Source organism: Erythrolamprus reginae, chromosome Z, assembly GCF_031021105.1.
Source record: "Erythrolamprus reginae isolate rEryReg1 chromosome Z, rEryReg1.hap1, whole genome shotgun sequence".
Taxonomy (NCBI): domain Eukaryota; kingdom Metazoa; phylum Chordata; class Lepidosauria; order Squamata; family Dipsadidae; genus Erythrolamprus; species Erythrolamprus reginae.
The window spans coordinates 14,595,943-15,523,442 of NC_091963.1; the positions used below are offsets into that span (position 1 = coordinate 14,595,943).

The window sequence follows — 927,500 nt, forward strand, 5'->3', positions numbered from 1 at the left end:
TTCAAGACATGTCCATGTTTTCACAGCACTCCATGAGCTGCGCTGGCTGCTGATTAGTCTCTGAACACAATTCAAAGTGTTGGTTATGACTTATAAAGTCCCACGTGGCATGGGACCAGATTACTTATGGGACCGTCTTCTGACTCATAATCCCAGTGGCTGGCCAGGTCTCACAGAGTTGGCCTTCTCCAGGTCCCGTCAGCCAAACAATGGTATCTGGTGGGGCCTGGGGTAGAGCCTTTTCTGTAGTGGCCCCAGCTCTATGGAACAAGCTCCCCCCAGAGATTCGTACTGCCCCCCTTCTCCCTGCCTTCTGTAAAGTTTTAAAGATCCGTCCCTGCCGGCGGGCTAGTGGCCATTGAAACTTTAATATCTTGCCCCGCCCAATGAACGAATGTAGGGTGTATCATGTATGAATCTGCTTGCTTAATTTTTAAATTATGGGGATTTTAGACTGTAATTTTATATAGATTTTTAACATGTTGTAAGCCGCCCTGAGTCTCAGGAGAAGGACCGCATAGAAATAAAATTATTATTAATAATAATAATAATAATAATAATAATAATAATAATAATAAGATCCCGAACTCCGCTTAGACGTTAGCCAGCACCCAATCCAAAACAGAAAGGATACAGTAGGTCTCCTCAACATCACAACTGGACAGCAAGCAAGCCAACAGATGATAATTAGGGGCTACCACAAAGAAGAGGAGTCAAGCTATTTTCCAAAGCACCAGAGAAACAATGGATGGAAACTAACCAAAGAGAGAAGCAACCTGGAATTAACTTCCTAACGATGAGGACAATTAACAGTGGAATAGTTTGCCTTGAGAAATCATGGATACCCATCACTGCAGGTTTTAAGAGATTAAGAGACCTGTCTGGTATAAAAGGTATAAAATTCTCTTAAATGGTATAAAATTCTTTATTGGTCAAGTGTGATTGGACACACAAGGAATTCGTCTTTGGTGCATATGCTCTCAGTGTACATAAGGGCAGTGTTTCCCAACCTTGGCACTTTGAAGTTATGTGGACTTCAACTCCCAGGATTGTCAAGCCAGCCACACTGGTTGGGGAATTCTGGGAATTGCAGTCCATACATCTTCAAGTCATCAGAATTGAGATATACAGTACTGGTATAGGGTTTCCTGCTTGAGGATTGGGATGCGGGGAGCGCTTCCCAAATTATCTTCTATTGTAGGCGAAATCATGAATTAAAAGGGTTTTTTGTATGTCTGCTGCCATCTAGCGGTTGCTTTAAATCACTACACGATCAAGCTGTTTGCCGAGTTCCTTGGCCTGAACGTCATGGAGCGGAGAGAAAAAACTGCAATTCTACATCGAGACATTTGGCGGCGCACAATCCTTTCACTCGAAAGTGGCTTTCCAACTCAGTGGTTAAACAAAACAAAAAACAAAAACCCACACACCAAATCTAAGACATATAGATGTACGCAAAATAGAGAATCGCCATCCTGAGACGTCAACGGCTTTCCGGAATTACGGAAGTTTTAGGTTGGCCATTCATTTGCGATCATGGGATGCTTGTCCTCCTCGCCGCCCCCCCCTCCCCAAACGCTCAATAGTGTCCTTTCGCCTATGGCTTAGATTTGGGCCCACACGTATCTTTCCGGGGAGGGGAACCCCGTAGAACGTCGCGTTGACAGTTCTTCGGCCACGTGACAAGGGGATCGCGAGGAAACCACTGGCACGGAGGGCTACTTTCGGCGACAGCTCTCGCGATAACTCCTCTCACCGGAAGTCCCGTTGCCCCGTGGCAACCCGTCTTTCCGAACCAGGCCGGGCACCGTGCGATCGTGCTGCCGCCATGGCGCTCTACAACTTCCGGAAGATTATGGTGGTCCCGTCCGCGAAGGTAAGACCATCCCGGATCCCTCTTGCCCGGAGGAGACACACGCGATCGCCCCGGCTCTGCTGGCTGCGGGCCTTGGTGGGGAGCCCCACGTGTCTGTGCCAGGGACAGGACGGAGCTGCTCTGCTTCTGCGAAGGAATCCGAGAGCTCCAAGCCTGCATGGAAGCTTCGCCGACGGGAGATCTGCTGCCCTCTGCGGCGAAAGGCGACGGCGGGTGGATTAGACTCGCCGGTTGAACTCCATCCTCCCCCTCTTATAACTCAACTCGCCTTCATAAGTCCCGCCAGGGCATCTAGGCTGATGCCGATGGTGGCATTGTAGGCGAGAGCACCTCCTCTTTTCTTCCTTCCTTCTTCCTTTCCTTCTTTCCTACCTTTAGCTCTTTTTCCCTCCCTCCCTTCCTTTTTTCTTTCCTCCACTTTCCTCCTTTTCTTTTCCTTCTTTCCTTTGTTCCTTTTTATTTCTTTTCCCTCCTTTTCCTTTCTCCTTTTCCTCCTTCTCCCTCCCTTCCTTTTCCTTCTTCCAGTTCCTTCCTTTTTTCTTTCCTTCCGTTTCCTCCCTTTCTTTTCCTTCCTTCCTATCCCCCTCCCTTTTCTTTCTTTTTTCCTCTTTCTCCCTTCCTTTCTTTTCTTCCCTCCCCTTTCTTCCAACCTTTGATACTTCCTTTTCCTTTCTCCTTCCTTCCCTCCTACACCACAGATGGGAGAGGTAATTCTTACAACAGTTCATTTAATGAAGTTGCAGTGGCACTGAAAGAAAGTGACTTATGACCATGTTTCACACTTATAACCATTGGAGCATCCCCAGGGCCATATGATCAAATTCAGTCAGCAGCTAACTCATATTTATGACGGGTGCAGTGTCCCAGGATCAGATGATCTCCTTCTGACGACCAAAGTGAATAGGGAAATCAATTCACTTAAGAAATGTGTTACTAGTTTAACAACTCACTTAACAGATTTCTCACTTAGCACCATATACTTTAGGCTCAATAGTAGTCGTAAGTCAAGACCACCACCTGCATTTAGAAAAAGGGAGAAGGAAGAAGAAGACAACAAGAAAAAGAATAAGGAGACGAAAAGCAGATGTTTTCTGGAGAAGGGCAAGGAAAGAGAGCCAAGCAACAAAAGTTCAATAGCACAGACAGGATAGGAAGAGTATTCATGCCTTGAGCTTTAATGCTAGAAAAGACTCATGATAGTACTGTGGACAGCAAAGAAAACGGATAAGTGGATCATTGGACGAATCAATTTAAGAGTTCTCTCTGGAGACCAAATGATCAAAATAAAGTTATCCTATTTCAAATGCGTTATGCAAAGACACATTAGCTGTCAGGGAAAGGCCCTAATGAAAGGTGGGAGGAAAAAGAAGAGGAGGACTGGCCAGCAACAAGAGGGATGGACTCAGGCATTCAGGTGATGAGTGCACTATTGCAGGGGTCACCAAGCTCAGCTCTGTGGACTGGCACTGGCCCGCGACATGCCAGAAATCGGGCCGCACAAACAAACGAAGACTCACCTGAAGGATGCAGGCACTGTGTAAAAACCATGTTCACTTCAATCTGCACAAAATTCTGTGTCTATGGAACCAGTCCCTGATGTCCAAAAGATTGGGAGCCACTGCACCACTGGAGGACCCGGTCAGGGGCAGACCATCATGGAGAAAATCTAGGTCAGTGATGGCAAACCCTTTTTGGCTCGGGTGCCAGCGGGGTGCACATGCGTGTGCATGCGTGCCCATGTCCATAATGCCCTTTCCCCAAGCATGCACACAACCTCCATACTGCCTTCCATGCATGCGCACAACCCCATGCGCTGCTCCCCACTCGCTCATGCCCAGAAGCCTCCGGACCTCCAGTAGACCTGTTTTTCACTCTCCCCAGATTTTAGGAAAGTCTCCTGAAGCCTGGGGATTATGAGAAACAGGCCAACTGGAAATTTGGAAACAAACGTACGGTTGGGCTGTTTTTTGCCATCCCCAGGATTCAGGAGGCTTTCCTGAAGCCTGGGGAGAGCGAAAATGGCCGAAAAGAAAGCTGAACATCAGCTGGCCAGCATGCACAAGCGTGCTGGAGCTGATATAAGGCAACACCTTGCATGCCCGTCAGATACGGTTCTGCGGGCCATCTTTGCCACACTTGCCCATCACTGATCTAGGTGGTTACTAGGAGTTGGAAATGTCTTGATGGCACATAATGAACTAATCCAGAGAAATTAGTAAGAGCATCAAGTGAAGCTGTAGAAAAGGAAAAAAATGGTGGTCCAGGCACAGGAAAGGGAAAAGCAACCTGACTTCTTGTAGAGAAAATGGAAATTGCTATTTAAAAAAGTAGTAGATTTAAAGGGGAAGAAAAATCGGAAAGACTACTCATATTCCTGTTCTTATCAAAGGAATTCCTTGGAGGTGTTAAAGAACAAAGATCAGTTGCTCTTGAAATAGGAAAATGAAGAAACTGGTGATAAAGTGGAGGAAGATGGAATAATAGGATATTCAAAAGGGGCAAATTTGGCAGATCTGTTTCTGAAGACAACTTGGTTGGTAAAAAAGAGTACGTTGAAGCTAGCAGAAGTATAGATTGTATCTGTTCTAAAGTAAAGGAAGAAATCTGTAAAGTGCAGAAAAGGGATTGGAGTGAATTTAAAAAATACTGTATAATTATTGGTATTATGTCATAGCACAGACCTTTTTATTCCTTCAGTCAAAGATAGAAATTATCATGTGTGTATGTGTACATAACTTGCTTTTGAATTGTGGTGCTGGAGAAGACTTTAGAATCTTAGGAGTGCAGGAACATCAAATCAGTCTATCCTAAGGGAAATCCTGATTGTTCTTTGGAAGGATAGATAGTTTAGCCACCAGAGGAGAAGAGAGGACTTCTTGAAAAAGACCCTGGTGTTGGGAACAATTTAAGGCAAAAGGAGAAGGGGACAGGTGGTTAAAGCCATTGACACAATGAACGTGGATTTGGGAAAACTCTGGAAGATAGAGGAGGACGAGAAGTTAGTATGATGTGATCCGTGAGGCGGGAAGCATTAGACATGATTAAGTGGCTGAACAACAGCAATAACAAATCATATATATAATCTATATATCTCACCTGTCTGTCCTGTTTGCCTGCCTATCCATCTATCTATCTATCCATCCATCCATCCATCCATCCATCCATCCATCCATCCATCCATCCAACTATCTTATCTATCCATCCATCCATCTAACTATCAAACTATCACTCATAGTTATTATTTAGAATACCTGTTATAATGGTTCATGGTTTTCATTTCCTGTCTCAGAAATTGGACAGGATTGGCACACATCTCTTCTGTTTGGGGCTGTCAAAATTTCTTCATACCGTTGATAATTGCTGTTGCTGCTTCTTCATTTTCATCACTTGTTATTTCTTCTTTATTTTTCAGGACTTCATTGATTTAACATTGTCCAAGACCCAGCGGAAGACTCCCACAGTCATTCATAAGCATTATCAAATTCACAGAATCCGTCATTTCTACATGAGAAAAGTAAAATATACCCAACAAAATTATCACGACAGGCTTACTCAAATAATTATGGATTTCCCAAAGCTTGATGTAAGTGACCTTTCAACTAAAGCTTATGTTAGCTTACATTAATTTAAATTACAGTGTTCCCTCGCTTTTCGTGGGGGATGCGTTCCGAGACTGCCCGCGAAAATTGAATTTCCGTGAAGTAGAGATGCGGAAGTAAATACACTATTTTTGGCTATGGACAGTATCACAAGCCTTCCCTTAACACTTTAAACCCCTAAATTGCAATTTTCCATTCCCTTAGCAGCCATTCAGATTATTACTCACCATGTTTATTTATTAAAGTTTATTAAAAAAAAATATTTATTAAAGGCAGACTAAAGTTTGGCGATGACATATGACGTCATCAGGTGGAAAAAACCATGGTATAGGGAAAAACCCGCAAAGTATTTTTTAATTAATATTTTTGAAAAACCGTGGTATAGACTTTCCGCGAAGTTCGAACCCGCGAAAATCGAGGGAACACTGTATATCTTCTTTCTTGGGGAAAGCTTGTATATAGGTTGTCCTTGGCTTGCAGCAGTTTATGTAGTGATTGTTCAAAGTTATAATGGCACTAAAAAAAGTGACTTGTGACCATTTATCACACTTACAACCATTTCAACATACCCATGGTTATGTGATCAAAATTCAGACACTTGGCAACTGACTAATTTTTATAATGGGTCATAAAATGGGCCAAAATTCACTTAACAAATGTCTCACTTAGCAACAGAAATTTAGGCTCTATTGTCATAAGTTGAGGAATGCCTGAATGTAAGAAATATGGGGACTAAGGTAGTGTAAAACATTTCTGTATTGCTATCAAATAATTAGGAATTGGGTTTGAGGAGATGAAGAAAGAACCTTAAACTTTAAAATGGGAGAGTGGGGATAAAATTTCCATAAACAGATCGGTATTTATAGTTGTCAATGGATCATTTGGAAATGTTAAAACGCTGTATGGATGCTATTAATTTTTCATTGTACTTAACAAAAGATAGTGGTTGGATTCCGGTATTTTCTGAAAATATAACCATAATTTATACTTCTGCTGTTTCTGGCAAAATAAATAATGAATTAATTTGTCATTCTTTATTTATTAGATAAATCTGGATTGATTGATCTACTTTTTTTAAAAAGCAGCTTCTGTTTCATGCTATATCATAAGTTTACTTTTTGAGCTTTTCCTACAGGGATCAACTTTTCCTTAGGTTCATATAATTAGTTTTTAATTCCTTTGAATCCTAGCTGAAAGTCCTCAGGCCAAGTCCTTGAGATCTGGTTATTCCAATGGGCTTGTGGTGGGAATTGGAATAATAAGCATGTGTATTACAACATGTAGGAATATTTGTTTATTCCTTTGTCACATGATAATTATAATTGCCAACTCTGAAGCAAACCTGGCTGGGGGCATTTTGGAAGCTTCAATGCAAAAATGGGATAGTGAGAGGGAGAATAATTAGATGGGAGTTTTGTAGCGAAACAAAATAGTTATTATTATTTATTAGATTTGTATGCCGCCCCTCTCCAGAGACTGAGAGACTTTGGTTCTTCCTTGTGAGAACCAAAGAACTTTCAGCAGGTGGCTGGAAAAAGAGTGGTGAAGTAACCAGGCTACCAGCCAGCAATTTGGTTGGACAATGTGACTGACTGACTGCGGAAAGTGGGAACTTTCACTTTTTTAATTAGGTGAAAACTGCGGGAACATTCAGAGTCTGTGTTCACCATATTGTGCCAATGTGATGTAAAACTGTTCTTTGAGGAATCTAGCAGCCTCGGAGTTCTGCTTTCTCTGGGACTAATTAATGTACTTGGAACCCTGACATATATTTTGTTTTTAATCCTGGAGAAGTTTTTACTCTACAGATTACAGCAGGGGTCCCCAGCCTCTGGTCTCTGGACTGGTACTGGGCCACGGCATGCCAGAAACTGGTCTGCGCAAATAATCCCCATCCATGTGATGCAAACAGCACGTGAAACCATGCCCCCTCCAGCCCCCTGGATAAATCTCTCCACAAACTGGTCCCTGATGCCCAAAAGATTGGCAGCCCCCGGATTAGAATGCTTATACCTACACCATCTAATTAAAAGTTAAATTGGAATTGTGTATGTTTTATTGATAAGTTGTTTTATCAAATATATTACTGATTGATTCTTTTTTTCTCCTTTTGTTGATTTCAGGATATTCATCCCTTTTATGCAGATTTGATGAATGTACTCTACGATAAAGATCATTACAAGCTAGCTTTGGGGCAAATAAATATTGCCAAAAATCTGATTGACAAGTAAGAGAATTCCACTATGTACACACTTATCAGATGTTACATTTATATCCCATCTTACTTATGGAAGCTCACCTGATTGACACGGAGGATTTCCCCAGCCAGTTTTTTAAAATTAATTAATTAATTAATTAATTAATTAATTAATTAATTTATTATTATTAGATTTGTATGCCGCCCCTCTCCGTAGACTCGGGGCGACTTACTTTCATAGCAATAAATGTATGCAGCTGGGAGTGAGAGATTGGCCTGAGGTCAGCCAGTAAATTCGGTACTCAGTTGGAGATAGGCTTTGACTTTGGCTTTTCAACTTGCATTTTCAACACTGTAATACCTAATAATGATATGTGGAACTATGACTTGCTGACTAAAAAATAATTGACAATCCTTGTTTATAAGCTATGCACTGTTTCTTTATGTTAGCAATTTTTACACATCTTAAAGTTGCTAAATTTGTGAAGCACTGAGTTCTGGGGGGGGAGGGAGGAATGAAATTGAATTCAAACTATATTTTGATTGACCGATGAACTGATAATATTTATTTTCTATTCTAGCTATCATCCTTTATTCCTTCTACCCACACTCCCTGCCCTGATAGTAATATCAAATGAAATAAAATTCTAACAAAGTTAAAACAAAGTCTCCTTAGCTAATAGAATATATATATTTGATATTTGGTTTTGTGATTTAGTGTTGGCAAAGATTACGTGCGTCTGATGAAATACGGGGATTCCCTCTATCGATGCAAACAGCTGAAACGTGCAGCCTTGGGGCGGATGTGTACCATAATCAAGAGACAGAAGCAGAGCCTGGAATATTTAGAACAAGGTACATCAAGTATAGAAAATTACTATTTATTAAACAAATTTATATGGGTGTCCAAGTCCCACATAGAAAACTCTGGCCAGCTTACAACATTTAAAAATTCACCAAGATCCCGTCCCCTCCCCCCCCCTCCCCATGGGTGCAGCAACAACAAATCAATGGTTTGTATTGTCTCCATCTCCATTTCTGGTCCCTATGTTCTCTGAAAAACCCATTTTTAGGGCTTTTTGGAAAACCAACCATGGGGGGCCCAATCAAAGCCTGAGGGGAATGATGTTCCACAGAGAAGAGGCCACCACCAAAAAGGCCCTTTTTCATGGTCCCACCAGATATAGATCCCTAATCAGTGGCTCCACAGTCGTTGCTTATGCATGAACAGACCGTAACTACAGAGCAGGTGGGTAGATTCACTCAGCAGCACTCAAGATTTGTTGGAAACGTGTCTAATCCACCAAAGCTATTATACAACAAAAGCAGAAAATCCTTTGCACTGCTTATTCCTTTCCCTTTTAAGAATTAAACTTGCTACGGGCCTCGCAGCTTATGTATTGTAATTTTAATATATTTAGACCATATATAGTTGACACGCTGGATTTTATCATAGATTTTTATCTGTTATTATTTTATTCTAGAATTTTTAATTGTCTATTTACTGAGTGTTTTTATTTGTTCTGGTTTCTGGGCTTCTCCCTGTGGAACATTAATCCCTGTAGAGATAAGTTCCCACATTGACAATCTTTCTCGAGGCCCTGAAGACACGGCTTTGCCAACGGGCCTGGAGACCTCAGTGTGTTATGGATACCATCAAGTGGTTTGTCCAATTGTTGTTGCTTGGGGGTTGCGGAGTTACTGTATTATTTAAGAGTATAAGAAGCACTGGAATATAAGACTCACCTTAGTTTTGGGGGTGAAAAATAGGGGGTGGGGAATCTACCTACCAGGTATTTATCTAGCTGGCATCCTTAGTCTCAGCTTCAGCACATCATTTTATCCCCTGGTTAGGACTGAGAAAAAAAACCCTGCAAGCCAGGAAGATTGTTAGCACCTTGTTAGGACTGGAAAAGCCTTTTTTTTTTGGAGGAAATAGCAATGAAAACAAGCCTGCAAAGACTTAGGACTGGAAAAACCTTCAGAGTAACAATGAAAAAATCCTGCAAGCCTTATGACCCTGTTTCAAATTTCCATAGTGGAAATCAGTAACAACTAAATAGTAACAATAATGTAGAGCCTGAGCAAAAATTCCAAAACCCAGGTTTATAAGACAATACACACGCACACAGGAACAATTAACTAAGAGATAGTTTACCTGCCAACGCAAATACTTGTAATCCATGTGTCCCGCAAATAGAGATTTTGTGGTAAATGCATATGGCTGCACATCTACATCAGCTCTTGTTACCTTATACCACCCTGAGTCTTCGGAGAAGGATGGCATACAAATCTAAATAATAATAATAATAATAATAATAATAATAATAATAATAATAATAATAATAATAATATACGCCAAAAATACGGCACTTACTTTTTGTATCTTTATCCTTTAAAGCAGTGTTTCCCAACCTTTGCAACTTTAAGGTGGCTGGGGAATTCTGGGAGTTGAAGTCCAGATACCTTCAAGTTGCCAAGGTTGGGAAAGACTGTTTTAAGCCACCTAGTGGTCCTTGAAATACGAAATGAGACAACTAAATGCCTTTGAGTGGGTTAATCTAAGAGGCCAAGCTGCCAAAGCATAATTTAAAATCATAGCAAATGACTGAATATTTAATACCATAATGGATAAATTCATATGATACCGCAAAGTCAGACTACAATATTTTAAATCTAAAAAAATACTTTTGTGTCCTTTTTTTAAAAAAATCCAGTGCGACAGCATTTATCACGATTGCCAACCATTGATCCTAACACACGAACTCTCCTGTTGTGTGGGTACCCCAACGTTGGAAAATCAAGTTTCATAAATAAGGTTTGTGGATATGTCTTGCATCAGTCACACTAAATTAGAATGTAATAATAAATACTGGGTAAGCACAAGTTAATTTCTTAGCACTGTATTTAAAATTTCAGGTTTAGTTAAATTGAGAATTGTCCTATTGATGTATTGTTTCCTAAAATCTGAGAAATTACATGTTAGTATTTGTTAATAATAGTTTTATATATTTACCTTTTTGTAAGATATAGATAGTCTTACAAGATTATAAGAAAATATATCTGTTTTCCTGTTTCCAGAAAAAAACATCCCAGTTTATAAATATTTATTGTATGTTTTGTGTGTATTGGGACATATGTTGGAACATTTATTGATTATTGGAATTCAGAACAGAAGTTGTTTAATAAATTACATCCTTTTTTGTTTTAGGTAACAAGAGCTGATGTAGATGTGCAGCCATATGCATTTACCACAAAATCTCTATTTGTGGGACACATGGATTACAAGTATTTGCGTTGGCAGGTAAACTATCTCTTAGTTAATTGCTCCTATGTGTGTGTGTGTGTGTGTGTGTATTGTCTTATAAACCTGGGTTTTGGAATTTTTGCTCAGGCTCTAAATTATTGTTACTATTTAGTTGTTACTGATTTCCACGTATGGAAATTTGAAATAGGGTCATAAGTATTTTTGGAGGGAGGAGACTGTTAGAACTTCATTAAGTGACCAGATGTAAGTTGAGAATTACCTATATTTGTACGGGGAATCCTCAACTTACAACCACAATTGAGCCTAAAATTTCTGTTGCTAAACAAGACCGTTGTTAATTGAATCTTGCCCCATTTTACAACCTTTCTTACCGTAATTGTTAATCGAGTTCCCTATTGACTTTGCTCGTCGGAACTTTGCAAAAGGTGATCACATGACTGCTGCATCCGACATAAATATATGCCAGTTGCTGAGCCTCCAAAATCTGATCATTTAAATGTGGGGATCCTGCAAAGGAAATAAGTGTGAAAAATAGTCATAAACCACTTTTTTTTAGTGCTGTCATTAAATGAACTGTTATAAGTCAAGGACTACCTGTATTGTAAATCAGCAGTACCCAGCCTTTTGGGTACCGGGTACCGGTTCCATTAAGAGAGGTTTTTCCATGGACCGCAGGTGGCCATTTCATATAATGCCTGCATGCCACTCGAGGCTTTGCTCATTTTCATAGCCCAGTTTCTGGCATACCGTGGCCCGGTGCCGGTTCCCAAACCTGGAATTGGGAAACTATTATAAATCACATTATTAATGCCCTACTTTCGTTTGAGATGGTTTCTCGGATGGGGCTCTGTATTCCTCTTAATTTTCATCTGTTTCATTGTAGGTCATAGATACTCCTGGTATTTTGGATCACCCTTTGGAAGACAGGAACACCATCGAGATGCAGGCCATAACTGCACTTGCTCACCTCCGGTCTGCTGTGCTCTATGTCATGGATATATCAGAACAGTGTGGCCATAGCTTGGAAGAACAGCTGGCACTTTTTGAGAATATTAAGCCATTATTTGCCAACAAGGTTTCTGGGATTTTGTCCATTTATGTTTTAAAGCTTCACGTTTATTTGTTAGGAAATCCAAGCCGACTTATTCAACATGTGGTTTTCTTTCTCTGTCTTATTTTAGCCTCTAATTATTGTAGCCAATAAGTGTGATGTAAAAAGGATTTCTGAACTCTCAGAAGAGAATCAAGTGAGTAGTTTTCAGAAGCAATAATTACACAGACAAAGGCATGCTTATATCTTGGTGGCTAGCCTCTTCTCCTCTTCTACCTTCTATTCCTCCCCCCCCTCCCCCCCCCCCCATTATGGTGGCTTCAGTATCTCACTCCCAAAGCTTTGAGGTCTATACAAGATCTCAGAGATCTGGTGGTCTTCCATTCTGGACTCTTAAGGTATCCTTTTATACACTGCTCAAAAAAATAGAGAACACTTAAACAACACAATATAACTCCAAGTAAATCAAACCGTCCACTTAGGAAGCAACACTGATTGAGAATCAATTTCACGTGCTGTTGTGCACATTCAACTGTGTACAGAACAAAGTATTCAGTGAGAATATTTCATTCATTCAGATCTAGGATGTGTTATTTAAGGGGTTCCTTTATTTTTTTGAGCAGTATATTAAAAAAAAAACCAGATATAATTTCCATTTGGAATTACTATTGCAATATAGGCATCAATCACTCAATATCTAACTTTGTTATTCTAGCCAAGCATTCTCTTAGTTGCAACTTTTTTTAACTGATTCAGTGATTCAGTTCGGAAGCAGCTAATTGATTTTCCCTTTCAGTTTATTTATTTATACTTTATATTTATATTTATTTACAAATAGTTCAAGGTGGTGAACATACACAACATGTGTTCCATCTCCTAGTTTCCCCTCCAATAACCTTTTTCTGCTAGTGAGCAAAGTTCATCTTGTAAGCATGAAATCTACCCAATTACTGAAATATTTGTATTTTATAATGTTAGTGGAATATGAAATAATACCCACTCTTAACCTTCCCTAATAATCAGTCTGTTTCAGAATGCGTAGGCCAAAAGCCAGGTTTTTTTCTCTAATGTGGAAATATTATTAATTATACTGACATATCAAAATATATGTTTATATAACACCCACCCACCCAACTTCCTGTATACAAGTAAATAAATGCAATTTTGAAGTTGGCCTGTATTGTAGTACAGTGTTTCATGTGGATAAATGTATTATTTGGATACCTTAGGGACGAGAGTCTATGTAGTTAATTTTGCCAAATGTTTTCATTTATTTATCACCTTTCAGAAAATATTTGCTGAATTAGAAGCTGAAGGACTTTCTGTGATCGAGACAAGCACCTTGACAGAAGAAGGTGTTATTCAGGTTAAAACTGAAGTGAGTGAACGTGTGTATACTAAATATCTACCTTGGTTTCAAACCATTTCTGCTTATCCAAGGACTATTTTGCAGCTTGCATTAAAATATTGCATTAGAAAAACAAAAACAATTTTTTTCTTGATCTTTGCACTGTCATAAAATCCTCTCAATAATTAGATGCTGAGTTCTATTTGCTCTCCCTTGTTCCAATGTTTGCAACAGATGATAATGCCAGTTTTCTCTACTGCTTATGGTTGTTTGGCACTATATTGTTTTTTTTTAATGACCTTGTTTGATGTGGGTGGTTGAAATTTCCTTTATATCAGAGGTGATTTGGACTGGCTCACCTGAAACAGTAGTGACCTGCTGGTGATGTCACATTGATGTCACGGATACGGTTCAGTTACCGCTGATTTCATGGGCACAATTATCTTTTATTTTTCCGAACTTCCAGTTTGCCCATTTGGCTGTTTTCTCACCCTTCCAGGATTCATTGAAGCTTGTGCACATGCATAAGGACAGAGGGGTGTGTGTGTGCACATGATTAGGGGGCAGCCGCAGAGAGGGGGCAAATGCATGGAGGGGAGGAAATGAGTGTGGACACACACTTTTGGCACGTGAACAAAAAAAGGTTAGCTGTCACTGCTATAGTGGTTTCCCCCCCCAAAAAACGGAAGTCAAACTTGGTTTTAGAAAAAAATATATATCATAAAATTGCAGTCACGTGACTGTAGAATGCTTCAAACAGCCATAAATGTGGTCTAGTTGACAAGTATCTAAAATGAGGTCATATGTCTGCAGGCAGGGCAAAGATCATAATTTTAGAACTGGGTTGGATGCAGTGATGGGCTTCTATGGGTATGGTCAGGTACGCAGAACCAGTAGAAAAAATTTGGTCAAGTATGCATAACCAGTTGAATTTATTTTATTTATTTACAGTGTTCCCTCGATTTTCGTGGGTTTGAACTTCGCGAAAAGTCTATACCACGGTTTTTCAAAAATATTAATTAAAAAATACTTCGTGGTTTTTTCACCTATACCATGGTTTTTTCTGCCCGATGACATCATATGTCATCGCCAAACATTCGTCCACCTTTAATAAATATTTTTTTAAAATAAACTTTAATAAATAAACATGATGAGTAATAATCTAAATGGTTGCTAAGGGAATGGGAAATCGCAATTTAGGGGTTTAAAGTGTTAAGGGAAGGCTTGTGATACTGTTCATAGCCAAAAATAGTGTATTTACTTCCGCATCTCTACTTCGCGGAAATTCAATTTTTGCGGGCGGTCTCAGAACGCATCCCCCGCGAAAAGTGAGGGAACACTGTATATTTTTTTCCCTTCTGGGCTCTGGGTATGTTTTTCCTATAGCAGTAAATGAGGTTCAATGTATATAATTTTAGCAGAGCTGTGTGTGCATGTGTATATATACACATGCAGTTTATATAGTAGATAATGTATATTTTTGTGTGCCTGTGTGTAATATGTATGTACACATATGGTATATATACATAGAATTAAATAGTATACTCAGGATGTTCAGCAATAGTAAATAGATAAGGAAATTGTATCTCTTTGAAGCAAGGAGAGGCCAGGCACCCTAACCCAAACCCTTGATGTCAGTGACGTCAAGTTGGCCGCCTTTAAGCCAATCAAATGACCTTTAAGCCATCCCCCAGTCAAATGATTGTCAGCAAACCACACCCACAAAACAAGCCATGCCCACAGTGTGGTAGTAAAATTTTGGTTGGATGTCACATACTGTAACAACCAATTCGCCCAGAACACGAAAATGTGAGGGCGCCCGAACTGCTCTGAACCGGCAGCAGCTCACCTCTAGTTGTAAGTCACTTTGGGGAGAGTCTACTGTTAACGCTGAATGATCGCTACACCTCTGGTTGTAAGTTGAGGAATGTCTGTATGTTTGGATCAGTGTTCATGCTGTGCCTAAGTTCAGTATTTCATTAAAAAGTACGGTTTATTTCTTGAATTAATATTTTGTTATTTTCAGGCTTGTGACAGATTGCTGGCCCATCGTGTTGGCACCAAAATGAAAGGAAACAAAGTGAACGATGTACTGAACAGGCTACATTTAGCTCTTCCAACAAAAAGGGACAACAAGGTGTGTGTGTGTGTGTGTGTGTGTGAGAGAGAGAGAGAGATTGTATCTCGTTTGCAAACTTTGCAAACAAATTTATCCACCAGTTTTTCTAAATTTGTGCTCTTCAGATATATTTAGACCACATCAGGCAAAATTTCCTGCAAAAGTTTCCAGTTAAATACATATGAAATCATTAGGGTTTATGGATCTTTCTTGCAGTGGGAAAAAAAACCAAGAGTGAAGATTTGTCAGCTTACAGACTGAAAGAAAAGGAGGAGGATGTTGTCTTGCTCAGTAACTTCAGTGCTCCCTAAGCTTTCTGGCTCTGCAGACTAGCAGAGGCAGTCAATGGGGTGAGGGGTGTCGGAGAGCATGCCCACTTTGTGGGCAAATGGAGCTTTGTGTGTTCATCTACTTGTGCCACCCAGTTCTCAATGGGCCATGGCTCCGGGGTTAGGGACCCATGAATCCAGTACATACTGCATTTTTTGGACTCTTAAGACACACCGGAATACTGTATAAGTTACACCTTAGTTTGGGGGGAGGAAAATAAGAAAAAAGCTGATGGGGTGGTGGATGGCCTCCCTGAATACCCTCAATAATGTTCTCAGAAGTGAACTTTAGCAACAGGTTCGTTGGTTGTGAGCTCCGTGCCTTGTTTTTTCAGCCTGTGAAATCTTGGTTTGAGAGGCTGTGCGGGGCTACATTCGGTGCATAAGACAGACACAAATTTTCACCCTCTTAGGGAGGTAAAGGGTGCCTCTTATATTCTGAAAAATACAATATATAAAAAGGAATTTCCTCAGTTCACTTCAGGTTTCATTCCTGCCTTTTAGGAAAGGCCCCCTTTTATTCCGGAAGGAGCCTTGATGCGGAAGAAGCACATGGAAATCGATGGCCCGAAAAAGAAATTGGTAAGTATTTTAGCAATAGCATTTAGACTTATATACCACTTCATAGTGCTTTTACAACCCTCTCTAAGCGGTTTATAGAATCAGCATACTGCCACCAACAATCTGGGTTTTCGGAAGGCTGGAAGGTTGAGTCAACCTTGAGCTGGAAGTGAGATCTGAACTGCTGAACTATTGAAGTAGCCTGCTGTGCTACACTCTAACTTGGGAAAAAGGAATCCTCAATCTGAGTATTGTATTGGCAGTTCTGTGTTAGCAAATACTTCAAAAGAAAAGGATTTAGGGGTAGTGATTTCTGACAGTCTCAAAATGGGGTGAACAGTGCAGTCAGGCGGTAGGGAAAGCAAGTAGGATGCTTGGCTGCATAGCTAGAGGTATAACAAGCAGGAAGAGGGAGATTATGATCCCGCTATATAGAATGCTGGTGATACCACATTTGGAATACTGTGTTCCGTTCTGGAGACCTCACCTACAAAAAGATATTGACAAAATTGAACGGGTTCAAAGACGGGCTACAAGAATGGTGGAAGGTCTTAAGGATAAAACGTATCAGGAAAGACTTAATGAACTCAATCTGTATAGTCTGGAGGACAGAAGGAAAAGGGGGGACATGATCGAAACATTTAAATATATTAAAGGGTTAAATAAGGTCCAGGAGGGAAGTGTTTTTAATAGGAAAGTGAACACAAGAACAAGGGGACACAATCTGAAGTTAGTTGGGGGAAAGATCAAAAGCAACATAAGAAAATATTATTTTACTGAAAGAGTAGTAGATCCTTGGAACAAACTTCCAGCAGACATGGTAGATAAATCCACAGTAACTGAATTTAAACATGCCTGGGATAAAGATATATCCATTGTAAGATAAAATACAGGAAATAGTATAAGGGCAGACTAGATGGACCATGAGGTCTTTTTCTGCCGTCAGACTTCTATGTTTCTATGTTTCTAACTACCGCACTATCCCAGCTCTTAGGAAAGAATTATGAAATCTTTACAAAATATTTCCATACTTTAGGGGCATAAAAGAAATAATAATTTATCTTGTGTTGTACCTCTATAAACAACCCACGGTGGCAGAAATACCTAATACCTTTTTCATCCTCCTGTTTCTCCCCACACAAAGAGAAAGAGAAAGAGAAAGAAAGAGCTCAAAATTATCCAGCCTTATGCTTCCACGCCTAAATCAGGACTAAAACTCATAATCTCATGATGATTGACACCACATCAGTCACCTGGCTTTCATGCCTAAAGTGGGAACTAAATGGACAATCTCCCATTTACTAGCCTGAAACCATAACCACTAGACTAAAATTTGTCTCTGTGTGATCTTTTTTGTGATTTTGTAAAATTTATAAGAAACTTCACTAATGATGTCTCTTTGCTGCAGGAGAAAGACATGGAAATGGAAATGGGAGATGAATATATATTGGATCTTAAGAGTAAGTTTCAAGTTATCTTTCTGTTTAGAAATGCAACAGTTTTACAAAGCAGGTCAGACTATTCTTTTTTTGTAATAAGCTAAAATAGAAACAAATGTAAAAATCTACACAGGTTATAAATCTCATAATTTCTAGGTCTGCATTTTTCCCTTGTATTTGTAGGATCCATTTCCTTTTTCATATTCTGTTAAGAATGCTACCAGGTTATGGGTAGGAATTATTCCCAACTAGTGTTCTATTTTAGACCACATATATATATATAGTTCAAGCATATATTTCAAATCTATATTTTTATCTAATTTTGATATACTTCAGAATTCAAGGAATGTTGTCGGGTGAAACAAACAAGTTTAAGAGCTCCACTATATATAACTTGTAATATGTATGTAATTTAGCATGTAATTTATTACTTTAGGATTGGTTTTTCTTATTAATAAGGCAGTCAACTGAATAAAATTGCACAAATAAAACTCCTTCATTACCCCCCTGCTTTAGAATATTGGGATTTGATGAATCCATCTGAAAAATACGATGTGATACCTGAAATTTGGGAAGGTCATAACATAGCTGATTATATTGATCCAGACATCATGAGTGTAAGTATTAAACTACTGCTGATGTACAAGATTACAAAAAAAATACATGTTCAGATATTGCACAAGTTTCTTATTTTTCTCTATGGTGTTGTGCAAATGGTTTCAAATTCAAAACGTTCTCCTTCTCGTTCTGTTTTATGCTCAAAATGCATTGTATAATCACTTTGGGACAGTTGTGAGCTCAAACCAGTACAGATAATCCTCAACTTAACAACAGTTTGTTTAGTGCCTGTTCAACGTTGCGAAGACACTGGAAAAAGTGACCTATGACCATTCCTCACATTTACGACCATTGCAGCATCTGATAAAAATTCAGAGGTGTGGCAACTGACTCATATTTATGGTGGTTGCAGTGTCTTTGTGCTCACCTTTTGCGGCCTTCTGACAAGCAAAGTCAGATTCACTTAACAACCGCGTTACTAACTTAATAGCTGCAGTGATTCACTTAACAATTGTGGCAAGAAATGTCATAAAATGGGACAATGCGCACTTAATAAAGGTTTTGTTTAACATCATAAATTTTGAGCAAAATTATAGTTTTATGTTGAGGACTGCCACTATCAAAATTTGAAACAGATATACAATTCAATCTAGACCAAAATAATTTTTACTGTGTTTTTCAGCATATAAGAGGCATCTTAGTTTTGAGGGAGGAAAACAATTGGGGGGGGGGGGGGATGTGCCAGATCCATAGAAATAGCAAAGAATTGGAGAAATGTACATTATGGCCAGTGAAGGGCTACCAAATTTTTTACTACCCCACTGTGGCCGCGGCTTAGGCAGGACGTCCTGCATTTCTTTTTAACATCTTTTAGTGCAAATGGGTGCTCTGGGGTGGAGCTCCATTTTCGCTACCCCACTGCGGAAACACCCTCCACCCCCCGGGCAGTAGCCCACCTCTGATTATGGCAGCATATTAATGCCAGAAAGTTTTTTTAAATGTAGTTATACGAACTCCTCCCAATTATTTAAATAGATGTACTCCAAACATGACTAAGTCATGTCTTCATACTACATACTACTAAGCCTTATCTTCATACTACAACAAGACACTCTTACATTTCAGACTATAGTTGTACAGATGCTGTTAACCTTAATGTGGCTTTCTGGAAGTTTAATTATTCTCTGCTATTTAAAAAAAAGATACAATAGCACTGGGCCTCTTCAGATCAAGCATTTATTTTAAATCATTTCTTCATTTTGTTAAGCCATCTAGAACAATAATAAAGTAGTCTTAAAAAAAAAACAGCCAGTTTCAGTACAGTCTGATTAACACAAGAAAATAAAAATTTGCCTCCTTGCAATTTTAGTTTCACTTTCAGTTTTAGGACAAGCAGCTAATAGTTTCAGGCTGCAGGGATTGCCATATCCCATTGCCGCCTATCTGTAGGCTGAATCAGCTGATGGTTGGGAGGCGGATAATCAATTGCTTGTGCTAATCATGCTCTCCACTGTTTGCTGGGAGGAGGCAAATCCAGCAATTTGCCTCCTTCCAGCAAACAATGCAGAGGCAGAATCCAAAGGCTGGGGATGGCTGGGCGGGGTTACATTCACTGTATAAAACACAGCCAAGTTTTCAACCTCTTTTAAGGAAGAAAAGCTATGTCTTATACTCCGAAAAAATACAGTAAGTTTTTATTGCCATGAAGATAGTCCTATGTGAAATGAAACCCCATGTGCTTTCTAACTTGGTACAAGAAGTAAGAATTTGTGTGAATTATCTGAAGGGCAATGATGGTCTATAGGAAAATAGACAAGAGAAATCAACCCCTAATCTATTGAATATGGCGTCTTTCTAGAAATTGGAACAACTGGAGAAAGAAGAAGAGCTAAAGGAAAAAGCTGGAGAATATGATAGTGATTCAGAAAGCGAAGATGAGGAGATGATGGGAATCCGGCTGTTAGCACAACAAATTCGTGAGAAGAAGAAATTGAAGATCCTGGAGTCAAAAGAGAAGGATGTACATGGGCCCAGAATGCCTAGAACAGCTAAAAAGGCAAGTATAAAAAATGTTTGGGTGAGCAAGGGGTGGAATGTGAGCCTGCATGTCATGGGCAGAAGGAAGTTGGAAAGACTGGGAAAGAAATAAGGGACTCCAGTAGATACAGGTAGGTCTTGATTTACAATAGTTCATTCAGTGACCGTTCGAAGTTACAAAGGTACTGAAAACAGTGATTTGTGATCATTTTTCACACTTATGACCGTTGAAGTATCTCAACGATCATGTGATTTACATTCAGATGCTTGACAACTGACTACTATTTGCAATGTTCAGGAGCCATTTTGTGAACTTCTGACAAGCAAACCCAATGGAGAACTCAGATTCGCTTAACAACCAGGTACTAATTTAACAACTGTAGTGATTCACCAAACAAATGTGGCAAGAAATGTTGTAAAATGGGAATTTTCACTTAACAACCTAAATTTTGGGCTCAAAATTGGTTGTAAGTTGAGGACTACCAGTATCTTAAAGGTTGTCAGGTAGTCTTCAAATTGTGGCAACAGTAGAATTCATCCCTTTTACCGACTTTGCAACCTTTTATGTGCAATGATTATTAAATAACTAACCCTTAACTAACAGAACACATTCTTCGCTATGGTGCAGTTTTACGAAAAACTGGATGCAAGTGCTAATTTGGGGGAGGGAATTATAAAACACCGTATTTTTTAGAGTACAAGTCTCACTTTTTCCCAAAAAAATGGGTGAAAATTTTGATGTGTCTTATAGAGCGAAAACAGGCCTCTCTCTCTGCATTATGTTTTCACCATCCCTAACCTCCAGAACACTGCAGTGCTCTGCACTGCCTGTTTCCGCCAAAAACAAGCCCATTTGGGGGCTCCTGAAGACTCAGTGTGTCACATTTTGCCCTCCCCAGCACCCAGAAACACTGTAGGCCACAAAAATGCATGTTTTTGGCAAAAATGGGATGCGCAGAAGATTCAGGCGGTTAAAAATTGGCTGCCATAAACCATAAAACCCTTTTTAAAAACCCACAACAATCCAAAATAATGAAGGTGGGATACAAGTGAATGAATAAACAGAATATCCTCCTACATATGCTATCTTTTTAAAGCACAGCATTCTTAATGTTGCTAAGAATTAAAAAACAGGTTATACAACCATGTTTGAAGTAGAGAATAATTGTGGCTTGTGTTTCTTTCCCTAATTAGCAGTCTTGCACATATGATAATCTTCCTTTTGAAATCCCTAATCCGTTTTAACCTTTAGGAAAAATGAGGTTTTCTTGGTTTTTGTCCTGGAAATTACACAAAAAACCCACTGAAGAACAAAGGTGGAAGGAGCCTTAGAGATCTTCTAGTCCAACCCCTTGACCAGGCAGGAAGTCCTATACCATTTCAGACAAATGTTGTCCATAATGTTTTCAAGGAAAAAGCCAAGAATGTCCAATTGCCTTTTGGAAAAGTACCTTTGGGACAAAACCTGATTTGGATGATTGAGAATCTGCATAGTCATAGTGGTCTCTTGTTTTCTAGCCAGGTGTCCAAACCAAATGTACTCTTAGCTTGCAAGCTTTGTTGCATTGGAATGCATTGCCTGATTTGCATGCTAGAGTTCACAGAGCCATTTGGCCACTAGTCACCACTTTAAAAAGTTTGGGTAAAGTTCAGGTTCGGCCGAACACCATGAAATGCTGCCACCCAGGAGGAGAGAGGGGAATCCCATCGTGGGATTTCCCACCTCTTTTGGCTTTCGGTGCTGCAAGCAAAAGGAAGTGGGAAATCCCGCGAAGGGATTCCGGGGGCGGGGCTTTGACGTCATGGAGACTACTTCCTGGCCGGCCGAAACGAACGAACGAACTCACCTGAATTTTGCCGTGAAGTTCGGGTGAGTTTGCCGAACCCGAACCCAAACCTTTGCTTGCAGCAAGCCGCTGCGGCATCCTTTTCTGTAAAAATAAAAGGAACCAAAAGGAGGTGGGGAATTCCCCACCTCGTTTATTTTTACAGAAAAGGACGCCGTAGCGGCTAGCTGCAAGCAAAAGTTCGGGTTCAGCAAACTCAACTGAACTTCGTTGGGTTTGCCCAACACTACTCATGACCCCAAACTTTTAATTAGTAAAATTTCAACAACAACGTCACTGAGGCAGTCTTTCCCAGATGTGGAATAGCAAGAGCATTGGAGCTGTTGATTTCTTACCTCAAACAGCTGTGCAGCTCTGCACGGTTGCTCTCCCTTGCTTTTGAGAAGTTTAGGGTTGTTCCTAGGTTCCTTATAGTGGCACATCTAGAAGATTCTAATTGTAGGAGCCATTGAGTGTGAAAAGGCAGAGTGCCTGAAAATTAGCTACCATCTGGGATATGGTGCACTGGCCCTTTAAGACTTCATTTTAGCCAAACCATTGGCCAAGTAATGACGGGCTATAAAAGCAGAGCAGAAGCTACATGCGGCACAGCTGATTAAGTCATTTCACTGGTAAATTGAAGCTGTCTTGGGTAGGTGGGGGATGTTGTGGTTTCTTTGTTTTTGTGGAAGTAAAGCCATTGGAAACAGCCTAGAGCTAAAACAGAAATGCTGTTCTTCAGCTGGGAGGCTTACAACTTATAGAAGGGGTCTTGTGTTGGCTTTCTGGGATTTTGGGGGCCCATTGGCTTTTGGATATGGATGAAATAACCTCTGATATTGTATTTTTTTTAAACTTCTGGCTTTAGGTTCAACAAAAAACCCTTGAGAGAGAAATGGCCAGTCTGGGTCTTGACGTAGCTGGCAACTATGTGGTAAGATTTCTCCCCCCCTCCTATTATTCCCCCCTTCTATATCATTGCTGCACCTATAGTTAAACAAAATGTTTACAAAGAGTTTACTCTTTGTTGGGTTCTCTGATACAAGAGTATGTTAGCGGAACACAAGGTTGTAGCAAGGTATCCAATTCACTTTTTAAGGTATCTGAGTGGGTTATTTTTTTATTTTTTATCCCAGGAAAGATCATCGCGCTCTGTCGCCAGGAAACGTAAGCGAGAAGATTCTGAATCACGTGTATCTAAGAGTCGGAGCTGTTCTGTCCCTGGTCGTGATGCCTCTGGTCTTCGGGATGAAAGAGTATGTCTCAGTTTTATGAAATTATCAGTTTATTCAGATTACTGCATTTCCTATATTAGCCAGGTTATCTATAATGTACATGTTCAGCTTTGAATAGGGTTTTTTTCATGGAAACTGAAAGTCAATACACATGTGACCATGTGATATTTAAATTCATAACTGGGGTGTGCACCTTTTCACTTGAAGTTTTATTTTCTTTATAGATGGTGAAAAAAGCAAAAACTATGATGAAGAATGCTCAAAAAGGAATGAAACGATACAGCAAGAAAGGTGAGGCGGATAGAACCATTTTTAACCTGAAGCCCAAACACCTGTTTAGTGGGAAGAGAAAAGCAGGCTCAACCAATAGAAGATAAAGCAATTGAGAAAAAAAATAATTTAAAACATCTGTCTGTGTTGAAATAAAATTGCAAGCATTGAAATTTGCCTTGTTTTTCTTTAAAATAGTTCTCTTAACTGTTACTGGTAATTTTCAAAACTGCTATCTTGGGTTATTCAATCCTGAGATTGAGGAAAGTGGTTTCCTTAAAAATAATTTAAAAGGCTACTCTTGCTGTAAGAATTGTATACAATTGGAAATTTCAAGAAGTAAAAGTGAGTCAACTTTGAGTAATCCTACACGAACTAATCAATAAGAAATTTCAACACACCAATCAGAGATTCCATTTTTAAACTTTAATATTCAAGGTTAGAACCATTTTTAACCTGAAGCCCAAACACCTGTTTAGTGGGAAGAGAAAAGCAGGCTCAACCAATAGAAGATAAAGCAATTGAGAAAAAAAATAATTTAAAACATCTGTCTGTGTTGAAATAAAATTGCAAGCATTGAAATTTGCCTTGTTTTTCTTTAAAATAGTTCTCTTAACTGTTACTGGTAATTTTCAAAACTGCTATATTGGGTTATTCAATCCTGAGATTGAGGAAAGTGGTTTCCTTAAAAGTAATTTAAAAGGCTACTCTTGCTGTAAGAATTGTATACAATTGGAAATTTCAAGAAGTAAAAGTGAGTCAATGAGTAATCCTTTTTATATTACAAAACTGACCTTAAAATCTTCACCTAGAGCTCCCAAAATAGATTACTGCCAGCTTTGTCTTCTAGATAGTACAAATTGTAAGATTACCCAATCCAACAGCCACGATTATATTTAACAAACCATTATAAAGAACACAAAAGCATTTTGTTTTTGACTCTACATGAACTAATCAATAAGAAATTTCAACACACCAATCAGAGATTCCATTTTTAAATTTTAATATTCAAGGTTCATAATTGTATTTATGAAGAATACACCATTTCCCCCAGGCCATAGGATATGCCTAACAATCTTTCCCTTCTTTGTTCTGTTAATAGCTCAGGTATTTTTCAAGGTTCTGTGAAAAAATTATTTACATTTCTTTCTTTTAGATCATAGCTTAATTCTTATGGGAAAGACATTTAGAATCTACAGATATAGATATTTTAACATTCCTAGTTTGAAATGCCAGGTATCTTTTCTAATGGGGAAAATATCTTACGTGCTAGAATAGCTTAAAAGGGTTCTTCAAAAACAAATTAAATATGGAACAGTGAATTATTTGAAAGATAAATAGGTAACTTGAAAGGGAACAGTATAGAAAAACTGTTGTGCTGCATGCTTCAGTAAGACTGGCATAACATACGAGAGCTTTTAGATTGAATAATTCAGGTTCAACCTCTTCATTTTACCTACACTTAACAAGACTGGTTAGCTGATGCGTTCCATATTATATAAAGAGATCATTGTGGGAGATATTGTAATCAAGCCTTAATTACTCTCATGGCATTGTGGCTTGGTGACTATTCAGACTTAACAGTGGTTTTTCATGGAGTGCAAACTTGTTAATGACTTATTAATATGAAATGAAAAGAAATATTATTCCAGGAGCAAGATAGCTCTGCAATTTGAGATAAATATCTAAGTTCCACTTAAGGGGACTGTTCCTAATTTCCTATGTTGCAATCAATGATCTCCTCCACTCCAAACAGAATACCCTGTGAAAAATTTAAGGTATATTTTAAAACAACCTAATTTGTTACATTCTGTGTATCTTATCATGATCAACATATCTCTTCAAATTATTCAAGTTATCCCACCACTTAAAGAGAAAAGTCTCTGCAATTAGTCTGAACCACGGAGTAATCTTAATTTCATTTCGAGAAGCCTTTTCCAGCAGTTCTCTCAATTCTTCTTGTGTCACGTAACAGAAGCTTTTAATTTCATTAGGATCTGGATCCAGCGTTACATTCTTCTGCAGGAAAAGGATGTAATCTATTTCGTGTTCTCCCCATGTTCCATTGGATTGGGCTTTGTAGTGAATTCTGGTTAGGTAGAAGATTTCTTCTGGGGTGACCTATAATCAAACATGTTTCAAAAGATTCCAAATCTACCTTTTAAAACAGTCTCCCATTCCCAGAACATTTAAATATAGATACAAAAGCAAGTTATTATTGCTATTTCAGGAAGAGCAATGGCATTTTCCTGGTTTCAGGCATTTCATAGCATACTTTATGTAACCAGGGCCCTGGGAAGAACCAAAATTATTTTTAATGCCTATCTTCTCTAAATAATGCCTGAGAATTGTAGTATTGTGGTATTTTTTCTGAACATTATACAGTGATACCTTGTCTTACGAAACCCTCATCATACGAACTTTTCAAAATACGAAACTGGGGTTTAAGATTTCTTTGCTTCGTCTTAAAAACTCTTTCCGTCTTACGAACCTGAGCCCGGGTCCGTGGGCTCTCTTACTGTGCCTGCGCTCACTGACTGCCGAAGGGATTTCCCTGCCTTGTGACTGTCACTGCCGGGATTTCTCATTTGCTTGCATGGGAATTCCCTGCCCCCTTTTGCTTGCACCTGAGGCAGGGAACGCTGGAGCTGCCCCATTTCCCTGCCACTTTCCCCTCTAGCCCTCCGCTTCCTCTGCTCCCCACAGCCGCCCCATCCTGCTGCCAACCTCCCCCCCAGCCTGCCGCTTCCTTCGCCCCATCTCGCGGCTAAAATCATCCCTCCAAAAGCTTCCTACACCGCTCCAAATTGCCCCCAAAATTGCTCCCCCAAAAGCTTCCTATCTTGCCCCAAATTCCCCCAAAAATTGCCACTCCAAAATCTTCCTACGTTGCCCCAAATTCCCCCAAAAATCGCCAGTCCAAAGCCTTCCTACGTTGCCCCAAATTCCCCCCAAAAATCGCTCCTTCAAAACCTTCCTAGGTTGCCCCAAATTCCCCCCAAAATCGTCCCTCCAGCTGCTTCCTATGCCACCCAAATCGAGGTCCTAACGAAGGCAAATGGAATGAAGAAAGGCAGCAAGGAGAAACGAGGCATTTTGAAAGGAGGGGTGAGTTTGGAAGACTTTGGAAGGGATTTGGGGTGGCGTAGGAAGCTTTTGGAGTGGCGATTTTTGGGGGAATTTTTGGAGCACTGTAGGAAGGTTTTGGAGTGGTAACTTTTTGGGGAATTTGGGGCAATGTAGGAAGATTTTGAAGGGGCGATTTTGGGAGAGATTTGGGGCGGCGTTAGCCTTTGTTAGGACCTCCATTCCTCACTTATCCTCGCTGTCCGTCTCCACTCCGTTAGCCTTCACTTTGTCCGCCTGCCGCTTTTTCTTTAAGCTTTAAAGTTTGCACACATTATTTGCTTTTACATTGATTCCTATGGGGAAAAAAAATGTTTCGTCTTACGAACTTTTCACCTTACGAACCTCGTCCTGGAACCAATTAAGTTCGCAAGACAAGGCATCAATATACAGTGATAAAGCAATTGTGCCTGAAACATTATAGGTTCAAATTATGTTCTGAAAATTGTCTTAAAAATGAAAATGCATCCTATTAATAAAATTGTAACTTTTTATTACACAGCATTCTAGCTATGGAGCTACATTTAAAGTTTCCTATCTGATAGCTTTTGGTAAGGAAATGAGGATTGATGGGGTCCCAGCCTGGCCTTGTACTTGGCCAAGAATTACATATATTTTGTGCACATTTCCAGGACAAAAACAATACGCAAAATTGAGTAGCTATTTTACCCTTGTGCCATTTTGGCAATACAGTGGTCCCTCGATTTTCGCGGGTTCGAACTTCACGAGATGTCTATACCACGGTTTTTCAAAAATATTAATTAAAAAATACTTCGCGGGTTTTTCCCCTATACCATGGTTTTTCCCGTCCAATGACGTCATATGTCATCGCCAAACTTTCATCTGCCTTTAATATTTTTTAAAATAAACTTTAATAAATAAACATGGTGAGTAATAATCTAAATGGTTGCTAAGGGAATGGAAAATTGCAATTTAGGGGTTTAAAGTGTTAAGGGAAGGCTTGTGATACTGTTCATAGCCAAAAATAGTGTATTTACTTCTGCATCTCTACTTCGCGGAAATTCGACTTTCGCGGGTGGTCTCGGAACGCATCCCCCGCGGAAATCAAGGGAACACTGTACTTCCATAGGAGACAATGATAGAGTTTGCTTTGGGAAAAATGACTGTTGAAAAAAATTTCTAGCCCAAAATTGTTTAACCACAAAGAGATGTAAACCTGAACAAAGATTCTAGCTTGACTGAACAATTTTACTCAATTTTAAAAAAATCATCTGGTAATGTGCATATTTTGACTGGTAGTTTAGGATGAGAGTCAGGGTGGCGCAACAGGTAGAGTGCTGTACTGCAGGCCACTGAAGCTGACTGTAGGTCTGAAGGTGAGCGGTTCAAATCTCATCACCAGCTCAAGGTTGACTCAGCCTTCCATCCTTCAGAGGTGGGTAAAATGAGAACCTGGATTGTGGGGGCAATATGCTGGCTCTGTTAAAAAGTGCTATTGTTAACATGTTGTAAGCCACCCTGAGTCTAAGGAGAAGGGCGGCATAAAAATTGAATAAAATAAATAAGTAAATAAATAAATTTGAAAACTGGAAATTTGGTACAGCTTGGGAGGTATGCTCTTCATCTTGATCCAAAATACAAATGCTGAAATAAAACACCAAAGCAAACTACGCACCCTAGTTTTAAAAAGGGAGACAGTACAAATATGACATTGCGTTAATTGTTCCTTACTCTAGGCTTTTGGGAATATGGCAAATTACGAGTTTCCAAATAAATATTATAGATCTGACATATAATTAGACAAATGGGATTGCCAAATAACTAAATGCTATGCAACAACGTTTCCCAAAGGAAGTAATCGCTCTGAAGAGTGTTTACCTGATCCAGTGGAATTCCTAACTCTGCTTTCAGCCTTCTCTGTGCTGCTCTTCTAATGCCAAGGGCATTATTTTCTTCCAGTTCAAGAGAGGTGCTTAGTGGATGACTGCAACAGGTATTGGTAAAACAATCTTCCCAAAAGAAATGAAAAGTTTTAATAACGTCCTGCAGCATTTCGAACAGCAAAATATTTGAAATGCTATACTGTAGTTCAAAGTTTTCAGATAACTCAGATGTCTGCTTTGGAATATCCTATCACTCTCCATTGAATCAGTTTTTAATGACAATGACAATCAATTACTGAGGAATCTAGGAATCAGCCACATTTATCTCCAGATTTAAACTGAGGATCTCTCCCTTCTCTCACATACCTTTAAAGCCCCGTGTCACAATGAACTTTTTGCTGCAGGATATATACTGGAGGTATAGTCTACCAAACTTTTGGATTCATGCTGAAGCCCATCCTCATAGAACTTCTATTTCGCCAGAATTCTCTCTCACAGTCTGATGAGACAATGTTCCCTTTAAGCTATGTTCCAAAACTCAGATTTGGCCTGCTGACCAATCCAGTTTGGATATTGCAGCATTATATATATGGCATATGTATATCTACCTTCGTTTGTGAATTTTTTGCTCCCTGTTTTTCAGCCTCAGATGTTGAAGATGCTTGCAGTATTTTGTCTAATCTCAAACTCTTTTGTCAGCTTCAGCCCTCACATTGTTTCCCCCATTATTTGCTTGTTGACAAATATAATAACACTGTAAACAACCTTTCAAGGCTTTGCTTTAGCAATAAATCCCATCCTTTTAACATGTGTTCAAACTATAGATGGATCCCTGCCACATTGTTGTAACAATTCATTATTACATACCTGGAAAAGTGATTTTGGCATCTGATCTCTGTTGCAACAGTAGCTTATTCTCCGTGTTGAACAAGAAGACGCTGAAAGCACGATGCAATAATCCTAGTATGGAAAGACAAGCAAAAACTGTAAATATTATACTGCAAAGATAATTCATCTAATGTCTGTATATGCTAATTTTAAGTAGTGGTCAACTTATAATCGTAATTGGAACTGGAATTCTGGTCACTAACAATGTAGTTTAGTTTATTAGATTTGTATGCCGCCCCTCTCCAAAGACTTGGGGCAGCTCACAGCAAAACAGTAATACAATATATTACAAATCTAATAATAATAAAAAATTAAATCCATTTAAAAGGCATTAATAACATAATAAAACCCCTAACTATGCAGCCATACACATTCAACCTGGTCATAATAAAAAAGAGGAAAGATGGTAATTATCCCCACACCTGGTGACAAAGGTGAGTCTTTAGCATTTTACGGAAGGTGAGGAGGATGGGGGCTATTCAAATCTCTGGAGGGAATTGATTCCAGAGGGCCGGGGCCGCCACAGAGAAGGCTCTTCCCCCGGGTCCTGCCAACCGACATTGGTCGATGGGACCCGGAGAAGGCCAACTCTGTGGGACCTAATCAGCCGCTGGGATTCGTGCGGCAGGAGGCAGTCTTGGGGATATTCTGGTCCGATGCCATATAGGGCTTTATAGGTCATAACCAACACTTTGAATTGTGACCGGAAACTGATCGGCAGCCAGTGCAGGCCACGGAGTGTTAGTGAAATGTGGGCAGATCTTGGAAGCCCCATGATAGCTCTCGCGGCCGCATTCTGCACAATCTGAAGTTTCCGAACACTCTTCAAAGGTAGCCCCATGTAGAGAGCGCTGCAGTAGTCAAACCTCGAGGTGATGAGGGCATGAGTGACTGTGAGCAGTGACTCCCAGTCCAAATAGGGCCGCAACTGGTGCAAACGCCCTCCTCGCCACAGCTGAAAGATGGTGCTCTAATGTTAGCTGTGGATCGAGGACACCCAAGTTGCGAACCCTCTCTGAGGGGGTCAATAATTCCCCCCCTCAGGGTAATGGACGGACAGATGGAATTGTCCTTGGGAGGCAAAACCCACAGCCACTCCGTCTTGTCAGGGTTGAGTTTGAGCCGGGCACCGGCACATAACTTCCACTGCTTCACCGACTGGACATTGGGTGGAGATGTATAACTGGGTATCATTCGCATACTGATGATACCTCACCCCATGCCCTTGGATGATCCCCCCCAGCGGTTTCATGTAGATATTGAATAGCAGGGGGGAGAAGACCAACCCCTGAGGCACCCCACAAGGGAGAAGCCTCGAGGTCGACTTCTGACCCCCACTAACACTGACTGCGACCGACCGGAGAGGTAGGAGGAGAACCACTGGAGAACAGTGCCTCCAATTTCCAACCCCTCCAGCCGGCGCAGAAGGATACCATGGTCGATGGTATCGAAAGCCGCTGAGTGGTCAAGAAGCACCAGGACAGAGGATAAACCCCTGTCCCGGGCCTGCCAGAGATCATCCATCAGCGCGACCAAAGCAGTTTCCGTGCTGTAGCCGGGCCTGAATCTCGATTGTTGAGGGCCTAGATAATTGGCTTCTTCCAAGGACCGCTGGAGCTGGAGCGACACCACCTTCTCGACAACCTTCCCCATAAAGGGAAGGTTGGAGACTGGACGATAGTTATTAAGTACGGCTGGGTTCAGGGAAGGCTCCTTGAGGAGAGGGCGCACGAGTGCCTCCTTACAAGGAGCCAGAAAGGACCCCCCCCTCAAGGAGGCGTTGACAATCTCCTGGACCCAGCTTCGTGTTACCTCTCTGCTGGCCAAAACCAGCCAAGAGGGACACGGATCCAGCAAACAGGTAGCTGTAAAGCAAGCTGACAGCTTAGATGACTGCAATTCCTATTGCAACTGTTAAGGGAATCTTGCTGGTCATTAGTGGAGTACCTACCTCAGCTCAATTTTTTCTGAGGTTAATCCTTCTAAAACCAGAGATGTCCTAGCCTTACTGTCCTCAACAAAATCAACTTGCCCATTTTGCTCTACTGCTCCAGGTGATCTTTGCTACCTTCTTGCCTGTGCTGCTGATGAGTATGCACAGTTGCGTTGCTGGGCCATGACGTGCTGGCTTCCCACAAAGAAAAAGGAAAAAGCACAAAGCAGCCTTTCCTCCTCCTTTTTTGCAGCACAAAGCCAACCTCATAAAGCCTCATAATGCAGTGCAAAGAGGCATAGTGGCACGTTCCAGCCTCTTTGTTTTTATTTTCATTTTATTGCAGGACAAACCATCTCCCGTGACCCAGCAACAAAATTGAGCATGCCAGAATTCTCCATTAAGCAGGCTTTAAGATGGGTGGACTTCCACTCCCAGAATTCCCCACTCAGCATGTTTTAAGATGGAGCATGTGTGGGTACCATTGTCGCAGCATTTGCAGCTCTGGCTTTGTGGAGTGCTCGCTTCTCTTTTGCTATGAATGTTCTTCTGGCCTCAAGATGTCTGGCAGCCTTGGTGAATCAGCATTCGCCATGTTGGTTGATCTTGTGCCAACGTTTCCCAGGAGGTGGTGTTGATATCGAGGTGCTTGAAGGAAGCTTTCAATGTGCTTTTGTATCACTTCCTTTGTCCCCTGTATGGTCACTTTCCTTTAGGCAGCTCACCATAGAGCACCTGTTTAAGGATGTAATGGTCTGGAATCCTTGCAACATGGTCTCCCCAGCATGTTTGAGCTTTCATTAGCAGCATGGGAATTGATGGTAGGCCTGCTCTGGAGAGAACTTCAGTGTCGGGCACCTTATCCTGCCACCAGATCCTCAGAATTCTTGGAGGCAAGTCATGTGGAAGTGGTTCAATTGCTAGGATGTCTCCTAAATATAGTCCAAATCTCACTGGCATATATCAGGGTAGTTAGCTCTACTGCTCTGTAGACTTTGAGCTTTGTAGCAAGGCTCATTCCATGGTGCTCCCACATGTTGGTCAATAATCTGCCAAATGCAGAGCTAGCCTTGGTGATTCTGCAATTGACCTTAATGTCAATTGTCACTGCATGGGAGAGGGTGCTACTGGGGTCCACTGCTTGCAGCTTTTGTCCCCTCACTGTGATGGTGGGCTCTTGGTATTTGGCTTTGAGAGTTGGCTGATGTATCATTTCGGTCTTTTTGTTGATTAGGAGGCCAAAGTCGTCGCATGCTGATGCAAATTTGGCCCACTGGCTTACATTTCCTGCTCTGATCTAGTATATCTGATCTGTAATCAAGCACCTTTTACATCACTTAGAAGCAATTTCTCACTTTGTTAATTCATTGTCCTTTTATTTAAATAATGTGTTCCTTGTGTCTATTTAATAGCAAGTCACTCCACATTTTTTTATTTTCCCCAAAGTATCTACTAAGACAGTCTTTATTATTTCTCTTCCACTAGAGGTCATGAATTTGCTAAGCCCACATTTGCCAAGGCAAAATAAAATGTGTGCCCTCTTTTTAACTTGAGCCTGCCAGCAATGACGAGAAAGGACAAGTAAATTCATGTTTTTTAACAATGCTTAGAAAAAACTTCTGAATTCATATGCAGCTGGTAAAATGTGTGTACAGTGATCCCTCGAGTATCGCGAGGGTTACGTTCCAAGACCCCTCGCGATACTCGATTTTTCACGATATAGTGGTGCGGAAGTAAAAACACCATCTGCGCATGCGCGCCCTTTTTCCATGGCTGCGCATGCGCAGATGGTGGAGTTTGTGTGGGCGGCGGGGAAGACCCAGGGAAGGTTTCTTCGGCCGCCCAGCAGCTGATCTGCTCGGCAGCGCCGCAGCAGCGAGGAGCCGAAGATCGGGGTTTCCCCGCTGCCCACGCAAAGGGGAAACCCCGATCTTCGGCTCCTCGCTGCTTCCCGCCCGCCGCTCGCCCGCCCGCCGCCCGAGAGCAAGAGGGGGAGAGATAGAGAAAGAGAGAGAAGGAAAGAAAGAGATGAGAGAGGGAGGAAGAGAGTGTGAGAGAGGAAGAAGCAAGATAGAGAGAGAGAGAAAGAAAGATGAGAAAGGAAGAGAGTGACGTCATCGGGTGGGAAAAATCGCGATATAGCGTTTCGCGAAGATCGAGATCGCGAAAATCGAGGGATCACTGTAATTCTAAATCTAAATGGAATGACAGACTATTTTAGAGATAAGACAGTAATCTGTAGGTAATAAGTGAGAAGCTTTCCAGCTTCTGTATATTTCAGCTTCTCTATATCAACATGTTTGTAATGTCTGAAGAATAGTATTAATCCAAACATACTTGATCAACAGCATTTTTCCTTTTCTGATTTTATCTTGATCTGTAGTTAAAGGTCAGATATCTGGAGGCAAGAAATGTGGCTCTGTGTCACATCACAAGTCTTAGACCCAGCTGAGCTAAACAAGGGCCTCCTTGCCTATTATACACTTTAAATCAGTGATTTTCAACCTTTTTTGAGCTGCGGCACATTTTTTACATTTACAAAATCCTGGGGCACACCACCAACCAAAATGACACAAAATGACACTCTAAGACACTCTCCTCTCTTTTTCCATCCCTGTCTCCTCCCACCCTTGTGTGTGTGTTTATGTTTGTGTGTGTGTGTGTGTATACACACACTCTTGAACCATTTCCAAAAACAGGTGAAGGCTGGAGGTTTTTTTCTCTTATTCTTTCCAAAAGCAAGTAAGGGCTGGGTTTTTTCTTTCTCTTATTCTTTGGGTGCTTTTTATCATATGCTTTAAATCAAGAGTCACTTCTCTCTCTTTTGTTTTTCTCTTTCCTCTCATTCTCTGCCTCAATCATTTTCTTATTCCTCTTTTTTTCTCCCCTTTTTTCTATCATTTCTCTGTCTCCCTCCCTTCCTCTCCTTTTCTCTCTCGCACTTTCTTTCTCTCTCACTCTTGCTTGCTTTCTCTTTCTCTCGTTCTCTCTTTCTTTCTTTCTCTTTCTCTCTCGCTATCTCTCTCTTTCTCTCTCGTACACCACGGCGGCAACAGTGGTATCGGGCAGTAGCCGCGGGGTGGCAGAAGAGCGGTCGGCTGCAAGCGGGAGTTCCAGGGCGGAGGCACTGGCGGTGGCAGCTGGACATGTTGCTGAATGCCATACATGCTGGTGCTGCGCTGGGCATGGGGCTGGCACCTCCATCGCAGCCCAGCCAGCGGGCCAGTGCCAGCCCCGTAGCGCCAACATAGAGCCGGGGTGGCACAGCAGGTAGAGTGCTGTACTGCAGGCCACTGAAGCTGACTGTAGATCTGAAGGTCAGCGGTTCAAATCTTATCACCGGCTCAAGGTTGACTCAGCCTTCCATCCTTCCGAGGTGGGTAAAATGAGGACCCGGATTGTGGGGGCAATAGCCTAGCTCTGTTAATAAGTGCTATTGCTAACATGTTGTAAGCCGCCCTGAATCTAAGGAGAAGGGCGGCATAAAAATTGAATAAATAAATAAATGAATGAATGAATGTGCGGCGTCCAGCTGCCGCCGCCAGTGCCTCCACCCTGGAGCTCCCACTCGCAGCCGACTGCCCTGTCGGCGCCCCGCGGCTTTGGCCTGATGCCACTGCCCTCCCACTCCTGTGGTGTACGCTGTTGCGGACCGCTTGCAGCCACCGCCCCGTGGCTATTGCCCGGTGCTGCTGTTGCCGGCGCCCTCCCACTCCCGCTGCCCCCCAAAGCTCACCTGCCGTCGCCACCAGGGAAGCTCCAGCTGGGCAGGGCGCTGCAGCTGCCGGAAAACTTGGAAGGCGGGAAGAAGGAAGCTCAGCTTCCGGTCTCGCAACTTTTTGCTCTTTGCGCCCTCAACAAAAGGTTGCGGGACTGGAATCTGGGCTTCCTTCTTCACAGCACACCTGACCATGTCTCGTGGCACACTAGTTGAAAAACACTGCTTTAAATCATATTTTACCTTTATCAATGTTCTCATTCAAGTGACAGTTTTTCTTTGTGTCCGAACCGATCCTCTTGTCATTTTCATCTATTAGAATGCACATCTCTGCCAGCAATTGCACTTGCTGCTCATCCAATTCATCTGTATTTATCTCAGGCATGATTGTGTTGTTGATCTCCCTAAAAGAAATACTGAATATAAAAAATAATTCAGACCACAGCAAAACCTACCCTAAGGAATTTGCGATTAGGCAAACATTTTGAAATTATTTAATTGGATTTGTATGCTGCCCCTCTCTACCAATTGATTGTTCCTGTTCCACATCAGAATAGACTGAATTCAGATCAGTGATGGATTGCTCCCGGTTCTGTGAACCGGTAGCAGCAGGAGGCTCTGCCCACCTTCCCTGGATGCTTCTGCGCATTTGCAGAGTGTCGTGCACATGCACAAACTGGTAGCAACGAGTTTTAGAACCCAGTACTGATTCAGATGTGCATAAAACATTAAAAAACAGGATAAACTGGTTTCAGAATACCTTAACATCTAAAGTGATTCTGTATCTCATTATGGATTGCTAAACAAATCAAGCTTTTTGCATTCTACAAACATTCCTCTATTTAAGTATTCAAATTTTTCAAGAACATATGGTCTACTCCAGCAGATGTTAAATCGCTGGGTGCCTATCGTCAACGTTTTCAGGATTGATTCTCTTACATTTTCTCTTTTTAAGTCCTATAACATTTGCTTTGACAAATGTCTCCTTGATAAGCTTCTCAGCACTTGGAAAGAAAGTAAATTTCTTTTTTTAAAAACCCCACAAGATAGTGAAAATAAGTGTCATGTGGCCACCAGAACTCCTTGCAGAAAAGTAAACCAAAAGTGCAATGAATGACTACTTAAAGTTTCTCCTTCTCGTCCAAGAATCTTAATTCAGTTTTGAAAGGAAGCAGCTTCTTGGAATAAGAAGACAAGAGGAGAGGGGAAGAAAGTCCACTTTTGTCTTTTGGAAAATGGACAAAAAAAAGACCATGGACAACCATGACCTGGATGATTTATAACCTCCAAAAAAATATTATATAATATATAAAATAATATATTAACCATTAGGACATTAAGATTGTAAGGACAAATGAATATAATACTTCATTATATTAATACTTAGAAATATACATATATTAAGTAATGGTGTTATAATTAAGATGATAGAAGATAGACAGATATAGAGATATAGAGATTATAATGATAAAAGAAATAGGTAAAAATAGTAAATAAGCGTAAAATATTAGCCAATATATGTACCGTAAAATAACCTTAAAGGTATAAATGTATGTACATATGTTTGGTTTTTATTTTGTACTGTATAATGTCTTATTTGTTTTTTTTTCTCTTATGTATTTTTAAAAAATTTATGAATGAATAAAAAATATTTTTTGAAAAAAAAAAAAGAAGAGCGAACCTCCAAGAAAATCTCTCAACAGTGTCCCCAGTTATATTGAGAGATGAGGAATGAATAATACTGTATATCCTTATTCAGGCTCATCTAATCAGATCCGTCTGCCAGGCTCCCATCTTCCCTAGCCAGCTGAATCAAAGATCCAAGTTTTTGAGTGAGCGAAGGGAATCGCGCCCCGAAAAAGCGGATCTAGAGAGGGATCTTTTCAGATCCTTTCACTTCCAGAGCACTTTCGCTGGTGAGAAGCAGCATATCCCAGATTCGATAGTGCAAGGTTTTAAAGGGGCGGCGGCGATTTGCCTTCACAAACGGTTTTGCACTTTTTATCCGGAAGAGCGGCAGGACCCACTCCGGCGTTTAAAAAAACAAAACAAAACCGCAAACCCCTCGGATCCCCAATCTTGGTCCTTACCGCAATCCGTCCACCTTCGGGCCCGCGAGAGAGGCAGGAGAGATCCACCTCGCTGCGCGGAGGCTCGACTGACAAAAACAGCTACCCGCCCGCGATGATAAATGGAGCGGCGCTGCCTTTCCCCCGCCCGCCAGGGACGACGGCGTCGCCGCCGCGGCCGCGGCCGCCGCCAACCTGAGCGTCGCGCGCCACATCGCCAGGCAACACGCCCCGCGACGCGCGCGGCCAATGGCGACGGCGACGGGTTCTCGCGTCATCTCGTGGACCGATCGCACCACCGCCCGGAGATGACCGGAGTGCCTGCCAATCATCCGGACGGGAACGCCACTGGCGGACAGCTCTAGTCCGATGGCAGGAGGGGCAGGGCGGGGCTTATGGGGAGGCCGCCTAAGACAGTTGCGGTGGCGGAAGAATGAAGGCGACGAGCTGACAAGCAGCCAATGGGTGAGAAGAGCAGGCGGATGGATAGATCGAGGAGCAAATGGGAATAAGGATATGGACGAGAGATTAGCCAATAGGCGCTTTAGAATATCTACCAGTTGATCGATTTTGGGAATAGAACAACAGGTTTCCTGGGAATGGGAAGCAGCCAGATAATTTTAATTATTACAACGATCGTAAATCCCATCTGTAGTTGTGGAGACATTTCAAATACTGTAGATCAACAAACTAATCAACAGACTAACCTCACTACTAACGTGGGCAAGCTCCCACCCTCATCCTCTTTATTCCTTGGAGACTTAAACATATAACCTGGATCCTAAACGAATGTTCCACTGAACCCATACATTCAACCCTTTAAAATGCCATTACGTACTAGCCTAGGACTAGATCAACTAGTTACTAACAACACTAGACTTAACAATTGTCCTGACCTCATCTTCTGCAACAGTCTACACTCAATTTACAGACTACAAATAAAAGAACCCTTTTCTAACAGTGACCATAGCATGATTGACTTTTACCTAAACATACATTCAATGTCTCCTTTCTCTTAATTTTCTATAATCCGGATAAAAATGTGTGAAGTCAATGGAATTTTTTGGTGGGTGGTGTTGCCACATGACACATGCTGCTTCAATTCCTCAGGTAGGTAACAAGCTACCTTCTGATTAGGCTAATTTAGCAGTTAATTAAAGCTTCTACATTCTTAAAAAAAACTAATTTGGGTCAAGTTTTGTTAATAAGTGAATCATCAAGAAATCGGTTTGGTCTAGTAGTTAAAGCATCAGGCTAGAGACCAGAAGACCTTGAAAGCTAGTTGGGTGACTTTGGACCAGACACCTTTTCTCAGCTCAACCCACCTCACAGGGTTGTTTTTATGGGGGAAATAGAAGAAAAGAATATTAGGTATGAAGGACCCTTGGAGCTGTCTGAGCATGCTTGTTTTCTTATAGATCCAAATGAGATAACATCCATGTTAATGAGGAATGCAGTTTGCTGTCAGTTTCTATTCTGATAGGCTTCCAGTGGTGGGCTCCTACCTGAACAGCTAATTGCATGCAGATCTATGGTTTTGGCGCATGAGTGCGGGATCGAGCGCAATTCTGCTCCCCACACCTGTGCAGGTAGCAAAATGTCAGAAGGGACGTACTTGCGTGCGCATTTCGGTGAGGGGTTTTTTGCTTCCCTGTATGCGGGGAAGCAAAAAACCTCACCAAAACGTGTCCCCATGCTAGATTTTGCATCCTGCACAGGTGCGGGAAGCAAAATTGCACTCGTTCCTGTACTCACGCACCAGAGCCGTGGAGCTGTGCCCAATTAGCTGTTCTGGTAGGAGTCCACCAAGGGGCTTGCCCTGTCGGTATTGGTGAAGGTGATTTTACAGATTCTTTGAGCTGTTTGCTGTTGGATTCTTTGGCAGTTTTTTTATTTCTTACTTAATTGTTGGTCTAAAGTTAACATTGGCATTAATCTAGGGGTGAGTTGTACTTGCCTTCCCTACTGATTCATATTATGAAGGAAGTGCACATTTTGCATACTAATATTTCCCTTTTGTCTTATTTCTATATCTTATTCTACTGTATGTCACCATTTCATTATGACGTTTTGTTTCTATCTACCTAGAATCATGTCACCTACCTAAAAGAGAAAGGACAGAGAGAGAAAAAGAAAGACAAATCAGAACAACAAAAAGAAGAAATCTGTCCATAATCTCTTGTCCACTTCAGTACTTTAATTGCTATGCTTTTTAAAAAAAACTTTCCTCCCATATTCCTCTCTTGGATCTTTATCTCTGTCTGCATCTACTTATTGGCTATTCAATCTAAGTATTTCTCCATTTCTACCTACTTTCACTGCTTATTTCCAAAATTTCTGCCCAAGCCCCTATCTCCCTTTCAAAAGTATCTTCCTGTGTCTTCAATTCTCTTTTCAACTCTCTTAAAATATTTCCCCACTGGTTTAATTCATCGATCACTATTATTTTCATTATTATCTCTTCTTGTCGTCTTTTTTTGTTCGCTGGTTCTTCAGTTCAATCTTTTCCTTCATTCCTTCTGTTGGCTCCTCCATTTCCTGAGTGTCCTGGTCTTTAATCCCATATATATTAAAATCAGTCAACCAACTCATTCATAACCACATATTACATCTCACAGACTGGGGAAGGGGACTTGATCTAATTGTCCCATACCTGGCAACATAAATGAGTCTGGAGACTCTTGCGAAAGGCGAGGAGGGTGGGGGCAGTGCAGATCTCTGGAGGGAGCTGATTCCAGAGGGCTGGAGCCACCTCAGAGAAGGCTCTTCCCCTGGGCCCCACCAGACAACATTGTCTGGCCAATGGGACCCAGAGAAGGCCAACTCTGTAGGACCTAATAGGTTACTGGGATTCATGCGGCAGAAGGCGGTCCTGTAATTAATCTGGTCCGATGCCATGTAGGGCTTTATAGGTCATCACCAACACTTTGAATTGTGTCTGGAAGCCAATCGGCAACCAATGCAGTCCGCGTAGTGTTGGAAGAACATGGGTGTATCTGGGAAGACCCATGACCACTCGCACGGCTGCATTCTGCACGATTTGAAGTTTCCGAACACTCTTCAGAGGTAGCCCCATGTAGAGAGCATTTATTTATTTATTTATTTGTTTGTTTGTTTATTTATTTATATGTATTATCTGTCTGTCTGTCTGCCTGCCTGTCTATGCCACCCAATCCCATAGGACTCAGGGCAATTTACAACAATACAAATATAATACAATAATAAAAAGAAGTCAAATATCAATAATAAACTTTAAAAAACCCATTATACAACTTATGTACTAAAATGGTCAAGGCCCATTGTAAAACCCATGAATCCAATTTATTAATTCGACTTCTATGCTGCCCAATCATGAAGGATTCAAGTATATCAAACAGCATACGTACCAATCAAATATGACTTGGCCATGCCAGATGTTAAGATTCACGGCCCCCAGACCTGCCAGCAAAGCCAGGTCTTGATGGCCTTTTGGAAGGCCAATAGAGTGGGAGCAACCTACATTGCTTAGTTTACAGGACCCGGAGAAGATTGACTCTGTGCAATCTTATTCGTCTCTGGGAGGTATGTGGCAGGAGACGGTCCTGTAAATAGTCAGGCCCTAAGCCATGTAGGGCTTTATAGGTAATAACCAACACCTTGAATTGTGACTGGAGACTAGTTGGTAGCCAATGCAGCACACAGAGCGTTGGTGTTATATGGGTGTACCAAGGTACACCCATAACAGCTCGTGTGGCTGCATTCTGGACTATCTGCAGTCTCTGAACACTCGTCAAGAATAGCTCCATGTTGATTGCATTGCAATAATCAAGACGGGAGGTGATGAGGGCTGGAGTGACTGTGCGCAAGGCCAAGTGGTGTTCTCAACTTAAATTTCAGTATTGCCACTAACCAATCATCATTTTAGTTGTAGATCAATTAAATAGAATTATATAAATACCTGCCTATTACCATGTCATATTTATTTATTTATTTATTTATTTACTTACTTACTTACTTACTTACTTACTTACTTACTTACTTACTTACTTACCAGTTTAAGAGTAAAATTTTCTGTATGCCTAAAAAAATATTATTTTTCTCTGCATTCTTTCCTTCTGGACTGGTATTTTCCTCAGAATGCTTAAATGGCACTTTAACAACTAATTCTGAGCAGATAGTTCTAAATTATTCTTTGGGGTTAGTTTTTAAAGAAAAAGGAATCCTCTCTCCCAGTTCCAGTCATTGTTCATCTACTTCAGCACCAATCTTGGTTGTTTAATGGTTCTCCCAGCTTTGTGGCAGCCATCTTTAGGTTGCCTCTTCACCTCATCGTGGCTGAGAAGGAAAAAGAACTCTGGATCAGAGAGGATATCTGCAACTCTCCATGACCTCTATATGGCGCCTTTGGCTCCTTTCGGAGCTCACCAATGTGGGGGGCTCAGCATGGGACAGTGGAGACCTGCCCCACATGTCCAATCTGCCATGATGTCAATCAAAAGTCAATGATACAAAGAACTTTTGATAGTTACAATTTCAGGCCCACCTCAACCATCATTTTATTTAATATGTTTTTATATTTCTGAACTGTCCGGTTCCCTCAGAGGGAATCTTGCTGATGGCAGCTCTGTCCCCAAATACATTTGGGCAACATTAATAGAGGATTTGAACCCCAAAATCAAACCCAGCCTTCCGTTTCATCTTACACAGAATCATTGATGATAACTGAAGTAATCCACCCATCGTCTTTTTTTCAGAGTAAATTATGATTCTAACATACTTTGTTCATATTCTGACTTGGCAATGACCAAAATGCTTAGCTGTGCAACATGCTGGGCACTTAGAAGACCCTGTTAGGCAGGTTGTGTTAACTTTTCTGAAGAAATACAACCTACCACAAATCGTATTATGCCTTAGTATGATGCATCAATGAATATGTTTAATGTCATGTTCATGCAACATATGCCAGTTTGCATAACTTATTAGCTCAAAATAGTCAAATTTATTGGCTTGCCAAGCCAAAATATCCCTTTATGACTTGGAATGCTATGTGAATGAAGCTTGTAGTTGTACATATTTACAGATTAAATCAAGATTCAGGAGATGACTTTACCTCAGTAGCCAAATTAACACAGTAGAGAGAGTCTCAGAAAAATCACATCAAAGCTTAACACAGCACACCATTAATTGAAAAAAAAATCCTTACATTAATTTCTTGATATCCCAAATTAATACATGATTTAGTTTAACTGACAAAATATTCCATTTAATTATCATAAGCATTTTAAGCAATGTTCTGAGGGAGTTTTGCATATCCAGTTTCTGGGGAAAAAATTTCCAGCCCCAAACAGTTATAATATCTCACAAGCTCTGAAACCTGATTTTTATCCCAGATGTTGATGTATTATTATTGTCTCTGACTCATTGGTTTTTTTTGTCCTTTGCAAGATTATGTCTATATAGAATGGCGTTTGAATCTCTAATTAGGTTTGGGAGTGAGTTTTGTTTTAAATATTTATTTGACAGGCCTAATTAAAATTTAGGATGAATATCCTGCATTCCTTTCCCACTCTCTGAAAGAACTGACGAAGGGTTTAATATTAATTACTCCCCCTCCTAATATTATAATGATGTTTGGAGAAGGGCAGCAAATTGGAAATAAATTGGGTTTCAAAAGCTGCAGCTTGGAGATGTGACCACCTCCCTTTCCATCTGCCACAGAGAAACATTCCATTTCTTTCTAACCAAGTGCTTCATGTTCGTCTTTCCTTTCTGTTTTTTCCCGGGGTAGAGAGTTCAAAAGGGGATTGGGGCAGTCCTGGTGCGATTAGACACCTTGTGGGGCAGCCTAGGTGGCAGCATCCTTGCCCTGGTAGAAAGTGAGGGCAGGGGGAGTGAAGAGTCTGATGGAGCTGGAGCTGCAGAAGTGGAGACCAATGTTTATAGAGGTCTGAGATACTGTAACTACCCCCTCAGTGAATTCTGTGCTGGGGCAAATGCAGGCGTTTTGCGTATCCAGTTTCTGGGAAAAAAATTTCTTAAGGTGCTTTGTAGGGCTTTAGTTGGCTTGTGTACTAGGCTGACTCAATGTTGTAATCTACAAAGCAGTGCTCACTGCCTTGATGTATGCTAGTGAGTCTTGGAGTGTACACAGGAGACATGTTAGGCAATTGAACCACTTCTACATGACCTATCTCCATAGAATTCTGAGGATACGGTGGCAGGATAAGGTGCCAGACACACAAGTCCTCTCCAGAGCAGGCCTGCCATCAATTTGCACCCTGCTGCTTGAAAGCCTAGATACACCGGGCAGGACATATTGCAAGGATGTCAGGCCATCACATCCCTACTCTATGGTGAGGTGTCTAAAGGAAAGCGATCGCTTGGGAGATAATGAAACAAATTTAAATAGGGTTATAGGAGATTTGAAGGGAAGAGGGATAACTAAGATAGAGCAGTTATATGAGAAGGATGGCAGGCCAAGTAGAAACCGTCTAGAATTGTGGTTAGGTAAGGAAAGATGGCTACAAATAAATGCAATATGTAAATATCTTAATGAAAGGGAGAATAAAGAAGTAGTATTGAGGGAGGAGACAGGGTTAGAGAAAATAATAAGAGAAAAAAGTGAGGGTATAAAGGCGCAAGCAACCAATATATATAAGTTGCTAGTGCAGTCAGACGGGGACACGATTCAAGGACTGACTAAATGGTGGCAAAATGAGATACAAGTAGAGATACAAGAGATGGAAAATACAGTAGAAAATATAAGGAAAATTAAGAATACAAGAATTAGGGAAATGAGAAGGAAAATATTACATAAATGGTATTTTACTCCCGTTCAACTCGCACACTTTCAGCAGAATGTCAAGGGTATTTGTTGGCACGGGTGTCAAGATAAAGGAGTGTTTATGCATATGTTTTGGGAATGCCCGATAGTGTAGGAATTTTGGCAAAAAGTGCAAGAGGACATTAATAGAATGTTAAATACACAATGGACAATCACTAAGGAAATGGCAGTATTAGTTAAAAGCAATGCGATGGGAAAATTTAGAGAAATAAAACAAGCGGCAATAGAAAGCGCTCAGGCAGGCGGTAATAATTTTGGGTTGGAAGGATGCGACAAAATGGACAATGCAAAATTGGTATAGGTACATGGTGGAGCATATTCAATTTGAAATTATGGATAAAATGATAAATTTGGATAATGAAACTGAATTGAGACAACTGATGGGACGGTGGGACAGGGTAAGACGATATATGACGAGTAGAATCTGAGACCAAGCTACAAGAAATAAATTGGAATCAATCTATAATATGTAAATAGATCTTGGGTCAAAGTGGGTTATATAAGACACACACACCCCGATTTGGTGGTGGGGTATGTGTGTGTGTTGGGGTGGTGGGCACTTTCCACTAAGCACTGTTTTATGTTGTGTGTATATTAAAATGGTTAAAAATTCAATAAAACAAAAACAAATACATGTTGAAAGCCTCCTTCGAGTCCCTTGATATCAACACCACCTCCTGGGAAACCCTTGCATAAGATCAATCAACATGGCACATGCTGATCCACCAAGCTTACCAGATATCTGAGTACAGAAGAACAATCATAGCAGATGTGAAGCAAGCATTCCAGAAAATTTGACCTACAAATGCTGTGACAGTGGTGCCCACATGTCTGCCCAACATGTGGCAGAACATTTTGTGCCCATGTAGGCTTTACCAGCCACTACTGTTATTAAATTAGTAACACATTTGTTAAATGAATCTGACTTCCCTATTGACTTTTCTTGTCAGAAGTTTGCAAAAGGTGACTACAATACCTTGCGATGCTGCAACTATCATAAATATGAGTCAGTTGCCATGCATCTGAATGTAAATCACGACCATGGGAATGTTACAAAGGTTATGTATGAAAAGTGGTCATAAGTCACTTTTTTTTAGTGCCATTGAAATTCCAAACCTTCACTAAGTGAACTGTTGTATATCGAGGACTACCTAAAGTATACAGCATATGCATCCGGCTTTTTAAAAAAGAAATTGTAATCATGCTGATTACAATATCATATTCTGCCGATTACTAATTTTATCTGAATGAACAACTTTTACAAAGATCTAATGTTTGTTGTCCCCTGGATATTGATCATGTCAACATTAGTTTTGCTATACTAATAGAACAATGTCTACATAGCCTTCATTAAAAACATTTAAAGAGAAAGCATTAAAGATTACTGCTGAAACTTGATCTAAAAAAATCTATGTCCACACTGAAGCTGGCATTTTCACTTTAACATTGTTGTTGACAATAATTTGACATTGAATTGAACATTTGATCTTTTGAACGATTTTGGAATTAGCTGTTTTGGAATAACTATATTTACTTATTATATTGAGGCAGATATACAGTATTTAATTTGATAACCCAGGGCTGCTATATTTAGAAACTTCAAAGAAGTCTTGCTTAATCATAAGTTTAATTTTTTAATTTTTAATTGTTTTTTAATAAGTACATGCAAAACAAAACAGACATACAGCAAACATTTGTGGCATCTATAGCCCCTTTTCTGTCAGAAGCTGTTATTGGATATTTGTACATTACACATTGCTTTGTTAATGTTATCAATCATAAGTTTTAACATGAGAAATTAAATACACAACTGATGATTAATTGTATTCATTACACTTAACTTTAGTATACGACTAAATAAAATTAAAACTACCATAGTTGAGCATTCCTTCTACAATAGATATGTTTGCCACATTGAGTTTATAAAAATAATAGAGATGGGATAAAAAACAAATACAATATATCTAGAACAACAATTTTTAGAAGAATGCATCAAAGAATAGTGAATAAAGAAAAGATGCAGTGATATGCACTGGAAAACCTTTAAAAAAATTTTTTTTGGGGTCAATAGTAAACAGTTGCCAAACGGTTGTAGGTTTTGGATTTGGCTGGTCTACAGAAAAAAAAAGGAAGGGTGTGTGGACATGATAGCAGTATTTCAGTATTTGAGGGACTGTCACAAACAATAGGGAGAATATTTTCCAAGGCAACCTGGAATAGAAATGTTCTAAGAATGAGGACCATTAAGCAGCGGAATGGGTGGCCTTCAGAAGTTGTGGGTGTTCCGCACTGAAGGGCTGCAATTTTTTTTACTGCCACACGGTGGGGATGGCTTATTGTGTGGGTGTGGCTTAACAATCATGCAACGGTTGGCTTAAAGATCATGTGACTAGGTGGGAGTGGTTTGCCGAACAAGATAAGATTTCAAATAAGTGCTTGGACTCTTTTTCAGTTGATTAAGTCACATTATTTGAATAGCCACAAAAAGAACAAATGATAGACGGCATTATTTGTTGAGAAGCACAGTAACATTTTAAGGTTTTGTACTGAAACCACAATGTTCAGCATGATAACAGATTAGGCAAGTAGTTCAATTTTCTTTAAATGCTATCAAAGTTCAGTTCTAGATAATGATTAAAATGATTAAAGCGTTCATGGGTAAAAACATACTATTTAATTATTTCCTATTTTAAAAGTAATTAAGGATCATACTAAGGTATTAGAGAAGGAAGGACAATAAAAAATAACTATTAAGTATTCAATAAATAGTGCATAAACTTACTACCCCCACTGTGGGGGCAGCAGCCCATTACTGGTGCTCCGTATCTGGAGGTTTTTAAGAAGAGACTGGACAGCACCTGTCTGAAATGGTCTAGGTCTAGTTGGCTCTTCTGATATGTGGGGTTCAACTCCCAGAATTCCTGAGACAATCATGCTAGCTCAGGAATTCTGGGAGTTGAAGTCCTTATGTCATAGAAGAGCCAATTTTGCCTATGCCTGGTCTAGGATCTCCTGCCAACTCGATTCTGGTTCTGATTCAGCCTGTTTTGCACATCCGAAGTCAAGTGAGCCTCTGCGGTCGCTTCCCTTTCCCAGCAAGATGTTCAGGATGAGCGCCCAGCCCCTGAAAGGCTGGAGGACCCTCCAACTTCACCAGTTTTTCCGCAATGCAAGCGGATCCGTCCCACAATCCCAGGGTCTTCCATGCCCCGTCTAGGCACCTCGCCCCTCAAACCACATGATTTTACGCTTCGCCTTTGCGCTCGTCGTTCCGTTGACACATCTCTATGGTGGATGGCAGGCTATCCTCGGGCTCTTCCGGAGAAACAGGAAATGACATCAGGGGAATTCTGGAGCGAGCGGTTTTGAGACAGCTCGCCTCAGGGGTTAAAAAAAAAAGCACTCCACACAACCAGATCTGCAGCTAGCCCTGCCGGCGGCCGTCTCCCTCGTAATTTCCCTCCTTTTTCGATCCTCTTGGCCGGCGGTCTTTTCTCCTTCACCGCTTCCGTGCCGTGGTTCCTGCCTCCGCCTGTTGGTGACCTCTCCCCGCTCCCGCTCCGGGTTTGGGAGCCGCCCCCTCCGTTTCTCAGCTGGGCTTCAGGTGAGCCTTCGGGGAATGGGGACGGGGGGCCACCCACCTGCGGAATTTTTGTTTTGCCTTGGCTTCCCCTCCCCTTTTGCGCGGCATGGGGGAAGACTGACAGGCGAGGCTGCTGCTTCTATTTTGGGATGGGAAAGGACTGGGCAGCCTCTCTCTCTCATGGCTGTTGGACTATAACTCCCATGGGTCTCAGCTTCTTTGCCCTCATGCCTTTGTAAGGGCACTGGATTATATAGCCCTCCGTCGCTCCCAGCCAGTCAGCGGCCCCTTTCCTCCCCCTCACGGTTGATTTAGCTAGAGATGATGGAGTTTATATCTCTTAAGCTGGGGATGGTTGGACCTGTAGCTTTTACCATATGGAATTTAAGCTGGGTGGGTGGGGGGATATTTGGGAGAACAAATAAAGGGGGTTTTGGGGAACAGTGCTTCGCTTTGCTGATACGATTTGGTATGAATGTTACAATGATTGTTCATTTGAAATTTTCTTTTGCTCTTTACTATCCGTATTTCAGTCTTTTCCATGCCTGTATTAGTTGTATAAAGATGTACTTAGGGATTGTTGCTTTATATGAATGTAACTTTAGAGGGAATAAAAAAGGAAAAGATAATGGACCTGAAGACTCATATGTATATATATATATATGTGTGTGTGTGTGTATGTATATATATGTAATTTGAACAACTTATCTGAGGAGAATGTGTGTGTGTGTGTATTTTCTGTCAATTTTTTCTGTTGAATTAGATCTGTCGAAATAGATCTATCCTAGTCTCTCTTCATTTTCATTATCAGCAAAAAAATGTTATATACACACACACACACATACATCAGATTAGTTGTTCAAATATTACACAGGAAAAAACATGAATTCACAATAATCTACATACATTTACATACATATACCCATGAAAATCTCCAAAAACAAATATGTGTGTGTGTGTGTGTGTATGAATGAATGAATGTATATGTGTATATATACACACATATATATACAGTGTGTGTATGTATGTATGTATGTATGTATGTGTATATATATATATATATATATATATATATATATATATATATATATATATATATGTAGATTGTTCTGAGTTCGGGTTTTGCCCTGTGTAATGTTTTGCATGTCTATGCGACGTTTCGGTGAAATCACATTCACCATCATCAGGCTGGAGTTCCAATCTTTGTGTTTTTGCAAATGAATATTAGCAACTGACATTTCTTCTTAGCATGTAGTGTGGGGGTGGAGATTTGCTTTGAATGTAGCAAATAGATTGGGTGACTATGCTTCCGTGATCTGATTGGTTGGTGTAATCATGGTTATAGAAGGAATGGCATGAAGATTATGAAGTGTTTTGTTTAAGTCTGATTTCCAAATATAAAATTCTAAAATCATAATAATTAAAGGATTGACCTATTGATTATAATGAGGTGTTTATTTTGTTTAAGGCTGGTTTCCAAATCTCTGGCAGGCGCGAGGTATCATCCCTTTTATTTAAACAAAAAGATCTTTTTTCAATTTCAATAGCTTCTAGAGAGATTCTTTTATATAAATTCTCTGTTTTGTGGAGTAATTTAGTTTTTTCAAAGTCAATTTCGTGCCCTGTTTTTTTAATGTGCTGGACAAGGGAGGAGGTCTTCTCCTGTTTCTTGACTGCATTCATATGTTCTGCCATGCGCTGGCTCACTCTTCGGTTAGTTTGTCCAATGTATGTGGCTGCACATGTTTTGCAAGGGATTTCATAGATACCTTGGTATTCTAATTGGATTTTATCTTTGGGGCTCCTTAGGATATTAGATATTTTTTGGTTAGTGCAAAATGAGGTTTTGATGTTATGTTTTTGTAGAATTTTACTAATTTTATCCGTGGTGCCTTTGATGTAAGGAAGGATGGTGGTGCCATTGTCCTGTTCTTGATCTTGTTTTTTGGGGGGTGTCTCTTTATTGATTAGGTTTGTTATTGTTTTCTCTTTGAATCCATTAGAAATTAGTACATCTTTGAGTTTGTTCAATTCATTGAATTGAACAAACTCAAAGATGTACTAATTTCTAATGGATTCAAAGAGAAAACAATAACAAACCTAATCAATAAAGAGACACCCCCCAAAAAACAAGATCAAGAACAGGACAATGGCACCACCATCCTTCCTTACATCAAAGGCACCACGGATAAAATTAGTAAAATTCTACAAAAACATAACATCAAAACCTCATTTTGCACTAACCAAAAAATATCTAATATCCTAAGGAGCCCCAAAGATAAAATCCAATTAGAATACCAAGGTATCTATGAAATCCCTTGCAAAACATGTGCAGCCACATACATTGGACAAACTAACCGAAGAGTGAGCCAGCGCATGGCAGAACATATGAATGCAGTCAAGAAACAGGAGAAGACCTCCTCCCTTGTCCAGCACATTAAAAAAACAGGGCACGAAATTGACTTTGAAAAAACTAAATTACTCCACAAAACAGAGAATTTATATAAAAGAATCTCTCTAGAAGCTATTGAAATTGAAAAAAGATCTTTTTGTTTAAATAAAAGGGATGATACCTCGCGCCTGCCAGAGATTTGGAAACCAGCCTTAAACAAAATAAACACCTCATTATAATCAATAGGTCAATCCTTTAATTACTATGATTTTAGAATTTTATATTTGGAAATCAGACTTAAACAAAACACTTCATAATCTTCATGCCATTCCTTCTATAACCATGATTACACCAACCAATCAGATCACGGAAGCATAGTCACCCAATCTATTTGCTACATTCAAAGCAAATCTCCACCCCCACACTACATGCTAAGAAGAAATGTCAGTTGCTAATATTCATTTGCAAAAACACAAAGATTGGAACTCCAGCCTGATGATGGTGAATGTGATTTCACCGAAACGTCGCATAGACATGCAAAACATTACACAGGGCAAAACCCGAACTCAGAACAATCTACATACATATACCCGTGAAAATTTACGAAAACAAATATATATATATATATATATATATACACACACACATACATACATACATACATACATACATACATACAGAATGTATATATATACAGTGGTATCTCAGTTAACAACCACAATCCATTCTGGAAGGTTGGTTGTTAACCGAAATGGTTGTTATCCAAAACAATTTTCCCCATAGGAAATAATGAAAATGGATTTAATTGGTTTCCCAGCCTTTATTTCTTATGGGGAAAATTGAGGATTTTTTTTCTGTCCCCCACCCCCACCCATTGTCCCTCACTCCCCCACTCTCATTACCTCTTTACCTCTTGCCTCTCTGCCTTCGTCCCCTCGCCAAGGGAGCAGCAAAGCATAGCTTTGGCTATGACGAGGCAGGCACTGAGTTTGCTGGTCCCGGTGGCGGCTTCGGCAGCGGCCTCTTTTCAGAGACAGTGGCAGGGGCCTGGGCATGGACGTGCTGCTGTTCCTCAAAAGGAAGCTGCTGGAGCCGCCGCTGCCACCACCACCAACTGGTGATCTGGAATTTGGACGATGTAGCCAAGGAGTCTGCAAAAGCTTATTATTTTTCTTCCATACAAAATCCATGAGAGAAATAAGAGACAAAACTTTCGGACTGACAGCCTTGGTTTCTAAGCACAATTTTATCAGGACTCTTGAAGGACCAGGGGGTGACACAATAGCCACGTTCCAATATCTAAGTGGTTGTCATAGGGACTCAATCATTTCTCCAAAGCAAAGAAGGAAGGAAGCTTCGAAAGGAAGCTGCTGAAGCCGCCGCCACCAGTTGATGGTGGCGGCGGCTCCAGCAGCTTCCTTTTGAGGAACAGCAGCGCCAGGAACATCACGTCCATGCTCAGGCCCCCAGCCCCCCCCCACTGCTGCCACCCCTGTCCCCGAAAAGAAGCTGCCGCCACTGTCACCGATGTCCTCAAAGAGAAGCCGCTGCCGGGACCAGCAAACTCAGCACCTGTGAGGGGACAAAGGCAGAGAGGCAAAAGGTAAAGAGGTGAGGAGGGGGAGAGTGAGGGACAATGGGGGAGATAAGGGGTTAAGAGGTAAGGAGAGGGGGGCGGGAGTGAGGGACAATGGGTGTAACATTTCAAATAATAACCAAAAATTTCTGTTCGGTATCCGAATTTTTGTTTGGTATCCAAAGCAAATTTTTGCTGAAATTTTGGGTTGTTATCTGAAAAGTACGCTAACCAAGGCGTTCGTTAACCAAGGTACCACTGTATATTGAGAGAGAGAGAGAGTGTCAGATTAGTTGTTCAAAGTTAAATGAAAGTCCTTTCTTCCATTCTTCTGAAGAATATTTTAAAAGTACTCATTGTTATTTGAAGAAGGGTGTTAACTCAAAAGTTTGCTCCAAGGCATGTACTTTATGAACAATTGAGGCAAGTTAGGAAATTAGTATCAGGCACACTGCCAAGTCATTTTAGCTGGCCTGTGGTATTTTAATGAGCTGATAAAATTACAAAACATATAATCTCTGTTATCAAATGACATATTTTCATAATTTGAGGATTCATTAGGTAAAATCTGACTTTTAGCTAGAGCCAGCTTTAAGAAAACATACAGTTTAAATAGTGCTTTAAAAACTTTCAAAGTAATAAATTTTTTTGTGACCATGCTTGAATATATGTTCTGAGTGCAGATGCCTCAGATTTTAAAATGTTAAAATGCCAAGCTATGGTACATATTTAAATTAAAAATAATGTGATTATGTACACATTTAAGTTAAAAAATGTGAGTTCTATGATTGTTCAGTAAAATATTAGATTCAGATTTCTTTTCTGAATTAGGGATGTTTTGAGGAAGTTCAGTGGTTTATTATTTGATTGCAATGTTTACTTTAAATATGTATGTTTGACACACTTATAATGTGAAACTTAAGGAAGGGATCATAAAAATAAAGAAATTTTTCTTGTCTTTCATATAAAATGGATGATGGGTAATGGATGTGGGATGCATAATTACTTCATAACAATTATTTAACATAATAATTGCTAATTAAATGTATGTTACCTGCTATTCTTATGTTTACTTGCCTAGATAGAGTTTTATTTTGAACTCCGATGATGATAAGGATATTGAAAACATTAAAATTAACGAAGAACCTCCTTGTGGACTAATAAATGTAACAGTAAAGACACTATCCAGATAAATAACTAGAGTTATGATAAGTAATTTGAATTACAATTTATTTATTAAATGCATTTATATGACTGCAGTAAAATGACTTAGTGGTTGACATAGAATTTACAATATAATAATCCTTGACTTTCTATCACAGTTAAGCCCCATATTTTTATTGCTAAATGGGTCAGTTGTTAAGTTATTTTGCCCCATTTTATGACCTTTCTTGCAAAGATTCACTTCTTAAGTGAATCACTGCAGTTGTTAAATTAGTAACACACTTGTTAAATGAATTCGTTTTCCACATTGATTTTGCTTATCAGAACGTTGCAAAGGGTGATTACAGTGTCTCCAGGGTCATGCAGTCACCTTTTGTAATCACCTTCTGACAATAACATCAATGGGGAAGCCAGATATACAACCATATTACTAATTTAATAACTGCAGTGATTAACTAAACAAAGGAGGCAAGAAAGATCATAAAATGGAACAAAACTCACTTAACAACTTAGCAACATAAATTTTGGGCTCACTTGTGAGTGTAAATTGAGGACTCTACTGATTGCTCAAGCTTGTGAAGATTAAGATCTTTCATCTTGAAGTAAGAGTTATCTGCTTCTAATTATTTCCTCACTGTTATATTTATTATGATTTGAATAGTGAATTGAAGTAGCATACAAAGTAAATACTTAAAATACATAATTCAGTATGCTTTTTTGGTTTCATAGATAGCAAACATCTAATGCTCCACATGTAAATACCCTTCATTAAGGCTGTCCAAAGCCCTTGACTGTCCTAGCAGAACCACAGTTTTTATGGACAGGGAGGCATAGACAGCTGAAGAAAGCTTCCAAGTAACTCTATGAGCCTTGTAAAAGATGTGGCTATTCTAAGGCCTCCAAGGACGATTATTTGTTTGATGCTGAGATCTGTCATGAAGTATTTCTTATTTATGTTATACTGTACAGATTTATTTTGTGTAACTTATGTCTATATGGTTCTAGTGGCATTTTGTTTATAATGCTGCGCAAAAGACCATATTAGTTTCTATGGGAGACTGAGGTCCTATAATATGTACAGTGCTTACTTTCAATGTTCTACATTAATATTTCAGCAGTGTGTGACTTGGGTTTCATGCAACAGTTACTCCTTTGACTTTGCCAACTGGGTCTCATTCTGGATTAAAGTTCTTGTGAAGCTATTTCATCCTTTTGTTGTTGTACTGTTGTTTTGGTGCTGACATTTTGCTCCTATAAATGTCCTTTTGTGTCAGATTTTATAGTGACTCAGAAATTATGGCCACAGTCAACAGCAAATAAAAGTAATTAGATTGGGGATCGACTGCTATCCTTACTGCAAATTCTATTTTGCTATTAAATAAATAAATAAATAAATAAATAAATAAATAAATAATAAAATTAATTAATTAATTAATTAATTAATTAATTATCTGGGCTCAGTCTTGTCCTTTAGCTGTGTATGGTGGAAGAGAGAACTTACTTGAGTGGCATCAGGGATAAATATGTTCAGTGCTATTTCCAATATTTTTTCTTTTCTTAATATAAACTTGTGGTTCTGATCTGTCAGTGAATTAAATACAGTGCCAACTCATTTGTGAGATCACTATTGGCACAGTGTTTTGAAATGTTATCTTTTATCTGGATTATGACAAATCTATTTAAACACATGATGACTTTGCTAACTACACACAGATGAAATGTCATAGAAACATTTCTAAAATAAACATTAGTGTTCTTCAAATGTGCTTGAATTGCTTTTCCACGAGATAAAGCTGCTAAATCAATATTATTAAATTGGCAATTGAGTTGAAATGTTAAAAAGTATTGTAAAAAAGTTGTGGTAATTCACTGTTTGCTTTTTTTCTGCCTAGAAAGATAGGAATGCGGATTTCTAGAAGAGAAAAATTAAGTTGGAACTCTGCACCCAGCAGTCAAGATTGTAATTGTACCCACATTTTGTGATTACAGTACAGTATTTTAAAAGTTGGTGACTCATTTGTTACAGAAATTTAACTACGGTATGTGACGGGTCTAATTTCTTAGTGATTGTTTATTTAAATTATTACAAAACTCTTTGAGCATTTGCTTAATGTCAGTCATAGTCATGGTCAATTTATTAGACAGCAAGTAGAATTTTTACAAACGAACCAACAAATAAAAAGTCCATTGTTTAACTAATCTGAAATGTTTAGTAAAATGTTGCCACACTTTGGTGTGCTAATTGGCATTTTGCAACTGTCATATGATTGTAACTAAATTAGTGTTGTGTCATTGACTACAGTGTGCTATATTTATTTTGCCTAAAGTTGCAGAAGCTTTGGAATAACTTGCAAATAATTGAAAATTAGAGCCAAAATATCATGGAATGTTAGAACTGTATCTGGACTACAGTATTTCAGATACCAGGAGAAATTCCTATTGTTGACTACTGCTAGACAGAAAAAAGCAACTATCCATACCTTTCATGTTTCATGCAAAATTATTTTGAGTTCTATTAATATATTTTGATCGCATACCCTTCCCACTTCTTTTTATAGTAGCTTTAAGTCAAGACTGACTTTTAATCACTATATAGACAAGTCCATGCAGTTTCCTTGAGAAATATTTTGGAAAATGATTTGCTGTTGTCTTTTTTCTTTGTTGAGAAAGGCTGACTCTGCTCACTGTTTTTAAAGTGACCTTTTCCCACAAAGGCTCCCGTAAACCAGAGTGGGATGTTGACTAGGAATTCAAGAATTCAAAAATCTTTTAGCCACCATATCGGAAAAGTTCCATAACTTCCAATGCATTCAGGGGAGAGAAAAAAATTGCTGACAACTGATTATTTAATTACTGTACTAGAAATCAATTTTGTTTTGAGCTGCCCCTAGTCTTTGGAGAGGGATGGCATACAAGTCTAATTAATAATAATGATAATGATGATGATGATAATAATAATAATTTTATTGTAGAATATTTGGCAAACTGTTGAAGAACTAGTTTATCTAGATCAATTTGCAAAGCTTCATTCCTTTTCAGAGCATGCAATTGTATTCAACATTTTTCGCTTCTTAGACCAACCAGCTGAGGAATTCTGGCAGTTGAAGTCTACATATTTAAAGTTTCTGATGTTGAGAAATACTGGATTAGACCATAAAAAGGGCTGCCTTTTTTAAAGGTACAGAAGGCTCTCCAAGGGTCTTCTGCTTTTCCTGCAGAGAGTAGCTCAGCTTCCCTCTGAAAATCGTGTTATCTTTCATATTGTGTTAAGATGCAACATTTTAAAAACCAAATTGCAGCCTTTTATTCCAGCATTTCTTTTGAAAATGTAATTTTATAATAATTTTGTTTGAAATTTAGGTTCAAAATCACAGTTTGAAACAGAAAAGAATAGAAATCTTGTCTCTGCATATCCATTCTACTACTTTTCCTATTTTTATGCAATTTTCAGGGAATAAGAAAGGAAGCAGGCTGCTTTAGTCATCCTTTCCGTGTTCTGACACTTCTGATAACAAAGATGGTCTGTTAGCTTTCAGATCAGATATGCCAGTGGAATTCCCCCTCCCTCTTTTCATTACATAACACATTCCCACTGTTAAACCCCTGATAAGCAAGATTATGAGAATACGAGCTATTTCTGTGTTAGGTAATTTAAGAGGAAAATCTTAGAGCATCATTGACAAAGCTTTAAGCTTGAGCATTCTTGTTTTTTCATACAACATTTAAAACCAATTGATTATACTTGACCTGAATGTACAAAGCATTAATCAAGAAATAATATATAATTGTCAATTGTTAATTTTGTTATTGTGTAGAATACTTTCCTAGTTTATGTGTAAAGTTTATCAATATGTGAATTATTTGAAGTTAATGATTTTCTATCATGCACTTGATCTATTCTTATATAAATTAATTGCTCAGTTTTTGTAAAGGAATTTAGAACTGAGTATGGGAATATGGAAGAGATGAACAAGCCATTAAAAGTGACTTGCCAAAGAAAAATTATACAGTTCTTACACCAGAGCCAAGATAAACTCTGCCTTAATTTCACTTCTATAAGATGGGACAAAGAAACTTCAAGATTATGTTATTCTATTTTAGTACAATGACAAATAGTCCTAAATCCTATCATGTCTGTTTCTTGACTGGCCTACCTTAACAGTATGTATGGAATTATATGCTGACATATTATCCAAGGAAATGTAATGCTAAATCAGAGTGCCTGTGTCATTTGAGGTGGGCTAGGGGCTGGAGTCTCATCTGATAATGCTGGAAAATTATTTTATTTACTTTATTTGTATTCTGCCATTCTTAAAGAATTCACAAAACTAAAAAGGAACTAAACTAAATCTAAATAAGAACCTCTCAATAAAAAAGTAATAAACCCATCCAAGAAGAAAAGTTGAAGAAAGCTCTATCCAATATCATCAGGGACAAATATAAATTTAAGATACCGGTAGGTGTTTGTTAATAGATGTCAATATCCATAAATTCCTTGTGTGACAGATGAAAAATACAGCTCATGGAGAAGGCATTCCAAAGCAAAAGGCAGGTATAAAAGGGGCCCATTTCTTAGGTCCTATTAGATGACATTTTTGAAAAGACTAGGGAATTGAGTCTATTTTTAATCTGATTGGATGACCAAATGAAGAAGGAAAATGTTGTCCTATATATAACCAGGTCCAGGGCATGGAGGCTCTTAAAATTGACAAAAACATATTGAATTGCATCCAAAACCTAACTGGCAAACAATGCAGCTTCCAAAACAATGTTTGGGGTGTGTGTGTGTGTGTTTGTCACCTGAATATAATAGGAAACAGCTATTGCCACCCTGAATGCCACAATTAAGAATAGCACTCTACAGAGTGCATTACTGCAATTAAAACAGGTACCTAGAAAATTAATTATTCTGCACAAGGCTTCCCAGTGTAGCTGGAACAGGGCTTCCAAATGTAATGGGAAAGCTCTCCTGGCTATAGTTGCCATCCAGTTTTTAAACTGGAAATGCACATTCAAGCGACTCCCACATTTGTAGATTATCTCTGAGCAGTTGAGTATAACTATATTCAGAGTCAAAGATGGTATTGGATTTATTTTGCTTATAAACTCAACACCATTGTTTTCTTTCTATCTAGAGGTAGCAGGCCTCTAGGTCCTGGGTTAGCATGTCATCTATTTGGATCAGATCTGGTACCAGCCATGCTCCCAGGAGAGAGTAAGGTGTTATCTATTAAAATTAGTGGGCACCTAGAGACATTACTTCACAAAATCATTTATCTGGTTATTGGTGGAGCAGGTCTCTCGATGTGGTTCACATACATCCAAAATTGAGCAGGTTCAGACCAGTTCTGGAGAACCAGTAGTGGAAATTTTGAGTAGTTCAGAAATACCACCTCTGACTGGTCCCACAGCCTCCCAAATCCCAGCTGCCTCCCAAGTCCCAGCTGATCAGGAGGGAATTAACCTTTTGCAATATCCTTCCCCTGTCACTCCCACCAAGCCGCACCCACAGAACCGGTAGTAAAAAATTTGAATCCCACCACTGATCCAAAAGTTGCCTCTATATGCTCAAATTTGTTGTTTCTACTTCATGGTAATATTTTAGGAAAATAGTTGCAGATGACAAAAAGGAAAAGTCTAAATTCTTGAAAGAAGAATTCTAGTTGCATTATGCTATTGGATAATTGAAAAAGATCCCTTGTTTTCAAGAGTCAATGTCATTTAAATGAATATAAATATTTTAATTTTTCTTGCCATATCAGACATGATGTTTATTTTTAGGGAGCAGTAATGGAACAAAGATATAAATCTGATTAAAGCTTTACAGTAAAGTGTTTTATACAACTGCATCTGATAGAGCCAGTGGGATAGATCAATAGAAGTTTTAGATAAATCAAGGTTTTACTTCAACCGCCTAAACACTCTTTGGAATAGGTACTTCCTCAATCCAATTTACCTCAGGATAGTTTTGTGGGTGGGAAATAGGAGGAAAATAGTGGAGAATATGTTTCCCTTGAGGAAAAGTTGAGAGAGATCTTTAAAAAGTAAACAATATATGCTGAAACAGGAACAGTCTTGCCACCTTTCCCTTCTCATTTCCATTTGCTCAATAATCATAAAAACCGAAATATGCCTTTGGGAAATTCTGTCAAAAGCCATTGTAGCACGCTTTGCTTGCAGCAGTGTCATGAAAGGGCAGAATTGCAGTAATGTCTCCTAAGTCCTTTGACATGGTTGTGTCACTTGGGCAGACTATTGCTAAATATTTCTTTTCTGCCTGCTAGAATTTCTTTCCCTGAGTTCATGTCAAAATATGGTGAGTTTAGATTAGATCTTACATATGTAATAATTTTGTGTGGCACTTTGATTTAATGATGTTATGTTGTGATTGCATAGAGTTGTATAGCCTTACAGATGACTTTTGGCACTATTCTATTCTATTCTATTCCATCCCATCCCCATCAATGTTGGGATGGCCTGAGCAAGCTGAGATTCTGGCGGGTGACAGTTCCCTATGAGAGAGGCTTAACATTGAGACTTGCAAACTGACTTGTTGCAAGCTTTCAATCCACCAAGAGATAGGTAGACTTTAACCAGGTAGTCCTCAACTAATGACCACAATAGAGCCTAAAAATTATTTTGCTAAGTGAGACAATTGTTAATTGAATTTTGCCCAATTTTATGACCTTTCTTACCACTTGTTAAATGAATCATTGCAGTTCTTAAGATAGTAATATGCGTGTTAACAGAACCTGGCTTCCCTTGAAGTTGGCAAAAGGTGATCACATGACCCTGGCACACTGCAGCTCTCATAAATATCAATCAGTTGCCTAGTATCTGAAGTTTGATCACATGATCACGAGGATGATGCAACAGTCATAAGTGTGGAAAGGAATCATAAGTCACTTTTTCCAGTGCCATTGTAAGTATGAACAGTCACTAAAGGAAGTCGAGGACTACCAGTATTCATGCAGAAATACTGAAAATTCAAAGGGATTCACAAACTGTTACTGTCATTACTGTCTAAGGAAACATAACTCCCTTGATATTGATATAAGTGAATATAGGATGGCAGCCTGAAAAAGAGTATAAACGTATCTAGAGCTATTTATACATTGAAGCTTTTTCTGCCTTGTCTTCATGATGTGTTAATTTGTGAAATAATCTACATTGCTGCATCCAGTGATGTTCTTAATTTTTGTATATATTATTGATACACTGTACATCTGATGCATGATCATTGGTGATAAGATGTTAGTATTGTGAAACACAAGTGATAAGCTTTGTGACTAAATACTTTTTATCCGGTTCTTAAAATTTATTTTTTAAAAAAATAAAAAATCTTATGCCTGGTCTGTTTCTCTTTTAATATTTAAGCTTTACAGTGTCTGTCTAAATGTGACTATAAGCTTATTGGTAGTCCTCAACTTACAATCAATCGACCATTCAGAGACACTTTATTGCTTTATTTATTCTTTGAGGTAGAATTGAGAAGTATTAAAAGAAAACAGGAAGTTCTAATGTTGTAAGATATGAGTTGACTTTATACCTAAAAGCTAGAGGTTTGTGTATAGAGTTAATATACAGAAAGAAAAAAAAATGCAAATCTCTTACAGTAACTGTCTAACTAATCCCGGTCTAACATACAACTATAATTGCTGTCACTAGGTAATGCAGTTACTTAATGACCACTTCATTTAGTGATGGGACTTCCTTTTCTGATTAAGATAACTAAAAAGAAAAAACTGTTGATATTTTTAAAAACAATAAATTTTCAAAGTTTTAAAGGCTGCAAAAACTGACACAAACTAACTGACACACGCTAATAAAAAAAAGAAAAAGAACCCAAAAAAGAAAAAAAATATGAGATAGAAAGAAACTCCCAATTTCTTCTGCAGCAAATATAAGTATTGAAGCATTATCTTTTATTATGTGTACAACAATCCTCACTTTTTTCTAATCATCAAAATCACACACCATGTGTATTTTTTCTTGTTTCATGCTGTAAGGAAGTTAATTTAGCTATCAAGGAAAGTTGCTGCATTAATAGTAGTTACTTTTTAGGTTTCTAAGAAAGAGCTCTTAATTATTGCAGCCCAAACTAATTGAATTTGAGATAGGTAAAGAGATGGAAAATGGTCTTTGTTTAATAGGGTCATCTATAGTGTTGGATTCAAATAGGGTGCAGTTCACTTGAAACTGCAGAAATGTCACACAGTTTGATGGTTTTAGGGAGCCAATTGTTCATGCATGAGTGAGAGAGGTTGAAGTGTTCTGTCAGGTAATTAAGATAGTTTAATTGAAATTCATTTATGGAATTAAATTTTAAGATGCATAACAGTGGCTTAATAGAGGAAAGTATTACAGCATTAATAAATCTATTTCATAGTACCAGTAGGATTAATTGCTGAAAACTTTTGAGGAAGTTTATCTCCGAATAGAGTCTATGGTCAAAAAATTTGACATAAAACAGATTTTATTAATGACTATATTTACTAAATTGTTGCCGTTTAGAATAAAGAATCAGTGCAGTTTTTGAATCTAAATAATTTGCTTATCACTTATCATTCAGGCATCATGCTCTTAGGCTCCTGACTTTGAATTTGTTTTATGGAAGTATATATAGATACGGATTTCTTAGAAGTACTTTTGATTTTTCATATGATTTGCATTTGGAAGATAGTTATAATTCAAAGGGATGTTTATAATTATGGAATGGCAAATAATATTAAAAGGCCTGTCGTAAGATTTTTCACAGTTTCATTGCTCATTTCCACAATGATATATTTTGGTTGGATTAAATGTTTCCCTTACATTTGCTACTTAAAAAATAATTTCTTACATAGATCAAATTATAATATTTAATACTTGGCTTTAGTTTATCTTTGCAGTTATTGGAAAGTCGTTGTTTTGAAGTAATGCCCACAGAAAGTGGAAGCTGTGCCACTGCTCGCCAAGCCAAGCAGAAACGAAAATCTCACAGTCTTTCTATACGAAGAACCAACAGCTCTGAACAAGAGAGGTCAGGATTGCAGAGAGAGATGCTGGAAGGCCAGGTAAACTGGATGGAAAGAGGGAGCTTGATTTCACTGCTATCTGATTAATATAGATTAATATCCTGATAAAAACAGTTAATTCCTCAATTTTATATTCTCTTCAAGGTCCTAAAACAAACTTAAAATCCAATGTCAAAGCCAGGTTGAAATTTCCTGTCCAAATGTAGGGAAAAGACAGTACTTATGATATTTGGATATACAGTACTATATTTCTATGTTTCTTCACTTACTATCATCATAATGTCCAAGAGTCTTTGAGTGTACAGGTAGTACTTGACTTCTGACCATAATTTGTCCCAGAATTTTTGATGTGAGTTTTGCTCTACTTTAGGAACTTTCTTCTTTCATTATTAAGTAAATCACTGCAGTTGTTAAATTAATCAGATGGTTGTTAAATGAATCTGGCATCCCCATTGACTTTGCTTGTCAAACGGTTGCAAAAGGGAGTCAGGGCATTGCAATGGTCATAAATATAGGTCTGTTTGCAAGCATTTGAGTTTTGATCATGTGACCATGGGGATGCTGCAACCATCATAAATGTGAAAAACATCACAAGTCCCTTTTTCCAGTGCTGTTGTAATTTCAAACAGTCACTAAATGAAGAGTTGTATGTCGAGGACTATCTGTGTGTAATTCATTTTCTGGCTGTTGTATGAATTCACTCTTAACAGATAGATAACACATCCGGTTCAGTTCTAGATGTGAACAGCTTTGTTTTGGGAGATGGCTCATCCATTTATTTATTTTTACTCTTCAGTGTATATGATGCTTTAGCATACATAGCATTTTCCTGCAAGTTTGCTTTAGGGCAGTTTATTTGAACATTTACATTTCAAACATCATTTTCAAAATTAAGTCATTATTTTTCACAGCTTTGAATTGTCAGCAAAATATGCAACCAAACTCTTTGTAAAATCTCATTTTTGCTATATAATTAAACTAAAGGATACCAATTTGCTCATCTTGTTATAACTGGTATGTTATGGATTATTATGAGCCACAGTGGTGCAGTTGTTAAAATGCAGTACTGCAGGCTACTTCTACTGACTGCCGGCTGCCTGCAATTTGGCAGTTCGAATCTCACCAGGCTCAAGGTTGACTCAGCCTTCTATCCTTCTGAGGTGGGTTAGATTGTTGGGGGAAATATTCTGTAAATCGCTTAGAGAGGGATGTAAAGCAGTGTGAAGCAGTATATAAGTCTAAGAGCTATTGCTATTGCTATTGAATTGAAGAACTAGTATTGAGGCCCTACCAAGGATAAATAGTTGTTAAACTGCCTTTGTGCACTGATTTAAAATTTCAAAGTTTTAAAAGAAGTAAACTATTAGATCTTTACAATCAGATCTTTACAGTACATGTAGAGTTCAACTGGCAACTTTATTGTTCTATACCTATTTGACAGGAATCTCCTCAGACTGGTAGCTTTCACCCGAGAAAGACTAGATAAGGCTCAAAGATATTCAAAGCTAGGAGGTCAGAACTTGGCCTCTTGTGCTTATCTAACAGCCAGACTAATGTCTTGCCTGAGCCTTTCCCCGAAATGTGATGGTTACTCACCAACAGTAACTTAGCAATAGCATTTTCCTTAACCATTATGTAATATTAAAGGCAGAATCTACTGTTGTAAACATGAGAAGTTTGCCACTTTTGAGTCATGAATTGTTCTCTTTTATCTGAAATGGAATATTTCATTATGGTATATAAAATCTATTTCTGCTCCTTTGTAGATTTACTGAAATCTTGTGTGTGTGTGTGTGTGTGTTTGTGTTCCCTTAATAAGGCCTTGTTTATAGACCTATTGTTCATATAATTACCCTTTATTCAAGCATAACGTTGTACAGGGCCATTATGTGGAAAAAGTATGTTTTGAGAAAAAGTGGATAGAAGGATGTGTTGAAATCTGTGTTTTTGAATAATGGAAATAGGAGGCTTTGCATAAAGCATCAGTTACCCAAAAAGAACAAACTTCTGGAAAATTCTGCCTTAACTGTGATATTTTTGTTTTCACTAGGATTCAAAGCTACCATCGTCCATTAGAAATACACTTCTGGAACTTTTTGGTCAAATAGAAAGAGAATTTGAGAACCTCTACATTGAGAATCTTGAATGTGAGTTTATGTTTGTGCAGTTTTGGGGGTAAATGTTAAATTGGAATAAGATTCTGATGAAAGATGCTAGATGCTAGACTCATTCTGGATCTCCATTCCCAACCAATCACATGTGAACTCTGAATGGTTAGTTAAAATGTCCAGGTTATTTTAATAAAAGCCTACATATCTATTTGAGATATCTAATAATAATGCTGATTAATCCCAAAATAGATAGTTTGGTGGTGCACATTGGCTCATTTAGCCTAAATTCTCATAATTCTGCTCATTGAGTATTTTAGTTATAATTGATGACCATATTTAATTGCATATACATTTGATTTTTTTTTATTTCAAGGCTTACTGGAATAATGATTCAGATATGTTAGCTTTTATGTTTACACTGTAATGCTAATTCATTTTTACAAAAAACCCTCTCTACACTGACTTTTGCATCTCAATGAGCAATGATTTAAATGCTTTAAATAGTAACTATATTTTGTTTTTGTAACAAGTACAGTCAAAAGATAGCATAAAAAATATAATAAGAGATGAGGAATACTTTTATTTCTCAAATAAGTCATCTATGAAATTCTCATTTTGCCTTCAGAAATGTATGGAAAAGAAAATGTTCTACTCTGTATTATCTTACGAATTGCATCCTAAGATTATTGTCCATTGGTAGAAAGTTTAAAGGGAAGCTTGTTTCCATGTTTTAACTTTCTCAGGAATCTTGTGTGATTTGATTTCCAGCCTTGGGGAAGACCCTGTCAATATTCACCCAGACATTGATTTCCCCTTCCAGTATTCTGTTGGCTTGGGAGTGAAGATCAGAGGCCAAGGCTTTTGGGAGCCAGTGTGTATAACCTATTTCCCCTTCCCTTGGTCTTAGAATGCCTGGGGGATCGTTCTATTTTGTGTGTGTGTGTTATGTAAATAGGGACTTAAAATATATCTACTGTAAAAACATGCTGGTACATTTGTAAACCCTCTAGTTGAGGAACTACAGAGGCTCTTATTCATTACTTGTATTCATTAATATAACTTTCTGTTTGCAGATATCCAGACTGGATGCTGGATATGTTGTGTTTATTGTTTCCAGTTTGGAGAGGAATTACATTCAGAAACAAGTTATTTGGCAAGCAGTGACTTCCTGAATCCGGAAGGGAGATACCAAACTTTTCCTTCCTCAATGTTCATTTAGTTTTACTGATGTATATTTTGCATCAACATGAATCTCTTAGAAGCAATTATTTTTAGAATTAAGATGCATTGTCAGAGTTTTATCCTAGATTTGGAGAGTTAATTACTTTCATATGTATTTTTTATAATTGTGGCACACAAAGGAACACAAAGGATTATGAAATTATGATCCTGCACATTGGCCTTTGAGATAAGGGTTATGTGGTAATTTAAAAATTGTGATTAATGATTCTTCTTTGCATTGACATTAATTTTTGTGCTACTGATAGTACGCAGAGAGATTGATACACTTAATGAACGCTTAGCAGCTGAAGGCCAAGCGATTGATGGAGCAGAATTGAGCAAGGGGCAGCTGAAAACAAAAGGTAAGAAGAGAGTTGAGAAAAATACTCCTCTCTTAGTTGGTTTTTCATAATTTAGGATGACAACCAGTTAGAAGGATGTTAACAATCAAGTAAGGTAATCCACTGTGTTTCAAAACAAACTTCCTTTAAATATATTTGTTTCAACAGCCAGCCATAGTACCAGTCAGCTGTCTCAGAAATTAAAGACTACTTACAAGGCATCAACTAGCAAGGTATGAAACATATGAAGCCTTTTATTGAACTACAGTATATTTAATTAGTTCAGTTTTACTTACTTTTTATTACCGTCTTCATGAGGTTGAACTTTTGAAGTTGATGCCATCCCGATGTAGTCCCATCTCATATTGCACAGATTAGTGGGAGACGTTTTGGGAGACTGTGATCAACATTAACCATGGAGTTGCCATTTGGGATTGAGTGACAAAATGAATTTATAGTAAAAGTCAAAAGCTTTTTTATAAGATGCAAAGAAAACAAAGTTATTATTTTTATTGTGAGAAATTCTTTAGCAGTTAATTATAACATAGGGCACTTCAATTGTTAAATCCATTTTGCTCATTAGTCCTTTTAGTCCATTGTAATTTTAATTTGTCCTTTTCCAAAATTGGGTTGCATCTGATTGCAAATATCATTAATTTGCTTGATACATAGAATTATCAAGCATATATCAGCTGTAAAATGTTTACCAAATTAGTTAACTACCTGCAAGTAATTTACATTTATGCAGGAGAGAAGGTTATGTAGTAGTATTTCCTGTCATACTTGGAAATTATCCAATCTCTATGAACAAATCCAAAGTTGTATCCACTAAATATATTAGGATACAGAATTTTAAAAAAATATTTATGAGATATGCTTCCAAATACATCTGGAAAACTCCATATTGAGAAAATATATCAAGGAGAAGGTGTTTGGGATATTTTAATCAATTTTTAATCTGGTAGTTTTGGTGCAGAATTTGTAGTATCATTAAATATTCCGTTTTCATTAGATCAAATGTCTGTCTGTCTGTCTGTCTGTCTGTCTGTCTGTCTGTCTGTCTGTCTGTCTATCTATCTATCTATCTATCTATCTATCTATCTATCTATCTATTTCTATTCATATATATATATATATATTAGTAGATTTTCACAGGTACAGGTATGATGGTCTTGGCATATTCGGGTTTCTTCCCCTGTAGGATTCAGAAATTTCTGGCGATGTTTCGACGAGGTCCCACTTGTCATCTTCAGGCTGGTGCTTCTGTCCTTGTTCTAGGGCGAACACAGCGAGGCCTGAGCTGCCTTCCCTATATAAATACTGGTGGCTGGGTGTGGTTTGATGGCTCAGCAATTGCCTGCTGTGTAGAAACTTCCTGGTGAGTCAGTGGGGTAACACCTGAATCTTACACGGGAAGAAACCCGAATATCCAGGACCGTCATATATATATATATGAGTAATTTATGTTGAATCTGGCAGCATAATCTCTCCCTCCCTCCCTCCCTCCCTCCCTCCCTCCCTCCATCCATCCATCTATCCATCTAACTATCATTATTATGCTGCCAGATTCAACATAAATTACTCCTGGCTACTTTGCAATATAAAAACAGAGTAAAACATACAAAAGCTAATATACAAAGTTTAAACACACATTTCCTGCAAGTCATTTCTTTGTTTCTTTTCTTTTCTTTTTTTACAAAAATTGAAATTATGTCTGACAATTATGCACCCATCGGTTATTTTTAATAGAAAACATCTTTATTCTTTGGCTTTTTGCAGTATTGCTGTCATTATGCACTTAAAGGATGGAAATGCATTTTTTCTCTATTAATGTTTTCTTTAATCTATCAGAAAGTAGTGTCTTCAGTTTCTAGATCATAAATAAGTATGTATATTGTGTATTCTAAATTTGCTGTTCCTTGAAAGCAAGTGCTGAATGCCTATCTTTTCTTACTTGCTATGTAGCGCTCAAATTCTTTCCCAGGGAGATCAGGTGGACCTCGCAAATTCACCGTGGGAAGCTGGGAAATATGGGGTGGCGACTCCTGGGTAACTGCTTTGCTTCCCAGTGTGCCAATTTGCATGCCCAGCTAAACAGTAGTGAGTGGTGGAACATACAGAATCTCATTTCAACCAGTTTTTCTTCATGGATATTATATTTATCAATTGGTGCTTTACCTGGAAGACTTTCTACTGTTCATGTTTAAATATTGCGTAGAGATATCAGTTGTTAACAGAATGTTTCCTGTTTCCATTATCAATCTCTGAGATTGGGTAGGCTACAGTTTTTATTACGGCACGCATAGTCTATGCCTTGGCACAGTATTTTCACATTACATCTGGTTTTTTTTTTGTTATAATGTCAGTTCAGTTTTGATTTTAAAAGTACTTTGTTAAAAACACTTGATTAAAAATAATGAGTGAATAATGAAAACATAAATAAAATTATAACCCTTCATAAAACTGCATGGAGGCAGAATAGCGGTACTATCAAAAGTCAAAAATATGACTTAACCAGAAGCTAATGTAGGAATGGAATAATAAGGAATGTCTTGAGCAGATTCCCAAATCTTGGAAGACCCAGTACATGTTAAAATTGAACAGGGAGGAGTTTGATAAATAAACATATATTTATTTTAAATACAGTGGTACCTCTACTTAAGAACTTAATTTGTTCCGTGACCAGGTTCTTAAGTAGAAACGTTCTTAAGTAGAAGCAATTTTTCCCATAGGAATCAATGTAAAAGCAAATAATGCGTGCAAACCCATTAGGAAAGAAATAAAAGTTTGGAATTTGGGTGGGAGGAGGAGGAGGAAGAAGAGGAGGATAGTCGCTGCCGAAGGAAGAAGGTGAGGTGAGGGGAATTTTAAAAAATCCAAAACTTTAAGGCTTAAAAAAAAAAAGGGACTCTGAGGCGGTGAGGAGGAACACGAGCCTCCCATACACCCGGCGCAAGCTGCCTCTGGTACACTGCGCCAGAGAGAGAAACCCAGGGGGAATGGCAGGAAACTGGCCAGGCCTTCGTGCTGCTCTCAAATTTCCTGGGAAATTTTTCCAGGCTCGGGTTCTTAAGTAGAAAATGGTTCTTAAGAAGAAGCAAAAAAATCGTGAACACCTGGTTCTTATCTAGAAAAGTTCTTAAGTAGAGGCATTCTTAAGTAGAGGTACTACTGCATATACATTATATATCTTGCTATCTGGGTGCTTAAATAAAGATAATGCAGTGCCTGTACATATTGTAGTTCTTTGGTGAAGAAATTTTCACATTTTTTTTGCCGCCAATGGCCTTATCTGTATTACAAGCTTTGATGGTGGCAAAGAGTTTCCATTATGACCTTTGTGGTCCTCTCAGTCTATTTCTTTAATAATGATAATATAAATCTATAAATCATCTGAACTGTTCATAAAAGAGGATGAGCTTTCTTTAAGGTTTCAGAAATAAAATTATTTCAACAATCTTTTGCTGTAGTATGGTGAAAATGTTTAATATAATGCTTTGTAGTAATAGTAGCATTTGTTGATTGCTGCAAGATTAATAATGATAAAATCATCCACATTAACCAAATTCACAAAACATAAGAATAAAATGTGTGGGCTGGGAATCTAAGAATTGCATAATTAATTATAGGTGCTTTGTGAGGTTTGCAGGAACAATAATTCCTTCCCTGGAACACAGCATGGCAAACTGTATTTAAAACTGATTGGCATCTGTAAAGGTTGGTTAAATGTAATTTCTGAACACACTATTTTCTGTGATCCCCAAATCTTCCTGCTGAATCCCAGAGTTAAATATCTCATAAATATGCACATTTCTTTAAACTAAAAAAAATGAAACAAGAAATATATTTGAAAATTAACAAGAAAACCTGAGAACATTGGCTTCAACCATGCTGACTTATGCTTTTGAGCAGTGGCTGGAGAATTCTGGGAGTTGAAGTCCCCAAGTCTTTGAAGATCACTGCTCTTGGGGATTTCACTATCTAAAAATAAATAATAAAAATGAAAAAGTCCAACCTTCAGTTACCAAGAGGTTGCCTGCTTTTCTTCTTGCAAGTTCCTTGAATGAGATTTTTGACATTTTGGGACTATAAATTTGTCTTCCTTTAAGCACCGGGTCTTATGGTTGTGATCAAAATACACATGAATCATTGATGAAAGCCCAAGTAATTGTTATAGGAATCTACAGTAGAAATTCCTCTTGCATTAACTTGCCAGACTGAAATGGTGAGCAGGATGGTTATTAGAAAGTATGGTGGATTTGCATTTGAAAACTTTGAGCATTTGAAGAAGGAACTCTCTCATTTGATAGCAAGGAAACAGTCTTGTTTTGTCTTTTGCTGTGTACAGTAGCATATGTACTGCTCTTAGAATATGTTTATTCTTTTGAGGTTAGTCAACAGAATGTGTAACTGTAGGACAACATCTCTTTGACCTTACTATCATGTGATTAGGCTTCCTTAGGAACACTTATATTTTATAAGTCACATTTTTCAAAGGAGAGAAATAATTTAAATGGAAATTTTAATAGTAATGGTTTAGTGTGCATATTAGCATGATTCCCTGGCTTGGCTTGCTGAACATAACTTGGTGACCATTGTACTGGGGTCGTGGCTGGCCCTTTTATTCACATTTTGTAGTAGACCGGAAAGTTTTGATGCTGTCTTGTTGCTGTTTGTGATATATGAAAGGACACTTCCATTATAGTTTTAAAGGCAAAAGGAAACTCAAAATATGAAATGGCATTAAAGATAATATTTCAAGAGAACCTCAGGGAAAACACTGTGGTCCCTGAAAATTAAACCAGTCAATTACAGAGGTACAAAAGATTTTCTGAGGAAACTAAAACAGTTTGGTAATTCATTTTATTCCTCACCATGTCTTATTAAGACTGATAAGGTATGTGAGAACTGTTGTGATAATATATTCTACTGTTCCACTACTCTTACATAACTCCATTTTGTTTGAAGATGTGTATTAAATTTCAATTGAATTTTAATACTGCCTTGACAGTTTTATGCTTAATGCTACACTATGGTTCAAATACTAATCCCTTCCTAGTTCTGCAAGAATTAACCTGTTCCTTTTGCAATGCATCTGTAGTAATTATTGCTTATACTGGCTTGGAAACAATTCTTCTCATTAACAACTAAATTATAGTTCCATCAAGGTCTCATTTCATTACTGTAAAGATAAATAAAGAGGTAAAAGCTGAAAATTATATTGTTACAGCTTTTTCTAGTCCTTAAATTTATTTATTTTTTCCTTCTGAAATTTTAATTGAACATAAGATGCCTTATTTTTATTTTTAAGCACTGAACATTCCTAAGAATATTTTCAATAACAAAATTTGATAGATGTTTTGCTGTTTGATGATCAGATAATAAGACCTTTTAAAATTTAATTATTAATTTAATATAATTTTGGTTTAATGAGCTTTTATTTTTTTAAAATAAACAGTGTAGTTGATTTTAATTTCTAGACTGATTTTAGAATTTTTACAATAAAAATTGCCTACAGTACATACCTAATCATTTGCTGTGGCAAAGGTATCCAATTGTAATCTTTCACTGCTATTGAAATACTCTTGGAATTTTATATTTCACAATTACATGAATATTTTGTCATATTAGACAGTCACATACCTCAGTTTACCTCAGTTATTGATACTTAACATAAAGCCATTAAAATCAGTACAATGAAAATGAGTTATGACCCATTGGTTTTTATATTATCCCCTTACTCCAATGCTTGGCTAAAAGTCTCAAGAAGTTTCCCTAGATTTCACACTATAGACTTTATGCTCAAATGGCATAAAGCTAGTATGAAAGTTTGACAATGGCCTTGGGAAGACAGGACAGTTTAGTGTTGAAGAAATCAATTGGATCCCTCCTTCCCCCCTTCTCATTTTTATATTAACTGTAACATTGTATGATAGCAAAATTTATCATAAATTTTGAGTGAATGGAAATATATTTATCTTCCAGAACTTTGAATGGATGAGCCAAGATATGATACAATGGGGATAGTGATACAATTCAGCACAGATGTTGTGGCATGGATTTTCAGAGGGCACATTATTTCATATTTCATAATTAACACAGCTTTTTGCCATCCTGGAAAGCAATCTATGCTCCCTGTCCAGCAAGTCTTCACTGATTACCCTCATCTAACCATTCTTCCCAACTATAGCATAAGCAACAATTTCCGCACTGATTTGTTGATGCCTACATAAATATGTCCAAATATTTTATATAGAGAGCACCTACAGATAGTACAGGACTGGATTGCAGGTGATCCAGTATTTGGTCCAGCAGCTTGAGTAAATGTGGTTGAGATGCTGCAGATTTTAGTATAAATCATGTAAATGACATAGCAAAGTTCTTATATGATTTCTGTCAAAACACTGAATGATGAAGATGTATATCTGATATAAAGGTTAGCTGTAGTCCCAGTCTGCTTATCTGGACTGGAGAATATTACATGTCAGGGTCAAAAAGAAGAAAATATTTTGTATGGAATAAAACTGATGTTAAAATGCAAAGACAAAGAAAGACCGGCATTGAAAGACCAAGGATAGAACTAGTTTTCTCCACTCCGTTGTGGATAGAAAAAGGCTTTGACTACTTTGCACCTTTTTTTGAGTGGCTGAAATGAGAAACTCTTTCATGTCCTCCAGACGTGGCTATACCTGTTGCAGGGTGTACTGAACTCTTATCTTTCTCAAGAAACATTATCAAAATTTTGATAAGGCAGAGTAGGACTCTTGTGAACTCTTGAGGAATCTGAGGGTGAGACCTTGTTTTAGGTCCTACTGATTGGGGGATTCTTCATTCCTGCTTTTTATGCTACTGCATCACTCATGGAACCCTCTTTCTACCCATCAAAGACAATGCAATTATTGCACAAAGATACTTCAGATGGTCACATTAGTATAGCTCATATTAGCCTAGTTTTCTCCAGCCAGCAAGTATTACTGATTTACTTCTTCCAGTCCAATGAACTAGCACTTAATCCAGTAAACTGATATATTTGCACTGCTAAACCTTGCACACAGGCTGTGTCACTTAAGAGTGTGAACCGCTGCTTGCTTGACCATGTTGTTCTTTTAAAAAATATAGCAGTTGAGAGTGTTGTCTTCTATCCACCTGTTACATTTATTTCTCTAAAGATAGCAAAATAAGTCATTCTTGCTTTCATGTTTTTTATTATTTTAAAATTTTGATTATATTATTTCTGTACTGCTCCTTGAAAGGAACATTTCACTGTCATACAAAAGGAATTGGTCTGAACTTCCAAGTTAATATGAATACCACTTCATATGGCTCTGAGCTTTGAATTTTTACGCATCTTTTTCATTCTTCCCTCCTAACCCCTTTGAGCTAGCTCTGTTTAATAAGTTGGCTTGTATGGTGCATACAACATATTATAGAAGAAAAAGAGAAGTGTTCTGCAGATTATACCCATTCGTATTATCATAAGATATGAAAAAATATCGGAAGAGTTGTATGCTTTTATGATATCCTAAAAAGATTCAATCTGGCCAAATTCGTCTGTTGTATCTATATAGAGCAGCATCCTAGCTTCATTCAGGACAAATTTGGCACCAGAGAATATGCTAAAGCTTATGCATCCGTTGATTTGGCTACAGTGCAGTGCTTCAATAGTTCTTATGTTGTGTGTTGCAAGAGTTTGGGGGTAATTTCTCTACCTATCAGATACCTGCCTTTTGTCTCCTTAGATAGTCTCCAGTTTCAAAACAACAACATCCAGAGCAATATGTCAGCTAGTGAAAGAGTATATTGGTCATCGAGATGGCATTTGGGATGTCAGTGTCACAAAAACTCAACCTGTGGTGCTTGGGACAGCATCAGCTGGTAATAATCTTATCTATTGTTTCAGCCACAGATTGTATTTTGTATTTCTAATGATTAGATTAGAACAGATTATAGTCTAGGTTTCATTCCCAGATTATCTATCTATCTATCTATCTATCTATCTATCTATCTATCTATCTATCTATCTATCTATCTATCTATCTATCTATCCCCATCCATGCATCTATCCATCCATCCATCATTTTAATTCCTCAATTCTTTTTTAAAATTCTCACAGATCATACTGCTTTGCTGTGGAGCATAGAGACAGGAAAGTGTCTTGTCAAATATATTGGACATGCTGGATCAGGTAAGAATATATAACTATTGGTGAATGAGAATCATGAGGGAAAATTATCTGTTATAATTGGCATATGTATTGAGTAAGTGAATTTGACTCTTGGAATTTGGTGGAGAATTTAATAACTTTTTTGGCCTTATCCATTCTTTGCACCCTTTGGGTGTACTGTTTTAGTAAGCATGAAAAATAATTAGTTTGCTATCTTTTGGATGTGAGAGTTATTAAGAAGATAAATTTTGTCTTTAAAAAAAATCTTCATCACATTACAAAGCTAGATAGTAAAATTTTGTCATGTATTATTTCAGACTGAAAGGAATACCAATTTTTTAAATATTCATGTAAAAAATCTTATTGTCCCAAACAGAAGGAAAAATAATAATTTTTAAAATATATGTAAAAACTTATTGATTGATATCTACCGCAACAACGATTCCTTAAAGTGCCCAATCCCACAGCAACTTCTTGTCTAATGTTCTTATGCATGGAATCATTCCCTATTCCTTCTGTTGAGAGATTTTGTTCATTGATGCCACATGAACTCGGTTTTTCTCTCAGTTGTTATGTTTCCATTTTGATACTATAAATTCCCTTATCCAATTCCCTTATTCTTAATTTTCTTTAAACCTAGCTTTTCTTGTATAATAGAATAAGTAGAGAGATGAAGTTCAAACTGGAAAATTAGATATTCTTCTAAATTTGTTCTTCTAACATGTTTGGGATTTTTTCTTTTATGCAGTAAATTCCATAAAGTTTCATCCAACAGAACAGGTGTCTCTTACAGGTATGTAAATGGTGTTTATGCTGCCAAATTATGTTCACTCAATGCTTGAGAAAAAAAGTACCTCCTAATTTGTTTCAGATTTATTGGAAATAGGCTTATAGTGCACCTGGGATATTGGTATTGTGGAAAATCTATTCAAGGTTCTTTCAGTGAACGAGAGGAGGACAAGTTATTTCTTTCTACTCAATATTTATATTTCCAGATGGGAAAAGCCTGCAGGATGGCTTTAAAGACTAGGCTGTGTGTACATTGTAATAATTTAAGAGGGCTTATACAGTATATTAGAAAAGAAAGCAATTAAGAAAGAGGAAAGATCACTTATACATATTTCTTGTTTCCACCCCTCTCCTGCTTTGGAGAATTAAAATCAAAATAGCCGTTCACAGTGTTAATTTTGTTCTATAGCTTCAGGAGATCAGACAGCTCATATTTGGAGATATATGGTTCAGTTGCCCACTCCTCAACCTACCACAGACTGCAATGTAAGTTTTGATTTCTAATATGACTTTTAGAGTTCTTAAAGTAGTGTTTATCTCTGTAGATGGAAACTAGTATTGGAGAAAATGCCTTCCACCCCCATTTATTTTATATCAGAGGGTGTCAACTCACTGGATGCATCATGTGCTGGTCATGGCCACCCCTGATTTAGTGAAGGGGGAAAAATCATATGTTCCATTAAGAGAATATAAAATTGCGAGTTTGACACCTCTAATTTATATCAATGGTGTATTGTTGAATACCTTATTTAACAAATAGTGTCTGGCAACATACGAGCCATAAATATCTGAAATCATGACTAACCTAGCATCAGTGAAAACTAACTAATATGTGACACTTAATAAAATTATGAGATCACACTTTTACTATTTACAGCAATTATATTGTTTCTTGGGAGATCTGACCCCATCAATTTCCTTGAAACACTGCTATATTTGCCAATTACTATTCAAATGTATAGCATGAATATAGGGTGGTTTGTAAAATAATCAAAGCTTTATAAATGTTTTAAAGGAAATCTCCTTGGGATTATTTAGAAAACTAGTGTTTTCATCCAGGTACTTCTCATGTACCAAAGGACCAAAATACAGTAGTCCCTCACCTATCGCTGGTGTTACGTTCCAGACCTGGCCGCGATAGGTGAAATCCGCGATGGGGAATTTATCGACTGATAGTACTTATTTAAGTATTTATATTGTAATTGTTTGGTAAGTTTTCATTGTTTTAAGTGTTTATAAACCCTTCCCACACAGTATTTATTTTAGATACAGTTTTTAAATACAGTATTTACAATTTTAGATTTATTTTTTTTAAAAAAAACCTGCCGATCGAGTTCGGCGGGCTGTTTAAATCTGCCGATCGACTTCCTCAGAAACCCGCGATGAAGTGAAGCCGCAGTAAGTGAAGCGCGGTATAGCGAGGGACTACTGTAGTTTAGAATATGAAGAATAGCTCCTTGATAGCAAATAATAGGTACATGAATTAGCATTTTGTTTGAAAACTTTATCCAATAAACATTCCTTTATGTGTTTTTTGTTCACCAAGTACTTACACACCCTATTCTATATTGAATTTACATCTCTTTAGAGTCTTTCACAGTTTCTTTTTCTTTGTCTCATATTATCCCTAGGCAGTTTAAGCTCTTCTTTTTCTCTTTAGAGACTTTTGTGTTTTCCAGAGATATTTTTGATGTCAATAATTAATTGGACCAACCCGTTTAATATGGCAAGTTTCATGCAAATTGAATATTTTCAAAATTTAACAGCAAATGTCCGGTGAAGATGAAGTTGAGTTCTCTGATAAAGATGAACCTGATGGAGATGGAGATGCCTCAAGTGATTGTCCCACCATTCGAGTTCCTTTGACTTCCCTGAAAAGCCATCAGGGTGTGGTCATAGCAGCTGATTGGCTGGTTGGAGGGAAGCAAGCAGTGACCGCTTCATGGGACAGAACAGCCAACTTGTATGATGTAGAGACATCTGAACTTGTGCACTCTCTGACAGGTATCTTCTTAGGGTGGGGGGATTTTATCTCCATATCTCCATTTCACCCACTTATTGTCTGGTTGTTGGTTATTGGGCCTCTACTTTTCTGTAATGAAACTTTTCCTTGAGAGCAAGGAAGACTGAATCCCACATTTATAACAGTTGTGAACTTCCAAGATGTTATTGTCACTTCACTGCTTCTTTGAAATCAGTCATTCTTCTTATATTGGATACTTGGGAAACCATATAAGCTGAACAAGAAAACTTCAAAGAGAAAAATACTGTACTACATTTTCAAGGCTTTACATATTTATTAGGTATTTCTTTTCTTCAAGTTTTAATAACTTCCCTTTTATAGCCTCAGCAGGTGGTAGCATTGGGCTGTCTTTTGTTGCAGATGGGAAGCTAAGCAGGGTCAGATCTGGTTGTCACTTGTATGAACCTCCACCTAGAAACCCTAAGAATATAAACTCTCTCTCTCTTTCTTTCTGTCTCGCTCTCTGTACCTATGTTATTATATGAGGCTATATGAAATAGCAATGGTAACTTCACTGTTTTATTTATATGTATTGTAAATTTATTTAAATTTTTGAATGGATTTTTCTTACAAAGCAGGAATAAAAAAATCCATTAATTTTGTATAATCATATCCCTCTGTAGTTGCTACATAATCTTAATGCACTCTGGCTTTATCATTACAGGGAGCAATCTAATTTTTCTCTTCACTAGATGTAAAAGTGCAAAAATATCTCCCTGATTAAGAAAAGATTCTGGATAATTGTCCTTGCTAAAATTTAGCTCAGCAAAAGAATACAGTGAAATTTCAGCTCACTTTATACTTATTGTTGTATTAATTTTATATACTTATTGTTGTATTAATGAAGTACAGTTGATGCCAACACTTTTGTTTGCAGAGAAGTTGAATGTTTTCGATACATGTTCCAAATCAAGCAGTTTCAAAAATGTTTTTAGCAAGTTTTAGTAATATCTATTTTAGCAATTGGTTTTCTGAGGATTGGTGATGGGATGGAGTTTTTAGGATTGTTTATGCTCCTTGAAGTAGAGAGTTATCTAGGTAGTTTTCTTGTTCAGATTGTATGGTTTTCAAGTATTCTTCTGTAGGAAGCTTTCTTAAACCAGGAATGGAAAAAATGATGTGCCTAAATTATAATTTCCAGGATCTTTGTTTCCTCAGTTGCTGGAAGTTCAACTCTATCATCTAGAACAGAGATTGGTAACCTTTCAGTCTACCAATTACACTTAAATGTTGAGGTATGTCCTAGATAAGGTATTAATGCAACTTGCAGAACAGAACTTCTTTCATTTTAGGGGCTGGGAACTGTAATTTCTTTTTTGGGGAAAAAAAAAAGCAAATTAACCTTTTCTAGAGCCAAATATTCCTGCTTTCCAGCACCCTGCCCCAAATAGATGGAGACTGTACTACCATTTTTATGCCATAAAAATGAGTTAGCCTAGTTGGAAAAATCTAGACACCTGGAGAAAAAAATGCATATGCACCTTAAGATATTTGAAGGCTTCATAATCATAGCTTTAACCCTAAACTATTCCTTGTGTTTCTGCTAGTGACAAGTTTATCATTTTATGATAGTTTATTGGTAGATCATATGATTGCAACTGGAGATCCCGAAAGAAAAATGAATTAACTGATAACACAGACATTGCAATGTGATTCTATAATCCTAAAATAAAAGAAAGACTAATTGCTGTACTTTATAGTAGACTTGCTATTAGTTATATGTCACTATATTTAACTATAACTTTATAAGCAGTAATTTTACCAGCCCTAAATTAAACTGCATAGCACTGGAAACGTGTTTAATATTAGTGTCTGAAAATTTCTTGTTATAGAGGCAAATTGGTAGCTGGTCTAATATGCAAAAATGCTTTTGTGATTATCATAGATATGTGATATCTATAGATAGCAGGCTGCATTATATGTTTCTGAAAGCATGCAAGAAGCAATTTTTATATAGGTACTCAATATCTGTTTTACAGAATATCCATCATGTCCATGAGAGACGTCAGTGCAAGAGTAGCATAAGGTTGTTCCCTTACATTTTTAAAATGTCTGTATTTAGATGAAATGTGGAATTCAATCCACATTATTCCAATAGGGAACAAGTAAGATTGGGACAGAATTTTAACCTTTAATCATAAGATTTTCCAATACCATTTTTGTAACCATCGGAGCATAATTGTTTCTCTGATGTTCTTCATCTCCAATTTTTGTGAGGAGGTCCAGCCTTGTCAAAGTCCATAATTTTTTCCTTTCTGGTTTTAGGACATGACCAAGAACTTACACACTGTTGCACTCACCCCACCCAGCGCCTTGTTGTAACTTCATCCCGTGACACAACCTTCCGTCTGTGGGATTTCAGAGACCCTTCCATTCACTCTGTGAACGTCTTTCAAGGCCATACAGAGTAAGTGACTGCTTTGTCCTAGAATTTTCTTTTTACAGGGGAATTGTATTTACCGTATTTTTCGCTCTATAAGACGCACCTGCTGATAAGACGCACCTAGATTTTAGAGGAGGAAAATAGAAAAAAAATATTTTGAGCCAAAAAGGGGAGAGGAAGAGAGGAAGGAGTGAAAGAAGGGAGTGAGGGAGTGAGGGAGGAAAGAAGGGAGGAAGGAAAAGGAAAGCAAGAAATGGAGGGAGGAAAGGAAGGAAGGAAGGAAAGAAAGAAAGAAAGAAAGAAAGAAAGGGGGAAGGAACAGGAACAGAGGAAGGAAGCAAGGAAACTTATGAAAGGGGAGAGTAAGAGAGGAAGGACTGAAGGGAGGGAGGGAGGGAAGAAGGTAGGAAGGAGAAAGAAAAGAAGAAATAGAGGAAGGGAAGGTAAAAGAGAGAAAGAAAAAGAGCAAGAAAGAAAGCAAGAAAGAGAGAAAGAAAATGAAAGAGAAATAAAAATAGAGAGGGGGAATGAAAGAAATGGAAGGAGGGAAGGAAGGATAGAAAGCAAGAGAAAGAAAGAAAGAAAGAGAAAGAAAAAAGAATGAAAGAGCAAGAGAGCAAGAGAGAAAAAGAAAGAAAGAAAGAAAGAAAGAAAGGCAACTTCAAAGAAAGGCTCACTGAGCATCTCTCTCTCTTTCTATCCCTCTTTCTTTCTTTCTCTTCCTTTCTCTCTCTCCTCTTCATTTATCTCCTCTCTCTCCCTCCCTCTCTTTCTCTCCCCCTTTCCCTCTCTCTTTCTCTCTCTCCCTCTCTTGCTATCTCTCCCCCCTCTCCCTCTCTCTTTCTCTCCCCCCTTTCCCTCTCTCTTTCTCTCTCTCCCCCTCTTGCTATCTCTCCCCCCTCTCCCTCTCTCTTTCTCTCCCCCCTTTCCCTCTCTCTTTCTCTCTCTCCCTCTCTTGCTATCTCCCCCCTCTCCCTCTCTCTTTCTCTCCCCCCTTTCCCTCTCTCTCTCTCTCCCTCTCTTGCTAGCTCTCCCCCCTCTCCCACTCTCTTTCTCCCTCTCCCTCTCTTTCTCTCTCTCCCCCTCTCTTTCTCTCTCTCTCCCCCCTTTCTCTCACTCTCTCTTTCTCACTATCTTGCTGTCTGTTGCTCTCACTCACTCTCGTTCTCTCTCCGTTCTTCTCAGCGGTGACGCGCGCACGCCCTGCCCGCCTCACCTTTGCCGAGAGCTCTCAGCAAGGGGGTTGTAGGAGAGGCGGGGCCGGCGGCAAAGGTGATATTCAATGTCGGGGGCGCACGGGCGGTTGCACGCGCTCCCTATCTCCCTGCTAGCCCACTCGGAATATTCAAAATAAGAAAAACCTTAACCGGCAAAGGCTTTTCTTATTTTGAATATTCCGAGTGGGCTAGCAGGGAGATAGGGAGTGCGTGCAACCGCCCGTGCGCCCCCGACATTGAATATCACCTTTGCCGCCGGCCCCGCCTCTCCTACAACCCCCTTGCTGAGAGCTCTCGGCAAAGGTGAGGCGGGCAGGGCATTGAATATCGCCTTCGCCGGCCTCCGCTGAGAAAAGCCTTTGTCGGCATTTCCTCTCGGCGCAGCGGCGGGCGGAGAGAGGGAAGGGGGGGCAGCGGCGTCCCTCCTGGCCTTGGCGGGCCGCCCGACCCTCCCCACCTCCTGCAAACGCGGCGGGTGGCAGGTGGAGAGCGAGGAGCCGGTTCCGGCGGGCAGGGCTTGGCTGGCTGGCTGGCGGGGGGAGCGCCGCTGGTGGTGAGGAGGGAGACCCTCCTCCGGGAGGGAGGGGGCCAGGCAGCAGCTAGCCAGCCAGCCGGCGGGATGGCGCTTCCGACTTTGCAGCCTCCCCCCCCTCCCTGCCTGCATCTTCGCTCCATAAGACGAGGCTGATTTTTCATCCTACTTTGGGAGGAAAAAAACTGTGTCTTATGGAGCGAAAAATACGGTAGCTATTGATATAGGAAAAGTTTTCCATATGAATTTTACATGATAAATATAAGTAGTCTAACTTTAAGCCCTACATGGCATTGGACCAGATTACCTCCCGGACCGTCTTCTGCCACATGAATCCCAGCGGCCGATAAGGTCCCACAGAGTTGGCCTTCTCCGGGTCCTGTCGACTAAACAATGTCGTCTGGTGGGCCCCAGGGGAAGAGCCATCTCTGTGGCGGCCCCGGCCCTCTGGGATCAACTCCCCCCAGAGATCAGAACTGCCCCCACCCTCCTTGTCTTTTGTAAATTGCTTAAGACCCACCTATATCGCGAGGCATGGGGGAATTGAGACATCTCCCTCAGACTTATATAGTTTTATGTATGGTGTGCTTGTGTTGTATGGTTTTTTAATGATGGGTTTTCAGATGCTTTCTTTTAAATATTAGATTTGCTACACTGTCACATTGTTATTATTATTGTTGTGAGCCACCCCGAGTCTGTGGAGAGGGGCGGCATACAAATCTAATAAATTATTATTATTATTATTATTATTATTATTATTATTATTATTCCTGATTTGTGCTCTAATTAAAGCTTTAATAAATGCTGAAGAAAAGTAAATTACATGCAGTTCAATCATGAAAGGTTGAATACATTCTTAGTTATTTCCTCTTAAAATACCATGTTTGCATACAGATCAATTTTATTAGACTTTGATCAGCAAATAAAACAGAGAGAAATGGGGATGGAATTAAATAGGAATCTGGATTAAATATTGCTTTGTGTATTGGTTTGTTTGTTTGATTGATTGATTGATATGCCACCCTCGGCGTTTTATCATGGTATATGCTGCTTATGACTGTTTCAACAATCTTTTCTGCATATGGAGCTTCGTTATTCAGTAATATTTTTTGTTGTGGTTGACTCTGGGCCAGCTCCTGCAACGGGGAATTTGGATGTTGGTTTAGGAGAGTCCTCAGGTTCCTAGAGACTTGTCTTACTGCCATCAGCTTCTGAAAGTGAGGATTCATTGCCAAAGTCAGATGCTGGGGAGAAGAAGAATCAGATAGAGAGATGGATGCAGCCAACCCATTAGTTAATGACCCCGTTAGTGGGTCATCAGACTCGGAGGATGATCAGTGGATAGATGCCAGAATGCGCAGGCTCATGGCTAAAAGGGACCAACTGCGCAGGTATCTTCGGAGATAAGGGAGAACACCTGTGGCTGAGGCAATTAGGCTAATGGGGTTGCTGATAAATTACCAGTGTTGCAGAGAGCGCATGTGGGAGTTTATCCGTTTGGAGAAGGATACGTCGTGTTTGCTTTGTTCCTGGACTTTCACAGACTTTTTGGGATATTTCACAGCTAAGTAAATCTTGTGGTTTGGCTGTGACGCTCTCACAGCTGCTCTTATCTGCTCTTTGTTTTTGTCTTTCACAGCTTTCAAGGACTGTTAACTGTGTGAGCTAATTTGCTTAGTTTAAAGGGCGTGTGCACAGCATTATTTTGGATAAAGGCTTTTTTGTTTACTCTGCAACAGCGTGTGTGTTTGAATTCACATTCCTGACTTAATTGGGGCTCGTAACGTGAAGCCCGTCATAACACTTTTTATCATCTATTTTGATATACAGTGATACCTTGTCTTACAAACTTAATTGGTTCCGGGACGAGGTTCTTAAGGTGAAAAGTTTGTAAGACGAAACAATGTTTCCCATAGGAATCAATGGAAAAGCGATTAATGCGTTCAAGCCCAAAATTTACCCCTTTTGCCTCGAAACCCCACCTCTGGACCTCTGTGTTTTTGCGATGCTGCGATTTCACTGAGGCTCCCCTCGCTGGGAAACCCCATCTCCGGACTTCTGTTGCTAGCGAAGCACCCGTTTTTGCATTGCTGGGATTTCCCTGCTGGGATTCCCCTGCAGCATTACAAAAACACGGAAGTCCGGAGGTGGGGTTTCCCATGGAGGGGAGCCTCAGTGGAATCCCAGCAGCGCAAAAGTGGGTGCTTCGCTGGCAACGGAAGTCCGGAGGCGGGGCATCCCAGCGGCCGCAGTGGGTTTGTAAGGTGAAAATAGTTTGTAAGAAGAGGCAAAAAAATCTTAAACCCTGGGTTTGTATCTCGAAAAGTTTGTATGATGAGGCGTTTGTAAGATGAGGTATCACTGTATTATTATTTATTCTGATTCATAGGCATTTGTTTACCTGTTTGCCTCTGTATATCTTAACAGTTTGTGGGGGCAATATGCTGGCTTTGTTAAAAAGTGCTATTGCTAACATGTTGTAAGCCGCCCTGAGTCTAAGGAGAAGGGCGGCATAAAAAATTGAATAAATAAAATAAATACATTTGCTTTTGTAAATAAAATACTTGATACCAATTATATTAATTAATATAATTAATACTTCAATATTTAAATCATTTTTCTGTCAAAAAGATTAAGAATCTTTCATCTTTATATCGTATCATATTAGTTTTGGGGGAGAAAAACAAAGGGGGAAAATCTGCCTCTGCCTTTGAGCAATTTGCCTCCCATTAAATAGCATTGATGATGTACACTTTACTGTGTATTTCTATGCATGCGTGTCTGACCCATAGAAATAGTAAAGAATTGGAGAAATGTACATAATGGCAGTATATTAATGCCAGAAAATAGTTGAATGTAGTTATTCTCTCCTCCCAATTATTTAAATAGATCTACTCCAAACATAGGTCCGGGTTTAACTTAGCTGCCTTATCTTAGTACTAAAATAGGACACTATTATATTTCAGATTATACAGTGATCCCTCGATTATCGCGAGGGTTCCGTTCCAAGACCCCTCGCGATAATTGATTTTTCGCGATGTAGGGTTGCGGAAGTAAAAACACCATCTGCGCATGCGTGCCCTTTTTTTCATGGCCGCGCATGCGCAGATGGTGGAGTTTGCGTGGGCGGCGGGGAAGACCCAGGGAAGGTTCCTTCGGCCGGCCAGCAGCTGATCTGCTCGGTAGCGCAGCAGCAGCGAGCAGACGAAGATCGGGGTTTCCCCTTTGCGTGGGCGGCGGGGAAATCCCGATCTTCGTCTGCTCGCTGCTGCTGCGGCCGCCCAGCAGCTGATCTGCTCGGTAGCGCAGAAGCAGCGAGCAGACGAAGATCGGAGTTTCCCCGCCGCCCACGCAAAGGGGAAACCCCGATTCGGCTCCTCGCTGCTACCGTGCTGCCGAGCAGATCAGCTGCTGGGCGGCCGCAGCAGCAGCGAGCAGACGAAGATCGGGGTTTCCCCGCCGCCCACGCAAAGGGGAAACCGCGATTCGGCTCCTCGCTGCTACCACGCTGCCGAGCAGATCAGTTGCTGGGCGCCCGAAGGAACCTTCCCTGGGTCTTCCTCGCTGATGCCCCCGCTCGCTCGCTCGCCCGCCCGCCCGCCCGCCCGCCGCCCGCCAGCAAGAGGGGGAGAGATAGAGAAAGAGAGAGAAGGAAAGAAAGAGATGAGAGAGGGAGGAAGAGAGTGTAAGAGAGGAAGAAGCAAGATAGAGAAAGAGAGAGAGAAAGAAAGATGACAAAGGAAGGAAGAGAGTGACGTCATCGGGTGGGAAAAATCGCGATATAGCGTTTCGCGAAGAACAAGATCGCGAAAATCGAGGGATCACTGTACTTCTACAGATACTAAAATTGATGTGGCTTTCTTGAAGCATACATTATTCTCGGCTATTTAAAAGAAGATACAGTAGCACTAGGCCTCGTCAGATCAAGCATTTATTTTTAAAAGCTTCTTTATTTTCTTAAGTTGTCTAGAACAATAACAAAGCAGTCTTTTAAAAAATAAGTCTTAATTTGAACATTCTATAGAGATTTATAGTTATTGACTTACTTCCTTACATCCAGTTTCAGCAGTCTGATTAGCACAAGAAAATAAAATTCTGCTTCGGCCTCTCTCTCCCAGCAATTTGCCTTCTTGCAGTTTTAGTTTCACGTTCGTTTTAGCACGTGGGCCTGCCTACAGCGTCAATCAGTTGCTTGTCAGGCGGCTGATAATCAGTTGCTTGTACTAATCAGGCTCTTCGCTGTTTGGTACAAGGAGGTAAATTGCTGGGAAGCAGAGGCCAAAGAGTGAGGGTGGCTGGGTGGGGCTATATTCTGTATATAAGACACACCCAAGTTTTCACCCTCTTTTGGGGGATAAAAAGGTGCCTCTTACACCCCCAAAAATACAGTATTTGTATGCTGCTTTCTGTTGATAGGAATCATAGAAACATAGAAACATAGAAGTCTGACGGCAGAAAAAGACCTCATGGTCCATCTAGTCTGCCCTTATAGCAATTTGCCTCCCATTAAATAGCATTGATGATGTACACTTTACTGTGTATTTCTATGCAGGGTTGATGTCAGTTCTGTTGTTTTTGGCAATGCCATGAAGCCGAACATGTGAATGGTTATTTTTCCTAATGACATGTTTTTTGTTCAAGGAGTTCTTGTCTTTGAAACAAATGCAGTTATTAATTTTTTCTCATTGGAAGCATTTCCTTTTTAATGTCTCTAGCTCTGCATTGAAATCTTCATTTGCTGATTATAGTTAGTTGTATTGATTTTATAAAACAATTTCTTTTAAAATCCTGGAACTTAACTTTTAAATGGCAAAAAATGCATATTGATTGAAAGACCTAGAGGAGATCATATTAATCTATTGGTTTTATTTGTAGAGAATGTGTTTCTAGAAAGGCTGAATTAAGACGTTCCCTTTGATTACATGTGGAGGATATTGTACAGCTATTATTCTTATGAAAAGGGAAAAATCAAATCTGTTCTGTAAAAAAAAAGAAAAAAGAATTGCATGTTCTTCACCTGAATAAGTGGTTAGTTGCCAAGACACTGAACTTATATTACTAAATGCAGACAGCACATTTTAAAATCACAATCTGAAATGTAGTAAAATTCACAAAAAATTTGGATGGGAATTGAGTTCCCCCCAGCAGATGGCGCCGTAATCCTATTTTGAAACTCAAAATAAGAAATACAGTACAGTAGTCCCTCACCTATCACTGGTGTTACGTTCCAGACCTGGCCGCGATAGGTGAAATCCGCAATGGGGAATTTATCGACTGATAGTACTTATTTAAGTATTTATATTGTAATTGTTTGGTAAGTTTTCATTGTTTTAAGTGTTTATAAACCCTTCCCACACAGTATTTATTTTAGATACAGTATTTAAATACAGTATTTACAATTTTAGATTTTTTTTTTTTTTTAAAAACCTGCCGATCGAGTTCGGCGGGCTGTTTAAATCTGCCGATCGACTTCCTCAGAAACCCGCGATGAAGTGAAGCCGCAGTAGGTGAAGCGTGGTATAGCGAGGGACTACTGTACTTCTTTCTATGTTTATTGTTTCTGTGAGAAATGCTGTGCTTAATCAATGGTTTTGTTGAGGTTTAAAAAAAAAAAAAAAAAAGTTTTATGAGCATATTTCAGTAGGAGTTTGCAAGTGCATTGATTTAAAGTTATGTCTTCTTGGGGGTGGGGGACCAGCAATGAGAAATATACACATTTTCTTCTGTGGGATGTGGTGACTTTACATCAGATGGTGATGGTAATGAACTTTCATGTGATATTAATTGAATATACATAGTGCTCAGAATTAATTTGCTCTAATAAAGCTGTTGTGTAGGCTTAATGATACAGTGTTGCTTTGCAACCAGGGGTGTCAGCTTCAATTGTAGCATCATTAGGGAGCTTGGAAAAAGTGCACCACAGCCAGTCAGGGCTCTGCTTAATGGGCCCTTGGCCTAGAGATAGTCTTTACAACTACAATTTGGGGCCAGCATTTCTGCTGCGAAGAAAGATGGTTGCTAAGTGAGTCATATATTAATGGTGCCATGGCTATAAAGAGAATTACACACTGCAATTGTTAAGGGAATCTTGAGGTTGTTAAGCAAATCAAGATTCCCGCCATTGACTGTGCTTGTTAGAAGCCAGCAGGGAAGGTAGCCAATGGTGATCACATGACCCCGGGACACCGCAACTGTCGTATTATTATTATTTATTATTATTATTTATTAGATTTGTATGCCGTCCCTCTCCGAAGACTGGGGGGCTCACAACAGTAATAAGAAACAGTATAACAATGGGACAAATCTAATAATAAAAAATATATAAAAACCCCAACAATTAAAAACCATACAGCACATACATACCAAACATGAAATATAAAAAGCCTGGGAGAGATGTCTTAGTTCCCCCATGCCTGGCGATACAGGTGGGTCTTGAGTAATTTGTGAAAGACAAGGAGGGTGGGGGCTGTTCTACTTTCCGGGAGGAGTTGGTTCCAGAGGGTCGGGGCCACCACAGAGAAGGCTCTTCCCCTGGGGTCCGCCAAACGACATTGTTTGGTCGATGGGACCCAGAGAAGGCCAACTCTGTGGGACCTTATCGGCCACTGGGATTCATGCGGTACAAGGTGGTTCCGGAGGTATTCTGATCCAATGCCATGTAGGGCTTTAAAGGTCATTACCAACACTTTGAATTGTGACCGGAAACCTATCGGCAGCCAGTACAGACCACGGAGTGTTGTAGTAACATGGGCGAATCTGGGAAGCCCCACGATAGCTCTCGCGGCCGCATTCTGCACAATCTGAAGTTTCCGAACACTTTTCAAAGGTAGCCCCATGCAGAGAGCGTTGCAGTAATTGAACCTCGAGGTGATGAGGGCATGAGAGACTGTGAGCAATGACTCCCTGTCCAAGTAGGGATTCAACTGGTGCACCAGGCGAAGCTGGGCAAATGCCCTCCTCGCCACAGCCAAAAGATGATGTTCAATAATCATCCCCCCACCCTCAGGGTAATGGACGGACAGATGGAATTGTCCTTGGGAGGCAAAACCCACAGCCACTCCGTCTTGTCTGGATTGAGTTTGAGCTTGTTGACACCCATCCAGACCCCAACAGCCTCCAGGCACCGGCACATCACTTCCACTGCTTCGTTGACTGGACATGGGGTGGAGATGTATAACTGGGTATCATCAACATATTGATGATGCCCTTGGATGATCTCACCCAGTGGTTTCATGTAGATACTAAATAGCACGGGGGACCGACCCCTGAGGCACCCCACAAGGGAGGGACCTAGAGGTTGACCTCTGATCCCTCCACTAACACCGACTGCGACCGACCAGAGAGGTAGGAGGAGAACCACTGAAGAACAGTGCCTCCCACTCCCAACCCCTCCAGCCGGTGCAGAAGGATACCATGGTCGATGGTATCGAAAGCCGCTGAGAGGTCAAGAAGCACCAGGACAAAGGACAAGCCCCTGTCCCGGGCCCGCCAGAGATCATTCATCAACGCGACCAAAACAGTTTCTGTGCTGTAGCTGGGCCTGAAACCAGACTGCTGAGGGCCTAGATAATCGGCTTCTTCCAAGGACCACTGGAGTTGGAGCGCCACCACCTTCTCAACAACCTTCCCCATAAAGGGAAGGTTGGAGACTGGACGGTAGTTGTTGAGCACGGCTGGGTCCAGGGAAGGCTTCTTGAGGAGGGGGCGCACAAGTGCCTCCTTATAATGAACCGGGAAGGACCCCCTCCCCAAGGAGGCGTTGACAATCTCCTGGACCCTGCTTCGTTGGCCGAAACCAACCAAGAGGGACACGGATCCAGTAAACAGGTGGCGGAGCTCACAGCTCCAGTGCCCTTGTCTACTTCATCAAGTGTCACCAAGTCAAACTCCTCCCAGACAGATGGACGTAGATACATGCTCAGTGCCAAGTGCGCAAATTTTTGTCACATTGACCCCGGAGATACCATGGCGGTTGTAAATTGAGAGTTTGGTTGTAAGTCACTTTTTAAAATGCTGTTGGAACTTGAAATGGTCACTAAGTGAATGGTTATAAATTGAGGGCTATCTGTAATTCAGTATCAATTTTTCAGTTATTATTTTCAGCAAAAGTTTCAGCATTTTGGAGAATAGGAAGGCATCTGGTCAGAGGGGTGGAGAGGTGAGACTTGGATATCGTCAAAGAATTTCATATGAAGATTAAGGATAGGTGCAAAAATGGAAAAACAGTGCTGGAGGAGACCAAAGATCTATTCAATTCAGCTGCCTTTTTCTTAGAAGCAAATAGGTAGAGATTGTACCAATATTAGGAGATGGGTTGAGTAATGCTGCCCCACTGATTTTTTTAGTAACTGGAATTTATGGTTATAATAGCTGGTAGCTACTAATAGACCTATTTTCAATCAGTCTATCCAATATTATAATTTTTTATTTTTTATTATTTATTCGAGTTCTATGCTGCTCAATTCCACAGGATTCTAGGTGACTTACAACAATATAAAAATACAATTTACAATTAAAAAAAACCCAGTTAAAGCCCACGACTTAAACAATCCAATCAACACATACATACCATTTAATACAATTTAGCTATGAAAGATGTAAAATGATGTAAAATTTATGGCTACCAGGCCTGCCGGCAAAGCCAGGTCTTTGTAGCCTTTCAGAATATCCATTTTAACTATTATAATTGTTCAAATTCCACTTCTGTTGACTTTGAATGTCTGAAGGATTAAACTCAGGCACTGACTGATTCATTCTTTTTTCACAGTTTTATTTTATTTGGCATAGGATTTTATTTCTCCTTTTTATGACTGTTTTTATTTAAGATAGCTTATCAATGGACCTGAGGATACTTCAGTATTTGTCAGATTGTGGATCATTATATATTAAAGGTGACATATCATAATAATTTCAGGGGGGAAAAAACCTTACAAGAAATATTCTGAGGCAGGACTTGTAGAAATCAGAACTTGATGCTTCCGAACAGGGAATTTAATATGTAAATGGAAGGAAATATTTCCAAACTCATTTCTAATCCGAAGATATGAGCCTGGTGTCCTCATTTTCTATTTTTATTTCAGAGGACTGCACTAACTTTTAAGTAATTGAAATTAAATTTGCAAAAATAATGACTTGACTGGCTTCTATCAGTTCTTTTTGAAAAAGGTCTATATTATGTAACCTCAAATTAATGAAGACTTCCAGATGAGAGAAAGAAACAGTTACCTTAAAATGATAGATACTAATCGAAAAACGAAGGGATAATTGGAGTTAAAATATATTGCTGAAAACTATACCTTTATATTATTACAAAGTTAGAGTAAATCTTTACTATAGTGAATATTGTCATATGTTAGTAAGCTCCCAGTTTTTCTAAATATCTCAGCATCAGTATCGATGTCAATTCAGATTTTTAAAAATGGTTTGAAATACTTTTTTTTGCTCTACCATCTTGAATTAGTAGTGTATAGAAGAAAGCTTCTATTTTGTTGGCATTGTATTGCTTTTTAGCCCTTTTTAAAACCACACTAGTGATTAACTTTCTATGCAGGATGCTGGTATTCTTTGTATGATTATGTATGTATGTATGTATGTATGTATGTATGTATGTATGTATGTATGTATGTATATATTTCAATTTCTATGCCACCCAACTCCCTAAGGACTCTGGGTGACTCACAACCAAAGAGAACATGACATACATTGTTAATACTAGAACATGTAAAAAGAAGAACAATTTAAAAACAATTTAAAACCCACAACCCCCCCCCATACATTTCATTTATGGCTGGATCTTGAAGGTATATACTGTACTCCCCCAGGCCTGCCGGAAAAGCCAGGCCTTTACAGCTTTCTGGAAGGCCAGTAGGGTGGGGGTAGTATAGATCTCAGGAAGTAGCTAGTTCCAGAGAGCTGGAGCCACCACAGAGAAGACTCCCCCCCGCAGCCCCACCAGCCGACACTATTTTGCCGACAGGACCTGGAGAAGACCAACCTTGTGGGCCCTTATCGGAGCTATGTGGTTAAAACGGTCTCAAAGATAGTCTGGCCCTAAGCCATTTAATGCTTTAAAGGTAATGACCAATACCTTGAATTGAGCCTGGAGACTGATTGGGAGCTAGTGCAGCTTGCAAAGAGTTGGTGTAATGTAGGTGTAGCTAGATGCACCCACAACAGCTCACGCAGCTGCATTCCGGACCACCTGTAGTCTCCAAACGCTTTTCAGGGGTAGCCCCATTTAGAGCGCATTGCAATAATCTAACTGCGAGGTGATAAGGGCATGAGTGACAGTGAGAAGAGCCTCCTGATCCAAGTAGGGTCACAATTGGTGCACCAGGCGAACCTGTGCAAAAGTTCCCCTAGCTACAGCTGTCAGATGTTGATCCAATCTCAGCTGGGAGTCTAGGAGGACACCCAGATTATGAACCCGTTCTGAGAGGGTAATTTTTCCCTTCCCAGAACCAAGGACAGACAGTTGGTATAGTCCTTTGGAGACAGTACCCACAACCACTCGGTCTTGTCAATTGAGCCTGTTAATTCCCACCCAGACCCTCACAGCCTCCAGGCACCGGCACATCAAGTCTACTACTTCACTGAATTGACACGGGGTGGAAATATGCAACCTGGTATCATCAGCAATTAGGTATTGCTGATACCTAATCCCATGCCATTGGATGATCTTACCCAGTGGTTTCTTATAGATGTTAAATAGGAGAGGAGAGAGTATCGAGCCCTGTGGCACCTCTCAGAGGAGGGGCGTAGGGGTCAACCTCTGTCCTCCTACCAACACTGACTGCGACCGACTGGAGAGATAGGAGGAGAACCACTGCATCATGGTGTCTTCCACTCCCAATTCCCCTAGTCATCAGAGAAGGATACCATGGTTAATGGTTTCGAAAGCCGCTGAGTGGTCAAGAGCGCTGAGAGGTCAAGAAGCACCAAGATAGAAATAACCTCCATCCTGGGTGCTCCAGAGATCATCCATCAGACTGACCAAAGCAGTTTCTGTGCTGTACCCAGACCTGAAGCTTAATTGAAAAAGGTCTGGATAATCTTTTTCATCCAATGATCGTAGGAGCTGGAGTGCCACCACTTTCTCCACAATCTTTCTCACAAAGGGTAGATTGGAGACTGGACAAACGTTCTTTAACTCAGCTGGGAAGCTTCTTCAGAAGCCTCTCAACCGCTTCCTTTAATGGTTGCGAGAAGGACCCCTCCTGCAAGGAGGCGTTAACCAGAGCCTGGAACCAGCTTCGTGTCACCTGCCTGCTGACCGAGACCAGCCAGAAGGGGCACAAGTCCATAAACCTGTGGGGGCACTTGTCGCTCCCATAATCTTGTCCACTTCAAGGCTATGTACATGTTATAAATATCCCTAATGAATCCTGAGAGTGTTGAAAATAATAGTACTATTGCTGCATTATAAATTATTAAAAATAAATATTACATTTATCTGAGAAAGACATCTTCTAACGTTTGTCATTTGCAAATGTTGCACCATGTAAAAAGCCCATAATATTTTAAAGGGAATTATATTGTTGACTGGCAAATCCAAATATTCATGGCTTCTGATATATGAATGATTGAATGAATCAAGTTCCCCCCCAAAAAAATCTCCCCCCTTTTAACTTCCAATATTTTATTCTTGTTTTAACTTCCTTCTGCTGGAGTGTAATATTTATAGGGTTTTTATGTTTTAATTGTACACCACCTAGAGTGAGATGGGCAGGCTCCAAATTGGATAAATAAAATCGATAAAACATATAAGTTAGAATCTGTTTTTCACTGCTTCCTGGTAGTTGGACCTTTTATAAAAAAAAGTTATCTGTATATGTGTGTTTAAAAAAAGCTCTTACCTTTGTCTAAAATATCATGCTGTGTGAGTGAAATGGACACCACAGTGTTAATTCCCCCCCCAAAGCTGTTCCAAGCTGCACTCTGCATCACCATTTCATGGTCCAGCATTTTCTGCCTCATATTTTCTGCCCCCACTTCTCCTACCCAGCCCCAGTGTGAAATTTCAGCAGATTGTTATGCAAAACAGTTTTGTGTCTCTGTGTGACTGGGGAGACAGCTGTTAGTCCTAATGAGGAGTGCTAGCATTACAGTCTTTCTGTTGATTGAGACCCACAGAGGGAGCAGGATATTCCAGTTCAGGCAGTGGTGTGTGGTGAGAGAATGCCACTCTGTCAGCTGGAAGTACATGCTCTGATGCTTCCTACGACAAGATAAATGAGTTTTGCTGGGGTTTGGCAGAGTCTGAAGTTTTTCCGGAGAATGGTAGTAGCACACCAAACTCCCTTTGGGGAACCCACCATATCAGGGTGTCTTATGAATAATATCTCTTTGCCAACTTTTTTTTAATGCCCAAAGATACCTGTCATCCATTGTTGAGTTATTAAAAACCTAATGCCTTTTAGCGTTCCATTAACATAGAGCCTAATGATCTCGTGTTGACATTTTTCATTAATTTAGTTGAAGAGATGTTAACCACAGTTTTAAGTTGGCTACAGCTGCATAAGAATCCAGCATCCATTAAGAGAAAAATAGGGGGGAAATGTTGAACGACCTTCGCTTCCATACTTCGTTAAACTTTTCAGATTCAAGTGCACTTTGAACAGTATTTTTCATCATTAAAGCTCCAAAAAAGTGGCAAATGCATTAACTGAATACTCTATTTAACCTCCTGCTTTCCATTAACTTTGTGTTTACACCTCAATTTCGCGGGTAAGTTAAAAGTGCTGGCCTCACTCCTGTATTATTTGTCACTGGAGCAATTATGTATTAGCCTCATGTCAAAGATGCAAATTATAGTAGTTGAAAGTTGCATTAAATTGGAACACAAAATCCACAATACATTAAAAAAAAATTGAATACCAGTCTCTCTTAATGCTCTGCTGTGAAGTAACATTTCTGGAGGATTTAAATTTGCAGGCTTTGCTTAATTAAATGTGGTCATTAAGGGATTGTTTCAGATGCGTTTATGTAGTTGGTAAATGATCCATGAGAATTTTTCATGCTTTGTGAGATAAATGCACTTATTGATAAAATTGTATGACACCCTTTATCTGTTTATCAATCTACCTATTGAAGTCGGAAGATAGCAGTATTTTAAAAATAAGAAAGTATGTTTTAGGATAAGCTTCTGTAGGCAAATGCCTACTTCATTTGATGCTTGAATTGGAGAATATTAAAGATATTAGTGAAATAATGTGATAATCCTACAATGCAAATTCATATGCCATATGCACATTTGAAATAAAATAAAGTTCCAGTTATAGACAATATTTTTAAACCATCTCAACTGTGGGTAGCATGAAAGAATCAATCAGCTTTTTCTTGCTCCTGAACAGTTTATATGATATAAATACTAAAATATACATAGTAATAATAATATAGTTAATAAATCAATCTTAGTCTCAATTCCTGTCAAAAGAAGTTGTGTCACATCTGTTATTAGATTAGAAGTAATCTTTAAAATGTCACAAGAGCCGTGGTTTCTTGCAGTAGATTAATAAACTATTATTTGGTTTTTTTAAAGACCTTTCTTCCTAGAGCTTGCTAGGCTATATTGATGAAAATTTTTATGAAAAATATTTGGAAAGGTGGTAATGACCTTAGGTTTTAATCTCTCCCTCCCAAACTGAAATATTAGTAAATGACAATTCACCAACATTTAAAATAAGAGCATTGTGAGCCAGAATTTTATGATAAGCATCAAATATGAATGTTTCAGTTTTTTAGAAATAGTTTTGGGGTAGCATGTCCTTTCGTAGACTGCCAGAAAAAAAATAGGGAATGCATGATTTCCTAATTATTGGGAGGTTTGCCACCTTTAGTTATTTATAAAAATAATAAAGGCAGAACATAAATACTCATTTAAAATATTTTGCAAAAGGCAAAGAGCAAAACAGTTTTATTTTATTTAGATAGCATTGGCATAAGCAGGTTTCTGTGTATTTCTGCATATTTCAATATAATTTATTTAAATTGAGATACGATGCATGTCACATAGTTATCAGAAAAATTGTTGCTGGTTTATCTGTTTGATCTCCTACTTTGTTATCATGCTTGATGGTCCTCTTGCAGATTCCCTGTTCTTCCAACATATTTTATCTTGAAATACTCTGAAAATTATAATTCATGGCTGCTCTATATTCTGCCAATATTTTTCAGAGCTTTGTCTTGTTTTTTATTTTTCTATTTTTTAAAGAAAATTTCTATCAGGGCCTGGGTCTATAATTATAACTGTTGATTACAGCCACTGTAGTATTTAAGGCAGCGGTCCCCAAACTACGGCCTACATGCGGCCGTTGAGGCCATTTATCCGGCCCACAGGTGAGTGATAGGAACATAGGATGCGTCTGCATCCTGTGCTCCTGGCCACTGTTCCCTCTAGCTTGTGTGGTCGCGCGGCCGCGCAGGCAAAAAACAAACTCCGCACAGGTTTTTCAAATCCCACGCGGTATAGCTGGCGCTGTTTCTCCTGCTCAAAAGCTGATCTGCTGAAACCCCCATGGGCTCTGAGCCCTGCAGGCTTCTCCGGCTGTGTCTGGGGACCACGCCAGGAAGAAACAGGAAGCAAAAAAATCCCCAGGAAACAAGAGGCAGTGATTGGATGGCCTTGCCACCTGCGCGCAGAAGCGGCACCCTGGGGAAAAAGTGGTGGGCATAGACTTGTGCCTACATCGGAGCTGTCACCTTGCCCTCTCTCCACCTTTCCCGTAAGTTGACTTGTGGGGAGTCTCATTTTTTCAGCAGAGACAGAGATGCACCCCCTCAAGTTCATTCATCCTGCCTGCTTAGACTTTTAAATATTGGAATTGTTCGTTGAAACAATAAGTGATCACATTACATCAGCTATGTGTTAAATTGAAACAGCTTTCTCAGGATATTTTGTGGGAATAAAAAAAACACCTTCATAAAAAACCACCTCTCATTTTTCAAGAATTCTCTCATATTTTTTAGACATTGGCTTTGTTAAATGTTAAGCGTACTTTAAATACAGATTGATAATTTGGGCGTTCATGGTAGAACCTCCCCCCCAAGGCGCATGGCGAGGCACAAAAGTTTTTGCGAGAGAGAGGGAAAAGAGAGAGAGAAAGAAAGAAAAGGGAAGGAGAAGTGGAGAGGAAGGAAGGAGGAAAGGAAGGAAGGAAAAAGGAAGGAAGGAGAAATGGAGGGAACAAGGAAGGAAGGAAGAATGAAATGAATGGAGGGACAGAGGAAGGAAGGAAGGACTGTTGGGGGGGGGGTAATTTCCCCCCCTCTTAACATATATTCAAACAACACAGTGTACCGTCTAATTTTCCATGAATAAAATGTGGTATTTTGTTAGTAACTAATACCAATCATCAAAAAAATTGCAAAAGGTTTTTTTCTAATTTTGTCATCCAGTTACATTCATTTCCTTTTAATTAAATTCCCTCCTTAATGTTCCTTCAAAAAGTACACCAATTATATTTCTAACTTATTAACCATTATGCCAAAGTGCTTCCTTCTTTCTTTATACATTTTTCTATAAGTCAAGAAAACCTTGTATAGTTAATCAGATGTTAACAAAATAAAATTAAAAACAAAGCATAAACATATATGAATTTCAGACTTCTTCCCCCCTCTAAATAGTACATTCCCATTTTGTTTTTTACTTTAAAATAAGGTATGTGTAGTGTGCATAGGGATTTGTTCATAGTTTTTTTTTATAGTCCAGCCCTCCAACAGTCTGAGGGACAATGAGCTGGCCCCCTGGGTAAAACGTTTGGGGACCCCTGAGTTAAGGTACTGGCCGGGGCTTGAGAGATCCAAGTCCTGGTTCTCACTTGGATGCAAGGTTAGTTAGATGACTTTGGGCTAGTTCTTCTGTCAACGGGGGAATAATGGTCTATCAACCTCACTAGACCTCACAAGAGATTACAGTCTATAATTCTCAATGGTGGATTGTTCATGATGGAGTGCGTGTGTATGTGTATAATAAAAAATAAAGGCTATTCACTGCCCACATGCTGTTAAATTAAATGCTATCTAATTGCCATTTTAGTTGGTTTAATGCTTTGTATTGATCTCAGTCGGAGGGCTTAGTGGTTAATTTTCTCTTGCACAGCCTCTCTGTCATCTGCCCCACGTCAGTTTTTCTTTTGCCACTGTTTGTGTTTTCTTTCAAGAAAGGTTGAAGTAGTTCGATTATTGCTTCCTATTTTAGAGTTCCTTAATTTTGATTAAAAAATTGATATTTCTACTTGTCATTTCCACCATTTGGTCATAAGTCTAATTTCCATTTGCAATATGCATTTTTAAAATTTACATTATCCTTCAGGTTCCTTCTCTGTTTTTTAAGGTTTGGCCTCATCTCATATAGGTCTTTAAAGATTGAACTTAGAATTTTTAAATAGAGCCAAATTATTATTTGGCTGATTGTGTACCTGATGTACATGACTGGAGGAAAATAATCCATATTTTGTTAATTTAACTTTTACAAATACATAAGTGAGATAATTGCTAAAGTCCCATAGATGCAGAGATAAATTAACTTAATCATAAGATATCCCTTAGCATATGAGGAAATTTGTAGATCCAGGGCCACTTTCAAATTGTCTCTGAAGATCTTTTGCTGAGGTTGAATTTCAGTTTATTTCCCCTGACTTGTTCATAATTTGTAAAGTTTACTGCCTCTCTTAGATCCCCAGATGTGAGCAAATGTAATACACATATTAATGTTTTGTGTGTTTTTTTTAATAGTAATTTTCTTGGATTAGTTGCTTATTTTAGCTGCATTATTGTTTATCAGCTATCCTAGTTTGAAGTAGCCTTGAAAATGCTATTAAATACCCATACATTTCATTCCAAAGCTTGAAGAACAATTTAATTCTATGTTAAAAACAGCATGAGATGGAATTCACATTTTGTGGAACTGAATAGTAACTTCCTTTAATAAAATGAGAGCAATAACTAAACAAATAGTTGAATTCACACCAAATTTATCCATATTATTGGTGCTTAATAGAAGGTACGAAAGGTTTCAAAACAAGAACCATATTATTTTCCTGTTTTTAGCAAGCAAAGGCTCCGATTGCTTACCATTGGAAATATATGGATAATCTTGTTTGAGAAAAAATGATTGGATAAGGTACCGATATTCTTTTGCCCTGCTTGAGAGGTCTCCAATAACATCCACCAACTTAAAAAACAAAATGGGAAGTCATTATTGATAAGGTTTTTATCTGTTTTATAAAGGACAAAATGGCTTCCATAAGGATTAAATGGCCTGCAGTAAGAATGTAAAAGCTATTGTGTATGATATAATGTGTAGAAACTTAATGTCATTGCTTTGAAATGGTCAGCCATATAAATAGCTAGAATAAATAAATGAATATTGTAAAAGTCAAATAAAATATGAATAACTATGGACGCATGTACATGCACAGACCCATGGTAGTTTCCCAGAACGCCTTTCCAAAAAGGAACACAATATTTCATTGCTATAATCATTGCAATGTGACATCCACATAAACTTTTTTTTTTGCAAAGTCTAGGAGAGATTTGTATGTTTACCCAGTACCAAAAGGACCACATTGGAAACATAGAAACATAGAACACTGACAGCAGAAAAAGACCCCATGGTCCATCTAGTCTGCCCTTATACTATTTCCTGTATTTTATCTTATAATGGATATATGTTTATCCCAGGCATGTTTAAATTCAGTTACTGTGGATTTACCAACCACATCTGCTGGAAGTTTGTTCCAAGGATCTACTACTCTTTCAGTAAAATAATATTTTCTCATGTTGCCTTTGATCTTTCCCCCAACTAACTTCAGATTGTGTCCCCTTGTTCTTGTGTTCACTTTCCTATTAAAAACACTTCCCTCCTGAACCTTATTTAACCCTTTAACATATTTAAATGTTTCGATCATGTCCCCCCTTTTCCTTCTGTCCTCCAGACTATACAGATTGAGTTTATTAAGTCAATAGTGGTATTGCTATCCAAACCTTTTAAGAACCCCCAATAAGCAGTGAAAATGAGATAGTCGCTTACAGAAAAGGTGCATCTGTGTACAATCTCTATTCAGTCCCCAATACCAGAAGTCTTTAGAATCTTTCAAAGAAGAGCTGGGGAATCTGCTTGGAAGTTACCTCGACTGGTCAAAACTCATAAAACAGGGCTGTTCCCATATTGTGCACAGTACTGGAAAAATGAACAAACACTGCGCGACAAAAGATAGGAAGATACTAGATTGTGCTGAAATGGATAGACTTACATTGAAAATTTAAAAAGAAAGAAGACACAAAATATTGTCAAATATGGAATTTATTTTACAAGTGGTTGGGGGGGGGGGGGGGAAGAAGAAGTGGAAATTAAGAATGTAACATGTACTGCTAAGCAAATTAAATATCCAGACAACATAATGTTTGTTAAGCATTAACAAATGTAAATGATAGAAAATATATAAAATTTATAAAACAAAGCAAAACAAAACCAGAACCCTTCCCAAGTCCCTTTTATATGATCACAGCCCCGTAGGAACCCACTGATGATGCAGTTTTCCGTGATTATTTCCTTGGCATCTCCGTTTCGGAAGAAGCCCTCCTCCCGCCAACCTCGTCTTAATGCCAACCTTTATTCTTTGCCTGAAGCACAGCTAAGAAGTTCCTCAGCCGTGTTTTGGCTTGTAATGGTGGTCCTGAGCATGTGGGGAAGTGAAATCGCACAGTGGGATGTGTGCATGAATGCTCACCGGTAGCAAAATTCAACTGGAACTTGCCCCTGCAATGAAGATATTTTCAATATGCCGATTTTCTGTTCTCTGTGGGGGGCACGTAATATTTTTCAGAGCTTGGTTGTTTTCTTGCAGACGTTTCATTACCCAAATGCATAACCTCATCAGTGCTTGATGATGCAGTGTTGTTTATATACAAGTGGCCTGTCCTGTCATTGTTGGTGAAGTGTTCTTGGTGGTTCCTTGATTAGGCAGTTTGATTGGCTCTCTGAGTTGGTAGCTCCTTGATTGAGATAGTGTTTACTGTTATTGGGTAATGAAATGTTTGTAAAAAAACAACTATGTTTGGAGAAAACTTGGGGCTCTTTACATTTCAACTCTGAATTGCAACTATTCTCTTTTATTTGTATTTTTGTGCTCCAGTGAACACTTAGAGCAGCTCAGTTTTGTAAAAAGTTGATTTCCTGTTCATATCTTTTAATGCCACTGACAGTGCAACTTTGGGGTGTAGATTAGGATGCAAATGTAGAGAAGTGGAAGGAATAAAAATCATTCGCGTTTTAAGGCACAAGTTCAAGAGACATTTGAATGGTTTCTTGAAAGTAACAAGCTTTTAAGAACCTAACTAGATGAATAATTGTAATGCCCGATGAAAGAATCAAATCAATTGTCGCCTTCTGCTAGCATGAATATATCAGTACCTAATGCACATATTTTGGGAGATTCACTATTCTCCTTGCTCTGAATGTATGGTAATTTTGGTACCAGGGGCCATTTGTAATTGCTTTTGCCCCACACCAGTTCAGACACAAAGGCTTACATAATTGGGCTCTAAAGGCCTCTAGTTCATGCCACATAATTATCCTGACCAGCTCAGTGGCACTCTGATGCAGCATTTAAAAACTTCATACCACTGACACAATGGTATTTGGATCTAATTAGACTTTAATTTGATGTCAATTTAAATTAAGAGGCCTTGCACATACTAGCCCATTGTGACTTGGCTAATACTAATCTCAATCAGTAGGCTGAATACAACATGAAAGTCAGATTCTCACAGTACAATAGAAATGACAGGAGCAACTTGACACTTTAAATTAAAATTACTAAATTCCAAGCAATTGATGTGTGTGACCCCCAAGCTATAACAGGATAGGTCATAAAATGCGATCCATAGAAATTGAGCTGAGAATCAGACTGTAATGAACCAGGGAAGGAAACCAAAGTGCTTTGTTAGCAGGCTGTGTAGGTGGGAGCAAGCAAGAAGCTTTGCAGTGAAAGAAATAACTTGATGAATGGATGTTTCCTATGAATCTTCAAAACAGCCTGAAAAATCATGGCAACCAAGCTTTGCCCATTAGGGCAGAAGGATGAAAGAAATAACTTAAAACTCTAGTTATTATCTTTTCAGATGCAACGGTTAATGCATTTCTGGTTACTGAAATTAAACATTTTTTATTCCCTATAATTAAAATGTGGCAGATATTTTCCATGTTTTAATTTTAAATAGATCAGTATCAGAACAAAAACTAAGTGTCCTGTAGCCTTTCTGCATAAGAAAGATTATACATAATATATGTATGTGATTTGGCATGCAGTTACAAAATTATATCTTTTCTTTTGTGTGAAAGAAGCTATTACTTTGACATATTTTACTATGTTAAAAGTATAAAACTACTGTATTTTTCAGATTATAAGATGCACCTTTCCCATAAAATAGGGTGGAAATATCGGTGCGTCTTATACACTGAATACAACCATTTTGGGCCTCCTGAAGATCTGCTCCCGCATCCCATTTTTGTGAAAAATGGGTCCATTTTTGAGAGGACTGCAGAGAGTGCCTGGGGGCTGGGGGAAGGTAAAAATACGCTTGGTTTTGTGAAAAAACAGGCAAAACCCAGGCCATTTTCACAAAAATGGAGGCATTTTTGCCTTCTTCTAGCCCCAAGGAGCTTTCTGCAGGCTTTCAAAACCCTCTGCCCATCCCATATTTACAAAAAATGGGTGAAAAATGGGTCAGTCTTTGCGAAAAACGGAATGCACAGAGGGTTCCAGAGGCGTGCAGAGTGCCCCTGAGTCCTGGGGGAAGACAAGAATGCCCTGTTTTTGCAAAGAATGGGTTAATTTTTGCAAAAAAATGGATACATGGAGGGGTTCCCAGGCTTGCAGAGTGCTCCTGAGGCCTGGAGGACAAAACCTTTTTTTCTTCCTTACCTCTTTGAAATCTTGGTGCATCTTATAGTCTGAGAAATACAGTATTTGCCTGGGAAGGGTTCATAATTGAACCCAGATTCCAGCAGCTAGCTTTGTGCTTCCATGTCGATAATCTTTCTTGCGATTTCTCAAAATAGTGAGGACGATATTATAGATTTAAAATTATCACTGAATTCTCAGTAACATGGTTAACTGCAGCTCTAACTTCTTCCTTTCAAGCACTGTGACTTCAGCTGTTTTCACTGTGGGAGACAATGTGGTTTCAGGTAGCGATGATCGTACTGTGAAAGTTTGGGACTTGAAAAATATGAGATCACCCATTGCCACTATTCGCACAGACTCTGCAGTAAACAGGTAAGCCATACTTCATGTAATCCAGTAGGCATTTGTTAAAAAAAAAGTGATGCTCAGATCATAACATAATTCAAGATACAGTGATCCCTCTATTATTGCGAGGGTTCCGTTCCAAGACCCCTCGCGATAATCGATTTTTCGCGATGTAGGGTTGCGGAAGTAAAAACACCATCTGCGCATGCGCACCCTTTTTGCTATGGCCGCGCATGCGTAGATGGTGGAGTTTGCGTTCCCCGCCGCCCACGCAAAGGGGAAACCCCGATTCGGCTCCTCGCTGCTGCTGCGCTACCGAGCAGATCAGCTGTTGGGCGGCCGAAGGAACCTTCCCTGGGTCTTCCCCCTCTTGCTGGCGGGCGGGCGAGCGGCGGGCATCAGCGAGGAGCCGGGGTTTCCCCTTTGCGTGGGCGGCCGGGAAGACCCAGGTTGGGGGTTCGGGGGGGTGCTGGGAAGCCCCCCAGGCCGGCTGCGACCTTTTAAAACAGCCGCGCCGCTTCCCAGCTGACTCCCGAAGCCAAACCCGGAAGTGGGGTTTTTTAAATTAATATTTTTTTAAAAATCGCGATATAGCGTTTCGCGAAGATCGAGATCGCGAAACTCGAGGGATCACTGTATAGCAGAAAATAGTAGAAAACATCTACTGTTTTAAAATGCCCATTTTTCTTAATTCCTTCCTGAAATGCATTGTTGAGGTGCCGTTTCTTTGGCATCATTCTAGTGTGGCAGCTAAGGACTGATTTTGTTTAATCAGTTGTGGTATTTTGTAACTATGGTTGCTGTTCTAGCCTCTTCTGTATAAAGGAATTATGAATGATGAAGGGTACGAACACTGTATAATTGAGAAGGAAAGGTAATATGGATTTGCAGTTTGGAAGGCTGTTTTTGAATTGATATCCCATCTTTCTTCAAAACAGCCTGGAAAATAAAACATGGCAATGAAGCTTTGTCCATTAGGGTAAAAAGCTTTAGAGCCTTTTGGACCACTTTGGCAGTAAAAGCAGACCAGGCTCTTAAGTTAATGCAAATTGATTACCTTTTTTTTAGTATTGTGGAATGTTTGTGATATGCATATTCATCACGTTAGGATCCCTCACATTTTGTTGATTTGAAGAATTTAAATGCAAAGGATCTTTTTACACTAGTGTTTTCCTCAATCGTGGCAACTTTAAGATGGATGGATTCTGGAAGTTGAAATCTACTCATCTTAAAGTTGACAAGGTTGAGAAACTGTGGTCTATACAGATAAAGTACTTTAGGTGAATTGATACAACTTTTCTACTCCTGATTTTAGTAGAGGTTCCTAGTCCTCATTCTATTAAGTACTAACCCCAGAAAAGATTTTCTTTCCCGAGGGAATCAGGATGAGTTTAGATGGTGTATCTGGTGATGTCTTTGTGAATGTCTATGATACTATCAGTGCCAGAAACAATCTTTTTTTTTTGGTAGAAAATAAAATTATATTTGTGGCAACTGTGGGTAGCATGAAATTCCAATTAAATCACTTTCAGTGGCCTTGAACTACTGTCAATTCCTGGCAGGCTGTCTAATTTTTTTTTAATCTCCTCTGCACAGGATTAATGTTTGTGTCGGCCAAAAAATCATTGCCCTTCCACATGACAACCGACAGGTTAGATTATTTGACATGTCTGGAGTGCGATTAGCACGTCTTCCTCGCAGCAACAGACAGGTAGCAGAATTTTAGCTATTTCTTTAACATCTCTCTCATTCTCCTCTTCAGTTGTTTTTATGCATGTTACAAAATATGTGTTATTTAGTTGAAACATAGCATGCTGTTGCAGAAAACCATCCAGTCGCCATTAAACTAAAAACACTTATACTCCTTTTCTTATACAGATAGACCTTGATTTACAACTCTAATTGAGCCCAGAATTATTGTTGGAGTTATTGCCATCATAAGTTGAGGCATCAGTTACAACTATTTTTTACAATGGTCATTAAGTGAATTCTACAGTCATTTAGCAAATACTGCATTTAAGTGAATCCATTGCCTACTACACTGGAAGGAGAGTCCAACATGAGTAGTTCTCTAGTCTCATTGGTAGGGACTGAGTTTAGATTAACATATTAATGAGGTGCCGCCCCCTAGCTGCCCCAAGAGCTCAGTTTTAAAAATCTCAGACTAATCTTGAATCTGAAGCAATTAAACATCTTCATACGCTACAGAAGGTTCAAGATGCACTCCCTCCGTTTCATCTTAGCCTCGGTTTGAGACAGAGACTTTCTTACATCTATAGACCTAAAGGAGGCGTATCTCCACGTCCCAATCCACCCGGCACATTGGAAGTTTCTCTGCTTCTGTCTGGAGGGAGTGCATTATCAAAACAGGGCAATGCCCTTTGGCCTTTCGTCTGCCCCATGGACATTAACAAAATTACTGGACGTTCTGACAGCCAGTCTCCGCTTCCAATCCATACGGTTGCTGGCCTACCTGGACGATATAATTATTTTATCCAGGTCCCCAACAAAGAAAAAGGAAGATCTCCAACGAACCATACAAACGTTACAGGAACATGAGTTCACCATCAATTTACCAAAGAGCCAGTTGGTCCCCACTACCAGCCTCTTACACCTGGGCTCGATCATAGACACAATCTCAGGTACCGTCGCCCTCTCCCCAGAGAGACAGTCCAACATCCTACAGATGATATCCAGTTTGCGACATCAACACCGAGTGCCACTCTCTCTCCTCTCCAAGTTACTCGGGACCTTAGTCTCGTGTATAGACATTGTGCCATGGGCTCACCACCATATTCAAACCCTCCAGTGTTTCTTATTGCCCTTCCAGAGAGCAAGGATCAGTACTCGCATAGGCTGGTTTCCTTAGGTCGGGAGGTTCGAAATTCCCTGCAATGGTGGACATCCCAAGCACTATATCGGGGGTCCTCATTCCGAGACCAGGACCATGTCATACTTACAGCAGACGCCAGCCTGACTGGCTGGGGGGCACATATAGGCTCCCAGATGGCGCAAGGACTTTGGTCACATGGGGACTTAAATCCAGTAAACATCAACTTCTTAGAGCTCAGGGCAGTTTTCCTGGCCCTACAGGCATTTGCACCGATAATAGAGGGCAGACACATCCTGGTACTCACGGACAATGTCGCGACCAGGGCCCATCTGAATCACCAAGGAGGAATGAAGTCGCACAGACTCATGCAGGAGGCATCTGCCTTGTTCAAATGGGCCGAAACACATCTGGCATCCCTATCAGCGGAACACATTGCCGGGACATCCAATGTTCAGGCAGACTGGTTGAGCAGGGCAACCTTGGATCCGGCGGAATGGCGGTTGGACCCGGAACTCTTTCAGAGGCTAGTCTACCGGTATGGCAACCCCAAGGTGGATTTATTTGCAAAGGTTTTACTCCCGCTTCTCATCACTGGGAGTGGAGAGGATCAATGCCTTGCGCTCACCATGGCCCCGAAGCCTGCTATATGCCTTTCCCCTGACGTGTCTCATCCTGAAAATGATGCACAAGATCCTGGTGGAACAGGCAGAAGTACTGCTAGTAGCGCCTCACTGGCCGCCCCGCCCCTGGTTCTCCGACCTAGTGGATCTATCAATTTCTTCTCCATGGAGGAATCCAGACCACCTAGTCTCCCTCAGCCAAGGGTTCGTTCTCCATCCAGAGCCTGTGAAATAGATTGGACTAAAAGATGATGATTGGTCCAAAGTCTCCTTGAGAAGTTGAGAACCTGATTCTCCTTAGTCCTAGTCTAACATTTCAGTTGTTTATATTGCTTGCCATTGTATAAAATTCTTAAAACATTGAATTTTGACTAAGTTGGATAATTGAGTGAAGTTATTGTAATAGTCAAACTATCTCGCTCACAAAAGAATATTTTTCAAGGTTCTTTAAAATAATATGTTGAAATTTAACTATGTTTGTAAAATATATATATCTAATTTGATATATAGGTTTTTGGATGTATCACTACTTCACATGTTTTTATATCTAAAAAGCACAATTATTAAATCTGACTTGAGAATTGGTTATAATACACAAGGTTGTTGTATATTGTTTAATTATGCTGTGCACATTCTGTGTGCATGGAGTTCAGCCCAATCCAATTTTTAAACAAGATCTTTAATGTTTATGTCAACATACAGGTAATCCTTGACTTACAACAGCAAATTTCTGTTGTTAAGGGAGATAGTTGTTAAATGAATTTTGCCCCGTTTTAAGACTTTTTTTTGCCATAGTTGTTAAGTAAATCACTGCAGTTAAATTAGTGACATGGTTGTTAAGTGAATTTGGCTTCCCCATTGACTTGGCTTGTCAGAAGGTCACAAAAGGTGATCAAATGGCCCTGAGACATTTCAACCGTCATAAATATGAGCAAGTTGCCAAGCTTCTGAATTTTGATCACATGACCATGGGGATGCTGCAATGGTCATAACGGTGAAAAATGGTCCCAAGTCAGGTTTTTCAGTGCCATTGTAACTTTGAAAGATCATTAAATGAACTGTTATAAGTTGAAGACTGTATTGGCTTGATTTGCTCAGCAAATAACTGGAACTTAAAAAAAATATTCAAAGAGCTTAACCTTCACTGAATCCATAAGTATTTTCTATTTTTCTTTGTTTGAATGATGTATATTAAAAAACAACCTGAACAATTATGTTTTCAAAATTTCCGAGGAGCTACTTCTACTCAGATTTCCAAACAGAGTCTCCATGATCCTGGACCCATTGTAAAATACATATCAGTAGCCAAATGCTCAAATTCTGTTATTATGTGATTGTAGGGTACCAGTTGCAGGTCACTGTTTTCAATGCTTCATACTTGCTAACAAACGATCTGTAAGGTCTAACAAGAGAGGGAGAAAAAAGAACCAAGCAAAGTCTAATATTGTTCTTTTTGTTCTCCAAGGGTCATAGAAGAATGGTTTGCTGCTCAGCATGGAGTGAAGATCATCCAATATGCAACCTCTTCACTTGTGGATTTGATCGCCAGGCTATTGGATGGAACATCAACATCCCTGCTTTGCTTCAGGAAAAATGAGAAGTTCTCCTCATGTTTCCTCAGTTTTGTTCCCACAAACTTTGTTCAGACTTTCCTGTAAGCTGCAGTTAGTATAAAAGGTGCACTTTGAAAAGAGTGGTGGGTGGAATTGCAAATATTGTTACTACATTGTGCACAGTTGCATGAAATATACAGAAAAAAAATGTGACCTTTTTAAAGAAGTTAGGCCAATATTTCTGAACCGTGGCAATATTAAAGTGTGTGAATTTCAACTCACAGAATTTCTCAGCCAGCATAGCTAGCCAGGGAATTCTGGGAATTGAAGTCCACACATTTTAAAGCAGCCAAGGTTAAGAAACATTGAATTAGGTTCTTGTGTATGAACTTTTTTTTATCTTGATATCCACTGGTGTCTAGAAGGACACTTAGCTTTCCTATGGAGCATATATGTTTGCAGTTTACTTATTCTAGTTGAACGTTAGGGCATTAAGTTCAGCTTAAATATGAAATCTATGTAATTCTCATGAAAAATATATAGTTCACCTTTACCCCATCACATTACACATTTTTCCCTGTGGATAAAAGAGAATATAAAGTTACTCTTTAAGATGAAGGAGGGAGCTGTTTGCTACAATGTGTAGCTGAGCTTTTCTTGCATCTATATACAGTGTGATCTGAAGATTCAAAGATAGTATTAATTTCAATTCTTAGTATAGCTTAGTTACTGAAAACAAGGGTCAGGGAATAAAACTTTAAATATCTTTAGATATCAGATATAAAATGTTGGATTGCCATATTGGGAATGAATACTCCTATACATTTCAAGACCTATTTAAATTATTACACTCCTGGTCTGAGGAACCACTCTCCGTGTCAGATTCTCACATAAGGCAAATGACAATATTTTACAATCATGCAAATCTGAATAAGTTCTTAAAGCACTTTAGTTTAGATATAAACCCCAAATGTCCAGTTACATTTCCTGGAGAATGTGAGACTTGTATCTAAGAAGAATTTTTCTTACTAGGTTTTTGTGAATATTTTAAAGCTGGTGAGTAAATCTTGTTATTTTACTTGTTTTTATTTTTTTAAAAATACACCGATGTTTTAATGTACGTAAATTGATATAATTCTCTTTGAGCCAAGGACAATGTAAGGCCATGTCCAAGCATTCTGCCGTACCCGGGGGACGGGACGGGGGGGGGAGTGCCTCTCCCTTCCCTCTCTCACTGACCATTCTTAGAAAGAATAATTTTATAGGATAGGTTGTTTATATTACCAATTTTAAACTAAATTACCAAAGATTACCGAATTTTAAACTAAATTTTAAATTAAAATTGGAACAAGTTTAATAAAACTTTACCATGCTGAAAAAAATCAGCTTAAGAAAAATATAGTCCCTGCTCAACACAGTTCTTAAATTTCACACCAGCACATACTAAGTGAGCATTTTCCTACTTACATTGTGCTGCCCATATTTGCATATTTAATTCATATTTGCAAGAGCATTTGGTAGCCACCAGTTGGAATAACAGTCTGAAAGTTGTACTTGAAGTTCTTTCACAGATGAATGCAGAAAAATCTCTTTACTGGCTATTATTGTCTCCAGAGTGGCATGCAAATTGCTTAAACAAGAGTTTAAAATTAATTTCTATAAATTGAAGATGTAGAAAGTATAGCTTGGGTCGGGAGGACTTCATATAGCTTGCCAAGATCTGCTTTGTGGCCCAACAGAGCTCTTTTGAGTAAATGGTAAAAGGAATTGTGCACATTTGATGATGTTTGAAGCAGAAAATGGTATCTTAATCCTTGCAGATGTTTGAAAACACTTATTCCATCTTTTTAAGCTTTGTGACTATCTCCCATACAAGCTGCATTTTTAATAAGTTGACTTTGACATGCTATATTAACCTAAATGTGGCTCTCAATTTTAAGTCCTGCGGTAGAGCATAGTGAGTTATTACTTCAATTACTCCATTTTTCTTTGGCCAATGTGATCTTCCAGTAGTTCTGCAAAGTATGAATGTCAGAGGCAGATCTACCTAGAGAACAAATAGGATGGTAATCAAGGACACCATTTATGAGGTAACTGAAATCCTTGAAGCAAGTGGAGATATAAAAGGATAGAATTTCTGTGTGGTTATGGTGATCTCAGAAGAGGGTTTAATTATGAAGTGTATAGAATTTTAATGTTGCAGGTAAGGGGCTAATTATTGAGTTTTATGATGATTATTAAATGTAGATTGTTAAGCAAATAATGGTCTACAAGAGCAAGACTTATATGAGCTATGAATAGCTTTGTTATGCATTTTGTTTGTAGTAATAATAGTGCTATTTTACAGTGTTTGCAACGGAATCTAAGTCTTGCCAGATGGAGTGTCTGGAGTGGAAACCTGCAATGAAAGAAACAATCATATCATTTTGCCCTCTTAACTGTTTTTGGCTTTTGCACTGATGTTAGGACAAACCACCACAACAAAACATACATATGGGTTAGGTTGACAATGATTTCTTGAACTCATATATATATACTTTGAGAATATATATATACTATATATATATACTATAGGTTCCCTTAGTTGCTTGGCCTTTTAAAATCGCACTAGGGAAATCTGGTTTCATTCTGATTTCATTGTATGGCAGTAGTATGAGTAAAGCAGTAAAGCTTTTTAAAAGTTTTTTTAATTTTTTTTTAAAAAGGAAAGGAGTCTCAGTGGATTTTATTCTGTTAACTGTTGCTGACTATAGAAGGTGGAGTTCATCTCTGTTTCAAGGCCATTGAGCCAGCACTGTCCAAAGACATTTCCGCAATCTTGTGGCCAGCATGATGTTACAGAACGCTGTGGTATGAGTACATACAATTTTTAAATAGAGTTATAACCCTGCCCACTCAGTAATGTAATATCTGCATTCCCTCCAGAAATGCTGTAATATCTTATTGCCTGCTCCAGAAATGCTCTATCAGTTTGGGGTGGGGGGGGGAAGAGGTTGTTGATTGATGGCTGTTGATTGTGATGCAATTGTCAATCTCCAGAAGTACTTCTGATTGGTGCAGAAAGTATCGATTGACAAGCTGAGCACATAATATCCCAGTCTCATCATCATCATCATAATCACCACTTTTTATCAATAGAAAAAAGGCAGATAAATTTCTCTGTGCCACATATGCATTAAATTATCTTCACTTGAGATGTATCCAATCCAGCACGCAAGCATTATGGCTTCTCTGATAGTGCATCATTGTCATCATCATCAATGGTAAACGGGGAAAAAAACATGCTGTAGATCTGTAGACTCTTCATCATTTGAGATGTATGTTGAGATGTATGTTGTGAGCCGCCCCGAGTCTGCAGAGAGGGGCGGCATACAAATCTAAATAAACATAAACAAACATAAACATAAACAAACATGTTCTGTCCTAGTCCACATGCATGTGTACCATCCCCCCAGGACTATATTTAAACAGCGTGAGTCCTAATGTCATTCCCCAAATCATCTATTCAATAAGCCTGCCTGCAAATGGCTCTCCAGTAAAGTCCACAAATTCAGCACAAGGTCAACAAACGAAATACAAAGTCTAGAGTTAAGGCACAGGTCACAAAGTTCCAAATCCAGGCACAAGTCCAAAGGCACTATATCCACAAATCCAAGATCCAAGACCAGAATCAACTCTCAAGACCCAAAGTCCAAGCATAGGGTCAAGAAACAAAGGCACAGATCACAAATTCACAAAGTCAGAGCACATGCATGGCAAGCAATAAAATGGACAGGTTTCTCCAACATTGCTCCATGCGCTGTGCTAAATATCTGCCAGCTGATGCAATTAATTAGAATCGGTGTGATATTCAGTTGATGTCAGACATTGTTCATGGCATGGTCAAATCTTATTAGTCCAAGACACCATTGGAACATTCATATTTTCATCACTTGGAGAGCCTGTTCATGTTTTGCTGTCACTGGCCAGCACCCTGATCCATAGAGGGCAACTGGGCACACTACCGTACTATAAATCTTTTGAAAGCTACTGAAGGAGCCAAGGAATAGCTCTACTTTTTTCAGGTCTTCATCACCAACTAGTTTCATCAGTTTGGGAGTCACATTCTATATATTATATATATTCTATTTTCTTGAGGTTCAGTTGAAATCCAAATTCGTTGAGCTGTTCATTCCATTGCTGCATTTCCTCTTTTGAAGTCTTCACTTTCATTTGCCAAGAAGATATCAATGGTATAGAAGAGTGAACATGGATGGGACAATTGGAGGTCAAATATTACAGTGACTATGCAAAGAATGAATATTAGGGGTAAAAGTGCCGATCCTTGATGTACAGTACTCCTATATTGATGGCCAAGGAAAGCGATGTTCCCACTGCACTTCTGAATCCACCGGACATACGCTTCAGGGGCATTGTAGGATTGTAGGATATGCCAAATGAGTTTCTGTGGGATGCAATCAAAGACTTTTTCTAAGCTTTTCACATTGCTTTGAATTAATGGAGAATGCAGAGCCTGCCATTGATAATCAATTTGATTAAAATATTTTCATGGTGTGACATAGGAGCTGGAACGGCCAATAATTCAAGTATTTGTTCATATCAATCTTGCCCTTCCAAATTGGCACCGCAGTACTAGTTGCCCAAGCTCCTGGGATTGCTCCCTCGTTGATGACTTCGTTAAAAAGGGTAGCAAGAGTCGTGGCACCTTGGCTGCTGAGGATCTTCCACACTCCAGCTGGAATGTTGTCGGAGCTGGTTTCCTTCCCATTCTTTCTCTTCATTGCATTTTTGACTTCCCTGATGGTAATTAGTAGCACAGGTCCAGAGACCAGATTGGCACTTTGGATTGAAGGGTGGTCACATTCCTCATACCTAATTTCGGAGAAGTAATCACTCCATTGATGGAAGATGGCAGCCGGGTCTCGGAAGAGTCGATGGTTCTCATCTTTTATGTACTTGACTTGGCCAATGCTCTGAGTGCATTGGCCAAGTGGTAGATTTTATTTTCTCTTTCAGGCATGTCCAACTTTTATCAGATATGTAGTCGGAATAAGCAGCCTTGGCTGTTGCTACTGCTCTCTTGACAGCCAATTTTTGCACCTCGTCATGCCGGAGATTTTTATTGATGTGGAACTGGAACCACACTTTAAATAGCCTCTGCTCCTTCACATCTATTTGCACTTCTTCATTCCTCCGCCAAATTTGTTTATCGATGGCTCATTTCCCTGGTTTCGTGAAATTTGTGATTGTGAAATTCAGCATTGGAAATTCAGCAAACAACTGATCGCCAATTTGAAGAAACAATTAGTAGTCCTTTCTGAGAATTGTTACGTAGAATTTATTGATGGTTGGGAGAATAAGGAAATCTTCCTTACATTTTTATTATTTGGAGGTCAATATACCTAATGACTTAGTTTTCTAAAACCCTACACATTGCATACGAAGTTTCATTTGTCTGTGCATTGGGTACTACTGTTGGCGGATGTGTGTGAGTGGCGGTGCGCTCGCTATTTGTACGGAATCATCCAAGCCAGAAAGGTTGAGGGCTACTTTCTACAGGATAACTCCATTTAAAAATGATATGTACTCATATTCCTTATAGCCCTTAGCGAATGCATGATTTTATCTTCTGGTAATTTGGGGGTTGGTTTGGGAAGGTAAGAATGGATTTTATTGGCATGGGCTAGGCACATGATTTTAAAGATTTTAAAATAAAATAGAGGTGCATGAGATTATCACTAGCTGCTATTGGCTAAAGGATCAACTTTTCACAGTAGAAAAAGCTTGTTCTTTCCTAAGCCATCATGGCTAATTTTTGAGGAGCAAGCTACTTGCTCAACTGCTGCAATATCTCAAGGTTTTAATGGAGGTAAAAGAGCCGCCAAAGGCTGAAGCATTATTAACAAACATGGTTAATGGTCAAACATTTCAAATTTTATGATCTCCACCTCGAATGTTTTTAGCAACTATTGTGTGAGGGTATTTTAATTATGTCATATATTTTACTAGGAGGGGTAATTGTTGCATATTTTTAATTTGGAGACCTCATTTTAGACAAGATGGCTCTATACTGGGCAAATCACAAAATGCAATGTTTGTCTCTTTATGTATGTTCTTTAAAGAGTGCACATTATTTTTTTGAAGATTGAAAAATGTAATTTTCAGAATCTAAAGAATCTTATTTTGATGCTTAAGATTTTGAAAACCAGCTTCTCTGAGGAAAATATTTTATGATGTATTTCAATGTAGAACCACTGTGTGATTTTTTTGTTTATATTTGTTTACTGATATTTGGTGATTGTGTTTTTCAGATGTTCAGTGTTTGTCCTTGTTGCAATCTTAAATGCCATTAAAATATTCAGCAGTTTCTGAATTTGCATTTTTAATAAGCTCCAAATGACATGATTTACAAAAGTTCTGTTCTGCTCTCCTAATATTCTGCCTTAAAAGAGTTTTCTCTGTTTATTTCAATCTTACTAGAATTTCTTCTGCTATTAAAGAGAAGAACTAGATTGTAGAGAGTGACAGGAATATTATAGAAAGCAATAGCCATGGGTATTGTTATCCCTTCTGTGTTATAGCACCTGTAACTATGAAATGCATGGTGTCTTCAACCTGATTTTGACAAGGTTTGCTTCGTTAATTGGCTTTGGCTCAAGCCTGGAAAAACATCCCTGTCATGCCACTCATATTTCTACATGTATTTTAAAATAGCATTTTTTATTTAAAAGTTTAAATACAACAATAAAAGATAATTCAAACTAACTCTAAAAAAGGCATATTAAAAAGAAAAATAGAAAGAGGGAATAGAAGGTATAAAAAAGAAAAAAATACAGAAAACAACTTTCTATCTCATTGCAGGGCTAAATAGTTTCACTATCTCTTTACCTCCTCTTAATTATCAAATTTAAAACTCATTATCCCATACTTCAACTCTTAATTAAAGGCAAGTCCAATAAATAACGTCTTTTTCAGTCCAGGCAACAGCAAAAAGTCCAAAAAGACCACATTCTTTAACAAATTAAAAATTCATCATTCCATATCTCAGTTCTTAAATCCAGCAGACATTGTTTTCAGTTGTCAGAAAGTCCAGAAAACCCCCCCCCCCCAATAATACATCCCATTTAACTCTGATCAAATAAGCCAACTTTATATTCCTTATTTTACATTAAACAATCTTATTGTTTAATTTCATTCTTTTCCTCCATCTTTCCCTTGAAAATTTATTCTTTCAAATTAATTTCAAAATCTTAATATTCAAAAATTCACTTCACTTCACTTCACTTTACCTTACTTTACTTTACCTTACCTTACCTTATTTTATCTTATTTTATTTTATTTATATTGCAACCTATTCGCCCATAGCAACTCAAGGCAGCTTACAGAATATAAAACCACATTTAAAACAATAAAACTAATAAAAGGAATCAAATAAATTAATGTAGTATAATATAATGAAATTACACCCCCACCCCCACCTTCTGCCCCAGCAACAGCAGATCACACAAGCCATTCAATGGACTCTCTCCTGCTCTGGCTTCCCCAGACTGCTGGCAGTATCAGGACTTTAGCGCCTTCTGGAAGAGTCTTAGAGTGGGAGCCATTCTAATCTCTGGGAAAATGATGTTCCAGAGAGAGGAAGCCACCACTGAGAAGGCCCTGCCTCAAGTCATTCCCTGATTATAATTCACTTTTTTCAGTGCTGTTGCAACTTTGAATGTTCACCATGATGTAAATTGTGGACTATCTGACCGTCAAGCATGACCATCCCCATCATGATGGTAAGGGATCACCCACATAACCGACCTGATCTTAGGACTTTTTTTCCAGCTATTTGTCAGCGTTCCAAATAATATCTGAGAAATAAATCAAGAGTCAAAACCTCGGCTTTCTTCCAAGTTCCAATCTATTATCAGAGTCATGTTGGTAACTAACTGTAGTCAAACTGGTACTAAGGTTCCTATGGTTTCTCACCCAGGTTAAGGTTCATCCTTCGTCCCCACACCCACAAGTTAATCACGTGGACTAATCTGGTTGTCTGCAAGTCCGCGGACCTCCCTTCATATTTCCTCTAGTCACAATTCAAAGTGTTGGTAATGACCTATAAAGCCCTTCATGGCATCGGAGCAGAATACCTTCGGAACCACCTTCTGCTGCACGAATACCAACGACTGATTAGGTCCCACAGAATTGGCCTTCTCCGGGTCCCGTCGACAAAACAATGCTGCCTGGCTGGCCGCAGGGGAAGAGCCTTCTCTGTGGTGGCCCTGACCCTCTGGAACCAACTCCCCCCGGGATTAGAACTGCCCCCACCCTCCTTGCCTTTCGTAAGCTATTAAAGACCCACCTATGTCGTCAGGCATGGGGAAGCTGAGTCCCTGGGTTATATTATTATTATTATTATATATTATTAATATTCAATCCCCCCCCACACTCCCCAGGACCCTTTGGCTTGGTTGGGTATTTATCATGGAATTAACTAATCTATCAGTTTTCACATTCTAAGGTAGGGTAACCTTTCCTATGAATTAAGTATTGCAATTGGACCCTGAATATATGGGAGTCCAAAATCTTTTAAAATTCATAATGTGTTTCTCCATCTATGACTACAAGGGGGGGGGGGATGATTGTGTGTGAGGCCTCATCTTGGACCTAATGGCTTCGGCCTGACACTATCACTAAGCAAAAGTCATGGTTCATTACTGGTTTGTTTTGCCTAAAATCAATGCGTGGTTTTGGCAAAACTGTCATAAAATAAAGTCAAACAAACCATGGATCATTGTAAACGGTTGTAAATGTTGCCTGGTTGCCAAGCACCCAAAGTGCAGTCACAGGATCAAGAAAGGGTGGTCATAGCGGCTGTTGGAACTTTAAATCTAGGTTGTAATTACTCCCAAGGAAATCCATTGTAACTTCAAATAGCTGCTAAGTGACTGGCTGTAAGGGACATCTATTTATAATTTAATGCCATCTTTGGAAACCTCCTGTTTAATATCTGATTATGGCTTCAGCCATGGATAGCAGGAAAATAAAAGGCCAACCTAGCCGTTGAAAGTGCTCTTCTCTGCTTCGCAAACTGTTCCTTGTACTCTGGGGTGTAAAAACATTAAAATTGCCTTTGACAAGTACTTCTGTACGCTTCCATTTCTCTCTATATTCTGTGCAAACAAATCTTTAATTGCATCTTGCTACACAGGTTATGAACATCTTCCATGTGGTTTGTTTCCCCTGTGTTACACGAAATTGATTTTTCTTACGTAAAGAAATGAGTCTAAGCATAGATTCAGTACAATTTATTTTGATACAACAGTCCTTAGAGTATCACGAAACACGCAAATTATGGATATCGCTTACAATGAGCTAAAGCCAGGACTGACAACTGATCCAAAAGTTGTCATGTTCATGTAAAAATGAAATGTTAGGATTGCTATGGAAACGTATTGCATCCTTTTGTGGAGATTTTTTTTGGGGTGGGTGGGATACAATTGTCATCAGTAACATATTGGAGGCCTTATGCTTTGGGTTTTTCAAGCAGCACAAGTGAGGTTTAGCATAACAAGTTACTTGCATTGAACATTTCAGTGGAATTCTTGCCAGTAGAAAAATGGGGCTGGGAACTGAACAAACGGCACCATATTGTTCCACTCCGTTTCTATTTAAGACTTCTGCTTAATTGTGAAAAAGCATTGACTTCTATTTGTTACTTTGAAAAGATTTGCACACAGGTCTAGCTGCCACGATTTCTAGAAAAGTATGAAAATGAGGACAAATCTTGTGGCACCTTTTCTAACTAGCACATTTTATTAGAAGGCAGGAGATTTCTAGAGCTCCTTTACCATACGCAGTAGGTTTCCATAGCAATCCTAACTCTTCATTTTTGTATGAAAGCTACACTCTTTCGATCACTTTTTGCAGCTTAAAAAGCATATGCCTTCTAATAAAATGTGTTAGTCGGAAAAGATGCTATTGGATTCCTGTTTTTTTGTTACTGTAGACTACACAGTACTCCTACATAATATTTCACGAGGGGGGTCAAGCCAGCATGAATTTATCCAAATACACACTTGTTAGCATATTTTAGCCGGATGCTAAAAATAACATTTTAAACTACAAATTTACATTTTAATATGGAAGATCCACAATAGTGCTATTTGCATATGGGATATGTCAATGTAAAATCAATAGCTTGGCCTTCAATGAGAAAATAACGTAGAGTTCCCAATAACATGATGTGTTTTGTTCTGCGGAAATTATAATATCTTACAAGTTTTATTCAAATGCTATCTACTCCTTCAGTTTTCCCTTTATCCAAGCCTAAAAAAATGAAATAATTGCAATGGTTCTACACTCAGAGATCCAATACTACACAATTTTTAATCCAATAAATATTGGAATCAAATGCAAGATCTAAAAAAGAAAGCAATAATCAAGGATCAATGCAATATTTATTCATTCACACTGAAGGAATTCCTTTCAGAAAACAACAGGAGGGATTCCTACAGACGAAAGGATGCATTCATATTTATACATTTCAGGGAAGGAGGAAAAAATAATATGCATTAATAGACAATGTACACATAGATATTCATAATTACTTCCCTGCCTTTCTACTGTTTATGTCTTCAAGAACGAGTTACTGTCTTAATAAAAATAACATATCAGTTGCCATAGAAGTTTTGATAAAGCGTATTGAGAACCAAAAACTTCAAAATAGTTCCAATTAGCAGACACTCCTATATTTCCATTTTGCTAAAATGCTATAACTCCTCAAATAATTTGTTTTCCTCAAGAGAAAAGGTTTGCAAAAGTTTTACACACTTAGGATGACACCTTTGAAGTTCTGTTTGCATATAACCAACCTTGTAGGCTGGTTGGATTGGGTTTCCACCAGATTGCTGCTGAAAAAATATACCTACCTTGTCTGTTGCAGGTGGAGAAACAAAACACCATATTTATGGAATGTGCTGACATTAATAGAGAGTAACTCAACTGAGTTTTGGGAAAATGAGTTCCAATAAACTCACAATCCCAAAGATGAGAAGCCATCCAGGATGGGCAGAAGGCTAGAAGGTGATCTAAGTTTTATTTAGAATTCTATTGGTTTTAAAGGAGCTGCAAGATTCTTTGATAGATGGGAGTATTATGATTTGTTGATACCCTGAAGAAATTTAGCAGCCGGGAAGAAGAGAAATTTGAGTCTAGTTTATCTTACTATGTATGTTCAGTACGCAAGGTAACTGAGCATTGAGCATAAAAGGTATGTCAGGACAGTCCCAATCCAACAATTATTTATCAGGGCATGCAGAATTGATTTTTGTGTTTTGAATGAAGCACAAAGATCAGAAAGTAAGACGTGGTGCTCAAGGCTGGTGTGGTCTTGTTAAGCTTGCTGTGTTTATTGTTTTACTAGGAAAAAAGAAACTTAAAAAAAACATTTAAAAAAGAAAAAATATTGAGTTCTTTAGTAGTGAATATGATTTTTTCCTCTCTCCATCTTTATGAGTGTTTATATTTCAATTCAGAATTGTCTCATTTTCAACAAATACAGGGAATCAAAATGAGGTAGGAGTCTTTTAGCCATGCTAGCTGTGGATGATGGGATCTGTACTATAAATACATCCGGTGAGTATTGGAAAAGACTTTCGTAACAACAATGATCCAGGAGAATCATATCTTCCCATACTTAAGTCTTCTGCGTGTACAGTAATTTCAGAGTGGCCTTAATATGATAACTCGATTACATAAATGCCAAGAAAACCCCCAAAAGTATTTCTCTTATTTATTTTTCATGTTAGAATTATCTGAATATCAGATTTAAACAGAATATTGGTTCATTACTCTGAATCATACCTTTGTAAAAATCTACACCAGTGATGGTGAACTTATGGCACAAGTATGACAGGTGGTACGTGGAGACATATCTACTGGCACACAAACTGTTGCCCTAGCTCGGCTCCAACATGCACGTGTGCTATCCAGCTGATTTTTGGCTTGTACAGTGGCTATGGGAGGGCGTTTTTGGCTTCCAGAGAGCCTCCGGGGGGATGGAGGAGGGCGTATTTACCCTCCCTCGGCTCCTGGGAATCCTTTAGAGCCTGGGGAGGGTGAAACACGAGCCAATTGGGCCCACCAGAAGTTGGGAAACAGGCTGTTTCTAGCCTCTAGAGGGCCTCCAGGAGATGGGGGAAGCTGTTTTTGCCCTCACCAGGCATTGAATTATTTATTTATTCAATTTTTATGCCGTCCTTCTCCTTAGACTCAGGGTGGCTTACAACATGTTAGCAATAGCACTTTTTTAAAACAGAGCCAGCCTATTGCCCCCACAATCCGGGTCCTCATTTTACCCACCTCGGAAGGATGGAAGGCTGAGTCAACCTTGAGCCGGTGATGAGATTTGAACCGCTGACCGGCAGATCAGCTTCAGTGGCCTGCAGTACAGCACATGTGCGATACTGCATGCACACGCTCTTTTGGTGTCCCAGGAAAAAAAGATTCGGCATCACTGTTCTATACTATGAGGGTCACCCAGAAAGTAATGCACCATTTTTTTTCTCAGCCTACAGTAATGGTACGAATGTGAAACTTTACATATACATTATTTGAATTGTCAGAAGTGCGTGTGTAAATTTTGTGTTTCTTCAGACAGATAGCGTAGCTGCAGCAATATTTCAAAAGTTACAAGCAATGTGTCGTCATTGAATTTCTCACTGCAGAGAAAGAAACTGTTGGGAACATTCACAAACGTTTGTGTACAGTTTATGGAGAATCTGCAGTCGACAAGTGTGGCTGGGTACAGAGGCTGAGGCCATTAGAAGATGTTTCGGTGATTTGCACAGTACCGACAGGGCATATACCCCTATGTGTCTTGCTGGAGGAAGGCCATAGAACGAGATGGAGATTACGTGGAAAAATAGGGAGTGTAGAAGAAACATCATTCTTTCTTGTGTGTAAGTTTCATTATGTTCAATAAATAATTGTTGAAGAAAAAAATGGTGCATTACTTTCTTGGCGACCCTCGTATATAAGATAAGCCGCTCCGAGTCCTCGGAGAGGGGCAGCATACAAATCTAATAAATAATAATAATAATAATAATAATAATAATAATAATAATAATAATAAAGCACAATCACACTATTCCTACATTTTAATTTTTCCTTACGTGTTCTGGAGGTGCTTTTTCTAGCTTTTAGTCCTTTGGTATTGCAAGGTTTACAGAAAACAAAAATTTCAGAATTAGATCAACCGTATTTGCACATGAGCTATGTCTGGTTAAATGTGTTACCTAATAATTCCTTTTGTAATAGTTTTATAGCATAAGAAAGTTTGCTGTTTGGCATCTTTCAAGGTTTACTCTTCGTACATTGCAGTTTAGTGACTTATTACCAGTGATGGGCTGCTGCTTACCTGGTCCGGTGCTCCGTCCCAGTAGGAAATTCCGGGATGCACACACAGCTGCGCATCCCCGATGTGCGCACAGATGCTCCCGCACAAGAATGGGTTTCTGCGCATATGCAGCAAGCAAAGTCTCACATGATGACGCTCACGCAAGCAAGATTTCAGGAATCCTACTCCACCCAGTCAGATCTCCTCTTGAATATGTTGAGTGTTGGGTCATTCACAATGGCAGGCTGTTCCATTGGTTGATCACCCTCACCGTCAGGAAGTTCTTCCTTATTTCCAGGTTGAATCTCTCCTTGGTCACTTCCTATCAGTTGTTCCTGGTCTGGCCCATTGGTGCCCTGGAAAATAGCATGACTCCCTCTCTGTGGCAACCCCCCAAGTATCTCTATACTGCTATCATGTCCCCCCTGGCCCTCTTCTTTGCTAGTCTATTCATGCTCAGTTCCAGCGACCTCTCTTCATATGTCTTCGTTTCTAGTCCCTTTATCATCTTCTGTACCGTTTCCAGAGTTTCTATGACCCTTTTGTAGTGAGGTGACCAGAATTGAATGCAGAACTCTAGATGTGGTCTGACTAGGGCATTATATACTGTTATTAGTACTTCTTGGAGTGTATCCTGTTTATGCGGCTTAAGATTGTGTTGACTTTTTTAACCACCGCTGCACATTGCTGGCTCATATTTAGTTGGTTATGCACCAAGACTCCGAGATCTCTTTCACAGTCACTATTGCTAAGTGTGATTCCTCCCAGTTTGTATGTGTGTCTTGGATTTTTCTTGCCTAGGTGTAGGACTTTGCTTTTCTCGACGTTGAACATCATTTTGTTGGTTTGGGCCCACAGTGTTAATCTATCGAGATCTTTAATTCAGTTCCAAACCTGTTTTTTGCAGCTGTGTTGCAGGTTAGTTGGCTGGTGGTTTCTTTTTGTGTAAATGATCTTTCTCCTCCTTGATGGTTGATAAGAAACTATTAGACATCCGACCTCTAATTGTTAACAATTAATTACTATAGTCATTAAAGAAATAACCACTACAGAGATAAGGAAACAGCAACACTCAGGTACAAGAAGAGTAATTCTCAGCTCGAGCTAATAGAATAAGCCTGTTCTGGGCCCTCGAAGAGGGGCAGCATAGAAAATAAATAAACAAATAAACAAACAAACGAACAAAACAAACAAACAAATAAATAAATATTACTGAAAACGTAAGTAGTTTTTCCTCTCTCATATACACTCTGAATGAATGGGCAGTATTTGAAATACAGGACACAAACCCTCTGGCTCCCCATCTTTTGCAAAACTCCCCGAAGCTAGAATCCCAAAATACAGAGTGGGAGATACTCCATCCTTCTGTCCCAGACCTTTCCTTCTTTTCACTGCCCCTCTTTGGTTATTCCTGGATGACCCACCCTACCACCCACCCTACATCAGCTGCTGGCCTCCATCTCTGGAGCGGTGGGGGCAGCAGTCTAGATTCTCTTGCAGCCCCAATCCTGTTAGCAGCAGGAGTGATTTCTGGGCTGACTAGAACATTGCAAGAAAGAAAGTTTCTGTTTTTTCCTTTTTACCTCTTCCTTCCTTATTAATTATTTCCCGCTCTTGTTCCAGGGAGAAAGATAAAAGCCCCTCCTGGTCCTCTTCTTTCTCCCATTGTGTATGTCCTGCATTTATGTTTCTGACACATAATTTCTTCCATGGGGCAAACACCTTCACAGCTGGCTATCCTTAATTCTGTTCTTAGACTCTGCATAGCTTTTCCCAGGGTCTCATTTTCTCTCTTTCCTTTTTCACTCACCAGATTTTCCTAATCTAACTTCCTGCTACAGACCCTGATTCTTTTGTACTAAAGTTCCTACCAATCCCACTCTATTTTTACTTAAATATGACACTCCCCTGTATAATTGCACACTCTTTATCTCCCATCAGCTTCTGAAAGCACAGCCAATGGTCCAGGTTGATGGCAATTGTGAGCCAGACATTGGTTCCCCATTCTTGCCTTGATTGTAGGTGATAAGCCATTGGTGGAACAGTGGTTAGAATGCAGTACTGCAGGCTAATTCTACTGCCTGATGGCTGCCTGCAGTTTGACAGTTCGATTCTCATCTAATCAAGGTTGATTCAGCCTTCCATCCTTCCAGGGTTGATAAAATGAGGACCCAGATTGTTGGGGGCAATATGCTGACTTTGTAAACCACTTAAAGAGGACTGTAAAAGCACTGTGAAGTGGCATATAAATCTAAGTGCTGTTGCTACTGGCTTGACTTCCTAAACAACTATTTTATATTCTGGCTCCAATTGGGGATTGGAAGATTTTGTTCTGTAAAGTGATACTAAGTTCTAGAAAGTAATAGCAGCACTTAGGCTTATATACTGCTTCATAGCAGTTTACAGCACCCTCTGGATGGTTTACAATGTCAGGATCTTGCCCCCAACAATCTGGGTCCTTATTTTACTGACCTCAGAAGGATGGAAGGCTGAGTCAACCTTGAGCCCATCTGTATCAAATTACAGGCTGTGGGCAGAGTTTGCATGTAGTACTAATCTTTAACCAATGTATCACCACTAAATCTACGAGACCGCCTTCTGCCACACAAATCCCAGCGACCGGTTAGGTCCCACAGAGTTGGTCTCCTCCGGGTCCCATCAACTAAACAATGTCATTTGGCGGGACCCAGAGGAAGAGCCTTCTCTGTGGCAGCTCCGACTCTCTGGAGTCAGCTCCCTCCAGAGATTAGAACTGCCTCCTCAGTCTGAACCAATCCCGCCTCTTCTTCACTCTTCAAGCCCTCAGAAGGGAGTGGTTCATGCTCCTCGGCTGATCTCTGTTCCTCCCTGTCTGCAGGCTTTGCTAATTACGAACAGCCTTGCCTGGACTTCCTCTGCCCTTCCCCAGTTTCCTCCAAGGCCAATAGAGCTGCCCTCTCCCGTGTTGTCAGTTCTTTGTTCCAGCCCATCTTCTGTCACCGAGTACGACTCTGATGAGGGCATGACAAGGTGGTAGAATCCTTCAGGATCTGTTTTAGGATCTTTTTAAGGATCTTTCACAAGGCCAGAAATATTGGGGTGCATCTCACCTGTGACAGGAAATTATTCCAGAGGGTGGGGGCCACAGCAGAAAAAGCTCTTCTGGATTCTGCCATCTGAAATTCCAACCGGATCTGAAATAGACTTTTTCCATTGGGATGAGTAGCATGGGTTTTTATTGCTCATGTTGTTTTATTGTATGCTGAAAGAAAAATAAAGAAAATAAAGAAAAATTTTGCACCCGGAGTAGCATGGGTAGTTCCTCAGATTCCCTGGAATTATACCATAGAATCACCTGACCTCACATGATTCATAGTCCCACCCATACATATGTTTAAAGGTTATGACCTTTAAAGCCCTTCATGGCACTGGACCAGAATATCTCCGAGACCGCCTTCTGCCGCACGAATCCCAGCGACCGATTAGGTCCCACAGAGTGGGCCTTCTCTGGGTCCCGTCAACTAAACAATGTCGGTTGGCGGGCCCCAGGGGAAGAGCCTTCTCTGTGGTGGCACTGACTCTCTGGAACCAACTCCCCCCAGAGATTAGAACTGCCCCTACTCTCCCTGCTTTCCGTAAACTCCTTAAAACCCACCTCTGCCATCAGGCATGGGGGAATTGAAACACCTCCCCTGAGCATGTTCAATTTATACATGGTATGTTTGTGTGTGTGTCTGTTAGTATATGGTTTTTAAAAAATCTTTAAAATTTTTTAAAGTTATTTGGATTATTTATGATTTGTTCTATCTTGTTGTGAGCCGCCCCGAGTCTTCGGAGAGGGGCGGCATACAAATCTAAATAAATAATAATAAATAATAAATAATATGTTTACAATGCAGCCCACTATTGTTTATGTCAGGGGTCCCAAATTGCTGGGTTTGTGACCTGGTGCCATATCTGTTTGGAACCGGGGGACAGAAGTGCTGGATGAGGGTGCGCGAAACTGCATTTGTGAAAGTGGTGCAGACATGCGCAAAACCTCCCCCTCTTTTACTACTGTTGCCAATGTCACTTCCGCTGGTCCACCAAGCCAGAAAGATTGGATATTGTTGGTTTATGTGATTTACCAGAGGTTGCAAATTGGATTTTTTTTTCAAACTTGCACAACACTGCTTGCAGCCCTACAATTTGAGAAGCTCATTATGTACATTCCTAAGCTTTATTACTAAGCTTTTGACCTTAAAAGAAAGCAAACAATTATAAGGCCACAGAAGAATTTAAAAGGAATCTTAGCTCCCATCATCTAATTCTGAATCTGATTTCAATCATGGTGGGATTAGGAGAAACATCTCTTGCTGATGCCACCTGTTCATATCATGAAACCATGGGAAATCTACCATGGCTGCTCATCTCCCCTCTGGAATAACAAATCCATTGGCGGGCCTGTGCTGCAAAGTTGACGCAACATCTGTCCGTGCTGTGCCTGCCTATGGAATCAGTCAACCATCAGTCCCGAGTGTTTTTTTCTGTGTTTCTCTTCAACAAATTCATCCTTGGAAATGCAATTGCAAGAGTAATTGAACCCCTCTGGAGCAAATTGCTCCTGGGCTCCAGATCACCACCAGGATTTGGAGATGGAACCTCATCCCCATCATAAAACTGATCCCCAAAATGAGATTGTCCTGCTAGCAGACACCTCCCTCCAGCTAATTCTAAGGGATGTTTTCTTTCTGCAAGATGTTTGATCATAGAGTCCATGACATTCCTTATAATACATTATAAATTACTTTCAGAGCATCTATTTCTATGACAAAACCAACAGCACTGACAGTGTGATAATGTATAGACTTATAGCATGAGATTGAATTAAAGGTGGAAATAAAACCCAGGTCTCAGTGGGGTCCATGTTCAACACATAAAAACAAGAGAAACTTCAATCACACCATTGTAGCTGCTATCTGGACTCTTTTATTACTCATCCTCCATGGACTTCCCGTGCCGTACTTCAAACCATGTATCCTTCATCAGTTTCCTGAATATGAATTTCACCTTTCATAATCCTTTGCCTACGGCCATGTTGATTAGGAACTGTGGGAGCTGCTGCTTCAAACTTCTGGAGAATGCCAAGTTGGAGAAGATGGATTTGGCGAAAAACTTCATAGGATGAAACTCTGGAGAAAAGCAAGTGACCTAAATTACTTCCTCTTCTCTCCTCACACTCTATCTTCCCCCTCCCCTTCTCTCTTTGCATGTAAAGGTTCTCTGGCTTTTAAAGTCTGAGCAATGGATCAGTGAAAATGTTTAGTGTAGGGTTTTGTTTTGTTTTTTTAAAAAAAATCAAATTCAAATTTACATGTAGTCCTCCACTTGTCACATACCTCCCACAAGCCAATAAGATCTGGACAGTTTTATTGGGTTTTATAATGGGGTTTTACTGTTTTTTAGTATTTAATATTTGCCTTTTTTACCATTGTATTGTATTTTATATTGTTATAAGCTGCCCTGAATCTCATGGGATTGGATGGCATAGAAGTCAATTAAAATAAATTAAACTGTGACTGCTATTGAGTTCAAAATGAAAATGAAACAGTTGATAAGTGAATTTTACTCCATTTTATGATCTACATGGCATAGGACCAGATTATCTCTGAAACCACCTTCTGCTGCACAAATCCCAGCATCCGGTGAGGTCCCACAGAGTTGGTCTCCACAGGGTCTCATCAACCAAACAATACCGGGACCTAGGAGAAGAGCCTTCATCTTTGTCGCCAGGCCTGGGGTCATTAGATCTTTCCCCCTGATCAACGAGTGATTTATTGGGTGAATGTTAATGAATGTTTTTGAGTTTGAGTTTAGTTGGATTTGTATGCTGCCTCTCTCCAAGGACTCGGGGCGGCTCACAACATATACAAAAAGACAATAGTAGGACAATCCAATTAATATCCATTAAAAAAAAACAATCCTTAAAATTCTGATTTTAAAAAAAACTTCCACTAACATTCAGTCAACAAGCATACTAAAACCATTCGTTGGTAAGGAGGAAGGTCTAGTAACCCCAGGCCTGGCGGCAAAGATGAGTTTTTAAACTGTTACGGAAGGCAAGGAGAGTGGGGGCAGTGCCAATCTCCAGAGGGAGCTGATTCCAGAGGGTCGGGCCCCCCACAGAGAAGGCTCTTCCTCTAGATCCCGCCAGCTGACAATGTGGTCGATGGGATCCTAAGAAGACCAACTCTGTGGGACCTCACCGGTCACTGGGATTTGTACGGCAGGAGGCAGTCTCGGAGATAATCTGGTCCTATGCCTTGTAGGGCTTTATAAGTCATAACCAACACTTTGAATTGTGTCCAGAAACAGATAAAGTGTTTTAGAATTTTTTAAGATTCTTAATTGTATTATTATATCTTCTATATATGCTGTGAGCCGCCCCGAGTCCTCGGAGAGGGGCGACATACAAATCCAATTAAACTAAACAAAACTTTCTTGTCACAGTTAAGTAAATCACTGTAATTGATTAAGTTAGTAAACATGGCTGTTAAGTGAATCTGTCTACCCCATTGACTGCTTGCCAGATGATCACAAAGGATCACAAAAATGTCCTTGGGATATTGCATTGACTATGTGATAGATTTGAACAGTTCCCAAGCATCTGAATTTTGATCACGTGACTGGTAATGCTGTGATGGTTGAAAACAGCCACATGTCACTTTTTTCAGTGCTTCTTGTAGTTTCAGATGGTCACTAAACAAATGGTTGTAAGTCGAGGATTGTCTGTACTAAATTTAAAAAATGTATAAAATGTAAACAACTTTTGTACTTCAGTCTGCTATCGTTTTATTGATTTAAATGAACTTTATTATTTAAATCTTTGGTATGCACTAACTCAGGTCCAACGTGCATGTGCACGCTATCCATCTGATTTTCAGCTTGCACAAAGGTTCTGCGAGGCCGTTTTTGGCTTCCGGAGGGCCTCCAGGAGGATGGTTCTCCTAGGTCAGGTGTCAGCAATCTTCGGAGTCTTCGAAGAGCGGCGGCATACAAATCTAATAAATTATTATTATTATTAAACACTCAAAGAGCCAGAAAAGTCCTTACCGGAAACCACCTGTTCAATTCTGGAAGTTCCCCCACCATAGAGTCTCCTCCTAGTGTGGCAACCTTTTTCCTCTTCCTGTCCTAACTGAAATCCCTATCAATTGTGGAGCTGACGACAGGGAGCCACAGCAGAGGGATGAAAGAGTCACAGCTCTAGAGCCACGGGTTGCGGACCCCTGTCCAAGGTGAAATCCCTGAAGGGAGGTACATGGGGGAAAGATCAAAAGCAACATGAGAAAATATTATTTTACTGAAAGAGTAGTAGATCCTTGGAACAAACGTCCAGCAGACGTGGTTGGTAAATCCACAGTAACTGAATTTAAACATGCCTGGGATAAACATATATACATACTAAGATAAAATACAGGAAATAGTATAAGGGCAGACTAGATGGACCATGAGGTCTTTTTCTGCCGTCAGACTTCTATGTTTCTATGACAGTGGTGGTGAACCTTTTTTCCCTTGGATGCCCAAGAGAGTAAACTTATAGGAGGTCGTACTTCAAAGCACGTGCATGCGCCCTATTCCGTATGTGCCCATACTCATAACTCAATGCCTGTGGAGGGCAAAAACGGCCTCCCTTGCCCCTTGGAGGCCTTCTGGAGGCCAAAAACAGCCCATTTCCCAAGTTCTGGTGGGCTCTGTAAGTCCATTTTCACCCTCCTGGAGCCTGGGGGAGGGAAAAAATGACCTCCACCATCCTGAGGCCCTCCAGAAGCCGAAAATACCCTTTCAGAGCCGCTGTGCAAGCTGAAAATCAGATGGTTAGCATTATTTATTTATTTATTCATTTTTCTATGCCACCCTTCTCCTTAGACTCATGGTGGCTTACAACATGTTAGCAATAGCACCTTTTAACAGAGGCAAAATATTGCCCCCACAATTTGGGTCCTCATTTTACCCACCTCGAAAGGATGGAAGGGTGAGCCGGTGATGAGATTTGAACCGCTGACCTAAGGATCTACAGTCAGCTGCAGTGGCCTGCAGTTCGCCATCATTGAGTAGGATATCTATCTATCTATCTATCTATCTATCTATCTATCTATCTATCTATCTATCTATCTATCTATCTATCTATCTATCTATCTATCTATTAGATTTGTATACCGCCCCTCTCTGTGGACTCGGAGTGGCTCACAACAGCAATAGAACAATTCATAACAAATCTAATAATTTAAAAACATTTTAAAAACCCCATTATTAATCAGACATATATACAAACATACCATACATAAATTGTATAGGCCTGGGGAGATATCTCAATTCCCCCATGCCTGGTGGCAAAGATGGGTTTTAAGGAGTTTATGGAAGGCAAGTGTGGGGGCAGTTCTAATCTCCTGGGGGAGCTGGTTCCAGAGGGTTGGGGCCGCCACAGAGAAGGCTCTTCTCCTGGGTCCCGCCAAACGACATTGTTTAGTCAACGGGACCCGGAGAAGGCCAACTCTGTGGGACCTAATCGGTCACTGGGATTCGTGCGGCAGAAGGTGGTCTCCGAGATATTCTGGTCCGATGCCATGAAGGGCTTTAAAGGTCATAGCCAACACTTTGAATTGTGACGGAAATTGATCAGCAACCAATGCAGACAACATCAATGAAAAAAGTGATCCACCATCCCTTTTCACACTTATAAGTTTTGCAGCATCCCCATTGCCAGGTAATCAAAATTCAAACACATTGTAACTGTTTCATATTTATAATTTCTGCAGCATCCTGGGGCTCATGTGATCACCTTTCATGACTGTAACAAGCAAAGCCAATGGGGAAGCCAGATTCACTTAACAACTGCAGTACTAATTTAACGATTCACCTAACAATTGTGGCAAGAAACATTTTAAAATGGGGCACTTAAAATATGTATGGCTTATCAACATAAATTTTGGTCATAACTCGAGAACTGTCTGTACAGGGAGATTAGGTTTATACATACATTTAACTATATGTTGTTGTGGTTAGCTCTGGCCCTGCTCCTGACCCAAGGACTGTGGATGTGGGGGAGACATCCACATGCTGCAGGCCTGTTTTGCCCCCGGTGGAATCTGCTGATGAAGGCTCCTCTGACCAAGAAGACATGAGTGACAGAGAGGAGGAGAGTGTGGCAGACAGCTCAGAAGGAGATCAATTATCTAGCTCCTCCTTGGATTCAGAACAAGAGTTAATGATACAGCCACGCATGCGGAGAGCGATGCATAGGCAACAACAACTGAGAGATTATTATCAAAGAAAATGAGGCCACCTGTGGTTGGGTGGGGCTGTGATGATTAGTGAGGCTGCTATAAATAGTTTGGCCATTGTGGAGGATTATCTGATCGTTGTGTTTCGTGACTGCTTTACTGACTTTGACCTTTTGTGTGCTGATTTTCCCCCGCTTTGAAACTAAACCAGGGCAAAGTGTGTTTCACTTTGTGAAAGAAGAAGGACTGTGAATTGCCTCACAGCTGCAAGCTAAGTATCACAGAACTGATAAGGGACTTGTACAAATTACCACTTTGTTTGGAGACGAGTGCTCTTGGCTATACCAAAAGAGGGCTTGGTTTAAGTGAATTTTCATTATAAAGAACATTGTTTTGAATTTTCAAACATTTGTGTGTCTGAAATTTGTACCTGTGAATTTTTGGGAGGATTCTACCAGAGAGCCCGACAGAACATATGTACATATGTGAATACACGTGTTCGCACTTCTGCTGCTATTTGCTTTCTGCCATCATTATTTGCATTCCCTTTCCCTGTATCGTTATGTTTAAAATGTTTCCATTACTCTCAAATTCGTTTGTACATAAAATATATTGGCTGCCCATCTTGCCATTGTAACAGCTTCATCCTTGCTAGAAACAATTGATTTCTTCATAATAATAGCAATGGCACTTAAACTTATGTACTGCTTCACAGTGCTTTACAGCCCTCTCCAAGCAGTTTTACAGAGCCAATTATTGGTCCTCAGCCAACAATCTAGGTCCTTATTTTACTCACCGCAGAAGGATGAAAGACTTAGTCAATCTTGATCCTGATGAGAATCGAACTGCTGGTGGTCAGCAGAATTAGCCTGCAATATAGCATTCTAAATAATAATAATAATAATAATAATAATAATAATAATAATAATAATAATAATAATAATAATAATATGATCCACTGGAATTTGTGCCGGAACTACCATTTACCAGTGGCAAAGAACTGGTGGGATCATAAGCCCGAAAAAGTGGTCGAAAATGAGCAAGCAAAACTACTGTGGGACTTCCGACTTCCGACTGACTGAATTCTGAAGCATTACACACCAGACATTGTGATCGTGGAGAAAAAGAAAGTATGGATCATCGACATCGCAATCCCAGGGGACAGCAGAATTGAGGAGAAGCAGCTAGAGAAATTAGTGAAATACGAAGATCTAAAAATCGAGCTGCAATGACTCTGGCATAAGCCCATGAAAGTGGTCCCAGTGGTACTTGGCACGCTGGGTGCAGTGCCAAAGGATCTCAGCGGATATTTGAAAACCATTGGAATTGACAAAATCTCCATCTGTCAATTGCAAAAGGCCGCTTTACTGGGATCGGCAAACATAATTCGCCGCTACATCACGCAGTCCTAGGTGCTTGGGAAGCGCCCAACTGGTGATGAAATACGAAATCCAGCATAGTGATCTCATTTGCTGTGTTGTACTGACATAATAATAATAATATTAATAATAATAATAATATTAATAATAATAATAATAATAATAATAATTTATTAGATTTGTATGCTGCCCCTCTCCGAGGACTCGGAGCGGCTCACAACAAGACAATACATAGTATACAAATCCAATGATTAAAAAACAGTTTAAAACCCTTATAAAAAATAATCATACTGCCCAAACCAACCATACGTAAATCATAATAGCTAAGGGTATATTAATTTCCCATGCCTGGCGACCATAGGTGGGTTTTCAAAAGTTTACCAAAGGCAAGAAGGGTGAGGGCAGTCCTAATCTCTGGGGGGAGTTGATTCCAGAGGGTCGGGGCTGCTACAGAGAAGGCTCTTCCCCGGGTCCCGCCAGACGGCATTGTTTGGTCAACGGGACCCGGAGAAGGCCAACTCGGTGGGACCTAATCGGTCGCTGGGATTTGTGCGGCAGAAGACGGTCTCGTAGGTATTCTGGTCCGATGACATGAAGGGCTTTATAGTCACTGCACAACCACAGCTCTTATATTTTATGTTAAGATCTTGATTCAACCGGATGGCTCAGTCAAGCTTCATGTAACTTCTTTGTACGGAAAGAAGTGATATTGCCCCTGTCTGTGTATCTATATACTTGAGATTTCCTTAGGTCTACCTTTGAAATATTAATTTGAGCAGAACTTGCTTAGTTTTTTTCAGGATTAGCCAACATCGACAAAGGGTTATCTTTTTTTAAAAAAAACGGAAGGTATGTTTTGCTGTAAAACATTTCATTTCTTCATTTTTTTGGTGTTAAAACCAAAAAAAAATAAACCTGCAGCCAACTTCCTGCCTGTTGGCGACTACTTCAGCTTCAACCACAGCAACACAAGAGCACACAACAGATTTAAACTTAATATTAACCGCTCCAAACTTGACTGTAAAAAATATGACTTCAGTAACCGAGTTGTCGAAGCGTGGAACTCATTACCGGACTCCATAGTGTCATCCCCAAACCCCCAATACTTTACCCTTAGATTATCTACGGTTGACCTATCCAAATTCCTAAGAGGTCAGTAAGGGGCGAGTACAAGTGCACTAGAGTGCCTTCCATCCGCTGTCCTATTGATCTCCTATATCTCCTATACCTTTCTTCTATTCCTATATCTCTTCTTCTATTCTTTCATTGATATGTTCTATTACTATATCTTCTCTTCTATTATTTCTTAGATATATTTTACTATGAGTATCTCCTCTATAACCTTCATCATGTATTTTACTATGTGTATATAGATATATACCCACTAAACCCCTCATTGTGTATTGGAGAAAATAAATAAATAAAAATAAAAAATAAAATAAACTCCCCCAACTACCTTTTGTTAAAAACACAGAAAAATACATTCATGGCTTTACTTTCCACAAGAGGGCAGAAGGAAACTAAAAAGAAAACTCTGGATGGCTGCATGTGTTCTTTTAAACACACACACACACACATACACACACACACACCAAGATTATTTGACTAATAGGATAAAATGCGCCATTTTAGGATTTTTGTACCTTTCAGGCATTAGAAGAAAAGATATTTGCTGGGTCAGGGCAGATGGTTGACATAAAAATAAGCCTTCATGAAATATTCAGTTTAAAGGGGAATGAGGCTGACTTTTTGTAAGGTTTCATTCAAGCAAAACACTCTACAGACCTACCAAAAGGGAAAAAGTGGAACAATAAATGAAATTAGCCGGGAGAAAAATAACAGATTGCCCAGATTTTGGACCTCAGACCCTGAGAGGCCTATCTGATTGTTAGAGTAAACTTATAGGCAGTCGTACTTCAAATTGCAAAGCTGTAAATGACAACCATATAGCCAACCAAAACTAACATTCCTTTTACAGGTAACTCTCAATTTAAAACTACAGTTGTGAATAGAAATTTCACTGCAAATCAAGACAGTTGTAACGTAAGTTGCATGTGATCTTGCAAGGTTTTTTTGGTCCCAGCTGGCAAGCGAATCCTGGTGGTTATAAAGTCACTTACATGATCCTTAAAGCAAATTTAACATCTCCCACTGATTTGGCTGGTCAGAAGCTGGCAAGGAAGGTCAAAAATCTGACCTTAGGGCACTGCGACCATTGTAAATACATGCCAGTTGCCAAGTGCTGAATTTTGATGATGTGAGTCAGGGGTGGATTGCTCCTACTACTGCTACTGGTGTGCTGCGTATGCAGCTTCGGGTGTCTTATTTATTTATTTATTTATTTATTTATTTATTTATTTATTTATTTATTTATTTATTTATTTATTTATTTATTTATTTATTTATTTATTTATTTATTTATTTATTTATTTATTTATTTATTTATTTATTTATTTATTTATTTATTTATTTATTTATTTATTTATTTATTTATTTATTTATTTATTTATTTATTTTCTGGAGGACAGAAGGAAAGGGGGGACATGATCGAAACATTTAAATATGTCAAAGGGCTAAATAAGGTTCAGGAGGGAAGTGTTTTTAATAGGAAAGTGAACACAAGAACAAGGGGACACAATCTGAAGTTAGTTGGGGGAAAGATCAGAAGCAACATGAGAAAATATTATTTTACTGAAAGAGTAGTAGATCCTTGGAACAAACTTCCAGCAGACGTGGTTGGTAAATCCACAGTAACTGAATTTAAAGATGCCTGGGATAAACATAGATCCATCCTAAGATAAAATACAAAAAATAGTATAAGGGCAGACTAGATGGACCATGAGGTCTTTTTCTGTCGTCAGTCTTCTATGTTTCTATGTTTCTATAGTATTATAATACATATTAACACAACATAACATAAGTAGAACGTAGTAATAGAAAGGCTAATAAGACAATAGGACAGGGACATTAGGCACAAAAGTGCACTTATGCACAACCCGTTACAGACCTCTTAGAAAAGGGGAGAGGTCAATTGTTGATAATGTAAGGTTGAAGATTTTGTGGTTGGGGGAAGCAACAACAGAGTCAGGTAATGAGTTCCAGGCGTTGACCACTCTATTGCTGAAATTGTATTTTCTGCAGTCAAGTTTGGAGCGATTTACATTCAGTTTGTATCTATTACATGCTCTTGTGTTGTTCTTGTTAAAGGTGAAGTAGTCAATGACAGGGAGTACATTATGATGTATGATTTTATGAACAACAGTTAAATCAGTTATTATTATTATTATTATTATTATTATTATTATTTAGATTTGTATGCCACCCCTCTCCGTAGACTCGATCTCGTGAAGAGATGCGCATGCAAGATTTGAACAATTTTTTCCATGCACAGAAGCAAAAACCTCCCACCAAAATCACACACACACACACATTAATCCCCTCGTGAGATTTTGCTTCCTGTGTATGTGCCTGCTGAACACCCGAAGCTGTGCGCACAACTACCAGTGTGCAGTGTGGCCCATACTAGGTAGGAACTCGATACTGGTTGCATCTTTCATAAGCAGAAATATTAACTGCTTTCCTGTTTATCTAAGCTACCATTTCTGTATTCGATGATTGTTGATTTTCACCAGCTAAATGCCTGCTGTCTGGAAGAAGCTTCTACATAAAATTTGTGCTTGAAAAACAAACTGACATTTGACAAATGATTATATGCTTAATCCTAACAATTTGCATCTAGAAATGATCTGGAAAATCTCGGAAGAAGATTGTGGTTTTTAAATTCAGGCCTCTAATCCTATTTTATTGCCTAGCATTTGTAAATTGGGGTTAATGACATCTTGAGGAGTGGTTTGGGCAAACACAATAATGCAAGCAATAAAGGAAGCTTTAATAAAAACCAAAGGATTCCCAGGGAATAGTTTTTATCATCCATCTTCTGCCACCTCCAGTTTAATTCTTTCTGTGAGTAATTGGACCATGACACAAGACCAAGTCTCAGAACGCCAAGCTTCAATTAAGAGCAAATGTACAGAAAAGCTAAAAAAAAACCAAACACCCTCACACCACCAGGCTATTCTCCTGAAGAGGCAAGGATGTGGTTTCAAAGGATTTTAGAAATTATACTTTTTCATCCAGTGGCTTTCATCTGGATATCTAAGGCACAAAAAAATGGCTGCAAAATAGCCTTAGCATTCCGAACTTAGAAGTGTTCTTCTCAGAAGTAAATCAGATGGATGGATGGCTTGATTTCAATCAAAGGAAGGAAAAGCAAGATGTGTAGGTCTTAAAAGGAGGCCTTCAGTTTGTGTGAAGGGTGAGAAATGTCTGAAGCCGAACATGCGGAGGAAAGGGATGCCATGCAGGGGTCAGCAGGCTATGAGATAGATTGATTTCGTATGGTTGGTTAGTCTCCTCCTCCTCCTCCTCCTCCTCCCTCTTCTTCTTTCTCTTCCTCCTCCTCCATTTTCTTCTTTCTCTTCCTCTTCTTCTTTCTCCTCCTCCTCCTCCCTCTTCTTCTTTCTCTTCCTCTTCTTCTTTCTCCTCCTCCCTCTTCTTCTTTCTCTTCCTCTTCTTCTTTCTCCTCCTCCTCCTCCTCCCTCTTCTTCTTTCTCTTCCTCTTCTTCTTTCTCCTCCTCCTCCTCCCTTCTTCTTTCTCTTCCTCTTCTTCTTTCTCCTCCTCCTCCTCCCTCTTCTTCTTTCTCTTCCTCTTCTCCTCCTCCTCCTCCCTCTTCTTCTTTCTCTTCCTCTTCTTCTTTCTCCTCCTCCCTCTTCTTCTTTCTCTTCCTCTTCTTCTTTCTCCTCCTCCTCCTCCCTCTTCTTCTTTCTCTTCCTCTTCTTCTCCTCCTCCTCCCTCTTCTTCTTTCTCTTCCTCTTCTTCTTTCTCCTCTTCCTCCTCCATCTTCTTCTTTCTCTTCCTCTTCTTCTTTCTCCTCCTCCTCCTCCCTCTTCTTCTTTCTCTTCCTCTTCTTCTCCTCCTCCTCCCTCTTCTTCTTTCTCTTCCTCTTCTTCTTTCTCCTCCTCCTCCTCCTCCTCCCTCTTCTTCTTTCTCTTCCTCCTCCTCCATTTTCTTCTTTCTCTTCCTCTTCTTCTTTCTCCTCCTCCTCCTCCCTCTTCTTCTTTCTCTTCCTCTTCTTCTTTCTCCTCCTCCCTCTTCTTCTTTCTCTTCCTCTTCTTCTTTCTCCTCCTCCTCCTCCCTCTTCTTCTTTCTCTTCCTCTTCTTCTTTCTCCTCCTCCTCCTCCCTTCTTCTTTCTCTTCCTCTTCTTCTTTCTCCTCCTCCTCCTCCCTCTTCTTCTTTCTCTTCCTCTTCTCCTCCTCCTCCTCCCTCTTCTTCTTTCTCTTCCTCTTCTTCTTTCTCCTCCTCCCTCTTCTTCTTTCTCTTCCTCTTCTTCTTTCTCCTCCTCCTCCTCCCTCTTCTTCTTTCTCTTCCTCTTCTTCTCCTCCTCCTCCCTCTTCTTCTTTCTCTTCCTCTTCTTCTTTCTCCTCTTCCTCCTCCATCTTCTTCTTTCTCTTCCTCTTCTTCTTTCTCCTCCTCCTCCTCCCTCTTCTTCTTTCTCTTCCTCTTCTTCTCCTCCTCCTCCCTCTTCTTCTTTCTCTTCCTCTTCTTCTTTCTCCTCCTCCTCCTCCTCCTCCCTCTTCTTCTTTCTCTTCCTCCTCCTCCATTTTCTTCTTTCTCTTCCTCTTCTTCTTTCTCCTCCTCCTCCTCCCTCTTCTTCTTTCTCTTCCTCTTCTTCTTTCTCCTCCTCCCTCTTCTTCTTTCTCTTCCTCTTCTTCTTTCTCCTCCTCCTCCTCCCTCTTCTTCTTTCTCTTCCTCTTCTTCTTTCTCCTCCTCCTCCCTTCTTCTTTCTCTTCCTCTTCTTCTTTCTCCTCCTCCTCCTCCCTCTTCTTCTTTCCCTTCCTCTTCTTCTCCTCCTCCTCCCTCTTCTTCTTTCTCTTCCTCTTCTTCTCCTCCTCCTCCCTCTTCTTCTTTCTCTTCCTCTTCTTCTCCTCCTCCTCCCTCTTCTTCTTTCTCTTCCTCTTCTTCTTTCTCCTCCTCCTCCTCCATCTTCTTCTTTCTCTTCCTCTTCTTCTTTCTCCTCCTCCTCCTCGCTCTACTTCTTTCTCTTCCTCTTCTTCTTTCTCTTCCTCCTCCTCCTCCCTCTTATTCTTTCTCTTCCTCTTCTTCTTTCTCCTCCTCCTCCTCCCTCTTCTTCTTTCTCTTTCTCTTCTTCTTTCTCCTCCTCCTCCCTCTTCTTCTTTCTCTTCCTCTTCTTCTTTCTCTTCCTCTTCTTCTTTCTCCTCCTCCTCCTCCTCCTCCTCCTCCTCCTCCCTCTTCTTCTTTCTCTTCCTCCTCCTCCATTTTCTTCTTTCTCTTCCTCTTCTTCTTTCTCCTCCTCCTCCTCCCTCTTCTTCTTTCTCTTCCTCTTCTTCTCCTCCTCCTCCCTCTTCTTCTTTCTCTTCCTCTTCTTCTTTCTCCTCCTCCTCCTCCCTCTTCTTCTTTCTCTTCCTCTTCTTCTTTCTCCTCCTCCTCCTCCCTCTTCTTCTTTCTCTTCCTCTTCTTCTCCTCCTCCTCCCTCTTCTTCTTTCTCTTCCTCTTCTTCTTTCTCCTCCTCCTCCTCCATCTTCTTCTTTCTCCCTCTTCTTCTTTCTCCTCCTCCTCCTCCCTCTTCTTCTTTCTCTTCCTCTTCTTCTTTCTCTTCCTCCTCCTCCTCCCTCTTCTTCTTTCTCTTCCTCTTCTTCTTTCTCCTCCTCCTCCTCCCTCTTCTTCTTTCTCTTCCTCTTCTTCTTTCTCTTCCTCCTCCTCCTCCCTCTTCTTCTTTCTCTTCCTCTTCTTCTTTCTCCTCCTCCTCCTCCCTCTTCTTCTTTCTCTTCCTCTTCTTCTTTCTCCTCCTCCTCCCTCTTCTTCTTTCTCTTCCTCTTCTTCTCCTCCTCCTCCCTCTTCTTCTTTCTCTTCCTCTTCTTCTCCTCCTCCTCCCTCTTCTTCTTTCTCTTCCTCTTCTTCTTTCTCCTCCTCCTCCTCCCTCTTCTTCTTTCTCTTCCTCTTCTTCTTTCTCCTCCTCCTCCTCCCTCTTCTTCTTCTTTCTCTTCCTCTTCTTCTCCTCCTCCTCCCTCTTCTTCTTTCTCTTCCTCTTCTTCTCCTCCTCCTCCCTCTTCTTCTTTCTCTTCCTCTTCTTCTCCTCCTCCTCCCTCTTCTTCTTTCTCTTCCTCTTCTTCTCCTCCTCCTCCCTCTTCTTCTTTCTCTTCCTCTTCTTCTTTCTCCTCCTCCTCCTCCCTCTTCTTCTTTCTCTTCCTCTTCTTCTTTCTCCTCCTCCCTCTTCTTCTTTCTCTTCCTCTTCTTCTCCTCCTCCTCCCTCTTCTTCTTTCTCTTCCTCTTCTTCTTTCTCCTCCTCCTCCTCCTCCTCCATCTTCTTCTTTCTCTTCCTCTTCTTCTTTCTCCTCCTCCTCCTCCCTCTTCTTCTTTCTCTTCCTCTTCTTCTTTCTCTTCCTCCTCCTCCTCCCTCTTCTTCTTTCTCTTCCTCTTCTTCTTTCTCCTCCTCCTCCTCCCTCTTCTTCTTTCTCTTTCTCTTCTTCTTTCTCCTCCTCCTCCCTCTTCTTCTTTCTCTTCCTCTTCTTCTTTCTCTTCCTCCTCCTCCTCCCTCTTCTTCTTTCTCTTCCTCTTCTTCTTTCTCCTCCTCCTCCTCCCTCTTCTTCTTTCTCTTCCTCTTCTTCTTTCTCCTCCTCCTCCTCCCTCTTCTTCTTTCTCTTCCTCTTCTTCTTTCTCCTCCTCCTCCTCCTCCCTCTTCTTCTTTCTCTTCCTCTTCTTCTTTCTCCTCCTCCTCCTCCCTTCTTCTTTCTCTTCCTCTTCTTCTTTCTCCTCCTCCTCCTCCCTCTTCTTCTTTCTCTTCCTCTTCTCCTCCTCCTCCTCCCTCTTCTTCTTTCTCTTCCTCTTCTTCTTTCTCCTCATCCTCCTCCCTCTTCTTCTTTCTCTTCCTCTTCTTCTTTCTCCTCCTCCTCCTCCCTCTTCTTCTTTCTCTTCCACTTCTTCTTTCTCCTCCTCCTCCTCCTCCCTCTTCTTCTTTCTCTTCCTCTTCTTCTTTCTCCTCCTCCTCCTCCCTCTTCTTCTTTCTCTTCCTCTTCTTCTTTCTCTTCCTCCTCCTCCTCCCTCTTCTTCTTTCTCTTCCTCTTCTTCTTTCTCCTCCTCCTCCTCCCTCTTCTTCTTTCTCTTCCTCTTCTTCTTTCTCCTCCTCCTCCTCCCTCTTCTTCTTTCTCTTCCTCTTCTTCTTTCTCTTCCTCCTCCTCCTAGCCCAACGATGGCTAACCTTTAAGTCGTTGTTGCCGGAACCCATAATACAATGTGTGTGCAACACCCCCAATACTCCCCACTGCATACGTTTGCATGATCCACTGTGCTCACCCCCAAACATGCGTGGTGGGGTGGGATTCAAAAACCCAGAACTTCCAGATGGCCTGATTTCACCCTCCCCAGGCTCTGGAGGTTTAACTTGAGCCTTGGGGTTCCACAGACCTTCCGGAGATTGGAAACAGGTCCATTTCCAAACTTGCACAATTTCCAGGAGGCCCATTTTTCCAGGAGGTTTTTCTCGAGCCTCCAAGAGGTGAAACAGTTTCCCCTGGGCTCTGGAGGCCAGAAATGGGCCCATTTCCAGAGCTCCAGAACTTCTGGGATGCCCACCTCCCTGCAGCCTCCTGGACCAAAATTGGAGGGGGAGGCTCTTCTTCCCTTGCACCGCATGTATGTATACAGAACCCCTGGCACGTCTCTTGCCGGCAGGAGATACACTCGCATGTGCTGAGCTGGATGATGGCTTGTGTGCCTGCAGAGAGGGCTGTGCATACCACCTGTGGTACATGTGCAGAGGATTGCCATCACAGTCCTAGCTTAGTCCTGCAAGTGCAGGATTATTGAACCCCACTTTGCATGGTCAGCTGTGTCTCCAGACTTCAGGCCTGCAGCTTGCATATCTTTGTGGTTGGTGTCTTGCTATGTCTGTTTTAGATACCCACAAGGTCACCGGCCATTGACGTCTAGTTGGTAGGTGTGCACGGTCTCTTGGAGTGAACCCATGGACCCAAAAACCCACTATTTCATAATAAAATCACACCCCTTATTGGCAAAAGCAGAATGCAGCGAAAACAGATTGAATAGCAAGGAAAAGGGAGTGATTTTTTTCTCTCCGGAGTGAAGCATAAACAAAGTCAGGAGAAAGCGCTAACTTGGCCTAATGGCATTCCTTAGAGTCTATTTATCATTCAAGAGAATAAAGCAGCTCATCGGGAATCTCGGACAAATATCATCCACCAAAGAATGTCTTTTAGTGAGGTCGGAATCATGTTTTTGAAGCCTTTCTCAGGCAACCCACCCACTCTAACACCTCTTCCACGAACGGCGTTGAAAACCCACCCGCAATCACCCCAAATCCTTTGCTTTTATACTGCCTGGAAGTGACATCACACCCCAAAGAGGTAAAGCTCTATGTTTATTTCCTTTTACTGTGCAAGTCATCTTCCCTTCCCAGAAATTTCCTATATTGAGCATCTAACAACAGATTGTCCATTCTTTTTTTAAAAAAAATAATAATTTTATTGTAATTTTTAAAAAACATAACAACCAAAAAATGATAGACAAACATTTACAAAATACAAAAACAATAACAACAACAACAACAAAACAAGAACATCGTTACAAATATCAATGTATAATTTACATCATCATGAGAGGTGGGAAAATAAAACTTCTGTTATTAAATGTCTCTATATTCTGGCAAATACAACTGGCATCGACTATTAATTATTTTGGTTGTCCATATTTTATCTATAATAGATTATTTTCTAGCCACCTTTGTGTACTCTTTGTTAGATATTTAACCTCCTAAAGATCTTTATTTTTTATATTTATATTACACACATATCATACCCAGTTTGTTATACCAAAAAACCCAATAACCTAAAATAATAATTATTATCATATTTTAATTTGAACTTTCTCTTCTTCTCTTAAACCAGTCGTAGAAAGAGTTCCAAATTTGAATAAACGGAATCTTCTTTATTTCTTAATTTAAGTGTTAATGTGTCTGCCTCTGCACAGTCCATGATTTTTTTTAAGGATCAGTGAGTAGATTAGGTTGCTTCCAATATTGAGTCACTGCCATTCTGGCTGCTGTCACTATATGTATCATTAAATAATACTTATCTTTGTCTAATTTCTGATCTATAATTCCTAAAAGGAACGGAAAATAACCAAGGAAGCAGCATTATTGATAAAAAACAGTGAGGTAAAAGAATATGAAGAAATCAAAACCGCGGCGATAGAAAGTGCCCGGGCAACTATAGTGCTTGGGTGTAAAGATGATAATAAATGGACGATAAAAAATTGGTGTAGGTACATGGTGGACCACATTCACTATGAAATAATGGAAATTAGATTACATAATTATAGTGAAAAGAAATTAGAAGCAACAATGAGGCGGTGGGAGAAGGTTAAAAATTATATATTAACAATATCAGCAAGCGATGCAAATGTAAGAAATAAAATTCAATCACTTTATAAAGAATAATGTAACCCAGAGATGAAGTAAATGAAGGATACAGAATTGAATCTTCCCTGGTTGTTGTGATTCAGCCTGAGGCTCCTCAGGGACCGGCTGGATCTCTGCCGGATCCATGCCCAGAGGAGGAGGACAGTGAACAGGAGGGGGAGGACCAGGCAGACGGGGGAGAGGAATGTCAGGAAGAGGAGGAGGGAGAGCAGCCTGAGACCCCCCCGGGGGGGGCTCTCCCCAGCTAGTAGCCTGGATTCATTGGATGAAGACGCACAGGCTATAATAGACATGAGGCAGCGACGAGCAGCTCAAAGACGGGGCCAATTAGAAAGGTATTTCCATCCCTGAATTGGCAACAGCTGGGTTTGGGTGTGGTTCTCCTCAGCAGGGTTGAAAAGGCAGGCCCGCCCTTACTGTCTTGTGGAGAGTTATCAATTAGGAGTCCTGTGACCTTGCTTCGATTCTTGGCGTCTCTGATCTTGGCTTGTGGCCTAGAAGTCTGGAAGACTTGGGGGAGGCGTGGGTTTTATTATCTCCAGCATTGTTTTTGCCAGCAAGAATCCTGTTTTATTGCCTGGCCTTCGTGAAAACCTCTGTGAAGCTTCATAGTGTTCCTGTCTGTAAGAACAGTTTTTGTTACCTGTGTTTGCTTTGAATTATATAAACTGCCTTTACTTTTTACCAGTGTGTCTGGATACTCTTTTTGGTTGGTGTTGGCGTCTGGGGAGACCCAGACAGAACACTGGTGAAGGGAATTTTTTTATTTTCTTGTTTGGTGATGGCACACTTTTATGTTTTATGTTTTTTGCTTTTTGTAAAATTACTAAAAAAATCAATAAAAATGATATTTAAAAAAACATTCTAATGTCTTCCTCATCCTCTGACTGAGACCTCTCCCCCATTCAGCCCCTTCTAATGGTTCCTCGGGTTCACTCAGGTCACTTTCTCCCTCACTCTCACTCTCTGCATCAGCTGGCAATGCAATGGCCCAGGGTATCTAGGGGGGTCTGGCTCATCTTCCTCAGAATCTGACATGACCTGAGGTAAACAAGGAGCACCAGGTAGTCTGGGCAATGGTGGGAGGTGCTACTCTCAGGACAGCACTTCCCTGAGAGCATCCCGTCTCTCATCCTCCCTATAATTAGTGCCACATCAAAATGCTGTTGAATGGTGTCACTTGTTAGGTGGTCAAGGAGAGAGATGCCTGATATCCAGTGATGGGCTACTAACATTTTTACTACCACACTGTGCCCGTGGCTTATGCATTTTGTTTCAACGTCTTTCAGTGAAAATTGAGTGCTCTGGGATAGAGCTCCAAATTTTGCTACCAGTACTGTGTTCCTGATCATACCCGTAAGAGCCCATCACTGCTGATATACAATGGAGCATTTGCATTTCCATAGCATGGAGATAGTTTTCGGGTCCTGTTGTTGCTGCTCAGCAAGGGTGGGAAATATCTGAAACCGAAGATGTGGAGGAAAGAGCTTGCCATGCAGGGGTCAGCAGTCTGCAAGTTAGATTGATTTCACTTGGTTGGTTAATGCATTCCATGAATATTTGTGATTGATTGAAGCAGTTTTTTTTCCACGGTAAGCATTTGTTTGTTAAACTGGGGCATTTGTTTGTTAAACTGGGGCATTTGTTTGTTAAACTGGGGCATTTGTTTGTTAAACTGGGGCATTTGTTTGTTAAACTGGCTTAAATGTAAGCTCTGTGCTATTTAATGTGGCAATTTCCCTATATTAAAAATCAACCATACTCATTCAAACAGCAACCATATATAACATTCATCGGCCAGGGGCCTAGGGTCTAATCGTCCCAAGCCTGGTGACATAAATGAGTCTTCAACACTCCGTGGCTTGCATTGCCTGCCGATCAGTTTCCGGTCACAATTCAAAGTGTTGGTCATGACCTTTAAAGCCCTACATGGCAATGGACCAGATTACCTCCGAAAACATCTGCTACCGCACGAATCCCAGAGAGTTGGCCTTCTCCGGGTCCCGTCGACTAAACAATGTCGTTTGGCAGGACCCAGGGGAAGAGCCTTCTCTGTGGCGGCCCCGGCCCTCTGGAACCAACTCCCCCCGGAGATTAGAACTGCCCCCACCCTCCCTGTCTTTCGTAAACTACTCAAGTCTCATTTATACCTCCAGGCATGGGGGAGTTGAGATAGCTCTTCCCCCTAGGCCATTACAAGCTAGGCATGGTATGTTTGTGTGTATGTTTGGTTTTATAATAGGGGTTTTTAGTTGGTTTTTTTATTATTGGATTGTACATGTTGTGTTTATTATTGTTGTTAGCTGCCCCGAGTCTGCGGAGAGGGGCGGCATACAAATCCAATAAATTATTAATTATTATTATTATTATTATTAAGACTCTTACAGAAGGTGAGGAGGGTGGGGGCAGTGCAAATCTTGGGGGGGGGGCTGATTCCAGAGAGTTGGGCCCCCCACAGAGAAGGCTATTCTTGCTATTTTTATAAATATTTAAGTGCTTGTTAGGTTTACTTTAAAAAAAAAAAATTCACCACATTTTAAAAAAGTTTGGTATTTTTCATCCCAGTTGTATTTCTGAATTTCTGACTAGTAGATGATTTTGGAACCCCCTCATTATTGAAGCAAAATGTGTTTCCGCCATCTAGCTGAGGGGCACAATGCTGTTTCAAGACTGGTTTTGGAAAATATTCTATATCAATTTTGGAGGCAATGGATTACTCTAGCATGTGCAAGTTAGGTCTCTTACCCCTAGGATCTCTCTTGATTAAGGAAGTTATTGTCTTCAGGATCCATATATTATCCTAGTACAAGACAGAGTCAGCCTCTCTAATAAATTAAAGGCAGCACAAGAGACCAAAAACTCCATAGCTCAAGACAGGCATGTTGAGGTGAGCGGTAACTCTGACACCTACTTGCTGTGCTGTAAAATATTTGCTTGTTCACAAGGCTGCTTCCAGCCAATGTCCAAGAAAATGTCTAGCAAGAGCAAGGAACGGTGGAGAAAATAAGAGGTGAACACCGTGAAGGTTACAAAGGTGATTGTGAGCTTCCAGGAACAGCTGGCAATTAATTTCCGCTATAGAGACCTTCACACTGTTGGCAACTGCATGCAGCCTGCTTTGCCCTTCAAGTCTTCTTATAGTTCTTCATATTGACTCAAGCAACTCGTTCTGTCTAAGCACCAATGCCTTTTCCTTCTCGGCTAGAAATTGTAAAGTGCAGTCTGGACTACTCCAGTCTATTGTTCTTGTAGGAAGTTAGCACCTACACCTCACCTGGAGAATATTGTATTCCCCTGGCTAAGAAATGGACAAACATGTAGGCAGGAAGTAGACTCACTCCTAGTATCCCCCCCTTTGTCAATGGGCCATTAAATAATAATAATAATAATAATAATAATAATAATAATAATAATAATAATTTATTGGATTTGTATGCCGCCCCTGTCCGTAGACTCGGGGCGGCTAACAACATTGATAAAAACAGCATGTGACAATCCAATAATAAAACAACTAAAAACCCTTATTATAGAACCAAACATACACACAGACATACCATGCATAACTTGTAATGGCCTAGGGGGAAGGAATATCTCAACTCCCCCATGCCTGGCGGTATAAATGAGTCTTGCATAGTTTATGAAAGACAGGGAAGGTGGGGGCAATTCTAATCTCTGGGGGGAGTTGGTTCCAGAAGGCCGGGGCCGCCACAGAGAAGGGTCTTCCCCTGGGGCCCACCAAACGACATTGTTTAGTCGACGGGACCTGGAGAAGGCCAACTCTGTGGGACCTTATCGGTCGCTGGGATTCGTGCGGTAGCAGCTGGTTCCGGAGGTAGTCTGGTCCAAAGCCATGTAGGGCTTTAAAGGTCATGACCAACACTTTGAATTGTGACCGGAAACTGATCGGCAGCCAATGCAAGCCACGGAGTGTTGAAGAAACATGGGCGAATCTTGGAAGCCCCACGATGACTCTCGCGGCTGCGTTCTGGACAATCTGAAGTTTCCGAACACTTTTCAAAGGTAGCCCCATGTAGAGAGCGTTGCAGTAATCGAACATCGAGGTGATGAGGGCATGAGTGATTGTGAGCAGTGACTCCCTGTCCAAATATGGACTCAGCTGACTTATTCCCCCCACCTTTGTCAATGGGCAGTCTATTCTACACAAAAAGCATCTACAGTATTGCTTCTCAATTATTTTCTGTTATGCCCCACCCGGAAGAAGTACCATATTTTTCGGAGTATAAGACGCACCTTTTTCCTCCCTAAAAGAGGCTGTTAACTTGGGTATGTCTTATACTCTGAATGTAGCTTTTTTTCAACCCTAACTATCTGCTAATGATCTTCCCAGCTCTTACCTTGCAGGCTTCTTCATTGTTCCTCTCTGCGAAGAATGTTCTGTAAGGTCTAAGTCTTTGCAGGAATTTTTTTCATTGCTCTAACTTGCTCTTAATTGTTATGGTTGGCTCTTGCCCAGCTCCTGCCCCAAGGAATGTGGAGGTGGATGTGGGGGAAAAATCCACATGCCACAGGCCTGTTTTGCTCCTGATAGAATCTCACGATGAAGGCTCCTCTGACGAAGGAAGCGTGAGTGGCAGGGAAAAGGGGAGTTTGGCAGACAGCCCAGGAGAAGATCAATCATCCTTATCATCCCTGGATTCTGAACAAGAACTTATGACGGACCCACACATGCATTGAGTGATGCATAGGAGGGAACAACTGAAGGATTATTACAGGAGATAAGTGAGGCCAACTGTGGTTGGGTGGGGCTGCTGTAATTAGTGCTACAGATAAAAAGAGCAGCGTGCTGGTTTAGCCTTGTGGAAGTTTATCTGATTCATAGTTTCATCAAGATTGTGGTTTTGCTGTTTCCCTGTTCAAGACTGTGTGTGGACTTTCTGGACTTTGGAATTGGACTCAATTTCCCAGTTACTGGGTGAGAAATTGGATTGCATTTAACCTGTGCCTTGTGTGTACCAGAAAATCCCTTTGACATTTAAAAAGGGAGTTTTTTCTGCTTTTCTGTTGATAAACACTTTTGGTTTTCCTTCTATCCTGTGGTGTGTGTCTTTTTGGACTAATTACCCTATAATTACGGGCTGTTGGGACACGCTGGCGGAACACAAATAAGTTTCTTTCCAGCCCTAGCCAGGTGCTAACAATGTTTCCAGCTCTTAGCAGCTTGCAAGCTCTTTCATTGTTACTCTTTGTGAATAATGTTTTCCAAGCCGTAAGTCTTTGCAGGATTTTTTCCACTGCTCTATTTGTTTCGAATGTTTCTTTCCAGGTGCTAATGATGTTCCCCAACTCTTACTGGCTTGCAAGCTCTTTCATTGTTATTCTCCGAATAAACGTTTTTTAAAGCCCTAACCAGAGGATAAAATAATGTGCTGGCTAAGGACACTAGCCAGATGAATACCTGGTAAGCAGATTCTTTTCCCTATTTTCTTCCCCCAAAACGTAGATGCGTCTTATACCCCAGTGCATATTATATTCTGAAAAATGCAGTAACCATTTCACTCCCCCCCCTAATATTTGGCTTATCAGAGTGATTGGGCTGTAATGTGTTTAAGTGATGCCTTAATTTATTTATTTATTATTTATTTATTTATTTATTTTGTCCAATACACAATGAGGGTTTTAGTGAGTATATATCAATATACACATAGTAAAATACATGATGAAGTTTATAGAGGAGATACTCATAGTAAAATATATCTAAGAAAGAATAGAAAAGAAGATATAGGAATAGAATATATAGGAATAGAATATATAGAATATATAGAATATAGTAACAGAATATATATATATATATATACACACACACACACACACACACACACACACATATATATATACATACATACACACATATACACACATATATACATACACATATATATACATATACATACATATATATATATACATACATATATACATATATATATAGGAATAGAGTATATCATGAAAGAATAGAAGAAGAGATATAGGAGATATAGGAGAGTAATAGGACAGGGGACGGAAGGCACTCTAGTGCACTTGTACTCGCCCCTTACTGACCTCTTAGGAATCTGGATAGGTCAACCGTAGATAATCTAAGGGTAAAGTGTTGGGGGTTTGGGGATGACACTATGGAGTCCGGTAATGAGTTCCACACTTCGACAACTCTGTTACTGAAGTCATATTTTTTACAGTCAAGTTTGGAGCGGTTAATATTAAGTTTAAATCTGTTGTGTGCTCTTGTGTTGTTGTGGTTGAAGCTGAAGTATTTGGCTTCATGCTGTGTGCTGCCAACATTTTTAGACACAGTAAACATACCGGTCTTTCCTTGTCTCCCACCATAGTCACAGTGAAGCTAAGTGCTACATATGCGTCATCATGTTTCCTTGTCTTAGCTTTCAGGAGATTTACATTTGCCTCATTATCTCCGTCTCTCTCCTCCTTTCTTTTCATCCCTGTTAAATGTTTGTTATCTGCACTTCATATCTCCTGCTCTGTGCTGTGTGCTATTGCTCAGTGCAAAAAAACCTCACTTCCTGTGGCAAAAAACGGCATACAAAAATAGACAAATATATATAATGTAACAAACAATTTGTAAAGGTAACTACAAACTGATTGATATATAAATGCATACAAATCATATATATATATATATATATATATATATATTATATATATATATATATATATATATATATGTCACATGTTATTTTTGCTGAATTTGGAAATTAAGGGAGACTAGGATAGATCTATTTCAGCCTTATTTTGGCCTCATCAGCTAGCCATACCCACTGGGACTTGAACCTGCAACCTTTGCCTTGTAAGGCAGAGAATTATCCTCTAGGCTACAGTATCCAATCCCTTATATATATATATATATATATATATATATATATATATATATATATATATTCGTAGATTTTCACGGGTACAGGTATGACGGTCTTGGTATATTCAGGTTTCTTCCCGTGTAGGATTTGGAAATTTCTGGCGACGTTTCGATGAGGTCCCACTCATCATCTTAAGGCTGGTGTTTCTGTCCTTGTTCTAAGGCGAACACTGTGAGACCTAAGCTGCCTTCCTTCTATAAATACTGGTGGCTCAGCAATTGCCTGCTGTGTAGAAACTTCCTGGTGAGTCAGTGGGGTAACATCTGGGGTCGTTGATGTAGCTGAAGTATGCTGATTAGTTAATGGTTGTTGATTAGGCATGATATCCTGGGTGTATACACTTTATTTTATTTTATTTTTGTAAAACTCAATAAAGAAAACTTATTTTAAAAAAAGAACTCCCACCTCTTCACTAAAACGGATGAGGGTGTGGCCAGCGCGGGACACATCTGGCCCACGGGCCATGAGTTTGACAGCCCTGCTATAAAGGAAACTTATCTTAAAACTCAATTAATTGTGCTTTATTCAGCCTGGCTACATAAGTGTGCTCCTTTAAGCACATTGTTAACCACAACATCATCCACCCTAAAAAATCAAGACAATGCTGGCCCCAAAGAGGCAGACCTTTCATCATACTTTCATGGCTGCCACCATTACTTTTTTGCATTCCTCCCCCACACTTTGTAGATGCCTCCGATAACAAATTTTGTTTGAGAAACAATTAAATTTTAATTGCTTGAGGGTAGATGAGAATTCAAGCCTGAATCTGCTGCATGTTCAATTATCTGCTTTCCTGACAGTGCGCGAATCACTGCTTCGCTGAAGCCTCTCTTAAATGAACAGTTGGATGTTGGGTTTCCTCTGACTTCAAGGCCTTCCGTCACTCACAATTCTGCCAGCTAAATGCTGTTCTCCGAGCAACACTTGGAGCTTGACAGCGGGCTTCCACCTCTGTGCAGGTGCACAAGTCCCACAAGTACATAAAAATTAAGGACGTTAAATTCACATTCAGCCCCAAAGACCTCCAAGCGGTTACGTGGACCAAAAAGTGAATCCACTTTCACCTGGATTCCCACTGTTATTGCATCACCTTGTAATCATAAGTCCGAAAGAAAGTTGTGGAAGATAATCCATTTGTATTCACTGGATAGATAGATAGATAGATAGATAGATAGGTAGGTAGGTAGGTAGGTAGGTAGAGACAGACAGACAGACAGACAGACAGAGACATAGAAACAGAAAGAAAGAAAAAAAGACACATAGAATGACTCAGAGAGAGAGAGAGAGACAAAAAGAAAGAGAGAGGAAGAGGGAGAGAGATAGAGACAGAAAGACAAAGAAAGACACACAGAGAGAAAGACAGAGAGAGGGGGAGAGGAAAAGGGAAGGGGAGGGGGGAAGAGAAAGAGAGATGGAGACAGACAGAAAGAGAGAGAGAAAGACAGAAAGAAAGACACATAGAGAGAAAGACCCAGAGAGGAAGAGACAAAGAGAATGATAGGGAGAGGGAGAGGGGGAGACAGAGAGAAAGGCTCAGAGAGAGAGAGAGAGAATGAAAGAGAGACATAGAGTGAGACAGATAGAGAGAGAAACAGATAGACAGAAAGAAAGACACAGAAAGGCTCAGAGAGACAGAAAAAGGGAGAGGGAGGAAGAGAAAGAGTCTCTCTCTCACAGAGAGAGAGAGCGAGAGAGCAAGAGAATCACACATAGAAAGAGACCCAGAGGGAGAGAAGAGAGACAGAGAGAAAGAGAAAGACAGAAGAGAGAGAGATTCAGAGATAGAGAGAGAAAAAGAGAGAGAGACAGAGAGACAGACAGAGAGAAACAGAGAGAAATACAATTAGAAAGATAGAAAGAAAGACAGAGAAGGACGAGAGAGAGAAAGAAGAGAGAGACAGAGGGAGAGGGAGGGCAGTAAGACACACACACAAGAGAGAGAGACACACACACAGAGGGATAGACAAAGAAAGAGGAAGAGGAAGAAAGACACCCAGTGAGAAAGACTCAGAGAGGAACAGAGACAATGACACACACACAGAGAAAGACACACACAGGAAGAAAGGAGAGAAAGGAGGGGAGAGATAGAGATAGACACAGAACGGCACACAGAGAGAAAGAGAGAGGGAGGGACAGAGAGAAAGACAGAAAGAAAGACACCCAGAGAGAAAGACTTAGAGAGAGACAGAGACAGAGAGAATGAGAGGGAGATGGTGGGAGAGAAAGAGAGAGACAGAGATAGAGAGAGAAAGAAAGGCAGAGACACAGAGAGGGAAAGACTCAGAGAGGGACAGAGACAAAGAGAATGATAGAGAGAGGGAGAGAGAGGGAAAGAAAGACAGAGAAAAGGAGGGAGACAGAATAAAAGACAGAAAAACAGAAAGAAAGACACACAAAGGGGGGAGGGCAGTGAAGGGCTATCCAATTTTTTACTACCACACTGTGGGTGTGGCTTATGCAGGACACCCTGCATTTTCTTTCAACATCTTTCAGTGCAAATTGGATGCTCTGGGGTGGAACTCTATTTTCGCTACCCCACTTCCCCCAGGTCCAGGCAGCAGCCCACCCTGGAGTGGGGTGGGGGGGTAGAAGCTGGTGATAAAAACATTGTTCATTTAAATAACAGTGAATAGCTTTAAATCTCCCTTGATAATTTCCAATTTTATTAGGGTTGTACTCCCATCATAGTGAAGTGTCTGAGTATGAAGGGGAAAGAGGATAGTTTGGTGAATGGTTATTCCCTTGAAAGGGGCGAGTACAAGTGCACTAGAGTGCCTTCCGTCCCCTGTCCTATTGCTCTCCTATATCTCCTATACCTTTCTTCTATTCCTATATCTCTTCTTCTATTCTTTCATTGATATGTTCTATTACTAAAGTGTGCAATAGAGTTGATATTCCTGGAGGGGTCTGTAATATGGTAAATGATTTAGCTTTACTAGATAAATGGTCAAAGCAATGGAAACTGCAGTTTAATGTTTCCAAATGTAAAATAATGCACTTGGGGAAAAGGAATCCTCAATCTGAGTATTGCATTGGCAGTTCTGTGTTAGCAAAAACTTCAGAAGAGAAGGATTTAGGGGTAGTGATTTCTGACAGTCTCAAAATGGGTGAGCAGTGTGGTCGGGCAGTAGGAAAAGCAAGTAGGATGCTTGGCTGCATAGCTAGAGGTATAACAAGCAGGAAGAGGGAGATTGTGATCCCCTTATATAGAGTGCTGGTGAGACCACATTTGGAATACTGTGTTCAGTTCTGGAGACCTCACCTACAAAAAGATATTGACAAAATTGAACGGGTCCAAAGACGGGCTACAAGAATGGTGGAAGGTCTTAAGCATAAAACGTATCAGGAAAGACTTAATGAACTCAATCTGTATAGTCTGGAGGACAGAAGGAAAAGGGGGGACATGATCGAAACATTTAAATATGTTAAAGGGTTAAATAAGGTTCAGGAGGGAAGTGTTTTTAATAGGAAAGTGAACACAAGAACAAGGGGACACAATCTGAACTTAGTTGGGGGAAAGATCAAAAGCAATGTGAAAATATATTATTTCACTGAAAGAGTAGTAGATCCTTGGAACAAACTTCCAGCAGATGTTGTTGGTAAATCCACAGTAACTGAATTTAAACATGCCTGGGATAAACATATATCCATCCTAAGATAAAATACAGGAAATAGTATAAGGGCAGACTAGATGGACCATGAGGTCTTTTTCTGCCGTCAGTCTTCTATGTTTCTATACCTTTTCTATTATTTCTTAGATATATTTTACTATGAGTATCTCCTCTATAACCTTAGAAACATAGAAGACTGACGGCAGAAAAAGACCCCATGGTCCATCTAGTCTGCCCTTTTACTATTTCCTGTATTTTATCTTACAATGGATATATGTTTATCCCAGGCATGTTTAAATTCGGATACTGTGGATTTACCAACCACGTCTGCTGGAAGTTTGTTCCAAGGATCTACTACTCTTTCAGTAAAATAATACTTTCTCATGTTGCCTTTGATCTTTCCCCCAACTAACTTCAGATTGTGTCCCCTTGTTCTTGTGTTCACTTTCCTGTTAAAAACACTTCCCTCCTGAACCCTATTTAACCCTTTAACATATTTAAATGTTTCGATCATGTCCCCCCTTTTCCTTCTGTCTTCCAGACTATACAGATTGAGTTCATTAAGTCTTTCCTGATACGTTTTATACTTCAGACCTTCCACCATTCTTGTAGCCCGTCTTTGGACCCGTTCAATTTTGTCAATATCTTTTTGTAGGTGAGGTCTCCAGAACTGAACACAGTACTCCAAATGTGGTCTCACCAGCGCTCTATATAAGGGGATCACAATCTCCCCCACACTTTCATCATGTATTTTACTATGTGTATATAGATATATACCCACTAAAACCCTCATTGTGTATTGGACTAACTAACTAACTAACTAACTAACTAACTAACTAACTAACTAACTAACTAACTAAATAAATAAATAGTGGGATAATTGGCTCAAAAAATTTCATCTTCCAGTTTCAGAATTATTCCTTGGAAATGTGACTCCAGAGATTGGTATCTTGATGTGATTTTTAGCAACAGCACCCTTTCTACTTTGGAGTTCACTAAACGTGCTTGCAGCTTGACAGTTCACCAGCGCAAGTGATGAAATAATATATGCTTTTAGGAGGTGGCATTGGGGAGGGCACAACCTTTGAAAGAGCCAAATAGAAACTGTTGGATTCAGGGAGTTGATAAAAAGGAACATCCGCGGCCCTGAATGAGGGATTTAATTACCTGGAAGCCGGCACAAATAGGTTATTCATGCAGAACCATTTCAGCCCAGGGAAGTCAGCAATTCTTAATCCACATTCTCTGAAACTGCATTAGTTATCTCACTGAGCCTCCGGCCGACAAGTTTTGCACGTTGGCGGACCGCAAGCTTTTATTGGCAGCTTCACAGGTGCTAATAAATGTAGCATCTTTACCTTTTAAAGAAGATGGCTTTTTGTGCTCCTGACATGGGGGGAAACATCTGCCATTTGTTCAGGTGGTGGACATGCCTTGGCCATTCAAGAAGTAGTGATGGTGTTGCCTGGTGCACTCCTCTTGTTAAATCTGGCAACCACCTTCCCACAATATGGAACACGCTTGGTATTAACTTTGGTTTGTGACTTATGTACAGTGGTACCTCTACTTACAAACTTAATTCGTTCTGTGACCAGGTTCTTAAGTAGAAAAGTTTGTAAGAAGAAACAATTTTTCCCATAGGAATCAATGTAAAAGCAAATAATGTGTGCGATTGGGGAAACCACAGGGAAGGTGGAGGCCCTGTTTCCTCCCAGGAGATTCCTAGAGAGGCCCCATGGAGGCTTCTCCCTGCCTTTTCTGGTTACAGTTTTGGAGGCTCAGGTTTGTAAGTGGAAAATGGTTCTTGAGAAGAGGCAAAAAAAATCTTCTTATCTAGAAAAGTTCATAAGTAGAGGCGTTTGTAGGTAGTACAATACAGTGGTACTTTAGTTATGGACTAATGCTTTATCATGTCGTTAAGGCAACCATTTAGACCAAGGGTGTCAAACTCAAGGCCAACGGGCCAGATTTGACTCACAGAACCTACCTGGAAACAATGAAGGACAGCTTGTGGTGCCTCATCCAGGGAAAACGGAGCTCTGTTTTTGCTGGCAGAAGGCTGCAGGAGGCAGTGAAGGTGCTGCCGCCAAGCAGGGGTCGAAGTAGGAGTGGGATGGCGCCGGCAGCAGTGACATCGGGCTATAGCTATGGGGTGGCAGTGGGGCGGTCGGCTGCGAGCAGGAGTTCCAGGGCAGAGGCACCGATGGTAGCGGCTGGAAGCCATACATGCTGGTACTGTGCTGGGCATGGGCGAGGGGCTGGCACTAGCCCGCTGGCTGGGCTGGGATGGAGGTTAGGCAGCTGGGACGCCCGCCACCAGGCCCCAAATCTCACTCGCTGCCACCACCAGGGAAGCTCCAACTGGGCGGGGCACTGCAGTTGCAGGAGAGGCCACCTCCGAAGCCAAAGGGCAGAAGCTCAGCACCTTCCTGGAAGGACTATGCATGAGTTCGGCTCCAAACTTTTTGCAAAGTTTGCCAGGCTTTGGGACTGGGGGGGAGGGAACCAGCTCCAAAATCAGGACATTTTTGAACCGCCGTGGGATGCAGGAAAAATCATTCAAAAACGGGACTGTCCTGCTGAAAGCAGGACGTCTGGTCACCTTAGATCAGAAGTACAAATTGATGATGGAATAAATGAGTCCCTCTATATAATATGGACTAAACTACATATGCACTAATAATAATCACTCCATGGTTTTCAGACATATGGATCTGGACACATTAAACAAAGATCTGAAAATTGGCAGTGCAATATTTTTTAGATGTACGATTTCTGGAGGGTTTTACAACTTTGGCTAGAACAGTTGTAAAATGGGGCAAAGTTCACTTAACAAATGTCTTACTCAGCAGCAGAAATTTTGGCCTCAATTGTGGTTGTAAGTTGAGGACTACCTGTATAGAGAGTGAACCAAATGATCTTGCTGGGTAGGGGGTTGATTTTTTAAAGTCCAAAACAATGAAATAATATTCAGAAACACTGAAGCATCAGGAAAAGAAGGAAGAAATCGCCTTCTACCACATAGCTCCCAGCGACCAGTAAGGGCCCACAGAATTGGTCGTCTCTGGGTCCCGTCAGCTAAACAGTGTTGGCTGGCGGGCCTGCAGGGGAGGGCCTTTTTTGTGGCTACTCTGACTCTCTGGAACCAGTTACTCCTGAGATCCGGACTACCCCCACCCTACTAGCCTTCTGGAAAGCAGTAAAGACCTGGCTTTTCTGATAGGCCTTGGGCCATTGATCTGATCATGATCTGGCAATAATAATAATAATAATAATAATAATAATAATAATAATAATAATAATTTATTAGATTTGTATGCTGCCCTTCTCCGAAGACTTGGGGCAGCTCACAACACAATAGCAATACAATATAGATACAAATCTAATGTTAAAAATTGAAAAAAACTAATTTAAAAATACATTATAAAAACCTATCTACTACGCAGTCATACACACTCAATCCAACTAAATAAAAAACATAATAAACATAATAAGGTCAGCAATAAAGGAGGGGGGAGATTAATCTCTTCACGCCTGCCGGCAAAGGTGAGTCTTCAACATTTTACTGAAGGCGAGGAGGGTAGGGGCAGTTCGAATCTCCAGGGGGAGTTGATTCCAGAGGGCCAGGGCCACCACAGAGAAGGCTCTTTCCCTGGGTCCCGCCAGACGGCATTGTTTTGCCGACGGGACCCGGAGAAGGCCAACTCTGTAGGACCAAATTGGCCACTGGGATTCATGCGGCAGAAGGCAGTCCCATAGGTATTCTGGTCCATAAATGGTATGTATGGGTTTCACTGTTTTATTTTAATTGCTTTTAAACTCTTTTATAGATTTTAGTATTATTCAGATGTTATACTTTTGGTTGTAAGCTGCCTAGAATCCCTAGAGAGTTGTGTGGCATAAAAAAAATCAATCAATCAATCAATCAATCAGTCAGTCAATCAATCAATCAATCAATCAATCAATCAGGAAGTACTGAAAAAGATTCTATAGCCAATATAGCCAATCTCAATAAAATTGCTTTTGCCTTACTACGGTTGATTTCCTTATTTGGTCAGCATAATTAGGCTGTTAGAAGCTCATAGAGACCAGTATATTATATTCCTGGGAAATTTTGCAAACAAACACCCCCCAACTCAAAAAGTTTTTTGTCCTTGTTTTGTGAAATAGGAATAAACCTGGAAGAACTTTAGAATTCTGTGAGAACTTTATGAGCTTTCATGAGAAATTAATGTAGTGTTTCTTAATCATTGTAACTTGCTGGCTAGGGAATTCTGGAAGCTAAGTGCCACATACTTAAAGCAAGGGAATTCTGGGAGTTGAAGTCCACATGTCTTAAAGACGGGAAATTTTGGAAGTTGAAGTCCACTTGTTTTAAAAGCACCAAGAAACACTGAGCTAAGCTGAAGAAAGGTTCACTAGATTGCAGCCATATTTCTGTCACTAGCGTGGTATCTTTGTTAGGGGCTAAGAATTTTATTCTGTGGTTGAAAAAAGTATAAAAATCCCTGGATTGGATAAGAATAGTAGATCCCATAAAGAAAGCTACTGAGTTCATGAGCTGTCAGATCTATTTTGTTTGTGACTTAATTCCTCAGAACCAGCATAATAGACTCTTGGTACCCCTAAATCTCCCCGTGTCCCATGAACTTTTCATTTATGTCAACAATTAACTATACTTTCCAGGTTCTTTCTTTTTTAAATTTTCAAGGCTGTCTGACTCCATTACATCTCTTGGGGAGAAAGAAAGCAATTTGATGGATCTGAATTCCCTTGAAATGGGGAAATGTGTTAACCAATTCCTGGAAAAAGAACTCAAGTTTTAACAACTTTTGTGTCCAAGGTCGAGGCAGGAAGCCAACATATTTCTGGAGAGAAGTTGTTCCAGAAGGCAAGTGCTGTGACATAGAAGGCACCAGAATGTGCCCCCTGCATCACAATTAATGTGGCAATACACACGCACCAATGCAAGTCAGCAGGTGTGGTGGCCTGCCTGTCTATAAAGGGCCATTCAGATAGAAATCTGGTGTTTATCTTTCAAGAAATGAGAATTAGAAACACAGAATTCGTCCGTATGTTCTATCCAAATGTCTTTGTTTGGCTATTTTCCTTAACGTCCTTTAAAAGAAAAGGAAAGGGAAGACAGAGGATAAAAACCCAAAAGAAATAAGGAACTGCAATTGCTGTGCAGCCACGCTGGGGAAAAACAGTATGTTTTGGCCATCCAACAAGCAGAAAGCAGCAGCATCTTGGTGATGAGCAAAGAGGAAATTTAATTTAAAGAGACCACTTGGGTTGGGTGGCTTAACTTCATGCCTGAGGGAAGTAGGAGAGTAAAAATCTAAATGAAAGCCTGCTTGTAGGAAAGAACTAAGAATGTTTTTCTTGGAGGGTGGATCATAAAGTCTTTTTCTTTCTCTGCTGTAGCTTTTTAAGAACTGGTAGTGGAAATTTCCCACCACTCGCCAAACCAGCAGATTAAATTGCCTCCCTCCAAATCAACCCCCCCAATTCTCCTTAGTAGGTGGAGCTAGCATCCAGGCATGGGTTCACCTCATCTGTTCAGCCTATCAGGACTGAGTGTTTGAAAGTTGAAATGCTTAGTCTCTGTGGCCAGAATCCCCAGCTTTGACTCAGTCCTCAGTCTGGACAGACTGTAGATTTTATTTTTGTATTGTATTTTATATTGTTGTAAGCCACCTGAGTTCCATGGGATTGGGCGACATAGAAGTCAATTAAATTAAATTAAACAATTCTCCCATCCTGGATCAATTTCCTAGCTGTAAGTGTTCCCCAGCTGACCCTTGTCCTAGAGCAGTCTCACTGGGAGAAGGGACAAGAGCTTTGACTCTCCTTGCTTTTTCCTATCTGAATCATGGCAATGACTTCCGGGGGTGTTCCCTTAGTCTGCCACAGGAGGGATTCACACTCCATTGTTTTGATCCATGGACCATTGATAGTGGACCGCTTAAACATTGTGCTGGCAGTTGAGAGTTTTCATTGCAGCATTTGAATTTGTGCTCTGGAGGACAGAGCTGTGGACAAGCCATTTCAGTTGCATCTGGGTGAAATGACCTTTCCCAAAGCTGAAAATCAGCTGACCAGCATGCACATGCACATGCACGCTAGAGCTGACATAGGGCAACGTCTTGCATGCCCTCCAATATGGCTCTGCATGCCACCTGTGGGAGGTGTTCCATAGGTTCACCTTCACAGCTCTAGAATATGGACTCTGCTCTTAGGGCAGGATGGTGGCCTAGAGGCAAAGACACTTGCCTCCCACTTGGAAGGCTGAGAGTTCAAACCTAGGCAGTGAAGTTATTTCTCTGCATAAAGAGAAAAACTGTTAGTACAAGGTACATGGTTGTTAGGGTTTGCCATTGTAAACTACCTATTGTAGTCTCTTGTACTATCACTTTAAATATTTTGGGATGGTTTGCCATAAGAGGGTGCCAGTACTCCTTCCCTCAATGATGCTTTAATGCTCATTCGCTTTTGCTTTGCCTTGAAGAGGGAGTGTATTTGCTTAGTGCTTATTATATTGGATGGCTTAGTGCTTGTTATGGATTGTTTCTATTTTGTATACAGTGATCCCTTGATTTTCGCGATCTCGTTCTTCGCGAAATGCTATATCGCGATTTTTCCCACCCGATGACGTCACTCTCTTCCTTCCTTTCTCATCTTTCTTGCTCTCTCTCTCTCTCTATCTTGCTTCTTCCTCTCTCACACTCTCTTCCTCCCTCTCTCATCTCTTTCTTTCCTTCTCTCTCTTTCTCTATCTTTCCCTCTCTTGCTAGCGGGCGGCGGGCGGGCGGCGGGCGGGCGAGCGGGGGCATCAAGGTTCCTTTGGCCACCCAGCAGCTGATCTGCTCGGCAGCGTGGCAGCAGCGAGGAGCCGAATTGGGGTTTCCCCTTTGCGTGGGCGGCGGGGAAACCCCGATCTTCGTCTGCTCGCTGCTGCTGTGCTGCCGAGCAGATCAGCTGCTGGGCGGCCGAAGGAACCTTCCCTGGGTCTTCCCCGCCGCCCACGCAAACTCCACCATCTGCGCATGCGCGGCCATGAAAAAAAAGGGCGCGCATGTGCAGATGGTGTTTTTACTTCCGCAACCCTACATCGCGAAAAATCGATTATCGCGAGGGGTCTTGGAACGGAACCCTCGCGATAATCGAGGGATCACTGTACATATGTAAATAGTACTTATTAAGCATAACTAAGTCTGTATCTTTTTCTTTGGCTTTACCACACATCCACACTGTTAAAATTCTCTGCTCAGTGTATGTCAAAGGTCTCATAGCCTAGCTATACCAAGACATACCAACAAAAACATCTGCTGTGAACTCTGGGTAGGCATCAGGAAGGGCATCCAGCCAGTAAATGCTCAGCTTCATAAAAGTCATCTCAACTCCATCCCAATTAAAAGGGATTACAGAGCCATACAAAGAAAAAAAAGAGCCTCTTCTCTTAACCCCCTTTCCCTACCATGTTGGCTACATTCATATGTATATGTAGAGTACATCTGATACTATACTCACGTGCCTGGACTTTTTCTGTGAACAGTGCTGTGTCAGGCTTCACCTCCATCACCATGAAACTAGGAGCATCACAGGCAGTGATTCAAAACACAACTCTAGTTATTACAACAACTAGAAAAACCACTGGTGCAGAAATTTACCTGCTGCAGTAAGATAGAAAATTTCTTTCTTCAGTCAGTCAGAACTCAGGATTAAAAGCTGGTATTGATAAAGTGTTATTCCAATGGATCGCCTATTTTCAATATTTTTGCTATTCGCCTTACAGTTCTAGAGCTTATTGCTAATTAATGAATTATGGTCATCCATATTATAAAATTATTAAAAAATATATATGAAAAATTATGAAAAATAATTGGTCCCTTTTTCTGGCTTGTTATGAAGATAGCAGCACTAAACCTAGAGTACTTATGCTTTTTGAGTGGTGAGTATACCTGAGATTTTCAAAAACTGCTATGGTGTTTTTTATTACTGTTGTTAGCCTCCCCGAGTCTATGGAGAGGGGTGGCATACAAATCCAATCAACCAATCAACCAATCAACCAATCAACCAATCAACCAATCAACCAAGCAACCAAGCAACCAAGCAACCAAGCAACCAAGCAACCAACCAACCAACCAACCAACCAACCAACCAACCAACAAACAAACAAACAAACAAACAAATGAGCCTTCTTACAAAAAGGCAGCTGTCAGAGACAAGGGAGGTCCCAAACATCCATTTTTGCAAATTCACAGAATCAAAGCAGTGGTGAATTTTTTAAAATTATCGGTTCTGTGAGTGTGGCTTGGTGGGTGTGGCTTGGTGGACATGGCAGGGGAAGGATACCACAAAATCTCCATTCCCACCCTCTCTGGGGCCGGACATAGGTGGTGTTTACCAGTTCTCTGAACTACTCAAAATTTCCGCTACTGGTTTACCCAACCACTCAAAATTTCCGCTACTGGTTTACCCTACCACTCAAAATTTCCACTACCCGTTCTCCAGAACCTGTCAGAACCTGCTGGATTTCACTCCTGAATCAAAGGGCTGACTAATTAAGTCACCAACTGTATCTTCCTTGTTTCATGCAGAAATCAGAATGGAGGCACCTCAAATTTAATGAACAGAAACTCAAATAACTGCTAGTTCAGTGGTTCTACCACTGTCAAGCAGATTTTAATGCAAGGATATTTCTTCTCTCACATCAATCAGAAACTGTTTACTTTATCTGCTCTTCATATCACTCTCTATTACCTCATTTTACTTTTATCTTTTTCATGTGCAGGTAGAGCAATTATTGAACAAAAGACTGGGACATACTTTTCCTATCATCTCTATTTTCTAATCTTGCTTTTAAGATGGTCATCAAGAGCAGTGGAATTTAAAATGGCTATTTCGCTTTATAGTAATGTAGCATGTTGCCTTTCTTTTGATTATCTGTTTAAATTAAACATGTTTAAAGAAAAACCAGGTAGGATGAGGCACCTGGAGCTGGGTGCCAAAACAGCTGGCAGAGATACGAGCCCACCAGAACTAAGATCTGGAGACCAAAATAAGCCATAAACCAAATAGTATCCTTAGAAGATCTACTCAGATTGACTTTCAGCAGTGACATCAGTGCAAACTGGAACCAAAAAACCAGGGCTCCATTTTCGAAGTTCCCTTCTCCCAGCCTGGAAGCCTTAAGTAGGTACTAGCAGCCAGGAGAGGCAGATAGAAAAAAGGGGAAACTCCAAGGACCTTGGGAAGAAAGACAACTTCCTCTACAGGTTCAGAAGAAACCTCTAGTTTCTGTTCAGGAAGAAACCAGCCATTTTGGCAGGTTCAAAGCACTGATAGCTGACAGGAGTAGTTCAGGGTATGACTCATGAGAGGGACACATGGGGCAGTGGAGAGATTAAGGGATCTAGATTCTTTTACCCTTGTTATGGTCAGATCTGAGGTTAGACTTTAGGACGCTACTCCACCACTCCATTTATTTATTTCATGCTTATTTGCTCTCATCAGCCAGCCATACCCTTACTGGGATTTGAACTTGCAGCCTCTGCCTTGTAAGTCTCTAGACCACAGGCTTTCTTCCTTACCAGCTTGTGCCAGGGAAGGGGTACTGTATATGTTATTTTTTTTGTGGAGTCACCCTGGTATATAGGAGGTGCATACAACTTCCTTTTCGAAATATAAACCTTTTGCAAAGAGAGGAAAGGAAAACCAACAAATAAACAGATTGTTTTCTAGGCATTTTATTTACTTATAACAGAAACATTCACTGATCAGGTATCACTGAAGTGCAATTTACAGAATTTAGCAGCAAATTCACACTTGGAAATTTTTCTTTTTGTTTGTACAAATCTTACAAATGTACATCCATTCGTATCATATTGCCATTCATCCATGCTCACTATATACACTGTCTTCTCTTTGAATTCCTAGTGCAGCGCCATTCTCTCCTGTGTTCGAAATGTGGATGTACCATTGGGAAGAAGCATCATTACAAAATGTTGGGCTATTGCATGAGCTTTGCACTTTGAACTCAAATTCTGAAAGGACAAAACCAACATTTTCAGGGTTTTCCATGGAATTATCCCATACTCTCCATGGTCAAGTTAACAGTGTAAGAAACCTCTGCCATAATTCTTGTTTTCTTTGTTGAGTCTATATTGTCTTTAACTGGTGGATTGGGTGAACTGGTCACTCCTAAAACAACAAAAGTGCTTGTATAAGCAAAGAGTAAGGTAAAAACATCATCATCATCATCATCATTATCATCATCCAGAGTTCTTTAATAGACAACATATTTGCTAAGTAGTAGGTAGTAGTAAAGGTTCCCCAAAGAACCATCATCAATACTCTGACAACAATGATTAGAAGTTTAAGAAAATGGTTCAAAAATTCTATGGGAATCTGGGTAATTAAGTAGCAAGCATGGAGTTTGTGCTGAACCGAGATTTCAGAGTACAAAATGAACAGCCTTATTGGTGCTCAGGCCTCATGTAAGGCAGTTCACAAAACTTCCGATAGAAGTTAGCAAGAAATTATCTTGCATGAATGAGATCTGGGGTTATAGCCAGCTTGCAAAAATGGAAGGGGCAGAGGCATAACTCTGTATGCAGTGGGGCACAGGAAATGCCATGCACTTGCTAGCAGCCAGGCCGAAGAATGGAAGAGCAGGGCAGCTAGTAGGTCTTTTTAAAAAGGCCGCTTGCTAAACCCAGTCACTTCCGGCCATGTGACCGAGGCTGAGCATTCTGGGAGCATTCTCCCAGCAACCCGGAAATCAGTGCCGTGTTGATCCGGCACCAGTGCAAATGCTGGCCCCACACTGAGAGCGCACGGCCTCTCAGTTCTGTGAAACTCCGCATGTTTGTTTCATATATGGTAGAGGCTGTACTGATATGGAAATTCTAAGAAAGCATTACATATTTTTTCAACTATAAAGATAACTTCGGAAAAACCACCCTGTTAGTAAAATGGCACTTTAATGTGATCTTTTAGCAGCTTTGGCCCACATACCGAAACACAAAACCAAGTTGCAGGGATATTATTATTAGATTTTATCTAACTTTCCTCCAAAGGTTACCTTCTCATTTAGGATTCATGCATCCATTCTCATTTTAGTATTACAACAACCCATGAGGTAGGTTCCACTGAGCTATTGTGACAAACTCCCAGGCAGAGTTTTTAGTGAGAGGGCAATCTTTTCAAAGCAGCCATCCCACATACAATGGGAGCTTTTTATGTGCTTGAGTCCACGAGGGGGGAAAAAGGATAATGGGATGGTTTGGACCTCATACGTTTGATCAAAAGCATCCTGTATTTGGGAAATTAATAACAAAACTGTTTATTTTTATAGCAGGGAAAATTGAGGAGTGGGGAAATAATCAATCAATCAATCAATCAATCAATCAATCAATCAATCAATCAGAATAGAGCTGGAAGGGAAAATAGTTCCAAGCATCCAAATGCGTTCTGAACCTGGGGGAGTTTTTGAAAACAGGGTCTTCATCAAGAGATTTCATGCAATCTAATCTTCCATTTGACTAAGGAGCATTCAAGCCAGTAGAGTTTACTTCCAAACAAACATGGATGAGGTTGCACATGGATGAGTAGAGGACAACAAATACGAAATTCCATTCGTTTCACCAAAATTTGAAGGAATTTAACTTTCACTGGATTCTTCCTAAAACTATTCTCTCCTTTCTCCAATTCTTTGGGATTTATGAGTAATTTTTTGAAAATTTCAGAAAGATTTTCTGTGGGTGCTCCCACAAAATGGCCATTAGGAAGATAGTCAATCATTGAACATTTTCTTATAAAAGCAAATTGTCAGGAAGCTTTCACAGGATGTTCCCCAACACACCCCAACTTTTGGGCATATGTTCACTTAGAGTGTTGACATTTTAAATATGCTGAGACTATGTACAAGAATATTAGGGAACTCAAAGACTTTCTTGGAAATAAATGTAATTCTAGAACTAGCGCTTCCTTTTGCTTGATTAGAGTGTTTATACTTTTAGGAAACTTGAACATACGTCTTCTTTTTCAAGTTGGATGGAAGTAGAAAGTATGGTGAGCTACCACAGAGATGTCCATGGAGAATCTCACTCAAGGTCTAGTGCAGTGATTTTCAACCTTTTTTGAGCTGCGGCACATTTTTTTACATTTACGAAACCCTGGGGCACATTGAGCGGGCGGGGGGGGGGGTGGCTAAAAAAAGTTTGGACAAAAAAATTCTCTCTCTCTCTTCCTCCCTTTCGCTCTATTTCTCTGTCCCTCCCTCTTTCTCTCCCTCCCTCTTTCTTTCTCTCTCCATCCCTCTTTCATTCTCTTCCTTCCTTCCTCTTTTTTGCTCTCTTTCTCTCTCCCTCCCTCTATGTCTTTCTCTCTCTCTCTCCTTTCCTCCCTCTTTCTCTCTCTCTCTTGCTTTCTTTTTCTTGTTCTCTTTCTCTCTCTCTTGCTTTCTTTCTCTCTCGTTCTCTTTCTCTCTCGCTCGTTCTTTTTCTCTCTTGCTTTCTTTCTCTCTTTCTCTCTCTCTTCCTTTCTTTCTCTCTCTGAGCTTCGCGGCACACCTGACCATGTCTTACGGCACACTAGTGTGCCGCGGCACACTGGTTGAAAAACACTGGTCTAGTGGAAAAATCTCAGTTTCAAAATTAAGCACTTGTTATCACCATAAAGCCTTTTTTATTCCAAACTTGTTGAATTTGTATTTTCTACTATCTCTACTCTAAAGAGGGGTGGGTTGTTTTTTTGTTTTTGTTTTGGTAGTTAACATGGAATGTATTATTTGTTCAAGACATTTCTGCAAGGGGAGTGTTCCTTTTGTAAATCTAATTAAAATTTCTAGTTTATCACAATAATTGTATTTGTACAGACACTATAGCTACATGTTGTAATTTATCACCTAAAAAAAATCATTAAAATACAGCAGCTAGTCCTATCCTGTGACATTAATAAACAAATGTATTTACTCAGTATGGCTCTCAAGACCTTATATACAGAGCATCTAACTTTATCTGCGGAAAACGGGTAGCATCAAGGGACCTCTAGGGGAGAGCTCTCAACAAGCGCGAGAATGAACTCTGCTCTTGTGTATGAGAGGTAAGTCGGTTGGATAGCTCTAAGAAGATACATCAAGACAGATCAGGAACAGCACGTTCATATATACACAGTTCATGAAAACTAAAAGTTAAAAACAATAACGCTACACCCGCACATCCTGTCATGTGGAACAATAACAACAGCAACAAAAAAGAACTACCATTTGGGTAGAGACTAATTCTGGAGGTGCTTAGATTTTTCTATAACTTCTTGGGCATTCTAAATAACGTCTACATCAGGCGAATATCATACCAATCACTTAAGTTATCACCAGTCCAACCTGATGATGCTGGACTACAAAGTGTTACATGAAGCCAACGTTTGCAGCCCAACACATTTGAAGAACACCCAAATTGGAAAGGTGAATTAATTTTCTTGTTTTGTTTTCCATTTTGCAACAATGCTCTAAACATGTATTTTCGAGGGCAGCAACGGAGGACTGTTTAGCATATCTAAAAATAATGCCAGGATTCGGACCTCAATCACTCAAGGAGAAAGTTGGATGGCGAAAGAAATGTTAGGCCTTTCGTTGGCACAACTGTGCTAACTAGGAAACTGGGGAAACCTTGTTCATAGGATATTGTGCTGGTTGAGGCTGCCTTCAGGTCTACTAGATATTAGAAAACTGATCATAGCTATGAAGTAGAGTGATCTTATTAAGGTTAGGAATTGTGCTTCTAAGGAATCTGTATTGTCTAGATAGGCCTCAAATAATCCACATTTAGAATCTAGGCCAATAGATTTGTGGACGAACACGATTGCATCTTTGGTCCACCTAAATTAAAGAACTTTCATACCATGCTTGATCGACAAAAGAACATGAGCAAACCATGTGAGAGTAGAATTAGCATTCTATTTGGAGCTCTTCTAAGATCAATATATGCCAATATATTCCTCCCTCAGAAAAACACTCCAATTCACACTATGTGGACATTATAATATTTTAAATACACAATTGAATAGCTTTCCATTAGTGTTTGTGCAATACTGATGTTCTTCTTCAATTTTAGATTTTTGAGCTGGCTGGTTCTAGGTCGGATTGTAGTAAGGATCTCAGAAGATCCAAATACTAAGAATTGTGCAAAGACAAAAGAGGTGCTGTTGCTTACAAGCTTACAAGCTAAGCTAACTTTGAGACTCCTAATTCACGTCTTTTTTTTAATTCTGCATATGAGTTGCAAGCAGATAAATGAAATGTAATGCAGTTTGACTTTAATATGGTAGGTTTGCTGTAATGTCTTTTCAACCAACTTAGAGTGTGCAGTCATCTCTTGCAACAACCATCTGTGTCTCTTTTAACTAGAGTGCAAAAAAAGATTGTTTCTGAGAAGCATGCAGCCCGATGTCCATCTGGTACAGGATATGATGCCTTTGTCCCAGAATTGCACCCCTACCAAACCCCATGTAGTCCTCTCATTTCTCCCAGCCCTCTATAACCCTGCTCTGTCTTTTACCAATAGTTCCACTCAATCTGAATTTTCAGATCATTGCATGTCCTCCATTTTTGCCTCCCAACTCTTTCACAATTTCTTCTTCTTGTTGTGTCTTCTACAATAGAGCAGGTGTCTCAAGCTTGGCATCTTTAAGATTTGTGGATTTTCACTCTCAGAATTACCCAGCCAACGCAAGTCTCAACATTGCCAAGTTTGGAGATCTCTGCTTTACAGAAACTAACATTATCTTCCTTCTTCTCATAACTATAGTTGCCTCCCATGAGCTGGAACCCAGAAGAAAAGCCACCCAAAGGAAAAGCATACCTATTTGACAGTGGCAGGCAGGCAAGCTGCTCTATAGCTATGTTCAGAATGTCTAACTAGAGACCTTCAAAATGGCAGCTGATGGTTATCACATGCGGTATATTTATTGAGTGCAACCAGCTGCATAATAGACTCTTTGTATGTCAGGATAGCCATTATCTGGGGTCAATCAATCTTAGAACCATTGTTTCCTAAAAGCAAGATAAAGACATGCAAGCTTTTTCCTTGCTTCTTTCTGAAATAATTATGCTCCCTGCAGTGAACATGCAGAAACTTTTAATCTGAACTTTGGCCAATATCTTGCTTTTCTTATCCCCCTGATTTTGATGTACCGAGCAGATTTTCTAAAGCTCTGGGGTGTCACTGTGTAGGCTTGTAGCTTGAACTCGGGCCTCTTCCATTGCTCTCACACCCATATGGAGAGACACAGATGCATAACTTTCTATGTTCCAATGTATGCTAATTCCTGCATGTGTTTGTAACTTAGAAAAATCTCTCTCCCTCCTATGGTAATTATTGCACTAACGGTGAAGAGGAACTCCAGAGGGCTGATGGCTTTTGTTTGTTTTTCAGCCAGACACAACTTGCAACCTGCTGTTGCCTAGAATACAGGTGCTGCTTAGATAATTACAGCAATGTGCTACAAACAAGGAACAAACAGTGAAGGTCGTTTTTGTAACCTGGGCTTGTACATCCTTGAGAAGGGATGGGTATGTAAAAGCAGTTTCCTAAAGGTTCAGTGCATTAACCAGAATGTATCTCATATCTAACACATTTAGATACAAGGTTCTGACTTGGGTTGAATGTGGTCTCACATGACGTCCACTCCGGCTCCCGTAGAGTAATTCTCTTCCCTCCAGTCTTTTCAGTGTGGTCATGTTACCAAGATGCCAAATGATTCACACCACGAGTAGAAATTGATCTTGCTCTGGGGGTTTTTTCACCCAAGTGCCCAAGCCTGCTTTCTGAAATGCTCTGAACAGCTGCTGTTTGGCAGACTGATAGACATGTGCCACCAACTTGGCCTCGCTGTACACTGATGGCACTTCTCCATGGCTTGATATCGGTGTGCTCAGCTGCAAGGGGAAGAGAAGAGGGGAAAAAAATTCAGTTGCCAACGAACAAAGAGTTGAAGCATCTTCCCCTTTCTGTAGCTTTGTATCACCATTTTATCTGCCTCTCTTAAACTACAAAGAAATTGTGAGCTTTATACGCAACAGTATTCAGGGGGAAAATATTTGAGAAGATCCACGTCTCAATGCACAGATGATGCCAGACTATCATCTTCATACAAAAGGGGATTTGGGGGAGCTCAACTAACCAATATTGTACATCATTTGGAAGAATGCCCAGAGTGCAAATTCTACCAGTTAATTCACATTCCTCTTTTGGACATACTTTTTTTTTAAAGCATTGTAAAGCCCATGACAAAGAACAGCCATTAGAATGCGTTAGTTCTTTCCAAATGGACACTCCATTCTTCTAAATGACTACATTTTGCTCATTTGGAAGGCATCAGAGTATTTTGAAGGCCACTTTCATTTGTCATTTGGGAAAGAGAAACAAAATCGGAAAGGCTGCCATGTTCAGTGGCATGAATAATCCAATATGTTCCTAATAACAATCAACAAAGGTATTGCTCCTTTAAAAAATAATCAATGCATTTCCAAATTCATTTTCATAGCAATGAAACTTCATTTTATCTGAAATTTGTTGATGCTTTATTTAAAAGTAGTGTTGGGCGAACTGAATTTGCAAAGTTTGGGCTCGTGCCGAACTTTGCAGTGTTCGGCATGCCGGACCTGAACCCGAACTTTTAAAAAAGGTTGGGTAAAGTTCAGGTTCAGGTTCGGCGTTTGCTTGAACACTGCGAAATGTCGCCGCCTGGGAGGAGAGTGGGGAATCCCATTGTGGGATTTCTCACCTCCATTTGCTTGCAGCACCGCAAGAAAAAAGAGGTGGAGAATCCCACGAAGGGATTCCAGGGGCGGGGCTTTGATGTCACGAAAACTCCTTCCTCCCCGTTTCAGCCGGCCAGGAAGTAGTCTCCGTGATGTGAAAGCCCCGTCCCCGGAATCTCATCGTGGGATTCCCCACCTACTTTTGCTTGCAGCGCCGCTGCGGCATCCTTTTCTGTAATAAATAAAAGGAAGCAAAAGGAGGTGGGGAATTCCCCACCTCTTTGTTTATTTTTACAGAAAAGGACGCTGCAGTGGCTTGCTGCTGCTCGGGTTCGGGTGAGTTCGTCGAACCCGAACTTCGTTGGGTTCGCCCAACACTATTTAAAAGTCAATCATCTTTCTAAATTTCTAGGTGATATGGGGAGGAATAGAATTCCTATCCCCATTTTCCTTTTTTTGGTTATTTTATTTATTTTTATTTATTAATTGAATTTATATGCTGCCCCTTCTGAGGACTTTCGTGAAATTATGATCTTCATCAGAACCTCCAAAATTTCTGATATTACTCGGGTTCCTAACATTCAGCTAAAGAATAATTTGAACTGCTTTGTAGATTAGTAAGCAGACTATTATGCTTACTAGTATGCAACTATTCTTTATATGTTTTAGCTTCCAGTAACCTAATCATCTTTGGAAAACATTTTGATGTTTTCACCCACTTTACCTGGATTTAAATCCACCAAACTTTGTCCACCTACAGCATAAATTGCTTTATATGTGGATATTCTCTACTGAAATATTCTTCCAGCTCCTTGTCACCATCAGTGCCATGTACATATCCCTCTCAATTTCTCCTTCTTTTCATATGACAACAATTATTCTTGGCTTTCCTATTGGATGCTGTTACTGGATAAGCGTGTTTTTATTTGTTAGAACTTTGTATATGGCACATTCAGAAAAATAAACATAGGTATCTTGGCTTCCTTCCCCATCTATTAATATGCAATGATTGACATCTTTCCTACTAGTCATACCCTTACTTTTCATAGCTTGGGATAAGATTATTTTCATACTGAATATTTAAAAGCTGCAATTTAATTATTAAATCAAATTGAACTCATGTAGGAAACCAGTCTGTTGTGTTAGCAAGCATCAAGATGAACTTGGTGAAGAATTTCTGGTGTTCTGATTTGATTCTGCTTTGCACAGGTAGGGCCAAGAGTATCTAAGGAGGTCAAAAAAGTCAAGATAGCAATTGCAAATATTGCTATCTCCCCCTCCTCCTTCTCCCTTGAAAAAGGGTGGGAATTTGATCATGCAAAGAGCATGTTGACTTTTTTGAATGAACTTCCCCTCCATACTTTCATTTTTGTTGTGATTGTTATATGTATCTATTATTTCTGTTGTGTTTTCTCAGGGCTTTAAATTAAAAACCAGCTTTGTAAATATACAAATGCTCAAGACTCCATGTCGATGTTGAAAAAGAAAAATGCGTGCTGACATTTGGAGAAAGGATTTAAATAAACGGATTTTTGTGAAAGAGAAAAGGTGAGGCGTCAAAAGAAAGCACAAGGGTTTTTTTTTAAACTCTTTTCTTGTGTTACACTGATAACAAATGCTATAAAGGAGAGCAGTAATCAAGTATCAAGGATGTACTAAATGTACAGAGCATAGAGGCGACATTGCTGAACAGAAGTACTTTAAGAAATAACCTATAACCGAGGTGCTTGCCAAAAGCAGCTTTTAATGTTTAAAACAACCTTTGTAATACAATAATCACTTCCAGCCCCTGTGCCTGTGGCGATCCTCACTCATCCAGGTCATGGTTCCCCAAAGGTGCTTTTCTAAAAGGCAACCAGACTTGTGGGGTTTTTTTTCCTTGCAAAATGATTTTGAAGAAAAAAACCAATTGCCTTTTGAAAAAGGCATCTTTAGGACTTCTACCCCCTGTGCACCTGAGGTTGGAAAATGTTGTTTTATTAATTTCTTGTTTTGCACAATTATATTAATGATCTTATTTCAGGTCACAATATGACCAAACCAATTGAGGCCACCTGGACATATATCTGCCTCATCAAGGTCTTCATGACATAGATAAACCTCTGCACCTCTATAACTGTCTGGTTTGGTGCTGCAACTCAACAGGACCAACACAGACTTCAGAGGATAATCAGAACTGCAGAAAAAAACAATTGCCGCCAACCTGCCTTCCATTGAGGACCAGTATACTGCACGTCAAAAAGAGGGCGGGGAAAATATTTACTGACCCCTCGCATCCTGGACACAAACTGTTTCAACTCCTACCCTCAAAACGTCGCTACAGAGCACTACACACCAAGACAACTAGACACAAGAACAGTTTTTCCCCGAACGCCATCACTCTACTAAACAAATAATTCCCTCAACACTGTCAGACTTTTTACTAAATCTACTAGTTTTTCTCATCATTCATATCATCCTTTTGCTCCCACTTAGGACTGTATGACTGTAACTTGTTGCTTGTATCCTAAGATTTTTATTAATATTGATTGTTTCTTCATTGCTTATTTGACCCCTTTGACAATCGTTAAGTGTTGTACCACATGATTCTTGACAGATGTATCTTTTTCTTTTATGTATGTTGAGAGCATATGCACCAAGACAAATTCCTTGTGTGTCCAATCACACTTGGCCAATAAAATTCTATTCTATTCTCTATCCAAGTGGCTTTAAGAACTCACTAAAACGAATGAGAATGACCAGCAGTTTGCATGGAGTACAAAAACCACCATCCAGTCAGAGCTAAAGAAGCATCTTGGATGAAAAACAAAATGCCTTCGAAGAAAAACCAGAAAGTTTAATTGCCTCCTGAAAAAAGCAGCTGTGGGACAATCATGAGCTGGATGACTGAGAATCTCCCTAGACTTGACTCTCCTACTTGTGGTCCATGACATTTGGGCAGGAGATGTCAATGTTAAAATACTAATTTTCCTAGGACAGTGATGGTCCTTTGGTTTGGTGAACCATTTTTGGTTTGTGTGCCAAAGGTGTGTGTGTGTGTGCATGCTAGCACACGTGCAGCTGCCCACAACCATTCCCTTCTCCCCAAACATGTGCGCCCCTCGTGCTTCCTCCTGCACAAGCACCCCCCACCCGCGTCACTGAAGCCTGAGAAAGTGAAAAAACTGGGCCAACAGGCAAACAGGACATTTGGAAAAATGGACTTTCAGTTTGCCTGTTGGGCCATTTTTCACATTTCTGGCCTCACTGAAGCCTCCGGAGGGTGAAACGGTCTTTCCCAAATCAGCTGGCCAGTGTGTGCATGCATGCTGGAGCTGATATAGGGCAACCCTTTGTGTATCCTCCAATATGATTCTGCGTCCCATCTGTGGCACGTGAGCCATAGGTTTGTCATCACTGTTCTAGGATAAAGATTTGATGTAAGAAGAAGGAGGAAAGTTATCCTGTATCAGTCGTGGGTTGCACCTCCTATAGGTGGGATTGGCAATCTGTTAGCGGAAATGGAGATGCGCACACATCTCCGTACCCCTGACATGGGAGCCCATGCACCTGCATGAGATTTGGGTTCTGTGCATGCACCAGAAGCCAAACCTTGCACGAGGCAACTCTCATGCATGAAATTTCACTCATTTTTTTTTGGGGGGGGGGGGGGGTTTGCTTCGGCACATGCATGGAAGCAAAAATATCAACAAAAATCATCAAATCTCACTCGCACACCTGTCCTCATGCAAGATTTGGCTCCCAGCACATGTGCAGAAGTTGAATCTCACATCAATGAGTGCCCACCTGCCCGCCAGACACTCCCGCACTGGAGTTTGCCTTTCGCAAACTCCTTAAAACCCACCTCTGCCGTCAGGCATGGGGGAACTGAAACATCTCCCCCTTGCCCATGTTGTTTTGGTGTTAGATTGATTGTGTGCTTGTTTTTAATATTCTGGGGTTGTTTTTTAATGAATTTTTTAGCTTAACATTGTAATTGGATTGGTGGGTATTGGATTTGTTATTATGTATTGTTTTTTACTTTGTTGTGAGCCGCCCCGAGTTTGCGGATAGGGGCGGCATATAAATCCAATAAATCTAATCTAATCTAATCTAATCTAATCCCGCACTGGTCGCCGGGAGTGTTCTGGTAGCGCGGGTGAAGAGGAACCCCCGCTTGTCTTGTATCACCCAAATGACCCAGTTTTTTCACAATTGCAACTCACACTTACCTTTCCATAAAGCTTTGCCCACTGAGTGTAAAACATATGCTTGCAGAGTCGTGAACAACTCCCACAGTTTTTTTTCCCTGTTGTGGCATTAATAAGCTCTAAGTCTGCTGTGCCTGCTATCCAATTCACGCTGAAAGCAGGAGACTTCCCAGCCCTTCTCCTTTCAGCGCTACTCACTCCTGTCAAAGAGAAAGTAAAAAAAACATCAAGCATTAAAAGCAATAGGTTTGAAAAATAAGGAAAGGGCGCTTCTATTTTATTGGGAAATAAGCTATATTTCCATGCCTATGTATACATCAATATATTTTTATCCCTTGGCTGGAATCTGCTTGGATCAATATAGGCTTTTGAAAAAACATTCAATTAATGTTGCCAAAATGTAATTAAAATTCCTGTTTTCATGTATATATTTTGACAGCCCTTGTACATATAAAATCACTGTCTTGTTGACAATGGCTGCTTTCTACGAGTGTTTCATATGGAGAAAATTCTAAATTGGGGCACATTAAAAACAAAGATAGCATATATTAGTTCCAAGAGATGGGTGGATTCCAAATTTTGTAACAGCATAATATATGTAATGGGATCAACTAATATGACACACAAGTGGGCAATCAGATTTTTTTTTGCTATGAAAAGTAATAGACAAAGCTATTTTGGTTGCCAAAGATTTTATGAGATTTTTAAAATATATTTTTACTTTTTATTATTTTATCCTCATAGCCCAAATAAAGCTGTTAGCCATTTTATTCTTAAAAATGATATTAAAATAGGGTAAATGCTCAATTGTAAATGTTTTTTTTTTTATTTTTACCCAACAGCATTCAGATTAGTCTCAGAGGCATCACTGATTACAGATTCTTAATAATTTTAACCCTGGTTTAATAAAATTAGCACATTTATGCTGCCCCTATCCGAGGACTTGGGTTGGCTCACAACATATAATAAAACAATGCATGACATCCTAAATCCAATTAATTAAATATAAAAAAATCTAAAATACCCCAAAACCATAAAAACCATCATTCCCATTCGATCAACTTTCTCTCGCACATTCATTGGCCAAGGGGCAAGGTTCTAATGGCCCCAAGCCTGATGGCATAAATGAGTCATTAGACTTAGAGGGTGGGGGAAGTATGAATCTCCAGGGGGAGCTGATTCCAGAGGGCTGGGGTCCCCAGAGAGAAGGCTCTTCCCCTAGGCCCTGCCGATCGATATTGTTTAATTGATGGGACCTGGAGAAGGCCAACTCTGTAGGGCTTGACCGGTTGCTGGGATTCGTGTGGCAGAAGGCGTTCCTGTAGGTATTCTGGCCCAATGCCATATAGGGCTTTATAGGTCATAACCAACACTTTCAATTGCATCCAGAAAGCAATTGGCAGCCAATGCAGTCTGCGGAATGTTGGAGAAATATGTGCATGTCTGGGCAAGCCCACGACTGCTCCCGTGGCTGCATTCTGCACAATTGCAGTTTCCGAGTGCTCTTCAAAGGTAATACCATGTACAGAGCACTGCAGTAGTCGAACCTTGAAGTAATAAGGGCATGAGTGACAGTGAGTAAAGACTTCCTGTCCAAAATAGGCCTGCAACTGGCGCACCAGGCAAACCTGGGTAAACGTTCTCCTCACCACAGCCAAAAGATGATATTCTAAAGTCAGCTATAGATCGAGGAGGATGCCCAAGTTTTGGAACCCTTCTCTGAGGGGGCCAAAAGTCCTCCCCCAGGGTGATGGACGGACAGTGGGAGGCAGCACCCACAGCCATTCCATCTAGTAAATAAGTAGCAAAAGAAAAAAACTAAGAATAAAATATATACTTCTCTTTTGTATTCTGCACTACTGATACTACATAGGCCTTTGTGAATGATGCAAAGGCAGTGCAAATAGTTTGATCTGGAAAATTAATCCAATTGTCAATGTACATCAATCTGGAAATTCAGTTCAATTCAATTTCTTCAAAATGAATCAATGAAACGGTTAGATTAGACTTGAAATTCAGAATCAATTTGGCACAAATTGTTTCTGTGCATGGGTAGAAGCACTCAAAATCATCCATATCAATTCAAAACATCCAATTTGATAATACAAATTAAGTATCTAAGTCGATTCAGAAAGCCAATTTGATCTGGAGATTGAACTAACATGACTTTAAATAAAGTCTCCAAATTAAATATCTGCATAGCTGAATAGATAAAGCATCTTTGATATATATGGGAATTAAATGAATTACAGGTACTGAAACATTATATGAACTTGCATCAGTTAGAGGCAATTGGAAATGGTTGCTTATTAAAGATTTATTAAAAATCCTCTGTATTTCTGAGCTCCTATATCAGGAGGAACCCATTTCCTTAGCTAAGTGGCAATATCCTAAGTGACTGTGTACATATGAATCAAAATGAAAATATAATTGAGTTATTATTTCACGCTGAACTTGTAATCACATTTATGTCATATTAAATAGCAATCTCCATTTCTTCACTATGATAACTGATCGGCTTGTATCTTAGGGGGAATATGCTATAAAGTAAATGTCATTCTTATACCATGGCACTATTTATATACATCCATCTGATAACTGTTGCACATAGATCTCACTGTATGACTTGACATGAATGTGTCAGCCTCTGTCAGAATTATGATCTAACTTAGTGGAGAGTGTGCCAACCTATGACAATATGTGCCAGATAAGGCCTGCCTAGGATAAAGCCATAAGTAACTGCACAAATATAGATGCAGCAATCTAATGATTGGAAGAAAATAAAGGATTTGGTTGAATTAATATCTTTTGTATTCAGGCACTACCAAGGATTTCAGAAGATAAAACCTAAGCACAAATGGTCCCTAGATACTCCCTATAAAGCAGTGATTTTCAACCTTTTTTGAGCCGCGGCACATTTTTTACATTTACAAAATCCTGGGGCACACCACCAACCAAAATGACACTCTAAGACAGTACATATTATACATATTGCCCCCCCTTGTGTGTGTGTGTATACACACTCTTGAACCATTTCCAAAAACAGGTGAGGGCTGGGGGGGGTGTTTCTCTCTTATTCTTTGGGTGCTTTTTTATCATATGCTTTAAATCAAGAGTCACTTCTCTCTTTTGTTTCTCTCTCTTTCCTCTCATTCTCTGCCTCAATCATTTTCTCATTTCTCTTTTTTTCTCCCCTTTTTTCTCACATTTCTCCCTCTTCTTCTCCTTCTCTCTCTTTCTTTCTCTCCCTCTCTCTCTTGCTTTCTTTCTCTCTCACACACAAACACTCTCTTGCTTTCTTTCTTTCTCTCTTGCTTTCTTTCTCTCTCTTTCTCTCTCCCCGCTCTCTCTTGCTTTCTCTCTCTCTCGCTTGCTTTCTTTTTCTCTCTCTCTTTCTCTTTTTTTGTTTCTTTCTCTCTCTCTCACTCACTCACTCTTTCTCTCTCTCTTGCTTTCTCTCTCTTGCTTTCTTTCTCTCTTTCTCTCTCCCCTCTTGCGGCACATCTGACCATGTTCCATGGCACACTAGTGTGCCGCGGAACACTGGTTGAAAAACACTGCTATAAAGAGATGAACACTTTTGTTAGAAAATAAAAAGAAATGAAAACTGAGAGAAGTTAAAGTCTGGTTGTTAATAAATATATTTGGTGAGCAGAGATTGCAGCATTTTTATCCCTTGTCTTCCAAAAGCATATTTTGTGTGTGTGCGTGATAGAAGATTTAGGGAACTTGGAGAAATAAAATAGGAAAGCACTGTAGCAAAGTACTAACTCTAAGCTGTAGTATCAATCTCTAATCCTCTTCCTGAGGAGAAAATAATTGGTTTTAAATCTGGGAGACCTTTGCATCCCATCCATTTTTAACTCCATTGTGATGTCCTTGGTTGGTAAGTCCCCATTTCTAGCCCTGGCCTTATACTTCTGAAGTATGAGTAATTAAAAAAAAAAATTCCTCAGAGGGCTGGAAAATACAATGGATTCTTCGCAAATTGAAAGTGCAATTGAAAACAATAACTTGGAATGAACTGGAATGAGTCTTTAATGTATTATCAGACTGGATTACATATTTATTTATTTATTTATTTATTTATTTATTGACTGATTGATTGATTGAGTGATTTATTTTGTCAAACAAGTATAGAATTATAGTTAACATAACAAAGTATAAAGAAGTGATAAAAAGAATTATACTATATAAAATTATATATAAAGAATTATACTGAAGGGATTGGATACTGTAGCCTAGAGGTTAATTCTCTGCCTTACAAGGCCAAGGTTGCAAGTTCAAGTCCCAGTGAGGGTATGGCTAGCTGACGAAGTCAAAATAAGGCTGAAATAGATCTATCCTAGTCTCTCTCTTAATTTTCAAATTCAGTGAAAAACATGTGACACACACACACACACACACACACACACACACACACACATGCACACACACACAGAGATACAAAGATAGATAGATAGATAGATAGATAGATAGATAGATAGATAGATAGATAGTAGTCATTGACCGGAAGAATGTTGTAGCAGATAATTTTATGAGCTATGTTTAGGTTATGCTGAATCTGATGTAGTTCTAAGCTTTCTAAGTCCAGGATTTCAAATCTGGTTGTGTAAGGTATTCAAATAAATTCACATTTTCTTCAGAGTAAATTTACAGGGGTTATGTCAGTGATAGACAGACTATAGCCAAAAGTAGCTGTTACTTCCTCCCAGTGATGGGCTACCAAAATTTTTACTACCACATTGTGGGTGTGGCTTATGCATTTTGTTTCAACATCTTTTAATGCGAATTGGGTGTTCTAGGGTGGAGCTCCAAATTTTGCTACCGGAACTGCATTCCTGACCGTACCCGTAGGAGCCCATCACTGCACCCCGCATACTAAAGAAAGAATGGACGAAGACTTTCAAATGGGATGAGAACTGGTGATTCCAGGTTGCCCATCCCATTGTTTGTTCAATTACAAAGGTGTCTTAGTTGTGTAAATTAAAATGAGCACCATCTTTTCTTTCTTTGTGAGGTTAATGGTGAAAAGAGGTGATCTCAATCCTTACAGCATGACCATCTTCTGTTCAGGTGATCATTCATTCAATCAGTTCCGACTGAACTACAATCTGCCACTAACTGAGAGCTTAGAACTCCCCAAAAGGCTGCACATGGAAGATTATTCCCAAATGGGGCTAATATTGTATTATGTGCTAGTGAGTCCTACAAGATGCAACCAATTATTAGAAAGAGCAAGGAAACATGCATATAGCAATCTAAGGATATGGAAGAGGTGAAAACTCTAGGCAGAATCCCCCATTTTTCACTGCAGCCTAGTTATGACACTGACTAAATCGCCTATATGGAAGCATCCTTAATTCCAGCCCTTGTCCACATGGCATATGCAGGATGTTGCAGTCTTCAGTGGCTTGACACGGTCTTGCTTCTTCAATGAATTTCTATTTCATACAATATTGCACTTAGCCCCTTAAGATGACGTGCTTAACTACATAACTGAATAGTGAATAGGTTTAAATCTGCTCTTAAGTAAATTTTATGATCCAAGGCTCTAGTTTGGCTTTAATAGTTAATTGGTGCTTTAAGTTATTTGGCTAAGAACAGGTGTGTGTGTGTGTGTGTGTCTGTCTGTCTGTCTGTCTGTCTGTCTCTATCTATCTATCTATCTATCTATCTATCTATCTATCTATCTATCTATCTATCTATCTATCTATCTATCTACCTACCCATCCATCCATCCATCCATCCATCCATCCATCCATCCATCCATCCATCCATCCATCCATCTATCTAATCTAATCTCTTGAAGAATAATGGTAAATTGCTTTATTGGATAAAGCTTGTATCTAACTCCAAAGTCTTTCTAGTCATCCAATGATGTGTTTAACAATGGTTAATGGTGCAAGCCATTAAAAAAAAACCTAGTATGCATTAATCATAGAACAAAACTGCTATAAAGGTCTAATTCATATATTCACATACAGCCACATGGGAAACCCTTAATATAAACAGTACCCTTTGAAATACCAAAGAATTTAAACAATGCTGACTCAGGAATTCTTGTTTCTCAGTTCGCAGCAGCAAAGTTAAAATTCACTGGAGTGCTCAGTAATATAGTGCCCAGTAACTATTTTGTGATGTGTTTCTGGTTAGGAAAAGTATGGATGGCCAATGTCAATGAACTACGGGTGATAAAGGTAGGCTTTGAACAAAGAAGAGATATCTCATTTGACCTGGATTTGATCAGGAGATAGGAGGTTTAGTACATATGTCTGGAAAATTTAAAATTTAAAGTAGGCAAATAAACACAACAACATCAAATAACAATAGTTGTGGTCACCAGAAAAGCAAGAATCAGAACTTTGTATCTTCCTTGAGATCCAAAGTGGTCAAAGAGGAAGTAAAGAAGAAGTAAATGCAATGTTATCCTTCATGTCCCATACTGATTATCCTAGGAAAGAGTGTAGAAAATGTGGAGATAATCTTGATAAAGGAATATAGGAATGATTAAAGGGGAGGAAATGACAACATAGTGCGAGGAAAAGGAAAAAAAACACACATGAAAAAGAAACTCAAAATATTTTCATTTTGATTTTGTTTGGTGTAAGAGATAGCAAAGGGAAATTCTGGATGGCCTTCAAACTTCTGTTTTTATACTCTATAATCAGAAAGTCCCATTCCTATATTCCTTATGGCATCTATTTCTTGGCCTATCTTACCTTAGAGCTGATCAACAAGAACTCTTCCTAGGAAGAACAAGTTATCATGGACCGAAATAGGAGCAGAGTAAGGAAGGAAGGGAGGAATTGTTTCAACTTCAACTGTTTTAACCTTAAGGATAGACTGAATTATTATTAGTGACATAAAACAACGAGGAAGATAAAGTACTTTAAGATGGGTGATGCAGCTTGGAAGGGCTGTTTTAGAGTCCAGTAGGAAGGCAGACAATTTATGCTTCTAAGCCAACATGAGCTTACCACTCAGGAGAAGCTGATTACATCGGTATGAAGCTGGAAGTTGACCAACATCTTCTAATCTATGGCTCATTACCCGTGAAAGGTGACCAGTATGACAGAGGCTTCCCACAATAATGCTATGCAAATATACTGGCTCGATGAAGTAGCTAAGAAGTGCGCCTTGCAACCCAAGGACATTCCATCTGGAAAAGAAATTCAACAGTGAAAAAGATGTTCTGCAAGGGAGGAAATTAAAGGGGAATTACATTGTGGGTAACAAAATAATATTCAGAGAGATGACAAAGCTTATTAGGTCGATGCATAGATTTACTTTGCAGAGAAAAATCTTGAGTGGATGTAGGGGCTGTGTCTGGGATGAATCAAGCTTCCCAAATCTGATGGCATCCAGCTGCATTGGCACTTTTAACTACCATAATTCCAGTTTCTGGATATCTGGAAGACGCCACATTTTGGGAGCTAGAGCTGGTAAGTTTTAGAACTAATTCTACAATGGAAGGAAAAATATGATCCTGGTCAAAGAAAAATACTTTTGGGGAATACTTCATGATAGGCAAGAGTCAGATATGTGAAATATACTATTACATGTCTCTCTGCATCTGTGGATAATATTTAGCTGGCGTCCAAAACCTTAAACTGCTCAGATCCATGGTGTCATAGAGAACCTCCTTTTCGTTGCTCCTGTTTATAAAATTATTGAACTGGCGTTCATTCTGGAAGCCCTCCTTCATTGAGATCAGAATGGCAAAGGACTTTTCTTCAGTAATAGCACCTACCTTGTCTTTCTTTTCTAAGTTGGAGAAGGGTGAACGCTAATACCTACCTGCCTTTTGAAATGAAGGCTAGGCTTCTCTATTAGGTCAGAGAGCTTGGGGATTGCCTAAAATTAACATAACAATTCTCCTCATAGACAGTTTATCGATATAAATTTCCTTCCTAAAGAATTTATCCATATTCCTAACACTCCATCCTGTTCCTGAAGAACACGCCATAAGAAAAACTGCCACACAAACGTTGTCTTTAGTGGGTTTAATGATGATGAGCTGAAATATGGGAGACATTTTAGAAAAGGTTAGAGAGATTTTGCTATTTAAGGCAACATCCAGTGGTTGCCGTGCTGGAAAAAAAAGCATTTAAAGTGCAAATCTGTACCAGCAGGAAGCATTATGTAGCTAATTTCTTACATCATTGTTCTTTTCATTAATTAACATTTCTCAACCGTTAGTGCTATAATTGCAGTGCCTCTGTGCTGTACGTCTCTTTCCATGATTAATAAGGAGCCATTATACTTCCCTTTCCTGAAGCAGTCAATTAACACGAAATACTTTCCATTAATTACTGAATGTTTAAAACCAGCATGCTGTACCTGGAGAGCAATCTGCTCAAGGAACCTGTGACAAAAATTGCTTTCAGAAGTTCCTTTTAAATTTTATTCCTCTCTCTCTCTTTCTCTCTCTCTCTTTCTCTCTCCCTCGCTCTCTCTCTCTCTCTCTCTCACACACACACAAAAGAGCAAACCACAGGCAATTTAGTTGGCTATATTAATTTGCTTTAGAAGCAAGGCCTGCGAATGAGAAACATCTTTTAATCTCATGGAAGACAAGGCAGCCATCTGGCTGCTAAGGATTTCTGAGTTAGACTGCCCCTCTCTTTCTCTCTAAAATGCAGGTCATTAAAGTAATGTGTTCATCCTACATAAAACTCAAATGGAAGATAAAAGGTAATATTTATATACAAACAATTTAGTCCCACCATTTAAACAGTCATTGGTTTTATGAAACATTGACTTTAGTCTATCAGATTTGCATATTTTCATTTGGGTTTGTGTGTTTTCTTTGGGGGGAGGGGGAATGCAAGCATATATGGTCATTTCTGCAGATTATCTGTCTATTTACCAGCCAAACAACTTATTATGTTTAAAGGCTACTCTACTAAAACAAATCAGGAATGAAATCAAAGGAAACAGGCAAGCTTTGCAAATATTAAATAATCTTAGATTTATTTAATAACAGAACAGGTTTGTCAACAGATATTCTGTTTTGGTACTGGTAGAAATAGATGTATTGTCTCAAAATTGTTTCTGGAGTAATTTAGAACAGACTCCAAATCACCTAAGATAGAATCTTAATGTCATCAATATTTTCTTCTTATTAATAAGATGTTACCTGTCTAATCTTACATTGGCCATACACTGCTTATGATCGGGGCGGATCGTACTTACCACCACTACTGGTGCACTTTCCATGGAGCTCAGCGACTTCAATGTGCGCCTGTGCATGTCTGACCAAGATTTTGTTTCTGCACATGTGCAGGAACCAAAATCTCATGAAGGGACGCACGCACATGAGAGATTTTGGTGACTTTTTTGCTTCCTTTAATTTTGGCGATTTAATGGCGTGCAGCTCTATTTTCCTATATAAAGTGACCTGTACTGGTAAACATAGAAACATAGAAGACTGACGGCAGAAAAAGACCCCATGGTCCATCTAGTCTGCCCTTTTACTATTTCCTGTATTTTATCTTACAATGGATATATGTTTATCCCAGGCATGTTTAAATTCGGTTACTGTGGATTTACCAACCACGTCTGCTGGAAGTTTGTTCCAAGGATCTACTACTCTTTCAGTAGTAGCCAATACTTGTTATGATCTTTTCCATTAACCATTCTACTGTACTTAAATATAGAGTTGTAAGGGACCTTGGAGGTCTTCTATTCCAACCCCCTGCTCAAGCAGGAAACTCTATACCAGTGATGGCGAGCCTATGGCACGGGTGCTATAGGTGGAACACTGGTGGGCCCTAGTGGAAGAACTTTCTCTGTGGGAACTCCGGCCCTGTGTTATGAACTCCCTCCGGAGATTCGCACCCCTCAAACTGTCCCGGCCTTCTGGAAGATGCTTAAAATGCACTTATGCCAGCAGGCCTGGGGCCGTTGAGCTTGGACATACTGTTCCAGCCCTGTTATGAATGGAGATTGAGTGAATGTGTTGAACGTTTGGATGAGTTGGATTGAAAAGATTTTTAAAATGTTTTATTGGGGTTAGTTTTAATTTTAGCTTATTTCCCCCCCGTTTTCTAATGTGTTTGTTATGTCTTATTTATGTTGTAAACCACCCTGAGCCCCAGGAGAAGGGCGGCCTAGAAATTGAACTAATAAATAAATAAATCAATAAATCTCTGAACCAATGGTTTGCATTTTAAAATTTCCCTCTCATACAATAGTAATTTATCAGGTAGAAAGGTAAATTAGTTTTTTTCCATATAGTTTTTCCCTAGTAGAGAAGGATTTTCTCTGCTTTTCTCAGTCCAAAGTCCAGAAACTGTTTTATTAACATAATTAACAATAATGATGCTTTTTTGCGTTTTCTTTGTATAGATAGAAAGTTGTAGCTACAGTTCTACTGGTTTTCCCATGGATAGCACTCTCAAAGTTAAAATTTTTGAAATATTAACCTGATTACAGAAAGTGAAAGCACCACTGCATTCCAGGCACTCAATATATCAATGTGACTTGTCTTGCTAAGAAGGCATATGATGGATAGATGGATATTTTCTTTTAATTGTGCAGAACATTGAGAGTACACCTTTCAAGGACACAACCCCAGTTGAAGTAACTTCGTGAAGGGAAAAATGGACTCATCCACTTATGAGGAGCAGTATCCTTCAATTAGTAATTTTTTAAAAAGTATTTTTTTAAAAAAAATATTTTGCTTCACATCCAAGAAGCTTCTTCAGAATTGATAAAGCTTCATAGATAAGAAGCAAAACATCTTCAAGGAAAAACAAAGAAAGTCCAGTTGCCTCTTGAAAAAGTACATTTGGGACTATCATGATTTGGGTGACTGAGAACTTCTTTAGATATTTGTTAAAATTTTTATTGAATTTTGCTTTCTATTGCTATTAGAACAGTGCAGAGTTGTGGCTGGATGAACAACCATGCATATCTTTTCAATAAATAAATTTAAATAAAGTATTTGAATTTTATCCTGATTTATCCATGATCTATCGTCCAACACTGGAAGTTTTAAAGAAGATGTTGGATAACCATCTTTCTGAAGTAGTGTAGGGTTTCCTGCCTAAGCTGGAGGTTGGGCTAGAAGACCTTCAAGGTCCCTTCCAACTCTATTGTTGTTGTTATTGTTGTTGTTGTCGTCGTCATCATCCTCCTCCTCCTGAATTACATTGAAACTATGGATTTGGGGTGGGTTTAAATCCAAGTCCTTGGGTCTGAATTTTAGTTTGAACTTGGCAATTTGTTCTTGCTGTAATAAGAAAATACGACGAACTAAAGAAATATGTTTCATTGCAGCTATTTCTGCTTTTCGAAGCACAATAACTCCTGTTAAAACATACATGGTTTTCTATTGTCAAGAACTGAAATGACAGATTCAAAATGGAAAAAATCCAAAGGAAGCCAGTCACAGATATATTTAGAAGCAACAAGAATTGTACGTAGTCAATATTCAATTCAAAACCATGCTTGAAAACTGGAGCTTATTTATTTATCTTTGTTGCTGAGAGCCAGTTCTGGAGTATTGGCTTCAAGGAACAGTAGGTGGTATCCTAGTGTTAGCTTTAAAAAAATATATTAATAATCTTCCCTCTACACCTTAATATGCAATAATTCTCGAATTGTTCTTTATTCCTGCCATAACCTTAGGCTGGCTTTAATTTCCTGTGACTGATTCTTTTCAGACTATTGAAGAGATTCACGCTGAAGCTTTAAATCAAAATTTTAGTAAACATAAAAATTTCCTTATCATAATACAGCATAAACAAAAATTAAACATAGTTTTGGGAGAACAGTCTCTCTACTTTCATCAGTGCACTGAAAATAAATAACTGAGCCACAAATTGAAAATAACTAATCGACAGATAATAGAAAGTGGAGGATAATAAAAAATTAAACAGAGAATTGTCAATATTCCAATTTAAAATTTTTAATCTTCCCGTCCTGTTCAGTATAGTACTACTGATATTAATCTATGTGGTTTGCTATTTTCTATATCTGACATGTCAATTTAGTTCTAATCACCAAACTTGTTTTTCCCCTGTCCAGCAAAACTTGAATTACATTTCTTACAGAATTTTAGAGCAGTGAAACTCAGCTGTGCAAATAGAAAAGTTGTATACTTAAGCAAAAAAAGACATCTTGTGCATTGGGAGGAGGCCCAATTGACTCTCTAGTATCCTTGGTTTAAAAAGAAATATTGGAACAAAAGTCTTTGGAAGGTTAAATCTTCTCTCAAAATAATGCTGTGCTGTTGCAACCCAAGTGCTGTCCAGCTCATATACATTTGTAATGTCACAAGTAGTGTTCGGCGAACCCAACGAAGTTCGGGTTCGGCGAACTCACCCGAACTTTGCCGTGAAGTTCGGGTGAGTTCGCCGAACCCGAACCTGAACTTTTGCTTGCAGCAAGACACTGCGGCGTCCTTTTCTGTAAAAATAAACAAGGAGGTGGGGAATTCCCCACCTCCTTTTGCTTCCTTTTATTTTTACAGAAAAGGATGCCGCAGCGGTGCTGCAAGCAAAAGGAGGTGGGAAATCCCACTAAGGGATTCTGGGGGCGGGGCTTTGACATCATGGAGACTCCTTCCTCCCCGTTTCGGCCAGCCAGGAAGTAGTCTCCGTGACGTCAAAGCCCTGCCCCCGGAATCCCTTCGTGGGATTTCCTACCTCCTTTTGCTTGTAGCGCCACAAGCAAAAGGAGGTGGGAAATCCCACGATGGGGTTCCCCACCCTCCTCCCGGGCGGTGGCGTATCATGGTGTTCAGCCGAACCTGAACCTGAACCCAAACCCGAACTTTTTTAAAAGTTCGGGTTCGGCATGCCGAACACTGCAAAGTTCAGCATGAACCCGAACTTTGCAGGTTCAGTTCGCCCAACACTAGTCACAAGTTCAAAAACAGTGGAAATTGTAGCATCAGAATGCTCTGCCACCAGTCTAGGAGAAGTCAAAAAGTCAGAAAAAAAAGAAATGGTCAGCAAAATTTGAGTCAGTAACTTTTTCTCAGCCCAAGCCATCTTACAAGAGAGAGAGAAATAGGAAGAGGAAGGAGTATAATTTATGTTTGTTTGCCATTTGTGTTGCTTGAAGGGAAAAGTCAATGTACAATTACACTTGAGTCCACAATGTCCATGGTTCAGCGAAACAATTGCAATTGCATTTCCCCCCCCCCATTTGATGACCTTTCTTGTCACAGTTGTTAAGTGAATCACTGCAGTTGTTAAGTTAGTAAAATAGATGTTTAGTCAATTTTGCATTGACTTTGTTTGTCAGAAGCTTGTAAAAGGAGATCACATGACCCCGGGGCGCCTCGATCCTCATAAATACATGACAAGCATCTGAATTCTGATCCAAATTGTGATTGTGGGGATGCTGAAAGTGAACACAAGAACAAAGGGGCACAATCTGAGGTTAGTTGGGGGAAAGATCAGAAGCAACGTGAGAAAATATTATTTGACTGAAAGAGTAGTAGATGCTTGGAACAAGCTTCCAGCAGACGTGGTTGGTAAATCCCCAGTAACTGAATTTAAAAATGCCTGGGATAAATGCCATCCTAAGATAAAATACAGGAAATAGTATAAGGGCAGACTAGATGGACCATGAGGTCTTTTTCTGCCGTTAATCTTCTATGTTTCTATGTTTCTATGCTGAAATAGTTTCAAGTGTGAAAAACAACCATAAGCCACTTGTCAGTGTAACTTCGAACATTCACTAAATAAATGCTTGTAAGTCAAGGACTACCTATAAATTCAGAGTTGGGGAACCTCTTGACTATGTGAATCAGACTTGGTTAACATCTATTACTTTTGCCAAAATACCAAACATTACAACCCGAACTCTGCTCCTTACACACATGTGCATAGAAGGGTTGACACAACTTTTGTCATTTGACTTACCATTGCTTCCCAGTGGATACCACTGGACTATACTCTGCCACTTTAAGTGGTGAGTTCTCCTTTACTGTGGTCTTCAAACAGAAGCCAGATGTTCTAGCAGATCCTGCACTGAGCAGGGGTTTAAAGTAGATGACCTGTGAGTCACTTCCAATTCTATGAGTCTACAAAGAAATCTGTTACACAGGAGGAAAGATGGACTGGCTGTGGCCATCCGCGGCAAATCTAATGAGCATGGTGGTAAAGATCTGTAATTTACAGTCCTGTAGAGTCAATTATCAAAGCTTCCTCTTATATTTCACACAATAAGGATAGTTCTTCATGGTAGTCTTGAACTTTTCAGGACACCTGGTGCTTTTCTCATTATATCACGCCTTGGCTATTATGTTTTGGAAACAAGAGCTACTGCAATGGTGTTTGATCAGTATTTTAGCAGTGGGGGTAACTTGACTTTTTGTATCTGATAGTGAAAGACACTATCAATCTCCAGTCAAATAAGATTCTACACATTGCCTTTGGTTGGAGAGCTGGCCTTCTTAATTGATTTCTCCTCCCATTAGTCTGTAGCTCATTTTCAAAGTGCCTGATCCTAGAATTAAACCTTCTACTGCTAAAACAGATGAAAATCCCAACAGTCTTATCACTGAAAAGACTTGTTAAAGCTTCAACCTGTTTTTTTTAATGCAACTTTTTCCTCCTTGTTAACAGCTTACTTTGCTTTAATTGTGTATATAAGAGCATTTCCTTTTTAGCACTAACGTTTCTGCAACGGAGGCATTAAGGTTGGTAGTGTCTCAGAGAAAACAAAGGGAAATACTTGGGCATTTTGAAACCTATTTACATCAATAATAATAATAATAATAATAATAATAATAATAATAATAATAATAATAATAATAATAATATGCAACGACTGGCATAAGCCAGTGAAAGTGGTCCCAGCGGTACTTGGCACGCTGGGCGCAGTACCAAAGGATCTCAGTGGACATTTGAAAACCATCGGAATTGACAAAATCTCCATCTGTCAATTGCAAAAGGCCGCTTTACTGGGATTGGCAAACATAATTCGCCGCTACATCACGCAGTCCTAGGTGCTTGGGAAGCGCTCGACTGGTGATGAAATACGAAATCCAGCATAGTGATCTCGTTTGCTGTGTTGTACTGAAATAATAATAATAATAATAATAATAATAATAATAATAATAACAACAACAACAACAATAATAATAATAATTTATTAGATTTGTATGCCGCCCCTCTCTGAGGACTCAGAGCGGCTAAATTATCCTGCTAAGTTATTTTAAAATCGCAGGTGACAAATATATTTTGTTTTCAAGGAAATAAAAATAAAGTTGAGGTTTGGTAGCTGTTTAAAATGTTACTCTGGCTAGTCATTTGAATTTGTCCAATATATAGCAGGAATTAGAATTCCATTTTCATTTCCAAGCAGCTCCCATAGATCAGGTCATACTGTCTTTGGAGAAATCTAAAAGCCAAAGTAACTGCTGGCTGTTATTATGCCTAGTGTTGCCCCTAAAGTTGGACACAACTGTACAGGGAAGCCTTTACCTTTATCTTGCCTGGGTTATGAGACACATGCAAAGTCTCACTATCGAAGAGCTGTGATGATGAACCTATGGCGTGCATGCCACAGCTGGCACGTGGAGGCATATCTAATGACATGTAAGGTATTTATTTATTTAATTTGACTTCTATGCTGGACTCAGGGCAGCTCACAATAGTATAAAATTACAATAACAACAGAAATAGCAATAAAAAGATGCCAAGGAAAAAACAAGCAATATCTAAAATCCTAATTAAAACTTAAAAAACAATTCAATAGCACACATACTAGACATACATACCAAATTCAAATATATAGACAAGCTAGTGGTTGATTTAGGGCTCCCAGGCCTGCTGGCATAGCCAGGTCTTCGTGGCCTTATGAAAAGCCAGCAGGATGGGGACCATACGGACCTTGGGGGGGAGTTGATTACATTAAGTCGAGGCTGCAACAAAGAAGGCCCTCCCCCATGGCCCCGCCAACTTGCATTGTTTAGCTGACGGGACCTGGCGGAGGCCAACTCTGTGTGCTCTAATTGGTCTCTGGGGAGTATGTGATAGGAGATGGTCCCATAAATAATCTGGCCCTGAGCCATATAGAGCTTTTTGCTCCAGCTCCAGCGCCCATGCACATGCTGGCCAGCTGATTTTTGGCTTTCTTTTTTTGACATTTTCACCCTCCCCAGGCTTCAGGGAAGAATCCCGAAGCCCAGGAATGGCAAAAAAATGGCCCAATGGGTCAACTGGAAGTTCAGAAACAAACTTCCGGTTGGCCTGTTTTGTGTTGTCCCCAAGCTTATGGAGCCTTCCCTGAAGCATCGGTAGAGCAAAAACAACCCAACAGGAAGTTCAGAAACAAAGTTCCGGTAGGCCCGTAGAGCTGTTTTTCACCGTCCCCAAGCTTCTGGAGCCTTCCCTGAAACATCGGAAGAGCAAAAACGGCCCAACCAGAAGTTCAGAAACAAACTTCTGGTTGGCCCATTTTTCAGTTCTTCACAGTCCCCAGGCTTCAGGAATCTCTTGTGAGGCATGCACATATGCGCGAGTGCCAGCGGGGGTGGTGGTTGTGTGCATGTGGGTGGTGGTGGTCGTATGCATGTATGGGATGGGCACACACACTAGCAGATGCATACACACCCTTTTGGCACATAAACCAAAAAAGGTTCATCGTCACTGATCTACAGCAAGAAACTCTCAGCAATTTAAAAGATTGATACTCCTACATTAACTATAGGTTCTTGAATATGAGATTGAAGACCGCCAAGATCTCCCTTGCCATGCCAGATTAGCCATCTCAGATTCCAGATCCTGGATTGTCTTTTAAAATCTAGAATGTTATCATAAGATAGCACATTTACTGAACTTCAAAATCCTATAACGCTGCCCTTTGTCCTTTGAATGATAATCAGATTGATGAAACTGCTTCCTTAATTCCATATCTTGTGAGTACAGAAAAGTGATGACTGTTAGATAAATTATTAACTCTGCATTTTTCACCAGGCTTCAGTAATTCTTTCTAATCTATTAGAAAAATACTATTTTGATTCTCTGTGTAAGTCAGGCAAATAGGTTGCTTTAAAGCAACTATGATTGATAATCTGGGGAATTTTCTTCATATCTTTAAAAAGTAAATAGAATGAAAGATTCAATTGTTAATAAATTTATTTAAGCAAATGGGAATATTTAGATTGTTATAGCCTATAAAGAAACAACTAGTGTATATTCACACAAAGAGATACTGAAATACCTCCTTGCCAGCAATCAACACCTAACTAAGCAGAGATCAACAGGGGATTAATACCAGACAAACAATCAAGCAGTAAAATAATATCCAATCAAGGAACTACCAATTTCAGACAAACAATTAAACAAACGACGGTCTAATTAAGGAACTAGTATGATCCCTCCTCCCAACACTGACAGAGCAAGCCACTTGTATGTAAACAAAGAGCAAACTCTATTCCATTCTAGCATTGATGATGTCACTTAGTTGGATACTCTACATCTGCAAAACAGCTAGCAAGCTTGATGCCAGAGACAATTATTTATCAAATTTAGAAGGCTGCTCAAGTCTACAAAGACAACATTAAAAGCAGCAGGAAGCAACATAACAAAGACATATTTGGGTGACTTCATGTTCTCTACTGATTTTACAGTGATCTGTCATTAAAATAAGTATACTTTCAAAGTTTTTCAGCTGGGTACCTATCCATAACCAACATTCATATATGGTATTTTTCACCCTGTGCGCATACATTCCTTCACATTTCACCTCTGATGGTTTCTAAATGTAGACATTATTATGGCTGCACAATGATGGGGGACATATTTATTAGTTCTTAGTTTAATATTACACAGTTTTAGCTAACTTTGGCTGTTCTAATAACACTCAGATGGTAGTTCTTTGAAGGTAAAGGTTCACTTTGCACAAATGTGCTAGTTGTTCCCAACTCTACGGGGTGGTGCTCATCTCTGTTTCAAAGCTGAAGAGCCAACATAATCCAAAGACGTTTCCATGGTCATGTGGCTGGCATGACTAAATACCAAAGGCACATGGAATGCTGTTACATTCCCACCAAAGGTGGCCCCAATTTTTCTACTTCCATTTTTATGTGCTTTTGTATTGCAGGGTTGGCAGAAGCTGGGAGAAGTAATGGGAGCTCATCCCTTTACGCAGCACTAGGGATTCGAACCACTGAACTGCTGACCTTTCAATGAAGAAGCTCAGTGTCTTAGCCACTGAGCCATCGGATCCTGCTAAATGTAGTAATTTCCAGTAAATAGGGATAATGAACAGAATCCTGAAAAAAAGTTGAGATTTATACAAACTGAAGAGAAACCACAATATAAGAATAACCTCAACTGTAAGCCATTTCTTCTCTAATTTTAAAGCTGTAGAACTGTCTAAAAAGACCCATGGCATGATTATATTAATATGTAATTAATAAATAAATGTATTAACCATTAGATTTTTGGAATATTAAGTTGGAGGATTGTATTTTGATCCTGGAATCGAGCGTGATAATATACCACAGTATTTTGCAGCAGTCTGTAGTTCAAGTTCTCATCTGATTTTCATTAGTTGAAGAAAATGCAGCTTTATACACTCAGTACTGAAATTGACTTTTTCATCAATATTAAAATATAATCTAATTCTTGAGTTGATATTTAATTTATTATGTATTGACACAGAGAAAAACAGAGACAGCAACATTTTGTCAGGGAAGCTATAATTGATTTAGTTATCCTCTTCCTCCTGAAATCTCATTTTAAAAGTTGGGTTATATTCAGAAACAGTGAGATGTTTCTTCCTTACTATCCCTGATTAAATGCTAGAGAAAATGTTGATCTAATGCCATTATTTTGAGATTGTTTCATTACCTATGTGCTCCATTATTTTGATGCGGTGTCATTAGATTCCTGCATAATTGTTAGAGTTGTATCTATTAGGTGAAGACATATTCTGATTGGGCAACACCATTTATCTTAAGCAGATTATTATTTTTAAACTTTTACAAACTTTAAAAATAAATACTTTTGTGCTGCTTACAGCAAAATAATTTTCTGTAATGCATCACTACTCTGTTCTGCGCAGAACTTAAGGCATGAACATAAGTGCCCCACCCAAATTGTTAATTTAGCCCTATCTGGATGAAGTCTAATGGAGGAAATAATAAAGGAATTTTTCCTCACTGAAGCAGTGTAACACCATTTATTGAATCTCATTACCTTATTGTAAATTGTATAATTGTAGTAAATATATAAATAAAAATTAAACCTATACATGTATGTGGTTGGTTATTTATATATTTTAGACTTTTAAACTTGCCTTGCCCTTATTATTTTTATAAATTATTATTATTATTATTATAAATAATTCAAGACAGCAAGTGTAATTTCTAGTGTTAAATTTATGTTTAAATTTACAAATAAATAAATAAATAAATAAATAAATAAATAAATAAAGGGAAAGTAGTATAGATTTATTTCAAGCTTTTTATCTCTTATCAGCTAGCCATACCCTAGTCAGTAAAACATAGATTTAACACAAAAACAATTTGTCGTGAAAGTGACTGCCTGTGAAGGCCCCTGGATTGGGTCTGAAAGGCGGAAACAGAAGCTGTATGCTCCATCCCATAATTGGGTAGACTAGGTTGTCCTGATAGACTTGCCCCACCGAATGGGGTGGGATGGGGTGAAACACTTTACCTAATTTCAATTTTCTCCACAACTCTGTTAGTTGAATTGGGCCAAAAGACAGAGTATGGCCAATAGTCATGTAGTTGGTTTTCATGCCTTAACAGGACTAGAATTCACAATCGCCTAGAGATTGATCCGAAGTCATGCAGCCAGCTTTCATGCCTTTACATTATTGCCAAAGAACTATATATTCCAAGATGTCATTTATAAATTGGGTACTAGAGCCAGGGTGGCATAGTGGTTAGACTGCAGCACCGCAGGCTATTTCAGCTAACTGCTAGCTGTAGTTCAGTAGTTCAAATCTCACCACCGGCTCAAGGTTGACTCAGCCTTCCATTTTCCGAGGTGGGTAAAATGAGGACCCAAATAAGTTTAAATGCTATTGATATTGCTGCTTCAAATTTGTGGCCTGTTGTTTTAGAATTAATGTCATCTGCAGAAACAAGTAAGTATCCACTATTGAACCAGAAGGAGCATTCAGAGCACCTGAAACAAAATCAGGTAAAATTCATTTTTTTTCCCATTGGACTAAGAGATGCAATGGGTTTTTATTGCTCAGAAACACATTACTTAGTTAGATAAGCAAGAAATCTTCATAGCAAACACATATTTAAGTAGGCAACAGATCTTTTCTATGGCTGTGATTCATTATTTATTTATTTATTTATTTATTCATTTATTCATTCATTCATTCATTCATTCAATTTTTATGCCGCCCTTCTCCTTAGACTTAGGGCGGCTTACAACATGTTAGCAATAGCGCTTCTTAACAGAGCCAGCATATTGCCCCCACAATCTGGGTCCTCATTTTACCCACCTCGGAAGGATGGAAGGCTGAGTCAACCTTGAGCCGGTGATGAGATTTGAACCGCTGACCTTCAGATCTATAGTCAGCTTCAGTGGCCTGCAGTACAGCACGCTACCTGCTGCGCCACCCTGGCTCATATAATGACTTATATACCACTTTACAGTGCTTTACAGCTCTCTCTAAGAAGTTTACAGAGTCAGCATAATTGCCTCCAACAATTTGAGTCCTCATTTTACCCACCGTGGAAAGCTGAGTCAACCTTGAGACTGGGGAGAATCCATTTGCCAAATTGCAGGTAGCCGGCAGCTAGCAGAAGTAGCCTGCAATACTGCATTCTAACCACTGTGTCACCACAGCTCATGCTGTTCCATGTTTTGTTCCATGGAAACTTTTTATAGTTTTTTTTTCTCATGAGGATGGGAGAGGGGATAGTTTACTTTCTATCACTTGGCCTGGATAGATGACCTTCCTCTGTTTCAGCATAGATTTATCACAGTTTAATACAGTTTTGCAGTTACACCTATAAGGTCATCTAATTCTGAGCAATTTCTTTGGGGGACATGTTGTCAAGTGGTCCATATTTCTGTACCGGCCCATAGTGTTGGGTGCATTCTAAAACAGCCATCAGAAATGTCTACAATGCATAGAGACTACACAACTTGTTTCACTGACTCTTTGGATGGCAATTCAGAATATAAAAAGTTCAAATGAGCCGGAAAAGCACAGGTGATCTTGCTCCTAAGGAAAAAATACATTACTGACTATAAAAAGCATATTAGTTGTGATACAATTGCTATAAAATATGGTGTATGTGTGTGTGTGTGTGTGTGTGTAGACATACAGTAGATACACACACACTAAAGTTTCTTAGGATTTATTTAATTAATATAATTTCAACGTTCACTGCTTCCAACTATTCAGTTTCATTAAAATATTACCTGGCAATTTTGTCCGTGCAAGACATTGTAATCAGCTGTTCCCCCAACAACATGCCATCCCATGTCTGGATTCCATTGGTACATCGAGCTGGAATGGTTCCTTCTCCAGATTCAATCTTCGTTCGAAGATGCCCACGATACTTTCTTACTATGTGTTTAACACTATTCACTAGGATAAAAAGAAAAAGAAAACAAAACTGGGCACTGAGAAAATAACAACAGGATTATCATTTGCATATTTTAAAATTAATATTGATAATTTCTCTCATTGCTTATTTGACCCCTATGACAATCATTAAGTGTTGTACCACATGATTCTTGACAAATGTATCTTTTTCTTTTATGTACACTGGGAGCATACGCACCAAGACAAATTCCTTGTGTGTCCAATCACACTTGGCCAATAAAGAATTCTATTCCATTTTCTAAAATCTCCAAATGTAAGACAATTTTGTCTCTTAACATCTACCTTGTTGTGGTTAGCTCTGGCCCTGCTCCTGCCCCAAGGACTGTGGATGTGGGGGAGACATCCACATGCTGCAGGCCTGTTTTGCCCCCGGTGGAATCTGATGATGAAGGCTCCTCTGACCAAGAAGACATGAGTGACAGGAAGGAGGAGAGTGTGGCAGACAGCTCAGAAGGAGATCAATTGTCTAGCTTTTCCTTGGATTCAGAACAAGAGTTAATAATACAGCCATGCATGCGGAGAGCGATGCATAGGCAACAACAACTGAGAGATTATTATCAAATAAAATGAGGCCACCTGTGGTTGGGTGGGGCTATGGTAATTAGTGAGGCTGCTATAAATAGCAGCCTGTGGGTTTGGCCATTGTGGAGGATTATCTGATCGTTGTGTTTCGTGACTGCTTTACTGGCTTTGACTTTTTGTGTGCTGATTTTCCCCCGCCTTGAAACTAAACCAGAGCAAAGTGTGTTTCATTTTGTGAAAGAAGAAGGACTGTGAATTGCCTCACAGCTGCAAGCTAAGTATCACAGAACTGATAAGGGACTTGTACAAATTACCAGTTTGTTTGGAGACGAGTGCTCTTTGCTATACCAAAAGAGGGCTTGGTTTAAGTGAATTTTCATTATAAAGAACATTGTTTTGAATTTTCAAACGTTTGTGTGTGTCTGAAATTTGTACCTGTGAATTTTTGGGAGGATTCTACCAGAGAGCCCGGCAGAACATATCTAATAGTAAATTCCAGTAAAGATAGAAGGCTGGTTTCTGAATAAGTCATGAAGCAAAATTCTCTGTTCAATTTCCAGTTTTATTTCAAATTTCTGCAATGCTAACAGAAAGATTGTATCAAATAACCACAATATTAAGCAGACTACTATGAAAAATGCCATTCTTTGACAATCCATCTTTCTGGGATGCCAGCAATAAGAATTTCTTAGGAAAGCATTAGCATCTTCAAATGAGGGGCAATATAATGGTTTTGAATTAACCTTTTATCTGCACAAGCTTAATTTATAGAACATCTTCAAAAGCCCTTCTAAGCTCTTAGCATGGTATTTTAAGGATGCAGTCCTGAATACATGGAAGAAATTCCCACTACATTAAAATGTATTCATGAAGCTGTGTCATTAAAAAAAGAAAGAACCCTTACCCCAGAGTTAGAAAATCATGGCTTTTGTCAAAGCATTGAGCAAAAAAGTGGTTTTTATTGAATTTATCCCTCAGCTATATTGCTGTCTTTCTTCTATCCCCCACCCCCCTAATTTTGGGCTTTGTTATAGTGTATTTTTAAGGAAATGTTAGCAAGAATTGAAGCAATTGATTGACTCTGAATGATGCCAACAAATGATTTACAAGAGAAAAAAGGTAATTGGGAAAAAATAAATTGCTTTAGTAACTTGGGATTATTAAGAACAAATTCATGTGGAACAGTCAAGTCAATTCAGTTCTGTTAACTTCTCTGTCAGCTCAGATCTGGTCATCACCCTCTTCTGTAGTTAAGGATTAGCAAATGCTATTTGCAATTTAATTATTAAGCATAAATCAATTTTTACATACATACACAATGCATCATTCTAGTCTGTTATATTATTCATACTTCTAAAACAAAGTAGCATGCCATTATTTGTGTTTTATAGAAGAAGAACATTTTAGATGATTGTCAGTCTAATAAGAATTCCTGTGGCTTAAACCCTAAGGGAATTGGGAAAAAACCTTTTAATTAGAAGGTAAAAAATATCTTCAATTTCCAGCGTAGTAATGCTGTGAGCTTGACTAGTGGATCTCCATCTGCTAAGAAAGCCATAGATAGTGATCAACTTGTCCTATCCTGATCTATTAATTATTTGTATTGTGTAGTTGTCTTTTTTGAATGCTTATGACTAGAACCTATACATCGACTACCGAGCTGGCTGCATCAAACCAAGACCCACATCCCACCATCTGTTGTGGTTCAGTCTGGGACCCCTCCGGGAATGGCTGACCTTCTGTCGGTTTCCAGCTCAGAGGGAGAGGCTGAGGAACAGGAGGTGCAGACTGACGAGGAAGAGGAATCCCAGGCTGAAGAAGAAGGACAGCCAGAGTCCCACCAGGGGGAGCTCTCCCCAGCAAGCAGCCTGGATTCCTTAGGGGAAAATGCTCAAGACATCATAGATATGCGACAAAGGAGAGCTAATCAGAGACGGACTCAATTGGCTAAGTATTTCCAGCATTAGAGGTCACAGCTGGGTTTGGGTGTGGTGCTCTTGGGAAAGGATAAAAGGCGGACCCACCCTTCCTGGCTTGTGGAGTTTTATCTTGGAGATTCGTGAGACCTGTCTGTGAACTTTGGTGGCTTACAATCCTGGTTTGTGCCTTGGACTATTGAAACCTTGGGGGGGGGGGGCAGCAAGAAGCTTGTGGTATTGACTGGACATCAGGACCCTGCTGTAACGTATTATAGCCTGTCTGTTGTGAAGACAGGTTTTCCTTTGTGCTTATTTTTTCCAGCTATAAAATACTTTTGGCTTTTACCAGAGTGTCTGGCTGTTTTTTCAGTTGGTGTTGAGGTCTGGGAAAACCCAGACAGAACACCATCCAACCCTCCAAACTCCTTCATCCAAAACCATCCCAGCATATAATCCACCGTCAACCAAGAACAACCCAACATAAACCTCAACCCTCAAATAACTACTGCTCAAATCCATCCTAACTACCTGTCCATCTCCAACCAAAACCAACTCTCATTCAACCAAGACTAGGAATGCACACCCCTTACTTCCTCATCATCAACCACTTCTGATATTAAGTAGACGTACTACTGTAGTTTGGCCACTTAATGAGAAGGAAGGACTCGCTGGAGAAAAGCCTAATGCTGGGAAAGATTGAGGACAAAAGAAGAAGAGGACAACAGTGAATGGGATGACTGGAGGGAGTCACTGAAGCACTTGGCATGAGCTTAAATGGACCGGGGATGATAGAGGACAGGAAACCTGAAGAAATGTTATCCATGGGGTCATGATGAGTCAGACATGACGTCACAACTAACATCAACAATAAGATCACTATTGATTGCGCATGTGCCGAATTGAATTCTAGGTGCTCCACCTTGAGCTCCAGACTAATTTATTATGTAAAGGGAAATCTCTCCCTTAAAAATACTATAAATCCTTCTTGAAGAAGAACAGAAGGAAAAAGAATCCACAGACATCAAAGATAATTTAAAGATTTACGGTTTTAAGGAAAGACGGAGATTCTTTCGCTATAACGAGGGAGTGATAATTGAGTACAATAAATCTTAAAATGGCGGAGGGAGGGGCAGAATCAAGCTTAGTGAATATCGAAAAAAAGCTGGATAAATTGTTGGACATTTGTTCAGGATTTGAGCAGAGATTTTTTACAGTGGAGTCAACAATTAGAAATCTGACTTCAGAAGTTAAATTGATTAAAAAGGAGGCAGAGTTTTCAGCTGGAAAGATACAGAAAGTGGAAAAACAAGTGAAGGATCATGATGAATTAATTAAACAAATGAATTATAGAATCATTAATCTGGAGGACCGTCAAAGGAGAAGAAATTTACATCTGCGTGGGTTCAGATCAGATTTTGCTTCAGGTTCAAACTAAGTTGAAGCAGTATCTGCTTGGATAAATAAGCATGCTGGTGTTCAAGTCGGCTGTGATGATATATTACGTGTCCATTGGGCTGCTCCACGGAGAAATAGGGTCAGTGAAAAAAAAAGCGGAGATTGTTTACAAGTCTTTGAAAAGTTCTGTCTGCTTTAAACAAGATAGAAATGAGATAAGAGTTCTGAGGGATCTCTCTTGGGAAACCTTGAGAGCTAGAGCTGCCTTAAAGCCCAATTTCAAGCCGTTTATATCAAAGTGGAAAAAGGTTTACTTGGGGGTTTCCAGCTGCTATTTTGGTGTTCCAAGAAAATAAAATGTACAGGGCACGTACATTGGAGGAGGGAAAGGCATTATTGGATCAACTGGGGATCAAGTTTGAAGAAGCTGGAGCATAAGGAACTATGGGTGACACAAAAGAAGCAGAGGAAGGAGAAGATTTCTTTGACGGCCGTAATACCCCAGACGAGGAGGAAAGACAAATGGAAAAGCAGCTGAAGGAGTTAACTGGACAGGTGGAGGCCATTAGAAGAGAGCAGAGAAAAACACGAGGTCAGTGTGAGAAGAAAGCTAAAAAGTGACCTTGTTGGCTCTCCTTGTCTTTTTGAATTTTTTTCTTGGAGATGTTTTTGGATTCTTGTGTATCTATTATTCGATGGGGGAGGTTTAAGGGAAAAAAAGGGTTAAGTAAGTTAAAGGAGAAAGGAGGGTGGGAGGGGAATATTTTTCTTTTATTACAATTAAAAGTGGTTGAAAGAGGAGCTCAGTAGCGTGGGAACGCAATCAAGAGAATGTGCCTCATAATTGGACAAGGGTTTTTCTTGTCCTTCCCCCCTTGGTGGGGGGAGCATGGGGTAAGGCACATTGGGTGTGTGTGTGACAGGGTAAGGAAACGGGAAAAAATTAAACCAAGGGCAAAACAAGAGGGGAAAAGGGTTATTTTGGTATATTATGATTGATTGTAAGATAATGGTTTTAAATGTGAATGATTTGGGATCAGATTTGAAACGTTTTAGGATATTAAGTATGGCTAAGCAACATAAGGTGGATATTATGATTTTGACAGAAACACATAAAAGACGAGGAGGAAGGGATAAATTGATTAATGATAGAAATTGGAAATGGGTGTATGAATCTAGAGGAATGCAAAATAGTAGAGGTTGGAGTTCAGAAAGACAGAGAAGGAAGGTGGATATTTGTTAAAGGGAAAATTAGTCAAAAGATGTTGACATTAGCAGCAATTTATGCCCCAAATGTGAAAACAAAACAATTTATAATAAATACTAAGAGGAAGTTAGACAATTTTATGGAGGGCTCAACTATTTTGGCAGGAGATTTTAATATGCAATTAACAAATGGGACTGGAAACAGTAGGATGTTACATTTAAATAGACTTAATATGGTGGATCTTCATGCAGATATTGCAAACAGAAGTACATATTATTCAGCAAGATATCATACATTTAGCTGAATAGATTATATATTAATGAATGGGCATACAATTTTAAAAAGTAGATATTAAAAGTATTTGGTTATCAGATCATGCCCCACTATAGGCAGAATTGGAAATAAAAATCAAATATTTGGGAATTTGGTTATTGAGAAACCCAGCGAAAATTGAGGAGGTGAATTATAGATTAATATGGAGGAAATGTTGAAACAGATGAGGAGCTGGGAAGAGAAAAAGTTAAGGAGAATCTCTAAAATAAGAGCTTTAAAAATGATGATAGTTCCCAAAATGATGTACCTATTTCAGGTGCTGATCACATACCCTGCCAGCCACACCGACAAAATAAGCCACACCCACAGTGTGGTAGTACATTTTTTTGTAGCCCTTCACTGTCTTCCACATTACTTTCCCACACATACCTGAGTTGTGAAAATCTGAATTGGCTGAGCTGGAAAATGATCAGATGTTTCAATGGCTTGCTTAATTTTTTGTTTGTTTCATCCTTATCAACACACACCCAGAATATTGGCCTTCAAGCTGTTTTCCCCTTTGTCACACTGAACTACTCTTCAAATTTTGTATCTCAGATTGTTACCTGGAACCCTGCCTTCAATTCTGTATTTCAAAGCTTGAAAAGCAGAAATTGTAGAGAGGGCAGATGTGAGCGTGCATTAAAAAAAAGACGCTGTCTGAAAATGCCAGCAATTCTGGAACCAATTGCACATACTGTAATTTACATGGCTTTGATTATACTAAATAAATGTTAGCTGCCAAGAATCAAAGCCCGAGCAGAGGTACACTGACAATTATAATTGCCAAATGCAAACTTGATTCAGACATACTTTTGTCTGACATTTTTCAAATTCACTTCTATTTTAGGCCTATTCAGAAATATCTGAATCCTCCATTTTCATACCTCATATTTATTCTTTCATTAAAAAAACCCCCTATCTGGTTGAAAAGAATTCAACATTTTTCAAGCTCCAAATCTGTCCTGAGATTAGGCCCCTGTTTAATATGAAAGATGGCACATTTTCAGGTGCAATCAAGGAATCTGATTCTCAGCACCACCATAATAAACAAAGAATTAAAACAAATATGGAAAGCCTATAAAAGATAGTATTAACATCTTTGCATAATCTTATCTCCAAAATTTCACATTTTCTCACAGAAATAGAGAAATCTCTTAAGAGAAAGCACAAAGTATTGTGGGAGGTCATAATCTTGCAGTGTCCATAATTTTTAATTAAAATGTTTTTAAAAAGGTTATTTCATGTTGGCAGTTCATAGATGCAACTTTAGCATCAAGCCTTGCTGCCAAGCCTTTTAACATGATTTCATACAAATATTAGAGAAGAGAGCCATTGGGAATTGCAATTATTTTTGCAGCTGGGAAAACACTGCAGCTGTTTGAAAGGCATCTGACTTGGGATCTTGATACACAAGTCTAAAGATTACATACAGGTAAGGAGCAATGCTTGAACTGCAGATATGGAATCATAAGCAAAATTTTTAATTTTCAGAAGTTCTGCAGTTGAAAAATGATTGGGTAAATGTAGACTATTGCCTAAAAATGTATAGATATATAACATCTATCTATCTATCTATCTATCTATCTATCTATCTATCTATCTATCTATCTATCTATCTATCTATCTATCTATCTATCTATTTTTATTTATTTTGTCCAAAACATAATGAAGGTTACATAATATGCTCATAGTAAAATATATCAATGATAGAGTAGAAGAAAAGATATAGGTATAAGATATATCAATGAAAGAGTAGAAGAAAAGATATAGGAATAGGAGAGAGATATAGAGAGAATTATAGGAGAGACATAGACAATCTAGAACTTATATCTTCTGCATGTGATGACTAGGACAGTGATGGCGAACCTTTTTTTCCTTGGGGGCCAAGAGTACATGTTCATGTGCTATCGTGCACGCACGAGTGCCCACATCCATAATTCAATGCCTGGGGATGGCGAAAATGGCCTTTCTGTCCCTCTCTGGAGGCTTGAAACAGCCCACACCCAACCTCTTTTGGGTCCGATAGGCCCATTTTTCATGCTCTCAAGGCTCCAGAGGATTCTCTGGAACCCTGTGGAGGTTAAAAATGTCCTCCCCATCCCCTGGAGACTCTTTGGAAGCCCAATACTCTCCCAGATCCTCCAGGCAAGCCAAAAATCAGCTGGTGGGCATGCACATGCACATTGGAGCTCAGCTAGGGTAATGGCCCATGTGCCAGCAGATAAGGCTCTGTGTGCCACTTGTGACACCCATGCCATAGGTTTGCCATCACTGGACTAGGAGATCATCCTCAGGTCCACCTATTGCAACACAATGATCCCTCCCTAATCTTTTTTTAAAAGGTTTATCGAGCACAGAGACAGCTGTCTTCAGTTTTTATATTTTTAAATATTTCTTCCCTTTTTCTGGCTGATGTCTTGCTCTACTAATGACCTGTAACCAGGGGTGGACAGCAGGCAGAAGTTCCACCAGTGGAAATGAAGATGCGTGTGCAGCTCCAGCTGATCGGCGGCTGTCGCTTCCTGGATTACCAGTCTCGGCTTGACACTCCTTTTTCCCCTGCTGCTGCTGCTGCTGCATCTACGCTCCTTGCTTTTTTCCTCTTTCCTCCTTCCTGGCCTTGGATGAGCTTCCCTCTCTCCTGCCTAGCTCCCCTCTGCCTCATGCAGCCACCTCCCGCCTGAAGTACAAGCAGAAGGCATGGGTGGAAGTGCCGCTGGCAGCATTTATGCTTCTGGTACCACCTGTTTGCCTAGCTACCCAGCCTGACACATGGGGCTGACCCAGGAAGGAGAGTGCGGGAAACATGAAGCAAATTATCAGCTCAGCAAGTGTCACTGGTAAGGTTGTAAGTCGAGGATTTAAAAGTTCACTTGGACGATGATCGTTCAAGTCACTCCTACCTGGTCACATGGCTGGCAAGCCACTCCTACCCAGTCACATGACCATTAAGCCACACCCACAAATTAAGCCACACCCACAGTGTGGCAGTTAAAATTTTGCCTGCCCATTACTGCCTGTAACATGTCATTGGTGAGGATGAGTCAGGATCTGGAATCTATCCTTGGCTGCATAGCTAGAGGTATAACAAGCAGGAAGAGGGAGATTGTGATCCTGCTGTATAACGTGCTGATGAGACCACATTTGGAATACTGTGTTCAGTTCTGGAGACCTCACCTACAAAAAGATATTGATAAAATTGAATGGGTCCAAAGGCGGGCTACAAAAATGGTGGAAGGTCTTAAGCATGAAACTTATCAGGAAAGACTTAATGAACTCAATCTGTATAGTCTGGAGGACAGAAGAAAAAGGGGGGACATGATCAAAACATTTAAATATGTTAAAGGGTTAAATAAGGTTCAGGAGGGAAGTGTTTTTAATAGGAAAGTGAACACAAGAACAAGGGGACACAATCTGAGGCTAGTTGGGGGAAAGATAAGAAGCAATGTGAGAAAATACTGTATTATTTTTCTGAAAGAGTAGTAGATGTTTGGAGCAAACTTCCAGCAGACGTGGTTGGTCAATCCACAGCAACTGAATTTAAACATGCCTGGGATAAACATATATCCACCCTAAGATAAAATAAAGGAAATAGTATAAGGGCAGACTAGATGGACCAGGAGGTCTTTTTCTGCCGTCAATCTTCTATGTTTCTATGTTTCTATCCTACTCCTTCTCTACACTTGAAATGGGAATAGACCAGCTAATAATTAAATTATGAACTGAGGGTACTAGCTCAAAGGATCAACTTAAACTGGAAAGAGAGCTTGGTTCTGTCAGTTGGGTGCTACTGATGTAATGCATACTGCATACCAAGATAGGATTCAGAAATGTATAGGCACCCTGATTTGGTTAAAATTGTGGGAAAATGGAAGAGATAGGTGGATTTCACTACCTGTCCCCTTTTCCCCATAATTCTAGGCAGTTCAAATTATTGAGATTCACCAGCAGTTGAACCGATACAACCGATTTGGATATGAGTAAATAATTCAGCAGAACTGCAGAGATGCACCAAACACATGTTACTAAATAATCCAATTCTGACTAATAGACCATTTGCACTTAATGAGAGCTCCATTTCTTTTGCAATAATTATTTTGAGGGAGTTTGTTCCAAAAGATATTTTTCAAAGATGTCTGGAGCTTTATCATTGCTGCTTATTCAGAGGTTCTGAGCTCCCTATGCTTGTTTCTGCAAAAAAAAAATATAAAAAATTGTGAGATTGATTTGGACCTCAACGAAGGTCTGAATTTTTGTGATTTTTGCGTGATTTATGATCCCTCTTAATTATCTTCACTAATGATGGGTGGTGGGGAGAAGAAGAAAAAAAGGAGGGAGAAGCAGAGAAAAGCAGAGCCAAAGATATGACTTTATCCGAAACCAGGTGTTAGTCTGACCTAAGCATTAGAGAAGACCAATTTAAAAATCATTTGGTATAAGTTTATGGTGTATGCCTGACTAGACCTTAAATGTATAAATTACTGCTCGGAGTTTCAGAGAAAGATGAAGGGACAAAGAAAAAGTGCCAAATTACTAATATCAGCGAAATACTTTAAATGTATAGAGATAAATCCACCCCTTAAAAACGCAGTACACAGTCAGTTCAATTATTCCTGTAATAATCTGCAGCGAGTCAGCCTTTTTTATTTTTTAACCATGACAGACAATGCATTTTTAGTAAAAGGAAAATTAAATTTTTCCCCGTTTTTTAAAAAAAAAAAAATCCTGGAAATGAATGGTGATTAAACAGAATCATATGAGTAAAAACCTGTCTGAAATTCACATGTGGCTGACTCAGAAGTTCATTTTCTTTTTCTCACTTCACTGCATCTTGCCTTTTTTCCCCCTGTCAAGGGGGCGAGGAGGGGGAGAAGCTATCTGTCATTTTTCCCCTTATGTACTGGTCTCTGAGTTTATCACCACATTTAAAAAAGAATTGGAAGGATGCAGCCAGAGGTGGGCTGCTAAGTGACGTGTGCTCACCCCCGTGGCTCTGAGTGCTAGCGGAGTCCAACATAATTCTGCTACTGCAGCTGTACAGGTAGAATCGTGTGCAGAGACAAAGGTGTGTCTGTGTTTTGGAATGGTTATTTGCTTCTGCACACGGTATGGGCATGGCACCACTGCATTGATTGACATTTGCTCTCTAGAGTATGGTGATAAGCCCAAGATTCATCTCCTGTCACTAAACAGTTGAGAAAAGCTTCAATCTCAAAATAGTCAAAAAATTCATGGACGATTTTGTGCATTTCAGTAAGCATCCTGAGCATCCACTGCAGCAGCTTATTTTTATTATTTTATTTTTATTTATTTTATTTATTGGATTTGTATGCCGCCCCTCTCCGCAGACTCGCTTAGCATTCAGGTAGCGTGTTACAGTGTGCACTTCATAATTCATAATTACCTGTTTCAACTTTGTAAGGAATTAAATATGGGAGAAAATTTCTGTCAAATTATAAAAGAAATTTATAAGGATAATATGGCCTATATTAGGGTAAATGGAAATACCCTGTTTCCCCGATAGTAAGACACCCCCGATTGTAAGACATATCGGGGGTTTCAGGGGGGTCGGCTAATATAAGCCATACCCCGAAAGTAAGACATATTGCCGCCTCCCTCTCATCTAGCTGCGCGCCGCCTCCTGCCCATGTCCGCACCGTCCCCCTCTCCATACGTCGCCACGTCTGCCACCTCCCTCTGATCTTAATGAGCGCCGCCTCCTGCCCACTTCCGCGCCGCCCCCCTCTCCATACGTCACCGCGCCGTCCCCCTCTCCATACGTCACTGCGCCGTCCCCTGCACTTGTCACTGCCGCCTCCTGCTTAAAATGCGGTAATGCACAGTATTAATCATACATCAGTAAAACATACACACTGGCATACTGGGGTATCATCTGCTGTTTTGTGGTGAATACAATACTGTTCAGGTTGTTAATAAATGTTAATTTTATGGTTAAAACAAAAAATTTGACAATTTTTTCCCCAATATAAGACATACCCCAAAAGTAAGACATAGTGGGGCTTTTGGGGATAAAAAGAAAGTAAGACACTGTCTTACTTTCGGGGAAACACGGGTAGAACAGAGAAAATTAATATCCAAAATATCCAAAATCCACACTTGCAGGGAAACGGAATGAGGATGCTCATCTCTAACCTTCACCACAATGATCTACTGACCACCGGCACTGGTCGTTCTCTTCCGCTGGCTTTCCGCTACCCGATAGTAATACCAGCTTCCCCCGCGAACATTCCCCGCAAGAGCTACATGCCTTGTAATCTTTCCGGATAACCATTGTATATCTATGTATATTACAAATACATTTGACAAAATAAATAAATAAAAATAAATAAATAAAAACAGCATGGTCAATGCCTGTAATTATAGAGAGCACTTTTCAACTTGCAAGCTCTTGGACAGGGTCCTAATATACAAAAGTTTAGCATTCTATTGAAACAGCGCTAGATCTATGTTTGAAAAACAGGAGGTAGTGCTGGTTCATTTTTGCTATTTTTATCCAACCAAGCATGCTGCCAGGAGGAAGCACCAGCATCTCTTGCCAAATATTTAATAGCTTCAAGATGGTTATAAAATTAGGCCAAGAGCTTCTATGCAACCATTTGGCCAATGTGTGTGGACATTTGCAGCCCTGAGAAACGAAATCAGCCTCTATAAAATAAGGCACTGCAAACTTCTGATACGGTTATTTCAAAAGCAGAGCATTATTAAATGTAGAATATTTTTTGTTTGAGTATCTATCCTTCCCTTTTCTCCCATCCTTGATATAAAAAGGGGAAAAAAGATCGTGCAGAATGCAGCTGTGAGAGCAGTCATGGGCTTACCTAGGTATGCCCATGTTTCGCCATCACTCCGCAGTCTGCATTGGCTGCCGATCAATTTCCGGTCACAATTCAAAGTGTTGGTTATGACCTTTAAAGACCTTCATGGCACTGGACCAGAATATCTCCGAGACCGCCTTCTGCCGCACGAATCCCAGCGACCGATTAGGTCCCACAGAGTGGGCCTTCTCCGGGTCCCGTCAACTAAACAATGTCGGTTGGCGGGCCCCAGGGGAAGAGCCTTCTCTGTGGCGGCCCCGACTCTCTGGAACCAACTCCCCCCAAAGATTAGAACTGCCCCTACTCTCCCTGCCTTCCGTAAACTCCTTAAAACCCACCTTTGCCGTCAGGCATGGGGGAACTGAAACACCTCCCCCGGGCATGTACAATTTATGCATGGTATGTTTGTGTGTGTGTGTTTGTTAATAAATGGGGTTCTTTTTAAATCTTTTTAAATATTTTAAATTCATTTGGATTTGTCATGATTTGCTGTATCTTGCTGTGAGCCGCCCCGAGTCTGCGGAGAGGGGCGGCATACAAATCTAAATAATAAATAAATTAAATAAATAAATAAATAAAAAAGGTGTTTGCCACAAACAAAAAGGCTTAATATTTTCATCCTCCTTAGTTTTTCTCTTTAGGGGTAAAACAACATTTCTGTTGCTCTTCCTGTCTTTAGGTTTGAATGTTGATGTAGAAATAATGCAAATTAATCAGAGGAATCAAAATTCTGCACAGGTGGCTTGCTCAGAGATACCAATCAAAACAAGCACAGCTTCAAGGTTTCAAGAGTATTATTTTTAATTACTAATTGCACAGTTCATCTATAATTAACACTTGAGAGCCGCCATTTTGAAAGTGCTGCAGGCCCCATAGGGAAAAGGATGGACACCTGAGGGGAAAATGCTCACAGAATGAAAAGAAATAATAGCATGATTAAAATAAACAAAACATGACAAAAAAGGAGAAAGAAAAAAAGGGGGAAAAACAATCCATAGAATAATTATAACTACTGTTATAAAATTAATTCAATCTTTAAGATTATCCTTAAATTTAAATTTATATAAAATATATAGCTTCATCTTCATCTTTTTAATCACAAAGTAGCTCACCTGAACAGATAATTTCTTACAATGTTAACAACCACCACAACAAAAATTAAAGCTATCTCCTTTCAAAAATTATTTGAAGAGTTCAATAAAACACAACATAATTATTGTTTAAATTTCTTAATATCTGGACCTACCTATTCTCCAATACTGGATTGTCAGGGTTCCAACCAATGTCCTAATTAAACCATGAATCTCAAGCCAAGGTTCAAAAGAATTCCAACTTAGCCATCAAGACTTTGAACTCTTGGTTAAGTAAATTTAAAACTCAAATGCAAAAATTCAGTCAAAAATAATTGGACAATGTGCTTACAGTACCCAAGCTGGCATAATATACCATTAAAGGGAATTGAAGTTTCTTGTCATATCACCCAATGTACTAATCAAAAGTCCAATACAGGTAGTCCTTGACTTACGTACAACATTCATTTAATGGCCACTTGAAGTTATGACAGCACTGAAAAAAGTGACTTATGATCAGTTTTCACAGGTATGACCATTGCAGCATGCCCTTGATCACACAATCAGAATTGGGCAATTTGTCAACTGGCATGTATTGTTCTAATATCTCAGGTTCATGTGATCACTGTTTGTAATTTTCCCAGCTGACTTCTGACAAGCGGAATAATGGGGGAGCCAGATTAATCTAATAACCACATGATTAACTTAAAAGCTGCAGTCATTGGCTTAACTATCTATCTATCTATCTATCTATCTATCTATCTATCTATCTATCTATCTCTATCTATCTATCTATCTATCTATCTATCTATCTATCTATCTATCTATCTATCTATCTATCTATTTTGTCCAATACAAATTGAAAGTTAAGGAGAATAAAAACGTGTAGCAGTAAATATCAGGGAAGGGATAGAAGAAGAGATATGAGAATAGAATACATCAATGAAGAGTAGAGGAAGGATATATGGATGGGAGAAAAGATATATAAAATATAGGAGAGACAATTGGACAGGGGACGGAAGGCACACTAGTGCACTTATGCTCGCCCCTTACTGACCTCTAAGGAATCTGGAGAGGTCAATCGTGGAAAGTCTAAGGGAAAAATGTTGGGGGTTGGGGGTTGACACCACGAAGTCTGGTAATGAGTTCCACGCTTCAACAACTCGATTGCTAAAGTCATATTTTTTACAGTCAAGTTTGGAGCGGTTGATATTAAGTTTGAACCTGTTGCGTGCTCTTGTGTTATTGCGGTTGAAGTTGAAGTAGTTGTTGACAGGCAGGATGTTGCAGCATATGATCTTGTGGGCAATACTTAGATCATGTGGCACAAAAGGTCATAAAATGAAGCATGACCCACTTAACAACTGTCTTGCTTAGCAACAGAACTTTTGGGTTCCGTTGTGGTCATAAATCAAGGATTACCTATATTGTAGTTCATGCAAATTTAAAAATAAGAAAGGCTAATATCAAGCTCCATAAACAAACTAAGGGATCTGAGTGCAGAGTTGAGCAATGTAGATGATTAGGGGAACGGAGGCTAAAACATACAAAGAACGGTTGCAGGAACTGGGTATGTCTAGTTTAATGAAAAGAAGGACTACGGGAGACACAATAGCAGTGTTCCAAGACCCCAGGGGACACCATAATGAAGAGGGACTCAACTTATTTTGCAAAGCACCAGAAGGCAAGAGAATAAACATTGAATGGAAACTTTTTAAAGCTTTCTAAACATTAGATTGCTAAATAGAACTTTCTGAATGTTTCAACTGGGCAAGGATAGCAGCTGTACAACTTCTAAGGCTTACATCCCAGGCTCTAAATTGGTGCTCATTGAATGTTTTCCTTTATTACACAATACTACTTATAAGAAAGTTCTTTTTACTCAAATACTTTAAGTCAGTTAAAATGTCCCTGTTGTGATTGGGTAATGTCTTTGTGTGTTGTTACCAGTGTTCCCTCTAATTTTTTGGGGGGGTGGGTGGAAAAGTATAGTGTCTGAGCGGCAGTCCCTTTGGGACTGGGCGGCACAGAAATAATAAATAAACAAACAAACAAACAAATAAAACCCCCACCCTGTTTTGCCTCAGAGAATTTCAAAATAAAATATTGTACTCTGTGTCTATAACAGTGAGCTCATAATAGGGCAACTCTATCAATATCAAAATGCCACTTAAATAGTTGAGCTAGTTTCAAACTAGATTTTGAATTTCTTTCTCTCTTCCTTACTCCCATTCTTTTTCTTTCTCTTTTCCTTCCTCTCTTTTTTCTATCTGTTTCTCTCTCTTCCTCTCTCTCTCCTTCCCTCTCCCTCTTCCCCTCTCAGCTTCTGGACAGGTTTGGAAAACTCTGAGTTGATGATGATTTTTAAGTGAGCGATTGCTCACTGCTCAGCTTAGAGGGAACTATGGTTGTTACCCAAAGAAAATAACTTTTATCAAATTTTGGAGTAATGTATCAGGCTTGTAAAGCAATGCTGTAAATTATAGACTGGATCCAGATGGCTAGTAGAAAAGTTACATAAAATTCTTCTATTAGGAACCAGATGAATGTGAAGGAGATAGAGCATAAAACCCAGGAAGTTATAGCCTGCTGATATCCAAACATAGTCCTTGAAAATTTTCAGTGGACCATGTCAAAAGAAGGGCAACCAGGAGACTGAGGAGTCTGGAAACCAACTCCTAGCAAAAACAAATGAAAGATCTGGGGATATATCAACCTTCAGAACAAAAGATTAAGGACACAGAAGTCTCCAAATATCTGTCATGCAGAAGATGGAATCTACTTGTTCTTTGTTACTCGAGAGAACAGGACTAGAACTAATGGATGGAAACTACAAGGAAGCAGAGCAGGACTGGAACTAATGGGTGGAAACTGCAAGGAAGCAGATTTTGACCAAACTTTAGGAAAAACTTATTCCAAAGCAAAAGCTGCTTGGTAGAAGAATAAACTGTCTCAGGAGATGAGATGCTCTTGGTTACTGGCAGAGTTGAAGCAGAGGCCTGTTGACCATCTGGCAAGTATTCTATACAACTTCCTACATTTAACAAGAAACTGCCCCATGTATAGTTTTTGAGTCTAAAATGTTGTTTCATTTCATCACCCAGGCTTGAAATTACGCACCGTCAAAGCTGACACTTCAGCTCTGCAGGGCACCAAGACAAACAATTAGAGTTAAGTATCAATGTTCCTCTATTATCATGTTTCTGACTCCTGCAAGGAGACAGCCCCCCATCCAATGTCACCAATTAATTTGGAAGAGTTAGGAATAATTTCCCTATTTCCTCGCAAAGGATGTTTATATGGCCCTGCTCAATTTCTGGAGGGGGGGGGACAAGGAAGTGTTCTGGTATGTGGCCTGATCCTTCCTTTTCAATAATTTATTTTTATTCGCTTAATGAATTTACAAGCAGTCCAGCTTCTGCTCAGGCAATCTCACACTACTCACAAGAGCCTACAAAACTTTTGCCAGACCCTTACTAGACTACTGCTCATCTGTCTGGAACCCATACCACATCTCAGACATCAACACCCTTGAAAATGTCCAAAGATATTTCACCAGAAGAGCCCTTCTCCACTCGAAACAAGATATCCTACGAAAATAGACTAACAATCCTGGGCCTAGAAAGCCTAGAACTACGGCGCCTAAAACACGATTTGAGTATTGCCCACAAGATCATATGCTGCAATGTCCTACCGGTCAATGACTACTTCAGCTTCAACCGCAATAACACAAGAGCACGCAACAGATTCAAACTTAATACAAACCGCTCCAAACTTGACTGTAAAAAATATGATTTCAACAATCGAGTTATCGAAGCTTGGAACTCATTACCGGACTCAATTGTGTCAACCCCTAACCCCCAACACTTCTCCCTGAGACTCTCCACTATTGACCTCTCCAGGTTCCTAAGAGGCCAGTAAGGGGCATACATAAGTGCACTGGAGTGCCTTTCGTCCCCTGTCCAATTGTCTTTCCTTTCTTTCTCCTATCTTATATATTCTCTTCCTTTCATATATCCTCTCCTGTACGTTCACTTTCACCCTCATTTATATTACCCCGTGTCTATTTTTCTTCCTATGTATTTGTGTATTGAACAAATGGAAAAGGGTATGTTAAAGAATTAGAGTTAAAATGACCCTTCATTGCAAATAATCCTATTCTTTCTAAAGCAATTTCACCCCATAATTTAAAGTCTAAGGCAATGTGCATGTTTACTGATAGCAGACCTGCTTTTTGGAATGTTAATTTTAGGGAACACATAACTATTCACATTTAGAATCATTCAATTATTCCCAATCTTATTAGGTATAATTCTGACCATCCCCAATCCTTAGGCTAGGTTGGGCTAAAATATTTGCATTGTGAATAGACCTGGAAATGGGTGGGAGAAGCACAACTCTTGCCTATCTTTGATTTATATTCTTCCAGTAAAGATGGCAGGGTAATGGATGTTTTTCTTGAATTCTTATTGGGGGGGAGAGGAATGATGTGTCTGTTTCTTACTCCTAGATTACGCATGAACCCAATGACCCAGCTGCCAGTGCTGCAAGCCGATCCTGCTGAGATGGAAGTACCAGAGAATGTGTCTATAACACAACTTTGGCACAGCTGTAGGTTAATAGACAACCAGGAGGAAGGCTGCATGCTGTGAAGATGAAATGGTGTGCTTCAGACCTAACGGGACTGTGGGATAAAACAGGAGTTGGGCTATCAGGAAGTCAATGGCACAAGGCAATACAACATGTTAGCAAAAAGATAGAAAAGCCACCCAGGGGGAAGAGAGGAGAAACAGCCTAGGGCAGGTTTGTGTTCATTTTCTTTGCCAACCTATCTAAGGTCAGCAAATATTGCAGAACCATGGAAGAAAAATGGATGGAGAACAAAGAAAATGAAAAACTGGAAGGCCAGAATGAACTTCTTGATGTGTTTAACTAAAACTACTTTTCCTATTTTTCAAAAAAGCAACAAAATGCCTAAAAATGTACTATTCCTATTACTGCCATTACTAAAAACAATAGCCTCCATGGTCTACAGTCTTGTTCTGTCCTTGTGGTACATACTTGTTGATATAATTTTTTTAAAAAATAGAGTAGGATATTTTTTTTTCTTATTATTGCGGTAGAGAAGGCTAGAATAAATGCAAAGAAACCCCCTGATAGTAAAGTACCAAAAAGGTAAGTAGAATGAATAAAAAGGTAACCTTCCTTCCTTCCTTCCTTCCTTCCTTCCTTCCTTCCTTCCTTCCTTCCTTCCTTCCTTCCTTCCTTCCTTCCTTCCTTCCTTCCTTCTTTGCTTCTTTGCTTCCTTGCTTCCATCCATCCATCCTTCCTTCCTTCCTTCCCTCCCTCCCTCCTTCTTCCTTCCCTTCCTGCCAGAGCTGTAGGGGCAGAGTGGTTAGAATCAAGTGTGGTATTCACTTACGTTCCCTACCGGTTCGCAAATGGGAATACATTTGCCTCCACTACGCATGCGCAAAGCCTTCTGCTCATGTGCACAACCTCAAAAATGTGATGTGCTTACATCTGGGTAGGTGGGCAGGGCCACCCACAATAAGCACTACCAGTTTGCCCAATCCGAATAGAACTGGCTGAATACTACCACTGGTTAGAATGCAGTATTGGAGGCTAATTATGCAACCATCTGAAGGTAAATAGCATTAGCAATAGCATTTAAACTTACATACCGCTCCATAGTGCTTTTACAGCCCTCTCTAAGTGTTTAAAGAATCAGCATATTGCCCCCAACAATCTGGGTTCTCATTTTACCCACCTCGGAAGGATGGAAGGCTGAATCAACCTTGAGGCGGTGGTGAGATTTGAACTGCTGAACTACAGCTAACAGTTAGCTGAAGCAGCCTACAGTGCTGTACTCTAACCACTGTGGCATCCCGGCCTCACTGAAGCCTCCTCCTGACTTCCGGTAGGCCTGTTGGACTCATCCATAGGGGAGCTCCAATTCCTTTTATTTTTGAACTTCCAATTGGCCTGTGAAGGCATTTTCCACCATCCCCAGGTTTCAGGAGGTTTCCCTAAACCCTGGGGAGAGTGAAAAACAGCTCAACAAACCTACCTGAAGTCAGGAGGAGGCTTCAGTGAGGCCTGTGTGCATGCTTGAGGGAGGGTGGAAGCAGCAGGGGAAGGCTGTGTGCATGCGCAGGGCATTGCATTATGGGTATTGGCATACTTATGTGTGCTACCGTGCGCACGAAAATCCTTTTGGAGCCAAAAACAGTTTGCCATCCCTAGTCTGGGATGCTCAATTCGTTAGTTGAAACTATGGATGAGTCTGTTCATATGTTTTGAGATTAAGAAGTTACAACACATGGTCAGACTGTCCAAAATACATGGACTGGACGGATGTCCAGAACACAACAGACAGAATCACAGCACATGGACTGACTGTCCAGAACACATTGACAGATTTGCAACACGTGGATAGAATCTTCACAACCCAATGACAAACTCACAAAAACATGGACTGACTCTGAGTCATATTACTTTTTGTCTCAATTGCTTTGTTAACTTTATGGCTTATAAATTTAATAAAAACATAGAAGACTGACGGCAGAAAAAGACCTCATGATCCATCTAGTCTGCCCTTATACTATTTCCTGTATTTTATCTTACAATGGATATATGTTTATCCCAGGCATGTTTAAATTCAGTTACTGTGGATTTATCTACCACGTCTGCTGGAAGTTTGTTCCAAGGATCTACTACTCTTTCAGTAAAATAATATTTCCTCACGTTGCTTTTGATCTTTCCCCCAACTAACTTCAATTCAATTCAATTAAACTTTGTATAAAAATATATGAAGGTTCTACACGTCTCTTGGAGAATGTAAAGCTCAGCCCAATAAGTGAATGAGGGAACAGACTTACTCAACACATCAAACTTTCACAAGTCCATTATGTAAATTCTCAAAAGTAATGGCCCTCAGAAACCTGTGCCCTAGTTTCTTGAAACAATATCATCTATATACTTTACCTCATGAGGGAGGAGCCTTGATTATCTGGAGGGATTTTAAATGTGTCATTGAAATACTGAGGTGGTACATTAACATACCCTAATTAACTGGATAATACCTTTAAATCACTGCTTCACAAAAGAAAGGAACCGTTCTAAACTAAAAAGCAAAATGTCCATTAACTAGCCACAGACAATTCATAGGACTCATGAATGTAAAGCATATCTTTATAAAAGCAAATTACAAAGAAAATGGCTTGCCAAAGGAAAATATGCAAATGTAAGTTTTAAATGCTGTTAGTGAAATCTGTATGGTAAAGTTGGCTTCACTCAGTGAAATGAGAATGAAACTTGGTCTCCTTTGAGGCAAGGTCAAGGATGTGAACTAGAGCAGTGTTTCCCAACTTTGGCAACTTGAAGATATCTGGACTTCAACTCCCAGAATTCCCCAGCCAGCGAATGCTGGCTGGGGAATTCTGGGAGTTGAAGTCCAAATATCTTCAATTTGCCAAGGTTGGGAAACACTGAACTAGAGGGCCCAAAATATTAGTTTTAAAATCTTTAACTAGGTGGCTACAAAAATTGTGGGTTTTAGTATGAATTTGCATAAGTTTTACTAACTATAAGAAGTAAGGTAATTTGCTGTAATGGTAGCAAAACTGAACTTTTTGAATGTCCCACTTGTTCTAATTCAATACAAAATGTTTCACCATCGGGTTATCTTGTTTAGTTTTAATTCTGGGTAATAGTAATATAGATGCTTCTAACAAAAGATCTGAGACTTAACCATACTTTTGAATCTGAATTAAAGATCTAGTTGATTAAACATCCCCGTAGTTCAGTCCAATTCTGAGAAACTAACTTGCAAGTGCAAGTAGCAAAATAGATTTTCTGTTCTAGAGTCTGTTTCCCAGTTTCACAACTAATTTTATGTCATGTTCACACACTGCTTAAAACAGAGTGTAGCTTATTTGACGTTTGGCTTAATTTGCCAAGGAAAAGCCAACTAATACAATGTGTGAAGCTAAACTATTATGGTTTATTTATATAAGATTGTATTTATATAGGGGTTTTTTTTGTTTACCATAGGGCTGAATCAAGCCTATATCTACCCCAATCCACCGAGAGAAGCCAAGTTGCATTATTTTCATAAGTGATGTCTACATACAGAACAAAAATGTTGACAGGAGACAGAAATGGCCATCCACATATCTATAAAAGATAGAAAAACGAAGAACAAAACTAGAGAAATACAGGTCTTACAGTCAGATGTGATTTCATAGGGGGAATTGAGGCGTGCGTCTCCACAAGGTGATGTGCTCACGTATAAATGGAACAGAATGTTTTCTTTTAGCCTGTAGCCTCCCTCTTTTAACCGCACAAAGATTGATCGCTCGCTGTCTTCTTGTTGTCTGCTAGGATCACAAAGAAAGGTTGCAGGTTATTTTTTACATTCCAAATCAGAACTAATTCTTTTCTCGCTATGGGTTAGCTTTCAGACCCTTTGTTATGCTCCCTTTATGATATCTCGTATAAGTTCTCTCTAGCAGATGCTTTGAATGAACTCCACAAATATCACAGGGATTACAAATCTTTAGCAATCAAACGAATAAACAAGTCAACAAAAATGATAAGAAATATCAGAAAATTTGTCATTATTAATTCAAACAGTCACAATCATCTCTGTGCCATAACATGCTTTCTAAAAGACAAATAATGCAAAATGTAAATGTTGAATGAGCTTCAACATTCTACTGCAACAGTTAGATCTAACAAAACCATTACTGTTTGCCACTTATTTCAGTGTCTTGTTATTGTTATTGTTATTGTTACTGTTATTAGACTTGTATGCCGCCCTTCTCCGAAGACTTGGGGCGGCTCACAGAATACAATACAAAAGCAATATGTATACAAATCTAATTAGTTAAAATTATAAGCTAAGATCCCATTACATTAAAAAGCAGTCAATTAACTGCTTTTAGTATATTTTAGTATAATATATGGAAGCATTGCATATTGGTTGCAGATATTTTACAAATTAAAGGAGAAAGTTGATTCAGAGAGATGAGTGGTAATATGGTTTTGTTCCTTTTTAACAATTAAAAATATTTAAGTAATAAGTGGGAACTGTGAGGCTGTAGATAATCAGTTTTCCCCCTTTCTGCTTGTTTAAGGAGAAGTGCCGTGCATGGAACGACCCAGAATATGAGGCAGATAGGTAGGTGTGCTGGTTGGACCGGTATGTCTTAGTAACCATTAATATAGGATACTGGCTTATATGCGTGGAACAAATCGTCAATGTGGATTATACATAGGAATATATCGTACTAATCATTATTATATAATACTGGCTTATATGCATGGGGCAAGATCCAAAATGAGGCATAGGAGCATGCTTATTTGTATACATTGCATATTATTTGCATAGTTTTCAGCCTTGCAGTTTCAACAATCTCAGCCAATCTCCTCGTTGAGTTTTACCATTTCTTGTCTTCAATCTCTTGTAATAGTTTTTTTAAAGTTATTTTTATTCTGCTTATAAAACAAGTATTACAAACACAGTTCTTAAATGGAACTGAGCAGGATATCCAGAATACCAGGGCAAAAATAGTCTTTGACAAAAAAGAGAATACTGATGTTGTCACTTTCACTGTTGCTATCCAGTCCAAATAAAATTTTGTTTGTACGTTTCTGTTCACGTTCAACAACATATTTGATCAGTAGGGAAATGTTGTTGTTTTGGTTGATACCGTGTTTCCCCGAAAGTAAGACAGTGTCTTACTTTCTTTTTATCCCCAAAAGCCCCACTATGTCTTACTTTCGGGGTATGTCTTATATTGTTAAAGGGGCACTGACAGCTAAAAAAACTGTGTAAAATGTGTTTTTTTAGTGTATATGCATTTTACCTTCTGTGACGGGCGGGGGGGGAGGTTTCTTTGGAGTAGGGACGTGCCCGAGTAAATTTGCAGAGGCGGCAGTGACAAGTGCAGGGGACGGCGCAGCGACGTATGGAGAGGGGGACGGTGCGGACGTGGGCAGGAGGCGGCGCGCAGCTAGATGAGAGGGAGGCGGCAATATCCCCCGTGTTTCCCCGAAAGTAAGACATATGTCTTACTTTCGGGGTACGGCTTATATTAGCCGACCCCCCTGAAACCCCCGGTACGTCTTACAATCGGGGGTGTCTTACTATCGGGGAAACAGGGTATTATTAGTTGGTTTGATGCCCTGAGGCTGCTTGTTAAACATTTGAATCTTTAGCTTAGCTTTCTTGGGATGGTTTAAGCTCTGATTGAACTTACTGATGATATTAACACTTTTCTAACTGTGCTAAGAAGGGCAGTGAGGAAAATGCAGAAGCCTGAATACTACTACAGATTTAGTCTCAGCTACAAATCTAAGATGTATGTAACAAACCATGATGACTTGACTGCTCAGCTTGCTTTTCTTTTGTTTTCTGGGTGTTTCTAAGCTTGCCTATGATAGATAGCTGCCTCATATCAGTTTGGAACTGAGTTTGCTTCAACCACCAGCAGCTCTTGGTTTTTTTTTTCAAAGCTCTGAGTGGCACACTGACCAGTCCCCCAAGCCCAAAAAGGCAAGAATTAGCAAATCAAAAGTGAAAACAATGTCCATTGTCTTTTTCGACAGTAAAGGAGTGGTCCATAAGGAGTTTATTCCTCAAGGAAAGACATTTAACGCTGCCTACTACATGGATGTGCTGGAAAGACTCAGCAAAAAGATATTCAGGATGAGAAAATACTTCTCTGCTACCTGGCAACTCCATCACAACAACGCACCTTGCCACAATGCGCTATGAGTCTGCGAGTTATTGGCCAAACACCAGGTGCCAATGCTGCCCCACCCCGTATAGTCCTGACATTGCCCTAGCAGACTTTTTGTTCTCTCAGATTAAGGCAACCCTGAAAAGAACCCATTTTTCATCCATAGAAGAGATCCAATCAGACGTGACGATGACCTTGCGAGAGGTCTCCAAAGACGCCTTCCAGGGCGCATACCAGTCATGGCAGAGTCACTGGAAAAAATGTGTAGAGGCCCAAGGACAATACTCTGAAGAATTTTAAGTGTTTGTGCAAATCTGTTCAATAAATTCCTTTAAAGAAATAATTGCATTACTTTTGGAACGCACCCTGTAGCAAGGGTCATAACTTGGAACCAACTACCTCTGGAGATCCACACTGCCCCCAAATTAATCTGGTTTTTCCATTGACTTTGCTTGTCAAAAGATCACAAAAATTGGTCACATGACTTTGGAACACAGCAAGGATCATAACTTGGAACCAACAACTTCCAGAGATCCATACTGCCCTCAAATTAATCTGGTTTTCCCACTAATGTTGTCTGTCAAAAGATCACAAAAATTGATCACAAGTCTTTAGGACACAGCAAGGGTCATAACTTGGAATCAACTACCTCTGGAGATTCACACTGCCCCCAAATTAATCTGTTTTTCCCATTGACTTTGCTTGTCAAAAGATCCCAAAAGTTGATCACATGACTTTGGGACACAGCAAGGGTGTCCCAGAAACCAGTGAGGCCCCACAGAGTTGGCCTTCTTCAGGTCCTGTCAACTAGACAATGTGCTTGGCAGGGCCTAGGGGAAGAGCCTTCTCTGTGGGGGCCCCAGCCCTCTGCATTCAGCTCCGACCAGAAATCCGTACTGCCCCCACTTCCCACACCTTCCACAAGAGTCTAAAGATTCACTAGATTAGATTAGATCCTAGCCCCTGGCCTAAGGAATGTAATGTATGTTCGTTGTGTAAACGGTAATGACTGTTTTAATATTATTGGGGTTTTAGATTAAGTTTTAAAAATTAATTGGATTACAATGTTGTATTGTTTTTATGTTGTGAGCTGCCCCGAGTCCTCAGAGAGGGGTGGCATAGAAGTACAATCAATCAATCAATCAATCAATCAATCAATCAATCAATCAATCAATCAAGGACTGCCTGAACAAAAGTAGCCTTCACTTGGACGGCGTGCAAAGATTGCCTTCCATTGTTACATTAAAGTGAAACTTTCCTGATAGCAGTTTATTAGCTTGGATATAATGGAATCCTGATGAAGGAAAAACCTCCTTTAACTTGGTGGGGAAGTTTTTATGCCAGAATTCAGTTCAGTTCAGACAGATGTTGCCCAGTATGCCAGAATCTAAGAATGAGATGCTGACCTAACCAGCAGGTTTCACTTAGATACATTATCCAAAATGGTACTGTGAACCTTTCCTTAGTAATCACTTTAATATTAAATTTGATAGAAGATGAACTAATGCATGGCCAGTGGCTCTACCAATCAGCTTTTTGCTGTCAATTCCTGGAATTCTAGGTGTGGGAAGAGACAGGAAAAGGAATTGGAGGACCAAATGTTACAGAGGCAAGAAAATGAAAGAGACGGAATCCCAGACAAGAGCAGAATTTTCTCCTCTATTCCATCTTCCTTACAGACACGTAATCACATAATTTGCCACGAGATATGGAAAAGGTAAGTTGCTTTCCTCATTTCAACAATAATTGCTTGAAAGACTTATTTTTCTGGTAAGAATGAAGTACATTGGATAAATCCTAGAGCAGTTTAATGTTTCCAAATGTAAAATAATGCACTTGGGGAAAAGGAATCCTCAATCTGAGTATTGCATTGGCAGTTCTGTGTTAGCAAAAACTTCAGAAGAGAAGGATTTAGGGGTAGTGATTTCTGACAGTCTCAAAATGGGTGAGCAGTGTGGTCGGGCGGTAGGAAAGGCAAGTAGAATGCTTGGCTGCATAGCTAGAGGTATAACAAGCAGGAAGAGGGAGATTGTGATCCCCTTATATAGAGCGCTGGTGAGACCACATTTGGAGTACTGTGTTCAGTTCTGGAGACCTCACCTACAAAAAGATATTGACAAAATTGAACGGGTCCAAAGACGGGCTACAAGAATGGTGGAAGGTCTTAAGTATAAAACATATCAGGAAAGACTTAATGAACTCAATCTGTATAGTCTGGAAGACAGAAGGAAAAGGGGGGACATGATCGAAACATTTAAATATGTTAAAGGGTTAAATAGGGTTCAGGAGGGAAGTGTTTTTAATAAGAAAGTGAACACAAGAACAAGGGGACACAATCTGAAGTTAGTTGGGGGAAAGATCAAAGGCAACATGAGAAAATATTATTTTACTGAAAGAGTAGTAGATCCTTGGAACAAACTTCCAGCAGACGTGGTTGGTAAATCCACAGTAACCGAATTTAAACATGCCTGGGATAAACATATATCCATTGTAAGATAAAATACAGGAAATAGTATAAGGGCAGACTAGATGGACCATAAGGTCTTTTTCTGCCGTCAGTCTTCTATGTTTCTATGTTTCTATAAATGCATTGTGAATAAGATTAATCTCTCACTCTGAAATACTTTGACTTTTCCATTTCAGGATGAATTAGGGTTGTCTTTCTCAGTGTGTTTGTTTGTGTGTGTGTATTTGGGTCACTACAGGAATAGCTTTGGCTCCTGGCTAAACAGAGAGAGTCATCTGGACGAATTGTTGTGAGCAGAGTTTTCGGCTGTTGGGAGAATTCCACCACAAAACAACATAGCATTGATCCAAATAGCATAATAACATAACTGAATGTGCTGTGAAACTGGATCAATACAGAAGCATAAGAAACAATGATTACAGTTTTATCCTCAGAGGCATGGATGCCACGCTTAACACAAAACAAGCAGAAGGACTGCTAAGTGAAGACAATAATTTAACATAAGCCCAAGATGGGGATGAGGAGGGCTGGGCTGAATGGGGTTCAGAAATTATGCAAGCAAACAGATATGTAGACCAGCTTTGTTCCAGCTTTGTCTCATATTTTTGAGATATGTTTATCACCTCTTTTATTGCCCTGTGAATTTCCAGTGTATTTATATCCAGTGTTATCAGACAACCATCTGCTTTTAAAATCCCTTTCTCCAAAGCAACACCAAAGATAACCTTAGGGTTGCCACCTAACAACAGTCCCATTTGATAGAGTATTTTAAATGCTTTCACCACCATTTGTTTCTTAGGTTTGCTGACTCTCCATAGGCTGCTTTTATCGAACTGTATCCTTTGTGAACAAATTATGTCTTCTTTACACTCTCCTGCAGGAGGATCCACTCAGTTTGCTTAAGATGGCCAGTACAATCAGCAGAAGCAATATTCGAAAAACAACCCCAACCCCAAAAAGCTCAGGCAAGCCTTTACTAGCATCCAACTTGGATATTTTCGTCAAGATTCTAAAGAGTGTATAGTCACTGTATAAATGAATTTCTCTAACAAAACTATTAGACCAGAGGTGATATTCACTGGCTTTACCTACTGGTTTGCAAATTTGAGTGTGTGGTTGTGTGTGTGCCTTCCATACACATGTGTGGCCTTCCACATATATGCTTTGGTTGTACAAGCAGCTTGCACCCATATGCACTGTTGTAATCATAGGTTTTTAAGCACTGGAATTTGGAAATAAGATATTGCTGGAGAGTGATGTTTTAAGCCTAAATTGTGTGCTGAATAAAACTTTAACTCTTCCTCTATGGAAAGGCAGCCCAGGCTGAATAAGCATCCTGCAGAATCATGACCAGGTATGGAAAGCATTTCAAGAAAACCTATAGAACTTCCATATAAGGTATGCATTACTGACATTCCTTTGCAATCACACAATCAAGGGAAAAGCAAGGAATGTAGCTTCAGTTTATTACCCAAAGAGAAGCTTGCCTTATAAGGTGCAAAAGTAAATAGTTGCTGGAGAATGGTTTAAATGTATGTGGCGCTCGCGAATTGGTCATTCTGTACCACATGTCAGAACTGTGAAAATACAATAAATAGGAGAGGTCTTGAGGCATTCAAGGTCGTCCTCCCATCGAGAAAACTTTCTCTCTGTCATTTCATTCTGATGTGGCAGTCATGGCCTGCTGTGCTGAAGGAGGGCTGCATGCCTTCAATGCACAGCTTCAAAATGTGCCTAAATAGGATGACATAATACTGGGGCAGGTCTCCACTACAGGTTTGCTGAAACTGCTCTGAACCACCTGAATTCCACCTCTGAGTTGACTAATCCATGGTAGTTGAGAATCAAATATCAGATAAAACATAATAATAATGTTTGCTGCAGGAGATGTGAGATTTTCTATAGAATTCAGCCTAGAAGGAGAATGATAGCCCAAAATTGCTGCATTGTTTAGTGGAGCAGCATAGCAAGAAAATTAATATGAGGGTAATTTATGAATTGTGACCATTGCATGACAATATTAGATCAGACATTATATATATATATATATACAGTGATCCCCCGCTCGTTGCGAGGGTTCCGTTCCAGGACCCCCCGCAACGAGCAGGTTTTCGCGAAGTAGCGCTGCGGAAGTAAAAACACCATCTGCGCATGTGCAGATGGTGTTTTAAACTTCCGCAGCGCTAGCGAGGAGCCGAAGATTGGGGGGCGGCGCGGCTCTTTTAAAACATCACCGCCGACATGGGGGGCTCGCTAGCACCCCCCCGAACCCCCAACCTGGGTTTGGGGGGGTGCTAGCAAGCCCCCCATGTCGGCGGCGATGTTTTAAAAGAGCCGCGCCACCCCCAATCTTCGGCTCCTCAGCGGCGAGCGAGCGAAGCCAAGCCAGCAGCAATGTCGCCGCCGCTGCAGCCAACGCGCGCTACGATCTTCCGGGCCAGCCAGGCTCAGCGGATCAAGCCCGGCTCCTCTCGGCCCAGCATCCCGGGCCAAGCGGCTGCCTTCCGTGACTGAGCCTGGCTGGCCCGGAAGATCGTAGCGCGCGTTGGCTGCAGCGGCGGCGACATTGCTGCCGGCTTGGCTTCGCTCGCCGCTGCAGCCAACGCGCGCTACGATCTTCCGGGCCAGCCAGGCTCAGCGGATCAAGCCTGGCTCCTCTCGGCCTAGCATCCCGGGCCAAGCGGCTGCCTTCCGTCACTGAGCCTGGCTGGCCCGGAAGATCGTAGCGCGCGTTGGCTGCAGCGGCGAGCGAAGCCAAGCCGGCAGCAATGTCGCCGCCGCTGCAGCCAACGCGCGCTACGATCTTCCGGGCCAGCCAGGCTCAGCGGATCAAGCCCGGCTCCTCTCGGCCTAGCATCCCGGGCCAAGCGGCTGCCTTCCGTCACTGAGCCTGGCTGGCCCGGAAGATCGTAGCGCGCGTTGGCTGCAGCGGCGAGCGAAGCCAAGCCGGCAGCAATGTCGCCGCCGCAGCCAACGCGCGCTACGATCTTCCGGGCCAGCCAGGCTCAGTCACGGAAGGCAGCTGCTTGGCCCGGGATGCTGGGCCGAAAGGAGCCGGGCTTGAAGATCGCAGCGCACGTTGGCTGCGGTGGCGAGGGCTTGCGATGGAGGGTGGAGGAAGCGGCCATGGGAGGGCGAGCTGCCTCAGGGAGGAGGATCGGGCGGGACCAGGTGGGGGCTGGAATTTCTCCACCAGGGCGAAGGGCGGGCGAGCGGCGAAGGGCGGGCGAGCGGGTGCTGGGGAGGGCTTCTCGCCCTCCCGCCAGCAAGAGGGGGAGCGAACGGCGTGGGCAGGCGAAGGGCGGGCGAGCGGCAGCGAGGAGTTTGCGTGGGCGGTGGGGAAACTCCTCGCTGATGCCAGCAAGAAGGGGAAGACCCAGGGAAGCCGCCCAGCAGCTGATCTCCCGGTTGCCATCTACGCATGCGTGCCCATAGAAAAAAAGGGCACGCATGCGTAGATGGTATTTTGACTTCCGGGTTGAAAAATCGCAAATTACACTGTTCGCAATGGTCGGGGACGCAATAACCGGGGGATCACTGTAATGTCTGATCTAATATATGGATCATGTATGTATGTATGTATGTATGTATGTATGTATGTATGTATGTACAGTATGTATGTATCTATGCATGTATGTATCTATGTATATATGTATATATGAGAGAAAGGAAAGACAATTGGACAGGGGACAAAAGGCACATCAGTGCACTTATGTACGCCCCTTACTGGCCTCTTAGGAACCTGGAGAGGTCAATCGCGGAGAGTCTAAGGGAGAAATGTTGGGGGTTAGGGGTTGACATAATTGAGTCCGGCAAGGAGTTCCACGCTTCGATAACTCGATTGTTGAAATCATATTTTTTACAGTCAAGTTTGGAGCGGTTCGTATTAAGTTTGAATCTGTTGTGTGCTCCTGTGTTGTTGTGGTTGAAGCTGAAGTAGTCATTGACCGGTAGGACATTGCAGCATATGATCTTGTGGGCAATACTCAAATCGTGTTTTAGGCGCCGTAGTTCTAGGCTTTCTAGGCCCAGGATTGTTAGTATATTTTTGTAGGATATCTTGTTTCGAGTGGAGGAGTCAAGGGCTCTTCTGGTGAAATATCTTTGGACATTTTCAAGAGTGTTGATGTCTGAGATGGGGTATGGGTTCCAGACAGATGAGCAGTAGGATGGGTCTGGCAAAAGTTTTGTAGGCTCTTGTGAGTAGTGTGAGATTGCCTGAGCAGAAGCTGCGTAGGATCAGGTTAACAACTCTAGAAGCTTGCCCACAAAATCATTTGCTGCAGCGTCCTGCCTGTCAATGACTACTTCAGCTTCAACCGCAACAACACAAGAGCACGCAACAAATTAAAACTCAATGTTAATCGCTCCAGGTTCGACTGTAAAAGATATGACTTTAGCAATCAAGTTGTTGAAGCGTGGAACTCATTACCTGACTCAGTCGTGTCAATCCCTAACCCCCAACATTTCACCCTTAGACTAGCCACGATTGACCTCGCCAGGTTCCTAAGAGGTCAGTAAGGGGCGTACATAAGTGCACCAGTGTGCCTTTCGTCCCCTGTCCAATTTGTTTCCCTTTATCCTATATGTCATATATCTTTCCTCCCTTTCATATATCTCCTCCTCCATTTCTATATTCTTTCCTTGTCTGTAATACTTCATGCCCATTCCCCTTGATGTGTTTTGTGTATTGGACAAATAAATAAATAAAAATAAAAATAAAGGTTGAACGTCCAAGAATCTTCCTCCGCAGGAAAAAGATGGAGGCATGATTAAATATTCAATCAAATGATATGTAAAACTGTATACATGGAGATATGACATAATGCAACACCCATCTCTCTTTCTCTGAGAGTTTAAGGAAAGATAGAGTCTGTGTGATTTTGATAGAGTTTATTCATCCTTTCCTGTCACAGTGCTAAGCACCAAGGCCTGGAGAGAGCCTAAAATGATACCCATCTAAAATTCAATGCTCTATGAATACAATTCCCACTAGAGAGTATGAATTCCATAAAAAGATCTGGCCACAAATGTCTGATGATCTTAAAAGAGGACAAAACTGCTAATGTTCTGCTTCCTGATAGTCTATCTATGTCAAATAACATGAACGATGCAAGGTTAGGGTAGAATGGGTTGCAGTAAGGCATTAACAGTCAAGAAACATTTAGACCAGATTAATGCTCCGGTTGCTGTCTTGTGCTGTGAATTTTTCACAGACAGAGGGGAGTATTATTATGCACCATTGAACCCAAAGGACTGCTATCTGTTTCATGTACCAGTGAAGAGATCTTTTATGCCCAAAAGTGCCTTAATGACAAGCTGAATACAAGAAAGTGTATTCATTGTAAATAGCTTTCCCAATATGACTCAGCCAGAGTGAAGGAAGAAAATGCCCATAATGAGAAGGTATTTAGTTTTTTGTTCTCAGCTATTGCCTGTTTTATCAAGTCTTGATTAGTGTGTTAATTGGATACAACCAAGAAGCTTCATGAAACATGACTTTATTATGAATATCTAATCACTGCTGAAGAAAAACAGGCCAACATGAAAGAATTTCAGGCAGCCTTGTATAATTATGTAGCTTTACATAGTTACATAGGACTTTTCTTTCTCTATTAAGAGGAGGGAGCATCCAAAGCAGTACAGTGATGGTGAGTTAAAAGACAACACCTGGACTTTGTTTCAGACTGGTCTAACACCTGGCAACTTCAAATATCAACCAACAAATGCTCTACCCTCCACATCGGCAAAAAGAATCCAAACCGCACATACGAACTGAATAAACAATCTCTCACTGCCAACCCACACTCAGTAAAAGACCTTGGAATACTAATATCGAATGACCTAAGTGCTAAAGCCCACTGCAACAATATCGCCAAAAAAGTTTCTAGAGTTGTTAACCTGATCCTATGCAGCTTCTGCTCAGGCAATCTCACACTACTCACAAGAGCCTACAAAACCTTTGCCAGACCCATCCTAGACTACTGCTCATCTGTCTGGAACCCATACCACATCTCAGACATCAACACCCTTGAAAATGTCCAAAGATATTTCATCAGAAGAGCCCTTCACTCCTCCACTTGAAACAGAATATCTTACGAAAATAGACTAACAATCCTAGGCCTAGAAAGCCTAGAACTACGGCACCTAAAACACGATTTGAGTATTGCCCACAAGATCATATGCTGCAACGTCCTACCGGTCAATGACTACTTCAGCTTCAACGGCAACAACACAAGAGCATGCAACAGATTCAAACTTAATACGAACCGCTCCAAACTTGACTGTAAAAAATATGATTTCAACAATCGAGTTATCGAAGCGTGGAACTCCTTGCCGGACTCAATTGTGTCAACCCCTAACCCCCAACATTTCTCCCTTAGACTCTCCACGATTGACCTCTCCAGGTTCCTAAGAGGCCAGTAAGGGGCGTACATAAGTGCACTGGTGTGCCTTTCGTCCCCTGTCCAATTGTCTTTCCTTTCTCTCACTTATCATATATATTTTCTTTTTTTCATATATCCTCTCCTCTAAGTTCACTTTACCCTTATATATATTACTACATGTCTATTTTTCTTCCGATGTATTTGTGTATTGAACAAATGAATAAATGAATAAATGAATAAATGAATGAATGAATAAATAAATAAATAAATAAACAACTCAAAAATTTGCATTAGAACTTTCTTATTTACATTTAATTTATTCATGGTTCTTGTTGCCTGAATTTAATACATCGCTACTATGAACCCAATGATGCAATGTAGTTTCATCAAGCTAAGATTAATCCACTAATCACTAAATGCAAGAAGGATGATGGTGGTGGATTGGGGCCTGGAGCAAATTCTTTTTGCTGCCTGCCTGAGGCTTCCAAATTCAGGGATTGTCAAAACTTGGCAGGCTAGAATAATTGGTTTCTGAACTTATAGTATTTATAATGATCAATATTTTATTGGCTACCCAAGGCTACAGCTGAATGGCAAGCCTGTGAAATCAGAGCATTTAAAGAATTAAATATATTTCATGCTGTTATTTCTCTTGCCATCCTCCTCTTTATATTTGCTGATGAATCAAGAGCCATTTTATCTACCTCATGGATTGAAGACGGTGAGGCAAGAAAGTTAATGTTGGTTATTTTACCACTATTAGAATTGAAATGCAGCTGCAATTTGCTTCAGGAGATGATGGTTGGTCTTCTTCCTATACGGTATTCTTGTATGTTGTACTGTATACTCATAAATATTAACTGAATCTCATTGGGAACATACTGCATATACAATAACATTTGGGTGAAGTCTCACCTTGCTGACCAGCAAAGCTATTTTATGAATATCAACTGATATTTATTTATTTATTATTATTTATTAATCAGATTTGTATGCCGCCCCTCTCCGCAGAGTCAGGGCGGCTCACAGCAACAACAATACAATGTAAACAAATCTAATATTTAAGTTAATTTAAAAAACCCCAGTTTGAATTGTGACCGGAAACTGATCTGTAACCAATGCAGACTGCGGAGTGTTGGTGTGACATGGGCATGTTTAGGAAAGCCCATGATAGCTCTTGCAGCTGCATTCTGCACGATCTGAAGTTTCCGAACACTTTTCAAAGGTAGCCCCATGTAGAGAGCATTACAGTAGTCGAGCCTTGAGGTGATGAAGGCATGAGTGACTGTGAGCAGTGACTCCCGGTGATATTGTAAGCAGGCCAACTGGTTAGTTAACTGGCAAACATTTGCTACTCTTTCCTGGTTTTTATTTCTTGCAAGCAACAGGGAACTGGAAAAAATGACTAGAAGAAGAAAGAAGAACAATGGATGTAGAGCGTGCTACTACAAAATGTGGCAGTTGTGGGCAAGAATCTGGATATCTTTAAATGCAGAAAAGATTAAAGCTGTATCTGTCTGTCAAGGGTTGCTAGTTATGATTATGTGCCATCAAGTTGATGACTCTTAGCAACCACATATATTTTTCCCAAGAGTTAGTTTATAAGGATTAATATTAACAACGTTTCAAGTATGCTTCTAAGTATGGTTGCTGTAGAACAGTGAGGGCGAGTCTTTGGCACGTGGGGGCATGTGGAGCCATACCTGCTGGCACATGAGCCATTGCCCTAGCTCAGCTCCAGCACACACATGCATGCTCTCCATCGAAGTTTCACCATACACAGAGGTTCTGGGAGAGCATTTTAGGTTTCTGGAGGGCTCCCAAGGGGAGGGAAAGCCTCTAGAGCCTGGGAGAATGAAAAACGGGCCTACCAAGCCCACTGGCAGTTGGGAAATGGGTCATTTCTGGCCTCCATAGCAGGCAGCGAAGGCTGTTTTGGCCCTCCCTGGGGATTGAATTATGGGTGTGGGCACTCACACATGTGTGATAGCGTGCACGCATATGCATTCGGCACTTGAGGGAGAAAAGGTTTGCCATCACTGCTGTAGAACATGCAAGAAGATATTATTTACATAATATGGTGATGAGCTTCTCAGAAGCCCATATTGGTGTCTCAGTATGCAGAGATAGCTGGATGAAGCAAACTGATCCAACTTTATCAATTTTGATTGTGGTGTGTGTTTGTGCCCCTCTCTGTAGACTCGGGGCGGCTTACAGCAATGATAAAAACAATATATAATGACAAATCTAATAGTTAGAATCTAAAATAACAATAATACATTTAAAAATTCAAAAAAACCCCAAGAGACCCCAGTGTATGAAAACATACATACAATCACATCATACGCAAAAATCTACATAGGCAGGGGGAGATGTTTCAGTTCCCCCACGCCTGACGACAGAGGTGGGTTTTAAGGAGTTTACGAAAGGCAAGGAGGGTGGAGGCAGTTCTGATCTCTGGAGGGAGCTGATTCCAGAGGGTCGGAGCCGCCACGGAGAAGGCTGTTCCCCTGGGTCCCGCCAAACGACATTGTTTAGTTGACGGGACCCGGAGAAGACCAACTCTGTGGGACCTAACTGGTCGCTGGGATTCATGCAGCAGAAGGCGGTCTCGTAGATACCCTGGTCCAGTGCCATGAAGGGCTTTATAGGTGATGACCAACACTTCGAATTGTGACCGGAAACTGATCGGCAACCAATGCACACTGCGGAGTGTTGGAGTAACATGGGCATATTAGGGAAAGCCCATGATTGTTCTTGCAGCTGCATTCTCCACGATCTGAAGTTTCCAAACACTCTTCAAAGGTAGCCCCATGTAGAGAGCGTTACAGTAGTCGAGCCTCGAGGTGATGAGGGCATGAGTGACTGTGAGCAGTGACTCCCGGTCCAAATAGGGCCGCAACTGGTGCACTAGGTGAACCTGGGCAAACGCCCCCCTCACCACAGCTGAAAGATGGTTCTCTAATGTGAGCTGTGGATCGAGGAGGACCCTCTCCAAGGGGGTCAATAATTCCCCCCCCCAGGGTGATGGACAGACAGATGGAATTGTCCTTGGGAGGCAAAACCCACAGCCACTCCGTCTTATCAGGGTTGAGTTTGAGTCTCTTTCCAACATGTAGTTTTGTTTCTAAAATTATTTTTAGGCTCCTCGCATAATTCCCCTTTCTCTGAGTATTATCTAAATGAAACTTACCTCAAGTGCAGTTCCAACTGTGAATAAAGGAAATGAATGAAGGCTCTTCTAGCCACAATTTCTGCATGGCAATCATTCACAACGAGTCCTTGGTCATTTAGGTATTCTCCATTTAGGCATTTGGTGCCTGAAGAGAGCACAATAACCTGAGCCTGCTGAATGTCCATACCTACAGGGGAAAAAAAACAGCAATCAAAAGTTCATAATGGTGTGAGATCATGCTTTTGTGTAACACCAGAGATAGTTCTAAATGGGTGATTACCTGAGGAAAGATAGCAACCATTGTTTTCATCACACGCAATAATGTGCAATAATGTATGATCTGTTTCAATATGGACCACTAATTCCCACATCCAAGTCAACCAGAAACTTTACTGTTTAAACCATTAACCAGATATGCTACATCCCATAAGGAAATAATAAAGATATTCCTGCAACCCAGATGAACAATAATCTTCCAGGGAACTTTATTTTGTTGTTATCACTGCTGTTCCTTTTTTATGATAGAAATATACATCCTATGTACGGTGAGTTTTCATTTTCTTGGGATTGCAATGACTAATAAAAAGTGAGTTTTAGAGTGTCTTTTCTTTAAGAATGATGCATATTTTAACGCACAAAGCTCTAGTTCAACTACTGAACATGCATTTCTTTATAAAATGGGAACAGTTATTAGGGCTGTGCCTCCTTGCTTTGCAATATGACAGAAGACTAAGATATTGCAGGAGAGGCAGAGTAACGACACGGACACAAGAGCTGGATTTAAAACTGGGTCATTTTTATTAATTAAATTTGCATAATTTGTTTAAATAAATTAGCATAATGAGAATAATCAACTATAACCCTAAAATGGACCCGCAGGGTCAAACAATTGCTTCCGGGGTGGAAAATGACATCATAAAAACTTCCGGGGCAACTTATGGGCGTAGCTCCATGCTAATCCAGGTGAGGGACCTCTCCCTCACCTGAGACATTGCCATGCACTTGCATGTGGGAGGTCCCGCCGGCTAACCCCTACAAGGGGAATTAAATGAGCGGGACCCAAAGACGGGTTCCCCCCAATTGCTCAGGTCGCTCGCACCACAAGCCTTTGGAGAGAACCTGTCAATCATCCCCAAAGATGCCCAACGGAGAACACGCAGTTGCTAAACTACCACCCAGTTTTCCGCCCCTAACCTGCCTACCCAAATGACCAAAGGTAAGCCAATTAACCTAAATAGGGGCAAAGCACCCCCCTAGCCGCTTATCCGTCACCTCAGTGTGAAATAGGCGAAAAAACAATCGCGGCAAATGCCAAGACTGCAAAAAATTCCTATTCGGCCCCCTAGGGCGACCCACAGTGGCACACTGCAAGATAGGGAGGGTGGGTGGGTGTTTGCTTTGACGAGTCCAGGTGAAAAGGCAGATTTCGAGCCAGCCAGCCCTTTTATAGGGCTGGCTGGCTCCACCCCGGACTCGTCATCGGGTGACCAAGCCACCCGAGATTTCGGCCGAGATCTCGCGAAGCATCGCGAGATCTCGGTCTTCCACAAGATGGCGGCTACGCCGGTAGCCGTGTCCCCCGGGCCTCCTGCAAAAGCGCCGGGGGATGAAGACCACCAGCGATATTCTTGAAAATGTTTCCTCCATAATCACCTCCCTCTTTTGGGATAGTTCACTCCAGTGATATTCTGCAACAGTTCTAACTTACAAATAACTTTTCCAGGGAGCTTCATGTAGAGCATATTGCAATAATCCAGCTGAGAGATGATATATCTATTCTACTTGAGAGCTATGGGCATTTCCAAATTCTCGGCTCTTCTCGAGATCTCATCTGATAAATAGGACTAAGAGGCCAAAATTCAAAGTCATAGCTAGGGAATAAACCATTTTCTTAGATCAAGCTACTTCGCTGAGTTGTTTTTGTGAGAATAAAATTTGAGATACATATCACTGCAGCAGTTGTTGCATACATAGACATGAGCTTTATATTTAAACATTTCACAAAGTCTGATTAGAAAAAAATAGTATGTTTAGATGCCCTCAAGTATTAAGATATAAATGGTTGAAAGTACGGTAATTTGCTCATAATCTCCTTCAGCAAACAATTGCTTTGTTTTATTCATGTAAACTAGGTGAAGGATTCTGTAGCCTAAGTAAAACCCAAGTAATTAAATAACTATTAAAAAGAATTAATCTCAGGAGACGTGCTGCTTTAAAACTACATGCGCGTGCACTAACATACACGTTTTCTATGTTTATCTTGCTTCAACCCAATGTTTGTTTATTAAAAGACTCACTTTCCCCAAAATAATGGTAATTAAGCCTTGGAAACCCTATTTTATCCTTGTTATAGCCTTGATGCCTGTCTAACCATTTAGGAAAGAGCTTTGAATATGTCTTCTGTAACAATTTTTATGAAACAACTTAAGGGATGATTAGAGTGGATGTGGACATAAAGAAACAACTAGGCAGAATGTCAATGAATTTTTAATTGGAATGGGCTTTTAACATTGGACTGAATTCTTAGAAAAATGTCTAATCAGATCACATCTCAAGAGAATGAAAGAAAGAACACTGAGATGCAACAACAAAAAACCTTGGATATTTTCTGTGGAGGCATGAACAACAAATGACCAAGCACAATTTCCCCAAATCTCTTTGGGAAAAACTACGAGCAGCAGGCCAAGAATTGTATTATTTGTATGGAAATATTGAAATATGATAACGGTATAGGAAGAGCTGAGGAAAACACAGAATATAATATAAACAATAAGAAGATGGTTATTTTCTTGGGTTGCTTTAGAACAGAGGTATCAAACTCATTTTCAATGAGGGCTGCATCAGAGTTGTGTTTGACCTCAGGGGGGCCAGAGTGGGCGTGGCCAGCTTGAAGTCACTTGTGTAAAGGGCGCCTGTGGTCGAGGAAATAAAAACCGGGAAACAGTAGCAAAGGCTTGCCAGTTAACCAACCAGTTGGCCTGCTTACAATATCAGTTGATATTCATAAACAAGCTCTGAACTCTATTTTTGGCTGTGACAGCCTCCTACAACCCTCTGCCAGTGAAAATGGAGCTTGGGAGGGCCGCCCACAACCCCACAAACTCCATTTTTGCTGTCAGAGGCACTGTGGACCAGTCCTTTGCTGTTTCCAGAGCGGCCTTGCGGGCCAGATCTAAGCACCCTACAAGACAGATCTGGCCCCTGGGCCTTGAGTTTGACACCCCTGCTTTAGAAAGTTAGTGACTTAAATGTGCATCTGGAAACAGCATCTGCCTCCAGGATATTTACTAGGTAGAGATTCTTGAGAAGGATTTACTGAACGTAATTTGTATCTCCCTTTTAATTATGACTGATTTCTTTGCAAAACAGTGCCAGTCCCATATCTGCAAGAGGCTGAATTGCCATTCAAGGGTTAACTTTCCTTTTTTTGTTACCATTCATTCCCAGTAAACCCAACTGTCTGTAACCCTCCAGAGAATACTTGAGTAAATTGCAAAATGTTTTCAGATACTTGTAACCAGCTTTGCAAATAGACTATCAGCAATGTAAATGTCTTCAGCCATGCAAATAGACTGTTATCAACTTGGCAAATTTTTTAGCATTCCTGTGTAATCCAATTTTCTTGATCTACAACTTTTTAGCTCTTAGTGTTTTTGGTGGTGTCTCCCTCTCTCTTTATCTCTCTCTGTGTGTGCATTCAAATTGGCAAGATAGTGGTCAAAGCATTGTGGTTCAAATTCTATCCTACATGTGTTCAAAAGATGTAAAGCTTGCATACCACTCTATAAATTTAACCATCTTCGTTTATTTTTATGTTAGGAAATTTAAAGGAAAAGGTATCCCTGTCATTTGTGTAGTCAGGCGGTAGGGAAAGCAAGTAGGATGCTTAGCTGCATAGCTAGAGGTATAACAAGCAGGAAGAGGGAGATTATGATCCCGCTATAAAGAGTGCTGGTGAGACCACATTTAGAATACTGTGTTCAGTTCTGGAGACCTCACCTACAAAAAGATATTGATAAAATTGAACGGGTCCAAAGACGGGTTACAAGAATGGTGGAAGGTCTTAAGCATAAAACGTATCAGGAAAGACTTAATGAACTCAATCTGTATAGTCTGGAGGACAGAAGGAAAAGGGGGGACATGATCAAAACATTTAAATATGTTAAAGGGTTAAATAAGGTCCAGGAGGAAAGTGTTTTTAATAGGAAAGTGAACACAAGAACAAGGGGACACAATCTGAAGTTAATTGGGGGAAAGATCAAAAGCAACATGAGAAAATATTATTTTACTGAAAGAGTAGTAGATCCTTGGAACAAACTTCCAGCAGATGTGGTTGGTAAATCCACAGTAATGGAATTTAAACATGCCTGGGATAAACATATATCCATCTTAAGATAAAATACAGAAAATAGTATAAGGGCAGACTAGATGGATCATGAGGTCTTTTTCTGCCATCAGTCTTCTATGTTTCTATGTTTCTGTTATGCCAGTGATGGCAAACCTATGGCGTGGGTGCCACAGGTGGCACGTGGAGCCATATCTGCTGGCACGGACGTGAGCTGTTGCCCTAACTCAGCTCCAGCGTGCTTATGTGTGCTGGCTAGCTGATTATTGCCCCCCACAGAGACTCTGGGAGGCTGTTTCTGGCTTCCAGAGAGCCTCCAGGGGGATAGGAGGGCATTTTTAACCTCTCCCGGCTCCAGGAAAGTCTTTGGAGCCTGAGGAGGGCGAAACACGAGCCTACTGGGACCGCCAGAAATTGGGAAACAGGCCCTTTCTGGCCTCCTGAAGGCCTCCAGGGGGTGGCTGAAGCTGTTTTTGCCTTACCCAGACATTGAATTATGGGTGTGGGCACTCACGCCTGCGCGATAGCGTGCATGCATGCTCTTTCGGCACCCGAGTAAAAAAAGGCTCGCCATCACTGGCTTATACCCTTTTCTTAGCTGAGGGAGCTAGCATTGTCTGGAGACAATTTCCCTGGTCATGTGGCCAGTATGTTAATTTGCCACTAAAGTGGTACCTATTTATCTACTTACATTTGCATGCTGTATGATCAGAAGCTGAGCCCAATAATGGGAGCTTACCCCATTGCAGGGAGTTCAGGTCTCAACCCGAGCTGTCAACTTTCCAGCTGACAAGCTTAGCATCTTTTAACAGCTAAGCCACCACACCCCTGGTGTTAGGAAATGAAGCATTGGAATATAATGAAGAGCCTAGGACATTGAGGCACAATATTTGCTATATTTTCTGGTCTCTCTACATATTGATTATCTCCATATCTCAACATCTGGGGATTGTACTGAGTGAATTTATGGGTGAAAACATACTATTTAATTATTTCCTATTTTAAAAGTAATTAATTAAAAGTAATTAAGGATCATACTAAGGTACTAGAGAAGAAAGGACAATTTAAAAAATCTATTATTCAATAAATAGTGCATAAACGTACTGCCTCCACTGCAACCCATGAAGTGATATATAAGTCTAAATGCTACTACTGCCTACTTCCAACCCCACATACTGCTCCCTCCCTCTCCATCTGTTAATTGCAACTTCACTTCTATTGTAATAGCAATAGCATTTCGACTTATAAACCACTTAATAGTGTTTTACAGCCCCCTCTATGTGGTTTATAAAGTCAGCATATTGCCCCCAACAAACTGGGCCCTCATTTTATCTGACCTTGGCTGGATGGAAAGCTGAGTCAATCTTGAGCCAGTGAGAATTGAAGTGCTGAACTTCTGGTGGTCAGCAGAAGTAGCCTGCAGTACTGCATATTTGTCTTTTAGGGGTTCATTGCTTTTAATGCTATAAGCCACTCAGAGTCATTTTAAAGTTGTTTATTATTATTATTATTATTATTATTATTATTATTATTATTATTTAGATTTGTATGCTGCCCCTCTCCGAAGACTCGGAGAGGCTCACAAGAAGATGGATGGCAAATAAATTTAATAATAAAAATATTAATAATAAATAAGTAAATAAAGTCTCAGGACATTTAAAGCGAAAGATGGTGTCATAAACAGAAATATGGGCAAATCCAGACTTTCTATCCTCTATTCCAGAGGTTAGTTACTCCTGGTTTGGAGCAGTTCTATGGAAATTTATTTATATATTTATTCAATTTTTTTATGCCGCCCTTCTCCTTAGACTCAGGGTGGCTTACAACATGTTAGCAATAGCAGTTTTTAACAGAACCAGCATATTGCCCCCACAATCCAGATCCTCATTTTACCCACCTCGGAAGGATGAAAGAGTGAGTCAACCTTGAGCTGGTGATGAGATTTGAACTGCTGACCTGCAGATCTAGCAGTCAGCTTTAGTGGCCTGCAGTACTGCCCTCTACCTGCTGCGCCACCTCGGGTCATTGGTAGTAACTTGTCAGCCTGAATCACTGGAACCAGCAGCGACCCAGGCCTGCCATGCCCCCGAATTGCCTCGCTTGTTGGCGCTGTGGGCACCGCCATTTTGTTTTTAGCAAACATGCACACCTATGCCCATGCATGTGCATCAAGAAGTGAACCAGCAAGGTAAGCCAGAACACAGCTCTGCTCTGGAAATGGCCTTTCCATTTATTTCATGTGTATGATTTTGTTCATCTCTAATTATGAGAATCATGCGACCCCAACATGACCAGAGTGGACAAACCAGATATAACATCAGAACCAATTAACCATTTTAAAGTGAAAAAGAAATTCAAAATAGGAAAGATTGAAATAATGGGAAATACACACAGTAGATTAGCTAATTCAGTGATTTTCAACCTTTTTTGAGCCGCGGCACATTTTTTACATTTACAAAATCCTGGGGCACACCACCAACCAAAATGACACAAAATGGCATCCTAAGACACTCTCCTCTCTTTTCCCATCCCTGTCTCCTCCCCACCCTTGAACCATTTCCAAATACAGGTGAGGGCTGGGTTTTTTCTCTCTCTTATTCTTTGGGTGTTTTTTATCATATGCTTTAAATCAAGAGTCACTTCGCTCTTTTGTTTCTCTCTTTCCTCTCATTCTCTGTCTCAATCATTTTCTCATTTCTCTTTTTCCTCCCCTTTTTGCTCATTTCTCTCTCTCTCCCTTCCTCTCCTTTTCTCTCTCTCTTGCTTTCTTTCTCTCTCTTTCTCTCTCACTCTTGCTTTCTCTTTCTCTTTTCTTTCTCTCTTGCTTTCTCTCTCTCTCACTCTCTTTCTCTCTCTCTCTCTTTCTTTTTCGCTCTTTCTCTCACACTCTCTCTCTCAGCAAAAAATTGCAAGACCGGAACCTGAGCTTCCTTCTTCGCGGCACACCTGACCATGTCTCGCGGCACACTAGTGTGCCACGGCACACTGGTTGAAAAACACTGAGCTAATTGATTATTCAGGAATGGTAGAACAGGCTGCCTGATTCCGAGAGGTAAAAAACACAAAAGAAAATCAAGACAGTGTGAATGATGATGTGAAGAATGCTTCAATAAAATCATAGGCAGCAAAATAGAGAAGCAAAGAAGAATCATTATTAACAACTAAAGAAATTTAGAATGAATAGATCTCTCAGAGGAAGCTCTGAAACCTACATGATATAATTTTGATGTAGGAAAGAAAGGCACTCTGGGATGTACTATAGGGAGTAATTGGGCACTGACAGATACATAAATGTGATGACTTAGCATTCCTTTCTTGTTCTAATTTCCACGGTTTGTTACACTTACTTCCTGCTGCGAACAAGGGAGAAAAGTGTTTCCAAGAGTCTAGTTCTTCCTTATTCAATGTATTAGCCCCCCCCTCCCAAAAAGCTAGTCTGGACCAATATACAGATTGCATATTTGCAACCCCCTAGATATCAATTGATCTGAACAATTTGGGTTCAGAACACTTATAGGGCAATGTTAGGAAGACCTTCCTTCATTACGATAGACTAACAATCCTGGGCCTAGAAAGCCTAGAACTACGGCGCCTAAAACATGATTTGAGTATTGCCCACAAGATCATATGCTGCAACGTCCTACCGGTCAATGACTACTTCAGCTTCAACCGCAACAACACAAGAGCACACAACAGATTCAAACTTAATACGAACCGCTCCAAACTTGACTGTAAAAAATATGATTTCAACAATTGAGTTATCGAAGCGTGGATCTCATTGCCAGACTCAATTGTGTCAACCCCTAACCCCCAACATTTCTCCCTTTGACTCTCCACGATTGACCTCTCCAGGTTCCTAAGAGGCCAGTAAGTGTTCTGTCTGGGTCACTCCCGAAGCCAATACCAACCCAAAAAGAGAAGCCAGACACACTGGTAAAAGGCAAAGGCAGTTTTATAAAATTCAAGAAAAACACAGGTAACAGAAAATGTCCTTACAAACAGGAAAATGCTGTATCTTCAGATATATTGCCGAAGCCCAAAAGTCCATGCAGCAATACAGAATTCTTGCTGCCAAGCCAAAGCTTTAGATAGCAGACCTATACCTCCCACGGATCTTCCAAAGCTGCTGGGCCACAAGCCAGGAACAGAGACGGTGAGAAACAAGACAGGATAACGCCACGCCAAGCTGATAACACTCCACATGGCTTAAAGGGCTTACCTGCCTTTTAAACCCTGCTGATGAGTACCACACCCAAACCCAGCTGTTTCTACTTCAATGGTGAAAATAGCTCTCTAACTGCTCCTTTCGTTCCTCTGAAAGTCGCTGTCTCATGTCAATGACAGCTTGTGCGTCATCACCTAATGACTCCAAGCTACTGGCTGGGGAGAGCCCCCCCCCCGGGGCTCTCATGCTGTTCTCCTTCATCCCATTCCTGATTTTCCTCTCCCCCGTCCGACTGTTCAGCCCCCTCCTCTGCGCTGTCATCCTCCTCCGGGCATGGAGCCAGCAGAGACACAGCTGGTCCCTGAGCAGCCTCAGGCTGAATCACAACAGTAAGGGGCATACATAAATGCACTGGTGTGCCTTTCGTCCCCTGTCCAATTGTCTTTCCTTTCTCTCACTTATCATATATATTCTCTTCCTTTCATATATCCTCTCCTCTAAGTTCACTTTACCCTTATATATATTACTACATGTCTATTTTTCTTCCTATGTATTTATGTATTGGACAAATGAATAAATAAAATAAAAATAAGATCTTTCTCTAAGTTCAGACAATCCAATCATATTGTACTGCAAAGACAGACCACAACAAATTCACACATGCTCTTTAAAACAATTCCAGGTACACTTTATTTTTGTTTTTAATTGAGCGATCTTCTTACAGGTAAGGACTCCTTATATTTACTATAATTATATAGTTACTATATAATTATGGGGAATTATTGAGTCTGTCAGCTGTACCTCTATAACTGTCTGGTTTGGTTCTGCAACCCGACAAGACGGGCATAGACTTCAGAGGATAATCAAAACTGCAGGAAAAACAATTGCTACCAACCTGGCTTCCACTGATAATCTGTATACTACAGGAATTAAAAAGAAGGTTGTGAAAATATTTACTGACCCTGTGCATCCTGGACATAAACTATTTCAACTCCTACCTTCAAAAATGATGCTATAGAGCACCGCACACAAGAACAACTAGACACAAGAACATCATCACTGTGCTAAACAAATAATACCCTCAACACTGTCAAACTATTCACCAAAGCTGCATTACTATTATTATTAGTCTTCTCATCATTCCTATCATCCATTTCCACCCGCTTATGACTGTAACTTGTTGCTTGTATCCATACAATTTATATTAATATTGATTGTTTCCAGATGGCTTATTTGTACTGTATGACGATAATTAAGTGTTGCATCTCATGATTATTGACAAATGTATATTTTCTTTTATGTATACTGAGAGCATATGCACCAATGATAAATTCCTTGTGTGTCCAATCATACTTGGCCAATAAAGAATTCTATTCTATTCTATTCTATTCTATTCCATCACATTGCATCCCATCTCATCCCATCCCATTCTGACACTGGTTAAGATAATTAACTTCAAAATACTTCCTTAGAGTGCTGTGTGCCTGGTGTATTTTGCCACTTCTATCTATCTTGAATTTCTTACAATGATCCTAATTCAAATTAATTGGCTCCTGTGACAAATTGAAAAAAAAAAATCTAAATATCCAGTGCCAAAATATTTCTTTCCACAGTCAAAAAAGCCACTGATAGAACATCGACCATCCATGTGCTATTTGTTCCAGGTAATTTGTAAATGTCTCTGTTTGAGATTTATGTATCTATAAAGAAACATTTCCTTTGTATATAGATCAGCGGTCCCCAAACTATGGCCCGGGGGCCGGATGCGGCCCGCTGAGGCAATTTATCCGGCCCGCGGCAGCACACAAGATTTTACATGGAGCCGGGAGTTGGAGTTGGGGGCGGGGAGCGACAAAAGTGCGAGGCCGGCTAAAGTTTTTCTTTTTTTGAATGGTGAAGGTTTTTCTTATTCTGAATGTTGTGCGTGCGTGCGCACTCCCCATCCCCTTATGGGCTGGCAGGGGGATGGGGGCAGAGAGGCCACAACCGAGAGGCTCGGCACCCGCCCATCCGCGGCGGGCGGGGGCGGCTCCCTTTCCTTTTCCCGCCGGTAGCCATCGCTGCAGGTTCCTTGGGTGGGAGCTGCCTCTCCCTCTGGACAGCCCAGCCAGGCAGCCGTAGAAAGTGCAGAGATTATTAGAAAGTAACAGAACCCACCCGAGGAACTTGCGGCGACTGCTGCCGGCTTGGCTGGAGGCAACGGTGGTGGGTGAAAGAAAGAGCTGCGCTCGCGCGCCATGAATGCTAGTGAGAGAGAGTGAGAGAGAGAGAAAAAAAAAGGAGAGGAAGGAAGAGAGAGAGAAAGAAAGAAAGAAAGAAAGAAAGAAAGAGAAAACTCGGCAAGGAGTTGGGTACTTGTTCTACTTCACCTCCTCCTACTCCCTCAAGGCAGCGGCATTAAGAAAACCGCAGGGTTTTTTTTATAGTCCGGCCCTCCAACAGTCTGAGGGACAGTGAACTGGCCCCCTGTGTAAAAAGTTTGGGGACCCCTGATATAGATCATAGACAGTCTTACTCCCAAGTGTCCAGCCAGTAGGGTCAACCTATCTCAGACCGAGAAGGCTGTTGCAATAGTGAATTCATGTCAAATTCTACACATGTCTTGTTGGTCATTATTGTTAATATTATCTCTATTTGCCAACATTTACACAACGTGCATTCATACACTCCTGATTATCTACTATATAAATTTAATAATGAATAATAATAATTTATAAGATTTGTATGCTGCCCCACTCTGAGTGTTTGTACACACACGCATGCACAGCTCTTCTAACATTATACACATTCAACCTCATTTACTGTGATAGGAAAAACTTACCCAGAGAGCCCAGAAGGGAAAAAAAGAAAAAAAAAATCAAAATTTTTCTACTGGTTCTGCATATCTGACCAAAATTTTGCTACCGGTATTGCATATCCAACCTCACCCACAGGAGCCCATCACTGGTCATATGTGTGAAAAATAGTCATAATTCGTTTTCGTTCAGTGCCATTGTAACTTTGAACTGTCACTAACAGAACTCTTGTAAAAAAAATTTTTTTAAAAAATATTTGTATTAAATTTTTATTACAACAAACAAACGAACAAAAAAATCTTAAAGAAAAAGTGCCCAACACCAATAAACCCCACCACCATTTAGGGGGTTAAATTATTTACAATAAATTTCAATTTTTTCCTTGGCTCCAGTTTACATTTCTTTACATACAAAAAGTGATTGGAATTTATTTTTCACATTGTCATCATAAATTCTACTTAAGATATATTTTTTCACCTTATTCCATCGTGCCATCAGCTTCTCCAATTTATTTTCATCAAAGTTATTTAATCTTATTTCCATAATTTCAAAATGGATGTGGTCTACCATGTACCAGTACCAATTCTGGATTGTCCATTTATTGCTGTCCTTCCACCCTAATACCACTACTGCTTGAGTGCTTTCCAAAGCTGCTGTTTTGATTTCTTTAAATTCTCGTAATTCCCCATGTTTAACTAGTGTTGCTAATTCTTTCGTGATTATCCAATTAATGTTTAGCATATTGTTAATTTCATTCTGTACTTCCTTCCAAAATTTTTGAACTTCAATGCATTCCCAGAGCATATGCATAAAAACTCCTTTTATTTGGCAACCATGGATTTAACCAGTAGTGGGCAGGGGCCAGTGCACTCAGGTGTTTCATCCGGGGTAAAAGATTCTGGGTTGCATGCACAGCTGTGCACCCCTGACATGTCCCCACATGAGATTTAGCTTCTGTGCATGTGAGGATGCTTCCATAAGCAAGATTTTGGCAATTTTCTGAGATTTTTTGCTTCTGCGCATGCGTAGAAGCAAAAATATCAGCAAAGATCTCCAAAATCTCCTGCAAGCATCTTCGCGTGAGATTTTGCTTGCTGCCCATACGCAGAAACCAAATCTTGCGCCGATGGGTGGCCGCACACCTGTGACAGCCTCGGAGGGTACACTGCTAGGAGGTAAGACGAGTGGCCCTTCACTAGCTGTAACATGTGGAAAGAACTCCCAGGCTTTGTTCAACGTTCAAAATGTTTGATTTTGCTGGTTTTACGATGGTTCAAAGAATTATCAAATTGAAGGGTTCATTTTTGCCATCAGCTCCACACCACCAGTGAAGTCCACTTACTTTCCCTACCAGTTCAGAAGCGCGGGCTCTGCTCACAGGGGGCCCCTGTCAAGCATGCTTTTCACCCTCTGCGCATGCGTAGAAGGCTTTGTACCTGCACCGTGTGAAAAACAAGGAAATGGTGATGTCTGGGATAGAGGGCGGAGCCTCAGGCTACTGCTACCACCAGTTGGAATACTGTGTTCAGTTCTGGAGACTTCACCGACAAAAAGATATTGACAAAATTGAACGGGTCCAAAGACGGGCTACAAGAATGGTGGAAGGTCTTAAGCATAAAATGTATCAGGAAAGACTTAATGAACTCAATCTGTATAGTCTGGAGGACAGAAGGAAAAGGGGGGACATGATCGAAACATTTAAATATATTAAAGGGTTAAATAAGGTCCAGAAGGGAAGTGTTTTTAATAGGAAAGTGAACACAAGAACAAGGGGACACAATCTGAAGTTAGTTGGGGGAAAGATCAAAAGCAACATGAGAAAATATTATTTTACTGAAAGAGTAGTAGATCCTTGGAACAAACTTCCAGCAGACGTGGTAGATAAATCCACAGTAACTGAATTTAAACATGCCTGGGATAAACATATATCCATCCTAAGATAAAATACAGAAAATAGTATAAGGGCAGACTAGATGGACCAGGAGGTCTTTTTCTGCCATCAGACTTCTATGTTTCTATGTTTCTCTGAATCATTGGCGGTGGCTGCTAGCGGTATATCCCAACGAGGGCATACCAGTAGCATTTCACCACTGCTCCACACTGTCTCCTCAATGTAAAGATACAAATTAAAGCGTCCTTGAAAGATAGCCACCCTGCCTCCTCTCACACTATCTAGTGAAAGACGTCTATCTGTGCAAGTGATTTTATCCAAAAGGCATCTTGGTTAGATCCTTAAACCGATAGACTATTGCATCTTTCTGCAAACATATTTTACCAGCTTCCCACTAAGGGCCAGAAGTAGATTGCCCATTAATATTCCTTATTCCTTTTAGGTGTCATGCATTCTAAATCTTAAAACCACTAGAAGGATCCATGGAGACAGATTGTCAACTTTTCCTTTTCTCCAGCTACCCCACTTAGTGATGATTAAGATCCATTTCAAGCAATATGGACTCTAATTTTCCAACTTTTATCACAGCATGAAATTGCTGTTTAGAGCCCCTTTCGTCCACTTCATCGTTATTTCATATAAGATAATAGGAAAGGCATCCCTGCTTGCTTTTAAGATCAAAGTGATTGTCAGGTTCATAAAAAGGGAGAAAGAGAGAGTCTGCAAGAGAAAAATGAACTCTGATGCAGAGAAAAGAAATCAGGGTGTATTACTCTTCTGTAGGCATCCTTGCTTTTTCCTCTGAAGATGACTATATTTCTTAGATTATGCATTTGAAAAGAAAAGAAGATGGAAAACATTTCTGTATATTGTTAACTGTCCAGATGCATCACCCTTAAATAGGAAAAACAGTATTTAAATACCTGCTATCTTAAATAGGAAAAACAGTATTTAAATACCTGCCATCTTTTATCCATGTTAAGTGTGGAAGTGTTTTTATTCTTATTATTTTAAAATAATAAGATGGGCCACTGTAGTTCTTCATTCTGTCCAGGAATTGCCAGTTAAGAGGAAAGGTGGCATTACAAATTCCAGCATTCAGCTTTTTAAAATTATTTTTTTCTAATAATTGAATTTCAAAGTGAGGTTAAAGTATGGGACCGCATCCTGCCACATACCCCCAGTGGTCGGTTAGGTCCCACAGGATTGGCCTTGTCAGGGTTCCTACAGCCAGACAATGCCGGCTAGCAGGGCCATGTTGGAGGGCCTTCTCTGTGGTGGCTCCAGTTCTGTGGAACCAACTTACCACTGAGATCCCCATCATCCCCACCCTCCTGGCTTTCCAGAAGGCCATAAAAACAAGGCTTTTCCAGCAGACCTGGAGCTGGTGAATGGCTCCATCTTATTGCGGCCATATGGATGAACGCTATAGCTGTGTTATTGTTTTTTGTTGTTGCTTTATATTGTTGAATATATTTGTGAATTAAGGGTTTTATAATTGCTTTTAAAGTTTTATACTGATGTTTTTATTACTTATATTGCTGTTAGCTGCTCAGAATCGATATAGAGATGGGTGGCATACAAGTCACAGCAATCATCAATCAATCAATCAATCGATCAATCAATCTTGATCTGATGTGGGTGAATTAATTTAATGTAATTTATTCGACTTCTATGCCACCCAATCCCATAGGACTCAGACCAAAGCATTGCATAGTGCTCCCTCCCCCCCCTTTCTTTTCTTTTCTACCTCCCACAGTTTATCAAGTCCTATCATACTTATTTCCCACTACAATCCACATGAAAATTTCTGGAATAGTGAGTGGTGGAGAACCAGTCCCTCTTTCCTGTGTGCAGAGATGCATTTTCAATGTATTTCTGGTGCAGGCTGTCATTTATAGATCTCCATGGTTCCCAAGAGTACAAATATTATTGTAATAACCCTATTCCAGGTCAAGCTTGGCTAAGAATATTCTTTCTGCACCAACTGAGGACATTCAAACTTCCCAAGGAGCTTCTGATACAGGTGTACAGAGGAATTACAGTGGTACCTCTACCTACGAATGCCTATACAGTAATACCTCATGATACGAACTTAATTGGGGCAAGGAGGAGGTTCGTAAGATGAAAGGTTCGTAAGACGAAACATTGTTTCCCATAGGAAACAATGTAAAGTCAATTAATCCGTGCAACAACAAACCCCCCCCCGCAAAAAAACGCTGCCGTCCGGCTGTCACATTTTAAAACAGCCGGGGGGGGGGGCCTTTCCAGCAGCCTCCTGAACCGGAACGCCAAACCCGAACTTCCGGGTTCGGCATTGGGAGGCTGCTGAGAAGCCCCCCAGCTGTTTTAAAAGATGACAGCCAGGCGGCGGGGCTTCTCAGCGAAAGTTCGGGTTTGGGAGGCTGCTTTGAGGAGGCGGGGAAGCCTCTTGTAGCAGCTGCCACAGCCGCCGGCTTCCCCGCTGCTCGCCCGCCGCCCGCCCGCCCAGGATGCTGACCTGCTGCCTCGCGGGGAAGCCAGGCAAGAGCGATCTTCTGCCTGCCATGGGCGAGCGGCGGGGAGTCGCCCATGGCCGGCAGAAGATCGCTCTTGCCCGGCTTCCCCGCGAGGCTTCCCCCCTCCTCGCCCGCCACCCGCCCATCCAGAATGCTGACCTGATGCCTCGCGGGGAAGCCGGGCAAGAGCGATCTTCTGCCGGCCATGGGCGAGCGGTGGGGAGTCGCCCATGGCCGGCAGAAGATCGCTCTTGCCCGGCTTCCCCACGAGGCATCAGGTCAGCAAGAATGATCTTCTGCCGGCCATGGGTGACTCCCCGCCGCTCGCATTGGGGTGGGGGGGCTGTCAGGACACCCCCCCACCCCAGCACTTTGCATCCCGCCGGCTTCTGCCGGACACGGGCAATGAGTGGGACAGAGAAGCGGGGAGAATCAGGAGGCTCCTTTGGCGGCTGGAGGCTGCCTGGCTTTGTGTTTTTGGCTGGGGGAGGAGGCAGTAGGACCTTCCTAACTCCCTCCCCCCCATCCAAAACCCCAAAGCCTGTTTGCTGCCACACAATTTAGCCAGGTCAGGAGCGAAGTGATGTGGAGGAATGGGGAGCTGAAACCGGGCGATTTCAGCTTTCCATCCCTTCATGTCACTTTGCCGCTAAATCGCTAAAACATGCTTTGGGGTTTTGGCTGGGGGGGAGGGAGTTAGGAAGGTCCTACTTCTCCCCCCCAGCCAAAACCCCAAAGTATGTTTGCTGCCACACGATTTAGCGGCGAAGTGACGTGAAGGGATGGAAAGCTGAAACCGCCCGGTTTCAGCTCCCCAATCCTCCACGTCACTTCGCTCCTGTCCTGGCTAAATCGTGTGGCAGCAAACAGGCTTTGGAGTTTTGGCTGGGGGGGAGGGAGTTAGGAAAGTTCGGGGTGGGTGCTGGGAAGCCCCCCAGGCCGGCTGCGACCTTTTAAAACAGCCGCGCCACTTCCCAGCTGTCTCCTAAAGCCGAACGCTAAAGCCGAACTTCCGCGTTTGGCTTCAGGAGACAGCTGGGAAGCAGTGCGGCTGTTTTAAAAGGTCGCAGCCGGCCTGGGGGGCTTCCCAGCACCCCCCGAACCCCGAACCCAAGGTATGCCCATGTTACACCAACACTCCGCAGTCTGCATTGGTTGCCGATCAATTTCCGGTCACAATTCAAAGTGTTGGTTATGACCTATAAAGCTCTTCATGGCATCGGACCAGATTATCTCCAGGACCGCCTTCTGCCGCATGAATCCCAGCAACCAGTTAGGTCCCACAGAGTTGGCCTTCTCCGGGTCCCGTTGACTAAGCAATGTCGTTTGGCGGGACCCAGGAGAAGAGCCTTCTCTGTGGTGGCCCCGACCCTCTAGAACCAGCTCCCCCCAGATATCAGAGTTGCCCCCACCCTCCTTGCCTTTCGCAAGCTCCTTAAAACCCACCTCTATCATCAGGCATGGGGGAATTGAAAATTCCCTTCCCACTAGGCTTATAGAATTTATACATGGTATGTTTGTATGTATGAGTGGTTCTTTAAATTGGGGTTTTTTAGATTGTTTTTAATATTAGATTTGTTTACATTGTCTTTTTATATTGTTGTTAGCTGCCCCGAGTCTTCGGAGAGGGGCGGCATACAAATCTAATAAATAATAATAAATAATAATAATAAGATGTGGCTCAAGGGTAACTCAGCTAATTTCTACTGCATTCTTGAGCTGAATTCTCAAGCACCCAAGGAATACTTTGTTGAGGAGTAGGTCTTTAGTTTACTGTGGCTCACTTCTGTCTAGTGATCTGGTTGGAGCCGCTAGCAGTTAACATATCGTATAGCCCAAATCTACAGCATAATGCCAGTTTGTTCCAGATAATTTAGCAAGCTCCTCTGAATATGCATTGGATACCTCCTGCTTACTCTGAAAAATTGTCTGTCAAACTCTAAACATATGCATATGAGGTTACAGTCTACATTTAATACACTAATTCAAGCCTTTGTACCCTATTTGGAGCAGAAATCAAACTTTATGTAGGAAAGAGAGGGAAAAAACCAGCTGGAATCAGATCATGCTTCTACATTTCATCTATCCAATTCTGGGGCATAATGAAAAATGCCATTCTTAAACTGTTGAAAAGCCATAATAAAAGATAGGAAATTAGACTCATAGTTCTATCAGGGATATCTGCAAGATACTGTTAAAAAAAATATCAAGATGGCAATCGCAATGATGTGATCAAAATGCGACAATTTTTAATGTTCACTGCACATAAAAACAAGTGAATAGAATAAAATTTTATTGGCCAAGTGTAATTGCACACACAAGGAATTTGTCTTGGTGCTTATGCTCTCAGTATACATAAAAGAAAAGATACGTTTGTCAAGAATTATAAGGTACAACACTTAATGATAAACCCGGTGTAAATAAGCCATCAAATCATATTAGGAACCAGTCAATCTAAATTGTAAGGACACAGTCATACAGTCATTAGTGGGAGGAGACGCATGATGGAAACAATGAAAAATTAATAGTAGTGCAGCCTTAGTGAATAGTTTATCAGTGTTGAGGGAATTATTTGTTTGGCAAGGGGATGGTGTTCGGGGAAAAAACTGTTTTGTGTCTAGTTGTTCTGGTGTGCAGTGAGTGCCCTATAGTATTGTTTTGAGGGTTGAAGCCTCAACCCTCAAAATAGAAGAGTTGAAGCAGTTTGTGTTCAGGATGTGACTGTCTATAAATATTTTCACGGCCCTCTTTTTGATTCATGCAGTATACAGGTCCTCAACGGAAGGCAGATTGTTAGCAATTGTTTTTTCTGCAGTTCTAATTATCCTCTGAAATCTGTGTCGGTCTTGTTGGGTTGCAGAACCAACCCAGTTATAGAGATGCAGAGGTGCAGATGACAGACTCAATAATTCCTCTATAGAACTGTATCAGCAGCTCCAGTTTGAGCTTCCTGAGTTGGCACAGAAAGAGCAATCTTTGTTTGCTTTTTTGATGATGTTTTTGATGTGATCATTTTAGATTTTGCAATATGGTTGAACCTAGAAATTTGAAAGTCTATACTGTTGATACTGTGTTGCCTAGTATTGCAAGAGCTGTAGAATGGGAAGGTTTCTCTTAAAGCCTGCCACAATTTCTATGGTTTTGAGTGTGTTGAATTCCAGATTGTTCCAGTCATGCACCCCGAGGCTAGTTGTTCAACCTCCCATCTGTATGCAGTGACACAACAATCACTGTTATATCATCTGCAAACTTCAGTAAAATATTGCCCAAATCGTGTGCACAAGAGCATCCCCTCGTGAGATTTGGCCTCCACACATGCACAGGAAACAAAATCATGCGAGAGGACACACATGTGTGAGTGGGAAAACATGGGGATGTGCACACAGCACACCAGCATCAAGGCAAGAGGAGCCCAACCCCGGGTCAATTGCAAGTGGCTTGGCTGTTGTGTCTGAGATGAAGGTTGTAGAGATAGGTGGCTGTAGTTTCCTTTCAAACCTGCAGTAAAACACGTTTAGGTCATCTGCTCCAAGTCTCTGGGGAGGGGCGGCATGCAATTCTAATAAATTATTATTATTAAATTATTATTATATGCAGTTGCTGATTTCGTTCAGCTTGGGAAGGTGGTTTCCTGTAACCAGTGATGTTTTTGAGAGTTTTCCACATGGTTCATTTGTTGAGAACTGATTCCCTAGTTTTTTTAGAGTAGCTCCTTTTTTTCCTGCCCTGATCTCGCTTGTTAATTTTCTGGTCTGATTGTACAGCATTTTATCACCTTCTCTGTAGGCTTCCTCTTTGAAACAGTGCAGCTGCTTAAATTTAGCTGTGAACCAGGTTTTGCTGTTACTGTATATTCGCAAATTTCCATCCCCATGGATGTCTACTCTTTTTAATGCTCTGCGGACAGTAAAGGGCAGCCTTTTGCGGCCCTACTGGAATGCTCTGGGGGAGAGGGCACATGTGCACCCACCCTTCAATTTCCAGTGCATGCGCAGAATTGTGGCCCAAAACAGTCCCACCTGGGAGCCACCAAAGGGAAGAAATTCTCCAGGAAGGAGAACAGCTTCTCGCTGCTGCTTCGCCCACTTGACAGTCTCCCCAATGAGCTGCTCTCCTTCCTCGAGGATTTCTTCCCACTGGTGGCTCTTGGGCAGGATTGACCAGGGCACCTCTGCTGCTGTAACTGCCTTTTATGATCTCCATGCACTTACAGATGCTTCTGTAAGTCTCAGTTCCGAGCAAACCACCTTCCCTCCTTCCACAACAGAGTGGTGTTGCAAAAACCATCTCCCTTTCCCCCATTCCCCAACCACGTCCCTTTCACACAATCTGACATCTTTCCTTCTCCTTCAGGGACAGTGCAGTGGGGTGCAGTGCCCACCCCACTGCAAAGAAAAGAAAAATGCAAATAAAGTCCCGAGCCAGAAGAGTAGGCCAGGCTGGCAACCAAGTGCAGACGTTGTCCACCTTCCCTGCTCCCCCTTTCGTGTCCCGATCTGTCGCGTGACTTCCTCAACAAAGGAGAAACTTCTATGAATCGTGCACTACCGGTGAAGCAGACACAGAGTGCGAGCAGCTGGCTGGGGGCCACCCGAACAGGCTCGTGGGTTCCCAATGGGAAAGTTGGGTTCATGCAGAAAACGCAGCTGCCAGTGCTGCCACCGACCTAGCCTGGTCGGAGAGGAAGCTGGTCCGACCGACTGACCAACTGCCGGCAGCAGCAACCATGAACTGTGTGACCTATGGGCTGTTTTGAAAACCTATTTCCCCAAGTTTCCATAATGTATAGTACAGCTCCTTTGCTTTACTAGCAGTTCCACAGGCGGAGCTATATGCGCATGAACAGGCAAACCCGAACAGCTTTGGAAGCAGATGCACACAAATGCTGCTTTAATGACTGGAAAAGGAAGACATTTGCATCCCCTCATCCTCTGAAATGGGAATTTATCTTCACCATAACGTTGTAGAAGTGCTTATATGCTTTATTTACATGCTTATTTAAAGCACATTATCTCACTTTTCCGCTGCATTATGTGCAGCTCAAAGCAGCTTGGGAGAGTTTAATATAAAAGCTTCCTACCTTAGTGGAGATTCAGGCAGATGAACGTAATGCTGTAGTTACATTTCAGAATATTGTCACTGTTGCACACACTTTTAATTACTAAGTGCAGGTAGACTGGGGCACACAGAGATATTATCTATGTTCAGGTAACTAGGGGAATCAATGGATAGGTTTTTCTTAGTATAAATAAAACCATAGGCTAAGCAAAAAGCAAGAAAATTGGATGCTTACCTCTAGTCATTACAATTCCTGCAAGGGATCTGTGACATGCGTGGAGTGCAGCAAAGTTATCTGTCACCTCCTGAAACTTCTCTGTAATTATTTGGTACACAGAATCAGCAAATTCCTGGAAAGACATAACCAGAAGCTGTTCTATTAACTTGGCATGACCAAAGAAGCGGATTGCATTTTCAAGTTTCCTCTTTTGCTCATAACAGCTTGTGCCACTAACTATAAAGAATTACAAACTCTGCAGTTCATCTCTTTGCACTCGCATGGCCTGCAAATAGAAAATATCTTCCAAAGGAGGATTGTTCTGAAATGGAAAACACAGCCTTTGGAACGTGGCTGCTAAGCTGTATTGCACTATTACCACCCTTTCCTTAATCCTACTGACACTTTTCAGACTGTGATTGCCTAACAAATCATTGTCAGCTGATTCAGTTTCTTTCATTTCGCTTGCATTTTGGCCATGATGTGTTGCAATTCAGTGCTGGCTTGAGTTTGTTTTCACTCTTTTAGATAGCAATAGCACTTATATACTACTTCACAGTCCTTTAAGCAGTGCTTTAACGCTCTAAGCAGTTAACAGAGTCAGCACCCAACGATTTGGGTCTTCATTTTACCCACCTCAGAAGGATGGAAGGCTGAGTCAATCCTGAGCACAATGTTATGCACATTGTATGTTACTCATTGCATATAACCCTAACCCAAAGATACTTCACCAGAAGAGCCCTTCACTCCTCCACTCGAAACAGAATACCCTACGAAAGCAGACTATCAATCCTAGGTCTAGAAAGCTTAGAGCTACGTCGCCTAAAACACGATCTAAGTATTGCCCACAAGATCATATGCTGCAACGTTCTACCTGTCAATGACTACTTCAGCTTCAATCACAACAACACAAGAGCACGCAACAGATTCAAACTTAATATTAACCGCTCCAAACTTGACTGTAAAAAATATGACTTCAGCAACCGAGTTGTTGAAGCGTGGAACTCATTACCTGACTCAGTAGTGTCAACCCCTAACCCCAAACATTTTTCCCTTAGACAATCCATGATTGACCTCTCCAGGTTCCTTAGAGGTCAGTAAGGGGCGTGCATAAGTGCACCAGTGTGCCTTCCGTCCCCTGTCCAATTGTCTCTCCTTATCTCATTTATCTTTTATTCCTTTCAAATATGTTCACCTATACTTTTATACCTTTTCTTCTATTCTTTTCTTTATTTATATTATTACATATCTATTCTCTTCAATGTGTATTATGTATTGGACAAAATAAATAAATAAATATAAGCTATTTCCTTAGTACAGAATACAAGTCATTTACCAAGATGGGCAGCCATAGAAATTGAATAAACAAAAAAACAAACAACAAATTCAATCCTGCAAAGACTTGTCACTTATTTCATTGACCAAGAAAACTGCAGCAAGAAAGGCTGAACCTTAATTAAGACTAATTAAGTCTAAATTAAGGACTGTATATAGTCTTTGACTTAATGACCACAATTGAGTCCAATATTTCTTTGCTAAGCGAGACATTTGTTAAGTGAATTTTGCCCCGTTTTATTGCACTCAGTTAAATGAATCAATATAGATGCTATGTTACTGACACAATTGTTAAGTGAATCTGGCTTCCCTATTGATTTTGCTAATCAGGAGTCACGTGACCCTGAAACATTGCAACCACCCAAAATACGAGTCAGTGGCCAGTTGCCGTTATAACTTTGAGTGGTCACTAAATGAACTATTGTAAGTTGATGACTACTATAAAATAATGAATAAAGCCAACAGCATCTTTAATACAGTTAGAGGAGAATCCTTGAGTCATATCTAACTCCTGAGTTAGATGATAACAGGGAAGCAGACGTTTGGAGCTCACAGTAAATTTAAAAATAACACATAGGGATTTTTTTTGACAATATATAAAGTAATAATTTTATAGAAGCATATGATTTTCAAGTGAAAAACATTTGCCCCTGTGTTAGGCAAAGTCTTGCCACCAACCCATTTCCTCCTTCTCTCTTATGACAACTTTTATTCAACTGCTATCCCCCACCATTCAGCAATTCCTGGTCCCTTCTCCAAGATCCCTGGCTACCCTTACAATCCAAGAGCAAGGCTCAAACACACATGCCCACAAACACTTGGTGCAATTTCCTGGCAGTGAATGTCCACAGGAGCAGCACCGCTCTAGAGGCAAGAATGGATCTCAAACTTGGTAAAGTCCATGATGAATGTCAAAGCAAAGGATCAAACCTCAGCCCACATCAGCAAGGATTCTGGAGCAAAGTTCTTCTTGGAGCCACATAGTGTCATGAAATACAACAAAACCCCGTTCTTAAATGCTATTCTACAGGTGATCGTCAGGAGAAGAGATAGGGCGCCCTCCTTCCAAGTAGTCGGGTTGCCCTGCACAGACTCTGCCTCCTCCCCATTCTCTGCATTTGAGGATCGGGTGGAGGATGCATTTGCTCGTCTCTGGAGTTCTGCCCCTCTCCTCCTCCTTTGCTTACCCTTTCCATCTCCTCCCCTTTTCCTTGGTCAACCTGTGCCTTCTCTTCTTCTCTGCCTACTCTTCCAAGGCCTTAGGGACCCGGGATTATCTTGTTCATCATGGGCAATAGGGACTGAGCCCTCCCCCTCCATTGGCTCCTCGGATCCAGGCTGCAGTGGGGCCATGACATTGTCACAAGAATAATTCATTACTAAATTTATTTATTATTTATTACATTTTATTAAACATTATCTATCTATCTATCTATCTATCTATCTATCTATCTATCTATCTATCTATCTATCTATCATCTATCTATCATCTATCTATCTATCATCTATCTATCTATCTATCTATCTATCTATCATCTATCTATTTATTTGTTTACTTACTTACTTGTTTACTTACTTGTTTACTTACTTACTTACTTACTTACTTACTTACTTACTTACTTACTTACTTACTTACTTACTTACTTATTTATTTATATGTCACCCAACTCCCAAAGGACCCTGGCAGCTTAACAACAAATAAAATATTAAAAACATCTTAAGCATTAAAACAGTAAAAACCCATATCTATCAATCATTCCATGGCTGGCTCTCGTTGATTACAACCACAAGCTCTACAGCCCCAGGCCTTAACTGCTTTTTGAAAGGCCAATAGGGTGGGGGAGATCCTGACCTCTGGAGGTAACTGGTTCCAGAGACCTGGGGCAGCCACAGAGAGGCCCTCCCACATGGAAGGCCAAAACTGTTTAGCTGACAGGATCTGGAGGAGACCAACTCTGTGGGATCTCACTAGTCACTGTGAGTTGTGTGGCAGAAGACGGCCTCGATGATAACCTGGCCCTAAGCCATGTAGGGCTTTAAAGGTAATGACTAATACCTTGAATTATGCCCGGAGACCAATAGGGAGCCAGTGCAGCTCACAAAGGATTGGGGTAATGTGGTCGTACCTAGGTATACCAACAATAGCTCGTGCAGCTGCATTCTTGACCAGTTGTAGTCTCCAAGCTCTCTTTAAGGGTAGCCCCATGTAGAGTGTGTTGCAATAATCTAATCATGGGGTGACAAGGGCATGATTGACTATGAGAAGTGCTTCTTGATCCAGGTAGGGTCACAGTTGGTACACTAGAAGAACTTGTGCAAAGGTCCCTCTAGAAACAGCTGTCAAATTTATTTATTTATTTATTGGATTTGTATGCCGCCCCTCTCCACAGACTCGGGGCGGCTAACAACAGTGATAAAAAACAGCATGTAACAATCCAATACTAAAACAACTAAAAACCCTTATTATAAAACCAAACATACATACAAACATACCATGCATAAATTGTAGAAGCCTAGGGGGGGAGAATATCTCAGTCCCCCCATGCCTGACGGCAGAGGTGAGTTTTAAGGAGCTTACGAAAGGCAAGGAGGGTGGGGGCTATTCTAATCTATGGGGGGAGTTGGTTCCAGAGGGCCGGGGCCGCCACAGAGAAGGCTCTTCCCCTGGGTCCCATCAAACGACATTGTTTAGTTAATGGGACTCGGAGAAGGCCCACTCTGTGGGACCTAACTGGTCACTGGGATTCGTGCGGCAGATGTTGATCTAGTTTTAGCTGTGAGTCTAGGAGGACCTCCAAATTTCGAACCTGTTCCGAGGGGGAGAATATCTCTCCCCCAAGAGCCATGGATGGACAATTGACATAGTCTTTAGGAGGCAAAATCCACAGCCGTTAAATATATACTCAAAACAAACAATGCTTCTTACAACACACATAAACACCGCAATGAGAATTGCGATAGTACAACTCTGGAAAAATGACCAGACCCCAACGGAAGAATTAATTATAGATAAGATATATACATGCGTGGAGATGGATGAACTCACTAACTCAATTAAGGGAAACAAAATCACGGAATCAAAACGAACATGGAAAAAATGGCATGAATGGGTTCAAAAGAGAATATAGAAACAATATAATAAGAAGCAACAGTACAATGGAAACAAACTATAGCTACCTTGTAAAAAGTTTTATTTACCATTTATTGAATATAATAAATATTAGAATATAAAAGTATGAAATATAATGTATATAATGGAATGTAACAGGTAAAAATTTATTTTAAGAATTTTAAAAGAGATGGTTTATAATCTGTAAAACAGAATAATGTGTGATTTGAACTATATGTGAAAACTCAATAAAGAAATTTATTTTAAAAAAAAAATCCACTTAAATACCATAGTTATTTCTGGACTGTGTAGGGAAAGGGCACATATGCCATAGTTTTGAACTGCCATCTAGCTGAGCAGATGCCATCTCCATCTTTTTATCACCCCATTATCTTCACTGCTTCTCCTATGTTCAATAGATGTAAGATCTGGCTGATACCTGCCAGCAATTTGTTGAAACAAGAGCCTGAGCAGAACGGAACAGAAGCCTACTTAAATGAAGACTTGCAAGTAAACACTCCATGCTGGGAAAGTACCTCGCCTTCTGCTCTGTGAAAAAGTAGGTAAATCAGAACACACTTCCACTGAGAGCTTTGTCTCCAAAGATTTGTTCACATCTTCCATGCCATATGGTTTTTAGAGCAGCTATAATAATAAGTGTTCATTAATTATTAAGCTTTGCTGTAAATAAATACAGAAAAGCTGTCTTGCTGTCACAGTATGAGGAACAAGCCGTGCCTGCACAGATGTAAGTCATGCATTCTTTTTCCCGTTGACATCTCCCCGATTCTCCCTCCTTCTCCCCATGTGTTTTTAAAGTGAATGTAATCATCACCCTTTTCAGGGCACCAAGATATCATCTCTCCTTCCAGTGCATTGACAACAGAACACTCTTGCAAACTTATTTTCTCTATTACTGTAGCACTCCATTGTGGTTCTTAGATACGCCTCATTTGCAATGCCTTTCCACTGTTTGAACCTATTTATTTTATGGACATCAATGAAAGACAGATATGGAAAAAGGGAAAGAAATCATCATACCTATGGATAATGGTAAAGGGACATGAGGATTCAATTAGGACACAATAATAGGGCTCCAACACCTTCAGATCTGCTCCATCTTCTCCTAAGCCCATTATTTTGATCAATCGGGTCAAACAATCCTTGGCTTTTATGGTGAAGCCATGTTTTTATTATTTTATTTTATTTTATTTTATATTATTTATTTTATTTTATTTTATTTTATTTTATTTTATTTATTTTATTTTATTTTATTTATTTTATTTTATTTTTTGTTTTGTTTTATTTTATTTTATTTTATTTTTTCATTCATTCATTCATTCACTCACTCATTCACTTATTTATTTGTTCATTCAAACATGTACAAGGTAACAGGTATAAGTATATACATGGACATGAACATAGGGAATGAGAACAAATAAATGGGGACATAGGACACGGACGGTAGGCATGTGTTTATGCATGCCCCTTATCATCCCATCCTAAGAGGTCCACAGCAGATAATTTAAGATTGAATCTACATGGGTTTGAGAAAGTAGCAATGGAGTCAGGTAGAGCATTCCAGGCATTGACCAATCTGTTGCTAAAGTCATAATTTCTGCAATCAAGTTTGGAGTTTGTATCTCTTGTTTGCCTGAGTATTATTGATCTTGAACTTGAAGTAGTCATTGACAGGCAAGACGCTGTAGCAGACAATTTTGTGTGCTTAGGTCAGATGGTAGGTTTGTCCAAGGCCAAAATTTCAAGCTTGGTGGCATAAGAGATTCTATTGTGAGCAGAGGAGTTCAGTACTATTCTCGTGAAATACCTCTGGACCTGCTCAATTTGTATTAATGTCTAACGTACAGTTTGGATTCCATGCAGATGAGCTGTAGTTGAGGATTATGTATTATATAATACATAATTATGTATCATGTTATGTAATGCTGGATATGTGTACAGCAAGATATGAATCAGCCATGGTTTAATAATGACCAGGGTTTACTTCAGAGGGTAAAGAAGATGGAAGAGATTTCTTAGTTTTGTCTTCTCTGATTTTTAGCATCCCATCAAGATAAGCTGGAGAGATAAAAGGGAGAAACAATTCAGTCTGTACTGAATCTATAGCTTCTCAGTATGAATTATGAGTCTGACTGTACACTGTGTTGGGTTAGAACCAAGTAGTGTATTGATCCATCCATAACCAATAATTTGCAACTGAGATTATTGTTGCAAAAACGATTATTTCAGTTTTGGTGCTGGACATGGAAGAAGAAATATTCTGAGGAATTTCAATATCCACAGTAAAACAGATTTCTATGGAGAGTTTGTCTAAGAATCATCCGCAACAATGCTATCTGTTAATTCTCAGTTCAGACTGGCTCTTAGAACAGATAGCATTAGCTTTGCCCACCCTCCTGGAACGCTTCTGCACAGAAATGTCACATGCACAAGTATCTGGAGGACAGAAGGAAAAGGGGGGACATGATCGAAACATTTAAATATATTAAAGGGTTAAATAAGGTCCAGGAGGGAAGTGTTTTTAATAGGAAAGTGAACACAAGAACAAGGGGACACAATCTGAAGTTAGTTGGGGGAAAGATCAAAAGCAACATGAGAAAATATTATTTTACTGAAAGAGTAGTAGATCCTTGGAACAAACTTCCAGCAGATGTGGTAGATAAATCCACAGTAACTGAATTTAAACATGCCTGGGATAAACATATATCCATCCTAAGATAAAATACAGAAAATAGTATAAGGGCAGACTAGATGGACCATGAGGTCTTTTTCTGCCGTCAGACTTCTATGTTTCTATGTTTCTATGTGCATGAACCAATGGCAAACTATTCAGAACACACTACTAACACAGATGGATGAATGATATCAATGGTGATATTGTAGAAACCCATCAATAGTAAATAGATGGACAGACATTTTCAGCCTTATGTTAGGCTGTTCTAGACTTCATTTGTGGACATGATCCATAGAAACAATCTGATTTTCATCCATTACTTCTGTTTTTTATTAATTGTTGCTGATTTTTAAAAATTCCAACTGTTCATTGTCAAAGTATGTGATGTGTGTTTAATTATTTCATTTTAATTCTATCATGAAAATCTTGTGAAGCCCCTTGAAGAATAAGGAGAGAAAAATCCAGATTTATAGGGAAATTATTTCATGATATCAAAAGGGATGGACAGCCAGACCCAAAGAAAATTTATCCATTAAGGGAAATTATGATAGGGTTTCTGTATAGAAAAATGCAGGAGAGAATGATTCAACCCTACAAAGCTATACAAGAAAGTATACTCTTTTTTTTTTAAAAGATCAAATTATAACCTTTTTTTTCCTAATCTGCAGTCTGATCTATCATTCTTTCTATAATGTCCTACATATAAGCATCACAGTTACAAAGAATTCCTTAATTCAGAGGGACACAAAGCTTTGGAAGAATTGTTAAATTAGAAAGAACAAACACATTTTAAGAAACACAGATATGCCAGTAAAACCATTTTTCTTTACTCAATTTCATTGCCAATTCCAAAGCAAATGAACACAAACAGCAATAGCACTATTGCACTTAGACTTATATACCGCTTGACAGTGCTTTACAACCAGTGAAGGGCTACCAAAATTTTTACTACCACACTGTGGGTGTGGCTTATGCAGGACGCCCTGCATTTTCTTTCAATATCTTTCAGTGCAAATTGGGTGCTATGGGGTGGAGCTCCATTTATGCTACCCCACTGTCCGAGGAGTAGCCCCCCCCTGTTTACAGCCCTAAGTGGTTTACAGAGTCAGCATATCGCCCCCAACAACCTAGATCCTCATTTTACCCATTTTGGAAAGATGAAAGGCTGAGTCAACCTTGAGCCTGGTGACATTTGAAAGCAGCAGTGAGCAGAAGTAGCTTGCAGTAGTGCACTCTAACCACTGCACCACCAAGGCTCATAAGAGTATCAAATAGATCAATTTATGGCCTAATAGCCAGAGAAAGACGATCAAAGTTAGGCTGAGAAAAGACTGACTGGAAATATTTTATAAAGATCTGTAAATTCCTTATATGAGAATCAGAAGAAATAACAACGGGTGTTCCTTTAAAAAAAGCAGAACGCATTGTAAGAAGAAAACAAACTTCCTTCCTTCCCTTTACTTTATTTCCAGACAGCTCTATTCATAAAGTCTATCTCCGTATGAATCCTTTTTCTGTATCACCAATAGAAAAGGCCACAAATATTTTGCTCCTTTAGCAAAGTCTTTTCAATATTCTCAGATTCTGAAAGCATAGAGCCAAGGCCAAGACATAGCTTTTGAGCCAGAAAATTAAACACAAATCTGTCTTGATACCAAAAGTTTCCATTTGCTTTTTAGGACCCAGTCTTAACAATCTAATCTTAAATATCATCTGATTCAACCTTTCCAGTTTTGTGGACAAGTAGAAGGGGGGATAGGGCATGGTTCCTCATGAGTGTGGATGTGTGCCGTTCCATTTGCACAAATGGTGTGGGTACTTGCCCACCCTCTGCATATGTAGTCGCCCATCAATTATGTGGTCCAATTCTGAATAGGCCATTAGGGGGCCATTACCTAAGGGTTGGGGACTAGTGTTGGGAGAAACCGAACTTGTAAAGTTCGGGTTTGTGCTGAACTTTGCAAAGTTCGGCATCCCGAACCCGAAGCTTTTTAAAAGTTCAGGTTCGGTGTTCGGTGTTTGCTCAAACACCACAAAGTGCCGCCGCCCAGGAGGAGAGTGAGGAATCCCATCGTGGGATTCCCCACCTCCTTTAGCTTGCGCCACTGCAAGCAAATGGAGGTGGGAAATCCCATGATGGGATTCCGGGGGCAGGGCTTTGATGTCATGGGGACTCCTTCCTGGCCGGCTGAAACAGGGAGGAAGGAGTCTCTGTGATGTCAAAGCCAAGCCCCTGGAATCCCATCATGGGATTCCCCACCTCCTTTTGCTTGCAGCGCCGCTGTGGCATCTTTTTCCATAAAAATAAAAGGAAGCAAAAGGAGTGGGGAATTGTTATTTTTACGGAAAAGGACGCTGCAGCGGCGCTGCTGTTGTTCGGGTTCGGGTTCAGGTTTGGCGAACTCACCCGAACTTCATGGCAAAGTTCGGGTGAGTTTGCCGAACCCGAACTTCATTGGGTTTGCCCAACACTATTGGGGACACCTGTTATAAATGGCCAGTGCTAGCATTTGGGGATGTTTTATTTAGGTTTTATGGGTACTTCTTAATTCTTTGTTTTCATGGATCTCCTAGAGATCCATGTCATTGTTAGCAATCTTGATCTGAGTTTTGAGGGCTGCAGAATATGAGCATATATTGTTGATTTCCTTAAAGTAGAAATACAACAATAATGAATTTGATAACTAATTGTTTGCTGGCTTTTTCTGACCCTTAAAGTAAGCTGTCTGTCTTTCCGATTTGGTTTCAATCAGGCATAATTGTTTTCTGAAATATTTTTATTTGAAGACAGCTCTATTTGTTGGTGATTTTTAATGTTGATAGCTGAGAATATCTCTTGTAAGTGTGACTGTTTCTGAATCTTTGTTTCTGAATTTATTTATTAGGTTTGTATGCCACCCCTCTCCGAAGATTGAATATTTCTTGATAAGCAGCAGTTGGAAGAGTCCTTTCGCTTATTGTTCATCCAACTATTTGTTCATTTGTTTGTATTCTGCCTTGTTATTTTTACAATATGGCAAACATATCCAACACATATTTTTTTTATTTTTCCCGCAACAACAGCATCCATTTGAAATGGGCTGGGATGACAGTCAGGGCTGGGCAACAGGCAGGATGGGTTGGAACGCAGTTCCGCCAGTGGAAATTTATTTATTTAGGATAGAATAGAATTTTATTGGCCAAGTGTGATTGGACACACAAGGAATTTGTCTCGGTGCATATGCTCTCTGCGTACATAAAAGAAAAAATACATTTGTCAAGAATCATGTGGTATAACACTTAATGATTGTCATAGGGGTCAAATAAGCAATGAAGAAACAATCAATATTAATAAAAATCTTAGGATACAAGCAACAAGTTTTTTATTTTATTTATTGGATTTGTATGCCACCCTTCTCTGAGGACTCGGGGCTGCTCACAACATAAATGAAGCTGTGTGCCCAGCTCCAGCTGACCATCCCACCCTCCCATCCTTCTCATCCGCCTCGGAAAGCGGCAGGTAGACCAGCACTGGCAGGAGTTGAAGGGGGCCCATTTCTTTCCCCATCTTTTCTCAACAGCTGACTGACACCTGTTCACCTAGCTACCCAGCCTGAGGCAGGGAGTGACCCAGGAAGGAGAGCATGGGAAATGCGAAGCAAATTGAAACGCCAGAGAGCGACACTGGTGAGATTGTAATTCGAGGACTTAACAATTCACTTGAATGATGATGATCGTTCAAGCCACTCCCACCTGGTCACATGGCCGGCAAGCCACTCCTGCCCAGTCACATGACCATCAAAGCCACACCTACAAAATAAACCACAACCACAGTGTGGCAGCAAAATTTTTGGCTGCCCATTACTGATGACAGTAAGTGATTGGCCCAAAGTCACCCAGTTGGCAGGATTAGAACTCACAATCTGCTGATTTCAAGGTGAGCTTCTTAGTCATTAGACTAGTGATAAAAAGGGCATATGTGCGATGCAATGCACTCCTCTGTGCATGTGCACAAACCCCCAGACTGCCCCTCCAAGCATACCCACAAGCCTCTGGCTAGTACATGCATGTGTTCTGGAGCTGACGCAGGGCAAAACCTTGCCAGATATAAAAGAGTTCCATAAAAGACCTTGGAATACTCATATCAAATGACCTAAGTGCCAAAGACCACTGCAACAACATCGCCGAAAAGACTTCAAGAGTTGTTAACTTAATCCTATGCAGCTTCTGCTCCAGTAATCTCACACTACTAACCAGAGCATACAAAACCTTTGCCAGACCAATCCTTGAATACAGCTCATCTGCCTGGAAGCCACACCACATATTGGACATCAAGATTCTAGAAAATGTCCAGAGATACTTTACCAGTAGAGCCCCCCACTCCTCCACGCGCAACAGAATTCCTTACGCAACTAGACTTATAATCCTAGGTTTAGAAAGTTTAGAACTACATTGCCTTAAACACGACCTAAGCATAACCAATAAAATCATCTGCTACAATGTCCTTCCTGTCAATGACTACCACAGTATGACATATGATACAAACTTAAAGTAACCTGTTTTAAAATTGACTGCAGGAAATATGACTTTAGTAACTGAGTAGTTGATGCATGGAACTATCAGACTTCGTAGTATCATCACCTAACCCCAAAAACTTTACCCTTAGACTATTCACTTTTGACCTCTCCCAATTCCTAAGAGGTCAGCAAGGGGCATGCATAAATGCACCAGAGTGCCTTCTGTTCCCTGTCCTAATGTCCCCTATCCCCTATACCAATGTTTGGTACCACTACTTACGAACTTAATTTGTTCCGTGACCAGGTTCTTAAGTAGAAAAGTTTGTAAGAAGAAGCAATTTTTTCCCATAGGCATCAAGGTAAAAGCAAATAATGATTGGGGAAACCACAGGGACGGTGGAGGCCCTTTTTCCTCCCAGGAGATTCCTAGAGAGGCCCCACGGAGGCTTCTCCCCACCTTTTCTGGCCCTGTTTCCTCCCAGGATATTCCTAGAGAGTCCCCACAGAGGCTTCTCCCTGCCCTTTCCAGTTCCAGTTTCAGAGGTTCAGGTTTGTAAGTAGAAAATGGTTCTTGAGAAGAGGTAAAAAAAATCTTGAAAACTCAGTTCTTATCTAGAAAAGTTCATAAGTGTTGTGGTTGGCTCTGGCCCAGCTCCTGCCCCAAGGAATGTGGAGGTGGATGCAGGGGAAACATCAACATGTCATAGGCCTGTTTTATTGCCGACAGAGTCAGGTAGTGCAGTTTCCTCGGATGAAGAAGAAGGTGGGGGTGACTTGGAAGAGGGGGCCTTGGCACACAGCCCAGGAAGGCAATCTCAATTATCTTCAGTCGATTCGGATGAGGAAGTGTTAGACCCACGCAGACGCAGAATTATGCAGAGACCAATTGAAGAAATATTACAGGAGATAAGAGAGACCACCTGTGTTTGGGTGGGGCTCCAGCAATTAGAGCTGCTGATATAAATAGCAGCATGCTGGCTTGGCCGTTGTGGAAGATTATCTGATCGTTGTTTCTTCAGGACCGTGCCTTGCTGTTTGTTGATTTTTCATGACTTTGAAACCAAAGCAGAGCAAAGTGTGTGTGTCTCACTTTGTGGAAGAAGGAGGGCTGTGACGTTTCTTCACAGCTGCTAGCTAAGTACTTAAGTACTGATTGAGGGGATTGTACAGCCTACAAGGTTGTTTTGGGACGAGTGTTCTTTGCAATACAAAAAGGGTGCTTTGTTTCTTTTGAATTTGTGATAAAGAACATTGTTTTTGAAGTGTGTGTGTGTGTGTCTGAAATTTTTACCCTTGAATTTTTGGGAGACTCATACCGTAGAGCCTGGCGGAACAGTATGTAGAGGCGTTTGTAGGTGGAGGTACCAGTGTATCATGTATATAAATATTATTACATCTTTGCATACCACCAATATGTACTTGACAAAACAAACAAACAAATAAATAAAATAAATACGGCTTCACATGCCATCTGCGGCATGCTTGCCATAGGTTTGCCATCACTGCACTAGACCAAACAGGGTGTCTTTATTTATTAGTCCATTTAACTTGTTATCATTTCCATCAATTACAATACTCCAGTGTTTCAAATAAAAGGTGTTTTTCATGGTTCTGAACCAAGCATTTTCCTGTGGTCTAGGACAAAGCAATGGCTCTTCTCGAAGGGAAATCCTTACACCATAGACTCCACTGAGTCTGATGATAGCCTTGGTGCCTAGAGTGGAAATTGGCACAAGAAGAGAAATAAACCCCATGTAGAAGCTGGGATATGTCCAATCCTTGGACACTTAATTTCTTTTCTCTCATGATGTGCTTGCAAGACTGAGCACTGCCAATTCTGTTAATATCACATTGTTGTGCTAAGTGAAGCATAAGCCATGATACTCTTCAAAAATGACACTTGTTTAATTATACTGTTAAATTTTCACTCTAGAGTAGGGGAAGTACTGGGAGATTGAGATTTTAAAATAAGAAAGTAAAGGGAAACACCAGAGAATAGATAAATGTCTACTTTGCCTTTTTTGCTAACTTGCTATTATGGGTAACCAATTTTTTTAAAATACAGAATGAATCAAGGGAATTATATATATATATATATATATATATATATATATATATATATATATATATATATATATGTCACATGTTTAAGCTGAATTTGAAAATTAAGGGAGACTAGGATAGATCTATTTCGGACTTATTTTGGCCTCATCAGCTAGCCATACCCACTGGGACTTGAACCTGCAACCTTTGCCTTGTAAGGCAGAGAATTATCCTCTAGGCTACGGTATCCAATCCAATATATATATATATATATATATATATATATATATATATATATATATATATATATATATATATATATATATATATATATGTAGATTGTTCTGAGTTCGGGTTTTGCCCTGTGTAATGTTTTGCATGTCTATGCGACGTTTCGGTGAAATCACATTCACCATCTTCAGGCTGGAGTTCCAATCTTTGTGTTGTTGTAAATGGAATATTAGCAACTGACATTTCTTCCTAGTATGTAGTGTGGGGGTGGAGATTTGCTTTGAATGTAGCAAATAGATTGGGTGACTATGCTTCAGTGATCTGATTGGTTGGTGTAATCATAGTTATTAGAAGGAATGACATGAAGATTTTATGAAGTTTTTTGTTTAAGGCTGATTTCCAAATATTTACAACAACACAAAGATTGGAACTCCAGCCTGAAGATGGTGAATGTGATTTCACCGAAACGTCGCATAGACATGCAAAACATTACACAGGGCAAAACCCGAACTCAGAACAATCTACATATATATATATATATATATATATATATATATATATATATATATATATATATATATATAATTTTTCATGAAATTTTGTAAGCTGTTTAAAAAAATCCTTAGAGTTTTATTTTTTTAAAGGGTTTGGTTTTATTTGCTTTAAAAGAACTGCTTTATTTATATGCAAAGAAATAAACACCTATCTTAAAAATATCTACATATTATTTACATTACTTTATTCAAAATCTATATTAAAACAGAAAATTCAGTATTCTTAACATTTTGGGCAAAATTCAATGAACTCAAAACAACTTGCATAGAAATCATATCCATATCACTAGATTAATGGATCTTTGTTTTGATTCTTATGTTCGTTATGTTCTTATTTTTGAGTGCCATCTCAGTGTGCTTCTGATGATATACACAGAGAACAAATAATAAAATTATGGATCTCAATGCTGGATCCTCAGCAAAAAGTAACATTTATTCACATCTTACTCCTTATTTCAAATGGCATAAATAAATGAAATATGCTCTATTTGCAATGGCAGTCTTTGGGGAAAAAATGACATTCAACAGTAATTTTGAATGTATATTAAAATCAATAGATTATTAGAGGAAAAAGTCTTTAGTAAACATTTTCTGTTCAAATCCTGTCTTTGGGCTTATTGGACTCAAATATTAAAAAGGTTAGATTTGCATATGGGCAGGATAAAATATTCTCCTAAACAAGCACCATCAAAGACTGCTGTTGCTTTTTTGCTACTCCAGCGCTTTCTGTTGACATTTGGAGGCAAATGTAGAGCATAGCAAATGGAAAATTTGAGGAATATCTCCCCATTGGCAATAAGGGATTTATGCTGGCTTAAATACACAACCTCACCCCCATCTCCAGCCTTTTTACATCAAACAGGAAAAAGAAACACTGGTTCTTTTATTTCAAATATCAGTATAAACCTAGGATTTCTTGTACAGTGGAACCCCGACATAAGAGCTGCTCTACTTAAGAGCAACTCGAGATAAGAGCTGGGAGGGGAGAGATATTTTTGTTCTACTTACAAGCCCAAATTCGAGATACAAGCGCCAAGGAGCTGTCTCCTGAAGCCAAACGCTAACTTCCGCGTTCGTCTTCAGGAGACAGCTGCGAAGCGGCGCGCGTGTTTTAAAAGGTTGCAGCCGGCCTGGGGGGCTCGGGGGGGGGGGGTGCTTGCAGCTTTCTTTCTTGCTCTTTTTCTTTCTCTCTTTTACCTTCCCTTCCTCTATTTCTTCTTTTCTTTCTCCTTCCCACCTTCTTCCCTCCCTCCCTCCCTTCACTCATTCCTCTCTTACTCTCCCCTTTCATAAGTTTCCTTGCTTCCTTCCTCTGTTCCTGTCCCTTCCCTCTTTCCTTCCTTCCTTCCCACCCTCCGTCCATTCATTCACCCATTCCTCTCTTGATCGCTTAAAGCCGGTCCCTGGTGCAAAAAGGGTTGGGGACCTCTGTCCTACAGGATTGGGTGGCAGAGAAGTTGAACATATGTAAATTTAAAAGTTTAAGAAAGTTTACAAGTTAAGTGAAAGAAACTTCATTATTCATTTATATGTATATGTACATGTACATTTCTTCATTAAAAACATGTCTTTCTGCATAATTTAGACTAACTTTGTGAGTTTTTTGAGGGCTGGAACCAATTAAAATTATTTACATTAATTCCTATGGGGAAAAGTCGTTCGAGATAAGAGCTGCTCGACTTAAGAGCCCAGGTCCGGAACGAATTAAACTCGTATCTCGAGGTACCACTGTATTTCCAATCTAGCTTTCACTTTTTTTCAGCTTGGAAAGTGTTCTGTCTGGGTTCCCCCAGACCTCAACACCAACTGGAAAAAACAGCCAGACACTCTGGTAAAAGCAAAAGTACTTTATAGCTGGAAAAAATAAACACAGAGGAAAACCTGTTCTTCCCAACAGACAGGCTATAATACTTTACAGCAGAGTCCTGATGTCCAGACAATACAGCAAGCTTCTTGCTGGCACACCCACCCTAAGGTTTCAGTAGTCAAAGGCACAAACCAGGATTCCAAGACGCCAAAGTTCACAGCCAGGTCCCAAGACTCTCAAAGCTAAAACTCCACAAGCCAGGAAGGGTGGGTCTGCCTTTTAGCCTTTCCAAAGAGCACCACACCCAAACCCAGCTGTTGCCTCTTTAATGCTGAAAGTACCTAGCCAATTGGTCCCTTCGCTGTGTAGCTCTTCTCTGTCGCAGATCAATTATGGCTTGTGCATTTTCCTCTAAGGAATCCAGGCTGCTTGCTGGGGAGAGCTCCCTCTGGGGGGACTCTGGCTGTCCTCCCTCTTCTTCAGCCTGGGATTCCTCCTCCTCGTCTGCCTGCACCTCCTGTTCCTCATCCTCTCCCTCTGAGCTGGAAACCGACAGAAGATCAGCCGTTCCCTGAGGGGCCTCAGACGGAACCACAACAGAAAGTTTGTTGGAAAGCTCTTTTTTCTCCTGACATTTTAGGATACTTTCTCACATCCTGAAGCTGAGATTGCTGCCTGAGGTTTATAAGGACATAGCAAAATGTCCCTAACTATTAACAAACTAAAGGTGACTACTTTGGAAGGGCAAATGAGTTATTGAGGAGCAAGATTTATTTTTTTCTATCTTCAATTAAGAGGTATGATAATATTATTCACTTTTTAATTAGTATTGAACATACCTACTTGACAAGAAACTAATCTGCCCATTGATTTACATCACTTCAAGAGAAGGTAGTAACTTTCTTTCAGACCCCTTTTGATCTGTCATTTGTCCTGAGATTGTTTGGAAATTATCAAAACACTTTTCTACTCATGCTTCTGATGTAAATTATTTCTGGGATGGAGGGGAAGTGTCTTGTTCACTGCCGGAGTGATTACAATTCTCCCTGATATTTGCTTCATAAAACATTTTGCAATCCATAAAAGTTGTTTAACAACCATCAATTGCTGGCTATCAGCAGACCAATCAACCAAGAGAAAGGCACTACATAAATATGACTCATAGAGCAGTCCAAAGCACATATTCTAGTAGAGAGAAATTATGTAACGATGGGCCCCAGCACGAGTCCAAAAAGCTTGGAAGAGTAAACCTCTGGTCCTGATGACCGATCCAGATTGGATCTTGCATAAAAGTTATTTATTTATTGAAAATTAGATGACCTGTGATTCCCTGGCTCATCGTGTCAGGGATATTTCCTCAATGTCTTCAAAAACGGGAAAACCTCTAATCTTGAAAAGTTCAAAAAAATCCAGCAAGCTATTCAAAGAACTCTGCCTTGAAAGATGTCCATGCTGAACTGCATTGCACAGTCAAACACGAGGAACTGATCACAGAAAATGTTTTATGATCATTTGTATTATGTCATAAAAGTTTTACAAAAAATTCCAATTCCTTGGAAGTCATGGGTCCTGGATTTTGCTCACATTCTGTAAGTTAGCCCTTTGGTAGAATCTTGGTTCAAAAAGAGGGATGACCCCTCTTGCTGTCATGTATTATGTGCAGACAAGAGAAAGCAATAGGATTTGATAGCTGGACACTAGGAAGAAGAAAGCACATAATGGTATAACAGAGTTGGACATATTAGGAGATACCCTTTGGGACAAATGGTGGTCCAGTTTCCTCCAATGATGGAGCACTCACAATTTCTGGATGCAAATCATTCCATTGACTGATTTTTTTTTTTTCACTCTCAGGAAATCTTTCCTTAGTTCTAGGATGGATCTAGGTTTCCATCTGCTACTTTTTGCCTGGCTCTCAGGTGATTTGGAGAATAGATTGACCACCTCCTTTCTGTGGCAACTTCTCAAATATTGGAATATTGCTATCAAGTCAATCCTACCAAGTCAACATCCTTCATTATATTAGATTTGGGGTAGGCAAAGTTGGCTCTTCTATGACTTGTGGACTTCAACTCCCAGAATTCCTCAGCCACTCATGCTAGCTCATGAATTCTGGGAGTTGGAGTCCACATGTCATAGAAAAGCCTACTTTGCCCACCCCTGGACTAGACATACCACATAACCTGTTCCTGCAACCATTCATTATATGTTTTATCCTTCATTCTCCTAATCATCTTTGTTGGTCTTCTCTGCAGTCTTTCTAGAGTCTCAACATCTTTCTTGTATCCTGGTAGCCAATATGATCTTACCAGTGCAACATAAAGTGAAACTAATACTTCACATGATTTTGATCCTATCCCTCTGTTAAATATTAGAGTAGAACTGCTTGGATTTTTTGGCAGCTATACTTAAGTGGTTGACTATTAGGACAAAACTTCCAATATGTCAAATTTTATTTTTTTTAACTTTGTGGACAATATTTCATAGCTAACACATCAAGACAATATAAATGGTGAGATATTTATATCTTGAATTTAATAACGAATAGACTACAGCAGACATTTAATGTTTCATGTGAAAAGGATTTTCCCCTCTCCAAATTATCGTGTTTCATTGAGAAATGGAAAAAAGTGGAGAATTTTTTTAAAAAAATCTATTTTAAGGTGGAAATAGAATAGAATAGAATTTTATTGGACAGGCGTGATTGGACACACAAGGAATTTGTCTTGGTGCATATGCTCTCAGTGTACATAAAAGAAAAAGATACATTTGTCAAAAATTATGTGGTACAACACTTAATGATTGTCATAGGGGTCAAATAAGCAATGAAGAAAGAGTCAATATAAATTGAGATAAATATAGCATCAATACATTTATGAAGTATTGATTGAATACTCAACCCGGATAAGACGGAGTGCCTGTGGATTTTGCCTCCCAAGGACAATTCCATCTGTCTGTCCATTACCCTGGGGGGGGAATTATTGACCCCCTCGGAGAGGGTCCGCAACTTGGGCGTCCTCCTCGATCCACAGCTTACATTAGAGAACCATCTTCCAACTGTAGCGAGGGGGGCGTTTGCCCAGGTTCGCCTGGTGCACCAGTTGTGGCCCTATCTGGACCGGGACTCATTGCTCACAGTCACTCATGCCCTCATCCCCTCGAGGTTCGACTACTGTAATGCTCTCTACATGGGGCTACCTTTGAAAAGTGTTCGGAAACTTCAGATCATGCAGAATGCAGCTGCGAGAGCAGTCATGGGCTTACCTAGGTATGCCCATGTTTCGCCATCACTCCACAGTCTGCATTGGCTGCCGATCAATTTCCGGTCACAATTCAAAGTGTTGGTTATGACCTTTAAAGCCCATCATGGAACTGGACCAGAATATCTCCGAGACCGCCTTCTGCCGCACGAATCCCAGCGACCGATTAGGTCCCACAGAGTGGGCCTTCTCCGGGTCCCGTCAATTAAACAATGTCGGTTGGCGGGCCCCAGGGGAAGAGCCTTTTCCGTGGCAGCCCCGACTCTCTGGAACCAACTCCCCCCAGAGATTAGAACTGCCCCTACTCTCCCTGCCTTCCATAAACTCCTTAAAACCCACCTTTGCCATCAGGCATGGGGGAACTGAACACCTCCCCCTGGGCATGTACAATTTATGCATGGTATGTTTGTTTGTGTGTGTGTTTGTTAATAAATGGGGTTCTTTTTAAATCTTTTTAAATATTTTAAATTTATTTGGATTTGTCATGATTGCTGTATCTTGCTGTGAGCCGCCCCGAGTCTGCGGAGAGGGGCGGCATACAAATCTAAATAATAAATAAATAAATAAATAAATAAATAAATAATCCCATAGCACCTACCTTTGCGCAAATATAAATTGGCTAGTGAAAAAAGGAAGAATGTGAAACCTATAAAAAAGCTAAAGGACACTACCACTAATGGGCTGCTGCCCCCACGGGGGGGGGGGGGAGACACACACACGCAGCAGGTGTAGTAAGTTTATGCAATATTTATTGAATACTTAATAGGTTTTAAATTGTCCTTCCTTTTCTAGTATCTTAGTATGATCCTTAATTACTTTTAAAATAGAAAATAATTAAATAGTATATTTTTACCCACAAAGGCTTTAATCATTTTAATCATTATCTAGAACTGAACTTTTATAGCAATTAAAGAAAATTGAACTACTTGACTAATCTGTTCTCATACTGAACCTTGTGGGTTCAGTACAAAACCTTAAAATGTTACTGGGTTCTTCAACAAATAATGTTGTCTATCATTTGTCCTTTTTGTGGCTATTCAAATTATGTGACTTAATCAACTGTAGTAGAGTCCAAGCACCTATTTGAAAACTTATCTTGGTTGGTAAGTCACTTCCACCCAGTCACATGGCTGGCAAACCACTCCAACCCAATCACATCAAGCCACACCCACAAAACATGCCACGCCCACAGTGTGGCAGTAAAAATTTTGGCAGCCCATCACTGGATACTACTGTATCCTTTATTCAGAGATTTATACCGCCCCCACTCCCCCTGCCTTCCACAAAGCCCTGAAGACGCACCTTTGCTGGCAGGCTTGGGGCTATTGAAACTTTGACATGTTGCCCCACCCAATATATGAATGTAGGATGTGTGATGTATGAATCTGCTTGTTTAGTTTTTAACTGTGGGCTTTTTAGAATGTTATTTTATGTAGATTTCTAACATGTTGTAAGCAGTAATGGGCAGCCAAAATTTTTACTGCCACACTGTGGGTGTGGCTTATTTTGTGGGTGTGGCTTGGTGGTCATGTGACTGGGTAGGAGTAGCTTGCAAGCCATGTGACCCGGTGGGAGTGGCTTAAACGATCATTATCGTTCAAATGAACTGTTAAGTCCTCAAACTACAACCTTACCAGTGTCGTTCTCTGGGGTGACAATTTGTTTCGTGTTTCTCGCACTCTCCTTCCTGGGTTGTCCCCTGCCTCAGGCTGGTTAGCTAGGTGAATGGGTGCCAATTAGCTGTTGAGAAAAGAGGGGGGAGGAAATGGGCCCCCTGCAACTCCTGCTGGTGCTGGTCTCCCTGTCTCTTTCTGAGGAGGAGGAAGAGGGTGGGAGGGGGGATAGTTAGCTGGAGCTGGGCACACAGCTTTATTTCCACCAGTGGAACTGTATTCTACCCCATCCTGCATGCTGCCCACCCCTGGTTGTAAGCCACCCTGAGTCCTAGGAGAACAAACAAACAAATAAAATATTTTAAGAATAAACCATAGAAATACTGATATGGGGATTTATATATACTGTATTTTTGCCTGCATTTTGTTTTTACTAAACAAGCAGGTTGAACGGTCCCAGTAACACTGGGGAAGGGTGCCCATTGGGAACCTTTTAAAAAACTGGCTAGGCATACATGACCATGGAGAAAAACTATCTAGGGGTCATTAGGCATTGAGAATGACTTTATGCTACATAATCAAACAATTAGAAATTTTAAATTCACATTCATGTGTTAATGTGATGATGCTAACAGATGACTCTCTCCATCTGGGCTTGGTTCATTGCTTCTTTGCCCTGTCATATCACTTTAAAAACATGCAAATTGGCCCCATTTCAATGAGTTGGGAGAAAACAAGCCTTTTAAACTGAGAAAAAGCAGTTGTTCCCTAAAGTAAAGCTAAATTGTTGTGCTCGGGGAGTTTGGGGTGTGGTGTCAATTGTGACATTATTTTTGCATTTTATTGCTTGGGTAATGAAGAACATGACAGCCAATTTTGCAGAATAATTCCTGAAACCAGTCCATTCTCTATCAGCAAGTGTCAAGAGAGAATTAAAAAGCAAGAGATAAACAAAAAGAAGATGGGATTGTTTTAGAAATGTATGGTACTCGACTGGTGCCTAGTTCCTTAACTTGCACCTATAAGAGATAAATGCAATGTTGGTAGTAAGGAATGAATAATGCAGCACAAAAAATTGAGACTTTTTACAATTTGTAGTATGTTCCAACTGTGTTGGAACAAGCCTCAATTGTCAAGCTGTCGTACTACCACAGAGATTGCATTAGCACAACTGGGGTTTATGTAACTAGATAAGAGTTCTATAAAATCACCAACACTTGGGAATAGCTAACTTCTAAAACGGCCTTTTCTGTGCTACACAAAATAAAATTAGATTTCCAGTTCATATTGCAAACCTGTTCTTGGTAGTAAAAATCCATACTTTGTCTAATCTAAGAAACACCTCAATTTCCCCTCCTTTTCTTTCTCATGTTGTGAATCTATATTAATGGTCGTCTCACACACAATAGTAACCATACGCCTCACCTAGGTTTTGTTACAAAACTGTCAATATTTGAAGTTGGTTGAAGTATAGCCTCTTGTAACAATAACTCTTTCCAAAATTTGCTAAGTAAATCTTAATGCAGGAATCAACTAATCACCAACAATTTTGTTCTTAGACATTTAGATGCTATATTCCAATGATGGGTTCCTACGGTACGGTCAGGTACGCAAAACTGGTAGAAAAATGTTCGTTAGGTTCGCAGAACCGGTAGAAATTTTTTGAATTTTTTTCCTTTTTTTCTCTTCTGGGCTCTGGGTACGTTTTTCCTATTGCAGTAACTGTGTATAATTTTAAAAGGCAGTGCGTGGTGTAGATACACACACACAGTTTAAATAGTAGATAATGTATATCTTTGTGTGCCTGTGTATAATAGGTATGTACACATATGGCATATATACATAGAATTAAATAGTATATTTTGGATATTCAGTAATAGTAAATAGATAGGGAAATTGTATTTCTTTGAGGAGAGGAGAGGCCAGGCACCCTAAAAGCCTAACCCAAACCCTTGACGTAGGTGATGTCAAGTTGGCCATCTTTAAGCCAGTCACATAACCTTTAAGCCACTCCTGGTCACATGATTATCTAACCACACCCACAGTGTGGTAATAATTTTTTTTTGCAATCATTACTGCTATATTCCCACCAAGATTTAAAATATATACTGTACATTCAAAAAGGGGAAAAGGAAAAGGAGAATGAAGCTCTCAAGCATTATATTGTATATATTAAACATAAGGTGGTGCTATACATAAATTTATAATGTTATGCAGTTAAATTATAAATAATTAAGTTAATTTATTCAAACTTAGAGAGGAAAAAGGATATAAAGTAGTATATACTGTCCAGACTTCCCCGTTTATTTATTTTTGAGCTTATATAAAAAGTATTCAAAGAGCTTTATAGTTATTGTGTCCAGACCACAGATAGGAAAACAGGAACAATGAAAATATGACAAGGCCATCAAGTAATTCAGTGACAAATTACCGTTCGTAGGCAACTCCTCAAGACTTCATTGCAATGCTTGGCTATAAATCTAATTCTAATTCAAGATAATTTGCAGCCTGAAATGAAATGTGTCAAATGAAAATATTTTAATTTTTCCAATAACTGACACTGCTTTTAATAGCCAAAGGATTATGAAGAATACTGAACTATGAATCCATGATTTCTTTGCACCTAGCATTGTTTTTTAGTGCAAGCTAACAACATTTTTCAACAGGATCACATTAAATGTGGCAACAGATACTTGCCTCTGTCTTATTTCTTAATAATTAGTCTGAACCAGACCAATATGGATAAAGGAAAGAGATAATTTGTATAAAGTTGTCAGAAACTAGACATTACCATCATCAACTTTATCCTCCTCCTTCTCCCCCCCCAAAGAATCAGGCCAAAGCCCAAGTCCAGCATTCTATGTCACACAGTGGCCATCAATTGTCCATGGGAATCTTGAGCAGAAAGACAAGGCAAAACCCTCCCTTTCCCTTGACCCCCAACAAATAGTACCCAAGGAAATTTTGCCTGCCTCAACCAACATAGAGGCGGCACTTGGACATCCGTTTCAATAACTATCGATACACTTGGCATCTGTGAATCTGTCTAATCCTGCCTTGAAGCTATCCATGGTGACAGCTGTCACAACCTCTTCGGAAAGTGAATTCCATAAACCAATGACCCTCTGGGTGAAGAAATATTTCCCTTGATTTGTCCTCACTTTCTCTGAGCTTTAGGAAGTGCCCCTCGTCCTACTATTGTGTGATAGAGAAAAGAATTTTTCTCTATCCACCTTTTCTATTCCAAATTATAATTACACCATAGTGAGATTCTAGGAAGAGTGTAGAGAAGAGCAATAAAGATGATTAGGGGGCTGTAGACTAAAACATATAAATAATGGTTGCTAGAGTTAGGTATGTCTAGTTTAATGAAAAATAGTTCTAGGGGTGATAGCAGTGTTCCAATATTTCAGGGGCTGCCACAAAGAAGTTGAAGGTCAACCTACAGTATTTTCCAAACACTTGAAGGCAGCACTAGAACCAATGGATGGAAACTATCAAGGAGAGAAGCAAACTAGAACCAAGGAGAGATTTCCTGCCAGTTAGTACAATTAACCGGTACAACAACTTGCCTCCAAAAGTTGTGTAGGCTCAAACAGTGGAAGTTTGAAAAAAGTGATTGGATAACCATTTGTCTGAAGTGGTGTAGGCAATATTGCGTTTTATTTATTTATTTATTTATTTATTTATTTATTTATTTATTTATTTATTTATTTATTTATTTATTATTTAGATTTGTATGCCGCCCCTCTCCGCAGACTCGGGGCGGCTCACAGCAAGATACAGCAATCATGACAAATCCAAATAAATTTGAAATATTTAAAAAGATTTAAAAAGAACCCCATTTATTAACAAACACACACACAAACATACCATGCATAAATTGTACATGCCCGGGGGAGGTGTTTCAGTTCCCTGACGGCAAAGGTGGGTTTTAAGGAGTTTACGGAAGGCAGGGATAATAGGGGCAGTTCTAATCTCTGGGGGGAGTTGGTTCCAGAGAGTTGGGGCCGCCACAGAGAAGGCTCTTCCCCTGGGGCCCGCCAACCGACATTGTTTAATTGACGGGACCCGGAGAAGGCCAACTCTGTGGGACCTAATCGGTCGCTGGGATTCGTGCGGCAGAAGGCGGTCTTGGAGATATTCTGGTCCAGTGCCATGAAGGGCGTTCCTACTGGTATGGGCCATGTTGTAGGTCCGGTATGGAAAATGGAGCTGTGATCACAGCTGTGCTTTCTCGGCACTCATGCACAAGCGCCCGAATGAGATTTTGCTTCTGTGCATGCGCTGGAAGAAAAATCTTATGAGGAAACACGTGTGTGAGCAAGATTTTGATGATTTTTTGCTTTTGTGCATGCTTGGAAGCAAAAAATATATATGCTGAAATCTCACTTGTGTGCTCAAAATCAGGAAGATTTTGCTTCCTGAGCATGTGCAGAAGCAAAATCTCACTCGGACACATGCAGGTGTCCATTGGGGTCATAGAGCTCTGCGGAAAGCAGACCAGTAGCGGCCAGAAGTGGAATCAGCTCCTGGTTGTAGGTTTTCCTGCCTAAGCAGGGAGTTTTTTATTTATTTATTTTTATTTATTCATTTGTGCAATACACAAATACATAGGAAGAAAAATAGACATGTGAGGATGAAAGTGAACTTAGAGGAGAGGATATATGAAAGGAAGAGAATATATAAGATAGGTGAAAGAAAGGAAAGACAATTGGACAGGGGACGAAAGGCACAACAGTGCACTTATGTAAGCCCCTTACTGGCCTCTTAGGAACCTGGAGAGGTCACTCGTGGAGAGTCTAAGGGAGAAGTGTTGGGGGTTAGGGGTTGACACAATTGAGTCCGGTAATGAGTTCCATGCTTCGATAACTCGATTGTTGAAATCATATTTTTTACAGTCAAGTTTGGCGCAGTTCGTATTAAGTTTGAATCTGTTGCGTGCTCTTGTGTTATTGCGGTTGAAGCTGAAGTAGTCATTGACTGGTAGGACATTGGACTAAAAGACCTCCAAGGTACCTTCTGTTTTTTTGTTGTTCACAAAATCAATTTCTTATGCGAATCTGGGTCAAATGCAACTATTCCCTTTAAATAGATTTGACAGCATTCAAAACTGGGAAAGTCAGTGTTTACCTTCTCTGAAATAAGCTAAGAATTTGTCACATCGTAATGTTGAAAATCTGGCAGATTAAAGCCGCCCACCTCATACAACAACTTTAATTTAAGTTAAAAAAAATCGAAAAATGGTCTCAGCAGTTTTTTTAAAGAAATTATTAAAAAGAGAGAAAGGAAAAAAAAGAGCTAAAGATGATATACTGAGTAATATAATTCACTGTGGAAAAAAACAGAGGCATGTACATGAACAGCCATAATACCCACTTTTTAATTTTAATTGGTTCTCTTCTTTTTAAGGCACAATGATCAATTTTTGCTTTTTTTTGTTTCATTCATATCACAAATGCATCCACCCTTTCAATTCAAAATCTATGAAGAGACTAGGAATTAATGTAAGGGGAAAGGAGGAAAAATGAGAGGGAATGGTAGAATGCTGCTTGTTTTATATTGAAAAATGTAAAAACAACAATAAAAACTATTGTCTGTGCAAATATTACATTTGGGTAGCATGCTAGCATTTTTTGTTTCTATTCTTTGCTTAATAGCATGGAGATTCAGGTTCATGCTGGTCCGAAAGGTGCTTTTTCAAGAGGCAATTGGACTTTCTGTTTATTTTTTCTTTGAAGATGTTCCTTCTCATCCAAGAAGGTTCTTCAGCTCTGCCTGGATGGTGGGGAATGGAAGGATTTATATTTCTTGCAGACAGCTGGTCATTTGTATTCTTTTATTGTCATTGTCATTGAGGCCCCTTTGGATGTTTGCCTGTTCCCCAAGGTCATTTGAGTAGTGCAAATGGGTGTAGAGCCTTCTTGGAACTGCTGAAAAGACTTTATTGTGCAGCTATGCTTTCTACAGGATGTTCTTCTCTGTCTTGTATTCCTTCACTGTTGGATACAGGTGTTGACTGCTGGAATTGCATCACTGTTGTCTCCATCTCAAATTGAAAGACAAATGGTTCCTGTAGTCTGCATTTCCACCACCCCGGAAATCTATCTATCTATCTATCTATCTATCTATCTATCTATCTATCTATCTATCTATCTATCTATCTATCTATCTATCTATCTATCTTATATCTATCTATCTATCTATCTATCTATCTATCTATCTATCTATCTATCTATCATCTCTCTCTCTCTCTCTATCTATCTATCTATCATCTATCTATCTATCTATCTATCTATCTATCTATCTATCTATCTATCTATCTATCTAGTCAAGTACGTATCGGTAGTATACAAAGATATAACAATGTTTATACACATGATATTGGTACTAATAATGGAGAAACATTAGGACAGGGATGGTAGGCATGCTGGTGCACTTATGCACACCCCTTATTGACCTCTTAGGAATCAGGAGAGGTCAATCGTGGATAGTCTAAGGATAAAGTTTTGGGGGTTAGGTAAAGAAACTACAGAGGCAGGTAATGAGTTCCCATTCCTTACCCACTCGGTTGCTAAAGTCGTATTTCCTACAGTCGAATTTGGAGCGGTTTACTTTGAGTTTGTATCAGTTGTGTGCCTGTGTATTATTGTGGTTGAAGCTGAAGTAGTCATTGACAGGAAGGATGTTGTAGCAGATGATTTTCTGTGCTATGCTTAGGTCGTGTTTAACGCAACGTAGTTCTAAGCTTTCTAAACCTAGGATTTCAAGCCTGATTGTGCAGGATATTCTGTTGCTTATGGAGGAGTGGAGGGCTCTTCTCGTAAAGTATTTTTGGACATTTTCTAATGTATTTATGTCCAAAATGCAATGTGGATTCCAGACTGATGAGCTGCATTGAAGGATTGGTTTGGCAAAAGTTTTGTATGCTCTGGTTAGTAGTATAATATTATCAGAGAAGAAGCTACGTAGGATTAGGCTAACAGCTCAAAACCTGATTGTAAAAAATATGACTTTAGTAATCCAGTTGTTGAAGCGTGGAACTCATTACCGGACTGCGTTGTATCATCCCCTAACCCCCAACATTTTACCCTTAGAGTATCCACGGCTGACCTCTTCAGATTCCTAAGAGGTCAGTAAGGGGTGTACATAAGCGCACTAGAGTGCCCCCCGTCCCCTGTCCTATAGTCTCTCCTATATCTCGTATTTCTTCTCTACTATATCCTCTACAACATTCATTGTGTATTATTATGTATTGGACTGAATGAATGAATGAATGAATGAATGAATAAATAAATAAATAAATAAATAAATAAATAAATAAATAAATAAACAAATAAAAACTCTTGAAACCTTTTTGGCAATGTTGTTGTAGTGGGCTTTAGCACTTAGGTCATTTGATATGAGAATTTCAAGTATTACACATCTATTCATATTCCCACACCATTTGTAGGTTGCTGATCTCAAAGTGCATCGCTAAATATCTATGGAGATTCTCAGTCATCCAGGCTGTAGTTGTCCCCAAAGTGCTTTTTCAAGAGGCCACTGCACTTTCTTGTTTTTTTTTCTTCCTTTCTTTGAAAACGTTCAAGGATGGAAAACATCTTAAAAGAAAAAAACACCCCCCAATAAACTTCAGTTGCCTTTTGAAAAAAGCACCTTTGGGATATACATTGCTTAATGCCTTTTTAGAGTCTTTGAAGTAACATTTAGAACAATCTGTCATCCACAATGCTAAATTGTCAAGCATTTTAATATACAAAGAATTGCCAGAGATAAGGTGAAAGGTTTTACACCCTAGCCCTACATGTGTTTTTATCATCTGGCCTTGGCCCTAGGGTTAATTTAATACATTTCTGTGTTTAACAGACAATTGGATACCATACCTGTTTGTCTGCCTATAGAATAGAATAGAATTATTTATTGTCCAAGTGTGATTGAACATACAAGGAATTTGTCTTTGGTGCATATGCTCTCAGTGTACATAAAAGAAAATATACATTTGAGGTGCAACACTTAATGATTCTCATAGAGTACAAATAAGCAAGCAGGAAAAAAAATCAATATTAATATAATATTGATTGTTTACAGTCATAAAGTCATAAGTTGGAGGAAACGGTTCATTTCCAAGTTGTAGTTTAAATAGAAGTGAGGTTTTCTTATCTTATGTACTCTATAATGGGCAGTATCAATAACTTTGAGGAATGGAAGGAAAAGCTTCAATCAAGGCAACAGATAAAATAATTTAAAGTCCTTGTAGAAATACAATATGAGAAAGCATCTCAGACTTGATCTCCCCTAGTATTCTGGAATATAATGGGAGGGAGAGGGTAGGGACATTGTGATCTAAAAGATTCTGTTACTCTAATCTATACTGTAATAACAAAAGTAGTAACTTTCATAACTTTTATTTCCTACTCTGGTCTACCTCAAAAAGCTGACATCAATCTTGAAAACATTACATATTGTGAAATCTAATTTTTATGTCAAATGCAATTGACATTTGTTAGCATTCATTCACAGCTAAGCCCAGACACAACATCCAAGGAACTACATTAACACTTCAATTCTTTTTAACGGGACATCCATCATATTCTCAACACTCTGTGTAAGTTAAAAAACACATCTATTAGAGCTTCTGTGGCATTCGAACTACCAACAATTATCTTAATTTTTAAACTTATCTTGAAACAATGGAAAAACCCCCAGAGCTTTAATATATCGATTTTTTAATATGTTCCTTGCCTTTTCAAAAAGTATTCTTAAGGCATTGGAGGATCATAGCTCACTTGCCAAAATAAATGTAACCCAAAGGGTATTTTGATAAATTATAATCACTAATTTGCTACATCCCAAAAATAAAATGACTTCCTTTTTGAAGATTGCTACTAAATGTTTGCTCTGAAAGAAGAGAGAGCAATTTTGTCCAATTTAATCCAACAACCACAAACTTTGCTTATAAAATTTAGAGATTATGGGACTGATATAATAATGTGGCGGATGCCATGATTGAAAAGCTAAAGTATTTCCATGCCAAGAACTTCTTCTCTTGTTATCCTTGTTGTGGGTAAATTTATTATTATTAATGGCATTTATTATTAATTATTAAGCTCCTGTCACAGCAAAATAGGAAGTAACTTTGGTCTTCCAGAAAGCATCTTCCAAATGATGAAATCTGATTTAGATTCCTAAAGTGTACACTGAATATTGACTAACACAAATTATTTTAGTTCCTTTGATTTGGTTGGTAACTATGGAACCAAACCTCCATGTACCTCCATGTACAATATGGTGTATTAACCTCTGATTACTAAGCAACTTCTAGAAATGTTTGAGAGTCCTTTGTTGTCTTGGAAAGTTTGCAACTGAAATTTTAACTCAGACTGAAAGTCTAAACCATCTGATAAAGGTCTGACACTTTTATTTTGTTTTATTCTTTACTGCTTCTAGTATTTTATACCTTATTTTTTTTATATTTCACAATGTTTGTCAAAGCATGCTGTAAAGATTTATCTATCCATTCTTATTACCCTTCAAACTAAACCTTTTAAAGCTGTGTGACTGATCAAAGCAAACATAAACCAGAAATCAGCCTCAAAAAATATACAGGATTACATCTTTACAACTGCACAAGGGACTCTGAAGTTTCTAAGTTGTCAGCTAGTTGTTTTCTTCTAAGAGCTACCAAATACACACAACAAGGCAGTTTGTGAAGGGAGTGAAACATGGAGAAAAGGGATTGAGCAAGATCTTTGGGAAGATAAACTGGAGGAAGGAATAAGTCACTGGCTTGTTTAAAACAGGAATTCCATTACCTTTAAGGCTTGAGGGCTTGGTGGGTGAGGGAGAGAGGAACTGGTGGTGAACTGGCATGTGTTGCACCAGCCCACATCTTGTACAAGTTGAAGTGCACACATAAGATATTGACAAAATTGAACGGGTCCAAAGACGGGCTACAAGAATGGTGGAAGGTCTTAAGCATAAAACGTATCAGGAAAGACTTAATGAACTCAATCTGTATAGTCTGGAGGACAGAAGAAAAAGGGGGGACATGATCGAAACATTTAAATATGTTAAAGGGTTAAATAAGGTCCAGGAGGGAAGTGTTTTTAATAGGAAAGTGAACACAAGAACAAGGGGACACAATCTGAAGTTAGTTGGGCGAAAGATCAAAAGCAACATGAGAAAATATTATTTTACTGAAAGAGTAGTAGATCTTTGGAACAAACTTCCAGCAAACGTGGTAGATAAATCCACAGTAACTTAATTTAAACATGCCTGGGATAAACATATATCCATCCTAAAATAAAATACAGAAAATAGTATAAGGGCAGACTAGATGGACCATGAGGTCTTTTTCTGCCGTCAGACTTCTATGTTTCTATGTTTCTATGTGTATAAGACCGCTGCTCACACAAATTGAGCACATGTGTCCCAGCCTGCTCCTTACACAAGTTTAGCTGCATGAGTGTGTGCATGCCACCTCGCAACTCATACAAGTTGAGCTATATTTGCACATGTGTGCCACTGCTGGTCATGCAAATCAAGCTACATATGCTTGTGTACGCTAGCTAGCTACTCATGCAGCCTGTTTCAGAAAATGCCATGGCCCCCGTAGTGGGCTGCATCCTGGGGGTTTGGAAATTTAGGTTTGAAAGATAGCTCCACCCTTATAATGTATGCCATTGAAATATGTTTACTTCGTAAGAATAAGGAGAGTCCTCAACCTATGACCACAATTGAACTCAAAATTTAACTGAGAGGTTTGCTAAACGAATTGTGCCCCATTTTTACGACTTTTCTTGCCACAGCTGTTAAGTGCATTACTGCAGTTGTTAAATTAGCAGTACTGTTATTAAGTGAATCTGGCTTCCCCATTGACCTTGCTTGTCAGAAGGGGATCACATGACTCCAACCATCATACATATGAGTCCATGGTCAAGCATCTGGATGTAAATCTCATGACCATGAAGATGCTGCAATGGTCATAAATGTAAAAAATGGTCATAACTCATTTTTTTCAGTACCATTGTTTGAACAGTCACTGAATGAATTGTTGTAAATCAAAGATTACATGTATTGTATTTTATTGGTATTAGCTAACGAAGTAAATAGCTTGTTGAGTTACATAATGCAATTCTTTGGAGCTTCACTCTTGGAGCCATTTTGACAACCTTCCAAGGTGCCCACATTGCAAATAAAATTTCTTCCTCCAGTTTGTAGGGGAAATTCACTATTTGTAGTCTTTCCTGTAGTCTAACACTGTCGGAAGAAGGGGGAGAAGAGCATAGAATTCATGGATAATCACCATGTTTTTAAACCCAAGAAGGCGTGCCAGAAATGGCTCTATAGTACAGTATCTAGAAATATGGTATAGGTAGGATTGAGTTCTATCTCACCTCGCTATTGGTTTGTTCCCTCCCGTGCTACGTGGGAACGTCTCATAGGCGCGCACATAAGCAATGCTGAAAAATCTGGAAGAAAAAGCCAAAAACAATGGCGACCGCATGCATGGTGCTTGAAACTTGGCTTCTGCACATGCTCAGAAGAAAAAATAAATAAATAAAATTCAAAAAATAAAAATTATTATTATTATTATTTTTTAAAAAGGCAGCACCCACAGACTGACACTGACCTAACCGGGTCTGTGACATCATCGTGATATCATCAGAAGATCGTTACCAGTTTGGGTATAGGACAGTGTCGGTGAATCTTGTTGGCACCAAATACAAGAACGGGAGTGTATGCAGAGGAGTGCCACAAACTGGGAGATCAGCTCCCTGGCACACATGCATAGGAGTGTTGGAAACTGGAACAGCAGTTTCCCAGCATGAATGAACATGTTGGGAAGCTGAGCTTCTAGGTTCTGGCATGCCAGTCAAAACTGGTATTTTGGTTTCTGGCATGCATGCACACGTGAAGACCAGCTGGCTGGCATGAAGAAACTGGAAGCTCAGTTTCTTGGTGCACACATCATGCCAAGGAGTTGCTCTTCCTATTTCCGGTGCTCCCATACATGTGAAGATCAGCTGGAGAAAGTGCATGTGTGCACCAGAACCCGGAAGAGCAATGGGCAACAGCTGGCATGCCTGGAGAGATGGCTCTATGTGCCACTTCCACCACATATGCCATTGATTCCCAATTACAGATATAAGAGTTAAGACTTTGAACTTTAGATAGTAATAAGCTCAAGACAGCAAATGAGGAAAGCAACATTGCATAATCACACCATCTCTATTGTACATGTTGTATGTATATATGGAAAGGAAGTTGGGATGTGGTGACACACAGCTGTTTTTCTCAATTTTACAGGATTTCTGGAGAACAGAAACTTACTCAATGAACCATGATTCATATTTTAAATTAAGAAGGAATAAGAATTTTAACTCAAATCCAAAAGCTATCGGACAGTGATGGCGAACCTATGGCACGGGTGCCACAGGTAGCACGCGGAGCCATATCTAGCTGTTGCCCTATCTCAGCTCCAACATGCATGTGTGTGCTGGCCAGCAGATTTTTGGCTCACACAGAGGCTCTGGGAGGGCGCTTTTGGCTTCCAGAGATCCTACAGGGTGATAGGGGAGAGCTTACTGGGCCTACCAGAAGTTGGGAAACAGGCTGTTTCCAGCTTCCAGAGGGCCTCCGGGGGTGGGGAAGCTGGTTTTGCCCTCCCCAGGCATTGAATTATGGATGGGGGCACTCACACGCGCCCAAAATCTTTTAGCACCCGAGGAAAAAAAGGTTCGCCATCACTGCTATAGGACAATTCCACAAGAAAGGTGATCTATCTTAAGCAGATGGTACACTTGTGAGTTTTGTTCTTACAATGGGTGCACAAAGTTTCTAACGGTTTAAGGTCATTCCTGGATTTATCTATTTTTGTTTGCAACCTGTAATAAATTATAAACTAATCAGGCGAGCTGAAATAGTATAGCATTTTGCGAAGCAAATTAATCAAGATTAAAAGTAACTCACTATGGTCAGATTATATTATTCCAATTATATAATTTTCTTATCTGTTCATATCTCCCGAGACTGTTAGATCATTATTAATAAACGGGGAGACTAATTTACATAACTGAAATGAAGACAGAGCTTTCTAGGGGTTAACAATATCAATGACTTTAAACTCTTGGATGATTTTTTTAAATTCTTTCCATTATTTAATTCATTTTGTCCTATTTCCTTTTTATTACTTAGTCTGTCCATTTTAAAATCACATTTTCCACAGGCTAATATCAGCCAATTATTATTTACATTGTTTCCCTTCTCCTCCCTCCAAATAAATACTCATGTGCTAATTTTTCACAACAACCATTTAAGTGGAGAAAATTGTTATGTTGCTTTAGACTGCTCATATCAATGATACCTGTTACATTTTTGATCTACATTAAAAGTATTTATTTGAAATGGGCAAACACAGTGTGGCCGGGGAAAAAATCCAAGGGTTTGTTTTTTTGCACATTCATAGAATTCTTTCATATCGGATTTTTTCAGATAACTCCTACAAATGAATCTACTCACCACTGTGATGTGATCATTTATTTGAAAGAATGCAGTATTACTGTGTTACTCCACTTCATCAATTTCATGGGAAGGGAGGTTATTCTTGGGGAATTCTTTTTCCATCATGCCGTACCTGTCTGTGCTAAGAAATTCTCTTGCATTTGAGGAATGGTTGAAGAATTTCGACTGAATTCCTCTGCTCACAAATTTTTAAAGATATTTCTACACTTAGTTCTATCGTCAAGCTTTTCCATCCATAGAAATAATCAATTTTTTTTTGCCATGTTCCTTTTTTGGAGATATTTTCCTTTTTGTTGTACTACTGATTTTGTTGTTGAACTATAAATTCATATTTTCTGCTAAACCCTTGACAATGTTTGATCCTTTTATGACCCTTTCTATTTTTCTTTTATTGGTGTTATTGAATGGATGAGCTGTGATTCAAACTGCTATAAAGAGTTTGAAACCTTGGTTCAGACAGATATATTCTCTTGCATTCTCCAATTTAATGGATTTTCTCCATTTTAATTATGCATTTAAAAGTTGCTACATTTTTACGGTTTAATTAATTTTTTAGTGATGATGGGACTCATTGACCTGAAGGAGGCATTGATAGGAGGCATATGAATTTAAATTTAAACAAATATAACAAGTGATATAAATATTTGTCAAACTGGTTGACCCTTATCTTTAAATAAAAAATGCTTTTCTTGGAGCAATAAAATATATCTGAGCAGAAATCCTGTTTCTTTTTAAAAACAAAAACAAATGAACTGTTCGCATTAGAATGAAATTCCCATGTGTCTCTGTGTTGACTAATTATCTTGCAAGTTGGCTTCTCAATTTGTCTTTTAATGGCTTTTTCTTCTAATCAAGAACTTTAAATTTGCATTGCATTTTTGAGAGTAATATAGTTTAATATATTAATAAATTCTACCATGCTTCCTTCTTTTATGCCTTAAATGTGTATAGTGCATTAAAAAACATGGACATGTAGTCACAGCATTTCTTTCATTTCCCCCCTTAATGGAGAAGGTAACCTCTAGTGAATGCTTTCTGTTGGCAATTAGTCTGAACCTTTTCTCTCTAATCACATTTTGAGCACTTTGAAAGGCCTTAGTTAAAAAAAATGTTGAATATGTGAAGCTTTAAGCCAAGTAGGATTGCAATCACAGGATGTTGTACTTTCCTTATTTTGCTCATATTTTATGACTGAACCACCCAAAGACCTTCTCTTTCACTGGTGAGCTTACTGAAACATATGTGGCTATGCCTGAAATAAGTAGAAATATTTATTGTGTCTTTTGTCAGTTCTCTACTTAACTGTATATAATGGTGAGACCACACTTGGAGTACTGTGTACAGTTCTGGTCACCTCACCTCAAGAAGGATATGATGGAACTGGAAAAGGTGCAAAAAAGGGCAACCAGAATGATCAAGGAAATGGGGCACCTCCCTTATGAAACCAGGTTGCAACGCCTTGGTCTTTTCAGCCTTGAAAGACAGCGTTTAAGGGGTGACTTGATCGAAGTGTTTAAAATCATGCATGGGATAGAAAAGGTGGATAGAGAAAAAATATTTTCTCTATTACACAATACTAGGATGAGGGGGGCACTCCCTAAAGCCCATAGGTAAGAAAGAAAGGACAAATAAAGGGAAATATTTCTTCACCCAGAGGGTCATTGGTTTATGGAATTCACTTCCAGAAGAGGTTGTGACAGCTGTCAGCCTTGATAACTTCAAAGCAGGATTAGACAGATTCATGGATGCCAAGTGTATTGGTGGTTATTGAAACAGATGTCCCTGTGCCAATTCTATATTGGTTGAGGCAGGCAGGATTCCCTTGAGTACCATTTGTTGGAGGTCAAGGGAAATGAAGGGTTTTGCCTTCTCTTTCTACTCAAGATGTACAATTGGTGTACCACTGTGTGACACAGAATGCTGGACTCAATGGGCTTTGGCCTGATTCAGCATGGCTGTTCTTATGTTCTTATTTGCAATGCAGGTCTTGAGAAATGAAAGCAGTAGTTACACATTGTTGAGTTTGGTTCAGGAGTTGTCAAGAACAGGTGTTATAGATAATCTTAAACAGTGGTCTTAAAGTGCCTCCAGATTCTGAAGATAATCAGGCATTTTCATTCTATGGGCACTCCTAAAACTAAAATCATGGGTCTCCCTAGGTATGCCCATGTCACACCAACACTCCGCAGTTTGCATTGGTTGCTGATCAGTTTCCGGTCACAATTCAAAGTGTTGGTTATGACCTATAAAGCCCTTCATGGCATTGGACCAGAATAATTCCGAGACTGCCTTCTGCCGCATGAATCCCAGCGACCAGTTAGGTCCCACAGAGTTGGCCTTCTCCAGGTCCCGTCGACTAAACAATGTCATCTGGCGGGACCCAGGGGAAGAGCCTTCTCTGTGGTGGTCCCGACCCTCTGGAACCAGCTCCCCCTGGAGATTAGGACTGACCCCACCCTCCTTGCCTTTCGCAAGCTCCTTAAAACCCACCTCTGCCATCAGGCATGGGGGAATTGAGACATCTCCCCCAGGCTTATATAGTTTTATGTATGGTATGCTTGTGTTGTGTGTTTTTAAATAATGGGTTTTCAGATATTTTTTTTAAATATTAGATTTGTTCATTGTACTGTTTTATTATTGTCGTGAGCCGTCCAGAGTCTGTGGAGAGGGGCGGCATACAAATCTAATAAATAATAATAATAATAATAATAATAACAACAACAACAACAACAACAACAAAAACAACAACAACAACAACATCTAGGGCTCTGTGGTGCAACAGATGCATGACATTGGTAAATCATATCCATTTTTACTAGACCACTTAATGGTTTGGCTGCATTAGACATATTAAAGAAATCAATTGCTTCTTTTATTGCAAAATCCATTCTGGCCCCTGCGGCCATAGGTTTGGTCTTCCAAACATTCAGAATTATGCTGGAGCACCCATTCTCAGAAAACTTCTTTCTAGCACAGGGGTATCAAACTCCACTTCATTGAGGGCCAAATCGGGCTTGTGTTTGACCTTGGTGGGCTGGGATGTGCAATAGTCCCCCGGGGCCCATTTTCAGCCATGACAGCCCTCTGCATCCCTTTGCCAGCAGAAATGAAGCTTCATTTTTGCTGGCATAGGCACCATGGGCTGGCCTTTCCCTGTTTCCAGGGTGGCTCTGCAGGCCAGATCTAAGCACCCTAAGGCCTGATCCAACCCATGGGCCATGAGTTTGACATCCCTGCTCTAGCAGATTGTGGGCTACTTTTGGTATTATAGTTATGTGGTGGCTGGTTGTGCATGGCTTTTTAGTTGTTGATTGGGATGTTGTTGACCAGCTCTTAAGTCATTGGTTGTTGTTTCTGTTATGTCTCCGCACAGCAATAAGCCCTGTAGTTTGCCTAGAGACAATTGCGTGTTGGGGGAAGTCTCTGATTGGTTGTTACCACCCAGTTAAGTTACAGTTTAAGCGGGAAAAGTATATACATTTCAATGGTTGTTTCCTCAGCCAGCTGGGACTATTTAAAGTCCATTGCAAACAAGCTTTCACCTCTCCTTTCTCCAACATTTGCTGTCATCCTGTGGTGCTGCCATTAATAAAGCATTTGTTCTGTTGCCAAAGCCTTAGCTCTTAAGTATCGCACTTGATAATCTGGTGGTAAATGAGCATTCCTGTTACTTCTTCCTGTTTACGTCTTCCTGTTACTTGTGCTCAGGAGCAGTAGTGGACTCCTACCGGTACCGGTACACCCAATTTCACGCAGCTCCATGGCTATGGCAGTGAGGTGCGTTTGAGCAAAAGTTTGCTTCCTGCACCTGTGCAGGTAGCAAAATCTTGCATGGGGATGCACTTGTGCACATTTTGGTGATTTTTTTTGGCTTCTATGCATGCTTTTGCACAAAAAACCCTTGCCAAAACATGCACTCATGTGTGTCCCCATGTGAGATTTTGCTACCTGCACAGGTACAGAAAGCAAAATTTCACTTTAACGCATCTTGCGTGCCAGAGCTGCAATTAGGCAATCTGGTAGGAGCCCACTACTGCGTCAGGAGACTTTGAAATATGAACCATTTAATTAAAAAAACCCTAGCAAAGAATATTAAAGAATATTTATAAATTGTATTCCAGTTTATAACAATACTTTTAAAAAAAATCTACTCATTTAAAAAGATATTGACAAAATTGAACAGGTCCAAAGACGGGCTACAAGAATGGTGGAAGGTCTTAAGCATAAAACGTATCAGGAAAGACTTAATGAACTCAATCTGTATAGTCTGGAGGACAGAAGGAAAAGGGGGGACATGATCGAAACATTTAAATATGTTAAAGGGTTAAATAAGGTTCAGGAGGGAAGTGTTTTAAATAGGAAAGTGAACACAAGAACAAGGGGACACAATCTGAAGTTAGTAGGGGGAAAGATCAAAGGCAACATGAGACAATATTATTTTACTGAAAGAGTAGTAGATCCTTGGAACAAACTTCCAGTAGACGTGGTTGGTAAATCCACAGTAACTGCATTTAAACATGCCTGGGATAAACATATATCCATTGTAAGATAAAATACAGGAAATAGTATAAGGGCAGACTACATGGACCATGAGGTCTTTTTCTGCCGTCAGTCTTCTATGTTTCTATGTTTCTATGATTAGTATGGCTGCCCATTGCAATATAGAACAGTGTTTCCATCTTACAGCTTGAAAAAAATAACCCCTATCCTTCTCTTCCTTCTTTGCAGGCTTATCTCTCAAGTTCCAGCATATTGATACCAAAAGGAAAAAGCAGGAAACTCTCAATAATTCTGGTGGATTCTTTTCCCATGCTGTTGTCCCAGGGTTCCATCCACATATACATTTCAGCTCTCCCTGCATTGCCTAATGACGACTCTTGCATTCATTTACTGCAGCTCTAGGCACATAGCATGGCTGAGTGAATGCAAAGCATCAAAGGTGTCATTTCTGGCATGGTCAATGTTTCAAAAGCCTCCCAGCAAGCCATATATCACATTATATTGATACGGTTCCACAAGGCTGCCACATCTGGCATTTGATTTATGGCTTTAAGGTGTTCCTTGTTATTATTTCTTAAAAGCATACACACATACACCTCTTAACAGTCAACAAGGAATCAAAGGAAATTACTGTTTTACAGCGTGTGATGTGCCTTGCTTTAACAAAACTGATTCCAGGAAATATATTGTTCCAAGAGATTAGAAGTTGGGGGAAGCTTATTAGAAGAAGGGGAGATGAGAAGTAAGGGAGGAATTGTGGCAACTTTATGGGTTTCCTTGGTTATAGGTAAGGATGATTTGGATGGATTTTGTTTTGCCTGTGGTTTGGAAGTGTTGTGGGGAAGGGGGTATGAAAGGTGTGAAAGACTTGTAAGTGTGCTGTGAAGGCAATTGGCCAATTGGTATTCCAGAAATTTGAAGAAACAGTTGACCAACCAGGAATGCCAATCAAGGTTGGATGCAGCTCTTTAGTCTGGAGGAGGAATGCATGGTTTGGAGAGTGATAGGAAAGACAGTAGTAGTAGTGATGAGCAGGAGATATAGGAGATTGGAAACAAGTTGCTTTTTGGGAACGTGGTGCTGAGGTCTTAGTTAAATTTCTCACTCCATGTCCCATAGTTCCTCTCTTACAGCCTGTTATCAGACTTAATATCAAACTTAATATTAATCGCCCCAAGCTTGACTGTAAAAAATATGACTTGAGCAATCGAGTTGTCAAAGCGTGGAACTCATTACCGGACTCTGTAGTGTCAATCCCTAACCCCCAACATTTCTCCCTTAGACTATCCACAATTGACCTCTCCAGGTTCCTAAGAGGTCAGTAAGGGGTGTACATAAGTGCACTAGCCTGTGTTTCGTCCCCTGTCCAATTGTCTCTCCTTATCTCATATATCATCCATCTTTTCCTCCTTTCATATATCTTCTCCTCTACTTTTATATCTTTTCTTTATATCTAATACTTCATGTCTATCCTCTTCGATATGTACTGTGTATTGGACAATTTTTTTAAAAAAATAAAAAAAATAAATAAATTAAATGGCTGCCACTATTGAATACCAGAATAGCCCATACTTGCAAGGTCAGACCTAATTTATGCTTACCTGGGAGACAATGAAGAAGATTAGGCAAGGAAGTTCAAAAAAACATTTTGGGAAAAGAGTCTTCGGAGAGGGGCGGCATACAAATCTAAGTAATAAATAAATAAATAAATAATAAAATAACAAACTACAGTACTTCTATATTGCAGCTAAGGAACCTGCTTGAAGATATTAGTAAAGTCACCATGACACCAAACAAGAAATTTTAAAAACTTTTCTGGTTGCTGAACTTGTAATTAAAAAATAATAATCCTGAAATCCTTGATTAAAACATCAAATGGTTGTGATTAAAATGTTTCTGCACATAAGTGACTTTATTTTGCCATTACTTTACATGGAACTCCATCTAATTACCGCACAAGCCTATAGTTCCTGAGTTTGAAAAACTCTGCACTTGAAAACACAAGTGGGTGATCAATTTTAGGTTAAACATCCATCATGGTTTTCTAACGAAATTCAATGAAACAGATAGAGCAGAACAAAATATCAGGGTTGGAAGGGACCTACAGTATGAGTTCTTCTAGTCCAATTTACTCCTTAGACAGTGTTCTGTCTGGGTCCCCCCAGACACCAACACCAACCAAAAAGAGTATCCAGACACACTGGTAAAAAGCAAAGGCAGTTTATATACTGGAAAGCAAACACAGGTAACAAAAACTGTTCTTACAGACAGGAACACGATGAAGCTTCACAGAGGTTTCACGAAGGCCAGGCAATAAAACAGGATTCTTGCTGGCAAAAACAACACTGGAGTTAATAAAACCCATGCCTCCCCCAAGTCTTTCAGCCTTCTAGGCCACAAGCCAAGATCAGAGACGCCAAGAATCGAAGCAAGGTCACAGGACTCCCAGTTGATAACTCTCCACAAGACTGTAAGGGCTGGCCTGCCTTTTCAACCCTGCTGAGGAGAACCACACCCAAACCCAGCTGTTGCCAATTCAGGGATGGAAATATCTTTCTAATTGGCCCCTTCTTTGAGCTGCACGTCTCTGCCTCATGTCTATTATAGCCTGTGTGTCTTCATCCAATGAATCCAGGCTACTAGCTGGGGAGAGGCCCCCCCCGGGGGTCTCAGGCTGCTCTCCCTCCTCCTCTTCCTGACGTTCCTCTCCCCCGTCTGCCTGGTCCTCCCCCTCCTGGTCACTGTCATCCTCCTCTGGCCATGGATCCGGCAGAGCTCCAGCCGATCCCTGAGGAGCCTCAGGCTGAATCACAACAGACAGAAAGGCCTATAGCCAATGAAGGGCTACCAAAATTTTTACTACCACACTGTGGCCATGGCTTGCATTTTCTTTCAGCATCTTTCAGTGCTAATGGGGTGCTCTGGGGTGGGGCTCCATTTTCGCTACCCCACTGTGTCCCCTCCTTCTGGGCAGTAGCCCAGCCCTGCCTATACCACTTTAGACAAATGGTTGCCCGGTCTCTTCTTAACCTGGGCTAATGCTAGAATCTTCAGATCTGGCTTTCCTACACAGCAACCGCTTGGCTTTAGTAAAAGTATAACTTTTGCTGGAAATGGCAATTTTCCCATAAATGTCCAAACTGGCCCGACATGGTGCCTCCCAATGTGGGTAGGGGCAGGATAGAAAAAAAATAATTTATTGTATTGTTATTTTAAAAGTAAGTATACTTTCAAAGGGAGAAACTCCCTAAGTTTGAGAAAAAGTCATTCCTATTCAAAGTAGGCATATCTACCTGAAACATATTACATAAAATAAACATGAACATTCCATCAGTATTTATGGTAATGATTTCCCCCTTCTATGTTCAAAGGTGTAATTGAATAACAAGTTTCACAAGTGCTCAAATGAAGGGTTTGCATGTATTTACTGTATTACTTTGCATACAAAGTAAAAAAGAAAACCAGACAAAGGAGAAATAAGCTGCCATTATTTTCTCTCTCAGTCAGTAACAAATAGAGAGGTCTATGTAGAGTTCGGAAACTTCAGATGATGCAGAATGCAGCTGCGAGAGCAATCATGGGCTTCCCTACGTATGCCCATGTTACACCAACACTCCGCAGTCTGCATTGGTTGCCGATCAATTTCTGGTCACAATTCAAAGGGTTATGACCTATAAACCCCTTCATGGCATCAGACCAGAATATCTCCGGGACCACCTTCTGCCGCACGAATCCCAGAGACTGATTAGGTCTCACAGAGTTGGTCTTCTCCGGGTCCCGTCGACTAAACAATGTTGTCTGGCGGGTCCCAGGAGAAGAGCCTTCTCTGTGGCAGCCCCGACTCTCTGGAACCAGCTCCCCCCAGAGATTAGAACTGCCCCCACCCTCCTCACCTTCCGTAAACTCCTTAAAACTCACCTCTGCCATCAGGCATGGGGGAATTGAGGCATTCCCCCCTCCCCCGGGCCTATACAATTTATGTATGGTATGTTTGTGTGTATGTCTGATTTAATAATGGGGTTCTTAAATTTTTTTAATTTATTAGATTTCTTGTGAATTGTTTTATTGTATGTTATGAGCTGCCCCGAGTCTACGGACAGGGGCGGCATACAAATCTAATAAATAAATAAATAATAAATAAATAAGTTGGATCCGTTCAAAAACCTCTTCTCTTTCCCTCCTTTATTAATATTGCATTATATACAGGGGTGGGCTACTGCCCAGATGCGGGTGGGGGGTGGCGAATGCAGTGGGGTAGCGAAAATGGAGCTCCACCCCAGAGCACCCAATTTGCACTGAAAGATGTTGAAAGAAAATGCAGGGCGCCCTACATAAGCCACGTCCACAGTGTGGTAGTAAAAATTTTGGTAGCCCTTCACTGATTATATAAATTTACTTCCCAATAAATGTTATGTGGTTCCGTTGGGTTTTTCTCTTACATGAGTAATGTTTGTCAGTTGACATTTTTTCAATCTTGTGAAATTATACCATTAAAAACATTGCTTTCCTTCTTGGCACAAAATTTCTAGCGTATGTTGAACGTTTTGATCAAAACACAAGAGTAGTAGAATCTGCTAAATGCCTAGTCGTCACCTTTATTTCAGAACATGACTTTAATAGCTACCACATAGCAAAATCAAAAAATATGTTGTCATCATTTCTTCAGAATACCACCTCAATATTTCTCTGTCTTAATTCGCTAGGAGCGCAAGTAACAAAAAGCAGTTTACAACAAATTTGTAAAACTCATCACATTGATTTTGTAGTCAACAACCGGCTAAAACAAATGAGGAGATAATTTCAACCAAGATGGTGCGAATGAATAAACAATAAGTTTTAGACAATCTCAAATTTTCTTATATTGAAATAAGGTTCTTTTTAAAAAGTCATGCCCAGGATGGCATGACTCAAAATACATTCATTTTAAACTTTTTCCCCCCCCTCTCAGATCTTTAAATAGCTTTTTCTTGCAGCCTAACATTTTTTTTTCTCTTGAAAAGTCAAATATGGAGCATTAAGGGTATAATTACCATTTTAATTATAACTCAATCATCCTATCTAGTTTGCATAGAAATTAAAACTTTTATGTTAGGGTTCTGAGTACACAGAAATATTCAAGAGGAATTAATGCCAAGGATTTTACAGTATATATATGAACTTCACTTTAGAGCTTTTAATTTTCCTCTTGAAAAATGAAAATCTTCCACCATAAATATTTTTACAGCTTGGTGGTGCTGAGCATATGAGAGAGGTATACTTGCTTTGTAAGCTGCTGTCAATTTTTCCCCTCTGTAATACCATTTCAATGATTAAAAAAAGATGAGATGGAAAAAAAACAGCTTCATAATATGAAAGGAGTAGAGCTGAAGCTTGACACTTACAGAAACAGAAAAAATCTGACTAAGTTGGTATGAGTTTAAATCTCTAAGGTCAGATAAAAACGCAGTTTTGAATGGTTATTTTTAGTTTACTATTTTTATAATCTAGTTTAGATTTACTATGATTGAAGTGGTATAAAAAGGCTTACATATTAATAAATACATAAAGGACACAGTTCATGGCTTGGTTGAACATTTATATAGTATCTTTGAGAAACCATGACAAATAGATGAAATATTGTCCCCATTTTCAAATAGGGACAATATTCAAATCCAGGGATCTGTAGAAACTCAATTTGTATTGAAAAAAATTACCTCAGAAGATTCTAGAGCAGAAAAGAGTCATAATTCTGTAAGCATCTTGAAAACAATTAAGAAATTGCCAATTAAGAAATTTGTCAAGTTTTTTTTTTGACAGACTAATCTCATTCATTCCTGATTGGGTAATATTATACAGGTAGTCCTTGACTTACAACAGTTTGTTTAGTGACCATTCAAAACTTCAATGGCAATGACTAGTTTCTATATGTACGACAGTTGTAGCATTCCAACAGTCATGTGAATTCAGACGTTTGGCAAATGACTCACCTTTATGATGGTTGCACTGTCCCAAGATCACATGCTCCCTTTTTGTAACGTTCTGACAAGCAAAGTCAGCGAGGGAGCCAGATTCATTACCGTTTGAGTAATTTAACAACTACTGTGATTCACTTAACAACGGTGTTGTAAAATTATAGGGTCAATTGTGGTTGGGGACTACCTGTACCGTCACACCAATAGAAATTTTCATTTCAGAAAAGCAATGGACAAAGTTCCTTGATTTTAAAACAAGCATTTGGTGAGCAAACTATATACAGTTGGGCCAGATGTCAGGATACGTAGTTATCTCAGAAACTGTATAGGAGAGAGCTCTTCAATGGCTCTTCATCAAACTACAGAGAGATATTGAGTTGTAACTCCGTTAGGTTCAACCTTGGGCCATCTACTCTTCAATATTTTATTAAAAAACCCAGTGGAAAGACTGATTATCAAAAAATTTAGACCATGTGAATATTTGTGGGTTTACTGACAACCTTAAAAGACAGATATAATAATAGATAATTTATAGAGCCGGGGTGGCGCAGTGGTTAGAGTGCAACACTGCAGGCTACTTCAGCTAACTACTAGCTTTAGTTCAGCAGTTCAAATCGCACCACTGGCTCAAAGTTGACTCAGCCTTCCATCCTTCTGAGGTGGGTAAAATGAAGACCCAGATTGTTGGAGGCAATATGCTGATTCTATAAACCACTTAGAGAGGGCTGTAAAAGCACCATGAAGGGGTATATAAATGCTATTGCTATTGCCAATGCTATAGAGAAATGTCAAAAAAATAATGACCATTTAATAATACCAATTTAGCATATGGCATGGACATCTCCTGTGATAATAATATGTATTCGGATGTCACAGTGTACCTTCTGTGATTTATATATTTGTCTCTGGATGTCAAGATGAAAGTATAAAAGTTTAGAATTTGCATCATGATGTCACATCACAACATTACACAATATAGTGTATACTTAGTAAGAGGAATTGTCAAATACATCTTGTAATAAGCAGTTGATCGCAAGCAGATATGACCCAACAGTACAATATGGATGCAAAAGAGGAAACTGCAGTTTTGAGCTATAGAATTTCATTGCCAAATAAAGATAAATAATAATTGACTTTGCCCATGCCAAGTTCCGGATAACACACTTTATGAAGGATTGAACTACACTGGAATAGATTTACAGAAAGACAAAGAGGATGAACCAATAATGAAATCTCATAAAGAGATTTTAAATGAATTGAGAAGATTTAGCCTTGAAAAAAAAATGGACTGAGGGTGTACATAACAGCACTCTTCCAATATTTGAAAGGATGTCCCATTCAGTCACACACATCAGTCAGTACAAAGCAATAAATTTCAGATCTGCTGAATTTCCAGGTTTACATTAGTTTTCATGGCTATATTTGGTAGGAGTTTCATAGACCCACAGAAACAAATACAGCCCTATAAACGAAATTATCACCTATAGCAATTATATAAAGTGGTGTTTCTTATTCCCCAGTGGCCAAAACCGATAGCTTTTTATTCCCACCCTTCCTACTAATTAATGATTTTTGTGCAGTTCGCAGTAGCCCAGAAGCTGAGAAAATCTTGAATATTTAAATAATCCCCCCTCTGGCAGGCAGTGTTCCCTCTAATTTTTTTGGGGGGTGGGTGGAAAAGTATAGTGTCTGAGCGGCAGTCCCTTCAGGACTGGGCAGCACAGAAATAATAAACAAACAAACAAACAAACAAACAAACAAACAAATAAAAAACCCACCCTGTTTTGCCCCAGAGAATTTCAAAATAAAATACTGTACTGTGTGTCTATAACAGTGAGCTCATAATAGGGCAACTATCAATATCAAAATGCCTCTTAAATAGTTGAGCTAGTTTCAAACTAGATTTTGATTTTCTTTCTCTCTTCCTTACTCCCATTCTTTTTCTTTCTCTTTTCCTTCCTCTCTTTTTTCTATCTGTTTCTCTCTCTTCCTCTCTTCCTCTCTCTCTCCTTCCCTCTCAGCTTCTGGGCAGGTTTGGAAAACTCTGAGCAGTGAGCGATTGCTCACTGCTCAGCTTAGAGGGAACTATGCTGGCACGTGAATGGTTGCCTGTTAACTGGCAGTGTTCTGACCTAGGCTTCCTTAGAAAGCATGAAGCAGAGTCTTAGTCCCAGCAAAACCTCTTTTATTTACATAACCGTGAATTCCTTTCATTCACAGTCCACAGGCTTGGCAAACAGTCTTTTATCAACACAAACCTCATCTCACTTGGATGCTGCCAGAGAACTAGTTTCCAAATGCAGGCCAAGGCAAAACTTGGCACAGAGCCTATTAGAGTCACAAACAGAATTTTCCATTCATGAAAATAACCAAACAAATTAATTGTTTCCTGCAAAAGCTCATGGCCTGTTCATTTCTCCTTTGTTTCCTATGGGAAAGGTCAATCATCTCCAAGGTGTAGCTTTACTTCCAAGTCGATCCTGCTTTCTTAGTTGTTCTTTGTCTACTGGCAGTTCTGTATGTGTGTACACTGGGAACAGGCTCCAGCTGTTCTTCTGCCTCACTGACATCTAGCTCCTCTTTGCCTCTGACACAGAGCCCTTGTCTGAACTGTCCCCAGTCCCCAGGACCGGTCCATGATTCTACCCAACTTTCTCACTGTCTGACTCTGCTACCAGCTCCACTGGCTGCCTTCGAGCAACAACAGGCAGATGACAAGTATTTCTATCATCCTGGACTAAGAATAATAGGTTTAGGAAAGAAACTGAATGATACTACAGATTTCAGTAGATGAATTTAAAGGAAGATTAGAAAATCATCTGTCAAGGAGGCTTTAATTTCAGTTTTTGCACTGAACAGAGAATTGAGCTTGGTAACCTCAATGGTACCTTCCAAAAAATGTTTATTCAATGACTCTTGGCTAAATAGTCATACGCAAGAGTGCAAAGCTAGCTAAGCAACTTTTAAATGCTGAAAATAAGTTATCTATTTCTGCATATGATTCATGTGTGTCACATAGTCAAACAGTTTGAATTTTGTACTGAAATTCACCAGTATCACATCATCATCATCATCATCATCATCATCATCATCATCATCATCATCATCATCATCACCATCATTATTGTTATTGTTGTTATTAGTATTAGTATTATTAGTATTATTAGTATTATTATTAGTATTATTTAATTAAACATCAAATCCAGTAAACTACATCTTAAATTCAGTTTACTGGATTAAATTAATTTACTGAGCAAAATAATTTCTTGAGATGTTTTGTGAAATTCTTGGACCTGGTAGCAATAGCAATAGCATTTAGACTTATATATCACTTCACATTGCTTTACAGCCCTCTCTAAGTGGTTTACAGAGAGTAAGCATATTGCCCCCAACAATCTGGGTTCTCATTTTACCAACCTTGGAAGAATGGAAGGCTGAGTCCACCTTGAGCCTACTGAGATTCGATCTGCTAAACTGCTGGCAGCCAGTGATCAGCAGAAGTAGCTTGTAGTACTGCACTCTAACCACTGCACTACCAAGGCTCTAACCACTGCACCAAATACCCCGATGACATTGGTATCACAGTTATATGTTTCATCCATAGCTGTGTAGTTTCAATGGCCAGGTCACTACTACTACTACTACTACTACTACTACTACTACTACTACATAATAATAATAATAATAATAATAATAATAATAACAACAACAACAACAACATCTTTCCTCCCTATCAGGTGACTCTAGGTGACTGACAATTATAAAACCAGAAGAAAAATGATTAAAATATATAAACAATAAAAATGCACAGAGTAAAATTATAAAAACTATACTGCAAGTAGCCTTCAATTTTTGTTGCTAAGTGAAATGGTTGTTAAGTTGCCTCATTTTATAATGTTTCCTGCCAGAATTGTTAAATGAATCACTGCCATTGTTAACAACATGGTTGTTATGTGAACTGGCTTGCCCATTTTACAACCTTTCTAGCCATAATTTGCTTGCTTGGTTTTTTTTGTTTATTTATTTATTTGTTTATTTGTTTGTTTGTTTGTTTTTATGCCGCCCTTCTACTTAGACTCAGGGCAGCTTACAACATGTTAGCAATAGCACTTTTTAAATAGAGCCAACCTATTGCCCCCATAATCCGGGTCCTCATTTTACCCACCTCGGAAGGATGGAAGGCTGAGTCAACCTTGAGCTGGTGATGAGACTTGAACCGCTGACCTGCAGATCTACAGTCAGCTGTTAGTGGCCTGCAGTTGCTAAGGGAACCACTGAACCTGGCTTCTCCGTTGACTTTGCTTGTCGGAAGATCACAAAAGGTGATCACATGACCTTGGGACACTGCAACCCTCATAAATATGAGTCAGTTGCTAAGCGTCCTAATTTTGATCACATGACCATATGGATGCTGCTGCAGTCATGTGAAAAGTGATCATAAGTCACTTTTACAGTGTGATTGTATCTTCATAGAGTCTCTAACTGAATGGTTGTTAGTCGAAAACTACCCGAAAAGCTAGAACTAAGCAATGAACGGTATGATGTTTTCTTATCCTGTCAGCCACCTCCACCAGTGAGTGCCCTCCTTGGGACATCAAGACATTTGGTAATGCCAAGTATTAATACCTATGGAATGTCAAAATGGAGGGGAAAGTTGGCATTTCTGTAGTGTAGTCCCACTGGGGAGAGTTGGCTTGTCAGATACCCTAGACTCATTTATCTAATTATCACCTGTCTACCTGTCTACCTGTCTACCTATCCATCCATCCATCCATCCATCCATCCATCCATCCATCATCCATCCATCCATCCATCCATCCATCCATCCATCCATCCATCCATCCATCCATCTATCTATCTATCTATCTATCTATCTAGTCTATCGGTAGTATACAAAGATATATACAAAGTGTTGGTTATGACCTTTAAAGCCCTACATGGCATTGGACCAGAGTACCTCCTGAACCGCCTGCTACCGCACGAATCCCAGTGACCGATAAAGTCCCACAGAGTTGGCCTTCTCCAGGTCCCGGCGACTAAACAATGTAGTCTGACGGGCCCCGGGGGAAGAGCCTTCTCTGTGGCGGCCCTGGCCCTCTGGAATTAATTCCCCCTGGAGATTAGAACTGCTCCCACCCTCCTTGTCTTTCGTAAACTACTCAAGACCCACCTATACCGCCAAGCATGGGGGATTTGAGACATCTTTCCCCCAGGCTCCTTATAATTTATTTTTGGTATGTATGTGTTGTATGGTTTTAATATGATAGGGTTTTAGTTATTTCTTTTAATATTAGATTTGTGTCACTATAATATTGTTTTTATCATTGTTGTGAGCCGCCCCGAGTCTTCGGAGAGGGGTGGCATACAAATCTAATAAATAAATAAATAAATGAATGAATGAATGAATGAATGAATGAATGAATAAATAAATAAATAAATAAAACAATGTTTATATACATGATATTAGTACTAATAATAGAGAAACATTAGTACAGGGATGGTAGGCATGCTGGTGCACTTATGCACACCCCTTACTGACCTCTTAGGAATCGGGAGAGGTCAACAGTGGATAGGCTAAGGATAAAGGCGTACAATATTATAAATACAAACGATATATGTGAAGAAATCTAATTATATATTTTTTAAAAAAAAGAAATATACAAAATTAGCAGAAATTCTAAAATCCCCAAGTACAGTCATCTACATTCATCCAATTCATTCATAACATCGCCAGAGACAATCTCATCAATCACGACCCCCATGCCTGCCAGCACAGGTAGGTCTTCAGAGCTTTATGAAAGTCCAGGAGGAAGGGGGTGATATGTATCCCCAGAGGGAGTTCGTTCCAGAGGGCCGGGACCACCAAAGAGAAGGCTCTTCCCCTCTTCTGCCAGATGGCATTGTCTGGCCAACGGAACCTGGAGAAGGCCAACTCTGTGGAACCTAACTGGCCACTGGGATGCATTAGGCAGAATATTTTCCTGTAGGTAGTCTGGTCCTAAGCCACAATCAGCACTTTGAATTGTGCCTGGTGACGAATTGGCACAGAGTGATGTTCAAATGTAGGCAGATCTCGGGAGCCTCATAATAGCTTGTGTGGCTGAATTTTGCACAATTGCAGTCTCTGAAAACTCTTTAGAGGCAGCCCCATGTAGCGAACCATGCCATGCAGAGCTTTAAAGGTAACAACCAACAGCTTGAATTGGATCTGGAAGCAACTTGGCAATCAATGCAGCTTAATTGTTTTCATCTGGTCTGAAAAATAGATGTCTTTTCTGTGAACTTTCCATAGCACAGTTTGTGTTTCATGAGCACTTTATTTTAAGTTCCACAAAGAACATCTCATAAAATTGTACTCCAAGAAGCCAGGATGCACAGAACATCACAAATGTATAAGTTAAAATTAAATTAAAAATGGCAAAAGGAAGTATCGCACAAATCAACTATTTTGATTCATGGGAAGATTGACCAAAACTATGTCCAATGAAATACAGCTGCAGGAGAAAACCAGCCTGACCCTGAGAGAGGGGTCAAATGCGCCATCAATTTAGAGTCCCATAGCACCCGCCCAAGTCCAGCTCTCTTTGAATTACATAGACTTTTATCTCCCACCAATTTGATTTGGACATTAGTAGTTTAAATTCTTGTAGAATCCAACAACATTACTCTTTTTACCTGATTTTTAAAAATTAATTAAACAATGATTTCGACTATAATTTCTCAATTTAATTATTCATTTTACTTTATAATAACTAAGCTATACCTTTTTTCCTTTTCAATAGTTACTACCTAGATATAAATATATTTTCCTTTTCTTTTTCCTCTTTCTTTTTCATTATTGATATATTACTTATACACACAGTAATATATCAATATACCTTGTCGTATCTCCTGATAACTTCTACTACTCAGGCAGATTTTCCCCTTCACCTACTCTTATTTATTCAACCTCTTTATTACTTGTACTTCTCTTTTCCTAAATATTTTATACAACCTTAATCTTACCTTTCTACTTACTTTTCTACAAATACTCCTTTTACTATCCTTACTATCATTTATTATTCTTATAGTTTCAAATTATCATGACAAAATAGATAAATGGATTATTGATAGTAATAAGATACAAATATAAACGATCAAAACAGTGAATTTTTGTCACAATGTAAGATATACACATTGAAATGTAATACCGTGTAATAAATATCCTTACCCTTTTGATTTTATGTAACCCCCTCCTCCCCCCCCCCATTTACCCTTTGTTATGGGTGAACAGTGCAGTCAGGCGGTAGAGAAAGCAAGTAGGATGTTTGGCTGCATAGCTAGAGGTATAACAAGCAGGAAGAGGGAGATTATGATCCCGCTATATAGAATGCTGGTGAGACCACATTTGGAATACTGTGTTCAGTTCTGGAGACCTCACCTACAAAAAGATATTGACAAAATTGAACGGGTCCAAAGACGGGCTACAAGAATGGTGGAAGGTCTTAAGCATAAAACGTATCAGGAAAGACTTCATGAACTCAATCTGTATAGTCTGGAGGACAGAAGGAAAAGGGGGGACATGATCGAAACATTTTAATATATTAAAGGGTTAAATAAGGTCCAAGAGGGAAGTGTTTTTAATAGGAAAGTGAACACAAGAACAAGGGGACACAATCTGAAGTTAGTTGGGGGTAAGATCAAAAGCAACATGAGAAAATATTATTTTACTGAAAGAGTAGTAGATCCTTGGAACAAACTTCCAGCAGAGGTGGTTGATAAATCCACAGTAACTGAATTTAAACATGCCTGGGATAAACATATATCCATCCTAAGATAAAATACAGAAAATAGTATAAGGGCAGACTAGATGGACCATGAGGTCTTTTTCTGCCGTCAGACTTCTATGTTTCTATGTTTCTAATAAACTTTATTTTTTTTAAAAAATAAATTATTGTAGAGAGTGTTAGTTTACAATGAAATTATTATCATTTGAGCCGCCTCGAATCCTGATTTCCCATGCTTGATGACATCTTTTGATTCCTGATAAATCTAATGGGGAAAATAAACATTTTAAAGAACAGGCTTGGCGTGGTTTTTTTGTTTTTGTTTTCATAAAAGAACCTACTTGTGAAGGGAGAACAGTTGGCAATTGGATTAAGAGTCAATTTTTACTGAAGCCTGTGAAATGTACAGGAATGCCATCACTTCTAATGTTCTGTTGGCTCTCAACAAAGGCTGGTAACTCTTCAGGGCAGTGGCCTCTGTTCTCTCTCACTGAGCCAAATCTTTTTTGCTTGTATGACAAATTAGGCTGGAGTAGACCCAGTAACTCTTGTGCTCTTGTCCAGAAACTATCCCCCCTGGATCACATCCACTGTCAACTCCTGGCCTTCTTCCCATTACACAGCAGCCTCTTTGTCCAAAACACACACACACACACACACACACACGCACGCACACACACACGGCTTTTATCGACTGCCAGAGAAAAATTATAATCGAGGCAAACATGAGCCCCACATAGCTTTTCTGGTAATGCTTCAAATTTCATAGCTGACTGAGGAAAACGGTGTTTCTTCCAATGAGTTATTTAGTCACTATTCCACCCAGGATACCCTTGATATTCTGAAGGGAGCAACTAACCAAGGATTTGCTGTCAGTCCTTTGCACACTGTACCTTGTCAGTCCCTTATACACTGTACACACATTCATTTCCTCTCCTAACAAGAGGAGATAATGCTGCAGCTGGCGAAGTAAAAGATAGATGATAAAAAACAATTCTTTAAAGGGAGAAGAGAAATCAGTCCCTAGAGGATTGGCCGGGAAGAAAATATGATCAAATGCTCCATTCTCCCACTCAAAATAGCACAATAAACTCTATCTGAAGTGATATACAGTTCAGAGAAGTATCAGAATATGTTTTGGCAGTCCCTACACAGAACAGAGCACTTTGAACGCCGATAATTTATGTCGCTGTGTTCATAGTTTCCTGTCAAGATTACAGTGCTGCTTGCTGCTATTTTGGAAGAGAAACGGGGATTATTAAAATAGGTGGAAATTACAAGTGATTGGCAGACAGAGTCCCAATTTGAATATCTCACATCTCGAGCTAATACAAGACCATCCCATCTCACTTCTTACCCCCCACTTTGCTTCTATCATCGCTGGGTTTTTCCTTCACTAAGACTGGGGAAACATAGAATGAGCTATTGTGTATTTCCTTTATTTATTATTTACATTTTGATTCTCATTTCTTTCTTTTTTTCCTAACCCGTCCTGTTTTTTCCTCATATATTTTTTTATGACTTGCCACTGAAAAGCTGCAACACAATCCAATTGCAATGGAACATGGAACTAGGATATAAAAAGCATATATAAAAAGAAGTGGACAAAAAGGGTAGATGAGAAAAAAAATAAGCAAAAAGCCTGGGAGTCAAATAAATAAAAGCTTAGCAATCAACAAGAGGAAAAAAGCTGCAGCCCAGCCCACTAGAAACCCATCAAAGCAAGAAAGCTTTTGCTCAATATAGCAGAGTCTCTGTTCCCTCAAATGGACATCCCAGAAAGCATTTCTCTGTTCAGCTACTTAACTATTTTATAAGAAGACTAAGTTGTGACATTGCATTACATTATAAAAGTCTGTCAGTTGAACTCCAGGATGATTTAAACCAGGTTAATCCTCTGGCTGTTAAACTATGTTTAACTATGTGAAGAAGGCACAAAAGTGGCTGTACTTCCTGAGAATGCTCAGGAAGATAAATTTATTTCAGCATCTACTGCTGTCCTACTATCGCAGCACCATTGAGAGTGACATACAGCATTCTCGCATGGTATGGGAGCAGCTCTGTAGCGGATAAAAAAGCTCTACAGAGAATTATCAAAACTGTCCAGAATATTGTTGGAGCTCCAACCACTTGCCTTGGATGATATCTTCACATCTCACTGTTTAGGAAAGTGTATAACATTCTCAGAAACTCTTCTTATCCTGCTTACTATCTTTTCGAACTGTTGCCTTCTGGCAGAAGATACAGAACAATTAAAACTCAGACCACACGTTTTTCTGAATAGTTTTTATCCCAGAGCTATACTCGCACTTAACAATGAACTAAAAGGTCACCATCAGTGAGCTGTTGGACAGTATTACTTGGTCTGTTGTTGTAGATGGTTATTGAATGGTGGTTATTGAAACGGATGTCCATGTGCCGCCTCTATGTTGGTTGAGACAGGCAGGATTCCCTTGAGTACCATTTGTTGGGGGTCAGGGGAAAGGGAGGGTCTTGCCTTCTCTTTCTGCTCAAGATCCCCATGTACAATTGGTGTGCCACTGTGTGACACAGAATGCTGGACTCGATGGGCTTTGGCCTGATTCAGCATGGCTCTTCTTATGTTCTTATGTTCTAGATGTTTGGGTGGGTCAGGGTGGGGAATTTGTGGTGGGTGGGGCATGTTTTTTTCTTTTGATTGTTTTGTGTGTTGGGTCTCACCTCTGGATGTCTTGTGACTTTCGTTGTATATGTATACTGTGTATACACATACAATGACTGTAAAATATTTCTTTATTTATTATTTATTTATCCTGATTTTAAAACATCAAGATTCTTCATTGTATTTCTTGTCTCCATTAATCTTTCTGTGTTCTCTACAGGCAATCCTTGATTTAGAACAGTTTATTCAGAGTCCATTAGAAGTCACAATGGCACTGAAAAAAGTAACATAGCTTTTTTTTAACATTTACTACCATTGCAACATATCCCATTAGGTTACGTAATCAAAATTCAGATGCTTGGCAATTAAAACATATTTATGATAGTTTTGCAGTGTCTTTGGGTCATGGGATCTCCTTTTGTGAACTTTTGACCAGCAAAAGTATCAAATGGGAAGCTATATTACTTAATAACCAGGTTACTAACTTAACATCTGAGGCAAGAAAGTCATAAAATGGGGCAAAACTCACTTAACAACTGCCTTGCTTAGCAAAAAAATGTGCTTAATTGTAAGTCAAGGAGTACTTTATTATTTATTTAGTCAAGTACGAATTGGTAGTATACAAAGATATAACAATTTATATATATATGATACCAGTAAGAGAGAGAAACATTAGGACAGGGGACGGAAGGGACGCTGGTGCACTTATGCACGCCCCTTCCTGACCCCTTAGGAATTGGGAGAGGTCAACAGTGGACAGTCTAAGGGTAAAGTTTTGGGGCTTAGATGATGATACTACAGAGTCAGATAGTAAGTTCCATGCATTATATACTCGGTTGCTAAAGTTGTATTTCCTGCAGTCGAGCTTGGAACGATTTATGATGTTTCTAGGTTTGAGGAGCACCCTTTTTCTGGACAATGTTTTTCTTACCACAAAGTATTGATGAGGACAATTAGCAATATTCTGATTAGTGCCAACTAATAGCAGTAAATAATATGAGGTTGACTGTAGACAGGTTGCAATCGTTGGAACCTTAAAACATTTTTAAAGCACTTTTTAAGCTAACGGTTCAAGCGAATAGGTAGCATTTCACCACTGTAGTAGCACCTATTAAAATATAGCTATTTCATAAAACTTAGCAGGACCACATATTCCTACCACTGAACAGAATGACAGGATAACAAATTTGGAAGGAATCTTCTAGTCAATCCTGTTCAGGCAGGAAATATTATTCCATCTCAAACAAATGGCTGTCCAACCTTTTCTTAAAAACCTTGGAGCATTTACAACTTCTGGAGGCAAGTCAATTAATTATTCTAACTCTCAGGAAAATCCTCCTTAATTCCAGGTTGCTTCTCTCCTTGATTAGTTTCCACCCATTGCTTCTTGTCCTGCCTTCAGGTACTTTGAGAAATAGGTTGACCCCTTCTTTGTGGCAGCCCCTCAAATATTGGAATGCTGCTATCATCTCACTCCTTATTTTCATTATGCACTTGTACTCCTCCGGGTCATATTGACCTGGACTAAAAAAAGGTTGTTTTTAGCTACTGGAATTGTCTTTTTGAATACATTTTTCACTAGTATACTAATTTGAACATTTCTGAACACAATGAAATGAAAATTGAAATGAAAAAATTAATGCTTATTTGTATATTTTGCTCAGAAAAGCCCCCCACCAACCTGTGTGCAATTGTTTTCAATTTATAGATAGATTTGCCTGCAAAATCCATTTTTTTCATTTCATTTTTCATTTCATTATGTTCAGAAATGTTCAAAGTAGTATGTCAATGCCCAAGATAGTCCAAAAATTCTGATTTGGCAGGCTAATCTATATAAAAAGTGAAATAATTGCACACAGCTCGGGGGAGGGGGAGGCCCGTTTCTGAGCAAAATAAACAATAAGCATCATTTTTTTCATTTCCCTTCTCATTTCATCACGTTCAGAAATGTTCAAATTAGAATGTCAATGCCTAAGGTAGTCAAAAAGTTCTGATTTTGCAGGCTAATCTATTTATAAATTGAAAAGATTACACAAAATTGGGGGAGGCGGGTTTTTCTGAGCAAAATAAATAAATAAGCATTAATTTTTTCACTTCAGTTTTCATTTCATTGTGTTCAGAAATGTTCAAATTAGTATACTAGTGAAAAACATATTCAAAAAGACAATTCCAGTAGCTAAAACCAACCTTTTTTTTTAGTCCAGTTCATATATGACCTGAGGATCACAAGTGTAACTTTTTTTATCCAGTAAAAACTAAACACACACCCTTCCCAAAAAACCCACCACCCTTATAAGGAACCTCTCAAATGATGTCATGTAATTTCAAATTTCAGATATTTTTTACAGGGTCTCAAATTTCGTTTTGGGTCAGGATTGACCGGAGGAGAACAGCAGGGTTAAACTAGATTTAGCGAATTCTTGCAATCATTCTTCAGATGGTTTAGCCTCCAGTCTCTAATCATCTTTGTTTCTATTCTCTGCATTCTTTCTGGAGTTTCTGTTTGCCAAAAATTCTTAGATGGGGAAGCAACAGAATATCTCAGGGCTAAAAAACATTCTGGAATCAAGAATGTCATGTTTATATGTCATTGCCTTTAATGTGTCTACAAAACCCCAAGGAATCAAGAATGACTTGAACAAGATGCCCTTATCTACAGCAAACCTTACAATTTAAAAAAAATAATAATACTTGGAACTGAATCCTTCTGAAATCAATGGGACTCACATACTATCAGATTTCCTTAGTCTCAAGGCAGACCTTGAGAGTGATCTGCCAAGCATTGACTATTTCTCCTGGGTAATAGAATCAAAATGACCTTTGTAACTTGGTGTGTTTTCCACCTGCTATGAATTATGAACTACTCTTCACTGGGAAAATGTTTCGTACATATATTACTAGCTCTTCTCAGGCCACAAAAAAAAAAAAAGGTTCCAGAAAAAAAAGATTATTCCCAATAGTCTACTGAGGATTCCCCATGTCAGGCCAATTATATTATCGTCTTTAGTGTGCTGCAAGGAATTACTTTTAGGATGTTCCAGGTCATTACATCCAGCCATCAGCAGCTATTTTCCAACTGAAGTAATCTTTGTAATAAAGGTGTTGTATGTCTTGTTTCTATCGATTCCACATTTGCAGTTGCACACCACTCATGTAAACATGTGTAAAGCCAGATAGAAAACTTTTAAAACAGCAACCAGTTTAGCCACTGGAAGAACGTAGATAAAACCTTAATTCAAAAAGGGCAAATACGAATGAACTTAATTCAACGTACATGTAAGTTGATCATTTGTTTCTGCTGTTGAAGCTCTGAGATATCCATCTGAAAGTTACAAATGGTCTGGTCAGCCAAACTAATTGTCGCGAAAGCAGCTATTGTATTAAAAAGATAATTTACTTGAATTGTTCTGAATTAGTCCTGAAGATATGTAAACAGAATAGACCCAAAATTAGCTAACATATTTGTGCAGCATTGCAATCGCTGGCCTATATTTGTTGACACTTTGAAAGAATAGACAGAACAATTTTAAATCTAGATCAGTATACCCTGATTTTGGGATGTACTAGATCAGTGATGGCGAACCTTTTTTTTTGGCTCGGGTGTCATAAGGATGCGTGTGCAAGCGATAGCATGAGTGTGCATGCCCAAACCCACAATGCAATGCCCTCTCCTCACTCATGCGCACAACTCCTGCACTGTTCCCCTGAACATGCAATCGGCACCCACTGAAACCGCCAGACGTCTGGTAGGTCCTTTGGGCTGTTTTGCTGTCATCAGGGTTCTAGAAAGCCTCCTAAAATCTGAGGAGAGTGAAAAACAGCCCAACTGGAAGTTCAGAAATGAAGTTTCGGTTGGCCTGTTGGGCCACTTTTTGCCATCCCTAGCCTTCAAAAGGCTTTCTTGAAGCCTGGGAAGAGTGAAAACAGCCCAAAATCAGCTGACCAGCACATGTATGCATGCTTGAGCTGACATATGGTAACACCTCGTGTGCCCTCAGATATGGCTCCATGTGCCACCTGTGGCATGCATGCCATAGATTCACCCTCACTGTACTAGACCAGTGATGGCAAACTTTTATTTGTTCAGTACCAAAAGAGTGCATCTGTGGGGCAATATGCTGGCTCTGTTAAAAAGTGCTATTGCTAACATGTTGTAAACCACCCTGAGTCTAAGGAGAAGGGCGGCATAAAAATTGAATGAATAAATAAATAGATAAATCACCATTATGGTAGTGGAAATGGCAATGCTTGCGCACTGTGCGTCCCCATGCACCCTGCATGAGATTTTACTTCCGCGCATGCATGGAAGCAAAAAACCCAGCGAAAATCACCGAAATCTTGCGTGAGGACACTTGAACTTTCTTTGGTTCCGCGCATGCGCAGAAGCAAAGGAATCAGCGAAAATCGCCAAAATCTCATATGTATGAGCATCCTTGTATAAGATTTTGGCGATTTTCGGAAAGTTTGTTGCTTCCATGCATGCATGGAAGCCAAATCTCATGTGGGGGTGCATGAGTCTTCAGAGAGGGGCAGCATACAAATCTAATAAATAATAATAAATAATAATAATAATGTGCCTGCTGCCACACATGCATGCACCGGCCTCTGGGACCAATCCAGTAGGAAAAAATAAGTGCGGCCCTTCACTGATCTCATATATTATGGAATGAAAAGAACAATGCCTAGTTTTCATCAACTCACTCAGAGGTGGGTTCCTTCCAGTTCTGAACGGTTCTTAAAACTGGTAGCGGGAATCTTCCTCCACTGGCTGGCAGGCCATGTTGGCCGGACATGCCCACAAACTATCTCTCTCAGGAGTGATGGCCAGCTAGCCATTTATTTTATTTATCTTTTTTATTTATTATTTAGATTTGTATGCCGCCCCTCTCCGAAGACTCGGGGCGGCGCACAGCAGAGAAAAACAAATCATAAATAATCTGAATACATTTAAAACATTTAAGATTTAAAAAGAAAACCCCATATAACACATACACACTCACAAGCATACCATACACAATTTAAACATGCCCAGGGGGAGATGTCTTAGTTCCCCCATGCCTGACGGCAAAGGTGGGTTTTAAGGAGTTTACGGAAGGCAGGTAGAGTAGGGGCAGTTCTAATCTCCGGGGGGAGTTGGTTCCAGAGAGCCGGTGCCGCCACAGAGAAGGCTCTTCCCCTGGGGCCCGCCAAACGACACTGTTTAGTTGATGGGACCCGGAGAAGGCCCACTCTGTGGGACCTAATCGGTCGCTGGGATTCGTGCGGCAGGAGGCGGTCTCGGAGGTATTCTGGTCCGATGCCATGAAGGGCTTTAAAGGTCATAACCAACACTTTGAATTGTGACCGGAAACTGATCGGCAGCCAATGCAGACTGCGGAGTGATGGTGAAACATGGGCATACCTAGGTAAGCCCATGACTGCTCTCGCAGCTGCATTCTGCACGATCTGAAGTTTCCGAACACTTTTCAGAGGTAGCCCCATGTAGAGAGCATTACAGTAGTCGAACCTCGAGGTGATGAGGGCATGAGTGACTGTGAGCAATGAGTCCCGGTCCAGATAGGGCCGCAACTGGTGCACCAGGCGAACCTGGGCATGCCCATAAACTGTTTCTCTCAGTGACTCCACAGGCACCACCATCTTGTTTTTTGCTTCTCCTCATGTGCAGAAGCCGAGTTTTCAGCACTGCGCATGTGTGCTGACACCCACACAGAGCAGGGGGAAGCAAACTGGCAGAGAGGTAAGTTAGAAGCCACCCCTGGACTCACTGCATCCTTTCCTGTATTAAGAGCCAGGGTGATGCAGTGGTTAGAGTGCAGCACTTCAGCTAACTGCAGTTCGAATCTCACCGCTGGGTCAAGGTTGACCCATCCTTCCACCCTTCCAAGGTCAGTAAAATGAGGATCCAGATTATTGGGGGCAATATGCCGATTCTGTAAACCACTTAGAGAGGGCTGTAAAAGCACCACGAAGCGGTATATAAGAGTAAATGTCGTTTGGCAGGACCCATGGGAAGACCCTTCTCTGTGGTGGCCCCGACCCTTTGGAACCAACTCCCCCCAGATGTCAGAGTTGCCCCCACCCTCCTTGCCTTTCGTAAGCTCCTTAAAACCCACCTCTGTCGTCAGGCATGGGGGAATTGAGACTCTTCCTCCCCCTAGGTTTATAAAATTTATGCATGGTATGATAGTATGTATGATTGGTTTTTAAATTGGGGTTTTAAATTAACTTAAATATTGGATTTGTTTACATTGTATTATTATTGCTGTTAGCCGCCCCGAGTCTGCGGAGAGGGGCGGCATACAAATCTGATAAATAAATAAATAAATGAATGAATGAATGAATGAATAAATAAATAAATAAATAAATAAAATGCTGTTGCAATTGCTATTATCTGTCCCAATCCGCAGAATAATCATTTGGCAGACCTTTTTTTTTAAAAAAAAAAAGGAAAGTAAAGAAAGAAGTTTCCTTGCATCAAATAAATTTAAGAAAGAAAAGTTCACAAACAAATAGCAGGGACGCTCCAACCTTAGCAATACCTCCACTTTCTCCCAATTACTCTGAGCACTTAATTTACTCAGATCAATTTCTGTCAGAGTTTGATGGGAAGCCATTTTTTTTTTTTTGGACTTCCCTGGGCAATATTTTCTTTGTCTCCTGAAGATCAATCTGGTGCCATTGGCATTTATCCTGAGAACCTGTCATTACTTCATGCTTACTTAATGACCCCTTTTATTTATGCAGGTCACTTTGAGAGGCAGGGACAGCATCTTTAGGCTTAAATCCCAGTCTGACTTATTTTAATAACAATGAGCCTTTGGGCCTTGCTTTCTTCTTTACAGAAGCCAGCATTTATTTTGGATCCTGTTTCCCTGCTGCTTTCTGAAACATGGAGATTGGCTGAAGTTTCTATTGTGTTTCCCCTATCCTTAATGTCAGAAAAAAAGCTGTAGACAAAGTACACACACACGCACGCACGCACAATTTTCTATCTCTCTCTTCTCCCTAGAAGATATTTCAAAGCAGTAACATCAAAGACTAGAAATGCTGAAAGATATTTTACTCAGCTATAAGTAATGCAAAATGTGAAGACATAAATTAATGCACTTGGGTTTATTACAATTTTCTATTATGCAAAAAGCTGGGGAAATATTCCATATTTATCACCAGACAGTATTTGACCACATACTGTGGTATTGATGGAATTATCTATACCATTCTTCTTTAATTTCTATTAAAGCAACATCAAAATATTTTTTTTAATAATAGTTAAGAGTTAAAAGATTTACCTTGTAAATACAGGGGACACCTCATTTAGCTGTACTTATGAATATTCATGCTGCTTTCTCCATATTATCCCATCATCATTAATTTTTTTTTATTTAGTTATTTATGCAACAATATGAGAACATTATGATTTTGACTTTAAAAGCTTCTATAAATTTACCATTGTGCTGCTTTAAAAGATGAATTATTTTAGATGGGAACCTGGGATGCAAATGGTTTTATACTTCTGAATTTCCCAATACAGTGATCCCTCTATTATCGCGAGGGTTCCGTTCCAGGACCCCTTGCGATAATTGATTTTTCGCGAAGTAGCGGTGCGGAAGTAAAAACACCATCTGCGCATGCGCAGATGGTGTTTTTACTTCCACCGCCGCCCGCCCTTCGCCCGCCCACCCCGTTGCTCGCGCCTGGGGTTTCCCCGCGAGCGCACCGCCCGCCCACGCAATTGCTGGGGCCGCTTCCCAGCTGGGAAGCGGAGCTGGGATGTCCCCAAGCGCGCGCGTGTTGCTGGGGCCGCTTCCCAGCTGGGAAGCGGAGCTGGGGTGTCCCCAAGCGCGCGCGCACCGCCCGCCCGCCCACGCCGTTGCTGGGGCCGCTTCCCAGCTGGGAAGCGGAGCTGGGGTGTCCCCAAGCGCGCGCGTGTTGCTGGGGCCGCTTCCCAGCTGGGAAGCGGAGCTGGGTTTTCCCCAAGCGCGTGCGCACCGCCCGCCCGCCCACGCCGTTGCTCGCGCCGCCGCTGGGGTCTTACCGGGGCAAGAGGGGGAAGACCCAGGGAAGCCGCCCAGCAGCTTATCTGCCCGGCGGGAAACTCCACCATCTACGCATGCGTGGCCATAGAAAAAAGGCACGCATGCGCAGATGGTGGAGTTTACTTCCGGGTTGAAAACTCGCGATATAGCCCTTTCGCGATGCTCGAGGACGCGAAACTCGAGGGATCACTGTATTTCAATACTCTATCCAGTTGTAATCTATTGAAGGATAATATGTCTAAGAAGGAATGGATTATAGTAGATGAAAACTAACAAATAATTATTTAGCTGCAGAATTCCTGCAATCTTGTCTTGATTAAGCTTTGCTCTTTACCTGGTCATGCTAGAGATTAATCAGTACAAAACAATGGGGCAAAACATATATACAGTAATACCTCGTCTTACAAACTTAATTGGTTCCAGGACGAGGTTCGTAAGGTGAAAAGTTCGTAAGATGAAACAATGTTTCCCATAGGAATCAATGGAAAAGCAAATAATGCATGCAAGCCCAAAACTCGCCCCTTTTGCCCATTACTGCCGGCATTTGGATCTTTGTTTGGGGGCGGTGGGCGGTGGGGTGGTGGTGGATGTAACATTCCCGGCGCTGCTGCTGCTTCCGAAAGGGAAACCACCCCCGCCACTATCCTCTTGTCCTGGCAAGAGGGATGGAATCTGCCGGGACGTGGCAGCCTCACTCTTTGGGAGGGTGGGGCAGGAGCAGATGGGCGGCTGAGAAGGGGCTGACTTGGCAAAAGCACTCCCAGCGAAGGGGCTGTGAGACGGTTTTCTCCAAGCGCTTCGGGAACGCCTGCCCCACTCCTCTCGCAGCCCCTTCACTGGGTGCTTTCGTCCAGGGCTGTCAGCGAAGGGGCTGCAGGAGAGGTAGGCATTCCTGAAGCACTCAGAGAAAGCGCTCTCGCAGCCGCTTCGCTGGGAGCGCTTTCTCTGAGCGCTTCCGGAACGCCTGCCCCACCTCTCCTGCAGCCCCTTCAGTCCTGGACGAAAGTTCTCCCAGTGAAGGCACTGCAGGAAAGGTGGGGCAGGCACTCCCAAAATGCTCAGAGAAAGTGCTCTTGCAGCCGCTTCGCTGGGAGTGCTTTCTTCAAGCGCTTCCAGAATGCCCACCCCGCCTTTCCTGCAGCCCCTTCACTAGTAGCATTTTGTCCTGGGCTGTCAGCAAAGGGACTGCAGGAGAGGAAGGACAGGCATTCTGGAAGCACTTGGAGAAAGCACTCCCAGCAAAGGGGCTGTGAGAGAGGCGGGGTGAGCATTCTGGAAGCACTCGGAGAAAGCACTCCCAGCAAAGCGGCTGCGAGAGGGGCGGGGTGGGCATTCCGGAAGCGCTCGGAGAAAGCGCTCCCAGCAAAGCGGCTGTGAGAGGGGCGGGGTGGGCATTCCAGAAGCGCTCAGAGAAAGCGCTCCCAGCAAAGGGGCTGCGAGAGCACTTTCTCCGAGCGTGGAATCCCAGCGGGGGCTGTAATCCAATGGGAAATCCCGGCAGTGACAGTCACAAGGCAGGGAAATCCCTGCGGCGGTCAGAGAGTGCACGCACACTACGAGAGTGCTCACGCAGTAAGAGAGCCCACACATCCAGGCTCGGGTTCGTAAAACAAAAATGGTGTTTAAGACAAGGCAAACAAATCATAAACCCTGGGTTCATATCATGAAAAGTTCGTATGAAGGGGCATTCGTAAGACGAGGTATCACTGCAGTCATGCAATTCATCATAGAATTATGTTTTGAAATAAGAATGTTACGCAAAGTGTAAGAAATAAAATATTAGAGGTAAAGTAGAGGATAGATAAATATCAAAATCTGAGTTTATAGCAAAACTATGTTTTTCTATGCCTTAAATTGCTAGTTCATTTCTGGATTAAAGGATTTTATAGCAAACTATCAAAATATCTTGCTGGTGGCATACAGATAAATGCATTTAGCTTGTAAGGTAGTCCTTAGATTAGATAACTTTGCTACCATAAAATAATATGAGCGCTTGGGATAAACTGGACTTTGTTCTTTGCTCATAGAGGCCAAAAATGATTGATGCTTGTTAGGTGGCTGTAATGGGTCTTGCATTGTCTTAATTTACTCAATCAGTTCTATCAATTTTAGCAGGGAGGGCATGTTCCAATATCACCTTGTTGGATCCAGAAGTTGTGGTTTATTTGTGACAGTGCATGTTCTATGGAACAGATTCTGACCCTATTAGCTATTGGTAAAAACTGGACTGACTATCCTTGAGGCTTTTAGGATGGCTGGTTAAGTGAGATTTGCAGGTTATTGTTTTTATGAATTGGAATTGTATTTGTGACCTTGGCCTTATGGCTATTAAATTGTTTTTAACCCATGTACACTACACACTTTTTCTCAGATCAATTTGCTTAAATAAATAAATATTCAATGACTAAGCCTACAGCTTGCTTATAGAATGGGTTATGTGACAAATATATAATAAGAAAAAATGCATTAGTAAGCACAACAGCTAATTACTGCATGGTGGTAGTGCACACAGTGAAATCTGATTTAATGGACTGTGGATGCAGCAGACCGTATTTTATAAACACCCCCTTCCTCAAAATAACATGTCCATTCCATTCAAAGAAATCTGGACAAGGCACTTCATTTTATGCTAATGCTGTCTTAATTTTATGACATCTGTTGCAATTATCATAATTTGTATGATGGTCTCATTATGCAAATGAGGCAAATCGCATAATTTATATAATGGCATCATTATAGAAATCATCATGATATACTTTCATATTTAACAAACATTTGGGATTAACAGAACTTCCTCCCCTTGCAGATGGTCTGTTAGAATATATTCCGAGTTTCTTGAGACTCAATAAATTCAGCCTTCACCTGTTTGTGTGCAAGTTCATTTCTCTGCAACTGATATATTTTTATACCCAAAGACAAAGCATGTAAATGCTTAAACATTTTAAGTTTGCTAGTCTTTATGAGTCCTGCTAAGTCAGGTGTGACACAAACATCCATACATTCTACTTCAAAATACATGCATGTAGGTGTGCAGTGACTTTACATATGTATCATGCAAAGTAGAGAGGGAATTTAAAATGTCAAATGGGCTCGAGGAAAAATAAAGCTGAATATTCTTCCTGCAACATCTCTTTTTTTCCCCTTTCTTATTTCTAGCCAGCCAGCCTTGTACAGTAATAGAGATAAGAGATAGCAGGAAATAGGTAAATTAGAGTTGAAAAATAACAGGTCAAAAGAATTTTCAGTTCCCGCTAACAGCATCCCTTTTCTGGCAATTATATTAACCCTTTGCCCCTTTTATTTATCACATGAGTCATTAACTTTATAGCCAAGTGAATGGATGTGTCCAGTGAGCATAGTATGATTTAGTAAAGCCAAATAGGAAACCGATGGAATCAATTCACAAATATAGTCTACCAGGAGCATCAAAAACTACAATGTAAAGTACCTTGATTAATTTAATATCAAACAAAAGTAGAAAACAATTATCCTAAACAAAGAACTGCCAAGGAAAAAAAACGTATTCCCACCAATGCTGACAGGATAAGCTACTATATATAAACCAGGAACAAACTCCAGATTTACTTGCACTATAATATTATCTAATTCAGTAATCAAATATCTTCTAGCAACAAGCAAAATCAGAGAGCACCAAAGATTCCATATGTAGATTATTAATACAAACTTCACCAAGACAAATACAAAGTTAGTGCACAGTGGAGGGCACAGTGGGGCTAGTAAGTTTATGTACTCTTTATTGAATACTGTACTTAATAGTTTTTTTATTGTCCTTCCTTCTTTAGTACCTTAGTATGATCCTTCATTACTTTTAAAATAGGAAATAATTAAATAGTATGTTTTTACCCATAAACACTTCAATCATTTTAATCATTATCTAGAACTGAACTTTTATAACAATTAAAGAAAATTGAGCTACTTGCCTAATCTGTTATCATACTGAACCTTGTGGATTCAGTACAAAACCTTAAAATGTTAGTGTGCTCCTCAACAAATAATGTTGTCTATCATTTGTCCTTTTTGTTGCTATTCAGATAAAATGAATTAATCAACTGAAAAAGAGTCCAAGCACCTATTTCAAAACTTATCTTGGTCGGTAAGTCACTCCCGCCCAATGACATGACCTTCAAGCCACCCCTGGTCACATGATTGTCAAACCACTCCAAGCAGTCACATGACCACCAAGCCACATCCACAAAATAAGCCACATCCACAGTATGGCAGTAAAACTTTTGGCAACCCATCACTGGGTGCATCTTATACTCCGAAAAAATGGTACTTATTTTTTAAAACATGTGGAAGAGGCCTTCACCCTGCATTGTCTATCCCAGTGTTTCCCAACCTTGGCAACTTGAAGAGATCTGGACTTCAACTCCCAGAATTCCCCAGCCAGCGAATGCTGGCTGGGGCATTCTGGGAGTTGAAGTCCAGATCTCTTCAAGTTGCCAAGGTTGAGAAACACTGGGATAGACAATGGCTTAGAATGATGATGATACTGTATTTTTTATCAAACACAATTCTTCCTATTTCTTTTAGTTTAATAAAATAGCTGCAGAAATGTGTGTGAGTGGATCATTTAGGTTGATCCCCCCCCCCATTTTTCATTGAAGTTCCTTCCTCCAAAAATTCCTCAAAGATGCGGGTTTTTTCTTCCTATAATTTTCATATTCCCTACTGTGTAGAAAGTAGAAGGATAAAGAACTAAATCCCTTTTCTTGCCATAACCATCTGCACTGGAGAGTCAAACGGCTGCTTTTTAGAATGTAAAAGGTGAGATTCAAAAAACCTTTTAATGTAACCTACAGTTTGATCTTCTTTCTGGTTGATATCGGTATCATTGACAAGAATATATATATAAAAGCATCTTCAAAGAACCAACTCTGTCAGCTTGTAGAAACAGTCTGCAATTAAAAGGCCCTTTACCGATCGACGAACAAGACAATAAAAAGCCAAAGAGACTCTGGAATGGTTCCCTCTCTGCCCTCTTCTATGATCTCAAATAACCTCTTTTTAATTCATCCTCTGTTTTCCCATTATCTTTTTTTCTTCTGAAAAAATTGCAGTTCTCACCACAAGAGGGAGTCAGAAGTCAGCAGTAGCCCCTGTTAATCTGCTGTTATGCATTCTCGGGACGAAAACTGATTGAAACAAATTTAAACCTTCCTAGATGTAGAAGTGAGCATTACTCACAAACAGATAAAGAATGCAATTTTGGAAGGAATGCCAGCATCCCAGTTTCAAACAAGATACAGGCAGACAAGTCTCTCCTGCTGTACCTGGGTGTCACACCTCTCTTTGGAGGTAAGGATGTTGTTGGCTAGTACGATGTCAACAACAATCAGGTCTGATCAACAAACCGAGGGTGTATTTTTGAAGAGGAAGCGGCAGCTTTAATGAGGATTCTTGCATTTTAAAATATGGGTCTTGCTTTCATTCAGAGCTGCACGAAAGTAGTATCTGTTGGATGTGAAAAGGGCTGCTTTTAAAGCCATCTTTATGAGGTGATAACTCTAGACCAGGGATGGTGAACTTATGGCATGGGTGCCACAGGTGGCACGTGGAGCCATATCAGAAAGCAGGCGAGACATTGCCCTATGTCAACTCCAGCATGCATACGTGTGCTGGCCAGCTGGTTTTTCAGCCTTGTAGAAGGCAATTTCACCCTCTGGAGGCTCCATGAATCTTCTCTGAAGCCTAGGAGTGCGAAAAATGGCCCAACAGGTGTTCTGTTTGGGTCCCCCCAGACGTCAACACCAACTAAAAAGAGTAGCCAGACACGCTGGTAAAAAGAAAAGTCATTTTATATCTTTGAAAACAAACACAGATAACAAAAACTGTTCTTGCAAACTGGAATGCTATGAAGCTTCACAGAAGAGTCACGACGGCCAGACAATACAACAGGCTTCTTGCTGGCACACACACCACTGTAGATAATAAAACCCACGCCTCCCCCAAGTTTTCAGCCTTCGAGGCCACAAGCCAGAATCAGAAATGCCAAGGATCGAAGTAAGGTCACAGGACTCCCAAAAGATAACTCTCCACAATACAGGAAGGGCGGGCCTGCCTTTTCAACCTTTCTGAGGAGAACCACACCCAAACCCAGCTGTTGCCTATTAGGGATGGAAATACCTGGCTAATTGTCACCTTCTTTGTGCTGCCCTTCTCTGCCTCATATCTATGATGGCTTGTGCGTTCTCATCTAATGACTCCAGGCTACTCGCTGGGGAGAGCTCCCCCCCGGGGGTCTCAGGCTGTTCTCCCTCCTCCTCGTCCTGACATTCCTCTTCCCCATCTGCCTGGTCCTCCTCCTCCTCCTGTTCCTCGCCCTCCCCCTCTGAGCATGGAGCCGGCAGAGTTCCAGCCGTTCCCTGAGGAGCCTCAGACTGAATCACAACAACAGGCAAACCAGAAGTCCGTTTTTCTGAACTTCCGGTTTGCCCATTAGCTCATTTTTTTCACTGTCCAAGGGTTCAATGAGGCCTGTGCGCATGTGCGGGGACAGAGAAGTTGTGTGCATGCACAGGGGGCAGCATGGGGGATGTGCATGTGTATGGGTAGCAAATGGATTTGGGCATGTTCACGCATGCTAGCGCACTCGAACCAAAACCGGTTCGCCATTACTGCTCTAGACTGAGACTACAAGCTTTCATCTAATGAAGTGTTGCTTTTGCTCACGATATAATGTTTGCAAACAAGCCCCTTTTGCAATGATGCCTCAGAATAATAATAATTCAGTAGGTAGAGAAATTCCCAGCATTGACTCTCCATAGAAATTGGTGTAAATTAGTAAATGACATAGTTATCGGGAGCTATACTGGGACCCACCTTTTTCATAGTCTGCAAACATGCCCCCCCCCCCCCCAAAAAAAAGAATAAGTGTTTGAAATGCCAGAAGCAAATACTCTGAGATACACAGAACTCTTTTGTTCAAATAAAACATGCCCTACACATGAACAGAATGTTTTTTAAAATGAAAAATCAGTGGTGGGCCTGCTCATATATCAAGCAATGTCCCTTGACTTTCAAATGAAGAATCAGGAAATTAATGGAGACACTATAGCTATGATCTAGCCAAGGTTATTTTTTCCTCCCCATTTATTTCAAGGACAGATTTATAACACACTCTTACATATTTTCAATCATAAGCACAGTGCCTGTTCTAAGATATTTTGCATATCGCGGTGTCTCCAAACTTCTCGAACTGAAGCCAGTGAAATTTATTGAATGTCAATATAATTGCAGATAATTTTACAACTATCTGTATGTGTTGTACACATACGAAGTAGATGTATTTCTTTTCAAGTAACTAATCGCCTCCTGTTTGGAAGGTTGAGAGTTCAATCCTAGGTAACAGCAGATATTTCTCTCCAGGCACAAAGAAAAAAAAATCTGCTGTGAACTCCACAAGGTGTCAGGAAGGGAATCTGGTCAGTAAACACTCAGCTCCATCCAGCCACCCCAACTCTTCCCCAAATTAGTTATGGGATAGAAACATAGAAACATAGAAGACTGACGGCAGAAAAAGACCTCACGGTCCATCTAGTCTGCCCTTATACTATTTCCTGTATTTTATCTTACAATGGATATATGTTTATCCCAGGCATGTTTAAATTCAGTTACTGTGGATTTCCCAACCACGTCTGCTGGAAGTTTGTTCCAAGGATCTACTACTCTTTCAGTAAAATAATATTTTCTCATGTTGCCTTTGATCTTTCCCCCAGCTAACTTCAGATTGTGTCCCCTTGTTCTTGTGTTCACTTTCCTGTTAAAAACACTTCCCTCCTGAACCCTATTTAACCCTTTAACATATTTAAATGTTTCGATCATGTCCCCCCTTTTCCTTCTGTCTTCCAGACTATACAGGATGAATGTTGTAAAAGGGGAGTTTCTATCATGTTAGCAAAATATACCTAGTTATGCTTTCAAAGTATGCATATGAGTCTAAGGAGAAGGGCGGCATAGAAATCTAATAAATCAATAAATATACTGTATGTTTGGGGAAATTAAAAATGTTTTCTTACTGATGCTGTATTAAACTTGAGTTATTAACATTTAAATTAATTTCTTTGCATTTCATTATTTTCATTGTTAGTTGCCTTAAATGTTATTTTTGGAAGGAAAACAAATGAATCCAAATAATAATTAAAATATCAGTAGTATTGCCATCACAGTTTCAAATATTTTATTAAAGGAGCAAAAGTTCATATAAAAGGTTTAGCTTTCTTCTTCTTTTAACTATAGGGGTCCAGTTGGCAAAGGCTATTTTTAATAAAGGGTTTCTGAGTTAAAGTATATAATGAGCTATATATTTATTTATTTAATCTCCTTCGGATCTAATTGTTTCCAGCTGCCTGTTTCTACCAAGAAGGCAGCATGTTCTGATAGTACACCTTTCTACGTTTCTGAAAAAAATGGATTAGTTTATGGAAGCAAATATTAAAACGGATGTGTGTGATTTCGTATTGCTATTAAGGACTTTCGTTGTTTTGGGGTTTTCTCTACTGTTGTGTGTTTCTATTCATGTTTTCACAGCATCATTTGCCATCATGTTTATAATACTGAACTATTCACTAATACTTGCTTTTTTGTCTTCCAACATGAAAATATTTCACTACGTGTCTTGGAAAGCAGGAGGTTTATAATTCACTGGTGAAGATGTTGGGTTCATTGGCTACAAAGTCCATAGTGAGCGGGTTTGAGAGCATCACACAATGGAGTTATTGCCCATCTTCACTTAACTCCTGCCCACTTAGCAGTCCAAAAGCCTGTGGTAAATAGGTGGTACCACTTCAGTAGGAAGTTAACAGTGATCTGTAACATCATAACCATGGAAATATCTTGGAACAGCGCTGGATTAACAGACTTGAAATGGAAATGATTGGTATCCCCAATTGTCATCAATGTCTGTGGAATAAAATCCATAAAAACTCCTTTCGTTTTCCTTGGAAAACAAATTAGATCTGGGTAAATTTGCCTGTTTTAGTTTCTTTTTTCCAATCTTCATTTTATACCCTTTGTGAATTTTCTTTAAAAAGTATGAAGGAAAATTTCAGTATGCATTTTGTATATATACTGTTTGTACACAGCTTTCCTAACATACATACCTTTCCAAGTATCTTTCTCTCTTTAAATTCATTTCTGTAAGATTTCATAATATATACATTGTGTATATGTTAATCCTCCTTATGCATGTAATTCTGTATTGTTTTTGATAAGAAACTATGTCACATAATTTTTTTAATTGAGGCTCTTATAAGGGGCCATAAATAGGACCTGAACAGGGTTTCGAATACAGAAATAATGTAGGATAATAAATCAAAGACATTTGCCCTTCATCCCTAAGGGATATTTTCTTGCCTGCTTAGCATCGCGACAATGGAGACACAAATAAAGTAGCTACACCTTTATTGGTATTTACCAATTGTGGACTTCAGTAACATCACAGAAGGAACCCAGTTGTTGTGTACCTGCCTTGCACAGTCCGTTTCCAAAAAAGCTGTAGGACAGGAAAAAGTTTCTCCAGCACTGTAGTTGCAGTCACAGTAATGGCCCATTTGTCACCAACAGTGTGTCTGTTATCCTTTTCTGAATGGCCAAGAAACGCAGCGAGGGCAAAAATGACTTCAAAGAGGAACAGCTGGTTTTCTAATCATTGCGGCTGATGATACAGGCTTTGCTTGTGGGAACATGACACCGATGCTGGGAAGCAGCTTTGCTTCTGTGGGTGTTAAATGACTGCCCGGTTGCCTACAGAGGGATGACAGACATGGAGAAAGTGATGAAAATTTGATGGCAGCTGCAATGGAAAACCCCTACGACTAAATGCTTAATTTCAGTTAGATGATAATTTTCTATTCTCTAGGCCTGTGATGGCAAACCTTTTCCCCCCTCGGGTTCCGAAAGAGCATGGATGTGCGCTATAGTGCATGTGTGAGTGCCTACACTCATAATTCAATGCCTGTGGAGGGCAAAAACAGCTCCCCCCACCTCCAGAGGGCCCCTGGAGGCTGGAAATGGCCTTTTCCCCAACTTCTGGTGGGCCCAGTAAGCTTGTGTTTTGCCCCTCCAAGCTCCAAAGGCTTCCCTGGAGCCAGGAAAGGGTAAAAAACGCCCTCCCCCATCCCTCTGGAGGCTCTCTGGAAGCCAAAAGCACCCTCCCAGAATCTCTGTACAAGCCAAAAATCAGCTGGTTGGCACACACATGAACGCTGGAGCTGAGCTAGGGCAATAGCTCATGTGCCAGCCATAGGTTCGCCATCACTGCTCTAGGCCCTCATAACGTTCCCAGAATCTCTGCCTGAACTTCTATTAATTGGAAAAGAAAATACAAATATTCTGCTGAAACCTACCCATCCAGTAGAGAACACGGCTCCTAAGATTTATTGTGCTTCTTCAGCCTCTGTGTGGTCCTGCAAGGAACAAGTATGGCGTGAGCATTTTCCTGTGGTACTAATAGGCGAAGCATATTCTTAAGTTCTAAAAACCAAAACTTGACCTACCTTTATTTGGAGTTTGTGCTCAAAGGATGTCCTTTCGTGCATAGGACAGATTTATTTTAATGTCCTTTGTCTGGGGGCATACTTCTGCAATCTGTTAAATAATGGGAGACTGTGAAATCAACACACATTTTCCCTTAATTCCAGGAAAGGGAAGTTCTGTAACTGCTAGTTTATGAGCACTCTCCATTACTCCATGTGTTTGCCCGGAAACCTTGTTGGAAGTGATTCCAATTTATATTTTGAGGGATGCTCACTTTCCTTTCAAATAGATCTCTTCCGTGCTTACCTGGTTCTTTGTGTTTGTGGACTCAATTAAGCAACAATGTTAAGATTTATCGAGCAATGCTGATGAGTGAGTTCAAAATATCTCTAAAGTCTATGGAAAAATGTTGCTCTTTTTCAGTCTATTTTATGTACATTTTATAATGGCCACTTGATTTTTGTAACATATTATGTTTATGTCAAGTTCTATTATCCTACGTTTGTAGTTCCATATTCTAACCGCTTCATCACCAAACATATGATCATCAAGTCACCACTTCAGAGGTGGGTTCCTACCGGTTCAGATCAGTTCTATAGAACTGGTAGTAACTTGGCAGCCTAGGGTGCTGGAATCAGCAGTGACCCAGGCCTGCCATGCCTCCGAGCCGGTTCTCTCAGGGGCACCATAGGTGCCGCCATCTTGTTTTTTGCTTCTGTACATGTGCAAAAGCTTTGTTTTAGTACTGTGGATGTGTGCGTGCAGGGCGCAATGCATGTGGGATGCACAATGTGTGCCAGCTCATGCAAACCAGTAGAGCAGAATCTGAAACCCACCACTGCCCCAAATAGTAGGACAGTGCAATGAAGCCCACACTCAGCCTCTTCAAACTTTGATCTTCCCTCATAGCTTGAAGTTATATTATACACTGCTCAAAAAAATAAAGTGAATGCAATATAACTCCAAGCAAATCAAACTTCTGTGAAATCAAACTGTCCACATCGGAAGCAACACTGATTGACAAGCAATTATACATGCTGTTGTGCACATTCAACTTTGTACAGAACAAAGTATTCAATGAGAATAATTCATTCATTCAGATCTAGAATGTGTTATTTGAATGTTCCCTTTATTTTTTGAGCAGTATATCATTATATTATATTATATTATATTATATTTTATATTATATTATATTATATTATATTATATTATATTATATTATATTATATTATATTATATTATATTATATTATATTATATTATATTATATTATATTATATTATATTATATTATATTATATTATATTATATTATATTATATTATATTATATTATATTATATTATATTATATTATATTATATTATATTATATTATATTATATTATATTATATTATATTATATATTATAATTTATTGGATTTATATGTCTTCCGTCTCCGAGAACTCTTGGTGATGAGATTTGTTCAGTTGGAAAAAAATCAAGAGTCCTTTGAGCCACGTTCAGCTCCTGTGACTAAATGGATACATTTATAGAGTTTAGAAACATAAATTCTATATAACTCTATATAAAAATATAGAAATAATTTTCTGGATTATTGGAAGAATCCTGTAATGCAAGAGAAAGATTATTTTCAGGTTTTGGTTATAGTTAGGATTGGAGTTTTCATTAATTCTTACTTTGGCCTGTTTTTTAATCTATATAGCATAAAAGCTTCATTACAATATAATAGGTTTGATTTCTTTCCTCCTCTAATATGTCATAATTCTATTTTCCTTTTCCTTTCACTATTCCACTACAATATCAATGTAGTGATACGTGGCAGTAATAAGTTCTACTGATGCAAAATTTCCATTTACATACATCTTGTCCCAGAGTCTGCTGGGACAGTGATAGCTATTCAAGATGTTTCTTCAAAGTATTCTAAGAAAGCATTGCCTCCTTTCTTTCCCATAGCTCACCAGAATCTCTACAGATAAAAGTAATTTGTTTCCCCAAGACTTTCATTGTCATCTTTCATAACTTGGGATGACTTTGTCTGTTTTGCAAGCCAGCTAGATGCTTGTGTTCCACTGAAACAGGGGTGGGCTGCTGCCTGGACGTGGGGCAATGCAGTGGGGTAGCGAAAATGGAGCTCCACCCTAAAGTACCCAATTTGCACTGAAAGATGTTGAAAGAAAATGCAGGGCATCCTGCATAAGCCACGCCCACAGTGTGGTACTAAAAAAAGTTTGGTAGCCCTTCACTGCACTGAAAGATACTGAAATTCCAGTGAAGGAAATTATAGTTGCTGCAGATAAGCAAATCATTTCTTTACTAATACAATGATACCTTGTCTTACGAATTAATTGGTTGCAGGACAAGGTTCATAAGGTGAAAAGTTCGTAAGACGAATGCTGCGATTTCGCTGAGGCTTCCCTCACTGGGAAACCCCACCTCCGGACTTCCGTTGCCAGCCAAAGCGCCCGTTTTTGCACTGGTGGGATTCTCCTGCAGCATCTCAAAATCTGGAGTGGGGGTTTCCCATGGAGGGGAGCTTCAAGGGAATCCCACCAGCACAAAAACGGGTGCTTCGGCTGGCAATGGAAGTCCAGAGGCATCCCAGTGGCAACAGGGGATTTGTAAGGTGAAAATAGTTCAGAAGAAGAGGCAAAAAAATCTTAAACCTCGGGTTCGTATCTCGAAAAGTTTGTATGACGAGGGGTTTGTAAGACGAGGTATCACTGTATTTAGGAAGAGGTCCAAAAGACACTCTTCATCTATCTATACTACTTTTTAGCCAAATGTATTATTGTAATAAGTGGAACAAGGCATGTACACACAGAGACACGCACACACAAACACACAAACACACACACACGCATCTGTAGATAAGCTGCCAATCATTTTTTAACCCAAATATCATGAAAACGTCTTCACCTACAGATAAACCAAGCTCAAAATTTTCATGTTTTAATTTTCACAGTTGATTTATCTGAGACCGGTGTATTTTTAAAGTGGTATTTGGATTAAAAATTCAACAGTCCATTTGTATATGGGTTTATCCCTCAAATATATAAGGGATATACAGGCACCTTGAAAGCAGAAGAAAAGACTACCAAACATATTTGCAGATTAGTACTTCCACAGAGAGTTAAATCCAATTTTGGAGTATACTTTGGCACCTAAAATTCTTGATCTATATAAGGTATATATAAGGTAACTTTTTCGGAATCCCATAGAATGAACAATTTCACAAAACATATTTCCCAGCTAGATTGGGTCCATCCAGAGGTTGATTAATCTTTCTGTTTTGGTTTCTGACAGCTTCTTATTTTTCCAGGCTTCATTGGTTTCTTCTATTTCCACATAAGTTTGAAACATTAAGACATAATTTTTATGAAAATTCATATTTTTTTCCTTGATTGTTTTTTTCTAATACACAAGTTTCTGTTCTATATACATTATTTTCATTTAAGAATTCCATTTTGTACATTTTCATTAATAAGTGGTTGATTTTGAGAATTGCTTTGCAAAATTTGAAGAATGGTGAATCTGGAAAGATAATCAAATGTTGGCTTGAGAATTGGTTCCAAGTTGGAATTTACAGAAGTAGGCTTGCACCTGTGAAATTTCTTCTTTGTCTCAGGTTCCAGCCAATATTTTTCTTTAGTTAAAACGCTATATACAGTGATCCCCCGATCATTGCGAGGGTTCCGTTCCAGGACCCCCTGCAACGAGCGGGTTTTCGCGAAGTAGCGCTGTGGAAGTAAAAACACCATCTGCGCATGCGCAGATGGTGTTTTTACTTCCCAGCAGCGAGGAGCCGAAGATTGGGGTTTCCCCGCCGCCCACGCCAACGTTCGCCTTTGACTTCGGGACTCAGTTGGTAAACCGCGCGGCTGTTTTAAAACGTCGCCGCCGGCATGTCCCGAAGCCAAACGAACCCGGGTGGCTGGGCGAGCAGCAAGCGAACAGCGGGTGGCCGGGTGAAGGGCGGGCGAGCGGCGAACGGCGGGTGGCCGGGCGAAGGGCGGGCGAAGGGCGGGTGGCCGGGCGAAGGGCGGGCAAGCGGCGAACAGGGGAAGACCCAGGGAACCCGCCCAGCAGCTGATCTGCCCGGCGCCATCTACGCATGCGTGCCCATAGAAAAAAAGGGCGCGCATGCGCAGATGGTGTTTTTACTTCCGGGTTCAAAAATCGCCATATAGCCGTTTCGCAATCATCGGGAGCGCAATACCTGGGGGATCACTGTACTCTGCTTCCCAAATGTAGCCATTTGGGAATTACTTTACTATATTTTTGAAATGATGTGTGGGGAAGACTCATAGTTGATATTTGCTCATACTACCTTTAAATAATTTTTTAAAATAGTTTTGATATATAACTATTTTTATTCCCTTTATATGCATCTGTTCTGTTGATGCACATAAACTGTTTAATTCGACCACTTGGTTCCACACATTTGTTCAATGAACTTTGATTTTGGGGCCAGAAATTGGTTAGAAAATGTCAAACATGGTTTTTAAAATAGGTACATTCATAGTGCGCAAATACGTAATGCTGTAATTTGTGTAATGCATTTTAACACAGAATAATGTACAAAGTTGACTGTGCTATAAAAAAATAACCCATCTAATTCAACAAGTCGTGTACTGTACAAGGTAAAAATGAAAGAAAATGCATGCTAAGGTTAGTTGATTTGGCATCCAAAGTAATTTTTTAAAAAAAATCTACAAACCAGAATCAAAATTGTCAGAAGATTGAAATGAAATACAGTAGTACCTCTAGATACGAGCTGCTCCACATGCGAGTATTCCAAGTTACGAGCTGTGACGCGAGCGAAATTTCTGTTCGACACCCGAGCTCAAATTCGGGATATGTGCCGAGCTTCCACTAGGTGGTGCAAGAATCTCCTTGCTTCCAGTTATCTCGGCGCGAAAAACAAAGTCTAAAGTCATTCATTCAAGATGCGAGTTGATCGACTTACGAGCTCGGGTCTGGAACGAATTAAACTTGTATGTCGAGGTACCACTGTATTAAAATTGAAATATTATTTCCAACACCAAAACTAGGTTACGCCTCAAATAAACAAATAAATATGAAGCAAAACACATCTCTTGGAAGATTTTCCATGCAGATCATAGATCTTATTTTGCAACCCTAAAATACCACATGAATACATCTTTCCTCTACTTTACGTATAGTCGGTAAATTCTAACATAAATGGGAAAAATCTGAAAGCAGATAAAGATCTCAAGGAAAAACTAATAACAGGACTCTATTTCTTCCAACTTCCTTTTCAAAATCCTAGGAAAAGCAAATGAAATTTCGCTTGAGTGGGAGAAGAGTTCAAGACAAAATGGCTATCAAGAAGGACAACGCTGAAAGAAAATTCAGGTAACAAAATCAATCAATCAATATAGCCTCATCACAACTTATTTTAGTTACTAACTAAAAACTAGCAACACTTTCAGAGGACACAAAAATTGAATTGTTTTCTTGCTTCAGCACCCAAGTATGCTACATGAACATATAACCAGCAAAACATCACCAGCCTTTTCCCTTTATCTCATTGAATTGATTGACAACCATTCTCCAGATATCTTTAATATTTGTCTGAATTCTGGGGATGAAACCTGGGAAGTAGACATGTTGTACATTTTAAAGAATTATGCCCTCTTTGTGTAACTGTAACTCAATAGGGGGGGGGATTAAAAAGGATACAACCGCCACATCTTAGTTATGATCTCTTTCTTAAGAGCAAATATACTTTGATAATAAAAACAAAAAGAGGGGTCTACATTCTTTACATATGGAAATACTATTAATATGCAGCTGAAACATTGAAGATTCTTCAAAGGTCTCTACGCTCAACTTCCTTTTTATTTTTTTTAGAAATTAAGTCATCTGGTGGCTCTTACTTATGCAAAAGGAGAAGAAAATGCCAACGTCTTTACACATAGCTTCAGCAAGGAAGGAGACATTGCTGAATCACAGCACCCTCTGGGCGAGCGTTCTGATAAAGTCGCAATTTATGGCTAGAACACAAGAAATCACATTAATTTTACAGAATCCCTTCAGCTCGGTGGTGGCTACCTCAGAGCTCTCACCTGTGGCAAATGATTACATTTGCTCCTGCTGGGAATGAGACTGGGCAGACGAATGTTAAAGAGGGCCTGCAGCGCAGCCTGTGCTGCTTGACCTTTAGCCAGCTTCTTGCTACGTCCCGAGCCTTCAAATGTTCTCCCATCCACTCTCACAGCCATCACAAAACTCTTGATGTGCTGCTTCTCCACAGTCTCCGAAAGGCAGACGTACCTCAGTCCAGACCGCAGCTCATTGAGCAAAACCACTGGGTTCTTTTCGCTCCTGGCCATCTTGTGCTTGTTTTGTTTAGGGTGGCTAATGAAACCCAACGTGTGGTAGAGTAGCTTCCCTTGACGGCAGGCCTTGGAAAGCAATTCATTGTTAACCGGAGTACAGACTGAAAATTCCTTATTGTGGGTGGACGGTTCAAACTCCTTGAACAGAGTGTCTGGAAAGTCTTCCAGGTCTGACGTAAAGTCTGTAGATGGGTTGAAACAATTTCCCATAGCAAAGTGAGCTTGAGATGCGTTGGGAAACTGCACGAATGACTTGAGGGCTTGTTCAGCAGCTCTCATTTTGGCTTTCTTTTTTGTTGGGCCAGTGCCTTCGAATGTGTGTCCATTGACCTCCACAGCAACTGCAAACACTGGGGCATGGACAGGGCCTGTTTGGGAAATCATTTTATATTGTAAGCCAGGTTTAAGTTCGTGTAGCTGAACCAGGGCATTCTTTGGTGTCACGGTCCATGAGATCTTCTTGCAGATGAGCTGAAATTTGCAGAAATGTCCATTGTTGCCCTCTTCTAGAGGCCTTTTTCTTTTAACCCTGGAAGCTGCTACTCTTGATCTTTCATTAGAAGTGACTGAATGATCTTCTAAATTGCCAATGTTACGGTTCTCCTTTATTTCAGCACTGCTTATATCTGTTTGGGGAAAAAAGCAAAAAAAAAAAAAAAGCCCACTAACATTACTGGAACTAGTGCAAAATGTACACATAAAAGTTCAAAAGTATTGGTATAAATCTTGAATGAGTTATTATTTTATTAACCGGTTTGGCAAAAACCTAGTTAAATGGATACAAATAATTTTCTTTCTTTATTTAAATATGTGGATTACAGTGGTACCTCTACCTAAGAATGCCTCTACTTATGAACTTTTCTAGATAAGAATGGTATGTTCAAGATTTTTTTGCCTCTTCTCAAGAACCATTTTCCACTTACAAACCTGAGCCTCCAAAACTGTAACCAGAAAAGGCAGGAAGAAGCCTCCGTGGGGCCTCTCTATGAATCTCCTGGGAGGAAACAGGGCCTCCACCCTTCCTGTGGTTTCCCCAATTGCACACATTATTTGTTTTTACATTGATTCCCATGGAAAAATTGCTTTTTCTTACAAATGTTTCTACTTAAGAACCTGGTCACGGAACGAATTAAATTTGTAAGTAGAGGTACCACTGTATTAAGTGTTGTAAGGCTTACAATAGTTAGCATTAAATATCTTTTACACACATTGCTAAATTATTACCCTACCACAAGATGCAATACTGACGGCTAATAAACATTGTTTTTAAAAGGGATTAAACTAATGTATATAAAGTAAGCTCATTAATCAGTACAAAACAAGATGGCTGTATATTACAGCCAGGATCAAGGTCACCATGAACATGTATCTGAATACCATCTCCTGGGAAAATAGCTATATCTTACTGGTGAACTTCCCAAAGACATCTGGCTTAGCAATCACATAAAACGGGATGTTGGACTGACTATACAGTCATTTACGTTAATCCAGTAATGCTCTTACAGTCAATGTCAATGAATGATTCCAGGAGATAATTAATGCTTGAGTGGGGGCAAAATGCTGCCTGCTCTGATACAGGTTGAGATGAGTTCTCTTTCAAAGAAACTCACCCTGATAATTTGATCATCTTTTTACAATTATGACTTGTAATTTCCCTTTCTGTAAGGAAGTAGTTGAGAAGGCAATGGGGAGCTACCAACTCAGAAAAATCTAGATTGTTTAAGAAACAAGATAATCTAGATCAGTGGTAGGCTGCTAGGCATGCCTAATTGGGCTCATCTCCGCAGCTCTGGAGGTACTGTGAGTTTGAGTGGAATTATGTTTCTGCACGTGTGCAGGTAGAAAACTCGCGACAGAGATGCAGGTGTGCCCATGTTTGTGGAAGCAAAAAACCTCACTGGAACATGGGCACATCTGTGTCTCCATGCACAAGTTTGCTACCTGCACAAGCACAGAAGTATAATTCCGTTCAAACTCATGGTACCTCCAGACACAAGCCCAATTATATTTTTCAGTCAATATTCAGGCCTGTTTATGGGACTGAAGAACATTAGTTATTTGGGAGAATGACCATCAGGATCAGGTTCTAAGGCAGTGTCCCCCCACCCCTCTGGCCTTCTGCAAGGCCTTAAAAACTAAACTCTGCTGGCAGGCTTGGGGCCATTGAGTGTTATGTCTGGCTCCGACCAAAGTATATGGAATGACTGTTTTTAAGTATTGGGTTTTAGAATTGTTATACAGTGTTCCCTCGATTTTCGCGGGGAATGCATTCCAAGACTGCCCGCAAAAGTAGAATTTCAGCAAAGTAGACATGCGGAAGTAAATACACCATTTTTGGCTATGGACAGTATCCCAAGCCATCCCTTAACACTTTAAACCCCTAAATTACCATTTCCCATTCCCTTAACAACCATTTACTCACCATTATTACTGGTACTCACCATTGAATAAGACACTTAGTGATCCTGATATTTATAAACATAATTATTTATTAACAATAATTATTTTTTTGGTTATTTATTTGCAAAAATTCTTAGTTTGGCGATGACGTATGAAGTCATCGGGTGGGAAAAACCGTGGTATAGGGAAAAAAAGCAAAGTATTTTTTAATTATTATTTTTTGAAAAGCTGTGGTATAGGCTATTTGCAAAGTTCGAACCCGTGAAAATTGAGGGAACACTGTACTTTGTATTTTTGTATCTATTTGCTGTCAGCCACCCTGAGCCTGTGGAGAAGAGTGGCATAGAAATCTAATTAGTAATAAATAAATAAATAAATAAATAAATAAATAAATAAATAAATAAATAAATAAATAAATAAATAAATACCACCAGTTCAAAACAACATTTGTTTTGCCAGTTGGCTTAGAGGACTAATTCAAAATCTCAGGTTTTTCCCTTTAACGCTCCACCATTAAGTCACATCAACTCTTGCCTTGCCATAAAAGAATCTGCCTATCATCTGGAAAGGGCTTGCTGGTAATCCCTCTCCATGCAAGGTAAAAGTTGTTAGATCTTTTGTAATATTGCCTAAAAGGTAAAACGATTGCCTTCTACAGATATGCGCAGTTCCAACTCTCCTTGCAATCTAAATCGAGTGAAAGAGGCCTATTCCATTTAACCTTTGTTTTAGATCGGGGTGTCAAACTCAAGCTGGGGGATCCTGGAACCACCCAATGGGGATGCTTGATTTTGCCCCAGGGGGCTGCCCAGAAAACAGCAAAGGACCTACCCGCGGTGCCTCCGCCAGTGAAAATGGAGCTCATGAGGGTCATGTGCAGCCTTCCCAAACTCCATTTTCATTGGCAGAGGGTTGTAGGGAAACCATTACAGCCGAAAACAGAGCTCATGAGCCTGTTTTCACTGAAAGAGTGCTCAGGCCATCACAGACACCCCCAACAAGAGTGACATCCACCTGGCCACGCCCATCCTGGATCTCTGAAGCCAAATACAACCCTGATGCAGCTTTCAATCAAATTGTGTTTCACACCCGTTTTAGACTGATTAGGGTACCATGACAGCTGGGCACTTATAAATGTATTGTATTTGTTTAATTTACAGGGATTTTTTGATTTGCTCTTCACTGCCTAAAGTCTTTCAAGGCTGGGTAATCTTCAAGAGAGCAAGCGAGCAAATACATAAATTGTGCAGCAAGTGCTTCCCTCTGTGGAGGTACAGTATGATTTGTAGAGATAGTCCCTACAACCACAATTGGGACAGGTACTTTCTTTTTGCCACTTTTTGTTGTGAAGTAAATCATTGCAGAAAGTCCAGTTGTCTCTTGATTGTCCCAGCTTTGGGACAATCATTGCAGTTTTTAAAGCAAAACCAGTTTCCCCGATTGAACTTGCTTGTTGGAAGCCTCCTGAGAAAGTCACAAAGAATTATCTTGCGGCCCAGGATGCTCAACTATTAAAAATATATGTCAGTTGCCAAGCATCTGAATTGCGATCACATGACTGTGGGGATTCTGCAATAGTTGTAAATACGACTAGTCATAAAACTCTTTCCCTCATGCTGTTGTACATTGGAAGAGTTGCTAAACAAATGATTGTAAGTTAAGGATTACCTTTATCTGAAATTTAAGTCCAGATAAAGTACTGTAATTTTTGGAGTATAAGATGCACTGGAGTATAAGACACACTTTTTGGAAGAGCAAAACAAGGGAAATTTTTTTTGCCTCTGACTCCCAGCAATTTGCCTTCCAGCAAACAGCAAACAGTACAGATGGTATACACTGTTTGCTGTGTATTTCTGTGCATGTGTGCCTGACCCATAGAAATAGCAAAGAATTGAAGAAATGTACATTATGGCAGTATAGTAATGCCAGAAAGTTTCCTTCCCTGACTCCTTCAAATTATTTAAATATATCTACCCCAAACATGACTAAGTCAATGTTTAACTCATCTGTCTTATCTTAATACTAAACAGGACACGGTTACATTTCAAATTATACTTTTACAGATCTTTAAAATCGATGTGGCTTTCTGGAAGTATAGTTATTCTCTGCTATTTAAAAGAAGATACAATACCACTGGGCCTCTCCAGATCAAGCATTTATTTTAAAAATCTTCTTCATTTTGTTTTCTAGAACAATAATAAAGCAGTCTTTAACAATAAGTCTAATAATTTGAATATTCTACAGACATTTATAGTTATTGACTTACCTCCTTGCATCCAGTTCAACAGGAAAAAAAATCTGTGCCTCTCTCCCAACAATTTGCCTTCTTGCAGCTAGTTTCACTTTCATTTCATCATATGGCTTCAGCCTCAAATCCGCGAAGAGTCAGGAAGCTGATAATGAGTTGTTTGGCTTAACAGGCTCTGTACTGTTTGATGCAAGGAGGTAAACTTCTGGGAAGCAGAGGCCAAAGGACGGGGGTGGCTGGGTGAGGCTGTATTTGGTGTATAAGATGCATCCATGTATTCCTCCTCTTTTGGGGGGGTTAAAAAGGTGCATCTTATACTCTGAAAAATATGGTAGTATGTCTGTCTGCCTACTACCCTGGTTCAGAATATAATCGTCATTCTTCTGCTTTTCATATAAAGCCTTTTAATATAGAAATGCCCATTTATTCAATGTCTACATAAAATGAGTAAATTAACCCTAAATCTAGACTAACAAAACACAATTGCTGTATACATCCTATGTTGCGTCTGTAATTCTATGGTTTAATATGATAGCAGGATCAGGGGTGGGCAGCAGGCAGGACGGAGTGTAACGCAGTTCCACTGGTGGAAATGAAGCTGCATGGCCAGCTCCAGCTGACCAGTGGCAGTCACTTCTGGGATTACCAATCTTGGCTAGGTTCTCCTTTTGTTCCCTGCTGCTGCTGCGTCTGCACTCCTTGCTTTTTTCCTCTTTCCTCCTTCCTGGCCTTGGTTGAGCTTCCTTCTCTCCTGCCTGGCTCCCCTCCAGCCTCATGTGACCACCTCCCGAGGCCAGGAAGGAGGAAAGAGGAAAAAAGTGAGAAGCGTGCAGCAGCAGGGGAAAAAAAGGAGAGCTGAGCTGAGCTGCACCAAAGCAATCTGGGCTGTGGTCTTTTTCCCCTTGCAAAGCCCTCACTCTGCCCACAGCTGAGATGAAAAGGCATCATATGGCAATAATAACCATGTGACTCTGCCTTGGCTTTCCAATTCTGAGGCAAGGAGTGACCCAGGAATGAGAACACGGGAAACACAAAGCAAATTGTCACCCCAGAGAGCGACACTGGTGAGGTTGTAAGTCGAGGACTTAACAGTTTACTTGAATGATGATGATCGTTCAAGCCACTCCCACCTGGTCACATGGCCAGCAAGCCACACCTACCCAGTCACATGACCATTAAGCCACACCCACAAAATAAGCGACACCCATAACGTGGCAGTAAAAATTTTGGCAGCCCATTACTGAGCAGGATGCATCATGATCATCATCATGATCATCATCATCATGATCATCATCATGATCATCATTAATTAGACTTGTATGCCGCCCCTCTCCGAGGACCCAGAGCATCCCACAAAAATTATACTATATTATAACATGCTGAGATTTCAAATAATACAGTAAGGTATGTTGGGTTTTAAACAATACAATAAGAGCCCAGCCATAATGTGTCCCTGGGATGGGCAATTACCACTTTCTATACTAATTTAAAACTGATCTTCCCTCCCCACTCAAAGCAGACACAACCTATTGTTTCCAGTCATGTTATTCCTAGAAAATAATTTAGAAATGTAGAACGTTTACCCATCTCCCCTCCCGTTTTAAACAGTTTTACTGAACCAATCATTGTAGACAATGATACTGGAAGTATGAAGAGATAGGTAACTCTTGTTTCCAACTCTTGTTTCAGGTTCGAAAAGAATTTGTATTGATTCTGCACCACTGAATAGGAAAACACAAGGGGTTATTTGTATTTATAATTCATATTGCCTTTCCCAATCTCTATTCCCCTCTCTTACTTTCATAACTGCATGGTTTGTGAACAGAGTAAATTCATCTTTAAGCTGCCACATACTTTCATGAACAGACTGAAAGACTGATTCTGATAATACAAAGTAAATAGCACCCTTTGAGACCTGAGAGTTCCTGTGACCTTAACAAAATATATTTGTTTCAACTTGGTGCTCCCCCAAAACTCCTGGGATTAGGCACCCCAGAATTCCAAGCCACTTTGGCCGGACTAAAAATTGTACCTGGATGTTTCCAGTTTAAAGCTAACATTCTGTTGCCACACTTTACTGGTTCTTAAATTAGATGACAAGGTATTCTGTCAATAATAGTCCTGCTTTGAATTGTAGTTTTGACTATTTTAAGAATTGTCTCAGAGTTGTGGGAACTGTAGCTCTTGTGGGAGCTCTTGTCTGGAGGAGGAGAAAATTGAGGGGAAAAATCTTGACCAGATCCTAATTTAGAGAACCCGGTTGGGGAAAAATATGTTTTGTTTTGCTCTTTGCACAGCATTTTGGGGAACTTGATTTTATGACCTCCTTCAAATATGATCTATGGCATATATCTACCTGAACTGTCTACCTGGATCAAGAAGTGTGATAGAACAGAAACATAAAGAAATTTCCATCGCTCTCTCTGGCTGGGCAGCTCTGTGTATTATGACTACAATGTATGTGGACCAGGGATGAAATCCAGCAGATTCTTGATAAGCAGTGGCGGAAATTTTGAATAATTTGGAGAACTAGCAACTGGCTCCAGGGTGAGGTAGATAATGGAGATTTTGCAGTATCCTTCCCCAAGCCACGTGTTCCAAGCCACACTATGCTCACAAGCCACGCCCACAGAACCCGTAGTAAAAATAAATGGATTTCACCATTGATGTGGATTAATTATTTAAAGCAATGGTTTAGATCAGTGATGGCAAACCTATGGCATGGATGTCACGGTGGCACGCAGAGCTATATTTGCTGGCATGCAAGCTGTTGCCCTAGCTCAGTTGCAACCCCACATGTGTATGCTGGCCAGCTGATTTTTGGTTTGCACAGAGGCTCTGGGAGGGCGTTTTTGGTTTCCAGAGAGCCTCAAAGGGATGGGGGAGGGCATTTTTACTCTCCAGGCTCCAGGACAGCCTTTGCAACCTGGAAAGGGTGAAATATGAACCTACTGGGCCCACCAAAAGTTAGGAAACAGGCTGTTTCTGGTTTCCAGAGGGGCTCGGGGGGGGGGGAAGCTATTTTTGCCTTCTCCAGGGATTGAATTATGGTTGTGGGCACTCGTACATGCACGATATTGTGCATATATGCTCTTTCGGCACCTAAGGGGAAAAAAGGTTCCCCATCACTGGTTTTAGATCAATAATTTGGTCTAGAATTAAATTATTTTATGCTTCTACTTTCCTTCAGATGGCCAGATATTATATTCTTTAATAAGCATTCTTTTGATGCAGAAAAGAAAAATAAAGTAAAAATAAAATGAGAATTTGTAATCACTTGGGTATCTGGTCAGCTAGAAAAGCTGTGGTATGTGGGATAAATTTTGATGGTATTCTGTAGGTGTGTTCCTAAAGTTTCTAACCAGTTCTTCGGAACCTTTAGTAAACCAGTGGTGACATCAATGAGCTAGTTCTGTTGGTGCTGGTCTCTGGGTGCCACCATCTTGTTTTTGGCTTCTGCACATGCGCATAAACAAATTTAAGGTGAGTTTTCAGCACTGCGCATGCACAGACATGTGGCACAGCCTTGCGGCAAGCAATGTGAATGCAGCCATGCAGCATGGAGGTGGCAAGGTAAGTTAGAACCTACCCCCGGTTGAGAATGATTGACCAAAAAGATTTCATGCCTAAGGAAGGCCTAGTATTCACAGGTTGCTAGGCCAACACCTTAACTACTACACTAAACTGGCTTTGAAACTCAGAGGACATCAACTTGAATATCCAGTTCAATGCTACAATCCAAATGAAATCTTCCACAACAGACGGTAACCTAGCTTCTATTTCAACTCATTCAGGAGAATATGATCTTTCTAAATGACTAGTACCACTTATACTGCTCTTCTTTTTAACATTTAGTTAGAATTTGTCTGCCTGTAATTTCAATCTATCATTCCATAAGGGCTAGCAAGTCTTGGCCTTCTTTTCCTTTAGTTGTCTTTTTTTTAATAGAGCTAAACATGCCCACTATTTTCAGTCTTCTATAGCAGTGATTTTCAACCTTTTTTGAGCCGCGGCACATTTTTTACATTTACGAAACCCTGGGGCACATTGAGCGGGGGGGGGGGGGGGCTAAAAAAGTTTGGACAAAAAAATTCTCTCTCTCTTCCTCCCCTTCACTCTATTTCTTTCTCCCTCTTTCTCTCCCTTCCTTCCTCTTTTTTGCTCTCTTTCTCTCTCCCTCACTACCTCCCTCTATGTCTTTCTCTCTCTCTCCTTCCCTCCCCCCTCTCTCTCTTGCTTTCTTTCTCTCTCTTTCTCTCTATCTCTTTATCTCTCTTTTGTTTTCTCTCTCTTCCTTTCTTTCTCTCTCTTGTTCCCTTTCTCTCTCTCCCTTTTTCACTCTCTTTCTTTCTTTCTTTCTCTTTCTCTCTTTCTTTCTCTCTTTCTCTCTTTCTCTCTCTTCCTTTCTTTCTCTCTCTTGTTCCCTTTCTCTCTCTCCCTTTTTCACTCTCTTTCTTTCTTTCTTTCTCTTTCTCTCTTTCTCTCTCTCTCTCTCTTTCTCTCTCTCTTGCTTTCTTTCTCTCTAAGCTTCGCGGCACACCTGACCATGTCTCGCGGCACACTAGTGTGCCACGGCACACTGGTTGAAAAACACTGTTCTATAGAATTTATTTTTTCCATTCCTTGAGCACAGTTGCCTGCTTTTCCTGAAACTATTCCAGTTCTTTAAATCTTTTTTTTTTAAAAAAAAATATGGTGCCTAGAAATGCACATAGCATTTGGAATGGATTCTGTTCAAGGTGGAATAAAATAAAATTATGGTTTCCTATTATATAGAAACCATACTTCTATTAACACAGCCTTGTGTTTGGTCTTTATTCTCTTGACGTATATTGACCATCTGATCAATAGATTAACAATTCCATCTGGAATTGTTTTCACACTTAGCATACTATTATGAAAGCATGCTCTCTCTTCCTGCCAAAAATAATCCTGTATCTGTCTCTGTTAATTTTTTTCTGATTATTTTTCATTGAGAGGTTTTCATGGAAGTGCATTATTTGCTACGTAGTACTCATACACTGTCAAAGGACTAAAGAAAATAATAATTTTATTTTAGGGGAACTTAAATAATTGGTTCTTCCTATTCTAATTTGTTTTATGATTAAGAACCTGAATTCATTAAAAAAACAAAATAAATCAGGGGGAAAACCCAAACTGTATTAAAATGTTTAAAAGTCAGGGAAAAATCAGGTAAAAAAATTAATATAAAGTATTGCACTGCCTGGCAGAGTCAAGCAAAAATGAGCATAACTGTGGCAACAACTTCCTCAGCTACTGATATTTCTCCACGGCTTAGCTGTTTGATATGACATCATCTACGACCGTGTCTTAACTCAATCGCAAGTTACAGGGAAATGTCAGGGAAATATCAGGGAATTTCAAAATGCTTTCCGTCCGGACACCCTGAATTGGCAATGACTAGCAGAGTAAAATCTGCAGGCATTTTTCTACCAATGACTTCTTTGACATCTGGCTGATGTCAACTTTGATGGTGTCTAGTCACCATATATTTTTTGACAACCTAATTTCTTGGCCATGGACTTCCAGGCTTGTCCCAAACCTGAACAAATGGATAAGACCTGTTGAGGTAAGACTTTATAACCTATCTTGTAAAAAGCTTGCCAATTTTTTTTTAATGGAACGGCTTTCAAATACAGTGATACCTTGTCTTACAAACTTAATTGGTTTCGGGACGAGGTTCTTAAGGTGAAAAGTTTGTAAGACGAAACAATGTTTTCCATAGGAATCAATGGAAAAGCGATTAATGCGTGCAAGCCCAAAATTCACCCCTTTTGCCATCAGAAGCGCCCGTTTTTGCACTGCTGGGATTCTCCTGAGGCTCCCCTCCATGGGAAACCCCACCTCCAGACTTCCGTTGCCAGCAAAGTGCCCGTTTTTGCACTGCTGGGTTTCCCCTGAGGCTCTTCTCCATGGGAAACCCCACCTCCGGACTTCCGTTGCCAGCGAAGTGCCTGTTTTTGCGCTGCTGGGATTCCCCTGCAGCATCACAAAAATACAGAAGTCCAGAGGTGGGGTTTCCCATAGAGGGGAGCCTTAGGGGAATCCCAGCAGCACAAATACGGGCACTTTGTGGCAACAGAAGTCCAGAGGCGGGGCATCCCAGCGGCGGCGGTGGGTTTGTAAGGTGAAAATAGTTTGTAAGAAGAGGCAAAAAAATCTTAAACCCTGGGTTTGTATTTCGAAAAGTTTGTATGACAAGGCGTTTGTAAGACGAGGTATCACTGTATATTGAAAGCTTTTACCAAATGTAAGGGAAACAATCACATTAAGTGATTAATTTAAACCACTGGTGGGTTGTAAATTATTTACCCATCGGTTTGCATTTGCACAGATGAGTGGAGCCTCCCACCACTGATTTAAGCCAACTAATTAGCTTTACACTTTGTCATGACTTCATTTTTTAGGCTTGGTTCAAATGAGTAAAACGTGTTTCCCACATGAAACAGCTGTGATGGTAAGGTTATTAAACCCCAATGATTATTTGTTCCAAAAATCTTAATTTCATTTGATAGAATGAAAAGGACATTTTAACAAAGTTGTGAAGGTTCATCTTAGATTTCTTTGTTTATTCTTCCTTTTGTGAGTCCTTTTCTGGTTTCTGTCACTATGAGGACAATATTAGTGGCACAATTGCGTCATGAAGTGCTGTTGAAGTCTGTAATGAATCATTAAATAGCACTACTTTGATCATTGGGTCATAAGTCAGAAGAACTTCCCATCTTATTCTACATTGAAAGATATAATTTTATTCCTTTTAAAGGTTACTTTAGTATCTGTTGGCTGGAACACTTGGTGAAAAAATACATATGGAAATAATTTTTCCATTTCAATTATATGCAAAGAGGATGTGATCTATTCCTATATGAAGAAGGTATCTCTTATATTGGTGATGGCGAACCTTTTTTTTCAGGTGCCAAAAACACGTGTGCACACGCTATTGCACGCATGCGAGTGCCCACACCCATAAGTCAATGCCCCCTGCCCCCTGAGCATGCATGTGTGATTCCCCCATATGCTCCATCCCCTGTGCATGCACACATGACCCTCCCCTGCTCCCCCATTTCCCTACTTTGGGTGGGCCCATTAGATCCATTTTTTGCTCTCTCTAGGCTTCAAAGGTTTTCTTGGAGCCTGAGGAGGACTAAAGTGGCTCACCCCATGCTCCGGAGGTCCTCCAGAGGCCAAAACCACCCTCCCAGAGCTTCAATGCAAGCTGAAAATCTGCTGGGCGGGACACACATGTGCACTGGAGCTGAGTGAGGGCAATGGCTCATGTGCCAACAGATATAGCTCTGCATGCCACAGGTGGCACGCATGCCATAGGTTTTCCATCACTGTCTTATATCAACAGGCAGGTTGAAAGCCTGAAAGTTACAGACATGAGATTAAAAGAAAAGAAATACAGCTACACTCATAACATTTGTTAACATTCGTTCATAACATTTGTACATAACAAATGCATTCATTAACATCCTATTCTCGCAAACCAAATTCATGGCCATATTCCAATTTTATGAATCACTCTTTGTTTCTAAACTTATTGATTCCATTCAATATTAACTTTTTTGCTTTATCCCATCTCTTAGTATGTTATTCATCCTTCAGATATTTTATAATTCAATTGCCAATTCAATTTCCATTCATTCTCTCTATATTGAAGTTCTCATATAGCTCTTGTATTCATTCCACATTCATTTTAAACATTCATTCTTGATTCTATCTTTTTAAGTATTCCATTACCACGACATTCCACTTACCCAATTCTCATTTCCGTATAACAAAGTGAGTTCTTTATTTGACAATCATTCATTCCTTACAACAGGCCACATACAATTCTAGCTTCATTTGCCCATCTTTAAACTTCTTCATTCATTTTGCCATCTTTGGTAAGCATTTTACAAAGATGAACAAATTAATAGTAACAGTAGTGGTAGTTTAAGTAGATGTATAGCTACAACTAAGTGTAGTGCAGATAAATGAAAATGATATATATAAACAATTATAGCATACCTAGAGGTGGGTTCAGTTTTGGGCTGCTCCTGGTATGCCTAGAATTGCCAATCCACTAGTGGAAACAGCAAGTGCATCTGCGCATCCCTGCCACATCCCTGTGCACATCGCACAGGAATGTGCTTCTGCGGATGTGCAGAAGCAAGGAAATTGGTGAAAATCAGTGATTTTTGGCAATTTTCAGCCTTCCTTTGCTTCTGCGCATGCACGGAAGCAAAAAAAATTGTCAAAATCTCCTGCATGCATAAGGTTTTGGTGATTTTTACCTATTTCTTTGCTTCTGTGCATGTGCAGAAGCAAATTCTCATGCAGGAGTGCACATGCCCACTGCTGCCCAGGTGCGTACCCGATTCAGTAGGGAAAGGTAAGTGTGGCCCTTCACTGGGCGGGTTACTCCCAATTCGGACTGGTTTGCCCGAACTGGTGGTGATGTCACCATGACATCATGTATCCTGTTTCATAGTCCATGGGTGCAGCTTTTTTTAATTATTATTTTTTTAAAAAAAAATCCCATTCTCTGTGTGCTTGGAAGTGTGCTTGCCCTCCCACCCACAGGGTTTATACAGACCTTTATTGCTTCTTCCGAAGCCCAGCTGATCAACTCCGCAGCTGTTTTTTGTGCTCCTTTTCTTGTTTGCAATGCAGAAGGGCTTGATTTGAACTACTTAGCATGGGCTGAAGCCGATTTGCATGCAGCGACCCCTGCATGCACATGAGGGAAGTGAGTATGCATGCATGCAAATATGCACTTCAGTGGCATTGCAAACCAGTGGGTAAGGTAAGTAGAACCCACCCCTGAGCATATTGTAATAAAATATTTTAATAGTCAAAGCAAAAATTTTTCCAATACAACCTAATGACTAATATGAACATTTCCTAATATTAAATCAAATAATAATATGTTTTCCCATGTCCATTAGAAGTCCTCCAGATGAAGCAAAAAGAGGGACAAGATTCCAGAGGGCAGCAACCAAGTGAGAAAAGGTCAACAACAAGGAAAAACTAATTGACCTTGATTGCATTATTGACTTGAGTGCACAGGAGCATGAATTGTAATCAAGTTTTTCAAATAATGGGGAGGTTCTGCATACATGGCAGATGAGCAGTAGAAATGTAAACAGATAGTGCTCCTGATGACTTGACAAATGGACAAAAGTATGGGACAAGTCCAGAATTAGTTAAACTCGCCAATCAATTTCGACTGGCTTCTTATTAACCTAAACCTCATAACAAGTTGAACCACAGGCCTCGGAAACTCCAGCATCAATGCTATCTTCATTCCAATGTCAACAGAAATGTCTTACCTTAACCCAGGGATGTCAAACTCAAGACCCATGGGCTGGATCTGTGGTGGGGTACTTAAATGTAGCCCATGGGGGTGGGCTGAAAACATCAAAACCCTGGCCTGTGGTGTGTCTGCCAGTGAAAATGGAGCTCAGTTTTTGCTGGCAAAGGGCTATTAGAACAATCTAAAAGCAAAACAAAAGGAAAAGTCTTTCTCCTTTTGCATTTGAGCAGGCAAGAAAGGAGAGGAAAGGAGAAAGGGAAAGAGAAAATAAGAAGAAAGAAAGATGGGAAGAGATCAAGGAAGAAAAAATAAGGAAGAGTGAAAGGAAAAAGAAAGGAGAATGAAGAGGGAAGGAAAAGGAAGAAAAGGAAAGAAAGGAATGAAAGAAAGAAAGTAAGTAAGAAAGAAAAAAGAAAGAAAGAAAGAGGGATGGAGGGAGGGAGGGAGGAAGGAAAGGAAGGAAGGAAAGAAGGATGGAAGGAAGGAAGGAAAGGAAGGAAGGAAGGAAAGGAAGGAAGGAAGGAAGGAGATTATAATGAAAGTGAGGGTAGGGTCTCAGAAAAGTCTTGATTTAGCACTTGGCCATCACAAGTGCCCCAACGCAAGTCCCGTGTCCCTGGCCATGCTTGCCCCATGTATCTTTGAAGCCAAAAACAACCCTGATGCAGCCCTCAGTGAAATGCCCATGTTACACCAACACTCCGCAGTCTGCATTGGTTGCTGATCAATTTCCAGTCACAATTCAAAGTGTTGGTTATGACCTTTAAAGCCCTTCATGGCATCGGACCAGAATATCTCTGAGACCGCCTTCTGCCGCACGAATCCCAGCAACCGATTAGGTCCCACAGAGTGGGCCTTCTCCGGGTCCCGTCAACTAAACAATGCCGGTTGGCGGGCCCCAAGGGAAGAGCCTTCTCTGTGGCAGCCCCGACTCTCTGGAACCAGCTCCCCCCAGAGATTAGAACTGCCCCTACCCTCCTTGCCTTTCGTAAACTCCTTAAAACCCACCTTTGTCGTCAGGCATGGGGGAACTGAGACACCTCCCCCGGACCTATTCAATTCAATTTATGTATGGTATGCTTGTATGTATGTTTGCTTAAATAATGGGTTTTTTAAATATTTTAAATTGTAAATTATTAGATTTGTTATGAACTGTTTTATTGTGTTGTGAGCCGCCCCGACTCTATGGAAAGGGGCGGCATACAAATCTAATTAATTAATTAATTAATTGATTAATTAATTAATTAATAAATTAATTAATAATAAATAAATAAAATAAAATAAAATAAAATAGAGTTTGGCCTCAACGTTTTCTGATTTGAAATCCTTTCCATAACAAAAATCTAAGACTATCACTAGCCATGAAGACACCGTCTTAATAATATCTCTAATGGCATGCTAATGCCAAGGTAAATGTTTTATAGCACGGTAAGCAATGCCATAGTAGAATGGCAAGAACATCAATAATGAGAGCGAGTTACTAAAAGCTAACCAACCAGATAAGTAAAATCACAGATCTCAAGGAAGCCTAGCCCAAACCCTATTTTCACCATTGTGCCAAACTACATTTTTATTCTAAAAGTTTATTATCTGAATAGAGCCAGCTTGGCGCAGGGTTAAGGAATTACATGAAACACTATGAATTCTATTCCTGTTTCAGACATAAAGTTAGCTGGATAACTTTGGGACAAACACATCTCTTATTCTTCGGATAGGGGTGTCAAACCCGCGGCCTGCAAAAACAACAAAAAGATATTCCAAGTCCATTATAAAGTTTCTTAGGGCAGACGTGGGTTCCTGCCAGTCTGGAGCAGTTCTCTAGAAGCGGAAGTGGGAATTTCTCCCTGGAGAGACAGCTGGCTGGACGCGCCCCCAAACTGGTACTCCAGCTTGAAATCCATCCACCACAGCCAAATTTACATAAAAATAACCCTCTGTGCATGCGGAAAGCCTCCTGCGCATGCGCAGATGCATTTAACCTGGGAGCAATATGGGCATGTGCACGAGGGTAGCGAGAGCACGCGCGTAAAACCTGGAACTAGTAGCGAAGGTAAGTAGAACCCATCCCTGTCTTAGGGGATGCATACACACCAAAGAATATTTTCTATTTTTGGTGGGGGCAACTTTAGAAGTGAACAAACTTAAGCAACAGACTAAAGGAAGAAAGTGCAAATGCTTCCCAGCTTCTGAAATAGGGAGAAGGGATTATTCACATTGTCATTCTTTTTTCGTGCAATTGTTTGAGGCAGACGCATGTATGATTTACTGGAAGAACTTTTAAAATAGTCTGCAGGGGCATTCATTGGAAAGAGGTGTTAACAGTAGTATGTGGCTCACACGCATATAAAAAGGGAAACATGTCTATTGTACAACACCGTTGTTGTTGTTGTTGCCTCCCCTATGGATACCTAATAATCTCTGAAATTTATTTTGATATAGTATAGCAATAGGATAAAAATAAGCACACAATATTTCTGTAATAGAATGTTTTGATGCTTACGACAAAATGAGAAATTAACTGGAAGGAATACAATTGATCAGAAGGTAAACTTTAAATAATGTTCATAGATGGCGCTCATCAAAAAGTTAGTGGTGTTGCCATCTGACAAAGAAAAAGATCTTGGAATTGTGTCAGATAGCATGAGAAAACATGGATCCAGTGAATATCTGCTGCTAAAAGGCCGATTTGTTCCTTCTCATGGGTCATTAGGAAAGAAATAAAAAACAAAACGGCCAATATTGTATCATAATACCTTCATAAAAATCAATGGTGTGTCTACACTTCGAATACTATCTATGGTTTTGGTGGCTGCACTTCAAAAAGTATGTTGTAATGTTGGAAGAGATGTAGAAAATGATAGAGCGATGCAATTAAGGAAATCCATTCCTTTGTTGTCGCAGGGTACATCTGGAATTCTTTTAAATTAGCATATTAAAGCTTGAACTGTGTATAAACTGAGGGGAAAAATGGCCAAAGGGCCAACCTCAGTCAACAAAACAAGGAAAATATTTTCTCTCTTTTACCCAAAGCTACAGTATGTGCTTAGAAATGCTGCCCCTAGAGGCAAACTGGGAGAAAACTGTACAACAAGGATCCTTAGTGCTCAATAATTAGTGTGCAGGATTGCAGGCAAACTCTGCCCACTGCCAACAGTTCAGTTCTAACCTGTGCAAGATTGACTCAGCCTTCCATCTTTCTGAGGTCAGTAAAACGGAGACCCAATTGTTGGGGGCAATTTGTTGATTCTATAAATTGCTTAGAGAGGGTTGAAAAGCAACATATAAGTCTAACTCCGATTGCTACTTTAGAAACATAGAAACATAGAAGACTGATGGCAGAAAAAGACCTCATGATCCATCTAGTCTGCCCTTATACTATTTTCTGTATTTTATCTTGGGATGGATATATGTTTATCCCAGGCATGTTTAAATTCAGTTACTGTGGATTTATCTACCACGTCTGCTGGAAGTTTGTTCCAAGGATCTACTACTCTTTCAGAAAAATAATATTTTCTCACGTTGCTTTTGATCTTTCCCCCAACTAACTTCAGATTGTGTCTCCTTGTTCTTGTGTTCACTTTCCTATTAAAAACACTTCCCTCCTGGACCTTATTTAACCCTTTAACATATTTAAATGTTTCGATCATGTCCCCCCTTTTCCTTCTGTCCTCCAGACTATACAGATTGAGTTCATTATCTCTTTCCTGATACGTTTTATGCTTAAGATCTCCTACCATTCTTGTACCTGTTGGACCCGTTCAATTTTGTCAATACCTTTTTGTAGGTGAGGTCTCCAGAACTGAACACAGTATTCCAAATGTGGTCTCACCAGCGCTCTACACAGCGGGATCATAATCTCCCTCTTCCTGCTTGTTATACCTCTAGCTATGCAGCCAGGCATCCTACTTGCTTTCCCTACCGCCTGACTGCACTTTGAAGCTTGGGCATTTGGAAAAAGGGGGCAGACCGTTATATGAGTTTTTGCTGTGATCAAATATTGCATCACTTGCATCACAAATGCATTGTATTAAATAATTTGTGTTGGATGCCTCCACAATTGAGTTAATTACATAATGTGTATTTTTGAACAAATCAATCATAGTTGTAAAGAGGTGCAAAGACAATCTATAAGGGTGGTCTTAGACAGATATCATGGATATAATGTGTGCACCTGCGGCCTGCCAAATGGAGATTTACACACTTGCTTCCCACCTTAGTACCAGTCCATGGACCAGGATTTGGATAATCCTGATACAAGGAACAGAGTGAGAAGAGGTTTCACTGCCACCAATTTACTGCCATACTTGAAAATCATGAATTTCACTTCAAAGCCAATCTTCAGATATGTAAGTTCTTTATCAGGACTTGGGTTTCATCCCAGCTACTATATCAACAGGATTACCAAATTTTTTCCTTTGCTTGATTTGTGACTTGTATGGTTAAAATTTATATTGACTGGTTCCTAATATGATGATTGTTCAAGCCACTCCCACCTGGTCACATGGCCGGCAATCCACTCCTACCCAAGTCACGTGACCATCAATCCACACCCACAAAATAAGCCACACCCAGAGTGTGGCAATAAAATTTTTGGCTGCCCATTACTGCTCCATTGCCATATCCTGAATGAAACCAATATTTAACTTGAATACAGTTGTGGTCCTTCTTTATACAGGATTCAGTCTAAAAAGACCAAATTAGAGAATGATTCCATAGTGGTTATTAAATGAAAGATTAACTATCCACATAAAAGCAAAGACTTCTCAGTCTTTATTCCTGGTTTTCTTAACAAAAATATGAAAAAGCTTTATTGTTACTTTCTTTTGGGACTATTTTAATCACCAAGTCTACATTCCGGGAATTTCTCAATGGTTTCCCATCCAGGTATTAGGTAACATCATTAATGCTAGTGAGTGAAAGGTTTGGGTCAGTGAAAGGATTTGATTGCTTATTTGAACCTGGATTATCATTAAGTGTTGTATCTCATGATTCTCAATGAACTTATCTTTTCTTTTATGTATACTGATAGTATATGTACCAAGACAAATTCCTTGTGTGTCCAATCACACTTCACCAATAAAATTCTATTCTATTCTATTCTATTCTATTCTACTCTACCCTGCCCTGCCCTGCCCTGCCCAGCCCTGCCCTGCCCTGCCCTACCCTACCCTACTCTACCCTACTCTAATTTTGATGAGGCTATGAGTTTTTCTGGCAGTATTTCAAACAAATGCAAATCTATGTTCTTACCTGCAGGACTCTTAAACATGATAGTTTAATATAAGGAAATGAAACATTTTTCAGTTCTGAACACTAATATTGCTATAAAAGGATGTTACATATCTCCCTATCTCCCCAGGCCTTTCATGAACACATTCACATTCTACATACATACATTGCATATATATTTTCTCAGTCCCAAACAGGCAAAAATAATGTTGAACAAGCCACTGTAGATCACTATAAACAAACTGACTTAACATTAAAAGATTCAGCAGAAAAACAGATTTACTTGCACTTCATTTAAAATTTCAAAGATGGACTCTACTATTTCTCATTTCAGGGAAAAGTAAGATATACAGTACATGTGATAGCTGTGAACTGCTTTTTGCAGTGAGATAGGCGGTATTTAAAATTAATAAATGAAAAATAAAGGACTTCTATCTGATCCACATGAAGAAGATTAAAGTGCTTACTTAAATTCTCCTCATTTTCCATGTTTGCTGCTGAAGGATTCAAATATTTGAGGGGTGCAATGAAAGTTGACAAAATGCTTCCCTTTTCTGTAAGGAGACAAAAGAACAGAACAAACATACTTATGAAATCTGAGGGTTTTTTTTCCTACCCTAAAATCCTTGGAAATGGCTAAGGAAATAAAGTTTATTTTTTTATATCCATTCTATATTCATATCCAATTAATACATAACTTAAATCATCGAACCAACTTACCTTTATTATTAGCATTTCTCATTTTTAGTGGAGAGGTGGAAATCTGCATTTATTTTGTTCCATTGTTGTTGTTGTTAAATAATAATAATAATAATAATAATAATAATAATAATAATAATAATAATAAAAATAGCAAAGAACTGATGGGATCATAAGCCCGAAAAAGTGGTCGAAAATGAGCAAGCAAAACTACTGTGGGACTTCCGACTTCAGACTGACCGAATTCTGAAGCATTAAAAACCAGACATCCTGATTGTGGAGAAAAAGAAAGTATGGGTCATCGACATCGCAATCTCGGGGACAGCAGAATTGAGGAGAAGCAGCTAGAGAAATTAGTGAAATATGAAGATCTAAAAATCGAGCTGCAACGACTCTGGCATAAGCCAGTGAAAGTGATCCCAGTGGTACTTGGCACACTGGGCGCAGTGCCAAAGGATCTCAGCGGACATTTGAAAACCATTGGAATTGACAAAATCTCCATCTGTCAATTGCAAAAGGCCACTTTACTGGGATCGGCAAACATAATTCGCTGCTATATCACGCAGTCCTAGGTGCTTGGGAAGCGCCCGACTGGTGATGGAATACGAAATCCAGTATAGTGATCTCGTTTGCTGTGTTGTATTGACATTAATAATAATAATAATAATAATAATAATAATAATAATAATAATATGTATAATTTATAATTTGTATATTAATTTGCATGCCGTCCCTCTCCAAAGAGGTATTTGGTATTTAAACATCTGAGAAGGGAAATTAAGCTAGGCAATCTGCTACTCTAAAGAAAGATGGAATATGTAGATGGAATGTTAATTGCTAATCAATTTTAGATTAACTAGAATTAAATGTTAAGTGCAGAAGAATAAACATTTAAGTGCCCAAGTTTAGAAATTCTATACCATGTTGTAATCTGCCTACCTTCCAATTACATGCTGAAGTATGTAATTCTTTCAGCCTGCAGTTGCCTCCGTTGCAGGGGTAGGCAGCAGGCAGGACAGGGTGGAACGCAGTTCCACCAGTGGAAATTTATTTATTTATTTATTTATTGGATTTGTATGCCGCCTCTTTCCAAGGACTCGGGGCAGCTCACAACATAAATGAAGCTGTATGCCCAGATCCAGCTAACCATCCCACCCTCCCACCCTCCTCCTCCTCCTCCTCGGAAGGATACTGCAAAATCTCCATTCCCACACTACTCACGGGAGAAGGATATTCCAAAATCTCCATTCCCACTTCATTCTGGGGCCAGCCAGAGGTGGCATTTGCTGCATCTCTGAATTACTCAAAATTTCCACTACTTTTTGATCTGAGCCCAACATTTGATAACACAAATGATACATGAATCCAATAAAGACGTAGATGGCATCAGTGAATACTCAAACATGGCAATCAGAAATAATCAAAACTTTTTGAAGAAAATAGTATCATATAAGATAAAGTAAAGGTTCCCCTGCACAAGTGTGCTAGTCTTTTTTGGCTCTAAGGGGCAGTGCTCATCTCTGCTTCTAAGTCAAAGAGCCAGTGCTATCCTAAAATGTCTCCATGATCAAGTGGCCAGGATGACTAAGTATCAAAGGTGCATAGAGCACTGTTACCTTCTGTTCTGTCTGGGTCCCTCCAGCAAACACCAACCCAAAAAGAGAATCCAGACACACTGGTAAAAATCAAAGGCAGTTTATAGAATTCAAAGCAAACACAGGTAACAGAAAATGTCCTTTCAAACAGGAACACGCTGAAACTTCAAAGATGTTTCACGAAGGCCATGAAGTAAAACAGGATTCTTGCTGTCAAAACAATGCTGGAGATAACAAACATGCGCCTCCCCCAAGTCTTCCAGTCTTCTAGGCCACAAGCCAGGATCAGAGACGCCGAGAAGCAAAGCAGGGTCGCAGAACTTCCAGTTGATAATGCTCCACATGGCTGAAAGGGCGTGCCTGCCTTTTAAACCCTGCTGAGGAGAACCACACCCAAACCCAGCTGTTGCCAATTCAGTGATGCCAATACCTTTCTAATTGGTCCCGTCTCTGAGCTGCACGTCGCTGTCTCATATCAATTATAGCCTGTGCTTCCTCATCCAATGAGGCCAGGCTACTGGCTGGGGAGAGCCCCCCCCCGGGGCTCTCAGGCTGCTCCCCCTCATCCTCTTCCTGACTTTCCTCTCCCCTATCTGCCTGGTCCTCCCCCTCCTGTTCACTGTCCTCCTCCTCCGGGCCTGGATCCATCAGAGACGCAGCCGGTCCCTGAGGAGCCTCAGGCTGAATCACAACACCTTCCCACCAAAGTGGTCCCTATTTTTCTACTTGCATTTTTTTCGTGTTTTCAAACTGTTAGGTTGGCAGAATCTGGGACAATTAATGGGAACTCACCCTGTTATGCAGAGCTAGGGATTCGAACCGCTGAACTGCCGATCTTCTGATCGACAAGCTCAACATCTTACTCACTGAGCCACCGCGTCACCCAATGTCATATATACTCCATGAAATGCATGAACATAACAACCCTAACAGATTTACCCAAGAGAAGGGGATTTAGCTTTGGCTCCACCACAGAAAAGGCTTCCCAGCTTCTAAATCACAGTCCATCTTAAACTTAGGAGAAATTCTTAAGGGAGATATTAGGTTATGCTAAGTCACAGCTGTTCAGTAAGAGCTACAATAACATCACATGCATCGTGTTGCCATAATGCAGATGTGTATTACAATCCTCAACTTATGATCGGTTAGTTAGCAACTGGTCAAAGTTACAACGAGCTTCTCCAGAGCTACTTACGACCCAATTTCACGTAGTTGTATTTTGGATGCTTAGTAACCAGTCTGTGGTTTATAAACGGTTTGCAAAATCCCATGGCAATGTAATGTGATTTTCAGCATTTTTCTTTTTTTGCCGGAAACTGGTTTTTCAGGCAAATGCCCATTGGATACAATGGGTTTATTTAATGACTGTGGCATTCACTTAAAACCCAAGCACGATCGCATGGTGATCAGCTTAATGACAGCTTCATCCTACAACTATAATTTCAGGCTCAATTGCAGATGACTTACCTCCCCTTGCCCCCTGCAGCTGTCTAATTCAAGATTGCTATGTTGCAATGAGAAGCTGTGACAGTGTTGTGTACTAATTAATTGATCAATTTAGTAATTTACTAACAACTTTACCAGTAGGGTTTTGGGTTTTTTTTGCTAATAATGACCAATTTCACAAAATAAAAACAGCATTTATTCTGATTATTTTAGAAATAATTAGGACACATACTTTTGAACATTCATGTTTCCTTTTTCAAAGCATCAAACAAAGCCTCCAAGTATAAAAGTAAAAGTAGGATCAAATACTTTTTAAGTACTTGAGGGAATCAAATATTTTTAAGTACTTTTTCAAATACTTTTTAAGTACTTGGTCGATTGCTATGACCACTAAAGTTGGATTGCTGAGAAATGCATAGTTAGATATAATCCTCACTCAAGATGAAGGTGTTTTAGGAAGTAATAATCACTCTAGATATTTTATCTCTTTGTGACCTGTGGCTGAGCAACCGAAGAGGAAAACACTCTTGAAACTAAATAAAATAGTTTCTAAATCTAATTTTAGTACCCTGAACCAGATTTCAGATTGATTTCCATGGAATCTAATAAGCTCCTCCACACATACTTTGCCTTTCTTATTGAAAACATGTCTTGTGCATTAGAATTCTTCTTCGTTTTCCCCCTTTAACTTATTTCATTTTGCTGTTTATTAGAAGTAATGTAACGTATTGTACTACATGCCATAAGTGGTGGTTAATTTTCAAGCTGGCTTGGAGTAGGTGGTTAGGAAATGCTGAAGGACTAGTGGGATATGTTTATTGAAATACCTATTTACATTCATTTGTAGAAACTGTTGCTAAAATGCACTTTGCAAATATGTAGTGGGTTGCTAAGAGCTGCAGGAATGTGCACGATAGAAAGCAATAATGTACCAGATGTGCAAACCTCGAAATCATTTCCCCATTATGGTCAGCAGCCTGCCTTCATGTAAAACTCAGTTATCTACAAAATTATCCCTTCTGAGTTTTCCAATAGTCTCGCAAGAGACTATTGGAATATCTCCGAGACCGCCTTCTGCCGCACGAATACCAGCGACCGATTAGGTCCCACAGAGTGGGCCTTCTCCGGGTCCCGTCAACTAAACAATGTCGGTTGGCGGGCCCCAGGGGAAGAGCCTTCTCTGTGGCGGCCCCGACTCTCTGGAACCAACTTCCCCCAGAGATTAGAACTGCCCCTACTCTCCCTGCCTTCCGTAAACTCCTTAAAACCCACCTTTGTCGTCAGGCATGGGGGAACTGAAACACCTCCCCCGGGCATGTACAATTTATGTATGGTATGTTTGTGTGTGTGTTTGTTAGCAAAATGGGGTTCTTTTTTAAATATTTTAAATTATATTTGGATTTGTTATGAATTGTTGTGTCGTGCTGTGAGCCGCCCCGAGTCTGCGGAGAGGGGCGGCATACAAATCTAAATAATAAATAAATAAATAAATAAGATTCTAATAGGACTAGAGAGGAAATACAGATATTACTTTTTTTCCCCATGAATGAGAATTGACCTGAGATATTCTGCTGCCAGAGGCTTAGCAATAATTTGCACTTCTCTTCATCAAGATGAATATCCCAGGCTTTTTCAAGTTATTTTAATATTTGATTCAAAAATCTGGCACTTTCTTTCCTTGACATTAAAAATACAACACTATTGAATTAGATAATAATCAACAATTTGCTGTCTTAAAAGATCAAATTGTATGTTTGACCTTGCTTTGCTCATTTGTTGTTGGAAAGTGTCCACTGATTTTCTTCATCAAACTTTCAGTTGCAAATTCATTCAGCTCTGTAGAAGATTTGTTGCAATGATGTGGATAAAAAATATGTGACGACTCTATCAGTTAAAATCATAAACTGAAATTTATAAAGAAGCTAAAGAAAGTAGAAGATCAATGAAGTTTCAAGTTTCTTTTTCCTGTGGCATATTCATTATTGACAGATCTAAAGCCCTGGATGGAGTTAGGGTAATACCAAACCCCCACAGTGAGCAAGATCAAGGAAACAAGAATGATAGAGATATCTGCAAGGCATCTGTAATCCTAGTCTGAGTAAATACAGAATCTTGACAACCATAAGCGTAATTTTCCAGCCACGGATATAATGAGTTAATTAAGGCGGAGTCTCTTTGAAGCAACTTCTCCAGATTTCTCACAAGCAATTTTAGGGATAGAAGTGCACCCATCTTGACAAAATATAGATGGATCACTTTGCTTTGTAGAGCTTTTGTATTTTATTAATTCATTCTACTCTGTATTCTGTTATCAACCATCTGTAAATTTATTCCGGGTTTATGTGTAAATCTTGACTCTCCAGGCACTAACACATTATTCTTGGAAAGAGTACTCTGCAAATTTTCACAGATATCATTCAAGTAGATTAATTTCTTTAGTGCAGACTAGAATGAGCATAGAAGGGCTGCTCATTTAACACAGAAAAGTATTTTTCTACCATCTATCATCTGTCTGTCTGTCTGTCTGTCTGTCTGTCTGTCTGTCTGTCTGTCTGTCTGTCTGTCTGTCTGTCTGTCTGTCTGTCTATCTATCTATCTATCTATCTATCTATCTATCTATCTATCTATCTATCTATCTATCTATCTATCATCACTAGTGTTGGGCGAACCAAACTTGCAAAGTTCGGGCTTGTGCCAAACTTTGCAGTGTTCGGCATGCTGAACCCGAATTTGTTAAAAAGTTTGGGTAAAGTTCGGGTTCAGCGCTTGCTCGCTGCAAGCAAAAGGAGGTGGGAAATCCCATGATGGGACTCCGGGGGCGGGGCTTTGACATCACAGAGACTACTTCCTGACCGGCCAAAATGGGGAGGAAGGAGTCTCTGTGATGTCAAAGCCCCGCCCCCAGAATCCCATCATGGGATGCGAAGCTGTGCGTGCCCCAGGAACCCATTTTCCCTATTGGAATGCTGTCCCTCCCTGTCTCTCCAGGAACCCAATACTGCCTTGGTTGCTAAAAATAATATATTGCCATCTCGGGATTACTTATTGGGCAGGCATCTTCTGTTAGTGCACATTTCAAGACCATTATTCTATTTTAAGCTTAAAAGAGACTGAAGATTATGGCATGCACTTCAGAAAGCTGGTATTGTTTTGCTCTTCAGGGATACAATTATATATAATCAGAACCTTATTAGAAAAGGTTATTTGTCTTCTAATTAATAGCATCTGCATCAATTGGTTTCCTGCTACCATATGCTTAAAATGATAGCTATGCTGCATATCTACCAGGTTGACAATATAAATCTGATATGGAGCTTTGCTTGTAAATTGAAATCCTGCTGAAATGTTGATTTGTACATTATGATGTAAGTCAGCACTGTTGTACACACATTAATTGGATGCACTTTTATCTTATAGAAGATTCAGCAGATGGCAACAATTGGTCAATCTTGTATAGACTGGGAAGTTAAACAGTATTAAAGTTGCTTAGTACTTGAATGGAAAACCTCTAGGAAATTCTAGAGTTGTAGACCAAAATGGTGTTGCAAAACAATCACAGAACAAACCATTGTCAAATCTTTTTCACATTGTTACCAAATTCCCTGTATATATTTACCACTCGAAATAGAATACCCTATGAGACTAGACTTTCAATCCTGGGCCTAGAAAGTTTAGAACTAAGACGCCTTAAACAAGATCTAAGTATTGCCCACAAAATCATATGATGCAACATCCTGCCTGTCGGCGACTACTTCAGCTTCAACCACAACAACACAAGAGCACACAACAGATTTAACCTTAATATTAACCGCTCCAAACTTGACTGTAAAAAATATGACTTCAGTAACCGAGTTGTTGAAGCGTGGAACTCATTACCGGACTCCATAGTGTCATCCCCAAACCCCCAACACTTTACCCTTAGATTATCTACGTTTGACCTATCCAGATTCCTAAGAGGTCAGTAAAGGGCGAGTACAAGTGCACTAGAGTGCCTTCTGTCCCCTGTCCTATTGCTCTCCTATATCTCCTATGCCTTTCTTCTATTCCTATATCTCTTCTTCTATTCTTTCATTGATATGTTCTATTACCTTATCTTCTTTTCTATTATTTCTTAGATATATTTTACTATGAGTATCTCCTCTATAACCTTCATCGTGTATTTTACTATGTCTATATAGATATATACCCACTAAAACCCTCATTGTGTTGGACAATATAAATAAATAAATATATAAATAAATAAATAAATAAATAAAGTTAAATTTGATTTGAGAACATTTTGCTTCTTTACTTTCAGAATGTTCAATATTTGATTTTATGGAAACAGAACGTACATTTATGGTGTGATTATTCATAACAAAGAACTCCCAACCATATCATCTATAACGTATGTATAAAATATATGTAGAAAGGCAGGTGAAATTGAGATCCAAACACAAATATCACAACTTAATCTTCTACGCAATTCTTCTATTTGTCTCTAGTTTTAAAATTTAAAAAATCTAGAAAGGCTGTCCAATAAAAGCTGACTCACTATTTCTTTTCTCTTGAAAGGCAAAGTAAATGATTAATGATTAAAAGCTCTCTGTTTAATCCTGTATCTACTAGAAACTGGGTGAGATTTGATCTTCTCTTATAATGCATATTTAACCTTAATCCTCTCTAACCTCTGCTTTATAGCATGAGTTGATCTTTTAGTGCTCATTCCATTCCAGGATTCTCTTACAAGCACAGAAAAACTGTGCATTTTTAGAGGAGTTACATCGGTTTAATAAGGGTGAGGGCAGTATGACAATAGCTTTGGTCAGCCACTTTATATTAACAAGGAAAGCCTGGGTGAAAATGTTATTCAAAGCAAGGGGTGGGTCATGTTCAACCTAAGATGCTTAGTTATTTGTTTTGCATCCATATAATTGCCGGGTACAGAAACTCTGGAGAAGGTGCAAAAAAGAGCAACCAAAATGATTAGGGGACTCGAAACCAAGACTTACGAAGAGAGATTGAGAGAACTGGGCATGGACAGCCTAGAAAAAAGAAGGTCTAGAGGGGACATGATAGCAGTTTACAGATACTTGAGGGGTTGCCACGGTGAGGAGGGGGTCTCTTTATTCCCCAGGGCACCAGAGGGCCGGATGAGGAACAATGGTTGGAAGCTGACCAAGGAGAGATTCAACCTGGAAATAAGGAAGAACTTCCTGATGGTCAGAGCGATCAACCAATGGAACTGCCTGCCAGGGGAGGTGGTGAACTCCCCAACTCTGGACACCTTCAAGAGGAGATTGGACTTCCATTTGGCTGGGGTGCTGTAGGGTTTCCTGCTCAGGCAGGGGGTTGGACTCGATGACCTAACGGTCCCTTTCAACTCTATTAAGAGTTAAACTCTATTAAATAAAATAAATAAATAAATAAATGAAGCCAACACTTTCTGCTTTGCAATGATCCTGTTGTAGATTGTGGCTACTTTTCTTAAATAAGGAGCAAAGATAAGCACATTGAGATAGGTTCTAAGCAGAGGGCACCATCATACAATGAATTTCCACCACTCCCAGATCAGACCTACACCCCTCTGCTTGTGTGTTCTTGTCTTTAATATGCAGCAGAGCACATTATTTTCCAAGTTTAGTATTATCCAAGTATCATTATCAAAGCATAATGTGCCAACCAGTGTTGCAGAAGAGAAGGAGACCAATGCAAACAAGATGAAATGCTTATTGTTGGTAATGACCTATAAAGCCCTTCATGGCATCAGACCAGAATACCTTCGGAACCGCCTTCTGCCACATGAATCCCAGCGAAGAACTAGGTCCCACAGAGTTGGCATTCTCCGGATCCCGTCAACAAAACACTGCCCTCTGGAACCAACTCCCCACGGAGATTAGAACTGCCCCCATCCTTCTTGCCTTTCGTAAGCTATTAAAAACCCACCTATATCGTCAGGCATGAGGAAGCTGAGCCCCTGGGTTATATTATTTATGTATGGTATGAGTGTGTTGCATGGTTTTTAAATAATGGGTTTTAGACTTCTTTTAATGTATTAGATTTGTTACATGGTTGTTATTGTTGTGAGCTGCCCCATGTTTTCGGAGAGGGGCGGCATACAAATCTAATAAATTGTTATTGTTATTGTTGTTGTTATTGTTGTTGTTATTGTTATTGTTGTTGTTATTATTGTTGTTGTTCAGATTTGTATACCGCCCCTCTCCGAAGACTCGGGGCGGCTCACAACAACAATAAAACAGTGTGACAATGTAAACAAATCTAATATTTAAAAAGCGCCTAAAAACCCCATCATTTAAAAACCATGCAACACATGCATACCATACATAAAAATATATAAGCCTGGGGGAGATGTCTCATGTTTATTTTTACATGAAAGGACCGCCCTTTGCTTGCAGCGCCGCTGCGCTGTCCTTTTTCGTAAAAATAACAATGTTTATTTTTACGTGAAGACTTCATTTTGAAGGAGCTGGGGAATCCCTCCCACAAAGAGATTCTGGGGGCGGAGCTTTGTCGTCACCGGTAGGTTGCTAAGGATGCCAACGTGATCACTTCCTGGATTCTGGATATTATTATTATTATTATTATTATTATTATTATTAGTAGTAGTAGTAGTAGTAGTAGTAGTATCAAGAAGAGAGGAGGAGCCAAGGTCAAGAATAATAAATATTTCAGGTAAGGAAAAACAATAATTTCTTAAAAAAGAATTGTATTACAATTAGGGGTGGATTGCTATTACCGGCTGCTACTAGTGCGCTATACGTGGAGCTTCAGTTGTCTCACATATGCATGTCTACCCCCTGTGTAATTTTGCTTCTGCACATGTGCAGGAAGCAAAAATGGCTGAAATCTTGCGAGGGGACGAGTGTGCAAGCGAGATTTTGGTGATTTTTCTTTGCTTCTGTGCATGCGCAGAAGCAAAAATGCACTGAACTTTCTCATGCATACTCGTCCTCTCACAAGATTTTGCTTCTGCGCATGCGTACAAAGCAAGAAATATGAAAAATTAAAGAAAAAAAAGATGGCAGCGCCCATAGGATTGGCACCAGGGTTGTTGCTTGCAAATTGCGTGATCTGGCAGTGCATATTTGGCTACCACACCAGTAGCAATCCATCCCTGATTACAATGACATCTATAACATCACTGAAGATTAAAACAGAAGGAGAAACAAGGGAAATATTCCAAAACTCTTTGAACTGAGGAGGAGTCTATATCTACGAAGATCAAAGCTGAGTAGGCCAGGGAATTTTGTGTGACTCTATAGACAAAGTTGGACTTTGAAGAAGCAGGATAGAAAGAGTACTGACACTTCTGAGCTTGGAAGAATTCATGGGAATACTATGATTAGTCAAGAAAACAAACAAATGCATCACATAACAGATCTACCCAAAATGTGATTTGAGACAAGTGATTAAACACAAATTATCCTATTTTTGCTCTATTATGCAAAGACCTAGATTTCTTGAAAACTCTATAATGCTGGGGAAGATGGAAGGAAATAGAAAAAGACAGTTGGGGATAGATCAAAGATAATAATGAGATGTCTGCATTTTTGTCCTTTTACACTGTTCCAAAATCCATCTTGAATGTAATCAAAGTCAATACATTTTCATAAGGTGCTGAAGATACTGCTGAATTTCAACCTTATAAACACAAACAACAGGACACACAATTTGTTCCTGAGACAATCTGGATTACCTAGAGAATTTGGAGACTGATTGGAGATTTGGATAAATAAAAAATTCATAGAGCATTGCCTCCAGGTTACTGAAGATAACTGTTTACTGAAGATTGTGATATTTTGTGGCAAAATTCCCATCTTTAAAGAGAAAGAAAAAATTACTACCAGATGAGACACTACCACTACATTCAGCCTTAAAACCAGTAGATGTTTGTTTTTATATATATAAAAATAAAATGATTATTGCAAAAGTACATATGCAAACAAAAACATTATGAAATACAATATATATAAATATTAATATACTGCATAACGTTTTGACATATGTACATTTGCAATAATCATTTTAAAAATGACCTTTTTATATATATATTTTTTTGTGCGTATTTGTATACAGTAATACCTTGTCTTACGAACTTAATTGGTTCTGGAATGAGGTTCTTAAGGTGAAACGTTTGTAAGACGAAACAATGTTTCCCATAGGAATAAATGAAAAAGCAATTAATGCGTGTAAGCCCAAAACTCACCCCTTTTGCCAGCCAAAGTGCCCGTTTTTGTGCTGTTGGGATTTCTCTGAGGCTCCCCTCCATGGGAAACCCCACCTCCGGACTTCTGTGTTTTTATGATGCTGCAGGGGAATCCCAGCAGGGGAATCCCAGTATCGCAAAAATGAGCGCTTCGCTGGCAACAGAAGTCCGGAGGTGGGGTTTCCAGCTAGGGGAGCATCAGGGGAATCCCAGCAACGCAAAAACACCAAAATCCTTGAAACCCCACCTCCGGACCTCTGTGTTTTTGCAATGCTGCGATTTCACTGAGGCTCCCCTCGCTGGGAAACCCCACCTCCGGACTTCCGTTGCCAGTGAAGCGTCCATTTTTGCACTGCTGGGATTCCCTGCTGGGATTCCCATGCAGCATCACAAAAACACGGAAGTCTGGAGGTGGGGTTTCCCATGGAGGGGAGCCTCAGGGAAATCCCAGCAGCGCAAAAATGGGTGCTTCACTGGCAACGGAAGTCCGAAGGTGGGGCATCCCAGCACTGGCGGTGGGTTTGTAAGGTGAAAATAGTTTGTAAGAAGAGGCAAAAAAATCTTAAATCCCAGGTTTGTATCTCGAAAAGTTTGTATGATGAGGTGTTTGTAAGACGAGGTATCACTGTACTTACTTTTGCAATAGTTATGTGTCTGTATGCATATATTAAATAATGGGACTCTGTTATCAAAGTCCTTTATGCTATTTGTGCCACAATTTTTTCCTCCTGAGAACAATAGTAATGTCCCATTAAGAAACAGACCTATTGGGATGTTAATCAGATCCACCTTGGCTGTTCTTGCTTCCTTACCATTTTCATATTTTTATTTAACTGAATTTAGGAGAGATAGAAAGTAAAAAGAAAGTACAGGGGGAAAGATGCAGTCTAGGAAAGTAGAAGCTAAGAAAGTGACTGATACTATGAGAACATTAAAAAATGTAAGAAATTGGGATCAAATCATATGAGAAGAGATGGATGAGAAAGTATAACTGGAAAAAGATCCCAGAAGGAGGAGAAAAGCTGGGATGGATGAAGGGGACAGATGTGTAGAGCATGTGATGAAGATACATCAAAATATAAATATCAGAAAAAAACCCTGTTGTCAATGACTACTTCAGCTTCAACCACAACAACACAAGAGCACACAACAGATTTAAACTTAATATTAACCGCTCCAAACTTGACTGTAAAAAATATGACTTCAGTAACCGAGTTGTCGAAGCGTGGAACTCATTACCGGACTCCATAGTGTCATCCCCAAACCCCAAACACTTTACCCTTAGATTATCTACGGTTGACCTATCCAGATTCTTAAGAAGTCAGTAAGGGGCGAGTACAAGTGCACTAGAGTGCCTTCCGTCCCCTGTCCTATTGCTCTCCTATATCTCCTATACCTTTCTTCTATTCATATATCTCTTCTTCTATTCTTTCATTGATATGTTCTATTACTCTACCTTCTTTTCTATTATTTCTTAGATATGTTTTACTATGAGTATCTCCTCTATAACCTTCATCATGTATTTTACTATGTGTATATATACATATATACCCACTAAAACTCTCATTGTGTATTGGATAAAATAAAAAAATAAACAAAAAAATAAACAATGATCTACAGATCAACAAAGCAGTAAGGCTCAAACAGCTTTTCAAAGCAGGGGAAGGAGACAACTTATTTTTAGCTTCCTTACAGAAATAACTATAAAGCCCAATAAAGCTTATAATAGTGCAGTAAATTAAATATGCTATTTTACACAAGCACTTACAAAGCACTCCTAAGTATCCAATAACTGTTTTCTTTATTCCCTTGTTAGCAGCTGACACTTTGGCAATGCTCAGGCATGCAGCTCGTTGATTTAGAGCATTGATTTTCGTTTGGCACACATCCTTCCATGTTCAGAAAAAACTGATTAGCTTAGCTGGAAAACAGTACTTAACTTCTTATTGTCTTTTTGGATTTTACTTGTCTCCCTTTGGAGGATGTCAGCAATAGCAGCTGGCTAGGAGAGACTTTCTGACGGAACATCTCTTTTCTTCCTTAGAATACATACAACTGGAAATCAACCCTTCATCAATAGAAAATCAATCATGCATTGTGATTCTTGGCTGCTCCATCCCACATTCAGATTGTGGTCCTGCCTGAGAACTTCCTTGGATTAACTGCAAGGCAAGGTACTCAAATGATTACATTGTTGCTTAAATTTATGCTCAGAAACTCTTAATCATTAGAAAGGTCATAATTGTAAGAGATATTTTTACAGGATGTAAAAGAGATTTTACAGTAAACCTATTAGATTCTCACTCTAACATCTTTCAAGTTAACAGCTTCGGGTGTTAATAATCTGAAACTTCAGATCGTGCAGAATGCAGCTGCGAGAGCAATCATGGGTTTCCCTAGGTATGCCCATGTTACACCAACACTCCGCAGTCTGCATTGGTTGCTGATCAATTTCCTGTCACAATTCAAAGTGTTGGTTATGACCTATAAAGCCCTTCATGGCATCGGACCAGAATATCTCCGGGACCGCCTTCTGCCGCACGAATCCCAGCGACCGATCAGGTCCCACAGAGTTGGCCTTCTCCGGGTCCCGTCGACTAAGCAATGTCGTTTGGCGGGACCCAGGAGAAGAGCCTTCTCTGTGGTGGCCCCGACCCTCTGGAACCAGCTCCCCCCAGATAACAGAGTTGCCCCCACCCTCCTTGCCTTTTGCAATCTCCTTAAAACCCACCTCTGTCATCAGGCTTGGGGGAATTGAAATTTCCCTTCCCCCTAGGTTTATAGAATTGTATGCTATGCTTGTATGTATGAGTGGTTCTTTAAATTGGGGTTTTTTAGATTATTTTTAATATTAGATTTGTTTACATTGTCTTTTTATATTGTTGTTAGCCGCCCCGAGTCTTCGGAGAGGGGCGGCATACAAGTCTAATAAATAAATAAATAAAATAAATAAAATAAATAAATAATTACTTATGTCCACACTATCTGGGATTGAGGAAAATGGTATCTGAACAGATTTTGGATGGTCAAAGGTTGCCTTGATCTTAGCTTTTCTCCTGCACTGTATCTTTTGATTGTGTAGAAAGTTAGCACCCACCCCTCCTACAAGAATGGAATATTTTAGGAAATATGAAAAAGGCAGGATGAAATATTCCCCCCAAAAGAGAAATAAAAATCTTAAAGGAAACAGAACCGCAGGTTCTTGCCTCCAGCAGATATCTTGCACATTAAGAAAGACTGGGGCAGCCTAACTACAAGCCCCATGGAAGTCTGAGTGTAGCCAATAAAATACATATTGAGCCACCCCGAGTCCTCGGAGAAGGGCGGCATACAAGTCTAAATAATAATAATAATAATAATAATAATAATAATAATAATAATAATAATAATCATCTCCCAGCACGAATCCCAGTGACCGGTTAGGTCCCACAGAGTTGGCCTTCTCCGGGTCGCATCGACTAAGCAATATCGTTTGGTGGGACCCAGGAGAAGAGCCTTCTCTGTGGCGGCCCCAACCCTCTGGAACCAGTTCCCCCCAGATATCAGAGTTACCCCCACCCTCCTTGCCTTTCGCAAGCTCCTTAAAACCCACCTCTGTCGCCAGGCATGGGGGAATTGAAATTTCACTTCCCCCTAGGCTTATATAATTTATACATGGTATGCCTGTGTATGAGTGGTTCTTTAAATTGGGGTTTTTTAGATTATTTTTAATATTAGATTTGTTTTCATTGTCTTTTCATTGTTGTTAGCCGCCCTGAGTCTTCGGAGAGGGGCGGCATACAAATCTAATTAATAATAATAATAATAATAATAATAATAATAATAATAATATTCTTGCACAGGAACAGGAAGCTCAAGTTCAAAGCCTGAGAGAGGGTATAAATACCTCTCGCTTTCCACACCATGTGATTCTTCTTCTTCTTCTTCTTCTTCTTCTTCTTCTTATTATTATTATTATTATTATTATTATTATTTAGATTTGTATGCCGCCCCTCTCCGGAGACTTGGGGTGGCTCACAACAATAGTAAAAACAATATTATGGCGGAACAAATCTAATATTAAAAAGAAGCATATAAAAATCCTATCATATTTTTAAAAAACCAACCAAAAAACACATACATACCAAACATAAATATAAAAAGCCTGGGGGAAGGTGTCTCAACTCCCCCATGCCTGGCGGTAAAGACAAGAAGGGTGGGGGCAGTTCTATCTCCAGGAGGAGTTGGTTCCAGAGGGCCGGGGCCACCACAGAGAAGACTCTTCCCCTGGGGCCCGCCAAACGACATTGATCAATGGCAGGATCAGGCCTACCTGAAAGAATATTTCAAATTGCAGAGAGAAATATTGTATAACTTTAACAATGTAATACTGCCTAGTCAAGGTGAATATTCAAATTGTAATGTAACCTGATTGGCTGACAAAAGTACATAATGAACCTTTGCATAGGTGTGTGGCTTTTGGCTTGGCTTGGTATAGTTTAGTATGGCTAGCAAATTAGGTGGCTTGTGATGGATGAAGAATTGTAGCCAAATATTGTAACTGAGAATAGTAGTTAGAGAATTGTACGTAATTTGTATATTAACAAGCTACAGTGTAAATAGTTAGTGTAGATTTGCTATTAAAGAAGTTATTTTCTTAAGAAACTCTACAATAAGTGTCTTAAATTATCTTCAAGATAAAGATTCCTGATATCCTGATCTGAGACAGGCTAGTTAGCTGCTGTGGCTATCTGGGTGTGCTAGCTTCTGCAAACGTTACTCCAAAAGTCAACTACCCAGGATCCCAAATCCATGTATTCCAGTTGGAACCAGATGGATATTTATTTCAACAATTGGCAGCTCTTTTCCCACAAAATGAGTAATCCTTGCTTCATTTTCTGCCCTTTTTTTTGCTACTTAGATTTTTATATTTTCTTCAAGCTTGCCCACGTGTGGCAGGACCTGCATTTAGAGCCATCATATTTTGATTCTATACATTATTCATAAACGCCAACAATTATGTTCTTCAAAACTCCTACTGTGTTAATTTCTAGGAACACGAGATTTCATTGATTTGGTAATTAAAAATAAGCTTAGCAAAATTGCAAATACAGTGGAATCCATGATGCAATGAATATGAAATAAAAGCAAATTGTATGTGATCTTATGTATTTCTTCACCTTTGTACTTGTGTACTGTTTTCCCCATCCCTGAAACAAGCAGGAGGAGGCAGAAGACCATCCAGCATAATCAACACTACTGCTTTGCAATGATATATTCAACCTTCCATGTCACTACCTATAATTGGCTGGGTCTAATCCACTTAAAGTACTGATCATTACTGTAATTATACAGTTAGTGATCCTATTCACTAAGGCAGGGCCATGCTTCCAAGTACATTGATTAAAATATGTGAGATTCTTATACATGGAAAAGCTAGAGAGTGTATTAATGCCAAGGAATTTGTCTTCTGCCAAATTTCAGAGGAGCATGGATCCCAGCCAGACTGGAAGAACTACCACAGTTGTGACATGAACACACTCACTCGCTTTTTGATCATCTGAGTTTTATATATGCTATCTTTTATTATTAAAATATTCTAAATTAGCTTAAAGTAAGAACCCAGCCAATTAGACAATCAAATACATAAATGAAATCAATCCAGGAAAGAAAAATCTGCTGAGAAAATTTTGAAAAATCAGCAGATTAGATAAAGGACAATTAGCTAGTAAGATGTTTTATCGAGCCTCCATGGGACCTCTCTAGGAATATCCTGGAAGGAAACAGGGCAGGGAAAGGTGGGGAGAAGCCTCCTTGGGGTGTCTCTAGGAATCTCCTGAGAAGAAACAGGGCCTCCACCCTCCCTGTGGCTTCCCCAATCGCATGCATTGTTTGCTTTTACATTGATTCCTCTGGGAAAAATTGCTTCTTCTTACAAATTTTTCTACTTACGGAATGAATTAAGTTCATAAGTAGAGGTACCACTGTATATTAGTCAAGCTCCATGTTGACTTCTTGGTGCTTCATAAGATGATCCTCAGAGTCCTCTAGCCCAGTGATTTTCAACCTTTTTTGAGCCACGGCACATTTTTTTACATTTACGAAACCCTGGGGCACATTGAGCGGGGCGAGGAGGGCTAAAAAAGGTTTGGACAAAAAAATTCTCTCTCTTCCTCCCTTTCGCTCTATTTCTCTCTCCCTCTTTCTCTCCCTTCCTTCCTCTTTCTTTCTCTCTCTCCATCCCTCTTTCTTTCTCTTCCTTCCTTCCTCTCTTTTTTGCTCTTTCTCTCTCCCTACCTACCTACCTTTATGTCTTTCTCTCTCTCTCCTTCCCTCCCTCTCTTTCTCTCTCTCTCTTTCTTTCTTTCTCTCTCTCTTGCTTTCTTTCTCTTGTTCTCTTTCTTTCTCTCTTGCTTTCTTTCTCTCTCTCTTGTTCTCTCTCTCTCGCTCTTTCTCTTGCTTTCTTTCTCTCTCGCTTTCTTTCTCTTTCTTTCTCTCTCTCTTGCTTTCTTTCTCTCTCTGAGCTTCGCGGCACACCTGACCATGTCTCGCGGCACACTAGTGTGCCACGGCACACTGGTTGAAAAACACTGCTCTAGCCTCTCGCTCAACAGAGGATCCTGCTACTATCCTGAGCCCATTAGGATGAAGGCAGAGGTATGGATTTAATTCTTCCAAGTGCAGCCAAGGTTTTGATGTAACCCATGACTTTGCCTCAACATTTCAATGTCTCTATCAACTGAAGACCTCGTGACTATCTCCCATTGATCCCAATGGGACTCTCTTATTATGCAAGAGCTCCTCTGAATAAAGTATGCTATTAATTACCTTGACAAGGAGAAAAAAATATATGTCTTGTCTCATACATCTCTCTTTTTCAGTGCAAAGAAAGGTCATTTGACAAACTTAGGGGACTCTGCTGACAGAGGCTTCCCTCCAAGAGTTTAATTGGAATGATACCATCAATAATCCTTTGTGTGGATTTGTCCTTCCTGTACACACCATTGTCCGTTGTGAAATCTGGCAGGCTGGTTTTGCTGATAAAAGACTGACACAAGGGACCACTGCTTAGAGACAGCTCTAAGAATTCTGCTTTGCCTTTGGTAACAGGTCAGGATAACCAAAACCTGTATTCGTGCTTTGTGCTTCACAAGATGATCCTCAGAGACTCCATGCAATTTTGTTATGAATGCCTTTAAAGGGAAGTGGATCTAACAGTGGATAATACAAAGACATTCTAATTGTTTTCTGATAGTTGCCTTGGCTGTGATTTCATGCTAGCAGAAAAGAGGAGGAATGTTAGTTTGTCAAGTCAGACTTCCATCATTTTAAAACTTCTTTTTCCTGAGAAAGCAAAAGGGAGAATGGGGTGTGTGACCAGGAGATGGAGTTGCCCCCCAAAAGAACACAGAGGGACCTTTACCGAACACTATTTGGATGTTTGTACTCTGGTGTCTGGTCTGATTTCTTTCTTTCTTTCTTTCTTTCTTTCTTTCTTTCTTTCTTTCTTTCTCTCTTTCTTTTACTTCCTTCCTTCCTTCTTTCTTTGTTTTCCTTCCTTCCTTTTCCTTCTTTCCTTCTTTCTTTCTTTCTTTCTTTCTATGCATGTTTCATTTGCAGTTTTCTTTTGGTCTGATTTCTTATTTGATTGATTACTTCATCTCTAAATCCATGGACCTTTGTCTGTGACCAAAGACAAAGGAATATGTCTTTCCTATATACAGTATATATAAATACAGACATCCATAAATGTCATCCTGCAAATTTCACATGTGAACCTTAAACTCTCAAGAGATTTAGACAATCTCATATAGGATCTCACAAGATTAAATTGCACAAGAGGTCATTGAGGATTTGAAATGATTGCCAATTTCAAATTAAAGCAATATTTTAAATAACAACAACAATGGCTCAATATATTTAAAATAACCAGATCAAAAGTGATCCCCACCCCCTAAATGATATTAGCATCCAGCTAATTTATAGCTGTTTGTAAACACCATCAAGTAAATTATGTCTGGAAACTTCAGGTTTGGACTATAGAAATATTGAATTATGATTAAAAGATTCCCAACCCTCCCAACTAGCTAGTATTTTTTTTTCACTTTTCAAGTTGATAAAGCACTGACAGACAAGTGATTTTTCTCTCTACATTAATTGTGGACTTGAAAATCAGATATTAGCGAACTCTCCTCACAAGATAACATTCAGTCTTATCTGAGTCTAATCCAGATTGATGAGAAATAATATAATTTCTTGTTGCTTTGAAAACTGTTTATCATGATGTAACTTAAAATGACTGAATTTATGGAGGACTTTCAAATTAAAATAGTGTTACGGTCAGAAGGTCAGAAAGAATTATTTGAAATATCTGGAAAAAAGTATACTAGGGAAACATTCCCCATTTCTATATAAAGTAAATCACTTATTTTTTATCTGAGATTTTAAAAAATGTCAAAAATTGTTAAAAAGTCCATCATTTTATGGGAAAAGGTGAGAGTTATAAAATGAATATTCCTTCAACACTGATATATTTATGCTGAGGTATTGCTATGATAATATTTTTAATTCCTTTAAAGATTAAAATGATATTAATTTGTCTTTTAGGGGAAGAAAATCCATATATTTTCTTAGTCTACATTTTTTGTTTCCATATGATGATAGATGTGTTCAACTTTTCTGATTTTAATCTTTGTCATTAATCTTTATAGATCTGTGGAAAAGAACAACAAACAAATTAGAAAGTTATTATATAATCTCATTGACATAATGCGAGAGCGTGCTCTGTTTTTTAAAAGAGTTTGCATTTCAGTATTAAAGGCTGCAAAATATATTTGGAAGATATTAATATATCTTTTTGTATAATCTCGATCATTATTCCAGGACAATCATTGTTCTATGACAATTTCCGTTTGAATGTTGAAGGTAAATCTTTTTTATATGTAGTCATGTTAATATTTTAAGTTTTTTATTTGGTTTTCAAACCATTTGAAATTTTGCAAGAGGAACCTATGCGGTCTTCAATTGGGAAATAGTAGTACAGTGACCCCTCGATTATCGTGAGGGTTCCGTTCCAAGACCCTTCGCGATAATCGATTTTTCGCGATGTAGGGTTGCGGAAGTAAAAACACCATCTGCGCATGCGTGCCCTTTTTCCATGGCCGCGCATGCGCAGATGGTGGAGTTTGCGTGGGCGGCGGGGAAACCCGGATCTTCATCTGCTCGCTGCTGCTGCGGCCGTCCAGCAGCTGATCTGCTTGGCGGCAGCAGCGAGGAGCCGAATCGGGCTTTCCCCTTTGCGTGGGTGGCGGGGAAACCCCAATCTTCATCTGCTCGCTGCTGCTGCAGCCGCCCAGCAGCTGATCTGCTTGGCGGCAGCAGCGAGGAGCCAAATTGGGCTTTCCCCTTTGCGTGGGCGGCGGGGAAACCCGGATCTTCGTCTGCTCGCTGCTGCTGCAGCCGCCCAGCAGCTGATCTGCTCGGCGGCAGCAGCAAGGAGCCGAATCGGGCTTTCCCCTTTGCGTGGGCGGCGGGGAAACCCCGATCTTCGTCTGCTTGCTGCTGCTGCAGCAGCAGCGAGCAGACGAAGATCGAGGTTTCCCCGCCGCCCACGCAAATGGGAAAGCCCGGCTCCTCGCAGATGCCCCCGCTCGCCCGCCCGCCCGCCGCCCGCCGCCCGCCAGCAAGAGGGGGAGAGATAGAGAAAGAGAGAGAAGGAAAGAAAGAGATGAGAGAGGGAGGAAGAGAGTGTGAGAGAGGAAGAAGCAAGATAGAGAAAGAGAGAGAGAAAGAAAGATGAGAAAGGAAGGAAGAGAGTGACGTCATCGGGTGGGAAAAATCGCGATATAGCGTTTCGCGAAGATCGAGATCGCGAAAATCGAGGGATCACTGTATATTAAAAATATGGACTTTAGTTTGGTTCAGATGAATTACTAGTATCTAAAATATCTGAATTACAGTTACTGTAATTATATTTTGAATTATTGTAAATTTACAGTGCTTGAAAATAAGCAATTTAAAGAGTATCCTAAAAACAGGATTGTATTGGATTTAAAGTATGATTTATGGCTTCAAGACTGTTTTAAGAAAAGTATCCTCCCTATTACTAGATATCACAGATAAATGTTTAAAAAGAATTGACTACTGACCTTGATATGCTAAAAGTTTAAAATACCACTGATGAATAGAGGTTTGTTCCATTATTACCTCATTTTGCTTTAGTATCTGTAAATGTGTTGATATGGGGTATAAACATCAATATAATTAACAAATGTGAATACACTCTTGAATTATACTGTATATCCAAAATATAATCCCTGTTTCAAGAATCACGGCTCATAGAATACGGCGCCAGGAACATCCTTCATAACCTGTCTTTGGGTCCCGCCCATTTAATTCCCCTTTTAGGGGTTAGCTGGCGGGACCTCCCACATGCAAGTGCATGGCATGGTCTCAGGTAAGGGAGGGATCCCTCACCTGGACTAGCATGGAGCTACGCCCATAAGTTGCCCCAGAAGTTTATGTTACGTCATTTTCCGCCCCGGAAGCAATTGTTTGACCCTGCGGGTCCTTGTTAGGGTCATAGTTAATTATGCTAATTATGCTGATTTATTTAAATAAATTATGCAAATTTATTTTAATAAAAATGACCCAGTTTTAAATCCAGCTCTTGTGTCTGTATCATTACTACGCCTCTCCTGCAATACGACGCCAGGAACATCCTTCATACTCAACACCATCTCTTCAATGTTGAAAGGACAGCAAAAATTCCAATTTTGGGTGGTTGAAATTTATTTGCTTTCTATTTATAAACTAGCTGTTTATCAAAGATATATAATATTTCTGTTTAATATTAATATCAATTATTATTAATTGATTAATGTAAACCAGAGATATCCTCCCATAGGTAAAGATCTGGCTACCATTCTCCCTAGGCTTTGAGGCATCCTAAACACTGATTTTTTTATATCACCCAAGAGTTATTCTTTATTGCATTTGTTCCACATATGTTGAAGAATGTTTTATCGGTCTTTAAATAAATAAATAAACTGGCAATCCCACAGGGCCCAATAGCATTGAGGTGGAACTTGAGCACCATACAAAGAGTGTTTCAAAGAGAACATCTAAGAAACATTGACCAAAAGTAGCCAAATCTTCTCAATTTGTACCAGACTATTCTTAGTATAAATAAAATTTTCATATTCTTTTCTCTTAAGAAATGACTATCAATATACTTTCAGAACAACATGATGTGTGGCACGCCTCATTTACAATCCTCTTTAAAGAGGGTGACTTGATTTTGGCTTAATGATATATATGAATCAGGTCCTGTGCTTCATATAGCTGTGGCCAGGGAGACTTTCGTACAGGTTCACCTTGTGTGTCAGTTGCGGGCCTATTTGGATAGGGAATCTCTTCTCACAATCACTCACACTTTCATTACCTCTAGGCTCAATTACTGCAATGCGTTTTACTTGGGGCTATCCTTGGAGAACATTTGGAGACTTCAACTAGTCCAACACGCAGCTGCAAGAGCTGTGTTGGACGTACCTAGATATTCCCACATTAGTCTAGCACTCCGTGAGCTGCATTGGCTGCAAATTGGTCTCTGAACACAATTCAAGATGTTGGTTATTACCTATATAAAGCCCTACATGGCATTGGACCAGATTATTTACATGACAGTCTTTTGCCTCACATGTCCCAGCGACCAGTTGGATTGCACAGAGTTGGCCTCCTCCAGGTCTCATCGGCCAAACAATGTCGGTTGGTGGTTCCATGGGGAGGGCCTCCTCTGTTGCAGCCCCGGTCCTCTGGAACCAACTCCCCCCAGAAATCTGCCCTGCCCCCACTCTCCTTGCCTTTCAAAAGGTGTTCAGGACACATCAGGGCCGGCAGGCCTGGGGACCATGAGCAATAGTTCATTCCAGTCATTAGTACAAAAGAAGGATGGTTGATTGCTTTTTATAGTGGGTTTTATTTATATTCCTAATGTTTTAATTTTATTTATTGTTAATGTGTCTATTTTACCCTTGTAAGCTGCTTTGAGTCCGCAAGAAGAAGGGCACCCTATCTATCTATCTATCTATCTATCTATCTATCTATCTATCTATCTATCTATCTATCTATCTATCTATCTATTCTGTCTGGGTTCCCCCAGACGTCAACACCAACTAAAAAGAGTATCCAGACACGCTGGTAAAAAGCAAAGTCATTTTATATCTTTGAAAACAACACAGATAACAAAAACTGTTCTTACAAATTGGAATGCTATGAAGCTTCACAGAAGAGTCACGATGGCCAGACAATACAACAGGCTTCTTGCTGGCACACACACCACTGTAGATAATAAAACCCACGCCTCCCCCAAGTTTTCAGCCTTCGAGGCCACAAGCCAGAATCAGAGATGCCAAGGATCGAAGCAAGGTCACAGGACTCCCAAAAGATAACTCTCCACAATACAGGAAGGGCGGGCCTGCCTTTTCAACCTTTCTGAGGAGAACCACACCCAAACCCAGCTGTTGCCTATTAGGGATGGAAATACCTGGCTAATTGTCCCCTTCTCTGTGCTGCCCTTCTCTGCCTCATATCTATGATAGCTTGTGCATTCTCATCTAATGACTCCAGGCTACTCGCTGGGGAGATCTCCCCCCCGGGGGTCTCAGGCTGTTCCCCCTCCTCCTCATCCTGACATTCCTCTTCCCCATCTGCCTGGTCCTCCTCCTCCTTCTGTTCCTCATCCTCCCCCTCTGAGCATGGAGCCGGCAGAGTTCCAGCCGTTCCCTGAGGAGCCTCAGACTGAATCACAACATCCATCTATCTATCTATCTATCTATTATCTATCTATCTATCTATCTATCTATCTATCTATCTATCTATCTATCTATCTATCTATCTTCAATAATAGTATAGATTTCATTTCAAAATCGTGCATCTTAAAAATACATGTAGAGCCTGCAAGGTAAATATTATTGTTCCACGTATTAGTTTAGAAGATGTGAATTAGATTTGCTTGCTTAAGATTTTTTTTCCTAGCTGGGAATCCAGCTAAATTCCGACAGAATATAAAACATGCTGCAGCAAAAACTTAGATGTTAAAGTCCTGGCCTATTTAATCAGTCTTTCAATGAATATGCATGAAAAAAACTATTAATGAAATCTTTGTTTGGAGGATTATTGGAAAGGACCTTAAATTGCATCCATTAAGTCTTGTTTACAGCGTATCAAATAAAAAGCTGTAAACTGTACAGACTCAGAATTAATAATTAAGATCGTAGTAATTGTTTGCATGAGTGTAATTGACTGTAAATTTGTGCCACACTTACAAAATCAGTCTTTACATTTAGTCAAGAGTTGCACTTATGGGAAAGATGTTTGGATGGGCTTCCACGATAATGGATGCATGTGAAAATATCAGAGAACTAAGAAGATCCCACTGCATTACTGCCAGCCATCCACATGCCATGCACACGCAACCGATACAATTCAGGTAAAAATCCCCAGTTTCTTTGCTTCTGCACATGTGCCCCTGGAATCTCTTTGTAGGAGGAATTCCCCAGCTCCTTTTGCATTTCCCTCCCAGCCTCCTGACCAGCCGACAGCTCCCTGGTGTTCGCCTTCCTCTGCCACCACCGGCGCCCGGCTCCTCCTCCTCTTCTCAGCAGATGACAGCCAGGCAGTGGCTTTCGCGGTGTTCTGCACGAATGCTGAATCAAAGCACGAATTTTGAAAAAAAAATCGGGTTCAGGTCCGGTATGCCGAACACCACAAAATTCGGTACAGACCCAAATTGTGCTGGTTCGGTTCGCCCAACACTAGATATCAACCTTGACTAATCTTTAGAAGGCCAGATCCTGAAGATGAAACGCAAATACTTTATGGCCACATAACGAGAAGGAAGGACTCAAGGGAAAAGAGCCTAATGCTGGGAAAGATTGAGGGAAAAAGAAGAAGGGAATGACAGAGAATGAGGTGGATGGATGGAGTCACTGAAGCAGCAGGCATGAACTTAAATGGACTGGGGCATGATAGAGAACAGGAAGGCTTGGTGGAATGTAGTTCTTGGAGTCGTAATGGGTCAGATACGACTTCACAACTAACAACACCAAGAAGAAATTCAGCATCTCATCAAGAATTTTCTCTTTATATTTTTTTGAGAAATTCTGTATGGATGGACCATAAGTGATCTTACTATGATGGTTTCATTTACTTCTTGTTAGTTCTGCACCCGTCATTTGTCACCAATTCCACTTTTATGATTTTTAATCTTTAATAGAGACAACCACCTATCATACAGGAATAGTCCCTAATTAGAACACTTTTGGGGGAGATTATCTCTGGTCGACACCATCTTTACCTGACCCGGTGGGAAAAAATGAAAGAAAACCTCTGAAAACAAATTCAGTACAGAAGCAGTTTCCTGTTTGAGAAAAGATTCCTCAATCGTATAATGATAGAAAACCCTTTGAATGAACAGGACTTAGAAACAGAATGACAACTATTGAAGTTCTCATTTGTCTCAGCCAAGAGCTGACAGCAATTCTTCCACAGTTTTCAAGGTCACTCTCACACACAAGGCGTAACAAACTGGAATGTGGTGAAAGATTTGACTAACATTTAAGGCCACATGTCTTAAATATTTATTTTTAAAAGACAAAGAGAGCAAGAGGACTATCATCCAATAGACTGTTCACAACAAGCTTCCACAAGTTTCCTAGATAGATTAATACACTGATTCAGTTTCACACCCATTCTATCTGCGTGTCCACGCTGAATCAGAGTACAGTGATACCTCGTATTACAAACGCCTCACCGTACAAACTTTTCTAGATACAAACCCGGGGTTTAAGATTTTTTTGCCTGTTCTTACAAACTATTTTCACCTTACAAACCCACCGCCGCCGCTGGGATGCCCCACCTCCGGACTTCCATTGCCAGCGAAGCACCCATTTTTGCGCTGCTTGGATTCCACTGAGGCTCCCCTCCATGGGAAACACCTCTGGACTTCCGTGTTTTTGCGATGCTGCGATTTCACTGGTGCTCCCTTCGCTGGGAAACCCCACCTCCTGACTTCTGTTGCCAGCGAAGCGCTGGTTTTTGCGATGCTGGGATTCCCCTGCAGCATCTCAAAAACACAGAAGTCTTGAGGTGGGTTTTCCCATGGAGGGGAGCCGTATCCCAGCAGCGCAAAAACGGGCGCTTTGGCTGGCAAAAAGGGTGAATTTTGGGCTTGCACACATTAATTGCTTTTCCATTGATTCCTATGGGAAACATTGTTTCGTCTTAAAAACTTTTCACCTTAAGAACCTCGTCCCGGAACCAATTAAGTTTGTAAGACAAGGTATCACTGTATACTTTTTTGGTTTGAAACTGTTAGGAACTGTTATTTCTAAGAAGACCACTAGTCTATTTGTACTTTGCTTATAATTTTTGAGCCAGGTGCTAAGTCATCATTGCTTTCAGTTAGATTTTTTTTGAGTTCCCAGTTTAGAATAGCTCTAGGATTTTATAGATATGTCTTTCTCAAATAATTATCCAAATCAGCAAACATAGTTTAGGGTTTCCAGATCTTTCTTTCTTTCTTTCTTTTTCTTCCTTCCTTCCTTTTTTTCTTTCTCATTCCCTTCCTTCCTTCATCCCTCCCCCTCCTCTCTCTCCCTCTTCTTTCTTTCTTTCTTCCTTCCTTCCTTCCTTTTTTCCTTCCATCCTTCCTTCCTTTTTTATTTCTCGTTCCCTTCCTTCCTTCCTTCATCCCTCCCTCCTCTTCTTTCTTTCTTTCTTTCTTCCTTCCTTTTTTCCTTCCATCCTTCCTTCCATTTTTTCTCATTCCCTTCCTTCCTCCCTCCCTCCCTCCTCGCCCTCCCTCTTCTTTCTTTCTTTCTTCCTTCCTTCCTTCCTTCCTTCCTTCCTTCCTTCCTTCCTCTTTTCCTTCCATCCTTCCTTCCTTTTTTATTTCTCGTTCCCTTCCTTCCTTCATCCCTCCCTCCCTCCTCGCCCTCCCTCTTCTTTCTTTCTTTCTTTCTTTCTTTCTTTCTCTCCCTCTCTCTCCTTCCCTCCCTCCCCCTTTGCTCTCTCAAACATATTTAGTCGATTTCAATTAAATGTGGAGCCCATATTCAAGATACAAGTGGTACGGTTAATATAGGATATAAAATGGGCTTGTAGGCATGGTGACCTTTATCAGCATCTCATTATGTTCCAAAATAGATCTTGTTATCTGACACAATGAATTATTTTGCCTAACATTACTGCTTGGGTAACCTATTGGAAGCCATATTGTTCTCCCTTTTTCATCATATGCTTCTAAATGTTAACACTAACAAGCAGTTAGTTAAGCGTTACACTAGAGACTGTCATTATGTCTTACATCTTTAAACACATGCACACTTTAAAAACCGTCTTAGATTAAAGATAAATTAAACATTTTTTTCTCCAATTTTTGATACCAAAGGTTCTTGTCCCTACAGATGGAGAGAAAGCCAGTATAAAATCCCAAACAAATGGCTTTTAAAAATTTAATAATTCACCAAATCCATGAGTTCAGCACAGCCTGGCTAGGACAGATAAGTAAAATAAATACTGTAAAGTCAATTTTTAATAATCTCCAGCATGAAATTTAAGCACAAGAGAAAACATTTAACAATCAAGTTGGAAGCTTTTTGTAAATGATCAAATGAGAATTTAAAAACCCCTTACCTACCCGTGTTAAAAAAAAGGCTTCTGTTTTATCCCTTAGCACATACCATATTTCACCTAACATTTGCTTTGCCTTTATTTTAACTCTCTAACAGAGCTGCTCCAATCAAATTTTTCCTCCATTGGTCCTGATGTCAAATGAGCAAAGAAAAAGCAATAAAATAAAAATAAAAGCAGCAGGAAGGCATTTTTAAAAAATATTTGCCAGTCATTCAGGTAATTCTGACGAAACATGAGTTCTAATGCTACCTTTATTTTAGGGGTGAAACTCAGGAGGTTCTGACAGGTTCTGGAGAACCAGCAGTGGGAATTTTGAGTAGTTTGGGAACTGGCAAATATCACTTCTGGGTGGCCACAGAGTGGGGAGGGAATGGAGATTTGCAATATCCTTCCACCAGGATTGGGGAGGGGGGGGTATAGGGAGTTTGCAGTATCCTACCCCTGCCACTCCCAACAAGCCACACCCACAGAACTGGTACTATCACACTGTGGGCATGGCTTATGCATTTTGTTTAAATATCTGTTCATCTGTCTGGAACCCATACCACATCTTGGACATCAACACCCTTGAAAATGTCCAAAGATACTTCACCAGAAGAGCCCTTCACTCCTCCACTCGAAACAGAATACCCTACGAAAGCAGACTATCAATCCTAGGTCTAGAAAACTTAGAACTACGTCGCCTAAAGCACGATCTAAGTATTGCCCACAAGATCATATGCTGCAACGTTCTACCTGTCAATGACTACTTCAGCTTCAATCGCAACAACACAAGAGCACGCAACAGATTCAAACTTAATATTAACCGCTCCAAACTTGACTGCAAAAAATATGACTTCAGTAACTGAGTTGTCGAAGCGTGGAACTCATTACCGGACTCCATAGTGTCATCCCCTAACCCCCAACACTTTACCCTTGGATTATCTACGGTTGACCTATCCAGATTCCTAAGAGGTCAGTAAGGGGCGAGTACAGACTGCAGATTTAGAACAAGAAGAGCAAGGAAAATGTTTCTGCATAGTGATTCAGAGATAGAAATGAAGGATCTACTAACATTCTCTGATTGTACCTGGAATAAACTGCACTAGATCAAAAAGGGTCTAGGCAGGCAGAAATAATATAAAGAAAGCAAAATCTATGAGACTAGACTTTCAATCCTGGGCCTAGAAAGTTTAGAACTAAGACGCCTTAAACAAGATCTAAGTATTGCCCACAAGATCATATGCTGCAACATTCTACCTGTCAATGACTACTTCAGCTTCAACCACAATAACACAAGAGCACGCAACAGATTCAAACTTAATATTAACTGCTCCAAACTGGACTGTAAAAAATAGGACTTCAGCAACCGAGTTGTCGAAGCGTGGAACTCATTACCTGACTCAGTAATGTCAACCCCTAACCCCCAACATTTTTCCCTTAGACTATCCACGATTGACCTCTCCAGGTTCCTTAGAGGTCAGTAAGGGGCATGCATTAGTGCACCAGTGTGCCTTCCGTCCCCTGTCCAATTGTCTCTCCTTATCTCATTTATCTTTTCTTCCTTTCAAATATGTTCACCTATACTTTTATATCTTTTCTTCTATTCTTTTCTTTATTTATATTATTACATATCTATTCTATTCAATGTGTATTATGTATTGGACTGCAAAGGCAATCCCTGAGATAATCTGGTCCAGTGCAATGAAGGGCTTTATAGGTCATAACTAACACTTTGAATTGTGAGAGTCCCCTGCTGAGGGATGGGGCAAACTATACAATTTTGTTAAATAAATAAACAAAGACTAATACTTGAACATAATTGCTTCAAAATAATACTAATTACAATAATTGGTAAGCAACGTGAGTTAGTTGTATACAAGTTATCTCAGTAACAGTGGCTCTATTAGAGGCAATTTTAAGATTTGTCATAGATTTAATATACACTAGCAAAGCAGTACTTATGATTGCATTTCCCTAAAACAGGAATTAAACCTATAATTAGCTGTTTTTTAAAGTAGAAAATTGGCTAAGAACTGTACGAAAACAAGGCTGAATAATAAAGCATGACCATCATTAGAACATGGATTGCAAATGGGGGCAAATGTCAGTTTAGTCTGACATTTTTCTCAAATGCTGTGCATCATAATTATCTGGCTTTTATCACATGTGCTGTGCAGTTTGATAAGCACCATGTCTGATTCCTCCAATACTATATCTTCAGCACTGAAATAGTTTCCCCCTCCAATTCCCCACTCTCCACCTGGATCCAAATTGATTCAGTATTCCCATGCAAAAGTCCATGCTCAGCTGAGGATGGTTATCTCTTAGCCAAACTTCCCTCATACAGTTGAGAGAATGAAGCTGGAAAAGAAAGCACCATAAACCATGTATTTTGCTCTGGGAGTTATAAATTTAAGAAACAGAATAAACAGCATGGAAATGTTTCAGGCTGAAGTAGTTAGATCAGGAAAATTCAATCAAAATTCAATCAAAATAGAAAGGGACACAATCTGAAGTTAGTTGGGGGAAAGATCAAAAGCAACATGAGAAAATATTATTTTACTGAAAGAGTAGTAGATCCTTGGAACAAACTTCCAGCAGACGTGGTAGATAAATCCACAGTAACTGAATTTAAACATGCCTGGGATAAACATATATCCATCCTAAGATAAAATACAGAAAATAGTATAAGGGCAGACTAGATGGACCATGAGGTCTTTTTCTGCTGTCAGACTTCTATGTTTCTATGTTTCTATGTATCCTGTTAGTAATGCTAATAAAACTCATAATTATTCATTGCATATTTTGGACCTAGGTCAGTGATGGCAAACCCTTTTTCCCTCGGGTGCTGAAAGAGCGAACGTGCATGCTATCATGCATGTGCAAAGGCCCACACCCATAATTTCATGCCCGGGGAGGGCGAAAACAGCTTCCCCTGCCTCCCGGAGGCCCTCTGGAGGCAGGAAATGGCCTGTTTCCCAACTTCAGGTGGGCCCAGTAGACTCGTGTTCTGCCCTCCCTTGGCTCAAAATGCTTCCCTGAAACCAAAAGAAAGTAAAAATGTCCTCCCCCATCTCCCCAGAGGTTCTCTGGAAGCAAAAAATGTCCACTAAGAGCCGCTGTGCAAGCAAAAAATCAGCTGGCCAGCACATACAGCCCATTGCAACAATATCGCCAAAAAGGCTTCTAGAGTTGTTAACCTGATCCTATGCAGCTTCTGCTCCAGCAATCTCACACTACTCACCAGAGCCTACAAAACTTTTGCCAGACCCATCCTTGAATGCAGTTCATCTGTCTGGAACCCATACCTCATCTCGGACATCAACATCCTAGAAAATGTCCAACAATACTTTACCAGAAGAGCCCTTCACTCCTCCACTTGAAACAGAATGCCCTACGAAAGCAGACTATCAATCCTAGGTCTAGAAAGCTTAGAACTACGACGCCTAAAACACGATCTAAGTATTGCCCACAAAATCATATGCTGCAACGTCCTGCCTGTCAATGACTACTTCAGCTTCAACCGCAACAACACAAGAGCACGCAGCAAATTCAAACTTAATATTAATCGCTCCAAGCTTGACTGTAAAAAATATGACTTTAGCAATCGAGTTGTCGAAGCGTGGAACTCATTACCGGACTCAGTAGTGTCAACCCCTAACCCCCAACATTTCTCCCTTAGACTATCTGCGATTGACCTCTCCAGGTTCCTAAGAGGTCAGTAAGGGGCGTACATAAGTGCACTAGCCTGCCTTTTGTCCCCTGTCCAATTGTCTCTCCTTATCTCATATATCATATATCTTTTCTTCCTTCATATATCTTCTCCTCTATTTTTATATCTTCTGTTTATATATAATACTTCATGTCTATTCTCTTCAATATGTATTGTATATTGGACAAAATAAAATAAATAAATAAATAAAATAAATAAATAAATACATGCTGAGCTAGGGCAATGGCTTGAGTGCCAGCAGATATGGCTCCGTGTGCCACCTGTGGCACCCATGCCATAAGTTCACTATCATTGACCTAGATTATTCCCATCTAGGCTTTAGCTATGATTTTGATCCACTGCAAAATCATAAATAAAACTGAAGTTTATTACACGGCAATTTCTCTTTCCTGTACCTGCATTGTCTGTGCAATTGGCATGGCTAAATGGTTATATTATGCCAGCTTTGTTTGTGCTTAATTGATCCTTAGTGTCATATTATTACCAAGAAGTCAGAAAAAGCATAGTGAAAATTATTTTTATTTTATTTTTAATTATCTAGTCCAGGTCTAACACATAACTACTATAGCAATATACTGTATATTTAAACTTGCAACTCTAAGGAGTGTGGAGTTCAACCTCAAAGTACTTCAACCAGCCTTTTCTAAATCCTCCTCTTGATCTGGCAGTTTTATTTCATCTCTTTCTTGTCAAATAAAATTTGTTCCATGTTTGACATTTTTTCACAATATTTTTGGGACACAGTCTATTGATATTGTGGTTACTCTTTTTTGATTCCATTCTTTCAGAATCTCTTTCAGTATTTTTACTGTCCAAACCATAATCAGGCTTCTATATTTTTCTTCTACCTAAAATCTTTATTATTATTATTATTATTATTATTATTATTATTATTATTATTATTATTTATTCGATTTGTATGCCGCCCCTCTCCGAAGACTTTAATCCTCTCTAATGTCTAGATTTTGAAATTGTGAAATTATTTATCCATGTTATGTCTTGAAAAACAAAACAGGATCTATTTCCCATGAGTCTAGAATCTTATTTGTAAAAATTTTAATATCTCAATATTATCTGGACCTTAGTCCGTTTAAAATTTTCAAAGAGCAAAATTTTATTTAGTTTTTTGCTGTTTATGTCAGATGCTTTAAATTCTTAAGCTTATTGTTACAGTTTTCTTTCATTCAGGATTAAAGACTAACTTGCTTGGCATTTTCAAATTTGTCATTCTGAAGTTTTATAATAGCTTAGTAATTAATGAGCAATTTTAAAAAGTAATTAGAAAATGAGGGTTGCAAACTTAGTGTCCTTTAAAAGTCTCTTCTGCAGTTGCAAGCAAGATGGCTAATCTCATTTTCCCCCAGATTCATAGAAAACTCCTGTCTTGTGTTCCCTTTTTTTGAAGCAAATGTGTCAAGTGCAAAACACCAGATCCATATGTAAAAATTCTAATTTAGAAAATTCTAATTCTATTAAGCTCTATGCACAAGAATCTTCTCAGAGTATCGTTTACACCTGGACCAAACTACATAAAGATCAATGGGGGGATGACTTATTTTTCGTATGATTATATAATGATTCTAAACTAACGTCTCCTTTGACTCCTTCCCTGGTTCTGCCAGTCTCTCTCCTTTAGAATAGAATAGAATAGAATTCTTTATTGGTCAAGTGTGATTAGACACACAAGGAATTTGCCTTGGTGCATATGCTCTCAATGTACATAAAAGAAAATATAGATTTGTCAAGAATCATGAGGTACAACACTTAATGATTGTCATAGGGGTCAAATAAGCAATGAAGAAACAATCAATATCAATAAAAATCTTAGGATACAAGCAACAAGTTACCGTCATGCAGTCTCAAGTGGGAGGAAATGGGTGATAGGAATGATGAGAAAAATATAATAGAAATAGAAGTGGAGACTTAGTAAAAAGTTTGACAGTGTTGAGGGAATTATTTGCTTAGTAACTGATGGCGTTCGGGGAAAAAAAACGTTCTTGTGTCTAGTTGTCTTGATATGCAGTGCTCTGTAGTGACGTTTTGAGGGTAGGAGTTGAAATAGTTTTTGTACTCTATACAAACCTTTTGAGAGTAGAAGTTGGAAACAATTTATGTCTAGGATGCGAGGGGTCAGTAAATATTTTCACAGCCCTCTTTTTGACTCGTGCAGTATTACAGGTCCTCAATGGAAGGCAGATTGGCAGCAACTGTTTTTTCTGCAGTTCTGATTATCTCCTTCAACATGTGTATAAATGGTGGTAGATTTTAGGAGAAACCCTTCCATTCTACCATTTCGTACTATACTAAACCTACTAATTTCATTATATCTCAAGATCTAAAATGGTCACCTGTTGTGATTCCATCTGAGGCCCCTCAGGGAACGGCTGATCCTCTGCCGGCTTCCTGCTCAGAGAGGGAGGATGAGGAACAGGAGGTTCAGGCAGACGGGGAGGAGGAATCTCAGGCTGAGGGAGAGGGAGGACAGCCAGAGTCCCCCGAGAGGGAGCTCTCCCCAGCAAGCAGCCTGGATTCCTTAGATGAAAATGCACAAGCAATAATCGATCTCCGGCAGAGAAGAGCAACACAACGAAGGGGACAATTAGCCAGATACTTTCAGCACTAAAGAGGCAACAGCTGGGTTTGGGTGTGGTGCTCTCTGGAAAGGCTGAAAAGGCAGACCCACCCTTCCTGGCTTGTGGAGTGTTATCTTTGGGAGTCCTGGGACCTGGCTGTAATCTTTGGCGTCTTGGAATTCTGGTTTGTGACTTTGAATACTGAAACCTTGGGGGGAAAAGGTGTGGGTCTTATTCTCTACAGTGGTGGGTGTGCCAGCAAGAAGTCTGCTGTATTGTCTGGCTATCAGGACTCTGCTGTGAAGTCTCATAGCCTGCCTGTTGGGAAGAACAGGTTTTTCTCTGTGTTTATTTTTCAAACTATAAAGTGCTTTTGCTTTTACCAGCATGTCTGGCTGCTTTTTCCAGTTGGTGTTGAAGTCTGGGGGCACCCAGACAGAACAGTCACCTAACATCAAAAATGTCATCAAAAAAGCATGTTCTTTCTGCGCTAACTCAGAAATATTGGTGCAGAAGGAATGTTTTTTCTCCACCAACTCAGAAAGCTCAAACTGCAGAAGGAGCTGCTGATACAGTTGTACAGAGGAATTATTGACTCTGTCATTTGCACTATAACCGTCTGGTTTGGTTCTGCAACCCAACAAGACAACACAGACCTCAGAGGATAAACAGAACTGCAGAAAACACAATTACTGCCAACCTGCCTTCCATTGAGGACATGAAGACCTGTATACGGCATGAGTCAAAAAGAGGGGCGTGAAAATATTTACTGACCCCTCACATCCTGGATAAAAACTGTTTCAACTCCTATCGTCAAAACAACACTACAGAGCACTGCAAACCAAGACAACTAGATACAAGAACACATTTTTTCCCCAAATGTATCACTCTGCTAAACAAATAATTCCTTTACTACTATTCACTAAGGCAGCATTACTATTACTTTTAGCCTTTCCATCTCCTCCACTTATGACTGTAAGACTGTAACTTGTTGCTTGTATCCTTACAATTTATATTAATATTGATTGTGCCTTCCGTTCCGTGTCCTATTGCTCTCCTATATCTCCTATACCTTTCTTCTATTCCTATATCTCTTCTTCTATTCTTTCATTGATATGTTCTATTACTATATCTTCTTTTCTATTCTTTCATAGATATATTTTACTATGAGTATCTCCTCTATAACCTTCATCATGTATTTACTATGTGTATATATATATATATATATATATACCCACTAAAACCCTCATTGTGTATTGGAATAAATAAATAAATAAATAAATAGATAAATAAATAAATAAATAAATGATTGCTTATTTGAACCCTATGACAATAATTGTGTTGTATCTCATGATTCTTGACAAATGTATACTTTCTTTTATATATACTGAGAGCATATGCATCAAAGACAAATTCCTTGTGTGTCCAATATAGAATTCTATTCTATTCTATTCTACTTTTCCATCTTGACTTTAAACAGGTTCTAAGAAAGCAGTCTACTCACCTGATCTGTGGTTTTTGCCTGTGATAATTGACTCTGCTTTTGTGGAGTCATCTTCAGTTCACCAAAGCTTTCCTGAAAACATGCTGCTGGGACATTTTGGGAGATGAAGTCCACACATTTTAAAAGTAGCCAAATTTCAAATACAATATGCATGCCAGATCTCACATATTTGTACTTGACATCTCTTTGACACCACCAGCACTCTATCAAGCTGTCCTCTCATCTCAATTCTATTTTCACCACCTAGCAACCATTTCCTCTTCTACAGTATTTTGCTTCAATTACAGAACATTCAAATCTGATTTCTACATCTAGTTATTTATTTGTTTTAAGTTGGGACTGGCTTTTTGTGTGTCATGTTATTATTATTTTTTTAAATAATTTTAAGCAGAAAAACCTTTCAGCACGACAAGGCCAAGACCCAAGACTGTTTAAAAACAAAGACCAAATGTTTACAGTGCCTTTTCCTCAACCAACAGTGATTGATTAGAAAGCACAGATGGGACACAGACAGCTTTTCATTGCTTGCTCCATATGATCGAACCAACACATCTGGTATACTCGGAAAAACATCTTGGCACTAATTTGTTTGTCAGTATCCATCGAGAGGGCTATCTGTCATCCTGTCACATTTTGGTTGCCCTGAGATGTTTGAAGATAGGGCTAGTCACAAATTGGGGATGCTGGCCTCTTGGGAGATAACTGGAAGAAACCACCAGCTGTCTCAAATGTCATCAAAGGAAGGAAGTACCAGGCAGGTGGGTAGACGTATGTTGGAATCTCAGCCAGACCGTCTATATTTACTACCGGGAAGCAAATTCATCTGAATCTTTTGTTCTTTTTTCTTGCCTCGTATGTGTCTGGATGTCAAACTGTCATTTCATTTAAGTATTGTTTTTTTTGGAAACGTTAGACTGTAGATTTAGAACAAGAAGAGCGAGGAAAATGTTTCTGCATGGTGATTCAGAGATAGAAATGAAGGATCTACTAACATTCTCTGATCGTAGCCGGAATAAACTGCACTAGAATAAAAAGGGTCTAGGCAGGCAGAAATAATATAAAGAAAGCAAAATCTATGAGACTAGACTTTCAATCCTGGGCCTAGAAAGTTTAGAACTAAGACGCCTTAAACAAGATCTAAGTATTGCCCACAAGATCATATGCTGCAACGTCCTGCCTGTCGGAGACTACTTCAGCTTCAACCACAACAACACAAGAGCACACAACATATTTAAACTTAATATTAACCGCTCCAAACTTGACTGCAAAAAATATGACTTCAGTAACCGAGTTGTCGAAGCGTGGAACTCATTACCGGACTCCATAGTGTCATCCCCAAACTCCCAACACTTTACCCTTAGATTATCTACGGTTGACCTATCCAGATTCCTAAGAGGTCAGTAAGGGGTGAGTACAAGTGCACTAGAGTGCCTTCCATCCCCTGTCCTATTGCTCTCCTATATCTCCTATACCTTTCTTCTATTCCTATATCTCTTCTTCTATTCTTTCATTGATATGTTCTATTACTTTATCTTCTTTTCTATTCTTTCTTAGATATATTTTACTATGAGTATCTCCTCTATAACCTTCATCATGTATTTTATTATGTGTATATAGATATATACCCACTAAAACCCTCATTGTGTATTGGACAAAATAAATAAATAAAATAAAATAAATAAATCTTCAAGAATACAAGATCAATGCTTTTTAAACTTCTGACAGTGTTCCCCTTTTTTGAGTTGGGCATATTTCTTGTTTAAATTCACCATTGCTCATATTAGTTTCCTTAATATAGTCATCAAATTCTAAACAGTCACCATATGGACTTTGTGTCTGTGTGTATATTGTGGATGGAGTGCTAGGAATCTTGAACAGATTCCCCCAGCACAATTACCTTTCTCAGTAAAAACCATCTGTACTTGTTTGCCATTTTAACTGCATTAAAAAAACGAATAAGGGACAGAATTCTGTACTTAAGTGCAAATTTGCAAGCTGATGTCTTGTCTTGTAGTGTAAGCGGGTAAATTGTGTGGCAAGTGAAAGCTTAGTCAACAAAGTGGGCTGAATTCCCATCTGGGATTTAAAACTGAAAAAAACCAAAGCTCTGTCTTACTTGCCTCTTGCAGAAAGCGGTTGGGGAAAAAATGGAAGCAGTTTCAAATTGCTATATCTTTCCAGTACTCAACTGTATCAGCTGAAAAGAGCTTTCTACAAAGAGGTGAATTTATACATCTCAGATTACAGTTGCTTCAGTCATAAAGTATGTCATTGTGGAACACATATACTGAAGTTAGCAGGTGTAGTTTGCTTGCTAAAACCCTGGTGCTGCAGGGAAAAAACCCTATAACCTTAACTCACTGTTGATACTATTATCTTCTGAAGTGGACTTCTGTTATTTAGGTACCACTAAACCTGTCCCGGTTTTTTGGCAGAAAATGCAACCCAGCAGTAGAGAAAGAAGGACTGATGTGTGATGCCCATTTATTTTGCTTTCCAAAAAGTGCATCTGCAAGGGAGGCAAAATATGGTTTTGAGCTGAAAATAAGGCATAGCCATAACATAATCATACCAACAATTTATCCTGCATACATGTCAATACCTTGCATGTACATCTTAGTTGGTGAGATCCTCTGTTCACAATGGAATACCTCCACTTTATACCACCAGGATTGACATTTTGGCTTGGGCAACCTAGAACTACGTCTGGCCTAAGCTTAGTACACAAAGTTGTATGCTACAGTGTCCTATCTGTTAATGACTACTTCAGCTTCAACCACAATATATACAAATCCAAAGTAACTGCTCTATAGTCGATTGCAGAAAACATGACTTCAGCAACAGAATGGTCAACGCCTGGAACACACTACCTGACTCTGTTGTTACATCCTCAAACTTCCAAAACTTTAAACTTAAACTGTCTATTGTGGACCTCATCCCATTTCTAAGAGGTCTGTAAGGGGCATGCATAAGTGCACCAGTGTGCCTATTGTCCCTATCCTAATATTCCCATTATTAGTACTCATTTCTTATGCATATACTTTACTTTATATATACTTATATATTTAGATGTTGTGTTCATACTTATAATTGTTTTCTCATAAAATTAGCTTAACAAACTAAAGAAATAAATAAAAATAAAACAAAAAGAAAAAAGAAAGAAAGAAAGAGAGAGAGAGAGAGAGAGAGAGAGAGAGAGGTGTGGACATCAGAATGCTGATATGCTAAACAATCTTTAGATCTGAGCAATTCTAGTCTGTACAATATAGTGTGAATTAGCTTGGGAAAAAATTGGTTACAACTGTGATATTTTTGGCATAAATTGAGCCCTGCCCCCAACAAAACTCAACAAAATCCTGGTGCTGCAGGTGGGGAAAAACCCATAACCTTAATTCACCATTGAGGCTAGTAGGAGGAAATATTGCAGACCTTCTGTGACTGAGGATTGTATGATCACTTTGTAATATGCAGTTGAAAGAATATGAATGAGAAGAGAGAATGAGCAAAATCTGGAAGGATCCATGCTGGATCATTTTTTGGTATGCAGAAGATGTATAGATCAGATCTGTGTTCTTCAAGACATCATGGAATATTGTATGAATGTGAGAAATACCATTTATTGTGCTTTTGCTGAGTCTAAGAAAGCATTTGATAAGAAATGGACAATGTAAGGTTGAATTATGAACATTTTGCATTGATATGTTGATGGTTGATTGCTAAATGAGAAAAAAAATAGTGGTGTATGTGATAGTGATAACATGAAATGCGTAGTAGGAAGTAGAACAAGTCATTGATATGCAATGACAGATATGCAGTTATGTAAATTATTTGTGCAAACAAATAAACGATAAGGGATGTCCCCAGAGTTGTTTAATATATTTATGGATAAATGCTTGTGATGACATTAGCGATATGTTCATCAGGTATATCAATGGATCTGTATTTTTGTTGGTATATTATTGACCCAAATAATTTTCAGCAGAAGTGAGATAGTGTAGAATGCACTACAAAGAGTAAAGATAAAAGTAAAAGCTTCTGTATCAAATTGTGTCTGGCTCTATGGCATGGTGGTCATCTCCATTTCTTTGCTGAAGGAACCAATGTTGTCTGAAGACAATTTCTGCAGTTATGTGGCCTGCATGGCTATCTCCCAAAAAGGCATGGAATACTGTTACCTTCCCATGGAGGTTGTACCTAAGTACCTAGGGAGTTTCCCACCTAGTTGAATGTTCACATCCCTTGTCCTCTATCCACAAACTTGTCACGTTGCCCACTCAGATTGTGCCGGCATAGGAAATCCTCCTTCTGCTTCCGCCCAGGTGTGTGGTCATAGGATGGTCTTGAACCACTTGAAAGAATGCTTTGTGGCTGCATCTTCTCCCTTATGAAAATCAACCTCTCAAGTTCCCATAAACATCAGGCCTTCTATAGATACTGTGACAAGCTGTTAATTTATCACCAACTTCTGCATTGTCTTTTCATGCTGTTTGTGGCAAGAAGGAACATTTGCCAAAGGAAGATAAAATAATTGTGCATGAAAGTGTTCATTTTTCTGGGTGGAAGCAAGAGTTGTATATAGAGTATCAGGGCCAACATTAAAAATAAGCTGACTGCAGTAAGAATGTAGTATTAAAGAACCATATGTGGTATAACATCCAATTGAATGATTGAACATCCAACTGAACATACTGGATACAAAAGTGAGTGACAGTATTAAAAATATACTGGTAGGATATCATCACATTGTGAGAATAAATGATCAAATGGCAAAACAGTTATATATTTAGAAACAACGAATGGGTTGAGTGGAAAGGGAAATCTCAGAATGTTGAGATTGGATGGAGATAATGAAATTCCCAGAGACAGGTGAGAAATTTGAAGAACAAAAGAAAAAACAATAAGTGAATTGGTGTATCTTGTTGGCATGGTATAAGAACAGAAAAGTGTAACAATTGTCTAGGTATAAAAGGCATTAATGAATCTTTCCTTTTATTTTTTCTTATTTTATGTCTTTACTTTCATTGCCTTACTATTTGCACTTTGTAGGATCCTGCTTAGCCTGAAAGAAAAGAGCATAATGCGTACGTATATGTGTATGCCTTGCCCCATTATGTGGATAAATTTATCCCTTACTCTTGTGATGTACAGAAAGCTCTGTTGGGGTCAACTAAATACAATATAATTTTTAATTGGCTTGCTTGTCAGTTATATTTCCCCTTAGTGCAAATGTGATGTGACAGATATCTGCAACTATATTTTTCTTTTCTTTGAGTTTTACATTTGAATGGGAGTCAATGTGTTAATCCTGCTTGTATCAGGATAGTCCTGGAGTTCCTTCTGAATCCCCATTAAAAATGAGGTTTAAAAAAATTGCTGGGAAAGGGGGGAGAAGAAGTCTCTAAAGTTTTCTGAGGCTGTTTTTCCTTCCTGCTGTCTTAATTCATCACTACCCAGCAAAGATCTAAGGGATAAATGGAAGATAAACAAGAAGTTGGATCGATCGGAGACTTACAGTGTGACCTATGAGAGGATTAGACCCAGAATGTCATTCTTGAGTGAAGGCTGAAGGAAAAAATGGAAGATTTTGTTCAAAGGGACAAAAGAGGAGGCAAGAAGTGGATGACAGAAATAAGTGACTTTTATATTGAATACAGGCAAGGTCTGTGGGCGAAGACACTGTACACTGTTGTTTCCTTTCTGGCTTGCTATGAGAGAAAATGATCATCTTCACATTCTGTCGAGTTTCCAGCAAAGTCAGAGTTTGTTTCTTTTCATTTCGGCAAGGGAGAAGGTTCCTGGTGTCTGTGCATGTGCGTATTTGCATGCAAACATGTGCACACACATGTGAAAATTGTTGAAGATTGTCTTTGGCTTGCTACATCATCTCTCAAAACTTGTTGTGTCTGGTAGTCAGCTGGAAACCAATTCTTACTACCAACTCTAATTTCTCCAAATCCATCCTTTTTTCAAGAAGGATATTAGATCCCTGGTCTCCCCGCCCCCTTTCTGGCAAGATATTGTGCCTGGTTTCCCATCAAAGATACTCATCCTTATTAATTGCTCTAAACCCCAGAAAACACCAGCTTCTAGGATAAAGATAGCTTAAAGGTAGTTTCTCAGCAATAATACAGTCAGTTGGTAGAAGACCAATCAAGGCTGCCATCTAAAAGGTCCTCTACAAGGGCTAGTGAAGGATTACCATAATTTCTCTCTGTAACCTCCCAAGTTGTATTAGCTTTCATAGTTTATTTATTTATTTTCACTTATTTACCAAACTTCTTAACCCATCAATCTCCATGATAAGGGGGCTTTGGGCAGTGATTACTAACAGCATGATAATTGGCTACAATACTTGGGAATTGTGATTACAATTCTAGGCAAAAATGCAACACATAAATAAGAAGTGGTTCCAAGCATTGCTTTAAATTTCTGATTGTGTGTTTACCATTTTAATTCTGAATGCAGGTTAGGAAACCAACATTGGTACACTGGACTAGAGCTGCTGATTTAATACACACATAAGATTAGGTATGCAAAAGACATGTTTATGTTCAAATATTCTTCTTTTAAGGAAAAGAAAGTCCTGGGGATACAGCGGATGAGGATTGAAGTTCAACATCCTTTTGGAAAGGAAAGAGAGAACTTCATAGAGCCTTCCTGGTAGCATGCCAAAGGCCTAGGCAGAGATTTGCCCGGATATTTAAGAAGCAAAGACTCATGTGCTACCAAAATACACCCTAAGAAATAAGAAGCAATTTTCCATTTTCTCCAGGCTAAAAAACAAAACAAAATTTCTTAGAACATGGCTCAGAAGTCACCACAGGCTTCGAAACAACTGACAGTCCACCATGCTTGTTTGTGGCCTGATAAGGAAAGAATTATATGTAAATGGATGGAACGCTTATGAAGAAATTAGATTTTACCAGAAGCTGATTATGAGTAATAATAGAATTGGGTGGTTTCTCTTATTAAAATAAGTATTCTCCTCATAAAATCAGAATAAGGTTTGTACCATGAACAATTGCCTTCTATATATTTGTTTGCTTTTTAAAGTACATAAGTCGGTGCATAAGTCGCACCTCTTTCCTCCCTAAATTAATTTAATGATAATTTGCGTTTGTCTTATACTTTGAATGTAGCTTTTTTTCAGCCCTAATTAGCTGCTAAGATCTTCCCAGCTCTTACCTTGCAGGCTCTTTCATTGTTGGTCTCTCAGAATAACGTTTTTTTAAGAGAATAATGTGCTGAAGCTGATCAGGATAAGGATGCTAGCCAGATGAATACCAAATGTTTCCAAATGTAAAATAATGCACTTGGGGAAAAGGAAGCCTCAATCTGAGTATTGTATTGGCAGTTCTGTGTTAGCAAAAACTTCAGAAGAGAAGGATTTAGGGGTAGTGATTTCTGACAGTCTCAAAATGGGTGAGCAGTGTGGTCGGGCAGTAGGAAAAGCAAGTGGGATGCTTGACTGCATAGCTAGAGGTATGACAAGCAGAAAGAGGGAGATTGTGATCCCGCTATATAAAGCGCTGGTGAGACCACATTTGGAATACTGTGTTCAGTTCTGGAGACCTCACCTACAAAAAGATATTGACAAAATTGAACGGGTCCAAAGACAGTCTACAAGAATGGTGGAAGATCTTAAGCATAAAACGTATCAGGAAAGACTTAATGAACTCAATCTGTATAGTCTAGAGCAGTGTTTTTCAACCAGTGTGCCGTGGCACACTAGTGTGCCGCGAGACATGGTCAGGTGTGCCGCGAAGAAGGAAGCTCAGGTTTTGGTCTCGCAACTTTTTGCTGAGAGAGAGAGAAAATAAGCAAGAGAGAGAGAGAGAAGAAGAGAGAGAGAGAGAAAGCAAGAGAGAGAGAAAAGAGAGAAAGCAAGAGTGAGAGAGAAAGAAAGCAAGAGAGAGAGAAAGAGAGAAAAGGAGAGAAAGGGAGAGAGAGAAATGAGCAAAAAGGGGAGGAAAAAAGAGAAATGAGAAAATGATTAAGACAGAATGAGAGGAAAGAGAGAGAAAGAGAGAGAGAGAAGTGACTCTTGATTTAAAGCATACGATAAAAAGCACCCAAAGAATAAGAGAGAGAAAAAACCCAGCCCTCACCTGTTTTTGGAAAGGGTTCCAGAATGTGTACACACACACACACACAAGGGGGGGGGGAGGAGACAGGGATGGAAAAAGAGAGGAGAGTGTCTTAGGGTGTTATTTTTGTCATTTTGGTTGGTGGTGTGCCCCAGGATTTTGTAAATGTAAAAAATGTGCCGTGGCTCAAAAAAGGTTGAAAATCACTGGTCTAGAGGACAGAAGGAAAAGGGGGGACATGATCGAAACATTTAAATATGTCAAAGGGGTTAAATAAGTTTCAGGAGGGAAGTGTTTTTAATAGGAAAGTGAACACAAGAACAAGGGGACACAATCTGAGGTTAGTTGGGGGGAAAGATCAGAAGCAACATGAAAAAATATTATTTTACTGAAAGAGTAGTAGAGCCTTGGAACAAACTTCCAGCAGACGTGGTTGGTAAATCCACAGTAACTGAATTTAAACATGCCTGGGATAAATCCATCCTAAGATAAAATACAAAAAATAGTATAAGGGCAGACTAGATGGACCAGAGGTCTTTTTCTGCCATCAGTCTTCTAATTTTCTATGTTTCTAATATCTGGTAAGCAGATTCTTTTCCCTATTCCCCCGTCCCCAAACTAAGGTGCGTCTTATACTCTGGTGGATCTTATACTCCGAAAAATATGGTAGGCGCAGAGCAGAGATGATCTGGGAACCGCTAAGCTTTATTTTATTGGAACAGGAGGGAAGTGTTTTTAACAGGAAAGTGAACACAAGAACAAGGGGACACAATCTGAAGTTAGTTGGGGGAAAGATCAAAGGCAACATGAGAAAATATTATTTTACTGAAAGAGTAGTAGATCCTTGGAACAAACTTCCAGCAGACGTGGTTGGGAAATCCACAGTAACTGAATTTAAACATGCCTGGGATAAACATATATCCATCCTAAGATAAAATACAGGAAATAGTAAAAGGGCAGACTAGATGGACCAAGAGGTCTTTTTCTGCCGTCAGTCTTCTATGTTTCTATGTTTCTAACATGTGAAGCTTCTACCTGCTTTTAGATAACTGCAGTTAGAGAAAGCCTTTCTAGAAAATATGCCTCCAAAATTTTGTGTCTGGCAGTTAGTGAGACCCTTTGTGTAATGCATGGAAGGGCTGGTTATTAAGATTATCTGCTTCACCAATTGATATATTTTTGGGTGTAGGGATTTAGGCTTTAATATGGAATCAGGGGAAAAAAAATTAAATGCTGGCTTTTCTCAGCTTTTCCTTCACAGAAACAGGTGGGACTTGTAGTTCAATTCTGTCCTTAATCCAATTTAATAATAAAATCTACCTGGTTTGCAAGGTTTATTAGTGAAATTAATTTTCATAGCTTGCCTAAATCCATGAATGAATTATGAGAATGCTTATCTTTGCTAACCATTGGGGTTTGACTCATATTAAACCAGTATCTTTCCACAATGTATAACTGAATGTAACACTTAATTCCAGTCTTCAAAGAAACCCTTAAATTGGAACAGTACAAAAACTGATAATGTACCTCAGTGCATCCAAATTTCCCCTGAGGATAAGTTGCCTTAACTGTCATTTAAGATTTTACATGCTGCCTTTAAATCAGACACTTCATTTAAATAAAAAAGCTCTGATTTCCCATAAAATGAAAATGCAGGTGCTTCACATATCCTTCTAGCATTTTGATTTATTATTGACTATATACTCCTTCAAGGAGAAGATTCTTTCAGAAGGCATTTCTTGTTAAGCTCCTTACTTTTGTGACACCTTTTATTAATTTCATTCTATCCATAGTCATACAATTGGAAGAGATGAAAATGGGTAAATGTGGTGATGATCTATTTGTGAAAAAATTGGGTAGGCTGGAGAGAGTGTTACTAGATCAAAAACCCTTGATCTCTCCTTATAAATTTATAAATGGTATGTCTGTATGTATGTTTGTTAGAAAATGGGGTTTTTAAAAAAATATTTTTAAACAGTAATTTAGATTTGTTGTAAATTGTTTTTCACTTTGTTGTGAGCCGCCCCGAGTCTGCGGAGAGGGGCGGCATACAAATCTAAATAAGGAAAACCCAATGATTTCAAAATATAACGGTGTACATAAAATTACTATATTTTTCTCCAATTATCCTAGTTATCTATAGATCACTCTATCATTTATCTACATTTTTAATCTACCCATCCTATCATCTATCTATCTATCTATCTATCTATCTATCTATCTATCTATCTATCTATCTATCTATCTATCTATCTATCTATCTATCTATCTATCTACCTACCTATCTATCTCCATCCAGCCATCTATCATCCATCATCTCTCTCTTTTTATATATATATATATATATATATATATATATATATATATATATATATAAAATAGAGCTGAAGGGATTGGATACTGTAGCCTAGAGGATAATTCTCTGCCTTACAAGGCAAAGGTTGCAGGTTCAAGTCCCAGTGGGTATGGCTAGCTGATGAGGCCAAAATAAGGCCGAAATAGATCTATCCTAGTCTCCCTTAATTTTCAAATTCAGCTTAAACATGTGACACATACAGATAGAATTGTCGGCTATCAATAAAATTAACTGCCTTGGAAATGGCCCTGGGTTGGGCCGAGAGGCAAAAAAGGAGCTGTGATGTTCCTTCAATATACCAGGGTGATTCGACACAAAATGTAACCCTTCCCTGGTACAGAGCTGAAGGGATTGGATACTGTAGCCTAGAGGATAATTCTCTGCCTTACAAGGCAAAGGTTGCAGGTTCAAGTCCCAGTGGGTATGGCTAGCTGATGAGGCCAAAATAAGGCCGAAATAGATCTATCCTAGTCTCCCTTAATTTTCAAATTCAGCTTAAACATGTGACATATATATATATATGTCATATATATATATATATATGACATATATATATATACACGCTGTCTGTCCATCCATCCGTCCATCCATCCTACCTACCTACCTACCTATCTATCTATCATCCATCATTTCTCTCTCCATTTATCATGTCTGTCTGTCTGTCTGTCTGTCTGTCTGTCTGTCTATCTATCTATCTATCTATCTATCTATCTATCTATCTATCTATCCCTACTTATCCAGCGATCTGTCTGTCTATCTATCTATCACCTCTATTGTTTTAAAAGAATGAGAAAAAAAAATACTCCAAATGCATTAATGAGATACAGAAGTTTAGAATTTTTATATTTACAGAGCATATACAGTACTTGAAAGGGAATAAGGATACCAGCTGAGATTTCATACACTACAGAACTGATTGGATTACAAGCTGTGAAAGGTTTTGCTTGGTGCAAAATGTAGGAATCAAGGCCATTACCCTTTAAACATAAAGCTTCACCCCAAAGCAAAATCCTATAACTCTAAACCTTATAGCTCTTGCTAATTCTCAAGGAAGCATAATCGTAACCCTAAATTCATTCAAGGAATTCCTTATGTAGGTGTTCTCATACTAAGAAATACAAATAAAGAAAACCTGTACTATATTAAAATTCTTATGCTATTACTAAACACAAAGCCTCAACCTAAACCAAAGGATTATGCAGGAAACCTAACTGTAATTGTATGTTTACTCACAATGTCAAAATACAGTATTAAGCAAGGTTTAATATGCTGTCAGATAATTCAAAGATTAGCACTAAGCATAAACTATTATCCTAAAATGAATTAAATCACATTTAAATTTAACTTTAACACCATCAAATGACTATCATGTATCATGAACTCCATATGGCCATTATTTCACCATGTACCATATTTTCTCTTGATTTTACGTTTTTTTTTTACTTCCCTTTTTGTATGCACACAAACATGTAACCAATATTATTGGTCCACGCAATGATACACTTGTTCGTCCTACTTTTCTGAAAAGTATAAAAATGTAACTAAAAGTATTAATGGCCGTTCAAATTTTCTTGTCTTATTCCTGAACCTTGCATGCAATAAACCTGAGTTACTCAATCTTTTTGTGGCCTCCATTCCCTTGACTGGTAACTGGTTTTTGCTGCAACACAACCACCACCGCCATGTATTCTAGGTCCTTGGAAATGATTTGATAGGTGGATAAAATGCCAAATCCAGTCTGAACCTCTGGCTAACTATGTAGTGAATCTTAATATTCAACTTGTCTGCTGCCCAACTCCCAAAGACTCTGGGAGCCCACAACAAACAAAAAAATGGAATACAATCAATAAAAATGAAAAGCGTGATGAATGATAGCAAAGTGTAGGCCCCTCCTTCCAGTGATGAGCACAAAACTTTGCAACCTCAAAGATCAGTAATCCAAGGGATTGCAATACTAGGTGTGTTTTTTCAGAATATAAAAAGAAAGCGTGCACTGTAGATATTATTTGAGCTTTATGAATCCTATCTTTCTTTCTCATTACAAGCATCAGTTTCTTCATTTAGGAACTGCTACATTAAATCTACATGCAGACAGTTTCACAATCCCTTTGCCAGGGAAGCACCTGTGAATATTTTGTAAATGATAATGCCAAATTGTGACTGAGTGGGCCATTATTCCTCAACTTCTGGAACATGAATAATTGCTTTAGGAAGACCCCTGCCCAATTTCTTGGATAACAGCCAGCCACATCCCTATGGAAGCAGGGCAAGAAATCTCACTGTTTATTTTCTATGTGCTATGCATGGAACAGATATTCTGCTTTTGGGTGTGGAGGTTTTATTTTTGAAGGCAAAGTTCTGCAATGCATCAAATTAATACAAATGCCTGGCATAAAAGCATTCAGTAGTCCCTATTAATGTTACAAGGATACCCTTGTTGCAAAAGACGGGAGCATTATGGAAAATTCAGGAGGCTTGAGCAGAACATTTAGGAAAAGCAACCATGTTTATTGCAACAATTGTTGGATGCCTGCTTTACAAGACAGAGGGAACTGAACAAAAGGGAAAAAAATTTACAGGTGGTTGAGGGGTCTAGGACAGCTAACCATAGCCAATTCACCACCGCCAACTTACCATCACCAACTCACCATGGGACAATTCACACCAACCAAATCCATACAGGACAGGTTGCTACAGGACAAAAGTTACATGATGTCAAAGAAATGGTGGAATAGAATCATTAAACAAAGGATGCAAATGAAGGACAAAATGAGACATGAATGACAGCAATTAAGATAATTTTTAAATTATTTCTACAAATTAAATAAAATTGTTGAATTGTCCAGAAGTGAGTGAGTTGCCCTACAGTGAGTTGACCATGGCAAATTGCCCTGTGGTGAGTTAGCCATGATGAGCTGGCTGCAATGAGTTGACCATGGCAAACTGGCATGAACATGGCTGTGGCAAGTAATCCCATTCCAGGTTGAGGACTAAAAGACATGAAATCCCAGGGATACGATCTAGGGCAGGGATCATCAACCTTTTGGACCTCAGGGATCACAAAATTCATAATTTTACATCCCGCCGACCAATAATATGAATCCAGTGTGTCACTTGCTGAGGCATCTGGAATCCCAATGATGGGTTGGGGTCCTTCAGGCACTCCCCTCTCTCTTTCTCTTTCTCTCATCTCTTTCTTTTCCTCCCTCCCTCTCTCATTTTTTCTCTCTTTTCCACCTCTCTCTCCCCCACCTTTCTCTCCCTTTCTCTCTATCATCCCTCTGTGCCCCTCTTTCTCTCTCTCCTCCCTCTCCCCCCTCTCTCATCTTTTTCTCTTTCCCTCCTCTCTCTTACTTTCTCTCCCCCTCTCTCATCTTTCTCTCTCCCCCCTCTTTCTCTCTTTACCCTCTTTGTCGATCTGTCTTTCTCATCTCTTTCTCTAACACTCACTCTCTCATCTCTCTTTCTCTGCCCCTCTCTTTCTCTGTCTCTCTCTCTGTCTCTCTCTCTCAACTCATGGGCCAACCAGTGTCTTGTGGCAGAGAAGAAGCCATACATCTTCCAGTCGTGCAGCACTAACAAGAATCTTCCCTCCCACTCTAGAATATGGAGCAAAACTCCATCCCCAGCCTTTTCCTTTTAAGGCCAGGCAAGGAATGACTGGAAGGGCAAGGGGCAGGGATCATCCAATAGGAAGCCATAGTAGGAGGACGAAAGAGCCAAGGGTTGCCAATACCTATTGTTTTGCCCCCCCTGCACCACCCCCTTCCCCTGCACCATTACCTTGTTCCAGCCAGCAAAGACCGACCTACTCCTTGCACTTTGCACCACTTGCAAAGTTGTACCTCCTCTATGATGGAGATTTCCAGCCCAATCACAAGCTGCCTCGCTTGTGGATTCCAGAGTCACAGGACTGGCCGTTGATCATCCCAGAGCAGCTCCTTCTCTGGGTGTACCATGGACCACCAAAACTATCTTGTGGACCACCAGTGGTTCATAGACCATGGGTTGGTGACCTCTGATCTAGGGCAGGGTTCTCAAATTGGCAGCCCGTTGGCGGGATGTTTCAAACAAAAGCCATGCCCACCCCAACTCTGTGAAAGGAAAAACATTGAGATATGTCAAGTGATGGCAACATGACAAGGTAAGTTTGATACCTGTGATCTAGAGATGGGACCAATTTTAGGGAAGTTAGATAGGCCCTTGTTCACATACCTGAAATATTTGCTATTGTTAGCCAAAATGGTCCATTCAGGAAGCCAATACGGCTGGAAAAGCCCATTAAGGTGATGGCAAACACTATTATTTTCATATTGTTCCTGTACCTACTTAACAAACAGTCTGTTTAAGCATTTCAAACCCATCATGCTGTTTACACAGCTGTACCTTGGAGTCTGGCTCTGGGTTATCCATTTTACATGAGAACAGCAACTCACAATTTCTTGTATAGCTGGTAACACTTCTCTCTGAAATGGCTTATATTATATCCACATATAAATAGCCAGTGTTTTTGTGTATTTAACATACATTAGAGATTCAGGATGTAACATTCATTTTCCTAGTGTTAAATGCCAGGGATATAAAACTTCATTTTTACTTCTATAAAACTTAGAATTAACATTCAAAGTAAGTACCAATATTGCAGATGCATAGGACCTTGAGGTATGATATTACATACTTTTTCTAATGTAACTAAGTGTAAAGGAAATATTTCATATTACTTATTATGAATCCTGCATTTATCCAAACCATGTTTTGTTTTACCCCTTATTGATCGACTGGTAGTTTCATAGAGAATGCATACAGTCAGAAAGCACTAAGAAACTCTTTATATTGAAGGCACTTCAAATTAGTTTGGCAATTCAAAGTGTTGGTTATGACCTATAAATCCCTTCATGGCATCGGACCAGAATATCTCCGAGACCGCCTTCTGCCGCACGAATCCCAGTGACCGATTAGGTCCCACAGAGTGGGCCTTCTCCGGGTCCCGTCAACTAAACAATGTTGGTTGGCGGGGCCCAGGGGAAGAGCCTTCTCTGTGGCAGCCCCAACTCTCTGGAACCAGCTCCCCAGAGATTAGAACTGCCCCTACCCTCCTTGCCTTTTGTAAACTCCTTAAAACCCACCTTTGTCGTCAGGCATTGGGGAACTGAGATATCTCCCCCAGGCCTATACAATTTATGTATGGTGTGTTTGTATGTATGTTTTCTTAATAATGGGGTTTTTTAAATACTTTAAATTGTAAATTATTAGATTTGTCATGAACTGTTTTATTGTGTTGTGAGCCGCCCCGAGTCTACGGAGAGGGGCGGCATACAAATCTAATAAATAAATAAATAAAATAAATAAAATAAATATTACCCACTTGACTTATCTGACTCAGAAATGCATCCAAAATGAATGAATTTGGTACTGCTTTCAAAATGGATTTGGTAGAATGTACGCATGGGGTTGTTTCCTTCCTGTTGCAAACTGTTGGTTCATCTGCTTTCCCAATTTTTTCATAGAGCATTTAATTGATAATTTCAACAGGGGGGGTGTGTGTGTCTCCAAACTTGACAAGTTTAGGGTTTGTAGAGTGGACTTCAACTTCCAGAATTCCCTAGCCAGCATGGTCAACTGAGGAAATCTGGGAGTTGAAGTCCATTAGTCTTAAAATTGTCAGGTTTGGAGATGCCTGAAATTACCCAGATGGCTATTTCCTCTGCACCTTTCAGCTTTCATTTTAGTCTTCCTTTTTAAAGCAACTGATAAAATGTATTACAAATTACCAAATCAACGTTCAAAGGCAATAAAGAACATGGAGGAAGGGTACATCAGTGTTTCTCAAGGAAGAAGGTGAGGTGAGGGGAATAAAAAAAAATCCAAAACTTTAAGGCTTAAAAAAAAGAGAGAGACTTTGAGGTGGCGAGGAGGAGCACACACCTCCAATACACCCGGCGCGAGGCTGCCTCCCATACACTGCCTCCTACACACTGCCTGCTGCTGCTGCTACCTGCTGCCTCTTCCTTCCTATGCTGAAGGGCTCCACTCTGCTCTCACTTGCTCACTTTGTAGCCAGTGCCTTTCCTTCACTGTGGTGATTCGACTGCCTAGAGCGAAGGGAGCATTTGGCAGAGGTTTATTCCTTCTCCAAGCGCCCAGAGAAAAGAAAATGCTTCGTTCGCTCTGGGCTGCCAAAGCCTCCTTAAACACTACCAAAAGGCTCCTCTGGCAGCCCAGAAAAGTTCCGAGATGGCTGGAATTAAAAGGAGAATGGCAGGAAACTGGGCAGGCCTTCGTGCCACTCTCAAATTTCCTGGGATTTTTTTCCGGGCTTGGGTTCTTAAGTAGAAAATGGTTCTTAAGAAGAGGCAAAATAACTTTGAACACCCAGTTCTTATCTTGAAAAGTTCTTAAGTAGAGGCGTTCTTAAGTAGAGGTACCACTGTATAAGATTGTCGTTTGAATAAGCATAACATCAGTAGTAAATAATGATAAAAGAAGACAATAGGATAATAGGACAGGGACGGTAAGCACGATTTTCTGTTCCTGGGTCTGAATTTTGAGACTGGTAACAATAATGACAAACACCAGTCATTTTTAGACAGTTTACAAATGTGCAGAATGAAAATAAACTCTGGAACCCTTTCTGGTTGCTTTAAAGTAGGGCTGTCAAACTCACAGCCGTGGGACAGATGTATCACATGCTGGTCCCGCCTCTGCCTGCTTTAGCGATACATCATGTGACAATGCTGTGACAACGTGAGTTTGACACCCTTGCTTTAAAGAATGCATGCCTGGATCTTTTTTTTTTGTTACATGAAAAAGGCCCAGGCTGCATTCTTTAAAGCAATCTGAAAGGGTGCCAGAGTTTATTTTAGAGTGGTCAAGGACAATTAGAAAGGTGGATAATATTCAAAAACTGTGGCACTTCCCAGGGCTGCAAACAGATTCCTTAAATCATTTCTTCGCAGACCTCATAATTGCTATGCAGTGATGAGTTCCTATGGGTACAGTCAGGTATGCAGAATTGGTAGAAAAATTTTGATTTTTTTTTCTTTTTTTCCCTTCTGGGCTCTGGGTATGTTTTTCCTATTGCAGTAAATGAGGTTGAATGTGTATAATTTTAGAAGAGCTGTGCGCGCACGAGTGCATACATACACTTTATATAGTAGATAATGTATATTTCCATGTGCCTGTGTGAAATATGTATGTACATATATGGTATATCTACATAGAATTAAATAATATATTTTAGTGGTTCAGTAATAGTAAATAGATAGGGAAATTGTATCTCTTTGAGGAGAGGAGAGGCACCCTAACCCAAGCCCTTCACATGAGTGATGTCAAGTCAGTCACCTTTAAGCCAGTCGTATGGTCAAATGATGGTTAAGCCACTCCCACTTGGTCACATGGCTGGCAAGCCATACCCACAAAATAAGCCATCCCCACAGTATGGTAGTAAAAAGTTTTTTGCAGCCGTTCACTGCCTCTATGGTAGCATCAGTTTCTTACCATTTTTAGGAGGAGATACCATAAATTAAATTAAACATAAATATGTTTTATATGATATATGAAAAAAATAAAACCATTAATCTGTTCCAAACACAAAAAAGGAATACAGGTAGTCCTTCATTTATGACAACAACTTGCTAAACTGGATGGTTGTTAAAAGAATCAAAGCCAATTTTATGTCTTTTTTTGCCAGTTCTCCCCTATCCTCCCCCCTGTTTTCATGATTATCAGCCTTACAAAAGTTTGCTCTAGAAATAATGAAGCTTTTCTGTGTTTAAAAAAGGATTTTTGAGGAATCCATTTTAAAAGTTTGCTCTGTATATTACATTACTGATTATCCATCTTTTAGGCTATCCCATATAACCCAACTCCATATTTAATTCAGAATTAGGAGCCTGTTAATCGCTTTCTATCTCATGTATTTTTTTATTTTACTTTCTAACTCTTATTAAAATAGATTTTCCTATCACTCCTTTTCTTTCCAATATTTACCCTAGTTTAAGCCATCATGGATAAAATTAGTAAGGCTTTGTTACTTTTGGTTTATCATCACACAGAAATAAAATGATATATAATGTGAGAGCATAGCTAATGTTTAATATGTACTCAGTGAACTGGTAATTCAGGCTTCATGGAAGAAAAGGCTAAAAATGGTTTCAAAGGTGATAAGGAAAAAAAAAACAGCTCACCCATGGGTTTCTATGGGTCAGTAATATTTTTTCCTGGGAATATCTTAAGGATCATTGCAGGAAATCACATCTAAAAATATTATTTTAGAACCCATCATCCGAGACATATTCCTTGGAAAGTACTTTGTGAGAATTAGCAGATCATACAGGTTTCACTTATGTTCAAAAATTCTTATTTAAAAATTCCACATGAGCTTTCAGTTTCACTTTAACATTTGACTGAATTTTTGCTTAATTTTTTTACAAGTGTTGCATAGGATATTTCCTATACAGTAACATATTAAAAATAAACAAAGCCCTAAACATGTTTTCACAGTAAAACTAAATTGTCAACCTAAGTGTTAAAAAGAGCAATGAAAAAAGTACCCTCCTTCAATTCTACATTTATTTTATTTTATTTATTTATTTATTTTGTCCAATACACAATAATACATAATGAAGGTTATAGAGAATATACTCGAGTGAAATGTACTAGAGAATGAATAGAAGAGAAAATATAGGAATAAAATGTATCTATGAGAGAATAGCAGAAAGGATATAGGGATAGAAGAGAAGATTCTGTATATGAGATATAGGAGAGACTATAAGACAGGGGATGGAAGGCACGCTAGTGTGCTTATGTACGCCCCTTACTGACCTCTTAGGAATCTGGAGAGGTCAACTGTGGATAGTCTAAGGGTAAAATGTTAGGGGTTAGGGGATGATACCTGGAGTCCGGTAATGAGTTCCATGGTTCGACAACTCGATTACTAAAATTGTATTTTTTACAGTCAAGTTTGGAGTGGTTAATATTAAGCTTGAATCTGTTGTGTGCTCTTGTGTTATTGTGGTTGAAGCTGAAGTAGTCTTTGATGGGCAGAACATTGTGTGGGCAATACTTAGATCACGTTTAAGGCGTCATAGTTCTAAGCTTTCAAGACCCAGGATTGTAAGTCTAGGTTCGTATGGAATTCTGTTTCGGGTAGAGGAGTGAAGGGCTCTTCTGGTGAAGTATCCTTGGATATTTTCGAGGGTGTTAATGTCAGAAATGCAGTATGGGTTCCAACAGATGAGCTATATTCTAGGATGGGTCTGGTGAAAATTTTGTATGCTCTGGTAAGTAGTGTGAGATTTATCTGTCCATAATAGTATTGCAACTCCCAGTGCAGGTAACTCTCCAGCAAAAGGTATCAGAATATATATCTTTTAATTTCTCAAAGCATTTTGAGGGATGCTATAGCTTTAGAACAGGGGGGTTTAAAACTTTTTCTGACTCTAGCATCTCTCCTTCCTTCCTTCCTTCCTTCCTTCCTTCCTTCCTTCCTTCCTTCCTTTTCTCCCTCCCTCCCTCCTTCCTTCTTCCCTCCCTTCCCTCCCTCCCTCCTTCCCTCCTTCCTTCCTTCCTCCCTTCCTCCCTTCCTCCTTTCCTTCCTCCCTCTCTCCCTTCTTTTCCTCCTCTGTCCCTCCATCCCTCTCTTCTCTCTCTCTCTTTCTCCCTCTCCCTCCCTCGCACCTACCCTATTCTCCTCCCTCCTTTTTTTCCTATTGTCAGATGTGCCTCCATTCAAATTCCAGCAAAGAAAGACCCCAACTCCATGTTGATAGAGAAGAGTACTTATTTATCTATCTATCTATCTATCTATCTATCTATCTATCTATCTATCTATCTATCTATCTATCTATCTATCTATCTATCTATCTATTTGATTTTTATGCCTCCCTTCTCCTTAGACTCAGGGTGGCTTACAACGTTAGCAGTAGCATTTTTTAACAGAGCCAGCATATTGCCCCTAATTTTACCCGCCTGGGAAGGATGGAAGGCTGAGTCAACCTTTTACTGAATAAGAACTGATAGCAACAAGAAAGAAGCAAGATCTGAAACCAAAGGGAGCGTAAATGCGTATAGAAAGCAGTACTGGGCTGCAGCATGGACAGTCCTCTACGCCATCCCGGTAGGAAAAAATGGAGATACACATGCATTTCCACATTCCTAATGTGTGCACATACACGCCCACATGAGATTTGGCATCTGTGCATGTGCAGGAAGCGAAATTAGCAGGATGCTCACACATGAGAGATTTTGTCGATCTTTGATGTTTTTTTGCATGCGCATAAGCAAAAGAAATGGCTGAAAATTGGTGAAATCGCTCACATATGAGCATCCTCATACAAGCTTTTGCTTCCTGTGCATGCACAGAAGCCAAATCTCACATATGCGCCTGTGTGCATGAATGCTAGACATTTCAATGCCCATGCGAGTCACCGGTAGTGCATTGGTACTGCCAGTGATGAGGAGCCTCTGACTGGCACTTCCCAAACCCCTCCCTTCCAAACCCTGGGCTGACCATCCATTCCCAATGCCCCTAGATGTCAAATTGGTCATATCTTAAGGCTTTTGCAGAAACCATTGACCTTGAGCTTCAAATTGTGCAGAATGCGGCTGTGAGAGCAATCATGGCCTTTCCTAGATATGCCCATGTTTCGTCAACACTCCGCAGCCTGCACTGGCTGCCAATCAGTTTCTGGTCACAAATCAAAGTGTTGGTTATGACCTATAAAGCCCCACATGGCATCGGATCAGAATACCTTCGGGACCACCTTCTGCTGCACTTATCACAGTGACCGATTAGGTCCCACAGAGTTGGCCTTCTCCGGGTTCTGTCAACAAAACAATGTCGCCTGGCAGGACCCAGGGGAAGAGCCTTCTCTGTGGCAGCCCCGACCATCTGGAATCAACTCCCACCAGAGATTAGGACTGCCCCTCCCTCCTCACCTTTCTTAAACTCTTGAAAACTCACCTATGTCGCCAGGCATGGGGAAATTGATATACCCCTCAGCTGTTTTGTGTTATGCTTGATTTGTTTGGATTGCATGATTGTTTCTTAATAAGGATTTTAAATATTGGTTTTTTAATATTGAATTTGTATTTTGTACTGTCCGTTGTGAGCCGCTTTGAGTCCTTGGAGAGGGGCGGCATACAAATCTAATTAATAATATTAATATTAATATTAATATTAATAGTAATAATAGTAATAATAGTAATAATAGTAATAATAAAATAATAATAATCATCATCATCATAATCATCATAATCATCATAAAATAATAATAATAATAATAATAATAATAATAATAATAATAATAATAATAATAATAATAAACATGTCCATGTAGCTGCACAGTAATGATGAGAATGTACCTCTCTACCCTTCTCAAACAGACCAGGAGACAGTTCCAGCACTGCTTCCCTCTCCTCCCAAATTCCTAACCTTCGCCCTCCCTCCATTTCTATGGCAACTGAAGAAAGCAGGCAGCATGGAGGCTGACATATACCACACCCACAAAATGAAGGCTTTTCCCCCTCATAGGCCAACCTATCCTTTCTGAAGGAAAGACAACCCTGTCAGAGGTAGATTCTGCTTTTCTTTGCTGCCAGTTTGTTCCTTAATGTGTCCTGCAGATGAGTGAATGTTGTTTGCCAAGTGTACACTTTACACACATGTTCAGAACCAAAAAGCAGATTCTGTGGGTGTCCAGAAGATAAAAACAAGATGGCGGCGCCTACGGCATTGCTGACAAAGCCAATTTGGGGGCGTGGCTGGCTTGGGTCAGTTCCAGTTATGACCTGTTCCACAAAACTGGTCCAAACCAAAAGGAACTCACTTTTGAATCCTGATGTGTTCAAAGATTTATTTGTTTTTGTTTTCCTATAGACTCTCATGGAACTTCATTAAGTTCTCTTAGGATTACCTGATGTCATTCTCTTCTTCCATCTAGCAAGAAATGAGCAAAGCAGGTTATAGAGAAAAAAATATAATAATGTCCCAATACTGAACCCTGTTGGGGTGGCTGCTGCCTGGATTGGGGGCAGGGAATGCAGTGGGGTAGCAAAAATTGAGCTCCACCCCAGAGCACCCAATTTGCACTGAAAAATGTTGAAAGAGAATGCAGGGCATCCTGCATAAGCCATGCCCACAGTATGGTAGTAACTTTTTTGGTAGCCATTCACTGATATAGATTCTACAATACAGATGTTCCATACTGGAGAGAATCCATTCTGCTATGTTAGTATAAATTTGCTACTTTTTGATGTAGAACAAAAAATGTTGTTATGGGAAGTTAGATGCATTGAAAGACAGGGTTGACCTAAAAAGGTCACAAAACAAAACTCAGACTTTACAACCAGTCAATCATTCTTTGGCCAATAACATTTTGATGGATCCAGCCAAAGGTATGTTCACTTTACATTAAGCATATGAGCCCAAATCCCATCTTGTGACAAAAAGCAAGTCAAACCAAATCATTCTTTTCAGATGTTCTGACAGAGCTGCTGCCAAAAATGTTTGGAGCTCGTCTCTTCACAATATACTTTCCCCAAATCCTCAGAAAACACATGCTATTTTCACTTTTAAATATCATAAATTGGTTGCTGCTGCTGCTGTCACATTCTTCTTTCCTCCAAGTATGAAATACACATCATTTCCAAATACAGCAGACATTGCCAAAGGCAAGCTACTGTTTCCAAGAATAACAGATTGTAATTTTTTTGGCCAGCTAAATGGGTACAATTAGTAAAGAAGAGCTTGCATTTGGCAACCAATTCAGTAAAATGGTAACTTGCATCGACGGAAGCCATTTCACCAGTATATAGCCATTTCAAGGTCATTTATATAAGAATATGCAGAAAGACCGGACATCTCATGCAAAAATTATATTTATGATATTTGAAGAGAATCTATGACTGTGATGGTGAACCTATTGCTTATGTACCACAGGTGGCACGGGGAGCCATATCTGGGGGCATGTGAGGCATTGCTCCATGTCAGCTCCAGCATGCATGTGTACTCTAGCTAGCTGATTTTGGGCCTTCTGGAGGGTAGAAGGGAGACAATTTTCACCCTCCCCAGGCTTCAGGAAAGCCTCTAGGGCAACAAATGGACTCAATGGGCCATCCAGTAGGCCCGTAGGGGTCATTTCTTTGCCATCACAGGCTCCAGAGGCTTTTCTGAAGCCTAGGGAGGGTGAAAAAATGGAGTCGGTAGGCTGCGGTGAGGCCTGTATGTATGTCTGTGTGTGTGATGGGGAAAGTGCATGGAGAGGGGTTGTGAGTGCATGTGTGTGGGGCATTGCATTATAGGTATGGGCACCTGTATGTCCACACCTTTTTGGCAGCTGAGCAAAAAAAGGTCCGTCATCACTGGTCTATGACTTTATCTTATGTTTTCCTTCCCCTGAAAGCAATGCAGACGATCAGTCAAAATACCAGCTATTAATAACAAATCTCATTGGCAATATAGGACCTATCTGTTAAAACTACCAATCAAAACATCCTTGAAAAGTATGCCTGAATAATATTATTAGGCCTGTACAACTGTGAATGGGGTTATCCAAATCACTCAAAGTAGTACTAGATCTTTCATGAATGAGTGAATGAGTGAGTGTGTGAGTGAATGAATGAATGAATGAATGAATACATGAATGAATAGTTTGCCTAATGGAGTAAGTCCCATCTCTTGTGACCACTAATTGAACTCCATTCAGAAGTGATTCTTGTAGGTACAGGTTAGCGCAGGTAGTCCTAAATATACACCCACAATTTGCCCAAAATTTACGTTGCTAAATTTATTAAAGGTGAGTTTCGTTCCATTGTACAACAACATTTTTGTTAAGTGGACCTGATTTCCCCATTGACTTTGCTTGTCAGAAATTTGCAAAATGGGATAACGTGACTCCAGGACCCTACAATTGTCATAAATGTGAGTCAGTTGCAAAGAATATGAATATAGATCACATGATTGTGGGGATGCTGCAATAGTCAAAGTTGAAGAATGGTCATAACTAAGTCACTTTCTTGATGCAGTTGTAACTTCAAGCGGTCACTAAATGAATTTTTTATAAGTGAAGCACTACCTATATCAGTAGATTTTAAAACCTAGTTGACATTAGTCTTGATCAACTTGTGCTTCCACGAGTTCACCAGTTATGATTGTACAACTTGTGTGGTACTACCAAGAACGAGCAGTTAGTGAAAATCTGACTGGACAGGGCTATATTTTGAGGCACCCACGGACCTTCACAAGAAGCCTATGAGGATACCTTATTATTTGCTTGACTACTGGAAGCATAAAAAGGAGACTTCATGGGCTATAAATCATAAATAGGACAATCCTGCAATAGGGAAACTCCCTTGAGATAATTGCCTGCTGAACATAAGGAGCTAATAAATAATTCTTTCTCATACTTACCTTGAATTCCAAAGCTTCCTAGACAGTGAAACTTAGGGACAGGAATATTAATCATATTAATCAAAGAACAGAGCACTTTTTATGTTGCCAAGATAAAATTATAATCTATCCTGTGAGACACACATCCACCATATATGGTATTGCACTCCCGATGGAAGAGAGTGAAATATTATTTGAAGCTACATTGTGCCATAATGACCTCATAAAAAGCAATGAATCATTTTAGAAGGAAACAGCACAATTTCGGCAAGGTGGCCAAAGAGAAAATGAAATCTGAAAAGAAAGAAAAACTGTGCTCAACAAAAGCACATTTGTTGAAACCAATGAATTAGCTTTCAATTAAATATGGCTTGGATTGAAAGAAAAATAATGACTGCATTTTGCAACATTTTTAGATTGCAATTTTCAAACTCCAACTTTGGTTGAATTTTAAGCCATTTAAAACAGGACCTTTTTAATCATAGCATTTTTATTTCAAACCATATCTTGTATACTGTATATATTTTGCAATCATCTGGTTTTATTTTATTTTTTAAGGAAAACATCAAACACTAATAGCAATAGCACCTAGACGTATCATATTTTTGGAGTATAAGACGCACTGGAGTATAAGACGCACCTTAGTTTTTTGGGAGGAAAATAGGGAAAAGAATCTGCTTAGCAGGTATTCATCTGGCTAGCATCCTTAATCAGCACATTATTTTATCCTCTGCTTAGGGCTTTTAAAAACCTTATTTGGAGAGAGTAACAATGAAAGAACTTGCAAACGGGTGAGAGCTGGGAACATCCTTAGCACCTTGTTAGGGCTGGAAAGAACCATTTGGAGCAAGTTGGACTAATGGAAAAAAATCTGCAAAGACTTAGGACTTGGAAAGCATTCTTCACAGAGAGTAACAATGAAGGAGCTTGCAAGTTTGAAAAAGAGCTGGGAACATTGTTAGTATCTGGTTAAGGCTGGAAAGAAACTTATTCAGAGCAAGTTAGAGCAATGAAAGAAATCCTGGAAAGACTTAGGGCTTGGAAAACATTCTTCGCAGAGAGAAATAATGAAAGAGCATGCAAGTTAAGAGCTGGGAAGATTGTTAGCAGCTAGTTAGGGCTGGAAAAAAAGGTACATTCAGAGTATAAGATGCACCCAAATTATCAGCTCTTTTAGGAAGGAAAAGGTTGTGTCTTTATACTTTGAAACATACGGTACATCTTGCTTCCTAGAGCTTTATAACTGTCTCTAAATGGTTTTACAGAGTCAGCATATTGCCCCCAACAATCTGGGTCCTCATTTTACTGATCTTGGAAGGATGGAAGGATGAGTCAACTTTGAGCTGGTGAGAATCTGCTAAATTGCAGGCAGCTGGCAGTCAATAGAATTACCTTACAGCAGTGCATTCTAACTTGTGTGCCCCCATAGTTCTTATACAATTGCACAAAGCTACCAAAGTTTAAAATATTAGCTTAAGGCAGTCCCAAAGTTCACAATTTTGTAAGCCTCCTCTGTTGTGACACCCACTTTGTGGAACCATTCTATCTTGTTCAAAGTTAGATAATCTCCATCCCTTTTAATGTTCCAGAAATCCTTCAAGATCTGATTATGTCACCAGGCCTGGAACGTCCATGGAACCAGACACATGTTCAGATGGCTTCACTAATAAGAAGGTAACACACACTCTCTTTATGCCTGGGTTTGCATATTTCAATTTTAGTAAAATGTAATTCGTAATACTTATTTTTTTATATTTATATAATTGCTTTTATAGGTGGGGTGTTTTTGCAGTGTGCGTAGCAAAATAAATCAGAAGCTTCACAAATGACTGCATTTTGCTGATTCAAATAACCTTTTATAAAGATAACAAAAGATTTCTACAATACCGCATTTTCACAGACTGCATGGCAAAACATGTTTTCACAATAAAGTACAATGGAGAACTGGCTAAACCACTCTTCTTCTTCCCCAGTTTCTGGACATGCTAAGTCATCACTTTACTTTGATTGGGTGACTGAGTTACTCAACAAGATTCATTGACTAACCATGTTCTGATTGGCTCTCCCAGTCAGGAACAAATCTCAACAGTTTTTATTGGATTGTTATGCATTACTCAGGGTTGCCCTTGATGAGAAGGGTGGTCATAGAAATCTGATGATTGAATGATAAATAACAAACAGGTAAAATCCAGCAGGTTCTAAAAGTTCTGGAGAATCAGTAGCGGAAATTTTGAGTAGTACCCCCTTTTCAAGAGTTTATGAAAGGCAAGGAGGGTGGGGACAGTCCTAATTTCTGGGGCGAGTTGATTCCAGAGGGCTGGGGCCACCAAAGAGAAGGCTCTTCCGCCGGGTCTCATCAGACAACACTGTTTTGTCGATGGGACTCAGAGAAGGCCAACTCTGTGGGATCTAATCGGTTGCTGGGATTTGTGCAGCAGCAGATGGTCCCGGAGGTATTCTGGTCCAATGCCATGTAGGGCTTTTTAGGTCATAACGAACACTTGAATTGTGACCGGAAACTGATTGGCAACCAGTGCAGGCTGTGGAGTGTTGATGAAACATGGGCATATCTGGGAAAACACATGATTGCTTTCGCAGCCGCATTCTGCATGATCTGAAGTTTCCAAACACTTTTCAAGGGTAGCCCCATGTAGAGAGCATTGCAGTAGTCAAACCTTGAGGTGATAAGGGCATGAGTGACTGTCCAAATAGGGCCGCAAATGGTGCACCAGGCGAACCTCGGCAAATGCCCTCCTCACCACAGCTGAAAGATGGTGCTCTAATGTAAGCTGTGGATCGAGGAGGATGTCCAAGTTGCGGACCCTCTCTGAGGGGGGCAGTAATTCCCCCACAGGGTGATGGATGGACATTGTCCTTGGGAGGCAGAACCCACAGCCACTCTTGTCAGGGTTGAGTTTGAGCCTATTGACACCCATCCAGACCCTAACAGCCTCCAGTAACCAGCACATCACTTCCACTGCTTTGCTGACTGGACATGGGATGGAGATGAACAACTGGGTATCATCAGTGTACTGATGATACCTCACCCCATGCCCTTGGATGGTCTCATCCAGAGGTTTCATGTAGATATTAAATAGCAGGGGGGATTTTGCAGTATCCTTCCTTTGGAATAGGGTGGGAATGGAGATTTTGCAGTATCCTTCCCTGCTATACCCTCCAAGCCACACCATACCATACCCACCAAACTACGCCCACAGAACAGGTAATAAAAAAACTTGGATTTCATCACTGATATAAATACAATGGATTTATATAATAGAACTATGATGTGAACTCTTTGTAGATCATGTCCACAAGATTACAACTTGCAATGTAAAACTACACAGAACTGAATATAAAATGCTATATAGGAATCGAACAACTAAGCATTAGTATATCTTTATCCTTAAGGGGCAGCAATTAATTTTTGAATACTTTCTCATACAAGCTGCATGATCTCTTTGATCTTACACTGATTCATTTTGCTAAAATTTACATACTTGGAAGCATATTGCAGTTCAGCAGACCCTTGGTGGGCTTTCTGTTCCAATCATCTTGGCACAATTATCCTCCCTACATTCAGAATTGCTGAAGGTAACCTGAGGACAATTGAAGACAAACTACAAATATCCCCTGATTTACAATCACTCATTTAACAATCATAAGAACATAAAAAGAGCCATGTTGAATCAGGCCAAAGCCCATCGAGTCCAGCATTCTGTGTCACACAGTGGCCCACCAATTGTCCATGGGGATCTTGAGCAGAAAGAGAAGTCAAGACCCTCCCTTTCTCTTGACCCCCAACAAATGGTACTCAAGGGAATCCTGCCTGCCTCAACTAACATAGTGGTGGCACATGGACATCCATTTCAATAACCCCTGATACACTTGGCATCCATGAATCTGTCTAATCCTGCTTTGAAACTATCAAGGCTGACAGCTGTCATGACCTATTCTGGAAGTGAATTCCATAAACCAATGACCCTCTGGGTGAAGAAATATTTCCCTTTATTTCTCCTCGCTTTCTTACCTAAGAGCTTTATGGAGTTCCTCCTCATCCTAGTATTGTGTGATAGAGAAAATAACTTTTCTCTATCCACCTTTTCTATCCCATGCATGATTTTATACACTTTGATCAAGTCACCCCTTAAACGCCGTCTTTCGAGGCTGAAGAGACCAGGGCGTTGCAACCTGGTTTCATAAGGTAAGTGCTCCATTTCCTTCATCATACTTGCTGCCTTTTTTTTTGCACCCTTTCCAGTTCCATTATTTATTTGTCTGTCTGTCTGTCTGTCTGTCTGTCTGTCTGTCTGTCTGTCTGTCTGTCTGTCTGTCTGTCTGTCTGTCTGTCTGTCTGTCTGTCTGTCTGTCTGTCTGTCTGTCTGTCTGTCTGTCTATCTATCTATCTATCTATCTATCTATCTATCTATCTATCTATCTATCTATCTATCTATTTATTGGATTTGTATGCCGCCCCTCTCCGTAGACTCGGGGCAGCTAACAACAATGATAAAAACAGCATGTAACCATCCAATCCAATACTAAAATAACTAAAAAAAACCTTATTATAAAAACCAAACATACATGCAGACATACCATGCATAAATTGTAAAGGCCTAGGGGGAAAGAATATCTCAGTTCCCCCATGCCTGATGGCAGAGGTGGGTTTTAAGAAGTTTATGAAAGGCGACGAGGGTGGGGGCAATTCTAATCTCTTCTTCAGGTGAGGTGACCAGAACTGTACACCGTACTCCAAGTATGATCTCACCATCAATGACAATCATTTGAAATGACAATGGCATTGTCTTATAATCAGTCCTCACACCCATTGATGGGCATCAGCTGGAGTTTTCAGGTGCTCAATTCTGGTAGGAAAATCCAGATGCGTGCACAACTGCGTGTCCCCGATACACCCCTGTGCGAAGGACTGCTCTACTTACCTGCTACCGGAGATCCCTTGGAGGTTGTCGCAGGTGTGCACATACCCATCAGCATGAGATTTGGCTTCTGCGCATGTGGAGCAAGCCAAATCTCACATGGGAATGTGCGCAATAATGAAATTTAGGCTATTTTCTGCGCATGCTTCCCGCATGCTTCTGCGCATGCGGGAAGCAAACAATTGGCAAAAATTTTGCTGCTGATACCTATGACTCTTGCAGCATACCACATGTCAATGAGATAAAAATTTGGGTGATTGGCAACCAGCATGTATTTACCGGATCATTTGATCATTCTTGTTTATTTTTCCAGCTGGCTTCTAACAAGGAAAGTCATAGGAGGAAGCTGAAATTGCTTAACATATGCATGATTCACTTAACAACGTCAGAGCTGAAGTCGTTTCCTGGATGACAAGCTAAACGTCTTCAAAGAAATGTCAGAAAGTCCAGTAGCCTTTTGAAAAAGCACCATTGGGACAGTAATACCTGGGTGACTGAGAAACTCCATAGACACTTCATAACCATGGCACAAAAGGTATAAAAAAATCAGTTATGAGTCACCTAACAATCACGTTTGTTCAGCAAGGGAAATTTTGATCTCAATTATAGAGCAAAAGATAAGATTTCTAAAGCAAATATTCAAAAAAAATTTAAAAATGTCTCTAGGTTATGATTAGGGCAAAACCTCTGAAACATAGTCATGATCCTTTAGGACAGAGGGAGGCAAAGTTGTCTCTTCTATGACTAGTGGACTTCAACTCCCAGAATTCCTGAGCCAATTATGCTAGCTCAGGAATTCTGGGAGTTGAAGTCCAGAAGTCATAAAAGAGCCAACTTTGCCTACCTCTGGCTTAGGACAAGGGTATCAAACTCGATTTCATTGAGGGCTTCATCAGGGTTGTGTTTGACCCCGGGGGCTGGGCTGGGCACGGCCAGAATGGGCATGGCCAGTTCAACATCATTCATGTCGGAGCTGCCTATGGTGGCCCAAGACCTCTGCCAGTAAAAACGGCCTCCCAATCTTCATTTTCGGCTGCGACGGTCTCCTGCAACTCTCTGTCAGTGAAAACATTTTTGCTGGCAGAAACATTTTTTGCTGTTTTGTGGGTTAGCCCTGTGGGCCAGATCTAAGCACCCTGTGGCCCTCATTCAGCCCGCGGGTTTTGAGTTTGACACCCCTGGTTTAGGAAAATCTTTCATAGATCCATTCAAATGCAACTTATAATAAAGCATGAAAGAAATATCTTTGGCTGATTTCAGTAAACTGGCAGGCTAATATAGGTAGAACTTTGGAATTTAAAGGGCATTTAGAACTGATTTATCTATTAAAAGTGGATAGGAACAGCTCTTCTACCAATATCTCCCGTTCAAATAGTGCTCTTTGCCTTTGGATAATCTAACCTATTTTAGGCATTCTGCTTTTCATTTGTTTCCACCTGTAAAAGTGTCCCTCTGTATCTTTTATACCAATTTAAGGAAGCTATTCATACATGTTCACAGTCAATTTATTAGATTTCAAAAGAAATGAAGAAAATAATCCAGAAGCAGTCATTTCCTATTGTGATACTCCCAATAAAAAATATAACCCTAGGGTTTGTTCAACAAAAGAGGAGGAAAAACAGTCACAAGAATCCCATAACATTAAAAAAATATGCACGTAAATGGTTAAACTAACCTAACTAAGCTATTGTCCATGTGTAACTAAACTAATTAAGGGTTAGTCTGAACTATTTCTTTATTTGGGCCTTTATTTATCTTAAATAAAATAAAAAAACTCAGTTGGATAATTAGGATTTAGAATTTCTGATTTGGAGTGGTATGTTTGTGTTTAATTACTATTAGTGTAAAGGTATTTATCATTATTTCCCTTCCACCAGTCCCAGTGGATGAATGGGTTACATTCTATGTGTTCAAATGAGTGTTTCTAAATGGCTGGACTTCAGCTCCCAGAAATGTCTAGCTGGCTGAGGAATTCTGGGAGTTGAAGTCCAGATTCTCCAGATTCCTAAGAGGTCAGTAAGGGGCGTACATAAGTGCACTAGAGTACCTTCCGTCCCCTGTCCTATAGTCTCTCCTATATCTCGTATTTCTTCTCTACTATATCCTCTATAACCTTCATTGTGTATTATTGTGTATTGGACAAAATAAATAAATAAAAACAGAAAATAAGTCCACAAGTCTTAAAGTTGCAAAGTTTGGAGACCCCTGGCCAAGAGACCATGGAGTTGGTGGACAATTCTAGGATCTGAAGCCCAACCATTTGGAATTTCCTGAAATATGGAAGCATGTTCTAGTGCAATGCCTACATCAGGCTCCCCTAACATTCCCGAGCCTCTTGGACTACAAGTCTCAAAATTCCCAACTGTTTCAGACATGTTGACTGTTAATTCCAGCACAAGATATTGAGAGGACTATAGGTTGGGTGTTCGGTACATACTGGCGGTGACTCTCCAATCAATTATAAAGGGTTATAGCCTTCAAATCTTGTTTGTAGTCTTCCTAGAGACATCTCTCTGGTTTCTATAGAAACAAGATGCAGTATCTTGATCATAGCCAGAAGAGCTGCTCTGTTTTTTTTAAAAAATGAACCAGAGGTAATCATGAGTGGGTTGAGGTTGAGAGGTCATGTGTAACAGCATCATTTGGAGTAAGGAAGGCTGCTTCCCACTTATTTTCTTTTTAAAAAGCGATATTCCTTTTTTGTAACAAATAGAAGGATTAGACCTTCTTTAGCCATGGGATTACCATATTATCATCATCATCGTCATCATCACCATCAGTTGTGGTAGTAAAATCAGAACCATACATGGCATTCCAATGCCCACTTGATTCAGTTCATGCAAAGAACACATACAATGGCACTTTTGAATTTATACCGAGGTGAAAGTACTTTAAAGAAATTATTTCTGCCTGTTAAACACATATTTAATCAATGCCAACTGATTGTTAAAGAGGCCGTGCAATCAGTAGGTCTTTGTTGCTATTGTTCAAAGCTGTTTCTACAGTATTTATTGATATACCCATAATATTAACCACCCATAACATGCCATGCAGTTGCCATCTATTTCTGAAGAAATCTTTCTTAACCTTCTACAACCGTTGATTACATTGAATAACAAAAATGCTTAAAACTCTGTGAATACAGAGATTTTGATTATATCTCTAAGAAGATAGTTAAGAACTTGTCTTTAAAAATTGCTTCATTTATTCGTTTGTACTGAAGATCATCTTAAAAACAAATGAAAAGTTACCCAAACAATATGTTGCCTAACTTGGAATCAGAAGAAAGTTAAATTTGAAAAGATAATGTGTGACATATCACCCATATTATAAAGCTGGTACAGGTAGATCAGTTATCACAATTCAATAAACAAATTTGTTTCACACTCTTTTTTTTTTTGGTGGGCATCCAAAGTATACTATGTGTTGCTGTAGTGTAATTGATTACTTCTAAACATTCCAATCTCTTTATGTAAAGATCAATTCATTTTCAGATGCTTCACTGAATACAATATGAAAAAGTCTTCACAATCGATTAAATAGATCCCAAAAGTTTGATGATTGCACAGTGTCATGAGCTGGTAGCTCAACTTGCTTGTTTACTTTAAAAAATCTGTGGCAAGGATTGCGTTGTCTGATAAATAATAGTGACACACTGAAATCTGATGTGACTCACACTGAGAAGCTAATTTTACTGGCGAAGTTGAGAACCAGTCGCCTTGAAGGAAAATCAAGATAGCTGGAAGTTATACTTCAACAACATAAGTTATATTTATGACAACTTCCTTGTTCCTGCATTCTTAGACCAACTGAAATTTTCACAAATTACCTAACCTCTACTGAATTGAAAGTTACATAGAATAGAACAAGACAGAACAGAATAGTATAGAAGACACAAAAATGTGGATACACAAGGAATTTGTCTTGGTGCATATGCTCTCAGTGTATATAAAAGAAAATATAGATTTGTCAAGAATCATGTGGTTCAACACTTAATGAGTGTCATAGGGGTCAAATAAGCAATGAAGAAACAATCAGTATTAAGAAAAGTCTTAAGGATACAAGCAACAAGTTACAGTCATACAGTCATAAGTGGGAGGAAAATGTGATAGGAATGATGAGGAAAAATTAGTAGAAATAGAAGTGCAGAGTTAGTAAAAAGTTTGACAGTGTTAAGGGAATTATTTGTTTAGTAAAATGATGGAGTTTTTGAAAAAACTTTTCTTGTGTCTAGTTGTCTTGGTGTACAGTGCTCTGTAGCAACGTTTTGAGGGTAGGAGTTGAAACAAGATAGGTTTTAGCAGGTTCTGACCAGTTTTGGAGCAATGGTAGCAGAAATTTTGAACAGTTTGGAGAATCAGTAAATACCACCACCAAATGGTCCCGCTCCCAACTATTCTCTGTCTCCTGAATCCCAGGTGATCAGGAGGAAACAGAGATTTTATAGTATTCTTCCCCTAGAGTGGGGAAGGAATGGAGATTTTGCAGTAACCTTCCCCCAGGAGTGGGGAGAGAATGAGATTTTGCAGTAACCTTCCCCTGTCATGCCTACCAAGCCACCCTACCAAGTCACGCCTACCACGCCTACCAAGCCACACAACTCCAACCAAGCCACGGTCACAGAACTGATAGTTTAAAAAATGGATTTCACCACTGCATCAATTGCATAGATGACCATTTGCAGTGACTACAGCAACCGAAAACCTATCTTGGTGATACTAAGATAATAGTTTCCCTTGGCTCAGAATATTCAGCAAATTATAAGGATTTACAGGTAATCCTTGATTCATGACCATGATTAAGTCCAAAATTTCCATTGCTAAGGAAGATGATTGATAAGTGTGTCATGATTGATTTTACGATCTTTTTGCCTCAGTTGTTAAACAAATGACCACAGTTGGTAAGTGAATTGTGTAGTTGTTAAGCAAATCCACTTTCCCTTATTGGATTTGCTTGTCAGAAAGTAGTTGAGAGGGTCGCAACGGGCAATCCCATGACCCTTGGATGCTGAAACCATCGTAAATAAATGCCAGTAAATACACGCATTTGAATTTTGATCATGTGACCATGGGGATACTGCAATAATAAGAGCGAGAACTGTCGTAAGTCACTTTTAAATCTCTGTTGTAACTTTGGTTGCTAAATGAACAGACATAGGTTAATGACTATCTGTATAAACAATGTTCTCCCCCCCTTTTTTAGTCATATTAAATAAGTAAATATTAACTAATTAATTGAAGAACATAATAATAGATAGAATGTAATAGTTTATAAATATCAAAAATATAGAGTATTTTCACAATATCACTAATATTAAGCTATTATCTTTTAACATTGTATTACTAGTTTAAGTATGTTATATTTTATAGATAAGAAAATTAATTAAAGTTATATAATCTATAACTTATAAACAACAGAGTTAAATTTAATAAGAATATAGAGTGTGAGTGTTATATTTCTGAATCGATCTGATTATAGTGAGGCTTTTTTTTTTGTATTAGACTTCTATGATAAGCGGAGCAATGGTAGCTCCTTGAATGTTGAATGTTGTCTGTGTTTGTTTGTCTAATGAAAAATAATAAAAAAAATATTTTAAAAAAAATAGATAATGGAGCTTCATAGTTTTTGAGCACCCAATATATCCAATATAGCACTCCTCAAAGCCCAAGAGTAACATAAAACAAAATTAACAACTTGGTTGTTTTGAATTATGCATCCATACTGTATTTTGCTTAGAACGCTCCTTGTTTTTCCTCTTTTTGTGTTTAGTTATATGTACACACATATGCTCAATCTCCCTACACCGCACAAGCTTGTTAAGTTAAAGAGAATGAAATGATGAAGTCATCAAAGGCTTTTCCTATGTTATCTGGCTTCCACTGCTTATTTCAGCACAGAAATACTGACCTGCAGCTCAGGTGTTTATTTGCAGTCCTAGCCTTATACATTTTACCAAATTAAATAGGATTTACTCCTTAGTGCTGAAATTTATAAGCACAGTTTTAGAGGAAACCATACTGAACACAGTGCAGTGGGGTGTATTTATCTAACCTGTCACTAACACTTAATTGAGACTACAAGAGATGATATTCAGAGAGATTTACCAAAAGGTCTCCTTGCATCAATTAAAGTCTCCCAGAGCAGTCTGAACACTGAGACCAAAACTCTTAATTTTGCTTCTCTTTAGAAGGCATAGAAATTGAACTGATAATGATTATTATTATTTAATAATTAATAATAATTTATTAGATTCGTATGCCACCCCATCCGTATTATTATTATTATTATTATTATTATTATTATTGCCGTCGTTATCATCATCATCATTATTATTATTATTATTATTATTATTATCTTTCTGAAAGATTAGATGGGAGAAAAATACTCAAAGATTGAAAAACTATAAAACAACGGGAGAGATCAAGCTTTTAAAATCTTTTAAAGTCTTGATTTTCGAAGATAACCCTCTCCTTGTTTTATTACCTTCGGAGACATAGTGGGTAAACCTGGGGCTTCCTGTCTTTTGGGCCAAAGAAAGTCAACCAAGCCATTAGCTTCCTCATCTCTTTGGCTCTTCTGCAGAGTGCAGATTCTTTAAACCATTTGTGTAACTTATACATGGTTAGTTTGGTCTGTTTGTCTTGGTATCATTCTAAACTCTTTGGGCAAGTACTAGTGGTGGAATTCAGCCGATTTGGATTGGTTCAGGTGAACTGGTAGTGGTGATCTGCCCGGGCAAAATCCCACCTATATCACATCCTATATCACTGTGTTTTTGATGCCAAATGCATGTGCTGATGGCACGTGCAAGCAAATTGCCATGTTTTTTTGATGTTGCATGTATGTGCAGATGGTACCAATGCTCACATATCCAATGCTTGGTGAACAAATGCTTGGTTGTTACAGTATGTGAAGCTCACCTTTGGCAAGCACACTGCAGGATCTGCTTCTGATCACCAATGACACAGACTTCAGAGGATAATCAGAACTGCAAAAAAAATAACAGTGACTGCCAACCTGCCTTCCATTGAGGACCTGTATGAGTCAAAAAGAGGGTGGGGAAAATATTTACTGACCCCCACATCTTGGACACAAATTGTTTCAACTCCTAGCCTCAAAACGTCGCTACAGAGCACTGCACACCAAGACAACTAGACAGAAGAACAGTTTTTCCCTGGATGCCATCACTCTACTAAACAAATAATTCCCTCAACACTGTCAAACTACTTACTAACTCTGCACTACTATTACTACTAGTTTTTTCCCATCATCCCTATCACCCTTTTCCTCCCACTTAGGACTGCATCACTGCAATTTGTTGCTTGTATCCTAAGATTTTGATTAATATTGATTGTTTCTTCATTGCTTGTTTGACCCCTATGACAATCATTAAGTTGTACCACATGATTCTTGACAAATCTATATTTTCTTTTATGTACACTGAGAGCATATGCACTAAGACAAATTCCTTGTGTATCCAATCAGACTTGTAACATAAAATAATTCTATTCTATTCTGTTCCGTTCCGTTCCGTTCCGTTCCGTTCCATTCCATTCCATTCCTTCTTCCTCCTAACTTCTATCTGTGTATCGAGAATCCCTGCAATTCTCCCTTACAGTGTGACTTTCAAAGGAATGAAATGGGTTTCTGGGCCAGGGTGATCCAGAGTCAGCTGACAGATGTTTGTTCAGCAGATGTCGAAGGGAAAGACTGGCTCCTTATTAAGGAGCATCTGTTTCTCCATTCACTTTGCCAGGTGTATTTTAAGCAGCACCTGGGAGGAATATAATCATTTGATGTCATTCCAAAGCATGGATGGGCCTAGTGTTTTCTGAATTTGAAAGTTTAATTTATCAGGGTTATGCATAATAATTGCTTGGGAAAGTTCAGAAATTATTTCCTTCAAGTTATCTCTTGATATTTAGTTACCATTGCTTTAATACTATACAAAACAGATGTCTGTCGTGGTTTCATTATGAATAACTGAAGACAAAGAATTCTTTTTTAAACAAAGGAGAAATCCACACAAATTAATTGTTAAAAGCCATTATTGGGTTGGCTGAATGAGATTCTCTTATTGGTTGTCTGTGATCATTTCCATTTTCAAAAACCCGAACTAAGTCTGAACTTCTAAGTGAAGGAAAAAATAAGTAATGAAAGGAAGGAAGAAAAAAGAAAGAAAGTCAGCCCAATGCCTTTTCACTTAGCTATTGTTTGTGCATTTTAAAATCATTCTCCAATGTTAAATTTTATTTTAATTGTTAGTCACCTTGAGTGTCCTAGAATGAAAAAGAGAAATGGAAAAATGGAAAGAAACATAAATAACTGATATTCCTTTGTTACATTCTCAGAGAGCTTATGATTTCATCATAGCACAATACTTTGTTATTTTCTTGCGTTTTCCTTACACAACTAGCTAACATGTTCAGAGCTAGCACTGATGATGTTACCTAGATGGGAAATGAAATGAAATGCCTGTAAGACCAACAACCAAGCTCAGAGAGCAGAGGTTCAACCCTGAGTACAAATATTCTTTATTTTATTTTTGTCCAAAAATGGACAAGGTAACAAGTTTGGTATAAACATAAACAAAAGCAAAATAGATATAGGTAAATTTGGATGATAGGACAGTAGGACTGGGATGGTAGGTATGATGGCATACTTATGCCTGCCACTTACAGACATTCTTAGGAATGAAGTGAGGTCGACAGTAGAGAGCCTAAGGTTAAAGTTTTTGGAGTTTGGTGAAAAAAATGACAAAGTAGTGCATTCCAGGCATTGGTCACTCTGATGCTAAAGTCGTATTTTCTGAAGTCGCTTTTCGAGCAGTTTACATTGAGTTTGAATCTATTGTGTGTGCAGGTGATGTTGCGGTTGAAGTTGAAGTATTCATCCAAGGAGCTGCTGATACAATTCTACGGAGGAATCATTGAGTCTGTCATCTGCACCTCTATAACTTTCTGGGTTGGTTCTGCAACCCAGCAAGACCGACACAGACTTCAGAGGATAATCAGAATTGCAGAAAAAACAATTGCTGTCAACCTGCCTTCCATTGAGGACCTGTATACTGTGCAAGTCAAAAACAGGGTAGTGATCCCACGCATCCTGGACATAAACTGTTTCAACTCCTACCCTCAAAACATCGCTACAGAGCATTGCACACCAAGACAACTAGACACAAGAACAGTTTTTTTCTGAATGCCATCACTCTGCTAAACAAATAATTTCCTCACCGCTGTCAAACTATTTACGAAGTCTGCACTACTATTGCTACTAGTTTTTTCTCATCATTCCTATCACACTTTTCCTCCCACTTATGACTGTAACTTGTTGCTTGTATCCTTAAGATTTTTAATAATATTGATTGTTTCTTCGTTGCTTTTTGACCCCTATGACAATCATTTAGTGTTGTACCACATGATTCTTGACAAATCTATATTTTCTTTTATGTACGCTGAGAGCATATGCACCAGGACAAATTCTTTGTGTATCCAATCACACTTGGCCAAAAGAATTCTGTTCTGTTCTATTCTACGTAACTTTCAATTCAGTAGAGGTTAGGTAATTTGTGAGGTTAGGCAATTTCAGTTGGCCTAAGAATGCAGGAACAAGGAAGTTGTTATATTGTAGTTGTTGTTGAAGTATAACTTCCAGCTATCTTGATTTTCCTGCAAGGTGACTGGTTCTCAACCTCAGTAGTAAAACTAGCTTCTCAGTGTGAGTCACATCAGATTTCAGTGTATGACTGTATGATTGTAACTTGTTGCTTGTATCCTTAAGATCTTTATTAATTAATATTGATTGTTTCCTCATTACTTATTTGACCCCTATGACAATCATTCATGACAAATGTATCTATTTTTTTTATGTCCACTGAGAGCATATGCAACAAAGACAAATTCCTTGTGTGTCCAATCACACTTGGCCAATAAAGAATTCTATTCTATTCTATTGTCAGGTAGGACATTGTGGCAGATAAATTTATGAACTACATTGAGATAAAATCGAAGGTGACGTAGCTCTAAGTTATCTAGCTGGGGTTGCACAGGAGGAAGAGTGCTGTACTGCAGGCCTCTGAATCTGACAGTAGATCTCTGGGTCAGTGGTTCAAATCTCATCACCAGCTCAAGGTTGACTCAGCCTTCCATCCTTCCCAATGAGCCCTTGCATGCCCCAATACGAGATTTGGCTGCTGTGAAATCTCCCATGAGGACACTTGCACATGCAGGATTTTGGCAATTTTCAGGCTTTTTTTTGCAGAAGCCAAGAAATCGGCAAAAATTGCTGATTCTGCATGCACAGAAGCTGAATCTTGCACCGGGGGCTTGTGCCCATGCCAGATGCCCTGCCGTGTTTGCGCCCATGGCCAGGAGTGTGTCGGTAGTGCTGGCAGTGGGCAGCCCCTCAGTGAATGTGAGTGCACACACACACACACACTCTAGAGCAGGAGTGTCAAACTCACCTTGTTACATGATGTGTCAGAACTTTCCCCCCTCTTTGCTAAAATGGGCATGGGCATGGCCAGCCCAGGGCACCAGAGAAACCAAGTCCAGAATTCCAAATTTATTTATTTATTATTTATTAGTTGGACTTGTATGCCGCCCCTCTCCGGAGACTCGGGGCGGCTCACAACAAGTAAAAACAGTCACAACAATCCAATTAATTAAAATATTTAACGATTTAAGAAAACCCCATGTAATAGCAAACACACACACAAGCATACCATGTATAATTAACATGCCCAGGGGAGATGTTTAGTTTCCCCATGCCTGATGGCAAAGGTGAGTCTTAAGGAGTTTTCGGAAGGCAGGAAGAGTAGGGGCAGTTCTAATCTCCGGGGGGAGTTGGTTCCAGAGAGCCGCCGCCGCCACAGAGAAGGCTCTTCCCCTGGGACCCGCCAACCGGCATTGTTTAGTTGACGGGACCCGGAGAAGGCCCACTCTGTGGGACCTAATCGGTCGCTGGGATTCGTGCGGCAGGAGGCGGTCTCGGAGATATTCAAATCCAAAACAGATGGCATAGGAGTGTTAATGCAAAGTCCAAATGTTATATAAGAGTCACCAAATGAATCATGTCTAGCGTCACCATCATGACTTTCAAGTCAGAGGTCAAGGCACACCACTTTCTTTAAATGACCAATTGCTACCCACAGAGAAGCTTGAATATGCTGCATTTCATAAATAGAAGCAACCCCAGTGTTGCTCATTCGGAAGTTTCCTTTCTTGTGATAAACGTTGCTTGCTCTTCTCTCCTTTCAACACAGTGAGCCCTTACACAGGAAGGGATGACAGTTCAGACTCCTCATCTTCCAAGACTTGTGGCAACTGTGTGTCTGAAGTTCCTCAGGCAGTGGTTCACCTAACAATTAGAACTGGCTTGTTGGTTTCCTTATCAGAGTCTGAACCGGCTATGATATGGCTTATCAGCTCCAATGGATTCTATTTGGAATTTTATATCCTTTGCCCTTGAACTCTTTTCAGAAACTACCAGAATTCTGTACGATAAAATACAAGTTTTCCAACTCTTATACCTTCGAGATTTATTGCAATGTAACTTCCAAAATTCTCAACTAGCATGTCCAATGGGATTCTCAGAATTGCTACCTGTGATGGGTTCCTACCAGTATGGTCCAGTAAGAGCCCAGTGATGATGTAATTTCTGGTGATTCCCCCGAGTTTAGATGGCTTCTCCGGGTCAAAAAAAGCCCTCCTGCCTACCTTCGCATTAATGCCGACCTTTAATCTTTATCTGAAGCATAGCTGACAAGCTGCTCAGCTGGTTTTTGATTTGTAATGTTGCCCTGAGATGATGCAGTGGGGCGCATGCACGCATGTGTACCAGCAGCAAAATTTAACTGGAACCCACTCCTGATTGCTATCCTAATACATCTGAAACACATCTCAGAGTTGATGGAACTCAGGCAGTTTATAAAAATCAATGAAATGATATATCAGTCAATAAATCAAAGGCTAGTATATTGTCTTCATGGCAATATAGAAAATAATTCTCTTAACATAAACAACTACTAGCAATAGCCATAACAAGGACCAGGCCAAATCACTTTGTAACTAGAAACAGAGCTGCAAATTATATCTCTCCGATTATACAAAGGGCAGAAGAATTATTCTGGCACTTGAAAAAGAAATGCCTCTTCTTTGCAATAAATATATACTAATATTGCAAATAACCTTGCTTCATTGATAGTGTTGAGGGCTGGTTAGAATCCTTCCATGGATGATGGTGATGAGCTTGAAAATGGATTGGGGAATCAGATGTTGTCCTAGAAGCTGTTGAAGGTATTGGTGGTGTTGGTGGAGGAGGAGGAAGAGGAGGAGGATCAAGATCATAAATGTCAAACAAGGCATTTTATGGATGTAGTGTAGGGATTTATTATGGTTAATTTCAAGCTAGTTCTAAGGGCTAACATAATCTTCCCCATCATAGTCAAGGTGTCAAATGAAATGTAAATATGGAATTCCCAAGCTGAAAAAGACACAAATAGTCCCCCTTCTGACTGAAAAATTAGGTATATGATAGTCAATTTGTGCCTCCTAAGTAACCAATGTTTTCCTGCCTTTTTAATAATACTCCAAATCATCTTTCAGAGATAATAGCCACCCAGTGCCTAATGGTAGATCTGGCCTCACTTAACTGCGGTACTAGAGGGAAATGACACAGAAGCATCATAATTCACAGAGGGAACCCTTGCTTGTCCTCAGAAATCAGGCCTAATTAAACAAGATAGTCTACATGGCAAATAAAGCACATCTGTGTTTTTTAGGGACAAAGTTCATTTGCAAAAGAACAAATGAATTCCCAGAGAGCATAAATTCAGTTCAGAATTATTATATTAATGTGTTCTTCGTGCATAATTAATAGATGGGATAACCTCAGATATATCATTACAGAGTGACCAAAGAGTTTCAATCTAATTTATGGAACTGGCACTTTATGAGCCGAAAGATCAGCACTATAATAATCAGAGGGCCAAGAGCAGAACCCTTTGGCTTTACTTGGTGGTCTGCTCTCTCATTTTTCCAGCTGACACTTTGTGGAAGTCAATTAATTCACTGGTTTAGTTAAGATGCCCTTGCCACTCTATGGAAAGGCTTCTAACCTTTATTTTTTCCACATCTGCATCCTGTCCTTGGTATTGGAGTGAACTAGACAAAACAACTTCTGATGTCACCCTTTCCCCCCTTGACTCCATCTTGGTTTGCTGCTATTTCAGAAACAATACCTTTTGTTTGGCCAAGAACATCTGGGTCCCCCCCCCCCAAAAGATACACTGAGTGGGATGAACTTGATAGCAGGACTTACTTTATAAAAAGAACACAGAGCTGGAAGGAAATGCAGAAAAGGTCAACTTAGGTGTTGTTTTTAAATCTACTCTGATCCCTTGTATGGAGAAAAAGGGTGAAATTCTTTTTGACAGACTGCACAGTAAAAAGGTTAGGTGATAGAGCAGGTTCTTATGACGCAAAAGCCCTAGGCTGAAAGCTGCAGATTTGCCAAATTACTGGAGCTTATAACCTGCTTGATAAACATCATTTCTAAAGGGTGCTTTCCAGATGTCTGGCAAGGAGGAAGCAAGGTTTGATTTGCAAAGCCTTGTGTCATTACAAGTCTTTCTTTCTTTCTTTCTTTCTTTCTTTCTCTCTCTCTCTCCTTCCTTCCTTCCCTTCCCTTCCTTCCTTTTGTCTCTAGGGTTTATATCTGATTGTCTCTCCTTCTTCCCTCTCTCCCTCCCTCTTTTCCTCTACATTTTCTGTCTACTTTAGTCTCTGTCTCTCTGTCTCTGTCTCTGTCTCTGTCTCTGTCTCTCTATCTATCTATCTATCTATCTATCTATCTATCTATCTATCTATCTATCTATCTATCTATCTATCTATCTATCTATCTATCTATCTGATTTTATGTCTCTTCCTTTTCTCCCTCCCTCCTTCCTTATTTATTTTTCACCATTAGGTTAGAGAAGTGATATTGAGACTTTCTTGATGAACTGTTTCCTAGAAACAGGAAAAGTAAAAGGGAAAAGTTTTAGCGTAATTCTTAGTATCTCCAAATAGAACTGGAAAGATTCGTCTGGATCCTGAATAAACACTGTTACACCAACAGCTGCACTGTTAAGTTTAGATACATAATCTTCTTCTAAAGGTCTTCTAGTCAATTTAAAGAGACCCAAAGGAGTAAACAGTAAACAAATCTTGAAGTCTATGAAGCTAATTCTCTGACTCAACATTTTCCACCCCAGGGTTCCCTGTTATTCTGAAGTACATCTTCTACTAATGGGCATTCATGGTCATGACATCTAGAAATGACCCAAGGTATGAAGGCTGGTTCACCTGAACTAGTCAGCCATGCGGAAGGAAGTTACCAACATTGCGACACATACTTCATTCCTAAAATATTTTGTCTGCAGTTGCCTTTAGAGCAATGGTAAATTTAGAATTATGTTATATCAGACAGTGAATAGTCAAGTGGCTTCAGTGTATATATTTATTAATGCTGACACTTGTTGATACTGATAATCTCAAATGAATTTGGTGGTAATGGAATTATTTTTAAAACACTGTCATGTTCTATAAATGTTGCTATCACTAACACTGGGCAGAATGCAAATAATGCATGCCCAGAAAATAGGGTTAAGCAATGCAATAAATAGGATAGACATAGTCAAGGCTTCACGTTTAAATGAGGATATTATGGTTTGGAATCTCCTTGTTTCATTTATTTAAATATTTTCTTTTTTCTTGTCTTCGCAGTACTCGGAAAAGGCCATCAGGATGATCAAATAAGGAAATATTAAGTAATTTTAAAAAAATCTCGCAATGCTCATCTGCAGATGTTCCAGATAGAATCGTCAGAAATTGATACAGTCTTTTTCTTAGTGCTGCTTAAAATCTGCTTTTGAGTTGCTCCTGTCAAAGACCTTCAACTAGTTAGACATTTGGAAGACACACTTCATTAGCTGACATGCACATCACTGTCTGGTACAATTTTCTTTTGTGTCCTGACAACTGTGTTATGTAATTCTAGCATTGATTTCTTGCAAGTAAGCTTCGTGTAAGTTACCACATTAGCTCTCTTTCTTTAAAGTAAATGAAGTGTCAACAAGGCAACATGGAAATATAGGTAGTTGAGTTATGGCCACAATTGAACCCAGAATTTATATTGCTAAGTAAAACATTTGTTAAGTGAGTTTTGACCCAGGTTTTCTTGCCACAGTTGCTAATTGAACCATTGCATTTATTAAATAATAATAATAATAATAATAATAATAATAATAATAATAATAATAATATTATTTATTAGATTTGTATGCCGCCCCTCTCTGTAGACTTGGTAACCTGATTGTTAACTGAATCTGGATTTCCCCTTTGATTTTGCTGACCGGAAGATCGCAAAAGTCATGTGACATTAGGACAGAGCAATGATCATAAATATGAACCAGTTGCCAAACATCTGAATTTTGATCATGTGACCCTATGGATGCTACAATTATTGTAAGCGTGAAGAACAGTCATAAGACACCTTTTCAGTGCTATTGTAACTTTGAATGGTCACTAAATGAACTGTTGTATGTCGAGGACTACCTGCATGGATACTCTACTGAATATACAAGCAGTCCTTGATTTATGACCACAACATGATCAACGGACTCAAACTCAACTCTGATAAGACGAAGTGGCTGTGGGTTTTGCTTCCCAAGGACAATCCAATCTGTCTGTCCATCACCATGGAGGGGGGGAATTATTGACCCCCTCAGAGAGGGTTTGCAACTTTGGCGTCCTCCTTGATCCACAGCTAACATTAGAAAACCATCTTTCGGGTTTGGTGAGGGGGGCGTTTGCCCAGGTTCGCCTGGTACACCAGTTGCGGCCCTATTTGAACCTGGAGTCACTGCTCACAGTCACTCATGCCCTCATCACCTCGAGGTTCAATTACTGCAACGCTCTCTAAATGGGGCTACCTTTGAAGAGTGTTCAAAAACTTCAGATCATGCAAAATGCCGCTACGAGAGCAATCATGGGCTTCCCTAGGTTTGCTCATGTCACACCAACACTCCGCAGTCTGCACTGGTTGCTGATCTGTTTCTGGTCACAATTCAAAATGTTGGTTATGACCTATAAAGCCCTTCATGGCATCGGGCCAGAATATCTCCGGGACCGCCTTCTGCCGCACGAATCCCAGCGACTGGTTAGGTCCCACAGAGTTGGCCTTCTCCGGGTCCCGTCGACTAAACAATGTCATCTGGCGGGACCCAGGGGAAGAGCCTTCTCTGTGGCGGCCCCAACCCTCTGGAACCAGCTCCCCCCGGAGATTAGGATTGCCCCCACCCTCCTTGTCTTTCGTAAACTTCTTAAAACCCACCTCTGCTGCCAGGCATGGGGGAACTGAGACATCTCCCCTGGGCCTATATAGTTGGTATGTTATGTGTATGTTTTCTTTTAATAACGGGTTTCCAGTGATTTTTAATTATTAGATTTGTTATACACTGTGTTATTACTGTTGTGGGCCGCCCCAAGTCTACGGAGATAATAAAAATCTAATAAATTGAATTGAATTGAATTGAACTTGGATCAGAATTTCCATGGCTAATCTATATTAAATGAGTTGTGACCAATTTTATGACTTTGTTAAGTGAATCACTCTAATTATTAAGTGAATCCAGCCCCCCCCCCCTCCCGATTTTGCTTATCAGAAGCTGGCTACAACATTGTAAATACCTACCAGTTACTAAGCAATCTAAATTTTGATCATGTGACCATGAGGGTGCTATAACCAGTAGAACAGCTTGCCCGCGGAGGTTGTGAGAGCACCAACACTTGAGTCTTTCAAGAGGAGATTGGATGTCAATTTGTCTGAAATGATGTAGGGGGCTGGACTAGATGATCTACAAGGTCCATTCCAACTCTAGTAGTTAATCTAATCAAATCATAACAGTTGTAAGTCATTTTTAAATGCCTCTGTAACTTCAAACAGTTGTTCAATGAATGGTGGCAAGGCAGAGCCTTTACAAGGCTAGAAAAATCTACTTCATTTACTCTGAAAAGATAAATTGAAAGATAACATTGAAAAGGTAAGAAATCTTGCTTTTAAATAACCCCACTGGAGGAAATTGGACTGCATAGAAAGAGACTGGCAGTTTAATAATTCAAATAAAAAGTAGGGGGAAAGAAAACAATACAAAAAAAAGAGAATTGTAATGAAAAGCAACAGCAAGGGAAAGTTATAATGGAAGTAACTTAGCTTTCTGGGTGGAACATAAGCAGGATTATGTAAATGGAATGGTTCTGAATATTTGTTGTTGGAGTGTATGTAAAAGAGAGATTGTTCTCAGAGTATCATTTCTCTGCTCCTAACTGCAAAGACACACTAAACTCATAATACACATGTGGAAAAATATACAATTCAGTGCCCCAGCAAAACAAAATGCTTAGTCTTTATCATCCTCCATTAGAAGGATAAGTTAAGTTACCTGAAAATCTTGAGATTCACTCCTATTCAGAGGGATCATAATGGCAACCTTGACTGATATCTAAAGAATAGTTTAGATCAATTCTGTCTATGAAGAGAGGTAGAATTACCAACCTGTATCAACCTGTAGTTTCTGTAACTTTCCCAATTTTGGTTCCCATCAAGATTACATTCCTACTTGTGGTGGCCATTACCTCGTTTGTAAAAGTATGATAGCAGCATCCAACGATCAAGGTTAGAACTGATATTTATTTTTATTTATTTATCAAGTTTTAAAACCATACACCTCCTCTCCAAAGGGACTCTGTGCAGTATATAGATAAAATATCAAAACATAAAAACAGTGTAGAAAGTTTTGAAAGGCAAGGATGAATTAAAAACCAGTGTAAAAGTGAATTAGAGTGGAATGGAACAGAACATAAGATGAATATAAGAACATAAGAAGAGCCTTGCTGAATAAGGCCAAAGTCCATCGAGTTCAGCATTCTTTGTCACATAGTGGCCCACCAATTGTCCATGGGGAATCTTGAGCAGAAAGAGAAGGCAAAAACCCCTTTCCCTTGACCCCCAACAACTGGTACCCAATCCTGCCTTCCTCAACCAACATAGAGGCGGCACTTGGACATCCATTTCAATAACCACCGATACACTGGGCATTCATGAATCTGTCTAATCCTGCCTTGAAGCTATCAAGGCTGCCAGCTGCCATTGCCTCTTCTAGAAGTGAATTCCATAAACCAACGACCCTCTGGGTGAAGAAATATTTCCCTTTGTTTGTCCTCACTTTCTTACCTATGAGCTTTAGGGAGTGCCCCCTTGTCTTAGTATCGTGTGATAGAGAAAATATTTTTTCTCTATCCACCTTTTCTATCCCATGCATGACTTTATACATTTTGATCAAGTCACCCCTTAAACGCCATCTTTCAAGGCTGAAGAGACCAAGGTGTTGCAACTTGGTTTCATAAGGGAGGTGCTCCATTTCCTTGATCATACTTGTTGCCCTTTTTTGCACCTTTCCCAGGAATGGAACAGAAGGGAAGGGAACAGAACAGAACAGAATAGAATTTTATTGGCCAAGTGTGATTGGATACACAAGGAATTTGTCTTGGTGCATGTTCAATATACATTTGTCAAGAATCATGAGATACAACACTTAATGATAGTCTGGGTACAAATAAGCAATCCAATCATATTAGAAACTAGTCAATATAAATTGTAAGGTAACAAGCCACAAAGTTACAGTCATACCGTCCTTTGTGGGATGAAATAGGTGATGGGAACAAAGAGAAGATTAAAAGCTGAGATGGAAAGTTTTCAAGATCCTAGTCAGCCCCACAGCTACGTGCAATTTTGTGAACCCCAAGCAAGGCTACAGAACCATGTTTTTAAACTTAGCAGAGGTGGGGATGCAGTATTGCAGGCTAATTCTGCCCATTGCCAGGAGTTTGATCCCAACCAGCTCAGATTGACTCAGCTCTCCATCCTTTTGAGGCCAGTAAATGAGGACCCAGATTGTTGGGGGCAATATGTTGGCATTTGTAAACCACTCAGAGAATGTTGTAAAGCACTATGAAAAGTTAATAAATACATCATAGATAGAGAACAGAAAGGCAAATTCCAACTGTTTGTTAAAGAAAATTTAACCATTGGCGAAGTTGAGAATGGAATGAATTATATTGAGAGATGGTGGGATATCTTTTATTGGATCAGATAGGAGTCAAAAAGATTATTATAGGGCTGGAAGTTAAAACATATACAGAACGGTTGAAGGAACTGGATATGTCTAATCTAATGAAGCAAAAGATATGATAGTATGATAGTAGTCTTCCAATATTCCAGAAATAAGAAGAAATTGATGGAAACTAATTAAGGAAGGAACCAACCTAGAATTAAGGAGACATTTCCTGATGTGAGAACAATTAATCAGTGGAACAACTTGCCTCCAGAAACTGTGGATGCTCCATCACTGTTGTGGTTCAGCCTGAGGCTGCTCAGGGACCGGCTGTGTCTCTGCTAGTTCCATGCCCGGAGGAGGATGACAGCGCAGAGGAGGGGGCTGAACAGTCGGACGGGGGAGAGGAAACTCAGGAATGGGATGAAGGAGAACAGCAGGAGAGCCCCGGGGGGGGGGGGCTCTCCCCAGCCAGTAGCTTGGAGTCATTAGGTGATGACGCACAAGCTGTCATTGACATGAGACAGAGACGTTCAGAGCAACGAAAGGAGCAGTTAAAGAAATATTATCACAATTGAATTAGAAACAGCTGGGTTTGGGTGTGGTCCTCATCAGCAGGGTTTAAAAGGCAGGCAAGCCCTTGAAGCCATGTGGAGTGTTATCAGCTTGGCGTGGCGTTATCCTGTCTTGTTTCTCGGCGTCTCTGTTCCTGGCTTGTGGCCCAGCAGCTTTGGAAGATCCGTGGGAGGTGTAGGTCTGCTATCTACAGCCTTGGCTTGGCAGCAAGAATTCTGTATTGCTGCATGGACTTTTGGCCTTCGTGGATATATCTGAAGATACAGCATTTTCCTGTTTGTAAGGACATGTTCTGTTACCTGTGTTTTTCTTGAATTTTATAAAACTGCCTTTGCCTTTTACCAGTGTGTCTGGATTCTCTTTTTGGGTTGGTATTGGCTTCTGGAGTGACCCAGACAGAACAATCACTGGAATTTTTAAAGAGGAGATTTGATGCCATTTTTCTAGAATAGAATAGGGCTGTGATGGTGAACCTATGGCACACATGCCACAGGTGGCACATGGAGTCATGTCGGAGGGCAAACAAGGCTTAGTCCTATGTCAGCTCCAGTGCAAATGAGAGCGCTAGCCATTTGATTTTTGGCCTTGGGGAAGGCTGTTTGGCCCTCTGGAGCCTCCAGGGAAGCTTCTCTGAAGTCCTGGAGTGCAAAAAACTGCCCAACAAGCAAACCGGAAGTCCATTTTTCTGAACTTCCGGTTTGCCCATTTGGCCTTTTTTTCTCTGTCCCAGGCTTCAGTGAGGCCTGTACGATTCAGTGAGGCCTGTATGGTTCTCCTATACTACCTATATCCATATAGGTCAGGTGTAGGCAAAGTACATGTGGAGAGAATTGTTTGCATGTGCAGGGGAAGTGAGAGAGCTGCATATGTGTGGGGGGAGGGAATGAGTGTAGGCACCTGCATGCGTGCTAGCACACTTACCCACCCCGTTTTGGCATGTGAACCAAAAAAGACTTGCCATTGCTGGTATAGGGTCTTCTGTTTAACCAGGGTGTTGGACTAGAAGACCCCCAAGGTTCCTTCCAACTCGGTTATTCCAAATATATGATCCTTCTTTTCTACTTATATCCATCTCGATCGGGGTAGGCAAAGTTAGCTGTTCTATGACTTGTGGACTTCAACTCCCAGAATTCCTGAGCCAATCAGGCTAGCTCAGGAATTCTGGGAGTTGAAGTCCACATGTCACAGAAGAGCCAACTTTGCCAACCCCTGGTCTAGATCAACAAACACCTTCAATACAAATTTGCATCTGTGTATTTTGGGCAAACTGATGTCCTTTATTAGTACCTATCTTTTTTGACTACTTAGTGACTGACAGGTGCTTTAAATTTGATACATAAAAGTAGAATCAGATCCACATCTTCTTGAAAAAATAATAATTTGATTTCGGTTAAAAGAAAGGTAGCTGTTTGAAACTGATAAGTGATTTAAAAGCACATCTGTGACTTCCTTTATTTTCTGTACTACTTTTAAGAGAACACATGAAATTTACCAGATGAATTTAAGTCTAAAATAATTTGGTATTTCTCTGAACTGAAAGCAATTTCTACAATGAGGAGATTTGAGGGATAGTAATATACTCCCTCAGCTGTAATTTTTAAATGCTCCCCCAGTGCTGGGGATTGAAGCTTTCATTGTATAATTATACAGGAATCGAAAAGTCTACAGCACTAATGTATTGAATTACAATGCAGTCTATTTGTAACACTGAGTTCCTGGGCAATGCATTTTTAATACACTGGAGGGGGGTCATAGCCAGGAATAATCCTATTTACACAGCGGCTTTATGGCTGGAGACAATAATCCCCATTGCATTAATGTTTACAATATTCCTATATTGGTTTTGCAAAACAAAAGATCCAGTCAGATCACAAGGCTGCAATTTTGCAGTGCTAGGCTGCTTAAATCCACTTGATTTCAGTGGAATTTAAGATGTGTGTGATGACAGCCTAAACCAGTCTTAGAGAAACTAAAACTAAACTTCCATGAACAGAAATACTAGCCAATATGACAATGATTTGAGAAATTGGAACTTGACATTCAGTCACATTTTGACCCACGTAACCAAATGTTCCTTTTCTTGCTCACATATTGTTGACAAAATTCTGATTGTAAATGGTAAAATTTGCTTTTGGGTGAGGGTCTCCTTCATTTTAGTATTTGGAGAGAATCTTAATTATTAAAAACAGCAATATAGAAATTGGACATTTTCTATTATTTCCATCCATAATGTTGAACCTTGAATCTTGAGCACCACTGAACCGTAGATGTCACCTTCTTGTAAGAGAATGATCTTGGGAGGTCAAAATCATTACCTGGGTCTATCAGTTCCATTTCTTAGGTAGGACCCACATGAGATGATGGAGACGTTCTCTAGGTTTCCAAGAAACCTTTAAGAAGCACCACCCAAACAAAGTAACACCAGGGAGAATGAAGATTTCCAATCATTGCTTCTTCAGAGTTTTCAAGAAGCCTCTTATATAAAGCCTTGCTATATATACATGCATTCTTCTTGATAACCAGTTGACAGACTGTTTGGAATGTGATTTCTGGCCAATGACTGTGGAGGTTTTCAATCATCCAAGCCATGATTGTCGCAATGATGCTTTTCCCAAAAGGCCACTAGACTTTCTTGGTTTTCTTTTGAAGACATTTTGCTTCTCATCTAAGAAGCTTCTTCAGTTCAGAAGAGAACTGAAGAAGTTTTTTGGATGAGAAGCAAAACATTTTCAAAGAAAAAAACATCAACTCATAATGTCAAGTTACTTTTTAGAAAAAGCACCTTGTATGTATGTGTATAAACACACACACACATGCACGCATGCACACACGCACACACTCTTTCTCTAGGATTTGGTTTTTGTTGTATGTTTATGAAAATGGGAGTTGCTGTTTTTTGTAGGGAGTATTATACATTAAGAAGTGGCTTCCTTTGGGATAAATGCATTATTCTAGGCAACAAAATAAATAAATAAAAGTTGCTTAGTTGTATCAATTTATTTACACAACAGTTCTGAGCAATGTTGAAGAGTTACAGAACTTGATGACAAAGCTGAAGGTGTTAAGTGTGGATTACACTATTTCATGTTTTGACATCCAGAAAAGGCTTACCGCAATTTTTCTGCCTGCTTTCACCATTATAATTTATTCCCTAAGAAGAAAGAATTGGGATGCCATTCTCATGTGTTAAAAAGTTATCCTTGGGCTCAGTGTGTGTGAATAGCCTGCCTATAAATAATCTCCTAGAACCTAGGTGGTCTGCAGATTTCCCAGTTTATTTGTATTATGTAAATCCCATTGTGTAGGAACTTTCCTGAGATTTTACTTAGAATTACAATCAGATTCAAGGGGAAATAAGTTATGTGAAAGGGAACCACCAAATCAGGAAAACTTCTACCTGCTACTTTCAACTATAAAGTTCTAAAACAAAATTGACCTGTGTGAAATTTGAAAATGATAAATATATTTCAAACCTCCTGGTGTGTGTGTGTGAGTGTTGTGTGTGTGCGCGCACATGTGCATGTGTATAAACACTTTTATTTTGCAAAGGAAGAAAATTTTCCGAGGAATGGCAAGGAAGATTTCAGCGTCGCATTAGCCCTCTTTTTGTATCATAGAGATTTTCTGCCTCCTTTTTATACTCTCTCTCTAGTTCAATGAATGCTTGCTTTATTGAAATATAAATGGTAACAATTACCAACAATGGGAAGCCGTTTAATGGATGCAGAACTACTCATCATGCATTGCTTGGCCTTCTTTTTGGAGGTTAGGAAGAGGAGAGGTTGTTGCCAGGCAATTAGCAAGATGGATCAAAACAGTTTTCAGTGCAAATTTTCTGCAATTCCCCCCCTCTATCTCTTTTTCTCTCTCTGTCTCACAAATGCATGCGCGCGCACACATACCCACACATACACACACACGACTGCTACTGAGTGCAATCCTCATTTCAGAGATGAAATTTTAGCTTCTCGTTCTGCTGTCCTGCTCTTACTCTGAAAACTGATTTTGCTTACTTGTCTTGTTTTTTTTAAAAAAATGACTCCACTATGGAAGAGTTTCAGAGGAAAAACTTGACACGCAGAGAAGGATCTCCGGGGCAGGCAGACGCCCGTCAACGCCGTCCATCATTTTTAAAAAGAAACACACATGGTTTACTAGAGGACGTAGTCAGCCAGAAGACATTTACAGGCTCTAGGGCGCAACTGTTGTTGCCGGCTCTTTCAATTAACTCCTACCTTTGTAATGCATTGAACTTGGAGAGGACACAGGGGATATTTCTTCTGTACTCGTGAAACAGAGTAATTGGAAATATATCCTTGGTAGATGGTACACCTGAACAATAGGTAACCTTTCCCCCATTCCCTTAAATGATAAATTATTCTTTCTTTAGTGAAATAACTCAACAGGAACAAGATATATATATATATTTTGCAAGTGGGTTGCAAATGGAGAAGAACTGGAAATGGGATGTTTCATATCAAGACAATAAGCTTCAGTCTACTTTATATGCCGTTTAGGATACCGAGTATTGGTCCATTTGCACCAGTTTTGTTGAAGCTGACTGATAGAGGATCTCCACTCTAAGACATTTCAAATCCCATCAGAAAATTCAGTAAAATTTAATATGCAGTCTTCTGCATGCGTAGAACATAAGAGTTGGAAGGCAAACTTGAAGTCTGTTTTCCAAACTTTTGTTCTGCCTGTTGGGCTGTTTTTCACACTCCGGGGCTTCAGGAAGATTCCCTAAAATCTGCAGAGCGTGAAAAACAACACAGCGGGCAAACGAAAAGTCCATTTTCTGAACTTCCAGTTTGCCTGTTGGACAGTTTTTTGCACACCGGGGCTTCCCTGAAGCCTCTGGAAGGTGAAATGGCCTTTCCCAAGGCCAAAATCAGTTGGCCAGTGTACACATGCATGTTGGGGTTGACATAGGGCAAAGCCTTGCATGTTCTCCGATATAGCTCTGTGTGCCACCTGTGGCATGCATGCCATAGGTTTGCTATCACTGCCCTATACTTTTGCTGTCCTATGCCATCTAGTTTTTGAGAAAAATGTCACAAGTTGCAGTCATGTGACCGTGGGATACTGCAAAATGCTATAACTATGGCCTGCATACCAAGTGGCTGAACTGTGCCATGTGACCGTGGGGAAGGGCAGTGTTGGAACTTGATCATAAGTGCTTTTGGGGGGGATCCTTTTTAATTTCAAAGAGTTGCTAAACAATCAGTTGTAAGTTGACCACTACCAGTACTTCATCAACACTATCTGAACTAATAGAACATGGACTAAAATTTGTTTCCACAATTCCCATTTTTTGTTCAAGCCATGTTAAGCTAATTTATTTAAAATATGTATTTTGAGAAGAAAAACACATTTTCCAATGAGCACTTAAATATGAATCTTTCTGCAAATAAAATGCCTTAAAAACTGTCGCAGAATAGCAGCTAGGAGTTATTATAATTTACAACAGTCCACTTAGTAACAGTTCAAAATTACAACAGCACTGAAAATAGTGATTTATGACCATGCAGCCTTCCCATGGTCACGAGCTCAAAATTCAGATGCTTGGCGACTGACTCATACTTTTATTTTATTTTATTTTATTTTATTTTATTTTATTTTATTTTATTTTTTATTTATTTATTTTATTTATTTATTTATTTATTTATTGTTTGTTTGTTTGTTTGTTTGTTTGTTTGTTTGTTTGTTTGTTTATTTGTTTATTTGTTTTTTTGTTTGTTTGCTGCTCACTCCAAAAGGACTCTGAGTGGCTATTTTATTAATTGGACTTTTATGTCACCCCTCTGTGAAGACTCATGGCAGCTTACAACATATAACAGTACAATATATAACATTTTAAATCCAATTAATTAAATCTGAAATCTAAAAAAACCCCAAAACCATAAAAACCCCACAATCATTCCCATTCGATCAACTTTCTCTCAACACATTCATCGGCCAGGGGACAAGAGTCAAGTGACCCCAAAGCCTGGTGGCATAAATGAATCTTAAGATCTTGTAGAAGGTGAGAAGGGTGGGGACAATATGGATCTCCAGGGAGAGCTGATTCCAGGGGGCCAGGCCCCCCACAGAGGAGGGTCTTCCCCTAGGCCCTGCCAAATGACATTGTCTGGTTAATGGGACCTGGACAAGGCCGACTCTGAGGGACCTGATCGGTCGCTGGGATTCATGTGGCAGAAGGCATTCTTATGACAGTCCACTTATCATGTGATCAATTTTTGCAACCTTCCAGCAAGCAAAGTGAATAGGAAGTCTTAGCGAATCGCTTAAAAACTGGGACAAGACATGTTGTAAAATGGGGCACAAATGTTTCACTTATCAACAGAAATGTTGTGCTCAATTTGGTTGGGAGTAGAGGACTATATACTACTACAGGACTACTACCTGTATTATGGATCATTGACAGATGGACATTTTGTCAGTGCATATTTTAAATTTCAAAATTCTATTAGTGTGGCACCCAGTGTGTTTATCACTCCTAGAATGACAACAATTTGTTTATGCCATAATATTTCATCTTCAACTTTCAGACTTCAATGCTCTGTGATCTGTTCCATATCTTGGTCCTTTATTCTACTTGTGCCATGGCTTTTTCACATCAATTATCCACACTTCCTCTTCTAAATCACAGTCAAATCTAGCATGTTATATACCAAGAATTTTTCAGTTTACATTTGGAGATCCCATAATATTTTAACATGATCATTCAGGTCTGTGTTCCCACAAATTTTTTTCATGACTGGCACATGCTCATTTTTACAGATGTTACAGTCTATACTTCTGGTGAGTGTGTTATGTTGTGGTTTATAATCAGTTAGTGTGATGTTTTTCTATCTGCTGAGTATATGATCGATTGTTTTTCTGCTTCTTTGCACAGTCTGCAATTTGATGATTTCTTCAGTTCTGACCTTGATTGCATTCCTTTGAATAGCTTGTTCTTCAAGCTTCTGGTTTCTTTTATTCATAATCCAGTTACAAAGCATTGGCAGGTTTTATCTTTATCTACTTTTCCCTTGATTTTTTTTGTAGAAATTGACCAGATAATGCCTTTCCTTATTTTAGATTACAAATAATCCTGGTCCTGGTATTAACAGTGTAATGGAGCCTCCCCAGCGCGAATCCCAGTGACCGGTTAGGTCCCACAGAGTTGGCCTTCTCCGGGTCCCGTTGACAAAACAATGTCGCCTGGCAGGACCCAGGGGAAGAGCCTTCTCTGTGGCGACCCCAACCCTCTGGAATCAACTCCCCCCAGAGATTAGGATTGCCCCCACCCTCCTTGCCTTTTGCAGCTGCGAGAGCAGTCATGGGCTTACCTAGGTATGCCCATGTTTCACCATCACTCCGCAGTCTGCATTGGCTGCCGATCAGTTTCCGGTCACAATTCAAAGTGTTGGTTATGACCTTTAAAGCCCTTCATGGCATTGGACCAGAATATCTCCGAGACCGCCTCCTGCCGCACGAATCCCAGCGACCGATTAGGTCCCACAGAGTGGTCCTTCTCCGGGTCCCGTCAACTAAACAATGTTGGTTGGCGGGCCCCAGGGGAAGAGCCTTCTCTGTGGCGGCACCGACCCTCTGGAACCAACTCCCCCCAGAGATTAGAACTGCCCCTACTCTTCCTGCCTTCCGTAAACTCCTTAAAACCCACCTTTGCCGTCAGGCATGGGGGAACTGAAACATCTCCCCCTGGGCATGTTTAATTTATATATGGTATGCTTGTGTGTACGTCTGTTAGTATATGGGGCCTTTTTTAAATCTTTAAATATTTTAAATTTGTGAGATTATTTATGATTTGTTTCCACGTGTTGTGAGCCGCCCCGAGTCTTCGGAGAGGGGCGGCATACAAATCTAAGTAATAAATAAATAAATAAATAATAAACTCCTTAAAACCCACCTCTGTCGTCAGGCATGGGGAAATTGATTCCCCAGGACCGTCTTCGTTTTATGTATGGTTTGCATGAGATGTATGATTGTTTTTATATTGAAGGTTTTAAATTGTTTTAATTAATGGATTTGTACTGTTTTTCTTGTTGTGAGCCACTCCAAGTCTCCGGAGAGGGGCGGCATACAAATCTAATTTAATAATAATAATAATAATAATAATAATAATAATAATAATAATAATAGTAAAGCAGGGCACCCATGTGACCCTCCCAATTTTACTAGCTTTTTTATGAAAGTAAGTGTGTTAAGTAAATATAACAATTATTAAACAGACCCAGCAGTCAATTGCTTCCTGAATGCAGTTTTCGGCAAAAATATCATATGGTGTCATAATGAGATCAAGGGACACCATAAAAGGCTATAAATGAAGAGTGGTTGCCAAATACCCAAAATGTTGTTTTGTGACTACAGGGGAGGAAGAGCAGCTCTCAAAACTTCAGAACTGGGTCATAAATATTTTTTTGGGATGATTTGTTTGGAACCTGGTTGCTAAATAACTGTGGGCTATCTGTATTATATCTCTCCCTCTTTTTTTTTTTTTAAAAAAAATACTTTTTATTGAATGTTTTATATTAAAAAATGTTTACACTGCTTATTAGACAATTATCCCATGATTGTTCACATTGTTTTTTTAATCATTTGTCCCACTTTTCATCTTATAATAAACATAAAATATTTACATTTAATGTATACATATTAGCCCTTTGAATCATCTTTACATCCTTCTACTATGTTTATTGTACAATAATAATATTATAATAGTATAATTCCATTTTTGGTAATTCTTAGCATCTTTTCTTACTACATTCTTCCCTTGATATCTTCCTAAAATTAAACTTTCCTACCCTATGCATTTATTTTTTAACCATTTATACCAATCACTCCATGTTTTATAATATTCTGATTCCTCTTCCTCATTTATTGTTTTAGTATACCTACCCATCTCTGCATATTCTAAAATTTTGTTGATCACACAGTCTTCAGTTGGTATGCTGTTATTCTTCCACATCTGAGCAAATGTTATCCTTCCTGCTATAATAATATGTAGAATTAAGTATATTAGGTTTTCTTATCTTGATTTCCTGTAAATGTCCAGGTATGTTGGAACCTGGTTGCTAAATAATTGTGGGCTGTCTGTATGTTTGTATGTCTGTCTGTCTGTCTCTCTCACACATGTTATGTTGGGTAGTATGCCTAATATTTTATTTATTTATTTATTTATTTATTTATTTATTTATTAGATTTGTATTCCGCCCCTCTCCGTAGACTCGGAGCGGCTCATAACACAATAAAGCAGTTCATAACAAATCTAATAATTAAAAAATTTAAAATATTTTAAAAACCCCATTATTAAGCAGACATATGTACAAACATACCATACATAAATTGTATAGGCCTGGGGGAGATATCTCAGTTCCCCCATGCCTGACGAGAAAGGTGAGTTTTAAGGAGTTTACGAAAGGCAAGGAGGGTGGGGGCAGTTCTAATCTCTGGGGGAAGCTGGTTCTAGAGGGTCGGGGCTGCCACAGAGAAGGCTCTTCCCCTAGGGCCCACCAAACAACATTGTTTAGTTGATGGGACCCGGAGAAGGCCCACTCTGTGGGACCTAATCGGTCGCTGGGATTCGTGCAGTAGCAGGCGGTCTCGGAGATATTCTAGTCCGATGCCATGAAGGGCTTTATAGGTCATTCTTACCTTCTACTTCCTCTACAACAATAACCCTGTGCAGTGAGTTAGGGTTATAGTTTCAATAATAACCCATGGTTAGAGTGAGGTAGGCAATTTTCCCAAGCTGCTAAAGGATAGTATTTAATGGATTGTAGATTATAGTTTCAATTTAGGAAACCTCACAGCATATTTTTTCTATTACAACTTCATTTTATTAGTAGGTTAAGTGGACTCTCTCATGACTGGTAATAGTTCAGAATAATTGTCTCTCAAAAGCAAACTCTACAGTGTGTATGAATTTTAATAGAATATCTGAGAGCGGGTGAGTTATTTTACTTCATTTAACATCCAAGCAACAGGTGTATACATAATTCAGCTAGAAAACTTTGACCAGTGAAGCTCAATCTTATTTAACCCACCTAGTTAATGTGAGTCAGTATTTTAGACTAAGTTTTCAGTGATTTCTCTGAGTTTACACTCAGAATCAGCATTTCCAAATGCAGAACTTGCAATCATTTTTCGACCCAAAGTCCTTTTGGTGACCCATTCTTTTGCAAATGTGCTTCAGCCATCAAAAGAACAGTTGATAGACAAACAACATTGGAATAATTGAAGGGGGTTGAATAAAAATAAAATAACAAGCCTTCATTAAGACATGGGACATTTCAGTGTAAGTGGCATGAAGGAATGAAACCACTATGAAACATATTCCAGAGCCAGTAGCAAAGACACCAGTAAATCTTTATGTCCATACCGAGTGTGTTTAGCATATTGTTCCAAAGATGACGTATATAGAAGAAACACATTTTTTTGAACAGCAGCACAATTTCTCACTAGTTTCAGGCACAATGTACTAATCCGCTGGATATTTGCCAGGACAATATTATCTCTCGTGTGCAGGCTATATATCTCATAGAATGAGGGAGGAGGGGAGGAGTACTTGAGGATGTATTTGAAATTAATTTTAAAAGCCCATACAGAAATTGCTTCTTCTTACAAACTTTTCTACTTAAGAACCCAGTCATGGAATGAATTAAGTTCATAAGTACAGTAGTGCCTCTTCTTATGAACTTAATTTGTTCCGTGACTGGGTTCTTAAGTAGAAAAGTTTGTAAGAAGAAGCAATTTTTTCCCATAGGAATCAATGTAAAAGCAAATAATGCATGTGACTGGGGAAACCACAGGGAGGGTGGAGGCCCTGTTTCCTCCTAGGAGATTCCTAGAGAGGCCCCAAGGAGGCTTCTTCCCACCTTTTCCAGCCCTGTTTTCTTCCAGGAGATTCCTAGAGAGGCCCCACGGACGCTTCTCCCTGCCTTTTCCAGTTACAGTTTTGGAGGCTCGGGTATGTAAGTGGAAAATGGTTCTTGAGAAGAGGCAAAAAAATCTTGAACACGTGGTACTTATCTAGAAAAGTTTGTAAGAAGAGGCGTTCGTAGGTAGAGGTACCACTGTATAAGTAAATGTTTGTGTTTATGATATAACTTCCTTTTCATTGAAGAAATATTAGTTATACTTTTTTGGCGAAGTCTTAATGTACTTTGAAATATCATTCCAGTTAAATATCTTGTATCAATAAAGAAGATTTCATAATGGGGGAAGCATAAAGTGATGGCCTTTCTCTTTGCTCGGAGGGACACGCCACATTTTAAAAGCTTGCCATAGTTTTTCCTCCCGTAGATGTTCAAGGGCTTATCTACCACTGCATTAAAGCTCTATGAAAAATGCTCCCTGTTTTCTGCCATGTTGCTGCTCTAACATGTTCCCCCTGGTACAGACAGCTTGCAGTAATAAATGCACTCTTTAAACATAGTAAAATATATTTTTTTATTTATTCAAGTCTAAAATGTTGAAAAAGAACACTTGATGTTCTAAAATCAAAGCCTGTCTCATTTCCCTTCTTTACCATCCAATAGAAAGAAATGTAAAAAGTAAAGGAACATGTTTTTAAAACTTACACTGGACAGAACTGGCCTTGGACATTGAAATAATGGACATATTGCAGCTCTGCAACACTGCTTTAGATTTTAATCTTTCGAGGAATCAGTGTACCCAATGCTATTTTTATTTTTTATTTTTTGTCATGGTGGGATATGGCTTAGAGTTTTCAGAGAAGAGGCAATAATAATTCAGAATACAGTATATTTTATAAATAATCAGTGCTAGAAGGGATTGTAGTTTGAGCTCTTTTTATATGCAAGTGCCTTTCTCTGGTATGATGATGTTTCCTGGTTGGATAATGAAAAAACTGCACGAAAACTAACCAAGCTCAGAGAGCACCAAGGATCCCACAGTTTGACCCTGGGCTACAAATATTCTTTTCTATTGAGTCTTTTCCTAAAAGTTCTTCTTGTTAACAATCCTTCCCGTTTCACTGTTTCTACCCTACATTTGTTTTATTTCTCCTTCACTATTCTTTTATTTATTTATTTAATAAGTCACTATGTCACCTGTTTCACTATCCAAAAGGTGGAAAAATTGAGGAATCAGAGAAGAACTTACCGGTAATTGTCTCTCCTAAGAAGTGGGGAAAAAAACAGCAAACTTCTGAATTCATTCAGATATAACTAAGTCTATTATTACCGAATGGTAATACAATATGACTAAACAATATAATCACGTTATTTACACTTTATCAAATCTACTTGGCCAAAAAAAGTAAACAAAAGCTAAGCACTCATGGTTGTTTCATTTGCTTTTTTTTTCTTGATTAAATGGAGAAGGCAACCAATGGAGCACCAGAAATAGGAACTAAGGAAATTATAGAATATGGTTCATCTCAAATATCTATGATCTATCATAGCAAATCTTTATTTCATTTCATTTCATTTCATTTATTTGGATTTGTATGCCGCCCCTCTCCGAAGACTCGGGGCGGCTCACAACAAGTGAAAAAACAATCCAATACATAATCCAATTAATTAAAATATTAAGTTTAAAAAACCCCTATACTAACATACACACACACAAGCATACCATGTATAAATTCAGCGGGCCCAGGGGGAGATGTTTAGTTTCCCCATGCCTGATGGCAAAGGTGGGTTTTGAGAAGTTTACGGAAGGCAGGAAGAGTAGGGGCAGTTCTGATCTCCGGGGGGAGTTGGTTCCAGAGAGTCGGTGCCGCCACAGAGAAGGCTCTCCCCCTGGGGCCCGCCAACTGACATTGTTTAGTTGACGGGACCCGGAGGAGGCCCACTCTGTGGGACCTAATCGGTCACTGGGATTCGTGCGGCAGAAGGCGGTCTCGGAGATATGATGAGTTCAAAGGAGAAAAAACACAAATACCTTGTCCCTGCCATTTCACATAGTGTATTTTTCTTTCTGTTATTGCTTTACTTATAGTAAAGGAACATAGAATAATCTTCATTTTCTACTATGAAAAGAATACAGACTTTAAATTTTAAAAGCTGTGCAAGGCATGCTACATCAAAGTAAACCAAAAGGACATCAAAAGGATATGTAGGATAGAAGTGTACAAAACATTCCATTATGTAGCATTGAGCTATGCCATGCCAGGTGATGTGGACAATCTGACTTTACCGGAGTTTTAAATTTATGATCTTTATTTATTTGATATGCCACCCAATGAGATGGGTGGCATAGAACAGTGATTTTCAACCTTTTTTGAGCCGCGGCACATTTTTTACATTTACAAAACCCTGGGGCACATTGAGTGGGAGCGGGGGGGGCTAAAAAAAGTTTGGACAAAAAATTATCTCTCTCTCTCTCTTCCTCCTTTTTGCTTTATTTCTCTCTCCCTCCCTCTTTCTCTCCCTTCCTTCCTCTTTCTTTCTCTCTCTCTCCATCCCTTTCTTTCTCTTCCTTCCTTCCTCTCTTTTTTGCTCTCTTTCTCTCTCCCTCCCTACCTCACTCTATGTCTTTCTCTTTCTCTCCTTCCCTCCCTCTCTTTCTCTCTCTCTCTTGCTTTCTTTCTCTCTCTCTTGTTCTCTTTCTCTCTCGCTTGCTCTTTCTCTCTCTTGCTTTCTTTCTCTCTTGCTTTCTTTCTCTCTTGCTTTCTTTCTCTCTCTCTCTCTCTTTCACTCTCTCTTACTTTCTTTCTCTCTCTGAGCTTCGCGGCACACCTGATCATGTCTAGCGGCACACTAGTGTGCCACGGCACACTGGTTGAAAAACACTGGCATAGAAGTTAGACAAACAAACAAACAGCTAAAAAAATGCTAAGGCTGTTCTGATTCTTCTGGTAGCCTTTACACTTAAAACGTCATAAAATCAGTGATAGATCAAATCTTCCCCTCTGAATTGGGACGAGTTATGTTTTTCTCAACCCTTTTGAAGATTTAAAAAGAAAAAGTTAACCTTCAAGCTTCTGTTAGAAACTCTGCAAAGCATAGAAAGCTGAACCAAGATACTTTTCCCTTGATTTTACACAAAGTTCAGGACTCTCTCTAGTCATTATTCTAACAATATTACAGTTCTGTAGTAGATGAAAGATCTCTGGCTAAAACCAAACAAAGAGGAATCCAACAGATTGAATACTTCAGATTCCTATTATAAGAGATATGGAGAAATGACCTCTCTGTCAGTTACAGCGTTCTTCATATCATTAAATGAATCACCTCCTTAATTCCCTGTGGACTTCCTATTTAGTGAAGGGCCAAAGTTGAAAGAAAGTTAATTTGTTAGGTTAGAGGGTTAGGGAACAAATGTAAGACTAGTCAAAATGTATTCAACTGGACTAGGAAAAGGAGACATACTGTTGCCAGTAGATAAGACTGACAATCCAATCCAATTCTACAGAAATGTTATTTTTTTTCTTTTTCTGATAATTTATTTATTTAGTTAACACTTTATGCCCTCAACTTACAACTAGTAGACTTAGTGACTGATCAAATTTACAATGGTCTCTGAAAAAACTATTTATGATCTGGTTCTAAAGTTCTGGCATCTGTCCCTCCACAATCACATGAATGCCCGGCCGGCGGCTTAAACCGCCGGCCAAAATTACCTCCGGAGCCAGGGAGACGCTGCTGGCAGCTATTTTGAGCTCCGGACTTCCGGGTTCCTCTGGAACCTGGAAGTTCGGCTTTTGGCAGCGCGCCAAGGTGGCGCGCTGTCTGCTGGTCGGGAGAGGGCCTGGATCGCCCTATTTAAGGGTGATCCGGACGGGACCTCCTCCTTGCTCGGTTTTCCTGAAGCGAACACCCACCCACCCTCCGCTATCAACAGTGTGTCCTAAGGAGGTAGCCTCGGGGCCGAATAGGATTTTTTTGCGGCCTCCCCTTTAGAGGCGGCCATTTTTTCACCTATTCCACACTGACGGTGCGGACTGGATTGGTTAGGGGGTGCGGTGCACTTAGATATCAGTATAGGCCTCCCTTTGGTCATTGGGATTTGGCAGGTTAGGGGCGGAAATGGGCAATTAGAAGCGACTGCGCATGCTCCTTTGGGCATCCTTCAAAGGGTGATGGACCGCCTCTCTCCAGGAAATAAAGGTTGGAACAACGTCAGGGATTGGAGAGAGGATATCCATGGGAATCACCGGATCCAATTTCCCACAGGGATTGGAGGGTGAACTCCTCCCACACGATGAAGGGGCATGGCTTGGATCCAGGTGAAGGTGGCTACCTTCACCTGGTTCAGCAAGGAGTTTTTGCCCAATGTTGCCAAGGAATTTTCTGGTAGGAATTTCCGCCCCGTTAGTTTTGGCCTCTGCAGGTCCTTAGTTCGTTCTGAATTTAAATATTTAAATTGATGTATTCAAATTTATTTAAATTTATGTTAATTCAATAAATGACTGTTATTAAATCCACATGTCTCAGCGTCTTTACTCCACTTCCGGGGGTAATTACATTTTGCATTTTTGACAGTTTACAGCCAGGGTGGGTTATGGATCTTTTTGCTGCCGGTTCGTTCAGGGTCCTACTGTGCATGCATGTGTGCTTTATGCATGTGCCTGCAGTAATTAAAAAATAGCTCTTCTGCGCATGCGCAAAAGCAAAATACAAGATGGTGGAACCCACGGAGACACTGACAGAACTGACTCCATGAAGTCATCACCAAGTTACAAGGTCGCCCAGAAGGTAATGCACCACATTTTTTTTCTCAGCCTACAATAATGGTACAAATGCAAAACTTGATCTGTGATTTTTTTCCCCTAATGTAACAATTAAAAAGATTTTAAATAATACAGTTGAGTTGTGGATTAGTAAAGTTTTCCAGTGTTGCACAGTTACTATTTTGCTTGATAGCCTAGCTGGCGACTTACCACCAGCCGGATTTGCAGTGGGGCTGGGGAAACGCAAGGAGGATGGGGCCTACAGGCCTTAGCTGGGCTGGATTGCCCTTTGCTTCCCTTTGGGGGTTAGAAGAGCCTTGGTACCCCCCCACTTGTATTTCGGGGATCCTTTGCCAGCAAGCGGCCCCTTCGCAGGCCTTCTGCCTCTTTAGGCCTTGTTAGGTTCGGGGGTGGGTGGGTGGGGTTGGATTGAACAGGCCTTCAGGCCTGGACTAGGGCTTTATGGTCCTGTGGACTTTGGGGGCCAGGCGCGGTAGCCAACTTTGCACACCTTCTCCAAGGGAGAGTTAGGGGTTTGGTTTAATTAGTTTTAAATAGGGAATAGGGTGCTTAGTGGGCATGGCCCCTAAAAAGCAAAGGGCCTTGCCTCCCGCCCCTGAGCTGGTGGCTAGGCCGCGAAGGGTATTATTATTATTATTATTATTATTATTATTATTATTATTATTATTATTATTATATATTAGATTTGTATGCCGCCCCTCTCCACAGACTCGGTCCGGGTTAGGCTGCCAATTTCAATTGCCTTTCAGGGATTGGACAGTGAGACCTCCCACATGAGTTGCATGGCTGGGGTCCAGGTGAGGGCGTGGTCCCCTTCACCTGGATCAGCATGGCGCTATGTCCCGAGTTGCCCAGGAAGTTTTTATTACGTCATCTCCGCCCCAAATGTTCTTACTTGACCCTGCGGGTCCCATTTTAGTTTTGCATTAAATAAGTTCTGTGTCCGCGTTGTTACTCTGCTTCTGCTGCAAATAATTAGACAGAATTGTTCTAAGTAGGCTTCACTTCTGTTGAAATCAGTTTCTTTTTTTAAAAAAAATAATTTTTATTACAAATTTTTGTCCCCCCCAAACATACATATTTTATGATCATTCTTACATATCTTTACATGTGCATAATCCATTTTAAATCATATCTCTGTCTTCAATTTTGAAATCGGTTTCAAATAAGTTTTACCATTTAGTGACATCACTCCTGTATACAGTAGTTAGTGGCTTGACAGAAAAATATTGCAATTGAGCAGTAGGAAAGTCTCCATTTTGATATTCGGCTAATCAATTTACAAGATAATTATAATAGCTATAAAGAGGAGTAGAAATTTCTTTTACTGGTTCTGAATCTGATTAACCTCTGGGGTCAATTAAATAACTTGGTTGAACATGTTATTATGCTGTTTAGTTGTTGCAATTATTATTTTGGTGACAATTTGTCATTTTAACCTAAATGTGGATGGTATTCTTGCTTTGTTTTGCTGGATTAAATTTGGGCTGTGTTTAATAAAAAGTTGGATCAGATTTTTACAAATAAAGAGATAATAAAAATTGTGATAACTGTTTACGTGTATATCTCTATTTTTTTTCTTTAAAAGACTCAAGAAAGAGAATATAGTTAATCTTCATTCTTTCTGATTTTCACAGTGATTCTGAACTATATTGACCTGAAAGCTAAATGATAATCAGGAAGCTAATTTTAGGTCTCAGTAGGGATTTGATTCTGTATTTCCATTTTCCTTATCCTTTTACCACTCACTATTTTGCACTGAATTAAATTGTGTAGCTTCAATTCAAATAGATCCATCTTAGCCAAAGAAGGCACATGTTCCTCATCATGAAATAATTTTCTATACATATAGTTATGGGTCAGATGCATGTGATAATCCAAGTAATCCACGTGTCATCACTGGTGTCCCTCTAGGATGCATTCTAAGACCACCACTATTAATTCTTTATATAAACAACCTTTGTGATCATATTATATGTAACTGCGTTCTCTTTGCTGACAATGTTAAACTATTCAAAACCACCAACAATACTTCTACCCTTCAAAAAGATCTAGACCAAGTAGCACAATGTTGTGAGAAATAGCAACTTCTAATCTCAACCAATAAATGCTGTCTTACACACTGGCAAAAAGAATCAGAACACAAAATACAACCACGTAGACGATCCTTACTCTTTTAAGAACCATGGAGTACTCTTATCTAATGACCTAAGTGCCAGAGCCCATTGTAACAACATTGCCAAAAAGGCACTAAGAGTTGTTAACCTAATCTTGCGTAGCTTCTTCTCTGGCAATATTAAACTGCTATCCAGAGCATACAAAACATTTGCCAGACCAATCCTCGAATACAGCTCACCCTTCTGGAACCCGCACTGTACATCAGACAATACAATTGAGAGAGTCCAGAAATATTTCACAAGAACAGTCCCTCCACTTCTCTGCTCGCAATGGAATACCTTATTCCACCAGACTTGAAATATTGGGCTTAGAAAATCTAGAGTTACGTTACCTTCGATCAGATCTAAATGTGCTTCATGGAATCATCTACCACAGTGTCCTACCGGTTGTTCTGTCGGTCTCTCTGATAGAATCCTCCCGAAAATTCACAGGTACAAATTTCAGACACACACACGTTTGAAAATTCAAAATAATGTTCTTTATAACAAAAATTCAAATAAGCTAAGCACTCTTTTTGTATAGCAAAGAGCACTCGTCTCCAAACAAACTGGTAATTTGTACAAGTCCCTTATTAGTTCTGAGATACTTAGCTTGCAGCTGTGAGGTAATTCACAGTCCTTCTTCTTTCACGAAGTGAAACACACTTTGCTCTGCTTTAATTTCAAAGCGGGGGAAAAGCAACACACAAAGGTCGAAGTCAGCAAGATAGGCACGAAGCACAACGATCAGATAATCCTCCACAATGGCCAAAACCCACACGCTGCTATTTATAGCAGCCTCACTAATTACCACAGCCCCACCCAACCACAGGTGGCCTCATTTTCTTTGATAATAATCTCTCAGTTGCTTCCTATGCATTGCTCTCTGCATGCATGGCTGTATCATTAACTCTTGTTCCGAATCCAAGGAGGAGATAGATAATTGGTCTCCTTATGAGCTGTCTGCCACACTCTCCTCCTCCCTGTCACTCATGTCTTCTTGGTCAGAGGAGCCTTCAGCATCAGATTCCACCGGGAGCAAAACAGGCATGCGGCATGTGGATGTCTCCCCCACATCCACATTTCTTGGGGCAGGAGCTGGGCCAGAGCTAACCACAACACCGGTCAATGAATATTTCAACTTGAACCGCAAGAACACATGTGCACAACATAGATTCAAACTCAATGTAAATCGCTGAAAACTCGACTGCAAAAAATACAACTTCAGCACAGTGACCAATGCTGAAAAACTTTAACCTTAGACTACAGTTGACCTCACCCCATTGCTAACAGGTCTGTAAGAGGTATGCATAAGTGCACCATCGAGCCTAACACCCCTGTCTTATTTTCCTATTGTTCAAATTTATCTATACCTACTTTGCTTTTGTTTATGTTTATACTTATTATCTTGTACACATTTCGACAAACAAACAAACAAAAACAAACAAACTGACAAACAAACAAATAAATATGTGCTTTTTGGTCAATACTTACTTGTATTTTAAACAATTCTTTAATTCCAAAAATGACTTCTTATTTCCCGGTGATTTTGAACTGGGAGAACTGCATATTTAATCCCAGTATCAAATAATGCTAAACTCAACAAGACTCTTTTAATTTTGCTCTTATCACATGACTCAGGCTAGTCAACTATTGGTAGCTGGGCTGCTCCAGTGTGATTTATGATAGTTCTTGCAATTTGCTGCAGGCAGAAATTTTAATTAGGGACTTTCCTGAAGAGTGACCTTCAGTGACAGCGCCACTGAACTGGTGTAAAAATAGACAAAAGACTTAAAACTACGAGAGAAGCTTTGCTAAATGCAATCCCCAGTTGTTATTTGCTGTCATTACCAAATGACTTTCCTGATTGTTTGCTAGGGAATAGATGCATCCAGTTTTTGCAAGCCATCTGGCACTCATTTTTGCCTCAAATTGGCCATTTGCCTACCCTCCTTCTCCTCCACCACCACAGTCTCCTCCCTTCTCTCTATGGGTTGGGCAAAAGCAGACAAAGGCAGCGGGGAAGGCTTCATTTTGGCAGCGGTTTCTGTGCCGCTTGACCCTTTGAAGACTTTTCTGCAGGAGCTTAATTCAAATTGCTTGGGAACTCTGAACGTTTGGTGTTTTTATATTGCTTAAATCAGCACTGCAAAATCAACAGCACCAACACACAAACATATACACACATAGCCTACTATCTTATTATTTTTCAGATGAGTGCTCTTTGGTGGTGACATACATTCTGGGATAAGGAAATCCGATTTCAGACGCCACTGAGTTTGATAAGCCACTTCAATTTTGAAGATGAAAGAAAAAAAAAATTGAAAATAACTTTGCAGAAGTTTCCAGCAGGCTCTTTCTTTTCTTGTGCCCTTTCTCCACACCAATTCCTCATAAATGCTCCCATCCTACAGCTTTACCTTTTCATGGAAGGAGAGAAACCTAAATAACTCTAGAAGATCAGACAAAGCTCCCATCCTCTTCGAACTCTTTCATCTACTTTTTCAGGATAAAGAAGATTTAGGTTTTAAAGCCCAACTTTCATGTTTTTTTTAGAAAAAGAAAAACAAAACAACATTCTCTGCCTGCTTGTAGCAGCCTTTTATCTTCCAAATCAATAGGAGCCTGCTGCTAATCTAGATTATATTAATATTTGGTATTATCACATTGCCCAGGATCCGTCACCTTTCCCATCATAGTTCTGCACACATTATAAATTTTACACACATGCCTTGTGCAATTGTTTTTTTTTTTATCAATAGTCAGGTCTCATACCTTAAGCTGAGCACTGTGGAAAAGAAACAATGGACTGTGGGCTCTCACATTCACCAATTTCTATTTTGAACTCTATTCCACCAAGCACTGAGATTTTAAAAGCTTATGGTTTATATCCCATTTCTCAAAGCAAGTTTTAAGAGTTGGGAGAGTTATGAACGCAATAACCACATGAAAATCTTCACCCCACCCACATAAAGATACAACCAAAGCTATCACCGCATAATGAATAACTATTAGATAGCCCTTGACTGATAGCATTTCGTTTAATGTCCATTCAAAGTTATAACTGCACTGCAAAAGTGACTTATGACCATTTTTCACATTATGATGGTTGCAGTGTTGGGTTTCAAATTATTTTACTACTGGTTCTGCGGGTGTGATTTGGTGGCCATGGCTTGGTGAGTGTGGCAGGCAAGGAATACTGCAAAATTTCCATTCCCACCCCACTCCAAGGGAAGGTTATGGCAAAATCCCCATTTCCTCCCAATCATCTGGGAATCAGATAGTGGTGGGACTAGTCAGAGGTGGTATTTACCAGTTCTCCAAACTACTCCAAATTTTCCGCTACCAGTTGCCCAGAACTGGTGAGAACCTGTTGAAACCCACCTTTGGATGTTGTGATCAAAATTTGGATTCTTGGCAATTAGGTCATATTTATGTTGGTTGTTGTTGTGGTTGGCTCTGATCCAGCTCCTGCCCCAAGGACTGTGGGGGTGGATGTGGGTGAATCCTCCCAGTGTCAGAGGCCTGTTTTACTGCCAACAGCTTCGGGCAGCGAAGTATCATCGGAAGCAGGGAGTGACTATGAAATGGGACCCTCAGAGTGGGGCTTGACAGGCAGCCCAAGAGGAATCCATTGCTCCTCCTCCTTATCTTCGCTGAATTCTGATGAGGAAGCAGTTATAGACCCATGCATGTGAAGAGCCATGAATAGAAGAGAGCAGCTACGGAGGTATTACAAGAAATAAGAGAGTTCACTTGTGGTTGGGTGTGGTTCAAATAATTAGGGCTGCTGTTAAATGGGCAGCATGCCAGCCTTTCGGTGTGGAAGATTATCTGTTTGTGATTATGGATTTGCCTTGACTCTTCAGATTCTCCAAGGACCCTGTGCTTTAATATCTGGACTCTGAACGTAAATCATAGTTAACCGTGTGAGTTAAACAAAGTCTGAAGGAGAGTAGCCATTAATTGTACTTGTTAATTGCTTTGAGTTTGTTTTTGTTTCACTGCCTTCAAGTCTGTTTGTTTTACCCGTGAGCCCTTTGACTACAAAAAGAAGGGTTTGCTTCTATTTTTCTGTGGATAAAGAAGGTATTGTTGACTTTTCCTGTGTGTGTGTCTGTTTTGGCTACTTAGAGGCTCATGCCAAGAGCTGGCAGAACAGTTGCGGTGTCCCGGGATCATGTCATCACCTTTTGTGATTTTCTGACCAAAATAATCATCATCGCTTTTTATGATTTTCTGACAAAAACCATATTTTCTGATTGGGAAATCAGATTCAGGTAATAACCATGTTACTAACTTAACAATTGCAATGGTTCACTTAACAATTATGGCAAGAAAGATGGTAAAATGGGGCAAGATTATTTAATTGTCTTCTTTAGCAATAGAAATTTTGAACCTGACTGAGGTCAAGAACTTCCTGTATATAATCGTATTATTCATGCACGCCTTTCTACTATGATCTTGTAGAATTTTTTCTCATTCAATATGTCCCAGCTACAAAAATTCCACTCTTATTCTCAGCACCGTTCCCCGTAAGCTGCGTCCGTGAGCAGGCGCGCACCCCAAATACCCCAGCTCATGCCCTTTTCCATGGGCGCGAGCTCCCCATCCCCCTGCCAGCCCATGGGGGGTGGGTGGGGAGGCGCCATCAGTAAAAGGAAAGAGAGCTGTAGCCTCCCCTGCCTCCCCACTGTGCCTCTGGCCCCCTTGCTCCCCTGGCCTCTCGGCCCTGCCCCCCACCTGCCTGATCTGCCCCCTCTCCTCCTCCTCCGCCTCCAGCGCTCCCAGCCAGGGGGTTGCGAGAGAGAGATTTCTCTTTCCCTCTCCCTCTCTCTCTTTCAGCGAGGGGGCTGCGAGAGCGCTTTCTCCGAGTTCTTCGGGAACACCTGCCCTGCCTCTACTGCAGCCCCCTTGCTGAAAGATCGGGAGGAAAGCGCTCCCAGCGAAGGGGCTGAAAGAGGGGTGGGGCGGGCATTCCCGAAGCGCACAGAGAAAACTCTCTCTCGCAGCCCCCTGGCTGGGAGCACAAAAGTAGAGGAGGAGGAGAAGCTGCAGCCACCGCCGCAGAAGAAGTGAGAGAGAGAGAGAGAAAGAGGGGGGAGAGAGAGAGATAGCAAGAGAGAGAAGAGAAAGAAAGCAAGAGAGAGAGAAAGAGAGAGAGAAAGAAAGCAATAGAGAGAGAAAGAAAACAGAGAAAGAGAGAGAAAGAGGGGGAGAGAGATGGAAAGAAAGAGAGGGACAGAGAAAGTGAGAAAAAGAGAGAGAGCACAAGAGGGGGAGAGAGAATGAGAAAGAGAGAGAAATGACTCTTGATTTAAAGCATATGGTAAAAAACACCCAAATAATAACAAAGAAAAAAATCCCAGCCGTTTGTGTGTGTGTGTGTGTGTAAACTCTTAAACCATTTCCAATAGCTCACCTGTTATTGGAAATGGTTCAGGAGTTCACACACACACACACACACACACACACAAGGGGGGGAGGAGACAGGGATGGAAAAAGAGGAGAAGATAGTAATAATAGTAATAGATTTTGGTTTTGTTTTATTATTAATTTCTTTTAATAAAAAAGAAGGGAATTTTTTTCTTATCTATCATCTATCTATCTATCTATCTATCTATCTATCTATCTATCTATCTATCTATCTATCTATCTATCTATCTACCTACCTACCTACCTATCTATCCATCCATCTATTTATTTATACTTCTATGCCGCCCAGTCCCAAAGGGACTGCCACTCGGACACTATACTTTTCTGCCCACACCGAAAAAAAATTAGAGGGAACATTGATTCTCAGTATCAGTATAAATTGTACTCAGTACCTTAGTACTAGTATTAGTACTAGCCATGAGTCCCATTGGGGTTGGGCAGCACAGAAGTCAAATTAATAAACATAATAAGTATAACCGGTACTAAAAAGAGCTAGCTGTGATGGGCCTACAGTTTTTTGCAGCCAATTAAAATATGTACCTATGGAAGTAGACAGTTCATCCGAGGGCTTGTACTAAATTAAAGTTATAGGAATCTGAAACCATGGTCGACACAGAATCATTTTGATGAGTTTAAATTGTAACTATTTCACTTTAATCAGGGATTCTCTTACCAAAAAACATTTCCGGAAATACTTTTGTATTAGTTAATGCTAATCGCATAGCTGTCTTGTTTTTACTATTTGTAGAGAGGAGCAACTCACCTTACTTGGAACTTCAACAATGCCCTCTCTCTATTGATAAATTCTCTTTCAATATTTTTTTTACGTGAAAATATATTTACATGTTAAAAAGTATGTAATTCTCAGTTGCAGCCAAGATTGTGACAGCAACAGGTTTTATCACTTGTGGATTAACCTAACTCCCCCCCAACCCCAAATGTCACCCAAGGGATAGAAAAGAACTTGACCCAACCCTTGCAATGTTACTGGAAACCTATACATCTAACAAGGCACAAAAACAGATGAGGATCAATTCTTATCTCCCCAGTGGCAAAAGCAATTAAAAATTTGAGTAATGGATCCATGGTCCTATTACAGCAAGTGTCAGGGCAGTCATCAGATGCCCAGGAAATTGGCTAGTTTGGATTAAGAGACAATGGATACTCCATTAAATTAAGGAATTTTAACATTTATTATCAAACAGAGTTAAAATCACCGACCATTTGAATAGCTACTTTTGTTCCGTTTTCTCAGAAGGCAGCTTACAATATAATACTATGGATGGATATAGCATTGCTTCCAGCTGAAGGGATTCAGCTCTAGGGATCTCAGAGGCCGATGTCTTATAAGAACTTGAACGATTAAAGATAAATAAGGCAATGGGACCAGATGGCATCCACCCCAGAGTTCTTAAAGAACTCAGATCTGTGATAGTTATGACTCTGACTGATTTGTTTAACCCATCCCTTTTAACAGGAGATGTGCCTGATGATTGGAGAATCTGAACTCCAAATACGAACTGAATAATCAAATTATCACAGATAACCCCCACTCGGTTAAAGACCTTGGTATACTAATAACAAAAGTTTTAAGTGCCAAAACCCTCTGCAACAACATAGCCAAGAAGGCTCAAGAGTTGTAAACCTAATCCTACATAGCTTCTGCTCTGGCAATCCCTCACTATTTACCAGAGCTTGCAAATTTTTTGCCAGACCCATCTTTGAATACAGCTCATCTGCTTGGAGCCCATATCACATCTCAGACATTAACACCCTTGAAAATGTCCAAAGATACTTCACCAGAAGAGCCCTTCACTCCTCCACTCGAAACAGAATACCCTACGAGACTAGACTTTCAATCCTGGGCCTAGAAAGCCTAGAACTAAGACGCCTTAAACATGATCTAAGTGTTGCCCACAAGATCATATGCTGCAACTTCCTGCCTGTCGGCAACTACTTCAGCTTCACTCACAACAACACAAGAGCACACAACAGATTTAAACTTAATATTAATCGCTTCAAACTTGACTGTAAAAAATATGACTTCAGTAACTGAGTTGTCAAAGCGTGGAACTCATTATCGGACTCCATAGTGTCATCCCCAAACCCCCAACACTTTACCCTTTGATTATCCACGGTTGACCTATCCAGATTCCTAAGAAGTTAGTAAGGGGCGAGTACAAGTGCACTAGAGTGCCTTCTGTCCCCTGTCCTATTGCTCTCCTATATCTCCTATGCCTTTCTTCTATTCCTATATCTCTTCTTCTATTCTTTCATTGATATTTTCGATTACTATATCTTCTTTTCTATCTCTTTTTAGATATATTTTACTATGAATATCTCCTCTATAACCTTCATCATGTATTTTAAATAAATAAAAATAAATAGGGTCTGGATGGGAGTCAACAGGCTCAAACTCAACCCCAACAAGACTGAGTGGCTGTGGGTGTTGCCTCCAAAGGACTGTTCTATCTGTCCATCCTTGGTCCTGAGGGGGGGACATTAAGCCCCTCAGAATGGGTCCGCAATCTGGGGTCATCCTAGATCTGCAGCTGAAATTGGAACATCATCTTTTGGCTGTGGCTAGGGCGACTTTTGCACAGGTTCGTCTTGTGCACCACTTGCGGCCCTATTTAAATCAAGAGTCTCTCCTTACAGTCAGTCATGCTCTTATCACCTCATGGCTTAATTACTGTAACATTCTCTACATGGGACTATCTTTAAAAAGCATTTGGAGACTATAATTAATCCAGAATGTAGCCACACAAGCTTTGTGTGCGTGCCTAGGTACATCCACATCACACTAACACTCCACGAGCTGCACTGGCTTCAGATGCAATTTAGGGTGTTGGTTATCACCTATAGAGCTCTATATGTCTTAGGGCCTGACTACTTATGGGCCCATCTTCTGCTGAATACCTCCCAGGCAGAGGTGAATTGCAACAGGAACGCATGTGGGGAAACAAAAAAAATCACCTAAACATGCCCACAATCTCCCTGTGTGTGATTTTGCATCCCACACAGGTGTGGGATGCATAATTATGCTCAATCCCACACTCGTATTCCAGAGCCCTGGAATTGTGCACAATTAGCTGTTTCGCCAGCAACCCACCTCTGCTCTCAGCGACCAATTAGGGCCCCCAGGGTTGGCCTTCTCCGAGTCCCGTTGACTAGATAATATAGGTTGGGGAAGCCATGTAGGCCTTCTCTGTGATGGCTCTGGCTCTAGGGAACCAACTGCCCCCCGGAGATCCGCACTGCCCCCACACTTCTAGCCTTTAGGAAAGCTGTGAAAATCTGGCTTTGCCAATAGACTTGGGGCTGTTGAGCTGTATCATCTAGCTCTGGCCAAGTAGAATGAATGCTGTTTTTATATTCTGGGTTTTTTATTGTTCTGATTCTTTTAAACTGTTGTATGTCATCCAGAGTCCACAAGGAATTGGGCATTTTAGAAATTTAACAAACAAACTGAGGTTAGAAATTTAACAAACAATCTGAGGTTAGTTGGGGGAAAGATCAAGGGCAACATGAGAAAATATTATTTTACTGAAAGAGTAGTAGATCCTTGGAACAAACTTCCAGCAGACGTGGTCGGTAAATCCACAGTAACCGAATTTAAACATGCCTGGGATAAACATATATCCATTGTAAGATAAAATACAGGAAATAGTATAAGGGCAGACTAGATGGACCATGAGGTCTTTTTCTGCCGTCAGTCTTCTATGTTTCTATGTTTCAAACAAACAAACAAACAAACAAACAAACAAACAAACAAACAAACAACCTGGATGATTGAGAATCTCCATAGACAATCCAAGAGGAACAACTGAAGTCCTTGTGGATTTTACTATAGGGGTGACAATCCTCTCTGTTTCAAGGCCATACAGCTAGTGCTGACCAAAGACACAGTCAAGTGGTCAGCATGATGTCATGGAGCATTGTTACCTTTCCACTGAAATGGTACCTATTTCTCTATATCTCATTGAGAAAAGCATAGCCTCCCCCCCCTTTTTTTTTTGGTTGCAAAAATTGGGTGCCCAGAGGGTTTGGAAGGCCTGCAGAGTGTTTCTGGGGGCTGGGGAAAGGAAAAATCACCCACATTTATTCACAAAAGATGGGAGTGTTTTTGCCTTCTCTCAGTGCCCAGGAACACCCTGCAAGCCTCTTAACCCTCTGCACATCCCATTTTTGTGAAAAACAGGTCTATTTTGGCAAAAATGGAACATAGGGGCAGGGCTTCCAGAGGCCAAAAATGGCTGTATTTGGTGCATAAGATCACCAACATTTCCCTCCTCTTTTAGGGGGAAAGGGTACATCTTATACTCTGCAAAATACAGTACTTAAACTGTTGTATTCTTATCACAGTAAACGCCATTTTCCTATGACAGGGCTATCAAAGTGGCGGCCCACAGGCCAGATGCATCATGAGCTGTCAAGTCCACCCTGCTCTATAACAAGGAAAAATGACACAAAAAGGCCATCGGTGGGTCGTTCTCAATTCAGATTGGTTCTTAGAACCGGTAGCGCTGTGATGGGAGGCTCCACCCACCCGCCCAGGATGCTTCTGCACAGGTAGCAAAAATATTTACAACCCACCCCTGAAAATGGAATGCGACTCAATGTGATTGATGCAGGAAGTTTAACACCAGTGGCCTATGACCTATTGATCTATTCTGTAAAGTCTGGGGAAAAAAGAAAGAAAGGGAAAAGGCACATTTCAAGCATTTTCTGGATTCAATCCATTGTTTCCAACATATATTTTCTCTCACAATAATCAGACACGAATCCCTGCATCAGTCGGTGCTGCTTTTACTTATTAACCTTGGATAAGAAGAGTTTGCAAATATCTTTTCGCCTGTTTGGTTTTGAAATAAAACAAGAGTATTTCATTTTTCTTTTTTGCATATTCATAATTATACCCATATATTTCAACCTGGTTAAAGTAGCAGCATATGTTCTGTTGATAAACTCACAACAATAAAAAAAAATCAGCATCAAACTCAGCTCATTCCTGTTTTAAAATATTTTCACGAGCCAAGGATAAAATCAACCCAGAGCACCAAAAATACATAATAATTTATAAATGCAATATAAAAACCCTGGATTTTAAAACCATATCCTATAAGAATATTGTTATTAGTATACTTCTGCTGCATTCCCAACCATCAGTGGCTGAATTGTAAGTGGAAGGTAACCTTTTGTTCTTATATTTTCTCCTTATCTGCAGTCTCTTAACAGCCCTCCTGGGGACAATAACCTATGAAATAGATTAAAAGCCTGTTAAAAGCTATTTTCAGCTTGGCAGATCACCAAACCTTGATCTAGCCTTAAGCTCCGTTTCCTGGCTTACTTTAGTCTGATGACAATAATGTGCCATAATGAGGATAGTTAAGAAACTGTACCAACATAATAAATTTAGATCAGTAAGTTAAGTTATCCAATCTAAAGGTAAAAAATAGGACACACAACAAAACAGCCCTAATGATTTCTACCATTAAAACACAAAAGTAAAATATACAGCAAATCTTTCTATTCTATTCAGTTTCTTTTCTCTGAACCACACTGCCTTTTCTATTAATCTCTGCTCTAGCCTTGTGGCTTTGCTGCATATTTAGTTTTTATTGAACTGCATAATAGTACATAGAGATAGCTCTCACTCAGAAGTGGTATTCACTTACCTTCCTTATTGGTTCGCAAATGTGAGTGCATGCCCTGTAGGCGCATGCACACAACCTTCCACAAATGTACTTTGTTCATGCGCATGGCTTGTATGCATTTGCACAGAGTTCAAAATGTTCATAAGTAGGACAGTATAGAGCCAGGGCAGGTGGGCAGGCCCACTCGCAGGTCACCATTACTGGTTCATCAGAACCAGTCCGAACCGGTAGAATACCATCTCTGCTCTCACTTAACTATTGCCCTGTTTAGTGACTGTTCAGAGCTATAATGGGGGGAAAAAACTACAACCTTACGGCTGATATAATTTTTTTTAAATTCACCAAGTGTGATTGGACACACAAGGAATTTATCTTTGATGCATATGCTCTCAGTATATATAAAAGAAAATATAGATTTGTCAAGAATCATGAGGTACAACACTTAATGATTGTCATAGGGGTCAAATAAGGAATGGGGAAACAATCAATATTAATAAAAATCTAAAGGATACAAGCAACAAGTTATAGTCATACAGTCATAAGTGGGAGGAAATTGGTGATCAGAATAATGAGAAAAAACTAGTTGTATTAGTAGTGCAAACTTAGTAAATAGTTTGACAGTGTTGAGGGAATTATTTGTTTAGCAGAGTGATGGCGTTCAGGAAAAATCTTGTGTCTAGTTGTCTTGGTGTGCAGTCCTCTGTAGTGGCATTTTGAGGGTAGGAGTTGAAACAGTTTATGTCCAGGATGCAAGGTGCAGTAAATATTTTCACAGCCCTCTTTTTTATCACACAGTATATGGATCCTCAATGGAAGGCAGGTTGGCAGCAATTGTTTCTTCTGCAGTTCTGATTATCCTCTGAAGTCTGCATCGGTCTTGTTGGGTTGCAGAACCAAAACAGTGATACTTGAACTTACAACAATCGCTGAATCATGTCGTCATGCAATGACCACAGGATTGTTTCACAACAGGCTTCGGACAATAAGATCCAGTTTGGCTAGTGGTTAAAATACCGGGCTAGAAAGCAAGAGATAGTAAGTTTAAGTCTTAGCCTTGACAGCCAACTAGGTGACCTTGGGTTGCTCTTTTAGTCCACTTCACCTGATAGGGTAGTTGTTGTGAAGAAAAGAGGAAGAGGAAGGTTTGTTGGATATCTTGGCTGCCTTTCCTTGAGCTATTCGTAGAGGAATATAAATAAATAAAATAAGTAAAAAATCAATGGAGAAACTAGCAGCATAATTGCAAGCCCTGGTGATCTGGTTTCTCACTGAGTCTGTCCTAATTGTTGTTATTGAGTGAGACTGCTTGTACTACAATGAGAAGAAGGAATGATCTTGAAGAATTGAAAGGAAGAACTGCTCCTTTCACAATGGTCAAATAAGAGAAACTTGAATCCTGGGCAGAATTCAAACCTAAGAAAACATCTCAGATGAGACTATCCAGTTCTCATTCAAAAGAGATAATCAAAAAGACCAAACATCTCTTGCTCAACAATAAACCAGATAAACAGGGGTTAATACCAGGATTAATACCACACCAACAATCAAGCAGTAAACATTAACCAGTCAAAGAACTATCACTTCAGACAAATAAACAATTAACAACAGCCTAATTAAGGATCCACAAATAATACTTTACCAACACAGACAGAACAAACCACTTGAAGCTTATAGAAAAGGTGATAGAATGTTGTACAATCAAGGGAGATCAGAGCAGCAAAAAGAAGCTACTCTGAAAAGTTAAAGAATTAGTTTTTGTTCTGTCTGGGTTCCCCCAGACGTCAACACCAACTAAAAAGAGTAGCCAGACACGCTGGTAAAAAGCAAGGTCATTTTATATCTTTGAAAACAAACACAGATAACAAAAACTGTTCTTACAAACTGGAATGCTATGAAGCTTCACAGAAGAGTCACGACGGCCAGACAATACAACAGGCTTCTTGCTGGCACACACACCACTGTAGATAATAAAACCCACGCCTCCCCCAAGTTTTCAGCCTTCGAGGCCACAAGCCAGAATCAGAGACGCCAAGGATTGAAGCAAGGTCACAGGACTCCCAAAAGATAACTCTCCACAATACAGGAAGGGCGGGCCTGCCTTTTCAACCTTTCTGAGGAGAACCACACCCAAACCCAGCTGTTGCCTATTAGGGATGGAAATACCTGGCTAATTGTCCCCTTCTTTGTGCTGCCCTTCTCTGCCTCATATCTATGATGGCTTGTGCGTTCTCATCTAATGACTCCAGGCTACTCGCTGGGGAGAGTTCCCCCCCCCGGGGGTCTCAGGCTGTTCTCCCTCCTCCTCGTCCTGACATTCCTCTTCCCCGTCTGCCTGGTCCTCCTCCTCCTCCTGTTCCTCGTCCTCCCCCTCTGAGCATGGAGCCGGCAGAGTTCCAGCCGTTCCCTGAGGAGCCTCAGACTGAATCACAACAGTTTTCAACAAATGAACTAATAATTATTATAAGGATGGAATTTTTTTTGAATCGCTGAGTGAGGCTAACACTTCCCCCCCCCATAAATCTCTCAGTCCAAGAGCTAAAGGAACCCCAAGGTGACTTTTAATATTGTCTGTACACCCTATTGGTTTTGTAGCTGTTTACATCAAAGTGATGTGTTTGAGCACAACTTTTGAAAACTGGGTCTTAATAATCAGCTTTTTGCCAATATAAACAAAGAGTTTTTACGGTAAGCCACAATATGTTTGCACCAGCAGAGCTGCATTTAAAAACCAGCTTCTGGTGCTAAGCAGAATTTGGACTTTTTACATTGTCTATTCCACCAGGAAAACAAATGCCTTCTAAACTAGACCATTTTATCCATCTCTTCAAAATGTGTGGAAGTGTTTACTCTAGTGGCATCTACTTTTAAAATCAGGCATGGATCGATTACTGTTATTGATCTATATCTCAGCCTCCCCTTCTGCTTGTATTGAGGTGCTTTAATAAAAAAATTGTTTTGTTCAGCTGCTCTGAAGTCACTCTGGAGTCTAATTATGAAGTTGGTGAAATCTAAGGGATAATATGCTGGATTTAAATCCAATGACCACTTCAAAACCTCATCCAAGCCCATTACATTGCCTTGGGAAAACTACCACTTACTTCTCTTTTTCTAGCAAAATTGCTGTAGGGTAGAGTGTTACACTAAGGCTCTTTAAGAGAAGAGAGAGATACAGATGTGATGATACTTGAAGGATTAATATGGGGAGGCAGAGAGGAGGCAAAGTTAGCATATTCAATAATTACAATTGAAAACAATCTGTTTCTACAATGTGAGAATTTTAGTGATATTGATGTAAACTAAGATTCCAAAGAACAGTATTATTGTTAATATCAGACCATAAGATAATGTGAAAGTTATATTTTGGTTTTTTTTGTGGAGGGGTGTAAAGAAATGGTGGTGGGGGGGAAATTAAAGATGAGTTAAGAGATCAAAGAAGGAGAGGAAGCAATGAGACCCAAAATCAAGAAGCACAAGAAATAACAAGTTGCTGTGCAATCTAGCAATAGCAATGAATTTGGATTAAGACTGAACTGATTGGTGGTAGTCTCAGAAGACAAAACTAGGATAAGGAGTTTTGTTAAAATACATGTACCGAAAGTTAAGATTAAATATATTGGATAGGAGATTTTGAAAAAAGAAAGATGATTATGATAGGTAGGAGCTAGAGAAACATTTTAAACTGTTATGTAATGATAATAGAATTATCCACTTAGGGAAGCATTTAGAGCAGGGGTGGGCAAAGTTGGCTCTTCTATGACATGTGGACTTCAACTCCCAGAATTCCTGAGCCAATCATGCTAGCTCAGGAATTCTGGGAGTTGAAGTCCACATATCCTAGAAGAGCCAACTTTGCCCACCACTAATTTAGAGGATGGATGAGAAGTAGGAAGGAAGGAGATAAAGGGGATAGAGTGGATAGAGTGGAGAGAGAGTAGAAAGAAGGAGGAAGGAGAAGGCAAGGGTAGTTGAAGGAGAGAGGAGTAAGAAAGTAGGTAGTAGAGGCGGAATAGCCACCTGAGATAGGAGGGAAATGGAGAGAAGAAAGTTGGATACACATGAAATGATATAAAGCTAACCTGCAATGTGAACTAGTTTGTTGTATTTGAATAATGATATATTAAAATGCATTGAAGATATATAAAGTTGTATGTTGAATGTGGAGAAAAATAAAAAAGTTTGAAAAAAAGAGAGAAAACAACTTGTTTCCTTTTAAGATTTGATTCTGACATTATTTTCACACATTGCATACAAGTAGTCCTTAATTTATAACCATTTATAGACCATTCAAAGTCACAATGGCACTGAACAAAGTCACTTATCACAGTTTTCTACACTTTTGTCCATTGCAAAATCCCCATGATCACTTGATCAAAAATTGGACAGTTGACCAACCAATATTTATGATACTTGCAATGTCTTGGGGTCATGCGATATCCTTTTGTGAACTTCTGAGAAGCCAAGTTAATGGAGAAGCCACATTCACTTACCAACTGTGTTACTAATTTATCAATGGCTGTGAATCTCTTAACAACCATGGTAAGAACGGTTGTAAAATGGGGCAACATTCACTTAACAACTGTCTTGTTTAGCAATAGAAATTCGGGCTTAATCGTGGTTATAAGTCAAGGACTACCTTAACATTTATATGTAATAATTTATGACTACAGAACTTAAAAGATGATAAAGATAGTCCTCAACTTATGACTGTAATGGCGTTTGGAAATATCATTGTAAATAATCATATGTTGAGTCTGTAAGCGCGACTAAACCTGAGTTTATGAATGCTTTGCAAGTATTGTTAAGCAAACACTGCAATTTTGAAGCAAACAAATGTATTGTTAAAAGTGTTGTTTTTTCAGAAACCAGCAAAAAAAATGTCACAAATCTGACCATGAAATGCTGGACAGACTGTAAAAGTGAGTCAGTTGCCAAATGCCCATAATGTGACCATGTGAATATGGTTGTTTGCAACTGTTAGAAATCCAGAACTAGGTTGAAAGTAGCTTTGGAAGAGTGATACCATTGTAATTTTCAATAATTGCTGAGCAACTGGTTATAAGATGAGGACTGCCTGTATGTCCATACAACAAGGCCAATGTGATATTGAAACAAATGGGCACGGGTAGATTAACTGATAATCACACAACACAGAATGTACAAATGTTCTTTCAGACATCAGCCTTTTCCAATCAGGATATCTTCCAGTTGCATCAATTTCAAATTCCAGAATTCTGCTTGTCATCTTATTGCTAAAAACTCTGAGAATTGAATTGTAGATAGAATAGAATTATTTATTGGCCAAGTGTGATTGGATACACAAGGAATTTGTCTTTGGTGCATATGCTCTCAGTGTACATAAAAGAAAAGAGACATTTGTCAAGGATCATGAGGTACAACACTTAATGATCGCCATAGGGGTCAAATAAGCAATGAAGAAAGAAACATTCGGGAACATATACCAACATCGGGGAAGCGTCTGGTTTGGGGAAAGATTTTTTAAATGAACCCATTCAAGTTTTGGATTCATCTGCTTCTTAGGAAAGTTCAGAAATGTTGTTTCTCAATAGTTGAAATAACAGCTTCTCAGTTCTTCCTGGAAAAAGAGAACTACAGATAGTCCTCAACATAAAACCATTCAGTCAATGACCATTCAAAGTTACACTGAATTATCACCATTTTTCACACTCAGGGTTGGGTTCTACTTGACGTTCCCCACCGGTTCACATCACAATGGAAGTGCATGTTTTGTGTGTGTGAGTGAGCAAAGCATGAGTGCATGTGCATCAATTCCCAGAACTGACCCTCTGCACATGCACAGTACTTTTAAAAAAATCCCCAAAATGACAGCACCTAGGGTGCTGCTGAGAGAACCAGCTTGGGGGCGTGACATGCCGGTCCCATAGACCCAGGCTGCCATGTTACTACCGGTTCTATAAAATCTGTCCAAACAGAGCCAGGGTGGCGCAGCAGGTAGAGTGCTGTACTGCAGGCCACTGAAGCTGACTGTAGATCTGTAGATCAGCAGTTCAAACCTAATCACTGGCTCAAGGTTGACTTAGCCTTCCATCCTTCCAAGGTGGGTAAAATGAGGACCCGGATTGTGGAAGCAACATGCTGGCTCTATAAAAACGTGCTATTGCTAACATGTTGTAAGCCACTCTGAATCTAAGGAGAGAGGCGGCATAAAAATCGAATAGATAAATAAATAAAATAAATAAACTGTGAGGAACCCACCTGTTACAACCAATGGTGGGATCTCATCTCTTGGACTATAATGCTCAACAAAAACTACAGCCACCCATGATTTTGATTTGAACAGATTACGCTGGATGTTTTCCAAAGTTTAAACAAAATGCATCTACCTCTATAATTTAGGTTTTGTGCAGATGCTTTCAGGCCTGAGTATTTATTCCAGTATTTTTTGAAGTGGCTTTTATTTTTCTACTTTCTTGCTGTTAGCTGGAGTTGTTTTGTCAAAAATGCAGGCTAAAAACCTTTTAAATAAAAATAACATTTGAGACATCTAAGCTTGAAAGAATGAAGGCACAATAAAGATCTCCAAAGCAGGAAGATGCATATCTAATAAGAAATGATAACAGATTTTTTTTCAAAAATCATTAGTGCTTACCACAGAAATAAACATCATTTTCTTGCCAGGGGGATCTAGTCTACTTGTTCCTCTAATTATTCCTCATCTAACAACTGAGAGATAGTGCACTACTTATACCACAACAAGTACATGCATATATTTATACATCGGTGAGACAAAATTCCCTTCTAAAGAAATAAAAAGAGAGGTCAGCAGGAGGTACTGTTAATATGGATGAAAACAGAGGCCCTTATTGTTCCCTAAATAAGCATCCAAAGGCTTTTAAATAAAATAAAGGAGAAAGTTCAGAATTAGACTTTCCAGGATTGAACTCTCTATGCATATGTGCATAGTGTATTGATAACTACTATTATCTATTTTTTTAAGTAGGCAAGATTTAGCATTCTTGATACCTATTATAGATTGTCCTTGACTTACAACACTTGGGATCAGAACTTCTGTTGCTAAGCAAGATGATTGTTAAGTGAGCCATGCATCATTTTATGACTTTTTGACAGTTTTGAGCGAATCATTCTTTTTGTCTGTGAATCAGAGGTGAGTTCCTCCCAGTTCAGACTGGTTTGCCCAAACCGGTAGCAACCTGCTGGTGTCATAATGGCATCATGGAATAGGTTCTGTGGTTGCCTGTCCATGAACACCACCAACTTATTTTGGTGTGTGTGTGTGTTAAAAATTGTTTGAATTTTTTTTCCAGCTTTTTTCCTTCTGCACTGGAATTGCGCATGCTAATGATGCACGACCACAGCAGTGGGCATCTAGCCAGAATGCTAAATTGGGCTCACTGCCACAGCTTGTGAGTGCTTGTGGGGCCAGCGCGATTTTGCTTCTGCACCTGTGGAGGTAGCAAAATCATGCACAGAGCCACAGATGCCCCTGTGTTTTGGTGAGGTATTTTTTGCTTCCGCCCATGCCAAAACACAGGGCCACCAGTGGCTCCATGTGCCATTTTGCTATCTCCACAGGTGCAGAAGTAAAATTGCGCTGGTCCCGCAAGCACTCACAAATCATGGCAAAGAGCCCAATTTAGTGTTCTATCTAGAAGCCCACCCCTGCACAGCCACGCTGTGTGGGAGAAAGCGAACTGGCAGCAAGGTAAGTTAGAACCCACCCCTGTTGTGAACCACACATGGCTGTTAAACAAATCCATATTTTCCCATTGATTTTGCTGATGGAAATCTGGGTAGGTAGGTTGATTGCAGTTAAACGCTCTTATTTTGTTAACAATGGAATCTCCAAGAGATTTTAACCATCCTTCATGGACCAAGCATATAGAATGGCTCAGGTATTCACAGCCATCCGGCCATGTAACTTGTCCACAAACCAAGTTTTTGAGGGCTCAACACACAGCACCAACTAAAATGACTCTCACTTGGTAACTTTTTCGTAAGTTTATTACTGACAGGAACACTAACAAGCGCGGTTACTGTTAACGCTGTACGCGAGATAGAGAGAACGCGTAATACAGTGTCTCTTCTTATTTATACTCTTACAGCCCGGCAACAGGCAACTTTTGACATGGATACAATTCTGGCGCCAAAACCTGGGAGCCAATCAAAACAAGGTAAACAACTTTTTTCCTACTTGGTGTAATCCGCTTAGCAACTCTGCCTATACATAACACCAACTACATTAGGTTTTTACTTTAGAATCACTATGATGTGTTTTAAAGGTGGAGGATATTTCCATTAGTCCTTTCTCATAGTTAAATTATCTCTGGTTGCTTTTCAGCTTGCTTATGCTAGTTGGGTTGTGAGGGTGAAAGTTTGTTCACCAATCTTGTGGATTGATTTCCAAATGTTTTGTTATCAGGATAGGTCACAACTTCAGCAGAGTTTAGGAGATGTCAGTGTTTATAAGGGCTTGTAATGGTCAGGTGTGAGTGTAGCAACTGAGGGTCTTGTGATGAGTCTTGAATAATCAAGTGGTTGGGTTGGGCCCAATTGGATTGTATTACGTCTAGCTTGTTTAGAGTGTATGTCTTTTCCTTGTATTACACACATCTTTTGTTTACTATGCAGTGATTCTGTTTTTGCACATCATCAAGAATTGTCCATAACATGGACATAGATCTAAAGAGATAAAGAAATGTAGATTGTTGAGCTGATAGCTAAACAGGGGGCTTTAGGGAACTATGTCTGCTCACTTGTGAAAGAGATGGATGCATGCATTTTTCTTTCTCTCTGCATTTGAAAGACAGAGAAATAGAAAATGTAGTATTTATGCTTTCCTACTAAGCCAGTGAAGATTTGAATAATATAAAAGACATGTTCAACTACATATTCATTCTTGTAACTCACACTGGAATTGTTGGATATCACAGTGGATTATCATGTTTCCTTTCAACCTACCCAGTGTTGCTCCATTTTCCTCCACTTTACAAGCATAAAAGTTATGATAAGAGAGCAAATTGCTTCAGGGCTGTTTCCAGATGCAGAATTAATACCATATGCTATGCCCTTGATATTTCTTCCTGCCTGAAGTACCCTGTACTACAATATCCTCTCCAGCATTTTACAACAGAATCTAAGCTATTTCACTCTTATGCAAATTTGCTAGATTATTATCTAATGTGACCTTACTAGAAAACAGTGTGTTGACAATAATATCCTATCACATGATCTGTTAAGAAGACATTAACTTAAAGCAATATTTCTCAATTTTGGCAGTGCATTTGACAATGCATGGACTTCAACTTATGCCGTCTGGAAAATTCTGGGAGTTGAAACCCATAGATTGTCAAACTGCCATGGTTGAGGAAAACATCAAATTTATGAGTCTATTCCTTTTAACATAGCTATAACCTGGTTACAGTACATTTATATTACCCACGGAAACGGAGTAACGACGCTGAGACATGTTGTGGATTAAATATGGGTCATTTATTAAATTAACATAAATTTAAATAAATTTGAATACGCCAATTTAAATATTTAAATTCAGAACGAACTAAGGACCTGCAGAGGCCAAAACTAACGGGGCAGAAATTCCTACCAGAAAATTCCTTGGCAACATTGGGCAAAAACTCCTTGCTGAACCAGGTGAAGCTACCACCTTCACCTGGATCCAAGCCACGCCCCTTCATCATGTGGGAGGAGTTCACCCTCCAATCCCCGTGGGAAATTGGATCTGGTGATTCCCATGGACATCCTCTCTCCAATCCCCGACGTTGTTCCAACCTCTAGTTCCTGGAGAGAGGTGGTCCATCACCCTTTCAAGGATGCCCAAAGCAGCATGCGTAGTCGCTTCTAATTGCCCATTTCTGCCCCTAACCTGCCAAACCCTAATGACCAAAGGGAGGCCTATACTGATATCTAAGTGCGCCACACTCCCTAACCAATCCAGTCTGCACCGTCAGTGTGGAATAGGTGAAAAAACGGCCACTTCTAAAGGGGAGGCCGCAAAAAATTCCTATTCGGCCCCGAGGCGACCTCCTTAGGACACACTGTTGATAGCAGAGGGTGGGCGGGTGTTCGCTTCAGGAAAGCCAAGCAAGGGGGAAGTCCTGTCCAGATTGCCCTTAAATAGGGCGATCCAGGACCTCCCCCAACTAGCAGGCAGTGCACCACCTTGGCGTGCTGCCAAAAGCCGAACTTCCGGGTTCCAGAGGAACCCGGAAGTCCGGAGCTCAAAAAAGCTGCTGGCAGTGTCTCCCGGGCTCCTGAGGTAATTTTGGCCGGCGGTTTAAGCCGCCGGCCGGGCATTTCTATTTGTTTTGATGTCTTTTTCTTGATAATTCTCAACAATGATTATGTAGATTACCAAGTAATGATGTATCTCACCTTAGAACAGTTCTTCTCTTCAGGTTTCCTCTTATAGGGCTACTTGAGTATTCAATCCACCTCCTCAGGTTAATATACCAAGATCTTGGTACTTTCATTCAGTCCTTACCTCTTTGCCATGACTCCTTTTCCACTCCAAACCATTTCTCCATGGTACTGATCAGTTTTATCTGTAGCGTTATACTTGGAACCTTTGTTACTGTAAGTAAATGCATTTCTTCCACAGGGGGAAAGGTCAAATGTGTGATGTTAAATGAAGACCATGGAGTCACCATTGGCTAGCTTATTACAATATTATAATTTTGTTAAGGGTAATATATAAAAAACTAATAGAAGAATTACTGATAGTGTTATACTGTCAATTACATTGACATTATACTTGTCAATGATTTTCTTATTTGCAATTATTGATGATAATGATATTATCCATTCAATCATTTTCGACTCTTGGTGATTCTAGAATCTGGTTTGGTCATGTTAGGTCTCTCTACATCTTCTGATCTTGCATTACTTCTTTGAGTTTTTATTATTTACTATTATTAGAAAGATTTAGACAAAAGTATTAATGGTTTTCTGATGATTTAAAGACTGAGATTGAAAAAGATCTCAATACAAATGAAGAACATGCAAATAACAACTGAAAGAATGTGTGGTAAGGTTGGCTAAAATTTGTTTAAAATATATAAATGGAACCGTGGGAAATATGTGATCGAAGGGAATAAAAATTACATGATGTTTTAATCAAAAAATATTTTTAAAATGCTGAGAAATTTGTTAAATGAATTTTGTTCCATTTTATAATTTTTTTTGGTCACATCCGTTAAGTGAATCACTGCAGTTGTTAAATTAGTAACATGGTTGTTAAGTGAATTTGGCTTCCTATTGATTTTGCTTGTCAGAAGGCACAACACACGAGCACAAGATGCTGTGACCATCATAAATATGAACCACTTACCAAGCATTCGACTGTAAATCATACAACCATGGGAATCCATGATGGTCATAAGTGTGAAACTGGTCATAAGTCACTTTTTTTCAGTGCTGTTGTGACTTTGAATGGTTACTAAGTGTTTTAAGTTAAGGACTACATTTTATTTACTCATATTGCAGGAATGATTAGTGAAATTATCAGCTGAGACAATTATTTCTGACTGAAAACTCCTTATAGATTTTCTTTCATGAATGTGAAAAACTGGATGCTATAAAAACTTACACTGCAGTGACAATGGGGGACCTGAAAGAGGCAGTAGAGAACAAGAGGCATGGAGAGTGCTGATCATAGAGTGGTCAAGAGTGGGACACAACTGTTTGGCAGAAAACAAAACATTGAATCTGTTACTTATGGTTTTGATGATTAGGCAGAATAAATCATAGAAAAAAGTGAATTATATGGTAAGCATAGAGTAAGAGGAAATTTTCTAATTGTACTTCTAATTTCTGTAAAGTTACTTCTTAGTATTTTTTTCTACTTTTCTTTTAGCTTTTTTTTGCTTTTTTGTATTTATATTTTTCTTTTTATTTATTTCTTCTTTACTTTTTTGTAATTTTATATTAGTCTTTATTAATTATTACCTTCTTGGTTATTAAAAAAAATTATATATAAATAGGAGCTGAGTTCAATCCAAGGGCATCTTTATATTTTAAATTACTGTTATTGGTGGAGAGTAATTATTTTTACTTGGTGACAGACTATTAATTTAATCAGCTAAAATCCACTCCATCATTTAATCGCATGATAATTCTAGATAGTGCTTGCATACTCTGTGTGTGTGTATGTCAGTTATTTTTTGAAAATGTTCTGAAAATATTTATGTAGACTCATAATTTTTTAAAAAGATGAACAGATTCATACATTATTCTCCCAGTATGAATATTAAGAGATTCCCAATAAAATGAAATATAAAAAGAGTGAATCTTATTCTAGGCTAGTAGGAAGAAGTACGTTTATAGAGAAATGATGAAAAACAACTTGATCTCTTTATGGAAAGAAAAAAACTGATATTTTTTATTCTCTGTCATTAATAGTTCACAACCAATTTTTATTTATGAGCTGACAGTAGCAACAGTGTTGGAATAAGGATGTGAAATAATTCATTCCTGTGTTAAAGTACTTTGACTGCCTGTGCTCTTTTATATGGATTGGTGGAGTATAAATCTTCTAAAATAGAAAAATATTCATTTAAGGGGAATAGTGGTAACAAAAGTTTTACATCTATTATGTTTGATCTATAGGGTACTTCATCTCAAATGGAATAGCTTTTTTTGCTAAATAGTTATCAGAATTTTGTTGCTTTTGGATTCAAGCTGGGGCAATTTTATTAACAATAATAGAAGCAGAATAACTATAGAAACAACACTCGGGCTTGGGTACCATTGTGAATGCTATTGGGTTTCCGAAGCTTACTACATATCTAGTCTCTGGCTTCAAACCTGGTAACCAACATTGCCACCTTAAATGTTGGGTATAAAGTCACATCCAGATATTGAGACTTACCCACAATATGCTGGAACTCTATCCAGCAATGATTTTGATGGCTGAGTATTGTGAGAGTAGAAGTCTACTTATAGGGATGGTATCCAGACTAGGCAAAGCTCAGCTTATAGGGTTATTTTCCCTATCTAAAATGTAAATAATACTGCACTAGTAATCACTGAGTTGAATTGAGTGCAACGTGTAATAATGTCATGACTATATCGTAACATCAAATGGAAAGCATTTTGCCACTTCCTTCTTTGTGGTTGTCTTTTGATTCCCCAACCTACAGGCCCTAATCTAACCTTCCTGTTGGTCTCCTATCCGATAAGAAATGAAGTACAAATTTGGCTAGCTTTTTGAGATTCTAGGGATTCTATATAGATTGTAACTGAATAATTGATATACAGTGTTCCCTCGATTTCCATGGGGGATGCGTTACGAGACCGCCCGCGAAAGTCGAATTTCCGCAAAGTAGAGATGCGGAAGTGAATACATCATTTTTGGCTATGGACAGTATCACAAGCCTTCCCTTAACACTTTAAACCCCTAAATTACCATTTCCCATTCCCTTAACAACCATTTACTCACCATTATTACTGGTACTCACCATGGAATATGACACTTAGTGATGCTGATATTTATAAACATAATTATTTATTAACAATAATAATTATTTTTGTTATTTATTTGCAAAAATTATTAGTTTGGTGATGATATATGACGTCATTGGGTGGGAAAAACCGTGGTATAGAAAAAAACCCACGAAGTATTTTTTAATTAATATTTTAAAAAAAAACGTGGTATAGGCTATTCGCGAAGTTTGAACCCGCGAAAATTGAGGGAACACTGCATCTCAAAAATACTAATCAAGCAGTGGTGAAATCCATGTTTTTTTAAATTACCGGTTCTGTGGGCATGGCTTGGTGGGTTTGGTTTGGCTTGGAGGACACGGCAGAGGAAGGATACTTCAAAATCTCCATTCCCTCTCCTCTTTGGGGCCAGCCAGAGGTGATATTTGCTAGTTCTCTGAACTACTCAAAATTTCCACTACCAGTTCTTCAAAATACTCAAAATTTCCACTACCAGTTTTCCAAAACTTGTCGGAACCTGCTGGATTTCACCCCTGTAATCAAGTGTATATTATTAAATATCACCACAAATCCAGTGTCACCACAATCCAGTGAATCCAATAGTGAAGGGAGAGTGCAAACAAATTGAAGCTCAGTCAATAAGAACAGTTTCCTGTCGACCAATAGTTCCTCCATCTTGTCTGGATTTAATTTCACCTTTTCTCCCACATTCAATCCGGTGCTGAACTCAGGCTGTGTTCAAAGGTTTTGGCTAGCTCTTGAAAATTGAATAGAAAGGTACATAAGAACATAAGAACATAAGAAGAGCCATGCTGAATCAGGCCAAAGCCCACCAAGTCCAGCATTCTGTGTCACACAGTGGTCCACCAATTGTCCATGGGGATCTTGAGCAGAAAGAGAAGGCAAGACCCTCCCTTTCCCCTGACCCCCAACAAATGGTACTCAAGGGAATCCTGCCTGCCTCAACCAACATAGAGGCGGCATATGGACATCTGTTTCAATAACCACTGATACACTTGGCATCCATGAATCTCTCTAATCCTGCCTTGATGCTATTAAGACTGAAAGCTGTCATGACCTCTTCTGGAAGTGAATTTCATAAACCAATGACCCTCTGGGTGAAGAAATATTTCCCTTGATTTGTCCTCGCTTTCTTACCTATGAGCTTGAGGGAGGGCACCCTCCTCCTAGTATTGTGTGATAGAGAAAATATTTTTTCTCTATCCAGCTTTTCTATCCCATGCATTATTTTATACACTTTGATCAAGTCACCCCTTAAACACCGTCTTTCAAGGCTGAAGAGACCAAGGAGTTGCAACCTGGTATCATAAGGGAGGTGCTCCATTTCCTTGATCACACTTGTTGCCCTTTTTTGCACCTTTTTTGCAATAGAATGGAATGGCATGGGTAAGTGACCTTCAGAAGTATAAATTATTTTCCCTTGAAGTTTTACAAAGATGTTGAACAGCACAGGAGACAGGATGGAATCCAGGAAGTGATCACCTTGGCGTCCTTAGCAACCTGCCGGTGATGTCAAGGCTCCACCCCCGGAATCTCTTCGTGGGAGGGATTCCCCAGCTCCTTCAAAGTGAAATCTTCACGTAAAAATAAACATTGTTATTTTTACGAAAAAGGATGCCGCAGTGGTGCTGCAAGCAAAGGGCGGTCCTTTCACGTAAAAATAAACATTCTGGGGCGGAGCCTTGACGTCACCAGCAGGTTGCTAAGGACGCCAAGGTGATCACTTCCTGGATTCCATGGAATCCAGGAAGTGATCACCTTGGCGTCCTTAGCAACCTGCCGGTGATGTCAAAGCTCCGAATGCCGAACGCGACCCCAAACTTTGCCCGAAGTTTCAAAAAATTTCAGGTTATTGTTCAGCATACTGAACACCGCAAAATTCGGTATGGACCCAAATTGTGCGGGTTTGGTTCGCCCATCACTATTCCTGTTTCCTGTGCACTGACCAGATGATCTTTATGAGTTTAGGAGTGCCAGAAATCAGAAGAGCAGCGGGCTGGTGCTCATGCACGCACCAGGAAGACGATCTTCTGGATTCTGGCATGTGCATACACACTGGCCAACCTGACTTCGTACCTGTCAGAAACTGGAAGATCAGGTGCCTGGTGTGCATGTACATGCTGGAAAACAGAAGAGCAGCTGTCTGGCATGTGCATGCACACCGAGTAGCTGCTCTTTCAGTTTCCGACATGCGTTTCTGTTTCAGCATTCAATTCTGAAAAGATTCGTCAGCACTGCTCTAGGTAGTTTTATTGAGGAACATACATTGAGTGCAATTGGCTAGTTAGCCAACTGTGAATTCTGATTGTCTATCCATTTCATTCTAGCCATGTTTTTATATACTCTACTTCAACCACTATAACACAAAAGAAATATAGTCAAGGATATAGCAATAGCAATAGCATTTAGATTTATTCAGTAGTGCCTCTACTTACAAACTTAATTCATTCTGTGCCCAGGTTCTTACGTAGAAAGGTTTGTAAAAAGAAGCAATTTTTCCCATAGGAATCAATGTAAAAGCAAATAATGTGTGTGATTGGGAGGGTGGAGGCCCTGTTTCCTCCCAGCAGATTCCTAGAGAGGCCCCATGGATGCTTCTCCCCACCTTTTCCAGCCCTGTTTCCTCCCAGGAGATTCCTAGAGGGGCCCCATGGAGGCTTCTCCCCACCTTTTCCAGCTCTGCTTCCTCTCAGGAGATTCCTAGAGAGGCCCCACGGAGGCTTCCCCCTGCTTTTTCCGGTTACAGTTTCGTGGGTTTGGGATTGTAAGTGGAAAATGGTTCTTGAGAAGAGGCAAAAAAATCTTGAACACCCGGTTCTTATCTAGAAAAATTTGTAAGTAGAGGTGTTCTTAGGTAGAGGTACCCATGTATACCATTTGACAGTGCTTTTTAGCCCTCTCTAAGCAGTTTACATAGATTAAGCTTCTTGCTCCTAACAATTTGGGTCCTCATTTTACCGACCTTGGAAGGATGGAAGGCTGAGTCAATCTTGAGCCTACTGAGGTTCGATCTACCAAACTGATGGCCGGTGATCAGCAGAAGTAGCTTGCAGTACTGCACTCTAACCAGGCATAACTTGAATTTAGGCTATGTAAACCTCTATAACCTTGTCTAACAATCAGCAAATCACAGACTTTTTGCACTGAAGGTTGTCATTCCAATACTTTGAATTTCTGGTCACCACTTTCTGGGGTTAACAAAGAAAAGACATTATGCTTGGTTTGTTGACTTGGGCCTTAAACAAAGCTCCTGATTTTCTCTTATCTATCTTTCGCTGCTGTCTTTTTCCTCCTGGCTGAACAAGTTCCAGCTAAACGACTCATTTATTTTCTGGTTCCCGTAACTGCCTTTTCTCTCCTGTTTAAACTGAAAAGGGAAGCAAACAAACAAGATTGCAAGAGAACGGTGCCTGTTTCCATTTCAATCAGTTTTGATATATTATATCCCATGCTGATTTTTCGTTCCCGGCTGCGAGATGTGCATAAATGGAGAGGAAAGTACTGAAAGATGTTTGGTGTTAGAACTTGGGAAATTATCCTCAGGTAGTAATCTACATTATTTTCAACAATTGATTTAAGCAGGATTGATGATCAGGTACTTAATGAAGCTTTTGTGTCGCCTGTGGAAAATTGTCCTTAGGTCTCACTTCCCCTTAGCTTGTTAGAGGGTGGGGGGAAAATCCTTCTCCTTGCTTTAATGTTTGTGTATTGTTGCAACTCTGGCAAGTTTAAAAAAGCCCTACTTTCAGGTTACACACAGGTTATCCTTCCTGTGCATCACAACAGCTGTTATGGTAGAATAGAATAGAATAGAATAGAATTTTTATTGGCCAAGTATGATTGGACACACAAGGAATTTGTCTTGGTGCATATGCTCTAAACGTACATAAAATAAAATATACATTTGTCAAGAATCATGTGGTACAACACTTAATGATTGTCATAGGGGTCAAATAAGCAATGAAGAAGGAATATTAATAAAAATCTTAGGATATAAGCAACAAGTTACAGTCATACAGTCAACATGGGAGGAAATGGGTGATACCCTGTTTCCCCGATAGTAAGACACCCCCGATTGTAAGACGTATCGGGGGTTTCAGGGGGGTCGGCTAATATAAGCCGTACCCTGAAAGTAAGACATATGTCTTACTTTCGGGGAAACACTGGGGTATTGCCGCCTCCCTCTCATCTAGCTGCGCACCGCCTCCTGCCCACGTCCGCACCGTCCCCCTCTCCATACGTCGCCACGTCTGCCACCTCCCTCTGATCTTAATGAGCGCCGCCTCCTGCCCACTTCCGCGCCGCCCCCCTCCATACGTCACCACGTCTGCCGCCTCCGTCTGATCCAAATGAGCGCCGCCTCCTGCCCACTTCCGCACTGCCCCCCTCCATACGTCACCACGTCTGCCGCCTCCGTCTGATCCAAATGAGCGCCGCCTCCTGCCCACTTCCGCACTGCCCCCCTCCATACGTCACCACGTCTGCCGCCTCCGTCTGATCCAAATGAGCGCCGCCTCCTGCCCACTTCCGCACTGCCCCCCTCCATACATCACCACGTCTGCCGCCTCCGTCTGATCCAAATGAGTGCCGCCTCCTGCCCACTTCCGCGCCGCCCCCCTCCATACGTCACCGCGTCTAAATGTTAATTTTATGGTTAAAACAAAAAATTCGACAATTTTTTTCCAATATAAGACATACCCCGAAAGTAAGACATAGTGGGGCTTTTGGGGATAAAAAGAAAGTAAGACACTGTCTTACTTTCGGGGAAACACGGTAGGAATGATGAGAAAAACTAGTAGAATAGAAGTGCAGATTTAGTAGAAAGTCTGACAGTGTTGAGGGAATTATTTGTTTAGTAGAGTGATGGCGTTCAGGAAAAAAACTGTTCTTGTGTCTAGTTGTCTTGGTGTGCAGTGCTCTGTAGTGACGTTTTGAGGGTAGGAGTTGAAACAATTTGTGTCCAGGATGTGAGGGGTCAGTAAATATTTTCCCCGCCCTCTTTTTGACTCGTGCAGTATACAGGTCCTCAATGGAAGGCAGGTTGGCAGCAATTGTTTTTTCTGCAGTTCTGATTATCCTCTGAAGTCTGTGTTGGTCCTGTTGGGTTGCAGCACCAAACCAGACAGTTATAGAGGTGCAGATGACAGACTCAATGATTCCTCTGTAGAACTGTATCAGCAGCTCATTGGGCAGTTTGAGCTTCCTGAGCTGGCGCAGAAAGAACATTCTTTGTTGTGCTTTTTTGATTATGTTTTTGATGTTAGGTGACCATTTTAGGTCTTGAGATATGATAGAACCTAGAAATTTGAAGGTCTCTACTGTTGATACTGTGTTGTCTAGTATTGTGAGAGGTGGAAGGGTGGTAGGGTTTCTCTTAAAGTCTACCACCATTTCTACTGTTTTGAGTGTGTTCAGTTCTAGATTGTTCTGGTCACACTAACAAGGATAGTTGTTCAACTTCCCATGGTGGCTTTAAATTTGATTTAAGTGACAACAAACTTTATGTAGCTAATGTATTACACTTACATGTTCTCTCTATTTTTTTTAATTCATAAAAGGCCAATGAGAACATGGAAAAAAGCGAGAGGTAGAGAAATCCATATTTTAAAAAGGAAATAGGTGCATTTATTTTATTATTTTTTAAAAAAATATGAAAGTTCCTGCCAACATTTTTGACTAGTTGTAGAATTAGCAATAGCAATAGAGCTTTAGACTTATGTACTGCTTTACAGTTCTTTACAGCCCTCTCTAAGTAGTTTACAGAATCAGCATATTGCCCCCAAGGATCTGGCTCCTCATTTTACTGACCTCAGAAGGATGGAAGGCTGAGTTAACCTTGAGCCACTGAAAATCAAACTGCTGAATTACAGGCAGCTGGCAGTCAGCAGAAATAGCCTGCAGTACTACATTCTAATCGGTATGCCATCTCGGCTCTTAATTGGAACATGTTTTGAGGGGCCTTCTGAAATTTGTGCCCCAAAAAAAGAGATTGTAGGCGGGGCTTCAATTTGAATTTAACCCAACATACATCATATGGGACATTCCTTTTTTTCTCCTCCCAGAAGTAGATGGCATTTAATTATTAGATCACATTTCAGACAATTTACCTTTCCATACACATTGCAAAAACCATGTACTTTTGTGACTAATTGAACGGGTGCGCAGTCTTAAAATGTCACTTTGCAGATAGAAATGATCCATCTCTTTGACTTAGCTTGTAAACATATTTCATCGGCGGTCACTAATATGCTTTTATTGCCTATCTGTCAGAGATGATGCTATTACCATGTCTGATAAAGTATTCTTCAGAGGCCTCTCTTTAATCCCCCCCTTATATAATCATAAGAGACCATAACCAATAAATTTAGTTCAATGCTCTCTCGGTGTTAACTAATTTTAAATAAATCTACCAGAATAGGTTAGGTAAAAAATATGTCAAAGATTATTTTCCCCACCCAGAAAATACTGACGTTGATGTTTCCCATTAGGATAACATTTTAAAATACTTTTTAGTTTTTTTAATTAAAAATTTATTGTAAGATGCAAATTAAATACAAGTGAAAACTAAAGAAGATAAAAAGAGAAGGTAAAGAGATTAAAAAGAAAGAAAAAGTAGTGATTTCTGACATTTTTCAGTGCAGTGTAATACAAAAAAAAATTATACCATCAAATCTTTTCTTTATATTTCTATATATTTCAAGCCATTTTTATTAGAACAAAATCATTCTAATCATTAAAACCTATAATTAGGGGTTTTTTCCCCTCCAATTTTGAGCATAAAATCCAAAAGTAGTTAGTAAACAAAACTAGATAAATTTTTCTTTTTAATTAAAACAATCAATTTTTCTATCTCTGCCAATTCAATCATCTTTATCATTCACTCTACAGTTTTGGAAATTAGTGTAACTTTCACTTTTGGGGCATATAGGATTCTTATTATTGTCAGCACATGCAATAACACGATTCCAAATTTTCTTTCATACTCTTGGTCTAGGATGATATTTTTAATATTGGCTGATTTTGTATTCTTTACATGGTTCAATCAAGGAAATGTCATCATAAAATTGTAGATATGTGGTAGTGCTTCTTTATTGCCAATTAATGGTTTCACCATCAAATCAAGGCACTTTCATGAATTGAAAATTCTATAACCTTGATATGGAGAATTCCCAGGCTTGAAATGTTTACATGTTTATAGTACCAATAAGATACTTGATAACTGTTAGGTATGCTTTAGTCATCGTATTTAAGTGTCTTCTATAGCATGGTCTATTCTGACCAATTCACTTTATTCTAGCATACAATTCAATTCAATTCAATTCGATTTATTAGATTTGTATGCTGTCCCTCTCCGAAGACTCGGGGTGGCTCACAACAACAATAAAAACAGTATAACAAGGGAACAAATCTAATAATAAAATTGCATTAAAAAACCCCAACAATTTAAAAACCATACAACACATACATACCAAACATAAAATATAAGAAAGCCTGGGGGAGATGTCTTAATTCCCCCATGCCTGGTGATATAGGTGGGTCTTGAGTAACTTGCGAAAGACAAGGAGGGTGGGGGCCGTTCTAATCTCCGGGGGGGAGTTGATTCCAGAGGGCCTGGGCTGCTACAGAGAAGGCTCTTCCCTTGGGGCCTGCCAAACGACATTGTTTGGTCAACGGGACCCAGAGAAGGCCAACTCTGTGGGACCTCTGTGGACAAGGCCATTGGAGCTGTGAGTTCCGCCACCTGTTTACTGGATCCGTGTCCCTCCTGGCTGGTTTCGGCCAGCAGGGAGGTGACACGGAGCTGGGTCCAGGAGATTGTCAACGCTTCTTTGGGGAGGGGGTCCTTCCCGGATCCCTACAAGGAGGCACTTGTGCGCCCCCCTACTCAAGAAGCCTTCCCTGGACCCAGCCATTCTCAACAACTATCGACCAGTCTCCAACCTTCCCTTTATGGGGAAGGTTATTTATTTATTTATTAATTTATTAATCAGATTTGTATGCCGCCCCTCTCCGCAGACTCGGGGCGGCTCACAGCAATCGCCATACAATGTAAACAAATCCAATATTTAAATTAATTTTAAAACACCACAAGTTAAAACCAATCATACACACTAACATACCATACATAAATTTTATAAGCCTAGGGGGAAGGAACATGTCAATTCCCCCATGCCTGACGACAGAGGTGGGTTTTAAGGAGCTTACGAAAGGCTAGGAGGGTGGGGGGAGTTGATTCCAAAGGGTCGGGGCCGCCACAGAGAAGGCTCTTCTCCTGGGTCCCGCCAAACGACATTGTTTAGTTGACGGGACCCGGAGAAGGCCAACTCTGTGGGACCTAACTGGTCGCTGGGATTCGTGCGGCAGAAGGCGATCCCGGAGATATTCTGGTCCGGTGCCATGAAGGGCTTTATAGGTCATAACCAACACTTTGAATTGTGACCGGAAACTGATCGGCAACCAATGCAGACTGCGGAGTGTTGGTGTGACAAGGTTGTTGAGAAGGTGGTGGCGCTCCAGCTCCAGCAGTCCTTGGAAGAAGCCGATTATCTAGGTCCTCAGCAGTCAGGATTCAGGCCCGGCTATAGCACGGAAACTGCTTTGGTCGCGCTGATGGATGATCTCTGGCGGACCCGGGACGGGGGTTTATCCTCTGTCCTGGTGCTTCTTGACCTCTCAGCGGCTTTCGATACCATCGACCATGGTATCCTTCTGCGCCGGCTGGAGGGGTTGGGAGTGGGAGGCACTGTCCTTCAGTGGTTCTCTTCCTACCTCTCTGGTCGGTCGCAGTCGGTGTTAGTGGGGGGTCAGAGGTCGACCTCTAGGTTACTCCCTTGTGGGGTGCCTCAGGGGTCGGTCCTCTCCCCCCTACTATTCAATATCTACATGAAACCGCTGGGTGAGATCATCCAAGGGCATGGGGTGAGGTATCATCAGTATGCAGATGATACCCAGCTTTACATCTCCACCCCTTGTCCAGTCGGCGAAGCAGTGGAAGTGATGTGCCGGTGCCTGGAGGCTGTTGGGGTCTGGATGGGTGTCAACAGACTCAAGCTCAACCCGGATAAGACGGAGTGGCTGTGGGTTTTGCCTCCCAAGGACAATTCCATCTGTCCGTCCATCACCCTGGGGGGGGAGTCACTAACCCCCTCAGAGAGGGTTCGCAACTTGGGCGTCCTCCTCGATCCACAGCTCACATTAGAGAAACATCTTTCAGCTGTGGCGAGGGGGGCGTTTGCCCAGGTTCGCCTGGTGCACCAGTTGCAGCCCTATTTGGACCGGGAGTCACTGCTCACAGTCACTCATGCCCTCATCACCTCGAGGCTCGACTACTGTAATGCTCTCTACATGGGGCTACCTTTGAAAAGTGTTCGGAAACTTCAGATCGTGCAGAATGCAGCTGCGTGAGCTATCATGGGCGTTCCTAAATTCGCCCATGTCACACCAACACTCCGCAGTCTGCACTGGTTGCCGATCAGTTTCCGGTCACAATTCAAAGTGTTGGTTATGACCTATAAAGCCCTTCATGGCACTGAACCAGAATATCTCCGGGACCGCCTTCTGCCGCACGAATCCTAGCGACCAGTTAGGTCCCACAGAGTTGGCCTTCTCCGGGTCCTGTCAACTAAACAATGTCGGTTGGCGGGGCCCAGGGGAAGAGCCTTCTCTGTGGCGGCCCCGACCCTTTGGAACCAACTCCCCCCAGATATCAGAGTTGCCCCCACCCTCCTAGCCTTTCGTAAGCTCCTTAAAACCCACCTCTGTTGTCAGGCATGGGGGAATTGACATGTTCCTTCTCCCTAGGCTTATAAAATTTATGTATGGTACGCTAGTGTGTATGATTGGTTTTAACTTGTGGGTTTTTTTTAAATTAATTTAAATATTGGATTTGTTTTACATTGTATTGCTATTGCTGTGAGCCGCCCCGAGTCTGCGGAGAGGGGCGGCATACAAATCTGATTAAACTTAAACTTAAACTTAAACCTTATCAGCCGCTGGGATTCGTGCGGTAGAAGGTGGTTCCGGAGGTATTTTGGTCCAATGCCATGAAGGGCTTTAAAGGTAATTACCAACACTTTGAATTGTGACAGAAACCGATCGGCAGCCAGTGCAGGCCACGGAGTGTTGTAGAAACGTGGGCGAATCTAGGAAGCCCCACAATAGCTCTCGCGGCCACATTCTGCACGATCTGAAGTTTCCGAACACTTTTCAAAGGTAGCCCCATGTAGAGAGCATTGCAGTAGTTGAACCTCGAGGTGATAAGGGCATGAGCGACTGTGAGCAATGACTCCCTGTCCAAATAACAGCTAAGAACATCTTTAAAGTTTCCATTTTCACACAAACTATAGATTCTTTCATTATGCTTTGTTCTGAATCCATCTCAAACTATAGATTCTTTCATTATGCTTCATTCTGAGTCTATCTTCATAGCCATGAACACCTACACATCCAGCCCTTAAATTTGAACATGAGGTTTGTTCTTTGCATTCTGATTTCAGAAAGAAAGGAAGATAGAAAAGTTCAAAACTACAGGTTAAGGTTAACTCAGTCTTCATTTAGCCTCAAGTCAATTTCTTGTCAGCTTTTTGTGTTCATTAGTCTCTACTGTGGTAAGGGTGGGTGAGGCTGTTTCTTGACTGTATTGATTGTGAAATGCTGTGAGATTCTTAGTTGCTATTTTTATGGTTTTTGTGTGTTTCTAATTATTGTTTGATTGTGTCTTTATTCTGTTTTTCTCCTTTTATAATTGTCAACTGCCCAGAGTTATATACACTATATCACAGAAGTGAATACGCCCCCTCACATTTTGTAAATATTTAAGTATGAGTTAAATACCCGTGCTCCCCTATGGAACTATGTGATCGGGCTTGATAAATCGGCACTTACAGCTTGAAAATTAATGAGTACTTATGATCAGCCTCTCCTCTCCCTTTTCTCCTCACAGAATATTCCTGTCTCTCCCTCAACCTTCCCGCACACAAGCCTCCCCTATCTCCTTCTCTCCCTCAGCCTTGCCATACAGTTCTGATTCTTTTTGCCAATATGTAGGACAGAGCATTTGTTGATTGAAACTTGAAGTTGCCAGATGTTTGACCATTCTGACACAAAGTCAAGGTCCTTTTGGAGAATAGCTGTTTTATCAGTGGTGTTGAAAAGTTTTACATCGGCGGTGAAGAGAATGCAGTTGCTTGTAATGTGATTGCAAAGGTAATTTATATAGCATATGAAGAGTGTTGGTCCTAGTACGCTGCCTTGGTTAATCAGAACAGGATTTGATATGGCGCTCCCTATTTTGCTTGCTGCTGTGAAAGTAAAACCAAACCGGAAACTCCTCTCTCCTGCTTGCGTTTTGCATTTGGAACGGATATCTTTTCAGGTGAGTAGGGGAAGTAGACCTATTTAGCATCAGAGGACTGAGCACCTAGAAGCCACGAGGAACATACATGGCAAATTTCAAGTTTGTAGGCCTTTAACAGATTAAGAGAGTTGGAAGGGACTTTGTAGGTCATCTAGTCTAACCCACTGCCCAAGCAGGAGATCAAACACCATTTCTGACAAATGATAGTCCAATATCTTCTTGAAAGTCTCAAGTGATGAAGCTCCTACAACTTTCAAAGGCATTGTTCCATTGTTTGATTATTCATGAGTGGTTTTTGCTGATAGATAGATAGATCGATAGATCGATAGATCGATAGATCGATAGATCGATAGATAGATAGATAGATAGATAGATAGATGGAGATGGAGATAGACAGACAGACAGACAGACAGACAGACAGACAGACAGACAGACAGACAGATATCTTCTCCATGACAGAACATCAGAGGGTACTAGAGAGTGTCATAGGCAAGATGCATCTCACTGATTCATAACAACCTGTTGCCTCTGCTAGGAAGAATGATATCTCCTCAAATTTCTGGCTGACAATGAGAACAACCACTTCTATAGTCATAGGGGCATTGAAACAACCTTGGAGCTCTCCTATCAACATTAATCACCACTTGGAAGTCCTTGCGGCCCTTAGGAACAGAATCAACAGCAGCCTTAAGTTCCAGAATATATTTGTGTTCACACAGCAACTTTTGCTGTATGGCTAACCAGTTATGCTTGGGTAGATTCCACAATGATTGTCCCTCTCATTATCACTGTCATCAACAAAGCATATCTAGAGAAATGAAGGCTGCGGCTGAGGCCCCGCCATGGTACTCCCTATCCTGTGGTTCCTGCACTTTGAATGTTGGCATGTTCACCTCTCTGGCCCAATACCATGAAGGGCTTTATAGGTCATGACCAACACTTTGAATTGTGACCGGAAACTGATCGGCAGCCAATGCAGACTGCAGAGTGTTGGTGTGACATGGGCATACCTAGGGAAGCACCTGATTGCTCTCGCAGCTGCATTTTGCACAATCTGAAGTTTCTGAACACTCTTCAAAGGTAGCCCCATGTAGAGAGCGTTACAGTAGTGCAACACACAGCCATTAATGTCTAAACCACTGGTAACAAATGTATATCCCTAAGTGATAATGTCCAAATGGGGCACAGTGTCAATATTTTGTGTGGCCACCATTACTTTCCAGCACTGCCTTAATCCTCTTGGGCATAGAGTTCATCAGAACTTCACAGCTCTGTCATTTCTTCACTGTTGTCACATGAAAATATATACTTACAGTAAATATTTACAAAATGTGAGGGGGTGGACTCAATCTTGTGATATACTGTATATGATATTGTAAGCTGCAAAGAGTCCTCAACAGTAAAATGAGCAGCATATACATACATACATACATGATACATACATACAGTACATACATAAATATATACATACATATCAAAATATAACCAGATGGTCATATACGTTTAATAAATAAATATAATGCCCAAATATCCCCACTAGCCATTATCCCCTTTTCCAACTTGAATTTACTTATTATCTTGTTTGTCTATAAGAGATAACTTAGCTTTGTCTTCTCCACACAAAAAACCCCAACCTTCTTTAATTAATTTCTTATTTGCATCCTAAATCTGGTGCCATATCACAATCTGCAAGAACCTTACTCATTTTTATGGAGTTTACAAGGAGTTATGTCTTACATATGAGCTGTTAGTTTGGAGATTAGTATAATCAAAGGAGGATTCAAAATACTATTGGATTTCAGCTTTTAATCCTTATGAAGAATTCAGATTTGCTTTTAATCACTCAATACTGTTAATTAAAAGGTACATCTCTCTTTCTCTCATATACACACACACACAAACATGCACACAAGCAAACACACACACACACACACACACACACACAGAGTGTGTGTGTGTGTGTGCACCCATACACTGGCACACACACTCATTCACTTTCAGTCTATTTTAATCACTACAGTACAATTGCATTATTCGATTATAAATGTGTACAACAGATAGGACAGATTATAAATGTATAGTGATATACTCAAGATTGAAGTTAATTGCAGTCAAGAAAGATTCCAAGATATAAAAAAGGGAAGAAGATAACTTATTAAATAGTGTTTTGCTATATTTATCTTTTATCCCAAAACAATTTTCGTATCCTTTCAAATGTTTTTTAAAAAACTATTCCACATACAACTGAAAATAATTTCATACCACCTTGTCAATTAATTTGTTTTGTCTAATGCTGACTTAGGAGAATTCAAATTTTTAAGGTCATAGATTTACCTCCCACTGAACCATGAAATAACTATTTAGTTGCATAACTTTGTGAAATTTGAATCGATTTTAACTCCATGGAATTGTCTTAACTCTATTTTTAAAGGACATATTTCTTTTATAATCACTAAACTAGTTTTCAACTAAAGGATGTACTTACAAAAATGATCTTAACATAATAGGCCAGCTAAGGAAAGCGTAACTAGTTCCATTTTCTGAATGACATGAATATTCTATTGACTTCTATATTCAGAAACTAGTAGCAACATTAAGATATTCAAAACACTATGAGGAACAACAAAGACCAGCATACACTGATTAGTTAAATAGTTGAACAAATCTTGGAATTAGTGAACTACTATAATTCATTCTAAGTCAAATATTCAATATGAAACGCAGTCATTTAAGACCTAAAATAGTTTGTAGTATTTTTGTGGTTTTAATAATTATTCAGATGATGTCTATCTGCACATGGTAATATAAGAACTTCAAATTATTAAATGGCATATTTATATTGTCATGCATAAGGAGGCTGTGAAGGTAATTTGAAGATATATTTACGGGTATTTGAATAGATTACATTGCTTCTCCCCCAAAGCTAACTCCAACTATAATACAACTGTGGAATTTCTCCAATATAGGATTAAGATATATAATCTTTAAAAAGCAGTAGATGTACTGACCAGCAGCATGAATTGATTGGAAGTGAGATAATTATTATATATTTAGATAAATATATACAGTGATCCCCCGAGTTTCGCGATCTCGATCATTGCGAAAGGCTATATCGCGATTTTTCCACCCGATGACGTCACTCCCTTCCTTTCTCATCTTTCTTTCTCTCTCTCTTTCTCTATCTTGCTTCTTCCTCTCTCACACTCTCTTCCTCCCTCTCTCATCTCTTTCTTTCCTTCTCTCTCTTTCTCTATCTCTCCCCCTCTTGCTCTCGAGCGGCAAGCGAGCAGGCGGGCGGGCGAACGGGCAAGCGGCAAGCGGCAAGCGAGCGGCCGGGCGAGCGGGTGACAGGCAAGCGGCAAGCGAGCAGGCGGCCGGGCGAACGGGCAAGCGGCAAGCAAGCGGCCGGGCGAGCGGGTGACGGGCAAGCGGCAAGCGATCTTGGGGTTTCCCCTTTGCCTGGGCGGCGGGAAGACCGGGGAAGGTTCCTTTGGCCGCCCAACAGCTGATCTGCTCCGCAGCGCGGCAGCAGCGAGGAGCCGAAGATGGGGTTTCCCCGTTGCCTGGGCAACGGGGAAACCCCATCTTCGGCTCCTCGCTGCTGCCGCGCTGCGGAGCAGATCAGCTGTTGGGCAGCCGAAGGAACCTTCCCCTGTCTTCCCCGCCGCCCACACGCAAACTCCACCATCTGCGCATGTGCGGCCATGGAAAAAGGGGCGCGCATGCGCAGATGGTGTTTTTACTTCCGCACCACTACATCCCGAAATATCGATTATTGCGAGGGGTCTTGGAACGGAACCCTCGCGATAATCGGGGGATCACTGTACATATATATTATATATATTTATTAGATTTGTATGCCACCCCTCTCCTTAGACTCGGGGCGGCTCACAACAGTAATAGTACAATATATAACAAATCTAATAATTAAAAGTCACTAAAAACCCCTTATTAAAAAGAAACATACACACAAACATACCATGCATAAACTGTAGAGGCCTGGGGAGATGTCTCAATTCCCCCATGCCTGGCGGCAGAGGTGGGTTTTAAGACGTTTACGAAAGGCAAGGAGGGTAGGGGCAGTTCTAATCTGTGGGGGGAGCTGGTTCCAGAGGGTCAGGGCCACCACAGAGAAGGCTCTTCCCCTGGGTCCCGCCAGACCCGGAGAAGGCCAACTCTGTGGGACCTAAACGACTGCTGGGATTCGTGTGGCAGAAGGCAGTTTCGGAGATATTTTGGCTCGATGCCATGAAGGGCTTTATAGGTCATGACCAACACTTTGAATTGTGACCGGAAACTGATCGGCAGCCAATGCAGACTGCAGAGTGTTGGAGTGACATGGGCATACTTAGGTAAGCCCATGATTGCTCTCACAACTGCATTTTGCACAATCTGAAGTTTCTGAACACTCTTCAAAGATAGCCCCATGTAGAGAGCATTACAGTAGTCAAACCTCGAGGTGATGAGGGCATGAGTGACTGTGAGCAGTGATTCCCGGTCCAAATAGGGCTGCAACTGGTGCACCAGGCGATTCTGGGCAAACGCCCCCTTCGCCACAGCCGAGATATGGTTTTCTAATGTTAGCTGTGGATCGCGGAGGATGCCTAGGTTGTGGACCCTGTCTGAGGGGGTCAATAATTCCCCCCCCCCCCAGAGTGATGGACGGACAGATGGGATTGTCCTTGGGAGGCAAAACCCACAGCCACTCCGTCTTATCAGGGTTGAGTTTGAGTCCAGACCCTAACAGCCTCCAGGCACCGGCACACCACTTCCACTGCTTCGCTGATTGGATAAAGACATAGGCTTGAAATTTAGCACTTGGACAACCTAGAATGCCACCTGTGGTCTGATCTAAGCATAATATACAAAATTGTCTGCTACAGCATCCTACCTGTCAATGATTACTTCAGCTTCAACTGCAATAATACACAAGCAAACAATAGATACAAAGTCAAAATAAACCAGCGCTCTCATGCGTGGTGGAGCTGACATAGGGTAAAGCCTCGCGTGCCCTCCGATATGGCTCCATGTGCCACCGGTGGCACACGTGGCACAGGTTCGCCATCACTGTTCCATAGGAATTTGTCTTTAACTGGATTGGATTGATTTCCATCCCTTCTTTCCTTTCCTGGATCTTCCCCAGCCCACACAACCCTGGACTGATAAAATTGATAGTTAAGAAAACCTGAACCACATAGATTTAAAATTCAAAGATTCGAAAGCGGCTGGGATGATATATATTAATGGCTTCAGAATCATGTAGGACAGCATCAAAAACACCTGGTGTACAGTAGTAAAAATGCATTCTTTCCACAGAAGTTCTTCTTTTCGTTTAACAGAGAATGCCAGATTGTGCTGTGTGAATTTCAATAAAGCACACGAGGGGGAGGAGGGCAGAAAGCTCATATTAAATTTACAACTTTTTATATTAAAATTCCATTACAATGAGCCTAAACGTTGTATTGGAGAATGCTTTTTTTATAAGACATTTGTTCAGGTTCGGAGTTTACAGGGTCTGGATATTTGGTCAGTCAATATTAATTTGAAATGGTAAGTCACTTCATTTTGTAAAACCCCCAAGACCTGTCCCCCACCCCCATTTCCAATTTTTTTCCATCATGTTGATTTGAGCAGATGTATGGCTACGAGCTCAGTCAACCCACCACTCAAGAAAAATCTCCTATCTGGAGTTCTGAAGTCAAAGTTATGAATCCTCAATGCTGAGCACATGAAGGAGCCTGTCACTCAAAGCTAGAGACTGAAAGGAGAGGAGATAAGATGTCTGAAGAGACTAACTTTGAAAATGGGAAAAATCTAACATTCATTCTTAGAGGTGAAATAATTTTGTCCATAAAGAGAACTAAGGGAAAATGCGCCGTTTTAATTCTCCTGGCTCAATGGGATGAAAAAAAAAATGTTTCCAGGAAGGGGCAAGTAAATGCAACATTAGAATTTTACAATTTTACATTAGTAAATGCAACATTAGAAATTGTTGGCAGCAAAATAAGGCCAGGGTTTACACCTCATACAAAAACTGTGCTGTGATTTGCTTGGCCAAGCTTAGATCTGACTGATTTGGAAAAGTCCAAGCACATTGACCTAGGACAGCGCCAAGAGGATCACCTGAAAACACACACACACACACACACACACACACACACACACAGAGGCAAAGACAAATCACCTCCTTATAGAAAACTATATGGACAGGTCCATGACAGCACCAGAAATTAACCTTTATTCATGGAAATTTTTTTGGCATTGCTATGACACTGTATAGAATAGAATAGAAGAGAAGAGAAGAGAATAGAACAGAAGAGAACAGAAGAGAACAGAAGAGAATAGAATATTTATTTATTTATTTATTCGACTTCTATGCTGCCCAATCCTGAAGGACTCTGTAGATGCTGCAATGATCATAAGTGTGGAAAATTGTCGTAAGCCACTTTTTTCAGCACCATCGTAACATTTGTACAGTCACTAAATGAACTGTTCACTACCTGTACTTTTGATCTTACTTCAGCTTTGCTTTGCAGAGGTTGTAAAGGTTATACATGTGAATTTCATTTGTAATAATATTGCCGAAAAAGCACTAAGTTGTTAACCTAATCTTATACAGTTTCTTCCCTGGCAATATTATACTGCTAACCAGAACCTACAAAACATTTGTTAGACCAATTCTGGAATACAGCTCACCTGTCTGGAACTCACATTGCATATCAGACATAAATATAATTGAGAGAGTCCAGAAATATTTCACAAGAAGAGTCTTTAACAAACGAACGAACGAACGAACGAACGAACGAACGAACAAACAAACAAACAAACAAACAAACAAACAAACAAACAAACATGTAATATAATATAATATAAGTAAGTAAATAAATAAGTAAATAAAATAAAATAAAATAAAATAAATAAATTCTTTTCATGCCCAAACTGAGACTGTTTTTTTCCATGTTTCAGGAAGAATTCCATTATCCACTACTGATTCCACTAGTTTTATCTGATTAGATTGCATACCCAAATACCTTTTCTAATGCCCCTTATTTTCAACAAGTGCCTCCCTGACCACAATGTTAAAAGGAATAAAAACTTATTTGTTGGAGGCAGCCATAGATCAAGCTCCATCAATATAATGCTCAAATCCATATCTTAGCTGGAAGACTTGTGGATTGAGAGAATGCTTTTCAGATCTTCACTTGCAAGTTGTTTTGGGGTGTGTTGTTAAGCAATGAAGTATAGAATAGAATTAAATAGCAGAGTTGGAAGGGACCTTGGAGGTCTTCTAGTCCAACACCTTGCTTAGGCAGGAAGCCCTATACCATTTCAGAAAAATAGTTGTCCAATCTCTTCTTAAAAACTTCCAACCTTAAATACATGGGGCATTCACAACTCCTGGAAAGAAACAATCAGGTTCAAAAAACAAAAATCTACAAACATTGCCTTCTATTAATAAAGTATAAATATGAGCACATTAACTTCCACTCACATTTCTGTCCTGCTAGCAGCTTCCTGTTTACTGAATTTCTTCCTCCACAACACTTTCCTATTTGATTGGCATAATGGACAGAGCAAGGCCATTGAGAATATATTGTGCTGTCATAGTCCCTGTGTGCATTGGACAGAATTTTTTGTTTCATACATCATTTAACATTTGCTCTGAAACAGGCATGAAAACCAATGTATTTTTTCCTTGATACACTGAGTGGGTGATAAAGGTGGCAAAATTCTTTACAAAAAAAAACAACCTCTCTTTTGACAGCCAACTTCAACCTTTGCCTTTGAACACGTAGGTCATCCAAGAACCCATCCATCATGCATTGCAGTCAGGTAAACCATCATTTCCATAAGGTTTGTACAGGTTGCTTTACAAGCTGAGCCTGATGAAAATGGATGGAGGCTGTGTAGAAAAAAGCATCATTGATGGATTGCTTCTTATAGCAACAGCATGAATATAAGGGCCAGTGCACTTATACATATTCATTATTTTCAAACTTAAGTATCAAAGTGGGATGTATATAGATTGCATTAGAGTTATCAAATGAAGTTTCTAGTGTTATTCCAGTTTGGGTCTTATTGCCTTGGCCACTAGAATAGCACCACAGGCTTTTTAGTTTACCTGACTTTTCTACAGATCTATAGCTAAAGCAACATTTGGACATCATTGATTATCTCTAGTCCACATTATTAACTTGATGCAGAACATACCTGGATATGCTGCCTATACATAAATGCAAATAAGCACATTAGAAATGTTTACATAATGAAGACAAATCAATAATACTAGCTTGTGTGGCTGTCAGCCCTAAGTCCCAGAGATAATACGGTGGCATCCATTTGAGTCCAGTTCTTTAGCTGCTTAACAGACAGAATCTTACTATATTAAAGCTTCTAACCCGGGGGTGTAAAACACAATTGCGTCACGTAAGATATCTTGAATTTTTTTTGCCTTTGCGGAGTAAGGGTGTGTAGGGCCTGGACATGCATCTGGGCCATCCTTGTTCTAACCTATCATATATATCCTTGAAGATTCTAGGATTTGGCTACCTTGAACCTGTTTCTTCTCACCTGTTTCAGCAGTTCCAAGAAGACCCTATACCAGTGATGCTGAAAGTGTGGGTGTGCTATCGTGCATGCACAAGTGCCCACACCCATAATTTAATACCCGGGGAGGGCGAAAACAGCTTCCTCCAACACCCAGAAGCCCTCTGGTAGGCCCAGTAGGCTTGTGTTTCGTCCTCCCCAAAGGCTTCCCAAGAGCCGGAGGAGGGTAAAAATGCCCTCCCCAATCCCCCTGGAGTCTCTCTGGAAGTCAAAAATGCCCTCCCAGTGCCTCTGTGTGATCGAAAAATCTGCAGGCTGGCACACACATCCATGTAGGAGCTGAGCTAGGACAACGGCTCACGTGCCAGCAGATACAGCTCCGTGTGCCACCTATGGCACCCGTGCCATAGGTTCACTAGCACTGCTCTATACCCATTTGCAATACTCAGATAATCCTGAGGACACAGATAAACCTCCAAGTGGCATCAACAACTCTCTAAAAGAATGAAAATGACCAGTCTGGGAGGAGTATAAATCTTTCCATTCCTCACCATCCAGTCTAAGCTGAAGAAGCTTCTTAGATGAGAAGTGAAACATCTTCAAAGACAAATAAAAAAGTTTAGTTGCCTCTTGAAAAAGTACCTTTGGGACAATCATGATTTGGATCACCGAAAATCCCTATAGACATTCTAAGTAGGTTATTTATTGTTCTTCACCTATAGACAGAAATCTTTCCAGAATAAAGTAGCCAAAGTTATCTGCATAACTATTTAATAATTATGTGCATGTCACCCTCTTCCCGCATACCAAACATTCCAAACTACCATGTTTCTTTGGCCTCTGGGAAATATCCTTTCCTTTCTGGACTACAAACCACCACAAACAAACACACACACACACACACATGAATCACCTTGTGCTTACAAAAAGTATATTTTGAAAGGATGACATTCCAGAGTCAATTTTTAAAAAATTTCATCATCAAATTTGCAATTTTTCTCCCAACAATTAGAGAGCTGGTTTGGTGTAGGGATTAAAACCTACAGGCTAGAAACCAAGAGACCATGAGTTCTAATCCTGCTTTAGGCACAAAGTCAACTTGATGACTTTGGGCCCATCGTTCTCTTTCACCGCTGGAAAGATGGAGACAATGGCAAAATAATCTTCTGAATAATCTTGCCAAGAAAACACAGGGACTAGTTACCAGGAATCAGCAAAGCTGTACATATGTATATTCAATAATTAAAATGAAAAGGCACTAATTCAAAGGCAATCGTTATGTAAATTTGAATTCTGTATAGATTTGAGTTCACCCTGTTTTTCTGTCACTCAATTTCTTGAATGGAAACCTTAATGTTTCCGTTCAAGACCGAACCCAGATCAAGCCATTTTCAGGGAACCAGTATTTGTACTATCAGTTACAGACACAAAGTAAGCTTCTCATAACAGACTTATTTGAGAACTGGTAGCAGGAATTTTGAGTAGTTATGAGAACTGGCAATTACCACTTCTGGCTGACCCCAGAGTGGGGAGGTAATGTGGATTTTGCAGTAATCTTCCCATGGAATGGGATGAGAATAGAAATTTTACAGAGATTTCCCTTGTCACGCCCACCAAGTCATGCCTACCAAGCCACATGTCCACCATTCCATCACAGAATCGATAATAATTCTTTTTATCCCACCACTGATTGGTGTGACTTAACCCTCAATTTTTCATTTACCTTTGTTGTTTATTCTTATTTTTTTAATTTTCATTTTGTGTCATTATATTGATATATTTAACTGTGCAATGCCTACCAGTGTTCCCTCTAATTTTTTTCCGGTGTGGGCGGAAAAATATAGTATCTGAGCGGGAGTCCCTTCGGGACTGGGCGGCATAGAAGTCTAAATAAATAAATAAATAGATAGATAAATAAATAAATAAATAAATAAAATGTGGGCGCACACTATCACGCGTACGCGAGTTCTGACATCCATAATTCGCTCCCGCTCCTTTCTCTCTCCTCCGTCCTCTCTCATCTTTTTCCTTTCTCTCCCTCTCTTTCTCTTTCCTTTCTCTCCCTCCCTCTTTCTCTCTATCCTTTCTATCTCTCACTCTTTCTTTCTCCCTCCATCATTCCCTCTTTCTCTCCCTCCTTTTCTCTCTTTCCTTTCTCTCCCTCCTTTATATCTCTCTTTCTTTCTCTCCCTCCTTCATTCCCTCTTTCTCTTTCCCTCCCTCCCTCTTTCTCTCTATCCATTATATCTCTCTCTTTCTTTGTTTCTCTTTCTCCTTCATTCCCTCTTTCTCTCCCTCCTTTTCTCTCTTTCCTTTCTCTCCCTCCCTTTCTCTCTCTCCTTTATATCTCTCTTTCTTTCTCTCCCTCCTTCATTCCCTCTTTCTCTTTCCCTCCCTCCCTCCCTTTCTTTCCATCCCTCTTTCTCTCTATCCATTATATCTCTCTCTTTCTTTGTTTCTCTTCCTCCTTCATTCCCTCTTTCTCTTTCCCTCCCTCCCTTTCTCTCCCCCTCCCTTTCTCTCTATCCTTTATATCTCTCACTCTTTCTTTGTTTCTCTTCCTCCTTCATTCCCTCTTTCTCTCCCTCCTTTTTGCTCTCTTTCCTTTCTCTCCCTCCCTCTTTCTCTCCTGGAAGGCCTGTGCCTGCCCTGACCGGACGGACCGCGTTTGGCATCGGCGCCCTTTTGGCAGTCCCTGGTTGGTGCCCCCCCCATGGACGGACATAGGGCTGGTGGCGGATCCACCCCGCCAGCCCATCCCCCCACGGACGGACATTGGGCTGGTGGTGGATCCACCCTGCCAGCCCACCCACCTCACAAATGGACATAGGGCTGGTGGCGGATCCACCCCACCAGCCCCCCCATGACAGACATCGGGCTGGTGGCAGATCCACCCCACTAGCCCCCCCCATGGACAGACATAGGACTGGCGGCGGATCCACCCCGCCAGCCCACCCCCCCATGGATGGACATCGGGCTGGAGGCAGATCCACCCTGCCAGCCCCCCCCCCTCCACGGACGGACATAGGGCTGGCGGTGGTCCGGTGCCAGCCCCCCCACCACGGACGGACATCGGGCAGGCGGCAGTCCAGCGGCTTCGCAACCCCTCCCTCATGTTAAGGGACTTACCCATCCTAGCCAGAAGGAGGAAGGGTTAAAGGGGCTGGAAGGAAAGCCCCTTCTTTCCCGTCTCTTTCTTTCCCGCCTTTCCCCCTTTACTGTGCACTGTAGCGCGGGAGATTTAAAATCGCAGCCACAGTTTGCCAATTCTAGTGCACTAGAATTGCAATCTTCAGGGCTGAGTGTTTAAATCTCCCACGCTCCAGCGCGCAACTCAGCTTACGGGGAAGTATGATGCCTATAGTAATTTTTTTAAATGAATCATATAAATTGACTTGAAATAAATAAATACATAAATTTAGTATTAAGATGATAGATGGCAAGTTCTTGGAATTGTAGAATGAAGAAACTTCCTACGGTAACTAACATGTTGTTCAGGTTTTGTTCCACAAGTATGTTTCAAAAATATATTGTCTACCATGTTACAAGAATGAATCCTGATCATTTTACCTCATTGTGCTTTTCTCTGAAAGTCAACAAAGACATCTTATTAAAGGCAGACATTTTCTCTGAATGAGCCAATGATCTTGCGGGTAGTTTTTTTCCCCTTTACCAGAATTTCTAATCTGAGCGTGATTAAAGTGTACATCGAGGTTATTTTTTTTCCAAAACATTTTCCACTAGTACTATTTCAGCATTGTATAAATTCTGCCCCAGTATTTCTTTCTGTGGCATTTATTCACTTATATCAATATTTAATTTGTTGTGGTTCTAGACATGGTGATACTTTTGGGAAAAAATAAGAAATATTCTTCTCTGTATAGAGCACTGCCTACAGCATTTCTTTACTATCCTTTATTAAATGCTCCTTTGTGCAATTACATTCTCTTGGTAGTGATGGATAGGAAAGTCTGTATATGACTGTTTTAATGATTTTAAAATAAAACCTTTCCCCCTTTTCAAGTCTAGCTCCTTTCCTTTTCTCTTTCCAGGTACACTCCATCAAAAGGATTATACAACCCTACTTTTACATCTGCCCTATTTCCCTGAGTTACTGCTTGAATTTACAACAGGTTGAAAGTTTTGGTTCTATCATTTAATGAGCTCCACAACTAAACAGAAATGTGAATGTAGAATTTTTAGGCTATGTTGATGAAGCTCAATACTACCTGTGAACCTTCATTGACTGTTGAGCTGTCTCATATCCACAAACTTAGAATAAAGCTCAAAAATTCTGATTTAATTAGAATAAAAATTATTGTATGAATTATTATTCATAAATCAGTGTCTTCTCTCTTTACCCTGCTCTACAGAGTTGCTTTAACTATTTACTTATTTTGTTTAATCTCTCTCTTGTCCTATGTATTTAAATGGATAATTCATTAAATCTATATATGAATATATATACTCATTCACATTACTAACAACAAACCTAGGTGTTTTCAAGGGGGCTAATAATGTAAAGGAATATATGATTTCAGCCTGAGTTATAAAGTATTTAAAGGGCTTAAGAGAAGACTATTAAAATATGTTGAAAACAATTACGTATTTAAAATATCTTACTGTAAGACAAGAGTGAAAACTAAGTTAGTTTTATTTTTAAGTATGTCAGATTTTACTCTGCTAATCATTGCTGACTATAGGGGGCAGTGCTTGTCTCTGTTGCAAGGCCACTGACCCAACGCTGTCCAAAGAGGTTATGTGGCTAGCAAGACATCATAGAGTACTGTTACGTACCCACCCCGGTGGTACCTATTTATCTACTTGTATCTGCATGCTTTCAAATTGCTAAGTTGTCAGGAATGGAATAAGGATGGAAACTCATGCTATCTCATGGCACCCACATCTCAAAACTGGGCTTCTGGCTTTCCAGCCATTGAGTCCAGTATCTTAACCTCTGAGCCACTGTGCCACCCCATTCTTACTTTATTACTTCAGTTTATGGAATATTGACATTGGGTATGAGGTTGTATTTCAAACCACTCATATTATATCTTTGTTCCTATTTAATAAGCAGAATGAAGACTGAAAATGAGAGTCGATTTTACATTGACTAGAGTAATTATACAACATTTTTGCAAACTGAATGATGAACTGTGGTTTGGGATATTGACAACTCTGTATATGAGCTTTGATAATATATTATTATTATTATTATTATTATTATTATTATTATTATTATTTATTAGATTTGTATGCCGCCCCTCTCCGTAGACTCAATCATAAAGATATTTTTCTTATGTTTCCTAGAATGGTAATGTCCATTCTTAATTTTAGCAGTCAATTATCCATGGTATCCTTTGCGTGCTCTTTACCAAACCAAGGAAAGCATTTGTAAGTATCAAAAAGGTTTAAGGAGCAGAATCCTTCAGCAATTCAGCTACTGCCTCCACCACCATCTCTAAAGCAATGTGATTCAACTGAATCCTTTCTCGGGGACTTATGAGAGTGACACGCCGGAGAAGCAGCTTAAGAAAAGAGCAGTAAGATTGAAGTAACTGAAGGCTAGTCTGGCTGTGAAAAGACAGGCCAATTTACCGTGCCAGTTTGCATTGTTTTATTAATCCATATTGCTTCCCACATTATACAGACAGTGATTTCTCCTTTGGCAGTTGTGGTGAAGCTACTTAGCAGATAGAGAGGGAATTGCGATTGGATTCCTTTCAAGAATGCATCTTCTTCCTTTCAAAATCTTAAACCGTAGATTACTCCTCCTTTCCCTTGGGTGCAGCTGCAGCATATAAAATACACACTGTTGTTATTTATGGCGTATCTCTCCCTTTGCTTTTGATATATACCTCAACTGTTCCTCAGAAATTCATCAACTTGCAATCTTTAGCTCCTCTGTTATTTTTTAGTGCCTTTACAGCATCCACTTCTCAGGAATGGCATTATACTGAATGTGGTATAGATTGTTTCCCTTTGCTGGTTCACTATTTCATATATAGCAAATTACACATCCGAAGTGTTGTAATGTAAACAATGCTGTTGCTTAAGATAGCAAGCAATTGAGACATATTGTTTAAATGTTTGTGAACTACTGAAGTACAAGAATTATTTTCAGATGGAATGTCTTGTTACCAAGAGAAGGAAGTTTGGGCACATATATTCAAAAGGGAAGAAGTAATGATCCATAGCAAAGTTCTTGAATATTATGAGCATTTGCTAATGATGAGATCTAGTGGAGTGTAGAACAATCTCCCGGTGGATACAGTATTGAAATAAAGGGACTGGAAAAATCCAGCTATTAAGGTGACCTTGAACTGGTCTCCATATTTCAGCTTTGTAGATGTTACAGGGTCATTGTGAGGAAGAGAAAACTAGTGTGCAGGTATACTCGTATACAGATGGCCTAATGCAGTGATCATTTAATTGAAATGATCTTTTGTGTGAACAATTCTTGCATTTACTGCTGTAAAAATGCATCTTGCAATTTGTGATCACCATTTACTCACTAGCATTTCCACTTGTGACAATCGGAGTGAATACAAAGGATCCATACAAGTGAACGCTTTGCAAGCTAAGGATTTCACAGAGGCTGGGGAGATAAAATTTTCTGCAAATAAAACAAAGAAATTGTAATGCCGAGCAGTGTGTGTGCGTGTGTGTTTGTCAGTAGCATGTTGCTATCCGTACGGTAAAGGACGGTGCACCGGTAGCGATCACTGTGTTGTGCCAGTAGCTTCGGTTATCTTGCTTGTGTATGTGTGCATTTCAGTGTGTTTTTACTTCGTTGCATGTGCAGGAAGCAAAATCTCACAAGAGGACGCATGCGCGCATGAGATTTTGGCCATTTTTTTCTATGCATGCGTGGAAGCAAAAAAAAAAAAAAGGCAAAATCTCTCTAACGCATTTTCTCACCAGATTTTTCACCTTGTACATGTGTACAAGCAAAAACACACTGGGACGTGTGCATGTGTATGCAAGCTAACTGAAACTGCGCATACAGCGCATTGGGAGCAGGGGTAATAGGAATATGCCCCGTGGGTGTGTATGTATGTGTTTGTGTGTAACAGGAAGATAGGATGAACCATGATTTTGGGCGGAAAGTGGTGGATGTTGAATCAGGATGCAATATCAGCCTAGAACAGGGATGTCCAACTCAATTTAATTGAAGGTTGCATCAATGTTGTCTTTGACCTTGGACGGGGGCTGGGGGGGGGCTGGGGCCAGGGGGGGGCAGCAGGCAGGAAGAGGTGGAATGCAGTTCCACTGGCAGAAATGAAGATGCGTGCCCAGCTCCATCTGATCAGAGGCTGTCACTTCCTGGATTACTGGTCTTGGCTCGGCTCTCCTTCTTTTCCCTGCTGCTGCTGCTGCTGCTGCTGCTGCGCTCCTTGCTTTTTTCTTCTTTCCTCCTTCCTGGCCACTGACAAGCTTCCCTCTCTCCTGCTCGACTTCCCTCTAGCCTCCCGCGGCTGCATCCCGCCTGAGGTGTGAGCAGAAGGCGTGGGTGGAAGCGGTCCAGACAGCATCTATGCATCTAGCAGCACCCAGTTGCCTAGCTACCCAGCCTGAGGCGAGGGGACGACCCAGAAAGGAGAGTGTGGGAAACGCAAAGCAAATTGTCACCCCAGTAAGCGACACTGGTAAGGTTATAAGTCGAGGACTTAACAGTTCACTTGAATGATGATGATCGTTCAAGCCACTCCTACCCAGTCACATGACCATTAAGCCCCACCCACAAAATAAGTCACACACACAGTGTGGCAGTAAAATTTTTGGCTGCCCATTACTGGCTGGGTGGGGGGGCATGACCAGCTCAACATCACTTATTTTATGGGCAGCTATTGTAGCCTGAGTGCCCTGCAAGCAAAAACGCAGTCTCTGGCTGTGATGGCCTCTAACACTCTGCCAGTGAAAATGGAGCTCATGAGTAGGTGGCCCTTCTGAGTTCCATTTTCACTGGCAAAGGCACTTGAAGCTGATACTTCACTTTCAAAAGATCTAAGCACCCTTCAGCCCAGGTCTGTGGGCCTTGAGTCTGATAACCCTGGCCTAGAGGGTGCAAACAATCACACCTTCAGGATTGGGCAGCATAGAAGTCGAATAAATAAATAAATAAATATCTTGCGAAGGATGCCAAAAATTAGTAAAGATAATACTATATTGAAGGCGGAAGTAAAACAAAAAGTAGGAAGCGATCACACGATTTTGCATTTGATTATCGCTTTTGCGTAGCAACCAAGTTTCTGGTCCCCAATTGTGATTACTAAGTGAGAACTATCCGGATGCTAATTCAAACTCCTTGGAAGAGCCATTCTAGTCCATTAAAGGCCCATGTATTTATTTGTATTAAAATGGAAGGAATCTTCTCCTTGGGCATAGATGAGGTCAGGAAAAACAATTCCAAGATAGGTAAGGGACAATTGTAGGAGACTAGAAAGGTGGTCCATTGCAGCCTTCATCTTTGAAATTGATTTATGAGAAAATTGTATCCAGTGGCAGAACCCAATTAAATAAGATTTGTATGTGCTGTACCCAAGGAAATATTATCTGATGGGTGATTCAGGATGCTTATCAGGTACAGTTTTAAAAGTCTAGGATGTACATTGAAACAGTTCTTTGATGTACATGGAACACATCGGACTTCTCGAAATGACTTTGGCTGTGGCCCTGAAGATTATTTCAAAGCACACCAAGAATATCAATGCTGCTAGAGATACAGTTTTAAAGGAATGGATTAGCAGGAAAGGGGCTCTGATCCTATCATCACTGAGAAGGAGAGGGCATAGTACTGAGGCAGCTGACTGGAAACTAAAAAAATATAATGGCTTAAACCAGATCCCATCTCCAATGTGCCATTTGAAACAACCAGCCACCTCAATACAAAACTGTCCAGACTCCTCTATATACATCATTAGAACATGCACACATCTCTATTGAAGATCTTTGGGACCTTATCAGACATATTTTCAAAACATGGCATTTGTATGTCCAGGGATACCATCTTCTTCAGCCTAAGCTTCAGATATCCCCAAATGTCTATTTTTTAACCATTTCAATCAAAGGGCAAGTGATCTCGCCACTTATTTTCTGGACGGTTACTAAGATTTGTGCGCGCCCTTGTGCGCCCCCTCCTCAAGAAGCCTTCCCTGGACCCAGCCATACTCAATAACTATCATCCAGTCTCCAACCTTCCCTTTATGGGGAAGGTTGTTGAGAAGGTGGGGGCACTCCAGCTCCAGCGGTCCTTGGAAGAAGCCGATTATCTAGGCCCTCAACAGTCGGGTTTCAGGTCTGGTTACAACACAGAAACTGCTTTGGTCGTGTTGATGGATGATCTCTGGCGGGCCCGGGACAGGGGTTTATCCTCTGTCCTGGTGCTTCTTGACCTCTCAGCGGCTTTCGATACCATCAACCATGGTATCCTTCTGCGCCGGCTGGAGGGGTTGGGAGTGGGAGGCACTATTCTTCAGTGGTTCTCCTCCTACCTCTCTGGTCGGTCGCAGTTGGTGTTAGTGGGGGGTCAGAGGTCGACCTCTAGGTCTCTCCCTTGTGGGGTACCTCAGGGGTCAGTCCTCTCCCCCCTGCTATTTAATATCTACATGAAACCGCTGGGTGACATCATCCAAAGACATGTGGTGAGGTATCATCAGTATGCCAGTGATACCCGGCTGTACATCTTCACCCCAAGTCCAGTCAACAAAGCAGTGGAAGTAATGTGCCGGTGTCTGGAGGCTGTTGGGGTCTGGATGGGTGTCAACAGACTCAAACTCAACCCTGATAAGATGGAGTGGCTGTGGGTTTTGCCTCCCAAGGACAATTTTATCTGTCTGTCCATCACCCTGGGGGGGGATTACTGACCCCCTCAGAGAGGGTCCGCAACCTGGGCATCCTCCTCGATCCACAGCTCACATTAGAGAAACATCTTTCAGCTGTGGCGAGGGGGGCGTTTGCCCAGGTTCACCTGGTGCACCAGTTGCGGCCCTATTTGGATCGGGAGTCATTGCTCACAGTCACTCATGCCCTCATCACCTCGAGGCTCGACTACTGTAATGCTCTCCACATGGGGCTACCTTTGAAGAATGTTCGGAAACTTCAGATCGTGCAGAATGCAGCTGCGAGAGCAATCATGGGCTTCTCTAAGTATGCCCATGTTACTCCAACACTCCGCAGTCTGCATTGGTTGCCGATCAGTTTCCGGTCACAATTCAAAGTGTTAGTTATGACCTATAAAGCTCTTCATGGCACCGGAACAGAATATCTCCGGGACCGCCTTCTGCCGCACAAATCCCAGCAACCAGTTAGGTCCCACAGAGTTGGCCTTCTCCAGGTCCCGTCAACTAAAAAATGTCGTCTGGCGGGACCCAGGGGAAGAGCCTTCTCTGTGGTGGCTCTGACCCTCTGGAACCAGCTCCCCCCAGAGATTAGGATTACCCCGACCCTCCTTGCCTTTCGTAAACTCCTTAAAACCCACGTCTGCCATCAGGCATGGGGGAATTGAAACATATCCCCCTTGCTCATGTAGTTTTGGTGTATGATTGATTGTGTGCTTGTTTATATATATATATATGGGTTGCTTTTATGGACTTTTTAACCTAAAACTGTAATTTAAATTGCTAAATAGTAGATTTGTTACTATGTACTGTTTTTACCATTGTTGTGAGCCACCCCGAGTCTAGTGGCCATTTGCAATCTTCCTGGGGAGCTTCTGACAAGCAAAGTCAATGTAGAAGCCAGATGTAATTTGCTTAACGATTGTGGCAAAAGAGCTCATAAAATCATATTTAACTCATTAACCACCGTCGCACGTGAGAATGAAAGTTCCAGTCTCAACTGACATCTTAAGTTGAGGACTACCTATACATCAAGGATCTGAAAGACAGATATTGCATAGCACAAAGTCAGAAATCTGCATGTTCTTTATGTCTCCATCTCTTTCTTTGAACCAACTTTCAAAAATAACATAAAAGCTATCCACCCTCCCACTTGGTAGTCACAAGGACTTTTCGAAACGAGGGGCCCAAAAGCGTTTGAAGCACTTTATGTACTATTTCTGAGCTTTCTCTCAGTTCCCTTCACCTCCTTGTTGACATTGCCCCCAAACCATCTCAAGAACCTTTACATGGTTTAGCAACAGATTCCAAAAGGTGACATGATTCTAAATGTGTTCCCTGCATCTTTCTCCTCTTGTTTGTATTTGATGGCAGTTAAAAAATATTAAAGTTACCATCCACAGTGGGGGGAAAAAAAGACTGAGGCAAAAGGTTGCTTGAGTCCTGAGGGTTAGGCAAGAGGGAAAGGTGATGTTAATGGTCTGCACAGCGTGGGCTGACCAGCTGACGTTTAAGATAGACGTGCACTTTGTATCAAATAAAGCCACCTCTGTCCCCAGCACATTCCATTAAGAACTGTGCCTCACTTCAGGCAAGCTCCAGCCTGCCAATTACTGTTCTCACGCATGGAGTTAAAAAATGCTCTCCCCACATTCCTCAGGGGGAAAAGATGTGCCAGAGCAGAAAAGATGAAAGCCAAGAGGAGGGCAACAACCAGGTAGCTATTCGCGAGGAAGAATATGGGAAACAGGTCCAGGACAAACTAGGGCAGAGGAAACATCTCCAAGGATAAGGCAGCCATGTTTGGATGCTTAGAGAGGTCCACAACTGTTATCACAAAATGGCAGCCAGGGAGAGGCAGACAAACACATGAGAAAAATGGCTAATCACAATGAAGGTTTCATCAAATGGAAATCTAAAAGCCACTTGAAGAACTTTTAAAATAAACCTTAAAAGGGATATGAAGATCACAGTTCAACCCCCTTTTCTTTCATCCTCAGGATCATCTTCTCAAATCTATTCCCCTTTCCCTATCATTCCCTATTTCCAGCAGATAATAACCATACCATGGCTTCTTATCCATCTATAGGTAAAGTATATGTGGTACATTGTTCAACAGCAGTAACTATAAGAAGGATCTTGGAGTCCTAGGGGACAATCATTTAAATATGAGCCAGCAGTGTGCTGCCAAAAAAGCCAACGCAGTTCTAGGCAGCATTAACAGAGGGATAGAATCAAGATCACGTGAAGTGTTAATACTACTTTATAAGGCCTTGGTAAGGCCACACTTGGAATACTGCATTCAGTTTTGGTTGCCACGATGCAAAAAGGATATTGAGACTCTAGAAAAAGTGCAGAGAAGAGCAACAAAGATGATTAGGGGACTGGAGGCTAAAACATATGAAGAACAGTTGCAGGAACTGGGCATGGTTGGTAAAAATGCCCTCCCCCATCCACCAGAAGCTCTCTGGAAGCCAAAACCTCCTCCCAGAGCCTTGGTGCAAGCCAAAAATCAGCTAGCAGGCACACACATGCATGTCGGAGCTGAGCTAGGGAACAGCTCATGTGCCATCAGATATGGCTCTGCTTGCCACCTGTGGCACCCAGGCCATAGGTTCGCCATTAATGAGCTAGGGAGTTATTTGAAGTATTTCTACTTAAGTATTTGAAGTATTTCCTTTTACCTTTTAAGAAAATACAAATACTTTTAAAAAAGCAATTATTAACAAGGTATTTCTTGAGTGTTTTTCCAAGAGGGTGATACAGAAGTGCACAGTGACTGAGATAGAAAGTAGTCCTTGACTTACAACAGCTCATTTGGTGACTGTTCAATTACAATGGCAATGAAAAAAGTGACTTATGACTGCTTTTTAAACACTTGTGACCCTGGAAGTATCCCCACAATCATTTGATCAAAATTTGGACACTTGGCTACTAACTCATATTTATGATGGTTGCAGTGTTCCAAGGTCATGTGATTGCAACCTTCCAACAAATAAAGTCAATGGCAAAGCCAGATTCATTTAACCACCACATTACTAACCTAACAACTGCAGTGATTCAGTTAACAACTGCGGCACAGTTGAGACAAAATTCATTTAACAAATATTTCACTTGGTGACCAAAAGTTTGAGCTCAACTATGGTTGTAAGTTGAGGACTATCTGTATAAGTGTTATTAAAGTGTGCGTGTTTGTATGTATGTGTGTGTGTGCGCGTGCGAGAGAGCGCACGTGCGCATTCATGCCTTCAACTGGTAACTGCCTAGACAAGTCTGTGCAATTTTTCTGGAAACATTTCAGAATTTGCTCTTGCCTTCTTCGTACCGCTGAAAGAAAGTGTTTGACCTGATCCAAAAATCACCCGGCTCATGGCTATGGCAGAAAAAATATATATTGAAGTCTCCAGTTTTAAGACTCTTTAACCAGCAATATCAAACTGTCTTTTGTTGCTAATTTGCATCCTTTATTCCTTGCATAGTTGAAACGAAGCATTTATTCTTTGACTTGATTAAGCCATCCTCTTTGTTCTCCCTACAAACACAATCCCCATTATAAGAAGACACACACACTCTGCACATCTATTCTTCATTTGCTAATGTAAAGCTACTTCCTCATTAATGCCCATTCCTTCCATTCTTGAATCAGCAGAAAAGTACATTATATGACATAATTTGCTTTGCCCCCAAGGCCAAGCTTTACTTTGTTTCAGCAATGAGGGCAGGCAATGATGCTCTCCTTATAGTCTCAATGCAAAAAATAGTTTCGGAACTGCTCTCTTTCCCCTCTCACGCAGAAAAAGAACACAACTTTTACCAAAAGCAAATGATAAGGGGCAATGAGAGAACTACAAGATCTGCTCCTTCTTCATCCTGCTGATTAGTCAGCCAGAATTTATTTAGTGGACAATCAATCTTCCTTGCTTGTATACATATGTAAAGTTAAACCTGCTGGCTAGAATGATGCTCAGATTATATCAATGGTTCCTTCCTCATATATCCAGTCCTAGTGTTCAGAGAGGGGCGGCATACAAATCTAATAAATTATTATTATTAAATTATTATCCAACTCGGGATTCCAAGGGAATAGGCCTATCCAGTGATGGCTTTCTTCTGATAGTGGAATCGGTAGTGGAAATTTACTGCCGCTTTAGAATTGGTAGCAAAAATTTACTGCTGCTCAATGACCAGTGGTTCACACTCCCAAACTGGTCTTCTGGTCTCTGGAGCTTACAAAAAACCCTTTTACACAAGTGCAACCACTTCTGTCTGCTGCACAGAGAGTCATTTCTGGGTGTGTAAAAAACGTGCACTTCCGTTGTGATGTGAACCAGTGGAACCCACTCTTGGATCTATCACTCCCCCTGGAAGAGCAACAGTTCTATGACAAGGATGAAACAACAACAACAAAGACAATCACACCCTAGATAGCGGATCTATTCTGTTCAAGCAACATGTCCTGTCTCTCTGCAGGCAACTTGAAAACTGTAAAAGGCAGCAAGTGCAAATAAGAAAATTACCCTAAAATTCCACAAACAGATGCTGTCCAACAGAAGCCAAAACAACTAGAAAGGGTAATACATATCGATCAAATATAGCCAATCAATAGGTTCTTGATATCATTACTGGGATTATCATTGGGTACAGGGAGTCCTTGATTTAAAATCAGATCTCACACCAGAATTTCTGTTACTAAGTAAGGTGGCAACAGAGTTGGAAAGTGAGGAGGCTGGAGAGGAACAAAGACCAGGCCTGGAGTTTTGAGAAGGCCAGCGGCTAAGGCCCAGCTAAGGCCATCAAGGAGGTCTGCCCAGCTTCCGGAACCTGCAGAGGATGACATGAGCAAGGCAGAGGAACAGAGGACTCTGTTCTCAATGTGTGCATGAACATGAGCTGCCAGAAGGCAAGAACAGTTCCAGAGGAGAAGGACTACTCGAGAGTAAGACTTGGAGATAATTGGTCCCTCCCATAAACTATATAAGTGGAGAACTCCAAAGGGTTCGTTGCAGGAAGCAACTCAGTTCATTTCTTGCTCTTGTCATTGCAACTTGGACTTTGTTATTTCTGTTTGGACTTGCCAAGTTCTCCTGCAAATTAGTTCTGGGCAGTTTGCCAAAGAAGATCAAGGTTTTGTGTGTGTTATCTGCCTTTCCCTAAAAGACTGTAGTTGGATTTGTTTTCCTTTTTCCTTTTCCTCAGACACATTCCTTGTGGGTCCCATCACTCTTGGCCAATAAAGTATTCTCTTCTCTTCTCTTCCCTTCCCTTCCCTTCTCTTCTCCTCTTCTACCCTACCCTACCCTCTACTCTACTCTACTCTACTCTACTCTACTCTACTCTACTCTACTCTACACTACTCTACTCTACTCTACTCTATTCTCTTTTTTGACTTATTATGGCTGGTAATGACAATAATTTCTAGTTGTATTTCTTTGAAGATGTTCTGCTTCTCATCCAAGAAGCTTCTTCAGCTCTGTAATTAGTGAAATGACTCTTGGCTTGCCAACTGAATTGATTAGAATCTGGATAGAGCATATGATGATCGGGCATCTTTTCCTTCTTGGGTGAGGTGAATAGTTATCATTCTATCAGATTATCAGATTATCATGAACACCATATTTTTAAATGAAAATTGAGACCCATACAAAAAGAAGTCATGTGTTCATATGAAACTCTACCTTGTTTTGTCTTGTTTGGGGAAATGTGAACTTCCCTACCTATTTGGAATTAAAATAAAAAGAATACGATCATGTGGTCAGACAGCAGAGCAAGATTCATGGTGAAATCCTTGGGCATTATTATGCTGCCAGGTTTATGGTCCTGTCGCACTACTTATGTGTCTAAGGAAATTAAACTAGTGCCTTAAGAGCCTTTTCTCTTTGTGTTTGCCTTGAAATGTTTTAGGGCTTCCGTGGCGTCTTCTTGGGATTTATGAAATTCTTGATTAACTGTAAATACAAACCAGAGAAAATCAGCACAGCTTTCATGGCTTACCTGAATTGAGGAAGCACAAGCAGGGAACTTTCTTAGGGGGGAAAAAAGCTGCAAACCTACAAATGCTTTTAAGCTATTTTTGTTTACATTTTTTCCTGCTTATTTTTATATTTTATTTTACAGTTGCAAGCATTTTTCTCTCACAAATTCAGATGACAGAAATGTGTACATCTGTAGTATGATTTTTGTGTCTTTTAGATTGTGAAACCTTTGTTTCTGTGCAAAACTAAAATTTTAACTAAAATGTTAAGAACTTCAGATGGGGCATTTTGATCAATAAAATCGTTACAATCGAAGGGAAACCTTCCACATAAAATTTCCTTTTGATCAAATTCAAAGCAACTGCATTATAAAAACAAGCATGGATCAACCATTTAATTTTTTTACAAATGACATCTGTTGTGTCCTGAAAAGTGGAGAAGTCTTCACTCCAATCAAATCAGGAACTCAAGCAGGTTAAATATGATTGGCTCTTGATCTAAAGGGCTTCCTATTTAAACACCTGCCACTAGCAGGACCTTGCCTCTTCAGTAGAGGGACTTAACCAGTAGTAGATTACAGCAGGTATGCCTAGGATTGGAGTTCCAATGGCGTAAATGGAGATGTGCACACATCCCCGTGCCCCGATGAATGCCCATACAAGATTTCACTTCTGCGCATGCGCAGCAAATGAAATCTCACGTGAGAATGCTCTTGCATCTGAGATTTTGCTGATTTTTGCTGGTTTTTTGTTTCTGCGCATGCGCGTAAGCAAAGAAAGCACTGAAAATCAGCAAAATCTTGTGCGCGAGAAGATTTTGCTTGCTGTGCATGTGCAGAAGCAAAATCTCATAACAATGGATGTGCACATGCCCACTACCTGATCATCCATATAATAACTGCAGCGAGATTAGCCTATGCACAAATGTGGAAAGATAATAACCTCCCAACAGACAATATGATTATAAACAAACTTATGGATTGTGCTGAAATGTCCAGGCTCACTTTTGAACTACAAAATAAACAAGAGAAAGACTTTTGGGGAAATCTTTATGAATGGCTTGAAACCAGAAGAAATAACTAATAAATAAGTAAAATTGTAAAATTGACTGTGATGAAAAGTATTGTGGATCATCTAATCTTCAAATTGAGTTTGAGAGAGAAAAGTGGGGTGGAAAACAATGGCAAAGACTCCCAGAGATTGCTTAAAGATTTCCAGAACAATAAAGACCACTCATGTTTCCATGATAACTCTTCCATTGATGAAACAGTCTTCCTGTCCTAATGTTTCTACCAATATTTAAAATGTAATCTGCTGAAATGAAAGGGAGATTTCAGCAATTTTTTTTTTTGCTTCTCTCAGTGATGGGCTTCTAGAGTACAGTCAGGTACGGAGAACCGGTAGAAAAAAATTCATTTTTTTTTCTTTTTCCCCCTTCTGGGCTCTGGGTGTGCTTTTCCTATCACAGTAAATGAGGTTGAATGTGTATAATTTTATAAGAGCTGTGTGTGCATATGTATGTGTGTACATACACATGCAGTTTATATAGTAGATAATGTATATTTTTGTGTACACATATGGCATATATACATAGAATTAAAAAGTATATTTTGGATGTTCAGTAACAGTCAATAGATAGGGAAATTGTATCACTTTGAGGCAAGGAGAGGCCAGGTACCCTAACCCTAACCCTTGATGTGAGTGACGTCAAGTTGGCCACTAATAATAACAATAACAATAATAACAATAATAATAATAACAACAACAACAATAATAGTAATAATAATAATCACAGTCACAGTCACAATCATAATTTATTAGATTTGTATCCGCCCCTCTCCGAGGACTCGGAGCGGCTCACACTCGGAGCGGCTTTAAGCCAGTCACATGACCTTTCAGCCACTCCCCAGTCACATAATTATCAAGCCACTCCCACCTGGCCACATGGCCAGCAAGCCACACCCACAAAATAAGCCACAATGTGTTAGTTAATTTTTTTGCAGCCGTTCACTCACTTCTGTTCAAACGTGGAAGCAAAAAAAATAAATAAATCACCAATTGCCCATCTATTGAGAAGAGTTTTCTTGTTGTGCATGTGCAAAAACAAAAGCTTGCTGGGACACACGCATGTGCATGCCGGCGATCCAAAGCTGCACATGCATCATACCGGAAGTGGCTGTAAGTAGAAACCCCCCCCACACACACTGCATGTAATCCTGGGACACTGCCACTGTCATAAATATGAGTCAGTGGCCAAGAGTCTGAATTTTGATCCCATAACTATGGGGATACTACCAGGATCATGGTAATAACTTTGAATGGTCACTAAATGAAGTGTTGTAAGTCGATAATTAACTACATTTATTATGAGGGTCGCCCAGAAAGTAATGCACCACATTTTTTCCCCTCCTTCAATTATTTATTGAACACAATGAAACTTACACACAAGAAAGAATGATATTTCTTCTACACTCCCTATTTTTCATGTAATCTCCATTCCGTTCTATGGTCTTCCTCCAGTGACACACAAGGGCATGTATATCCTGTCAGTACCACTCCTTGTTCTGGTCATGAAGCCATTTCTAATGGCCTCACCCTCTGTGTCCAGCAACTAACCATACTTCTGTCGACTGCAGATTCTCCATAAACTGTACACAAACATTTGTGAATGTTCCCAATAGTTTCTTTCTTCGCAGTGAGATATTCAATGACGACACGCTGCTTGTAACGTGCATCTCTTACAGATGCCATTTTGAAACACTGCTGTGGCTACGCTATCTATCTGAAGAAATGCAAAATTTACACACACACTCCTGACAATTCAAATAATGTATATCTAAAGTTTCCATTTGTATCATTGCTGAAGACTGAGGGAAAAAAATGTGGTGCATTGCTTTCTGGGCGACCCTCGTATTCAGTGTTCCCTCTAATTTTTTGGGGGGGTGGGCGGAAAAGTATAGTGTCTGAGCGGCAGTCCCTTCGGGACTGGGCGGCACTCTTTCCCTCTCACTCTTTCCCTCTTGGCTTCTTTGGCAGGTTTGAAAAACTCTGAGTTGATGATGATTTTTAAGTGAGCCATTGCTCACTGCTCAGCTTAGAGGGAACTATGCTCGTATTTATTTATTTTTTTAATGCTGTGAATGTATCCCACTTGTCAGGACATTCATGATAAGGGGGAAAGTGTTCTTTGTCACAGATAATCAAATATTCGACCTACCTCCTCTTCCGGAGACAGAAACAGACTGGTTTATTTAAAACTACAGGCAGAAATCTAAGAGAAGCTGTGAACTGAGGCTGGAAAAAGCAAGGGGCTAATACTGTTTGGCATTTCTTAGAGAAAAATGTAAATCGTGACAATTTACAATGCAAATGAGACTGACCATGTAAATGGTGCTGAACAGTTCATAATTCAGTCCCTGTCTTAGCAGGTTCTGCAAATCAGCCCTTTGTATTAACCCATAATGTAGTTTGCTTGCCTACTTAGTCACAGCATACCCCTCAAACATAGCAATTGGTCTTTGCATAGAGTGGATCCAGCCAAGGATGCCTTTATACAAAAAGGCAATTTTTTTTTTTCATTTCAAATTCTGCCTTAAAAAAAAAAATCCCTATGTCAGAAAAACAGGTATGACAGATGCTATGGTTAGTTTTGGAAACAGAGCTTGATGGCAACATCCATTTTCTGTCTTTTCTTTTCATGTCATGCTAATTAGACCATACCTAGCTGTATCCCAGAAGGAGGATATTGACAAATGAAACCAAGTTTAGAAAACAACAACAAAGATAGTTGTTTGTATGAAAGAGAGTGAGGGGGGGAGGGAGGGAGGGAGGGAGGGAGGGAGAGAGAGAGAGAGAGAGAGAGAGAGAGAGAGAGCTATATCATAAATTCTATGGGCAAAGATAAAAGGAAATGAGTATTTTTAGCTTAGAGAATAACTGAGTGACATGATTACTTTCTTCAAATTCCTGAAGAGCCGCTCGCTACCCCTTCAGGAGGTTTAATGGACTTTCATTTCAGCAGATTACATTTTAAATATTGGTAGAAACATTAGGACAGGAAGACTGTTTCATCAATGGAAGAGTTATCATGGCAACACGAGTGGTCTTTATTGTTCTGGAAATCTTTAAGCACTCTCTGGGAGTCTTTGCCATTGTTTTCCACCCCACTCTTCTCTCTCAAACTCAATTTGAAGATTAGACGATCCACAATACTTTTCATCACAGTCAATTTTACAATGCTGAAAACCAGGAGCCAAATATTTCCTCCTAGGAATTCACTCTGTTAACCACCTTGGTTTCCAAGGACAAGTTGAGGGAATGGTTATTTTTTAACAATTCAGCACTATTTATATAATATGATAGCTGTGTGCGTGAATTAGAAAATGTTTCCGGCATAGAGTAATACATTGTAGTTTAGAAATTCAGCGGAATTATTTTGGGTGGATTGTGATCTAGCTCAGAGGCGGCTTCTACCAGTATGGTCCACTCTGCCATTCCGGTAGTGGCCTGTTGATTGCATAATTTGTGCATGATGGCTCCAGCCATCTGGACTCGGTGCGGCTCACAATAATACAACATGTATAAATCTAATGTTAAAAAACAATTTAAAACCCATTATTATAAAAAAGAAAACAATCACACAACCTAACAAACCATACAAAAAACCATAGCAGCTGAGGGGTATGTTAATTTCCCCATGCCTGGCAACATAGGTGGGTCTTCAGGAGCTTTCGAAAGGCAAGGAGGGTGGGGGCAGTCCTAATCTCCGGGGGGCATTTTCAGTCTTCGGGAAGGCCATTTTGCCCTCCAGAAGCTTCCCTGAAGCCCTGTAATGAAAAAAAAAAAAACCCAGCCAATGGGCAGACCAGAAGTTTGGAAAACAGACTCCCTGTTTGCCCGTTGTGCTGCGTTTTTTTTACTCTGTGGCTTCAGGAAGCTTCCTTGAAGGCTCCGGATTGCGAAAAACAACACAATAGGCAAAACCAAAGTCCATTTTTCTGAACTTCTGCTTTGCCAATTTGCTCAATTTTTTCACTGTCCCAGGCTTCAGTGAGGCTTGTGTGCATGCATGGAGGTTGGAAAGAATGTGTGCATGCCCAGGGGCAGTGCAGGGGGTTGCACATGTGTGTGTGTGTGTGTGTGTGATGGAACGGGTGTAGGAACATGCACGTGTGTTAGCACATGCACACACACCCTTTTGGCACACAAACAAAAAAAGATTTGCCATCACTGAACTACACCATAGACAGCATTCTCTCTAATAACAAGAATAGTTTGATATATTTGGGCTAGTGCAGGCCAAACCCTATTTTAAACCCTGCTCACACAGTTCTATATAAGGTAAGATCTCCAATCCTGTGTCAATCTTGCAAACCAAGCTATTCTCAAATAGGAGATACTGACAATACTCAGGATACTTAAATAAATGTTCCATCAGCGTATAGTATTTACCTATTCTCTACTTTCTGTTTTGCCAGTCTCATTTTTTAAATCCTTACAGAAATCTATGTCTTTGTTAAAACTAATCATATATCTTCTATTGATGGGATCATAAATATATGGGCTTTCCTGTCTTCCACGACTTTAAAAGTTGTGATTCTTACACAACAGCTTGAACTGGAAGAATTACACTGAAGAAGCAACTTGCAATTAGACAGCATCCGTGCCGCTAGGTTCTTTGTAAACACACTAAAACAAGAGGATTCGTGCCTCTTGTTTCCTCGGATTAAATATATCTTGTTCTTAGATTTATACTGGCATTTTATGGCCTCTGCAAATGACTATCTCAGCATTGCAAAGTAATTCCAGTCTGTCATATTTGTCTTTGGAAATTGTAACAAATTATGGTGATTTATAACACCCAACTCAGCTCTCCTTCCCTCTACTCTTCAGAAGGGAATGACGCTGATGGAAAGATTCTCAGCCATCTATTTATTCTGGGTGGAGGTTGACAGTGAAACATGTTTCATCTCTCCTGCGTGAAACACTCCTTCCCTTTGAGGGGTTCCTGTCAACATAACTCAAACTGTCAGGGGACATTTTGCAGTGGGCCCCAAAACAAATCTAACATCTCCACTGCCTCCATGCTTACTAATGAGGCATGACTGCCTTCCTCTGCATGGCTGACCTCACTGTATCTCCTTGCTTTTGACCCTGGTGGTTTCTCTTCAGTCAATAGAAGTCATGGCATCATTTGTCATCGCGTTAAGGGCAGGTGATGATGACTACACCAAGAAAACTGTGGGAAGAACGTGCTTCCTGCTTTCTAGCTTTGGCTGGTATTTTTTTGGCAACTATTTCCCCTCTCTCCCTCCCTTTCATTTGTACATCATGTTTGAAATTTAGGGATTTCCCCAATTCGGGAAATTGTAAATTTCTAATACCTGATATCTGGAAAGAATGAGAGAGTAAAGCCAAGAAATCCAATAGATTTAAAAGATGAAGATATAATTGGTTTTTCAGATGCCAGTTATGATCCATAATTTGCACCAGCCATGTAGGAAGAAATAAGGAGCAGTGTGGTGGACTAGAGGAGGAGCTCTCGCCTCAAGAGGCTCTATGTTTGATTCTAGGTAGTGTTCTGCTTTGGGCCCACTGAATTGGAACCAAGAAGCGTCAATGAACCAAGGATTTAATTCAAACACTGTTTATATATTTAAAGACACTTTGTACAGACAAAAGCAAACTTTTCAGTTCATGTTGGCAGAGGCCCCGCTTGAACTGGCTGGGAGATAATAAATGGCCATCAGCCAAGAGGCCACTCACCTAACCACTGATCTCCAGATTTAGTTTCATTCTCTTCATTGGCAACTCTGCATAACTTTTAAAGGAGCCACGGCAATTTCTCAGCACGGCATTTCGAGAACTCTGGATCTGGATGTTGTTCCATGACAAACAATGCAGATCAATGCCTCATTACCTGTTGTGGTTAGCTTTGGCCCAGCTCCTGCCCCAAGTAATGTGCAGGTGGATGTGGGGGAAACATCCACATGCCACAGGCCTGTTTTGCTCCCGATGGAATCTGCTGACGAAGCCTCTTCTGACCAAGGAAGCGTGAGTGACAGGGAAGAGGGGAGTTTGGCAGACAGCCCAGGAGGAGATTAATCATCTGTATCATCCCTGGATTCTGAACAAGAATTAATGACACATCCACGCATGCGTAGAGTGATGCATAGGAGACAACAACTGAAGGATTATTACAAGAGAAAATGAGGCCACCTGTGGTTGGGTGGGGCTGCTGTAATTAATGCTACAGATAAAAGTGCAGCTTGGTGTTTTAGCCTCATGGCAGTTTATCTGATTCATTGTTTCATCAAGATCGTGGTTTTCGTGCTGTTCAAGATTGTGTGGGGACTCTCTGGACTTTAGAATTGGACTCAATTTCCCAGTTATTGGGTGAGCAATTGCTGCATTTAACCTGTGCCTTGTGTGTACCAGAAAATCCCTTTGACATTTAAAAAGGGAGCTGTTTCTGTTTTTCTGTTTATAAAAACTTTTGGGTTTTCCTTTTATCGTGTGGTGTGAGTCTTCCTGGACTAATTAACCTGTAATTACGGGTGGTTGAAACACGTCGGCAGAACATTACCCAGAAACCCTCCCTTATACACAGACTGGGTGCAGTCAACTGTTTCCTAGAGCTATGACTGACTAGACTTTTTCCCATAGGCTACTTTCTAAACCTTTTCCCATAAAACTGTTCCCTTCTGTTTCTAAACCTTCTGAGATGGGTATCTAATAGGGGCTCTTGCTCCTTAAAGTCCTCATCCCCCTCCCAGTCAGATATTACCATCATTGGGATTTCTACACTCTCTGGAGGTTCCTCTCTGATTCAGCTGGCAAGAAGGGTACCAAGACATGCCCAGTTCATCCTCTTCCGAATCTGTCACTAACAGACCTGGACGTGGACCACTCACCACAGGCAGAGGCAGATATGTCTCTCTCTGGACACACTGTTTGAATTAAATCCTTGTTTGAAGGAAACTCTGCATTGGTGACAGGAAGGGTATCTGGCCATTAAATCATTCTGCCAGCTCCATTCATCTGCCCAGAGTCCACCACGCTAGGGATTATGGGGTCAATAAATGAAGATGATATAGAAAGAAGTAAGTTTAAAAAAAAACCAAGGGGGCATAATGAAATATTTCAGAGAAAGATGACTCATACAAAACTGATCCCCCCCTTCATGGAATATAAGTGCAAGGTTTCAGTGAGTTTTGTTCAGTGCACTATGATAAAATACCATTTACAGTTGTATTAAAATGGTACTGTGCTAACACTACTGGGAAAAATAACTGTTATTTTAAAATGCTATTTTACTATACCCTATTATCTCTTTCGTGGCTTCCTTTTCTGATTTGTATGAGGACTAGGGTTTTATTTTCCCTTGTGTTCATTGCCCTACTGTAAGATTACTATTCTTCTCCTCTTCATTTCACCTTAGAATGTATAAAAATAATAATTTTAGCAGTTGTAGTGTATGTTGCCCAGATTTGCTTTGGGTAGAGAGATGAGAGGCATATAAACCTAATTAATAAATACAGATAGTTCTCAACTTATGACCACAACTGAGTCCAACATTAGTGTTGCTAAGCGGAGACATTTGTTAAGTGAATTTTGACTAATTGTATGTCACAAGTCATTAAGTGAATCACTGCAGTTGTGAAATTAGCAACATGGTTGCTTGGTGAATAGAAACATAGAAACATAGAAGTCTGACGGCAGAAAAAGACCTCATGGTCCATCTAGTCTGCCCTTATACTATTTTCTGTATTTTATCTTAGGATGGATATATGTTTATCCCAGGCATGTTTAAATTCAGTTACTGTGGATTTATCTACCACGTCTGCTGGAAGTTTGTTCCAAGGATCTACTACTCTTTCAGTAAAATAATATTTTCTCATGTTGCTTTTGGTCTTTCCCCCAACTAACGTCAGATTGTGTTCCCTTGTTCTTGTGTTCACTTTCCTATTAAAAACACTTCCCTCCTGGACCTTATTTAACCCTTTAATATATTTAAATGTTTCGATCATGTCCCCCCTTTTCCTTCTGTCCTCCAGACTATACAGATTGAGTTCATTAAGTCTTTCCTGATACGTTTTATGCTTAAGACCTTCCACCATTCTTGTAGCCCGTCTTTGGACCCGTTCAATTTTGTCAATATCTTTTTGTAGGTGAGGTCTCCAGAACTGAACACAGTATTCCAAATGTGGTCTCACCAGCATTCTATATAGTGGGATCATAATCTCCCTCTTCCTGCTTGTTATACCTCTAGCTATGCAGCCAAGCATCCTACTTGCTTTCCCTACCGCCTGACTGCACTGTTCACCCATTTTGAGACTGTCAGAAATCACTACCCCTAAATCCTTTTCTTTTGAAGTATTTGCCAACACAGAACTGCCAATACAATACTGGTCTTCCCATTGACTTTACTTGTCAGATATTTGCAAGAGCTGATGACATGATGTCAGGACTAGTGATGGGCAAACCGAACCCGCACAATTTGGGTCCATACTAAATTTTGCAGTGTTCGGTATGCCAAACACGACCCTGAAATTTTTTGAAACTTCGGGCATGTTTATTTTTACGTGAAAGGACCACCCTTTGCTTGCAGCGCCACTGCAGCGTCCTTTTTCGTAAAACTAACAATGTTTATTTTTACTTTCCCTTTGAAAGAGCTGGGGAATCCCTCCCATGAAGAGATTCCAGGGGTGGAGCCTTGACGTCACCGGCAGGTTGCTAAGGATGCTAAGGTGATCACTTCCTGGATTCCATGGAATCCAAGAAGTGATCACCTTGGCATCCTTAGCAACCTGCCGGTATACGTGACATCAAAGCTCTGCCCCCGGAAATTCTTGGTGGGATTCCCCGTTCGGGTTCGGGTTTGGTTCAGGTTCGGCCAAATTTTGCGTAAAGTTCGTCTTTACGCCGAACCCGAACACTGTTGGGTTTGCCCATCACTAGTCAGGACACTATAACTGTCATAAATATGAATTAGTTGCCAAGCATCTGAAATTTGATCAAGTGACCACAGGCAATGATGCAATGGTCATTAGTATGAAAATGGTCATAAATCATATTTTTTTCTTCTAATGATCACTAAGTGAACTGTTGTAAGTCAAGGCCTATGTATACCAGGGTTGTCAAACTTGATTTCATTGAGGACCACATAAGGTTTGTACTTGATCTCGGCGGGCCCGGGTGAGCATGGCTGTGGTAGCCATGGTTAACTCAATGTCACTGATGTTGGGGGCACCTATGGTGGTCAAGTGCTAAGGCAGGCCTTCCCTTGGACTTTCCCTACCTCTAATTATAATTTCCTCCCTTCCTTCTTTCCTTTTCTTCTTTTTCCTTCTACCTTCTTTCACCTTTCTTCTTCCTTCTCTTCTTTCCTTCTTTTTCTTTTCTTGCTCTCTTCCCATCTTCCCTTCTTTTTCTTTGTCTTTTCTCTTTTCCTTTCTCCTTTCCTATCCCTTCTTGGATGCTCAAAACGAGAAACATTTCTCTTTCTCATAACCCTGAAAAAATCCACCCAAAGATGGTGGCATCCACGGACAGGCATTGACCAAATTGGTTCTGTGATGTCATTGAGACATTACCAGTGGGTTGCTACCAGTTCAAGTGAACCAGTCTGAATCAGGAGGTACCCAGTTCGTACTAGAAATGTGTAGACTTTATTTCTAGTCTCAATTTAGGCATGAAATCAAAGTAGGACTTTTGGGCCAATCACTAGGAGACTATGAGTTCTAGTTCCACCTTAGGCATGAAAGCCAACTGGATGGCTTTGGACCAATCATCAGGAGACAGTGAGTTCTAGCTTCACATTAAGTATGATAGCTGGATGATTTTGGTTGAATCATTCACTCTCAGCTCATGATGTCATGCTCAAATGACAAACTAATTGGTCAATTCCTAGCATGTAAGCCATAGCATGTATACTAAGGGAAAAAATCAGTTTTCAATACTGTGAATGTACTATACAAAAGATTCATTACATATTTATCTATAACTTATTTTTATACTTTTATTTATACCATCTCCAAATATATTAAAGTCTTGGATGAGATTGCAGTCAAAGGAAGTAGTGTTTAATTTTGGGGCTCCTGACACTTTAGAATATCAGAAAATAGAGATTAATTTAGATTGTATTTAATTTCATTCAAAGCCAACTTTAAGATTTTGTTTTATTCTTCTTTAACTTTTTTGAAATTAGTTTTTGCTTGTTTTTAGATTGTTGTTGTTTTTTTGTTCACCACCCAGAGTTAAATTGGTTAAGATGGGCAAACAATGAAATAAGATGTTGTCAAACTGAAACTAATTGCAGCTTATACAAATCATGAGCTTCTATATTCTGCATGGAATTTAGGCCTCTAAGTTTATAACAGAATCTATAGCATTATGTAATTTTATAGTAACTATACTGAGAAAGCAATTTGCTGAATCTCCAGTCGTTTACAAAGCTGGTTGCTAGTAATATAGTGTTTTGTTCTAGTTTGGTTTTAGGGGATTTTTTTTTTCAGCTGACAAGGGAACAAAAAACTAATAACTGAATAGCATCATCTTGTCCACAAACCAAGGAGATAATTAGAGGTTTAACAGTCAGTTTGCATATACAGTAATCTGAACACAGGCAAATACTATGTTTGTTGTTTAGGGACTAAACAACTGTTACCGCTGCTTATTAATGGAGATAGGTTTCCACAAACACATCACATCTGTTGTTAAACAACTATATTGCTTTGCACTCCTTTTCCTAGGTCAAGGCAAGATGTAGGTACTGACTTTCTGTTTAGAGAATAGTATGATTAGCCAGTTCTTGCCTATCTTATTTACCACAATTTCCAGGAATAATGCAAACTATTTCAAGCAGTGAAATATATTTTTTTCCAGAGGAAAAAAATGTCAGGACAGTGATATGCTATGACTTCTTGTTAAGAAAACTGGAAGTAAAGCAGTAGTAGGTTCTAAATGTTTTGCTACAGGTTCGCGTGCACGGAACCCTATTAAAAGCATTTTGCTGAACCATCCCGGGCAGCTGGGTGGAGCCTTCTACCGCTGCAGAACCAGGGCAAACCGGGAGCAACCCACCACTGAAGTACAGTCTTTGACTTACAACCAAAATTGGGACCAGAATTTCCATTGCTAATCAAGGTGTTAATTGAGCCATGCATGATATTATGGCATTTTTGCCATGGTTGTTAAATAAATCACTGCAATTTTTTATCTCAATCATGTGGTCTTTAAGCTTCCCTTATTAACTTCGCTTGTACAAAGCCAACTGGGAAAGTCACAAATAGTGATCACATGATACTGGGACATTGAAGCCGCCATAAATACATGTTGGTTATTAAACACTCAAATTTTAATCATGTGACAAGCAGTGTTCCCTCTAATTTTTTGGGGGGGTGGGCGGAAAAGTATAGTGTCTGAGCGGCAGTCCCTTCGGGACTGGGCAGCACAGAAATAATAAACAAACAAACAAACAAACAACCCACCCTGTTTTGCCTCAGAGAATTTCAAAATAAAATACTGTACTGTGTGTCTATATCAGTGATAGGGCAACTCTATCAATATCAAAATGCCACTTAAATAGTTGAGCTAGTTGAGCTAGTTTCAAACTAGATTTTGATTTTCTTTCTCTCTTCCTTACTCCCATTCTTTTTCTTTCTCTTTTCCTTCCTCTCTTTTTTCTATCTGTTTCTCTCTCTTCCTCTCTTCCTCTCTCTCTCCTTCCCTCTCACTCTTTCCCTCTCGGCTTCTGGGCAGGTTTGGAAAACTCTGAGTTGATAATGATTTTTAAGTGAGCGATTGCTCACTGCTCAGCTTAGAGGGAACTATGGTGACAAGGGGGATAGTATGATGGTTATAAGTGCAAGGGTTGTAAGCCATTTTGTACAGCGCCATTGTAACTTTAAACAAATGCTTGTGAATTGAGATATAAAACAGTGGAAGAGTTCTAACCTGGATTAGTAGTTGGTCTGCTTATCTTAACCTAAAAGGGTCACATCACCTTATTTAATATAGTTTGTCAGAGGTTTCTGTTTTGCCTCATCTAAAATGGAGAATTGAACAAAACGGTAAGTTCGTTTGCCATTCAACAACATGATTAATTTCCTCACAGGCAACACTTCTGAAAAACCGAGAGACAAGGTCAGGTTTTAAGCAATCCAATTATTTTCTTGAAATAAAATTAGAGTCAGAGCACTGTTTCAGTGCAACTTCATATTAGTATCCAATGCATAAATCATGATTAATGGCATTATCACGAGCCTGAAATGAATTAATGACAACTGGCTACCTATTTTGGAATTACCCACAGTCCTTATATTTGGTCTGAACATCTGATAGTCTAAACATAGTCAAAATATTTCAAAAGAGGGAAAAGTTATACACAAGTTTTTTTAAATCACTTGCTTTCAAGTGAAGTTCAATAATATTTTTTTAATATGGACACATCCATACAAAGTGTTCTTTTTTTCAACATTATATAAGCGATTTGTTGCTCCCTTCTTCCACAATTTTTCTTCCTTCCCAACCTAATATACAAGATCTGGATTCCACGGTTGATTCCCCCACCCAAAGTCCAACCCATACCTGAATCTCTGTTAGTTTTTTAGATCAGCCAAGATCAGCCAGATATTACACAAGAAATCAAACAGTGGATATTATATTAAAAGCCACTGTCCCAGATATACTACTTCCATATTACTCTCTAGGATTTATATACCTAAAAAAGTAACGATGGTAACAGGCAAACCAACATTAATACTAGACCAACAATCAACCAATAAACAATACCCCAATCAAGGAACTGCCAACTCAGATAACAATCCAACAGTAAACAACCACCCAATCAAGGAACAACCAAGAACATCACCGTCAATACTAACAGGTAAGTGGTAAGCCACTTTTTATGAACAGAGGGTAAACCCCACTTACTTCTAGCATTAGTTACCTAGTTGGATAATGAGTGTTTGCAAGGGAACAAACAAGTTCATAGAGCACCAGGGACCCAATATCTCTCCCGTGTCCCCATCATGGCTAATTCCCACATTCATTTTCCTCCCATGAGCATGGGAGACTAAAAAAAGATTTCTCATATTTATCTATACAAACTCTGAATCTTTCTTATGGTCAAGCACTGTTCATTTTCCAGAACATGAGAAGCATTTTTAGCAAAGTTTAGCAAAGACACTTAGAATCCCCTCTTAGAATTTCCAGTTCAAGGTGGAATCTAATAAGGATGGTTTTATTCATTCAAAAAAGTGTATAATAATTGATAACTTTCTTTCCAAGAAAAACCTCTTTGTCCACTTGGAAATGCCTATATAGCTGTCACATAGTATTTTCCTGTATCATAGAAGAATCTGATACATATTTTGACATGACTTAATACAGAACCAAGATCAAACAAAGTCTCAGGTCATTGCTGCTTTGTTGGTATGAAAATATTCCTGAATATTTAAGGGTATGATATCAATATCAATAGCATTTAGACTTATATACCACTTCACAGTGCTTTACAGCCCCTCTCTAAGTGGTTTACAGAGTCAGCGTCTTGCTCCCAACAATGTGAGTCTTCATTTTACCCACCTCAGAAGGAGGGAAGGCTGAGTCGACCTTGAGCCTGGTGTGATTTGAACTGCCAAATTGCAGGCAGTCGGCAGACAGCAGAAGTAGCTTGTAGTATTGCACTCTAACCACTGTGACATTGTTACAATGGCATGAAAAAGTGACTCATGACCAATCCTCACATTTAATGACTATTATAGCTTCCCCACATTAATGTGATCCTTATCCATTGCTTGACAACCAACTCACATTTATGATAATTGTAGTGTCCTAGGCTCACATGATTTGCCCAGTTGGCTTCCAATAAGCAAAGTCAATGAAGAAGGTGGCAAGGAAGCTCTCCGGTCCAAGTCACATGAAACCTCTCATAATGACCATGATGATTTGTTTAACAAGCATGGCAAAAAGGCCATAAAATCAGATGTGGTTATGTGAATTAATGATTATAGCAGATTACGATGAATTTTTTCAGTACCAATTGTGGTTGTAAGCCAAAAACTACCTATGAACATTTTTATATGGGAAATTTGGTGTATCATTAAATAATATAATATAATAATATAATCAGTGATGGGAAGCAATCTGGCCAGGATTTCCTTGAGATGTGAATTAAAATTAATTAGTAGTATTCCCTGTCATTTCACATTCTATCCTAAAGGTATTAATAAGACTGTCATCAGTCTAAATGACCTGGCTCTTTAATGTACCTGAGAGATAAAATTCCCTGCTTATCAGCTTATTTCCCAATCAACCTCTGATGCTACTGGACACCCATCAAAGGAAATTATTAATACATAGGATGTGCAAGTATACAATGATATGAACAAATGATTAGATACTTAGATTTGAAAATTCTGATCGTGAATTCTTATCCAATGGCTTTAATTAATTAATTAAGCTCTGATGGTGTATCTGACAGGATGAGACAAGAATTGTTATTGCTTTCTATCAGCACAAAAACACCATCCAATGCAGTGGCTGTCATCAGTTGCAAAATATGTACTTATTTATGAGTTGCACATTAGCCATAGGAGATAAACAATAGCAAAAGTCAAAACAAATGAATAAAATAGCCAGAAAGCCCCCAATTAAACCAACAAACAAAACAAATATTTTATAGTCCATAAATTTTGATGAATTAACTAAATCCTGATTTTACAATGAAAGAAACCCTAAGTGTTGGCAGCCGCTGAACCTCACGAGTATAACACAGCTTGCATGATGGAGAAATGCATAAGATAGTTTTCTCAAAAAATGTTAAAATTTTATTAATGTATACAGAAATAGATGCACTTTAACAAATTCTTCCTAATTATTTGGAGGAAAGCCAATTTGGTATATAGTGGTTAAGTTTAAGATGTCAAGGTAGAAATTGGGAAACAATTTCTACCTTGACATTTTAAGAGAGGTGGTGGGGAGGGAGAGGGAGAAGGAGAAAGATTGCTGTGAAAATTCCCATAAAATAGAGGATGTACTATACAAGTGAAACTCGAAAAATTAGAATATCATTCAAACGTTCATTTATTTCAGTAATGTAACTTAAAAGGTGAAACTTAATATACGAGAGATATTCATAGTCAATGCAAGATAGTTCAAGCCGTGATTTGTCATAATTGTGATTATTATGGGGTACAGCTTATGAAAACCCCAAATCCCCCATCTCAGAAAATTAGAATATTACATGCAATCAATAAAAAAGGAGTGTACATAGAACAATATCGGACTTCTGAAAAATATAAGCATGCATATGCAGAATGCAGAAGTGCTGAAGGCTGCTATTGAATCATTCGGGTCTTCCATAACACCTGCCACAGGCTAATAGCATCCATACCACGCCATACTGCATTGAGGCAGTAATTGCTGCAAAAGGGGACCAAATGAAGTACTGAGTGCATATGCATGCTTATACTTCATGATTATGACAAATCACGGATTGAACTATCTTGCCTTGCATGTTATAAATATCTCTCATATATTAAGTTTCACCTTTTAAGTTACATTACTGAAAGAAATGAACATTTGCACAATATTCTAATTTTTCAAGTTTCACCTGTATATCCAAAATGTATCCTATACATCACAAGATAAAGCAACAAAATATTATCACTTTACTTTCTAAATTGTTAATGTGGGAACTCATGGCATTGTTTGAAACAGAGTTTATTTTTCAGATGACAAAATTGCTGACAAAAATGCTGGTGTCTTATTTTTTGGAGTGGAGAGGAAGAACGATGTCACTCCTGAGCTGCATGGTGGAAACCTAAAATTTAAGGTTTTATCACCACTATTTAAACCATTGACCACCCTGCAGGAGTAGATAAGAGTGTTGAGCAGGGATATCTCTGGCCTTCCAGATGTTGATGAACTTCAGTTCTAAGCACCTCTAAATATGGATTACAGATTTAGGGGTTTACATAAGTTGCAGTTCAGCAACATTCAGTGGACCACTGATGTAGAAACATAGAAGTCTGACGGCAGAAAAAGACCTCCTGGTCCATCTAGTCTGCCCTTATACTATTTTCTGTATTTTATCTTAGGATGGATATATGTTTATCCCAGGCATGTTTAAATTCAGTTACTGTGGATTTATCTACCACGTCTGCTGGAAATTTGTTCCAAGGATCTACTACTCTTTCAGTAAAATAATATTTTCTCATGTTGCTTTTGATCTTTCCCCCAACTAACTTCAGATTGTGTCCCCTTGTTCTTGTGTTCACTTTCCTATTAAAAACACTTCCCTCCTGGACCTTATTTAACCCTTTAATATATTTAAATGTTTCGATCATGTCCCCCCTTTTCCTTCTGTCCTCCAGAGTATACAGATTGAGTTCATTAAGTCTTTCCTGATACGTTTTATGCTGAAGACCTTCCACCATTCTTGTAACTCGTCTTTGGACCTGTTCAATTTTGTCAATATATTTTTGTAGGTGAGGTCTCCAGAACTGAACACAGTATTCCAAATGTGGTCTCACCAGTGCTCTATATAGCGGGATCACAATCTCCCTCTTCCTGCTTGTTATACCTCTAGCTATGCAGCCAAGCATCCTACTTGCTTTCCCTAATGTAAATTTGTTGAATCTGGGATATCAGTCCTTAAAATACTGCTGATACTTGAAACTGGTCTCGTTTCATTTTCTCAGCCAACAACCTGTAAATGGAGCAAGAATTTTGACAGAGTTCAATCTTGAGAATTATTATAAAGCTAAATAATGCCGAAATTGTAAATCACAGTTAAAATAATAAATATTTTTTCCTTATTTCCAATTGCTGTTTCAAACCTGCAACTTGAGAGGTTACGTACCTTATTAACAGCAGGAAGAAAGCAATGGGGAATGCCTAAAATACCTAATTAAAATTATCTGGCATTCCATCTGTGTTCATTTTGTTGCCAAGGGATGGGAACAAAGTCTTAGCAACATCCATCCTGGAATCACAGTTTTCATAAAACCCTAAAAGCTCCTTTTCTTGAAACATTCTTCGTGGTTGGGAGAAACCCATAATCTGGAACTCATCACAGAAAAACTAAAAGCGATCCATAAATGTATTATGTATGTAATTTTGCTCACTATAAAGATCTGAGCATACCCATCACTTTAGAAAACTATAGCTTATGGGGGTAGAGAAATAAAAAACATAAATCATGCAAAAAAGCAGTAAAAAAAAGATTAATACACTCCAGTATATTGGCAGGCAGATGATGGTCAGATGGAGATATCGTATTCATCTAGCAAACTCTTGAAAGTGGTAAATATACCACACACTCATAGACCTACACATATATACATGCATGCACTCACAATAGTGCCAACTGACATCAGGAAGAAGTATAAGAAGCTGGGGAAGTACCTGTGACTGAAGGAGGAACTGGAAAGGATGTAGAAATTAAAGGCTAAGGAGGTCCCAGTAATGATAAGTAGTGATGGGCGAACCCAACGGTCTTCAGGTTCGGCAAGTTCGGATGAACTTCACGCAAAGTTCGGCCAAACTCAAAACCGAACCTGAACGGTCTGTGGCACCAATGCTCTATCCACGGAATCCCATCATTTTTTATTTTAACTTATTTTTTATTTTTATTTATTTTAATTTTTATGAAAAAGGATGCCGCAGCAGCGCCGCAAGCACAGGGAGGTCCTTTCACGTAATTTTTTTTTTTTACATGAAAAGACCTCCCTTTGAAGGAGCTGGGGAATCCCTCCCACGAAGAGATTCCGGGGGTGGAGCTTTGACGTCACGTATACCGGCAGTTTGCTAAGGATGCCAAGGTGGAATCCAGGAAGTCATCACCTTGGCATCCTTAGCAACCTGCCGGTATATGTGACGTCAAAGCTCCACCCCCGGAATCTCTTCGTGGGATTCCCCAGCTCCTTTTGTGCCTCCCTCCCAGCCTCCTGACTGGCCGACAGCTCCCCGGTGTTTGCCTTCCTCCGCCACCACTGGTACCCGGCTCCTCCTCCTCTTCTCAGCAGAGGACAGCCAGGCGGTGGCTTTTGCGGTGTTCGGCACGAACGCCAAACCGAAGCACGAATTTTAAAAAATATTTGGGTTCGGGTCCGGCATGCCAAACACCACAAAATTCGGTATGGACCCGAATTGTGCGGGTTCGGATCGCTCAACACTAATGGTAAGAGCACTGGGGGCTGTGATTCCTAAGGTGGGAGAGTGGCTCCAACAGATCCTAGGAATGGCACCAGAGCTCTCTGTTTAGAAGAGTGCAACTAGAAAGAATTAAGATATTGTAAGGAACCACCAAAATCACAGGCTTTGGGGAGAGGAAGGGAGGGAGGGAGGAAGATGCAGGCCACCTTAAGGGTGAGAAGGTTTTTTTTAAGATATGTTCAATCACATCTGAGTCTCAGAGAGCACATGGCCATGTCCTTGCAATTTTCTTAGGAAGTTTTTTCCCCAGTGATTTGCTTTTGTGGTGCATTATGCACAGGCCATACCCACCCCAGCTGCATAAAGAGGAGAAAAATCACAAAATGTCATGTGATGACAATGTGGCACCACGGGTTTGACACCCTGCCTTAAACACTGCATCTGTTCTCTCCATCTCGCTTTCCTTCTCTCTCTCTCCCCCTCTCCCCACCTATGTCTGTCTGTCTATCTGTCTGTCTGTATGTTTGTCTGCCTCTCTCTCTCTCATCTCTCTCTCACCCTCTCAGTCACCCACCTATCTATCTATCCATCCAGTGAAGGGCTACCAAAACTTTTACTACCACACTGTGGGTGTGGCTTATGCAGGATGGCCTGCATTTTCTTTCAACATATTTCAGTGCAAATTGGGCGCTATGGGGTGGAGCTCTATTTTCACTACCCCACTGGGTTCCCCCGCCCCATCCAGGCAGTAGCCCACCCTTCTATCTATCTATCTATCTATCTATCTATCTATCTATCTATCTTTCTTTCTTTCTTTCTTTCTTTCTTTCTTTCTTTCTTTCTTTGTCATCATCTGTCTGTCTGTCTGTCTGTCTATCTATCTATCTTTCCATCTATCCATCCATTTATCTATCTATCTATCTATCATCTATCTATCTATCTATCTATCTATCTATCTATCTATCTTTCTTTCTTTCTTTGTCATCATCTGTCTGTCTGTCTGTCTGTCTGTCTGTGTCTGTCTGTCTATCTATCTATCTTTCCATCTATCCATCCATCCATCTATCTATCTATCTATCTATCTATCTATCTATCTATCTATCTATCTATCTATCTATCTATCTTTCTTTGTCATCATCTGTCTGTCTGTCTGTCTGTGTCTGTCTATGTCTGTCTATCTATCTATCTATCTATCTATCTATCTATCTATCTATCTATCTATCTATCTATCTATCTATCTATCTATCTATCTTTCCATCTATCCATCCATCCATTTATCTATCTATCTATCTATCTATCTACCTACCTATCTATCTATCTATCTATCTATCTATCTATCTATCTATCTATCTATCTATCTATCTATCTATCTATCATCTATCTATCGCTACCTCTATACAAATGATGCAAATTTCCTTCCATTCCTGCTATCCAGCTGACTGCTGCTGTCACTTTTTCAGGGTAGCACTACGTATACCTGAAAACCAAGGAGTTTCATCGCTGTTCTGAATTTAGTCCCAGCCTTCTGAAATGCAGGGATAAAAGTGCCCCTACTGTGAAAATGGTCCAGAGTTCAATGTCTTGCAACACAATGGGGTCTAGTTAAGCACAGGAAACAGCTTTGCTTTTGCCATGAATTTCTCCACTTAGTGCCAAATGCCAAAGGAATAAGCGGCAACCATTTAATACATTACGTACGATATCCCACTGGTTCTCACACAGCTTACAGATGATGACATTTAATTTAAGGGAACTGCTAATAATGCTACTCTTAGCCCAAGTTAATGAGTTATTAGGAGACAGGGGGACAGTACTATTTTTTAAAATATAGAGTGCACCTGTTTCCCAAGAATTAAAAATGTTATGAGGCAAGTGCTATGTAGTCAGTAGGGAGAAAATAGATATCAGCATGGAGAATAAAGCAAGTTCACAGAAATACAACATGAATCTCTGGGAATATTAGTTCTCCATTAGCAAAGCAATAGGAGCTTGGAGGTCTTCCAAAATTATTTTGTAAAATTCAACTTCTTCCACAAATATTCCCAATTCTTAAGTATTTTCTAAAAATGTTTGCATGTGTTGGTATGGTTGGCTAGGTAGCCATCTCAAGCTATCAAAACTGAGTAGGGTTTTGATTATTATGATTTAGGGATAACAGTAATGGAATCAAAAAATTATGGAAATGGAAAGGGTATACAAAGATCATGGTATACATGCTTTGGGAAATAGAGAATCCATACTTTCCTTATGGAAATTGTTCCACAAGAAACTTTATTGGTTCTGTATTCTTTAGTTCTTATCTACTGGCCTTCCTTTTTTTATTTAGCACATTGCTGTGGGTCAGGTATAAATTGACACTGGAGATGGAAGATCCTAGAATAGCGTTCCTATAGGTAGCCTTTGACTTATGACTGGTTGCCTTTTAACCATTTAAAATTACTATGGTCTCTAAAAATAGGACTTACAGTCTGGATTTGATATTCTAATACATGCCCTATAAGTGGTCACCTGACCATATTTTGGTGCTGGCCAAATGACCAACATTCCAGTCCATGATTTACAAGATTTTCATCAGAAACCAGTGTTTACTTTCACTTTCCAGCAAAAAATGCCAGCTAGCAATTCTGAGTATATGGAGAGAGGCGGCATACAAATCCAATAAACAAACAAACGAACAAACAAACAGCTGGGCTCAATTACAGTTGTAAATCGGAAATTGTTTTTATTGCTGCACTGGAGGATGCAGATACAGTGGTACCTCATGATACGAACCCCTCGCCATGCGAACAATCCGAGATACGAACCTCTTCTTCCGAACTTTTTTCATCTTACGAACCCGCCGAACCCAGAAGTTTGGCAAAAGTTCGGGTTTGGGTGACCACCAAGAAGCCCCGCCGCTGGGCTGTCGCCTTTTGAAACAGCCGGGGGGCTTCTCGTCATTCTCCCGAACGCTGAACCTGGAAGTTCGGCCAAAGTTCAGGGTCGGCAATTGGGTTCAGGAGGACACTGAGAAGCCACCCGGCTGTTTCAAAAGGCGACAGCCGGGCAGCAGGGCTTCTCGGCGGCCTCTCAAATGCTGAACCCAGAAGTTTGGCAAAAGTTTGGGTTCGGGAGGACACCGAGAAGCCCCCCGGCTGTTTCAAAAGCTGACAGCTGGGCGGTGGGGCTTCTCAGCGGCCACCCAAACACGAACTTTTGCCGAACTTCCGGGTTCGGCATTGGGTGAACGCTGAGAAGCGCCCGGCTGTTTCAAAAGGTGACAGCTGGGCGGCGGCGATTTTTTCCCCCTTGCATGCATTAATTCATTTTACATTGTTTCCTATGGGAAACAATGTTTCATCTTACGAACTTTTCACCTTACGAACTCCTCCGGGAACCAAGTAAGTTTGTAAGACGAGGTATTACTGTATATAGAAAAAGATCAAAAAGCATTGGGACATGATGCAAAAAACAGCAAACAGAACTACGATTTTTAAAAAAGGTTAACAATAAATACTGTATTATCCAAGATGGAGCAGATGAAGACTGCCTCGGTGAAATGCTCTCAAATGGTTTCTTTATTTTCTATTATTATCTGCGATTCTATATTGATTTCATACTTACGAGACCATTTGCTAAGAATTAAGGAAAGGGTTTTTTTTCAGATGGAAAAACATTTTCTGCAGTTCTTCAGATCTGCAGAAAAAATAATTACTGCCAACCTGCCTTCCATTGAGGACCTGTATACTGCATGAGTCAAAAATAGGGCTGTGAAAATATTTACTGACCCTGCACATCCTGGACACAAGCTGCTTCAATTCCTACCCTCAAAATGATGCTACAGAGCACTGCACACCAAGACAACCAGACACAATAACAGTTTTTTTCTGAAAGCCATCACTCTGCTAATCAAATATTTCCCTCATTACTGTTGAAACTATTCACTAAGGCTGAATTACTATTACTATTAGTCTTTTCATTGTTCCTATCACCCATCTCCTCCCTCTTATGGGAGTGTATGACTGTATGACTGTAACTTTTTGTTTGTGTCCTTACAATTTATATTAATATTGATTGTTTCCTAGTTGCTTATTTGTACCCTATGATAATCATTAAGTGTTGTATCTCATGATACTTGACAAATGTACCTTTTCCTTTATCTACACTGAGAGCATAAGGAACAATGACAAATTCCTTGTTGCCAATCACACTCGGCCAATAAAGAATTCTATTCTATTCTATTCTATTCCATTCCATTCCATTCCACTCCACTCCACTCCACTCCACTCCACTCCATTCCATTCCATATTAAAATAAAAGAAAGGACAATGAACTGTTCAATATTTGTTGCTTGAAGACTAGCTTTATACCTATTGAAAAGAGACCATAGTAACATAGAAGATTGACAGAAGAAAAAGACCTCCTGGTCCACCTAGTCTGCCCTTATACTATTTCCTGTATTTTATCTTAGGATGGATATATGTTTATCCCAGGCATGTTTACATTCAGTTACTGTGGATTTACCCTCCACGTCTGCTGGAAGTTTGTTCCAAGCATCAAAGCCTCTCAGATGATATATTAATTTCACTTGGCATCCAAGGGGTGAACTGGCACTAAAAAGACTCCTTGGCCCAAGTCCTGGTGAGTGTGGTCCCAAATTAAATCCCGACTTCTTGCAATTATTATTGACAACCATCTCATTACTGTTAGTAAGTTTCATGCCCAGCCTTCCGAAGCCTGAGTCTCCATATCGTAATTACTAATAAAAGGAAATACAAGAAGGAGCACAGGGCAACTGTAATAGACCTGCCAATCACATGTCGGCACTCCAGACCCTGCACATTTATTCTGGCATTGCTTAGAAACACCCCAAGCACAGCAGCTAAAGTTTACTTCCATACCAATTATTCCATGGAGAAACACAAGGGCATTTCTTCCCAGAGGTCTAGAAATAAACTATAAATTAACAAGTACAAATTTGCCAGGTATTGAATTGTGTGTGTGTGTTTGTTTTGGAAGGAAATTGAAGTATTACACATGATATCTTTTGGCTGTGGCGAGGGGGGCATTTGCCCAGGTTCGCCTGGTGTACCAGTTGCGGTCCTACCTGGACCAGGAGTCAATGCTCACAGTCACTCATGCCCTCATCACCTCGAGGTTCGACTATTGTAATGCTCTCTATATGGGGCTACCTTTGAAGAGTGTTCGGAAACTTCAGATCGTGCAGAATGCAGCTGCGAGAGCAATTATGGGCTTCCCTAAGTATGCCCATGTTACACCAACACTCTGCAGTCTGCATTGGTTGCCGATCAGTTTCCAGTCACAATTCAAAGTGTGACTTATAAAGCCCTTCATGGCATCAGACCAGAATACCTCTGGGACCGCCTTCTGCCGCACGAATCCCAGCGACCGATTAGGTCCCACAGAGATGGCCTTCTCTGGGTCCCATCGATGAAACAATGTAGTCTGGTGGGACCCAGGGGAAGAGCCTTCTCTGTGGCAGTCCCGACCCTCTGGAATCAACTCCCCCCAGAGATCAGGACTGCCCCCACCCACCTTGCCTTTCACAAACTCCTAAAAACCCACCTCTGCCACCAGGCATGGGGAAATTGATTCCCCCTGGCTGTTCCATTTTTTGTATGGTCTGTTTGGGGTGTATGATTGTTTTTATATTAAGGGTTTTAATGGTTTTTTTTTTAAATCATTGGATTTGTACTGTGCTTTGCTGTTTTGAGCTGCTTTGAGTCTACCGAGAGGGGCAGCATACAAATCTAAATAATGATGATGATGATGATGATGATGATGATGATGATGATGATGATAATAATAATAATAATAATAATAATAATAATAATAATAATAATAATAATAATAATAATATAATCCTTGAGAAATCTTTGGTTGTTTATCTGAAAGATGCTTTATCACGAGGGACTGAACTTCTGGGTTTTTCTTTGAAGATTTTTTCACATCCAAGAAGCTTCTTAAACTCTAACTGGATGGTGGAGAAATGGAAGGGTTATACTCCTTGCAAATGGTCATTTGCATTCTTTTAAAGAGTTGTTGAGGCCACTTGGAGGTTTACCTGAGTGATGCAAATGGGTGAAGAGCCTTTTTGGAACTGCTGAAAGGACTGTGTTATAGACTGGAGATAGATTATGTCAATGATGGCGAACCTTTTTTCCCTCAGGTGTTGAAAGAGTGTGCACATGCGCTATCGCTCATGCATGGGTGCCCACACCAATAATTCAATGCCTGGGAAGGGTGAAAACAGCTTCCCCTGCCTCCCTGGAGACCCTCTGGAAGCCGGAAACAGCCTGTTTCCCAACTTCTGGTGGGCCTGGTAGGGGAGAGTAGAGTTTTGTTTCCCTAATGTACAGCTCTGCACATGCTCACTGCATTGTATGGCATATACTTTCCATTCCCCACCATCTAGTCAGAGCTGAAGAAGATTCTTGGATGAGAAGCAAAACATTTTCAAAGAAAAACCAGAAAGTCCAATTGGCTCTTCAAAAAGCACCTTTGGGACAACCATGAACTGGATGGCTGAGAAGTAGATATCCATAGTTGTTTGTTCTTCCCCATCTCAAATTGGAAAGCAGTTTACAAACACTTCTTGAATTACAACTGCAATTGGGACCAGAATTTCTATTACTAAGTAAGGCGGTATTTAAGTTATTTTATGATTTTTTTTTATTCAGTTGTTGATTCACATGGTCACATTCTCATTGGTATAAATTGGATCTATTGAAATAAATTTAAAATAACATATTGGCTATTTTAGAGGGAAATATACAGCATAATGAATAGTGAATGATAGATGGTTGATTGCTATTTGATTATTTGATCATTATTTGTTTATTATATATTTACTTTTTTCTTCTGACATATAATGGATTATATCTATGAATATAATTAATACTTTTGATTTGATGGATTAAATTAAAAATTGTTAAATACATATTGGTATTCTGAGAAGGAAAGACTCACAATCAGCAATGGATGTAATGACTTAATCTTGGGAAATTTGGGATTTTGAATGACTAATAGTTGATGATGAGAATTAACATTGACATTGATATTGATTAATCTTATTTAATAATTAAATTTAACATACATATTTAAAAGTAATTAAATATATAATGAAGTCATAATTTTGGGAAAGTTTAATTATATTATATTTTGATACAAATTGGATTTGTGGAAATGAAGTTAAAATGTATCTGAAGCATTAGAGGGGAAGAGACAGTATAATGAACAATGTGCAGAAAGTAAAATTTTTCCAAATTCTCGCAAGAGGATATGCATGTGAGCATCTCCTCATGAGATTTTGCTGCTGCACATGCAGCAAAAAATACCAAAAATTAAAGAAAAAAGATGGTGGTGCCCAAAGGACTGGCATTGGACTGGTCACATGCAAATTGCACAATCTGGCCACTATTGGTGCACAGTTGCCTATCACACATATAGCAACCCAACTTTGCTTGGGACTTTCTAGTTTCTATCATATCTCAAGACCTAAAATGGTCACTTAACATCAAAAACATCATCAAAAAAGCACAACAAAGAATGTTCTTTCTGCGCCAGCTCAGGAAGCTCAAACTGCCCAAGGAGCTGCTGATTCAGTTCTACAGAGGAATCATTGAGTCTGTCATCTGCACCTCTATAACTGTCTGGTTTGGTGCTGCAACCCAACAGGACTGACACAGACTTCAGAGGATAATCAGAATTGCAGAAAAAACAATTGCTGCCAATCTGCCTTCCATTGAGGACCTGTATACTGCACGAGTCAAAAAGAGGGCGGGTAAAATATTTACTGACCCCTCACATCCTGGACACAAATTGTTTCAACTCCTACCCTCAAAACGTCGCTACCAAGACAACTAGACAGAAGAACAGTTTTTTCCCGGATGCCATCACTCTACTAAACAAATAATTCCCTCAACACTGTCAGACTTTCTACTAAATCTGCACTTCTATTTTACTAGTTTTTCTCATCATTCCTATCACCCATTTCCTCCCATGTTGACTGTATGACTATAACTTGTTGCGTATATCCTAAGATTTTTTATTAATACTGCTTCTTCATTGCTTATTTGACCCCTATGACAATCATTAAGTGTTGTACCACATGATTCTTGAAAAATGTATATTTTATTTTATGTACATTGAGAGCATATGCACCAAGACAAATTCCTTGTGTGTCCAATCACACTTGGCCAATAAAAATTCTATTCTACATGTATATTTTCTTTCCTTCTTTCCTTCTTTCCTTCTTTCCTTCTTTCCTTCTTTCTTTCTTTCCTTCTTTCTTTCTTTCCTTCCTTCCTTCCTTAAACTTCTTTTTGTGCCATATTTGTCATCAGACGTAGAGGAACATGTTTAAACACTTCATTTTATTAGCACCACTGATTCTCATATTCTTTCTCTGTAATCTACTTAATGTTTGCAAGATGGAGGAACTCTCTATATAGATCATCACATCTACACAGGAGGCAAAAGAGACAAGCAGTAGGAGACTTAATCAAGGCATCTTCCAAACCTCATGATACCTTCATTGGAAAAAATTCCAAGCCAATATGCCAGAAAGCAAAGCACTACTATCCATTTTCTTTAGGAGTATTTTCTTTAGGAGTAAGTCTACATGACTAGGGGATGAAATGAATCTAGGTTAATAAGGAACATCCAAGGGACCAGAATTTCATTACATTTGCCTTGTGGGAAATGAATGTTTTGTAACTTGGTCAATCACCACAGATACCTAAAACTATTTTTCAATATTTCTAACATGTTTGATGAAGTAAAATAAAATGCTGCCCAGTTCTGAAATAAAAGTTTACTCTATATCTGTAGTGGGTTGTTACCTGTTTACGCATGTACTCACGCACACAATGCTTCTGCGCATGTGCATCCTGGGTGAGTGGGCGGAGCCTCCCGCTGCTGCCGCTATTGGTTCACAGAACCAGGCTGAACCGGGAGCAACTCACCGTTGCTCTGTATGCTTTGCATGTTAGGCCCCAAACCAAGATGTCACACGGTGCTTCTTAGAAAGCAGAGTTCTTTAATGTTTCATGTCTATAATAGACAGAGTCCTGCAAAACCAAGGACTCTACTATCTGCATTTACAATATACTCTGTGAACTAATAGCTACTACTAAATTTTCATAATATCTGGCTGAGTTGCCTCTTAGTCCTGGGATGCACCCCTTCTTCCTCTTGGGAGCTCACCATCTTCATTCCTGAGATGCACATCCTTCTTCCACCACTTGACTGGATGGCCACTACCTTCCTGCTGGGAGTTCACCACAATGAGCTGAGCACAAAGAGCAATCTGCAATATGACAATTAAGCAATTGAGTAAGATAGCTGATAATATGTGATAATGAATCCCAGCGACTGGTCAGGTTGCACAGAATTGGCCTTCTCCAGATCCCGTCAGCTAGGCCAGTGTTTCCCAACCGTGGCAACTTAAAGATATCTGGATTTCAACTCCCAGAATTCCCCAGCCAGCATTTGCTGGCTGGGGAATTCTGGGAGTTGACGTCCAAATATCTTCAAGTTGCCAAGATTGGGAAACACTGAGCTAGGCAATGCCAAATGCCACCTGGCAGGACCTAGGAGTAGAGCCTTCTCTGTTGCAGCTCTGGCCTTTTGAAATCAGCTCCCTCCAGAGATTCATACTCCCTCCTGGCCTTTCGTAAATTTTTAAAAACTCACCTTTGCCAGCATGCTTGGGGACATTGAGTATTAGCATCTTGCTCTGGCTATATGTATGATTGCAATGAATGAATGTGGATGATTTTTCTAATAAATTGGGGTTTTAATATTAGATTTCAAGGAGTTTTAATGTTTGGGTTTCTATATGTCTCATTGTATTTATTTTTGTTTTTAAAGCCGCCCTGAGTCTCCAGAGAAGGGCAACCTGAAATCCAAATAATAAATAAATAAAATAGCCTAGTACTTAGTTATCCTGTAGGAAATAAATATATAATTCTGATAGTTAGTTGACTACAATTTGTATTTTCCAAAAGGCATCTCCTTTGTACAATCTAGAACTAAGAAGTAATTTCCTGACAGTTACAACAATTAACTAGTGGAACAACTTGCCACCAGAAGTTGTGAATTCTCCAACACTGGAAGTTTTTAAGAAGAGATAGGATAACAATTTGTCTGAAATGGTATAAAGTTTCCTACCTGAGCAGTGGTTGGACTAGAAGACCTCCAAGGTCCCTTCCGACTATTCTGTTCTGTTCTGTTCTGTTCTATTAATGTATAATAATACTGTACATTTCCGTATAAAAAAGAGCCACCCATCTAGCTCATACTTCTATTCTGACTTCCTAAGACAAGACAGGTGGTGTATTACAAGTCCCCCATACTGCTCGTTGTTCTAGTGGACTATGCAAAGCAGGATCTTCTAAAAACAAATTGTAGCCAATGTTCATCCAATCAAGTATGCAACAACAAAATCTCAGGTGGAAAAACCCCCAGACAAGAACAGAAAATAATGGCATGGACTTTTTTTAAAAAAGTCAAACACTCAGTAGAATAAAATGAAACCTACATTCTAAACTGTTATTTTTCCCCCAGTGCCTTTTAGATGCAATTTCATATGCTTTCCGTTTTTTGTGTCATTTTAACATCTTTTTTATTGACAATGCTTTGCTGTTTGAAAGACCCAGCCTGCAATCAGAATGACACATTGCTACATATTTCATATATCCTAATGGAAAACTTTGAAGATGGGTCTTTCAATACAGATGTTTGGTGTGGAATGTTTTGGTGGTAATGAGAATGAATACACTCTTCCAAAGACCCAACATTTATTTAAGAAGGTTGATGAGACTCTAAAATCACAGAATTGGAAAGTGATTTTTAGTCTATCAGCTCCATCTAACAATGTTTGCAGGAGGAGAAAACATAGTGCAGGTAGTCCTTGATTTACAGCCACAATGGAGCATGCCCATTACTCTTTTAAATTGTGATGTCAGTAAACAAGTCATCAAATGACCAACCCAGTATGGCAACTTTTTTAAATAGCTGTGCCTAAGTAAATCACCATGGTTGTTAAGCAAATACTGCGATTATTAAGCAAATTTATTGTTCGCTATAGGTCTACTTTTATAGGTAAAAGTAGAACGTAGATGTGGTTATCAGCAAAACTGTGTAAATTGTGATCACATGACATCCCACACTGTGGGATGTTGACAATGATATTGTAAATATGGTGTTGTGATTCAGCCTGAGGCTGCTCAGGGACCAGCTGTGTCTCTGCTGGCTCCATGCCCGGAGGAGGATGACAGCGCAGAGGAGTGGGCTGAACATTCAGACGGGGGAGAGGAAAACCAGGAATGGGATGAAGGAGAACAGCATGAGAGCCCCGGGGGGGGGGGGGGGCTCTCCTCAGCCAGTAGCTTGGAGTCATTAGGTGATGACGCACAAGCTGTCATTGACATGAGACAGCGACGTTCAGAGCAACGAAAGGAGCAGTTAAAGAGATATTTTCACCATTGAATTAGAAACAGCTGGGTTTGGGTGTGGTCCTCATCAGCAGGGTTTAAAAGGCAGGCAAGGCCTTGAAGCCATGTGGAGTGTTATCAGCTTGGTGTGGCGTTATCCTGTTTTGTTTCTCGGCGTCTCTGTTCCTGGCTTGTGGCCCAGCAGCTTTGGAAGATCCGTGGGAGGTGTAGGTCTGCTATCTACAGCCTTGGCTTGGCAGCAAGAATTCTGTATTGCTGCATGGACTTTTGGCCTTCGTGAATATATCTGAAGATACAGCATTTTCCTGTTTGTAAGGACATTTTCTGTTACCTGTGTTTTTCTTGAATTTTATAAAACTGCCTTTGCCTTTTACCAGTGTGTCAGGCTTCTCTTTTTGGGTTGGTATTGGCTTCTGGAGTGACCCAGACAGAACATATAGATTGGCTGCCATGCACCTAAATGCAATCAGGTGGTCTCAGGGGAGGAGCTATTATAACTTTGGAACCAGATCATAAGTACCTTTGTTTTTTGGGGGGAAGGAATGCCCAACTTAACTTCAAAGAGTCATATATCAAGGAGTGCCTCTAATTAACAAAGTAAGTTTTGTGATCCAATTAAACAAGACCAACTACTTACATGTTTCAATAAAAAATTAAAATACATCTGAATGGAGTTTGCACCATGACATATCTACCTGTGCAACATCATTTTGACATAAGCCTGGTTTCTCCAAACCTTTGTTCAGTGCACGAGTCGATATTAAAACTTCACTGAATATGGTGACTCAAGCTCAGTCTGAACATGTCCAATAAAGGAACCCTATAATTTTATCTCAAGTTTGATTGAATCTGCCCCCTATTAGCTACTACAAACATGTAAAGTTATGGATACAGCAGTAGTTCTTCCAATGAGCTTCCTTAGCATTTGTTCAAGCTTTGATGCTACAATTAGTTGTTATTAGCCACTCTGGAAAGCTTTGAAGACTGGTGGAAATAGATGTCAATTAAAAATAAGTAAAATCTTCAGAGGAAATCTCCAGGATTCTCAGTCAGCTACCCCTCAAGGCCTTAAGGTAAGAGTAATTTTCTGAGATATATGAAGAGATGTAAAAATGACAGCCAAGCATCCTTGTATGCAGGAAACATTCAAGAATACTAGTACCACGCAAGAAAAAGTTTTTTCCAACTGCATTCTTCAGAATGTGATACTGGATCATGTACTGGCCAGAGTGAAGGGACACAGAGTGAAGTAACAATGAAAGGGACCCTTAAAATGTGATGACTAAATGGAATGTAATAAGGAGAAAACTAGAACGGTTAGATAGTTCTACAGCAACACCAAGAAATTCTATGAGAAGCATTCCAGATTACGATTGAAAGACAAAGCATTGTATTAATTCTCTTGGTTTATGTTGGGGTGGCAGAGTGATTCGAATGCAGTACTGCAGACTATTTCTACTAACTGCCAGGTACCAGCAATTCGGCAGTTCGATTCTCACTGGCTAGCTCTGCCTACTGCCAGGAGTTCGATCCAAACCAGCTCAAGTTTTACTCAGTCTTCCATCCTTCCAAAGTTGGTAAAATGAGGACCAAGATTTTGGGGGCAATATGCTGACTCTGTAAATCACTTAGAGAGGGCTGTTATATATCGTGAAGCACTTTATAAGCCTAAATGCTATTGCTATTTATGTGCATAATGCAAGTATAAAGGAGCAATGTTTACTATATTCAGCTTTTGATTGTAAATCCCAAAGCGAATAAGTTTTTAAAATTGTATTAATTGGATCCGCTCCGGGTCCTTGGAGAGGGGTGGCATACAAGTCCAATAAATTGATTGAAATTGATTGATTGATCAATTGTATTACTATGTTTTCTATATTTGCTGTGAGCCACCCCGAGTCCATGGAGAGGGGCGGCATACAAATCAAATCAAATCAAATCAAATCAAATCAAATCAAATCAAATCAAATCAAATCAAATCAAATCAAATCAAATCAAATCATAATTTCTGAAAAAAAGTTTGGCATCTGCTTTAGTGCTGTTCATTACCCCACAGCAGGTAAATCAAAGGAGCGGTTACTCTAGCCATTAATTAAAAAATAAATGTCAGCACATATAGTGGTCTGATGCAGTGATTTTCAACCTTTTTTGAGCCCTGGCACATTTTTTACATTTACGAAACCCTGGGGCACATTGAGTGGGGAGGGGGGGGGCTAAAAAAAGTTTGGACAAAATTTTTTCTCTCTCTCTCTTCCTCCCTTTTGCTCTATTTCTTTCTCCCTCTTTCTCTCCCTTCCTTCCTCTTTCATTCTCTCTCTCCATCCCTCTTTCTTTCTCTTCCTTTCTTCCCCTCTTTTTTGCTCTCTTTCTCTCTCCCTCCCTACCTCCCTCTATGTCTTTCTCTCTCTCTCCTTCCCTCCCTCTCTTTCTCTATCTCTCTTGCTTTCTTTCTCTCTGTTGCTCTCTCTGTTTCTCTCTCTTGCTTTCTTTCTCTTGTTCTCTTTCTCTCTCTTTTGCTTTCTTTCTCTCTTGTTCTCTTTCTCACTCGCTCTTTCTCTCTTTTGCTTTCTTTCTTTCTCTCTCTCTCGCTTTCTTTCTCTCTCTGAGCTTCGCGGCACACCTGACCATGTTTCACGGCACACTAGTGTGCCACGGCACACTGGTTGAAAAACACTGGTCTGATGCAATAAAGTGACAAAATCCTTCCTAAGTATTGAATTGAAAGGCAAGAAAACATTGTTTTCTTTTTTAATTAGTATATTGTGCAAAACATGAATATTTACTTACTCCATAACAATGACCAATCAGTCCAATAAGCTGCCATAATTCCTGGACAAGCTCACAACTGAGTTGGGACAGCTTCAACACCTGGGGAACTCCTGGAGTCCATGTACTCTCAGGAAGAAATGCCCTGTGTTGACTCTTAAGAGTGTAGTATAGGGCACTATGCAAATGTTTTAAAAGTGGGTATATTCCCTAGACAAGTCCATTGATATTCTTATATCTGCATTCTGGACATCTGAAACTTCTAATTGATTTAAATAAAATAAGCCCGCATAAAATGTACAGTATTGCAATCAATTTATCTGAATGAAATTAAGGCATTAATGAAATTATAGGCAGATCAGGTGGGGACTATTTTGCTCTTTTCAAGACCCCTTAGAAGTCATCCTAATCAAGTCGGGAGTCTTACTTTGCACCCCGGAATCCCATTGTGAGCTTGATGTCAACATGTGCTAGATGATAGCTGCAGGCAGCGATAGATGAGGGGAAAGCATTGTTTCCATCTTACCATTTTTGGATGTTTCTGCTGGCATGAAAAAATTCTCTCAATCTGTGTGTTACGTCCTGGTTATACAAAACAACTGAAAGTGAGCTCAGTGTGACAGCCAAATTAGTATGAACATAGCAGATTGAAGCAATGAAAAAAGACATGCACTAGAAAAGACATGCACATGATTATACACTCACTCACCGAAACACACACTCACATATGCACATGCTTTGTTATGCATTTTCTACTATTGCAAAAACTCAATTTCCCAATCTGGTAACTACATTTCCTTTAACTCAAGGGTATAGATTCTGTCAGATCTCAGAAGCTTCTCAATTACCTCCTAAGCTCTCTCTCTCTCAAGATGGTCCATAGCAGCCAAAGTTGCTGGAAGTTTGAACCTCAGCAACATCTGGAGCACTGGAGACAACATATAAGCCAAATGATTTTCTATTAAGTTCTCACATGAACCCAAACAAGATCTGGGAATTGATATGTGGAAAATAATTCCAATTCTGGAAGATTCTTGTGGGCAGCTCCATGATGCAGCTGTGAGAGCAATCATGGGCTTTCCCAAGTATGCCCATGTTTCACCAACACCAACATTGGTTGCTGATCAGTTTCCGGTCACAATTCAAAGTGTTGGTTATGATCTATAAAGCCCTTCATGGCATCGGACCAGAATATCTCTGGGACCGCCTTCTGACACACGAATCCCAGCGACCGGTTAGGTCCCACAGAGTTGGCCTTCTCCGGATCCCGTCAACTAAACAATGTCATCTGGTGGGAGCCAGGGGAAGAGCCTTCTCTGTGATGGCCCCGGCCCTCTGGAACCAACTCCCACCAGAGATCAGAATTGCCCCCACCCTCCTTGCCTTTCGTAAACTTCTCAAAACCCATCTCTGCCGTCAGGCATGGGGGAATTGAAATATCTTCCCCAGGCCTATATAATTTATGCATGGTGTGTTGTGTGCATATTTTTTAAATTATGGGTTTTTAACTTCGTATTATTAGATATGTATTGTAGATTTATTTATTTATTACTTAGATTTGTATGCCGCCCCTCTCCGAAGACTCGGGGCGGCTCACAACATGTAAAAACAAATCATAAGCACTCAGACAAATTTAAAATATTTAAATATTTTAAAAAAAACCCATATACTAACAGTCATACACACAGACATACCATGCATAAATTAAACGTGCCCAGGGGGAGATGTTTCAGTTCCCCCATGCCTGACGGCAAAGGTGGGTTTTAAGGAGTTTACGGAAGGCAGGAAGAGTAGGGGCAGTTCTAATCTCCGGGGGGAGTTGGTTCCAGAGGGCCGGGGCCGCCACAGAGAAGGCTCTTCCCCTGGGGCCCGCCAACCGACATTGTTTAGTTGACGGGACCCGGAGAAGGCCCACTCTGTGGGACCTAATCGGTCGCTGGGATTCGTGCGGCAGGAGGCGGTCTCAGAGATATTCTGGTCCAATGCCATGAAGGGCTTTAAAGGTCATAACCAACACTTTGAATTGTGACCGGAAATTGATCGGCAGCCAATGCAGACTGCGGAGTGATGGTGAAACATGGGCATACCTAGGTAGGCCCATGACTGCTCTCGCAGCTGCATTTTGCACGATCTGAAGTTTCCGAACACTTTTCAAAGGTAGCCCCATGTAGAGAGCATTACAGTAGTCGAACCTTGAGGTGATGAGGGCATGAGTGACTGTGAGCAATGAGTCCCGGTCCAGATAGGGCCGCAACTGGTGCACCAGGCGAACCTGGGCAAACGCCCCCCTCGCCACAGCTGAAAGATGTTGTTCTAATGTGAGCTGTGGATCGAGGAGGACGCCCAAGTTGCGGACCCTCTCTGAGGGGGTCAACAATTCCCCCCCCAGGGTGATGGACGGACAGATGGGATTGTCCTTGGGAGGCAGAACCCACTGCCACTCCGTCTTATCCGGGTTGAGCTTGAGTCTGTTGACACCCATCCAGGCCCCAACAGCCTCCAGGCACCGGCACATCACTTCCACCGCTTCGTTGACTGGGCATGGGGTGGAGATGTAAAGCTGGGTATCATCCGCATATTGATGATACCTCACCCCATGTCCTTGGATGATCTCGCCCAGCGGTTTCATGTAGATGTTGAATAGCAGGGGGGAGAGGACCGACCCCTGAGGCACCCCACAAGGGAGAAACCTAGGAGTCGACCTCTGGCCCCCCACTAACACCGACTGCGACCGGCCAGAGAGGTAGGAGGAGAGCCACTGAAGAACAGTGCCTCCCACCCCCAGCCCCTCCAGCCGGTGCAGAAGGATACCATGGTCGATGGTATCGAAAGCCGCTGAGAGGTCAAGGAGCACCAGGACAGAGGATAAACCCCTGTCCCGGGCCCGCCAGAGATCATCCATCAACGCGACCAAAGCGGTTTCCGTGCTGTAACCGGGCCTGAAACCCGACTGCCGGGGACCTAGATAATCGGCTTCTTCCAAGGACCGCTGGAGCTGGAGTGCCACCACCTTCTCGACAACCTTCCCCATAAAGGGAAGGTTGGAGACTGGACGATAGTTGTTAAGTACGGCTGGGTCCAGGGAGGGCTTCTTGAGGAGGGGGCGCACAAGCGCTTCTTTATAGAGTGATGGAAAAACTCCCCTCCCCAAGGAAGCGTTGGTAATCTCCTGGGCCCAGCTCCGTGTCACCTCCCTGCTGGCCGAAACCAACCAGGAGGGACACGGATCCAGTAAACAGGTGGCAGAACTCACAGCTCCAATGGCCTTGTCCACTTCATCAGGTGTCACCAGATCAAACTCTTCCCAGACAGGTGGACAAGTACGTGCCCCAGTCACCTCGACTGACTCGTTGTCAGTCGACTCTGTTTTACAATTGGAGTCGAGGTCGGCTCGGATCCGAGCGACTTTATCAGCGAAAAACGTGTTAAAGTCCTCGGCACTACTCTGTAAGGGCTCCCCAACTCCCCCCTGATTAAGAAGGGAGCGGGTCACCCTAAACAGAGCGGCCGGGTGGGATTCCGCTGATGCAATCAAGGCGGCATGGTACGCGCATCTTGCCGCCTTGAGCGCCACTTTGTAAGTCTTAATAAAAGCTCTTACAAGTGTTCGGTCGGATTCAGACCTACTCTTCCTCCATCGCTTCTCTAGACGTCTCTTCTGGCGTTTCAACTCCCAGAGCTCCTCGTTGAACCATGGAGCTCTACGGGGTCTAGCGCCTCGGAGAGGTCGCAAAGGCGCAATCCGGTCAAGAGCCTCCGCTGCGGCCTTGTTCCAGGCCTCCGCAAGAGACTCTGCCGAACTGTGGACAAGTGCCTCTGGTATAACCCCAAGCGCCGTCTGAAAGCCCTCAGGGTCCATCAGGCGTCTGGGGCGGAACATCTTAATTGGTTCCGCCTCCCTGCGGGGAAGGATTGGAGCCAGGAAGTCAAGCCGTAGTAGGAAATGGTCTGACCATGACAAAGGCAACGCATCTAAGCCCCTTAGTCTCAGACCATTACTCAGTTGCTCAGAAAGGAATACCATGTCAGGTGCGTGTCCTCCCTCGTGAGTCGGACCCTGAACTACTTGAGTCAGGTCCATGGCTGTCATGGTGGCCATGAACTCCTGTGCCAACCCAGAGGTTTCGCCGAGTGACGGCAGATTGAAGTCCCCCAGGACAATAAGTCCGGGGAACTCCACCAACAACCCGGCTACTTCCTCGAGTAGCACAGGCAGGGCTTTTGACACGCAGCTGGGAGGCAGGTACGTGAGAAATAAGCCCACCTGAACCCCTAAGTCCAACCTCATCAAGAGAGACTCGCAACCCGCAATTTCCGGAGCAATGAGTCTACGCAGGCAAAGGCTCTCCCTGGCAACAATAGCCACTCCTCCCCCCCCTTCCCTGGGGTCGAGGTTGATGCCATATCTGAAACCCGGCTGGGCAAATTTCAGAGAGGGGAACACCTCCCTCCGGGCCCAGCCAGGTTTCAGTAATACAAGCCAGGTCGGCCTCCTCATCCAGGATCAGGTCCCGGATGAGGAGAGCTTTATTTACCACCGACCTGGCATTGAGCAGCAGCAACCTGAGCCCAGGGCCAGAGTTACACTCATCACCAGTACCCAAGATTGGGTTCACAGAGCCGGAACAAGGGACCGTTATTAAGCAACGGTCCCTCGTTCCCCTGGAACGGCTAACTCTGTGACCCCCGCCGTATCTGCCTCTCCCCAGCAACACAGAGATATTCCGACCCTCTGCCACCCCAGAGATCGGTGCCCCCTCCTCTCCTGTCTCCTGTTTCTATCACTGTTGTGAGCTGCCCTGAGTCTATGGAGAGGGGCGGCATACAAATTTAATAGATAGATAGATAGATAGATAGATAGATAGATAGATAGATAGATAGATAAATAAATAATTGAATGAATGAATGAATGAATGAATGAATGATATATCCATGAGGTGGCGCAGTAGAGTGCAGTAGGGAAGGCTACTTCAATTGACTGCTAGCTGCAGTTTATTTTATTTTATTTATTTATTTATTTATTCAATTTTTATGCCGCCCTTCTCCTTAAACTCAGGGTGGCTTACAACATGATAGCAATAGCACTTTGTGCAAATCTCAACAGCTCACGGTTGATTCAGCCTTCCACCCTTCTGAGATGGGTAAAAGGAGGACCCAGATTTTTGGGAACAATATGCCGACTCTGTAAACGGCTTAGAGAGGGCTGTAAAAGCACTATGAAGCGGTATACAGTGTTCCCTCGATTTTCGTGGGAGATGCGTTCCGAGACCGCCCGCAAAAGTCAAATTTCTGCGAAGTAGAGATGCGGAAGTAAATACACTATTTTTGGCTATGAACAGTATCACAAGTCTTCCCTTAACACTTTAAACCCCTAAACTACAATTTCTCATTCCCTTAGCAACCATTTAGATTATTACTCACTATGTTTATTTATTAAAGTTTATTAAAAAAAATACTTATTAAAGGCGGACGAAAGTTTGGCGATGACGTATAACGTCATTGGGCAGGAAAAACCATAGTATAGGGGGGAAAACAGCAAAGTATTTTTAAATTAATATTTTTGAAAAACCGTGGTATAGCCATTTCGCGAAGTTCGAACCCGCGAAAATCGAGGGACCACTGTATAAGTCTAAGTGCTATTGCTATTTATAATTAGTCTAAGAGAAACCTGCAATGAAAATTGCATTGACTACGTCCACCTTGAAATCTGGGGCTTTCTATATGGGAGGAATGAACTGGTAGACTGTCCTTATGCCATTTGTAGGGAGAAATTGGCATAAGGGAGAGCCGTTCTAAAACCTAGCAGTATTTATCTAGTTTTTAGACAATGAGATTCCTGTCTACGAGTGAGCAACAATAAAGATACTACTCAGATCAGCTAATTAAGTTGTTTTTGGTTCCTTGTGCTTGACAAGTATTTAAGCAAATGAAAAAGTGGGCATATATTTAATAGCTAAATATATTAACTAAATAAAGTGAATTATCTTGCAGACTGATACAGTATACAGCACACATTGCATCTATTAATATAAACATTAATAAATTGAGATATGATGATGGTACTGACGCTATCTATGAAATAGATGTTAGCAGGCATGTGAAAAGTAAAAATACTTAAAGAAAACCACAACTCTCTTGTTTATTTCCTTCCTCTTGCTATCATTTGAAGCAAGACATCTACATAGCAAGGTTTCCTATTAGGGTAAGTAATGTTCCTTGTTTTCTATTTGATTCATTTCAGATTTACCAGCTGGCTGCCTAGATCAATTGGACTAGCCAAATTCCCATGGGAGAAAGGGGTCCCTTGGCTATTAAAGGGGCTTGGTCACAAATCAGTTATAGTAGTGTTTGTTCCATTCCAAGAGGAAAGACAATATGAAAAGCTTGTCTGGCAGATTTATTGATTACATTTCACCAGCGACCAGCAAGAAGCAAACACTCTGAAAAATCCCCAAAGGTGATCATTAGCACTGAGTAACTGTCACTAAACATTAGCACCAGCAGCAGACTGGAGCAAAGGTAAAAAAAAAAAGAAGAAGCACAATAATTTAAAGGCAAGATTATCTTCTCTCTTGAGAGAAGATAAAGTCCACTTGCATTAGGAAATGCTCTTTGTGGGAAGGGAAGCACAGTGACACTACTGCTTAATGCATCTATGTAAAGCAGCATTAGATGGATCAGACAGTTCCCACTCCTAATCACCAAACAGATCCAACCATCGTACCATATACCCACTGTTCTGTCGGGCTCTCTGGTAGAATCCTCCCAAAAATTCACAGGTACAAATTTCAGACACACACACATTTGGAAATTCAAAACAATGTTTTTTATAATGAAAATTCACTTAAACTAAGCCCTCTTTTGGTATAGCAAAGAGCACTGGTCTCCAAACAAACTGGTAATTTATACAAGTCCCTTATCAGTCCTGTGATACTTAGCTTGCAGCTGTGAGGCAATTCAAAGTCCTTCTTTCACAAAGTGAAACACACTTTGCTCTGGTTTAGTTTCAAAGCAGGGAAAAATCAGCACACAAAAAGTCAAAGTCAGTAACGCAGTCATGAAACACACCGATCAGATAATCCTCCACAATGGCCAAGCCCACAGGCTGCTCTTTATAGCAGCCTCACTAATTACCACAGCCCCACCCAACCACAGGTGGCCTCATTTTCTTTGATAATAATCTCTCAGTTGTTGTTGCCTATGCATCGCTCTCCGCATGCGTGGCTGTATCATTAACTCTTGTTCTGAATCCAAGGAGGAGCTAGATAATTGGTCTCCTTATGAGCTGTCTGCCCCACTCTCCTCCTCCCTGTCACTCATGTCTTCTTGGTCAGAGGAGCCTTCATCATCAGATTCCACCGGGGGCAAAACAGGCCTGCAGCATGTGGATGTCTCCCCCACATCCACAGTCCTTAGGGCAGGAGCTGGGCCAGAGCTAACCACAACACCCATATACTTCAGAGTGTAAGTTGCACCTCCCCTGACAAAAGAGACTGGAAATGTTGGTGCGTCTTTTACATCGAACAGTAACTGAATTTAAACATGCCTGGGATAAACATATATCCATCCTAAGATAAAATACAGGAAATAGTATAAGGGCAGACTAGATAGACCTTTTTCTGCCATCAGTCTTCTATGTTTCTATCTTTAAATTCTATTATTAGATTTGTAATATATTGTATTATTGCTATGTTGTGAGCCACCCCAGGTCTTCGGAGAGGGGTGACATACAAATCTAATAAATAAATTAATTAATTAAAAATTGCCCTAGGTCAGCTCCAGAACTTCCAGAAGGCCCATTGGATCAGTTTTTCTCCCTCTCCAGGCTTCAGGAAAGCCTCCTCATGCATTGGGGTGGGGGGGGAATAGTGTGGAGGTTGTTGGTTGTGCATGCGTGCATGGTGGGAGGGCATTTCATTATGGGTACAAGCAGTGAAGGGCTACCAAAATTTTTACTACGTGGGCGTGGCTTATGCAGGATGCCCTGCATTTTCTATCAACACCTTTCAGTGCAAATTAGGGGGTCTGGGATGGAGCTCCATTTTTGCTACCCCACTGCGTTCCCTCCCGTCCGGGCAGTAACCCACCCCTGGGTATAAGCATGCATGCACACCTTTTTGATACCTGAGCAACAAAAGGTTCACAATCACTGGTATATAGCTTATAAGACCCACTTGAAAGAGATTTTGCTTTCAAAAACTTGGGGTAAGTAAATAAGAAAGTAAGAAAGTAAGTAACTATGATGTTAGAGGGCCTCAGAACACTAGTATAAATTATTCTATAAAAAGTACTGCATTTACTTCTTAGGGGATTTTATCAATTCAATGGAGCAACTATCTAATGGGTCACGAAGATTTCGCCACAGGTGAGCCTATTAACTTTGTAGCAGAGATGAAAAGAACAGTCTTCTTCATTTCATGGGCTACATACTCTCCACCCAATGTTTTATTCTGACATGGGAGATAGAAAGCTGGGTGCTACTGGTCATCCCAAAGGCATGTAATAAGAAATGTAAAATGATGCTTCCCAGTTTTGCTTTTCATGATTAGTATACATGTATGGTCGAATAGCGACATGGTGACCTGAGAATCAATACTAGGAATCGATCCAAAAAGAAAAGCAATGGATAGTTGGGAAAATAGCTTAAAAAAAAAAACACCTTTTGGATTTTTACTTAATTTTGTTTCCATGATGATGATAGTGATGGCAATTTCTATTTTGCCCAACCAACAAACTTCTCAGGATCCACAAACTCCTTCTACTGAACTGTGTTATTCCAGCACTTCTACCTTGTTCAGGGAAGGGCCGTTCTTCTTCCGTGCTACCGGAGCTCCCCCGGAGGCTGTCGCAAGTATGCGCGCTCCCATCGGTCATGCGTGCTCCCATCGGGACGAGATTTGGCTTCTGTGTATGCGCAGAAGCATAAAATCGGCAACAACAGCTGAAATCTCACTCTCGCGCATGTCCTCATGTGAAATTTGGCTTCCTGCACATGCGCAGAATCCAAATCTCATGTGTGGGTGCATTGAGGGCCTGCAGCTGTGCACACATCTGGGATTTTCCTCCCGGAGCTGCGTACCGACTGCTGCCCGTCAGTGACCTTGTTCATTTGTTTGCCACTTGCAAACGACCACGGATAAGTCATTCATAGTTATGCTGTTTATGAAAATGAAGGAAAGAGGAAGAATGTGGGTGAGAGTACTAATGCATGTCTGCTTCCATAAGTGGAATAAGTGGAACATAAGCCTATGTTCTACTTCCATAAGTGGAACATAAGCATAAAATCTTCCTCCTTTCCTGTTTTCCCTTAAAAATGATGGAATATCCATAGTGCTCACAGAAACCTGTGATTCCAAAACTTATTTTTCAAGCTATTTCCTCTCTATCCACCTTAACCTAAACAGGCGATCTGTCTTTGGTGTCCATGTGCCATTGCTTCAGGCAAAAAAAAAAAAGTTTTCAATTTCTCCTTCATTCTCAATTGACATTGCTCGGGCTGCCAAATGAAAACGCTTCAATGGCTAGATGGATTGTTAATGTTGCCAACCCAAAAAAGGAGAAAAAAAGAAAAAAATTCCCAGGACAGGATCAAGTGAGTGTTCTTGCTGTGAAGGTTTCCAATGATTCCAACAAGCAATAATTTAACCTTCATGTCAGGCTACAAATTAAAGGACTCTCAAAGAGAGTGACTATGAAAAAAGACACTTCAGAATTAACTCAAAAGAGAAGGAGTTGTCTATAGACCTGATGACTCCAGGTAAATTTCAGTCGTTTGAGGTAGACAAGAACAAATTTTGAACATTAACACTACATTTATTTATTTATTTATTTATTTATTTATTTATTTATTTATTTATTTATTTATTTATTTATTGATAGTATACAAATAAATAACACTGTTTATATACATGGTACTCATAAGAGAGAAACTTAGGACAGGGAAGGTAGTAGTAGTAGTAGTAGTTGTTGTTGTTGTTATTATTATTATTATTATTATTATTATTATTATTATTATTATTATTATTATGTCAGTACAACACAGCAAACGAGATCACTATGCTCGATTTCGTATTTCATCACCAGTCGGGCGCTTCCCAAGCACCTAGGACTGCGTGATGTAGCGGCGAATTATGTTTGCCGATCCCAGTAAAGCGGCCTTTTGCAATTGACAGATGGAGATTTTGTCAATTCCGATGGTTTTCAAATGTCCGCTGAGATCCTTTGGTACTGCGCCCAGCTTGCCAAGTACCACTGGGACCACTTTCACTGGCTTATTCCAGAGTCGTTGCAGCTCGATTTTTAGATCTTCGTATTTCACTCATTTCTCTAGCTGCTTCTCCTCAATTCTGCTGTCTCCTGGGATTGCAATGTCGATGATCCATACTTTCTTTTTCTCCACGATCACAATGTCTGGTGTGTTATGCTTCAGAATTCGGTCAGTCTGAAGTCGGAAGTCCCACAGTAGTTTTGCTTGCTCATTTTTGACCACTTTTTCGGGCTTATGATCCCACCAGTTCTTTGCCACTGGTAAATGGTAGTTCCGGCACAAGTTCCAGTGGATCATCTGTGCCACAGCATCATGTCTATGGTTGTAGTCAGTCTGTGCGATCTTTTTGCAGCAGCTGAGTATGTGATCGATTGTTCGTTATTGAATTATTATTATTATTATTATTATTATTATTATTATTATTATTAATGCAGGTGCACTTATGCACACCCATTACTGACCTTTTAGGAATAGGGTGAGGTCAACAGTGGATAGTCTACTAAGGGTAAATTTTTAGGGGTTTGGTGATGAAACAATAGAGTCCGGTAGTGAGTTCCATGCATTAACAACTCAGTTGCTGAAGTAATTTTTTCTACAGTCGAGTTTGTAATTCATTGTAAAGATATTGCAAGTCTGAAAGCAGAAAACTAAAAAAAACAAAACCCCAACAACAACCCTCGAGAGGGTCCCTTCTGAAATATTTCCCATGCTTCCTTTTTTTCGGTGAGCCAATAAACTTTTTGCAAGACGGTTGTCTAGCCTGTGTCACCTCCTCCTGTCTCCCAAGGTTATTCCCAGATCAAGTCAATCTTTGGTAGAATTGTGGATTTCACCTCTATTCTAACCAATTTCCCCATTACAAAATGTAGTTCACTCCAGAAGTGGGTTGTTTCTGGTTTGGACTGCTTTGCCTGAACTGGTAGCAAACCGCTGGCAATGTCACAATGATGACATGGAACCGTTTCAGTTGGTGCCATCATATTTTTTATTTTTTAAGTTAATTTTTCCCCAGGTCAGTTTTCTTCTGTGCATGCTCAGAAGCTGAGTTTGCATGGGTCACCATCTTATTTTTGGCTTTTGGGAAGGGCGCGGGATTTTATTTTTTGTGGCACTACGCATGCTCGTGATGTGATTGCTTATGTGCCCACGAGGCGAGTCCATGTGGTGTAGGAGGAAGTGAAGAAGCAGCAAGGTAAGTTAGAACCCAACCCTGATTCACTCTAAATATTTATGTCTCTGTCCATAAATGCGTGAATGAAGGAATAACCATAACTGATTGCAGAAAATATGATGACAGAGTTATCAATGCCAAGACACTGGTTTCTTCAACCAACCCCCAAAACTTTAACATTAGACTGTCTACTGTCATCCTCACCTTTTTCCTAAGAGGTCTGTAAGGGGTATGCATAAGCACACTAGGATACCTACTGTCCCTGCCTTAATATTTCCTTTTATTCAAATCCATATTATGCATTCATAATCATGTTTATACTTATACAGTGGTACCTCTACCTACAAAGTCTCTACTTATGAACTTTTCTAGATAAGAACTGGGTGTTCAAGATTTTTTTGCCTCTTCTCAAGAACCATTTTTCACTTACAGACCCGAACCTCCGAAACTGTAACCGGAAAAGGCAGGGAGAAGCCTCCGTGGGGCCTCTCTGGGAATCTCCTGGGAGGAAATAGGGCTGAAAAAGGCAGGGAGAAGTTTTCGTGGGGCCTCTATGGGAATCTCCTGGGAGGAAACAGTGCCGGGAAAGGTGGGGAGAAGCCTCCATGGGGCCTCTTCAAGATTATCATGGGAGGAAACAGGGCCTCCACCCTCCCTGTGGTTTCCCCAGTCGCACACATTATTTGCTTTTGCATTGATACTGATGGGAAAAATTGCTTCTTCTTACATTTTCTACTTAAGAACCAGGTCATAGAACGAATTAAGTTCGTAAGTAGAGTTACCACTTTATCTGTTATGTAATACAAGCTTGACGTACCTCTCATTCCCTGGGAACCCGCATGAACACTATTCATGTTCTACCATCTGAGATAAGGTAGATGATAATTTCTAAAAAAGTATTTTCTACTGTGGACCTTGGTTGAGGAACACCTTCCCCTGATAGACAAATTTTCTGCTTGTTTTCTTGATATCTCAATACCAGAGGAAGTTTTCTCCCCATGAAAACATCCCCAGATAATTCTAATATATGATTTTCCATTCTCTTAGCTCCAAACCACCAGCCCACAATTGTCTGCTGGCTGTGGATGCAGGGAAATGTACCCAGAAATAATATAAGCCAGTACGAAAGGAATGAATAATTGCAAGGAAGATTTTGTTATTTTGCCTGCATTCTCTTGTTCTGAATTACAGCTCATGTCCTAGGAGACCTTGGACAAAGCAGCAAGTTTTAAGCAAGGATTTCTTATCCAGCAAGAACTCCACACTAGGAAGGTTTTTCAGTCCTCTGTAGCAAAATGGAATTTTGGAAAGAGGTAAATAAGAAATCAACTACTCCATTCCCAGCCAGTAGTTTACAACAGGAAAAGAAGGATTAAAAAACGCTGTACATTTCCTACTGAGGAATGAAATACTCATGTTGTCAATACTTTTCATGCCCAACTCCTTCTTATTATTACCTTTCTTTCCTTTCTTTGTCCCAGTTTTACAATGCTATGAGGTAGAGGTCTCCTTCACCAATTACACATCACTAAATTATCACCCAGCGGCAGAAATATCACAAACATCTGAGAAGAACTTGCAAAAAAAAAATCCAAAATACAGTGGTACCTCATCTTACGAACGCCTCTTCTAACGAACTTTTCAAGATACGAACCCAGTGTTTAAGATATTTTTGCCTCTTCTTCTGAACTATTTTCACCTTACGAACCCAAGCAGCTGCTGCTGGGATGAATCTGTTTCTTCCCCCCCTTTTTTTGAAGAAAGAAAAGGGAGGGGCTGCTTGGAGTAGGAAAGATTTTGCAGAGAACAACGTGCTTGCAAAGGCACTGAAACGGTGCCTTTTGAAGAAAGAAAAGGGAGGAGGGAGGGGCAGCTTGGGGGAGGAAAATTTTTGCAGAGAACAATGTGCTTGCAAAGGCACTGAAACGGTGTCTTTTGAAGAAAGAAAAGGGAGGGGCAGCTTGGAGGAAAGATTTTGCAGAGAACAACGTGCTTGCAAAGGCACTGAAAGGGTGTCTTTTTAAGAAAGAAAAGGGAGGAGGGAGGGGCAGCTTGGGGGAGGAAAAATTTGGCAGGGAACAATGTGCTTGCAAAGGCACTGAAACGGTGTCTTTTGAAGAAAGAAAAGGGAGGGGCGCCCCCTTGCCTTTCTTCCTTCCTTCCCACTCACCCTTTAGCCTAGCCTTGCTTCTTCCACCCGCCGCCTTTAGCTGCTCCTCCCTGCCCTCTGTTTGCCTCCCTTCTAAAGTTTGGGATTTTCCTGAAGGATTTGCACGCATTATTTGCTTTTACATTGATTCCTATGGGAAACATTGTTTCATCTTACGAACTTTTCACCTTACGAACCTCCTCCTGGAACCAATTAAGTTCGTATGATGAGGTACCACTGTACAAGTATTTGGTGCTTATTGTCCACTCACTGATCATTACAATGGTGCTGATCGAGGAGGATTTACAATAGGTCCATATAGTTGCAGCTATTGAAGCACCCTCTCCCCCATTGTCTCACAGTCACAATTAGATGCGTAGCAACCAGATAAAAATGACAGCGTCATAGTACTGTGCCAAGCAAAGTCAATGTTGGCAGGAGATACAAATAATGACCACATGACTGGGGGGATGTTACAAGCCTGCAGAAATCAGCTAATGACTAAGACTTCTATAAGTTGGACCAGTCATGTGACATTGTGCTTTATGACTGAGTTACTTAGTAAGGGTTCGTAGTTCCAAAACAAAGACTTCCTGTTCTCTTTACTCAAGGAATACCTTAGTAGGGAACGTTAATCCAAAAGATGATTTGAGATGATGTAACAGGGCTGAATGCAGTTTGCTTTGAATTTTTGGATGTCTTCTCATTGTTTTATTTCCTTTTTTCCTTCCCCACCCATGTTTAGATCCCAACATTGAGAGAAAGCTTCAGAGAAAAACATGCTCAAGAATAATGTGAACTTACATATCTGGAAAGAATAAACATTTTCTGGACCCCTTAATCAAGGAGTTTCATCTGGTTTTGAACTTCTCCCTTTCAACCCCCCCCCCCTCCCAAAAGAGGAGGAAGAAAAATGCTATCAGCAAACATTTGCAACCCTCTATGTATACAGTATATCCCCCCCCCTTATATGTTTCCATGCAGTTCTGAGATATTGGCAATTATTATTTAAGTCAAAAGGGAAAAAGAAGAATAATTTACACCATCCATCATTGTTTCCTTGTATGAATAAATTACAAGACACCGCAGCAAATCAATTGTGGGGAAAGAAACAGCCCATGCCAAACACCATGCTTATGTGTATAATTTCCTTAATGTTTTCCATCCTCATATATCAAAAAATACAGAATGAATTTGGCAAACCTGATGCAGGAGGAAGCTCATTATGCCAAAGTCTCGCAGCCAGTTCACATAATAAGAGAAAAAAATGGGGAATGTCTAATCCTCTAGAAGTAGCAATAAGATCTTCGGGGCCTGATTGTCCTTCCCAATTTCTTTTACCAAAGAGGTTCATACAGTAGAAAATAACCTGTTACGTGATGAGATTTAGAACTCACAATTTCACAGTTCATGGTTTGTCTAAGAACTTTTTAAAGCAATGGCCGATTCAAATCAACTTGAGGCCATATATGAAACGCTGCCTCCTAACAGATCAGATTTTCCATCTAAACCAGTATTGCCAAGAGACCTGTTCTCTTGAGTCCTTTTTATTGAGAAATAAAAAGAGTTCTCCCATCTCCTGCCCTGATCTTGTTAAAAACACTACTTTAGAAGGAAACGTGTCAATTTCTGGCAAGCTGCAGTCCCTACACATAATATTATCAGTAGAATATCACCCCTGCCAAAGTTTTGAAGTGGGAGATTCATAAAAAGTATAGGACAGTGATGGCGAACCTACGGCACGGGTGCTACAGGTGGCACGCGGAGCCATATCTGCTGGCATGCGAGCTGTTGCCCAAGCTCAGCTCCAACATGCATGTGTGTGCTGGTCAGCTGATTTTTGGCTCACACAGAGGCTCTGGGAGGGTGTTTATAGCTTCCAGAGAATCTCTGATAGGATAGGGAGGACATTTTTACCCTCCCCTGACTCCAGGGAAGCCTTTGAAGCCTGGGGAGTGTGAAACACGAGCCTACTGAGCCCATCACAAATTTTGAAATAGGCCATATTTCAGGCCTCCAGAGGGCCTCCATGGGGCGGAGGAAGCTGTTTTCACCCACCCACAGGCATTGAATTATGGGTGTGGGCACTCACACATACGTGACAGCATGCGTGCGTATTCTTTTGTCACCCAAGGTAAAACAGGTTCGCCATCACTGCTATAGGATAATCTCTAAAATAAATTTAACATTGTCAAAAACGAAAATTAGATCTTCTAAAATTCAGGAATAATCTTAGTCAAGCTATATGAATAAGCTAGTTTCACATGTTTGATGTGATTCTTTCTCCACAAAAGCATCTCATATCCCTATTGCCCTATTGTCTCTGACCATCAAAAGTTACCCATCCCTGTTAGTATAAAAGATACATTTTGCCAGACAATGTTTCTCAACTATGACCATTTTTATGATGTGTGGACTTCCTCTCCCAGAATGCTGGCTGGGGAATTCTGGGAATTGAAATCCACACATCTTAAAGTTGTCAAGGTTAAGAAACACTGTTCAAAAGTCTTTACTAGACTTTACAGCATACATTCTTTATGCATGTACAACGCTACTTCTACCTTTGAAGTCTGAAAAAAGAAAAAACTCCAGAAATGACCCAATTTTGCCAATATACAGCTCATAATTTAGTGAGATTACACCCTTTCTGACTGCCTTCTACATATTTCCTGATAACACTAAATCATACATCACATGCACATTAAAATTAGGAGATAATTTGTGCAAGGTGTATCAGTTAATATTAATCAGCTATTAGGCATGCTCAGTTTTGAATTCTGGGGATATTTTATGGCTCTTTAGAACAATAGGTTCCTGTTTTTCAATTCAGTTTGCCATTCCTGTTACCTCATTCAGTTATCTTTCCCTAGCTAACCCTTTCCTCTTGCAGTTGTTTTTACAGCTTGCATTCTTCCTTTTTCTACTTTGAAGACACAGGTAATTTTTGCCTGTCCATCTTATAAACTGCCTTTATACCACCTTTACCTCTTTCCTATGTGTTGTAGTTTCTTTGACAGGCCATGTTTCTTCACTCAGTAAGCTTCCACTAGATAGTAGGAATTTTAAAATTTTCTTTCAATAATAAAATTTAAAGACCATTCACTTTTTCCTATCACCTGGTAGTCACCTGCTTTGAAACTCATCAAATTTGGTACTCTGTTCTGTCTGGGTTCCCCAAGACGTCAACACCAACTAAAAAGAGTATCCAGACACGCTGGTAAAAAGCAAAGTCATTTTATATCTTTGAAAACAAACACAGATAACAAAAACTGTTCTTACAAACTGGAATGCTGTGAAGCTTCACAGAAGAGTCACGACAGCCAGACAATACAACAGGCTTCTTGCTGGCACACACACCACTGTAGATAATAAAACCCACGCCTCCCCCAAGTTTTCAGCCTTCGAGGCCACAAGCCAGAATCAGAGACGCCAAGGATCGAAGCAAGGTCACAGGACTCCCAAAAGATAACTCTCCACAATACAGGAAGGGCGGGCCTGCCTTTTCAACCTTTCTGAGGAGAACCACACCCAAACCCAGCTGTTGCCTATTAGGGATGGAAATACCTGGCTAATTGTCCCCTTCTTTGTGCTGCCCTTCTCTGCCTCATATCTATGATGGCTTGTGCATTCTCATCTAATGACTCCAGGCTACTCGCTGGGGAGAGCTCCCCCCCAGGGGTCTCAGGCTGTTCCCCCTCCTCCTCGTCCTGACATTCCTCTTCCCCATCTGCCTGGTCCTCCTCCTTCTCTTGTTCCTCGTCCTCCCCCTCTGAGCATGGAGCCGGCAGAGTTCCAGCCGTTCCCCGAGGAGCCTCAGACTGAATCAAAACAGTACTCAATACATTCTCATGTGAAAATGTTGTCCCAGTACTCATTGTTTGTTTGATACTTTGTGCATAAGTTAGAATTTGTTGTATTGTCTGTCTTGTGATTCACTCCATTATTCCTTAGGAGAAACATTTGTTTGATACTTATCATTTTTGAAACTCATTGTGCGTCCTGAAACCAATTAATGATGAGCACCGAGATACTTCTGTACAAGATTTAGAATGTAGAAGTGGCCCAGATATTCTCTTCTTCTACAAGGTATCTTACCTTCAACTGCAGGTAGGAATAATAATCTAGCAACACTTTTGGTTGAGAAAATTTGCACTGATTCTTCTGTTGTTTTAAGAAACGGCAGAAAAAACTGACTAAAAAAGAGAAAACAGTCCAAAGATAATTGTATATCATCGTCATTTGATTCTTTTTCATATAACGATTGCATTGCTGTAATTTTATAAATATTGGGAAAAATTGTATTTCTTTCTTTCTAAAAGAGAGCCCGATTTTTAATGTTAACCACCAATAAATCACAACCAGGAGGTGAGTCCATTTTCCACATAATGGAAGGCTCATTCCAAAGACTTACCATGTGGTGTTTCTGATTGTGTGGAGAGGCGGTGATCTGTGGCATCTAACCAGGTGCCAAACTGGGTGTTACAACGCTCCTGCAATCGGTGTGAGATCCTGGGAAGCAGCGTATGAACCCATCCTGAATTCTCTGCTGTTGAAAAACAAAACAAATATCTCATTACTAAAAGACAATGAATATCCAAACTTACAAAGTTGCTTTTTCAAGAAGCATCTGGACTTAAATGATTTTATAGGCACCAATTCAAAGAAAAAACAGAAAGTCCAGGTGCCTCTTGAAAAAGCACCTCTGGTACAACTTGGATGACCGAGAATATCCATAGACATCCAATTTTACATAATATAGCTGTAGCAATAGCAGAAAAAACATATAGCCCCTCCCTGGTACAAAGCTGAAGCGATCAGATCCTGTGGCCTAGAGGTTAGTCGAGTCAGTCGAGGTGACTGGGGCTAAACGTCTTTGTCCATCAGTCTGGGGGGAGTCCTTCCCCCTAGGCCATTACAAGTTATGCATGGTATGTTTGTGTGTATGTTTGGTTTTTATAAATAAGGGTTTTTAGCTGTTTTATTATTGGATTGTCACATGCTGTTTTTATTATTGTTGTTAACCGCCCCAAGTCTACAGAGAGGGGTGGCATACAAATCCAATAAATTATTATTATTATTATTATTATTATTATTATTATTATTATTATTATTATTATTTCTCTGCCTTACAAGGCAGAAGCCCTAGGATCAAATCCCAGTAAGGGTATGGCTAGCTAATGAGGCCAGAACAAGGCCAAAATAGAGCTATCGTAGTCTCTGTAGCAATATATATATATTGCTGCTGAACCCACGGGGGGCACACACTGGAGGTTGTAAGTTTATGTACTAGTTATTGAATACTTAATAGGTTTTTTTTATTGTCCTTCCTTCTCTAATACCTTAGAAAGATCCTTAATTACTTTTAAAATAGCAAATAATTAAATAGTATGTTTTTACCCATAAACTCTTTAATCATTTTAATCATTATATAGAACTGAACTTTTATAGTAATTAAAGAAAATTGAGCTGCTTGCCTAATCTGTTGTCATATTAAACCTTGAAGATTCAATACAAAACTTTAAAATGTTACTGGGCTCCTCAACAAGTAATGCTGTCTATCTTTTGTCCTTTTTTGTAGCTATTCAAATAATGTGACTTAATCAACTGAAAAAGAGTACAAGCACCTATTTGAAAACTTATCTTGGTCGGTAAGCCACTCCCACCCAGTCACATGACCTTTACGCTACCCCGGTCACATGATTGTCAAGCCACTCCCACTTGGTCACATGGTTGGCAAGCCACTCCTACCGGTCATATCACCATCAAGCCACAACCACAAAATAAGCCATGCTCACAGGGTGGTAGTAAAAATTTTGGCAGCCCATCACTGCTCCACAGTGCTTTATAGGACTCTCTTTCAACTTTTTACTTTTATTTAATTAGTAAGTACTAGCCACTTCTATAACAACAAGCTAATCTAAACAGTCAAAATTACACTTTTTTCTTTTTCAAGCAGAAAGTCTAGAAGCAGTCTCTAAGTAGAAACAAAGCTGGATGGATACAGTTTTCCCTTAATCGAAACAATTTTATTATATCTGCCAGTTCTATTCCTTTCCCCATCCATTCTTTCATAGTGGGAATTGACATACTGTATCATTCCATTTTGGCACACATAAAATTCTCACTGAAATGATTTAACATAAATAGTAAGAAGGTTCAATTTTCCCCAAGATGTTTATCCAATAATGCTAAAAGGAAAACTAATAAAAGTCTGAATACAATATATTTTTTACCCATCCTAGTCGCATCTAACTATCTGGGTGGAGGAATCCTGCTCCAATTGTGCTGTAGATATTCAGATGATGCATCCAATAAATAATAAGACTGACTTTTGCCTACTAGGCTTGAGGTTTCTAACTAGTGGGTGATTAACTTGATTGCTTATTTATACCAGAATTATCATTAAGTGTTGTACCTCATGATTCTTGACAAATGTATATCTTCTTTTACGTCATATGCATCAAGATAAACTCCTTGTGTGTCCAATCACACTTGGCCAAGAAACTATTCTATTCTATTCTATTCTATTCTATTCCTTTCCATTCCATTCCATTCCAGTCCAGTCCAGTCCAGTCCAGTCCAGTCTACTCTAGTCTACTCTAGTCCAGTCTAGTCTAGTCCGATTCTCTTCATCAAGAGGAAAATTTTTCCACTCTGTATTAGCTTGCAAGTAATCTGAGTTTCAAAAAGGATGTTTGGGCAATTCTCACCATAGCTAAATTAAATGCAAGTGTGACTCTAAGCAGGTAGCAGCTTTGATTTGAAATAGAGGTTACTGTGAGATAGTAAAAAGTGAAGGCTTGACACCAAAGGGAATTAAAGGACCGATTTCACTTATTGGAGTACATTTATTTCAACCCTACATCCATTAAGGGCACTATACTGACAGTGCACATAAACCTTTTAAACTGAAAAATTGTAGGTTCCATGAATTCTAAGGGGTTGGCTTTGTCATTATACTGATATAGAAATTCCAGGAAGCAATTGATTTGAAGAACCCTTCATCATTTCACTCTTACTAGATAAAAAGATACATATTTCAGTGCCAGAACAGAAAGCCAATGGCATGAAGACTCTGGATTGAAAAAAAAAATCTGAACAAAGGACATTATAGCAGTCATGGATGAAAGCATATTAATTAGCAATGGAGCATCATGGGCTTCCTTCTTGGAAAGTTTTTAGGAAATTAAAACTGGGCTCTCACAACTCATGATTTCTGAGGTCCAATAGAAGGCATTATAAACTTGCCAGCTTCTCCTGGAATTGCATGAATAGGACATTTATCAAATCTTTGACGTGCTCCTAGCTCAACAGAAAGTTTTTAAATGACATCTTCTGTTGTGTATATGTCAATGAGTAGAGAAGATTTTGAGAATGAACCAGTGAGATTCATCTATGGAATCTCATTTGGGATGCTGGATCAGTCACTCTGTTTCTGTACCTTGAAAGATTGTTAGAGTAACACTCTGTTATTCTACCTTGAAGGATTGTATGGGGAGAAGTGTTATATTTTGAAAGGCAGAATATTAATCTGATAAAGAAATAAAACCACACATACTCATTCATCACTTTCCCCAATATGAAAAAAAGTTCTCTAGGACAGGGGTATCAAATTCAAGGCCCGTGACCCACATATGGCCCACAAGGTGCTTAGATCTGGTCCATGGGGCCACCATGGAAACAGCAAAGAACAAGCCTGCAGTGCCTTTGCCGGTAAAAATGGAGCCCGTTTTGAGTTGCAACGGCTTCCTGCAGTTTTCACTGGTAGAGGGCAAGAGGAAGCTGTTGCCACTGGAAACAAGGCCCCGGGCTATGTTTTCACTGGTAGAAATTAAACAAAACAAACAAAACTAACTAAAAACAAAACAAAAGGAGACATGTTTCCCCTTTTGCATTTGAACATGGAAGAAGGGACAAGAAAGAACAAAGGGAAACAAGAAAGAAAAAGAAAAAAAGAAGGAAAGTTGGGAAAAGAGCAAGGAAGGAAAAATAAGGAAAGTGGGAAAGGAAGAAGAAAAGAGAATGAAGAGGGAAGAAAGGAAAAAGGAAGGGAGGGAGGGAGGGAGGAGGAAAGGAAGGGTGGAAGGAAGGAAGAGAGGGATATTATTTATTTATTATTTATTTATTTATTGGATTTCTATGCCGCCCCTCTCTGAAGACTCAGGGCGGCTTACAACGCATAAAAACAGTAAATTACAAAAATGTTAATCCAATTAAATTGAAATTAAATAGCTATCTAAAATCTCAAATATTATAATCAATCACACCCATTTGTACAACGATCATACAAACATTCGTTTTCAAGGGGCCAAGATCTAATCTAATCTAATGAAAATGAGGTAGGATCTGAAAGAAATAGGATCTGAAAGAAGTCCTGCCTTAGCACTTGGCCACCACAGGTTTCCCTGACACAAGTGATGTTGATCTGGCCACATCTCCCTCATCCCCTGTCCCTCAAGTCAAACACCAACCCAATGTGGCCCTCAGTGAAATTGAGTTTGACACCTCTGTTCTAGGAGACTGATTTCGAACTTTCCAAAAGATGCCCTAATTAATCCATGAGCCATGAGCCAAGTTTCAAAAGAAATCCAGTAATTTATTATGAACAAAATTCTAACAATTACTCAGATGGAGCCAACAAACGTTTCTACTTAAGAACCTGGTCACGGAGTGAATTAAGTTCATAAGTAGAGGTACCACTGTATATATAATTTTTAAAAAGAAGTTTGTCAATAAAGGATAGATGTCACATAAGAAGTGACAAACCATTTTTATTTTTGACCTATTTCTAACATGGCATTGCTCACATTACTTTTAGGAAGGAACAGGTTCTCATACATGCTTCTCATTCCTTCTTCTATCTTTATAGCAAGATAGGAAAGTTGAAAAAGGAAGAAAGAAAACAGTTCCATTAAGGTTCATGGCTGAATAAAGGATTTGAAACAGTGGCCACTACTGCACAATTTATACATTTGTCTGAAACGGTTTAGCAGAAACCAATGCTTGAGCTGAAGGTTGGATTAGAAAATCTCCAATGTCCCTTCCAAATCTTCATTTCCATATCTCATAGGAATATCACTTTACTTCATAGGACCACAGCAGTTCATAGCAGTGTATCATCTTTTGCTTTGATTGAAATTGTGTTAGTAGAATGTAGAATCCTTGAGGAAGAACACAAATCCTCTTCGTAGCCAAGTTCACACCTGAAGACGATCACTTGTGCTCTAATTAAATGTGCAAGTTCTCAGAAATGCTTTTGAACACGGATGACATAAAATCCCATGATACCGATACAAAAAAGACCTAGGAATATGACATGCTAGCAACTGTCTTTATGAAAATGGACTTGGTGTCTGTGTTTGTATGTGAGCAAGATTTATGGCTTTCTGAAAATAAAAGGGTACAGAAATATATTGGAGCCGATGATGCTAAAGTATGATTATGGTTCATTAGATTTTCTGACATTTGAGCTATAAATTAAATACAGAGTACATTGTAATGTAAAGTCCGTGTCTACTTATTTAATCTAATCAAGTCTCAAATACTTGCTTTAGCAGGCTAATAGCCTCTTGAAGAAACACAGGGCTGTTCTGCATTTCATTTATGTGATGGATGGGATGGGAAGATAAATTAAATAGGAGATGAGTACCTTAGGACAAGGAAAATTGTGGCTTTTGTAGTCTGTATCACTGATAATTTGCTATCATGATGCTTTTTCCAAAAGTTCCCAATGGTTTCCTAGATCTGCTGGATCAAAATATGGGTCCTAACTAGGCTGCCTGATTCTAAGAATAAATGGAAAAATACTCATTGAAACTGAGTAGTGAAATCTGTAAATTACAGTTTATTCATTTGTGCCCCACAATGGCTCATATTCAGATATATTTGTCCTCTATTCAATGAACACTGATATCAATTGCACTATAAAGCAGACAGCCATTAACACACACTATAACACAAAATGTGGCCAATAAAATATGCCTTATACAAAGAAGCTTCTTTCTTCACATTGGTTTTAATGTGCAGTCAAGGTTGTGGTCTGATAAAAGGTAACCAAACAACCTGTTTTTGACTTTTGGGGAATTGATCAGAAATTGTGAACTCCATTAAAATTCGGTCTTTCTCCTTAGTAAAAGAATTGAAATATTTTAGGTTTGCATTGTATAAGAAGCATTCAAACTACTTGCTTATTTTCATAATTTTTTCTTAGCTGTAAGATGTCTTGCTTTGAACTCTTTGAATTTTCTGACAGTGAGAACAATTGATCAGTAGAATAGCTTGTCTTTGGAAGTTTGTGGGAGCTTCCTCACTGTAGGTCTTCAAGAAGAAATTGGACAGCCATTTGTCAGAAATGGTGTAGGACAGGGGCATCAAACTTGATTTCACATGAGGGTTATGTTTGACCTCAGTGGCCAGGATGGGCGCAACAAGGGTGAGCATGGCCAGAATACAATATTTTAGCTTTGTATTGTATATGAATGAACTCATATTGAGTTCATTGAGTATATGAACTCATATTAGGGGTGTGCCTGTGGTGGCCTGAGCACTCTGCCAGCAAAAACAGCCTCCCACTCCACTTTCAGCTAGAACAGTCTCCTGCAGACCTCTGCCAATGGAAATGGAGCTCAGAGTGGGTCACACATGGCCCTTGCAAGCTCCATTTTTGGTTGGGATGGCTTTTTGCAACCCTCTGTCAGAGAAAATGGAACTCGGGAGGGCCGTGTGCAGCCTTCTTGAGATCCGTTTTTGCTGGCAAAAGCACTTCAGGCTAGAGCCTTGCAGTTTCCAGGGTGGCCCCGCAGGCCAGATCTAAGCACCTAGAGAGCCAGATCTGGCCTCAGGGCCTTGAGTTTGAAATCCTAGTACAGTAGTACCTCTAGATACGAGTTTAATTCGTTCCAGAACAGAGCTCGTATGTCGATCAACTCATATCTGGAACAAATGGCTTTAGACTTTGTTTTTCCCCATGGAGATAACCAGAAGCAGGGGTCCTTGCACCACCTAGTGGAAGCTCGGCTCATATCCCGAATTTGAGCTCGGGTGTGGAACAGAAATTTCGCTCCCGTCGTGGCTCGTAACTTGGAATATACAGTGATTCACTTAACAACTGTGGCAAAAAAGGTGGGATGCAACTCACTTAACAACTACCTCACTTAGCAACAGAAATGTTGGGCTCAATTGTGACAATAAATTGAGGACTATCTCTATTTAGATCACTATGACACAGTTCTGATATTGCTACAGAGCTTCTGTTTAGGAATTTTGGTAATTGTAATCCCAAGGAATATCAATGATGTCGACTTGTCGTATAAAACCCTATGTTCTCATGGGGGAAATCATTATCATCATAATTGGGGCACACCAAACACAGCTTCACAAATTGTGCATTTGAACTAATCCCCATTACCAAACATCTGTGGTTAGCTTCCTCGGCTGCCTACAATCTAACAATAAGGAGGCAGTGGAGAGAAATAGGCTAAAAGAGTTGTGAAGGATTAGCAAAAGATTAAAATGTTGACATTTTCAAATTAAAAAAAAAATATTAAAACAGATCCTCCATGAAATCAGATTTTTTTTTTACAGTGATATTTGTTTTACCCTTGTCTATACCCACACTAATATCAGTTTAGGTGTCCAGGGGAATGCCCTCTGCAAGTTTCAGCCTTCTCAATGCTTGCTTGCTTCAGCTGCTATAGAAACACGAAGGGAGAGGTGGAAGGTGAGGTATTTGGGTGGGGCTTGGATAAGCATGCTGGAGATGTCTCTACTTGTGCGAGGGTTGCCCAGAAAGTAAAGCACCATATTTTTTCTTCAACAATTATTTATTGAACACAATGAAACTTACACAAAAGAAAGAATGACATTACACTCCCTATTTTTCCACGTAATCTCCATCTCATTCTATGGCCTTCCTCCAGCGAGACACAAGGGCATGTATGCCCTGTCAGTACCACTCCTTTTTCTGATCACAAAGCCATTTCTGCACTGTAATGGCCTCACCTTCTGTACCCAGCGACTAACCGTACTTCTGTCGACTGTAGATTCTCCATAAACAGTACACAAACATTTGTGAATGTTCCCATCAGTTTCTTTCTCTGCAGTGGGAAATTAAATGACAACACACCGCTTGTAACCTACATCACTTACAGATGCACACTGCTGCAGCTGCACTATCTGTCTGGAAAAATGCAAAATTTACACATGCACTCCTGACAATTCAAATAATATATATCTAAAGTTTTGCATTCGTATCATTACTGTAGGCTGAGAAAATAGAAAAATGTGGTGCATTACTTTCTGGGAGACCCACATATTTGATTATGAGGATATAAGGAGGGAAGTTCTCATCACACTGCCAGACTACATGGACATGTTTACAGCCTGTTCAAGGTCAATGGTTGTGATGGACCAGATGTCAAAGCTAAAACAGTTGGTGTACCCACCTGACATCTTGGGATATGGGGATTGGGGCAGTATTGGGTTCCTACCTGGATGGTAAGAGGGCGGTGTACCAGTAGCAGAAATGAGGCTGTATGTGCAGCTTTGGGTGACCAGCGCATGCATGCACATGCCAGAGCAATATTTGGCTTCTGCACATGTGCAGGAAGCAAAATCTTGCCAGAGGATGTGCGCATGTGCAAGATATTGGTGATTTTCTGTGATTTTTTGCTTCCATGCATGCTCGGAAGCAAAAAAAAATTGCCAAAATTTCATGTGCCTGCATGTCTTCTTGCAAAATTTGCTTCCTGCGCATGGGCAGAAGCCAACTATCGCTTCGAGCATGTGCACCAGTCACCTAGAGCTATGCACACATCAGAAGTAGTAGTGATGGTAAATTTGAACCCCCACCTAGATTGGGATAGTGTTTTGGAATTCTTTGTATATGTATTTGCATGTCTTTTGCTTCAGAACTTGATTTCCTTTTGCTGCAATCAGTTCTTGTCTTACTAGACAAGTACCCATCTATATTCCTTCCCCTAGGCCATTACAAGTTATGTATGGTATGTTTCTGTGTGTGTTTGGTTTTTATAATAAGATTTTTTAGTTGTTTTATTAAATTGGAAAAACATGTTGTTTTTTATCATTGTTGTTAGCCGCCCCGAGTCTGCGGAGAGGAGCGGCATACAAATCCAATTAATAATAATAATAATAATAATAATAATAATAATAATAATAATAATAATATCAGCATGGAATTGTTTTTTTTCTTTCCTGGACTTTTAATGGAGGTGCACCAGACAGTTATTTTAGATGGACAGGTGATCAAAAGTCTAAGACACTACATCACCACTACTGAAAATTGGTGTAGTCGTACAAAATATTTTCATACAAAATAGTCGTACAAAATTGGTGTAGTCGTACAAAATATTTTCCATTATCACAAACAGTGTGGTGGGACAGCACTGATTTTAATTAAAGTAATGGAAACGAATATTGGCACAGGTAGTCCTCAACTAACAACATTTCATTTAGCCATTGTTCGAACTTACACTGAAAAAATTGGCTTATGACAATTCTTCACACTTATTGAAGTGTCTGCATAGTAACAGCTGGCCGCTAGAGCTGTGCGAGCCGAGCCCTATCCAGGGTGCTGATTGGGTGCGTGTGCCCCAGTTACATTGTAAGCGGGAAGTTTCCTCTGTTTGTATTGGTTGCTGCCTCAGACAGCTATTGATATAAAAGCCTGTGTATTGTTTTTCTGTTAAGCCTGTACCTGCCACTGCCGGCATGTGTTTTGATTAAATCTTTCTTGCCAACTAAAGGCCTCACTTATTATACTTATGATCACTGCAGCATCCCTATGGTCATCTGTTCAAAGTTCACTTGGCAATGAGCTCATACTCATGATGGTTGCAGGGTCTCTAGATCACATCAGCTCCTTTTGCAACCTTCTGACAAGCAAGGTCTGTGGGGAACTTACTCCACACAAGGTCAGCTGTGTGACTGTCTTAACACCAGCAAATGATTCCCTTAAACAACTCTCTCAAGAAAAGTCATAATGGGGCAAAACTCACTTAACAAATGTCTTGAGTTAAACACACACAACTTAAAAAATGTCTTGAGTTAAACACACACAAACACACACACACCACACAGTTAGTAAAATGTATCTCTATGCAGTGAAGGGCTACTAAAATGTTTACTACCACGCTGTGGGCGTGGTTTATGCAGCATGCCCTGCATTTTCTTTCAACATCTTTCAGTGCAAATTGGGTGCTCTGGGGTGGAGCTCCATTTTCATTACCCCACTGCCTTCCCCCCTGTCCGGGTAGCAGCCCAGCTCTGTCTCTATGGGATGAGTGCAAAGGAATGTATCTCAATTCATAGTAAGAATGCTGCTGGTTTGGGCAGACTACCTTTTAAGCTGAACTAATGACAATTTTACCTATAAATAAATAAATATATTTATGTTTCATGGCAGGTAGTGTCTTTCATGGTTTTTGACCTGAAATTATCATCAATTCATTTGCAATGGATTATCAACTAGGCTTGGGTTATCTTTTTCTCCTGCTGAAGCAAACACCAAGTTTCCATTTAAAAAAAATAATAATAATCCCCATAAAAGAGTAAATTGAATTATTTTTCTGTTAGTACAATTTACATTTTAATGAGCTCTAAAATGGAAATAGAACAAGTTAAATGAAATCAATATATAGACCACTATTTTTCATTTGAACAGGAATTATGCAAAATATTGTAGTTGTTCTCGACGAGCGACATTATTTGGCTTCAAAACAATATGTAGGGGCTATAAATTTTCATAGGAATGCTAGTTCTATAAAAAAGGACACCAGTTTTGGCAGCAGGATAGAAATGAATGAGACTTTTTTCCTGCTCGTTTATTATTATTACAGATTATTGAATGCTAAAATGGTAAATAAATATTCAGGTTGCATGACTAAGAACTCTAACTCCACTGAAGTTTCTTCTGCTGTTATGATGCACAAATAAAAGTCTTAACTCTGTCCCTCTATTTTGAATATAACTTATTAGAGAATTCATATCATATAACTTATTAGAGAATTAATCTAAGGTAAAAAGAAAAAGTTGGAATTAATTCCAAGAAGAATTATCATATTAATCACAAGCAAAATAAAGCAGAATCTAATTAAACACAAAACTGTATCTAGATCATTGCTAATGAATAAGTAATCCACTTCACGTTTATTTTTAGAAATTGATGGTGGTGGTTTCAATCATACGTCTTTCCCATCCAACATGCAAACTGTGCACGTCTGCCTCTCAGCAATGACTGAATTTAGGGCACTTAAGTTCTGAATCTACCCCTCAATCCTCTAGAACCAAAATGAAACCAAATCATGATTATCTAGGTGTTGTTTATCACCTTTATTTTATTTTATTTATTTATTTATTATTTAGATTTGTATGCCGCCCCTCTCCGCAGACTCGGGGCGGCTCACAGCAAGATACAACAATTCATAACAAGTCCAAATATAATTTAAAATATTTAAAAAGAACCCCATTTTACTAACAAACACACACACAAACATACCATGCATAAATTGTACATGCCCGGGGGAGGTGTTTCAGTTCCCCCATGCCTGACGACAAAGGTGGGTTTTAAGGAGTTTACGGAAGGCAGGGAGAGTAGGGGCAGTTCTAATCTCTGGGGGGAGTTGGTTCCAGAGAGTCGGGGCCGCCACAGAGAAGGCTCTTCCCCTGGGGCCCGCCAACCGACATTGTTTAGTTGATGGGACCCAGAGAAGGCCCACTCTGTGGGACCTAATCGATCGCTGGGATTCGTGCGGCCTTTATGGTATACGACCAGTTTATGAGGAACTGTCTTGCCCCAAAGGGATTGATTTGTCCCACTCTGGCAGAAGAGCCTTCTTTGAAATTAGTTGGCCAAGGAATTTAGACTAGTATCAAAGAGAAAAGCCTCCTCTGCCATGGCTCCCAAGCTCTAAAACTTCCTGCTACTGGATTTAGGATCTGCCTCCATCTTTCTGGCTTTTCAGAAGAGCCTTAAAACCTGACTCTGCTGGTTGGCTTGGTGGCCCATTGGAAATGCACGAGGTTGGAGACCACTGAGAGACATCTCTGTACTGTCCATGCTGTTGGTTTTTAATCTTTATTTCATTGTTGTTAATTTTAATATTTTGAATGCTTTTAAACTTACATTTTTATGCTATTATAGGCTATCCAGACACTCTAGAAAGTAAGACAGGTGGTCTATAATGTAAACAAAGATATAAAATCTACAGACCACAAAATAGTGAAAACTATTTTCAAGTGGATGAACCTTTGGAAGAGAAGTAGAGGAAAGAGCTGGGAACCAGGATGAACTGAGAGATCCTGCCTATAGGAAATCAGATTGTTTAGTTGCTGGTACTTCAATGTCTCTTGATTTCCATCAGAACTGCAACTTCTGCTGCCCTGAACTAAGCCAGCAAGAAATACACTTAACAATGTATGGTTGGACAGTAGATTCTGAACTAGCAGAAGGACAATGTAGAAGCCCTATGATGCCTTTGCTCTTTCTCACTTGAAAAATAAGGATCTGTAATTTATTTTATTTGTTTATTTGGTTAAACGTGTGTACGAGAACAGAAAAAGTATAAACATAATTGTGAATACAGTACATAGAATGTATAAACATGGTTATGCGTACATGAGATAGTTATGAATACATGGGGACATTAGGACATTAGGACAGGGATGGTAGGCATGTTACAGATTTCTTAGGAATGGGTGAGGTCAATTGTCTTACCTCATTTCTTCTCAAATACACAAGGCATGAGTGAAGGCAAATATACGTGTCCCAAGATAATGTTGCAGGATCCACTCTGGGTCAATCACCAGGACCAGTTTTGTCTTCTGAGCTTTTGGTGTCCTGAAGATGGACTCCAGCACAGGTGCGAAAGATTGGAAGACAAAACGTCTGGTTCTGGTGACCAACACAGATTGGCTCCTGCAACACAAGGCATGATCTGGACCATGGATCAGCAACCTTAAACACTCAAAGAGTCACAAAGGACCTAAACAGAAGTACCCCCATTCAATTCCGGAGCCGATCAAAAGTCTGGTTCCCAACCATAGAGTCTCCTCCTAGCACGGCATCAGTGAAGGGCTGTGGGCGTGGCTTATTTTGTGGGTGTGGCTTGCTGGGCATGTTACCAGGAGGGAGTGGCTTGATGATGATGTGACTGGGGGAGGGTGGCTTAAAGGTCATGTGACTGGCTTAAAGGTGGCCAACTTTATGTCACTCACATCAAGGGTTTGGATTAGGGTGCCTGGCCTCTCCTTGCCTCAAAGAGATACAATTTCCCTATTTACTATTACTGAACATCGAAAATATACTATTTAATTTTATGAATATATGCCATATGTGTACATAAATATTACACACAGGCACACAAAACTATAGATTATCCACTATATTAAACTGTATATGTATGTGCGCACACACACACACACACACACACACACACACCCCTCTTCTAAAATTGTACACATTCAACCACATTTACTCTGATAGGAAAAACATACCAGAGCTCAGAAGGGGGGAAAAGAAAATAATTCAAAATTTTTCTACCTGTACTTCAGTATTACTTCAGTATTAGAGACTGCTTAGGTTATAAATTCTCAAGGGATTGAGGAAGGCTTCTGGTGAGATATGAGATCATTTAAGTATAGACCACCAAGTATAAAACAAATGTCAACTTATTAGAAACTATGGAATTTTTTTCTTGTTTGGCAAGGTTAATATGAAAGAAAGATAATCTCTCTGCTCCTGTGTTCAGAAGATAAGCTAGATAACATTTGCAGTGATGCCTCTACGTGAACTTTTCAGGTACTCCTTGTGCATAAAGGAAAAGTCCCATTTGACATGACATATGGAGAGAGAAATAACTCTTAGAATTAAATCTCTCATGATAGACAACTGGCAAACCTTGAACAAATAAAAAGAAAATACTTCTTTGAATCTGAAATAAAAAATTCTATTTACTTCTTGCCCTAAAACACCAGACACAATGTTTTTTAAAACTGTTATTCATTTCAAAAGTCAAGATAACATATATATTTGGAAAAAAGCTTTTGATAAATGGTCTTTACACAACAGGTCAAGAAGGTTTCTGTTTGCCCAAACTTTTGAAAACCAAACCAAGTGATTTGTATGTTTTCCATTTTAAAAAGTTCACACATGGTGTCATGTCTTTTTTTTTTTTGTTTTAAGCTGTCATTTTGAAAATATGGTGGTGTTTCAAGTTAGTGGAGATATATTGAAAGAAAGAGGAACCATGCACATAATTTTAATGTGTTCTTCAAGGTCTGCTGGTATTTGCTACATTTGTTTTTTTAGTGAGAAGAGAAAATGAGATGGGAAACAAAAAGTAGAATTGGGTGAATGGTTTACAAAATTAGTTTGAACTAACCTAAACTGAGTGGTTTTATGGATCTTAAATCTCACTTTTTCTTTCGGATTCTAGATTTTCCTCCTTGCTTTTGTTATCTCCTAGATTTGTTCCTTATAAAAAGTGAGATGGGAAAATTTCTAAATTTTCCAGAGGCATCATTCACTAAGGTGCTGTTTTCTCAGGTAAACACAGTCAATTGTATAAATTCCAATTACTACCCTGTTTTCCCGATAGTAAGACACCCCCGATTGTAAGACGTATCGGGGGTTTCAGGGAGGTCGGCTAATATAAGCCGTACCCCGAAAGTAAGACATATGTCTTACTTTCGGGGAAACACGGGGGTATTGCCGCCTCCCTCTCATCTAGCTGCGCGCCACCTCCTGCCCACGTCCGCACCGTCCCCCTCTCCATACGTCGCCACGTCTGCCACCTCCCTCTGATCTTAATGAGCGCCGCCTCCTGCCCACTTCCGCGCCGCCTCCCCTCCATACGTCACCGGGTCTGCCGCCTCCGTCTGATCCAAATGAGCACCGCCTCCTGCCCACTTCCGCGCCGCCCCCCTCTCCATACGTCACTGTGCCGTCCCCCTCTCCATACGTCACCGCGCCGTCCCCTGCACTTGTCACTGCCGCCTCCTGCTTAAAATACGGTAATGCACACAGTATTAATCATACATCAGTAAAACATACACACTGGCATACTGGGGTATCATCTGTTGTTTTGTGGTGAATACAATACTGTTCAGGTTGTTAATAAATGTTAATTTTATGGTTAAAACAAAAAATTCGACAATTTTTTTCCAATATAAGACATACCCCGAAAGTAAGACATAGTGGGGCTTTTGGGGATAAAAAGAAAGTAAGACACTGTCTTACTTTCGGGGAAACATGGTACTAGAATATAAAACTTTAGTGTTGGGGAAGACTTCTGAAAATTTTCTGGACAGCCAAGAAGACAAACAAATAATGGAATAACAGAGTTGGAAGGGTCCTTGATGGTCTTCAGATGCATATGCACTGTCCAACTCTTTTTTGAGCATTAGTGTTCTGGCATGCACGAAAACCAGTATGCATGACATTGGTTCGCTATCGTGAGTATAGGGCAGTGATGGCAAACCTATGACACAGTTGCCACAGTGGCACGGAACCATTTCTGCCAGCACATGAGTCGTTGCCCTAGCTCAGCTCCAGCACGCATGTGCACACTGACAGCTGATTTTCAGTCTCATATAGAGGCTCTGGGAGGGCGTTTTTGGCTTCCGGAGGGCCTCTAGGGGGATGGGGAGGGCTTTTGCACCATCCCCAGGCTCCAGGGAAGCCTCTGGAGCCTGGGGAAGGTGAAAAATGGGCCTAATGATGTTGTGGTTAGCTCTGGCCCAGCTCCTGCCCCAAGGAATGTGCAGGTGGATGTGGGGGAGACATCCACATGCTGCAGGCCTGTTTTGCTCCGGATGGAATCTGCCGATGAAGCCTCCTCTGACCAAGGAAACATGAGTGACAGGGAAGAGGGGAGTTTGGCAGACAGCCCCGGAGGAGATCAATCATCTGTATCAGCCTTGGATTCTGTACAAAAATTAATGACACATCCACGCATGCGTAGAGTGATGCATAGGAGACAACAACTGAAAGATTATTACAAGAGAAAATGAGGTCACCTGTGGTTGGGTGAGGCTCCAGTAATTATGGCTGCTGCTATAAATAGCAGTGTGTGGGTTTAGCCATTGTGAAAGAGTATCTGATGGCAGTTTTTCAAGAGTCATGTGTTGCTGTTTTCTGGACTTTGTTTGTTTATTTTTCACGCCTTTAAAACCAAAGCAGAGCAACGTGTGTGTGTGTGTCTCACTTCATTGAAAGAAGAAGGGGTGTGAAGTTTCTTCACAGCTGCTAGCTAAGTACTTAATGACTGCTTAAGGGAAATTGTACAGACTACCCGGTTGTTTTGGGACGAGTGCTCTTTGCAATACAAAATTTTGTATTTTGTGAAAAAGAACATTGTTTTGAATTTTCAAACGTGTGTTTGTGTCTGAAATTTATACCCTTGAATTTTCGGGAGGCTCCTACCAGATAGCCTGGCAGAACAAATGGGCCCATCAGAAGTTGGGAAATGAGCTGTTTTTGGTCTCCGGGGGGCCTCTGGGGGCAGGGGAGGCAATTTTCACCCTCCCCAGGCATTGAATGATGGGTGTGGGCACTCACACAGGTGCAATAATGTGTGCCCACACACTTTCGGCACCCAAGGGAAAAAAGGTTTGCTATCATGAGTATAGGGTTTCCTGCTTGATCAGGGAGTACGACTAGAAGATCCCCAAGGTACCTTCCAACTCTATTCATCTGTTATTTAGTTTTCTCTTAGCCAAGGGTAGGCAAAGCTGGCTCTTTTATGACATGTGGACTTCAAATCCCAGAATTCCTAAGCTAGCATGATTGGCTCAGGAATTTTGGGAATTGAAGTCCATAGAAGAGCTGACTTTGCCTGACCATGCCCTAGGCATGCAGCCAGCTGATTTATCCTGAATGTCAACCTTTTTTATATATAAGGGCAACATGGTCTCTACCCAAATATGGGATGGAGCATACTGCTTCCGCTTTCACCTTTCAGCTCCATTCCAGGATCCTTTGCAGGCAGTCGCTTTTGCAACAAACTATTTTTGTGTCAATATAAAAATAACAATTGAGCCAGTTACTTTTTCTCATCCAATAAGGCTACTAAGACCTGGCTTTACCGGCAGGCCTGGGTGGGAGTAGGGGCATGAATTAACAACTTTCATGCCCAAGTCGTATGAATATTTTGTATGCATGTTGTTGCTTAATTTATGGGTGTTTTTTAATTTATGGGTTTTTATAATTTTTTAGATTTTAAATCTGACTTCTTTTTATCGTTTTGTATTTATATTGTTGCTGTAATCCGCCCTGAGTCCTTTGGAATTGGGCGGCATAGAAGTCAAATTAAATCAATGAATGAATACATGAATGAATGAATGAATAAACAAACAAACAAATCAACAAATAAATAAACAAATAAACAAATAAACAAACAAACAAATAAATAAATATACAAACAAACAAACAAATAAATAGATAAATAGATAGATAGGCAGACAGACAGAGAGACAGACAGACAGATAGATAGATAGACAGACAGACAGACAGACAGATAAACAAACAAACAAACAAACAAACAAACAAACCCTAGGAAGGAAGCAATGGCAAACTACTCCTGGAAAATCTTGCTATGAAGTCCTGGCAATCCTGAGACACATTTGAAAGAGGGAAAACAGATGCTCTCTCATTCCTGTTTTGTTCTTTTGTTTTTTCCAGCACTACAATTTTAGCGAAGGCTTGGTTTCTAAGAATGGACAAGTGAGCTACTAAAGGATAATAAGGGCCATTAGTGTTGGAGACTGCAGAGCAAATGAATTGAGCTCTTACAGGAACAGCTATTCTACAGAGCTGAGTACAAAGCTTCTGACTATAGATACATCCACTACCGCAAAAATGACCGCTACAGTTCTAGATAGATATTCACTCCTGAGAAAATCTATCTAGAATCAGGAGAAATTTCAGGAAATTGTTTCAGAGATATTTCTTCCCTTGTATTCCCTTGTATTTTTCAAAAGCAACACAGAAGTACAATAAACAAAAGAACATTTAACATAGAATTTGCATTAATCTTCACCATGATGAGAGAAACAGAATAAAATTAGATCTATTAAAAGAAATACACGATCCAAGAGTTGCAATGTGCCCATGTGAGGAAGAATAGTCTCTAAGTTATAACCCCCAGGGGCATAATGGTTGTTAAACAGGTCAGTCACACAACTGATATGATTTTATGACTTTTTTTTGAAGCAGATGTTAAATGAATTGTAACTCAAGGATTACCTTAAATGAATTAAAAGCGAAGGAAGAAACAAATTTGCTCAAGAAGTAGCATGAAGGATGCAGTTGAAAATAGAGCTCTTAAAGGTGAATTAAATCCGTAACAGAATTATGCCATTTATTTATTTGTTTGTTTGTTTATTGATTGATTGATTGATTCATTGGATTTATATTCCGTCCCTCTCCGAGGACTCGAGGCAGCTTACAACATATAAAAAAAGGAAACAATACAATATAGTAGCTTAAATCCAATTTATTTAAAATTAAATACAGTGGTACCTCTACTTAGAAACATCTATAATTACGAACTTTTTGAGATATGAACTGTGTGTTCAAGATTTTTTTGCCTCTACTCATGAACCATTTTCTACTTACGATCCTTCGCTTCTATCTTGGCTGCTGCTGCTGTTGCTGCTGCAAGCAGTGGCCAAAATGGTGTGTCTGAGGAGCTCTCCGCAGCTGCCCCATTTTGCTGCCAAAATCCCCCCTCGCCTACCGCTTCCTTTGCCCCATCGCACTGCCAAAATCACCCTTCCAGATGCTTCCTATGCTGCCCCAAATCGCTTCCAAAATCACCCCTCCAGATGCTTCCTATGCTGCCCCAAATCATTTCCAAAATCACCCCTCCAGATGCTTCTTACGCTGCCCCAAATCGCTTCAAAAATCACCGCTCCAGATGCTTTCTTCGCTTCCCCAAATTGCTTCCAAAATCTTTCCTCCAAATGCTTCCCTCACTGCTCCAAATCACTTCCAAAATCACCCCTCCAAATGCTTCCTTCGCCGCCCCAAATCGCTTCCAAAATCACCCCTGGGGCACCGAAGGAAGCATCTGGAGGGGTGATTTTGGAAGCTCCCTGTTGGCAGAGGGCTGCAGGAGGCCATTGCAGATGAAAACAAAGCCTGGCAGGGCCACACACACTGACAGAGGCACCACAGGCTGGTTCTTTGGTGTTTCCATGGCGGCTCCAGGGGCCAAATCTAAGCACCCTGCAGGCTAGATATAGCCCCAGGCCTTGAGTTTGACCCTCCTGCCCTGGACCAATCTGTCTCTCTTCAGCAGAGAATTTTATAATGGTTTTAGAAATACTAAAAGTAAGTCTTTCAAAGATATGAATTCCAAATTGAATTTGGATATTTCCACGTAGGACCAGCCCTAAATTCAGTGACATGAAGAACAGGATTATTTTATTTTCCGAGTTCTGCATCAGGTTATCAGAAACTGGAGCAATCCTGCAGTTCTCCAGAGATAGTGAACAATTTAGTTTCCCACTAATGAGAATTCTTCCAACTTCCTAATTATAAACTTTAATGTCCTATAGGAATTGTTAGAAGGTATTTCCCTTTCTTCGTCTCTGTGTCACTGTAGCAACTGAAGGAAGCAAATGAAGGAAGACATAATGTAGTTGCCTTACGGAAACTTGGTGGGATGAAACTGACAAATGAAATATACAGCTAGAGTGGTGGTTCTCAACCTAGGGGTTAGGATCCCTTTGGGGGTCAAATGACCATTTTACAGGACCATGGAAAAAGACAAATTTCCCATGGTGTTAGGAACTAAAGGTTCCATTCTGGCCCCTTGGAACATATTTTTACAATTTGACCAATCAGGAGTTTATAGTGGAGGGGTCCCTCTGACCTGCCTGCCAATCAGATTAAAGCTCTGTTGGGAGAATTGGCACTAGACGTATGGTTGGGGGTCACCACAATCTGAGAAACTGTATTAAAGGGTTGTGGCATTAGAAAGGTTGAGAACCACTGAGCTAGAGGGATTTAAATTATTTAAAAGAAACAGATCAAAAGAGGTGAGTTGCACTAGATATAAGAAATAACTACATCTCTACAGAAATAGAGCACAACAATAATGAAAATCATCTTGAATGCATTTGGGTAAACATAAAAGGGGGGCAAAATGACATTGCCATAGATCTATACTATAGGCTACTCAACCAAACAAAACAGAGGAAGTAGATGAACTTTTTGCTAGTCAGCTAACTAAGGTATATAGGAAGCATATCACAATAATAATGGGGGAATACTGACATCAACGGGAGACAAACTCTGCACCAAGTGGAAGATCCAACAGGTTCCTAACAAACCTAGCAGACAATTTTGTTATCCAAAAAATAGAGAAGGGAACAAGGGGATCAGCCATATTGGGCTTAATTCTCACTAACAGAGATGAAATGATAGAAGACGTTGAAGCTACAGGAACCTCAGAGTTCTCAGAGAGGGACAGGATACAAATAAAATCAAATAAATCAAATAAATAAATAAAACTTGGGGGCAAGTGATTATGCAATACAGTATTGGAATTCAATATTATGCAAACATAAACAGTAGAACAAGGTCAAACTAGAGTCTTGGACTTTAAAAGAGCTAATTTCAATAAAGTTAGAGAGAACAAATACATAAATAAACAAACAAATAAATAAAATAGAAAAAGTAGGAAAATGTAGGATAGACAACACCACCACCAGATGGGTTCAAAACTGGCTAAACAACTGCATTCAATGTGTAGTGCTCAATAGAATTGCATCTAGATAGAGGGATGTATGCAGTGGAGTACCCCTGTTCCGCTGGCGTGTCCCAACTGCCCGTAATTACAGGGTAATTAGTCCAGAAAGACACACACCACACAATAGAAAGAAAACCAAAAGTCTTTATCAACAGAAAAGCAGAAAAAACTCCCTTTTTAAATGTCAAAGGGATTTTCTGGTACACACAAGGCACAGGTTAAATGCAATACAATTTCTCACCCAGTAACTGGGAAATTGAGTCCAAATTCCAAAGTCCAGAAAGTCCACACACAGTCTTGAACAGGGAAACAGCAAAACCACGATCTTGACGAACTATGAATCAGATAAACTTCCACAAGGCTAAACCAGCATGCTGCTCTTTTTATCTGTAGCACTAATTACAGCAGCCCCACCCAACCACAGGTGGCCTCACTTATCTCCTGTAATAATCCTTCAGTTGTTCTCTCCTATGCATCACTCTATGCACGCGTGGGTCTGTCATAAGATCTTGTTCAGAATCCAGGGATGATAAGGATGATTGATCTCCTCCTGGGCTGTTTGCAAAACTCCACTCTTCCCTGCCACTCATGCTTCCTTCGTCAGAGGAGACTTCGTCGGGAGATTCTATCGGGAGCAAAACAGGCCTGTGACATGTGGATGTTTTCCCCACCTCCACCTCCACATTCCTTGGGGCAGGAGCTGGGCCAGAGCCAACCACAACAACCCCAAGGCTCTGTTTTAGGCCCAGTGCTCTTCAACATCTTCATCAATGACTTGGATGAGGGGATAGATGGGGAACTCATTAAATTTACAGATGGTAGGAATAGCCAACACTCCAGAAGATAGACTCAAAATACAGAAGGATCTTGACGAACTTGAACTTTGGGTGTTATCTAACAAAATGAAATTCAACGGTGAAAAAAGTAAGGTTCTACATTTAGGCAAAAAACCGAAATGCACAAGTACAGTATATGTGGTACATTGCTCAACATTAGTAACTGTGAGAGGGATCTTTGTTTCCTTCTTAAATATGAGCTAGCAGTGTGGAGCAGCTGCAAAAAAAGCCAACAGTTTCTGGCTGCATTAACAGAGGGATAGAATCAAGATCACGTGAAGCGTTAATACCACTTTATAAGGCCTTGGTAAGGTCACACTTGGAATACTGCATTCAGTTTTGGTTGCCACAATGCAAAAAGGATTTTGAGACTCTAGAAAGAGTACAGAGAAGAGCAACAAAGGTGACTAAGGGACTGGAGGCTAAAACACTAATTCTCTAGTTATCAAGTTTGGAGTTACCATACTAGACTAGTGTGTGTGTGTAGTGAAAACAAAAAAGAAACACAGAGGATTCACAGAGTGGAAGTTGGGTTAAGATTCCAAATAGATTAATAGAAACTCATGATAGGAAAAAAATGGCGTACAAAGAAGGGAAAAGGAATGAAGGGAAGGGAAAGGAAGGGAAGGGAAGGGAAGGAAGGAAGGAAGGAAGGAAATGGAGGGAGGGTGGGAGAGAGGAAATCTATCATTTGTAGATCAGGAAGGAAGGAAGGTTTTAAAAATCCTTATAGTGTCAGTCCTTGATTATTTTGGCTACAATATCTATGCCTTTTTTGTTACTTGTCAATTAGACTAAGACATTGTCATGGCAACTCAACACATGCCAAGTTGAAAAGGTAGAATCCCTTCCATTCTTGAGGTGGTTCAAATCCATTGAAAAGCTAACTTGTAGTAGGATGGAAAGATACAAAGTAGAGAGTGTATAATTAACATATTCATAAAGCAACAACTTAACAGCAGTATGGAATAAAATATTAATTTCTCTCGAAAAAGAACACAAACTGAGTTTGAAAGTGAACTGTTTTTCAACGAAGTGAAAGGATTTCCCCTCCTTTTTGCAGTTAGCAAATAGAGAGACATAGGATTTAATTTATGAATTAATTATGAATTAAATTATTTATTAGTGCCATATAAAACTAAAGATTATGCAAACTGTATTTGTAGTTTTCAAACATTTCTGAAAACAGGGCTAATTATACTAAATGTTGGTCGATTGGATGGATGGATAGCAATAGCAATAGCATTTAGATTTATATACTGCTTCATGAAGTTTTACAGTCTTCTCTGAGCAGAAAAGTCAGCATATTTCCCCCAACAATCGGGGTCCTCATTTTACTGACCTTTGAAGGGTGGAAAGCTGAATCAACCTTGAACTCTGTTAGTATCAAACACAAGATTGTTGGCAGAATTAACCTGAAATACTGCATGCTAACCACCGCACCACCTTGACTCAGGAAGCTGATGTAAATGCAACAGTTCTATGGCAAACAGAAAATTAAAGGGTGTAAAAAGTTAGCACCCACCCCTCTCCCAGAAGAATGAAATATTCTAGGAAATATTTAAAAGGCAAAATATTATATTTTCCTTAATGAGAAAAGGAGAAACACATTTTAAAAGATATTTGGTGCACATTAAGACTGGGCCAGCCTATCTACATCTACATCTCCAACCCCGCCCCTGTCATAAGCGGCGTTCCCCAGGGAAGCGTACTAGGTCCTACTCTCTTCATTCTCTACATCAATGACCTCTGTGACCATATCGAAAGCAACTGTGTTCTTTTTGCCGACGATGTGAAACTTTTCAACACCACTGATAACACACTCACTCTTCAAAAAGACCTGGACTTTGTCTCAGACTGGTCTTACACCTGGCAACTTCAAATATCAACCAACAAATGCTCTACCCTCCACATCGGCAAAAAGAATCCAAACCGCACATACGAACTGAATAAACAATCTCTCACTGCTAACCCACACTCAGTAAAAGACCTTGGAATACTAATATCGAATGACTAAAGCCCACTGCAACAATATCGCCAAAAAAGCTTCTAGAGTTGTTAACCTGATCCTACACAGCTTCTGCTCAGGCAATCTCACACTACTCACAAGAGCCTACAAAACTTTTGCCAGACCCATCCTAGACTACTGCTCATCTGTCTGGAACCCATACCACATCTCAGACATCAACACCCTTGAAAATGTCCAAAGATATTTCACCAGAAGAGCCCTTCACTCCTCCACTCGAAACAGAATATCCTACGAAAATAGACTAACAATCCTGGGCCTAGAAAGCCTAGAACTATGGCGCCTAAAACACGATTTGAGTATTGCCCACAAGATCATATGCTGCAATGTCCTACCGGTCAATGACTATTTCAGCTTCAACCGCAATAGCACAAGAGCATGCAACAGATTCAAACTTAATACGAACCGCTCCAAACTTGACTGTAAAAAATAAGATTTCAACAATCGAGTTATCGAAGCGTGGAACTCATTACCAGACTCAATTGTGTCAACCCCTAACATTTCTCCCTTAGACTCTCCACAATTGACTTCTCCAGGTTCCTAAGAGGCCAGTAAGGGGCGTACATAAGTGCACTGGTGTGCCTTTCGTCCCCTGTCCAATTGTCTTTCCTCTCTTTCACCTATCATATATATTCTCTTCCTTTCATATATCCTCTCCTCTAAGTTCACTTTTACCCTTATATATATTACCACATGTCTATTTTCTTCCTATTTGTGTATTGGATAGACAGACAGACAGACAGACAGACAGACAGACAGACAGACAGACAGACAGACAGACAAACAAACAAACAAACAAACAAATGAGAACTTCAGTTTTGGGCTAATTGGATTAAGACATGACCTTCAGGGCATAATAGGATTAGCCCTCTACCCATCTATCAGTAGAGATCACTGCATTGAAAATCACCTTAGAATATCACCCAGCAAGGTTCAACCAACCTCAGCTGTGACCCTTGCATAGTCCCCTAGGAGTCTGATAGCCAATAAAATACATGCCCTTGCCACAGGAACAGGAAGCTTAAGTTCAAAATCCAAGAGAGCGTATAAATAACACTCGCTCTCCACTCAGTAATGGGCAGCTCCCAGGAAGAGGCAGATGCCATTCTGGTAGCGGAAATGGAGCTGCACAGCTCCATCACTGGCGGCCGTGCATGTGCTGTGCATTCATGCAACTGGCAAGATTTTGGGGGAAATTTCCATTTTTTTGCTTCCGTGCATGCTCAGAAGCAAAGAAATTGGCAATTTTCACCAAAATCTCACTGCACAAGGGATTTCACATAATATTTCGGTTGCTGTGCATGTGCAGCAGCCGAATCTTGCAGAGCCCCAGCCAGCAGCAACAGTGGCGGCCATGAGCTCCAGCCACAGGACTTGCTCTGTGCTCTATTGAAACGCAGGCATCTTTCATCGCGGCAATGGCACTTGAGCAAGTCATTGCCTTTGGGAGCACAGCACTGGAGGTCTGGCCCAGTGGCACACCACTCATTGCCAGACAACAATAGATGGTCAGGAGTGCTGCTTGGAGGTCCCAGCAGACAGAGCCCCTCTGCTGAGCGAGATCATCCCTCCTCCATCCTCCTGCACAGCATAGGATAGACCTTCGGTTGTCGAGTTCCCTTTCGGAACAAGGGAGTGGGGCAGCCAGATGCATGTCTAAGAGCCCTAGGCAGCAGCAATAGCGGCTTGGTGTCTTACTCATTAGACCAAATTGGATCTGTTATGACATATCATATATTTCTAGGTGTTAATTACAGCTTTAAATTTGTAATATCTGGACTAAAAAAAATGAGGTCAACTCTTTAGATTGACTGACAGATTGGAAACAAAACCAGTTTCTTCTTCTTCTTCTTCTTCTTCTTCTTCTTCTTCTTCTTCTTCTTCTTCTTCTTCTTCTTCTTCTTCCTCTTCCTCCTCCTCCTCCTCTTCTTCTTCTTCCTCTTCCTCTTCCTCCTCCCTGATCATGTAATTTGGTGTGTTAACTTTTTGGTGCTGAAAATTCTATAGTTATTACTTTACTTACAGCCATTCATTTAGAAACTGTTCCAAGTCACTGTGACTCCGAAAAAAGTTCAGGCAGTCCTCAGCTTTCAACTTTCATTAGTAACTACTTGAAGTTATAACAACACTGGAAATAAACTGACACCACCATTTTTTATGCTTACGATCATGTCACATAATCAAAATTTGGATGCTTAACATCCAGCATATATGTATGATGGTTACAGTGTCTTGGGGTCATGTGATCACCATGTTTGATCTTCTGACAAACAAAGTCAATGGTTAAGCTAAATTCACTTTACACCCTTGTTACTGATTTAACGACTACCATGGCAAGGAGGATGGTAAAATGGAAACACTCACTTAACAGCTGTCACACTTAGCTCTGTTTTCTCTATCAGAGGGTTGCTGAAGGCCATCCTAGCTAATAATTGAGTTTGTGAGGGCCATGTATGCCCTCCCAACTCTGTTTTAGCTGACAGAGGGCTGCAAGAGACCATTGCAGCCAAAAATAGAGCTCAGGAGCCCATTTTCACTGACAGAGTGGCCAGGTCACCAAAGGTGCCCCTCCTGACACAAGTGACATCATGCTGGCCATACCTACTGTACCGTGGCCACACCAATCCTGGTCCCTTGAGATTAAACCCAACCCTGACGTGGCCCTCAATTAAATCGAGTTTTACTCCCTTGTTCTAACTGCATCATATTTAAAGGGGTTTGATTTATAATTATAGCAATCTACCCACATCCTTTTAATGGGGAAATTCAGAAATGGATCATGTATGGTAGATCCATAAAAAGGAACATATAGAACCACAGTGATTACGGTGACATCAAAACCAGATGCTGGAAACAACTCTGTTTTTCCACAGCCAGTGATTGTTATAGGAAAAATATGATTTCTGTCATCTTACAAATCAGAATAATCATGTCTTGCCTCTTCAAAGCCTTTTTTTCATTAGACCGCATCTCAAGGGCCAGGCCATATATTCCCTGTGCTCTCATCTTAGGTAGTTTTATGAAATGCTTCCTTTGGAATAAGAAAACCATGACACAGAATGGCCTAGGAAATGTAAGTCATTATCAGCTGCTGCATCTTCTTCTTAGCTTTGTAGCAATTTGCTCAGCCCAGGCTATTTTTAATTTAATGGAAGGGGCCATCTGAATATGTACTACAGCAATTTGCAGACTGGCAAAATAACATTGCTTTATTCACTATTATTCAAATGGAAGGAGGGGAGACAACTTTGATAAGGAAAAGAAGTAGCTTTTTTTACTACGGAAAAAGTGGCATGCCTCTTAACTAGTCCTCTAATTCATGCAGCCTCACATTCACACATACAGTAGTCCCTTGCTATATTGCGCTTCACCTACTGCGGCTTCACTTCATCGCGGGTTTTCAAGAAATATTAATGAGAAAAATCATTCGCGGATCTTCGCTGGTTCGCAGGTTTCTGAGGAACTCGATCGGCAGGTTTTTTTTTAAAAAAAAATAATCTAAAATTGTAAATACTGTATTTAAATACTGTATCTAAAATAAATACGGTGTGGTAAGGGTTTATAAACACTTAAAACAATGAAAACGTACCAAACAATTACAATATAAATACTTAAATAAGTACTATCAGTCGATAAATTCCCCATCGCGGATTTCACCTATCGCGGCCGGGTCTGGAATGTAACACCAGCGATAGGTGAGGGCTTACTGTACTACTGTCCTGGTTGACCAAATTTGGCACAACCAAAATATCTGAAACCATACTTCAATTTCATTGAAAAAGATACCTTTATTTCTATGTCTACCTTATTTTTAAATATCACCCTTACCTATTAGAAGCTGAAGGAATAACTTTTCTCTTCCCCAAAACAAATGTGTGACAGTAGATTCCTTTGAAGAATAATGATTTGCCTAAAGTTACTTCATAGTCTTGAATCTGTAATTCCAATGTCCTAGTTTGATCAGCTAAGCCTAGTAGTTAAGGTGCTAGCCTAGAAACCAGAAGACTACAAGTTCTAGTCCTGTTTTAGGCATGAGATGTGGCTGGGTAACTTTGGACTTAGTCCAGGGGTGGGCTACTGCCTGGATGGTGGTGGTGGTGGTGGTGGGAAACGCAGCAGGGTAGAGAAAATGGAGCTCCACCCCAGAACACCCAATTTGCACTGAAATATGTTAAAAGAAAATGCAGGGCATCCTGCATAAACCATGCCCACAGTGTGGTAGCAAAATTTTTGGAAGCCATTAACTGGGCCAGTCACTTTCTCTCAATCAAATGTATCTCACAGAGTTCTTTTTGTAAGGAAAATAGGAGAATAAATGTTATGTATGTTTGCCACTTTGGATTACACTGTTCCCTTGATTTTCACAGGTTCGAACTTCGCGAATACTTTATACCAAAAAATATTACTTAAAAAATAGTTTGCATTTTTTCTATACCACGGTTTTTCCCACCCGATGACATCATACATCATTGCCAAAGTAATAATTTTTGCAAATAAATAACACAAAAAATATTGTTAATAAATAATTATGTTTATAAATATCAGGATCACTAAGTGTCTTATTCAATGGTGAGTATCAGTAATAATGGTGAATAAATTGTTGTTAAGGGAATGGGAAATGGTAATTTAGGGGTTTAAAGTGTTAAGGGATGGCTCGTGATACTGTTCATAGCCAAAAATGATGTATTTACTTTTGTATCTCTACTCCACAGAAATTCAACTTTTACGGGTGATTTCGGAAGGCATCCCCCACGAAAATCGAGGGAACACTGTACTTAAAAGTAATAAAGGCAGGTTAAAAATTCAATCAATCAATACAACTAGACCATTCCCTTTGCTGGCAGAGCCAGGTTTTAAAGGCTTTCAGGAAAGCCAAGAGGGAAGGAGCGATATGGCTCTCCATGGAAAGCTCATTCCAGAGAACCGGAGCCGCCACAGAGCAGGGCCTCCCACACAGCCCCACCAGTTGGCATTGTTTGCCCAATGGGACTGGAGTAGGCCAACCCTATGGACTCTAATCGGCTGCTGGAAAGTGTGAGGCAGAAGATGGTCCCCTAAATAGTTAGGCCCTAAATCATGTAGGGCTTTATAGGTGATAATCAACACCTTAAATTGCGTCTGGAGACAATTGGAAGCCAGTGCAGCTCACGGAATATTAGTGTCATGTGTGTGTACCTAGGTACATCCACAATACCTTGCGTAGCTGCATTCTGGACTAACTAGTTTCTGAACACTCTTTAAGGGTAGCCCCATGTAGAGTGCATTGCAGTAGTTGAGCTGCGAGATTCAGATTGCGGACCCACTATGAGGAAGTTAAGATTCTACATGTGATGGAATTCTTCCCTCCCACCTTCCCTCCCTTTCCCTCCCTCCCTCCCTTCCTTTCTCCCTCCCTTCTTTCTTTCCTTCTCTTGCCTCCCTCCCTTCCCCTCCCCACCTCTCTCTCTCCCTTCCTTCCTTCCTTCCTTGTTGGCTCTAGCAACTTCCTGGAAAAATCGATAAAATTTTCTTATGAAGATTAGTCCAAAGTCACTCTTTCGTGTCTTAAAGTAAAACTAAAACTCACAGTCTCCCAATTTCTAGATTGGTACACATCACTATATCAAATTCACTCTCAGATATTGGCCTACAACTTCCACAATTCTAGACACGATAGCCAAAAGTTTGGGATTTTATGATTTACCATCCCTAAAGGGTGAAGGAAGGGGTAAATAACCTCACTCTCTCTTAAAACATTCAAATAAATTGAAGACTTGTCACCGCCTTACTGCAGCTTTTTCAAATGCCAAAACATCTGGATATTAGAGCATTATCTACCGGAGAAGATTAAAAGTTATGTGACTATTTCAGTCTTATATTTCCCGGGTAATAACTTTCTCCCAACTAAAAAGAACAAAACATAATTTGTGACCTTTCAAAAGATTTACACAACATATGTTGCACAAGTCACTAGGTAATTGTTGTTATGCTGATGATTAACACGATATTGACATTTTCAACAAGCTGATACAAAACAAAGCTTAATTGCCATTTCCTTATTAGAAGGAGTGTAACAGTTCTTTTGAAGATGTGAAAATAATAAATCAAGAGTGCGAGTTTTACAGGATGATTATGCTTTACCCTATTAGATACGATTCCTAGTCATTAATTTATTATCCCCAGGAGACAAAGATAACATTGCGTGTTTTATCTCTATTCTTCTTTGTCTGTGTAAAAACGGTGCTTGATAATGGGAGGATAAATAATGATAGGAAAATCTACTTCTTAGCTGGAAAAACTGGAGAAAAATGAGCAAAGTCAGAATTCAACTCAAACATGCATCTATTTTCTTTTATTATCCAGTAAATTGGGAAAAAAACATCACACATCCCTACCTGAGAATTTTCTTCTCTGTAAGGAGCTTCTATATTAACAGATTTTTATCAAAATGAATGAAAATGGGTTAGGGGGGGGAAATGCAGATTTTCTCACCTGGCACTATTTCTATGTAATTTTAATGTTTTGTTTGCTATGTTTATATGGCAGGCCAATTTGCAAAAAGAGACTCAGCCTATTTGTAGGAGCATAAAAGGAAGGAACTAGTAAAACATTGTTAAACAATCTACTTTGTGATGTCTGATTAGCACTGGTGATGCCACCTAATTTGGGTAATGAAACATCTGCAAGAAAACGTCCGAACTCAAAGAGCACTAGGTACCATTCATTTCAACCCTGAGCTACAAATATATTTTTATTGGTGCTCTCTACTTTCCTGTTTATACATGTTTTAGCATGCATCTATTACCATAAAAATATTTTTATATTAGAAATCTTTAAACAAGTATTTGTTTGTTTGTTTAATTTGTCAAGCATGTATAAGGTACAGTGGTACCTCTACTTAAGAATGCCTCTACTTAAGAACTTTTCTAGATAAGAACCCGGTTTTCAGGATTTTTTTGTCTCTACTTAAGAACCATTTTCTACTTAAGAACCTGAGCCCGGAAAAATTTCCCAGGAAATTTGAGAATGGCACGAAGGCCTGGCCAGTTTCCTGCCATTCCCCCTTTAATCCCAGCCATCTCGGGCTTTTCTCAGCTGCCAGAGGAGCCTTTCGGTGGTGCTTAAGGGAGCTTTGGCAGTCCAGAGCGACCAAATCATTTTCCTTTCTCTGGGCGCTTGGAGAGGGAATAAACCTCTGCTAACGCCCAGAGAAAAGAAACATTCCCTTTGCTCTGGGCTGCCCAGAGTGAAAGGAGCATTTTCCTTTCTCTGGGCGCTGCCTCAGAGTCCCTCTTTTAAAAAAAAACTTAAAAGTTTTGGATTTTTTTTATTCCCCTCACCTTCTTCCTGTGGCAGTGACTGTCCTCCTCCTCCTCTTCTTCCTCCTCCTCCCACCCAAATTCCAAGCTTTTATTTCTTTCCTAATGGGTTTGCACGCATTATTTGCTTTTACATTGATTCCTGTGGGAAAAATTGCTTCTACTTAAGAACGTTTCTACTTAAGAACGGAACGAATTAAGTTCTTAAGCAGAGGTAGGTATGTAGGTACAGGTAAATTAGGCAATAGGACAGTAGGACAGGGATGGTAGGCACAATGGTGCACTTATGTATGCCCCTTAAAGACCCCTTACAGAGAGTAGGACAGGGACAGTAGGAACAATGGTGCACTTATGTATGCCCCTTATCTCGATTGTCTAGGGTTAAAGTTTTTGAGGTTTGCAAAAGTAGTGCATTCCAGGTATTGATTAGCCTGTTGCTGAAGTTGTATTTTCTGTAGTCGAGTTTGGAGTGATTTACATTAAGTTTGAATTGATTGCATGCTCATGTATTGTTGCGGTTGAAACTGAAGAAATCACTGATGGGTAGGATATTGTGGTAAATGATTTTGTGAACTACATTTAGATCAAATCAAAGGTGATGAAGTTTTAGCTGTCTAAGCCCAAAACTTCAAGTTTGGTGGAATAAGGTATTCTGTTGTGAACAGAGGAGTGGAGAAATATTGTGAAATATTTTTGGACTCTCTCGATTGTATTGATACCTGATATGCAGCGCAGGTTCCAAACAGGTGAACTTTATTCAAGAATTGGACTATTTATTTTTATTTTTATTTATTTATTTTGTCCAATACACAATGAGGGTTTTAGTGGGTGTGTGTGTGTGTGTGTGTATATATATATATATATATATATATATATATATATATATATATATATATATATATATATATATATACATACATACACACACACACACACATACACATAGTAAAATACATGATGAAGGTTATAGAGGAGATACTCATAGTAAAATATATCTATGAAAGAATAGAAAAGAAGACATAGTAATAGAACATATAATGAAAAAATAGAAGAAGAGATATAGGAATAGAAGAAAGGTATAGGAGATATAGGAGAGCAATAGGACAGGGGACGGAAGGCACTCTAGTGCACTTGTACTCGCCCCTTACTAACCTCTTAGGAATCTGGATAGGTCAACCGTGGATAATCTAAGGGTAAAGTGTTGGGGGTTTGGGGATGACACTACGGAGTCCGGTAATAAGTTCCACGCTTCGACAACTCGGTTACTGAAGTCATATTTTTTACAGTCAAGTTTGGAGCGGTTAATATTAAGTTTAAATCTGTTGTGTGCTCTTGTGTTGTTGTGGTTGAAGCTGAAGTAGTCACCGACAGGCAGGATGTTGCAGCACATGATCTTGTGGGCAATACTTAGATCTTGTTTAAGGCGTCTTAGTTCTAGGCTTTCTAGGCCCAGGATTGAAAGTCTAGTCTCGTAGGTATTCTGTTTCAAGTGGAGGAGTGAAGGGATCATCTGGTGAAGTATCTTTGGACATTTTCAAAGGTGTTAATGTTTGAGATGTGATATGGGTTCCAAACGGATGAGCTGTATTCGAGGATGGGTCTGGCAAACATTTTGTAAGCTCTGGTTAGTAGATTTGTTAGTACTAAATGTTTTGTATGCTCTGGTTAGTAGATTAATATTGCCGAAGAAGAAGTTACTCAGGATTAGATTAATAATTTTTAGTGCCTTTTTGGCAATGTTACAGTAGGCTCTGGCACTTAGGTCATTAGATATGAATACCCCAAGGTCCTTAACAGAATGAGGGTCATCAGTAAGGTCATGCCCTCCAAGTTTGTAAGGGAATATGATACAGAGTTGGTATATTGTAGCTTGTTCTCTAGTAATATTTTTTTGAAAATCAATGTGCAAATTACCAAAAGCTGTGATCTGACTTAACTGGACATTCTTTGGAAATGAAACTGTGAGACTGATAATTGATTATATGTCAGAGGAGTAAATTTCAATATTATCTATTGATATTGATCACCCCCAAATCTCAACTTTTCTGAAGTAAATCTGTCTATTTTGTAAAATCCTGCTAAAAATCCATCTCCAAGATAACTTTTTTTCTCCCGGATTAAAGCCTTCTCAGCTAATTCTTCTGTGGAATGGCTTGTCTCACCATAAAATAGTCACTCCCTCCATAATGAGTTTCAAAAAGAGATTTTAAGACTTGGTTCTGAAAGAAAATATTTGGAAAAATTCCTTTTACAATCTACTTCCCCCAATTAGCCTTATTGTAGTATTTTTAAATAGCACTGTTTTGATGTCTTGACCTCTATTTCTGCCAATTGGAATCATTATAGTATAGAGTGGCATAGAAATACCAGTGCAAATGAATAAATTTAGTGTTCGTTTTAAGAGCAGCTAAAAAAGAAGAGAACGGGGAAGAATACTTTTGCGTAATTTAACTAGAGCCAGTTTGGTAGGGTGGTTAAGATGCTGGTTTAAAAACCAGGAGACTGTGAGTTCTAGATCTTCTCAGATATGAAAACTGACAAAGTAATTTTGGGCCAGTCGCTCAGTCTTAATCACTTCATAGGGTTGTCACCGAGGGGAAATTAGAAGGTAAGAATAATAGGTATATTTGCTGTCTTGTGTGGTATATGAATAAAAGGTGGAAGATAATATTGATGATAGATAGATGGAAACAGAGAGAACAATTAATCATGGAACAGGTCCTTCATCACCTGGTTTTTAAAAAAAGACTGAGCAGTCACCTGTCTGAAGAGGTAGTTAGACTAGAAGGTCTCCAATATCCCTTTCAGTTGTATTCTGATTGGTTGAAAGACAGGCAGATGATAGAAAGATATGCATCTTGTAATATTTATCATGTTTCCACTAATCGGTCCTCTCCTTCATTCTAAAATAAAGTTTCAATATTGTGCCTCCACACAATTGTCCTAGAAGAACCTGCAGTCTCTCCTTTCATAGGAATATTTTTTACATCTAGAAGATCTGGAAGGAAGGAGAGAAACTATAGTTTGTTGTTGTCAAATGACATTAATTCCCCTTTAAAGCTCTCTTGTTTTGCTTAAGGCAACTTAAGTACCATGTATAAATGGATTAAAAATGACAGTTTCTCCAGCAAGGAGATAGGTGACCATGTTCTTTTCTTATACGGTACATACTGTGGGAGAAAAAGAGAATTAAAAAGGCAGCAGTTTTACAGTGTGCATGTTATATAAAGGCCATCCCTCGCCCCCTGCTCAGCTTTGTGAAAGCTTAACAATCCCAGTGAAGTATGCAAAAAGACTTTCAAAAGACGAAAAATAGGACTTCAGATAACACTAAATTAAGTTCATGACAATAAATACGTTCCCACTAGTTACTAGTTCATAGATGGGTTCTTTAAAAAAATACCTCATTTTTTAAAATATACAAATTTATAGTGTGTAAACTCAAAAGCCTCCCCAGGCGAAGGGCATTGAAGCGATTCTCCAAAGTGATTGTACACATGTAACAATGCTTTATAATAACCTAGTGGTCCTTTTGTAAGACTGGAAGATGTAGTATGTGGTGCTTGCGATCAGACAGAGGCCTTAAAAGTGTGTTTCTTAGGTAATTCTAGCAGCAAATTGGAATATTATTCAGCTGGCCATAATTTTCTACATTGGTCTTTTATAGCATTTTCTTCTATTTTCTACCTACTGTATATAGACAGTCATCTTAAACTATTCCAGATAAGGATTATAGCAGAATAATTTCTACAGTTTACAACCATTTAAAGTCTTTGCCATAAGATAAGATCCAAACACTACGATTATAGCAAAGTAGAGACCCTAGAGAAATAAACACAGAAAAATAAAATAACATGGTTAACTCAAGAAAATTGTGTTTTTGGGGGGTAGTCCTACAAGATAATGGTGTAGTCACCCACTGGATATAGCTGGAAAGGAAAAGGTAGTGTTCATCATTCATTCATTCATTCATTCACTCACCCACTCACTCACTCAATCACTCAATCAATCAATCAATCAATTTCTATGCCTCCCTTCTCCTGAAACTTTGCAGTGTGAGGCTACCAATGAGTTTGGGTCTCCTCATCTGACCTCTCATCTGACTGCCCATTTTAAGTAGCAGTAGACTTCAATTAACAATCACAACTGGGACTGGCAACTCCATTGCTAAATGACAACATCATTAACCCATATACAACTATGTTGGACTTAGAACTGCCATGATCATTAAACAAATCTTACTTAACTTCATAGTCTTTAAGCAAGACATCAGGTGACATGACTGTGATTTTACTACTATAGAACAGTGTTCCCCCTAAGCTGTGCTGTGCACTATAGTGCAGGAGGTTTGAGACCTCCAGGCAGGAGTTTGCAACTCTTGTGCAAATGTCTGACCAATTGGCAATTAGAACTGTTGCTGATCTGTAACCATAGGGCAGCAACAGTTCCTCTCTAGTAAAGGCAGGAAAGAAAGGAGCCAATTGCAAGCCCGCTTTCCTCCCCACCCCTTTAACTCCAGAATTTCTTCTTTAGCTTGCCAGCTAAGGTAAGTAAGCCTGCCAGATCCATAACTCTGCCCCCCCAGCGGCCATGGAGCCCGATCTTGGACAGCACTTGCTGTGCCCCTCCCGCCACTGCCCAGGCCCAGCCCCTTACCAGCTGCTGCCGCTGCTGCCCGCCGGATCCATATAAAAAAGAGAGGGGGAGGGATAGAAAAGAAAGGAAGAGAAAGAGGGAGGAAGAGAAAGAGAGAAAAGAGAGGAAGGAGGAGAGGGAAAGAAAGAGAGAGAGAGAGAAAAGAGTGGGGCAGAAAAAGGAAGGAAAGAAAGAGAAAGAGGGAGGGAGAGAAAGAGAGATAAAAGAGAGGAAAGTGGAGAGAGAAAGAGAGAGAGAGGGGAAAAAAGAGGGGGGAGAGAAAGAAAGGAAAGAAAGAGAAAGAGGGAGGGAGAGAAAGAGAGGGAAAAGAGGAAGGAAGAGAGAGATAAAAAGAGATGGTGATAGATAGAAAGGAAAGAAAGAGAAAGAGGGAAGGAGATTTGGGTTATCCTAGATGTGCCAATAGGAGATCTCTTATAAAAGGGAACTTTGAAGAATTTCTAGCCTTAGAGTCTTCTTTTGTTGGGTGTGTTACTTGGAACCCCGACATTAACCCGAATCTCTTGTGACCAACTTTCTCCTGGAGTCCTTTATGCCTAACATTATATATAAGATGAATATATTGGCTAGGAAATTTTGGGAGTTGAAGTCCACGTATAGTAAATTATTAAAGCTGAAAAGCACTGACCTAATAGAAGAATTGATGACTTATTTTAGAGATCAACTAAAATTTCCAACTTCTCTTTAGTCTGCCATGTTTTGCAAACGTCCTTTTTCCTTTCCACGCTGAGATTTTCTTTCCATATTATTTCCGCATCTCCACCTCAGCAATTGTGAGAAAGGCAGGCATGAAGAAACAACAATTTTAACTGATAAGAATTACAGAAATAAAAAAAAGTGCTTCAAATCTGGAAGAAATGAAACACGGGTTGATTTGCATTATTAGAGCATTGTGAATAATGTAATTATATTATTCTCAACAGTACCCAGAAAAGTGCATTATTTTATGAAAAATGTTATGTTAATACTGTATTGTAGGCTGGAGATGGATGAAAATCTTTTTAGGTCCTCACCCCAATTTGTAAGATTCCCTCCCCCCCCCCATAAACACGATAGAAAGGCATTGAGTAAAAAAAAAATGAATGGAGCAAAAAATAAAACTCATTTCTGCCAATTTAGAATTTATTCCCTTTGGCATTTATCACTCTCAAAAGATTGAGAATAATCATATATAATCAGTTCATGGCAATGGAACTAAAAGTTCAATATTTAATTTCATTCAAGGGCATAAAGCTAAATTAAAACAGAATCTCAAGAATGATTTTGGTATTTTGGGTTTATCTACATGCTCTGATTTACTGGGCTTTTGATTTTAATAAAAAAAAAGAATTTAAAAAAAATTATCCTGACACAGAATGCAAAGAGAAAGAAGTGTATAGCAATAGATAAAATGAACATTATATCTTTGAATTTTTAAAATGGTTAAAACATCCTGCCTACCCCTATTTTGCTCCCCAGTCCAAATTTAAACAAATGTGAAGTGGATTGCTCTGTGCTAGTAACAGCAATACTTCTTAAATTAGAGCAGTATAAATGGGAATTTTTTTGAAATACAGATGGTCCTTGACTTACAATAGTTCATTTAATGACTGCCCAAAGTTACAACAGCACTGAAAAATATGACATGAGCATTTTTCACAATTATGACCTTTGTAGCATTCCCCCATGAATCATATGAACAAAATTCAGATACTTGGCAAGTGGTTCATACTTATGACCACAAAGTTGCAGTGTCCCAATGTCACATGATCATCTTTTATGACCTTCTGACAAGCAAAGTCAATAAAGAAGCCAGATTCACTTAACGACCAGTTACTTAACTACTTAACAACTGCAGCAATTCACTTAACAACTGTGGCAAGAAAGGTTGTAAAATGGGGCAAAACTAACTTGAAAACAGTTTCACTTAACAACTGAAATTTTCAGTTCAATAGTGGTTGTAAGGACTACCTGTATTAATTTTTACAAGCATTCACAATTTTTTCAGACACAATGATTTTCTTATCTCCAGGAAAGACAACTTGAGTAATAGACTGAATATTGGACCCTTTAAATTAAAATTTGATTACAGTAACAAAGAGTCCAGTCAATTTGAGCTCCAAATGGTTACTTTTTATTCAATTTATAAAAAGCAACACTTAGAACTACATTAAATTTATTTCAAGCTATTCAGGTTGGCTTTCAGTAATAGAAAAAAAATCGGAATGTTAAAAAACATAAAACATAAAAAAGAAACCATCCAAAATTAACTTAAGCTTCCCAGAATTGCTTGTGGTGAGATAAATGAACAATAAATTTAATACATAAAATAAATAAATAAAATAAAACTGGAATAAGATACAGTTAACATAAATTGATGAGGTTAAGAACATAAGAAGAGCCATGCTGAATCGAGTCCATCGAGTCCAGCATTCTGTGCCGCACAGTGGCCCACCAATTGTCCATGGGGATGTTGAGCAGAAAGAGAAGGCAAGACCCTCCTTTTCCCTTGACCCCCAACAAGTGGTACTCAAGGGAATCCTGCCTGCCTCGACCAACATAGAGGCAGCACTTGGACATCCATTTCAATAACCATCTATGTGCTTGGCATCCATGAATCTGTCTAATCCTGCTTTGAAGCTATCAAGTCTGACAGCTGTCACGACCTCTTCTGGAAGTGAATTCCATAAACCAACAGCCCTCTGGGTGAAGAAATATTTCCCTTGATTTGTCCTCACTTTCTTACCTATGAGCTTTAGGGAGTGCCCCCTCGTCCTAATATTTTGTGATAGAGAAAAGAATTTTTCTCTATCCACCTTTTCTATCCCGTGCATGATTTTATACACTTCGATCAAGTCACCCCTTAAACGCCATCTTTCAAGGCTGAAGAGACCAAGGCGTTGCAACCTGGTATCATAAGGGAGGTTCTAAGACATATTCTAATTGGCAATGATTGACTGTGGATTTTAGGATGTTTTTTAAGTATAATATATTGAATTTTACTCTTTATCTATATTATACAGATATATCATACTATATACTATATATATACTATATATACCAGTGATGGTGAACCTTTTTTCCCTCGGGTGCAGAAAGAGTGTGGGAGCACGCTATTGCACATGCCCGAGTGCCTACACCCATAATTCAATGCCTAGGGAGGGTGAAAACAGTTTCCCCTGCCTCACAGAGACCCTCTGGAGGCTGGAAACAGCCTGTTTTCCAACTTCTGCTGGGCCCAGTAGATTCGTATTTTGCCCTCCCCAGGCTCAAAGGCTTCATTTGAGCTGTGGGAGGGTAAAAGCACCCTCACCCACCCTCCCAGAGCCTCGCTGGAAGTCAAAAATGCCCTCCAGAGCTTCTGTGCAAGCCAAAAATCAGCTGGCCGGCACACATGCATATTGCAACAACTCGCGTGCCAGCAGATATGGCCCTGCGTGCCACCTGTGGCACCCATGCCATAGGCTCCCCATCACTGATATATACGATACATAAAATACTAAAATCTGCAGTGTAATTTCTCAAACATTTTCTTCCACTACGGAAAAAATATTTTTGTATTTCTATCCCTTTTTCTGCCGTGCCCAATTATTTCTCTCCCCTCTTTTTTTTTAAAAAAAGTATTATTTTACTGCAGGAATTGGAAGAAAGATTTTGTAGCCGGGGATTGTAAGATGTCACACATCTGTATAGGGACTAGACAGATATTACAAATATCACATTTTGCACATTATCCATTTACGAGAATTTCATCGAAATCCTCCTGTCTTTTCAAACAACTTGCAACAACCAATTCTCTTTGATCAAATTGATGACGGGGAAAAAATATCTCTCTCTCTCTCTCTCTCTCTCGTTCTCTCCGTCTTTTTTTTTTTTTTTGGCATGGCACTATTACAAACTGTGATTCAGACCATGTGTTTGCTTGTGCAATTTAAGAACGGCAATATTATGGCACCATGTGCATGGCAGTGCACTTTTGATGCCGAAATATGGCAAGTGAGTAAGCAGACGTTTATATGGATGAGGGAAACACTATGGTGGAGCGGCAGAAGGGACAAGCGAATGCTGTACAAATGAAAATTAATTGCGCCCAAAACCTGAAGGAGACAAACCTGTAAAAGAAAAATATCACATTGCAGCCAAGCCTGACCCTTTTCCTTGAAAACCATTTTTCCGATTTGTTCAGGTCATCAGCAGGATGGAAATGAGTCTCCGCACAGCTTCTTCACACATCCGGATTTAATAGACTTTTTTCTAGTGATAAAGGAGCACTAATGAGTTCATTTTCAAGCTATTAAATTGGCTATAATAGCTAGTTCTTCTGATGATTGTGCAGAGACCTGCCTGTCACAATGGGTTTTCTCTTTGGCACTTAACCATTGGCTGTCCTTGGGCTGAGAGATAAATACATAATTTGAAAAGAAGGGGGTTGAGAGAAGGAGGAAGCTAAGAAAAGGATAAGGTGTACAGAGCAGGATACCTTAAGACAGTGATTTTCAACCTTTTTGGAGCCGCGGCACAATTTTTACATTTACAAAACCCTGGGGCACATTGAAGTTGGGACAAAAAAAATCTCTCTCTCTCTCTCTTCCTCCCCTTCACTCTATTTCTTTCTCCCTCCCTCTTTCTCTCCCTTCTTTCCTCTTTCTTTCTCTCTCTCTCCATCCCTCTTTCTTTCTCTTCCTTCCTTCCTCTCTTTTTTGCACTCTTTCTCTCTCCCTCCCTCCTCCCTCTATGTCTTTCTCTCTCTCTCCTTCCCTCCCTCTCTTTCTCTCTCTCTCTTGCTTTCTTTCTCTCTCTTTCTCTCTATCTCTTTCTCTCTCTTTCTTTTGTTTTCTCTCTCTCTTGCTTTTTTTCTCTCTCTTGTTCTCTTTCTCTCTCTCTCTTTTTAGCTTTCTTTCTCTCTCTCTCTTGCTTTCTTTCTCTCTTGCTTTCTCTCTCTCTTGCTTTCTCTCTCTCTTGCTTTCTTTCTGAGCTTCGCGGCACACTTGACCATGTCTCGCGGCACAGTAGTGTGCCACGGCACACTGGTTGAAAAACACTGCCTTAAGATACAACCAATGTTTTCCCTTCCTTTTGTAGAATGAATTGGTTGCTCTGGATTTCTGCAGGAATACAAAATGGGCTTATTGGAAATACCCTTTTTTTTTACTTTAACATAAGCAATGATACCTTTACCCCCAATTCACAAAAGAATCAGAGATGTCCAAAATACAATATTACAGCTTTCAGAAAGTTGGAACGTGGATTTTCATCTCTCTCATCTGAAATACTTCAAAGGTTTCCTTGCTCTTCATGAAGAAATTAATATTTTTCCTTTTCTTTCTCCCATTTCCCCCCTTCCTCCCGCCCCTGCTTTAAATGTACACATTTCAAGACTGGAAGCTATTTTTTATTCTTCTTTTTGGAGGGGGTGGCAGAGCCATACAAATGAATGCAATTAGGGAATTACTAGGTGATTTTATGTCTGGTTTAAGTACATATCACTTGCATTATTTCTTCAATCTATCAGTCTCTTTAAAGGCAGGTAATTAAAGGCAATTCAGCAGGCTGGCATAAACTCTGCCCTTCTCATTACTTTGGTAAGGCAGTGTTTGGAGCTTTTTAATAGCACTGTCTATTTTCTCCCAAGCTGTGTGGTCTGGAGGCATGCAACATGGTAAGAGAAAGAAGTGACTGCCATCCTTGGTAATTTATTTTAATAAGGTCTCTTTCCTATAGAATTGCCCACTATGAGCACAGGGAATATAAAACCATCTTGTCTATCTTACCCATAGATTCAGAGAAAGAGCTGGCCAACAATGTGACCAGGTTAAAAACATTCCAAAGTCATAATGTTAAGTAATGCAATTCAATTAAATTCTTAAAAAAAAAAAATCATTTATGTATTTTCTCTTATATACAATAAGTGCTATTGTAAATGAATTGTATGAATCAATTCATTTACGTAACAATATTAGTTTCTACCTCTGTTATCCAAACATTAGTAAAAGAAGTCCAAAGTTTGAAAATATTCTGTTTCTTCCTTTTCTTTTATCTTCAATGTTAGTCTACCCATTTCTGTACAATCTAATTTTCTGTGGGTATTTCCTCATTTTTTTACAGTGTTGGCAAATACAATTCTTAATGCTGTCAAGACATGTAATATTAAATACATATTCCCTTTTTCATACTTCTCTGGTAATATGCTTAAGAAAAATAATTCTGGCTTATTAGTCTATGTGCTACATCAACATTTTTAATAATTACATTTTATTTATTTATTTATTTATTTATTTATTATTTACTTATTTATTTATTTATTTATTTATTGTTTATTCATTCATTCGTTCGTTCGTTCATTCATTCATTCATTCATTCATTCATTCATTCATTCATTCATTCATTGGACTTGTATGCCACCCCTCTCTGTGAACTCTGGGTGGCTCACAGCATATACCAAAAGCACAACAATACAGTTTATCCAATTAATATACTAAAAGATTCCTAAAATTCTAACTTTAAAACATTCATTTTCATTCATTCAATAATCACACTAATGACATTCGTTGGACAGGGGAAGGTTTAATGTCCCCAGGCCTGATGGCAAAGATGAGTTTTTAAACTATTTTGGAAGGCAAGGAGGGTGGGGGCAGTACGAATCTCCAGCGGGGGGGAAAGCTAATTCCAGAGGGCCAGGCCCCCCACGGAGAAGGGTCTTCCCTTAGGTCCCACCAGCTGACATTGTTTGGTCGACGGGACCCTAAGGAGACCAACTCTGTGGGACCTCACAGAGTATGTATTTTCATCCCCCTTTTTTTTGCTTTTGCACATGTCCACCACATGTGATAAGATGCACCCTGAGTTTAGCAGATGTGGGGGTTTTTTTACATTTTGGCTAATCTGGCCGTTGTTAACTGCTACCTACAAAATATTTTGTACACATTTTCCTAATATGTAGTTGCCATCATCAATGTATAGTTTCTTTCCCAGATCTTTTGCCAATTTTCTAATTCAATTTAATTCTTGATTAACTTCATTGGGATCCTGTAATTATATTCATAGGTGATAGCTTCTACATCTGAAGACAAATTTGCCAGAACTTCCAAAAATGGGACACGGGGAAGCAACTGCTAAGTTAATGCCACATGTCATCAGGTTTTAGAAAGATTGTTAGGAAAAAGGTACAACAGACAACAATTGTGCATCAATAGAATCAATGCTGATTCCGTGATTTGGGCGGAAACAGAAGAGTTGTCTAAATGTTGATTTAATTGTCACTAATTCATCCTAAAACTGGTTTTGTAAAATGACTTTATAGTGTTTCAGATTATATTGTTGTAAAGTAAACTCACCTAAACAACAATTTACTGATAGACAAAAAAATTAGGGTGGGAAAAGAAAGGTAACTTAATAAAGTTGCTATGCTTTCCGTTGTCAACGCAACACCTTGAAAATGCAGTATTATATTGTTTTCACAGTTGTAATTTTGCAGTTTGACACTGAAGATCTGCTTAAGAGTGTAGATTTGTTCCTAAAAAAAACCCCAACCTTCCAGTTTGTTACTCTGTTTACAAAAAGGAGTCAGATTCAGAAGAAGTTCTTAGCCTACTATTTGGTTGCAACCAGAAATAACAAGGAAGAAAAGGATTTCATAATTTCTGCAAAATGTGGGCCTATCTGTCAGTCTATCTACAGTGCAGAATAGACATAATGTCAATATAATATAGGACCATAATTGATGTCATGCTTACTGAAGAGCCATTTCTCTGGGCATTGCTCTTCTGGTTTCCAGCACACTGGCCTGCTTGCTGGTATTTGGTCTTCATGTGCACAGGAGTGCTGGAAACTCACCTCGAGGTTCGACTACTGTAACACTCTCTACATGGGGCTACCTTTGAAGAGTGTTCGGAAACTTCAGATCATGCAGAATGCAGCTGTGAGAGCAATCATGGGCTTCCCTTGGTATGCCCATGTTACACCAACATTCTGCAGTCTGCATTGGTTGCCGATCAGTTTCCGGTCTCAATTCAAAGTGTTGGTTATGACCTATAAAGCCCTTCATGGCATCGGACCAGAATATCTCCGGGACCGCCTTCTGTCGCACAAATCCCAGCGACAGGTTAGGTCCCACAGAGTTGGCCTTCTCCAGGTCCCGTCAACAAAACAATGTCATCTGGCAGGACCCAGGGGAAGAGCCTCTGGAACCAGCTCTCCCTGGAGATTAGAATTGCCCCCACCGTTCTTGCCTTTCATAAACTTCTTAAAACTCACCTCTGCCGTCAGGCATGGGGGAATTGAGACATCTTCCCCAGGCCTATATAATTTATGTATGGTATATTTGTGTGTATGTCTTGTTTTTAAATAAGAGGGGTTTTAGATATTTTTAAAATATATTAGATTTGTTATTGTACATTGTTTTTATTATTGCTGTGAGCCGCCCCGAGTCTACGGAGAGGGGTGGCATACAAATCTAATAAATAATAATAATAATAATAATAATAATAATAATAATAACAACAACAACAACAACAACAACAACTGGAAGAACAGCTGCCCAGTCGCATGCATGCATCTGTACATGTGCACTGGCCAACTGGTCTTCACGGTCACATGTGCACCAAAAACCAAAATATGAGGTGGCTGGTGGGCATGTGTGTGCATGCACTCCTATTTCGACACTCAGTGTTAAAAAGTTTTGTCAACACTGGTATGGTAGTCAATAATATCTATCTATCTATCTATCTATCTATCTATCTATCTATCTATCTATCTATCTATCTATCTATCTATCTATCTATCTACCTACCTACCTACCTACCTACCTATCATCTATCTATCTATCTATCTATCTATCTATCTATCTATCTATCTACCTACCTACCTACCTACCTATCATCTACCTATCTATCTATCTATCTACCTACCTACCTATCATCCATCTGTCTGTCTGTCTGTCTGTCTGTCTGTCTGTCTGTCTGTCTGTCTGTCTATCTATCTATCTATCTATCTATCTATCTATCTATCTATCTATCTAGTTGTTTAATATATTTATAATTATTGCCCTGTTATTAGTATACTACATACTATTACTATAATAATAAACCATATCCAAAGCAGCATGAAGCAAATAACTTCAGCCTGATGATGACGAATGTGATTTCCCTGAAACATCGCAAAGACACTCAAAATATTACACGGGGTAAAACCCGAACTCAGAACAATATACCCGTGAAAATCTATGAAAACAAATACTGTATTACTGTAATACTATATACTATTAGTATATAGTATTATAGTATGTAGTCATTATATATTGACCTATAATGTATATTCATTGATCTATTATAGGCACTAATTGGAAAATAAAGGTCAATTGTTGACAGATGGAGGGAGAGAAAGAGAGAGAGGGAGGGAGATGGTAGGTGAAGAACCACAATTGAATTCTAGCTTCTGATTCCATTCCCAACTTTTCAAAAAGTGTCTGAAAGGTCACTAAATACTAAGATGTTAGCATTTAATAGCTTGACACATTCAAATTGTGAACTTGTGTTACTGTGAATTTCATGCTCATTCAGCGTCTTCCTTCAAGCTTCACTAATACTTTTTCACAGACAATCAACCTGCCTTCCTAATGACGTATTCTTAGTTCAGCTTAATATATACAGTATATATTTTAAAGAAAATAAGTGGATTTTCTGATACCATTCAGTCATCTCCATTTATTTTTAAGAAAGTTGATTGGGCTACCAGAATTTTTTTTCCTTCCTGGCTAAATAGCCACTCTTAATCGTAATCATTGCAGCTAACTTTAAATTCATAACAATGGAAGAGATTATTAAACCCAGAGATCAAATATGTTCACCGTAAAGTTTTAATCTGAATATGAAAATAGGCAGATAAATTCAAATTAGTGGATTTTTCAAATGAAATTGCATCCCATGAAAAGAACATAGTAGAATTATTAATTTCAACATTAATTAATTATCAATTGTAAGTGGGTTTAAAGCTGTAATGGAATGTTTTATTTTATATATATATATATATCGTCTATGTTCTATTGAGAATTTCAGGACAATACAGAACCATATTTTCTCTGCATTCTTCCTTCCCTAATAATGGCAGAAAACTGAGATGATTTTTTAAAAAAATCCTTGCACAACACAGTAAGGGCAACATCATGCGGAAATGTGAATATACGATGTCCCTATTTAGCAGAAAAGATGCTCACTCTATGGTACAATTCCATCTCAACTACTACAATAATTTCCCCATGATGCTACTGCTTAAAAGAGGCAGCTTACTGGAGCAAAATGCAGCAGTTAGCCTTCAAAACTGGTGCAAAAGACAGACATCAAATAATTCCTAGAACTGGACTAGTGGTTTTCTGGATGCAGTTTAAATTGTTGGTACTAATCTTGAAAGCCCTAAATGGCTTCAAAACTGACAGAGATTACCTTTCCCATTTAGGAGCTGTCTGGCTGAAGATCTGCAAATTCAGCCTTATCTCTCCCACCACATTTATCACCAGTGAGAAAGCAGCTTAGTCACTCTGCAAAATTTTATTGTACTATTAAATTGGAAGAAGATACATACATAATAATCTTTCAACCCTAATGTGCTTCTGGATAGTCTTTCTCAGACCAGGATACTGTAATGGCATCTCCCAACTGTCAGAATCAGTGGATGGATATTTGGAATTTTGAGAATATATTTTGGGAATTTTCATAGCTACTGACAATGATTGGTGTTACCCATCACAAGACAGCCAATAACAGAAACAAAAACAAACAAACCAAATCCAGTTATTAGCTTGTAGGAATAGCCACTTATTAGCTTGTAAGAATACCTCTGAGGTCTTGTGAACCTTGGAGACATGCTTCAAAATTACTGTGATGCTGGATGCCAATAGAGATGAATATTTATAGTTCAGGGTTGAATTGTGGAATCCTTAGTGCTCTCTAAGCTTAGTGGTTTTGTTGCAGATGCCAACTAAGTAGCATCTTCTGGAGATCTTCTGGAGATTTTACCTTCTCTGTGGCGGCCCAGGCCCTCTGGAACCAACTCCCCCCAGAGATTAGAACGGCCCCCACCCTCCTTGTCTTTTGCAAATTACTTAAGACCCACCTTTGTCGCCAGGCATGGGGGAGTTAAGTTATTCTTTCCCCCTAGGCTATTACAAGTTATGCATGGTATGTTTGTGTGTATGTTTGGTTTTTTATAATAAGGGTTTTAGTTGTTTTTATTAATTGGATTGTTCATGTTGTTTTACTACTGTTGTTAGCCGCCCCGAGTCTACAGAGAGGGGCGGCATACAAATCCAGTAAATAATAATAATAATAATAATAATAATAATAATAATAATAATAATGAAATATCTTCAAGAAAGCAGTCAAACTCACAGAAAGAACTTCACATTGATTCTTAACAACATACTTATTGGTCATTCATTTTTAAATTAAAAGGATTAGAAAGTTTTTATAAGTCAGATACCAAGAAATCTGTTTGAAAAACTCATTGTGGCTACCATTTTGGAGATTTTTAAAAAAAGGATGAATGATTTCTTAACTAAGGACAATTCAGAATTATTTCACAATTATTAGCTTTTTGGTTCAACTGAGTGAGTGGGTAAGACTGAGTGAGTGTGTACGAAAGTCACAACTCAATCTGAATATTTACTGCAATTTGTAATTTGCTATAAAAGCAAATGTCTTAAAAATGAGTTTCTAAAGAGGTAGATGTTTTAGTTTCCTAACAGCAGCTACCTGCTTGAAAAAAGAAGATTTTTGATGACCACTTTTGTTTTAATATAGATCTAGTCCATTTTATCAGATGAATGAAATCAATAAAAAGACAGAGTTGGAAAGGATCTTGGATGTCTTCAAGTCAGGCAGGGGACACTATACCATTTCAGACTAGTGGCTGCTGTCTAGTCTTTTCTTAAAAACCTCCAATAATGAAGCAAACAACTTCTGGTGGCAAGTTGTTCCACAGGATGATGATGATGATGATGATGATGATGATGATGATGATAATAATAATAATAATAATAATAATAATAATAATAATAATAATAAGCAAATCTTCAGCAATGACATCAGCATGGAGTTTGGCCTGGATAAATGTGCCACAGTGGCACTGAAAAAGGGGAAAATCACTGAAAGTGAGGGCATTGAAATGCCAAATGGTCAAACCATCAAGTGCCACCAGCCAGAAGCCTACAGATACTTGGGCATCTTGCAACTGGATAATATCAAGCATGGCCATGTGAAAACTGTGATCAGCAAAGAGTACATCCAGAGGACCAGAAAATTTTTGAAGAGCAAACTGAATGGTGGCAACACTATCAAGGCTATAAATACGTGGGTCATACCTGTCATTAGATACACAGCTGGCATAGTGAACTGGACTCAAGCAGAGCTGGACAACTTGGACAGGGAAACCAGAAAATTAATGACGATCCATCATGCACTACACCCCCGCAGTGAAGTTGACAGGCTGTATTTACCAAGGAAAATAGACGGCAGAGGACTTTTGCAAGTGAAGCAGACAGTAGAAGAAGAGAAGCATGCATTAGCTGACTATGTGAAGGGGAGCAAAGAGTCAGCGTTGATGGAGGTCAACAATAGGAAGCTTCTCAAGGTGAAGCAAACTAAGGACCAGTACAGAAAAAATCTAACTCAATGTCGTATGGACAGTTGGTGGAACAAAGCATTGCATGGACAGTTGTTGGAGAAGATTGAAGGCAAAGTGGATAAAGAAAAGACCTGGTCATGGCTTACAAGTGGAACACTCAAAAAGGAGACAGAAGGACTAATACTGGCGGCACAAGAACAGGCCATTAGAACAAATGCTGTCAAAGCCAGAATTGAAAAATCAACAGATGATCCAAAGTGCAGACTCTGTAAAGAAACAGATGAAACAATCGATCACAATACTGAGCTGCTGCAAAAAGATCGCACAGACTGACTACAAGCATAGACATGATGCTGTGGCACAGATGATCCACTGGAACTTGTGCCGGAACTACCATTTACCAGTGGCAAAGAACTGGTGGGAACATAAGCCGAAAAAGTGGTTAAAAACAAGCAAGCCAAACTACTGTGGGACTTCTGACTTCAGACTGATCGAATTCTGAAGCATAACACACCAGACATCCTGATTGTGGAGAAAACGAAAGTATGGATCATTGACATCCTAATCCCAGGGGACAGCAGAATTGAGGAGAAGCAGCTAGAGAAATTAGTGAAATACGAAGACCTAAAAATCGAGCTGCAACGACTCTGGCATAAGCCAGTGAAAGTGGTCCCAGTGATACTTGGCACGCTGGGCACAGTGCCAAAGGATCTCAGCGGACATTTGAAAACCATTGGAATTGACAAAATCTCCATCTGTCAATTGCAAGTAGCTGCTTTACTGGGATCGGCGAACATAATTCGCCGCTACATCACACAGTCCTAGATGCTTGGGAAGTGCCCGACTGGTGTTGAAATATGAAATCCAGCATAGTGATCTCGTTTCTTGTGTTGTATTGACATAATATTAATAATAATATTAATAATAATATTAATATTAATATTAATATTAATAATAATAATAATAATAATAATAATAATAATAATAATAATAATAATAATAGTTATTAATTAGATTTGTATGCCGCCTCTCTCCGCAGACTCGGGGTGGCTCACAACAAGAATAGTGACACTATAACAATGTAACATATCTAATATTTAAAAAACACATCATTAAAAACCATACAATACAAGCATACCATACACAAACTATATAAGCTTGGGGGAGGTATCTCAGTTCCCCCATGCCCAGTGATACAGGTGGGTCTTAAGCAATTTACAAAAGACAAGGAGGGTGGGGGTAGTTCTGATCTCTGGGGGGAGTTGATTCTAGAGGGCCGGGGCTGCCACAGAGAAGGCTCTTCCCCTGGGGCCCGCTAGATGACATTGTTTAGTCGATGGGACCCAGAGAAGGCCAACTCTGTGGGACCTTATCAGCCACTGGGATTCATGCAGCAGAAGATGGTTCTGGAGGTATTCTGGTCCAATGCCATGTAGGGCTTTATAGATCATTGCCAACACTTTGAATTGCGACCAGAAACTAATCGGCAGCCAGTGCAGGCCACGGAGTGTTGGAAAGACGTGGGTGAATCTAGGTAACGCCACGATAGAGCTCTCGCGGCCACATTCTGCACGATCTGGAGTTAATTGTTCTCACTGTCAGGGAATTTCTCCTTACTTCTAAATTACTTCTCTCCTTGGTTAGTTTCCATCCATTACTTCTTGTCCTGCACACTGACCCCTGCTTTCTTGTGGCAGACTCCTAAATATTGGATCACTGGTATGATATTTATTTATTTATTGTATTATTTATGATTTGGATTTCTAAGCTGCCCTTCTCCGTAGATGCAGGGCGACTTACCTTCTTTTCATTTAACTAGACATAATTGACATTTTAAATAAATTATCAAACTTGGGGAGGGGGGAACGACACAAAAATTGAAGGGTCATAGGGTCAAGCTTTGTGACCTTCCCAGCCAACTTTGGTCAAGTAAAGTCAATGAGGGAAGCTGGATTTGCTTCATGATCATCTGACCCATATAAAAATGATCTTGGCTGGTAATAAAAATCCAGGTTCCAATTGTGGACATAAATGGAGAATAAATATATTGCAGAGGACAGATGCTGTGTTTTGTTATAAACTATGTTCACTTGTGTGCCATTGCAGGGCCTGGTAAGAACTGTACTTTATCTCATTTCTCCCTCCCTGTGTTCCCCAAAGAAATCAAGTAATAAAGAACAACATAATATAATGTATCAATCAAAATTCAAGGAAAGTAATGTTTTTTTTAAAAAAAGGACAGACTTCCCTAAGTCCTTGATAGGCTGGGTCAAATGAGACCAGGGATCTTAAGAGATATTGTTGTGTACATGGCAATTTGTCATTATTGTTGAAGACTGACATGGGCCCATATCAGGGAAAAACATCAATACAATTGACATTAATTAGTGCCTTTGGCAGACATTCAATTCCCAGCTATTGTGCTATTTCTTAGTAAATATTGCAGCCAATCAGATTGGGCATTGACTCAAAGCCAATTTATAATAACTGCTACCAAAAAAATTGCAAAAGTAGAAGCCAAGCTAAAATTACAAAGACCTCTGCCAGGCTGAAATGCTGAAGGAAATAATACCTCTTTTCCAGTCTGTTCAAATTACTGTGGAAAAAGTTAGTGTTTCTCTCCATTAATTTTTTCAGGTTGCTTCTAGCTTTGTCATTCTTGCCATTTCCTGGACATTTAACACAATCTAAAATCATCCATGAATAGAAAAATGTGGGAGGAATTGCAACCAAACATTTCCTGCACTGACAAACAGTTGAGTGTTTTGAAAATAGTAAAGGTGATGGATGATGAATTATTTCAATAAGAAGAAAATATCATTTAAACCAGTGTTTCCCAACCTTTTTTGAGCCGCGGCACATTATTCATATTTTCAAAATTCTGGGGAACACTGGGGGGGGGGGGGGGGGGCTAAAGAAAAGTTTGGACAAAAAACCCCCCTCTTCCTCCATTTCACTCTATTTCTCCCTCCCTCTTTCTCTCCCTTCCTTCCCTTCTTTCTCTCTCTCCATCCCTCTTTCTTTCTTTCTTCCTCTCTTTTTTGCTCTCTTTCTCTCTCCCTCCTTCCCTCCCTCTATGTCTTTCCCTCTCCCTCCTTCCCCCCTCTCTTTCTCTCTCACTCTTGCTTTCTTTCTCTCTCATTCTCTCTCCCCTCCTTTCTCTCTCTCTCTCTTTCTCTCTCGTTCACCATGCCGGCAACAGAGAGAAAAAGAAAGTGAGAGAGCCGGAGAGAGTGGAGGGAGAGAGCCGGCGGCTGTTGTCTTCGCCTCCGCCCGCCGGCTCTGCAACTAAGAGGCAGCAGCCATCAGCCCCCTCGCCCTCCCAGACGTCCCCAGCGCCCAGCCACACGCCGCCTCCCGTTAGCCCGGCTGACTTTTCCCTGCTGCCGTTTTCTCTTCATGGCGCAAAGCCACACAATCCTGGACTCCCGGATTGCTCGCCCCAAGGCAGGAAGCGGCGGCGGAGGAGAGGGGACAGATCGTGCCCCAAGACAGGAGGCGGCGGCGGAGGAGGAGGAGGAGAGGGGGCAGCTTACAGGGAACGGTGCTCGCAGCTGTCCCCCGGCTACTGCCAGATGCCGCTGTTTCCAGTGCTTTCCTGCTGGGCCCCAAAGAAGGAAGGTGGGAAAAAGGAGGCGCGAATAATGAAGCTCTCCTTTTTCCCGCCTTCCTTCTTTGGGGCCCAGCAGGAGAGCTCCGGAAACAGCTGCATCGGGCAGTAGCCGGGGGACAGCTGCGAGTGGGAGCTCCAGGTCCGAAGCACCGGCGGTCCGGCATCGGCAGCGCCCCGCCCAGCTGGAGCTTCCCTAGGCTTCGTGGCACATCTGGCCGTGTCTCGCAGCACACTAGTGTGCCACGGCACACCGGTTGGGAAACACTGATTTAACCCATACAGTGGTACTTCTACTTAAGAAGTTAATTCATTCCAGGTTCTTAAGTAGAAAACTTTATAAAAGCAAATAATGCGTACAATTGGGGAAAGCACAAGGAAGGTGGAGGCCCTGTTTCGTCCCAGGACATTCCTAGAGAGGTCCCACGGAGGCTTCTCCTCGCCTTTTCCGGTCCTGTTTCCTCCCAGGAGATTCCTAGAGAGACCCCACGGAAGCTTCTCCCTGCCTTTTCCGGTTACAGTTTCGGAGGCCCAGGTTTGTAATTGGAAAATGGTTCTTGAGAAAAGGAGGAAAACAATCTTGAACACCTGGTCCTTATCTAAAAAAGTTTGGAAGTAGAGGCCTTCTTCGGTAGAGGTACCACTGCACTTTGTTTGGAAGCCCTGAACATACTAAAGGTACTATGCAGCCTAATAACTCATAACAAAATAATGGTTTTTTTTTACTAAGGCTAATATGTCTGATATGTTTCAGACTCATATATTCTTCCACAATATTTATTTATTTGATGAATGAATTCAATAGATTGATTACATCTATTGATTACAAAATAAACAGGACATCCCAATTCATTATTTTAATTTCTGGTTTCATAAGTTGTGTTTTTTACAAACTAGACAGAGCCAAGCCACAATGATTTCCTTTCTATATTCAAATTATGATTATATATTCTGGCTTGGAGACAAAGTGAGTATGCAACACACATCAGCACTGTTCTACCTCATGACCTCAGGACACAACAACAAATTGTGAAATTTGTACATAAGCAATGGCAGACTGAAAACAGATGGCGGGGGAAGACAATGGTTGTGGTCAAAACAAGAATCAGTGAATATATTGGTTTCTTGAATTTTATTATCTTAGAAAATAGCTTGTTAATTGCTTACGGGATGCTAACAATGTTTAAAAGAACAAGTTTTATTACACTAGATAAGTTTCCTTCCATCTTAGAAGAAAGATATTTTATGAAAGTTTTAAAAAATATTTTTTTGAATGAACAGCAAAAGAGCGAGGCGAACATTGATTTTGGAAAGTTAGAAATGGATTAAGAACCAGATAGACTTGAAAGAATATTTCCTGTGGGTTGTTTAACATTTTATAAAAATATACGTGAAGATTTTGAAACTAACTGTAGGAAATCCTCTTGTGGAAAAGTGAGGTATTAAAGATTTATTTATAGATAACAGATAAGTTACAGAAAAATATGTCTTTTGCTTTATTTTTATAGAAGAGTTGCTTTATTTTTTGATGTTACTGTGTTGAAAGGAAACCAATATAAAAACTAATTTATTTGATTAAGGTTAAATAAATATACAGTGTTCTTTCTGATAGCTCTTTTATAATTTAAATTTTATAATTTGTCTATTGATAAAAGATGGAGGAAAAGAATATTTATTAGATTTGTATGCCGCCCCTCTCCGTAGACTCAGGGCAGCTAACAACAGTAATAAAACAACATATAACAAATCTAATATTTAAAATAATTAAAAACCCTTATTAAAAACCAAACATACACACAAAGATACCATTCATAAATTGTATATGCCTGGTGGGAATGAATATCTCAATTCCCCCATGCCTGATGACAGAGGTGGGTTTTAAGGAGCTTACGAAAGGCAAGGAGGGTGGGGGCAATTCTGATCTCTGGGGGGAGCTGGTTCCAGAGGGTCGGGGCCACCACAGAGAAGGCTCTTCCCCTGGGTCCCGCCAAATGACATTGTTTAGTTGAGAAAGCCCATGATTGCTCTCGCGGCCGCGTTCTGCACGATCTGGAGTTTCCGAACACTTTTCAAAGGTAGCCCCATGCAGAGAGCATTACAGTAGTCAAGCCTCGAGGTGATGAGGGCATGAGTGACTGTGAGCAGTGACTCCCGGTCCAGATAGGGCCGCAACTGGTGCACCAGGCGAACCTGGGCAAATGAGAAGGAGCTTCTCAGTTGTGCTTTCGACAAAGACATTAAGACAAGGGAGGAAAAAATAGCTGAAAATTGCATCAGTGGGGTCCTACTGATGTGGCACTCTGGACCATACTGATATGAACCTACCACTGTCTACCAAGCTTCAGAAAGCCCTGTACGTATGCGCTGGGAGCAGCACGGGAGCTTGTACACACATGGGGGTGAGAGAACGGGTGTGGACCACATGCATGCATACTAGCACACCCACACACACTCCTTTTGGCATGCAATCCCAAAAAGATTTGCCATCACTGCCCTATATCATTTCTGAGAAGTGGCTATGCAGTCTTTTCTTGAAAGCCTCCTACAACTTCTGAAGGCAAGCTGTTCCACTAGTTGATTGTTGTCAGAAATTCTCTCCATTACTTCCAGATTGAATCTCTCCTTGATCAGTTTCCATCCATTTTTTCTTGTTTCACTTTCAGGTTTGGTTTGGAAAATAAGTTGACCACCTCTTCTCTGTTTTGACAGCATCTCATATATGGAACACTGCTATCATGTCACGCCTGGTCCTTCTCTTCACTAGTTTAGCCACTTCTTGCAACAGTTCTTTATATGTTTTAGCTTACAGTCCTCTAATAATTTTTGTTGCTCTTCTCTGAACTCTTTCTGGAGTCTCGTCCTCTTTTTTATATAGTTCACCAAAACTGGATGCAGTATTCTAAGGCTTACTAAGGGGGTGGTATTAGTTCCTCATGTGATCTTGATTCAATCCCCCTGTTAATGCAATTTAGAAATTGCGGCATACAAATCCAATAAATAAATAAATAAATGCACTGGCTTTTGTGGCTTCTATTGCAACACTGTTGACTCATATTCAATTGATTGTCCACTAAGACTCCAATATCGCTTTAACAGTTACAGCTACTAAGACAGGTTTCACCTACTTTGTATGCGTAATTTTGTTTTTTTTCTTGCCTAAGTGTAAAACTTTACTTCTCTTGATGTTGAATTTTATTTTGATAGATAGGGCACAGTGTTCAACATTTTCGAGATTCATCTGCATCCTGAGCCTGTTATCTACTTCATAGTTGGCCACTTTAAGACTTGTGGATTTCAACTCCCAGAATTCTCCAGCCAGCCAGCTTAGCTATGCTGGCTGGAGAATTGTGGGAATTAAAGTCCACAAGTCTTAAAGTGGCCAAGTTTGAAGACCTCTCCTCTAGGGTGTTGGCAATTCCTGCCTGCTTAGTATCATATACAAATATGGACTAGTACTGTTCATCTCTCATTTTTCAGTTCTGTTTACCTCCAAGCGGTTGCTAAATGAGTGTTTGTAAGTAAAGGACTACCTGTATGAGCTATAGGTTGGGTATCAGCAGTGTGGATACATAAGAAAGAGCTGAACTGAAAAAAAAATATTTTTAGTGGCTGTGAACTTTCAATTAGCTGGCTACGTCTCCTTGTATAAAGCCTGAGAGCAAAGAAAGAACAACCTCACACTTCACTCTACATTAAACGCAGCACGGCAGTGGTTAAACATGCACATTGATATATTCAAGTAGTTTATTTCTCGAGTCTTACAAATGTGATTACTATGGAGTACAAAGCTATTAAAAATATGACCTTTCCATACTGTACATCTTGGCAAGGAGCCAAATAATAACTTTGACTGGCTCAGTACAATAGAATGCCTATTCAGCTGGAAATAAAATGACTTTTCTTGACTGAATATTATACCTAGAAGATTAAATGTTCATCATGAGTGTAACACACATATCGAAACATTAATTCAGCATTGCAATAGCCAGGGCGGTTAAGAAATGACATCCCCCCCCCCTCTTTGATGGAAAACAATGCAGAGTGTACTTCTACATGCCTTGACTATTTGAGGGAATGTCAGATTGTAAAGGAGGTAGACCTATGTTTTTGGCTGGTGTTTTTTTTTCACTTGCCCTGATGGAAAATTAAATGAAAGCTTTTCCCAAAGGTGCTTTTTCAAGAGGCAATTGGACTTTCTTGGGCTTTTTTTTTGAAAGACATTTTGCTTCTCATCCAAGAATCTCCATAGACATTTAATGAAAGGTTGTTTTTAGCAGTACTTTTCTTTACCAAATAAATCCTCAGATTTATCCAGAACTATTTGTACATGAAAGATCTCCAGATCTTTAAAGGCTTATGTTGTTTTGAGAGAACCTCAAGCAAGGATACCCCCACCAAGGCACTTTGCAAAAGAGCAAACACAATGTTCTTGGTGCTTGTTCTGTTCTGCAGAGAAGACTTCTTGTATATGTTGTGGTTAGCTAAGGCCCAGCTCCTGCCCCAAGGACTGTGGATGTGGGGGAGACGTCTACATGCTGCAGGCCTGTTTTACCCCCCTGGTGGAATCTGCTGATGAAGGCTCCTCTGACCAAGAAGACATAAGTGACATGGAGGAGGAGAGTGTGGCAGACAGCTCAGAAGGAGATCAATTATCTAGTTCCTCCTTGGATTCAGAACAAGAGTTAATGATACAGCCATGCATGCGGAGAGCGATGCATAGGCAGCAACAACTGAGAGATTATTATCAAAGAAAATGAGGCCACCTGTGGTTGGGTGGGGCTGTGGTAATTAGTGAGGTTGCTATAAAGAACAGCCTGTGGGTTTGGCCATTGTGGAGGATTATCTGATTGTTGTGTTTCGTGACTGCTTTACTGACTTTGACTTTTTGTGTGATTTTTCCCCGCTTTGAAACTAAACCAGGGCAAAGTGTGTTTCACTTTGTGAAAGAAGAAGGACTGTGAATTGCCTCACAGCTGCAAGCAAAGTATCACAGAACTGATAAGGGACTTGTACAAATTACCAGTTTGTTTGGAGACAAGTGCTCTTTGCTATATCAAAAGAGGCCTTGATTTAAGTGAATTTTCATTATAAAGAACATTGTTTTGAATTTTCAAACGTGTGTGTGTGTGTCTGAAATTTGTACCTGTGAATTTTTGGGAGGAGTCTACCAGAGAGCCCGACAGAACAGTACAAAGTCTTCTTCTTCAGGCTATAGGACAGTAATGGCGAACCCATGGCACTCGTGGAGCCATATCTCCCGGCACCCAAACTGTTGCCCAAATGTGAGTGCCAGCCAGCTGATTTTTGGCTGACGTGGAGGCTCTGGGAGGCCATTTTTGGCCTTTGGAGGGCCTCCAGGAAGGTGGGAGAGGGCAGTTTCTCCCTCCACAGGTTCTAGGGAACCCTCTGGAGCCTGGGGATGGCGAAAAACAGACTTAATGGGCTGAGACAAAATCAGGAGCGGGAAATGGAAATGATGCATACATGCATGGGTGGCAGGGCACCATTGAATTATGGGTTGGGCACTCAAGCATGTGCAATTGTGCACACCCGCATGCTTTTGGGCACCTAATGGAAAAAAAGGTTTGCCATCACTGCTATATGTGAAGCCTCCAAGGCAGAGATGGGTTTTTGTTTTTTTAAAAAAAATATTTTTATTTTGTTTGACATACAAACATTTAGACATCATACAATACAACATTGAACATTTACGATTTATATATTTACAAGATTTGTTTTTTACAATTCTATTTGCTATACCTTTTTCTTAATTTCCACCCAGTTGTATATTTTTCCCCACACTTTGTAATAGTCCTTATTTTATTGGTTTTGTATCTCATATGTTAATTTGCTAAATTTGGCGCAGTCTAATATTTTTTTAATCACCATTTCTTTCTTTGGAGCCTTTTCTTGTTTCCAAACTTGTGCATATGCTAATCTTGCAGCAGTGAGTAAGTGATTTATTAGGTAGTAATTTTCTTTGCTATGATTACCTCTGATTATGCCTAGTAAATACATTTCCGGTTTTATCTCAAGTATATAGCCCAGAATTTCTTCCATCCATTTCCGAATTCAGATCCAGAATTTTTTAGCTTCCTTACATTGCCACCATATGTGGTAGTATGTTCCCACCTCTTTTTTACACTTCCAACATTTGTTACTAATATTAACATTCATTTTGGCTAGGCGCGCTGGCGCATAATGCCATCGGAAGAACATTTTGTAAAGATTTTCTTTGTATGGTGTTGACAAAGTCATCTTATACTTAACTGACCATAGTTTTTCCCAGTCTTCTATCTGAATTGCGTAGCCAAAGTTAGTCATCCAAGCTATCATATTAGGTTTGACTATTTCTTTGATGTTTTCATGATTTAGTAGATAAGTATACATTTTGGTTATAAATTTTTTATCAGATCCTGTCAATATTTTATCTATTTCATTTTCTTTTTACATATTCCGGCAGGGATGGGTTCTACTTACCTTCCCTATTGATTCACAATGTGATGGAAGTGCATGTTTCATGGAAATGACCCTCTGCCCATGCACAGAAGCCTTTGCGCATGCGCAGAGGAATTTTTTGCAATCCAGAGGGCTGGTTTGGGAGCGCAGAGCACCAGCCATTGCTATTAGTTCGAAGAGCAGGGTGAAATTCCTGCTACCAGTTCTAAAGAACTAGCCCAAATCAGTAGCAACCCACCACTGCTCCAAGGCAACCCGAGTCGGGATCTATTCTCCAGAGTTAAGGCTTTTTTTTCTTCCTATTTTTGTGTCAGCCTTCTGACTTTGACCAGACAGGAAACCCAACCAGATGAGCTAATTCCACTTTATTAGAAAGCTACATTTATAGCTGTCTGAAAGTACAAATGTCCCACCATTACTTGATAAATGAAAGAGGATGTTTTCTGAATTGTTTTTCTCTGCCCATTATCCAGCTGCAGGTCTATCCTCCTTTTACCTCATCTCACTGTAGGCAGCATTTCTTATTTATTTATTTTATTTTATTTATTTTATTAATCAGATTTGTATGCCGCCCCTCTCCACAGACTCAGGGGGGCTCACAGCAATAATAGTACAATGTAAACAAATCTAATATTTAAGTTTAAGTTAATTTAAAACCCCAATTTAAATTCAATCATACATACTAGCATACCATACATAAATTTCTTCCTGCTATCTCCAAAGGACACTTCCACAACCTATACTATTGTACTTTCTGAGTTCATAGAATTTTGCCTGGAATTTTTTAAGATAAAGTTGAAAGGTAGTTAATCTCATCATATTTCTTACAGCAGCAGTTGTACGAGGGACACCCAGAAAGTAATGCACCACATTTTTTCTTCAACAATTATTTAATGAACACAATGAAACTTACACACAATAAAGAATGATGTTTCTTCTACACTCCCTATTTTTCCATGTAATCTCCGTCCCCTTCTATGGCCTTCCTCCATTCCCTCTATGCCCTGTTGGTACCACTCCTTGTTCTGGTCACAAAGTCATTTCTGCACTGTGCACCATCTTCCAATGGTCTCATCCTTTGTGCCAAGTGACTAACCATATTTCTGTCTCCATAAACTGTACACAAACATTTGTGAATGTTCCCAACAGTTTATTTCTCCGCAATGACAAATTCAATGATGACACGCTTCTTGTAAGGTACCTCACTTACAGGCGCCATTTTTAAACACTGCTGCAGCTATGCTATCTGTCTGAAGAAATACAATATTTACACACGCAGTCCTGACAATTCAAATAATGTATATCTAAAGCTTCACATTTGTATCATTACTGTAGGCTGAGAAAAAAAAAGTGGTGCATTGCTTTCTGGGCGAACCTTGTAGAAGAACAGCAGGCTGAGCTGAAAGGCAGGGTTAAACATGTCAGCAGTTTGGAATCATTGCATTGCATTGCTACAAAAGACTCAAGTCCATTGACCTAGTGCCATTTTAGCTTTGAGCGTTAGTTGACTAGATTTGTGTATAGAGGTAGCAATAATATTTTTTTTCTTGTGCTTTGAAATTAATGAATGATCCTTGTTATTTGTGCCTGACATCAGTGCTATTAAGAGTAATTCTCACTACTTGAGAAACCAACCTAAGCCCATCCTCCATTCATTATGATTTTGAGGGAAGGTGTTTTCTAACAGTCCTACTACACTTCTGAACGTAACAGCTGTCAACATTTCTATCCCGAGGAAACAGCTGTCTGTGATGCACAGCCTAATTGTTGGAGGCATACTTCTAACAGGAGTTAAACTGGCATCAATCATGTCCATGTTAGGCTCCAAAAATAGGGCAATTTCTTTTTTCCCAAACCGCTTTTGTGGATGAGAGCAAGTTGAATCAAACCCTGGGGACATAGTCAAGCATTTGATTCATACAAGTAGACAAAAAGGTCAGACAGAATGCAAAAAAGCCCTGAATTGCAATTGGCTCTAAATTATCATAACCAAGGAAGGTAATAGTAGGTTGGACCATATGACTGATTTTGCTTGGCTCAAAAAGGTTTTTTTTTTTAAATTTCATTGCTCATATTTTGATAGTTTTACATCTGCTTTGTATGCAGAACTACCCCAGATAACGTTTGCATGTGGTTTAATTTTAGTTGTTTCAGGGAAAAAATGAAGAAAAAAATAGGTTAATTATTTTTATTCTCATTCTAGTGTCATTCAGTTCTTGCATTAGGAACAATGAAAGAAATTCAGCATAGTTTTCTTTATTAGGAAAATATGGCTTAATTTCCCAATAAAGGGCCATGGCAGATGAATTAGTAATGTATCTGTCCCTTTCTGCTCAAAACATTAATATGTTTCGGTTAGATGTGTTCCAAAACAAACAAACAAAGAGTAGGGGAAGTCACAATTAAAATCATGCAATGTTCATACGTTTTTATTTTGTTATATATTTGTTAAATTTACATATCATATTTATAAAGCCACCCATCCCACAATCAAGTGGGAGGCATATAATAAAGTTCAAAACACAGATATAAATTTATATTGATATTATTAACATTAAAAACATTTAGTCAGTACTACCAAGTTTGATGTAAGGTAATGAGCTACTAAATTTAAAACTAGTTCATATTCTTAACACAGCTCCACTGTACACACGCCCACCTTTCTCTTCCTTTCTGTTTTCTCTCTTCTCCTCTGTTTTTTCCCCTACTTTTTCTCTTTCCATTCTTTGTAAGTCTATATGTTTACTGATTGTTGTATTTTTATATTCAGACATATCGTTTAAATCCACGATGTAATGTATTAGGTTTCAGTTGTCAACTGTTATTATTGTCTTTTATGTATTTATTGTATACTTGTAAATAAAAACTTTTATTTTAAAAAAAACATTTAGTCAGGTAAAAGCACAAAAGTAAAACAATATTTATTTAGTTGTCTTATTGATAAGGCTGCCTATCTCCCAAACAGGTTTAATTACAGATTATCAGTGTTGGAAGCGACCTTGCAGGTTATCTAGTCCAGAGGTCCCCAACCGTTTTTGCACCAGGGACCGGCTTTAAGCTAGACCAGTTTTCCATGGCCCGGTGGGGGGGGGGGAGCTAGCTGTCAGCGGCGCCGTAAAAGGGGCGATCAAGAGAGGAATGGGTGAATGAATGGACGGAGGGTGGGAAGGAAGGAAGGAAAGAGGGAAGGGACAGGAACAGAAGAAAGGTGCAAAGGAAGCAAGGAAAGGTGTGAAAGGGGAGAGTAAGAGAGGAAGGAGTGAAAGAAGGGAATGAGGGAGGAAAGAAGGGAGGAAGGAAAAGGAAAGCAAGAAATGGAGGGAGGAAAGGAAGGAAGGAAAGAAAGAAAGAAGGGGGGAAGGGACAGGAACAGAGGAAGGAAGCAAGGAAACTTATGAAAGGGGAGAGTAAGGGAAGAAGGGAGGAAGGAGAAAGAAAAGAAGAAATAGAGGAAGGGAAGGTAAAAGAGAGAAAGAGAAAGAGAAAGAAAGAAAGCAAGAAAGAGAAAGAAAGAAAGAAAGAAAGAAAGAAAGGCAACTTCAAAGAAAGGCTCACTGAGCATCTCTCACTCTCTCTCTCTTTCTATCCCTCTTTCTTTCTTTCTCTTCCTTTCTCTCTCTCCTCTTCCTTTATCTCCTCTCTCTCTCCCTCTCTCTTTCTCTCCCCCCTCTCTCCCCTTTCACTCTCTCTTTCTCTCTCTCCCTCTCTTGCTATCTCTCCTCCTTTCCCTCTCTCTTTCTCTCTCTCCCTCTCTTGCTATCTCTCCCCCCTCTCCCTCTCTCTTTCTCCCTCTCCCTCTCTTTCTCTCTCTCTCCCCCTCTTTCTCTCTCTTCTTCTCACTTTCTCTCTCTTGTTTTCTTTCTGTCTCTTTTGCTTTCTCTCTCTCTCACTCTTTCTTGTTTTCTTTCTCACGCTCTTTTTCTCTCTTTTTCTCTCTCTTGCTATCTCTTTCTCCCCCCCTTTCTCTCACTCTCTCTTTCTCACTTTCTCTCTATCTTGCTGTCTGTTGCTATCACTCACTCTCGTTCTCCGTTCTTCTCAGCGGTGACGCGCGCACGCCCTGCCCGCCTCACCTTTGCGAGAGCACTTTCGCCCCGGGCTCTCAGCAAGGGGGTTTGCAGGAGAGGTGGGGCCGGCGAAGGTGATATTCAATGTCGGGGGTGCACAGGCGGTTGCACGCGCTCCCTATCTCCCTGCTAGCCCACTCGGAATATTCAAAATAAGAAAAGCCTTCGCCGGCAAAGGTTTTTCTTATTTTGAATACTCCGAGTGGGCTAGCAGGGAGATAGGGAGCGCGTGCAACCGCCCGTGCGCCCCCGACATTGAAGACCTCCGCTGAGAAAAGCCTTTGCCGGCATTTCCTCTCGGCGTCAAGGAGGCGCAGCGGCGGGCGGAGAGAGGGAAGGGGGGGCAGCGGCGTCCCTCCTGGCCTTGGCAGGCCGCCCGACCCTCCCCACCTCCTGCAAACGCGGCGGGCGGCGGGGGGAGAGTGAGGAGCCGGTTCCGGCGGGCGCGGGGCTTGGCTGGCTGGCGGGGGGAGCGCCGCTGGTGGTGCTGAAAGGCCAAGGGGGCCCTGGCGCCGCGGACCGGCTGAAAACCCCCAACGGCCCGGTGCCGGTCCGCGGACCGGCGGTTGGGGACCTCTGATCTAGTCCAACTCCTGGTCCCAGCTCAAGCAGGAGTCCCTACCATTTTGAAAGTTTCAAGTGTTGGAGTTTCTGCAGGCAAGCTGTTCCACTGGTTGATCGTTCTCACCGTCAGAACGTTCCTTCTTATTTCCAGGTTGAATCTTTCTTTGGTCAGCTTCCATCCATTATTCCTTGACTGGCCTTCCGGTGTTTTGGAAAATAGCCTGACCATTTCCTCTCTGTGGCAGCCCCTCAAATATTGGAACATTGCTATCATGTCTCCCTTAGTCCTCTCTACATAGGGCTACCTTTGAAAAGTGTTCCAATGCATGCAGAATGCGGCCGCGAGAGCTATCGAGGAGTTACCTAGATTTGCTCCAACACTCCGTGGCCTGCACTGGCTGCCAATTAATTTCTGGTCACAATTCAAAGTGTTGGTAATGACCTATAAAGCCCTACATGGCATCGGACCAGAATACCTCCGGAACTGTCTTCTGCCGCATGAATCCCAGTGGTCGATAAGATCCCACAGAGTCGGCCTTCTCCGGGCCCTGTCGACTAAACAATGTCATCTGGCGGGCCACAGGGGAAGAGCCTTCTCTGTGGTGGCCCGACCCTCTGGAATCAACTCCCCCCAGAGATCAAAACTGCCTCCTTGTCTTTTGTAAATGCTTAAGACCCACCTGTATCACCAGGCATGGGGAAATTGAGATGCCTCCCCCAGGCTTACATAGTTTTCTGTATGGTATGCTTGTGTTGTATGGTTTTAATGATGGGTTTTTTAGATGTTTTTAAAATATTAGATTTGTTACATTGTCATATTCCTATTATTATTGCTGTGAGCTGCCCCGAGTCTGCGGAGAGAGGTGGCTTACAAATCTAATTTTTAAAAAATAATAATAATTATTATTATTAATATTATTATTATTATTATTATTATTATTATTATTATTATTATTATTATTATTATTATTATTCTCTTTGCTAGATGGCCATGCCCAGTTCCTGCAGCCGCTCTTAGTATGTTATAGTTTACAGTCCCCTAATAATCCTGGTTGCTGTCTTCTGCACTTTCTCTAGAGCAGTGTTTTTCAACCAGTGTGCCGCGGCACACTAGTGTGCCGCGAGACATGGTCAGGTGTGCCGCGAAGCGAAGCTCAGAGGGGGGAAGGAGGGAGAGAGAAAGACATAGAGGGAAGGAAGGAGGGAGAGAGAAAGAAAGCAAAAAAGAGAGGGAAGAAGGAAGAGAGAAAGAAAGAGGGATGGAGAGAGAGATAGAGCGAAAGGGAGGAAGAGAGAGGTTTTTTTGTCCAAACTTTTTTTAGCTCTCCCCCCCCCTAATGTTCCCCACGTTTTTGTAAATGTGAATAATGTGCCGCGGCTCAAAAAAGGTTGGGAAATACTGCTCTAGAGCAATGGTTCTCAACTTTTCTAATGCCGCGACCTCTTAATACAATTCCTCACGTTGTGGTGACCTCCAACCACAGGTCTGGTGCCAATTCTCCCAACAGAGCTTTAAGCTGATTGGCAGGAAGGTCAGAGGGACACCCCGACTGTAAACACCTGATTGATCAGATTGTAAAAATATGTTCCAAGGCGCCAGAATAGAAGCTTTAGTTCCTAACACCAGCGGAAATTTGTCCTTTCCCTTGGTCTTAGGCAACCCCTGTTAAACTGCAATTTGACCCCAAAGGGGTCACAATCCCCAGGTTGAGAATCATTGCTCTAGCATCCCACCAAGATTCCGTAATGGCAACTATATTATATCTTCTTTCATTTCTTTCTTCACCACAGCTAGAGTTTCAGTGTCTCTTTGTAGTGTGGTGACCAAAACTGGATGCAGTACTCCAGGTGTGGTTTAACTAAGGCTTTATGGAGTGGTATTAGTACCTTCCTAATCCTAGATTGTATCCCCTTATAAATGCAATTCAGGATTGCATTAGTGATTCTGGAGAGTTTAAAACAATTGCTCACAATTGTTATTTGTTATGTTGTATTGTGGGTTGTATTGGATTTTACTGCATTGTCACGTGCCTTTACAACATATGGCTATAAAAAACAGAGCATGTAAATAAGTAAACAGCAAATAAAAATATTATGGAAAATTAATTAAAAGTTGTTTATTAGTCAATGTTGAAAACAGTAATGTTCATTTTGAATGTTTTTCCTACCCAAAAATGCACTGAAAATAAGTGTTTACATTTAAAACTGGCTGGATTTAGTTTGATCCACATAGCAGTACTTCTGAGCATTTTACAGGGAAAATAGGCAGAACGCTAAGTCTTAACAGGTTTAGTGGCTACTTCAGATCTCTGCAGGGCACCTTAAGCAACTTAATCAAAGGAATTTCTTCAATGAGGACTGAAAGCGAGATGGCTCATGGGACAACTGTTCTTCAGTAGATACTAGCTGCACAATATGTGTGTCTATATGTGCAGTTGTGTTCCCTCTCATGTCGTTATATTTCCTGGAATTCAGTGGTTTTTAAAAACCTCGGCTTGATACAAATGCATTTTCGAGGGTTAACATTTAAGTCAGTTGCCAAAGGTAAAATAGCTATTAGAGTAGATCGATTGTGTGGAACATGATAACAGTTGCAACAAAAGAAGGAATGTGTACATTAAAAAAAAAGAGAGAATTGTGAAGACATCTGACCAGAATGGAATAATTGATGGACAGTGTTCAAACCAAGCAAGCAGTCTTGCTTTGAGAAAGAGAAGGATCACAAATGATGTAAGCGTCCATTTATTTTTTGGTTTGCTTCAGGCTTTGCACTTGCTGGAATTCCATGCTTTCTCTGCTTAATGAGACTGGTGATTTTCATGAAGCGGTTCTAATGTACTACAGTGGAACCCCGACATAAGAGCTGCTCTACTTAAGAGCAACTCGAGATAAGAGCTGGGAGGGGAGAGATATTTTTGTTCTACTTACAAGCCCAAATTCGAGATACAAGCGCCAAGGAGCTGTCTCCTGAAGCCAAACGCTAACTTCCGCGTTCGGCTTCAGGAGACAGCTGCGAAGCGGCGCGCGTGTTTTAAAAGGTTGCAGCCGGCCTGGGGGGCTCGGGGGGGTGCTTGCAGCTTTCTTTCTTGCTCTTTTTCTTTCTCTCTTTTACCTTCCCTTCCTCTATTTCTTCTTTTCTTTCTCCTTCCCACCTTCTTCCCTCCCTCCCTCCCTTCACTCATTCCTCTCTTACTGTCCCCTTTCATAAGTTTCCTTGCTTCCTTCCTCTGTTCCTGTCCCTTCCCTCTTTCCTTCCTTCCTTCCCACCCTCCGTCTATTCATTCACCCATTCCTCTCTTGATCGCTTAAAGCCGGTCCCTGGTGCAAAAAGGGTTGGGGACCTCTGTCCTACAGGATTGGGTGGCAGAGAAGTTGAACATATGTAAATTTAAAAGTTTAAGAAAGTTTACAAGTTAAGTGAAAGAAACTTCATTATTCATTTATATGTACATGTACATTTCTTCATTAAAAACATGTCTTTCTGCATAATTTAGACTAACTTTGTGAGTTTTTTGAGGGCTGGAACCAATTAAAATTATTTACATTAATTCCTATGGGGAAAAGTCGTTCGAGATAAGAGCTGCTCGACTTAAGAGCCCAGGTCCGGAACGAATTAAACTCGTATCTCGAGGTACCACTGTATTGGGCAAGCACAGTAAGGGAAAATCTTTTCCACTTTCCCATACATTGAAAACACATGAATATTAATGTAGAATTGAATCTGAACATAGAATCTGAATGGCATGATTTGGCAGTTTTAAGCATTTCCATATTTTATGTATTGTTTGTTTGTTTTGTTAAGTACACATTGTAGTATACAAAGATATAACAATGTTTATATACATGATATTGGTACTAATAATAGAGAAATATTAGGACACATACAGTAGGTACGCTGGTGCACTTATGCACGCCCCTTACTGACCTCTTGGGAATCGGGTGAGATCAACAGTGGACAGTCTAAAGGTAAAGTTTTGGGGGTCTGATGATGATACTACTAAGTCAGGTAGTGAGTTCCCTGCATTAACTACTCAGTTGATAAAGTTGTATTTCCTGAAGTTGAGTTTGGAACGGTTTACTTTGAGTTTGTATCTGTTTTGTGCTCGTGTATTGTTGTAGTTGAAGCTGAAGTAGTCGTTGACAGGAAGGATGTTGTAGCAGATGATTTTATGAGCTATGCTTAGGTTGTGTAGAAGGCAATGTGGTTCTAAGCCTAGGATTTCAAGGCTGGATGTGTAAGATATTCTGTTGCAAGTAGAGGAGTGGAGGGCTGTTCTTGTAAAGTATCTCTAGACACTTTCTAATGTATTTATGTCCAAAATTCAGTGGGGTTCCAGACATATGAGCTGTATTCAAGGATTGGTCTGGCAAAAATTTGGTTAGTAGTTGATATTACTGGAGAAGAAGCTACGCAAGATTAGGTTAAGAACCCTTGCAGACTTTTTGGCAATGTTGTTGCAGTGGGCTTTTGCACTTAGGTCATTTGACATGAGTATTCCAAGGTCTTTTACAGAGTGAGGGTTGACTCACTGTGAAGTTACTTAATTTGGCTTCATAAGTGGGAAATATTCAGAATTACTGGCTTCTTATAAATATTTATGTAGCTTTGATTTCATTTGATTTGATTCAAAGTCACAGGAACCTATAAAGATCCATCCACTCATTCAACCATTTGGTCATCTGCCCAGAATCCTATGTGGTTGATGGTTCTGCTTCATCATTAAACTTTCTTTTCAATCAACCTCCATGTTTCCAAGCTTGGGGATATTTCTCCAAGCTTGGAAATGAACCAGATGGATTTTCCTACCAACAATTGTCTGAGATAGTAGTTTGTAGTGTTGGATGAACCGAAATTGCAAAGTTCGGGTTCATGCCGAACTTTGCAGTGTTTGGCATGCCGAACCTGAACCCAAACTTTTTTAAAAGTTTGGAAAAAGTTCGGGTTCGGCGTTCTCTCGAACACCGCAAAATGCCGCCACCCGGGAGGAGAGTGGGGAATCCCATCATGGGATTTCCCACCTCCTTTTGCTTGCAGCGCCACAAGCAAAAGGAGGTGGGGAATCCCACGGAGGGATTCCGGGGGTGGGGTTTTGACATCACAGAGACTTCTTCCTCCCCGTTTTGGCCGGCCAGGAAGTAATCTCCGTGACATCAAAGCCCCACCCCCAGAATCCCATCATGGGATTCCCCACCTACTTTTGCTTTCAGCACTGCTGCGGCATCCTTTTCTGTAAAAATAAAAGGAAGCAAAAGGAGGTGGGGTATTCCCCACCTCCTTGTTTATTTTTACAGAAAAGGACGCCGCAGCGGCTTGCTGCTGCTTGGGTTCGGGTTCGGGGAACTCACCTGAACTTCACAGCAAAGTTCAGGTGGGTTCGCCGACCCCGAACTTCATTGGGTTTGCCCAACACTAGTAGTTTGGCTAAACTTTCTTCATCTTATCTCTTTTATTTATTTATTTATTTTAAATAGGACTGAGGATCTAATTAATGAGAAGTTTCCACTGGAGTCATTGCTACTATAGAGCTGGGAATTTTTGTTGCTTCTCTTTCCCTTCCCCAAACTCCTTTTCTTTTTTATCTTAACCTTTTCCATGTAGATATTTAAGTCAATTGCCAATGGTAATGCTTGTGATGTTATTCTAAATATTCTTGAGGGTTGTCATAGTGAATACACTTCAAGGCCTCTTATGCACACACATGAGAGAGGAGAGACATTGATGGTAAGGTTAAAAGAGGGGGGGACCAACAACAACCAAGCAAACATATTGGAGAAGGACATGTTATAAAAATCCAAAGGGCAGTTCTGTCCCTGTTGTCGAGGCTGCCAGTTTGACTTTTTTTGACTCCCCTGTGGATCATTATAAGAAATGCTCTGTATCGAAGTCTTTGGAATGAAAACAAAAACTGCCTGACAAGAGAGTGTGTTTGGATCAATAGAATAGAATTCTTTATTGGCCAAGTGTGATTGGACCCACAAGGAATTTGTCTTGGTGCATATGCTCACAGTGTACATAAAAGAATATATATATATTTGTCAAGAATCATGTGGTACAACACTTAATGATTGTCATAGGGGTCAAATAAGCAATGAGGAAACAATCAATATTAATAAAAATCTTAGGATACAAGCAACAAGTTATAGTCATACAGTCCTAAGTGGGAGGAAAAGGATGATAGGAATGATGAGAAAAAACTAGTAGAAAAAACTAGTAGATATAAACTGTTTTTAGTAAAAAGTTGACAGTGCTGAGGGAATTATTTGTTTAGTAGAGTGATGGTGTTCACGGGAAAAACTGTTCTTGTGTCTAGTTGTCTGTTTTGAGGGAAGGAGATGAAACAATTTGTGTCCAGGATGTGATGGGTCAGTAAATATTTTCCCCGCCCTCTTTTTGACCCGTGCAGTATACAGATCATCAATGGAAGGCAGGTTGGCAGCAATTGTTTTTTCTGCAGTTCTGAAAACCATCCCTCATGAAGCTGAACATTTTCCACAAATATCCAGACTCCTGTTCTTTAGGCAACAAGACACACTGGCAACTATCATGACTGAGGGAAGATTAGCAGTCTTTCTCAACCTTGAAAACTTTAAGATGGATGGACTTCAACTCCCAGAATTCCCCCAACCAGTAAGTCCACCCATCTTAAAAGTTGCCAAGGTTGAGAAACATTGGATTAGATCTGAGGTCTCCAACCTTGACAACTTTAAGACTTGTGCACTTCAACTCTCAGAATTCCTCAGCCAATTTTTCCCCAAGGTCACATGATCAAATATGAGTCACTTTTTTGAATAACATTGTAACTTCAGATGGTGACTAAGCAAACTGTTATAAATCGAGGAGTCCCTGTAACTGCTTAATGGAGCAGTAATAAGACATGTTAGGTGATTCGGATTTCTGAGTATTTTCCTTTCTCTCCCATAAGTAAATTTAATCCAAACCCAAACAGTGGAAAAGGAGGTCTCATCCAGCTTGGGTTGCACCCTGTTCTGCGAACTGGTAGCATCGGTGGTGGGAGGCCCCGCCCATCCACCTGGGATGCTCCACCCACCCACCCTGGACACGCACAAACTCGTAGCAATGGGTTTTAGAACCCACTACTGATCTCATTGGTACTTTTGTTTTAAAGCAACTATAAATCCTAAAGTCTGTTGTGTGGTATCCATGATTGATGGCATTCCAGTGAGATTAAGCTGAGTCATTATCAACTACTTGCTTCTCAACACTCATCATCCTGTTAATTATTGTGTAGCTCTAAGGGATGTTTTCAAAACAGACTCATTTTCTGCTACCATCATGCCAGCGAGGAGAACTTAATAAGCTGGGGCACTGACGTATCTAGCCGCATCTGATACTTAAATCGATCTTGACAAGCAGGATGTGGCAAAAAATTAGCACCACTTAAAGGTCTGTTGAGCTTTAAAAAGGGCCCTGAGATAGTTTAAAACGGGAGATGGGCAAATATCAGGCTTTTATATCCCTTTGGATTACTTTTGTAACACAACTATTGAAAATGAGGCTTCCTGCCATTTTCTACTCAACATTCTTTGTCAACAGATATGATGAAGTCATACCAATTTGGAGTTTTTAATTTTCCCCATTCCTTGGCTGATATAAGTGCCTACTCCTCAGGAGGGGGTCCTACTTACCTTCCCTACTGGTTCACTTTGGGTCACATCATATTTGCATTGCATCACATCACAGAAATGACCATCTGCGCATACGCATGTTTTTCTTCATTTATTTGGTATATTTTTTGTCTCTTCCATCAGGAACATACATTGCTTTATCCCATTCAGGTTCATGCTATGGCCTTAACAGATAAATTAAATTGAAAAAAGTGGGCAGAGTACAGAGTAATTTCTTTTTCTTCAGGGAATGGGGAAAAATTATAAAGAACCTTACAGCAATACTTAGCTCTTTTGAAGTGATTGTCTCACTCATCCTCAATTTATCCTCAATTTATGACCACAAGTCAGACAGTTGTCAAGTGAATTTTGCCCCATTTTGTGACCTTTTATTATTAATTGGATTTGTATGCCCTCTCTGAGAACTTGGGACAGCTCACAACATATATAAAAACCATAGTGGTACATCTAATCCAATTAATGTAATTGAAAACCCTAAAATCCTAAAATAATTTAAACCAATTTATAATCACGCATTCCATAAAACACACTCAAAAACACTCCTTGGTCAGGGGGGGAAATATAATGACCTCAGGCCTAGCGACAAAGATGAGTCTTTAAACATTTTTGGAAATCAAGGAGGGTGGGGGCAGTGCGAATCACCGGGGGGGGGGGGGTGGAAGCTGATTTCAGAGGGCCGGCCCCCCCAAAGAGAAGGATATTCCCCTAGGTCCCACCAGCTGACATTGTTTGGTCGACAGGACCCTAAGGAGACCAACTCTGTGCGACCTGACCGGAGGCTGGAATTTGTGTGGCAGAAGGCGGTCTCGAAGGTAATCTGGTCCTTTGCCATGTAGAGCTTTATAGGTCATTAACTAACACTAACTCATTTTTACGATGTCTTTTTATTTGCTACCAAAGTTATTCTTCAATTGGAATCTCTCTTACCATTCATCTTCACTTCTTTTTCAAAGCAAATTATCAAGTTAGATTGATAATTATTCAAGAAGAGACATCACAAATAATATTTACTTGGAAAGATGGACATTCTGGTTTAAGTGTCAGCTGCAACTAATAAACAATTCTCCCAAATCTGAGACTAGTGAGCATTGGGATAAAATCTGGTGTGACTGGAGAGTGTGACAAGACTAATCATTCATTCATTCATTCATTCATTCATTCATTCATTCATTCATTCATTCATTCATTCATTGGATGCGTATGCCGTCCTTCTCCACAGACTCGGGGCGGCTAACAACAGTAACAAAAAGCAGCATGTAAATCCAATACTAAAACAACTAAAAAACCCCTATTGTAAAACTAATCATACATACAAACAAACATACCATGCATAACTTGTAAAGGCCTAGGGGGAAAGGGTATCTCAGTTCCCCCATGCCTGACGGCAGAGTTGGGTTTTAAGGAGCTTAAGAAAGGCGAGGAGGGTGGGGGCAATTCTAACCTCCGGAGGGGAGTTGGTTCCAGAGGGCCGGGGCCACCACAGAGAAGGCTCTTCCCCTGGGCCCTGCCAAATGACATTGTTTAGTTGACGGGACCTGGAGAAGGCCCACTCTGTGGGACCTAACTGGTCGCTGGGATTCGTGCAGCAGAAGGTGATCCCTGAGATAATCTGGTCCAGTGCCATGAAGGGCTTTATTACTTGATATAATTAGCAGCTGCCTCCTCTTCCTCCTCTTTCTCCTTCCTCTTCCTCTTCTTCCTTCTCCTACTTTTTCATATTAATTTCTGCATCTTTTTTCTAAGCTGCTCAGAACAGTTTACATTCAATTCCAATCATCTGAATACATTTTAAAAATTACAGACTGAAATAAGCATACAATGCTATCAAAACTATTTAAAGATTAAGCACTATTAAAAGCATTATTATTTTTTGCCCCACCAATGCTGTTTTCCTCTGAAGAAGGTGTCTAAAAGGAACTGTTTCTACACTTTAGGAGCAACGAACTGAAAACTTCCCATTCTTAATGTTCTGTCTGGGTGCCCCCAGACTTCAACACCAACTGGAAAAAACAGCCAGACACGCTGGTACAAACAAAGGCACTTTATAGTTTGAAACATAAACACAGAGAAAAACCTGTTCTTCCCAACAGGCAGGCTATGAGACTTCACAGCAGAGTCCTGATGGCCAGACAATACAGCAGACTTCTTGCTGGCACACCCACCACTGTAGAGAATAAGACCCACACCTTTCCCCCCCAAGGTTTCAGTATTCAAAGTCACAAACCAGAATTCCAAGACGCCAAAGATCACAGCCAGGTCCCAGGACACCCAAAGATAATACAGTGATCCCCCGGTTATTGCGTCCCCGACCATTGCGAATGGGCTACATCGCGATTTTTCAACCCGGAAGTAAAAACACCATCTGCGCATGTGCGCCCTTTTTTCCTATGGCCACACATGCGTAGATGGTGTTCCCCACCGGGCAGATCAGCTGCTGGGCGGCTTCCCTGGGTCTTTCCCCTCTTGCTGGCGGGAGGGCGAGAAGCCCCCCCCAGCACCCGCTCGCCCTCCGTTCGCCCGCCCTTCGCCCGGCCACCCGCCATTTGCTCGCTGCTCGCCCGGCCACCCGGGTTCGTTTGGCTTCGGGACTCAGTTGGGAAGCGGCACGGGTGTTTTAAAAGGTCTCCGCCGGCATGGGGGGCTTCTTAGCACCCCCTCAAACCCGGGTTGGGGGTTCGGGGGGGGTAGGAAGCCCCCCATGCCGGCGGAGACCTTTTAAAACACCCGTGCCACTTCCCAGCTGAGTCCTCAAGCCAAGCGCAGAAGTTAGCCTTGAATCCCTTTGAATCCCGCCGCTTCTGCTGGATACGGGCGATGGGGGGGCGAGCTGCCACACCCCTGGCTTCCGCACCGCTCGTCCCACCCACCGCCCGTATCCAGCAGAAGCTGCTGGATTCAAAGTGCTGGGGTGGGGGGCTGTCGGGACACCCCCCCCACCCCAGCACTTTGAATCCCGCCGCTTCTGTTGGATATGGGCGGTGGGGGGGCGAGCTGCCACAGCCCCTGGCTTCCTCACCGCTCGTCCCACCCACCGCCCGTATCCAGCAGAAGCTGCTGGATTCAAAGTGATTCAGGGAACAGAATGGAGCCTTCCGCGGCGGGGCTGGTAGGAGGGGAGCCGAGGGGATAACCGAGCCCAGCCCCGTGGCATTCGCCTTCCTCCCGCCTGCAGCCGAGTGATCGTGGGCTCCTTCGCAACCTCAGAGAGCTTCCTGGTTTTCGTGAGCTTTCATGCCCAGGAAGCTCTCCGAGGTTGCGAAGGAGCCCAGGATCACTCGGCTGCGGGTGGCAGGAAAGCGAATGTCACGGGGCTGGGCTCGGCTCCCCCCCCTTAGCAGCCCCGCCGCGGAACGCTCCATTCTGTTCCCTGCCGGCCCGATTGAGTGGCCGGCGGTCTCCATTCAGGGAACAGAATGGAGCCTTCCGCGGCGGGGCTGGTAGGAGGGGAGCCGAGGGGATAACCGAGCCCAGCCCCGTGGCATTCGCCTTCCTGCCGCCTGCAGCCGAGTGATCGTGGGCTCCTTCGCAACCTCAGAGAGCTTCCTGGTTTTCGTGAGCTTTCATGCCCAGGAAGCTCTCCGAGGTTGCGAAGGAGCCCAGGATCACTCGGCTGCGGGTGGCAGGAAAGCGAATGTCACGGGGCTGGGCTCGGCTCCCCCCCCTTAGCAGCCCCGCCGCGGAACGCTCCATTCTGTTCCCTGCCGGCCCGATTGAGCGGCCGGCGGTCTCCATTCAGGGAACAGAATGGAGCCTTCCGCGGCGGGGCTGGTAGGAGGGGAGCCGAGGACGGAACCGAGCCCAGCCCCGTGGCATTCGCCTTCCTGCCGCCTGCAGCCGAGTGATCGTGGGCTCCTTCGCAACCTCAGAGAGCTTCCTGGTTTTCGTGAGCTTTCATGCCCAGGAAGCTCTCCGAGGTTGCGAAGGAGCCCAGGATCACTCGGCTGCGGGTGGCAGGAAAGCGAATGTCACGGGGCTGGGCTCGGCTCCCCCCCCCCTTAGCAGCCCCGCCGCGGAACGCTCCATTCTGTTCCCTGCCGGCCCGATTGAGCGGCCGGCGGTCTCCATTCAGGGAACAGAATGGAGCCTTCCGCGGCGGGGCTGGTAGGAGGGGAGCCGAGGACGGAACCGAGCCCAGCCCCGTGGCATTCGCTTTCCTGCCACCCGCAGCCGAGTGATCCTGGGCTCCTTCGCAACCTCAGAGAGCTTCCTGGTTTTCGTGAGCTTTCATGCCCAGGAAGCTCTCCGAGGTTGCGAAGGAGCCCAGGATCACTCGGCTGCGGGCGGCAGGAAAGCGAATGTCACGGGGCTGGGCGCTAGCTCTCGCCGCTTTCGAGCTGAGTCCTGAAGCGAATTCGCTTCAGGACTCATCTCGAAAGCCCGCTAGCGAGGAGCCGAAGATTGGGGGCGGCGCGGCTGTTTTAAAACGTTGCCGCCATCATGGGGGGCTTGCCAGCACCCCCCGGACCCCCAACCCGGGTTTGGGGGGCTGCTAGGAAGCCCCCCATGCCGGCGGCGACGTTTTAAAACAGCCGCGCCGCCCCCAATCTTCGGCTCCTCGCTAGCGCTGCGGAAGTTAAAAACACCATCTGCACATGCGCAGATGGTGTTTTTACTTCCGCAGCGCTACTTCGCGAAAACCCGCTCGTTGCGGGGGGTCCTGGAACGGAACCCTCGCAACGAGCGGGGGATCACTGTACTCCACAAGCCAGGAAGGGTGGGTCTGCCTTTTCAGCCTTTCCAGAGAGCACCACACCCAAACCCAGCTGTTGCCTCTTTAGTGCTGAAAGTACCTGGCCAATTGTCCCCTTCATTGTGTTGCTCTTCTCTGCCGGAGATCGATGATTGCTTGTGCATTTTCATCTAAGGAATCCAGGCTGCTTGCTGGGGAGAGCTCCCCCTCGGGGGACTCTGGCTGTCCTCCCTCTCCCTCAGCCTGAGATTCCTCCTCCCCGTCTGCCTGAACCTCCTGTTCCTCATCCTCCCCCTCTGAGAAGGAAGCCGGCAGAGGATCAGCCGTTCCGTGAGGGGCCTCAGACGGAATCACAACACTTAACAGCCAAAGGCAGTTTCTTTCCTGAGAGTCTTCCTGAGTGACAGATATCATGCAAAGAACATCTTCTTTCTAGTATGCCAAAAGTAAGCTATTTATTGTCTGCCAAAGTGCCACTCTTCCTGGGGCCATTAAATTTCTAGGCAGATCCAGACACGATAATTTTGGCAAAGTTGAGGAAGGAGTACATTTTAAGGAGAGTCAAGGTTTTTTATCCTAGACAAATGTCTGTGGAGATTCTCAGTCATCCGGTTCATAATTGTCCCAAAGTGCTTTTCAAAAGGTACCTAGACTGGGTTTATTTTCTCTTGAGGAAGACAAAGATGTTTTGCTTTTCATTCAAGAAGCTTTATCAGTTCTGGCAGGAATGTGGAGGCAATGGAAGGATTAGTTCTGACTGAATGAGGGGAGGGGAGTTGGAAAGATATTTTTTCTTTGCGTCATCTGGTCATTAGTGTTGGGTTTCACCACTCTAACACATGCTTACACTGTCTTGTAGACACATCTCTATGGTCGGGTCACAACGACTACTTCAGCTTCAACCACAACAGCACAAGAGCACACAACAGATGCAAGCTTAATATTAACCTCTCCAAATTGGACTGTAAAAAATATGACTTTAGTAATCGAGTTGTCAAAGTGTGGAACTCATTACTGGACTCTGTAGTATCTTCCCCTAACCCCCCAACATTTTACCCTTAGACTATCCACAATTGACCTCTCCAGATTCCTAAGAGGTCACTAAGGGACATGTATAAGTGCACTAGTGTGCCTCCTGTCCCCTGTCCTATTGTCTCTCCTATATCTCCTATATCTACTATCCCTATATCTTTGTTCTATTCTCTTGTTGATATATTTTATTCCTTTATTTTCACTTCTATTCTTTCTATAATATGTTTTACTCAAATATATCCTCTATAAACATCATTGTGTATTATTTTGCATTGGACAAAATAAAGAAAACAAGAGAGAAAGAGTGCGAGAGAGAGAAAGCAAGAGAGACAGAGAGAGAAAGAAAACAAGAGAAAGAAAGAGAACAAGAGAGAGAGAATTGAGGCAGAGAATGGCAGAAAAGAGAAACAGAGAGAGAAGTAACTCTTGATTTAAAGCATATGGTAAAAGCACTTAAATAATGACAGAGAAAAAACCCCCAGCCCTCATCTGTTTTTATTAATAGTTATGTTTTTGGTTTTGCTGGTTGTTTTAGTTTTAATAGTAATAGATTTTGGTTTTGTTTTATTATTGATTTCTTTTAATAAAAAAGAAGGGATTTTTTTCCTCATTTATTTATTTATTTACTTACTTACTTGCTTATTTATTTATTTATACTTCTATGCTGCCGAGTCCCAAGAGGACTGCTGCTCAGACACTATACTTTTCCACCCACCCTGAAAAAAAATCAGAGGGAACATTGAATGGGAACTAAGGTCCAAGATCTGATAGAAGTTCCGTCTGCCTAATTCTTGTTCTATCTGTCATGAATGCAAAATGCAGGTAGAGCTTAAGTTATGACAAATTGCTTAACAACAGTTTAAGGTTACTGTTAATATTTATTATTTTATTTATTTATTTATTAGATTTGTATGCCACCCCTCTCTGAAGACTTGGAGCAGCTCACAACAATAAAGCAGTACAAATCCAATTGATTAAAACAATTTAAAAATCCTTAATATAAAAAGCAATCATACATCTCATATAAACCATACATAAAACAGAAACGGCCCAGGGGAATCAATTTCCCCATGCCTGACGACAGAAGTGGGTTTTAAGGATTTACAAAAGGCAAGGAGGGTGGGGGCAATCCTAATCTCCAGGGGAAGTTGATTCCAGAGGTTGGGGCCACCACAGAGAAGGCTCTTTCCCTGGGTCCCGCCAGACAACATTGTTTCATTGATGGGACCCGGAGAAGGCCAACTCTGTGGGACCTAACCGGTCACTGGGATTCATGCGGCAGAAGGCGGTCCTGGAGATATTCTGGTCCGATGCAATGAAGGGCTTTATAGGTCATAACTAACACTTTGAATTGTGACCGGAAACTGATCAGCAATTAATGCAGACTGCGGAGTGTTGGTGCAACATGAGCAGAGTAATCCTTGTTTATCAAGATGATGCACACACAGAAATGACGAGTTGTGAATAACTATTCAGCCACACACAGATATACTAACTTGAATTAAAGTTTACTTTGAGATATAGCATGTTTAGATAAACAGTTTAAAGTCATACACATAGTAAGTCAGAATAACAATCCAAATATTACCAACTACATAATCGTTCTTACCAGTTGTCTTTATCATAGCCAGCAAACAAAGATATCAAACCTAAGCACATTTTAGCTGATATACATAACTACAATGCATAGAGATTGCAGAGAAAATGTAGAGCAAACCTAACACTGAGTAACCATTAACAGTGGGTAGCCACACAAAGAGAAAGAGAGGTGCTTCAGAGAAATAAGCTATAAACTCTAGCTCCCTCTTGTGGCAGTTTTGTGATGCATGCAGAAGCAAAAAACCGCACCAAAACACGGGTGCACCTGTGTCTCTATGCGTGATTTTGCTACCTACACAGGTGCAGTAGCATAATTGCACTGGACTCTGCTAGCACTAAGAGCCACAGAGGCGAGCACACATCATCGTTCCACTTTAGTATATCTTAGAATATCTCTGGGACCGCCTTCTGCCGCACGAATCCCAGCGACCGGTTAGGTCCCACAGAGTGGGCCTTCTCCAGGTCCCGTTGACTAAACAATGTCATCTGGCGGGACCCAGGGGAAGAGCCTTCTCTGTGGTGGCTCCAACCCTCTGCAACCAGCTCCCCCCAGAGATTAGGATTGCCCCCACCCTCCTTGTCTTTCGGAAACTCCTTAAAACCCACCTTTGTCATCAGGCATGGGGGAATTGAAACATCTCCCCCTTGCCTATGTAGTTTCTGTGTATGATTCGACTGTGTGCTTGTTTTTTATATATTGAGGTTTCTTTTGTATTTTTTAACCTAAAACTGTAATTTAGATTGCTAAATATTAGATTTGTTACTATGTATTGTTTTTTACCGTTGTTGCGGTAGTCTACGGAGACGGGCAGCATATAAATCCAATAAATCTAATCTAATCTAGTAGCTTATCTCTGACAGATGCCTTCAAGAAAGCCTTGCTGACCTTGCTGGCTGAAGCAGTTCCTGAAGGCCTCTGACAGAGAAAAGGAGGCTGGGGGTGACAAGTGAGGTGAATCAGTGGATGACATCCTCCTGAAAATAAAACCTGGTGTCTTTTTTTGGTGGCAAAAAAAATATAAGACAGGGTCTTATTTTGGGGGAAACACAATCTGGAACAACACTTTAAAAGGTTGTGCCAAACTATATGACATAAGCCTCAGCAGATGGCAAACTGGGATGCTTCCATTTATAATAAATATAAGCATATTTAAATAAATATGTATTACTTTAGTGCTTGATCTGCTCTTTTCCACGCTGAATTAAAAGTGATGAATTTACTCATAAACCTGACAAAGCAGACTCTTCTATCGACTGGAGCCAGGTTAATCTCAAAGCGTTCCTTATTGATATTCATTCAGCTTTCTTTGAGTACAGCATAATATTCTGCTATTTTATGTGTCGGGGATGTGTGTGAAATACACCTACTATGACATCAGTGCCAGTGCTAGTACAAGCAAAGGAAATTCAAAGCATTCGTGTTACTATTTCTTTAGAGTTTTCTGTGAAGAGCTTGAGGGGGGGGGAAAAAAACCCTCACATATGTGATCCATATTATGATGGATCGAAGTTCTACCTTGTCCCTGTCACTGCATCAACGCCCTTAAGCACCTTTCAAGGAGCCGTCTGACATGTGCTTCACTCAATTCCGCATTCATTTATTCTCTGATCATTTTAGTGGCTTTGCTCATTTTTGCATCAAATTGCAGGTTTGACTTTTCCTACTGACACACTTTGCCTGAATCCCTTTCATTAGCAAGGAAACCAAAACTGACATATGGAAACAATGCAGTCGAAATAAATCAGTGAATACCGCTATAATTCCCCTCCTTTTTTTAAAAAAAAATAGAAAATGTCTTCCTATCCCAAATAAAGTCAAAACTAGGAGGCACAAAACAAATGCATTTTAATTTCTCTGATTTGCTGGCTACCTTCCCCCTCCTTTGGCATGCTCGGATGCACCGAAGCAAACCAGATGGTATTTATAGAAGCCAATCTATTGAAGTCCTTGAAAGACAGCCTTAATGTTTTTCTCAGATCCAATGCATATTAACTGAAACTAATACATTTCTGAAATGGAATAAGCTGCTACTGAACCAACTCAGGTCTTTCATGGCTCATTTGCATAGTTCCCAACTCTCTATATTGATCTGCTTCAAGTATAATTATATTCAACCTAATCCAATGACTCTGGAGCATGCGTTACAATCCTTATGCATACATGGATCTTGGAAAAAACAGAGGTTGGCATTTTTCCCCATGTGTGTATTTATTTTATTTATGAAGAAGATTTATATGGCTGTCCAACTCACTCATGGTGGCTTAGAAATAAAACTCCAAATAGAAAACCCAATGAATACCCACCCTTTTGCTCACTACAATCAAACCAACTACTCAAAAAACATTAGACTAATAAATTGGGAAGAGATCTTCAATCAGTACAATGTCTTGCTCGAAACAAGAGACCTTATACTTTTTCAGATAAATGGTTGTCCAACTCCTGGGAGAGGTGAGGTGGGGTGGGCACTGGGGAGGGCCAACCAGGAATGGGATTTGGGGGTTCTCCGAACTGTACAGAATCTTAGCTAGAGGCTCTTCCAAACCTCTGAAAACCCTCACTGGCACACCCCTGATTAAATGTTCCTTTTATCTATAACTCTTCATTCCTTTCTAAAATCTTTATATTTCTTTTCTTTTTAATTACAGGTTCTAATCACAGAATGCTGAACTTTCCCATGCCTCCCATCATAGCACCTGTTTTCTTCAAAATGTGTGAAGAAACCAATTGCCACAGAGCTAAATTAGCTGCTTTCATAATGTACACTGCTCAAAAAAAATAAAGGGAACACTTAAACAACACAATATAACTCCAAGTAAATCCAACTTCTGTGAAATCAAACTGTCCACTTAGGAAGCAACACTGATTGACAATCAATTTCACATACTGTTGTGCACATTCAACTTTGTACAGAACAAGTATTCCATCAGAATATTTCATTCATTCAGCTCTATGATGTGTTATTTGAGTGTTCCCTTTATTTTTTTGAGCAGTATATATATAAACGGTTGTAAGTTCCTCAGATAGGCTACCATATGACTGAATCCAATTTTATGATTCTTTCTTTGCAGCAATCTAGCAGTTGTTAATTAACCACAATTAAAGTAGTTTTAATCACATAACAATCACTAAGCAAACCAAATATCGTAAGGTGGTTGTTGTTGTTTTTTGCCCAAAACTAGAAAACAAAATTATTGGTTTAAGCAATCGGTCACAAGTCAAAGACTGCCTGTATTTACAAAATAAATTAGTCGTCTTCTTCTTCAAAAAAAATATCCAAGTTTCTATATGATATTGTCATCTTTCGGAATAAGCATAATGTCACAAAGAGGAAGGAGACCTTTGCTGCTAATTTTTTTTATTTCTGCAATGGTCTAGAACAGGGGTCAGCAACCTTAAGCATTCAAAGAGCCACAAAGATCCTAAACTGAAGCCTCCTGTTCAATTTTGGAACTGACCAGAAGTCCAGTTCTCCCACCTTAGAGTCTCCTCCTAGTGCAGCATCCTTTTTCCTCTGCTGACTGGAAGTCTGGTTCCCCTACCATAGAGTCTCCTTCTAGAGTGGGTTCCTTTTTCCTCTATATGTCCTAACCAAAAGCCCTATCAATTGTGATTCCACTGGCGACAAGAATCCATAGCAGAGGGATGAAAGAGCCACATGTGGCTCCAGAGCCTTGGGTTGCTGGCCCCTAGTCTAGAACAGTGTTTCTCAGCAACTACAAAATATGTATTTATTTATTTATTATTAGAATTGAAAGGGACCTTGCAGGTCATCATGTCCAACCCCCTGCTCAAGCAGGAAACCCTATACCACCCCAGCCAGATGGCAGTCCAATTTCCTTTTGAATGTGTCGAGTGATGGGGCGTTCACAACCTCCACTGGCAAGCTATTCCACTAGTTGATCGCTTTCATCATCAGAAAGTTCTTTCTTGTTTCCAGATTGAATCTCTCCTTGGTCAGTTTCCATCCATTGCTCCTGGTGTTCCCTCTGGTGCCCTGGAACATAGTATGACTCCCTCCTCTCTGTGGCAACCCCTGAAATATCTGTATACTGCTATCATGTCTCCTCTGACCTTCTTTTTTGCTAGAGTATCCATGCCCAATTCCAGCAACCTCTCTTTGTATGTCTTGGTTTCCAGTCCCCTTATCATTTTAGTTGCTCTTTTCTGTACTTTCTCTAGAGTTTCAATGTCCTTTTTGTAGTGGGGTGACCAAAATACATGGCCTTCAACTCCCACAATTTCACCCAGATAGCATGGACAGTAACTGAAAGTATGGACAGCAAGGATTCCTAGAAAAATTTCTTTTGGAATGTCCTATAAGGTCTTGTAGAACCTAGGAAAGTGAATTCATTCATTCCAAATAATTGATCCCTGCAGTTCAATTGGGTTGACTTCTTTTCCCAATGTTATGAGAAAAAGTCAGGGCAGAATCCTCTGAGCACTCAGCACATATTCTTACACTGTGTGATTATTTTTCTCCTTTAAATTTAGCACCTTAAACAATACAGTTAGAGAAATACGGTTCTTCCAAGCAACTGAAAAGTCTTCTCTATCAGTTCCTGGATTAAGGACTAATCTATAGGATGAACTCTGGCCTCCAGAAAGCAGAGCCAAAGGATTATTTGAAAAAATAACAATAACGTGTCTCCAGCAATACGTATTTCCGTCTTTATGGCAAGGGTAAAGCATTCCATCATTTTAATAATTTGTGGAATGCTTAAAAAAAACCCCACTTGTTAATGATTTAATAATAATTAGTTGAAATAATTTATTTTGCAAACACATTAACATGCCAGCAGAAACAGGCTAACTGCCATCACTGAATTAAATGGTTTGTAAGTTTTTAATGGTTCTTGAGGATCTAAGTTATTTAATTAGTAGATTTCTTCTTCTGCTTCTCCTCTTTGCTTTTTCTGCTTGCTGTTTCTCCTTCTGAACTTGAAAATATGTTGTTGTTGTCACTTACAAGGGGGAAAATGTGGTTAACTTAGGCATGCAAGGAGAAAGGAGTTTGGTAGAAAACAGGTATATCTCTTGTGGAGGGGGATGATAAAAGCTTAGGTAATGTTTTCAAATGAACATAGATGGCTACTGCTGGGTTTTGAAGCTGATGGCTTCAAAAGAAGGATCAGGATTATATGATAATAACGGGCATTAAATTACTTTCTCTCCAGCAGAGTATATCATTTGGAGTCAGGTCATAAACAGGGTGAGAAAATCTTAGCTCGCTCCATTCTTGATGTACCAGAGGCTTTCAACAACAGCAAAGCATCTCTTTTCAGCTCTTGTTAGATGACATTACGATTCTCAAAGGACAGCATTAAATCAGATGCTAAGTGGAGAAATGAGCCGGCTTCTAATCATTGATAAAGGTGGGATTCATTTGAATGGAAAAGGAGGCTTGATGGATCGGAAAATGATGACATGTGTTCCCACAACCCTCCGGCTCTGCTGCCTGAAAAACACAAACCTTCATTGAGATGCAACACAATTACACATGTTTGTTAATGTGATGACTTCGGGTAGCAGACGTACAAATGATTAGAAGTTGCTGTAATGACTGTCGGCAAATCAATAAGCCCTATAACTGGAAGCTCGCTCCAAAGTGGATGAAATACCAGTCTTTGTGTGTACTACTTTGTGTACAAAGCACTAAAAAAATGGGGGGGAGGAATGCAAATTGACTGTGCTCTATCTAACAAAGTGAAATTCAATGTAAAAGGCAAGAAAAAACAAAGAAAAATACAGGTATAAACCAGGTGAAACACGGCTCAACAGCAGTAACTGCAAGGGCTCTTCAAATCTTAGTACACCAGGGATGTCAAACTCACAGCATCATGTTGTTCTCACGTGATGTATTGTGACTTCCCCCTCAAATTGGGCAAGGGCATGGCCAGTGTGTGGTACATTTGGCCCATAGGTCATGAGTTTGACCACCCAGGAGTAGATAATCACTTAAATATGAGCCATAAATGTGCTTTAGCAATGCAGTCCTAAGGTGTATTAACAAAGGGATAGAATCAAGATCACAAGAAGCAATACTACTGCTTTATAATGCCTTGGTAAGACTACACTTCAAATACTGCACCAATTTTGCTCACCATAAAACATTAAAAAATTGTTTAGACTGTGGAAAGGCTATAGAAAAGAACGACAAAGATGACTGTGGGGTTAATATATGAAGAACGTTTGCAGGAATTGAGTATGTTTAGTCTAGTGAAAAGAAAAACTACGGTTGATATGATAGCAGTGTTCCATTATTTGAGGAGCTACCACAAAGAATGGGAGGTATACCTATTTTCCAAAGCACCAGAAGGCAGGACAAGAAACAATGGGTGGAAACTGAACAAAGAGAGAAGCAACCTAAAACTAAGAAGCTTGACAGTAAGAACAATCAACCAGTGGAACAACTTGCCATCTGAAATTGTTGGTGCTCCAATACTAGAGGCTTTTAAGAAGGGATTGGACAACCATTTGTCAAAAATGATAGGTCTCCTGCCTGGGCAGGGTGCTGATGTTATCCTTCCAACTGTTATTCTGATAGACAAGAGAAAACTGTCATGATTCTATAACTTTGTATTTTTCCGCCATAATAGATTCTCACCAGTAGCCTAAGATATGTTCTTGGTTTGTTTTGCCCTGTATTTTCACCATGTATTGGGGCACTTTTGGCCATGTTTAACATCACCCAGAGTGATGCATAGGGAGGGTGGTATTGTTACAGGTTGGCAAGCTTCAGAAAAAGTTGACTTCACTGCTAACCATTTCATTATGAATTGCTTAGAACCTACAGTGAGACCTTCTATAAGTATAGTATAAATATAAATAAAGTATAAGTATATAGAAACCTGGGCTGGATAAACTGGGATCCAGAAAAATAAAGAGATAAACAGAGCTGAGGAGTCCCCTGTGCTCTCTTAGCATGGTTGTTTTCTTAAAAACTTTTCATTATCCAAAGTAGGCAATACCATCAGTGCTACTACTAGTACTAGCACCAGAGGTGGGCAGCAGGCAGGATGGGGTGGAATGCAGTTCCACCAGTGGAAATGAAGATGTGTGCACAACTCCAGCTAATCAGCGGCTGTCACTTCCTGGATTACTGGTCTCGGCTCGACTCTCCTTTTTCCCCCTGCTGTTGCTGCTCTGTCTGCGCTCCTTGCTTTTTTCCTCTTTCCTCCTTCCTGGCCTTGGATGAGAATTCCCTCTCTCCTGCCTGGCTCCCCTCCAGCCTCATGCGGCCACCTCCCAACTCAGGTGCAAGCAAAAGGCATGGATGGAAGCAGCGCTGGCAACATTTATGCTTCTGGCAGCACCCGTTCACCTAGCTAACCCAGCCTGAGGTGGGGGGGTCACCCAGGAACGAAACGCAAAGCAAACTGTCATCCCAGAGAGCAACACTGGTAAGTTTGTAAGTCGAGGACTTAACAGTTCACTTAAAAGATGATAATTGTTCAAGCCACTCCCACCTGATCACATGGCCCGCAAGCCATTCCTACCCAGTCACATGACCATTAAGCCACACCCACAAAATAAGCCACTCCCACAGTGAGGCAGTAAAAATTTTGGTTGCTCATTATTGACTAGCACTGATGTGATGCTAGTACAAGCACTGATAATATTATCTAGTTTCAATAATGAAATATCTGCAAGAAAACAACCACCTCAGAGAGCACAAAGAACCAAATATTCTCTCCTATAAATAGCGTTCCCAATTTTCTTGTCTTTCCTCCAACGTATTTTCATGAAGTCCACAGCAGTACTGCTAGCACTCCTATAGAGAATCACATATTGTTCTCCACTACACTAATGAATAGGCTAAGAGCCAGATCAAACTTCTGTGAGGGCCATCCTCCATTACGATCCTCAGCAGAAGTTTCAAGAGACCTATGGGATGACATGGATGCCTTAATACTTACCAAGTTTAAAACAATTGTCTGTTTGAAAAGAACACAACAAATAACATTTCATAAGTGGCTTTATCAGGGGTGAAATCCAGCAGGTTCTGACAGATTCTGGAGAACTGGTAGTGGAAATTTTGAGTAGTTTGGAGAACCATTAACAGAAATTTTAAGTAGTTCAGAGAACTGGCAAATACTACCTCTGGCTGGTCCAGAATGGGGTGGGAAGGGAGATTTTGCAGTATCCTTCCCTTGTCACGTGTACCAGACAATGCCAACCAAACCACACTACAACCACCAACCATGGCCCCAGAACCGGTAGTAAAAAAAATTGGATTTCACCACTGGACTTTTTGTTATAAAATGAATAGACAGAACAAATTGCTAATAAAGTGGGCAATGGGGTTGAAAATCATAGCAATAACTGCACAAGTAGGTATTCTGAACTACTAAATTGCAAGACATTCTCAGCTGTTAAACATGACCACATTCATAGAATAGAATAGAATAGAATAGAATTTTTATTGGCCAAGTGTGATTGGACACACAAGGAATTTGTCTTGGTGCATATGCTCTCAGCGTACATAAAATAAATATATACATTTGTCAAGAATCATATGGTACAACACTTAATGATTGTCATGGGGGTCAAATAAGCAATGAAGAAGCAATATTAATAAAAATCTTAGGATACAAGCAACAAGTTACAGTCATACAGTCAACATGGGAGGAAATGGGTGAAAGGAATTATGAGAAAAACTAGTAGAATAGAAGTGCAGATTTAGTAGAAAGTCTGCCAGTGTTGAGGGAATTATTTGTTTAGTAGAGTGATGGCATTCGGAAAAAAACTGTTCTTGTGTCTAGTTGTCTTGGTGTGCAGTGCTCTGTAGCGACGTTTTCAGGGTAGGAGTTGAAACAATCACCCCCAAAGCAATAGAATTAAATAAATATACTTCACTATAAGATGTATTTAGGACTAGAAATACAAGACATTCACAAAAAATGATAAAGGTTTTTTTTGCAAACCTTCATATCTCTTCAAACATACAGTATTCATTCATACAAGTCAACATGATGACTTGTATATGTTTTTAGATTCGATCATTCCATTTTGTTATAATGGCTTACAGCAAAATTTAAAACCTCTATGATTTATCTATAAACTCAATTTATAACACACACACCCCAACATAATGAAAACCCAAAACAATAATACAGAACGTAATAACCTCAAAGGCTTGACAGTTGGGAGTGTGAAGGTAATGTTTCTTACAATGAACTAACCCATGAAGTAGGATGTCTTAATAGAAAAGGCCCTGTTTTCCATAAGTATCCATTATTCATATACAATTAAAGAAAAGACAATAAGAAGGATTACAGATGTAGAACAGAGTACATCAGGAGAATAAACAAAAAATATCACTGAACTCTGTATAGCATGTAACTGACTAATATCGTACCCAGAGCAGACATTACTAGTTATTAATCTTCCAATATTTTCATGTAGTGTTCTTATATTCCTTTATTACTCCGCTGGATTGTCTTTCATTGATACATAACCTTGTCTCTTTCCATACGGTTAGCCCTAATTTCTACCCAAATGGTCATCATCTTATTTAATCTTCTCCCTTCTCTCACTCATCATACATGAGATTAGAGAAGACTTTAGAAAATCAGTTGGAGAGACCAGCAAGAAAGATATTTTGAATGGCATTAATCAAATAGACATGGCTGCATTATTTATAGTCTCAGACAGGTCATCTATCTGTAGCCAATATCTAACACACTACAAGATTGTAGATGCTACAAAGGAAATGAGATATAAAGGCCAACAAAACTCTGCTTTAATGAGAGGTGAAAGATACAGTTTCCCAGATCAACATTGTCCAGTTGAGGTTTTGATAGTATTTTCAATAGGAATCAAAGATATCACATTCAGCCAATTCTTTGTTCGATGAGGCAAACACAATGAAAATGACTCAGAACCTGGAATCATTCTGTAAATATAGCAGAGGAACACAGGATAAGTAAAAGGAAGTACTTCATATAATCTGTGATTAAACTGTAGTATGGATTTCAGACAAGAAGCAACTAGAACTGTCCCAAGAAAGGGACAAATAGTTTTCTTTGTTTTTTCTGTTTTTTTCTGTTGGATTACCCTGGTAGATCTGCCTGCCCCAGGATCAAATCCCACTAAGGGTATGGCTAGCTGATGAGGCCAGAACAAGGCCGAAATAGTGCTACCCTAGTCTCCCTTAATTTTAAAAATTCAGCAAAAACATGTTATATGTGTGTGTGTATGTATGTGTGTGTGTGTGTGTGTATACACACAAACACACACACACACACACATACTTACATACATACATTTATTTATTTATTGATTGATTTATATGCCGCCCCTCTCCGTAGACTCAGAGCAGCTAACAACAATGATAAAAAACAACATGTAACAATCCAATTAATAAAACAACTAAAAACCTTTATTATAAATCAGACATACACACAAACATACCATGCATAACTTGTAATGGCCTAAGGGGAAGGAATATCTTAACTCCCACATGCCTGGCGGCATAAGTGAGTCTTGTGTAGTTTACGAAAGACAGGGAGGGTGGGGGCAGTTCTAATCTCGGGGGGGAGTTGGTTCCAGAGGGCCGGGGCTGCCACAGAGAAGGCTCTTCCCCTGGGGCCCGCCAAACAACATTGTTTAGTAAACGGAACCCAGAGAAGGCCAACTCTGTGGGACTTTATCGGTCGCTGGGATTCATGCAGTAGCAGGCAGTTCCGGAGGTAATCTGGTCCAATGCCATGTAGGGCTTTAAGTGTCATGACCAACACTTTGAATTGTGACCATAAACTGATCGGCAGCCAATGCAAGCCACGGAGTGTTGAAGAAACGTGGGCGAATCTTGGAAGCCTTACAACGTCTCTAGCGGCTGAGTTCTACACGATCTGAAGTTTCTAAAGTTTCAGGGTAATAGACGGACAGATGGAATTGTCCTTGGGAGGCAAGACCCACAGCCACTCCGTCTTGTCTGGGTTGAGTTTGAGTTTGTTGACACCCAACCAGGCCCCAACAGCCTCCAGGCACCAGCACATCACTTCCATTGCTTCGTTGACATACATATATCTATATATCACATTTTTTTTTTGCTGAATTTGAAAATTATATATATATATTTAAAAAACATCTAAACCCATATGGAGTTGTTGTATTATGCAACTACTTTGCAAACTATCATGTCACGCAAAACAGAGTACAATGAATAAAATAACCCAAGGCAAATTAGAGAAAATAATCTTACTTAAAAATTCCGACTGAGAAATGCGATCTGGTATATGTAATGATGATGTTTCTTTTTTTCTTTTGAACCAAATAGGAAAATCCAACTAGGCATTCCTTTTTTTTTACTATGATATCTATATTCATTTTTAGTATCTTTAAATAGACTAAAGATGCACTGACTCTTTACAAACAAAACACCTCAAAAGATGTTCATTTTGGCAAAGGTGATGAAAGGATTTGTACCGAGAGCAATTGAACGCAGATGGCATAATTGCCACCTCATTTATACTAATGATGAGCACAATCTAATATCAGTACTTGCAAATGCTTTGAGTCTTTGTTCATAACAGAGATTGTTTGTGTGTGTGTATGTGTGTGTGAGTGTGAGTGAGAGAGAGAGAGAGAGAGAGAGTGTGTGCACACATGAAAATTACACATTTCTCCTATTTACATAATGAAAGAATAGGTGTGAGCACTGGGTACAAATTATTATTCGAGGAAAAGAACAAGGCTCTCTCTGTGTTTCTCTATCTCTCTCTGTCTGAAACACACTCGCACACACCTCTATCCTTTCTTGAATCAGGAGAACAAATGTGTGGGTGTACCTTAATAGAAAACAGGTGTGATCACATAATTTTACTGTGTGAAAGCGCCACAAATAATTTTATAAGAAAACACTTTTTTTTCCTCATTTGTCACCAATGACATTGCCTTGCCTTGCCTTAGCCCAGAAAATTATTTTCACACCCTAATGAAATTCCTCCTTATGGAAGAAGAGGCCTCTTTAGTAAGAAATGGGTGTCTGCTAGAAAAAATAGCTAGAATTGTTCATGTGAAAACCTGATACTACAAGGAAACTATTTTCTATAGAAAACAATGGGGATAGCTTCAAGTTATGATGCTGATATGTCTCTTCAAGGCCTAGTTCAAAGAAGCAATAAATAGCATATGGCAAATAATAAATATTGGTATTGATGACTGATAGCCAAAAAAGGAATATGAAACACCTGTGTTATATTTGTTTAGTTTGATTGGTTAGTCTAGTAGTTCATTATCAGCCACTCTAAAATCAATGATCCAAGGAGTGACTTCAAGTTTCAAGTTTAATTGGATTTGTATGCCACCCCTCTCCAAGGACTCAGGGCAGCTCACAGCTTATAAAAGAGACAGTAGTAAACAATCCGATTAATATACATTAAAAAAAATCCTTAAAAATTCTAATTTTAAAAAACTTCCATTAACAATTCATTCAACAAATCATACTAAGAAACATTCATTGGTCAGGAAAAAGATCTCATAACCCCAGGCCTGGCAACGGAGATGAGTTTTTAAACTCTTTTGGAAGGCAAGGGGGGTGGGGGCAGTGCAAATCTCCAGGGAGAGCTGATTCCAGAGGGCCCAGCCCCCCACAGAGAAGGCTCTTCCCCTAGGTCCCGCGAGCCAACATTGTTTGGTCGACAGGACCCTAAAGAGACCAACTCTGTTGGACCTCACCGGTCGCTGGGATTTGTGCAGCAGAAGGCGGTCTTGGAGATAGTCTGGTCCTATGCCATGTAGGGCTTTTTAGGTCAAAACCAACACTTTGAATTGGGTACGGAAACAGATCTGCAGCCAATGCAGTCTGCAGAGCAATGACAAAATATGGGCATGTCTTGGAAGGCCCAAAACCACTTACGTGGCTGCATTTTGGATGATCTGAAGTTTCCAAATACTCTTCAAAGGTAGCCCCATGTAAAGAGCATTGCAGTAGTTGAACCTTGAGGTGATAAGGGCATGAATGACTGTGAGCAAAGACTCCCTGTCCAAATAGAGATGCAACTGGTGCACCAGGTGGACCCGGGCAAACGCCCCCCTCGCCACAGATGAAAGATGGTATTCAAAAGTTAGCTGTGGATTGAGGAGGATGCCTAAGTTACCAACACTCTCTGAAGGGGTCAATAATCCCCCCCAGGGTAATGGATGGACAGGTGGACGTGTCCTTGGGTGGCAGTACTTGTTTGGATTGAGTCTGAATCTGTTGGCACCCATCCAGACCCTGACAGCCTCCAGACACCAGCACATCACTTCCACTGCTGCACTGAGTGGACATGGGGTGGAGATGTACAGCTGAGGGTCATCAGCGTACTGATGGTAACTCACCCCATGCCCTTGGATGATCTCACTCAATGGTTTCATGTATATATTAAACAGCAGAGGAGAGAGGACCGACCCCTGAGGAACCTCACAAGGTAAGGATCTAGGAGTCAGCCTCCAACCCCACCCCTAATACCAACTGTGACCGACCAGAGAGGTAAGAGGAGAACCAATGTAAAACGGTGCCTCCCACTCCCAACCCATCCAGTCATTGCAGAAGGATACCATGATTGATGGTATCGAAAGCCACTGAGAGGTCAAGAAATACCTGGACAAAGGATAAACCCCTGTCCTGGGGCTACCAGAGATCATCCATCAGTGTGACCAAAGCTGTTTTCGTACTGTAGCCGGGTCTGAATCCTGACTATTGGGGGCCTAGATAATTGGCTTCTTCCAAGGACCACTGGAGCTGGAGCGACACCACCTTCTCAACAACCTTCCCCATAAAGTGAAGGTTGGAGACAGGACAATAGTTGTTAAATATGGCTGGGTCCAGGGAAGGCTTCTTGAGGAAGGGGCGCACAAGCACCTCCTTGTAGGGAGCCAGGAAGGACCCCTCCCTCAAAGAAACGTTGGCAATCTCCTGGACCCAGCTCCGTGTCACCTCTCCACTGGCAATAACCAGCCAGGAGGGGCACGGGTCCAACAAACAGGTGGTGGAACTCACAGCTCCAATGGCCTTGTCCATTTCATCAGGTGTCACCAAGTCAAACTCGCTCCAAACAGGTGGACTAAGATGAGCCCCTGTCACCTCGACTGACTCATTGTCAGTCGACTCTGCACTCCAATTGGGGTTTCATTCCCCGGAGCTCCTCGGTAAACCAAGGAGATCTCCAGGGTCTGTTGCCACAGAGAGATTGCAAAGGTGCCATTTGGTCTAGAGCCCACATCTCAGCCATATTCCAAGCTGCAGCAAGAGACTCTGTCGAATTGTGAACAAGTGAATCCGGCAAAACCCCAAGCACCCTTTGAAAAACTTCTAGATCCCTCAGGCATCTGAGGCAGAACCTCCTAATCGGTTCCACCTTCCTGCGGGGAAGCATTGGAGCCTTAAAATCAAGCAGCAATAGAATAGACTTATTTTCCATGAATGACTGCTTTCAATTAGAAACATCAAAACTTGAACTTCAGAATTTCTCTATGCAAAACATACAAAACATCTATTCCAAGCTCACTCCCTTAACTGAATTCTCATGTCTAAAACTCTCCCTTTACTCTTATTAAATCAAAACATCAAAGAAGAATTCAACCCCAGACTTGACCATCACCCCTCCACCCCCGACTACAATTTGAAACAAACTCAGAATAGGTTGGCGAAGATTCTTAGTCATCCAGATAGAGTTGTTGGAAGCTGAGTCATGGAAACTGGTCATTTTTCAGAAAATAAGTCCATTTACCCCTTATTCAACTCCCAGTCAAAAATCCAGAAGCAACTTTGCCACAATTTCAATAATGTGAATTATACAAGTCACAAGAATTTGTTTTTCTGCTATTTCCACCCTATGCTTCATCTTAATGGAAGCACTGATAGCTTCTTACTCCAGGTTTACAGAAATGAACATTACAAATTTATTCTGGTAGATGTTTTGTAGAATAAGTCACCTTTCTCAAGCCCAAGATAATTGAGTAGCAGCAGAGTAGCATTTGACTTTTTGCTGACATACAATCACAAGCCAACTTCACTGATGATACTAAATGCCTGCCTACTTCAATGTTAAGAAGTGCTTACATGTCTAAAGCTACTACTGAACATGTACTCCTTCTACATTTATTTCATAACAAATATCAGGATACATCACAAAGCTCTTTCACAGAAGTGCCTATGCAAAATGTCAATATTAAATGGAAAACACTAACCAAATCAAGTAGACATACTTAACCCTTTTAAAAAGAACAATATATGACACTGAGGTCTTGTTTGGATGGCTTTCAAATTTGGTTAACCATTGCTTTACAGCTGGCATGGAATCAAAAGAGAGTTTGTAGAATTCATCTAAATGAATAATGGGCACTAGGTAGGTAGGTAGGTAGATAGATGGATAGATGTATGTATGTACATAGAGAGAAAGATACAGACAGATAGACAAGCTTATATGGATAGATATAGCTAGATGGGTAGATAGAAAGACAGATGGACAGATGATCAACCATCCATCCAGCCATCCAGCCATCCAGCAATCCATCCACCCACCTACCCAATCCACCCATCCACCCATCTACCCATCCACCCATCCATCTATCCCTCCATTCATCCATCCAAACTTGTAGCTGTAGAAATAATTTATCAAGGGTATTTCTCAACCTTCCCAATTTACTATAGTGTATACTGTGGTGCAAACAAGGTTCTATTCTTGCAGTTAAGATGGTTTTTTTGTCCAGAGTTTCTGCACTCCTATAAATACATTAGAAACATAGAAGATTGATGGCAGAAAAAGACCACATGGTCCATCGAGTCTGCCCTTATACTATTTCCTGTATTTATCTTAGGATGGATATATGTTTATCCCAAGCATGTTTAAATTCAGTTACTGTGGATTTACCAACCACGTCTGCTGGAAGTTTGTTCCAAGCATGTACTACTCTTTCAGTAAAATAATATTTTCTCACGTTGCTTCTGATCTTTCCCCCAACTAATCTCAGATTGTGCCCCCTTGTTCTTGTGTTCACTTTCCTATTAAAAACATTTCCCTCCTGAACCGTATTTAACCCTTTCCCTTATTTAAATGTTTTGATCTGTCCTCCAGACTATACAGACTGAGTTCATCAAGTCTTTCCTGATAGGGGTTTTTTTTTGCAAAAAATTATTGGCAAAAAAATTGCTGTTATGTTTCATTCAACATACCATTTTTAGCTCCCTGGATCTATCATGCAAAATTACCTATTCAGATTTCAGGGGCAAGAGTGAGCAAAGAAAAATAGACTGCCTTTCTTCGAAGAGCAGATACATGCATTTCTGTGGCAAAGTAAGTCAGTTAAAAAATGAGCATGGACATGGCCAAGGTTGTCTGAAAGCTGTAATTCAGGACATGGTTTTGATATGCAGAGTCACACAGAAGGTAGCATGATGCTGTGGAGAAAAAGTCAGCTTCCCAACTCATTCAAATTACAGCGTGAAATAAGTTCCATGAGCTTCCAGTGGCTGTGAAAGGTTTCTGTGCTTCCAGGCTGCACATTTATTAGATATTCATGTATTATTGATGGATGTGATTTATATTCCATCTTCCTTTCAGGACTAAGGGAATCTTATATGGAATCAGTCCTCATTTTAGCTTTGTATCAACAACAACTATTCTCCAAAAGGACCTTGACTTCATCTCAGATTGGTCTAACACTTGGCAACTTCAAATATCATCTAGCAAATGCTCTGTTCTCCACATCGGCAAAAAGAATCCGAACCTCGTACACAAACTAAATAAACAAAATCTGACAAACAACCCCCACGCAGTAAAAGACCTTGGGATACTAATATCAAATGACCTAAGTGCCAAAGCCCACTGCAACAATATTGCCAAAAAGGCTTCTAAAATTGTCAACCTGATCCTACGTAGCTTCTGCTCCGGCAATCTCACACTACTCACCAGAGCTTACAAAACTTACACCAGACTCATCCTTGAATACAGCTCACCAGTCTGGAACCCACACCGAATTTCGGACATCAACACCCTAGAAAAGGTCCAACCAGAAGAGCCCTTCACTCCACCACTCGAAACAGAATACCCTATGAAACTAGACTTACAATCCTGGGTCTAGAAAGCTTAGAACTACGACGCCTTAAACATGATCTAAGTATTGCCCACAAGATCATATGCTGCAACATCCTGCCTGTCAACAACTGCTTCAGCTTCAACCGCAATAACACAAGAGCACGCAACAGATTCAAACTTAATATCAACCGCTCCAAACTTTACTGTAAAAAATATGACTTTAGCAATCGAGTTGTTGAAGCATGAAACTCATTACCAGACTCCGTGGTGTCAACCCCCAACCCCCAACATTTTTCCCTTAGACTTTCCATGGTTGACTTCTCCAGATTCCTTAGAGATCAGCAAGGGGCAAAAATAAGTGCACTAGTGTGCCCCTGTCCAATTGTCTCTCCTATATTTTATATATCTTTTCTCCCATCCATATATCCTTCCTCTACTCTTCATTGATGTATTCTATTCTCATATCTCTTCTTCTATCCCTTCCCTGATATTTACTACTTCACGTTTTTATTCTCTTTAACTTTCAATTTTATTGGACAAAATAAATAAATAAAATAAATAAATAAACTCTATGAAGTAGGATGAATAGTGAACATCCCAAAATAATCAAATAACTGAAGGTAGACTTTACTTGAATATCTCAAGATGATGCTCACATTCTGATCATTTGGCCATGTTACAGAACTGAACAATCATGTGTTCTTCCATTATTATCTTTTTACTCTAGCCCAAACAGCTGGAATTCCCAGATGTTTCTCATCCCTGTATTAAACAAGTCTTCTAAATTAGGTTAAAACCGATAGATACTGCTACAAATGCAAACATATAAACAAAAGTATACTTTAGGAATTACAAGTTGTGTGAATGGAAGAGATCTTTCTAGAATCATACAACTAGGAGGGGGCTTGGAGGTCTCCAAGATCATCCCCCTGCCCAAGGCAAGAGGCCTTATTCCATCCTGGATAAATAGTTGTATAACCTCTTAGAAACATAGAAACATAGAAACATAGAAGACTGACGGCAGAAAAAGACCTCTTGGTCCATCTAGTCTGCCCTTTTACTATTTCCTGTATTTTATCTTAGGATGGATATATGTTTATCCCAGGCATGTTTAAATTCAGTTACTGTGGATTTCCCAACCACGTCTGCTGGAAGTTTGTTCCAAGGATCTCTTCTTAAAAACTGCAGCATCCACAACTCTGGGAGGCAAGCTATTTCATTGAGTATTTGTTTCTCACTGAGAAACTTCTTTTTAGGTGCAGATTGGATCTCTCACGCTGGTTAGTTCCACCTATTGCTTCTTGTCCTGCCCTCAGGTATTTCTGATTGACTCCCCCTCTTCTCTGTGACAATCCTTCAAGTATTGGAAGACGGATGTCCCCTTAAGTCTTCTCTTCATTAGGCTAAACATATCTAGGTTCTTCAACCATCCCTCATACAGTTTAGCCTCTAGACTCCTTGTCATGTTTTTTACTATACTCTCTACTTGGTGTTTAAGGGGTGACTTGATTGAAGTGTATAAAATCATGCATGGGATACAAAAGGTGGATAGAGAAAAAATATTTTCTCTATCACACAATACTAGGACAAGGGGGCACTCCCTAAAGCTCATAGGTAAGAAAATGAGGACAAATCAAGGGAAATATTTCTTCACCCAGAGGGTCGTTGGTTTATGGAATTCACTTCCAGAAGAGATTGTGACAGCTGTCAGCCTTGATAGCTTCAAGGCAGTATTAGACAGATTCATGGATGCCAAGCACATAGATGGTTATTGAAATGGATGTCCAAGTGCTGCCTCTATGTTGGTTGAGGCAGGCAGAATTCCCTTGAGTACCACTTGTTGGGGGTCAAGGGAAAGGGAGGGTCTTGCCTTCTCTTTCTGCTCAAGATCCCCATGGACAATTGGTGGGCCACTGTGTGACACAGAATGCTGGACTCAATGGGCTTTGCCTGATTCAGCATGGCTCTTCTTATGTTCTTATGTTCTCTTAAGGCAGTGATGACGAACCTATGGCATGGTTGCCACAGGTGGCATGTGGAGCCATATCTGCTGGCACATGAGCCGTTGCTCTAGCTCACCTGCAACATGCATGTGTGTGCTGGCCAGCTGATTTTTGGCTCACACAGAGGCTCTGGGAGGGCAATTTTGGGCTTCCAGAGAGCCTCCAGGGGGATGGGAGAAGGCATTTTTACCCACCCCCCGGGGAGGGTGAAATACGAGCTTACTGGACCCATTAGAAGTTGTGTTTCTGGCCCCCGGGGGGTGAGGGAAGCTTTTTTTGCCCTCTCCGTGCATTGGATTATGGATGTGGGCACCCACTCATGTGCGATTGCACATGCGCATGCTCTTTCGGCACCCAGGGGGGAAAAGGTTCACCATCAGTGCTCTAAGGTCTTAGCATCTTTTTTTGTATTGTGATTATCAGAACTGGACCCAGTATTCCAAATGTGACCTCACCAGTGCAGTATAAAATGATACTATCACTTCTTGTGATCTTGATGCTGCTCCTCTGTTGATGCAATTGGCTTTTTCTTGGTAGCTGCAGAACTGATGGGTCACCAGGGCACATAGATTCCTTTCGTGGATACTTTTGCTGAGCAAAGTGCTACCAATTCTGTATCTGTTCATTTGGTTTTTCCTGCCTTAAGTACAGGATGTTATTTTTCCCATCACTGAACTGCATTTTGTTGGATAGGGCCCAGTGCTCAAATCTATCAAGATCCTTCTTAACTTTGAGTCTAACTTCTGAAATGTTAGCAATTCCTCATAGATTGGTGTCATCTACACATTTGATGAGCTCCTCTTCCTCTTTCTCTCATTTGGTCATTTATGAAGACATAGAGGAGCACTACATCCAAGGCAGAATCTTAGATACCCCACTCAATGTACTCCATGGAGTAGATGTACTCCAACACCAGGTGTAGTTCCACTGAAAATCACATGCTGAGCATGCTTCATCAGCCAATTGCAAATCCAACTTTCTTCTGAAATGAAGAGACTCATTAAGCCAAACAGAGAAAACTCTAAAATAAAGAGTCCCAAGAGTCACAGGTGCACAATCTATGGAATTTTAAATTTCATTCCTTACAACATCCCTTAACAATACAATGTGAATTTTGGTTTTTGGTTTTCCAGCATATGAGCTTCTCCTTCAGTGGTAGCACAGATAATTTCAGTCCTCGTGGTTGTCTGTTCATCTCCACAGAATCATAAAGTTGTACAATACTTCAGCCCGAACCTCTGGATTAAGCACAAATTCAAATACATTTTATGTATGCATGTGTTGTTGCGCCATTTAACAAAGATGTTTCTGCAAGTAATATGTTACATTAGAATAAATTGGTTGGCATTATATTCTGCAATATAGTACACTTTGCCTACTCAAAAACAAAAATTGGAGAAGTCCATCACATAATTCTGAGATGTCTAAACAATACTGAGTGATGCATAAAAATGCAGCATTGTTTCAATCGAACAGAACATAGAAGGACAACTGCATTTCATTTGAATTTACTACGTACTGAATTAAGCCAGTTTGCAGTTCTATGTGAGTCCATTTATCCACCTGAGTCTAATGCATCTGGGACTCTCAGTCCTGCCAAAAATTCAACCTGAAAAGCTCCACTATAAAAACAAACAGTGCTATGTTGGATCAGACCACTGACCCATTTATTTCAGTTGTCTGTTCACCCAGTAGCCAAACAATTGTATAAGAAACACCACTTAAGACCACCTAGCAGATGGCCTTCAGAAACAATTATAGTTGATGCCCATTATTTCCATTAGTCTAACCTCTTTTCTGAAACCAGCTAACCTGGGTAGCCAGCACCATATTTTGTGCAAATAGGAATAATTTGGTATCTATTTCTGCCTGTGCATACATACAGTATTAATGGGTTGGTAATGTTTTCTTTGTGTAGAAACTTGGTATGTGCAGAGTTTTCTTGGCAACAGTACAGAAGTAGTTTGTCAATGGTTTCTCCTGAGTAGTCACTAAAGATCTCCTGATTAGATTTGACCTTGCTTAGCTTCTCAGCCCAGACAAGGTCAATTATAAAAACGGGACTCAGACAAAATGGCACTAATCCAACTCAGGATTAAGAGAAACAAACAACAAAAAACAATAGTAGAAACATTTATTTCCATTCCAGAATTTCCTTTACCATTTGTATTCTTGCATTCTTATGTTTGGTGCAGCAATACATTTTTCACATTTTATTACTGATGTGGGGTTTTTTTGGGGGGGGGGGGCAGGGAGAATGTTATTTGGATTTAATTCTAATACTTTTTTGTTTTGATATCTTGCTGAGGATTGCTTTGTAGCCTCGAGGAGTCTTGAGGAGGAATAGAATATCCATTAAGAAATGGATAATTAGAAAATTAATCTCTCCAGATCACAACTCTCATTTTCTTTTACTGAAAGTCTAAGAATTGTCAGAAACTGTCAACTTGAAGCAAACTATCATACTGATGCTGGGAGTGGGAGAATCATGTAAATGTAGACTATCTATGACTTATTCATGCATGATGTCTGCACCGGATTCAAAAGTATATAAAAATAGATGGGACCACCTCCACTGCGCCCACATTTACTGTATGCATGCTACCAATACTGAGTGGGGGCTCTGAACAGATTGATTTCAATAAGAGAACAATCTTTCAGGAATCCTGAAAGACTGAGAGAAGCCCGTTGAACTGTTCTCGGGCTAATAACTGCACAGATGACCTATTGGAATCTTAGTAGTTTTCCAATGTTGGTGAACAACAACCCCCAATAGCAAGCATGACCAATGGCAAACATAGTTGTGAATTGTAACCCAATAGGATAGGGAAGACACAAATCCTTCATCTGTACTATGTCCTAAATAATTACCTAGATTTTCTGAATCCAGGAAGAGAAGGTGAGATTCATATACAGTGATCCCTCGATTTTCGCGATCTCGATCTTCGCGAAACGCTATATCGCGATTTTTCAAAAAATATTAATTAAACCCGATGACATCACTCTCCTCCTTTCTCATCTTTCTCTCTCTCTTTCTCTATCTTGCTTCTTCCTCTCTCACACTCTCTTCCTCCCTCTCTCATCTCTTTCTTTCCTTCTCTCTCTTTCTCTATCTCTCCCCCTCTTGCTCTCGAGCGGCGCGTGGGCGGCGGGGAAGACCCAGGGAAGGTTCCTTCGGCCGCCCAGCAGCTGATCTGCTCAGCAGCGCCGCAGCAGCGAGGAGCCGAAGATCCGGGTTTCCCCTTTGCGTGGGCGGCGGGGAAACCCGGATCTTCGGCTCCTCGCTGCTGCGGCGCTGCCGAGCAGATCAGCTGCTGGGCGGCTGAAGGAACCTTCCCTGGGTCTACCCAGGTGCGGAAGTAAAAACACCATCTGCGCATGCGCGGCCATGGAAAAAAAGGGCGCGCATGCGCAGATGGTGTTTTTACTTCCGCACCACTATATCGCGAAAAATCGATTATCGCGAGGGGTCTTGGAACGGAACCCTCACGATAATCGAGGGATCACTGTATACAAATAACCCAATAATCATTGATGTCACAGAAATGAAAAATATAAATGTATATGTTTTTAAAGTTAAAAAACAGCTTACCTGCGGAGATTGTGAGAACTCCAACACTTGAAACTTTCAAAGGGAGATTGGAGTGCCATTTGTCTAAAATGGTGTAGGGACTCCTGCTTGAACAGAGGGTTGGACTAGATGACCTACAAAGTCCCTTCAAACTCTAATAATAATCTAAAATCTACAGTCATATGTCAACGATTCCATGTAATGCGATCCTGCCATATTTTGTATGGGGGCCATCAGTTGTGTTTTGCTTAATTCCAGAAATAAAGCTATTCAAACAGAAAAGAGGACATGAAAAATGCCCAGTGTATGCCACATAGCCCTGGTTTCATTCCTTTAAACCTCCCTCGTTGAAGCTTTTGGAAGTGAGGTTCTGCCAGCAGGGATGCTATGTAGAGCCCGATTCCTCCCCATTCTTATGTGGCTCTCCCTTGCCTTTTCCCAGCTTTATTTATTGCTGCAGGATGTTCCTTTTGAGGTATAATTAAAAAAGATAAATAACCATATCATTGTTCACAAAGATAAATGGATAGTTTCGGGCTGTTCTGGGCATATTACGTTTCCCCTTGCACAGAGGGAAATGAATGTTTTGACCATTTCATTTGGATACCTTTTATAGGAAAGAAAAACATCCAGGAAGTCCGATTATTTTGATCTTCCTTCACTATACTGCAGCCACCGAGCTTATGACAATGTAATAAGGTCATCCATTATCCAACTGGAGTGGTTATCCTGGAGGGCAATGACTTCATTGTATGCTAAGAGTCTCCCATCAGACTCTTATCCAGGAATAGACACTCACACCGGAGTCTCAACGTCAGTACCCATTAAAAATTCCTACACTAGAGATTGAGAAGCAATTTTATACCCTGTAATTGCCTCGTCACAATTTGGTTCCTTCCTATATTTTCTCCATATCTGATGTAAGTCGCATAATCAGTCTTTGCAAAGCTTTGGTTGACATGATTTCCCTACCTTGCAGGAGCTACAATATTTCTGCAACACAGAAGTAATGGTATTACAGTGTGTTGTAACTTGCTTTCCTTTTAAAGCCTTACATTGCTTCCGTTTTAATGCACCAAGCTGCCTTGTCATTATGTCTGATTTGTTGATCAACCTGAGTTAACGTATCCCAAATCTGAGCAGAGGATATCCTTCATTTCCCACAGTTCTCAATGCTGATAGGAGAGTTTGGGGAATTGAGGTCTATGCATCTGGAGGAATTTGGGATGGGAAAGGCTAATCCATGGGATTTTCAGAATAAATATTTTCCAGAAATATTTGGATTCAATTTAGGACTTTCTGTTTGCAAAGCACAAACTTTGTTTTTCATCTTCCTTCTCAAGGAAACAATATTCTACCCATATAATTAAACCTAAATCAGTACTGATTGTCTCATACACCACCCTGCCATCCGATCCTAAGCAGAGAGTTTTTCAAAAGATTCTAGTTTCTAGTTCAGAAGTATGTTGATATGATGAAAGTGGAATATGTGCCTTTGTGACATCAGGGACAAATTCCTTCTCTGTCTAATCACACTTAGCCCTAATTCTACCATATATATGAATTCCCATAACCATACAACTTTCCTGCTCTCAGCCTTTTAACTCCTGGGTGACAGCATACAATATACTGAAGATCAGAAAAGAAGACTTCTATAGGATTGTTGAATACTGTATGGTTCCTCCTTCAGTCTATTGAATTCAGATTTCAATGAGATAACCTCTTGGTTAGTATTTGCAAAACAAGTAATCCTCTATTTACAAATACAATTGAGACCAAAATTTGTGTTGCTAAACAAGACAGGTGTTAAGTGTAGTTTTGCCTCATTTTACAACTTTGTTCACTTGTTAAGTGAATCACTACAGTACTTAAGATTGTTAAGTGAATCTGGCTTCCTTATAGACTTTGCTCGTCAGAAGTTTGCAAAAGGTGATCACATGATCTTGGGACTCTGCAACTATCATAAATATGATTTAGTTGCCATTCATTCATTCATTCATTCATTCATTCATTCATTCATTCATTCAATTTTTATGCCGCCCTTCTCCTTAGACTCAGGGCGGCTTACAACATGTTAGCAATAGCACTTTTTAACAGAGCCAGCCTATTGCCCCCACAATCCGGGTCCTCATTTTACCCACCTTGAAAGGATGGAAGGCTGAGTCAACCTTGAGCCGGTGATGAGATTTGAACCGCTGACCTTCAGATCTAGAGTCAGCCTCAGTGGCCTGCAGTACAGCACTCTACCTGCTGTGCCACCCCGGCTCCAATATGAATTTTGATCACATGACATGACTCAATGGTTGTTAATGGGAAAAAACATTCTTAAGTTACTTTTTCAGTGCCAATGTAACATTGAAGGGTCATTAAGCAAACTGTTGTAAATCAAGAATGGCCTATGTTATAGTCAGTCTTGGAAACTTTTTCAGATTCCATGATCTGATAGGGAAAACCTATATGCTCTAGTTTTTGAGTTATCTAAGATATTATGGTTTGTGGTTATCTGAAATGAACCTTAGTATTATAACTCAATCTGAAGTTAGTTCACAATCTGAAGTTAGTTGGGGGAAAGATCAAAAGCAACATGAGAAAATATTATTTTACTGAAAGAGTAGTAGATCCTTGGAACAAACTTCCAGCAGACGTGGTAGTTAAATCCACAGTAACTGAATTTAAACATGCCTGGGATAAACATATATCCATCCTAAGATAAAATACAGAAAATAGTATAAGGGCAGACTAGATGGACCATGAGGTCTTTTTCTGCCGTCAGACTTCTATGTTTCTATGTTTCTAACTCCATATAACTATTATTTCTTGTTGGGGTGGGGGACTTGGACATGGAAGTTGGATGAAACCAAAGTCAAGTATTTTTAATAATAAACATTTAACAAAATGGAATCAGAAACTCCAAGGCAGCCAAGAAATCCATAATAGTACATTAAACCACACTGAAGCTGCTCAGCAGATATGGAGTATTGAATATCAATTAAGAAAACCACTTTTTCCCCCAAATTGCTCTATCAAACCAACTCTCTTTTGAATGGTTGGAGATTGCAATCATATCAGGAACTAAGCAGCCAACCAAACTTCTCATTCTGGGATAACACTTTAGTAGCATCATAATGGATCCAGCAAAGCTTTTGACAACACACAGATTCTTTTATTGATTCAGTACCAGGAAAATTAAATATTAAGATGGATGGGGCCTCTCTTCTTACAGCTCAATTGGTTTTTCTACTACAAAATAATTTAACTCCTCTTTCTTTGAAACATAAAGACTTTTTATAGTGAGTTTTAATATATTTGTTATTTGTTGTACATCACCCAGAATGAGATAGGTAGCCAAATATATATGATAAATGCTTCCTATTTTTAAATGATGACATTCTTGTTCATGAAATCATATCAAAAATATGGTCTGATGTTGATTGATGTCAATCATCATCAAACAAATTTGGGCAGATGCTTTTAGGAAATTTGCAAATAGATCATAAAGGCTACAGGATTGTTTTCCAATCTTGACCAAATATGGGCACTTCCATATCTGCTATATAAGGTGAGGACATGTACACAGGGGTGGGCAGCAGGCAGGACAGGGTGGAGCACAGTTCCACCAGTGGAAATTTATTTAATTATTTATTGGATTTGTATGCCGTCCCTCTCCGAGAACTCGGGGTGGCTCACAACATAAATGAAGCTGTGTGCCCAGCTCCAGCTGACCATTCCACCCACCCACCCTCCTCCTCCTCTTCGGAAAGCGACAGGGAGACCAGTACCGGCAGGAGTTGCAGGGGGCCCATTTCCTCCCCCACCTTTTCTCAACAGCTGATTGGCACCTGTTCGCCTAGCCACCCAGCCACCCAGGAAGGAAAGCACGGGAAACACAAAGCAAATTGTCACAGAGCGACACTGGTGAGGTTGCAAGTCTAGGACTTAACAGTTCACTTGAACGATGATAATTGTTCAAGCCACTCCCACCTGGTCACATGGCCAGCAAGCCACTCCGATCCAGTCACATGACAATCAAGCCACACCCACAAAATAAGCCACACCCACAGTGTGGCAGTAAAATTTTTGGCTGCCCATTACTGTATGTACAGTATACTGTATATGGTGCCCCAATCATCAAAGAGGTTTCCCATATTTTGTTCGATAGTCAATTATATTCCTTTCCTAATCTTACACATTTAACATCCCTACTTGAAAGTATGATCCACTTGAATCTGAAATGCAAATTGTCCTACTTCCTTCTAACCTATGCATCGCAAGTAGAACTGCTAAGTTTATAGCTAAGCACTTGCTCTGAGTTTGGGATATTCTATGAAAGTGATGTATTTACCTGAATGTTTATTCTGTTTATTGCATATGTATTTCATTACAGTATTTTTTTTAATCTATTTTATTCTGGACTTACTGTATATCCTGTATTTTATCTTTGTTTTATATTTTTGATATAGTTGTAAGACGAATCAATTAATAAGCTATCTACCACTATGTTTATGAAGGTTCTCAGTCATTATGGTTGTCCAAAAGCTGCTTTTTGAGAAGGCAACTGCTTTTTGTTTTTCCTTGATGTCTTCTTGCTTCTCATCGAAGACGTTTCGTCCGTTCAGATTGAACAGTGGAAGATGGAAGGATTTACATTGCTTTCAATAATCTACTTGTTAGCACTAATTCTGAGAGTTATTGAGGCCACTTGAAGTTTGTTGGATGAGAAGTGAAATGTTTTCAAGAAAAACAAAGCTAGTTGTCTTTTGAGAAAAAAGCAACTTTGGAATAACTACTTTCTAGTCCATATCATGTAGCAAAAATTAACAAAAAGGAAGTGGATGGCCAAAGGTCGTGTGAAATCTTGAATTCAAATTCCAGTGGGAAGGTTCTGAAAGTGTTGCATAAGCACAATCAGCATTTTCAGATCTGAATAATGTTCATGTAAAGATGGAAATCCCTAGTACTTGCTGTTGCTCCAAAGGAAAGACCAAGAATAGCAAGTTAAAAAGGGTGGTTAAATACAGATAGGTTGCAATTACTGTAAAGTCGAATAGTGCAAAATTAAATTTAGTAAATTTACAAATTGATACCAGGTTGTGTTTATGCAAGACAAAATTCAGTTAGTGTGGAGCTAACATACATGGTTAAGGTTTGCACAGGGAAACTATGGCTTGAACACACTTGTTGGGATTTTCGATGCTAATTATCAGTCATGCAAAATGGAGAAAAGGAAGTTTCTATTTAAAGAGAGCTTTAAAAAGCTAATTTTGAAGAATTACAGTAGAATACAGGAGATAAAGGTACACCTTGAATAGCTAATCCTCAAGCTGTAACCAATTATCCTATTTTCCCTAGAAACATCACTTTGAATAGTGCAAATTTGAATAATGCGAACATTTCATGGGATTCATTAGCCATCTAATCAAGACCTACCCGTAATATGGAAAATTTCCTCACCCTAAATACAATTCAGTAAAATGGATAAAATTATCTTGGATAGAGTTGTGCTTCCCTAAAGATGCTTATATTAAAAAATGGACAGCCTCATTAAGTAGCAGTACAGCTTTTTAATATTTAAATAAATAACCTATTTTATTTATTAGTATTGACTTTAAAAGGGTAAGTTTTATGAAATTTTCTGAGGACATTTGTATTTACTGGATAGAATTTGTAAAGAAAAAAAACCTATGTTTGCACTGACCAAGCTTCCTATTTGATTTGATTTTAGTATCCATCTGCATTATAAGCAGGGGTGGGCTACTAGCCAGAACACTAAATTGGGCTTGTTGCCATGGCTTGTGAGTGCTTGCAGGGCCAGCATGATTTTGCTTTTGCACCTGTGGAGATAGCAAAATCGTGCACGGAGCCGCAGGTGCGCCCATATTTCGGCAACGTTTTTTTGCTTCCGCACATGCCGAAACGTGGGCGCACCTGTGGCTCCATGTGCAATTTTGCTATCTCCACAGGTGCAGAAGCAAAATCTGGCTGGCCTGCAAGCACTCACTAGCTGCCGCCGCGAGCTCAATTTAGGATTCCGGCTGGAGCCCACCCCTGATTACAGGCTTGTTTTGGATTTTAGAGGGCATTGGTTTGTATTGATAAACTATTGCAGAGATTAACTCCTTTAGATGAGGTTAGTAAAATGAAGGTGGTCACTTCTATGTGTACTAAAGAAGAAATGGTGTATTGTATATCTACAACAAAATAAATAGACGTGAAGGATTTTATGCACGCCAGGAAATATTTGAAGAACTGAACAAAAGAATGTTTACTGGTGCAGATATCACTCAAAGCTGACTCCAGATAGCTTTTTTCAACTACTATTTAATTAAGAGTCACAAAAGTGAAAGGTGCAGCTATACAAATTGAATGAATGAATGATTGAATCAATATATGAAATTACAAACCATCGTTACATTAATAGACATATGCAAATCAATAAAATCACGTATACTTTATTATCCACCTTGATAGGACAAGATTTCACATAAAAAGTTAGAAATGTTATCTTTATAAATTTAAAGATAAACTAACTTTGTTTTTAAAAAAGCAGACATCACCCTGCCAATAAAAATTTGTATAGTGAAAGTCTATGGTTTTCCCAGTTGCAATGTAAGACTATGAAAGTATTCCATAAGAAAGGCTGAACACCAACACAATTGAGGCCTTTGAACTATGGTATTGGAGAAGACTCCGGCAAGTCCCTTCAATCAACTGTTAAGTTGATCAAACTGGTCAGCCCTAGAGGAGATCAACCCTGACTCTCTTTAGAAGGCCGGATCCTGAAGATGAAAATCAAATATTTTGGCCACCTAATGAGAAGGATGGACTCACTGGAGAAGAGCCTAATGCCAGAAAGGATTGAGGGCAAAAGAAGAAAGGGTGGTCAGAGAATGGGGTGGCAGGATGGAGTCGCTGAAGCAGAAGGCATGAAATGAACTCTAAAGGATGGTAGATGACAGGAAGACCTGGAGGAATGTTTTCAATGGAATGACGATCGGTCAGATGCAACTTCACAACTAATAGGGGAAGAGGGAAGAGCCTTCTCTGTGGTGGCCCAGGCCCTCTGGAACCAACTCCCCCCAGAGATTAGAACTGCCCCCACCCTCCTTACCTTTCGTAAGCTGCTTAAAACCCATCTCTGCCACCAGGCATGGAGGAATTGTGATACTCTTTCCCCCTAGGCCTTTACAATATTATGCGTGGTATATCTGTATGTATGTTTGGTTTTTATAATAATGGGTTTTTAACTGTTTTTAGTATTGGATTATTATTATATGCTGTTTTATTACTGTTGTTAGCCGCCCCGAGTCTGCGGAGAGGGGCGGCATACAAATCCAATAAATAAATAAGTAAGTAAGTAAGTAAGTAAGTAAGTAAGTAAGTAAGTAAGTAAGTAAATAAATAAACAAACAAACAAATAAATAATAATAATAACAACAACAAAATAATGCCTCACATTTTAACAAGTTTTAGTACTCACCTTGTAGTTTATATACTGCTCAAAAAAAATTGAGGGAACACTCAAAGAACACATCCTAGATCTGAATGAATGAAATATTCTCATTGAATACTTTGTTCTGTACAAAGTTGAATGTGCACAAGAGCATGTGAAATTGATTGTCAATCAGCATTCCTTCCTATGTGGACAGGTCAATTTCAGAGACGTTTGATTTACTTGGAGTTATATTGTGCTGTTTATTTTTTTGAGCAGTGTATAATTGTTCATGTAAATTGCCAAAAGATTTTTTTCTGTTTACTGTGAAGTATCATATTTTTGCCCAATTACAAATTTAAAAATGGAAATATCTTCAATGTCAGTTCCTTTTTCTAGAGTTTATACACAGTTTTGAAAATTATATTTTCTTTCCTAGTGGATTTTTATATACTGTATATTTTATTTTAATCAGAAAAAAGAAAAACATTATATCAGCTTTTGACCCATTATGAATTCTGAAGGAATGTAATTCACACTTACTTCCAGCAGGATTTATACCAGAATTCCTTTACATTTCCCAACATCCCTTACATTTCCAAACATCCCAGGCATTTTTTTTTTAACCAGAAATCCACAGTTACTTAGTTCCAGAAAAACTACTGTTACACACCATTCCAAGGGCAAGAAGCAAAATCAATTGATTTCAGAAAGTTATCTTTAACGTTAGCCTAGGATAAATATGGAATTTTTAAAATTCTTGGAATTTTTAAGGCACGTTTATAGCAAGATGAAGAATCTTTCCAGACAGAGTAACATTACACAGGGCTGAAGCAACTCTTTTGATAGCTGCCTGCTGGAGCCAGCACAGTCTCACAAAGACACTGATAAAATGTAAATCTCTCCCTTCATTTCTCTTCCTCTTTCCATCTTTCCTCCTCTAGAAATGTTTTCAATTATTATGGTTTTGGCTGACGAAGGCAAGATCAACCTGACTTTCAGAAAATGTCCTCTGGTTTCTATACAGACATTATCTCAAGGCTATAAGGGGTGTATGTGTGATTTCTCCTCTTGACTATGTCAAGGTGAATGGCTCAGAATGCCTCCAATAACTCTACCCTATTCTCAGGTGAGACAGACTGTACAGCTTCTGTTTGGCTACGAAGACGTTCCTGGCCTAGTCACTAGGCCAAGGATGACAAATTACCTCGCTGCCAATATTGGAGCTGGGACATTTCTCTCCACAGCCTCCACCAGATGGGCCTAATTAAACTATTAGCCAATGAGCGAGGTCTGATGGCTCCATTAGGAATCCTCCTGTGCTTAAACAAACAGCTCAAAATAAATAGTTTCCTTCCAATTAAAGGACAGCTTATGCGCTTTTCTGCACATTCGATCAGCAGACTGCACTTCAATAGCTTTCTTGCATTCCCCTCTTTTATCTAAAGCACCCAAGATCAAGAAAAAGGGATTACAGGGCTTGATTTCATTGGCAATCTTTCCCTCAGGAACCAGATTAACTGTTAATTCCAATACTGAAATCAAAGTTATGATCTTGGCACTATAAATTAAATACAGTAGTCCCTCACCTATCGCTGGTGTTACGTTCCAGACCCGGCCGCGATAGGTGAAATCCGCGATGGGGAATTTATCGACTGATAGTGCTTATTTAAGTATTTATATTGTAATTGTTTGGTAAGTTTTCATTGTTTTAAGTGTTTATAAGCCCTTCCCACACAGTATTTATTTTAGATACAGTATTTAAATACAGTATTTACAATTTTAGATTTTTTTTTTTTTGAAAAACCTGCCGATCGAGTTCGGCGGGCTGTTTAAATCTGCCGATCGACTTCCTCAGAAACCCGCGAACCAGCGAAGATCCGCGAATGATTTTTCTCATTAATATTTCTTGAAAACCCGCGATGAAGTGAAGCCGCAGTAGGTGAAGCGCGGTATAGCGAGGGATTACTGTAATGCAGTTCTAAATGTAGAATTTCAACCTGAAGAGATTTGTAGCTAGCAACTTAAACATTTTGCATTCCAAGCCTATTATTTTAAATTACAGATCTTTGATTTTTAAAATATTTGTCCAGATGTTCAACAATACACCTTAAGGTAAGCATCGTTGCTGCTCCTAGGCTCTATAAGTGAACCTGGACTCTTCTTCTTCTTCCTGGGAAGACAACAATAGCCAAAACAAGAGAAAAAGTTCATTCAGGATCATTTCCACCCCTCCCCCCAACTGGTTCTATTCAACTGAATTCACTCAAGTGGTGGTTAACAAACACTGTGGAGAGTCTGACATGTCAAATTAGCAGCTTTGCAAATCTCCTGTTAATTGTCAGCCTAATTAAAAAATTGCTAATTATAATGTTTATAACTTCAAATAACTGCTCAGCTATAAAGTACTGGCTGTCAGGTGTAAACAGGGGGGACTGAATGGGGGAAGGGTTGAAATCAATCGACATCTGTTAATTTATCAGAGGCAGTAGATTAAATTGAAAAATGGATTGCCTAATGCACTGTAAATCTGCATCCCAATAAACAGACCACTTCATTTCAATGCCTGCGTAAGAAAACTGCGATGACCATCTTCAGCGATACCCCCATGGTTTTCCTTTCCAATCAGATTTAAGCCAATGGATGGCGACAGATTGATCCTTTGCTGAACTAGAAGCAAATGCCAAAAACACCTTTTAAAGGGAATGGAAGCGAAGCGATATGACTGTTCATCCCAAGGAAGGGAAGGAAGAGATTGGATTGTTTATTTCATATGGAATACATATTAACTGTGCATTCTTAGCACCATTTTTAGAAAAAGACCAGAATTTTAGTATTATTGGAAAATGAGGCATAGGTAATCCTCAACTTAATACACAATTGGGGTCCAAATTTACGCTGATAACAAAGGCATCTGTTAAATGAGTCACTCTTCATCTTACAACCTTTTTGTCATGGTTGTTAAGCAAACCACTGCAGTTGTTGACCATAGGATGCTGCAATGATTCCAAGTGCGAAGACTGATTTTGTCACTTTTTTTTCAGTACTATTGTAATTTTTATAGTGAATAAACAGTTGCATGTCAAAGATTACTTATAGTCCTTGAGCCGCAGTGACACAGTGGTTAGTATGCAGTACTGCAGGCTAGTTCTGTTGACTGCTGGCTGCCTGCAATTTGGCAGTTCGAATCTCACCAGGCTCAAATATGGCTCAATCTTCCATTGTTCCAAGGTCGGTAAAATGAGGATCCAGATTTGGGGGTGGGGGGACTGACTCTGTAAACTACTTAGAGAGGGCTGTAAAAGCACTATGAAATGGTATGTAAGTCTAAGTACTATTGCTATTTCTTTAGTCAAAGTTAATTTTGTTTTAAAACTTTAAAAAGCTGAACTGGTGGAGGGGAGGCCTTAATGATCATATCTTTCATTTGTAACAGGATTTTGATTCCTAAATTTCTTGTAAAAGCATAAAAATACCAAGATAAGAGATCAGCATTCATGTATCCAGTGATGGGCTCCTACGAGTACTGTCAGGTACACAGAACCGGTAGAAAAATTTTGAATTTTTTCCTTTTCCCCCCCTTCTGAGTTCTAGGTGTCTTTTTCCTAGCACAGTAAATGAGGTTGAGGTGTATAATTTTAGAAGAGCTGTGTATCCGCATGTCTACACTTTATATAGTAGATAATTTTCAGTATATTTTTGTGTGCCTAAATGTAATATGTATGTACACATATGGCATATATACATAGAATTAAATAGTATATTTTGGATGTTCAGTAATAGTAAGGGAAATTGTATCTCTTTAAGGCGAAGAGAGGCCAGGCACCCTAACCCAAATCCTTGATGTGTGTGACATCAAGTTGGACAATTTTAAGCCAGTCACATGACCTTTAAGCCACCCCCAGTCGCATACTCATCAAGCTACACCCACCTGGTCACATGGCTGGCACACCCACAAAATAAGCCACACCCACAGTGTGGTAGTAACATTTTTTACAGCCCTTCACTGCATGTGTCATATCTTGACTGAAGATTTCACTCTCACGAGGAAAAGTCACCAAGTATGTAATAAGTTTTAATCTGGGCACAGAGTTTGAAGCTGAAATTTTCAATCACAGAGCAAAAAGGACATTTGGTTGTTTTTTTTAAAACATAATACTCATCAATTTGAAAGCAAATTGTTCATAACAAGAAACTTCTGATTAAATAATTCCAGTAGTACTGTTTTCCATTTAGATAACATATAAGCTGTTAACCTTTTCAAGGGTCCTGAGTTTGACTACTAGAGAAACTTACACAAGACAGTCTAATTCAAGATCCGAGACCATGAATGACTCCTAGATAAAGAAGAGCTGCTGCTGAGAGCACACAGCACAATTAAACCCCTTCCTCTATCAATGAACTGATCAGAAAAAACATCTCCAATGAGAAATAAGACCTTGTCTTAAAAATCACAGAGGGATTTTCCACATTACTGAAGTTGGAGCTAAGGGAGCTGGTAGTGTCATCTCATGCTGCTTTGGTGGTATTCTGATCCAGAAGTCACCAGATTCATTGCTGCACACCACTTTCCAATTAAGATGTCAATGGGCTGGTAAGGAACCTCACCATTGTCATCTCTTTCTGGTTTGGAAGCAGTTATCACTGGAATAGAGAGAGAAGATGCACAAATTGTCTCCCAGGATCTAGAACAAGGACTCTAGCTGTGATATCTATCCTCTCTCTCCCCCCTCTCTTTCTTTCTTTCTTTCTTTCTTTCTTTCTTTCTTTCTTTCTTTCTTTCTCTTTCTTTCTCTTTCTTTCTCTATCTATCTATCTATCTATCTATCATCTATCTATCTATCATCTATCTGTAATGCAATTGTATATGTATATACACAATTATATTAGAAATAGATAGGTACATAGGTGCATAAATAGATAGATAGGAGATGATAGATAGATAGATAGATAGATAGATAGACAGACAGACAGACCTATTTATTTACTTACTTACTTACTTACTTACTTACTTACTTACTTACTTACTTACTTACTTATTTATTGGATTTGTATTCCGCCCCTCTCTGTAGACCCCTCTCATTCCCCCCCCTCTTCAGCAAAAAGTCACTAAAAGATTTCCAGTTTTTTTTATAAAAGTACAGTATTTATATTTTTATCCCCAACCAAATAAGTAAATTTTGCCATTTCTGCAAATTCCAACATCTTCGTAATCATCTCCTCCACTGGGGATGTTTCAGTATTTCTCCATCTTTATGCATAGAGCAGTGCTGCTAATTTTTTTTACTATTTTTTTCTTATAATCAAAAACCAAAATATAAAATGCAATACCATACAGTCTAAAACAGTATTTCCCAACCTTGGCAATTTGAAGATGTCTGGATTTCAACTCCCAGAATTCCCCAACCAGTATTTGGTGGCTGGGGAATTCTGGGAGTTGAAGTCCAGCTATCTTCAACTCCCAGTCTCACAAGTTTGGGAAAGTGTGGCCTTAACAATGGGAGAAATAGCCAGGAAAGCAGTAGAACTGCACATATTTTGGGCAAAAAAAATTAATTAGTTCAACAGCCAAGGCCAGTGTTAAAAGCAAAGTCTTCTCACAGCAATCACGATTTGTCCTGAATAGTTTTGTAGTCTGCTAACAAAAATATAGCATTCTCCTCATCAGATCATTCCCAACAGGAGGTTATTAAGGGTACCATTAATTCAAAGCAACATGGCTAATAGATAGGAGAATGCAGAAGTACGTGCAAACTATCTCAATCACCCTGTCTGTACAAGGACACAAAAGATGTGTAAATCTGTCTTCCAGGACCATCAGTGGCAAGGTATTGTGTCTGGATAGTGACAATATTTGTCTGTGTGGAATGGAAAGTTACTATTAAAATAATTGGGTGAAGAGAAAGATTTACTCCAAAGACTATCTTGATTCAGATCAAGAATATGCTGTTTATATTCTAGGATGACTGTCTCATCCAAAATTGGGTGGAAAAGGCATACCTTGATTCCAGAAGGGAAAAGAAAGAAAGAAAGAAAGAAAGAAAGAAAGAAAGGGGAGGGAGGGAGGGAGAGAGGAAGAGAGACAGAGAGAAGGAAAGAAGGAAAGAGAGAGAGAGAAATAAACAAACAAACAAACAAACAAATAAATAAATCTAGGATTGATTTGGTGAACCATCCCAGAGGCTAATAGCCAGTATTTCGTTTTTGTAAAAATCACTCAACAGATACAACGATCAACAGGTAAGCAAGCTCACAAGACTCTAAGGGCTCCTAGTAAACATTTACGGAAGAAAACTTATGAAGCAACAGTTAAAGTATTTGAGCAATTGTAACATTCCCAAAGCAACTTTCTCCATAGAGAAATTTTATTCAGAACTTTTCTGTCTCTCTTTCTTACGAATAACCATGCATATTTTGTGGTGGAAGGCCAACTTCTATCAGTCTTTTGTGAGTGATCAATTTTTTTTCATCTTCAAATTGAAGACAAGAATCCTTTGTGTTCTCTGAGCACGGTTACAGATAATCCTCAAGTTACAGCCACAATTGAGCCCAAAATGTCTGTTACTAAGGAAGACAAGTGTTAAGTGAGTTTTGGCCCACTTACCACTATCTTGCTGCCAAGTCTTTCTTGCTGCCATTGTTAAATGAATCACTACATTTGTCATGTTAGCAACACCAGGGGTATCAGACTCGATTTCATTGAGGGCTACATTAGGGTATCTTGGGGAGGCAGGACAGGCATGGCCAGCTCAACATCATTCGTATTGGGGGTGCCTGAGGTAGCCTGAATGAAAGCAAGTGAAAACAGCTTTCTCAGCTCCATTTCTGGCTGCAACGACATCCTGCAATTATCTAGAAGTGAAAACAGACCTTGGTAGCGCTTTGTGAGCGCCACCTTTGGCCGCAACAGTCTCCTGCAACTCTCTGCCGGAGGGCCTCCCGAGCTCTGTTTTTGCTGGCAGAGGCGTTATATGTTTCAGTTCTTTGCTTTTTCTTTGCTAGGATTCTTTTCTTTTTCCTTATCAGCTTCTATTTACATTGCAGCACTTGCTTTAACTGCATTTTGTGAGCAAATTTTCAATTCTCAGTGAGGCCTATGGGTGCCATTTTGTTTGGGATTCAGGTCAATATAGCCGCCATTTTGATTCCTAATCTTTGCTGTTTCTAGGCTGGCCTCATGAGCCAGATCTAAGCTTGACACTCCTGAGTAACATTGTTGATAAGTGAATCTTACTCCGCCTTTTTACTTCGTTTGTCAGACGGTCATAAGAGGAAATCACATGAGCCCAGGACATTGCAATCCTCATAAATATGGGCCACTTGCCAAACATCTAAATTTTAATCATGGGGATACTGCAATGGTTATAAGCATAAACAAAACAATCAGAAGTCACTTTTTGCAAACTTTGCATGATGACTGAACAAAAAGGTTGTATGTCAAGGGATACCTGTATGTATTTGAGGAATTTCATTACTCTGTTGGGTGACATCTTCAGTGCATACAACTAAATACAGAGTGCACCAATGACTTCACACACACACAGTCATTGGGTAGGAAATAAACCTCACAAACTTTATTCAATAGGATCTCTACAAGCATCCAGGGAAGCATCAGACTGACAACAAGGAACATGGCACACAGCTCATAGGAACTCAAACTGTGCTGCTTCCAATGCTTTATTTTGCTTATAAGCACCCAACGGAGTTCCATAAAGGAAAGAATTCAACCCTTTTGCCCTGAATAACTTAACTGCAACAAGGATTAAATTGGTGCCGCTGTGGCCAGTAAATCAAATTATGGCATTGGGAACCCTCTGCACTCAAATAGTGCTTTCTTCCAAGCAATGAAAATCCCCATTATTTAAGGTCCTGGACTGGTTCAGAGAGGTCATCATTTATTTTCCAATTATGAAGGCAGCTGGCACCCTTCGTAGTAAATAGAACATTTTGGCTTTGGAATGATTCTAACTGGGGAATTCTGGGGATTGTAGTCCACACATCTTAAAGTTGCTGAGGTTGATGAACATAGGTTTATGGAACAGTATCTGTCAAGTCCAGGAGATGAGGACTCCAGGCAGTTTAAATGAATATAGTAAGCCAATGATTAGTGATGGGCGAACCCAACAAAGTTCGGGTTTGGCAGATTCGGGCGGACTTTGCAAAAAATTTGGGTGACGTCACTGAACCCCGAACCCAAACCTGAACCGAACTCTGAACTTTAAAAAATAGAGCCGCGGAAAGCAGCCCTGTGGTTGCCCACAAATTAAATTTGCAGGAGGGTGAACGGGGACACAGAGTAGCAGGAGGAGGCAACATCAGCCACCCACCAGATTTTGCACAGCAATACGATATGCCACAGGCATCACCTTTTTCACAGTAATCCCATGTGATGGAAGGCCATGCGCTGTGTGGCGCTATTGGTCTCTGGCCGCTGTGACCAGTAGTAACAGCATTAAGCTTTAGATTACACAGGAAAAGGAAAGGCAGAGAAAGAAGGTGTCCCTGTGGTTGACTCCAAATTACATTTAGAGAGAGCACTATTGACTTTGTCTTGCGTAGAAAAAGAAAGGCAGAGAAAGAAGGCGGCCCTGTAGTTGACCCCAAATTACATTTAGAGAGCACACTAGTGGCTTTGTCTTGCATAGAAAAAGGAAATGCAGAGAAAGAAGGTGGTCCTGTGGTTGACTCCAAATTACATTTAGAGAGCACACTAGTGGCTTTGTCTTGCATAGAAAAAGGAAATGCAGAGAAAGAAGGTGTCCCTGTGGTTGACTCCAAATTACATTTAGAGAGAGCACTATTGACTTTGTCTTGCATAGAAAAAGAAAGGCAGAGAAAGAAGGCGGCCCTGTAGTTGACCCCAAATTACATTTAGAGAGCGCACTAGTGGCTTTGTCTTGCGTAGAAGAAGGAAATGCAGAGAAAGAAGGTGGTCCTGTGGTTGACCCAAACGTACATTACAGGCTCTCAGAACAAATCTGTGCAAAAAATAGGTTTATTGAACACAAACTTTAGTCAAACACAAACTATACACAAACTTTCACCATAAAAATATAACTGACTATACATGTACATACATAACATGAATTTTACAACTGTGAGGGTGGAGTTGGTGTTAGTGGTGGTAGCAAACGCTCTAACCACTCACTTAGGTGGTGGCACAGCAACGTCCTCTGTGAACCACGCCTGGTTCATTTTAAGAAATGTCAGTATGTCAATGTTGACTGTGGATAGGTGGATCCTTCTGTCAGTGATGACCCCTCCTGCGGTGCTGAACACACGCTCTGACAGGATGCTTGCTGCAGGGCAGGCCAGCACTTCCAGGGCATAGAGGGAAAGCTCTGGCCACGTGTTCAATTTTCCTACCCAAAAATTGAAGTTGGTGGACGCATCGCTAAGAAGAAACATCATGCACATGGACAGGCATCCACCATGCGGGTCACGTGATGCCTTCTGCTATGGGATATCACATCCGAAGGTGGTGCATCTGTGTGGATGTCGAATAAGGTCTCATACATATTTCCAGCGTCTTCCAATGACCACCCCCCTGTGGTGCTGCCAGTGTCCCTGCTGCGTTGCGTCCTACTCCTACTCCGCGTGCCACGACAGGGCACTCCAATTGCTGTGGGAACTCTTCCAATAGTGTGTCCACGGGCGCACGCTTGTACTCGCATATTCTGTGCTCCCACTCTGGCGCTGGTATGAAGGAGGTGATGCGGTCCTTATAATGGGGATCCAGCAGGGCGGCCACCCAATAACTGGCGGAGTTGAGGATGCGGGCTACTCTGGGGTCATTCCGTAGGCACTGGAGCATGTAGTGGCTCATGTGAGCCAGGCTGCCCAGAGTCAAGGCAATGTTTTTAGCAACAGGTCTTTCCTCCTCCTCCTCTTCCTCCTGCTCTCCCCTCCAGCCACGCTCCATTGGTGCCTGCGAGCTGCACTGGGGGCCGCCCTGCTACAAGTCCTCCTCCTCCTCCTCCTGCCCCAAAACTCTACGCTGGCTAGACAGCGGAGTACCTGGCTGCTGTCGGCACAGCCCCCCACCGTGCGAGACATGGATTTGCTGGGAAAATGGGCCTTCCTCTGCCTGCTCCTCCTGTTAGGCCTGCCACTCTGTTTCCTCCTGTCACACATCCTGCATGGCCTGAAGGGGATGGTAGCACTGATGACAGAATTGTCAGCGCTGACCATATTGGTGACATACTGGAAGCCATTCAAGACGGAACAAATGTCCCTCATGGAAGCCCACTCATTGGGGGTAAAGTGCTGTGGGACTGCACTTTGACTTGACCATGGGTTATGAAACTGGTAATCCACTATTGCCTGCTGTTGCTCACACACCCTTTTGAGCATATGCAGCGTGGAATTCCACCTGGTTGGCAAATCGCAGATGAGGCTGTAGGTGGGAAGGCCAAAGTTCCTCTGCAGGGAAGATAGGCAAGCAGCAGCAGGGTGGGAACATTGAAAGTGGGTGCACACCGCAAGCACTTTACCCAGCAGCGCCGACATGCCAGGTAATTGGCCAGAAACTTCTGCACCACTAGGTTGACCACATGTACCATGCAAAGGATGTGCGTCAACCCCACTCGGCCCAAAGCTGCCACAAGGTTCCACCCATTGTCGCATATCACCTTCCCCAGCTTCAGGTTCAGCGGCAACAACCACTCATCTGTCTGCCCCTGGATGCTGGTCCACAGTTCCTGGGCAGTGTGTGGTCTCTTGCCCAAGCAGATGGGTTTCAGCACCGCATGCTGCCATTTACCCACGGCCATTCTGAAGTAGGAGGTTACCGGGCTGCGCTTACTGGATGTGGAGGAAGAAGACGGGGAAGCAGAGTAGGAGCAGGAGGCAACAGCAGGCACTGACTGATGTGCAGTAATCCTGGGTGGTGGAAGGATATGTGCTGAACTGCTTCCCGCCTCATTCCCGGCTGCCACTACATTCACCCAGTGGGCAGTGAGAGAGATGTACCGGCCACGTGTTGGTGGTGAGGTGGATGTGGGAACTGACAGCATTTTGCAGTGCACACCGAATTTTCTCCACTACATGTTGGTGCAGGGCAGGGATGGCCTTGCATGAAAAGTAATAGCGGCTGGGAACAAAGTATTGTGGGACAGCCAATTTAAGAAATCTCCTGAAACTTGGTGTCTCAACCAGGCAGTATGGTAGCATTTCAAATGCAAGCAGCTGTGAAATGCTGGCATTTAGGACCAGGGCTCGTGGGTGGGATGGGCCGAACCTCCGCTTTCTCTCAAAACTTTGAGGGATAGACATCTGATGAATGCTTCCCTGGGACGGTGTAGACATGCTTGGCGATGGTGGTGATGATGGTGCTGCTGCTGCCAGTGCTGCCGGTGCTGCCGTTGGTGGTGGTATTGGTGGTGATCCATCATTGTCCCTTTGGGGAGAGACAGGTGACCTTGTTGTTGGGGGGGGGGGCGTTGGCAGTGGCTGAGGCAGCCACAGCAGAAGAGGAAGTCCCAGGCATTTGAATACTTTTAAGGTATTGTTCCCACCGAAGGTCATGTTTTGAAATCAGGTGCCTGGTCATGCAACTGGTGCTGAGATTATTAAGATCTCTCCCTCGCTTCAGGGACTGGTGGCAGAGATTGCAAACGACCTTTTTCTTGTCTTCTGCTAACTGCTTGAAAAAATGCCATGCCGGTGAGATTCTTTGTGACACATGAGGCATGCTCGGCCCCTGGACTTGGTGGGCAGTATTACCAGCAGACTCAGTGCTGAGGGTATGCAGCCTTCTCTCTCCACTTCTGCTGGCTGCCTGGGGCTGTGGGACTACCACAGCTTCTTCCTCCTCTGAACTCTGTCGGCCTTCGGTCCACATGGGATCTAGCACCTCGTCATCTTCTTCCACCGACTGCTCCCCACTAGCCTCATTCTCAGACTCTACATTGAAGTAAGCTGCAGGAGTGGGGATCTGGGTCTCATCATCATTGACCGTGGTCTTCCCCAATGATGCCATGGACACCTCCTCTTTCTCCGGCAGAAGTTCCTGGCTATCCAGAAGCCCAAGGTCTGCAACTGCAGATTGGGCAGGTGGACGCCCCATGGCATCCCAGTTGCAAGTTTCAGAGAACAGCATTAAAGACTCCACTGCTTCTGGGTGAGACGCCCTTGCTGCTTTGGAGGGAGGTGATGACTCAGGCAGTGAACACACAGATCTGGTGGAGTGTGTAGAAGGCAATAACAAGGAAAAGGTAGTGCTGCATGCCATGTAATCTCCAACTTCTTCTTGCATCAAACTCAGGTGCCTGCTTGCACCAGAGGAAGGGGTAGGAGACACAGGTGTTACACGCCCTCTACCTGCCCCTGCAGCACTAGCTCCATCACCACCACTACCAGCAGCAGCAGCATGGCCATGTCCCTTTTTCACGGCGTTCTTCATGTTTGAAGGCCTGCGGTGACACTGGTCCAAGGAACAGATGAAGGTGCGGCATTCAGGTGGAACTATAATTAGAGAAATAATGCCTTGTAAAATTTAAATGCCCCCGCAGCAATAGAGCCTTTGTATTAGACAGAAAAACTTCAAAATCACAGATACATGAAGTCGCCCCGTGTTTGACCAAAAATTAAATTTCAGAGAGCACTAGTGGCTTCAGATTAGATAGAAGAAAGAGATGCAGAGATAGGAATTGGCCCTTGTTTTACCCAAAAATAAATTGACAGAGCTCTAGTGGCTTTTTTATATATAGAAAAAAAAGGAAATGCACAGAAAGAAATTGAAAGAAAGTGGCCCAGAGGTGGACTCAAAAGTACAAGTGCCAGCGGTCAGTAGCGAGACAAAAGTGTCCGTCCACCCCTTTTTATGTATGTATGTATGTATTTATTTATTTGATTATTATTCCGCGATTCTCAAAAGAGTCAGGGTGGAACAGGAGTCCCCCTCCCTCTGGATACAGGAAATAGTGTTTGCCCTGAAAGCAGGTGTTGCTTTGCAAGACTGGAAGTTGTTTTAAAAAAGGGAAAGAGAAGCGAAACTGTTAGGTATTACGGTTCAAATCCTGCTGAGAGAGAGAGAGACCTCCAGAGGTTATGCCTAACCAACATGATGTAATTTTCATCCAGCACCCAAAGTAAAGATTAATACATAGTTGTACTTCCCAGTCTAGCCCACAGATTTTCTATAAATATTGAATCAAAGGCTGCCTTTGTATTGATGAAGGTGTCAAGACTGCAACATTGTGTGTTGTGTTTCTGTAATATTTTATGTATAAACTATATAATGTGGATTTAAAAAAAAATCTTTTTAATACCATAAGCTGCCCAGAGTTACCCTGTGGTAAGATGGATAGCCAATAAATCTAATAAATAAATAAATAAACATTGGCAGCTAGAATATTTTGAGATATATGATGCAGGACAATATACTGATCAAAGACTGAAAGAACAACTATGTTTTGTCAGTATAGATTTGTTTCTTTGGGATTCCCACCCCACTTCTGTGTTAACTTTATTGTTGGAGTGAACTACAGCACAATCTTTTTATCTCTCTAAAGACTCCTTTGCAATTTGAAAAAAAAATTCCCACGAGAAGAGTTTCCTTATTATGTTTATCCTGGGAGGGAACCAAAGAGATCCAGGGAGATGTTTGGCAATGAAACAGCATGCTGGCTGGGGAATTGTGGGAGTTGAAGTCCATGCATCTTAAAGTTACCAAGGCTGAGAAACACGGATCTAAATCATCTCCTCCTATTCTTTTCTTTAAAGCAAAAGCAAAGAATGATGTTCCCACAAGGGTGCATTTCACCAGAAGGAAAGTAAAAGGCGGAGTAGCAAACAAGATAACAGATGTTCCCACAGATATTCCTTCTTCACAGGAGACTGAAATATGATTCCTAATTTGTCGGTAAGGCTATTGATACAGATTTTTTTTTTTAAAAAAAAAAATAAGAACAAGTAAATAGCCAACACAAAGGGGAGAGAGAAATTTGTTTCTTGCTTTTAATACCTCCCCATTGTTGTGATTGATTAGGAATTCTCTGTGTCCAGATAATTGGCTATTTATTTGTTCATTTCTCCACTTTTCTCTGGAATCCTTTTTCAGTGTCCAGCTCTCTCACATAGAAAAACTACAAATACTGATGATAACACTTACTTAATTGGGTAATGAAACATCCATAAGCAAACAAAAGCAGGGAGCACAGTTAAAGCATTCTCAAAGAGAAGTAAAGAGATATCTCAGATTTTTAAACCTTGTATTTTTGCAATGAATGCAGCCTTTTCCCATCAATGTCTTCCTGCTTCACTGGATTGATATGTTCCAGGATTGAACTAAAACTTCAGGGATTCTGGGAGATTGATTGCAAAACATTCAAATAACTTCTGAATAAGAAACAGTAGTCCTTTGAGTCCTTTGAATAAGAAACAGTAGTCCTTTGAGAATGGACTACTGTCCATGGCTAAGGAAAGTAGAGACCGCCTTCTGCTGCACGAATCCCAGTGGCTGATAAGATCCCACAGAGTTGGCCTTTTCTGGGTCGCGTTGACTAAACAATGTCATCTGGCGGGACCCAAGGGGAGAGCCTTCTCTGTGGCAGCCCCAGCCCTCTGGAACCAACTCTCCCCAGAGATTAGGACTGCCCCCACCCTCCTCGCCTTTTGTAAGTTATTAAAAACTCATCTTTGCCGCCAGGCATGGGGAAACTAATGCACACACCATTGTCAAGGCTGGTGTATGGTTTGATTGGTTGTGTGATTATTTTATTTTATTATAAGGGTTTTAAATTGTATTTTAAAATTGGATTTGTACACTGTTTATGTTGTTGTGAGCCGCCCTGAGTCCTCGGAGAGGGGCGGCATACAAATTTAATAAATTATTATTATTAAATTATTTGTTAGATGAGTCGCACTCAATTTTATACCCCGCTTTTTTTGCTATTATTAAGCAAATTATTGTAGTTGTTAAATTAATCATATAACTGTTGAGGCAATCCAGTACCTCATCTTGACTTTGCATATCAGAAAACACAAGATCACAAATGGTTTATCACATGATCAGGGATACTACAGTTGTGATAAATAATTGCCAGTTGTCAACGGCCCAAATTTCCATCACATAAGGGTGCCACAAGAGGCATAAGTGCAAGAATTGGTCTTAAGTACTATATTTTTCCAAGTACAGTAGTACCTCTATATACGAGCTGCTCCACATGCGAGTATTCCAAGTTACGAGCCAAGACGCAAGCAAAATTTCTGTTTGACACCCGAGCTCAAATTCGGGATATGAGCCAAGCTTCCACTAGGTGGCGCAAGAATTCCTTGCTTCCAGTTATCTCGGCGCGAAAACCAAAGTCTAAAGGCATTCGTTTGAGATGCAAGTTGATCAACATATGAGCTCGGGTCTGGAACGAATTAAACTCATATGTCGAGGTACCACTGTATAAGACGCAGCTGAGTATAAGATGGATCTTACTTTTGGGGTAGGAAAAAATTCTTCCTCTGCCTTCCAGAAAGTTTCTCACAGCAAATAGCAAATGGAACAGATGATATACACTGTTTGTTGTGTATGACACTGTTACATTTCAGATTATACTTTTATAGATCTTCTATGTGGTTTTCTGGAAGTGTAGTTATTCTCTGCTAATTAAAAGAAGATACAATACCACTGGGGCCTTTTAGATCAAGCATTATTTTAAAAAGCGTCTTCATTTTGTTGTTTAGAACAATAATAAAGCTGTCTTTAAAAATAAGTCTAATAATTTGAACACTCTACAGACATTTATAGTCATTGACTCACTTCCCTGCATCCAGCTCAGCAGAAAATAAAAATCTGTGTCTCTCCCCCAGCAATTTCCCTCCTTGCAGCTGGTTTCACTTTCAGTTTAGCAGTGGCCTCAAATCAGGTGAGGGGAGCTGATAATGAGTTCCCTGGCTTAACAGGCACTGTGCTTTTTGCTGCAACGAGGTAAATTGCTGAGAGGCAGAGGTCAAAGGGTGAGGGTGGCTGTGTGGGGCTACATTTGGTGTATAAGATGCACCCAGGTTTTCATCCTCATTTTTGGGTAAAAAGGTGCATTTTATACTCTGAAAAATATGGTAACTATTTCCAGTACCATTGTAACTTCAAATAATCATTAAATGAATGGCTGTAGATTGAGGATTAACTGTATATAGATATGGTGGAATTTTAATTTTAAAGTGAAGAAAAAGAGCAATCATTTGCAACTGCAGCTGAACATTAATGTCCCAAAATTTGTGATCTCAAGAGTCCTTTAGTGATGCAGTTTGTCTTAAATATCTTTTTTCTGCTAAGGTTAGTTAGTTAGTTTTTTGTTTGTTGTCACTCATTCATTCATTCATTCATTCATGGATTTATTAAACAAATATGTATGGTGAATTTATTATGATTAGGTGATCAGTTGGTTCACCATTGAGTCTGTAATGCCAGACTGTAATGGACATTTCTTCCTCCAGCTAAATTGCTTGTTGCTGAACTTAACATGGAGATATGCGCTAACTTTCTAAACAAGAAATATCAATGCATTGTATGAACACCTTGAAAGCAAGGATGGCCTGCGTGGATAGGAAGGTGTGAAGAGACATAATAAACAGTATAATTGGTATAAACTAGATTTAGCTAGATTTCCTTCCTTTTCCTTAACTTACACCTTTGCTTATTATTTCCTTTTCTATACTTTGCATAATGTTGCTCAAGCTGAAAGGAAATAGGGTGATTGGTATAATGTGTACTTACTTCATCTATGATTGCTTTGCTTGGCCTTTCAACCAAGTTCCAAGCAGGCTAACATATAATTGTGCCTGCACATTTAGGAACATGAATAATTCCTGCAGAAGCTTTTACAAATGCACAAAACAGTCAGACTGATGCTTAGAAAAAGAATGTCAGAAAATCCCAGAAGAGTTACACAGAAGAGTTGTTCATTTTGAGGAATATATAACTTGGCTTCAATCCAAGTGTCCCACAGAGTATATCTTAAGCAACCAGGTGCTCACAAATCAAGCCACTTAGAAAAACAAAAACATTTTAATTCTGCCGTTGAAAAGTGTCAAGAAGAGATATCCTGCAATTTAGAAGCAGGCAACTATAAGCTGAACAATTTTCGCAGGGCTAAAAATGAAACAAGGATTCTCTCTGTAGCTATATAATTACAGTGATATTTATTAATTGGAAGTGCTAAGAACATCATCACTATTTTCTCCCCTGAACCTAAAATGGATTTGCTGTAAACATATTCAACAAGCAGGAAGTTATTTTCTGTATGAGGCAGGCTTAATTGCTCTCTTCACCAGTAATAGGTTTTTCGAGTTTTAAACTCCTGTACAGTGATCCCCCGGTTATTGCGTTCCCGACCATTGCGAACAGGCTAATTTGCAATTTTTGAACCCGGAAGTCAAAACACCATCTGCGCATGCGTGCCCTTTTTTTCTATGGGCACGCATGTGTAGATGGCGCCGGGCAGATCAGCTGCTGGGCGGCTTCCCTAGGTCTTCCCCCTCTTGGCGGGCATCAGCGAGGAGTTTCCCCACCGCCCACGCAAACTCCTCGCTGCTGCCGCTTCGCTCGGGCCGCTTCCCAGCTGAGTACTCAGCTGGGAAGCGGCCCGAGCGAACGGCTTGTCCGCAGCCTGCCCATACCGTTCGCTCCCCCTCTTGCCGGCGGGAGGGCGAGAAGCCCTCCCCAGCACCCGCTCGCCCGCCCTTCGCCCGGCCACCCGCCGTTCGCTCGCTGCTCACCTGGGTTCGGGGGGCTGCTAGGAAGCCGCCCATGCCGGCGGCGACGTTTTAAAACAGCCGCGCGGCTTTCCAATGAGTCCCGAAGACAAACGCGGAAGTTTGACGTTTGTCTTCGGGACTCATTGGAAAGCCGCGCGGCTGTTTTAAAACGTCGCCGCCGGCATGGGCGGCTTCCTAGCATCGCCCAAACCCAGGTTGGGGGTCTGGGGGGGTGCTGGCAAGCCGCCCATGCCGGCGGCGACATTTTAAAACAGCCGTGCGGCTTTCTAATGAGTCCCGAAGACAAACGCGGAAGTTTGACGTTTGTCTTCGGGACTCATTGGAAAGCCGCACGGCTGTTTTAAAACGTCGCCGCCGGCATGGGCGGCTTCCTAGCAGCCCCCCAAACCCGGGTTGGGGGTCCGGGGGGGTGCTGGCAAGCCGCCCATGCCGGCGGCGACGTTTTAAAACAGGAACCCCAATCTTCGGCTCCTTGCTAGCGCTGCGGGAGTAAAAACACCATCTGCGCATGCGCAGATGGTGTTTTTACTTCCGCAGCACTACTTCGCGAAAACCCGATCATTGCTAGGGGTCCTGGAACGGAACCCTCGCAATGATCGGGGGATCACTGTACTTGTTTTTGATATCTCCCATGGTATCATTAATGATAGCAAGCAATATCCAGTCTAACCCATCTTTTTAAACTTCCTACTACTACTTATATAATAATAATAATAATAATAATAATAATAATAATAATAATAATAATTTATTAGATTTGTATGCCGCCCCTTTCCGAAGACTCAGGGCGGCTCACAACAACAATAAAAACAATATTATACTGGCACAAATCTAATATTTTTTTTAAAAAAACTAAAAACCCTATCATAATTAAAAACCAAACAGCACATACATACCAAACATAAATTATAATAAGCCTGGGGGAAAGGTGTCTCAAATCCCCCATGCCTGGCGGTATAGGTGGGTCTTAAGTAGTTTACGGAAGACAAGGAGGTTGGGAGCAGTTCTAATCTCTGGAGAGAGTTGATTACAGAGGGCCGGGGCCGCCACAGAGAAGGCTCTTCACCTGGGGCCCGCCAGACGACATTGTTTAGTTGACGGGACCTGGAGAAGGCCAACTCTGTGGGACCTTATCGGCCACTGGGATTCGTGCGGTAGCAGGCGGTTCCGGAGGTACTCTGGTCCAATGCCCTGTAGGGCTTTAAAGGTCATGACCAACACTTTAAAGGTCATGACCAACATTATCCTATTTTCATCATCTCTTTCTATATATGATTCTGGTTTTTTCTATTAAAGGTAACCCAAAGGTAAGTATACATCATTCGTAACATTTGCGTATACACACACACACACACACACGTATATGTATGCACAGGGGTCGGCTACTTCCTGGATTGGGGAGGGACACAGTGAGGCAGCGAAAATGGAGCTCCACCCCAGAATACCCAATTTGCACTTAAAGATGTTGAAAGAAAATGCATAAGTCCACAGTGTGGTAGTAATATTTTTGGTAGCCCTTCACTGTGTACACGTGTGCTTACATGTGTGAGTATACACATATATGCACACACATATGAACACACATACACAGAGAGAGAGAGAGAGAGAGAGAGAGAGAGAGAGAGAGAGAGAGAGAGAGAGAGAGAGAGAGAGTTTCCCTGAAAATAAGACCCAACCGGAAAAAAAATAAGCCCTAGAATGATTTTGCAGAATGCTTGTAATATAAGCCCTAACCCCCAAAATAAGACCCAGTTAAGATTGTCAAGCAGATGAACACATTTAGTACCTTATGTCCCTGAAAATATAAGCTGTCCAGGAAATAAGCTCTAATGCATCTTTTGGAGTAAAAATTAATCTAAAACCTGGTCTTATTTTCAGGGAAACACTGGTATATTCTCCCTCTCTCTCCCTCCCTCCCCCTCCATCCATCCCTCCCTTCCTCTCTCCCTCTCCCTCTCTCTCTCTCTCTGTGTGTGTGTGTCACAGAAGTTGTGTGTTAAATTTTGTAAATCTTTAAGTATATCTTTTTCATGTGACAACACTGAAGAAATGACACTTGGCTACAACGTAAAGTAGTGAGTATACTACTGATAGGCAAGTGTCATTTTTTTCAGTTTTATCACATGAAAAGATATACTTAAATATTTATAAAATGTGAGTGGGTCCTAGGGGCTTTAAGATGTTTCCAGGGGAAAAAAACCCCCAATCTAAGAATTCCTGCTGAAAAAGACACACAGCAGCTTCTGTTCCTAATATTGAAAATTTCAAAAAATCAATACATTGACTAGAATGACTGATCAATACATTGATTAGAATGCATTAAACAATCAATTAATGATGTAATCCAGAAATAGTTCATAAGGTGTCGGTAATTATTTATTTATAATGAGTCCTAGTGTCTGGTTAGGTCCCACAGAGTCAGCCTTCTCCAGGTCCCATCAACTAGACAATGTCGCTTGGCGAGGCCTAGGGCAAGAACCTTCTCTGTGGGGGGGCCCAGTCCTCTGGAATCAGCCCCCCCCCCAGAGATTTGTACTGCCCCAACCCTCCTTTCCTAAGAATTTGAAAACTTATTTATGCCTCCAGGTTTGGGGTCATTAGATCCCAGCCTCTGGCCACTGAATATTTACTATACTAACTAACTAACTAACTAACTAACTAACTAACTAACTAACTAACTAACTAACTAACTAACTAACTAACTAACTAACTAACTAACTTAAGGGAAATGGTGGACAATCAAAATGCAAGTCTTGGGAGACAAGGCCATTGGATCATCTCAGCTGATATTAAAACTGAAAACAATAGCGTTGACTGTGACTGCTTTCTACAGAGGCACAACACAGGTTCAAGTTTCTTCAATTCAATTCTTTAGAATTATTACCAGGGGTGGGATGCTGCCCGGAGAGAGGGGAACGCAGTGGGGTAGCAAAAATGGAGCTCCACCCCAGAGCACCCAATTTACACTGAAAGATGTTGAAAGAAACTGCAGGGTGTCCTGCATAAACCACACCCACAGTGTGGTAGTAAAGATGTCGGTTGCCCTTCACTGACCATTACCATCTGCTCAATATATTGAACTCCAGTCTTTCTCCTTCAACTAGTAATAAAGAAATTATTTATTTGGACATTTAAGCTCCATTTTTCCCCACAGTTATGCTTTTCTTCAATGGCACAAGATAAATATTTGGATTGTGGAATTTGATGGATGTGTATCCATTGAATGAAGCTTAAATCAAAGGACCCTTTTGAAGCACTTGGATAAAACAAATTACCTTCCCATTCACTTTCGTATATCAGGAAAGAATGGCCACACTCTTAGCTGGTAAACAAAATTTCTAAGCAAGGTAATTGTTAAACGAGTTGCCCCCAATTTTTGTGATCTCGTTGAGCGAATCAATGTAGCAATTGAATGACTCATGCAATTGTTTTCCCCCCATTGACTTCGCTTAATGAGCAAAGCCATCTGGGAAGATTGCAAATGGAGATTATGTGAATCTGAGAGATCACAACAGGCGTAAATACATGCTAGGGCCCAAATTTTGATCAAGTGACCCTGGGATTGCTACAATGATCCTAAGTACAAAGAGTCCCAGGGGTGAGTTGCTACCGGTTCGGACCAGTTCACCTGAACCAGGGGCGTAAATTCACCCCCGCTTGCCAAACCGAAAGCAATAACCAGCTGACCGCACTCCCGAACCAGTCCTCCAGTCGCCACATTAACCTTTGCGCATGTGCAGAGGGTTCTTTGCCAGCTGCTTTCAAGGAGCGGCTACTTGAGGACTGGTCCGGGAGTGTAGTCAGCTGGCCATGCTGCCAAACTGGTCCTCCAGTCGCCGTTCCTTGAACCTCCATAGACTTTTAACAACCAGTTGCATATTGATGGTTCAAAGCAGTGAAGGGCTACCAAAATGTTTACTACCACGCTGTGGTCATAGCTTATGCAGGACGCCCTGCATTTTCTTTCAACATCTTTCAGTGCAAATTGGGTGTTCTGGGGTGGAGCTCCATTTTCGCTACCCCACTGCATTCCCTCCCGTCCGGGCAATAGCTCACCCCTGCTTCAAAGTTATGACAGACTTCCCCAGAGCTATTGTTGAAGTTCAAATGGTTGCACCTTTCTATGCTCACATTTTTGGAGCTTGGCAACCAACTTGTATTGATGACTATTTGTGACATGCTATGGGGATCATGTGGCCACAATTTTTAGCATTTTTTTCTGGTTTCCTGTATTTACTGCTGGTTTCCAGCAAAAGAAAAAAAAAAGGTCACTAGGGAAAACAATTTTGCTTAATGCTTAAACCAGCATTTGCTTAACAATTGCAGCACTGACTGCAAACATGTTTGTAAAATTGGGCATGGTCACATTAACAATTGCCAATGGCTTATGACTGTAATTCTAGGTTCAACTAAAGTCATAAGTCGAGGACTGCCCATGTGTAGCATTGGATAGTTATTTTATCATTGTTTGAAAGGAAATACAAGAGGCAGTGAGATTAGAACTTATTTACTTGCTTATAAATAACTTCCAAAAAATTCAGTGAACGCCATTCCCATCATTGTCTCCTCAAATCTCTCTCTCTCTCTTTTTGAGATTCATTTATTTGCTGTAAAAAAGGTTATAAGAAAAGTGCCTTTGATAGAGGAGTGAACAGTTTATGGTGCTTTATATATAATGAGGAAAGCAGGATTTGTTTTAAATGTAAAATATGAATCCCCCCAACTGTTCTACATTTAATGTTGATAATGTTTCAGTGCTATTTATTCTCAGATTATTCACGATACTGGCACAAAATCTTAATAGACATATTGTTTAAAATGTAATGGTGGGTGGTGCCTTCAGACCAAATTGCACATAATTATATAGTCACAACAACTGAAGAAATTGGAGCTGGGTGAATCTAGGCCAGAAACATGACCATTACATTGCAATTGACTTCTGATTTGTTTAAAGCATTTAAAAGAGAGGAACAATAAAAGGCATCATTGAAAACCTCCTATTGTTATATCTTGATTGCCCCGTTCATTCTATAGTTCTGTTCATGTCACTTTTGTTGATGTCCACTCGTAATACTTTCCATCCCATTTCATAATTAGTCTGGTTTTTTTAAAAGTGTGCATGGAATTTTGTACTGGGTTGTATAAACCCAAAGGACTAGCACATTGTATAATCAGGTTGCTTTGTTTCACAAGAAGTACTCTCACATAAACTCTTGGACACCACATACTCAATTTGATTCATGAATTAAGCTGCTTTCAGGGTTTGCAAACCATGTTTAAACATAAACAAAATAGGCTGAATCGGTATCACATCTCACCAAGGTTAACATTAACCAGATTTAGAATAGTCTCCAAATGTTGCTATTTAACTCGTTAACTTACTTGATTAAATTGTACTGGGCAGTCTGGACACTGTTAACCTTTACATGTCAATTATTCCTTACTATGCCAAGAAAAAGAGAAAGCTGATTAAGACTATACTCCGATTGTTAATGACAGAGAAATCACATCTCGGGTGAAAAGCACAGATTCTTCAAGGAAAAGATCCTGGCATTTCTAGCTATAAAAACCAGATATCAAATAATAGGAAATGGGTTTGATTGAGACATTATTGTTAGTACTCAACTCATGATTGTAATTGAGCTTGGAATTATAGTTATAAGCAGTGATGGGCTACCAAAATTTTTACTACCACACTGTGAGCATGTGGCTTATGTATTTTCTTTCAACATCTTTCAGTGCAAATTGGGTGCTCTGGGGTGGGGCTCCATTTTCGCTACCTCACTGCGTTCCCCCTATCTGGGCAGTAGCCCACCCCGGTTATAAGCTACGGTGGTTGTTAAACAGATCACTATATAACCATGTTTTATTATATGACTTATATTTGTAGTGGCTGCTTAGCGAACCTGTTTTCTCCAATGGACTTTTTTTTTTTTTGCCAGACACCAGAAGGAAATCCTGGCACAAAAGTGCCAAGCGTCATCATTATATGCTAGCAGCATGCCACATATGTCCATAAATATGAGCTAGACCCAAGTGTCCAAAATCACATGAGATATTTGTGGTGTGTGCATGTGTGCGCACATGTGTGTGTACATGTGTGTGTTCAGTTTTTGTATGTGCAGCTATTAAACTTCAAAAATGGTTTGTAAGTAATTCCAGCCGAAACTTTGAATTATTGCTAAGCAATTACAGTGATACCTCGTCTTACGAACCCCTCATCATACGAACTTTTCGAGATATGAACCCAGGGTTTAAGATTTTTTTGTCTCTTCTTCCGAACTATTTTCACCTTATGAACCCAAGCTGCCTCCGCTAGATGCCCTGCCTGAAGGCTCCCCTCGCTGGGAAACCCCACTTCCGGACTTCTGTTGCCAGCGAAGTGCCCATTTTTGCACTGCTGGCATTCCCCTGAGGTTCCTCTCCATGGGAAATCCCACCTCCAGACTTCCGTGCTTTTGCGATGCTACAGGGGAATTCCCAGCAGGGGAATCCCAGCAGCACAAAACCGGGCACTTTGCTGGCAACGGAAGTCCAGAGGTGGGGTTTCTCAGTGAGGGGAGCCTCAGCAAAATTGCAGCATTGTAAAAACACGGAAGTCCGGAGATGGGGTTTCCCATGGAGGGGAGCCTCAGGGGATTCCCAGCAGTGCAAAAATGGGTACTTTGGCTGGCAAAAGGGGTGCGTTTTGGGCTTGCAGGCATTAATCACTTTTCCATTGATTCCTACGGGAAACGTTTCGTTTTACGAACTTTTCACTTTAAGAACCTCGGAACCAATTAAGTTCATAAGACAAGGTATTACTGTAGCTGTTAGGCTCTAATGGGATTAGAGAATTATCAAGCTGAAAACTTCAAATAGCTAGAACAGAGCAGAATAACAAAGTTGGAAGAGACCTTCTAATCCAACCCTCTGCTCAAGCAGTAAACCTTACTCCAGTGATGGCAAACCTATGGTACACGTGCCACAGGTGGCACATGGAACCATATCAGAGGCATTGCCCTATGTCAGCTCTAGTGCTCATGCACATGCTGGCCATCTGATTTTCAGCCTTGGAGTCTCTTCAGGGAAGCTTCCTGAAACCTCGGAATGCAAAAAACGTCCCAACGGGTTCTTGTGGTTGGCTTTGGGCCAGCTCCTGCAATGGGGAATTTTCTTCATATGTTTTATCCTCCAGTCCCCTAATACTCAATTTGCCAACTGTACAAAAGTTATGGCAGAGCTCTCTGTTGGACTACGTCCCAATTCATCCCAGCAGCCAGCTGACATTTATGGCCATTTATATGTCTTGTAGACATGTGGCTGCAATTTTTGCCATTTTTGCTGATTTCGGGTATTTAATCTAAATTCTAACAAAAAGTGCCTATGGAGAAAATGGGTTTACTTAACAATGTCTATAAAAATTATAATAAAGTTGTGTCAATCAAATGGTCATTTATTGCACAATTATTTACTGCACCGTGATTGTCAGGCTCCATTGCAATCATAAATCAAGGACTGCTTGTCTGCTTCCATCTCACAATCCTAAATGAAGGATTAAGCTAAACCTTAAACTAAGCTTTTTCAACAAGTGCCTTCCAGATGTGTTGCAATTGCAAATTTCAGGCTGGCACAGTATTTGGGATTTGCCATTCCAAAATAATTGCATGGCATCTGATAGGGAAAGGCTGTGATAAAATGCCACTTTACGCTGGATGCGAAATTGGAGTACAATTATGGTCATGGCAGCCTCTAGCGCTTATTGTAACTGAACAATATCAGATCCATTCTCTAGGTTTCCAATAAATTTCAGAAGGTGCCAGTAAATTCCTGAACTGCAGCTGTTGAATATCGGGATGTTATTATTTCAGAAGTAGATTTCTCAGTATTTTAATAATAAAGTGGTCGGAGGAGATTTGTTCCAATGGAGCTCAAACATTTTTCAGGGGGAAAAAAAATTAATGCTGAGATTTAAACATCTTTCAAATTTTGGACCGCTGCAAGATAGAATTGCTTACTCCTTTTCACTAGCAAAAAAAATAATAATCTGAAACATAGTGCTTGAGGGATTCAAGAGGAATGGAAATGCCTCCACTTGCGGTAGTCCCATTCAAAATGATTAAATAGCAAGAATTCATCCTTTTAGGAAGGCTGCCTTTAGTTGGCGATTCATGTTCTTTGAAAAGTCCAATTCCGCAGCTTATCCGCAGGGATCAATTTCCTTCATTAAAACTTCTGTTGACTTCAGAGAGTTAATATCCTCTTTCTCACGTTTGTGATCCCCCCCCACCTCGTAATTATCATCTGCATAATTCAATTACAGTTATATATATAAAAAAACGCTTGGCAAGACAATCACCTGCCCCTTTAAACTGAAACATTACAAGCCAACTATTCTCAATCTCAGCTGATTAACAGCAGCATATTCCAAATTTATAGGGTTTATTAACAGCCATCTGAAGAAGAGCTACAGTGCCAAATCTCCTCTCCCAACTTCTCCAGGGAACTCTTTCTCAGATGCTCTTTTCACAACTGGTAAACAACACTTTATATCTTTTGCACAGATAGCAGATAATTACCATATGGCTCAAAACATGCTTGCTCCATTCACTTTCCCACAGTAAACTTACTTCATTATGACAGATAATGGGAACCTGGGGAGCCCAAGTCTATAAAGCAGCCCCTTGTAGCTTTGGCGAGTTCAAAGGTCATGGTTTATTACAATAAAAGTTCAGAGCAAGATAAGCGACTTTGTAAGAAATGATTTTTACAGACCAGCAAGAACTGAATAGCTTTGTAATTAAGGATGGGGAAAACAGAGGTAGTTGGGTACTGAATCCACAAGCTATCAATATCTACAAACCAATATTATTTTTTAAACTACTGTTAGGCACTGTAACGAGCCGAAATATAATGAGGCTATTGGAATTATTATAAAAACTATGTCTTTAGAGAGGCAGGGAAAATTTTTAAAACTCTTGTTACAGTTTAGCAAATGCATCCTAGGTCCAGCAAGTGGGAAAGGGACATTTTAATAAACATTTTCATCAGTGCTTGAAATCACAATTATTATTTACTCTGAGAAGAAGAAAAATCAGTGCAAAAAGATAGCAAATGTTTGAGAAGTAAAGTTCTGGGTGGACTGTAGCCCTGTGATGGTGAACTCATGGCATGCGTGCTCAAAGTGGCACATGGAGCCATTTCACCTGGCACATTTGATGTCGCCCGTTCCTCTTTCAGGTTGAGCATGCTTTTGTGCGTGTAGCAGTGCTGGAAAACGGAAGAGCTGGTCTTCCATTTTCTGGCATGAGCATGTGATTGGCATGTGCGCAATAACCAGAAGACTTGTCAGCTGGCATGCACACACACGCCAGAAACCAGAACTTCATTTTCCCGCATGCACATGCTCCCTTGGCAGCTCTTCTTCCTGGTCGCAGCTCATTATAAGCACGAACGCAAAGTGCTCCCTTTTCAGAACTCGGTACCAAAAAGGTTTGCTGTTACTGCTACAGCCATTCCCGAGTGATGGCATTTTCATAGATTATGTTGTGGTTAGCTCTGGCCCAGCTCCTGCCCCAAGGACTGTGGATGTGGGGGAGACATCCACATGCTGCAGGCCTGTTTTGCCCCCGGTGGAGTCTGCTGATGAAGGCTCCTCTGACCAAGAAGGCATGAGTGACAGGGAAGAGGAGAGTGTGGCAGACAGCTCAGAAGGAGATCAATTATCTAGTTCCTCCTTGGATTCAGAACAAGAGTTAATGATACAGCCATGCATGCGGAGAGTGATGCATAGGCAACAACAACTGAGAGATTATTATCAACGAAAATGAGGCCACCTGTGGTTGGGTGGGGCTGTGGTAATTAGTGAGGCTGCTATAAATAGCAGCCTGTGGGTTTGGCCATTGTGGAGGATTATCTGATCGTTGTGTTTCATGACTGCTTTACTAACTTTGACTTTTTGTGTGCTGATTTTTCCCTGCTTGGAAACTAAACCAGAGCAAAGTGTGTTTCACTTTGTGAAAGAAGGACTTTGAATTGCCTCACAGCTGCAAGCTAAGTATCACAGGACTGATAAGGGACTTGTATAAATTACCAGTTTGTTTGGAGACCAGTGCTCTTTGCTATAACAAAAGAGGGCTTAGTTTAAGTGAATTTTCATTATAAAGAACATTGTTTTGAATCTTGTTTGTCTGAAATTTGTACCTGTGAATTTTTGGGAGGATTCTACCAGAGAGCTCGACAGAACAGATTACAACCCCTTTTGTCCAAAAGGCATTGTTTTCAACCTAAATATACTTCATGTTATGGTGAATTCCAAGTACAGTCAAACTGATCACTCCTTATGAATTAGAGGTGGTTAGATGAGAGATATTTACTGATTGAAAAACATGTAAGGAAGGAAGGGGGGAAAAAATGGAAGCACCCAGTCTTCATATAGTAATCAGCAATCTCAGTCATCAAAAGATTGGAGGGAAAGATTATTTTCTGATTCCAAAGAGAAAGAGGGAAGACGTTATACTTGTTTATATTTTCACAGGCATCAAAATTGTTATTTCATTTAATAAATAAACACACCTGGACTTTATGCCTTTTTTAAATGAAAAAAAAATCACTAAAATCTCCATTATTCCCTTATTTATTTACACGGCCAAGAAGTTAGAGACAGAAATATCTTCCTAAAATTTAAAGCAAACCATCTGCATTTAACAACCACGTAATTTTAGTATGATTGATAAAGACAATCCTAATTTTTTAAGAGTGAAAAACTAAAATAAAATTCTGCAAAGTTGTAGAAAAATCAATAGCTTCGTTCACAAAGAATCTGTCAGGTTTTCAATATATTTTGCTCCCTGGTAGAAGAATGAGGCTGAAAATGACAAAATCATAATTATGTACATATTTCATCTCATCTCTAGGAGTTTGCCTTTAGGAGGAAAAAAACCCATTTCCTGTAACACATATATTTACAGGAAGAGAAGGCGAGGGAACTCCCTATATTTAAGATTACCCTTCTGATATCTATGCTGGAGGGTGTGAAGTCCCAAAGGACATAATGTTACCCGCAATTATCTATAGTGACCTCATCCAGATACACTGAAGCCAGCCAATCAGAAGCTAGTTTGGGCACTGGGGGAGGGATAATAAATGGGAAAATTGATAGCCACCCTGAGTCCCAATGGGATTGGGCGGCACAGAAATCAAATCAAATAAATAAAAATAAAATAAAAGCAAGCTGATATAATAATAATGCATTAAGGCAGTTTGTTTCTCTCCCAGTAAATATCAACCTATGAGTTTTTCTAACCTGTTCTATAATAGCAATATCATTTATTTATGTACTGTACTGTACTGAATTGTATTGTCCCGCAACCATCTGGGTCCTCCTTTTACTGACCTCAGAAGGATGGAAGGGTGGGTCAACCTTTGATTCATGTCAGTCAGGATTGGGCTGCTAGCCGGAACACTAAATTGGGCTTGCCGCTGCGGCTCGTGATGCTTGCGGGGCCAGGGAAATTTTGCTTCTGCACCTGTAGAGGTAGCGAAATCGTGCATGGAACCGCAGGAGTGCCCATGTTTTGGTGAGGGTTTTTTTGCTTCCGCGCATGCTAAAACACAGGCACACCCATGGCTCCATGTGTGATTTTGCTATTTCCACAGGTGCAGAAGCAAAGTCATGCTGGCCCGCAAGCACTGACGAGCTGCCGTGGCGAGCCCAAGTTAGCGTTCCGGCTGGAGCCTACCCCTGCTGTCAGGACTAAACTCCAAGCTGCAAGACTAAACTCCAAGCTGCAATACTGCATTCTAACCACTGTGCAACCAGGGCTTGCTTGCTTGCTTGCTTGCTTTCTGTGTGTGTTTGTTTGTTTGTTTGTTTGTTTATTTATTTGTTTGTTTGTTTGTTTGATTTGTATGCCGCCCCTCTCCGAAGACTCGGGGTGGCTAACAGCAACAATAAAGCAGTGTACAATAGTAGTCTGATGTTAGAAACAATTAAAAACCCATTAATATAAAAAACCAAACATACATACATACATACCATGCATAGAATTCTAAAGGCCTAGGGGGAAGAGGATCTCAATTCCCCCATGCCTGATGGCAGATGTGGGTTTTAAGCAGCTTACAAAAGGCAAGGATGGTGGGGGCAGTTCTAATCTTTGGGGGGAATTGGTTCCAGAGGGCCGGGGCTGCCACAGAGAAGGCTCTTCCCGTGGGTCCCGCCAAGCGACATTCTTTAGTTGACGGGACCCAGAGAAGATCCACTCTGTGGGACCTACCTGGTCAGTGTTCCCTCTAATTTTTTAGTGGGGTGGGCGGAAAAGTATAGTGTCTGAGCGGCAGTCCCTTCGGGACTCGGCGGCACAGAAATAATAAATAAATAAACAAACAAACAAATAAAAAACCCACCCTGTTTTGCCTCAGAGAATTTCAAAATAAAATACTGTACTGTGTGTCTATAACAGTGAGCTCATAATAGGGCAACTCTATCAATATCAAAATGCCACTTAAATAGTTGAGCTAGTTTCAAACTAGATTTTGATTTTTCTCTCTTCCTTACTCCCATTCTTTTTCTTTCTCTTTTCCTTCCTCTCTTTTTTCTATCTGTTTCTTTCTCTTCCTCTTCCTCTCTCTCTCCTTCCCTCTCACTCTTTCCCTCTCGGCTTCTGGGCAGGTTTGGAAAACTCTGAGTTGATGATTTTTAAGTGAGCGATTGCTCACTGCTCAGCTTAGAGGGAACTATGTACCTGGTCGCTGGGATTCGTGCAGCAGAAGGCAATCCCTGAGATAATCTGGTCCGGTGCCATGAAGGGCTTTATGGGTCATAACCAACACTTTGAATTGTGACCGGAAACTGATCGGCAACCAATGCAGACTGCGGAGTGTTGGTGTAACATGGGCATATTTGGGAAAGCCCATGATTGCTCTTGCAGCTGCATTCTGCACGATCTGAAGTTTCCAAACATTTTTCAAAGGTAGCTTCATGTAGAGAGCGTTACAGTAGTCGAGTTTCGAGGTGATGAGGGCATGAGTGACTGTGAGCAGTGACTCCCGGTCCAAGTAGGGTCGCAACTGGTGCACAAGGCGAACCTGGGCAAATGCCCCCCTCGCCACAGCTGAAAGATGTTTCTCTAATGTGAGCTGTGGGTCGAGGAGGACGCCCAAGTTGCGAACCTTCTCTGAGGCTTTGACTTTGCAGGATATATGGGCATTAACAGAAATTTAAATTTGTTTTTTGGTTTATTTATTGTGAAATATATATATATATATATATATATACTTCTATTCAGTGGTGGGTTCACTTACCTTCCCTACCAGTTTGCATTGTGACGGAAGTGTACCTTTTGCTTTACAGAAATGATACTCTGCACATGTGTAGAAGCTTTTGCACATGCACGGGTGGGGTGGGGGATTTGCAAGCCGTGGTGACTTGAAACCACTGTGGGAGCATGGACCACCAGCCATTGTTGCCGGTTCAGCAAGTGGAGGCAAATTTCCGCTACCATCCAAACCAACTGCAACCCACCGCTACTTCTATTGTGGATTACCTTGAGTTTTGTGGTGGCACTTATACATCATTTTGCAAATATAAACAAACAAATATATCCAGATTCTTGTTAACAAGACGGAGTGCTCTTTCTCTCTGCATTGTAGGCCATACGAGTTGTAAACCATTTTCCTAAATGGGTTTTGCATTTCATCTGCTTCTCCTTAGCCCACACACTGCTTGTGTGTGTAACAGTTGCAACATTTTAACACTGATTCCTCTAATTAAATAATTACAGTTTGGGATTTTGTTTTTTTAAGTTTTCAATGAAGCCAGTCTAAGACTGGTGACTTAACCGATTTCAGCATCATTTGTTGGTAACATTTTATATTAAAACATCTGCAATGTGTTTTACAGGAATAAAAGGAGCAACTACCTAGAAGACAAATAATATGTGAAAAAAGTTAAATTAGGATGTTACATGAAATTAATTTTATAATCATGCCCCAGCATGCCAGTGGGTGCCCTCGTGTGGTTGGAAATATAATTGCATCTGGTGTGAGGTAAATAGAAACTGCTCTGGTCACTTTGGCATTGTCAAAACATTCCCTAGTCAGCTTCAAAACTGCAGGTGTGACAGCCTCTTAATAAAAATCACATACTAGAATATCGAAAAGACAGGTAGTTTTCGAGTTACAACAGCACTGAAAAAAGTGACGCATGACAGTTTTTCACCCTTACGACTGTTGCAGCCTCCCCATGGTCACATGACCAAAATTCATACATTTGGCAACTGACTCATACTTATAAAGGTTGCAGTGCCCCAAGGTCACATAATCCCCTTTTGAGTCCTTCTGACAAGCAAAGGCAGCAAGGAAGCCAGATTTGCTTAAAAACTGTGGGACTAACTTAACAACCACTTTGATTCACTTAACAACTGTGGCAGGAAAGGTCATAAATAGGGCAAAAAAGATTAGGAGGTTCCTTGTTTATTGTATATTATATTATATTATATTATATTATATTGTATATTATAAAAAAGAGCCGGGGTGGCGCAGCAGGCAGAGTGCTGTACTGCAGGCCACTGAAGCTGACTGTAGATCTGTAGGTCAGCGGTTCAAATCTCATCACCGGCTCAAGGTTGACTCAGCCTTCCATCCTTCCGAGATGGATAAAATGAGGACCTGGATTGTGGGGGCAATATGCTGGCTCTGTTAAAAAGTACTATCGCTAATATGTTGTAAACAGCCCCCAGTCTAAGGAGAAGGGCAGCATAAAAATTGAATGAATGAATGAATGAATGAATGAATGAATGAATGAATAAATAAATAAATAAATAAATAAATAAATAAATAAATAAATAAATACAGTGGAACCTCGACATACGAGCAGCTCTACTTACGAGCTACTCAAGATAAGAGCTGGGAGGGGAGCGACATTTTTGTTCGTCTCCCGAGCTCACATTCGGGATACGAGCGCCAAGGAGCTGTCTCGGCTTCAGGAGACAGCTCCTTGGCGCTCATATCCCGCGTGTTTTAAAAGGTTGCAGCCGGCCTGGGGGGCTGGGGGGGGTGCTGGCAAGCCCCCCAGGCCGGCTGCAACCTTTTAAAACACGCGCGCCGCTTTGCAGCTGTCTTCTGAAGCCGAACGCGGAAGTTAGCGTTCCGGCTTCAGAAGACAGCTGCAAAGCGGCGCGCGTGTTTTAAAATGTCAGAGCCGGCCTGGGGGGCTCGGGAGGAAGGCCCCGAGCCCCCCAGGCCGGCTGCCACGTTTTAAAACACGCACGCCGCTTCGCAGCTGTCTCTGAACGCTAACTTCTGCGTTCGGCGGCAGCGGTTTTTTTTGTTGTTGCACGGATTAATTGACTTTACATTGTTTCCTATGGGAAACAATGTTTCGTCATACGAGCGTTCTGACTTACGAGCCTCCTTCCGGAACCAATTAGTCTTGTAAGTCGGGGTTCTACTGTAAATAAATAAATAAATAAATAAATAAATAAATAAATAAATAAATAAATAAATAAATAAATGCCTTTAAAAACATATAGTTGTACTACGCGTAGTCCTTGACTTACAGCCATAATTGAGGTTGGACTTATAATCATAACTCATGGCAGTCCTTAAGCAAGTTGTCGTGGGACTACATCTGATTTTACAACCTTTCTGGAGCCACAGTGACACAATGGTTAGAGTGCAATACTCCAGGATACCTCTGCTGATTGCAATTTGGTAATTGGGCTCAAGCTTGACTCAGCCTTCCATCCTTCTGGGGTCGGTAAAATAAGGACCCAAATTGTTAGGGGGAAATATGCTGACTCTGTAAAGGACTATAAAGCTGTTTATACGTTTAAGTGTTAATCCTAGTGCTTTCTTGCAGCAGTCATTGTGAATGCTGTGTTCATTAAAAAATATTGTTAAGTCAATACTGCAGTTGTTAAATGAATCAATTAAACCCAATAGACTTTTTTATGGAAACCACAAATAAACTCCAGAAAACAGCAAAAACTACAGTACCTAAAATGTTGGTCATGTGATTACAAGATATTGCAAAGGGCCATAAATGCCAGATATCCAAAATGCAAGAACAGTGGAGAATCTGCAGTGGTCAGAACTCCTGAACCAGGTCATATCTTTTGAGGGAATCTGTCATAACGTTTGCCAAGCAACTGGTTGTTAAGCAAGGACTATCTATTTAGCCATTCAATAAAGAAATATGGTATTTTAGTAGTTTTATTTTTTTATTCCCTGTTCAATTTATTTAATTTACATGCGATTAACTAAGAGGGGACGATCAAGATATAAATGTCCTAAGTAATCAATAATAGGCACAGCGCATAGTTAATCTGTTGAGTAAAATGACTGAGAAGTGGTGCTGGGAAATGTTTAAAATAATCCTTCTCTGAATATGTCTTTGGCTGTGCAGTTGTTAACACAAAATGAGCAGACAAGAAGCCAATTTGTCTGAAACAGGAATACATTTAAATACTGTTTGCCTTCTGCAGAAAAAAGCTGCTGTTAACAAGGCTGTGGGTGGTTGGACAGAAAATTCCTGGAAATTCACACTTTTCTCAGCCAGCATCTTGGATCCAATGTTTCTAGTGTCTCTTACTACACAAAGGAATCTTCCATATTGGGAAACAGAATCTTTGCCCTGGATCTTAATTTTTGACCTGGATCAATTCCATCATAAACAAATGCCTTCTAAAGTAAGGGCCATTTCAGACAATAAGAGATGCACGGCCAAACAATAATTGATTGCACCTTGCACTTCATTCATTCCAAAACCATTTTACAAATTCAGGGCCCCTTGAAAGTACTTATTAGCTCCCCTACATGCCCGCTAAGGCTAATTTGCCCCCATATGAAAACAGAGCCTAATGCAAAATATCCATTGCTAACACTGGGTTAATGGACTCCTATTCAGTCATATGCTGCTAGATTTGTATCTTGCAAGCCTTGCACTGAATGTTGACAGTTGTACAGGGAGAATTAAACACAGCATGCCTCATTGCTTAATGCATTCACCGACTAGATTACTACCTGACAAAATAGGGCACTTGTCCTATTTATCCCTTAATTACAAGGCCCCCTCTACTTGTTAATACCTTAAATTGCTTGGTCGGTGTTGTTGGCTCAGCAGGCAAGGCAGAATTTCTGTGATTATGAAAGAAGATATGGAGACTGAGAAAATTATTTGCAGCAGTGACAGCCAAGGCTAAGCCACTTTAGCTAGGCTTCCAGGTAAGAGGTATTTTGTAAATTCTTGTAGCTGCTTTCTTTTTACTGCCACATTTGAATCCACAAATGGATTCTGGAAATCTGACAGGCTCATTTGCACCTCTGGTTATCTCCCTCAATATCTGTCATGTGTTCTATCCTGGCAGCACTGATTTAATTTTTAAGAAAGTTGATTGTTTAAAATAATAATAATAATATTTTAAAGAAATAAACAGGGAAATGATTAAAGTGCCAATTTCTGGAGCAATTTGATGGACTCCCCTCCTTTTTATGTAGAATAAGCATTGTGGGGAGTTACTATTTTATGATTTTCTTAGAAGTATTCAGAGAAAAAGGAAGACTAATGGAGTGATGGGAAATACTGCCAATCCTTGACTTACAACTACAGAGCCTTCTCTGTGGCGGCCCTGACCCTCTGGAACCAGCTCCCCCCAGATATCAAAGTTGCCCCCACCCTCCTTGCTTTTTGCAAGCTCCTTAAAACCCACCTCTGTCGTCAGGCATGGGGGAATTGAAATTTTTCCCTTCTCCCTAGGCTTATAGAATTTATACATGGTATGCTTGTATGTATGATTGGTTCTTTAAATTGGGGTTTTTAAGATTATTTTTAATATTAGATTTGTTCACATTGTCTTTTTTATTGTTATTAGCCATCCCGAGTCTTCGGAGAGGGGTGGCATACAAATCTAATAAATAAATAAAATAAATAAACTAGTACTTAGCCATTATCTGAAATTATGACAGATCCCAATGGTACTTACAACAATTTTGAAGTTACATTAGCTAAACACACACACAGAGAGAGAAATACAGTGGTCACATTTTTGTTCCTTGGCAACAGACTTGCATTTATGACGATTTGCAGTTTCCTGCAGAAAAATAATGTGATGTACAATTATTATTATTATTTTCATAAAACTAATATTTACTGCTGGTTTTTGGAAAAAAATACCTATTGCATACAGTGTGTTTGTTTGTTGATCAAGGCGTTCACTTCATAAATGTGGATTCACTAAACAACTATGGTGTTTCTTTTTGAGACAAAAGAACAGATTTTCCCCGAATGCCATTACTCTGCTAAACAAATATTTTCCTGACCACTGCCAAACTATTCACTAAGGTTGCATAATTATTACTATTAGTCTTCTCATTGTTCCCATCACCCATCTCCTCCCACTTATGAATGCAGGACTATAACTTGTTGCTTTATTATAATTTATATTTTAAATGATTGCTTTCTGATTGCTTATTTATAACCTATGACAATCATTAAATGTTGTACCTCATGATTCTTGACAAATATATCTTTTCCTTTATGTACACCAAGAGCATATACACCAAAGACAAATTCCTTGTGTGTCCAATCACACTCAGCCAATAAAGTAAAATATTGTATTGTATTGTATTGTGTTGTGTTGTGTTGCGTTGCATTGTGTTGTGTTGTGTTGTATTCTACTCTACTCTAATGGCCAACACAAATAATGTCATCAAATTGGATTGCTCACATAATGATGCACTTAACAAACCTCACAATGTACCACAGAAATTCCACACTCAGTTATGGTTGAGTATGTAAGCAAAGGATTACCCAAACCTCAGCTCCCCAAACCTTAATAAAATCAGCTGGAGAATTCTGGAAGTTGAAGTCCACAAGTTGCTTATATTGGACACCACAGTTTTAGAATAAGGAGGAACCAAAGGAAACAGGTACTGTAGAAATCCTTAAAAATTAATCAAGCAGAATGAAGAAGAAAAAAACATAAAATTTGCTGTCATAGTCAATCCATCAAAGAACGAAAAACTCAAAATAAAGTCTGAGCTTTTTCAGGGATCATTTTCTATTACACAATTTTTAAAATGTTGCAATATATGAATTTGGTATGTCTGAATTAACAAAGTAGGGATCTTGTTAATATAACAATTTGAAAGCTATAGCTTGCCAATGCTTGCTTGCTATAGCATCCATCTGCAATGCTTAAGTATCTATTAGATTTTTATTGGTTAAAAACCACAAAAATGAATATGTATATAATATATGTATTAGTCTGCTTCCACTGCAGAAAAGAAAGATCTTATTTTCTTGTAGATTTTCATGGGTACAGGTATGTAGGTCTTGGCATATTCGGGTTCCTTCCCGTGTCAGTTTCAGAGATTCCTGGCCAGGAATATGCCAAGACATGCATACATACATACATACATACATACATACATACATACATACATACATGCATGCATATATAATCTCAGTAATTTGGGTATTGCTGAAGCCACTAGATGTTGCGGTTCAAGACTTTGGTTTGAGAATTTAAGAGTCCATCTGTGAAGGATATGAGCAATTCAAAATGTGATAGAAGATAGAAGACAGACAGATGATAGATAAATAGATATACAGTGTTCCCTCGATTTTCGCGGGTTCGAACTTTGCGAATAGCCTATACCACAGTTTTTCAAAAAATATTAATTAAAAAATACTTCACAGGTTTTTTCCTATACCACGGTTTTTCCCACCCAATGACGTCATATGTCATCGCCAAACTAATAGTTTTTGCAAATAAATAACAAAAAAAAATTATTGTTAATAAATAATTATGTTTATAAATATCAGGATCACTAAGTGTCTTATTCAATGGTGAGTACCAGTAATAACGGTGAGTAAATGGTTGTTAAGGGAATGGGAAATGGTAATTTAGGGGTTTAAAGTGTTAAGGGAAGGCTTGTGATACTGTGCATAGCCAAAAATGGTGTATTTACTCCCGCATCTCTACTTCGTGGAAATTCAACTTTCGTGGGCGGTCTCGGAACACTGTAAATTAATTCTTTATAAGAACTCTCTTTCACATTATTACAAGGAAAAAGTCAGGAAGCCTGAGCCCTTCAAACCAAATTTGAATGTCTTCTTCCAGTTATTGGAAAGTTATACTGCTGGCCAAGAACATAGGAACAGCAATTTAATGCAGGCTTTTACATTGCATGGTTTAAGCTTCACGTTTTTCCCCCCTTTTACATGCTTTGCTCCCTATAGATTCTGATCCCTTCCCCATTCTAGAATATCTTAACATCCCTGCTAATTTATTAACTCAGTCTCCTTGTATGTGACCTGTCCATTTAGAGATAATGGAGAATGGCCGATATTTGTTCCTACAGCAGTTAAGCTGCTGGCATCCAGCCAGAGTAAGATGTGCCTCAAAGCTTGGGAGTTAATAAACAAGTCACTGCTATCATGAATAAGGCTTTTGTTGAGCAGAACATATTTTCTGAGTTTCCCCATTGCCAAAAGGAAAGGCAGAAATTAGCTCAATGTTTGTACTCTTATCCTGTTCCCCATTCATCTTGTTTGTTAATATATAAATTTGACTCTCTGTAGGCTCCCTGCCTCAATTGCCATTAATTCAACGTCTTCTCATTTCCATACTTTTCAACCCATCACTTCATCTTTTCTTTTATCCACTTCTATTTCTTTTCTTTACTTGCATTCCCTTCCTGAAATTCAAATGGAAACTTATGGGTTGAAAAGGGTGTTTCAGAAGGGGGGAATAAGGCTGCTAAAAGGTAGGGCCTTTAAAGATTGCTTAATCTAATTTCTCACCTAGAACTGATCTAATAGCAGTGATTTGCTGGGTGTTGCATCACGACTGCACACTCAAAGTGAGTTAATGGACCTTGGCCAGCTTTAAGCTTTCCAGCCAAGTCATTTACAAGTCTTTTGGTCATATGGATCAGTTTTTATAACACAGAGAGTCCTCAACTTTCCATGACCATTGGGACCAGAATTTCCATCATTAAGCAAGGGGATTGCTTAAGTGAGCTTCCCCCAGTTTTACAATCTTGTTAAGAGAACCACTCTGATTGTTAAGCGAATCAGACAGCCGTCCTTTAAGACAATCCAGCTTACCACACAATAACTTTGCTAATTGGTATATGGCAGGGAAGGGTTATAAATAGCTATCACGTGACTCTGGGATCCCAGATTTTGATCACATGGCCATGGGGATGCTTTGAGGATTGGCCATAAAACACTTTTTTTCAGTGTCACTGTAATATCAAACAATCATGAAACAAATGGTCATAAGTTGAAGATCATTGTAATATTTATCAAATTGGTTTGAACTTTGATTCTGTCTGTCTGTTTGTCTGTCTGTCTCTTTCTCTTTCTCTGTCTTGTTCTCTGTCTCTGTTTCTGTCTCTCGCTCTCTGGTTCTCTGACTCTGTCTTGCTCTCTCTGTTGCTATCTGTCTCTCTGTCTCTTTCTCTCTCTGTCTCTTTCTCTGACTCTGTCTTGCTCTCTCTCTCATTGTCTGTCTCTCTATCTCTCTGTCACTCTGTCTGTCTCTCTGTCTCTGTCTCTCTGTCATTCTCATTCTCTGATTCTGTCTTGCTCTTTGTCTCTCTGTCTTTCTCATTCTCTGACTCTGTCTTGCTCGTTGTCTCTGTCTGTGTCTGTGACTCTTGTCTCTCTCGTTCTCTGACTCTGTCTTGCTTTCTCTGTAATTTTCTGTCTCTCTCTGTCTCTCACTGTCTGTCTCTTTCTTTCTCTGTCTGTGTCTGTGTCCCTATCTATGTCTCTCTCATTCTCTGAGTCTGTCTTGCTCTCCCTGTCGTTGTGTGTCTCTCTATCTCTGTTTGTCATCTGTCTCTCTATCTCTCTGTCTCTGTCTCTTTCTCTGATTGACTTGCTCTCTCTGTCTCTGTCTCTGTCTGTCTCTGTCTGTGTGTGTCTTTGTCTGATTCTTTCTCTCTGTGTGTCCCTGTCTCTGCCTCTCTCGTTCTCTGACTCTGTTTTGCTCTCTCTCTCTGTCTCTCTCCCTCTCTCTGTGTGTGTGTGTCTGTCTATGTCTGCCTGCCTGCCTGCCTGTCCGTCCGTCCGTCCGTCCATCTGTCTGTCTGTCTGTCTCTCTCTCTCTCACTGTGTGCACAAGACGTACATTTACTATAAAGGAGAAAGCAGAGAACTTGGTTTTCTCTATAGTGATTGCCCCTACAACCTTTAAGGCTGATAAATATTAATTGCTTTGCTGGTAGTTACAGCCAAAGTTATGTTTCTGACTGTGTGCAAACAGTCAGGAATCACCTTCTCAGCAGCCAGTCTAAGCTTTCCAGATAAAGCAGCAGGGGTGCTCCACTTCTGCCAAAATGCTCTGCAAAGGGTCTCTTTTCTGTGCCTTGCAACAGCCTGCTGTAGACTAGGACCTCAATTTCTTTATTCTCAAACAGCGAGAAGAAATTCCCCATCAGTTCCTTTGGGAATGGATGTCGAGAATCATTAAAACCAATTTGATTCATGCCCTGCTGGATGGGGAAATCTGGAAGCTGAAATCCATACATCTCAAAGTTGCCAAAGTTGAGAAATTCTGATCTATATAAAATATTGTAGAGCTTTCTGACTGGGGAATTCTGGGAGCTGAAGTCCCTGTATTCCAAAGCTTCTGAAGTTGAGAAACGCTGATGTAAAGGGCAATACTGACCAAAGACAACCTGAATCTCATTCTTTGGGACAAAAACAACTTGTTGATATCATTTAAGACAGAGGTCTTCAAACTTGGCAACTTTAAGACTTGTGGACTTCAACTCCCAGAATTCTCTAGCCAGCAGAGGTGGCTAGAGAATTATGGGACTTGAAGTCCATAAGACTTAAAGATGCCAGGTTTGAAGACCTCTGATATAGGAGATCCACCCCTCTCTCAGATGCAGAAACCTAACCCCTATCCTATATCCATGTGCACGTCAGATGCCTACAACATATTCACCAGCTTCAGGTAGTTTGCCGAGTCAGCATATGGCCCCCAACAATCTGAGTCCCCATTTTGCCCACCTCAGAAGGATGGAGGGCTGAGTCAACCTTCAGCTGGTGAGATTTGAACTGCCAAACTGGAGCTGGCAGTCAGCTGAAGTAGCCTGCAGTACTGTACTCTAACCACCGTGCAACCATGTGTCAGGGTTCCAAATAGCATCCAAAATTAAATCAGAGTCCGGGGCACAGCATTCCTTAAAGTTCCAATTTATTAACAGAGTCATGTTGGTTCATCTGTGAGAAACCTGAATCTATGCTACAAGTTCATCACGTTGGCCAGTTGTCTTTTGCCAACATGTCTGCTACTCTCATCAGCTTTCGGGCATACTGAACAAAGGATGACCTTGAGAGTCTAGAAGGAATTTGTTATGGCTACATCTCTCTGTTCAGTAGTAGATGCTTGGAACAAACTTCCAGCAGACGTGGTTGGTAAATCCACAGTAACTGCATTTAAACATGACTGGGATAAACCTATATCCATCCTAAGATAAAATACAGGAAAAAGTGTAAGGGCAGACTGGATGAACCAGGAGGTCTTTTTCTGCTGTCAATCTTCTATGTTTCTATGTTTCAGCACTCAGGACAGGAAAAATATGTGGAGAGAAGTAATGAGTGATGGGAAGCAGCCGGTGTAGTCCATCCCACTAGGAAATTCCGGGTTGCATGCACAGCTGCATGCCCCCAATGAGTGCACATGCACCCCACGTGAGATTTGGTTTCTCCACAAGCATAGCAAGCAAAATCGCATGTGAGGACACTCACGTGACTGAGATTTCGCCGATTTTAGCTGATTTTTTTGTTCCTGCGCATGTGTGGAAGCAAGAACATCACTGAAAATTGCCAAAATCTCACTCGTGTGCACATCTTCAGGCTAGATTTCACTTGCTGCACATGTGCAGAACCCAAATAATAATAATAATAATAATAATAATAATAATAATAATAATAATAATATTAATAATATTAATAATAGTAATAATAGTAATAATAGTAATAATAGTAATAATAGTAATAATAGTAATAATAGTAATAATAGTAGTAATAGTAATAGTAATAGTAATAGTAATAGTAATAATAATAATAATAATAATAATAATAATAATAATAATAATAATAACAACAACAACCATTTACCAGTGGCAAAGAACTGGTGGGATCATAAGCCCAAAAAAGTGGTTGAAAATGAGCAAGCGAAACTACTGTGGGACTTCCGACTTCAGACTGATCGAATTCTGAAGCATAACACACCAGACATTTTGATCGTGGAGAAAAAGAAAGTATGGATCATCGACATCGCAATCCCAGGGGACAGCAGAATTGAGGAGAAGCAGCTAGAGAAATTAGTGAAATACGAAGATCTAAAAATCAAGCTGCAACGACTCTGGCATAAGCCCGTGAAAGTGGTCCCAGTGGTACTTGGCAAGCTGGGCGCAGTACCAAAGGATCTCAGCAGACATTTGAAAACCATAGGAATTGACAAAACCTCCATATGTCAATTGCAAAAGGCCCCTTTACTGGGATTGGCAAACATACATCACGCAGTCCTAGGTGCTTGGGAAGCGCCCGACTGGTGATGAAATACGAAATCCAGCATAGTGACCTCGTTTGCTGTGTTGTACTGACATAATAATAATAATAATAATAATAATAATAATAATAATAATAATAATAATAATAATGTTGGATCCACCCACACCCACACCAGCTTGGGAGGATGCACCAGTAGCGCCTAAGACAAGCGCCGTTCCTTGGAAATAATATCTGTATTCGAAAAAGAATCAATATATTTTTGCCCTGTTTTAGCCAGCGAGTTTTCTAAATGTACAAGTTTTTAAAAACTTGGCTAGTCCAAAGGAAAGAAGAATTAGGGGTGACATGATAGCTGTAGTATTCCAGTGTTTAAGGAGTTCCCACAAAAAGGACGGAGGAAATTTATTCTCCAAAGCACCAGAGGGCAGGAAAAGAAGCAATGGTTGAAAATTAATCAAAAAAAGATGCAACCTGGAATTCATGAGAAGCTTCCTAACAGTGAGGACAATGAACCTGTGGAACAGCTCGCCTCCAGAAACTGTGGGCACTCCATCATTGGAGGTTTTTAAGAAGAGACTATACCATCAGTTATCTGAAATAATGTATGCCCCCCTGCTTGAGAAGGGGGTAGATCTATTTATTTATTTTATTTATTCAATTTTTTATGCCGCCCTTCTCCTTAGACTCAGGGCGGCTTACAACATGTTAACAATAGCACTTCTTAACAGAGCCAGCATATTGCCCCCACAATCCGGGTCCTCATTTTACCCACTATGGAAGGATGGAAGGATGAGTCAACCTTGTGCCAGTGATGAGATTTGAACCGCTGACCTACAGATCTGCAGTCAGCTTTAGTGGCCTGCAGTATAGCACTCTACCTGCTGCGCCACCCTGGCCCTCTCTAAATCTAGGCCTAGACCTGTTCAGTTCCATTCCATTCCGTTCCATTCCATTTGACATTTAGTTTTCAAGATCTGTGCCTCCTCCTTTTACTGCTCCAATACGCTACGAAGCATAAAATCCCCAGTTTTCTTTCTCAACCCAAATGATGATTTATTTCGTCAGTTCCCTGTAACTCTTAGGTAGACATTCCTGAGTAACATCACCAGAAGTGATCATACCTGGTTACCTTAATCTTGAGTATTCAATATTTGTGAGTTCAGAAAATAAATAAAGGCTCCATTAAGCTTGTGGTAGCGTAATGAGTAGAATGCAGTATTGCAGGCCATTTCTGCTGACTGCCATAAGTTTGATTCTGATAGGATTTGATTCAGCTTTCCATCTTTCCGAGGTTGGTAAAATGAGGATCGAGATTGTTGGAGGCTATATGCTGACTCTATAAACCACTTAAGCACTGTAAATCTTATATACCCTTATATACAAAATAATACCTCTCCTGATAATAAGCCCAATTGGGCTTTTGAGTGCATGGTAATAAGGCCAAGCGCTTATTTCAGAGTTCAAAATTACATAAGACAGGGAAAACACAGTAAGTCTAAGTGCTGTTAAATATGAACAGTGCTTGACTTACAGCCATTTGTTTAGTGACTGTGCAAAGTTACAACGGCACTGAATAGAAACATAGAAACATAGAAGTCTGACGGCAGAAAAAGACCTCATGGTCCATCTAGTCTGCCCTTATACTATTTTCTGTATTTTATCTTAGGATGGATATACAGTGGTACCTCGAGATACGAGTTTAATTCGTTCCGGACCTGGGCTCTTAAGTCGAGCAGCTCTTATCTCGAACAACTTTTCCCCATAGGAATTAATGTAAATAATTTTAATTGGTTCCAGCCCTCAAAAAACTCACAAAGTTAGTCTAAATTATGCAGAAAGACATGTTTTTAATGAAGAAATGTACATGTACATATAAATGAATAATGAAGTTTCTTTCACTTAACTTGTAAACTTTCTTAAACTTTTAAATTTACATATGTTCAACTTCTCTGCCACCCAATCCTGTAGGACAGAGGTCCCCAACCCTTTTTGCACCAGGGACCGGCTTTAAGCGATCAAGAGAGGAATGGGTGAATGAATGGACGGAGGGTGGGAAGGAAGGAAGGAAAGAGGGAAGGGACAGGAACAGAGGAAGGAAGCAAGGAAACTTATGAAAGGGGAGAGTAAGAGAGGAATGAGTGAAGGGAGGGAGGGAGGGAGGGAAGAAGGTGGGAAGGAGAAAGAAAAGAAGAAATAGAAGGGAAGGTAAAAGAGAGAAAGAAAAAGAGCAAGAAAGAAAGCTGCAAGCACCCCCCCCGAGCCCCCCAGGCCGGCTGCAACCTTTTAAAACATGCGCGCCGCTTCGCAGCTGTCTCCTGAAGCCGAACGCAGAAGTTAGCATTTGGCTTCAGGAGACAGCTCCTTGGCGCTTGTATCTCGAATTTGGGCTTGTAAGTAGAACAAAAATATCTCTCCCCTCCCAGCTCTTATCTCGAGTTGCTCTTAAGTAGAGCAGCTCTTATGTCGGGGTTCCACTGTATGTTTATCCCAGGCATGTTTGAATTCAGTTACTGTGGATTTATCTACCACGTCTGCTGGAAGTTTGTTCCAAGGATCTACTACTCTTTCAGTAAAATAATATTTTCTCATGTTGCTTTTGATCTTTCCCCCAACTAACTTCAGATTGTGTCCCCTTGTTCTTGTGTTCACTTTCCTATTAAAAACACTTCCCTCCTGAACCTTATTTAACCCTTTAATATATTTAAATGTTTCGATCATGTCCCCCCTTTTCCTTCTGTCCTCCAGACTATACAGATTGAGTTCATTAAGTCTTTCCTGATACGTTTTATGCTTAAGACCTTCCACCATTCTTGTAGCCCGTCTTTGGACCCGTTCAATTTTGTCAATATCTTTTTGTAGGTGAGGTCTCCAGAACTGAGCACAGTATTCCAAATGTGGTCTCACCAGCATTCTATATAGCGGGATCATAATCTCCCTCTTCCTGCTTGTTATACCTCTAGCTATGCAGCCAAGCATCCTACTTGCTTTCCCTACCGCCTGACTGCACTGTTCACCCAATAAAGTGATTTACAGCCAGTCCAACCTTCACAACATCCTCATGGTTATTATTATTTATTATTATTTATAAGATTTATATGCCACCCCTCTCCGAGGACTCGGAGCGTCTCACAACAAAAATGTGATCAAAATTGGTAACCAGCATGTATTTTGTCTCGTGTCTTGTCTTGGAATCATATGATTAGCATTTGAAATCTTCCCAACAAGTAACATCAATGGGAAATGCCAGATTTGCTTAACATGGTTTAATTAACAACGGTAGTGTTAACATCTGTGGCAAAAAAGATTGCAAAATTGCTCACTTAACAGCAGCCTTGCTTACCAGTGGAAATGCTGATTCAAACTGTGGTCATGAGTCGAGGACTACTTATAATTGAACCTGAATAATTCATGAAGGAGTCAACCTGCATGTTGTTTTTGCATTGTATGCTAAACTAGAAGTTGACACTTTGTTCCCATATCCCATGCTGAATGTTAATTTGGTAACTTATAATAGTCAAAAATGGTAGCTACTTTAGGTTCAGATCATAAGATGGCACCAGACCTTGAATGAAAAACATGCACAATTGCAGAGATAGCTTGGAAATAGTTGTGCATTCAGACATTCATAAACTGATCCTTTTGGATGCTATAGTTTCTCCCAAATTTCTCTTAAGTTGATTTTTGCCTGAAGTCAAAGAGAAATACTGCAACATTGACGATGTACCGTATTTTTCGCTCTATAAGACGCACCTGCTGATAAGACGCACCTAGATTTTAGAGGAGGAAAATAGAAAAAAAATATTTTGAGCCAAAAAGGGGAGAGGAAGAGAGGAAGGAGTGAAAGAAGGGAGTGAGGGAGGAAAGAAGGGAGGAAGGAAAAGGAAAGCAAGAAATGGAGGGAGGAAAGGAAGGAAGGAAGGAAGGAAGGAAAGGAAGGAAGGGGGAAGGAACAGGAACAGAGGAAGGAAGCAAGGAAACTTATGAAAGGGGAGAGTAAGAGAGGAAGGACTGAAGGGAGGGAGGGAGGGAAGAAGGTAGGAAGGAGAAAGAAAAGAAGAAATAGAGGAAGGGAAGGTAAAAGAGAGAAAGAAAAAGAGCAAGAAAGAAAGCAAGAAAGAGAGAAAGAAAGAAAATGAAAGAGAAATAAAAATAGAGAGGGGGAATGAAAGAAATGGAAGGAGGGAAGGAAGGAGAGAAAGAAAGAGAAAGAAAGAAAGCAAGAGAAAGAAAAAAGAATGAAAGAGCAAGAGAGAAAAAGAAAGAAAGAAAGAAAGGCGACTTCAAAGAAAGGCTCACTGAGCATCTCTCACTCTCTCTCTCTTTCTATCCCTCTTTCTTTCTTTCTCTTCCTTTCTCTCTCTCCTCTTCCTTTATCTCCTCTCTCTCCCTCCCTCTCTCTTTCTCTCCCCCCTCTCCCTCTCTCTTTCTCTCTCTCCCTCTCTTGCTATCTCTCCCCCCTCTCCCACTCTCTTTCTCCCTCTCCCTCTCTTTCTCTCTCTCCCCCTCTCTCTTTCTCTCTCTCCCCCCTTTCTCTCACTCTCTCTTTCTCACTATCTTGCTGTCTGTTGCTCTCACTCACTCTCTCTCTCTCTCCGTTCTTCTCAGCGGTGACGTGCGCACGCCCTGCCCGCCTCACCTTTGCCGAGAGCTCTCAGCAAGGGGGTTGTAGCAGAGGCGGGGCCGGCGGCAAAGGTGATATTCAATGTCGGGGGCGCACGGGCGGTTGCACGCGCTCCCTATCTCCCTGCTAGTCCACTCGGAATATTCAAAATAAGAAAAACCTTCACCGGCAAAGGCTTTTCTTATTTTGAATATTCCGAGTGGGCTAGCAGGGAGATAGGGAGCGCACGCAACCGCCCGTGCGCCCCCGACATTGAATATCGCCTTCACCGGCCTCCGCTGAGAAAAGCCTTTGCCGGCATTTCCTCTCGGCGTCAAGGAGGCGCAGCGGCGGGCGGAGAGAGGGAAGGGGGGCAGCGGTGTCCCTCCTGGCCTTGGCGGGCCGCCCGACCCTCCCCACCTCCTGCAAACGCGGCGGGCGGCGGGGGGAGAGCGAGGAGCCGGTTCTGGCGGGCGCGGGGCTTGGCTTGGCTGGCTGGCTGGCGGGGGGAGCGCCGCTGGTGGTGCGGAGGGAGACCCTCCTCCGGGAGGGAGGGGGCCAGGCAGCAGCTAGCCAGCCAGCCGGCGGGATGGCGCTTCCGAGTTCGCAGCCTCCCCCCCCCCCCTGCCTGCATCTTCGCTCCATAAGACGGGGCTGATTTTTCTTCCTACTTTGGGAGGAAAAAAACTGCGTCTTATGGAGCGAAAAATACGGTATATATTGCAACTCACAATTTCCTTAATTAACTTGTCAGCTAATCTTTCTCTTTGCCTTTTAAAGATTTGCAAAAACAAAAAGGACAAAAAATAGGATACACAACTGTGCTACTTAAAAACTATTTTTTTCCAGTGAAAGAGAATTAAAGATAATTGACCTACTGTACATAAATTGACCTATTGTACTATTAGCAGAGGTGTGCAGAAAAAATATATTGGGTCCTTTTATCACATCTTATTGAGTTTACTGAAATAGAAGAAGGGATTAAAAAAAACAAAAAAAACTCTCATGGCAGAATTGTAGCATGTTTTCACTTAATAAGTACCAAGGAACAGGTACTTCAGATAAGAAATAGTAATGGCAGGAAAATATCATTTTAACATCCCAATAACAATCTCTTGGCCCTTCCCCGGGTTTAGAAGTAATATCCATCTGTTTAGTTCCAAGCAGGGAGAAAGACACTGGAAACATGTAGGCTAATTGGAAAGATGCTTCATTGATTCATAGGACCACATAGGTTTGAGGTCCTGCACAGTTGACTATATGGAGTGTAGAATGAGGGTTATTTATACTTTCTCTTGGGCGTCTTTGAGCTTTCTGTTGCTGGGTGAGAAATGTATTTTATGGATTGTTGTAGGAGTCACTGCTAACTTTGTAGTCTGTCTGAGTCCCAGATTTGGTTGAAGCTTGCTGGGTGATGCAATGAAGGGTCTTGTTGTGCCATGTGGTGAGCTCTGCTGCAAGATGGTTGAGGGCTAATCCTATTATGTTGAGAGGTCCTGTCTTAATCCCATCACCCTGAAGCTGAAGGTCTTTTGTCTTGTAGATTGGCTGGCTCAGTCTTGCTGGGGCTATTAAGAAAGGTGGGGACTGCTTTCCAAGAGCATGTTTCTCCTTTAGGGAAATACAATATTCTGCTCTTTTTAATATTTCCCCAAACATTTCATTTTCCAGGAGAGCAGAGCAAGTTTGAAGCAGTTCAGAGCATCGGTGGTGCAGTAGTTAAAGTGTAGTACTGCAAGCTACTTCTGCTGATCACCGTCTGCTAGCAGTTTGGCAGATCGAATCTCAGTAGGCTCAAGGTTGACTCAGCCTTCCTTCCTTCCAAGATCAGTAAAATGAAGAGCCAGATTGTTGGGGGCAATATGCTTGATCTCTGTAAACAGCTCAGAGAGAGCCATACAGCACTGTGAAGTGGTATATAAATCTAAATGCTATTGCTAGTTCTGGAGAACCAGTAATGGAAATTTTGAATAGTTCAGAGAATGGTAAATGCAGTGGTCCCCCAATTATCGCGAGGGTTCCATTCCAGGACCCCTCGCGATGATCGGTTTTTCGCGAAGTAGCGGTGCGGAAGTAAAAACACCATCTGCGCATGTGCAGATGGTGTTTTTACTTCCGCCGCAGCAGCGAGGAGCCGAAGATTGGGGTTTCCCCGCCGCCCACGCAAACTCCTCGCTGCTGCCGCGCCCGCCACTTGTCCGCCCGCCACTGGTCCGCCGCCTGCCTTCCCGCGCGCCCGCCCTTCGCCCGCCCACGCCGTTCGCTCGCGCCGCTTCCCAGCTGAGTCCTGAAGCGAACTTCCACGTTTGGCTTCAGGACTCAGCTGGGAAGCGGCGCTGGGGTTTCCCCGCCGCCCACGCAAACTCCTCGCTGATGCCGCTCGCCCTCCCGCCAGCAAGAGGGGGAAGACCCAGGGAAGCAGCTGATCTGCCCGGCGCCATCTACGCATGCGTGGCCATAGAAAAAAAGGCATGCATGCGCAGATGGTATTTTTACTTCCGGGTTGAAAAATCGCGATATAGCGTTTCACAATGATCGAGATCGCGAAACTCGGGGGACCACTGTACTACCTCTGACTGGCCCTGCTCCCACCTATTCTCTGCCTCCCGAATCCCAGCTGATCAGGAGGAAATGGAGATTTTGCAAAAACCTTCCCCTGCAGTGGAGAGGGAATGGGGATTTTGCAATATCCTTCCCCTGCCATGCCCACCAAGCCAAGCTATGCCCACATAACTGTAATTTGTTTTTTGAATCCCGTCACTTTAAGGAGTGGGGTGGTTGCTAACTTTCTACACCAATAACAAAGTCTGCTCACAAAGCACTACCAGAAGAGAAAGTGAAAATAATTTTTCAAGCATGCTGAAAACCAAAAGCCCCCTTTCAAGAAAGGAGACTTACAATTGAGAACCTGCAAGCCAGATTTAGACCTGGTTTCAATTTAAGTTTTACATACTCACAAATGTAGCAACAAAAAAAAAAGTGTGGCAATGCATTTACCTATACCAATTACCTCAGCAACTCAGCTGTGTTATTGAGGCATTTTCAGCATGAAATTTGTTTTTCCTCACTGAACTTTAAGCAGAATTTCAAGTGCCAAGTCTCCAAAGCCAAGTGGGCTATTAAGAGATAATTACTAATTATGCTAATTTGAGAAGTTGTGCTATTTCTTTCCTTGGTCATTTGATCTGCAAAGCTCTCCAGAGAGAAGAGTCCCTATTCAAGGGTAATAATAACCTTTCTCTGCTAAAGCCCTTGGTAGTGGAAGACCGTGTACCCTAAACCTGTAAAATATTTTACAGTTAATCAGAATCTCTGGCAAAGAATTAGAAGCGGGGGAAAGAAAGACTGGGAACTGACTGAACTTAGGCTAATGAGTGGCTTTATTAATTTTATTAGTTTTCCATCATCCTGAGATGCTTTTATACATGTCCTTATATTGTGTTCTGTCTGGGTCCCCCCAGACACCAACACCAACCAAAAAGAGTAACCAGACACACTGGTAAAAAGCAAAGGCAGTTTATATAATTCAAAACAAACACAGACAGGAACACTAGGAAGCTTCACAGAGGTTTCACGAAGGCCAGGCAATAAAACAGGATTCTTGCTGGCAAAAACAACGCTGGAGATAATAAAACCCATGCCTCCCCCAAGTCTTCCAGACTTCTAGGCCACAAGCCAGGATCAGAGATGCCGAGGATCGAAGCAAGGTCACAGGACTCCCAATTGATAACTCTCCACAAGACTGTAAGGGCGGGCCTGCCTTTTCAACCCTGCTGAGGAGAACCACACCCAAACCCAGCTGTTGCCAATTCAGGGATGGAAATACCTTTCTAATTGGCCCCTTCTTTGAGCTGCATGTCTCTGCCTCATGTCTATTATAGCCTGTGCGTCTTCATCCAATGAATCCAGGCTACTAGCTGGGGAGAGCCCCCCCCCCCCCCCCCGGGGGTCTCAGGCTGCTCTCCCTCCTCCTCTTCCTGACATTCCTCTCCCCCATCTGCCTGGACCTCCCCCTCCTGTTCACTGTCCTCCTCCTCTGGGCATGGATCCGGCAGAGATCCAGCCGTTCCCTGAGGAGCCTCAGGCTGAATCACAACATATTGATATATGTTTTGTTAGTGAATTCAATTTGAAATAAAACACTGCTTTGTGATTAGAATGCTGGGTGCTTTTACATCTTTCCAATAGATGTTGTAAATGGAGGATATAAAAAAGGAAAGGTTTTTTTTTGGCTTTAGATAAAATTAATATACCCAGGAGTAGCTTAAGTAGCCTGACCCCATGAAAACCAATATGTGGTTTCCTTGATTTGACTTATCATGTTGTATGGATTCAGCTACTGAAAACTGTCAACCACAGTTAATGGCTTTGTGATAGGTGTAAATAGAACCATTGATGATTTATTCAGTAAGCCATGTCTTGACAGAATGTACAAGTCCATATTTAAGGACTAGTCGCAGTTTAGTTAGAGCTTATCACCTTATTGTTGATTAGGATCCCAGCTGCATAATAAAACCAGTTTGCTAAGGATAATTAATAGGTAAACATAAGCCAGATCTACTTAGCATTTTGTCTAGAGGAAAACTTGGAGAGATAAGGAAAACAGCTCTTAATTCCATTTCACTTTGTGTAGATCCAACAGTTTTTTATTATTATTATTATTATTATTATTATTATTATTATTATTATTATTTGGATTTGTATGCCACCCCTCTCCGTAGACTCGGGGCGGCTAACAACAGTGGTAAAACAACATGTAACAATCCAATTTAATAAAACAACTAAAAACCCTTATTATAAAAAACCAAACATACACACAAACATACCATGCCTAGGGGGAAAGAATAATTAATGTAATGGCCTAGGGGGAAAGAATAATTAACTCCCCCATGCCTGGCGACAAAGGTGGGTCTTAAGAACTTTGAGAAAGACAAGGAGGGTAGGGGCCGTTCTAATCTCTGGGGGGGAGCTGATTCCAGAGGGCCGGGGCCACCACAGAGAAGGCTCTTCCCCCGGGGCCCACCAAACGACATTGTTTGGTCGACAGGACCCGGAGAAGGCCAACTCTGTGGGACCTTATCGGCCGCTGGGATTTGTGCGGTAAAAGGCGGTTCCGGATGTATTCTGGCCCAATGCCATGTAGGGCTTTAAAAGTAATTACCAACACTTTGAATTGTGACCGGAAACCGATCGGCAGCCAGTGCAGGCAGCGGAGTGTTGCAGAAACGTGGGCGAATCTAGGAAGCCCCACGATGGCTCTCGCGGCCGCATTCGAATCTATTATGCGAATCTGTTTGGGAAAAGCCCATTGTAAAATCCATTAGAGAAGAGCGTGCCTTAAAAAACAGAATGTGCCAAACACATTTCAAATTTGCACTGCAGTAATCCGACAATTCCAGAGGCATTATAATACTGTTCTGACCATCCCAAACTAGTTTTAAGTTTGAAATAGATATTTCAAATTCAATACTAAGGAATTGCAAGCTCAGGTAATTGATTGGAATGATCAAAACTGCCTCAAAATCAGGAGTCTGTTGAATGCAAAACATACTTTATACAGGTGGCCCTCTCATTACTATCATTCATTTAAAGTTACATTGGCACTGAAAAGTAAGTATAGTAAGTGCAAGGACTTACTATAAGTCCTTGCACTTCCGACTCTTACAGCATCCCCATAACAATGTGGTGGAAGTCTGGGTGCCTAGTAACCAGCATGTATTTGCAACAATGGCAGCACTGTGAGGTCAAGTCTTCATTATTTGCAACTTTCTCAGTCAGCTTTTAACAAGTCAACTGGAAAAGTTAAAGTCACTTAAGTACTGCATGATGTCTTAACAACTGCAATAATTCGCTTTAACAACCTTGGCAAAAGGGTTATATAATCAGGTACAAATTACTTAAAATCCACCTTTCTTAGCAACATAAATTCTCATCCCAATTGTGACCCTAGGAGGAGGACTACGTCTACTGCTAGTTTAAAGAAAACTAGTTTTTAAAAAAGATGTTTGTATTTGCATGATTTTGCTCCATTTCTATTTTTTAAAAAAAATCTGAAATAGACAATGCAATCAAATTCATCTCAGAACAGTGAGAACCTGATCCCTATAAATATAGTGATTTCACATGAACATTATTTTATGATTTATCTTTAAATGGTTACTTCTGGCAAGAATAAATCAACATGAAAGACTTATAACAGCAGGTTGTTAGACAGGAAACCCTACACCAGTTCAGACAAATGGTTATCCAATATCTTCTTAAAAACTGATTAATTATTCTGTCAGGAAATTTCTCCTTAGTTCTAAGTTGCTTCTCTCCTTGATTAGTTTCCACCCATTGCTTCTTGTCCTGCCCTCAGATGCTTTATAAGAATAACTTGACTCTCTCTTCTTTGTGGCAACTGCTGAGATAGTTCATGTTGCCCATAGTCTTTCTTTTCATTAAGCTAGAACCGAGTTCCTGCAACCATTCTTCGTGTTTTAGCCTCCAGTCTACTAATCATTTTTCTTGTTCTTCTCTGCATTCTTTCTAGGGTCTCTACATCTTTTTTACAACGTGGCAAGCAAGACTGAATGCAGTATTCCAAGCGTCGCCTTACCAAGGCATTATAAAGTTATATTAACATTTCATGTGATCTTGATTTTATCTCTTTGTTTATGCAGCCTAGAACTGTGTTGCTATTTTTAGGAACTTCTGCACACTGCTGACTCATATTTAAATGGTTGTCCACTAGGATTCCAAGATCCCTCTCACAGTTACTACTATTGAACAAGGTACCATATTGTTGTGTTTGGGCCTGGGCCAGCTGTTGCTCCCACATATGTGAGAGATGTGTCACAGAGTGATTGTGAAAGCCTGGCTGACAGCCAGGAAAACGTGGCAGACAGCTCAGAGGATGAGGCAGATGGTTCAGAGGAGTTGGCAGACAGCCCACAGGAACTGGCAGACAGCCGAGGGGATTTAGCAGGCAGCCCGTCGGATAGCCTCTCTTCTTTGGATCCGGATGCTGAACAAATAATCAATATGCGTAGCTGTAGAGCAATGCAATGTAGGGCTCAATTAAGGGATTATCAATGGTGATTATGGTGTCACCTGTGTTTGGGTGTGGTCCACAGAATGAGGGCTGGGTGTGGTTCCCGTAATGAGGGCTACAGTTACTAAATGGAATAGAGGCAAAGGCAAACTGTGGATGTTTATCTGTGTGGTTTGTGTGGCTTTGTGGTTCCTGCTTTGAAGCCTCTGCTCTGTGCCTTTGGATTTCAACTCAGCATTGTCAGGCAAGTGGGAGTTGAAAACTCTGGGACTAGCTGCTGTTCTCGTGCCTCGAGAATTCAGAGAACTCCTGGAACGTTTCTGCTACGTGAATTTTGTATTTGTTTGCTTTTTCATGAACTTTGTATCTAGCTGAATTTTCGCCTTGAAATGTATTTCACTCCTGAAAATAAGGACAGTTTTCTTTAGCCTTTTCTTTTCTGTTTAATACAAGTTTGCACGTGTGTCTGACTGTCTTTCCTGGACCGTTAATTATCGCCTGAGCCCGGTCAGGCAGAACACATATATACTTGTTTTTCTTGCTTAATGTAGAACCTTACTTTTTTCACCATTGAATTTCATATTGTTAGGTAGCGCCCAATTATCAAGTCTGCCAAGTTCGTTCTGTATCTTAAGCCTAACTTCTGGAGCATTGGCTATTCTGGGCTTGCTTGGTGTCATCTGAAAATTTGTCGAGTTCCCCATCTATTCCCTTGTCAAAATGATTGATGAAGATGTTGAAGAGTACTGGGACTAAAACAGAGCCTTGGGGTATCCACTGCATATTCCTTCCAGGTAGATGCAGTTCCATTGAGGACTACATGTTGAGTGTGGTTGGTCAGCCAGTTATGAATCCACCTGGTGGTGATTTTCTATTTTATCTAGTAGTAGGTTATGGTCAACTTTATTAAATGCCTTACTGAAGTCCAAGTAAATTATATAGATAGCATTCCTCTGGTCCGTTAATTTTTTCCCCTTGTCAAAGAATGCAATAAGATTAGTCAGGCATCATCTGTTTTTGACAAACCCATATTGGCTTTTGGTTGTTACTTTGTTTGCTTTTACATTTTTGTTGATTTGTTGCTTGATTATCTTTTCAAGATTCTTCCCTGGTATTGAGGTCAGGCTAATAGATCTTGTAGTTTCTTGGATCTATTTTTTCTCCTTTTTGAAGATGGAAATTACATAATCTCTTTTCCAGTTTTCTGGCAGTTTCCCCTCCTCCAGGATTTTTGAAAGATATAGATCTCCTCTGCCAGTTTCTTCAAAACTTGGGGTGTAATACATGCAGTCCTGGTGATTTGAACTCATCTAGGGTACACAGTTGCTCACTGAACATTTTCTTCCCTAATTTAATCTGTATTACTAATCTGTTTTTTTGTGATGCTGTTTTTGATAGGCTGGACTATCAAAGTGCTATGCACTAGCACTTAAGACTTATATACTGCTTTACAGTGCTTTACAGCCCTCTCTAAGCAATTTACAGAATCAGCATATTTCCCCTAACTATCTGAGTCTTTATTTTACCCATCCTAGAAGGATGGAAGGTTGAGTCAACCTTGAGCCTGGTGAGATTCGAATTGCCAAATTGCGCAGAAACAGTCTGCAGTACAGTACTTCATTCTAACCACTGTACCACCATGGCTCATGCTTTATTTTATGTTTTGGTGTCTTGCATAACATTTTAGTAACCTTCCATACTTGTGAATGAAGACAAATATATGTGTCCCAAGATAATGTTGTGGGATCCAACTTCTCCCTCACCATATTCTATCTCTCTCCCTCTGATGAGAGAGAGAGATAGAGAGAGATAAGTTCCCTAAGGATGGACTCCTGCACAAGTCCAAAACTTCAGAAGATTAAATCTCTGGTCCTGGTCACTGAGCCTGATTTCCTACTTGTTTTCATAGTCTAAAATATTTAAGATAGCAATTTCCAATTTTATCAATGCCTGAAAGATGGTTGACAGAGCCATTAAAACACAGAGGAGATTACTACAAAAGGACCAAAGATTAATCTGTGGCATTTTCAGATAAATATAAGTGCAAATGATGATAAGAACCCTGCTTGAAGGTTTAAGGAAGACTCAAAGAAGACTCACTAATCTAATCAGTTAGTCTTCACTTGGATGAATATTCTGCTTGGATGTAATTGTTCTGCCAAATAATGGCACAGAGTCTGAAAACAACACAACATGGACTCATGTCTCACATTAAGACACAGTATATATGTTCAGTTGTAGTAGCAACACATAAGGTTAACATGCCTGGTTTATGGCTAAATATTTGCTATCCATGGTTCAGTCTGATATGAATATCTTTAATTTGCTTCAATCTGTGTGATTACATACAGATTAGATAAACTTTTAAGCCCTGGACAATTTACAGAAGATGCAATACAGTAAATTCTATTCTTTGCTAGTTATTTTTATTTCAATCATCCTCTATACTTAGCTCACAAATATTCATATTTGTGTAGGTTATATCTTGGCTTATTGTTCTTCCCCACTTATGGAATGAAGATAAATTTTAATGATCTGGAAATATAGTTTCTCTCCAGAATATATCATAGTTCTATGGTTTTATCTAATCAAATTGTCACCTTTCACATGCATATTCTGATATGCTCATATTTCCAATACAAGATGGGGTAGCCAGAGATCATTAGAAGAAACGTAGAAACATAGAAACATAGAAGTCTGACGGCAGAAAAAGACCTCATGGTCCATCTAGTCTGCCCTTATACTATTTTCTGCATTTTATCTTAGGATGGATATATGTTTATCCCAGGCATGTTTAAATTCAGTTACTGTGGATTTATCTACCACGTCTGCTGGAAGTTTGTTCCAAGGATCTACTACTCTTTCAGTAAAATAATATTTTCTCACGTTGCTTTTGATCTTTCCCCCAACTAATTTCAGATTGTGTCCCCTTGTTCTTGTGTTCACTTTCCTATTAAAAACACTTCCCTCCTGGACCTTATTTAACCCTTTAATATATTTAAATGTTTCGATCATGTCCCCCCTTTTCCTTCTATCCTCTAGACCAGAGGTCCCCAACCTTTTTAGCACCAGGGACCGGCTTTAAGTTAGACGAGTTTTCTACGGCCCGGTGGGGGGGGCTTTGGTCATATGGGGGTGGGGTTATGGAGGGGTGGAGCTTAGTGACGCAGCCCTCCACACTTCTCCACAGGGCAGGGAGAATGAGGAGGCTCCTTTGGCGGCTGGGGGCTGCCTGGCTTTGTGATTTTGACTGGGGGGGGAACTTAGGAAGGTCCTACTTCTCCCCCCCCAGCCAAAAACTCAAAGCCTATCTGCTCCAGAAACTTGGCGATCGCGCCCCACCGCCGCCGCCTCCTCCGTTTCCCCCAACGGCAAGCAATCTAAACGCGGGAAGGGCATTCCGGCGCTTCCCTTCAGCCTCAGAAGCCCCCTCGACGCTGGAGGGATGGTTATGAGGGGAGCGAGCGAGGAGAAGAAGACATCCCACTCATCGCTCCTGAGGGAACGGGCGAGGGCGTCGGAGACCCAAAGCCCATCCTGTGTGGAGGGAGACGGAGCCAAGCGGGGCCACCCGGAGACCTTTTCCCGTCTTCTTCTCCTCGCTCGCTCCCCTCACAGCCAGCAGCCCCGCTCGCGGGGGGATGCCCGTTCGTAGCTACCAGCCCGCCAAGCGTCGAGGGGGCTTCCGAGGCTGAAGGGAAGAGCCGGAATGCCCTTCCCGGGTTTAGATTGCTTGCTGTTGGGGAAAACGGAGGAGGCGGCGGTTCTTTTCTCCTCGCTCCAGAAAGTAGGCGATCGCGCCCCACCGCCGCCGCCGCCTCCTCCGTTTTCCCCAACAGCAAGCAATCTAAACCCAGGAAGGGCATTCCGGCTCTTCCCTTCAGCCTCGGAAGCCCCCTCGACGCTTGGCGGGCTGGTAGCTACGAACGGGCATCCCCCCGCGAGCGGGGCTGCTGGCTATGAGGGGAGCGAGCGAGGAGAAGAAGACGGGAAAAGGTCTCCGGGTGGCCCCGCTTGGCTCCGTCTTCCTCCACGCAGGATGGGCTTTGGGTCTCCGACGCCCTCGCCCGTTCCCTCAGGAGCGATGAGTGGGACGTCTTCTTCTCCTCGCTCGCTCCCCTCATAACCATCCCTCCAGCGTCGAGGGGGCTTCCGAGGCTGAAGGGAAGAGCCGGAATGCCCTTCCCGGGTTTAGATTGCTTGCTGTTGGGGAAAACGGAGGAGGCGGCGGTTCTTTTCTCCTCGCTCCAGAAAGTAGGCGATCGTGCCCCACCGCCGCCGCCTCCTCCGTTTTCCCCAACAGCAAGCAATCTAAACCCGGGAAGGGCATTCCGGCTCTTCCCTTCAGCCTCGGAAGCCCCCTCGACGCTGGAGGGATGGTTATGAGGGGAGCGAGCGAGGAGAAGAAGACGTCCCACTCATCGCTCCTGAGGGAACGGGCGAGGGCGTCGGAGACCCAAAGCCCATCCTGCGTGGAGGAAGACGGAGCCAAGCGGGGCCACCCGGAGACCTTTTCCCGTCTTCTTCTCCTCGCTCGCTCCCCTCACAGCCAGCAGCCCCGCTCGCGGGGGGATGCCCGTTCGTAGCTACCAGCCCGCCAAGCGTCGAGGGGGCTTCCGAGGCTGAAGGGAAGAGCCGGAATGCCCTTCCCGGGTTTAGATTGCTTGCTGTTGGGGAAAACGGAGGAGGCGGCGGTTCTTTTCTCCTCGCTCCAGAAAGTAGGCGATCGCGCCCCACCGCCGCCGCCGCCTCCTCCGTTTCCCCCAACAGCAAGCAATCTAAACCCGGGAAGGGCATTCCGGCTCTTCCCTTCAGCCTCGGAAGCCCCCTCGACGCTTGGCGGGCTGGTAGCTACGAACGGGCATCCCCCCGCGAGCGGGGCTGCTGGCTATGAGGGGAGCGAGCGAGGAGAAGAAGACGGGAAAAGGTCTCCGGGTGGCCCCGCTTGGCTCCGTCTTCCTCCACATGGGCTTTGGGTCTCCGACGCCGCGGACCGGCTGGAAAACCCCAACGGCCCGGTCCCGGTCCGCGGACCGGCGGTTGGGGACCTCTGCTCTAGACTATACAGATTGAGTTCATTAAGTCTTTCCTGATACGTTTTATGCTTAAGACCTTCCACCATTCTTGTAGCCCATCTTTGGACCCGTTCAATTTTGTCAATATCTTTTTGTAGGTGAGGTCTCCAGAACTGAACACAGTATTCCAAATGTGGTCTCACCAGCATTCTATATAGCGGGATCATAGTCTCCCTCTTCCTGCTTGTTATACCTCTAGCTATGCAGCCAAGCATCCTACTTGCTTTCCCTACTGCCTGACTGCACTGTTCATCCATTTTGAGACTGTCAGAAATCACTACCCCTAAATCCTTTTCTTTTGAAGTATTTGCTAACACAGAACTGCCAATACAATACTCAGATTGAGGATTCCTTTTCCCCAAGTGCATTATTTTACATTTGGAAACATTAAACTGCATTTTCCATTGCTTTGACCATTTATCTAGTAAAGCTAAATCATTTACCATATTACAGACGCCTCCAGGAATATCAACCCTATTGCACACTTTAGAGTCATCGGCAAATAGGCATAATTTGTTTTAGAATATTATAATAGAAGTTTCTAAAAAGAACTTAAAGGAGATAGCAGCTTCTTAAATGTGTTTGGTCTTTCCCTTTTCAAATTAAAAAAAAAATTGAAATAGAATGTTAATTTCAAAATATGGAATGAAAAACCCAACCTTGTTTTGATTTTACATCAAACTTTACAGCAGAATTCCTTTCCAAAAGCTGCTACATTTACTATACAATCCAGTTACAATAACCCAGAGGATTACAAAGCCAGTAGGAAGTGTGAAAATATTTTTTCAATAGGTTTCTGAAAAAGGCTACAAACCTCCTTGGAATTGCTGGCAGGGTGAACAAAAATATATGAACTACTATGCAAGCCCTGGTGTATACTGTATATGGGAATAACTGGTGCTTCTAACTTTACAATTAGGAGTTAAGGGCTAATGAACTGCTTCTGAATTCTTCTTCCCAAAGGCCAACTTTTCAACAGGAGAAAAGGATTAGATCAACAGACTTTTAGCAAAGCAGTGCTGTTGGTACCAAAATGATGTTTTTCATTTCTGTAGTTTTCTTCCCCAGTGCAAGATGTTTCTAGTTTTATTCTGCATTCACAGTAGGTTTGAACATTTGCTTCAAAAATTTCTTGGTGTTTTTTGTTTTACTGTGGGGGTGGTTTTGAAGCAATTAGTGGGGAGGGAATGTTCTTCATCACCTTTGTGATGTTTTCCCATCCCTCTATCATCATCATCATCATCATCATCATCATCATTATTATTATGACATATACAAACAAAAACATACATAGAAAAACAGTGTTTGCCCTAGAACAAGAACAGAAGCACCAGCCTGAAGATGACAAGTGGGACCTTGTCGAAACATCACCAGAAATCTCTGAATCCTACACGGGAAGAAAACCGAATATGACAAGACCTTCATACCTGTACCCGTGAAAATCTACAAATATATATATATTTTCTCCCTTAATTTAAAAAATTCAGCCAAAACATGTGATACATATGTATGTATGTATGTATGTATGTATGTATGTATGTATGTATGTATGTATCTACGGAGAAGGGCGGCATACAAATCCAATAAATAAATAAAAAAATGTATGTATGTATGTATGTATATATATAACCTTATTTTTGTTAACATTTTCCTTGCTATTTTTATTTAAACTACAAATGAAGTTATTTTTGTCTATCATTGATCTCTTAGACTACATTTTTATTTAATTTCACTTCCTTTATCATTTCTCTCTTTTAACCAGTTATAAAATTTATCCCATATTTTATAGTAGGGCCCCAACTGGTAAACCAGGCAAACCTGGGCAAAGGTCCCCCTGGCCACAGCCGAAAGGTGGTGGTCAAAACTCAGCTGTGGGTCCAGGTGGACACCCAAGTTGTGGACCCTATCTGAGGGGGACAATGTTTCTTCCCCCCCCCAGAACAATGGACGGACAGATAGAAGAATCTTTTAAATTATCATTCCTTCTTTTGGTACCTCCTCACTTTTCCATTGCTGCGCATAGGAGATCTTTGCCACTAAAGGGAAAAGGTGTATGTTTAGTCTAATGAAGAGAAGCCTCAGAGGGATGACAGGGTCTTCCAATATTTGAAGGGCTGTCTCAGAGAAGAAGAGCTGGATTTACTTTGCATTGCACCTGAAGGCAAAACAAGAAGGAATAGGTAGAACCTATTCAAGGGAGATAAGAACATGAGGAATCAATCATTAAATCAATTAATCAATGGAATAGCCTCCCAAAGTTGTGGGTGCACCATTGCTGGAGGTTTTAAAGAAAAGATTGGACAATTTTTTGTCTGGGATGGCATAATGACTCATTCCAACAAGGTTGGACTAGAATAAAATAAAAAATAGAAATAAATATTTTATTGTCATTGTATAATATGTATTGAATGTATGCACTGTTTGCATGTATGTTGGTCACTAAGTGAAACAGGGATTCTGTTGTGATCTGACTTCAGCTTTCTTTTGATTCTCAGACCCACAAAGTTTATAAATGAAAGGATTGCTCACAAAGTTAATTTTCCACCCACCACAAATCCCCCACCCTAAACCATCCAAACATCTACACAACAGGCCAATATTGTCCAACCGCTCACTGATGGTGACCCTTTAATTCATTGTTAAGTGCGAGTATAGCTCTGGAATAAAAACTGTTTAGAAAATGTGTGTTCCAACTTTTAATTGTTCTTTATCTATTTCCAAAAGGCAACAATTCAAAAAGATTGTAAGCAGGATGATAAGAAACTCTGAGAATGTTGTGCACAGTTTTAATAATTCTCTGTAGAGCTTTTTTATTTAGAAGACCCAAGTCTCTTATAGGCTGATAATTCTATGATTCTAATTTCCAAAAAGGCATAATTTGAAAGTGAATGGCTTAGATTTTGAAAATTTATGCCTTCCCTTTTGGAAACACCATGTACAATCAAAAACTCTCACTCCTTGTACTGACAAACCCATAAGTGCTTTTGCTTTTCTTAGTAAGTAAACTGTAATTGCTAAGTAAATTATGGGACATTTGGTGAGGAACAGTTCTTCCTTGATGGATAAATCTTACTTATATTCCCAGTCAGAGATAGAAAGAGTGGGTTGCACTACAATAAAAAGGAAAAAGGAAGTACAGATTGAATTTATTCTTGTTTATTCCTGAACAAATTTCAAAACATTTATTGTGTTCTAGTTCCTGCCAGCTTTAGTTTGGTTTTTCTAAATGAAGCATTGTAACCTGACCAGCTCATATATGTGCAACACATTTTAAGCCCGTTAACTTTTCAAGGCTTGTCAAACAAAAAAGGGGCTTGGGAATTTGACTTTGATGAGAGGGTGTTATATGATCATCAGCATTAGAAAAAGCAGTATGCTATTCAATTATTCTCCTGGAACAGCTCCCAATTAATAAGAGGGGGGAGTTAAGAACATAAAACCATCATAAAGATCAATTAACAAAACACTGGAAATAGATGAATGTTTTCTAAAAGATGAGAGTACGTTCATAGATCCAGAAGGATTACATTTCACAGATAGGGAGCAATGCATGAAAAAGACACCATCTGAACCACAGTGAGGTTTATAATGGGTGAGGCAGTCCTTCAGAGGGCCAGATCCTAAGACATTAAAGACTTAAAAGTCAATGCAAACTCTTTAAATTATGTCTAGTAAGTTACGGTGATATCTGTTGCTTGAAGTCCTAGCTGTTACCAGTCCTAGCAGTCACATTTTCAAACAGGACAAACTTTAGGTACATTTTAACACTACAAGTACAGTACATCCTAATTGTTAAGACCAGCAGGCACTTGAAAAGTGAAATGATGGATAGCTGAGTGACAGCTTTGGGTCTAGAACCGGGATGGCGAACCTATGGCATGCGTGCCACAGGTGACACATGGAACTATATCAGAGGGCATGCGAAACCTTGCCATGTTTCAACTCCAACATGCATGCACACACTAGCCAGCTGATTTTCAGCCTTGGGAAAGGCCATTTTGCCCTCCAGACGCTTCTCTGAAGCCCCAGAGGAAAAACTAAATAAATCACCCAATCGACAAACTGGAAGGTCAGGAAAACACACCTTTGGTTTGCCGCTATGCTGTCTTCTGCATTCCAGAGGTTTCAGGGTAGCTGCATGAAGCCACAGAATGCAAAAAACAGCACAATGGGCAAACCAGAAGTGCATTTTCTGAACTTCTGGTTTGTCCATTGTGCTGTTTTTTGCCCTCTAAAGCTTCAGAAAGTGGGAAAGTGCACGCATGCTAGCACACCCATATACACCCTTTTGGCAAGTGAAGCAAAAAAGGTTTGCCATCACTGGTTTAGGAGAACGCAACTTTCTGCTAAGCCATGACAAAGCCATGCAGCAACATGTGTGAAACGCAGAAAATAAGGTGTTTGGGAAGCTTTAGAATTCTGGAAAAGTTGTATTTAGGATCCAGAGCCACACAAACAAATAAATATAGCAAAACGTAATATGCATGACTTTCTGGAAAGAATTTATGCTTCACATATTTTATTATTTTTAAAATTGGATTCCTGCACTGAGAAGCAGGTTAAATGTCCATTAATGATCTCTCTGGCCATGTGATTTGCAGTTGAGAGGAAATCTCTGAACAAACACTGCGGTGTTGTAGAAGATTTTTGATGAGGCTTCATTCAGGTGGTTTGTTGCACATTGGTAAAGCGGTTAGCATCAATTTACAGCAAACGCCATTTGGAACTTTTGGAGATCTGATCTGCTAAAATATTACAGTCTCAGCAGGAAGCGGCACTAGATTCCAATAAGATGATTTGTTGATTTTAATGAGGATCTTTAATGCTTGCCTGGAATAAATACAGAATGTGGGAATTTCTCAGCCTCAGTTTTGATTATTGGTTGTACCTTAGCATTGTGATATTGCAGAGTAGCACTTAATTTAGTAAAAAAAAAAAAGTCCACAAATAATACTACAACACAACAAGATTCAAAGCAGTGGATTCAAAAGTTTAAGGAACTGGGAGAAAAAAGTATTTAAAATGTTCAGGGTGCACTGAAAAACACTGAGAAAAGCTAAGGGGAATAAAACAATATTGATTTGCTCAGCACTGGCAACAGGCCAGCTTCTTCTCTTGAGGAGAGATTTACTTACAGAGATGTTAAAGCAGGAATACCATTTGAATTTTTTTTTTTGATTCACAATGGTCTGCATTCTGGGCTGACTTGCATGTATACCTTGATAAATTTGCTGCAAACTAAATAAGGTCTATGCAATGTTTAGCTGGCAAAAGTGATAGTTATTCAATATGGTTATTCTCCTAGATATTACAATGCTCAAGGATCATGTAGTGATCCAAAGCACAATAGGGCTGGATGTCAGACCATACTAATAGTAAGATTGCCTACAGAGGTTATGGATTCTCCATCTCTGGAGCAGGGAGGGGTTCTACTTACTTCCTTACCAGTTCACATTATTATTCTTGACCGCTAAACAAGAATAATAAGATATTATTTGGTTTGTCAAATTAGTTTGGTTATGTTTTCTGTTTATGTTTGTAGTTGTATTTATGCATATAGACATATACAGTGGTACCCAGCGTTCCCCGTAAGCTGCGTGCGTGCGTGTGCACGCCTGCGCCCCCCAAAAACCCCATACTCTTTTCCATGGGCGCGCGCTACCCATCCCCCTGCCAGCCCACGGGTGTGTGTGCAGGGGCGTGGAGGCACCGGTAGTAGAAGGGAAGGGAGCCGCGGCCGCCCCTGCCTCCCAACGGTGCCTCCGGCCCCCTCGCGCCCCTGGCCTCTCGGCCCTGTCCCTCGCCCGCCCTCTGCTCCTCCGCCGCCTCCTGCCTTGGGGTGCGACTTCTCCCGTGGCAGGGGCTGCGGCTTCTCCTTCTCCACTTCTGCGCTCTCAGCCAGGGGTATGTGAGAGAGGATTTTCTCCATGCGCTTCAGGAATGCCCGCCCAGTCCCTCTCGCAGCCCCTTCGCTGGGAGCACTTTCGTCCAGAGCTTTCAGCAAGGGGGCTGCAGTAGAGGCAGGGCAGGCATTCCTGAAGCGCTCGGGGGAGAGAGATAGCAAGAGAGATAGAAAGAAAGAGTGAGAGAGCAAGAAAAAAAAAGAGAGAGAGCAAGAGCGGGAGAGAGATAGAAAGAGAGTGAGAAAAAGAGAGAGAGAGAAAGAGGGGGAGAGAGAAAGAGAGAGAAATGACCCTTGATTTAAAGCATATGGTAAAAAGCACCCAAATAATAACAGAGAGAAAAAAAACCAATCATTTGTGTGTGTGTGTGTGTGAACTCTTGAACCATTTCCAATAGCTCACCTGTTATTGGAAATGGTTCAAGAGTTCACACACACACATACACACACACACACACACACATACAAGGGGGGAGGAGACAGGGATGGAAAAAGAGGAGAAGATAGTAATAATAGTAATAGATTTTGGTTTTGTTTTATTATTAATTTCTTTTAATAAAAAAGGGATTTTTTTTCTTATTTATTTATTTATTTATTTATTTATTTATTTATTTATTATTTATACTTCTATGCCGCCAAAGGGACTGCCACTCAGACACTATACTTTTCTGCCCACACCGAAAAAAAATTAGAGGGAACATTGGTGGTACTTCTACGTAAAAACGCCTACGTAACATTTTTAGATAAGAACCGGGTATTCAAGATTTTTTTTGCCTCTTCTTAAGAACCATTTTCTACTTAAGAACCCAAGTCGGACAGTTTCCTGCCATTCCCCCTTTAATCCTGGCCATATCGGACTTTTCTGGGCTGCCAGAGGAGCCTTTTGGTGGCACTTAAGGAGGCTTTGGCAGTCCAGAGTGAATGAAACATTTTCTTTCTCTGGGCGCTTGGAGAGGGAATAAACCTTTACCAGTGGCCAGAGAAAAGAAACGCTCCCTTCGCTCTGGGCAGCCCAGAATGAACGGAGCATTTTCGTTTCTCTGGGCACTGTGGTGACTCCCTCACGCTGCCTCCCATACACCCAGCACAAGGTTGCCTCCCAGAGCGTCTGGGTTGAATAAACTCAGCGTCAGCCAAACCGAGGAGTCACCACAGTGAAGGAAAGGCCCCGGCAACAAAACGAGCGAGCGAGAGGAGAGGGGAGCCCTTCAGCATGGGAAAGAAGAGGAAGCAGGCAGCAGCAGCTGCCTTTCAGTCAAAGGAGCGGGAGGTTCCCCGCTCTCGCCCACCTAGGTTTCTCTCTCTGGTGCAGTGTATGGGAGGCAGCCTTGTGCTGGGTGTATGGAAGGCGCATGCTCCTCCCGCCACCTCAGAGTCCCTCTTTTTTTAAAAGTCTTAAAGTTTTGGATTTTTTTTTATTCCCCTCACCTTATTCCTTCAGCAGTGACTGTCCTCCTCCTCTTCTTCCTCCTTCTTCTCCCACCCAAATTCCGAGTTTTTATTTCTTTCCTAATGGATTTGCACGCATTATTTGCTTTTACATTGATTCCTATGGGAAAAATTGCTTCTACTTAGAAACTTTTCTGCTTAAGAACCTGGTAACGGAACGAATTAAGTTCTTAAGTAGAGGTACCACTCTATTTTGTTGTTATAGAAGTGGATAGTTCTTTTGATGTTGGCTTATGCTGATTAATATAGTTTGTTGTTAGAAAAGAAGATGGTCCTTTCTAAGTTTATAAAATAAAATAATACATAAAATAATATAAGATATAAGACAAAATATAAAATCATATAAAATAAAAAGTAACATAAAATAAAAAATAAAAAGCTGAATAGCAATGGCAATTGCACTTACACCACTTCATAATGTATTACAACTCTAAGTAGAGTTGGCATATTTTCCCCAACAATCTGGGTCCTCATTTTATCGACCTTGGACAGATGGAAGGCTAAGTCAACCATGACTCAACCATGAGCTGGTAAGAATCGAATTGCTTGGGAATTGGCAGAATTAACTTACCATATTGCAGTCTAACCACTGTACCACCATGGCTCTTTTATGTTTGCCTGTATATTTTCTATTTTACTGTGCAAAAAAAAAAATTAAAAATCACTTCTCTTTCCTTTTCCTTGTACTTACACATTTCTTTCCCCTTTCTTTCCTTTCCCCATTTCCTATCATCTTTTTAAAAAATCTGAATGCTATATTATAGTAATTTTAATAATATTCTTGAAAAAAAATGGAATATGCCAGGGTTTCTCAGCTTTACAAATTTTAAGACGTGTAGACTTAACTTCGTATGGCTCAGGTATTCTGGGAGTTTAAATCTCCATGTCTTAAAATTACTAAGGTTGAAAAACTTTGGAATAGGCCTTAAAATATCTAAATCAAAAATGAGAAAGAAGAGACCTTGTCAAAGAACGGCAAGATATGCAGTAATTAATTATTGGGCTAAATCTTCGTTTTCCTGCCAGCATTATAAATTGCTTGTGTGACCGAAGGGGAAAGCCCATACTTCAGATTGCTAATTAATCAATTAACATATCATAAGGGCCTAAAAGGCAAGATAACAGACACATGTTTAAAAAAGGGAAGCTGCTCAAAAATAGGAGATAATGCAGAAGAAGCTAGAGACAGCGGAGTTAGCATATGCATGTAAAAAACAACACTAATGTAAAAGAAGAAAAGGTTATCACAGATTTGCATTACAAACTGGTGCATTCTTGCCAGATTCCTGACAGCAGGTAATTAAAACAAAACAGAACATGCAAGTTAAATTCTACAGTCAGATATTGGTATTAAGAAGTACATCGATCTGGCTCTTTTCAGAGCCAAGGATAATGCCTTAATTGATTTCTTCAATGAAAGTCACTGCAGGTATTATGTTGCGAACTTCATCTTATGACTAGAATTCATGCAGATGTTTACATTAATTAGGCACAGGTTACAGTATTTTAAAGTACAGTCATCCCTGGCAGAAAACTTTGCAATCTAATAAGACTTCTGTTTTCGCCTGTAAGAAGTTAGCATCCACCCACTCCTAGAAAAAGGAAATATCGTAGGAAATATTTTAAAAGGCAGAACATTATATAGAAACATGCTTTCAGGCAAGGAAAAACTCACTTAGTAGCCTCCACCTTTGTCAATGTGCCATCAAGGAATGGCCCAGCTCACCTTTGTTAATAGCTGGACCAATCTATTCTACACAACAAACAACAGGCATATTAGAAATTGCCCAAAGCCCATTCATATTGGCCAGGGGGCTAGAGTCTAATGGCTCCAAGCCTTCCAGTATAGATGAGTCTTTAGACTCTTGTGAAAGGCGAGGAGGGTGGGGGCAGTACGGATTTCTAGGGGGAGCTGATTCCAGAGGTCCGGAGCCCCATAGAGAAGGCTTTTCCCCTAGGCCCCGCCAAGTGACATTGTCTAGTTGACGAGACCTGGAGAAGGCCGACTCTGTGGGACCTAACAGGTCACTGGGACTCATGTGGCAGGAGGCAGTCCCGCAAGTAATCTGGTCTGATGCCATGTATGGGTTTATAGGTTATAACCAATACTTTGAATTGCCTCTGGAAAACCCATTGGCAGCCAATGCAGTCTGCAGAGTGCTGGAGAAACCTGGGCACACCTGCAAAGGCCCATGACCACTTTGCACGGCTACATTTTGCAAAATTTGCAATTTCCAGATATTCTTCAAAGGTAGTCCCATGTAGAGAGCATTGCAGTAGTCAAACCTCGAGGTTATAAGGGTGACTGTGAGTAAACGTGGAACACATTTGTTTTGAAAAATTTATCTGAAGGATTATTTATTTATTTATTGGATTTGTATGCCACCCCTCTCCGGAGACTCGGGGCGGCTAACAGCAATAATAAAACTGTGTACAATAGTAATCTGATACTAGAGATGATTAAAAAACCCATTAATATAAAAAAAAACATACATACATACATACATACCATGCATAGAATTGTAAAGGCTAGGGGGAAAGAGGATCTCATTTCCCCCATGCCTGACGGCAGAGTTGGGTTTTAAGTAGCTTACAAAAGGCAAGGAGGGTGGGGGCAATTCTAATCTTCGGGGGGGAGTTGGTTCCAAGGGCCGGGGCTGCCACAGAGAAGGCTCTTCTCCTGGGTCCCGCCAAACCTTACTCAATATTTCCAGGCATAATATGACTTATGACCGTGATGGCGAACCTATGGTGCGGGTGCCACAGGTGGCATGCAGAGCCATATCTGCTGGCATATGAGCCGTTTCCCTAGCTCAGCTCCAATGTGCTTGTGTGTGCTGGCCAGATGATTTTTGGCTCATGCAGAGGCTCTGGGAGAACGCTTTTGGCTTCCAGAGAGCCTCCGGGGGGACGGGGAAGGGTATTTTTACCCTCCCCCGGCTCCAGGGAAGCCTTTAGAATCTTGGGAGGGTAAAACACAAGCCTACTGAGCCCACCTGATGTTGCAAAACAGTGCGTTTCCAAACTCTCGAAGACCTCTGGTGGATGGGGGAAGCTGTTTTTGCCCTTTCAAGGCATTGAATTATGGCTGTAGGCACTCGGGCATGTGCAACAGCACACACACACACTATTTGCATCCAAGGGAAAAAAGGTTTGCCATCACTGGCTTATTTGCATCCAAGGGAAAAAAGGTTTGCCATCACTGGCTTATGAGGAACTGTTTTGAAATAATAGTCTTGTTTTAGAAAACCATTGCTCTGAATTTTCTGAGAATTGCTATAATCATGCTACTTAAAATCAACACAAAAATCTTAAAACTAGCCTTCTTGGAACTGCAGAGGAATCCTTAACTTATGACTGGTGATTTAATGATAATTTAAAGTTATGACAAACCCAGAAAGGTGCTTTATGGCTCATTAAGTATTTCCAGTCATTATAAGGGTCCCCTATTCCCACCCCTGTCATATAACTGTAAATTTGGGGTCTTTAACAACCAGCCTACAATTGCAATTGAATCCCCCCACCCTGTAGTTTCTGGAATAATTTGCTGAATAACTACTGTAAACATGGTTGAAAAATAATGGTCCAGTCATGTGGGTGCATCAATTTATGACTGCAACAGCTTACAACTGAAGTTCTAGCCCCTATTGTGGTCATAAATCAAGGACTATCCGTATAAGCTTGAAAGAGACAAAGAATCTGAGAAGATTTTGCAGTTTATCAGACTGACAGAATATAAGAACTCTTTTAATGCAACATGTTTCTATTTTTCCATTTTGCAAAATCTAGTGCAAAATATGGCTATGATGAACTTCCCGGCTATTACATCTCTTAGTTTATTAGGAGTACTAGAAGAATAATATATAAATACATCTTCCTTTTTCCAGATGCATTACATTTCAACTCTTGGAATTTTGAGCGGAGAAGTTTGGAGTAGAACAGTGGTCCCCAAACTATGGCCCGTGGGCCGGATGCAGCCCGCTGAGGTCTTTTAACCGACCCGCGGCAGCACACAAGATTTTACCGATCGATATAATAAGAGGGAGAAATAGAGAGGGAGAGAGAAATGAAGAGGAGAGATAGAAAGGGAGAAATAGAGAGAGGGGGAGAGAGAGAAAGTGTGAGAGATATAAAGAGGGAGAGTTAGAAAGAGAGTTAGTGAAAGAGAGAGAGAAAGAAAGAGAAAGAGGGAGAGATAGAGAGGGAGAGAGGGGGGAGAGAGAGAAATGAGAAAATGATGGAGGGAAAGAATGAGGGCGAGGAAAATGAAACAAATGAGAGAAAAGGAAGAGGAAAGAGAGAAGTGGAGAGGAAGGAGGGAGGGAAGGAAGGAAGGAGAAATGGAGTTTGTTGATTTAAGTTTAAATTTACTTGTTAATAAAGAAGTATAAATTACTTTATTACTTAATTATTAATTACTTAATTACTTATTACTTCTTCTTTATTTTAAATATTGTATTTGTTCCCATTTTGTTTTTTACTTTAAATAAGATATGTGCAGTGTGCATAGGGATTTGTTCATAGGGTTTTTTTTATAGTCCGGCCCTCCAACAGTCTGAGGGACAGTGAACTGGCCCCCTGTGTAAAAAGTTTGGGGACTCCTGGAGTAGAATAACACATCAGGATAGCCTTAGATCAGAAAAGTCTACTTGATATTTGTTTTCTAACCTGCTGCTTTATTGGGACTCACAATATTTATTCCTCTCTACGTATTCAAACACTATCAAAACTAACATGATATAACAGGTGTGGAAGCATAACATTCCTTCTGTTTCTCTTGTTGTTTAGGGAGAAATAATGTGATATGATACCTCTCTGGAATACGGCTGTATCCGACTAATATAATTTTCTTTCTGGATTGTTTATGCAGTATTTACCTCTGTAGTTCATTACTTACCTCAGGAGAGAAGTCAATTTGCCCAAACAATGAATTGATTCTAAATCTTTATGAGCATAAAGGAACAGAAAGGTAACTTTAAAAAAATAAAGCAAACTGGTATAAAAGAAATAATGAAGTTATTTCCAAATCTGCTTGCATTCTCACTCTGTCATACAACCTCATTTCTTCCAAATAGAGGTTGAGGAAAATGTGTTTGGGAAAAAATAAAATAATCCAGAAAATTTCTTAGGGATTATTCTGTCAAACCAAGTGTCGGTCAAATCTACAACTCATTCCATCTGGCAGCAAAATGATCAGAATAATTGTCTGGGCTTTCAACTCAATGAATATGCATCGAGGCAGCCAAAATGGAATTTATACCTTAATGTACATTACAGGGCAAGTTTATAAAAAGACATTATAATGGAGAAAATGCATGACAATTGTTCTGAGCAAGAGGTAATCAAACCTTTCTTTAACAAGAAACAGTACTTCCTTTTCAATTTATTTTTATATATTTAGGATGTATGCTGTTCCAATTGTAAAAGGAAAAGATATAAATATCTTCTTCCAAAATCCAGACAAGACATTGGAACGGGCTCTGTCAGGTGCAACCGCCCCCCCCCCCCCACCAAGTCTACACATGAAGGTTCAATTTAACTGATTTATTGCTAAAAGCCTACGCATAGAAATTTTTTCAGCTAATGGTCAGCACCTGGGTAGAGCTAGATAAGATTCAACAGCAATCAAGGGTGTTGGGACTTAATATGTTTGTGGCTTCATAGAGATTCTAGGCTGATCCCTCTTTTCAACCCTCTGCCTGGCTCTGTAACTCCTCGTTCACGTTCCTAGATACTGTTTCCTGTGATAAGGGGATTTTTTTTAGCCCTACAGTCAGTGATGGGTAGCCAAAGTTTTTACTGCCACGCTGTGGGTGTGGCTTATTTCGTGGGTGTGGCTTAATTGTCATGTGACTAGGTAGGAGTGGCTTGCTGGCCATGTGACCAGGTGGGAGTGGCATGAATGATCACCATCGTTCAAGTGAACTGTTAAGTCCTCGACTTACAACCTTACCAGTGTTGCTCACTGGGGTGACAATTTGCTTCACGTTTCCCATGCTCTCCTTCCTGGGTCCTTCCCCCTGCCTCAGGCCGGGTAGCTAGGCAAAAAGGTGCTGCCAGAAGCATAAATGCTGCCAGCACTGTTTCTACTCACACCTTCTGCTTGCACCTCAGGTGGGAGGTGGCTGTGTGAAGCTGGAGGGGAGCCGGGCGGGAGAGAGGGAAGTTCGTGCAAGGCCAGGAAGGAAAAAAGCAAGGAGCGCAGACACAGCAGCAACAGTGTTTAATCCTTCATAAATATGATCATTCATAGTAGAGTCAACTCTTCAGCAAGGGACAGCGCCTACATGATGGGATGATGATTTCAAAATGTTAATCAGTTTTTGATCTGCGCTTAGGTTTTGGATAATGAACTACCAGGTAAATACAGTTTTATAGGCTAGGCTAGGCTAGGCTGGGCTGGGCTAGGCTAGGCTAGGCTAGGCTGGGCTGGGCTGGGCTGGGCTGGGCTGGGCTGGGCTGGGCTGGGCTGGGCTGCGCTGGGCTGGGCTGGGCTGGGCTGGGCTGGGCTGGGCTGGACAGGACTGGACTGGACAAGACTAGACTAGACTAGACTAGACTAGACTAGACTAGAATAGAATAGAATAGAATAGAATAGACAAGACTAGACTAGACAAGACAAGACTAGACAAGACTAGACTAGACAAGACTAGACTAGACTAAACTAGACTAGACTAGACTAGACTAGACTAGAATAGAATAGAATAGAATAGAATAGAATAGACAAGACTAGACAAGGCTAGACTAGACTAGACTAGGCTAGGCTAGGCTAGGCTAGACTAGACTAGACTAGACTAGAATAGAATAGAATAGAATAGAATAGAATTCTTTATTGGCCAAGTGTGATTGGACACACAAGGAAATTGTCTTTGGTCCACATGCTCACAGTGTATGGCATATAAAAGGGAAAAATACATTCATCAAGAATTATAAGATACAACACTTAGTTATAGTCACAAGTTACTAATAAGCAATCAAATTATACTAGGAAACAAACAGAACAAATCGTAAAAACACAAACAACTTAGTTATAGTCATGAGTGGGAGGAGAAAGGTAATCATAAGATGCAACACTTAGTGATAATCATAGGTTACTAATAAGCAACCAAATCATACTAGGAAACAAGTAGACAAAAGCAAACAAACTTTTGGGAAAACAAAATTAAATCCTAGACGATAACTGCAAATCATTTCTATGCTGTTACCAAGAAAATTACACGGTCTTGTTCATGTAGTCTTTGGAGTCAGGTCCAACTTTATTCCTTTTCTCAGAGTTTAAGGATGTACTTAATTAATTTCAAATTATAATGTTACTGGTTACATCTTCAGTGCCCTTCAGTTACTTATCCAGATAGTCCTGGACGCAACTTATCAGCCTAAAGTGGTAGAAAAATTAATGGGAATCTAAATCATGGGAACTAAAAAACCCCCCCTACTTTGGTTCTGGTTTTAATATCATAGTTGCTGGAAAGACGAACGGCCTTGGAACAGTTTGACATGGCCTTCATATACATCTTTGAATGTAAACTTCAGGCAGAATAAAATAACTGCAGATAAAGAGTACAGGAAGCCCAGTTCTTGTGCAATTAATGTTCAATATCTCCTAACATTTTCTAGATCAATGATGGCTAACCTTTATTCCCTCGAGTGTTGAAAGCGCATGCGTGCGTACTGTTGTACATGCACATGTGCCCACACCCATAATGCAATGCCCCTCCCATGTGCCCCCCTTCTGCACTTGCACATGCAACTTTACCATGCATGGGCATGCAACCTCCCCATTTTAGTCTCACATCCAAAACAGTGCTGGGAGTGGGGGAAAGCCTCCTGTCACCAAATGGTGCTTGGAGGGGGGAAAAGCCTTTCATCCAGTTATGGGCAGCCAAAATGTTTGCTGCCACACTGTGGATGTGGCTTGTTTTGCAAGTGTGGCTTAATGGTCATGTGACTGGGTAGGAGTGGCTTGCCGGCCATGTGACCAGGTGGGAATGGCTTGAACGATCATCATCATTCAAGTGAACTGTTAAGTCCTCGACTTACAACCTTACCAGTGTCGCTCGCTGGGGTGACAATTTGCTTAGTGTTTCCCACGCTCTCCTTCCTGGGTCGATCCCTGCCTCAGGCTGGGTAGCTAGGTAAACGGGTGCTGCCAGAAGCATAAATGCTGCCAGCGCCGCTTCCACCCACGCCTTCTGCTTGCACCTCAGGCAGGAGGTGGCCATGTGAGTTTAGAGGAGAGCCAAGCAGGAGAGGGAAGCTTGTCTGAAGCCAGGAAGGAGGAAAGAGGAAAAAAGCAAGGAGCACAGATGCAGCAACAGCCACAGGGAACAAAAGGAGAGCTGAGACCAGTAATCCAGGAAGTGACAGCCGCTGATCAGCTGGAGATGCGCATGCATCTTCATTTCCGCTGGTGAAACTGTGTTTCACCCCATCCTGCCTGCTGCCAACACCTGCTTTCATCCCTAAATAATTCTGGGAGGAAGGAGAAATCTTCAGAGATCTGGGAAGGCACGGGCGGCAGAAAGTGAGGAGAAAGGTAGCCCCCTTGTGCATGTGCGTGTATCTTCCACAAACAGGGCAGACCCAAAAACTAGCTGGTCAGCAGGAGGCACATGCATCTGCTGGGGGATGGCTTGTGTGCCCCCACAAAGGGCTCTCTGTGCTACCTGTGGCACATGTGCCATAAGTTTGCCATCACAGTTCTAGATGCTATAGTTGCCTGTAGACTACTAAATATTCACCTTTGGCAGTGATATACCAGTAAATGTTATGCAACAGACTGCATGGATTCCATTGCCATCACTGTGCTGTTAAAAACTGATGTGCACTAAGCACATGCCTAAGTTCTTCTCTCAACCAGCTCGCAAAATTTCCAAAAAAAAAATAGCAATCAGGTCTTTTCAGCTGATACAAGCTGATTTTAGCACACCGTTGTCCTTAACCAACTCCCAAGTACTTTTTTGTGCAGTGTAGAAGACGTTAGAACCATAACATGAAAAACTAATTGCATTTCATCTCTGTTCTCCCCACAGATTTAGCAAACTATAGTGGCCATTTGCCCAATCCCAAATACATGCAATATTTCTGAGCCAAAAAGACTGCATTTAAGAGAAGCGAAGACCAGGCCAGTCACAGAAGTATAATTTTGAAGCAGAGAAAATTATAGAACACAAATTATGCATCCAGAGGGCTTTTTTTTTTTGTCTTATGGTGGTAGTGGTAAGAGGTTGTTTTAATAGACTACCTACTGGGAAGATAGTAGTTTCTCCAGCCCTTTCATATTTTCAGCATATATTTTGTAAAGACAAAAGTACAATAGATCCAGGCAGTTTCTGCTGAGCCGTTTCTACATGCCCTTCAGTCAGCATTCTGCAAAGCCTTGGGAGATGGCGGGTCCAAACAAATGAGGCAAAATAATTTCTCTCCTGCCAACGTCCTTATTTCTTGTTATTAAACAAATCAGCTTGCACACAAGGCTTGCTAAGTTACTGCAGCTCCTCTCAATCTAATTCCACTTTTCAGAACCGCAACTTTAGGGATTCCTGTAGGCAGCTTACTCCTGGTGTGGTGCCTCTGACTTGAAAGGTCAGCAAAGTGAGCCAGATTCAAGTTGCAATTTAAAATATTTGCAAGAAGGCATTGATCTAGACCAGTGTTTTTCAACCAGTGTGCCGTGAGACATGGTCAGGTGTGCCGCCAAGCTCAGAGAGAGAAAGAAAACAAGAGAGAGAGAGAGAAAGAAAGAAAGCAAGAGAGAGAGAAAGCAAGAGAGAGAGAGAGAGAAAGCAAGAGAGAGAGAGAGAGAAAGCAAGAGAGAGAAAGAAAGAAAGAAAGAAAGAAAGAGAGAGAGACAAAAAGAAAACAAGAGAGAGAGAGAGAAAGAGAGAGAAAGCAAGAGAGAGAAAGCAAGAGAAAGAAAATGAAAATGAGAGAGAGAAAGAGAGAGAGAAAGAAAGAAAGAAAGAAAGAAAGAAAGAGAGAAAGAGAACAAGAGAGAAAGAAAGCAAGGGAGAGAGAAAGAGATAGAGAGAAAGAAAGAGAGAGAGAGAAAGAGAGGGAGGGAAGGAAGGTGGGAGAGAGAAAGACAGAGGGAGGGAGGGAGAAAAAGAGCAAAAAAGAGGAAGGAAGGAAGAGAGAAAGAAAGAGGGATGGAGAGAGAGAGAAAAAAGAAGGGAGAGAAAGGAGGGAGAGAGAAATAGAGCGAAAGGGAGGAAGAGAGAAAAAAATTTTGTCCAAACTTTTTTTAGCCGCCCCCTCCCCCCCACACTCAATGTGCCCCAGGGTTTTGTAAATGTAAAAAATGTGCCGTGGCTCAAAAAAGGTTGAAAATCACTGATCTAGACAACTAATGCAATCCTTAAAGTGGCCTTTAAAGAAAGAGAAACAAACGGAGAAAATAATTAAGCATGCCTCCTATGGTCTAAATAGAAACTGATCCCAGAAAATTGAAATTGAAAATCCAATGCAGAGGTGGCATTCCATGGGTCGCGTTCGTGTATGTGTCAAAACCTGAATGATTCAGAATGCGAAGTCACTTAGCCACCCCTGCATGGGCAAATGGGGTAAAATTACACTGCAGATTGGTTTATTTATTATTCACTTCTTTTTCTGAATGGGCTGCCTCTCCCTTAAGAGATTTTGACACACAGACATGAGAATGCCATTGCATGAGTAAAAGCTTCCTGAAAGCTAAAACAAAGACAGGCTTAATAGACATATTTGTTTTGAAACAGTCAACAAAATATTTTCGAAACACGTCTGTAAAATTTGGAAAGTGCAGGCACCACATTCAAATGAGTTTCACCTCTTTTTTTATTTTAGAATGGGAGGTGGGGGTGGGAATCTTCACAACCTTAAGACAGGTGGACTTCAACCTCCAGAATTCACCAGCCAGCTGGCAGGGGAATTCTGGGAGTTGAAGTTCACAGATCTTAAGATTGACAAGATTGGGGATCCTTTCATTAAAAGACTTGGAAATCCTCCTTTAAAGTTATAGATCACACTGGCTACCTGTACAAGAATATAGAGAGGACTTTGTGGAGGGTTCGAGAATCAGCAGCCTTCAATGTCTCTCTGATGAGATTTAAAAAGAGATTTTAAAGATTCTCTTATTCTAGGTCAGTGATGTCAAACCTTTCTTTTCCTTGGGTGCCGAAAGAGTATGTGCGTGTGCTATCATGCACGAATGAGTGCCCACACCCATAATTCAATGCCTGGGGAGGGCGAAAACAGCTTCCCCAACCCCCGCAGGCCCTCTGGAGGCCTGAAACAGCCTGTTTCCCAACTTCTGGTGGGCCCAGTAGGCTCGTGTTTTGACCTCCCCAGGTTCCAAAGGCTTCCCTGGAGCCAGGAAGGGTAAAATGCCTTTCCCCATTCCTCCTGGAGACTCTTTGGAAGCCTCTGTGTTAGTCAAAAATCAGCTGGCTAGCACACAAATGCATATTGGAGCTGAGCTAGGGCAATGGCTTGTGTACCATTGTGTGCAATAGGGTTGATATTCCTGGAGGGGTCTGTAATATGATAGATGATTTAGCTTTACTAGATAAATGGTCAAAGCAATGGAAACTGCAATTTAATGTTTCCAAATGTAAAATAATGCACTTGGGGAAAAGGAATCCTCAATCTGAATATTGTATTGGCAGTTCTGTGTTAGCAAAAACTTCAGAAGAGAAGGATTTAGGGGTAATGGTTTCTGACAGTCTCAAAAGCTTCCTCAAAATGGGTGAGCAGTGTGGTCGGGCGGTAGGAAAAGCAACTAGGATGCTTGGCTGCATAGCTAGAGGTATAACAAGCAGGAAGAGGGAGATTGTGATCCTGCTATATAGAGCGCTGGTGAGACCACATTTGGAATACTGTGTTCAGTTCTGGATCTGGAGGACAGAAGGAAAAGGGGGGACATGATCGAAACATTTAAATATGTTGAAGGGTTAAATAAGGTTCAGGAGGGAAGTGTATTTAATAGGAAAGTGAACACAAGAACAAGGGGACACTATCTGAATTTATCTGGGGGAAAGATCAAAAGCAACGTGAGAAAATATTATTTTACTGAAAGAGTAGTAGATCCTTCGAACAAACTTCCAGCGGACGTGGTTGGTAAATCCACAGTAACTGAATTTAAACATGCCTGGGATAAACATATATCCATTGTAAGATAAAATACAGGAAATAGTATAAGGGCAGACTAGATGGACCATGAGGTCTTTTTCTGCCGTCAGTTATCTATGTTTCTATGCCAACAGATATGGCTCCGTGTGCCATCTGTGGCACCCGTGCCATAGGTTTGCCATCACTGTTCTAGGTAGTCCACAATTCATTTAGCAGTTCTTCGAAGTTATAATAGCATTGAAAAAAGTTATTTACAGCCAGTCCCCACATTTGCAGCTGTTGCAGCATTGCTACAGTCACTTGATCAAAATTTGGGTACTTGGTGACTGGCATGTATTCATGACACTTGCAATGTTCCAGGTGGGGAAGAAATGCTACTGATTCAGCCCTGTCTGGGCATACTGTTAGCGGCAGTTGATGGTGGTTCAGAGCACTGATAGCAGCAGCAGTATGAGGTTCCACCGACCCACCCCAGACATCACCATGTTTTTTCGTTTTTAATCTTTTATGCATGGAGAAAGTCTTCTGTGCATGCACAGAGGGTGAAAAAGCGCACACAAAGTATGCCCTCCTGAAGCAGTAGGGAAGGTAACTAGATTTCACCACTGGTCCCATGGTCGTATGGTCCACTTTCCAACTGATTTCTGACAAACAATATCAATGGGGGAAACCAGAATCGCTTAATGGCCACATGATTCACTTAAGAACTTCACTGATTTGCTTAACAGCTGTGCAAAATCATCCTAATCAAATGGCATTGCCTCGATTAGCAACGGAAGTTCTGATCCCGATTATTGTCATAAGTCAAGGACTGCCTTTATATCACTCAACAACAAAGGAATCCCTGCATGTCCGTTTCTTCACTTAGTTTACTATGAAAATCCAACAGCCCTATCTTCCACATCAGCATTTTGAATGATCCTGAACTCTTGACTTTCTTCAACCTGAGCAGTGTGGAAGCAACCAGTACAACTTCTGATGATGCTAGGTAAAATCTCTGCTGTACATGATTGACATGTGAAAGAACAGAACATGGCATGCATGTGTGTTGCTTGGATTGATTTGAGTTATGAGTTTTTAAACTGGGGTTTGTAGTTTTAGATTTTCCATATTTGACCTCTGTTTTTATTGTATATAGTAAGGGGTGTGCATAAGTGCAGCAGAATGCCTTCCGTCCCCTGTCCTAATGTTTCTCTTTTACTAGTATTAAGTATATTATATCTTTGTATATAATATAGTATCCTGTGTATTATATCTTTGTATAAATATTATATCTTTGTATACCACCAATACGTATGTGACAAAACAAACAAATAAATAAAATTTGTATCTTCATATTGTTGTAAGCTGTCCTGAGTCCTTCGGGATTGGGTGGCATAGAAGTTGAATAAAATGAATGAATGAATGAATGAATGAATGAATGAATGAATGAAGATCTTCAGGTGTCGTTTCCTCTTCAACAGACTAGCTTTTGCGCATAGCAATATTCAGTTTATTCCGGCTGAACTGAACATTATTAAACCGGGCTCCCCTACAGGTATGGTTTCATTGTTCTATTTATCTAAGCCAAATTTATCCTAAGTAAAGGTCTAGACCTCTGTGTGTTTTCATTTATTTTACACAGCAGGCAAAATGATATCCATCTGTCTTTCAAGTTTCACAGAACATTTCACTGAGGAAAACTGAAGGGATATGCAGAAAACAAAATTCATTATAAATGTCTAAAACATATGGACTGCAAACTGTGTGACTCTCTTTCCATCATAAAAGAAGAAACGGATAATAAAACTACAAGCCTTGCATCTAATTAAGCCTCCAAAATAATCTATTATATTCTCGGACCAATGTTTCACTCTTTTGTATTTTATTTTGAAACACTAAAACAACTTCTGGTCATCGTTGTGCCACAACTCTAAACAAAGGCTCTCCCTCTCCCTCCCTCTCCCTCCCTCCCTCTCTCCCCACGCAGTGTTTATAATACACAAACAACATTAGGTATACCCAGAAAACATCTCGTGATAAATATTACCAGTAGTGGGTTGCATCCGGGATCGCTGAGCCGTTTGTGGAAATGGAGATGCATATGCATCTCTATGCACCTGACACATCCATGTGCATGCCCATGTGAGATTTGGCTTCTGCACATGCGCCGGAAGCGAAATCTTGTGCGAGGACGCTCCATTGCATGAGATTTTGCCCATCTTGGGAGGTTTCTTTGCTTCCGCACATGCAAAATCTCACTCATGCACATGCCCTCTCGCGAGATTTGGCTTCCAAAAGAAGCTGAATCATGCACGAAGATTCACACGCCTGCTGGCAAGATGCGCGTGTGCCCACACTGCTTTCCAGGAGTGTTCCGGTAGCAGTGAAAGATAGGAACTCCTACCTGAATAATATTACCTAAATATTTATTGAAGTAGGTTTGAAAGGTCAAATATATTTAAAGTGTTATATATTCACCATAGTTATTTATACATATTTTTAATGCTTCCATACTCTAAAAAGACTTCTGATGGTGTACAATATTGCAGAATATTACAAAATGATGGTGTACAATATTATGATCATTGAAAAACTCCACTATCAATAACTCAGACTGGAGTTCTTACAATTTAACTTTAAAGGTTCTAGCTTTACTGCCTTTCTAAAGTCCATCAGAGAAAGTAGCACCCATATCTCTAAGAAGAGACTACAGTATTTTCAAAGATAAGTAATGACTGGAAACTATTATTTCTGCCGCCTATGAATCCCGCACATGGGGGGAAACCTTGGAATTAGAAACATAGAAACATAGAAATTTGACGGCAGAAAAAGACCTCGTGGTCCATCTAGTCTGCCCTTATACTATTTCTGTATTTTATCTTAGGATGGCTATATGTTTATCCCAAGCATGTTTAAATTCAGTTACTGTGGATTTACCAACCACGTCTGCTGGAAGTTTATTCCAAGCATGTACTACTCTTTCAGTAAAATAATATTTTCTCACGTTGCTTCTGATCTTTCCCCCAACTAACCTCAGATTGTGCTCCCTTGTTTTTGTGTTGACGTTCCTATTTAAAACATTTCCCTCCTGAACCTTATTTAACCCTTTAACATATTTAAATGTTTCGATCATGTCCCCTCTTTCCCTTCTGTCCTCCAGACTATACAGATTGAGTTTACTAAGTCTTTCCTGATAAGTTTTGTGCTTAAGACCTTCCACCATTTTTGTAGCCCATCTTTCGCCCATTCAATTTTATCAATATCTTTTTGTAGGTGAGGTCTCCAGAACTGAACACAGTATTCCAAATGTGGTCTCATTTTTATTCAGGATAAGAATAATAGGATTTAATAAGCATTGGTTATTAGATGGATAGGCCTAATACAGCTCCAATAATTTAATATCATCCTGCTATATAGGAAGGATATGGGGCAGTAGGCCAGCCAACAGCAGCTCACTATGGCCACCTAGTGAATTTATGCTCCATATAAGACTTATGTTACATTAACTTCCTTATTACAACTGAGAAGACAATGTAGCTTGTTGTTGACTTAAGAGTCCTCTTGATGCTTAATTCTGGCCAAGTCAGATGGGACTGAATCTAATATATCTGAAAGGTTACCTGCCTTTTTTAAACCATGTTTGTTAAATGAATCACTACAGTTGTTAAATGAATCATGTGTCCATTTAAACCAATCCACCTACCCCCATTGACTGTACTTTTTGGAAGCTGGCTGGAAAAGTCGCAAATGGAAATCATGACAACTTGTTGCAGTCATTTTAAATGACCTTAACTGTACAGTACCTGAATTTTGGTCACATGACTGTGGGGAAATGATGCAATTGGTTGTAATTGTAAGGACCAATCGTATAAGTTAGTGTCATTTTGAATCATTACTAAATGAAGCATTACCTGTAGCGGGGGGGGGGGATGAACAATTAAAACTAAAAGAGAATAGGTACAGTACATTCATGCAAAATCCCAAATTGTACTTTCTTTACTTTCCTATAACAGTTTTAATACAGAATCAACTCAAATAAAAATGCAAAGAGATTGATTGGTTGCCGATCAGTTTCCGGTCACAATTCAAAGTGTTGGTTATGACCTATAAAGCCCTTCATGGCACCGGACCAGAATATCTCCGGGACCACCTTCTGCCGCATGAATCCCAGCGACCAGTTAGGTCCCACAGAGTTGGCCTTCTCCGGGTCCCGTCAACTAAACAATGTCGTTTGGCGGGACCCAGGGGAAGAGCCTTCTCTGTGGCGGCCCCGACCCTTTGGAATCAACTCCCCCCAGATATCAGAGTTGCCCCCACCCTCCTAGCCTTTCGTAAGCTCCTTAAAACCCACCTCTGTCGTCAGGCATGGGGGAATTGACATGTTCCTTCCCCCCTAGGCTTATGATATTTATGTATGGTATGCTAGTGTGTATGATTGGTTTTAACTTGTGGTGTTTTCAAATTAATTTAAATATTGGATTTGTTTACATTGTAGGGCGATTGCTGTGAGCCGCCCCGAGTCTGCGGAGAGGGGCGGCATACAAATCTGATTAATAAATAAATTAATAATAAATAAGATCCTCTTTGGCCATAAATTGCAACTGACCCTTTGGAATAAATCGTCATTATCACATTCTTTTTAAAGATCTGTCATCCCTGAATATACAATGTTTGCCTCACAAATTGTAGACAGCAAAGCAAACTAAGTCACCTGGATGGTGTGTGGCTTAAAAAAAAAGCACACCATGTGGCGGATGCCAATTTTTCAAATAGTATCATGATTTTGAAAGGCCAGATTGCAGAAACAAACATCAGATGCTTAGCATAAATAAATGGTATGGCACGGATTAATCAATATGTCTGCTTTTGTAGCTGAAGGAAGATCTTCTGTCAATTACATTAGGGAAATCTATTCCCACTTCACCCTTTCAACTTGAAGATGTAACCAGCAAGTGTTAAGGTGTCATCTAATTACTGTCTGCATTGTTTAAGGATACAGGCTCTTAATGTTTTCACTCCCTCTTCTATCTTCAGGTTTCCACTCACCCAAGTATTTAAATGTGGGAACGACTAGCAGAGGAGGAAGAAGAAGATAGAACATCTCTATCTTTCAAAACCATTTAAACTATTGAAGGTCATGAACTGAATTATTTTCATCCTTCCCCTGTCTCCATTTCTTCAGCGAACTATTGCCTTAATGCAATCTCAAGATTTTAATAAACATTGTCCTTAACTGTATTTTGAATGGCCAAAAGTGCAGGTGTATGCTGAAAAATTAAAGAGATTAATTTCAATTGGGATGGAAAAAATGGGACATGCGAAGGATATGTTCTACGATGCATAGATACATTTTTAAACAATCAGGAAACAGTGCTCTTTTTTAAAAAAAAATATTTTAGGTTCTGCTCAAAAACCATTGTTTAATTTATTTTTGGTGTACTCAGAATATTGCATCTTCAAAAGTATAGATGGCCAGGAATTAGCCTTGCAAAATTGCATTGCACTGATGTAAAATACTAACATTAAATACCAATCAAGTTGCTGTATTTTGTAACAAGGAGTGTCTTGCTTGTGATAGGCATTTTTCTCTTTCTCTTTGGGAAGCTATTACTCAATAATTCAACCTTTAATCTCATGGTATCATTTCTATGTGTAGCTTGTCTTCTCATACAAGGAGCAAGTAAGTGAAGTGAATCTAAACACCAAGCCAGCATTTGGTCTGGATACTGTTTTTACCACATCTGACTTTATTCTCCATTGCTTATCAGATTGAAATTCAAGCTTAGTATTTTATTGGAGATTGGAAATATAAAAATGTTATTACCAATTAGGAAGGTGTGTTGGATATTCAGTACCTTGAATTATTTGTAAAAATAAAAACTACGAGATACAAAGATACACACAATCAAATAAATAATTGCAATTAAAAGCATTTAATTAAATGAGTTTTTTGGCATAGTTGGAAGACCTAGGCAGTTTTGATTTTAGGATTTTTTGTGGTTATGATTTACACTGGTTTTTTTATATATATTATTTTCTTGAATTGTAATTTGCCCACAATTCTTTGAAGGAGACTGGTATGTAAATATCATCATAAATACGTAGAGTTACTTAACTAATACGTACAGCTTTTTCTTCTGGAAGGTGCTGAAACAGATTCCAGAGTTTGAAATCTACCTTTGTGCAACCAACACATTGGCTCTACTCCTTTTGAGATTTCCAAACATTTTTTTGCAGAGTTAGTTTCTTAGAATTTGCCATCTTCATCGAGCAAATAATTTTTAAAAAAATAGGTTTTCATACTGATGTTGGGTTTACAGAAAAGAGGACAAAATGCCACCAAAACGTCAAAGATATCTGGCATGTTTGCTGCTGGGGTTTCTACATCTTATAGGATTATAATCCTTGACTCAACTGCTCTGCGACTGAACGTTTTTGGAGTTGAAGTCTCTGGGAAAAAATCAGAAGGAATAGCTACTTTAACGTGAGAGGCAGAGATTATACTGTGTCTCTTGTTTTCTTCCAACACCATCACTTGGCCAATTACTGGGAAAAACGGAACAAAGTGAGAGTAAAAAGTCAATGGTTAAACACAAATCATTTTGTATTTTATTAAATATTAAATATCAGGTAGAGGTCTAACCAGATAAATACACAATAACTTTATAGATGCCCTTCAGTTTATATGCATTCAGCCACTGATAGAGGTGTTGGGATATGGGCAGCGTGCAACTTTAATAATAAATACATAAACCCAACAAGCTTTCAACTTTTTTTTCTTTGGATGCCAGTGCATGAAATTAGAAGTAATTTGTCCAGGTAGGCAGGAGCTACTATCTTTTTCCTTAAAAAAAACCCCAACAACAACATAGATCCAAAACTGACTAAGACATTTAGAATTTTCCTGTTGATGGTTACATCCTTAGAAATTTCAAATGTCATCACCTTCCTCTCCTTCAGGAATAGAGATTTGATTTGATTTCAAGAATACTCACCACCTTCCTCTGTTTCAGGAATACTGATTTGAATCAGGAATACTGATTTGAATGAGAAACACTGATTATGCCTGGTTACTCAGCCGTATCTGGCAGTAAAGTACAAAGCAAAAAGGAGAGAGCAATGACAATAATCTGCTTACACACAGGAAGCTTTTGGCAAGCGCAGATGCTCAGCTAACAGGGTGGAAAGTTTTTTTCCCCCCAATTCATACAATACTCCAAGTCTACCACAACATTGAAACAGGACATCAGAATTACAACCTGAGGACATGTAATCCAACAGGATTGCATGTTTGTCTCTTCTACCATTATCTGCTAATAATTGCATTGGAAAACAGTGAATGTTGTTGTCGGTGCAATGTTGTTGTCGGTGCAAATCCATACTTTTCTTGCTAAATCAACTCTAGGTGCAGCGCCTTCAATACTTCAGCCTGAAAACCATTGGATGGTAACTTTGTCGTGCTTTCTGGCTAAAGCACCACATTCTAACTAATTTCTCTGTAGTGGTGATATGTATTGGCTTGAGTGAAAAAGGTACCAGTTTAATACCATTTAGTTGGGCGGCTTATAAATCAAATAAACACAGAAATTAAAAAAATAATAATAGGTATTCATTTAGTACTTTCTACTGCAAATCAAAGCTCATAATCAGAGGTACAAAATATGTCATGTACAATTTTCATATTCTTTCAGTCCAACGAAAGATTTCTAACAGCATTGAATTGGCATTGTACACTTTTCAACATTGTTAACACGGATTAATATTGAATGGGGCAGTTCTTCTTCTATATATGCTGAAAATGACTAGCTTTAGAATGTAATCACAGTATTTCAATATCAATGACCCTTCCTTTGTTCTCCCGTTCTTAGAAAGCTGAGTCTCTTAGTCTACCACCAGTCTACCACCAGTTTTACCTGCTTTACAACTTTTCATCATTTTGTCAACAACACAGCTTCTGGGTTACAATTCCAAATTGTAATCTGCAATTCATAGACATTTCTATCAATAGCTATTTTTTTATATATATATAAAAAAGAAGTGTGCCTTTCTCCTGCCCTATTATCAAATCTCCTTAAATTTCTACCATGGGTTTCATTCAAGTGTTCCTACTTCTAAACACTTCAGCTTCATTTCTGCTTGAGGCAGCCAGCCTGTTTAAGCTATCAACTGGAAATGGATGATGAATTTTTGCTCTTCACACCAAGCGACTGAAGCCTAATCATCATTAATTTTACACACACGCACACACACGCACGCACACACACTCCTCAATAACTTATCTTTGAATCACAGGCATTAAAAAGGCCAGACAACATTAAACAGCCCAATTATTTCACTTTCACATATTCGTACTAAAGGCATATTATTTGGCAGCTTAATAACCAAGTTGCTAGTGAGCTACTGTGAAAAATTAGCAGAGTGGCATATTTCATCCATCACTGCAATTTGCTTCTCACAAAATCTTGTAAACAAAGCAAACAGACTGAAAGCGATCAGAGAGAAAGAGAGGGAACACAACTGATTTTGCATAGAATCATGCAACTTTCATAAGATGCGTACGTAAGGCTTAAACACACCAATGCAGGATTCCAGACCTTGCGAAATGATGGATTTAGATTAAATTAGATTACTAATCATTCACTTGCATGCCAAACTTGTAAACAATCTGGAAGGTTACAGAAATAATTGGTTATCAAGCTGGGAGGAAATTCTACTTCCTCATGTATCATAAATAATTGAATAATTGTAGGGAGGAAATTTTGATCTGGCAGAATTATTTCTCTGTGTGTGTTTTTTTAGAATTAGGTCATCTGTAGCAATTTTGCAAACATACAAGATCTCTCCTTTTTTACCAATCTAACAATACTGATTTCAGTGTGAGGAGCAGAAGTAAAGGATATTATGGAGCATGAATGCTCAGGTGGAAGTAGAGGTTATTTGTGTTATAAGGTTGAATGTGATAAATAAGAATAATGTCTTTCTAGATCCAATGGCACACACACACCCATTTTTGAGCAGAACATAAATCCAAATAAACAACTTACAGGAAGGAAAAAGGGAGTAGTGTGTTTTTTCAAATGGTAAAATACTGAAACTCACTATTTCTCTTAAAGCATACTGATATAAAACAAATAAAGGAGGGGGTTTGGAAATGTTTTTGATCTTTTATTAAACATTAACACACCAACATTCATCAGACAGCCCAGCTGCCAAATGTTTAAATACTACATTCATCTCTATCAACCTGCAAACTCACCCCTTTGTGGGGGAGATTTCATCTGATCCAAGTAAAATGATAAATCTGAAGTGTTATATTATCATTTCCTGCACATGAATACTTAGAATACCAAAGCTTTACATAGTCATTATAAACAAAGAAGCCAAAAAAACCATAGTAAAATTCTCTCTTTATTTTTTAACTTTAAGCAAACAAATGCAACAGTGCAAAAAAAGATAAATCAATTAAATAATGTAATTTCTTTCATTCTTTATTTTAACGTGAAAACTGGATCTCTTTCAGTTGTTGCCACTTCAGTTTACAGCTCTCTGTCACACCTTTAATTTTGTCTATTTGGAACTTTTTACCAGAAAGATTTGCTGTATGAAGCAGATATAGACTTGCGAATTCTGTAATTTTCTTCTCATTCTAAATTTAAGTTTGGCTATCACAAGGAACACCTTTCCTGAAATTGCAGCCATTACCACGGATCGCGAGAAATCAGATGTAATGGTTGAAAGGAAGTAGGAGGGAGCAGAAGGAGGAAGAAGAGAAAAAAAGCTCAAAATAAGATGGGAGATTAAGTTTTAACCATTTTAATTTTATCTCCAAATCCCATCCTTGCTCTCATGCTGGCAAGGGGTAAGATAAGCCATGGACATCCTGAAGCATGACACCAATCTGTTGAGGGGGAAATACATTTATCCTTGAATCCTGATCAAGCTGGAACATGCTCACTTATTACTTTGATATTATGGGAAGGACATGGAGTGGTAATCCACAAGGATTCAAAAATTTCATCCTTAACCTCTCAAATTTCATTAATTTTCATCAAATTTCTTTGTCCTGTAATCTTGTTCATCATACAGAAACACACTTCGCTGGATTACTGTATTTGTTTTGTCTTTTTATTGCATCACTAATAACCTCTCATTATCTTCTGTATACTAACAGTTCATATACTGTATGTTTACTTATCTTATTGCACGGTCTTACTTCACAAAATGCACATGCAAATAACAAATTAGTTTAACTGCTGAACTGATTAACTAACAAATAATAATAATAAAAAAGGAGAATGTATTTTAAAAGCTTTCCTTTGTTTTGGTTTTGCAAATATTCATCTAGCAATGTAAGACTAAAAGCATAAGCTTAAAAAACAATCAAACCGAATCACATACTAAAATGCAAAATTCTTCATCAAATCTATTTTCCTACGTCATAGTACAGATGGACATTAAAATAAATGCTACGGGAAAAAATTATAATCAAATAGATAATATCATTTTGGCATTAATTTCCTGTAAATTATTTTTGAGAAACTGTTTTATTTATTTATTATTGGAAAATGTTCCATTTATTTTATTTTCTGGAAATGGCAGTAAATTGACTATGTAGTTGCAATAGCTATTTTTTAAAAATAACTATGGCAATGTTTTAAAAAATATAATTCCCTCACAGAAAAGCTTTTTCAACAGATATTGCTTTTAAATCTTAGAATTCGGTTACAAGTCGAAAGGACATAAACGTGGACTGGATAGAACATAGAAAGGAGGATACAGCCAAAGTTATCAGTATGTTTCTGTATCACACTGAAGTGAGGGAAGTTTAACTTTTAAATCCTGTCTGGATCAGGCTCTCAAGAGAAATGCAATAGAATATTAATTTGGACTATTCAAATCTTGCATTAAACTTACTAGAATTTGGAGACTATTGTCATTTTACACAGAGCTTAACTTTTATCTATCATATCCAAATAATGCCAACACCAAGGTTCTTTTGATAATTTTGATAAATGGATGTCAACAATTTCAACCCCAGATTAATGATTTGGCGGGGGGGGGATTACCTTGTGACAAGGTAAACTAGATTGTCATTTAAGCATTTTAGGAAGAATATTGTTTTCTCTGTAGATAAATGCTAAGCATGATTTTTTAACTGAACAATGGGATTATCTGTGAATTTTAGTTTGTAATATCTTATTCAAAACCAGACCTAAACTGATCAAAGGAACTGCCAATTTTTAATGGATTGTGAATTAAGATGATTGAAAAATACCTTCATAAAGATACATAAAGAGTTTAAGAGCAGAGCCGATATACTGAAGCAATGAAATATATTCTAAGGGGACATTAAAAATATTTTAATAACATTTCTCAAAGTGGTTAAGAAACACTATGTAACATACAATAATATTTAACTTTGGGAATCTCATTTTAGTACTTTAAAAATGAATTGAGTTCTGCAGTCAATAGTATTTTGCTTTTAATTGTCATTTACAAATGCTAAATACACCATTTTAAAAAAATCTCAGTTCTGTTTTGCCCTTCTAACTAAGAACAGGGCATTTTTGAAACCCGAGGTTTACTTTTATCAAACTACTATATCAACAAGTTAAAGATCAGGTATTTTTTTAGATATATGTTTGCCATGAGAATATATTAGGTGGAGGTTTTTTGAAAAATGAATGGATACTTATGGCTTTTCAGGAATGGAACTAATTTTCTAAATAATTATTGCAAGCATATACATAAGAAAGCTGTGAAGGAGGGGAAATTACAGACACACATATACATATATGTACATGTACGGTATTTAAGTATTGCCGTGTTTATATCATCCTTTTAAAATCCGTAACGAAGTGGTATTCTCCACTATAGCTGTTGATGTCACTATTCTTGAAGCAGGACTTATCAAAAATCCCTTCTTTTCAGATTTTTTTTCCTTTCATTTATTTATTTGCCTTCAGGTAATATTTAGAGAAATGCAGAACCGACCATAAGAAGTTGATTAATTTTCTTCATGTCTTTTGTTTCCCCAAACTTATCAGTTTAAAAACAGCAACCGGTGGAATACTCACACAAATCACTCTCATCATTAGGATCCTGGTTGAAATTAATATATTTCAAAAGATAAATTTATTTTCTATATACAATTTCAAATGATAAAATTAGAATACTATTATTTTTTTAGAAAGCTGATATTATTTATACAAACTCTGCAGGACAAAATTATAGGTACGGTATAAAATCCTGGGAGAATATGAAGGGCTCAATTATCTGTGTGTAATTTTGACAGATTTAGGAAGAGAACGGAATGTCACTAGCCAATTATTAGAATTCACACCAATTTTCCTCCTATATTATAAAAACAGTTACTGGTATTAGTGATCCTTCAAGAATTCATTTAAAAAATATTTTTGGTACATTTAGTAGACAGAGTAGACAGAGAGAGAGGGAGGGGGAGAGGAAAAGAGAGAGAGAATGTGGTCTTATTATTGTTTTATTTATCCCTTTTCTTTCTTTGTTCTTGGAAGACTTGTGGAGGAATGTTTATAATCAATGAAGATATTATATTCAATGTACATGCAACCAGGTTAAAGAAGATTAGCTGGTTTTCTAAAACTCCACCAGAGATATCCAGGCATGCATATTGTGGATTGTGATACAAGTAAAAAACAAACAAACATTAACTTGCACAGACAATTTTTAGGCCTCTAACTATCCAACTCCTTAATTGCCCAAAGATGGAAGAAATATTTCCATCTACTTTTCTGCAAAAACAAAAAAAGACACCCTAATAAATTAATCAACCCTAAAGTGACTGATGTGACAGAAGCTTATTAAAGGCTCCTGTAGTGATGACAGTAACAAACAAGAAGGCATGCGCTGCTCTCATTAAGAGAGTTTGAACTAAGCACTCTTGCAACACAACTTGGTGTCACCAAGTGAGGTCCTGCCTTACTTTGTACTTGGGATTCTATTTGAATTACAACTATTTCATCACTTTCTTTTAAAAAAAACGGTAACTGTGGAGACACACAGCATTATCAACCCACTGGCAGGGTGGGTGAAGTGTTAAATCTTGGGAACTTGCCTTTCACTATTCCGAGTCTTTGTTCTTTTATGTTCTAAATTCTGGGTTAAAAAATTACTCCACGTTCCTTTAAATAATCTTATTTATTTATTATTAATAAGTAAATAAATAAATAATCTTGGTCTCCTTAAAAGAATGGGAAGAGCTCTCCCCTTTTCCAAGAGGTCTGTAAGAGGCGTGCATAAGCGCACCCACTGTGCCTACCGTCCCTGTCCTACTGTCCTATTTTATCCTTACTTTTTACTTACCTTGTCTTTATACAAACTACTACTATTCAATATGTGTTTGACAAATAAAATAAATAAATAAGTCTTTAAGGCTGCTTAAGTTTGAATGCCACAAACACAAGCATCACTACTATGTCCACTAGCAGAAACATATTATTCCCCCACTCCGCCTCCTCTTTTCTAGAATTGTAATGTTTTTCAGCTTTAAAAGGTGCACCTGAATGATGGGATGGGGCCATGTTAGTTCTGCACACCCCCTGCTTTTGATTTTACCTGTTTCTCCTTGGAAAGGCAACAATCCCCCTCCCCCCACTCATGTGGAGCTGCAGCTGCAGCAAAACTAGGGACTTTCCTCACCCACAAATGTAATTCATTTGATTTTCAAAGGGGAAATGGGATGTGAGAATGATCCAGATGTCTTTCCCCAATGCTTCACCTCTTCCCTTTCACCTCTTCCCTTCCCATTACAAACATTTTTTTTTACCTCTGCTAGGGTCAGAAGAGGTGAAGGAGGAGGAAGAGGAAGAAGGAAAAGTTGATTCTTCTTTAGACTTTAGTGCCACACATTTAGACTTTACGGATACATCTTTCCAGTCAATGGAATTCTGGAGGCTCCCGGTCCAGATGTTACATGTCTAACTAACCCTGCAAGAGGGAAAGCGCATTCCGAAGCCCACTTCTCCCTCTCTTCCCTCGCTCAGTCGAGGCCACGTCTTGGGGGGATCGGATGGGCGCCCTACAGCCTCGTCCTTCTCTCCAAGATGTCGACGACCTTAGTAAGCGCAACCCTCCTCGCCAAAGAAGTCAGAAGAGGGGCGCTGGGGAGAAAAGGGGGCGGGAAAGAGCCGGGATGGAGAGAAAAGCAAAGGAAAACTCCCGCGCTTACCTTTCCTCTTGGAACGCCGCCTCCGTCTCCGCTTAGACTTGCCTTTCAGCTGACCGCCGGCTCCTCCAGAGCTTCGGCTGCTCTCCAGCACCGAGGTCATGGTTCCCGCCCGGTAAACAAGAGCAGCGTGGGGGGTACCGACGCGGACGGGTCCGGCTGGACGGACGGAGCACCCTCTCCTCCTCTTGCCTCGCTGCCCCGGCTGCTTTCCAGCCACGAAGAACCAGGCTGCTTCCGACAGCCGGGCGCGCGTTGCTGGTACGCGGATGCTCCGGCCGAGCGACGCTGCCGCCGCCGCTGCAGATCCGTGAGAGAAAAGTGAGAGCAGCGGCGGTAGGGGAGGGACACCCGAGGATGCCCGCTGAGATTCCTCCACGCTGCTTTCTCTTCGGTCCGAGAGCTCTTGCCCTCGCGCGCCAGGCAACTTGCTTTCTTCGGGACTGGCAATGCCCGGCGCGTTTCTTTCTTTCTTTCTTTCTTTCTTTCTTTCTTTCTTTCTTTCTTTCTTTCTTTCTTTCTTTCTCTCTTTCTGTCTCTCTCTCTCTCTCTTTCTCTTTCTCTCTTTCTCTCTCTCTTTCTCTCTTTCGCTCTCGTCTTCCTTCCTTCTTTCCTTTTTTTTCTTGCACCTTTGATAGTTGTTTGGCCCCGGCAGCCACTTTGAAGCCAATCATGCAACCAGCACCCCTATTTGCTACCCCGAAGTCTGATAAGGTCCAATCACAGCTCTAAGCTGCCCGTGACATCAGCAGCGGAGACCTCCTCCCTCCCCCGCCGAGACCCCCTTCCCTCCTGCCGCCCTCCATCCCTCCCTTGTCAGCTTGCAAATTCAGCTCCCATTTGGGCTGACAGCTCTTCCCAGCCACCTGAGAGCGAGAGCAGGCAGAGGGAGGCAGCGCCGCGCCGGCGGCGGGAAAAGGGAACCGAAAAGAATCTCGCTCTCCGCAGATGTGGCTAGGCAGGTTAATTGTTATCCCAGGGGCCGATACGATGCATTTTTTGTTTCCGCGGGGGAAGCAGAGATCGGGGAAATTTTACTCAGAGAAGAAGCGCGATTGCGGGCGTTCTTTCTGTGCGAAGCGCTGAGATTTCATCTTCCCGCGCCTCGAATTGGTAGCTTTAAAAAAGGATCCATCCAACATTCTAATGGGCCGATGATCCTTTCGAGGACTCTCTTCCCCATTGAAAGAAAAAAGTGTTTGGAATCTTTCCGGTTCTGTAGAACTCTTTGGCAGAGCTACCTAGAAGGAGGAAGAAAACGAGAGAGGGAGAGAGAGAGAGAGAGAGAGAGAGAGAGAGAGAGAGAGAGAGAGAAAGAATGTTGAGAAGGGACATGTAGCATCACTTCTTTCTATAGAATACTCTCTCTTTCTTTCTTTCTTTCTCTTTCCTTCCTCCCTTCCTTCCTTCCTTTCTCCCTCCCTTCCTGAAATACTTGATTATTGAAGCCTTATCTAATCAGGCACTTTCTTGGTGTATAAGGTACCACTCACCCCAATTTTCTACAAGGAATAGTCCAAAGGAATGGAAGAAGTTGGAATAAAACAAATGAAATTCTTTTTCAGCTTTGGTAACTTTAAGATTTGTGGACTTCAACTCCTAGAATTCCTCAGCAGCCATGCTCCATACACAGGTAGTCCTCGACTTGCAACAGTTTGTTTAATGACTATTCAAAGTTATAACAGCACCGGAAAAAAAAATACTTATGGCTGTTTTTAACATTTATGATCATTGTGGCATCCCCACGATCAAAATTTAAAAAACTCTTTTAGCACCATAAATTATTAGCTCAATTGTCATAAATTTTAGGACTGTGCAGTATTGTACCATCTATCTATACATCTAGCCATCTATCAGTTGGCCGGTCTCTCTGTATCTCTCTCTCTCTCTCTCTCTCTTTCTTTCTCTCTATCTTAAGGTTAAGTCTTAACCTTAGACTGTCTACTGTTGACCTATTCCTGTAAAGGGTGTGCATAAGCACACCAGCATGCCTACTATCCCTGTCCTACTGTTCTCATTTATCTGTATTTACTTTGTTTATGTTTATATCAATACCTGCTACCTTGCAAAATAAATAAAATGAAATAAATCTATTTACCCGTACTTTCTCATCCTATTTCACATCCTACTTTACATATATGCAGATACATATATACATCTAAACATATATACGTTTATGTGTATATGTATGTGTTTGTATGTGCATTTGTGTATACACACACACATATACACACAAATACATATACATTTGTATATATATATACATACACACACAAGTGTGTGTAGGTGTATGTGTGTAGATATACACATCTTTGCATGTTTGTGTGTGTATATATGTGTGTGTACATGTATGTGTGTAGGTGTGTGTATGTATATTTATATGCACACACATATGTATATATGTATGTATGTTTGTGTGTATAAATTTTCAAATTCAGCAAAACGTACACATATGTATGTATGTATGTATGACTTATGTGTGTATGTATTTTGAAACTTTATCTAAGCTAGATTTGTATATCAGTGATTGCATGAGGTCTGCAAATACCATACCACTAAATAAATAAAATAAATAATAGCATCCTATTGTTAAACTAATCACGCAGTCATTAACCAAATCCCGATTCCTTCATTGACTCTGTAGGAAACTGACTGTAAAAGTAGCAAATGGCGACCACATGATCTTAAGGTGTTGCAGCAGATTGCATGCCAATTGCTATGCCTGAACTTTGATCATGCGACTTATACTGATGTTGTAATATCTGTAAGTATGAGAGATTGTAAGCCACTTTATTTAATGGCAGTGTAACTTTGAATCATTGCTGAACAAATAGTCAAAAGTTAAAAAAGAAACAGGCTTTCTACTGAGAGTAGCCATATTTATATTTTTGACAGTCCTATAAACACCTCCACCTAATATGTACACTTCTGCTTGTGACCATGTTAGTATTAGCATTTAGACTTATATATCACTTCATAGTGCTTTTACAGCCCTCTCTAAGTGGTTTACAGAATCAGCAAATTGCCCACAACAATCTGGGTCCTCATTTTACCCACCTCGGAAGGATGAAAGGCTGAGTCAACCTTGAGCTGGTGGTGAGATTTGAACTGCTGAACTACAGCTAGCAGTTAACTGAAATAGCCTGCAATGCTGCACTCTGACCACTGTGCCACCCCAGCTCCTATGTTACTCGCTTCTCCCTTCTTTTTTCCTTAAAAACAAACCAAATGTTGAAGAAATAATTTTTGGAACTCAAAAAGAGTAATATTTCGATCATGAAGACTCAATCCAAATGCTTACTGGATCATAATTTCAAACATGATGACTTAGAGGTTCAACCACATCTAATGGGATTTATTTCTAGACCAGAGTATGTAGTTGAGCTAAGCAATCCAGGCATCTATCCCACCCCCACCCCCCAATATATACTGCAATTACCTTTTTTCCTCCTCCCTTAAACTTCTAATAATATTTACTTGGGAGCAGGACCAACTTCGTTGCTTGGTGTGAAAGGTATGAGGGGCACCGAAACTAAGCAAACTGGATTGGATTTGATATTGAATCTCACGTCAGCAACACCAACAGTTATTTGTCTCCACCGTAACCAGGGCAAAAATCCATTTTCAGAGGATTAAATTTATCCTCGAAAGAAAAGAAACAGCTGAAGAATCCCTTCCACTTTTTAGGATTTACCATCTGAAATAGTCCCTTCATTTGCCCAGTGATAATACCAGCCTTGTTCGGAAATAGATGAGAAATGCACGGCTGACGGCTTACAAACCGACGGCCGAAATTACCTGCGGGGCTGGGGAGACGCTGCCGGCAGCTCTTTCGAGCTCCAAACTACCGGGTTCCTTTGGAACCCGGAAGTTCGGCTTTTGGAAGCGCGCCAAGGTAGCGCGCTGCCTGTTGGTCGGGGGAGGTCCTGAGCCGCCCTATTTAAGGGCGATTCAGGCAGGACCTCCCCCTCGCCCTCGGCCTTCCTGAAAGCGAACACCCACCCACCCTCCGCTATCAACAGTGTGTCCTGAGGAGGTCGCTTCTGGGCCGAATAGGAATTTTTTGCGGCCTCCCCTTTAGAGGCAGCCGTTTTTTCGCCTACTCCACACTGATGGCGCGGACTGGATTGGTTAGGGGGTGCGGTGCACTTGGATATCAGTATAGGCCTCCCTCTGGTCATTGGGGTTTGGCAGGTTAGGGGCGGAAATGGGCATTTAGAAGCAACTGCGCATGCTCCTTTGGGCATCCTTCAAAGGGTGATGGACCGCCTCTCTCCAGGAACTAGAGGTTTGAGCAACGTCGGGGATTGGAGAGAGGATGTCCATGGGAATCACTGGATCCAATTTCCCACGGGGATTGGAGGGTGAACTCTTCCCACACGTGAAGGGGCGTGGCTTGGATCCAGGTGAAGGTGGTTACCTTCACCTGGTTCAGCAGGAGATTTTGCCCAATGTTGCCAAGGAATTTTCTGGTAGGAATTTCCGCCCCGTTAGTTTTGGCCTCTGCAGGTCCTTAGTTTGTTCCGAATTTAAATATTTAAATTGACGTATTTAAATTTATCTACATTTATGTTAATTCAATAAATGACCCATATTTAATCCACAACATGTCTCAGCGTTGTTACTCCGCCTCCGGGGGTAATCTTATTTATTTTGTTTTTTCTCTAATAAAACCCAATCATCATTTGCACATTTCTTCATTAGAAAACATTGAAAATCAGACAGATCAAAAATTTGCTCATTCAGGGAAAAAAAGTAAGACCTGGTTTGAATGCCCATTTATTCAAGAATTCTTGTTGGAATTGCCACATTCCTTCTCATAACAAACCTGTTATTTGTTGCTGGTTCGTCAAAAACGGCCAGATATTTACACTGGATCTGGCATTTGTATCTGCCTATTGGATTCTTCCCAAGGACCTGGGATAGGAGATGTTGTTTGATCGTGTTAAATGTATGGTGGCAGGACATAAGCTGTTCAAAGTAAAGCTGCTTTTTGCAATAACAGTTGGGCTTGTAATATACTGCTCAAAAATTAAAGGGAACACGCAAAGAACACCTCCTAGATCTGAATGAATGAAATATTATCATTGAATACAGTGGTACCTCTACTTAAGAATGGCTCTACTTAAGAACTTTCCTAGATAATAACTGGGTGTTCAAGAATTTTTTGCCTCTTCCATTTTCTACTTAAGAACCTGAGCCCGGAAAAATTTCCCAGGAAATTTGAGAATGGCATGAAGTCCCAGCCAATTTCTTGCCATTCCCCTCTTAATCCCAGCCATTTTGGGCTTTTCTGGGCTGCCAGATGAGCCTTTCGGTGGCACTTAAGGAGGCTTTGGCAGCCCAGAGTGAACAAAGCATTTTCCTTTCTCTGGGTGCTTGGAGAGGGAATAAATCTCTGCCAGCGCCCAGAGAAATGAACCGCTCCCTTCGCTCTGGGCAGCGACTGTCCTCCTCCTCTTCTTCCTGCTCCTCCTCCCACCCAAATTCTGAGCTTTTATTTCTTTCCTAATTGGTTTGCATGCATTATTTGCTTTTACATTGATTCCCATGGGAAAAAATTGCTGCTACTTACAAACCTTTCTACTTAAGAACCTGGTTTTGGAACGAATTAAGTTCTTAAGTAAAAGTACCACTGTACTTTGTTCTGTACAAAGTGGAATGTGCACCACAGCATGTGAAATTGTTTGTCAATCAGTGTTGCTTCCTAAGTGGACAGTTTGATTTCACAGAAGTTGGATTTATTTGGAGTTATATCGTGTTGTTTAAATGTTCCCTTTATTTTTTTTGAGCAGTGTATATAAACATGCTAACAATGAATGTTTGTTTGTATTGAAGTACTCTAGCTTTAAGTGCATGCACAGAAGACAAATCTCACTGTGATGTGCATGCGCACCTGCCAGTAATACGGAGCTGCCCATGCATCACCATTTCCCATAGCAGAGTGCCAGTACGACCCCCCCTACAGGTAGAAACTCAGTACTGTTAACAGATGTAGAGAATTCTCATAAAAGCGCAGAAGAATGTGCTCTGTTTAAAAACATATGCATCCTTATTACAGTATTTTTAATAGATCACTGGACCATTTTAGAAACTATTTTAGCTAGGACTATTGTCCTCACCTTCTACTTTCAGTCCTGGACTTTTCCTCTTCTGTGCAATTTCTAAAGGTTTATAATACGAACTCCAACAAATTAAGTAGAATATCAGTATTCAAAGGAGACAAAGGAGAATGCAATCAATTGGGATTTATGGGTTAGCGTCCATCTACAACAATTTATTAGCTAAAAGTTACAATGTACTGAAAGTGAATTACAACTTGTCTTCAATTCTAACGACCATTGAAGCATCTCCTTGATCAAAATTTGGCTACCTGGCAACCAGCATTTATTGGTGATGATGGCAGTGTCCTGGGTTTGTGGTAGCTTCCCAACAGGCTTCCCACAAGCAAAATCCAGGAAGATGGATTTGCTTAATGACCATGTGATTCACATAAAGTTAACTGAAGGACCCTCTCTTGCCGGTTACATCTACCTGACCTATCAGAGCGGGGAATCAGGGAATGTTGTGAGTCCCACCCCAGATGGAGATACAACTGGTGGAACCTAGAAGAAGGGCCTTCTCCGTGGTGGCTTCCTCTCTCTGGAACTTCATTCCCCCAGAGAATAGAATGGCCCCACTCTAATATTCTTTCAGAAGGCGCTGAAGTCCTGATTCTGCCAGTGGACCTGGGGAAGCAAGAGGGGGATGGAGCCCTTGTTTGATCTGTTGCAGTGGTGAGTATCTCCTGGTTCAGCCCAATGCTAAGAATTGGTAGTGGTGGGAGCAGGAGTCTCCGCCCACTTACCCAGGTAGTAAAGGGTTTTAGAATCCAATACTGATCTACTGTTGCCAGAGCAGAGAGTGGGGTTGACGTTATATTACACTCTATGAATTTATTTGATTCTTTTTATCAGTTTTTGTTATTTTAAATGTGGTCTTTTATTTTGTAGGCCACCTTGAATCACCATGGGTGAATAGGCAGCAATAAAAAATTCAATAAATAAATAAATAAATAAACAAACAATACCTGCAGTAATATCCATATAACAACTGTGGTACAAATGATCAAAAATTGGGCGCAACTCACTTTAAGCGCTGCTTTGCTTAGCCATATAAATTCTAGTCCCAATTCCATTCGTAGGTCAAGGACTGCCTGTAATAGTTTATGTCAACAGGGAAAATACAAGTAAAAATTGTTGGTAGCAAACATGGAATAAGAGGTGATTGTACTGTAGCTAGGAAAGTATATAGTACAACAGGTGTAGAGAAACTTAAGGCAAGAAAACAAAGAAAAAAGTTAGGAAACATCTGTCTGCCTAGAAGTTCAAGGAACCAGAAAATATAAAACGTAGGCAAAGTGAAGGGAAAGATTTAAAGGCACTCGGGAAAACAAAATTACTTCTCCTTTATCCACCCAGCCATGTCACTGCTTTTAAAAAGCTTCTGAACACAATGGAGCATCCGGGGCTGAACAAAATTGACTGGAAAAATCCTCAAGCAAATTTTGTAGCTATAATTTGCTTGACAATTAAAGAGAAAAACCTTCTCCAGGTATGAAGGTTAAAAAAAAAGAGCAAGGGACATAACCTACTCCAAATTATAGTAATAAAAAAAAATCTTACCAGTGGCAATCTGATAGGCCTAATTTTCTGTTTGGAATAAATGGAATATATAAAGTAGTTTGTGGCTGATGGCTAAGGAGAACTGAGTTTAGGAAGATGATACATAATTAGGCAGAAATTTATCTCCAAAGGTTAACCTTGCATCCTTAAGTGTTTCAAGATTTAGATCTGAATTTAGATTTTGACTGATACAGATATAAATATGCATGGATCACAATGACTGGCTGAAATACATGTAATAGCACAAAATGTAGCATTATCAATTTGAAGAACAAAAATCTCAGAATGCTATAAGATTTGAGGCAATTTCAAATGTTGATTTTAGCTAAATGATCAAATCTTGAGTTGCAGGTTATTGTTATGATTACTGCCATTCTTTGATACAGGGAGTATATGTATCCAGTTGCTAGAATGCAATGGAAATTCAGCTCGCAGGACATCACTATTGGCAAAATAGCATGAAAGATAGCTTGAGAGTCATATTTGCTTTAATCACTTTTCCCTTAATGCTGAATTTATAAAATATTACATTTTTTGGTTGAATTTGTGTGTTTCATTTCATCACTACTAGATTCGAACCTGTATGCTTCAAATTGTTATTAAAAGAGCACTGATCCTTTAGAAACTACACACCGAATAGGAAGTACAGTGTTCCCTCGATTTTCGCGGTGGATGCGTTCCGAGACTGCTCGCGAAAGTCGAATTCCCGCGAAGTAGAGATGCGGAAGTAAATACACATTTTTTGGCTATGGACAGTATCACAAGCTTTCCCTTAACACTTTAAACCCCTAAATTACCACTTCCCATTCGGTTAACAACCATTTACTCACCATTATTACTGGTACTCACCATTGAATAAGACTTAGTGATCCTGATATTTATAAACATAATTATTTATTAACAATAATTATTTTTCTTGTTATTTATTTGCAAAAAATATTAGTTTGGTGATGACGTATGACATAATCGGGTGGGAAAAACCGTGGTATAGAAAAAAACCCACAAAGTAATTTTTAATTAATATTTTTGAAAAATCATGGTATAGGCTATTTGCAAAGTTCGAACCCGCGAAAATCGAGGGAACACTGTAAATGGCAAAATCCCTAATTCAAATGCCTTACATCTGGAAACGTATCTTCTCATATAATTTCTACTTGGTTTTTTAAAATGTTCAAGCTGGAAAGCTTTAAGGGATAACACTTCAATTCCATTTGTACTCTGTACACTCTCCAAATTAGAGCAAACACACACAAATAGTCTTTGACTTACAATTGTTCATTTAATGACTATTCGAAGTTAAAACAGCAGTGAAAAATGTGACGGATTACATTGTTCATCCTCATGAATCTTGTAACATCCCCATGGTCATGTGATCAAAATTCAGATGCTAGGCAACTGGTTCATATTTATGATGGTTGCACTGACCCATGATCATGTAATCACCTTTTGCAATTTTCTGACAAGTAAAAATCAGCGGAAAAGTTAAAAAAAAGTAAATAGAGATGGGGTGGTGCAGCAGGTAGTGTGCTGTACTGCAGGCCACTGAAGCTGACTGTAAATCTGCAGGTCAGCGGTTCAAATCTCATCACCGGCTCAAGGTTGACTCAGCCTTCCATCCTTCCGAGGTGGGGAAAATGAGGACCCGGATTGTGGGGGTAATATGCTGGCTCTGTTAAAAAGTGCTATTGCTAACATGTTGTAAGCCGCCCTGAGTCTAAGGAGAAGGGCGGCATAAAAAATTGAATAAATAAATAAAATCGAATAAATAAATTAACAACCACAGTGATTTACTTAACAAACCTGGAAATAAAGGACCCAACACCTCCCTGCTGGCCAAAACCAGCCAGGAGGGACACTGGTCCAATAAACAAGTGGCAGAACTCACAGCTCCCATGGCCTTGTCCATTTCATCTAGTGTTACCAGGTCAAACTCCTCCCATACAGCTGGACTAGGATGGGCCCCTGTCATCTCGACCAACTTGTTGTCACTTGAGACTGCATTCCAATTGGAGACAAAATCTGTCTGGATCTGAGCGATTTTATCTATGAAAATCTTGTTAAAGTTCTCAGCGCTACCCTGCAAGGGTTCAGAGTGAGTCACCCTAAACAGGGCAGCTCGGCGGGATTCTACAGATGCAATCAGGGTGACTTGGGTGAGAAGCAGCAAAGGCCTTCCATCTTTGGTGCTATTGGTGCCCTCTGTGGCCATTGCGGGTGCGCATGCACCCAATGAGCACCCGCATACCCAGCAGCATAGTTCCCTCTAAGCTGAGCAGTGAGCAATCGCTCACTTAAAAATCATCATCAACTCAGAGTTTTCCAAACCTGCCCAGAAGCCGAGAGGGAAAGAGTGAGAGGGAAGGAGAGAGAGAGGAAGAGAGGAAGAGAGAGAAACAGATAGAAAAAAGAGAGGAAGGAAAAGAGAAAGAAAAAGAATGGGAGTAAGGAAGAAAGAAAATCAAAATCTAGTTTGAAACTAGCTCAACTATTTAAGTGGCATTTTGATATTGATAGAGTTGCCCTATTATGAGCTCACTGTTATAGACACACAGTACAGTATTTTATTTTGAAATTCTCTGAGGGACAAAACAGGGTGGGTTTTTTATTTGTTTGTTTGTTTGTTTATTTATTTATTTATTATTTCTGTGCCGCCCAGTCCCGAAGGGACTGCTGCTCAGACACTATACTTTTCCACCCCCCCAAAAAAATTAGAGGGAACGCTGCCTAGCAGCATGAAATTTGGCTTCTGTGCATGTGCAGCAAGCAGAATCTCGCAAAAAGACGCTTGCGCGAATGAGATTTTGGCAATTTTCACTGACATTTTTGCTTCTGCGCATGTGCAGAAGCAAAAAAATTGGTGAAAATTGCCAAAATCTTGCTTGTGCAAACACAAGATTTTACTTGCTGCGCTGCATGCGTAGAAGCAGGGACATGCAGTCATGCATCGGGGGCGCACAGTTGTGCACGCATCACAAAAATCACTACTCTTCTGGTAGCAGGCCATCACTGATGTGAAGGTAATAGTGCTCTGTGATATAATGTTAGCCATGTGACCATAGAAATATCTTCAGATAGTGCTGGTTCAATTGAAATGGAAATGGGCAGCACTCCCTACAGTCGGCAACAGCTAATGGAATAAAATCTGCAGGGCCTCCTTTAGCTTTGTTTAAATACTGTCTGTCCATATTCAGAAAAAAAGTCTTATACATTTCAGGTCCAAAGCAACTGAGACAGATGAGTTTTTAACGATATGGATCTGGTATATTTCTGTGCAAATCTGACTTAGTAGCAATGGGGGAAAAAGATGCTTAATTCTTTCCCTGCAGTAGGTTTCTGATCAAACATTCCTGATCAAACGTGACAGCAACTTTCCCAGGGATCTGTCCTTTTTTTTTTTTTTAAACAAATGGAAAAGCAGCATTATGAAAGGTTTTTCCCCATGTTTTGGAGACTGTTAATCATGTAAAATCTCACCGTGATTTACTAAAAAAAAAAGTTAAGGAAACCATGCCTGTGCAAACAAGTCTACGGAGAGGGGCGGCATACAAATATAATAAATAAATAAATAAATAAATAAATAAATAAATAAATAAATAAATAAATAAATAAATAAATAAATAAATAAATGCTTTGCTAATTAGGTCATAATTGGTTCTCAATCTGGGGGTCGGGATTTCTTTGGGGATTGAACAACTGTTTCATAGGGGTTGCCTAAGACCATGGGCGAAGACAAATTTCCCATGGTGCTAGGAACTAAAGCTTCTATTCTGGCGCCTTGGAACATATTTTTACAATCCGACCAATCAGGCATTTACAGTGAGGGTGTCCCTGTGATCTTCCTGCCAATCAGCTTAACGTTTTGTTGGGAGAATTGGCACCAGACTTATGATTGAGGGTCACCACAACATGCGGAACTGTATTAATGGATCGTGGCATTAGAAAGAGTGAGAACCACAGCCCTAAAGCAAACCACATATATCCATAAGATAATATTCCACCAATTAAAATGTTCAGAATTAGGCATTTGACCAGAGGTGAAATTCTATAGGCTCAACCTGGGCGTACCACTAGTGGCAGAGGCTGGTAGTTCAGACAACTGGTAGCGGCAGCAGCATGAGGCTCTGCCCACCTACCTGGACATTGCCAATTTCTTGTTTTTAACCCTATGCACATGCACATTCTGTGCATGCACAGAGAGTGAAAAAGCTGCAGGCAGAGGGCACTTCAGAACTGGTAAGGAAGATAAGTAGATTTCACCACTGCATTTGACTTACCTAATACCACTGAAATTATACATTTACATGTACAGCCTACCGTGGCATAGAGTCAGTCTACAAAAACCCAGTTAATTCACAAAGTGCAGAACTGAGGAATCCTCCTGTAAGGCAACTTTCAGCTGCTCTAAGATTGTTGTGTCTTACAAACAAATGGATGAGCTGGAAACATAGAAACATAGAAGACTGACGGCAGAAAAAGACCTCATGATCCATCTAGCCTGCCCTTATACTATTTCCTGTATTTTTATCTTAGGATGGATATACAGTGAACCCTCGAGTTTCGCGTCCTCAAGGATCGCGAAAGGGCTATTTCGCTAGTTTTCAACCCGGAAGTAAACTCCACCATCTGCGCATGCGTGCCCTTCCACGCATGCGTAGATGGTGGAGTTTCCCCGCCGGGCAGAGGCTTCCCTGGGTCTTCCCCCTCTTTCTCTATGTTGCTTCTTCCTCTCTCACACTCTCTTCCTCCCTCTCTCATCTCTTTCTTTCCTTCTCTCTCTTTCTCTATCTCTCCCCCTCTTGCTCTCGAGCGGCCGCCTAGCAGCTGATCTGCTCGACAGCGCAGCAGCAGCGAGGAGCCGAAGATCTTCGGCTCCTCACTGGTGCTGCGCTGCCGAGCAGATCAGCTGCTAGGCGGACGAAGGAACCTTCCCTGGGTCTTCCCCGCCCGGATCTTCGGCTCCTCGCTGCAGCCGCGCGCTCCTCGCCTTCGCCTCACCTGGCGGGCGAAGGAGGGCGCAGCTCCGGCCGCTCGCCTCGGAGCCGGTCTGCCTCACTGCCTCCAGTCCGCGGCAATTCCCCTCAGCACGCTGCCGGATCCAGCGGGGGAGGGGGGGAAGCGAAGGCGCGGCGATGGGCAAGGGCTGCCAGTGAGCCTTCTCCGTCCCTTTCCTGCTGCACCGGTCTGGGGCCAAGTGGGCGGGGGGCGGCCGGGACCTCGCCTGTCTCCGCCGCCCGCATCGCCCCTCCGGCGGGCCGGCCTCCCCCGCCCGCCTCTGCTGCAGCCGCCACCGCCTCCCCGACTGGCACAAAAGGGCCCCGCCCGCCCCGCCCCGAAGCTTACCTTGCGGCGCTAAAAACTTACCAGTCTAGGGAAAGGGTCCCACCGCCGCGCGCGGTCACGGTCCCTCTGCAAAAGCAACATGCCCCAAGGCTCCAGGCAACAACCCCCACCCCCCCTTTGCCGGAGACTCCGAGATGGGCCGAAAAGAAGAAAAGAAAAAAAACCCGAGCTCTTCCCCGGAGGGTCAAAAATGCCCCCTCACTCACACACGCGCGCACACACACACACACAACCGCCGCGCGTGCGCCCCCCCGCCCCCCGTGCAAAACTCGGCGAAAGAAGCCTCCGCCGCGACAGCTGAAAAGTGACCTCACGAGGCGGGAAGGAAGGGCTAGAGAAAAAGTTGGCGGGGGGGGGGCGAAAGCGGCTTCGGTGTGTGTGTGTGTGTGAGAGAGGAAAGCGAGGGGTTCGGCGCCGCCTCCTGATTCCTGGGGGAGGAAAGAAGACGGAGACGGAGACGGACCAGCCTTTTTCTGTTCTTGCGGAGGGGAGCGATCTGGGGAAACATCGTTTGGTAAAGGGAACCCCCCCTCGACGACCGAAGTGGTTCCTTCCAGCCGGAGAGAATCACTCGATTGTTTTGCAAAAGAAAAGAAAGGCGCGATTTAAAAAGCGGGCGTGATTGACAGGCGAGGGAAAGGAGCTCTTCTGATTGCAAGGCGGTGGGAAAGCGGGGTTTATTTCCCCCGCGGCGTCCATTCTTGCTTTCCTGAAGTTTGGGAGCAAAGGGATGCCTGGCCGCCCACCCAGGGCAGCCGCGCGCTTCCCTCAGCACGCCAGCCAGAAATCTTGTGGAAGAATCTCGCCCTCCCGACGAGAGAGAGCCCAGCCCGACGGCTCTGCATCCGGCCTCGGCTCCAAGGAATGCCGGCCGGGCTCGGGGCTCGGAGCTGGGCCAGCTGTCGGAGCAGGTGCCTCAAGCCACAAGGGCTCCCAGGCAAAAAGATGCCGGCATTCTGGGATGATGGGGCCGGACTTCCCAGGCGGAAGGCGTGCCCCGGCATCTTTTTGCCTGGGAGGGAAAGTGAAATGCCGGCGGCTCTAGCAGCTGCTACGAGCGGCATTTCACTTTCGCTCCCAGGCAAAAAGATGCGGGGAGAGGGGCACGCCTTCCGCCTGGGAAGTCCGACCCCATCAGCCCAGAATGCCGGCATCTTTTTGCCTGGGAGGGAAGGTGAAATGCCGCTCGTAGCGTGGGCGGGCGCGCGCGTGGGGACCCCAGGCGCGAGCAACGGGGTGGGCGGGCGAAGGGCGGTGGAAGTAAAAACACCATCTGCGCATGTGCAGATGTGGTTTTTACTTCCGCACCGCTACTTCGCGAAAAATCGATCATCGCTTGGGGTCCTGGAACGGAACCCTCGCGATGATCGAGGGTTCACTGTATATTTATCCCAGGCATGTTTAAATTCAGTTACTGTGGATTTACCAACTATGTCTGCTGGAAGTTTGTTCCAAGAATCTACTACTCTTTCAGTAAAAGTAACCTGCTTTCTGGTGTCTCTAAAACACCAGAATGGATGCTTGTTTGCAGCTCCCATCCTGCTCATTTATTAATTTTTTTTGCCCTGCAGGGCATTTAGAAACACTGAAGCAAAACGTAAATGCAGTCCGGAGCTCATACAGGTGAGGTACGGAGGCTTCCTGCTGCAGAATTCCTGCCTTCATCTGCTCTTGGCCTACTTTTCTTGAAAGAGCTTCTGACAGGGTGGCTGTTTGCAGGGAGGCAGAAAACCAGTGAGGTTTGATCCAAGGAATCTTGAACTTATGAAAAATATAGATCAGTGTCAAACTGGATTTCTTTGGGGGTTGGATCAGCATTGTAGTTGTCCTCCACAGGCTGGATGAGGGGAGGGGACAGCAGGCCATTGGCAAAATGGGGCACTTGGCACCCATGTGTCCTGCTTTGGGTGGCAGGGTGTTACAAAAGGCCATCTGGCCAAAAACAGGACACAAGGCCTCTGCACGCTGCCCCTTTGGGCCTGTTCTCACTAGCAGAGGCACCAAAGGCTGGCCTTTGCTATTTTAAAGGCTCTAAGCCAGGGATCCCCAAACCTTTAGACTTGTGGACTTCAATTCCCAGAACTCTCCAGCTTGCTATGCTGGCTGGAGAATTCTGGGAGTTGAAGTCCACAAATCTTAAAGCGGCCATGTTTGAAGACCTCTGCTCTAAGCACTCCATGGGCCCACAGGCCTTGAGTTTGATACACTGATATAGATGATTCTCAAATTACAAGTGCAGTTGAAACTGGAATTACCAAGTCATGTGGTCATAGAGTGTGACCCCCCATGTCACATGACCGTATCCCTTAGCAACCCAGGCATTCCTGATTGTTATTGTAATTCCAGGTACTTCAGTAGTTAAGCAGAAAGCAGAAGGAGTCCCAAGTAAAGACTATGGGGATGCTCCAGAGTTATGGCGAGGTCCTGAAAGACTCAGCACATGCTGCATAGGTGTAGGAAGGGGTGACGCAGTGTGGTGCAAGCCCAGGAAGGCTGCAGAAATATGGAATGAGATTCATGTATGTATAGTGAGTGCAGGGATGCCAGGGAAAAGAAACATAGATTGTATGTTTATTTGTGAATGCAGAAAGGCCAGAGAAAAAGGGTGTAGGCTGCATGTGAGTGCAAAGAAGATAGGAAAATAAGGAATGGGGTGTGTAAATGCAGGGAGATCAGGAATCCGCACGAATCCCAGTGACCAGTTAGGTCCCACAGAGTTGGCCTTCTCCGGGTCCCGTCAACTAAGCAATGTCGTTTTGCGGGACCCAGGGGAAGAGCCTTCTCTGTGGCGCCCCCGACCCTTTGGAACCAACTCCCCCCAGATATCAGAGTTGCCCCCACCCTCTTCGTATTTCGTAAGCTCCTTAAAACCCACCTCTGTCGTCAGGCATGGGGGAATTGAGACTCTCCCTCCCCCTAGGCTTATGAAATTTATGCATGGTATGTTAGTATGTATGATTGGTTTTTAAATTGGGGTTTTAAATTAACTTAAATATTAGATTTGTTTACATTGTATTATTATTGCTGTGAGCCGCCCTGAGTCTGCAGAGAGGGGCGGCATACAAATCTGATAAATAAATAAATAAATAAATAAATAAATAAATAAATAAATAAGGACAACAATAGCATTTAGACATATGTAACACTGAATGGAATGGAAAGGAATGGAGTGGAGTGGAATGGAGTGGAGTGCAATGGAATGGAATGGAATAGAATAGAATAGAATAGAGCAGAGCAGAGCAGAGCAGAACAGAACAGAATAGAATTTTTTATTGGCCAAGTGTGAATTTGTCTTGGTGCATATGCTCTCAGTGTGCATAAAAGAGTTTGTCAAGAATCATAAGGTACAAAATTTAATGATAGTCCAGGTGCAAATAAGCAATCTAATCATATTAGGAAACAGACAATATAAATTGTAAGGATACAAAGTTTTACAGTCATACAGTCACTAGTGGGAGGAGATAGGTGATGGGAACAATGAGAAGATTAATAGTAGATTAATCTACTAGTCTAATAGTAGATTAATTAATAGAAAAGCAGCATTATGAAAGTTTTTTCCCCATGTTTTGGAGACTGTAAATCATGTAAAATCTCACCGTGATTTAAAATCTCACCGTGATTTACTAAAAAAAAAAGTTAAGGAAACCATGCCTGTGCAAACAAGCATAGGTGATGGGAACAATGAGAAGATTAATAGTAGTGCAGACTTAGTAAATAGTTTGACAGTGTTGAGATAATTAGTTGTTTAGCAGAGTGATGGCGTTTGGGGGGGGAGAAACTGTTCTTATGTCTAGTTGTTCACTTCACACTGCTTTATTGCTCTCTTTGAACGGTTTACAGAGCTAGTGTATTGCCTTCAGCAATCTGGAGTGCCTTCTGCCAGGCCCCGTCAATGTTGCTTGGTGGGGCCTAGGGGAAGAGCCTTCTCTGTGGGGGGCCCAGCCCTCAGGAATCAGCTCCCCCTGGAGATTCGTACTGCCTTCACCCTCCTCGCCTTCCGCAAGAATCTGAAAACCTATTTATGCCACCAGATGTGTGGTATGTTTGTGGTTTGAATTTGAATGAATGGTTTTTAATGTTTTAGCCTTTTTAGAATGGCTTTAGATTAGTTAATTGGATTTCAGATGCGTTATTGTATATATTGATATGTCGTGAGCTGCCCCGAGTCCATGGAGAGGGGTGGCATACAAGTCCAATCAATCAATCAATCAATCAATCAATCAATCAGGATGGATGGAAAGCTGAGTCAATCTTGAGCCAGTCAGCATCGAACTCCTGAATCAGCCTGCAATAATGCATTCTAAGCACTGCGCCACCACAGATACAGGTTTTCAGCAAATGCAGAAGGCTGAGGAAAGAGGTGTGTCCATTTTTGAAAGTGGAATCCAGGGAAAGAGGGTGGAGCTTTCTGTGCAAATGTGTGTGTGTGAATGCCGGGAAGCAAGGGGTATGGGAGTCTTTCCCAAGTGCCTTGTGACTCTCTCTGATGGCTTCCCAATTGACCTGGCTTGCAGGAAACAACCACAAAAGGTTTAAAATTTATATCTCGTGACCATGTAAGTGTAAAATGGCTGTCCAGCTCTTGAATTTTGTTCCTGTGACCACAGGGACAGCCAGAACTTTGAGGACCAGTTTTAAATCCTTTTGTTCAGTGCCATCATAATTTTGAACTGTCACACAATGAATGGTGATGTCTCAAGGACAGTGATGGGCTCCTATGGGTACGGTCAGGCATGCAGAACCGGTAGAAAAATTTTGGTTAGGTGCGCAAAACTGGTAGAAACTTTTTGAAAAATTTCTGGGCTCTGGGTATGTTTTTCCTATCACAGTAAATGAGGTTGAATGTGTATAATTTTAGAAGAGCCGTGCATGTGTGTGTGTGGATAAACATAAATTTTATATAGTAGATAATGTATATTTTTGTGTGCCTGTGTGTAATATGTATATATGCATATGGCATATATACATAGAATTAAATAGTATATTTTGGATGTTCAGTAATAGTAAATAGATAGGGAAATTTCATCTCTTTGAGGCAAGGAGGGGCCAGGCACCCTAACCCAAACCCTTGACGCAAGTGACCTTTAAGCCAGTCATATGACCTTTAAGCCACCCCCAGTCACATTGCTGACAAGCCACACCCACAAAATAAGCCACAGTGTGGTATAAAAATCTTTTGCAGCCCTTCACTGCTCATGGACTCCCTGTGTTTATCATCTTGAAGAAGAAGTGGAAAGACTCCAGATCTGTCTCTTTCTTTGAAGATGGCCTGGTTTTTTTTTTAATACATCAAACAATAATCTTAGCACTATATCTTATTTTGCCATTTCCACTTCATAGGTAGATTTTGAAACCCAATGACAAAGCTTCTTTGAACTCAACTCTCAAGTCCTCAAATTAGAACTTAAAAGGATTCTGAGTTTTACCTGGCAGAAGTTAAATGGCTTTCCCTGGCATTAAATTGTGCCATCATCTAGCCATTTGCAAAATCAAAGTGCTGCATTTACCCAGCCATTTTTTATCTAAAGCAAAGAAGAAGAAGAAAGGAACAGGGGCAACTTTTGCTAATACTGGCCATCCTCTTCTTGAAGGGAAACTCCAATTTGGTCAAAAACTTTTTCAAGGAGATGCAACATAATAGAAATGAAAAATGAGGCAGAAATTGTAACTCCTAGTGAATTGCTATGGTTTTGTAACTTCCATGAGCAGTTAAGAAAGCTCCAGATGGAGAAGAGTTTTATACTGCCTCTTTACTTTGGAAGAGAAAGGATGTAAATCTTATGGAATATTAGCATTTTTGTTTATTTCTAAATATGCTTCAGTTGAGCACACGGGAATGGGCTAGTAAATTGTCACCAAGGCAGATAATGCCTAATTAATTTTTCTAGACTTAAATAGAAAATTGCAGGCCACCTGGATGCATTCAAAGTACCACAATTGTACAGTTCTGTCTAAGACTGTAGAGCAGAATGTTGTAACTAATAGCTCCATCAGGAAGGGGAAGGGGGGTGGGAAGAGGAGGAAGAGGGAGGAGGGGGCAAGGAGGAAGAAAAGAGTAAGAAGAAGGGGAAAGGGGAGGAGGAGGAAAAAGTAAGAGAGGAAGAGGAGGAGGAAGGGAGGAGAAAGAAGAAGGAGAGGGAGAAGGAGAAGGAGAAACAAATCCAAAATCCAGATGTGCATACTCATCTATTATGGCCTATAATTATAAAGAAACCTGTTTTGTAACTATGGTTCTAATAAATAATGATTAGAAAAATCTTGGTTTAGCATGATTTAGGAATACAAAAACAATAAGTCGAAACTAATTGTTGCATAGATACCTTTGTACCTGTATATGTTTGATGTACGTTTTAAAAAAAATCTTCAGCTGTTACTATTTTATTGGGAATGCTTAAAATGATAAAATAAGAAATGCAAGTAGAGAGGTAACTCTTAAATTAAAGATGATCTAATGGACAAATTAGAATTAGAATCAAATCAGCAAGGAAAAAAAAGGACACACAAAATCCTGTCAACTAACAATTTTATTGTTGAACACAGTTTTAATAATAATTCTTCCTATCTACATCATAAATCAATTTCATTACAAACATCCATCAGGATTACACTAGCTGGAGCCTATTATTATTATTATTATTATTATTATTATTATTATTATTATTATTATTATTATTATTATTATTATTATTATTATTTTGTTGTTGTTAATAATAATAATAATAATAATAATAATAATAATAATAATAATAATAATAATAATAATAATAATAATAATAATAATAAAAAAATTCTACCACAGAACTTGATTTGGTTTTCATCTATCATTCAAAAGATGTTGTAGAAACTTCCATAAAGAGGCCTTATTTAGAATATAAAATTTGTTTTATGCCTTTTCCTGACAGCTCAAGTCACTGGTCGCAGAAAAAAAAGCTGAACAAAGGATCATCTGTAGATATTTCATGCTTCTTCCTACCTCACAGTGTCATCACCATGTCAACACTGAATTATTGGTTTCAGCCAGCACTGAAATATCAAGAGAAATCTTTTCTTCTCTTATATTGTGGTCAATTCTTCTAGCTTGTTTCCCAGAAAATACAATCTAAACCTCAAATAAAACTCTGTATATGCTCAGGGGGATAAAAATACATCATAGTGCCACATCAAAGGCAGCTTTAAAAACATCTGATGTCTTTGAAGTAGAGGTGGGTTCCTATCCTTGCGGTCCAGGCATTCCTATCCTTCCGGCCTTCGGGCATTCTGGTAGTGACCTGCTGATGATCGCAATTTGTGCCAATCTGTGCGCACTGCCATATTTTTTTGAAATTTTTGGCCATTTTTTGGCTCTGTGAACATGCATGGAAGTAAAATCGTCTCTCTGAGCATGTGCAGAAGTGAAATTGCGCAAGGGGAGGCACATGTGCATATGAGTGTGTAGAGCACATGCATGAAATGTCACGATGCACGCTAGAAGGAAAAAGACAAGGAACCCACCCCGGCTTTGAAACACTGGACATTATCTAACAAATATTCCACTTATCTTATTCCATTGAGGAAAATGTTTGTATCTTCTGTGACATAGACCAGCAAACTTCACAAGAGGTGGCACAGTGTTACTAGAGAAGGCATCCTGGCTTTTCAATGGTTTTTTTGGGGGGGAGGGGGTATTTGGCGATCCTCTTTTATTTAGTACTTACATACTACATGTGCCTTGGCATGCATTCCTTTGGGATGTAACTTTGAAGATCTTCGTTATCAGCTGCCCAGATACGATTTTCCTCAGGACTTGTTAATAAAAGGGGAGTAAATAAAATTTTGTGAACTCCTTTGCTACTGTCAGCTGAAATGCAATTTCTGCCTCCTTCCTAAGCCTACGCTTCCTGGCCTTTTAAGAAGACATCGCAATCTGGGTCTGCATCAAGAGAATCTAGTTTCTTTTGTATTACTTAACAAGAAGACACTTATGGAGCTGTTGCTGGGCAAGGGACAGGCAGTGTCACTCTTCTCAGCTGCCCAGTCTTTTTCTTGACTGAAATGTGGCAATAGCTGATAGGGATTTATAATTTTTTTCTCCTTTCAGTCAATTTACAAGCCAACTCACTTGCGGAAGCAATTCTAGGTGACATACAATACGTAAAACCTAAAAATACCAGTAAAAGAACACTAACAGCAAATAGGAGGGAAAAGGCATGTTATATAAGTTTGCTTGAATTTTTTATAAAAAAGTAATAAATGTTGGGTATGAATGAAGGAATGAATGGATCAATCAACCAACCAAGCAGACAACAGGAAAATATATCAGTATCAATGCAAGATCAATGCAGATTGCCTTGTTGCAAGTCTGTTAAATGTTATGGTTTCAGGGAATCCTTAAATGTCAAAGTTTGGGCCATATAAAGTTTGATAGAAACATAGAAACATAGAAACATAGAAGTCTGACGGCAGAAAAAGACCTCATGGTCCATCTAGTCTGCCCTTATACTATTTCCTGTATTTTATCTTACAATGGATATATGTTTATCCCAAGCATGTTTAAATTCAGTTACGTGAATGTGATGTGAATGTTGTTTCAAAATAAAAGGCATTCCCCAGAAGATGAAAATTTCTCCTTCTTTTGATGTTCATTTGTTCTTCCTGGCTCATGTACCAGGAACACAAACTTCCTTTCTGCAGAAATGCTGATACTTTGAAACTAGCCACATAAATTTCAAGTTTTATATAAAAGTATATCTCCTTCCTTGAGCCCAATTTATATTAATGCTGAGCCAGAATGCTTTTCCAAAATTCTCCACCAAATTTGATGGGCGAGAAATTGGATTAAGGCTATGGATTTCTGCAGAGAAATGATAAATTTCTCTGCAAGAATAGGATCACCTATAAGAAGAGAGTATAGCTCCACTACTGAGAAAGTTACTTTGGAGAAATTCTCTCACGATTTATTTTTCACGAATTTGATAGATGCATAGGAAGCTAGGAAGACTATGGACAATTTGAGTTAATTGTACTCTGGGGGGATGAAAAAAAAGAGAATACACACATATTGTACTCCACCTATAAGTGTTTCTCCACAGTGCAATAAGTGGGCTGTCAAGAAGATAGCTGATCCATATTGGACAGTAATTTAACAGCCTAGTTTCTCCTAGCCAAGAAAATTATATTCATATGCTGTGTCAGCTAATAATTAGCTTGGAGGAACTGGATTTTTAAAAGTTTTTAAAAAACATTGCAGCAATCTTCAAATATTTGAAGGATTACTGAAAGGATGATAATGTCAGTGGTGTGTTGCTATTGGTTTACACCAGTTTGAAAGAACTTGGCAGAAATTTGGCCAAGGTCTCCAAATAGGTAGTGAGGGCTGGCCATGCTCCTGAATTGGTCCCCCTGTCATGGCAGCAGATTTTTCCATGACCTCTGGTACCTTCCGGTGGCCTGTGGGCAGCTGCCACAGCCACAAAGCGGTTCTCAAAGAGGTTTCTTTGCCTGACGCTTTCCAGCAGCTGTGGTTGACTGAGGGGTCACCAAAAACTCCAGTCAGCTTGCCTTCTGGATTCTGTACCAGCTGCCACTGAAGGTCAGCAGCCCAAACAAAGAGGTGATGATGGGCGAAAAAGTGGGGTTAGGGCTGGAGCCACTAGAGTAGGAGAAACGGGGATGACTAGTTAAAGGAAGGTGGGGGTAGATTATGGAAATTCCAAACATTTTCCTATCTTTTCCTGTGCGTGTGGCTCGGTGGAGAGGAAGTCATGTGACTGAGTGGGCCTGGGCATGAGTGATGTCAAGTTGGACACACCCACTTAGTCACATGCCCCCCACCTAGTCATGCTGACTGAACCGGTAGCAAAAAAATTTGAAACCCACCACTGGATAATGTGGCTTTATTCTCTACAGTAATGTGTCCCACCCCTGGCAATTTTAAGATTTGTGAATTTCAACTCCCAGAATTCTGGGAACTGAAATCCACACTTCTTAAAGTTGCGAAGGTTGAGAAGCACTCTCTTGTAGCATCAAAAGACAAGACAAAGGAGAACAGGTAGAAGAGATAGAGATTCCAACTTGAAATAATGAAAAATGTCCTGATTATACAATTAACTAAGTAATATACCAATCTATCTACTAGATGTGTGAAAGCACTATACCTGGCGAATTTTGTGCAATGTTTGACATCCAGTTGTCTTGGATGGAAGTAAGGATTCATGATCAGGATGGGGGTTGGACTAGGAGACCACAAGATCGCTTCCAACCTTAAGCTGAGATTCTATGATCAGTAGGACAGCTGAGAGAAGGTGGGATGGTATCTGTGATGGTTTAAACCAGTGATGAAATCCATTATTTTTTTTACTACTCAGACATTAACACCCTTGCAAATGTTCAAAGATACCTCTCCATAAGAGCCCTTCACTCCTCCACTCGAGACTAGATTTTCAATCATGGGCCTAGAAAGCTTAGAACTAAGACACCTTAAGCATGATCTAAGTATTGCCCACAAGATTAAATGCTGAAACATCCTGCTTGTTGGCAACTACTTCAGCTTCAACCAGAACAACACAAGAGCACACAACAGATTTAAACTTAATATTAACCACTACAAACTTGATTGTAAAAAATACGACTTCAATAACCGAGTTATCAAAGCTTGGAACTCATTCTATGTCTCTATGTTTCTATTACCGGACTCCATAGTATCATCCTAAAACCCCCAACACTTTACCCTTAGATTATTCACGGTTGACCTCTCCAGATTCCTATGATTCCATTAAGGGGCGTACATAAGTGCACTAGAGTTCCTTCCATCCCCTGTCCTATTGCTCTCCTATATCTCCTATACCTTTTTTCTATTCCTATATCTCTTCTATTCTTTCATTGACATATTTTATTCCTATATCTTCTCTTCTATTCTTTCATTGACATATTTTACTATGAGTATATCCTCTATAATCTCCATTATGTATTTTACCACTAAAACCCTCATTGTGTAATGGACAAAATCAACAAAATAAATTAAAAAATAAAAAATAAAATAAAAGGTTATGTGGGTGTGGCTTGGTGGGCGTGGTGCAGTTTGGTGGATGTGGCTTGGTAGGTGTGGCAGGGAAAGGATACTGCAAAATCCTCATTCCCTCCACACTCTGGCTACGCAGAGGTGGTATTTACCAGTTCTCTGAACTACACAAAATTTCCACTACCATTTCTAAGAACTACTCAACATTTCTGCTACAGGTTCTCCAGAACCTGTTAGAACCTGCTGAACCTCACCCCTGATTTTAACCCTAGAGCAAACCTTTTCCCCGCTCGGGTGCTTAAAGCACAAGCGTGTGCACTGTCGCACATGTGTGAGTGCCCACACCCATAATTCAATTCATAGGGAGAGTTAAAATGGCCTCCCCCACCCCCACAGAGGCCCTCTGTAGGCCAGAAATGGCCCACCTCCGGTGGGCCTGTTAGGCCACCCAAACCCAGAGGCCCTCCAGAAACCCAAAACGCCCTCCCAGAGCCTCCGCATGAGCTGAAAATCAGATGGTTAGCACACACATGCATGATGGAGCAGAGCAAGGGCAATGGCTCGCATGCAAGTAGACATGGCTCCGCGTGCCATCTGTGGCACATGTGCCATAGGTTCACCATCACTGCCCTAGATTAAACAATGCAGGGTTTCCTCATTTAATCCATAACCAGTCTCATAAATTCCGGGAAACAATAACAACAGCAGTCGGCTTTGTTTGAAACTCCATATGGGTGCAGCTCAAATATTGTGAAACTCTTTTAATTTTCAGTATTGCTGATGGCACATAGGAAAGACAAAGACCACCCATGCCATGATTTCCTTGACCTTTGGCTGCCTTAAGCAACTTCACAAATAATTTAGCAAACGGCGGGGAAGAGAGTGACACCTTGACATTTTGGTCAAAGCAAAAACCAGCTTAGATTTTGATAAGCGGTGGCATATTTGCTGATGGAGCTTTGCTTTCCAGCAGACAGTTCGTGGCATCTCCTGAGGACTCCACGAGAGACGGGATCAGATTGGTTTCCCTTTTCTCCTTTTCCTGGGGCCAGTCGAAACAGATCCATGTAAATTCCCCTTTGAGTACAATCAATAGATGTGACAAGCTCCTCGAAACTGGGAACAGAGGTTGCAATGAAGGTGTGACTCTGTAACTGGCTAACAGATCAGAGGGCTGCCAGAAATTATAGGGCAGTTGTATATTGAATAAATGCAGGGCAAAATAAGCCGCATCATATAGGTCATGGCATCCCTCGCAGCCACTTTCCTCCCCACTTTTGCTTTGTAATTGCAAGTGGCAGAGGTACCTGGATAAATCCACCTGGGCTTAGGGCAGGGTAGGGGGCGGAAGGTGTGCTGCCCTCATTCATTCCCTATTACAATCAATGACCTTTGCAATTACATCACAAGCAACTGTGTCCTTTTCGCCGACGATGTAAAAGTCTTCAACACCTCCGATAACACAACTACTCTCCAAAAAGACCTTGATGCTGTTTCTGAGTGGTCTAACACATGGCAGCTCCAAATCTCAACTAGCAAATGCTCTGTCCTACACATTGGGAAGAAGAATCTGAACTCCAAATACGAACTGAATAATCAAATTATCACAGATAATCCCCACTCGGTTAAAGACCTTGGTATACTAATAACAAAAGATTTAAGTGCCAAAGCCCACTGCAACAATATAGCCAAGAAAGCTTCAAGAGTTGTAAACCTAATCCTACGCAGCTTCTGCTCTGGCAATCTCACACTACTTACCAGAGTTTACAAAACTTTTGCCAGACCCATCCTCGAATACAGCTCATCTGTTTGGAACCCATATCACATCTCAGACATTAACACCTTTGAAAATGTCCAAAGATACTTCACCAGAAGAGCCCTTCACTCTTCCACTCGAAACAGAATACCCTATGAGACTAGACTTTCAATCCTGGGCCTAGAAACTTTAGAACTAAGATGTCTTAAACAAGATCTAAGCATTGCCCACAAGATCATATGCTGCAACGTCCTGCTTGTTGGCGACTACTTCAGCTTCAACCACAACAACACAAGAGCACCCAACAGATTTAAACTTAATATTAACTGCTCCAAACTTGACTGTAAAAAATACGACTTCAGTAACTGAGTTATCAAAGCGTGGAACTCATTACCGGACTCCATAGTGTCATCCCCAAACCCCCAACACTTTACCCTTAGATTATCTATGGTTGACCTATCTAGATTCCTAAGAGGTCAGTAAGGGGCGAGTATAAGTGCACTAGAGTGCCTTCCATCCCCTGTCCTATTGCTCTCCTATATCTCCTATACCTTTCTTCTATTCCTATATCTCTTCCTCTATTCTTTCATTGATATGTTCTATTACTATATCTTCTTTTCTATTATTTCTTAGATATATTTTACTATGAGTATCTCCTCTATAACCTTCATCATGTATTTTACTATGTGTATATAGATATGTACCCACTAAAACCCTGATTGTGTATTGGACTAACTAACTAACTAACTAAACAAACAAACAAACAAACAAACAAACAAACAAACAATGAGGTTCATGCTCTAAACAAACTTCCCAAGTGGGCGAAATACAGAATCTCATTTAAAGTGGAATTTTTTCCCCTCTTTGGATGTCAGATGACCAGCCACTACACGCAATGTTTGCACAGCTTCAGTGGAAACCATTTTTTTTCTATCTTCGAAAAGGTTTGCATTTAACGCTTCCTCTGTATCTAAATGCACACCTTGCACCAGGAATTCTATTAAAGATTAGTACCTAAATTGGCACATATGTTCATTAACTTAACGATTTCTGCCAACAAAAATGAAGGCTCCGTGGAATGTTAATGGAAATTTATTGTGATTCTCTATTTTCTGGCATTTATTAGAACTGTCCACTGACTGTAGACTTTTTTGTTGTTGTTGATTAAATGCCACACTTTTAATTGACTAATCAGTTCATAAATTGATTCAATGTAAATCTTCACATTATCAGGAGCTCAATATAGGCTGCTCCTTAGAATTTAATAACTAGATTTTGCTGCTTTTTAGCAGGGAGAGCTGTGCTGTCTCATTTTTCACCCATCCAATACACATACAGGAAGAGGTGTTTATTCAAACTCCCAAAACAGGTCTCCAGAAACCATCCCCTTGCAAGTTGATTCTAAGCTCAGTACGACTAAAGTCACTGAATTACCAAATCCAATGGCCACAGCCAAAGTCCAGAAAGCTGACCACTGAACTGGGAACATTGCTCCAGCAATACTCAAGTCCTCCTCAGGAAGGGATTAAATAGACGACACTGGTACAGCCCTTCATGAGAGTCTAGACTGCCTCCTTGTGAGTCGTCTAGCTCAGTGTTTTTCAACCAGTGTGCCGCAGCAAGGCCATTTATCCATCCAAACATAAACATTCCCCTTACAATCCCTCCAGCTATCAGCGACAGGAAGAATGGAGACACGCTCACTGACCAATCACCTTCTAGGATTCATCCCAACCACTAGCGATGAACCAATAGCAGGCCGCCTCTCATCCACACCCAGGAAGGTCCCCGCTCGGGCTTCCGCGCACTTATCATTGTGTAGCCATAGCGAGCAGTTGAAGCTGCTACTCCTCCCCGTTTTCCTGATTTCTAATTGTGGTTTAAAGCTAAAGTTTGCTGATCTTCCTTTGGACAGTTTTTTGGTTATCTATCACCAAGGAGTTCCCTATTCTGGCCAACAAAGATGGCTCCCGTTTTCAACTACATAACTATGTGAGCTGAGCTTCTCAAGCTTGACTGTGATAAAAACTAAAAACAGAGGGAGACTGAGAACTGTTGAGGAAGAGCTTTCCTATGTGTCTTTCTACCATTCCTGCCCTTTTGTGTTCATCAAAAGAGGCCCAGGTTTCACACTGAGTATAAATACATTTAGAAACTATATTATTAACTATATGTATAATATGTACTGTGTTAGATTGTCATTTTGGGTCATTTTGGTTAGTGGTGCGCCCCAGGATTTTGTAAATGTAAAAAATGTGCCGCAGCTCAAAAAAGGTTGAAAATCACTGATCTAGCTGACTGACATTCGTGCCTGTCTCCCCTCTATGTGTCCTTGGATCAGGAGGAGGTGGACCCACCACTTCTTCCTTGCTAACTGAAGCCCCCTGTCTAACTTGCTGCAGCTATAATTCTCCTCACTCAGTTTCACCCCATTGCTCGTCCAATCAACTCAGCTGAGGCTGCTCAGTCAGGCTAGCACTCTCTAAGCCCTGATCCTGACTAACACTCTACGTTTTACTCTGCTGACTCAGATGTGTCAGAATATTCATGAACTGGAATGGAGACATGGTAACAAGTTCAGCCAGCGAACAGGCATGGCAACAGATCAGCCAATGGGGACTGTTTGGAAACAGAAACTTAAGCAAGAAGTCTGGGCGTGGCTTAGCTGTGTTTAGCTCTGAGTCTGCTGACCAACACTGAAACTCATCTCAACTGTTTTCTCCTCTGCCTATGTTTTGCATGTAATTACTGCCATGTTGGATGAATCTAGTCTTGGTATTTATATCTGGTATATATAAAGAGAAGTAAATGAATCCTGCTGAATCAGTTATTTGTGTGTGCTTTCTGAATTTGATTATTGCTGCAACAATCTCTGACAAAACTCATCCCATTCCTCTGAACTCATGCATTCTAGCTTCTTTAACTATGGCACAAAAAGTTAAGGTGGCAGCCATATCTGTTGCATCAAATACCTCAATGGCCACCATCTCAATTTTTCATCACTCTCTCCAGATGCCCCCAATCCCATTGACACACAGCACAGAAAGGGCAGAGAGATAAACAAACAGCTAGTGTCTATTTATTGCACGCTTTGAGGTTTTGATTTTTCAGTCCAGAAAATCTCCCTACTGAATTTTTAATTAAACAGGCCATAGCAAAATTCTATAGAGCAGCTTAGAGAGGCAGCTGGACAAGAGTTGTATTTATGATTTAAAACATATAAAATAGCCAAGAGGTCTCTTCCAACTTTATATCAAAGACTGACATATTTCCAAAAGCATCAGGCTCCTACAGATCAGAGTCTTCCCTTTCAGTTTTTGTAAAAGTTTGGAAGAAAGATGAATAAACCTCTTTAACATCTTGTGTGTTTTAGAAATTAAGTGCAACCCTGTTTTGTCCCACCAATAAACAAGAAAAGGGAAGTAAAATTACTAGCTAGTAAGAGTCATCCTCTTAGGAACCTGCTGAAAACATCCATTCGAATTTGCTTCCAGCAGGATCTCAGCAGAATTATTTTTAATCCGTGTTCCTATCATTGTAAACAAATAGAAATGGCATGCAGATGCAATAACTTTATTAGAATTAGTTGAGATCTGTCTATTGTCTATGGAAATATATTAAACTCACTCCTAAACATTCATTAAATGAATAGGTACCAAGCAGACCTATTGATTTCTAATATTATATAATAATACAATCACCTGAGAATCTTTTTTTTTTAAAGACTGACATTTGAATTGAACATCAACAGCTCATTTCTAAAACCTCATCTCCTCAGTATTTTTGGCCTGATTCCCAGTTATAGGTTTAAGGATTAAGTTTAACATTTGAACATGATCAAAACAGAAAAGGAAAACTTCAGGCACTCTGTGGACTTAGCTGATATTTCATTATCACTGATCAATACTGCCTGCCATTTATGAAGTTTATTTTCGCCTCTTTCAAATGTCAGGTGTTTTTATTTATGGTGCTCTCTATCCATCTTAACAGTGATAGGTGGCATACATCTTGTCCATTTAACTCGCTTGTTTAAAAGGCCATTTCTTCAATATATATATATATATATGTCAGAGTTTGTTGTAGAAAATCATTTCCAAAAAGCACACACAGACAAACTGATTCAGCTGGATTCATTAACTTCTTTATATACATAATAACAGATGGGTTTTTAAAATGCCAGTAGCAGAGTTCTTCTTTAATGCAGTGTTTCCCAACCTTGGTAACTTGAAGATATCTGGACTTCAACTCCCAGAATTCCCCAGCCAGCATTCGCTGTCTGGAGAATTCTGGGAGTTGAAGTCCAGATATCTTCAAGTTGCCACGGTTGGGAAACACTGCTTTAATGTACCAGCAGTTACAAGCAGTTTCTAATTCAGAGCAGACAAAACAGAGAATGGCTGAGCCATGCCCAGCCTTCTAGCTTACGTTTTAGTTTCCAATTAAAAAAAAAAATGTTCTCCCCTACATCGTATACAGGTTAATATGTATATACTTTAAAATATTAAAAATAATACCATGGTCACACATTTTTATCACTTGTTCAAAATTCCATATCTTATTCTGCCCTTACAATCAACAATCATCAGTCTGCCCCTCTTTTTTCTTTCACTCCCCTCCAGTGAAGAGCTACCAAAATTTTTACTACCACACTGTGTGTGTGGCTTATGCAGGATGCCCTGCATTGTCTTTCAACTTTCAGTGCAAATTGGGGTGTAAGTCCATTTTTGCTAGCCCACTGCATCCCTCCTGTCCGGGCAGCAGCCCACCCCTGCTTCCCTCCCTCTCTCTCGATCTACTACTACTACCTTCTTACTCCTTCACTTCCTCTCTACCCCTCTCTCCTTTTCTTCCTTCCCCTTCTACTTCCTTTTCTACCCTCTTTACCTTTCCCAAAGTGTCTTTTATCCTAAGTCACCTCATAATTAGCAGACTGATGTGTATTCTCAAATTTAAAACTAATAGTGGCTCTTCCAAAAATTCTTCTTATTATAGCATTTACTTATAAGAAAAACTCTTTATTCTAGGTATATGTCACCAACCAAAAAGTTAACTGCAAACAGAGAGCCTATTTTTTTCTTCTGGGTTCTCCATCAATTGAATCTAGATTTTAACGCCAACTTTTAATCTCTGTTGGCTTAACTTTCCAAAGTAATAATTACTTTTTGTGCCCCTTAATTTTAGGCCTATTGCTTACTTTCCTTCCTTAATCTCTGTATTTAGGTGTATATATACTGTATGTATATGTATATGTATATGTCCATTTCGCGGCGAGCTCGGCGGCAAGAGAAGCCGGGGGGGGCAAGCATGCCCTGATAAAGGGCACACGCCCCGCCCCTTGGCTTTCCCAGAATGCCCGAGCGGCTGCTGATTGCTCAGGGGCGTTCCCACGCTATCGCGGGGAACGCCCCCCAGCTGATGGGGGAGCCGAGTTGGTTCCCGCCATCGGCAATTTTCGGCCAGGCGATATTTCGCCTGGCCTCTCATATGTATATGTATATGTATATGTATGTATATGTGTATGTGTATGTGTATGTGTATGTGTATGTGTATGTGTATGTGTATGTGTATGTGTATGTGTATGTGTATGTGTATATGTATATGTATATGTATAGTACATGTGTGTATACACACACACACACATACATGCATACATACATGGCAAAAACCAAACCCTGTAGATGCTTAAAACTTAAAGCCGCCCCGAGTTTGCGGAGAGGGGCGGCATATAAATCCAATAAATCTAATCTAATCTAATCTATATCCCATTGAGATTGAAACATCAATAAGAGGCAAAATACTTTGGTGATTGTTGTGTCTTAAAAGAAATTAACAGTAAAATCACTGATTGGTTAACGCGACTTGGCTTAAAAGAACCGCCAAAAATAAACTGCTGTCTGAAATTGTTCCCGCCTAAATAGAAATGTATAAATAGGGCAATGGATTAGCCGTTGCCCTTGTTGGGAGTTGATTGTTGTGGAGAGCGTTTCGTATGATTAAGATGAATAAAGAAACCTGTTGCATTGAAGCAGTCTCCGAGCACTGATTTAACAGGGATAAACAATGGTAAATAGGGAATATCTATCATAGAATGTAATTTAACTCTCTAGACCAGTGTTTCTCGATCTTGGCAACTTTAAGATGTATAGACTTCAACTCCCAGAATTCTCCACCCAGTGTGGAATCACATGATGTATCTTAAGGTTGCTAAGATTGACAAGCACTGCTCAAGACAGAGAAACTATTGTTGGACAAAGGGATATGACACTACTGAACAGGCACCATAATATCATTGGTATGTCCAGTGCTCCTCATGGTTCCACTTTAATTGCTATAAGTTGCTACAGGTTTGGGCAGAATAAAATACATTTCATCCTTCCCTTCTATCTTATATCAATAGTGCTTAGACTTATATACCACTCTGTAGTGCTTTAAAGCATTCTCTAGGTGGTTTACAAATAGCAGAATATTTCCCTTCAACAATCTGGGTCCTCTTTTTGCAGAACTTGGAAGGATGGAAGACATGGAGGAATCCAGATTCCTTTATCAATTGCATGCTTCAGTTTAACACCTGTAACAAAAAATATGTTGTAAAATTGGATTTAACTCATTTAACAATCACATCCCTTCATGATGGAAGTTCATATCTCAATTGTGAAGGCATGACAAAGCTTCTGTTGTTATCAAAAAGGGATCCCTTTTGGGGTACATTTTTCTCTGTAGGGACTGAAATCAGTGTGTGTGTGTGTGTGTGTGTGTGTGTGTGTGTGTGTGTGAGGAAGAGAGAGAGAGAGAGAGAGAAATAAAAGGCTTTTGGCATGCTTTGTGTGTGTTTTCATCTCTCTGTGAATATATGTGTCATGCACATAAAAAGGATGGAGTTTTGGATAATGAATAATGGTGGGGATTTTGACCATGGGTTCAACCTGACATCCTTACTTGAATTCCAACAACTGGCCATCTTTCCATCTAATTGAATAGTTTTAAATAATGCTGAGTATCTAACCCTAAGTATGAGTAGTAACCAGAGAATTGCTCTGTTGCTCAGCATCAACAGTATTTTCTGTTCTTGTTTACTCATTGTGGAGACTTGAAACAGAACACAAGTAAAACAGACAAATATATGCAGATTTAATTAATTTTTGTTATGTGTTCATTGCGATAAATAGGTCTTTTAAACACTTACTTTGTATTTATTTTCAAACCTACTATGCACAGCTCTTTCCCACAGTCATTAACAAATAGAAACATTTTCTCAACTGTGAATGTAAATAACAATTTACTACATCCTTCAAAACTGCAGTCATAAAACCAGATACCGCAGTAAATAAGCTCTCTACATAAGCATTCTCTTCCACAAAGAGGAATTGCTAGCTAAGAGGAAAAAATGGTGGTGGAATAGTGGAATTGGGGAGAAATTTGTGTGATTAAATAACTTAATGGAGTAGAAAATTCAGAGATGGAAGTGATGATGCAAGAGGTCAAGAAATCTGATGAACTTCAGTAAGGGACCTCCAGCCACACAGCCTTCAATCCTCTTCTGACCCTAATTGCTAAAATTGGATAGCCTGCTGAATTTATGGGAAACATATGAAAATGGTAGCATAGGCCTGAAAAGAGGAGTCCACTGCCCCCCGCCCCCCAAAAAACAGATTAAAATGAAGCTTTTTGTCACAAAAATGTGGTCCATACTTGATCTGGGTAAGCCCATAAAACTAGGAGAAGATGACACAAGGTAATCTAGATAGAAGATTAGTTTCTTGGTCCAGTTGATGACTTTCAGTCACTCCTGGACTCTACTGTAGAAAGTTAGCACCCACCTCTCCTACAAGAATGAAATATTTTGAGGAATATTAAAAAAAGATGAAATATTCCCCCCCCAAAATAAAAATCTTAAGGGGGACAGAAACTCAGCCCCAGTTCCCAGCCCCCATCAGATACTTGGTGTCTATTAAGAAAGACTAGGCCATCCTACCTATAAGACAAAAGATCTTCAACTTCAGGGTGATGGGCTTAAGACATGACCCTCCGGGACATAAGAGGATAATTATCTATCAGAAGACAGGAAACCCACTGCATCACAATCTCCTAAGGACATTGCATCACCCAGCAACTTCAACCAAAATTTATCTCAAACAAACATGACCTCTCATGGTCTCATGGGAATCTGACAACAGCCAATAGAATACTCATTCATATGCTTGCACAGAAGTTCAAGTGCAGAGCCCAAGATAAGGTTTTAAAGCATTCTCTTTTAATTACATGTGGGCAGCTACCCAGAATCACATGTGCTGGGTGGTTCTTCTTCATCAATAAATGGACCCTCTTTCCAATCAGTCTCCAGCCTCCATTTTGTCTCCACTGCCTTTCTCCCAGTTTACATATTTCTTCCAACACAATATTTACCTTGTTCTTCCCACCTTCAAGTTATGATCATTTCGAGATATTTATTTCTTGCATCCTGTGCTGACTCCCAGCTGTAAAGTTGATGGCAGGTGACTTGGATATGTTGCAAAGCTGATGTGATACATGAAAACAATGACTGTGCCTACCTCCTCCATTCTAAATAACAGCCACTCATTTTGGCTCAGGCAAGCAAATAGAGATAAGGACTGTGTTATGTTAATCTAAACTAAGCAAATCACACCATTGTTTATCATGATAGGGGAACCCAACCATCATAGTTCACAAATAAAATGATGGGGTTTGGCAGCATTAGGTAACATCTGCTCTTCCAACATCTGTTTTGCAATTTCTCAAGAACCTGCCACTCATATTGGACAATATAATTTCCTCTTAATCTTCCCAACTTCTGATGGCAGAATAATTTTGTTTTTAGTTGGTTCTTGTGATGGAATGTAGTGAAGAGGTGGATCTCCAGGATCAATCACAAGTGGGTTTCAGCAGATTCTGACCAGTTCTGGAGAACCAGTAGCTGAAATTTTGAGTAATTTGGAGAACTGGTAAATACCACCTCTGACTGGCCTTGCCCCCATCTATTCTCTGCCTCCCATGTTCCAGTTGATCAGAAGGAAATGCGGATTTGGAAATGGGATACCTCTACTTAAAAATGCCTCTACTTAAGAACTTTTCTAGATAAGAACCAGGTATTCAAGATTTTTTTGCCTCTTCTTAAGAACCATTTTTTACTTAAGAACCCAAATCTGGAAAAATTTCCCAGGAAATTTGAGAGTGGCACAAAGGTCTGGCCAGTTTCCTGCCATTGCCCTTTTAATCCCGGCCATCTCGGGGTTTTCTGGGCTGCCAGAGGAGGTGGTGCTCCCCCTCTCGCCTGCCTGGGTTTCTCTCTCTGATGCAGTGTATGGGAGGCAGACTCGCACTGGGTGTATGGGAGGGGTGTGCTCATCCTCGCGGCCACAGTCTTTCTTTTTTTTAAGCCTTAAAGTTTTGGAATTTTGATTCCCCTCACCTCACCTTCTTCCTTCAGCAGCGACTGTCCTTCTCCTCTTCTTCCTCCTCCTCCTCCCACCCAAATTCCGAGCTTTTATTTCTTTCCTAATGGGTTTGCATGCATTATAATTATTTGCTTTTGCATTGATTCCTATGGGAAAAATTGCTTCTACTTACAAACCTTTCTACTTAAGAATCTGGATATGGAACGAATTAAGTTCTTAAGTAGAGGTACCACGTACATGATAATTGAACTTTTCACACATTACTTTTGCCAGCCATACATTCCACTTTATAACCATTGTAGTAAAGAAATATATAAATTCATACTTAAAATGAAAAAAAAGAGACCATATTGTTTTGATAATAGTCTAACTATCTATGCCATTAGACCACTGAGATCATGACTTGGTCAAACAATCCTTGTATTTTGCTTATGCATATAGCATCCTTACAATTACACTGATGGCTGCAAATGGATCGTGTTTATTGATTGCAAATCCAAGCAAGCTCCTGCTTTTGAAAGGCCTCTTTCAAAAACCCATCTTACTCCCTGCAAAACACCTTATGATATTAATCATGCCATTCCACCGATTGGAAATAAGAAATATGCCACTTTTCTTGAGAAAATTAAATTTTTGACATTTGAAATAATATATTTACCGAAGACGTTGGAGAAAAGCTGTCACTGAGGCTATTTTTCTGTACGTTAAAAGGCATGCTTTAGTGTAAAAAATTGGTTTTGTCTCCAGTGCCACAAAGCGTGGCCAACATTGATTCTATTTAACATTTTATCAGCTGAGCTGGAGAAGAGATATTAGTTCTTTGACTAACAGCCAAAGGTCGTGTAGCTAATGCTGACCTCTGTCAAATGTTACACATTGTACAGGAAGGATTGACAATTATTGTTCTACTGTATTTTGCCAGACACCAGGGGTCATAGCAATGGAATTGTTATGTTGTACCACAGAAATCATTCAAAGCTTGTTTGCCTGTACTGTACGCAAAGTTGCTAAGGTCAAATGCAGTGGCTGTGTAAATTTGGGCTGAAAATGGTAAGGATATGCCGGCCAATTGGTTCTGCTGGATGAATTTTTAGCAGGATCCCTCCCTCTCTCTTCCCTCCCTCCCTCCCTCCCCCCTTCCTTCCTTCCTTCCTTCCTTCCTTCCTTCCTTCCTTCCTTCCTTCCTTGTTTTTGGCTTTTTTTAGCTTTAAATTTTTTTTGGCATTGTGCATGCGCGTGTGTGCAAATGTATGTTCTATATACATATCACAGAAATGTGTGTTAAACTGTTGGAGGAACTTCTAGGACATGGAGATTCTACTCGTAACTTGAATATGCAAAGAAACGCAAGTTATGAAGTAAAAAATAAAAGGAAGTGGAATAGAAAGGAATTAAAATAGATAATAAAAGCATCTGCTAAGAACAATAGTCCCCAACTAACTGATAGAAGAAAGCTCTTCAGCGTATCACAAAGAGCTCCTGTGCTATTTTTGAAGCAGCTTAATTACTACTTAGGGAGGGGGAGCAGGCCCTAAGAAAACCATCTCTCTTTTGTAATGCAATGTGTTTTCTTCTGCGCCCATGTTCAAAATAACAGGCTGCTCTGAGATAAATGCATTTTAATTAATGCTAATTTTACTCCGTGTCAGAGTGAGATCATAAAGAGAGCTTTCTTTTTTTAAACCCACATCATTTAGAACACATACCATAATAGTTTATCAATAAGACTCACCAAATACAACATGAGATGCAGTAGCGCTAAGCTGTAAACACTGACCAGCAAATTAAAGTTATAACGTATGTAACAAGCTATATAACCAGCCAAGATTACTGAACTGTGCATGTCCTTGTAGCTAAGCTGTCAGTAAATATTATATCAGACACACATATTTATGCTGGTGCAATTAAACTTAAAAAAAAATACTAAATCAACACATTGTTACTACTGGATGAAAACCAAAAACTAACAGCAATTATCTCTTTAAGATGATGATGTTCGTCTGTCGTGTTTGAAGAAGACCTTGACATCTAATGGATTGTGGGCTGTACGCAATGGTGTCTGCACTGGTAAGGTCTATATGGGCACGAAATGTTCTGACACATGTTCGGCAGACATGTATGGGCACCATTGTCGCAGCATTTGCAGCTCTGGCTTTGTGGAGTGCTCGCTTCTCTTCTGTTCTGATTGTTCTTCTGGCCTCAGATGTCTGGCAGCCTTGATGGATCAGCATGCACCATGTTGATCGATCTTGTGCCAGGGTTTCCCAGGAGGTGGTGTCGATATCAAAAGACTTGAAGGAGGATTTCAATATATCTTTAAGTCAGTGGTTCCTTTGTTCCCTGTGCGATCGCTTTCCTTTAGACAACTCACCATTGAACAGCTGTTTAGGGATGCAATGGCTTGGCATCCTAGCAAAATGGCCTGCCCAGCATGTCTGGGCTTTCATCACCAGAGTGGGACTTGGTGGCAAGCCTGCTCTGGAGCATCATCTCAGCATCAGGCATCTTATCCTGCCACCAGATCCTCAAAATTCTACAGAGGCAGGTCATGTGGAAGTGGTTCAATTGCCTAGCACAGGGGTAGGCAAAGTTGGCTCTTCTATGACATGTGGACTTCAACTCCCAGAATTCCTGAGCTAGCATGATTGGCCACAAGTCATAGAAGTCAACAAGTCATGGAAGAGCTAACTTTGCCTCTCCCTGGCCTAGCATGTTTTCTATATACAGTGCATACATAGTATGTATTGCGTATGTACATAGTACAGCACGTACATAATATACATAGTAGAGGGAAATGCCCCGTCAGTGGCCTAAACTGCCGTCCGAAATTGCCCACGGAGCTGGGTGACGCTGCTCCTGGCTCTTTGGAGCCCCGAACTTTCGGTTTCCGGCAAAACCAGAAGTTCAGCTTCTGGCAGCGCGCCAAGGTGGCACGCTGCATGCTGGGCTGGGGGGGAGGTCCTGGAGCGCCCTATTTAAGGGTGTTCCGAGCTGGATCTCCCCCTTGCCCTGGCTGGACTCGAAAGCGAACACCCGCCCACATCCGCTATCAACAGTGTGTCTAAGGAGGTCGCCTCGGGGCCGAATAGGAATTTTTTGCAGCTTCCCCTTTAGAGGAGGCTGTTTTTTCGCCTATTCCACACTGACGGTACGGATGGAATGGTTAGGGGGTGCGGCACACATAGTAATAGGATTAGGCTTCCCTCTGGTCACTGGGGTTGGCAGGTTAGGGGCGGAAATGGGCAGTAGAAGTGACTGTGCATGCTCCTTTGGGCATCTTTAAAAGGTGATGGACCACCTCTCTCTAGGAACTAGAGGTTATCACAACGTCGGGGATTGGAGAGAGGATGCCCATGGGACTCACTGGATCCAATTTCCCTTGGGGGATTGGAAGGTGAGCTCCTCCCACATGCAAAGGGGCGTGGCTTGGATCCAGGTAAAGGTGGCTACGTTCACCTGGTTCCGCAAGGAGTTTTGCCCAATGTTGCCAAGGAAGGTTCTGGCAGGAATTTCCACCCCGTTAGTCTTTGGCCTCTGCAGGTCCTTAGTTTATAGTTGAATTTGAATATTTAAATTTATGTATTTAAAGTTACGTTATTTAAATTTATGTTAATTTAATAAAGTGACTCTTTATTCACTCCATACAATGTCTCAGCGTCTTTACTCTGCTTCCGGGGCAATGAGAATACCCCAAGTAAAAGTGGTATCAGAAAATCAGATTACTTCATGGCCCACCAATTGACTGAGAAATAAAACAACCAGCTTTGATAATTAAAATTGCAGTGACTCAAGTTGTTCTGAAAGCTGAATGTCAGGATGTGTTCTTTACTTTTAGGTAACAGCATCATGATATAAGGAGTACAGACACAATGCATTGTGGAATATGTTGTGGCATAGCGATTCTTGAAACCGTATCATTTCTGCAAGATATAATCTGGATCGGTCACCAGGACCAGAGGTTTAGTCTTAGAAACATAGAAACATAGAAGACTGACGGCAGAAAAAGACCTCCTGGTCTACCTAGTCTGCCCTTATACTATTTCCTGTATTTTATTTTACAATGGATATATGTTTATCCCAGGCATGTTTAAATTCCAAGGATCTACTACTCTTTCAGTAAAATAATATTTTCTCATGTTGCCTTTGATCTTTCCCCCAACTTATCTTTTGAACATGTGCTGGAGTCAGTAAAAGGCTACCAATTTTTTTACTACCACACTGTGGGTGTGGTTTATGCAGGGCGCCCTGCATTTTCTTTCAACATCTTTCAGTGCAAATTGGGTGCCCTGGGGTGGAGTTCCATTTTTGCTACCCCACTGCGTTCCCCCCCATCTGGGCAGTAGCCCACCCCTGGCTGGAACCCATCTTCAGGGAAATGATCTCTCACCAGAATGTGTGATTTGAGCTATTCTATGCATAGTATTTTGAAGGGATGTGGTGGCTTACTGGCTAACATGTTGAGCTTGTGCATCAGAAGTTACGCAGTTCAGCAGTTTGAATTCGTAGGGCCACGTAACGAAGTAAGCTCCCAGTTTCTGCCAGCCTAGCAGTTCAAAAGCATGTAAAAAAATGCAAGTCGAAAAATAGGGACCACTTTGTTGGGAAGGTAACAGCACTCTATGACCCTTCGGCACTGAGTCATGCCAGCCACATGGCCATGGAGACATCTTTGGGCAGTGCTGGCTCTTTGGCTTAGATATGGAGATAAGCACCATCCTTAGAGCCAGAAATGAGTAGCATGCATGTGTGGGGGAACCTTCACCTTTTACCTTTTACATAGTATTTATGTGGCACCTGGTGGTGTGTGGCTTTTTATTTTTTTATTTGGGCTGACTATTAAGTCGTTATCATGAAAACCATAAAAAAGTGAAAGTTAGAATATTTTGGACATGTGACACCCGGAAAAATACAGCATACTTCACTTAATCCTCCAAGGAAAAATTGAGGACGAACAAGGTCCAGGCAAAATTAGAACCCCGTGGTTTCAAAACCTGAGAATTATTTGGACAAAACTCAACAGCATTTTCCATGCAACTGTTGATAAAAATAGGATCGCCAATGTCCCATGGCCGATATAGCACAACCAGAAGAAGAATTAAGTCATTGGCTGTTGTTTCCTTGTGCTGCCAAGGCTTTGGCTCCTAAGGACCTGGTAAGCTGGTGGTCAATCAGCAATCCTGCTGACTGATAAGGGGGCCCATGCTTGCTCGGCCAACAAACTTAGTTGCTGCAGAATTGAATGGATGTTCCTATTCGCTGCAATATCATTTCTGTCTGCAGATGGGGTCCTGATTCATTTCGAAGTTTTGATTTCATTCAAATCTTCCTGCAATGCCAAGGCAAAAGAATTGTAGCTCAGCCTTCTTTCTGAAGAGGTATTTTCTAAAGCTCTTTGTTAAATGAACAGGATAAATCAATTGCATTTGCTTTCCATTTGTATGTCAACAAGAAAGGCATTTAAAAGGAGACAGAAAAGGAAGCAAATATAAAAAGAATCAGCTTCCAATCTTTCCAGCAGGTATAAATCCATTTGGAACCAACTGCCCCCAGAGGTTCGCACTATCTCCTCCTTTTCGGTCTTCCAGAAAGCGGTTAAGACCTGGCTTTTCTGGCAGGCCTGGAATTAGGATTGATTGTAAGTATGCATGGTTTTTAAAAAATGATATAGTAGCTTTTATGGCACTGCAGATTTTATTGATGTATTTATTGCTCTTTTTACTTATACTGTATTTATAACTGTTGTTAGCCGCTCAGAGTCCATTTGGGAGTGAATGTAATAAATAAATAAATAAATAAAATTTCCTCTCTGTCTAAGATTGCATCATGGATCTCTTATTTCTATATTATACTCCTTCTTTTTTTTTTTTTCTTTTTTTTTTATAAATTTTTTATTATTAAAATATAGACATATACATCAATATATACAATATATGATACAAGTTATAGTGCGGGGCATATCATATATAAAGAAAAGGATAACAAAAAAAAAACAAAAAACAAATAAAAAAAAAAACAAGCAGAACAAACAAAAACAAAACTAATGACAGTATCGGCGAATAGGCAGAGGAGTTGAATTGAAAACGAAAATTAGATCTAGATATTTTTGCTCAGTTAACATATTTCAAATAAGTTATCCAAAAGTGTTAGAAGCCAGCGTTGTATTTACATATATTATTAGAAAGTTCGCAAAAAAAAATAATGATAGGTTTAGATAGTTAAATACATATACAATCTCATGTAATAATATTAGATAATGAAATACGTTATACCGGATTTGTGACAGTTCATGGTTTATTTTTTTTTTTGGTTTTAAACCTTCTTAAAGCCAATTGGTCTCTCTGATATTTTCTAACCATTTATATAGAGGGTCCCAACAACTGTTAAATGTATCTAGCGGTTCGTTCCTGACTAATAGGGTCAGTTTCGACATTTCTGCGCAGTACATTATTTTCCTAAGTATTGCTTCTTTTGGGGGAAGATCTTCATTTTTCCACCACTGCGCATATGTTAGTCTTGCTGCGGTAGTTAAGTGGATGATAAGATGAGCTTGTGGTTTTGACAGTTTTTGCCTAATTATACCTAGTAAGAAACATTCAGGGGTTTTGTCGAACGTCAAATTTAATATTTCTTCAATCCAATTTCCAATCATCTCCCAATAGGGTTTGGCTTTACTGCATTCCCACCATAAATGAAAGTATGTACCCAATTCTTGTTGACATTTCCAACAGATTGGTGAAAGTTTATTGTTCACTTTGGTTAGTTTAATTGGGGTAATATGCCAACGGTAAAACATTTTGACCAGGTTTTCTTTATAAGAGGTGGCAATTGTCAGTTTATAGTTCCTTGTCCAAAGTGTTTGCCATTCCTCCTCTTTTATCTCTTTTTTAAGGTCTAAGTGCCATTTTTTAACATTGGATTTTTGGTTAAAGGAGTCCAGATCATTGTAATTTAAATAGCCATAGAAGTTTTTGATTATCTTATCTTGTGGGCCTATACATAGCTTATCTAACAAAGCATTTTTGGTAATCCCGGAATTTTTGGTGTCTTTGTTAAATTTGGTCTGGATCTGAAGGTATTCCCACCATTCCACTTTTTGGCCCAAATTTTCAAGTTCTAATCTTGTTTTAATTGTCCCATTTGGGTTTAAAATGTCTTTATATCTTAATATATTATTATTCTTATGTAGATTAGGATGTACATAGGCTTCTAAAGGAGCATACCACATGGGAATTCCTTTGTAAAATTTAGTTTTAGTTTTTTTCCAGGTGCCAATTAACGATTTTCTAATCAGATGGTTGGAAAAGTATTTGTGGGTTGACGGCTTTTCGTCCCAGAGATAATAATGCCACCCTGCATGGAGGTCGTGGCCTTCTAATTTAAGCAGTCTAGTATTTAATAAACTCATCCAATCTCTTGTCCAGTCTAGCGATGCAGCAATGTAGTAGTTCTTCCAATTTGGAAGGGCCAGACCGCCCTCTTCTTTTTTCCCTTGTAAGTATTTTAGTCGAATTCGAGGCCGTTTGTTTTGCCAGATAAATTTGTTGGTTATTTTATTCAAATTGGTAAAAAAGTCCTGTTTAACTTGTATAGGGATAGTTTGAAATAAAAACAATATTTTAGGCAGAGTGTTCATTTTTATGGCTGCAATTCTCCCAAGGAGAGATAGTTGTAAATTCCTCCATTTTGACAGGTCTTTATTTATCTTATCCAGTAATGTATCGTAATTATTTGATTTCAAGCTTGACACTCTATTTGTTAGAATGATGCCAAGGTATTTGATTTTTGTGACAATTTGAATGTCTAATTTAGCAGATAAGATATCTTTTTGTGCTTGTCGCATGTTTTTGGTTAAAATTTGGGTTTTAGATTTATTTATTTTGAGGCCTGCCACTGTACCATATTCTTCCAGAACTTCTAATAATTTAGGACCTGATTTTAAAGGATCTTCTAAGATAAATACCAAATCGTCTGCGAAAGCTTGGAGTTTATAAATTTCTTTCTTACAGTTTAGACCCCGTATGTCTTCCTTGTCTCTAATTATTCTTGTTAGTACTTCAAGAGTTAAGATGAATAGTAAAGGGGACAGTGGACAACCTTGTCTTGTGCCTTTGTGCAAAGAGATTTTGGATGATGTATCTCCGTTAAGGATTATATAGGCCGATTGGACAGAGTAGATAGCTTTTATTGCGTTAATAAATTTGGGGCCAAATTCCATATACTCCAGCTGTTTTATCATAAATTTCCAAGACACATTATCGAAGGCCTTCTGGGCGTCGAGAAATATTAACGCCACTTGTTTCTCATTATGGGCTTCGTAGTATTCGAGCGTGTCTAATACTATTCTAATATTATTCTTTAACTGTCTCCCGGGGAGAAAACCGTTCTGATCTGGATGTATAAAATAATTTAAAAAACTTTTGATTCTGTTCGCTAAGATAGAGGTGAATATCTTGTAATCGGCATTTAAAAGAGAGATCGGACGATAGTTAGCTATATCTGTCTGGTCTGTATCTTTTTTTGGAATTAACGCTAGGTTTGCTTCTGTCCATGAATTTGGGATTTTGCCACTATCTAGAGCTTCATTTAACGTCTCTAAAAAGGCTTTTTCCATTTCTTTAGGAAGGTCCTTATAAAGTTCTGTGGGGAGTCCATCCGGACCTGGAGCTTTATTGTTTTTTTGATTTTTTATTACTTCCTTTAATTCTGTTTCAGTAATCGGTTTATTGATTATATTGACCATTTCTTGTGGTACTTTAGGGAGTTTAGCCTGTTCTAGGATTTCTTGAATTTTTGCGTCTTGGGTATTATTTTGCATAATTTCAGAATGTCCATAAAGTTTACTATAGAAATCGCTAGCAATCGATTTTTTCCTTTCCAAGTCATGACATGGTTCCCCATTTTTGTTTTTAAGACAGTTAATCAGTTTCTTTTCCTTTTGCTTCCTGAGCTTATTAGCTAGCCATTTGCTAGGTTTATTGGCATTCTCAAAATTGTGTTGGTTAGTTCTTTTTATTTGTTGTGCCCAGTTTTGTTGGTCGATTAAGTTTAGTTGGTGTTTAATATGTAACATACTTTGTTTGATTTCTTTTTTAGTGGGGAAGTTCTGGAGTTCTTCTTCTAAAGCCCTATACTCTTCTTCTAAATTAGCTAACTTCTGTTTTTTTTGTTTAAATTCTCTAGCCATGAATGAAATAGCTATCCCTCTAATAACAGCTTTGGCTGTATCCCAAACATTTTGAAGGTTAGTATCCTCTTTTGAGTTTTCTTGGAAGAAATAGTTCATTTCAGTTTTAAGTTTTCGCTTAAAGTCTTCCTGACTTAAAATAGATTTCTGAAGCGACCATCTACAACTCTGTTTATTCCCTTTCCAACAAACTTTGAGCGCACTATGGTCTGAAATATAATTAGGTTCTATATCTATCGAGTGAATTTTGGTGTTAAGTTCTATTGTCGTCCAGACCATATCCAATCTTGACCAAGATTGATGCCTATCAGAATAAAAGGTAAATTTTTTAAGTTTGGGGTTTCTGTCCCTCCAGCTATCTTTCAATTTTAGTTCTTTAATTAGATCGAAAAAAGTTTTAGGTAGTATTCTTTTCTTTTGTTTGGTCTTTTTGTCATTCTTATAGTCCATTTCGGTACTAATTATGCCATTAAAGTCACCTAATAAGCAGATGTTCTCAGAGGAATGTTCTCTGATGGTGATTAATAGTTTTTTGTAAAAATTTTCTTGGCCTTCATTCGGGGCATAGATATTTATTAAAGTTATTTTGTCTTTTTCTATAGTAAGTTCTAGGATTAAAATTCTACCTTCTCTATCTTTATATTTCAATTCGGCTTGAATATTAGGATTGATATAGCATATTACACCCCTCTTTTTTTCCCCAGCAAGCGACGTAAACAGATTTCCAAGTTTATTCCTTTTGAGTAAGTGCTCAAATTTTTCTTTAATGTGCACTTCTTGCAATGCAATAATGTCGCAGTTTAATTTAGCAATTTTATTTAAAGTTTGGCTTCTTTTTTTTGGTGCATTTAGGCCATTTATGTTAATTGAATATAGGTCAATTCCTTTGTTTAATTTTCCTTGTGCCAAGTTTAAGTTATCTGTACTTGGGTCTTGTTGCCCTTGTGCTTCTAGTTTCTTTTGGGTATCCTGTATAGCCATTGTTGCCTAAAGTTAGTTTTTCAGTAGCCTGCGTTCTTTCTAAACTTGTTGGGCTCTGTTCTATTGGTTGTACACTAGTGGAAGGGAGGGTCATTGTTCCAGTATCGTCTTGATTTTCAGGAGTTCGGTCGGTAGAGAAATTTTTGTCGAAAAATTCTTCAGCTTTTTCGACAGAGTCAATTTTTATTTTCCTATCTTGCCAGGTCACCAGCATACCCTCTGGGACCAGCCATCTGAAATTTATATTGTGTCTGGTCAGTTTTGCTGACAGAAAGGAGTATGGCCTACGAAGGTCTCTGACGTGTTTTGGGACCTGTTTTAATATTACCAATTGTCTTCCTTTATGTTCTATAGGGTCTTCCCGGGCTCTGTGAAGGATTTCATCCCTGACTGATTTTTTGATAAATTTGATGTGAACTTCTTTGGGGAGGTTATGGCGTCTTGCGTAATTAGTGTTTATACGATAGGCTTCATCGATTTCGTTTAGCATTGTATCCTTTTCAATGCCCAGAGCCTTGGAAAGGATATCGGCCATAACATCTGGTAAGTCTTCACTTTTTTCCTCCCTAAGATTTTGAAATCTGAGATATTGGTTAGCTTTTTCGCTTTCTAATTGGATTACTGTGTTCTCTAAATCTTTGTTGGCGTGGATTAATTTATCTGTCAGGTCTTCCATTTGTTTGTGCTCTTGGTCTATTTTGTCTTCTAAGACCTGTATCCTCTGTTCTTGTTTAGTCATTTGTTGTTGAAAAGCCTCGTGCTTTTTGTCCATGTTCTGCATCCACTCTTTTAATTCGGTTGTGTCACTCCTCACCTCACCTAGTTCTTTTTTAATATCCTGATGATTTTTCAACATTAGCTCCTGCATTTGAAGCAGCGTAGCTTGGAGATCTTTATAAGAATTAGACCTCTCTCTAGATATCATATCGTCGAGAGATCTCTGGGTAGAGGGACTTGGTATCGCAGATGTAGAGTGGGTGATTGATTTTTTCCCTGATCCTAGCCTAGACAAATTAGAAAGGCTTGTCATTTTTATAGCTGACCACCAATTTGCCCACTGGTACAGTTGTTTGATGGTCTGATCCAGATTTTGGTATCAATAAAGTAAAACAGTATATTTTAAGTAATATGTAATTAGGATAACAATTCCTGTTAGACTCAATATTAAACCTTGAAAATTTAAGAATAATTCTTCCCTCTAGAGAGTATAAATACGTAGGGGAAGATAAAAGGAATGAGTTCAAACAGGTTATGAACTAATTAATTATTAAGTAAGTATATATATGTAAGTTAAACAAAGTATATAACTGTTACAGTGTAAATACTACCTTATCTTAATTATAATAAGCTTCTAAATAAGATGTCATTTACTATTGACCGATAACTAATTAACAAGGACAGAGTAATATATATAGATTAATTCAGAATATTGTTGCAGATATATCTTATCTTATCTTATATTTCTATTTCTATTGTTCTATTTCTATTAAATACCCAGTACAAGTTTTATAGTTTAGTGTTAATACTTGCAGAGTTAATAATATATTCAAATATTCTTATATCTAAGTTTTTTTTTTTTTTTTTTTTTTACAGAAAGACAATAATTATCAATTAATATATACAAAAAATTAATAATAGCAGTTAATGTCTTGTTATATTAAATATAATATATAATATATTAAATAGTAAAGTCAATAAGCTTATTCATATAAATTCATTACATTAGAGTTGATTAAGGCCTTAAGTTATTTGATATAAATAATGACGATATAGAGTCGAGGGATACAAACTTGGTAGAGTACTGAATCCTTGTGTAGAACTTCAAATAATAATAGAGATTAGGAATTGCGAGACAATAGATCGTAAGAGTTACTTGTGCAATTAAACAATTAAATTTCAAACCCTTCTAAGACTTCAAACTTTACTTCCTGGAGTTCGGGTAGGATTTCATTAATATGACACGCTGGTGTTGTTTTGAGATCGTTATATCGCTGAGTCAGTTGTCAGTAGGACCGATCTCTTTAATAATCTCTGGGGTGCTCCGGCCGCTTATGATCTCTCCTGCTGCCTACCCCTCCCGAAATCAGATGAAAGAGATGCCTCCGCTCGCCGTCTCTCCTAGACCAAGAAAGTTGAAAAAAGGGAAAGCCGACACTTCCTTAACTCGCTCTCCTGTGACGCAGCAGCAATAACCAAGATCGAAGGGCCAGAGAGGAACCAGGAACCAGGAAGTGGATGGATCGGCAGTCTCGTTGGGTCCTCTTTAGAAAATCCCAGATTTAACCATTTAAAAGTTCATTCAGATTTTTATATTTCCTCGCGGGGCGTCAGGTCTTCTTAGTAAATGATATACGCTTTAAAAGATGTTATTGATAGCTTCCATTAATGGATATTGTGACTCAAAACAAACGCTCGCCGCCAGCCGGAAGGGGGAAGCTGTCAATTCCTCCCTCCTCCTTCTCTTGTCGCTGCTTATTAGATTTTTAGCTCCAGTGACGCCAGCCCGTATGTGAGGAAAAAGAAGTTAAATTCGTAGATCTCACGCTCAATCCAGCTCCGGTATGTTATTCGTCAACTCCTCTACCCCGGTCGCCTTTGCTAGCGTTAGTTTAGTCACCACCAGCTGGGAACACTCTAGGCCGCCATGACGCTCCTAGCTTGCAGGCCCTCAGTCGTAGGGGGGAATGTCCGCTCCGCCGATCGGGCCGCCACCACAAATCGAGCTGACGGTATCCCCTTAACGCCAGACCCTTTTTCGCAGAGTCTGGGATCCCCTTGGGACCAAAGAGAACCTGAAAAACGGTGGTGTTTAACGGAGCTCGGCTCCACACCGTCCGTTCTGTTCCCCAGTTAGCTCCGCCCCTATATTATACTCCTTCTAATGATCAAATCCATAAGCACAACTTTATTATTTCATTTTCGGGGGGGGGGGGAGTCCTTAAAAAGTTTCCTATCACTGACAATTTTGCCACCTGTTGTAAAGAATATCCTTCTAGGTTCAGTTCCAAGTGGGGAAAAAGACACTGGAAGCATGGAGGTTATTTCATGGGTCTAGAAAGCTTAGAACTACGATGCCTAAAACACGGCCAAAAAGATCATATGCTGCAACATCCTGCCTGTTAATGACTACTTCAGCTTCAACCGCAACAACACAAGAGCACACAACAGATTCAAACTTGATATTAACCGCTCCAAACTTGACTGTAAAAAATATGACTTTAGCAATCAAGTTGTCGAAGCGTGGAACTCATTACCGGGTTCAATAGTGTCAACCCCTAACCCCCAACATTTCTCCTTTAGACTATCCATGATTAGTGATGGGCAAACCCAATGGTGTTCAGGTTCGGCAAGTTCGGATGAACTTTACACAAAATTCGGCCGAACCCAAACTGAACCCGAACTCGAACCTGAATGGGGAATCCCTCCCACAAAGAGATTCCAGGGGTGGAGCTTTGACGTCACTGGCAGGTTGCTAAGGAGGCCAAGGTGATCACTTCCTGGATTCCATGGAATCCAGGAAGTGATCCCCTTGGCGTCCTTAGCAACCTGCCGGTGACGTCAAAGCACCGAATGCCGAACACAACCCCGAACTTTGCCCAAAGTTTGAAGAAAAATTGGGTTCGTGTGCGGCATACCGAATACTGCAAAATTCGGTAGAGACCCGAATTGTGCGGGTTCAGTTTCCCCATCACTATCCATGATTGACCTCTCCAGGTTCCTAAGAGGTCGGTAAGGGGCATACATAAGTGCACTAATGTGCCTTTCGTCCACTGTCTCTCCTTTATCTCATATATCACATATCTTTTCTTCCTTTCATATATCTTCTCCTCTATTTTTATATCTTTTCTTCTATCCTTTTCTTTATATATAGTACTACATGTCTATTCTCTTCAATATGCATTGTGTATTGGACTAACTAACTAACTAACTAACTAACTAACTAACTAACTAACTAAATAATATTTGTAAAGATGATTTTAATGGTGGACAGAAGAACCACATGTTCTGAGGTCCTGGGGAAAAGTGGGATCACATGCCTCAAAGATATTGAAGAAGAAGGGCTGAGATGCTGAAAGTGCCCGAGTTTTATACCCTCTATTGGGCCCTGCCTTAAGAGTTTCCTGTTCCTGTGTAAGAAATGAATGCCATCCTCGATTTTACTACCACTCTATAGAGTGGCCCGCACCGGCAGCAGCCCATCATTGCATGTGACCCTTTGTTTCAGCCAAGAAGAACTTTCTGTCTCTTCCTTTGGTCGACTTCCTATCCATTTTCTGAACCTGTCCTCCTTTTCCTATTGCAGCGTGTCAAGTATCAAAGAACATTGAGTACCAGGACAACATTTTCACATCAAAATGTGTTGAATACCAAAGCTGATGAGTTTTAAAAGAGTCAAATACAAAAGGTATCAGTATATTTGGAAAAAGGAGAACACAAGAACATAGACAGAGCCTTGCTGAATCAGGCCAAAGCCCACCGAGTACAGCATTTTGTGTCACCAATTGTACATGCGGATCTTGAGCAGAAAGAAAAGGCAAAAGAAAAAAAGAAAAAAGAGGGAGAAGGCAAAACCCTCCCTTTCCCTTGACACCCAACAAATGGTACCCAAGAGAATCCTGTCTGCCTCAACCAACATAGAGGCAGCACTTGGACATCCATTTCAACAACACCTAAGTAATTTTCTTATAGCCTTTGTCTAGATTCTTTTCAAAACCAATAATACCATCAATGGCCAAAATGCAGTCATAGATGGGAAGTTTGGGGAAGTTTGCCATATCTTTTTCAAAATCTGACCAAAACCTGCACGAGGAGGTATGTAGTATCCTTTCCAAACTTTGAACTGCCCTCTTTTAAATTAGTGTGAAATCAGCCTAGATGATTATGCAGATATATACTGAATTTATTATATGGTTGGCTGACAGGCCTTCACACCTCCGATCTAAATGAAGACAAAGATAGGTCTTTCTTCTTCATTCATTCATTCATTCATTCATTCATTCATTCATTCGATTTTTATGCCGCCCTTCCCCTTACACTCAGGGCGGCTTACAACATGTTAGCAATAGCACTTTTTAACAGAGCCAGCATATTGCCCCCACAATCCGGGTCCTCATTTTACCCACCTCGGAAGGATGGAAGGCTGAGTCAACCTTGAGCCGGTGATGAGATTTGAACCGCTGACTTGCAGATCTACAGTCAGCTTCAGTGGCCTGCAGTACAGCACTCTACCTGCGGAATGTTGGTTTGAAAATAATTGTGACATTCTCCATCTGCTGAAATTTTTTGCAATATACAGTAATACCTCATCTTACGAACTTAATTGGTTCCGGAAGTAAGTTCGTAAGGCGAAAAGTTCGTAAGACGAAACATTGTTTCCCATAGGAAACAATGTAAAAGCGATTAATGCGTGCAAAGGGAAAAAAACCCAAAATGGCGCTCCACTGGGCGCCGCCACCCAGCTGTCACTTTTTAAAACAGCCAGGGGGCTTCTCGGCGTCCTCCCAAACCTGAACCCGAACCCGAACTTTTCGGGTTTGGGTTCGGAAGGCCGCCGAGAAGCGCCGCCGCCCGGCTGTCACCTTCTGAAACAGCCAGGGGGGCTTCTTGGTGTTCTCCCGAGCGCTGTTTTTGCGATCGGCAGGAGCATTTTCGGCCGATCTGGAGACTGGAAAGGAGGTCGGGAATCCCAATAGGGAATTCCACGGGCGGAGCTTTGACGTCACAAAGACGTCCCTTCTGGAGGCCGAAACGTGGTCCTAATTGTAATCATAAGTCCAGCAGTACCTATATTCCTTTTACATTAAGACAAATTTTTGCCATTACTCCTTTCTACTTCCATTATTTATTTGATGAAATAGACGAAGGAATAAATAAAAGGACTGCTTCTTTACACATGCAGAGAGAGAGAGAATGAGACAGAGAGAGAGAAGTTTTAAATAACTGTTTCAATAAAGAATGACTGTTTATCATTATAATTGTCCATACATATGAATGAATCAAATTTATTGCCGTCATTGAGTAGTGATTTTGTCCATACATAATCTATGTCTATAAGCAATTCATTCACAAACGCAAGTAACATCAAGCCTTCAATCCACTGAGTAATTGGGGCCATAAATTTCCTCCCCCAGTTGAAGGACTAGTCTCTTAGCAGTAAAACAGCATGGAGAAAACTGCAACACTGATGAACAAAATGAACTCTGGTAAGCTGCAGTTGAACCAAGGGCTGTGCTTAAAATCCAACCCAGGAACATTTCCTAGTTTTAGCTTGGCAGCATCTGCCTTATCCCATGGTCAATTCAAGACATTTTGCAAAGTTGAAGTTTATACCGCAGTATAAACTTCAACTTTGCAAAACAAAAATACGACAATAATACATGGGCACACAACAGAAACAAACTCAAAGTAAACTGCTCCAAACTCGACTGTAGAAAATATGACTTTAGCAACCAAGTAGTTAATGCATGGAACTCACTTTCTGACTCTGTAGTATCATCACCCATAACTTGATTTATTTTATTTATTTATTTAATTGGATTTGTATGCCGCCCCTCTCCAAGGACTCGGGGCAGCTCACAGCATATATAAAAAAAGAACAGTAATATAATCCAATTAGTACTACAATATTAAAAACAATTAGAAAGAGAAGATTAACTTAAAAAATTAACTTATTAACCAAACATTCAGCAATCATATTTAAGGCATTCAGTGGTCAGGGGAAAATGAGTTTTTAAGCTCTTTCGGAAGGCAAGGAGGGGGGGGCAGTGCGAATCTCTGGGGGGAGTTGATTCCAGAGGGCCGGGGCTCCCACAGCGAAGGCTCTTCCCCTAGGTCCCGCCAACTGACATTGTTTGGTCGACGGGACCCTAAGGAGGCCAACTCTGTGGGACCTCACTGGTCACTGGGATTCATGCAGCAGAAGGCGGTCTCGGAGATAATCTGGCCCTGTGCCATGTAGAGCTTTATAGGTCATAACCAACACTTTGAATTGTGCCCGGAAACTGATCGGTAGCCAATGCAGTCCGCGGAGTGATGGTGAGATGTGGGCATTTCTTGGAAGGACCAAGACTGCTCCCGCAGCTGCATTTTGAATAAGTTGAAGTTTCCGAACACTCTTCAAAGGTAGCCCCATGTAGAGAGCATTGCAGTAGTCGAACCTCGAGGTGATAAGCGCATGAGTGACCGTGAGCAAAGACTTTACCCTTAGACTATCCATTGTTGACCTCATTTGCTTCCTAAGAAGTCAGTGAGAAGCGTGCACAAGGGCACCCCATGCCTACTGTCCTTTTCCTAATGTTTCTCTATTATTACTACTAATATCATGTATATAAATATTGTTATATCTTTGCATACTGCCAATATGTATTTGATTAAACAAACAAACAAACAAACAAACATATTATGTGCATATGAAGACAGGAAAAAGAGAGCCAATCCTCTGCCCCATATAGATTTTCAAAAGTGGATACCATCCTGTTTCTTTAAATTGTGTTTGTATCTTTCATTGAAAATCTGAATATAAATCAGCCAGTGAAGAAATCTCTAACGTCGTCCTGAATTTACTAGGTACAGATCTACTCATATCTGGTTTAAATCAAGCACAATTGGTTTGCTGAGAAAGCCAGCACGTAATAATTAGATTTCAATATCAAGTTCTCTTTGCCCAACTGTTGAACACTAGTCTGTTTCAAGTAATGACAAGTGGAATATGTGGTGCACAATATTATATTTCAGTTGTGTTTTACAGCCCCAAAAGTGGATGGTAATCTAAAATCCAGAATACTCTGATTTCCAGTCTTGCCTTAGCTATGGAAGCCAGCTGGCTTATTTGGTCCAATTATCAAGAGACTTAGATATGAAAACTGGCTTGGTGACTTTGAGCCAGTCACCAAGAGACTGCATTCTAGTCCCGCTTTATGCATAAAAGTCAGCTGAGTGGCCAATTGCTAGAAGACTGGAAGTTCCAATCCCATCTTAGTGTGATGACCCAGGATGAGGCATGGAAGAGAACAGTTCTATGTCCCTTTTATTGCTCCAACTTTCCCCCAAACATCCCCATGTATACTGCAAGTCCTGGAGCAAAGCTCTCATATGTACCTCCAACAGCCCCTGGCTGCGAATAATCCAAAAAGCAAAGTTAGCAAGGCAGCAACCAAGGTAAGAAGTCCAACGAGGCAGGAAAACCAGGCAGGGCACACAAGAGAAAGCACAGCAAAATTCAGACATTGGCAACTAATGAGCTGAGGTGGCGCAGTGGGTAGAGGGCAGTACTGCAGGCCACTAAAGCTGACTGCTAGATCTGCAGGTCAGCAGTTCAAATCTCATCACTGGCTCAAGGTTGACTCATCCTTCCATCCTTCCGAGGTGGGTAAAATGAGAACCCGGATTGTGGGGGCAATATGCTGGCTCTGTTAAAAAGTGCTATTGCTAACATGCTGTAAGCCGCCCTAAGTCTAAAAAGAAGGACGGAATAAAAAAAATTGAATGAATGAATGAATGAATGGATGGATGGATGGATGGATGGATGAATGGATGGATGGATGGATGGATGGATGGATAGATGGATAAACCAACCAACCAACCAACCAACCAACCAACCAACCAACCAACCAACCAACCAACCAACCAACCAACCAACCAACCAACCAACCACATGTGAGGCTCCATAGATTCAATGCTTGTTTCTGACACAATGCCTCTCTTATCAGCATCTCATTCTCCAGGTGAGCCTTGTGAAGGGGGTTGGGGTCCCCTCCTCCCAAGTTATTGGATTTCCCTGCACTGATCCTGCATTCATCTGCATTCTTTGTGCTCGGGAATCAGGGTGGTGGAGGAGGTAATTCCTTGTCACTGGATCTCCATCACTCCTCTGCTCTGCTGCCTGCCCTCTCCTATCACTTTTTCTGGTCCCCTGAAAAGGATTTGGGATTGCCTTGTTCTCTCCTCTGGTTATTCCTCCATTGGCCCTAGCTCGATCTTGTCCTCCTCCCAATGATGGGCTCCTACAGATATGGCCAGGTACGCAGAACTGGTAGAAAAATTTTCATCAGGTACACAGAACCAGTGAAAAAAAATATTTTTTTTCTCTCTTTTTCCCTTCTGGGCTCGGGTATGTTTTTCCTATTGCAGTAAATGAGGTTGAATGTGTATAATTTTAGAAGAGCTCTGCATGTGTGTGTGGGTACATACACATACAGTTTATATAGTAGATAATGTATAATTTTGTGCACCTGTGTGTAATATGTATGTACACATATGGCATATATACATAGAATCAAATAGTATACTTTGGATGTTCAGTAATAGTAAATAGATAGGGAAATTGTATCTCTTTGAGGCAAGGAGAGGCCAGGCACCCTAACCCTAACTCAAACTCCGACTCTGCGAAGAGGGGCGGCATACAAATCCAATAAATAAATAAATAAACCCTTGATGTGACTGATGTCAAGTTGGCCATCTTTAAGCCAGTCACATGACCTTTAAATTATCCCCGGTCACATGATCATCAAGCCACTCCCACCTGGTCAAATGGCCGGCAAGTCACACCCACAAAGTAAGCCATGCCCACAGTGTGGTACTAAATTTTTTGCAGCCGTTCACTGCCTCCTACTCAGACTCAGGCTCCAACAGGGCAATGGTACTTAGGTACCAAAATGGGCGGGGTGATTTGAATCAATCAATCATCATAGACATGAAATCTGATTGGGTGACTTTGGGCCAGTCACATTCTCCTAGCCCAACCATTCTCACACGTCACTGTGAGGAAAATAGGAGCAGTAAGTCATACTGGTATGTTTGCTGCCCTGCATTGCTTATAAAGCATTAGAGACAAAATAAAAATCTAATAATAAAAAAACCCCCTAAAAAATAAAATATTGACTATGGGAAGCAAATCAGACTGTAAAGTGACTAGATGTTAAGTCTTTAGCTGTTGATTTTTTAAAAAAAAAATCTGTATCTTGTGACAAGAAGGCATCTGTAAAAATGCTTTTTAAGATCTGTAAGGTCTCACCAATGGACAGCAGAGTGCCTCAAAACACTTCCAGCTTCTTGGTGGAGGTGGAAAAATAGCACAAATAGAGAATTCAGGAGTATGTCTAACCAGGAAGGCATTGTGCATGTTTTTCCATTGATTACATTTAAAAAGACACCTCAAGTTACTGTGTCCTCACCTTCTTTATGGTGCATTTTGTTTTAAGCTAACCAGAAGTGCCCCCACCCCCACCACCCAGGACCTATTAATGAAGATGGTTTAATGCCTATGCATTATTATAATGGACTCTTTTGTTCTACACTTTTTCTCTGTGTCATAGACTAAGTCATTAATCAATGGGTGCTGAAAAATAATTGTCTAGTTCTTTACAATCACCCATTGTTGAAACATTTGGAATTTTCAGATAAAGATGTTCTGTCTACTCAGGGGAAAAAAATGTAGTTTAAGATTACCCTTCATGGAAGTGTGGGCATATTGTTAGAAATGCAAAGCAGATGACCTGGTTTTAATGTGTTTTAGAGCTCTGTTGTTCAATTGCCTATTCAAATTGAGCTGGAAAAGTCGACTTCATTAATGTCATGAAATAATGATTTTGTATGTTATTTTATTGTACTGGCACATTAATTAAAGTGGAGGGGGGGAGGAGCATCACCGAATCCTACAGTGTTTAAAAATAGAAGGGATAAGATCTTTCTCTGTTGTGGGTATTTTTTTTTTTAAATTGCAATGCGATAATAACTTTTAGCTGCATTTTGATACTGAACCTATGCAGTGTTAAGCACACCTACATCTACTGTAAACAAAACACTCGTGTGTCAGGCTCCGACTAGCAAAGCAGCTTTTAGGAGTCTTTAAAGAGCACATGGAGGTCTTTGCCTGCAATCCAAGCTAGAAACACAAGGGATATTCTTTCTGAATGATTACAATGCAGTTGGGAACACACGGCTACACAATGCCATTTAGTGTCCAGGCAAAATTGTTTCCTTTACAGCTTGCAGTACTGAAAGTGCAGAGTGTACAAAAAAATAAAATAAAATAAATCTGTTTTAATAGAGGATCTGTCCCCCCCCCCAACTTCAGAATTGACTGAGAATGCAAGCAAATTTATTTATTTATTTATTTATTGTTAGAGTTGAAAGGGACCATGTAGGTCATCAAGTCCAACCCCCTGCCTGAGCAGGAATCCTAAAGCACCCCAGCAAAATGGCAGTCCAATCTCCTCTTGAAAGTGTCCAGAGTTGGGGAGTTCACAACCTCTGCAGGCAGGTTGTTCTACTGGTTGATCGCTCTGACCGTCAGGAAGTTCTTCCTCACTTCTAGGTTGAATCTCTCCTTGGTCAGCTTCCAGCCGTTGTTCCTCGTCCGGCCCTCTGGTGCTCTGGAGAATAGAGTGGCCCCCTCCTCTCTGTGGCAACCCCTCATATTCATATATACAGCTATCATGTCCCCTCTGGCCCTCCTTTTCTTTAGGCTATCCATGCCCAGTCCCCGCAATCTCTCTTCGTAAGTCTTGGTTTCAAGTCCCCTAATCATTTTGGTTTCTCTTTTCTGTACCTTCTCCAGAGTTTCAATGTCTCTTTTGAGGTGTGGTGACCAGAACTGGATGCAGTACTCCAGATGTGGTCTGACCAGGGCGTAGTAGAATGGTATTAAGACTTCCCTGGTCTTGGAGTGTATCCCCCTGTTGATGCAGCTTAGGATAGTGTTGGCTTTTTTGGTCCCTTTCAATTCTAACAATAAATAAATAAAAAATAAATAAAAATAAATCACTGCCGTCATTCTCAAACAAAGCACTGTCTTCACTGCCATCCAGAGCATTACTAATGCCACATTTCTTGAAGGCTCATTGCACCATGTCCTCTGGAATCTCTTCCCATGCATCAAAGATCCACTTTGCTATCAATTCTATGTCAGACTTCTTCAGATTTCCAACTTTTGTCAGTTGGACTCGACCAGATGACATCCATTCATACCACATCTTTTGATAACGGTCTTTTAAAGGTACTCAGTTCTTGCAACCATTCTTAATAGGTTTTAACCTCCAGCTCCATAATCATCTCCCTTGCTCTTTTCTACACTCTTTCTATGTCTCAATATGTTTTTTTTTTATAACGTGGTGACCAAAACTGGATGCAGTTTTCTACTTGACAGAAAACAGAGAAAATAAATTTTCTTCAGAGGAGCCCACTTTTCAGATGCGCACTTTTGATGGTCTGGACGTGATCCAGCCATCTGTGAACAAGTGAAGCTTATAAACCTGAAGCTGGATCGTTGTCAGGATTCTAGTTCTGCTTGGACAAAGAGCAAATCTAATAGCATTCCAGCTTTGCATATGGACAGGTTTTGATGGGCTGCAAAGGCACAGCTGTAGTGCCATCAAAACTGGCTCCTGTTTGCCTAGGCTTGCCCAAGCAAAGTAGCAGAGTCTTCAAGGAGTCATTGGTCAAAACCATCCACCATGCAGGGAATAGAGTGCAGTTTCCTGCCAGATGGCAATTTTCAGTAGTGCATCTAGTTTGTCAGTATCTCTTTGGAGTGTCTGGGAAAGTTAAGATCAGTATTTTTATCTGTTCTAGATTCTAAACTTTTAAAAACACTGAAGGTTTTTTTGGACGGCAAAAGAAAAGCTGAAGATGATCCATCCATTAGGGGTGTTGATAAAACTATGATGAAAGTTACGTATACTTATATGGGATGGTTTATATCCCATCTTTCGTCAGAAGCACATGCAGAGTTCTATATGTTTTACATTAATTGAGAGCATTTTTATCTATGTTCACTGTAAATATTTCATAAGAGGAAAAAGAAATTTAGAAAAGAAAAAATGAAAAGGAGAAGAGACTTTTAAAAAATCTAGTTTCAAATTAAAAAGAATAAACATATCAATTATTAATCTTTTAAACATTCTATTAATCTATTTACATTCTATTTACATAGAAACATAGAAGACTGATGGCAAAAAAAGACCTCATGGTCCATCTAGTCTGCTCTTATACTATTTCCTGTATTTTATCTTACAATGGATATATGTTTATCCCAGGCATGTTTAAATTCAGTTACTGTGGATTTACCAACCACGTCTGCTGGAAGTTTGTTCCAAGGATCTACTACTCTTTCAGTGAAATAATATTTTCTCACGTTGCTTTTGATCTTTCCCCCAACTAACTTCAGATTGTGTCCCCTTGTTCTTGTGTTCACTTTCCTATTAAAAACACTTCCCTCCTGAACCTTAAATAGCTGTTTCTTTGCTTTAACCAATTGTAGAATTTATCCCAAACTCTATAATAATCCATTTCTTCTTTCCCTACTAATTTTTTGGTTAACATATCCATCTCAGCACATTCCATAATTTTTTAAATAATCCTTCATTCTTTTGGTACAGTATATCCTCTCTTTTCCGTAATTGAGCATATGTTATCCTAGCCGCTGTTAGAATGTGGGTAATTTTTCTTTTATGTTTGTGTGTTTTTATATGTCCGTCTTGCTTTAAATAATATTTTTTTAAAAAAAGAAAGTTACATATCCTTGCAATGCTTTGGTTTCAGAAGAGGAACATCCTCCTTGTGCTATTTGTCAGTAAAAGTTGTCTGCGGAGAGCCAAGCAAATGAAAACAACATCTGGAATCAAATCATGCAGATCACGGGTGGGATTCATATAATTTACTTACCGGTTCACCCAGCAGCAACAAAAATGTGAGGGCACAAATGTGCATACACTTCTCTCTCACATACTTCATTCGTGTATGCATAAAAACCTTTGTTCCTGTGCATAATTCACACACACTGCTTGAAAACATGGCAGCCCTTGAAGACTGCTCTCGGTGTCAATGCTGGTGACCTGAGCTAAAATAAAGGGATTGCACCTGACGCGGAATAAGAACAGGAACACAAGAGCTGGGTTAAACAGGTCACTTTTATTAAAGTTAAATGAACTTTAACTTATTATCAACTAATAACCAGGACCTGCAGAGGTCACTAAAAATTTTGGGTGGAAATTACTCACAAACAACCTTCCTTTGCAACTATGGGCGTAGCTACTTGCTGAACAAGGTGAAGGTAACCTGCCCTGGCATGTGGGAGGGCTCACCGCCGCATCCCCTTCTGGTTATTGAGATAGGTGAGTCCCAAGGGCATCTCATCTCCAATTGCCCAGGTTGTGCAATACCTTAAGCTCCTGGTGAGAGGCTGCCCATCATCTTTCAAAAGATTTCCTAAAGGAGAACACACAGTTGCTACCACTGCCTATTTCTGTCCCTAACCTGCCAATCCCAGTGACCAAAGGGAAAGCCAATAGACCAAATTCTTGACTAAGAATGTGCCGCATCCCCTAACTAGTCCATCATCATTCCCCAGGTGATAAAACGGCCACAACTAAAGCATTGGGACCATAAAAATTCCTATTCAGCCCCCTGAAGGGTGACCCCTTAAAGCACACTGTAAGATAGCAGAAGGTGGGTGGGTATTCATTCTTTGGCAGCTGGGGGTAAAAGGAAGAGAGCATGAGGCACAGCCCTTTTATAGGGTTCACCTGGACTACCCCCGGGAGACCATGAGGCAACGTGCGAAGGGGAGCCACCGCAATCTCATGAGCCTCGTGAGATCAGGGATGTGCAGCGAGCACATGCGATGGGGCCGTGTTCCCCTTGCCCTGGTGCAACATTTGGCCAGCCACTTACTTCAGCTGATTGTGCAAATATAGGACAGGGAACTGCGGGGGCAGGAGGAAGAGGCCAACCAGAGGCAGTATTTGCCGATTCTGCAAATTGATCAAAATGGTTACTACCAGTTCACCCAAACCAGTTAGAATCTACTGAATACCATCTCTCACGCAGACCAAGTGAACAGATCTCGAGATCATTATTATTTGTTTGTTTCAAGGAGGAACTGAGTTGAAGAAAGAAAAAGTGAGTCTAGTTAAACTGACCCTTCTTTCGAAACCAGGTCTTACATTCCAATCAAGTCAATACTGCCTGGAAAAACTCAATCACCTTTGATCCCCCACAACCTGAGAAAATATTAAGTTTTCATACAGTTAATTGATATCAATATAATCTTCATCAGAATCACACAAACCACTATTTTTAGGAGTTAACAGCATCACAGTTTGAGAATCCTTGAGTTAACTGATAGGTTATGCCTTCCTTAACACAATTAAGGGTTCAACTGATCCAGATGCTGGGAAAACTGATTTTGAATCCATATTTTTTTTAAAATTCAAATCATAAACTCCAGCATTATCCTTCCTTCAAAGTATAGCTTTGCTTTCAGTTCAGACCAACCAATGCTGATCAGCAACTTATTTATTCAAATTTGTCTGGGAAAAATTCTTAAAGTAATATCCTAAATCGATCATGTGAAGTGTTAATTCTACTTCATAATGCCTTGGTTAGACCATACTTGTAATGCTGCATCCCAGTGGTGGGTTGCTCCCAGTCCAGCCTGGTTTTGTGACTCAGTAGCGGTGGCAGTGGGAGTCTCTGGCCTCCCCCTGGGATGCTTCTGTGCAGAAGTATAGTGATTGCACACCAGGAATGAAATGCTTTTGGTTCAGGCATGCCTATCATTCATCGTAGATCCAGTCACGAAGGCAGCGTGAGACTCTGCCCACCCACATGATGCTGCCATTTGGGTTCATTTATCCTCTGTGCATGGGTAAAGTGTCCCATGCATGTGCAGTGGATAAAAGAACCCAAAAGGCAGTGAGCTATCTTCAAAGCTGGCTCTCTGACAACTGACAGGAATGCCCAAACTGGGATCATTTCACCTTTAGTATGCGTACTTGAACCAGTAGTAACAGCATTTAGAACTCACTATTGCTGCATTCAGTTTTGATTGCCACAATATAAAAAAGATGTGACAACTCTAGAAAGAGTGCAGAGAAGAGCAACAAAGAGGATTAATGGACTGGACACTAAAAATATGGTTGCAGGATCTGAGTATGTCTAGTTTAATGAAAAGAAGGACTGGGGTGACACAATTCTGATATCTCAGGGGCTGTCACAAACTAGAGGAAGTCAAGCTATTCCTCCAAAGCAGCTGAGGGCAGGGCAAGAAGTAATGGGTGGAAAGTAATGAAGAAGCAACCTAGAATTAAGGAGACATTTACTGACAGTTGGAACAATTGATCAGTGGAACAACTTGCCTCCAGAAGTTGTGAATGCTCCGACACTGGAGGGTTTTAAGAAGATATTGAATAATCATTTGTCTGAAGTGGTATAGGGTTTCCTGCCTAAGCAGGAGGTTGGATTAGAATTTCCCTAAGGTCCTTTCTAACTCTGTTATTCTATTATGTACTAATGTGATGATCCCAGTGATGGCATCTCCCAGTGTTTTGTCTCCAATGTTGCATAGGATAGAGAAAATGTAGTTCAAAGTCACTTAATGTATTCTTGTGGCTGAGGAAAGGTGTTGGATTAAACATTGGTCCACCAACTTAACTGGTTCTCTATGTATTAGAAGTAAAATAAATATCTAACTTTGCAACATCTTATGTTCTATTGATCAGTAGGGATCAGTAGGGCAGCGTTTCCCAACCGGTGTGCCGCAGCACACTGGTGTGCCGCGAGACATGGTCAGCTGTGCCGTGACGCTCCCCGCCCGATCTGCCCCCTCTCCTCCTCTGCCTCCCCCTGCCTTGGGGCGCGACTTCTCTCGCGGCGGCTGCGGCTTCAGCTCCTCGGGACAAAAGCGCTCCCAGCCAGGGGGCTGCGAGAGGGACGGGGCGGGGAAGGGAAGAGCGGGAGACCCCCAGACAGAACGGCTGAGGGGAAGGAAAGACAGAAGGAGGGAGGGATTGAGAAGCGAAGCCAGGGAGGGCTGAGAGAAAAGGGGAGCGGCGCGCGCGCGAGAGGGGGGGCGGGCATTACTGAAACGAACGGAGAAAGCCCTCTCTTGCAGCGAAAGCACTCCCAGCCAGGGGGCTGCGAGAGAGGGCTTTCTCCGTCCGTTTCGGGAAAGAAATAGAGTGAAATGGAGGAAGAGATTTTTTTTTGTCCAAACTTTTCTTTAGCCCCCCCCCCGCGCGGCCCCCCCGCCGCCCCCCGTTCAGTGTTCCCCAGGATTTTGAAAATATGAATAGTGTGCCGTGGCTCAAAAAAGGTTGGGAAACACTGCAGTAGGGGACAGAAACAAGGATTCTTGTAGATGGAAATATTAGATTTTTTTGGTTTAAAATTTAGATAAAGGAAAACTTAAGTACTTCATTATATTTAGGAGCTGCTACTCTCCCTTATGGAGGGATTTATTTGGCTTTTGATGAGAGAAGTAGAGATTTTTATGGCTTTTTCCAGTTTATTGATTGTTTAGGTTTTTATCTGTGTGGAGGAAAATTGGGTGCTACTTTTTTCTTTACCTATTTCTCCATTTTATCTGCATCTCCATTTTTATTTTTTCTCTAATCTTCTCCCTTTTTAAAATTTGTTTCATTTTTTAAAAATAAATGTCTATTGAGATGCTCAGTCATCCATGTCATGGTTGCCCCATATGTACTTTTTTTTCAAGAGGCAACTGGAGCCAGTCAGAATTGAAGAAGCGTATGGGATAAGAAGCAAAACATCTTCAGAGAAAAACCAAAGAAAAGACTCTTTTGGTATTTTTTTTCTCTGAAATTTAAATGAAATTTTGGAATGATATGCCCTATGTCCTATCTTCTTCTACCATTCTTCCTGCTTCTTGTCTCTTTGAGTACCAGTCTGAAGTCATTTCTCTTTTACTTTGGTTATCAAGCACATATGATTTTGTGAAGTAAAACAGACAGGACACACATATCCTGATGAACCCCCATACAGTGGTACCTCATCTTACGAACGCCTCTTCTAACGAACTTTTAAAGATATGAACCCGGTGTTTAAAATTTTTTTGCCTCTTCTTCCGAACTATTTTCACCTTACGAACCCAAGCCGCTGCTGCTGGGATGAAGGGGTTTCTTCCCCCCCTTTTTTTCAAGAAAGAAAAGGGAGGGGTGGCTTGGAGGGGGAAAAGACTGCATTTAAATAACTAGGAGAACAGCGTGTTTGCAGGCACTGAAAGAGTGTCTTTTGAAGAAAGAAAAGGGAGGGGTGCCCCCCTTGCCTTCCTTCCTTCCCACTCACCCTTTAGCCTAGCCTTGCTTCTTCCACCCGCCCCCTTTAGCTGCTCCTCCCTGCCCTCTGTTCGCCTCCCTTCTAAAGTTTGGGATTTTCCTGAAGGATTTGCACGCATTATTTGCTTTTACATTGATTCCTATGGGAAACATTGTTTCATCTTATGAACTTTTCACCTTACGAACCTCCTCCTGGAACCAATTAAGTTTGTATCATGAGGTACCACTGTATTTCTATTTAATTGTAAGGTTATATTAACAGAACACTACAAGTCTGCAAGTACATTTCTTTCACATCATTTTATAGTTCAAAAAATTAGGAGGATTCTTTCTGAGATATTTTCTGTTGTGCCAGTCCATGTCCTGCTCAGTTGATCACAGATTTTGAGGATTGAGAAACAGATGGCTTTTGGTATCATAGGCCAGTATTCTTGGCATCTGAGTCTGTGAGTCGAGAAGATGATGAGTTAGAGACTGAAAGCCAACCAGAGACAGTTACACCTTCGAGGTGGTGTTGAGTGACTCAAAAGGTGATGGAAAGGCCTTTATAGATGTACGAGTGAGAAGAAGCATTAGCAGGCAGGAATATTTGAAGTGGAAGAGGTCTGTGCGTTAATAGCTCTAAAGAACACTTGGCCATACTTTGTGACTATGTAATAGGTGGTCTCACGATGAATCAGTATGAATGATACCATTCTAACAATTGTGGAGTATGGACTCCATGGAATCAGAGACCATTCCTGCCTAAGACAGCTTTAATAACTGCAATCTCCTTCTTCAGAGAGTTCTACAGAGATGCTGTGAGTTGGGTGATTGATGGAATTACTTCAAATAAACTTTTTAATGAGCTCTTGGATTCCGGCCCAAGACTGTGCTTATCTGAGAGTCATTACCCTGGGAACACTGCCCAGTATGGACTAAATATCCCTTTGACTTTTGACCATTTTTATTCTATGCCCATTTTACGCAATATATCTCAATTTTATACTTTCCGGCTGTGTGTGTGAACTTAAATTCCTGCTGGCATCTCACCTAGACAGAATACTTTCCACATCCATACTCCAGCTTCAAACTAAAGTACTTTTACAGGTAGTACTTCACTTACACTAGTTCATTTAATTACCATTCAAAGTTATTATGGCACTAGAAAAAGTGACTTAGGGCCATTTCAAGATTGACCCAACCTTCCATTCTTCTAAGATGGATAAAAGGAGGACCCAGATTGTTGAGGGCAATGTGCTAACTCTGTAAAACCGCTCAGAGCACTGTGAAGCAGGATATCAGTGTAAGTGTTATCGTTTTTTTCATACTTACGACCATTGAGACATCTCCATCACCATGTGATCAAACTTTGGGCACTTGGCAACCTTCTCACAAGCAAACTCAGTGGGAAAACCAGATTAACTATGTTATTAGAGTGATTCATAAGCATTGTGCAGGAAAGTGTATAAAATAGGACTCACTTAACAACTGTCTCACTTAGCATCAGAAATTTTGGGCTCATTTGTAATCATTAGTCAAGTTAGTCAAAGACTACCTGCATTTTCAGCTGTTTCTCTGACTCTGGGTCTCCTAGATCATTTCTCACATACCATTATACATGATTAGGGCATCTGCTGTTTAGCTTCCCTGGATGTGTTAGTATTAGTTGTAAATAAATCTTAAAGTTACAGGTGTGAAACCTGTTCTACCAGTGCTAGCTTGAGTTACATTCCTGTTCTCAGAAACATTGATATTGTCACACAGAAAGATTCAATCTCCAATGTTATGAGCCTATGTGGCATGCCCACATCTGATCATAAAGGAGTGGGTTCATTTGCCCCAGAAGTCCCCACAACTCAGGATTAAGTGCTGGAATGGATATAATTATGGAACCTGAGATATTTGTAGTTATTCAATTGTTTGGGAGAGCATGGTGGAAGAAGTAGAAGAGAATAACAGATGAGTTCAGACTCATCTTTTTATAAAATGGCTTGACCTCTTTAAGAAAAGGTTATTTGAGGTGCCACTTATCAGAGAAAGAAGAATAATTATGAGCCCTTTTTCTAGTCATTTTCCATTGTTGACACAATTTAAAATTTAAGATAGAGATATACAAAGCCCTAGAAAAGCACACACACATACCGTCTTAAGATTACCCTTTGTGAAAATGTGGGCCTATTGTTGGAAATGCAAAGCAGGTGACCCCGTGTTAATATATTTCGCTGCATTGTTCAGCTGCCGCTACAAACTGAACTCAAGAAAAATAGACTTCGTTAATAAAATAATAAAGCAACAAGAGTTTTAATTTGTCAGATTTACCATTTTTTTTGTTTAACAAAGGCAACGTTCACTTTTTAAGGGAGATTTCCGGAAGAAAATCATTCGGTAACAATGAAATAATGTAAGAAGCCCAAGATAAAATCTGAGCAATGACTTTGGATTTATATCTGGAATCCAATCCCTGCTAGTTTGGAAGATAGGTTTTTTTTACCTCCTGATGCTAAATCCATTCATGGAGCACTTTGGCTCATTATTTTTCTTTCGTTAAGTTCTGGAATGGGAGATGGAGAAAACAAGACAGAAAAATTTGATGGAAACTTTTCATCAGGCTTTTCAGACAGGCCTAAAAAAACGGGCAAGGACAAAGAGGATAATTTTGTGCATTCTGTTCACAGTAAGAGTGTGCTTCTAAGAGCCAGCCAGATAAGAGTTGGCAGGCTGTTAGGATGTTGGTATTGTTATCCTGATTTCCACGAGATTCTACTCATATTTGAGATGCTGCTTGGAGTGAGATATAAATGTAGACAATGACATTCAACGGAAGTCACATCAGAATAGCGGGGGATCAAAACACCGCCTCTTGTGATGCATGTTTAAAAGGGGAAGAACTTCTATTGTCCAACTATATTAATTTTGACATCATTGATGCCTCCCAACCACCCATACTAATGCCTTCTTAGAGTTTACTTCCCTTTGGGAAAGGAAGTAGAAAGTAAAGTATTGCAGCTGCATCCCAGATATTTTCCCGCAAAGCCTTTTGATGGGCATTTGTTGTATTTCTCCAAAAGTTATTTTAAACTGATTTAAGTCACAATCAGCCGGGTTTGGGTTCCTCTTCAAGATAAGAGAAATGGTGGTGCAGTGGTTAGAATGAAGTTTTAAGGCTAATTCTGTCCACTGCCAGAAATTTGATCCTGACCAGCTCAAGATTGACTCAGCCTTCCATCAATCCAAAATAATAATAATAATAATAATAATAATAATAATAATAATAATAATAATAATAATAATAATAATAATAACGTGAAGGCCCGGCATAACAATAACAACAACAACAATAATAATAATAATAATTATTATTATTATTATTATACGCCATCACTCTACTAAACAAATAATTCCCTCAACACTGTCAGACCTTTTACTAAATCTGCACTTCTATTTCTACTAGGTTTTTTTTCTCATCATTCCTATCATCTTTTTTCTTCCACTTAGGACTGTATGACTATAACTTGTTGCTTGTATCCTAAGATTTTTATTAATATTGATTGTTTCTTCATTGCTTATTTGATCCCTATGACAATCGTTAAGTGTTGTACCACATGATTCTTGACAAATGTATATTTTTCTTTTATGTACGCTGAGAGTATATGCACCAAGACAAATTCCTTGTGTGTCCAGGCCAATAAAATTCTATTCTATACTATTGCAGAAGAGACGGAGTAACGACTCGGACACAAGAGCTGGATTTAAATTGGGTCATTTTTATTATAATAAATTTGCATAATTTATTAATTAAATTAGCATGAATTAGCATAAATTTGCATAAATCAACATACTCAACTATGACCCGGAAACAGTGGACCTGCAGGGTCAAACAAATACTTCCGGGGCGGAAATGACGTAAAAGGTCAACATTCCTGGGCAACTATGGGCGTAATCGATGCTGGTCCAGGTGAGGGACCTCTCCCTCACCTGAGACCCTGCCATACACTCGCATGAGGGGGGTCCCGCCGGCTCACCCCTACCCTGGGACTTCAATAGCGGGACCCAAAGACAGGTTTCCCCCAAGTGCGCAGGTAGCACCCACCATGGGCTTGGAGAGAACCTCTCAATCATCCCCAAAGATGCCCAAGGGAGAACGCGCAGTTGCTGAAACCACCCAGATTTCCGCCCCTAACCTGCCACGGAGCGGGGGTCAGATCTCTATCTTGGCCCCCCGACTCCCCCCTCTATCTGCGCCAGCTCACGCAGAGACCGCTGCAGGTCCTGTAAGAAAATGGCGTTCCCCTGTTCTGACAGGTGAACGCCATCGGCCCGGTAAAGCCACGGCCGATCTACGGTGATGAGGGGATGGGCCACTACAACCCCACCTAATTCTTTGACAGTTTTCCCCACGGCCTTATTCACCCTACGCCTGACCCGGTGTATGGCCCTAAGGGAAATGGCATCCCTCCAAACGATCCTTGGGAGGATCTCTGACCACACCACTTGCGTGGTGGGCCATACAGTGCGAAGCCACCGCAGGTCTTCGCGCGCCTGGACGATCAACGGTAGACCGCCAAGCAGGCACAGGTCATTGCCACCGAGGTGCAAGACCAGCCATCTGGGTGCGGCTATGGGCTGCCGACCACCCAGTCCCATCTGGGCGCGACCCTGGGTAGCCGCCCGCCCAGCAGCGCCGGGTACCGCCCTGAGATGCTGAGTACCCAGCAACGTCGGTAGGAGCCCCTCCCACCGCATACCCCTCCGGCCCATCCAAACAACATTGACCCACCGTCCCAACGACAGCTGGGTCCCAATGGCGCTTCTGGCTGCTGAGCGGCCGGCCCAGAAGACCATGCTGTGGCCACACAGCAGCGCCGTCGGTTTCTGCCTGGACTGGGAACCTGGAAGAGGACACACACAGAGAGGTTACCTATCCTAAACCCTGCCCAGAATCCTCAGCGGGCCTAACATAACCCAAATATGCCGCTGACCGCCAGCGGCCGATCTCCTGAATCCGTTGGGCCGGGAAACCAGAAAGTGCCGCGCTAGTGGCGGCGCCGATACGGAACGAATGCGTTCCGTAGCCGGCGGGATCCATGCCTACCTGAGACATAGCCTTAGACACTATCGCCCAGAATTGATACCGGGTCAGGGGGGTGCCATCCTGGTGTAGAAAAAGGTACCCACGCCCTGACCCCCGCAAAACACAAAATTGCTGCAAAGCAGCCACCGGGCAAACAGACTTATCGGTGGCTGCGCTGAGTTCAAGTCTAACCCCTCTGTGTAACTGATCTGTCTTGGAGTGCCTCACCAAAAGAGAGACACCCCCCTGTCTAAAGGTCAGATCAGCGAGCTGGAAGGCGCGGAGCGACAAGTCAGACTGCGAGGAGGCCATTGCCTCGCTGACCCTGAGGGCCCCAAAAAACATAACACAAGTCGCTGCCCTAAACAGCCGAGCCTCGTAAAGAGAGGCACACAGACTGTCAAACGTCTGATTAATCAGAGACAGCTGCTGAACCGTCAGGGCCTGACGAGTGTCGGAGGGGAACCCCTGTCGCTCCCTCACCCAGCCTTCCAGCATCCTCCGGATGCGAAAATCACCCGAAAAATCACCAAACCCCCCCGCCTTGGACAGAAAGGCGAGGCCGGCTAACCTAGCCCTGATAGTCCTCACTGAAAGGCCACGCCCCTTCATCAGGACACAGAATTCAGCTAGGTGCTCAACCGGGGCAGGCCAGCAATGGGGGTAACCCTTACCCAGCCTGAAATCCCCAAACTCCTTACCTGCACGCTGATAAGCTCGCAGGGTGCTAGGAGCTACCGATAAGGCGATCGCCCTGGAGGCCTCGTCTCTCCAGCTCTCGAGAGCCCGCCCAGGCTCCACAGGTGGGCTGGAAACACCTCTGGCGACTCTCGGGCCCACGGGGCCAGGGTCCGAAACCTGGACAACTGACCACGGGACAAGGCGTCAGCCACCCCGTTATCTAAACCAGGGACGTGCCTAGCCAAAAACAAGGCGTTCAAAGACAAGGACCTGTGCACAAAATGGCGGACAAGCCGCATCACCCTGTCACTCTTAGAGGACAGGGCGTTCACAACATGGACAACCGCTAGATTGTCACACCAAAAATGCACAGTCTTATCCCTGAACTGCTCTCCCCAGAGCTCTAAGGCCACTATTAAGGGGAAAAGCTCCAAAAAGGTCAAGTCCTTAACCAATGAACAGGCACTCCATTCCGGAGGCCATGCCAACCAGCACCACTGGTCACCTAAAACTACCCCAAAACCGCAAGTCCCTGCGGCGTCGGAACACAGCTGCAGCTCCGCTTCCAAAAGAAGCTCCTGCCGCCAGAAAGACAACCCGTTAAAACGTTCCAAAAACTCCCGCCACACGCAGAGGTCAGCCCTGACCCCTGCACATAAGCGGGTACGATGGTGGGGCAAACTTAGCCCCTTCATCGCATCATACAACCGGCGAGAGAAGGCCCTACCAGGCACCACTACCCGACAGGCGAAATTAAGAATCCCGGCCAACTCCTGGAGCTGCCGAAGAGTAACCTTCCTGCAGCCCAAGACCGCCTCAAGCTTGGACCTGATTTTAACCAACTTATCCAGGGGCAATCTGGAAGATTGCTCCTCTGAATCCAATTCAATACCGAGGAAGGTAATCCTGGTGGCAGGGCCTTCGGTCTTCTCAGGGGCTAAAGGCACCCCCAATTGAGCACAAAGGGCTTCGAAGTCCCGCATCAAAGCAAAGCATTGCTCCGATTGCGCAGGCCCGGCCATCAAGAAATCATCAAGGTAATGAACGACCGAACCCAGGCCACTACGCCTCCTGAGCACCCACTCCAGGAAGGTACTAAAGCTCTCAAACAGGGAGCAGGAAACAGAACAGCCCATAGGCAGTGCCCTGTCCACATAAAACCCACCTTCGAAATGGAAGCCCAGAAGCTCGAAGTCACCTGGGTGAATGGGGAGGAGCCGGAATGCCGACTTAATGTCGCATTTACCCATAAGGGCTCCCACCCCACACTCCCTAACCATGGCCACGGCCGCATCAAAGGATGCGTACCGGACTGAACAAAGCTCATCAGGAATGAAGTCATTCACTGACTCCCCTTTTGGAAAAGACAAATGGTGAATCAACCGAAATTCACCACTCGCCTTTTTGGGGACCACCCCCAGGGGGGACACTCTAAGATTCGAAAAGGGGGGCTCCGGGAAAGGCCCAAGGACCCTGCCCTCAGCAACCTCCTTCCGAATCTTAGCCCGTACAATGTCCTCATGTCCGACAACTGACCTGAGGTTGTCGGACATGAAAGCCTTCCTAACGCCCACATAAGGGATCCTAAATCCCTCAGAGAAGCCCCTCAAGAGCAACTCGGCTCTCGGGCGAGGGTGGTAGTCGATCAACCAACCCTCAAGAACAGAAACATTAATTGGGCTGGGCCCCTTTTCCCCCAGCTGGTGGGGGAGGCTTTCCTGGACCCCCGCCCTTCTTCTCCGCCCCCTTCTTGGGGCGGGGACAGACTGAAGCCGCATGGGACCCCCCACAATTCCCGCAGGCATGCTTGTACTTACAAAAGGGACGAAAACACGCCCCTTTTGCAGCAAACTCATGACAAGCGGGCGAGGCCCCCTTGCCAGCCACACCAGGAGTCGCCTTGGCTGGTGAAACCGCGCCAGGCTCCTCCTCCATGAAGTGCCCACTATCCGTGCGCTCGCACCCCTCCTTTCCAGACATATGCGTGGCCCGGAACCACAGGTCCGGAACCACCATATCCCATGGCAAGTTGGGCTCCACCGCCATCCTCATACGGAAACCCTTATCATAATGGCGCCATATGGTGCCCTTATATTCGAAGTGGGCCCTGGCAATCAAATCTATATACTTGAACATAGCAGAGGCCATAGCCGGCTGCCTCTGGATCACCACGGACCCATAAGTAAGAAAAGCATACAGCCAGGAGCTGAAGCATTTCGTTACTTTGGTCTTCTTCGTTTTCTCCCCCGGGACAATCTCTTTCTCCTGCTTGGGAACCTCTCGGTTCAAAAGCGAAAAAAGATCCACGTATTCCCCCCGCCATATAGCCTCCTTCACCGAAGGGTGAAGGTGGCACCCTAAAGGGGTGGACGGCAACCCACACGGGATAGCCCCTGCTTTAATGCAGGCGAACAGGTCCCATACCGAGTTGGCCGCCACACCAAAAACTCCCGCACCATGGGGGTAGGGCAAGACGGGGAGCGGGGGCATAACAGCAGGGGCCGGGGGAACCCACCGCCCTGCCCCAGGCACCGCAGGTATCCCCGGAGGACCTGTCCCGGGCAGCGGAGCAGGGCCGGCCGCCGGCGGCCCCGACGGAGGAACCGGCTGTGCCCAGACCTGCCCGCAGGTGCCCGTGGAGGACCCCAGAAAACTGGACCCGCCCCCAACCCCCGCCGGGGGAAAACCCGGGGTGGGGGAAGGAAGAAAGGACAGTGGTGTAGTGTGTGGTGCAGCCTCACCTGCCCCGTACGGGGTTGATGTCATCCACGGGGGGCCCATTGGTGCAGGGCCCGGGAATGCCGCCATCGGCCCCGCCGGGGCCTGTCGTCCCACCGAAGCCATCTGCCCAGCCTGGGCCGCCGCAGGATCTCTCCCCAACGCCGCAGGAACTTGATCCAAGGACCCTCCGGAGCCCGCACCGCTTCTCCACTGCTCGAGCTCGTCGAGCCTCTCCAACACCCTGGCCCAAGACATTGCGGGAGAAAGAACAGGTTGAGGGGCAGGAGGCAACGAAACCGCCCCCCCCTTGCTCGGGGACCACCCCCGTAGGCCCCTCCCTACTGGCCCGAGCCCGGGCAGAAGGCCTCAGGGCCCTCCTGGGCCGCGCAGCCGGCGGAGCCGTGGGGGCAGTGGCAGGCCTCTTTTTTGGGGCCATCCCAACTTCCTTATTCACTATGCTAGGAGCCACCCGAACTACCGAGGATCCAAATCCCCACCGTCTGCTTGGTAAGCAAAGGTCCCCCACCACTGGGCCCTACCCAGGGCCAAGCACTATACAGGGGATAAGCCCTTGCCGCCCCCCAGGCCCCTTCCCTCAGAGCTAAGGGAAAGCCTCCCCTCGGGTAGGCCAAAAAGGCCCGAAAGTATTACCGGTGGTTCCCTAGGATATGGACCCCGATTGGCAAATTCAAAGGCAAGAGAGCAAACAATTGTGTCACCCAGACCCAAACGCCCCCCTCCGCGCCCTCCTCCCGGCCGGGAGGAGGTTACCAGTCCCCCTCGGGCCCGAGGGGATCCTCCGAAGAAAGCTCAGCAGAATCCCGAGGCTATGAAGCCACGACCGATCCGGTGAACTGCAGCCTCGATCTCAGAAGAAAAAAGACTTTTCGCTCCCTCGGGCGGCCACAAAATGGCGGCCGCAACACGAGGGCGACCTAAAATGGCGTCCGAGCAGCACTCAGCCGAGTGTCTGCTCTTGGCACCAGGTCCGGGCGAAAAGGCTCTCTTCCCGGCCTGCTGTCCCTTAAATAGGGCAGCAGGCCCCGCCCGGACCCGACGTCATGCCCAGCCACGTGGCAGGGCATTCTCGGCCGAAATCTCGCCTCGCGAGATTTCGGCCGAAAACAAGATGGCGGCCGCCATCGGAAGGGTCCGAGTCTGCCCGGCCCTTCCGCAACAGCGCCGTGGGGCCAGTGAGTCAGCCGGCGATATTCTATTCAATTCTAAAATGCACTTTTAACCAAAGTGCTCTCCCACAAACCACAAACTTTGAAGGCTGTGATATTCTATTCTATTCTGTTCTGTTCTGTTCTTGTTATCTGCGGAGAGGGGCAGCATACAAATCTAATAAATTATTATTATTATTATTATTATTATTGTTGTTGTTGTTGTTGTTGTTTATTAGATTTAACATTAGATATGCTGCCCCTCTCCGAAGATTTGGGTCGGAAGATAAGAATCCAGATTAATAAGGGGGCAAACCAGATTATTGGGGGTTTACAACGCTATAAACCACTTAGAGAAGGCTATAAAGCACTGTGGAACAATATATAAGTCTAAGTGCTATTGCTATGATCTGAAAAGGTATTCTTACTTTGTGCAGTCATAGTACAGAGTTGGATCTCTAGACCCACTTCAAGAAGGAATAGCAATGAGGATTAAAATCATGCTGCCAGCAGAGATCTCTAATGTGATCAAGGAAATAATTTCAGCCCTATAAGGGAAATCAGACTAAGAAACATACACTGTGTAGATCTAAAGCTCCTATTATTACAAGAGCTCCATAGGCTATAATACTAGGCATTATAGTAAAAAGATTATGAAAAAGCAGTCTCAGCACAACGTGAAAGCATCTAAGGGAAGTTTAAATGTTTTACTTTTTCTGGCAATGCTATTCTCCAGTTGATAACTTTTATTCATTTTGGTGGAGACAACTGTCCCCCCCTTTTTTCTTTCTTTCTTTCCTTCCTTCCTTCTTTCCTTCTTTCCTTCCTTCCTTCCTGCCTCCCTCCCTCCTCCCTCGCTCCTTTCCCTCCCTCCCTTCTTTCTTTCTTTCTCTCTCTCTCTCTTCCTTCCTTCCTTCCTTCCTTCCTCCTTCCCCCCTCACTCACTCCCTCCTTTCCCTCCCTCCCTTCTTTCTTTCTTTCTCTCTCTCTCTCTCTCTCTCTTTCTTCCTTCCTTCCTTCCTCCTTCCCCCCTCACTCCCTCCCTCCTTTCCCTCCCTCCCTTCTTTGTTTCTTTCTTTTTTCTTTTTCTTTCTTTCTTTCTCTCTCTCTCTCTTTCTTTCTTTCTTCCTTTCTTCCTTCCATTCTTCCTTCTTTTTGAGAAAAATGCGTCGCAAACCTTATTTATTCACTTTGCTTGTTCTGAAAATGGGAAATGTTCCTATTCACATAGGCAATGAAGGGCCGCTCATCTTCAGCACTACCGGTGTGCCCTCCAAGGCCATTGTGGTTGCGCGCATGTCCGGTGCACGCAGCATGTCCATTGCACAGTTAGCAAAATCTCATGAAAGGATGTGTGCAAAAGAGAGATTTTGGTGATTTTCGCCAACATTTTGGCTTCTTCCCATGCGAGCGTCCTCACACAAAATTTCACTTGCTATGCATGCCAAAATGTCAGCCTCACTGTGTTTCATCTTTCCATTATGCTTTAGCTGCCATAAGTAACAGGGGGGAGGTGGTAGGGTATGGGGGATTTGGGAGGGGAAGCTTCTTGAGGGCCCTGATAACGTTCATTTCTCTGGCAAAGGCCAGGATGAGTTTCAAATTCCTTTGAGAAGAGGTGAGAAGAATTCCGTTAGAAGCTGCATGCCATAGGTATGTCCATCTGACAAAAATGGACAATGGGGATTGGCTATTTCCAAAAGGGGGACAAGGGGGATTCTTTGATATGGGCAAGTATTGCACCTTTTTCTTCATACTTTGCTTTGATTCTGTTGTATCCATTTCTGATTTGAGTAAAATTCATTTAAGGTATTATTATTTTAACAACTGCAGTGATTCACTTAACAAATGTGGCAAGAAAAATCATATGATGGGGTAAAACACACTTAACAACTGTCTCACTTAATGACAGAAATTCTGGACTCAGTTGTGGTTGTAAATCAAGGATTACCTATAATGAGGAAAGCATCAATCTTGTGCCAACTTTTCAATATGATGACAAGCTGTAGGAATTTTTTAAAAAACAGAATTCAAAAGCCTCAGAGGATAATGGGAAAACTACCAGCTATGTATTTAACTATGGATTTCCTTTCTACCTTATTAGAACCAAAATAAATTTATTATGCTTGAAAAGTCTATTTGCATCTTTGTAATTTTATTCATGGTGACCAGCCAATGACATTGGGTCTCCCTAATTCGAGCAATCTTTTATTTAAATTTAACTACCTTTCCCAAAGCAAACAACATCGCTGACCTAAATGTCATACAACATTATCTGCTCATAATTTGCACCAATAGTCTCATTGTATTCCTTTAGCACACTGGCTTATCAGAAGAAGTCAGAGGAGAGAGAGCGGGGAGAAAAAAGCAACAACAGATCAGAGGCTCTTTGTAAAAAAAGAAAATAAAAGGAAGTCATGAAACAAAGATTAATATTATTAACAAGTCTATGAAAAAAATTCAATTCAATATATATTTAATTGAAATGGAATTGCATTTGTACGTATATAAATTGGGCACCAGTCACTGAAAGAGAAAAATACAGTCCTAAGCTTACTGGCTAAACACGTTTCTCCTTGACCTCGCTTTTCTCTGGCTGCCTTGGCCTCTAAAATATGCTACTGCATGCAAACAACTCTTTCGAATCCTTTGCTAATTTTACAAGTCAATGATTAGCACCTTTTTGGATACCCTCATTACTTCTTGGGGTAGCTACTGCACATAAAACTGCTGTGAAACATTGCAGCGCAGCTGCAAGCTGCTACTAACCATATGTTACTTGTTCTTCTATATATTTGATGATGGGGGGGGTTGTGGTGTGTGTGGTTTTTTTTTTTTTTTGGCCAGCTTTCTTCTTAAGGGTAAGAGAATTGCAATGGGGTTTCACTTATTTATGCATTCTTTGTTTGTTAACTATTGCAAAGGGATGCATGCTAGCTCGAAAACATTCACATTTCACCTAGGCTTCCTAATGGAACTGGGGCTGGCAGTGACGGATCAGGAAAAGGATCTCGGAATCAGAGGGGACCGAAAATGTCAACCCAATATGTAGCTGCTATTAAAGAAAACAAAGAGAAAAACCGAAACAAAGCAAAGCCATCTATGCTCTGAATAATTTGGAATTGAAAACAGAACTTTTGATATACAACCATGGGAAGGTAGAATAGCACTGAAAAAAGTGACTTTATCTATCTATCTATCTATCTATCTATCTATCTATCTATCTATCTATCTATCTATCTATCTATTTATTTGTTTATTGGATTTATATGCCGCCCCTCTCTGAAAACTCAGGGCGGCTAACAGCAATCATAAACAGTGTACAATAATGATCCAATACTAAAAGCGAATTAAAAACCCCTTAATATAAAAAACCAAACATGCATAGAAACATACCATGCATAAAATTGTAAAGGCCTAGGGGGGAAAAGGAATCTTAATTCCCCCATGCCTGGCGGCAGAGGTGGATTTTAAGTAGCTTACAAAAGGCAAGGAAGGTGGGGGCAATTCTAATCTCCGGGGGGAGTTGGTTCCAGAGGGCCGGAGCCGCCACAGAGAGGGCTCTTCCCCTGGGTCCCGCCAAGCGGCATTGTTTAGTTGACGGGACCCGGAGAAGACCCACTCTTATGAGCAGACCCCACACTTACAACCATTGTTGCATTCCCATGGTGAAGAGATTAAAAAAAATAATTCAGGTACGTGGAAGCTGACTTGTAATTATGATGGTTGCAATGTTTTAGCATGTAGAGTAACAGAGTTGTAAGGGGCCTTGGAGGTCTTCTAGTCCAACCTCTTGCTTAGGCAGGAAACTATACCAGTGACTGTGAACTTTTTTTGGTTCACATGCCAAAAGCATGTGTGTGGGTGTGCTAGCATGTGTGCTCATGCCCACACCCCTTCCTTTCCCCCGCTGTGCATGCGCACAGGCCCTTCTGAAGCCTGGTAGGTGAAAAAAACAAATGCCCAACAGGCAAACCAGATGTTCCGGAAAACGCACTACCAGTTTGCTGTTGTGCTGGCTTTTGCACTCTGGAGGGTTCAGGGAAGCTTCCTGAAGCTCTGGAGTGCAAAAAACTGCACAACAGGCAAACCAGAAGTGTGTTTTTCTAAACTTCCAGTTTGTCTGTCGGGTAAGGTGGCACAAAACACAGCAATATAAACAAAAATGCAAATTGAATTCAAACCTGATATTTATCTATTAGGGATCATTAAAGGACACTGGGTCAGAGAAATCCAATCTAATGATGGCAGCTAGAATAGCCTTTGCACAAACTTGAAAATCTGAAAGTTGCCACCTGGAAAATTTGATAATAATAATTAAAAAATAATGAACTGCACAGAAATGGTGAAACTGACATTAGAACTATAAAATCGTGAAGACAAAGAATGCTATTTGGTATAGGAAAAGTTTTATACCTGGTTGGAAATTAATTCATAATTCTTTATATAAATATTATATAAATGTCCTTCCTGTCAACGACTACCATGAGGACACAACAGATACAAAGTTAACACATAAGCACACAACATATACAAAGTTAAAATAAACTACTCTAAACTCGACTGCAGGAAATACAACTTTAGTAACTGAGTAGTTGATGCATGGAACTTACTACCTGACTCTGTAGCATCATCACCTAACCCCCCAAGCTTTACCCTTAGATTATCCACTGTTGACCTCTCCCAATTCCTAAGAGATCAGTAAGGGGTGTGCATAAATACACCAGAGTGCCTTCCATCCCCTGTCCTAATGTTTCTCTTTTACTAGTATCATGTATATAAATATTATTATATACTACCAATATGTACTTGACAAAAGAAAATAAATAAATAAAATAAAAAATAAATGTAAATATTATTTATAATATAAATGTGATGGAATAACTTACAGAAATAACCAAAGAATTGTCAATGTCACAGAACTGAAAAATATGAATATTTATATGTTTTTAACACAAAAATTAATAAACAATTAAAATAATAAATGAATGAATGAATGAATGAATGAATGAATGAATGAATGAATAAATAAATAAATAAATACAGCAATATAAATTCTGGCTTCAATTTGTGTTCATAAATCAGGGATTACTTGTATGTGAAATGTGGAGCATGTAAACATGACCAGAGGCATGTTTTGTGATCCTAAGAGTATAGGATTGTTATGACTTGTTTATATATTGCCAACCAAATGTTCATGTATAATACTAATACGGATGACCTCATCTCTTCCTGCCACTCCAAAATGGCTATTGGTCCACATTGGCAACAGAATAATCCAGGAATTTTATTTATTTATTTATTTATTTATTTATTTATTTATTTATTTATTTATTTATTTATTTATTTATTCATTCATTCATTCATTCATTCATTCATTCATTCATTCATTCATTCATTTATTTACCTACCTACATACCTACCTACCTACCTGCCTACCTACTTACTTACTTACTTATTTATTTATTTTGTCCAATACACAATATATATTGAAGAGAATAGACATGTAGTATTATATATAAAGAAAAGGATAGAAGAAAAGACATAAAAATAGAGGAGAAGACATATGAAAGGAAGAAAAGATATATGATATAGGAGATAAGGAGAGACAATTGGACAGGGGACGAAAGGCACACTAGTCTCTCTATAGTCCTATGTTTTATGGATAATTTACTTTTGGCCAGTAAAAGTCCTTGAGAGGTATCCTAGGAGATTGCAAAAAAAGCTGTTCTACTTTTATTTTATTTTACTGCTCTCATCTGTTTCGATTCCTCTGGCTTGTATTCTCTCTCTGAAACTGAAACTGAACTGAAACTGAAAATTGCTCACAAATATTTTTAAAGAAGAGTACAGAAAAATTGTATAACATGAGATAATGGAAGCTGAAATCAGTTGTTGATACACTATATTTTGTTTTTTAAAATACTGGTGATTTGGGGATTGTTAGCCCATGTAAAGGATATTTTATATATTAAACAATGTATCTAAGTTTAGCCAGAGAATATCAATTCAAAAATCCCACTCTATTTTCTATTTATTTCAAATTTTAAGGTTTTTAATGTAAAAGCTGCAGTTATTGCTGAATGTTGTTATTCCATGAAGGTAGACATGGTAACTACATACAAGCAGGACCAAGAGGACAATTTGATTGGACCAGCTTTGCATAAGGGGATGATGAAACTGATAGGGACAAAACCAACTTTGAATCCAGATGGAAATACCCTAGGAATTATGGAGGGGACACAGATGACTTAGACAAACCACACCAAGTTGACTTTCCTGCCAATGCATGGGAGGATGTTAATCCACGAAAACAGATGAATACCGTAGTAGAAAGTGAAACAATATACATTGATGATTTAACAAGAACACAAACCAAACCTCAAGTAGACATACACTATGGGTCTGAATTTGAAAGATATACCAACACCTACAATCCTATGTGTGCCTCTGAGTCAGTGGGAATTAGATATCCATGGCAGCAAGTCTGGGACAAAAAACCAAATGTAGCATACAAACCATCCATGCATCATTATTCTGAATTTATGTGTGAAGACACTCCACCAGGACAAATGTTTGTTAAATTACTACCTAACCTAACTGATACTTATGACCACAAAGAACAAGCAAATAGCAGAATTGTAACATATGCTAACTTTATCTGGACTGGAAAACTAGCACTCAGAGCTAAACTTAGATCTCCTCAACAATTCAATGTAGTAGACCTAACTGTAATCAATGGACTCTCTGATGATACTTGGAGAAAGTGGACATGGTTGTAAAAACTATGCGTGTTTGTAAAAGATATTCTGCTACACTGGTATTTTATTAAATAATATATTGCACCATTTGGCTCAGAATACTTTTTTCCTTGTTTTCCACCTCTAAAGTCTAGGGTGTATCCTTATACAGTGGTACCTCATCTTACGAACGCCTCTTCTAACGAACTTTTCAAGATACGAACCCTGTGTTTAAGATTTTTTTGCCACTTCTTCCAAACTATTTTCACTTTACAAACCCAAGCCGCAGCTGCTAAGATGAAGGGGTTTCTTCTCCCCCTTTTTTTAAGAAAGAAAAGGGAGGGGTGGCTTGGAGTGGGGAAAAGACTCCATTCAATTAACTAGGAGAACGGCGTGTTTGCAAGCAATGAGGAGGGTGTCTTTTTAAGAAAGAAAAGGGAGGGGTGGCTTGGAGTGGGGAAAAGACTCCATTCAATTAACTAGGAGAACGGTGTGTTTGCAAGCACTGAAACTGTGTCTTTTGGAGAAAGAAAAGGGAGGGGTGCCCCCCTTGCCTTTCTTCCTTCCCACTCGCCCTTTAGCCTAGCCTTGCTTCTTCCACCTGCCCCCTTTAGCTGCTCCTCCCTGCCCTCTGTTCGCCTCCCTTCTAAAGTTTGGGATTTTCCTGAAGGATTTGCACGCATTATTTGCTTTTACATTGATTCCTATGGGAAACATTGTTTCATCTTACGAACTTTTCACCTTACGAACCTCCTCCTGGAACCAATTAAGTTCGTATCATGAGGTACCACTGTACTCTGAAAAATACAGTAAGTATCATACAGTGGTCCCTCGACTTGCGCGTTCTCGATTAGCGCGAAACGCTGCAACGCGGTTTTTCAAAAAATATTATTTAAAAAAATAAAATATTAAAAAATAAATTTTTTTTTATTCTGTTCCCTGAATGGAGACCGCCGGCCGCTCAATCGGGCCGGCAGGGAACAGAATGGAGCCTTCCGCGGCGGGGCTGGTAAGGGGGGGAGCCGAGGGGGGAGCCGAGCCCAGCCCCGTGGCATTCGCTTTCCTCCCGCCGGCAGCCGACTGATCGTGGGCTCCTTCGCAACCTCGGAGAGCTTCCTGGTTTTCGTGAGCTTTCATGCCCCGGAAGCTCTCCGAGGTTGCGAAGGAGCCCACAATCAGTCTCGGCTGCGGGTGGGAGGAAGGCGAATCCCCCGTGGGCTCCGTTACATCTTCCGCTGCCAGCCAGGCCATGCTGGCGGCAGCGGAACAATCGCTGGCTGTCAACTTTTCTTTTTAAAACTGGGCAGGAGCTGACTTGCCTCCCCAGTGCTAAAAAGAAAAGTTGACAGCCAGCGCCACGCCTGGCTCGACTTCCCTGGCTGCTTGGCCGGGGAGGCTCGGCCGAAAGCGGCTGGAGCGGCAGAGCCGAGCACGCCTTCCGCCCGGGAAGTCCTGCCCCTTCATCCCCACCCCTCGCCCCTGTGGTCGGCGGGGATGAAAGGGCAGGACTCCCTGGGTGGAAGGCGTGCTCGGCTCTGCCGCTCCAGCCGCTTTCGGCCGAGCCTCCCCGGCCAAGCAGCCAGGGAAGTCGAGCCAGGCGTGGCGGCGGCAGCGCTGCTTCTCCGGTCGCCCGGTCCTCTCCTGCCTCCTGCGCCGATGTTCCCCGCTGCGACGGAAGGCAGTCGCTTGGCTAGGGAGGCTCGGCCGAAAGCGGCTGGAGCGGCAGAGCCGAGCACGCCTTCCACCCAGGGAGTCCTGCCCTTTCATCCCCGCCGACCACAGGGGCGAGGGGTGGGGATGAAGGGGCAGGACTTCCCGGGCGGAAGGCGTGCTCGGCTCTGCCGCTCCAGCCCCTTTCGGCCGAGCCTCCCTAGCCAAGCGACTGCCTTCCGTCGCAGCGGGGAACATCGGCGCAGGAGGCAGGAGAGGACCGGGCGACCGGAGAAGCAGCGCTGCCGCCGCCATGCCTGGCTCGACTTCCCTGGCTGCTTGGCCGGGGAGGCTCGGCCGAAAGAGGCTGGAGCGGCAGAGCCGAGCATGCCTTCCGCCCGGGAAGTCCTGCCCCTTCATCCCCACCCCTCGCCCCTGTGGCCGGCTCATCCAGGGGGGCGTGTGTGGACTGGCAAGCGGCAAGCGGGAAGACCAAGGGAAGGTTCCTTCAGCCGCCCAACACCTGATCCGCTCCGCAGCGCGGCAGCAGTGAGGAGCCGAAGATGGGGTTTCCCCTTTGCCTTTACCCCATCTTCGGCTCCTCGCTGCTTCCGCGCTGCGGAGCAGATCAGCTGTTGGGCGGCTGAAGGAATCTTCCCTTGGTCTTCCCCGCCGCCCACACGCAAACTCCACCATCTGCGCATGTGTGGCCATGAAAAAAATGGCGCACATGCGCAGATGGTGGTTTTACTTCCGCATCCAATATAACACGGAAATTGGTTAGCGCGGGAGGTCTTGGAACGTAACCCCCGCGCTAACCGAGAGATCACTGTATATACTTTCCTTCTTTTTTCCTTGGTTGTATTTTTAAAAAGCACATTCCCATTTTTTTCTGTTGCTCATAAGGAGGATTGCTAGTGGATTTCCTAAAAACAAACAAACAACAACAAATCCACAGAGGCAAAACCAACAATAATTAATTTTAAGCTACATTATTACTGACTAATATTAAGTAAAAATAAAATTAGTCCTCAGTTTATGATCAAAATTGAGGCCAGAATTTTGGTTTCTAAGTGATATACAGTGGTACCTCTACCTACAAACGCCTCTACTTATGAATTTTTCTAGATAAAAACCAGGTGTTCAAGATTTTTTGCCTCTTCTCAAGAACCAGTTTCCACTTACAAACCTGAACCTCTGAAACTGTAAATGGAAAAGGAGGGGAGAAGCCTCCGTGGGGTCTCTCTAGGAATCTCCTGGGAGGGAACAGGGCCTCCACCCTCTCTGTGGTTTCCTCAATCGCACACATTATTTGCTTTTACATTAATTCCTATGCGAAAAATTGCTTTTTCTTATAAACTTTTCTACTTAAGAACCTGTCATGGAACTAATTAAGTTCGTAAGTAGAGGTACCACTGTAATAGTAAAGTGAGATACAATATAACATAATTTGTAAAAAAATGAGATTTCATTAAAATGTAAAACTTAAAAAAAATTAGAAACTCAGACAGGGATTGAAAAACCCAGCACTGGCAACCTTACTCATAAAGCATGCTGTTATTCAGGACAAAACATGAGAAACTATTAAGTAAAAGGTTGCTAAAATGTAAATGGTGATAATTTGCCCTTCTCTGTTATGCTGTAATATGATTAAATTCAGATTTGCATCAGAATTATCGCCTGCTGGCAACACTTTTCTGCATTGTTGTTACCACCATCAATTTGATGAAAGAAAATTTGCTTTTGAAATGGCTTCAAAGCGGGAGAGGATTTTGGTGATGTTCTTATAGGGGCCGTGACCCTATAAGAACATCACCTATAGGGGCATGACCTATAGGGGCATGTATGCCCTATAGGGGCATGTATGACAGCCCTGGGTTTTGTTATGTAATCCTCTCTCCAGCAGTGTGCAGCTTCCGTGATTTCTATTGTGGTGTAGAGGTATAGCTCTTGCCTCACAATCAGGAGGTTGTGAGTTCGATCCCAGGTAGAGGCAGAGGCAGGGTCTCCTGCTTGGGTAGAGGATTGGACTAAAGAACCTACAAGGTCCCTGTGGGAATATGTTAATTTTCCACAATCCCCTGATCAGAAGGGCACCTTTCCCATGTGGCTTCATTGAGATGTTATAGTTGTGGCTACAATGAGTCATTGGCTTGAAAATCAGCATTGATAAAACTAAGATCACAGCATCCGGTGCCATCACTTCCTGGCAAATAGAAGGGAAAGAAATGGAAGAAGCAACAGATTTCATTTTCTTGGGCTCCATGATCACTGCAGACAGTAACTGCAGCCATGAAATTAAATGATATTTGCTCCTTGGGGGGAAGGCTTCAACAAACCAAAACAGCCTATCAATAAGCAGCAAAATTTATTTATTTTTTACTTACTTACTTATTTATTTTTATCAAGCATATATTAGATAACAGATATAAGTATAAACATGATTATGATACAAAATGTATACAAATAAAAGGGAGCATTAGGACAGGGATGGTCCATGGGATTATGAAGAGTCAGAGTGAATGAGCAAGACCAAACAATGGGTCATGGTCTTTCAGAAGTTGTTTGAGAACTAAGCAGAACTTACTGGTTCAGATTCTCTGCTGATTTGCAACTTGTTTGTTTGTTTGTTTGTTTGTTTGTTTGTTTGTTTTGTCACGCATGTATTGGTGGTATACAAAGATATAATATTTATATACATGATACTTATAAAAGAGAAACATTAGGACAGGGGATGGAAGGCATTCTGGTGCACTTATGCATGTCCCTTACTGACCTCTTAGGAATCGGGAGAGGTCAGCAGTGGATAATATATGGGCAAAGTTTTGGAAGTTAGGTGATGATAATACAGAGTCTGCTAGTGAGCTCCATGCATCAACTACTCGGTTACTAAAGTCATATTTCCTGCAGTTGGGTTTAGAGTGGTTTTAAAAGGATCTTCATACCCACAGCCCAGTAAAAATTAAAAAAACAACTATACAGATGGTCGTTGATTTACAATTGATTGCTTGAAAAAAGCAGCTTTGGGACAATTGGTCGCTGGGTGAACATTCAAAGTTACAGTGGAACCCTTCCACCAATTCACTTCTGATGTTCTGGTAGATATCCCTGTTTGCATTCTAGAGCATTGCGTACCAAGAGAAGTAGACACAAGAACAGTTTTCCCCCATCACTCTGGTAACAATTAATTCCCTCACCTCTGTCAAACTATTTACTAAGGCTGCATTACTATTACTATTAGTCTGATCATAGTTCCTATCACCCATCTCCTCCCACTTATGACTGTAGGACTGTAACTTGTTGCTTGTATCCTTACAATTTATATTAATATTGATTGTTTCCTGATTGCTTAGTTGCTCCCTATGACAATCATTAACTTCATGATTCTTGACAAATGTATCTTTTCTTTTATGTACACTGAGAACATGCAAAACTATGACAAATTCCTTGTGTGTCCAATCACACTTGGCCAATAAAGAATTCTATTCTATTCTATTCTATTCTATTCTACTCTACTCTACTCTACTCTATTCTATTTACTACTTGGAACTGGACCCAGGTGGACATTTCTTTCAACAACCATAACTCTGTTCTTTCCAAGCAGAATATTCATCGGTACAGATAGTCCTCCGCTTACAACAATTCATTTAATGACTGACCAATGTTACAACAGAATTGAAAGAATGGCCATTTTTCATACTTAAAACCACTGCAGCACTCCCACGGACTTGTGATCAAATAAAATCTATGGGAAAAGCCACATTCCCTTTACAACCATGTTACTAACTGAACAACTGCAATGATTCACTTAACAACTCTGGCAAGAAAAGTCATAAAATGGGACACACTCATTTAATAATTGTCTCACTTAGCGATATAAATATTGGGCTCAATTGTGGTTGTAAGTTAAGCCCTACCTGTTAAAAGATGAGTCATGGCAATGAGACAGTTAGGAGAATCTGAGCAGCAGAGATTTCCTGGAATGTGCTAACTCCTAAATTTCTTCAGGTTATTCCCACATCAACCTCATAGTTTCTTCCCTGAAGTGTATGGCAATATGAACAGTAGTCTTAACTTGTGGGCCAGCATTATCATTTCTTTTAGGTCAATCATTATGAAAGTATGTAATCCCCCAAGGTTAACATTTGACACACCTTACAGATTCCTGGAAAAGCAATGGCTTCATTAATTGGAGTGCCAGAAAATATAGCTGCAGATTTACCATTTGTGACAACAAGAAAAATAAGAGTTCCACATTTTAAGTGGAAGATTTTCAATGTAGCAATCCTTCAGAAGATTGCCCTAATTTAATTCCACCCACTGGAAGATTAACATGATATTTTTTTTCTTTCTACCATTATATTCTTAATGAATCTAGGAAAGTGTCCCATTTTAAAAGTAAATTATTGGGATGTAGGAGGGGTGAATTTAGGCAAATGCCATCTATCTATAAGATCTTAAAAGGGGAAGGGGTGATCAGTTTCTTACTATAAAACCTTGTTTCTCTCTTTAATAATTAATCTACTTGTGGCTGGCCATACCAGATTGCCTGCAAGAAAATAGCAATTTCAATCTATATTCTGCTTTTAGGGCAATTCTGAGCATGTGATTAGTTGAATTCTTGTCTGAACATGCAGTTCTGCTTGATAATCAAGTGACACTCTTTGGCCTGGAGATATCTTGCTGAAATACCATTTTGGAGTCAAGCGGGCTTCAGTCAGCATTAAAGATTAACCACATTGTTATTTAAGATGGAGAACCCTGATGAACTTGTCTCTTGCTTCTGTTGTGAAATGGGATGGGATGTAAGTTTGGGTTGAAATCTAATTGGGAAGCAATTAAAGTTTTTAATCCCTTGCATACATCTTCAAAGGAGGTCAAAGTGTAGACTCCTATGGACCTAGGAAATATTTCTAACCAGCCAGTAACTATATTGGCTAAATAGCTTAAGAAATATTAATTCACATCGTTCACATGCAGATTTTCCTCAAGTGAAAATAACAAAGAAAGAGGAACATAATCATTGTGTTGAATGAGCCTCTGGAATGCTTTTGAAAATTACCACTAAGATGTAACTTTAATCAGAAGGGAAAAATTTTATATACAGGGGGAATAAATACATTAACAAAACCAAAAGGAACAATTTTCATGCCTTTTCATTACTTTATCAATGGTACAATCAGGGGTGGATTCCTACTGCTGCGGTCTGGTGCGGGTGCTTCATTAGTGGCCCACTGATGACCCAATTTTGGCACAATAACTCTGGTGCTGGCTGTGCACGTCACTATAACTTTTTCTTTTAATTTTTGGTGATTTTTTTTTTTTTGGCTCTCTGAGAATGCATGGAAGTAAAATAATCACTCTGAGCATGCGCAAAAGTGAAATTGCGCAAGGGGATGCACAAGTGCACAAGTGTAACTAGTGACCATGTGCAAAACATTGCAATGTGCACCGATGAGAAAAGGTAAAAGGAACTCATCCCTTGGTATAACTGTAGAAATATAGGATGTTATAAGAGAAGAAAAGAAAACAAATATTGAAAAGAGAGACAAGATAAGGGGAGGGAACAATAGGCCTAGAAATTAGGAAGAATAGGTAGCAAGAAATGTAAGATAACAGTTATTAAAGAGTTTTGATAGAAATTTGGTATTAATTGAAGGGAGAAGGCAGATGACAAAACTAATCTTTTTAGGGTGGAAGTTAGAGGATATATACAGTACCTACAATAAAATTGTATTTCTTTTCTTTCTTTTTGAAGTTCGAAGTAAAGATTAAAAATCAGTAGTGGTTCTAGATTTTAAAGTTGAAAATTCAGCATTAGTCTGCTAAGGTATTATTTTATTTTTTGGGTTGGAAAACACTCTAGGAAAGTTATTAGAAGGTGGGAGAGAAAGTAAAAAGGGAGGAAGAGAAGGTGAGTGAAGTTGAGGAAGGAAGCGGTAAGAGAGAGAGAAGGAAAGAGAGGACAAAGAGGAGTGATGGAAAAGCAGGTAGGAGAAAGGGGTTTGATGAAAGAGGGAGTGTGCAAGAAAGAATAGCTAGAGGGGAAGACTAGTGTTGATCAAAAGGGAGTGAATCAACTAATTAATTAAGATATTGGCTTATGAAATAAAGAATAATTTGGAATTGTGTGCATGTAAAATTTAAAAGTATATACATGTTAAAATTGTAAAACCTGTATGTGAAGGTGGAGAAAAATTTAAAAAATGAATAAAATAAAATAAAATAAATGTAGGAAGTAGAAGTAGACATTGTCATCTCAAGGTTTTTAAAAAATGAGATGCTGTAGATTTTACTCTGCTAGTCATTGTTATGGGTTTGCTCATCTTTATTTCCACGACAGTGAGCCAGAGCTATCCACAGTCATGCGGCCAGCGTGATGTCATTGAATATTGTTATCTTCCCACCAAAGTGATAGCTCTTTATTTATTTGCATTTGCTTGCATTCTCATTCCTAGGTTGTCAGAAGCTGAGCTCAGCCTGTCATGTAACACTTGGGTCTTGAACTTGGGCTGTTGGCTTTCTAGTCAACAAGATCGGTGTCCTAACCACCAAGTGAGACACCAAACCTAGTATTATGGCTAATTTTCAAGTATTGCACTCAGAGGTGGACCAGTTCGTCCAAACCCATAGCGGAAATTGCAGGTGCACCTGCCCCAGCTCTATGCAGGGACATTTTTGAGGCTGGGCACATGTGTGCAAAAAGGGCATGCACAGAAGGCTGGGTGCATGTGTGGAAGACAGGCGTGGACACAAACCAGGTGCATACATGCACAAAGTGAGCATGCACATACATGAAGCGAATGTGCGCAGCAAACAAGTAGCAATAAAATGGGAAACCCATCCCTGATTGTTGTGAATTATTTCCCTATATTGCCATGAGGAAAATCCCCTGCAACCAGAGGGTTTGATTTACAAAGCAGTTTTATTTTTTAGAAAATTATTCTGGAAGTGTGCCAATACACTGTATATACCGCCTAGTTTGAGAAGCAGGTAAATAATAGTTGAAATATAATTTTTAAATTTAAAATTCTAGATTAGGTTGAACAAACTTGGTCTGAAACTGGATTTATCTTGGGCTTGTCACATACTGCCCCACATGTGCCAGAATGCCTGCCTGCCTGCCTGCCTGCCTGCCTGCCTGCCTGCCTGCCTGCCTGCCTGCATACACACACACACACACACACACACACACACACACACACACACACACACTTAAATACTTACTTAAATACTTACTTAAATACTTACTTACTTACTTACTTACTTACTTACTTACTTACTTACTTACTTACTTACTTACTTACTTACTTACTTACTTACTTACGTGGCAAAGTCGTTCAGTAGCTAAAATGTTAGGCTTCTTGGTTGGGAAGCTGGCAGTCCAAATTTGAAAACTGAGCATCCTCAACCAAGTTCTATCAATGTAGCACTTCGAGTAGATATATAGGGACCAATTTGGAGGGAAGGTAACAGAATTCAGTGATGTTATGCTGGCCACATGATTGCAGAAATTTCTCCAGACACGGTTGGCAAAGTGGCTATCTGGCTGAAGCCATCGTTTTGAATTAGAGACTTAGGCCTGTCTCAAGTAGTATAGTACTGTGGGAATTGGGAGGGATGGTTGCATGAAGGGGAAAGATATGAGCTACAACAAATTCTTTCCAGAGATTCAAGGTCATCCTTTGTTCAGCATCAACGGAAGTACAGGGGAGGACCATAGACGTTTAGATATAGAAATGAGTACTGCCCTACAGATGGTAATGATCCAGCAGAGAAAAATCCTCACGGACTCTTTTACCTTTACCTATCATCTATCTATCATCTATGTATTTATCTATTGTGGGACTCTGGGCAGTCTACACCACCTTTAAAAACAAGAAGCGTTTAAATGTTAAAAGCATTAAAATTAACAAAAATTGGGTAAAATTAGGACACCGTACATGAGCAGAATGCGGGTGGGATTTTCCTATCTACCTCTAATATGGAACACTACCATTGGACCTTAGACCAATTGGCATAGTCAGGTTTTGAGGCCATTCCAGAAGACTATGATGGTGGGGGCAGATCTCAACTGGGGGCGGGGCATTTTGAGATTCCAGAAGGTGAGAGCCATAGAAGAAAAGGTTCTACTAATGCAGTGTTTCCCAACCTTGGCAACTTGAAGATATCTGGACTTCAACTCCCAGGATTCCCCAGCTGGGGAATTCTGGGAGTTGAAGTCCAGATATCTTCAAGTTACCAAGGTTGGGAAACACTGTACTAATGGATCCTAGCTACTGAAGTTCTTTGACCAAAGGGATCCAGAGCATGCACATTCTGGTGGAGAGACTGTGGGAGGGCCAATAGCATTGGGGTAAGATGGCACCTCATGTATCCTGGACCATGAAGGGCAACTCCTGATGATGTCAGAATTCTGCGCCAGACTCTTAATGACTGTTCTTAACAACCATGTCTCTTTTGGTAGTGATGGCTGTTGTGATTCAGCCTGAGGCTCCTCAGGGACCGGCTGGAGCTCTGCCGGATCCATGCCCAGAGGAGGAGGACAGTGAACAGGAGGGGGAGGACCAGGCAGATGGGGAAGAGGAACGTCAGGAAGAGGAGGAGGGAGAGCAGCTTGAGACCCCCGGGGGGGGGGGCTCTCCCCAGCTAGTAGCCTGGATTCATTGGATGAAGACGCACAGGATATAATAGACATGAGGCAGCGACGTGCAGCTCAAAGACGCGACCAATTAGAAAGGTATTTCCATCCCTGAATTGGCAACAGCTGGGTTTGGGTGTGGTTCTCCTCAGCAGGGTTGAAAAGGCAGGCCCGCCCTTACAGTCTTGTGGAGAGTTATCAACTGGGAGTCCTGTGACCTTGCTTCGATTCTTGGCGTCTCTGATCTTGGCTTGTGGCCTAGAAGTCTGGAAGACTTTGGGGAGGCGTGGGGTTTATTATCTCCAGCGTTGTTTTTGCCAGCAAGAATCCTGTTTTATTGCCTGGCCTTCGTGAAACCTCTGTGAAGCTTCATAGTGTTCCTGTCTGTAAGAACAGTTTTTGTTACCTGTGTTTGCTTTCAATTATATAAACTGGCTTTGTTTTTTACCATTGTGTCTGGCTACTCTTTTTATTTATTTTATTTATTTATTATTTGGATTTGTATGCCGCCCCTCTCCGAAAACTTGGTTGGTGTTGGCGTCTGGGGGGACCCAGACAGAACAATGGCTATCTCCCTAATGGATATAAACAAATACATATAATTGCTGCCTTTTGGTGATGAAAGATTAAAAATTTTCCCCTCTGAACTGCCACTCCTTGGTGGCTCTCCGTTTCACCTATCAAATTGGCTCTGCTAGCAGGACTACACTTTTGTCATGATAGAATCTCCTCTACTCCAACCCTGCTTGGCTCATCTGTCACTTAATAAATCCCATGGGGGATGCAGTCTCTGTTTGATCAGAGTGGTTAGAGATAAACTGTAATTCCATTTTTACCACCAGCATTCTCTGCAACGAAAAAAGCATTCTTCCTTGCCCATTTCACTTTTCAAAGTGATGGGCATTAGCTAGATATCTTTATCTCTCTTTTTCTATCTATCTGACAGATTCTAATTATCTTCCAGGAGGGTGTAAATATTCCCTGGAATATTGCATGACTGGTTTTTTCACTGAATGAAATATAGATTGAGAAGGTTTATTTGCTAAAAATTAGGACACTGTAATCATTTAAATTATGTGATCCATATCTTACTTTAATGCATCTTTGGGGATAGTTACATAGCTAAATCTGAAATACGACTTTTCATTTTTTTAAAAAAAGGAATGTGTTTAAAGAGGATTTAAGGAGCACAATTTAGATTTCTAGTTTCGAGGGAAAAATAAAATAGCTTCTTTTTCAAAGTATGCTGGAGGAGGGGTACTTTTAACTCTGCAAGATGATTTCTGATCATATGTTGATAGTTGCCAGTAGTGAAAAATTCAAAATCCTGCTCTGAAGAAAGAAGCACTCATATTACTAAAACTACTTCACAAAGCAAAAGCAACTATATTTTGAGAGAGAAATGATGGAAAACAGTCAGGGGTTTTTGCAACAGGCAAAATGCTTATGTCATTCTAGGGAAAGAGATTTTGAACTGAGAAGCTTCTCCAAACTCAGTTTCGAGGCAGCAAGCTCTCTTATACAGCTAATCCTCAACTTATGACCACAATTTCAATTTCTGTTACTAAATGAGAGTTAAGTGGGTTGTACCTGACTTTATTACCTTCTTCCCATAATTGTTAAAGTACCAAAACATAAAATAAAGCATGAGACATGGTGGCACAGTGGTTAGAATGCACTACTGCAGTCTACTTCTGCTGACTACTGGCTGCCTGCAATTTGGCAGTTCAAATCTCACCAGGCTCAAAGTTGACTCAGCCTTCCATTCTTACGAGGTAGGTAAAATAATGACCCAGATTGTTGGGGGCAATATGCTGACTCTAAATTGTTTAGAGAGGGCTGTAAAGCATTGTGAAATGGTACATAAGTCTAATGTCTTTGATATTAACTGAATCTGGTTTTTTCATTGATTTAGTTTGGTAGAAGCAACATGGTAAGTTGCAAATGACAATCACAGAACTCTCATAAATTCTACAATCATCAAAATTCAAATATGGTGGTACCTCTACCTAAGAACGCCTCTACTTAAGAACTTTTCTAGATAAGAACTGGGTGTTGAAGATTTTTTTGCCTCTTCTTAAGAACTATTTTCTACTTAAGAACCCGAGCCTGGAAAAATTTCTCAGGAAATTTGAGAGTGGCATGAAAGCCCAGCCAGTTTCCTGCCATTCCCCCTTTAATCCCGGCCATCTCAGGCTTTTCTGGGCTGCCAGAGGAGCCTTTCAGTGGCACTTAAGGAGGCTTTGGCAGTCCAGATCAAATGGAGAATTTTTCTTTCTTTTGGCGCTTGGAGAGAGAATAAACCACTTCTCTGTGGTGACTCCCTCACGCTGCCTCCATACACCCGGTGTGAGGTTGCCTCCCAGAGTGTCTGGGCATGGAAAGGCCAAAGGGGTCGCTTCACCCCAGCCAGATCAACTCGGCTTCAGCCAAACTGAGGAGCCACCACAGTGAAGGAAAGCACCGGCTACAAAGAGAGAGAGTGAGAGGAGAGGGAAGCCCTTCAACATGGGAAGGAAGCAGTTAGCAACAGCAACCGCCTTTCGGACAAAGGAGCGGGAGGTTCCCCCTTCTCACCCACCTGGTTTCTCTCTCTGGCGCAGTGTATGGGAGGCTGCCTCACACTGGTTGTATGGGAGGTGTGTGTTCCTCGCCGCCTAAGAGTCCCTCTTTTTTTTTAAAGCCTTAAAGTTTTGGATTTTTTTTTATTCCCCTCACCTCACCTTCTTCCTTCAACAGTGACTCTCCTCCTCCTCCCACCCAAATTCTGAGCTTTTATTTCTTTCCTAATTGTTTTGCACCCATTATTTGCTTTTACATTGATTCCTATGGGAAAATTGCTTCTAGTTTCAAACTTTTCTACTTAAGAACCTGGTCAAGGAACAAATTAAGTTCTTAAGTAGAGGTACCACTGTACCTAATTTTTTGTTATGTAAGCACAAGAACGCTGCAATGGATCTGAGTGCAAGGACCAGTCATAAATCACTTTTTTCAGCACTTCCTTTGAATGGTGCTAAATGAAAGATTGTAAGTTGAGGACTTTCTGCATTTTTCTGTGCTTTATGAAGGGACACTTCCTTTAACTTGTCCTGAATTTCCTATTATTCCTCTTCACTGGATGCTTCTATAAGAAGATGAGAAAAATCTATTTTCCCCATTTGATTCACTAATTTTAACCCTTGACTGTCTTTGATTCCGCAACCAAAATACTGTATATTTAATCCTCACATATAAAAATATGCATTCTGCGATCATATCGCAAGCAACTGTGTTCTTTTTGCTGACGATGTAAAACTTTTCAACACCACTGACAACACATTTACTCTCCAAAAAGACTTTGACTTTGTCTCAGATTGGTCTAACACCTGGCAACTTCAAATATCAACCAACAAATGCTCTACCCTCCACATCGGCAAAAAGAATCCAAACCTCATATATGAACTGAATAAACAAATTCTCACAGCCAACCCACACTCAGTAAAAGACCTTGGAATACTAATATCAAATGACCTAAGTGCTAAAGCCCACTGCAACAATATCGCCAAAAAGGCTTCTAGAGTTGTTAACCTGATCCTACGTAGCTTCTGCTCTGGCAATCTCACACTACTCACAAGAGCCTACAAAACTTTTGCCAGACCCATCCTTGAATACAGCTCATCTGTCTGGAACCCATACCACATCTCGGACATCAACACCCTTGAAAACGTCCAAAGATATTTCACCAGAAGAGCCCTTCACTCCTCCACTCCAAACAGAATACCCTACGAAAATAGACTAACAATCCTGGGTCTAGAAAGCTTAGAACTACGGCGTCTAAAACATGATTTAAGTATTGTCCACAAGATCATATGCTGCAATGTCCTACTGGTCAATAACTACTTCAGCTTCAACTGCAACAACACAAGAGCATGCAACAGATTCAAACTTAATATTAACCGCTCCAAACTTGACTGTAAAAAATATGACTAACAATCGATTTGTTGAAGCATGGAACTTATTACTGGACTCAATAGTGTCAACCCCTAACTCCCAACATTTCTCCCTTAGACTATCCACGATTGACCTGTCCAGGTTCCTAAGAGGTCAGTAAGGGGCGTACATAAGTGCACTAGTGTGCCTTTCGTCCCCTGTCCAATTGTCTTTCCTTTATCTCATATATCTTTTCTTCCTTTCATATATCTTCTCCTCTATTTTTACATATTATCTTTATATATATATTACTTCATGTCTATTCTCTTCCATATGTATTGTGTATTGGACAAATGAATAAATAAAAAAAAACAAAAAACTTTTAATTGTTCTAGATTTTAATTGACATAATAATACAGTTAATCCTCAACTTGCAGCCATATCTGAGCCTGCAATTTTGGATATCAAACATTACGGTTGTAAGGCAGATCATCACATGATCCTGAACAATTTTATGACCTTATTTGAAGATTTTAGGAGCTCCTGGTGGCCCAGTGGTTTGAATGCAATATTGCAGGCAAACTCTGCCCACTGCCAGAGCTTCGATCCTGACTGATTCAAGTTTGACTCATCTTTCCAAAGTTGGTAAAATGAGAACCAGATATTTGAGGGCAAAATATGCTGACTCTATAAACCACCTAGAGAAGGCTGTAAAGCACAGGAAAGTGATATGTAAGTGTAAGTGCTATTGGTATTGTGAACACTATAGTCAAAAAGCAAATGTCATGGTTGTCAACCAAACACTATAGTCATTAAGTCAACCCATTGTTTGCTAAGGGGTGGGGTTTTTTTTTGCCAGAAACCAGAAAAGAACACCGTTTTCTAGAAAAAGAAGAATGCATTGCAGTTATATGACTGAGGAATGTCGCAAAGAACTGAAAAAGTAGGTTAGTTGATTGTCACTATAAAAGCAATCTCATGACTTTAGGGATATCTGAGCTACTGAGTTTTGAATCCAGGTCATAATTCCCTCTCCAGGGTCAAACGTAATCAATTAGACATAAGTGAAAACTACCTACATTGATTTTTCTTATATTTAATTCATTTTTTAAAGATAAGCACATGATAACCAGAGATGGACTTTAAACTATTATCCTGCTTAGAAATTGTCAAAATAGGACAAAAGATCAGCAACCGATGTTGTGCTTTTATTTAATGAAATATAAAATGTCAATCCAGATTTTCTCCCCTCTATAGTTTACAGTCTTCATGTTCTGTCACAAAGTTTCTTAACCCATTTTCCAAAATTATTTGCACACTTGATTGGAAGTAACTTGTTACATTTTGTATACTTTCCATTAACTATGTGATGATGATAAAAAGTAAAGAAGTGATATCAATTGTGAATCTATCTTGTCAAGATGCCTCCCATGGATTCCAACTTCAATATTTTCCAATAAATTGATCACGTAAGGCAGAAATTCTTGTTCTTAATCCCCATTTATTTTTTAAAAATATTTTTATTTATTTTTTATTTATAATTTTTTATTTATATTGGGGGAAAGCTCAAAAGCAACGTGAGAAAATATTATTTTACTGAAAGAGTAGTAGATCCTTGGAACAAACTTCCAGCAGACGTGGTTGGTAAATCCACAGTGACTGAATTTAAACATGCCTGGGATATATCCATTGTAAGATAAAATACAGGAAATAGTATAAGGGCAGACTAGATGGACCATGAGGTCTTTTTCTGCCATCAGTCTTCTATGTTTCTATATATCAAATTTGGAGACGGCCCATCTTCTTCACACAGACTTTATCACACAATTTTATCATCTTTGTGTATGTGTGCATTTGCATATAACATGGCAATCTAAAATGTGCTTGGCTGTGTATCATAGAAAGGTAACCTATAAGTTACCACCAATATATACTTGACAAAACAAATAAATAAAATAAAAATAAATAAATAAAATGGGGATCAGCCAACTGTGATGTAATCAACAATGGTTAATATAAAAGGGTAAAATGTGTATGAGTTTGTTTTACAAATGTACTGCAGCTCCACTCATTAGCTCTAGTCTAGATGAGTCAGTCAAAGCCGGGCCCCCGATTTGGCCTAGAGGATGCTTAGATATGGCCTGTGGGGCTGCCATAGAAACAGCAAATGACTGGCCTGCAATGCCTCTGCCAGTCAAACAGAGCTCACAAGGGCCACAGGTGGCCCTCTCAAGCTTTGTTTTCACTGGAAGAGGATTACAGGTGAAAATGGAGCTTGGGAGCCCATTTTCACTGGCAGAGTGCTCGGGCTACTGTAACGCTCTCTACATGGGGCTACCTCTGAAAAGTGTTCAGAAACTTCAGATCGTGCAGAATGCAGCTGTGAGAGCAATCATGGGCTTCCCTAAATATCCCCATGTTACACCAACACTCCTCAGTCTGCATTGGTTGCCGATCAGTATTCAAAGTGTTGGTTATGACCTATAAAGCCCTTCATGGCACTGGACCAGAATATCTCCAGGACCGCCTTCTGCCACATGAATCCCAGTGACCAGCTAGGTCCCACAGAGTTGGCCTTCTCCGCGTCCCATCGACTAAACAATGTCGTTTGGCGGGACCCAGGGGAAGAGTCTTCTCTGTGGTGGCCCCGACCCTCTGGAACCAACTCCCCCCAGAGATCAGAATTGCCTCCACCCTCCTCACCTTTCATAAGCTCCTTAAAACCCACCTTTGTCATCAGGCATGAGGGAACTGAGATATTCCCTTCCCCCTAGGCCTATACAATTTATGCATGGTATGCTTGTGTGTATTTTTGGTTTTTTAAAATAAGGGTTTTTTAAATTATTTTAAACATTAGATTTGTTACATGTTGTTTTATTATTGTTGATAGCCGCCCCGAGTCTACGGAGAGGGGCGACACACAAATCTAATAGATAAATAAAATAAATCAATAAAATCACTCCTGACATTTGAGCTGGCCATGCCTTCCTTGGTCATGCCCCCTCATACCCAACCCCCCCCCCCTTCAAGCCTAAATACAACCCTGATACGCCCCTTTATGAAATCAAATTTGACACTAGTCTAAAATAACTACTAAATATCACTGACTTATCTAGACTGGAAAGTCTATCCACTAATCTATATTAGACCATTGTGAGAGGTTATTAGCAGGCCTAAAATCCAGGAGCAAGGCCTTCTCTGTTGCTTTTCCTATCTCCTGCACAGATTTCACTTTATCCTTATTTTAAAATGTCCTTAAAATCTATATGCTCTAGAGATGCTTCTGAATTGGGTGGCCTCACAAATCTAATAAATTAAATTAATAACCTTCACTGAAGGAGGAGACCATTTTGAAGTAGGCCGATTCAGGATGGGGGTGATGAGAATACTTTCAACAATTCTTTAAAGAGAAAGAGAGGAACGAAAACATGTCTGCCCATTAATATGCAACTTTTACACTTCAACGGTTTTGTTCATATGGCATTTTTTCATTCTGTCATTCTGCATTAGCTTCCCTCAGTTGTATTTTTCAATCCAGGAGAAGTCCGTTGCCAATAATGTGTTCCAAACACTGGAGCACGGTAATGGTAATGGAGCATCTGTTCTTTTGCTTTGAAGGTAAACACAGAGGTTGACTTTGCCTGTCGTGTAAGACTTCTGATTTGCAGATGTTCATGTCTTAAAAAAGAAAAAAAAACCCTAATTATTTAAAAATTAAGCTGGGTGGGTTTGTTTTTTTTAGTCTGTCAGGGAGGCGCAGAATATATTTTGTTTGTCTCCCTACCTCAAGCCTTCTAGATTTTAACTGTCTTTAATGAATTCACACCCTCATAAACATTTGTAATGTTATGTTCCCTCCTTTATTTTCCTCTCAGGAGTGTTGGGGTGGAGTCAAATGAATATTCCCCTTGCAGATGCCCCTGTATTTTGCCATAGGATGCCATGCAAGACAATGAGCATTCTCTCTCCAACGCCTCGGAGAGGGGCAGCATGCAAATCCAAATAATAATAATAATTATTATTATTAATAAATAATAATAATAATAATAATAATAATAATAATGATGATGATGATGATAATGATGATAATAATGATAATGATGATGATGATGATGATGATGATGATAATAATAATAATAATAATAATAATAATAATAATAATAATAATAAGACATCTCCCCCGGGCATATACAATTTATGAATGGTATGTGTGTATGTATATGTGTTTAGAAAATGGGGTTTTTAAAATGTTTTTAGTAGAAATTTAGATTTGTTGTAAATTGTTTTTTCACTTTGTTGTGAGCCGCCCCGAGTCTGTGGAGAGGGGCGGCATACAAATGTAAATAAATAAATGAATGAATGAATGAATGAATGAATGAATGAATGAATGAATGAATGAATAAATAAATTTATAGTGCCCTTTTAACAAAGGGCATAAGAGCATGTTTGTTTAGTTTGTTTATTTTGTCCAATACACAATACATATAGAAGAGAATAGACATGAGGTAATATATATACAGTGGTCCCCCGATTATCGCGAGGGTTCCGTTCCAGGACCCCTCGCGATAATCGATTTTTCGCGAAGTAGCGGTGCGGAAGTAAAAACACCATCTGCGCATGCGCAGATGGTGTTTTTACTTCCGCCGCAGCAGCGAGGAGCCGAAGATTGGGGTTTCCCCGCCGCCCACGCAAAGGGGAAACACCGATCTTCGGCTCCTCGCTGCTGCCGCGCCCGCCGCTTGTCCACCTGCCGCTTGTCCACCCGCCGCTTGTCCGCCGCCTGCCTGCCGGCGCGCCCGCCGCTCGCCCGCCCTTCGCCCGCTCACGCCGTTCGCTCGCGCCGCTTCCCAGCTGAGTCCTGAAGCCAAATGGCAAAGGCGAACTTCCGCGTTTGGCTTCAGGACTCAGCTGGGAAGCGGCGCTGGGGTCTTACCGGCCGCCCACGCAAAGGGGAAACCCCGGCTCCTCGCTGATGCCCGCCGCTCGCCCTCCCGCCAGCAAGAGGGGGAAGACCCAGGGAAGTCGCCCAGCAGCTGATCTGCCCGGCGGGGAACGCAAACTCCACCATCTACGCATGCGTGGCCATAGAAAAAAAGGGCGCGCATGCGCAGATGGTGTTTTTACTTCCGGGTGGAAAAATCGCGATATAGCGTTTAGCGAAGATCGAGATCGCGAAACTCGGGGGATCACTGTATAATGAAAAATATAAAATAGAGGAGAAGATATATGAAAGGAAGAAAATATATATGATATAAAGGAAAGACAATTGGACAATGGACGAAAGGCACACTTACTGACCTCTTACTGACCTCTTAGGAACCTGGAGAGGTCAATCGTGGATAGTCTAAGGGAGAAATGTTGGGGGTTAGGGGTTGACACTATTGAGTCTGGTAATGTGTTCCATGCTTCAACAACTCGATTGTTAAAGTCATATTTTTTACAGTCAAGTTTGTAGCGGTTAATATTAAGTTTGAATCTGTTGCGTGCTCTTGTGTTGTTGCGATTGAAGCTGAAGTAGTCATTGACAGGCATGACGTTGCAGCATATGATCTTGTGGGCAATACTTAAATCGTGTTTTAGGCATCGTAGTTCTAAGCTTTCTAGGCCCAGGATTGTTAGTCTAGTTCCGTAGGGTATTCTGTTTCGAGTGGAGGAGTGAAGAGCTCTTCTGGTGAAATATTTTAGCAGTAGCACTTTTTAAAAAACAGAGCTAGCATATTGCCCCCACAGTCCGGGTCCTCATTTTACCCACCTCGGAAGGACTGAGGCTGAGTCAACCTTGAGCCGGTGATGAGATTTGAACCGCTGACCTACAGATCTACTGTCAGCCTGCAGTACTGTACTCTTCCTACTGCGCCACCACGGCTCTAGTAAATGAAATGTGTAGAGATGGGAGGCAGAAGCATTCTCCTAAACCCATGATGGTGAACCTATGGCACGCATGCCATAGGTGGCACATGGGGCCATATCGGAGGGCACATGAGACTTTTTCTTGTGTCAGTTCTGGTGTGCATGTGCATGCTGGCCAGCTGATTTTTGGCCTTGGGAAAGGCTGTTTTGCTCTCCAAATACTTCAGGAAAGTTTCCCTGAAACCCCGGAGGCAAAAAATAAAAAATAAAAATCACCCAACAGACAAACTGGAAGTTTGGGAAAATGCACTTCCGGTTTGCTGTTGTGCTATTATTTGCATTCTGGAGGGTTCAGGGAAGCTTCCTAAAGTCCCAGAGTGCAAAAAATTGGACAATGGGCAAACCCTGCTTTTTGCACTCTGGGGTTTCAGGAAACTTGCCATGTTTGACAGATCCGAGTCTACGGAGAGGGGCGCTATACAAATCCAATCAATCAATCAATCAATCAATAAAAAAATAATATAAACAAACCAACCAACAAACAAACTTCCCTGAATCCCACGGAGTGCAAAAACAGCACAATAGCAAACTGGAAGTGCGTTTTCCCAAACTTGGACATTTTTTTTCAGGTATCAGGCTTCAGTGAGTCTTATCCGCAGGGAAGTGTTATCAAAATTTTTACTTCCACACTGTGGGCATGACTTATGCAGGACGCCCTGCTTTTTCTTTCAACTTCTTTCAGTGCAAATTGTGTGCAAATGGCTCTTTCCATGGAGCTTGATTTTTGCTACCCCACTGCGTTTTCTCACGTCCAGGCAGTAGCCCACCCCTGCTTCTGCACATATGCTGGGATGATGGCGGATTTTGCACATGTGCAGAGGCAGCATGAGGGGGTGTGCATGCATGGGGGGAGGGGGGTGGGCACCTGTAAACATGCTATCACACCCCTAAACCCCCTTTTGGCACGCAAACCAAAAAAGGCTTGCCATCCATGTCCTAAACTATTTTTTGTTTTGTTACAAATGATGTTAAACACTTCCTCCCTCTTAATAATTAAGACATATTAACCTAATATTTTGAAGCTTAAAAATATTGTATTTTTAACCAGAGCTTATAAAGCATTGGCTAGACCAATTCTCGAGTATAGCTCATCTGTCTGGAACCTACACTACATATCAGACATTAATACAATTGAGAATGTCCAGAGATATTTTCATGATGAGTCCTCAACTCCTCTGTTTGCAACAGAATACCTTATGCCACCGTACTTAAAATACTTTCAGTCTGACCTAAGTGTAGTAGCTAAAATTATCTGCTACAATGTCCTGCCTGTTGATGACTACTTCAGCTTCAACCACAACAATACACGAGCACACAATATATACAAACTTAAGGTAAGTGCTCCAAAGTTGATTGCAGAAAATATGACTTCAACAACATAGTGGTCAATGCCTGAAATGTACAACCTGATTCTGTGGTTTCTTCTCCAAATCCCCAAAATTTTAACCTTAAATGGCCTACTGTTGACCTCACCCTAATTCTAAGAGGTCTGTAAGGTAAGCACAACAACATGTCTACCGTCCATGTCCTATTGTAGTCATCAAAAACATCTCATGTATACATGTTTACACTTTTATTGTAATCTTATATGCTTGGCAAAAAATAAAGAAAGAAATAAAAATATTAACCTGACAAGATTTTACCTGACAAGAGGTGAGGTCCTCATCCCTGTTTCAGGCCTGGAAACCATTTGTGAGGCCTTGGATCTCCAGGTCTGGTACATTTAGTGCTGTGGGAAACTGGGGGGTTGCATGGAGTTGTGGAGATATGTAGTTAAAATAACATTCCTATCTCTGAGAGTCAAGGCCACTCTGCCCTGTACGTGGAAGGGTGTACCTGGAAAGAACCTCCAGTTGGGACGGTGTTTTGATTTGATTATGTGATGAACATGTGGGTACTGGGGCTTTCTTTTTGGGTGAGGAAAACCAGGAAGCTTTCAGATTTGGATTTTTCCAAATGTATGACATCTATAATAAAATTGATTTTTGAGGGAACTCAGGCCCCATGAAACTGGTCTTATTGTTCTTCCAGAAACTACTCAATACACAGCTCTCTAGCAGGTGTAGGGTTCCCTTGGAAACTGAGAGACCACATAACTTTATGAAGTATGAGTTTTTAAAGATTCCCCCATGTTTTATTGTTTATAATGGTTTCTTAAGATGTATTTTTATTATTTCATTTTTACAATGTATGCCAACTAGTATCACATTTGTGAATGGGTACAATATAAATTTGATAAATGCCAAAGTTGCATGCTCTATGTACAACTTTGCTATCTGTCCTGTTGCTCCCCATTCTTAATATCTTATATCAGGCAACGTGATTAAGGTTAGGGTTGGCCCTAACTTAAAATAGGCAGGTGGGCTTTCTATGCCCCCTAAATTTAGGCTCTAGTATTAATCAATTCTGCTTTTTATGGACATATGGGAAAAATATTAATTTATATAGCGTGACTTCTATGAATTCATTGAAAGGAAGTAATTTGTCGATGATACATTCCGATAAAAACCACAAGAGATAAAAATATACAACATGAAATATAAAATCTAAAAATTATAAGCATACAGTATATCTAGATTATATTTTGCTAATATCTGATCTGAATGTGCCATACAATAAATGAATGAATGAATGAATGAATGAATGAATGAATGAATAAATAAATAAATAAATGCTGATGAGGCCATGAATGAACAAACACATAAAAGGCTTATTCCCTGGAATTTAAATAGAATTTAAAATATATCCATTTAGAATCTTCAGAATAATCATGCATTTGTGGATATTTTTCCTGTCTGCACTTCTGGCCTTCTTTTTGCCACCAGAATTCTGCAAAAGGATTAGGATTCTGTCCATAATTGTTGGGTTGGCAATATATTGGCTGCAGGTGTTGCAGAGTGCCACAAGAGGGAGCTAGCATTTATAGATCTCTGAGTTACCCTCTCTGTTTCACTTTGTCTGGCTACTCACTCTTAATGGCTACTCACTGTTAGGTTTGCTTTGCAATTCTCCGCATGCTCTGTATTGTAGTTATGTATTACAGCTATACTGTGTTTAGGCTTGATACCTTTGTTTACTGGTTATGACAAAGACAATTGGTAAGAAAGACTTGGTAATATTTAGATTGTTATTCGGACTTATGTGTATTACTTTAGAGTGTTTCTCTGAATATGTTATTTCTCAAAGTAAATCTTAATTCAAGTTTAATTCAATTAAGCATACTTGTGTGTGGTAGTTATTCACAACTAATCTTAATCTAAACATTTCTGTGTGTACACAAGCTTGGTAAACAAGGATTACTCTGCTCATACATTAACAAAAACTATTGGAACCTGCAACAGGGCCTTTCATCAAAATTTAACAAGTGACTTTGATGACAGAAAGCCAAAATCTTCTAAAATATTATGTTTATGCCCCTTATTCTTCAGAAACTTGGTTTAAAAACTGACAGAATAGAATAGAATAGAATTTTTATTGGCCAAGTGTTATTGGACACACAAGGAATTTGTCTTGGTGCATATGCTCTCAGCATACATAAAATAAAATATACATTTGTCAAGAAGCATGTGGTACGACACTTAATGATTGTCATAGGGGTCAAATAAGCAATGAAGAAGCAATATTAATAAAAATCTTAGCATATAAGCAACAAGTTACAGTCATACAGTCAATATGGGAGGAAATGGGTGAAAGGAATGATGAGAAAAACTAGTAGAATAGAAGTGCAGATTTAGTAGAAAGTCTGACAGTGTTGAGGGAATTATTTGTTCAGTAGAGTGATGGCGTTCGGAAAAAAACTGTTCTTGTGCCTAGTTGTCTTGGTGTGCAGTGCTCTGTAGCGACGCTTTGAGGGTAGGAGTTGAAACAATTTGTGTCCAGGATGTGAGGGGTCAGAAGAATTTTCTACATTTGCCAGCTATGAGACTACAGATCTCATAATTCCCAGTATGCATGCCCAAGTGGGAAGAGGATTTAAATAGACACTAAGGGATACGACTCCATTTGTTGAGAATTCTGATCCAGGAAGTATCCTCCCATAATTTCTTGATATCTGTGACCCAATATTAATTCAAGATAGGCTCTCCATCTTCACTTAAAACTTCAAAACTTTGGGTTCTTAATTTAAAAACAAAATAGAAATGTTGACTTTAATGAGGTTATAAATAAAACAACCTTGGAACGAGCTGCCGCACACCCAGTGCACCCTCTAATCACTGCAATTCACTGTGAATTCATTTGAAAAGACTAAAATATTTCACGTTTAATTAATTTTAAGCACGAGCATTCTGTATAAGCACTCCAAAATTGCTTCCGTATACATATATGTAACCTTGGAAGCTAAACCTTGTCTGAATTGTTGGAAACTATTCCCCTCTATCAAACCAGCTAATTATTTTTTTGTTTCTTGCACTGTCTCAGCATCTCGGGATACTTTTGGCAATCAAATATCTTAAAAATAGATTTTTTTAGATCAGTCCAAACTGATCCTAAATTTATAGTTGTGGTTTTTTCTCCTGCCTTGTCCAATAAAATAAAGCTAATGGTTCAATCATGGGAATATAAAGAAATGTGTCAGTTTCATTGATTTTTTAAAGACATTTTTTTTCAAAATTCTTACAGCAGCATAATACAAAAACCAGACCAAATTCAAATATATCATACACATATTCATCCAGAATAAAACAAAACAATGTGGGGAAACAAGTGGGAAATATGAAATGTATCACATCTACTATAGATGTTTTCTTTCACTATGGTAACAGCACTGGAAACTGTTAGATCAGTAGCACCAGCCTTTCTGATATTGTGGACTAGCAAGAGACATGGGCAGTGATGGGTTCCAAATCCTATCGCTAACGGTTTGCATGCATGTGATGCTTCTGCGCATCCGGGGTTGGTGGGCAGAACCTCCCATCATTGTTGCTACTGGTTCATAGAACTATACTCTACCGGTAATGGCCTGCTGCTGGATGGGGAGATATCAGTAGCAGGTTGGATGGTGCATCAGTAGCGATCGCTGCACTTCACGCTAAGCTTCAGTTATCTTGTGTGTGCGCATGCACGTCCCAGCATATTTTTGCATGTGCGCATGTGCAGGAAGCAAAATAGCAGAACGGGATGTGCTGCGTGGGATATTTCAGCGCAGAAGCAAAAAAATCATTGAAATCTCTCTTGCGCACATCCCATCAGAAGATTTTGCCTCCTGTACATGGGTAGAAGCAAAATCTTAATGGGACGCGTGCACGTAAGAAGCTGCATGTGTAGTGTACCAGTAGCAGCGGTAATAGGAATCCTTCTCTGGAAGATATGGTTCAATGTTAGGGCATGCAGTCCTTTTGTGGCCTATTTCTGAACTAGCCATGGCCCAGAAGTAGACCATGGCCTGGGATTTGGAGATATAGAAACATAGAAGATTGACGGCAGAAAAAGACCTCAGGGTCCATCTAGTCTGCCCTTATAGTATTTCCTGTATTTTATCTTAGGATGGATATATGTTTCAATTCAGTTACTGTGGATTGACCAATCACATCTGCTGGAAGTTTGTTCCAAGGATCTACTACTCTTTCAGTAAAATAATATTTTCTCACGTAACTTCTGATCTTTCCCCTAACTAACATCTGATTGTGCCCCCTTGTTCTTGTGTTCACTTTCCTATTAAAAACACTTCTCTCCTGAACCATATTTAATCCTTTAACATATTTAAATGTTTCCCTTCTGTCCTCCAGACTATATAGATTGAGTTCATGAAGTCTTTCCTGATAAGTTTTATGTTTAAGACCTTCCTCCATTTTTGTAGCCTGTCTTTGGACCTGTTCAATTTTATCAATATCTTTTTGTTGATGAGGTCTCCAGAACTGGACACAGCATTCCAAATGTGGTCTCACCAGCGCTCTATACAGTGGGATCACAATCTCCCTCTTCCTGCTTGTTATACCTCTAGCTATTCAGCCAAGCATTCTACTTGCTTTTCCTACCTCCTGACTGCACTGTTCACCCATTTTGAGACTGTCAGAAATCACTACTCCTAAATACTTATGTTACATCAAGTGAAGAACATAAGAACATAAGAAGAGCCAAGGCCCATCGAGTCCAGCATTCTGTGTCACACAGTGGCCCACCAATTGTGCATGGGGATCTTGAGCAGAAAGAGAAAGCAAAACTCTCCCTTTCCCTTGACTCCCAACAAATGGTACCCAAGGGAATCCTGCCTGCCTCAACCAACAGAGAGGCAGCACTTGGACATCCGTTTCAAAAACCACGGATACACTTGGCATCCATGAATCTGTCTAATCCTGCTTTGAAGCTATCCAGGCTGACAGCTGTCACAATCTCTTCTGGAAGTGAATTCCATAAACAAATGACCCTCTGGGTGAAGAGATATTTCCCTTTATTTGTCCTCACTTTCTTACCTATGAGCTTTAGGGAGTGGCCCCTCGTCCTAGTACTGTGTGATAGAGAAAATATTTTTTCTCTATCCACCTTTCCTATCCCTTGCATGATTTTATACACTTCGATCAAGTCACTCCTTAAGAAAGCTGTTTGTGACTGAACAATGAAACATGGGGATGGGACCAATAAAAATGACAATTACTGAACGCTTATAAAAGGCCAAATGTCTAAGAATTCCTTACAACTTTTGGATTAAGTTTGGTTTGGATGTTCCCTAACTTGAAATCATGGTTAAGTTTGTCCATGTGTTTTGAAATTAGTTTTCATCACCGTTAAGTCTAAATATATTAGGGAATTGCTAGAAGTTTGGCACCAGACAATTCAATCCTCAAAATAGGCACATAGAGCTAAACAACATTCATACGCTATTTCAAAGATACAATGAAAAAACTAAAGAACTTTTAAACAAAAAAAAAATCATAGCACCTCCTTGCCATCAAACACTGAGATAAGCAGCATTTAATACCAGGATAAATAGCAGATTAACAATCAAGCAGTAAACAATACCCCAATTAAGGAACCGCCAATTCAAAGAATCAATCAGTAAATAACACCTAATCAAGGAACTACCTAGAAGAAAGCAACCTTGCTTTCAACACTGACAGTGCAAGCCACTGAATATAAGCAGAGAAAATCCCACTCCCTTCTAGGAGTGAAGATGTTATCTAGTAGGGTAATAAAATGTCTGCAAAAAACAATTAAGTCTCCACAGTTCAAATTTGAGCCACAAATATTTTCTTCTATTGATTCTTCTATTTAAGACCAAAAAATAGCTATAGTAGTTCAAAATGCAATTGATCTGGAGAACTTAGGAGAAAGGAAGGAAAAATGGAGAAAAATTGGTGCCAAAATAATTCAATGTTTACCATTATTTTTGGCTGGAATTCTTTTCTTATACTTAGCTCTCTAAATATACAAAATAATGATTGCTGTTAACTTAACCCTTGGTTGTGTGTAATGACTTTGAAATGAATGTTAAATCATATTAGCCCTAAACATTTAATACTAGGAAAGTAGCTATAGCAGACTTATTCAATAATTACAATTATGTATGTATGTATGTATGTATGTATGTATGTATGTATGTATGTATGTATGTAATTTTTTATGCTGCCCTTCTTAGACACAGGATGGCTTACAACATTCTAGCAATAGCACTTTTTTAGCAGAGCCAGCATATTGCCCCCACAATCCCTGCTGGTCTTCTGCTTACTAGCCTGTTACAGTCCTTATCCTGCATTGCAGATAACTACAACCAGTAGTGGATTCTAAATACCATTGCTACCAGTTCATTCATGTGCTTGCACACATGTGACACTTCTGCACAGGGTGGAGCCCCCCACCACTGCCACTAGTGGTTTGCCAAACAGAGCTGAACTGGGAGTAACCCAATCAGGGGTGGGCTATTGCCCAGGTGGGGGTAATGCAGTGGGGTAGTGAAAATGGAGCTCCACCACAAAGCACCCAATTTGCACTGAAAGATATTGAAAGAAAATTCAGGGCATCCTGCATAAGCCACACCTACAGTGTGCTAGTAAATATGCTGGTAGCCATTCACTGAACCCAACAGATAGTGTAATGGGCTATTTGATCTTTTTCTTTATTTAAGTTGAAGGATTTAGTTGGTTTGTGTGCTATGGTAATGCCATGTGGTTGTAATAGCCTGTTGGTTGTTTCTGAGATGTTTCTGATGCAGTATATGGCAGTGTTATCCTGTTCATAGCGTGCATTGTGCTGTAGTGGGTTGAGTGGTTGGGTACATTTTGGTAAAGTTGTGTAAATAACCATCTTGTTGAAAGATGTATAGGTAATCAATGATTGTTTCCTTAATCTGGTGTTGTGGATTACTATCAGTATGTTTGTATGATAGTTTGAAGAATATTCTGACCACTACTCCACAACGTCTCTTGTGGGAGGTTGCATTGTTACTTTGGTAATGGAGCATATAGTGAATGTGGGTTGTTTTTCAACTAATACTTATTGGATAACTTTAAGTATTCTGGAGTCTTGCAGTATGTAAATGCACTCTGCTGTAATTATGAGTGTTTGATGTGTATTGTGTTTTTTTAAAAATAATATTTTTCATTGAATTATTGCAAAATGCATTTCTTGGTTTTTCTTGCAATGATTCCCAGTAATTTCATCCCAAGTCAGGTGATGCAATGGTCAGTTAGAATTATTAATGGGATTTATATTCAAATGGCAGTAGTTTGATCTTAATTCTATGTGACCTGATTTCTATAATGATTTATCTAGTCTTGAGGAAAAAATAAGAGATGTAAAAGGATTTGCAGAAAAGTTAAGTCAGCACATTTCCTTAAATATACACATTTTCAAATAATGATAGTTTTTAGTAAGTCTCCGGAGAGACCTCTCTACAAGGTTTGTTGAGCAATATATAGTATAACCTTTAAGATTTTCTTTCTATTTCAGCCATTGGCAGCAATATTAACTAAATTAATATATTCTTGAGTTAGCTAGAACCGATGCACATTTTCCAGCCCATTCAAACTATTAAGCAAATTAAGTCATTTTTTTTAAAAAATCATGTCTTACCTTTTTAGTCTTTCTCTCTATAGTAACTTGCTATTCCTAATATATTTACTGTGGTCTAATATTCACTTTTGGTTTCCTGTTGAGCATTATTTCTATTACATGTTTAGTTTGCATCTCATGTTGGAATTCTTAAGTGGCTCCTAACAATGCCAAAAAGTTAATTTTATACCTGATAAATGAAAACATCTATAGCATATAGCATTCAAGGTTTTCAAATAAAAATGGGGTTGGAGTTTTCATTGTATCTGAGCTACAAAGTAATGATTTTGAAAGGACGCTTGTAACAGAAGCAACCTCTCTACCCTTTTCTGCATTTTGACAAATCACATTTTTTTTCTTGAACTGATAATGTAGAGCAAAATAACAGAAGTTATAGCAAATTTGGTGTCATGGTATCATCTTTCATTAAAATGTATAAGAAGAAAGAATCAGAGGAACCTCATTTCACAGCACAGAAAGGAAAGATAGAAAATATATTTATCTGGACTTAGAAGGCGGGTTTTTATTTATTTTATTTTTTTACAACTAGCATTTATCAGAAGCACACAGTGAGATGAACTAAACCAGCAAGTTGTAGAAACATGGTGTATATCACATTCAGAGAAAAAGTATCTATCTAGTTTTTCACCTCTGAAATGAGTTTAATTCCAGCCCTTGGCAAGCACATTACCACCTTCCTTGACATCTGGTGTTCAGATTCAAACTATTAAGCAAATTAAGTCAAAATTTCTTTTTAAAAGATCCTGTCTCACCTTTTTAGTCTTTCTCGCTATAGCAGAGATGGTGAACCTTTTTTTCTTTGGGCGCTGAAAGAGTGTGCATGCGTACTATCATGCATGCACAAGTGCCCACACCCATAATTGAATGCCTGCCCCCCCCCCCAAACCCTCTGGACACCAGAAATGGCCTGTTTCCCAACTTTTGGTGGGCCCAGTAGGCTCGGGTTTTGCCTTCCCCAGGCTCCAAAGGTTTCCACCCATTTGATAAACTTGCAAAATTCGTTTCTCTCACCATGTACATGTATACATCCGAACCAGACTGTGTTGTTTCATATAATATATGCAGGTACACACATTATCTGCCTGCCTGCCTGCCTACCTACCTACCTACCTACCTACCTACCTACCTACCGAGAACTTTAAAGGCTGTATGGAACAAAATTTTGTTTTAATGTATGTTGATTAAATGTACGTTGAAAGTGACAATACAATTATTCTAAGTTAAAAACAGGAGAAGAAAGGGATATTAAGTATGTTTGCTGCTTTAAGCTATTTATAAAGTTAAAAAGGCAGGATAAAAATCTAATAAATAAAATCAATTTTGCAAGCTCCAGAACCCTTTCCCCAAAATATATCTTTAATATAACAGATTTTTTTTAAAAAATTCACACACACATGTATACGCACACACACACACACACACACACACAGAGAGAGAGAGATTAACTGCATTTGAACTAAATTGCATTTACTTCCCATCTTGCCCTCCCCAGAAAATCATAGAGTGTGATGCCATCCTGAGATCAAATGTTGCACGCTTACCCTTGTGCCACCAAACAAGAGAAATTAGGTGGGTTATGATTATGCATCATTTGCTTTCCAAGACTCAGCATTGAGTCCATCTTGGTCTTTCCTTCCACCTCAGAGGAAACAGCTGCAGTTCCCCTTCCTAGCAAGAAAAATGACCTCATTCATCTTCTCCAATTGCCTGGTTATGCTAGAACTATAGAAGCAAGGAGACAGAACACTCTCCGGCCCATATATCAGTTAAAAGGACACAAACTACCAATTGCTTTTCAAGGGGAAAAATAGCTAGAAAAGATCAGCTTGGCCAAAATAGGAAAGAAATGCCCACTTATAACTTATTGATTTATTCTGGCCTTGAAGAACTGATTTTCCCGTTTTGTCCTTTCTCAGTCCTTGTTTCTCATGAGTTTTACCTTTTTAAGGCCATTCTCCACATCTATTCTGTGAGCTGTTATGAAAAGGCTGCAATTGAAAAAATGGGATTTAAAAAATAATGGATGGAACTAATAAATGCTATTTTTATTGTTGGCTTGTTTCATTTAGAGTTTTACTGCCACTTGAAATAATACTATGATGAAGTAATAGGAGTTCATTTATGTCATTGGATGGAAGATTCTTGGGCTTGGTGTATTTATTTATTCATTCATTCATTCATTCATTCATTCATTCATTCATTCATTTATTAGATTTGTATGCCGCCCCTCTCCGGGGACTCAGAGCCGCTCCCAACAAACAATACAGTCTACAAATCCAATGTTAAAAAGCAGAACAATTAAAAAACCCTTAAGAACATTCACACAACTCAACATACCATACATAAAGCGGGGCAGCTGGGGGAATCAATTTCCCCATGCCTGGCGACATAGGTGGGTGTTCAGTAGTTTACGGAAGGCAGGGAGGGTGGGGGCGGTCCTAATCTTCAGGGGGAGTTTGTTCCAGATGGCCGGGGCTGCCACAGGGAAGTCTCTTCCCCTGGGTCCCGCCAAATGACATTGTTTTGTCGATGGACCCCGGAGAAGGCCGACTCTGTGGGACCTAATCGGTCACTGGGATTCATGCAGCAGAAGGCGGTCTCAAAGGTATGTGTGCATTTTGTGATGTTTAAGTGATTAATGTTCTGCAATTGTGAAATACTGTTAAGGATTTGATTTTCAAAATTTTGGCATGTTCCACATATCGTGAATTGATGGCATCAACAGGAACATACATCGAAGGTGGAATCATGGTCTAGAACCGTGATGGAGAATCTGTAGCACACATGACACAGGTGGCATTTATTTATTTATTTTTATTTTGTTGAACAAGTATAGGAATTGTAGTTTGTATAAGCAAAACATAAGTAGTAAGTGATGATAGAAACATAGAAACATAGAAGTCTGACGGCAGAAAAAGACCTCATGGTCCATCTAGTCTGCCCTTATACTATTTTCTGTATTTTATCTTAGGATGGATATATGTTTATCCCAGGCATGTTTAAATTCAGTTACTGTGGATTTATCTACCACGTGTTGCAGTATAGCAAATTATGTTAGGATAGGATTGTATTAAATCTGGATTTCTAGCATAAATATATATATACTCTGCCTGACCCTGATTCTATAAAACCAGGACAGGACCCTAATCTGCATTCCTGGGAAAACAAACGGGGCTCAGAATAAACATCTCACTATAAACAAAGCTTTCACAACTCTGGACAGGACATTATAGGATCAAAGGGGGGAAATTTTCATTGCCTGGAGCACACAACAGCAGGGCAATTAAGAAAGATTAAGCCAGATAAAGAAGAAACCTTCAGAGAAATTAGGTGCGAATAAACATCTGCTTTTAGGAAGTTCCAAGGAGATTGTTTCTTGATATCTATGGGAAAGGAAGAACTCAAAAGGATACGTTTGAAGCTGTATGGTTGATGTATCATTTGACATGTATATGTAATTATACCCCATTTCCTTATGTTCCCAAAGAAAAAGGAGCGCATGGCTCTACACCATGTCACTTCACCCAGAGAGAGACAATGTGTCCAAGATTTCTTTCTAGGATTCTTTCTAGTGTTCGTGAGTGACCCCACACGGCTGGGTTGCACTTAGCTCCTTTTGAAGACATCGTCTTCACTGGGGACTTTGACAGCATCTACAACCACGTCTGCTGGAAGTTTGTTCCAAGGATCTACTACTCTTTCAGTAAAATAATATTTTCTCATGTTGCTTTTGATCTTTCCCCCAACTAACTTCATATTGTGTCCCCTTGTTCTTGTGTTCACTTTCCTATTAAAAACACTTCCCTCCTGGACCTTATTTAACCCTTTAACATATTTAAATGTTTCAATCATGTCCCCTCTTTCCCTTCTGTCCTCCAGACTATACAGATTGAGTTCATTAAGTCTTTCCTAATACGTTTTATGCTTAAGACCTTCCACCATTCTTGTAGCCCGTCTTTGGACCCGTTCAATTTTGTCAATATCTTTTTGTAGGTGAGGTCTCCAGAACTGATGATGAAAGAAGACAATAGGACAGTAGGACAGGGATGGTAGGCACAATGGTGCGCTTATGCATGCCCCTTACAAACCTCTTAGAAAAGGGGAGGGGTCAACTCAGGGGTGGTAGCAGGCAGGACGGGGTGGAAACGCAGTTCCACCGGTGGAAATGAAGATGCGTGCGCAGGTCCAGCTGATTGGCGGCTGTCACTTCCTGGATTACTGGTCTCGGCTCAGCTCTCCTTTTTTCCCCTGCTGCTGCTGCTGCATCTGCGCTCCTCGCTTTTTTCCTCTTTCCTCCTTCCTAGTCTCGGACGAGCTTCCCTCTCTAATCTAAGTTATGACAAGGTGAAGTAAACCATTGCTGAACTGTGATGCATATTAATTCCTTGATATATTTAGTCAGCAAATCATTGAATAATTAGGATATTAATTTAAAAGAAGCCTTATCTCTGTGTGGCTCCAGTGCTATCAGTGTCACATTTAAACTGGTGCCTGCTCTTTTTTAGATTTCCAATGTAGTTTTCATGTCAACAATGCTGTATAAAAACATATACATCTTTGCAAGTGAAGTAAATTCATAGAGTTTTTCACAGTTTGTTCTTCCATTTTTTGCTTCATTTATTTCATTTTACTCTTCTGGGGATTTCAGGCAGGCGTGTAGGTTTCAGGAAGAAATATTTCTCAGACACAGTTGTAGAAATTGGTTATGTCTAGTTTAATGAAAAGAAGGGCTAGGGTAGACATGATAGCAGTGTTCTGATATCTTAGAGGTTGCCACAAGCTAGAGGAATTTGAGCTATTCCTCCAAGGCACCTGAGGTCAGGTAAGAAGCAATGGGTGGAAACTATAATCCGACTTCATTGCAAAATGTTGTAACTCCACTCCAAATTACCCATACGCCACCCTTAAATACCTGTAAGAAATGGTCAACAATTCAGTAGAGTTAAAAACTACAGACTACTTCCTTTTCCCATACAAGTATTCTTGTCTTTTTCTTAGTCTTCTAAAGGTGGCATCTAACAAAGGCTCATAGTCTTCCTCCTCCTCCTCCAAGTCAGACCCTACTGTCATTGGCATATCTGCCACCTCTGGTGGTCCTTCAGGTTCATCCAGGTCTATTTCTCCCTCACTCTCACTCTCTGCATCAGCTGGCAGCACCACTGGCCCAGTGTGCCAAGATGGGCCTGGCTCATCCTCCTAAGAATCTATCATTACTAGAAGTGGATGAGGAGCACTCACAACAACATTAAGACGAGTCAGGAAAAAAAATAGCTGGAAATTTCATCATCAGTAGGTGATGATGAAATCACCTACTGCACCTACTGGTGCAGCAGCCTGGACTGCACCTATAGGAACCCTTCACTGCCTGGAAGTGGAAAAGAAATCACCGAAGAGACAAACTGGAAGTGTGTTTTTTCCAAACTTCTGGTTTGTCGGTTGGGTGATTTTATTTTTTTGCTACCTTGACCCACCTGGAGGGTGAAATGGCCTTTCCCAAAGCCAAAAATCAGCTGCATTGGAGCTAACACAGGGCAACACCTCACGTGCCCTCCGATATGACTCCACGTGCCTTCTGTGACACATGTGCCATAGGTTTTCCGTCATGGGTATAGGACCTCCTGCTTGTAAAGGGCATTGGATGAGAAGACCTCCAAAGTCCCACCTGACATTGTTATACTGTTAGATTACTAGATCTTCAATTGTAATCAGTGATGGGCTACTACGGGAACGGTCAAGAATGCATTTCCGGTAGCAAAATTTGAAGCTCCACCCCAGACCACCCAGTCTTCGGAGAGGGGCGGCAAACAAATCTAAATAATAAATAAATAAATTTGCACTGAAAGATGTTAAAACAAAATGCATAAGCCGCGGCCACAGTGTGGTAGTAAACATTTTGGTAGCCCATCACTTTATAGTTGTGATTTTATGATATGGATGATTTTATATTAATATTTTTATTGACTTTTTAAATTTAATATTAGATTTGTAATGTACCATACTACTGTTATGTTGTGAGCCGCCCCGAGTCTTCAGAGAGGGGTGGCATACAAATGTAATAAATTATTATTATTATTTATTATTATTATTTATTGGTTCTCTGGCAACTTTACCAATCAACCACCATCGTAACACATTATCTTCTGTGTTACTTTTAAAAAAAAACTCTTTCTCTTTGTTTACTACAACAATTTCATTCTCAATGTTGCCAACTTTGTTGCCCTCTTTTCTGCTTGTGCTCATTTACAATCCAATTTCCAGGCCACTCAACTCTAGAATAAATCTGGATTGTTCACAATCCAGACTTATTCTTATTGAATTTGCAGATTAAAAAAACACCAATTACCAGAATCCTCTTGAATTCTGGCTATCATTGGAAAGCTGAAGTCCATTTTACCCATAGCCAATTTTGTAATCTCATTCTGATGGCAAAAGCTCTCAATGAAGTTGATGCTACACTATACTACGTCCAGCTTTTTAAAAAAATGCGTCTGGCGATTCCTAAGGATTCTGTGTTTTAGGCCTCACATCAGGAAAATGCTGCGCTAAAGGATTAGAGGATTAAATGAGAATAATTATATGCCCTATAGAATTATCAGGATATTCCAATCCCTCTCTCTTTTATTCAATGAACACACGAGGGATTAAGGTTCATGTACTTATAACTACATTTTTCTCGGTCTGATATTATTCATAGTCTAGTCAGACAAGGCACCTCTACCAGAAGAGAAAACACATGGTCCTTAATTCACTACCTATGAGTAGGCATGGGGATATGATTATAGTCATATGTAGCCTATGAATTTATATGAAGGATCAGTAGAATATTAGCCATGAGCCCAAAGAGGTCAACCTCTGTCTTCTTGAATTATAGAATGGAAGATGCAGAAATTTGAAATGCTCATTTTTGCTATTCTTACACCATGCCTAGCAGAGGTGGGGTTCAGAAGGTTCTGACGAGTTCTGGTGTACCAGTAGCAGAAATTTTTGAGAAGTTTGAAGAACTGGTAAATACCATCTTTGACTGGCTCCATCTCCATTTATTATCTGCCTCCTGAATCCCAGAGGACCAGGAGGAAATGAGATTTTGCAATATCCTTCCCCTGGATTGGGGAAGGAATGGAGATTTTACAATATCCTTCCCCTGCCCTACCCACCAAGCCACACTATGCCCACCAAACCATGCCCATAGAACTGGTAGCAAAAAAATTGAATCCCGCCACTGATGCCTAGTCTGTTTCAACCCACTCTTATCCAACAGAAAGCCCTGCCCGCATCTATTCTATGTCTCCCAAGTCCCATCTGATCAGGAGGAAATGGGGATTTTACAGTATCCTTCCCCTGAAGTGGGAAGGGTATGCCACATCCACCAAGCCACATTATGCCCACCAAGCCACATCGACGGAACCAGTAGTAAAAAAATTGAATCCCACCATGGATGCCTTCTCTGCTCCAACACACTCTTATCCAACAGAGAGTCCAATTTTCTAACTAAATAAACTCATTATCCAGTTTTCTTATATCATGGCATGCTGCCATCCCATCTTCTAACGTTTTGGACTGCAATTCTTTTAAAAAGCCATGAGACTAATCATGGATTTTCTGCATCATAAGTTATAATATGGTCCAACTACCCATTGGAGGATTAGTTTTTGTGGTTGGAAGAAGCCTGCCCATTTCTTGTTGATTTTCTTTTCTGAAAGCTAGGTCTATCTCTGCAGCAGAGAAATCAAACAGGAAAGAGCTGAAGGCTCTAGGTTATAAGTAGGCAAAGTTTCTTAACATGCGATATATGGTGTGAATTGTTGTGTTGGGGGGGAGCCTGTGATTAATGCTTAACAAAAGTAGATGCAAAGGTTTTGCGTGGAAGTGTCGCTAGGCAGTTTTAGATCCTGCCCTTTTGTTTTCAAAGAATAAATAGTGAGCCAATTACGCACATACTTGTCAACTGTTTTCCTACATAATATTTTTAGAAATGCAAGAAGCACAAGAAAATTGCTTCAAGCTTTTCAAACAATATCCTTTTTACCCCGTGTCTTGATAGTTGTCTTGGATCTTATCCCAGTGATTCACACCTTTTTTTAAAAAAAAAAAATTAAACTCATCAATAGTTCTAATAATAGCAAGATAATGATGCTGTAGAATAAAAAACAAATACGAAATCCATCTCTCAATATTGTTAAATTTAACAAAATAGGCAGTCAGACATTACGAAGCACCATATGAGATGCAATATAGAAGAAACAGTGTTTGTATCATACGGGAGACATTTAAAAACAGGCAGGAGGAATGATAGAAGTTGGTATCATTAAATAAAAAAAAATATCCCTCCAGAAAAATGTGACCAATTTGCTCATTAAAATGTGCAGAATTTGGGGGATTCTAATCTTCCCTGCATATTTTTTCTCTTAAAGCAAGCTTAACAAAAAGCATGTGTATATATGATGCGTCGGAGATTTTGTAGTTATGCTTCCTTTATCGTGGTGGTGGGGGGAGGTATAATGTTGCTTAAATTTCTGCAGGTTAATAGTCTTCTTTCATGATTAGGATTCTATTCATTGCAGAACTAGGCCTGGTAATTATAGCTTGCAAGCTGAGGACATGCGATAATCACTACTTGCAAATGTTTACAAGCTGAGAGGAATGGTGAAATATGTCCCTCCCTCCCTCCCCCCCCCTCCGGAAATAGTGAATTATTTCTCAAAATGTAGTATATCCTCAGGAAATAATGCTTAGCTGTGTTATACAATGACTGCCCCTGACAGATTGAAACATGCAGAGCATGTCATTTTGACCATTGATTCAGAAGCAGGCTAGATCAAGGTCAAGAATTAGAGTTAGGGATAGAAAGATATATACAGGGGATATAAAAAGTTGAACACATCCCTGTCAAAATGCCAGGGTTTTAAGATGAGGGAAAAATCAGATCCAAAATTTTGCAACACCTTGGTTGCAACGCCTTGGTCACTTCAGCATTGAAAGATGGCATTTAAGGGGTGACTTGATCGAAGTGTTTAAAATCATGCATGGGATAGAAAAGGTGGATAGAGAAAAAATATAAGAATGGTGGAAGGTCTTAAGTATAAAACGTATCAGGAAAGACTTAATGAACTCAATCTGTATAGTCTGGAGGACAGAAGGAAAAGGGGGGACATGATCGAAACATTTAAATATGTTAAAGGGTTAAATAAGGTTCAGGAGGGAAGTATTTTTAATAGGAAAGTGAACACAAGAACAAGGGGACACAATCTGAAGTTAGTTGGGGGAAAGATCAAAGGCAACGTGAGAAAATATTATTTTACTGAAAGAGTAGTAGATCCTTGGAACAAACTTCCAGCAGACGTGGTTGGTAAATCTGCAGTAACTGAATTTAAACATGCCTGGGATAAACATATATCCATTGTAAGTTAAAATATATGAAATAGTATAAGGGCAAACTAGATGGACCATGAGGTCTTTTTCTGCCGTCAATCTTCTATGTTTCTATGTTTCTATACAATACTAGGACAAGGGGGCACTCCCTAAAGCTCATGGGTAAGAAAGCAAGGACAAATAAAGGGAAATATTTCTTCACCCAGAGGGTCGTTGATTTATGGAATTCACTTCCAGAAGAGGTTGTGACAGCCAGTGTTCCCTCTAATTTTTTGGGGGGGTGGGCGAAAAAGTATAGTGTCTGAGCGGCAGTCTCTTTGGGACTGGGCGGCACAGAAATAATAAACAAACAAACAAACAAACAAATAAATAAAAAAACCTACCCTGTTTTGCCTCAGAGAATTTCAAAATAAAATACTGTACTGTGTGGCTATAACAGTGAGCTGATAATAGGGCAACTCTATCAATATCAAAATGCCACTTAAATAGTTGAGCTAGTTTCAAACTAGATTTTGATTTTCTTTCTCTCTTCCTTACTCCCATTCTTTTTCTTTCTCTTTTCCTTCCTCTCTTTTTTCTATCTCTCTCTCTTCCTCTCTTCCTCTCTCTCTCCTTCCCTCTCACTCTTTCTCTCTCGGCTTCTGGGCAGGTTTGGAAAACTCTGAGTTGATGATGATTTTTAAGTGAGCGATTGCTCACTGCTCAGCTTAGAGGGAACTATGGTGACAGCTGTCAGCCTTGATAGCTTCAAGGGAGGATTAGACAGATTCATGGATGCCAAGTATATCCGTGGTTATTGAAATGGATGTCCAAATGCCGCCTCTATGTTGGTTGAAGCAGGCAGGATTTCCTTGGGTACCATTTGTTGGGGGTCAAGGGAAAGGGAGGGTTTTGCCTTCTCTTTCTCCTCACGATCCCCAAGTACACTTGGTGGGCCATTGTATGACACAGAATGCTGGACTCGATGGGCTTTGGCCTGATTCAGCATGTTCTTATGTTCTAAACTATATTACTTTAGAATTTTCCTACCTTTAATATAACATGTATGCTGAACAATTGAATTGAAAAATAAATTAAAATCTTTTAAGAGAGAAAAATACCTGTATATTCAAAGAGGGAGGGAGGGAAGTGCCCATAAGCATTTTCGCCTGAATTGCTGGTTGGCAACATTATTGAATATAAGTATTTGCACATTCTCAAATTCCTTCCATTCACTTTGTATACATTATCTGTCCAAATATGCACGTTTAGAAATGTTTAAATATAAACGTTCAATGTTCAAGGTAGATTTTAGCAGATTCCATTAATTATGATCTATTTATGGGGTTTAGAGGTATGATTCTAGGTGGAAAATGTTAGTACAGCTTTGAAAAACAACACACACACACACACATACACGTAGACACACAAGCGAACAAAAAGCATGAGAGCTAAGACTGCCCAGCCTTGACTCACTTTGGAAGTCAAGAGGAAAGGAATGAGAATTATAATAAGAACAAAATTCTGTTACTTCTTTTATTTGCCTCCTAACCTGTCCATCCATTCAAAGTGTTGGTTATGACCTATAAAGCCCTTCATGGCACCGGACCAGATTATCTCAGGGACCACCTTCGGCCGCACAAATCCCAGCGACCAGTTAGGTCCCACAGAGTGAGTCTTCTCCGGGTCCCGTCAACTAAACAATATTGCTTGGCGGGACCCAGGGGAAGAGCCTTCTCTGTGGCGGCCCCGGCCCTCTAGAAACAACTCCCCCCAGAGATTAGAATTGCCCCCACCCTCCTTGCCTTTCATAAGCTTCTTAAAACCCACCTCTGCTGCCAGGCATGGCGGAACTGAGATACTCTTTCCCCCTAGACCTTTACAATTTTATGCATGGTATGTCTGTATGTATGTTTGGTTTTATAATAAGGGTTTTTCACTGTTTTAATATTGGATTGTTTATATGCTGTTTTTATTACTGTTGTTAGCTGCCCCGAGTCTACGGAGAGGGGAGGCATACAAATCCAATAGATAGATAGATAGATAGATAGATAGATAGATAGATAGATAGATAGATAGATCGATCGATCGATCGATCGATCAATCAATCAATCCTGGAAGGGCTGACGTAAAGTGACGATTTTGCTGTAAATTTTATTAGCAAATGAAGCTTTGCTTGGATAGAACCAAATGGGTAGGACAATGGATGCAAATGGAGTTTTGACTTTATTCTTCCATTAGCTGACATTAGCCTTCACCTTCAGTGGTCACTCTGTTTCTGCCTCCCTTCTTCAATTCTCTACTCCACCTCTTTTTCCTAATTTGAAAAATCTTCAAGAGGATTTCTTTCATACTGCATTTTCTTAGGGTCCCTAAATCTCGGAGATAGCAAACAGCTGGAAGGAATGCCTAGGAAATTAAAGATAGCCCTAATCCTTAACTTCAGAGTTAGGAATCTTGCTTCTCACTGAACAACTATCCATTTTTTGCATGGCCTTTTTGTTGGCTGGAGGAATGATTGATGGTTTGACTCGGGGTAAAAATGCTCCCAGTTCGCTTGTATCTATTGGTTGTCAGTGAGCCAATCGCGAAGGCAGCACGAGGCTCCTCCCACTAACCCAGACACAAACTTTTGAGAAGTTTGAAGAACTGGTAAATACCATCTTTGACTGGCTCCACCTCCATTTGGGTTCTTTTACAGAACTTTTTGTGCATGCACAGAGGGTAAAAGAACCCAGATGCTGGTGTCTGGGTGGGTGGTTGTAGCCTCATGTTGCCTTTGCAACTGGTTCTCTGACCACAGAGAAGGCACGAGAGAATCGGGAGCATTTCAGTCCTGGTTTGATTGACAGATTTTGGTGGCCAGAAAGAAGATTAAGAAGAAGGGACGAGAGTCAGAATGCCAAGGAGTATTTTTGAAAGTCTCACACATCCACAACATTTCCCCCCACTCTCACACCACTGGTGGAAATTATACTGTCCTGAAAATGGTTATAGAAATTTGAAGGGCAATTCTGTTTCTTGAATTTATGAAACACGGTAAAGCAACAGAGAGCAACATATCCTATACGTACGGCCATGAATTAAAGTCAAGTAGGAGGAACTTGTACATATTATGTATCTGTAGTTTCAAGTCAGTGCTGAGTCCCTTCAAAATATGGGAAGTGGTTTGCCATTGTTTCCTTCCTAGGGTTGAGAGAGAGTGACTGGCCCAAACATCTTGTGTCATTCATTCATTCATTCATTCATTCATCCATTCATTCATTTATCCAATACACAAATACATAGGAAGAAAAATAGACATGTAGTAATGTATATAAGGGTAAAGTGAACTTAGAGGAGAGGATATATGAAAGAAAGAAAATATATATGATAAGTGAGAGAAAGGAAAGACAATTGGACCGGGGACGAAAGGCACACCAGTGCACTTATGTACGCCCCTTACTGGCCTCTTAGGAACCTGAAGAGGTCAAACGTGGAGAGTCTAAGGGAGAAATGTTGGGGGTTAGGGGTTGACACAATTGAATCCGGCAATGAGTTCCACGCTTCGATAACTCGATTGTTGAAATCATATTTTTTACAGTCAAGTTTGGAGCGGTTCGTATTAAGTTTGAATCTGTTGCGTGCTCTTGTGTTGTTGCGGTTGAAGCTGAAGTAGTCATTGACCGGTAGGACGTTGCAGCATATGATCTTGTGGGCAACACTCAAATCGTGTTTTAGGCGTCTTAGTTCTAGGCTTTCTAGGCCCAGGATTGTTAGTCTATTTTCGTAGGATATTCTGTTTCGAGTGGAGGAGTGAAGGGCTCTTCTGGTGAAATATCTTTGGACATTTTCAAGGGTGTTGATGTCTGAGATGTGGAATGGATGGAACTAATGCTCATCAGGGGTAGATTCCTATTGTCCAGTGCGGGTGCTCCGATAGCAGCTCTCTGATGATGTAATTTAGGTGTGGTGGCTCTGGTACCGTGGGTGCTGCCATCTTTTTTTTTTTTGGTAATTTATGCAATTTTTTTTCCTGGTTTGGATGGATACCCATCCTGTGCTTTGGAAAAAAAGCCCTCCTTCCCCTGTGATAATATCAACGTTTATTTCTGTGCATGTGCATCCATAGCAATTATGCATGAGAGAAATGTCCCAATGCGCACTGGTAGCGAAAGATAAGTGGAACCCATCCAGCAGAGGACTATGAGCCAGAATGCTAAATTGTGCTCGCTTCCGCACCTGTGGAGGTAGCAAAATTACACATGGAACTGCAGGTGTGCCCGTGTTTTGGCATGCACAGAAGCAAAACAACCTCACCAAAACACAGGCGCACCTACAGCTCTGTGTGCAATTTTGCTACCTCCACAGGTGCGGGTTCAGCAGTGGGCTATGAGCAGGAATGCTAAATTGCGCTCACCACTGTGGCTCGTAAGTGCTTGTGGGGCCAGTGCAATTTTGCTTCCACACCTGTGGAGGTAGCAAAATTGTGCATGGAGCCACAGATGCGCCCGTGTTTCAGTGAGGGATTTTTGCTTCTGCACATGCCAAAACATGGGCACACCTGCAGTTCTCTGTGCAATTTTGCTACCTCCACAGGTGTGGAAGCAAAATCACACTGGCCCCGCAAACATTTATGAGCTGCAGCAGTGAGCGCAATTTAGCGTTCTGGCTTGTAACCCACTGATGAAGCCACTCCCAATACTCATGTCCTGCATTTTCTAGTCCGGTATCTTAACTATTACACTAAACTAGCTTTCTTTATGTATGTATAAATATTTTAAATATTTAGGTAGCATCTTGTGACAAACAACTCTGGTAGATTAGCAACACACAATGAGAAAAACAATACAAAAAAAAAAGAAGAGGCAGCAATCTGGCAACTACATCCGTATCAGTGTTTTCCAACCTTAGCAACTTTAAAATAAATTTATTTATTCATTCATTCATTCATTCATTCATTCATTCATTCATTCATTCATTCATTCATTCATTTGTCCAATACACAAATACATAGGAAGAAAAATAGACATGTGATAATATAAAAGAGGGTGAAAGTGAACTTAGAGGAGAGGATATATGAAAGGAAGAGAATATATAAGATAGGTGAAAGAAAGGAAAGACAATTGGACAGGGGACGAAAGGCACACCAGTGCACTCATGTACGTCCCTTACTGGCCTCTTAGGAACCTGGACTTCAACTCCCAGAGTTCCATTCTGGCTGGGGAATTATGGGATTTGAAGTCCACACATTTTAAAGCTTCCAAGGTTGAAAAACACTGATCTATATTGGCCTTCTCCTTACTGCCCTAATTCCTAGAGGGGGGGAAAATGGTGAGAATTTCAAGTTTCCTTTCTTGGAGGATCTTGTGAATTACAGAATCATACACTGAAAAATACTTACAAATTTGTGTTTCTGCATATGAATCTCTATCCATCCCACCCACCCCTGAAATCTTGCTGGTGTAAATGAGTTCTTTCCTAACAGTGCAGTGGCTTGTGTGTCAAATCCTGCTGTTCTACAAGCCTAGCTGCATGCATCTTATTATCCTGCTGCTGATTGCAAGATCCCATTGACCACAAGCTGCCTGTCTATCTGTCAAGATGGTTTGATTAGTATATAATCAATTTCTAATCCAATCAGAAGCCACTGCTGCTTGCAACTGATAAAGGTCTCAGCGTGGGACTGATGAGGCCAAAACCTTCGCATTTCTACTGGGGCACCTGCAGAATGTGAGGTGCTCCAGCTAAGCAGATGGAACCTGAGAGATAGCAATTAAAGTCGCTTTGCAAAGAATTCTGATAAAGAGCATTTAAGCAGAGAGCAAGGTAAGAGACTTGGGCATCTAAGCGACGGCTCTGAAAAAAAAATGGAAGAAGGCTTCCTCCATTTCCACTTAACCTTCTGCTGAATCAAGCTTGCCCCCACCTCTTCTCTTTTCTCTCTCTCCCTTCCGAAGGATCATCTGTGGCTTAAACTTTACTCAAGAGGGGGAAAATGTAATTGCTAAAGTTTCACCCTCTGTGGCATTTCATTCCCCAGCAGGAATCTCTCCTACGTTATTTAGTTTCCTCACTCTCCCATTCTAGAGCTTTTCCGGACCAAGAAAGTGTAATGTGATTATACATTTGGACACAACAGTGGTGTATAATCAGTGGCTTCTCTCTTTTTAACTTCTTGACCCAAATTAAATATCTACTTCATTTTTTTTTCATTCCTACCTAATTAAAAAAAATCTTTGTGAAGGTAGTCTTTCTATATTCATGCACCTTTGTTGCCTGGAGATTGGGTTATTATATTGTTGATTGTGTGATAACTGCTATTGGAAATAATTAAAATGCATCTTGAGTGTACTATGGAAGGGGTTGGCCCATGGGATGCTTAGATCTGACCTGTGGGGCTGCATTGGAAACAACGAAGGACTAGCCCGGGGTACCTCTGCCAGTGAAAATGGAGCTCGTGGCCATCCCAAGCTTCGTTGGCAGGCCATCACAATTGAAAACGGAGCTAAGGAATCTGTTTTTGCTAGCAGAGTGCTTGGGCCACCACAATACTCCTGACAAGAATCACATTGAGGCCGCCATGCTCCCTGTGCCCCCAAATAGAATGGAATAGAATAGAATAGAATTTTTATTGGCCAGTGTGATTGGACACACAAGGAATTTGTCTTGGTGCATATGCTCTCAACGTACATAAAATAAAATATACATTTGTCAAGAATCATGTGGTACAACACTTAATGATTGTCATAGGGGTCAAATAAGCAATGAATATTGTACTGTAGTATTATTTCTCCTAGTTTAACATGCAAGCCATATTCATTGATATAGCACGTATATTTTGTACATGTATAAATATTTTTAATGATGCAGCAATAATAAAATCAAATCCTCGATTAGATTAGACCAGATCTCTATTACTAGAGTTGGAAGGGACCTTGTATGGGACCTTGCAGGTCATCTAGTCCAACCCTCCACTCAGGCAGGAGATTCTCTCTCTCTCTTGATGCAATTCTCTCTCTCTATTGATTCTCTCTCTCTCCATAGATCTAGAAATTCTCTCTATATATTGATGCAATTTAGGATTGCATTTGCTTTTTTTAACTGCCACTGGTTTTTTGTTTAGCTGGTTGTCTACTAAGACTCCAAGATCCCTCTTGCAGTCGCTGCTATTGAGCGTGGTTTCACCCAGTTTTTTATGTATATCAGAAGTGTTCAAACTTTAAGACTTGTGGACTTGAACTCCCAGAATTCTCCAGCCAGCGTAGCAAGAGTCCAAATGAACAAAGAGTGATTAAAAAACAATTTCACACACACACACACACACACACACACACACACACACACACAGGATATCAGTGGAGGGGGGAAATGTCTTATTATGTTCCAGATGGACAAAGTTTAACCCTGGAGAAGCCTGCATTAGGAATTCTGAAAAGGAGCTAGCAGTTATCCCTATGTCCTTATAGCAGTGCTTCTCAAATAGTTGGGCATGTCCCTTTGAGGGGGGGATCTATCCTGTGGGGGGGGGCCATGTGACTATGGGGAACATTTTTTTTTTGCCACATGGAGTAGGATGCGCATCCTATGTGACACTTGTACTAGTACCTTAGTCACACTCCTCAGTATTGTGTCCAGGGCAGCCCGTTCCAATTCATTCATTCATTCATTCATTCATTCATTCATTCATTCATTCATTCATTTATTGGATTTGTATGCCGCCCCTATCCGTGGACTCAGGGTGGCTCACAACAAACAAAAAAATACATAATAAAACAATTTGATCCAATTAATAATAATTAAAAGACTTTTAAAAAATCTTAAAAATTAACATTCACTCAATCAATAATTTATTCTAAACACATTCATTGGTCAGGGGGAGGAAAAAGATCTAATGACTCTAGGCCTGGCGGCAAAGATGAGTCTTCAAACTTTTTTGGAAAGCAAGGGGGTGGGGGCATTGCAAATTGCTGGGGGGAGCTGGTTCCAGAGGGCCTGGGCCTCCACAGAGAAGGCCCTTCCTCTAGGCCCCGCCAACTGACGTTGTCTGGTTGACGGGACCCTGAGAAGGCCAACTCTGTGGGATCTCACCGGGTGCTGGGATTCATGCTGGGATTCATAAAATGTCTTGCATGTTCAATGAAACTTCTCAAACTCATGAGATGTTTCTTTTAGAATGCGTTGTCCTGAACATAATGCTATGGAATGCGAAAGAGGTAGAACATGCATCTTGCGGTGGGGAGCAATTTGGAGGTGGCAGCAATACTATTTACAATTGCGGTGGAGAGTTGGAGGGGCACAAAATGTTTACTTCTTCCTGGGGGTGGGCATAACAGAAATAATTAAGAAGCACTACCTTATAGGAAGACCAAATGAGCTCATAGTATAGAAAATTGTTGGTCTTGAATATCTCTACACAGAAGTTCTCTTTACTCTTTCGCTGGAATCAGCTGCCCCCAGAGATTCGAACTGCCCCCACCCACCTTGCCTTCCGAAAGAGCGTAAAAACTCATCTTTGCCGCCAGGCTTGGGACTTTTAGATCTTCCCCCTGACCACTGAATGCTTTAAGTATGATTGTTGAATGTTTGGTCGATAAGTCTTTCTTTTAATTGTTTTTATATTGTAGTATTAATTGGATTTACATTATTGTTCTGTTCTTATATATGCTGTGAGCCGAGAGAGGGGTGGCATACAAATCCAATTAAATAGATAGATAGATAGATAGATAGATAGATAGATAGATAGATAGATAAATACACAAATAAATACACAAATACACAAATACATACATACATACATACATACATACATACATACATACATACATACATACATACATCCAAATCCTGCTTTCTGTTTGGGGAAGCAGTTCAACAGTTCCCTCTACCACCAGCTAACTGCTCTTCTTTCTGAAATGATACAACAAAACTGAAATGACAGACCATAAGATGGTGCTGGTTTGCTACAAACTTCCAACAATACTCAAAACGATCATAGACACCAATTTTCTAGGCATAATTAATATTCTTTTACATGAGCAAGGTTTGATGCAAGGTGGACCTGAAACCCAAATTCATAAATTTCATTGAGTCAGCACTACACGAAGAAACAAATTCGCAATTTAGGGTAGAATCCTAATTAAACTCTTTTATTTATTCTTGCAGAAGAAGAAAATTCTTAACATTTTCCCCATTGATTTTAGGCTACACATTCTACACTTGATTTCAGGAGACTCCAAACTTTAGTCAGAAGCTTTGGAGAAAATGTTCAATCTTTATTTTTCAAAACCCTGATTTTCAACCGCTGCATCTGTGTTTAAAAGGATCATTTTTTAAAAAATCCATAAAGAGAAAAGGCCAAATTAGTCAGTTTTATGTGTATAAAGTATACCCCTCCCTTGGGAGGATGTGCATGATGCCTGAGATGAGCATTTTGCAATCAGTGTATTTTGTAAGCTTTAAGCTTTTGCCAAATGCAGCCACAATAATATCTCGACCTTTCTTAACGTCCAAAGGGTCCCAGGATAGAAGATAAATATCATGTAGTGTTTGAATTTTTATGAATGAGTCTTCAACTATAACAATGAAAGGAACTAAGATTCCTAACACTACAGCTTCAATCACAACAACACAAGAGCATGTAACAGATTCAAACTTAATATTAACCGCTCCAAACTTGACTGTAAAAGATATGACTTCAGCAACCGAGTTGTCGAAGCGTGGAACTCATTACCTGACTCAGTAGTGTCAACCCCTAACCCCCAACATCTTTCCCTTAGACTATCCACGATTGACCTCTCCAGGTTCCTTAGAGGTCAGTAAGGGGTGTGCATAAGTGCACCAGTGTGCCTTCCGTCCCCTGTCCAATTGTCTCTCCTTATCTCATTTATCTTTTCTTCCTTTCAAATATGTTCACCTATACTTTTATATCTTTTCTTCTATTCTTTTCTTTATTCATATTATTACATATCTATTCTCTTCGATGTGTATTATGTATTGGACTGAATGAATGAATGAATGAATGAATGAATAAATAAATAAATAAATAAATAAAATACATGTTTGTATGTTATAACATAATAAAGAATAGCAATAGCATTTAGATTTATATACCACTTCACAGTGCTTTACAGCCCTCTTTAAGCACTTTACAGAGAGTCAGCATATTGCCCCCAACAATCTGGGTCCTCATTTTATAGATCTTGGAAGGATGGGAGGCTGAGTCAACTTTGAGCCTACTGAGATTCGATTTGCCAAACTGCTGGCAGCCGGTGAGCAGCAGAAGTAGCTTGTACTACTGCACTCTAACCACTGCTAGACATAAATATCATGTCTAGCAGAAATGGATTCCTCTTGGTTCAGACCAGTTTGCTCAAAACGGTAGCAAACGTTTGGTGACATAACAATGATGTCATGGAACTAGTTCAGTTGGTGCTGGTTTGTGGGCACCACCACCTTTAAAAAAAATTGAATGGTTTTTAAAAAAATTGAATGTATTTTTTCTTCTGAGAATGTGTAGTTTATAGCACTGTGCATGTAGTCGTGATCTTGTTTCTGGCTTCTTAATTTTTATTTTAAAAATTTTGGCACTGTGCATGCATATGTGAACCTAAGTGGCTCGGCCACATGACACTGGAGGAAATGAACCAACAGATTGTTTAGTTAGAATCAGTCATGGGCTTCTCTCCCCACATGGAAGGATGCTGTCCCGTTAGTGGAAATAGCCTGGGAACGGCGCAACCAATAGATTTTGGCCCGGGAACAATACAACGGATATGGTGAAAATCTCTATTTTTCTTTGCTTCTCTGCTTGCACGAAAGCAAAAATCCCGGCAAAAATAGCTGAAATCTTGTTTGTGCTTGTGAGAATTTAGCTATTTACACAATTTTTTGTGCATGCGCAGAAGCAAAAATATTGGTGAAAATAGCCAAAATCTCACAAGATTTGACTAGCTACACATGCACAGAAACCAAATCTTGCAAGGGGCGGGTGCACTCACACATCAGGAGCACTGCACCCATGCTGGATGCCGATGACCATTTGGGTTGTTTGGTAAGTGGCTGCCCACTGCTGGTTAGAACCTACCCCTGATGTCTAGGATCTTGAAATCTGGAGTTTAAATTTGTGCATATGGCTCTAAGGAAGCATGTATGTTGTTTTCTATAAGATGATTGCACATATCTACTGTAGCACAGATGGCTTATCTAAAGGGAAATTGCACCTTAATTCCTCCCCTAAATTAAAAAATTAATGCATAGTAGGCTAATAATAATATAGTTAGCATTCTTTATCATTTGGTTTGTAAGCTATAAAATGCCTCATGGCATAGGAACCACCTGTCTCCAAAAGCATCCACCCAGCTGCTTTAATCCTGCAGGTTTGGAGTGCTCCAGGTTTCTTTGATTAAATACAGTGATACCTCGTCTTACGAACCTCTCTTCATATGAACTTTTCGTGATACGAACCCGGTGTTTAAGATTTTTTTGCCTCTTCTTCTGAAATAATTTCACCTTACGAACCCGAGCCGCTGCCGCTGGGATGCCGCACCTTTGGACTTCCGTTGCCAACTGAAGCGCTGGGATTTCCCTGAGCCTCCCCTCACTGGGAAACCCTGCCTCTGGACTTTCGTTGCTAGCCGAAGCACCCGTTCTTCCATTGCTGGGATTTCCCTGAGCCTCACCTCACTGGGATTCCCTTCAATTTTGCTGGAGCTGCTTTGAATTCCAGCGAGGGGAGGCTCAGGGAAATCTCAGCAATGCAAGAATGGGCGCTTTGGCTGGCAATGGAAGTCCGGAGGTGGGGTTTCCCAGCGAGGGGAGGCTCAGGGAAATCCCAGCGCTTCGGCTGGCAACGGAAGTCCAAAGGTGGGGCATCCCAGCAGCAGCAGCTCGGGTTCGTAAAGTGAAATTAGTTCAGAAGAAGAGGCAAAAAAATATTAAACACCGGGTTCATATCATGAAAAGTTCATATGAAGAGAGCTTCGTAAGACGAGGGGAGGCTCAGGGGAATACCAGCGCTTCGGCTGGCAATGGAAGTCCAGAGGCAGGGATTCCCAGTGGTGCAAGGCAAAAGGTGTGACTTTTGGGATGGGGTTGCATGCATGATTTGCTTTTACATTGATTCCTATGGAAAAAATTGCTTCGTCTTACGAACTTTTCAATTTACGAACCTCGTCAGGGAACAATTTAAGTTCGTAAGATGAAGTATCACTGTATTGTCTAACAGGATCCCAGAAAAGTGTCTTCTCTGTAGAGGTTCTCCCAGAAATTCAGAGTCCTTACTCTCCTGTTGTTTAGAAAAGCCATAAAGACCTGCCTCTTCATTCAGATTACATCAAAGGACAGTGAGACCCCTCACTTTGTTATGCTTCCACCCCCTACATTTTACTGATTTGATTAAATACTGTATTTTTCTAAGTATAAGACACACCTTTTTCCTCCCTAAAAGAAGCTGAAAATTTGGGTGCTTCTTATACTCTGAATGTAGCTTTTTTCAAAGCTTCCCCCACACCCAGCTCTAACTATGTGCTAACGATCTTTCCCAGCTCTTATCTTGCAGGTTCTTTCATTGTTACTCTCTGAGAAGAATGTTTTCCAAGTCTTAAATCTTTGCAGGTTGTTTTTTTTCATTGCTCTAATTTGCTCTGAATCTTTCTTTCCAACCCTAACTAGGTGCTAACGATGTTCTCAGCTCTTACCTGCTTGCAGGCTCTTTCATTGTTACTCTCTCCAAATAAGGTTTTTTAAAGCCTTAACTAGGGGATGAAATAATGTGCTGAAGCTGATCAGACTAAGGATGCTAGCCAGATGAACATCTGGTAAGCAAATTATTTTCCCTATTTTCCTTCCCAAAAACTAAGATATGTTTTATACTCCGGTGGATCTTATGCTCCAAAAAATATGGTATATATATTTTAATTGATTTTAGTAAGCTGTCCAAAGTCATTGAAAGGGTGGCAGCACCCAGGTTTAATAAATTATTGGCTATCCTGTGACCCAGTGGATTATTATCTTAGAGATATGTCCTTACTTAAACGAAATGAAATAAAATGACGATGAGAGGCAAAAAAATGCAGGAAACTTTTGCTTCCTGCTGGGTTTTTCATTGACTTTCCTTGTAGGAAGTTTGCAAGGAATATTGTGAATCTTGTGACTATTGCTGATCATAGTGGCACAATTGTATGACAGTGCAGCAGCATTACAACTTTGCCACATTTCAATTCTATGAGATCCTGGATTTTGGATGCATGTTGTAATTTAATTAATTTGAAGTACATTGATTCAAAAATTGTTGCCTTATGGTGCACTATTTAATCCAAGTGAGGTTGACAAACAGACATAAAAGTTTTAGTATGATATAGATGATGAATTTTTTTTGCTATGTGTAAAGCTAAATAATAAATTATGGGGGGGAAACCCTATGCAATTTTTACAATGCTCTCTACATAAGTTGACAATAACTCACTAATATTGCAAACCAGTTCCAAGAATACCAGATATTTGTATGAACCACAATTAGGATTTTGGTAATTTATTTTATTTATTTATTTGTTTATTAGATTTGTATTCTGCCCCTCTCCGTAGACTCGTAATGACCAATGGCCAGGCTATTTAGAGTACAGTGATCCCTCAATTTTCGCGATCTCGTTCTTCGCGAAACGCTATATCGCGATTTTTCCCACCCGATGACGTCACTCTCTTCCTTTCTCATCTTTCTTTCTCTCTCTCTTTCTCTATCTTGCTTCTTCCTCTCTCACACTCTCTTCCTCCCTCTCTCATCTCTTTCTTTCCTTCTCTCTCTTTCTCTATCTCTCCCCCTCTTGCTGGCAGGCGGCAGGCGGGGGGCGGGCGAGCGGGGGCATCAGCGAGGAAGACCCAGGGAAGGTTCCTTCGGCCGCCCAGCAGCTGATCTGCTCGGTAGCGCAGCAGCAGCGAGGAGCCGAATCGGGGTTTACCCTTTGCGTGGGCGGCGGGGAAACCCCGATCTTCATCTGCTCGCTGCTGCTGCGCTACCGAGCAGATCAGCTGCTGGGCGGCTGCAGCAGCAGCGAGCAGACGAAGATCGGGGTTTCCCCGCCGCCCACGCAAAGGGGAAACCCCGATCTTCGTCTGCTCGCTGCTGCTGCGCTACTGAGCAGATCAGCTGCTGGGCGGCGGAAGGAACCTTCCCTGGGTCTTCCCCGCCACCCACGCAAACTCCACCATCTGCGCATGCGCGGCCATGAAAAAAAGGGCGCGCATGCGCAGATGGTGTTTTTACTTCCGCAACCCTACATCGCGAAAAATCGATTATCGCGAGGGGTCTTGGAACGGAACCCTCGCGATAATCGAGGGATCACTGTAGTGATTATCAGTCTGCCTTTGCAAAATAATTCTATTTTATTTTATGAGACTTTTAAATGATTCCTTAGTCAGTGTTGTTCTGTTATTTGAAAATCTGAAATGCAAATAAATATGAAAGTCCCAAGAGTCAAAGAATGTGTCTCTCCTCCTGTTTTTTCTTTTATGTTATTGATAGATGTCAATCATGTCTAGACATGACTGCAGAGGGTATGATGCCAGTAAAAATAATATTTGGGAGAATGGTAGAAGACGAGGGAAGAAACAATTGCATAAAGAAGATAAAGGAGATGGCACACTTTGTCACTCAAGATATCACAATGCACATTGCACAGTGATATCATTGGTTGTATTAGTTCATGCCGTTTCTGTTCATTTGTGTCTTGAGAGATGGGATAAAGATAGCTCAAGTGATTGGCATGTCCCACAGAGTCCTTGCAGATTAAAATGGTTCCGTTCTTTAAAAGGAAGTTACAAAAATTCAGATGGATTTTATTTTCTCAGAGTACTTGACATCTGTTTAAGATATTGGAGCAAAGCAGAGGTGGTTTCTAATTTTTTTTTTACTCCCGGTTCTCTGAGCATGGCTTATTTTATGGGCATGGCTTCAGGGTCAGGCAACTGGGTATGAGTGATTTGGCAGTCATGTAACTAGGTGAGGTTGGCTTTGTCGTCATGTGACTGGGTGGGGGGGAGGTTGCTGGATGATCATGTGACTGGGTGATCAAGCGATCAGGTGGGCTTGGCCAACTTGATGTTAGGGTGCCTGACCTCTCCTCGCCTCAAAGGCCTCAATGAGATGCAATTTTCCTTTCTATTTGCTACTAATGAACATCCAAATTTTAATATTTAATCCTATGCATATATGCCATACATATCATACACAGGCACACAAAAAGATACATTATCCACTAAATATACTGTATGTGTATGTATACACACACACATACAGAGAGAGAGAGAGAGAAAGATTTTCTAAAACCTCTCTCTCTCTTTCTCTCTCTTCCTCCCTCCCTCCTTCCCTTCCTTCCTTCCTTCCTCCCTGCCTCTTTCTTTCTTTGTCTTTGCCTTTCTTTGTCTTTCTTCTTCTCTCTCTCTCTCTCTCTTTCTCTCTCTCTCTTTCTCTCTTTTTCTTTCTTCTCTCTCTCTCTTTTCCTTCCTTTCATTTTTCTTTCTCTATATCTCCTTCCTTCCTTCCTTTCTTTCTCTATCGCTCACTCCCCCCTCTTTCTTTCTCTCTCTCTCCCTTTCTTTCTTCTCTCCCTCTCTCTTTCTCCCTCCCTCCCTTTCTCCTTTCCCAGAAGGTTTGGCAGCAGGAAGAAAAGCCAGATGTTTTGAAATTGAGAACATGCCCATTGATCATCTGGCATTCTTAGAGCTGCACTGCTGATTGGCTTAGCTTGAGCAAGGATCGCTAACAGCACTTTCAATGACCCCACAACTCAAGCTCAGGTCCATGTGGGGCTATCCAAACAGTGAGGGTGAAGTGTGAGTAAAAGAGTTTACCCTTCCTTCCTTCCCTCACTCTCTCTCTTTCCCCCTCCCTCCTTTCCTTTCTCTCTTCCTGGGAAGAACCCTAGAAGGCCTTTGGTAGCAGGAAGAAAAACCAGACATTTTGAAACTGAGAACAGGTCCACTGATCATCTGGCATTCTTAGAGCTGCACTACTGATTAGCTTAGCCCGAGCAAGGTTGACTTAGCAGCCACTTACAATAAGCTCTCATCTCAAACTTAGTGTACATTTGGGATCCCCAATCAGTGAGGGTTTCTTTCTTTCTTTCTTTCTTTCTTTCTTTCTTTCTTTCTTTCTTTCTTTCTTTCTTCTTCTTCTTTCTTTCTCTCTCTTCCTTTCTTCCTTTCTTTCTTTCTTCTTTCTTTCTCTCTTTCTCTCTTTCTCTCTCTTCCTTCCTTCCTTCCTTTCATTCTTTCTCCCTTAACCCCACCTCCACTCTTTTTAGGCCTAGCAATCCTGGAAGCCCAGGGTGGGTTCTAACTTATCTTGCTCTTGGTTAACTTCCTCTCACATCGTGTGGTAAAAAAAAAACACCCAAAGCCAAAAAACTATGGGGACCACATGCACAATGCCAGAACCCAGCTTCTGTACATACTCAGAAGGAAAATAAATAAATAAAAAATAAATATAAATAAAGATGGTGGCACCCATGAACCAGCACCAATCAATCTGGTTCAGTGATGTCATCATGACATCACCAGCAGGTCACTACCAGTTTGGACGAACCAGTTGGAGCTGGGAGGAACCCACCCGTGGAGCAAAGCTTTTATTTGTCAATGTGTGCAATAAAGCTGAGAGATCATAATAAATAACATTAATCTTTCTTCTGGGTGTTGTATATTTTTAAAAGACGTATCTATTTTTGATCTAATCATTTCACCGGTTTCAAAAGCTCCTAATCAGCAAACAATGGGCAATATCACAGAAAAATAATCTAATTGTCACAGCTGTGGCTTCCTGAAGAAGAAAGCTTTCAACACTTTAAAAAAAAAACTTGGTGATTTAAGGAGGACTATTGTTACAGGCTTAGGATGCTTAAAAATAAAAGAAAAAAATGAATCAAGTACATAGAGGGGTTTAAATGCCTCTATTTCAAAGTCTATACAGACTTTTAAACACAATCTTTATCCTTCCGCCTATTACATAGGCATTAAAGTCATCACGGACAAAAGTCATTTCCGTCAAGGGAAGCCGACACTACAATTTTTGTAGAAGGATTGAAAACATTTGTACTTCATTGACTGTGACCTTCATAATTCAAATTGTAAGTAATTTCTTCATTTGGGGAAAGTATTCCATATCATCATTGTAAAAAAGGAGAAAGTGAGAAGAAAAATTTGTTTTGGGATACTTTCTCTTTAAAATTTCTAATTTTTATTAAAAAAACAGGTTTAGCTTTCAATGAAAATCAAACCACTGATGATGAACTATGAAATGTTACACGTACAGTGGTACTTCTACTTATGAACTTAATTCATTCTGTGACCAGGTTCTTAAGTAGAAAAGTTTGTAAGAAGAAGCAATTTTTCCCATAGGAATCCATATAAAAACAAATAATGCATGTGATTGGGGAAACCACAGGGAGGGTGGGGGCCCTGTTTCCTCCTAGGAGATTCCTAGAAAGGTCCTACAGAAGCTTCTCCCCACCTTTTCTGGCCCTGTTTCCTCCCAGGAGATTCCTAGAGAGGCCCCACAGAGGTTTCTCCCCACCTTTTCCAGCCCTGTTTCCTCCCAGGAGATTTCTAGAGAGGACCCGTGGAGGCTTCTCCCTGCATTTTCTGGTTACAGTATCAGAGGCCTGGGTTTGTAAGTGGAAAATGGTTCTTGAGAAGAGGCAAAAAAATCTTGAACACCTGGTTCTTATCTAGAAAAGTTCATAAATAGAGGCATTTATAGGTAGAGGTATCACTGTATTTTATTGAAAACAATGTGAAAAAAAAGGATGTGTCTTCTGAGTCATTTAATGAATGAATTCTAGATTATTCAGGCCATGCTGCTTAAAGAATGAACTTTGTTTTTACCAATAGCTTATTTAGAAGTTTATTTCTAGCGAATGGTATTGTAGCAAGAAAACTATTCTAGACGTCTTCTCTCATCATGGTAGTTCGGTCACTACTAGGTAGCTATAGTTTCTGGGTGCAGCCTATCTTCAACCATTAGTCCATTTTGAGAGAAAAATGGAAGAGACTCAATAGAATGTTCTACAGCTATACTGCTCCATCTTGTGGTGGGTACATCCATATATTCAAGATTCATACCTTTCTGCATCTTGAACAGTTTCTTTGTTCTGCAACAAACAATATTCTTGCTTCAGGAGAACTGTAAAGATCAGAAAGAACAAAACACAAGAAGAAAAATTGGTTAACTACACAAATCCATTTCAGTAAAAATGGCCAGAAGCTGACCATATAGAGGGAGTTCTGAGAAGAAACTCATTCTCACTTCTAATGGGCCAAAGGAATAACCTTGAGGAACAAGAAGATGAGCAAAAAAAAAAAAGGTGATGATCATCAAACCCTTACAATTTGGATAGGGGAAATGTTTACTTTTACCTTATGCCTTTATAATTAAAATACAGTGGCACCTCTACTTACAAACTTAATTCGTTCCATGACCAGGTTCTTAAGTAGAAAAGTTTGTAAGAAGAAGCTATTTTTCCCATAGGAATCAATGTAAAAGCAAAGAATGCGTGCGATTGGTGAAACCACAGGGAGGGTGGTAGCCCTGTTTCCTCCCAGGAGATTCCTAGAGAGGCCCCACAGAGGCTTCTCCCTGCCTTTTCCAGTTACATCTTTGGAGGCTTGGGTTTGTAAGTGGAAAATGGTTCTTGAGAAGAGGCAAAAAAATCTTGAACACCAGGTTCTTATCTAGAAAAGTTTGTAAGTAGAGGCATTCTTAGTTGCAGTACCACTGTACTTGTATGCTTTTGGTTTCTAGATTTGGTTTACCATTGTGGAGCACCAGTAGGAAAAAAGAAATGTAAGACTTAAACCCAGAGACATGGATATGCTATCCAGGCTTATGTCTATGGAGATTTTCAGTTATCCAGGTGATGGTTGCCCCAAAGGTGCTTTTTTCAAAAGATAACTTTGTATTTCCTTGAAAACATTTAGCTTATCATCAAAAAAGCTTTTTTGGTTCTGACCGAATGGTGGAGAATTGAAGGATTTACATTCCATGCAGCCGTCTGATGGTTAGCACGCTCTTGGAAATTTGTTGAGGCCATTTGGAGGTTTATCTGTGTCCTCAAAGTCAAAAATAGTGCAAATGGGCATGGAACTTTCTTGGAACTGCTGAAAGGACTGTTTTGTAAACTGGGCATAGGCAGTGATATATCCCTCTGTTTTGAGAGAGAGCTGTTCAATTTTAATGTAGATGGCCTCTTTTTGGAGGGAGGGGTAATTTTTTTCCCCTCCATACAAACCTTTCCCCATACATTTCAAAATAGTTGGGTTACAATAAAAACAGTATTTAGTTAGTAAATCATATATAATTGTCCCCCCAAAAGTTTAATAGTTCCAAATTATTTTCGGTATAAATCATACCCCCCCAACCTTGACCTCTAACTTTGTCATCCAGATGTCCAAATTTTTATGATGGCCTCTTTGACCCCTTTTTCAAACCTCTAGGAGACGAGGATCATTTCTCCCTTCTCCAAAGCTGCGGCATGGTCCCTTCCCTCCGGAGCTTCGGCGACAGCTCCTTGGGTTCAGGGAAACCCCTTGTTCTGAGATTGGTCCATCCGAGCCCGATCTGATCGCTGGGGGCAACCTTTGGAGGGGTAGAAGGAGCCTCAGGGACAGAGCCCTGCCCTGGAGCCTCCACTGCAGCCCCGGTCCAAACCGGAAGTCAAGAAATGAAATATCTTTAGGAAAAGAAGCAAAGGAAGTCCAGTTGCTTCTTGAAAAAGTGCCTTTGAGTCTCCAGGCTTATAACAAGCAATTGCTATATTTTGTTGTCCTAATTACAGGTTTTCTAGTATAACTTGTTTATCAAAGAGTGGTCAATTTTGCTATGGTTTGAATGGGACCAACTGTCTGGAGAAAAATTCTGAAAGTAAATGCTTAGCCCAAAGAGGATTGAACAATTACAGGTGAAGAGAGTAAAGTAATTCAATATTTAAAGTACAGAGGTTATGAATCATTCCAGAAACTTAACAGCAAACAAAATGCAGATAGCAAAAGTTGCATTCAGTCTGTATGTTGAGGGTCTTCCCAGATGTATTTGGTAGATTTCTTTTTTAAAGTAATCCCTTCCTTCAGAATTAATCTTTTGTTCACTTAACTATAAATTTTGACAGATTTTATAGTTTGTCACAAGGGATTTTTTTTTACAGGTGCAAAAGTATTAACTATGAAAATGTGGGTGATATGGAGATGACAATACAAGAGAGATTTCCTCTGAACACACTTCATTTTAAAGAATTACCAGCTTCAAAATCCAGCAAGGTGCAAACAAAATTAATCTTCCTTCCATTTCAGTGAAGTGAGAAAAACCCCGATTGGCAGCAATTTCATTCCACTGCACTTCAAGATCATTGCAAGAATTTGTATACATAGGATATATGCATTGAAATTATTTGGAGAGCTGAAGGGATCTTATCTGCATTATGAGCTGACATATTTTTATGGAAACATATCCACTCTTAGAACACTCTCCGTAATGTGAATTTATCAGCTCACATTCCATGCTTTGGCTTCATGTATTATTCAGTGTTAGCATAGATATTTCAGCTGATAAAAAGCTCTATAAAATACCTCTATCAGAAGGCAGGCTTTGAAAAGAAATAGTATAAGCACTAAGATATATAAAATTTAGCAAACCCTACACATATTTTTCAGGATGTCCTATAGAATTCAAAAATACTTCATTTGGAGTTGAGATGTGAACAACTGTATTGTTATAAGCAGATCTGTCTTAACATTGCCGACTATCTTTTTATATAGAAACTCAGCAGATGCTTTAGAAGCTTTCTTTAAAAAATGATATTTTTACTAAAAGAGCAAGTAAGGGTTCACATATAGACTAACCATAATAACCCTATTGAAAAATGTGACCTTTTCATTCTGATTTAATTGACATTTCTCACCCATATTAATAAGTAGGTCAGAATTTATTCAGAGTTTTTCACATTTACTAAACGTTCAAATGCAATTATCAGCAAAAAAAGGGAATAAAAATATATTAAAAGGGGAGGAGGAGGAAAGGGGGAGGAAGAGGAGGAAGAGGAGGAGAGGATATGTTTGGTGGATTTACATACAGTTGCTCAGACAAAAATTTATCCAGCCCAATGCTTGCAGCCATTCAAATACATCTCTACAACATAGTTCAGGCAAAGTAACAGAAAAGTGGTAGTAGACATATGAAAGCTAACCATGAACCAAAGATGCTAGAGCAGGGGTCCCCAACCACCGGGCCGTGGACCAGTACCGGGCCGCGGGGCATGTTGCACCGGTCCGTGGAGTCAGCAGCTGCCGGCCCTCATGCCGCCACCCCCTCCCTCCAACGCTTCACCTCCCGCCGGGCAAGAGGCCTCGGGAGGCAGGTTCTGCCGGCCACAGGACGATGGATGGGACAGAGGGGCGGGAAGGACCAAGAGGCTCAAGCCTCTTTTGGCTTCTGCCGCGGGGCGCTTTTGCGCTTTTGGCTGGGGGGAGGCAGGAGGGCCAGCCTGACCTCCTGTCTCCAGCGCTTAGCCCCGCTGGGCAAGAGGGCTTGGGAGGCAGGTTCTGCCGGCCACAGGGCGATGGCGGGAAAGAGGGGCGGGGAGGACCAGCACCCCCATGCCCCCAACCACACCCCTTCCCCCCCACCGGGCCATAGAAAAATTGTCTTGCTGAAACTGGTCCCTGGTGGAAAAAACGTTGGGGACCACTGTGCTAGAGCATGTACAGTTGCTCCAGCTATCACACAATGATCAATATTTTGAGATCCTGCAAACACTCTCCAATGGGAGAGCTATTAAATCTGGGCTGCAAAAATCTAGCAGGAACAAGAGATTGAAAATTTTATTCATTCATTCATTCATTCATTCATTTATTTGTATGCCACCCCTCTCCGTAGACTCAGGGCAGCTCACAACAAACAAGGAATAGACAATAAAACAATTCGATCCAATTAATAATAATTAAGAAACTTTTAAAAATCCTAAAATTAAAATATTCAGTTAACATTCACTCAATCAATAATTTATTCTAAACACATTCGTTGGTCAGGGGGGAAAGATCTAATGACCCCAGGCCTGGTGGCAAAGATGGATCTTCAAACTTTTTCAGAAAGCAAGGAGGGTGGGGGCGGTGCAAATCTCTGGGGGGAGCTGATTCCAGACGGCCAGGGCCCCCACAGAGAAGGCTCTTCCCCAAGCCCCCACCATCTGACATTGACTGGTTGACGGAACCCTGAGAAGGCCAACTCTGTGGGACCTCACCGGGCGCTGGGATTCGTGTGGCAGAAGGCGGTCTCGGAGATAATATTGTCTGATGCCATGTAGGGGTTTATAGGTCATAACCAACACTTTGAATTGTGTCCAGAAACCAATCGGAAGCCAATGCAGTCCAAGGAGTGATCTTGAAATATGGGCATGCCTCTGAAGGCCCAATACTGTTCGCGCAGCTTCATTTTGGACAGTTTGAAGTTTCCAAATACTTTTCAAAGGCAGCCCTATGTAGAGAGCAAATTGGAATTCTGAACCTGAAATATTTGTAATCAGCTAGTGGCCTATGAGATCTCACTTGTATTCAATGTTTTACAAAGGAAAAGGTAGGAAAGAGGGAGAGAGAAAGAGAAGGGAGTCAGGCAAATAAATTAACAAAGGTGAAGCAATAACCTGGTACCTAGATTGATTGGAAGCAGCTCATACTGTAACCATATTGAGCTGTTCATTTAGGAAAGGCATTTATTTGTATTTAGAAGAATAATATTTCCCACTTAATCAAGTCCCTGACCTATACATTCTATAGAAGCTAAACGAGTGCATTTTCTGACAATAAATATTGACACAACAGTGATCAGTCTCATTCAAGACAATGATGAATCGGCAAACAGATGAGATGTTGAACAACTAGCCTCAGAACAATCTGGAACTGAACACACTCAAAACCCTAGCAATGGTGGTAGACTTTAGGAGAAACCTACCATACCTCCACCTCTTACAATACTAGACAACACAGTATCAACAGTAGAGACCTTCAAATGTCTATGTTCAACCATATCACAAGATCTATAATGAATACCTAACATCAAAAATCATCAAAAGCACAGCTCAGAAAGCTCAAATTACCCAAGGAGCTGCTGAAACAGTTCTACAGAGGAATTATTGAGTCTGTCAACTGCATCTCTATAACTGTCTGGTTTGGTTCTGCAACTGAACAAGACAGACACAGACTTCAGAGGGTAATCAGAACTGCAGGAAAAAAACATTTTTTCTGCCTTCCATTGAGGACCTGTATACTGCAAGAGTGAAAAAAAGTGTTGTGGAAATTTATTTATTTAATTAATTTATTAGATTTGTATGCCACCCCTCTCTCTAGACTTGGGGCGGCTCACAGCAACAATAAAACAATGTAAAACAAATCTAATAATTCAAAACACTAAAAATCCCATTATTAAAAGCAAACATACATACAAACATAACATGTATAAACTGTATAGGCCCGGGGGAGATGTCTAAATTCCCCCATGCCTGACAGCAGAGGTGGGTTTTAAGAAGTTTACAAAAGGCAAGGAGGGTGGGGGCAGTTCTAATCTCCGGGGGGAACTGGTTCCAGAGGGTTGGGGCCGCCACAGAGAAGGCTCTTCCCCTGGGTCCCATGAAAAGACATTGTTTAGTCAACGGGACCCAGAGAAGGCCAACTTTGTGGGACCTAACTGGTCCCTTGGATTCGTGTGGCAGAAGGCGGTCCCAGTCCAGATAGGGCCGCAACTGGTGCATAAGGAGAACCTGGGCAAACATCCCCCTCGCCACAGCTGAAAGATGGTTCTCTAATGTGAGCTGTGGATCGAGGAGGATGCCAAGTTGCGGACCCTCTCTGAGGGGGTCAATAATCCCCCCCAGGGTTATGGATGGACAGATGGAATTGTCCCTGGGAGGCAGAACCCACAGTCACTCCATCTTATCTGGGTTGAGCTTGAGTCTGTTGACATCCATCCAGGCACCGGCACATCACTTCCACTGCTTCGTTGACTGGACATTGGGTGGAGATGTACAGCTGGGTATCATCTGCGTACTCATGATACCTCACCCCATGCCCCTGGATGATCTCACCCAGTGGTTTCATATAGATATTGAATAGCAGGGGGGAGAGGACCGACCCCTGAGGCACCCCACAAGGGAGTAACCTAGAAGTCGACCTCTGACTGTGACCAACTAGAGAGGTAGGAGGAGAACCACTGAAGAACAGTGCCTCCCACTCCCAACCCCTCCAGCTGGCGCAGAAGGATACCATGGTCGATGGTATCGAAAGCCGCTGAGAGGTCAAGAAACACCAGGACAGAGGATAAACCCCTGTCCCAGGCCCACCAGAGATCATCCATCAACGTGACCAATGAAGTTTCTGTGCTGTAGCCGGGCCTGAATCCTGACTGTTGAGGGCCTAGATAATCGGATTATTTCAAGGACCACTGGAGTTGGAGCACCACCACCTTCTCAACAATCTTCCCTATTTACCATATTTACTGGAACCAAACTGCTTCAACGTCTACCCTCAAAAGGATGTTAAAGAGCACTTCATATTAGAACAACTAGACATAAAAACAGGTTTTTCATGAATGCCATCACTCTGCTAAGCAAATAATTCCCTCAACACTGTCAAAATATTTACTAAGTCTCCACTATTATTAATCTTTCCATCATTCTTACCATCCGTTTCTCCCCACAAATGATGGTATAATTGTAACTTTGTCGCTTATATTCTTATGATTTATATTGATTGGTTCCTAATATGATTTGATTGCTTATCTGTACTCAGACTATCATTGTGTTGTACCTTGTGATTATTGATGAATTTATCCTTTCTTTATGTACGCTGAACGCGTTCAGCGTACATAAAGAAAGGATAAATTCATCAATCGCATACGTACCAAGACAAATTCCTTGTGTGTCCAATTACACTAGACTAATAAATATTCTATTCTATTCTAATTCAGTATGATCTTGTAAAAAGAGTACGTAAAGAAAAATAATAATTCCATACTCATGTGGATCATTTAAGATATACAGTGATACCTTGTCTTACAAACTTAATTGGTTCCGGGCCGAGGTTCTTAAGGTGAAAAGTTTGTAAGACGAAGCACTGTTTCCCATAGGAATCAATGGAAAAGCGATTAATGCGTGCAAGCCCAAAATTCACCCCTTTTGCCAGCCGAAGCGCCCGTTTTTGCGCTGCTAGGATTCCCCTGAAGCTCCCCTCCATGGGAAACCCCACCTCTGGACTTCTGTGTTTTTACGATGCTGCAGGGGAATGCCAGCAGGGGAATGCCAGCATCACAAAAACAAGTGCTTCGCTGGCAACAGAAGTCCGGAGGTGGGGTTTCCTAGCGAAGGGAGCATCAGTGAAATCGCAGCATCGGAAAAACACTGAAGTCCTCGAAACCCCACCTCCGGACCTCTGTGTTTTTGCGATGCTGCGATTTCACTGAGACTCCCCTCATTGGGAGGGGAAAAACGGGTGGTTCGCTGGCAACAGAAGTCCGGAGGCGGGGTATCGCAGCAGTGGCGGTGGGTTTGTAAGGTGAAAATAGTTTGTAAGAAGAGGCAAAAAAATCTTAAACCCCAGGTTTGTATCTCGAAAAGTTTGTATGACGAGGCGTTTGTAAGACGAGGCATCACTGTATATATATATTTAGAGCAGTTAGTCTTAGATCTTTTTAGAGCAAGGCAAAGGATAATTAGGAATATCAGCTCTATCTAACAACTTGGATAAGCAATTGAACTGCTACCCAAATGATTTGGCATAGAGCTATTTAAAAATCTCCCTTTGTCAGGGCAGAAACTGCAGTTTTGGCAAAAGGCCAAAAATCAACCCCCCTCTGCAATATTACCCCTTCCCCTTACAGGGCCTTGTTCATTTCATGGTCAAAATACTCTCCCCCATCTCTTTTGTGCCTGCAGAACTTTGGTACACATGCAATTTTGCTAATCCCTAACACTAGATTAAGGGAGAGTGTTAAATCAAGCAAGAAATGGAGTTTTAGTTTGGAAGTGACTTTTCTAATGAGTGATTACTTGGCAGTATGAAAAGGGAATCCCACGAGGAAGCTGTAAGTGGGACTCCCAAATCAAGTGTGCCTAGAACAGGACCACATAAATTACTGCTTGCAACGAAGAACAAAAGTCAAAAAGTGCTTCCCTTGTGACTCTCTTCACGTAATTGTTGCTTGGCAAAGACAAACACTTGAACAAGCAGAGACTTGACTGGGAAAGATATACAGAATAGTTGGGAATCAGCTAAATTAGTTGCCGGCATATGCTAAAGTACCCTTCATTGAGCCAGGGCAGAACCAATATTCTCATGTTAGGAAATTATTCTCCTGTCTTTTGGGGCATGTGTTCTTAAACTTCAAAATACCTTTTTGACTGATTGTTCGGCTGCCTCTCCTCTCCTCTCCTTTCCTCTCCTCTCACATAAAAAAGAGTTTCAACTCCCCACTTAGGATTCCACCATAGGGCACTGCATGCCAAAACAATTGGACACAGAGATGCCATCACTTTCCAAAACTCCCAAATTCCTACAGCATTGTCTTATTCCTAAATATATTTAATCATATTGTATGCCGCCCCGAGTCTTCGGAGAAGGGCGGCATACAAATCCAAATAATAAATAAATAAATAAAATATAGTAGGACTGCATCACTAATATCTTTATCATCTTTCCCATTAACTACTCCTGTTGATATCTTATGATTATAACACTTCGTTGTTGTATTCAACCATGTAGTAGGGCTGTATCACAACTCTTATTATACATGTCATAGAACTTAGTTCTATTATCCCTCTTATCTTTACCATTACCTTCTCCTATTGTTATCTTATGATTTATTATTTTGTTGTTGTATGTGCACCAAGAACTTATGCACTAGAGACAAATTCCTTGTGTATGTACGTATGGATGTGTAAAAGGCAAAAGGGAGCAGTGAGCTCCCTCCCATATTTGGGTATGCTGGGTAACTCGACAGAAAAACAAGTAATCTTTTCCTGGGTCAGCTAATAAAAGGGAGTAGAGCCTGTAGCTTAGAGGAAAAATCACTGCCTAGCAAGGCATAACAGCCCAGGTTCGAATCCTAGAAGGGTATGGCGAGATCCCACTTGTCATCTTCAGGCTGGTGCTTTTGTCCTTGTGCTAGGGCAAACACAGCGAGACCTGAGCTGCCTTCCCTCTATAAATACTGGTGGGTGGGTGTGGAGTGCTGGCTCAGCAGCTGCAAGCAGTGTTGAAACTTCCTGGTGAGTCAGTGGGGTAACACCTGGAGTCATTGATGTAAGTGATGTATGCTGATTAGTTGATGTTTGTGGATTGGGGGTGATATCCTGGGTAGGGACAATCCTGGGACGAAAGCACCAGCCTGAAAATGACGAGTGGGACATCATCGAAACATCACCAGAAATCTCTGAAACTTACATGGGAAGAAACCCGAATATGCCAAGACTTTCATACCTGTACCCATGAAAATCTATGAAAACACACACGACAGACATATGTGTGTGTATGTATGTTTGTATGTTTGTATGTATGTATGTATGTATGTATGTATGTATGTATGCATGCAGGTAGGTAGGTAGGTAGGTAGGTCTTGGCATATTCGAGTCTTTTCCCATGTAAGGTGGATAGACTTCTTGCAATGTTTCGACGAGGTCCCACTCACCATCCTCAGGATTTCTTTGGCTTTGTGCTCGGACGAACAAAGCATGATCTGAGCTTCTGTCTCTATAAATGCTGCTAGGTGGGTGTGGAGTGCTGGCTCAGCTGCTGCAAGCGGATTGGTTGGCTGTATTGAAACATCCTGATTAGTTGGTGGGGTAACATCTTGATTAATTGATGTAGTTGATGTATGTAGATTAGTTGATGTTTGCAGATCAACTACAAGTCCAACTTGAAAACAAAGGAATCTATGAAATACCATGCAAAACCTGCACAGCCACATACATTGGACAAACTAATAGAAGAATAAATGGACACATTGCAGAACACAAACATGCAATCAAAAAAGAAGAAGAAATTCTTCCCTTTTCCAGCACATAAAATAAACAGGACAAGAAATTGACTTTGAAAAAACTAAATTAATTTCCAAAACAGAACACCTATACAAAAGAATAATCATAGAAGCCATAGAAATAGAAAAAACATCCCCTCAATATGAATAAACATGATGACACGTCCCACCTACTAGAAATTTGGAAGCCAGCCTAGCCAAAAAACATATCACAATCACAACTCCACCATGTCAATCATCTAACTAAATGTGATTCCACCAACCAATCAAATCATTAAAACAGAGCCACCCAATCTACTTGCAACATTTGAACCAGAACTCTACCCCCACCACTATTTATAAGGAATAAACGGCAGTTGCAAACAAACCATACTCAAAGCAGCACAAAGCCAATAACTTCAGCCTGATGATGGAGAATGTGATTTCGCCGAAACATCACAAAGACACTCAAAATGTTACATGGAGAAAAACCCAAACTCACAACAATCTACATCTATCTACCTACCTACCTACCTACCTATCTACACACACACGCCAATATAGATATAGATATAGATGTAGATGTAGATGTAGATGTACTTATACATATATACATTGATAAAATTTCATCTATCAATTACAAAGCACCACTCTGCTTGGATCTGTGCATATCCTACCCTATACATTATAACATCCCTAGATTCTTGGGAAGAATTTAATGTGAATGAAGGCTGCTGATGTGAAGAAGCTAAAGAACTGGCAGGTGTGATTTCTTTACATTGTTATGTATAATCATCATCAGCAACAGTATCATAAAATACATTTATACGCTGCCCAATTCCCAGTGACTCTGTATTTTTCAGTCTGTGTTACCTCTATTTTTCGATTTTCCTTTTCAGAAGCAGAATGTACTGTTAAAATGGCATCACGTTCATTTTATCTTACTACACTACCAGAAGTTAACATTTGTAGCTCAGGATTGAAGTCTGGGGTATATATCCCAATCAAGGAACTGCCAACTTAGAAAAACAACCAAACAATAAGCAACATCCTAATCAAGGAATCATCAAGAACATGTGAACCAATGCTGATGGGACAGGCCACTTGTATATAAAGAGTGAACAAAGCAGAGGTGAGATTTAGCTGGTTCTGATGAGTTCTGGGAAAAAAGGTAGTGGAAATTTTGAGTAGTTCAGAGAACCAGTAAGTACCACCTCTGACTGGTCTTGCACCCTTCTATTTTCTGCCTCTGCTCCCCAAATCAACACAGACTGTGGAAACATTTGCATCTCATTTGGAAACCAAGGACCCAGAGTATGGAGGAAGAATGGAGAGGCAAACAATGCAAGGTGCTTTAGGTCCAGTGTAACGTTTCTAAAGTCATTATTGATTTGGGGAGTCATTTCATCTGCTGGTATTCATCCACTCTGCTTCATTAAGTCCAGGGTCAATGCAGCGGTCTACCAGGAGATTTTGGAGCTCTCCATGCTTCCATCCACATACGAGCTTTATGGGGATGGTGACACAGCCCAAAGCACCCAAAACTGCTTCAATGACTCTAGGATTACTATCCTTGATTGGCCAGCAAACTCTCTTGGCCTGAACCCCATAGAGAATCTGTTCTGCCGGGCTCTCTAGTAGAAGCCTTCTGAAAATTCATGGGTACAAACACATTTGAAAATTCAAAACAATGTCCTTTATCTGTTGTGAGCCACCCTGAGTCTTCGGAGAGGGGTGGCATACAAATCTAAATAATAATAATAATAATAATAATAATAATAATAATAATAATAATAATAATCACAAAATTCAAAAGAAACAAAGCACCCTTTTTGCATTGCAAAGAGTACTCTTTCCCAAACCAACTTTGTCGGCTGTACAAGTCCCTTAATCAGTCCTTAAGTACTTAGCTAGTAGCTGTGAAGAAACGTCACAGCCCTCCTTCTTCCCACGAAGTGAAACACACACACACTTTACTCTGCTTTGGTGTCAAAGGCGTGAACAATCCACAAACAAAGTTCAGACACAGCGAGGCACAATCCTGAAGAATTGCGATCAGATAATCTTCCACAACGGCCAAACTAGCACGCTGCTATTTATAGCAGCAGCTCTAATTACTGGAGCCTCACCCAAACACAGGTGGCCTCTCTTATCTCCTGTAGTATTTCCTCAATTGGTCTCTTCGATGCATAAGTCTGTGCCTGCGTGGGTCTAACACTGTCATCCAAATCGACCAAAGATAATGGTGATTGGCTTCCTGGGCTGTGTGCCAACCCTTCCTCTTCCAAGTCACCTCCACCTTCTTCGTCATCCGAGGAAACTGCACTCCCTGACTCTGCCGGCAACAAAACAGGCCTAGGATATGTTGACATTTCCCCTGCCTCCACCTCCACATTCCCTGGGGCAGGAGCTGGGCCAGAGCCAACCACAACAGAATCTATGGGGCATAGATGAGAGATATGACACAGAACAATGCAGAAGAGCTGAAGGCCGCTATTGAAACATCCTGGTCTTCCATAACACCTCAGAAATGCCACAGACTAATAGCATTCGTGCCATGCCGCATTGAGGCAGTAATTGCTGCAAAAGGGCCCAAACAAAGTACTGAGTACATATGCATGCTTTCAGAAGTCCGCTATTGTTCTATGTGTAATCTAATTTTCTGAGATGGGGGATTTTGGGTTTTCATGAGTTGAACCCCATAATCATCACAATTATGACAAATCATGGCTTGAACTGTCTTGTTTTACATGTTACGAATATCTCTTATATATTAAGTTTAACCTTTTAAGTTACATTACTGAAATAAACGAACATTTGCACAATATTCTAATTATTTGAGTTTCACCTGTACCACTGATTATATTTACTAGTTGGGCAATGAAATCTCTTCCAGAAAATAACCAAGCTCAAAGAGTATTAAGAATTCCAAAGTCATCCTATTATTCAAACTTGTCTCCACTTTTTTTTGTCATTCTTAGTTTTATGACATCTGCAAGCCTGATCATTTCAACCCTTGCATCCAGCTATTAATAAAAACCAGTTTATCTGTCCTCAGTATTCCTCTAAGTTGATCGGGTTTATTGAAGAATGCTCTTGGGGGGAGGGGGTGAACTTTCCATACCCAGATGTTACACATCAGTCAGACCTCATTAGTACTTGGATGAAAGATTTCCAAGGATCTGGGAATATCAGGACTGAAAAGTAAAATAATATTTTTTTAAAAAATAATTAAATTGGAAGGAGGCCATAGCAAATCACTTTGTATTGTTGTTAAGAAAACGGTATGAAAATATTCATGAAATTATCAGCAAGTAAGCTTAACTCCAAGGGGAATGGATGCATACAATACCAATGGTGTGTGTCTTAAACATATGTTACCATAATGTCAATGAGGTTTTCATTCTTTCAATAATTCATGACTTTGTAAATTCTTTATTTGTAATACTTAGATATGTAGGGCTTTTTTTTTTTAAATGAATCTGTAGTTTAGATATACAGTAGCTATTTTACCTGTTTTCTGGCATCCCACACTTCTTTATAATTGTTGTCTTTATAGAAAAGAATAGTTGGGCTGCATCTTTGTATTTGGATTGAAGTCTGTATGATTTCACACATACACACACACACACACACATACACACACACACAGAGTTCATAATCTGAGTGGTGGTCAAAGAACTGGAAAGTGAGATATTAGAAAAAGAGGGATGGAAAAATGAAGGGAAGAGTAAGAATTAAAAATAAAAATCTTTTTAGATGAAAACAAAAATTAATATGTCATGATAAAATACATGCCATCTGTTATTTGACCATATATAATACAGGGAGTCTACAGGGGTGTATTCCACTTACCTTCCCTACCAGATCGCTTCGCAGAGGGTTCTTTTTTAGCTGTGGTGACTGGAGAATAGATTCAGGGGTGTGGATAGCCGACCATCACTGCCGGTTTGGCGAAGGGGTGCAAATTTCCCCCACCAGTACGGGTGAATTAGCAGCAACCCATCACTGGTAGGCTTCAACATATGAACACAATGAAGCCTATCCATTATAGTTGTATATTGTAACAATTATAAAACAGAACGCTCATAGAAATGACCTGAATTTGTGACATGTTTTCTAAATATTGTTAAGTGAATCACCGTAGTCCTAAGCAAATCTATAATTGTGTTTTTTTTTTAAAAACACTTTTATAAATATAAAGAAAAAGGAAAAGGGAAGTAGGGGGGGAAGGGAAGGATGAACAGAAGAGAAAAAAGGGGGGAGATGGGGAAAGGGGATACACAATCAAGAAATTTGTGAAAGTAATAACATTGTAGATTGTACAGTATAAATCATAGCACATATATTTCTTAATATCGTTATTGTGTTTCTTAAACAATGTAAATAAACAATATCCTTACTATTATCAACTATATCTTAAATTATAATAACGTCTCGTTTCAATAATTTATCAATTTCTAATATATATATATATATATATATATATATATATATATATATATATATGTCACATGTTTAAGCTGAATTTGAAAATTAAGGGAGACTAGGATAGATCTATTTCGGCCTTATTTTGGCCTCATCAGCTAGCCATACCCACTGGGACTTGAACCTGCAACCTTTGCCTTGTAAGGCAGAGAATTATCCTCTAGGCTACAGTATCCAATCCCTTCAGCTCTGTACCAGGGAAGGGTTACATTTTGTGTCGAATCACCCTGGTATATTGAAGGAACATCACAGCTCCTTTTTTGCCTCTTGGCCCAACCCAGGGCCATTTCCAAGGCAGTTAATTTAATTTTATTGATAGCCGACAATTCTATCTGTATGTGTCACATGTTTAAGCTGAATTTGAAAATTAAGGGAGACTAGGATAGATCTATTTCGGCCTTATTTTGGCCTCATCAGCTAGCCATACCCACTGGGACTTGAACCTGCAACCTTTGCCTTGTAAGGCAGAGAATTATCCTCTAGGCTACAGTATCCAATCCCTTCAGCTCTGTACCAGGGAAGGGTTACATTTTGTGTCGAATATATATATGTCACATGTTTAAGCTGAATTTGAAAATTAAGGGAGACTAGGATAGATCTATTTCGGCCTTATTTTGGCCTCATCAGCTAGCCATATATATATTAGCAAATCTATAATTGTTAAGCAAACTAATGGTTTGCTATGGGTACGGTTTTGCCAAAAGTTGGAACTAAGTGCCGGTTTTCTGTTGTGACATAGTCACATTGCCCAGTACCCAAAATTCAGTCATGTGACCATAGAGGAAACGCAAGCTTTAAATTTGGGTTGTAGATACATTTTTTTAAAAAGTCAATCATAACTTAAAATGGTCATTAAGCAACAGGATACAAAAATGATGTCACAGGGTAAATTTTTAAAAAGAAAAAGCAAGTTATCTGCCATTCTTGTTGGATTCAGATATGAAACCTCTCTTAGACAATTTACAGAACTTTTTAGGTTGTTGGATATTGTTGTCCTGGGAAAGAATTATTTTATTCTTCATTCCCAGAAATTATCAAGCAAAGCAACTGAGTAAGAAAACTTCTTTTCAAAACAGAAATACAGGAAATGTAGTCATTCTGGAAAATAATGTTAAATATTATTTTCTTGTGCTACCCACTTTCAACAACAATAAATATCAAGTGTTTAGTGTACAGATAATGCACCAATGATTTTTATTGTGCCCTATGTAAGCATGTGCAAAGCCAGATATTTTATTACTATTGTTTTCATTATTTATTGTTACAGGGGACTGCACAAAGGATCCATTTAAAGCAAATAGCTTTACAAGTGATTCTGCCGGATTAGTTATATGATATGAATGAAGTAAGCTCATCCAAAGTCACAAAAATAAGCAAATAAATAAAAAGGGAATGAACTTTCACTTTTACAAACTGTCAAATCTAATGGATGAAGGACCTCTAGCTGCACTTAATCAAAATGAAACCTCTTATAGCTATTCTCTGAGCATCAAGGTGTGAACAGAATGAGGGAATGATGTGTATGAGTAGTAAATATGACAAATTTGTCGATTATTTGTCGGGTGGGTTTTGCTCACATTAAAAAAAAAACCTTATATGTGATGTTGATTAAACAACCTGTGAAATGGAATAAGTTCAGATATCGGTAATTCCTTTGGAAGACAATTATCGCACTAGCCAGATGCAACAATTTTTTCCCTCATTTTCTGTTTATGAATATATATATATTCATAGAGCTGAAGGGATTGGATACTGTAGCCTAGAGGATAATTCTCTGCCTTACAAGGCAAAGGTTGCAGGTTCAAGTCCCAGTGGGTATGGCTAGCTGATGAGGCCAAAATAAGGCCGAAATAGATCTATCCTAGTCTCCCTTAATTTTCAAATTCAGCAAAAAAAAACCATGTGACATATATATATATATGTGTGTGTGTGTGTGTGTGTGTGTGTGTGTGTCAAATGTTGTTGTTTTTTTAGCTGGAATTTTAAAATTAAGGGAGACTAGGATGGTCCCATTTCGGCCTTGTTCTGGCCTCATCAGCTAGCCACACCCTTCCTTACTGGGATTTGATCCGGTGGACTCTGCCTTGTAAGGCAGAGAATTAGCAGTTGAGCTATCAGATCAGATCCCTTCCAGCCTAGAGGCAAAAAGGAGCTGTGACGTTCCTTCAAATATACCAGGGTGATCCGACATAAACACACACACACACACACACACACACACACACACACACACACACACACACATATATATATATATATATATATATATATATATATATATATATATATAGTTCTGAGTTCGGGTTTTGCCCCGTGTAATATTTTGAGTGTCTATGCGACGTTTCGGTGAAATCGCATTCACCATCATCAGGCTGAAGTTTTAAGCTTCGTGCTGTTGTAAATATGGAATGTTTGCAACTGCCATTTCTTCTTTATATATAGTGTTAGGGGTGGAGATTTGGTTTGAATGTAGCAAATAGATTGGGTGACTATGTTTTACTGATTTGATTGGTTGGTGGAATCACAATTACTTGAGGGATTGACATGGTGATTATTATGAAATGTTTTTTTTGTTTAAGGCTGGTTTCCAAATCTCTGGTAGGCGGGACGTATCATCTCTTTTATTCATGCAGAGGGGGTGTTTCTCAATCTCTATTGCTTCCATAGTAATTCTTCTATATAAATTTTCTGTTTTGGAAAGTAATTTAGTTTTTTCAAAGTCAATTTCGTGCCCTGTTTTTTTAATGTGCTGGACAAGGGAGGAAGTCTTTTCTTCTTTTTTAACTGCATTCTTATGTTCTGCAATGTGTGCGCTCACTCTTCGATTGGTTTGTCCAATGTATGTGGATGTACATGTTTTGCAAGGGATTTCATAGATTCCTTGGTGTTCTAGTTGGATTTTATCTTTTGGGTTCCTTAGGATGTTTGATATTTTTTGGTTCGTGACAAATGAAGTTTTGATATTATGTTTGTGCAGAATTTTACTAATTTTGTCTGTGGTGCCCTTGATGTAAGGGAGGAGAGTGGTACCATTATCCTGTTCTTGGTCTTGATTTTTAGGGGGTGTCTCTTTTTTGATTAGGTTTGTGATTGTTTTCCTTTCGAATCCATTAGAAATTAATACATCTTTGAGTTTGTTCAATTCAGTTTTTAAGTGCTCATGGTCAGCTAGGCGTTTGGTTCTGGTGATGAGAGTTTTGGCTACTGAGGTGATCTGTGCGGGGTGGTGGTGGGAGTGTGCATTTAAATAATGGTTGGTATGGGTTTTCTTTTGGTAGATGGTGTGTCCTAGGGTGCCATTGGGTTTTTTATAGATAAGTACATCCAGAAAGGGAAGTTGATCATTGGCATATATATGCATATTTCTCTAATTCCCTATCAACAAATATTGCAGGAAAATTCCCATTTTTCCCCAGGCCCAGTTTTTTTAAAAAATTACAAAGTAGTTATAGTTCTCTCCTTTGAAGTGTGCAACAACCTGAAATAAAACATTCAGAAATTTAGCTTTTAATTGTCTAAATATGTAACATGTTCTTTATTATTTTGTCATCTCAAACATGATGTCCAAGTCAGCTAGTTCTGTATCAGCTGTGTTTTGTTTCGGTATTTCTATCTAGAAAGTCTTTTATTGTGGCAAGAGTAAGCAAAAAAATGAAAAGAATGGGGGAAATTGGTTGTGATTAAAAATATTTCCAATTGCAGGCAACTTTTTTCCCAGTCACATCTTTTTCCTAATTCAGTGTTATATGCAAACTATCCATCAGTTCAAAAGAATTAAAGGAACCTATTTTTTATTACCTGTTGAATAGCATTTAAATCCTAACCCTAACTCTTACTTCATAATCTTTCTTGGTCTTTTAAGTGGTAGATACTCTAGAAAATGTCCTAACTCTAATTATTACTTCACTGATATTTATCATTTTAGACAGCAACCTGAATAATGAAAAGCAATTAGATATGTTCTACTATTTTGGACTCAAACGGAAATCATCATTTAGTAAGGACATTGTTTTCCTACTGTGTTGTTATCTGTCTTATTTTGGAATAATCTCAAGCAAGGATTTATCCTAAAAGGGGAGACATCCTAAAAACCAGTTATTTTTAAAAGAACTAGGATGGCACAGAGCCAATGAAACATATCCTAAAGTTAATAAAGTTTCTGAAGGGATTCATATTATAAGAAGTTTGCTATAAACCACGATTTAATACTTTTTAAAGGAATCCACCTCCTTCCACATTTTAGCTGTTTTGTCTTGTTTTTAATTAATCCTAGGTTTAATTTTATTAGAACCAGGAACTGGAGTCAATATTATTCATAACTAATAACTGCTTGCTAGTTGAAACAAATCAGCTTGGTTTGTTACACACTATGGATGGAGGAGCTCTTTTATGTTAATTTAGTGAGAAAAGATTTGCTCAAGCCAGGATAAGCAAAGTTCCAGTCAAGATGTCTCTATATTTTACTGAATACACTGAAGGAACATTATTATTATTTATTAGATTTCTATGCCATCCTTCTCCGAAGGCTCAGAATGTTGTTACCTTTGCATCAAAGGGGTATCTATTTATCTATTTGCATCTGCATGCTTTAGAACAGGGGTCCCCAAACTTTTTATACAGGGGGCCAGTTCACTGTCCCTCGGACTGTTGGAGGGCCGGACTATAAAAAAACCTATGAACAGATTCCTATGCACACTGCACATACTTTATTTCTTTCTCTCTCTCTCTCTCTTGCTTTCTCTTTCTTTCTCTCTCTCTTGCTCTCTCTCTTGCTTTCTTTCTGTCTCTTGCTCTCTCTGTCTCTTTCTCACTCTCTCTCTTGCTCTCTCTCTTCCTCCCTCCTTCCCTCCCTCCCTTCCCTCTGTCCTTCCTACCTCTCCACTTCTCTTTCCCTCTCTCTTTCCCCCTTCTCTTTCCCTTTTCTTTCTTTCTCTCCACTTCTCTCTCTCTCTTTTCCCTCTTTCACCCTCCCTCTTCTCTCCCCATGGAGGACTCACCCAACAAGCCTCCACCCTCCGACCCCGGACTCCCATTCAATCCCCATTCAGAAAACTCAAAGAGGAGGAGGCAGATGTGTGCGTGTATGTGTGTGTGTTGTGCCCAGCTCGGGTGAGATGAGATTGAGGGGGACATTCTCACTGCTTTTCCAGTGCGGCCTTGGAAAAGACCCGTGGGCCAGATAAGTGGCCTCAGTGGGCCGCATGTGGCCCACTGGCCGTAGTTTGGGGACCACTGCTTTAGAATGTTTATGTTGGCAGGAATTAATGCAAGAAAGGGAGATCACTCCATCGCACAGTACTTGAGTCTTGAACTACCAACTTTCTGGTTGATAGGCCAATATCTTAACTGCAAGGCCACCATGCGCTTATTATTTTTATGTTATACAACAACAAAAACAACAACAACAACAACAACAACAACAACAACTAAAACCCCCACTAAATGGGTTTATCCATTTCACATCCTCCCTTCCCCCTTAGTAAAAAGAGAGAAAAGGAAATAAAAACTTGGAGAAAAATGCTTGAAAAAAAATCTGGGGGCTCCCTTAAAATGCACAAATGATTTGTGTAAAACAATCACCAATTTCAAGTAGCATATCCAAGCTGTAGAAAAGGGGAAGATGTTTCTGGAAAGCACTTAATAATTCCCTAAAGATCTGTTCCGTTATCCACCGTGGCTACAGCTCTTTTACTTTCCTTGGGATTTGATTTTGAAGTTACTGTTTTCACTTCATTTTCCATTTCATTTTATTTATTGATTTACTGTCAAAGACCAAAATACAGATGCTACAGAAAACAATGAAAAAGTGAAGCATTTACACATTAGAGGGGGAGGTAGAGCTAGAGATAATCAGTAAAAACTATTGCCCTTCCAGGCCTGTAATAGGTAACTAAACCATTCAAATCGAAGCATAATGCACACTCACCATTTTCTGGGAGCAGTCAAAATTGAGAGAATGGAGCAATTTCTTGTAGTCACGTTAAAAGAACAATATGCTATTAGAAAGAATGCTAGCTCTACTCCATGCCAACCTAAAAAACGTAAGCAACCAATAAGGAGGGAAAACATTAACTCAGAGCTCCAAATATGATACAAGTGAAATATTAATTGTCTTGATGGTCCAAGCATGGATAGAGGCATTCCAAATATATATATACATGTATTCCTTCAGTTACAATGAGAGTTGGTCCTAGAATTATAGTTGTAAATTGTTCTAATCATTCAGTGAGGTGTCCTGTGACTATGCCATATTTTATAATCTTAATTATAAGATTGATAATTATTAAAAGCAAACATACACACAAACATACCATGCATAAACTGTATAAGCCTGGGGGAGATGTCTGAATTCCCCCATGCCTGACGGCAGAGATGGGTTTTAAGGAGTTTGCGAAAGGCAAGGAGGGTGGGGGCAGTTCTAATCTCCGGGGGGAGCTGGTTCCAGAGGGTCAGGACCGCCACAGGGAAGGCTCTTCTCCTGGGTCCCACCAAATGACATTGTTTAGTTGATGGGATCCAGAGAAGGCCAACTCTGTGGGGCCTAAACGGTCGCTGGGATTCGTGCGGCAGAAGGCGGTCTCGGAGTTATTCTGCTACGATGCCATGAAGAGCTTTATAGGTCATAACCAAAACTTTGAATTGTGACCGGAAACTGATCAGCAACCAATGCAGACTGTGGAGTGTTGGTGTAACATGGGCATACTTCGGGAAGCCCATGATTGCTCTCACAGCTGCATTCTGCAAAATCTGAAGTTTCTGAACACTTTTCAAAGGTAGCCCCATGTAGAGAGCATTACAGTAGTTGAACCTCAAGGTGATGAGGGCATGAGAGGGAGAGGGGCGGCATACAAATCTAATTAATAATAATAATAATAATAATAATAATAATAATAATAATAATAATAATAATAATAATAATGAGTGACTGTGAGCAGTGAGTCCCGGTCCAGATAGGGCCACAACTGGTGTACCAGGCGAACCTGGGCAAACTTCCCCCTCGCCACAGCTGAAAGATGGTTCTCTAATATGAGCTGTGGATCGAGGAAATAGCCAACATTATGGTGCATCTGTATTGTTAAGGACTCAGTAGAATGGAATGGAATAGAATAGAATAGAATAGAATAGAATAGAATGGAATGGAATGGAATGGAATGGAATGGGATGGGATGGGATGGGACGGGATGGGACGGGACAGAACGGAATAGAATTTTATTGGCCAAGTGTGATTGGACACACAAGGAATTTGTCTTGGTGCATATGCTCTCAGTGTACATAAAAGAAAAAGATACATTTGCCAAGAATCATGTGTCATGGGGGTCAAATAAGAAATGAACAATCAATATTAATAAAAATCTTAGGATACAAGCAACAAGTTACAGCCATACAGTCCTAACTGGGAGGAAAAGGATGATAGGAATGATGAGAAAAAACTAGTAATAGAAGTGCAGATTTAGTAAAAATTCTAACAGTGTTGAGAGAATTATTTGTTTAGTAGAGTGATGGCATTTGGGGAAAAAACTGTTCTTGTGTGTAGTTGTCTTGGTGTGCAGTGCTCTGTAACAACATTTTGAGGGTAGGAGTTGAAACAGTTTGTGTCCGGGTGCGAGGGATCAATAAATACTTTCACCGCCCTCTTTTTGACTTGTGCAGTATACAGGTCCTCAATATAAGGCAGGTTGGCAGCAATTTTTTTTTCTGCAGTTCTGATTATCCTCTGAAGTCTGTGTTGGTCTTGTTGGGTTGCAGAATCAAACCAGACAGTTATAGTGGTGCAGATAACAGATTCAGTGATTCTTCTGTAGAACTGTATTAGCAGCTCCTTGGGCAGTTTGAGCTTCCTGAGCTGGCGCAGAAAGAACATTCTTGGTTGTGCTTTTTTGATGATGTTTTTGATGTTAGGTGACCATTTTAGGTCTTGAGATATGATAGAACCTAGAAATTTGAAGGTCTCTACTGTTGATGGTGTCTTGTCTAGTACTGTGAGAGATGGAAGGATGGAAGGGTTTCTCCTAAAATCTACCACCATTTCTACGGTTTTGAGTGTGTTCAGTTCTAGATTGTTCTGGTCACACTGCAAGGATAGTTGTTCAATCTTCCGTCTGTATGCGGATTCATCATTGTCTCGAATGAGTCAGATCACTGTTGTATCATCTGCAAACTTCAGTAGTTTTACAGATGGATCGTTTGAGATGCAGTCATTAGTGTATAGAGAGAAGAGAGGTGGTGAAAGTACACAGCCTTGGGGGGGGGGGCTGTACTAATTGTACATGTATTTGATGTGATTTTTTTCTAGCTTCACCTGCTGCTTCCTGTCTGTTAGGAAGCTTGTGATGCAGTCTTATAAAATGCGCGGCCGGTGACTCACCCCCCGGCCCGGATTTGCTGCAGGGCCAGGGAGACACGGCCCTCAGCACAGCCGCCATTTTGTATGCCGGGATCTCACGAGATTTCGTGAGATCCTGGCCATTTTGGGAGCATCGGCCGAGGCCGATGACATCGTCGGGGGGGCGGAGCCTGCCAGCCCTATAAAAGGGGCTGTGCATGCTTTGGGCCTCCTTTTCGCCCCGACGATGACGAGCAGCGAACACCCACCCGCCCTCCCTATCTTCCAGTGTGCCACTGTGGGTCGCCCTTAGGGGGGCCGAATAGGAATTTTTGGTGGTCTCGGTATTTTCTGCGACCGTTTTTTTTGCCTATTCCACACTGTGGTGATGGATAGGCAGTTAGGGGGTGCTTCGCCCCCTGTTTAGGCTAATTGGCTTACCTTTGGTCATTTGGGTAGGTAGGTTAGGGGCGGAAAACTGAGTGGTATTTAGCAACTGCGTGTTCTCCATTGGGCATTTTTGGGGATGATTGACAGGTTCTCTCCTTTAGCTTGATCTGACCATTTGGGGGGAACCCCTCTTTGGGTCCCGCCCATCTCTATCCCCTTGTAGGGGTTAGACGGCGAGACCTCCCACATGCAGGTGCATGGTGGGGCCCTTCACCTGGATCAGCATGGAGCTACGCCCATAATTTGGAAGTTTTTCTGACGTCATTTTCTGCCCTGGAAGTAATTGTTTGACCCGGCGGGTCCTTCTTAGGGTTTCTTTAAATTTATGCAAATTTAATAAATAAATTATGCAAATTTAATTAATAAAAATGACCCATTTTAAATCCAGCTCTTTGTGTCCGTGTCGTTACTCCGCCTCTGCTGCAATAAGAAACAAGGATGTGGCTTTGCTATTTACAAAGAGATGGATGTGACAAATGAGCTAATGTTCATCTACTGGAAGACCACTTGGTTAATTATGTTCTCCAAAGTTCCAGGTTATATTTTGGCTATTTTAGCATTCTTTTCTGTGCAGCCATCACATTTGTTTCTGTTTTGCATGATAAAGGAGAGAAAGATTAATCATTTTGTTGTGAATGCGTGGAGAGGGAAACATAATTACAGATGAAAACAAACTAATAATAAAAAAGAAGAATTGTGGCTTACTGCATGATTAATATCACTTGTAGTTTGACTATCATGGTCTGATGAGCAAAAGGGTCAGGATTGTTCTTTAAAATCTCAAGGACTAAGACTAAGGCAGTTTAGGAATCCGCACATGAGCCATCTAAGGGTGATGATCCATGAAAGCAACTAGCAGGAATGACTCTTATGGCACCCTGTACAAAATTGTCTCTAAACAATTTATCAAAGGCCATCAATAGGCGTACCCTAGCTGCAAAAAGGAGTCCATGAAATCTATGGAGGGCCTTCTTACTATAGCAATAGCAATACAGAAATAGTGCTAAGACTTATATACTGCTTTACAGTGCTTTACAGCTCTCTCTAATCTGTTTACAGAGTCAGACTATTACCCCCAACAATTTGGGTTCTCATTTTAGCCATCTTGGAAGGATGGAAGGCTGAGTCAACCTTGAGCCTGGTGAGATATGAACTGTCAAACTGCCACCAGTCAGCAGAAGTAGTCTGCAGGCTGCACTCTAATCACTGTATTGCCAAGGCTCTTACTATTCCATTTCTTGAACTTAGGTGCAAAAGAAACCATGACTATGAACAAAAAAGTCTTATTTACCAGAACCTGGTCAGGGTGTATGAAAATACTGAATCTCAGAACATCTATTGTATTTTTTGGAGTATAAGAGGCACTCGGGTATAAGATGCCCATAGATGTTAGAAGAAAAAAAGTATCCTGAACCAAATGATGTAATAATATATTACAGTATTTAATAAAATACCAATCTAGCCGGATA

General features: G+C 40.4%; 4 protein-coding genes across 7 annotated transcripts; 2 read left to right on the top strand and 2 right to left on the bottom strand.

Moving 5' to 3' along the window:
• Positions 1 to 1,632: 1,632 nt before the first annotated feature.
• Positions 1,633 to 23,886, top strand: GTPBP4 (GTP binding protein 4). The gene is made up of 17 exons (XM_070728839.1): positions 1,633 to 1,876; positions 5,289 to 5,459; positions 7,599 to 7,702; positions 8,391 to 8,527; positions 10,390 to 10,490; positions 10,884 to 10,976; positions 11,824 to 12,015; positions 12,122 to 12,187; positions 13,280 to 13,369; positions 15,366 to 15,476; positions 16,292 to 16,369; positions 17,757 to 17,808; positions 18,304 to 18,404; positions 20,204 to 20,401; positions 23,077 to 23,142; positions 23,345 to 23,464; positions 23,668 to 23,886. Exons 1-17 carry the CDS (start codon positions 1,829 to 1,831, stop codon positions 23,818 to 23,820), a joined length of 1,881 nt encoding a protein of 626 aa, XP_070584940.1. The 5' UTR covers positions 1,633 to 1,828; the 3' UTR covers positions 23,821 to 23,886.
• Positions 23,887 to 24,695: 809 nt separating this feature from the next.
• On the bottom strand, positions 24,696 to 37,669 carry IDI1 (isopentenyl-diphosphate delta isomerase 1). Of its 2 annotated transcripts, none has more exons than XM_070728841.1 (5): positions 37,313 to 37,669; positions 35,466 to 35,626; positions 29,551 to 29,643; positions 28,679 to 28,809; positions 24,696 to 25,834 (listed from the first exon to the last, which is right to left on the bottom strand). In XM_070728841.1, the coding sequence occupies exons 1-5, from the start codon at positions 37,621 to 37,623 to the stop codon at positions 25,517 to 25,519; spliced, it is 1,014 nt and encodes a 337-aa protein (XP_070584942.1). In that variant the 5' UTR covers positions 37,624 to 37,669; the 3' UTR covers positions 24,696 to 25,516. The 2 variants fall into 2 exon arrangements, with proteins under 2 accessions (XP_070584942.1, XP_070584941.1); XM_070728840.1 differs by having other exon boundaries at positions 35,466 to 35,638; positions 37,313 to 37,540.
• A 9,780-nt stretch (positions 37,670 to 47,449) lies between these two features.
• WDR37 (WD repeat domain 37) lies at positions 47,450 to 113,254 on the top strand. 3 transcript variants are annotated; one of them, XM_070730135.1, is made up of 15 exons: positions 47,450 to 47,718; positions 54,726 to 54,868; positions 61,708 to 61,885; positions 63,897 to 63,993; positions 65,445 to 65,540; positions 65,688 to 65,752; positions 73,259 to 73,394; positions 73,633 to 73,704; positions 74,432 to 74,476; positions 74,882 to 74,958; positions 76,239 to 76,476; positions 78,761 to 78,902; positions 101,774 to 101,908; positions 103,478 to 103,592; positions 106,800 to 113,254. In XM_070730135.1, exons 3-15 carry the CDS (start codon positions 61,748 to 61,750, stop codon positions 106,929 to 106,931), a joined length of 1,488 nt encoding a protein of 495 aa, XP_070586236.1. In that variant the 5' UTR covers positions 47,450 to 47,718; positions 54,726 to 54,868; positions 61,708 to 61,747; the 3' UTR covers positions 106,932 to 113,254. The 3 variants fall into 3 exon arrangements, with proteins under 3 accessions (XP_070586236.1, XP_070586238.1, XP_070586239.1); XM_070730137.1 differs by having other exon boundaries at positions 47,472 to 47,718; positions 54,722 to 54,868; XM_070730138.1 differs by lacking the exon at positions 54,726 to 54,868 and having other exon boundaries at positions 47,472 to 47,718.
• A 54,420-nt stretch (positions 113,255 to 167,674) lies between these two features.
• ADARB2 (adenosine deaminase RNA specific B2 (inactive)) lies at positions 167,675 to 766,691 on the bottom strand. Its single transcript, XM_070729429.1, has 11 exons — positions 766,523 to 766,691; positions 566,474 to 566,608; positions 351,539 to 351,625; positions 331,600 to 332,498; positions 251,470 to 251,584; positions 230,501 to 230,669; positions 215,936 to 216,087; positions 194,256 to 194,424; positions 179,847 to 180,028; positions 172,888 to 173,066; positions 167,675 to 167,851 (listed from the first exon to the last, which is right to left on the bottom strand). The coding sequence occupies exons 1-11, from the start codon at positions 766,620 to 766,622 to the stop codon at positions 167,675 to 167,677; spliced, it is 2,364 nt and encodes a 787-aa protein (XP_070585530.1). The 5' UTR covers positions 766,623 to 766,691.
• Between the last annotated feature and the right edge of the window lie 160,809 nt (positions 766,692 to 927,500).

Bases quoted from the DNA above. Each gene is read 5' to 3' on its own strand.
- GTPBP4 (XM_070728839.1), top strand. From the start codon at position 1,829: ATGGCGCTCTACAACTTCCGGAAGATTATGGTGGTCCCGTCCGCGAAG. The intron at 8,528-10,389 runs GTACATCAAGTA...AAAAAAATCCAG, and splicing joins CCTGGAATATTTAGAACAAG to TGCGACAGCATTTATCACGA. The intron at 20,402-23,076 runs GCAAGTATAAAA...TTCTGGCTTTAG, and splicing joins TGCCTAGAACAGCTAAAAAG to GTTCAACAAAAAACCCTTGA.
- ADARB2 (XM_070729429.1), bottom strand. From the start codon at position 766,622: ATGACCTCGGTGCTGGAGAGCAGCCGAAGCTCTGGAGGAGCCGGCGGT. The intron at 216,088-230,500 runs GTAAGTTTCATT...TTGTGATCCTAG, and splicing joins CAGTTGGAACTGCACTTGAG to CAGACAACAAGAAGACAGCG. The intron at 180,029-194,255 runs GTAATATTTTAA...TTTCTTTTCCAG, and splicing joins TGCACGGACAAAATTGCCAG to ATGGAATGTCCTTGGGTTGC.
- IDI1 (XM_070728841.1), bottom strand. From the start codon at position 37,623: ATGATTGGCAGGCACTCCGGTCATCTCCGGGCGGTGGTGCGATCGGTC. The intron at 35,627-37,312 runs GTAAGGACCAAG...TATTTCTTTTAG, and splicing joins CCGAAGGTGGACGGATTGCG to GGAGATCAACAACACAATCA. The intron at 25,835-28,678 runs GTAAACACTCTT...GTTTGATTATAG, and splicing joins TAGGAATTCCACTGGATCAG to GTCACCCCAGAAGAAATCTT.
- WDR37 (XM_070730135.1), top strand. From the start codon at position 61,748: ATGCCCACAGAAAGTGGAAGCTGTGCCACTGCTCGCCAAGCCAAGCAG. The intron at 65,541-65,687 runs GTAAGAAGAGAG...TTGTTTCAACAG, and splicing joins GGGGCAGCTGAAAACAAAAG to CCAGCCATAGTACCAGTCAG. The intron at 101,909-103,477 runs GTAAGCCATACT...TCCTCTGCACAG, and splicing joins ACAGACTCTGCAGTAAACAG to GATTAATGTTTGTGTCGGCC.